Source organism: Amblyraja radiata, chromosome 21 (genome assembly GCF_010909765.2).
Source record: "Amblyraja radiata isolate CabotCenter1 chromosome 21, sAmbRad1.1.pri, whole genome shotgun sequence".
NCBI lineage: Eukaryota > Metazoa > Chordata > Chondrichthyes > Rajiformes > Rajidae > Amblyraja > Amblyraja radiata.
In genome coordinates, this window is record NC_045976.1 from 25,653,499 (window position 1) to 26,658,095 (window position 1,004,597).

Here is a 1,004,597-nt window from a genome sequence, read left to right on the forward strand (position 1 = left end):
TCTCTTGTACATACAAAGTCCAAGTGCAATAGGAATTTCTTGTTTGCACAGGAGTCTCTTGATAAAAATTGAGTATTTTAGGTTTCTGCTGCCGATAACAGAGCTAATTGATTAGAACTTAAACATTACAGTGCTGTAAGGTTGCAGTCAAGTTATCATTGACAGATAATATGCTCTCCTCTTTTGATGTGAGCTACCAAATTCAATGCATTTTTGTAAAATAAAGTGCTTCCTTACTGCTTATAAAGGGAAAGAAAGCAGAGCTATGACAGGAAAGAGATAATGCTTTCAAAGTGACAATGACAAAAACAATAAAATTAGTAATTTTATTCTGAACAATTTCTGCCAGCACTTTGATCATCATTCTATATTTTAAGTACCCAAAACAGAATAAGCATAAATTACAGATAAAATAAACTGTACTTTTGCTAATTGACATCTTGAAATATTTGGTTATCTCAAAAGAAACATTTTAGTAGGAACCATTTTTATTTACTCAATGGCCGTTATTATAATGTGGGTAATGTACACTTCAGGATATTAAAACGTGATTGAAAAATCTGGCCTGAACCACAAACAGCATTTGGTTTATCAATTGTTTACAGAAGGCAGTCGTGCAAAAAACAAAACAAAATAACATTGAAAACAAATTATGCTTTATGTCGGATGGAGAAGTCGGGCCTGTGGTGCAATGAACTCGTATATATACACACACACACAATAAAAAAAGCTGGCCCTTCCGTGAGCCAAGCAGCTTCAGGAAGCCGAAACATCCTGTTATCTCCCAGTGCAGACATAATGGTGAGGTCCACCTCAGTGCTCCATCTCCATACTTTCCATTGTACATTGTGGTAACTCAAAGCTGTTGACCTCCTCAAACACTAGCTCTGTGGATACAGAAGTTCAGTTTAGTTTATTATTGTCCCGTGTACCTCGGTACAGCAAAAAGCTTTCGTCTGCGTGCTATCCAGTCAAAGAAAAGACTACAAGTCTAGTGTACAATGATTACAAGTCTAGTGTACAGATAAAGGATAAAGGGTACAACCTTTCGTGCAAAATAAAATCCAATAAAGTCCTAATATCTCCAATGAGGTAGATGGGAGGTCAGGACCCCACTCTAGCTGATAGAAGGAACATTCAGTGGCCTGATTACAGCTGGGAACAAACTGTCTCTGAATCTGGAGGTATATGTTTTCGAACTTCTGTACCTCTTGCCCTTTCTGTAACCTGAGAGGGGAGAAGAAGTGAGACCGGCCCTTGATTATGCTGGTGGCCTTGCTGAGGCAAGTATAGATGGAGGCAATGAAAGGCAGGTTGGTTTGAATGATGCTCTGGGCTACGTTCTAAACTTTCTGCAATTTAGTTTGGTCTTGGTCGGAGTTGTTCCCAAACCAGGCTGTGATGCATCCTGATAATATGCTTCCAACAGCACATCTGTAGAGGTTCGTGAGTGCTGTTGGGGACATGGTGGGGAATCTATCAATATTCATCATTACAACTGCGTTTGGAGGAAATCTCATGCAGAACTTCTCAAAATGAAATGCAATTATTTTTATTTTAAAACCATAACAACTGGACGAAAATAAAGAATAGTATAAGTATCAGGCCTTGAGTTGCTGCTTAGGCTAATGGATTATGGCACACTCCTGGCAGCAGAGTAAAATGTTTGTTACTATAAATGTCCCTAGGTCTTAAACAGAAACACGAGCTCACGCAATCTTATCCCAGAGATGGTAATATTATATACAACACAAGCTAATACATCAGGTGAAATCTTTGCTCTTTCCTCAACAATTGAAAACAATAATTCAACAATCAAAACAAAACATCCATACTTATACTTTCCACAGAAAGACCCACCTTTCCACTCCTCTATAGTCTGCTCCTTATTCTCTATTGATTCGTCGTACGGTTCAGCTTCTGGTTCATCTTCAGGGTCGTGATACTGAGCAAAGTAAGGGTGAATCAGAGCATCTGTTGCAGTTATCCTCTTATCAGTGTCAAGAATAAGCATCTTCTGAAGCAGATCTACAGCTGTGATTGGAAGGGACCAAGATCAACTACATAAAAGATTTCCGCACATCATCCAGTTTTCTAGTCAGCCTCTCACAACAGTCACATTGCAATTTCAAATAAATTCCTGCATTCACCCTCTTGATGAAACATTTACTTGGAGGGGAACAAAACAATCAGCAGCTGTTCTCTGTCAATCAGTCACCAGGGCAAATGAAAAGGGAAAAAAAAACAATATTTTATTTTCCTTTCCCCCTTCAGTATAAAGCAGTGGCGAATTCCAGCAAACCCTTGCACCAGGCAAACCCTCCCGACCACCTTTGTGCAGTGTATTCACTTTAGTTTAGTTTATTGCCTCTTGCACCCAGATACAGTGAAAAGCTTTTTGTTGCGTGCTTACCAGCCAGCAGAAAGACAATGCATGATTACAATCGAGCCATTTCCAGTGTATTGATACATGATAAGGGAATACCGTTTAGCCTAACACCCAGGACAGCTCAGCACGTGATCCTGTGCTCCACAGAATCACCCAAACTTTATCGTTTGGGTTAAGCAGCCTGCGTATAATACATTTCCAACCACAATGTAGATTTTAGTGTCAGTTTTATGGTCCATAAATATCATTATTGCGCTCATTATTAGACGGAAAAGAGGGGGGCGGGGGGGTAACAGGACCAGCTGCAGAAACTGTTCCCTCCATCTCAATGACCCTTGTGAAATATCAAATGTTGCGTTGAAAACTGTAACGTCCAGGTTCAGGAGCAGCCTCTTCCCAATAAACATCAGACTATAGAGCACTACAAACTCCAACTAAACCCTGAACAATGAACTGCCTTGAAATCACGAAGGACTTGGGGCTTTGTTTTTTGTCTTTGCACTGTCTTCTTAGTTTTGTTCTTATATGACCACTGGGTGGCGCCGTAAGTGGCAGCCTCGCCAACGTCCTGTCTCGTTCCTTTCTTCTTTTGTTTTTTTAGTTTGTTTTATTTGTATGTTTTAGTGTATCTTTAGCTTTGTATTATGTGGGGGGTGGGTTTGGAGGAATTTTTTTCAAATCTCTTCCCCCCAACGGAGATGCGACTTTTTCCGTATCGTATCTCCATTCGCACTGTGGCCTAACATCGTGGAGCTGGCGGTCTCTTGGTTAGGGATCGACTTCGGGAGCTCCAACCGCCCCGATCGCGGGAGCCTCGATCGCCCCGATGCGGGGGCTTCGATCGCTGACTGTAGGAAATCCGATCGCCCCGACTGCGGATAGTTCGATTGCCCCGCCCACGGGAGAAAAGGAGGAAGAAGGTAAAAGTTATTCGCTTTCCATCACAATGGGGAATGAGGTCACCGAAAAACAAGATGGAGGTGCTGCCTGCGCTGGTGAGAAGTCAGAGGGATTGCCGTGAGTGCAGTGATCTCGGTGTTTGCGGGGACATCGCGCCATGAGAACACGAGTCTGGTGCGAGTGTGGACAGTTTTCTGACTGTTCAGGCGGACAGGGACTGCAGAGAGAGTGACAGCGGTTGGTACAACTCTGGTCACAGTGAAGGAGTGTGTGTGTGTGTGGCACGGACATTGAACGGAGACTTTAAACTAGAACGGTTGGGGGGAGGGACTCAAATAGAGAAAGCTAGTAGACAGTGTGTGAGGCAGGACGCAGAGAAGGGAAGCACTCAGACCCAACATGTAGGGGGGGGAAAGAAGAAAAATAATAATAAACAGAGAATAAGAGGTGGCGGGGTTCTTAAATGTGTGAGCAGAGAGACTGAGGGGTGTAAAATGAGGGTAGAAGCAATAGGTAGCAAGGTGAAAAGTAAAAGTGGCAGGCAGACCAGGGCAAAAATCAAAAAGGACAACTTTTCAACATAATTGTATAAGGTGTAAGAGCGTTGTAAAAACAAGCCTGAAGGCTTTGTGTCTCAATGCAAGGAGCATTCGTAATAAGGTGGATGAGTTGAATGTGCAGATAGCTATTAATGATTATGATATAGTTGGGATCACGGAGACATGGCTCCAGGGTGACCAAGGCTGGGAGCTGAACATCCAGGGATAACGTTGCTGGTTAGAGAGATTAACGCAATGGAAAGGAAGGACATTAGCTTGGAGGATGTGGAATCGATATGGGTAGAGCTGCGAAACACTAAGGGGCAGAAAACGCTAGTGGGTGTTGTGTACAGGCCACCTAACAGTAGTAGTGGAGTTGGGGATGGCATCAAACAGGAAATTAGAAATGCGTGCAACAAAGATAAAACAGTTATAATGGGTGACTTCAATCTACATATAGATTGGGTGAATCAAATTGGCAGGGATGCTGAGGAAGAAGATTTCTTGGAATGTATGCGGGATAGTTTTCTAGACCAACATGTAGAGAAACCAACGAGAGAGCAGGCTATTCTAGACTGGGTATTGAGTAATGAGGAAGGGTTAGTTAGCAGTTTTGTTGTGCGTGGCCCCTTGGGCAAGAGTGACCATAATATGGTTGAGTTCTTCATTAGGATGGAGAGTGACATTGTTAATTCAGAAACAAGGGTTCTGAACTTAAAGAAAGGTAACTTTGAGGGTATGAGACGTGAATTGGCCGAGATTGACTGGCAACTGATTCTTAAAGGGTTGATGGTGGATATGCAATGGAAGGCATTTAAAGACTGCATGGATGAACTACAACAATTGTTCATCCCAGTTTGGCAAAATAATAAATCAGCGAAGGTAGTGCATCCGTGGATAACAAGGGAAATCAGGGATAGTATCAAAACAAAAGATGAAGCATACAAATTAGCCAGAAAAAGCAGCCTACCAGAGGACTGGGAGAAATTCAGAGTCCAGCAGAGGAGGACAAAGGGCTTAATTAGGAAAGGGAAAATAGATTATGAAAGAAAACTGGCAGGGAGCATAAAACTGACTGCAAACGTTTTTATAGATATGTGGAGAGAAAGAGATTAGTTAAAACAAATGTAGGTCCCTTGCAGTCAGAAACAGGTGAATTGATCATAGGGAACAAGGACATGGCAGACCAATTGAATAACTACTTTGGTTCCGTCTTCACTAAGGAAGACATAAATAATCTGCCGGAAATAGCAGGGGACCGCGAATGAGATGGAGGAACTGAGTGAAGTCCAGGTTAGCCGGGAAGTGGTGTTAGGTAAATTGAATGGATTAAAGGCCGATAAATCCCCAAGGCCGTAGCTAATGTAACCCCACTTTTTAAAAAGGGAGGGAGAGAGAACACGGGGAATTACAGACCAGTTAGTCTAACATCGGTAGTGGGGAAACTGCTAGAGTCAGTTATTAAAGATGGGATAGCAGCACATTTGGAAAGTGGTGAAATCATTGGACAAAGTCAGCATGGATTTACGAAAGGTAAATCATGTCTGACGAATCTTATAGAATTTTTCGAGGATGTAACTAGTAGAGTGGATAAGGGAGAACCAGTGGATGTGTTATATCTGGACTTTCAGAAAACATTCGACAAGGTCCCACATAAGTGATTAGTATACAAACTTAAAGCACATGGTATTGGGGGTTCAGTATTGATGTGGATAGAGAACTGGCTGGCAAACAGGAAGCAAAGAGTAGGAGTAAACGGGTCCTTTTCAGAATGGCAGGCAGTGACTACTGGGGTACCGCAAGGCTCAGTGCTGGGACCCCAGCTATTTACAATATATATTAACGATTTGGACGACGGAATTGAATGCAACATCTCCAAGTTTGCGGATGACACGAAGCTGGGAGGCAGTGTTAGCTGTGAGAAGGATGCTAGGAGGCTGCAAGGTGACTTGGATAGGTGGCGTGAGTGGGCAAATGCATGGCAGATGCAGTATAATGTGGATAAATGTGAGGTTATCCACTTTGGTGGCAAAAACAGGAAAGTAGACTATTATCTAAATGGTGGCCGATTAGGAAAAGGGGAGATGCAACGAGACCTGGGTGCCATGGTACACCAGTCATTGAAAGTAGGCATGCAGGTGCAGCAGGCAGTGAAGAAAGCGAATGGTATGTTAGCATTCATAGCAAAAGGATTTGAGTATAGGAGCAGGGTGGTTCTACTGCAGTTGTACATGGTATTGGTGAGACCACACCTGGAGTATTGTGTACAGTTTTGGTCTCCAAATCTGAGGAAAGACATTCTTGCCATAGAGGGAGTACAGAGAAGGTTCACCAGACTGATTCCTGGGATTTCAGGACTTTCATATGAAGAAAGACTGGATAGACTCGGCTTGTACTCGCTAGAATTTAGAAGATTGAGGGGGGATCTTATAGAAACTTACAAAATTCTTAAGGGGTTGGACAGGCTAGATGCAGGAAGATTGTTCCCGATGTTGGGGAAGTCCAGGACAAGGGGTCACAGTTTAAGGATAAATGGGAAATCCTTTAAGACTGAGATGAGAAAAACATTTTCCACAGAGAGTGGTGAATCTCTGGAACTCTCTGCCACAGAAGGTAGTTGAGGCCAGTCCATTGGCTATATTTAAGAGGGAGTTAGATGTGGCCCTTGTGGCTAAAGGGATCAGGGGGTGTGGAGAGAAGGCAGGTACAGGATACTGAGTTGGATGATCAGCCATGATCATATTGAATGGCGGTGCAGGCTCAAAGGGCCGAATGGCCTACTCCTGCACCTATTATCTATGTTTCTATGATGGCTATGGGTCTGCTTTATGCTGTGTGCCCTGGGGATTCTCACACACTGCTGTGGTGGCTGTTTATGTTTAATCTTTATGTAGTTTTGTATCTTGTTGCTTTTTTTGTACCACTGTATGGTAAACCAAATGTCACTGTACCTCGGTACACGTAATAAAAGGACCATTGAACCATTATATAGAAGTACTTTTTGTCATTTATTAAGCCGTTTACATATCTGTTGTGCTGTTGCAATTGAGAATTTCATTGTTCCATTTCGGGACATATGGCAATAAAACACGACTAGATTTCTAATCTCTGGGAAATTCTTGGCAAACACTCCCCCGCTGCTGTTCAGAGCCCCTCCCCCCTCATAACGGGACCACTTGAATAACTGGAAGATCCTTCAATGTCCATCATGACATGCCTTTTAGCAGACTGTAATTCTACCAGCAGCAATAACTTGGACAAGTGGTCCTGTTTCTGGCAGGGTGCAGCTGTGTTCCCCTATTCCAGCAGATGGAGCAAAACCAGTGGAGTAGCATCTGCATAACACTGTGACGTGCAGGTCAGACCACTGACAGTGTCTGTGTTACCATTATTGCTGCAGGTAAATAACGGGCAGTGTAAAACGACAAAGGAAACTATTCTGACCTGGATAAGGTTCTATATAGAGTACTGGTAAAGCCCAAGATGGACACAAAGTTCTGGAGTAACTCAGCGGGTCAGGCAGCATCTCTGGAGAAAAAGGATGGGTAACGTTTTGGGTCGGGCCCCTTCTTCAGATGTGAAGTCTGAAGAAGGGTCCCGACCTGAAACGTCACCCATCCTTTTACTACAGAGATGCTACCTGACCTGCTGAGTTACTCCAGCTTTTTTTGTCTACCTTTGGTATAAACCAGCATCTGTAGTTCTTAGTTTCCACTGGTAAAGGCTAAATGTTTAATAATACCATGTGGTAGATTACATGTGGTCTGAGCAGTGTATTTAAAACACATATTTGACAGTGCAGTAAACTCCATTTAAACATGTTACGCTGAATCTTGAACATATCACTCTGAATTATAACGCATTTTGTGCAGACCTCCATTAGCTGTATTTTCTGTTAAATATTTCCGCAGTGATTTTTTGAACGCATGTCATTCAATACGTGATGACTGAATCTTTTTGATTGCTAAAATTACTGAAGATTTCTTCCATCTAACGGTTATTTTTCAACTGTGAACTTGTAAAAGGGTCCAGTCCAAAACTCCTGAGTCTGCCATAGATAAGCTGCTCAGTGGCACCTTGCTTTCACATCTGGAAGACGCACTGAAACTTATTATAGTTATTCTACTACAAAATCCTTACCATCAATTTGTGCTCCAAAGACATACAGGTTTGTAGGTTAATTGGATTGGCAAAATTGTAAAATGTCCCTGGTGTGTATGTAGGATGGTGTTAATGTATAGGGATCGCTGGTCGGCACGGACTAGGTGGGCTGAAGGGCCTGTTTCTGCGCTATATCTCTAAAACTACATTAAAGTAAATTAAATTTAAATGTAAAAGTCTTACCTAAAGGATTGTCGCCATTAAATAGTTCTTTCAGGTCTCTTTGAGGCATATATGGTAAAGATTCAATATATTTTCTGGCCTGCAAGGAGTAAACCACAACAGATTAGAATTTCCAGAAAAAAAACCCACTCTCCTAAGCAATTACTTAAGTTACTCTTGGAATGAGACAGCCGTGAAAAATGTCACAAACCTGTAAAACATTTCCCCCAATATAACACTCATTCAGGTGTTGCAGATAATTCAGCATTTAATAGTCATGTAATCATTATAATAATACCAGAAACTAAATTTATGACTAACTGTGTTGGTATAGGGAGGTTGTACAGCAGTCGAGGTCACGACCCGTGACCCATACTGTTGCCACATAACGCCAACTGGAGTACATGCGGTGAAGTGCAGGAAGCGGACCTGTTAAAAACCGCTGAAATGGTCAATTTTTGGCTGTAAATAATTGTGGAAATTGGGGTAACCATGAGAGACATTTACCTACTTCAGAATTCCAAAAGTGAGGAGAAATGATGGTAGAGAGAAGCGACATCTGAAGGGACAACAACAGCTAAAGTGGTTGGCGAACATTGGCCGTGCAGATATCAAGATTGAAAATATTGGGAATTATCGCATTTGCTCACTGCATTTCATCAACAGTCCGGCATTATTTGTGTTTTTTCTTGATTCCTTTGGTATCTAAAAAGTTTCAGAAGGGATAAATCTGTCTGTAAAATTTTTAAATCGCCCATGGTTCTCAAGTGGATTTTTACATGCAAAACAAAAACGTTTCTGAAGCTAAATTTATCATTAAAAATTTTTTCAATAATATTTTATAATTCGCAAACCGTACGTGGGTTTTGAATTACATTTTATTCAGATGCAAGCCAAGGAAAGGCATCATTGTTAGCTGTTAATTGGACATAATCAACCTCAGCTAATTGACAATATCTTTGAAAGGGAGTGGGTGTTTAAGCTGTCAGGCCATTTTATTATTTGCCAAAATATGTATCTCAATAGCATAATGATAGAAAACTAACTTTTCCACACACCACTCGTAAGTGGAGATTTTTTTTAATGATAGCTTCAGAAGAGTTTTCTTTTTGCATGTAAAAACCCACTTGAGAACCATGGGTGATTTTAAAATTTTACAGCCAGATTTATCAGTTTTTAGATACCAAAGGAATCAAGAAAAAACAAATAATGCCTTACTGTTGATGAAATGCAGTGAGCTAACGTGATAATTCCCAATATTTTCAATCTAGTTCTATGTTATCCCAGTTTTGCATTCTTCACACTAGGGGCAATTTATAGAAGCTAATTAACCTCCAAACCCGCATGCCTTTGGGATGTATGAGGAAACAGAAGCACCCGGAGAAAACCGGCACAGGCAGAACGTGCAATCTCCGCACCGACAGTGCCCGTGTCAGGATTGAACCCGGGTCTCCAGCACTGTAAGGCAGCATCTCTACTGCTTTGCCATTGTGCAGAGTTAAAATACCACTGCATGATATATCTGTGATGAGTCATGGTTCATACTCACCGCACCTCCAATAGTTCAGGGTGGGTTAAAACTTATCCCACTGCATTTAATAAGCTTGTTGCCAGGTAAAAGCAACAATTACTTTCCCTGGATGACTGCTTTATTTCTAATACACCCTTAAGACTGATGCAAGGTTGAAAGGTAACAAAAACAGTCATGCAGACAAATCAGATCTGCTGCTAAACACAGCATCTAAGATGTAATTGTAAACTTAGTTGGTAGGTTTGTGGGATCACATAGAAATGATGGTGGAGATTGAAGAGATGGAGAAAAGGTAGTGAATGCACTTGAAAATCAGAAATACAGCAAATGGAAAAAGGGATATTGAGCTGAAACATTAACTGAAGATAGACACAAAAAGCTAGAGTAACTCAGCAGGCCAAGCAGCGTCTCTGGAGAGAAGGAATGGGTGACGTTTCGGGTCGAAACCCTTATTTGCTCCAGGTTTTTGTGTCCATCTTCGGTTTAAACCCGCATCTGCAGTTCCTTCCTACACACTGAAACATTAACTGTTTCTCTCTCTTTCCACGGATGCTGCCTGACCTGCTGAGAATATACTTCCCCAATAGTGGATGGTCTGGCACTAATTACCTGGTTGATAACACTCCTTTCAAGTTCTTTGGGATGGTTTGCCACCATAAATAAAAAACATGTTATTATAAGACCATAGAATTGGCTGCATGACCTCCAGATTCAGGCATAACCACGTATGTGGTTCCTGTGGCTGACTGCGCAGGTGATCAGTCAATGTGTTTCTATAGATTGAGCAAAGGAATGGGTTTGCTGCTGATAACTTCTGCGTTTTGCTGGCTTGTTTTTGATGTTCACAAGGTCAGTATTGTCCAATTAGCCTGAAAACACAGGCTAATAGTCCACACACACATGAATGGGGGATGTCGAATAAAGACACGTCCAATCAATCCAATATGTTCCAGTTTAGCATCTTATAACTGTACACAGAGATTAAAAAAACTTTATTCACTGAACAGAATTTAGCATGAGATTTAAACATTAACTTACATGTTCTGAAGATATTTTATTTAGTAACTCTGAACTGGGTGTTCCAACAACTTCCATTATTCGCTTCAGTTGATCAATATCTGTGCTGTTATAGGAAAGAGAACCTTCCTACGGATAAGCCACATAGTGCAGCCTAAACTCAAATGTGAACAAAAGGTAGATCATGCATAACACAGCTCAGTGTAACAAGCAGGCAGTAAAGTGATGATTACTTCAGCCTCTACACAGGGCTGGCTGTGCTATGGACAGGCTGAAAGTTCATCACGTTGGTTGTTTGAAGGGGCCTTTGAAGGGGACTGACGGTAGTCATTCTCACCTTGGAAACAGTAAGGAATGGTTCAACACAAGAATCATTTATTTCTTTTTTTAAATCACTGCCGTGCTGGAGGCCTTGGTGGAGGAGGCCCAAAACAAAGGAGGCATCATAAGGTCATAAGGAATAGTAAAATTAGGCCATTTGGCCCATCAAGTCTACTCCGCCATTCAATCATGGCTGATCTATCTCTCCCTCCTAACCCTGGTGGGACTTGTGGAGATGAGCATATTGTTCGGCATGGACAAGTTGGGCTGAAGGGCCTGTTTCCGTGCTGCGTGACTCCTGTGTGTATTCACCTGTTGCCCAGGATCACTGAGATCATCATCAGTATTCTCCTTGGCATCTTGGTCGATGGCACATAACTGACTGATGTGTATGGGTATATATGGGTCCTGTACATATACAGTTCCAGTGAACTGACGTTTTAACCCCTTTGAGGAGCACAGCCATTATACTTTCAGATCACTCCATCCTTTTGCCTAAAATTAGGAAAAAGTACTGTAGGATGAGTTACATTTTTCAAGGATACAATCAGTTCCTGGGAAAAGGGCTTTTCCTTTCAGCAACTCTGCCATAATGCATCCAACAGACCAAATATCCACTAGAAAGAAAATATAAAGAGTTGGAGGTGAAATTCTATGTAAGTACAAATCACTTGTCACAAATAGTAGCATTGCACTTTCCCCATTAAGAGCCACTGTAACCATTTAATAAACCATATATAATCCATTGAAACCTCAAATGGGAGGAAACATCCACACCCAGAAGTTTGGGTTTACCGATTGGTCCAAGCATTTCCATGCACACCACACCTTTGTCAGTTACATTTCTCCATGATTTTACAAGTCTAAAAGGCCTGTCCTACGGGCATGCGACCTGTATGCGGCAAGCGCGACCTAAAGGGCCTGTCCCACCAGCATGCGCCTGCATGCGGCAAGCGCGACCTAACGTGGTCGCTTGAGCCTTACGGCATGTGGCAAGCGCGACCAAACCAGAAGCAGGAGCTGCGTGGAGGTCGAGTGAGTAACACGCCGTCGAGGCAGCTGCGGGCCGACAGGCCGTTGCCGCGCGGAATTTTTAAACACGGTCAGTTTTTCGGAGCCCCGCGCGATGTCGGGACCAGCTCCGCACAACTCCATACGGCTCCGGCGATCGAAGTGGGAGGCCGTACGGCTCAATACTCCATACGGCTCCGGTTAGGTCGCGCTTGCCGCATGCAGGCGCATGCTGGTGGGACCGGCCCTTTAGGTCGCGCTTGCCGCATGGAGTCGCATGCCCGTGGGACAGGCCCTTTACACCTGCTTCTTCACTTGCCTGCATTTGATGGAACTTTAAGGTGCAACCTCTGACTGGTGTTATACATGCACAAAATTACTATGATAGAGTTATACTGAGATCAGAAGTGTGATTCTGCATTGTGACATTGATATATTAGGCACAGCACCTGCCAACCTCAGCTTGCAATGCTGTGCTATATAAAACAAATTTTTAAAGAAAATTAAATCGAAACTGCTGCAATCCCATTTGGGTCTCATTAAAATGATGCTCCTTGGGACGTACTGTTGGACAAAAGGTGCAAACTGATGACAGGGTGAACTAATTGACCAACAAATTTATTAATTTGTTGGACAACTGACAGAAATGTCTTTGTCCAATTTTCCTAACACATAGAAATTATTTACTCTACTTATAGTGCTGAAATATGCAAAGGAAGGGGACAATATATCCACTTTTACTTTGAGAGAATTTCAGTATCAAAGCAACGGTGAACATTGCAAAAGGTTGCCATTGGATTGGTTGGGGGTGGCCAATAAAAAGGAAAGGTGTAGCGGAGCAACTAATCTGAAGCAGCAGTGCCGGGTGAAAGGCCACTGTTGAGGGTAAATGTGAGGCTTTGGCTCAAGAGGCCTCAGTGAGGATGCTGAGCAGAGGGTGACAGAACGTAAAGGCAAGGCCAGTTATTTCTTGCATGTTATTGTGGTGCTGTTTTTTCTTCTTGACTTAGACTTTACTTGAGAGATACAGTGTGGCCACAGGCCTTTCGGCCCACCGAGTCCGTGCCGACCAGCGATCACCTCGTACACCAGCAGTATCTTACACACTAGGGACAATTTACAATTTTACCAAACCAAATTAACCTACAAACCTGTACGTCTTTGGAATGTGGGAGGAAACCGGAGCACCTGGAGAAAACCCATGCGGTCACAGGGAAAGCAGCCAAACTCCGTACAGACAGCACCCACACTCTGGTGCTGTTAGGTAGCAACTCTACCACTGTGTCACTCATTTTAGCTCTTGGAATTAGTGCAGTAGATACGGCAGGTAGAATGGTGCAACGCTCCCCGTGCAGGGTGTGGGAAGTCAGGGAAACTGCTGGAGACTGATGTCTGCCCCTGCGGGAAGTGTGTCCAGGTACAGCTCCTTACAGACCGTGTTAGGGAATTGGAGCTGCAGCTGGATGACCTGGATGTGTGGCACAGTGGTGCAGCGGTAGAGTTGCTGCATTTACAGCACCAGAGACCCAGGTTCTATCCTGACAGCGGGTGCTGTCTGTACGGATTTTGTCATTTCCTGCGACCACGTGGATTTTCAGATGAGGCTGGTAGTTGGTATGGAAGGTGCTGAGAGCAAGTTCAGTGGATAGGATAGGCAAGAACAACGCAGGGAGTGAGGAAGGGAGGTTGGATTAACTTACATTTATTTTAATATGAGAGGCCCTGATGGGATTGGACTCGGGGACTGGATTGCTACAGGCAACTTGGACATTGTAGCCTTTATGGAAACCTGGCTAAATGAGGGACAGGACTGGCAGCTTAATGCTCCATGGTACAGGTGCAGTATGCTCGATAGAGGTGGGGGTAAAAGTGGATGGAATGTAGCTTTATTGATTAAGAAGAATGTCACGGCAATAATCTGAGATATTACTGATGGTTCATGGAGTGAAGCTATATCCGTGAAGTTGAGAAAGGGAACGGGGAAGATCACCTTGTTCGGAGTGTCCCATAGGTCCCCAATTGGTCAACGGGAATTAGAAGAGCAAACATGCCAGGATATTGCAGCCAGCTGCAGGGTAAATATGGTTACCATAGTGGGGGATTTTAACTTTCTCAATACAGACTGTGACAGTCGAGAGAGGGTGGAATTTGTCAGATGTTCTGGAAAGTTTCCTCAGGTGATGTGTTGAGGGCCCTACAAGCTACAGGGATAGGGTTGGGTAGGCCAGGACTTTATTGCTTGGAGTGCAAGAGACGGAGAGGTGATGTTATAAAGGTGATTAAAATCATGAGAGGAGTAGGTGGGATGAATGCAAAGAGTTTTTACCCAAGTAGGGGAATCAGGAATCAGAGGACAGAGGTTTATGTTGCAAGGAGAAAGATTTAACAGGAATCTGAAGGGCAACTTTTTCACACAAAGGGTGGTGGGTATTTGGAACGAACTATGACAGGAGGTAGTTGAGGCAGGTACTACCTGCTATTTAAAATACATTTGGATAGGTACATGCAGGCAGGTGGGACTAGCATGGATGGGGCATTTTGGTCGGCATTGACAAGTTTAGTCACATGGCCTGTATCACTACAATCGGCAAAACATGTTCCCCAGATTTCAATACCTTTGGGTTATTTGCACATGGAAACATTTAAAATAGGTGCAGGGGTAGGCCATTCGGCCCTTCAAGCCAGCACCACCATTCAGTATGACCATGGCCGATCATCCTAAATCAGTACCCCTTTCCTGCTTTCTCCCCATATCCCTTGATTCTGTTATCCCCAAGAGCTAAATCTACACAAGTTGTGCAAAATCACTGGTGGACTAAATGCAGTGTTACCCGTCTGATTGTAATGCATCCAGTTTAACATTATTTCTGGAGCCCGGTACCACCTCGTTGCCACGTAACCAGTCATTTCATCATCAGTCTGCCGAGCGAGTCCAAAATCTAGAATCTGTAAGACATTAGAAATATTAAATTCAGTATATATTACAATGAAAAGATGAAGTGAGAAAGAAAATTTGTTTTATTTTTGAAATATCCTTCAAGAGTTGTCTTTACCCTTAATTCACAATCTTCATTTACTGCTAAATTACTTGGTTTCAGGTCCTGCAACAAAACAATAATGTTTGTGAGTATTTGGAGCAAGTTTATAACAATCCAAGAAACACAAGTGTATTCTGGTCCTTATTACAAAGGCTCTGCAAATACTTCTCTTTCTCAGCGTATTTATAGTCATTCTGCTTTCATTCTCACTCAACAAATCTTGTAGCATTAGTAAAAATCCTTATGCTTTTGATTCCATAACAGCGGCATTATTTCGGGTATACAAGTTGTCGCATTCAGCACTCCTTTTTGGCTGTAGCCTCACCTATTGAAATTGGCTTTCTAGAAATAAAATCCCTGACTGGAGACTACAGTGCATTCAGAAAGTATTCAGACCCCTTCACTTTTTCCACTTTTTGTTACGTTACAGCCTTATTCTAAAGTGGATTAAATTCATTTGTTTTATCATCAATCTACACACAATACCTCATAATATAAAAGCAAAAACAGGTGTTTAGAAATATTTGCAAAGTAATTAAAAATAAATAACTGAAATATCACATTTACATAAGTATTCAGACCCTTTGCTGTGACACTCAGAATTAAGCTTCGATGCATCCTGTTTCCATTGTTTATCCTTGAGATGTTTCTACAAGTGGATTGGAGTCCACAAGTGGTAAATTAAATTGATTGTACATGATTTGGAAAGGCACACACCTGTCTATATAAGGTCCCACAGTTGACAGTGCATGTCAGAACAAAAACCAAGCGGTGAAGACGAAGGAATTGGCCGGAGACGTCCGAGACAGGATTGTGTCGAGACACAGATCTGGGGAAGGGTATAAATCAATTTCGGCAGCATTGCAGGTCCCGAAGAGCACAGTGGCCTCCGTCATTCTTAAATGGAAGAACTTTGAAACCACCACGTCTCTTCTTAGAGCTGGCCACCCGGCCAAACTGATCAATCGAGAGAAAAGGGCCGTGGTCAGGGAGGTGACCAAGAACCCGATGGTCACTCTGACAGAGCTCCAGAGTTCCTCTGTGGAGATGGGAGAAAATTCCAGAAGGACAACTATATCTGCAACACTCCACCAATCAGGCCTTTATGGTAGAGTGGCCAGATGGAAGCCACTCCTCAGTAAAAGGCACATGACAGATCGCTTGGAGTTTGCCAAAAGGCTCCTTAACAAGATTCTCTGGTCAGATGAAACCAAGATTGAACACTTTGGCCTGAATGCCAAGTGTCACGTCTGGAGGAAACCAGGCACCGCTCATCACCTGGCCAAAACCGTACCTACGGTGAAGCATGGTGGTGGCAGCATCATGCTGTGGGGATGTTTTTCAGCGGCAGGAACTGGGAGACTAGTCACGATCGAGGGAAAGATGAACGGAGCAAAGCACAGAGAGATCCTTGATAAAAACCTGCTCCTGAGCATTCAGGACCTCAGACTGGGGCAGAGGTTCTCCTTCCAACAGAACAATGCCCCTAAGCACACAGCCAATACAACACAGGAGTGGCTTCATGACAAGTCTGTGAGTCCTTGAGTGGCCCAGCCAGAGCCCGGACTTGAACCCGATAGAACATCTCTGGTGGGACCTGAAAATAGCTGTGCATCGACGCTCCCCATCCAACCTGACAGAGCTTGAGAAGAACTACAGAGAAGAATGGGAGAAATTACCCAAATAATGGTGTGCCAAGCTTGTAGCGTCATACCCAAGAAGACCTGAGGCTGTAATCGCTGCCAAAGGTGCCTCAACAAAGTACTGAGTGAAGGGTCTGAATACTTATGTAAATGTAACATTTCAGTTATTTATTTTTAACTACTTTACAAACATTTCTAAACACCTGTTTTTGCTTTTTCATTATGGGGTATTGTGTGTACATGGATGATAAACAAAAATGAATTTAATCCATTTTAGAATAAGGCTGTGACGTAACAAAATGTGGAAAAAGTGAAGGGGTCCGAATACTTTCTGAATGCACTGTAATTAAAATAATATGGCTATATTTTATCATCGTTCCAATGGTTCAAAGAATTTATTTGACCGGATTATCGGAAGCAGTCCCCAGACTACAATAGACTTGACATTTGAAATGCTGTTTAATTCCACAGATTCACTACTCTTGGGGAAAATGTTTTGTTCCTGACGCGGAAAATGCAGCTTGCGGATAGTTCTCAGGAACAGAACCCTGACATAACCCAGGGACCCCTAGCGTTTAACTCAATTGATGCCCTTTATCCAATTCTTGCATTGGAATTCCTATACTTTGGGACTGCTGGATGGGAGAGAACAAGGAAGAGGCAAGTGTGGTGGAAATCTCCAGAGGTAGGGAAACATGGGAGATACGCCTCCACCTTGAATCTTTCTGTATTAAAAGGACGTGCCGGGTCAGATGGTGATACTTGCCAGGACTTTGTATTTACATTGATAGAAGGCAGCACGGTAGCACTGCGGATAGAGCCACTGACTCACAGCGCCAGAGAGCCAGGTTCGACCCTGACCTCAGGTGCCATCTATGTGCAGTTTGCGTTCTCCTTGTGATCATGTGGGTTTCCTCCAGTTTCTTCCTACATCCCAAAGACCTGCAGGATTTTAGGTTAAAATGCCTCTAATGTGTCTAGTGTGTAGCAAACATAGGTGAACATGGAACTAGTGCGAATGGGGGTTCAATTTTTGGTGTGGGCTTGGTGGACGAATGGACCCGTTTCCATGCTATATCACTAAGCAACTAAATATGGGCATTCAATGCCTAGCGATAAAAGTCTTTGAGCTGTGTATTTCGCCAGGCTAGTTCAAAAGACTTCAGGAATCAACCACCACTTTGCAAGTGATCTTGGTCACATTCTTGTTTAAGAAAGAACTGTAGATGCTGGAAAATCGAAGGTAGACAAAATGCTGGAGAAACTCAGCGGGTGAGGCAGCATCTATGGAGAGAAGGAATAGGCGATGTTTCAGGGGTTGAGGCCCTTCTTCAGACTGAAGAATGTTCTCGACCCCAAACATCACCTATTCCTTCTCTCCACAGATGCTGCCTCACCCGCTGCGTTTCTCCAGCATTTTTGTTTACCTTTGGTCACATTCGTGGTCAGTTGCCTGAAACCCTCTCTTTTCCATGGGCTCAAATACGTTTTCGATTGGGCCACATCACCTATTTTGCGTCGAGTGAAATTCCCCTCACGTTGCACACGTTTTTGAATATAGATACATATTATCCTTTATTTCTGGAGTGCATTGAAAATAAATCTGTACTTACTCTGTGAATGATACCAGCAGAATGGATATACTGCAGGAAAGAAGAGATAAAGTGGTATTACATTACACAAACTTTGTTAGATTTGCCAGTTCAAAAATAGAGCTTAAAACAATCAGGTCTACTTTGTTGAAATCAACTATTTGTTTTCTCAAGGGTCTCATGTTCCAAGTATTAGTGAAAGCTTGCCTATTGAAAAACGCCCAACATCTGCGTTTTTACACAAGTAGGAGTGATAGGAAGGACATAGATTGAGGGAGAGGCCAGATGCTGACAGGAGATAAAATGTGTTTTGTTGCTGATTAATATACTTAGCAATACTTGACTGAAGTAGCTGCGGAGTGCAGAGGGGAAGAAGCAGTAGGCCTTGGCCCTGGCAATGGAGTGACACTCTGCAATTCCTACAATGGCAATTATGTAAAGACACAAAGTGCTGGAGTAACTCAGTGGTCAGGAAACATTTCTGGAGAACATGGCTAGGTGACATTTTGGGTTGGGTCCCTTCTTAAGTCAGAAGAAGTGTCCCGACTCCAAACGTCACCTATCCATGTTCTCCAGCGATGCTGCCTGACCTGCTGAGTAATCTGGCATTTTGCGTCCTTCCTTGTTAGAGCAGCATCTGCAGTTCCTTGTTTCTACATAATGCAGCCAGGTAAATAAGAACCAGTTTTGGGAGGAAAAATCCACACCCAGAAGCCTGGGTTTACCGACAAGGTTGTTCTCCTCGGAGCCAACTTAACTCTCAGGCAGGGCTTCCACATGAACAGACAGGACCAATCCATGACCAATCAATGCTTTTTATGGGACAGGTACATTGGTGGCAGTGGGATGTGTGGGATGAGGAGTGAGAGGAAGTGAGGTGCTCAGATGAGAGCACACGGGTCACTTCTGGCTCACTAACATTTTCCTGAATTGGCCTTGCTTCATCAGCTAAGGCTTGGGGAGCCCAAACAATGACTGCACACCATGGGCTGGCTAAACGTAGAGGTTTTGAGCCTCATGAAAGTATTTTACCTGCATGCCTACCTTCTCAGAGAAGGTTAACTCCCTGATTCCCCATCATCCGCCTCTATTAACCTGGAAGTTGCTGGTTGGCGTCTGGATAAAGGTATTTTTTATATTGACATTTGATACGAATGGCTGATTTGATAGTAAAAATAGACCCGTCTCTGTAAATATTTCCAGTGTCTTCGTTGTTTAAATATCCCCATCAAAAATAAAATCATTTTTGGCAGCTGCATAATAGTTTGAACTTTAATGTTTTAACATTTTTACTGTGACTAACTGAATGTAGAGATACTTTTTATCTTTCCTATTTAAAATATTTAACATTGCCACAAGGAACCACAGATAATTATGTTTGACATGAGCAGCAGAGCTGCGGCACATTCTCTTCAAAGTGCTGAAAAATGCATCAGCATCAATCATCGACCCGGAGCCTGTATTTATAGCCAGCTATAAGCTATTGGTTTCTTGGGTGTGTTGTTGCTGTTGCGTGCAGATGTTATCTCTCCACCATGTGAAAAGGGGGTGGAGTGGGGTGAGAGGGGGTGGTTGATGCCTGGAGTTTGCCTTGGTGTGATGTATTTCACATATCATTTATGAGCTGATATTCACAAGTGATCTGGCTGGTGGATGGATATAACACACATCTGAATAGTTGCACTTCAATCATTGAAAGTTTTCTTGTGGTTAGAGTAGATTCTATCAGAAACAGTAGTTTGTATTTTACAAGTTCACAAGTTATAGGAGTGGAATTAGGCCGTTTGGCCCATCGAGTCTACTCCGCCATTCAATCATGGCTGATCTCTGCCTCCTAATCCCATTTTCCTGCCTTCTCCCCATAACACTCGACATCCATTCTAATCAAGAATTTGTCTATCTCTGCATTAAAAATATGCGCTGAGTCTCCACAGCCCTCTATGGCCATTGGTTCTACAGATCAACTACCCTCTGACTAAAGAAGTTCCTCCTCATCTCCTTTCAAAACGAGCGCCCTTTAATTCTGAGGCTATGACCTCTGGTCCGAGATTCTCCAACCTGTGGAAACATCCTTTTCACATTCACTCTATCTATGCCTTTCATTATCACCATGGATGCTGACTGACCTTCTGAGCGATGATATTTAAAAAAAATGTAATGCACATTTTACGTTTGCATTTTCTGCACTCTGTACCTTCTAGTGACTGCTCTAACGTGGTTGCTGGTGGACCTCTATTTGTCGGAGCTCAGCATGGTCATTGCCAAGTGAGGTAGGGAGCGGGGGAGAGAATCTGCTTTAACTGGCAATGGAGACTGGCTGCAGGAAAAGGCAAGGGGGCAGGGACTGCCGTCTGCTGCAAGCAAAACCATCGAGTATTAAAGGAAAGAAAGGCTTGTACTGATATCGCACTGATCATGAAGGTGCTTGGCAGTCCATGGATTCATCCAAGTGTAAATTACAGAGGAGACCCTCCCCAAACAGCAATGTGACAATGACCAGATGATCTACAGTTTGGCGATAGGGACAGCAGGATAAGTATTGGCCTGAGCTCTGGGGAGGAGCTCCCTTCTCTATTTGTCATGTCCCCCTGATATCATCGACAACTGCCTGAAGGAGATAAAATGCATCAATATGTCATTAGCATTATTGTCACGTGTACTGAGGTACAGTGAAAAGCTTTTGTTCGTACGCTATCCAGTCAAAGAAAAGGCTATACTTGGCTACAATCAAACCTTCCACCATTTCAAGATACAGGATAACGTGTATAACATTTAGTGCAAGATGTAACATTGAAGTCCAATAAAGTCTGATTAAAGATCGTTTAAAGGTCTCCAATGAGGTAAATGGTAGGTTGGGACCGAACTCTAGCTGATGAGAGGAATGGTCTGAAGAAGGGTCTGGAAAGGGTCTCAAAACATCACCCATTCCTTCTCTCCAGAGATGCTGCCTGTCCCGCTGAGTTACTCCAGCATTTTGTGTCGATCTTCTAGGTGATGAGAGTACCATTCAGTTGCCCGATAACAGCTGGGAAGAAACTGTCCCTGAATCCAGATGTATGTGTTTTTAAACATCTGTACCCCTTGCCTGATGGGAGAGGGGAGAGGAGGGTGAGACTGGCCCCTGATTATGCCGATGGCCTTGCTGAGACAGCATCAAATGTAGATGGAATCAGTGGAAGGGAGGTTGGTTTGTGCGATGGTCTGGGTTACTTTCACAACTCTCTGGATTTCTTGCGGTCTTGGATGGAGCTGTTCCCAAACCATGCTGTGTTGCCTTGGGTTTCTCTACTCAACTCATGGGTTTGCACTCCGAACTGCCGACCTGGATTACAGCACTACTGACCACATCAAACAACTGGCACTGAAAGTATTGTCTCTCTGCTGACTGGTAAGCACACAACAAAAGGTTTTCACTGTACCTCGGTACATGTGATAATAAACTAAACTGAACTGAAGTAAGATCATTCTGAAAGCATTAGATGCCATTTGTGGCTGTCGCGATGTTACCCCAACTCACAACAGAGGTGAATGGCTTAACTATCCCCAGGACTAATCCTTAGTCTGACTTCCTTTTCAAACAAACCAAAAACAAATAAGGATAGGCATAAGTTGCAGTATTGTGCTTGCTGCCTTGGGAACACCACTGACCTGTGTGATGGGATGATCCTGCTCACTGACCAGGTCCCATTGATCGATTAGACGCCCTTTCTGTGCCAGAGAAAGGACTTGCCCGTTGACAATCAGATCAGGAATCTTGCTTTCAATCAACTGGGAGATATTATTGGGGCCAGTCTCCACTGATTAAATTACTTTCCCTGACTTTCCCCAGTAATGAGAATGAGGAGCTAAGATCCCAGATGATGATAGTTCGCTATTATTGTGAGCAATTGAGAACTTTCAAAATTTGCTAGTTAAAGAATGCATTGTAGCTGAAAATAACTTTATAAATGAAAAAAATATTAAACTAACAGACGATGAAAATGAGTGAAAAAAACAAACAAATTTTGAAAAGCTGTGATAAAGATAAATATCATTTGACCATGGGAAACCAAGATAACATTAAGGTGGAATGCACCATTACACATTAATTAGTTGGTGACAATATTACTATTACCAGTAACTACATTTCTACTGTGTACATCTTCTTTCACAACATTCAACTGGCTTTTAGAAAATAAAACAGTGCAGCACAGGAACAGGCCCTTCGGCCCACAATGTCCATGCTGAACATTATGCCAAGTTAAACAAATCTCCTCTACCTTCACATGACCCTCTTCCCACTATTCCCTGCCTTTCCATGAGTTAGAACTCATTTTAAACAAGTTAAACGTCTATTTTGAATAGATGTATGACTTGCTGTTTGAAGAAGGCAACTGGGAAACAGCCTCTGGAACTTTTCATTTTACACTCTCATCGTGGATTTAGATTTCACTCAGAATAATATCCAATATTTTAATGCCTAATGAGATAGCATTAACAGGATTACGTTGTGTGCGACAATAGACCAGTTAATTATTAGTCAGACCTGAAAGGTTTCATATCCAAACTTATTGCATCAGTATTTCATTTCGTAAGAGAGCAATATCTCAACAAGAAACCATCTGAAATATTTTCTTTAACAAAAACAATGCATTGAATTATAGCCTTTGTCATTGTGCAAATTTAAGAAAAAACTATTAGTCGAAGTACAAGTAATTGGTGAGACCACATGGGTCAAAGCCTGGGGCAAACTGAAGTTGCGTTTATGGGCTATTCTTGGAGCTAATCATTCCACTGGAAAGCACATAAAACTGGCGAAGTAGAAGAAGTATAAGAAGGCAGGGTAAGTGCATGAATGGCAATGGGACAAATGTAAAAGCATGGAAAAGACTGACATGAAGGAGCAATATAGAGTCATAGAGTGATACAGCGTAGAAACAGGCCCCTCGGCCCAACTTGCCCACACCGGCCAACATGTCCTAGCTACACTAGTCCCACCTGCCTGCATTTGGCCCATATCCCAACAAACCTGCTATCCATGTAGCTGTCTAACTGTTTCTTAAACGTTGGGATAGTCCCAGCCTCAATTACCTTCTCTGGCAGCTTGTTCCATACACCCACCACCCTTTATGTGAATATGTTACCTCTCAGATTCCTATTAAATCTTATCCCCTTCCACTTAAACCTATGTCCTCTTGTCCTCGATTCCCCTACTCTGGGCAAGAAACTCTGTGCATCTACCCGATCTATTCCACTCATGATTTTATACACCTCCAGAAGATCACCCCTCATTTTCCTGCGCTCCAGGGAATAGAGTCCCAGCCTACTCAACCTCTCCCTATAGCGCAGACCCTCTAATACTGGCAACATCCTTGTAAACCTTCTCTGTACCCTTTCCAGCTTGACAACATCTTTTCTATAACATGGTGCCCAGAACTGAACACAATACTCTAAATGTGATCTCACCAACATCTTATATGAATCACACATCTCATTAGTTACCCAGTGTTGGTCTAATTTTGTTTCTATTTATAAGACATTGTTTCTGTACCTTAAGTCCCCTGAGCAATTGATACACAAGAAACTGCACGTGATCATCCGTCAGCTTCTGACACTTCACAATGTTATTCAAATCTGCTCCCATGAGGTTGGTCACCAAATACCTGGGGTCGAAAAACAGACAAAAGGGTTTGGAAAAACATACTAAAACAATTTGACACTGATATTGCCAACATTTGCACTTTGATGGGGGCGATTGTAATCCTTTCCCCAAATATGCAGACATTCCAGTGCCACAAATGATTGTGGATATTCTTGTATTCTCACTGTTTCACTTCTTGTCATCCAGAAGAGAGAAAGGTCTCGACCCAAAACGTCACCTATTTCTTTTCTCCAGAGATGCTGCCTGACCCATTGGGTTACTCCAGCATTTTGTGTCTATCTTCGGTTTAAACCAGCATCTGCAGTTCCTGCCTACATGCAAGAGAGCTCAGAGAAGACTTCAGGCAGTCTTTATTATCTAAATTGTTGTGAATACACAAATTGAGACATTTTCAAAGTGCTTTTTGAAGATTATTTATAAATGAACTATAATAGAGTGATACAGCATGGAAATAGGCCCTTTGGCCCATCAAGTCTACACTGACCGGCAAATACCCATTTACACTAATCCTATACTAATCTAATCCAATTTCATTCATTCTGCATTGTTTCAATTTCTCCTCAGATTCTACCAATACCTACATACAAGGGGCCATTACAGAGGCCAATCCGAGATGGTGGGGGGAGACCGGCGCACTCGATGGATACCCATACAGTCACAGGAAGAATGTGAAAACTCCATGCAAACAGCACCCGAGGTCAGACTTGAACCTGGGTCTTTGGCACTGTGACACAGTGGTTCTAAAAACTGCACCATTATACCATCCACTGTATTGCAGGATATTGAACTAAAGGTGGGTAGTGATGATAAGATATGGATCAGCTAATGATAAAGCAATCTGAGGGACTGAAGCGGCCTTTTCACGGGGCGACTTGACGCAAGAGTTAACCGGAGTTTAACATCGTGGGAACCTCGTGCGATAACAGTACGGCATTCGTGGACCACCGTAGCGCTAACGGCAGGTCATCGTGTAACTTGGTCACTCGGGAGAAAATTCAAGAAAGTTTGAATTTTTCCAAGATTGACTTGTACACTTGTGGTTGAGTATTGCAACATTATATGAACGTAGTGGCCAGTGCGATATCCGTAATAACTCTTGCGGGTACCGTGGGAACTCCTGCGAACGGTGAACCCGGAAGCTGGACAGAGGGGACAGAAGGTGAGTAAAAATTATCTTCTGTGGGATTGAATTTAAAAAATAAATAAAAATAAAGATTTGCCTCCGCATATGGACATCAACTTATTCATGAGTTATGTTAATGAGATTCAAGAAAATAACTATAATCTTTAAAAGGGACTTTAAAAGGGACTTTACTGAAAGGTTACGCATTTTTATGGTCCGTGAGAAATTTTTCACATGTACTTCTTTGAGAGATACAGGTCGGAGTCCTCGGGTCCAGGGGTCCGGAACGCTACCAATCAATGTTGTACAGAGACCCGTGTAAGGAGTGAACTGCACATGCTGGTTTAAACCGAAGACAGACACAAAAAGCTGGAGTAACTCAGCGAGTCAAGCAGCATCTCTGGAGAAAAAAAGCTGATGTTTCGGGACGAGACACATCTTCAGACTCAATTCCGATTAGGCTGTCTGAAGAAGGGCTCCGATTCGAATCGTCACCTATTCTTTTTCTCCAGAGATGCTGCCTGACCCGCTGACTTACTCCAGCTTTTTATGTTTTTCTTCCCAGATCTGACTTACCTGCTGAGTTACACCAACATTTTGTGTCCTTCTGTGCGTATTAACCAGCATTAACCAGCGTCTGCAGTTCCTTTAGACATTACCTAACTTCAGATTTTAGAGATATAGCGCGTGGGAACTCCTGAGAACGGTAAACCCGGAAGCTGGACAGAGGGGACAGAAGGCGAGTAAAAAACATGGTCTCAATATCGACAAGGGAACATGTGTCTTTCGAGGACGTCCCACCTAATTGTCATTGTTGGATAATCTTTTTAACAGGGACACTTGTAGAGATGGCTCCCAGAAAATCTCAAAGAAAGGGGGTAAAGCGTGTCAGAGATGTTTTTGCCATGTTGCTCTATTCAGTTTCTATATTGTTTCAGTTTCTATATCTATATAGTTGCTCTATTCAGTTTCCCAGGGGGTCGGGACGGGACTGGAGTTGGGAGGGAAAGGTGGGGGAGTCGAGGGAGAGGAGGGGGAGACAGATGGGGGTGTCTTCATTTACTGGCGGCGGGTGTCTGTCACTGAAACAGGCAGGTGAGATTTCACATCCACCTTGTGTGTGCCTCTCTCTCGCTCTCCCTCCCTCTTACACAGGCTGAGAGACTCTGCCTCTGTGAGTGTACGTCTCTTTCTCCCCCTCTCCCACACACAGTAAGACCGAGGTACTGTGCTCAGTCCATCTGTGTCTCCCACATACACAGTAAAATATGTCTCCAAATGAGCCAATTCAACCAAGGGAGGATATATATAGTGTGTGAAAAAAAAAGTTACATCATTTGTGTCACGTGTAGTTCACGATGTTCATTCAAGATTTAACGCGAAAGCTCGGGAAACGGACAAGTCACTCGCACAAATAACAGAAATGCCGAGTACCGTGGGAACTCTTTATCTACCCCCGTTATATCGTGCGAGACTCGTGCTGGACCACGACCTCTTCACTCTGGTGACATCTTGCGTCAACTCGCCCCGTGAAAAAGCCCCATTAATGATCTATTTCTTCTCCCTAATTTACAGCTGCTGTTGGAGATTAGAAAACAAATGTTTATTAAAGAAACACTTTTGAAATACAGGCCATCCCCAGGTAATTATTGTCTTTAAAGGTGTCCATAAGTGGATCTTATCTGCAAGTCAGAAAATTGTTATGATAAACCTCAACAGTATTGTGTTGAATGGCATCAAAAGCACATAACACTTATAAGATAGGAAAACTTTAGATGGATATTGTCCAAATGCGGGCAAATGGGACTATTTTAGATAGGCATTTTGGTCGCATGGATGAGTTGGGCCAAAGGGCCTGCTTCCGTGTGGTTTGACTCTATAACACTCATAAGAAAGAACAATTACTGTAAATGGAGAGAAAGGAAACTAGTTCTGCCCTTTGGAGAAATGAATGTTTGTACATACATCGGGCCTCTGAACGTAATAATATGGGAGCTCGCTTGTATGCAGTGTTGATGACTCGTGAACAGCCTGTGATTGCTAACAAGGCAGATTCAGTCAGCACTCCACCAGGATATTCTCATAACTTGATGGCAGATCCACTTAAACTGACAGTTCTCCATGTCCTGTGTTTCCATTCTTGCTTCTGTTGTTGGGAAATGCAGCAAGTCATTATCAAATGCACGGGTATATATTCTATTCTACTCCCCTTCCCTTCCCTCCCCCCCCCCCCCCCCCCCCACAAAGGACAGGGGGTAGATATCCATGCTCCATTGCATGTACAATGCTTTTAGCATACATGGCCAGCATTAATTTATAATCTGTTACCGCAGGTTACTCTCACACTTCTCCCTGCAGTAACGCAGAAAAATCTGCAGCAGGGGCCGAGGCAATAAATTACCAGCTGTCACTTCATGTGTGTGGCTCCAATGATAAACAGGCAGATGGATACAAAAGCACCCAGGACCTAGTGTTATTTTCTACTTCTAGTCAACTCTTTTCCTTAACTGCATATTGGGACTTCATCCACAAGTTCGACACAAAATGCTGGAGTAACTCAGCGGGACAGGCAGCATCTCTGGAGAGAAGGAATGGGTGACGTTTCGGTTCGAGACCTTCCTCAAGTTCAGCAGGTTAGAGTTGTGGGTGAAGCTTATATTCAGATATTTATCAGCCCATTTTGAAATCATCCATTCTGACTATGTACTTATTGTACTATGTACTATGTATTAAATTCCCATGTCCATTTTAACAATGGAATCTGTCCATGCAAATCTCAAGGAGTTCAGCGACCATGATATCTCAATTAACATGAGTGGAGTTGCAGTTTGTTAAGTATCAATAATTCTACCTGGCCTTGCCTGTTCTATGGTTGTAAGATGAATGCCTCCATGCCTGATGGGTTTACTAATACAGTGAACTGGCAGCAGAAATGCTCCTCCCATCTTTCTGCATCATGTCCCAAGGTAGACATCTCGGCACGCAAAGCAGTAATGTTACTGCTTCAGTCTGAAGAAGGGTCTTCCCCAGAGATGCTGCCAGAGTAGCACTTTGTGTCCTTTTGTATATTAACCGGCATCTGCAGTTCCTTGTTTCTTCAGTAATGTTATAATTGTTCAGCATACAGTTTAACCAACAATCCTACTCTTATTGCTTTGTGATTCACCACAAGAAAAATTTGTTGAACTGTTCCTGGTGTTAAAAGTTAAAATTACTCCAAAACATGTACTATTTAAAGGGTACATCAATAAACTTAGTACACTCATCTCCTTTCTCCCTCATTTCCTTTTTATCCCTCTTCTCTCTCGCTTTCACGTGCCTCTTGTCCACGCATATCTCTTCCTCTAGGTTTACATTTCATTCCTCTTCTTTCCTTATCTGACACTCTTTTGTCTCCATTTCACCTCTAGCCTCTGTCAGTTACTCCACCCATCTGTTGATCAAACCCCCTCATCTATATCCACCTATCACTCACCTGGCGTTGTCCTATCCCCACCTCTCTTTTCCAGCTTTCTACCCCCTTCTACAATCAGTCCGAAGAATCCCAAATGACACCTGTCCATTCCCTCCACAGATGTTGCCTGACTGTGTTTTGCTTAAGATTCCATCATCTGCAGGTCCTTGTATCTCAATAATGATTAGCTTGGTTCTTATTTCACAAGTTATAGGAGTAGAATTAGGCCATTCGGCCCTTCAGATCTACTCCGCCATTCAATCGTGGCTGATCTCTGCCACCTGATCCCATTTTCCTGCCTTCTCCCCATAACCCTTGACACCCTTTCTAATCAAGAATTTGTCCATCTCGGCCTTAAAAATATCCATTGACATGGCCTCCACAGCCCTCTGTGGCATTGAGTTTGACAGATTAACTACCTTCTGACTAAAGACGTTTCTCCTCACCTCTATTTCTGTTAAGAGGACTGCAGAATCCGTCACAATGAGCTATAAATATGAAGCAGAAGGATTCATCACCACACTCTGCTCTTTAAATTATTCTACTCACACTTCACGAAAGTTCTCCAGTGTAATTGCTGGTGTAAAGACGTCTAACAATCCAATTACCTGAAATAAATCAACAAATTAATGCAGTTTATGGAATGAACATTTAGCGTTAACAGTTTGCAAACATAGGAGCAAGAAATAAGAACAGTTGCATTTGTGAAACAATCACTCAATGACTAAAATATGATGCAGCATTTCTTCTAAACCAAGTTGCTAGTGAGGGAGGAAAAGTCTGAAACAGCACTTTGAGGGGTCTGCTACACCATGGCTAGCACAGTTGCACAGCTGTCACTCTCACAGCACCGGAGACCCAAGTTCAATCCGTGGCCTCGGGTGCTGTCGGTGTGGAGTTTGCACATCCTCCCTGTGACCGGATGAGGTTCCCCAGCGTGCCCCCATTTCCTCCCTCAACCGAACAACGTGAAAGTTGATAAGTGAATTGGCCACTGTAGGTTACAGTTTACGTGCAGGTGAGTGGTAACATCTGGGCGGAGATTGTGGAAATATGGGGAGAATTAAAAATGGCATTAACTTAGGATCGGTGTAATTGTGTGTTTTTTTTCTCCTGTTGATACACTCTGTGGACTAAAGTATCTGTTTTTAAGCTGTATCTATATGTGATCCCGTGACGACATTAAATTGGTACAGTCGTAGGAGATCACTCATTTTCTACTTTCCACATGGGAAAACGGATATGCTGTCCCAATAGGACAAAGTGCTGCGGTAACTCAGCGCGTCAGGCAGCATCTCTGGAGAACATGGACAGGTGATGTTTCTGGTCGAGACCCTTCTTCAGGCACCAGCAGTCCCTCGCTCAAACATGTCGTCCATCTCCAGATCTCTATCACGTTCTCCAGAGATGCTGTTAGACCTGCTGAGTTACTCCAGCCCTTTGTGTATCAACCAGCATCTCCAATTCTTGGTTTCTACGTCATGCGGTCCCAATGATTTCCCAATTGTTAGGGATGGCAATAGAAGGCATTGTGTGTAAAGAATATGTATAGAAACTAGGTATTTTCATCGTACAAAGGTCTTCCCATTGTTTAGCAAAAAAAGTGTCAGAAAGTCATACCGGAGAGAATAAAAGCAATAACATTTGCGATTTTGAAACAACAGTTCACTGAGCAAGGAAGTTATTATAGCGGAATTGTATTGCTAACATTTCTCTAAACGTTTTACATGATTTGTAAGGATAGAAAATTGATCACCATGTTTAACAACATCATAAACTCTATACTGTATATATTCAGCAATTTATGGAATCAAATTGACTTACATTTTCATGCTTCATGTGCTTTAATAGTCTCAGCTCCCGGTATGTTCTCCTTGCATGGATCAGAGATTGAAATGGTCTTGATAGTTTTTTTATAGCTACCTTCTGGCGTGACCTTGTATCATAGGCAGAGCTAAATCAACGAAAGAGCAAAGTCGGAATTGGCATGTTATTGCATCTCCACTGCCACAAATCTAATCCAGATTTAAATTTTTTTTTTCTTTTTTTTTTAAGTATAGCGTTTAGCTGCTTACAAACTCGATGAAAAAACATTATTTAAGGAGCGTCAGATCCTTTATTCAGTAAAATACCTCCACACTTTACATTTGAGAAGAAATATGATGTATTTGTCATGAGATGTGGCTCCTTGGGTTGAGATATGAATTTTCCAACATCACAACTAGATTCTCTGAAGAAGTAAGATTTATTTGTCCGTCTCAAATTCATAAAGGCCACTATGTAAATTTTTATTTCTACAAGATGATAATCTATTTACAGCAATTTTACAGCACTCATTCAATTGAAGTCAGTTCCAGTTATTGTTAAATAAAATGAGATAATTGCTTGACTCAGTTATGTGACTACGCAACAATAATGTCAGTGCCATCAGGAAATGTCACAATAAATGGAGGAATAAGGCCACAAAGTCCGGTCTTACTAGTCTTGGAATCTACACAACAAGTTGGAGTATCTAGTGGGTCCGGCAGCGTCTCTTGAGAAAAGGAACAGGTGACGTTTCAGGTCGAGATCCTTCCTTAGACCCCAACGTTACCTATTCCTTTTCTTCAGTGATGCTGCTTGACCTGCTGAGTTACTCCAGCATTTTGTGTCTATCTTCGGTGTAAACCAGCATTTGCAGATCCTTCCTTCACACATTGCCTGTTTTTCGAATTTATTTTAGGACATCATGGAAGACCAGGAGAAGACTATAATTGTTTAAAACAATCTCCAGAATTGAGCAGATGTGATATAAAGCCAGGAAAGATGCAATGGTGTATTCAGTAAACAGAACACATTACAGTCATGCTGCACTGGTGGTAACATTTGTACTTGTGTATGTTGTTGAATGTGCAGGCACATTCAATGTGCAAGTACTTGGCCCTTTAGCAAAGTAAAGATCACCATTGGCAGGGGTCGGGCATGCAGTGGCTCATTATCTGAAAAACGGCAAATGTAGCAGATTTTTTAGGTCCTCAGCAAACATGCCCACATTCTATATTATATCACCAGCAACTTGTCCTGGACCACCAATATTGAAGCAATGGCCAAGAATGCACGCCGACGCTTCTACTTCCTTAGACGTCTTAAGACGTTCGGCATGTCCCGAACAACTCTCACCAATTTCTACAGGTGTGCCGTAGAAAGCATTTTATCGGCATGCATCCCAGCATGGTTTGGAAACAGCTCCATCCAAGACCGCAAGAAATTGCAGAGAATTGCAGATCAGACCATCGCACGAACCAAATTCCCTTCCATCGACTTAATCTACACTTCATGCGGCCTTGGCAAGGCCACCAGCATAACCATGGACGAGTCTCGCTCCAGTCAGTCCCCCGTCTCCCCGCTCCCACCAGCCAAGAGATATAGATGTGTGGAAATGTACGTCTCCAGATTCATGGCCAATTTCTTCCCAGCTGTTAGCAGACAACTGAACCATCCTATCAACAACTAGAGAGCAGGCCTCAGCTACTACCTATTTTATTCGAGACCTTTGGACTATTTTTGATCGGACTTTACTGGACTTTATCTTACACTAAACATTATTCATGTTATTCCATTTATCGGGCATCACTGTAGATGTCGCAATTGTAGTCACGTATTGTCTTTCTCCTAACTGAATATCTGCAGCCTGCACATATCCTGGCATGTTGTGAAAGGTCAGATTTCTGCCAGTGCAAACTCACTGCTGCAGTGTTTAAAGAGAGCTGACAACCACAAGAAATTTCATGACATAAAGAACAAAGAAAAAAAAGGGGCCGCACTATAAATTGAAACTAGATATTCAACCATCTGCCAGAGGTTCCTGTTTAAGGAAAGTTTCAGTGTAGCAAACTCAGCTACATTGCTGGTGCCCACAAGAGCTCACAGAACAAAGCATCACACATTGTGCAAAGATAGCTGAACTTCCCAGGACAGCTAACATGTAGGTTTAGTCATTCTAGCTAGCCCCTTCTGCAGACAGGTTCCTCAGGTGCCCTAGCATTTCACAGATCGAGATTTTTCATTTGTCATGTTGAATTCGGAGTACTTTCCAATTCGGACTTCACGATGCTCTTTGTCATTAAACTTGTCCAGAGAGCTTGTGTTTGATTCAAAATGTATTGGTCAGAGGAGGCTATTAGTGGGCCTGATTCAAATCAAGGATATGAGCGAGAATAGCCCCAGTCTGCATCTTTCCATTATCAACACCCGATTCAAGGAAAATAAACACACCTATGATTTGATGACAGAAGCCGTTGAGAACGTCATGTGTACACTTCATTTTTCCAACTGTGAATGGCTGAATGACAAGAATTAAAAAAATTACCATACCAAATGCATGAATTTGGAAACTTACTCCCAAACCCAATAATCTTGGAAGATAGTGCTTGATAATTCGCAAACATCCTGGACTGTGGGTTGAGAGTTTGAAAGAAACTATCCTCTTCTAAGAAACACAGTTGATTTCACTAACTTTCACATCGAGGTGCAAAGGGACTTGGGAATGTTCGTACTTGAAAAGGCAGGAGAATGGGGTTGAAAGGGAAAGATAGATCAGTCATGATTGAATGGTGGAGTAGACTTCATGGATCAAATGGCACAATTCTGTTCCTATAACTTATGAACTAACATCACTGGGCTTCACTAGAATATTGTGGTAAAGATGAGCATCCGTTACAGAACATCTGTTGCAGCCTGGATATTGGCTTCCAGCCAAATATTTTTGCAAAACAGGTTTATTGATAATGAACCTATGCTGAAAACAATGTTCATATTATCATTAGTGAAGGATGCACAATTACACATGAAATGCTTCCTGGTGCAGCATCCTGATCAACCTGGGCCTCCTTCTGAAAGCTACCATCAAGCATCAGTCTGAAGAAGGGTCTCGACCCGAAACGTCACTCATTCCTTCTATGCAGAGATGCTGCCTATCCCGCTGAGTTACTCCAGCATTTTGTGTCTACCTTTGATTTAAAGCAGCATCTGCAGTTCCTTCCTACGCAACAAGCATTAGATATTTATTTAGTAATATTTTAACAACTGTGGACTACAGGTACTGTGGACCTGTTCAGGGAAGGTTTGATGGACCTCATGAGGCAAGTTTGATGGAGCTGGTAGAGCTCAGACTGATCCTGGGATTGGTGCAACGTTCCATCAGAGTCTTTCCACATCCTGTGATGGACCTCAGATAATCTCATCACTTGTTGATTAAATGTGAAACAGATGTGGAATAAGGAGCAAGAAAATGCCTAGGATGATTGCAGGAAAAGATTAGGAAGCAAAGCTTTTCTTCTTCATCATATTGCAGTTGAAATATTATGCATCAGGATAATATCCTCTTATCATCATACTATTTTGCCCTATTAATATTTGCTCACAACAGATTCTAACATCTGCTCTGCTGCTGAAGTCAGACTAACTGAACTGTAATTCCCTTTTTTCTCTCCTCTTCCTTTCCTTAATTACGAGGTTACTTTCCAATTTGTGAAAACTATTCTAGGATCTATGGAATTTTGGAAGTTAACCAGCAGTGCTTCCACTATTATTACCTTTCCAACCTTTGGATTTCTGATCATCAAGTCCCCAGATCTATTTGGTGTCCATCACATTGATTACTCCAGTGTTATTTGGAATACTAATTTATTTATGCTCCTTTTTTAAGCCTGCAGTTCTTCACTATTTCCAGATGATAGTTTCAAATTCTTTTTCTAAAGTTAGACTCCAAATTGTTTAATTTCTCTGCCATTTCCTTTTTGCCCAATATAATTTCTCCTTTCTGTCAAGGAAGGACACACATCAAGTTTTGCAAACCTTCTTATTGCAACATATCTGCAGGAGCGTTAACTGTCTCATAATGAGTTTCTTGCAAAATTACTCTAGTGTTCTACAATTCCTGAATCTTCTGTGGAAATTTGGCACTTCCCCAACCCTTTGTCTTTACTGCACTTTAAGCCTTTTCCTATGGTCTGATACCATCTGTAACATCTCTTGTTAGCCACGATGGACCCTCTTTTCATTGAGTGTTTGTATCTTTAATAAATATTTGCATGTTGTAAACTATGTAATCATTCTTTAAATGTTAACCAATGTTTCCAATAATATAATTTAATAACTTCCCAATCTACCATAACTAACTCAAGGTAGATTGCAAAACCGCATGAAAAGAATTGTGGTTTGCATGGTTTAGATTAAATTAAAAATGTTTCAATCTTAATATAAATCTTTATATTAATATGAAATCAAATTATGAATCTTCGTTCTGAAGGCCCCTTTAAGATTATTCATTAACCCTTTCTCACCGTAAATATTAGTTTCCAAATAACCCATTCCTCACTTGTTCCGCAACATAGTGAACCCAAAAACTACAACTTCGGTCCCAACTAACTGGAGCTAGGCACAATCTCTCACAGCAGAGGGGAGAGAGAACAATTTAGAGGATAAAGCATGAAAACAAGTATTTAAAGGTAATCAAACAGCTTTCAGGAGATGGCAGTAATTGAATGGCCCACTCCTCATAGCCTGCATCGCCTTTATGTGTAGGGACACCAGCTGCAGTCAATGGCATTTGTCAGAAGTTCAGAGCTGCTGTGCTGAATATTACTGTAACTTTCAATTCAGCCAGGCTCATTATTCTCGAGAATAAGAACTGCTTTGAATCTGTGATTAAAACTCATCAAAAATGTACAATGCACTTGTTCTCTGCCAGATGTGATGACATTGTGTATAAATTCCTGAAGGGGGGAATGAATGCACAGTAGTTTACTCGGCATAGGGGAATCAGAAGCAAATGGACATATGTTTAAGGCGAGAGGGGCAGGAACCCGGGGGGGTATCTTTTCACTTTTTCACACACAGGATGGTGGGTATGTGGAATGAGTTGCCAAAGAAGGTAGTCGAGGCAGGTAATAAAACATTAAAAAGACATTCAAACAGGTATATAGATTTAAAAAATTTAGAGGGATATGGGTCTCACGCATGCAAATAGGGCTAGCTTACAATGTGGAGCAAAATGCTCTCAAGATAAAATGCCCAAAGGCACCCTAGCGCACCTTGATGGGTATGGACAAGTTCGGCCGAAGGACCTGTAACTATGCTGTGTGACTCTATGATTCTAAAAAGCACAGATAACTTCTTCTGTCTCTCACAATGCTTTTGCTCAGCCATAATCACAAACCATTTAGAAAGTTTTCTTTATGCATTTTAAAACATTTTCTACATTAAATGCACATATCTTACACAGTGAGGTTTGAACTATCAAAGACTATACGGTAATGTAACACATTAATTAATCTCTAATTTTTACTCTAAATAATTACGTAAATACTGCGCTGAATCAGGCATGGGTAGAGAAAGAACTGAACATGCAAACCCAATGGTTGGAACTGTCGAGCTTTTGACTTTGTGTAAATGGCATCTCATCATCTGTTTTAGTATTGCAATGTATAAAGTCACTGTATTTACATGGTGGAATAAACTAAACTTACAATACAGAGCAAAATGCTGTCAAGATAAAGATGCCCAAAGACATGTCTAAGACATGCTTGCATTCACACCAATACCAACACATGGTTGACACCACCACAAACACAACAAACATATTCCTGGAATTCGACACCATTGTTCGTAAGAAACCATACAAACTGGTTCATTATATCTAATTGATCTTCTGTAGCTATTATTGAAGCAAAAAATATAAAAAGATGCTGAAAGCTAATAATGATACAAGAGTTTATGTTAACTAATGGAAAGAGTGGGTTAATTAATTGTAAATCAGATATAGAGAGAGAAAGACTGCATTAAAAAAGTAACAGTGAGTATATACTTGGCCTGAAAGGGAGTGTGCAGCAGTGGGCCCCAGTGTCCCAACAGCACTTTGAGTCTGAAGAAGGGTCTCGACCCGAAACATCACCCATTCCTTCTCTCCAGAGATGCTGCCTCACCAGCTGAGTTACTCCAACATTTTGTGTCTACCTTCGATTTAAACCAGCATCTGCAGTTCCTTCCTACATAAAATTTAAAGGAGATGTGCAGGGCATTTTTGTTTTACACGGAGAGACAAGGGTGGTGGCAGACACAATAATGGCATCTAAGATGATTTTACATAGGCACATGGATATGCAGGGAAAGGAGGGGTAAGGATCACATGCAGTCATGGGAGTTTACTTTAACAGCATCACATTTAGCATGGTCATTATGGGCTGTAGTGCCTGTTCTTGTGTTGCACTGTTTTATGCTTTGCTCTAAAGTAATGCAACACTTCTTTCAGTTGCATGCAACATTTTAGGAAAGATGTCAAGATAAGTTAGATTTATTTAGGACTGTGTGCACATTGGCATGTAAAAGGGACAAAGTCTCCCAAGTAATTTTCTCATAAAATCTGTGTTACACAATGTTATGGATGCACAAATAAACGTTCATCCCATCGATGAGTGGCACAGATGCTTGCCCCAACAAAACATACGACATTTAAACTTCTGGGCATGATGATGAATTTATTAGCATGATATTAGGGATCTGGGTCCTCAATTATATTGAATACATGAGAGTCTGGGGCTGTTCTGCTTTAAGACGGAGATAGCTAAAGAGGAAATGTGATAGAAGTGTTGAAAACCATGAAGGATTTTGAAAGGATTAATAATGTGAAACTATTACTATGCAGATGCAATAGCAAACAACAGACACTGAATTAAGGTGACTGGTAAAAGAATTAGGGGAAAGATGGAGCAATTCAACAATAATTTTCCAAAAGGAATTGGATTGAAAGATGAAAGCGTAAAGATACGTAGCTACAAGGAGAGGACCTGGGAGTGGGTCTCACTCAGGAAGTAGGTTTTTCCAAAGAGTTGGCTCTGTTTTGAAGGCCGAATAGCCTCCGACACTGTGTCATTCAATGGTTCTTGCTCATATATATATAGCAATCACATACAGTACTCAGATAAATCTGAGAGCTGAATGATAGAGTAGGCGCACCAAGATTCGTCCGATGGAGATGGAAGTCACCAAGTCAGCATTATATATATCTAGTTTCAGGTACAAAACTAGCAGAAAAACTACCCAAGGAACAAATTTCACATATTTTAGTAGGAAAAATAATGTGTAATAAGTCAGTTGCCACAGCATTGAATCAAACGTTGACACGTTTGGGCATAAATAGATGGCAAACTGAAAGATAACTGATAACCAATAAATAAAGCCAATGGTATGAACATTGAATTCTCCAATTTTAGGTGACAGTCCCCTCTCTTTCCTGTGCGCCTCCCATCGGTGTGTACCCAATACTCCCATTATTCTCCCTCTGCTCCATCCCTTCCACCTATACCCCTCCTCTTTACATTTCACTCCTCTTCTCTCATTATCTAACATTCTTTTGTCTCAATTTTCATCTCTAGCCTTTGCCCACCCATCTGGCAATCAGACCCTCCTCACCTGTACCCAGTTATCACTTGTCAAGCTTTATCTCTCCACTACCCATTTCCCCCTCTCCCTTACTACAAGGTCCAGATCCAGATCCCTCCCCAGATACTGACTGACCTGCTGAGTTACTCCAGCACAGTGTGTTTTAAATAATCACAAGGTGCTTTCAATTCCATTATAAAATCGATCTGTAAAAACGTCTACCGATGGGCAGAAAAGATCACAGTCGCAGGTTATACACACAATTGATGGTGAACCAGGCACCAGGCTCCGATAACCCAAAATGTGCATTCATTGCTGGTATAAATATGTAGGCTTACCAAACCTAGGAGCCGATGCGGCCGTTGTTTCACTTCTCACACGGGAAATCCCCCCCCCCCTCCAATAAAAAGCAGATTTTGTTTCAAAAGCTCAGAATACCAGGCTCCCACGTCCCCATGTGGACTAACTCAACTGTATTAACCACGCCTATAGTGCCCATTCCGACATGGTTATCCCCCCCGACCCCCACCACACAAGTCAACCCCGACATCGGGTTGGAGAAATTGCAACGCTCACACTTTTTAATATCAGCGCTTCAAATATTAATGTCGACGGCGTTTCTCAGCGTTGAGGAGTCGGGCCCAGTCGAAACAGGACCCTCTCTTGTAAAAACCCACACTGCTTTGTGTTACTATTTGAGCTTTCTGCACCATCTGAGCCTGCAATGGCAAAACATAATTGCAAATATGCAGAGAGTGACATACATGTCCGCTGTGACTGGTGCCTACACCGGGGACAATCACTGAGACGTGATACTCACCAGACGGACCCGTAAGCTCCAGACCCCACTGGACTCAGGTTCTGGTATCTCTCCGGCACTTCCCATATCGTCTTGTTTAATTCTTGCTTGTAAAAGCCAGTCCTGACTGACATTTTTTTTCTCTCTCACTCCATCAAACAGCGCGGCCGGACCCCCTCCGAGGCAATAAAGTCAGTGCCGAATCGAAACCAATTAGCGATTCCAGCCGCGCATTGGCATTTTATCAGGGAGATGAAGCGGCGGCGCCCCGCTCTGCAGCAGCAGCAGCGGCAACAACAGCCCTGCGGGTCCCAGGCGGCCGGCGCTATAACTGCACTCGGCGCTTACACCACTCTGCCGCGGCCGCCCCCACCCTCTCTCACACACACACCTCGCTATCTCAGTACATTGAAGGGTGGGATGTGAGATTGCGACTGCTTCTGCTTGAACTGCCTCTGCTAAACCTCAACGACACAACCCATTAATATTTCGGAGAATGTCCACTGTGTTCTTCGTTCTGAAGGATGGGGTCAGTCCTTGCAGAATTCCCTTCTTTCCTCAATAGATCCCAGTTTATCTCAATCAATCTCCTATTCCTTCTGGGGAACACCACTTTCTAGTTCGCCTACCCTTGTTCTGTAGAGATGCTGCCTGACCTGCTGAGTTACTACTCCAGCACTTGGGGTCTCTCTACACCCCCACCCACCCACCCATTCCTCCAACGTTGCTAAGGGCGACTACATCCAATGGGTTTGGACAATGGGGTGCCGAGGACTCTGGGAATCATAGACATAGAAAATAGGTGCAGAAGTAGGCCATTCGGCCCTTTGTGCCAGCACCGCCATTCAATATGATCATGGCTGATCATCCAAAATCAGAACTCTTTTCTCCCCATTTCAGGCCATTGTTGTGAGGCTCCTGCACCAACTCCAATACTTGCTGCTGACCATCCTCACCTGATACCCACGCAGGTCGAACCAGATCATTGGAATCCATAGCAGCCTACCAAACCCTAAGCACCACATTACTCTGGTCTGGGTATATCCACCCTCTCTCTCCCTTACACAGCCACTGCCAGCCGGCATGTTTAATTTGAGATATAGCGTGAAAATTGGCCTTTGGCCCACCTAATTTGCACCAACCAACGATCACATGTACTCTATGCTATCCCAGTTTTGCTTTCTGCACACTACGGGCAATTTATAGAAGCCAATTAACCTACAAATCTGCATGTCTTTGGAATGTAGGCGGTAACCGGAGCATCCGGAGAAAACTTGCGCGATCACAGGGAGAACATACGAACTCCGTATAGTCAGTGGTGCTGTACTCTATTGCAGTGCAGCATACAGAAACAGAAGTAAGAGCTAGTTCAGCCCACTGTGTTGGTGCCTGTTGAAGCACAAGTCCATCGGGCAGTGGTCAGCGTGGAACGTCCTGCAGGCACTGCAGGGAAATGACTCCATGGATCCTGTGGCCTGGTTCCCAGAGCAGACGGCCCAGCTTGTCTGGCGAAATGCCTCATCGCCAGAACTCACCAACAAGCACCAAGACCTGGCTTGGCTGACAGTGTGGGGAGCCTTCCCAGTCAGATCCTTCCTGCACTGTCAGAACCTCACTACCAGCGCACGCTGCCCTCGGGACGGTTGCTATGGCAAGGAGACAGTTGCCCACCTCTTTGCAGAATGTGGATTTGCAAATAAAGTCTGGAGAGGTTTGCAAGGGTCCCTGGCATGATTTATTCCGAACAGCCCTGTCACAGAGGATTTACGGACTGTTCCCAGGGACTCATTCCGAGATGGACATCGAGTGCTGCTGGAAGGTCATCAACTCGGTGAAATACGCTCTTTGGTCTGCCCCAGCTTTGTTGACCTCCCAGTGGAGCGGGATATCCGTTGGGGAATGTTGCCGACTGGCCCGCTGCAGACTGCAGGAGTATGTGCTGACGGACGCATTGAAGCTTGGTGCAGCCAACGCCAAGGCTCGGTGGGGGAGGACCACAGTCTAGGATCCTTCCGCTGCTGGACACGGGGGGAGAGTGTGGTGGAGATGGCCACACCAGTGGGCCACATGAGTGGCAAGGGTAGGGGATAGATTTGTGTAATTTGTGTAAGCAGTAGTGAATGTATGTATAGCCTCTGAGAATGTCGGATGGAGTTTTTATAAGGATTGTGTATTGTATATATTTATTTCTCGAATAAAGTATATTTTGAAATTTAAATAAAATTAGCCTTTGATTATACTTTCTAGCACTTGGTTCCAAAGCTCTTGGTCATTCAAGTTAATGTCCAAGTACTTCACAGATGTACGTACAAAATAGGACGTACATGGTAAATGGTAGGGAATTGAAGAATGCAGGTGAACAGAGGGATCTGGGAATAACTGTGCACAGTTCCCTGAAAGTGGAATCTCATGTCGATAGGGTGGTAAAGAAAGCTTTTGGTGTGCTGGCCTTTATAAATCAGAGCATTGAGTATAGAAGTTGGGATGTAATGTTAAAATTGTACAAGGTATTGGTGAGGCCAGTTCTGGAGTATGGGGTACAATTTTGGTCGCCTAATTATAGGAGGGATGTCAACAAAATAGAGAGAGTACAGAGGAGATTTACTAGAATGTTGCCTGGGTTTCAGCAACTAAGTTACAGAGAAAGGTTGAACAAGTTATGGGGCTTTTTCACGGGGCGAGTTGACGCAAGATGTCACCAGAGTGAAGTGGTCGTGGTCCAGCACGAGTCTCACACGATATAACGGGGGGTAGATAAAGAGTTCCCACGGTACTCGGCATTTCTGTTATTTGTGCGAGTGACTTGTCCGTCTCCCGAGCTTTCGCGTTAAATCTTGAATGAACATCGTGAACTACACGTGACACAAATGATGTAACTTTTTTTTTCACACACTATAAATATCCTCCCTTGGTTGAATTGGCTCATTTGGAGACATGTTTTACTGTGTATGTGGGAGACACAGATGGACTGAGCACAGTACCTCGGTCTTACTGTGTGTGGGAGAGGGGGAGAAAGAGACATACACTCACAGAGGCAGAGTCTCTCAGCCTGTGTAAGAGGGAGGGAGAGAGAGAGAGAGGCACACACAAGGTGGATGTGAAATCTCACCTGCCTGTTTCAGTGACAGACACCCGCCGCCAGTAAATGAAGACACCCCCATCTGTCTCCCCCTCCTCTCCCTCGACTCCCCCACCTTTCCCTCCCAACTCCAGTCCCGTCCCGACCCCCTGGGAAACTGAATAGAGCAACTATATAGATATAGAAACTGAAACAATATAGAAACTGAATAGAGCAACATGGCAAAAACATCTCTGACACGCTTTACCCCCTTTCTTTGAGATTTTCTGGGAGCCATCTCTGCAAGTGTTCCTGTTAAAAAGATTATCCAACAATGACAATTAGGTGGGACGTCCTCGAAGGACACATGTTCCCTTGTCGATATTGAGACCACCTTTTTTACTCACCTTCTGTCCCCTCTGTCCAGCTTCCGGGTTTACCGTTCGCAGGAGTTCCCGTGCGCTATATCTCTAAAATCTGAAGTTAGGTAATGTCTAAAGGAACTGCAGACGCTGGTTAATGCTGGTTAATACGCACAGAAGGACACAAAATGTTGGTGTAACTCAGCAGGTAAGTCAGATCTGGGAAGAAAAACATAAAAAGCTGGAGTAAGTCAGCGGGTCAGGCAGCATCTCTGGAGAAAAAGAATAGGTGGCGATTCGAATCGGAACCCTTCTTCAGACAGCCTAATCGGAAATTGAGTCTGAAGATATGTCTCGTCCCGAAACATCAGCTATTTTTCTCCAGAGATGCTGCTTGACTCGCTGAGTTACTCCAGCTTTTTGTGTCTGTCTTCGGTTTAAACCAGCATGTGCAGTTCACTCCTTACACGGGTCTCTGTACAACATTGATTGGTAGCGTTCCGGACCCTGCTTCGGAAAGGCATCGATCGCTAGTCGGCGAGGACTCCGACCTGTATCTCTCAAAGAAGTACATGTGAAAAATTTCTCACGGACCATAAAAATGCGTAACCTTTCAGTAAAGTCCCTTTTAAAGTCCCTTTTAAAGATTATAGTTATTTTCTTGAATCTCATTAACATAACTCATGAATAAGTTGATGTCCATATGCGGATGCAAATCTTTATTTTTATTTATTTTTTAAATTCAATCCCACAGAAGACAATTTTTACTCACCTTCTGTCCCCTCTGTCCAGCTTCCGGGTTCACAGTTCGCAGGAGTTCCCACGGTACCCGCAAGAGTCATTACGGATATCGCACTGGCCACTACGTCCATATAATGTTGCAATGCTCAACCACAAGTGTACAAGTCACTCTTGGAGAAATTCAAACTTTCTTGAATTTTCTCCCGAGTGACCAAGTTACACGACTACCTGCCGTTAGCGCTACGGTGGTCCACGAATGCCGTACTGTTATCGCACGAGGTTCCCACGATGTTAAACTCTGGTTAACTCTTGCGTCAAGTCGCCCCGTGAAAAGGCCGCTTAACGCTGTGACCAAAATACCTTGCGTTATTGTGGATGTGAATGATGGAGATTGAGAAAACCTCTTGCTCTTTCCTTTCTGATATTCTGTGCCTCAGCCAATAAGGGGAAGTATTCCTGCGCCTCTGTTATCCACTTATCCTCTTGCTCCTATATTCATGGATCTAAACAAATGCACTTTATGATTCCAATTCCCTATATTTCTCATGGTCTATTGTGCATTTTCTTATCTTCCTTTCCCTTTCAAAATGCATCACCACACACATTTCCCTTCATATTCCATTCACTACTTTTCTAATATCTATCTGCTTTCTTCCTCACAACCAATAGTACATTCGATTTTAGCATCAGCTGCAAATATCAGAAGCAAACATGGCTTCTTCATTTGAATCCAAATTCAATGGCAACATCATTTAAAAAATTCACCAGCAATCTGCTGTCCATTTACTTGATGTACATCCATATTCCTTGATACCCCTTTCTAACGGAAATCTCTTCATGTAAGCTTCAATTTTCCAGCATCCACAGTTTTGCAGGAGAGACAATTCAGATTATATTTTGGAAATTCCTGCCTAAACCTATGAATCAGATTCAAATTCCATTCCACACTTCATGTCTTTTGTTGATCTTCTTGCAAATCATTTTAATCTTGTCTTCTGAGCTTTGTGGCTATTTGCCTTTCCTATAATTGGTTAGGAAACATCCATAGATTTTGTTCAGGTTAAAGACTCTAATGCTGTTATGGTTGCCACAATTGGAATATTTGGGGATCTAATTCCACAGACATTTTTGCCCAAGTGGCCATTCTTTAAGCACCAACAGTGAGAGGGAGCATTGTTTATAGAAAATTAGATACATAGAAAATAGGTAGAGGAGTAGGCCATTCGGGCTTTTGAGCTAGCACCGCCATTCAATATAATCATGACTGTTCATCCAAAATCAGTGCCCTGTTACTGCTTTCTCCCCATATCCCTTGATTCTGTTACCCCTAAGTGCTTTATCTAACTCTCTCTTGAAAACATCCAGTGAATTGCTTTCTGTGGCAGAGAATTACACAGATTCACAACTCTCTGGTTGAAAAACGTTTCCTCATCTCAGTCTGAAATGGCCTACTCCTTATTCCTAAACTGTGACACCTAGATCTGGATTCCCCCAACATCGGGAACATTTTTTTGCATCTAGCCTGTCCAATCCCTTAAGAATTTTACATGTCTCTGTAACATTTCCTCTCATCCTTCTAAATTCCAGTGATTATAAGCTCAGTCGATCAATTATTTTATCATATGTCAGTCCCGCCATCGCGGGATTGACCTGGTGAACCTACACTGCACTTCCTCAATAGCTAGAATGTCCTTCCTCAAATTAGGAGACCAAATCTGCACACAATACTCCAGGTGTGGTAGAGCAGAGAATGATATCACAGCTAAATGCCATCCTATATTCAATGTGCACACATGCCTACTTCCAGCAGATGTCACTGAACAGCAGAAGAACTGGATTCTTGCCTGGTTCTTATTGTTGAGCTCCGTTCCCCCATAATCCTCTTGAATAGAACCACAGAGTTATACAGTATGGATACGAGTCCTTCAGTCAACCAAATGTCCAGCCATTTACACTAAGCATACACTAATCACATTTTATCTTATATAAAGTTACCATTAGTTTAAACAGCTAACTTTTTTTTCAGGGGCAGAAATTTAGAAACTGGTTGTGCAACTACACAGTGTGAAGGAAGGAACTGTAGATGCTGGTTCACACCAAAGATAGGTCCACGTGAAATACTGGAGTAATACAATGGGTGAGACAGCATCTCTGAGGGAAAAAAATAGGTGACGTTTCATGTTGAGATCCTTCTTCAGGATGTGTGTTCCAGACAGATGATAGGCTTGGAGAAATGAAGTAAAGACATCTTGTGTACAGTGATAGCTTAATTTACAAAACCTGTTGTTGAACTGTTCTTGAATTATCCACCGAGATCCTCCCTTTCTGGTTAAATAATGCATGATGCATCACTATGCATCTTGGGGCTGCAATGCCTCATTTAAGCAAACTGAATGCAGTGAGACTGTGTGTTGATGTTTGTGTGAATGTGTGTACAGGGAAAATACTTTTTTCTAATATTAATATTCCCACCAGTCACTGATATGGATTTTCTGGTCCTGCAAAATGCACACCACAATTATAATAGGATTCAATGACCCCGAACATTGACTTTCTTCAAGGTTCTGAAGTCTGCTTGTTACTTATTGTATGGGGCTTTAAGTCAGTCATAGAAACATAGAAAATAGGTGCAGGAGTAGGCCATTCGGCCCTTCGAGCCTGCACCGCCATTCAATATGATCATGGCTGATCATCCAACTCAGTATCCCGTACCTGCCTTCTCTCCATACCCCCTGATCCCTTTAGCCACAAGGGCCACATCTAACTCCCTCTTAAATATAGCCAATGAACTGGCCTCAACTACCTTCTGCGGGAGAGAATTCCACAGATTCACCACTCTCTGTGTGAAAAAAGTTTTCCTCATCTTGGTCCTAAAAGATTTCCCCTTTATCCTTAAACTGTGACCCCTTGTTCTGGACTTCCCCAACATCGGGAACAATCTTCCTGCATCTAGCCTGTCCAACCCCTTAACCATATAACCATATAACCATATAACAATTACAGCACGGAAACAGGCCATCTCGGCCCTACAAGTCCGCGCCGAACAATTTTTTTCCCTTAGTCCCACCTGCCTGCACTCATACCATAACCCTCCATTCCCTTCTCATCCATATGCCTATCCAATTTATTCTTCAATGATACCAACGAACCTGCCGCCACCACTTCCACTGGAAGCTCATTCCACATCGCTACCACTCTCTGAGTAAAGAAGTTCCCCCTCATGTTACCCCTAAACTTCTGTCCCTTAATTCTGAAGTCATGTCCTCTTGTTTGAATCTTCCCTATTCTCAAAGGGAAAAGCTTGATCACATCAACTCTGTCTATCCCTCTCATCATTTTAAAGACCTCTATCAAGTCCCCCCTTAACCTTCTGCGCTCCAGAGAATAAAGACCTAACTTATTCAACCTATCTCTGTAACTTAGTTGTTGAAACCCAGGCAACATTCTAGTAAATCTCCTCTGTACTCTCTCTATTTTGTTGACATCCTTCCTATAATTGGGCGACCAAATTGGGCGACCCTTAAGAATTTTGTACGTTTCTATAAGATCCCCCCTCAATCTTCTAAATTCTAGCGAGTACAAACCGAGTCTATCCAGTCTTTCTTCATATGAAAGTCCTGACATCCCAGGAATCAGTCTGGTGAACCTTCTCTGTACTCCCTCTATGGCAAGAATGTCTTTCCTCAGATTAGGAGACCAAAACTGTACGCAATACTCCAGGTGTGGTCTCACCAAGACCCTGTACAACTGCAGTAGAACCTCCCTGCTCCTATACTCAAATCCTTTTGCTATGAATGCTAACATACCATTCGCCTTCTTCACTGCCTGCTGCACCTGCATGCCTACATTTAATGACTGGTGTACCATGACACCCAGGTCTCGTTGCATCTCCCCCTTTCCTAATCGGCCACCATTCAGATAATAATCTACTTTCCTGTTTTTGCCACCAGTGGATAACCTCACATTTATCCACATTATACTGCATCTGCCATGCATTTGCCCACTCACCCTGCCTATCCAAGTCACCTTGCAGCCTCCTAGCATCCTCCTCACAGCTAACACTGCCCCCCAGCTTCGTGTCATCCGCAAACTTGGAGATGTTGCATTCAATTCCCTCATCCAAATCATTAATATATATCGTAAATAGCTGGAGTCCCAGAACTGAGCCTTGTGGTACCCCACTAGTCACTGCCTGCCATTGTGAAAAGGACCCGTTTACTCCTACTCTTTGCTTCCTGTCTGCCAGCCAGTTCTCTATCCACATCAATACTGAACCCCCAATACCGTATGCTTTAAGTTTGTATACTAATCTCTTATGTGGGACCTTGTCGAAAGCCTTCTGAAAGTCCAGATATAACACATCCATTGGTTCTCCCTTATCCACTCTACTAGTTACATCCTCGAAAAATTCTATAAGATTCGTCAGACATGATTTACCCTTCATAAATCCATGCTGACTTTGTCCAATGATTTCACCACTTTCCAAATGTGCTGCTATCCCATCTTTAATAACTGATTCTAGCAGTTTCCCCACTACCGACGTTAGACTAACTGGTCTGTAATTACCCGTTTTCTCTCTCCCTCCCTTTTTAAAAATTGGTGTTACATTAGCTACCCTCCAATCCTCAGGAACTACTCCAGAATCTAAAGAGTTTTGAAAAATTATCACTAATGCATCCACTATTTCTGGGGCTACTTCCTTAAGTACTCTAGGATGCAGCCTATCTGGCCCTGGGGATTTATCGGCCTTTAATCCATTCAATTTACCTAACACCACTTCCCGGCTAACCTGGATTTCACTCAGTTCCTCCATCTCATTTGACCCGCGGTCCCCTGCTATTTCCGGCAGATTATTTATGTCTTCCTTAGTGAAGACGGAACCAAAGTAGTTATTCAATTGGTCTGCCATGTCCTTATTCCCCATGATCAATTCACCCGTTTCTGACTGCAACTAACTGCACCCATTATAACAGTTTTACCTTTGTTGCACGCATTTCTCATTTCCTGTTTGATGCCATCCCCAACTCCACTACTACTGTTAGGTGGCCTGTACACAACTCCCACTAGCGTTTTCTGCCCCTTAGTGTTTCGCAGCTCTACCCATATCGATTCCTCAAAGCTAATGTCCTTCCTTTCTATTGCGTTAATCTGCTCTCTAACCAGCAACGCTACCCCACCTCCTTTCCCTTTCTGTCTATCCCTCCTGAATATTGAATATCCCTGGATGTTGAGCTCCCAGCCTTGGTCACCCTGGGGCCATGTCTCCGTGATCCCAACTATATCATAGTCGTTAATAGCTATCTGCACATTCAACTCATCCACCTTATTATGAATGCTCCTTGCATTGAGACACAAAGCCTTCAGGCTTGTTTTTACAACACTCTTACCCCTTATACTATTATGCTGAAAAGTGGCCCTTTTTGATTTTTGCCCTGGATTTGCCGACCTGCCACTTTTACTTTTCACCTTGCTACCTATTGCTTCTACCCTCATTTTACACCCCTCTGTCTCTACGCTCACACATTTAAGAAACCCTTTCCCTTTAACTCCATCCTCCACTATCCCATTCGACACCCCACCCCCCTTATTCAGTTTAAAACCACCCGTGCAGCAGTGGCAAACCTGCCTGCTAGAACGCTGGTACCACACCTGTTAAGATGCAATCCGTCCCTTTTGTACAGTTCCCCCTTACCCCAAAACAGATCCCAGTGATCTAAGAATCTAAATCCCTGCCCCGTGCACCAGTTCCTCAGCCACACGTTCAGGTCCCGTATCTCCCTGTTCCTGCTCTCGCCAGCACGAGGAACTGGAAGCAAACCGGAGATAACAACCCTGGAGGTCCTGCTTTTCAGCATTTTTCCGAGCTCTCTAAAGTCACGCTGCAGAATATTCATCCCCTTCTTTCCGACATCGTTTGTGCCGACATGCACTACCACTTCCGGATGTTCACCTTCGCCCTTGAGGATTTTCTGCACTCTGTCCGTGACATCCTGGATCCTGGCACCAGGAAGGCAGCACACCATCCTCGCATCCCGTCTGTTGCCGCAGAAACCCCTGTCCGTACCTCTCACAATGGAGTCTCCCACTATAATGGCGTTGCCTGCCTTAGGCCTTTTTGGTTCTGGCTCAACAGCCCTATTCGCATCGTAAGCCAGTCCACCGCTCAGTGTAAACACGTCGTCTGTCCCGACAGCTTCTAAGTGGGTGAACCTGTTCACAAGAGGTACAACACCCGGGGACGTTGGCATTCCATGCTTTCCTCCCTTTCTCACTGTCTCCCACCTTCTCTCTTCCAGTACCTTAGGTGTAACAATCGTACTGTAGGACTTGTCAAGGAACGACTCCGTTTCTCGGACGAACCGGAGGTCATCCACTTGCTTCTCCAGTTCCCCAACACGGCCCTTCAGGAGCTCTACCTGGATGCACTTCTCGCATTTGTAGCAGCCAGAGGCACCAGCGGTGTCCTTGACCTCCCACATACTGCAAGCATCGCACTGAATCAGCTTGCCTGACATCTCCTTCTTTCGTCTCCACCTCTCAAGCGTATTGCGTGGTCTCCTCTCCTAAGACTCTCGAGCCAAAGACTCACACTTTTCTCACAGGGCACTTCCCCTCACAAGGCCGCTCACTCACTGCCGCTCGCTAAGAGCCGTCTTGCTTAAATTGACGGATAAATTGCCTGATTTACCAATTTACAAACCTCAGTTTACAAATTCCTCAGTTTTCAACTGGTTTCCCAGCACTGACTCACTTCTCTCCTCCCACTCGGGCTAGAGCCAATCAGTCGTATCTCTTGCTAAACTCCTGCTGCTGTTGCTCCCAAAACTACAGTAGTTCTGAGTAAAGTCTGCCTGTGCTTGGCTTCTACTTTTCAACTGTTTTCACCCCTCTGACTCACTTCTCTCCTCCCACTCGGGCTAGAGCCAATCAGTCGTATCTCTTGCTAAACTCCTGCTGCTGTTGCTCCCAAATCTACAGCAGTTCTGAGTAAAGTCTGCCTGTGCTTGGCCTCTACTTTTCAACTGTTTTCACCCCTCTGACTCACTTCTCTCCTCCCACTTGGGCTAGAGCCAATCAGTCGTATCTCTTGCTAAGCTCCTGCTGCTGTTGCTCCCAAAACTACAGTAGTTCTGAGTAAAGTCTGCCTGTGCTTGGCTTCTACTTTTCAACTGTTTTCACCCCTCTGACTCACTTCTCTCCTCCCACTCGGGCTAGAGCCAATCAGTCGTATCTCTTGCTAAACTCCTGCTGCTGTTGCTCCCAAAGCTACAGTAGTTCTGAGTAAAGTCAGCCTGTGCTTGGCTTCTACTTTTCAACTGTTTTCACCCCTCTGACTCACTTCTCTCCTCCCACTCGGGCTAGAGCCAATCAGTCGTATCTCTTGCTAATCTCCTGCTGCTGTTGCTCCCAAAAACTACAGCAGTTCTGTGCAGGATAATAAAACAAGGAATGAGTGATTTCTGGGCGCAAGATGCAACAACAGGAAAGATGAAACACAACTCGGAAGGGTGGTTAAAACATCTATTGGGGGCTTACATGATTTCTTATGAAAGAAATACACAAATCTCAAGAAGGCAAATGCTGCAAGGGGACGCAATGCATCTCAAAATATGGTTCATGATCTGACGTAGAGGAAGCATTGACCTTCATGGGGATGAGAAACACAAGTGCTGCTTGTCAGAATGACTGAGGAACCAAAGAGAATCTAAACATCCTCTGAGGATGAGATACACCAGAATGCTTGTTGTGCAGAGAAAGTTGTTGAGATGAGTATTCACAGTCAGTACAATTACATACAGACATACATCAGAATTGCATTAACACTGGTGAACAATTTTAACAGGACCAAACTAGGAAACTTGACTTCAGTGCTGTCTAATCAGTTTTACATTCATCCTTTCCCCCTCTTCTCTACCAAAATGAAATGTTGGGAAAACGTCCTGACAGGAATCTTGGGTGAAGTAGGGAGGAAAAAAATGACATATACATGGCTCGTTGCAAAAGTGAACTCCCAAACTGGAGTTAAGAATCATGCTCTTAATTCCCTTCTTCAGTTCTTTAAAGCCTCCTCCTTTTCCTTCGTAACACCTCTACTTTGAACAGCAGAAATTTAGAACCAAAAACCAGTGGGGAGGATGAGGCAAGGGGAGGAAATGGTATTTTAGTCTAATTTGCATTGTACCACCTATAAATATAGATATTTCTAATATCTATCTGCTTTCTTCCTCACAACCAATAGTACATTCAATTTTAGCATCAGCTGCAAACCTCAGAAGCAAACATGGCGTCTTCATTTGAGTCCAAATTCACTTGCAACATCATTAAAAAAATTCACCGACAATCAGCAATCTGCTGCCCATTTACTTGATGTACATCCATAGTCCTTGATACCCTTCTCTAACTGAAATCTCTTCATGTAAGCTTCAATTTTTCCAGCATCCACAGTTTTGCAGGGACCATTGCTGTTACTGTCCATCTGCTATTTGATACCACGGAGCATGGCAAGGATTGAACCAATTGACTTCAATGTCGTCTAATCAGCTTTACGACCATTCTCTCCTCCTCTTCAGTACCAAGATGAGATGTTGGAAAACATTCCTGACAGGAAACTTGTGTAATGTAGGGAGGAAAAAAATGACATATACATGGCTTTGCAACAGTGAATTCACAAACTGGAGTTAAGAATCGTGTTATTAATTCTGCTCCTCAGTACTTTATAGCCTCCTCCTTTTCCTTCACAATGCCTCTACTTTGAACAGCAGAAATGAAAGGGCCAACAGCAAGTGGGGAGAATGGGGCAAGGGGAGGAAATGGTATTTTAGTCCAATTTGCATTGTACCACCCATAAATGGGGAGCCACCTTTACATCTCCCTAAAATGGGAGCAAATAGATTGGACAGAAAACAGGCATGAGACAGTTCTTAATTTTTCAGGCAGCTCCACATGTTTCGGAGTTCTGCTAGAAGATTCGAGCCTTCAACTGTTATCAGTGATACAGTACATAAAGTCTGTCACCTTGGAAAAGCACCAGATGGAGTCAGTGTCTGTGAAGTCAATAGTCCAGAAAATTTGAGGTGGGGAATAGTTAACGGGGGGTGGATTGTGCAGGCACGGGCCCACAGCCTGGATTCACCACCTGCGCTCATGGTGGCGAGAAGCTGCCGCGGATGTGGAGGTGCAGACACTCTGCAAGCCGGGGGCATTTGGCAGCTTCAGTGAAGTCGGCTGCAGCTGTCAGAGTGCTGTGGTGCTTCCCTCTGGAGGGCTCTGACAGACGGGAGAAGCTGACAGTTTGGACCTATTCCAATGTCTCTGACTTCAGACACATTTAAAGACGTTAAAAATGGATGCAAATAAATACATTAAATTTAAAAACAATTTATACCACACTGAAAATAGGGATTAGTTAAAACAGATAAAATCATTAAACATTATTTTTTAGTATAATGCAATAACAAAGAACTGCAGACGCTAGTTTATCCAAAGATAGACACAAAATGCTGGAGTAACTCAGCAGCATCTCTGGAGAACATGGATAGGTGATGTTTTGGGTCGGGACCCTTCTTCAGATTATAAATAATAAAATAAACCCTTTAAACATTATGTTTAAGAAAGAACTGCAGATGCTGGAAAAGTCAAAGGCAGACAAAAATGTTGGAGAAACTCAGTGGGTGAGGCAGCATCTATGGAGCCAAGGATGCTGCCTCACCTGCTGAGTTTCTCCAGCATTTTTTGTCTACCTTTAATAATCATAATATGATTACATTTAATTAAAATAATGTATTAAATTATGTTGTTAAAATAATCATATTAAAATATTACATTATTTTATATTAAATGACTCACTACTACTTATTATGCAGGTCAGTGGCATTCTCCTTATTATGCAGGTCAGGAATTCACCTTGGCATTGCTGTGGTTGTTGACATTTTGTCAGTCTGGCTGGTGTAGATTAGAGAGATCTAATGATGGGGAATCCCCGCGAGACCCCACGTGGAGCCCAGCTGTGGACTGCAGTGGTGTCTTTCACTCATTGAGTCTCAGTGTTACAGTGAGACTAGGTTGGAGCAGGATTTAGGAATGGATGAACTGCAGCCCCAGGCAACTCTGTTAATTTAAGTCGCTTGCAATTAGCACCATAATGACATTTTACACTGATGCAAAAATCATGCTGGAAAGAGGAATCAAAAAGTTAACTCTCCAAGGAGCGGATTGTGATACATAAACCTGCTCGGGATCTGTACAGCGGCCGCTGGGTAGTGTAGTAGGTGTCACGATGTTGGTACACTGTCACACTGTCACTATCACGCAGCCCTCTGTACTGCAACAAGCCTTCAAATAATGTATCCAGTGTCAGAAGGAACTGCAGATGCTGGTTTAAACCGAAGATAGAGCTAAAATGCTTGAGTAACTCAGCGGAACCAGCAGCATCTCTGGAGAGAAGGAATGGGTGACGTTTCGGGTCGAGACCCTTCTTCAGACTGAGAATATACAGGCCACTTGGTACCAAGCAAGTGAAAACATGTACCCATTCAAATAAAATAGAAAAAATAAGGAAGTGAATACAAATCATTTAAGCATCGCTACCCATTACACAGCATGGATGGAGTACAATCTCCCTCAGCTAATTCTACCATTGCAGAGCTAACGAAGGAGGTCCAGTAGGAGGTTATCATGCTCTGTGTGTCTCTTCACCGCTACTATAAACGTCTTTGGTATGAACATGAGCACTCAGATGAGGCAAATCTCATGACAGCAGACTTTATTGGGGGCAACCATTTTGAATTAGATGGCTGTATCTGGCACAACAATGGATCAAGGCCCTACAAAGTTGTTAGAAGTACATCCGACCAGTGCGCTCTTCTCGTGTAATAGCAGAGAAGGTAATGGTGCAGGGCGTTTGGGGGAAACTGCATTTCGTTGTCTCTGTACTGTACACTGACAATGACAATTAAAGTTGAATCTGAATCTGAATCTGAAATGAAGAATCAGGGCTGAGGTTAGTTGTGGGTTGGTTGAAAGCATCATATGATGGAGCAGCATTGGGTGTGGAAGGGAGCACAGGAGGGCTGCATGATTTACCCAGATGTGATAGAAATAGAGAGGTTGGAGGGTGGTGCTGTGGAGTGTTGGCGATGAGAGGAACAGCAAGGAAGGAGTTACTTGAACTCTACAAAATCAGAACAGGCCGGCTTGAATCCTTTTCACTAAAGCTGTAGCAGGTCACAGCTCTCCTTTGTGGGTGTGCATGGTTCCATATTTTATGCAAGTGATGTGAAAATGTGTATTGCATGCATTTTGACTCACTGCCCATGCCCGTGGACGGCTGTACTTCTGTACAGAAGGGTCACGTTGCTGGTATTATGTTTATGTTTTTCTCTATGTTAAAATATGTCGTGCACGTCGTCAGAATCTATGCAGTTTCAGGACCTGAGCAGGAATTGAATGGAAAAGAATTAACAAAAATATTTCCAAAGAGAATAGCTGAAGAATAAACATTTTGTATTCCATGTTTTAAAAATTGATGGTCTAATCTTAATAAAGATGAATCTTTTTTTTTAAATCTCATCTTGAAGCTGTTGGGATCAATGTTTCATTGCACCAGCTCCCATAAAAGCTTTGCACCAGCAGAATTTTAAAACAACAGAATCTGAATCATCCAGTGAATGTCAAGCATGGATGGAAGCAATATTGGAGGATATTTATTATTCTTTGCAAGTCTGTAGTGGTTTCTGCCTGCAGATGTAATAACAGAGTTCTATAGCATAGTTTAAAAATGGTATTTCAATTACATCAATTTCTTCTCTGCAGAAGCCGTAATCGCTCATTTCAGTTCCTCTTTGCCTAGAACCTCACCCTCTCTGCACACTCATCCTGCTGTGGGTATTAAAAAATAATGCCGAGTATTGCAAACACTCTTTCATGAAAATGTACTGGAAACGTGGAAACGTGGAGTATTCTTTCACTAGTGAGTGGGTGTTACAATGCTTGAAGTTTAGGAAGTCATTTGTATTCTGATGTGATGTGGCAACGTTTCACTCAATATTGAAGTTCTTCTCGTGATTAAGAAGCAATGAACTCCAGAATTAGGTTACACCTGGCCTTGATATGCAGTAACTTAAACAGTGAATCCACTAAAGATCATATCTTCTACCTTTTTACAGTTTCACACATGTTCTCATTGTGGTTAAATTGTGCAATAACACCAACGACTGCCAGCAGCTTGAGCAATCTATTGCTGATGCTTTTCAGTGCCTTATTGATGCAAAGCTCTCCTGCTAACTTCATTGCATAATTCCAGTGACATCTTTGCTGGTGGTGGTTTGGCCGGTAATTGCACAGTTTGCTGGAGGTGACATAATCTTGACAGTTGCCAATTAATCTGATAAAAGGATCAAAACCTGAGCACCAACTCCTGCTGCGATAAAAGGACACAAAGCGCTGGAGTAACTCAGCGGGTCAAGCAGCATCTCTGGAGAACAGGGATTAGATGATGTTTTGGGTCTTTTCAGTCTGAAGAAGGGTCCTGACCCGAAACGTCACCTATCCATTTTCTCCAGAGATGCTGTCTGACCTGCTGAGTTCTCCAGCACATTGCGTCCTTTTGTATAATTCCTGCGGTTCCTTGTTTCTATCTCCTGTTGTGATACTTGCGGTAAGAATTATGGTGGTTTCAGCAGACAATATAATTTCACAACAATTCACAACGTGGTAAATTATTTAAATTTACACACCACTATCTTCAAGCCAAAGTGCTAAATGCCCAGTTCTACAACACCCTCTTGGGCAATTCTTTCACATCTTCAAGTCGTTGCATGTTGCAATAAATTGACCTTGAAACCTTGTTGTAACTGCAGGTCTTCAGTACTACAGCTGGTTGAATGGTGTCCAGGGCTTCCGACACACAAAATTGGGCTGTTTCATTTGCTAAAAAGTTGTGAATGGAATTAACCTTGTGAATCATTCAAGAACACCCCCCCCCTCCACACACACTCTATATTAAAAGAACGGTCATTAATGAGACACAAAACTGTGCAATTTCCTTTGTGGATAGGTCAGATGTGATTTGAGCCTTTTGGCATTCATGATAATCGTAACAATTATTTTCACTGTAGCAAATTTCCACATTGAGCAAAATAGGTTAATAATAGATTTGCTTCTTTCGTTTTCTGCTACATCTGATAAAATGACTCCTTTTGAGAACATCGCATGAAGAGTAATTAGGATTCATCTGGCCATTGCAAGAAAACATGTCGTGGTATATTCTCTAAGGAAAGACTGAGACTAATTTAAATCAATAATAAAATCTTGACCATTTAAAGCTTGTTGTGTTTCTGTTTCAGTGTCGCTTTGGCCAAAGTTTGATTTGCCTTTCCTCCATTTTATTCTCCACTGCTCCTTTCTGAGTGTTACATTAGGTTAGTCTGTCTCCTTCTCCATCTGTAATGGCTGGATGCGTGATCGTGTTGGTTGCACTGAAAGTGTCCTCTGTCTCAGTCAACAGGATTATATTTACAGATGGAAACAGACCGTAGGCATTGAAAAATAAGCTCCTTAACCAAAGTAAACCCAGAAATGAAACAGAAAGGATCTTACAGATGAGATAAACTCACCATTAACAATAAATGTTATGGTAAAAGGAGTTTTTCTGTAGGCCATTCATGAAAAGAGTGCATCGCTGAAAATATTACTTGTATTGAAAGACTTCCACTGAAACTGCTGTTTACCGATCCAAAAATCATTTTCAACAGAAGCTTCACATTGTGGAGATGAGAGCACAGCTTGATTGGTACCTCTGCATCCACAATAAGCAGCCCCTATCAGTAGGATGAAAGGAAGATATTTAGTAAATAAGAAAGCATTCCCTTTCAGCATGTCCCAACTCACTTGGCAATGAAGAAAAATGAATTAGTGCAGCTCAATATAGCAATTACACTCCAACACCTTATCAGCTTTTGTCTTGATTCAAGTAGGTGTGATTTTGAAGGGAGCCTCTGGGAAGATTGTTGTCACTTTCACCCCCAAACCAGCTGTCATTGCATTAGCATTGAAGTTCGTGGAGTCATAGAGTGATACAGCGTGGAAACAGGCCCTTCGGCCCAACTTGCCCACATCGGCCAACATGTCCCATCTACACTAGTGAAAAGATCTTGATGACATTTTGGTTTTCTGTTCAGTGGTGATTATTAATTCACAAAGTAACAAACCAAAATGTACTGGAAGCAATATGCAAAATCATAAATATAAAATCAGTGGAATTAACCTGCAAAGTCGTCTTGATTTCAGAATTGATGGCTGGCATTTTTGGTGAATGTGTTTCCCTTGTGCATTCTTACAAAAGCATTTGAAAGGAACTGGTTTTTAATCCTACTTACCAACAAGCGGCCACGGTGGTGCAGTGGTGGAGTTGCTGCCTTGCAGTGCTTGCAGCACCAGAGTCATGGGTTCGATTCCTACAGGTGCTGTCTGGTACAGTTTGTACGTTTTCTCCGAAATCTTCGGTTTCCTCACACACGCCAAAGACATACAGGTTGTAGGTTAATTGGTTTGGGTTTGTATACTTGGTATAAGTGTAAATTGTCCCTGGTGTGTGTAGGCTTTGTGTTAGTGTGCGGGGATCGCTGGTCGGTGTGGACTCGGTGGGTCAAAGGGCCTCTTTCTGCACTGTATTTCTAAACTAAACTAAACTAAACTTTACAGCAATATTCCCCAGCAAAATGGTTGTATAATAGTGCAGCTAAGCTGGGTACAGAATATTTATACTCCAGTGTTGTTTATGTGCAGTTTTTGTGCCACTCGATCCTGAATAAGGACATGTCTTGTCAATGTTTGAAATCATTGTCACACACCTGGGATTAAGTTTCTCCTCCTACATCATAAAATACCACCTCAATTTATCTGTAATGTGACTGGTTCTCTTCAGCAAGTAAGAATCTATGGCGATTGTAAAAGCATATTTGTCACAATTATATTTACTGATGCTCTTGCACCATAAGAGGGCAGAAGCATTCAACTTTTATTATGCGGTATATTTCACAAATGTGAAAGATGCATGATGATCGTACAATGGGAATTTATTTCGTGCGACAATGCTGGACTTGTCTGGCATGTTGATATCATATGGAGGAAAAGTAAAGAGACTGCACAGCTCTGAGAATCAAATACATTTTTGCCTTTGTCATGATTCTGCTAGATATAACTTACAAGCAGGGCTCAGTTGAGCTGCTGAGTCACCCCACCGAACCAGCTGAATTGTTAGTATATTTAAACTGATGGATTATGACGCATTTCGCTGCAGCTCCTTACACTGAAATATAATGGGGTCGGGCGTTTCAGCATTAGGTATTGATGTCACTGGGAGATGCTGAGGCAGGGAGGGCTGTTGCGGTCCATTATCATATAATTTGGGAAGAGGTTGTGGGGAGGAAATGGAAGTAAATGCTCGGCATTGGTATCACAGTGGCAATGCGGCAATGCATCAAACTGTGCAAAATATTATTGTTCTCCTTGGATTTTCTTGCAAGGATACCTCAAGAATATATTGGTGTACCAGCAATCAAAATGTATCTCAATGGAACAGGACAGGGTTTAGAGGGATTCAATTCAGTTCAGTTTAGTTTATTGTCACATGTGCCAAGGTACAGTGAAAAGCTTATGTTGCGTGCTAACCAGTCAGTGGGAAAGACTATACATGATTCCAATTTACAGTGTATAGATACATGATACGGGCCAAACACAGGCAAATGGGACTCGTTTAGATGGAGAATCTTGGTTGGCATGGACAAGTTGGGCTGAAGGGCCTGTTTTCATGCTGTATGACTCTATGGCCACATGACGGGGTTAAAGAATATAAAAATCCACCCTGTTGAAGAAGGAACTGCAGATACTGGAAAATCGAAGGTAGACAAAAATGCTGGAGAAACTCAGCGGGTGAGGCAGCATCGCCCGCTGAGTTCCTCCAGCATTTCTGTCCATCTAAACATCCACCCTGAATCACATTACAATGTGCTACAGCCACACCATAAGGATAAGGAACTGCTGGAGGAAGTTGGCTATGTATGTGGGCAGGAAGCCCATGGAACCTGACTCTCTCCACGAAGCCCAGAACTGTCTTATGCCCACGTTTGCTGCCCCTGAGTTTAAATTGCTGGCTGGAGTCAGAGAGTTCACAAATTGGAAATTAGATATTGTTACTTCCTTGAGGATCAAACAGCAAGCTCCTTCTTTTGCTTCCTATAGCTTCCTTTCTTTTGAGCTTTGTGTAGACGCAATACCAGTGAAAGTATTTGGGAATTGACCCTGAGGCCCAGGTGTGCCGATATTGGGTGTACATGCACCAGTTGGCTACCGTTGGATGCACCAGATGGATACAGTTATTGCACCAGTTGGATACATTTGGAAGCACCAGTTGGTTACATTTGGATATTGCAACCAGAAAGCCCTGGTGTGACAGTTCAAATCTGAGACTGGGCATTGGCAACTAAGCTCTCATGAGCATGGTGGCGCAGCGGTAGAGTTGATGCCTTACAGCGAATGCAGCACCGGAGACCCGGGTTCGATCCTGACTATGGGTGCTGTCTGTACGGAGTTTGTACGGTCTCTCCGTGACCTGCGTGGGTTTTCTGAAAGATCTTCGGTTTCATCCCACACTCCAAAGACGTACAAGTTTGTAGGTTAATTGGCTTGGTAAATGTTTTTAAAAAATTGTCCCTAGTGGGTATAGGATAGTGTTAATGTGCGGGAATCGCTGGTCATCGCGGACCCGGTGGGCAGAAGGGCCTGTTTCCGCGCTGTATCTCTAAACTAAATATGGTTTACATAAATCAACAGAGACTCCAGTCCCAATTTTCAGTGACCAGAAATGGTGGTGTATAATGGTCGTGAGCAGTCTGCTCTCACTCTGTTTATCTCACTTGTTCACTGTTGCACCACTTTATTGCGGGGAAGGCCAGAGTAATGTTACAAATGACTTTCCAAAGCCAGTCGTGTGAACACTGTCATTCTGGCCATCCTTCACAGCCAAACTCCTCAGGGAGTCCACCAGGGTTTAACACTAATCTCCTGCACCTTCCGGCAGTTACACTGCAGAACTATCCTAAATTTGCAGCAAGATAGACGTGGCACAGATTCAGCGGCTCCATGCATTCCAATGGAGAAATCTGACTTTGAGGGAGAGTAGGACGTTCCATGTGATTAATAATGTTTAAATAAATTGAATTAAATATATCAAATTATTTACAGTTTACTCATGCTTTTAAGCCTTTTACTTTTTAATTTATGTTAACATATTCAACTTTAACATCTTTAATAGAATGATTTTACTTCGGAGTCACGTGAGTGACTACGTGAAGACACCGCCAGCACTCATGCGCGACATATCGTCTAATGCATTGCGCAGCGACTGGCGGGGTGAAGCGTTCTCCCGCAGTGGCAAGATTTAAAAACGGGACCTGCAGGTAAGTTTGCTAATCTGAGGTCGTGTTTTGTGCTCTGAGTTTCTGTATTACAGAAGGAGCAATGAACAAGGGCAAGAAACGGGTGGCGTCTAGACTGGCTGCGGGGGACCGTGAAAGTACTAGCAGTCAGCAGTGACCGGCGGCACCTGGAACGCGTTCTATGAGATCCACAGTCACCGACATGACACCTGCTCAGCCGGTACCAGCACCGCGGGCTGCACAGCCTGAACCAGCGCCGCGGACTGGGGGGAAAGGTAAGCAGAAGTCGGCCAGGCCGGTTGACTCGGACGAGTCGGGCCAGGAAGACTCGCTGCCGGGGGGCAGCGGAGGTGACCGCATATCCCGCATGGAGCGGTTGATGGAGCAAATGCTCCAACGTGACATGCTCCGTGATGTGGAGTATGGTCACCATGGGGGTCCTAGGACACCCATTGCAGCACCTTACTTAGGGCTGCATAATGCATCTCCCTCGACAGAGGGGAGCACTACGGGCCAGGACTGGGCTGGCCCCAAAGACAGAGGTCTGGCAGAAGAAACCGGCAGTGTGCTAGGGGTGCAGGGTCCACAGAAGCTGCTTGGGGTGGTCACAAAGTTTGCGATGCCAGCGCAAACGGGATAGCCGTTAGAACCAAAACTGGCAGCCAGCATAGACTACTTTTCCTTCAATCAGCTGCAGGAACAGGTGTTGAATGAAACAACAGCCAAATATATGGCACCTGAGAACTGTCTCTCACTGAATGTTCCTGCAGTAAACAGTTCTATCTGGGGGTACGTCGGTGCAGGCATCCGAACCCAAGAGGTGAAGATGCAGAAGATTCTATTCATGTCTCTACTATTTATTTAATTCCCCTTACATGTTTTTCCTCTACCTGCTAAATTTTTGTAAGGTGTCCTTGAGACTCTTGAAAGGCGCCCATAAATAAAATGTATTATTATTATTATTATTATTAGAAGATACTAAAACTATTAACATCGGGAATAACGGCATTTGCTCGATCGGTGGATGGAACAGAGATGACAGAGATACAACATGACACTCTGGCTCTACTCTGCAACACACAATTTGAAATAAATAGTCTGAGGAAAAACGCCATCCGACCTGGTTTGAACCCCAAATTTGCAGGGTTGTGTAAATATACCGCTACACAACCACCAATACTGCCTTTTGGGGGTAACCTATCCAAGCAGGTTAAAGAGCTCGATGAGGAAGCCAAAGCCATCGGGCTCATGAAGGCGTCAACATCGAGCAAGACTACACATCTCCAGTGGCAGCACCCCTATGCATCCACCAGCAGGCAACGACACCAGGACGCTGGTTGCACGAGGGCCGCACAACAAACACCGAGGTCTTTTTTAGGCCACGGCCCAGAGCGACCCTCGTGGAAGATGCACCAACCCCGCACTCCGGCGCCTCTTCCGCAGAAGAGGCAGAAGCAGAAGAAATGAATGTTCCACCGGTAACCATAGAGGTAGGTGGGTCTGGTTCCTTCCAGAACATAGAGGGTGTAAATTCCTTACTAACTGGGGGTAGGTTACACCTGTTTTGGGAGGTATGGAGGTCTATAACTAATGACCCTTATATACTACATAGTATTCAGGAATATGAAATTGAGTTCATTCATAAAAACATTCCCCCAGCAACATGTGCCTAGCCGAGTGTTTGTGCTTTCACAACGGGAAAAACTAGAAGGTCATGCAGAGCTGGGGAGGCTATATGCTAAAGGAGTAATTGAGAGATCCCAACATGACTCTCTAGAATTTGTATCCAACATTTTCACAAAAACTAAAAAAGATGGTGGATGCCGCATCATCATTGATTTGACTAAACTGAATTATTTTGTAAAGTATATTCACTTTAAAATGGAGACCTTTGTTACTGCCAAACAATTGATTTCCGAAGGTTACTTCATGGTTTGCATCGATCTAAAAGATGCATACTATTCGGTACCTATACAGAAGGATCATCGCCGATATCTGAAGTTTGACTGGATGGGGCAGCCTGACAGTATAAAGCATTGCCTAATGGATTAACATCAGCCCCAGACTATTTACCAAGATATTAAAACCAGCCTTGCCATTTCTCCGAAAACAAAAACATATTGTCATGGCGTATCTTGATGATATATTAATAGTGGGGAAAACCCTGGATTTAGCTAAATCAGCTGTATCAGCTACCAAACTATTGTTTGAAAAACTGGGGTTTATCATCCATCCAGATAAATCTAAGTTGACGCCTTCTACAACTATGGATTATCTGGGGTTCACTATTGACTCTATCCACATGTCTGTAACATTGCCAAAGAACAAGGCAGCAGACTTAATGGAGGCCTGCAACAACCTGGTTGTCATCAGTCAACCATCCATTCGACAGGTAGCAAGGGTAATTGGAAAACTTGTAGCTGCATTTCCAGCCACACAGTTTGGACCTTTGCATTATCAAAATTTACAAAGAGCAAAGGTGCAAGCACTAAAACAACATGCTGGTCATTTCGACAGACCAATGCAATTATCAGCGAAAGCAATTTTGGAGTTACAATGGTGGAGGCAAAACATATGGCATAGCTCCAGCCCCATCATTATCAGTAACCCATCATTTATATTACAAACTGATGCCAGCGCTCACGGTTGGGGAGCTACTAATACTATATCCAGTTGTGGTGGTAGATGGGATGCACATGAATCATCTTTACTACAAACACTGGGTATAAAGTATTTAGAGATGTTGGGTGCGTTCTATGGGCTAAAACCATATTGCTCAAAAATGCACCATCTGCATGTCCGCCTACAAATTGATAATACCACAGTGGTGGCATATATTAATCATATGGGTGGAATCAAATCGATATCGTGTGACAATCTGGCTAATACAATCTGGCAATGGTGCATCAATAGAAATATTTGGTTATCAGCTACTTACCTACCAGGTAAACTCAATACAGTGGCAGACACCAGGTCACGAAAATATAATGACAACACCGAATGGATGTTGGACCACAAAGTATTTGCTGATGTTGTGACGCAATATGGAACACCAGATATCGATCTATTTGCATCTAGACTGAATCACCAGTTGCCAACATATGTCGCTTGGGAACCAGACCCTGGGGCAGCAGCGATGGACGCTTTCTTGCTGGACTGGGGAAAATTGTTTTTCTATGCTTTTCCCCCCTTCTGCCTCATCAGTCGGGTCTTATGCAAAATACAACAAGACTCTGCGTCAGGTATTTTGGTAGTACCCGATTGGCCTACTCAGCCATGGTTCCCTGTGGTTCTCGACATGGTCCCGGAACCATGTATGTCCGTCACCAAACGACCAGATTTGTTGGTCCATCCTGTAACAGGCGAAAGTCACCCATGCCATGACAGGATCAATCTGTTAATTTGCAGAATGTAAAGAGACCACTTCTGGCCCTGGGGCTGACGGATAGAACCATGGACATGATCACGGCAGCATACCGAGAATCCACCAAGAAGCAATATCTCTCCTACATCAGGAAATGGGAGATATATTGTACAAAGACTGATATTTCGTACAATACAGCTTCTGTTACCAATGTCCTAGAATTTCTGGCCAGCCTTCATTTTGATGAAGGTCTCAGCTACAGTGCTATTAACTGCGCCAGGAGTGCCCTATCAGCATACTTATGGCAGGGATTAGGACAGCACTCTGTGGGATCTCACCCTCTAGTTTCCAAACTTATGAGGGGCATCTACAACACAAACCCTCCTAGAGCGAGGTATTCCCAGATTTGGGATGTCAGTGTTGTTCTAATGTTGTTCAGGGGTTGGTCACCAGCAATGTCCCTGGAGAAACTGACTCTAAAAACAGTTATGCTGATGGCACTGGTTTCGGCTCAAAGGGACCAGTCCCTACATAAATTAAGACTGGATATTATGGTTATTTCAACCAACAAGATAAATTTTCATCTCATGGAATTGGTAAAACAAAATAGGCCAGGGTCATCAGGCCTTAATCTGGAATTCCGGGCATACCCAACAGATACCCGCCTGTGTGTTGTGACACACCTATTACTATATTTAGAGACCACTAAAAACCTTAGAGGCAATGAATTGGGATTGTTGATCAGCCATAAACAGCCTCATAATAGGGTATCGGCGCAGACCATATCTAGATGGCTCAGGTTTTGGGAGCTGCAGGGGTGGATACTGACACTTTCAAATCTCATTCCACCAGGGCTGCAGCAACATCGGCAGCAAGGGAAATGGAAGTGCCAATGGACCACATCCTGGGTACAGCAGGATGGTCTAGGGAGAAGACCTTCCAGATATTCTATAATAAACCGATTACCAAATCTGCGGTATTTGCAGAATCAATTTTAAGTTCTGTGTTATGATTTATCCCAAATGAGAGGGATCATTATTATTTTTGTTAAAATAAATTCACTATTGCTTTGAATTTCTGATTCATGTTTGAATACGATAACATACTTCCTCCCTTGGTCAACTACGGCAGTGAGTGAAGCATGGACTCGTTCCACGGCATGAAATCACAGATCTTTAAAATCTTCACGTGGTCACTCACGTGACTCCGAAGTAAAATAGTAAGATTAAACGAGAACTTACCAGTTTGAAGTTTGATCTTTATTTTATGAGGAGTTACGTCGAGGGATTACGTGCGCTCCACGTCCACCCTCTATCATAAAGGTCAACTGGTATACTAGTTTCTCTTATCTTACTATGTTTATTTCAACTACTGTTGTCTGTGATTTCACACTGCTGCTTTGAAGAATGTCGCGCATGCGTGCTGGTGGGGTCTTCACGTAAACCTTCGACGTAACTTCTCATAAAATAAAGATCAAACTTCAAACTGGTAAGTTCTCATTTAATCTTAATATTCATGTTGGTTAATGTCAGAATCATTTAAGCTCTTTAAAAAACACAATGCCTGGAGTAGGGCTTCTCTTGTATCGGTACATGTCCAGGGGTGGTGTAGCGTAGTTGACAGAAAGGATCTGTGCACGGAGGGCTTGCCCAGCATTGACACAACAGATTTCCTTCACTCATTCAGTGGTGATTTTATGTACAGTGATGTAGTGATTTTGTGCCCTGGACTTTGGTGAAAGGGGTGTACATAGGGCCTGTCTGCTTGTCTAACCGTCTTGGTGGTGCTCTCGGAGAGAGACATCAATCCTGAGGCTCAGTCACTCCTCTGGGCTCCACCACGACAAATTAGCATCAACCGACAAAGCAAATACAAATAAAGAACATCTGAAATTAAAACAGAAAATGCTGAAGAATCAGTAGTTAGATGGAAACTGTAGAGGGAGAAGCAGAACTAACAATAGGCAATACACAATAGACAATCGGTGCAGGAGTAGGCCATTCGGCCCTTCGAGCCAGCACCACCATTCACTGTGATCATGGCTGATCATCCACAATCAGTACCCCGTTCCTGCCTTCTCCCCATATCCCTTGACTTCGCTATCTTTAAGATCTTACTTTCTCTTGAATGTTACAGGTCCATGACTTTTCTTCCGAAATTAGAATCTGACCATTGAGTAAATTAGGCTGCAGGATTAGAGCATACAAGTATATAAGATTTATGAGGGGCGTAAACAGGGTTGATCCTCCAAAATATTCCCCCCACCTAACTATATCAAAAATAAGAGGGTAAAAGTTTAAGGTTAGAAAAACGATCTTCAAAAGAAGACCCTTGTGGAAGGTTTTTAACACAGAGAGTGGTTGGTATATAGAACTCACTGCCAGATGAAGTGGTGGAATAAGATGCATACTATGCTTAAAGGCATTTTAATAGACATCTGTTTCTATGTTGTCCAATTCGATGACTCGAAAGGCAATTTTGAAAAGCTAAACTGCTTCACTGGAGATTTGGAGCTGGAGATTAGGCATTTTTTCTCTATGCTTATGGTTAATAATGTGTGATGATTTCCATTTGATACCATACTTGCCCCCCCCCCCCCGTTAATAAAGGTTCACGAAGGGAACCAGGAACATGTGAACCACTTCCCAAATCCCAGGAGCCATCTCTCCAACGGAGGCAAAAAACAATGATGAAATTCCCGGAAATCGGAGCACTCAGAGGAAGCCCATGCAGTCATGGGATAAATGTGCAAAGACCGCACAGGCAGCATCGGATGCCAGGGATGAACCTGAGTCTCTGGAGTTGTGTGGCAGCAGCTCTCTTAGCTGCACCTCAGCACAATCCCTTTCACTAGAAGGATGAGCAAACCAACATCCCCAGCACTGAGGCCCTGGGAACTTGCATTGAGCACACCAGGCCACTCATGCTGCACACCGGAATCCCACGCTATCCCAAGCTCACTTGTGGGAGTAAATGAAACCAGATGGGCAGAGGAAAAGGTTAAATGGAATGCTCAGGGCTTCTTTGATAAAATCTCCATTGATTCCTGGAAACTCTGGTCCAAATGGGAAAACATCAGCATTTGGCAGAGCATTGGGCCTGTGCATTGTGAGCACACTACAGAAGCAGCAGAAAGAAGGCACCACCCTGCACCCACCTGCCCTATCAGGCCCCTCTTGCCCCAGCTATGGAAGGGTCCATGGTTCCCAAGTTGTCTTCGTTAACCACCACAGAATCCACAAAACCAGAGTTATCCTCAACCCTGTGAGACCACCTGGTAAGAGGGCGTCTGCACGATGTACCTTAGTATCTGTCTTCATGAATCATCACGTGCAGCTGATTCAACATGGAAGCATTAAGCTTCAAACCATAGAACTCTATTGTCATGTCCAGGATTTCAAACAATCTGGCCACAGAAAGCAAACAGATCTTTTTGGCTAGAGAAATCATGAAATGGAGACTTATTTCAAATTGGGGTCAAGGAAAGAGCGTTCACGTCGCGGCCCTGTTTCCACCAATCTTTCCACCACCACGCACAAGAAGCACAAGAAGCGACAAGGCAGACACCATTGTATGCAGATGCCGAGAAGTGTGTTCAGCTCTGGCTGAACAACTTCTAATCTTGTGTGTGGACTCGAAAAGAAGAAGATTTCACAGTTACCTCAATTCTCTCTTCCAAGAGTATAGAAGAGATATTGAAATCTCATAAATGTTATCTGGTGCCATTTCCTGTGATATAGCAAAGTAGATGCATCTCCTGGTTCCTCTGCATCCCCTCCCTCCCCAAGTCGCACCCGCTTCTCGTTCTCACCCAGCAAACAGCTAACAATGGCCTGATTCCTTTATCATTGTTACTTTTTTGCATACGTTTCATTCATTGCTCAATATCCCTCTATGTCATCATCTTAATCTCCCATTTCCCTTTCCCATGTCTTTCAGTCTGAAGAAGGGTCTCGACCCGAAATGTCACCCATTCCATCTCTCCAGATTTGCTGATTTCCCCGCTGAGTTCCTCCAACATTTTTTGCCAATCTTCGGTTTAAACCAGCATCTGCTGTTCCTTCTGAAACATTTCCTCTGCAAACTATCTGTCCCATCCTTTATGTGATTAGATATTGAACATGTTGCTGCATCTTTGAAACCCTTTGTAGTTGCAAAGAGCCTATGATTTATCACAGCAGTCACCTTCACTATGACTGATCATCCTGTTACATTTTTGTGGATGAGGATTTTAGATATTCATTTAACAAGTGACAAAGTTAGTAAGGAGATTGTTAATGAGCATTCACAGCCAATGGACATGTCCTTGGTGCCAGTTTTCCCCCATAGAAAAATCCCTTTATCTTTTTATCCAAGTATTGTTGCTTTTGCTTCGTTAAACAGAATATATGCAAGCATCCCAAGAAGCTATTTATCTCAGTTTTATGATGACAGGCGATTAAATTCTAATGTTAACACTGTTTCTCTCTCCAGAGGCTGCTGACCCGCTGTGGATTTCTACAGTTCTCTGTTTTTTATTTCAGATTCTTTGCATTTGGAGCCCTTGACTTTTCACCCAGTTCTGTTGAAATTCAATGAGGAACCCCACTGACCCCCCTCTTATTGTCAGCTCATTTTCATGAGGTGTGGAAATGGGACTTCCATTAAATATCAACGCGTTGGAGGGAGAGGCGGGTGGACTACTGGTGTAGCATTTAACAGGAAAAGATTTCAACAGCAGCGGCCCAAGCAAGGCCGTTTTAGTTCTGACAGTTTGGCAAAAGCCAATTTCCATAAGTGAGACATTGTTGCAATTTCATACAAACTTGCAAGCCACCCACACAATGGTGTAGGATATTGGAAAGAGATAGCAAAGCCATTTATGAAACAACTTGGGCGAAATGCAGCAAAGGAGAGTGAGGCTACTCGGCAGTTGGGCGGGGGAGACCTGATGTGGGCATTGAATGTGCCACATGGAAATCATTTTGAGGGATTTCTCACCTCCAGAGTTTTCATGCAGAACCAAACCATTTCACTGACTCTAGCGGTTGAGGGAGCTAATCTTTCATACAGGTCACTGGAGTTATTCTTTAAAACTTGATCAAACAGCCTGGGTTTATTAAACTGCAGCTGTTATCCTGTCAAATTATATGAATTGCACAACCTTGCTAAAATATAGTGTCCAATGCATGGTGTGCGTTTGTTTATTTCTGGAGATAACTCCAATTTCATATATGGTAATAATACAAGCCTACAATATATCAAGAAAGATCTTTATGTGAAATGTAATCAAAACCAAATTCTAAAATCTTCACTGCTACACTTCTTTAGGAAAACATTTATTTTAGTGAGAAACAAATGGATTTGTGTGAAAATAGACCAAAAATATTAACTTTGCAAAACTTAGCATTGGATAAAATCCAACAGTATGTTAGAGATCTTGCCTTGCCATTACATAACACAACCAGAACCTTGACACAACCAGAGAGCAGTCCTGAACTACTATCTACCTCATTGATGACCCTCGCACTACCCTTGATTGGATTTGGCTGGCTTTACCTTGAACTAAACATTATTCACTTATCATGTATCTATGCACTGTACATGGCTCAATTGCAATCATTTTTTCACCCAGAGTGTTGTGAATCTGTGGAATTCTCTGCCACAGATGTCAGTGCAGGCCAATGCACTGGATGTTTTCAAGAGAGAGTTAGATTTAGCTCTTATGGCTAAGGGAATCAAGGGATATGGGGAAAAAGCCGGAATGGGGTACTGATTTTGAATGATGTGCCAGAATGGCGGTGCTGGTTCGAAGGGCCAAATAGCCTACTCCTGCGCCTATTTTCGATGTTTCTATGTATTGTCTTTCAGCTGACTGGATAGCATGCAATCAAAAAGCTTTTCACTGCACCTTGTTGCACGTGACAATAAACTAAACTAACAATTCTAATTCCAGATTTAACTGACAAATTAGAATTTGTATTTTTCTCCAGAATATTGCTCCATTTTCAAATGATTTAACTTTAGAATGCAAATTGTTTGCCCCAATCAGCTATTTGAGGAAGGAAGCACAATTGAGCATAAAGTTATCGTGGAAAAATAAGTCTATTAACACTTTCTATTAATTATACACAGTATTTGCATTCACTGCTCTGTGACATTAAAAAATAAAGTGGAAAATATAGAACAATATCCCATCTTGTTTTCTGGATGAATTGCCTGTTTGTGGTTTGCAGTAAATGCACTTTATTTCATTTTTACAAAGCAATCTTTCTTAAAATAAATGGCAGCAACATCTGCTAATTCAGCTTCAAAATGGTAATTTGGTTAACTCAATCAAGTGACTACATTGGAATGTAAATTGAAACTGCTTGAAACATTTATTGCATCCGTATGGAGTGAAGTCATTTCAGCTTCCAAAACAGGTAGGAAGACTTACAGAGCTATGTGTTTTCAGATACTATATTTCCAGTCTATTTAAATTGCAGTCTAAACAGGTGTAATTCATTTATGTGAATGAGACAAGTTCAGTACTTTAAAACCTACTTTCTCAGAGGATGAAGTTATTTTGTGTGAAATTATTATCCTAATTACACTCTTCAAACCAATGCTATTGAAAAGATAATTCTCTTAAAATAAAATCCCACATTCCATTTCAATTTGGATCTCATTTTGCTTAATGTTAAGGATTCCACAAATCCTGATAGCCTGATCAGTACTGATGCCTCTGTACTCTTACAATATTTTTGTGAAGCTGCGCAAAGTGCTTGTATGCATCAGTCCGTCTCAACCATTGAAATATTGCCTGTGAGTCATTTTTCTTCCTTATCAACACCGCAGAAAGATTTTTAAATAGCAGCAGGGAGTTAACACACTCCAGTATTGATCTGGAAACCATGGCTTTTGTTGCCAACTAGTAAAACTCTGCAAGCAATGATAACTTTGATGCCTGACAGCGGCAAGTCTGGAAAACCGCTGCGCATTGCACTTGTGTTCATAGTTCTTTATTCAAAGAAACAGCCAAACAAATATAGATGCTTCTGCAACCATCCCTGGTAAACACTTTTACAATGATTCTTCTAAATGGATTCAATATACTATGTATTATCTATTTTTATATGTTATCTTGTCTGACCATTTGAGGTGAGCTCATATCAAGTCTGCAACATTGTAAGGACCTACAGATAAGGAAATTATCTAAGTGGATGATTGTGGCATGATTGCTTTGTATATGATTATTTCCTGTTGCTTTGATATCTAACAATGTTGAATGTATCACTTTCAAACAAAAAAAAAGCATCTTAAAAAGATTGGAGATGCCTCTATGAAATCCATCATTTTTATTGGTATCTCTTCAAGGTCACCACTCCCGGCATGAGTCCTTAATTATATTCATAAGTTCTGATGGGCAAATTCGTTTACAAATCGGACACCATTTAGCATAAAAATCACATATCTTGCTCATTAGAGTACTATATCCAACGGCCTGGAACAGATACACATTTTGATCATCTTGGCATGGCAAGAGTTGCTTAATGGACAGAGGAAACAATTGAACAAGGTTTTCAAAGCCTCCCTGAAATGGTGTTCCATTCCCCCACCCCACCACCATCTCATGGGAATCCATGCTCATGACCATTGAAAATAGAGGAGGACACTGCAACTGTGATAGAGGTGGAGAAGGGATTAAACCTTGGGCTATTAACCTGTCGAATCTAAATTTCATCTGAAATAATCATCCTTTAAAATATACAAGATCAGAAGTTTAACCACAGGAGGAGAAGTGGTGCTGCACTGCAAATTGTGGAGGACAATATTACCTCACACAGTAAATTATTGGAATTGACCGGGTTTTTAGAGAGGACTAATGTCCCTGTCCCACTTAGATGATTTTTTAAACGACTACAGGCGACTAGGCTGTCGCCACATAGTCGCCTGTATGGTCTCCTCAGTCACCCAAAGAGTTGTACCTTTTTTCTGGTTGATTTTGAAATGTTCGAAAATCTTCTACGACAGTTGGCGCCCGTGGGCTTGACGCCAACGATCGTAGCCTGACATAGATGCTGTCGCCAGGATGACGCAGGTTGTCGCCAGGATGACGTAGGTTGTCGCCGGTGCTGACTTCAATGAATTCTATTGGTGACTACCTACGTCAACCTACGTCAACCTACGTCAACCAGCGACAGGTACCGGCGACTGAATTATCTTACCTTGTCACAGGTGGACGTAGGTTGTCGTAGGTCTGGTCATAGGTGGACGTCCTAATAACCATATAACCATATAACAATTACAGCACGGAAACAGGCCATCTCGACCCTTCTAGTCCGTGCCGAACACATAATCTCCCCTAGTCCTATATACCTGCACTCAGACCATAACCCTCCATTCCTTTCCCATCCATATAACTATCCAATTTATTTTTAAATGATAAAAACGAACCTGCCTCCACCACCTTCACTGGAAGCTCATTCCACACAGCTACCACTCTCTGAGTAAAGAAGTTCCCCCTCATGTTACCCCTAAACTTCAGTCCCTTAATTCTCAAGTCATGTCCCCTAATGGGTCGCCGGTTGTCGGTAGCTTGCCGTAGCTTCACGTCGACTAAGAGGTAGGTTGTTGTTGACATTGTCGTAGACATTGTCGTAGAGAGGTCCAGTCGCCAGTTTTTCAGCGACCTGCTACGACTATGACAGTCGCCGGCAGTCGCCGAAAAAATCGCCTAAGTGGGACAGGCCCATTTGTTGTAAAGATGCAGAAAAGAATGAAAAAAAATGAAATCTTCCAAATCAGTTGCATTACCCAACTTATTTACTCATGTGTACCGTCCAGTGTATCAAGTAGAACTGACCTTGTCCATTATCTGATACATTGAAATGGTTAAATAATCAATTCAGGATTCTATGGCTGTAATTTAAATGGTTTTGGTTAAGAATAGCTATTAATAACAATCATGTGTTCCTTTCATTCATCTGTGTATATAAAACTAAACATGGTCTATTCTATCCTGCTCTGTGGAAGCCAACATCTTAATAACATTTGCATACATAAAATATATCTTGCTATTATTACTCAGAATGAACAGTGGACAATGCGAACAAATATTATTTATCTGTACAATTTTCAGGATCAAAAATCTGGTCATTCATTGCATTATTTCAAAATCAGTAATGGCACCCATCATAGAGGTGCAATAAGCCACTGGAGTGGTATTTCTTATATCAGTGCAAGCACTTCAAGCAGGTAATCATCTGTATCCAGTTTTTATTGTGTTTCTCAAACAGTTATGGGGCTTTTTCACGGGGCGAGTTGACGCAAGATGTCACCAGAGTGAAGTGGTCGTGGTCCAGCACGAGTCTCGCACGATATAACGGGGGGTAGATAAAGAGTTCCCACGGTACTCGGCATTTCTGTTATTTGTGCGAGTGACTTGTCCGTCTCCCGAGCTTTCGCGTTAAATCTTGAATGAACATCGTGAACTACACGTGACACAAATGATGTAACTTTTTTTTTCACACACTATAAATATCCTCCCTTGGTTGAATTGGCTCATTTGGAGACATGTTTTACTGTGTACGTGGGAGACACAGATGGACTGAGCACAGTACCTCGGTCTTACTGTGTGTGGGAGAGGGGGAGAAAGAGACGTACACTCACAGAGGCAGAGTCTCTCAGCCTGTGTAAGAGTGAGGGAGAGAGAGAGAGAGGCACACACAAGGTGGATGTGAAATCTCACCTGCCTGTTTCAGTGACAGACACCCGCCGCCAGTAAATGAAGACACCCCCATCTGTCTCCCCCTCCTCTCCCTCGACTCCCCCACCTTTCCCTCCCAACTCCAGTCCCGTCCCGACCCCCTGGGAAACTGAATAGAGCAACAATCAACTGCTGCCTGTGCGCTGATATGACAATAAAGGCTACTTTACTTTACTTTACTTTACTGAGTTAAAGAGTTCCCACGGTAGACTGTAAAACTGTGACCCAGGTTCTGGACTCCCCCAACATCGGGAACATTCTTCCTGCACTTAGCCTGTCCAATCCCGTAGATACTGATTAGACCGGTATCTATTTATTTACTTTATTAATGATTTCAATTAAATATTGGGAACATCAGGCCGCAAACGTTATTTCTTGAGTGTTAGTGCTGGACTTTGACTCGACCTTCCTAGTTAGCCGGCGCCTGAGACTGAGCCAAGCAATGTCCAGACCTGACTTCAACACAAAGTGATGGAGGAACTCAAAGGTTCAGGCTTGTCCAACGCTCTGTGTTATGCTCGTGATTCCTGCATCTGCAGATCCTCGTGTCTACAGACCAGAGTTGCCACCTGACTCCGAGATGACCATCACAGAGCATACGGAAGATAGACACGAAATGCTGGAGTAACACAGCTGGACGGGCAGCACCTCTGGAGAGAAGGAATGTGTGACGTTTCGGTTCGAGACCCTTCTTCAGAGTCTCGTCCCGAAACGTCACCCATTCCTTTTATCCAGATGCTGCCCGTCCAGTATTTTATGTCTGTCTCCAGTATTACTGTGTCTATCATCGGCGCAAACCAACATCTACACTTCTTTCCGACACATTGGAGGATACCATCTCGCCATCACTCGGATTACCCGCTTCATTTCCATAACGTTGCCACCTCTCTTTACTTTGCTTACTGAAGCCTGATCCTTGTCACACCCAGTGCTCTATCGCCCAGCCTCTCATCTTTCAATCGGGTTCGGCCAGGAAGGAACTGCAGATGCTGGATTAAAACGAAGATAGACACAACATGTAGCTCAGCGGGACAGGCAGCATATCAGAAGGGTCTCGATATCTCTGGAGAAAAAGAATAGGTGGCGATTCGAATCGGAACCCTTCTTCAGACATCCTAATCGGAATTGAGTCTGAAGATGTGTCTCGTCCCGAAACATCAGCTATTTTTCTCCAGAGATGCTGCTTGACTCGCTGAGTTACTCCAGCGTTTTGTGTCTGTCTTCGGTTTAAACCAGCATGTGCAGTTCACTCCTTACACGGGTCTCTGGAGAACATTGATTGGTAGCGTTCCGGACCCTGCTTCGGAAAGGCACCTTCGATATTCCAGCATCTGCAGTTCCCTTTTGAACAATAAGTTGATGTCCATATGCGGATGCAAATCTTTATTTTTATTTATTTTTTAAATTCAATCCCACAGAAGACAATTTTTACTCACCTTCTGTCCCCTCTGTCCAGCTTCCGGGTTCACCGTTCGCAGGAGTTCCCACGGTACCCGCAAGAGTTATTACGGATATCGCACTGGCCACTATGTTCATACACTGTTGCAATGCTCAACCACAAGTGTACAAGTCACTCTTGGAGAATTCAAACTTTCTTGAATTTTCTCCCGAGTGACCAAGATACACGATTATCTGCCGTTAGCTCTACGGTGGTCCACGGTGGTCCACGAATGCCGTACTGTTATCGCACGAGGTTCCCACGATGTTAAACTCTGGTTAACTCTTGCGTCAAGTCGCCCCGTGAAAAGGCCGCTTTAGTATCCACTTTTCTCATCAGATGAATGACCCGTTCAGTTCAAATCCTGCAATAGACGAAAGTAATGCAACAATTTTTGTACTAAGTGCTCCCAGATGTAAGTTCCACTGAAGCCAAGCTGAAAGCAGACATTGTGCTCCAATTTTCCTTTTTAGATGGCATTTGTTCTACCCCATTAAGCTTGACCTTTTAGTAACAGTAGTCAGGGCCCCATACTTATTGGGTATTATATTTCAAAATTCTTGTTTTGTGGTAAATTTAGATTTTGCCTACATCCATTGAAATCTAAAATGTGCATTTTTGAGCAATGGGGTTGTTGTGGAAAATTGATCCATCACAGCCTCTATTCCCATTGCCAATGTGAAATAGCCTCGGCTAGGTAGGCGAATAATACCACTGATCTGCTTTGGATCATGATTGATATTGTAGCTGCTTCAAGAAATTCTTGCACTACCAAAATTACTTCAAAACTATTTCCAAAAGTTAATGAAACGTGCAAAACTGGTTATATGCATACTCTAACAGTCTTACAAAACACAAGCCAGCTGTCGCAAATCAAATTGTTATGCCTCTGTCAAAGAATATAAGGGATAAATTATTTTGTGTGGCTTGTGAATTCTAATAACAAATGCAGATTTTGCAAATGACGGGTGAGTTTTTCTAAACTAAATTAACTCGTACTAGTGAGAAGTTAACCTTTCGAGGGCACTTGATTGAATTTAAATTAAAAATGAACAAATATAATCGAAAAATGATCACACCTGTGATTGAAAAGTACAGCATGGAAACATGCTCTCCGCCCCACTGAGTCCAGGCCAACCATTGATCACCTGGTCACACGAGTTCTATGTTATCTTACTTTCACATCCACTCTGTACACACCAGGGGCTATTTATGGAGCCAATTGACCTAGAAACCTGCACGTCTATTGGGTGTTGGAGAAAACCAGAGTAAACCCAGGTGGTCACGGAGAGACATTGCAAACTCCACTCAGCCAGCCCCTGAAGTCAGGATCAAACCCAAGCCTCCGGCGTTGTGAAGCACCAGCTGTGCCACTGTGCCACCTTAAATCTTTAGCAAATGAAAAATAAAAACAGCAAACAAGTTCATATTGTTATTGAATTGTTCTTTATCAACAGAATCGTCCTATTTCTGTTGATAAAGTATTTCAATGATTTGTGTTAGTCTATAATTCTATTATTCATATCTCTCAGCCATAGTGTAAGGAATGGGCTGAATCTTTTACAACCTCTCTAAGCTATAACAATGGTTAATTACCCCTGTAGAGAGATACATTTTGAAATATGCAAATATAAAGAGCAATGTGAAGCTGTGCACCATTCTAATGATGTTTAATCCTTAAATATGCTGTTCAATTATATCAGTTTGGGCAGAAATTCTGAAAATTCTGTCTATAACTTAAGTGCAGCTCAAGCCTCAGAATGCTGTTCTCCAGCAATGAACCAATGATATACATATGTTGTAAACTCCGTTCATTCACTGTGCTCTACAATAATGCTGATCCACCAAGACCAATAAAAGATCCCACTTTAAACTGCAAGCAGCAGAATGTAGAATTTAACTTGGTTAAAAGATAGAATCACTTCTCTGACTTGTATTGTCATGATTCAGTTTGGTCGTACTGAAGCATAACTAGATTATACTTCCATACGACCAAACTGGAAAGAGAGCGTGGAAGATTTACAAGGAGGATGCTGTCAGGATTTGAGGGCCAAAGCTGTACGGAGAGGATGGGCAGGCTAGGACTTTATTCCATGGAGCACAGGAGGCTAAGGAGTGATGCACGGGAGACCCGACCTTTTCTTTGTCGGGTCTCCGTTGTCGTTGGGGCTGCAACGAGGAGCGACCTCCAACAGGAAGACCGGGGGCTCTGGTGCCGACTACTCACCTCACCGTCGCGGAGCTGGCCGAGTCCAGAGCGGGTGGAGCGGTGGTGGAGCGCTGCTGCGGCCCGACCTCCGGAGGTTCGGAGGCTGCAACTGCGGGTCTGGCGGACGGCGGCATTGGGAGCCCGCGGGTCCCTGGAGGGAGACCGCTTTTCAGGGCTCCCGCAACGGCGACTTCTTCCGCCCGAGTTGCGGGGTTGAAGAGCTCCTGGAGTGGGGCCTTCCATCATCGCCCCGCGCGGCTTGGAATGGCTGCGGGACTCTGCGAGCGCACGCCGGGGGCTCTAACATCAAGAACCCGATGTGCGACCTTGCATCACCCGGCGTGGCTTTAATGGCCGCGGGACAATTCGCCATCGCCCGCCGGGTGCTTTGACTTTGTTTCTGACATCGGGGGGGGGGAGAGTGCAGTGGAGAGATAAGTTTGTTTGGCCTTCCATCACAGCAATGTGATGGATGTTTATGTAAATTATGTTGTGTCTTGGGTCTATTTGTTTGTAATGTATGGCTGCAGAAACGTCATTTCGTTTGGACCTCAAGGGGTCCAAATGACAAATAAATTGTATCGTATCGTATCGTATCGTATCGTATCGTATCGTATCGTATCGTATCGTATCGTATCGTATCGTATCGTATCGTATCGTATCGTATGTTATAGGGGTGTATAAAATCATACAGAGTCATTGACCTGGACTAGGAGAATCAAGGACAGGAGGACATAGGTGTGAGAGGGGAAAGATTTAATAGGAACCCGAGCAGCATTTTTCTCACACAGAGGGTGGGTATATGGAATGAGCTGCCAGAGGAGAGAATTGAGGCAGATACTATAACAACATTTAAAAGATATTTGGACGGGTATATGGATAGGAAAGATTTAGAGGGGATATTGGACAAACACTGGCAGGTGGGACCAGCGTAGATGAGGCATTGTAGTCAGCATGGGCAAGTTGGGCCGAAGGGATTGCTTCTGCACATTCTGACTCTATAACATGCTTTTTGGAATACACTAAACCGTCATTATAACGGACCACATCAGAACCGATATTGATTATAGCGGACCGACCTACTGTCTGCTGCCCGACTCGCACTCCCCCCCCCCCCCCCCCCCCCCCACCACGACTCACACTGCCTCCATGCTTTCAGGCTGGGCTGCTGACGCCACCCCCAGCTCGTACCTTCCCGTCCCCTTCCAAGCCGGGCAGCGGACAACACACATGGCTCACACCGGCCGCTCTTACTGTGCTGACATAGTACGGGTCTTGATTAGTACGGGCGTTAGAGGTTATGGTGAGAAACACAGCAACATAGAAAAATAGGTGCAGGAATAGGCCATTCGGCCCGTCGAGCTAGCACTGCCAATCAATATGATCATGGCTGATCATCTAAAACATCTAAAACATCTAAAACAGGAGAATGTGGTTATGAGGGAGAGATAGATCAGCCATGATTGAATGGCAGAGTAGACTTGATGGGCCAAATGGCCTAAATCTACTATTCCTTATGACCTTGTGACACCCCTGGCTCCCACGGCTCACACCGGCCGTTCTCAAGCTGGGCTGCCGACACCACCCCAGGGCTCACACCGCCTCCCGGCTGTGCGCAGGCAGACCGTCGGCCCACACAGCATCATCGGCCGCTTCCACGCCACTCCTGCCACCACCACCGCCACCGTTACCGTCTCGACCAAAAATGTTGTCCATCCGTTTGTCTTCACAGATGTTGCCTGACTGCTAAGCTTTTTACTTCAGATGGCAGCATCTGCAGTGTCTTGCATTGCCAGAAAGAAATGCGATCTGTGCTTTCCTGCTGCAATGTGAACTTGCAGCCTGATGCTTGACAACATGCAATCTCAACTTTCTATTCAAAAAACGCACTTGTTTGAAGTTCCGTAATCTGTAGCTTTGCATTTCGTGTTTACAACCAGCGACAAGGAGCTGTAATTATGCCATTTACCACAAGAGGTTGCTTGTGCCTCAAAAATGAGACAGCTCCCTGCATTGTGCACCGAGGCCTATTGTTACTGGATCATCACTCTAACAAGCATTACCAAGTTGACATCTGCATTACAAACTGGGCCCTTGAGCAATGGAACGACTGCTTTCTTTCTCAAATTCTTTAATCTTACAAGCAGATTGTGAACATTGGTGTATCTTGCAGACAATGCCCTATTTGGAGCTTTCTTCGTCGGGTGCAGGTTTAGAACATAATTCTTAGAACATACAACAGTACATCACGGGACCAGGCCCTTTGGCCCATCATGTCTGTATCGGCTATGATGCCAATCTAACTATTTGCATTTGCATGCACAGGGTCTGTATCCTTCCTTTCTCTGCCTATTTATATATCTATCTAATCGTGTCTTAAACATTCGGATCATACAGTATCTGCTTCCATTGCGTCCCCTGGCAGTGTGTCCCATTACTACTTTGTGTAAAAAATGAACTTGTCTCGCAAATCCACTTTAACCTTTTCCTCTTTCACCTTAACCTATGCCCTCGAGTCTTTAACATTTCTATCCTGAGAAATAGATTCTGACTGTCCACCCTTTCTATGTATTTTGTCGTTTATTTACTTTTATCACGTTTCCCCTCAGCCTCTGACATTCCAGAGAAACAAATTCAGATTTGTCTAACCTTGCCTTATAGCTAAAACACTCCAATCTGGGTAACAGCCAGTCTTCTCACTCTCTCTAAGAACTCCATGCTCTTTATATAGTGTTGTACCGAGGGAAACTATCCAAATGCGGCATCAAGTCCCAGACCAATAAAGACAAGCAGGAATCATTGGAAGAGATGCAGAATGTCCATCTTTTTTTAATTATTGGGATGTGAGCATTACTGACAAGATTACATTTTAAAAATCTAGTCTGAAGAAGGGTCGCGACACAAAACATCACCCATTCCGTCTCTCCAGAGGTGCTGCCTGTCCCGCTGAGTTACTCCAGCTTTTTGGGTATATCTTCAGTTTAAACCAGCATCTGCAGTTCCTTCCTATACATTTTTTTAATTGCCCCGCACTAAATTGCACTTGAATTTGATGGCATGGCTGGCAGTTGTAGAGGGCATTTAAGAGGAAACACATTGCTGTGGATCTCTAGAGGTTGGACCAGGTAATGAGCCCTTATTTCCTTCCTTGAAAGACTTTACCGAACAAATTGAAAATACTTTTTCAATAATTTAGTCATTTTTTAAATCGTGTTGTTCCTTATTATTTAATTAATGGAAAAACTACAACTGCTGTCCTGGCATTTGACGTTGTGGCCCTGAATCATACCTTACTCTGGATATTGGATTTATTTGAATATTGAACTTGATGTAAGTGTTCTGCTCTATTGAAAAAAAAAGACTTGCACTTATACAGTGGCTTTTGTGGCCTTTGAACTCAAACCCTTTACAACTGGTGAAATAATTTTGAAGTGTAGATACTATTGCATGCATTAGCATACTAGAATGGCACAGTGGTACAGCTGAAAAGAGCTGGTGCCTCACAGCGCCAAATACCTCAGTTTGATCCTTACCTCTGTGCTGTCTGTGTGGAGTTTGCACTCACTCCCTGTGACTTCATAGATTTCCTCTTGGTGCTCCGGTTTCCACCCACTTCCCAAAGATGTGTGGGTTTGTTAGTTAATTGGTCTCTGTAAATTGCCCCTAGTGTGTAGGGAGTGGTTGAGAAAGTGAACGAGGATCGATGGTCGGCATGGACTCGAAGGCTGAAGGGCCTGTTTCATGCTGTGTCTTTCAATCAATCAATCAACACGCCCTCCCCTACAATATAGTGGGCATACCCACACTTCAAGGACTGCAATGGCTCAAGAGGGCAACACCACCACCTTCTTAAGGGGTATGAGGGATGGGCAACTAAATGTTGGCTCAGCCAGAAAGACTGTTGAATGAAAACATGCAATCTGTGCACAGGAAACTTCCATCGACAACAGTTTGAAAATGATTAACTAACATTTTATTACAGTCGAATACGGGATAAATGTTGACGAGAACACAAAACAGTACTCTAATTTGCGAACAACTCACACCGTGACAGAGGACGACACTGCTGTGGCAAAGGATGTCAGAATCTTCAGCATTGCTTTCCTGCTACCTTGCGTCCTGAGTTTCGGACTTTGGTTTTGTCACTTCCACAGGCAGAGGCAAAATGCTTTCCTGCAGTGAATAAGAATGAAGGCCCTTCATAAGGAAGGAGTGTTGCCAATGAAGCCGTGCCATTAATGATTCACTACTAATTTAGAAGAAGCAACCACCAGGGAAGGAGCATCAATGGAGGCACATATTTTACTGAGCTCTAATCAGGACTCCATGTTCAATTAAATATAGGATGCCAGATGCTCTATTTTTCTTTTAGTTGCAAATTACAAAGATCTGACGTTCCTAGATCATCTTTGTACTAACAACAGAAAGTAAGATAAACTGGACCAGAAATACCCAATGGGTCTTGACTTTGTTTTACTGTTGTTGGTCCTCAAAATGCCTCATGCAAGTTTTTATTAGTTGGCAAATCACTTAGCACTTCCTCAGAATAATGAGTGAGTGCTGGACACATACCAAGGGCACATTCAGTCACTGAAGAATGAGCCACAGTGAGGTTAATAAAAGAGGGCAAAACACAAACAGCTAAATATTCTGGTTTAAATTATGATCATGGTCAGCAACCACCATGAGCACCTCCCAACCAAAGTGGCGCATTGGTAGAGTTGCTGCCATAGCGTTTACAGCGCCAGAGACCCGGGTTTGATCCTGACCACGGGTGCTGTCTGTACAGAGTTTGCACATTCTCCCCGTGGCTGCGTGGGTTTTCTTCGAGATCTTCTGTTTCCTTCCCACAGACGTACAGGTTTGTAGGTTAATTGGCTTGGTATAAATGTAAATTGTCCCTGGTGTGTGGAGGATAGTGTTAATATGCGGGGATCGGTGGTCAGCGCTAACCCAGTGGGCCGAAGGGCCTGTTTCCGCGCTGTATCTCTAAACTAAACCACAACTACCAAAAAGAAAAACTATGCTTGGACAATAAACAATGCAGTTATTATGCTCGCCATAGCCTGGTCTGATTATGTGAAAATGCTCTTTAAACATATAAATTGGCTTTAAAGTTCATATGTTGTTCACAGGCGGTGGACACTGTGAGGATGCCACCATTTATTGGCCATCCTAAATTGCCCTGAACTGAGGATGCAGAGGTCAACCCTTTGTTTTGCAGTCACGTCTAGGCTACAACAGGTAAGGATGGCAGGTTTCCATTCTGATAGAACAGGAGTGGGCCAGATGGTACATCAGATCCAGTAGTTTCATGTTCACCATTACTGAGACTAGCTTATAAAAAAAATCTTCAAGACATATTTAATGACTTGAATTTAAATTTACCAGCTGCCATGGTACAGTTTGATCACTTATCTCTGTAGCAATGTGCCATCATTCTGTGGTTTGATTGGGAGTACAGTGGAAGCTTCTCTATGTGGCGAAAGCTGTCAGGAGATGATCAAAAATGTGTAGGAAGGAACTACAGATGCAGGTTTATACCAAAGAAAGACACAAAGTGCTGGAGCAACTCATCGGGTCCGGCATCATCTCTGGTGGAAAGGAACAGGTGACGTTTCGGGTCAGAAGAACCAACCCAAAATGTCACGTCTCTGCCTATCTCACACCTTCTGTTCTTATCTCTGCCCTTTGTCCCAACCATCTGCCTATCAAAGCCCCCCCTCGCCTATGTTGACCTATTACCTGCCACGCTTTGTCGTTCATCTGCCCTTTTCCGGCATTCTTCTCCCCCCGCCCAATCAAACTGAAGAAGGGTCTTGACCCGAAACCTCACCTATCCATGTTCTCCAGAGATGCTGCCTGGCCTGCTGAGTAACTCCAACACTTTGTTTACTTTTTGGAGCCTGTTAGTCACTGGATGGCATTCTATTATTTCTTGGAAGCCCAGACAACTGTGAAAAGCCAACAAATATCTATAGAATTAAAAGTCTCATCTTGACCACTTCCTGTCTGCGCTGTATATTAATTTTAGAAAAAACGCTACACTGTATTGCTGTGATTTTTGGCCATCTTACTCACAGTTCTCCTCCGCTGGACCAGCACCGAGGATTTTTCCCATCGATGAAAAATAAAAAAGTAATGAGTTTAAAAAACCTTGAGATCAGCTGATTGGTCCTATCGCCTGTCAATCACTGCTTGAAAGTGCAATGCTTAATTGGAAATGAAATGAAATGACAATGCCATAAGTTGTTTCGCCTGCTGCCCTGCCTGTGCTTGAACTGCAATGCTTTATTAGGTCTGACTGTGTTTGGAAGGAATAAATTCTTTATTAGGTCTGACTGTGTTTGGAAAGAATAAATGCTTTATTAGATCCGACTGTGTTTAGTCCAAAAGTCCCGCACATTTCGTGACTTCCGCTTAGTGGAAAGGCTGCGCTGATTGCGTAATTTCCAGTGAGTGCAGAGGTCGCACTGATTGCGTAATTTCCGGTAAGTGCAGAGGTCACGCTGATTGCGGAAGTTACGCTGACTGCGGAAGCCCCACAATGGGGAGGCCGCACTCAACCGTGTGAGTAGATTCAAGAAAGTTTACTGTCATATATATGGTGTGTGAGTCAGTGTGTGTGTGTGAGTGTGAGTGTGTATGTGAGTGTGAGTGTGTATGTGAGTGTGAGTGTGTGTGTGTGTAAGTGTGTATATGAATGTGTGTGTGTGTGTGAGTGTAAGTGTGTGTGTGTGTGTGAGAGTGTATGTGTGTGAGTGTATGTGTGTGTGTGTGTCTATGTGTGTGTGTGTATGTGTGTGTGAGTGTATATGTGTGTGTGAGTGTGTGTGTGAATGTGTGTGTGAGTGTGTGTGTGAATGTGTGTGTGAGTGTGTGTGTGTGAGTGTATGAATCTGTGTGTGTGTGAGTGAGTGAGTGTGTGAGCGAGTGTGTGTGTGTGTGTGTGTGTGTGTGTGTGTGTGTGTGTGTGTGTGTGTGTGTGTGTGTGTGTGTGTGTGTGTGTGTGTGTGTGTGTGTGCATTGGAATTGGTGGAGAGGTGGAATATTGCGTTGGGGAATCAGCCCAGTGTGAATCTGGGACCCAACGGGTCCCACTTAGTCTAGTATATATATATATGTGTGTAATTTAAAGTATTATTGAGCTATATTTTATAAGCACATTTCCTATTTGGGAATCTTGCATGTGTTTTCTTTTTTATAAGACCATATACAGTATGCCTGGTATCTTTATTTGTAAATAAAGAATGTAGCCATTATTTCACATTGTACAGCAGCAAGTTTTCTATTGCATGCACGAAAGACATGATGGTCCCAGTCTATACAACTCTTGGGAATTGACCCTTTCTGGTTTTGATCCACTCTCCTGCTGAGAGAATACAGGATAGGCCTCAGAGAAGTGGGACATTGCAATTTTATCGGCTGATTATCTGGCTACTCTATTAACCTCCAAGTTTGTGTGTGAAAACTATGAAAAAGAGCAACCACAAGACCAGACCAACGTCCAAGTATTGGGCGGTGAAGCAGAAGTCATTTGTCCATCTTAACAGCTACCTGCAATACAGTGGAAGCAATGGAGCAGAAATTGAAAGGGAAATCTCAAGTGTGGATGAGTGAGTGAAGCCGGAGAGCAGACACATCTGGTGCACCAACATTACCATGACAACAAGATGTGCACCTGCATGTGTACATCTTCCCCGTACTCCTGTTTGCCTCACAAATGTCAGCACAGGAAGTTGGTACATTCAACTAATGATCATAAGGTCATAAGTGATAGGAGTAGAATTAGACCATTCAATCATGGCTGATCTATCTTTCCCACTAGTGGAAACATCCTCTCCACATTCACCATTCAATCATGGCTGATCTATCTCTCCCACTAGTGGAAACATCCTCTCCACATTCACTCTATCCAAGTGTTTCACTAATCTGTATGCTCATCATAAGTTAACCTATTTATACCTGGGATCAGCAATGAGCAATGATGTCTGTGATGGATATTTTGCATCCATTTCAATAAGCACATCGTTGACACTAAGGTCTCATGCTGAACTAGATGTCTAACGTGATTAACATGGAGAGGAGCATGAGACTTTGTTTCTTTGGATGTGTTGCCCAAGTGCACTGTCAGCCATAGTCAGCCATGTGACTGAAGCTAACCTTGGGGGAAACCTTAATTGATATGACACACATGGTTGACACTGACCTCAAACATCATGGACTTGGGCTGTGTTCAGCTTGCGGGCACGCTCAGGACAGGGTTGCTTGGCAACACCTCACAGGGCCTGAATCACTCTCACCAAGGGCACGCAACTGAAAAGTAGGAAAGAGTATCATGAGGTGACTTGTAAATCACGGGGCATTTCTTCCTTGTCCCTAGTTGCTGAATTGCAGGACAGCAACAGTATGCAGGGTTATTTTTCTCAGCAAATTTGTGGTCTATGGTCAATGTGATGTGTTGCTGATTTACATCGTGCAACTGTTTACATTAATTTATATTCCTGCATTTACATTCTCAGTCTGTTAGCAGGCATCACCAGTTTTTGACACTTGAGAACACTTTTTATGGACCGTTGTGATTGTGATTAAAGAAAGCAATATTCACTTTAAAGTTTAATGACATTTTAGAAAATATTACATGGTCTGTACAAATACATTAATTTTAAAATTGCTTTCAGTTTATTTTAGAGTTTGAGGTTGCTATTATGTAAGCAACACAGTATGCAATTACAGGAGATAACAATTAATCAGAAATTGATAGTGAAAGGAAATAATTGGGATAAATAGCATAATTAAACTTTAGCTAGTGATTACCAAGAATGCAACTGACCCAAATACATTTGTGATTTCAAATAATAATTGAGCTGTAAGTAAATCTGGAATTTAAAAAATGGTTTGTTTGTTTCAGTAATGGTCGGGAACCATCAAAATGCCAGATTATTGTCAAAACCTATCTGGTTCATTAATGTCCTTATGGGAAGGATATTTGCCATCCTTACCCAGTGCAGACTACTTGTGACACTCAGCTCTTTGGTTGTAAGAAGAGCATAGTAAATATTTCAGCCAGAGAGTTGTGAATCTGTGGAATTCTCTGCCATTAAGGCAAGGGAGGCCAATTCACGGGATGTTTTCAGGTTAGATTTAGCTCCTTGGGCTAAAGAAATCAAGGGATATGGGGAAAAAGCAGGAATGGGGTACTGATTTTAGATGATCAGCCATGATCATATTGAATGGCGGAACTGGCTCGAAGGGTCAAATGGCCTGCTTCTGCACCTATTTTTCCATGTTTCTATGCTTCTATGTTTTTAATGCCAACATTTCAAGAGACACCCACATTCTGGGAACTTATGAAAGAAATTTAAAAGTGGACACCCAAAATATTATGCAAAATTCTTTCTCCATCACATACCCACAAGTTCCAGCTGTAACTTGTCCAGTTTAGTTTTAGTTTAGTTTAGAGATACTGCGCGGAAACAGGCCCTTCGGCCCACCGGGTTCGCGCCGACCAGCGAACCCCTGCATATTAACACTATCCTACACACACGAGGGACAATTTTTACATTTACCAAGCCAATTAACCTACAAACCTGTATGTCGTTGGAATGTGGGAAGAAACCGAAGATCTTGGAGAAAACCCTCGCAGGTCACAGGAGGAATGTGCAAACTCTGTACAGACAGCACCCGTGGTTGGGATCGAACCTGGGTGTCTGGCGCTGCATTCGCTGTAATGCAGCAACTCTACCGCTGCGCCACCTTGCCGCCCTTATACAAGTTATCCAAGAAGGGGCTCGACCCGAAACGTCACCCATTCCTTCTCTCCAGAGATGCTGTCTGTCCCGCTGAGTTACTCCAGCATTTTGTGTCTATCCAATATAAAATGTAGTTATTAATGTTCCACCATCACCCACCCACCCCTCACCACAACAACCCTTATTAGAATCTCACTTAAGCTGTTTATAGATTCTTTGTTAGAATTGCTCAATTTGCAGATCTAAGTGAAGCTCGGTAACTATTGCAAAATGAGTTTAATTACGGTCTCACTACAAAGTGAACAATGTTATCAGGCAGTTCAGTGCAGCATTGAACTCATGTTCATACTTTTATTTGACAGGTTATCATTGCAAGGGAGTGTGTCACCATAGAGAAATAGAATGAGTCGCTAATGCAAATTTAATAACATTTACTTAAGATGATTAACAAAGTATTAAGGTTTTCAAATGTCAGCCTCTGAAACTATCATCAGTAATAAGAATTTAATCACCATGAGCCCAATTTTAGAAAAAATAAATAGTTTTACAAGCTGAGATATTTCACGGATCCAGTACTTTAAAAAAAAAGAACATTTAACGATTTAATGACCACAGACAGCTCTGCAATTATTTAATTTGGAGGGAAATAACACCTAAGGGATATGATTGTCCCTGAAACTCAGACCTATTGTACAGACTACAAAGCACAAGGGATGTGGAAGGAGAAGGCAGAGTGAGACAATCAATGACATTGAACCTCAAACTATTTCAAATTACTTCTGCATATCTCCAAGTTTGTACCTGTGAAAGAGCTAATAGTCAAATCTAATAGTCAAAGATAAAATGGAGTCATTCTTCTACAAATGCATGATCTAGTACAACAAAAGAATGGCTCGGTGCCAAGTCTGAATGACTTTGTAAATTATATGCAACACAATATGGAAGACAGGTTGTCTTTTCAATAAAGACATTAAGATGGCAACCTGCGTAATAACATGTGCTTCATTCAAGTCCATAAAGAATCCAAAATTGAAAAAAATAGCTGACGCTCCAGAGATAAGTAATAACTTATTATTGGATGAGCTTGATTTGGACCCAGCTTTTCTTATATTCTGAAAGGCTACAGAATCTTTCAGTCATGCCATATTCAGACTTGGTAGGAGTGTTTTACTGATAAGAAAAATGCATAATTGTGCTTACTCACCATTGTTCTGTGAGTGGGAGCCCGAGAAGCACTGAGCAACGTTTGTGCTCATTGTAGATCTCGCCACTCCCATCTGACAAATCAATTAACGATTGCCATGGTTCACCTTTAACAGTTTTTGTTGCCGTCTGCTTTTTAAGAAACGAACTGTGACACCTGCATCAGCAAAATTATCCCCAAAATCTGTGCATTTCAGGAGGAAACTAAGTTACATAATTCAGTAAATCAATAGAAAATAGTCAGGGTTTGAAAACAATCTCCACTCAGTTTTATATTGTCGGATTCCATCAACAGATTGAAAGTGGGGCAATACACTTTATACTGGATTGTTAATGCAAGCATATCATGCATTCCACTTTCAAAAATCGGTTCCATTAAATTCCAATTTCAGAATGTAATTCTCAGCTACAATTTAGTGTTTGTGACTAAGAATAAATAGTTTTCCACAGTTAAACATAGTTTTATGACTGGGGCTCTTGGTGAATCTCTCAAGCCTATTTCTATTTTTTCTGCCACCTCGATACCATAGCAGGGCATGAGCTTAACCAAAGAAGAATGCAATGATCATTGGGTGCTCCATGTTGTGTAACAATAATGATCTTTCCTGTTCAATTAAAATGGAATCCTTAGCCTTTAGATAAAAAACAATTAAAGCAACATAAGACTTCTGCACACATTAACTGGATAATAGTTACTTCATGTTTAAGAAGGAACTGCAGATGCTGGAAAATCGAAGGTACACAAAAATGCTGGAGAAACTCAGCGGGTGCAGCAGCATCTATGGAGCGAAGGAAATAGGCAACGTTTCGGGCCGAAACCCTTCTTCAGATTAACTCCATATTTTAACTCCATAACTCCAGAATATTTACTTCATGCTTGCTAGTTTCATAGTAGCTATACCTTTGCAACTTGTTGCAAGAATTTCAGGTTTGTATATTGTGTACTACATGAGCAAGTTTCAGATGCAGGTTAATTCATACTGGGTTCAGACATTCCTTATATTTGACTGTTAAAATGTTAGGGTTATCTCCTTGAGTTGGGTCAATGCAAGATATATCTGTTTCTTCAATTGCATGGCTAAATTGGCAGCCAAACAAGGTTGAAGAAATTATGATTTATTTTCCAGCTGCACTGTTCAGCACTTTCAATTCATGATATGTGCCATTCAATATATTTTGGGTTCTGCAAAACTCGTACAGGAAATAAATGATTTAGGTTTCCCAAAGTGCTTTAACAGAAAGAAAATATGGAGTTAATGTGAAGTAATACTTGAGAAACAGATGCCATTCTATAATTTGAAGAAAAACAGTAAACATATTTGAAACAGAGGAGGGTTTAAGAATATGGAGAAAAAGTGGGATTGATTTATCATTGCCCTGGAACATTCATATCCAATGTCTGTTCTCATTGTGCAAAAGCACGTACTGCCATCTGTGGTACAGAGTGTAGTATATTCCTTGATTCAGCTTCTGTTCTCTTTTATATGTTGTGGGATTAAGGGACTAGACAAAAAAAATGAATCACGCAGTTCCTGATCAATTCTTTGCAGAATAAAATACAGAAGGGAAACAGATCGTGTGATAGATGGAGCTCAGTTCTTGTAAAATCACACCGGCAATGACTAGAAATAACCAGAAATAAATAATTTGGAGGAGAAAAATATTTGAAGTTTAGACCTAAATGAAATAGAAAAATAAATCTTGACCTCATACAATCCACAGATGATATTCTTATAGTAACTGTAATATTTACTGTCATGTAGGTATATTTTCTATGTTATAACTGCCGATGGAAAGGAAATTGTGGAGACAATGTGGCACCAGTTAATAAAACCATCTATTTTCTTAGGAAAGATGAATCACGTTTCCAATCCATGATCTGGTTTGAGTTTTGTCAATTTTATGATTATGTTCTCTAACTATATGATGTTTTGATTACTTTTGTGTTAAAATGCCCAATTAATAACATCAGAACTAGATGGGATCATACAGTTCACTTGTCATTTATATCTGACGATCTAAGAAAAAACCTAACTGAGTCATGCAATGGATATGAACCATAGATAAAAATCAAAAGGCTGTAAATGCTGGAAGCCAGAAATAGTTAATGACAATGCTGGAAACCATACAGCAAATCATGGAGCATCTGTAGAGAGAACAGAATTAACAGGGTGGTGAATTTGTGGAATTCTTTGCCACAGAAGGCTGTGGAGGCCAGGTCAGTGGCTATATTTAAGGCAAAGATTGATAGATTCGTGATTATTAAGGGTATCATAGGTTATGGGGTGAAGGCAGGAGAATGATGTTAGAAGGACGAGAAATATCAGCCGTGATTGAATGATGGAGTAGATTTGATAGGCCGAATGGCCTAATTCTGCTCATATCACATGATCTTATGAACAATTCTGGTGAAGACACTTTCCAAGTCTCTTTGCCCAGTAGCTGCCAGACCTGCTGACATTTCCAACATTTTCTATTTTTATAAACAGCTGAACTATCAAACCGTAGGCTACCAATATTAACCGGTTATAATTTACCAAATTTCTAGATGTAGAAGCCTTGTTGTTATTCTTTCAATTTTTAAAAATTTCATTGAGAAATTGGTTCTATTTTGAAATCAGCATCTTTTCTTATTAGTTAATTTTTGCCCCCTTAAACTCAGATGTTTCTGCAATGTTCCAATGCTTAGAAGTTCATTTCTTAGATTTATGATCAACAGTTAAATATCGCAGTCAGAATACTGGGACATTTTTGTTATTCATGTTCCTGTATTGGCACTATACCTCTTGGTGTTTGAAGCTTGAATTTTGCGCAATTCTATTTTTTGTCGATATCTTTACCACAACACTGTTGCTTACTGCTGCTTATTTCCCTAATCATTGTCAAGGATTTAAGCAGATAGTCTGAGATGATGTTCAAGTCAAAGAGTACTGCTTTGTCAGAGGCGCTGAATTTTATTTGCATAATGAATTTTTAAACATCTGCTGGAACAGTCTGTCCTAAAATATTTTTTTGGAGTTATTTGAAGAAATAAATCATGAAGGGAATTGATAGGGTAAATGTACGGAGTATTTTACCCAGTTTAGGGGAATCAAAAACAAGAGGACACATGTTTAAGGTGAGAGCCACAAGATTTAAAATTAACCTGAGGGGCAACTTTAAGGGGTGGTGGGTATATGGAACGAGCTGCCAGAGGAGATAGTTGAGGCAGATATCTTCAACATAGTGTTCAGGGAGTAATAACCAACCTTGAGGGACAAAGTACAAGCTCCAATTGCTGAAAATATGAAAACTAAACAGAAAATGTTGCAAATGTTCAGGCAACAGCAAATCAAGAAACAGATCTCAGGTTTCAGGTCAGTGATACTTCCTTGGGTCTGATTCAATGTCAGTGAACTGATAGAAACTTTCCCTTTTACCCTCGATCCCTTCTTCCTCCGCTGCACTATTCCGATTAGTTTATTATCTTCTAATTCGAATGAAAGCCTTATTGACCTGACACATTCACTCTGTTTCTCTCTCCTCTGATGTTGTTTCTCCCTCCACAGATGGTGCCCGACCTGCAGAGTGTTCTCCTGAACTCTGCATTTGTTACATGTCGAGTTTTTGCTGTTTGATGCGCTTCCCGCCGTAAGAAGCCGACATGAGTCGGCAGATCACAGAATCCGCAGCAGACGAGTGCGACAGCTTCATTCTTTGATCAGATTATTTCTGTTCCTCCCGAGTTTCATCTACATGCTCCCCCTCAGATGTTGCTGCAGCTGCTCTGCTGTGTTCCTATGCACAATTCCCTAAGCAGAGATGCATCCGTGCTGGTGCTCGTGCGCATGGGAGTGTATGATAATGTTTATGAAATTGACAGCCGTGGTGACGTTACCTTGTGAAGGCCCTGCATAAAGACAATTACACCTTTTAGAGTCTGCGCCGACCAGCGATCCCCGCACATCAACACTGTCCGACACACACTAGGGACAATTTACAATTATACCCAGGCCAATTAACCTACAAACCTGTATGTCTTTGGAATGTGGGAGGAAACCGGAGCACCCAGAGAAAACGCACCTAGGTCACGGGAAGAAGGGTCAAACTCTGTACAGACAGCACCCGTAGTTAGGATTGAACCCCGTTCTCCGGCGCTGTAAGGCAGCAACACTACCGCTTCTTACATTGAAAACGACCCCTTTATTCCTGCTGTTAGTTTTGTCTTCAGTCACCTACCCTTAATCATTGCCAGTAAATTACCCAGAAATATGATGGCCAAAACATGTCTGAGCTTCAACCCTCCCTTTCTGTTCTCTCTCAGCAGATGACCCAAACTCTCCTTATCTAAAACATTTGTTCCAGTCAGTCTTCTTGCTGTTCTCCCATTCTCGCTCTTCAAAGTTGCCGAATTGATTCAATTCAAACATTGTTTCTGCTGTGATCCTGTTATTTATAACCTGACATATGGAGCATAATGAGCTGACATTAGTTTCCATTCGACAATCACAAAGAAACTTTGTAGGTATTTTTAAGGAAGAAATGTATAGATTCTTGATTAGTATGGGTGTCAGGGCTTATGGGGAGAAGGCAGGAGAATGGGGTTAGGAGGGAGAGATTGATCAGCCATGATTACCTGGCAGAATAGACCGAATGGCATAATTCTGCTCCTATTACGTATGAACATGAAATTTAAAAAAGCTCCGCCATTCTTTTATCGTTGGGATGGCTATAATTGCCTCATGTCATACTGTTAATTGGTGAAAAAAGGTGTATTCAATATATACTATATTTTCTCTGTTGGAGTAAGTCTAAGGCTGAAAGAAACTACAGTCTACATCAATAGTTCCAATCTGAGCCTATCCACTTTCTCCAGTGATGTTGGTTGACCTGTTGAATTACACCAGTTCTTCATGTCCTTTCAATAATTCCAACCTTCTCGTCTTGTTTCAATAACATTATTGAATTGACTAGGGTGCTGTTGTAACACCGACCATATGTTGCTTTGGAATGGTTTTCGAAACTCAGTTGTTAACAACTCTCACCAGTCCCATGAGTGAATGTTTTCTGAAGGCAGAAAGATGGCCTTGAGGGTGCCAGGCTCTCTCGTTGAGAAAGCCCAGCATTTTACCACCGTGCTTCATTATCATTCTGCAGCATATATATACGATCAAATGCTTAAGGGAAGATAAGGTGAAAACAGGAGCTTTTCATCAGGCCGCTGAGGAATAATCCGGAGAATAAGGTCATGGAACAACGATGAGGAGAAGAACTCCAAGGTTTAGATGGAGAACGTTCCTGGACTCTTTGGGCTTTGGCTTCCTCTCTGGGAGTTACCATTGAACTCACCATGATGACACTAGTGGAATCTGATCTGCATTCCTAAACCAGGAATTTAGATAGGACCAAACCATGAATGTATTCCTTGTTTGATCAGCTGTCCTTAATTCCTGTGATGCAAAACATGATGTACTCTCCCTGTTTTTGTTTCAAAGTCACTTCCCTCCCTTTTCACAATTTCCTCTGGCTTTTCGCCATCCAGAAGCAGAGATAGAATGAACGATTTTTGTCCTATTTCTGGGCACTGCTGGGCTGTTCAATTACCCCAAAGACCCAGTTTCAATGCCTCTGACAGACATTGGATCCAACTAGTATTTCCATCGAAATTTTCTGAAAGATTCTGAATAACTTTGTAGAGCAAGGATTCCTATCTGGTTTAAGTGAGTATTTTGTCGTTTGATACATTTTGAACTGTTATCTACAATCATTTTTCAAAGGCAGTTGCTTATCTCTGTTCCAATGCTGCTGCTCCCATCAGAGTTAATGTGCTGCAAGTATTTCCCTGGGCTCGATCATGCCACCTACAATGCCAATGCTGTTGCTGATAAGCAAGGACTGACAGCAAATCCCAAGAAGCTCACCTCTTTGGGAGCTCCGTCTCTGGACCAGCTATTCATTAATTTCGGAAAAAAAACAACTTTATTTGTGGGTCTTGCAAAAGTCAACAGAAGGAACATCGATCAGATCCGCTGAAGACATCTGTCACCAGCCTCAATGGAACCAGAATTAACTTGAGCGTGCAACTTTCTGGGACTGACTTTGCTGTGATTATTTCACTCCTTTGCTGGCCTTTTATCTGACAACCCCTATAGTATGAGTTTAGTTTAGTTTAGAGATAGAGCGCGGAAACAGGCCCTTCGGCCTACTAAATCCGCGCCGACCAGTGATCCCTGCACATTAACACTACCCTACACCAACTTGGGGCAATTTTTACATTTACACCAAGGCAATCAACCGACAAACCTGTACATCTTTGGAGTATAGGAGGACACCGAAGATTTCGGAGAAAACCCATGCGAACACGGGGAAAACGTACAAACTCTGTACAGAGAGCACCCATTGTCGGGATCGAACTCAGGTCTCCAGCGCTGCAAGCGCTGTAAGGCAGCAACACTATCGCTGTGCCACTGTGCTGCCCCGGTGAGGTATTGCAAAATTCTGCTGCCCATTCCCCACTTCACACTAGGTCTTGTTCAGCCTCATTGCTTCCTCTATCGTTGGCAGGCCATGGACTTGAGGATGATTTCCTCCACAATCCATGTATCTCTAGTTAATTAGGTTCTGATTTGGTCAGTGAGGCCAAAATGAGAATTACAGACTCTTCCATGGATAAGGTGACTAACGTGGCAATTGAGTGGGTGGTTCTTTGTGCTGCTTTGTGCTGCATTAATGGAGCTTCTCTGTGCTTTACTGTCCTCAATGCCATCGCAAATGCTCCTCCCTGGAAATCTCTGCCCATTCACCTTGATGAAACTGCTACCTCCTTCCAGCAGCTTAAACAATCAGAAAGACACGAAGACCAGAAGTACAAAAGGAGAAGTGGTTCAGGCATTTAATGTTCCTTAGTGAATTAGTTCATCAATGTAAAAGTTGACATGTCTGGACAGTGGAACACGTTCCTGCTTCTCCCACTTAATGAAAGCACTAGGGGTTCAAAAGTCAACACGAATCAGATGCACAGGAGGGCTTGTCTGCCATACCTGGAAGATGTATCTTTCAGATGAACGACCTGTTTTATCATTGTCATGGTGTTTTCAAAATTTCCCAGCCCGTTCATTGTTATGGCCAGTTGTCAAGAGATTACCAATTTATAAGCAGATTTGTTCTATGGATCCACGTCTGCCAGGAATAAAAATTTCTTACACTAATTGCCTGTATGATCTACGCAGTCAGCAGAAACAGAAAGATATTTATCTTATTAGATCGGATTGGATATGTCCTAGTTATGAAAAGCCATTATTAACCTCTCGAGCAGCATTGTTTTTTATCAATTAAGGCTACTTTTAATAGAATCATAGAACCAAAGGAGGCCTGTTGGTCTATCAGTGGTTAGGGAGAGATATTTTGGCTTGTTCCTTGTCTCGGCTCCTGGTCACCAGACCTGCAGGTTGCTGGATGTTAAGTACTCTTCTTGGCACCTCTTAATTGTGATGTTTAAGAAAGAACTGCAGATGCTAGAATAATCGATGGTAGACAAAAATGCTGAAGAAACTCAGCAGGTGAGGCAGCATCTATAGAGAGATGGAATAGGCGATGTTTCGGGTCAAGACCCTTCTTCAGACTGAAGAAGGGCCTCGACCCGACTTCGCCTATTCCGTCTCTCCATAGATGCTGCCTCACCCGCTGAGTTTCTCCAGCATTTTTGTCCACCTCTTAGTTGTGCTAGGCGTTTCTGTTTCTGCCATTCTTTCAGACAATCTGTTCCAGAACGCCACCACTTGGTCATAGAGTGATATAGTGGAAACAGGCCCTTTCGCCCAACTTGCCCACACTGGCCACCATGTCCCAGCTGCACAAATCCCACTTGCCCGTGTTTGGTCCATATCCCTCCAAACTTGTCCTATCCATGTACCTATCTAACTGTTTCTTAAATGTTGGGATAGTCCCAGCCTCAACTACCTTCTCCGGCAGCTCGTTCCATACACCCACCACCCTTTGTGTGAAAATTTTAAGCCTCAGATTGCTATTAAATCTTTTCCCCTTCACCTCAAACCTATGTCCTCTGGTCCTTGATTCACCTACTCTGGGCAAGAGACTCTGCCCGTGCATCTACCCGATCTATTCCTCTCATTTCCACCTCATCTGTGGAAGATTTGCTTTCTCTGGGTGAAAGGAAATTTTCAGCAGCTCACCGATAATCCTTCTATCAATTATCTTGTAGCCAGCATGTTCTGGTTACTGGCTTGTACACATGTCGCGCCAGGAGTTTAATTATAAAGCCTGAACAGAGTTCAGGAAGCTCTGCAACCTCCCTTCAAATAAGGGCCCTGTGGTGTGAAGACATTGAATTTCAGCACCAGGCAACAATGTCATTTATGACTCTAACTCCATTATAATGTCAAAAGCATGTAAAGTTTGTGAAAATAATGTATGCCTGACAACTTTATAGATTTTAATAATTTAATCGATGGCCTTGAATTCCAGCTCATTCCCGAATCAGCATTGTTTCCATATTCAACAGAGAAGACAAACGTGAAAGCTATTTCGCTGGCTGAGAATACCACAGAGCAATTATATGAAAAACAGATTGTATGAGCGATTATTCACACTTCCTCTCTATCTGCTCAGGCACAAAAGACTGAATGCATTTTTTAATATGCATTATATGAAGATCCAGTAGCATCTGTGGAGAGAGAGCAAGAGCAAAAAAACAAAATGCTGGAGGAATTGAACGCGTCAGGCAACATCCATGGAGAGAAATGGACAGACAATATTTCAGTTGGGGCCCTTCTTCAGTCAGATGAAAGATACCCATCTGAAATGTTGTTTGTTCAGTTCCCTCCACAGATGCTTCCTGACCTGCTAAGTTCCTCCAGCACTTTGACTTTTGCTCAAGATTCCAGCAACTGCAGTCTCTTCTGTCTGAGAGGTAACAAGGGTTAGTGTTTCAGGTCTTTCACTTTACATTTTTCAGGAAGGAAGTCTTATAGGAAACTTTGCTTGTGATATACTTTGAATATATGAGCAGGGAGATTACATTTGATCTTTTTTAAACAAGTTAGGCCGGTTAGAATACTGTGTCCAGCTCTTGTCATCACATTAAGCAATGAAGAGATTTATAATAATAAAATAATGACTGGAGAATTCTAGCTTTGTTTTGATAGTCTGGAATTGCTTTAGTTGAGTTGAGAGATACAGGTCCTTCGGCCCACCAGGTCCGTGCCGACCAGCGATCCCCGCACACTACCATTATCCTACACACTAGGGACAAGTTTACATTTTTACTAAAGCCAATTAACCTGTAAACCTGCATGTCATGATTTCATAATTTCTCTGGAATCATGGACATTGACAGAGTGGAAAGAGTCCGATTTTCTTACAGGAGGAGAATAAATTTAAAGTAACTGGAATAAGGATCAATATAAAGATGAAGATGCTTTTTTACCCTAAAGGCAGTAAAATCAAAAGCCCTCTTCTCATTTAAAATGAACTTGGCTACGTTCTCAAAGCACGCCAACCTACAGGCTGAGGAACGGGAGTTGCAATGTGGAATAAAGCCGATGGCTCTTCTTTGATCAGTACAAACATTGCACATGAATTGCCTCCTGTTGTGCTCAAACATTCGATGATTTTTTATTCCTTCCAGTGTACCATCTATAGAAAAGGAAGACAGCAGAAGACTTATGGTAGTTTGGAGATTTTTTTTCTGCCCTTTGAAAGGGCACCTTTGTATTCTAATGATCCCTCCAGAAACTGATGCGGTTCAGGGCAACATCCAGTGCATGATTGAATCTGAAAAGCAGCACTGTATGGTTCCACATTCCACTCAACTACATTACATTCCTGCACCCTCTCCCACTCTTCCTTAAATGGTGCAGTGTCCACCCGAAGGGAAAAATATGTTCTGATGACCAGGAATTTTATTGTTGATGCCATTGGCAGTTTGTCAACAGCAACAATGAATGAATGAGTTAAAACCTGGACCAAATGAACCATCCAACACCAGGAGTCTCTGCAAGGTCTAACAGCAGAGCTCACCAACCTCAAACAACATGCAGAATTCTGCACGGGATGTGAACGGGCATACCAATGTGGCCATTAAATATATATGTTTCAGATCATTCCCTGCTCTACCTGTAAATGAGATAACTCAGATCAACCAAAGGACCCCATCAGCTTATCCTGCAAATTTGCAGCCTCGTGCAAATTCACTGGAGCTATCTTTGGGATCAAATCCTTCTCTGCATAGAAAATACAGGATCACCCGGGTGATGAATGACCTGACTTAAGGAAGTTTGACTTTTTGCAAATTCTTTCATACATTTTCAAAGCATTTATCAAGCTTCGAATAATGATAATAACAAAACCTTAAAGCACATGGTAGTGGGGGTTCAGTATTGATGTGGATAGAGAACTGGCTGGCAGACAGGAAGCAAAGAGTAGGAGTAAACGGGTCCTTTTCACAATGGCAGGCAGTGACTAGTGGGGTACAGCAAGGCTCAGTGCTGGGACCCCAGCTATTTACGATATATATTAATGATTTGGACGAGGAAATTGAATGCAACATCTCCAAGTTTGCGGATGACACGAAGCTGGGGGGCAGTGTTAGCTGTGTGGAGGATGCTAGGAGGCTGCAAGGTGACTTGGATAGGCTGGGTGAGTGGGAAAATGCATGGCAGATGCAGTGTAATGTGGATAAATGTGAGGTTATCCACTTTGGTGGCAAAAACAGGAAAGTAGACTATTATCTGAATGATGGCCAATTAGGAAAGGGGGAGATGCAACGAGACCTGGGTGTCATGGTACACCAGTCATTAAAAGTAGGCATGCAGGTGCAGCAGGCAGTGACGAAGGCGAATGGTATGTTAGCATTCATAGCAAAAGGATTTGAGTATAGGAGCAGGGAGGTTCTACTGCAGTTGTACACACAGAGAGTGGTGAATCTCTGGAATTCTCTGCCACAGAAGGTAGTTGAGGCCAGTTCATTGGCTATATTTAAGAGGGAGTTAGATGTGGCCCTTGTGGCTAAAGGGATTAGGGGGTATGGAGAGAAGGCAGGTACAGGATACTGAGTTGGATGATCAGCCATGATCATATTGAATAGCGGTGCAGGCTCGAAGGGACGAATGGCCTACTCCTGCACCTAATTTCTATGTTTCTGTGTTTCTATGTTTTATCGTATTAAATTAACATTCTATTAAGTATAATTAATCTTAAGGTGATTATTCAATGAAACAAAAGAATTATAGCAAGTGTATGAGCACAATATGATATGGGTAGCTAGAGAGATCAGGTTTCTCTGACTTACAGAGAAATTGTTGATGGAGAGTTCTCAGGAACGGAGCCCTTTTGTAACTCGCTGACTGCCTGTATTGGCAATATTCCAAAAAAAGACACAAAGTGCTGGAATAACCCGACGTGTCAGGCAGAATTCCTGGAGAACATGAGTAGGTGATGTTTTGGGGGACACTTCGTCAGACTCAAGAGGGCGGAATGCTGGCGCAGCGGTAGAGTTGCTGCCTTTAAGCACCAGGGACGTGGGTTCGATCCTGGCTATGGGTGCAGTCCTTACGGAGTTTGTACGTTCTCGCCGTGACCTTTGTGGGTTTTCTCTGGGATCTCTAGTTTCCACTCACACTCCAAAAAGACATACAGGTTTGTAGGTTAATTGGTGTGGTGTAATTGTAAAAATTGTCCCTAGTGTGTGTAGATTAGTGTTAATGTGTGGGGATCGCCCGTCGGCGAAGACTTGGCGTGCCGAAGGATCTGTTTCTGCGCTGTATCTCTATCTAAACTAAAAAAGGTCTGAAGAAGGGTGACCCAAAATGTCACCTATCCACGTACTCCAGCGATGCTGTCTGACCTGCTGAGTTACTCCCTGCACTTTGTGCCTTTAATTTTGTAATCCAGCATCTGCAGTTCCTCGTTTCTACACGTGGCATTATTCCATGCTGGCTTATCATCTTCCAACTCATTTTCTAAACAGCACTTCAACTGGTCTACCTGAGAGTTGCACATGCCAAATCTTTGCACATGCCAAACCCTGGACTGTCCACTCGTCACTTTAATTTCATGTTTCATGTATCTTGTTGTGTTTTATTGCTGTTGGGAGACCAATTTCCCTCCTGGGATAAATAAAGTTATATTGTATCGGATCATATCGTATGGTACTGTATTGTATCGTATCGTATTGTAACTCTAAGCAAGGAGATGATCGAGGGGTTGGAAGGCTTTTGGCCCCATTCATTTAAATGTGATCACCGAGAAAGGATAAATGAAAGTATGTGATTTGGTTCATTTTATTATAGTTACCATCAAAAATGTAATTTCAAGCTCCGCAGGGTGTTTTGCAGCAAATGTATTATTTCTTTTTCATTCTAAAATGTTTAATATTTAAATACAATTGAACAATTTTTCAATGACTCTGTTCATTCCTTGTCAAAGGGCCATCAGGACAGCCCAGGGTGGGGTCAGTGTGCCCGCCACCCTTGGGCTGGTTGCTGCTACCGGTCTCTCTGCCACATGGGGTGGTGGTGACCCCCAGATTTCCAGGTTTGATCAGTTCCACCAAAACACAGTAGAAGAGCAGTGGTACGGTTGCGACCTTACAGCGCTGGCAAACCTGGTTCGATCCTGTCTGTGGGTGCTGTTTGTAGGTAGTTTGTACGTTCTCCTCATGACCACATTTCTCATAGATCTTCGATTTCCTCCCACACACCAAAGATGTACAGGTTTGCAGGCAAATTGGCTTGGTAGAAGTGCAAATTGGCTTGGTAGAAGTGTAAATTGTCCCTAGTGTGTGTAAGATAGTTTTAGTGTGCAGGGGTTGCTGGTTGGTGCGGACTCGGTGGGCCGAAGGGCCTGTTTCAGCGCTGACTCTCTAAACTGAACAAAACTAAGATAGATGGAGCAGAAGCAGGGAGGTGGATATGGCACTATCCAACCCAAAGTGTGCTCCTGCTAACGATTTTTAGGTTTTATCCTGTGTTTCTGTCACAAAATGTTTTAGAAATAACAGATAACAATTGCAAATAATTATTATCAACTATTTTAAATGTCAGAGTGATCTGCCATATAAAATGCCACTTTCATGAAATGTCTTTTTTGTTTCTCTCTTACTATTGGTGTTGATGCCTTGACCAGAGTTACTCTTTTGGAGACTGATAGGAAGTGACAGCGTGAGGAGATTCGAGTTAATGTTGTTGGAGAGACAATCGATAATCCTGGTGATTTAACTTGTGTACACGTATCGAAATCATATCAAAGACAATACTGTTGCATGAGTCATGGAACTATGCAGCGTGGAAACATGCCCTTCAGTCCAACTCGACCATGCTGACCAAGTTGCCCAACCCGAGCTTCTCCCACTTGCAGGCGCCTGGCCTATATCCCCCCAATGCTGTGTTATCCATGTACCTGCCCCAGTGTCTTAAATGTCATAATTTTACACGGTTTCACCACTTCCTCAGGTAGCTGAGGAATACCACAAGTTTTAGTTTCAATACCACAAATTTTAGTTTCAATACCACATATGTTAGTTTCATCCACAAACTTGCTAACTATGCCACTTGCATTCACACATCGAAATCATCAAAAATAAATAACAAACAACAATGGATCCAGCACCAATCTTTGTGGTACACCATACAGTGCAGGCCTCCACCACCACCTTCAAGCAAATGTTATATCCAGCTTGCCATGGATCCCTTGTGTTCTAACCTTTCAGACCATGCAGTACCTTGACAAAGGGCTTGATTAAGTCAACGGAGAGCATAACTACTGCAATAACCTCATCATTCTTCTTGGTCATCACTTCAAATAGCAATCACATTCCTGAGAAACAATTTCCCATTTTGCCAAGCTCTGCTGTCTATCCATCATCTACCCTTGCCTCTTCAAATGAATGTAGATCCCATCTCTCAGAATTGCCTCCAATAAGGTTTTATTCACTCGTGATAAAGTAGTTCTCAAATAGATTTATTTATCCAACCATTCTTTGTTAGGATGCTCATCACTTGAAACACGTTCTAGACAGAGAGAAGCAAAAAATAAGCTATAGCTGGATTTATATATCAATGTTCCAATGATCTTAAGACATGTTTAATGCTGAGGGAATATGGATAGGTGCTTTCAAATAACATTCATTTTTCAGGTTTTGGGTGTTGCTGGCGACACCAGGATTTATTTTCCATATCTAATTACCGTGGAATTTTTTAGAGCTTGCAAGGAAGTTGTGGATATGATTTGAGAGTCAACCACATTAGTTGAAATGGAATCATGTCCAAATCAGGTAAGAATAGCACATTGACTCTACTGAAGAAATTATTGCTTCTGTAATATGTTAGTAAACTCCTTGACTTGTGGTTACCATTACTAATAAGAGTTAGTTAATTTAAATTCCACAGCTGGCACGGTTAGATTGGATCTGTCATCTGGTAATTTGATAATTTAAGCACTCAAATAAAAGAATTGTGAAGTTATTGCCCTACTAAACAATTAGCAAATGCATTACCCATATGCAAACAAGCACACTTACACATGGTAGTGTATTCTATTATATTATATATGGTACTGTATATTGTGGTTTAAGCCTCAAATGTAATCTGTTTTTCTTAATAGACAATAAAATGTAATATTGAGATCCTCTCACTATATTTATTTAAATCTGTATTTCATTTTGCAAACAACCGCAACTTACCAAGCTTCTGCCTTAAAACATCGGGCTTGAACTTGCAACTAGAATAGTAATAGTGAGGCTGTTGGAGCTCGCCGTTATTATGGAGAAAAGATGACAGTCATTTCAAGCATCTACACATGCACGATTAGATGAGGAAATGCTCAGGATGTTGTCAGTAATACCCTGCGCTCCCACACTGGTGTGCTCTTCATTGACCGAATCATTGCATTGACTTCACTTCACATTTTTTCACACTATTCCACTGTAAATAATCAATGAAGATGTTATTCTTGTTTAATTAACAGCAACTGAATTTTTCATGACACCATGCTAAACCTTGATTACTACTACAAAGTCTCACTAGCCTGAAGAATTATTTTTTTATGGTTGATGTGCAATGCCTTCAGAAAAAGAATATTTTGGAATACCCCCGATTTTAAAGTGATAAAAATAATTTGTGTTTTGTGTTTTTGTAGAATAGGCAGTAGATTGGCAGCTGGTACTGCTGCTGCTTCATGACTCCAGTGCCTGGGTTTGATCCTGACCTCCGCTACTATTTGTGTGGAGTTTCCATGTCTTCCCTGTAACTGCATGGGTTTCCTCTGGGTGCTTCAGTTTCTTTCTACAGTACAAAGACGTGTGGGTTGGTAGATATACACAAAAATCACTTGAAATAGCGGCCACACTTCCATAGGTTTTTTTAATGAATGGCATCAAGACCATATAAGACTGAAAAAAAAGAACAATGACTAAAAGTGGAAAGAGAGATGAAACTAGTTCTGCTGATCGTAGGAACAAATGTATGTGCATAGTCAGACTTCTCAATTTAATAATATTATCAGAGCTTCTTTGTATGTTGTATGTTTGTAACCCATGGATTCTTCTTTTGTGTCCATCATATATGGTTCAAATGTTCGGCCAGGCTCTTGCACAGTGGACATCCTTCTCATTTGCCACTACTAGATCTTCCATGCAGCATTGTTCACCAACAAGTGGGCATCTTAATAGGTGTGGCATGGACTGTACAGATGTTCCACATTCACATTCTGTGTCTGATACTAGAGTAAGATGCTGCTCCCCAATTGAAGATAACATCCCATGGATGACCCATATTTTGTCTTTCATCGTAATCTGTATATATGCCAGTTTATTTTTAATTTTGCTCTCTGAAAAATGTTAATAAATGTTTATAAATGCTTTATTTTTGTTCCCCCTCTCTTTCCTTTTCACGGCAACTTGCTGCATTTCTAATTTTCCCACCTGAAGAAAAAATGCAAGCAACAGGAACTGGAAAATAAGATAAATGTGCAAATTATATGTAAGAATATGAACATTTAAACCCAAAACGGTATCTACGGTATGTTTCACATTCTGACTGGCTTGCTGAATATTTCCACTATTTTCTGTTTTTATTTTAGATTTCCAATATTTGAAGTATTATGCCTTGGCATAACTGTGACAATTAACATTATTTCACTTCCTGCAATGTACCTGTCAACATATTTTGATTGGTTAGCTGTTCAGCCAAGTCGTCAGGGAGCTGTCAAGTATGTGTGTACATGCATGTATGTACATGGGTATTGTACATAGAGCAAGATGCTGCTCTCCAATTGAAGATAAAATCCAAGGAAGGCTATAAGAGGCAAAAAAAAGTCCAATTAAAGTATAAACTTTATTCAGAATAAAACATATATACAATATAGAAACATAGAAACATAGAAAATAGGTGCAGGAGGAGGCCATTCGGCCCTTCAAGCCAGCACCACCATTCATTGTGATCATGGCTGATCGTCCCCAATCAATAACCAGTGCCTGCCTTCTCCCCATATCCCTTGATTCCACTAGCCACTAGAGCTCTATCTAACTCTCTTTTAAATCCATCCAGTGATTTGGCTCCACTGCCCTCTGTGGCAAGGAATTCCACAAATTCACAACTCTCTGGGTGAAAAAGTGTTTTTCTCACCTCAATCTTAAATGGCCTCCCCTTTATTCTAAGACTGTGTATACTGTATATTCAAAACAAGAACAGTGCAAAAACTCTTTTGACATTCTCAGTGTCTATACAGTCATTATAATCACATTCAGTAGTGTTTGCAACCTGTCCTTAAACCAAGCAGACTTGCTATTCATGGGGTGATATCCCCATTCACCCGGGGTTCTATCTCTTCCCTTGTTTGAGGTGTTTCTCCATCGGATTCTGTCCCTCAATGTCCGGCAGCAGGAGAACTCAAGACAGTGGTCCTCCCTCACAGATCTTTGTTGTTGATTGCACCAAGCTTCAGTGAGTCCCTCAGCACATGCTCCTGCAGTCTGTAATGTGGTCTGAACAGAACTGGTGAATCAACTGCATCAGAAATTATAGTTTAGTGAGGAAAAGTCATTATAGATGTGTTACACTCCAAACGTTCACATATCTCCAATCCCTTTCAGTAGCCGTTGGTCTTCCTGAAGACATCATGAAGGTCGGAAGTTGACTTTGCCTTTCACCAGCCACCGCTATGTATTTGAAAGCTTCTGTTCTTTTTTATCGCTGGTTTGCCTAATGTACATTCACCTATTCCCAGCCATCTGCAAGGGACACACTGGAATGACCATAAAGAGGCTCACAAGAGTGACTCAGTCTTCAATGTCTCCTTTGCTACTCTGAGGAAATATAACACCTCTCCTCAGTGCCTTCATATTTATTGTGTTCATTGAGGACCAGCAAGTGAACGTGTGGTTTTATGAAAGGAATTTGTAGAAGCAAGGTCTCGGCTACGAATTTTATTCACTTCAATTTAAGTGAGAGCTTTCAATCAAAAGCAACTAGTTCGAAATGTAATACGTTTGTGCAATAAGACGTGGCATCTGAACTGAAGAGAAAATTGATTAAACGTTTTAAAACAAAAATACTAATCTTGAATGGAGCTGAGTCACCACAGCACGGGCCCCCTGGCAGCTATCACAGAGATCAACGAGGGAACCTATGTTTTTAATGCACCATGTGAATCACTTAAAGGTTGTGGGAGTGAAAAAAATATTTTTAGGTTTACGGATGACAGGAAGTCAGGAGTGGATAGAATTTCAAACAGTGAAAGTCAAATACATGTTTAAAGGTCAAATGGGAGGTGGACAGATGAGTGGGAAATGGTAATAAATATGCAAAACCACAAGGTAAAGAGATTAAAAACGGGGAATGTGTAGTAGGAAAATAAACTGTTTAAGAAAGAACTGCAGTTGCTGGTAAAATCGGAGGTAGACACAAAATGCTGGAGAAACTCAGCGGGTGAGGCAGCATCTTTTGGAAAGAAGGAATTGGTGATGCTATGGGTCGAGACCCTTTTTCAGACTGGTGTCAGGGGAGGGGGTAGGACAAAGAAAGAATGTAGGCGGAGACAGTGGGACTAGTGGGAGAACTGGGAGGGGGGGGGGCGGATGAAGAGAGAGAGCAAGGGCTACTTGAAGTTAGAGAAGTAATTGTTCTTACTGCTGGGGTGTAAACTACCTAAGCGAAATATGAGGTGCTGTTCCTCCAATTTGCGTTGGGCCTCACTCTGACAATGGCTCTGCCTTCAACACACAACATGGGACCATAACATGGAAATTATGTCTGACTGAATTGAAGTATTACATTTTGTTTGTTATGATTATCTATGTGTATTGGGTTTATAACTCTGATGTGCTGTTGCAAGTAAGAATTTAATTATCCAGTTGTCAGTGCATATGATAATTAAACACTCTCTTGCATCTTGACTTCATAGCTTGCTAATCCCCACAGTCTATTATTTAGCAATAGTAAAGTTACGATGAGATGTAAAGACAATGGACCGGTGAGCCTGACATCTGTGAGTTATTGGAGAGGATTCTGAGAGGATTCTGATCTATGAGATATATACATGCATTTGTTTTCATTTTTTTAGATTAGTGATATAGCATGGAAATAGGCCCTTCAACCCACCGATTCCATGTCGCCCATTGATCACACGTTCACGCTATTTCTATGATATCCCACTTTCTCATCCTCTCCGTATGGGCAATTTACAGAGGCTAATTAACCTAGAAACAGTCTTTATTAAACGTCTTTGGGATGAAGGAGGAAACGGGAGCACTTGGAGGAAACTTGTACAGATACAGGGAGAACATGCAAGCTCCACACATATAGCACCTGAGGTCAGGATTGAACCCAGGCCCATGGTGCTGTGAGGCACCAGGTCTACCAGCTACACCACGGTGCCACCCAAATATGGATATACTGATTAGGGATGGTCAACATGGTGTTGTATGTAGGAGATTTTGTCTTACGAATCTGATTGAAGAAGAAACCAAAAAGGAAAACCAGGCAAAACCATAGCAGTGTCTATATGGACCAGCTGGAAAGAGTGCAGAGAAGATTTATAAGGATGTTGCCAGGACTTAAGGACTTGAGCTACAGGGAGAGGTTGGGTAGACTGGAACTTTATTCCCTGGAGCGCCGGAAAACTGCGGGGTGATCTTATAGCGAGGTATAAAATCAGAATCAGAATCACACTTTATTCGCCAAGTATGTTTTGCAACATACGAGGAATTTCAATGGCCAGGTCAGTCATACAATTAAAAGTAACAGATCACTTCAAAAACACATTTTAACATGAACATCCACCACAGTGACCGGCACAGATCCTGACTATGGGTGCTGTCCGTACAGATTTGTTCGTTCTCCCCATGACATTCAGTTTCCCCCCACACTCCAAATACGTACAGTTTTGTAGGTTAATTAGCTTGGTATAAATGTAAATTGCCGCTAGTGTGTACAGGGTAGTGTTAATGTGTGAGGATCGCTGGTCGGTGTGGACTCGGTATGCCGAAGAGCCTGTTTCCGCGCTGTATATCTAAATTAAAACTAAACTAAACTAAACTAAACTAAACTAAATAATAGTTCCCTTATTCTTTTCAGGTGTGAATATCTAATTTCACACATCGGGGTAACTTTTTTTTAACTGATCTTAAGCAATTTAATCCACCTGAAAATTTTAAACAAAGAGTCACAGAGATGAATTATTTCTTGCAGACCACATTGCAAAATTGTAGTTCCTTAACCCATGGAAAATGCATGAGTTTGTGAGTTATGGGTCTAAGGCATTAATAAAAGAATAGTTAATGCAATGAATCCAATTAGATCTCTAACCTTACGATTACATGAATAAAAATAACAATGTGAAAGTAGCCAACTGCTGTTATATGGCCATGAAAATCACTTATGATGCACAGAAAAATGCCACAGGAGCTGTAGTGAATTTGATGGATTTTTTTAATTTTTGATCGTGGGCTGCAATTGTAATTGTCTCCATTTTTCAAAGCTGAAAAATGATGACATTTGAGTGATTCCTAATATTAAAAACAAGAACATTTTGATTAAAGTTTCAAGTCAAAATCTTATTAGGCAAGCAAAGCTTAAACTATCCCAGTGGCAATTTAATATATAAGTAGGTAGAGATTGGACTATTTAAATAGTTAAACCTTCCATTGACTGATAAAAGGAAACATATTTTTTAGGAATGTCTTTGGAGAGTGGTGTGAAGAAGTGTTATGAGTTTCAGGTTACTAAAGTGGATTTCTCCCTGCAAACACTCTCCTCCACCTGGTAGAACTTGTCATCACTCCCAACAAATTCTCTTATGGTTCTGTTGTACAGTACTAGTTCCAAATGTACACTGACACCATTTCCCAACTCTTTCTCCACTATCGCTGTCTCCTGCAGAACCTTTTGATTTCATTGACTTTACCACTGACTTCCACCCGCCCTCAAATTTACTTGGACTTTCTCTGACATCTCTCTCCCCTTTCATCACCTCTCTGTCCTCATCACAGGGGACTGACGGCCAACTGATGTCTACTACATCTTATCTGGCCTACACAGCCTCACACCCTGTTTCTTGCAAAGATGCTATCCCCTATTCTCAATTTCTCCATCTTCGCTGCATTTGGTCCCAAGATGAGACTTTCCATTCTAGGACATCCGAGATGTCCTCTTTCTTTAGTAAACATGGTTTCTCCCCTGTTTTCACAGATGGATCTATCACCCATGTCTCCTCTGCGTCTCATAGTTCTGCTCTCACTCCCCTCCCAGACAGAACAAAGAAAGGCTTGTCACCTTTCACCCCAGCAGCCTCCATATCCAACACATCATTCTCTGACACTTCCACCACTTCCAACGTGATCCCACCACCAGTCACACCTTCCCATCTCCATTCCTTTCTGCCTTCTGCAAGGATCACTCACTCTGCAACCACTTGGTTCACTCATTCCTTCCACCCAAACCACCCCCTCCCCAGGTACTTCCCCTGTAACCACAGGAGATGCAACCAATCCCGATACCTCCTCCCCCACATTCATCCACGGACCCCAGCAGTTCCTCCAGGTAATTGAGAGGTTTACTTGCACCTCCTCTAACCTCATCTACAGCACCCAGTGGCCTCCTTTACATCAGCAAGACCAAGCCTAGACTCAGCGACTGTTTCACTGAACACTTGCGCTTGGTCCACCAAGGCCTACTGGATCTCTCAATTGCTAAACATTTAAAATTCTCTTCTCATTCCAATATGGGCCTTTCTGTCCTGCGCCTCTTCCATTGGTAAAGTGAGGCTACACGCAAACTAGAGGAACAGCGCCCCAGATTCTGCTTGGTATGAACATTTAAGTTGCCAATTTTAGGTACCTTAACAAACTGCCCCTCCCCCTCTGTTCCCTGTGCTCCACTTGGTTTTGCACTAATTTCTCCCCTCTAATAGTGAACCAGTTGATGTGGTATACAGAAGCCTTCAATGAGGTACCAGGTAAGAGGTTAATAACCAAATGGAGAACATATGGTATGGGAGTAAAATGCAACTGGAACCTATTTTCCGATGAATGTGAATTGATTTGACAGGGTCCAAATGCATCCAAGTTTTCTTTAAATCTAAATCTGGGCAGCAAGGAAGCTGCAGATAAGCTTTTGGTTGATATAGACAGGCTAAGTGAATGTATTAACACATAGCAGTTGGATATTATGTGAGAAAAGTGGTGGTCATTCTTTTTAGTAATGTGGTGACACGCCCCCTTTTAGGTCCACTCCAATCCTGGCCACAGACAAACGAGCCAGAGCTGGATCCAATTAATGGACCAATTAATCTGATCTCCTTGTCCTTATAAAGACAAGAGCCCAACCAGGGGGTGCTGGGATGAGTGAAGATGTTCTTGTTTGTTGTTGGAAATAAAGTCCATTGGGTGAGTTCACCTTAGTATGTGCATGCCAGGGTGGTCATGGTTTGATGACAGCTGTCATGCTGGTGGCTAATGAATGAATGAATGGGCGGGGTGGGGATGTGATGACATGTCCCCTTTAAGGTCTTTTCTGGTTCTGGCCACAGGCAAATTAACCATAGCTGGATTGGATTAATGGTTATTGGACCAATTAATCTGCTGTTTGTCCTCAAACCCAGCCAGGGAGAAGAGAGAGGAGACTGGAGACTGCTGGGATGATTCTGGATACTTTTGTTTGTTCTTAGAAATAAAGCCCATTGGATGAGTTTACCTTACTGTGGGTGCCTGCATGTTCATAGCTAATTTGGTATCATGACTAATGCCACAGTAGAGAACAGCCAGCTTTTTTAAAAATAATGAGAGATTGTAAAGACCTTGGAGCTCAGATCTGGGTTTCTCTGTGCACCTATTATATAGAGTTAACATTTAAATTCAGCAACCAATAAGGAAAGCAAACAATGAGTAGGTCTTTAATGCAAAGGATTTGTGAATAAAAATAGAATTGTCTTGGTTTAATTGTAACAAGCCTGTGGGATTGCATCTAGAATATTGTGAACAGGTCCAGTTCCCTGTCGAATGAAGGATATATTTGTGCTGGAAGGGATGAAGCAAAGGTTGAACAAATTGATTCTTGGAGTGGCGGGTTTGTTGTATGAGTAGGGATTAAGAGATTAATTAGACTAGGCCAATAATTAGGTAGAATAATGAGTGGTAATTTTATTAGAAACATACAGAATTCTTAAACGCAAATAGGATAGATGTAGACTTGATGTTTACCCTGGCTGAGGTGCCTTGAAGCGGGGGTGACAGTCACAAAATGAGGGGTTGGCCAGGACATAAAGGAGATGAGATTTCTTCATCCAGACAATGGTAGAGTTCACCATCTCAGAGGGCTGGGAAGGTTCAGTTGCTGAGAATATTCAGGACAGAGATCAATTGATTTTTAGAGATTAAGGGAATCGATTTACATGGAATTTCTACATGGCAGTAGTAGTGAGATAAAAGATCAGCCAGGGTTTTATTGAATGGTTGAGCAGGTGGGAATACTGAGTGGTCTACTCCTGCTTCCTCGTGTATTCCTGTGATTCCATGCACTATGCACAATCTAATCAATCACAGATTTTATATCTCCTATTTAATCTTCTGAAGGCGCTGGATAATTCCCTCTTGTCTAAAGTAATCAAGCAAAAACTATCTCTTGCTCTCTTGCACATAACATACATACACAGCACACATATATATACCCCATTGCTGTTGCCAAGCCCATGGGAGATGCAAACTCAATCACTGGCAGACAAAGCCACCTCCCTCTGATCTCTTTTGAGCAATGATGCAAAACAAATCTCTATTTAATTCATTTAACTTTATAAACAAAAACATTTTACGTTCTCGTCTGACATGGTCATTTTGACCTTCACATTTGAAGTCGTAGAACAAACTATAGTTTAGTTTATTTTAGTATAGAGATATAGTGCGAAAACAGGCCCTTCGGCCCACCGAGTCTGCACCGACCAGCAATCCCCACACAGTAACACTATCCTACAATTTTTTATTTTTTTAAAATATTTTTATTAGAAGCAAACATATTATAAAGTATAGTTACATATTATTGTAAAAAAAGCTTTACATATACATCAATCATACATTATTAAAATTTTCAATTGTCGATTAATTCCGCTTCTAGTGGTTTTTTTATATAGATAGAAAGAGAGAGAAAGAGAGAAAAAAGAGTTCCAAATCTCAAAAAACAGAAAAGGTGGAATACGTCATTGGAGATAGGTTCGTAGATTATAAAGTATAACTTTTCATCTAATCCTGAGTTCAAGTTTCAGTTGGGTTTCCGTGCCGGGCCAATCTATCCCTTCAAATAGTTAATGAATGGAGACCATATTTTAACAAAAAGTTCTTGTTTGTCCATTAGACAAGTCTAATTCTTTCTAGATGTAGGGTCTCCGACATTTCCACAATCCACATTTTAATTGTGGGGGTTATAGGGCCTTTCCAAAATTTTAATATTAATTTTTTCCCGGTTATTATACTGTAGTCGAGGACGTTTCTTTGGCTTGTTGGGATTGTTAAACTTTGTTCTGATATCCCAAGTATTATTAATTTTGAGTCTGGATCCAGTTTAGTAGTAACAACTTCAGAAATTATTTCAAAAACATCAGTCCAGAAATTTTTAATTTTTGTACAATTTGCAAAAGTATGTGTTAAATTGGCCTCTAGGTGCAGACATTTATCACAAACAGGAGAAATATGTGGGAAGATTCTATTTAGTTTTATTTTGGAGTAGTGTAATCTGTGTAAGACTTTAAATTGTATTAAAGCATGTCTGGCATTTAACGAGCATTGTTGTAAACTTTCGTCCCAAATATCTTTCGTTACAGGATGACCTAATTCATTTTCCCATGTGTATCTATATGGTTCCATCGGTGGTACCTCTTTGTTTAAGAGGGTGTTATAAATATAAGCTATTAATTTTTCAGTGTTAGGATGCTTATTCAAACATTCATCAAGGATTTCAGGTTCCCTAGTCCTATAAACTTATGTATTAGACTATCCTACAATTTACACATAGACCAAGCCAATTAACCTACATACCTGTACATCTTTGGAGTGTGGGTGGAAACAAGCAGAAGATCTTGGAGAAAACCCACACGGTCATGGGGAGAATGTATTAAATCCGTACACTTAACACCCGACTACCGTAGCCTGGATCGAACCCAAGTCTCCAGTGCTACAAGTTCTATAAGGCAGCAACGCTGCCGTGCACCCACAACCTCTTCATGCGGGCAGGTCAGTGGTGCTGCCCCATTGTGCCAAGACTCTGGTTCAGTCCTGACCTTGGTTGTTGCCTGTATAGGTTTGCATGTTCTTCCTGTGACTACATGGTTTTCCTCAGGATGCTCCAGTTTCTGCCCACACCCAAAGATGTGAGAGTTGTTGGGTCAGTTACCCACAAGTGGCAGGATCAAGGAGAGTCGATGAGATTGTGGAGAAAATAAGAAAGGATTAGTGGAAGATTAGTGTAAATGGATGTTGGTTGATGGTTGTTGTGAAGTGGCTGAAGGACCAGTTTCCATTCTGCTTTGCTAATGAATTATAATTAATTAATAATTTGACAAATTATAGCACTTGGCGTACATATGCATCATATACCCTGATACCTAATCCTTATCCAATCAGTGCTTGGGTTTTTGTTCAGTCTGGCTGAGCTCTGCTGGATATCTGCATAGGTCAAATGATTCTGCAAAGTTCAACATGAAAAAATAGACTTTGTTAAATTAAAATATATCTTCGCAGTAGTAATGAAGAAACTACTGAGGTGGAACTATGTCATTGACACAAAGTTATGTGCCCTCCTACCAATCCAGAATAAACTTGGAGTTAAACATCCCACCACTGTACCAGCATAACTGTTACCAGTTTAATGGGTAAAAATTGTAATTAGTTGAAATATAATTGTAGTGTCCTTCACTGTACCTTTCCTTTCCAGCAAGAACTCCTTGCTGGGACATGTATCATGTGGTGTTTAACGCAAGGTCGTTTTAATTGACAGGATAAATTCTTAAAGTCAGAAAAGTTTACATATGATAAAACTATGTGACAGTGTGGTTGTGTGTGTGGTTGTGTGTGTGTGTGTGAGAGAGAGAGAGAGAGAGAGAGAGAGAGAGAGAGAGAGCGAGCGCACTGTCCACTATCGCTCATTGATACTGAGGTCTAGTATGGGAATATTTTTCATTCTCTAACTCTAACAATCTTAAATAATTCACTGACACATGAACACTAACTGGACTGATTTCTGAAAGGATCGAATCTCACTTTATGGAATTTCCCTTTGAAAATATTGCTACCATGTCATATTGAGGATGGTAAATGGCTTTGCTACTGACTTCATTGGGCAATATTATTTTATTGTACTTGGACTTCACTTTTAATATACTCAAGATATAAAGTCTTCCCTGTAAAAGCATGTATTGTGGCAGATTTAAACCAATTGCTATTGGTGAAATAAACAAACAAATTTTACGACAAACTAATTTCTGCCTGCATTAACCCTCTGCTTTTAAATGACTTCACTGAATAAGCAGATAGAAGAATGTCGTACAAATCTGTTAAGTGTGTCTTTACCAACAACAATAGTAATTCCGAGGCTGTGGTATCTGTTGTAGGAGGATCTTCCCTCCCTGGTTAGCATTGGTATAAATATTACAGAGCACATTGTGTCAGCCCCAGAATTATTAGGGGTGGCGCAGTGGTAGAGTGTTTACAGAGCCGGAGACCTGGGTTTGATCTCGACTATGGGTGCTGTCTGGACAGAGCTTGTACATTCTCCCCGTGACCGTGTGGGTTTTCTCCGAGATCTTAAGTTTCCTCCCACACTCCAAAGACGTGCGGGTTTGTAGGTTAATTAGATTGGTATAATTGTAAATTGTCCCTAGTGTGTGTAGGATAGTGTTAATGTGTGGGGATCGCTGGTCGGCGCGGACTCGGTGGGCCGAAGGGCCTATTTCCATGCTGTTTCACTAAACTAAAAATCTTATTGTGAATGGTCTTCCCAGCTAGAATTCTTAAGATCCTGTAACTCCAAAGCAGCACACCTCTCTGTGCAATTTTTGCATTGCATTGCTTTTGGGTAATGTGGATGAGGTGTAAGGAATAGGCTTCCAATGCCCACTGTCTGTGGTATGTCTAATGACTACACAGCTTCTTCCCTGCAACCATCAGGCTCTTGAACACCACAACACACATCTCGGCAGCCATTGTCTTTGGTTGCACCATGAACTTTAGTTTTTGAATTGTTATGGTTACCTAGTATTATGGTTATTAATTTATTGAATGTTTTGATTATTATATATTTATGCATATTGTTCTATGGGCCTGTAAAGCTGCTGCGAATAAGAATTTCATTGTTCTTTTGTCATAGATATGACAATCAAACATTTTGGACTAGTTAGAAACATCATAAGCATATCTAAACACATGGTTGATGTCAACAAAGAAGAGAAGAATGAACTTTTTTTGCCTTCCATCACAGTGAGGAATGTGGGGGAGTCGCTGTGGTGGATGTTCATGTTAAACATTTATTTGGGTGTCTTGTTGTTCTTTATTGGTGTGATTGTATGGCAATCTGAATTTCACTGTACCTTAATTGGTACATGTGACAATAAACAAATTTTGAACCTTAGTATATTTGAAAATGTTTGCTGTTGAGTCTTTTCTTGCACAAATTGTTATCCTTTATCTTTGCTCCACTTTCTTTCATGGTTGCTGAAGTGGAGTCAATGCTATGGTTTAAAAAAAAAAAAAAATCAGTAGAAATTAGGTGCAGTAATTGGACCACACCAATAAATGACTGGACTCGGTAACATTTTGGGGTTTCATGGCTCTGATGAGTTTCAATTTTCTCTCATGGCTGTAATCTTTTCTCATTAACCTGTTCACAGATCTAATTAATTCAGCGCCTTCATGGTCTTAATATTCTCAGGCTCTTGTTCGAATATGTTCTCAGCCTCAATGTACTTCTGTTTAGTGATACCTTCCTGACCTGGATATGCCTTCCCGTGATGAAACAGTTTTCAGCAGTATCTATGCCTTGATTGTTAATTTTTACCTTAATTTTGAAATGGCTGTGTTTATTTATCACCATTATTTAAAATACCTTGGTCATTCTCTAATACCATAATGTTAATGCCTTGGTTGTCATCGTCGTCTAACATGTTGCGGTGGAGAGGCATGCACTGCGGACGATCTCCGCAGAGGCACAGATGTGGCACTGGCTGTGGCAAAGCGATGGCAGAACGTTGTCTGAAACATGGGCGAGCGAATGCCTTGGTCATTCTCCTCAATGTTATGTAACCACTTTACTGCTCGGCTACCGTTACTCTGTCTTGCTTTACTTTGTTTAGCCTTGCATTAAGAGAGTAGAAGGCCTTGAAATGCCTTGCTGCGCTGATTGACCTAGTATACTTGTGCTGAATGAGTCTCAGTGTAATGGGAGCTGCTGCTTTTTCATTAGATCATAAGTAATAGAATTAGGCCATTCGGCCCATCAAGTCTACTCCGCCATTCAATTATGACCGATCTATTTCTCCCTCCTAATCCCATTCTCCTGCCTTCTCTCCATATCCCCTGATCCCCGTACCAATCAAGAATCTATCCTTAAATATATCCACTGACTTGGCCACCATAGCCTTCTGTTTTTCCTCCACACCTGCTTTTCTCACCACTCACATGAGCCCCAACTCATCCTCATAGTTCCCTCCACTGCTCCTGCCACCTGAAATGGTGTTTCCACTCGCATTCTATGCCAGATAAAATTACTTGCCATTTATAGACGCCATTTCCACAAATGTCAGCTTTCATGCCTGTTAGATGTGGTAAGTAGGGTAAATTTGACAGGATACGCGGGGAGGTGGGGCACAAACTCTAAAGACCAGTTGTCCATAGTGCAGAGCACGCAAGTACATTTACCGAGTCGTACTGAGTCGCATTGTATGGAACATGGCCCTTTGGCCCACCAAACCCATTTTAACCATCCAGTACCCCTAACAATCCCATTTTATTCTCCTTGCATTCCTCTACCTCCCCTTTTACCCCCATTCTACCACCCGCCTGCACACGAGGGCCAATTTATATTGGGCAGGAAACGTATGAACCGGTCCATCTAGAAAATATCCACACAGTCACAAGGAGAGCGTGCACACTCCACACAGAGAGCACCAGAAGTCAGGATTCATCCCGACAGCTCCACTAGATGCGCCACCCTTGTGTTGTTTATTCCAAAGCCCTTCAGAAACTGCTTCCGGAACTGTCTACACACCTTGTTGTAATCCCGAGAACAGTTAGTCACACGACGAAACCCGTTAAAGCAACAATAATTATTCACTCTCAATGGTGTACATCCCATATTGCTGAAAGTTAGCCTTTGGAAGTGTGTTATATTCCGCAGTTGCACATGTCAGACTGAAAGATGCCTCTATTATAGAACTAACTGCTGCCATGTGGCTTGGGTGTTATTTCCCGTTACCCTGTACAATAACAGGGTTGGATATATACTCCCCAGAGCTGGTGTGTGCAGCCTGTGGTTGGTCATGCATTTGGCATTTTGATCCGTTGACTATAACGAATAATTTGTTGGTTCGTTGTGTTTTTGTGTCTCTGTCTGTGTGCGTGTGTGTGTTTGTGGAGAGGATGACTGTCAAGAGGAGAGAGCCGGGGAGGAAGAGGCGCAGCGATGAACCCGCCTAATGAGTGTTTGCGAGGCGTCACTCCGGGACGCAGCCGCTCGCTGCTGTAACAGCGCCGATATAAGCCAGGGCTTGGCTGCGATGTCTGTGTGACAGCGATCAGCCGCTGGCTCCCCGACAGCAGACGGAGCAGCGAGAGTGCGTGTGTATTCCTGGTCTTCCTTGTATGGAAACTGGTGCTGGACCGAGAGAGGGAGAGAGAGGGGAGTCGAGCAGCCGGGTGACTCTGGGCGGTGCAGCGGGGCACCACCGGCGGCCGGCTACACCCAGGACAAATCTCCAACCCAAAAGAGAACAACAACAAGAACAAAACACAAAACTCGGCTCTTGTTGTGGAGATCGAACCGGGGCTGATGGCGGCTCCTCACATCACCTGCTAATGTTATAGTTTGAGATTACTACTGTTTCCTGCTCCTGCTGGAACCTCCTTCCCCTCTCTCCCTGACATCAACTTGGGGCAGATTGATTTATTTTAGGGGGATTTATACACCCCCTCCCCCCTCCCCACCTCGCACCTTGTTTGTGAGATGCATTCACAGTGGAAGATGGCTGCGTCCAGGAGCTCAGCCTGCCTAATAGCAGTTATACAGTTGTGCCTGATGCTATCTTGCACATCACAAGAGAGCTTTCCACCAGCAAACGAGTAAGTAACAACAACCCCGTGTGTTGCTTGTCCTTGTGGCTGTGTCTGGTGCCCGCTGTGTCCGGCGTTTGCTGCGAGATTGTTACAATAGGGCTTCACTGCGTCTCGCGTCTCGCTGGTTAAAAACAAAATACAGAAGAGGCGAGGCAGGGACAAAAATCTTGGGATGCGTTTGCAATCCGGTCACCGGATCACTAACCTAGAGATGTGTTTAGCACGCATAAAGAAACGCCCCTCTTTTGGCTGACCCTGATGTGTGTGTGTGCACATAAATAATACGTCCAAACACATCATTGATCAGTAAAGACACATCCAACAAAGTTTAGTGTCGCTTAGAGACTGATATTTATCCAACGCGAGGTTGTGAGTGGTACCGAGCGAGCTATCATGTTTTATGGAAGGGTGGGTTTGTAAATCAGAATTTAAAGAAGCATTATGTTGACAGGAACTTGTTGCAGAAGTTGAGAAGGAGCACATTGATGGGAGGAAGGGTTGCCTTTGCTAATGTCACTGGGACTGATGCTGTCAGCTTTTATCCATGGACACTTAAAAAGAGCTGCGTGCAGTCTGTGTGAAGAAGGGTTTGCTTGCCACATTTTCCTTTTGTTTATAAACACAAGGTGCAATTAGCCCACTGCGCTGAAATGCTTCACTTGCATGCTATGTGAATGCACTGAGAAGGACATTGACATCCTCCACCTTCCTGCCCCTGAAACATTCTAGCAGAAAGCGATAAATCTGCTCAGTTACTTTCCCAGAGGGAATCTAGCAGAACACATATGTTAGACACAAAATGCTGGAGTAATTCTGGGTCAGGCAGCATCTCTGGAGAAACTCAATCGGTGACGTTTAGTGCCGAGACTCGTCAGATCGAGAGTCCGTGGAAAGGGAAACGAGATAGCAAGACGGTGATGTAGAGAGATATGGAGCTTATATGTTAGTTGGTCCAGAATTAGGCAATTAGCTGGAATTTTAGGGATGACTGGATTGGAGGGAGTGATTTTTTAATATTTGGTGGCATAAGATAATCTAGTGACGACTGTGGGTGATTATTATCTCTCCCCACCAATTAATGAACTTTGTTCCTTCACAAAACATGGTTAACCTTTACGAAGGAAGAAGCAGAAGCAATTTTAAGGCATTAACCGTAATTAGATGCTGTCAAGGAAGAGCACACGTCTGCTTGGATGGCGCGCTGTAGCAGGGCCATGCTGCTTCTGTAATATAACCCCAGGTTATTTGAATCGAGAATGTGACATTATTATCACTTCAGTGAAAGAGCCAGCAGGGTCCTTTTCTCTTTAAACAGAGCAATCCTTGTGCAGCACGACTGTGGAGAGAGGTTGTTCTGCAGGTGTGTGCAGTTGCTGGTATAATCATCTGATTGAGAACAAAATAGAGCAAATGTATGAGTCTGTGTTTTGTGTTGCTATGAAGCTTAACCTACTCTGAAGCACGTTGCCTTGCCTTGTCAAGTAATTTGGGCCCGTCTGTTTTCCTCTCAAGATCTGTAGCATTTATTGAAACATATTTTGGGTTTGGTGCAGGCAAAGAGAACCTGTAAAGGGAGAGGCCACTGATGGAAAAGCTTGGATTAGAATCATAAATGAGAGCTAGTTACCTTGATGTTATGTGCAGGAGCATAACTTTTGTAAATCGGAGAAATATTAAGACAGATTACCAGTGTCTGCTTATGATGCTCAGTAGCCTGTGACAGATCCTGGTGTTACGATCTATTTCTTGTACTGATGTATTGATGTACATCTCTGCATTTCCAGCGTTTGCCTTCATTATAGTTCTGTTTGATGCTGCTGGTAGCTATCCCCCAGCATTCTCATTCAAAGAAATGAGTCCAGTCTTCTCCGCCTGCATTATTGGTCCACGGGGATGGATGGTGACCTGTTCTTCAGTCTCTGGTTCTGGAAGGATCATAGTAAGCCACCGGGAGGCGTTTGAGAGCAGTGCGCCATGTCTTGGCCAGTAGGTTGTTATAGAAATATATAAATTGTGCAGCTCAAAGTTGTCTGTATTCCCTGTTGACCATAGGTTATAGGAAGGCCAAAGAATAAATACCATACAAGTTCTGACCCTACAGAATTTAAGCTGAAGGAATCATGCTGAGCTATTTGTGGCAACACTACAGCTGAGCCCTGATTAGGCTGCTGCAGAGTTGATGAAGCTGGCCAGAACACATGCAGTGCCCGACTGGCAACTGGTACTGAAGTTGACATGCAATCCCAGAGGTGACACAGGGCTGTTGTACCTTTTGTAGGATGATCTTCCCTCACAGGTCAGCATTGATATAGATGTTACAGAGCACATTGTGTCAGCCCCAGAATTGTGATCCAAATCTCACGGTCAGTAACTTGAGCAACAGGTCTTCGCCAGAGCAGGCACAGGGTTTGGACGTGTAGCTTCATGCCATCTACATAGAAACATAGAAAATAGGTGCAGGAGTAGGCCATTCGGCCCTGTCAGCCTGCACCGCCATTCAATATGATCATGGCTGATCATCCAACTCAGTATCCCATCCCTGCCTTCTCTCCATACCCCCTGATCCCTTTAGCCACAAGGGCCACATCTAACTCCCTCTTAAATATAGCCAATGAACTGGCCTCAACTACCTTCTGCGGCAGAGAATTCCAGAGATTCACCACTCTCTGTGTGAAAAATGTTTTCCTCATCTCGGGCCTAAAAGATTTCCCCCTTATCCTTAAACTGTGACCCCTTGTTCTGGACTTCCCCAACATCGGGAACAATCTTCCTGCATCTAGCCTGTCCAGGCAGGTGGGCCTTGGCTCTGAGAACATGTGGCTCCTAATGTGGTGGGAGCCGTGGGAAGATTGGGATTGAGTAGTTCAAATGTAAATTATTTGAGCTGGACGCTAAAGTCCAATTTTTATTCCCTTTTATTTGGCGTTTTATTTACCAAATATTTCTGGCATTGAAGGTTGGGTTATCTCAGTTTTAGGTTTGTAATTTGGACAGCTCTTTCTGCATTACACTTTCCGCCTAGATGGTGTAAGGTTGTAGCTAGCCATGACGTCACAGATGCCTAGGATTGTTAGTGCTTGTAGGAATGGGGTCACTCTTCATCTGCAGTTGTATATTTTTAAACCTGTTAGCTAGTGCATGTGCTTAGATTTATATTTTAGGAAGAATTTGCTTGCTATGCCCGAGTTGCCTAAATAAAGAAGTGGAGAATTTATCAGCTGTCCCAGCAATCAGTGGCATTGTCCAGAACAGCGGCATTAACTCTTTAAGTACCAAAACAACCCAGCTTCCTAGCTCATTTCATTTGGAGTTTCAGTGTGGTAACATTTGCTGTACTTTCTTCTCTGTGGAGATTCTGGATAAAATTCCACTGCAGAAACAAGAGCACATAAATTTAAGATACACTTTATTTCAGGCCTGCAGAAGTGACTTTTCTGATGATATACTGAACTCGGGCTCTAACGTAGATGTGAATGATCCCGGGGCTCTATCTATCTCACCTGTCGCCACAAAATCTCCTGTCCGCACCTCAGACAATGGAGTCACCCACCACTATGGTTCTGCTTGACGTCTGTTTCGCCAGTTGAGTCTCAGCACTAGGGTTCGAGTCACAGACCTGTCCGTCACTAGGATTGGAAATGTCGTCTGCCCCGACAGCTCCCAAGAGAGTGTACCTGTTTTCAATAGTTACTTCCACCGAGGTGTCCTGCACTCACTTCATCCCCTTTCTTTCCGTCTACTGGTCGCACCACCTGCACTCTTGGAGTGACAAACTGACTGTAGGTCCTGTCCACGAAGCTTTTGTCATCCCAGATGGACCGCTGGTAATCCAACTGCTGCTCCAGTTCCCTAACCCGGTCCCTGAGGAGCTGCATCTGGACACAGTTCCCACGGGTGTAGTGGACAGTGACACCAGCAGTGCCCCCTGACTTCCCACATCCTGCAACAAACCCAGGATCGAACCCGGGTTTCTGGCACCGTGTGGCAGCTGAGCTACTGTGCCACCCTAATCAAAATTTGCAACCTGTGTGCCAGAGTTTTGCTTTCAATGCAAATGCATGAATGTCAGTGTATCAGAGATAAGCATTTGTGGATCAGAAGGCAGAGAAATATAACAAAATTGAAAGATGAAAAAAGAAAAACAGTGTGGGTCATCATTTATCAACAATCTCGTATCAATCCTTACAGAAGAACATTTCCTGTGAGAAGGAGCAGTCATTTAACATTGTGGAGTGTAGGGAACTTATGAAAAGAAAACAAAGTTTGTGCTAGACTCAATGCTGGAGTAACCCAGCGGGACAGGCAGCATCTCTGGAGAGGAATGGGCGACGTTTCGGGTCGAGACCCTTCTTCAGACTGATGTCAGAGGAGTGGGCGGGACAAAGATAGAATGTAGACGTGCTGATACATTTCAAAGCTGGAAGCATGATCAAAGGAGAAGGGGCCAGTCCTGAAGCATTGCTTTTGGAAAGGCTGCTTGACCTGCTGAGATCCTCCAGCATTTTGAGATTTTTCAGCACGATCTGAAGAGTTTATTTAAAGTTTTGTTAACACTGTTAATTAATTGTTTAAATCTTTTGTGAGTTATGAGAAATGTTCGAGAAGCAATTCTTATGGTTCACTTTGTTTGAGGTTACGTAGCATGATTGCTAAGAAATGGCAGATGAAGTTTAATCCGAGCAAATGTTGCACTTTGGAAGGTCGAATACAAGGGAAAAAAAATGTAATGAATGGCATTATCCTTACAGCATTGATGTACAGAGGGAGCATGGGGTGTAAGTCCATAACTCCCTGAAATTGGCAACACAAGTAGAAAGAGTGGTAAAGAAGGCATATGGCATCCTTGTCTTCATTGGTCAGGCCATTAAGTATAAGAGTTAGGAAGTCATGGTGCAACTTTATAAGACTTTGGTTAGGCTGCATTTGGAGTATTGCACGCAGGTCATTGGGTCCCCTCACAGGAAGGATGGGGAGGCTTTGGAAAGGGTGCAGAGGAAGTTTTCCAGATTGATGCCTGGATAGTGTGGATGTGGAGAGGATGTTTCCACTCGTGGGAGAATCTAGGACCAGAGGTCATAGCCTCAGAATTAAAGGACATTCCTTTAGGAAGGAGATGAGGATGAATTTATTTACTCGGAGGATGGTGAATCTGTGGAATTGTTTGGCTCAAAAGGCAGTGGAGGCCAAGTCAATGGACATTTTTAAGGCAGAAATAGATAGATTCTTGATTAGTACCAGTGTCAGGGGTTATGGGGAGAAGGCAGGAGAATGGAATTAGGAGGGAGAGATAGATCAGCCATGGCAGAGTAGACTTGATGGGCCAAATGGCCTAATTCTGCTTCGATCAAGTCTGAACTTATGATTAGGGTATATTAGCTGCAGGAAGGGGTTGGAAAGACTTGGACTGTTTTCTCTGGAATGCCAGATAGAAGGGTATAAAATTATGCGAGGCAGAAATTAGGTGGATGGTCAGAACTTATTTTCCAGGATGGAATTATCAAAGACTTGAGGGCATAGTGTTAAGGTGAGTGGGGCAAAGTTTAAGGGAGATGAACCTGGCTAGTGTTTTTTAAGCAGAGGGTGGCGAGTGCCTGGAATGCACTGCTGGGTGTGGTGGTGGAGGCAGATAAGATAGTAGCCTTTAAGAGACTTTTGGATAAGCAGATGAATATACTTGGAATGGAGGGATATGGATTATGCACAGACATGTAAGGTTTTGTCCCGGCATCATGTTCGGCACAGACATTGTCCTAAGGGCTTGTTCCTTCCTGTGCTGTCCTGTTCCATGTTGTATGCTCTATAGATGCTGCCTCGCCCGCTGAGTTTCTCCAGCACTTTTGTCTACCTGTGTTCTTTTCTACCTGGTACTTCTATCACTATCCCCAGTGTCCTGTCCTGCCACCTTCTATACCTGTGGTTTTGATATGTCTTTCTCCTCTGTTGAGGATTCCTCCGATATATGTTGACAACGATACTCCCACCACCGATTCTATTTCCCGCACTTGTGCACTCATCGCATCCTCTCCCTCCCTGAGTTATGCCGCAAGGAAAGCCATCAATATTAATGCTAATTAACATTTTTGTTTTGACAGTAAAGGGAGTACAATTGGGTGCAATAGCAACAAGGGGATACGGTGACAGCGTGCGTCATTTTAATGTCACAGCTGCACTATAGGTGGGTGTTGGTGACCCAGCTTGAGAATTGTAAATCACAGCGACAGAGCCAGAAGGAATAGATGGGGGCTATTCTCACAAAGGGCAAAAGATTAAAATACATTTCTTTCAAAAGTGCGGCAGACATGTAAAATGCAAGTTCAAGTGAGTTCAAGTGAGTTTATTGTCCTGTGTCCCTGTATAGGACAATGAAATTCTTGCTTTGCTTAAGCACACAGAAAATAGTAGGCATTTACTACAAAACAGATAAATGTGTCCATATACCATGATATAAATATATACACACATGAATAAATAAACTGGTAAAGTGCAAATAACAGAAAGTGGTTATTAATAAACAGAGTTTTGTCTGAGCCAGGTTTAATAGCCTGATGGCTGTGGGGAAGTAGCTATTCCTGAACCTGGTTGTTGCAGTCTTCAGACTCCTGTACCTTTTACCTGAAGGTAGCAGGGAGACGAGTGTGTGGCCAGGATGGTGTGGGTCTTTGATAACACTGCCAGCCTTTTTGAGGCAGCGACTGCGATAAATCCCCTCGATGGAAGGAAGGTCAGAACCGATGATGGACTGGGCAGTGTTTACTACTTTTTGTAGTCTTTTCCTCTCTAGGGCGCTCAAATTGCCGAACCAAGCCACGATGCAACCGGTCAGTATGCTCTCGACTGTGCACCTGTAGAAGTTAGAGAGAGTCTTCCTTGACAATCCGACTCTCCGTAATCTTCTCAGAAAGTAGAGGCGCTGATGAGCTTTTTTGATAATTGCGTTAGTGTTCTCGGACCAGGAAAGATCTTCAGAGATATGCACGCCCAGAAATGTGAAGTTCTTGACCCTTTCAACCATCGACCCGTTGATATAAATGGGGCTGTGGGTCCCCCTCCTACTCCTTCCAAAGTCCACAATCAGTTCCTTGGTTTTGATGGTGTTGAGGGCCAGGTTATTGCGCTGGCACCATATGGACAGTTGCTCGATCTCTCTTCTATATTCTGACATCCCCATCAGTGATACGCCCTACAATAGTGGTGTCGTCAGCGAACTTGATGATGGAGTTCGCACTGTGGTTCGCTACGCAGTCATGGGTATAGAGTGAGTACAGCAGGGGGCTGAGCACGCTGCATTGAGGTGCTCCCGTGCTGATTGTTATCGAGGCTGACACATTTCCACCAATACGAACAGACTGTGGTCTGTGGATGAGGAAGTCGAGGATCCAGTTGCAGAGGGATGCGCAGAGACCCAGTTCTGCGAGTTTGGTAACCCGTTTGGAGGGGATGATTGTGTTAAATGCCGAGCTGTAATCAATGAATAACAGCCTGACATATGAGTTTTTGTTGTCCAAGTGGTCCAGTGCGGAGTGGAGGGCCAGCGAGATCGCATCCACCGGTGATCTGTTGTGGCGGTACGCGAACTGCAGTGAGTCCAGGTTTTTGTCGAGGTAGGAGTTGATTTGCTCCATGATCAACCTCTCAAAGCACTTCATCACCACCGGCGTTAGTGCCACTGGTCGATAGTCATTGAGGCACGTCACCTTACTCTTCTTGGGCACCGGTATAATTGATGCCCTTTTAAAGCAGGTGGGGACCTCAGACCTCAGATGTGAGAGGTTGAAAATGTCCGTAGAAACTCCCGCCATTGGTCCGCGCAGGTTTTTAGAACACGACTGGATATACCATCAGGACCAGGTGCTTTTTGGGGGTTCACCCCTCTGAAGGATTTCCTGACATCGGCCTCTGTGACTGAGACTGAAATGCCATCACAGCGAATGGGGGATCGGGAAGGCACATCAGTATTCTCCCTGTCAAAGCGTGCGTAAAACGCATTGAGCTCGTCAGGGAGTGATGTTACACCGACATTCGAGCTGCCTCCTGGTTTCGCCTTGTAGGAGGTGATTGCATTCAGGCCCTGCCACAGGGCCTGAATGCAGTCCAAGTAAATGGTCATTTAAAAAAAAAAAAAAGCATCTGGATAATGTCTGTATATGGATAAGTGAGGAGTATAAACAGATACTAGTGGCCAAATGGTCACTGTTAGATGTTTGACATCTGACTGCACCTCCAGCCATGGGTTAGCTTGTCCATGAAGTGCCATTGGACTGAGCTGAATGACTTGGTTGTACATTTGGGTAGCAAGGAACAGCAGATGCTTGTTTACACTGAAGTTAAACACAAAATGATGGAGTAACTCAGTGGGTCAAACAGCATCTCTGGAGAAAAGGAATAGGTGATGTTTCGGGTTGAGACTGTCTTCTAAGAAAACCAAGGTAAAGCAAAACAAACAAAAAGCAGAAGATGACAGATGTTGAGACAGAATCAGGGAGAGGGGAAACTAGGTATAAAAATGGTACAAACAACAAATGAATGAAAGGTAAGAAGAACAAATCAAAGCCAACATCGATGACCAAGGAAATGTGGAGCCCACAATGGTCTATTTGTGACTGTGGAAAAGGTGATACCGAGGAGGTACGAACAGTGAAACTAAATAGGATGACAGTGATACTAGTCGGACGACTAGGGTGGGGGAGGGACGGGGGGAGAGAGGGAATGCAAGAGTTACTTGAAATTCGAGAAATCAATATTCGTACCGCTGGGCTGTGAGCTGCCCAAGTAAAATATGAGCTGCTGTTCCTTCCAATTTGCGTTTGGTCTCTCTGACAGTGGAATAAATTGTTGTACATTTGGTTGGCCTCACGAAACCTGTTTCATAATGTGCAGTGGCTGGCGACAGCATCTTTCCCAGAGGTTTTTACACCTACCAGAAAATAACAAAATCTGTTTAGTTTCACAAAAGCAAGCAATTTATAAATACTTGACCGTATGTTGCACTGGAAGTCCAATCGATTTATGAAACCAGATGAGATATTCCCCTAATTCCATCACTTGTACTCTAAAAGACACAGGGATTTTCCTGCCACGGTTCGAGTGATAGTGGATAAATCAGTTGGGAACTTCAAAAGACTGTCCAGCCTCTAGAATTGTTCCAGCAGATTAGAAAACAGTAAATATACTTGATGTTTAGGAAAGGAGGGAGAGAAGAAACAGAATAGTCGGACAATTAGTCTCACATCAGTTTTCAGGAAAATGTTGGGAGTGCAGAATTAAGGAAGTGTTAATAAAACATTTAGAAAAAGCATCAAAGTTTTATAAAATAAATGATTGTGCTTGACAATTGTGTTTAACAATGTTTGTAGACATGACAAATGGGGTAGATAAAGGAGAACCAACAGACATCATATACTTGAACCTTTAAAAGGCATTCAGTAAGGTGCCACATATTAGATGACAACTAATGGAGATTATGTATAACCCCAGATAGTTAACTGACAGAATGCAAAATGACTTATTTAGGATTAATTACCTAACTTGTAGGGAGAGGTTGGGGCTATAGGTATTTACTTTCAGCACTAATGCTAGATAAGGGAATATATTGTGATGTAACCATATTTATTGATAGGTAATTGTATGGTAGGTAAAATTATAAACTCTGAGCAGAATGCAAACCATATAACAATTACAGCACGGAAACAGGCCATCTCGACCCCTCTAGTCCGTGCCGAACACATAATCTCCCCTAGTCCCATATACCTGCGCTCAGACCAATATAACCAGCAAAGAAGTGACGATGGAATGCAGATCGATTAAATGGGTGGGTAGGAAGATGTAAATGATTGTAATGCGGGCAAATGTGCTGTTATTCACTTTGATAGAATAAAAAGAAAAAGAAACTACAGAAATTCAATCGATTTGCACCTTTTTTAAAATAAATTGTACATGTTTTAATACAATTTATTCCAGCTCTTTTGGAAAAATGTTCAAGTATTCTTGCGATTGTTTGCATTTTTGCAGAAGTTTTCAAGGATATTGTGGACATTAATATTTACAGTGAATGAATTGAGTGTGTTGAGATATTGGAAGATTATTCAGATTAGTTTATTGTCATATACAACAGGCAATGAAATTGCATGTTCACATGATGTCAAGAGAAGTCAAGAGTATTTTATTGTCGAAGTCCGCAATCAGTTCCTTGGTCTTACTGATGTTGTGAGCCAGGTTGTTGTGTCGACACCATTTGGTCAGTCGGTCGATCTGATTTGATTTGATTTAATTTATTGTCATTGTCTTCAATGAAGAGACAACAAAATTATTTTTCCCTTAGTCATACAAAAAAAACCAAAAAAACACAGAACACAGAACACTGTAGTCCACAATACAAACATCCCCACAGCAGCACCAAAGTTCCCCACTGTGAGGGAAGGAACCAAAGTCCAGTCAACCTCCTCGCCGATGTTCCCCAATGTTCACCCGTGGTTGGGGCCTCTCAAGCACCCCGTAGTCGCCGCTATGGGCGGCCCGATGTTCAGGCCCTCTCGTCGGCATACTTCCACCGGAGTCCGCGGCTCCCGATGTCCACAGGCCGCGCTGGGCGGAGATTCGCGCTGGCGACCCCCGGCAAAGGATCCCGGGACACCACGATGTTAAAGTCAAAGTCAATGCCACATACTCCCATTGTGCTTTTGGGACACAATGGGAGTATGTGTTGGGGGAGGGAGTGAGAAATATCAGGCCTTCCTGGGATTGCTGCTTTGAGCTCCGGCATGCTGGGCCACTGCGCCAACATCACGTAGCTGTGGGTGCTGAGCTCCCAACGCGGGCGGCATTGACTTTAACATCGTCGATGTTTCCAGCGCCTCACCGCCGCTGCTAAAGCTCTGGTCCCGGCAGGAAAGGCCACGCCAATCCAGTTGGTAGGCCACGAGGGGGGGGCCGAGGACGTGACTCGGATAATAGCCGCTTCCTCGCCAGGAAGCGACTGAAGGATGGTTTCCCCCTTACCCTACCCGCTTCCCCCCACATAAAATACCGAATAAACCACTAAAAAAACAAAAAAAACACTCTAAACATAACAAAATTTAAAAAGACAGCCAGACTGTGGGCGGAGGCAGCTAGCAACAGCTCCACCGGATGTCCATATAAATCTCACTTCTATACTCTGACTCATCCCCATATGTGATTCGTCCAACAGTTTGACCTGTATCTGATGTTGATCTTGTGTTAATATGGTTGACTCAGAGCTGCCCTTTGAATTGAGCAAGGAAGCATTCCAGTTGTTTAAAATCATTATGAATGGCGGGACACTGTCTACTCAGACCAAAGAAGAGCAAAATGAACAAAAAGCAGGAGATGGCAGCTGCTGGAAATCTGAAATGAAAACTCACACTTCTGGAAATACTCAGCAGGTTAGACAGCGTCTGCAGAGAAAGAAAGGGAGTTAATATTTGGATCAGTAAGTTTTCTTCAGAATTGTTCTAATGCCGTTGATAAGCCTTATAGACTGAATGAGGATGAACTAAAAGAGCAACTCATAGTCCTGCAGATGCTAGGATCTTAAGCAAAACACAAAGCCTTGGAGGAACTCAGTGGGTCAGGCCGCATCTGTGGAGGAAGTGGACAGACAACGCAACATGTCTCAGCCCTTCAATCTCAAGAAAGATCCCGACCCGAAACTCTGTCCATTCCATCCACAGATGCTGCATGACCCGCTGTCAGTGGCGTAGCGTGGGGGGGGGGCCAGAGGGGCGGTTGCCCCGGGCGCTAAATTTTTAGGGGCGCAAAAAAATAGTTGGATAATTTTTTTAAATAAAATGGCAAAAAAAATTGTTCTAAAGGCACGCTGCACCTCTTTAGCAGCCTTCCCCTGAATTATTGTAATAAAATGTAATTTTTTTTGCCATTTTATAATTTTTTTTATCTAACAATTTTTTTGCGCCCCTAAAAATTTATCCAACAATTTTAACCAACCAGTGATTTCTGCGCCGAGGCCACTGCCACTGTCCCAGCTGCTGCTGTCGTCCACTGGGCCCGTGGTTGGGTCGAGTGGCCGCTGCCGCCGGAACGTGCCCCAGCTTCGAGGCCAGGCCGCCGCTGCCGCCGTCCCAGCCGCTGCCGCTGCCGCTGCCCCAGCTCCGAGGCCAGCCCGCCGCTGCAGCTGCCCCAGCTCCAGCTCCGAGGCCAGGCCGCCGCTGCCGCTGCTCCAGCTCCGATGCCATGTGGCTGCTGCCGCTGCTCCTGCTCCAAGAACAGGCCGCCGCTGTCGCTGTCCCCGCTCCGAGGCCAGGTCGCCGCTGTCGCTGTCCCAGCTCCGAGGCCAGGTCGCTGCTGCCGCCGCCCCAGCTCCGAGGCCAGGCTGCCGTCCCAGCTGCTGCCACCGCCGTCCCGGCTCCGAGGCCAGGCCGCCGCTGCAGCCGCCCCAGCTCCGAGGCCAGGCCGCCACTGCAGCCGCCCCAGCTGCTGCCGCCAGCCATCCCAGCTCCGATGCCGGGCGGCCGCTACCACTGTCCCAGCTCCGAGGCCAGGCCGCCGCTGTCAAAGCCGCCGCTGCTGCTGTCAAAGCTGCCGTTGCCGCTGCCCAGCTCCGAGTACTGGTCGCCGCTGCCGCTGTCCCAGCCGCCGCTACCGCTGCTCCAGCTCCGAAGCCGCCATTAGGCCTCGGCGCAGGCGGAGACGGGGGGATACGACAAAAGAAGTCGCATCCCCCGAAGGAAGAGACCAAAAACCGCTAATGAGGAGGCGCAATATTTTAAACTGCCCCGGGCGCGCAAAACCCACCCTACGCCACTGCCCGCTGCGTTCCTCCTGCACTTTGTGTTTTGAAGTATATGAGAGTTGTGATCTTTGTCATATATTTGAGGTTGAGTATGTCCAATGCTTGCACTGCTTTAAATGTGCTCCATAATCTGCCTGTCAGGCTGGGATTTAACTGGATCTGAAACTGAACAAACCCACTGGCCTGGCTACTGTCTAACTTGCCTTCTTGCGATAGCTTTGAGCTGGAGTATAATGCAGCTTTAAAATCAGGGGGTAATTGGAGTGTTGGTGTTGGTGTTACAGTCCTCCCATTTGATAATAGACTGCAGTATATAATAGCAGCTTCAGACTGTATCGCTTTCTGGTTATTATAGTGTGTGAAGCAGACTTCTTATCAATCTACAACTGAGAATGTAACCTCCTCCCCAAGGTCTCAAATACGTACAACGTTTTAATTATATGATCTTTAGAGTGGTTCTTCCTTTACTTCCTCTCCCAGTGCAACGGTTGACTTTGGTCCACGACATTTGTCTACACTTCCGTCTTTGTATTGGTGTGTGTATGTCTTGGTGGCAGGAATCATGTGAAGATTATTCCTTTCAGAGCCAGTTGTTTTCCACGCAGTTTGAGCCACATCCTTAGGGGGGAATATTAACGTCACCAGCTGGCATGATGTTCGTGTAGCGAAGGCAGGATTTTTTTCTAAAGTGACATACCAAATCTCTAAACTTCTAAGAAATGAGAGACATTGCGGCACCTTCTTTGTGAATACATCTTTGCCGGGCCCAGGACAAGTCATTTAAGAGGAGGTAGTTGAGGCAGATACTATTAAGAAACATTTAGACAGGTACATGGATAGAATACGATTAGAAGGATGTGGCCCATATGCAGGCAGGTAGGCTGAGTGTAGTTAGTTGGTGTTGGTCTATGACTCTCTAAAGGGGCTGTCCCACTGCGGCGACCTAATCCACAGGTTCTGATGAGTTTGCCCTCGACATACTCGCAGCATGATCGACGCAAGGTCATGGAGGTCTTTGTACCTCTCCTTCATGCTCGAGAGTAGTCCCCGCAAATTGAGGTCTTGGCTAGGTCGCGGCGTATTTTTCAACGTTGAAAAATGCCCATGAGTAAAAAAAGGTCGCCATGGAAAAAATCGATTTAAATTTTATTTTTTTATTTTTATTTTTTTTAATTTACTCGTAGGTTTAGTCGAAGTAGGTCGGCATGTTATTCGTAGATAATCAACTGTAATCAAAGGTAGTCGTAGATAGTCTTCAACATAGTCGAAGGGAGGTCGACGAAGGTAGTCTTCACTCTCCACTATTCGGTGTCCTATTTTCCCGAAGCTAGTCGAAGCTAATCTTCTACATAGTCAAAGGAGGTCTTCAACATGACACTTTTTCAAACTCTTCTAAACTCGCCAATTAGGTCGCCGCAGTTGGACAGCCCCTTAACTCTACGCTTTTGTTCAGGAATTTGAAGCTGCCCACTATCTTCACTGTTGATCTACCAATGGAAACTGGCATGTGGTCTCCTGACTTCTCCTTTCTGGTCAACGTTTAGTTCCTAGGTTTCGTTGACTCACAGTATCGTCAAAATGTTTTCAATGAAGTCAAAACATTATTTAATTTCTTCAACAAGAGGTGCTGGGACAGGCCATTCAGACCTTCAAGACCATGAAACTTGGTTAATCTGTTTAGTTTATTTTAGAAACGGGTCCTTCGATCCGCTGGGTCTGCACCAACCAGTGATGCCCCCACATTAACATTACCCTACACACAAGGGACAATTTAGACTTGTACCAAACCAATTAACCTAAAGACCTTTATGTCTTTGGAGTGTGGGGGGAAACTGAAGATCTACCCAAGAAACCGAAGAAAACCCACGTGGTCATGGGGAGAAAGTACAAACTCCATAAGGACGGCACCCGTAGTCGGGATCGAACCCTGGTCTCTGGCGCTGCAAGTGGTGTAAAGCAGCAACTCTACCACTGCGCCACCCTCCCATTTACTTGCCGTGTTTCCACAACCTTTTGAACTTTTGCCTCATTGAAATGTAACAATCTTATTTTAAATTGGACTAGGTTTCAGATTTCCATCTTGTACCTGAGGTAGTTTTTGAATGGCTTAGCTCCAATATGCACTCCTTGACCTGAATCCCTATTAAACTGTGCTGTTTTCTCTGAATTGGATCAGTTAATTTCATAAATACTTAAAGTTAATGCACGGTACGTCAGTGAATTCAAGCCTCGTGCTCACAGTATGGTAATATATAACAAGTTAACCTGATTCATATTGTATGGCCGAGGACAACTCTTGTGAATAATAGATAACAGATTATAGCCAAAATATGTTGTTCAGATGGAAAGAGTGTAGAGAAGATTTATGGGGATGTTGCCAGGACTTGAGGGCCTGTGCTACAGGGAGGGGTTGGGTAGGCTCAGACTATATTCCTTGAAGTGCAGGAAGGATGAGGAGTGATCTTGTAGAGGTGTATAAGATCATGATGGGAATAGATAGCGCAACTGCAATGTCTTTTATTCAGTTTAATCAAGAACCAGGGGACTTCGGTTTAGGTGAGAGGGGAAAGATTTAATAGGAACCTGAATGGTATCTTTTTCTCACAGGGAGAACATACAAACTCCATAGAGACAGCACCCATAGTCGGGATTGAAACCGGTTCTCTGGCACTGCAGGCAGCAACTCTACCGCTGGGCCACCTCAAAACAATAAAATAAAAGTGTGCCATAGCCAAATATTTGCTTACACATTACATTGATGCATTGAATAGTTAAAGTTTCAAGCGTGAATGTATGGCGAGATTACTGCATATTTTGCAAATTAATGGCCTATTCAATCAATTTTTGAGGGCTCTGTTTGTGGTCCTTGGAGTTTTGTATGTGATTGTCATGATCGGTTGCAACTGACCTGGAGTCATCATGAATTTGTTTACCTTGATCTGTCGGGATTCTTCTCTACCCCTTTAAATGAATCTTTACATTGTGCTGCTTCCTTTTCAAATGCTTCCCTTTGGAGCAGAATTAGGCCATTCGGCCCATCAAGTCAAGTCCGCCATTCAATCATGTCTGATCTATCTCTACCCCCCCTAATCCAATTCTCCTGCCTTCTGCCCATAACGGCTGACTCCCGTACTCTCACTATTCGACTCAGATTTCTTACACTCATTACGTTAAAATGTCAAATCTGGCAAAGTTAACAATTCTGGAATCTCCTATTGAGAATGCTGGTGATGATCACTGCCATTTCCAGGTTTCAAGGTCAGTTTATTGTCACATGTACCAATTAACGCAGTCTGAAGAAGGGTTTCGGCCCGAAACGTTGCCTATTTCCTTCGCTCCATAGATGCTGCTGCACCGGCTGAGTTTCTCCAGCATTTTTGTGTACCTTCGATTTTCCAGCATCTGCAGTTCCTTCTAAAACACAAGGTACAGTGATATTTGAGTTGCCATATAGCCATACTAAATGAAAAGCAACAAGATACACAACCACATAAAAGTTAACATAAACATCCACCACAATGGATTCCACATTCCTCACCTTCTAACCTTCAAGAAACCTTCTGTTATTTATTTCTATTCATTTTATTTTGGTGCAGTGAATATTATGGTGGTTCCCCGCATGTAGACTTCCAGCAGGGAGATCTGCTGAGCTGGTTCCAACAGGGAGGAAGACGGGGTGAAATTTGTCACAGATGTGCCAGATTGACATTTCAATCGTTTCTCAATCGGAACAGATTCCTGGGGATATAGTGCTGCTAATAGACCGCGCTCCACCGGCCTGCTGATATTCCATGTAGCAATCCCGGCAACAGTATATGTCACTGGTCCACTGTAGGGAATGGAGATTGAGTGACTGTTAGAGCTGGTATTTAAAACTAAGACTTCTGTTCCAGGAGTCGGGCGTAATTTTGCCAGAACTGTACGGAGTTCCTACTATGACGGCTTGAAAAATCATAAGACAGTGATTGATTGTAATGGGATTAGGCTCACAATAGTGGACACTGCTGAACTTATTCCAAATGTAGATTCTTTGCTCAACCTAGAATAAAGAATTACAGAATTAATTGTGCATGTATTCAGAAATTTGTTGTGGTTTTTGAACATTGTGTCGGTTGAGTACAAATGTTTGGCTGGAGGGGGGAGGGGGTGAAACAGTCTTCATCCTAATTATCTAAGGGGGGAATCCTGTCCTGGTTGTCTGTGTTACATCCCTGTTCTTTCCAATCTCTCTGTTGTACTGAAATTCTGTTTTTTTGGGGGGTTTTTTTGTTTTTTGTTTTTTTTGTTTCATCTTTGCTTTGGTATTGATTTAGTTGTGGGATGCTGGTGTCTGCATGGGGAAGTATGAGCCGTCAGAATGTGTAAGTTTTATGTCGAATGTGTAGAAACTGAGGAGGCTTGAATAATTTATACACAATTAGAAATATAATGAATTAATCAACCCAGTGGCAGGAGTATAAGCAGAATGATTGATGCGGCATATAAATCATAAGCAATAAGTAGATTTTTTTAAATTCAATGTATTGATTCTCAGATAGTCTCTGAAGCTGTGACAAAGTAGGTTTGCCCTGCTCTGATGAAAATGTGCTGCAAATAGGTTCCTGCCCGGTGCCACTGGGTGAACAGAAAAATGTGACTGATTTATACGTCGGCTAAAAGTATTAAGATTCATTATTTCATTGACATCCAGAATACCTTTTTTTAAAAAAAACTTCAATTATGAAATCTTTCTTAAAAAACAAAGATGGCTTGGACATTTGACATTTTAAATCATTTTAGACGTGATTGAGGAGAGTTTAAATGTATTTCTGTCCTGGACCTCCCCCCCTTGCCGTTGTGAGAGCACATGCAAATTAAGGAACAGCACCTCATATTCCACTTGTGCAGCTTACAATGCAATGTTATGAACATTGAATTCTCCAATTTTAGGTAACAATAAAACTGTCTCCCTCTTCTTCCCCACAACCCAACCTTCCCCAACCCTGCTCCCTCCTCCACGGTGCCCCTCCTGGACTTGCATCTATTTCTTCTCTCCACCCATCTTCCAGCTTCATTCCGTCCTCTAGCTTCACAATGTGTAACTATTCAATCCTGTTGTGTCACCTTCTGACTTTTCATCTCTGGCCCTTGTCCACCATCTGCCTGTCAATCCCCATCACCAATGTCAACCTAATACCGGCCGGGCTTTGTTTCTTTCCCCCTCCCCCCCCCCTCCCCTCCCAGTTTTCTTCTCTTACCCCCTCCCCCCCCCCCCCCCCCTTCCCTCCACTGCAACCTGTCTGAAGAAGGATCCCGACCCGAAATGCCCCCTTTTTAATATCCTCCAGAGATGCTGCCTGACCTGTTGAGTTACTCCAGCACTTTGTCTTTTTTTGTAAACTGGTATTTGCACTTCCTTGTTTCTAGCATTTATCATGACCAGGCTGTGGGAATTATAATGCAATGACATACTGAATTTAGCTGGAGACTATGGAAAGGTTGAAAAACAGTAGCACAGCACAGGTGATAAAGCATCTGTCTCATAGCTCCGGAGACCCGGGTTCGATCCTGAGACCTCGAGTGCTGCCTGTTTGAGTCATCTCTGGGTACTCCGCTTTCCTCCCATGTCCCAAAGAGAAGCAGGTTTGTGGGTTCATTGCCCTCTGTAATTTGTCCTCGGTGTGTGGGGAGTGGATGAGAAAGTGGGATAACATTGGTATAAACAGGTAGTTGATGATCAGCATGGATTTGATGGGATGAAAGGCTTATTTCCATGTTCTATCTTTCACTCAATTCAATCATAGAAACATAGAAACATAGAAATTAGGTGCAGGAGTAGGCCATTCGGCCCTTCGAGCCTGCACCGCCATTCAATATGATCATGGCTGATCATCCAACTCAGTATCCTGTACCTGCCTTCTCTCCATACCCTCTGATCCCCTTAGCCACAAGGGCCACATCTAACTCCCTCTTAAATATAGCCAATGAACTGGCCTCGACTACCCTCTGTGGCAGAGAGTTCCAGAGATTCACCACTCTCTGTGTGAAAAAAGTTCTTCTCATCTCAGTTTTAAAGGGTTTCCCCCTTATCCTTAAGCTGTGATCCCTTGTCCTGGACTTCCCCAACATCGGGATGTTGTAATGAGGTAGCTGCAGGCAATGATCTACACATGTCGGCAAGAATGAGTTGAAAATCACAATTAAAACACTAAGTACTGGAACTAAAAAGGTGCCTTGGGATCCAGGTACAGTGGGTGATGTGCACATTCCACATTGGAATTGTGTTGTCTGCTATATTACATAGGGCTCCTCTACAGGGTCAGTGGGAAATGTTTGAAACTAATGCTGGGACAATGCATACTGAGGAGGTAGCCTGAAGGGGTTGAGGGGGAACGATGGATCAGCCATGGTTTAATGGCAGAGTAAACGTGATGGGCCAAATGGTCTAATGCTGCTCCTATGACTTATGAAGTCAGTTTCAGGTGCTTGTGCTAAAGTGACTTGTGTTTGACCACCTAGATACTGTAAATGAGAGTTCAAATTCTTGCCTTCAGCGATCTCTCAGCCACTACAGGGAGCACTACCAAACCTGAAGTGAGCATTTTAAGTTCCCTTACTGCTATAATTGTTGATATGCTCTGTTGGACTTTATCACAATGTTTAATGGTGCCTAATTCGGGTTATATCCAGTTTCTTGGCCCCTGAGCTATAATTTGTATTGTCAATCCAGAATAATGTGCAATGAAAACGGATAATTGTTCACAGTTCTGTTCACACTGTAATCAAGTTATTAATTTCAGATCATTGATAGTTGTGGAATTACAAAGGATGTAATAAGAAAGCCATCAATATGAAGAATAATAAGCTACATATTGTTATGAAAGGAGCAGCTTTCAAATTATTTGTCTGCATTTTGATTCATTTAATAGAATTGCTGCTTTGGGTGTTCAGCCCAGTGTCCTCAGCTTCTGCACTGAGATATGTCAAAGACAAATTGAGGAGGATTACCAACTAGAAACCAGTTTAACGTTTTGCAACAAAACCAGGCTGCAGAGCAGAGGGCATAGAATTGTTCATTAGTTCAGGTCTTGGTGCCAGGGGTATCCCTGAAAGTACAAATATGCGTTTCAAATCAGGTGAATTCTGTGACATTTAATAATCTTTGCACAGCTTTGACCCGGTGAAATGTTTCATATTCCAAAGCAGATTTACTCTACCCTGTTGGGTGTTTGTTTGTGTGTGTGTGTGGGTGTGTGTGTGTGTGTGTGTGTGTGTGTGTGTGTGTACAAGCTTTCATAAGGGCAACAATATGAAAGTTGCACTGTGACTCGGGAGACTGTTCAATCTGAGTGCAAATTATGTGAGACTCCCCTTGAAGTCCGAGCTGACACCTTTTGGTCTTTGTGCTTTATATCTGCAGCTTTTGAGGAAAGACCCACTGGAACTTAAGGAATTTCTGGAAATTCATTTCAAAACTATTTTATAATGATAGTGTCCACTATTTGACACGACTATCTGTTTGCACTTCTGGTCTGTCAATGTTGAAAAGTAATTTTGTCATGCCTATAATACAACTATTTGCTTTGCCCTTACTCTTGGATGTAATATCCTTATCTACAAAAATTAACTAACCACGGTGGTGCAGTGGTAGAGGTGCTATTTTACAGCGCTTGCTGTGCCAGCGACTCTGGTTCGATCCGGACTATGGGTGCTGTCTGTACGGAGTTTGTACGTTCTCCCTTTGACCACGTGGGTTTTCTCCGAAATCTTCGGTTTCCTCCCACACTCCAAAGACGTACAGGTATGTAGGTTAATTGGCATGGTGTAAATGTAAATTGTTCCTAGGATGGCGTTAATGTGCGGGGATCACTGGTCGGTCCGAAGGGCCTGTTTCCGCGCTGTATCTCTAAACTAAACTAAAATAAAAAAAAGAGTAAAAAAAGAAGAAGTTCTCTTCGTCTGGATGTGGGTCTGGCCTGGTCTCGGGCCACCTCATTTCTGAGTTTACAGGTCATGAATTTAGATCCTGGTCCACACTTGATTATCCTGCAGAAACCACAGTGTCGTATAGAAGCAGTGGGGCACCTGTGCAGAGCTCGGCTTTCAGGGGTTAACCCAAAACTGAACCCCATTATTACCTCTCTCTGGTGGATCAAAGAGGTGCCAACATTTTGAGATTGACACAACATCGTGTCATCATGTGTTTATCTTTGGTAAAATCCAGCATCTGCAGTTCCTTGTTACCTCTACTTTGAGAGTGTATTGAGAATAGTTTCTTAAAACAATACTTTGAGGAAACTCAAAGGCTATTTTGGATCTATAATTTTGTAATGAGACAAGATGCATTAATTCCCCCATTTTCCTTGTGACAAAGATGGAGGGAACTGTGGCTCATTGTATCTATGCCGGCTCACAGAGAAATCCCATTACCCCACGGATTTCCTGCCCCCATCGCTCCCCGCATTCCCATCCACTCATAAATCTCAGCAAAGGTATGCTCCCATGAGAAAGAAATGCCCTGCAAGTGTGATGAGCAAAATGGTTAATGAAGGAAGCTAAGGATGGTATCAAATTGAAAGAAAAAGCTTCCAATATTGTGAAGATAAATAGCAGAATAAAGGATTGGATACCTTTAAGAAACCAGCAAAAACGCATAGGGAGAAGATTGAATATGAGAGTAAACTATTAAATATAAGAAAAGCAATGTTCCTATGGCCATATTTATTTAAAAAAAACTGAGGGCAAATATTTAAAGTAAATGTTTAAGAAGGAACTGCAGACGCTGGAAAATCGAAGGTAGACAAAAGTGCTGGAGAAACTCAGCGGGTGCGGCAGCATCTATGGAGTGATGGAATTAGGCAACGTTTCGGGCTGGAACCCTTCTTCAGAAGTAAATGTTGGTTCTCGAGGGGATAAAACGGGAAAATTGATAGTGGATATGGAGAAATAGCAGAGAATCTAAATCATTTTTGTATTAGACTTCATGGGAGAAGACTCTTAAAACATCCCAATAATAACATCCCATCAAGAGGCTACAGAGAGGGAAGAAGCTAAACTAATCTTTATCACTAGTTTTAAAAAGTACTTGGTAAACTAATGGAGCTAAAGGCTGATGAGGCACCTGAATCTAATGACCTGCATCTTGACATCTTAAAGGATACAGAGGTAGTGATAATGTATTAATTTCCTGGATTCTGGAAAAGTCCTGGATTCTGGAAAACTGTATATGTACTGTCATTATCCAAGAAACGAGGAAGACAGAAGGCAGGAAATTGGTCCACTTAGCCTAACACCAATTATTGGCCAAATGCTGGAACCCACTGTTAAGAAGGTAATGGAAGGATATTTAGACAATTCTAAAAAAAACACACAGAGTTAATATGTTTTAGGAAAGGGGAAAATGTGTTGGACAAATTTGATAGAAATCTTTGAGGAGGTGGGTGAAGGGGAATTGTAGGTTGCAATGTATTTGCATTTCCAGAAGGCAGGTGATAAGGTTACTGCACACAATAGAAACACATATGGTTTGGGCTAAGATATTTCCCAAAGCAGATGTTGACAGTCATTTCCGCTACACGAGGCAAGTGAAAGTGGTGCTGGGGCCAAGGCTGAATCGGGCAAGATCATATTGAATGGTGAAGTCGTCTTGAGGGACTAGTTGGCTTACTCCTGTTTCTATTTTGTGTGTACTTATATTGTTTCAAGGAAGAGCAGGGGAATTCTGCCATGGCTAATATCTGTTCTTTAAATCAACAGCACTTAAACTTGCTAATTGAGCCATGTTGTTGTACATAAAGTTGTTATCACATAGAGCACAGAGAGGAACAGGCCCTTCGGCCACAATGGTTGTGCTGAACATGATGCCAATTTAAACTGATTTCATCTGACTGTACATAACCCATATCCCTCTATTCTCTGCACTTCAATGTGCCTCCCCAAAAGTCTCTCAAATGCCAATAGTGGATCTGCTTCCACACCACCTGTGGCGATGCGTTCCAGGCCCCCACTACCCTTTGTCTGGGGGGAAAAAAACTTGCCCGCATAACTCCATTAAACTTTCTTCCTCGTACCTTGGAGCTATGTTCTCCAGTGTTGTACATTTCCACCCAGTGAAAAAGGTTCTGACTGTCTACCCTGCCGATGTCTCTCATAATCTCATATACCTCTCAAGTCTCCCCTCGGCCTCTGACGTTCATATTTTCTTCATTACTTGAGCGCAACTAGTGCTTATGTTGGGGCTTCCTGAAGTTGTGAAAGGCAGGGGTGGAAAACCCGGGGGGGCCAGAGGGGACACGTCCCCCCCATGTTTTGAGAGGTGGGCGACATCCCCGCCAGGTTAACCTGCCTGGGCTTGCGGGAAATATGGCCAGCGCAGAGAAGCAGCGCTGGTATCCCGTTAGTCCAGACAGTGCTGTTAGTTAACCCAGTTGAGCTGCATTTAGCGCTGGATTGAGCCTCCGAAGCCTCGCGTGCGTGTGTGAGTGTCCGCATGCGCGCACGGCCGCCAAAAAATTGTGTCCCCCGTCCCCTCCATGTTTTGATAGTGAGTTCCGTTCTTGGTGAAAGGCACAATAGATATGCAACTATCTCATCTTCTTGATGCTCGAGTAAGCACAAGCAGTGCTTGTGAGAACAGAGCATCGATAACCAATTTGTTTGCAGATACAAAGAACTGCGGATGCTGGTTTACAAAAGAGGATACATAGTGCTGGAGTAACTCGGCAGATCAAGCAGCATTGGGACCCGAAAGGTCACCTATCCATGTTCTCCAGACATGCTGCCTGACCCGCTGAGTTACTCCAGCACTTTGTGAGCAATTTGTTTGCAATAACTCAAAAGTCAGGAAGCAGTTAAGCTGGCTTTGGCCATATCCATGGGAAACAGGAACAAGAGTAGGCTGGTCAAGGAAAAACAGCTGTTCACACTCCTATGGAAACTGAGTTTCTCCAGCATTTTTGTGTACCTATGGCAACTAAGTTCTTTATTGATTATAAAATGCAAACTATTTTAGTGATTCTTCAGGCTTTGATCTATTTTCTTCAAAAATGTGCTAGATCTTCTGAAATTGGGAGAGCCAGAAGCTTGAAAGAGTTACTGAGCTTGATGTAGCAAGGGAGTAGAATTAACAGCATTAGATGTAGTCATTAACTGCAGGTTATTTAGTGGCTGTGTCAATTGTGTTGTATAGTTCTGCACCCTCTCGTTTCTCCAAGGTAGTATTTATTGTTTCAAACTGAAAAATAGTCATGGAAATAGAAAGAGACAAAGGGAAAAGGGTATTAATTTTCTTGTTTCTCTGCCCATTATCTAACTGGAACTGATTGGGACAACCACCTATAAACACGATTCAGTGACACCAATAACACAATGTACTGGTGCAAACAGCGTATTGATGTGGGAACAACATCAGTCTGAAGAAGGGTTCTGACCCAAAATGTCACCTACCCATGCCCTCCAGAGAAGCTACCTGAACTTGCTCCCAGCACATTGGCAAGGCTGAGGGCAGTGTAGTGCCACAGTGGCACAGAGCTGGCTGCCTCCACACAAGGTTTGACAGCACACCAGCACCAATCCTTTCCCCCCCCCACTAGGTCCGCTGCCCATCCGAACCACTGGCATTGAGTGTGAAGGTGGCGCGTTTAACAAACCTTCAGCAGCACCTGCAGCTTTCAAAATTTTGAAGCTTTTTCTTGCATTTAAAAACTAAAAGATGCATCTTGAAGCCAACTTAAATTTAAAAAAGGGCTCCTTTTAACCTTTCTTCCCGCAGCCAATTTAAGGACATAAGTGATAGGAGCAGAATCGGGCCATTTGACCTATCAAGTCTACTCCGCCATTCAATCATGGTTGATCCATCTCTCCCTCCCAACCCTATTCTTATGCCTTCTCCCCATAAACCCTGACACCCGTACTAATCAAAAAAATTATCCTATTCATTTGAATGGGGACTGGTGTGTTTGATTGATACTTTATTGTCAAATGTGCTTGGTACGGTGACATTCTTTGTTTTGCATACAATACACAAGTGTGCAAAGAATCATCACACATATGGTGATGGTACTGACGAAGTTGCAAAATGTATTCAATGTAGTCCTGGGGGTCCCTCTTTGTCCAGGTCTGCTGTGTTGTGGACTGGGTGAAGACTTCTATATCTAAGGAGACTGTGAATGTGCACACTGTTTCTTTGCCCATTTATGTAGTACAGGAGCAGAAGGCAGCCTAGAGAGCAGAGAGATGTCAGCTGCAGCTTCGGGTCATGGCAGTTTTGGACACGGGATTAATTATTGGGGAAATGTTGGTGAACCTCAGCATTAGACCATGGATCCAATCCAGCCCAGGCCCAGTGCTTGATCAGCGGCAGACTCAGATTAAGCTCGCATAAGGAAATGTGCCGAATAAAAGTTCATTCCTCCCTTCTAGGGATACATCAACTGAGGCAGCTGTCAGTTGCCTGACAGTATTTTGTTACAGAGCTCAGAATAAACAGGGCAGTTTGCCTATGCTGCATCTCAGCAGCGTACTGTACATCAAATGTATTTGTGAGGAATAAGCAACAACTGCGCATGTCAAGAAAGAATGTTAAGCTCGCTAACCATAGTATGGAGTTGGACAAATTTGCTATTTTTATAACAAATGGTTGAAAAATATTTCTATCTATTCATGCAACCATATCGTGCATTAAATCATTAAACTGTAATTTATCCAAAGCAGTTTCCTTAAATTATTTAATTCTGTTACCATAAACAATATCTTGTAGCTACTACATTATGCAGATTACATGAGGTTCTGAAAATAAATTAAAACCAAAATCTTCAATATTTTCTTAAAATCAAAGTATGAAATGATGTTCTTTTACAATCTATATAAACAATGTCAGATCTTACTAAATTTAAACCGGGTGGTCTAAACACATTTTATAATTTACTTATGCGAATGGGGAAACTATCCATTGATAATATGGTGCTTTGCCATATTTTACCCTCTATTGTAAAATTGAAACATTTATTTAAATATTGATTGCTGTTTACATCTGGCTTTCCTTTCAGCTGACAACCAGGCTGCAATTTGAAACCATTTTAGGAGATAACCTGAAAGGAGGAGTTCTATTTAAAGAGGAAGGAGCTGTCTAAATAGCTCAGTAGCTCTGCAGATGTACAACACTAATAGCAGCCACAGCAAAACGTGAAGCAGGGAAAAAGTGTGGAGAATGCATTACAGGCCCAGATTACTTAGCCTGTCACCTACATTTCAAGTTGATATTGCAACTGCTTTTTTCCCCCTGATATTTAAATACGATGTTTTTAATGAAAAATACGCCCCCTAAAATTTTCAAAAACTAATTATGTAGAATTTTAATGGTGGTTTACTGTTGAATCATTTGTTATGTAGGCAGAGGTGTCATTTGCAGTAAAGAACAAAGCAGTGTTAACACACAGTGTCACAAGCGACAATTTGTACTGGCAGCAACATAATCTCAGCCCAGTGCAAAGTACTGACTGGGTATCCTAGGCATTTGGTAATTTTAAGTTTTGATATTTATTTTAATTGATAGAATGACATTTTTTGTTTTCTATCAATATCCTTTTGTCTTAATGCCTTACTCCAACTCCAAGCAGTTCAGTCAGATGTGTGAGTTGAAGTCCATCTCATGACTGGCCTCATTTCAGCGTATATCTCTTTTCTGCCAATTGAGACTGCTGGATGTGTCGGCACCAGCTATTGTGACATATAATTAGCAGTAGACTCAACAATTTCCTTCTCAGTCGTAATTCATTGGTTTGTTGCCAGTTAAACAGCAAAGAATAATGTTGAGAAATACTGATCTCCAGTCACTAGGTCAGATGCTAGTAAAGTTGATATCACTACTAGGAATGGAATCATTTAAAACAAATGTCACGTATCACAAACCTAAGAGCACATAAAACTGATTTTTTTTCGAAGAATGAGATCCTTTAATAATGAGGCGACACTGGCTGCATTTGTGAGTTTATTTCCCAGTTTTTAGGGAGAAATAAATAGATTCTTGATAAGCACTGGGGTTGAAGATGACCACAAGTGGATGTAGAGTTAAGGTTCCAATTAGATTAATCGTGGAGCAGACTGGAGGGGCTAACTGTGCTGCATCTGCCAAACATCGGGAATAGGATCATGCCTATTTTTCTGCTATCAAAAGGGCACAATATCATAAACGCAGTGCTGGAGTAACTCAGCAGGTCAGGCAGCATCTTTGGAGGATATGGATGGGTGACGTTTCAGGTCAGGACATCTGCTTCTCAAGCACAATATCAAGAAGTTTTGAGATCCAATATCCTGTAGCCCAAGGATACCTGATACATATGGCCTGAAAATGGGCAGGCCCCTTAACAGCCATCCATGGCTGCTTCTGAAAGTAGTCTCTTTATACTGTACCAATGTTGTGTAAGGGATCCACTGACTCTTTCAGATGCTGACAGTGATATGGATTTGTCGATGATTGTGCTAGGTTTTGGCATGCCTTGCTCAACATTGTTCAGGGGCCAGTGAGAGTTAAGGAATGTTTTCCACCAACTGTACGAGTTAAAATTGGATTAAAAACAATTGCTGTGGATTCTGGCGTGCTGGAGTGTACTGACAGGATGGAGAGAGTCAAACCCACCCCTATCCAGTGTGGAAACTGAAAATTAATTTCAATTAAAATGAATTGAAATTAAAATTCTCTCTGGCCCTGATCTTCAATGCCAGTTTAAGCCTGGCAGGCGGGTTAAAAATGTACCCTGGTATAGACTACATGGCAGAGGTCACTGCTTCCAAAACAGCAAACAATTCAACTTGCCATAAGTAAAGCCACCAGAAATCTACTGGTGTCTATTAAAACCTGAAATATACATTGCATCTCCACCTGTGGCTGGATCGAGAAAAGGAAGGTTACAGTCTGGCAAAAGTGCAGTCTGTTTATCTACAATGGGGGACCTGGCGTGGGGGGACCGCCATGACGATGAGGGGGGAAGAACGTGGCACGGGATACTTTGTCGGTGCCCTTTATGAGGCGACTATTACATACCAAAGTAAAGAATTTCACTGTGATTTGTCACATTTGACAAAAAAGTATTCATTTATTCATTTGAGATGTTTTCACAGAAGATGTTACATCTCGACTTCTGGAGTACAAGCTTTATTAGTCAGTTGTGGAGTGACCAGATTTGAGCATCCATGAGTGCAACTGTATATTTCTACATGTAACCTTTAAGCTGAGTTCTAAAAATTGTTTGCGTTTCTGTAGGCTACAGCAGCCATGTTACTTTCCTTCATTTAGTTGACTCTTGAAGCATCCATTTTCTTATGCCCCTGTCCCACTTAGGAAACCTGAACGGAAACCTCTGGAGACTTTGTGCCCCACCCAAGGTTTCCATGCGGTTCCCGGAGGTTTTTGTCAGTCTCCCTACCTACTTCCACTACCTGCAACCTCCGGGAACCGCACGGAAACCTTGGGTCGGGCGCAAAGTCTCCAGAGGTTTCCGTTCAGGTTTCCTAGTGGGACAGGGGCATTAGCCTTTTCCATTGGCCTTGTACAAATGTTGTTGGGCATTATGTTGTGATTGGTGTTTTCTTCTTTAAATAACTGTTTGGCTGCTTTTGTTTAAGTATTTCACATTATTTTTCTTGAGGGGGGCTGTTTCTTTTCAAGGTCATTTTCCTCAGCAGTTTTACTGAAAACTGAAATTCAAACTATGCAAATAGTCCCTATGATAGGTCACCATCGGCTGTAGCTTCCCATCGCATCTCTGCTGTACAGGTGACCATAAGACCATAACACATAGGAACATAAATTAGGCCATTCAGCCCATCAAGTCTACTCTGGCTTATATTTTCCCCCCTGAAACCCATTCTCCTGCCTCCTCTCCGTGTAATCCTTGATGTGCTTACTAATCAAGAACCTATCAATCTCTGCCTTAAAAACAACCCAATGATGGCCTCCACAGCTGTCTGTGGCAATAAATCCCACAGATTCACAACCCTCTGGCTAAAGAAATTCTTCCTCATCTCCATTTCGAAGGTACATCCTTTTATTCTGAGGCTGTGCCCACTGGTTTCAGCTCAGTGACTGTGGTGGCTGGTGAAACCATTTAGATATGAGATCCAGCACAGAAACTGGCTCTATGGCCCACGCCAACCAGCAATCCACGCACACTAACACTATCCTCCACAAACTAGAGACAATTTACAATTATACCAAGCCAATTAACTTACAAACCTGTGCATCTTCAGAGTGTGGGAGGAAACCGGAGCACCCGGAGAAAACCCACAAAGATCACGGGGAGAATGTACAAACTCTGTGCAAGCAGCACCCGTAGTCAGGATCGAACCTGGGTCACTGGCGCTGTAAGGCGGCAACTCTACCGCTGCGCCACCGTGCCGCCTTGCACTTGAAGACATGCTTAACTGCTTGGCGCAGGTTCTCAATCCTGCACTAGAAGAAATTGCAGTGGAGGCAAAGTGAGGTGGGTCTTGCTGCGACTTTCCAACGTATGGGGATGCTTTAGCTTCCGATTGTTGACCAAATGGAGGTTTTAATGAGTTAAGCCGTTACAACCAGAGTTTTTGCACTGAATAAATAATGCTGTTATTTGAACTGCTGGGGCAGTATTTATATTGAATAAAAATGTATTGAAGATTAAACATTTTTGTATTGTTGCCTGAGGAATTATCCAGTTTACTTGGAGGTAGCAAGATAGGTAAATATCAGGGTGCCTGCAACCAAAGTTCATTTCAGGTTTTAATAGCAAATGAGGATTTTATCGATAAAATTGCAGTGTGTCACTGATGGATTTAATGTGGTACGTAAATACATGAAGTATCCTTCACAGGTTTTTTCTTTGATGCAGTAAGTTATACAAGTACGTACGCGCAGCAATTTACAATATCAGTGGTCATAGCCACCGGTGCTTTCATTGATCTGTTGGCGTCTGAATAAAACAACAAAATAAACATCTGTAGCCAAACGGCTGAGGAACCTGTTATTACAGTAAATGTCAGTGGAGCTTGCACAGCATAACTGATGAGTGTGCACAGCTCTCCTTACCGTTCAGGAGTTAGATGATACGCCAAATTGATCCGGCGTCTGGAGCTGATTGTATTTGCTCTCGTTTGATTCGGTGAGGGTTTACTGTGGACCAAACAGCAACAATGAACAATGTCGAAATAGCCATTATTTGCCAATCCTGTAGATGTTGATATTTTGTGTAGAAACAAAGAAATGCAGATGCTGGTTTATACAAAAGGTAGAGACAAAGTGCTGGAGTTGCTCAGCGGGTGGGGCAGCATCTCTGGAGAAAAAAAGGATGGGTGAAGTTTCATGTCCCAACGCCTGTGTGATAATGAAGCATTGAAGGGTCCCGACCTGAAACGTCACCCATCCTTTTTCTCCAGAGATGCTGCCTGACCCACTGAATTATTCCTGATATTTTTTTTTTAACCTTTCTCTTCTTAAAGATCTTGCTGACTAGTAAGCTCTCTGGGTGCTCTGTAACCTCCAGCGTTGACTCGGCGAACCCATAGTTCAATGGAAAACTGGATTGGGAATGTTGACGTGTTAATGGTCACGTTAGTTTGCTCCATGGAAGTTGAAGTGACGCTGTTTATGGCAAACTATGACATTTAAAGGGATAGAGAGATCCCTGAGTGCATGTCCGCAGAGCCCTGAAAGGATCAAGACTGGAGGAGTTGCCACCCAAAAGGACACGGTGCTGGTTCCGATTATCGGCTGGCCCGTGTGCCTTCTTGCCCTCGGGGCTACCAGTTTGCATCCTCTCCCAAGTGTGTGAATAGTTTTCCGGGGATGTTGCTTGACCTGCTGAGTTACTCCAGCACTTTGTATCTTTTGTGTATTAACCAGCTGTTCCTTGTTTCTATGAATAGTCACCCAGTTGGGATTGTCAGCTTCCAGCATCTGATTTGCCAGAATGTTAATGCGCACCGTGGTGGTGAGGCCTGTGAGTTGTAGCTGGACAGAAACGCGCTCAGTATTCTCACAACCTACAGATGCAGCACCAAGTATGCTCTGGCTGAGCATTTTTTAAAGAAATTCAAGTATAGTTGGACTGTTTGACTCCGTTGCAAGTTGACTTGGTCAACTCAGCTAACACAGATCATCAGGAGACGGTCATCACTGACCTTGTGGTCGTGTCTGTTATCCCAGATGTACTTCAGGATTTTATCAAGGATACACAAGGAACCACAGGTGCTGGAATGCAAGAAAGGCACAAAGTGCTGGAGTAACTCTGCAGGTCAGGCAGAATCTCTAGAGAACATGGGTAGGTGTCGTGTTGTGTCTGAAGGATTCCGACCCAATCATGTTCTCCAGAGATGCTGCCTGATCTGCTAAATTACTCCAGTACTTTGTCACTGTATCAAGGTGCTGTGCCACAGTGAGCCAAAATATAGCTTTGCACCTTGGTCTTTGACATGCTGAGATTGTAACCCCACTGCGTTCGTGTGGAAATGCAATTTTGCTGAGGACAATACAATTCCATAGGAAGTGGAGGAAACACTGAAGGTGAAGTTCCCAAAGATTTGCTGGTTGTTTAATTGGCCTTTGTAATTTATTATACCTTACTTTAGGGTAATGCCCAAAAAAATAAAATGGGGGTGTACATGTGCGGGAGGGAATATATAGTGGGGATACAGGGATTTAAGAATTGGGGGGGGGGGGGGGGAATTGGGATAAATAGGGTTACATTGGTGGAAGCCAGTATGGACCCTACAGCCTGAATGGCCTCATTATAAGTATGAGGCCACAGCTTTGGCAACACTGCCAAGTTTATAGCAGATAAAGCTAAGGTTAAGAAGCTAGCTGGCAACAGTTCTTTAAAATGAAGACTCGCAACCTTTGAAATCTTCAGTGTTGATATGTGATGTACAGTACGTGGGTGTTTGAAAGAATGATTATAGTTTTCAAAAGAGCGCTGGTAACTTCTGTAACCTTTGTATTTGATTCGGATGAGCAATGTGGTTAAAAATAAGTCTGACCGGGGTGGATCTGGGGTTTGTATGATGGTACAGAACAGGTGCTTATGAGCTGACAGTGTTTACATACCTCTCTATTTTTACAATCAGGATGTCTGTAATATGGGTTGTCATGGCACAGTGTGAAAATTACCCAAGTGCTTTAGTACAGATTAGTCGCAAAAATACCAATAATTAATTTACAAAAGTATGAAGGGATCGTGATGCTGGAATATAGAAGTCAACATGTAAAATTAAATATCTGATGTCTTCAAGTCGATGGAACGTATACAGGCATAAGTCTGGGGTGTGACGGAATACTCTGCACTTGTCTGAATGATTGCAGTTCCAATTCCATCAAAGGAGCTCAGCATGATCCAGATCAAAGCACCTTGCTTGATTGAAACACTATCTGCCACCCTAAACATTCACTCCTATCAGTGGTACACTGCTACTACAGTGTGTGCCACTTATAAAGTACAATGCAGAAACCGCTAGGACAGTACAGTGGTGCATTTCATAGAGCTGCTGCCTCACAGCGCTTTCAGTTCAGTTTATTGTCATGTGTACCGAGGTACAGTGAAAAGCTTTTGTTGCATGCTAACCAGCCAGTGGAAAGACAATACATGATTATAATCGAGCCACTCAGTGTACAGATACATGATAAAGGAATAACGTTTAGTGCAAGGTGAAGCCAGTAAAGTCTGATCAAAGATATCCCAGTTAAAGTAAGAAATGTTGCTGTAGGAGTAGATGTAAAAGTGCCAGAGACTGGTTTGATCTTGACCTCGGGTGCTATTCTGTGTCGAGTTTGCACATTCTCCCTGTGACAGCAAGTATTTTCTCAGCATTCTCCTGTTTCATCTCAAAGATGTTTACTTTAGCTTAATTTAGATTAGAGATACAGCGCGGAAGCAGGCCCTTCGGCCCACCGAGTCTGCACCGACCAGCCATCTTCGCACATTAACACTATCCGACGCACACCAGGGACAATTTACAATTACACCAAGCCAATTAACCTACAAACCTGTATGTCTTTGGAGTGTGGGAGGCAAACTAGAGCACCCAGAGAAAACCCACGCAGGTCACAGGGAGAAGATACAAACCCCGTACAGACAGCACCCGTAGGCAGGATCGAACTTGGTCCAGGATCACCCACTGTGAACAAGATAAAATCAATTAAAAAAACAAAAACAGTGCTGAAGTAAGTTAAGTTAAGGAGCATCTCTGGACACCACAGATTGGTGTTTTGGGTTGGGACCCTGTTTCTGACAAAGATCAAGCCTTGTTTGAAAACTGTCACGATCCAATTAAGTTGGCATTACACATATTATATTGGTTTTATTATTTCTAACCTTTATATATAATTAATTGTTTCATACCATTGCCCTTTAATGATGAGGTTAATATTGTTTATTACTCCAAAGCTCTATCATGGTCTAAATAATATAACTTTATTGTCTTGTGTGTTCTTCCAACAAAATCCTTCACCTGTCATGTAACGCTCTATCCATCAGTCTGACTGTGGGTTGCTCAAGTTTGACCCATGATCAGGCTCGTTTTATTGCTTGCTGTAGGTTACTTTCTCAGCCTATTTCACTGAATGAACTTCACAAGTCTACTCTAATTGATCTGAAAATGGATCAGAACTAAACATTTTATATCTGACTATTTTGTTGCAAATACATGAATATGAGACCCAATAGTTTTTTTCTGAAGGGGCTCTTGGATGTCTCTACCCTCTAGTTCACATCACAGTTTGGAGTATGTGTATATCATAAGTGATAGGAGCAGAATTAGTCCACTCGGTCCATCAGGTCTACTCCACCGTTCTTTCATGACTAATCTGTTTTGCCCTCTAAACCCCATTCTCCTGGCTTCTCCCTATAACCCCTGACACCCTTACCAATCAAGAATCTATCTGTCCCTCTGCTGTAAAAAATGTATCCATTGACCTGGCCTACTGTGGCAAGGAATTCCACAGATTCATTGCCTACCCATTGTTGATGGTATGGATCCTCCAGTAAAGGTTCCACATCCTCTGGTTTCTTTCTGGCGCATTGATCATGTCCTCCAAGCTCGTGTTCTTGGTGCAAAGGGCGCCTACTCCAGATTTCTGCCAGCATTCTCTACAACCGACCATGAGATTCAAGGCAGCAGAATGGCACCCAAGTTCTATTTCCGTTTTCCCTTTTTCCTGCAAGTTTCTAAGTCGGCTCCTGTCCTACCCACATACAAAGAGTGGCTGCTTTTGAATGTTTACCCTGCTTGCTACCTTGGAGAATAAATACTAGATGTAGGGAAATAGTGCTTCATAAATCTTGGAAACTGAAATGCAGACTGTCTATAGAAAAAGTGAGCAGTTGGTGATTTTCTTACTGTTTAAGAGCAAATATTGCTTTTAAATCTTAAACCAGAAAATATGTGATTTTTATCTGTCTGGGCAATGCAGTGTAATGGGCTCCAAGCTAATATTCAGTTGAGCATTAATGAAATAATAGAAAGAAACACACTGTGTAAACAAATAAATAAATGCCCTGAACCCAGGCTGGTCCAATGTGCAGCAAGGAACTGCAGATGCTGGTTTAAATTGACAGGCAGCAACTCTGGAGACAAGGAATGGGTGATGTTTCAGGTAGTCTGAAGAAACATCACCCATCCCTTCTCTCCAGAGATGCTGCCTGTCCCGTTGAGTTACTCCAGCATTTAGTGTCTATCCCAGGCAGACCCAGATACTTTGCAAATTTTCAATTGAATTCCCTTTGGACAAAAGTTTAAATCATTAGATTTAGATTTGTAATTGCTATTCCAGTTAATTGCTTATTGTTTAACAGGCACCTTGGTTTTACATTTTGAATTGCTGGATATGAATTTCTGAGTAAGACTACCATTTTTGCATTTTAGTTGTTATTGGATATATACTTTACAGGAATAAAATGTGAAATACTTATCCAGATCCCAGTTATCCCTATATTGTCCCTTCCCATCTGAATATGTTACAAGAGAGAGTCTGAACTAGAAGGTGAGATCACTGCCTACAAAATCTAGTATACAAAATAAGGAGAGAACTGAGCTAGCAAAGTGATGGTGGCCAGTGCTGACTTGTCGAGAGTTGCTCACAAGGATCCAGCGACATGCATGGAGTGAGTTCCCTCTAGGACATCGAATGTTATCGGCAAATTCCAGGGAATCTTTAATGCAGGGACCGCACAAGTTGAGTGATCAGCCTGTTGCATTGGAGGTTTCTTTTAGACAACGAACAGGAAAGTAGAAATAATGTTTTTTAAATATTTTCAAGTCTTGATGGGGAGGTGCAGAAGATTGAGGTTGAAGTTGAGCGTTAAACATTTAAAAAAAAATACATTTAAATTGCATTGGAATAGCCCACAATATCTGTGTCCAACATGATGCCAAGAGAAATGAAAAGAGAGTCATACACCATGGAAGCTGATCCTTCAGCCCAACTTGCCCATGCCGATCAAGTTGCCCCATCTACACTACTCTCACCTGCCCAAGTTTGATCCATATCCCTCTAAACCTTTCCTAACCACATATCCATCCAAATGTCTTTTAAATGTTGTCATAGTGTAATCTCATCAGCCTGCACATGATCCATATCCTGTCATTCCCTGCCTTTCCATGTGCCGATCGAAAAGCCTCTAAAATGTCGCTAACTTATCTGTCTCCATTACCACTACCCTCTGAGTGCTTAAAAAAAAAATGATCTTCACCTCTCCTTTAAACAGTGTCCCACTCATCTTGAAACATTTGTGGGAATTGCAATCCGCACACTTAAAATGTAATCCTCTTAGATTTTGGCAAGTACTAATTGCAATGAAGTCTCACTTGAGTATCAGGCAATGAACCAGAAAGTTTCCAGTCTATTTCAGGGTCAGTTTATGTAAACTTTGAGTTCTCCATTTCACTGATTTTTGGTACACTAAAACATTGCAGTGCGTGGATGATCATGGAGGAGATCACCAACAGCAAACCTCTGTAAACTTAACTCTGTTGCCACCAGCAGTTGCCATGAGGTTCATGAGGAATGATGTGAAACGCTCCTGATCTTATCATTACCACCACATAATCTGTGTTAAAGTGTTCACCTGTGCACTTTCTATCACAGGTCATTGGATATCGATCACAAGGTTATTAAAGGGCAGCTGAAAGAAGCTATGTACGGCCCAGATTAAACTCCATCTAATATGCCTATGTTAATTCTGGCCAAATTGGAGAGGTTAGGACACTACAATTGAGTAAAGGCTTCTGGGCTGCTAGGCCATTTGGTCAATTTAAATGTGCCTTCTGCAGAAATGGGACAAGTTGCAGAATGGTGCCAGTTTGTCTAGAGCCTAAATAAGAGCTGCAGTAAGTGAATGGAACATCTGCAGATCCTGACCATTAGGTGCAAATTGCATGGAATGGATTGGATGAATGCAAGCCAGACATATACATTGTAAATGATGTTGCAAAGCTTTACTTCGCTAGATGTTGATTGGATTAAGTATTGAGCCTTGTCTGGGTTTCTTGAATATCAAGGCACATGTTGTGAAGTTTGCTTTCTTTCAGAAGCTCCGTTTGAATACATTGTATTAGTTACTGTATTATTGGGTTAGGGAAATGTCTATCATGTACTGGGTTAATCGATATCTGGTATTGGACTGTTTTGAGACCACCCCCATGTGGTTCGGCCCCTCAAGAGTCGGGGACCTATTAAAGGCCGCTCCCACAAGGTCCTGTGTCGATCTTCTGGGAGAACGCTTAGGACTGCATGACCTTCTGGAGTGTCTCTGCTTGAACGAGGCTAAAGAGGGCTTGTCCAGCCAGATACGAGGATCGAACATGCGGGGTTAGGTATAGTAGTGGGTATTGTAATTGTATTTTGTTAAAATAAAGATTAGTTGCGCAAGTGCTTGACTCAGTGATTTTTGACTGAAACTAGGCTGGGGGGAAGCTTAGAACGAGCTATTTACACCTATCCTCAGATCACCAGTCTGCACTTTAGGTTTAGATACACTGAAAAGCCATATTATACAAACTATCCAAATAGATCAGATATGATATGCATAGATAGAATCAAGATAAACTCGAGCACCACAGGTAGAGCAAAGGAGAAGATGGAGTACAGAATATAGTTCTCGGCATTGTAACGCATCGGGTCCATAGACAAAGTCCAGTGCCCACATGGGAAGGGGTAAATCGGTCAGTACCCGGACTGATGGAAGGACTGTTCAGACATCTGATAACAAATGGGAAGAAGCTGTCTGGTATCTGTATCTGGAGTCGGGAGAAGGCAACCAGGCAGTGATGCAACCAGACGCTATGCTTTGTATGGTGTATCTGTAGATGTTTATAAGAGTCACTGTAGACTTGCCGAATTTCCTCTGGAAGTGGAGGTGTTGATGTGCTTTCTCGGCTGTCGCATCAGTGCGGTCCACGACAGTTTGTTGGTTCGCAAACTCCTTCCTGTACTCCGTTTCGCTATTGTTTATGATCCGGCCCACCACAGTGGTGTCATCTGCAAACTTGTAGATGGAGTTAGAACTGAATATGACTGCACAGTCGTGAATGCACAGGGAGTAGAGTAGACGACTGAGAACGCATCCTCGCACAGGAGCAGGCCCTCCTGCTCACAATGTCTGTGCCGAATATACTGTAACTCCAAGACAAACTCTAATCTGCACATGATCAATGTCCCTCCATTCCCTGCATTGCATGTGCCTATCATAAACACCACTATTGCAGCTGACTCCAACACCACCCATGGCAGTGGGTTTCAGGCACCTTTCAGGCTCTGTATAATAATACAAATGTTCTGCACAAACCCTTTAAACATCTATCTGAAAGCTACACTCATTGCATTTGATATTTCCATCTTGGGAAAGATAGTGTGGTGTTTTATCTTTTCCTTCTATTACTGGACAATATAAAAAAATTTTTTACTGCCGATGTATCTATTAGAAAAACCCTATTCATTTCATCATAAAGAAAGCAAAAGGTAAAATTATATTCTGATTAGACTTGTTCAGATTTAGGAAATTATGTTTTCACATGACAAAATATTTCTTGCTCATTTGGTAAGTGTAAGAATATTAATCTCATTCCATTGACGAATGTGAAATGAATCTTTTTAAATCTAAGTAGGTTCTGGGGATTATCGGAGGATAAAAAGCTATTAGTAAGGTCATGAAGTTATTCCACAGCATTTCCTGCAGTGATAGCCAGTCAAATCCTTCATGCAGCCAAATTGGATTAAGTGGTAATTCTACCAGAGAAAAATCAAATATCATAAATTCCATAATCTGCTTTATGCTGGTTTGAGCAACTTGCTTGCACGTGTAATTGGAGAGAATATCAGACATTATAACGTATATTAGCAACTGTGCAGGAGACTGGAAACTACTATCAGAACAATGCTGCAAAATTATACAGGCCATGGTCCCACTGTTCAGAGCTGCGCACTTAATCCATCCACTCTTCTGTTATCATTCAGTCAGGCTATTTTCCTCTTGTTGAATTCCTCTGCCAAAGAGCAGAAGAGCGACACAGATCAGGACCCAAAAGTACTAAGACTCCCATTGCTTTGCAGGACACCAGCTTTAACTACAGGCATTCAATAATATGTATCACATTGCATATATTGTGGTTAGATCTGCTATATGCATGTTTCATGACTGCAAATAGGATATAACTCAACGGAGGTATCAGGGAACATTATTTGTGTTACAATACAATACAATACAATACCTTTTCTTTGTCATTTGAACCTCACATGAGGTTCAAACGAAATTTGGTTTCTGCAGCCATACAAAAAAAGAACCAAGACACACACCAACACAATTCAATTCACATAAACATCCAGCATAGTGAGTCCTCCTCACTGTGATGGAAGGCAAAACTTAAACATATCTCTCCCCTGCACTCCCCTCTCCCTCCCATGTCAGAGTCAAAGACAGAGTCAAAGCCCCCGGCGGGCGATGTTAAATGTCCCGCAGCCATTAAAGCCACGCCGGGTGATGCAAGGCCACGCACCGGTTCTTGGTGTTGGAGCCCCGGCGGGCTCTTGGTGTTGGAGCCCCGGCGGGCTCTTGGTGTTGGAGCCCCGGCGGGCGCTCACAAAGTCCCATGGCCATTCCAAGCCGCGCGGGGCGGTGATGTAGGCCCCGCTCCAGGTAATCTTCAACCCCGCAACTCGGGCGGGAGAAGTCGCCGTTGCGGAAGCCCCGAAAAGCGGTCTCCCACCAGGGACCCGCGGGCTCCCGGTATTACTGTCCACAGACCTGCGATAGGAGCTTCCGAATCTCCGGGTGTCGGGTCACAGCAGCGCTCCACCACAGCTCCACCCGCTCCGGACTCGGTCAGCTCCGTGATGGTGAGTAAATCCGCAGCTCCGCGACTGGAGCCCCAGGTCATTCCTGTCGGAGGCAGCTCCACGTTGCAGCCCCAACGACAACGGAGACCTGACAAAGAAAAGGTCGGGTCTCCCGTGCAGGGGAAAGACCTTAAAGTTCCCCCACCCCACCCCCACACACATACCCCGACAAAAAAAACAATAAAAACTACATAGAACAAGACAGAAAACAATAAAAAGACAGACGGACTGCAGAGGCCGCTGCTGACAAGAGTCGCGCCGCCCGCTCATCCGGCCCACTCGGGGCGATTTCGTTATAATGTTATTTTGACTGAGAACTACTTAAAAGTTACTTTAGGAACTGACAACAGGAAAAAAAAAAAAGCTACCTTAGGAAAAAAACAGTCTGGAGAAAAAAGCCTATTTTCATGTGACCTCCCTGCAGTAATTAGACACCATTGTCCCTGAAGAACACAGCTGCTATCTAATTGTGGGAGGCCATTGAAGTTGACAAGCAATCCCTTCTATTGCCACACGTGTGTTGATACTCTGTTAAATAATATAAAACAATGTAACAAACAGCTTAAAATGTTTAGCTTGCACTAATAAAAGTAACCGTCATTGAAAAGACCTTTCTTTTTGAAAATCCTGTTGGAAAAATAACTTATCGTGGTTCTGCATATAGTTAAATACTTTTGGGTCCTTCCTTGTCTCGCTGTTCTGTTCTTTGACATTTGCACTCGGCGAGATGGACCATAGAACATATTGCACACAATACTCCCTGGTGAGACCACACCTGGAGTATTGTGTGCAGTTTTGGTCTCCTAATTTGAGGAAGGACATTCTTGCTATTGAGGGAGTGCAGCGTAGGTTCACCAGGTTAATTCCCGGGATGGCGGGACTGTCATATGATGAAAAAATAGATCGACTGGACATGTATTCACTGGAATTTAGAAGGATGAGAGTGGATCTTATAGAAACAATTTAAATTCTCAAGGGATTGGACAGGCTATGGGACAAGTGTGCCCCATGTTGGGGTAATCCAAACAAGGAGTCACAGTTTAAGATTAAGGGATAGGCTATTTAGGACTGAGATGAGTAAAGACGTTTTCACCCAGAGAGTTGTGAGTCTGTGGAATTCTCTGCCACAGAAGGCAGTGGAGGCCAATTCACTGGATGTTTTCAAGAAAGAGTTATATTTAGCTCTTGGGTCTAACAGAATTAAGAGATGTGGGGAGAAAGCAGGAACAGGGTACTGATTTTGGATGATCAGCCATGATCGTATTAAATGGCGGTGCTGGCTCGAAGGGCCGAATGACTTACTCTATTTTCTATGCTTCTATAAAGAGTATAGCACAAGGAGAGGTCCTTCAGCCCACAATGTATGTACCGACCATAATGTCAAGATAAACTAATCCCCTAACCCCCTTTTTCCACCACTTACTCATTTGTTTTTAATAACAGGATTTTCAACAAAGTGAGGTTCATGCAGAATGTAACTATCGCGCAGATTAATTTTATACACTGCTGATAGTCTTTGTCTCTGTGGAACAGCAAAGCTTCAGCACAAGAAAGAAGGTTAGGTGCAGGTGAATCTGCAAGGGGTGTTTTTTCACTAAGAATGTTGAGCAGATCATGTGGCTGCTTCTTGCGGAAGAAAATAGTACAGGAGATGTAGGGAGTGGCAAATCACAGCCTCAGCAACTGTGTCTGCCATTGAATGTGGCTAATTTCTGTAACAATAAATCTTGTCCTCTACCCTGCTCCAAGCATCATTTCCATTCTGAATGCATTTATGAGTGTATGTATTTATATCTATATTTTGGAGTAACTCAGCAGTTCAGGCAACATCTCGTGTGTTAGTGTGTAAAATGCAGAAGTATACACTTATCTGAATTAAACTCCATTTGCCATTCCTTACCCCACTTGCCCAGCTGATCAAGATCTCGCTGTCATCCTTGATAACCATCCTCATTGAATACTACTGGAAGGTGGCTAATGTTGTGACTCCAAGACCTGCTGCACAGATAATCCTGGAGACAATGGTCTCCAATTACAACTGTGGTAGGAAAGTTACTGGAGAGGATTCTGAGGGACAAGAAAAGCATGTATTTGGAAAGACAGAGGTTTATTATAATAATAATAATAACTTTATTTATAAAGCACTTTAAACAACTACAGTTGCCACAAAGTGCTGTACATGAGAAATCATGAACAAAAAGCTATTACAAACAATTAAAAACCATTAAAAACCGATGGTTAGTCAACAGGATTTTGTGTGTGAGAGATCATATCTTATGAATTTAAGAAAAAGTAACCAAGAATTTTGATAAGGGCAGGGTTCTTGCCGTTGTATTTATTGACTACAGCAAGGTCTAATGAGCTTCCACGTCATAGTCTGCTCTGGCAGTTAGATTGCATGAGATCCAACCAGAGCTAGCTACCTGCATACAGATTTGGCTTCATGGTAGGAAGCAGAGTGTGGTGGTGGAAGGTTGTTTATCAGAGAATGTTCTGTGATTAGTGGTATGCCTTGGGGATTAGTACTGGATTCATTGCTGTTTGTCATCTATAATTATCAATCTGGATGAGAATGTACAAAGCATGATAAGTTTGCAGATGACACTAAAATAAGTGGTAAAGTAGACAGTGAGGCTGATTATTAAGAATGACAGTGGGACCGTTATCAGCTGGGCAAGTGGGGTAAGGAATGGCAGATGAAGTTTAACTCGGGTATGTGTGTGCTTCTGTGTTTTGGACAGTGTGAGGTGATGAATTTAGAAAAGTCGAGTAGGGAAAGGCCATAAACAGTAAATGGAAGGATGCTGATGAATATTGAACTGAGGCACCTTGGGATTTAAGTCCATAGTTTTTTACAAGTGGTAACATGGGTAGATGGGGATGAGTAGAAAGTATAAGGCAAAAAATACAAAGTGCTGTAGTAGCTCAGTGGGTCAGGCAGCATTTCTGGAGAACATGGATAGGTGACATTTTGGTTTGAGACCCTTCAGTGATGCTGCCTTATGCGCTGAGTTCCTCCAGCACTTTATGCCTTTTTTTGTAAACCAGTTTCTTGTTTCCTCCATTTTACTGTTCCACTGTGACATCTCCTTAAGCTATGCCTAATTTGAAGAAGTTCTCCTCTCTCTCTATCTGGAAAGTCTCAACCCAAAATGTCACCTATCTATGTTCTCCTGAGATTCTGCCTCACCTGCTTTTTTTTAAATAAACCAACACCTGCAGTTCCTTGTTTCTATACCTTGGAGTATTGCGTTCAGTTTTGGTCACCTTGCTGAATGAAAGATGACTTTAAGTGAAAGAGTGCAGAGAAATTATACAAGGATTTTGCAAAGACTTGTGAACCTGAGGTATAGGGTGAGATTGGACTTTATTCCTTGATTTAATCGAGGAATATAAAATCATGAAGAGAATAGATGGGGTGAATGTACAAAGTATTTTTCCTAATGTAGCAAGTCGAGGGCAGAGGTTTTAGGTGAGAGGGGAAAGATTTAATAAGTAACTTAAGTGTCAACTTTTTGACACATATGTTAGGTAAATGGGACAAGATGCATTTATTGAGACTGGCACAAAAACAACATTCAAAAGACATTTGGACAAGTACGTGGATAGGAAAGATTTAGAGGAATATAGGCTAAATGCGGGTAAATGGGGCTAGCTTTGATGGGACATATTGGCCAGTATGGATAAGTTGGGTTGAAGGACCTGTTTCTCCACTATATGACTGCATGACTCTACCTAAACATTGACATTCGGCTAAGGTGTGAGAAGGATGCTATTGCAAGTGGTTTTCTGTAGTTCCTTCTTGGAAAGATTTGAATAACTTTTCCATTAGACATTGACATGAATTGGAACGACCACACAACGTTTGTTTGAATTAAACAAACACATTTCTGGAGCAACTCTGTGGGTCAGGCAGGATCTGTGGAAGGAATTGATAGATAGTGATTTGGCTCGGGGTCATCTTCGGACTAAAGAAAGGTCTGAAGTGGGTTCTGAAACAAAACGTCAATTGAATCAAAAGATTCATTTCTTGTCAAACAATGTAGGGAAAATGACAAAAACGTTGAAACATTTTAATTGTGTTGACTGCCCATTCTTCATTCCCACCTCATTCAAAATGCAGTAACAAACACTGTGTAGGAGCCTATTGCACATGTACTGAGCGGCCTTTTTGGCCAATGCAACATTTACCTGTATTATCAACAAACCAAAGCCTTAGAAAATGCTTCCAAATCATCCATTCCACTATAATCTGGTCTCATTACACATTCTCCTGCTCAGACAATGTATTGCTGATGGCTACTTTAAAGATTGAGTTTACTGTACCTTATCACCTAAGTAACAGTTCGTTGATTTTCATCAATATTGTTCCTTCCCTTTTGAAAACTTCGAAGCCTCAGAAATACAAGTGTTTTAAATTGGTAAAATCAAGTCAAATTCAGGATTACCCAAAACAATTTCAGATGAAAGTATGAACATGCATTTATTTGGCAATGTTTGCATTCTCTTAGGGTTTGCATTCTGACTGCTGTCTGATGTCTCCTGGCAGAATCTGTGCCTTTTAAAGATTTCACTTCAAGGCACGGCAGGCCTCAGCTGTGATATTCCCCATTGTCAAAATGTTCTGTTGATGTTGACTGTCTGAACTAGCTTATGAAGCTATGCCAATTGGATGAGATACAGGGATGGAGGTAGACTGAGCGTAACACCTTCAGAAAGAGAGGCAGAAACACAGGATCCAGTGAAGTAGCAGCAGAGGTATTTCTGATTACTTCTGCCTTGAGGCTGAAGAAGGATCCCGACCTGAAAAGTTGATTGCCTCTGCAGATGCTGCCTAACCCACTGAGTCCCTACAGCACGTTGAGCTTTGCTCAAGATCCCAGCATCTGCAGTTTTTTTTAATGTCTCTGTTGCTCTGCTTAACTTGGGCTGTTTTTGCTTTTAACTAGTAATAACTAGGAAAACCTATATCGATAATTCAGACACTGTGTCGGCAGTAGAATCCTTAATGTCAACTCTGCATTTTGCTTTAAGAATGCAGGTATCCTACGTAAACTTTTGCCCAATCATGTTTGTGGGTGTAAAATGGTCATGTGATTGGGGTAGTGCAGATGAAATCTCTGAATAAAAACTCAGATTGCAATGGACAATTTTGAATGTACATATAATTATTGTTGTTTCCTATTATACATGGGAAGCTGCTGTGGAAACTGGAAATTAATGTATTTGCTTAAAATATTTAAATTATTAAAATAAAATTAACTTTACCAGATAGATTCATAGAGTGATACTGCAAGGAAACAGGCCCTTCGGCCCAACTTGCCAAATACTGGCCAACACGTCCCGTTGAGTTACTCCAGCTTTTTGTGCTGACCTCCACTACACTAGTCCCAGCTGCCCGCGTTTGATCCATATGCGCCAAACCTATAGAAAAATAATGAAAACAACACCCCTGAATTGAGCCATAAGTGTCTTGATAAAATATCTTTCTTGATCAATCAGTCTTCAAATTTCAAAAATCACAGTTCTTTTTCAAAAACAACAAACTTCAAGATAAAATTAGAACGTGCACTTTTATGGCGCTTGGTTGATCTTCTAATATTTAAAATGAATTCCCTTGATGGAATGAAAATGAATGAAAAGGACATTTGACATTAAAGTGAAGGCAGGTAATGGAAGATTTACTGTACAAGCACAAACATTAAATATTCATTGGCTGCTGGTGTTCCCTTTGATATTCTGAGATGTCGCATGAAACATCCTTGTGATGTAGCAGCCCATCTTTACTAATTGCACATAAAACGGCACAACTATATTTAATGCAAAATGAATGGCTGTTGAGCACAGAAGTTACTGTTAATTACATTGTCATGCGTCACGTACTTTCTAAAACAATCAGCAATACGAAATATGTCTTTGCACTTATTTCATATGATTTATGATTTAATTTAATAATGCAAAGGATGGCCAATTGGTCACATTGATATAAAGGTCATTCGCTTGGCTTTTATGTCAAGCAACTGGTTGGCAAAGAAATTCTTATAAACCATCCATTTTATGATGTTCCATTTAGTGTTAACTTACAAGGCAGCAACTTAGCGTAAGGTTCAGATGACATCGTAGGCTGGGAGAGTGAAATCCAAGCCATTTGTCAATAGCCAGCAAAGGCTGATTTTTCTATCTGAGCTCATCCCTGTGTGCATTTGTTGGCAACGACAACTGAACCAGCAGAAGACAGTAACCTTTGGCTTACTTGGATCGAGTTCACATCTGATCACCGAGAGAGAAAAAATAGAGACACAAAGAACGGCAGGTTGCTGGAATCTTAAGCTAAAAAACTAAATGCTGGAGTGACTCAGTAGGTCAGGCATCGTCTGAGGAGGGAATGGAAATGCAGTATTTTAGGTTGGAACCCTTCTTCAGACGGATGCAGTGGGTGGGCAGGGGAGGTGGAAAAGAGAGGCAGGGATGAGACAAAGTCTGGCAAGTGATAAGTGGATACAGGTGTTGGGGATTTGATTGGCAGATGGGTGGATTAAGTGACAAAGGCCGGAGGTAAAAAGGAGACAAAAGGATGTTGGATCAGGAAAGTGGAGTGAAATATAAAGCCAGAGGGGGGGGGATAAATCTGGAAGGGGAAGAATGTGGTGATCTTGGGGCTCAAAGGTTGCTTCTTCTGTAGTGTCACAGTAGGCTACAGTAATTACATACATGTCCCCTTTAATTTGTGAGTGATTAATACCCAAAGGTACTTTTCACCACAAATATCAACAAAGCTTCCTGGCATTAGGGAACTAGTGTCACGTGACTCAGAATGCACACCAGAAGCACGTTGCAGGTATAGATTTTCATTGCAGTGGCCTGTCATCTTTCCAAAGAGATACAATCTATTATTTTAGGACTGAATGAAACAAAGGAGCAGGATTTCCTGTTACAGTAGACCCATATAAGCTTGTGGCAACGTGATTTCTGATTGCTGAATTACCAGAGTTATCTAATATTACGAGTTGACACGGCTGGGTTTTGCCACGTTGGTGACATTCCCCGAGGAATTGCGGAGGTGGGGGGTGGGAATGGTGCTGGGAGGGGTGTGGCAAAGGATATGTGGCAGGTCTCTGGGGGCAGCAGCAGGCAGCACGAACGTTCTTGTAATTGATTGTACTTCCTTGTGACATGAGGATTTAAATCAGCCGATCCTCACCATGGCAACGCGGTGTGCTGTGAAGATGTGATGATACTGCTCAGCCCCTGTTGCTAGGGGCGCACATATTGACAAATGGATCCAGTGGCTGCAATAAAAATAGAAAACGCTTCGTTCTGAAACATTACGTCTGTTTCTCTTTCCATGGATACTGCCTGGCCTGCTGAGTGTTCCCAGCATTTACTTTTTCTATTTCGGATTTCCTGCCTCTGCAGTTCTTTGACTTTCGCTGCAGGAAGGAAGCTCAGAATTGGCACTGATTCTGGTGCCGACAAGTCAGCAGACAGAAGTCTCAGTGCTCCGGATTTACACGGGTTTGCAGCAACAGCAGTTAATTCTGCGCCTCTGCTCTCGAGGCTAAATTTATAATCTTTATCCAAAAGGAAGGATGACATTTGCATATGTAAAAATAACGAAAGTGCACTGTGCAACATTCTGAAGATGTCCCAGCATCCAATTAGTGCGCAGTAGCTGAACGCAGTGGATCCGAAGGCAGATTTGATGAGACACTGACCTGATTTTTACTGCACTGTTCCTCTCCCTTTAGAGATATGACGATGCAATGATGAGGCCAGTACTGGAGAATGATATTGTTTGCTTCTCCAGTTACATAACTGACTTTTGGTTTGGTAAAGATTAACTATACTTCAGATTCAGGTTCAGATTCAGATTCAACTTTAATTGTCATTGTCCGTGTACAGTACAGAGACAACGAAATGCATTTAGCATCTCCCTGGAAGAGCGACATAGCATATGATTTGAATAAATATTTACATTAGCATATATACAGACATAGTGTTTTTCCTGTGGGAGGAGTGTCCGGGGGGGGGGGGGGGGGTGATTGGCAGTCACCGAGGTACGTTGTTGAGTAGAGTGACAGCAGCCGGGAAGAAGCTGTTCCTGGACCTGCTGGTCCGGCAACGGAGAGACCTGCAGCGCCTCCCGGATGGTAGGAGGGTAAACAGTCCATGGTTGGGGTGAGAGCAGTCCTTGGCGATGCTGAGCGCCCTCCGCAGACAACGCTTGCTTTGGACAGACTCAATGGAGGGGAGCGAGGAACCGGTGATGCGTTGGGCAATTTTCACCACCCTCTGCAATGCCTTCCGGTCGGAGACAGAGCAGTTGCCATACCATACTGTGATACAGTTGGTAAGGATGCTCTCGATGGTGCAGCGGTAGAAGTTCACCAGGATCTGAGGAGACAGATGGACCTTCTTCAGTCTCCTCAGGAAGAAGAGACGCTGGTGAGCCTTCTTGATCAGAGTTGAGGTATTGTGGGTCCAAGAGAGGTCATCGGAGATGTTAACACCCAGGAACCTGAAGCTAGAAACACGTTCCACCTCCGTCAGAAAGGTTATGTCAATATTTTAGCAACTATCCACATTTCTAATCAACAACGTAACAGAAATGTTCTGATCGTCGAGACATTTTGAGAGCTGATTCATTTTTTTAGTTCAGCAAATGCTCTGGTGCGGAATCTTTATGTTAGTTGTAGAAATTGGTTCAGCTTACAGATAATACCATGGAGTCCGAGAATCATAGTCAGAAACAGGCCTATTCATCCATAAAGACCTTTTTGCCCATCTGCACTAATCCCATTTGCTGCATTAGATCTGTATCCTGCTGAATCTTGCTTGTTCATTTAGCTGTCTAAATCTCTCTTAAATGTGGTGACTATATCTGATTTCACTACCTCCTTTGCCATTGAATTTCAGATTTCAATGACTCTCTGTGTAATAAAAATATTCCCCTCAAATATTCCCCTTTTTAAACTATGCTCTCTCACCTGAAACCTATGCCCTCTTGTTTCGCCTTGGGGAAAATATTCTATCTATGCCTCTTATAGTTCTATGTACCTCTATCAGGTCACCCAGGCCCCAATCCAGGAAAAAGCCTGTCTTATCCAATCTCTCACCATAATGAAAATCTTCAAATCCTAGTACCGTCCTGGTGAAGCTTTTTAGCACAATCGTATCCTTCCTATACAGTGTCAACAAGAACTGCACACAAAATTCCAAGTGAGGTCCAACTAGTGCTTTGTAAAGTTGTAATGCAATGTCCTAACTTGTACAGTATATGTTATGTCCTGACCTATGAAGGCAAGCATGCCATATACCTTAAACACAAGGAACTGCAGGAACTGGAATTGAGCAAAAAACACAAAGTACTGGAGCAACTAAATGTGGGATTTGCTGGTTGGTGCGTACACAGTGGGCCAAAGGGCCTGTTTTAACGTTGTATCTCTTTATATAAAAAAAAAAAAAGACCATTCAGCTGTGGAGATTTATCAACCCTTATGCCTTCCATGACTTCTAACATCTCCCCCTTGTTAATCCTGACATACCTTGAGGGTATTGGATGATTAGTCGGATGTGAATAGGAAGGGGGTGGTTTGGGGAAATAAATTGTCTTCTGATAGAGATTGACTAAATTTGGGCCTGTATGCAATGATGTTGAAAAATGTGAAGTGATCCCACTGAAACAATGTAAATTATTACGGATTTTAACTAGGTTGTGCCAAAGGTACAGCCACATGTTTTCCCCAGTGACTGACACTGGAACTTGGCATCACATTTTAAGACTGTAATGGGGAGAAATTACTTCACTCAGTGAGCTATGAATCTTTGGAATTCACAACGCCCAAAAAAGTTGCCGAGTTGTTTAATACAGAGAGGTTAAATTATTAGATTATTATTCCAAGGAATATGCTTCATGAGCCTGAATCCAACTGCAGCAAACATTATATTCACCATAGCTTTAAGACTATATTTTGCACGCTGTTTTTTTCTTTTGCACTACCTGATGGACTCATGGATGGTATGATTTGCTGAGATAGCCACAAAACAATCTTTTTTTCCACTATCTTTAATCCCAAATTGTGCAGGTTTGTAGGTTAATTGACTACTGTAAGGTCTCTCTTCCCCCCCCCCCCTGCGATAACAGAGAACCAATGTGAACGATGATCATTGTGGACTTGGTTCACTGAAGGGCCTGTTATGATGCTGTATCTCTAAACTGATCTAACTCCGGGCAATTATAAAGCAAATACTAATTCCAACACCAATAATAATGCTTAATTATACATAATTAAGCATTTTTAATGTACTGAGAATGTTTTTGTTTTATATGTTATTTAAGAGTATTGTGTTCACAGGCCTGTTATGTTGCTGTAGTAAGAATTTGATTGTTCAGTCATCGGTATAGATGACAATTAAACACTTTTGGAAGAAGTTCTCCAGTCTAGCCTGGGTATAAATCCCGAACCACCTTCTAAAATGGCTTATCGTGCCATTGTGTTCTGAGGGCCATAAGGATGGACAGTGAGAGCCTGGTCCTGTGAAGGACAAAGAAAATGGTGATAAGGCAGCAAGCTAACAATATTCTTAATGAACTGCAAGCAGACTTGAAAGCCTCTCCCTTCTCCTGATTTCTTATGTACTGCGCTGGCCAGAGTGATATGACATTCAGATTTAGCTGCTGACATTTCATGAATAATTCAAGGAATTATATAGGGAGAAGGCTGAAGGCTGAATTCTAATCTAATATGTCCTTCAAGACACAAATACTGCCATGTTTACCCAGTCTGGCTGATAGGTGACTCCACACACTTCGAGGTTGTTGACTGGTCTAGCTAACTTCTTGGTAGGAGGTGGCTTGCCACCACCTTCTCAAGGGCGATTGGGGATGGGCAATAAATGTTGGCCTTGTCAGTGATGCCTAGATCACGAAAACTGAATAACTGAAACGGTATGAGCTTCGAGGAAGAATCCAAATAGTTTATCCAGGAAAGAAAAGAACAAAAAGGGCTCTTAATGGATGAGCACAAACTCTTGCTTCCATAATTAAGATGAAGCTAATTAAGGCCAACCTGTGCCTGGTAGTAGATTAATGGGATTTGTTGAAACTTCTGAAAGAAATGTGTAAGACAAATGTCAGAAATAACCCCTTCACACAGAGAGCAATGCATAATTAGAATGGGCTTCTGGCAAGGCTAATGGAGGCAGCAATTTTAGACTTATTTAGAAATTAATTAGGTCTTCTTAATTAGATCCTCTTCGTCCTCGACCCTGATGGATCAAGGATTACTTGCTTCCTCTCCAGTTCTGTACGTTCTCTGTGGTTTGGGGTGGAGATAGTTTGATGGGACTATGGTGGGGTGGATTTGGGATGCTTGGTTGGGGACTGGGGCTGGGTAGGAGACTGATAGTGTCACCTGCATATACTTGATCCAGAGAAGAGGGGGGGAATGGGGCTGGCTATTGGGACCGGCGACAGGCGAACAGGTGACATAGCCTGGAGCAGACATGTGGCAGGTGTAGAATAGTGTGGATAGTTGGAGAGGAGAAGAAAGAGGTGGGGGTTCAGATGTATCGGGATAGAGAAGGTGGTGAGTGAAGGCAAAAGCTAAGGGAAGCAGAAGCGAGATGAAGGGGTCGGGATGAGGCCGATTAGATGATGACGAGATTGAGTGAGGAAGGAGTTTAGGAGAAGAATTGAGGAAATTGTAGAAACGAGGAACTGCAGACACTGGTTTACCTAAAATAACACAAAATGCTGGAGTAACACAATGGGTCAGGCAGCATCTATTCTTCAGAGATGAACAACTGGCTAGATCATGCTGACAGGGCAACATAGATTCTTAAAGCTGCACATCTGAGTTAAAATCAGCAAAATAATTTCCCATCTTTTATACCCTTACGATTGTAAGTCAAAACAGAGTTTTCTTTCTACGTGAAAACATATTCTAATTTTTACGGTTGCTGAAATGTATTTCCTGCTTTGCTGCATTTTTTTTTAGCCTGTTCCTATTTTTGACGTTGTGATTCACGGATGGGGGTGAGGCAGCCCATCTGGCGGCTCCGCAGGGCCCACGATCCGGAGCAGAGAATTAACAATGGAACGCAAACCAGCGCGACTCTCAGCGAGGCTGGTGGGCTGGCTGCCCGCGGCATATTTGGTGGGAGGAGGAAGTGATGTTTATCTTAGCAAATGCCGTTAATGCAATTAACGATCTACCTCAGAGGCTGGCAAGGTCTTGGCATGCAAGGGTCTGGCAAGCCCTGTTGAATGGTTCACCATGGTTACACTGGGCACAGCTGCTAACTGGGTCTACAGAACAGGAACCTGGGGGGGGGAAGAAATAAACATAAATGGTCGCAGATCTATGCTGGCAAAATGTGGCTTCCTACCTGAGCATCTCGCTGCTGAGACCAATGTTCCATTGGTTTAAAATAGTTATGGAAAAGCACAGGACTGACCCATACGTTAAGGTCCTAAATTAGGGCAGTGCTGTTTTTGGAGCCATTAGACATGAACTTGTAGACGTCCATTGTGAGAGTCTGTTTGCAGGGAATGGCATAGCTGGCAAGTGGGAGGCTTTCAAATGTGAAATAGCAAGAGTATGGGGGCAACATCTTCCTGTTAGGGTGAGGAGCAAGGCTGGCAAACTTAGGGAACCCTGGTTAACGAAAGATGTTCAGGCTCTGGTCAGGAAAATGAAAGAGGTATATGTCAGATTAGACCGTCAATATCAGGGAAATATGGGTCAAATGCAGGCAGGTGGGGCTAGTATGGATGGGGCATTTTGGTCAGCGTGGACAAGTTGGCCGAAGGGCCTGCTTTTATGCCATGTATCGCTAAATCCCTCCATGAGTGCAAATGTAGGGGTACCAAAGACGGCAATCAGGAGGGTAAAAAGAGGACAAGAGTCTTCAAGAGACCTTTACCTGGCAGGCAAGGTGAAGGACAGTGCCAAGAGATTCTATAGGTATAATGGGAGTAAAAAAGTGGCGAGGAAAAGAATAGGTTCCCGTAATGATCAACAATGCCACCTCTGTGCAGAACTACAAGAGATGCCAGAGGTATTAAATTATTGTCTCATCTGTTTTTACAGAGGAAATGTTCATGGAAAGAACTGAGGGAAATGAGTTGTGATGCCCTGCATCATATACGATTTACCAAAGAGGAGATATTGGGGGTTTTGAAGTTGAATATTGGGGGTTTATAGTCTGTATCTTGATAGAGCTGTCAGAGGAACTTATGAAAACATACAAAATTATGACTTTTAAAAGATATTTGACAGATATGTGAATAGGAAGAGTTTGGAGGGCTATGGAGCAAATGCAGTCAAATGGGACTAGCCCAGTATGTCAACTTGAACAGGGACAGCATGGACAAGGTGGACCAAAGGGCCTGTTTCCATGTTGTGTAGCTCTATAACACTCTTGATGATGGGCAAGCATTTGATAAGGTGGGACAATTGATGTTAATGGGATTGACAATCATTCAGTCACTATACCACCACCTGCCAGAAACCCCAGGGAAGGGATTATGCTGTTGATACCTCAATAAAATAAATATATACATATTATGGGAGGGAAAGCTTTAACTGAATTTGAACTGTTGTTGGAATTGTTTGCTTCTGTGTGCAGGAGAGAGGTCCATTTTCAGTCGCAGAGTCACCTCCACAATAGGACTGAGTTGGTCTATTATATCAGGCCAGGCTCACCTACATGATTTAGGCTTAATATTAAGTGCCGGTTCATTCATGAAGTGAAAATATGCAGTGGTGTCAGCATCTTCGCTTGCACTTTTTGTAAAGACCATTGCTTTCTTTTGGCCCTTCTACTGTGTGGTTTGTCAGAGACAAAACAGCACCCAGCAGAGTCCATGATGGGGCCTGTCACGCAGTGCATTGAAGAGTAACTGGTCTAGTGAGATGCACATTTCACATGGAGCACTTCCATTGTGTTTTTTTCCCATTCATGACAGCAATAAATAAGTGGATTTGGTGTTGATATTCTGCAGGCAGAAAGGTCAGCAAGATTACAACATCAATGTCAGTACCTGAGTTACGGTGCCATCTTTTTGTTTCCTAATGTTGCCACGAGCCAACATCGCAGAGATTGTGGAACTAAGATTTCTGGTTCTGGTATGGAGGAAGTGCAAACATTCTTGTGGTTACTGACATTACGAAAGTTCCATGGTACATCGGGAATTATGCCATTTGGAATTCCATGGATTTGAGAATAGTCCAAGATAGAAACGAGGAACTGCAGATACTAGTTTATGGAAAAAATAACCACACAATGAGCTGGAGTAAATCCGTGGGCCAGGCAGTTTCAATGGAGAACATAGACAAGTGACATTTCGGGTTGGGACCCTTCTTACGATTGATTGTGTGGGAGAGGTGGCAAAGAAAGCAGGAAAAGGGAGAAGGAACAGGACAAAATCTGGCAAATAGGTGAACACAGGCAAGGGGAGGCTTCAATAGGCAGATGGTTGGACGAAGGCCGGAGATGAAAAGGCAGAAGATGTGGGACAAAAGGATTGAAGAGTTGTGAATTGTGAAGCTAGAGGAAGGAATGTGGGTGGAGAGTGGGAGGGGAAAAACAGGTGAGGGTCCAGCTGGGACACAGGAGAGAGAAGGGATCCAAGGTTTAGTTTACAATGTTCAGGGAAAGTGTTGCTGGCCTTAATTTATCCTTTTGCATATTTTTAATTTATTTGTTCTACGTACCTTTTCATATCTCTAGTTTCCCTCTTCCCTGGCTCTCAGTCTGAAGAAGGGTCTCGATCTGAAACCTCACCTATTCCTTTTCTCCAGAGATGCTGCCTGACCCGCTGAGTTACTCTGGCTTTTTGTGTCTATCTTCGGTGTAAACTAGCATTTGCAGTTTCATCCTATACAAGGTTTAGTTTGGTTTGGTTTAGAGATACAGCGTGAAAACAGGCCCTTCGGCCCACCGCATCAGTGCCGACCAGCAATCACTCATACACTAACTAGTTCTATACAACACACAAGGAACAATTCACAGAAGCCAATTAACGTACAAACCTGCACATCTTTGGCGTGTGGGAGGAAACCGTAGCGCCCAGAGAAAACCCACGCGGTCACAGGGAGAAAGCACAAACTCCGTACAGACAGCACCCGTAGTCAGGGTCTCCGGCTCTGTAAGACAGCAACTCTACTCCTGCGCCACCGTGCTTCTCATGGCGTTCTCTGCTGCCAGGCATGCCAGGAGGTTTGGCTTAGATGGGCAAGGCCAGACATCATTTCAGTTCCTTGGGTAATGGAGATTTAGGATTTCTAATAGACATTAAAATTAATGAAAGCTCCCTGAGGAAATGTCCTGACATGGTTCTGCAAAATAATTTCCCATTTTCTGTGACCAGACCCGACACCTTCAGTGGCCTCTGTTTTTATTGATCAGTTGCCCACTGTTCCTGGCAGAGATGTGCCAGCAATGGTCGTTGAATAGCTGGTCCTTAAGTAGGCCCAACTTGTGGAGTTTCCTGTTTTCTATCTATAGCCCTGGCCTTGTGAGGAAGAGGTAGAAGCTGCACTCACTTGGGAATTGCCTGAAAATCTTGGAAGCAGGTCAAGCAAACTGAGTTCTGCCCTAATTTCTGACCGTGCACATAAACATCCACTGAATTAAATGAGTAGCTTTGTTGGGTTTGTCGGTAATGTTTAGATCCTGTCAGAAGTATAAGGTACTTTGCACTGTAGTCCTGACAATAAATTTGTAGGTTCCTCAGAAATTTGTTTAATTATAGATTAGGTTCAATTACAACAATGTCTGGCAGTAAACCACTTGGTTAATGGTGTTCATTGTGATATTTAGGGCAACTGATTTTCCCTCAGGAACCATCCTGTATTTTTAGGACTGAGTTTTTTTTCTTAGATTGGCAGTTTTAAAACTTCCCATGCATTCATTTTCCTGGAATGTTTTGGATGTTTGCGAGCAATTACTATGATTAAATCCTTCTCAAACTTGCATATTTTATTTTTGGATGGAGAAGGGAAGATTTTTGATGGCCAGCTTTAACCAGAAAGTTTCTGTTTGAATCTTCATATCAGAGAGTTAAATATTTGGACACAGAAGCTGTAAAGCATGCCACTTTGCAAGGTAAAATCTTATGCCCGTCACACATGACACCTTTCTTATTTCTTCTGGATTCCGCATGGTCTGACTCACAACTGCACGAGGTGCATAGACTTGCACAAAGGACGGCTCCAGCCCCCTGTCCATTGCTGTGCCTTAGGCTCAGCCTCCAGTAGTCACTTCGTCAATGACCTTACGTCCATCACCAAGTCAGAAGTGGGAATAGTCACTGAAGATTGCACAATGTGCAATGTTACTTGCAAATCCTCAGAAAATGATTCCCTGCTTGCATGCTGCATGACTTGGTCAAGATCCAGGCCTCAACTCTAAGTGGCTCATTAATCTGTGCCCTGTGAATGCTGTGATAAAATCATTTCCAGCAAAAGAGTCCAATCATACACCCTTGACAGTCAATGGTATTACCATTGTCGAATTACTCCACTTGTCATAGGTGGAGTACATCCATTTTCCCTTGTGTGCTCATTTCTACTTCTCGATACTCGGTTCAAACTCTTCCCTTTCTCACTCACGCTAAATCAAAGACTAAATCAAATCCATCTCAAGGATAGGGAAAGACAGATTGGTTCAGCATTCCTATCATTTTGCAAATCTACTTTGATGACAATAAATACTAGAATAAAATACAACAGCAGATGAACATGCAAGAATATAGGTATGGAATATATGCAACCCCTTGTATCTGCCAGACCATACAATTAGTTCATGGCTGAACGGATTTTCAACTTCATTTGACCAAGTTTGAACAAACATGGTCTGCCAATTTGGGTCACAAAAACTTCAAATCATCCAACATGCTGCAACACTCCAATCTCCTCTCAGTGAAAAGTTCAAGCAAGGGACATTAAATGAGGAAACATTGGCTTCACCAATGTTACAAATGATTTAAATGTTTAAAAAGTCATCTGTACTAGAAGCTGGTACACGAATGAATGCCATCAACACAATTAAACCAAGCAAAGAGATTCAGTGAAGACCAGGTGTCAGATTGTCTTTGTAATGTTGACAGTCAAAGCCACAACCCCAAAGTGAAAGAAGAGATCTCTTTGTCTTGCAGTATTCGGTCCTGGGCGGAGAAGATGAAGGAGGATCTTGTGAAGTTGGTCCGTAGTGCCAGTGGAGTCGATCAGCTGGAACAGGTAGGAATAATGATAGCCGATTCTCAAACCCCTGTGTGAAGAAGGGTCTTGACCCGAAACGTCACCTATTCCAGAGATGCTGCCTGACCCACTGAGGTATTCCAGCATTTTGTGCCTCCCCAATCTTCCTGCCATGCTATCAGGTGTATCAGCAAAGTCAACCCATTGATAACAAAGGGTCATTTTGCGATTCACCAAGAAACCGATTAATTTGTGTTTTAGGAGCTGAGTTTAATGTTTTGTCATGGGCTGAGGGAATGGGAAGCCAAGGGATTGGTGAAATATGGTTGTGAAACATCTGTGTCCATGGTAAAATGGAGTCCACAGTGCATGTGTTTGCTTTTTGCAGAAAGGTGCACCTTGCATTGGGTTGGCACACTTGCAGTTAGCACTTTCACCAAAACCCACTCTCACATGCAACACTGACTTGACCCCAGTGCAACTAATTTTGATCTCCAGATGGTGCTATCCTTTATCCTCAATCGGGTGAATGTGTGTTCACAGGCATCTACCAGCATTGTTCACATGGATCATCAAACGCTTCAAGGTTCATTGTTGGCTAATTTCTTCCGGACATAATCTGATTTCAGGTGTTAACATTTCAGTGTTGCCAGAGTGGATTTTGCACATTCTCCCAGGGATTTCCTTGGGTTCCTCTGGTTCCCTGCTAGTTTGTAGATTATTTGGACACTGTAAATTTCCCCCAATTTGTAAGTGAGTGGTAAAAAAAGAGGGGGGGGGGGAGTTTATAAGAACGTGGGGAGAATGGAATAAGGGGACATTAATGGGGAGATTATGGGTTGAAATGCCTCGTGTCATTAAGAAATATGGATATATATATGGCAATGTAGGAAGAAAGAGTCACATATAACATTGGTTAAACCAGGAGGTTAATCATTGTTAGATCTGACTGTTCTCAGCTGCCACATCCTCTAGATATGGTGCCATCACGGCCGATGCTGCTTTTTCACCCTTTGTACATAAATGCAACTTGCTAAAACCAAAGGATTATTACAACAAATGGTTCTCATCGTTTTATTGCAGATTTACTTAAGAAATAGACAACACTACACCATCGAATCGAATAACGCGCAGCGTTTGGTCGAGAGTGCAGCCAGAGAAATCGAAAAGCTGCTGAGCAACAAAGTGAAGGCCCTAAAGGTGAGTACAGGAGTTCCATTGTTAAAGTCCAGGGCAGGCTGCATCCTGGCTTTGGTTTACTACAGGCACCATGAACTGTTCCCAGTTGGTGGAGTGTTCGTAACATGGCGTGCACTACTAACGAAATGCACGAACAATAATGGGAAGAATGTAAGCAGGTGATTTCAACAAACTATCAAATTGGAGACCTAAGAAATATTGTACAGATCCGAGTGTTCTTTTGACAACGTGAAACAAATATCTACAGCGATATGTGTACTTTTAAAAAGTTGTGGAAAAAATGTCGACCTGGAATTATGACTTGGCACTTGGAGTCACTTCCAGGCTAAGCCTGCTCTTACCGGGAACATAACCCCTAAGAAGCTGTCTCTGATCTGCATGGGAATAATGGTGAATGGTGCAGGGCCTGTTTGATGGTATATCCCATTTAAATGTTCTGAGAGTCAGTGACCTGCTCGGAGTTCTTGGAGCTCGAATATATGTAAATGCCTCGAATGTCCGCAAGTATTCAAGAACTGTTTAAAATCATTTAAATATACTTTATTTTTGAATTAAAAAAAAAAGTTATATATGCCTGAAAGCCCTTTCAACAATGAAATTGGATTACATTGATTTAGTAGTTAAATAAAAATACATTAAATTACCTTTCTCCTATGCAGCTATTCTTCTCCATTCTTATGAATGCTTTATTGTTTCTATAGCAGGTTTAGTTTAGTTTAGTTTAGTTTACTCTAACTTGGCAAAGGAACTGCGTGTAAATATCCCAGCGTAAATGCTTCATCAGGTGCTGGTCAGTACACATTTGGCGTATTGTGAGCAGTTTTGGGGCCCCATATCTGAGAAAGGATGTGATGGCATTGGAGAGGGTCTAGAGGAGGTTTATGAGAATTATCCTGTGGATGATTGGGTTATTGTGTGAGGAGCGTCTGATGACACTGGGCCTGTACTTGCTGGAGTTTCCAATGATGAGGGGACATCTCATTGACACTTACTGAATAATGAAAGGCCAATGTGGAGAGGATGTTTCAGTAGTGGGAGTCTAGGACCAGGGGGCGCAACCTCAGAATGAAAGGACTTCCCTGTAGAATGGAGAAGATAACAAATCTCTTTCGTCAGAGGGTGATGAATCTTTGGAATTCGTTACCACAGATGACAATGGAGGCCAAGTCTTTAGGTATTTTTAAAGAAAAGATTGATTGGTAGGTTCTTGATTAGTAAGGGTGTTCAAAGTTATGGGGGAAAAGGCAGGAGGATGGTTGAGAGGGAAAATAAATTGGCCATGTTCGAATGGCGGAACAGACTCGATAAACTGATGGCCTAATTCAGCTCCTATGTCTTATGAAGTTATGAGCTTTTCTTTATACACATCACCTTTTTATCTATTGTCACCACCTGCCGCTCCAATGTTAAAGCAGAGCAGTAAAGAGCTTTGGTGGGCATCCATCCTGGTTTGTCTCAGAATTTTAGATGTTGATTTAGGTTTTTTTCCACAATCTATTTGGGTCTCTTCTTATCGAGTGCACATCACAAGATCCGAAAATGTTCAGCCAGAGCTGAACGCACTTCTCAGCATCTGCAGACAATGGCATCTTGCGCTTCTTGTGCGTGATGGTGGAAAGATTGGTGAAAACAGGGTCGCGACGTGAACGCTCTTTCCTTGACCCCATTTGGGTCTCTGAGTGTGCAAGTGTTACATTTAACAAATCTTTGGGTGAAAGAGTGTTTTCTAAACATATGGGTGTAAAGGGCCTGTCCCACTTAGGCTATTTTTAAGCGACTGCCGGCGACTGTCATAGTTTTAGCAGGTCGCCGAAAAAACGGCGACTGGATTTCCGTTCGACATAAAATTTGAAATTAGATTCATACTTTAACAACAAAAAAAGCCGAAGTCAGCCGAATGTAGCAGCTCCTACTGATGGCAAAGGTCAACTTCACCACTCGCGACCTGCCTGAGTTTAATGTCAGAGCATAACCTGGAAATCGCTGTCAGTTAGCTGTTCAGATGTTTGGGACGTGCATCTCTGCATTACTCTTAACCACCCACAGCACTATGGAGCTGAAGGCTGTTAGTCTTGCACAGAACTAGTGGGTTTTCAGCTGCAGTTCCATGCCGTCAATGAGCAGTGAAGCATGGATGTGAACCAGTGACATGAATGCACAATATGTGTCCAGCCTAAGGGAGCTAAATATTTCTTTGGCCTGGTTTCTGTGTTGCTTCGAAAACTTGTATTTTATGTATAAATGGAATACTGAAAGTCAGTGCTGGGTTGTAATCATTTATAAATCCATTTCACGAGTATCTTTATTGCTTATCTGTTGTAGACATTTGCATCCACCTTCAAAGTAAAACAGCAAAGTGCTCTTGCATCGCGGAATATTGAGTATTGAAACCGTTGAATATGTAAATGCTATAAAATTACATTTATTGGATGCCGAGGATTTATTCCTGAGATGTGGGTGAACCAAATTTAGTATTCATATATCTAACAGTCTGAAGAAGGATCTCGACCTTTTTCGTCACCTACCCACATTCTACAGGGATGCTGCCTGACCTGCTGAGTTACTCCAGCACTTTGTGCCAATCTAATATCTGAATTTTGTTATAATAATATAATTAAAAAAAAAAAACTGCACATCTGAAACACGATTTATAGGCTGGTAGAAATACGTAGCAGCTCATGTTTAGTTTGGTGAATCGGGCATATCAGCATTTGTGAGGCAGGACATACCTCCGAGCTGCATCAGAAATATAACAAAGAGACCACTTCCAAAATGTTAATTTGCCCTTTGTCTCTGTTGATATTGGTGATTGCACTCAGTACTCTCACCGCAAACATCATTCAAAAACCTACAGGCAAGCCGACAAGAGCTGGAAGGCTGAGGCGGGATGTCAGATCAAGCTTATCAGAACCTTTACTTGTGTGGATGGCTCAATTGTTTAGCTTGGAAACTGATACTCAAGGTGCCAGGTTTCCATATATCAACGATTTGACTGACTACACACAGTGTACCTGTCTTGCATAACACGCTCACAATGAATCACCAGAATTTACAGTTCAGCTTGCTGCCTTACAATAGTTGTTTACACAACCTATTGATCTGTTTTAATTGTTTGTACGTGTCTGTCTTAACAGGGGTTGGAACAAAATGTGTTTTTACTGGGATCAGTACCAAAAAATAATGATGTCATAAGATATTTTGTTCCAATTGTCAGTTGGTGTCAGATCAAGTTGATCAGAACCTTTACTTGTGATATTGGTACAAAAGAGAAAATGTGACATTATCAGAATTATGGTAACGTTATTATGGATTGGAGAAAAAAACTAAATCCTGGAAATACTCAGTGGGTTAGGCAGTGCCTATTTGGAAATATATCCTGCTTCCCTTCTCTGCAACTTAAACCTACAATTTTAAAAATGTTCTCTTTTCCAGTTCGATGGAAGGGTCTTGGACCTGAAATGTTAAATTTGGTTCTCTTTCCACAGATGCTGCTTCACCTGCTGAGTATTTACAATGTTTTCTGTTTTTATTGCAAATGGGTAGAGATGGTAGATGTCTGTAAACTTTCAAGAACCTCGTGTTCTGTGTTGTCAAACCTGAGGACTTTCTCGACATCATGGGGAAAATCCTTAATAGTTCCAGCAAATCCAAAAAGAACGTGAGTAATAGATTTCAAGACTTCCACAAAATACAGTATGTTTGGGATTCTTAAATGAACCTTTAACCTCCTAAAGCATTTTTGAAATGTCTGTTTATTTCATCAGTAAACATCTCTCCTGCACAGTTTTCTCTGAGAATGTGGGATGATTTTAGTTGTGTAGTCATTCATAAATATCCTACTTCGCTGGAATGATTTAACATTCGCAGCGAATGTCCCAGAGTAAATATAGCCGTTCAACTTAGAGGGAAATGGTGGGGAAATGGTGCACTTTGTATAAATACTATGCATTCCTTGCAACAGTAAACCAAAGATAAATTGTGATTGTGCAGTCCAACTGGTGGGATACCAAATAAATATTGTAATAGGCTGACAAAAATATCCTTGTGGATATAGACTCCCGTTGTGAAGTAATTCTGTTCACTGCATTTCTTATTGCTCCGTAGTCACCTGTACTGCCATGACATCTGCTTTTCTGCTAAGGGCCCTGTAATTAGGAACTTGTAGCTTCTGAGTTTAGTTTAATTGAGTTTAGAAATACAGCACGGCAACAGGCCCTTTGGCCCACCGAGTTCACGCAGACCAGTGATCCCCACACACTAACACCATCCCACACACACTAGGGACAATTTACATGTTACCAAAGCCAATTAGTCTGCAAACCTGTACGTCCTTGGAGTGTGGGAAGAAACTGGAGCTCCCGGGGAAATCCCACACGGTTATTAGGGAGAACGACCAAACTCCATACGGACAGCATCCGTAGTCAGGATCAAACCCGGGTCTCTGGCGCTGTAAGGCAGCAACTCTACCGCTGCGCCACCCTGCCGCCCTGGTTGAGGAAGGAAAGACCGGAATGAGAGACAACAAAATGCTGGAGTAGCTCAACGGAACAGGCAGCATCTCTGGATACACAAAATTGCTGGGGAAACTCAGCGGGTGCAGCAGCATCTATGGAGCGAAGGAAATAGGCGACGTTTCGGGCCGAAACCCTTCTTCAGACTGATGGGGGGTGGGAGAAAGAAGGAAAAGGGGAGGAGGGGGAGGAGCCCGAGGGGATAGGAATGTTTCAGGTCGGGACCCTTCTTCAGACAGAGCCTCAGGGGAGAGGGACTTACAGAGATAAGGAAGTGTAAGAGATCAAAAGAGATGAAGCTCAAGGACAATGTAGAATAGATCATTGTTAGCTAGGAGAAGGTGACAACGAAGCAAACAGATTCAATGTAGTGAGGGGACAGTCAGACTGGTTGGTGAACTGGGAAAGGGGGAGCAATAGAGAGTGAGAGGCAAAGCAAGGGTTACTTAAAGTTAGAGAAGTCAATATTCATACCGAAGATAGAACCACAATGCTGGAGTAACTTAGCGGGACAGACAGCATCCCTAGAGAGAAGGAATGGGTGACATTTCGGGTCAAGACCATTTTCCACTCCCCTTACCTACTCTAACCTCTTCTAATTCCTCAATATTCATACCGCTGGGGTGACATTGGTTTAATTATTTTTTTTAGATAGTTCCAAACGTCAAGGTTTTATTTTCTTTAAGATGATTTTCCCTTTCCTGTGCGGTCGTATCTGATCTCCACATAACACCTTCCTCACACCAGCCCAGCACTGGTGACTTTTAATGTTTTAACGTTCGACCTGCTGCAGTGCTGGGATTCCATCATGATACGTGGATTATGCAGCTTCTTCAACCAGACTAGATGAAAGGCTCTTCCCTCGGTTGCAAGAGCTCTAAGTGAAATTAGTTTAGATGCACCCAGCAAGCATGGAGAGGTAGTTATTCACTTCAGGAAAATGTCCAGACCTCAACACTAATTGATAGGCTCAATGAAAAACCAGATGGAGGTTGATGAATATTTTCCATTAGCACGCACTCCGTGCAGTTGGTGTTCTGAGGGAGAGTGGCAATTTATGCTACTTGTGCTACTTATGATATTAATGGGCTTTAAGCAGGAGCTGAGTGCTTTTCACCCTGACTGAAAGCACAGATGTAACTTGCCTTTCTCACCCCTTCTCCTTCTGTAGGATAAAGGCTTAAAGACTTTTACTCTAGCTTACTCCAAGGAGGCAATATGGGTGGAGCTGAGAAGTAAAAAGGGGACGATCACCTTGTTGAGAGTGTATTGTAGACTGCCAAACAGTCAACGGCAATTAGAAGAACAAAAATGCCAGTAGATTGCTGGCAGCTGCAAGATCAACAAGGTTGTCCTAGTGGGGGATTTTAATTTTCCCAATATAGACTGGGACTGTCAGAGTGCCAAGAACTTAGATGTGGTGGAATTTGTCAAATATGTGAAGGGAAGTTTCCTTCGGCATTATGTAGAGTGCCCTACAAGGGAAAGGACAAAGCTTCATCTGGGAAGGGCAAGTGACTGAAGTATCCGTGGGCAAGTCTTTTGGGACCAGCGACCACTGTTCTATTAGCTTTAAAATAACTTAAGGATAAAGACAGCGCGGGCCCACAAGCTAAAATTCCCACCCCCTAAAATTCTGAATTGGGGTCAGGCCAACTTTGATGTCATTTTGTCGGAAGTAACTGCAGATGCTGGTTTACACCGAAGATAGACATAAAAAGCTGGAGTAACTCAGCGGGACAGGCAGCATCTCTGGAGAGAAGGAGTGGATGATGTTTCGGGTCGAGACCATTCTTCACACTAAACTTGTAATGTTGAGCTGAGGCCCGAGACCCTTCTTCAGTCTGAAAGAAGGGTCTTGACCCAAAACATCACCCATTGCTTCTCTCCAGAGATGCTGCCGGTCCCACTGAGTTACTCCTGCATTTTGTGTCTAACTTCAATTTTCTTGGCCCCGCTCTGGGAGTAGAAGTGGGGGCGGATTCGGACCGCAACGGCCGTGAGTCCCAGGCCGAGTTTGGCGATCGTTTGCCTGCTTCTGCTGCTGTTGGAGGTGAGGCGTTGCGTCGCGCCAGGGTCTTGGGCCTGTCCCACTTTGGCTGTCAGTTACGAGACAAGCCGTTGGCGCGCGAAGGTTTCCTTTGCTACAAAAATTTTGGAGCCCTGCGCGAAGTCGCGCACAACTACATACCCCTCCGCGCTTCTCAGTAGGACCGGCCTCGCGCAGCCACACGATGCCCGTGCGCTTCAGGTCGACGACGAGGTCGCGTAATTTGCGTGCCAAGGACACGTAAGTGGGACAGGCCCTTTAAGGTTTCAGGATACGAAGTGTTAGAAGAACTCAGCAGGTCAGGCAGCATCTGTGAAGGGAAATGGTTGAACTATATTTGGAGTCGGGTCCATTCTTTAGACTGATAGGAGTAGGAGGAGAAATCTGGAAGTGAGAGGGACAAAGGCTGACAAGTGATAGGTGGATACACATGAGGGGGGTGGTTGTTGGAAAAATGGTCAAAAACTAAAGGAGATAAAAAAGTGTCAGATAAGGAAAGAAGAGGAGGAGTGGAATGTAAATCCGCAGGGAGGTATATGCGTTTAAGGGGATAGGGTGGAGAGGAAGTGGGGGGAAGTAGGGGAAGTAGGGGATTCGGGGATGGGAGATGAGTGTACAAAGAAGGGGCAAGGTGACTGAATTTGGTGTTAAATTCTCCAATTTCAATTAATACCCTCCTCTCTCTTTCTTATTTCCCCCCCCCCCCACCCCACCACACACACCTTGTCTCATCTCACTCATCCTGCTGCTTTCCTCTCCTCCATACACTTATTCCCCAACACTGAGACCCCATTTCCCTTTTATCCCCCATTCCCCTCCTTCCTGTACCTTTCCACCTATATCCCTCTGATTGGCTTTATCTTTTGCTCTTCTTCTCATCCCTTATCCTATACCCCTTTGTCTTCTTTTCATCTCACGCCTTTCTCTCCTTCTCTCCCCAACTGCCCGTTAACCCATCCCCTCCCTTGCCTCCATCTATCTATCTATGACTTACCAAGCTTTGTCATTCCCCCACCCCTCTTTTTAATCTTTCGCTCTTCAGCTCCAGTCACTGAAGAAGGGTCCCGACCCAAAAACATTGTCTGTATATACCCTCCTCAGATGCTGCCTGACCTGCTGAGTTCCTGCAGCGCTTTGTGTTTTGCTCATGATTCCAGCATCTGCATCAAGACAGAGTCCCTTCACCAGAATTGACTCAATTGTTAACCCTTTCTCTTTGCACAGATGCTGACGGACCTGCTGGGTGCTTCCCAACAATTTCTGTTTTAATTTTAGTTTAGTTGCAGCATCCATACTGTTTTGATTACATAACGTAATTACTACCAGTTATCAAATAATTTTTGCAAGGGTTCGCTGCATTGGAGTTCATTTCAGCTTGATATTTATCCAGGAGCTAGGAATCGGAGTTATTCTAAAACATTTTTAGCTGGTGGACCTGTTTGAAAGCCGGTTCTGCAGAGGAGAGGGAACATCAGCTGCTGGTGTCATGACACAGCGGTGCTGGTGTAATTGAACCGATGTCAGTTAGTTGGTGTCAGTCTGATTGTGCGCGAGATGGATTGGGTTGCTTTGGGTTTTACAACCAGAGTGTGATTCAGGGTCAGAATTAATCAATGTAGCCAGACAGGTGACAGCTTGAAATGGCCGGCTCCTAGAATTGCAAAGATGTACCATGAGAAGATGTGCAGGCACGAGACTTGTCTTGCTGGCCTGCTTTATGTAATTCATTTCACCAGATAGCAATTGTACTCTAATACCTGTGCTTCACATTAATCTTTCATATAAGGCAATCAACAGACAACATTCTTTGAAAGCGCTAGTGGTCTTTGCTGGTTTTAAATGGAGAAGCCTGTGTCAGTGCTGGTGGTGTTTTTCTTTAACTTTTTCCTGGCTTTGTGAGAGCACGTTGCTGGAGATTTACAGAGTGGTTGGTTGTAAACAGCTGCTGTTTGGTGACTGAAGGGGTTTCTGATGGGTGAGTGGCGATGATCTGGTGCACAGATGTAAGAGCTGTTGTTATCCCTGTCACTGCTCAAGGCTACTGGCAGAGTGCGTGTATTGCTCACCGCTGGTCAACATACCTGCTGACTGCACTCCCCACCACACAACCACTGTGACGTCAGCTGCCCGAGTTAAAGATGCACGATGCAGGCAGCCGGGTGTAAGTCAGAGCACACGGCCTATTGAAGACATGAGACCGTGTGTCCAAAAGGGCTGTCCTGGTCACAGCTAATCCTGTGTTAATGGTGCAGTGATGGGGTTGTTCCCTGTTGCAAAATTAATGATGTCTGACAAAAATCTCTCTTCTGAATGTATTATGGTTGCTACATTCCTGCTGACTAGGGATTATAGTTCTGTACATAAATAATATTTAGTTTAGTTTAGAGATACAAAGGTTTCAAAGGTCTTTTATTGTCACATGTACCAATTAAGCAAATTACCATACAGCCATGCTAAAATAGAAACAAGACACTCAACCAGGGGCGGAAAACCCGGGGGGGCCAGAGGGGACACGTCCCCCCCATGTTTTGAGAGGTGGGCGACATCCCCGCCAGGTTAACCTGCCTGGGCTTGTGGGAAATATGGCCAGCGCGGAGAAGCAGTGCTGGTATCCCATCAGTCCAGAGAGGGCTGTAGTTAACCCGGTGAGACAGGTAGTTGAGCTGTATTTAGCGCTGGATTGAGCCTCCGAAGACTCGCGCGCGTGTGTGAGTGTGCGCATGCGTGCGCGGCCGCCAAAAAAATTGTGTCCCCCGTCCCCTCCATGTTTTGATAGTGAGTTCCGTTCTTTCACTCAACTACATAAAAGTTAACATAAACATCCATCCCCTCATTTCCCACATTCCTCACTGTGATATGACCGTCGGGGTGATCGAAGCTCTCGCAGCCGGTGGTCGAAGGTCCTGCGTCGGGGTGGTCAAACCTCCTGTGGCTTGGAGTTCCCAAAGTCGGTCTCTGATCAGAGAACGCGAGCTCCGTGATGTTAAAGTCCGCAGGTTCCCATGGTAGAGCTCAGAGGTCGATCCCTGGCAAAGGGATCGCGAATTCTGCATTGTTTAAGTCCGCCGGCTCCCTGCGTTGGAGCTCCCGAAGTCGGTCTCCAGCAAAGGCTGCCAACTCCTCGATGTTAGGCCGCAGTGCGGACGGAGATACGATATGGAGAAAAATTGCATCTCCGTTGAGGTAAGAGATTAGAAAAAGTTTTCCCCAATTTACCCCTCCCCCTTCCCCCACCCCCCACATAAAACAAGCTAACGAACACTAAAAACATAGATTTGACACATACTAAAAAAACAACGAAGAAGAACGGGGCAGGCTGTTGGTGAGGCAGCCATTGCTGGAGTCACCCGGTGGATACAGGCTCATCGGCCCACTGAGTCCATGCTGGCCAGCGATCCCCGCACACTAAAGCTATCCTACACATACTGGGCCAATTTAAAATTATACCAAGCCAATTAACCTATAAACCTGTAGGTCTTTGAGATGTGGAAAGAAACCGGAGATCCCAGAGGAAACGCATTCAGGTCACTGGGAGAACGGGCACTACTAAGGTTATTTTATTTATTCATTTTTGGATCCGCATCACAAATCTTTTCACACCCATCTGTACTCAAGTCAGTCAAGAGTCAAGAGTGTTTTTTTTGTCATCCTCCCAACAATGAAGTTCTTATCCTTGGCAAGGATTGCAATATAATTGTTTAGCAGTTGCTTAGCATATTTGTTCGTCTTGTATTATGGTGGTGTTTTGTTTTTTTGTAGTGTCAATACTATTTTAATATTTGAATAAATATTTTTGATTAAAAAAAAAAAAAAAAAAAAAAAAAAAAACAATGAAGTTCTTATTTGCTGCAGCACAACAGAATATGTAAACATAGTACATTGTAAACAATATGATAAAGTCATGTCGCTCAGGACAGGCGCATGTTGAATAAGCCCATGCTCTGTCATAGTCAGGTAGCCAGCGTAACCATGTCCATGCATGGATCACTGCCCAATCCCCAAAGCCAAGCATTCCCCACTGCCCCAAGCTCTGAAAAAGTATTGCACAAATCTGTAATTGTACTGAATTGTATGATATGTATATAAACATCCATTGTCTCAGGCATGCACTCATGATTGAGGATGACTTGCTTCCACTCTTAAAGGACACAAAGTGTTGGAGTAACTTAGTGGTTCAGGCAGCGTCTCTGGAGAACAAGGTTAGGTGACTCGTTTGGTTGGGACCATTCCACTCCTATTTTGTTGATTCTGAACAGACTGATGAGAGGGGAGCTGCAGAGTTCCTCACAGACAGTGCAGGAGGTGGTCGACAGAGCTGGTGGATGCGTTGTTAGTGAGATGGTGCACTCCAGGTATCCACTGTGTGCTCCCAAAACACCACCTTGAGGTTCTCAACCCTGTGCTAAATGGTCCTCCGCTTTCAGTGGTCCTGCACCAGAGTCCCAGGAGTTAGGAGTGATAATGCACTTTTCCAAAAAGCCTCTGTGTGCATCCTGAATCTTTTCCTTTGCCTGATCATCTGTTCCCATGACAGAGTGCAGAATATTCAGCGTTTCGGCAGTCTGGTGTTGGCCATGCAAACTGTGACTTCCAAGTGTAAAGCAGGTTCTGTACTGTGATTTGTGAAACTGTGAAGACATACCTTTAGAAGGTGATGAGGAGGAACTTCTTTTGTCAGAGGGTGGTGGATCCATGGAATTCATTGTTACAGACCGCTGTGGAGGCCACGTCAATGGACATTTTTCAGGCAGAGATGGACAGATTCTTGATTAGTGAGGGTGTAAGGGGTTATGGGGAGAAGGCAGGAAAATGGGGTTGAGAGCGGTGGATAAATCAGCCATGATTGAATGGCAGAGTAGACGGTGGAAAGAATGGCCTAATTCTGCTCCTGTAACTTCTGAACATATTTACAATCTATTCAAGCTAGAGAGGAGCTTGACTATTCTGCTTTAAATACTTCTAACCACTGCTCATTGTTGGAAACCGCAATGGCAGGGTAATTGCAAGATCACAGCCGAAATGTGTGTTCGATTTATGTAATTCACTGCCCAGTATTCCACATGCAGATGGAGTTACACATTCAGTTCACACTACAACTAAACTTTCAGAGAAGGTAGAAAGTTACAAAGTAAATTTAATGGACTAGCTATTGTTCCAAAACTGCTGTCAGGAAAAGCATTTAGTTTGTGGCAGTCTATTTTGGCCAGCTGTGATCATTGTGAGCTGTGTCTAATCATAGATGGAGGATACCAAAGCTACTGGAGGACATCTGCACTCTACCAACTTTCTGACACTGAACTGGCCTGATGCCAACTTTGGCGCTATATCTGACTCTAATATGAGCTTCAGATTGTGGCATCATTGAGAGCACCAGTTTCCACCTCCGTGTCTTTGCCTGATTCTAACACCCTTTCAGCTCTTGAAACCATCTCGCGCAGATTTGTTTCCTTAAAGTTTCAACCCACGCTTGCCAGCCCAGCCCACTTTCCACTTCATGAAACTGAGGTCACCCAAAACTCTGCCGGCTATACCATGACATAGATAGCACCTCATATTTAGAGTGAGCCCCACCGCAAATTGGCGGAATAGTACCTCATATTTCACTTGGGTAGCTTACACCCCAGTGGTATGAACTTCAAGTAGCCCTTGCTTTCCCACTCTCTCCATCCCCTCCCTCTTCCCAGTTCTCCTGCCAGTCTCACTGTCTCAGACTACATTTCATCTCTACCGCCCAGTTCCCTGACATCAGTCTGAAGAAGGGTCTCGACCCTAAATGTCACCCATTCCTTCTCTCCAGAGATGCTGCTTGTTCCGCTGAGTTACTCCAGCATTTTGCGTCTATCTTAAAAGTACAAAAAAATGTTTTAATAACATTCCGTAATTAGTCCAATTACAACAATTATTCAAATCCTAAGCCGCTCCTGCCACACGTATTATAGCAGCTTTATATATGACAACTTGTATTCTTGGAGTACCTGTCATGTAGCAAAAGTGGCCCAGTGTTCCCTACAAGAGCATTATTGAAATCAAAAACCACACGGTGCATATTGCAATATATACAGAGGTTCAAAGTGATTACAGAAACAGGGAGGAGCAGGGAGGCATTTGAAATGTTTCTGGGTTGAGACACAAAATGTCACTCATTCCTTCTCTCCAGAGATGCTGCCTGTCCCGCTGAGTTACTCCAGCATTTTGTGTCTTGCTTCCAATACATTTTGTACTTTTAATCTCTATATTAATATTAAAGCAAAATTCTTTAAAAGAATGAGCGTAAGAGCTGAGTTAAGGGCCTGTCCCACTAACGCGACTTTTCAGCGACTGTCTTCCACCTTCAAGCTCGAGGGCACTCGCCTGAAAAACCTCGACCGTCAGCAATGAAACCGTGAGCCGGATGGACCGTATGCACACACGCACACGCACACGCGCACACACACACACACACACACACACACACACACACACACACACACACACACACACACACACACACACACACACACACACACACACACACACGGCGGGGGCCAGGGAAAGCGGGGTAGCGCTGTCTGAAATTCACACCCGCGATGAACAGGAAGGTTAAAGACGGCTGGCACAGTTACGGTAAGTCCTTTGGGGGGGGGGGGGGGGGGGAATTACTAATAAGCATTATGATTGGCTAAAATGCAATAGCCAAAAAACAAAAATATATCGATTTTTTTTCCCATCGTGGCCTTTTTTTACTCGCAGGCCTAACTGAGGCCTCGAGTACGCGGAGACTGCTCTCGAGCATGAAGGAGAGTTATGTCCCTGTCCCACTTAGGAAACCTGAATGGAAACCTCTGGAGACTTTGCACCCCACCCAAGGTTTCCGTGCGGTTCCCGGAGGTTTTTGTCAGTCTCCATAATGGTCGAAAGTGGTTTCCGCTTCTTCTATGTTCCGGCGATTATTTCAACAAATTCAAAACTTGCTGCGACTAAAAATAGGTTGCCGTTTTAAAAATTGGTAATTTTTTAGTCAAAGCTGGTTGTGATGCTAGTTGAAGGTGGTTGCCGGAGGTTGCAGGTGGTTGCCGGAGGTTGCGGGTAGTGGAAGGTAAGAGCTGCAACCTCCGGCAACCACCTTCAACTAGCATCGCAACCGGCTTCGACTAAAAAATCACCGATTTTTAAAACGGCAACCTATTTTAGTCGCGGCCGGTTTTGAATTTTTTGAAATAATCGCCGGAACATAGAAGAAGCGGAAACCACTTTCGAGCATTAGGGAGACTGACAAAAACCTCCAGGAACCGCACGGAAACCTTGGATGGGGTGCAAAGTCTGCAGAGGTTTCCGTTCAGGTTTCCTAAGTGGGACGGGGCATTATGCCCCTGTCCCACTTACGAAACCTGAATGAAAACCTCTGGTGATCTTGCGCCCCCTACAGGATCTTTGCTACCGACCACACACACACACACACACACACACACACACACACACACACACACACACACACACACACACACACACACACACACACACACACACACACACACACACACACACACACACACGCACACCAAAGGTGGGGGCCAGGGACAGCGGAGGAGCGCTGTCTGCGCGATGAAGGGGATGGTAAACGGCTGCCACAGAGCACGGTAAGCCCTTTGGAGAGCGCGGGAGGGAGAGAAGGGGGGAGAGAGAAAGGGGGGAGAAGGGGGGGGGGGGGAGATGGAGTGGAGACAGTTTTAAGAAGTTTAATAAAGTTGGCGGGCATTTTACCTTCCGGCGGATCTTCTAGGTCCTGAAAACTCCAATGAGCCAATCAATATGGCCGGTCAGCGAAGGAGATTGCCTTTGACTGCCTGTAAGTAAATAGCAACCCCACTACACTGGCTTTGACCAAACGGCAACCTATTTTTAGTCGAGGTCGGCTTTGTTTTTTTAAAAATAATTGCAGGAACATAGAAGAAGCCTCGACTATGCGGAAACCACTTTTGACCATTAGGGAGAGCGACGAAAACCTCCGGGAACCTCACGGAAACCTTGGCTGGGGCGCAGGGTCTCCAGAGGTTTCTGTTCAGGTTTCCTAAGTGGGACAGGGGCATTACAAAGACCTCCTAGGACCTCATGTCGACCATGCTGCGAGTATGAATCGAGGGCAAACTGTTCTAAACGTGTGAATTTGGTCCCCGCAGTGGGACAGGCCCTTTAGATTCAGCAACTTCAGGAGAGAGAGAGAGAGAGAGAAAGAGAGAGGGTTTGTGTGGAGCATAATAACGGCGGTGCTGAATTTCAATGGGCTTGCTTCCAGTCACCTGCCCTGTTGGTGCTGCAATCATGCTGACAAGTCAGGGCCATTGTTACTTTGTTGATAATGAATTGATTTTAATCACGCTGCAGCTGAGTGAAACTCATGCACTTCCATGGAAGGAAAACAACCCATTGAAGAAATATTTGTACGAAAGCTAGACTTCCTGTTAAAATGGAATCACTTCACTTGTTAGTCATGCCCAAATTACAAATAGCACTTCTGTTTGCTTTGTATTACTACACTGAAAAGCATAGACTTTTTTAATCCTTAATTTAAATCTCAAATGGCAACCAAAGTGTATCCTTTTACTCATATCTCCTAAACCTTGTACGTCTTGATTATTTTCAGAGGAAATAAATTAAAATTCATTCTGGAATTTATTTTAATGCAATTTTCTTGATATTGTACGGGCTTTTGTCCTGTGTTCCTACTTTACTGTAACCTGACCTCATCTTTTGAGTTGTTTGAAAATACAGGCCTTGAGTGAAAACATTTTTCTAGCTTGCAGTAAAATCATAAATTGCAGTTGGCATGTTTACAATATTCCATTTTGATTCTATGTGTCCAGAATTGTAGTTTAAAAAAATTGTAATAGCGAGTCAATCTATTTAGTTCATATAGTTTATTTTAAATTACTTTATCCGAATATTTGGTTTCCTAATTTGCCAATGAATGCTGGTTTTGCCAGTAAGGTATAGATCCTGAAAATGAATGTAATAATTGCCATAAATTATGAAATAATACATTAAAACCATAAATAACATTCAACATTTTTGTATTTTTCATAATGGATTCTCAGACCACTGTGTAAGTTACTGTCTGGATCTCCATTGTTTGCCAATTTTGTTGCTAATGTGCACGTTCATCAACTTTTAATCTTATATTTGCTACTTTTGCAGCATTTTTGGATATCCGTTGTGAAAAATGTGCAGAAGACAAGGCAAGGCAGTGCCTTTATTCATGTGATAGGATAAAGTCTTGCCTCCATATTTATTGGTGGAAAATCATTCAATCAAAGTGGTGCATAAGTCACAGTTACGGAAAACCAAACATGAAACTTGTGCAAAAGGCAAAGTGCTGAAGGAACTCAGTGCGTCAGCAACTACGTCGAGGGAGTGGACAGGCTACGTTTGGGGTTGGGATTCTTCTTCAGTAAGAGCCTAATGAGTCCCAACCCAAAACATTGCCTATCCATTTCCTCCACCGATGCTGCCTGACCAGCTGAGTTCTGCCAGCACTTTGTCTTTTGCTCAGGATTGCAGCATTTCCAATTCCTAGTGTCGCCAAACATGAAACTAGCATTATATAAAATGGCTAGCATTATCAAAAAATAAATTCGGAATACTCCTGCATCTGCAGGTAACAGACATGAAGTGTTTCTAGATTTGCTGTGGTAGTTGGTTCTGATCATTAAAATCCTGCACTGAGTGAATGTGCAGTGCTTCCTGCTGCATCTACACGCTGAAGTATAAAGAACTAGTCTTTTATGAAAGGATAATAATCAATAAGCTGGAAAGGGTGCAGGGATTTATGAGGATGTTACCAGGACTTGAGGGCCTGAGCTACAGGGAGAGGTTGGCTTAGGCTAGGACTATTTATTGAAGAGCAGGAGGATAAGATCCTCGTGGTGTCCAAGATTGTGGTGCCTAAGATCTTAAGTTGAATAGCTAGGGTAAATGTACAGTCTATCCAGAGTTGGGGAATCAAGGACCAGAGGACAAAAGCTTAAAGTGAGGGGGGAAAGATTTATTAGGAATCTGAAGGGCAACTGTTTCACACAAGGGGCGGTGGGATTATGGAACGAGCTGCCAGAGGAGATAGTTGAGGCAGGTACTATTACACCATTTAATAGATATTTGGACAGGGATATGGATAGGAAAGGTTTAGAAAGATATGGTCCAGATGCAGGTAGATGGGACTAGTGGAGATGGGACATTTTAATTGCTGTGGGCACGTTGGGCCGAAGAGCCTGTTTCCATGATGTATGACTATTTGTTGTCATATGCACTTATAATATGCACTTATAAGTTCATGGTTGGATTTCTTTTGGAGAATTCATATATTGGCACAGAGACCATCTAATTAATTAATTGATTGATTAATTAATTTGTGATATACCATATGTCTGAACCACAACTGGATATAGTGTGCATGCCATTTTTTTCTTTAAATTGTATTATACTTGTATCATTTTAGTGCCATTGAAACATGAATGTCATGTTGAATGCAGCAGGTCCTTGTCAGTACTAGAATGATAAAAATAGGCCAAAGTAAGACAGTGCAGCAAAAACTACGCACGTCAACAGCTTTGTTTAAAACTGGCCCAGTGTGAAGTCAATGTGTCAACTAATGGACCTAGATTGACGTAAGTTTATTTATTGGTGGACATTCATTTTATGATACTGACCAGTGAAATAACTTCCACTTTTTGTTGCAACAAATCCCATATGTTCATTGAAGTTATTAGCAATTCCTTAGTTTTGCCTCTTGCAATCAGAAGAGCAAAGCCTGACCATTCAGTGTTCTGGATAGATTGTCCTTTGATAGGTATCACAAATTAGGAAGATGGTAACATTTTGAGTGCAGTTTGACACGTAACAATTCTATGTGATGCCGCACCTTGGATATTATGGAATCTCCGATTTCCTCAAATAGTGTGGCCAATTAAGTGTATAATTCTCAGGGGGTTCATAAAAATTAGTTTTCTAAATGTTTAATGATTCAGTAATTAGGTCAAGCATAGAATGAAGGTTTTACATTGATTGACGTACAGGGCCTTTATTTAAATGGAAACGGGTCATTGAACTTTTTAAAATGAAATAGCTTTACTGAGCAAAATGGTCAGTACACCTCTAATGTTTAGGCTCTGTCTCACCTACTGAAAATATATATAGTTTCCTTTTCCAAAAAAAAGTGAGATGAACGTAAACTTTTCCAGGGCAGGATTTTTGGAAGCATTGATCCAGAATCAGACAACATACTTTTGTCTGTTCACTGAAGCTTTCTGCGTTCCACATTTGTTCCACTTATTTTAATGCAGCAGACGTAAAGAAAAAGTCTTGCTTGTTGGTTCAGAGATCATCAGGGCTGCAAATGCCAGACTGAAGTCTTGACTTGTGTAAGGTTTAGAAATTCAACACCTAAACAAAGGAAATGTGGTCTCGATATTTAAGGGGATAATTTTTTTGAAAAATAACTGATGTTTTACAGTCAAATCTATGACAAAACTTTGTAAACCTTTGCATTAAAGTTTCTGTGATTGCATGCAAACTTCAATACTTTTGGCTTGACTTGACTCAGGTCAGAGGAAGCCAATTATTTCAAAGTTATTGTTTCATCAGCAGATGCATTAACTGTCCATTACTACTAAAGACCACCAGGGGCGCTGGGGAGATGGCAGCCCTGCTGGCAGTCTGTTGTTTTTTTTCTTTCTTTTTGTTATTTGTTAGTGCATTAAAAACTTTGTTTGAATGTTCTTCGGTATGTTTTATGTGGGGGGGGGGGGATCGGGGGGGAAACTTTTTTCAAGTTCTTACCTTGCTGGAGTTGTGACTATTTTTCGGATCACATTCTCCGGGCTCTGCGGCCTACCATTGCTGGAGCTGGAGGCCTCGGACTGTCGTGAGCCCCACAGCAGGGCGCGGATCCCTTGCCTGGGATTGCTCCCACCGCGACCACCATGAACTTACCATCTAGGGCTCGCAGTCTCGGGAGAAGCTAGTCGGGAGCTCCAACGCCGCGGAAGGCTCGACCAGCCCCGACGCGAGGTTCGATCGCCCGACGCGTGGGAGCTGACATTCCCCCGATACGGGAGCAGATCGCCTCGATGCGGAGGGCCCTAATGCCGCCGGCTACGGGAGACAAGACCATCCCGTCAATGGAAGGCTCAAGGCCGCCGACCGAGGAAGAACAAAAGGAAGGACTTGAACTTTATTTCGCCTTCCATCACAGTGAGGAATGTGTAGGAGTCACTGTGGTGGACGTTCATGTTAAAATGTGTTTTTGAGTGATTTGTTGCTTTTAATTGGATGACTGACCTGGCAATGAAATTCCTCGTATGTTGCAAAACATACTTGGCGAATAAAGTGTGATTCAGATTCTGATTCTGATACTAATGACAACCCTGCAAGTAATTTTTTTTCCATATGGATTTTGATTGTGTCAGGAATGCAGGTAGAATCCAGAAGTGCTGAGCCAGATTCTGGATATCTTGCTTGCCATACTGAAAGAAATGGGTGAGATGATCGTCAGTTCAGGCGATCAGAGGATATCTTTAAAATTCAATGCCTTGGCAGTTCCCTGGCAGAGTAAGTCAACCACCTTCCCTAAAGCTTGGTTGATGCTTGTGTCATTGAATTCATTGGTTGATCAGCCATGATTGAATGGCAGAGTAAAGCTGATGGGTCGATTGGCCTAATTCTACTCTGAGAAACATAGGAAATAGGTGCAGGAGTAAGCTATTTGGCCCTTTGAGCCAGCACCGCCATTCAATATGATCATGGCTGATCATCCAAAATCAGTACCCTGTACCTGCTTTCACTCCATATCCCTTGATTCCATTAGCCCTAAGAGCTTTATCTAACTCTTTCTTGAAAACATCCAGTGAATTGGCCTCCACTGCCTTCTGTGCCAGAGAATTCCACAGATTCACAACTCTCTGGGTGAAAATGTTTTTCCTCATCTCAGTCCAAAATGGCCTACCCCTTATTCTTAAACTGTGACCCCGTGGTTCTGGACTCCCCCAACATTGGGAACATTGTTCCTGCATCTAGCCTGTCTAATCGCATAAACATATGAATTTATGAATTCTGTGGAATGGACGTCTGATGAGTTCCACCCAGGCTGACAGGTACATTCTTCCAGGGAGCAGGGTTGAAAATGAATCCCACTTGTACCACATCATGGCGGTACGGTGGCGCAGCAGTAGAGCTGTTGCCTTACGGGTGCTGTCTGTACGGAGTTTATACGTTTTCCCCTTGACCGCGTGGGTTTTCTCCGAGATCTTCGGTTTCCTCACATACTCCAAACACGTACAGGTATGTAGGTTAATTGGCTTGGTGTAAATGTAAATTGTTCCTAGTGTGTGCAGGATAGTGTTAATGTGCGGGGATCGCTGGTTCGGCATGGACTCGATGGGCCGAAGGGCCTGTTTCCCCGCTGTATCTCTAAAACTAAAAACTAAAATCAGTTTCCCTTACATTTTCCCTCTACCCCATACTTTTCCCCTCTCCCTCTCTGACTCTCCAATGCACTTTCTTCTCAGCCCTAGACGATCCATCCTGTCCCTCTCACCCATCGCTTTCCGTTATTGCATCAAGTCTTGTGCAGAAATTCTGAGAGTTGACTGAAAGATTAAAACAAAATCTGGATATGAATTTTACATTGGGCGCATATTGGTGCCTGGAGAATCTTGAACTGTAACATCCTTATTGGAGAAACTCTTTATATGTTGTGCTAAAAATGCAAAGCACATTTTCCAATACGTTAGAATTTTAGGCATCATTGCCACCCTGTGATCTGTATCTGAAAACACTAGAATCAATGTATGACTCTACATTTAATAGAGCAGACTATCTCTTCATTTGCTAAATCAGTAAAAAGCTTCATAAATCATTCTGAAACTATCTTTACTCTCAACTGCTATCTGATTTACCTGGTGCCTTGTAGTTCAGCTCCTCTTGGTTTCTCCTCTTGATTTTCAACATTAGCCATCCCATCCTCCCCCCCCCCCCCCCCCCCCCCCCCCCAGCTTGTAGATTGCTTTTGAATTTATGAAACTGATCTGTATAATCCGGTGTTTCCGCTAAAGTAATTTACGTAATCCTGAGATGAATCTAAATCCATTTACAGTGTGTTGTCTATAACTGTCGAGCTCAAAAGATGAATCTGATCCATCTAATTCTTTCCTTTTCTCAGTGCTGCCCTCTCCGACTTCAGAATGGGTTTCAATGGTTTAGTTTTATTTTAGAGATACAGCGTGGAAACAGGCCCTTCGGCCCACCGAGTCTGCACCGGCCAGTGATCCCTGCACATTAACACCACGCTACACACACACGAGGGACAATTTTACATTTATACCAAGCCAATTAACCAATAAACCTGTGTCTTTAGAGTCCGAAAATATCTCGCATGTGTATTTTACAGTGATATAACCGTTCTCAGACTAATGGCAAACAGAAATTCAATCCCCCATGTGTACTGAAGAACGTACCTTGCGGAATGAGGCCGTTCTTGTGCCCAAGTACCATCTTGAGGCAGAGGATGCGTGAGGAGAGATGTTTGGAGGGAAGCACTCTGCCGTTGGTAATTTGTAGAAGCCTGCGCTGATTCTGGCAATAAACAGTATTTGTCAGAGTCTCTTAATAACAGGCAGATCAGCGCTGGCTTGCAAACAATGCTTGCATTAATGCACATTCAGATGCAGAGTATGCCAAAGTTGACACATTGGCTGAAGAACACAAGAGAATAGGTCTGACATTCAATGTCTGCAAAACTTGGATCCTGTACTAATGATCCCTTAAGGTTCAAGACAGTCCTCTTGCAGATGACATAAAAATAGCTGGAGTTGTAGACTGTGAGGACGGCTGTCAACATAGACAGTGTTCAGCCACAGAAATAGGTGGAGAACTGGCAGGTGCAGTTCAATCCAAGTAGGTGTGTGGTATTGCACTTTGGGATGTCTAATGTAAGGAGAAAGTATGCTACACCCTTACCAGCATTGATGTACAGAGGGATCTTGAGTCCCAGTCCATAACTCTGAAAGTGCAACACAGTAGATAGAGTAGTAAAGAAAGCATATGGTATGGTTGGAACATTGTGTATAAGAGTCAGGATGTCATGATGCAGCTTTATGGGACTATGGTCAGGCCACATTTGGAGTATTGTGTGCAATTCTGGTCACCCCATTACAGCTAGAATGTGGAGGATTTGGAAAGGGCATGGAAGAGGTTTATCAGAATGCATCCTGGATTAGAATGTGTTAGCTATAAGGAGAGGTTGGACAGAGTTGGATTGTTTTCTCTGGAAGCCGAAGTTTGAGGGGAGATGTGATATAAAATTCTGAGATCATAGACATGGTATATAACTTCTGTTCCAGGGTGGAAATATCAAAGACTAAGGGGCCTAGCTTTAATGTGTGAAGGGCAAAGTTTAATGGAGTAGATTATTGGCAAGATTATTTCACAGAGACTATAGTACACTGCCTGTTCGTGGAAGCAGATGCAATAGTGGCGTGTGAGAGGCTTTTAGATAGACGCATGGATATGCAGGGAATGGTGAAGTTGGGATCATATGCAGGCAGAGGAGATTACTTTACCTTGGCAGCATGGAACAGACATTGTGGGCTGATGAGCCTGTTTCTGTGCTGTACTGTTTTATGGTCCATCTACCTCCAACAACAAAGGTTTGTGGAGAAACCTTGAAAAGCATAGGGGCCCTTCCCATATCGAGGGAACCATTTCTCAGTGACAGCAGATGTTGGTGGTGAAATTTGCTATGTCATCGATCTGGCAGCATAGCCCTTGGACTAGTGAGGAGAAGGGTATTTGAAGATCAAGACCTCAGACCTGCCACAAAATGTGTCTGCCAGCAGTTGTTACACCCTATGCTTCTGAGACTCGTTCAACTTAAGGCTCTGGAAAGGATTCACCAACATCACTGCATAAATGCCTACATCCACTGGAATGACGACCACATTAATGCCATGTTCCTTTTCCAGGCCAGCATCCCCAGCATTGAGTCTCCCAAGTATACTCGGCTGATGGCATTCGGCATTTCATATCACTCAATCCCCCAACTCCAGATTCTTAAAGCAAGCAAATCCTTCCAAACTAAACCATGGGAAGGGATTACCGGCTGAACGGAATAAAATATAAGGATGTACTCAAAATCTCCTTGAGAAAAAAATGCAACATTCCCACTCACTACTGTTACCCTTGACCCAGAGAGGAGGAGTATTTGGGTAACGTTGAGAACCTTGCCTGCATCTGGAGCACATAGATGCGCAGTGTAAGTGGTGGGAGGAGTGCACCACATCACAAGCTACTCACTGGCCTGCCCTGCCTGACACCTCCAGTGGGAGAGCCTGCAGTTCCCACATTGGTGTCACCATTCATTTCAGAATGGACAAAACCAGAGTGGAAGCGCAAACCGGAGTATGTGCCCAAGAAGAAGGTGTTGACATTCTTGGGGCAAGAGTGTCACATAAATTTGAACTATAAGATATAGATTTCCCTCCAGCATTTCGTGTCTATCTTGTCATGCTTAAAATTGGAGTAACTCAGTGGGTCAGGCAGCATCCCAGGAGAAAACAGATAGGTGATGTTTCGGTTTGGGACCCTTCTTCAGTCCCAAGCTGAAACATCACCTATCCATATTCTCCAAAGATGCTGCCTAACCTGCATTACTTCAGTATTTTGCGTCTAGTCTTTATCTTTGGTATAAACCAGCATCTGCAGCTCCTTGTTATTATGTTAAGCATGACTTGAATGGATTTGTGCATTCAAATGTCCTTCTGTGAACCACCTTGAGCTCAAAATGTAAATGCACTGCATTTTGCTCCAACCTTTGACTTGACCAAACGTTTCCAAGAACCCATTAAGGAAGCAGAAATGTTGGCCAAGTTACAAAATTAGTTTCTTGAGACATGATGCATTCTTTTAATGGTACTTACTGTAATGAAGTTGACAGAACAATCATTATGCAAAGTCGGTATAGCTATTTACAGAATAGATGGGTCTTGATGACTCTTCTGATGGGGAACTGCAATCATCTTTTGATGGTAAATGTAACATTAATTTTCGAGAAGTATAAAATGAATAGGAAAATTAATGCACAAGGTGATTTTGAAAAGGATCCAATATTTAATTAAAGTTTACAGAAGTGTGAATAATTAAATATGATATGCATGTTGTATGATAAACATCTGATAAAGTAATGGTTAACATTAATGGTGTTCCCAGTTATTGATAGATCGTTGCTTCAGGCAGGGACCAATGCATGGATCAACAGTGAACTTGTGGTTAAATGTAGAAATTGATTTTTATGGGCAAAGGACAAAGGACATTTATTGTCACATACACCAAATGGTGTAGTGAGATTTGAGTTGCCATTGCAGCACACCAATAAAATAAACACAACATTATAGAATTTAACATTAAGCATAAAAAACATCCCCCCCACAGCAGGATCAACGTTTCCCACTGTGTTGCAATTTTTTCTCAAGGAGGGAAGGCAGCAAAGTTCAGTCCACTTCCTCTATGTTCACCCGTGGTCGGGGCCTATTTGAAGCCTCCGCAGTCGCCGCTACAGCGGCCCGATGTTTCAGGCCCTCTCGCCGGATGATGGAACTCCAGCGTCAGAAGAACACTCTCAGCGGCTTGGAGTTTTGAAACGTCTGTTTGCTACCGGAGACCGTGGCTCCCGAAGTCCACAGGCCGCGCTGGTCGGAGTTCCAACACTGGCGATCTTGGCGAGAGATGCCAGGCTCCGTAGCTGGACGCTCCGCAGAGCACAGCTCCACGATGTTGAAGTCGGCACACCCAGCACTCCGGAGCTCCAACACGGCGACCCGGGTAAGGCATTGCCCGCTCCGCGATGGTACCTCAGTGCTGCGCTGCCGCTGAAGCTGCAGCTCGAAGCTCTGGCTGGTCTCCGGCAGGAAAGGCCGCGCCAATCCAGGTGGTAGGCCGCGAGGAGGGGGCGAAGATGCGGCTCGGAGGAAGGACGCATCCTCATCCATGTAGGGACTGGAGAAAACAGTTTCCCCCTTTCCCCCCCAACCCCCACATAAAAAGACTAAAAGGCCTCCAGAACAATAAAAAAAATGTTAAAAAAAAATGTTTAAAGGGTGAAGAACGAACAGCTGCAGGCGAGGCTACCACACTCTATGGCGCCACCACTCGACTACAATTTAATGCAGAAAAATGTGAGGTTTTGCATTTTGGGAAGTCTAACATGGGCAGGGCCTACACAGTGAATGGTAGGGCTCTGGGTCGTGTTGTAGAGCAGAGGGATTTAGGAGTCCAGGCGCATAGCTCCCTGAAGGTGGAGTAGCAGGTGGATAGGGTGGTCAAAAAGGCATTTGGCACATTCGCTTTCATCAGCCAGATAATTGGGAGATCATGTTGCAGTTGTATATGACCGTGGTGAGGCCACATTTAGAGTATTGTGTTCAGTTCTGGGCATTGTGTTATAGGAAAGATCTTGTCAAGCTGGAAAGGGTGCAGAGAAGATTTATGAGGATGTTTCCAGGACTAGAGGGTCTGAGCTACAGGCAGAGGTTGTGTAGGCTTGGACTGTATTCCTTGGAGCGCAGGAGGATGCGGGGTGATCTTACAAAGGTATATAAGATCATGAGAGGAATAGATCGGGTAGATGCACAAATGGAACTTGGTGAATCGAGGGATCTAGTGGTCCTTGTTCATCAGTCAATGAAAGTAAGCATGCAGGTACAGCAGGCAGTGAAGAAAACAAATGGCATGTTGGCCTTCATAACAAGAGTTGAGTACAGGAGCAACAAGGTCCTTCTGCAGTAGTACATGGCCCTAGTGAGACCACACCTGGAGTATTGTGTGCAGTTTTGGTCCCCTAATTTGAGGAAGGACATTCTTGCTATTGAGGGAGTGCAGCGTAGGTTCACAAGATTAATGTCCGGGATGGTGGGACTGTCATATGCTGAGAGAATGGAACGGCTGGGCTTGTGTACACTGGAATTTGGAAGGATGAGAGCAGATCTTATTGAAACGTGTAAGATTATTAGGGGTTTGGAGACGCTAGAGGCGGGAAACATGTTCCCGATGTTGGGGGAGTCCAGAACCAGGGGCCACAGTTTAAGAATATGGTGTAAGGCATTTAGAACGGAGATGAGGAAATGCTTTTTCGCACAGAGAGATGTGAGTCTGTGGAATTCTCTGCCTCAGAGGGCGGTGGAGGCCAGTTTTCTGGATGATTTCAAGAGAGAGCTTGATAGGGCTCTTAAAGATAGCGGAGTCGGGATATGGGGAGAAGGCAGGAACGGGGTACTGATTGTGGATGTATCTACTCCTGCACCAATTGTCTATTGTCTATTGTCCAGAAAACATAGGGTTACGGTGAATGGGGAAAAGATTTAACAAGACTCTGCGGGGTAACTTTTTCACACAAAGGGTGGTGGATGTATGGAACAATCTGCCAGAGGAGGTAGTTGAAGCAGGGAATATCCCAACATTTAAGAAGCAGTTCTATAGGTAGATGGATAGGACAGGTTTGGAGGGATATGGACCAAATGCTGGCAGGTGGGGCTAGCGTAGCTGGAACATGTTGGCAGGTGTGGGCAAGTGGGGCTGAAGAGCCTGTTTCCAAACTGTATCACTCTATGACTATGACTATAAATGGTATCACTCTATGTTGTTACAAGTGAAATGGTAAAGCATTCCTGTATGTTTGAGACATAAACTAAACTCGCTATTCAGAATTTGCAGGAAGGAACTGCAGATGCTGGTTTAAACTGAACATAAACAAAAAGCTCGGGTCAGACGGCATCCCTGGAATAGAGTAATAGGTGACTGAAGTAGTTTGAAGAAAGGTCGCAACCCAAAACATCACTTACACCATTTCTCCAAAGATGCTGTCTGACCCGCTGAGTTACTCCAGCTTTTTGTGTTGGTTATCTGACGGAAAGCAAAGAGTGAGAATAAATGGTTTCTTTGAAGTTTGGCAGGGGATGATAATGGGTTGGGGGTAAATGTCATATTTCCAAGTTTGTTAAACTAGGTGAGTTTGTGAGCATGGAGATGGATGTGACAAAGCTTCATTAACATATTCAAGTTGAATGAAAGATTGAGAACATGACACATAGAATATAGTGTGGGAAAATGTGAAGTATTTCACATTAGTGAACACGAGAGAGAGAGATTATTTATTCAATGGTGAGAGATTGGGTAGTTTTAAAGTGTACTAATTCACAGAGTGGTGAACCTTTGGAACTCTCCACCTTGGAAGGCAGTGAGGGTCAGTCTTATATGTTTATTGAAAAGAGAGGTCAATAGATTTCTGGATGTAAGGCAATTGAGATACTGTATGTAGTGGTGACGCTGAAAGATGCTTCTGTCCTAAGATGAGACATGATGAGCCATAGCTTGCCATCATGTATGGCATGAATATTATGGGCCAAAGGGCCCATACCAGTGCTGTACTGTGCTGTTCTATGTATGATATGGAAGAATAGCAGATCAGGTTTGAAGGACCAGATGGTCTAGTCTTACTCCTCTTTCTAATGTTTTTATAGAAAAGCAGAGCAGGCTTTATTGTCCATGCTTGCATTTAGTGCTGATGTTTTTATTTACTTAAATGGCCCTTAGAGGTCTCCGGATTGGAAATGCTTTGATCTTGACCAAGTTGCAGATGAGGCATTGCAATAAGAGAATTAATTCCTTTTTTTAAATATTTTATTTTATTAGAAGTAAGTACAGTCATATGGCACCAAAGTGCCTAATATATATTTTCATAATACATTTTATGTACAACTTCTTTTTTTTTTTTTTGTTACATTGAAAAAAGATTAGAATAAGAAAAAGAAGTTCGATAGTAAAGGATAGAAAGATGTGAAATATATAGTGTGTGAAAAAAGAAAACGAGTAAATGAAGAAAGTTGAGAGAGAAAATAGAGAAAATAAAATAAAATAAAAAAGAAAAGGAGATCATTATTTATAATCTTGACCAACCCTCGTCCAGTCCTGAAACAGTTATTTTTTACAATTGTGTTGCACCATATGATTCCAAAAATGGGGACCAACTCGTTGTGAATTGGTCTGATTTATCCATTAGGAGGAATCGCATTTCCTCAAGATGAGCGGTGTCCAACATACTTGCAATCCACATTTTAAGCGTTGGTATTGATGTACCCTTCCAAAATTTAAGAATTAATTTTTTTGCTATTATTAAACCATAGTTAAGGAATAGATTTTGAGATGTGTTCAATTTATTCCCATCTTCCATTACGCCAAATATAATCATTTCAGTATTAGGTTCCATTCTTGTCTTGAATAATTTTGTAAATATTTCAAAAATATAATTCCAAAATCTATAAAGTTTTATGCAGGGAACTAAGGAGTGTGTTATAGTTGCCTTTTGGGCTAGACATTTATCACAAGTGGCGGATATATTTGGATAAAATTTGTTCAATCTTGTTTTTGAATAATATAATCTATGTACAATTTTAAATTGAATTAGATTATGTCTTACATTAATTGAACATTTGTGAATATATATCAGGTATTTTTCCCATTTAACCTTCGTAATTTTTATCATTAGTTCCCGTTCCCACTCTTCTCTAAGTACCTCTGTCGATGGTAGGTCTATATTTAGAATACTATTATATAAATATGATATTAATTTTTGTGAGTCAGCTTCAATATTCATTGCTTCTTCCAATAAGTCAGGAGTTACTTTTTGATATCCTTGTATATATTTTTTCACGAAATCGCAAATCTGAAGATATTTAAAATATTGGGTGTTTTTCAATTTAAATTTTAATTGTAGTTGTTGGAATGATAGTAGGTTTCCCATTTCGTACATATCCCCGATCCTTCTAATTCCGAGACTTTCCCATTGGTTATATGTCTTATCAATAAGAGATGGTTTAAATAAAGGGTTATTCGCTATTGGCATTAACAGTGATAGATTTCTTAATTTTAAAGATAATTTTATTTGTTTCCAAATTCTTATTGTACCATATATAATTGGGTTCTTCTTATATATTGTGTTATTCAGTTTTTTTGGGGAGAAGAGGATCGTTCCTATATTACAAGGATGGCAATCCTCCTTCTCCATTTTTATCCATTCTGTCTGTTGGGTAGAACTATCCAACCAATAAATCATATTCTTAATATGCACTGCCCAGTAATAATACATAAAATTCGGAAGTGAAAGTCCCCCAACCTCTTTTGGTTTACATAAGTGTTTTTTTGTGATTCTATGTGATCTATAGTCCCAAATATAATTAGTAATATTAGAGTCTAATTTAAAAAATATATATTTTGGTATATATACCGGTATAGATTGAAATAGGTATAGTAATTGTGGTAGGAAGATCATTTTTATTGCATTTATTCTACCTAATAATGATAAACTGTATCACTCTATGACTATGACTATAAATGGTATCACTCTATGTTGTTACAAGTGAAATGGTAAAGCATTCCTGTATGTTTGAGACATGTTTGAGACATTGCAATAAGAGAATTAATTCCTATGGTAGTAATTGAACATTATGCAGAGTTTATAATCAGAACGACGTCTGTATATGGAACTAAATGCTTGGCTATTTTTCACACTCTTTTGAAGACCATAGTACATGGTCACCAACAACCCAAACTTGGACCACTCTGAACTGTTCTAAATTATACCAGATAGCAGATTGACAGAGAACTAGTTTGACGCTCCCGTGAAATCTGTTCCTACTTCAAACTGAACTAGTTAGAAGTTAAGATTTAAGAGTTTCAGGTCCATATTATGAATAGATTGGTTATTGTTTCCATATGAAAGTGAACCCTAAACACCTTTCCCCACCCATTGTCCTGTCACATGCTCATAACTCACAGAGAATGTTATAATAATGTTCTGCATAAAGCCAACAATATATCGCAATCTTGCATGTGCTCCACCCCCACCCATGTGTTCTTCCAGAGTTCTTCAGCGGCATCAGTAAGATGATGCCATTTAAAATATACAAGCGGATTTATATTATATTTAAGAGTTAAGAGCAAAAATTTACGGCATAATTTGTTTGGGATATCAATGTTAAATATTTTGAGACCATTACATGAAATGAGTGGTTTGGAACAATTCAGAATTTTCACCTGTTCAACACATCTATTTCCATTTCATAATTCCAGGTGTTATTTTATGGACAGATCTGGCTTGGGAGCCAGTCAAATCAGTTCTGTGCCAGCCTACGCTCTGGTATTAGTTAAAGATATTCATCTTGTTCCAAGTTTGGGCTGTTGGTGAGTAAATGTGCTTTGTCACTAGTCTACCCTGAGCGAGGAACACTGGTTGGGCCAAATGTGAGGCCTGTGAAAGAGTAGAATAGTGGCTCAGCGGAAAGGTTGCTGCCTCACAGCGCCAGAGACCTGGCTCAATCCTGACTATGCGTGCTGACTGTCCGGAGTTTGTACGTTCTCCCTGCGACCTCGTGAGTTTTCTCCGGGTGAAACATAGAAACATAGAAAATAGGTGCAGGCCCTTCAAGCCGGCACCACCATTCAATATGATCACAGCTGATCATCCTAAATCAGTAGCTGCTGCTCTTCTCTGCTTCTGCTCGATCCTGCTTTCTCCCTATATCCCTTGATTCCGTCAGCCCTAAGAGATATATATATATACATTTTTTTCCTCATCTCAGTCCTAAATGGCCTCCCCCTTATTCTTAAACTGCGACCTCTGGATGCTCTGGTTTCCTCCCACATTCCAAAGATGTGCGGTTGATAGGTAATTGGATTCTGTAAAAGTCTGTTAAAAGTGTGTAGTATAGAACTAGTGTGTGGGTGATCGCTGGTCGGCGTTGACCTGGTGGGCCAAAGGGCCTGTTTCCATGCTGTATCTCTAAAACTAAAACTAAAACTTTAAGTAAAAATGTGTCAATGACAGCAGACACTTGGAGAAATGGGGAGGCATATCTTTCTGCCCAAGATAGACACAAAAAGCTGGAGTAACTCAGCGGGCGAGGCAGCATCTCTGGAGAGAAGGAATGGGTGACGTTTCAGGTCGACACCTGTCTTCAGTCTCTTCCTACATATATCTTTCAGCCCAATTATTGTGGTATCGGAGGTGCCTCAACTGTGTCAGCAGTGACTTGACTTGACCTCTAAAAACTGCTTTCCTCTATTTCTAAGGCTACTGGAAAGTAAAATGTGTAGCAACCTGTGCAGAAAGGGTCAGATGATAATCAGCAATTAAAGCATCTGGGATGAATTTGGGTTATTCAACTAAAATGAGCTTGCAATTTTTTAAGGAGTAGAAATAAGGAACTGCAGACGTTGGTTTACAAAAATAAAAGACGTAAAGAGATGGATTAACTCAGGTGGGTAGGCAACATCTCTGGAGAACATGGATAGATGATGTTTCGGGGTCAGGACAAGTCTGAGTCAGGATCAAACCTAAGTCTGTGGCACTGAGGCAGCAACTGGGGCAGGGGGCAGAGAATGGTAGCACTCTGACCCAAAATGTAGGGGAGAGAGAAGTAAAAGAAAATAATCAGAGAATAAGAGAGGGTGGGTTTCTTAAATGTGTATATTTTAATGCTAGGAGCATTGTAAGAAAAGTGGATGAACTTAGAGCCTGGATTGACACCTGGAAGTATGATGTTGTGGCGATCAGTGAAACATGGTTGCAGGAGGGCTGTGATTGGAAACTAAATATTCCAGGATTTCATTGCTTCAGGTGTGATAGAATTGGAGGGGCAAGAGGTGGAGGTGTTGCATTGCTTATCAGGGAAGATATTACAGCAGTGCTTTGGTAGGATAGATTAGAGGGCTCGTCTAGGGAGGCTATTTGGGTGGAACTGAGAAATGGGAAAGGGGTAGCAACACTTATAGGGGTGTATTATAGACCGCCAAATGGGGAGCGAGAATTGGAAGAGCAAATATGTAAGGAGATTGCAGATATTAGTAGTAAGCACAAGGTAGTGATTGTGGGAGATTTCAATTTTCCACACATAGACTGGGAAACACATTCTGTAAATGGGCTGGATGGGTTGGAGTTTGTAAAATGTGTGCAGGATAGTTTTTTGCAACAATACATAGAAGTACCTACTAGAGAAGGGGCGGTACTGGACCTCCTGTTAGGAAATGAGATGGGTCAGGTGGCAGAGGTATGCGTTGGGGAACAGTTCGGGTCCAGTGATCACAATACCATTAGTTTCAATATAATTATGGAGAGGGACAAAACTGGACCAAGGGTTGAGATGTTTGATTGGAGAAAGGCTAACTTTGAGGAGATGCGAAAGGATTTAAAAGGAGTAAATTGGGACAGTTTGTTTTATGGGAAAGATGTGGAAGAGAAATGGAGTACATTTAAAGGTGAAATTTTAAGAGTACAGAATCTTTATGTCCCTGTTTGGTTGAAAGGAAATCGTAAAAATTGTAAAGAGCCATGGTTTTCAAGGGAAATTGGACACTTGGTTCGGAAAAAGAGGGAGATCTACAATAGTTATAGGCAGCATGGAGTAAATGAGGTGCTTGAGGAGTATAAAGAATGTAAAAAGAATCTTAAGAAAGAAATTAGAAAAGCTAAAAGAAGATATGAGGTTGCTTTGGCAAGTAAGGTAAAAGTAAATCCGAAGGGTTTCTACCGCTATATTAATAGCAAAAGGATAACGAGGGATAAAATTGGTCCATTAGAGAGTCAGAGTGGCCAACTATCTGCAGAGCCAAAAGAGATGGGGGAGATATTGAACAGTTTCTTTTCTTCGGTATTCACCAAGGAGAAGGATATTGAATTATGTGAGGTAAGGGAAACAAGTAGAGTAGCTATGGAAACTATGAGGATCAAAGAAGAGGAAGTACTGACACTTTTGAGAAATATAAAAGTGGATAAGTCTCCAGGTCCGGACAGGATATTCCCTAGGACATTGAGGGAAGTTAGTGTAGAAATAGCAGGGGCTATGGCAGAAATATTTCAAATGTCATTAGAAACGGGAATAGTGCCGGAGGATTGGCGTACTGCGCATGTTGTTCCATTGTTTAAAAAGGGGTCTAAGAGTAAACCTAGCAATTATAGACCTGTTAGTTTGACGTCAGTGGTGGGCAAATTAATGGAAAGAATACTTAGAGATAATATATATAAGCATCTGGATAAACAGGGTCTGATTAGGAACAGTCAACATGGATTTGTGCCTGGAAGGTCATGTTTAACTAATCTTCTTGAATTTTTTGAAGATGTTACTCGGGAAATTGATGAGGGTAAAGCAGTGGATGTTGTGTATATGGACTTCAGTAAGGCCTTTGACAAGGTTCCTCATGGAAGTTGGTTAAGAAGGTTCAATGGTTGGGTATTAATGGTGGAGTAGCAAGATGGATTCAACAGTGGCTGAATGGGAGATGCCAGAGAGTAATGGTGGATGGTTGTTTGTCAGGTTGGAGGCCAGTGACGAGTGGGGTGCCACAGGGATCTGTGTTGGGTCCACTGTTGTTTGTCATGTACATCAATGATCTGGACGATGGTGTGGTAAATTGGATTAGTAAGTATGCAGATGATACTAAGATAGGTGGGGTTGCGGGTAATGAAGTAGAGTTTCAAAGTCTACAGAGAGATTTATGCCAGTTGGAAGAGTGGGCTGAAAGATGGCAGATGGAGTTTAATGCTGATAAGTGTGAGGTGCTACATCTTGGCAGGACAAATCAAAATAGGACGTACATGGTAAATGGTAGGGAATTGAAGAATGTAGGTGAACAGAGGGATCTGGGAATAACTGTGCACAGTTCCATGAAAGTGGAATCTCATGTAGATAGGGTGGTAAAGAAAGCTTTTGGTGTGCTGGCCTTTATAAATCAGAGCATTGAGTATAGAAGTTGGGATGTAATGTTAAAATTGTACAAGGCATTGGTGAGGCCAATTCTGGAGTATGGTGTACAATTTTGGTCGCCTAATTATAGGAAGGATGTCAACAAAATAGAGAGAGTACAGAGGAGATTTACTAGAATGTTGCCTGGGTTTCAGCAACTAAGTTACAGAGAAAGGTTGAACAAGTTAGGGCTTTATTCTTTGGAGCGCAGAAGGTTAAGGGGGGACTTGATAGAGGTTTTTAAAATGATGAGAGGGATAGACAGAGTTGACGTGGAAAAGCTTTTCCCACAGAGTAGGGAAGATTCAAACAAGGGGACATGACTTGAGAATTAAGGGACTGAAGTTTAGGGGTAACATGAGGGGGAACTTCTTTACTCAGAGAGTGGTAGCTGTGTGGAATGAGCTTCCAGTGAGGGTGGTGGAGGCAGGTTCGTTTTTATCATTTAAAAATAAATTGGATAGTTATATGGATGGGAAAGGAATGGAGGGTTATGGTCTGAGCGCAGGTATATGGGACTAGGGGAGATTATGTGTTCGGCACGGACTAGAGGGGTCGAGATGGCCTGTTTCCGTGCTGTAATTGTTATATGGTTATATGGTTATATGGTTATAACTCTCCTGCTGATCTGGATGTCTGAGGAAGGGTTCCAACCCAAAACGTCACCTATCCATGTTCTCCAGGGATGCTGCCTGATCTGAGTTACTCCTCCACGTTGTGCCTTTTTGTTGCACATTTCGAAGCTCTTCTCATCTTGGCGCTCCTCCCTTGTATTCTGAAGGTATGGACATGCTCCAGTACAGTTCTGTAGGACTTGCAGGCTTTCTAGAGACTCATCCAGCTACTGTCTACCATCTCTGACTGATCATCTGCAGCCATCTCTCTGGATAGGACTGAACCTGAACTGACTTTATGAGCCAGAAAATGTTGCTGAAGTGCCTACTGGCGCAGTGGCCCACTTGAACCTGCCCACCCTCTTCCTGGGATAATGGAGCCAATTCTCTAACATACTTGGATAATTAAAAATCAGGCCTGGAATGTTTCTGCTCATAACGCTTCACGTCCAGGTTGCGAAATGTGTTAACCATTGCTGAAAGGTAGCGTGTCCTTATAACAAATAAGTGAGTAGATACTTGAGAGGTAATGTCATTGCAAATGATGTAGGAGTTCCAGTTGACTAATTTCTTTATCACACAATCAGTTTTGCTAATATAACCATGTTGCTTCTTGTGCAAGTGCCTGGTTTTATTTGTGTGACGGGCATTATCATTTCTACTGACAGTGATTGTAGTGAGACTACTGGAACAGAATGTCAACTCTGCTCCCATGTGGCCGTGACATTTAAACGGATGAGTAATGACCGGCCACACCGCTGCTGGTGGGTTTTGTGGGTGGGCGTTGCAATAAATCTGTCCAATAGTGAATCTAACAGTTCAATAACCTTATTATTTCAGTGACGGCACTGATCTTTAATAAATTAGGGCTGCATTTTATTGAGGGTACCTTTTAGTTTTCGAGATGCAGTGTGAAAACAGGCCCTTCAGTCCACCAAGTCTGTGCTGACCGACGATCCCTGCACGCTATCCTACGCACTAGGGGCATTTTCGGTCCACAATCTTTGCCGGTCATTGAACCTACAAAGCTATACGTCTTTGGAATGTGGGAGAAAACCCACACGGTCACAGGGAGAATGTCTAAACTCCATACAGACAGCACCGTGGTCAGGATGGAGCCCGAGTCTCTGGCGCTGTAAGGCTGCAACTCTACCGCTGGGCCACCATGCTGCCCATCTCTTGGACAGGCCTCGATTTTGGCCCACCAGTGTTCCTCATTCAGGATAGCCAGAGACAAAGTGCATTCAATCCCCAAACTTGGAACAAGATGTATTCCTTTAACTAATACCAGAGCGTAGGCTGGCACGGAACTGGTTTGACAGGTCTCCCAAGTCAGATCTGTCCATAAAATAACACCAGGAATTGTGAAACGGAAACAGATGTGTGGAACTGGTGACGATTGTGAATTGTTCCAAACCACTCATTTCATGTAATGTTCTCAACTTACGTACAAATTCCGTACAGACAGCACTCGCATCAGGATCAAACTTGAGTCTCTGCCGCCGTAAGACAGAAACTCCACCGCTGCGCCACCGGGCCATACAGTTTTTGTATTCAGAATAAAGAGTTTTGCGAAGCAGCCTTTGAACCAAGCCCCTTCACCAATACAGCGGGAGAGTTTTGCTGGCTATTCTTCAGAAAGGAAAGGCCCCGGCTGATGAAGCCTGGGAAAACGAGCCCTGAAATCGACAAAGTTCAACAACCCACGCACCACCATATCAAACTGTCCCGCCAGCTCCTGCTATCTAATAATAGAATGAATGGTGCGCTGAGCCAACTTTCATCAGTTATTTATTCATTTAAGTAAGTGAAAGCACCACTGACTTTGTTTCCTTGAATTATTAATGTTGTTTGTTGTAAGACACGTTGTAGGAAGCTGGGTTGTTTTTCAGACACATGCTGGCTTACTCAGCCTTGGGCTGGGTGCAGTGCATGTGACAATTAGCGACAGGAAGGGAGATCAGAGAGCTGAGACTTATTGAGCTGAGTTTGTACGGTGAAAAATCCAGGGTGAAAAATACCGTATTTGTTCAGTTACATAAACTCAATATTGTTTTGATAGTGTGCAAAGATTGATGCAGTGAGGAGCCACTTGACTTTAGACTTTAGAAATACAGTACGGAAACGAGTCCTTCGGCCAACTGAGGGCGTGCCGACCAGCGACCAAGCCGTACACTAACACTATCCTGCACACCAGGGGCAACTTAGAATTTTACCAAAGCCAATTAACCTACAAGCCTCTACGGTATGGAGAGAAGGCAGGTACAGGATATTGAGTTGGATGATCAGCCATGATCATATTGAATGGCGATGCAGGCTCGACGGGCCGAATGGCCTACTCCTGCACCTATTGTCTATGTTTCTATGTTTCTATGTCTTTGGAATGTGGGGAGAAACCAGAGCACCCAGAGAAAACCCACGCGGTCACAAGGAGAATGTACAAACTCCTGTACTCTGGATAAAATCCGGGTCTCTACCGCTGTGCCACTGTGCCGTCCTGCCCATTTGCCAATTAAGCTATTGACCCAGAATTTCCTGGTTTCTGGTACCATTGCGTTAGTAAATCTAGAGGGCTAATTAAAAAAAATAAAATAAATAAATCAGGATTATTTCACCTACATCTTGAATCCCTGGGTCTGCAAGATCACAGCCCTGGCCAAAATACATTAAGAGTTGACATCCCCAGTTTTGCCAGCACTGATCATAGGCTTCCTGGGTCGGAGGCAATCTTTTCCCCACTTCCTTGACTGGAAGATTACGGAGCACACCCGACTCAAATGAACACATGTCAGGATTGAAAGGCTATGGATAGATTGCTATGTTTTTTTTGGTGAGATCATGTGTAATATTTACAATCCCACACCTTGCGTTTGATTCGGAACACTTCCATGGTTTAAAAACCTGCAGTGTCTCTGTGGAAGGTCCACGCTTTTCTTGCAGGGACTCGTGTTGAAGTACTGGGAGTTTGGTCGGAGATTTTGGGATCCTCGTCCTTTAACCAGGTGAGATAACCTAGGCCACAGTAGCTCTCTGCGTTCTATTGATGAGGCAGGTCAGTGTTCAAACAGCCCTGTGGTGTACTGTTGTGCTGCCTTGTTTACAGCTATTGGCAATGAAAGATTCTGCCTCTTCAGAGAACTATCTTCCCTTGGCTAGACACAGGAAGCTGGAGTAACTCAGAGGGTCAGGCAGCATCTCTGGAGAAAAGAAATAAGTGTAATTTTGGGATGAGACTCTTCTTCAGACCCGAAATGTCACATATTCCTTTTCTCCGGAGATGCTGCCTGACCAGCTGAGTTACTCCAGCATTTTGTGTCTATCTTTGGTGTAAACCAGCACCTACGGTTATTTCCCACACAATCTCCCCTTGGCAATACTTTCCTATCATCTAGGATTGTTACCCTGCTAATCGCAAGATGTTATTGTAGTTTATGTGCATTTCACCCATTATTTCAATGGTGCAATGTTGTGAGTAACACATGCAGTGCCTCCCATCAACCTAGGCTCCAGCGGACCACACCAATTTACACGATCAACCCTCGTATATCTCCTGATGATTATTTAATGCTCCAGTCATTGGGGTCAGTCTGACAATGTGCTGTCTGCAGTGATAGTAGCTCTGCATACAAAGAGATTGTAATGATCAATAAAAGGCAGAAAAGGACATTCAACAATAATCCAACATTAATATGGTATTGTGGTGTCCTTTTAAAATTCTATCCAACACTTAGTACTTTATCATATTTGCATTATAAATAAAGGAAGGTAAAGAGAATTTAACCGGCATGAATATTTAACACGTTTGTTTCATGGCTCACTCGATTTAGTTGGTGTTTCTTTTGCTATAACTTTTGCTTGTACACATGAGGAAGATTTGGCTGTGTAAGGAGGAGCTGCAGATGCTGGTTTATACTGAAGATAGATTTAAAATGCTGGAGTAACTCAATGGGTCAGGCAGCATCTCTGGAGATAAAGAATAGGTGATATTTTGGGTCAGAACTATTTTTCAAACTGGAGGTAGAGGTGGGGGTGGTTTGGGCTCGGGGAAGGTGGGGGGGTGGGGGGGGGGGATAACCTGAAGGTTAGAAAAGGCCAGAACAATTCAGGGCTGGCAACAGACGCTCTCAGAAAGGATGGAGCCCACAATGGGCCATTGTGGGCTGGGGAAGGTGTGATGACAAGAGGGATACGAGGATGTGGACAGTGGAACTGCTAGGATGATGAGGATGGGAAGATTTGGCTTGTCTCAGCTGGGAAACTGAGGGATCAAGAGCAGAATGCTTACTGCTACTTTGTGGCTGTTTTGCATGTTCCCCACGGGTCCGTTCTGAACATTCAATTGCGTTGGCTTATCCCTGTTAGGAAAATATTGATTAGGAACCAATGTTCAATGTCCACAATGGGGTAGGGGTGAATTGGACAGTACCCAAGATTATAGATGGAGCAGAGAGTGGAGAGATGTATCCGATATGGCCGGCAACTTATTTAGCGACTCTGTGCTCCCTTGCACTTTGTTCCCGAATTCCTCAGCCAGGGGGAAAGATCTTTGCACCTAATCTGCCAAGGCCTGTAAGAATATACTCTGCTTGTACATCAAACCCGCCATGTCTAGAACCTTCGCTAAAGTGACTCTCCACTGAATTCCCGCTGTGGATGTAGATCCTTTTCGGTAAGGAGACGAAAGCTGTACACAATTGTTCCATCTCACTCAATGTAGCCGCTTGTGGTGCCACACTATGACCCTGCCACTGACTGTGCTCCCATCAAGAACAGCCAAGCTCAGATAGTATCCAAAAGGACAAATGTATTAGTGAGTGAGATTGACTCGGGACATTCCTGTGTTCGTATATGTTGCTCCATGTCCACCTGATGGGGGGGTCTTCCATTGCCTTCTGCTGAAGCACACTTAAATTATATCTTCTTCTTATCGAGTCCACACACAAGATTAGAAGTTGTTCAGCCAGAGCTGAACACACTTCTCGGCATCTGCACAATGGTGTCTGTCTTGCGCTTCTTGTGCTTCTTGTGCGTGGTGGTGGAAAAGATTGGTTGAAACAGGGCCGCGACGTGAACGCTCTTTCCTTGGCCCCACTTAAATGATATGATACAAGATGATGGAACTTTATTTATCCCAGGAGGGAAATTGTTCTGCCAACAGTCATGAAACACAAGATACATGAAACATGAAATTAAAGTGACGAATGGAACGAGGGGAATCGAGGACCAGAGGACATAGGTTCAAGGTGAAGGAGAAAAGATTTAAGAGGAATCTGAGTGGTACCTTCTTCACACAAAGGGTGGTGGGTGCATGGTACAAGCTGCCAGAGGAGGCAGTTGAGATTGGGACTATCCCAACGTTTAAGAAACAGTTAGACAGGTACATGGATAGGACAAGTTTGGAGGGTTATGGATGAAACGCAGGCAGGTGAGACTAGTGTAGCTGGGACATGTTGGCCTGTGTGGGCTAGTTGGGCTGAAGGGGATTTGCATCAAACTATGGTGTGATCACCCTACAAAGGCTCTCCACAAAGTTCTCCGCCTTGCAGATGCACTGTAACGATTCCCACCCTTGCTCCAGCTCCGAAGCCCAAAGCATAAGCTGCTGCAGCCCAAGCTACTTTCTTATTCTCCTCATTACTGGTGAACTATGAGCATTTGTGCCACAATTACATGACAGCTCGCCGAGATTAATACCCTTTGATTTGAAATGCAGTCACTGTTTTATTGAGATTAAAAGAACTGTGATTTAAAATGTCCTTGATACAGAAATGTGACATTATTATCTGAATTAATGAATCCTTAATTATTCAACCAATTAATGTATCCTTGAGATGTTTTACAGTACTGTGGTCATAAAGGTTTTAAAACTTCCATTATATGCTGTATAATATTCGGATTATGTCTAACAGAATGCAAATCCATTTCTTCTTAGTTTGAAAAGGATAATTGTGAAATACGAGAGCGCAATTTCATAAATTATAATTAAGAATATTGTGTTTTGTTAATTATAATTCTGCTAAAGAGCTAGGCCTAATTCTTTAGAGTGTTAGAAATAAGTTGAAAGACTTATTTGATTACTATTTTCAGAAATGTGCATCAGAATTTTATCAATGATACAGAAAATGCTGGAAATGGTCAATGGACCAGTCAGCATCTGTGGAGTGAGAAGCCTTGTTAATGGTTCCTCAAGCTGATGGTGGGTATTGGTGGAACAGTGTTAGAGAACAAACACAGAGAGGCTGAAGATGAAGTGGGATGGAGATCGCTTCTGCAGACCTCATGAATGAAGCAACCAATGCTATACACTAAACTGGAATAATTTCTGGAATAATTAATAATGCTTAATTGTTTCATCTGGAAGAAATGTTCCCATCCCTGGATAATGGGAATGGAAGCGGTTGCTTCTCTTGCAGCTTCATGGATAGGTGCCGTGAGAAGGTAGGATGTGTTGGTTGAGATGGAACAGTAGACCAGGTTTTGTGGAGAGGCAGGTGCATTCAGAGCACTAAAAGGATGGGAAGTAAGGTGTGCTTGGTGGTGGAACCTCTGTGAAAGTGGCAGAGATTGCAGTGAATGATCCATTGGACGTGGAAGATGAGAAGAAGGGGAATCCTCAGGAGCAGAGGAGAGCAGGTGGGGACAGGAATGTGGGACATGGAGCAGATGTGTTTCAGGGCTTTATCAACCATGGTGGGGGGGGGGGGGGGAAGCTGTGATTAAGGAATAAAGAATAATGAAGATGTCTCGAAAGCACTGGTGTGGAAAGTGGCAACGTTACAACAGTTCCAACTTGAGTCGTAGAGTGATACTTGCCCACACCGGACAACAATGCCCCAGCTACACGTCCCACTTGCCTGCGCTTGGTTCATATCCCTTCAAGCCTGTGCTATCCATGAACTTCTCTTGCAGCTTCATGGATAGTGGCCGTGAGAAGGCAGGACGTGTGGGTAGAGATGGAACAGTAAACCAGGTTTTGTGGAGAGGCAGGTGCATTCAGAGCGCTAAAAGGATCTAACAGAGCTTAAACGATTCTTAAACGATGGGATAGTCCCAGCCTCGACTACCTCCTCTGGCAGCTTGTTCCATACACCCACCACCCTGGACTAACTGGAGAAATGTGGTCCACACATTTCCTCCCTGTTTTTTTTCAGTTCATGATGAATATCCATTACAAGCATACAGACACTATCGGCTAACTTCACCACACTATCTCCCTTCCTCCTCATTGTCCCTCCTCTCTTCCATCCTCCCAGTTTCTCCAGCTCTGTTAGATCTGTTCCAACAGCAAATTCAACCCACCTTTGATTTCAAGATGGCATTTCTTTTGGCAGTTTTCATTCATCTGTTTCTCCCAACTGTTTGGCTGTGATTAACAAGTCTTCACCACCACTTGTGTCACTTGGCCCAGCACAGACACCCCTTTGTTTTTGACACCCCTTTTCCATCTTTGCAATTTAACAACTTTTCTTTTCACCCTTTGCTCGGTTTGCTTCTTCAGTAATGGAGATCTGCAGAGCACTGTCTGTTTTTATTTCAGATTTCCAGGATTTGCACTTATGCGGTTTTCAATTAGAAATTAATTTTTCCATTTCTTAGCACATTCCATCTGGTGCTGTCAGCAAAACCTTGTATGTTATTTAGATCATTTTTTAGTCTAGTTTAGAGATACAGCACAGAAACAGGCCCTTTGGCCCACTGAGTCCGTGCCGAGCAGCGATCCCTGCATATTAACACTATCCTACACACACTAGGTTCAATATATATTTATCAAGCCAATTAACCTGTACGTCTTTGGAGTGTGGGAGGAAACCGAAGATCTCGGAGAAAACCCATGCGGTCACGGGGAGAACGTACAAACTCTGTACAGACAGCAACCGTGTTTGGGATCGAACCTGGATCTCAGGTGCTGAAGGCACTCTAAGGCAGCAACTCTACCGCTGCGCCACCGTGCTGCCCCATTGCATGTATGATGCATCTTATTAGAGGCTTCTCCTGATTACTTGCCATAACCTCAGCAGAATATTTGCACAGACTCTGTGTGCGTGTGCGTGTGCGCGTGTGTGTGTGTGTACCGTATCCACAGATTCCACTTGATGCCATGTTGGCGATTAAAAGAAAATATATGACTCCTCACCATCTTCATCGACGCAAAGGCATTGCTTCCCAACTGCTCATGCCAAACTCCACCAACCCTTGGACATCCATTGTCTATCAGAAAGGAGAGGTGCCAGATAATAATGAGAGTAGATTACTGAGTACCCAATAAACCAACACACAAAATGCTGAAAGCAATCAACAGGTCATGCAGCATCTATAGAGAGAAACACAGTTCATGTTCAGATCAAGGACCTTTCACCAGAAGTGGAAAAGTAAGAAGACAAATATGTTTTAACTTGCAGAACATGAGAGGGTGAGAACTGAGAGCATAACTATGATCGTGTGCAGGCAATGCATTGGGCCGGAATGGGACTGAAATTAGGACTGCCACAAACTCAGCAGATTCAGCGTAACTTGGACTCTTGCGAGTTTGCACAGCCACATCTTTGATTGAAGAAAGTGAGTGGAGTTGAAGGAGAAGTTGTTCAATATGAGAACGTGTTCATCCAGATGAAGGAGGGGGTGGTGGGTCCTGGGGTTGTGGTGAGGGAAACAGAGTAACTGTTTCAGGTCAGGCCATTTCATAGTTGTTGCTTAGATGGAGTGCCATATGTTTTGGTTGAGCTTAAATTTGGTATCTTATCAGATTTTGGCCCTGATCTAAAGCAACTGCAGAACGATTGGAATGGAGGTGCATCGTATTTTTTTCAAAGTGCAAATGCCCAATAAATTGGATATTTACCAGTGGTATAGTTGACATGTGTTTTATGGAGGTAAAGGCGGGATCGGGGTAATTGACAGGGAATGGATCTCATTGAGCAATGTTCCTCCAGAACTTGATGGGCTGAATGTCTTTCTTTCATACTGCATTGTTCTCTGACATGAATCTAAATCAGTTGACGTGATGTGGCTTGCAACTCTGCTTTCCTCGCTGGGTCATAAGCTTGTTGCATTATTAAAAACTGAATTATTTATAAAGCTCCATTAAAGCCAGTGACAGAAAGATTAGCCAAAGGCAGTCCGTGTGCCAGAATGGACTGAGTTATATTTTCTTTGACTTGGAGTAATGTTCTAAATGATCAGCGGCAAATAAATTAATTGAATTGCAGAGAACATTGTGTCCAGCAGTCATATGCAAATGTGATTTTTATATAAAACCCATGAAGAAATAAGAAGTCATGCAGTATGAAAGACAAATGGACAGTTCGACTGAGTTAGAGTTAGAAACCTTCTGCAGAGAGCATTTTAAAAATATCATTACATTACGACATACAATTGCAATTGAATTATGCACTTGGTTAAGAGGTGCAATAAGCCTCTTGTGCTTGTGTTTTTACAGCATTGGCAAACAATGATAATGTTTCTGAAATTTAGATTTTAAAGCAGGTTGTGTGATATGTGTTGTACTGGATCCTCTGCTGGCATTAATGCCCTCTGATTGTAAACCAGTTGAGATACAGGTAATGGTTAATGACAAGAGGTATCATGTGGGCAAAGGACCAACTCTTGCATTTTGTTTCTGCCTTCTGCTTTATTTTCTTTCTTTGTCCTGAGTGACTTATAAATCCACTTGTTATTGTATCCCCCCAATTAAAACTAATTATGGAGCACTGAGCAGATGTGAAAGTTCATGTTACAAAATAATTTTCAAAAGGTAAATTTGAATGTACCTTAGGTTAGCAGTGGGCCGAGAGGTATAATTGACAGGAAATTCAGGGCACTATCCAATTTGGAGTCCAGGTTCTTTGCTGTTCACTTCACAGTCTTCATTCTAAATATTTGAGGAGAAATCTTTCGAACCCGACTTCAAGAGCCAAGTAGAGAGGCAAGGGAGTCCATTAAGGGTGAGTCTTACCAACAGCACGGTCCATTCACAAGCTGCAGTGATTTCTGTAAGAGTATATTTTTACAGGCTATGATTAGCGATGATGAGTATGTTTTGTATTCATGCCATCAGGCACTTGGACATCTCTGATTTGAAACAGGCCCTATCCTAGCTTGGGCAGCGCTGCCAAAGGTTCACTGCAGGTGTGGGATCCCATTACATTACAATCCATCTCCACACTCCCCACCCATGCAGCTTGTCTGCTTCCTGGGATCCCAGTGGAACGCTGATGAAGCCTAAATTGCTGAGTCTCCAAACTGAGTTGAAACTCGGAAAGTCTGGCGATTAGCAAAACAAGCCTCATGGAAATAACCATTAAAAAGTCAAATTGGGCTTGTTTAATGTTTGTGAACGACACAAATTTGACAGTTAATTAATCAGCACCAACATATTTTGGAGATTAAAATCATTCACTTTAGTTCTCAATCTTACTGATTTAATTGCAATTCCATAAAATTGTACTGGAGCGTAAATATCACTAGCATTACAATTATCATGTCAAGGGTCACTGTTTACGTCAAATTAGAAGGATTATAATTAAGGAGGACTTTCAATAAGATGTTCATCTCAACTGCAGAATGTATATATCGAAAAAATATATGTATTTTAATTTTCTTACTGTTACAACAGCGAAATTAAAAAAAAAAATCTGTCATCATTCTAATGGCACTTCAGGGCATTGATATATGCGTTTATAGTTGATTACAACATTTAATCGTATCTACTACTTCCTGCTTTGCAAATGATTTTTATTTTGCAGTAACTTCTAGTTCAGTGAATATTTTTGGTCCAGGCTATATCTTGTTTATAGACCTGATTATGTCGTCTTCATTTCAGGCATGAGATGATATCATCAAAAATGTAGGCAACATTGCCAAAGAGCTTTTATCTTGCTTACTAATCAAAAATGTATTCCTGATTCATGTGCATCAACACATGCAGCAACATTAAGATGTTCAGCATGTTGATCAGAGGTGTTTGAGTGCTGGGGAGCTGTAGAGTCCGTGCATTTATCAGTTGTGGTTGTTTGAAAAGGAAGGAACGGTACGAGGTTCATTTCTGCCAGAGACAGATTTGACATAGTGCAGAAATATACAGGAATCAGGAATAAATTGTGCCTTTGCAACGTCTGGACTATTTTTCTGGATTACCATTCTTCTGCGTGTTTTAACACCTTACTCCCACTCCAAACCCAAACCGCTAGCTACATTCTCCATTGCAAGACACTTTTGATAAACGAATACTGTTGGTGAGTGAACTGGTTTTTACTCCCAATCTGTAATTGTCGCTACTCTCCACATAAATTAACATGGTTAGTGAATGTGATATGAAGCGACCCCAAAATGACCCTGTAAATTAATACAAGAGTTCTTAATTCAAGTGCAGAATATTCGCGCTCCAGTACAACGCTCCCACTTTCATAAATAAAAGCTATCTCTTGTTCTCTGATGCAGTGAAACAACTAATTTAAATTTATTGCAGCTGTTCCTTATTGCTTTCAAATTATTTCACACAGTCATTTCACTTTCATGAAGTGTTAATGAAATAATTTGTACCTTTTTATAGCCTGGCATTGGATAATGAAGGGCTGGTCCTCCAAGTGAAGTCAGAAGAGAACAAAGGATCTTGAGTGAGATGTCAAGGAAACAATCTGATTGCGACATTTGGATGATTATGCAAACAAAATCCCCCAAATAGATCACTGCATTATCATATTAGGATATTTATCATTATTAGAACCATAATTATGCCGCTTTCTGCATTTTATTCCCATATTAGAAACATAGAAACATAGAAATTAGGTGCAGGAGTAGGCCATTCGGCCCTTCGAGCCTGCACCACCATTCAATATGATCATGGCTGATCATCCAACTCGGTATCCTGTACCTGCCTTCTCTCCATACCCCCTGATCCCTTTAGCCACAAGGGCCACATCTAACTCCCTCTTAAATATAGCCAATGAACTGGCCTCAACTACCTTCTGTGGCAGAGAATTCCAGAGATTTACCACTCTCTTTGTGAAAAATGTTTTTCTCATCTCGGTCCTAAAATATTTCCCCCTTATCCTTAAACTGTGACCCTTGTTCTGGACTTCCCCAACATCGGGAACAATCTTCCTGCATCTAGCCTGTCCAACCCCTTAAGAATTTTGTAAGTTTCTATAAGATCCCCCCTCAGTCTTCTAAATTCTAGCGAGTACAAGCCGAGTCTATCCAGTCGTTCTTCATATGAAAGCCCTGACATCCCAGGAATCAGTCTGGTGAACCTTCTCTGTATTCCCTCTATGGCAAGAATGTATTTTCTCAGATTAGGAGACCAAAACTGTACGCAATACTCCAGGTGTGGCCTCACCAAGACCCTGTACAACTGCAGTAGAACCTCCCTGCTCCTATACTCAAATCCTTTTGCTATGAATGCTAACATACCATTTGCTTTCTTCACTGCCTGCTGCCTACTTCCAATGACTGGTGTACCATGACACCCAGGTCTCGTTGCATCTCCCCTTTTCCTAATCGACCACCACTCAGATAATAGTCTACTTTCCTGTTTGTGCCACCAAAGTGGATAACCTCACATTTATCCACATTATACTGCATCTGCCATGCATTTTCCCACTCACCCAGCCTATCCAAGTCACCTTGCAGCCTCCTAGCATCCTAATATATTAATATATATTGTAAATAGCTGGCTATTGTAAATTAGTGGCTACATTGATAACTAGTACAGTGGCATGCTGTATAATATTATTGTCACTGGAAGATTAAGTATCAGGATGCGGTCATTTCAGAATTAAATCCCTTCAATAAAATCCCTGGTGTGAATGGCGGGCTATTTTTGAGTTATGATGCAGAAATATTCTGATGATCGTTTCAGTGATGCCCACCCTCTGCTCTCTCCATATTACTAGAGATAGGACTTGTGTTGGGTTAGTATGAGGATTTACAGCCAATTACTTAATTTTGATTAATCTGGAAAACCGAGCAGCCTAATTAGATGTGGTAAGATCGCACAGCCAGGAATGCAGCGATGCTTTATAAATGAAAATCGAGTATCTGCAGAAGCTTGTAATTGGAGATAAAAGTGGAAAACGTTGGGAACGCAAGAGGCTGCAGATGCTGGAAGAACTAATTGGGTCGAGCAGCATCTGTGGAAGCAAAGGGATGATCAATGTTTAGTTCAGTTTGGAGATAGAGCACGGAAACAGGCCCTTCGGCCCACCGTGTCCGTATGTCCAGCGATCCCTGCACACTAATGTTATCCCACACACACACTAGGGACAATTTACATTTATGCCAAGCCATTAAACTTTAAAATCTGTACGTCTTTGGAGTGTGGGAGGAAACCAAAGATCTCAGACAAAACCCACACAGGTCACGGGGAGAATGTATAAACTCCGTACAGACAGCACCCGCAGTGGGGATCGAACCCGAGTCTCTGGTGCTGTAAGGCAGCAAACATTACCACTGCACCACAGTGACGCCCCAAATGTTTTGGATTTAGACTCTGCGCCAGGACAGAGATCATAGTGGGAAGAGCGGCAGCATGTAGAGATGAGGCGGGGTGGTGGTAGGTGGAACCAGATGAGGAGGTGGGGGCATGAAGGGCAGGTGGAATTGGCTGGGGGAGGGGATAGGAACGGTGAACCAAGGGCAAAGAAACCACAATGGACAGGTATGAGGCTGGGGCCCAGGTCGGCAACACGGCGCGTGAAGTGGGGGCGTCGACAGCGGTGAATCCTCGCGACGATGGGGCCATGGCGGTGGTGAAGCCTCGTGGTGGCTGCGATGCCTCGCAGGTCGAACCGCAGACAATGGTCAATGAGAGCGTGGTGGACCACCATGAAGGTGGGGGGGGGGGGGGAGAATAATGTAGAACTCGGCGTGGCGAGGACCACTGTGGGGGGGGGGGGGGGGGAAGAACGATGGACCCGGCGGGGGGGGGGGGGAATGGGGTCCTGGCGTGGGGGTACTGTTGGGGGGGGGGAGGGAACAAAAGGGGGAGCCGGCGTGCTTTGTAACATTGTCAGTGCCGTAGCTGGCTGCTATTTGTATACATTGTGTATGCAAGTAAAGAATCTCACTGCGTCTAATCACATGTGACAATAAAGTTTTCCTATTCCTTCCTATTTGGATGATGGGCAGATAGAATCAGGCGGTGGAAGTGATAGGTCCAGGTAATAATGGGGCGGAGGGATGGAAAAGGTGAACAAAGAGCGAGAGACCCTACAGGGACCGGAGGGAGATTATGTTTGGCTTCACACTGATACACAAGCTCTGCAAAATAGTTGCCTAGTCTACGTTTTGACTCGGCAATGTGGAAGAGGCCCCATTGGGAGCGCTGAATGCAGTCGATGAGGTTGGAAGAAGTGCAAGTGAATCTCTGCCTCACCTGGAAGGGCAGTTTAAGCGGTTTAAGTCCCAGGATGAGAGTGAGGGAGGAGGTGTAGGGACAGGTGTTGCATCTTCTATGGCTGTGGGCAAAAGGCAACTATACAAGCTCCCACTCTGTTTCTTGCAGTATGCTATCTATCCCTCTTTCTCAGTCTCTGTCACACGTGTTCTCGGGATGAGACCTTTCACTCTAAGACATGAGAAATGTCCTTCTTCGTTATGAAACATCTTCCCTCTGCATCATTGATGGAGCTCTCGCATGCATTTCCTCCATTTGCTGGACATCTGCTTTCAACTATTCCCCCTCACCCCCAACAGAACTGGTAGAGTCTCCCTGAGGAAAAAAACTAAAAGGCTGGAGGAACTCAGAGGGTCAAGCAGCATCTGTGGAGGGAATGGACACAGAATGCCCACCGAGCCCACGCCGACCAGCCCTCACCCCTTACACTAATGCACCTGTCCCACTTAGGAAGGAAACCTGAACGGAAACCTCTGGAGACTTTGCGCCCCACCCATGGTTTCCGTGCGGTTCCCGGAGGTTCCCGTAGGGTTTTTGTCGGTCTCCTTACCTGCTTCCACTACCTGCAACCTCCGGGAACCGCACGGCAACCTTGGGTGGGGAGCAAAGTCTCCAGAGGTTTCCGTTCAGGTTTCCTAAGTGGGACAGTGGCATAACACTATTCTACATACTATGGACAATTTTACCAAAGCTGCATGTCTTTGGAGTGTGGGAGGAAACCGGAGCACCCAGAGAAAACCCACGCGATCACAGGGAGAACGTACAAACTCCATACAGACAGCACCCATAGTCAGGATCAAACCCCAGGCTCTGGCGCTGTAAGGCAACAACTATACCACTGTGTCTCCCTCACTCAGGGGCCAAATCTCACTGTAAAAGATGTGGGTGCCCATGCACTGGTATTTTACTGACATTCCCAACACAAGTAGGCTTTCCCAATTTTATCCATTACCTCTGACATCTTGAATTTGAAGAAGACATTAAGAGAATAGTGAAACTCCTTGCGGTTCATAGAATCTGACAGGTTGTCACAATGCCGATCATTTGCAGTGATGTTTTTCCATTTGGACTCCTAAGAAACACTGATAGTGTTTGCCCGCCTCATTCATTCAACACTTAACACCTCTCTAAACCGCATAGAGACAGGTCCTCTTGCCTTAATTTGAATTCTCATCCAAAAAACAAGCGAATATGATATCTTAGCCTTCTGACAAACAGAGTAAGCAGATGGGAGATGATCTGAGGGTGTCTAATTTTAGCAACAAACAGCAAAAACACATTTTACAGTGATTTGTAACGTTGGCATTTATCTCGCACCTATTTTTAAATGCCATATCAGGCTCTCTTCTCCTTTACACCAGTATAGAAGGCCTCTTCTAATGTTCTTACAGTCTGATGGATTTATTGTAAATTGAATTTTATCCCAGTGGACAATTAAAGAAACTAAATTCATGTTGCAAGCAGGACCAAATGATACTGTAACAGGGTTTCACATAGTGCCTACCCATAGCTAGGCATGGGGAGTGGGAAACTGAGTACGTTTGACCTAATTGAATCGTTCGTCTTGTTGTGTTTTTCCTAAATCAATAAGATCAAAGCATTGTGAATTTAAGAGTCTAGAGTGTTTATATTTCTTGTGCACCAGACATGAACCAGGACAATGAAATTGTTATGTGCTGCAGCTTTGCAAGCATATTGGAAGCATCAGCAACAATAAATTACTGCTTACTCTTCAGTGGACTATAGTTCAAAAACCAAATTATATAGAAACATAGAAAATAGGTGCAGGAGTGGGACATTCGGCCCTTCGAGCCAGCACCGCCATTCAATGATCATCCAAAATCAGTACCCCGTTTCTGCTTTTTCCCCATATTCCTTGATTCCGTTGAGATTTTACAAAATGTTAAATGGTCAGCTCGACATAGATTACAAGACCTACACCAAACCCAAACCAATTAGGAGCAGACGAGGGCATTCGATCCAATTTGTGATCCCAGCTACAAAGACAGATGTGTACAGCAATTCGTTCTTCCCCCGCACAATTAAAGCATGGAATACTCTCCACCCAACTATAGTTACCCAACCAGATGCAACTAAATTTAAAGTAGCTCTTTCTTCCCAATAACTCTTTCTGGCTTAAGCCCTCCCTTCACCACCTCCAGTTTAAATTCCATTTGGAATATTTTGGAGGACCAAGAAACCAAGAACCAAGATGTGGAGCTTTCATACTAGTGCAACGTCCATAGGGATTCAGTGCTGAAGTAGGGTTGTGTTTGTGCAAAGGTGGTTCAAGAACCTGATAATTGATGGGAAGAAGCTGTGTTTGAACATAAAGGCAATGGTTCTCGGGCTCCTGTACCTCCTTCCTGGTGGTGGCAGCAGTGAGAAAAGAGCACGGTAGTGTGGCTACCTGATGATATTAACTTAGAATAAGGTGATATTCTTAAGGCAGCGCTTTCTGTAGGTCCCTTCGATGGTGGACCTCTGCAAACAAGAATTGAAAAGTGAGTATAAATTAGGTTGGGTGTGGGGGAAATAAATGGCAAATCTGGAACCGAAAGAGACATGAAGCAAGTGAAAGGAAGATTGGTCAGGGGCCCTTGGTTCACCTTTCCTCTCCCCTCCCACAGCCAATTTATCTGCCCTTCACGCCTCCACCTCCTCATCTGGTTCCACCTACCACCAACCCCTGTCTCATCTCTACATGCTGCCGTTCTTTCCTCTATGATCTCTGTCCTGGCGCAGAGTCTAAATCCAAAACATTTGGGGGTCACTGTGGGGCAGTGGTAATGTTGCTGCCTTACAGCACCAGAGACTCGGGTTCGATCCTGACTGTGGGCGCTGTCTGTACGGAGTTCATACGTTCTCCCCATGACCTGCGTGGGTTTTCTCTGAGATCTTTGGATTCCTCCCACACTCCAAAGATGTACAGGTTTGTAGGTTGTATACAGACCACCAAACAGCAGTAAGGAGGTTGGGGATAGCATCAAGCAGGAAATTAAGGATGCGTGTAGCAAAGGTACAGCCGTTATCATGGGTGACTTTTATCTACATATTGATTGGGCCAACCAAATTGGTAACAGTGCTGAGGAGGAGGATTTACTGGAATGTATACGGGATGGGTTTTTAAACCAATATGTTGAACTGACTACAGGGCAGGCCCTCCTAGACTGGGTATTGCGTAATGAGGAAGGATTAGTTAGCGATCTTGTTGCGCAAGGCCCCTTGGGCAACAGTGACCATAATATGGTGGAATTCTGCAATAGGATGGAGAGTGACATGGTTAATTCAGAGACTAGGGTCCTGAACTTGAATAAAGGAGACATTGAAAGTATGAGACGGGAATTGGCTAGGATAAATCCCCAGGGCCTGATGGTCTGCATCCCAGAGTACCCAAGGAGGTGGCCCGAGAAATCGTAGATGCATTGGTGATCATTTTCCAATGTTCTCTCGAATCTGGATCAGTTCCTGTGGACTGGTGGGTAGCCAATGTAACTCCACTTTTTAAGAAAGGAGTGAGTGAGAAAACAGGGAATTATAGTCCAGTTAGTCTTACATCGGTAGTTGGGATGATGCTAGAGTCGATTATTAAAGATGTTATTGCAGCACCTTTGGAAAGTAGTGATGGGATCGGTCAAAATCAGCATGGATTTATGAAGGGGAAATCATGCTTGACTAATCTTTTTGAATTATTTGAGGATGTAACAAGTAGAATGGATAAGGGAGAGACAGTGGATTTGGTGTATCTGGACTTTCAAAAAGCCTTTGACAGGGTCCCACACAAGAGATTAGTGTGCAAAATTAGTGCACATGGTATTGGGGGTAGGGTATTGACATAGATAGAGAACTGGTTGGCAGACAGGAAACAAAGTTGGAATTGACGGGTCCTTTTCAGAATTGCAGGCAGTGACTAGTGGGGTGGCGCAAGGCTCGGTGCTGGGACCCCAGTTGTTTACAATATATATTAACGATTTAGACGAGGGTATTAAATGTAACATCACTAAGTTTGCGGATGACACAAAGCTGGTTGGCATTGTGAGCTGTGAGGAGGATACTATGGGGCTGCAGGGTGACTTGGATATGTTGGGTGAGTGGGCAAAAGCATAGCAGATGCAGTATAATGTGGATAAATGTGAGGTTATCTACTTTGGTGGCAAGAAAATGAAGGCATATTATTATCTGAATGGTGTCAGATTAGGAGAAGGGGAGGTGCAACGAGGCCTGGGTGTGCTTGTACATCAGTTACTGAAAGTAAGCATGCAGGTACACCAGGCAGTGAAGAAAGCTAATGGCATGTTGGCCTTCATTGTGAGAGGATTTGAGTTTAGGAGCAAGGAGGTAATACTGCAGTTGCACAGGGGCCTGGTGAGACTGCATCTGGAGTATTGTGTGTAATTTTGGTCTAATATTTTGAGGAAGGACATTATTGCTATTGAGGGAGTGCAACGTAGATTCACCAGGTTAATTCCCAGGATGGCGGGACTGACATATGATGAAAGAATGGGTCGACTGGGCTTGTATTTGCTGGAATTTAGAAGGATGAGAGGGAATCTTATAGAAACATATAACATTCTTAGAGGATTGGGCAGGGTAGATGCAGGAAAAATATTCCTGATGTTGGAGGAGTCCAGAACCAATGGTCACAGTTTAAGAATAAGGGGTAGGCCATTTAGGACTGAGATGAGGAAAAACTTTTTCACCCAGCGAGTTGTGAATCTGTGGAATTCTCCAGCACTGTGTTCGCCGATGATGTCAATTGTTTACATCCCAGCTAATTTGTAGAAGTTAGCTTTTGACTGATTAGAGCCAGTTTTAACACGAGAAAAATCAATTCTCTCCATTAATGAGAAAGAGTTCCTTGGCTTTTCCTAATTGCTGCATGAAAGTATAGATGATTAAATGACTGAGCTGTGTGATTCACATAATCATCAGATATCAGAATGCTTTTAAGACCAAGTGTTTTCAGTTAGTTTCATACTGGGGATCTTAAAGTGGACCTGAGGACCTTTCTCACCAAGAGGATGAGGGAGTAGCAAGAGTCACTGCCAGCGAGAGTGGAGGAAGCAGAGTCACTGACAGCATTAAAGAAGTGAACAGTTGAGCACTTGAATCAACAAGGGATAGATGGCTTTTATGGGATTAATACTGAAGATAGACACAAAATGTTGCAGTAACTCAACGGGTCAGGCAGCATCTCTGGAGAGAAAAAATAGGTGACGTTTTGGGTCAGAACCCTTCTTCAGACTGAAAGTAAAGTTGGGGATGGGTGGAGGCCTTACCTGGAATACTGTGCATAATTTTGGTCCCCTTAGCTAAAAAAGATATAGTAGCATTGGAAACAGTGCAAAGGAAATTCATCAGGCTAATTCTTAGCTGGTAGTTTGGGCCTATATTCATTGGAGTTCAGAGAATGAATGATGACCTCATATAAAATATAAGATCTTATTGAGGTTTCAAGTGCAGATGTTGGGATGTTTTCACTGGTTGGAGAGTCTCGAACAAGGGGACATATGTACAAGATAAGGAGCTGGTCACTTAAAACTGAGGGAGAAATGACTGTTCATCCTGCAGAGGGAGGTGAATCTTCAGAATTCTCTGCCCCCAGCAAGTGGTAAAAGATGCATCATTCGAGGACTTAAAATGGAGAGGAACAAATATTTACACATTGAGGGATACCGAAAAATACCGAAACAAGAGTTGAGGCCAGCAGAGGTCAGCCATCATCTGGTTCAAGGGCAGGGCAGGCTTGATGCATCCGGTTCCTATTTTCTTACGATCTCATGCTCTTTGGCCCTTAGTTTGTTGTAAAGGTTAGTTGGTAACTGAGAAAATGTGGTGGATTTTCTGCAACCACGAGATGTCTGGTCACCAATTTTCTGCACCATTCTATTCCTTCCGATGTGATCTTGGGAAACATCGTCCCTTAGGGACCAATCTTCACTTTACTGCGAGGAACCCAGGACTTCATGAAGGGTCTGACAACGAATGAGAATCCCCTATGTAAGTGAAGATAACCAGAGTGTGCGGAAGGACAATCCCAGTTTTGTCCTGAAGAAGGTGTAACTCAGGCGGCATCGCTGAAAACCATTCACTGATAGGTGATGGGATCCTTCCACAGACTGAGTGTGAAGAATAATCGCGACCCAAAACATCACGTAATCATGTTGCTTGCTGCCTGACGTGCTGAGTTACTCCAGCACTTTGTGATCTCAGATATTGTCAATTGTTTACACCCCAGCTAATTTGACGAAGTAAGCGTTTGACTGATTAGAGCCAGTTTTAACACCGTCAGCATCCACGAGATGTCTGGCCATCTATTTTCTGCACCATTCTGTGCCTTCCAATGTAATCTTGGGAAACATCTTCCCGTACGGATCGATATTCAAAGGCATGGGCTGGAGCTGCACATTACTGCACAGAGCCTCTTCCAGTTCGAATGATCGTCTGTGCTGACAGATTGGCTGGCCAGCAAAACCTTTCTATCATTTGAATGTTTGTGAATGTTATCGGCACTTGTAAATATTGAAAACCACTCTAGATCAATTATTTAAAAAAGGCTGAGAACATTCACAGTTTAAAAAAAAAAAGCCAACATTGAAGCCAACTTTAAATCACAAAAAAAAATGTTATTTACGTTTCTTGACAGCTGATTTCTCCCATTGATTTAATTTGGCCCCTTGCACTTATGGCAGGTTAAACTGTTATGGCATCAGGAGCTGGGTTTCCCATCTGAGAGCTGGACAATGTGTTGTATTTGTGCTGCCCCATTGATGTTATGAGGAGTCCACCAGGAATGTATGGTGGAAGATCCATGAATACCTTGGTGTAAGATTTTCCATAGTCTGTGTGCAAAGGAATGCTAAGTTTTGGATACATTTCCTCTATTTGACAGCAGAAACAAAATTGTTCTGGTATGTTGAACACAATTTTCAGTGACATGCAGGATATGTTCCCCAAACGACAACTGCAGTTTCAAAGTCATCTTCAAATGGGAGTGGTGTTTTAAAAATCCCCCTGGATAAGGACATAGTACAGTACATAGATACAGGATATGGTCATGACACCCACATAGCAGAGTGATAGCACTAACTCAAATAATTAATGCCTCAGGAAGGATCACCTAAGATGTCCTATTTTTTTTAGATTAGTTTAGAGATACAGCATGGAAAAAGGCCCTTTGTCCCACTGGGTCCATGCCGAATTGATCACACTAGTTCTATGTTTTCCCACTTTCTCATCCACTCCCGACACACTCGGGGAAATTTACAGAGGCCAATTAACCTACATAACCTGCACATCTTTGGGAAGTGGGAGGAAACCGGAGCACCTGGAGGAAACCCAAGTGGACACAGGGAGAATGTGCAAACTCCGCACAAACAGCACCCGAAGTCAGGATCGAACCTGGGTCTCTGGTGCTATGAGGCAGCAGCTCTATCAACTATGCCACTGTGCACTGTTACTGCTGATTTTTTAAGAAATGAACCAATCTGATCTAGTTCCCCATCTGTGGCTGCAACAAGTCAATAATAGGCGCACTGACAGTATATTCATAGGATCCACTTCCATTTGAGGAAGCGTATAAATTGAAGTGTCACATTGGATGAGTAGGATTTGTCCTAAATGTGGACTAAAGTACAATGTTAGTGTTTATGTCTGAGTTTGCTGTGTTTAACCTGGGATTACGCTATGTAGACAATATGTGCCAAGTATTCCATTGTCAGAGGAAACATTCCTTGGCAACAAAACGCTGGAAAGCTTTGAAATTGGGAGAAAGAGGCATGGAAACTTTGAGCTAATTTCCCATTAAGATGTTACATGGATCCAACACTGCATTGACATGGTGAGATTGGACAGCAAGTACGCTGTGTGTCTGGGAAAATGCCAAACTTCAATTAACTCTTTCCGGCAGAGGTGTTCTTCATTCGGTAGGCGTAATAACTGAACATATATGGTAATAAGATTATTGAAATGATGTAATCTCGAAATTCAAGTGAAAATTTTTTTTTTCCACCACTACATTTATTGCCACGTGGGGGGCATTTCTTCTGGCAATTTTGACCAGGTGAGTCTGGAGTGAGATATAGCCCAGACTGTGTTAAGAAGGAGGATTCATGAGATCTTGGAAGCCAAATTATTCAAACTAGAAATAATTAGAACTTGTGGAAGGTGCCATGATGAAGAAATGTGACTGTTGCAGTTGAAACTGAAACAACACACAGCTTCTATGACTGTGTTTGACTTGTTTGACCATCAAACTTTGATGGTTTGACTGTGGTGCCTCTTCCAAACTTGATGGCTCGCTGATTCAATTATGAAATCATAAATAGGGCCACTTTGGTTTACCGAATGATGCCAGTTGCCAAGGACATCCGATGACTTTGAGTGATTTTCTTGCGACAATGTATTGTAACTGCGCAAGGCTCAGAAGCATTGAGAATTACTTGGAAAGGCAGTGGGCATATTGTTTTTTTATCATGTACCCTCCTGCCTAAATAATAATGCTTGGGCTTTCCTGCACAAACCTCCTGCAGCTCAAGAGATCTCCTCCCAACATAAACCTGCAGGAACTTCATATTTCACTTCAGTAGGTGGTTTACAACCCAATGGTATGAACATTGAATTCTACAATTTCAAGTAATACCCCCTACTCTCCCCCACCCTCCACCCTGGTGGGCACCCATCTTTCCCACCCTTTCCAAACACACCAGTCACCCTGCTCCTTTCCTCTTCACTCTCCGTATGCTTCTCTCCCATCTCCTAGTTCCATATTTCCTTTTATCCCCTCTTTCCTCTCCCCTGGGTCACCCATATTCCTACCTCTGGATTTACATTTCACCGCCCCTCTTTTTTTCCCTTATCTGATACGCTTTTGTCTCCTTTTCACCTCGGACCTTCGCCACTCATCCACCTATCTGCCAATCGCCCCCATCACCTGTATCACTTGCCAGACTTTGGCCAGACCCTACTTCTCTTTTCCAGCTTTCTAGATCTACTCCATCAGTCTGAAGAGACTGGACACAAAACGTAGTCTGTCCATTCCCTCCACAGATGCTGCTTGACCCATTGACCCATTCTGAGTTCATAATAGTGAGTGTTCATTCATTGAAACCGCTTTTCATGCTTTTCTTAAGACCATAAGACATAGAAGCAGAATTTAGCCATTCAACCCATCGAGTCTGCTCCTCTATTCAATCATGGCTGATCTATATTTCTCTCTCAACCTCATTCTCCTGCCTTCTCCCATGACCATTGATGCCCTTACTAATCAAGAACCTGTCAATCTCCGCTTTAAAAACACCCACTGATTTGGCCTCCGCTGCCGTCTGTGGCAATTAATTCCACAGATTCACCGCCCTCTGGCTAAAGAATTTCCTCCTCATCTCCATTCTAAAGGTACATTTCTTTTAAAGTTTGATGTTACTCTCAAACATTATCCGTTGCAAAAAGAAAAGTATTGCACCAATTTGCAAGTCTTTCTCAACACAGGCGTGCAGGCAGGCCTTCACATTAAAGGACAATTTCCACCAATTAGTGAAATTATTGCATCTATTTGTGCAGGATCGTGTGTATGTAGCCATGTCCTGCTGCTCTATTGCATACCAAATTGAAGTGTTTCTCGTATTGCGAAGATTAGAGGCTGTTAGAGATTGTGTTTCTCCCTTACAATGGTGACATTTGACACCACTCTGCCATCTTTGCAGAAAAATTTGTTCCGATGTTTGATAGAGTCTGTGCATCTTGCAGAGCCTTATGCCCCTTTCCCACTTAGGAAACCTGAACGGAAACCTCTGGAGACTTTGCGCCCCACCCAAGGTTTCCGTGCGGTTCCCGGAGGTTTTTGTCAGTCTCCCTACCTGCTTCCACTACCTGCAACCTCCGGTAACCACCTGCAACCTCCGGGAACTGCACGGAAACCTTGGGTGGGGCGCAAAGTCTCCAGAGGTTTCCGTTCAGGTTTCCTAAGTGGGACAGGGGCATTACTTAAAGCCACATTTATCATCCTGAAATGGTAATGATGTTACTTGAATAGGAGCTGTGGAATAACCCAGGCAAGACCTCAAAGCTAATAAGTGCCTAAGGGGTCATGAAGGGGCATGGATGGGATGTTTCCATTTGTAGGGGACCCTAGCAGGAGAGGTTCCCATTTAAAACAGAGTTGGGATGAAATGTTTTCTTTCTTGGCGAGTGGCTTTGAATGTTTTTCCTCAAAGACTGATGTAAGCAAAGCTTTGAATGTTTTTCATGTGGGATAGATGGTTTCTTGATAAGCATAGAGGTGAAAGGTTACTGTGTGTTGATGTCAATACAGAGATAGGTTACAGTCAGATCAACCCTGCTGTTAATGGATAGCAGAAGAAGCTTCATGGACCAAGTGGCCTGTCCCTGCTCGTAGTTCATTCACTTGTACAAAAGCTTTGACATTTGTAATTTGCCCCCAAAAATACATCAAATGAACCAAATCTCAGGGCATTGAGAGAAACAAATAGGAAAGGAGGTTGGTCCTTGATGCTGAGCCATTAACCACAGAACAAACAGGTCTGTCCGTAAACATTTGGTATCTGTGGATGGTTCTTTGTTATGTGTGAATTAATTCAGTGAGCATTGGACAGAGTTCTTGGAGCTCAGCGAGGATTTTGATCAGAATCATTGGACAGTGATCACGTGCTGGAACTGTGGCATTGTTATGAATTGACGTGTATGGATTATTTATATAGTATATTGTGCAGGTCATAGAATATTTATGTACGGAACACTTCAATAGGCTACAGACCACAAATATTATCTTCCAGTTGGATGGCTGCAGAGATTGCGGAATTATCTGAGCTGTATCACAAAGGTTGACATTCAGATGCTTTATTCAGTGCAAACTCTGTACTAAAATTATCAGAGGTAATTATTGAGACTACTTCATGGTTGGGTGACATTTTCTTGTGGTTAATGAAATCATGTTATTACTAATTGCAAGTTTGAAAATTGTGTGCACACACATCTCTGACATTGTTGAACAATGCAGGTCTTTCATACATAAACAAGAATCTCTATCTCACTATCTCTCATACAGATAGTTCTGCTGTATCACAATACAATACAATACGATACAATACAATTTATTGTCATTTGAGCCTCAGTGAGGCTCAAACGAAATTCCGTTTCCACAGCCATACAAACAAAGACAATTTCCTACAGACATACACACAATTTAATTCACACAAACATCCATCACAGTGAACCCACTGTGATGGAAGGCAAAGTATTTTCTCTCCCCTGTTCTCCATTTCTCTCCCGATGTCCAAGCCCCAGGCGGGCGATGATAAGTCCCACGGCCATTTTAGGCCGTGCCGGGCGATTTACGGCCCCGCTCCCGGTCTAAAAGTCACAATGTTGGAGCCCCCGGCGGGCGCTGAATGTCCCACGGCCATGAAGCCGTGCCGGACGATGTACGGCCCCGCTCCGGGTCGTTCCAACCCCGCGACACGGGCTGGAGAAGTCGCGTTGCGGGAGCTCCTCAACCGGACCCGCGAGCTCCCGATGTCCCAGTCCACCGGACCTGCAGCTGCAGCTGGAGCCTCCGAGCCCCAGGAGTCGAGTCGCAGCAGCGAGTCACCACCGCTCCCCACGCTCCGAGGCCGGCCAGCCCCACAATGGTGAGTAGTCCGCAGCTCCGCAGTCTCCCGAGCCCCCGGGTCGTTCAGGTTGGAGGCAGCTCCACGGTGCTAGGCCCCAACGACAGCAGAGACCCGACAGGGAAAAGGTCGAGTCTCCCGGACAGGGAAGAGATTTTAAAGTTTCCCCCTCCCCTCCGCCCCCCACATATACACATTTAAAAACACTATTAAAAAAACACCAACACTACATTTAACTAGACAAAAAATAAAAAAAAGACAGACAGGCTGTAGGGGCCGCTGCAACGTGTGAGTCGCGCCGCCACTAAATAGTTATGTTCCTAAGAAACCTTGTGTTATTGAAAATCACGTTATAAAAACAATTGTGCTGATGAGCAAAGGGGGTTCAGGACTAGTATTTGACATTCCTTTGGACAGTGGACAATGATCAGGAACTACCCCTCCCATCCTGGGAAAAGGATTCTGACAGTCTACCCTATCTATGCCCCTCATAATTGTATATACTTCTATCAGGACTCCCCACAACTTCCAGTGTCCCAGAGAAAACAATCCAAGTTAGACAAACCTCTCCCTATAGCTAATACCTCCTAATCCAGGCATAATTTATTTAGGGAACGGGTTGCGTTGGGGGAACGGGTGAGTGGTGGAATATTGCGTTGGGGGAACGGGGCCCAACGGGTCCCACTTGGTCTAGTTTCTGTGGATAAAAAGGATAGGCGACGTTTTGGGTCGGAACTCTTCTTCAAACTGAAGAAGGGTTCGACCCGAAACGTCATCCATCCTTTTTCCCCACAGATGCTGCCTGACTTGCTGAGTTACTCCAGTACTTTGGGTCTATCTGGAATAAACCAGCATTTGGAGTTCCTTTCTACACATCATTCTGGTTAACTTCCACTACACCCTTTGCAAAGCCTCTACATCCTTCCAGTAATGGGGCAGCCAGAACTGGATACAACCCACCAAATGCAGCCAAAACAAAGTCCTATATATGAAGAAGGGTTTCGGCCCGAAACGTCGCCTATTTCCTTCGCTCCATAGATGCTGCTGCACCCGCTGAGTTTCCCCAGCAATTTTGTGTACCTTCGATATTCCAGCATCTGCAGTTCCTTTTTGAACACTCCTATAACACATTGGCTTGTTAGCAAAACAATGCCCTTTGAGGAGCTGCTGATAGCTTTACGTACACCTCTGCCATCCCAATACATCCCCCTGCACTAGAATGTCTTCTAAATGTTAATAACCCAACACAATTTCAAGACCCTAGTGTCGATACCTTCAATGCCAGAGGGACAGAGTCCCTCGCAGCACTTACCAGAACTAACTTATTGTCATGATGGAAATGCAGAGTTGATTAAACTCAAGTTAGCCGGGAGAGAAATGTAAAATTGTACAAATAACCTTCACTTTGCAGCAAAAAGGGCCTTGGGTTACTGAGCTTCAATAAAGGAGCAGTATTACTTTCATTATAAAATAAAATTGAACAAGTCATTTCAAAAGGAACGGAATATTAAAATATATCACGTTTTCTTTGAAAGCAAAAAATGCAGTGGCCTTCAAGTTATCCAGAACGCCATTCTGCCAATCTGGAACTGAATGTTTCATTTTATGTCCAAGACATAATTTCTCAGGGTATGATTGTTAGAAGTCAGTGGAAACAGCGAAAGTGGGCAGAGGAACAGTGTGAAATGGCAGCACCCGGTAGATGTGCAGGACCTGCTTACACATGGCTTGCAGAAGAGAGAGGAATATTGTGTATGTATGCCCTGGCGTGGGCTTACAGAGCTGCTGGCTGATGATTTAGTTAAGAGGCTCCAGTAGAATTGCATTTTTATAGCCCCAGGCATGCGCGTTACTCTGTGTAGGTTGAATTGTGATCAGCTCTGCTGCGGAGAGCAGGTAACCTTAGAAAACAAATTGAGAATTGACTTAAGCAGAGAAGCGATTTGTGAATGGAGGCGGATCAACATGTCAAGGAGTCTTGAGCAGTGGATTAGTGTGGGCACCATTCTTAATTGCAGCATATGTAAATGATATGGAGTTGGACACAGATTCAAAGCCCTCCAGATTTGCACTGCACTATAAAGTGATTGAATTGAATCCTTTATTTGTCATTCAGACCTTTCGGTCTGAACGAAATGCTGTTGCCTGCAGCCATACATGTAATAATAACAACACACAATAAACACAAATTAACATCCACCACAGTGAGTTCACCAAACACCTCACTGTGATGGAGGCAAAAATCTTAGAGTTACTGTCTCTTCCCTCCTCTTCTCCCTCTGCGCCCAGGCGATACCCCACCGGGCGATGGTAAGTCAGTCCCGCGGTTCAAGCTCCACGGCCCGGGGGTGGTCGAAGCTGCCGCCCTCCAGTCCAGCGGACGCAGCTGTTGCAACGGGTGCTCCGGAAAACAGGCACCAGCCTGTGACCTGCGAGCTCCCGACATTGTCATCCACTGGCCCGCGGCCGGTCCCGGATCCAGGTCGCTGCTGCCAGAACGCCGCCTCAGCCACCGGAGCACCGTCTCTGCCCCGCACCGGGCCGCCCACACGGCAACGTCTCAGCCCCGCACCGGGCTGCCCCCACGGGAGCACCTTCCAGCCGGGAGCCGGTCCGCCCTCACCGGAGCGCCTTCCAGCCGGTAGCCAGGCCACCCACATGGCAGCGTCTCAGCCCCGCACCGGGCTGCCCCCACGGGAGCACCTTCCAGCCGGGAGCCGGTCCGCCCTCACCGGAGCGCCTTCCAGCCGGTAGCCAGGCCACCCACATGGCAGCGTCTCAGCCCTGCACCGGGCCGCTCACACGGGAACGCCTTCCAGCCGGTAGCCGTGCCGCCCGCACGGGAGTGTCTCAGCCCCGCGCCGTCCGCCCTCACCGGAGCGCCGAGTCGTGCCGCTGCCCGAACGCCGCCGCAGCTCGAAGACGGCCAGCCTCGCATTGGTGAGTCCTGGCTGGTTCTACCTCCGGACCCTCGAGGTCGGTCGCAGGTTGGAGGCCGCCAGCTCCGCCATTAGGCCTCAGCGCAGACGGGGGAAGAGAAGGGGGATACGACAAAAAAGTCGCATTCCCCCGAAGGAAGAGACAGAAAGCCCTGTTTCACCCTCCCCTCACACACATAACACCACCTAATAACCAAAAAAATTACTAAACTAGACAAAAAAAACAACACAAAAAAGTTAAAACAGACAGACTGCAGGCGAACCGCAGCCGTATCACAGCGCCGCCACTTCCGGATAAAGTGACGACGGGTGAAGAGAGGCATTTCAAACAGCAGTGAGCAAGGCAAACCAAAACCCAGAGTTATGGGCCTGTCCCACTTTGGCGACTTTTTAGGAGCCTATGCGGTTGCCTCATTTACGCAGGTGGTTGTCGGGGAGTCGCCTTCATGGTCGTGAGGAGTTCCCGCATTCTGGGAACTAGTCGTGGCCTCATTATGGTCACCGCGAATTTTTCAACATGTTGAAAAATTAGTGGCAACCAGAATGAAGCCGCCATGGAGAGTAGCGAGAATTCTCGTGCCGTACGTGGGTCGCCAGGAGGTCCTAGTGGGTTGCCAGTGGGCCGAAAGTTCTCGTAGGTTGTAGCCGGTGCTGACCGGTGCATTTCATTGGCTCATTGGGAAAAAAAACACAAGCAGTACTTTTCAGAACTAAGGATAACCGACCGGTAATGTTAATGTCCGCCGAGCTTCACAGCCGCGTATCTCTGGCTTCTTAAAAGTTGTCTCCACTCCTTCTCCTCCCTTCTCCCCCCCCCCCCCTCTTTTAAAGAACTTACGTGACCCTTCCCGTACACTGTGCTTTCACCGTCTTAATTACAATCCTGTTCTTCGCGGTGTGTGTCTGTATCACATTGGCTTTGCACCGTGTGAATTTCACTCAGACAGCGCACCCCCCGACTGCCCTGTCCCCGACCTGCATAACGGGCTGGTGAAGGAAGCAATGTGTGTGTGTGTTCCACTCTGACAGTTGCCTTTCCAGTTGCCGGTTTTTCAGGCGACTGCCAGCAACTTGACCGTCACCGGCAGTCGCCTGAAAAATCACCAATGTGCGACAGGCCCATAGTTTGGGAAATAAACTGGATTAATGACAGGAAATAAACATTGTGGGTATTTTAAATCAATCAATTATAACTAAAGCAAACCATAAGCATGAGGTTTTGCGATATTGACAAATAGGTCAGTGAAACCAATGATGTCCTGGATGCTACTATATTAAACTATGGCAAAGGATCTACATTTGAGTGGGAATCTGCTCATTTATTTTCATTCTCAGCCAGCCAGGAATAATTTTTATTTATTTTTTGTCAACCAGCATCTGCAGTTCATTATTTGCCTCAAGACTTTTGCCACCTGCTTTGTGAAGTGCTTTGCAACATTTTACTCCACATGTGTGTTAATGGTTATATTGATTGGCTTCAGTTTCCTAGTCTATAGCAATATGTGGCTGAACTGAAAATCCAATCACAAAGCTCTACATATCTTCTGGGAGAACTGAGTCCCAGACATGAAATGGTCAAAGTCCCCGGCTCCCTCAAAATCCATTGGCCAATAGTTCCACAAGCTGCTTACTGACCCCTCCCTCCCCCCTTCACCCCCTCCAAAGAGATAATTATTAGTCAAATATTTAAGATTAAACAGTCGTTTGGTGCGATGGCACTGTTTTGTTCTTCATAAGTTCATGTCGCAGTTCATAAGAGCAGTAGTAGGCCATTCGGCCCATCGAATCGACTCCGCCATTCAATCATGGTTGATCTATCTTTCCCACTCAACCCCATTCTCCTGCCTTCTCCCCATAACCCTTGACACCCTTACTTGATACAAGATACAAGATACATTTATTTGTCACATGTGCAGTTGGCACAGTGAAATCACCATACAGTCATACAATGTTAAAAAATAAAACATAGAGTTGATAGAATTCATAGAAACATAGAAACATAGAAAATAGGTGCAGGAGTAGGCCATTCGGCCCTTCGAGCCTGCACCGCCATTCAATATGATCATGGCTGATCATCCAACTCTGTATCCTGTACCTGCCTTCTCACTAAATTACACATTTACATCAATTTTGATGGCCTGGGTAAAATGTGGGTTTGAAAACAGGTTGTCTTTAAAAAAGGGAGAACAAGGATTAACAAAAGAAAAAAAATGTGTTTTTCAATTTATTCACTGTTATGATTTATATGCTTGGTTCAAGATTATTTTTAGTGAAATGGATTACTGTAATTCCATACAGAATCTGTACAGAAAAACAAAACTTCTACAGCCTGGAATAATTGTCCTGTGGACTTTGATAGTCTAATGATAATTAAAAAAAAACCCACCTACTTTACCTACTTTTATGGCTCAGTAAGTTTCAGTCTGAGCACATTGATCTTTCTGTTTCATTTGAGAGCTGCTTTTTAATTTGTTTTTAGTAATTGGGCTGAGAATTGGCACTGAGCTACAATTAATTACGGAGAGTTAATGAGAGAACTTTCACTGATTGTTTCTTCTCACTTAACCATTTTTGTTAATTTTGGATTTCAGAAATATTGCTAAAAACAACTATTCAATGGATTGTCTTGCATACCATATCTGACATTATTTTGTACCTCAAGGGCAGTTTCTTGTCAACTGTTGTTTCCATATGGACTACCTGCTATTGCTATGGTTTTTCACAGGGGAGGTTAACCCTGGTTCACTAATAAGGTTGAAATTAAATATTTACCATTTGTGTAGTTCCAAGAGCCTTTAACTGTGCAAAGAGAGTTGAATGGTCATTCATGCTATAAAATGTTTGGTTTCATGCTAACGATGAGAGACTGTAGTATAAAGATGTAAAATAAGTGTTAAGTAATGTGAAGATGGAGTGAAAAGATATCCTTACCTTTCAAAGAGCTAAACCTGTATCTGAATCTGGATTTAAACTGCTTTCACATTGGATCTGTGGCGTTGACACTGAGCACTGAATTTGTATTGTGTTTGTTCCCCTGGCAATAATATTTTACGCCTTCTGTAAGTATTACCAGGAGATTCATAAATTTGCTCCTTGCTCCACCCTATTCTCTCCGAGTGGAGAGAGTGGGGTTACAAGTAATTCTGTAATCTTTCAATGTCATTCTGCTCGCACCCCAAAGATGCCTGTTTGTTTGGATTAAAATAGGAAGATTCAGCTAAAGATAGCAGCCAAGGAAATTGTCTCTTTAGTTGGACATGACTGACTTGGAAGGTCAGCCGATGTTTAGCGAATGCAGCACGTAAGGTCTGAGAACTATGGTAGAAAAGAAGATGCCGGGTTCACCGCTGTGTGTGGGCAGAGTAAACATGCTCTGCAGCTCGGCACCATAGTTGAGCATATGGTTGAAGCTCTCAGTATATTTCCTGCGTCGGTCACGTGTATCACTAGCAGAACAAAACCACTGAGGACATGAAAGAGATACTGCCACCTACAGTATATGGTGCAATGAGATGATGACTACACAGACTTCTAGTTGCCAAATATCTGCCTGGATGTATTAAGAATATTAATGCCTGACAAAAGCAGAATGTAGGTTACTTACGTGATGCAGGAGGGTCTCGTGCTGTCTGCAGAGTCCAGGTTATTGGTTTAGTTGAATTACATGCACAATATGAACAATTTGATTGAAGAGATTGAATATGCTGCAGCCACATTTTAACAATGCAAAGATAAGTTGTCCTTGAAAAGATTTCAAGGCTAAGATCATTTTTGGGGCTGTCGGAGAGTTGAACATCAGAGGAAATGGGTAAGGGTGTGGATCTAAGGCCAAGGTCAAATCATGACAGGTTTTATTGAGCAGCTTACAGCCCAGTGGTATGAATATTGATTTATCTCACTTCAGGTAGCCCCGGCATTCCCCCCTCTCTATCCTTCCCCCACCCAAGTCGCACCAGCTTCTCGTTTTCACCCAACAAACAGCTAACAATGGCCTGTTTCCTTTATCATTGTTACTTTTTTGCACATCTTGCATTCACTGTTCTTTATCTCTCAACATCATTGTCTATTTCTTGTTTCTCTTATCCATAACCAGTCTGAAGAAGGATCATGACCTAAAACATCCATTCCTTCACTCCAGAGATGCCGCCTGTTTACTCCAGATTTTTGTGTCTATCTCAGGTTTTATTAATGGTACGGCAGAGTTGTTTGGCCATTGATCAAGGGAAGTTGGGATCATGTACAGGCTGGGTGTGTTGAACAGGGTAATACTGAGAATGGAATACTGCAGGTTTGATATGGAGTGACTGGAACTGTTGCAGGGTGTGAGTGAACAATAGGGGGCTTAGATATTTCCTGCAGAGTGTTGTGAGTGTTGTCGGGGGGAGGCGGCTACACACTTTTTCCCCCAGTGGCGCTGTTGAACATATTAAAGGCACAAATAAGGAGGGATTCAAAGTACTGCTTGGGATGGGGCGCTGGGAGGAGCGGGGTGATGGAGATGAAGGCATTCTAGACTGGGTGGTGCAAGGAGACAAAATGGACATTGCATACGGTACGTGACTGAAGAGCTTTAGTGGACATTTTATACAGGATGACACTGAGAGATGGGCTGGTTATTGAACGGACACATTGTACACAGAACATTTCTTGAAATGGTGGCCATTCTATAGGAGGGAAGAAAGGCCTTCCACCTATTCCCAACCCCCATCCCCCCCACACATCTGCTCCTATTTTTAATGTTTCTATGTGCATTTGAACATCTGTGATCTGCGGAACTGTGGGCTAAGTACTGGAGGTGAAATTATGTTGGATCGCTCAGAGTAGCACAGAGCCGGGGACATTTCATGCACCTTGTACAGAGAGCCTTTCTAGTGGCACAATTAAAAGTGAGAAAATGAAAACCTTTTTATATCACGGGATAGTGAGCATGGTTGGAGAGGCAGAAGGTTTACTATTGTTTAAAGCTCGTATTAGCTTTATACAATACTTCAGCCATAATCATGTTGAATGGCAGCACAGGCATGACAGGCAGCTCAGCCCAAGACTGCTCCTGTATTCCGAACTTCTACTTGTAATTGAAGATTTTATTGGCAGCACAGTGGCGCATCTGGTAGAGCTGTTGCCTCAGAGCACCTCAATCCTGAACTTTGGTGCTGTCTTTGTGGAGCTTGCACGTTCTCCCAGGGACCGCGTGGGTATCATATAACCATATAACCATATAACAATTACAGCACGGAAACAGGCCATCTCGACCCTTCTAGTCCGTGCCGAACACGTATTCTCCCCTAGTCCCATATACCTGCGCTCAGACCATAACCCTCCATTCCTTTCCCATCCATATAACTATCCAATTTATTTTTAAATGATAAAAACGAACCTGCCTCCACCACCTTCACTGGAAGCTCATTCCACACAGCCACCACTCTCTGAGTAAAGAAGTTCCCCCTCATGTTACCCCTAAACTTCTGTCCCTTAATTCTCAAGTCATGTCCCCTTGTTTGAATCTTCCCTACTCTCAGTGGGAAAAGCTTATCCACGTCAACTCTGTCTATCCCTCTCATCATTTTAAAGACCTCTATCAAGTCCCCCCCTTAACCTTCTGCGCTCCAAAGAATAAAGCCCTAACTTGTTCAACCTTTCTCTGTAACTTAGTTGCTGAAACCCAGGCAACATTCTAGTAAATCTCCTCTGTACTCTCTCTATTTTGTTGACATCCTTCCTATAATTAGGCGACCAAAATTGTACACCATACTCCAGTATTGGCCTCACCAATGCCTTGTACAATTTTAACATTACATCCCAACTTCTATACTCAATGCTCTGATTTATAAAGGCCAGCACACCAAAAGCTTTCTTTACCTCCCTATCGACATGAGATTCCACTTTCAGGGAACTGTGCACAGTTATTCCCAGATCCCTTTGTTCATCTGCATTCCCTACCATTTACCATGTACGTCCTATTTTGATTTGTCCTGCCAAGATGTAGCACCTCACACTTATCAGCATTAAACTCCTTCTGCCACCTTTCAGCCCACTCTTCCAACTGGCATAAATCTCTCTGTAGACTTTGAAAATCTACTTCATTATCCACAACCCCACCTATTTTAGTATCATCTGCATACTTACTAATCCAATTTACCACACCATCATCCAGATCATTGATGTACATGACAAACAACAGTGGACCCAACACAGATCCCTGTGGCACCCCACTAGTCACTGGCCTCCAACCTGACAAACAACCATCCACCATTACTCTCTGGCATCTCCCATTCAGCCACTGTTGAATCCATCTTGCTACTCCACCATTAATACCCAACAATTGAACCTTCTTAACCAACCTTCCGTGAGGAACCTTGTCAAAGGCCTTACTGAAGTCCATATATACAACATCCACTGCTTTACCCTCATCAATTTCCCGAGTAACCTCTTCAAAAAATTCAAGAAGATTAGTCAAACATGACCTTCCAGGCACAAATCCATGTTGACTGTTCCTAATCAGACCCTGTTTATCCAGATGCTTGTATATATTATCTCTAAGTATCCTTTCCATTAATTTGCCCACCACTGACGTCAAACTAACAGGTCTATAATTGCTAGGTTTACTCTTAGACCCCTTTTTAAACAATGGAACAACATGCGCAGTACGCCAATCCTCCGGCACTATTCCCGTTTCTAATGACATTTGAAATATTTCTGTCATAGCCCCTGCTATTTCAACACTAACTTCCCTCAATGTCCTAGGGAATATCCTGTACGGACCTGGAGACTTATCCACTTTTATATTTCTCAAAAGTGTCAGTACTTCCTCTTCTTTGAATCTCATAGTTTCCATAGCTACTCTACTTGTTTCCCTTACCTCACATAATTCAATATCCTTCTCCTTGGTGAATACCGAAGAAAAGAAATTGTTCAATATCTCCCCCATCTCTTTTGGCTCTGCAGATAGCTGTCCACTCTGACTCTCTAATGGACCAATTTTATCCCTCGTTATCCTTTTGCTATTAATATAGCTGTAGAAACCCTTTGGATTTACTTTCACCTTACTTGCCAAAGCAACCTCATATCTTCTTTTAGCTTTTCTAATTTCTTTCTTAAGATTCTTTATACATTATTTATACTCCTCAGCACCTCATTTACTCCATGCTGCCTATAATTATTGTAGATCTCTCTCTTTTTCCGAACCAAGTGTCCAATTTCCCTTGAAAACCATGGCTCTTTCCAATTTTTACTATTTCCTTTCAACCGAACAGGGACATAAAGATTCTGTACTCTTAAAATGTCATCTTTAAATGTCCTCCATTTCTCTTCCACATCTTTCCCATAAAACAAACTGTCCCAATTTACTCCTTTTAAATCCTTTCACATCTCCTCAAAGTTAGCCTTTCTCCAATCAAAAATCTCAACCCTAGGTCCAGTTCTGACCCTCTCCATAATTATATTGAAACCAATGGTATTGTGATCACTGGTCCCGAACTGTTCCCCAACGCATACCTCTGCCACCTGCGTTGCAGAGGTATGAAAGGTCCTGTTTTCATGCTGTATCTTGCAATCAATGCAATCAATCGATCTGTGACCTGCAGAACTGACGACCCAATACTGGTGAGACATGTTGTCCACTTAGGGCCGGCACAAATATGAATGGCTTTCTGAGTTGGAAATTTTCCATGATTCTACAGGATTTTACTTTTCTACAAGGCCAGACTTCTAATTCACTCTATGAACCGACTAGAACAGAAGCAATAAGAGAAACAATCCAAACATGTGATTCAATGAGTATAAATAATAGAATGTGCAAATTATTATTTATAATAAACATCCAGACCTGAGGCAGAATTCTGTGAAGTTCCAATTTGTTCAAATGATTATAAAAGATAAGTATTACAAAATACCTTGCTGCTAAGTGAATGAAGCCGTGGCCTGTTAAGATTTACATGGTGATGTCAAGTAACATTACGGATTTAGATCAACGGCATAGTTGATGTGAATTACTGATTCACTGATACGCTGTTTGCTGTGGGAAAAGCTTGCTTTTATATAATGTCTCATTGCTTCTTGAGCCATCCAAAAATGCTCCACATGTAATGAATTGCTTTGAAGCATGGTGACAATTGTGCAGGTAAATGTGAGAGCAATTCTACACACGCACGCCACAGACATCTATCAGACTATTGAACAGTTTTCTGTATTTAGTGACTAGCAGAGCAGTACCAGCACACCCACATCATTATCAATTGTCACTAATTTATCATTGGGGTTATTTATTGGGGTAGAATGAATAAATCTCAATATTGTCTAACTCCATCACAACGTTATGACCAGGCAATAAATTAGATGATGTTCACATTAGAAAATAATATTAGAAAATAAAAATAGCAAAGAGGAATGTTTACAATTAAATGCATGCCCACTAAATCCTAACTTAGAATGCAATGAGATTGTAATAGTCATTTGCCGTGACTATTTTGCGTATTGCAGGATTCTGCAATGGGAATGAGTTGAATAAGCGATTAATTTATTTCTGATAGTGAGGACTGAGAGAAGGAAAAGACTGGGAGCCACGGGAGAGGGGAAAGGAGTAAAGGAGGAAGAAGAATCCTGGGGTGTGGGTGAGGGAGTCAGGAGATAAACCAGGAGATTTACATGCACCCATTAGGTTAACGTCTCAGGCTGTTTTCAAGCAACTGCATCTGCCCACCACAAGGACAAGCAGCTACTGTCTACCTCTGATGTCCCTCAGACTATCCTTGACTGGACTTTGCTGACTTTACCTTGCACTTGTTATTCCCTTATCATGTATCTATACACTGTAAATGGATTGATTGGTCTTCTGCTGATTGGTCAGCACGCAACAAAAAGCTTTTTAACTGTACCTTGGTACACGTGACAATAAACTAAACTGAACTGACGATAAACTAAACTAAACTGAACTGAACTCAGGCTTTGATATTCTAGTTGGCAGTCATGGGAATGGCAACCCACGGGCTTGGTTAACATTTCACATGTCTGCCGTTGCCATGTTCGGCCGATGCGGTTTTGTGCGTACACATGTTTCTTTGCATTTTAATGGAATGTGGTAGCAGGTGGCAAGGATATTCACCTGGCTGATCATCATGTGTGATAAACACCTCACAATATTTCGACTTATTTGCTAAGTCTAGAACCTACCTTAGTTTAGTTTAGAGATACAGAGCGGAAACAGGCCCTTCGGCCCACCGAGCCCGCACTGACCAGAGATTCCCACACATTGACACTACCCTACACATACTAAGGGCTATTTTGCATTTATACCAAGCCATTTAACTACAAACGTGTATGTCTTTGGAGTGTGGGAGGAAAGCGAAGATCTCTGAGGTCACGGGGAGGACATACAAACTCCGTACAGACGGCACCCATAGTCATGATCGAACCCGGGTCTCTGGCGCTGTAAGGCAGTAGCTCTACCGCTGCGCCACCGTGCCGACATATAATCATGGTGTTCCTTGCTTCATATTTGTCTGCTCGTCTGTGGGATTTGCCTCGGCTGCACTTGGTATAAAAATGAAGATGCCAGAGCAGGAAATTGGCCTTGTGTGGACACGGGATGTGGAGAGCTTTGGGATTTACTGCAATATGTGACAGCTTGTTGCTGGTCCATGGCTATGTTTAAATTACTACAGGATGCAGAATGTCCGATGACACCCGCTGAACTTCAGCTTCAGGAGAAAATGCGGCAAATGGGAAATTGATATAAATCCTACAGTTCACTGAATGCACAGTTGCCAGCTGTCTGTGATCTGGCTGATATGTTGGGATTGATTTTTTTTGTTGCTCTGTGTTCAAAGATCACACAGAAGTGGGCAGAAAACAGATGTTTCATCCCCTCACCACTATTGTCGAGCTAGTGCTAAGTTTCTGGAGGTGCAATTCCTAATGGGTAGGAGACTGTGGGGTAAGGAAGTTTTGAGCGAAGAAAGGTCTTGACCCAAAACGTCACTCATTCCTTCTCTCCAGTGATGCTGCCTGTCCTGCTGAGTTACTCCAGCATTTTGTGCCTATGTATGATTGATATAAATTATACAATGTCCCAGAGTGATATATAACTAAAGGCAATTCATGTGATGAGATGATAATGTTTTTCTTCCAAAAATAAACTTGTTTACGTAATAAAAATATATACAAACCAAAAACCATGCACAAACTCTTCATATATTCTCAGTGTCCGCACAATGAATAAGAGAGAGAAAGTCAAGAGTGTTTTATTGTCATATATCCCAGATGGAACAATGAAATTCTTACTTGCAGCAGCACAACAGAATATGTAAACATAGTATACTGGAACCAATGGGCGGTCATGGTGGCGCAGCGCTAGAGTTGCTGCCTTACAGTGAATGCAGCGCCGGAGACCTGAGTTCGATCCTGACCACGGGTGCTGTCCATACGGAGACATACAGGCTTGTAGGTTAACTGGCTTGGTACGAATGTAAATTGTCCCTCGTGTGTGTAGGATAGTGTTAATGTGCGGGGACATGGTTGGCACGGACGAGGTAGGCCAAACGGCCTATTTTCGTGCTGTCTCTCTAAACTAAACTAAATTATAACATATCCCAGTGTGAAAACTAGATGTTCTCCTGGCAAACCTGGAAGCAGAACATTCTGTCAGCAAGCTCCAGCTGATAGTTCCCTTTGAAACCACTGCAGCTGCTCTTAAACACCAATGCAGCAAGGTTGTTTTGGCAGAGCATCAGTGCTTCATAGTTAAAATCCAGCGGGAATGACTGGTACATCAATAGAATGTGTCTCTGACCTGTTAATTGGAACTCCATTTGCATTGGTTGAGTGCCTGGCACGAGGAATAAAAATGTTACATTAAAGTCCTATCAGGGACAAACATTACTCAGGAAAGATGCAAAGAGTTGCCCAGGAGAGATTTTCGGCCTATTCCTGCTCAACAACCTGGACTACAATCAACAATTAAGAAAGGACCACTGCCTGGTCCCAGGTAGCTAACAGATTTTGATAGTCTTTAATTTATCCAATTTTCTGGCATAAAAATAACATTGAAGTCATTTACGTGAGGTGAGAATGAAGCTAATTTTCTAAAGATTAACTTTATTTTCAAAGAATAGTACCTAATCATTATAAAGATACAATAAAATCCAATGGTGTCTGCTCACATTACCTGTCGTGCCTCCGAGAGTGTTTTATCAAAAGTTGTAAATTAAAAGTACTAGATAATTAGACTATTATTGTTTGTTTTTTGTGTGTATGTATGTGTGCATGTGTGTGTGTATAATATATATATATACACACACACACACAAAGCTAGTGCCAATGATCTATATATGATCCATATGTATTATATATATATATATAATGTACATAGATATATATTATATATATATAGATACATATATAGATATGTATAGATGTATTTGATATATGTATATGTATATATGTATGTATATGTGAGTATGTGTATATACATACACACTGAACTGTTTAGTTTAGAGATAAAGCACGGAAACAGGCCCTTCCGCCCACCAGGTCCGTGCTGACCAGTGATCCCCGCACATTAACACTATCCTACACTCACTAGGGACAAATTTTACATTTACCAAGCCAATTAACCTACAAACATGTGGAGTGTGGGAGGAAACCGAAGATCTCAGAGAAAACCCATGCAGGTCACGGAGAGAGCGTACAAACTCCATACAGACAGCACCCATAGTCGGGAATGATCCCGGGTCTTCAGCGCTGTACGGCAACAGCTCTTCCGCTACACCACTGTGCCATTCTTTAGTCGATTTCACTTGTTGCTAAGGATGGATTACAGCTCGGAGTTGCGTGTGGAGGTGGGCGGGGGTGGAGGGTTGGGGATGGGGGTAGATCCTGTATCACTCCAATGCTTTAGGAGCTGTGAGTATTTTGCCTTGTTCGGGGGATAGCTCCTCATTCAGATGAGGACCGGGATTTTAATGTGGCCTGAGTTTCACATATGATTGCTATGTTTACATATCTGTTGTGCTGCTGCGAGTAAGAATTTCATTGTTCCGTTTCGGGACGTGACAATAAAACACTCTTGACTTTTAAGATGGAGGCTTTCTGCCTAAATGATTCTCACTTCTGAAGGTAAAACTGATCTAAACATGATTTGTTATCTTCCTGTTTATGAATCGTTGCACTTTTCACAAAGGGTTGAATATCACAGTATCACTGCCCCTCCCCCTCCCCCCCCCCCCCCCCCCCCCCCCGCTCAACATTTGTCTACAGATATGTGTATACTGTCAAAGCTGATGAACATTTTGGGTGATGATAGTGTCTGAAATCTGAACACTTAAAATGAGGTCAATGGAAACAATTCCTTATCTGTCCAGGTCACATTTTAATTAATTACAGATTTTTAAACAATTTAAAGCGAGAAACTCATTATCCAATCCTCCCGTTGGCTGTCAGAGGTTCATAGAGCAAAGCTTTGTGTGAAAGATTGGATAATTACTCTATTCTTTCATTTGTATTTCAACCCCTTTTCTCATTGAACTAAACATAAAGAATTCATATTAGTTCCCATGTCACTGTAATAAATTTGCCTGACCAGAATTTGGACTTTTTGATTGCATGGCTGCATGGCAAGTTAAATTCCACTGTACCTTAATAGATGCATGTGGCAATAAATGTGAACGTGAACTTGAACTTTAAGTCGAAGCAGAATTCTCGGGTTGGGATGAGTAACAGTTGCAATATTAGAGATGCTGTTCTGAGGACAGAATCAAACGAGAACAAAGGGGAACGAGGGGGGTGGGGGAGGGGCTGTGCTGCCACGTTGGGCTGCAGGCAGTAAATAGTAGGATTCGGTGAACCTTTGTAACTTGTTCAAGAAGGAACTGCAGATGCTGGAAAATCGAAGGTACACAAAAAAGCTGGAGAAACTCAGCGGGTGCAGCAGCATCTATGGAGCGAAGGAAATAGGCAACGTTTCGGGCTGAAACCCTTCTTCAGACTGATAGGGGGTGGCGGGGAGAAGGAAGGGAAAAGGAGGAGGAGGAGTCCGAGGGCTGAGGGATGGGAGGAGACAGCCCGAGGGCTAAGGAAGGGGAGGAGACAGCAAGGGCTAACAAAATTGGGAGAATTCAATGTTCAAGCCCGCAGGATGCAGATTCCCCAAGCGGAATATAAGGTGCTGTTCCTCCAATTTCCGGTGTTGCTCGCTCTGGCCATGGAGGAGACCCAGGACAGAGGTCAGATTCGGAGTGGGAGGGCGAGTTGAAGTGCTGAGCCACCGGGAGGTCAGGTGGGTTCTTGCGGACCGAGCGGAGGTGTTCGGCGAAACGATCGTCCAACCTCCGCTTGGTAGATGAGGTTGGAGGAGATACAGGTGAACCTCTGTCGCACCTGGAACGACTGCTTGGGTCCTTGAATGGAGTCGAGGGGGGAGGTAAAGGGACAGGTGTTGCATTTCTTGCGGTTGCAACGGAAAGTGCCCGGGGAGGGGGTGGTATGGGAGGGAAGGGAAGAATTGACAAGGGAGTTGCGGAGGGAGCGGTGTTTGCGGAAGGCAGACAGGGGGGGAGATGGGAAGATGTGGCGAGTGGTGGGGTCACGTTGGAGGTGGCGGAAATGGCGGAGGATTATTTGTTGTATGTGACGGCTGGTGGGGTGAAAGGTGAGGACTAGGGGGACTGCCTTTGTTACGAGTGCGGGGATGGGGAAAGAGAGAGCAGTGTTGCGGGGTATGGGAGAGACCCTGGTGCGAGCCTCATCTATGGTGGCGGAGGGGAATCCCCGTTCCCTGAAGAATGAGGACATTTCAGATGCCCTGGTGTGGAACACCTCATCCTGGGAGCAGATGCGGCGTAGGCAGAGGAATTGGGAGTAGGGGATGGAGTCCTTACAGGGTCTCTCCCATACCCCGTAACACTGCTCTCTCTCCCCATCCCCGCACTCGTAACAAGGGCAGAGTCCCCCTAGTCCTCACCTTTCACCCCACCAGCCGTCACATACAACAAATAATCCTCCGTCATTTTCGCCACCTCCAACGTGACCCCACCACTCGCCACATCTTCCCATCTCCCCCCCTGTCTGCCTTCCGCAAAGACCGCTCACTCCGCAACTCCCTTGCTAATTCTTCCCTTCTCTCCCGTACCACCCCCTCCCCGGGAACTTTCCGTTGCAACCGCAAGAAATGCAACACCTTTCCCTTTACCTCCCCCCTCGACTCCATTCAAGGTCCCAAGCAGTCGTTCCAGGTGCGACAGAGGTTCACCTGTATCTCCTCCAACCACATCTACTGCATCCGCTGCTCTAGATGTCAGCTGATCTACATCAGTGAGACCAAGCGGAGGTTGGGCGATCGTTTCGCCGAACACCTCCGCTCGGTCCGCAAGAACCTACCTGACCTCCCGGTGGCTCAGCACTTCAACTCCACCTCCCACTCCGAATCCAACCTCTCTGTCCTGGGTCTCCTCCATGGCCAGAGCGAGCAACACCGGAAATTGGAGGAACAGCACCTCATATTCCGCTTGGGGAGTCTGCATCCTGCGGGCTTGAACATTGAATTCTCCCAATTTTGTTAGCCCTTGCTGTCTCCTCCCCTTCCTTAGCCCTCGGGCTGTCTCCTCCCATCCCCCAGCCCTCGGGCTCCTCCTCCTCCTTTTTCCTTCCTTCTCCCCGCCAAAATGAGGAAGGGTTTCAGCCCGAAACGTTGCCTATTTCCTTCGCTCCATAGATGCTGCTGCACCCGCTGAGTTTCTCCAACCTTTGTAACTTTGTCAGCCCTAAAATGTGGTGACATTTGTGTACTGCCCAGGTGAGGTCTGCTACATGATTTTGCCGGGTTGTATGCAAAACAAAGCATTTTTCTGTATCTGGGTAGATGTGACAATAACGTATCAATGTTTGAATCATTGAGGAAGAAGTTATCACCCTTGTCTGACTGCCTGCTGAGGAGCAGGAACAGTTAATACTTCCAAAATATTATTGAAGACAATAGGTTTCTTGGAACGATGCCCAAAACTCCTCCCTCTCTCTCAGCAGCATTCAAAACAGGCTAACCAGTTATTTCTTTCTGATCATTTTTTGGACGCTATATATATATACAACTGTTGCCGTTATGCCCCTGGATGCTGCCACTTCCATCGTAAATCATATGTTTTCTCAGGACAAGCTAAAGAAATGTTTGTGTGTGGGAAAGAGACAAATCTAACAGATACTTGATGTCCAAACACTGAAGGCCTGGGAGTGTTCAACAAACTTTGCTTCCTGAGGGAATTACTTTCCTCTGCACACTCGTATTTCCAGAAGTGAGGGCAAATTTAGGCCTGGACCCTTGACCCAGTTGCACGAATGTTTGTAAATGTTTATCATCCTTGTTGTCCTATCCACAATTTCTCCCAGATGGCATTGTAAGTTACATCCCATCTCACCAACCTTCATGAGGGAAATTTGGAAATCTGCCAGTCCCCATTGGGGGAGGTGGCAGCCTTCCTGGAGGGGAACGTGGGAAATGGTATCTGTTTGATTCGTCTCTTTCCCACGGACAAAAAATGATCAGAAAGAAAGAACTGGTTGGCCTGTTTGGAAGTGGTCCTGGGAACATGGGAAGTATTCATTACATTTAAATCTGAGCACTGTGTTTGTCCATCTTATTGTCAACAAAATGAGAAAATACTACATTAGCAAAGTTACCTGTAAGCGCCTTGAGTATTCTAGAAAGGCGCTATATAAATCCCATCCATTATTTATTATTATAAGGCAGAACACAAAAGTGCGAGAGTAACCTCGTGGGCCAGGTTGCATCTCTGGGGAATGCGGATAGATGGCGTTTCGAGTTGGGATCCTTCTACAGAACTTCTGAAGTCTGAAGACGGGTCTCAACCCAAAACGACATGGATCCATTTTCTCTGGAGGTGCTGCCTGACCCGCTGAATTACTCCACTTACTCTGTATAACTTTGTATTAACCAGCATCTGCAATTCCTTGTATCTCCTTTACCTGCAAGGCAATATTTTATGGGGCAAATGCATAACCGGAACAATTGTTTGAGTTGTGGCTGGTCTTCCATCTCTGGTCCAAGAAAATGTTTGAACTGTGGGTTATGATTAGAAACATCGAAAATAGGTGCAGGAGTAGGCCTTTTGAGCCAGCACCACCAAAAGTCAAAGTCAATTTTTTTCGTCACATGCACCCGAAGGTGCACCATTCAATATGATCATGGCTGATCATCCAAAATCAGTACTCCGTTCCAGCATTCTCCCCATATCCCTTGATTCAGTTAGCCCAAAGAGTTATATCTAACTCTCTCTTGAAAACATCCAGTGAATTGGCCTCCACTGCCTTCTATGGCTGAGAGATTCTGGGCAGTTCGTGGAGCATGATCTAGTGTGGTGTTGAATCTGAAGACAAAGCAATTGATGAATTATGGGTTAAATATGTCAAGAAAAGACGGTTGCTACCTTAAACAATGTGATAAATTGCAAGATATTATCCAACAGAAGCTTCTAATCAAATGTCTGTCGCAGAGAGCAATGTCTGCAGTCATCTTCTTATGATTAAGAATGCTTGAGACAAGAAGTCAATTTAATCCCAGTGATCTACACGCAGAAAAGCTTTTGCTTTTCAGCTCCTCACGATCTCCTCATTACCTTTTGGCTCAGAGGACAGATGAGGAGACTGACAGATGTTCTGCGGGCCAGATACATAAACGATTTTAGTAAAATTTTCACGAAGATCAAACTCAACCTTGAAAAAGCCAATTTTGTGTGCGGCCCTCTGTTCTGTTGTGCCATTGTTGAATCTGGAGTGAATCGTTTCAAGGTTATCGCAATACTCCATTTTCAAAATGAGAAAGAGAAAAACTGCATGTAATGCTGTAAACATGAAAATCCCATTGTTTCCTTTGTACTTGAAAAACAGATTGCCTGGCTTCCAGATAGAATAAGCACAAATTGAGCCTTTTCCTCCAAGAGTGTGGCCTGCGATTAAAACATTAAAATAGATATGCAACAAATTGGGTGGTTTTATGCAGCGAAGACACAAATAAATAATTTCCTTTTTTGTGGTCTGTTAGATTTCCCAAGTGTAAGGACATATTTACATCCAGCGGTATTTGCCCTTTTCAACTCTCAATTCACACAGCAGGCACCGGTCTGCTTTATAAGAGTTGTGGCGTAGTTATCCAGTCTTTGGAAAACAAAGGGAAAATAGTTAATTCATAAATATGATCCTCTAAGCTCCAATTATTTTAAAATATTTATTTGCCTGAGACTGCTTTATTTTATTATTCCAGGTAGCTTTCTTGAAGAAAAAAAAAGAACAGTGAGTTGTTGGAAAGGTGGGTTTAAACCAGGTTTGAAATGGCCTATTTGGCAAAGGTGCATCATCCTGTGCTGAATCAGGAAGCTGTACAGCCCAATAGGTCTCGGGACATTTCCGCTGGCTCGGTACATCTGATTGAACAAAAGTGAACTCCTGCAGGTTTGTTCAATGGTTCAATATGGACCACATCCTCCCCTTCCACCCATACATGCTCATCTTTGGGAGATTCTGGTGAGGTTCTGGGGGCGAGGTTTCAAGAGATAGAGTCAAAAGTGTTTTATTGTCATAATTCCCAGACAGAACAATGAAATACTTACTTACAGCAACACAACAGAAAATGTAAACATAGCATTCTGTAAACAATATATATTTTTTAAATTATTATATATGTCATTTTGCACTATTATAGCTTATATAAGCTATAATAATGCAAATGACATATTTTTAAAATACATATATCTATATTATTAAACGTCTGACCTTGACCACTTCCTGTTGTTCTGTATATTGACGCACCTTCCGGAGGGACTATAAAACCCGGAAGTGTTGAGTGCCTCAGTCCGTCTCTGCAAGATGGGGGAGTGAGAGGGTCACGTCTCTCAGTCTCTGTGAATAACACTGAACACATGTCTACTAAACTGTGAGTGGTTTTACTGACCTGTCAGTGCCCTTAATGTGGTTTAAAAATATAGTTTGGAAATGCTAAAGCTGTGTTGCCTTTGGTTTGGAAATGCTAAAGCTGTGTTGCCTTTGGCTTGGAAATGCTAAAGCTGTGTTGCCTTTGGTTTGGAAATGCTAAAGCTGTGTTGCCTAATTAAAGTTGCCTTGCCTAATTAAAGTTGCATTGCCTAATTAAAGTTTACTTGCCTAATTAAAGTTGCCTTGCCTTCTATATAATTAAAAGTCTAATCTTGACCACTTCCTGTTTGCGCTTTATATTGATTTTATAAAAAAAAAAACGCTACCACGTACGGCTGTGATTTTTGGCCATCTTTCTCAGTCCCCTTCCGCTCATCAGGTGCCGAGGATTTTGCCCATTGATGAAAAATGAAAGAGTTATTACTGTTTAAAAAATGTTGAGATTCTCTCTCCTGTCAATCACACCATGAGGGCCATGCCCCTTCTGGTGGGAGGGGGGGGACTATAAAACCCAGAAGTTGGGGCGTGGCTCAGTCTCTGCAAGATGGAGGAGGGAGAGGGCACGATTCGCTGTCTTTAGTGGCCTTGCACCCTGCTTGAAGTGGTAAGAAACTGCACTTGGTGGCCTTGCACCCTGCTTGAAATGGAATTTCAAGGATTAGCCGTGAGTCAACTGCCAGCCCACCAGCCGTGAGTGAGTGAGCTGCCAGCACAACAGGATTGAGTGACAGAGCCGCCAGCCCAAGAATCCATTCGGCCCACAATGTCCATACTAGCCCTCTGGAAACCAGTCCCTTCAGCCCACAACACCCATACTAGCGCTCAAGAAAGCCCCCCCACTGGCCACCAATATTGGAATTGGTGGAGAGGTGGAATATTGCGTTGGGGGTCCAGCCCTCCCGTGTGATGCTGGGACCCAACGGGTCCCAATTAGTCTAGTGTATATATATATATATATATATATATATATATATATGTATATGTATATATATATATTACTACACACACACACACACACATCATATATATATATATATATATATGATGTGTGTGTGTGTAGTAATATATATATATATATATATATATATATATATACACATACTAGCCCTCTGGAAACCATATATATATATATATATATATATGGTTTCCATATATATTGGGCTACTATGTCTGTGTGTGTATATATATGTGTGTGGGTGGTTAGTGTGTGTGAGACGCCGCAGCCCCCCCCCCCCCCCCCCCCCCCCCCCCCCCCCCGCCGTAACCACGCGTTGAGGGGACGGGATCCAACGGGTCCCACTTGGACTAGTAAACTATAATAGTGCAAAATGACAAAACCAATGCCTTCAAGTCTATGTAGTTCAGAGCTTACTTGGAGGTTGTTGTTGGAGGTTAATATCCCAATGGCTGGAGGGAAGAAGCTGTTCCTGAACCTGGACATTACAGTTTTTAGGCTCCTATATCTTCATGCTGTATGTATATTGCTGACTATGGGCAGGTTTTAAATTGAACCATTTGCTCACATATTTAATACCTAGCTGAAGCCTGGGATCTTTTCTATCAACTTGAGGAAGACTTATATTACAATTATGTGAAAAGTTTAAGTATCAAGATATGAGGCTTATGTTTGAGCCCTGGGCCCTTGGCGTCGGTGGAAGGTGAAGGAGAGGATCTGTGGCAGTGAGTGGGCCGTGTGCTCACCTCTCATGCCCTCGGAAGGCGCCCCGATGTTCCGTGGTAGATCCGGGAGGCAGGACGTGTTGACCTCCGAAGCGGAAGGGTGGCTGCTGGAGAGAACGGACAGCTCATCCACGGTGATCTCATAAGGAATAAGTGTAGTATTACTCCATTTGGCCCATCAAGTCTACTTTGCCATTTAATCATGGCTGATCTATCTCTCCCTCCTAACACCATTCTCCTGCCTTCTCCCTTTAACCTCTGACACCTGTACTAATCAAGACATTCTATCTATCTGCCTTAAAAAATATCCACTGACCTGGCCTTCACAGCCTTCTATGACGAAGAATTCCACAATATTCTCCACTCTCTGACTAAAGAAATTTTCCTCGTCTCCTTCCTTAAAGAATGTCCTTTAATTCTGAGGCTATGACCTCTAGTTCCAGACTCTCCCACTAGTAGAAACATCCTCTCCACATCCACTCTATCCAAGCCTTCTCGAGTCCTGCTGCTGGTGGAGTTGGCCACGGGAGGCCCAAGTGCGGAGTTCCATAGCACGCAGCCTCTGGGCTGCACGGAGCCACGATGGAAGGAGCTGACGGTATCACGTGGACCTGGCCAGCCCCTTCATTTCCCGTTCCATCATCCCCCCCATCCATCCAGTGCCTCGGGTCACTGGGCCTGAAAGGGAGATATTGCAAGGTGGAGTCAGAACGTGGTGCCTCTGTGTGCTGTTTCAGAAGTGGATCTATTGTATGGCATGATTGGATAGATAGCATGCAGAACACTCCTTTCCTCTTCTCTTCTCTGCTCTTTGACTCATCTTCAGAATCCCCACCCCGCCCACACCCTTCACATCACCGCCTTCCATTTTATATTTAGGGTGTTGTTTTAAAGTCTTCATCCTCAAAGTTTTTTTTTCTTTGGTCCTAATATCTCCTCTTTCTTAGTATCGGAAAGAAAGAAACAGTTGAGGCAGTAGAGAAGGTTAGTGAGGTGATAGGTGGAAGGAAGGAAATCTGTTCTAAACGGACACATTATTTCACCTTAACCCTTTGTTGCATTGGTCATCCTGCCCTCTTAAAGCCTAAAACTCCTTTGTAGCAAATCATTTCAACTGTGTGTGTGTGTGTGTGTGTGTGTGTGATTCTGTGTCTGTTTGTGTCTATGTGTGTACAGTAAACCTGGCAGGTTTGAGAGAGTGTAGACCAAGCAATTTACTATCGGCTATCCTAGTAACAGGATGGACAGTGAACACTGCACTGTTTGCATTGGATATATGAAGAGCAGGTTTGACATATATATTTATTTACCTGTCCTGATCAAAGCAACTCATCTGTAAAAGCACTCTTACTCAACAGCCTGATTTGATACAGGTACAAGAATAGATACAATTGCATTTCAATATTAAAATTGAATCAAGAGGTCCCCAACCACTGCTCCCAGCACTGCTTGAGAATGATGTGCAATTTCAGCCTCTCTGTGTATTGTAGGGATTTAAATGAAGGCATGTTTTTGAAACCTTCAGTATTATTAAATTGATGTGAAGGCCTGAGACTGCTGCCACTGCTGCTGAGCATAAATTTATATCCTGGCCAACACTTGTTCATGCGATGTCTAGTGAAAGAGATCCCCAGGAGAATACTTGCATCCACCACCAGTGAATGCAAGGCCAGAGATTCACGTTGTCGTCTGCAGCATAGGGTACTGACAGATGCTTCAAACTGACTACTTTGTATTCTGTACCTTATGTGCGAATGGGATTACTAAAATTGATGTGTTGTAGTGTATTCATGAAAGTGCCTCACTAATTCTTTGTTATAGGATAAACCATGGCATGAAGCAATCCACATGATCTTTTCGCCCCCTTGCTGAACCACAGCAGACATCCAGCTCCTTCCAGGATTACATTATTCAGCAGGTGTAATGCAAGTGATATATTGCCCTGACATTGATTTACAATTGAGGCAGTAAACCATCTTTCCCAAGAGGCTGGAGAAAGTGCGATGTCAATGAGAAACGTTTGTGGCCTGCGTTTGCCCAGATATGTAATGCTTCACCCACCGTGAAGAATTATGCTTCTAATGGTGAAATAGTGGATCCATCACCAAATGCGGATTTGTTATTAGGATGATTGTTCATCATGCAAGAGTGTACTTATCATCAGCCTGCCAGCCATATTATTTAATTGTCTTGTTTTCCACAATTCTGACTCACTGCTCCACCCTTTTCATGTTCCCTAAAATCCGAGCCCTTGGAAGCAGTTCCTCGGTATTAGTTGCTAGGAGATATGCCTGAAGGAGACGAGCCTTTGCTTTTCCTTCCCTGATGAAAACATTGACTTTTAAATTGCATGTTTGTTCTTGAAACCATGCTCTTATTTCTGCTATTTGCAAGACATTTGTGGATAGGGTTTCTTAATCTATGTAAAATATAAAATGTGAATTGCAGCCAATAACTTGCTTACACAGGGTTTGAATTTAGCTGAAGGTTTATGACTGGAAAGCTTCATCACTTGATATTTCCTTAGAATTAGTTGACATCACATGCAGAGTTCAAACTAAATGACAGATTTTAATATAGAAGGCCTGTTATCCTCGAATAACAGTACAAATAACAACTTAAAATGTAATTGGCATTTTCAATTGGGTAAGTCCTCATAAGGTTCTTGAGAGGAGCTTTTTAAACAAAATATAACAAATAATCCTGTAGCGAAACAAAAGGACGACCAAATGTTTGGCCAAGGCTTAAAGTGAGCATCTAAATGGAGGAAAAACCGAGGGGAAGGAAGAAAGATTTTAGCAGGGACTTCCAGAACTTGGGATGTATTGGAGGTAATGGTTGAAATGCTTAAAATTGGGAAGGATTGGCAGATTGGAACTGAAGGCTAAAGCCATGTGGAAGAGTTGCGTACATGGAGAAAATGACAAAGCTAGGATGAGAACATGCAAGAATTTGAAAATGAGGATTTCAAAATTGAGGAGAAAATCAATTGAAAATAAGGATAAGAACTTTAGAATTGAAGACCATAGAGGTGCAGTGGTGTTGACTACTTGGGAATTGGAACTGGTTAGTCTAAAGGGCACAGAGGTTTGGCTGGGTGTCAGTTTATTGAACGGATGGGAGATTGAAATCTGGCCCCAGAGCATAGAAGTAATCGTAAGCGGAGGTTCCTTTCAGCAGCAGGCGGACTGAGCCATCAGTCAGGGAAAATATATAAAAAGAGGTTGCTCCTTATTTGGCATTTTACCAGTAAGATTCAGTCCATTGTCTTATGTTCCTGAAGAAAGCTGATATTTTTCTCACTTGAATACCAGTGTTGTTTCTTTTCTGTACATCAGCCAGCCATTAAAAACACCAGCCTGGAAGGGGAAGAGTAGTAATTATGTACCCTGGAATTTGTCTATTAATTTTATTAACTTTTGAACAATCAGAATGTGACTTTTTTTTTAAATGCCGATCCCGATCTTTCATTTTAAAGAAAAATCCAAAGGGATCAATGCCTGCAATCTTTGCAGAACAGACATTGGCCGTGTTGCTGTATGTTAGTGAGTTACTGTGCAGAAGCCAAAATGTTTGTGGGTGGTTCTGAAATGTTGGATCAGTTTATTCCAGCACTTCATATTAGTGTTAAAATATATTTTGGTATTGTTTTGAAAGTGGTTTAAAGGTCTCGTTCTCTCATCTGGCCTGTTTATATATAAAGTTTATATATATTCTCTTGCCTTTCCAATCTGCCCTGATATGGGTGTTTTGCACTAGTTTGTATTCTTTTTAGAAATCTCGTGCTTCTGTCTTTGTAATCTTCTGTGCTGTTTTACTGGGAAAATAAAATGTACGGGTAGCGACATCTCTCAAAAAAATGACTGGAAAGGCAATACTTGTGGAAAATGTGGACTATATGGAACATCCTTGGGCACACTTGAAGACCTCTTATTATGCATCAAATCTCTTGTGCTGCTTCCAATGCATGATTTCTTTCATCCTCGATCTGATGTGATGTGACTGGTTCCCTGCCCAAACTGAGGAATAGCTTATTGGCAAGATGGGATTTCATTCTGTGGAGGATGCTTCAGACAGAAGGGAGAATAAATTATAAAGATCCAAAGATTGGGATGCGCCTTTGAGGTGAATCATCCAGAATGCTGACCAATGGACAGTGTCCCAAGTATCTCCCTGCTCTTTGCAGTATGTTCTGTTTTGAGCCCCACAGTTGGCAATAGTTTTCTTCAGCCCGGTGTCATTGCTAATTAGCTTATTGTCTTCATGTGGGTTTAAGAAGCGAGTTCGGCATCACCTTCTTATGAACTAATGAACACTAGCCTTGCCAGGGATGCCCTAAATCCCCCTCTAAATAAATAAATAATCGGTAAACATTGGAAAATTTATGCTTTGAACGCTCTCTTCAAAATAAATTTCAAAAGAAAATAATATATGAAGTAAATAAAGCAACAACAAAATCCCAGAGTCTCTGGTGTCAAAGAGATGGGGAAACACAATGTGCTTTGAATGTAAAATCATGTCAGGCCAGAATTCAATAAAATTGTTAAAACTGTAACTTTGTTTTATTTTCCATTTCTAAAAACCTATGACATCTTCTGGCATGTAAAAACTGTGAAACTCTTTGAAAGGTATTTTTTTTAGAAAGGTGTGAAAACCTGTAAATATCCGTACCCATTCATCTGATTACCACATACAAAGGGTAAGAGAAAAATGGAATATTTTTAATTATCGTATCATTTAAGTCGAGTAGCCCACTATATTGAGTTTGAAAAATGAGGACTACATTATGGGAACCATTAATGAAGAGGCGGCACTCAATAACACAGTTGCAGCTTGCAGTACCACTAAACTGATGACTCTTTTGGAGAATACATGCAGGATCTCAGCAGGATCTCAGCAGGATCTCAGCAGGATTGAGCAAGAATCACTTGCACCAGTTTGGTCAGCTTCATGGAGTAGTTTGGGTAGGTCCATCTAACTTGCTACGAAGCAGGTCAGATGTAATGGGAAGGAAGGAACTGCAGATGCTGGTTTAAACTGAAGATAGACACAAAAAGCTGGAGTAACTCAGTGGGACAGGCAGCATCTCTGGAGAGAAGGAATGGGTGATTTCGGGTCGAGACCCTTCTTCAGACTGATCAGAGTCAGCGATCAGGTTTTGCATTGAATTTCTTTGTGCTACACAGAAAAAACATTCTGCAGTAAGGGATTCTAGGCCTCACAGTTGTAAATTGCAAAGATTTCTCAGAGATAAATGAAAGAAGCTTCTGTTTGAGCACCTTATCTTTTCTCCTGAAACCAGCTCAAAACGTTTTACATGCAGTGAAATATGAGACCGACTGACTGTTGTAATGTAGTCAAAGGCATCATTTAGCACACATGAAGGTGCACAAATGGCAATAAGATGGATGGCTAATTAACCTGTGTTTGCGTGATTGGCATGGGTTTAAAGACTATCACAGTATCTGGAGAATTCTATGTTAACCCTTTAAAAGACATTTGGACGGGTACATAGATACCTGTCCAGGGATACAAAAAAACTGGAGAAACTCAGTGGGTGCAGCAGCATCTATGTAGCGAAGGAAATAGGCAACGTTTCGGGCCAAAACCCTTCTTCAGACTGATCGTGGGTGGTGGGTGGGGGGGGCGGGGACAAGAAAGGAAAAAGGAGGTAGATATGGTTCAAGCGTAAGCAGGTGGGAATAGTGTAGTTGGGGCACCTTAGTCGGCTTGGGAAAGTTGGGTCGAAGTGCCTGTTTCCAGGCTGTATGACTCTCTGACGTAATGGATGATATGGTGTTTCTAAAGACCCATGAATTGTTTGCAGCAACTGAGATCTCAGCTTAACAGCTAAAACGTGCAGCCGAGCTGGCATTATTAAAGCATTCTGTTTTTACAAAATGTCACCCATGGCTTCTTGAGCTTATTCTGTATCCTTGCATGTTCTAACCTTCAGAATTCCCCAAACAAAAAAATAATACTTTTGCTGAGGTCTAACAAAGAAATCTGCTTTTAATTAAGAGCCTTGCTTCAAACAAGTTTATCAATTGATGGCTCCTGTACAAAGACTCCAGCAGCTTATCCTTGAATATAGTTGAACAATTAATATTTTTTTCAATTCATCTAGCATTTGTATTTTTGTTCCTTTTGAATTACACCAATGAATCTTATTCATATAGAAATTCATTTTTAATGAAAGTCTCAAAATTGAGAAATAAGATTTTAAATGGCCCCTTGATGTGTATTCAGGTTGTTTGGAGAAATATACTGTGGTAGATGATGTACAAATATAAGCTTCTGTTCAAGGCTGAATTGTTGTGTTCTGGATTAATGCAGCTTTCTATCCACCAGGGGAGGGCAATGTCATTTCATCTTCCCACGGTATTATTTGGTGAGGATAACATTGCCAGTAAGCCAGTGATTTTGCAGTAACATTATATTACTTAGTTCTGAATGCTTTCATAGAAACATAGAAACATAGAAATTAAGGTGCAGGAGTAGGCCATTCAGCCCTTCGAGCCTGCACCGCCATTCAATATGATCATGGCTGATCATCCAACTCAGTATCCCGTACCTGCCTTCTCTCCATACCCTCTGATCCCCTTAGCCACAAGGGCCACATCTAACTCCCTCTTAAATATAGCCAATGAACTGGCCTCGACTACCCTCTGTGGCAGAGAGTTCCAGAGATTCACCACTCTCTGTGTGAAAAAAGTTCTTCTCATCTTGGTTTTAAAGGATTTCCCCCTTATCCTTAAGCTGTGACCCCTTGTCCTGGACTTCCCCAACATCGGGAGCAATCTTCCTGCATCTAGCCTGTCCAACGCCTTAAGAATTTTATAAGTTTCTATAAGATTCTCTCTCAATCTCCTAAATTCTAGAGAGTATAAACCAAGTCTATCCAGTCTTTCTTCATAAGACAGTCCTGACATCCCAGGAATCAGTCTGGTGAACCTTCTCTGCACTCCCTCTATGGCAATAATGTCCTTCCTCAGATTTGGAGACCAAAACTGTACGCAATACTCCAGGTGTGGTCTCACCAAGACCCTGTACAACTGCAGTAGAACCTCCCTGCTCCTATACTCAAATCCTTTTGCTATGAAAGCTAACATAACATTCGCTTTCTTCACTGCCTGCTGCACCTGCATGCCTACTTTCAATGACTGGTGTACCATGACACCCAGGTCTCGCTGCATCTCCCCTTTTCCTAGTCGGCCACCATTTAGATAATAGTCTGCTTTCCTGTTTTTGCCACCAAAATGGATAACCTCACATTTATCCACATTATACTGCATCTGCCAAACATTTGCCCACTCACCCATATATTCGATGCATTGCCTGCAGGGGTCTGGGGTGGTTGAGTCCAACGTTACTGGCCAGAGGCCAGTGACATTCTTAGGATGGTTACATCAGAATAGAAGCAAATCCAGTGACAAAGTAGGAACTCGCTGAGGATTCTCAGCATAATCCTGGGAATTTGTTCTTGCATCCTGTGTCAGTTTGGGTGGTGCGGGATCTGCAATAATAGTCATTTCCACGGCGATTGTGTGGATGAAGGAGAAAGAAAATATTTTCTTGAGAAGTAATAAAAAGGAACTACAGATGCTGGTTTATACCTAAGATAAACACAAATTGCTGGAGTAACTAAGTGAGTCAGGCGGCATATCTGAAGAAAATGGATAGGTGACGTTTAGGGTTGGGACCCTACTTCAGATTTTTCTTGCAAAACTAAGTACTTGTTTGATTTTGTTTTACCTTTGTTAATGGTTTGGGTTAATTTTATTTTTAAGGGTTAATATTTGATGTTTAAAAATGTTTGAAAATTCTATATCTCATTTTTAGGTTTTTAAAATCCTTTGGGATGTCAGTGATTCATAATTACTGAAAACTGATCAAAACGTTAGTGGATGTCTATTGCTTTCAGCGGAGATTTATTATTTTAGTCTGGTCACCTGACTCAATTTTATTGTTCGAGACGTTGGCACTTCATGGCAATATTCTTGTGGCCCAAGTACTCTCTGCACCATAGTCTTTCTGGATTTAGTAAAGATACTGTTTAGGGATATTGGCAACATGGAAAGCTGCTCCTTCTAGGGAGCACCCCAGCCAGTATTTGTGTTTTTTTAAGAAAATAATGTTATTTAATTAATTTTCAAATAATATTTAGTTTTGTTAATGATCCATATCACATTAAAAAATACGTAGACATGGTCCATGTTTTCGGAGTGGAAAGTATCTTGCATTCCTTCACTTTGGAATGTATGTTTTACTTTGTAGATAGCGAACTAAATGAATTCCATGACTAAAAATGGGGAAATAAGTGATCTGATGTAAATTCTAAAAATGCCTTATGTGCAGCGTGTCCAGATTAGCCGGCAGCTTATTAAGCAGCAGGGAATGGGAACCCTGGTTGATGTGACAGGCTCTGCTTCCAATGAGATGAGTTTCAATGATATTTTACTTGGTTTAATTTTAGTTTTGGAAGCATTTATAGTGAGTGGCACATTATGAAATGCATGATCCTGAGGTAAGGAGACACAACTGGCAGGCTGGGTATCTTCCAATGGGAAACAAACACAGGTGTGAACACAGGAACTTTAAACAGGTATGACGTAGATGTCCATCTATCCATGCATGGTGAATGGCATCTTCCTCTTCCTCCAAACGTCACCCATTCCTTCTCTCCAGAGATGCTGCCTGTCCTGCTGAGTTACTCCAGCTTTATGTGTCTATCTTCGGTTTAAACCAGCATCTGCAGTTCCATTTATTTATATATATCTATTTATCTATTTATCTATCTATTTGTCTATCTATTTATCTATCTATTTGTCTATCTATTTGTCTATCTATTTGTCTATCTATTTATCTATCTATTTATCTATTTATCAATATAGATACAGGACAGGCAGCACCTCTGGAGAGAAGGAATGGGTTATATATATATATATATATATATATATATATATATCCCCCCAAAAAATTACCCATAAAGATTTTGAATCCTCTCGTTTTCTGTACAACATATCGACAAAAACATTGAATGGTGTAAAGGTATCAAGCACATTAACACCAAACCAAATCTTCCAGCATTTTAATCTCTGAGCTGAAACTCTATGCACAGTGGCAGAAACAACCAATACCGCCTACACTTATCAGGAAGCCAAACCTTTCAAAGCCAGCAAGTCTTCAGTTTGCACAGAGATGCTGTAAATTATATTGGTGATATTTATTGCCTCAGCATTCATCTCACTTTTACACTGTGAATTAGATCGCATGTTATCTGAAGGGAGGAGATTGGATCAAATTCTTTGTCTCACTCAGTTTGCTCTCTGGATGATACATATTGCTCTCTGCCGCAATCTTTGTTCATGAGGTGACCTGTGTAAAATGTTGGTGATCACTTAATTACATGATTCAGCCATGGATACTGCAATTGACGTGAACAGCTGTGACAACAGTACTGTAAACTAATTGAAGGAAGGTTCTTGGCTGTGGTGGAGTGGGAAAGCAGGGGACAGGTGTTTATTATATGTTTTATCTCCAGTGGCAGGGCTGGAGGTGCAGCTGAATCATCCTGCAGTATTGTCTGTCATGTTTTGCTTTAGTCATGGCTTGAATCAGAATGTTGCCTCGGTGGCTCAGACTAATTACACAGTCTGCAGTAACAAAAATAATTTACAATTTCATAGAAATTTAATGAGAAAAATGTTTGCAGGCTTTAATTTTTTTGTTTGTTTTGTGATTGTTTTAATATTGTCTGAAGTCTTAATGGATCTTTCGATTGGTAACAAAGCTATTGAACTGTGCTTAAGGCCTAGAAATCATTCAGTACGTAAACAAAGAGCATAACACCACAAGAGAGAGGGGTTGCCCATTCAGGTCTGAATCCCAAACCATTCACCCTGTTTTGCCATTGAGCAAGATTGTGTCTGATGTACGTGAACCATTTCCTTCCCTATCCTCATATCCCTTGCTTCCTCTAATACCTAGAAATCTACTGATATCTGTTTTGAATGTAAACAATGAATGAGCCTCTACAGCCCTCTGCAGTAGTGGTTTCCAAAGAATCACCACTCCATGAGTGAACAAATTTCTTCTACTTTCCGTCCTAAATGTCTTATCCTTCATTTTGTGGCGGTGAACCCTTGTTGTAGACGGGGTACTGTCTTCCCTCAACTACCCTGTTGCGTCCTCCAAGTATTTAGTTCAATGAGGTCACCCCTCCTTCTTCCAAACTCTAGAGAACAAAGTCAGATAGTTTTGTCTGTCAGCTCGGTTCTGCTCCCATGCTCTCATCTAGACGGGTTGGGATGACTTAATGGTTTCCACGGCACGGTATACACAGGGAGAGGGAGATCATTTAACTTTTTAACCTTAATTGTCCACATGATTTATACTCTATTTTCTTGGCACTTGCTTGTACCAAAGAACATTAATGAAATGAATAATTAATTAGCTACGTACCTATCACCTGAAATGGGTATAAATTAAATGCCAGATTTAAAAAGGATTATACATATAATTCACAAGAATTTGGAGAATAAGTTGTAAATATGACAGAGCGACTGTTGTATATAATTCATTGACTGTGAAGGTAATGGGCTGTGCAGTGCTGATGGCCAGCTTTTGGTTTGTGGAGAGTTGCTGGCTTATTGCAGAGTGCAGTTCAATGAATGCGCTTGATGTTCAGAGGCACTCAGTCCTCGATAAGCCTGACAGTTGGTAAAACCTGGAGGTGTAACTTGGCCGGTCTTAAAATAAACTTCTGTTGTGTGGGTAGGCAGCCTCTGACATGTGGCATTATGTCACAGAAAAATCAGCAAAGGATCTGGGAAAAGTGAGTCCATCCTTTGCTCCTTACCTTAGGTCAACAATGAGTATGGGTGGCACACTGTTGGCAGCAAGAGTTTGCCTCTTATTGCTGATCATGGAATGGACAACACCAAGTCACATTTGACCAGAGGCCCCATAACAGAACATCATTAAGTGATGGCTGCCAGGAAGTGCATGTGAGTGAATGGCTACTGAAAATAGGGTCATACTTTTTTACATTGTCTCTCTCCTGGCTGAATTCTTGTTGAAACTCATTACAAATGATGTTTTTTCTTAAATTATGGCTACTTGAGTGTCGTCCGACAGGGCCGTTAACCTCTGAACCCAGCAAAGGTTAAAATTTAAAATGCATGATGTGAATTGATTTTTATCTCTAAACAAGAGTAGGTAAATCGAGGACCAGAGCACATAGGTTTAAGGTGAAAGGGAAAAGATTTAATAGGAATCTGAGGGGTAACTTTTTCGCACAAAGGGTGGTGAGTGTATGGAACAAGCTGCCAGAGGAGGTAGATGAGGCAGGGACTATCCCAGTGTTTAAGCAGTTAGGCAGGTACATGGATAGGACAAATTTGGAGGGATATGGACCAAGTGCTGGCAGGTGGGACTAGTGTAGCTGGGACATGTTGGCTGGTGTGGGCAAGTTGGGCCGAAGGGCCTGGTTCCACACTATCACTCCATGACTCTATGACTCTAATGGATGAAAGATGGAAATGCTAAACTTTGATTTCATTGAAGATTGTTTACAGGAGTGGTCTTAGTGTGTGGTGTTGTCATATAAAATATAGAATATAGAACAGTATAGCACAGCACAGGAACAGGCCCTTCAGCCTACAAAGTCTGTGCTGTACATGATGCCAAGGTGAACTAATCTCATCTGCGTGCACATGATCCATCCCTCCATTTAAAAATCTTATACGTCGCTATCATGATATATGTGTGATTGTGTCTGGTCGGTGTTATTGTTCATTGCAAATACTAGTGTTGCTTTCTACAGTCCAATTATGTTTAGAAGGATGACAATCAGTGCAGGGATCACATTAATGAACAGTGTGCCGGGCTATAAAGCTGGGTGAGTGGTGAATTTCCAATCTCAGCGGGGCTGACAGAAGCAAGCTCGCAGGCATCCACATTTTAATATGAGGAAGGAAAACTGAAGGGCTACTTGGAGCAGCTCTACCTTCTGATTACATAAACGGCAGCTGAGAAGTAAAACAAATCTGCGAGGTGCAGAGGAGAATATTAATCGAATGAGGAACGAGGAAGAGAGGTATCTGACTGTATCCAAGCCAAATTTGACAGATACAAAATTATCAAACTTTACTTTCATGCTTGGATTTGTCCATTTTTAATCGATCAGCAAGCCAGACGGTATTGTAATCATGTTTCGCCGTCTACCATTCATCCACATCAAAAACAACGTGGAATCAGAATTCTATTTTAACTTTGCTAATTTCCATGGAATCAAGCCATCACCATGAAAGTGATATAATAGGAACGACAGAGTGTTTCAATTCAGTCTAGCAGTCCAGATATTCTGATAACTTCTAAATATTTAAAAAGAAATAAAATGAAATGTATTTTAGTGCTTTAATCTTTTAAAAGAATCTTGACGTCTAAAAGTAATTTGATTGGATTTGATTCATACAGTGAGATACAAGCACTTTTTACAACACAGCATACTGAAACAATTCAGTAGTTTTGCTCCAATACTTCGGAGGTGTGCATTAGCAATTTAATATCCTATAATTCAATCAGTAATACAATATTCAATCAAAGTAATGAGTCAGCATGGATCCAGTTAATTTATGATTCAATAATGCTTCTTCACTGCATTTGCAGCTTCCATATTTATGACTAACTTTTTCGATTATGTTCTTTGTTTGATAAATTCCTTTGAGGTTTTCTCTTTGAGCAAATTACTTCCAGAAATATATTAAAATGTAAATGTTGTTTCTGGTTTTATAACATTGCCACATCTGTTAAAACCAGGAACATCCTCAGTATAGCTAGCCCAATAAATGTCTGGGAATTGATGCTAACATTATTTTAGATTTGGACTGTTTTCAATGAGAAACTGGCCTTGGTTACTAACATGGCAGGAGTTGGCTTGAATTTATTAGAAGTGCCGATTAATGTAAAATAATAAAAGCATCCCCTTGTCACATGAACTGTTTGGATAACATTATTCTGAGAGATATTTGCATGGCCTTGAGATGCCCAGTTATATTTTAAAGCTTTACACGTAATTCCAATTTAAATTTTATTATTTGATCTGCAGAACATTTTCCAAGATTTTCCCCAAGAACTTTAATGTGTAGTTTGAAATCCACGCAGAAATTCGTGTTTTTTTTTTTTTTACTATTGTTTGACGATATTTTAGTTTAGTTCAGTTTAGAGATATAGTGTAGAGACAGGCCCTTCAGCCCACCGGGTCCGGGCCGACCAGCGCTCCCTGACAATTTTTACATTTACCAAGCCAATTAACCTACAAACCTGTACATCTTTGGAGTGTGGGCGGAAACCGAAGATCTCGGAGAAAACCCACGCAGGTCACGAGGAGGACATACAGACTCCGTACAGACACCGCCCGTAGTTGGGATCGAACCCAGGTCTCTGGCGCTGCAATCGCTGTAAGGCAGCAACTCTACCGCTGCGCCACCATGCTGCCTGAGATGAAGCATGAAGTGTGGGGTTATCCATTTAAGGCCATGTTTGTCAGCTGCCAGGAAGTGATGAAATTCCTGGAGATGTTAAGTGCAGCTAGATATCTCTGTTGAAATATTAGGCATGTGATATCAGTAATGATCCTACAAAAGCAACACGATGTATGTGTCAACAAGTTGGACACATACATCACAACAGATAACACCCAATGTGTCTTCAGTATATTTCAACTCGCATTGAACGGCTGTGGGAAACAGAATAGTTTTGAATGGTCTTACTCACAATCCTACACACTTTGACAGGGACCTATCCCAACATTCAAAACAGAAGCAAAAACCTCTTGACAACATTATGTCCTCAGAAATTACTGCGTTATCTGAGATGATAAAGCTTGATTGTTATCTTGCATGAAACTTCAGTTGTAAAGAAATATGCAAAGTATTTACAACATTGCATTCATTGGATAGAAAAGGTATGGCATAGGCTTGTTTGTTATTTTGATTTAACAATATCGTTAGGTTGGAATCACGGAAATATTAATTTTTTGTGTTCTAATTTATCCCTGTGTGTAATTTTGTTGAGTTGTGGCCTCAGCCCAGTCCACCACTCCTCACTCTCAGCATTCCTCACCATCAAAAGTATTTATATCAGGTGCTGCCTTAAGAAGGTGGCATCTAATATCAAAGGTCTCCACCTTGCTGTCCATGTCCTCTTATGGCTGCTAACATTGGTTTCAGAGGTACCAGAAGTTTGAAGTCATACACCATCAGATTCAGAAACAGCTACTGTCCTACAACCAACACTGTTTGAACCCAAACCCCACAGCACTAATCCCACCTTGGCAACTGAACACTAGGGACTGCCTCTCGCAATACCAAAGACTTGTACTTATTTTTCTAATTGTGTTTTTAGCACTAATGCCTTGTGTTTTTGCAGTCTATTTTTCTTTTTACTGTCTTGCGGAACTTTACATGTAATTCACGTATGATTCATGTTTTTGTGTAGAGTCTGAGTCTTTGTGTTTGTGATGTTACTTTCATTGTACCTATATCGCACCGTACTTGTGCATATGGACTTGACCTGGCTTGACAACGGTTAGTGTTAACCTGATTTGTATCGTCTGCCAGTTCACAGTTCCCTGCTCATTCAGAAAATGTGCACTACCTGGGGATTGGGTCATGATTCCCAGTGCCTCAGAGGAGGAATATTCCCCGTTCATCTTGCGGCAGCTCTGCCCAAAATATTTTGAAATCTAGGAGGCTCATATTTGTGTTGTTTGCAACTTAAATATTTTGAGAGGCAGTGAGAGTTATGCAATGTCATTTAGGACACAATCAATATATGGCTAATTTAACCAGTTACTGGGTTACTGGGAAATAATGTTGCCGTATGAGAAAGATGTCTTTATTAATCATTCAGCACAAGTATCTTCATAAATCAGCAACATGGAGTCTGTGTCCTGGCAGCTTTCCACTGCTGGGACACAAATAGAACCAAAACTGAATAAAAACATCCATTAATCAGTCTGGACGGTCTAATGGATACTGATGTTGACATACCGTGATACCATTATGATAGCACTTTCAGAGAAAACATGCTCGATTTGTACATTGTTTTGAGGAATCTTTAAACTTTTTGGCATTCTGAAACACTACAACGAAGACAGAGAAGGAATAAAATTATTATTGTCAATTTAATTAGGAGAATCAAGACCTAAACACTCAGGCAAAAAAAAAGTGTTATCTTTATTTAGTATTTTTAATACCTCCAGAATGTACCATAGTGTTTTTTGGTCAATGAAATGTGGTTCTGCTTGAAGAGGTAACTGGTGAATAGCCGGAGTCTTTTTTTCCAGCGTTGAGGAATATAAAAAGAGAAGGCATAGATTTAGAAAGGGAAAATATTTAAATGGGACTTGTAGGGTAACCTTCCAACACAGAAGGTGGTGTGTGTATATGGAACGAGCTGCCAGAGGTAGTGATAGTGGCAGGTATCTTACAACATTTAAGAGATGATTCACTTAAACCGGTACATGGATAAGAGAGGGTTGGATACAGATGCAGGCAAGTGGGATGAGCTTGGTTGGGCAACTTGGACACCAAAAACATGTTTCCGTGCTGTAAGACTCCATGACCTTATTGCATCGAAATGGCTCGGAGATTCAATCATTGAATTCTCTGAAGTGACCTAATGACTCGTTGGATGTACTGGCAAAGTCTTGATAAACTTTCTTTTCACAATGTAAGCTGGAGAAGATGTTCATGGTCTTTTGTGAGAGAAGCCTAGGGTGCCTTGAGAAACATCTTGCAATAAGACATTTAAATGATGAAGCGTGGCAGCCCTAATAACATGAAACAAGCTTGACATTTATCTGATGTGTTGAGACTGTGTAAATCTATCAGATTTCTACTAGCAGAGGAGCAGAGGGAATTAATTAAAAAGAAAAGGCATGAATAGCTTATAATTAATGGATAAATCCTAATTTCCACAAGAATTATTTTGAGAAAAATCTTTTTTAAGTTTTTAAGCTTTTTTAAATGTTATTCAGGTTAAATGTACATTGCATTCTGTGAAATAAACATTTGTGTGTGCAGTTGTTGCAATGTCTTCAGGCTGATGGGATTTACAGACTGTCCAATGGTCGTAAGTGAAAGGCAGAATTAAGCCATTCGGCCCATCAAGTACACTCCGCCATTCAATCATGGCTGATCTATCATTCCCTCTTAACTCCATTCTCCTGCTTTCTCCCCAAAACTCTTGACACTCATACTAATCAAGAATCTATCTATCTCTGGCTTCAAAATATCTATTGACTTGGCCTCCACAGCCTTCTGTCCTATACTCTTTGACCCATGTAAGCAGAAGAGGGAAGGGACAACAAGTTAATAATGGAGACATGAGGAACTGCAGATGCTGGAATCAAATCAAAATGTAACGGAGTAACTCAGCAAGTCAGGCAGCATCAGTGGAGGGAATGGATAGGTGACATTTCAGATTGGGACCCTTCTCCAGTCTGATTGTAGTAGGGGGAAGAAAACTGGAAAAAAAGGTGGGGGTCAGACAAAGCCTGGCAAGTGATAGGTGGATACAGGTGAATGTGTTTTTGGCAGATGAGTGGACAAAAGCTAGGAATGAAAAGAGGACAAAAAGGTGTTAGATAAGGAAAGAAGAAGAGTGAAATGTAAAGCCAGAGGCATATGGGTCAAAGGGGATGGGGGGGGGGGGGGGGGGGGGGGGGGGCTGTGTGTGGATCAGAGGGTGGGGTATTGGGAGAAATAGATGCAAATGGGTGAATAACCTGCAACAATCTCGATTGTTCTGTCCAGGATTTTCAGAGTAATTAGTTACTTGTTCAGTTTTGCTATGTTCAAGATTGCTGTGTCATCTGGTGTGCAAGCTGAACAATTTGTTTGGCGACTGGTAAACATTTATGCTGTTGCACCTGCTCCACTTGGTAAGAGAGAATTCAGTCACATCTGTAAGAAAGCCTATTGCTCCTTATTTTAGGGATGTAAGGAACGTTGCTTCTGGATCTGTAACATTCTCATGGATTTTGGAATTCCCTTGGATGGTGGGCAGAGGTGAATCAGCAGGAGCTACTGGTGCTCTATCAGCAGTGCCAGCTTCTGCCACTACTCACTACTGTGGCATCAAGGAGTTAAAGAGTCATAAAGCCATACAGCATGGAAATTGGCCACATGACCCAACTTGTCCATGCCAACCAAGGTGCCCCATCTACACTAGCCCACATTTGGCCCATATCCCACTAAACCCTTCCCATCCATGTACCTATTCGAATATCTTTTAATGTTGTTATATTACCTGCCTCAACTACCTACTCTGGCAGCTCATTCCATATGCTCTGTGTGAAAAAGTTGTCCCTCAGGTTCCTATTAAATCTTACCTCACTCACCGTAAACTAATGACCTCTTGTTCTTGATTCCCCTACTCTGGGTAAAAGACTATATGCATCATCCCTCTCTATTCCCCTCATGATCCTGTACACTTCTATAAGATCTCCTCTTATCTACTTGCACTCCAAGGAATTAAGTCCTAGCCCGCCCAACCTTTCCCTGTAGCTCAGGCCCTCAACTCCTGGCAACATCCTTGTAAAACTTCTCTGCAATCTTTCCAGCATAACAACATCTTTCATAAAAACAGGGTGACTATGACGGAACACAATGCTTCAAATGTGGTCTCAAAAATGTTTTGTTTAAATGTAACATAACATCGCAACCTTTATACGCAGCAGCAAGAAAGAATTTCAATGTTCCATCTGGGACATATGACAATAAAACACATTACTGGTGAGTATCAAAGTAGAACGCACTATTTACTAGTTCCAGCCTTGGCCCTCTGTGGGAGAGCATTCAGATTAAAGCCTTTTCATATTGATTTTTCTGGGAAATTCTTTAGAGGTTGAAAACCTTTTTAACTTTTTAATTCTCAAAGTCCTCTTCACCAAAGATCTTGTGAACCAGTGAGACAGTTCTGGGTTTGCATCATCTTGCTGTATTAAATCGCACCTTGATGATTCGTAGCGACAGAATGGGTTATATTCGGGCCAATGGAGTTCAATTCCTTCTAAAACATTTCCAGATGGTAATGAAAACTTTGTCTTGTTGGGCCAAGCACTTCCACTTGCCCACTTATCTGACATGGAGTATTTTTATTGCTTTAGTGAGGATAAAACCTGCTCTGACACACCATAAATAGCTGCAGAGTGAAGTTCCCCACACGCCCCCAAACAACCTGGCTTAATTGCAACCTCTAACAGCATCTTATTTCATGCAGGAGTGGATTTGTTTCCAGCTTGTGTCCCTGTCACTGGGAATTGCTACCGATATTGAGTATCGGTTGCGCCAGAGAATTTGCACAGTGTTGCCTGATATGTGCTGGCAATTGGAATGCTATTACACTTTAGATTTTAGATGCAGTTTGCTGGACCTGTTTGTGCATCGTTTGAGCTTATTTTTGCAGATGTATGTGTTTCGCACAGGTAAGAAGATGGATGTGTATCCATATTTGAGGAATATGACATTGAGATATATAGGATAAGCAATGAGCATATTGAATGACAGAGCAGGTTGAAAGAACAAAATAGCCTGCCCTGCTCCAGTTTTTCAATGTTTCCATTAATTTCTCCACCATTGGTAACCTGCCTTTGACTGCCAGAGCCCTAAGTTCTTGAATTCCCGCCTTTTACTGTCTGTGCCTTTCTTTGTTGAGCCATCCCTTAAAGGTTTTGTCTTTGACCAAGCTTTTAGCCATCTCACCTAATATTTCCTTATGAGGCTCAATATCCAAGTATTGTTTGCTTAATGCTGGCAATAGTTTTTGCTTTCAAAGTGCAAATGACAAGATTTAGGGTTGAATTCACTGAGTGCAGAGGACACTGAGAATTGTAAGGATCCTGCTAAAAGCAGCAAATGTATGGATCTCGTGGCTGTGAGCTCGGATCAAGGTCTTGCATATCTGCATTTTTTTTAATCACCGGTGGAAAAATGAATGAGGATGCATGGCAAAGATCATTCACATGCCCTGAAAAATTGGCATTGTTGCTTGTGAAAAGTGACTCGAGGGCATGAATACATGATTAATACATTTTGGAAAAGAATCAGCTGGGTTGGGTGGATAGTTTTGCCGATTTCATGAGCATTCCTAATGTAAGGCTGAGTAAAAGTGGATTCATTGCAGCCAGACTGCTGCATTATTGATGAGAAAATGTGAAAGCTAATTTCAAGCTGGGGATCAACTGAAGTTATATGTAAACATTTCTTTTAACTCTGGCTGTAAATGAAAAGGCTTGTGCAGTGAGAGTCTTGAAAATCAATCGGAATGCTGCTCGGATAAAGCTTACAAAGAAAATGTATTTTCAATAGAAAGGCACCGCCTGCTACCAAGCAGCATAGATCCTGGTGTTTGGACCACTTAGTGTCTGATCACTTAGACGCAGTTGCCTGCTCACCTGACTGAGCCCGAGTTAAGGTAATGACTAAAAACCCAGCGACTTGCTGCAGATCGATAGAATAAAACATAACAGATCCAATTGCAACATTTCAATCAGGCTAAATCATTGTGTAAAGCAAAGAAATACGGTAGTGGCGAAGTGGCAGGAAGAATAGAAGGCAAAAGACTAATTGACAGAAGAGCTTAAAAAAGAAGTTTGCTTGTCACTGTCAGTGTGGGAATTGAATGAGGCTGGGTGTTGTTCGATCAGGCTCCTTATATTATTTTCCTATTGAAGACTGGATAATATTTTGTCACCAGCACAAATGCTGCAACGTTTGGGTTTAATTTGATCAATGTTGGGTCTAATCAGCAGTGGAAAACCACACCACATTATTGCACTGCCGGTCTCTAAAGGTGCGTTCTCAGAGTAGATTCATACTCGCTTGGCGTTTAGTGAATATGACTGTATACTTAACCATCCAGGCTTCCAATTGTCCAATTACTGAAGAAGATGATGAGTGCAGCCTTGGGCTGACCCCGAGCGGCGATGTCTGATGAGAAATCCTGATGGTGTCCGCGCGGAGCAGGAAGCACAGGGTGTGCCTCTGAATTATTGAATGGCTCAGTGGTTCTCGGCACGGCAAAAGAGTTGATTAATTTATCTGATCACAGGATGTGTGTTACGACACTGATTTAGCTGTGAAAGAGAGGTGACATTTTAAATGCCACCATTTGAATTTAAATGCCACTGATATTTGTCCTTCATGTGGGCCTTTGCTATTTACATAATTCTGAAACAATGATCTATGGTGCCATTAAGTAAATGTGCAAGAGCTCATTATGTGGCACTGATTCGGGATGCGAAGGAATCAATGTTTTTCTGCAGCACTTTATTGGTTTGGCTGCAGTTTTGTTGATTACTTTTTGTGATATTCTACACTGACCAGCAAGTGATACAATATTCATGAAAAACTTACTTTACAATAGTTTCCTTTAGTGTGTGGCCAAGTCCAATTACTTGCTTGAGTTCTGCTGTCGTGGTCTGACTGAAGAATATTTGGCTGGAAATCTAGGCACCATGGCACTGGTTGTTTAGGTGTGGGGTGTGAACAGGCAGTGAACAGTTTGTGTACACCTTTGTCATGCAAGGCGTTGCGTTTGATTTGTGCTTTTTAAGGGGACCTTGCAATGATAATTGCTGCCAGAGCTGGCAGATCATGAGTACCAATAACCACAACTGCAATTCAATTCCCCATTTTTCTTGTAGAAACAAAGAATTGCAGATGTTAGTTAATATACAATGGGGCACAAAGTGCAGGAGTAACTCAGTGGGTCAGGCAGCTTCTCTGGAGGGCATGGATAGGTGACGTTTTGCGACTTTTCTTTATCCCCCTACCACAATCAGTCTGATGAAGGTTTCTGACCCATAACATCACTTATCCATGTTCTTCAGAGAAGCTGGCTGATCTGCTGAGTTACTCCAGAGTGGCCTTTCCCTTCCACTCTGCCTCATTAAGTCATTCTTTATTATGCCTCAATATTCTTTTGTACTGCTAGGATGTTGCACAAAGATCTTGCACATTCTGCTATTTTGCACTCATTGGCATTAGAATGCTGATGGAATCCAGAGCACCCGGAGAAAACCCACGTGGTCACATGGAAGAATGTACAAACTCCTTGCAGGCAGAACCCGTAGTTAGGATCGAAACCGGTTTTCTGGTGCTGTACGGCAGCAACTCTACCGCTATGCCACTGTGCTGCCCCAAATTGTTGTATTTATCATTACTGTATGTATACTGTTTACTCCATGAGCTTAATGTGAATAAGGAATTCCATTGCAACCCTGATGTGTAACATAGTAATCTAATCTACTCTAATCTTATGGAAGCATCATGCTTCTCAGCCACATAAAACGTTGGTATCTCTCCGCAGATGGCTGTGAGCGTTGCACTAAGTGATGACCTGACCTCATCTTAAATTTCCTCTTGCCAGTGTCTGGGTTAGTTGTCCATGCGGTTATCTGAAAGGATGCAAAAAGAAGACCAAAGTGATGATACAAGAAAATGGGAGCAGGAATAGGTTTGGCCCTTCAAGCCTGCCCTCCCCCAATTTCATACCATTTTGGTCTCTTCTTCTGCGCATTTTCTCCATACCCCTCTATTCCATGATATAGCAAATATTTATCCACCTTAATGAAAATACTTCCAATGATTCGGCTTCCAGCACCAACCAGGCCTAAGAGTTCCAGAGATTAACGATCCCCTGGGAGTGGTGAGGGGAGAGGGATTGGAAGAGTTGACCGGTCACTCCATCTGCAGAAGGGATTATTTATCGGAGGGTAATGCGATGAGAGATTGGGAGGTTGGGAGTTCCGTCTTTGCTGTGAGGACATAAAGTGCAGGAGTAACTCAGCGGCTCATGCAGCATCTCTGGAGAACATGGATAGATGATGTTTTGGGTTGGGACCCTTCTTCAGATGGAATAAATGTCACCTATCCATGTTATCCAAAGATACTGCCTGACCTGCTGAGTTACTCCGGCACTTTGTGCCCTGTTGTGCAAACCAGCATCTGCAGTTCCTTTCTTCAGTCTTTGTTGTGAAGCTGCACTGCCATTAATGACCCATAGAGGTTGGCTGCAGAAGTGATGGAAAGCAGGGGTAAGATGTGATACCCAAAGCTGGTTAGCTGTTGCAGTAACAAGATACTGCTTCCCTCAGTCTGGTCTGGCTTTAAATAATGCAGCCTGGTTTTGGTTTGTGCTTCCCACTCATAAAACCGGGCTCCCCACTGAGGCTATAATGAGCAGAGTGTGTAGTGTTCGCTGGACCCTGAACTTATTAGACGCTGGGATCTGTTCTGTTGCCTGCATTGGAGTTGACTGGGCAGGAGTTAATCCCTGCATTAAGAGCCCTATTTCCACTTTTGGGGAAGATCCAATTTTACCCCCTTCACTTCCAAATACTCTTAGACTATTTACCCTGAAGTGTAATTTGCTGAGACAAAATTATAGAATTCTAATGAGAATTAATATGTTTGCTATCTAAATTTTAATTTCTTTGCAATTTTTGATGGGAATTAATCAGCCAACCGAAATATAATTTAAAGCTTATTTTGTATCATTAAGCTAGAAATTAATAATTAAAGATGCGTTATTCCTGCAGCGTGACTGCACTAAATCCATTTTAATACTTCCAGTGGATTCATTAGAGAATCTTGCCTCCTGCTTTTAATGAAAAATAAAAATAACCTATTGCTAAATAACCTTTAACATTGATTGATGAACCATTATCATTTAAAAATAATTTCTATCTCTGAGTAGACTTTGAATGAATCTTATTTCCTAAAATTGAAAGATAATGAACTATTTAGCATGCTGTGACAGGCTCCAGGAGGTGGTGTAAATCCTGACGTGGGAGTTTAAAGAGACACAAACTACTGCACCATGAACAAGTTTGTGTCTGGTATTTGAAATCAAAAAGATGTATTCGCTGTACTTTATTTCGGCAACATGTATCAATCCAACTAGATGTTGATGTTGCCAAATGAACTAAGCATTGGCTGACCTCAGGAAGTGCCACCTATTTCTTTCCTCCAGCTACTTCCCTCCCTCTGGCTTCACAATTCGCAACTCTTCAATGCTGTCTCACACTTTCTCCTTTTATCTCTGGTCTTTGTTCCAACCATCTGCCCACCAAAACCCCCTCACCTGTGTCCACCTATTGTATGCCACACTTCGTCCTGCCTCTCCCCTCTTCCAGCTTTCTCCCAAAGTACTCCCCGCTCATCAGACGGGTTAAACCCACTGTGAGGACAGTTAAAGTCTGGTCAGAGGAGGCGGAATCCACACTTCAGCAGTGTTTTGGAAACACTGACTGGAAGGCGTTTGCAGCCCAGGCCACCCTTGACTCCCACACGGACATTGATTCCTATACATCCTCTGTTCTGGACTTTATAAACTCCGCCATCAACAGTGTCACCTCCCTCAAACGGGTGACCATATTCCCGAATCAGAAGTCATGGATGAACAGCGAGGTCAGGCTACTGCTGAAAGCACGGGACACCACTTTCAGGTCAGGTGATGCCCGAGCCTACAGTTCATCCAGGGCTAACCTGAAAAGGGGCATCAAGAAGGCCAAGCACTGCCATAAGCTCAGGATTGAGGAGCACTTCAACAACAACTCCGACCCCCGACGCATGTGGCAAGGCATCCAGGCCATCACGGACTATAGACCCACCAACACCACCCCCACATCCAGCAACGCCTCCTTCCTTGAGGAGCTTAACCACTTTTATGGCCGCTTTGACAGGGACAATCTAGAGACAGCCATCAAGGCTGTGCTCCCTGCCGATCACCAACCCCTCACACTCACCCCCTACGACGTATATGTGGCACTGAGTAGGACTAATGCACGTAAGGCTGCTGGCCCTGACAGCATCCCCGGGCGCGTCCTCAGGGCCTGTGCTGCGCAGCTGACAGACGTCTGGACTGACATCTTCAACCTGTCACTTGCCCAAGCAGTTGTCCCCACGTGCCTTAAAACCACCTCCATCGTGCCGGTGCCAAACGACTTCCGCCCAGTTGCACTTACTCCCATCATCACCAAGTTCTTCGAGAGGCTGGTCCGGGCACACCTCAAAGGCTGCCTACCCCCCACATTGGAACCCTATCAGCTTGCCTACCGCAAGAACAGGAGTACGGAGGATGGCATCTCAACGGCACTTCACTCAGCCCTCTCCCACCTCGACAACAGAGACACTTACGTAAGAATGCTGTTCATCGATTACAGCTCAGCATTTAACACCATTATACCCTCAAAATTGATTAACAAACTCGGTGACCTGGGCATCGACCCCTCCCTCTGCAACTGGATACTGGACTTTCTAACCAACAGACCCCAGTCTGATAGGTTAGACAAGCACACCTCTTCAACCCTCACCCTGAACACTGGCGTTCCACAGGGCTGTGTGCTGAGCCCCCTCCTCTACTCCTTCTTCACCTACGACTGCACACCTGTACATGGGACTAACACCATCATCAAGTATGCAGATGATACAACGGTGATTGGCCTCATCAGCAACAACGATAAGTCGGCCTATAGGGAGGACATCCAGCTCCTAGCAGCATGGTGCGCTGACAACAACCTGGCCCTTAACTCCAAGAAGACCAAGGAGCTCATTGTAGACTTCAGGAAGTCTAGGGGCGGCACGCACACCCCCATCCACATTAACGGGACGGAGGTGGAACGTGTTTCCAGCTTCAGGTTCCTGGGGGTCAACATCTCCGATGACCTCTCTTGGACCCACAATACCTCAACTCTGGTCAAGAAGGCTCACCAGCGTCTCTTCTTCCTGAGGAGACTGAAGAAGGTCCAACGCATCACCGGTTCCTTGCTCCCCTCCATTGAGTCTGTCCAAAGCAAGCGTTGTCTGCGAAGGGCGCTCAGCATCGCCAAGGACTGCTCTCACCCCAACCATAGACTGTTTACCCACCCTCCATCCGGGAGGCGCTACAGGTCTCTCCGTTGCCGGACCAGCAGGTCCAGGAACAGCTTCTTCCCTGCGCCGGTTACACTACTCAACACTTTACCTCGGTGACTGCCAATCACCCCCTCCCGTTCCCCCCCCCCCCCAGACATTCCCCCCACCAGGAAAAACACTATGACTGTATGCATGTAAGTATATTTATTTATCGCTCATATTCTATGTCGCTCTTCCAGGGAGAAGCGAACTGCATTTCGTTGTCTCTGTACTGTACACTGCACAATGACAATTAAAGTTGAATCTGAATCTGAATCTTCTTCCTCCACCCCTCCCTTCCTCACCTACCATCAGGTGAGGTCCCAGAGGAAAGGGGAGGGCAGTTTTGGCGGATAAAGTATTTTTACCTGAAACAAGTCCTATCCATGTTCTCCGGAGATGCTCAGTAGTGTTAGCATGTGTTTTTACACAAAACACCCTTGCCACTCATGTGGCCCCTTGGATGATATTCCTTCCATTGTTTGGGAGATGTCCCCACTAGATTCAGCCCTTTACAGTATTTCCTGCAGTAGAAGGATCCTAGGCTGTGGTCCTCCCCCAACAGAGCCTTTGCTGCAATGCTGGAAACATTTATACAGAGGGCTATTAAGCACCAGTGATATTGATGTGGGAGTAACATATACAACATGCTAGAAGAGGTTGATATCACTGCTTCTATTGAAGCATATGTTGTTAAACAATGAGTAAAGGATATTGATACTGAAAATTAGTAAGACGTTGAACCTTTGCCTGTATATATTTTTTACAGTTCTAGTTATAATTATTTTATTGGTATTTCTATGTAAGGTTGTAAAGAGAATCAAAAACTCCAAAATAAAAACTCGGTTTTGGGGTAAAAATATCTGATATAACCCTCAGATTTAGACTTGCGGAGTAACATGCACAACCAACTGAGCAACTGTGGCAGGTTATGAATCAACTGTATGACTATTGATTTCTCTAATTTCAAGTCACCCTGCATCCCCTCTCTCTCTATCCCTCCCCCACCCAAGTTGTACTAGCTTGAAATCTTGTTGAGTCTCATTGTCAGCAACTCAATTTCATCTGGCCCACAGCTAACAATGGGCTGTTCCCTTTATCATCGTTACTTTTTTGTTTATCTTTCATTCATTTTTTCTATATCTTTCTATGTCATCGTCTATATCTCTCATTTCCCTTTTCCCTCAGTCGGAAGAAGGGTCTCTACCGGAAACGTCACCTACTCCTTTACTCCAAAGATGCTGTCTCACCCGTTGAGTTACTCCAGCTTTTTGTGTCTATCTTAAGCAATATGATATGATTGAAGATTGACACAAAAAGCTGGGGTAACAGCGGGACTGGCAGCATCTCTGGAGAGAAGGAATGGGTGACGTTTCGGGTCGAGACCCTTCTTGATTGCAAACTGAAAAGTGTTGTAGACATATTTTATTTTTAATCTTGTTATCATTCAACTTGTAAATAATTCTAAATTGAGTTGTTTATTGAGGAATTGGCCTGACTCCAGTGTGAAATTTGGTTCAAGCATATTTTAGAATTTAAACATGCATTCTTGGAAATTTATCTTTAGTTCGTAGGCGAACTCAGTGTAATATTTGCTGCCTGAAGTCAATGGGATAGAATTTCAGAAGCAGAATGGAATGTGCTTCTAGTATTACATATCACCTTTAGTTTTGCCTAATGTAGGCAATTCTGAAAATTATAAGAAAGATGAGTACACAAAATTGCTGGGGAAACTCAGCGGGTGCAGCAGCATCTATGGTGCGAAGGAAATAGGCGACGTTTCGGGCCGAAACCCTTCTTCAGACTGATGGGGGGTGGGAGAAAGAAGGAAAAGGGGAGGAGGGGGAGGAGCCCGAGGGCGGGCGGATGGGAGGAGACAGCTAGAGGGTTAAGATTCTTACTTGCAGCAGCACAACAGAATATGTAAACACTGTAAACAACAAATAAACGAGAGAGAAAAAAAAGTTCACTGTATGTGTATATATATACACATACTCACAAATAGAAGGATGGAAACATAAAAAATAAATGCAGGAGCAGGCCATTCGGCCCCTCGAGGCAGCACCGCCATTCAATATGATTATGGACACACACACACACACACACACAGACACACAGACACACAGACACACACACAGACATACACACAGACATACACACACACACACAGACACACACCCCCACCCCACCCCACCACTGGGGAATATATATATATACAGTGTATTCTATGAGTGACTACGTGGGTTTTCTCTGGGTGCTTCGGTTTCCTCCCACACCCCAAAGATGTGCAGGTTTGTAGGTTCATTGGCTTTGGTAAAATGTGTGTGTAACCATTGAAACACAGAATATCAGAGGCTGTGAGTCTTTGAAACATTTTGGGTTTTATCAGAGTGTACCAGTGCATATTGTTAAATCCTTGAATAAACTGACTTGTTTGTGAAATTCATCACTGCTCTTGGGATATTCTTCATTTAGTTTAGAGATGTAGCATAGAAACAGGCCTTGCGGCCCACTGAGGCAGTGCTGACCAGCGATCCCCATACACTAGCACTAGAGTTAGATAGAGCTCCAAGGGCTAGCGGAATCAAGGGATTATGGGGAGAAGACAGGCACGGATTACTGATTATGGATGATCAGCCATGATCACAATGAATGGTGGTGCTGGCTCGAAGGGCCAAATGGCCTCCTCCTGCACATATTTTTTATGTTTTCTTACAATCTTACACACTCAAGCCAATTTACAATTTTACAGAAGCCAATTAACCTACAAACCTGCACATCTTTGTTGTGGGGGGGAGGAAACCTGAGCACCCGGCCAGAGAAAACCCACGTAGTCACGCGGAGAACGTTCACGTCCCGTACAGACAACCCATAGTCGGGATTGAACCTGGGTCTCTGGCGCTGTAAAGCAACAACTCTACTGCTGTGTCACCATGCCGCCCAAAACTGTCTGTTCCTATCTGAGCCGTAATTAAAAGGGCAACTGGGGCCCACGTGAAAGCCAGATTCAGAGTACAGGCGAAACATAAAGTTCCCCTTCAATACTATCTATCATCCATTTTCTTATAGATTAGAGATTTGTTGTAGTATGTCTTGATTATAATCAGAACTGTATGAACCAGTGACTATAATGAGATGAGGGAGGGAGCAGTGGTTGCACTGAATAATGTGCAAGGGTATTTAAGATCTACGCATTGTAATATTTTTATAATGATTGCTGGTGGGACAGGGAGGATTAAAGATTACAATTATTGTGTTCATGCAACAACTTCCAGATGTCAGCATTCAGTGGTGCATGTAAAACATGGGATGTTGCCGCCAGTTTTATCCATTAGGAGTAACAGCCGACAGCCTTGCCATTATTAGTACAGCAAACATCAGGTCCCGACTGTGGAAGGGGCTGAGGAGTGGTTCAGCGTGAGGCAGCAATTAACAATATAGTTTATCATGCTTATGCCATAGCAGAAGGTTTAATGTGCACTTGGCTGACTGCTCTGAACACACCTGGAGGTTGCCAACTGCCTCGAATGCCTGGGATCTCCTGGAGTTGCCAAGGTCTGTCAGCGGTGCCTGAAGAAATCACTGGGCTCTCCTTGTAACTTTATAATAAAAATATGTTTTCGTAAGATCATAAGAGATAGTTGCAGAATTAGGCCATTCGGCCCATCAATATTCCCCTATCTCATTTTCCTAACCCCATTCTCCTGCTTTCTCCCTGTAACTGACACCCGTACAAGAACCTATCTATCTCTGACTTAAATATATCCACTGACTTTGCCTCCACAGCCTTCTGTGGCAAAGAATTCCACGGATTCACCACTCTCTGACTAAAGAAATTCCTCCTCATCTCCTTCCTAAAAGAACGTCCTTTAATTCTGAGGCTATGACCTCTGGTCCTAGACTCTCCCACTATTGGAAACAGCATCTCCACATCCACTCTATCCAAGCCTTTCACTATTCTGTACGTTTCAATGAGGTCCCTCCTCATTCTTCTAAACTCCAGCAAGTACAGGCCCAGTGCGGTCAAACACTCATCTTATGTTAACCTACTCATTCCTGGGGTTTTGATTCAACTATTGGATTGTGTAATTTTTCTCATCATGGAAACATTGTATGAATAACACACAGTGCAAGTAATCTTCTTGAAAATCAATAATTGTCTGAGAGAAGAATAACTTTGGTACTTTGTGCGGCACGGTGGCGCAGCGGTAGAGTTGCTGCCTTACAGCGAATGCAGTGCCGAAGACCCGGGTTTGATCCTCACTACGGGTGCTGGCTGTACAAAGTTTTATGTTCTCCCCATGACTTGTGTGGGTTTTCTCCAAGATCTTCGGTTGCCTCCCACACTCCAATGACGTGCAGGTATGTAGGTTAATTGGCTTGGTAAATATAAAATTTGGCCTTAGTGGGTATAGGATAGTGTTAATGTGCGGCGATCACTGGTTGGCATGGACCCGGTGGGCCAAAAGGGCCTGTTTCCACACTGTATCTCTAAACTAAACTAAAAAAAAATTCAACCCACGCAATGTTCTGATATTCATTCTGTATCATGTAAGTTCAATGGAGATAAAAAATTGCCAACATTGTGAAGAAATGCAACCAGATGTGGATTAAGCACATTTTAAATTTGGAGGAAAAGTCATGCCTAATTTAGAGTAAATTGTTTAGTTTAATTACTTATTGTCACGTGTACCAAGGAACAATAAATAGCTTTTGTTTGCATGCAACCTCGTCAAATGGAAAAACGTTACATGATTATAATCAAGTCGTCCACTGTGTAAAGATAAATGATGAAGGGGATGATGTTTAGTGCAAGATAAGGTACAGCAAAGTCTGATTAAAGATTGTTCAAATGTCTCCAATGAGGTAGATGGGAAGTTAGGACCACACTTTAACTGTTGAGAAGACCATTCAGTTGCCTGGCAACAGTTGGGAAGAAACTGTCCCTGAATCTGGAGGTATGCATTTTCAAATTTATGTACCTTTTGCCTGATGGGTGAAGGGAGAAGAGGGTGTGATAGGGGTGAGATTGTTCCTTGACTATGCTGGTGGCCTTGCCTCAATGGGAGGGAGGTTAGTTTGCTTGATGTTCTGGGCCATGTCCAGAAAGCTCTGCAATTTGTTGCAGTCTTGGATGGAGCTCTTCCCAAACACCGTGAAGCATCCCAACAAAATGCTTTGTGCAGTGCATCTATAGAAGTTTGTGAGGATTGTTCGGGACATGTCAAATTTCCTAAGCTTTCCATGAAAGTTGAGGTGTTGGTGTGCGTTCTTGGCCATTGCTTCAATGTGACTTGTCCAAGACAAATTGCTGATGATATTTATTCTTAGGAACTTGAAGCTTTCGACCATCTCTACTTCAACGCCATCTATGTGCGTCTGAAGCAGGATCTCGACCCAAAACGTCACCCATTCCTTCTCTCCAGAGATGCTGCCTGTCCCGCTGAGTTACTCCTGCATTTTGTGTCTACTCATGTGTACCAGGGTGTATGTACTTAATTTCTTGAAGTCAATCATAATCTCCTTTGTTGAGCTGGCATTGAGGGAGAGGTTGTTATCTTGGCGCCAGTTCATGAAGTTCTCAGTCTCCTTTCTGTACTGCATCTCGTTATTGTTTGATATCAAGCTCACTGTGGTGATGTCATCTGCGAACTTGTAAAACGAGTTGGATTCGTATTTGGCTGGAATCATGAGTGTATAAGGAGTATAGTACGGGGAGTGAGAATGCATCCTTGTGGAGCACCAGTGTTGAGGATTGTCGTAGAGGATGATTTAAATGTCCAACGATATTATGATGATTGTGAGAAACAAATGGTCCACATCTGAGGACCAGGGATGTGAGGCTAAGAGGTTGGGTGTCTTTGGGGCTTTGGGGTTTGGTTGAGCGTCTTCGAGCATAAGGTCTCATACATTTATTCCAGCGATGAGGAACAGATTGTGTGAGGGGTTAGACAAAAAAAGCTGGAGTAACTCAGCGGGTCAGGCAGCATCTCTGGAGAAAGTGAATAGGTCGAAACCCTTCTTCAAACCCTGAGGGAGGGGTGAGTGTGAGGGTTTCTGGGTGGAGCTAGTTCCGGACAGGGTTACAGCAGGCCTCATTGTATAACAGTAGATCCTGTGAGCATCAGTGGGATAAACTATCTCCCGTAACCGTGGATGTTGCGGACAGTGGACACGATCTTCCCCACCTGAGAAGATCCAGAGAAAATCTCTTAATTTTCCTTGCTGCGATTTTGTAACTGCTTCTTCTTCTTCTTGCATATGGCATACACAGCCTAAAGTTTAAGGACAACTTGTTCTATTTGATCTTACTTGATTGTGCACGCCAAGTTGATTGCATTCGTCGAACAGGGCGGACCACGTGAAGGTTGCAATCTTCCACCCCGGTTTTGTATCTAATTCCAACAAATTTCGTAGTTGCTTCAATCCACTACATTCCACAGCCAAGGACACCCAAATGCTGTATTGAGTGTGACCTTTGTTTGTACATAATAGGAAGCTGAGCTCCAAGCCATCTTCAACGTGTTCACTGAAGCACATGAGAGGAAGGGTCTAACATTCAACACTGCAGGACAAAGGGGCTTTGCCAACGCATCCACTGTGAAATGGAAGTTCACGGTGTAGCCCTGGAGACTGCACTCTACTTCTGATATCTCATGGGCCACTTCACAGCGAAGGTGGACATTGATGATGAAATTCACCAACCCCTTAATGTGTTAAAATAGCATTTAGTCAACGTGGGAGAGGGTGTTTGAAATCTGACACAAAACATGTGTTTCATGTCCCTTGCATGCTTCTCTATCCTAGATGTACAGTAGGTACCTCAAGTCATTGAAAAAATGCCACCAAATACCGTCTCTGCAATATCTTCCAAGTTCATTGGAATTATGGCAAACACGTCATGTCCTGTCCCTGGATAGTATTCTTAGCATTGAGGCCTCCGTGGCACTCACTTTATTCCATTCCAATGTGCCTGTTCCATGCCAGAATCCCAAAGCAGGCACTTTATTCTAAACTCTGTTATGGGAAGAGATAAGCAAGGCAGGCTGAAGGAAAGATTCAAGATGTGCACACAGTATTTGGAAAGAAATGGAATATCTGTACCGACTCTTGGGAATCTCTGACAAATGGCTACTCAAAATGGCGGAGAGTTCCGAATGGTATTGAGAACCTTGAGTCCATGGAGCACACGGAAGGCTTCCACTAGCCTCCGAACAAATGACCTGATCTCCTGTCAGTACCATCTGTCTCCTTTGTGGTTCCCGCACTGGCCTCATCAATCGCCTCAACCTACAAATCTGGATGCCATCCTTGAACTGAAGATGCTTGTTTAAGAAGAAGGTAAAATTATTTGAACTAAGTGAAAGAGGGAAATGAAAATTATAATTAATTAATTAAATAACTATCAGAAATTGCAGGTTGTGCTAATAGGAGACCTGTCCATTCGCAGGCTGGTCCCTAGTGCCCAGTTCCAACCTGCCCTGGGACTCCTGCCTGACCTTGGCTGGGCTATTGGCACTGGACAGATATTAGTGGGGTACTGAATGCTTGCCTCAAGTCTTCAGCCACACCCACCAAAACAACTTAGGTATCGATGTCACCAGTCACTTCTTGTAAGAAGATGCAGCAGTCCCAGGGAAGTCTTCCTTGCGTTCACCCCACACCATGCCCATGTCCAGGATTGAATATATTTTCCAATTCTCCTGTAACACATTGTCATACATTGTCATACTTTCTTTCAAACAAAGGACGTTCTATGCAATGCAAGAGTGTTGGCAAGACTGTGGGCACCCTGGTAATTTACAAACATTCAGTCAATGAATGAATTCACGCTTGTGACTTCTCAGTTATGCACTTCATTGAAACCTTTTAATGATACACAAGAAGAAACCTGAAATAGTTCAATCAGCCCTTGATGATATTTGAGACAATCAATAACAGGAAATGGAAATGTTTAATTTAAACTTAATTGGAATGGAATGCTCTTTAATGTTGTAAATGTTGTAAATGTCATGTGATCAACTCTTGAGGCAAGTGATACAAACCAGTGTTGCCAAGCGCAGCATAACTCAATGTTCCATTATTTAACATCACTCATCTTGTTGGCTTGCCCTTATCGAATGGGGTTTGAGTGATTTTTAAATTGTTCAATATCTACATTTATGTTTTCTCTCCAGCATGATCTCTTGTTGATTCTCTAGCTCAAACACAAACAAACTAAGAATAGATTTCCTCCAGCCCTCTGCTGTTCTGCTGTAGATACCTATAGTCACCAAATAGGGCTGTGCATTTGGTTCCTTAGTTCCCTTCCGGAGTTGTTGTCCAAGGAAGTATTCCATGGAGAACATCAGCTTCAATTGTACTGAATTCTAAATGCATTTGTTCATCCAAAGTAAAATGGGATTGTGTTTACTTAAGATTAGATTTAATAAATTCCTTGCTTTTGCTATTAATGCCATTATCTTTTGGTCGAATCATGAAGCAAGGAATTGCAGATGCTCATTTACAAACAAACAGACACAGTGCTGGAGTAACTCAATGGGTCAGGCAGCATCTCTGGAGAACATGGACAGGCGATGTTTCAGGTCGGGACTCTTCTTCGGGCTCAAGAAGAATGGTCCCAACCTGAAACATTGCCTGTCTATGTTCTCCAGAGATGCTGCCAGACCTGTTGAGTTTCTCCACACTTTGTGAAATTTATTAAAGCTTTTGCGTAGACTATTTGCTGAATAGGTAGAAAGCAAGTTGTTCTGTGGCGACAAAATCTGTAAGGTATAGATGGGTTAAGTCAGTGTGGACGATTATTGGGAACAATGCGAGGTTATCTATTTTGTTCTCTTCATCTATTCTGAACATTTTATTTAAATGGCGACAACAAGAATGATACAATATAGAGAGAGTGGTGTGTCCTTGTGCATGAAAATCAATTCAGTGTGCAGGTACAATACATGACACAGATAAAGCAAATGGAATTTTATGCACTTTTGAGAGATGGAGTAGAATAGTACAAAAATCTTACTCTGACTGTACAGGCGAGTCTATAAACTAGTGTACTGCATACAAATTTTTTCAGAAATATATTCATCCAAGGCAGTTCAGAAATGGTTCACAAATTGATCCCTTGATGAAAGGGTTATTTGAAAAAGAATGGCTGAGCAGATTGGGCCATACTCAAAGGAATGCAGTAAAGGATAGCACAATATATTAAAGCATTTCTGAATGTAAAGGGGGCGAGACGGGGTCCATGTCTAGAGGATGTTTCCTCTTCTGTGAGAATCTAGAATTAGTGGGTATTGATTCTCCATTTAATATGAAGGTCATAAGTAATGGGAGAAGAGTTAGGCCGTTCAACCCATCAAGTCTACTTCGCCATTCAATCATGGCTTATCTATCTCTCCCTCCTAACCCCGTTCTCCTGCCTTCTCCCCTTAACTCCTGACACCAGTACTAATCAAGAAAGAGTCTCAAAGAGCTATATGCAAATATTTGTGGAGGCTAAATTACTGAAAATAGTCCAGGCTGAGGAGAGATTTTGGGTCCTTTGGGGGGGAAGAAGGTTATGGCTTGCAGACAAAGTGCAGCTGAGGTCAACATCAGATGATCCATGGTTTAATTAAATTGCTGAGCAGGCTGGAGGGGCAAAACAGCTCCCATTTTGTATGTCTCCTACCTCTGAATCTCAATGTCTTTATTTTGAGTTTGAGTTGCACGTCTCAACACTCTGTGATTCATTGGTTTCAAAGCAAAGCTGGCATGTTTTACGTTCATTTTCCAGCAACACTGGTCGTATTAAATTTTTCACGAACTGTGAGCATATTAGGGTTGTTTGTAATTCAGAGACCAGATTAATTCTGTAGGAAGGGAACTGCAGATGCATGTTTTATACTGAAGATAGACACAAAAAGCTGGAGTAACTCAGCGGGTCAGGCAGCATCGAGTTACTCCAGGTTTTTGCATCTACCAGATTAACTCTTACAGTCTAACCAAACTCAGTATTCAGTATTTACTTTAATGTATTTTTCACTGAGTACTTACGTACACAGAGGAAACGAAAAATTGTTTCTCAATCAGTTCCTGTCAGTGCAATTAATAAAAACAGAATAAATACATACAACTTTAAAATTAACTTACCTAAAATAGACTAAAATTGAACTAAAAACAGACATTCAGACCGGACAGTGGCTTTGCTTTGGAGGTACACAAAATTGCTGGGGAAACTCAGCGGGTGCAGCAGCATCTATGGAGCAAAGTGGCTTTGCTTTGCCAGCTGTCAAAGTATGGGCGAGGTTAGATGTGTTGGTGTATGATGTATGGGGAGGGTACCAAGTAGCTTGTGTGGTTCTGCAGACCTCCATACAGATCTGACCTTCACACTAGTCATCCCGCGATCTTTGATTCAACCATGGAGTTATATTCTCCCTAAGAGCGGAGGAATATAAGATTCACGGGAAGATAATTTTCATCTCTGGAAACACTGAGCAACTGGCGTTGGTTGTGGAATAGCATTTAACGGTGATTCTCATGCTGTGCATTTTGTCCCAAAATAATGTGAGGTTCTGGGCTTCGAAACATGACCCTTGTTTCAATTCAGCGACTGAACTGCATCCCGACAAAAGATCAGAACAGCAGCTTTATTTATGGCACCAAAGTATTTATTTACATGACCCCCACCCCCCCGCCCCCGTTTCATGGGGCTTTCTGATTGACAGCCAATTCATGTCTGACTACAGGCCATTTTCATGCCGGGAATAGTCTGGTAAAGTGGAATTTCTATTAATAAGAGCCAATTATGACTGGCAGAGAACAAAGCTTTTCACCGCCTTGGCTTAGACGGGGTATGAGCAGTGTTTCGGAGAGGCACAGCAGCAACAGCGATCTGACAGAGCTCAATATCCCCCTTGGGCTGCTGCTGATATATTGTGCAAGAATTGTAATAACAATAGCGATCACAAATGATGAGAACAACATGATGGGAAATGCCAGCTAGGAGGATTAGAGCAAAATTGTTTTGTCGAATGAGTATGCTAATAGGATCATTTACATCTTTATTGAAATTACTTTGTGTGGGCTAACTTTAATCAAGCCATCTTATTTTGGAGCTGGACATGATAATTACTCCCCGAAAGATGACTTCCAAAATTAGATTTAAATACAATACAGCACAAAAATGTCAAGTGCTGATCCTGTGTGACGCACTTGCCTGGTTACCCTGTGGTGCAGGAAGCAGATTATTTTCTCTCCATTCTCTGGGCAGCAGTGATGTGTGTTCCTACAGTTGCCTGGATTACCAAACACAGGCTGAGTTAGCTTCCCCGTTGCGGAGGTAATGATTCACATCATTAGTTTGTACCTTGAATACTTTAACCATTATACATTGTGAACACTACGTAGGTTTTTGACATTAAATTCTTGCAGAAATTGTTTAGCTGATTTGAATGCATCCTTCACATTTTGTTTTCAAGCTCTGTCGATGATTTTGACTGGTTACTTTGACCTAAACTCAGAGTTTGAAAAACAAATGTCTTAATCTTGCCAGCTGTTTATTCCCTGTTGTCTCAAATTGTGTTCTTGCCCAACAACCAAACTCTATTGGTTCTGCGATCTTTGTATAAATTACTGACCACAGTTTTTGTTGCCAGGAACAACTTTTGTTTTCAAGCCAACAAAAATGTCAAATTTTTGTTGCCAGATTAAATGTAAGCCCTGATCCCGTGGCTTAACTTATGTTGACTGAAGGATGGCTGCACATATTGAAGTCTTCCTGAGACTGAGAGCACTGAGGAAAGAAGGTTCTTGCTGGAAACAAGATTAAATGGTTGCTAAAAGCACCAACAACCAATGTACGAGGATGTGGCCAAGACTCAAGGCACTGATCTGTACGGAGAGGTTCAGTCTAGGTCTTTACTCCTTGGAGCACAGGATGATGAGGGGTGATCTAAGAGGTGTATAAGCATGCAGTGGATAGATTAGGTAAATGCACAGACTCTTTTACCCAGGCTAAGGGAATCAAGAACCACAGGAGTCTGAAGAAGGGACTCAACCCGAAATGTCGCCCATTCCTTCTCTCCACAGATGCTGGCTATCCCACTGAGTTACTCCAGCGTTTTGTGTCTACCTTAGATTTAAACCAGCATCTGCAGTTATTTCCTACACAAAAACCAAAGGGTTTATGGTGAGAAGGGAAAGATTTCATTGGAACCTGGGTGGGGAGGGGGGGGAACTTTTTCACTCAGAGGGTGGTAAGTACATGGAATGAATTGTCAGAGGAGGTAGTTGAGGCAGGTACTATCACAACATTTAGAAGACATTGAGAGAGTACACAGGTAGGAAAGGCTAAGAGGGATATGGGCGAAAAGTAGGTAGGTGAGACTAGTGTAGATAGGGCATCTTTGTTGGCATAGGCAGGATGGGATGAAGGGGTTGTTTCCACATTGTATGACTATGACTTTATAACAGTTTGCTTTTGTAAATGCATTCTGTATGGCATTTGCAGTAGAACGCGGTGAAATGCAATGTCGTTAACAATGCGGGCTTGGAGAGGGAGAACATTTGTAAGTTGTCTGGAAAACAGCCCCTATATCTGCTGACAATGAAGATGGTTGCAGAGGCAAATGATCTCCAAATTCAAAAAAATGTTGCATACTTTTTTATATTTAGTTATTTCGTTTTTTATTTAGTATATTACTGCCACATGTACCGAGGTACAGTGAAAAGCTTTTATCGGGGCATACCAATAGCTACAGCATTTAAATATTAATTTGTATGAAATTCATTCCTTTTTTTTCCTCCCTCAAAAATGCGTGGTACATAAAAATGAATGCCTTTCTCTCTTGTATTATTGTATTTCTAATCTTACTCGATAACTGACTCCATGCCTTCCATGAAAGTAACATTTGCTGAATTTAATGCTGAGCTGTTGAACTGATGATAAAAGTGACACCAGTATTGATTTAAAGTTATGACAATATTATCAATCCTTATTAAGTGGAGGTGTTGAAGGATGTTTGCTTCTTACTAATTTAGTAAGGCCTGTATACATTCCTTTTAATGGAAGCAGACATTTTCACAGATCTAAATTATTTAGATACTGCTGCAACTTCCCTACCTGTTTGATAGTACTTCTTCAGCACCGCTCTTTTGACTGCCTTCCACACATCCTTGCTTCAAAGGCAAAATACGGGGGGTGGTGGAAATCTGAAATGAAAACAAGAAAATGCTGAAAACATGAAATGGGTCAGGCAGCATCCGTGTGATCTGTTTTTATTTCATGTCTTTTCTTCACTTTGTCACAATAATATTCCCTGGCCTGAAGGCTCCAATATAAACTATAGTCATATTTACATTTACTGCTTTCTGCAAAATCAACATAGCAACCGAAATTGCAAAAAAAAATACTTAAAAGCTGCATTGGCAAGGCAATTTATTATAAAAGGTTTTATTTGACATGTCATTTGTGACTATTGTAACAAAAAATGTAAGTACAACCAGCCACAGATTTTTTTTGGGGGGTGACATTATAGTATCACAGAGTTGCCTGTAGGGGAAGACTGAAGTATATTCTGCAACAACCAGCTTAACAAAATGCCTTCTTCATCTGCTTACAGAGACTGGCAGAAGCAGCAGAGGATTCTCAGCAAAAACACATGTGGAAAGAAGAGTTTGAGGTAAGGCTAAAGTCTCCCTTTTCCCCAGTGGCCCGTTGGGTGTGATGCAGCCTCTGTTTTGCTGGGAGGGTGGTTGGGATTCAGAATTGATGAGCAGAATGAATAGTGGTTGAAAACAAGTGTGTGGCTCTTTGTATCTTTTTGTCTTGAGAACTGTTTAAACCTTCTGAGCTATGACCATGCTGGAGTGACCTATTTAAAACAAAAAAAATAACAAACTGTTTGGTACAACTTCTGCAACGATTGATCCAAAATTGGTTATTAAATGCAGGATCCTTTTTCAAAATCAATCACCCAGCTACATCTGGACAACCAAAAGCAATTGATTTATTGTTATAATTCTGTTCTGATGTTCGTCAAGGCAAGTCGAGTTTATTGTCATATGCACAAGTATAGTGATGTACAGGTACAATGAAAATACTTGCTTGCAATAACATCACTGGCACATAAACTCAAACATACAAAACCATAAAATGTACGAAAATGACACGTAAAATCCTGCAAGAAAGAATGTGCATAAAACAAGTCAGCAGTGCAAGCTACAATTGGAAAATAATCAAGTTCATGGTCGCGCAAGAGGTGGTATGTAATGTTCTATTATGGAGGTTCTTCACTTGTTAGGAACTAATTCTTATGTTTTCCTTTGACTTGGCCGTCCCTGCTCACCAGTAGAATCAAGGAACTGCAGTTACTGGTTTATAATAGAAGTTGGAGTAACTCGGTAGGTCAGGTAGCATCTTTGGAAAACATGGATAGGTGACATTTTGGGTTGGGACCCTTCTTCAGAGTCTGAAGAAGGGTCCCGACCCAAAGCATCACCTATCCATGTTTACCTGAGTTACTCCAGTACTTTGTGTCTTCACCAGTTATTTGTGTCCATTGTTCTCAACATAGGTAGATGTTATATCAGGTCTGCTAATGTGTTCCAGGGAGTTTTGGAGACTCCTCATACGTCTCGAAGTCCAGGCGTTAGGGCCTGGGATTGGCTGTCTTTCTTCAGATTATTGCTATTCCTTTCACCTTACCTTCTTTTAAATGTCTGTAATGTGAACTTGGCGGTGAACTTAAACTCTGCAGACGAGAGGCTTGTTGGGTGTCCTGGAAGCTGTAAAGACTCATGGTGTGTCAGCGAGCTCCTGTTTAAGTGTGGTCACGGGCCATTGCAGTTTTCAACATCTGGTCGACAGTCTTTATATTTCCCCATTCTCTTTCTACAAAGAATATGCCTGGCAGCCAATTTAAACTTTGATTTGATGGACTGGCTTCAGACCAAGAAATTGCTGTGGGGATTTGCAGCTCACTGAGGATGCAAGTAAACGAGTCCTCCTCTGAAATGTTGTACAATTAATATCAATGGATAATAGATGCTGATGGAATATTAAACATGCTGGAGACGCAGCCAGAAGAAAGTATGGCTGATGCTGCATGGAGGATAATGCATTAGTTGCAAAACTTTAATCTGGATGAGAGGTTAAAATTATTTTGGAGTCTTGGAATCCCAGTCATCATGTCTACTTTCTTGAAGAACCATGGTGATGGTGTTGGTTGTTTTTAATGCTGGGAACTAATATTACAGTGCATAAAGTTGATGTGTGGAAACAACCAGTGGAAGATAAAGTTAGCTACATGATCAAGACATTATAAAGTTAATGTGTAGTAAATAGTTTATTGTGTGCAGTATCAATCCATTGAAAATAGAACATAGAACTGTACAGCGCAGGAACAGGCCCTTTGGTTGACAATGTCCGCACTGAACATGATGCCAGGTTAAACTAACCTCCTCTACCTGTACATGATCCGTATCCCTCTATTCCCTGTGTATCATTTGTGCCTATCTAAAAGCCTCTTAAACACCGCTATTGTACCTGTCTCCACCACCACCCCTGGAATCCGCCACTTTATGTCGAAAACATACTTGCCCATCTCCTTAATAAGTTAAATTCCCATTAGTTTATAACTTCTATTAATTTAACACCCCGTAACCTATCTAATGTAATTTCACATAGAAATGATCCCCCAGTGCATCCAGTTCTGAATTAAATAACCAGTTAGGGTGGCACGGTGGCACAGTGGTAGAGCTACTGTCTTATAGCGCCAGAGACCCGGGTCCGATCCTGACTACGGGTGCTTGTCTGTACAGAGTTTGTATGTTCTCCCCGTGACCTGTGTAGGTTTTCTCCGAGATCTTTGTTTTCCTCCCACACTCTAAAGACGGACAGGTTTGTAGGCTAATTGGCTTGGTATAAATGTAAATGTAAAATTGTCCCTAGTGTGTGTAGGGTGGTGTTAATGTGCGGGGATCATTGGTTGATGTGAACTTGGTGGGCCGAATGGCCTGTTTCCACGTTGTATCTCTAAACTAAACCAAAACAGTAAGAGAAGGAGAAACCTTCCTGATCATTTACAACGTCAACCATGGTGGAGTCCAAGATTCAGATGTTAAATTCAAGTATGAGGACTTTGCTGACACTTTCAGTCAGAAGTGTTAAGAGTATCATCCATGTTGGTCACCTTTTGAAGTTCACACTTTCACAGAAGCCTGGAGTTCAGCCAAATCAATTCATCCCACTCGATACTGATCAATATCTCAGTGCACAAGATGGCACGTTATCTATGTTATCTCACAACAAACATTGATGTTTCAGAATTGCTCACACCTCTACTCAAGTACAGAAGTAGAATTGAAGCTATAACAATAACTGAAGGAACTGTAAACTACTTCATTCACACAAACCAACCACCCTTTTATTGAATCTATTTATACCTCATGCTGCCTTGACAAAGCAAGCAGCATAATCAAGGATGAATCGCAGCCTTCCCTCTCCCATCAGGCAAAAGATATGGAAGTGTAAAAATCACACCACCAGATTCAGGGACAGATTCTTCCTAGCTATCATCAGGCAACTGAATCATCCTACATGACCAGAGAGCCGCGCTGAACTACTATCCAGTCTGAAGAAGGGTCTCGTCCTCAAACATTACTCATTCCTTCTCTCCAGAGATGCTGCCTGTCCTGCTGAGTTATTCCAGCATTTTGTGTCTACCTCTCTATCTACCTCTTTGATGACCCTTGGACTATCCTTGATCGAACTTTGCTGGCATTACCTTGCATTAAACGTTATTCCCTTATCATTAATCTATACCTTGTAAATGGATCGACTGTAATCATGTACTGTCTTTCTGCTGACTGGCTAGCATGCACCAAAAGCTTTGCACTGCACCTCGGTTCACGTAACAGTAAACTAAATTAAACTAAAAACTTTTCCCCCCCATCACCTAACTCTAGGTTGGATTTCTAGCACTGTCTTTGTGTGGTGATTTTCTTTTCATATTTCATCAGCACCATTTGTGCTGACACCTGTGACAAACTGTCAACCTTGTCGATCTCCACTCAGTCTGCGAGTGGTATTTGGGCCTCTTAGGTGAAGCAACTTCCAACAGAATGCTGTTATCTTTCCAATTTACATTATTTTAATCGTTACTTAGGATATGGGTGCTGAAATCGTGTGCAGGTTGGAATTGGGACCCTGCCTATATTTCTTGTTGTCATACTGTTGCTGTGCATATTGGATTGACGTCCAGCCAGTTTAAATGATAGCTCCTGGAAAATATTTACTGCTTATGTGGAAAACAGGAGCTTAAGAATCACCATTGGTGGAGTTTTAAGGAAGAGCAAAATGCCGGTCACGTTTCCCACATGGGGGAATGTGTGTACGATGAAAAGACCTGAAGCATCTTGTGCTTAGGATAGGTTCTGATCAGTGTGTTTGTTGAGCAAAACCCCTTTGTGGTTTGATGCAGGAAAACAAGACTCAAGTTGACTCGGTACATCTTTATTACTTGTCTAACTGTCGATCATGCTGAAGTGTTGCATTGGCTGATCTGATGCAATTATTTACAGTGTATTTTTAATAGAAGATAATTTAAATTCTGGCCATCATAGAATTAATCAATTTAACAACAATCCCATTTGACCCTTTGTTATTTACGATGTGCTATATTTGTTTTCCATGTGGAATTGCCCAGTTTTCCAATTCACATTGTATATTCAAGGAAGGAAAAGGAATGATTAATGCAAAAGAATAGCCAGTGGCTCCTAAATTTCATAAACCATTACCTCGTAGACCTGAGCCAATATCTGAGCATAGGATGGATTTATTAAATACATAAAGCTTCAAATTGTGCTCTTCCCATGTGTTCAGCTCTTGGATGTGGTTCAGTATACTTCGAATTTGTAAACAAAATATTTAAATGCTCAAAATTTGAAATAAAAACAGATTATTTGCCTATTTCGCTGTGCACAGATGTTTTCTGACCTGCTGGGAATTTACAGTGCTGTCTGCTTTTATTATAGCTAGAATGTATAAAACAGTAGACCAATAGAGTGCCTTTCAGCTGGCAATGTCCATGTTGAACATGATGCCCGGTTAAACTAATCTCCTCCGCTTGAACTAGATCCATATCCCTCCTTTCCCCGATATCCATATGCCTATCTAAAAGACTCTAAAACACAACTATTGTATCTGCCTCCACCACCAAGGCATCGATGGATATGGAATTAATGCAGGCAAATGGGATTAGTATAGATAGTATAATGGTCAGCATAGACATGGTGGGATGAAAGGCCTGTTTCTAGGCTCCACAACTCTAATTTTTTTCGAGTGGGACTGGGCAGGTGGGACTAGCGTACATGAGGCATCTTGGTCGGCATGGATCAGTTGGACTGCAGCAGGGGCGGAAAACCCAGCTCACTCTGCCTGTCCCGCCAGATTAACCTTCCTGGGCTTGCGGGAAATATGGCCAGCGCGGAGAAGCAGCGTTGGTGTCCCGTCAGTCCAGACAGGGCTGTAGTTAACCCGGCGAGACAGGCAGAGTTGAGCTGCATTTAGCGCTGGATTGAGCCTCCGAAGCCTTGCGCGCGTGTGTGTGTGAGTGTGCGCATGCGCGCGTGGCCGCCAAAAAATTGTGTCCCCCGTCCCCTCCATGTTTTGATAGCGAATTCCGCTCTTGGACTGCAGGGTCTCTTTCCATGTTGTATGACTTTGACTCCATGACGTTGTTGTGCTGCAGTTTCTTTTGATTTCTTACAATCTTTAACAACCTAACTTTCAGATACAAGTCTTAGTGCAGGAATCAAATTCTAAGTTGCTGGTTCACAAATCATCGACACTTCCTTATGTCTCCTTTTGCAGAATTGCCCATAAACTCCATTAAAAGCTGTTCAGAAACTGGAAAGGAAATTAAACCAAGAGTACCGCTGTCCATTCCAATATTCTGCTTTATCCGTTATCCGCAAAAAGACGTTTGTTCTGGGAAAGGAAGTAATAGAAAGAAGTTAAAGCATTTTAACTGAGATTCTCGGTGGCACAGCGGTAGAGTTGCTGCCTTACAGCGCTTGCAGCACCAGAGACCTGAGTTCAATGCTGATTATGGGTGCTGTCTGTATGGAGATTGTACATTCTCCCCATGACCGCGTGGGTTTCGGGTGGGCGGCGCGACTCACGTCGCAGCGGCCTCTGCAGTCCGTCTGTCTTTTTATTATTTTTTGTCTCGTTTGAATGTAGTTTTTTTTTTTTTTTTTACTGAGTATGTGTGTGGGGGGCGGGGGGTGGGGAAACTTTTAAAATCTTTTCCCTGTAAGGAGAACCCGACCTTTTCTCTGTCGGGTCTCCGTTGTCTTTGGGGCCGAGCACCGCGGAGCGGCCTCCAACCGGAACGACCTGGGGCTCCAGTCGCGGAGCTGCGGACCTACTTACCATCATGGAGCTGGCCGAGTTCGGAGCGGGTGGAGCTGTGGTGGCGCGCTGCTGCGACCCGACTCAGAAGATTCAGAGGCTCCAACCGCAGGTCTGGTGGACGGTAACACCCGGAGCCCGCGGGTCCCTGCTGGGAGACCGCTTTTCGGGGCTTCCGCAACGGCTACTTCTCCCGCCCGAGTTGCGGGGTTGAAGAGTACCTGGAGCGGGGCCTTACATCACCCGGCGCGGCTTTGAATGGCTGCGGGACTTGTTAGCACCCGCCGGGGGCTCCAACACCAAGACCCGGAGCGTGGCCTTGCATCACCCGGCGCGGCTTTAATGGCCGCGGGACACTTACCATCGCCCGCCGGGGGCTTTGACTCTGACATCAGGAGGAGAATGGGGAGTTCAGGGGAGAGATAAGACTTTGCCTTCCATCACAGTGAGGAGGAGATTCACTGTGATGGGTAAATTGTGTTGTGTCTTGGTTCTTTTTCTTGTGTGTATGACTGCAGAAACCAAATTTCGTTTGAAGCTCAATGAGGTTCAAATGACACAAATAAATTGTATTGTATTGTTTTTCCAAGATCTTTGGTTATCTCCCACATGTCCAAAGACCAATAGTGTTAAAAGTGCGGGGATCGCTGGACGGGGCGAACTCGGTGGGTCGAAGGGCCTATTTCTGTGCTGTATCTCTAAACTAAATTACACTAAATTTAAACCATCTGCTTCCACATATCTCACTGCAGCATCGGTTGATATCAGCCATTCGCCTCGGCTGACGTGAAGGCCTATTTACTGGGGTAGAACCAGCATCTGGTATTTGTGCTTTTTCAAGCAGAAGTGATGATTTAATTACTGCAAGCTATTTACATTCTCCAGAGTTTAATCATTGAGATAGTTCTTTGTGGCTGCTTTATCAGTCCCAAAGTGTGCACTGTCTAAATGGCATGTTATTTGAACTGGTTTCACAATTTCTTTCTTTATGGGCAACATCATATGTAGTTTAATAAGACTGGAATTGAACAGAATTGAAATAGAACATAAAAACAAAGAACTGCAGATGCTGGCTCACAAAAAGCATGCAAAGTGCTGGAGTAACTCAGTTGGTCAGTCAACATTTCTGGAGAAAGACACAAAACGCTGGAGTAACTCAGCGGAACAGGCAGCATCTCTGGATAGAGGGAATGGGTGACATTTGGTGTAAATCAGCATCTGCAGTTCCTTCCTACACGTTTCTGGAGTACATGGATAGGTGATGTTTTGAATCGGGGCCCTTCTTCAGACTGATTGTGGGGGATGTGGGGGTGGGTGGGGGGAGAAAGCAGGAAGGGAGGAGGGGCAGGGCAAAGTCTGGTACGTTATTGGTGTATACAGGTTGGGGGGAGGGGCAGATTGTCTACCTTTGATTTTCCAGCATCTGCAGTTCCTGCTGAAACTTCAAGACACAAGGTTCAGCACTGCTCTCTGGTTGTGGTAGTGCGAGTTTAGTCCATGCACTGCAAGTTTAAAGCGAAACACAAAGTGCTGGAGTATCTCAACACGCTAGGCAGCATCTGTGGAGGGAATGGGCAGGCAACATATTGGGTTGGGACATTTCTACAGACTAGTCTACTCTGAGTTTAATGTATGTTTTATTTTTAAAATGCAGCCTTTGTAGGCCTCAGATTTCCATCTAAACCTGGCCTCTCTTATTATCTTCAATAAAGTTCATGGCGAATGCATGTAATGAATATTAAATTTAATTTGATCCGTGGTTAAAGGCTCAGTGTCTGTAATAAATAAGCAGTTGATTGAGTCAAGGGCTCTTTTTTTTAATCAGCGATACTTGTTGACCTATGGATTTTAATTTATTGAGCCTTAAGGCAGTCCTTTGCAGTCTTTACTTTATTGCTGACTTCATTAGCCAGAATAGTTCTTTGTCTTCTGCCGGTATCTTGACATTCATATTCATTGTCTGGAAGCTGTTGCAGGAGAGCAAGACACAAGGTTCGAAGTAAGAAATCAACTGATGGCTTTTAGGAGACTGAATGCAATTCTTTTAGCGAAACAGAATAGTATTTTAGATCGGAGTATTCTCATCTGTCAATTCTTCTTTAAAGATCAACAAAAGGAATGGGTGTTTCTTGTGTCATTGGCGTGATCTCTCCACAGATGAGTGTGTTTATCAGTGGAACTTTTTACCAAAATACTTTTCATGTGTTTGACGGCAGTGATCTTAAGGCAAATTATCTTGCAATGAAATGTTCAGAAGTGACCAGCTGTCCTGAAGTTGGTACGTGAAAGAATACGCTGACCCGAAACGTCATCTGTTCATGTTATCCAGAGATGTTGCCTGACCCGCTGAGTTACTCCAGCACTTTGTGCCTTTCTTTACATGAACGAATGCTGCCAGGAAAGGCTAAGTCAACCTTTTAAAGCATTTATCAACTTGCTGGCTGTGTGAGCACTATGATTCACATTTTATAATCCCTTGCCAAGATCCAATGTGACATCTCACCAGTGACCAACCTGTCTCTGCCAATTAGGAACATGAAAACTTAGGGGTTGCTAAATTGCTGGTCATATGATACAGGTTGGGAGAACGCAACAGTAATGGAAACTTTGAACCATAGGTCCAAAATCAGCCAGGCATTCTACATTTACAATATTCCACATATATCAAATAACACATATTCAATACTCTACTGTAGTATTTAGTGAAATATATCCACTAAGCCATATTTTTTAGTAACAACATGGCATTTTGCGTAATTGCATGTAATCATCCAATCCCTCAAAGCACTCAATCATTTTGATTGCACTTCTGGGCTCTCTCAAAGAATGTCATATTTTTTTCTATATTTCTTGGTGTGGTTGCACCAGCGATTACTAAAGTGATAGGATTTCCATAGTAAATTTGGCTAGGTATCTCCTTTAATACATTCCAACATCTGATTCTCTTTATTTCACTGTTACTGGTCAATGTCGACCAGTAACCCAAGACAACTAACTTTCCATCGCTACTATTTTCCTTCCGTTCACCATTTCACAACAATGCATTTCAACCGTCATCTACTTAAATCCCAAGAAATTTCTCACCCTCCTGTGGCTTAATTTATTCAGGCTTTTCAATTTTCAGCCTTCATCAAGTTTTTAGTATCATTTAGAAGTTCAGTGATGGTGCATGTACTGTAATTCCAAGATCACATACAAAACAAACAATTCTAAAACCCTGTGGGGGCACTGATTATCCCTGTTGTGAGGGCACTTTCGCGATGTTATCCTATAATTGTCAATGTCCTTGAGTGAATGAGTGCAGGAAATCAGAATGGCTTCACACACAGAACTGCACGGGATTTGATTGCAGATTTGTGAGTGTTGTTTTTACTCGGTGTTTGAATACATTGAATAGTCTCATTATAATAGACACTATTGATACTGGATCTCCTTTCCTCTGGCTCATTTGAACTAGAAAGCAATGAATTTCAGCTATGTGCCAACTTTTAAACTTTTTGATACCAATTGTATCAAACGTCGTATAGAAGTCCAATGCACCAATTTCCATATCTCTATCAAACTTGTTTATGAAAAAAACTCAAGTGTGCTAGCTAATACCATCCATTTATGGATCTATCTTGGCTGCCTATCTATCTTTGGACTTTTATTTGGATGCTATGCACTTATTTTTCATGAAGGTATCCATAACTCCCTCTACAATGGATATTGTGCTTGCTGTCTGCAGTTACCAGGGCCACTTCAACAAAAAAAACAGAAGCATAATGTAACTTTTTGAAGTACATGAGCACGTTTCTGATATTCCAACGTGTTTTGGAAAACTTGTCAATTTCCTGCACTTCCCTCTTCTAATTCCTGAACAAGTCTTATATATACCTTACCTGGCTCTTGAGATTTAGCTTCAAGTTTGCACAGCAGTTTGGCTATTCCACTGGAAGTATAGCAGTGACATTAGAAACTAATTCTTTACTTTTCATCTTCCAGATCAGGTGCGTTGTTCACCTCGTCCTTGATAAAATCACAGGCAAAAAGACTTTTAGGCATTTAGCAACCTTCAATTGAATCTGGTAGTTTATTCGTAAAGAAAAACATTGTTTGATTTTCAACAAATTCTCCAAGGATGTGGGTAAGATCGGTTCTTTTCAGCTTTAAAGTTTTTTTTGTTTTTAAGATAGTTATAATTTTTTTTTGTTCTTAGAAAGCCTAGGGTTTAGCTTTGATCCACACTGTCAGAAACCTAAGATCTGTTTTTCTCTCTCTTGGCTGGAGGTGACCCAAAGTTTCTGAGACCAGACAGCCAAACAACAAACTTTTTCCAAAGTTTTATTTATGTTCCAACAATACTGAATTTCTAAATCCATTTTCTCATGGATCGTGCCACCAGCCTATCTTCTCAAAACCAGGAAATAATAATATCTTATAAAATAAGAAGCATTGCTTCATAACTAAAACACACCACCAAAACACGTCTATAGGCTATGAATCACTACTAAGTAAAATGTTAGCCCAACTTCATATACAAGAGCTTCCTATCAAAGTGTGGCCATCATTTCTTCTTTAAAACATCCCTACTCTCCTGATCCTTTCTGGTGTAATTAACACACGATTAGCTCATTAGTCTAATCAAGAATTTGAAATGTGACATTTATTTAATCAGAATAACCCCTGAACATTTTGCTTTCACAGTTTGGGTTTTGACAGAATTTGTCTTCATTCATCTAACAACCTCTCAGAATTGTATTTCATTTCGGATTTGATTGCTTTGTGATGGTTGGTTAGAGATGATAATTTTAACACATGGAATGTTAGTAACATTCCTCGTACTTGTACCAATTAAACATGATTAATTTGCTATTTTCAATGATTAGTATGCAATTTGTACTGGTCATTTTCAATAGATTCAGAAATATTATTCACTCAATTAATTATTGTAGCTATTTTGGCTTGCATGGAATAGTTTGCCAAACCTTGTCTTTCCTATTTCCAATTAACCGCGATCCCTGCTTTGTCTGGTAAAAAATTGCAAGGATTACTAGTCCTCTGAATCAAACAGACAGCTACTCCGTTAATAGGATTTTAACTCTGAAGTCATGTGCAGTAATATTTTTTAGTGACAGATTGAAAGATCCTAGCAGAGTTTTCCATTGACAGTAGCTTTTCAGATGTGCAATTGAACATTTTTATTTCCTGAATTTTACTAGCGTAAGAATAAATGGAAGAAAATTACAGCAGTTGCTGAATGGCCTCCAAACTCAAACAAATAATCAGCATGAGTAAGAATGAGGAAACTTGATTTTCCCCAATGAGTCTTTTTCCTTCTGCCTTTCAGTGGTTAAATTAATCATATACACAGTTTATTACTAGAAAAATAGATGCAAGACTTATCCTTTTCCATGTATCCCAAAACGTCATTCCTTCTCTCCAGAGATGCTGCCTGTCCCGCTGATTTACTCCAGCATTTTGTGTCTACCTTCAATTGTAATCATTTATTGTTTTTCCGCTGACTGGTTAGCACACAACAAAAGCTTTTCACTGTACCTCGCACACGTGGCAATAAACTAAACTAAACAAAACCTCAGTATAAATGTATTGATGAAGGGAAAAATATCACGTTTAGCTCAATACCTCATGCCTTGCATCTCCTGTGCTATTTGAGTAAACATTTCACGGAAAATAAAAGGGATTTCCAAAATTGAAAAGAATGCAATGAGTTTCACCAGTCCATGAATAATATTGCGAAAGGTTAAAAAGTGAGAGCTCTCTGAACATGAGCTGAGACTGTGGAAAGTTGATCAGTCGTTATTTTTGTCCCAAGTTCTGTCACTTGCCTGCACTGAGTCTCCACATCTTTGTTAAATTCAGCACTGTGAATGATGCAGTTGGCCCTCTGTGTCCTGGGAGAATGGAAAGCTGAAATTGGCCAGCATATCATCAGCACTGAAGAGTACACTTTGGATTTTTCTATGATTTCCTTCCTTGGAATTGCATGCTGAACTTTGTTCTTATTGTAATTGAGAGATCAGGGTGAAGGGCTGCGTTTCACACTGCTAGTGGACAGGGTAGTTGGAAGGAAATCCAGGTAGAGCAGAGAGGACAAAAGATAAGTGTGAAACTAAAAAAATAAAGTTGGGAAAAGTAAAGTACAGCATTAGCGAATTGGGCAAAGAGGGAACCTAAACATTTTCTGATAGTGTAAAATAGAATTAGCTGCTCATTGTACACTTAAGGGCCTGTCCCACTTGGGCGTCATTTGCACGTCATTTACGTGACATCCTAAAAATTGGTTGGCGCGATATGACGCGCGTATGGCACATGGTGAGGAATGGTGGCGTTATCAGTAACGCTCGGCGCCCCAGGATTTTGCAGTGCTCAAAATTATCACGCTCCACCTGCGTGACGTATTCCTTGCGCACGCTGACATACTGATGGCGTACGCTGACGTACTGACGGCCTACGTGTAGCACGTGGTGACGCATGGGTATGCACGGTGATGCACGAACATTGCCTATGCTAATTTATTATGCGTCACCGTGCGTCAATGTCTGTAACCTCAGACGTTGGTGGAAAAGTGTCAGCCTCAATAACAATCAGCATGGGAGCATCTCAAGGTTGCGTGCTCAGCCCCCTGCTGTACTCACTCTATACTCATGACTGCGTGGCCGGTCATAGTCCGAACTCCATCATCAAGTTTGCTGATGACATCACTGTTGTGGGACGTATCACTGATGGGGACGAGTCAGTATATAGAAGAGAGATTGACCGACTGACCAAATGGTGCCAGCACAATAACCTGGCCCTCAACACCAGCAAAACCAAGGAACTGATTGTGGACTTTGGAAGAGGTAGGATGGAGACCCACAGTCCCGTTTATATCAATGGGTCGATGGTGGAAAGGGTCAAGTGCTTCAAATTCCTGGGCGTGCACATCTCTGAAGATCTCTCCTGGTCCGAGAGTCACTGATGCAATTATAAAGAAAGCACATCAGCGCCTCTACTTCCTGAGAAGATTACGGAGAGTCGGTATGTCAAGGAGGACTCTCTCTAACTTCTACAGGTGCACAGTAGAGAGCATGCTGACCGGTTGCATCGTGGCTTGGTTCGGCAACTTGTGCGTCCTGGAGAGGAAAAGACTACAAAAAGTAGTAAACACTGCCCAGTCCATCATCGGCTCTGATCTCCCTACCATCGAGGGAATCTATCGCAGTCGCTGCCTCAAAAAGGCTGGCAGCATCATCAAGGACCCACACCATCCTGGCCACACACTCATCTCCCCACTACCTTCAGGTAGAGGTACAGGAGCCTGAAGACTGCAATGTCCAGGTTCAGGAATAGCTGCTTCCCCACAGCCATCAGGCTATTAAACTCAACTCAAACAAAACTCTGAATATTAATAGCCCATTATCTGTTTATTTGCACTTTATCTGTTTATTTATTCATGTGTGTATATATTTATATAATGGTATATGGACACGCTGTATTCATGCCTACTATATTCTGTTGTGCTGAAGCAAAGCAAGTATTTCATTGTCCTATCTGGAACACATGACAATATACTCTCTAGAATCTTGAATCTTGAACGTTTAAGAAACAGTTAGACAGGTACATGGATAGGCCAAGTTTGGAGGGATATGGACCAAGCGCAGGCAGGTGGGACTAGTGTAGCTGGGACATGTTGGCTGGTGTGGGCAAGTTGGACCGAATGGCCTGTTTCCACTATGACTCTATGATGTTTGTTTCTGCTGCAACTACAACGTGAATATCCAGTTTTGAGCCAGAACTGGAGAGGAAAAATGACACATCCCAGCTCTGTGGATTTTGCAGAGGGAAGCAGATCGTGACTAAGGCCTGGAGCATGCAGAATGGCAAGTCTGCTGAGCACCATATGCGACGACGAGGTGAACCTGGCTTTTTGCCTGTGTTATGACTATCACTGATTCAATCATTTAATATTTTGTAATTACTCTAATTGGAAGATGCTTCCAACGAATGTCAAACAGATATACTGTATGCATGAAACCTGCGGGGCTGATAATAAGAAAAAATAGATCACCTTAAAGTCTTAGCAGACAAATGTTCCTCAATGAGGCTGGTGGTAATGAAAAATAATTACAATAAAATGAATATTGTGGTATTTTATGCTAGACATGTTTTCATCTGATATGCAGCAATGACTGCATAATTCAAATGCGACCAAGTTGCAAATGCCAATCTGTCACACTAATGAAACGTTGGGATTGTTTAACTTTAGGCAGCAGTAAATCGCTGCATTTAATACCAGTTTTATGTGAGGCAATAATGATGATTAACCAAAAAAAGATGCTAATAGAAGTATAGTCTACTCTAAAGAGAGTAGTAGAATCTTGTTTACCATATTCAAACGATATTTCATCAATGAACGCCTGACATTTTAAAGCCATAATTCTGCACCTTTAGAAAGTATTTGTTTTTAATAAGATGGAAATCAAATGAAATGTTCAACTCTTTTACAAATTACCAGAGTTTTGACTGAATAAAACGAGGATGACAATTATGATCAAATTTCAACAATTCATCAAAGGCAGTGTGGGGGAGAGTTACCCAACTCCAGTTTTCTAGCATTGTATCAATTGGTGTTTAACAATCAGTTGGCTCATCACTATTGTTTCAAAGGATAGGGAAAGAGTCACCAACAATATAACTGCAGCTATTCAGGGATTCTCTGTGGATTGTCACCTTGTCGTGGTGGAGAAGCTTGTGTGGACCTGAGATCCTGAGAGCGATGCAGTCTGGGGCTATGCTCCTGATAGGGCCACCCATGGCGATAAGGTCGAGGGGGAGGTCTCTGACAAACAGCAATCCAACCAAGACCTCAACGGTGGAACAGGCGGAGGACGATGGCTGAGCGCCACAATGGCTGGGAAGGCAGATGAAGGCTGCAGCAGAAAAGGGTCTCCGGCCGACTTGGACTCCATGCCACTGGATCCTGACCCAGATCTGTCAAGGACCGTGGGGTGGATGTCTGTGCACCAGTCTCCCCACATTAAACAAAGTCACGCACAGGTGTCCTCCATATAGGGTATAGCACCCTGGAAACACCCTTGGTCAGCCATGACTGAAGGGGGCCTAAGAAGAAGAAGATTCTGGGAACATGGGATGTTAAAGACAAAGGCGATGGACAGCTTTTGTTCAATACAACGGGAATCCAAGATATATTGGGACATATTCCAACACTTTAAAGAAAGCTGGTTAATGGTGTACCCAGAAAATACTCATGTTCTGTGTGTATTGTGAATGGTCAAACAGAAAGTGAAAGTGAATTAATTTGTAGAAGGGTTAGGATTTAAAACCAGAATAGTTACTGTGGAAGCAACTCTTGGGGCTCATGGCCTCCTCCTTTTCTTTTTCTTTTTGCAGCCTCTTGTTGGCACAGTTTCCATCACCGCTGTGATTTTCATTTCAGGGATCCTTTTTCCTTCATTTCAACGGCCATTTTCCTGTCTTTACCTTCCATCCTTTTGGAAATACAATTCTATTTCTTAAAGCATTAAAATCTTAGATTTATACGCCAATAGGTGGATCTGCTCCTTTTGGTTCCATTGTCCCGGGCTCGATCCTGCCGTCTGAAACTGGCTGTGAGGAGTGTGCACAACCTGTAACTGCGTGGGTTACCCCTGGATGCTGTGGTTTCCTCTTTCATCGAAAAGAAACGTATGTGTAGGTCCTCCTCCATTGCCAAATGTAGCTCTCTTGAGCTCATGCCCTCTATAGTCAACGATTGGTCTATCAGGGAACCTCCTTGACTGAGGTGATCTGTTGTCAATCTCGATTTGTCCTGGTTTTTTCTCGCTGCCAGTTCCCCACCCTGCTCCACTCCCCCACTATAATCTGTCTGAAGGAGGGTCCCAACCCGAAACGTCACCTATCCATTTTTTCCAGCAAAGCTGCCTGACCCACTGAGTTACTCCAGCATTTTGTGTCTATCTTTGGTATAAATCAGCAACTGCAGTTCTTTTTTGTTACATAAATGTTACATATTTGTTACATTTTTGTTACATACTAGCTGCTGTAAACTACTCCTTAGCATAGGTGAGTGTGAAGAGAATAGAGGGAAGTTGATCAGAATCTGGTACAGGGAATTGAGACTGGGAATGGGATTGATGGGAAAGATAGATGTTAAGGCAGAGATAGATAGAGTCGCGATTAGTGCAGGTGTCAGGAGTACTGAGGAGAATGGAGAGAAGGCAGGAGAATGGGGTTGGGAGGGAGAGATAGATCAGCCATGATGAATGGCGAAGTAGAATTGATGGGCTGAATGGCCTGATTATGCTCCCTATCACTTATGAACTTATCTGAGAGCTGGCATTGATTTGATAGTCTGACTAGTCACGATAAAATATTAATTATGTCCCAGAGCATATACAGTTCTAGCACCCGTTTCATCTATGAGAGAACTATTGGAGGACTGGAGTAAGAGAGAAATATCCACTGGCAGTGTTAAATAAACAAAGGAAAGCTAAAAACCCTGATTCCTGTTCACACGAGAAATAGGAGAAGCAGTGAGCCATACTGCTTCTTGTTTGCTTTATTTTCTACTTAAATAGATACAATTCCAAAGAACACAACAGCACTTCTGTATACAAAGTCATAATGTTTTACTCCATTTGCCATTAACTCAGCAAGCTGGAGCAAGAAAGTTGAAGGATCCGTCCCTCATTTCTCCTGAGCTATCAGTCAACTTGGTTACATTGTCTGTGCGTAGTTACAAATGAGGATTGGTGGTTTATGGATAGCTATACAGGGCTGCCAGCACCTGAGGGACAAAGCTCAAGTAATGATAAGGGAAGGAAATTGAGAAGAGAGGCCACTACCATCCATTTTTTCATCTGTGACATAAACGTACCAAATTGAAGACTGGTCTGCATGATGTCAAAGCTGCTTGACATTCTGTTTCCCTCTGCAACAGTGTCTGTGTCATTCAGAATGTATCTGTGTACTTACCGACTACTGCCAAAGTGTAGGTGGCTGTAAACCATCCGTTTGTGTTCACTAAATACTCCATTGGAGCTGTGCAGGAAGGAACTGCAGATGCTGGTTTAAACCGAAGATAGACACAAAAAGCTGGAGTAACTCAGTGGGAGATGGGGACGCCGAGAACACAGAGGGATTACATTGAACACTTTGTAATCTTGTCGGCACGGTATACATGGCGACTCTTTGCCTCCTTGGTGTATGGCATGCAAAACAAAGAACTTTACTGTGACATGTCACATGTCATAATAAAGTATCAATCGATCTGCCCGGACTGGATTCATTTGTTTGTGATATGCCGCAGTGGCCAGACATTTTGTTTGAACATTTGTATTTGGGTTCCCTTTAATTTTGTTTGCTGTTGAACCCCTTGTTGTCCCTTGTCCCCAGCTTGCTGCCCTCACTTTCTTCCTGACTCTATCCTCCAAGCTGCTTCTGCTCACCTGAAACAACGTATTGTGTGTCCGCTCTTGCTACATCCACTCATGTCTTTATCCTGCCTATCTCCCCTCCACACGTTCAGTCCAGAGGAAGGGTCTCGACCAGAAATGGGATGCTGTGGTTTGATAATGCTATTGGAATAGTGTCGGCAAGTACCTGTGTTCCTCCAGCAGTTTGTTTTTGCTCCAGATTGCAGCTCTGCAGACTTTAATGTCTCCTGTGTTTTCATTGTAACCCTTTGTAATATTTTATGTGCAGTTTAGATTTTAAATGATCAGATCATGCATTCCATATCTTCGCACTTCTTCAAATATGATTCATTTTACAACTCCATTATGGCATGAAATTACATTGCAAAAGGCAATTAGGATACTTAATGTTATTTTTAATTATTTTATGATAGGGTAGGAAAATGGAACTTGAATAATTTACCTGATTAGCGTGAAAATCTCAGGTTGATAATGTGTTTCCCAAAACTGAAAAAAATGCACGGTGGCACAGCAGTAGAGTTGCTGCCTTGCAGCGCTTACAGCGACTGAGACCCAGGTTCAATCCCGACAACGAGTGCTGTCTGCATGGAGTTTGTACGTTCTCCCCGTGACCGCATGGGTTTTCTCCGAGATCTTCAGTTTCCTCCCACACGCCAAAGACGTGCAGGTTTGTAGTTTAATTGGCTTGCTATAAATGTAAATTGTCCCTAGTGTGTATAGGATAGGGTTACTGTGCGGGGATTGCTGGTCGGAGCGATCTCGGTGGGCTGAAGGGCCTGTTTCCGCACTGTATCTCTAAACTAAACTTAAGTAAACTAAAATCAAAACGTAGTTAATTTGGGAGTTGAGTTCAAGGAAAGGTTTGGTGCACAGATGATCAGATCATAAGATATAGAAGCAGAATAAGGCTATTCGGCCCATCGAGTTTGCCATTTGATCATGACTGATCTATTTTTCCCTCTCAGCCTCATTCTGCTGCCTTTCCACATCTTCCTATATGACATTGACGATTTGGTATGAGTCTGCAATAGACCATTCAGAGGTTGCATTGGCATCATTTAGGAGTCAATCTTTCAGGGAATCTCTTCAGCAATAAATGCTCTCTGAAATAAATAGCAGACAGCGCTTGCAGAAATGAAATAGCATTGATGTTCAATCATGTGTTTAAGTTTGTTTGGACAACAGCTTTTCAGCACTATTTGGCTCCAGATCTGAGTTGCACTTATATCTGTGTGTCATTGCATGGTTTGTTTTTGGAAATTAGAATCTGTAAGTCCACCTATGGAAAGTTGGCCAAACTGCTCAATCACTTCAAGTCTCACTGACTGAAAGGGAAATATGAGTGAAAATCACTGACATTTCTCACAGATATTCAACCCTCTATAATAATCAACCTATAATAACTAACCATAAAAAGCTTTCACAGCTCAAAAGTAATATGTCGCTAAAACGTAACACAGTGGTCTATGACCACCCTAACTGGTTCAAGGTAATTGAATAATTACATTTTTCATGTAAAAATACATATTGCATTAGATCTGAGTTATTTTATTGGTGTGGATTTTCCTGTATCAATGGAACCCAGTGATATGATTTAAAAATGTATTACCTTTAGCATTGAATTCCTCGATTGCTCTGTATGTGGATGGTGAGTTTGTGTCATTTCAGGTCCACATGGCCATTCAGAATCCCACTTCTGTTCAAATCGTTTATTGATTCTGTTCAGTTCGTTACTGACTTGCAACGTTTTGTGTTATGTTGTTTTGTGTTTTGTGTTATGTTGTTATTATTGATGTTTATTAAAGTAACCTGGGCTTTTAGGACATTATGGTGTACATCTTTAGGGTGGCACAGTAGCCCAGCGGTAGAGTTGCTGTCTTACAGCACCAGAGACCCGGATTCTCAGACAATGGGTGCTGTCTGTACAGAGTTTGCTCGTTCTTCCTGTGACCATGTGGGTTTTTTCTGGGTGCTTCAGTTTCCTCTCACAATCGGTGATCGGTGGTCGGCGCGGACTCAGTGGGCCGAAGGGCCTGTTTCCAAGCTGTATGTCTAAAGTCTAAATTTTGCGACAGTTTTTACTTGCACTTGGATGCAAAATTTCCATGACATTTTGCACAGCAGGTTGCTGTCTGTGAAACATTGAAATAATATAGTACTCTCCACAATACATCTGTGTTTATGTAGATCAGGCAATAATTGAGAAAGTCCTAACCCAAAATATCACCTAGCAATGTTTTTCAGAGATACAGCATGACCCAATGTTACTCCAGCACTTGGTGTCTTTTTAAAATAATTAAGTATTGATTAAACCAATAACATTGATACGTAATTAGCAATATGGATTCTGAGCAAGGAAGCAATGCTTAAAATAATTCATTCAATTTCAAATCAGGCTTAGATGCAAAATAAATTGAAAGGGTTTGTTTAAAAGAGACAAATGAGGCAAATGATAAAATAAAATATCATTTGCTAGGTGATATCGAGGCCGGTTGCGATGCTAGTTGAAGGTGGTTGCCGGAGGTTGCAGGTGGTTGCCGGAGGTTGCAGGTGGTTGCAGGAGGTTGCAGGTAGTGGAAGGTAAGACCTCCCACTACCTGCAACCACCTTCAACTAGCATCGCAACCGGCTTCGACTAAAAAAATTACCGATTTTTAAAACGGCAACCTATTTTTAGTCACGACCGGTTTTGAAAGTCTCCAAAGGCGCAAAGTCTCCAGAGGTTTCCGTTCAGGTTTCCTAAGTGGGACAGGGGCATAAGTTGAAGGAATGTTAAATTCCAGTTTGAGGAAGGACCTTGACCCGAAACGTCATCTGCCTATTTTCCTCCACAGATGCTGCCTGACCTTGTGAGTTCCTACGGCAGTTTTGCTTGGCTTGACCAATGGTATCTTGGATTGGTTGGTAGTAACACCATTAAGTGTAGTTTCCTCCTCTTGAAAGACTAAATTTTGCCTGCTAAGTTTAAACGTGGATGATGCTTTAGTTACAGAGATTCAGCTTGTGCCAACAGCGACTTCCTGATTTTCACAATTTTTGCTCCTTAGAAGCTGCTGACAGAGGAGCAGATGAAATCTGTTGAGGGCAAGGTAACACCAAAATCAGGCTGATTGAGTTTATGCGATAATATAAAGTTAGTTGGATGATTGATGGTCGGTGTGGACTCTGGCTTTCATTCTACGTGTTGAAAGCATGGAAACAAATTGACAATCTTATTATGCAGTTTACTGATAGAATTTTACAGCTTTTGATGAATTGTTGCTGGAAGGATAACTCCAGTGTGTAAAAGAAATATTTAATGCAGTTTACAGAATGAAATCTGGAAAAGCTCATGATAGAGACAAGGGATTTCATGGGAAACCTTTTAATAAGTACGTTTTCCAATAATATAACTATTTTGAGACAAGTTACTGCTTCATTGGCTATATCAACATATCTCACATGCTATTTTGAGCAATTTTACTTGTAAGTACGTTGTCCTTGACGTTATCGGGAGGGATGCTAGTAATCATAACATCATAGAAAACGACAGCATTGGAGAAGGCTTTTCTGCCCATAGTGCTCATGCTAACTAAATAGGTTGTTCCACAAGTTTATGTGTGGTCTTCTTTCCTCCAAATAACAATCTTCATCTTCAGTATTTACACTGGTCACAACGACTTTTTCTCTGTCGGGTCTCCGTTGTCGTTGGGGCCTAGCACCGTGGAGCGGCCTCCAACCGGAACGACCTGGGGCTCCAGTCGCGGAGCCTGCGGACTACTTACCATCGCGGAGCTGGCCGAGATGGGAGCGTGGAGAACTGTGGTGGCGCGCTGCTGCGGCCCAACCCCGGAGATTCGGAGACTCCAGCCGCAGGTCTGGCGGATGGTAACACCGGGAGCCCGCGGGTCCCTGGTGGGAGACCGCTTTTCGGGGCTTCCGCAACGGCAACTTCTCCCGCCCGAGTTGCGGGGTTGAGGATGACCTGGAGCGGGGCCTTACATCGCCCGGCGCGGCTTTAAATGGCTGCGGGACTTGTTAGCGCCCGCCTGGGGGGCTCCACCATCAAGACCCGGAGTGTGGCCTTGCATTGCTCAGCGCGGCTTTAATGGCCGCGGGACTTATTTACCATCGCCCGCCGGGGGCTTTGACTCTGACATCGGGAGGAGAATGGGGAGTGCAGGGGAGAAATAAGACTTTGCCTTCCATCACAGTGAGGAGGAGATTCGTGTAAAATTGTGTTGTGTCTTGGTTCTTCTACTTGTTTGTATAACTGCAGAAACCAAATTACGTTTGAACCTCAATGAGGTTCAAATGACAACAAATAAATTGTATCATTGTATCATTGTATCAATTGTACCCTTCTCACTGCAGGTTGAAGGTAGCTCTAATTGCTTCGTTAAACAAATCATATATTTATATCTCCAACAAGGAGGATTCTGGTTTCAAGCTGCAAGCAATTGTCTCTCAAGATGTTTTAAGGGGTATTGCTATTGTAATACACACCTTTTCATCTCGAATTGCTAAATATGAGAGTTGTATTTGGCCGAGCTATGCCAAATTATAACCTGACTGATATTGGTCCAACCTGTCATTGAAATAGAGCTCTGAAAAGAACACTTCATTTCATTGCTGGTGTAGCAGTCAAACTTCAAATGAACACATATCAAAATAGAAAAGACGGGAAACACTCAAAAGGCAACACAGCATCTGTGGAAAGTTAACATTTCCGGACAAACAACCATTCTGATGAAACATAATTTACGATACGATGCAAATTTATTTAAAATTGGTCTGCCACCAATTAAAAGATACCGTTACAAGGCATTGAAAGTGACATGTGCATTATAATAATAATAATGCCATTTTTTAAGTGACCAGTTACTACAAAGCACATATGTAATATTGCACAATTATGGAATTAAATGATGTTTAATTTAATTGATGTTTAAACTATGTTTCTCTTTCCATAGTTTTGGCACTTTGTTGAATGCTTCTTGTATTTTATGTTATTATTTCAGATTTCCAGCATCTACCTTTAAAAAATGTTTTAATTAATGGATTTCTCCTGTTATATACCCTGAACTTTTCCTCGATGTTTCTTCACCATGGAGTTCTCTGCTGTACTGGAGATGATAGCAACACAGTCCATTAATTTTTAACAGGAATTCAAATTAAAGGAACTGCTCTTAGATCAGTGAAATAACATCATTTTGTTTAAAGAAGGGTCTCGACCCGAAACGCCTCCCATTCTTTCTCTCCAGAGATGCTGCCTGGCCCGCTGAGTTAATCCAGCATTTTGTGTCTATCTTCATTTTGTTAACATTTCATTCTATTCTCCTTTTTGTTGTGACGTACCATATAGTGAACATACTGGCCACCTCTCAATCTGCAATAATTAAATAGAAATTGGGGAAGTGTACACTGCTCAGTTCCAGAATGGCATTAGTGCATAAAGTAAAGTTGCTTTTGGAGAACAATGTTTGTGGAACACTTGACAAGTTAGGTAAATATTATTTTTAAATTTGCTTGTACTCAGTGAAGTACAGAAAGACACAAAAGCTGGAGTAACTCAGCGGGTCAGACAACATCTCTGGAGAAAAGGAATAGGTGATGTTTTGACACGAGACCCTTCTTCAGACTTCTTCAGTGAAGTGTACGCTGGCAACTGAGTTTCTCTTACTTCAGAGCAAACTGGTCTGCGGTTTCTCCACTCAGCTGCAAAGTCTCCCGAAGGTTAAATGTACGAAATATTTGTACTATGAATCTTGATCAGAGAAGTCGATCTAATTCACGAAGATTTACCAAAGTCTTCCCACAACATCTGTCCATGCCTGGAAGGCATATTGCAAATGGCCACCTTTGTGCATTTCCTTGCAAGGTAGCTTCAAGTTGATTGTCAATTACTTCAGAGCAGCAATCACCCCCTTTGTTGCTGATCTTAGCTTCCTTTGAGGAAAATCATTGAGCAGGAAGGGTCGAAATTAATTGTGCGAGGAGAAAAAGTAGCCTACCATCAGCATGCTGGTAGGCTACTTAAGGTGAAGTTTTCTGCCAACTTCAGTCATATCTTTTAATAAACATTTGCAATTTTAAATTAAACAGGTTTAAGGATTTTACAGCCACACACTGAGAGTGGCATTGGCTTCCTCAGCTCTTGTTTAATAAGCTCGTGTTTAATTACAATGTAAAGTCAAACGTGCCTCCTTTGAGATTTCTTAAGGTGGTTATTACCTGTTCTCGGTCAACTGGCCGTGTTTAATCCTTTCTAAGAAACAAAGGGCACGGAGATATTTCACATCTGAAGTTTTCTTTTAACTTGTTACCGTAATGTCCTTGTGATTTCTTTCTTTTTTGTTTAATTCTCACTATTACATGCATTAATTGAATGATACTCCAAATTGACTCATTAACCAACAGTAATCCCCGGCAGAGAGCCTTGTTATGCAATTCTGATGTCGAAAGGAATACCGTACACATTCTTCAAGGATCAGTGATTAAACTGTTTACCAGTGAATATAATTGCTGGGCAATTAACTGTTTCCCTGCCCTTGAACTGGCTCACGTATATAATTTGAGGATGTTAGTTTTTAAATTGTAATTTCGATGATGCTATCTCATTATTTTTCACTTGAACTGCCAGAAGATGGTGGGCTATAGATTGATAATTCTTTTGCCATTATTTTCCCATGATCTTTGCAGATGTCCTCCCATTTACCATTTTAACAATGAAATGCGATTAGTTTTGCTCCAGCCAATGATGGTTAGGACGTCTGAGAATGAGAAAGGCATTTGTGAACCGGCAGAGGAGGAAATTGGAATGCAGGATAATTAAGTTGGAAGTTTGAGATGGAAGGAATTTGATCCATTGATAATTAACAGGAACTCATTAAAGTTATACTGATAATTAGCAGCATGATAGCATTCAGATTCCACTCATTACAGTAATCCAATCATTCTGACTCATAGTGAATTACATTATAGGTAGTGGGCAGGATATTGCAGTGTTGCCCCTATATATTATAGTAATATTGTTGCAGATTTTCTCTTGAACAGCTCATTAGAATAGTTCCAGATTGCTCAAAGTTTTGTCAGGTTCTTCATGTAGTGTTCTTCAGTAGGTGTAGCAAGGGGACAGAAGGAAGCTACATAACTCCTTGAATCTTTACTGCCATTTAATGAGATTGTTGTGAATCTGTCACCTTACTCCATTCATTCAATGTTCTTAATAATTCTAGTTCACCAAAATCTATGAATTTCAAAATTGAGTTTAGAAATTAATAGGGACGAGATAGAAGTCCAGTCCTTGTACATTATATCCTAGGGTGTTTGTCGCTCCAATTGAAGGAATAGTTTTTGTCTCTATCATGGAGCATAGAACATAGCTAAGTATAGCACACAATCAGATCCCCCAGCCCACAATGTCTGTGCCGAACACGATGCCAAACAAAACTAATCTCATCTGCCTGCACATGATCCACATCTTGCCATTCCCTGTATATCCAGGTGTCTATCTAAAAGCCCCTTGAAACCCAGTATCGTATGTGCCTCCACCCTTGCCCATATCAGGGATACCAAGCACCCACCACTTTCTGTGTTAAAAAAACCCATTTGCCTTGCACAGCTTCTGTTAACTTTACCCCTTTCGACTTAAAGCTTTGCCCTTTAGTCTTTGATATTTCCACTCTGGAAAATAGGTTCTGACTGTCTAGTTTATCTATGCTTCTCATAATTTTAAGTACGTATCATATCAGTCTCTCTTGAAATCTTGAACACGTTGATCAGGTTGTTGCTGCACCTCCTATATTCCAAATCCTAAATCCCTAGTTTATTTAATCCCTCATTATAATTTCACACTCGAATATAGTTATAATTTTGGAACTCTTTTTTTGCTCTCTCTCCAAAACCGATAAATCATTTCTAAACTGTGGTGTCCCTTGTTGCTAACAATATTTCAGGTTTGGTTTCGTTTAGAGATTCAGCGTGGAAACCTGCCCTTCGGTCCACCGAGTCCGCACCGACCAGTGATCACCCCATATACCAGCACTATCCTGCACACCGAGGACAATTTACGATTTACAGAAGCTAATTAACTTACAAACCTGTACGTCTTTGGAATGTGGGAGGAAACCAGAGCACTCAGAGAAAACCCACACGATCACAGGGAGAATGTACAAACTCCATACAGACAGCACCCGTAGTCAGGATTGAACACGGGTCTCTGGTGTTGTAAGGCAGCAACTCTACCATTTCCCCACCGTGCCGGCCATCAAGAGAGGTTGGTCGCACTCCTTTACTGGTTGCTTCTACCTTGGTACCGCTCACCGAGTTGTTGCTCATAATGCTCTCTGTCCAGTAGTGAATCCTTCATGACCCCCAGCCCTTTGTCTTTCTTCACATAAGCTGCAACATTCTGATGTTACCGGTCACACTGCCACTGCTGTTAAAAGCGTTGTATCCACTCCCCATGTACCTCATTCCCACTTCAACCTGGTTGAGCCCTCGTCCACTTCTTCCCCAAAAATCCCCATCCCCCTGCATCTGAATTCTAGTCTCCCTGTCACCTGGTTATACTATTCTTATAACAAATGTAAAGCTCTTAGGCCAACGAGAGTTGTTTTTTAAATGTGCTATATACATAAATGTGACTTGACTTGACTGATTATGTCACATTGACTGCAGCCCTCATATCTTGTGTCCTGTCCCAAAACATCACCTATCCTTTCATCCACAGTTGCTGCCTGTCTCACTGCATTACTTCGGCACTTTTTGTTTTGCTCAAGATTCCAGCATCTGCAGTTCCTCGTGTCTCCAGCCCTGATATCATGTGATGTCCCCAGAAAGCTGTTTACCTTAACTTTTATCCTGTATCTGAACCCCACCAGACTGCTTCTCTTCCCACAATGATCCCTCCGTCGTCTATCAGCCTCTCCATTGTTCTGACTGAAGTTCCTTTTCTCCTTTCTCTATCCCAAGTTGGTTGCAGTGCATTCACTGCGAGACCCCCTGCAATGTGTCTGAAATAGAGTTAAGTCAAAAGAGAGATGAGCAGAAGTGTAGAACCAGCCGACATATTGGCCAGTATGGAGCGGGTGTGGTAGGTTGTGGTTTCAGAAGGTGAGCTGGCAGTTTGTGGGTCAGATGAGCGTTCAGCTTCAGTTTGATCGACGAGAAAGTTAATCTGCATACATTAACTGATGTGAATGAGCAGAAGCTGGAGGAGTGAAGTGAATGAGAGACAACGGAGTTTGTTGGGAGGGGAGAGTTTGAATTATTTGTCCTACAAAATGATTTCTGCTAGAGGATTATTCTCTGCTCGAGGAATATTCTCCCAAGAAGAAGAAGTGACATTGATGACGTGCCTTCATCTTTACAGCCCATGACCGCTTAAGGGAACCATGGTCGATAGAATGAAATGGAGTCTACAATATAAAGAGGGCCATGGGATTAATACAGTTAAGAAACATTTGGAACTGTGCTCTAATTTGCCAAGGTATAAAAAATAGTAATGGTACCTCTTTGGGGAATATGCATTATGTGGTTTACAATGATTGATTTAGGCCCATATGTTATAGCTCTCTTTTGACAAAATCCATAACTCAAATGAAAGGAGAAGATAGAAAAATATGCCAAATGAAGTGTCTGTGGACCAGAGGGAAAATTAATATTCCAAAGAATTACACAAAATGCTGGAGTAACTCAGTGGGTCTGGCAGCATCTCTGGAGAACACATTACACATATCTAGAGAATATTTTAAATGAGCGATAGCCCTGGATGTGATAGTGGGAATTTGAATTAATACAATTACAATACAATACAATTCAATTTATTGTCATTAAAGATCGGTTGTGGATGAGAAATTAGCTGAAGGACAGAAAAAATGGGGAATTGTGCTGGAAAGAACTGCAGAAACTGGTTTAAATCGAAGATAGACACAAAGTGCTGGAGTAACGATGAGATGCTGTTCCTCCAATTTGCGTTTAGCCTCACTTTGACAATGGAGGAGGCAGCATCTCTGGAGAGAAGGAATGGGTCTTTGTATGATGGGGAATTGTTTGGGGAAATGGGTGTTTGGGGGCAAGCAAGGCTATAGAATGATGTTTTACAGTGATGACTGTTGGGACTCCTTGTGTTTCTGACTTGCAAAAATGACTTGAATTCAGGGTGAATGAACAGTTTCAAGGAAGTAACAATTGGTTCGTGAAAATGGTGCAAATATAATCTGAAAATAGGACTGACAAAGATAGATTAAATCCAGTGGAGAGTTAGCACAAGTCAGAAGGAAATGGATTTTGTGTCTATGGAATGAATGGTGAGTTGAAAGTGAATCTGGAAGATCTGGAATGATGATGGATTCAAAGTTCCAAGGTTAGTTTATTGCCACATGTACCAATTAAGGTACAGTGAAATTCAGATTGATATACCATCATACCAATAAAGAACAACAAGACACCCAAATACATTTTCACCATGAACATCCACCACAGCGACTCCCCCACATTCCTCACTGTGATGGAAGACAAAACAATAGTTCAATTTTCTTCCCTTCTTTGGGGCACTCAAACCTTCCATTGTCATTTTGATCTTGGTTCCCGCTACCGGCGGTCGAGCCCTCGGCATAGGGGAGATCAAGCTCCCGCATCGGGGGATCTCAGCTCCCCATGCAGGGCGATCGGACTCCCGAGTTGGGGCTGGTCAAACCTCCTGCGGCTTGGAGCTTCCCGACATCAGTCTCTACCCGAGACTGCGCGCTCCTCGATGTTGAAATCCGCAGGCCGTAGCTGCAGCGTCGATCCCAGGCAAGGGATCACAGGCTCAGATGTTAAGTCCACGGCACTGCAGTGGGGCTCAAAGTCAGTCTCGAGCAAGGCCACCAGCTCCACGCTGTTAGGCTGCAGAGCGACCAGAGATATGATCCGGAAAAAAATCGCATCTCTGGCAAGGTAAGAGATTGAAAAAAAGTTTCCTCCGATCCATCCTCCCACACCCCAAATAAAATGAACCAGAGAAGATTAACACATACAATAGTTAAAATAGGTGGCATGGCAATTAACAAATAGAATATTATAATTATGTTATTTGCCATAAGAAAGTCATTTGAGATTGTGAAATTAAAACTACTCTAACCTGTGTATGCTGTAAGTAGTGTGTTCACCTTTGGCAGTAAGCAAAAAACATGACATATCAGCCTCGTACGACAAATCTGTTTCTGATCACTGAAAGTTGGGTAATGGAAGTCACTATTGTTACACTTGGTAACAGATTAGGAACACGTTTGTGCGAACAAGATTGAAGTGTGAAAAATCTCAGTAACTGCTGTATTATTATTGATGAAAGATAGACTCAAAATGTGAGAGTAACTCAGAAGGGCAGGCAGCATCTCTGGAGAGAAGGAATGGGTGATGTCTCAGGTCGAGACCCTTCTTCAGACTGAGAGTCAGTGGAAAGGGAAACGAGACGGTGATGTAGAGACATCTAGAACAAATGAATGAAAGATATGTAAAAAGTAACAATGATAAAGGAAACAGGCCATTGTTGCTGTTTGCTAGGTGAGAACGAGAAGCTGGTGTGATGGGTGGGGGAGGGATGGAGAGCGAGGGAATGCAGGGGTTACTTGAAGTTAGAGAAATCAATATTCATACCACTGAGCTGTAAGCTGCCCAAGCGAAATATGAGATGCTCTTCCTCCAATTTGCGTTTAGCCTCACTTTGACAATGGAGGAGGCCTAGTACAGAAAGGTTAGTATGGGAAGGGGAATTAAAGTGTTTGGCAGCCAGGAGATCAGGTAGATCCAGGCGGACTGAGCGAAGTTGTTCTGCAAAAAGATCGTCCAGTCTATGTTTGGTCTCACCGATGCATAAGAGTCCACATCTAGAACAATGGATACAGTAGATGAGGTTAGAGGTGGTGCAAGTGAACCTCTGCCTAACCTGAAAAGACTGTTGGGGACCTTAGACAGTCAAGGGAGGAGGTATAGGGACAGGTGTTGCATCTCCTGTGGTTGCAGGGGAAGGTACCTGGGGTGGGAGTGGTATGGGTGGGAAGGAATGAGTTAACCAGGAAATTGCAGAGGGATATTGTGGAGACGCTTGTGAGGGTCTCATCTATATTGGAAGAGGGGAACCCCCATTCCCTGAAGAAAGACATCTCAGATGTCCAGGTATGGAACTCCTCATCTTGGAGCAGATGCGGTGTAGACGGAGGAATTGGGTGTAGGGGATAGAGTCTACGGGAAGCAGGGTGGCAAGCAGTGTGAAGACTTTATGAAGATTCCTTATGAGATTATGGAAATGAAAGGACTGTGGTCGTGATGCTGAGAGTATTCTGGGATGGTAGGAAGTTCATTTAATTTGGCCTTGTCTTCTCTGTCTTTCTGTGTTTCTGTCTGTATTGTCCATCTTCTTTGTTTACTGTTGGGAGGAAGAATGTGAAGGTTGACTGGGTTTGGAGTTATTTCTCCATTCCAAACGTAGGCTGTGATCCCAGAAATTCTTAGAGAAGTGGTATGGGGACTGTTGTGTCCGAATTTACAGGCTGTAGCTAGCTCTGGCATTAGAGCACTTTTCCTCCTGTGGGTGAAATATTGCAGACATTATGAGTGAATATCATCTCTTAGCCATCTGGAATCTGGAATCGTATCCTAATTTGTTTGAACATTAATTTTTAATTTTTCTTCTGTAATAGTTGGCTTACAATTTTGTTTACTTCAGTACTCTATCTCTCCTTTGTGATTTGTTTAGTTATTGCAAAATTACATTTGTTTTTCTAATTAACATCCTGATCGCATATTTTAGATTTATGTCCCAGCCTCTTGGAGGATATAAGCAACTTTATTGGACTTAAAAAAAAAACCCAATTACTGTCAATTTTAACAAGGCATGGAAGACAGACATATTAACTGGAGATGGGAAAACAGTAGTGGGTTTGGAATTAAAGGGATGTGACAGGATTACTGAAGCAAGGGTTACGAACACAACGTGAGACTGTGGAGCATTTGTAGGGTCGCTAGAATGTGGAGGCTCAAATAAAGACGAATACGCAAGGTGGTCTTATATCACAAGTCAAAATGTTGGGAAAAGCACCCTTGGGAACAAGGATTCAGTAAGTTGGGGCTGAGTTTTTAAGCTGAAGTTTAAACCATGCTTCTTCTGGAGAAGGAGCAGTTATATGAATTGGAATCTGGTGCTTTCGTTTAGCTTAGAGACACAACATAGAAACTGGCCCTTCGGCCCACAGAATCCATGCCGACCGTCGATCACCCGTTCACACTAGTTGTGTGTCATCCCGGTTTCTCATCAACTCACTACACACTAGGGGCAATTTACAGAAGCCAATTAACCTACAAACCCGCACGTCTTTGGGATGTGGGGGGAAACCGGAGCACTTGGACAAAATCCACACAGTAACAGGGAGAACGTGCAAACTCCACACAGACAGCACCAAAATTCAGGATCGAACCTGGATCTCTGGCACTGTGAGGCACCAACTCTACCAGTGTCGCCACTGTGCCACCTGTGTATCACATCTGTCTTGTAATTATAATTTGATTGTATGCCTACATTGCATGAAAGTCGAAATAGAGTTGTGCTGTTTATATTATTTGTCGTGAACATAACAAAGCTCCACGTGAATTACACTCTGTGTCTTATATCAGAGTGAGAATGTGCATTCAGGATCAGGGAATGCTTATATCGGTTACAGCATTATTTTCTTGCACCATCCAGGAAAGGGAAGAAGGTTTAGGACGAAACATGGATGACTGATTTGGTTATTTTCCAACAATTGAATATTTTAATTCCCTTTGTTTATTATTTAGATTATATTTTTAGAGGAGACATCATGGTAACTGAATCTTCATTTTCTTCCTTTTTACGATGTTATGGTGCAGAATTTTATTTGTTATTCAACCCTGACTGGTTGGCCCAAAATGGAATTGGTAAACTGTTGTCATTGCAGATAGTGAGCTCTGCAATGATGTCTTATTCAGTTACTGCGTGGGATCTTGCCCACAGCAAGGCAAGGAGAATGTCTAATATTGAGCACCAAGACCCGTGCAACAATCATTTGCCTGGCATGAAATAATAAACATAGGATTTAGTGCTGAGTTGTGAACCAGCTCTTTGTTCTGAAATCAAGACAACCCCAGCAGGAGCACTCAGACACGTTAGATATTTCACTCACATCAGGTACAAGTTTGAGGGAGGTTAGATAAAAGTAGTAGAGGAGTGTTATTGCCAATCAGAACCACTCGAGGTATAGAGTACCCTCCATAATGTGTGGGACAAAGACCAATCATTTATTTATTTGCCTCTGTACTCCACAATTTGAGATCTGTAATAGAACCACATGTGGTTAAAGTGCACATTGTCAGATTTTAATAAAGGCCATTTTTATACATTTTGGTTTCACCATGTAGAAATTACAGCTGTGTTTATATATAGTCCCCCCATTTCAGGGCACCATAATGTTTGGGACACATGGCTTCACAGGTGTTTATAAATGTTCAGGTGTGTTTAAATGCCTCCTTAATGTGGGTATAAGGGAGCTCGCAGCACCTTGTCTTTCCATCACCTTTGGAAACTTTTATTGCTGTTTATCAACATGAGGATGAAAGTCAAAGAAGCCACTAAGAGACTGCGAAACAAGAATAAAACTGTTAGAAACATCAGCCAAACCTTGGGCTTTAAAGAGCAACCACAGTTCTGGAAAATGGTCTCGTGGACAGATGAGACGAAGATTAGCTTATATCAGAGTGATGGCAACAGCAAAGTATGAAGGAGAGAAGGAACTGCCCAAGATCCAAAGCATACCACCTCATCTGTGAAACACGGTGGTGGGGCTGTTATGGCCTGGGCATGTGGGGCTGCTGAAGGTACTGGCTCACCTATCTTTATTGATGATACAACTGCTGATGGTAGTAGCATAATGAATTCTGAAGAGTATAGACACATCCTATCTGCTCAAGTTCAAACAAACGCCTCAAAACTCATTGGCCGGCGGTTCATTCTATAGCAAGACAATGATCCCAAACATACTGCTAAAGCAATAAAGGAGTTTTTCAAAGCTAAAACATTGTCAATTGCCAAGCTTTCTACCAAGCTCTGGTGGGATGCGGGGGAGAATCAACGCTCTACATAAAAACAAAATGGGAAGCAGAATTAAAGATTCAAATAACAGAAGAAGAATGGTATCAAATGTGTGAAACATAACAAGCTCACTAGTATGGAGAGAATTTTGCTGGAAGAATCTATCTCGCTTTTTTATAACACCCAAAATAAAAAGCAGACAACTTGCTGTCCAACAACACCGTTGGAGGCTGTGTGGGCGTACGGAGGCAGACCACTCGCATATTTTCTGGAACTGTGTAAAAATAAGGCCATACTGGGAAAATGTTAATGCAGCTGTAAAAAATATCTTGGGTTATAAAATCCCAAATACCTGCCCTGTGATGTATCTGGGGCATATTAAAGATATTGTAAAACTAGAAGATACATATTTGATTAAAGTTTTGCTTGCAGCAAGTAAGAAGGCCATTACCAGGCAGTGGCTTAATGAAAAAAGTCCAAAACAGGAACAGTGGTTAGAAATTGTGCGAGACATCTTTAATATGGAGAAATTGACATATTCCTTGAGAGTCAAGGAGAATTCATTTGAGAAGATCTGGGAAAAATGGACAGTTTATTTGAGCCATGACACAAATTAGATAGATGCCGAGCTAGATATGGGAAGATTGCGTTATATAGAACTGGATGGTATGTTTGTATGAATATTGAATTATCTCCAGATAACTAATCAATGTAATGTTTTTTCTTTTTTTAAGTTGGTAAGTGAACCACACGGTCTTATTCCAATTTTTTTTGTTTTTATTTACTTTTTTTTTTTTCCCCTTATTTTTTTATTTTGATTGCTGTTTTTCTTACTTTGTTTTATTTATGGTGATGGTGTTGCACTGTTTTGTATATATCTCTTAAAAATCAATAAAAATGTAAGTGAAAATTTTGTTGTTGTCAATTCTTGAGTGGCCAAGTCAATCACCCAATCTGAACCCAATTGAGCATGCCTTTTGTATGTTGAAGAGAAAATTGAAGGGGACTAGCCCCCAAAACAAGCATAAGCTAAAGATGGCTGCAATATAGGCGTGGCAGGGCATCACCAGAGAAGACACCCAGCAACTGGTGATGTCCATGAATCGCAGACTTCAAGCAGTCATTGCACGCAAAGGATATGCAACAAAATACTAAACATGACTACTTTCATTTACATGACATTGCTGTGTCCCAAACATTATGGTGCCCTGAAATGGGGGGACTATGTAAAAATACTGCTGTAATTTCTACACGGTGAAACCAAAATGTATAAAAATGGTCTTTATTAAAATCTTTAATTATGTGTGATTTTTTTTCTATTACAAATCTCAAATTGTGGAGTACAGAGGCAAGTAAATAAATGATGGGTCTTTGTCCGAAACATTTTGGAGAGCACTGTAAATCTGGTGAAAATTGGTAATCCCTCATCTGCGTCGGAAGTCCGCAACCCCTTTGTAGATTGAATATTGGACATGACAGCCTGCCGGTATTCAGCTTGCTCATACAAATGAATGATGCTGAGTAGGTTATCCTGAAGTTCATGGCAAAAAAATAATCAGCGAGGAATGCTTTACTGTTTATGCTTATGAAATTTGATTTAAGGTATTCCACAGCTTGTATGCCAAGCAGCCATATCGGTACTGAGCCTGATATGGGATATCTTGTACTCTTCTCATTCCAGTGGTACATTCACTTAAACTAACTGAAGAAGGGTCTCGACCCAAAACTTCTCCTGTTCCTTTTCTCCAAAGATGCTGTCTGACCCGCTGAGTTACTCTAGCTTTTTGTGCCTATCTTCTGAATAAATCAATGTTTTATTTGATGAACTAAGGATTCATTTGTCAGATAGCAAGCTGATTGTGATGTTAACATACTATAACATCATCAGCATTGGACAGAAGATGCTTGTGATATGCAAAATAAACAGAAATACCATAAATACTCAACAGATCTGATGAAAGATCACTGACCTAAATTGTTAACTGTTTCACTCTCCGCAGATGCTGTCTGACTTGCTGGGTACGTAGGAACATGTGAACATATGAATTTAGGAACAGGATTGAATCCTTGATCTTGCTTTGCATTCACTAAGATCATAATTAATCTGATTGATTGATTGATTGAAAGATACAGCATGGAAACAGGCCCTTTGGCTCATCGAGTCCACGCTGACCATTGATCAACATTTACACTAGTTCTATGTTATCCCAGTTTAGCATTCATTGCCTACACACTAGGGGTAATTTACAGAGGGCAATTAACCTACAAACCTGTGCATTCTGGGATGTGGGCGGGAACCCATATGGTCACAGGGAGAATGTGCAAACTCCACACTCACAGGGCCTGAGTTCAGGATTGAGCCTGTGTCTCTGGTGCTGTGAAACAGTAGAACCAGTGTTGTCACTATGCCTTCCAAATTGTTTGTACAATTCCATCTTCCCACCTATCCTGGAGAGAGAGTAGAGGGTCTGAGGGTGGTTTGTGAACACATGGAAAAGCCGCTGCAGTCCTGAGCAATGGTCCACATCACCACCCCACCTGCAGCCATTAGCCCTCCACGTAGTCTGGCGGCTGCCCTGCCCATCCCTGCCTACGCAACACCTGATGTCGGGGGTTTACATCAGGCTCCTGACACAGCAGTTTGCAGCTGGAGATGTGTGCCTGGACTGGAGGCCCAAGAATGAGATAACCAATTGGCATTATGCACTGTAATGCTAAGTTGGCTACATGTGCAACTTTGTTAATTAATTTGTGAAGATTGTAGGTTTTTGCTTTTAATTTATTCCTGTGTTTATTTAATATTAATTTGTTTCATTTTGAATCTTGAGCATACACAAGGAGATGGTATACACATTATGCTGGTGGATAGCAGGATTGAATAAAGCATTTGAATTGTTGTTAAATAACCTCATGAAGTATTGCTGGATGTAGATCAGAAGAATGTATGCATTAATTATTGGAAACCTCAATATTCAGGACATGCTTGGGTTTCAACCTGTACCTTCAGCCACCTTTCCAAACGTCAAACTATAAAATACCCAAATCCAGCAGGATTTGGGGAGAAAAGAAACACCTGAATTAAAATCTTATTGAAGTTGCTTATAAACCTTGATGACATGTAATTTAAAAGAAAATTACATACCTGTCTTATTTTAGATGGTAGAGACCCCTCCTCTTCAGACCAGTTACTGCGGTAGTTGTATTGTTTTCCTCAATTGAATTTCTTTAATTGCTGGAATTTCCTGAGTAGTGGTTCAGGATCTGTCATATTCATAAGTCAGTACAAAAGTATTTTTCTTTAATTTTACAAGTTTCTTGCTTTTGCCTTTTGCCGCATTATTTCAAGTTAATTTCTGTTTTACTTTGAACTGAATGACATTTGTGACCACATTTTTAACATGCTAAACATGGTTAAAAAATGGTGACAAGGTAGATTGATTGCAGTGTATAGCAATGCGCTGTATGGAAGACAGACGTGACAAATGTATCAAACAAGGCGCATCTTTGGGGCAGGAGACTTATTAAGTTGTCACGCACATCATATTTCCGTTTAATTATATTGGATTTTGGCTCTCTACCTTTCAGGAATATATTACTGTGGAGTGTTGAATCAAGAAGAGTGCACAGCTTTTTATATATTAATTATTATTTATTTTCTTTGTTTTCATTAGGATAATGATGTTGTATACTACAATGCAAAAGATGACCTGATGAGTGTAAGTATGATTCAAATCTATGTTTTGTTTTACATTCAGGGTTATAAACCATCAGTGGTCTCACTCTTCCCTATATTTGAGGCGCCATGGGTATCAATGATTCCAGAGGAAATAACTAATTATTGATTAACATTTCTGAGGAATGCGCTGATAATCCTGGAAACGATGGCAAAGGAGCTTAAATATGCAAGAGGACCAGAGTACTGGATGGTTATCTTTCATGCGACGACCTGAATAAAATAAAACAAGGACTTAATAAATTCTAACATGATGACGTTGGTGGGGAAATTGTTTCAGTCGTGTTATTAGGATGGATTCAGATAGCTGGCATAAGAGGTTGAGGAACTGCAAGTCCTCTTTTAATTGCAGCAGCTCCAGTTGTTCTTCTTTGTTTCTGCCCATATGTGGATCTCTGCATCCCTACTCATTACAATGCCTGGGGGGCTACAGTGCATTGCACATGAACGGCCAGCAATTAAGCTGATACGAACCAGAATTAAAATTAAAATCTGAATTTTTAACCCTACTGAGATCCGTAATAGTCTCAGTTCACTACTGCTGTCTCTTGTCACATAGCATCAGAAAATGTGTTGCCGAGAAGTTGCATTTGAAACTTGTGTCATTGACACTTCCATGTCCTTCACAAACTGTGCCCAGTGAGGGTGAAATAAAAGGAAGCGTCAGTGTGAATTTGATGCTTTCCCTTGGATCAATTATTATATCTCGCTTCCCCTATTTTTTACTCTCTGACCAATGCTAATATTATTGACATTTGCCTAAGTAATGACTATCGACAAATGGGCATCACTTAGGAGTTTAGATATATCGCTCCTGAAAATTCCACCCCGAATTTCAATCAAGGTTGATTTTTTATGCATGTTACTAGAGTTCAGCAGTAAAGGTCCCTACCCCTTGGCAGATGACCACTACACGATATCTGGTGGTGGGCCGTCGTAGACGATGAAAGCATGGTTGTGCAGTTTCTTTGAGAATTGCACAAAGACCTGTGCGTGGGAGAGATGAAGGTGGAGAGCTGTTATATATACACACGAGCAACTCCACCCTCTTGGCCGCTGGAGCTGGACTCCAGTGCGCTGCTGAGCCGCCTTCGCTGCCGTTGAACCCTCCAGTGGATTTCCTCTGCCCAATCAGCCGGAACAGATTCCGCATGCTGGGCTGAGCAAGTCCCTAAACTCACCGGGGCGTTTGAGACCCGCCGGCTCTATATGATAACCTCTTTGATAATTGTGCATTTCCGTGACTTTCTTCAGTAACAGTGTTCATTATTACAGGTGTTAAAGCAAGACTACAGATTCAGGAGGTTCAAGGTTATGTGGATTTATTAGATCGTAGATCTGATGAATTTAGATTACTAGATATAGAACTTTCAAAAGATGGAACGACCTGAAGTTTTTATTTCATTTAATTCTGAAGTACTTCCCAAAATTTTAAAAATAATTTTGAAAGATTTGCATTCCTTTTATAATCTTAAAACCACTCCTGATTTGTCTCCTCTCCAATCCTGGGGTGGCCATCTCTTGATTAGGTTCTGTTTTTTGTGGATTCCATCACGTTATTCCTGTGATGAGTTTTAGCCAACTATTATACCTTGAGAGGCATCACCTCAGCCCCAGTCCTGACCGACTGAGCCACACAGAGAGTAAACCTACACCAGGTAATCAGACTCTGTAGCTGAGTTTTTTTTTTGTCCTTTTAATTTATATATCGTTTATTGCCAAATGGAGGAATGCAACTCATTTGAGAAAAAAAATGAAATGAATTCACATTCTCATTTCCAAAATTGCAATTTGTTTTGAAGCACTAAGAAGTTAGGCTAACATTAAATGTTGGCATTTGTGACTTACAGAGAGACGTAAAGGAGTTAGTTGGAGGTCACTTTTCTCCACTTTTAAATGGTCGGGGGAAGAAACTTAGAATTAACTGAAAAAAGAAAAACTCTCAGGTTTTGCAGCTTTATGAAAAACAACTCTGCCGATTCAGTTGTTTTTTTGTGACTGCTTGGCTGCAAATTCAGAGTATATGTTTTTAATATCCATTTCAATGATTAACTACAAATAATGACTATTTTACCAACATGTTTGTACTTTTATCATTTCTGAAAATACTCCCTCGTATAGACTGACTTCCTTCAGCAGCCAAGACCCAAGATTTTGTTTCTATAATATGCCCACTCCTGCTGCTGAATGTGTCAGCACTTTGCTGGTTTACTGCACTCATTGGTTTGTGGCTACAGAAGCCGGGTTCTCTACTCGACGGGGGGTGCTAAAGGGCAGAAAACTACGATATCCTCTCGCCCATATCCAGACTTGTTGAAAGATGCTTTTAAAACAAAACAATAACTTTCCTTATTCCTTTTCTACCTATGGCGGACTACAGATGTAAGGTTTTAAGAAGCTGAGCGAATCTATGGTTACTCGTTCCAGTTGGAAGTTGGGAAGTACTAATTAACCACAGTTTTGGACTGATTCCCAAAAACCAAGCAATGGAGAGCCTCAATTACAAATGTTGTCTTCTGTGGCATGAACAATAACTGTAAATACGCCGATTTCAACAAGACATCTAATTGTGCCATAAGAGTGAAACTGGTGAAGTCAGGTCTTACACTAAACCTATAGAAAGTTGCTCAGGGCCTTTATGGTACAAGAGCTTACTTGAAGATGTTCTATAAAGTGTTTATTTGGGTGAGGTTTGGCGTGCCGATGATGTTGAAACATTGGATGACTGTTGCTTTTCAGCCAATAACTGATTTGGTGAAGGGATTATAGAAAATTAATTATTTTACATTATTTTTTGTTTACGTGGATTATATCTCAATTTTGCTCACTGGTTTTCCTGCAAACTCTCCTTGAAATTTATCAGGCATGGATAATTTAATTTGAATAAAATATTTAATGTGTTATGTGGAATAGCAAAGCAAGCACAATATAGGAATGTGTACTATGCCTACATGTTCCATCCGGACCTATTCAACTAACTTCACTGAATATTCCTAATTCCTTTACCCCTCAAACCTCCATTTCAATGCTTCCAAGCAGTTAACCTTAACCATGTGTCCAGTGTGTTAACCGTAACCGTGTGTCCAAGCTGTTAACCGTAACCATGTGTGTGTTAACTGTAACCATGTGTGTGTTAACCGTAACCATGTACTCCACTCTCTGGATAAAGAACGTAGCTCTACCTTTGACTGAAAACCTCCAGCTTTGCTTTCTCCACATGGAGACATGGAGATTCAGCTTTGTTTTGGGCTGTAGAGGAGTGTTTTCCTTATTCACACAATGAGAAATGCCTTGTGCATGTAAGTATTGCAGATCCTGGCTCTTCAAAAGCAGCTTCAAAAGAAGATAACATTTTGAATGTTCTTTTCCCAGCATGATAGGAAGTTTGGGAATTGGTGGTTTCACAAAGATTTTCGCCTAGACAATAGACAATAGGTGCAGGAGTAGGCCATTCGGCCCTTCGAGCCAGCACCTCCATTCAATGTGATCATGGCGGATCATCCCCAATCAGTACCCCATTCCTGCCTTCTCCCATAACCCGTGACTCTGCTATCTTGAAGAGCCCTATCTAGCTCTCGCTTGAAAGTATCCAGAAGTATCATGGGTGAAAAATGACCTTTAGCACCATACTTCTCCAGTGATCAATGGGACAATGTACTGTAAGTGTTCCCTGGGGTCTGTAATCTCCATAGTTACTGCCATTCCCCAACATTTACCCCGCCCCGATGGACGGCAAGTAGCGAAGCTTTTAGAGCTGTAAAGGAGCTGTCCCACTTGGGCGACGTAATTGGCGAGTTTGGAAGAGTTTGAAAAAATGACATGTTGAAGACCTCCTTCGGCTATGTTGAAGACCAGCTTCATCTAGCTACGATTAGCTACTACTAACTTCGGGAAAATTGGACACCGAATAGTGGAGAGTGAAGACGACCTCCTTTGACCTCCCTTCGACCTCCCTTCGACCTCCCTTCGACTATGATGAAGACTATCTATGACTACCCTCGACTATCTTTGACTACCCTCGATTACCTATGACTAACATACCGACCTACTACGACCTACTACGACTAAACCTACGAGTAAAAAAAATATTGATTTTTTTCCTTGGCGCTCTTTTTTTACTCGCGGGCAATTTTTAACATATTGAAAAAACCGCTGAGGCCTCGAGGATGTGGAGACCACTCTCGAGCATGAAGGAGAGTTACGAAGACCTCCTACAACCTCGTGGTGACCATGCTGCAAGTATAAGTCGAGGACAAACTCGCCAGAACTCGCAGATTAGGTCGCCCAAATGGGACAGGCCCTTAACCTCACAGCACCAGAGACCCGGATTTGATCCTGACCTCAGGTGCTGTCTGAGTGGAGTTTGCACATTCTCCCCGAGACTTACCTGGGTTTCCTCAGGGTGCTCCTGTTTCCTCCCACATCCCACAAAAACGTGCAGGTTTGTAGCGTATTTGGCCTCTGTAAATTACTCCGAGAGTGTAGGGAGTGGATGAGAAAGTGAGATAACATGGAGCAAGTGTAATCGGGTGGTCAATGGTCAACATGGACTTGGTGGGCCGAACGGCTTATTTCTTTGCTATATCTCTAAACTGAACTGAAATAAACTAAACCTCACCCAAATAAACAATTTAATAAAAGCCTTTAGGACCATTCATATGGATTCACAAGGCTCCTGTTTAATGTAAACTGGAACAGGGCCTTATTTCCAAGATGAGGCCTGCTCCTAGTTTTAAGATCCCGGATTACCGAACAGTACATAGCTGTGCACTCAGAATCCTTTGTCGAGGCAAAACCCACTTGTGGATGGCCATGAACATGTGTACATTCTGTACACACATTGAAGTGCCAATAGCTCCTTTTAGCAGGAGCATTATACAGTATATAAAAATGTCATGCTGTTTGAGACAACTTCTAACTTTCCGTAATTTCAAATACTTCTGTTATTTTGCCACGTTATGATATCTTTTCAAATCTGTTCATTCTTTCCTCATAGCTATAATCTTTGTAAATGTTCATTCATCATCTCCAGCAGCTCTATTTTCTTAGCACTCAAATAGTGGTCGAGCCAAGATTTTATATAGGTTTCAACATGACTTCCCCACTTTTGAACTATATTCCCTTCAAATAAACTTACTGCTTGCTTTGTATTTTAATACCCCCATAAACTCAGTTCTTAGTGAATTGTGTATTTGTACTTCCACGTTACATTGCTAATCTAGTATTTTTCCAAATAATATGTGACCTTATTTTTCTCAATAAAATATAAACTTCACATCTATCTGTGCTGTAATCTCTTATGCCAATTTTATGCCCATTTTACAATGGCACCTTGTATTTTGATGTCTTCTCAATCATTTGATAAAGGCCTTCATGGTAGGTTGATCCAGAAGATTAAGATGCAAGTGATCCATGGTGACTTCGCCATTTGGATTCAGAACTGGCTTACTCATCAAAGACAGCAGTTTGTGATGGTGTGGTGTTATCCTGGCTAGATGTCTGTGACAATTGGAGTTTTGCAGGGACCTGTGCTGGCACCTCTGTTGTTTATTTAGTAAAATTGTTGATGTTGCATCCTTTCTGAGAGGAAGGCTGTCAGAGTCATATGGCAGGATATAGATCAGCTTCATAAATGTGTGGAGAAATGGCTCCTGGAGTTTGATCTGACCAAGTGTGAGATGTTGCACTTTGAAAGAATTTAAAGGAGATGTGCGGGGCAAGTTTTTTTTGGCAAAGATAAGTGGTAGATGCCTGGAACATGCTGCCAGCGGTAGTGGTGGAAGCAGGTGTGATAATAGCATTTCAGAGTCTTTTCAATAGGTACATGGATATGCAGGGCATGGAGAGATTTGGATCCTGTGCATGTAAAGGAGATTAGTTTAACCTGGCATCATGTACGGCTTGGACATTGTGGGCCAAAGGACCTGTTCCTGTGCTGTACGGTTCCATGTTCCAGTGGTGGTTATTCTCAATTTCCTCTTTTCTCTAATTTGTTTGCATATTTCTTCTTCTACCTGTCTTGCTTTAAATTGTGGTCTGTGAACACTCCTCATTAATGTGATACTTCTTTCATTATCGATTATCTTTGTATATGGATTCTACTTTTGCCATGCTTGTGCTTGCATTACCTTTCCTACGGCCATGACCCTATTTTACTGTTAACTTTGCCTATTCCACATTCCCCTTTTTTCCCCTGCAATGGCTAAATACCGTTTACGCGTTCATATTTAACTCTGCCTCCTGATTTTCCTGTGGTCATATCACAATAACCAGAACGTTGACAGGTTTCTTACTTGGTATCATCGGCTTCAACTGTCCCATTTAATTAATCATATTACATGTACTGCCCTTAAAGAGTGACTCATTTTATTAGCTGTTCATCCCACATAACTTTGAAGTCTTGTTCCGTGACCCTACTTAGTACCTGATAATTTGTTATGTCCTAGTTTAGCATATACTTTGTTGTTCTAATTTTTATTAGGCTTCATTTTGGATTCCTCTTGTGGATTAATTGTTTAACCATCCCATTGTCACCTTCCCATTTATTCTTTTTGCTGATAAAGCGTCCCATTATAACCAATTAATTCCCTCACAATTAATTTTATAGTCATAAATCTGTAGTGACACTGTCAGAGCACAAACTGCAGGTATTTGTACATCTTTAACTTTTAAAAATGGCCAGATTCTTCACAAGAGTGAGCATCAAACGGAATTTGATTGAATGTAAATTTTCTTTTTAATGGTGATTCAATCCCACTTTGAATCCATTCCCCTTAAATTCATGATCTACTTTGGGGACTGCCAGTCTAAGAGAATATAATTCAACAACTAACTGCCAAATTGTAATAGATGAAAAATTGAATCTTGGGATCATTTCATGTGGGACGTTCCATTCCTTTTCTGATTGCATTTCAGTTCACTCTGGAGATGGATCTATTTCTTTTGAATGTAATTGCATTTAGAGGACAGGAGGCCATTTTGTGCAACTGGGCTCCTCTGGAATGCTTTCTCCTGCCTTAAATCGGTCCAGGCGTAATTATATGGCTTATATTTTACTGAATTCCCACAGTGGTTCAGCTGTCATTTCAGATTCTGCTGCAGATTGAGATCAATTCCCAGAAACTTAATGCGAATGATTCATTTTGTATCCATTTTACTGTGGGGGATCTGGGTAGAGAATTGGGAAAATAAATGCTACGAAAGATCTGAGCCATTCTCTTTCCAGCTGAGCTAGTTGACATTTATGGTGTGGTTACTGGTGAGCAGCTTTTTCCATGAGGTGCAGTATCAGCACTGATTACTTTTCTGAAGCTAATGAGACTTCTCCTGCGATTGAATAACCAAAAGCATATACCATCACTCTGAATACAACTGCCTGACTTCTGGGAAATAACAGAGCCTGTATCAACTGAATTTGCTATTCTGCTCCTCTTACCTGTCTATAGCAGTTGATATTGACCATGATGATGGTCAGTTTCATCATTGGCGTTGGAGAAAGTCCAGAGGAGGTTTACGGGAATGATCCCGGGGATGATTAGGTTAACGTATGAGGAACATTTGATGGCTCTGGGCCTTTACTCAATGGTGTTTAGAAGGATGAGGGGGGGGGGGGGGGGATCTCATTGAAACCCACAGAGTAATGAAAGAGTAGATGTGGGAAGGATGGTTCCAGTAACGGGAGAGTGTATAACCAGTGGGCACAGAGGATGTGCCTTTAGAATGGGGATGAGGAGGAATTTATTTCGCCAGAGGGTGTTGTATCTGAATAATTCATTGCCACAGATGGCGATGGAAGCCAAGTCATTGGGTATTTTTAAAGCAGAGATTGATAGGTTCTTGTTTGCTAAGGTGCCAAATGTTGTGGGGAGAGGGGGATGAGAAGGGAAAATAGATCAGCCACAATCAAATGGCAGAACAGGCTTGATGGGCTGAATGGCCTAATTCTGCCCCCCTATGAACATGAACTATTGTGATTTTTTTCTCATCTATTCCTTCTTTCCTTCACTTTCCACCTTTGGAGATCCCTTCACAAACCTCTAACTATGTGATCAATTCTCTCTTGTTTAATTCATTTGTGCTTGGAGTATACCTACTTGTTTGTCATCTCTCCTGAGCGGTTATTTTCTTCAATTGATGCACCTCTGTCTCCTTCCCCTTTCCTTCCTAAATGTCTGTACGTCTAGGTTTAAAAGCAAATGAGCCTTGCCATTAACCAGCTGTCTGCAGTTTACTTTCTCACTTTAGGGAGGATTTGGAGATAATTCCAGTGCTAAAGATGCAAATAGCAGTGTAAAGTCTGTCTAGAATTAACAAACCGTAGCACACTGTGATTGCAGAAGAAAATTAAAGTGACATTGATGGTGTGGCCTTGTTAGAGATCAACGCATCGAGAGATCTAGAAGCGTTCAACTGATATTGAAAAGAGAATCTCCAGCATAAAAAACATTTGATGCATTGCTAGGTGAGAGAGCTAGGATGTAGGAGGTTCTCAGAGTTCCACAGTAATGGCTTCCATCCTATAAAAATACACAGGATAAAAACGTGTTAAGGACTTTCAGAAAATAGGGAAATTATGACTACCAGATAAGGTTGAAAAGGTTGGTAATTCTCTTTTAAATAGAAAATAATATTCTAAAGACCTTCATCATATTTTCTTGCTCAGTTGATGGGTGAGGCAAGGTGATGTGTAGAAAAAAATTCCAATTATGATCAAAATCCAAATATACTTCATATCTGACTGTAGAGCTTTGGACACAAAATTCTGATACTGCAATGTAGAGGCTGTGCTTAATGCTGGACAGGTCCGCTGTCTGACAAACCATTAAACTGGGGCTCCACCTGCTCTCTCAGGCGGTCATGAAAGAACCAGTGACGCACTGTGAAGAAAGGCAATGAAATACCTCGTGTTGCTCCTCAATCGGGATCAGTAAAATAGGTTGCCCAGCTAGTATCTCATTGCTGCAGTGTGCAAATGCATGCTGTCCATCTCTCTCTGGCAGAATGGGGAGGGCTCTCTTGTTATGTAGTGATGCACCCGTCCCTTTTAAGCAAATCACAATGAAGGTGGAGCTGAGACCAAGATCAGAGGAGGTGCAAGGAGCCACACATTTCCCACTTTTGTACATCCTCAATACTTTGACAGTGACCATTCTGCTCAGTGAGTCACAGAACAATGTTGGAGTCATAGAGTCATAGAGTCATAGAGTGATACAATGTGGAATTCGGCCCACCTGCCTGCGCTTGGTCCATATATCTCCAAACCTGTCCTATCCATGTACCTGTCTACACCTATCACCCTTTTGTGTCAAAAAGTTACCCCTTGGATTCCTACTAAATCTTTTCCCCTTCGCCATGAACCTATGTCCTCTGGTCCTCGATTCCCCTACTCTGGGCAAAAGATTCTGTGCATCTACCTGATCTGCTCCTCTCACGATCTTATACACCTCTATAAGATCACCCCTTATCCTCCAGTGCTCCATGGAATTGTGACCAGCCTGCTCAGCCTCTCCCTATATCTCACACTCTCTAGTCCTGGTAAATCATTTCTGAACCATTTCAACCTTGACAATTTCTTTCCTATAACATGGTGCCCTGAACTGAACACTATATTTTAAATATGGTCTCACCAACATCTTATACAACTGCAACATGACCTCCCAACTTCTGTACTCAATATTCTGACGGATGGCCAAAGTGCCAAAAGCCTTTGAGACCACATTATATACCTGCAACTCGACCTTCAAGGAACCATGAACTCTCCTGAACACTTTTGAGGAATTGCACCCTATCTGAACCCTTCACGCTATGATTTTCCCAGTCTATATTGGGAAAGTTAAAATCCCCTACTACAACAACCTTATTTGACCTGCAGCTGTCTGCAATCTCCCGGCACATTTGTTCTTCTAATTCCCATTGACTATTCGGGGGTCTGTAGTGCACCCCCAATAAAGTGATCATCCCTTTCTTGTTCCTCAGCTCACTAGACGAACCGTCCGTAATGTCACCTCTGAACACAGCCGTGACATCCTCCTTAACCAATAATGCAACCCCCCCGCCTCTTTTTCTCTCGCCCATGTCTCTCCTGAAGCTCCTGCACCCCGGAACATTGAGCTGCCAGTCCTGTCCCTCCCTTTACCAGGTTTCAATCATGGCCACAACACCCCAGTTGCTCATACCTATCCATGCCCTAAGTTTATCTGCATTACCCGTCGGGCCCCTTGCATTAAAATACATGCAGTTTAAACCAACCCTCCTTCCTCGTTCTCCGCCTTCCACCTGCATATTCTGTCCACTAACCTTTCCCACACCACCCTCCATACCAACTTCTAGCCTCTCACGTGCCTCTGTCCTGCACGAGATCCCACTCCCTGCCAATCTAGTTTAAACCCTCCCGTGTAGCATTAGCAAACATTCCCACTAGGCTGTTGGTCCCCATCCAGTTTAGGTGCAACCCGTCCCTGTCATACAGGTCACCCCTGCCCTGGAAGAGATCCCAATTATCCAGAAATCTGCACTGTGCTGCAGCTGCACTTCTTTATCTGTCACCTCATCAACTACTTTAGGGCTAATTTGTAAATTACTCGAACCTGGGCCTTTGACCTTCTTTTTAAATCTTCTTTCCCTCTGACTCACTTACTTCCAGCCAATATTTGCTCTCTCTGCTTCTGGCTGCTGCTTCTCTCCGAAGATTAAAGACACAGGGAACTGCAGATGCTGCTTTACAAAAACAAGGTTTGATGGTGAAGGTTAGTTGGGAGAAGGTTCGATGGGCATTGAAGACAAAGGAATGGAACAGACCAATATTGGAATTGGAAGAGCTAAGGATTCAAATCCGTATGGAATAGAGAGGTTTCGAATCCGTATGGAGTAGACTTGATTTTTTTCCTATTTTTCCCATTCAGCATAAAGCCAAATGAGATATTCTAATCAAGGCTTTGATGGTGCAAGTATGTGGGCTGCAGGGCTGGGGAGAGGTGGTTGAGGTGGAGATAGGTGACAATACTGCCCCATGTCTACCACTGCTGAAAGGCGGAAACACCTTGTGGTCTGATCTTGTGTTGAGCTTCTCTGCCACCCATGAACCCCTGATACTGCCTGTGTCCAACCCAGGTTGTATTCATATTCCAGGGTCCCACTGACTCATGACTGGAATTATAGAGTCATTTTCATTTCAGCCAAAAGATGCAAGACATCATTTTAGATGTCCACATAAAAAAAAAAATTTTTTGGTACTGCCATTAATTTATTATCGTCACCGAGATACCGTGAAGAGCTTTGTTTGTTTGCTCTCTATGCAAATTACACCATAATTTAGTACAATCAAACCACACACAAGTACAACGGGTAGTGAAGAAATACTAGAGTGTAGAACATAGTGTGACAGTGTTATGGCATTACAGTTACAGAGAAAAAATGTAGGTTGGTAGATCAAATGAGGTAGGTTGGAAGATCGAGAGCACATCTTATTTATGGAGTCAGTATTATTCAGTAGTCTGATAACAACAGGGAAGAATCTGTACCTGAATCTGGTGGTACGTCTCTCCAAACGTTTTGTATCTTATGCCTGACGGGAGAAGCGGGCATGACAGAGGAGAAAATGGTCTTGATTATGTTGGCTGCTTTCCCAAGACACTGTGCAGAGGCTGGTCTGTATGATGGACTGGACAAAATGCACAACTCTGCAATTTCTTGCTATGAAACTGGGAAAATAAAAGTACAATCATGTTCGTAGATTTGAAAAATTTTAGCTGGTTCTAAAATTTTCTCTTTGTGTTTTTAACATTTCTAAAACAAAAAAAAATAATCACCTTGTATTTTTATATGTCATCATTGTCCAATTACTGGAAAACTAGTTTTCATGTGTAAATGAACCTTTTATAGCAAGATGGTTCAGGCATTAACAACATGATAAAATAATCTCATTTCAGCTGTGATGTCTTTGTAGTCCGAGATCATGCTCAAAGTGCAGGATTGTGTGAAACACTCAGAGCTGCAAAATATTCATTCTTTGATTATTCTTCTCCCCCAAAAGTCTGATAGAAATGAAAGCCGCCCAAGGATCAAACCTGACTTTCAATTCAACCAAGACTTCCGTCGTCGTGTGGACTTCAACAACACCGCTGTCCACATCCCCACCGACATCTACGAGGGCTGTGAGTATTCTCCACTCTTTGTGTGATGTATCCGTTTCATTGGAAAATGTATCAAACTCTCAACGATACATGGCTGCTGTCATTAAGCACTCTCAGTTTAAAATGGCGGACTTAATGTATTAAAGAGACCCTCAGAAACAGACTAGCAAATTCATACGCATTCTTATTATTCAAATATAAATATTTTTTCATATGGATTTTAAAGGACAACTGAGAAATTTTAATCTTTGGGTACATTATCTGTTGGGTTATTTAAGGAGGCAAAGTAGAGATTTATACTGGAGGATAAACAATTGCACTGCCTATGTGTGTACTGGCATCTGAGAGGAATGGAGATGATCTTCAAAATACTTTACTGCTGTAAGCCTGTTACTTTTTTATTGACCAGTCCACTATTTCTATGTTAATTTTATGAGTCCCTATTTTGCGGTAACTAGCAAACAATGCGGCCCATGGTGGTGTGAATAAGTCTGCATCCATCCATAACTGGACCACTATGCCCAAGGGGATCCATTATACTCTGCAATCAGTACCATTATCAAAGGCACCAATGCCATATACTGTAGGGAGTTTGTGTGAAGGTTGTGTAATGGCTTTTTTATGTCCCATTTTCAGTATTTAATGCAGGTAAGTCAGTTTTCATCTTAAATTGTGTGGTAAGATGATGACTTCTTCGAGTGACTTCTTCAAGTGACTGCTCATTAGGAGCTGATGCTTTTAACACAAGCCGTACAGGTTGTTCACGAGGTTCTGATTTATTGTTTATTGATGTATAGACCAGATTTATTCCCATCCGATACACAGGTTGCCTTCTGACAAATAAGTAACATTTGGCGAATGTCCTATTAGGCTGAACAGTCGTCATGTTTCCTTCTCAGTGCAGTGTGGAATAGGCAGTGGTTGTATTACATTTTAATCTAAAAAAGGTATCCAAGTACTGCATCAACGGTTGCATAGTCTTTCTAAGCACCAGAGCACGTTCCAGATATCAGTCTTGTCTCACTCAGCTTGAAAGTTGCATTGACCTGATACTTGATTATAAAACGTGACGTATGCTGCTTGCTGTAATGGGAACTGCTACTGATACCCAGAGGATGATTTGAATTCTTACCTAAAATATTTGAATTAAGGTGTGTTTTGCCCTGCAATTAAACTGTCATAAGGTCATAAGTAATAGGAGTAGAATTAGGCCATTCGGCCCTTCAAGTCTACTCTGCCATTCAATCATGGCTGATCTATCGCTCCCTCCTAACCCCATTCTCCTGCCTTCTCCCCATAACCTTTGACACTATCAACAAGAACATTCAGTACAACCATGCTGAAAGAAATTGCAATAATGCTTTGTTCCTGTAATCCAGTGTCGACAACTAAATCATTGACGCAAAGGAAAACTACCAATACTATTTACAGATAACTGACATGGGCCTATTGAGCCTTTCCAACTGGTGTTCAACAATTGGTACCATGCTTACAACTATGTTGCAACATCATTTGGTTCCATCTTTACAAAAAGCACCAGTGGGTGGGCGGGACTTCCAGTGCTATGCTCACCGTCTGTTTTTTTTTAACAAATTCCTACCTCACGTGAATAAAAGCTGAACCAATCTTCAGCCAAAAATTCTTGCCTGCCCCTAATTCATTGTAAATCATTACTCATCATGTATTTGAATGGGGTTGGATCCCATCATCATCTAACATCTTTCTTACAACAAGGCAGTCCTCTGGGATTGAGGATGACCTGCTCCCACCCTGGGTTTGCGGTTTTGGAGGTAGCTGATGAGGCCAGTATGGGAGCCATAGGTGGGAGTATTTAAATTCAAATAATTAACTAACACCTAGTGAATAAATACCTGGTGATCGTGCAGATAATTATTTGTTGATTAAAGTCACATGATGCACTGATGGCCTTTAAGCATGTAAATCTCTCATCCCTAACTGTGGTGCAACGGTAGAGTTGCTGTGACAGTGCCAGAAACCCAGGTTTGATCCTGACTACGGATGCTGTCTGTACAGAGTTTGTGCGTTCTCCCTGTGACCGCGTGGGGTTTTTCCGGGTGCTTCACTTTCCTCCCAGTGTTCAAAGACATGCAGGTTTGTAGGTTAATTGGCTTCTGTAAGTTGTCCCTAGTGTGTAGGATAGAACTAGTGTGCGGATGATCACCAGTCAGCGTGGACTCGGTGGGCGGATGAGCCTGTTTCCACACTGTATCTCCAAACTAAATTAAATTAAAAAGTAATTATGCCAGACTGTGGGTCTACTAATGTGGTTAAATGTCACTGGTGGATGATGTTCAAATTCAAGTTACATTTATTGCCACATGCACCAATTGTTACAGTGAGATTTGAGTTACCATACAGCCATACGAATAAAAAGAACACAATACACAATAGAATTTAACATGAACATCCCCACACAGCGGAATCAACGTTTCCCATTGTGAGGGAAGGCAATAAAGTTCAGTCATCTTCCTCTTGTTCACCCATGGTCGGGGCCTTTGACCCCTCCGCAGTCGCCGCTATAGTGGCCCGATGCTCAGGCCCTCTCGCCGGGATGATCGGAGCTTCGGCGCGGAACGGAAGAACACTCTCAGCGGCTTGGAGTTTCCGAATCAGCCGTTTCTTACTGGAGACCGCGGCTTCCGAAATCCACAGGCCGAGCTGGGTGGAGCTCCAACACTGGCGACCCTCGGCAAAAGTTCCCAGGACTCCGCGATGTTAAAGTCAGCGCCGCCCGCAGCTAGAAGCTCCGCAAACCACAGCTCCACGATGTTAAAGCAGCAGGCCCAACACTCCGGAGCTCCAACACGGTGATCCCCGGTAAGGCATTGTCCCACTCCGCGATGGAATTCAGTGCTGCGCAACTGCTGAAGCTCTGACCGGTCTCCGGTAGGAAAGGCCGCACCAATCTAGTTGGTAGGCGCGAGGGGGGGGGGTAGACGAAGATGCGACTCGGATAAAAGACGCATCTTGACCAGGTAAGTGACTGGGACACCGTTTCCCCGCTTCCCCCCACCTCCCCCACATAAAAACGACTAAGATACCTTTAAAACATACTTAGTGACATACTAAAAATAGCAATGTTATAAAATTTTGAGATTTTAAAAATCAAGTCTGCATAAAAATAAGTTTAATTTGACACCTAATTCACTTTCATATCTCAAGTATTTAAAAAGTTATGGCCATTTTCATACTGGGAAATGAGCATCTTGTTCCCTATTGATTTTCTATGGACATAACAAAAAAGCTGTGATCGTGAACAGTCAAAAGCCCATAAATTTCTTAAAAATTAAGAGAACTGAATGAAATTTTCAGTTATCATAGATTGAAGCATTCTGAAACAAATATAAAATTATCTTACTTGGATGACCTGAAATTAAAGCATATAATTAGTTAGTTACCTAATTGTAGCTAATTTCAGACTTCAATTACTAGATCTAAACATCTATCCATTTCTTAATAAATGATTAACATTTTTAAATAGCCTAAATGTCCAAATAATATTCACAAATAATTCACAATAAAACATGATTTTTAAATCTCATTTACATTAATTTATAGGCCAAATGGAAGGAATTTAGTGTTCAATTGCTGTAAATTAAAGTCCATTTAAATCAGCTTTCCAGTGGGTCCCTGTGAACGCGCTGGTTTAGAACGTTCACATTGCGGTAGATTTGTGCCCCCAAATGCCCAGAAAAATACTGCGGGATATAATGGGCCCAAAATGAGCTCCTCGCAATATTAAACTTTGTATAAAGGGATCTTTAGAAGCCCTTTTTAATGTAAAAATATACAACCTACCTTCTGCTATTTGCTTTATGAGACCCTGCGGTTGCTGGTGTTCGCGGGTTTAGAGGTTGATTTTTAAACTACTATAACTATTATACGAGGCCTTTAAAACTAATAATAGCTTTTGCGACGGGGTCTTCCAGCGATTTTTCGTTAATAATTAACTAGGCTGAACATCTTCGATTTGAACAGCCTAGCGAAAATCGCGTTTTAAACCCGCCCCCTCTAAACGGCGCCACAATCGCGCACACCCGCAGCGACAGATTTTCAGCGACGCTTCAGGTAGGCTTTGCAACATACCTACTAAAAATAACAAAAAAGGCTGATAGGACGAACAATTGCTGGCGAGGCTGCCACACTCGATGGCGCCACCCGATGGATTTCCACGTCAGAATGAGAATTTGACGAACATGTACCAAACTGTGACATCTTCAGTTTATTCAGAAACGGATATGAAATGTTATACATCTCCATTGGACCACTGGAAGGCATCACAGTCAAAAGTTACTTCCAGTACATGCTGATGATGTGCTGATCATAAGCTTTTGTCCATGCTCGCTCACTTAAAGAAAACGTTGCTGTAAAATACCTTGGTTGAATTGAAAGCACTTGTCAACCTGGTAGCGAGAAAGGACAATTTAATCTTATGCTTTATATTTAGGAGACATCTGATTTTGGTTGTTAGCACTCAGTGGGCGTGAGATTTGGTTGCTGATATTGACCAGCGACTGAGCTATTCGTTAATTGCACGGTGTTTTTTAATCTGAGCTGTCAGTTATTGAGGGTGGAGTGTGGGGATTCTAGGGAATTGCAGTAGATGTGTCTGTCCCTTTCTTGGTCATTTCATGAACTGTTTAATATCAGCATTGACTCCACTTTGACATTCGATGTTAATTACATGTGACCAGTAGCGGACTGGGTCTAAAAATATTGGTTGCCAGGAGACAAAGGGGGCCCACTTCATCAGGGGCCCACTTGATATAGGGGGCCCACTTCATCAGGGGCCCACTTGCCATTGGGCAAGCTGACACCCTAGCCAGTCCGCCACTGCATGTGACTGATTCTTCACCATTTACCGGTTTCCTCCCACGCTCCATAGATGTACAGGTTTGTAGGCTAATTGGCTTGGTAAAATTGTAAATTGTCCCCTTGTATGTGTAGGATAATGTTAGTGTAGGGGGTTCGCTGGTCGGCACGCCGAAGGGCCTGTTTCCGTGCTGTATCACCAAACTACACTAAACTAAACTAAACTGGAATAAAATAAACTAAAATAAACTAAACTAAACCATTTGTGTTATTCAAACTGAATCAATTTCAGTTTTACCACTTGCGGGTGTGTCTCTGTGATATTAGATATCTAAGAGATAGATTCTTGATTAGTACGCGTGTCAGAGGTTATGGGGAGAAGCCAGGAAAATGGGATTGGGGGGAGATGGATCAGTCATGATTGAATGGCGGAGTAGCCTAATTCTGCTCCTATATCTTATGATCTCATGAAGTCTCACAGCGTGAATGCTCTCTCATTCGGGTCACCAAGGTTTTCTCCTTCTCTGTGTACAACTTGTGCTTTTTTATATTTCCTTTTTCATTACATTGTTAGTCTTGTGTCTTCAGCTATGTCTCAGACTGCCTGCTCTCAGCCCATTTTCATGGGCATCTTTCATGTAAAAAAAATATATATATTATGATGACTTCAATATTTCCTCCCTGAAACAATTAGTAGTTAGTTCAATAAAAAATATCTGATAGCATGTTGCAGATATTTTATTCACTAAGACGTTGTTGTCTGCTCCTAATTTCTGCTACGGGAAAGCCTTGTTGGATCAAATGATGAGTGATTTGCCATGGGATACCCAGCCTTAACTTGCTGCTGTGGCTGCTCCATTTAACTTTCCTATTAGTGCTGATCGTAGAGTATTGATGCTGGTAACTCAGCAATGGTAATGAATACCTTTGGCTGTCAAGGGTTGTTAGACTCTCTTGTTGGGCATGATCATTGCCTATGATCTGTAGTATACAGATGTTTTTTTATTACTTAGAGATTCAATATGTGTGGCTGAATGTTGTTCAGGTCCTGAAATGTACAAGCATGGACTACCTTATTGGTTGAAGAATTAACAGTGGAATTGAGCATTGTGCAATTGTCAGCAAATCCTCCCACTTCTCACCCTATGATGGAGGGTAAACAGTGATTAAAGCAGGTAGTTTGAGCCTTGGATATGGTGTTGAAGAATTTCTGTAACGTGTGTGCTTCCCAGTTTTCCTGTCTGAAAATTGACTTCTCAATATTTATTTTCAGTTGTCAATATTCACACTATTAACAATCTTCCCTTGAGGCGATGCAATGCAGAGTGAACCGGAGGGGATAATCTTGATTTAAATATATCTTGACATCAGCTCATTGTCTCCTCATACAATGTTCCCAACATATTTAATTCAACATAGTCCAGAATACAGCTTCATTCTTTTACAGTTTTTGAAACCTTATTATATGTAAATTGGCTACTAGTTTAACCTCTAAATAACATAGGCTACACTTCAGCAAGTAATCAATTGGGAGTGAAGTGTTCATTGGTATGAAACTGCTAAATAAATAAAATGTGTTATTTAAATTAAAATGTAATCCCATCCACCGTTCATGGCAATGTTTCCAGACTGCTTACATTTTCCAGATGCTTCAGAATAGACGTGGAATCCAGTTCACTAAGAGCAAGTTAATAGTATTAACTTAATTGTATTGCATCTCCAGATGTTGATCATCTGTTGTATTTGCCCAGTGAGATCATTACCTTTGTTTTCCTACCATATCCTGAGAGAAAAATTCTGGAAAATGAAAGGAAGGATCTAAAAACAACATAGCAATTTGTTTGATTATCAGAATGCTTTTATATGAAAGACCCAGAGCTATTGTGCACCTGCTTAAAAGTGTTTAATAAGCTTCACAAAGTGTGGAGGCCCTGTCCATTAACTCTTATTTCCAATATGTCTTTATTAAATTTTTACCATTCACCATCTGTACTGACAAGTCCAAATTTGGCTTGTCTGCACAAGTGCAAAGGACATTAGCAATGAGGAACATTAATCTGGCAATGTATCTGCCTTTGCACAACATCGATCTGGTGTACAAGGTAAACAATAGACAATAGGTGCAGGAGTAGGCCATTCGGCCCTTTAAGCCAGCACCTCCATTCAATGATCACATGGCTGAACATCCCCAATCAATACCCCGTTCCTGCCTTCACCCCATATCCCCTGACTCTGCTATCTTTAAGAGCCCTATCTAGCGCTCTTTCTCGAAAGTATCCAGAGAATCGGCCTCCACCGCCCTCTGAGGCAGAGAATTCCACACTCACAACTCCGTTCTAAATGGCTTACCTCTTATTCTTAAACTGTGGCCCCTGGTTCTGGACTCCCCCAACATCGGGAACATGTTTCCTGTCTCTAGCGTGTCCAAACCCTTTATAATCTTACTAGACTATGTGGGACCCGTTGGGTCCCAGCATCATACAGGAGGGCTGGTCCCCCAACGCAATATTCCACCTCTCCATCAATTCCAATATTGGTGGCCAGTAGGGGGGGGGCTTTTTGGAGTGTTGTGGGCTGATGGGACTGGTTTCCAGAGAGCTAGTATGAACATTGTGGGCCGAATGGATTCTTGGGCTGGCGACTCAGTCACTCAAGCCTGTTGTGCTGGCAGCTCAGTCACGGCTGGTGGGCTGGCAGTTGACTCACGGCTATTCCTTGAAATTTCATTTCAAGCAGGGTGCAAGGCCACCAAATTCAAGGCCACTAAGGACAGCGAGTCGTGACCTCTCCCCCCTCCATCTTGCAGAGACTGAGCCACGCCCACACTTGTGGGTTTTATGGGCCTTCCCCCTCCCACCAGAAGGGGCATGGCCTTCATGGTGTGATTGACAGGAGAGAGAATCTCAGCATTCTTAAAACACTAATAACTCTTTTATTTTTCATCAATGGGAAAAATCCTCGGCACCTGATGAGTGGAGGGGGACTCTGAGTAAGATGGCCAAAAATCACATCCGTACGTGGTAGCGTTTTTTCTAAAATCAATATGAAGCGCAAACAGGAAGTAGTCAAGATTAGACTTTTAATTATATAGAAGGCAAGGCAACTTTAATTAGGCAAGGCAACTTTAATTAGGCAAGGCAACTTTAATTAGGCAAGGCAACTTTAATTAGGCAAGGCAACTTTAATTAGGCAAGGCAACTTTAATTAGGCAACACAGCTTTCGCATTTCCAAACCAAAGGCAACACAGCTTTAGCATTTGCAAACCAAAGGCAACACAGCTTTAGCATTTCCAAAGCAAAGGCAACACAGCTTTAGCATTTCTAAACCAAAGGCAACACAGCTTTAGCATTTCCAACCCAAAGGCAACACAGCTTTAGCATTTAAGAAGAAACGACAGATGCTGGAAAATCGAAGGTAGACAAAAGTGCTGGAGAAACTCAGCGGGCGCAGCAGCATCTATATCTCCACCTGTCTTTTTCTTTTTTCTTATTTCTATATCTTTCGACCACACTACTTTGGTAGTTTAGGGATCTTTCTTTTGTTATTTTTCGATCTATCTTTTCACTTTTCACTTTTTTCCTTTCTTGTTCTGTTTTTTTTTTCTTTTTTCATTTTCAGGTTATAAGGTTAAAAATGAAGCTGTACAACAATTGTATAATTTTAGATGCCGAATGTTTTATCTTTGTACAATTGCTTCTAATAAAAATAATTTAAAAAAAATGTAAAAAAGAAAAAGAAATAGGCAAGCAAATGCTATTTCCTTCGCTCCATAGATGCTGCCGCACCCACTGAGTTTCTCCAGCACTTTTGTCTACCACAGCTTTAGCATTTCCAAACCAAAGGCAACACAGCTTTAGCATTTCCAAACTATATATTCAAACCACATTAAGGGCACTGACAGTTCAGTAAAACCACTCTCAGTTTAGTACACATGTGTTCAGTGTTATTCACAGCTCAGACTGAGAGACGTGACCCTCTCGCTCCCCCATCTTGCAGAGACTGACTGAGGCACTCAACACTTCCGGGTTTTATAGTCCCTCCGGAAGGGGCGTGGCCTTCAGGAGAGAGAATCTCAACATTTTTTAAACACTAATAACACTTATTCTTCATCGATGGGAAAAATTCTCTTGTCCTGCACAGCAGAGGGGGACTCTGAGTAAGATGGCCAAAAATCACAGCTGTAAGTGGCAGCGTTTTTTCTAAAATCAATATACAGAACAACAGGAAGTGGTCCAGATCAGACTTTTAATAATATAGATATGTTTCAATAAGATCCCCTCTCTTCCTTCTAAATTCCAGAGTATCCAAGCCCAGCCGCTCCATTCTCTCAGCATATGACAGTCCCGCCACCCCGGGAATTAACCTTGTAAACCTATGCTGCACTCCCTCAATAGCAAGAATGTCCTTCCTCAAATTAGAGGACCAAAACTGCACACAATACTCCATGTGTGGTCTCACTAGGGCCCTGTACAACTGCAGAAGGACCTCTTTGCTCCTGTACTCAACTCCATGTGTTATGAAGGCCAGCATGCCATTCGCTTTCTTTACTGCCTGCTGTACCTGCATGCTTACTTTCATTGACTGATGAACAAGGACCCCTAGATCCCGTTGCACTTCCCATTTTCCCAACTTGAAACCATTTAGATAATAATCTGCCTTCATGTTTTTGCTACCAAAGTGGATAACCTCACATTTATCCACATTAAATCGCATTTGCAATGCTCCTGCTCACTCACCCAACTTGTCCAAGTCACCCTGCATCCTCATAGCATCCTCCTCACAGTTCACACTGCCACCCAGCTTTGTGTCATCTGCAAATTTGCTAATGTTACTTTGAATCTCTTCATCTAAATCACTGATGTATATTGTAAATTGCTGCGGTCCCAGCACCGAGCCCTGCTGTACTCCACTAATCACTGTTTGCCATTCTGAAAGGGACCCGTTAATCTCTACTCTTTGTTTCCTGTCTGCCAACCAATTTTCTATCATGTCAGCACTCTACCCCCAATCCCATGTGCCCTAATTTTGCCCACTAATCTCCTTTGCGGGACCTTATCAAACGCTTTCTGAAAGTCTAGGTACACTACATCCACTGGCTCTCTCTTGTCCATTTCCTCAAAAAAATCCCAGAAGATCAGTCAAGCATGAAACATTTGCATGGTGTGATCAAAATGTGATCAAAAACATATATTTAATATCAATGTGTTGGGGGGCAATGAGAAATGATTAGGACAATCATATTCTCATTGTATCATGTCAAATTACAAAATGACTATTTCCTCCTACATTTGATAAAGGCTCCCCCATCTTGCATGGTGGTGATGCCATCATAGCTAACATTCCGTCCCCTTTAAATTCTCGTTTTCACACCACACCATTCCATATCTCTGTGACTCCCTCTTCCCTGACTCTCAGTCTGAAGAAGGATCTCGACCCGAAACGTCACCCATTCCTTCTCTCCAGAGATGTTGACGGCCCCGCTGAGTCACTCCAGCTTTTGTGTCTATCTTCTATATCAAACATTGTGCTGGCTGGAATATTCAATGTCCATTTCACGTGATCTCTGTAATGAATTTTCTAATTTTCTTGCTTATTGGGCACCAGAGGCTTTCTTGGCAGTTAAAACATTTAATAATACTCAAAGGATTTGTGTTAATCAATTTTTTATTTTGAATTGCAAGGCCTCATGGGTCAGTCATATGTAGATTAACAAAGACTGTTGCCTCTGGCAATGGCAGTAATGTAGTTTCATTAAAACTTTATACAGAATAATCCTGACCTTGCAGTAAAGTGATACTATGGTTGCAGTTATCTAAACAGAAAATATTTTATTTAATCTAATTAAAGGAAAATAGTGAGAGAGTTAAAGATAATAGGTACAGATTGTAAAAACAGTTCAGTTTAGTCTATTGTCACTTGTACGGGGGTACAACAAAAAGCTTTTGTTGCGTGCTATCCAGTCAGCAGAAAAACACAAAGCCCTGCATGTGATGAAGTATTCAAGCTGGCTATTTACGAATAGAGAAAGAACTACAATCGGTAACCATAACTTCTGTGGAACCTAGTTAAATTTATAATCTTGACGTTGGGATTAAAATTATGTAACAAATTGTTCCTGCTGCGATTTTTTTTCAGGCGGTTTGAGTGTTTATCCAATAATTCCACTCAAATTTCTGCTGATCGTTGTCCCATGACATTTTCCTGACCTTCAAAATTAACTTTGCTCCTTGAGGGCAATTGTCCTCTCGTTAGTTTCTTTCTCCTTAAAGTAATCTCATATCCCAATAGCGGTACATTTTGATTCCAAGCAGATATCATGAACTTCTGCTAGACAATTGAATGGATGTAAGGAATGATAGTTGCCAAATATTAATGTTGTTTCACAATCAATAGAACTTGGGTTTTGTCAATGTTCAAGGTTGACATTTTAGTGGTTGTGATGATTACTTGTTTGGCTGCAATAAACCTGGAATTTTTTACTTGGATGCTTTGCTGAGTATTACAATTAGAATTATTTTTAAAGATTTAACATTGCACCATCTTGTTGCTATGACAGTAAAAAATCTGGAAATAGGAGAATGTAGTTTAGATCCTTGGACCTGTGCCAGCAACCAGTGCGATAATGACTGATTTGTGACCTGACATCTTATCAATTACTTTTTCCAAAACCTTTAATAAGTTTGGTCAATATAAATGTGTCAATCTCAGATTTTAAATTAACAATTGGCCTAAAATCAATTCTTGTTGGAGTAAAACATTTGAAATGTTCACTGGCAACAGTATTATACTGGGGCTTGGAATAGATCAGTCAGGCAAAGTAACAGGCCCTTCAGCCCACAATGTCTGTGCCAAACATGGTACTAAAATAATCTAATCTCATCTGCCTGCACATGATCCAAATCCCTCAATCTCCTGCATAACCATGAGCCTGCCTAAAAGCCTCTTAAACATCACTTTTACTCATTTCACTTCTGTAAAATCATCCCATTACAGTAAGAATGTGGCGGCTTTGAAGAAGGTGCAGAAATGTTCTCGGTATTAGCTACAAGGAGAGATTGGACAAATTTGGATTATTTTGTCTATAGTGTCAGAGGTTGAGGGTAGGCCTGAGAGAAGTTTATCAAAGTATGAGAATCATAGTTGGGGTAGACAGCCAGAAGCTTTTAACCAGGGTGGGAATGTCGCACACTGGAGGGTATTGGTATCAGGTCACAGGGGGAATGTTTAAAGGAGATATGTGGGGCTCTTTTTTTAACACAGAGAATGATGGGTGCCAGGATCGCACTGCCTGGTGGTAGCGGCAGATACGACAGTGGTGTTTAAGAGGCTTTTGGAAAGACAGGTGAATATGCAGGGAATGGAGAGATATGGAGCACGTGCAAACAGAAGGGATTAGTTTAAGTAGTCATCATGTTCAGCGCGTCTTATCTTGGGGTGGGAGGCCTGTTTCCGTGCTGTACTGTTCTATGTTCCAGGTTGAAATCAAGCCAGGTCCCTCTGGATTCCCTTTTATTTTAGCTCCATTTAACAAAATACTCCACATATCCATTTTTATTCCTACCAAAGTGGACGTTTTTCATAAGAGATCATGTCCTCACCAAATCACTTAATCTACATCCTCTAGAGCCTGGCTGACTCCAACCCGAAGCTTACTCCAGTTTGGATACATGACACTTAGTCCACTTAAATCATTGATGCAGATTGTGAACAGCCAGTATGCCAGAACCAGTTCCTGGTGGGACCCTACCAGCTACACTGTTTACACCCAAAAACCCCCCATATATTCTTACTCTGTTTACAGTATGTTAACCTATCCTCGATCCATGCCAGATTGTTCCACGTTGGATAAGATTTCTGGGGACCTGCTAAATATCTGATATATTTCAGATCTGATATTTAACTAAGCATTTTAAGATTTAACGTTTTGCTTACTTTTGCTGTCAATATCTAGTAACTCAGCTGCAAAGTAAATCTGCTTTCAGGGGGAAAAAAAGGAAATTGAATCAATTCATGAACATATATGTGAACAATAGTGATAGTAAGTTGTATATTTTATGAATGTGTTTCTTATGATTTTATTTTCATAGATAAATTATTTCATGCTAAGATAATTTTGTTCAAGGTGATTATGTTCAATCAGAAAACTGCAAACCTTAGGCAAATCTGTTGCTGCTAACACCAACATTTTACCAAAGGGAAACGGCTAATTTCTGTTCCATTGTATTAGCTTCCCATTGATCCTACAAGATGTTATCTTGTAAAGCTGCCTGCTTGGAGATCCCTTATTAAGGTTCAAAACACACTGGAAATAAAGTAACCATTCACTGTAAATTACTAAATGGAGTAATTATAAGCCCTAGCCTGTGCAACCAAAGATATCAACCCACATAAGGAACATATCACACTATTCTTGTAAAATATATAATGTGTTTTGTTCGTGATAGTCTGCTAAAATTGACATTAAGCCCCAACAACAATGACTTGAAGCAGTAGACAAATGCTTTAGAGCAAAATCGCTGCTTTTTATATGAGCAAAATATCGTGGAAGGTCGAAATTTGAAATAAAAACAGAACATGATGGAATTATTGAACACTAGACCAGTGGAACCCGTTGGGCCACTTCCCCCAACACAATATTCCACCACTCACCCGATCCCCCAATGCAATCTTCCACCACTCACTCATAGCCCCCAACTGCACAGGTATGGCTCATTTCCCCTCATCCCCCAACACATCCCCCTTCTTCACCCTCCCTTTTTTCTCTCCTCCTCTCCTCCTCCACTCCCTCCCTCACCTCTCCTTCCCTCTCCCTGCCCCTACCCTCAGTCACTCCCTCCCTCGCTCCCTCCATAACCCCCCTCCCCTCCCTACCCCCCTCCTCTACATCTATCTTCCTGCTCCCCCACTCCTCACCTCTCCCCTATCTCACTCCCCCACTGACCACAATATTTAAATAACATTTCTCCTCCTCCCCTTTCCCCACTCCCTCCCTCACCTCTCCCTCCCTCACCTCTCCCTCCCTCACCTCTCCCTCCCTCACCTCTCCCTCCCTCACCTCTCCCTCCCTCACCTCTCCCTCCCTCTCCTTTCCCCTACCCTAAGTCGGCGTTCCCCGGGGCCTATCAATCGGCCCCATGTGGGAGGGGGTGGGGCGGCGTCGGCGCTCCCCGGAGACAATCAATCAACCCCACGTTGTGGGGCGGCGGCGGCGCTCACCGGAGCCAATCAATGGACTCCAGGTTGGGGCGGCGTCGGCGCTCCCCAGACCAATCAATCGTCCCCACACAAAGAAAATTCCGGAATTTCTTTTGTAAATAAAACCCAAGAATTTGATTAAAACTGATTTTTTTTTTAAATTAAAAAAAATCCCTCTCCCTCCCCCCATAACCCCTCTCCCCACCCTACCCCCCTTGAGGTGAGAGCTGCTGATCCCAGTGTGATGTCATTGTGGTCGAGAACACTGCTCGCAGGCAGTTTATGTAAATGAGATCCCATTGTGATGTCATTGTCGGGTGGAGCACTGCTGCCTGGCAATTTATGTAAATGAGATCCCATTGTGACCTCATAGCTGTAACTGCCACTGCAACTGTCACTTTGAGGTCAAGTGATTCTTTCTCAAACTGGATTTTGTAACGTTGAAGATGTGAATAACTTGTAAAATATAACATCAATCTGAACAAAACTTTGATACACCACACCACAAGACAATGGTGAGTAAGGTGGTCCAAAAATTGTAGTGTTATTGTGCACCATTTTGGCATAATTCAGGGCATGAATCACACGCAGACAGACTCGCTAACAAATAAGATGAGTTTTAGTAATATTAGATGTGTAGAATACATTGTCAGCAACCCTGTGGCACAGCTGGTAGAGTCACTGCCTCACAGCAGCAGCGACCAGGGTTCGATTCTGACCTTAGGTGTTGGCTATGTGAGGTTTGCGCATTCACACTGTAACCGCGTGGGTTTCCTCTGGGTGCTCATCCGAAACGCATGCAAATGTGTAGGTAAATTGCCCATTAGTGTGCAAGGATTTCATAAGAAAGTGGGATAACATAGAATGAGTGTGAACAGGTGAGGCTCTATAACGTGCTGGTCAGGCCGCATTTGGTATTGTGAGCAATTTTGGGCATCATATCTGAGGAAAGATGTACTAGAGGGTCCAGAGGATGTTTACAAGAATGATTCCAGGAATGAGTAGGTTAATATATGATGAGCGTTTGACATGCACTGGGCCTGTACTCGCTGGGGTTTAGCAGAATGAGAGGCAACTTCATTGAATCTCACACAATAATGAAAGGCTTGGATAGAGTGGATGTGGAGAGGATGTTTCCAATGTCAGTGGGTGATGAATCTGTGGAATTCTTTGCCACAGAAGGCTATGAAGGCCAAGTCAGTGGACATATTTAAGGCAGAAATAGACAGATTCTTGATTAGTATGGGTGTCAGAGGTTATGGGGAGAAAGCAGGAGAATGGAGTTTGGGGGAAGAGATAGATCAGCCATGATTGAATGGTGGAGTAGACTTGATGGGCCAAATGGCCTAATTCTGCTCCTATCACCTATGATCTTATGATAAACCATTAAAAGAAATTACAATTCTTATCATGAAAATCAACATAATTTTAATCATGGAATAGATGGGATTACACAGTCCATTGCTAAAATCTTGGTCGACATTCGTTGAACAGGACAATATTTGTGACAGCGTGTACAGCAACAATACTCCATAAAAAGTTAAAGTTCTGTATTTCTTCAGTAATGCTTTCTTCTCCCAAGCCATGGGCAATGGATTCACTGGAGGAATAGGGTGTGACTGACATCAATTTCTGGGTTTCCACATTTAGCTGCATGTCCATGATTATTAGGTTGCTATAGTTTTCAGTTAATCATGATGTTCGTATTAATGAGGAATAGTACATTATATAGGATAAAGATGGTGGAAGAAAGAGTAATGGATTAACTTAGGAAGACACAAAATGCTGGAAAGGTTAAAGGAGTAATGAGGACGTTTTCACTCAGAGGATAGTTGGGTCTAGAACGTGCTATCTGTAAAAATAGTAGAGGCATTGAACAAGTATTTGAATGTGTAGAAAGAGCCATGACTTACAGTGCTGTGGATCGAGTGCTTGAAGGTGGGATTGGACTTCGAACATTTTCTTTGACCTGGCATTGATGCAAATCGCTGAAGCTTCTAAGTAATATATTTTCACTGATTCTGAGATGTTGTAAATTTTGGCCTGGTTAAGATATAAAACCCTGATGGATTTGCTGTCATTCCAGCTGCAAACTGCAGTACATAATCCTTTCGAAGCACGATGTGCTCAAAGTGTCAGCGTTCTGACCTAGCATATGGTGATCACTGAGATTGCAGCCAGTCTCCAATGGTTGAGACTGAGCGTGGGTCTTTCAGGCGATCTTGGGATTGCATGCAATTGCCGTTTTCCCCTTCACATAATTTAATTAGCTAATGGCGATGGTCAGATGTGGTGTGAAAATTATTGAGTCATAAATTGCTGTGGCAGATCATTTACTGGTGTCTCCTTTTTTATCAGTTTCCTTGTTTTTTTTTTTGCATGACGGTTTGCTGAAGGGGAGAGAGCTGATAACTGTGCAAGGTGGGAACTGAGTGAACAAGGCAAGCAGCAGTGCTTCTCTTTCAACAAATGGATTCAAAGACGAGGAAATAAATAGCCCAGGGATTGAAAAGATATGGGTGAATTCAACACAAACTAAATGAATGAAAGAAAAATAGTGTGAAAGAATGATTGGATTAAGAGGCACAAAGGAAAATCATTAAAAAAAAAAAAAAAATCATTTCTAGCTTTTAGAAAAGAAATGTACAATTAGATCTAATCTCATTCCACATACAAAAGTTTCACCCTGCATGGCATCACAACGTATTTCTCTGGTGAGGCAGACAGTACAGTTGTGTTTTACAGATAGTGCTTGAATGTGGGTTTAGATCATTAGATTTCATAGTCTAAACTCACCTTCACGGACTTGGAAACCAACAGAAGTAACAAGTGCTATCTTGAACAATATTTTTAATATTTCCATGCTATTCATCTAACTCTTTGAGGATGGTTTTGCCTTTGTGCACAAAAACTAATGTTCGAACGGTAAACACCTTAAACTGAAGACTTCAAGTAAAAAATCTAAGGCTGCTGCCTCTCTTTGGGGTTCATTTCATTCAGTTTGTACTCCTTGCCCAAACATATTTCAGTAAATTCTGGGGAAAAACAGATGAGTCCAGGTTTTCTGTCAGGGAAGTTGGGAGAACGGATACAGAGTTTCTGAAATCCATTCTCCTTAAAGATTGAATTAACATATAACTTTGATCGTGTTTGCAGAATTACCCCAAAGTCGGCGTTCCCCGGGGCCTATCAATCGTAATAATTTTCCCATCATGTAGTCATTTATTTGAGAAATATGATTTTACCAATTATCTGAAAAAAAAAGATGAATAAGTTGTGTGTTTTTCAGTGGGAACTGATGGCGAGGGTATCTGTGCTTACTGTTTATAATTGAGGGGATCCAACAACAATATCAAAAGGAGGCACGTGAACAATTAAATATAAAATTGCAGCCATTCAGTCTGTACTTACTATATTTAGAAAAATCTCCCAAATGTTATCTTTTGTTGGGCAAGTTGGAAGTTGCGGACTAAACCATAATTACTTTTCAACAACTTCTGTAGCTCAAAAGAGAACCGGATTTTGTGAGTGTGAATTTTCATCCTTCTGAAATATTGCAGCGTTTTCAAATTAAATATGTGAACTTATGAAATATATATTTTTAAAGTTTGATATTTCAACCTCTGTCCAGATCGGGTATATTCTGCATTATTTTTATCCTCTCTAAATCCTTATTGTTGAACAATTTTTTTTCTCATTTCCCTCTTTGCTGTCTGAAATATTTATTTAATCTGATTGCCTGCCCAGCATGTCCGATGTCACGTTCAACATCAAAAAAGGGTTACCCCATGCTGGAGCCATAGTTGGATTTATGTGGAAAACTACTTTCGTGCATTTGTGACTTCCATTGTCATTTGCGAGAAGGCGAGAACGAACTAACTCAGCACAATTAATCAGTGTTTCCAATTCTTTCATGAATACATATTCACTTACTGGGTGTGGTGTAGGCAGGGATTTGAGATGTGAAAGTTGCAGACAGGCTATGCGTAGCAGCATTGTTTTATCCTTTTTTCTTGGGACCCTTGCAATTCAATGTACATCAGTGCAGGAATGGGAAGACGTACTGCTTTCTGTTTACAATTTCTTGGCACATACTTGCTTGCACAAATGTCCAAAGAGTGAAATGTAACCTCAGCCACTCAGAGAATGGAAATCAATTAGGTCACGCTCTTCATCCAAAGAATAGAGAGGCCGCGGAGGCAGACGACTACCAGGAGGAACAGAGAAGCTGGGCGGAGGAACCTTGTGAATCGACAGAACCTGCGGTCGAGACCTGGGTCAACAGAGACTTCGGGCGGTGCAGCCTCGTGGTTCAAGCTCGGTATTGGCTATTCGTGGATAAAGATCTGCCAAGTGGAATATAATGTGGGAAAATATGAATTTTCCATTTTGTCAGGAAAAAAATAAGGAGGTATATTTATATTTCTTGCTAGGGGAATTCAATGTAAAAGTTGGGAGATAATGCTTCATTTATGTAAGGCAGTGACTGCAGCTGAACTATTGTGTACAATATTGGTCTCATTGTTTAAGGAAGGATATAAATATGTTGGATGAAGTTCGGAAAACGTTTACTAGACTGGTCATTTGCTTGGGTGAGTTGCCTTTTGAGGAAAAAGAGGACAGACTTGTATGCACTAAAATTTAGAAGAGTAAAAGGTGACTTGAACTAAAGATGTCTTGATGAGGTGTATGTTTTTTCTGGTGAGAATATCTAGAACTAGTGATCACAGTTTAAAACTAAAGATTTGCACATTGTAGGCAGAGTAGGTTGATGAATTTGTGTTCTCCAAATGGGTTTTGAAACTCTCTTCCTCAAAAGTTGGTGAAAATAGTGTCTTCAAATATTTTTAAGGCAATGGCAGGTAGATTCTAGATAAGTGAATGGGGGAGGGCTGCAGGAGTTAAGCAGAAATGTGCAGTTGACATCATTTTCAGATCAGCCATGAACTTGATCACCAGCTGAGCAGCCTCCACCTCTTTTCCCAGGGTGGAAATGTCCAACACAAGAGGGCATAGCTCTTTGGTGAGAGGGCAAATGGAGATGTGCGTGGCAAGTTTTTTTCCACAGGGGCTGGAACACACTGCCTGGTGTAGGTGGAGGCAGATACAATAGTGGTGTTAAAGAGAGTTTTAGAAAGAAATATAGAAAATAGGTGCAGGTGTCAGCCATTCGAGCCAGAACCGCCATTCAATATGATCATGGCTGATCATTCAAAATCAAAACTCCATAGATGCTGCTGCACCCGCTGAGTTTCCCCAGCAATTTTGTGTACCTTCGATATTCCAGCATCTGCAGTTCCCTTTTGAACATTCAAAATCAGTATCCTGTTTCTGCTTTTTCCCCATATCCCTTGATTCCTTTTGCCCCCAGAGCAAATCTAACTCTCTATTAGATAGGCATATGGAAGTGCAGGGAAGATAGGAATATGGATGATGTACCAACATGTGAGATCAGTTTAACTAGGCATCATGTTTGGCACAAACATTGTGGACCGAAGGGGTCATTCCGGTCCTGTACTATTGCATGTTCTACTTTCAAGCTCAGTCTCACCGGAGTGCAGCTGATTATTTTCAATCTTCCACCTCATATTTTATGCAGAAGAAAATTATTTCACCTGACTTCTTCCTTCAGCTTGCTATTTAAAAAAAAACATGCTCTCAGCTAAGCCAAATGCCAGCTGTCATCCAATCAACTCATGTGACAGCTCGGCAGTGTTTAACAAGAAAAATCTTTTTTTTCCTGGAGATTGGACATTGTCACACTGAACTAATTGGATCAGTTTGTAGGTGCAACTGGAGTCTGACAAAAGCAATCAGCAGGAGTGCTTAGTGCCTTTCCAACCAACTCTCATATTGTTGAATACATGTGAACTGGGGAAATGTTTTAAGATTGTTCATTGGTTCTGAGAGTCAAGGCTGCAGATATATTTGGTTATTAAAACTTAACTTATATGCTTATAAAGTTACAGGGATATTTGTAAACCAGCTTCTGCCTTTCCTTGCTTCCAGATAAGATTTGTTTCCTGTTTGTTTATTGGGATACAGAATCGCAAAAATATTCAGTAGTGAAGTCTGAAGAAGGGTCTCGACCCAAAACATCACCCATTCCCTCTCTCCAGAGATGCTGCCTGTCCCACTGAGTTACTCCAGCATTTTGTGCTACCTCCCAAAAATATTCAGACTAGTCACACTTCATATCATAAGATCATAAGATCATTAGTGATAGAATTTGAGCATTTGGGTTATCAAGTCTACTCCACCATTCAATCATGGCTGATCTATCTCTCACTCCTAACCCCATTCTCCTGCCTTCTCCCCATAACCTCTGACACCTTTACTAATCAAGAATCAATCTATCTCTGCCTTAAATATATCCACTGACTTTGCCTCCATAGTCTTCTATGGCAAAGAATTCCACAGATTCACCACCATATGAATGTATATGAATGTGAATGTAGAATTGCAGATTGGTTACTGAAACACACCTTTAAATATCAAAATACTTTTCTGGATACAATCTCATTGTTTCTTTAGACTTCACTTTAGACTTTAGAGGTACAGTGTGAAAGGTCCACCGAGTCCGCGCCGACTGGCGATCACCCCGTACACTAGCACTATCCTATACAGTAGGGGCAATTTACAATTTACAGAAGCCCATGCATCTGCAAACCTGTACGTCTTTGGAGTGTGGGAAGAAACCGGAGCAACCGGAGAAAACCCATGCGGTCACAGGGAGAGCGTATAAACTCCGTAGTCAGGATCGAACCGGCATCTCTGTCAATGTAGGTCAGCAACTCTGTCACTGCGACACTATGCTTCCCAGTGTGCTTCCTATGTGGATGCTTAATTTTTAAAGACTGATTCAGCCTGTTTCGTAAAAGAATCCACGTAACAAACAAAAATTGACTATGAAACTGATTGCTCATAGACAGCTTGAGGTTTGCAGGTCGGAGATTGCACTGAGAATGTTGTGGGTGGTGAGTAGATTACAACTTAAGCTGCAATAGTTGGGCAAAAGTCTAAAGAAAAGAAAATTGGCGATGTTTTATTCAGAATTATAGAAATTGAATTGATGTTGCAGGAGTGGGATTCAGGCCCGGATCATAATGTAAGGCTTGTGGCAAGGGGCATTACTGTCATCCACTCTGAGGATAAGCCTTGATTTTAGATATGTTCCATACTTTGAACATCGGATACAGTAGATGAGGAATGGAGGAGGTGCAAGTGAACCTCTGCCGAACCTGAAAGGACAGTCGGGGTCCCTGGACAGAGTCGAGGGAGGAGTTATAGGGACAGGTGTTACATCCCCTGCGGTTGCAGGAGAAGGCACCTAGGGAAGGTGCGACTTGGGTTAAAGGGATGAGTTAACCAGGAAGTTGCAGAGAGAACGGTCTCTGCAGAAGGTGGAAAGGTTGCGGCTATATCTCTATCTCACCGTCTATATCTCTCGTTTCCCTTTCCCCTTAGTCTGTAGAAAGGTCTCGACCCAAAACGTCATCTATTCCTTCTACCCAGAGATGCTGCTGGGTTACTCCAGCTTTTTGTATCTATCTTCGGTTTAAATTAACATCTGCAGTTCCTTCCTACCATTTACTAGATTCATGTTACCTGGCATCACTGTACTAACCTGTACTAAAATAACAGGAGAAAATGACAGTAAGTGTTCAGCTGCATTATTCCCATGTTTTGCGTGTCGATCACTTTAAATTTTCCAAATGAATGTTAAAAATATCCTCAAACAAAATAATCATTAAAACAAAATATGAGTTGCTGACTTGGTTGCAGTTGTGTTTCATGATCTAGGCTCTGTTCTTCCCTCTTTGGTGAGTTTATGATGAGTACATTACAGGCTAAAAATATTTTAAAAATAGAAAATAGGTGCAGGAGTAGGCCATTCGGCCCTTCGAACCAGCACCGCCATTCAATGTGATCATGGCTGATCATCCTAAATCAGTACCCCGTTCCTGCTTTCTCCCCTTGATTCCGTTAGCCCTAAGAGCTCATTCTAAGATGGAATGGAAGATAAGATACGGGATGGAAGCTCAGACGCAGGTTTGCGAGGCAGCAATGCTTTGCTCTCTGGAGAGCCACATTGGTCGTCAGGAAATACCTTTGATTGCAGTAATTCAGAGAATACGCTCTGATCAATGAAAAGACACTGAGATTATTGACAGCAAAATATTTTCCCACCATCCTCCATGAAAAACATGTAGTCATTAGAGATGCATATAATAGCTTCTCATTTTAAAATATTATTTTCATTGGTATTTTCAACAATAAACAACGTTTAATGGAGGCAATGTTTAATGGGGCAAGTTTATTTGTACAGAGGTTTGTGAGTGCCTAGAACATGCTGCCAGAGGTGGTGGTCGAGGCAGATGCAATAGTGGCATTTAATAGACTTTTGGATAGACATATGGATATTCAAGGACAGGAAGGGTATGGATTATGTGCAGGTAGATAAGAGATGGTCTTGACATCATGTTCGGCACTGGCATTGTGGGCTGAAGAGCCTGTTCTTCTGCTGCACTGTTCTATGATATTGAAAAGAAAAACATGGATAGCAGTCATTATTTATGAATGCTAGAGAAAGCTAAATTAACCTTGGAGAAGTTACAGTGAGTTATTTATGTGCGGATATACTAGAAGTTGATAAAAAAGCATGGAAAGATCACAAGCAGATTTAAGGGTCTGTCCCACTGTACGAGTTCACCTAAGAGCTCTTCCGAGTTTAAAAAAAACAAAAAACTTGTGGTAACACGTAGCATGTACGTAGTGGGTAAGTCGGAGCTCGGGACGTCTCCTAGCGGCTCGTAACGCTAACGGCAGGTACTCGGGAAACGCAGTAAGCTCGGGAAGACTCGGGAAGATTTTTCAACATGTTGAAAATTATCCACGAGAGCCCCGAGTACCTACGAGCGGCCATTACCGTAATTCTCCGAGTTCGAATCAAGAGAAACTCGGGCGAACTCTTGAATTAGCTCGTACAGTGGGGCAGCCCCATCAGTGCCACTGAAGCATCAAAGATTTGAATGCATTTCATAGAATGTTATTTTTGCATCACCTCTCTGTGAAATTCCTGCTGCACATGAACGAATGACAATTTATGGATTCACTTGGTAAATTTTATTCCCTTCACCCTTGGTGATACTCCTGCACATTACACAATCCGGAATCTGACTCACACTTTGCTTAGGCGTCATCAGTTGCAGAAGTTCGCCAGAAAAAAATACAAAGAATTGCTTGTGATGAAATCTCAAAATACAATTATCAAAAGGACAAGGACTACAAGTTGTGTGAATGAAAGTTGTTTATCTTTTCATAGAGTCATAGAGTGAGACAGTGTGGAAACAGGCCCTTCGGCCCAACTTGCCCACATCGGCCAACATGTCTCAGCTACACTAGTCCCACCTGCCAGCATTTGGTCCATATCCTTCCAAACCTGTCCTATCCATGTATGTATTGAACTTCTAATGGTGAGGAACTATCCAAGTTCCATTTACATGTAGCTGTCAGAACGCTGTAGGGAGAGGAGTTTGTACCGTGAATCTGTAAATTATGTGTACTAATGCCCCAGTCCCACTTAGGAAACCTGAACGGAAACCTCTGGAGACTTTGCACCCCACCCAAGGTATCCGTACGGTTCCCGGAGGTTCCCGGGGTTTTTGTCAGTCTCCCTACCTGCTTCCACTACCTGCAACCTCCTGCAACCTCCGGGAACCGCACGGAAACCTTGGGTGGGGCGCAAAGTCTCCAGAGGTTTCCGTTCAAGTTTCCTAAGTGGGACAGGGGCATAATGTTAAGTTAAGCCGCCAGTGTGCCTACTATTATGTTTCCTACATGCAATTTATATTATGCCTGCCCAACCTACCTATAATGATGGATGGACTCTCTAAATATGTTAATTGCCTTGTGGCTTTTTAAATGCGCACAACATCAATAGAATCTCACGCGTTCAGAATTAAAGATTAAACTTTCGTTTGTGTCTTGTATCGATCTGTGTTGATTGTAGCTACGTGGATTCTCCGACTTCTGTGTTTTTGAAACGAATACAAAATCTTTCTTTGTTTTAATACAAACAAATACAAATTTAAGTAGACGTCATGTTCTATCATCTTGATTTGATGAACTTAATATTGGCTCTGGACGCTGCAACTCAGCCGTGACTGCAGAGAAAATGATTGGGTTTATGATGATTCTTCCTTCCCTGAGGTAGCACATTTTTATGGACATTTCACTGCAAAACACCTTAAGCAAAGGGGTTCTTGTAAATCATATGACATATATCCTCTTCATGCATGAGCAATGAATTTTATTATTGTTGTAAAGTATAATGTTAAACAAATTATGTTGCTATTTTCTATAGCATCGGAGGCGATTTGGATTGAGAGATTTATGAACAAGTAATTAATCCTAATATTCCACGGGAACATTTTTGAGATGTTTGTTTGGGTAATCCATACTAATTTGCCAGAAGGTAGCAGCATCAAATGGTTGTTAGTCCTCTTTTCCATTATTTATTAGTATGTGAAATACAATGGCAGACTCATTTATCATATGCTCAATTGCAGAAGCTACATAAATATATTCATAAACAACTGCTATTGTTGGTGCTACCATGGCAACAGCCTTAATAAAACTGCCAGCTTGTGTCTCTTGTGGAAATCTGATTATTTGCACAGATAATAATGCCGTGCTTGCCTACACCATTGTGCAGATTTTTGGTGTGTTTGGTGAGCTCACCTTGATGGATGGAGCACTGCAGCACAAGCGAGAAAATTGATGCAGTTTCAAATTACCAAGAGAAATACATTAACAGAATAACTTGGAATAAATTAATTTATGAAATGCAGAATAGAAATTAGATTTTACTCACAGTCATAAATATATGGCCTCGGGAGATTTAAACTAAATATCCGGCGCGTGGTGGCATCCCCAGACATTGACTATTGACCACGATCTTGGTTCCACCATGTCAAGCTTCACTAAATGTGAGATGATTTTCAATTTTTAATTGATAAATTACCTCATTTGAATTAAAATTAAAATTCAGTTTCTTCCCCAGATGTTTGCAACTTGGCATCATTTAATTCAGTTTCAATTCCCTGTTTTGGAGTTCATAAAAACCTTTGTTCTGAAGAAGGAACCTCACCCACTTCACCTTTACGTGGAACTGGGCTCCTAAACTGTTATCAGATGTTTGATCATTGAAATCATTTAAGGAGGTTGCATCCTCCAAATTGACAAAGCCTTGATTTTTAAGTTTAAAGAATGTGGGAAAGGGTGAATTTAATAATCTTTCCTCTCTTGTGCTTCTGGGGTCAGGAGAGCAGTAGTTTTTCCTGCTAATCTAGTGGGGCAACATGAACGGCCAGCAGCCATCTTCCACATTGCTCCTCACAACTCCACATTCTTCTGGATACTGATCTAATGATCTCTTCCCCTGCTTTCTCTAGCCAATCTAGCCTTCCTCTAGACTGCTCCTAGCCTTTGACATTAATCCACCTCCAAGAATATCCCCAATCTTTCAAACAATGTTTCCCTCACACCTCATCTCCTCTCCATTGCATGCCACATCCTCCTGCAACATTGCAAGACATGTCCATTTTTTGGACTCTACTGCAGTTTTGTCCCCACAGTCGGACAGTGGCCCAGGATTTATGCTCATTACTCACAATTGATGGTCTCGTGCTCACGAAAGTGCCTTTCCCAGGAGCAGGTCCTCCGGTGTGAGCTTCTTCAACTAAGTCAGCTCGAAGCAAGCAGCAAAGTGCTGAGAAGGGTCATTTAAGGCCTTTCAAATTGTACATAGCAAACCACAGCCACAGAGATATGTTGGCTGCCACTAATCCTGACCCTGTCTGAGGAAGACATTTTAAAAAATCGATAAAACATCCATTGAAAAACACTCGAGTTACTCTTTTTTTTAATTAAAAAGATGAAAACACAGGAGTATACAAATTGACTCATTTAAGGGATGTGAATTAGCTCCTGCTTGTTCATCTCTGCAGCTACTCTTCTCCTTAGGAACATGGAAATATAGAAAATCGGTGCAGGAATAGGCCATTCGGCCTTTCGAGCCAGCACCGCCATTCAATATCATGTCTGATTATCCACAATCAATACCCCGTACCTGCGTTTTTTTCCCATATCCCTTGATTGCGTTAGCCCTAAGAGCTAAATTTAACTCCTGAAAACGTCCAATGAATAGGCCTAAACTGCCTTCTGTGGCAGAGAGATTCATCCATTCATGAATGATCTCAGTTTTCTTTAACCAGACGCAGAGAAGATTTTCCAGTGTTATTGCTGTGAACTCTGCTCAACTTTGCTCTCAACCACATAAAATGTCAGAGTACAACCAGGAAGCTCCACCAGGAGCCACCTGTACACAAAGATGACATCCTCTGGTTTTGTGTGGGAATTCCAGGTTTCCAGGCAATTGCTGAGCTCACAAACAACCTCTTGCTCAGCATCAACAAGACCAAGGAACTAACTGCTGACTTCAGACAGGGGGAAATTGGGAGACATTAAGCCAGTTTTCATTGGTGGGTAAGTGGTGAAGAAAGTAGCAGCTTCAAATTCCTGGGCGCTCGCACCTCAGATGACCTGTCCTAGGCCCAGCACCCAGATGTCATCATGAAGAATAAGGGGTAGGTCATTTAGGACTGAGATGAGGAAATGCTTTGTCACCCAGAGAGTTGTGCATCTGTAGAATTCTCTGCCACAGAAGTCAGTGGAGGTCAATTCACTGGATGTGTTCAAGAGAGAGTTAGATATAACTCTTAGAGCAAAAGGAATCAAGGGATATGGGGAGAAAGCAGGAATGGGGTACTGATTTTGGATGATCAGCAATGATCACATTGAATGACGGTGCTGACTCGAAGGGCCAAATGACCTACTCCTGCACCTATTTTCTATGTTTCTATGAAGAGCTAGTGCCTCCCATTTCTTAGTTTAAAGAGATTGGCACGTCACCGAATACTCTCGCAAATGTTTCCAGATGTACTGTGGAAAGTATCCTGACCGGCCTGGTATGGCAAGAATGCAAGAGGCTGGGCCTCATTGAAACGTACCAAATAGTGAAAGGCTTGGATAACGTGGCTGTGGAGAGGATGTTTCCACTAGTGGGAGAGTCTAGGACTAGAGGTCAAAGGCTCAGAATGAAAGGATGTTCCATTAGGGAGGAGATGGGAAGGAATTTCTTTAGTCAGAGGGTGATAAATCTGTGGAATTCTTTGCCCAGAAGGCTGCAGAGGCCAAGTCAATGGATATTTTAAGGCAGCGGTAGATAGATTCTTAATTAATATGTGTATCAGGGGTTATATGGATAAGGCAGGAGAATGGGGTTAGGAGGGAAACATAGATCAGATGGCGGAGTAGACCTGATGGACATAATGGTAATTCTTCTCCTATTACTTATGACCTTATGGGGAGAGTGATGGACAGCATCATAGGCACTTAGACTTAGACAACCGCACAAAAACATACATTGAACATAAAATTTCACGTAAAATTCTGAGATGGTAGAAAAATGCAGGATACTAAAATTATTTTTCGTAAGTCTTACAGAGCAAGAAGTAAATTTCCCACAGAGATTTTAATTCTCTGTTTTGTTCTGCCGATTCCATGTAATGGGGCTTTTTCACGGGGCGAGTTGACGCAAGATGTCACCAGAGTGAAGTGGTCGTGGTCCAGCACGAGTCTCGCACGATATAACGGGTAGTAGATAAAGAGTTCCCACGGTACTCGGCATTTCTGTTATTTGTGCGAGTGACTTGTCCGTCTCCCGAGCTTTCACGTTAAATCTTGAATGAACATCGTGAACTACACGTGACACAAATGATGTAACTTTTTTTTTCACACACTATAAATATCCTCCCTTGGTTGAATTGGCTCATTTGGAGACATGTTTTACTGTGTATGTGGGAGACACAGATGGACAGAGCACAGTACCTCGGTCTTACTGTGTGTGGGAGAGGGGGAGAAAGAGACGTACACTCACAGAGGCAGAGTCTCTCAGCCTGTGTAAGAGGGAGGGAGAGAGAGAGAGAGGCACACACAAAGTGGATGTGAAATCTCACCTGCCTGTTTCAGTGACAGACACCCGCCGCCAGTAAATGAAGACACCCCCATCTGTCTCCCCCTCCTCTCCCTCGACTCCCCCACCTTTCCCTCCCAACTCCAGTCCCGTCCCGACCCCCTGGGAAACTGAATAGAGCAACAATCAACTGCTGCCTGTGCGCTGATATGACAATAAAGGCTACTTTACTTTACTTTACTTTACTGAGTTAAAGAGTTCCCACGGTAGACTGTAAAACTGTGACCCTGGTTCTGGACTCCCCCAACATCGGGAACATTCTTCCTGCACTTAGCCTGTCCAATCCCGTAGATACTGATTAAACCGGTATCTATTTATTTACTTTATTAATGATTTCAATTAAATATTGGGAACATCAGGCCGCAAACGTTATTTCTTGAGTGTTAGTGCCTTCTTCAGACAGCCTAATCGGAATTGAGTCTGAAGATGTGTCTCGTCCCGAAACATCAGCTATTTTTCTCCAGAGATGCTGCTTGACTAGCTGAGTTACTCCAGCTTTTTGTGTCTGTCTTCGGTTTAAACCAGCATGTGCAGTTCACTCCTTACACGGGTCTCTGTACAACATTGATTGGTAGCGTTCCGGACCCTGCTTCGGAAAGGCATCGATCGCTAGTCGGCGAGGACTCCGACCTGTATCTCTCAAAGAAGTACATGTGAAAATTTTCTCACGGACCATAAAAATGCGTAACCTTTCAGTAAAGTCCCTTTTAAAATCCCTTTTAAAGATTATAGTTATTTTCTTGAATCTCATTAACATAACTCATGAATTAGTTGATGTCCATATGCGGATGCAAATCTTTATTTTTATTTATTTTTTAAATTCAATCCCATAGAAGACAATTTTTACTCACCTTCTGTCCCCTCTGTCCAGCTTCCGGGTTCACCGTTCGCAGGAGTTCCCACGGTACCCGCAAGAGTTATTACGGATATCGCACTGGCCACTACGTCCATATAATGTTGCAATGCTCAACCACAGTGTACAAGTCACTCTTGGAGAAATTCAAACTTTCTTGAATTTTCTCCCGAGTCACAAGTTACACGATTACCTGCCGTTAGCGCTACGGTGGTCCACGGTGGTCCACGAATGCCGTACTGTTATCGCACGAGGTTCCCACGATGTTAAACTCTGGTTAACTCTTGCGTCAAGTCGCCCCGTGAAAAGGCCGCTTTAGACAGCAAAAAAGAGCTGCATGAGGGACTTAACGTAAAATGACTGGACGAAGCCTCAGTGTAAAAATCACCAATATTGAAGATTCTTAACCTTGGAACTCTTGTCGTTTTGGAGCAGTTTAGCATTTTAGGCATTTTTAAGCATTCAATCAGTTGAATGTTTCTGGTCCTATGTGATTATCCCTATCCCCATTGATGCCTGTTACCTTTTGAAGTGGCTTCGAACGTCCCTGCAGTTTGGATGTCACGTGGTGATTTTGTAGTTGGATCAGTCAGGTTATTAGTACAGGAGTTGGGACGTCGTGTTACAGCTGCACAAGGCATCGGGATGGCTTCATTTGGAGTGGGTGCACAATTCTGGTTGCCCTGCTATAGGAAGAATATCATTAAAATGGACATTTTCCAAAATAATTTACAAGGATGTTACTGGGTCTGGATGGTTTGTGTTGTTTGGAGAGGTTGGATAGAATGCGTCTTTTTTCCCTGGAGCATTGGAGGCTGAGAGGTGACTTTCTAGAGGTACTTCATCTGGGTGCTCCCACACTTCAAAGGTTAATTGGCTTTGGCAAAATTTGTAAATTGTCCCTAGTGTGTAGGTTACTGCTAGTGTATGACATTATCGCTGATCGACGTTGGCTTGGCAGACAAAGGGCCTGTTTCCGCACTGTAGCTCTAAAGTCTGATGTCTAAATTATCCAGGATACTGAGGAGTAACTGTCTGAAATGTTCAGCAAGGATCTGCTGTGTAAGTGTGGAAACTGTAAACGGCAGGTGTATAAGACTGCACCACAGGATAAATGTTCCAATCTCCAAGGTTACTCTTAAAAAGGATTCTAAAATTAAATTTGCTCTTGGGTTTTCATTGCCAATGGAATACATCTTTATTACATTTTAGATTTTATACCACTTCCTTTGGCTTGAATTGATAATCTTGTTTGCAGAGAGATGTTGTGCCAGATTAGATGAGCCTTTTAATTCGTATGTTTCACTTGTATCCCTGCTGCCAGGTCTTTGACAAGGATGATTCATATTACGAGAGTGGATAGTGATCTCACTTGGATGAACTAATTGATTTACTAATCTACTCCAGGTCAAACATCCAGCGGAAAGATGAATGGCAGATGATCTTTGTATGGAAGGAAGCGGCACTTTCAGTAAAAGATTAATATAATAATAACCTTCAAGCAAGGTTGATTGAAATTTTGCATTTTGACTGGCCATTAGAGAACAAGGCCTGTGTAAAAGGATCTAGATGTGGACGTTTGAACGGCAGTCCAGCTGCATTGCTGGCTGGTCCTCTTTCAAATGATGTCATTACCGATGTGCCATCTGGGCTCTGAGATTCATATTCATATTCCCAAGGCACTGTTTTAGAGAAAAGCTGGATAGTTATCTCTGATGTCCCTTTCTTCATGATCTTCTTCGTCGCTGTGATTTTTACGTTTTTTTGTGTGTGCATTTTGCCCTTTGGGTTTCCTGAGTTACAAGAGAGACTTTGGAAAATGCTTCATTATTTCAAAAGTGCGTTGAGATGTTGCAAAAGGCACTATGTAAATTCAAGTCATCCATATTTTCTTTTGTGTGCATCTGTATACATAGAAAATAGCGTTTATATCTTCTATTGAAACTATTTCCTCTGGACTGTATCATATTAAATGGATTTGCATATACCAGTAATATAGTAGTTGGGATGTTAGTCTGGGCAATGAATTGGGAACAGTTGTTAAAGCATTGAAAATATGTGTCAATTACATTGATATCCAAGGTCTAACAATTTACTTGATATGGAGTTGCTGATAGAAATAAAACCCATCCTAATTAGTAACAGCTGGTAGAGGAAGAGAAGGGGAGATTTGGAAAATGATTATTAATTTATTTTCCAAAAATATAAATTGCATTTGAATTTTCAAAATTCCAGCTGTCCCTCATACATCACTGTCAGATAATAATTTGAACTTTACAACTCTGAGATTGAGGGCATATTGTGGAACAGGAAGGAAATCTTCAAGCTTGCCGTTTGAAAAGTCAGAAGCTGAATTTGCCTTCTAAAGGGAATCCCACTCCATCCAGTATTAGTGATTGCATGACTTCCACCACCCTGCCTAACAACCTACCAGTTGGCTGAGCGTTACTGTCTCACGTGTAACATTGACCTTTGTGTAAGTGGCATCTAATGCCCACTGTTGTTGTTTGACACCACCCTCCATGTGGTATCCTTGTGCCCATCTATTGAGAAACATAGAAGTGCTGGCATCATTTCATGCCTACAGGCCTTTGTTCCAATCTGCAAATGGCCCTCCAAGCCTTTTCAAGAAGGGTCTTGACCTATCCAAAATGTTGATTGGAAAAAATATTTTTAGATTGAAATATCCATATAAGTTTTTATTGACAGTTCTATATGAATGCAGCATGGAGGTTTTTTCCTGGCCATTTTTAGTAAATCCTGTTTTGGTCTCTTTTCAATGTAAAGCATACATTTTTCGCATTTTCTTGTTAAAGGATGTTACTATTATGTAAGGAAACAAGACATTTAAAAAAAAGCTGGGATAATGTTCTCTGAAAAGAATGTAACGAAATGAAGGGATTTGTTTTAACTCTAGATTCTTCACATACATTTATGCTATGTATGTCCAGTTTTAGTTCTATTATTTTCACATGCTATCCTTCATCACACATAGTTCGTGATTTTTTATCCAGTGCGTGCTCACTGTTCGTGCCTGTCGATTTCTGGATCCACTTTATGTACATTTTGATTTTGCAGGAAATCTTTGGCTGCTTTTCAGTTCTATGAGGTAGAAAGGTCAAATTAAATTCAATTCTGCCAGACTTCATTAGTTATATTCCCAGTGGAGAAGAAAGCTTCATCACGAGGCGTCTGTGGGTTTTGTTTCAGAAGCTAATGACGTGGCGTGTGTAGTTTAGTCTTTCCCATATGGCAGAGGTGTTATGGGTCTTTGAAGTCTCAAGCCAATTCATTGATTAATGGCTGAGAATACCGAGAGATAAAAACATGATAATTTTGCATTTTCTACGATTGTCTCCATTTTGTATGCTTCAAGTTGAAATTTGTATTGTAAAATTATTATTTTTTCCCTGGCATGGTGATGCATAACCTTTATTCACGAGTTGTAGTCTGAGAACCACAGACCTTCATCATGTTTCAATCTCGTCTCCTTGGAGTGCATTCTGATAGGTTACTATCTCACAGTCTCCGAAGAGATAATCAGATTTTTTTTCCCCAGCACAATTGATATCTTTCACTTCGCTCAACTCTGCAAATGTCAGATACCCTGTGTTTATCAGTTCAGCCAGAGTATTATTGATGATTCTGTACTGGGCCATTATAGTGTACAGATTACAAAATAACCTAGTTCTGTATTCTTGCCACGTCTACTTCTAAAAGCAAATGAGTGCCGCTGCCTGCGTTTCATTGTTATTCATCAGACAACATTGAGCCACTTTTATTTGGCATTATTAAATTGGCAGTGCCTGACTTGTCTATGCGACTCTGCAATTTACTCTGATTTCTGTAATACAGCAAGTCAGCAAAGAACATCTCCTTTCCAATCATCTCCTGTGCAATGGGATTAGGAAGCATTTTATAAATATAAAGGAAGCAAGCTTCTGAAATGAAATCTATCCACATGTAATCGCCATTGCTGGAATCATCAAAGATGAAGTGCGGGCCCCTTTTCTATTGGCACCCTTCATACATTTCAGGTCACTTTCAAAATGCTGAGCACTGTTTAGTCAAATTGGTTCGGGCAGTCGAGAGGAGCCTGAAGCAAAGCAGTAAGTAAATTACTGCAATAAAATGGATGCGTTCTTTGGCAATAAATCCATTAAAGACAACGTGTGTATCAGATTATAATGAAAAAGCAATATGTTTTTGAGAGAGGAGGGCTGGAGTATTTAGCATTGCTGAATCCAGATTGACTGGGTGCTCTGCGCATCTGCCTGCCCATGGTAAATGGCCGCAACATCTCTCTCTGAAGCCCAATCCATTATTATGCAGGGTAAGAAGACCACCTTAATGCCCCAGACATTTCGAGCTGAATTTTGCCCTAATTTCTTCACATCTCTTAAGCATCATTAGCATTGAGACTTTGTTGGGGTTCTTCTTCTGCATTGGTGTTCTCTGTGCCTGTATTGGACATGTTCGGTCATCACACACGCAGCTCCTGAACGATGAGCTGAATGTAACCATCCAGAGGTCTCCACTCAGCTGTCCTCCCCACTTCTCTTTCCTCCTAAACCCCACATGTGCACTCATGCATCTGCAGTTACTAACTCATATGCAGTTGTGAACGTCTCTGAAAGTAAACATGCAGGTACAGCAGGAAGTGAAGAAAGCATGTTGGCCTTCATAACGAGCGTATTTGAGTATAGGAGTAAATAGGTCCTTTTGCAGTTGTACAGAGCCCTGGTGAGACCACGTCTGGAGTATTGTGTGCAGTTTTGGTCTCTTAATTTGAGGAAGGACATCCTTGCTATTAAGGCAGTACAGCGTAGGTTCACAAGGTTAATCCCCGGGATGACGGGACTGACATATGAGGAAAGATTGGAAAGACTGGGCTTGTATTCATTGGAATTTAGAAGGATGAGGGTGGATCTTATGAAAATGTATAAAATGATAAAAGGACTGGACGAGCTAGATGCAGGAAAAATGTTCCCAATGTTGGGGGAGTCCAGAACCAGGGGCCACAGTCTAAGAATAAAGGGGAGGCCATTTAAAACTGAGATGAGAAAAAACTTTTTCACCCAGAGAGTTGTGAATTTGTGGAATTCTCTGCCACATAAGGCAGTAGAGGCCAATTCACTGGATACATTTCAGAGAGTTAGATGGGCTAGCAGAATCAAGTGATTATGGGGAGAAGGCAGGCACGGGTTGCTGATTGTGGATGATCAGCCATGATCACAATGAATGGTGGTGCTGGCTCGAAGGGCCAAATGGCCTCCTCCTGCACCTATTGTCTATGTTTCTATGAAGACCCAACTTTGCAACAACCTGTTCAATTCACCTGCAACCGCTTTCCCTTTCAACCTCCTCTGCGGAGAAGCCAATCGAATGTTGTGAGTTCGGAATGTAAACCAGTGGAAGTGAAATTCCTTGTGCCTCATCCTGCTCATGGATGTGAGATTCTGAGCCAAGAACGGACACTGAGGCATTGATTAAGATGTGGAAAAGTAATAAGTACAGCTAGTCTTCATCACTGAGTCCTTTCTATTGACTTTCCTTGGAGCTGTAGTGAATTGAACAACGTAACTAATTTATGAGGAAACGCCAGGGTAGAACAGAATTAAACCCAGCAACTGAGGAAGCTGTTGTTTGGGTCCATATATATCCATGTGCCAAATGAACAAATAAACATATTCCATTCACTCTGCTACCATGTTGCTAATGCGCACTATAAGTCGGCAGGAGAAATTGAACAAATGAATGACCACTTTCACTGAGTAAATAAATCTGGTAGTTTCTGAGAGAAATTAAACCGGTTAATCATTAGATTTGCGATATTACATCTGTGAATTTGTGATATTACATCTGTGAATTTGTGATATATACAGGGAGAAAAAAATGTAGACAGACATTCATTCATCCATCTGGGATTTGGAATTCCATCTCCATTGTTGGATTTATTTGAGGTTTTAATAAAATTATATTTACCACTTGTGGAGCTATTTGGAATCGATTTGCCAAATTCAACCATATTCGTCAAACTGAAAGCACCCATTCAGTGCTTGACTCCGGCAAGGTTCCTTTATTAGTCAATGTTGGTTAAACATGTCCTCTTTATTAAAGGAAATCAATACTGTATTTGACTGGCAAGACATCCGACACAAATATCCTTTTTTTCATTCTAAACCTGAGATTGGTTTCTGTTAAATGGAATTTATCTTGGGAGTTGGAACAGCAGCCAGCTCATTATGCAGCACATTTGAAATGTTGTTGAGGGACATGGATTGTGATATCTGCATTAGAGTTTCTTGGCATCAAAGGCGAGAGCTTCATTTTGTTCAATTGGTTAAACGCTCTTAGCCTATCCATGAGGCCAGAGACACTTGAAGGAATTACAGTCATCAAACAAGGCATATTGTAAATCAGAGCTTTAGTCAGTCCCAGCTCTAATTCAGCTTCCTTGTGAAGATTACAGGGTATCGTTTGCTTTAATTTGATTTCTATTTGCTTATAACACACTCATTGTGATCCAGGCGGAGCACGCTTTTTATCTCAAGCTAGCTTGTTGTAACCTGATATATTTTTCTCCATCGGCAGCTTCCGCACAAATGTCTTGTGGTTTATTTTGTGAGCAAGAGCTGAAAATGTGTGGCAGATCTGGCAGCATCAGCAGACACGGAATGAAAATTAACATTTCAGCTTGGTGACTTTCCCTTAGTGCTGCCAGATATTCCAAGGAGCAACCTTGTTTAAGAAAGCAGAGCCAGGAGTGTGTTAGGGGATGAGGGATGAGGGGGAGGGCGGGGGTATATGTTGCACAGGGATGGAGAGCAGGAGTAATTAAACAATCAAAGGAATGAGGTGCATGGAAAACAGTGGGTGGTGATGGGGCTCCCATTGAAGGAAAGATAGGGAGGTGTAAACGATTCTGCAGTAAGTAGAGAAGGAGAGTATGGAAAATCTGGGAGAATACGAAATTATTCCATAGTCTAGAAATATGGTGAAAGCCAAACAAATAAGGAACTACAAATGTAATTGTGGCACGGTGGCACAGTGGCAGAATTGCTGTCTTTACAACGCTTTCAGCGTCTGCAGTAATATGTAATTGTATGGTCCATACTTCTTTCCTTGAATAGTTACCATCAGCAGACGAAGTCAACATCTATTGAATATATTAGTTTGTATTTTGAAATTGGATCACATCAGCATTCCAGTCATCACTCTTTCTTGAACTTCTGGGTGGGTTGTTTAACTTTAGAATGTAATTATTAAAAAGAACTGAAACCGCAAAACTTCCATTTGCTCTTCTCAAGTTGAATGAGGCAACCAGGTCTAGGATTCTTTGTTGTTGACCGCACCTGTGCACAAAAAGTCTGGTTGCAATGTTAAACACTCTGAATAATTATATTCCAAATAATGATAACATCCAAATAGTCTAGGCAGGATTTCCCAGGCACTGCCATTGTACTGTATAAAGGGAGAGAGAGAGAGTTATACTTACACATGCAACACACCCTTTATACAAGACCATGGAAAGTTATTGACAAGGCTAATGCGTTTGCATTTTAATCTGGGCATTATGCTATTGGGAATATGTGATTTGCTTAAAGCACCTTGACCTGCTAACACAGGAAGGCAAAGCTCTCCTTTGCATGGTTAATTCTCTATTATGCGCTACCTATTATGAGTCAGCTAGAATTTTGAGTGTAACACTATTTGGATGTTATTTTTGCTTTTTAATTTGGCTTCATATATATTGGGTGTCACAGGTGACACTGCTACAAGGTTGTGTTTCTTTGCACAACTATGAGCACACCTTAAATCTGTGGCTACTTTTTGTTTACTTTGGGTGATGTGAGCATCGCCAGCAAGAAAGGGTATGTCCATGCACATTCATGTGCGAATCCTCGAGGGCAGTAGTTCGCATGTTTTAAAAAATAGTCTGCAAAAAAGGATGGCACAGTGGTAGAGTTGCTGCCTTACAACGCCAGAGACCCGGGTTTGATCCTGACTACGGGTGCTGTCTGTGCAGACTTTGCACATTCTCCCTGTGACCACATGGAGTTTCTCCGGGTGCTCCGGTTTTCTCCCACACTCCAAAGACGTACAGGTTTGTAGGTTAATTGGCTTCTGTAAATTGTCCCCAGTATGTAGGATAGAACTAGTGAATGGGTTTGGCCGGTGGTCAGTGAGGAATCGGTGGGCCGAAGAGCCTGTTTCCACGCTGTATCTCTAAAGGTTAAAATAAAGTCGGTTTAAAAAGTGATTAAGTTAGCCTTCGATGCTCAAGCATTAGATATCATCTGTATAATCCAGTTATTACAGCATATGTCGATGTTAATGCAGAGAATAAACTAGTTATCATGAAATCCTGGTAAATTACAGCCCACCATGTCCACGCTGTCTAAGCTATTCTACATAATCCTGCTCTCCAGCTGTTTTGCTATAATCTTGTTGGTTGTAGCGTTTCAAATGTAGACAGGGTTTCTGCATTCACCACCACTAATTCTAACCCCCAGCTGGTCTCCAGATAAAAACATCTCCTTAAATCCCTGTAAACCCCTCCACCAATTACTTCAAGTGTACGACCCATTTATTGGCCTGTTTCCATCCAATTGCTTGATGATCAGAATTGGTGTTTCCCATGAAATAGATGTGCTGTGTCATTTTATATAACTGCAGTTAAATCTCTCTTTGGTCCACACTGTTCTGAACAAACCCCAACCACAAGCATCATTGCTCTCACCTCCAAACTAAAGTCTTCTGATATTGTCCTCAATGAGTCTTCTCTGAAATCTCTATTTAAAATGACATATATCTGTCATGTTAGGTAGCTAGTTGCACCTATTTACAAAACATTTAAACTATTTTGTTTACACTCACAGCATAGCCTCATGGCTGCATCTTATTCTACAGTGTGATCTGAGGACTGGTAAAGTTAGCTTGTATTGACCATTCTTAAATTTCCGTGAGAAAAATCTGGTGAGTAGCTTTCATGCATGACTGCATTGGAAAATCCCCAATAGGGAGGAAGTTTACAGTATCTTGACTGGGCAACATTGAAGAAATAGCGAAGTTTTTCCAAGTCATGAGAGTGTATTACCTAGTTTAGTTTAGAGATACAGTGGGGAAATAGGCCGTTCGTCCCACTGAGTTTGTGCTGGTCAGCGATTCCCGTACACTCACACTATCCTACAGATTAGGGACAATTTACATTTACTGAAGCCAAATTTATGTCTGTATGTCTTTGGATTGAGGGAGGAAACCGGAGCACCTGGGGAAAACCCACGTGATCACGGGGAGAACGTACAAACTCCATACAGACAGCACCGGTAGTCAGGATCAAACTCAGGTCTCTGGTGCTGTAAAGCCTACTTTGAGGGGAGTAAGTACATACTTACAGTCTATGGCCTACTTTGGGAGACAGTGGAAAATATATCTCGTCAAGTCTTCTCACTGACAGTACATCTTTGGGATGGTGCAGACAGCAAGAATGGTGTGCTCTTGGGAGAAGGAGTGTGTATGTTTAACATGGTGACTGGGGTTCCAAGCAAACAGGCTGTTTTTTTAAATTTTAGATCTTGTTGGAACTATATTCATTCAGACAGTTAGTGAGTATACTATCACACTTGTGATTCATACCTCAGTAATTAGAAAAAAAAGTATTCCTGATGGCTTAATAAGCCTACCAATTTCTGTTATTTATGTCCAGAGTTCCACCATGTTTCTAAGATATGGAATGAATTTATTTTGTCACTTTTCTCTCAACCTGATCTATGTATTGAAAGCTTACTGCACTTTTTGGCATTCTTTCTCAATATTGTTCCAACAGGCAAATTGTTAATGCATGGCACAGAAAGCAAAGGGCCCAAATAATGAGTCCTAGAGATTTCAGTTAAAGTAGGATTCCTGTTGACCATTGCCCTGTCCTTGCTTCCAATGAAACAGTTTTGGATCCAAATGGCCACAATCCCTTCTTAGGCTATCAAATCCAAAGATACGGGATTTAAACTCCTGCTGTAATGGTCCATTAGTTCATGGCCCCAGAAGAGCAAGGATTTTCACAACTTGGTGACTGAACATGACCTTAATAAGTGCACCAAACTAAATGTAAGGAGAAAACAGAATAAAGAATCTGTTGAATCAGTGTTTAAGAAGGAACTGCAAATGCTGGAAAATCGAAGGTACACAAAAATGCTGGAGAAACTCAGCGGGTGCAGCAGCATCTATGGAGCGAAGGAAATGGGCAACGTTTCGGACCGAAACCCTTCTTCAGTTTCGTGTGTCAGTTGAATCAGTGTGTGTTTTTTGGATGCAATTTTAAACTTTTATTTATTATTATTGCTATATTTTCAAATTCTTTGTCTTAAATATTAGTTGCTTGGATTCTCTTCCCATAAAAGCAGAGCATTTTTTTTCTAATGCAGCTTTTAATGCTCCTCTGAAATGTTGAATCTTATAAAGCAGCAATTATTTAAAGATTATTTGCCCACATTTAGAGGTTGATCATGATAAAAATCACCATTGTCAGACCTGTGCAGATCCATGAAAGGTGCAACTTTATGCTAGCTTTGGGTCTACATATAACATTATAAACCTTTATACTATTCCACGAAATGCGGAGACAATGACGAAACAATGCAAGAAATTGTGCAGTATATCAATCAATTTCATGCCCATTTGATCAAAGTTGCCTTACCATGTTTCTAGATGTTTGAATGATTGGTATAACTGTTACTGATGTGCTCATTGAGACAAGGGGCGTACCCATTTGAGAGTGAGTTGAGTACTGCAATCTTACGATGCAGAATAAGGATATTTAAAATGTATAGTTAATCTGCAGAATAGTGTAAATTACACTGTGTAATGTTCATAGAATTAGCTAAAGAGGATGCAACTGTTGTGAGTCAGTTTATTGAAGATGTAATTTGAATTAAAGTTGAAAAATCAGTGCGGTAATGATCTATACTCCAGTGCACTTGGTAAATCCACAATGTGAACGGTATGCGCCTAGTTTAGTCATTTTCAAAATCCTTGAAAACAAGAACCATATTAGAAGTGACAAATGCTGCTTCATTTTTTAAAACAAATTGGAAAGGATACTCTCAAGTGGGTCATTTTAGCCTCACAAAGGTGTTAAACAAAACCACAAGAGGCTGCAATAAAATATTTAATAGAAGTACCTAATAAAGTAATATAAATGTTCAGAACCTGTTTGATAAATGAAAAATAATGCTCCTAACATTCCTTTTCTCACGGCATCCATTTTCTGTGCTCTTTCACTGTTAAAGTCCAGAGGCAATTTGCTAACTTGGAAAGGTCTGTCTTTGTCTCAGAAACAATTAGTGCTGAGCTTAAGTTTCAGTGTTTAACTGAGCAGGGTTGGTTGGGCATTATTAGACTGTGCCTGTTTTGTGAAAGCAGTATGCTTCTTACACGCAGTGATTTATTTTCTGGTCTCTGTTTTTATGCTCTCTGTTGATTGTTGACATGCGCTAAGTCCATCTTAGTGCAGGCAGTGTCTCCATTGTGGAAGATGCTGCTTTTGGCTATTTCACAAAGTAGCTCTGGCTAAGGGGGAATGGGAATGCATTGTGACTGATTCTTCATCTTGCTCCTGATCTAGAATGGCAAGCCTAATGAAGTGGAAGCATCTCAGTTTCCATATCTAGGTCAAGTATAGAATGTTTCTGATATTCTTTAGCATTGAGTAGTTTTGCTAATGTTTCATGCAATAATAAACAGATGCAAGGAGTTACATGGACATTAACGTTTTGCAGGGAGCGTATTTAGTTTTACTAAAGAGGGAGGCACGTTTTAATTGTAAGGAAGACACAAACAATCTCCCAGAAATACTAGACCGAGGATCTAATGGGAGGGAGGAACTTAAGGGAATCCACATTAGTCAGGAAATGGTGTTAGCTGAACTGTTGAGACTGAAGGCAGATAAATCCCCAGGGCCAGATGGTTTGCATCCCAGAGTACTCGAGGTGGCCTGGGAAATCATGGATGTATTGGTGATCATTTTCCAATATTCTCGCGACTCTGATCCAGTTCCTGTGGACTGGAGGGTAGCCAATGTAACCCCACTTTTTAAGAAAGGAGAGAGAGAGAAAACAGGGAATTATAGACCAGTTAGCCTTACATTGGTAGTGGGGAAAATGCTTGAGTTGATTGTTAAAGATATTATAGCAGCGCATTTGTAAAGCAGTGACAGGATCGGTCAAAGTCAGCATTGATATATAAAGGGGAAATCATGCTTGACTAATCTTCTGGAATTTTTTAAGGATGTAACAAGTAGAATGGATAAGGGAGAGCCAGTGGATGTGGTGTACCTGGACTTTCAAAAAGCCTTTGACAAGGTTCCACACAAGAGATTAGTGTTCAAAATTAGAACACTTGGTATTGGGGGGGGAGTGCTATTGACATGGATAGAGAACTGGTTGGCAGGCAGGAAGCAAAGAGTAGGAATTAATGGGTCCAGAATGGCAGGCAGTGACTAGTGGGGTGCCACAAGGCTCGGTGCTGGGACCCCAGTTATTTACAATATATATTAACCAGGGAATTAAATATGACATCTCCAAGTTTGCAGGCGACACAAAGCAGGGTGGCAGTGTGAGCTATGATGAGGATGCTATGAGGCTGCAGGGTGACTTGGATGGGTTGGGTGAGTGGGCAGGGGCATGGCAGATGCAGTATAATGTGGATAAATGTGAGGTTATCCACTTTGGTGGCAAGAACAGGAAGGCAGATTATTATCTGAATGGTGTCAGACTAGGAAAAGGGGAGGTGCAATGAGACCTGGGTGTGCTTGTACAGTCACTGAAAGTAATCATGCAGGTACACCAGGCAGTGAAGAAAGCTAATGGCTATAATTGTCCTCTATAAATTGTTCGTAGTGAGCAGGAGTGGATGGGAAAGTGGGATAGCATAGAACTAGTGTGAACAGGTGATCGATGGACTTTGTGGGCCGAAGGGACTGTTACCATGCACTATCTTACATCAAACAATCAATGATGTTGAAGAGATGCAAGTGGACTGTGGGGAAAAGCTGTTTTCTGTTCTGGATTCCAGCTAAAGTTAAAAGGGAAAGAGTAGGGAATAGAACTAAATGTTAGAATGACCTTTGATAGGATGTAATCATTCTGTGATTCTAAAGAAAAGAACACTTTTTCTAACGGTATTAAGTGACATGATTTAAGTTTGTCCTGTTAGAGAAATCAAATCAATAAACAAATCTTCTGGGCATCGACAAGATGCAAAATTACATCAATTCAAAAAATATCGAGTAAGTGAAGGCATACTTAATCACTGTATAAGTAACTGCTGCTGTAACCAAAGACTGTGAGGATGAAACATAGAAACATAGAAAATAGGTGCAGGAGTAGGCCATTCGGCCCTTCGAGCCTGCACCGCCATTCAATATGATCATGGCTGATCATCCAACTCAGTATCCTGTACCTGCCTTCTCTCCATACCCCCTGATCCCTTTAGCCACAAGGGCCACATCTAACTCCCTCTTAAATATAGCCAATGAACTGGCCTCAACTACCTTCTGTGGCAGAGAATTCCAGAGATTCACCACTCTCTGTGTGAAAAATGTTTTCCTCATCTCGGTCCTAAAAGATTTCCCCCTTATCCTTAAACTGTGACCCCATTGTTCTGGATTTTGACTTCAATCAGCACTACCTTCTGTTGGATCTTCCTTTCAGGTCATGGCTTTTTGTTGAATATCCTGCCATGAGCTGCTAATAAAGCATCTATCATTCCCTGCATCCGTTCCAGTAACATGTCCAGAGCTGTGATCTTCACAATGCTCAGCAGAGAACAGGACGCCCCTGAATAAATTACAGCTTCACAAATTGGGATGCATTTGATATTTGTCTCTGCAAACACCAGTTGAATAATTACACAGTGCTGCAAGCATTTCCTGCACTTCTAATTGTTGAGGCCAGGCCATAGCTTGAACTGTTACAAATCATGTTGTGTGCTTGTTTTGAAAAGCAACACGGTTCCCACTTTCACAGTAAAATGTTAACATCTCATTCAGCAGAAAATGTCAGACATCCTGAAATTAAAAACTACAAAATGCTGGAGTCATTCAGTGGATCGGGAATGTTCGTGGAAAGAGCAACAGAGATAATGTTTGAGGTTAAAGATCCTTGAACAGAATTGTGAAAGAGGAAACTAGTTAGTTTTAAGCTGGAGAGAGGATGTGGGGATGATGAGCAGGGCCAGGGGAATATCTTTGAACAGGTGTGCCAGGATTGCCATGGTGGGATGTTGTTAATGCAAGTCCTCTGGTTCGTGGACTATGAGAAAGGGAGAAGACAAATGAAGGATCATGGAAACATTGTGAATTGCAGGTCAGAGCTGGAGAGAGAAAAGGTTCTGTGAAAATCCCAGCATTGAAGAAACAGTTAGACAGGTACATGGATAGGTCAGGTTTGGAGAGATATGGACCAAACGCAGGTAGCTGGGACATGTTGGCCGGTGTGGGCATGTTAGGCTGAAGGGCCTGTTTCCACACTGTATCACTCCATGCCTTTTTGACTTTATGGATAACCTACAGTAGACTGCCCAACAGATTTATCAACAGCACAGACCTGAAACATTTCTCTTTTCACAGAGGCTACCTGATCCACCAAGTGTTATCTGCACTTTCTGTCTTTAGTTCAGATTTCCAGCAGCTGTAGTTTCTTTTTGATTTTGATGTCTGAAGTTCTAACTTGGGAAAAGCTTAGAATTTCTGCCCTTTTATTCGTGGATAGAAATGAACAGACAGAAGTTTGAATTTTTTTCCATGGGTATTATTCAAAGTTAAAAATTTCATAATTGTGAATTCTCTGGGAAATTAGAACCTACCTTTTAAAATCTATTTGAGACACAAGGAACTGCAGATGCTGGAATCTTGAGTAGAATACCGAGTGCGGGAGTAACACAACGGTTTATGCAGCATCTCCGAGGATATGGATAGTGAGTGTTTCAGATTGGGAAGGGTCGCAACCTAAACTGTCGCCTATCCATTTCCTCCAGCCATGCTACCTGATCTTGGCGAGTTACTCCAGCACTATGAACGTGGAAATGTAGTGTTGTGTTTACACTGTGAGAGTGTTAAATCAATGAATCAAAGCACTCCTCCCATCTAACCCCTCCATCCAACCCAGCAGATGGCTTCTCCTCTTGTATCTAAAGACCCTGTGGTGGGTCACCGTGTGACGTTTAATGCCTCTTTGTTTGAATTTTGGAGAGGGTAATAACTTGTAGATCAACACAAGAGTTCACAATTCACCATGAATTTGAATTCAATGATTGAATGATGGAGTAGACTTGATGGGCTGAATGGCCTAATTCTACTCCTATTCATGACCTAATAAAAGAGCTAATTCATGTGATGCCGATAAATGAACAAGAAAGCTTTGAGTTTGCCATAAATCTGACCTATTTCAACTATTTGAACTATTTCAGTTCTGGACATTAAAGAATGAGACCCAGTGTGCTGGTAGGACTTGGTATCTGACCAAAGAGGTTTAGGTTTAGGTTCATTATTGTCACATGTGCTGAGGTAGAGTGAAAAGCTTTGTTTTACATGCTATCCGATCAGATAGATCAAACTCAAGTACAATAGATGGCGCAAAGGGGAAGATACAGAGTGCAGAAATCTGTACTGTGTGAATATCAATTAGATATCCAGGAGTAAAATCCAGTAAACATGTGTGATTAGGCAACTGCATGAGCCATGCAAGCAGACTATAGATTAAATAGTTAACCACAGGACCCATGAGTGGCTGGGAGCCTCACCAAAGCTAAGTTTGCCCTACAAGGAATCTCTCTCCATGTCTACATCATTCTTAAGGCTGTCCTCATTTTTTTGCTGGTTGGCTTCATCTGTTACACAAATCCCTTGGTTCCTGACTCCTCAAAGTTATTAAAGTGAAAAGTTATCTACCACGGAAAGAAGCTCTTCGGCCTAATGCCCCTGTACCACTTAGGAAACCTCTGGAGACTTTGCGCCCCACCCAAGGTGTTCGTGCGTTTCCCGGAGGTTGCAGGTGGTTGCTGGAGGTTGCAGGTAGTGGAAGCAGGTAGGGAGACTGACAAAAACCTCCGGGAACCGCACGGAAACCTTGGGTGGGGCACAAAGTCTCCAGAGGTTTCCGTTCAGGTGTCCTAAGTGGGACGGGCATAACATGTCCATGCCAACCAAAATGATCATCAAAGCTATGCCCATCTTCGGTGGGCGGCACGACTATCGTCAGCAGCGGCCTCTGCAGTCTGTCTGCGTTTTTATTATTTTATGTCTTATGTTTTTATGTAGTTTTTGTTATTTTTGTTGGGGTATGTGTGTGGGGGGGTGGGGGTGGTGTGGGGGTAACTTTTAAATCTCTCCCTGCACGGGAGACCCGACCTTTTCTTTGTCGGGTCTCCGTTGTCGTTGGGGCTGCAACGAGGAGCGGCCTCCAACAGGAAGACCGGGGGCTGTGGTGCCGACTACTCACCTCACCGTCGCGGAGCTGGCCGAGTCCAGAGTGGGTGGAGCTGTGGTGGATGCTGCTGCGACCCGACCCCCGGAGCTTCGGTGGCTGCAACTGCGGGTTTGGCGGGCGGCACCGGGAGCCCGCGGGTCCCTGGAGGGAGACCGCTTTTCAGGGCTTCCGCAACGGCGACTTCTCCCGCCCGAGTTGCGGGGTTGAAGAGCACCTGAGCGGGGCTTTACAGCACTGCCCTGCGCGGCTTGGAATGGCGGCGGGTCTCTGCGAGCGCGCGCCGGGGGCTCTAACACCAAGACCCGGTGTGCGACCTTGCATCACCCGGCGTGGCTTTAATGGCTGCGGGACAATTCGCCATCGCCCGCCGGGGGCTTTGACTTTGACTTTGACTCTGACATCGGGGGGGAGAGTGCAGTGGAGAGATAAGTTTTTTTGGCCTTCCATCACAGCAATGTGATGGATGTTTATGTAAATTATGTTGTGTCTTGGGTCTATTTGTTTGTAATGTATGGCTGCAGAAACGACATTTCGTTTGGACCTCAAGGGGTCCAAATGACAATAAATTGAATTGTATTGTATTGTATTGTATTGTATTGTATTGTATGTCCAGTTCACCCATATCCCTCTGAACCTTTCCTAGCCATGGACCGATCCAAATGTATTTATAATATTGTTATTGTACCTGCCTCAACCACTTCCTGTCGAAGCTTGTTCCACATACTCACCATCCTGTGTACAAGGAAAAACTGCCCCTCAGGTTCCTATAAATTCTTCCACCGCTCATCTTAAATCTATGCCCTCTGGTTCTAGATTCCTTAACCATGGGGGAATGGACTGTGTGCATTCATCTTATCTGTGCTGCAGGTCTATTTTTATCACACTACACAAGTAGCTGAAGGCAAAATCGTGCTGCAAAATATATTCAATAATTATTCTTGAATAATCATTAGAAATAACCCTCAGCAGAATATTCCCCTCAGCTGCATTCATTTCCCAAAGGACATCAATGTCATCTGCAGGTACAGTGTGATTATAAATAGGCCTGCAGCATGTTAGCAGGCTGTCTGTACCAACCTCGCAGCACACAACTTCTCCAACTGCCAACAGCACACAGATTATATTTTGGAGCTGACATTCACAAGGAATGAGAGTCTGAAGAAGGGGCCTGACCCAAAATGTTCTTTGTCCGTTTCCCTCCATGGATGCTGCCTAACCAACACATTTCTCCAGCAGATTTTTTTTAAACTGAAGTCCCACCACTTGTGTCTCAGATGAGGAAGGTTCAATGGATATTTATTGTCGCATATGCAATTAAACATTACATAGTGAAATTCATTTTGCATTTAAGAATGGCAGTGCCGCCATGTGTAGTGCTATTTTACCAAGTTCAAAGTCCGATTCCCGCGTGATCGTTCTACTGGAGCGGCTCCCAATCCCCTTCCATCGCCCACGACTGGCACTATGGACGAACCGTCATCTTTCTCTTCTCCTCATCGGCCACCTTGTGTCCCGAGGTCAACCTCCTGCATCCTACCTAAAGACGCTGGAAGCATTACCCCTGTTCATCCTCCTACCGGCTCTTGCTCTCCACGCCTGATGTATCCAGGGACTCCATTCCACATCCAACGAGCTTTCTGGCAGGCTCCATGTCCGAAGAGACTCCAAGCGAGTTCAGCTGCCCGGCTAGAAGTTTTTATATTATTTTACTGTTGTACAAGACATTGGTGAGGCCACACTTGGAGTGTCAGTTCAATAATGACATAGACAAGAATTGTAGCACCACTGGAGTGACTAAGGAGTAACCAGAAATGGAAATCACAAATACTCACTTCCAAACAAACAGAGCCCAAGATGATATGCCTTTACCATGGAAAGCAACACTTGCCAAGTGTATACGCATGGCTACATATGAGCGTGTGCCTGTGCGTATATTGATGTACTTACAATGTGGAACTACAGTTGATTGCATGGTAACACAGGGAATGTGCACTAGTGAGACTAGGACCTATGTTATTTCTAACTACTTCCTAATTGTAATTAATATTTAAACTATATTACAGTTCATATAATTTTAAACTGAGATATTTTTGCTAATTTAGCTTCACAATTTGCATAGCTAACATTCTGTTCAGCTAATTTCCCTTCTGCTTACAATATACTTTTGACATGATGTCTTGTGATTGAAAATTGATTGCTGATTGGCTGTCGGGTTTGTAAGAATGCATTCTACACCTGTTGTGATTATCTGAACCTCAGGCATTAAATACAAATTATGAGAATTAAGTTGTGCGTGAAAATAAAAAGAATAAGGTACTGAGCACAGATCAATCTTTAGAATAGATCAACAAATGCCACACTGACTGCCAGCCAATGATTGTGAATTAGGTAGCTAGTTTTGGAGTTTTTTCAGTATGTACTGTGGTTTGTTAGCCATTACCTAATTGATTATTTTAATTAAAGGAAAATATTGTAATAGAATAGAAGGTAACTTTGATTAAACTTAGCAAATGTATGAGCATTAGAAAATCTCAATGAATAATCATTGGAAATATCCCTCAGCAGAATATTCCCCTCAGCTGCATTCATTTCCCAAAATACTTAAATCCTTAACTCATTATTGGAGGAACAACACCTCATATTTTTCTTGGGCAGTTTACAACCCAGCGGTATGAAAATTGACTTCTCTAACTTTACGTAACCATTGCTTTCCCTCTCTCTCCATCCCTCCCCCCTTCCCAGTTCTCTGACCAATCTGACTGACTTAGTTTACATTTTATCTCTGTTTGCTTTGTTGTTACCTTCTCCTTGATCATCTCCAATGATCTATTCTATATTCTCCTTGATCTCCATCCCCTTTGTCTCATTTTCACACCAGACATTTCCTTATCTCTGTATCTCCATCTCCCCTGACTCAGTCTGAAGAAGGGTCTCGACCCGAAATATCACCCAATACTTCTGTCCAGAGATGCTGCCTGTCCTGCTGTGTGACTCCAGCATTTTGTGTCTAACGTGCTACTAACAATTCATACTGTTACAAACATAACATTGTAGTTATATGAGTAATGTGTGTGTACTGGTAGTGTAAAAATAAGCCAGTGAAAGACAAACAACAAACATCACTATTTCTGTAGATGTGCATTGGTTTGAATCCTCCCCTGGAAAATGATTGTTCTGAAGATAGCATTGTTGTTTAACAATGAAATATCTTGAACCTTAAATTGCTGACCTGCCTAGAGAGTTTAAATGTTTCTCTCCAATGATTACAACCCTAGTGAAGGTTTCTGACATTATACAATAAGGGAGACGAAACTGGCGGAAGATACGAAGCATTTCAAGCCAGTATTTATTGTTCAGTGCAAAAATAACTAGTAACGTGAAAGAAAATCTTACATTCATTTCAAGCTTTTGCAAAAGAAAAGTTGAGCTATACAATTACTGAGTTAGTAATGATCATAAATAGAAATATGACTAGACCTTTAACAGGGCGGATTATTTTATAATTTAGTAAGCGTATATGGAAAAAAGCACAAAACAATCATCTTCTGATTGATAACAATTAAAATGATCAGAAAGGAAGACCATTAAGCCTTTTGTCACAAGAGGATGTTATGCCCCGATGTTTTTAAATACAACCTGCATTCAGTATTTCTCATTAATATTCTGAGCTGGTCAGCTACTTTTGTTCAAGTCCCATGCTAGGTGCAGAGCAACTCAAGTAAGATTACAAAGATTAAACTGAACCTGTCTATCTGCGAAAATCTCATTAAATTTTCATTTAGATTGTTATTTGAATTGATCTATTATTTAGCTAAACCTATCAAAACTGTATTTTTCTGCTTTGTATTCAGAACATGTTATAATTTGCGCATATTGTATGCACAAAAATCTGCAAATTTTATTTTAAGTTCAATTTCTAAAAGGTGTGAAAATTAAATGAGTTTTTAGATTATAAAGGACTTGATCATCTGAATAATTTGGTATGATAATATCTCGAGTCGAGATAAAGGTACGGCTGGATTACAGTGCACTGATTAATGAGATTTCTTCAAATCCGATCTCTTTCGTTCCCTAATTCCTGTCTTATTTTATGTTTTCAAGCCAGTTAAACAGATTTTCACTGAAATTGTGCTGCACAGCTTATCGGTTTAACAATGTGATCCAGCAAATGATGAAGGATTCATTTTTAGTTAAACTAAACCAACGGGGAAATAATTTACACTTACGAGGGAAGAAAAATCAAAGCCTTTTTGATTTCTTTTTTTGATGTTTATCAATTTCTTTCCTGTGTGATATGTATAATATTAGCTGTTTTAACAAGTCCACTTTCTTGTCATACACATTAGAACGGTGAGGTATAGGTACAATGAAATACTTGCTTGCAGCAGCTTCACCAGTATATAAGCTCAGACAACACACAACACTTAAATTATTAATAAATTATACATAAATTACATAAAATTGCTGATAATATAAATAGACAATAGGTGCAGGAGTAGGCCATTCGGCCCTTCGAGCCAGCACCGCCATTCAATGTGATCATGGCTGATCATCCCCAATCAGTAGCCCGTTCCTGCCTTCTCCCCATATCTCCAGACTCCGCTATCTTTAAGATCCCTATCTAGTTCTCTCTTGAAAGTATCCAGAGAACCAGCTTCCACCGCCCTCTGATAGGCAGTAAAAACAAATAAAAACTGCAAAAAACAAGACGAAAGTGCACAACACAACTAAAAGAAAGTCTGTGGAGAGCAAGAGCGCTCCATAGCATTCCATTACCGAGCTAGGATTTGGATTGTGCAGATCGATTCAACGACCTGATAGTTGTAGGAAAGAAGCTGCTCCTGAACCTGGTCGTGTTTTAAATGGCGATGAGGGAAATTTCATATCTCATGGGGTGGATTTTCACTCTTGGGTCACTATATCCAATGAATTGCCATCGTGTTATGCAAACCAACAACTCGCTGTTTGCCAGAACCTCATCAAGTTTTCCTGTTTGAAAACGCACAAACTCTTTGGGTTCAATGTGCTGTATTGCCAACAAAGTAGTTTAAATCCTGAAGAAAGCCATCGAAGATTGCGAAAGTGCCTTGTGAAAGATCCAGCACAGGATCCCTACCTTTTGAATTCTCATGTAGGTAATGATCATCTCTTGGCAGCATCTCCACAAATCAGGGCAAGTGTATAAATAGTAATTAAGCGCACCACCTGTATGTGACTATGGTAATCAGGAATAAACTATGGAATGTATAACAATCCGATGTACAACCTTTAAGAGTGGATGAATCTCATAGAGTTTTCACACAGAGAGTGGTGAATCTCTGGAACTCTCTGCCACAGAAGGTAGTTGAGGCCAGTTCATTGGCTATACAGTATATAAGAGGGAGTTAGATGTGGCCCTTGTGGCTAAGGGGATCAGGGGGTATGGAGAGAAGGCAGGTACAGGATACTGAGTAGGATGATCAGCCATGATCATATTGAATGGCGGTGCAGGCTCGAAGGGCCGAATGGCCTACTCCTGCACCTATTTTCTATGTTTTCTATGTCTTCTATGAAGTATCGCAACTAAACACTTTGCCAACTCAGATGCGATTATTATTATTTTATGTCACAATTACAGCAGATGCTCTCTCAAAAGAGAGAGAGTGAGAGAAGGCGAGCTTTATTCAGTAACAGGCTTTTAGACTGTAGAGGCATATTAGTTTGATACTCCTTCGAACTTAGATAGGCACATGAATATAAAAAAAATAGTGGGATATGGATCAAGTGCAGGCTGAAGGGATTACTTTAATTTGGCAATATGTTCATCACAGACATCATGGGCGATGGACCTAATTTCTGTTTGATCATTCTATGAGTTATTTAGCTTTATACACTTTGTTGCAATCCCTGCTCTACCAATGGTCCACAACTTGTTGTAGCATTGGGGTACTCTGTACAGAAGTTGTCGAGGACAGTGAATTGTGTGAAGGATAGCAACAGGAACCAAATATTGCCCTGTCCCTTCTGCCTCATGTCCTCCCTCTCCCCGAGGACAGTCTGCTGTGCAGCCTCTTAGTTACTGCCCTGGAGATGAATCCTTGAAGGTTTACCAATATTTGCTGTGTCCAGCTTGGCAAAAACATGGCAAAGATGTTGGATATCTGCAGCTCCCATTGGGGAATATGCACATTGGGTACTGATTGAATGCATTCTTCTTTCAGGAAATCTTGTGCATTGTTTCAAGTCTCTTATTATCCAATTACAGGCTTTCTGTTAGGGGGAGGAGGATGGGGAAGGGTTGGGTGTTAGTGCCAAGAGTAACAGTAGCACAACTCACCAAACAGGGGTGAAACTCATTTGTTTGCAACAATATGTACATCTGAAAAGATATGTACATCTAATTGCAAATGTTGGAAATCTGAAATAAAGAGGGAGAGTAATTAAAATCTTCAGCTGATCATGCAGGCATCTGTGGAGAGAGATACTGGGATAATGTTTCAGGTGAAGCCCTTTATAAGAACCAGGACAGATCTTCATTTGCATTAGTGAGTATGCCCAAATAGTGCATTTGTTTGGTGACATGTCAATAATTGATGCTAAGTTGTGGGATCACCTTCCATGATCTTTAATCACTTTCCATAACACTATTGAAGCTCGATACAACTAAGTGACCATTTAATTTCTAGGATTAAGCTCCACCTAGTGGAAATTTGTGTCGCTAAAAAGCCACGGGTAAAACCCATTTATTGACGTAAATGTGTTAACACTAACATTTGTGTGAAAAAGCCAAGAAAGGAGATATCAGTCAGGGTATCTAAATGATGACTTAAAGAGGTGAGGATGAAAAGAGGCAATGAAGGGTGGGGTAGAAATGACCCTCAAGGCAAGGAACCTCAGTGGTCTGTGTATCAATGAAGGGATTAGTCTCTCAACTCATCTGAATATGCCTGGAGGCAGCAGGAATTAAAGATTAGTTTAAGCGTCCAACAGGAGAAAAATCGTGGAGGCAATAGTAATTGTATTTTCAAAATTAAAAGAAATGTTGGATGTTGAATTTGGAGTTTCAAATGTAATGGATGTGGAGCAATGGACATTAAGCCAAGGACTAATCAATGGAAGTGACAACCAGAAAAGGATTCAGAATAAACAGATTTGGAATATATACTGTGCTGCAGCTGGCTTCAATCCTGTGTACGGGAATAAAATATATCAGGGTGTTTGAGAATGTGCCTTTGGGACTTTTGTGAATGAGCTTCTGTGGAGCCGCTTCCTCACTGTGCCAGAGATCCAGGTCAACCCTGTATTTGTGTGGAGTTTGCGTGTTCTCCCATGACCGTGTGGGTTTCCTCCTGATGCTCCGATTCCTCCAAAACGTGCATATTTGTAGGTTAATTAGATTCTGTAAAGTTGCCCTATGTATGTGAGGAGTTGATGTGAAAGTGGGATAACATGTAACGAGTGTGAGTGGGTGATCGGTGGTCGGCATGGGTTCAGTGGGCTGAAGGGTGTATCTTTCAATCAATCAATTTTGGGCGGCACGGTGGCACATCAATAGAGTTCCTGCATTACAATGCTTACAGCGCCAGAGACCCGGGTTCTATCCTGACTACGGGTGTTGTCTGTACGTAGTTTGTACGTTCATCTTGTGGCCGTGTGTGTTTTCTCTGGATCATCAGTTTCTTCCCACATTCCACAGGTTTGGAAGTTATTTAGCTTGGTATAAAAATGTAAAATTGTCCCCAGTGTGTGTAGGATAGTGTTAATGTGCGGGGATCGCTGGTCAGTGAGGACTTGGTGGGACGAAGGGCCTGTTTCCCTTTCCGTGCTGTATCTCTAAACTAAACCAACACTAAACAATACATTATTATCTGTACTTTATCAATATCTATTGCCACTGAAAGACAGAATACAAGGATGCATTATGTGTACCCAGCTCTCTTGTAATGTTGATGAAATAAAGATATTTTGAGCACTACAAATACACTACAAAATTTGAAAAGAAATGATCAATTGAAAAGGCTACTCGAAAGGCTAGTTGAATCTCTTTATTTATCCGCCTATCTTGAACTGGAATTTGACTTCCACCTTATTGGCTTCCAGCCATTCCGTGCAATAACTTTCATTCATACAATCAGGTGGATATCTTTATTGCTATACTTGAAAATAATCAGATTTACTTTTGTTAAATGTCTTTTGATTTTAATTTGGGTTGTGGGAGGCAGAGACGCTGGCTGAAATGAATTATGGTTGCAGTGCCAGCCTGTTCATTAACATGTCCCTCACCTCTGCTCTGGAAGATGCTTATTTTGATGTAGCTGGGAGAAATAGATTTACAATGATAAGCAACAAATTCCTCTGGATACTGGAGGCACCAGAAATTGAAGATCAGTTCAACCGTTCAGCTGGAGAAAAATCGTGGAAGCATTAAAAATTGTGTTTTCCAAATTCCTCTGGAATTAGTTTTATTTTGGAAGTAGCAATGTAAGTCTTTACATTAGTAATCTCTAGATACATGGGCTTCATTTTAAATATGCACAGAAATAATGAAATTGAAAAGGCATTTAGCCGATTTACAGATTTTTCATGATGTTTAAGTTTCATTGAATAAAGTTTACTTACAAAAGCAGGTTATTCAGGATAAGTGTGAATATGTTCAAGTAATAAGAACAATGTTTTTTCAGTACGTTTCACAGCATGGAACAGGTGAATAGTCCCATGGGTTAGAGCCAAGGATTATGCAATGTGGGTTGGCAGGTTTAGTGTCATCTTGCTAATTAGTCTGGTCCTGCTATTTCAGAAGCCAAAAGATGTATTGCTGTCCTGTTTTATGTCATTGGTTTAACTGGGAGATCCTCAACCTGTTTAGTTCCCCCATCAGTCTGAAGGAAGGTTTCGGCCCGAAACGTTGCCTATTTCCTTCACTCCATAAATTTTGCTGCATCCGCTGAATTTCTCCAGCATTTTTGTGTACCTAGTTCCAGAGGCCTTTCTGTCAAGGTTCTGCAGCGCTTGACAATGGCAGAGGGAGCCAAGCTGTGTTTCAGCAGAGCTCCAGTCAAGTTCACTGGCATGGCAGCTGAGCCTCCATGCACCACGTTCATGGCTGTATTGCCAACAGATTGAATTGGCCTCAGACTTATCCACCCATCATGGCAAAAGGTTTGGTTACACGGTAAGCTGAAAGACAAAAATAAAGCAGATCAAGTAGCCATAGGGTCCTGTACTTCTGGTGGACTTGTTCTTGCTTCTTTGCAGATGTGCTACAGTCCGGCACCTGCATTTGCTTCAGCGGGTAGCAGCATCTACTTCAGGCTGCCAGCCATCTGCATTCCCTGTGGAGTTCAGCAAGGCAGTATGGTCCTCAAAGTTCTGAGTGGGAGATTTGCCCTTAGGCTAGCCCTCTGGCATGGCCTCATTGATTTAATTGGAAGAAATGGCTGCTGGGAGACCTCAAAATAAACATTTCAGTTGATTTAATACAACTAGTGTGTGTATATATGCAAAGTCTTTAGTACTATTTTATTTATTAAATAAATAACAAATTATATATATATTTTTAGAAACCTTAATGCCACTTTGATATGGGAGGTAGACAAAAGTGCTGGAGAAACTCAGTGGGTGAGGCAGCATCTATGGAGCGAAGGAAATAGGCAACGTTTCGGGCCAAAACCCTTCTTCAGACTGAAGATATAGTTGAATGTGACTTTCCATTATCCATATTGTGTGGAATGTCTGCATACTGGGAAGATATTAAAATATTTTAAAAAAGGTATATGTATTTTTAAAATTCCATTGCAGTGGAAGGTTTGACTAGCAGTCAGATCAGAGACGAGCTATTCGGTGAGTGGAACTTGACACTTGTCTGGGAGGGAATGAATTCTCTGCTGGGCTCTGCAGATGACACAGAGCCAGCCACCCAGCTGGAGCCAGTGCCCTGGGCTACAGTGAAAAAATAACCCAGCATGTGTTCCAAGGGCAGACAGCGCTAGTTTGGGGTCAGTTAAAGATCATTTCCAATATTGCACATCTGCAGGGATGCGGGTTAATATTATTAGAAAGGTCAAGGAGGAAACAAAACAAGATTTGTATTTCCCATGATCCTGGTCCATTTGCTATACATTGAGTTGTCGAATTGAAAAACACTAAAACAATTTTAAAATGTACAAAACAAAAAACTGCAGATGCTGCTTTATACCAAAGATAGATACAAAGTGCTGGAGTAACTCAGCGGATCAGGCAGCATCTCTGGAGAAAAATGATGGGTGACCCTTCAGGTCGGAATCTTTCTTCATTCTGAAATATCCTCTCTGTCCTCTGGTTCTTGATTCCCCTACGCTGGGTAAAAGACTGTGTATCAAATCCACTCATAATCTTATACACCTCTTGTCCAAAGAGTCTCTGAAACCATTTTCAAGCAAATACAGTTCAAGCCTTGCTGAGTCTGAAGAAACGGTCTCGACCCAAAACGTCACCCATCCTATTTCTCCAGGGATGCTGCCTGACTCGCTGAGTTACTCCAGCACTTTGTGTTTATCAATTTCTTAAATATGTTATTGACACTTGAAAATCTGTTGGAAAGTCATTGATTTAAATCTGACTAGAGAAACTGAAGGTACAACTGATTGTGGCTGTATTAGCAGAAATTATGTATTTTGGCATTATATGTTAAACTGACAACTGATCTCTTTGGTCAAGTACATTAAAAAAAACTGCAGGCCATTCACTGTTATATTAATAAAGTACAGCTGCTTTGCCAAAGATCCTGCCAACATTCATCGCTCAACCAAAAATCAGTAAATTAGTTGAACTAGTCATTTATCTCAATAATCTTTGTGAAAACTTATCGCCTGTAAATTAATGATGCTATTTAACCGGACAACAACTGTAACATCTATACGCAAGAATTGCTTGACATGTCAAAGTTCTTTTCAGCGTGACAGGTGGAGGAGTCACAAAATGTCTGATTTGTATTTTGAAAGCAATTTGAGGAGATGAGAAAAAATGAATTTATTTTTCATAATGTTGTGGTGCATCTGTCTTGCTGGTGTTGCTAGACAATCAGCTCAAATGTCATGTTAGATCTACTGAAGCACCAATCATAATTTATATTAGGTGCATACTCTTATTAACTTGTCTTGGAAATTGCCACAAACTCAGAACATAATGTGGCAAAAGACCTGTTTGCCATCCCTTTCTCAGAGACTCAGTTACATAAATATTACTCTCCAAAATCCTCTCCTTCACGGCCTTGCTTATTTTGATTCTGCCAAACTGACTCTGTAAATCAAACCACAAAGTCACTCAAGCAACATATCGGTACATGGATAGGTGAGGTTTCAGGTCGTGATTTAGCAAATCGTTAACTGTGTTTGCTTGAAAATGCTATGTTACTCTTTGGACGACTTTATAAGATGAAATTATTTTACTGACTGATGTATCAAATAATATCTAATTAATTGATACTGTGAGTATCTTCCGGCAGACCACTTTGTATCCAATAGAACTTTTTAAAGATAAAAGGATGCAGAGATCTAGAGTAACTCAGCGGGTCAGGCAGCATCTCAGGAGAACATGGATAGATGATGTTTTGGGTCGAGACCCTTCTTCTAACTGATTGTATGGGGGAGGGAAGAAAGCTGTGAGAGATGAGAGGCGGGACAAAGCATGGCAGATAATAGGTGTAAATAGGCGAGGCAGTTTTGTAATGGGCAGTTGGCTGAAACACAGGCCAGAGATAAAAGCAGGAGGTGTGGGCTATGCGGTTTAAAGAGTTGCATATTATCCAGACCTTTATTTCGACCTGAAACGTCACCTATCCATGTTCTGCATAGATGCTGCCTGACCCGCTGAGTTACTCCAGCACATTGTAAACCAGCAACCGCAGTACCTTGTTTCTACATTCAAGCATTTTAAGATGTTAAGCTTGTGGCCCAATGTCTCAACTGGAGTTGATGCAGTGTGTGCCATCTACAAATGCATTGGGGAACAACTCCCCAAGTTCCCTTAACACCACCGAAAATCCACAACCGTGGCAATCGGAAAGTAAATCAATAGCCGGTGCATAGAATCACTACCACATAAAAGTTCCTGTCCTATTGCACACCATCCTGGCTTAAAAATACATAATGAGTTCTTCATTATCAATGGGTCAAAAGCCAGGAACTCCCTGCTTATCAGAACTTTGGCAAAACCTTCACCACGAGAACTCTAATAGTTCAGAACATTCTCGGGCATCTTCTTAAGGGTGCAAGTGAATGGGCAATAAATGCCAGCCTTGCCAGTGACTGCAATGCCATGTCAATGAACTAAAGAATGTTAGATAGCACTGGGTGTTCACCACAAATGAGGTGTTCAATGTTGCCCATCAGCCGTCACATAACTGGAAGAACATGCCAAGTAAATAGCCACCTATTTATATTTATCTGCACTGCTTTGAAATCAATTCTACAATACTCTTTTATTGATTTCAATTATATTGGAAAATTGAGATTGTTCTTGTCAAGACTTTGCAATTTTGAGTCATTTATTAGTGATAAAGAAAATGGAGATGCTTATCTGGAAAACTCTCTGATGATGCTGTTGTCCCCATTGAAAGATGCAGTCATTATTTTATTCAAGCCGTGTAGCAGTGAAGTTAGCACATTGATTTATGTCAGTTCAGAGCTACAGTCAACTAATGCAAAACCAAACCATTGTTTCAGCAAAGGTAGACAAAAATACTGGAGGAACAGCGGGTGAGGCAGCATCTATGGAGAGAATGAATAGACGACGTTTCGGGATCGAGACCCTTTTACAGACTGATTGTTTCAGCAATGTATCTCTGCATGATAGATGTACAGTGTCGCAGTGGTACTGTTGCTGCCTTTCACTGCCAGGGACAAGGGTTTGATCCTGACTATGGGTGCTGATTGTACGGTATTTGCCCGTTCTCCCCATGATGTACATGGGTTTTCTCTGTGATCTCCAGTTTCCTCCCACACTCCAAAGAAGTATAGGTTTGTAGGTTAATTGGCTTGGTAAAATTATAAATTGTCCCTAGTGTGTGTGGGATAGTGTTAGTGTGCGGGGGGTCGCTGGTCGTTGCGGACTCAGTGGGCTGAAGGGCTTGCGTCCACGCTATATCTCTGAATTAAACTAAAGTTGCCTTTCCCATGGACAATATTACAGTTTTGATTTTCACTGAGTTACCCAAGCACTCCATGTTTACACCATGTTGTTTGGGTTGGTATGTGACTATCTATGCACAACATTATGAAGCTCTTTGACTTTTAATAATAGCAGATTGCTGTTCTCGGTTCATAAATAATTCACCAGAAGACGTCAGGATTTTTGTCTTTGGTTTGATTGTTGGAGTAACAGCCTGATAAGTGACTGAGTGTTTTTTTTTCTTTTCAGCAACTATTGTTTTAAATGAACTCAACTGGACAGCTGCACTCGAGCCTGTGTTCAAACATAACAAGATGGAAGATCCTACGTTAATGTGGCAGGTTTTTGGAAGTGCAACCGGCCTGGCTAGGTATTATCCAGGTAAATAAAGTTTATAAAATGAATATTTCACTACTGTATGAAACACTGGTGATTGAAATTTACTGGTGATGTTGAAATGGGGCTGCACAGTGGAGCAGCTGGTAGAGTCACTGCCATACAGTGCCAGAGACCCGGGTTCGATCCTGACCTCAGATATTATCTGTGTAGGGTTTGCACTTTCTCCCTGTGACCACATGGATTTCCTCCAGGTGCTCTGGTTCACTCTCACACCCCAAAGAAATGCAATTTTGCAAGTTAATTGGCCTATGTAAATTACCTCCCTGTGGACAGGAAAGTGAGATAACATCGAACCAGTGTGAACGGGTGATCAATGGTCAGCATGGACTTGGTGGGCCAAAGGGCCTGCTTCTATGCTGTATCTCTGAACTAAATGCCACTAGTCTCTCCGCCTTCTTGTGTATGGCTGGATAGCATTAAATACAATGTTAATGATTCATAAGTCACCGTATGGCCTTTCATTGGCAATTCATTTCAAAGCCGGTGCTATCAAATTTGAGCTAAACCTAAGATGTGGTTCTCTTGTCCATTGTTTGATGTTTTAACAGGTAGAGAGGTTGGTTTGATTTGCTGCATTATTCACTTTGCATGCTGGAACATTCATGCACTTATTGAGTTCCTTGTTTCAGCCAGAACTTTCTGACCCACGTTTTGTGCAGAAATTTCAAATTTGTTTGCCGAACATTGTGCTGATTCTGTAATGATCAGAAAGACAACAAAACAGGATTTGGTCATAAGGTCATAAGTGATAGGAGCAGAATAATGCCATTCGCTCCATCAAGTCTACTCCGCCATTCAATCAAGGCTGATTTATCTGTCCCTCCAAACCCCATTCTCCTGCCTTCTCCCCAAAACCTCTGACACCTGTACTAATCAAGAATCTATCTATTTGGTTGATCTGCTGCCTTAATGCTGTTGATCTGATGTATTTGCCCTGTGCAGACGTTGCGCTGACAGACAAGAAGCCGAAGCAAAGAAGTCGAAGCCAAAGAACCGAATAGAAACGAGGCCGAAACGCCAATGAACTGAAAGAGTCCAAAGACGAAATGCCTACTAATCGAAAGGATAGGATGCCTAAATGCAAACTAACTGAAAGGGCAGGACGCCTAAAAGCCAACGAACCAAAAGGCTGCGTCGCCTAAAAGCAAACTTACCGAATGGCCGCTCTGTCGAAACACCACCTGCCCGAATGGCGGCGTCGCCTACAAGCCAAAGGACTGACAGCCCCTCAACAGAAAAGTCCAATAACGGACATGACGTTGCCAGGGGGCGGGACTTGTCAGCGATTGTCCAGGCTTTCATTGGCTTTTAGGCGTCCCATCCTTTCGGTTAGTAGGCGTTTCGTCTTCGGGCTCTTTCGGTTCATTGGCGTTTCGGCCTCGTTTCTATTCGGTTCTTTGGCGTCGACTTCTTTGCTTCGGCTTCTTGTCTGTCGGCGCCACGTCCGGGTACCGTACTGCAATCAACCTGATGTATTTAACTGCATGCTAGCTTAGTGAGTGGAAGCTTTCTCCTGACAGTAATGTAAATGATCCAGAGAAAACATGACATGGATAGAAAATTGGTTGGCAGACTGGAAGCAAAGAGTAGGAGTGAACGGGTCCTTTTCAGAATGGCAGGCAGTGGCGAGTGGAGTGCCGCAAGGCTCGGTGTTGGGGCCGCAACTGTTTACCATATAGTAATGATTTGGAAGACGGAATTAGGAGCAACACTAGCAAGTTTGCAGATGACACAAAGCTGGGTGGCTGTGTGAACTGTGAAGAGGATGTTAGGAGGTTGCAGGGTGACCTGGACAGGTTGAGTGAGTGGGCAGATGCGTGGCAGATGCAGTATAATATAGATAAATGTGAGGTTATCCACTTTGGCGGCAAAAACAAGGGGGCAGATTATTATCTCAATGGGATTAGGTTGGGTATGGGGGAGGTGCAGCGAGATCTGGGTATCCTTGTACACCAGTCATTGAAAGTTGGCTTACAGGTACAGCAGGCAGTGAAGAAAGCTAATGGAATGTTCTTCTGCAGTTGTATAGGGCTCTGGTGAGACCACATCTGGAGTATTGTGTACAGTTTTGGTCTCTTAATTTGAGGAAGGATATCCTTGTGATTGAGGCATTGCAGCGTAGGTTCATGAGATTGATCCCTGGGATGGTGGGACTGTCATATGACGAAAGACTAGGCTTGTATTCACTGGAGTTTAGAAGGATGAGGGGGTATCTTATAGAAACATATAAAATTATAAAAGGACTGGACAAGCTAGATGCAGGAAAAATGTTCCCAATGTTGGGCGAGTCCAGAACCAAGGGCCACAGTCTTAGAATAAAGCGGAGGCCATTTCAGACTGAGGTGAGAAAAAACTTTTTCACCCAGAGAGTTGTGAATTTGTGGAATTCCCTGCCACAGAGGGCAGTGGAGGCCAAATCACTGGATGAATTTAAGAGAGAGTTAGCGCTCTAGGGGCTAGTGGAATCAAGGGATATGGGGAGAAGGCAGGCACGGGTTGTTGATTGGGGACGATCAGCCTTGATCACAATGAATGGCGGAGCTGGATCAAAGGGCCGAATGGCCTCCTCCTGCACCTATTTTCTATGTTTCTATGTTAAAATACCATTGCCGTGATTTTTCTAAAGCCAAATGCGTTGTGCTGAATGTTTGAATTTGGATCACAGAGCATCTCCAAAACGCAGCTATTGGACCCTGTCAGGACCACAGGGGTGATCGTAACTTGGCAGGAACGGAATAGGCATGCAATTAAAATGTGTATCACATTCCACTTCTTATTTCCATAACCTCAGATTTGATGCCAAAGACATTGGCAATAGGTCAGCTACTGGCTAGACAAGGGAACCATCTATTTAATATGGGGCTTGAGCGGAGAGGATGCCATATTCTCCCCACCAGCCTGGCAACTGATGAGAAGAATGAAGGCAGGAACCTGTAGGGCAAGCAACTTTCATGCACTGCAATTATCACCTCACTCTGGGAATGGCATTGATGGAGCCTTTGGTGTTACATTCAAACTGTGCAAACGTTATCGAAACAATTTCCATTTTAAATGTAAGCTTACCAATTGACTGCAGTGACAAGCAATAGAAATTGATATGTTTATACATTCTTTATACATTCTGTATGTTTCTATTTCCCTTAAATTAGTTTCAGCAGTCAAATTAATGATCCAGCATAAAGGTGAATCATAGTAATTGGTGATTGACACAAAATCATTGAAGTTAGGTCACTAATTTACTCTTGGATTGATTTTAGTTGTTCAGGACTGTCAGATGAAATATAATACAAGCTGCATTGTATTTTACCATGAGATGAATCCTTTGGTTAACTTAGAGCATTTCATGGTTAATTAACTGGCTCCTGTTGTTTTGTTTTTCCAACTGAAGTGCAAGTTTTCATAGAAGACTATTACCCCCAAATGATAGTATCAATGTCATTCTGAGCCAGGATGGAGATGATTTGATTAAAGTGGATATGATGTAAATTCTAGGACTAATTAGTCATGTTTTAGTTTTATTGGTGGAAGAGTGAATGCAGAAATCTTCAAGAGTCAAGACAAGAGAGTTTACTGTCATGTGTCCAAGATAGGACAATTAAATTCTTGCTTGCTACAGCACAACAGAATATTTTGGGCATAAATACAGATCAGATCAGTGTGTCCATATACCAATAAATATATATATATATATATATTCACACACATAAATAAACCGATAAAGTGCAATAGGCTGTTATAGTTCAGGGTTTGTTTGAAGTTGTGTTTAGTAGTCTGATGGCTGTGGGGAAAAAGCTGTTCCTGAACCTGGATGTTGCAGATTTCAGGCACCTGTACCTTCTGCCTGATGGCAGCGGTGAGATGAGTGTGTGGCCAGGATGGTGTGGGTCCTTGATGATGCTGGCAGCCTTTTTGAGGCAGCGACTGCGATAGATCCCCTTGATGGTAGGGAGGTCAGAGACGATGATGTACTGGGCAGTGTTTACAACTTTTTGCAGCCATTTTCGCTCCTGGACGCTCAGGTTGCCGTACCAAGCAATGCTGCAACTGGTCAGCATGCTCTCTACTGTGCCCCTGTAGAAGTTCGAGAGAGTCTTCCGTGACATACCGACTCTCCGTAATCTTCTCAGGAAGTAGAGGCGCTGATGTGCTTTCTTTATAATTGCATCAGTGTTCTGGGACCAGGAGAGATCTTCGGAAATATGCACGCCCAGGAATTTGAAGTTCTTGACCCTTTCCACCATCCAAGGCTGATTGTCCCCAATCAATAACCCGTGCCTTCTCCCCATATCCCTTGATTCCACTAGCCCCTAGAGCGATAACTCTCTCTTAAATTCATCCAGTGATTTGGCCTCCACTGCCCTCTGTGGCAGGGAATTCCACAAATTCACAACTATCTGGGTGAAAAAGGTTTTTCTCACCTCAGTCTTAAATGGCCCCCCCTTTATTCTAAGGCTGTGGCCCTTGGTTCTGGACTCGCCCAACATTGATATAAACGGGACTTTGGGTCCCCATCCTACCCTTTCCGAAGTCCGCAATCAGATCCTTGGTTTTGGTGGTGTTGAGGGCCAGGTTATTGTGCTGGCATCATTTGGTCAATCAGTCGATCACACTTCTCACCTCTGACTCGTCCCCATCAGTGATACGTCCTACAAAAGTGGTGTAGTCGGTGAACTTGATGATGGAGTTTGCACTATGTCCGGCTATGCAGTCATGAGTATAGAGTGAGTACAGCAGGGGGCTGAGCACGCAGCCTTGAGGTGCTCCCATGCTGATTGTTATCAAGGATAACACATTTCTAACAATACGGACACTAATTAGCAACTCCAAGAACACACCATTCTGACAAAAGGACACTACGTGTAACTCAGAGGGTCAGGCAGCATGTCTGGGGAATGTGTATGTAGAAACTGCAGATGCTGGTTTAAACCGAAGATCGACTCAAAAAGGTGGAGTAACTCAGTGGGACAGGCAGAATCGCTGGAGAGATGGACTGGGTGATGTTTCGGGTCAAGACCCATCTGAAGAAAGAGTCTATAGATGAGCTATAAATGAGGCTGTCACCAGGGTCTCTTCTATATCCTGTAGCTCCGCTCTCACTCCCCATCCCCCTACTAACAAGAGTCCCCCTTGTCCTCACCTTCCACCCTACCAGCCATCCCTTACAACAGATAATCCTCCGACATTTTCGCCACCTCCAATGGGATCTCACTACTGGCCACATCTTCCCAACTCCTCCCCTTTTGGCTTTCCGCAGAGACCGCTCCCTCTGTAACTCCCTGGTCAATTCGTCCCTTCCCACCCAAACCACCCCCTCCCCTGGTACTTTCCCTTGCAACCGCAGGAAATGCTACACTTGTCGCTTTACCACCCCCCTCGACTCCACTCAAGGACCCAAGCAGTCTTTCCAGGTGAGGCAGAGGTTCACCTCCAACCTCATCTATTGCATCCGCTGCTCTAGGTGTCAACTGTTCTACATCGATGAGACCAAGCGCGGCGATTGCTTCGCCCAACACCACCTCACAGTTTGCATTAACCAACCCGATCTCCCGGTGACTCAGCACTTCAACTCCCCCTCCCGTTCCGTATCCGACCTTTCTGTCTTAGGCCTCCTCCATGGCCAGAGTGAGTCTCACCGCAAATTGGAGGAGCAGCACCTCATATTTCGCTTGGCTAGTTTACACCCCAGCGGTATGAACATTGACTTTTCCAATTTCAGGTAGTCCTTGCATTCTCCCTCCTTCCCAGCTCTCCCACAGCCCACTGTCTCCGCCTCTTCCTTTCTTCCCCCCCCCCCCCCATAAGAAGGGTCCGAAGAAGGGTCTTGACCCGAAACGTCACCTATTTCTTTGCTCCATAGATACTGCCTCACCCGCTGAGTTTCTCCAGCATTTTTGTCTATCTTCATCCTTTTTTAAACAGTTGACTAGCGCTTTGGTGATCCTATCACCCACTTAGTTGAAACCTTAGGATATTGGCTGAAAAAATGGTGCACAAAATGAGCAGCTACAAACAATTCCCAGAGTATGAAAGATAGGGTTTGTAGATTCGACGACTGGCCATGTAAAACATTGAAAGGAAGGAGCACTCTGTGAGCAGCCAGCCAAGTAAAGAGTTAGACCATCCTGTGAAAAAGTTGATAGGGCTCAGTAAGAATGAGGATTGATGGAAATGACTGTGTGATAACAGCACTATTAGATTTAAAAGAAAAATAACTGTGAAAAAATTAATACATACATTTTGGAAAAAAACAGCAACCCCCACAATTAAAATGTGGATTACGGAAATGACCGAGACCTTGCATTTGGAAATAATAAGATTTGTATTAACTGACAAACTTGAATTATTTTCTAAAATATGGTCTCCATTTATTGAATTTTTTAAAGTAAACTGGTTTAACACAAAATTAATGTCATAACTTGAGTTTAGGGTTGGATGAACAACTATACTCAGCATCTCCTAGATTTATCTCCACAATCTTTATATTTGTAATCTCTTTTCCTTCTTGCCTTTTTTTCATTTTTTTTCTTTCTCCATTTTATTAGTTTATATTATTTCTTTTTTTTCTCTATTTCTTTCCTTTAAAAAAAACTTAAAAGATTGAAGCCATGTAAGAACTCTGTAACCAGTTTGTTGTTTATTACCATTGGTACATACACTTTTAATTAAAAAAAATAAAAATATTAAATAAAAAGGGAAATAAATGAATGTTATTGGTGACATGAGAATAAGGATGTCCAAAAAACAGTTTACAAAGTTCAGGCCCTTTATGTGAATTCTGTGAGTAGATTTAATCAGCACGTGAGATTCACTACCTGGCCTTTTGTTCCCATCATTTTAGTTTGTGCAGCATATTCTCCTGCCCCCCATATTCCAAGACTTTAATCATTTAAAAAAAATAAGATTATTATCTGCGAACCATTGCTAGTGGTTTACTGACGAGTAATCTGGAGTTGTTTGTAAATTCTATGTCCAGTGTAATGAGACAATCAGTTGGTAGCTCCATGCCCCAGTGGATCCTGTTGGTTTCCGATTGTTTGTGCGAGGCGAACATGAGTCAAGGCCTCACATATTGGCGTTCTATCTAGATGAAAGCCATTGCTTAGCTGCCAGATTGACAAGCTGCTTTGATTGGCTTAGGATTTGCAACAAAAATCAGTGGTAGTTGTTTTTTGCTTTCTGGAAAGTTACGAACTGGAGGGCTAAAGGGGCTGTCCCACTTACGCAATTTTTTTGGTGACCTGTCATGGGGTGACTCCTGTATAGTCGTGAGTAGTCGCCCAAAGAGTAGTACCTTTTTCTGGTCGCCGCTGGATTTTCAACACGTTGAACATTTTCAGCCACCTGCTGCGACTATGACGGGTGCCGGCAAGCCGCCGAAAAAATCGCGAAAAAAGTGGGACAGGCCCTTAAGAAGTCAAACCATGTGCAAATCACTCTGAATGCTCTTCATCATCCCATTTTGAGCAACTCAGAAATGGCAGTCCATGGAACTGATGCGCTGTAATGCTGAGAATTTTCTTCTGGACTCTGTATCTTCCCCTGTGCTCTATCTATTGTACTTGAGTTTGACTTGAATGTATTTATGTATAGTAAACCTGATCTGTTTGGATGGCATGCAAAACAAAGCTTTTCCCTGTACCTTGGTACACGAGACCTCAGCATTACACCTCAGCATTCAAGAGTCAAGAGTATTTAATTGTCATATGTACCAGCAACAGAACAATGCAATTCTTACTTGCTACAGCTTCACAGGTCCATTAACACACAAAAAATCACAAAAATATATACACATATTCAGTGATTTCAGGCACAAAATAATGAACGAGAAATAGGAAATGAACCATACTAGTTTAATGGAGAAATCTATTTACACCATTTTATTAAAACAGGTGGACTTGAAAAGCGAAGATAAACACAAAATGCTGGAGTAACTCAGCGTGACAGGCAGCATCCCTGAATAGAAGAAATGGGTGAAATTTCGGGTCGAGACCCTTCAGACTCTACTACTGAATCTTTTTGGGATTCTGTATTTTGCTACAGCTACATATCAATAGTTTGAAGAGCTATTGATATTTCTGCTGGGACAAAGTGCTGTAGCATTGTTTGTGTTTGTATTGCTGCCATTGGACGGATCTCCTGCTCTTGTTACAGATGATCATATCCGTAACAAGAACAGCGCTGCTACATACTAATCTAATAATGAATTCAAATATATTCACCACCCAAAGATGAATGTTTTTTTACTATTGATGCAGCACAAAACCATGAAATGTAGATGTGGTATAAATATAATATTTCATTGTGGCCAGTGGTTAACAAAGGACGCAGCCCTGCAGCTTGTGATAATAAACTTTACATGAATATAAAGTTCATAACTGTAGCAGACAATGTTAATAAGACAGAAGAGATAGAAGAGAATATTTTGGGTGCCAGTTGCATGAATGACCATGGAAGTTTCAGTAGCTGAAACCACTGAACAATGCTGACTTGTGTAGAGGAATATGAATAATACTCCATGAAACCAAAAGCCACATTTGGGCAGAATGTTCTTCAAACAATAAATGCATTGAACACCAAATCAATAATCACCCGGGCTTGAGTACCACAGGTGGGCCTCGAAGATGTTGGAGCTGGAGTCACTGTGGGCTTCAGGCCAACTCTTCAGGTAGCTTCAGGTAGTGAAGGGGAAAGGGTCACCTGGAAAACAGTCATGCTCATGTCAACTGGTCAGGAGGTGATTTGGTGAAATGTGGATCCCAACATGACTGAAGACCTGAGACTTTAGTGTGAAGCAGAACATGCTGTGCCTTCCTGTCTCCCTGACACTCATTGTCAGTCCTACACACAGCAGTATTTTGATTGGGTCAACAACAGTTGCACAGCATGAGAGTTTCTGCCTTACAGCTCCAGAGAACCGGTTTTATCCTGACGACGGGTGCTGGCTGTACAGAGTTTGTACATTCTCCCTGTGACCACGTGGGCTTTCTCCGAGTGCTCTGGTTTACTCTTTATCAAGCCAACCAAAATAGGAATTTGTGTAGGAACAAACTGCAGATGCTGGTTTAAACCAAAGATAGACACAAAAGGCTAGAATAACTCAGCAGGTCAGGCAGCATCTGACAGGTGACATTTCAGGTCGAAACCCTTCTTTAATTGATCTGCAATTATTTGCTCCCCATTATTCTAACTGTAAGGGATTTTCATTTGTCTTCACTAATCAATTATGCTTGGTATAACAATAGAAGCTTTTAAAGTAAGGTTTGCAGTGTTCTCCTTCCCCTACCCAATCAAGCCCCTTTTCCCCTCATTTGTAACATTCTAAACTGCTCACAGTCTGCAGGCATACCTCTCTTTCTGCTCTTTATATGTTTCTCTCCCTCGGATCTGAATCTATACCTAATTGCTTTTGAAATCTATGATCGAGCCACCTTTCCTGTTCTATTATTGTTCCAGACAGGAATGAATAATTGTTGCAATTCATCAATGTGCTTTCCAAATGCTTGCCATTGCCCATCCACAGTTAACCCTTTAAATAGCGTTCCTCAATCCATCATGGTCAGCATGTGCTTCGTACCTTCATTGTGTCCTATATTTAGATTCAGGACCCTCGTTTCGCAATCGGCTCACTCACTCTCCATCTTAATGAAGAATTCTATCATGTATATGTCATTCTCTCTCAAGGGACCCCACAGAATAAGATTCTGTATTAATGCTTTCACACAGTGCCCAGTCTAGGATGGTGCAGTGATTAATTGTTTTGACATAATGATACAAAAAAATATTGAATATATACTCTAAAAAATCCTATTTGTTACAGTGATATGAAGAATATCAAACGCACATATCTTTCTTGACATACGACATCATCGGAGAGTCTTGCGCATTGTCTGTGTTGATTCCTACCCCTGTCCATTGATGTTATTTAGATCTGTTCCACAATGTTGAACAACTAGTGATCTATTTTTCAGGTTCTCTCAAATATTGTCATGACAGGCTAGAGCTTCAAAGGAAGCATTTCATTGTCTTAACTGCATGCTAATCTGAAGAATGAACATAAGGACAAGCTGTTGCCTCTCCATCACTTCTATTTTGGCTGGATTCCCAAATCGTTGAAAATTTGTTGCTCTTTTTTTTAATTATCCTTGACTGGTTTGAGCTGGTACAAGACCATGACTATGGACCTCGTTTTTGAGCAATGTGCTTTTCCTGTCGGACCATGAAATTCATGTCAATGGGACCACAGCATGATTTTTCTGTGCAGCCTGCACAAGGTAAAACAGGCTAGTGTCATTTTTAGCTTGTGATCCCAGATCTCATTGCCCAGCCCTATCTGGAGGTATCTGCCTCTTTATTCCCCCCAGTATTCAGACTCATCCTCGTCTGGTGGTCTAACCCTCAAGGTGACCAAACTGATGTGCCAGTTGGCAAAACAACCCACACAAACACAGGCACTGTAAAATGGGAAGGTTTTGGCTTGTATCTCAGAATTAGCAACAATTGGCCCATTTGTTATTTGGGGAAGTTTAAAAAATGAGGGCGGTACAGTGGTGCAGCAGTAGAGCTGCTGCCTCTACACCGACAGAAACCCAGGTTCGATCCTGATCTCGGGTGCTGTCTGTGTGGAGTTTACACGTTCTCCCTGTGATTGCGTGGGTTTCCTCTGGGTACTCTGGTTTCCCCCACATCCCAAAGACATGTGGGGTTTGTAGGTTAATTGGTTTCTGTACATTGCCCCTCATGTGTAGGGGGGTGATGAGAAAGTGGGATAACATACAACTAGTGTGAACGGGTGATCAATGGTTGGTGTGGACTCTGTAGTGGACATACTGTAACTCTAAATTAAACCTACTTACCTCTTGTACAAAAGTTAAACCAAATTCCAGTAAGCAGTAAAATATTGTAGACTATCTACAATCTGCTACAATTTTCCACCATTTCCAGAGTTTCCTGGAAAGCTTGTGATCTTTGTCCATCCCTCGCATAATAAATGAAAGCACGCAGTCGCTGCCTCAAAAAGGCTGGCAATATCATCAAGGACCCACACCATCCTGGCCACAAACTCATCTCCCCGCTACCTTCAGGTAGAAGGTACAGGAGCCTGAAGACTGCAACGACCGGGTTCAGGAATAGCTACTTCCCCACAGCCATCAGGCTATTAAACTTGGCTCAGACAAAACTCTGACCATTAATAGCCCATTATCTGTTATTTGCACTTTATCAGTTTATTTATTCATGTGTGTATATATTTATCTAATGATATATGGCCACACTGATCTGTTTTGTAGTCAATGCCTACTAGGTTCTGTTGTGCTGAAGCAAAGCAAGAATTTCATTGGCCTATCAGGGACACATGACAATAAACTCACTTGAACTTGACAACACTGACTCTCTGCTCCCAATATTGTTAGAGCAAGAAATTACCAAGTGCACAAAGGAAAGAATTCAAGGTTGTTCTCCCTATCAATGGTGTGGATGCCTGACAATATTGAGAATACTGAATCCACGATTCTCAGTATCTTCCTGTTAATACTGCCCAAAATGGTGAAGGAACAGGACTATATGGGTGGCACGGTGGCGCAGCGGTAGAGTTGCTGCCTTACAGCGCCAGAGTCCCGGGTTCGATCCTGATTACCAGTGCTGACTGTACGGAGTTTGTATGTTCTCCCTGTGACCTTTGTAGATTTTCGCCAGGATCTCCGGTTTCCTTCCACACTCCAAAAACCTATGGGTTAATTTGTTTGATACAATTATAAATAGTTCCTGGTGTGTGTTGGATAGTGATGGTGTGTGAGGATCGCCGGGAGGTGCGGACCCAGTGGGCTGAAGGGCCTATTTCTGCACTAAACTAAACTAAACTAAAATAAACTAAACTAAAGAAACCCATCAGAAACAGTGGAAGGAATGCACCACCTGCCTCTCCATCAGGCTCATCCCCTCCCACGTGTGACTGAATCGATGTTGGTCCCACCATCCTTGGAGCCCACAGAACTGGAGTGGAAACAAACCAACCGTGACTTCAAAGGACTCTCTGCAAAGGAAATAAAGAGGTTACAGGTTTTTAAGTGCTCATCCAAGTCACGTTTTTAATATGATGAGTGTTTCTATCTCCACTACTCTTCTGGGCAGACTCCCATTGCTTCTTGAGTGAAGAAAATCTGACTTAACTTCCATCTGATTCTGATTCAAATTAACTCAAATTTTTGTCCTCAGCTACTGATTCGCCTGCTATGTGGTTCTCTTTGTTTAAATAAATCCATTAAATCCTCCCTCATTTCGTAAGAAAACAAACGTAGCCCATTTGCCCTCTTGCTGTAACTAATTATCTCCAACCCGAACATTCTCTGGTTTCTTCTGCAACTCCTCAAGTGGTATTTTTGTCGTGGTTGCAGTGACCAAGTGGTGCTTTGTCCAAAATCCGATGAAAGGAGCTGAGCGAGAAATGAAGACCTATTCTGACTCAACCAAAACCACATCCATGATTACTTCAAGTGAGAGATTTGGAGTCTAGGCACTGGAGTGATCCAGACATTCCTCTCTCCTTGAAGATTGAAGATCGAAGCCTTGTATTTTCTCAACATGCTCAGGTGGCAATATGTTGTGCAGTGCCCTCAACTTCGGTCTTGCCCGCTTCTCTTTTCTTCCATCCTTGCTTGCTTGCTCCTGCGTGATAGTGTCCCTCACAAGGATGTCCACAGACATTGGCATACTGGTCTGGAGTAGCCCCGATTGTGGAAGGTGGGTCCTTGGTAACCTGGTTGTTTTCAAGGTTAAATATGAGGAGAAAGAAACTGGGCCAACAATTCTCTATTGTAGGTGTCACGTAAACTTCCAGATCCGGTTCCTTTCCGGGTCAGATGCTCCATACCTCAGCTGATGCCGGTAGATTTCTGTCCCATATTTCTTCATCTTTCTTAGCGTTGTTGCACCTTGAAGAAAACCCAGGACCCTGAGATTGCAGCTTCACTCGGCCTCATTTGAAAAATGCGGTGGCAAAGTTTGGACCACAGGGGACATCAAGAGAATCAATTTTTGAATCAGAAATCTGTCAGATATTACTTCTGTTAACCATATAACCATATAACAATTACAGCACGGAAACAGGCCATCTCGACCCTTCTAGTCCGTGCCGAACACATAATCTCCCCTAGTCCCATATACCTGCGCTCAGACCATAACCCTCCATTCCTTTCCCATCCATATAACTATCCAATTTATTTTTAAATGATAAAAACGAACCTGCCTCCACCACCTTCACTGGAAGCTCATTCCACACAGCTACCACTCTCTGAGTAAAGAAGTTCCCCCTCATGTTACCCCTAAACTTCAGTCCCTTAATTCTCAAGTCATGTCCCCTTGTTTGAATCTTCCCTACTCTCAGTGGGAAAAGCTTTTCCACGTCAACTCTGTCTATCCCTCTCATCATTTTAAAAACCTCTATCAAGTCCCCCCTTAACCTTCTGCGCTCCAAAGAATAAAGCCCTAACTTGTTCAACCTTTCTCTGTAACTTAGTTGCTGAAACCCAGGCAACATTCTAGTAAATCTCCTCTGTACTCTCTCTATTTTGTTGACATCCTTCCTATAATTAGGCGACCAAAATTGTACACCATACTCCAGAATTGGCCTCACCAATGCCTTGTACAATTTTAACATTACATCCCAACTTCTATACTCAATGCTCTGATTTATAAAGGCCAGCACACCAAAAGCTTTCTTTACCACCCTATCTACATGAGATTCCACTTTCAGGGAACTGTGCACAGTTATTCCCAGATCCCTCTGTTCACCTACATTCTTCAATTCCCTACCATTTACCATGTACGTCCTATTTTGATTTGTCCTGCCAAGATGTAGCACCTCACACTTATCAGCATTAAACTCCATCTGCCATCTTTCAGCCCACTCTTCCAACTGGCATAAATCTCTCTGTAGACTTTGAAAATCTACTTCATTACCCGCAACCCCACCTATCTTAGTATCATCTGCATACTTACTAATCCAATTTACCACACCATCGTCCAGATCATTGATGTACATGACAAACAACAGTGGACCCAACACAGATCCCTGTGGCACCCCACTCGTCACTGGCCTCCAACCTGACAAACAACCATCCACCATTACTCTCTGGCATCTCCCATTCAGCCACTGTTGAATCCATCTTGCTACTCCACCATTAATACCCAACAATTGAACCTTCTTAACCAACCTTCCATGAGGAACCTTGTCAAAGGCCTTACTGAAGTCCATATACACAACATCCACTGCTTTACCCTCATCAATTTCCCGAGTAACATCTTCAAAAAATTCATGAAGATTAGTTAAACATGACCTTCCAGGCACAAATCCATGTTGACTGTTCCTAATCAGACCCTGTTTATCCAGATGCTTATATATATTATCTCTAAGTATTCTTTCCATTAATTTGCCCACCACTGACGTCAAACTAACAGGTCTATAATTGCTAGGTTTACTCTTAGACCCCTTTTTAAACAATGGAACAACATGCGCAGTACGCCAATCCTCCGGCACTATTCCCGTTTCTAATGACATTTGAAATATTTCTGCCATAGCCCCTGCTATTTCTACACTAACTTCCCTCAATGTCCTAGGGAATATCCTGTCCGGACCTGGAGACTTATCCACTTTTATATTTCTCAAAAGTGTCAGTACTTCCTCTTCTTTGATCCTCATAGTTTCCATAGCTACTCTACTTGTTTCCCTTACCTCACATAATTCAATATCCTTCTCCTTGGTGAATACCGAAGAAAAGAAACTGTTCAATATCTCCCCCATCTCTTTTGGCTCTGCAGATAGTTGGCCACTCTGACTTTCTAATGGACCAATTTTATCCCTCGTTATCCTTTTGCTATTAATATAGCGGTAGAAACCCTTTGGATTTACTTTTACCTTACTTGCCAAAGCAACCTCATATCTTCTTTTAGCTTTTCTAATTTCTTTCTTAAGATTCTTTTTACATTCTTTATACTCCTCAAGCACCTCATTTACTCCATGCTGCCTATAACTATTGTAGATCTCCCTCTTTTTCCGAACCAAGTGTCCAATTTCCCTTGAAAACCATGGCTCTTTACAATTTTTACGATTTCCTTTCAACTGAACAGGGACATAAAGATTCTGTACTCTTAAAATTTCACCTTTAAATGTACTCCATTTCTCTTCCACAACTTTCCCATAAAACAAACTGTCCCAATTTACTCCTTTTAAATCCTTTCACATCTCCTCAAAGTTAGCCTTTCTCCAATCAAAAATCTCAACCCTAGGTCCAGTTTTGTCCCTCTCCATAATTATATTGAAACTAATGGTATTGTGATCACTGGACCCGAACTGTTCCCCAACGCATACCTCTGCCACCTGACCCATCTCATTTCCTAACAGGAGGTCCAGTACCGCCCCTTCTCTAGTAGGTACTTCTATGTATTGTTGCAAAAAACTATCCTGCACACATTTTACAAACTCCAACCCATCCAGCCCATTTACAGAATGTGTTTCCCAGTCTATGTGTGGAAAATTGAAATCTCCCACAATCACTACCTTGTGCTTACTACTAATATCTGCAATCTCCTTACATATTTGCTCTTCCAATTCTCGCTCCCCATTTGGCGGTCTATAATACACCCCTATAAGTGTTGCTACCCCTTTCCCATTTCTCAGTTCCACCCAAATAGCCTCCCTAGACGAGCCCTCTAATCTATCCTGCTGTTGCTGGCCAGTGAAATAATTTGCCTTGATTTAAAACTGGAAAAGTGCCAAAAATTGAATGGAATTGCAAGGCTATTATTCTTTAAAAAAATTGAGTGGGCACTAGACACAAAGATCGAAACTTATTCCATGGAGATAAAATGTCAGATCTGTTTCCCTGAAGCTTATATCATGCTTACAATTTCCTGCCTCTGACGGTGTTTTACTGAACATGATTTACATTTTGCCGAACTTGTTTGATGACTCAGAGATAGCGAGTGCTTGTCACTCTGGATCCATCAGTTAAGGATTCAGTTAAAGTTCAATTTCCATAGACCCACTCGGTCTTCAAATGAAAAGCAATGACATCTCACAGTGCTCTGCTATCAGAATGCAAAATCAGAATGGTAGCAAGTGAAATGTTTACACAGATGGGTTGTCAATTGATTTACTACAACTATATTTTCTTATATCTGGAAAAATACCGAATGAGTGGAAAAACTGAAATTGAATTGTAGAATCATCCAGTACAAAAACAACCATTTGTCCCATCATGCCCATGTTGGCCAATATGGCCTAGTTTTATTATACCTTCTGAAGAAGGGGCCTGACCCAAAACATCACCTACCTATGTTCTCCAGAGGTGCTGCATGACCTGCGGAGTTACTCCAGCACTTTTGTGTTTTGTTTTGTCAACAAGTATATACAGTTCCTTGTGCATATGATTTGCTTATATTACTTCATGGCTTGTTGTTCTGGAGTCTTGTACATTATGGTTCTTCATATGGTCACCTTGGTATCTTTTAATTGTGGTGAGAGTTTCAGCCTCCAGGACCTTTCAAGCAGTGAACTCCAGGAACCTTCAGCACAAAAGTCTTTCCCTTAACTCCATCTGCAGCTGCGTGCCTTGTTACTGAATTCTCTGCTATCGAAAATGGTCTCTGCTGTCCATCCAGTCTGGGATCTCATTTCATCCATCTCGGTGCACATCCAGTGACCTTCTGAACAAAGCAACCCAGCAGTCGAGCAGTCTTTCTGTAATTCTCCAACAACATCTTTGTAAATCTCCAGAGGAACTTCAGCATCTGTGGAGGCTGACGTTTCTGGTCGAGACCCTTTATCAGGATTGAGATTGACCTGTTTTTACAAAATGTTAAATGGTCAGCTCGACATAGATTACAAGACCTACACCAAACCCAAACTAATTAGGAGCAGACGAGGGCATTCAACCCAATTTGTGATCCCAGCTACAAAGACAGATGTATACAGCAATTCGTTCTTCCCCCGCACAATTAAAGCATGGAATAATCTCCACCCAACTATAGTTACCCATCCAGATGCAACTAAATTTAAAGTAGCTCTTTCTTCCCAATAACCCTTTCTGGCTTAAGCCCTCCCTTCACCACCTCCAGTTTAAATTCCATTTGGAATATTTTGGAGGACCAAGAAACCAAGAACCAAGATCCGTAGATGAGAGATAAAGAAATGATTACAATGGGTGAGACAGGGGCTGGTAAACTAGTAATTTTAAATTGACAGCAGAGATGTGCAGTTGCTACAGAAACTGTTTCTACCTCCTTTGGATGTCCATCTACCATGATGCCCATTTCTCCGGTGAATGGATCTGCATAAACATGTCGTAAGTCAAAGTTTGTTTGCCTCTGGTCAGTAGCTGAGAGGAGCACTGGTAAATATTCTTCATTGAGTATGTATTTGAACGTTCACCCTATTCATTCCCCTGGTACTCATGTGGCATTCAAGGGCTGTGAGGGATCTTTCGTCTAGATTAGCAATCAAATCATCAATCCAAATGTGGGTGTTTTAGATTACCTTTCTCAGGTTCCCTGATACCTGCAACCTGTGCACTTCCTCATCTTTCACCTCCTTTACCTACATGCTGTAAGGTACATACTGTACTGCGAAGATCAAAGGAGTAGCAGTCTGCTTAAGATGAATTTGGAATACTGCCAAGTTCGGCACAAAATATGTCCGTGAACTTGACCAATATAAGTGATCCAGCTAATTTCTTGATGCTTTTGACCTCTCTCTGATCTTGCTTTGCCTTTTATAACCACTCAGCCTATGAAACTTGATCCTTGTCCTGGGCCAATTATGAGAAGAAGTCTTGCTTTGCTTTCACCACATCTCATTCTAACTTTACCTATTGTTTGGAGTATTGTGTTTAATTTTGTTCACCCTGCTATAGGAAGGATGGCATTAATCTGGTAAAAGAGCATGGTGAAGATTTACGATGATGTTGCCAGGTCTTGAGGATCTGATCTATAGGGAAAGATTGAGCAGGCTAAGGCTTTATTCCTTGGAGTGCAGGAGCCTAAGGGATGATCATACAAAGGTGTATAAAATCATGAGGGGAATTGACAGGGTGAATGCACAAAGTATTTTACACAGGGCAGGGGGGATCATGAACCAGAGGATATAGGTTTATGGTTATAGGGGAAAGATTTAACAGAAACTTGAGGGGAAACGGTTTCACTCAAAGGGTAATGGCAGGGCTCTCGCTTAACTTTTTTCCCCTGTTGCCAGCCGGGCAATCTTGGCTTTGTAGGTTGCCAAATGACAGTTTAGGTGGTCATTTAAGATGGCTTGCATGACGCGTGCGATAATGTGCTCAGACGAAGCGCGTTGTTACCAGTCGGAATTATACTCAATGAAGCATTCACATATTATTTCTGCTTCAAATAAAGTCACAAACTAAACATTCACCAATCAAGACATGATATATCCCACAATGACATGCAGCAAAATTATAAGACAGTATCTCAACTCTTTTTACACATTGTAATGAATGCAATTTCGGTGGGCGGCGCGACTCTCGTCAGCAGCGGCCTCTGCAGTCCGTCTGCGTTTTTTATTATTTTATTATTTTATGTCTATGTTTTTATGTAGTTTTTGTTATTTTTTGTTGGGGTATGTGTGTGGGGGGGTGGGGGTGGTGTGGGGGGGTTGGGGGTAACTTTTAAATCTCTCCCTGCACGGGAGACCCGACCTTTTCTTTGTCGGGTCTCCGTTGTCGTTGGGGCTGCAACGAGGAGCGGCCTCCAACAGGAAGACCGGGAGCTGTGGTGCCAACTACTCACCTCACCGTCGCGGAGCTGGCCGAGTCCAGAGCGGGTGGAGCTGTGGTGGACGCTGCTGCGACCCGACCCCCGGAGATTCGGTGGCAGCAACTGCGGGTTTGGCGGGCGGCACCGGGAGCCCGCGGGTCCCTGGAGGGAGTCCGCTTTTCAGGGCTCCCGCAACGGCGACTTCTCCCGCCCGAGTTGCGGGGTTGAAGAGCTCCTGGAGCGGGGCCTACATCACCGCCCCGCGCGGCTTGGAATGGCCGCGGGAGTTTGCGAGCGCACGCCGGGGGCTCTAACACCAAGACCCAGTGTGCGACCTTGCATCACCCGGCGTGGCTTTAATGGCCACGGGACAATTCGCCATCGCCCGCCGGGGGCTTTGACTTTGACTCTGACATCGGGGGGGAGAGTGCAGTGGAGAGATAAGTTTTTTTGGCCTTCCATCACAGCGATGTGATGGATGTTTATGTAAATTATGTTGTGTCTTGGGTCTATTTGTTTGTAATGTATGGCTGCAGAAACGGCATTTCGTTTGGACCTCAAGGGGTCCAAATGACAATAAATTGAATTGTATTGTATTGTATTGTATTGTATTGTATTAGTTCTTTCCACTTCCAAACAAAAATGTGGTTGGATTATTCAGCGTATGATCAACCTGTGCCAATAAATCCGGGAGCATGGTAACATATATGCGTACGTATAGTTGTGAATGTTGCTCATTAAATAACTACAGTACTGATACTCCATATTAAGAGCATTGATTGGCCGTTAAAATGAATTCTGTAATAACGTGTCAACGGTAGCAGTGACAATCGAACACTGCGGTTTTAATGTTTCACGTGTTCACAATTTAATTAATCCATCTTCATGGATTAAAACAAATAATAACATTGGGAATTAAAACACATTTGATTGAATTCCGTTATCAAACATAGTCAATATTCGCTCTGAAGATATTTCCAGGACAATAGGGTCAGGGAGGGGGGTGTGTGTGAATCAGTGCGGGGTGGATAGATGGCGGGGGGGGGGGGGGGGGGGGGGGGTTAGAAGGCAGTCGGTGCAGAATGATGGATGGATTGAGGCAGGTGAATTAGTACGTGTTGGTTGAAGTAGGTAAAATTGTGAGGGGAGAGCACGGGGATGTCAGTGGTGTTGAATGGGGGGGATCAGTACGGGATGGATGGGGGTAGACAAAAGTGCTGGAGAAACTCAGTGGGTGAGGCGGCATCTATGGAGCGAAGGAAATAGGCAACGTTTCGGGTCGAGGCCCTTCTTCAGACTGTTCCCCCCCATTCTTCTTGAATGGGAGGATCAGTACAGGATGGATGGGGGTGGAGATCAGTGCAGGATGAATGGGGGGGGGGCGGGGTCAGTACAGTGTGGATCAGAGGGTCTGTGCAGGATGAATGGGGAATCACTACAGGATGAATGGGGGAAGGTGCAGGGTAAATGGAGGGTGGGTCAGTATGGGATGAATGTGTGGATTAGTACAGGATGGATGGGGATTAGTACAGGATGGATGGAGGAGATGCAGGATGGATGGGAAAGGGGTAAGAACATGGTGAATTGGGGAACCAGTGTAGGATGGATGGGTTTGGGGGGGCGGGGGCGGCAGCAGGAGAATTAATGCGAGGTGGATAGGGTGATCAGCGCAGGATGAATAGATTGGGGGGGAGGGGAGCACGGGGATGTCAGTGAGGACTGAATAGAGGCGGGAATGGGGATCAGTGCGGGATGGAGAGGAGGGGTCCCAGGATAAGGGGTGGAGGGGGCGTACAAGAGAGAGAGAGAGAGAGAGAGAGAGAGAGAAGGAGGGTGAGGTGTGGAGGAGGGAAGGTCAGCGCTCCTAGGACAACATCGCCCCGCTGCCTTGGCCGTTGGGATTTCCTCGCCACCGCCTCCCTCCTCCGCCAGCCACAGCAAGGTGTGGGGCCGAGCGGTGCAGCTCAAAGATCCTATAGCTATAGTATCTATGGTGCAGCTGCTTCAGAAGTATCGGAGCGAATGACGGGCCCCGCACAGCGGCCGCGACAGCGGCTCCATCTCCTCCTCCTCCCTGATAGCGGCCGCTGCTTGCAAACCCGCTAACGGCGATAACTGCTTTCAAACCAAACCCTCCCGCACGCCGAGGCCTCCCCCTCCCTCCCTCCTCCTGGCCTCGGCGTGCGGGAGGGTTTTTTTTAAAGCGCCGTTAGCGGATTTGCAAGCAGCGGCCGCTATCAGGGCTGGCGGGTGCGGAAGGAGGAGGAGATGGAGCCGCTATCGCGGCCGCTGTTTGGGGCCGTCATTCGCGCCGACCCTTCGTCACCCCACACCTAGTATCTTTCTCACGCAATACAACCGTCACCGCCGACACAAAACGTCGCGTTCCTTTTCTCCTGAGATGCTGCTTGACCCGCGGAGTTACTCCAGTTTTTTGTGTCTATCTTCGGTACAAACCAGTATCTGGCTGCCAAGCCGGGCAAAATGACGGTGTTTAGTTGCCCGGCGGCGCTTTGAGTGGCCAATGGCACCCGGGCAACCGTTAATTTCGAGCCCTGTAATGGGTATATGGAACAAGCCTCTAGAGGAGGTAGTTGAAGCAGGTACTATAACGGCATTTAAAATACACTTGGATAGGTACATGGATATGGAAGGTTTAGAGGGATATAGGCCAAACGCGAGTAAATGGGACTAGCTTAGATGGGCATCTTGATCGACATGGACTAGTTCTGCTGAAGGGCGCATTTCCATATTGTGATTCTATATGCCTCTCACCTTCAACTTTTCCCCAGTGTAGGTGAATTAGTGCTTGAACATCATTGTACCATCAGGGCAATATGACTTGATCCACTAGTGCTTGCACAGTCTACGTAGTTGTGGAATGGTTACGTTTCTAGGCCAGCAGGCAGAGCTCCAATCCAATGATCCAGAGCAATGGGTTCAAAACAGACAGTTGTAGCTGGAGAATTTAAATTCACATAATTAAACAAATCCAGGTCATTTTTAGTAAAACGCTAATACCATCAGTAATAGTGGCAATGGAACAGCTGAATTGTCATGAAAACTCATCTGCTTCCCTCCTGTCCATCCTCTTACCCAGCCTTGCCTGCATTGATTCCAGACTAGCCGATCTTGCAGACTATAATCTTGACAATAATCTCTTAACTAGCTCCTCGGTTCAACGGTAGTTACGGATGGACAATGAACAATAGGATTGCCAGTAATGCTCACAAACTGGGAATGAATAAATAGAAACAAAAAGCAATGTATTTACAGTAGGACACTACTGTCTTTGTGGTTCGTTTACATTTCTGCCCAGTCAGCTTTGTACTGCTTGGTGGTTGACTTTGTCTTCCTTGGTTCTTAATCTCAGAAGTGTACTGAAAGGGCTTTCTCATTGTGCGACCTGAAGCAAGACCTAACAAGATTTAACATCGTGGGAACCTTCTGCGATAGCAGTACGGCATTCGTGGACCACCGAGGACCTCCGTGGCGCTAACGGCAGGTAGTCGTGTGACTTGGTAAGGTCGGGAGAAAATTCAAACATTTTTGAATTTCTCCAAGAGTGTCTTGAGCAGCGTTGCAACATTGTATGGACGCAGATGCCAGTGCGATATCCGTGCGATATCCGTAATGACACTTGCGAATACCGTGGGAACTCCTGCGAACGGTAAACCCGGAAGCTGGACAGAAGGGACATAAGGTGAGTAAAAGAGGTGGTCTCAATATCGCCAATGGACCATGTGTCCATCGAGGACGTCCCACCTAATTGTCATTGTTTGAGAATCTTTTTCACAGTAAGACTTGCAGAGATGCCTCTCAGAAAATCGCAAAGAAAGGGGTCAAAGAAAGTCGGAAAGTTTTTAGCCATGCAGGTAAATGAGGAGGAAACTCAGCAAGAGAGACAGGTGGAGAGGCAAGAGGAGATGCCAGAGATACCACTGCCTGTGGGCTCCTTGGAGCAGGGAGAGGGTGATCAAGGTGGATTTGAGATTGCCTCCCCAGTAGCTGTTGCCTCCACAATATTCTCAGCAGACGAGAACATAAAGGTTAGATGGCAGAAGGTAAAGCCATATAACTTCAACAGGGAACAAGAGGGTGAACTGGTGGAGTGGTACCAATTCAATGAGATTCTCTATGACAAATCCAGAGAGGATTATAGAAATAGGGAGAGAAAGCGCAACCTGCTGGAGACGAAGGCTGCTGAGTATCCCCGGTGCTCATGTGAGTAACTATAACAATATATTAGTTTATGTACAGGAGAACAATTTAATGTTATCCATGAGGTCTCCGTTGAAACATGGGCTTAACCCAGTGAGACTTCCTCTATATTATCTTTTTAATTAATCTCACCCTTCTGCCTTCACGCAAGCGTTTTCGATGCACATGTTGCGCTAATGCATACAGCGCGTCAATGAAAATAACAACCAGCCTGTACTCGAACCAACTTTGTATAGGCATGTCTGCAAATGAGACAATTCTACGAACGGAGGATATTTATATAGCGTGTGAAAAAAAAGTGACATCATTTGTGCCACGTGATTAACTACACTACAGTCCACGATGTTCATTCACGATTAACGGGAAAGATCGGGAGACGGACAAGTCAGTCGCACAAATGACAGAATTGCCGAGTACCGTGGGAACTCTTTATCGTGGGAACACTTTATCGTGCGGAACTCGTGCTGGACCACGACCACTTCACTCGGGTGACATCTTGCTTCAGGTCGCACCGTGAGAACTCGCCATTAGTATCAGACATGATCAGGGATCCCGGGAACTGAGATTCAGACAGCTGAACTGATACTCTTCAGGAATACAACAGTGTCTGTGGAATTGAAAGCAAACTATTTACAGATATTTGGATAAAGCAGGGCAGTGGCTCATAGAGTCCATGAACATGGAGATGGGGCATTCTGCCCATCATGTCCATGCCAACCAGTGGGTACCCATCCACATTAATCCATCTTTCAGCACCACCTGGCCCATAGCCTCCTAACTTGATAACTTAACCAAGAAACAACCATGGTCAATTGATTTAAATTGACTTTCTCTGTACTATTTGTATCCATTATACCACTTTGATACAATGATGTAGGGGGTTGTAATAGTTCTGACAAGTTGCTCACTGTGATAAATCATTTTAGGAACAAAAGTGATGAACTATGGCATACGTATAAAATTGTGAATTGCATTAATGAAAGATTTGTCTTCAAGTGTCAGCAGCACCTTATTAATGGAAGTAGTTAAAATGTAAATTTGCAATATTGTAATATTGTCGGATATTATAGAATAATACCCCTGTCCCACTTAGGAAACCTGAACGGAAACGTCTGGAGACTTTGCGCCCCACCCAAGGTTTCCGTGTGGTTCCCGGAGGTTTTTGTCAGTCTCCCTACCTGCTTCCACTACCTGCAACCTCCGGCAACCACCTGCAACCTCCGGGAACCGCACGGACACCTTGGGTGGGGCGCAAAGTCTGCAGAGGTTTCCGTTTAGGTTTCCTAAGTGGGACAGGGTCTTAACAATGCAGTTGTTCAGTGACTGAAGTTACTGGGCCAGCAGTCAGTCTTCTGAAGCATTGATCCAAATATGTGACTTCAAATCTAGCTGGGAAATTTAAGTTTAATCTATTTAACATTTTTTAACATTAAACATTTTAACATTAAATTTAACATTAACTTTGTCCATGAAAATGTTGTAAAAACCCATCTGGTTCACTCATGAACTTCAGGGAAAGAAATGGCCTGCATGTAATTCAAAAACAAACCAACCTTTTTGCCCATCTACGTCAATGTCACTTGTCCACGTTAGGATGGCATCCATCTATATTTTGCCTATTTAAGTGTCTGTCTAAATGTCTACTACACATAATAATTGTCTTTGAACATCCCACCCTCATTTCCAGTACATTCCAGATATCAGCTGTCAAAATAGAAAACAATTAGAGAAATACAATAAATGCTGTGAATGCTAGCAATATGTTATTAAGTGAGTGAAAAAAACTATCCAGAGCACCTTCCGATCCTAATCAGGGCTAATTCTGTAATTCTTTGTATTGGTTACCAATCATTAAATAACCATCTGAACAAGCAACTAGTGACAAAGTAACATAAGCGAACTAGCAGTTCGTTAACTACAATTATAACCCAGTTAGATCGTAAGACCATGAGGCATAGGAGCAAAATTCGGCCCATCAAGTCTAACCTGCCATTCTAGCGTGGCTGACCTATTTTTCCCTCTCAACCCCTTTTTCCTGCTTTCTCCGAGTAACCTTTGACGGCCTTACTAATCAAAAACCTGTCAATCCCCACTTTAAAAATACCCAAGGTCTTGGCCTCCACAGCCTCTCTGTGCAATGAATTCCACAGTTTCACCACCCTCTGGCTGATGAAATTCCTCCTCGTCTACATTCTAAAGGTAAGTCCTTTTATTCCGAGGCAGTGCCCTCTGGTTCTAGACTCTCCCACTACTGGAAACATCCTTTCCACATCCTTCAATTTATCATCAGCAGCACTAACCACGATAATGGATTGCACACAAAGGAGCATAAATCCCTTGTTTCATCAAGGTTCAGCCAGTACAAAGTCGGGTTCTTCGTTGAATTCTTTGGGTTTGTTGATATCGATTTAATCAGTGCTTTCCCCAGGCTCAATCTTCTGTTTACTTTTCAGCATCGCCCTGGGTGGATCTAACAAAGTCTGCCAACAGGATTGATCTGTACGATGTCCGGAGAAGACCATGGTGAGTAGAAATTTACACACATTCTTGTCTCTCCTCAATACTTCATGTTTATTTACAATGAAGGGAACATTGAGGGAATAAAAAAGAATAAAACTAGCATTTGTTGTGGGTTTTACGAGACCGTTCTGAGCGCCGATGCATGGCAGTGGTGCGAGTTGCTTTGAGGATTTGCTGAGCCAACACAGCAGGAAGCAGCTTAACTAATGTGTGCAGACACAGGAAGAGTTACTAAGTGCATAGTTGAGTTCAGTAGCTCTGCTGTGCTTTTATTTAGTTTACTGCAACTCTATTTCAGGGAAGTGAAAACAGTATAAAAATGTACTCAAATCAATTGTGCGGATTTTATTTAAGCCTTTAATTGTTACAAGACATTGATTGATTCACAGTGCACTTTCATTCTGGGTCAAGATGTCAATATAACGTGATATAGTACCCAGCCATATAGCATAGGGGGCTTTGGTTCAATTCACTTAATTATATCATCTCTGTTGAGCTGGCGGTGAGCAGCATCCCTTTGTGTCCCGTAACAAAGGAGAATAACTGTGTGGCAGGAATGTAAAAGATTTTATTTTAAACTTCTCCAGGAATTAAAACTGAAGGCATAAAAGCAAACTTGCACCATTCAATGAATATTCTATGTTGAGGCAAACAACAAGATGCTGCTTTTACAAAGCTATTTCTGATATTACCTTTAATTCTTGTGTCTGTTCCTCACCTGAACTTATTGGCTGATAAAGATGTATGCCCTCACTCTCCTTTATCTGACACTTTGGGCCATTAATACTCCGTGGATGATGGAAATGTGTATGTCCTCCGCAGAATTGTAAAATATGCTTAAAATGTAAAAATATCACCACCCTTCCCCCTTACCCTTCGGACAATGCCAGTCCACATATTGCATTTACTTGGGTGTACATTATGTCATTTTCCCCAGCTGTGAGGTGGGGCAGTTAATGAACAGAGGGGCCTTTCCCATCACTTGGCAACAACCAGCAACCAAAGTCTGAGCCTCGATGAGCAATGGTTACTTTGGGCTTTCACCTCCCCCCCTCGTGGACAACTGGTTCAACATCATTTATTGTGGCCTTACTGTAATGAAAATCTTGTAAATAATGAGAATAACTTGGACTTCAAAGAAATTAATGCTCCGCAACTCATTAATGTTTCATCAATTTCAGTTTGTGGACTCCTCCATTCAAGATAGTTGGTTGATTGAAGGGTTGATGGGACATCTACAAATCCATGGTGTTGTGATTGACTATCCTTTGCAATTAAAACACAAAGTACGTGCTATAACTTCAGGATAAGCGCTCAACTAAGAAAGCCAAGACCAAAGCCAAAGTATTATTTAACTATCTAACTAAATATACTAACTTACATGATCAGTCGGTGAACTTGCCCCGGGGGAGGTCACAGGTAACTGCACTGATGCACTGGAAGCAAGAATTAAACGGGCTTGTGGAGCAATTGACTACTTCCTCTGAAGACGATGGAAAGAAAAATTGAATCCTGACTAGGTTAACTAAAGGAAGGAGGAAATGGAGGATGAGCAGGGAAGAAAATACATATTTCAGTCACGTGGGGGAGAAGAATAACATTGAAAATTGATAAAGGGGATAATGAAGGTACAGTTGGTCAGGGGAATGTCCTGCATGCTGTTCTGCCAGTTAATTTGAGGTTTACGTGGGTGGAATTGGAGAAATGTCTGGGCATCATCCATTAATTAATACATTGCTTGCAGCTCAGTATGTTGGGAATGCCAATCAAATATAATGAATGGTGCACTCAGGCCTCCTGAGTCTCTCGTCTCTGCACCACACTATCATGTTCTGTGGTCTTCGAGGTGCTCAATGGATTCTTTTTTTATTCTGCATTTCCACGAAGCATATAAATCTTATGCAAATTGCCAAAGAATTGGGAGCAGAAAGGGCTGACCTAGTCATTTTAATTGCACAGCATGTTGGAACACATTAGAATAGCTGCGGTGAAGGAATATCACATTTAATTCCAGTGCTCAAATGCAGTTTTGAGTTATTTGATTAAACATCTGTTTTTAAACCATCTATATCTGTATTATCCCTGCTCCAACGGTTTTAGAAATTGGAATTTTCTGGCCGTACGATGGAATGCGCATTCGAGGCAATGAAGCTGATTGGTGATAGCTCTTCATTGCCATTAACTGTGATACTAAGTTAAACGCATACATCTCGGGCACTGCACAAGATGGAAATGATAAACAGCAGAATGTAGCACGACATATGAGAAGTGGGAAGCTGCCTTTGAAATCCTGCGTTGGTTTATCTTGGAATGTGTTCTGAAGGGTTGAGATCTCTCTTTGTGGAAAAGCATTGGCTGACAGTTTCATCTTAAAGAGCTGACATCTTGGGAAGATTGCAAAGGCTTGACCTGGGCTCACACGAGCAATATTGCTCTTCAAGTAACAACATTATCGGAGGGAAAGATGCAATTTATTTGAATTTTTTCCGAAGATATTTGATTATCATGTTTGTTACAAGTACACATATGCTACTACTTGACAATCTCATACACACAATCGATAGGAGTGTAGCAAAATTATTTTCCTTCACAACTCTCATAATAAACAGGCAGAGCTAGGCAGAGAGAAAGAGCCACTATACAGAGAAAAATAACAATGTTAAAATGTCAAGTAAAATTGATCTGATTGGGGCGAAAGTTCCACTGGGTCCTCATTCGTATTTAGGGCTGTCAACCGTGTTTCAATGTCTAGGTGTCTCCTAGAATGAGACCTGGAAATTTCAGGCACTGTTATTCTCTGATCACAGAATGTAGATAGTTTATATTTACTGTCTTAGCTTTTGCAAGCACTTTATTCTAAATTTTAATAGATAAACAAATGAAATGTGGATGAAATTTCAGCATCAATTCTCAAAGGCAAATCATATATTTGGACATGATCAGGACTGAAAAAAAAGTTGGTAGGAAATAACAATGTGGGAGGTGAGTGAACTTACCTCAAACAGTTTAAATGGTGCTCAAAAGTGCTCCATTCATCAGGGGCACAATTTAAATTATAAACACATATCCTTTTGAATTTGATCTGAAGTATGTTATTATTTTCTTGTGCTATTCCTGTATATTCTGAATAATATTCAAAGCTGGTTAAGAGAGAAGCTGCAAATAAAGGAACAATAATTAAGTATGGAGGAAGGAACTGCAGATGCTGGCTTAAACCGAAGATGGACACAAAGTGCTGGAGTAACTCAGCGGGACAGGCAGCATCTCCGGAGAGAAGGAATGGGTGATATATAACCATATAACCATATAACAATTACAGCACGGAAACAGGCCATCTTGGCCCTTCTAGTCCGTGCCGAACACTTACTCTCACCTAGTCCCATCTACCTGCACTCAGACCATAACCCTCCATCCCTTTCCCGTCCATATACCTATCCAATGTATTTTTAAATGATAAAATCGAACCTGCCTCCACCACTTCCACTGGAAGCTCATTCCACACAGCTACCACTCTCTGAGTAAAGAAGTTCCCCCTCATGTTACCCCTAAACTTCTGTCCCTTAATTCTCAAATCATGTCCTCTTGTTTGAATCTTCCCTACTCTCAATGGAAAAAGCTTATCCACGTCAACTCTGTCTATTCCTCTCATCATTTTAAAGACCTCTATCAAGTCCCTCCTTAACCTTCAGCGCTCCAACGAATAAAGACCTAACTTGTTCAACCTTTCTCTGTAACTTAGGTGCTAAAACCCAGGCAACATTCTAGTCAATCTCCTCTGTACTCTCTCTATTTTGTTGACATCTTTCCTATAATTTGGCGAGCAAAATTGTACGCCATATTCCAGAATTGGCCTCGCCAATGCCCTGTACAATTTTAACATTACATCCCAACTTCTATACTCAATGCTCTGATTTATAAAGGCCAGCACACCAAAAGCTTTCTTTACCACCCTATCTACATGAAATTCCACCTTCAGGGAACTATGCACAGTTATTCCTAGATCCCCCTGTTCAACTGCATTCCTCATTTCGCTACCATTTACCATGTACATCCTATTTTGATTTGTCCTGCCAAGATGTAGCACCTCACACTTATCAACATTAAACTCCATCTGCAATCTTTCAGCCCACTCTTCCAAATGGAAGGAATGGGTGACATTTCGGGTCGAGACCCTTCTTCAGACTCAAGAAGACTCAAGAAGTCTGAAGAAGGGTCTCGACCCGAAATGTCACCCATTCTTTCTCTCCAACAATAATTAAGTTATAGAACCAATCATTAAAAATGACTGTTAGCGGATGAAGTTCAGATTCAATTGAAGGAGTTTGTCAGTGTTGGGCTTCTTAATGACTGCAAGCAGAAAATAAAACTGCCTACACTTTAGACAGGTGAATGCCATAGGGTTTGGTACTTAGATAAATTATAGGTGATGCTATGCACTGCTTTTGGCACAAGTACTTTGTGGACATGCACCTTACCATTCAAGTGCAAATGCATATGCACTCATTTGAAATTGATTTTAGTACCATTAATGAGCAGCAATTATAAATACATCAGAACAGCTATATGTATTGCTGAGCACTCATATCCTGCACATTTCTGAATGGCAGCTACGATCGTTTCAAAAAGGGATGGTCTCGGAAGTTAGACATGGTTTCACCAGTTAATTATCATTTCTGTGCACTGAAATGTGGCAAAAGTGTTGCTAGTATCTCTCAGATATATTTGCCACTAAAAGATTTTCTTGTTTCGAAGGTAATTCTAAAGGAATGTAATGTGTTACATTGTTAGAATTGTCCTTTGAGATTGTCCAAATTATATTTCTATTTCTTGAAAGAATGAATTGGATTTTTGACACCCTTCACAGAATGGTATTTGTTGATATGATTCAGAAACTGACAGATTTTGCTGAAAGTATAAGAAAGCATTGACAAGAGGTGCAGGTACTTCACATCGAACAAACTGAGTGATGGACATAAAGTCTATCCATGGTGTTCTTCCAACTGTCTGCTGCTTTTGTTGTTGTTGCTTGTGTCATCCTGCACCAGCACTCAGCTTTTGCCTGGTTGCACAAAATCATAGTCACCTGGTTCAATTCTGAACCCACTCAGTCATAGGAAAAGTCTTCTGCAGTGTTCTTACTGTGTTCCCACGGTCTTGGCCTGGCTTCCTCTTATTTTGCACCTGATGCCCATCATCTGATAACACTGACTCAGTTTCAAGTGTACATTAGCAACTCCCAGTCCCACCCCCCACCACTGCTCCTCTCGACCACTCGACTGCCTCTGATTCCCCAGACTGCTGGATCAACATTGAATTCTGGAAGAGAAGAACATTTTTCCAGCAAAATATTGGGAAGACTACAGTTATTTTCTTTAGAACTGTTACAAACTCCACTCCCTCCCCATTTAATCTGTACTTTCTCCGATAGGTTGCTTGCAGCCTTAGTGCTTTTGTTAACTCGAGATGAGTTTTGGTCAACATATCTGCACTGACACTGTGACTGGACTGCACTGCCAAGCCTCAATTCATCTGCTATTAATACTCTCTTCCATACCCTTGTTATCTCTAGGCTTTATTCCAAGGGAGTCTACATTTTCCTACCATGGTTTGCTCACTGTAAACTAATGTCATCTTAAACCCAGCGTGGAGCATAAAGAAACGGAACCGTGACCAGCCCGACACCCAGCCAGCACTCCAGAGGCTGCCCTGCCCTTCAGTAAGATCATGGCTGCTCCTGTGTGTATATTAGACAATAGACAATAGGTGCAGGAGTAGGGCATTTGGCCCTTCGAGCCAACACTGCCATTCAACGTGATCATGGCTGATCATCCCCAATCAGTACCCCGTTCCTGCCTTCTCCCCATATCCCCTGGCTCCGCTATTTTTAAGAGCCCTATCTAGCTCTCTCTTGAAAGCATCCAGAGAACCTGCCTCCAGCGCCCTCTGAGGCAGAGAATTTCACAGACTCACCACTCACTGTGAGAAAAAGTGTTTCCTCGTCTCCGTTCTAAATGGCTTACTCCTTAAACTGTGGCCGCTGGTTCTGGACTCTCCCAACATCGGGAACATGTTTCCTGCCTCTAGCATGTCCAAGCCCTTATCAATCTTATATGTTTCAATGAGATTCTATCTCATCCTTTTAAACTCCAGAGTGTACAAGCCCAACTGCTCCATTCTCACATCATATGACAGTCCCGCCATCCCGGGAATTAAACTTGTAAACCTACGCTGCACTCCCTCAATAGCAAGAATGTCCTTCCTCAAATTAGGGGACCAAAACTGCACAACTCTGTACAACTGCAGAAGGACCTCTTTGCCCCTATATTCGATTCCTCTTGTAATAAAGGCCAACTTTCTTCACTTTCTTCACTTTCTTCACTGCCTGCTGTACCTGCATGCTTACTTTCATAGACTGATGTACAAGGACCCCCAGATCCCGTTGTACTTCCTCTTTTCCCAACTTGACGCCATTTAGATGGTAATCCGCCTTCCTGTTTTTGCTACCAAAGTGGATAATCTCACTTTTATCTGCATTAAACTTCATCTGCCATGCATCTGCCCACTCCCCCAACCTGTCCAAGTCATCCTGCATTCTCATAGCATCCTCCTCACAGTTCACACTGCCGCCCAGCTTTGTGTCATCTGCAAATTTGCTAATGTTACTTTGAATCCCTTCATCCAGATCATTGATGTATATTGTAAATAGTTGCGGTCCCAGCACCGAGCCTTGCGGTACCCCACTAGTCACTGCCTGCCATTCTGAAAGGGACCTGTTAATCCCTACTCTTTGTTTCCTGTCTGCCAACCACTTCTCTATCCATGTCAGCACTCTACCCCTAATCCCATGTGCCCTAATTTTGCCCACTAATCTCCTATGTGGGACATTATCAAATGCTTTCTGAAAGTCCAGGTACACTACATCCACTGGCTCTCCCTTATCCATTTTCTGGTTACATCTTCAAAAAATTCCAGATGATTAGTCAAGCATGATTTCCCCTTCGTAAATTCATGTTGACTCGGACCGATCCTGTTACTGCTATCCAAATGTGCGGCTATCTCATCTTTTATAATTGACTACAGCATCTTCCACACCACCGATGTCAGGCTAACTGGTCTATAATTTCCCGTTTTCTCTCTCCTGCCTTTCTTAAAAAGTGGACAACATTAGCTACCCTCCAATCCACAGGAACTGATCCTGAGTCTATAGAACATTGGACAATTATCACCAATGCATCCACGATTTCTAGAGCCACTTCCTTAAGTACCCTGGGATGCAGACCATCAGGCCCTGGGGATTTATCAGCCTTCAGTCCCATCAGTCTATCCAACACCATTTCCTGCCTAATGTGGATTTCCTTCAGTACCTCCGTCACCCCAGATCCTCTGGCCACTACTATATCAGGAAGATTGTTTGTGTCCTCCTTAGTGAAGACAGATCCAAAGTACCTGTTCAACTCATCTGCCATTTCCTTGTTCCCCATAATAAATTCACCTTTTTCGGTCTTCAAGGGTCCAACTTTGGTCTTAACTAATTTTTTCCTCTTCAGATACCTAAAGAAGCTTTTACTATCCTGCTTTATATTCTTGGCTAGCTTACCTTCGTACCTCATCTTTTCTCCGCGTATTGTCTTTTTGGTTATCTGTTGTTCTTTAAACATTACCCAATCCTCTTGCTTCCCACTCATCTTTGCTACGTTGTACTTCTTCACTTTAATTTTTATACTGTCCCTGACGTCCCTTGTCAGCCATGGTTGTCCCTTTCTCTCCTTGGAATCTTTCTTCCTCCTAGGAATGAACTGATCCTGCACCTTCTGTATTATTCCTAGAAATGCCTGCCATTTTTGTTCCACTGTCATGCCTGCTAGTGTATCTTTCCAGTCAACTTTGGCCAGTTCCTCCCTCATGGCCCCATAGTCCCCTTTATTCAACTGCAACACTGACACCTCTGATCTACTCTTCTCCCTCTCCAATTGTAGATTAAACCTGACCATGTTATGGTCACTGCCTCTTAATGGCTCATTAACCTCGAGGTCCTTTATCAAATCCGGTTCATTACATAACACTAAATCCAGAATTGCCTTCTCCCTGGTAGGCTCCAATACAAGCTGTTCAAAGAATCCATCACAAAGGCACTCTACAAAGTCCCTTTCTTGGGGTCCAGTACCAACCTGATTTTCCCAGTCTACCTGCATGTTGAAATCTCCCATAACAACCACAGCATTACTTTTGCTACATGCCAATTTGAGCTCCTGATTCAACTTGTGCCCTATGTCCAGGCTACTGTTTGGGGGCCTGTAGATTAGTCCCATTAGAGTATTTTTACCCTTACAATTCCTTAGTTCTATCCATACTGACTCCACATCTCCTGTTTCAATGTCACCCCTTGCAAGGGACTGAATTTCATTCCTCACCAACAGGGCAACCCCACCCCCTCTGCCCACCTGTCTGTCTTTTCGATAGGAGGGATACCCTTGAATATTCAGTTCCCAGCCCTGGCCCTCTTGCAGCCATGTCTCAGTAATTCCCACAACATCATACTTGCCAGTTTCTAACTATTGTTTCACTTCCTTCATCCATCATCTCTGCACTTGCTGTCTGTATTGTATCGATTCTAGATTCACATTTTGGCGTAAAAATCTCTCGAAGGCCTTGCCCCATCCTGTCTTTGAAATCTCCTTCACTCCTATAACCCTATTGAGGGTTGTAGAGGTTGTGTTACCATACACATCCATCTTCTTTTCTGCAATTGATGACCTCTAGATGCCTGACTTTAATTGCTGACTTGATTTGACTGCACCTTAAATGACTTTGACCCAAGGCTCTGAACCTCCTTTTCTTACTTTCCTACTTTTGTAGTTTCCTTTAAAACCTGAACTTTGTAATCAATGTTTTGCTCATCTGACAAAGGTGGCCCGATGTCAAATTGTGATTCACTGTTCTGTTCTGTTAATTGCCATGGGATGTTTGCAGTGCTCAGGGTGCTATGAAAATAGAGGTGCCTGGTGCTGTAAATCCTAACATAGGTATCAAGCACTTCTTTTTGTGCTCATGTTAGAGATACTGAGGGTATTTTTCTGCGGTAGGTCCTCAGGGACTCTCAGAATGGCGTTTCCATCCCTATTCTCCAGATCTCAGATGGGTGATGGGGCCAGGATCAGAGCAGCAGACTCTGCCATGGGTGTGATGGCAGCTGGGTAGAAGATGCAATGCTGAGGCGTTGGTCAGGCTGTATTTGGAATACTGTGAGCAAATGTGGGCCCCATATCTGAGGAAGGATGTGCTGCCTCTGGAGAGGGACCAGAGGAGGTTTACAAAAATGATTCCAGGAATGAGTGGGTTAGCACATGATGGACGCTTGATAGCACTGGGCCTCTACTCACTGGAGTTTAGAAGGTTGAGGGGGGGGGGACCTCATTGCAAATTACCAAATAATGAAAGGCATAGATAGAGTGGATGTGAAAAGGATGTTTCCACTGGTGGGAGAGTCTAGCACCAGAGGTCATAACCTCGGAATTAAAGAGCGCTCCTTTAGAAAGGAGGTTAGGAGGAACTTCTTTAGTCAGAGGGTAGTTAATCTGTGGAACTCAATGCCACAGAAGGCTGTGCAGGCCAAGTCAGTGGATATTTTTAAGGCAAAGTTAGACGATTTCTTAATTAGAACGGGTGTCAAGGATTATGGGGAGAAGGCAAGAAAATGGGATTAGAAGGCAGAGATCAGCCATGGTTGAATGACAGAGTAGACTCGATGGACTGAATGGCCTAATTCTACTATAACTTGTGAACTTGTGCAGGAGCTTTGGGAGGTCTTGTGCTCCTTCTGCCAATGTGGCTGGACTTCCTGATGGTCAATTAACCACCCCCCCTGACATCAGTCTGAAGAAGGGTCTTGACCCGAAACTTCACCCATTCCTTCTCTACAGAGATGCTGCCTGTCCCGCTGAGTTACTCCAGCATTTTGTGTCAACCTACAAACCCACACGTTTCTGTGACGTGGGATAAATCTTGAACACCTAAGGGTAGCCCTTGCAGTCTCAGGGAGAACTTGCTAACTCCGATAGCATAGGAGATCAGGACTGAACCCGGATTTCTGGCACTGTGACACATGAGCACCATTAGCCTCACCACTGCAAGAAAAGTCAGGAGTGGCATCGGGTCCAGGGCTCCTCATAGGCAGGTAGTAGGGTTCAGATGTCAGATTGGGGTTTGGGATGGGAGTGACCATGATCCAAGTTTTGAAGGGAGACACAGATCAGGAACATGGTTCCTTACCCTGAGGGGGTGCCCGTGGCACACAAAGGGTTGCTTGATCAGAACCCAGGTGCAGAGAGGTTGTTGTATCAATATCTTGCTGGACCTGATGAACCATTAATGCATTTGCTACATCAACATTTTGAGTATGGATTGGAATTGACACCATGATATGTGTTACTGAAATGGAAAAGATATCATCCACAGAGTGATTAACTACTGGATGGATCCACGTTGCATTTCTAATGTGCCTGGTTTCTTTCCCACTGAGGAAAAACAGTGGCAACCTTCCAATTTCTCGGCCCACACTTTCTTCCTTAACCATCTGCATTGGCATTAATCACTTTTTTCCTCCAGTGCATTCTATAAATGAACTAAGCAATGGCATCCTTGGTGTCAACTTGATTAAAACCCCAGGCCTTGGCTCTTGCAGCAGATTAGTTCATTCCGCCCAAAGTGCCCGCTGTGTCTTTATAAAATCTACTCAATGAATGCCAGCCTATGTTCTTTCACTGCAGGCACATTATTACATTATTATGCTTTGTTCAAACAAGATATGCTTCTGCATTGCCTCTAAAATTTGATACATGAACAAGACTGGAAGTAAACAATATTACCCCACATGCACCCCCAAGTAGTCGTACTATGTTTAAAGTGATTTTGATGTACTACCTCTTGTTCTAAAGTTAGTGATCGCTCACTGATTTGTTTCATTTCACAGGTACATTCAGGGAGCTGCTTCACCCAAGGACATGCTGATTCTTGTAGATGTGTAAGTACTATCGAAGTACAGCAGAATATTGTAGTTGGTACTTTTCTTGTGGAAGTTAAAATGTCTGACAATTTCTTTGCTCTCTTTTCCATTATGAAAAGGAGCGGCAGTGTCAGCGGACTGACATTGAAACTAATTCGGACGTCGGTTTCCGAAATGCTGGAAACGCTCTCTGATGACGACTATGTGAATGTGGTTTCTGTGAGTATTTACAGCAGTCAGTTGCATTGAATTGCCCGTGTGATAACCTGCTATGGTATTTGTGGCCAGCAAATCCTTTTACAGGAGCACAGATAATCCTGCCTCATAATCCCAGCATGGAAGCCACACGCAAAAGGACAGGAGGTCATGGATTGAACCCTCAACCACACTTGAGCTCTACAGTTGTTGCTCTAACATATCTTCCCAGTTGTCACTGCTCCCGACCCCAACGACCTAAATCCCTATCACTACATCTAAAGTCTACAATTCAACACAATGCTGAAGGCATGAAAATAGTTGCAGCAGAAGCTCTGGAAAGAGCATGTTTGAAGGAATAAATAATATTTTATATATAATTCTGCACACAGTTTTAAATAGAGTCAATGCAGAGTAAGAAGCATGTCATTAACTGGTGTCAAACTGTGCTCTGTGGGAGGTCTTAATTATATCCAATATGTGAATCAGCTCCAGGGATCGCTCAGCAGTTTTGATTAAATAAAACATTTATTTTTGAAGTAAATACATTTGGCAGGTTGGATTGAATTGTTTTTCTCATGCACATTTGTGTCTTCCAAGATAATACATTCTCAGGGGTAGCATCCAATATGTGGCTGCAGGGAGAAAAGCCCTGTGCCACACAGTTTAAGTGGTGGTTTGGGCATCATATGAGCCCAACGGTGACCATGTTTGCCATTGTTGTCATTGATCGAACATTTAAAACTTTGTCTAATGCAGCAAAGAGTTACACCGAAAGCCACCTGTTGGAACATACACAAGAGACTGGTTGAGGTTTAGATTTATTATTGTCACGTGAACAGCGGTACAGTGGAAACCTTTGTTTTGTATGCGACCCAGTCAGATCAGATAATGCTATATATAAATCCCATTAAGTTAAACTCGTACAGTAGGTAAAGCAAAGCGGAAGATTCAGAGTGCAGATTATAGTCCTCATTGATGGGTACTATTCTCGGGTGATTGATGGTCGGCGTGGACTTGGTGGGCCAAAAGGCCTATTTCTACGCTGTATCTCTAGACTAAACTAAACAGATACAGTGAAAAGCTTTTGTTGCAGGCTATCCAGTTAGCAGAAAGAAAATGCATGAATACAATTGAATTGAATAAACGTTATTATCCAAGTATGTATACATACAAGGAATTTGCCTTGCTCGCAAGTAACAACACGATATACAGTAGACAATTAAAAATGAAATATTATAATTTAAACATGTGAAGAATGAAATAAAATACCAGGGCAAAAGGAAGCTACAGAATTTTGGCTGTTGAGTAGAGTTACTGCTCATAGAAAAAAGCTGTTTTTATGTCTGGCTGTGGCAGCTTTGACAGTCCGGAGTTGCCTTCCAGAGGGAAGTGATTCAAAGAGTTTGTGGCCAAGGTAAGAGGGGTCAGAGATGATCTTTTATTGCAGTCGTTGGTGTATAGAGAGTAAAGGAGAGGGGAGAATACACAGCCTTGCGGTGCTCCTATGCTGAGGGTCTGCTGGTCCGAGATGTGCTTTCCTAGCCTCACATGCTACTTCCTGTCTGCCAGGAAGTTGGTGATCCACTGACAGAGGGGTTCAGGCACAGTCAAATGGGAGCCATTTTTCAGTGAAAAGATACATGATGAGGGAATAACGTGTAGTGCAAGGTAAAGCCAGCAACGTCTGATCAGGGAACGTCCGAGGGACACCGAAGAGGTAGAGGTAAATAAAAGTGCTGGAGAAACTCAGCGGGTGCAGCAGTATCTATGAAGCGAAGGAAATAGGCAATGTTTCGGGCCTATTTCCTTCGCTCCATAGATGCTGCTGCACCCGCTGAGTTTCTCCAGCAGTTTTGTCTACCTTTGATTTTCCAGCATCTGCAGTTCCCTCTTAAACAGGTAGAGGTAAATGTCCAACTTGGCTTCTGACAGAACGGCTGCTCCTCTCAAACCCTGCTTTACTTTATTTCCATGGTGGATGACAACAATGTAGTAGGAAGGAACTGCAGACGTTGGTTTACACCGAAGATAGACACAAAGTCCTGTAGTAACTCAGCGGGACAGGCAGCATCTCTGGAGAGAACGAATGGGTCCATCCAGAGGCTCAGTCTGAAGAAGGGTCTCGACCCGAAATGTCGCCCATTCCTTCTATCCAGAGATGCTGCCTGTCCCGCTGAGTTACGCCTGCATTTTGTGTGTATCTTTGCTGGATGACAACAAAGCAGCAGTAAATGCTTTGCTCCTTGCAGAAATTAATGCTATTTGTGGAGTGAATCCAATTGTTGCATTTGCTGGATTCACTTTAGGCGGGAAGGTAAAAATGAATAATTATCATGTCTCTTTCTTTAAGTCCAAGCTAAGAAGTGACGACAGCACATCCTTCAAGCTAAGATGGCATTTAACTTATTAGTGTTTTATTCTTTGATTAGCTGCGGTAATTGTCCCATAAAATTAGTCAATCTCTTTATCTGAGATCTGCGATAGAGGTTTCAGGGCATTTGTAAAACACAGTTGATGTGAAATCTGCTTCTCTGGGATATCTGTAGGATTTTGATTCCTTTGCAGTAGATTTTGTTTCCATATTCCTTCGTGAATTAATGAGTGTGTTGAATCATATTCTCCATTTCCATTGTAGCTTATGCACTGCAGGAGAAGTGTCACAAATTGAAAACTAATCAGCAGATTTAGATAAATCCCCAGCACGTTACCTCTCCTCAATATACCATGATATATATTCAGATATTGTCTTTATTGAAACATTGAAAATAATTAGACATTTTTAGTATTTGGCTTCAGTGGATTTATACAAAATTAACATCAATTAATTTGTTATAGTTGCCCTGTTTTTTGACCTGGCAAGAACATTATCAATGTACTCTGTGGTGATTTGCCTTGTTGGAGACAAATAACTTGTACACGCATTCAAAGAGAATGCAAACAGTTACCAATTCTTCCAATTTGTCTTTTTACAATGTTTTTTTTCCATATATACAGTCAAAACATAATGGAGTGTTTTATCCTGAACGTACCCATAGAATGTGGACACCTACACACCAAAACATATACTATTACTAATGTAATGTAGATATTAAGATCATAAGATCATAAGTGATAGGAGCAGAAATAGGCCATTCGCCCCATCAACTCATTATACCATTCAATCATGGCTGATCTATCGCTCCAAAACCCATTCTCCTGCCTTCTCCCCATAACCTCTGACACCTGCACTAATCAAGAATCTATCTATCTTTGCCTTAAATATATCCACATACTTGGCCTCCACAGCCTTCTATGGCAAATAATTCCACAGATTCACCATATTCTGACTAAAGAAATTCCTCCTCATCTCCTTCCTAAAAGAACGTCCTTTAATTGTGAGGCTATGACCTCTAGTCTCAGACTTTCCCACTAATGGAAACATCCTCTCCACATCCACTCTATCCAAGCCTTTCACTATTCTGTGCGTTTCAATGAGGTCCCCCCTTATTCTTATAAACTCCAGCGAGTACAGGCCCAATGTCATCTAATGCTCATCATATGTGAACATTAACAGAACTGAAAAGGCAGGATCACCTTTAAAATAATTGAGTTCCAACAGTGAAATTAAACCGAGCGAAACTAGAATCCTTCACCTTATTGTCAAGCACTAAATGTTACTGACATATGTGGTTCAAGTTCAAGTTTAAGTTACATTTATTGTCACATGCACCAATTGGTACAGTGAGATTTGAGTTACCATACAGCCATACAAATAAAATACCACAATAGACAATAGGATTTAACATAAACATCCCCCACAGAACCTCAGGAAGAAAAACATGTATAATACATTCACTTTCTCACTTTGAGGTGCAGCCACTGCCAGGTGATGGGAAGAAGTGTAGCAGCCTTCTGGCATGCAGCAAAGTTCCAAGTGAACCATTGGGGTTTTCATGTTGGAACTAGCAGCGTTGAGAAGGGATCACAGTGATAGGCTCAACTCTTCTTCAATGGTGCAATAGGGGCATTTGTGTTTATTCAGAAGGTGAACAAAATGCTGCCACCTCTGAAAGAGTGTGCTTTAGAACCAAGAAGAGTAGAGCAAAGAAAAGGAGTAGGTGACGTTTCGGGTTGAGACCCTTCTTCAAAGTCTTGACCCGAAACATCACCGATTCCTTTTTTCCAGAGATGCTGCCCGGCCCATTGAGTTACTCCAGCATTTTGTCTATTTTCAGTGTTAACCAGCATCTGCAGTTGCTTCCTACACACACAACAGTACAGGCCAGGAATAGGCCCTCAATCCGCAGTGTCTGTGCAAGTTAGTTAATGTGATTGATTAGAACGTGAATCCACAATTTGCATGTTCTGAGGCAAGGATGCTGCCATTAAATGAAGATTATCACTAAATCGAATTAATAAATTAATAGGAACTATAGGTTGTAATAAATCGAGCAGTTTGTTCACAAGTGGGCACCATCAAGTTATAAGTGAATGTGGTCATTAATTTTTGTAGTGAATTATAAGTGTAATGGAGTGCAGGGCAACAGTGCATTTATGTAATCACCTACAACCACAAATTAATTGCGAAGTGAGCTGCACTGACTTAATAAATGTGCAGTTTTGGTGTCACATCAAATCAATACATGGATGGAGCATGGTATATTAGTCAGTTATTGGAGCAGTCGCCTATAAAAAAGATATAAGTAAATGAGGAATTGATTGCTGGTGACTTTGCAGGTAGTTCAAGTTTACATTTATTGTCACATACACCAATTGGTACAGTGAAATTTGAGTTACCATACAGCCATGAATAAAAAGAACACAATACACAATAGAATTTAACATAAACATCCCCACACAGCGGAATCAAGGTTTCCCATTGTGAGGGAAGGCAATAAAGTTCAGTCACCTTACTCTTTGTTGTTCACCCGTGATCGAGGCCTTCTGAGCCCTCCGCAGTTGCCGCTACAGCGGCCCGATGTTCAGGTCCTCTCGCCGGGATGATCGGAACTCCGACAAACGGAAGAATATTCTCAGCGGCTTGGAGTTTCCGAATTGTTCATTTAATGAAATTGAGTAACCTGTTGTCAAGCTGGAAAGGGTACAGTGAATATTTACAAGGATGTTGCCAGGGCTGGAGGGTCTGAGCTATGGGAAGAGATTGAGTAGGCTGGGAATCTATTCCTTGGAGTGCAGGAGGATGAGGGGTGATCTCATTGAGGTGTATAAAATCATGAGAGGTATAGATCGGGTAGATGCACAGAGTCTCTTGCTCAGAGTAGATGAATCGGGAACCAAACGACATGGGTTTAAGGTGAAAGGGTAAAGATTTAAAAGGAATCTGAGGGGTAACTTTGTCACACAAAGGGTGGTGGATGTATGGAACAAGCTGCTAGAGGAGGTAGTTGAGGCAGGGACTATCCCAACATTTATGAAACTGTTAGAAAGGTACATGGATAGGACAGGTTTGGAGAGATATGGACCAAACCCAGGCAGATGGGAGTCGTTTAGCTGGGACATGTTGTCCCGTGTGGGCAAGTTGGGCCGAAGGGCCTGATTCCACATTGTATCACCCTCTGAGTAGGAAAATTGCTGAAGGGAATAGCTACTGAAACTGGAAATCTCGATTCAATTCCACTGATATTATGGAGGGTTCTTTTAAATCATGTGGGAGGAAGGGCGAACCTTTGATATTGTAATAGTTTTCCATTGAAGGCTGAATGGGGCTCCACAGATGCCTGGGGAACTGTGCTGACATCTTGGTGGCATTTCATTGATAATCTGATTTCCTAGCACTCTTCATTAAATCCAGATTTGGCACTAATGTTGGCTTATTGTTGTCACATGCACCAAGATACAGTGAATTTGTTCTGCGTACTATCCAGTCACGTGACACCACGCATGAGTACAATCATTCATGTGATGGACTAGGTTGTATCGATAATTCATTGTAATGTCTTGCAGTCATGGGCAGAGCAATTGCTGAACCAAATTGTGATGTATCCCGATTTAATGCTTTCTATTATGCCCATGGGTAAAGATGAGGCATTGGAGGTCCAAGAATTTGAAATTCTCTTGACATGATGGAGAGCTTGTAAGGTGTCCCAGATGTAGATGGAAAGCGATATGAGAAGGGGGAATAAGACAATGTTGAGGTACGTGGAGATGAGTTCACTTGGGCAAGAGTAACCGGAGTCAATGGGCCCATTAGGGCAGTCCTCTTTCTGGATCTTGGGCAGGAAATAGAAACAGGCAGTGTAGTGATGGGGAACTATCAGGTTGGAGGCCGTGGAAGGGATTAGTTTAGTTTAGAGATACAGCGCGGAAACAGGCCCACCGAGTCCATGCCAACCAGCGATGCATGCACACTAACACTATACTACGCACACTAGGAATCATTTTATACAATTGTACCAATTAGCTGACAAACCTGTACGTCTTTGGAATGTGGGAAGAAACGGGAGATTCCCGGAGAAAACCCACGCAGGTCACGGGGAAAACGTACAAACTCCGTACGGACAGCACCCGTAGTCAGGATTAAGCCCAGGTCCCTGGCGCAGTAAGGCAGCAACTCTACCGCTGCGCCAACGTGCCACCGTGGATATTGCCAGGAATGAAGAGATCTGTGACGCTTTGTGAGATGGTGGCTTTGTGGTCAAGGGGTAGGTATGAGGACGCGTCCAAGAGCTGGCGCATGGCCACAGTGGGGTAGAGGGAAGAATAACACTTGCCTAGATACAAATTTTGCTAACTTGAGCCCAACACTGATCTGCTTTTTCGCAAATTGTAGGGTTCATTCCTGTTGTCTTCTGTACTGTAGGATGCAGAGGTAAGTTGGGTAAACTTACAACAATCTAGCTCTTAGCCTAGTTGTTAGTGCTGGTTCAATCTGGTTGGGAAACTTAGCAGGTCGTTTTGGCATACACCCCATAGTTTAAACTAATAAACAATGTGCTGGAGAAACTCAGCCAGTCAGGCTGCATCTATTGCGGGAATGGACAGATGATGTTTCGGGTCAGGGCACTTCTTTAGACTGAAGGGTCCAGACCTAAAACGTCATCTGTCCATTACCGCCACAGTTGCTCCCTGACCAACTGAGTTCCTCAAGCGCTCTGTTTTATTTCTCAAGATTCCAGCATCTACCGTTGCGTGTCTTTTGAGCTGAGATTAATGTTAGTCATGATTCCTCCACATTTAATGCCCAGCGGGAATGAATAAAGAGCATGTAAATACTGGGGCAATAATCTCTGAACGAGCGTTCTTAAACATTGAAGCCATTGCAGCATCCCGACTTTGTATTATCCACTACACTCAGGATGGGCAAGAAAATGATGGAAATTTCATTTTCCATTACAGGATTGAAACAAATCTGATTTCCCCTCTCACGTCCTATATCAAAGTGTGAGGAGACTCCCTGTTGATAAATAACATTAATCTGAAATTCCCTGCTCAGTGGGATGAAATAATATTTAAATAAAAAAATGAAGTTGTTTACCCAAAGAATGGTAAGAATGTGTGAATCACTGCCGCACTGAGTAGTTGCATCAGGCCTGGTTAGTTATAGCAAAGAATATCTAGCAGCCTCGATGTACATATGATTCAGGTGGCTATAATAGTGGGGATTTGTTTTGATAATTGCATCCTGACACTCTCCAAAAGAAACACAGTAGGAATCTAATGAGAGTTATGGGGCTGTCCCACTGTACGAGCTAATTCAAGAGTTCTCCGAGAACTCGGAGAATTACGGTAATAGCCGCTCGTAGGCATTCGGGGCTCTCGTGGACATTTTTCAACATGTTGAAAAATCATCACGAGTCTTCCCGATCTTACCGCGTTTCCCGAGTACCTGCAGTTAGTGTTACGAGCCACTAAGAGACGTCCCGAGCTCCGATGTACCCGCTTCGTACATTCTACGTGCTTACCACGAGTTTGATTTTTTTTTTAAATTCGGGAGAGCTCTTGGGTGAACTCGTATAGTGGGACAGGCCTATTAGCTCCAGTGTAGCCCATCAAGCATATGGCACGCCATTTTAAAGGACAACGTAGACCAGTGGGCCAAATGGTCGGTTTCTCTGTTGTTTTCTCAATTTAACAACAGGTAATTCATGTGCAAAAAGGATCTCAGGACAGGCACTCAATGCTGGAGTAACTCAGCAGGACAGGCAGCATCTCTGGATAAAAGCAATGGGTGATGTTTTGGGTCGAGACCCTTCTTCAGACTCGGGTATTGAGGATCTCGGGGATTGAAATCTGTTTCTATTGTTTGTAGCAAGTGATAGTGAGAGGCAGCCTCTGCTTATGTACAAGATGGAGGTTGAGCAGTATCTCACTTCATCTTCTCAGACCATCAGAACCTTTTACCCCATGGTGGAAATATCCAACACTGGAGGGCATAGCTGTAAGGTGAGATGGGAAAGTTTAATGGAGATGTGCTGGGCAAGGTTTTTACGCAGAGAATGAAGGGGGCCTGTAATGCATTCCCTGGGGTAATGGTGGTGGCCGATGAGACATTGGTGGTGGCTGACGCGTTTAAGAGGCTAGACACAAAATGCTGGAGTAACTCAGCGGGACAGGCAGCATCTCCGGAGAGAAGGAATGGGAAACGTTTTACCTTTTATTTAAACCAGCATCTGTAGTTCTTTCTTAAGCAGTTAAGAGGCTGTTCGATAGGCACATGGATGGACAGGGAGAAGAGGGAAATGGATCATATACAGGCAGATGAGATCGGTTCAACTAAGTATCATGTTCTGCACAGACATTGTGGGCCAAAGAGCCTGTTCCTTGGTCGCACTGTTCAATGTTCTCACTTAATCCCAACAGCGATATAACAATGTCTTGTGAGTTATCTCTTTCAATGTCTTTGCACTGCTAAGCCGGGTAATCAAACTAATGATCATCAGTAGGTTAAAGATCAACAATTCCTCTACTAGCTGGCTTCACCTTCTGCAGTCAGACAAGACCTGAATCCACAGTGATGTGGACGTGGTTCACTTACTGATCTTGTATTTGGTTACTTGAGACAAAAAAATGTCAAGTATCTGAAGTGAAACTATCATAGGCGGGACTGTCATATACTGAGAGAATGGAGTGGCTGGACTTGTATACTCTGGAATTTAGAAGGATGAGAGGAGATCTTATTGAAACATACAAGATTATTAAGGGTTTGGACACGTTAGAGGCAGGAAACATGTTCTGTGATCACAAACTTTATTTGGGATTATAAAACTCACAGAATCCATAAACGACATTTATGTAAACCCAAAGAAATTGGCGGACTGGCTCTCCCTAATTTTTTTTACTATTACTGGGCAACGAATATTAAAAATTTAATCTATTGGATGGATGATACATGCCAACAGGTAAACTGGCTAATGATGGAGAGAGAAGATTGTTTGCCTTTTAATATAGGCGCGATTCTTCTTTCTCCAATAAATCTGAAGAAATCAGCATATGAGAAAAATCCGATAATGCAAAGCACCTTACGAATCTGGAAAAAAGTGAAGTCAACCCTTGAATTGAGAAATTTATCTCTTCTCTCACCAATCACCAACAATCCCTTGTTTAAGCCGTCTACTTTAGACAAGGCGTTCATTCAATGGGAAAGCTTAGGAATTAAAAAACTGGGAGATCTTTATGAGATGGGGACTCTCCAATCATATCAAGAATTACAGTCAAAATATCATCTGAAAGGTAGCCAATATTTTAGATATCTTCAAATACGAGGCTATCTGAAATCACATACCCAAGACTGTCAATATATGGTTCCAGACACACTAGACGAATGCATGAATAGAAACTCGGATTCAAATAAGTTAATATCGTACCTTTATAATACCCTTTTAAATATACAAACCCCATCGTCGGAAATAATCAGGCGAGCTTGGGAATATGAACTAACAATTTTAAAAGATAGATGGGAGGCAAGCCTTCTATATATACACAACTGTTCTCTTAACGTTAGACACTCGTTAATACAATTTAAAATACTGCATAGACTTTATTATTCAAAGTCTAAACTGTGAAAGAACCAAATGTCTCCCCGATTTGTGATAAATGTCTCCTTCAGGAAGCAACCATAACCCACTCTTTTGCCTCATGTATAAAGTTACATCATTTATGGAGGGGAATTTTTAAATTTTTTTCTAAAATACTCAAAATAAAATTAGACCCAGATACAGAATTGATGACACTAGGTACGTCTGTCAGAAGCCTGCTCTGTGCTAACATTAGTTCAAAGATGTTTACTTAACTATGGCCTGATAACGGCGGAAAAACTAATACTTAAATTTTGGAAACACACATCAGTCCCTACTGTGAAGATGTGGATTACAAACATGTCTGAGACACTACATTTGGAAAATATTAGGCTTGTCTTGGCAGAAAAACCAGATCAATTTTTCAAGACATGGATACCCTTTACTGAATTCTTACAAGGATAGTATGGCGCAACACAAATTTGGATTTAAATTCGATTCTGGGTTGGGTAAGGTTGGGGGGGGGGGGGGGGGGGGGGGGGACGAGGGGCAGATTTATCTCCACTTCTTTCTTTTTTTTCTTTTTCCCTTTTTTTCTTTTTCTCTCTTATATTTTTATTCACTTTTTGGCTACACTACTTTGGTAGTCTAGGCGTCTTAACTTTTCACTTCTCACTTTTTCCCTCTCTTGTTCTTCCTCTGTTCTTTTCTCTCATTTTCAGGTTGAAAGGTTAAAATTGAAGCTGTACAATAATTGTATAATTTTACACGCCGAATGTTTTATTCTTGTACATTTGCTTCTAATAAAAATAATTTTAAAAATTCCCGTTGTTGGGGGAGTCCAGAACCAGGGACCACAGTTTAAGAATAAGGGGTAAGCCATTTAGAATGGAGATGAGGAAACACTTTTTCACACAGAGAGTTGTGACTCTGTGGAATTCTCTGCCTCATTGGAGACCGGTTCGCTGGATACTTTCAAGAGAGAGCTAGATAGGGCTCTTAAAGATAGCGGAGTCAGGGGATATGGGGAGAAGGCAGAAACGGAGTACTGATTGGGGATGATCAGCCATGATCATATTAAATGGCGGTGCTGGCTTGAAGGGCCGAATGGCCTACTCCTGCACCTATTGTCTATTGAAAATGTGATAGAGGCCACATAAGCATTGGGTTTTGCTGTTTTGTTATTGACATCCTCATGCTCTCCAATTGAAACAGTCCACAATATTACCTAGAATGAGCTCCATGCCTGTCCAGAACAAGGCAGAGTGGTTTAGATGCGTTTAGTTTTCTTGGTTCAAATTAATAACATTGGAGTTTGATTACTGATTTGGCTCGGGAAAGGTTCGAAGGACGGGGGTGCTTCAGTGTCGTAAGCTGAGAATGAAATGAAGTTATTGGCAAGCTTCTGTAACTCTAATGAGATAAGGTGACTGGTACGTGCTGCCCTTGCTGCTCATTATTCCATTCCTCAATGGGAGTGTGATAATTTATTTCTGTCTAGCTTTCTGATCTAACCAGTTTAATGGATTTCTTGCCAGTGCCATATGCTGTATATTATCTTGTTCTCTGTGACAAAATTGGAAATTGTTCTCCATAAAGTAGTTGCTGTGAAATTAATGCCTGCTTTCATGCCACATGAGTAGCAGGTTCAGCAAAAGTCATTTTATTGCTTCATTTCTGTCGCAAAATATTATTTCTTAGTTCTTGTCTAACTGCAACATGATAATCAGCACCTATTTATTTTGAAGCCATGTTGTTGATATTTTATCAGATGTAGCAATCAGTGTTAGGACTATCCCAGCGAACAACCACTGATTATTTCTTCTCCAAATGTCCACTGATCACCTTGTTGTCATTAATCCTTCAGTGGGACAGTGCTGAGCATCAGTGGTTCGTTAGTGTGTTAGTCATCAGGTTCAGCATTGACAGCCATGGGCCACGAAATTGGGGATAAACCAAAGAACTGCACATAAAATGAACAGTATATATTATTGGAGGAAAATAATAACATTCCCTGGAGTGAATTCAAGCGAATAATTTAATGGTGGTTGCTACGGCTTCCTGCGGTGTGTCAGAACTCTATTCTCAAGATTTATGAAGTATTTGGAATTCATTCAAGGCTGGTTAGTACTTCACATTTTCTCTTTACCCTGACCCGCTCTATTCTAATGATGTTTATGGTCAATTTAGTGAGACAGATTTCAGTATTATTTGTTTAGTGTGCACATTCCTACACCTGCCGACTGAAGGAAGTATTCATCCTGGCGCCATTTAGTTCTGCAGCGCTGGGCGGCATGGTGGTGAAGCGGTAGAGTTGCTGCCTTCCAGTGCCAGAGACCCGGGTTCAATCCTGACTGCTTGTCTGCATGTAGTTTGTATGGTCTCCGCGTGACCGTGTGGGTTTTCTCCAGGAAGCTCCAGATTCCCCCCGCATTCCAAAGAGGTACAGGTTTGTAGGCTAATTGGCTTCGGTAAAGATTGTAAATTGTCCCTAGTGTGAGTAGGATAGTGCTGGTGTGCAGGGATCACTGGTCGGCGCGCACTTGGTGGGCTGAAGGGCCTGTTTCCATGCTGTATCTCTGAACTAAACTAAATTAAGCTAAAGTAAACTAAACACTGCATTGCCAGTCTTACTCGCTGCAGAAGATAAATCAGTAAAATGTTATACCTTTACCGAGCAACCATGTACCCCAGTGATGGTTTTGGAACGTTGCTTTCTCAAATTTTCAATCTAAGCAAAATCTTTTAAAATATATATCCTATGTTTCTATGCCATACACAGTATTACATCTGCTACAATACTTAACCTAACAAAAGCCCCCAACAGCTGTATTCACCAGTCACTTGCCTGGCTTTCTCATACCCCCACACCCCCGCCCTTCACCTCGATCAGTCTGAAGAAGTGTCCCGACCCAAAACATCCAGAGATGCTGCCTGAGCCGCTGAGTTACTCCAGGCACACTAGTGGTGTCTATTTCTGCAACACCTTAGATTGTTGAAAAAACTATTAATCATAGGGTGACATGGTGGCGCAGCAATGGAGTTGCAGCCTTACAGCGCCAGAGACCCAGGTTCGACCCTGACTCTGGGTGCTGTCTGTACGGAGTTTGTAGGTTCTCGCTGTGACCTTCGTGGGTTTTCTCTGGGATCTCCGTTTCCTCCCACATTCCAAAGACGTACAGATTTGTAGGTTAATTGGCTTGATATAATTGTAAAATTGTCTGCAGTGTGTTTAAAATAGGTGAGTGTGTGGGGATCGCTGGTCGGCATGGACTCGGTGGGCCGAAGGGCCTGTTTTACGCTGTGTGTCTGAACTAAACTAAACTAAATAGCAACTTTGGCTGCCGAAAACTCCTCTACATAACAACACTGTGATCTTTAAAAAGACGGGAAGCTTGCTCACTCATCCAAGGTTCGATTCCTTTAAGAAGCATCTGCTAAAGATTGCTTGTCAAACCTACTGGAAGTGATACTGACACTCAATTCAGGAAATAGAATTGCTTCAATGGCCTAAAAAATGTCCATTTTGCGATTCAGAACTATTCGATATACAAGTCATAATTCAATATGCGTGGTTCAGTCACAAACTGCACAAAGTAAATGACCACATTCCTACCGGAGCATGCAGTGATGGATATGCTGTTACATTTCAATGCTTTTGTCACACTTACTTTATCCACCACTGACCTCCTGTTTTCAAAGACCTGTACACCCCAGCCTTCATTTGGAATAATAGATTTGTGACACTGCAATCAGCAAATATCGTTTATTTACAGTGTGAAAGCACACGGATAAACCTGGTGATTCAAATCTCTGCTGGCTGTAGCTTTCATAAATTGTTGCACTGTGCATCAGGTCTAGATAGTATAATCTTCAGAGTGGAATGTGTGCCCCTTCCTCCAGTAATGTGAACCTCTGAACAATCAGTGCAGCCCATGTGCTACTTTTATCTTAATGGTGAATACAAAATATTACTGGTAACATTTATTAGGAATTTTACAACAGCTCTGAAGGGACTTTGGAGGAAATCACTTTTAGGATAAAGTCATAGAGTGATACAGCATGGAAACAGGCCCTTCGGCCCAACTTGTCCATACCGACCAACATGTATCATCTACTCTAGTCACACCTGCCTGCGTTTGGCCCATATCCCTCTAAACCTGTCCTATCCATGTACCTGTCTAATTGTTTCTTAAACTTTGCTATATGTCCTGCCTCAACTGCCTCCTTTGGCAGCTTGTTCCATATACCCACTGCCCTTTGTTACCACTCAGATTCCTATTAAATCTTTCCCCCTTCACCTCAAACCTATGTTTCCCGGTTCTCGATTCCCCTACTCTGGGCAAGAGACTCTGTGTGTTTATCTGATCTATTCCTCTCATGATTGAAAACACCCCTATAAAGTCACTCCTTGTCCTCCTGGGATGCATGGGACTGGAAATCTTGATAAGACCTTGGTAACCCCAATCTTAATAGATAGATAGATAGATAGATAGATAGATAGATAGATAGATAGATAGATAGATAGATAGATAGATAGATAGATAAATACTTTATTAATCCCCTTATTCAGGGGAAATTCTGATGTCCTTGCAGCACACTAATAAAAATACAACACAGTATTCATAAAGAAATTCAACACCAAAACATCCCCCCACAGTGATTCCCACTGTGGGGGAAGGCACAAAGTCCAGTCCCCATCCTCTTGTCCACCCATAGTTGGGCCTATTGAGGCCTCCACAGTCGCCGCCACGTCGCCCGATGTTCTCGCCGGGTGATGGTGCTCCGGTGTCGGGAGAACCCCCAGCGGCTTGGGGTGCCAGGAACGGCCGCCTTCCCACCGGAGCCTGCGGCTTCCAAGCCAACAGACCACGCCAGACGGAGCTCAAAAGAGGAACTTTCAACAAAGGATTCTCGGCCCAGGCATCTCCATCTGCTTTGGTCAACTTTAATTTAGGATTACTTCTGTTAATTGTTCATGCCAATTATTATCAAAGCATCATGCGCATACTCGATGTGTAGGGATAAACTGCAGATGCTGGTTTAAACCGAAGATAGACACAACATTCTGGAGTAACTCATCGGGACAGGCAGCATCATTGGAGAGAAGGAATGGGTGACATTTCTGGTCCAGACCCTTCTTCAGACTCTACGCACATACTCAATTCACACTCTTCTTCGATAAAAATATTCAGCATTATTATTATTAGCCTACAGTCGATAGCATGTTGTTGAATAAGGGTTTGAGTTCTTTGAGCTGCAGAATGTTTCTGGTGAGATGGTAACTGGGAAATTAGACAATCAATTTGTAATCTCGTCACAATATAATACAAAGTCAGTCCAATTACAGCTGCATTCAGCACCTTATGATACCCCTATATGTTGACCAGTTGTACATGAAATGATTCCAATGCTATTGTTGCGCTGTGTCCTAATGCCCATTAATTTCAGTGGCTAATTAGTTGTGTGTGAAGATGGGCATAAAGCACTGGAGCATTTGATAAGGTCCCACATAAGAGATTAGTGGGCAAAATTAGGGCACATGGTATTGGGGGTAGAGTGCTGACATGGATAGAGAAGTGGTTGACAGGCAGGAAACAAAGAGTAGGGATTAAAGGGTCCCTTTCAGAATGGCAGGCAGTGACTAGTGGGGTACCGCAGGGCTCGATGCTGGGACCGCAGCTATTTACAATATATATCAATTATTTGGATGAAGGGATTCAAAGTAACATTAGCAAATTTGCAGATGACACAAAGCTGGGTGGCAGTGTGAACTGTGAGGAGGATGCGATGAGAATGCAGGGTGACTTGGACAGGTTGGGGGAGTGGGCAGATGCATGGCAGATGAAGTTTAATGTGGATAAACGTGAGGTTATCCACTTTGGTATCAAAAACAGGAAGGCAGATTATTATCTAAATGGCATCAAGTTGGGAAAAGGGGAAGTACAATGGGATCTGGGGGTCCTTGTACATCAGTCTATGAAAGTAAGCATGCAGGTACAGCAGGCAGTGAAGTAAGCAAATGGCATGTTGGCCTTTATAACAAGAGGAATCGAATATAGGAGCAAAGAGGTCCTTCTGCAGTTGTACAGAGCCTTAGTGAGACCACACCTGGAGTATTGTGTGCAGTTTTGGTCCCCTAATTTGAGGAAGGACGTTCTTGCTATTGAGGAAGTGCAGCGTAGGTTTACAAGGTTAATTCCCAGGATGGCGGGGTTGTCATATGCTGAGAGAATGGAGCAGCTGGGCTTGTACACTCTGGAGTTTAGAAGGATGAGAGGGCATCTCATTGAAACATATAAGATCGTTAAGGGTTTGGACATGCTCTAGACAGGAAACATGTTCCCGATGTTGGGTGAGTCCAGAACTAGGGGCCACAGTTTAAGAATAAGGAGTAAGTCATTTAGAACGGAGACGAGGAAACACTTTTTCTCACAGAGAGTGGTGAGTCTGGAATTCTCTGCCTCAGAGCGCGGTGGAGGCAAGTTCTCTGGATGCTTTCAAGAGAGAGCTAGATAGGGCTCTTAAAAATAGCGGAGTCAGGGGATATGGGGAGAAGGCAGGAACGGGGTACTGATTGGGGATGATCAGCCATGATCACATTGAATGGCGGTGTTGGCTTGAAGGGCCGAATGGCCTACTCCTGCATCTATTGTCGATTGTCTATTGTATTGTATTGTAACTCTGCAGCTCAGGCAGCATTTCTGGAGAACACAAACTGGTTACATTGAGGCCTAAAATTCTCACTTAATATTTGAGCCATTATTGTGATCTTTAGAATATCGAAGGAGTAATGATTAAAAATACTTTTTGTTAGCTCTCAAATATTTTGGGAGGATTAAATCTAAGGCTAGGTAAATATATTAAAGCACTGATTCTGCCAGAAGTCCAACTAGATAATTACCTTCTTGATCCGGTAAGATTTAAAATCATCAGCTTCTTCGTTGCAGTGCTAAGACAAACACTAAAACTATTCCAGTAAAATTGCTTGGTTATCAGGGCCTGCTTTAATAGTGTGAATTTATTATATGAATCTCGACTTGAATTTATGCAGTGCTATTCATGACTTCTGGGCATCCCAACATATTTGCAACAAGCAAAAATAAGAGGGGTAGCCAATTGACACAGCCAATGGAACCAGTTTCTCACAGCGCCAGAGACGGAGGTTCAATTCTGATCTTGGCTGCTGCCTGTGTGCAGCTTGTACATTCCCCCTGAGACCGGGAAGGTTTAGTCCGAGTCCTCCAGTTTCCTCCCACATCCCAAAGGACATGCGGGTTTGTAGTCCACTTTTCCACTGCAAATTGTCCCTGATACGCCGGTGAGTGGTAGAAGCTGGGGTCAATTTGATGAGAATGAGGGGAGATTAAGAAGTGCGATTAATGTCGGATTATTGTAAAGGGGTGGCTAATGGTCGGCACGGACTTGGTGGGCTGAAGGGCCTGTTTCCGTGTGGCATTTCTTTTTGACTGAAATTTTTTTGAAGTGTGGTCACTGTTGTAATAGAGGAATTGAAGTCAGTGGAAAGAGACATCAGGAGAGATGTGAATCAGACTTCCTCCGGCACTCTTTTGACAGCATTGCACAGAAGCATGAATCCTATGATTATTAAAGTAGCAGAAGTTATCTTACAGGATGCACTCTGAAAGAAACAACATATTCTGATTCTACTTCATCTCAAATTAGGTGACAAGTGGTTTAAATGGCCTGGAGTTCACAAGCTGCCTATTACCCCCTGTGTGCAGGTGGTTGATGAGGGAGTGGGATAACATGGAACTAATGTGCAAGTGTGATTGATAGTTAATGTGGACTCGGTGGGCTGAAGAGCCTTTTTTTCTGCTTTATCTCCAAACTAAATTAAACTAAACCAAACAAATAGTATGTTGACCGTAGTTGCTTGAGGTTTTGAGTACAGGGCAAGGATGTCATACAACAATTATACATGGCTTAGTGTCTCCTTGTCTAAGAAAGGATACACTTGGCACAGAGGGAATGCAGTGAAGTTTCATTAGGCTGACTCCTGAGACAACACATTCGTGCTGGCTCGAAGAGCCGAATGGCCTACTCCTGCACCTATTGTTTGTTGTCTATAAGAAACTGCATTTGCTGGTTTTTCAAAAAAGGACAAATTACTGGAGTAACTCAGCATCTTAGGCAACATCTCTGGGGAATATGGATGGCTGTAAAATGTACACACAAGGAACAGCAGATGCTGCCTGACCCACTGAGTTATTCCAGCATGTGTGTCTTTTCCTGTCATATGAGTTGAGGAGAGGTCATTGTAGCCTATATCCAATGGTGTTTAGATGGGGTCTCATTGAAAAGTAGGCTGGATGAAGACTGCAATGTCTGGAAGCTGGCTAAGACACTGGGAAATGCGATAAGGAGAAAATTCTTCACTGGTTTTCACAAGCCTATCCAATTTTTTCTCAACTGAACATTTGGAGCTTATAGGCTTAGTCTGGGTTTATGCAGAAACCACTTTGCATTTGGTCTGATATGAATGTGTACATGGTCCTTATTATGCCAGTGGAAATTATTTTGAATATATTATATCTTTCCAATAATATGTTAAGGCGTGACTTTAAATCATAAGTGCTTTAAGCATTTTACCAATCCAGCTTGAATTGTCTCTCAGTCCTTCCCAATTACACTTGGCTGCTTTTCATGGATTGCTGCAATGATCGGTCACTTACTTGCTGCCTGTTGTGTTCCACGAGACACTTCATTTGTCCTAATTTCTGCAGAATTCACCAGAGTAGGTTTCCTGTGAGACAATGTTTTCTATCAATCTTCAGTAAGAAGGAACTGCAGATATGGTCACAAAGCTGGACACAAAGCTGGAGAAACACAGAGGGACAGGCAATATCTCTGAAGGGAAGGAATAGGTGACGCGACCCTTCTTCAGACTGGTTAGGCATAAGGGAAACGAGAGATATAGACGGTGATGTGGAGAGATAAAGAACAATGAATGAAAGACAATTTTTGCTGTTGTAGGTTGTCGCCAGGTGTCGTAGGTGAATTCCATTAAAACTAGTCCCTGGCAGTCGCCTAAAGAGTCGCCTAAGTGGGACAGGCCCATTACTAATCAACACCTTTGTTAGAACATTGACTACATTTACTGCTTGTGTCACTGTATGAACTTTGTGAATGGTACAGTTGTTTAGAGGCTACCAAAAGACTTCAGTGGGATATGGGCAGGTTAACTGAGTGATTAAGGACAGGGTACATTGAATATATTATGTGGAAAAATTGTGAGGTCATTCACTTTGCTCAAATAAAAAGAGGCATCAAATGTGTTTCCATGTGATTAGCGGTTGAAAGTTATTAGTGTTAAGAGGGGCTGCCATTCTTTATATTCATCACTGAGAGTGAACCTGCTGCTGGAGCAAGTAATTGGGGAGGTTAATAGCACATTGGTCTTTATGCCACAACAAGTTTACAGCAATTAGATAGAGCCCAGATAAGACCACACTTTGGAATGTTGTGGAGAGGTTGGTTCTTCTTACTGAAGGGAGATCGAGTGAGTGCAAAGAAAATTTGCTCGACTGCCACCTAAGATGGTCAATTTGACTCGAGAATTTAGAGATACAATGTGGAAACAGGCCCTTTGGCCCACCAAGTCCATGCCGACCAGCAATCACCACATACACTAGTACTATCCTACATTCTCGGGACAATTTACAAATTTTTTACCAATGCCAATTAACCTGCAAACCTGTACGTCTTTGGAATGTGTGAGGAATCCGGAGAACCCAGAGAAAACCCACGTGGACACAGGGAGAATGTATAAACTCCATACAGACAGCGTCTTCAGTAAGGATCAAACCCAGGTCTCTGGCGCTGTAAGGCAGCAGCTTCGCCACTGCACCACAGCACCACCCATTGAGAATGGATTTGGCAGACTGGGTCCAGATTCTGCAGAATTTGATGGAATTATGTCTCCTCTGACTGGAGTGTCTGGAACCAAACTCAAATTAGAGGTCAACCATTTAGGACAGAAATTAGGAGAAATCTCTGCATCCAAATGTGGGGAATCTTCAGAATACTTTCCCCAGGAGGTTTATGCGTCGCTGAATACATAAAATCCAGAGATTAGAAATCAGTCAATGTGTCTTCCACAGTAAAATGGCACTGAGGTAGAAACTCTCAGCATGATTATATTGAAGGCACAGTGGCCATAAGGGGCTGAATGGCCTCCTGCTTCTATGTTCTAACTTGCAACTATGCAGTCCACTCTTCTGTTGTTTTAAATTACCACTGAATTTGCTTCTGTACGTTGCTCCATACGTTTAGTCAGCCGGCTATCAAATTGTGCCATATTTTGGCTGTGAAAACACTTTTCTATTCCAACCTGACGATGCTATGGTTCTGATGGAGAATGCAACAATAGGAATGGGACAGATGTATCAGCCATGATTGAATGGCGGAGTAGATTTGATGGGCCGAATGGCCTAATTCTGCTCCTATCACTTATGAATAGCAACTGTGAATCTGTCCACCTTTAGCGTTCAGATTGAGTTTTGCCACGGCTCACCGTCTGTGGATGATGCGGCACCAGGTCACTGGTGAGGGCTGCCGTTCTCAGTACAGCAGCTTCACATGGAAGTCCGAATGGCTTGTTTCGTGTGTTTGATTGAACTCGTTCATCAAATACTCCAATCTCATAAGGCATGATCTAACAAGCAGTAAAATTACAATGCAAGGATAAGTTCTTTTCACAAAACAGTGTGGTCACCAATTATCTCATCCTACTGACTCATTGCCTCAAGCTTTTATCTTTCAGCTATTTCTAATACCCCAAATTAAAGTAATCTTCTATCCCTGTGAATAAGACATCTTTGCCTTGTGCACTCAATATCTGTGCGTCATTAAGATGCAAACCCATACCCCATCAGAAGTATTGTGTTTTACACTGTATCTTACAATTTTTGGAAGTTCTCATAATTTCACCTTCAATCTCCATAATATTATTTGCTTAACAGAGTATTTCCATCTGTTTGATTCTCAGTCTTGGTCATACGTGCCAAGATTAAGATATAGTCATTCAGAACAGCCATATTATCCCTTCCCATTCAAGCCTTCATCTGTTTGTGTTGCATGTCACAGCCCCTAAACTAGTCATTGCTGGGCTGCCTTGCCATTGTGGCTTGTTCTGCCAAGTATTTTTTGCCAAGACATGGTGGAGAAATGTAATTATACTTGATTAACCACGGAGAAAGACTGCAAAGAATTGGTTTTGGTACTGCAAACGCACTCAAACCTTTTAGCAAGAGTTATCGACAATCTCAAGAGAAAGTTAATATCCTTGTCATTTTGCAATCGTCTTCATCATTTCTTTGAAACACAGCGCATATATGTGCAAAATATTGTTTATTGGTTAGATAGCGCATTACACTATTTACAGGTGAAGACTTTGAGCTGTTGCACAATGTATGTGACAATGTGACATTTAAGCAGCAGACACACTGCATGGCTCTACTGTGCAGTAAAATCACAGTGTGAACACACACAGGGATATGGTGAGAACAATATACCATGCCAGACATCCCTGTCTGACAACAATTAACATCAGAAAAGCAAACGGCTACACGACAAACATTGCTTGATCTTCTCAGACATTTACTTCGAGGTCACCATTTAGTGTCATCGCTTCACCTCTGAATGCAGCCTTCAGTACAGAATCTATTATCATTAATCCCCCTCGTTGACACATATTAATAACCTCGTCTTTTATTTGAAAAATTCAGCTATTTTCTAACAAGCTTCACTGATTTCAAACTTTTGAGGATTTTAATTCTGATCCACTTTGAGCTTACTTAAACAATAAACCCTTTCTGCTTCAGAGTTGATTCTTTTATTACTAAGATTTATTTCCTGCCTTTCTATGGATAATTTTCCCCTTTTCAGCCAAACATTGGTTTCAAAGTAATTTGAGCGAAATACCTTGCTTCATATACAATTCTCCAGGTTCTAAAGCAGGTCCTTTGTGCTAACCTTTTCCTTCTATCTCCTTGTTCTCAAAAACAGTTTGAATCAATAGTTTAAAGCTTGTCGGATACAGCTATTAAACCACAAAGATGGAAGTGTAAACATTGGCTTGCTCTTAAAAGATAGTGTCAGAAGGATGTTTCCGTAAATGACATCTCCTTGGACATATATCCCAAGGAACCACATGTATCAGGGCATATGTCATTGATACTAAAATGGCTCTGAAAGTAGCCACTGTCATCATTCATTATGGATTAGGATGAAATGGCAGTTGATATGATCTTAGCTGATATAATTTCAGGGGTATGTCCAATGAGGACTGACCAGGGGCACCAGCGCACTCTTCTCTAAACCTCCAGTCATGAGGTTCTGAATACATGCACGTTTACCCCAATAATGTTGATAGGTATGTCCAGGTGAGACAGAGCAATGACTGTGACCACATTGGTACTGTATAGCTTTTACTCTTACTGGACAGTTAGTTTACAGATACTGCATGGAAACGGCTTCTTCGGCCCACCGAGTCCGCGCCGACCATCGGTCACCCATAAACACTAGTTTTATGTTATCCTACTTTCTCGTCCTGACCCTACACCCAAGGGGCAATTTGCAAGGGCCAATTAACATACAAACCCGTGCATCTTTAGAACGTGGTGGAAAAAGAAATGGAGCCCCTGGGGTAAAATCCAAGCAGTCACAGGGAGAACATGCAAACTCCAGGGAGACATGCAAACACAGACAGCATCGATGGTCAGGATCGAACCTGGGTCCCAGGTGCTGTGAGGCAGTGGCTCACCCAGCTGTGCCACAGTGCACTCTAAAGTAGAATCAATTCTCATTCCACAAAATGTCATCTTCCCCATTCTCTCTTCATAGGTCGGTCTCTCATGCTTGGAAATAATCTATTGAACCTGTGCTTCACTGTCATTTTTTAAATTCAGTTCAGTTTAGTTTGTTGTCATGTGTACCCAGGTACAGTGAAACTTTTTGTCGTGTGCTAACCAGTCAACAGAAACACAATACATTATTACAATCGATCCATTTACAGTGTATAGATACATCATAAGGGAATACCGTTTAGTGCAAGGTAAAGCCAGCAAAGACCGATCAGGGAAAGTCCGAGGGTCATCAAAGCTTCAGCCTTGCTCTCTGGTAGGATGATTCAGTTGCCTGATAACAGCTGGGAAAAAACTGTCCCTGTCATCACCACCATCACCATTGGCAAAATACCAACCAGGTATTCTGCTGTTCCCCTATAGTTTCATACAATACACCAACTTCCCTACAACTTCAGACTTGCAAAACAGAAAACAAGGAACTAAGAAGATTACAAACTGGCCAAGTTAATGGTCGTCTGTCTTTCATTTTGAAACAACTTAAGGCAGTACTAAATAATAACTATAATTAAACAGCAAAATAGACAAGGTTTAGGATATGTGTGTCATTTGCTGACAGGACATTGAGTACGTAATTACAGCAGTTGCTTCAAAGTCAAAAAGATTGATCTTGAGAGTATAAGGAAGTGATATGTGCACTAATGTGGCATTAGTGAGCCTGCATGGAGAGACAAAAGGAGCTCCATCTGTTGTTGGGAAAAACAAGATTAAAGGATGATAATAATTAGGAGGATCAATAAGATGAATGTAGCAAGGCTTTCTGTGTACAATCAGAACAAGATAATCAAGAATGCGATTAGTGTAGAAGCCGCAAGCTAAATGCCACGTAGAAACCAACTTCTCCGTGCTCAGTGTTTTAAAATTGCAAAATAGGCTTCTAACAAAGCAGATTCAATCCTAATAGTCACAAGGGAATTGTGATTCAGAAGGATAAATTACAGTCTGCGGTAATGCAGAAAATGAAAGCAAAATGTGAATACATTTTATTGTAAAATTGCAGTGTGCAATGGAATTTTGTTTTGATATATATCATTCTACCGTCATAAATATTACTGGACAAAGAAAGGAAAACAGCAATTTAACTTAACATGCTTGCAGATATCAAACAATGCATGGACGTCTTAATGATTTTCAATGTTAATGCTGTTTAGAGTGAGAACCTTATGTGATTGTTCATTTTTATATGTAATTGAAGTTTCCTAAACATCAGCTAGATCCTGGTAAGATAATCACACTGAAGACAGTCACAAAATGCTTGTGTAACTCAGCGGGACAGGCAGCATCTCTGGAGAGAAGGAATGGGTGACATTTTGGGTCGAGGCCCTTCTTCAGACTCTGATGGGGAGAAACCTTCAACTGTTAGTGCTATTGTTTCTAGGCAATGTCATTGGAATCCCTGTTGTGAAGTAATCAAATCAGAAAAGAGATTTCTAAGCATATGATTTAAAAATCAGGAAGTCAAACAGATGGCGTCTCCAATGCACTTCACTTGCAACACAAAAGCATTGGATTTGACCTTGCTTGTTTGAAAGAAAGTTCTTGCCTTGAATATTTGCACAATTGTGTTTTCTTCAAAGGAGGAAAGGTCAAGCTAACACTGTGAAGGTGGTATTCCACGCACTGTCGCTTTGACATTGCCAGACTTCTCTGTTTTGCAATCCACATTAAAGATTGAAGGTTGCAAAAAAATGTGGAAAGTTATTGTTAGTATTGTATGCACACAGCATTCTATCTTGTGAATTCTAAGCCAGATTGTTGTTTAATCAAACATTGAGCTGTGAAGACCAGTCTGAAGAAGGGTGCAAGAAGGAACTGCAGATGCTGGCTTAAACCAAAGATAGACACAAAAAGCTGGAAGAATGTACAAACTCTGTGCAGACAGCACCCAAAGTCAATTTCCTAACAGTTTGCTGTCAATTTTATGAGGTTCTACTTTAACTAATATTTGGTTGAGAAGGATATTTATGTAATAGCCTCTTGTAATCCATACAAAAGACATCCATAGATACCTTATGATGGATATTTACAAACCTGAAATGTTAATTCTATTGGTTTAAACAGATGCTGAATATTCTTAAGATAGACACAAAATGCTGGAGAAACAGCTGGACAAGCAGCATCGCTGGATAGAAGGAATGGGTGACGTTTCAGGTCGAGTTTTGATCTGTTACACTTCCTTATCTCTACAACCCTCTCCTCTAACGCTCAGTCTGATGATGGGTCTCGACCTAAAACATCACCCATTCCTTCTATCCAGAGATGCTGCCTGTCCCGCTGAGTTATTCCAGCATTTTGTGTCCATCTTCAGTGTAAACCAGCATCCGCAGTTCCTTCCTACATACGACGCCTGCTGAATATTCTTCATACATTTTAATTTTTATTTAAGCTTTCCTACATCTACCTTTTATATCAATAAATGTCTTCCTGTCTACAATCTGTACCAGTGCGTCAAGAATTTTGTTCGTTTTTTCAGGCATGCCAATCTTTTACAAATCTAACCAGGTTGTCTTTGATCACCCACAAACTTTCATGTGTTCTGTCTCTATCCTGACAATATACTGATAATGGATGACAGGCTAACTGGGTGTAAATTCCCTGGTTTCTCTCTCTCGGCTTTCTTAAATAGAAGAGTGACCTGCGAAATTCTCCAATCCAAGTGAATTAAATGAACTTTGTTGCCATCTTAAATGTAAACGTACACTATTCTTACTTGCGATCCTAGAATGGAAACAGCATGGTTGTGGAAATTTGCCACATATTTGTGCCTTTCTGAAATTTTTAAATTAATTTCCATTCATTAGTTTTGCTCCATGTGGAAATGATGCAGTCAATAGTTTTTGCTTTGATTCACGAAAACGAGACTGAAATCAGACGTAGTTGTGGGAAAGGGTAGGAGACGGAGGAGGAGGATCATCTCGAAGAAAGTCTAACTGGCCATAAGATGTGTCAGTGCAGGAGATGTGCAAGTTTCCTAGCGCAGCGGGTGAACGATAATGTTTTGAGTCGATTTTAAGTAGAATACACTACTTGAGCAATCGATGTTTATTATTCATTGAACTTTTCCCTGATGTTTTGAAGAGAGACGTTGGGCCTTTTAGATGAGATTGTTGACAGGATTAATCTTAGCAGTGCTGTGATATTTCTGACCCTTTGCCAACTAATTATGGCAAAATTGTCACAAGAATTGGCGTTGTGATCTTCTGGAGACTGACAGCATGAGAGAAGTGAATTTACAGACAGAGCTAAGGTGAGAGAAAAGCTGAAGTGCTCTCGGTCTCTGATTGTATATTGATGTTCCTTCCCATCCTCCGCCTCCGTAATTTCTCTGTGCTGCTGGCTCTGATCTTGACAAGGGACTGGATGGTAGGACTGCAGCTGAAGGTGAATGTGGGCGGAAGCAGGTCACTTATGCTCCTTCAGTAATCTCCAATTGATGTTTTACTGCCGTAAAGTGAAAAGTCGATAAATGGGTTTTGAGTGAGACGTCAGCTTTTGATAGCTTTTTATATGTTATACAATCTCCCCTCTCCCATCAGCGAAAGGGAATAGAAGTGTGAAAATGCACATCTTCAAATTCAGGGACAGTATTTTCCCCAGCTGTTATCAAGCAACTGAATCATCCCACCACAACCAGAGAGCAGTGCTGAACTACTATCTATCTCATTGATGACCCTCGGACTATCCTCGATCAGACTTTGTACTAAACGTTATTACTTTATCATGCATCTATACACTGTAAATGGCTCGACTGTGATCATATATTGTCTTTCTGTTAACTGGACAGCACGCAACAAAAGCTTTTTACTGTACTCAGTGCACGTGACAATAAACTAACTGAACTAAACATTTGTAGAAGTACTAGAGCCCGTCATGCCTGATCCCACCCTGTGCGCTTGTGGGTGGTCCCTGCCTTCAATTATTGGAGCCCAATTTAGTGGTGATTGCACACAAGTCATGTGAGACAGATTGGATTCTGCCTGACCAGAAACTACATGTTATTCTTGGCAGCTCAAAGGTTTCCTGAAACATCCTCCCCCCAGCATGGAGGTGTATGCTAATGCCCTGATAACTGAGGCCAGTTTTAGTGGCTGCAGTTCCTCGCATGCTTTAGTTTAGTTTAGTTTAGTTTAGACATACAGCGCAGATCAGGCCCTTCAGCCCACTGAGTCCGTGCTGACCAGCGATCCTCGCACACTTTACACTATCCAATGCACACTAGGGACAATTTACAATTTTACCAAGCCAATTAACCTACAAGCCTTTACGTCTTTGGAATGTCTTTGCCACGAAAAGTGCAGCACAACACAAGCATGTAAAGAAATGGAGAATTTACAAAATAATAAATTAAAGTCTTTGGGCAGCACGGAGATGCAGCAGGTAGTGCTGCGCTTGCCTAGTGCTGCTCTTTAACTTACAATTTTGTAGATTCTCCATTCCGTTACATAATAATGACCACATGCGAATTCCTCCAGGCCCTTCAACTTTCTCCCATATCTCGTGTTGTACTAATTGTTAGGTTGATCGGCGACTGTTCCTCCCCTTGGTGGGGGACTCGAGGCATGTGAGAGAAAATAGGTTACAGGGACATAAGTGAGGCAATGGCATGGGTCTGAGTGCTGGCATGGACTCAATATTACTCAATGGTCAACTTTGCATTGTTAAAAATATGAGAAAACAATCTGGGCTGCATCTGTGAAAGTTTGAGATCCAGTTTGGTTGTAAAATGGGCGATATCAGAATCGGCTGCCTGACACTAGATAGATAGATTAACTTTAATTGTCATTCAGGTATACACATAGACACAGTGCACATTGAACGAAATTTCGTTGCATTGACTCTTCAAAGTAGCAGCAGAATATAACATTTATATCAAGCGATCAGTAAAAGTGCTTCATGTGCGTAGTTCTGTAAAATAGATATGTAGGAAAGTTTTAAAAAGTGGCAATGTATAAGAAAGTTCTGGCATCGGTTTGGTTGTGAGTTCAATAGTCTTATGGCCTGGGGGATGAAGCTGTTGCAGAACCTGGTTGACTTACCTCTGCTGATTAAAATATAGAAAATAGGAAATAGTGGCGATACAGCACAGGAACAGATCCTTAGGCCAACAATGTTTGTACCGAACATGGTGCCTTGTTCAACTGATCTCATCTGCTGGTACATGATTCCTTTATTCGCTGCACGTCCATGTGTCTATCTATAAGCTTCTTAAACACCACTATCGTATATGCCTCCACCACCACCACCCCTAGCAATGCGTTCCAGGCCCCTGCCAATCTGTGTAAAAAACGCCCTACACATCTCAATTAAAATTTTCTTCTCTCACCTTGAAGCTACGCCCTCTAGTGTTGGACATTTCCACCATGGGGAAAAAAGTTCTGACTGTCTACCCTTTCTATGCCTCTCTATAATTTTACAAGTCTCTCTTCAACCTCTGACTTTCCAGAGAAAGCAATCCAGATTTATTCAACCTCTCTCTGTAGCTGAAACCCTCTAATCCAGGTAGCATTCTGGTAAACCTCCTATAGGGATCTATTAAAAAGGTTTAATGATTGAATTGTTGCATATTACCCGCTTTACACCTCTGTCAGAGTGTGTTGGAGATAAATCTCTAATAATTGGAAGAGCCTAATTTCCTAGATAAGGCCACTTCTGTTCTCTGAATGCTATAAACATTTTCCTTGCTTATTAATGCTTTACTTTTTATTTCTACATTTTTTACTTTTAAAAGTAAAAATATCTTACGTTTGGAATTGTGCAATATGGTGCATACTGCAGCGAGTCTTTTAACTTACACTTGAATACAATATATATGCTTTAAATTGGATTGGAGCGTTTTTGAAAGGGGGGAGGCTGTGCGATCACTGATCACTGGCCTTGGGGGTACCCGGTGAGGGAGTGGAGCAACCGAGTGGGGAGAGGGTGTGGAAGAAGGATGTCCCCCCTCCAAGGGTAGGAACTTTTTGAAATTTGATGTATTAAAATCATGTTTTAGTGCACTGTAGAAGTATGATTTCAATGTTTTTTGTATGAAGTATTTTTAAGAGTAACTTTTTAAGGGGTAACTTTATCCACACAAAGGGTGATGGGTGTATGGAACAAGCTGCCAGAGGAGGTAGTTGAGGCAGGGACCATCCCAACATTTAAGAAAAAGTTAGACTGATATATGGATAGGACAGGTTTGGAGGTATGGACCAAAAGCAGGTAGCGTAGCTGGGACATGTTGGCGGGTGTGGGCAAGTTGCGCCGAAGGGCCTGTTTTCACACTGTATCACTCTATGACTACATTATACCTCCACCATGCATGAATGATTCAAAATCAAGTGATCGAGTTTTATTGCCATATACTCAAGCATAGAAACATAGAAAATAGGTGCAGGAATAGGCCATCGGCCCTTCGAGCCAGCACTGCCATTCAATATGATCATGGCTATTCATCTAAAATCAGTACCTCTTTCCTGTTTTTTCCCCATATCCCTTGATGTTGTTAGCCCCAAGAATTAAATGTAACTCTCTCTTGAAAACATCCAGTGAATTGGCCTGCACTGCCTTCTGTGGCAGAGAATTCCACAGATTCACAACTCTCTGCGTGAAGAAAGTTTGTTCTCGTCTCAGTCCTAACTGCCCCCCCTTTATTCTTAAACTGTGACCCATGGTTCTGAACGCCCCCAACATCGGGAACATTTTTCCTGCAGTTACAGTAAGTGAAAATCTAGCAGGCAAGCAGGATGCTTTCTCCAACCACCCCCATTTGAAGTCCACTATCTTCCACCGTTTCTACCCAGTGCTTGGCACTTACGTCCAGCAGCCACTGGTTGTCTTCCAGGATGCACTCTCTCTCCTCTCAACCCCCCCTCTCTCTCCCCTCCATCTCTCTTTCCCCTCTCTCTCCTCTCTCCCTCTCTGTTTCTCCTCTCACCCCTCTCTCTCCCCTGTTTCCCCCTCTCACTCTCTCCCCTTCCCTCTCTCTTCTCTCTCCCCCCCTCTCTCTCCCCCCCGTCTCTCTCTCTCCTCTCTCTCTCCCCCCTCCTCCCCTCTCTCTCCCCCTCTCTCTCCCCTCTCCCTCTCCCTCTCTCCTTCCCCTCTCTCTCTCTCAGCCCTCTCTCTCCCCTCTCCTCCCCCTCTCTCTCTCCTTCCCCCTCTCTCCGTCCCACCTCACTCTCCGCCATCCACCTCACTCTCCCGTCCCCCTCACTCTTCCCCCTCTCTCTCGTCCCCTCTCTCCTCTCTCCCCCCTCCTTCTCTCTCTCCTCTCTACCCCCCTCCCTCTCTCTCCTCTCTTTCCCCTAACTCTCTCTCCCCTCTCTTCCCCTCCCTCTCTTTCTTCTCTCTCTCCCCCTCTTCTCTCCCTCCCCCCCTCTCTCTCCTCTCACTCCCCCTCGCGTCCCCCTCTCTGCCCCCTCTCTCTCTCTTTCTCCCTCCCTCTCTATCTCCCCCTCTCTCCCTCTCCCCCTCCACACACTCTTCCCTCTCTCTCTCCCCTCTCTCTCTGTCCCTCTCGCCTCTCTCTCTTCCCCCCCTCTTTCTCTCTCTCTCTCATCTCTCTTTCCTCCTCTCCTCTCTCTCCTTCTCTCTCCCCCATATCTCCCTCCCACCTCACTCTCCCGCTGGCTCTCTCTCCCCTCTCTCTTTCTCCTGTCTCTATCTCCTCTTTCCCTTTGCCTCCCCATCTCTCTCTCTTTCCCCCGTTTCTCTCCTTCCCCCTCTCTCCCTCTTCCCCTCTCTCTTTTACCACCCCTCTCTCTTCCCCCTCTCTCTCCCATTCTCTCCTACCCTCTCCACCCCCTCTCTCTCTTCCCTCTTTCGTCCCTCTCACCCCTCTCTCTCTTCCCCCCCCTCCCACCTCACTCTCCCCCCCCCTTTCTCCCCTACCTCTTTCCCCTCTCCCTCTTCTCTCTCTCTCTCCATTCACCCCACCCCCCCCGTCTCTCAACCTCTCTCTCCTCTCATCCCCCTTTCTCTCTCCCCACTGTCTCCCTGTCTCCTTCCCCCCTCTCCCTCTCTCCACCTCCCTTTGAGAGTCTGTCCCTTCGGCACAGAGACTCTCGCGGCAGCGGCGCTTCCGACGCCTCCGACGGCCCGGGACACTCGCACTGTCCGGAGCTGCTCCATGGCCGAAGCTGCAGCGAGCGACTCGCTAGCCGCACAAATACTCGTCAGCCCCGCAAACTCACCAGTCCCTGGCTCCCCGCATCTGTATCCGCCCGCTGCTTCCATCCCTCCCTCAGCCCCGGGCTCTCCAACACCCGCGGACCATGCAGTTTATCCGAGTTTTGAAATTTTTGTTGTTCACAGAATTTCTCACCACAGAGCGTGAGAAATTTCTGATCAGTGTGAGGGCGTGAGAGTTTGCTGGAGGGCGTGATTCTCACGCTCAAAGCGTGAGAGTTGGCAGCCCTGTTCACTGTTCATACACACTAATAATAATACAAACATTTTATGCAAGTTCAAACTGTTTGGACAAATATCACTTATATATTTAAATCTTTTTATTTGAATTTCACAGCAATTTGCATACATACTATGATAACAGACAGTGACAGTCAAGGCATAATTGTGCAACAGTATGTAAGCGACCCTCAAAGCCCTTACCCTTACCCACCTTCAACCCACCCGAATCAGGTCGGAACCAAACGGGGACAAACAACACTCACATACGTACACATCCACACAAATATGGTCAGATAAACGAAACAAAAAGTACTAAAGAGAAAAAAAACACAAAAAAAAAACAAAAAGGGGTCACATAACAGTAAATAAGTAAGTAATTAAATAAATAAGTGTGGGGAGGGGGGGGGGGGGGGGTTAGGGGGAGAGCAGCTGCAGTAGAGCAGAACAATGGTGGACAAAAATCACTTATTACTGCTTTATAACAGTTAAGTTACTTTAAGACCATTTCAGAAATTATGGCAGTCAACTAACAATCAACTAACAAATTAAAGCAAACTAACAAAAAACATGTTCCCTTTCCTGACTACCTGTTAAATAACAGAGCATAGGGATATTGATCTCAAGATTCAAAATGTGGAAAGTGGGAGCAATTTGGCTTAAATGATAATTTTAAGCCCATTCAGATCTGTATAGCGTGAGTTATGCAACATGTACATGGCTGGCACAATTTGTCCATGATGATTAAAGTTGGCATTCTGCGTGCCCAGGGACTGGCTGCCGTTCCCAGATCAGCTCGCGTCCCAGGGACTGGCCGCAGTTCTCAGGTCGACCCGCCTGCCCCGACCCCGCAAAAACGAATTGAAAAAAACCCCCGGCGGTTTTTCGGGTTGCGGGCCGAAAACCCGTATATTGCATATTGGGAACAGTTTGCAAAAGATCCAAACACACTACTGAGGGCTCCTCGTATTTATACTTAATTAATAATCCATGGCCATTCCGAAACCCCCCCTCCCATGTTTTACAACTGATTCACCTGGTTAGTTCCAACTCCGGCTGCTTCATGTTGTCGGCGGCTGCACATCCAACCAAGAAAGAGAAGAGGCGCGACGTCACTCACAGCCGCCAACTGACGCGCTTCCCCGGACCGCACAGATCCCTGGCACGCGGCGCTAAGGGACAAATTGCGCAGGGACTGAACTCAGCGTGAGAACTCGGTCGTGAGCGTGAGGGCGTGAGAAATTGCTCCAGGGCGTGAGTCTCACGCCGAAAGCGTGAGAGTTGGCAGCCCTGTAATAGTTAATTTTAAATGCCAGGGTCGATAAGCAATCTTTAAAAGTCACGAGCCAAGAGTGATTCATTTTTTTATTTCCTGAAACGAGTGATTCATTTTTTTATTTCCTGAAACGAAACAATGACATTCTTTCTTGCAACAACACAGCAGGTTTGTAACATGGCGCTCAATAGGTAATATGATAAACAAATAGGACAAAAAGCCTATTGACTTATAAAACTCCACGTCAAAATATTTTCGGGGAATGATCGGCTTGATAAGGCAGCACAGTGGTGCAGCGGTAGAGTTGCTGTCTCACAGCACCAGAGACCTGGGTTTGATCCTGACTTTGGGTGCTGTCTGCACAGAGCTTGTACATTCTCCCCGTGACTGTGTGGGTTTTCTCCGGGTGCTCCATTTTCCTCCCCCATTCCAAAGACGTGCAGGTTTGTAGGTTAATTGACTTCTGCAAATTATCCCGTGTAGAATAGAACTAGGGTATGGGTAATCACTGGTCGGCACGGACTCGGTGTGGCAAAGGCCCTGTTTCCACGCTGTATCTCGAAACTATACAAAACTAAATAAATTGAGGAATTACTTAACTGCAGAGGGATGTATCAGTGCTGGAATTCGGTGGGGGTGGGGGGGGGGGGGGGATAGGGCTTTGCAAAGGAGATCCATGCCCCCTGAGTTTGAGAAGTAATGGTGCCTTTGCAGGAGCTATCCATTGAATTTATACCACCTGCACAAGCAAGCGCACTGTAATTATCATACCTCCTGACTACTTGCCATTTCCATCTATTGCAATTCCTTTGAGATTGTAAATGGTTATTACGCAAAGCTCATCCTGAATAGTGTGTAAATGGGAAAAAGTAGTGCCATTCTGCGAATAGACATTAAAAGCCCAGTGGAAATAAATATTTAAACAGTTTGCAAAACTGAAGTCCTGTCCAAGTGGAATTACAGAGAGACTCACGGCATCAGTGCCCTCTTGTGGCAATATGCAGGATTCCTTTTGTGTAATTATTCCTTTGTTTTCATGTCAAGAGAATCAAGAGTCATGAGTGTTTTATTGCCATATGTCCCAGATAGAACAATGACATTCTTACTTGCTGCAGCACAATATGTAAACATAGTACACTGTGAGCAATATAATCAATGAGAGAAAAAAAAGTTCAGTCTGTATATATACACACACTCAGGTGTAAATATATATATATAGATATAGATATAGACACACACACACACACACACACACACACACACACACACACACACACACACACGTACACACACACATACACACACACACACACAAACGTACACACACAAACGTACACACAGAAATCAAGCAATAGTAGTGCAATAATAATAATAATAGTCTATTGTGGTTTTTTTGTATTGTATTGTATTCAAATTTATTGTCATTGTCTCAGTTAGAGACAACGAAATGAATTTCCCTTACAGGCAGTATCATAAAAATAAAAAATAAAAAATAATAATAAATAATAAAACATATTAAAAATAAAATAAAATTTAAAAAAAAGCACAAACACTGAAAGTCCATGACACAACATAACACAGTGGCACCAAGGTGAGGAAGGCACCATAGTCCAGCCCGCCTCCCCTCCGTTCTTCCCAGATGTTCACTCGTGGTCGAGGTCTTCCTAGCACCCGCAGTCGCCGCCCCGGGTGGCCCGATGTCCAGGCCCTCACGCCGGGCTGGTGGAACGCCGACGCCGAACCCCGAGGTTTGAGGTTGTAGTGTTTAATAGCCTGATAGCTGCAGGGAAGAAACTGTTCCTGTACCTGAACTTTACAGTTTTCAGGCTCCTGTACCTTCTTCCCAATGGCAGGGGTGAAATGAGTGTGTGGACAGGATGGTGTGGGTCTCTGATGATGCAGGCTGCGTTTTTGATTTCAATAAATCCCTTGGATGGTGGGGAGGTCAGAGCTGGTGATGGACTGGGCAGTGGTCACAACCTGAAGCTTGTGGTTCAAGCCTTTTAAGTGCTAATTGATACTGGTATCATTGATTAATGTTTGAAATATCTTTTTCAATTCAGCTTTCCCAAATTATTAGTGTGAGGAATTCACCTTTGCTCAGGCTCTTAACATGCATGAGTATATCGGCCACTTGCCCCTTGAGGTTTTGGCTCTGATCCCTTTAGTAGAAACAAATGTGGAGCTAAGAACAACCGGCAACCAATAAATTGCATCAATTTATCACTGACATTTTCCTTCTTCTTTGCTGTCTATAATGGGCCTAAATGGAATGATCCCAGGCAACAGAAACTAACAGAGCACTACAATGTTTCCTCGATTTTGTGAGGTTGTAATATCTTTTCAGACATTCAGCACCATCTGTGTTTTTTAAGGACTGCACGCTGCTTTTGTTCAGATGCTTAGCTGCTACTGTCTTCAGAATCTTTCCGTACTTTAAATGGGCTGAATCAGCTCTGTACTGAAGTAACGCCAGCACTAACTCCATGTTGGTTAGTGTGACCCCTCAGCCTCAGCTTCTGGCGAGAGAGTGTCTGAGAAAACGTGTACTGTTTTTCCCTTTCTCTTTGCTGTGTTTCCTAGCAATCCAGTGCTAAAATGCACTGAGACCACAAAGCTGTCGCTGATACCACTCTGCAGGGATTTGTGCGTTGCCATCATTTATCAAGAGGGGGCAATCATCTTTGGCCCTTGTGTGAATTGAGAATTTAGGGGAATTCAGTAGAATGGAAATGAAATGTGTTAGGGGACAGGTGAATGTAAAGGTCTGTGGATATGATGAGCCATGGAGGGTGGCACAGTAATGCAGCTGGTAAAGCTGATGCCTCACAGCCCCAAAGACCCAGGTTCGATCCTGACAAGGGGTGCTGCCTGTGTGGAGTTTGCAAATTCTCCCTGTGACCGCATGGATTTTATGACCAAAAGCGTAGGTCATAAAATATCTTTATTCTCACCGGAAGGACGTGTGATCTTTACATTAAGATGACATCCGACCCAAATACCACTGCTGAGGGTGCGGCAAGACTCCACTGCTGGTGTTGTGTAATTTCAATGTGTCAGGTCACAATAGTCCAATTCTTGGAAGCTGTTTATCCCACAAGAGCCATCTGGACTAACCCCCATGTCATGCTCAGTCCCCATTTCATACAGCAGTCCCCACATAAAGCAGCTATCAAATTCCCTTTGAGAGAATTTATGTCCTTTGCTAAAATATTGGATTTCATTATTAGATCACACGTCCTTCCGTGGAGAATAAAGATATTTTATGACCTACGCTTTTGGTCATAAAATCCATGCGGTCACAGGGAGAATTTGCAAACTCCACACAGGCAGCACCCCTTGTCAGGATCGAACCTGGGTCTTTGGGGCTGTGAGGCATCAGCTTTACCAGCTGCACTACTGTGCCACCCTCCATGGCTCATCATATCCACAGACCTTTACATTCACCTGTCCCCTAACACATTTCATTTCCATTCTACTTAATCCCCCTAAATTCTCAATTCACATAAGGGCCAAAGATGATTGGCCCCTCTTGTTAAATCTATTACAGCAATCTATTACTGTTTAGCTTCTTATTTACCTTGTGGTGTTGAAGATCTTAATCAGGTCATTTCCTCCATTGTGATAAAAACACTTGCATTTCAAGCATCTCTTCATAATAATGGCCTCCCGTCCACAATAATGGGTCAGTTAACATTTATTTAATCCTTCTGTATTAAAGCAGATTATGAAACTTTGGCTAAAAGATCTTGTGTAAATTCAAGAAAGAACTGCAGATGCTGGAAAAATCGAAGGTAGATAAAAATGCTGGAGAAACTCAGCGGGTGAGGCAGCATCTATGGAGCATTTCAGGTCGAGACCCTTCGTCAGACTGAAGAAGGGTCTCGTAAGTTCATACCCTTTTTCATTCTTCAAAAATCAACGGATTCTCTGTTTTGTTTGAACTGTGTAATCTGGCAACATTTGTGTTTAGTGATCCATGTATGTGCACTCTTCCTCTCCCTTGCATTTAAAGTCAATGCTGTTTAAGGGGCAGTCACTTTCCTCCTTCTAACCTGCTGCTTTATGCCGCATGTCTGATGGTCCTGATGGGGCCATCGTCAGCTCATTGCTGTCCGTCACACACTCGCACAGAACCTGAGGGAAGGAGCCTCAAGCTGGGTGCTGCTGGTTTTGGGTCCCCCCAAAACTCCCTGACAACCTTGTGTGCACTAACAAATGATTAAAGACTATTAACATGAAACAATGTGGTTTGTATCCTATTTCAAACGAATGAATGCTCCGTTCCTTTGACATAAACCCACTCACTGGATGCATCCCTGTACCCTCTCCTCAGGGACAGTGACAGTGTGGGCAGCCGGGTGTGATAACGTCCTACCTCCAGCACAACTCCAATGCCACTTTTTACTGGAGCTGCATGGCAGTCCAAAACGTTTTGAGACAAAGGCAGCCAATTGCGGGAGGTGCCCATCAGAATGGCTGCCTGTCTACCAGTAAGATTCAGCTCAAATGTTTTCTTGAAGTTGGATTGAGCTAAACTGTGAACCAGAAACAGTTGGTGCACAGTTGGAGAGCAAGTGGAGCTGAGTTAATCAGTTACAGAGGGACCAATGCCAAAGAAGAGTGGCCACATAGATCAAAGGGATGGTGAGGGATCAAAACAGTGGAAGGTGATTAAGTGGATCACTGGAGGGATTGCTTTTCTCCAGAGATGCTGCCTAATGCCCCTGTCCCACTTAGGAAATCTGAACGGAAATGTCTGGAGACTTTGCGCCCCACCCAAGGTTTCCGTGCGGTTCCCGGAGGTTGCAGGTGGTTGCCGGAGGTTGCAGGTAGTGGAAGCAGGTAGGGAGACTGACAAAAACCTCCGGGAACCTCCGGGAACCGCACGGAAACCTTGGGTGGGGCGCAAAGTCTCCAGAGGTTTCCGTTCAGGTTTCCTAAGTGGGACAGGGGCATTACTTGCCAAGTTTCTCCAGCATTTTGTGTTTATCTTAAGAATATCGATCAGGAAATTGGTAACATGGAAGGTAAAGGCAAGAACAGCTTTCAGGTGACAACAGTGACGATGTGGCAAGGTCAGATAGAGGTCCTCTCTCCAGTTTTATCTACGCCAAATGTGAAGCATTTTCATGCACTTCGTCCACAGGCTCAGAATTGAAACAAATACTTGAATGAACTGTTCCAATTTATCAACTGAAAAATGTATCAGTTGAGTTCTTTCTTCAATCCATCATGTTGAATAGACTTGCAGAAAAAGGGATTTCAGATTTTGAGGAAGAAGAGATTGACCAGAGAATACTGAAGAGTAAATTTTCAACAGGATGCTAACGCTGTTCAAAGGAATATTGTTGGATTTTATTTTTGGTTGTACCAGTCTCGTTCATTGTCATCTTGCATATCATCCAACAAAATAGAACTGATATTGGTGAAATGAAAATAGTTCTGTATGTTTAAAAGTACATTTGCACGAATAGCAGTCATGTTGAAAACATCATCTATGTTGCTTTTAATTATCTCAGGAATCTCCTTTCCAGCAACAAAATAATTAAAAGTAAACACTGAAATAATGGAAGGGAATTCTGGTTAGCAGTCATAAGGTCATGTGAGAGGAACAGAATTAGGCCATTCGACCCATCAAGTCTACTCTGGCATTCAGTCTAAACTCGAGAAAGGATGATTAGTGTGAGGAGTTGGAAGGTTTGTCTGGCCCTCTTTATGAAAGAACTACTTGCAATCTTCAGCCTCTTTTTGTTTTAGCATTTGTGCCATTGTACCTGACAGAGTTCATCCTTCAAAACACACCATTACTCTGCTAGCTCCTGTCTGAGTCTTTCGACTGAACAAAATATAAACATGACTAAATATAACAGATGTCAGAAAAAATAATCCAGCTTCTTTTTATTATTGTTTATTTTTCTAGCATTATCCATTGTGCATAATAATAGATTTTCTCATAATGCCTCTGAACTGTGTGTGGATTTGTGGCAGTTTGAAAATGCATGCCATTTATTTGACAGTAAGTGCTTAATCCGCGCCATTATGCATCTACATTCAGCTGTGCGGTGATGAAGAATTATAACAGGTTTCCTTCTCTTAATGTATGTTCATGTAAAGTAACCCCGTTATCCTTTGACACCATTGTGGAATAAATAAACAAAATCCGTAGGAGAAAAATCATGCTGATTTCATGTGCGCTGTGCTGAAATGTTATTTTGGCAGGTTGTCAGATCCTTTGTCTGTATCAGATGCAATAAGCTCACCTCGACACAGGGACATTTCCACTGATAACGTTGACAGGAGCCCATTCCATCAGAGTGGCTGGTGAGCGCGGCAGGCAGCTATGTTTAAATACACTTGGTTTAAAAATAGAGGCAGCACTAGATAATATCAAATATTTTTAATGTCCCTGGTTGAAATACATTCTGATAACACAGTGAATCTTTCGACTTGCACAAACTAATTTTGTATATTTTCGAAACTGATGAAAGCTTTTTTACTTAGGAACCAGGATTTTCATCATTCCATACAAGAGCACCTGGTGATAGAATCTCTTGTTAACACGAATACATTTTATTTTCAAATGTATTGTGCAGATCTTTTCATAACACGCTCATTTTGTGGATTCTTATTTTCCCTCCTGCCTATTTTTGATGGAATTATAATCCCAGTATTGCATTCATCAAGATTGTGGCATTATTTTTTCTATCACTGTTTGTGTTTAGAGTTGAAGAATTCTGTTCCCGAACATGACAATTACCCATTGCCACCTAGGCTTAGTCCCTCTTAATTTCCATCTTTTCCAATATTTTGTTCATAACGGAAAGAAAACAACAGGTTACTGATCCCCACAACTTTACCTATTAAACAGAAATACCAGATGAGGATGCCTAATAGTAATTTAAATTGGTATGATTTAATATATTTCCCTTGATTATGATATTAATTACATTATATCAAATCAGCTATTGCTAGGTAACTGACTGTGCTGATGCCTGATGTCAGCCTTTCCTTTAGGGCAATTACAGCAATTTGAGGCTCAGTAATTACCTGCAGGGAAAAAGCTTCAGGCCAAGTATCCATAAAATGCTGTGCATCTTCTATCAGCTTTTATTAAGAATACTGAGAAACTCTAGCAAATGAGGCTGCTAGCTGAGTGTTGGGATATGTTATAATTTCTTTTAGAAATACTGATAAAACAAGCTACACTTGAGCATAAATCAGCCTCTGTTTTTGCCAATGTTATTGCATTGAGTGTGTTTTATTGAAGTGATCGGTAATCTTTGGGTGAACATTGCAAATTAAAATGTTCAATATTCTTTATAATAAAATATTGTAATAATAAGACTTGTGATAGCTGCATTTGCCTTAACCATTAGGATTTCCCCAACATTAGCTTTGTCAAAATCACCTGCAGATTAATAGCTTTTGATTATTTGTGTTCCATCAGGAGATTATTGCGACTGACATCATCTTTAGTCTTATGATCCTTTGTAAAATACAAAAGTCTAATGAAAGATAGGTGGGCCGAAAGTCCTGTTTCTGCATTGTATCTCAAATCAAATAATTGAATGTTCAGCATCTGAGACGCACTGCTGAAGTTGTAGTGGAGACAGATCCGACTGTGGTATTGAAAAGGGAGCTGGATTTATATCTCAAACAACTTAATGTTCAGGGGTTATGGGCAGAGGGCAGAGGGCAGAGGAGCAGGGTCGTGAAATTGCTCATACATAGATCCAGAATGGACCCAATGAGCCAAATAACTTCTGAGAGTCTGTGCACTATTAAGCTCATGCCCTTGAATCAGTGCAACTCCATAAAAACAATAAATTACAATACAGTTAACTTTAACTATTTGAGCGCTAGTTTGCTTTCAGATGAAACCATCAGGTACCTTTGTGATCTGAGAAATAATTTTTGAATGGAGCCAGTATCAGTGCAGCTTAACAGCTCCACAATAATTATCATTTGTTATTCATAAGAGGAGATATAAAACAGCACACAGTGGTACAGTGGTGCAGTGATAGTTCCTACCTTACAGCACCAGCAACCCGGGTTCAATCCTGACTACGGGTGCTGTCTATATGTAGTTTGTATGTTCTCTCTGTGACCGGGTGGGTTTTCTCTGGGTGTCTCGGTTTTCTCCACATTCCAAAGACGGCAGGTTTCTAGGTTAATTGACCTTTTTAAATAAAAACCTAATTTGTAGTTTACGGGTGATCATTGGTCGGCATGGACTCAGTGGGCTGAAGGGCCTGTTTCCACGCTGTATCTCTAAACTAAACGGTAACTGCAGTATAATTATCTGGCAACATATTTTAAGAACATGAAAGCTAGGCATTAGATATAACAACAAACGAGCATTGGTGTGAGCTGTGGCTGTTTAATTTTGAAGTTGAAATAGATCATTTTGCCTGAGGGGTTTAATGAGGTTGTTTTCCAAAGATCAGGCTCTCTAGAAAATGAATAATTTTGTCCCCAGGGTCTGATTCAGACAGCCTCAGGTTGACAGTCATCAGCCTACCTGAAATATTATGACAAGGTAATGAATCTCAGTGAATTATTTGATGAAATCTGAGGCTGTTGTACGAGCTGATCAGACTCTACCTGGGTCTCAGTGCTACTTAATGACAGGAAGCATTTTGGAGCTGCACCATGCTGAGTGCCACCTCTGGAAGGCTCGTTTTTCTTTTGTTCAGTGAAAATGACAGAGAAGCGGCATCAATTGCTTGCATTCTCCTGTCAGCCAACAATCATGGGTGAAAAACTCCTTTGACAAAACGACGAGCTGGTTTCCAAATCAAAAACACATGAGAGCTTGTGCTTCTTGGAGTTATTCTCCCAGCGTACGGAGCTCCTGATAAGCGCGCAGACTCTGTGTAGAGTTTGTGAGTTCTCCAAACCAAATTAATATGGTTCATAAATGGAATGTATTGCTTGGTTTAATATGTATTGTTCTCCCCACACCACACTTATTGCTCTGAGCAGTTCCAGTTCCTGTGAAGATTCGTGTTGGTGTTGAGACAAGCATATAATGGCACTGAGTGGCGATAAGCCTGCACCGTTGATTAATAATTATTGATTCTTATTAGAAACATAGAAAACAGGTGCAGGAGTAGGCCAGTCGGTCCTTCGAACCAGCACTGCCATTCAATATGATCATGGCTGATCATCCAGTATCAGTACCCCGTTCCTGCTTTCTCCCCATATCCCTTGATTCCGTTATCCCGAAGTACTAAATCTAACTCTCTCTTGAAAACATCCCATGAATCGGCCTCCACTGCTTTCTGTGGTAGAGAATTCCGCACATTCACAACTCTCTGGGTGAAAAAGTTTTTCCTCATCTCAGTTCTAAATGGCCTACCCCTTATTCTTAAACTGTGACCCCTGGGTATGGACACCCCCAACATCAGGAACATTTTACCTGCATCTCACCTGCATTACCTCCCCAATCCTTTAATAATTGGATATGTTAGTACCAAAGACTAACTCATTCTTGCTCAGTGAACAAGTCATCTCATCAACTGTTGAACTCTCCTTGCACTTCATGCCCCCCCCCCCCTTGATATCACACAAACTTTACGGACAATATAAAAGCGAGATCTAGTTGAGGAGGTAGTTTTTAATGTTATTGTATGCAGGTGACTGAATTCAACAGAATGGGAACCATGGGCAGCAGTGTAGAGAGGTGCAAGCTAGTTGCTGTCAAGGCAACAGTGAGTTCTGGATTCAGGATGCACTGAAGATCGTATTTTGACAAATCACTTTTGCGCCGTTGAATGAAATGTATGTGGAAGAGACACTTGTGGAACTGGTGCATGGTTTTCATATATGCCGCAAAAACAGACAAGCCAAACGAACAACACAATTTACGTTATTGTAACAGCATTCTTTTTTTTGTGGTGGAACTATGGTGTACAAATGCTTAAATTAATATAAAAGACAAAAAAAAAAATGTCTTAACCCCTGTGAAATAATGCTGTTTCATAACCGTCTAATGGGATGAAATGGTTCCTTTCTAATAAAGTAATGTAATTAAACTGTCCTGCATTATTAAATATTAATATTAAAATATAAATGAACAGAATATCTGGGCATTAGCCAAATATTGTGCAGCTTTATATCAAGCTTTGGTGTTTCATATTGGTCAGATTCTGGATTAAAATATATGATTAAAAATTGAAACAACTGGGATTAATAAACTCACAGAATTCACAAACGACATTTATGCAAACCTAAATAAATCGGTGGACTGGCTCTCCCTAATTTTCTTCTCTATTACTGGGCAACTAATATTAAAAATTTAATCTACTGGATGGACGATACATGCCAACAAGTAAACTGGTTAAAAATGGTGAGGGAAGATTGTTTGTCTTTCAATATAGGCGCGATACTTCTCTCTCCAATGCATCTGAAGAAATCAATGTATGAGATAATCCATAGCACCTTACGAATCTGGAAACAGTTGAAATCAACCCTTAAATTGAGACATTTCTCTCTCCTCTTACCAATCGCCAATAATCCCTCGTTTAAACCGTCTACTTTAGACAAGGCGTTTGTACAATGGGAAAGCCTAAGAATTAAAAAGCTGGGAGACCGTTATGAGAAGGGGACCTTCCTCCTGTTTCAAGAATTACAGCTGAAATATCATCTGAAAGGTAGTCATTACTTCAGATATCTTCAAATACGAGACTATGTGAAAATACACACGCAAGATTGTCACTCCATGGGTCCAGATATACCAGATGAATGCATGAACAGAAAGGCGGATACAAATAAGTTAATATCCTACTTCTATAATACCCTTTTAAATGTACATATCCCATCGTCGGAAATAATTAGGCGAGCATGGGAAGACGAATTGGGTTTAACAATTTCAAAGGATAGTTGGGAGGAATATATTTTATATATACATTACTGTTCTCTTAATGTTAGGAACTCCCTAATACAATTTAAAATACTGCACAGACTCTATTATTCAAAGTCTAAACTGAACAAGATCTTCCCAAATGTCTCTCCTATCTGTGATAACTGTCTCCTCTAAGAAGCAACTATAACCCATTCTTTTGTTTCCTGCACAAAATTATAAAACTTCTGGAGGGGAATTTTTGATATATTTTCCAACATACTTAAAATGTAATCCCGACATAAAACTGATCACACTAGGTATGTCAGAGGCCTGTTCCGAGCTAACGATATTTCAAAGACGTTTCCTTAACTATGGCCTAATAACGGCAAAAAAAATATTACTTAAATTTTGGAAACAGACAACAGCCCCTACAGTGAAGTAGTGGATCACAAACATGTCCGAGACACTACATTTGGAAAATATAGGGCTTGTCTTGGCAGAAAAACCAGATCAATTTCTTAAGACATGGACACCCTTTACCGAATTCTTACAACAATATAGCATGGTGCAACACAAATTTAAATTTAAATCCGATGCTGGGTTGGGTGAGGCGGGCGGAGGGGACGAGGGGCAAGGTATATCTCCACTTTTCTTTTTCTTTTTTCTTATTTCTATATCTTTCTGCCACACTACTTTGATAGTTTAGGGGATTCTCTTTTGTTCTTCTTCAATCTATCTTTTCACATTCTACTTTTTTTCTTTCTTGTTTTCTTTTTCTTTTCTTTTTTCATTTTCATAATTTAGGTTATAAGGTTAAAAATGAAGCTGTACAATAATTGTATAATTTTAGATGCTGAATGTTTTATCTCTGTACAACTGCTACTAATAATAAATAAATAAATAATAAATAAAGATTGATACAACTAACTTTATGAAAATCATTTGTCAAATACAACGTTATTCTTTGTCCACCCTGTTCATTTTTGTATTTCAGCCAAACTTGTATTTTGTACCGAATTGTGATTATTATTGACAAAATTAGAGAATAAATTTATCGTATATTCATGGAGATTCCCTTTAACAACAACAAAAGCTCATTTACACTTTAATTAAATTACTTTTGTCTGGTGTACAGTATTTATTAGTGTACAAAACAAAGGTGCCCAAACATTGCTCTCTATTGAAATGTTGATTGCAGATTGTTTGAGTGAGGGTATTAGACATAGTGTGGAAACAGACCCTTCTGCCCAACTTGCTCACACCGGCCAACGTGTCCCAGCTACTCTACTCCCACCTGCCAGCATTTGGTCCATATCCCTCCAAACCTGTCCTATCCATGTACCTGTCTAACTGCTTCTTCAATGTTGAGTTGGTCCCTGCCTCAACTACCTTCTCTGACAGCTCATTGCATACATTCACCACTCAGTGATAATGATTTTCTATTATGTGTTCAGATTTTCTAATGGGACGTGTGTTGTTTTATATTAAAGTATGCAATATTCAAGAAGTGCCTAGCTGCTTTTTAACAATATGCTGCAATAAGCTGCTTTTTGCTATCCAAAAGCCCAGATATGTACCAAAGCATGACTCCATAGCATATGATGCCTTCAGAAATTGGAGTTAAATGAGCCCAAGGAGGGGTTCTGTCACAATCTGTCATCCAGTTGCACAAATTTCCCATTGGCACAATTTCAAGCAAAGGTCTTTGTGAGGCAGCGAAGAGCAGATCACCAGCTCCTAACTCCGACCACAAAATCAGGATGATCAATCGATGCTCAATCATTCCCCCTGAGATCCATTAAACAGCACAAGATAATGATTCACCCCATCTAGCCTGGTGGTTGTCTGTGTGGTTTAGCCTGCATTGGCTGTGTGGTTTAGGTTGTGTACTTACTAACTGAGCATTGAAGTGTGAGATTAGAATTATTTCTCCTTTTTTATGAGCTATGTTCTGATTTGATTTCTTTAAACTTTTGCTTTCAGTTCAACAACATAGCAAAATCTGTGAGCTGCTTCAGACACCTTGTGCAAGCTAATGTCCGAAATAAGAAGGTCCTCAAAGATGCAGTTAATCAAATACAGGCGAAAGGAATCACTGATTATAAAAAAGGCTTTATATTTGCTTTTGAGCAGTTGATGAATGTAAGTACACCCAATCTATTTGAAATGATTATGACACCACGTTGAGTTTAGTTCTGAAGTCAGGCTGTATGTTTGTTATGCATGTTCAATTTTGCAACAATGAAATTATTGATTGCAAATGATTCTGGTAACAATTTTAAGGATTTAAAAGAGGAAGAAAATAAAAGCGGAACATCTTTTGAGTGATCAGTGAGCAACCCGGGGGCAAGTAAATTACATTTTGTTCTGAAACATGCTGTGATTTTTAAAAAGAAATTAACAATTAACAATATGAGCAAAAATGGACCAAGCAAATTTTTATTATTGAGATTCGGCATTCTCAGAATCAGATGATCAGACAGCATTGAAGGTCTATTCCGCAGCACATTGTGGGAGAGTTATTCATCTGTTCCACTCCCATGTTTTCCCCCCCACACCGTCATTTGAATGTTATCATTCAATCTGTGTCTATCGTTCTTTCACGATAACGTACCATATATGGGAATTGTCACCTTGTCACTTCACATTCGGTTACCAGTATATCTTCAAACTGTATCATCTGATTACCGACACGCCCCTGGAAACTGCTTCGCCCAATTTACCTGATTTCTTAACGCTTCCATTGATCGTGCCAATAATAACAAGAGCTGCCAGTGGAAGTGATACCTGCTGCGACACGATTCCAGATGATTTACCCTCCTGAACATTTCAGTCTGGCAGCAAAGATACACAACGCCCAGTGAAGGACGCACCTGCCATGCAGTCCGTGATAAAATAGCTTCTCCACATTGATAGGTAGGATGAGGTGTACATGATCACGAGGGGCATGGATAAAGTGAACATTCACAGTCTCTTTTCCTGGGGCATAGGCTTAAGGTGAGAGAGGGGAGATTTAAGAGAGACCTCCTGGGTGACCTTTTCACTCAGAGGATAGTCTAGATCTGGAATCAGTTGCCAGTAGAAACCTGTAGAAACAGATACAACTTAGCTTTTTTAAAAGACATTTGGATAGATATGTGGATAGGAAGAGTTTATATGTCCAAATGCGTGCAAATGGGATAACTTGTCCAGTATGACAACTTAGTTGGTATGCACAAGTGGGCCGAAGGGCCTGTTTCTATGCTTTTATAGGTCAATGACTTCATGGCAATAATGACAGTCTGGCATTCGACAGGCGACCCTTGGTCGGCGGTCGATCAGAGTGTGGGGGAGAGGGGAAGAACAATTGAGGACCCGGCGTGGGGGGGAAGAACAATGGAGGGAGGGAGAACAAAGGGGAAGCCGGCGTACTTTGAAACTTTGCCAGCACCGTAGGTGGCCGCTATTTGTATACACTGGGTACTACAGAAGCAAAGAATTTCACTGTGCCGTGTCGCATGTGACAATTAAAGTTCCAGTATGGCCATTTAACCTTCTCTGTTCAAAGGAAGGCTGTTTCTTCGACTCTTTTCAAGTTTAACGCCAGTCATTCCAAGTATTCTCTGTTGATCCAATTGTCATTACAAACATGACAAAGAAGCTAGCATCCAGACCATGAGTCCTTGTTGAAATTGGATATTTTCCATTCTGTAAAGTCCAGAGGTAATACAAGGGAATCGAGGTAGTTCAAATGTTGGAAATTCCTTAAGTGTTTGTGTATATTATCAGCGTGAGTATTATCAGCATTAATTTTAAGGTAGTACTTTTAAGAACTGAGGAATTCTACTTGCAGAGCTTGCAATGTATAATGAAGCAGCATTTAAATGACCAAACTCTGTGTTCAGGCTGCATTTAATCAATAGCTATGGCAAAGGTCCAGTGCAAAACCTCTTCATGTGGATGCCACACTTGCATTGTAGATGTTTTGTTGAAATCAAGAAAATAAGGTGATAAAAGTATTAGGAGCTTGAAGCAATAATGGAGTATCATTATCAGGTGGGTGTCCAGGTGCTGGATTCATATCTATAGATGTGGTTAGAAGCTCGTTTTGATGCGACACAGTCCAAAATATAATTTTGTTCTGGTCATTTAACAGATGGAGAGGCAGGGCCACTGAATCTAAGCACAATATTAAAAAAGCATTTCATTATTTTCTATGTTCTGAGGGAGCATCATGAAATCTATAGCAATCTTACATTTATATTTATAATATGCCACATGAATAGAATTCACTGGATACAGATTTGGCTTCATGGAAGGAATCCGAGGGTGTTGGTAGAAAGATGTTCTTCTCGGGCCTGATGCCTGTGACCAGTGGTGTGCCTCAAGGATCAGTGCTGGGACCATTGCTGTTTGTGGCTTATCTGTGATTTGGATGAGAATGTAGAAGACATGATTAATAAGTTTGCAGATGATACTAAAGAGGGAGAAGTCAAACCCGGGCAGAACCTTCACTGTGAATGGTTGGACCTCGAGGAGTGTTGCAGACTAGAGGGGTCTCGGAGTACAGGTACATAGTTCCCTGAAAGTGGCATCATAGCTCGGGTGGTAAAGAAGGCTTTGGCACACTGGCCTACATCAGTCAGGGAATTGTGTATAGAATTTTGTACATTATGTTATAGTTGTGCAAGACGTCGGTGCGGCTGCATTTGGAGTATTGGTTTCAGTTTTGGTCACCTGCTGTGGAAAGAATGATCTTAAGCTGGAAAGAAGTGCAGAGAAGATTTATGAGGATGTTGCCAGGACTTGAGGGGCTGAGCTATAGGGAGAGGTTGGTCTTTATTCCTTAGAATGCAGGAGGCTGAGGGGTGATCTTATAGAGGTGCATACAATCATGAAGGGAATTAATAGGGTAAATGTAGTCTTTTATCTAGGGTACGGTATCATGAATCAGAGGCTAGAGGTTAAAAGTGAGAGGGGAAACATTTAATATGAACCAGAGGGGCGACTTTTTCACATATAGGTGGGTATATAGAATGAGCTAATGGAGGAGATAGATGAGTCAGGTACTATAACATCATTTAAAAGAGACTTGGACAGGTGCATAGATAGGTTTAGAGGGAAATGGTGCAAACACGGGCAAATAGACCTAACTTAGATGTGGCATGGATGAGTTGGGCTGAAGGGCGTGTTACTGTGCTGTATGACTCTATGATTCTATGATTACTTCTATTAATTTGGCAGATTATTGTCAAATAATTTAGATGAGTAGGCTATTGTCTTCCCCATGTCCTTTGTAATGTTGGTTGACTGCCTTCTGGAAGATCGTATAGTGAAAAATGATATTTGAAGAGGACTTGAATCCAATAATGAGGCATTTCTCTTTGGTTCCCACCTTTACAACAAATGACTTGGATATTAGGGAGGATATAATTTGTCTCGGGCTGTTTGGTACAAAGCCTCATCAACAGAGATGGTGTGGAACGTTAAACTTGAAAAGAATATCTAGAATAAAACTCAAACTTTGTAATAGAATCATCCGACAGGCTTGCAAAGCTGGATTGGAGATCAAGATGTCTGAAATATGTACCGTTATTTAGCTATATCATGCTGAGTGATTTAAGTGCAATTTAAAATTGAAATTGAATAGATGTTCCCTATTATTTCTTTGTAGTTCAATGTATCCCGAGCGAATTGCAACAAGATCATCATGTTATTTACAGATGGCGGGGAAGAACGAGCCCAAGAAATCTTTACAACATACAATCAGGAGAAAAAAGTAAGTACTTGTAAAGCTTATTAGTTTTGATACAAAAATACCGTGACTCCAATAATAGAATTGATTTTGACAGTATTGGCACGGATTGCAAAATTTCCAAATTAAAACCAAGTGAGTTTGGTGCAATAAGGAGCACTTTGTAATTCAATAGGGGGCATATTTTGTCTTGTTTGCAGAGAATTTAATCCAGTTTTTCTTTGGTCCCTATCTCGATCCAAGTATTATTTGGAATATCTTCAAAATGTAATGACATTGTAGATTTGTTGTCAGTCTGTTTCCCTAGAGCTGGGCAAATTATTTTAACGGGAAAACTGAAACAATAATTGGAATTCCATTAATTTTTACCAACACTTTACAACATAATTCTTTGTTATTTTAACACTACTTCTCCTATTCAATTAGTATGCTTGTCAGTCAAATGATATTAGTTCTGAAACACTATCTAACCAAAGCAAGGCATCACCAATGCATTATACATGAATCGAGCAAATTCCACTCGGATGAATAATCTTGCCACGAATTTCGTCTGTAGATTTGAACAAAGGGCACTAACTCCCTATAAGAGTGGCTAAGCTTTGAAATCAGATAGGCAGTTATTTGGAGTCGAGTTATTTCCTTCTGATTCTCATTATTGGTGAATCTTTCAATTTGCCTCTATTTCTGCCTTTCACTTATTTTAATTTCTGTACTCGATTCTTCACAGAATTTGGGGATCAGTTCCTAGCTAGGATGCTTCATGGCTCTTTGTCTGTGATGGTTGGTGTAACTGCTGTTCCTGGTCACACTGGTCCAAGAGGATGTTGCACCAGGTGGGCTAACTTAACACAGCAAGATCCCGTGTAAAGGCCCACAGAAACATTGCAGTCAAGAGACAGTGTAGTAAACACGGAAGATAGGCACAAAATGCTGGAGTAACACTGCGGGTCAGACAGCATCTCTGGAGAAAAGGAATAGGTGATGTTTTGGGTCGAGACCCTTCTTCAGACTAACACTGTGTAACTAACTAACTAGTAAACACTGTGCAGTTTGCTCTTATCTTACTGCAAGATGAGAGTACTGTTATTCATTTTTGATTTGCTCTTTTACTTCTTGATATTTTCAAATTTCACTAATTTTTCTGGGCTCATCAACCTTTTTTGTTGCGTGCAACCACTTAGTGGAAAGACTATACATGATTACAAACAAGCTGTCTACCATACTCAGATACAGGATGAAGGGAATAATGATTAGTGCAAGATAAAGTCCAGTAAAATCCAATTAAAGATAGTCTGAGGGTCTCCTATGAGGTAGATGGCAGCTCAGTGCTGCTCTCGATTTTGTGATGGGGTGGTTCATTTGCCTGATAACAGCTGGGAAGAAATTAAATCTGGAGGTATGCGTTTTCACACTTTTTGTAAACTAGCATCTACAGTTCCGTGTTTCTTTTCATTGGTTCTCCTTGAATCCAGAAGGCTGATGGGTTGGGGATGGGAAGTGCTTTCTCATGGGGAAATAACTTTATCCACAGACAATAATGCTTTGCCGAAGTTGCATTCGATAAAACAGAGTGGCTGTTTGCACAGATTACTGACCATCTTTTCTTAACCTGGTCAATGCCAGGACTAACCAAGCCATTTGTGTAAGTGGTTTCCACTTATATTGCAAAGGAACAATTAGTAGAAAATAAACTTTGAGCAGGACTGTGAGGAAAGCATCAGTTTGATTTGGAGTAAAAAACCCTTTGCATTTCAGATTTAGATTTTAGTCAGTCAGCTTATTGTTTAATTTGAAGCTGTCATCCAATCATTTTAACGGTATTTATCCCAGGCGATTCTGATAAGAAAAATAGAAAGATAGTACAAAGTGCCTGGAAAACGAGCAGTCATTTAACACAAGCTGCTGTTCTGTCATTATTTAGCTCTTCCCAGATGTGATGTTATGTTGTGTTTGCTGTATCTGTGTATCAGTTGGATGTATGCCGATTCTAAAAGTGAACATGAACTTGCAAACCTAGCAAACTGAAGACTTTTCCAGGAAACTAAATGTTTCAGAGAATCCTCTGTGATGTTGCATATATTGGGTCATCTGATGACTGGAAGCTTGATGTACATCTTGTCTTTGATACGAAATGTAAATAAATAAAGCCACATGGCCACTTTAATTGTAACCTTTGAGTGAGAGCCAGCAGCATTTTAGTAAGATAGACACACAATACTGGAGTAAATCAGCGGGACAGGCAGCATCTCTGGATAGAAGGAATAGGTGACATTTCGGGTCGAGACCCTTCTATTATTATTTAGCTGCTTGCCAACTTGAACAGGCACTTGTGTAACACTCGTGTTCCTTCCCATCTCAGAGTCGAGAATTGTGATCTCCAGAACATGCCTGTTACACCTGGCAAGGGTAGAGTGGTTCTGCATCCGACCTCTTGATCAATATCTAGCAGGAATATTCATTCACGTTTGGTGGGAGAGGTCCTCTTCCCTCATTTGATGGGTTCTGAGAAATTCTGAAGTTCTAACTCAATTCGCCATCCATTGGTTGGTGAAAGTTAATTGCAGATCTGCTGATATCGTAGCCAGTCGGAGTGTTCATCCAACACTTCACCACACTCTCCAGATAAAGGGAATTAAGGTAAGATAATTGATCAACATATCCAATACAGTGGCACAGCGGTAGAGTTGCTGCTTTACAGCACCAGAGACATAGGTTCGATCCTGACTACTGGTGCTGTCTTTATAGAGTTTATAGGTTCTCCCTGTGATCGCGTGGGTGCTCCAGTTTCCTCCCACACTCTAACGATGTAGAGATTTGTGGGTTCATTGGCTTTTGTAAACTCCATAGTGTGCAGGATAGAACTAATGTACGGGTGATCGCTGATCGACGTGGATTCAATGAGTCGAAGGTCCTGTTTCCATGCTGTATCTCAAAACTAATCTAAAACAATCCAACATAATCTACACATTGCAGATCAAAATACAGATACAACATTTACAGGACATTTGGAATCGGTGCATGGATAGGACAGGTTTTGGGATATGCGCCAACGTCAGCAGGTGGGACTAGTATAGATGGGGTATCTTGGTCGGCATGAGAAAGTTGGGCCGAATGGACTGTTTCCGTGCTGTATGACTCTGACTCTAAAATACAGATACACCAGAATACAAAATACTGTAGATCCTAGGCATCTGAAATAAAAACCGAACATTCTCTTCTCATCCACACCACTGGTCAGATTCTTTATACTTTACTGCTGCATCTTGCAAGCTTTTGTGTTATTAAAATAGCCATGGAGGTATGTATTCTGTTCCTTTTGAAACGCCTTTTTGACAGGTTATACTTGGCTCTGTTTATTATTTCACACTATATCTCCCCTGTAAGGCATCTTTCTTTAAAAAAAGCCGTGATCTTTATTGTATTGTCTTCCACTGGGAGGTTTCACTGAGGCTTCTTCCAAAATTAGCTGTTCTTGGCATTATGTGTTTGTTGCAAACAAGCTAAAGCAGAAGATAAATGTTTGTTTCATCTTCATTGGTCATGCTTTTGATTGTATAACACTCTGTCAAATAAAAGTCTGATAAAATGCACTAAGAGTGAACATTGTAAATTAAATCATTTTTAAGACTAACTGACATGTTAGGGGCAGTGGGTTGCCTTTTGGTATGTTCAAGCCTTGCAGTGAAATGTAGGTGAGAAACATATTGATTTATTGGGCACTATGAGGTTGAACCAATTTGCAAATCCTCTGCTATCTTCAACAGCTGCGGCTCGCCTGCAGTCCGTCTGTTTTCTTTTGTCTTGTTCTAGTTAAATTTTAGTTTATTAGGTTGTGTATATATGTGTGTGGGGGGGGGTGAAACATGTTTTTTTGTCTCTTCCTTCGGGGGAATGCGACTCTTCTTGTCGTATCCCCCTTCTCTGCCTCGGTCTGCGCTGAGGCCTAATGGCGGAGCTGGCGGCCTCCAACTGCGAGCCGACCTCGAGGCTCTGGAGGCAGAGCCAGCCAGGACTTGCCAGGCCGAATTCGGAGCTGAGGCGGCGTTCCGGTGGCGGTGGCCCGGCTTCGGGGCTTCGGGGCTGAGGCGGAGTTCCGGCTGCGGCGACCTGAATTCGGGGCTCAGCCGCGGGCCCAGTGGACGGCATCGTCGGGAGCTCGCAGGTCACAGGTTGGTGACCTGTTTTTCCGGAGCTCCCGCAACTACAGCTGCGTCCGCTGGACTGGAGGGCGGCAGCTATGGCAGCTTCTACCACACCAGGCCACGGAGCTTGAACCGGCCCATTCGCGGAGCTCGGTTGAACCGCGGGACTTATTCACCATCACTCGGTGGGGTCACAACATCTGAAGCCTGAATCACCTCCGCGCAGAGGGAGAACAAGGAGGGAAGAGACAGAGACTTTAAGACTTTTGCCTCCATCACAGTGAGGAGGTGCCTGGTGAACTCACTGTGGTGGATGTTAATTTGTGTTTATTGTATGTTTTGTTATTTATTATCATATGTATGACCGAAAGGTCTGAATGACAATAAAGGAATCCATTCCAATCCAATAACCTCTTGATGTGGAGTAACTAACACAGATGGTTTTGTAGCAGTGGGTCTAAAATAGCCTCAAATTCATCCCCAACATGCCAAGAATGAGAAGTTACCTCCATCACTGACTATAATATGACCTCTGCGAACCCCTTCAGGCCTTTGTTCCTATTCTAGCCAATGCTATGCCTGAGGCCACCTTTACACACCCCACCATACCCTCCTCCCCATCTCACTCATATTCCCATCCGCATTCTATCACCAGCTGCAATTTAAACATCAAGGAATTCAGCCACTTAGACCTTGCACTTTGCAATTCCTTTGCCATGTGATTTATTTTGTATATGAATTACTTGAAAGGTTTTAGTAAGTTTTATACACAATTTTTCTGGGCCCTGGGCTTTATGCCACAAGGTAAACACAAAAAACCCATTTCCCAAGGAGAACCCAGAAGCAAGGTCACGAGTCTTCAAAGGGGTTTCCAAGTAAGGCGAATGAATTGATTGCATTGACATCTGCAGTCATTCAATTGGTTGTGCTTTTGCTTCTAAGAGGGTTGGGGGAGGACAATGGAGGACCTGGCTTTGGTGGAACCGCCGTGAGGGCGGGGTGGGTGAAGGGGAGAACAAAGGGGGACCTGGCGCGGATACTGTGTATACTTTACAACTTTGTCAGCGCTCTTATGTGGCGACTGTTTGCATACCGCAGGTATGCAAGCAAAGAATTTCACTGTGACCTGTCATATGTGACAACCAAGTCTTCATTCACTCATTCAAGTCGGAGTCTTGAACACATACATTTGTGCTGGAACCTCTGCGGGTGCCTCAGGAGGTCTGCTCTGAGGTGCTATTTCAGATGAAACTCGAACATACGAGACCTTGCGTGGCCTCTTGATGGATGGAAGCGACGCCATTCTCAAAGAAAATGCGATTATATCTGGTGTCCTTGCCAATATTTATGTCTGAGTCAACAATTGATTAATTTGTTGTGTGCAAGCTGGCTCCCAAGATTCCATGCATTTCAAATTGACTCTGTTGGTTGTAAAGCATTTTGAGATGTTGTGAATGGGATGTGGTACTGTAATCCCCATATCAATGCAATTCATTATGGTGCAAATTTCCAGCACATGTCTGATGTATTTTGTAAAATGTTTTGTCACTCTTCCGTGCCATTGATTTGAACTTTATATTAACCAAAATCAAATCCTGGTTGAATCAGGCAGCAAATGGCTGATACTGGATTCTGAGGGCAGGCTTTCAGAAAGCTTGGAAGCCATTAAGACAGAAGTCAAGTTTTACTTATGAGAATGAAGTAGGAAGATAAATAAGGTGATCCAACTATGAGTAGTCTTATCAGTTGATCATTTATTTTTATTTTTTATGTTGTAATGTACAATATCTCAATTTCATCTGTATTCAGTGTACCTGAAAGAGGGCAGAGGACACAAGGCAACATAATTTACATTATATCTTTCAGTGGCAATAAATATTTATTGATTGAAAGATACAGCTTGGAAACAGGCCCTTCAGCCCATCAAATCCATGCTGACCATTGATCATCCATTCACACTGGTTCTATGTTTTCCCATTTTCGCATTGAATCCCTACACACCAGGGGCACCTTATAGAGGTTGAAATCTTCACATCTTTGTGATATGGAAGGAAACCAGAGCACACAGAGGAATGTCACAGGGAGAACATGAAAACTCCAGACTGACAGCACCCGAGGTCAGGATCGGTCCTGGGTTTCTGGCGCTGTGAGGCAGCAACTCTACTAGCCGCCCCTTTGTGTCGTCCTCTGTACCACTGCACCTTCCTCATAAAGTAGCAATTTTACCAAATTTTAAAGTTTAAAAAAATCAAGTCTGCAATTTATCCCATCAGATAAAGCATAAAAAGAAGTTTAATTTGACACCTAATTCACTTTCATAAAAAAGTTATGGCCATTTTCATACTCGGAAATTAGCATCTTATTTCCTATCGCTTTTCCATTGACTTAACACAAAAGCGGTGATCGAGGACAGTCAAAAGCCCATAACGTTCTTAAAAATCAAGAACTGAATGAAATTTTCAGTTATTATAGATTGAAGCATTCTGAAACAAATATAAAACATCTTACTTGGATGACCTGAAATTAAAGCATATAATTAGTTAGTTACCTAATTGTAGTTAATTACAAAATTGCCCGTTGTGACGGAAATAGTAATAAACACCCAGACTGCCTTGAAAATTCAAATATGTGATATTCTCAAGATCAGAACTTTAATATTATTGTATTATATGCTGTCCGTAACAGATAGGTAAATAAATTACAATTTCTAGCAATAGACCAAGTCTTTATGAAGAAGATCAGTTGCTAGCTGGTACATTGGCATATCATAATTAGTAGCATCATCATACTCCTCAGATTGTAACCAATAAGCAATTCTGTACACCTTGTTTTTCCTCAACTTTTCCATTTTGGCATTGTAAACTACAAGTTTTTGCTCTTCAAACCACGCATGACATGCCTTTCTGCCCACTACTTTCCCATTGAGAATGTCCTGTACATTCCATTTCTTAAGAAAAGGATATTTTTTTTAAATAGCCTAAGTATCCAAATAACAAACTAATCGCATTCACACAAGAATTCACAATAAAACATGATTTTTAAATCTCACAGTCATGAATTTATATGCCAGATGGAAGGAATTTAATGTTTAATTCCCATAAATTAATCTAGAAACATCCACTCAATATAATTAAAATTATTTTATTTTTTTGCACAATACATGGGACTAAAACTGATATTTAGTATCAAAATATTGACTATGGATAGACAACAACACAAAATATAGACGATTGAGATGCTCTTATGACATGTTTGTCCATAAAAAAAGAGCATTTAAATCACCTTGCGAGTGGGTTTTTCTGGAACACGATCGATTGGAACGTTGCATTTGCGGTGAATTTGAACCCCATATCGGCAGGAAAAACACTGCCGGTTCGTATGGGGCCCAAATCACATTTTCGCAATGTAAAATTTGATTAAAGCCATCCCAAGAAATAAGATTATATGTAAAATAAACGATTTACATTTTGTTTTGTCCCGTTCTTGCGATCCGTCACATTGTAGGCGTTGAGGGCGTTAAAAGTCGCTTTTTATTTTAATGTAATTATTAAATTGTCTCGCGATTTAAAAAAAAAAAAAAAAATCGGGAACGGAAGTCGGATCAATTTTTCTTCAGCAGCTAGCAGCCCGAAGAAATCCGCCTACGATAAGCAGTAGAAAACAGCATTTTAATCCCGCCCCCCCTCCTCAAAGGCGCCAAAGTCGCGCACACGGCCAGTGGCAGAACTGCAGCGCCGCTGAAGGTATGTTTTGTAACATTGTTACATAAAGAACAAACAATGCAGGGCTGTGGAAACATTTTGTTCATTAGTTTTATAATTCTCAGTCTTCATTGAGAATCTGCTCCCTGTACAAATGAGAGTGTAAAACTTATTGGTTTCCCCATATACTGAACAAATCTCACTATTTATTTTAGGTGCGAGTGTTCACTTTTTCAGTTGGTCAGCACAACTACGATAAAGGGCCGTTGCAGTGGATGGCCTGCACTAATAAAGGTATCTGTAACCTGACATTTTAGCAATTCCGATTCCAATTTACACCAAAATGATTTTTGATTCTGTTTAACATGTTTTTGTTTTATATTTTCAGGCTACTTTTTTGAAATCCCTTCCATTGGAGCAATTCGTATAAACACACAGGTAATAATATTAAAGTGTAATTTACTACATCGAGCTTGCTTGCTACTTTGTCAAACATGCTTCAAGTAAAAGATACAAGCTGGAAATTCTCAGCAGGTCCAGGCAACATCTGTGGAGAGAACCCCTTGATGACCTTTTGTGAAATGTCCTCCTGTTTCCTCCTGCACATATGCTGCTTGTCCTGCAAACTATCTGCAGCATTTTATGTTTTATGCTATAATTTGACAAAGAATAATTTGTTGGTAAATAATGTTGGAAATTATTTGGTGTAGTGAAATTGTGTAGTGAGAATTTTCAATTATCTTTGAAATATCCAAGAATAGCAAAAACTGACCAGAGCCAAGAGTTTGCTTTTATTTTGTCATCAATGATTTATCTATGCTCACCTTCTTCCATCCCTGTTAGTTATGAAGAATGAAATTGCTTCAGACCAGAGTGAATGCACGAGAGTTCAGACGCACTCAATCTAGTTAGATTGCTGGTAGAAGACCCATTTACTCCTGTGGCCTGAGATTCTGAAATGCGTAGTTGGTAAATCTGAGCTGAATCCTTAAGTTAACGAGCCTTCAGCTCATCAATGCACACATGTTAGCATTTATGACAATTATTTTGGAGGTCAATTATTTTGGAAAATAATATGTTGGGAGCTGCTTTGCCAAACGCTTCTTGGCTTAGTTTGTTCTTCTCAAAGCAAGGTCTCTGTGAGTGGAGAGAGGAGCCTGTATTTCATTTAGTCCCACGATGGGGGTTATTAATGGCATTGGTTAAAAATGAAACATCTCCTGAACACCAAGAATGAATGGGCAGTCTGGCCATGGGATCTAAAAATGCCCGCCGGTTATAGTGTACTAGTGATGTGTTCCAGGCCTCTGTGTCTGCATACTGCAGAGCAGAAATATGGAGTATACTGGAGATAGTGGTTCCATTAGTTGCTGAGCTGTGGCTGTTGATATACCATGTCCCACAGGATGTACCCAGACTGGTGTGGGCATTATATTCTCATCTTCCAAAGTCACTGACTTTGTCAAGAACATTTCAAGGTCTTGTCATAAGGTCATAAGGAATAGGAGTAGAATTATGTCATTCGCCCATCAAGTCTACTCTGCCATTCAATCATGGCTGATCTATCTCCCTCCTAACCCCATTCTCTTGCCTTCTCCCAATAACCTCTGACACTTGTCATGGGTTCTTCCATCTGGAAGTTGTTGCTGGGGCAGTCTATCCTGGATTAAATTGTTTTTTGTGCAATCCGTGCATTGTCAATGTACATTAACCAAGCTTGTTTCTTGCTTAATGCCAAAAGCAGTGCTCATGAAATCCAGCTGTACCTCGTGCCAAATGAAGGCCTGTTTTACTCGTGCCATAGACTAGGTTTATTCAAGGCTGTAACAGTATGCACTGTAAACACTCTGAGAGAACCCAGTGTTTCAATGATCCGTAGCACTTGAATATTCACATAACACAATGGTTACAAGTGGATGTTACATTTTTGAAATTATTCATCGTTGATCAATGTCTCTGTACCCTTTCATCTTTATTTTCCCCAGTTAACCTTAACCTCCTGTTCCCTGTTATTTAAAAAACCATTCTCCCATTTGTCTAACAAATGAATGCAATAAAATACACAATTTCCTGATCAGTTTTATTGCTCTCAGCCTGGTTTACAACCCCCGATAGTTTAACTTCAGCAAGCTATGCCTTGGAATCTAAATATACTCACAAATCTTTCTAGCCACTGCCAATGATCCTGAAATTCCCTTCACTATGTTGCTCTTTTCTCATCATGTGTCCCCAAAATGTAAGCTCTGGACTCAGTAGGTCAGGCAGCATCTCTGGGGAAAAGGAATAGGTGTCGTTTTGGGTCGAGACCCTTCATCAGACTGAGAGACAGGGAGGGGGATCAATTCCTGATGGTTGCTCACTACTGAGAGTTCTTTCCACCTGGTCAGACACCTTGGATGTAGGGACTTGGTTCATCTGATCCTACACATCCAAAGAGACTGAATCTGGGCAGGCAGCCTTGGGGCAGTGAGCGCAAACACAGAGCCAAGATCAGCACCAACTGGCCCAGTGAACAGAGGGTCAGCTTTATTGAAGCAGGAAATTTAGTTCATGAATCACTGCAGTTCGAACAAGACATTTTATTCAAGATACAGATGAAAATGTTGGTACTTCTGAACTAAATCTGAGACTGCTGAACTCCCTCAAGTCTCCAAAAATTCCCTGACCAAACCACAATTAAAGTTTCTGACTTCAAAGGAGCAGGTCGTTCTAAATACAGCTACATGCTGTACGGCAGAGCAATAAGCCATGCTGTAATGATACTGTTATTCCGAATCCAGGAGGTATAGGAGTTAATATCAAAGACATTCACTTGCTGCGTTCTTAGACCCCAGGGACGGACATTGTGCAGAGCCTTGACCAGACTCCATCTGTATTCAGTTTACCTCAGGATGGTTATATATTGGCTGGAAAGGAATTGAAGCTTCTTGGATTACTGGCTGCAAAATTCTGGCTTGTAAACTGTGGAATGTTGAAGTTTGAAGGATGATCCTCCCAAGGGATACGATGGATTAATGCAGGGAAATTATTTCTTGAGGGACAGTGCAGAACAAGTCAGGATATTCCCGAAGTGAGGGCCTGGACATTCAATGAGCACTTTTTCACACATAGAGGAAATCTGAAAATGTTTACGATTGATAGATTTGATTGAAGTTTGCATGATGGACATCAATAAGTTCTTGTTGAAGGGTTGGAAGCTCAAGTGTGCTTCAGGAGAGATTGCGCTGAATGCAAAACATGGTGTTGGGGAAGTGCAGGGAGGAGGGGTTGGGCTTGTCTCCCTCAAAGATGGCTGCCTTACACATGGGAGAGCCTTTTGACGTTGTACTAATGACTATTATATGTATGATACTCCAAAAAACCTAAACTGTCTCCATAGGTTAGTTGTCGGGAGAATTAATCCTGGCATCCTTAAAGATGGAAGTTGATCAAAACTAGGGGCTCTCCCATGCGCGTATTTGGAGGGCCCTGCACGCTCTGACATTTGGGTTCATGTGCCCCTGGGCTCTGTCACCTCCTTCCTGACACCCTGCCAAGCTTCCATTGTTTCTCGGTCTCATTTTCTTGGATGAAGCAGACTACAAGCTTTATTTAAAAGCAAGCTTCTTCACATAAAGCAGAATTTTAACTCCAGGGTGGTAACATTGCAATTTCCAACAACTAAAACCTCTGAGTAAAAAAAAAAATTCCACTTGCATTCTTCACTATTTCTCAGCAAGAAACTGCTTTGGTGCTTCTGATCAACCAAACAATGGTTTAAAAAACACTAATACACTGAGTGCTTTGTTTCCTTAATGATTCACATCCAGAAAGTTGCACCAGAAAGCCAGAGTTATTTTTTGTGCGTTACATTGTCGAGAATTTCTGCCGACTGGTTTTGAGTGATACGTTATTCCATATTAATTTATTTAGGAATATTTGGACGTACTGGGGAGACCGATGGTTTTAGCCGGCACAAAGGAGAAGCAAGTTCAGTGGACCAACGTGTACCTGGACGCACTGGTATGATGTCAACACTTTACACTTGCACAATCTAGTAATTGTATTGCCATAGACTTGCCATAATAATGGCCCGCATGTTAGTTTAGTTTAGAGATACGTCATGGAAGCAGGCCCTTTGGCGCACCGAGTCCACTACAATTGTTGCTCACCTGCTCACACTCGTCTGTTATCCCATTTTATTCCCACTCCATATGCACATGGGACAATTTTATACAGAGGCCAATTAACCTACAAACCCACACCCGTCTTTGGGATGTGGAAGGAAACTGGAGCATCCGGAGGAAACTCACGCCATCACGGAGAACGTACAAACTCCACGCAGACAGCCGCTGAGGTCAGCTTCAAACCTGAGTCCCTGGCGCTGTGAGGCAGCAGCTCTACCAGCTGCGCCACCGTACTGATCTTAGTGACAAAGGTGATAAATACCCAGCATTTGCCATCAGTTCTCCAGGAAGCAGTCAGCAACATTAGTAATTCTCTGAGCTGCTGACCTGCCCCTATTCATAGACGGCTCTGATTGCAGCCTTCTCCTCTGCATTCAGGAGAAAACACCAGGACTGACACAAATGTAACTGATGTGAGTTAGCCTGAAAATAACTCGTTATTGTTTGAGGAGGGAACTGCAGATGCTGGTTTAAACAGAAGATAGTCAAAAAGTGCTGGAGTAACTCAGCGGGACAGGCAGCATCGCTGGAGAGAAGGAATGGGTGACGTTTCGGGTCGGGACCCTTCTTCAGACTGATGTCAGGGGAATGCTGCATGTCGCGCTGAGTTACACCAGCACTTTGTGTCTATCTTCATTATTGTTTGATTTGTGTTATAATATCAAAATTACTGTTAGTCCAAGAAAGAAAGTTTGGCACATGATTATTGCAATTTTATGCCAAGGGTATTTCACAAAGGTGGGGATTTCAAAATGTTTAAATTATGATATTTTGGTTTCATAAGTGTTCATCTAGTGGCACAGGGCGCAGCGGTAAAGTTGCTGCATTACAGCGCCAGGGACCCAGGTTCAATCCTGACTATGGGTGCTGTCTGTACTGAGTTTGTACGTTTCCCTGTGACCTTGTGGGTTTTCTCTGGGTGCTCTTGTTTCCTTCTGTGCTCCAAAGACCTACGGGTTTGTAGGTTAATTGGCTTCAATAAAATTGTAAATTGTCCCTAGTGTGCAGTTTAGTTCCAGTATACAGGGTGATCACTGGTCGGCGCAGTAGGCCAAAGGGATTGTTCCTGTGTCTATCTCTAAAGTCTAAACTAAAGTCTAAAATCTAATATTCAATTAGTATTCTGGTTTTCTTTCTCTGGACAATTTTCAACGTGATTAGCTGCTGGGGCTGCTGGTGATATCAATGTTGCTATTGCCAGGGACACCTCTGAACTGTGACCAGACTTCAGCAAACGGGAAGATCTTGCCACAGAGGTCATTAGATCTTGGTGGGAAACTTCACTGCTGGTGGCAAATGCTTGACATTATTTTAAGAGCAGTTAAAAATAAACATAACAATGCTGCTAAAGAGTACATATTACTGGAATAATACTGATCTTGATAACATGTAGCATGTCGTCTTAAATTAGCGGGATAAAGGAAGTTGATGATAAGAAACAACGCGTGTAAGACACATTGTTCACTTGCTTGAAATAAACAATATGTGTGGCTGGTGGGCACTTGAAAACCCTGTTCTACTTAATTAAACGTTTATTCAAGGAAGGATGAAGATAAAAGTATGAGATAAAAGTAAACTGCAATAATAATAAACCCAGGAAGGTTGCCCCGTTGACGGAATCATTTCAGTTGGAAAAGCCTGACATTTGGACGATCAACAAATAACCAAGTATTTCATCTTAATATGCAGTGAGTAACAGGATGAGGAAGGAGGACAAGTGAGAAGGAATTTCTTTGGCCAGAGGGTAGTGAATTTGTGGAATTCATTGTCACAGATGGCTGTGGAGGCCAAGATATTGGGTAGTTTTAAAACTGAGATTAACTGGTTCTTGATTAATAAGTTATGGGGAGAAGACAGGTGAATGGGATTGAGAGGGAAAAATAGATCAGTCATAATCGAATGGCGGAGCAGACTTGGTGGGCAGAATGGCCTAATTCTGCTCCTATGTCTTATGATCTAGGATTGTGCTACATTTAAATTGAACCTCTGCAAATTGATTTACATATTTTATGATTAATCATCCCCTTTAAAAATGTTTTCAAAGTTATTTAGAGCAGATTTTTTTCAGAGATGTAATTCTATCAAAAAAAAGGTTTAATTCTTAGAGTTTATTTTCATCTTGTAAAACTGGGACTAAAACAGGATAGGAATATACTAAATAAGAATGGAATGTTTGGCATCGTTGGTGTTCATCTCTCAAAGAGCACATGGGCGGTGATATAAATGAACATGAGTTGGTGGCCCTATCTCTTTAAAAGTAACTAGACCAAGTGCAGACCCGCTGGGTCTGTTCCCCCAACGCACGGTTGGGTGGGGTGGGGTGGGGGAGGGGGGTGCTGCGGCTTCACACGCGCACTAACCACCCCACACACACACACACAGGAGGTAGAGGGGGGTGAGAAGTGGGTAGTGGGAGAAGCATTGGGGAGACGGGAGGGGAGACCGCTGGGTGAGGGAGAGAGAGAAGGGGGGAGAGAGAGATGGGGGGAGTGAGAGATGGGGGAGAGCGAGAAGGGGGGGGAGAGAGAATTGGGAGAGAGACAAGGGGGGAGTGGGGGAAAGGCTTGGGATGGAGGGGAGGGATGGGGAGGGAGAGGGAGGGGAAAAGAGAGATTATAGGGGAGAGAGAGATTAGGGGGAGAGAGAGAGAGTAAAGAGGGGAGAGGGGGGAGGGGGGAGAGAGAGGAGGGGGTGAGTGAGGAGGGAGGAGAGGGGAGGGGGAGAGTTGGAGGGGAGAAGAGGGGATGCAGAGGGGGGGCGAAGGGGGGGATGCTGGAGAAGGGGGAGAGATGAGGGTGGAGGGGGGGGGTGGAGAGGAGGTGGAGGGGGGTAGGGAGGGGTAGAGAGGAGGGAGGAGAGGGTGGTAGAGGTGGGGGGGAGAGGGGAGGGGGAGAGGGCTGAGGTGGAGAGAGATTGGAGGGGGAGAGAGAGGTGAGGGAGAGAGTAGAGGGGGAGAGGGAAGAAGGGGAGTGAGAGGAGGGGCAAGAGAAGGGGAGGGGGAGAGAGAAGTGGGGAGAGAGAAGGAGGAGAAAGAGAAGGGGGTGAGGGGGAAAGGCTGGGGTGGAAGGGAGGGAGGGGGAGAGAGAGTAGAGGGGAGAGAGAGAGAGAGAGTAGAGGTGAGAGAGAGGAGGGGGGAGTGAAGGGTGTATGAGGGGGTGGGAGGTGGGCAGGGGGAGAGAAGAGGAGGGGCAGAAAAGAGGGGGTTGGAGGGGGGAGAGAAGAGAAGAGGAGGGGGAGAGATGGAGGGGGAAGAGGTGGAGGGGGGAGAGATGAGGGGGAGAGCTGGAGGGGAGAAGAACAGAAGGGATGGGAGGGTGGAGGGGGGGAGGATAGGAGGGGTAGAGGTGGAGGGGGAGTGGAGGGTGGTAGAGAGGGAGGGTGGTAGAGAGGGAGGGGGTAGATAGGGAGGGGGGTAGGACAACTTGCTCTTTTTGATTTTATTTGATTGTGCACGCCGTTTCAAAACAAAACGTGGAGGAGGAAAAACTCTACAGGAATTTGTAAAAATGTCTCCGTTACTGCAAAGGGTGGAGGAGTAAATCCACAAATGTCTTAAATGAATTGGCATTAGTATGGATGTGTCCTCATTGATTAGCAAGGAACTCAGCAGGTCAATCAGCATTTCAGGGGGTGAAAGAAATGGTCAACCTTTTGGGTTGAAACCCTGCATCAGGATGCCGACACCACAGATGCTGCTCGACCTGCACAGTTTCCCCAGCATATTATTTGTTATCTCAGTGTGATTATTCCCAATTATAAATTAGGTATTTTTTCCCTCTCATTTGAACACTAAGCTGTGTGGTTTTTTTTTTAATGTATCCTAAGCAGTGTATCCAATTGCATAAATACCCTGTTCTTGTGTGTGGACACTTTGTGATCCCATTATGCGGGGTGATTACTTTATAAGAGTCTGGAAGAAGCTTAAAGACTCAACATGTGTGTAGACGATGCCTTCTCCAATCTAAATACATGTGTACAGGTATCACAAGAATTGGATCTCTGCTTGTATCCATGTTTTTTAAGGCCTTTGTTGACCCTTAGTAAACTTTAGTTAACTTGGAGCTCCAAAATGAATTCCGATGACCACTCATGCAATTTTGTTGGTTGAAGGCCTTCATCCGTAGTGCTGAGCGTGCATGGCACAACAAACCATGATTCAAGGAATAGTGAGTTTATCCATCACCTGTACCGAGCAAGTTGAATCCGTTGCAACTGAGTTGGAGACGATGCAGACTCCAGGAATTTAAGTGTCAAACCCACAGAAGTACAACAAAGAAACAGGATCTTCTTGGAGTTCAAATCCAGAACCAAACAATCTAGGCGTGATTTAACAAAAAAAACTGTAAAGAGGGTAAAAAGCTCGTCAGGTACTAGGTTATATTAGTCATTAATTTCTTGCTGTGCAGGAGAGTCTAAAGGTGTGTATGCATTTTAATCATGCCTGTAATTCTCAGTCCAATAGAAGAGCTTAAAAATAGGCACAAAAAGCTGGACAGGCAGCATTTCTGGAGAGAAGGAATGGGTGACGTTTCGGGTCAAGACCCTTCTTCAGACTGGTGAAACCCGAAACGTCACCCATTCCTTCTCCACATTTTGTTGGTATCTTCGGTTTAAAACAGCATCTGCCATTCCTTCCTACACATAAAGATCCAGTCTTTGTTTGGGTTAAGTGTTCTGCTTTGCAGATAAACCTATATCTCTTGTAATGCATTAGGAAGACATTTACAAATATTGTAACCTGCATTCAGTGTCAGCAAGGTTGTTGATTTCCATAAAGTGGTTTATCAATCACATCTGTTTCCATTAGCCAAACTCCCTAAGTAGTTCGGAAGTAGCTGCATATCACTGGGATTAATACATCTGCTCTGGCTTGGCAGATCTAAGTCGGCACAGAATTTGTTCAGAAGAATATTGATATTATTCAGCTGGTGGCTGCAGGAGAAACTGCTTAAATATTGGACGGTGTTCCAAGAAATCCACAGATCGCTGTTTGATTTTATCAAGCTTTCCCCTCCAGAAATGATTTGAAGAGCATGCTATACTTCCACGGGAGCTGGTGACCCACTTTTCTTTTGACTTTCCTTTTCTGAAACATGCATTGCCCTCGCTGCCGTCCATTGTTCCGCACGTTGACTCCGTTCCTCTTTAGTGAAAGCACACTTGAAAGCCCTGGCTAGAGTGAACGTGGAGAGGATGTTTCCACTAATGGGAGAGTCTAAGACCAGAGGCCATAGCCTCAGAATTAAAGGATGCACCTTTAGGAAGGAGATGAGGAGGAATTTCTTTAATCAGAGGATGGTGAATCTGTGGAATTCATTGCCACAGAATGCTGTGCAGGCCATGTCAATGGATATTTTTGAGACGGAGATTGACAGATTCTTCATTAGTAAGTGTGTCTGGGATTACGGGGAGAAGGCAGGAGAATGGGGTTGAGAGGGAAAGATAGTTCAGCCATGATTGAATGGCGGAGTAGACTTGATGGGCCGAATGCCCTAATATTGCTCCTAGAACTTACGGCCTGACCTCCTGATCATTCCATCATCTTTGGGTTTTTTTAATTTTGAATTTCCAGTATTTTTGGTTGCCATCATTGTTGCTGTAGGTCTGTTGCCAACATTGTGTGAGTATGGATTACCCATTTAATTTCCCCTCCGTTGTGTTGGGGGTGGCAGAGGATGGTGGTTGCGTTTGCCTACAGGCTCATTACTGAGCAAGGATTTGTCAGGAGTGGTGGGTGTAAAAGACACCATTATTTAATGAATAATGAATATAGAACTCCAACCACTAGAACTATTTTTTTATGTACTAACAATGTAAATTAGTAGCAATTCCCTTGTAGCTGGTAAGCAGGGTAGACATCTGCTAACCAGATGTTCAAACTGCTGCGTGTGGACTCATTTATTTTGCAGTTTGCTTCTAAGCATACAGTTCAACCACTTCTCAGTTGCCCTCAACAAATTTCCTGAACTCGCATATGGCATCATGCACAAATATTGCTAATTTACTTCACCTACCTCTTAATGAAGAATAGACAAAGAATGAAGTCCAAAAGATTTGTCTCATTGCCTCAACTGTGCTCTTCTCCCAGTGACCTTAGTTTAGTTTAGTTTAGTTTAGTTTAGTTTAGTTTAGTTTAGTTTAGAGATACAGCATGGAAACAGGCCTTTCGGACGTCCGGTGGCGCCATGATAGCGAGGGCTGTGTAGCCGACTTACTCTCCAACTCCGACTTGCTCTTCAAACCAGCCATAAATAAAACAAATATCGAGGCATACGCAAAGAGGCTTCAGAAGGCACTAAACAGAGACTAGTGACAGTGGAGGATAATGTGAAGGACTTAACGGTTTGAATTGAAAAGTTGGAGGGGAAAATGAAGGAAATGGAGGACAGAGTAAGTTCAACAGAAGACAGGGGAATGCGACACGAGAGGGCTATCAAGTACCTGCTACACAGAGAGGCTAAGCTAGCGGAGAAATGCTCGGACCTGGAAAATCGAGCGAGGCGTAAGAATCTGCGGATATACGGAGTTACAGAGGGAAAGGAAAAAAAGTACATTTGTAACTGAACTGCTGAGGAACTCCCAGAAGATTTAACTATCGATGTTGAGAGAGCACACAGGTCCCTCGCAGACAGACCAAGAGCGGAGCAAGCCCCACTAAGATCCATAATAGTCAGATTTTTGGACTATTACGTGAAAGATGTTGTGTTGCAACAGGCTTGGAAGCAACGAAAGATAACATACGAGGGGGACAGAGTTTATTTTGACCAAGATTACTCGCCAGATGTCCAGAGAAAGCGCAAGGAGGTACGACAGGTGATTAAGCAACTGCGGGAGAAAAATATCAGAGCCAAGTCTCCATTCCCGGCGCAGCTCAGGATCTTCCTAGATTCCGGAGTTAAGGCCTCCAAGACACTGATCGAGGCAGCGCCCACACTGGAGAAGATGGGGATCCACATCAGTGGTCACCAATAAAGCCAGGGGGCAGAGAGGAATGGCAACTTTGTCAGAGGACGATCTTCGCACTATTTTGGGCATCATAAGAGAAGGACTATAGACAGGTTAGAAACAACGACAGAAACGTGGGTCCTAGGGTAAAATGACATCAAAAGATTATTGACACAATTAAGCAGATAAATAATATGTATATATATATTGCTGTGTTGTTTTGAAGAAGGCTAGCTATGCCATGTTAAAGTAGTACGTATAAGGCTGGTTTTGTATTGTATTCTATTTTTCTACTTGATTTAAATGCACTATTTAAGAGAGGGACTGAGGGGGGCTCTCTCAGGCGGGGGGCTATACCTGCCATTTATTTTTGTTTATAACTGTAATTTAGGATTCCCAAAGTGGGATATTGAGCAACCTTACATAGTTGCAACCACACACAAGTGGACTTCCCCAGGAGAGTCCTAGTCATATCTCTTCTCCTTTTTACGAGGAGCTGGCACACCAGTTTGTTCGGGGTGTCCAGCTGGGTTGGTTAGGTAGGAAGTCTCCTTTTTTTTTTTTTTTTCTTGTCTTGTGTGCAAAGTTTTAATGTTCACTGATTTGTTTGTTTCGCAAATGTTCTTTTATGTAAGGAGTAATACTACAGCATCGCAGTCCAGTAAATCGTATTGTGAGTATAGCGGACATCCACAGGCCAACCAGAGTAAGAAACAAAAATGGTACAGAAAGCAACTAGTGGAATACACAAAGGTGGATAATAACCAATTTAAAGACAGGAAGCTATAATGTTCATGGTCTAAATCACCCTATAAAGAGGAGAAACATTCTAAGTAAACTCAAAAACCTAGGATGCGGAGTCGCATTGATACAGGAAACTCATTTGGTGGAAACTGAACACAAAAAGCTTAGAAGAGAGTGGGTGGGTGAGGTATTTAGCGCCTCCTATGGGAAAAGGAGAGGGGTGGCCGTCCTTTTCAATAGAAATTTAGTTTTTTCAGTAGAGAAAGTGCTCCAAGACACACTGGGGAGATACGTAATGGTAATTGGCACAATAAGCGGGAAGGATGTATCGATACTAAATATCTATGCACCTATGGAAGATGATCACTCTTTTTTTGGAGACATTGCAAATATAATTGCAGAAAACGGCAAAGGTATGATAATATGGTGGAGACTTTAATGCTGTTCTCGATGGGAGGCTGGATAGATTACCAGATGAGCGCAATCAAGCAAAAAAATCCAAAACACGAAAGAACATGCTAGAGGAGTTAGGATTAGTAGACCCATGGAGACATAAAAACCCAAGGGGGAGGGACTATAGCTACTTTTCGAACGTGCACGGGAGCTACTCATGCATTGATATGTTCTGTGTCCCCAAACAATATATATATAAAGTTGTAGATTGTAATATAGGCTCAATAACAATCAGTGACCATGCGCCTATAATTCTCATCCTGGAGCTAGGAACAGAAAAGTGCTTTAAATACTGGAGAGCAAACATTTCTTTACTGACCGATACTGTAGTGACTCAGGAAATTAGGAATTGTATTGAAGAGTACTTTGATAACAATGATAACAGTGAAGTAACACCATCCACTCTTTGGGATGGCGCGAAAGCAGTAATAAGGGGTGAAATGATCGAAATATCAAGGAGAGTAAGAAAGAACAGGCTGAAGAAGCAATCTGACCTGGAAAGTAATATAAAGGTATTAGTAGAACATAAAAATAACAATAAAAATAAGAATCTTTTAAACGAACTAAAGCAAAAAAGACATGAGTTAGAAGAGCTTTTAACATACAAAGCAGAAGGAGCCCTGCGATTTTTAAACCAAAAATACTATGAGAAGGGAAATAGGGCTAGTCGCCTTTTGGCATTTCAGCTGCGCAAGGAGCAAGCTAATCGAGTGGTTTCCAAAGTTTCCCACCCGACCTCTAGAAATTTAGTTTCACAACCACGAGAAATTGCAGAAGCGTTTGCATCCTTTGTTGAACAACTATACGACTCTCCTGAAATCATAGATAAGGAGGAAAAGATTAGAACTTTCTTTTCTGGATTAAATATACCCTCCCTTTCCCAAGAAGAAGCGATAAATATGACAACACAAATAGAAGAGCAGGAAATAAAATAAGTAATTAAAAAATTAAAGAATAACAAGTCCCCGGGGACTGATGGAATTCCGGGAGAGTTTTATAAGTATTACAAGGACGAGCTCTTTCCGATTTTGGCCAGAGTCCATAATTATGCCCTGTCTGAAGGTAACCCACCTAAATCATGGGCTGAGGCTATAATTTCTGTCATAGATAAGGAAGGGAAAGATCCTACTAGATGTGAAGGCTATAAACCGACAAGTCTCCTAAGTAACGACCAAAAGATACTTAGCGCTATAGTAACAACGAGAATCCAAAAAATTATAACACAACTGATAACATCCTGACCAAACAGGGTTCATACCGGGTAGACAGGGAGCTAATAATATCAGGCGTGTCCTTAACATCATGGCATGTGCAAAAAGGAAGCATCAGACTTCAATGTTACTTAGTTTAGATGCCCAAAAGGCTTTTGACAGAGTAGATTGGGTCTATCTTGAACATACAATAGATAAGATGGGGTTCCACACAAAATGTATAAATTGGGTGAAAGTACTATATTTAAACCCAAAGACAAGAGTGAGGGTGAATGGGTGTTGCTCTGAGGTTTTTGAATTGAAGCGGGGAGTTAGACAGGGGGACAGTTTGAGTCCCCGCTCTTTGATTTATGTTTAGAGCCGCTCGCTGAAACCATTAGGCAAGCGGATTATATAGAGGGTATTAAAGATGATAGGGGGGTGGAATATAACATTTAATTATTTGCGGATGATGTCATGCTGTATGTGAGCAATCCTATTTCCTCAGTGCCTCACCTAATGCAAGTTTTAAAGGAATATGGAGTAGTATCTGGTTATAAAACAAATGATTCAAAATCGGAAGCAATGATGCTGTCAGGTATATGGCCTTCGCAACTAAATAATCAGGTCAGGTTTCATTGGTCTAGGGAGGGTTTCAGATACCTAGGCATTGTCATCACCCCCTCCATTTCAACATTGTACGGAGCTAACTATGGAAAGCTACTAAAGGGGATAAAGGCAGATATGCTCAGATGGGAGATTCTCCCTCTACGCCTAATTGGTAGAATTTAAGTTATTCGAATGAATATTTTGCCCCGGCTGCTTTTTTTATTTCAATCTTTGCCAGTAGGGGTTCCTGGGGTGGCATTTAAAGTGTTGGACAAAGAGCTATCAAGATTTGTGTGGCAAAATAAGAAACCTAGAGTTAGACTCAAGACATTGTTACTACCAAAACAAAAAGGGGGCCTAAATTTGCCCAACATTAAATACTATTATTGGGCAGCGCAGCTGAGGACCCTGATAGCATGGATAACAAATGATAATGAAACAGGATGGGTGAATATAGAGCAAAATTCATGCCCCAGTACTGCCCTGGCAGGGCTCCCATTCCTAAGTCAAGCAAACTGGAAGAAATTAAAAATAGATAATGAATGGATTAAATTTACAATGAAAACTTGGCTGGTTATAAGAAAGCAACTAAATCTCAACAATTCTATATCTAGAGTACTGAAGATAGCTGCTATTCCTGATTTTTTACCCAGCAAAATTGACAATGGTTTCAGAAATTGGGCGGACTTAGGGCTCACTACTGTGGATTGGCTTTTTTGTGGGGAAGTTTTGAAATCATATGATCATCTTCAGAAAGAATTCGGTTTGTCAGGGACGGACTTTTTTAGATTTCTCCAAATACGGAACTACCCGCAGACACACGTAGGTTGGGAGCAGATATGTAAATTACCTTCTAATTTGGAAAAGATCGTCCTGTTGACTATGGAGGGAGAAATACAAAAGAATCTGATATCCCACATATAAAGGACTTCAAGATTATGTAAAAGGAAACACTATAAAAACGAAACAGAAATGGGAATTGGAAATGAATATTATTATTACTGACGAAATGTGGGAAAAGACATGTCTTTTGGGTCATAAATTAACAAACAGCCCTGCCTGGAGTTTGAATGGAAAACTAGAATAAACCTACAAATCTTGATGATTTGGGGATATGAGAGGAAACCTCAGAGAAAACCAATGTGGCCATAGGGAGAACATTCAAACTCTGCACAGACAGCACCCATAGACAGGATCGAACCTGGGTCTCTGGCGCTGTAAGGCAGCAACTCTACTGCTGCGCGACTGTGCCACCCTATCCCTAACTGCTGATTTGCCTGTTCTTTCCACTAACGCATTTGCTTTCTCACATTTCCTTAACTGGTTCAGAAGAAGAATTATTGACTTGAAACATCCACCCTGTTTTTCTCTCTGTTGGTTGTGACCGACTTACTGAGTACTACCAGTGTCCTTTGTTTTTGTCTTGTAATTAGTATTTGCTGGATTAAGGAGTCAGTGGAACATCTTGATAATGACAACTGACAATTGGTAGATAAGAAATAGAATCACAAGAGATTTCAGATGCTGGGATCTTGTACAAAACACAAAGCCTTGGAGAAACTCAGTGGGTCCGGCAGTAACTGGGAAGGGAATGAACAGATGCTGTTTCGGGTCTGTCTGTTCATCTTCCTTCACAGTTGCTGCTTGATCCACTGAGTTCCTCCAGCGCTGTTTTTGTACACTTTGTACAATGAAATTAAAAAAGTGTTTGAAATCCATTGCAGGTCTACTGACTTTGAAAATAGGAAGAAGTGGATAATGTACTAGGATATTAACCTACTTTCACCATTTGTAGATATTTGCAAACAAACCCTGTGTTTTCATGATTTTCTGTTATTAACTCCAGATTGCTAGCATTTGCAAGGGGAAGGACTTATATTCTCTATAACTGTTGAAATCGTATACGATAATTATGGAACACGACTATATCTTTGAGATCAAATTAACACTTATTGCTTCATATATAGTTACACTACAGGAAAATTAGATTTCAATAAGCAGAGCATTTAATAACGTTGATAAGTTAAAAGGAAGTTAATTGTAAGATAGAAAGTGCTGCTTTGATGTTTGTGACAGGTGTGTGATGTATAAAGTTAACGAAAATGGATTTTAGAAGTGAAGTCACACACACGCACACACACACACGCACACACACACGCACACGCACACACGCACACACGCACACGCACACACGCACACACGCACACACGCACACACGCACCACACACACACACACACACACGCACACACGCACACACGCACGCACACACGCACACACACACACACACACACACACACACACACACACACACACACACACACACACACACACACACCCCTCCCATGTTGTAAGTTCAACGGATGCAACATCTCTACCTGGTGTAGCTTGAACCTTTTTCCTTTTGATCCATCCTAAATACGAAACACACCTCAATGATTATCTTGCCACCCCTCCAACAAAGTATTTTCTGGGAGAAGTTCCATCATTAAAACAACGAGACAGTGAAATGATGTCTGTTGTCAATCGCAATAATAAGTTGATTTACTGGTAGTGTAGAAAATGAACATTTCCCTTTCAGCGGGTGAAATCTGTGTAATCATAAATCCAAGTAAGTGAATCTCAGCACCTAATTAGGCTACCAGCACAGCGAAGTATAGGTATGAAGATGAACTTCAAAAGGTGGCTATTTTTTCGACTTGATGAAGCAGATTGCAGAGTGATAAAATCATGTTCACATTTCGAAAGACTTTAGATTAAAAGCTAAATTCACATTGTGGCAATTCTGTTGAGTTTTAGATTGATCTATTGAAATGGATACTGTATTTATAATCTGGGCACGTACCCACTTTATAAGCTAGTAGCCCAAGCTCCCTGATTTAGTGCTTTAACTTAAAAGCGATGTCACGTTTAAAAGTAAATTCTATTTTTACTGACCTAATCACTCCTTTCATTAATATTTGAAATCTAGGACATCTTTGATATTAATGCAAAATAAAATGTATCAGAGGATTGACAATCTTTCCAATCCTAAACTCTGCAACTGGACTGAACGACCTTGTTCATTCTACCATATTGGAATGGGAATAGGGGATTACTTTACTTTGCAGAAATCCCAATCTGTCATTTACAAAATTTAAAATGAATCATTCCAATTAGCATTTCAAAAATCTTAAAGGAAAGTCTCTCCCCTGTGACTGTTGTCTTTTATGCACTCATTGTCAAAGCATCGACACATTCTGCTTTAATGCAGGTGTCTGTCTTTGATAGTGTTGTCTCCACATGCGCCACAGCTGAAGTATCAGCAAACATGCCGTAGCCTGTTAATGACTCTGGAAACCATGCTGAATCCTGCACATAAGCCTGTAAAATGCTTGTAATTTCCACTTATCGTCTTCAAGTATATCAGTAAAAAGAGAATTACCAAAAGTGAGATGGACCTCTAGAGATTGTCAATTTACATATCATCAAAGCCTGCAGGGGCATTCAATCAGCACGATGCCAATAGATGATGTTAGAAAGAAGGTATATTCTGCCGAGGCTGAAGGTAATAGGATGGTTAATAAACTGCGGAAGGCAAAGCAAAAGGCTTGATCAATACATCAACAATGCACAAGTTTGTAACTGCCTTGTTAAAGCAATACCCAACAAATTCCCATACATTAACCCTACCTCATAGAAAGTTAATTCAATGCAAGTTCCTCAAAAGCTTTCTTCTACTGTTTTGAAATTAGCCCTTCTAGAATAATAGTCATGGAGTCATACAGCACGGAAACAGGCCCTTCGGCTCAACTTGCCTGTGCTGAACAAGATGCCCCATCTACACCAGTGCTGCCAGTCCCCATTTGGCCCATATCCCTCTAAACCTGAACCTTTCCCACTCCAACAGTCATAGAATATAGATAAGTACCGTTCAGGATCCATCCTAAATACGAAACACACCTCAATGATTGTTTTGCCACCCCTCCAACAAAGTATTTTCTGGGAGAAGTTCCATCATTAAAACAATGAGACAGTGAAATGATGTCTGTTGTCAACAGCAATAATAAGTTGAATTACTGGTAGTGTAGAAAATGAACACTTCCCTTTCAGCGGGTGAAATCTGTGTAATCATAAATCCAAGTAGTGACCCCCCGCCCATAATTTCATTGCCGATCATGACATCAACTTAATCTCCTCTGCTTGCATGTGACTTGTATTCCACCATCCCTGCACACCAATGTGCCTTGATAAAAGCCTCTTAAAAGCCATGCTGGTATCTGCATGCATCACCTCTCCAGGCAGTGCATTCATGGCACACACCACTCATCCTTACCTGTGGCGAGATGCAATACTTAGGCATTAAAGTTCTCCAATATTTTAATCAGGTTACAAACTTAGGTTAGTAATTTACTAACTGAGACAAACTCAGAGTGAAGAATGGTCCTGACCTGAAACCACATATCCACAGTCTCTAGATATTCTGACTGACCCGCTGAGTTACTCCACCACTTTGTGTCGCTTTTGTAAACCAGCATCTGCAGTTCCTTGTTTCTACAAACTCGGTCCTTCCCCACAAGAATTTCTACAAGATCCAGTGATGACTTTTGCTCTCCTGCTAATCGTGAAGGAATTTGTTTTAAACTAATTGTACAGCTGCTAAAAATGGTTTGCCTGACCTGCTTCTTCGGCTCTCTTGTATTTATATTCATGAAGTGCAGGCTAGTTAGAACAAATTTACTCTTCATCAGTGAACGACAATCAAATTAAAAGGGAAATAATAGAGTTCATGATACTTTATAAGAATTAAATAGTTGAGCGGTTGATGAATTGCAATCATTGCAAATTGAGATTTTTGTTCATCTAAACTGGATTAGTATGTTTTTTTAAATTGGATTATTTCCACCGATATTCTAACCTGTTGCTATTTTTATGTGCATCTGTGTGTCTTATATTCCTGTCTCTCTATATGTACCTGTCACTTTACCGTTACAATAGGAACTCGGTCTTGTTATCACAGGAACTCTGCCAGTCTTCAACCTAACGAAAGATGCTAGTGGAAACCAGGTATGTTTTACATGGGAGTGTGCGGTATTGTCTGCCTTTTTCAAAATATTGTGGAACAGTTTTGCTACAAAAGCTCTACTGCAAATTATACTTGGCGCTGTTATGAAGTAGAGATTCTGTAAAAGACTGTTCAAATTTTCACATATCAACAAACATTTCTGCTATTTGTAGCATAATTTGAACATGTGCTGATCAGAACTTCTGCAGAAGCTGCCTTGCAGTCTTTCAACCAAACCAGGAATTAAAGAAACATGTTTACAATTACAGACTTCAGACGTGATAATGCCAGGCTGAAGATGAGCCCAAACAATGAGGACCCGGAAGGTCTCTCTTGATAGCCTTTTAATGGGTCTCATTTTTTATCCTCAGTTTAAAAGGCCATGTGGTCATACCTTCCTTCAGAGACAAAGTTTGCCATGGTAGTCCGGTCCTCAATATGTGCTCCATGCTCCTTCACAATTTGACTCTGGCTACAAGAACATAATTCTTGCGAGCACTTTATCTTTTCCTGTCTTTCCACCATCCTTCTTCCAGCCACCGGTGAAGGACAGTAGCTAATCCATTGGGCTTGACTGCCTGGTGATGGAATAACCGTGGGAGTCTGCCATGAAATGTTCAACATTTCAGTGCTCACATAATACTCAGTGTGGTTTTTAACCCTGGGGAATATGGCCGTAGCTCTCAAGAGTGTGGTTAATAGCAGGCACCATCCAGTTGTCGGTAAGAATTTCTGGTTGCTTGACATTAATCCATTTGAACTCTGGCTGAAAACCTGCCTACTTCCTCTCACAAACTACTGATAGCAAGTGAGACAAGTGAAAAACAAGCCAAAAGAGTTGCAAAAAGAGACCAAAATAGTTAATATAGATTTTATAGAATCAAAATGAAAGAGAATGGTGAAGTAGAATACAGAGAAAAACAGTTTGCATTTTTATTGAGCCTTTAATATAGTGAATTATCGCTTGGGATAAACATATTAGAATTATGGAATATGTTGTTCATTCTTTTTTCAATACATCTCAGATGAAGGTTATAACTGATTTCAGTTTTGTTGTAATGGTGCAGCACCAAGAAGATTTTAAGTAAAATCAATTTGAACTTCCCAGATCTGGCACACACCAGCTCATATTAATAACCATCATGCGACCATGATAACTTTTTTACTCTAAAATATTTTTGTTGAAACATCGGAACATAATTGTGATAGAATAGCAATAGATGAAATCTTTACAATGCTTTATGCAAGGGTGATTTGAGTTAGTTTTGTACAAAACACTCTTCACCACACAATGATTAACGTAAGTATCAAGGATCCTGCAGAACATTCAGATTTAAATAGCCAATGATTAAAATCATTGTTTGCCTCCATATCACTAAATATAAAATGCCGAATGCTTATATAAATTTATATAAAAGTGAAATAAATGAACATTGCGTAAGAGATAATATTTTTTTGGAAATATATTGAACGGTATTTTGACCATCTGAACTTTCAGAACCAGTTGATTCTTGGCGTAATGGGCATTGATGTATCTCTAGCTGATGTAAAGAGGCTCACACCGCGTTACACTGTAAGTATAGTTCGGAGATCCTCTCAGGACATTCGGCACTCCATTTAACCCTGCCTCTGAGTTATTGCATGGCATTGTGAAGATACTGTATGTTGGCTTTAGTTTAGTTTAATTTAGAGATATGGCATGATAACAGACCCTTTGGCCCACCAAGTCCGCTCTGACCAGCGATCCCCACACTTTAACACTATCCTATACACACTAAGGACAATTTACAACTACACCAAGCCAATTAACTACAAACCTGTATGTCTTTTGAGTGTGGGAGGAAACCGGGGAAAAACTCACGCAGGTCACGGGGAGAACGTACAAACTCTGTAAAGACAGCACCCGTAGTCAAGATTGACACGGGCCACTGGCACTGTAAGGCAGCACCTCTAGCTCTGCGCCACCGAGCTGTCCCCTGTGCAGAAGTGGGTAAGTGCCAGCAAATTTTGGATTTGCATGTTTGAATGTGCAAGCCCCAAACTTCCTGGTTGTTAGTTGCCAATCATTCCTGGACTGTGGCCAAGTCTTGGCAATTCCCCAGCGCTAACATTAGAGAATCTGGCAGCTGGTTCCTACTGCAGGAACAGCATCCTCCATCAGTTCAATGGTCTCCAATGGACTAAAGTAGTTCTTAACTCATATACTTTATTTTTCATTGAATTTATTTAAACATTTGTTTTCGTTTCCGGTGTTTGGAAACTAATCATTGAAAAAAGAGTTATTTTGCTTATTCCTGGATGATCTTGATGGAAGAATCATGTCTGAGCCAGGGATGTGGTTTAATAGTCCAATTTTTGTCATATTGTCCAGCAATTTGGTGGCCTTTATTCTGCACCTTGCCCCACTCTCACCACACTGTTTCCATTATCCCCCATCCCACCTGCCACAGCAGGCCCATCCATGGTAGGGAATGGGATGAGGAGCTAGTGGCTAGGAAATTACACCTGATAAATGCGGACCTAATGGTGAGCATAGGTGCTTCGCCATTGACCAGAGTATTTAGTCCATAATGGATCAGGTTTCCTGCCCATGATCATTGTCTTGCTGCCTGTTTTATACATTTTATCTGCGAGTTTCTGCTTTATACACAGACCTTCTATCCAGTGGGCTACATGTTGATGCTTCTGAAGAAAATATAATTGCATTATCTTCAGAGTAGGTTTACATCAGTAAATGGTTCAAGTAATGAATAGAATAGCTAATTCAATGTTTAAAATACTTCACTTGAAAATTATATCAAATGTTTAATGGATTTGCCGTTGTAATTCAGTCGGCTTTGCTCGCATACTGAATGTGCACTAATTACTTTAAATTTGATAGGTAATTATACTTAATTATAGTTATACCACATTGGCATAAAGACAGTCTAAACATCCAGAAGTTCAGCTATAATCTTCTGAAAGTGTATGCTTGCACACTAGTAACGTACCACTGTATACTAATGAAATGTAGATCTGCATTTTTTGTTGAATAACATTACAGTAATTTAAATGTTTTCTTTAACTTTGCATAAAATCCATGATATTGAATTATAAAAGCCTTTTTACTGTTACAACAGCTTGGGCCTAATGGATATTATTTTGCAATCGATCCTAATGGTTATGTATTGCTTCATCCAAATCTTCAGCCTAAGGTGAGTTACTTTAAAATTAAATATATTCTCATTGCAAATGCATGAGAACCTTCTAGCTCAGGCTTTTAAGAAGACAGTGACTTGTAATGAAATCATTAAAATGGAATAACCTAGAATTGCCTGAATGTAGCATGCTAGATATTTATTGATTTTGGTTATTTGACACTCACCACTTGCTATTCAGATCAATAACTATTGTGTGACTGTGATAACCCTTTGACACTAAAATATTTTAATTGTAACATTGGAACATAATTGTAATAGAACAACAGGAGATGACATTTTTATTGTGCTTTACTTGAAGGTATAACCTGGTGATTTGATTTAGATTTGTGCCAAATACTCTTAACCACACAATGATTAATATAAGTATCAGGGGCCGTAGAGACCATTTAGATTTAAATAGCCAAGATTAGGTTCCATTTTTATTTGAACAGGTATTTAGTTGGCTGCAAAAAGAAAATGACCACATTTGCACCTTTACTTTGAATTGGCCTTCATCTGTCAAAACTATTTAATGCAACTTCTGTGTAATTGCCTATTAGCCTAGTTTGATACTGGGTGGAATTTTGGAAGCAGGGCAATAATGTGATCTTGTTCTCGTAAAATATCCAGCTGAACGTGCTGAGTTAATTGTGAAGATGACTGTATTATGTATAAGCCACAATTATTAATAATGTGGCACCTCTGTAATGATAATAGTTTAACCTATTTAGAAATGTATGCTCTACTTGTTTCTAACTGGTTCTTTTTCCAATTAATCTTATCAGAATAGTACCTTCTGATATATTTTGGATATTCTCAATTAACCACTCTGTGCTATATTGTATAATATCAAGGCAAACATGATAAATGATATGTGCAGAATATAAAGATGAATGGAACTTAACACTTTTGTGGAAGTTTTATTCTGCGTAAATAATAGGAATAGGAATTATAAGGAATAAAAGGTTTTAACTATTGTACTGATGTGAAGAAAGTAAATCTGTGGAGATCAGTGCAAATCTGTGCATATCTGACAACAGTGTTGTTGTGTTACAATGTGGAAGCCAGGAGTCCTCTGGGTGTCAAATGCTGACTCCCTTGATATTTTGCTGGAGGTTATTTAAATCAGACTGCTAACTTGGAAATAATAGGTAAGTAGACAGAACATTATTAAGTATATTTTGAAATAATAAATTTATATTTTTTATCAATGATTTTTAAATTATCTAACTTAGTTTCAACTGTGTTTTGATGTCTCTGGTCAAAGGAGACATTTAGGAAGAGTTGAAAAGGTCTTTGACAAAGACCATCAGGCCACTCTGGAAACAAGGCCACGTGATCCACCAACTGAGATTGAGTCAGTGCTTGCGAGCACTCGGCTTAGTGAGGATAGACACAGCAGTGAAACCTGTATGTTGTTTGCACAGCCACAGCAGGTTAATGTGGCCGCTGAGATAACATGGGGAGTGAGTTCAAGGGACGAGACTGGTCCTGAACTGGACAGAAATGAACATGAGTGAATACAAAGATAGACACAAAGTGCTGGAGTAACTCAGCGAGTCAGGCAGCATCTCTAGAGAAAATGGATAGGTAGCGTTTCTGGTCGGGACCTTTCATCAGAGTGAATGTAGTGGGGGGGGGGGGGGGGAACTGAAAGTAAGACAAAAAGCAGCACAATTTGGGGCCGGCAACAGCTGACCTCAGGCAAAGGAGGTTCCCTGATAGGCTGATTGTTTGCTAGCGACAGTCTGAGCTCAAGAGGGATATATAGTTGTGAACTGTACAACTGGTTAATGGAGAAAGATCGGGTGGAGGAGGAGGTGTTTGTAGTAGTTAATGTAGGAGAATTCAACTTTCATACTGTTGGGTCGCAAGCTACCCTAACAAAATATGAGGTACTGTTCTAATTTGTGTGTGGCCTCATTCTGGCAATGGAGGAGGCCCAAGACTCTGTGGGAATTGGAAGGGGAGTTAAAGTGGTTAGCAACCGGAAGATCCAGTAGGCCTTGGCGGACCAACGCAAGTATTCAGCGAAATGGTAATCAAGTCTACACTTTGCCTCGCCGATGTACAGGAGGCCCTAATGGGAACACCGGATACAGTAGGTACATTGATGCAAATACATTGGAAAAAACTGAGTACAAACTTTGTGGAAATGACATTGTACGAAGACATTTTTAAAAAAGCCAGTTTTTCCCCCATTTGGTAAAATTCCCAACAGAAATGTTGAAGTGTTTCTACAGTTTTGCCAGTTTGCTTGTCAAGCTACATGTCAGAGAGGCTGCTGAAGGAAACTCCTTCCAGAGTTAAGTGCACAGTAAACACACCTGACTGTCTTTAACTAGCAAACTAATAGTGGAGCGAGGTAACTGGAATTATGTACTGACTTGAAAACTTCAATTTTATTTTTTCACTAGAAATTTATTTTTAAACCTAAATTAATCCATGAAATATCATACAAGGAGGTGAGCATGCCTGAGTGTGTGAAATACTTAGTAGAAAGATTGCTTTTCCTAAGAGAGTAATAATTAGGGATTGAAATTTGCCAAACTTAAAGGTAAATAATATATCATCACAAAAGTAAGTTTCACAAATAATTCCACTGCTGTGATTGATATCAGGCATTGGTACTTGGGAGATAGAAAAAAAACACTTTAATACTACTTCAGAAGCCCATGGATGCACGGAGAATTGGTAAAGGTCCATCTCTCTCAGTTGGTTCAACAGATACAATGCCTCTTCTCTACACAAAGTTTATAGTTACCAAGAGTGTCAATAAAATGCACAAGGTTTTTCAGGCCTCAGATGCCTCGGGTGCTTCAATTCCCTTGCTGAGGATGGAGTTAGCTTGTTTCTCTGCACAGATGTCAACATGTACTTATTGGTAGTGTATGCCTCGAGCTGTAAAGGTCCAGTATTCTCTCCATGCTTTACCAGGTATCATTAATCACAGAATTGATACCCAACCTTTGAACATTGCTCCCACCTTGAAAGGGCATGCATTAACTAACCTTAGAGCTTGAAGAACTGCCGCCGATCTCTTCTTTGTCAAAGGAGTATTAATTGTTGCTGGTGAGGCAGGCAGTCATGAGTTTTCCGCACAGCTGTCAGCGAGGGCATATCTCCTCATGAGCCCATCATTGATTATTGTGCATCCGGTCAGGATCACCATTTCATTAAAACACTTGTGCCTTGAGCAAGTGTGCACAAATAAACCAGTGACATAGGAAAAATATGACATTTTGTATTTTGCACTGCCTTGTTGAGGAACAATACAGTCACCCACAAACCAGAATCCCCGCCTAACCTTAATGCCCATGGTCTTTAATCTCTGAACTTTAGTGATGGACAATATTCTCAAGGCCTTAACAATTGTGATGCCATAAGAGAGGGGGGGTGGGGGGGGGGGGGGGGGAAGGACTTATCCCTTCTATGCCACCTTGCTCCAAACTCATCGGTGAAAAATTAATATTGGGAAGCACGGCTAAAAAACGCTGAACAAACATCAGCTGTGTGCACTGGAGAATTCTGCCCATAAATTCTGAATCTTATTGAGTGGCTTATTAGATAGTCATTTTCCTGGCTTATGCAGTCAACTGTAATTTCACCTGCTTGTCTGATTTTGTTTTGCTCACCTTAGGAAGTTAATAAATCTTTCATCGTTGCAATTTATAACACCACTTGTGTGGCGTCTAAAGTGTGGAATTGTTTCTCATCATTCCGTTCCTCAGACATCACCACCCTTTCAGTTTCGAAGTCCCCGTGTTAATTGTTACCAGAGCAACAGCACCTCTTTCAATCTCAACGAAAATTAAACTGTCAAGGCTGTTTCTACAGCTACATTTATCTGAAATGTTGCCAATTCATCCAACACTTTCCTCCAGCTTCATATGGATTTGTCATGCATTTAATACAGTAGGCAAACTGAAATGTTCAAGCTTAAATCCTAGACAGTGCTCATTTTTTAATCTTCTTTGTCAAATTGCTGCAGATATGAGGGCAAGCTTTTTAATCAAATATCCTCCTGTCCTATTTTTTCACACCCTGTTTTCACATTTCCATATCAGAGGTTTACACAACATCTTGAAATCACAATCCTTCAGCCGCTGTAAAATGACATTCCACTGGAATATATATTTTATGGTAAATCTATTGATAAGCAAACTCAGCACAAATTATTTCAATGTGTCCTGTGTATGAACCACCATCACTTATGATCTGTTTGCAAAACATTTGACAGCATGAAACATTTTTTTTAATAATTGCTCACCAGTGATTTTTCAGCAGAAATCTCTCTTAGTACACTTGTGTGGTCATTAAACATTTAAATATTTTGAATATTTTAGTTTCAAATTTCATTTGGCAAATATTAAATTGCTATAATTATATGATATTATTTTATATTTATGCATTTATAAAATATGTTATTATTATTATTATTTCACGTTTGTCATACACGTAGTCGGAATTTGCCTGGTATTTGTTCATGTGCTCCTGAAGAGTTTAATTTAAATAGGCATTAATTTTGCAAGCAGTGGCAAAGTGACTGCACCCGCTGCTAAGATCACAGATCTCGTGATTGCTACGGCACCAATTTCTCTTTCCCCCAACTGTAATTATGATGCCATGAAGCCGACCGTGTGATTAAATATGTTGAAGATTTTGCACGGGCAGCACAGCAGGAAGGAAAAAGCACAATATTTGGCTCACACTTTGAGCACTTTGAGTGTGCAAAATAAAAAAATGAACTTGCACGTTAGATTAAGGTACAACTCTCATTCATTAATATTATATAATTATAATCTGTGAAATAAATTTGATGGAATGCTAATCTGCATAGACATGAAATTAATTTCTTGGGAGCAAGACAAAATTGCCAAGCAGTATATCAGTAAAAACCCCAGCTCATGCAAGAAAACATAACTTTTTCAGGCTAATTGACAGTGACCATTGCTAAATACCGGGACACTGATTGCAATGGGGACTGTTGAAGAAGAGCTAGTCTACAGAGAAACACTTCATTGCTGACAGCAGCTTTGGGATTTCTGTGTTGAACTCCACATACACACAGTCCCCCGAACTTGCTGTCAGTTCCACGGTGTCATGACGGCACATTATTCCGAATGTAAAATGTGAACCAATTATATTTTCATCATTTTCAAATTAGGTCTGAATTATAGGGAGTTAATGAGCAGTTCAAACTGGGTCCAATTACATATTCAACATTTAATCTAAACTGTTTCTGTCAGTATAAACAAAACCTGTGACATTCTGCCAAGACCTCTCATTCTTTGAATATATTTATACTTTTAGAATTGTGTTCAAGTTTGGAGCTCAGTGCACTGCACTGGGGTATGGTATAGGGCATGGTCTGATTGTTGATGGTTGCAATACCTTTTATTTAAGGATAAGCTGAATTGGTTTGAATAATGCAAGCTTCAGGCAACGGCAGTAATTCATGTATCCTTTATGTTAAACGGGGATGATCAGCCATGATCACACTGAATGGCGGTGCTGGCTCGAAGGGCCGAATGGCCTGCTGCTGCACCTTTTGTCTATTGTCTATTGTTATAAAAATAATAAATAAATACATTCACTGGGAGTTCTGGTTCTTGCAACCATTAAAAGTGTTTAAAATGTGCTCATTGGCTTTTACAATGGAAATTTAAACAGCTAAAAAGAATCAGCAATCCAGATTGAGCAGCAGATGAATTGAAGGGGAGGACAAAACATCAGTATGTTCTTAGACCTCCAGATCATGAGTGTCAGTGCCTGACCATGGCAAGGCATATTAATGAAATATGAACCCACTGATACACCAAAAAAAGGTGACATTCACGAAACAAACTATTTGTTATGAATTAATTATGCAGACTTCATTAATGCCTGATTCATAAAATCTTCTAACTTTCATTTTACAAAAATGAGTTGCTGTGTTTTCAAGGCAAATTTCAATCCCTATGATTAGTCAGTAGTTCCGATACAGCTGTCAAAGTCTATTTTAGATTTCTATAGAGTTTATACATTGTTTGTTTAATCCATGACCTCTACAATCACACGATCAAACTATATTGAGTGGGGTGAGCTCCACCACCACTCCCCCAGGTTCTGTTTCCATTATTTCAGGCATTAAGCCAACAAGTTTTTGAGCACCGATTAAGCCGGAGGCAGAAATCAACAATAAATGTTGGAGATGAATTAAACCAACATTTCTTTTCTCTGTGCAATATTCTGCTGTTTAAACATTCCAACCTTGATAAGTGGTATTAATTTTCCTGACTCGTGTGTTTGTAAATCAACATCGTATGTTTTGTGTGAGCGTGCAGATGTGTTATGTAGAAGTGTTGATAAATCGAGTGTTCAATACTAAATGGTTAATGAGACTAAATTACAATTTCAATCTATCCTTGCCAAACTTTTGGGGTCATTAAACCACTGTACTCCATTTCCTTTTCTCGTCAATATACAAAGAAAAAAGCTCCTGCATAAATAACAATGTGAATTAAATGCAGTACAAAGATAAAATCAATTAACCCAAACAATTCTACAGCAATTATCACAACCACTTCTAAAGAAGCAGCTAAAGTTACTAATTTTGCCCAGAAACACAGTTGTAAACATTTTTTTCGTCTGATCTTCATTTTTAAGAGATTATTTAAACGGATGATCAATTGAATAAGGGGGGGGGGGGAGAGAAGATGTCTCCCTCCTCACTGCCAAATGAATGGAAACATGGGGCCAACTCTATTTGCCATTTAGTTCTGAACAGTCAGGGCAAAGATGTGTGATCCGGAGATAGAAATAGAAGTAACCTGACATTTCAACAATTCAATTACATCATAAACTGTGTGTTTATTTTTCAAATGGCAATCTTCATCTCAATTTAAACTTGATCGGACAACTTTGCTTGAAAATGTTCAATTCTTAAGTTGCAGACAATGTTAATGTTCATCATTGGAATTAGAAAATAAGCATACTGAATGTTCGGGTAATTTTAAAGTGAGTAGATGGCTAGCATTCTGTTTGATGCAAATGATGGTTTGTAGTCCAGAACTACAAGCAAACACTTTCAACATTTCAATTACTCTGGAATGTTGATTTTTCTTTTTTTTCCCCCCGCTCATTTATCTGATACAACCCTACTAATTGTAATAATGCCACTGAAAATATATGTCTCTTTCTTTGTTAACAATCAATACCTTCAACTTTTTAGTAGCGAAGTGGTAGAATTTCATTGCAGAATGCCCAACATTCTTCCATCTTTTGGGGCAGTCTTTTCTTAAAAACATGCAATAATGATCGACTTTGGAGCACAATCAGAAGTTTGATAGGACATTTTATACCTCAGCATGCTAACAAACCTTAATCAATGGCAGGATCCAGTAACCTCTTGGCAAGTGAAACTTTTTTTGATCACCTGTAAAGTGTGTTGCCACAAAATGGCAAAGGTAGAGAGATCCTTTCATCGAGGACGATTATCATTCAAGGCTGGTAAACTGGGACCTGATTCTGATATCGGTGCAGTACTTGCCTCAGTGAGTAGACCCAAGCTCAGTTCAAAATTGGCTCCTGGGCCTCACGATTTAGGCAAGTTGTTATTTTTTTTCTGTCTGCAGAAGGAGCAAACATTGCTTTCAGCAAATTTCAGGCAGTGGTCCTTGGGGAAGAATCAGGAGCTAGTGGCTGGACGGTTGGTAATGAGATGTGCACTGATTAAAGTCTCATTGAACTAGGAAGAGTTCCCACTGATTTCATACAAGATATTTAATTTATTGGCCGTTTTACTCTGCCTGTACAACTGAATTACCCTCTCAGAGGCAGTATTGAACTGTTATCATCATTTTCACACTACTGACGCCTACAACTCAGCCATTGGGAGTCATTCGCAACTTTGAAAAAATAGTTCAAAACAGTCTCAGGTCAGGCATCTTGCGAGAATCTTTTTGTACAAAAAATAAAGGCAGGAATAGGGAGGCCATTCACTCCTTGCCCATTCTTGTCATTCTAGTCTTGTTAGCTTTAGGATTTAATCACTTGATTTGCAACCCAGAGATATTTAATCTTGGGTTTGTGTTACATTTAAACCCAATTCTCCATGAGAATAGAATGAAGGTATATCTATAATACAAAGCAAAATATATTTAAATGTAAATTAATTATTCTCCAGTGCAGCAGTGACTGAATTTCACAAACTCTCTTTACAAAGTGCGGCGCAGTGGTAGAGTTGCTGCCTTATCACGCCGGAAACCCAGTTGTGATCCTGTGCGAACAACACGTCCATGCCTTTATTTTAAAACAAATCTGGGTCTTTTTAAATGAAAATGTTTCTGCTATCCCTCAGTATTGATTCCACTAATAATTACTCCGTTTTGTATGTTCTCCCCATGACCTGCGTGGGTTTTCTCTGAGATCTCCCACACTCCAAAGACATAGGTTAATTGGCTTGGTAAAAATGTAAATTGTCCCTAGTGTGAGTAGGATAGTGTTAATGTGCAGGGATCGCTGGTTGGTGTGGAGTCAGTGGGCCGAAGGGCCTGTTTCCGCGCTGAATCTCTAAACTAAAACAAAAATTAATACTTGCAGTAACGAGGATGATTTCAAAGGATCAATGTGGACTTACTCAGACATCCCATACTGACAACTAGACTGCATTTTAGCCATTGAAATACATTTCATGTTGATTGGTGTTATAATAACGCAGCAATATTGCTTTCTTATTACCTCAGTCAATTGGTGTCGAGACCCCAAAGGTTAATTTAAGAGAGAGACATCCGAAGGCACAGGTAACGTGGTGACAATAACAGTGGTGCTGCAAAGCTGCCAGGATTGAAGCTTTAGGAAAAGAGGTTTGGCAGGCTGCTGTGCAAGGGCCTAACAGTGATACTGGCTACCGAAACAATATATGAGCATGACTTTCTAAATGCCTCAATGATAACTAATCTATTTTATTAGTTTAGAGCTAACATATGAGATAGTGGCTCTCTTAGCTGCTCTGTTTGGACACAGTACGAGCTTAAAAATAAAGTTAATATTAAAGATTACAATGGATGGTTTGCAGATATAGAAAAGTGGTTGGTTTTGCCTATGACCGGTGCTGTCAATGGTTTACCGTGGACACTGCATGCATTCCTTGCATTTGTCTGATGACCAGGGCACACATCCCTGTGTGATGATAAAATGATGGACAGTTATTTTTCTGCTGCAGGCTTGTTTGGACAGCCCATCATTGTCATTTTCCATAGCATGACGTTTTCCTGGTAAATGCCGCTCGAACAGATGGAAAGCTGCAGCAACTAACTGTTAAAACAAGTATATTTGGCAACGAAAGAGTTAACTGTTGCTTTAAAACGTGAATGATGCCTTACCTTTTGAATTGTTCTCAATGTATAACAAGTATTTCTACACTTTTTCCTCCATGTATATCTAAATTGTAAATTTTTCTTCTCCGTTTGAGAGATTCATTTGGACGATGTATCAACATCTAACGTCATTGCTGATTTTTAATCACCTATGTTGAATTATTTAATTTCCCACTTTACCTACTTCTGATCAGTGAACTCTTCCCAAGGATAATGCTCGAAAGAGCACCCGTGGTGTCTTAAGTCCTGTTCCACTGAATAAACAATCTGTGGACATTGCACTTGTTCTGCCTGTGGACAAGTACCTGTTCTGCATTTCCTAAAATCTCTAATGGTCTAATTGTAATAAGGTGCTCCTGGAGTGGAAACTGTGAACCAGAACCATGTTACGCTGTGCTGTCTCATAACCATATGCCAGAGAGACTGCCCCAAGGGTGTAAACTATTGAATTAGTAGCATATGATAAAATTAGTTCGGCAATAATGGTAAATTCTTACAGATTGTTTTGTGAACAAAGGTGAAATTTAAACCAGATTTGTACCCATGAAAGTGGAATTGAAGCAATTCACTCATCCTTGATAACCGTCTGCAAAATAACCTTGTTTTCATTCTGAATATTATTGAATAAATTACTACCTGTTCACACACACACACACACACATATATGGCTTGTCCATTTAAAAATAATGTAATTAGTAATGGAATGGGAACATTTCTTCTGTATGGAGAACAAAATTAACGATTTTGTAATCTGCATTTCCAGACCATATTTCCAAACTCATTTACCATGCTACTATCCTTGAAATTTAAGAAATGTAGCTATGAAAAGTTAGTATTAAGGCTTGTGCCAATATTTCTTTGTCAGATATTCATCACGATGTCATACTCATTTGCAGTCCAAAGCATTTGCATGAAATTTGGTGCAAGTTGATGCAAAAGAGCAAGGGCATGTGGAACTTAAATGCTATCACCTGAAATGCTTTGAATCCTTCCATTTAATGTGATATATCTTCTATTGATTTAGTTTGTTTTTGATGTGCTGTTTGTGTTGGCTTTCTGTAGGTGTTCCTTTGAAGTACTTGCATGGGTGTGTTGTGCAAGATGGCAATATAAGCTTGCTGCCTGTTGTTACCTTTTTGATAAGTTATCATTGATTAACTGAAGTACAGTGGAAGATGCTGAGGAATCTGCAATACATTTCTGATAATGCACTGGAGGCTCCTGCCACGGAACTCACTCATTTAGGAATTTCATATTAACTAAAAAATAAACTGTAATGGGCATTAAATTCATTTACCAATAGATGATTGCAAGTGGCTGCAAACATCTCGTGATATTCAGTCCATTTGGAGTTGAATGTGTAAAAGTGAATACAACTTTTATCCAACACTCACTTCATGTCAAAGCCAGTAGCCAAATGCAAATTTTAACCTCTATGTATTTCCAAATCTAGTTTTCACTATTCTTTCCCCACTCCAGTTGCCATGGAAAGGTTGGAGGCTCCTCTTCCCGAGACTAAATTTTAGGCATGAAAACTTATGAAGACACAAGAGGCCGCAGATGCTGGAATCTTGAGCAAAAACAAACTGCTGGAAGAAATCAGCGGGTGAGGCAGCATGTGTGGAGGGAAATGGACAGATGACGTTTCGGGTCTCGTGGAGTGTCCAGACTGACCTGAAATGTTGTCTGCCTGTACCAAAACCTGTGCCTCAATTGCCAAAAATCTCACTAAATATTTCAACATGTAATCCAGTTGAAACCCCCTGAAAGATGGACTTCTCAAATGCATTGTTCTAAAGATTGCAGAGGATCTATCAAATCTTCACCAGACGTGACATACTATGTAGTTATACTGTGGGGTGGAATAAGAAAAATAAGCAGTGGACTAATATAGAACCAGCTTAAGGATGACCAGGGGTGAAGTCATTTTCTCTTGATTGTTTTATATCCGAACATGTGCGAACAATACGTCCATGCCTTTATTTTAAAACAAATCTGGGTCTTTTTAAATGAACATTTTTCTGCTATCCCTCAGTATTGATTCCACTAATAATTACTCAGTTTCTTACTTCCTCTCTTTATACAACATAAGATTCTTTTAATCTTTTGCCAGCAATTCTCTGGCTAAGGATCATTGGAAAGAAAAATGGTGATCAAGCTTTTGTAATTGATTTTTTTTAGTACCCTCGGGTACTGTTCATCCGTACCTGGTGATTTATCCACTTCCAAAGATACAGAACCACATTACCCTTTCTTTTTTATGAATCGTACATTAAAGCAGACATCCCGTCCTATCCTAAGCCACATTGAAGTGGCTGACAGGATGTTATTATTATGCAGTAGCACTGATCTGCAGTTTTGCTCTAAACTGCTTGTTTCTGCCAAATTGGCCATATTATGTTTCACACGGTATCAATGCAGTGCAGTGAACAGCAGTGGATAGCTGCAAATGGGATGTGAATTGGAACTGCATGTTATTAGGTTTCTCTCTCAACTTAACCCAACTTTCTCCATGCTTTGTCTGATATAAATGCACACCGGAGTATACCCACTGTTATCCCTCACCTAACACCCCAGGCTACAGTCATCTCCCACTTGCATACACCTTTGCTCAGGTGAGGAGGAAGCTGAAGCTGAGGACAAAGCTTTGCTGTGCAGGAAGGAACTGCAGATGCTGGTTTAAACTGAAGATAGACACAAAATGCTGGAGTAACTCAGTGGGTCAGGCAGCACCTCTCAATAGGTAATGTTTTGGGCCGAGTGCTCTCTTCAGACTGTTTAATAGATAGCTTTGCTATTCAGATATTCAGAGGAAATTGAAAACATTTTTTTTAATGTTCATTAAATCACCTTAAAACATTTAATGGAAAATAATTTGAAATACATAAAACAAAATAAGAGCTACGTAATATAAATATAATTATCTACCACATTTTATTGTCCAAAAACCACCATTAAAATGAAAGGCCAAACTAACGCCATATGTAATAGGTTTGGGATCAGAGAGGCAATTTCTCTGTGACATGGAGTCCAGTTGCACAGTGGAGTGAGAGAGGCTGAGGCATCTAAGACTTGCAATGTGTTCATCCAGGTCTGGGAAGATGTTTTGGAAGTGCTGTCTATAACCGGGAAGATTCAGCCCATTATTTACATTGGTGCTTAACAAAGTATAATAAAATAATTTGATCAGACTTATTGACACAAACTTCCAGACTTAATTTGATCAGACTTATCCAGCCCACATCGGCTTTTGGTTTATGTTTGGCCAAGAGTCATTATAAAGTGGCCCAGTGTCTTCCTCTGTAATTCATCAGTGTTATTTTGTTGCTGTCTAAGCTGCCTTTGTATAATTGCTTCTGACTTTAATTTTTTTTTTCCCATGACCACACATTTATCGGAATGTGTTGTGACCTGCTTGCCGGATCGTATCTTGATGCATGCTGCATGGATGGTAATGTCCTGGGGTCTTCTGTGCACGGAACTGTTGTCATTTAATGCTGTCTCATTCATTATTTAATGAAGGCAAACTATTGTGAAATGCAACACAGCCCACATCTCTATTGTTATGTCAGGAGCATCTACTCTGTGCAGTTGCAGCCTTCCCTGCAAGAACTGAAGGGAACATTGCTGCATTAGGCAGATGCAGGAAGGGGCTCGTTGATTCATAGATAAACACTGCAAAGACCACCAATCCACTTTGACTCCCTATATTGAACACGAGTTTCACTGATGCTGTGGGAAGAACAATTAACAGATGTAAACAATCAAAGTGCTGGAGGCCCTCAGAGGGCCAGGCAGGATCTGTGGAGGGAAATTGACAGATGATGTTAAGGGTTGAGACACTTCTTCAGACTTAAGGAGGATCTGAGGCAGGGTCCCGACCCTAAACGTCACCTGTCTACTCCCTCCACTAATGCTCCCTGACCGCTGAGTTTGTTTTTTGCTCAAGATTCCAACATCTGCAGTTCCTTGTGCCTCCTGTTAATTGATATTGTTGATGCATATGCAGTTAGATGAAAGCAGAGCAATTTGATGTGATCTTGAGTTCCATTCCTCAGCTAGAAATGGTGGTTTACTTTTTCACTAAATGTGAATGGTGTGGTATGGAATTAGAAGGATGAGATCTCTCTGCTGATGGTGCGCAGATCATCATTGGACCCTCGAAAATAGACACAAAATGCTGGAGTAACTCAGCGGGACAGGCAGCATCTCCTGAGGTGACGTTTCGGATCGGGGCCCTTCTTCAGACCTGAAACATCAGCCATTGCTTCTTTCCAGAGATGCTGCCTGAATTATTCAAGCATTTAGTAACTAGCCTTGATCTAAACCAGCATCTGCAATTCCTTCCTACATCATTGGGCTCTCATTTATTTCAACCCACATTCTCACTTGAACACCTTCAGCCCAATCCAAAGAGCTGCATTAAGGAGGAGCGATGGTTAAGTATGTTAGAAAAACAATTCTGTCTGTTGCTCAGAATGCGGCTTACAATTAAATTGTAAAATTGCAATTGAAAATTGTTCTCCAATTCTTCAACCAAAGCTCTAGTGTTTAGCAAAATAAAGTTGAACCCCCTGTTCAATGGTGATTGTGATTAGGATTCATTTACGATTGGCTATGCCTTGTAATTCTATGGCCCTCCTGTGTGAAATAATTCTCAGAGTAAATTCCGCATCAAATTGCTGAAAGTGGTGCACTAGTCGGATGTACATTTGGCATTAGCAAGTGAAATACCACCAGTCTCGTAAATGTTCCCTGTGATCCCAAAGGGACAGTTAAAATGGATTACCTGACTCCACGGTTGCTGATAGTTAGTGGAGATTAATTTTACAGAGCTTTGCTCTCAATGGGTCATAAATTAAGTAAAACAAACCAATAAAAAGTGTTGATGTATTGCTTATAAATTGGACAAAAAGTGAGACATAACCTTACAAAGCCAAGATCTTTTGTAATTGCCACCAGACCGAAACAACAAACTGCATTATTTAATTTGAGCTGCCTTAAACAAAATTGCTTTCTTCTGATTCTGAGAACGCATTGTCCTTATTTTTAGGGTATTATTACTGAATTCATTAAATAGAAAATATAAGCATTGCTGGTATAATTAATTATACTTTTTCTAACGTAAAGGTTAAATTTCAGCACAATTAGTCAGAAGCGTGTAATGCCTGTGGGTGTTAACATGGGGCATAGTTCAAACAGCAGCCGTAATCGGGTTGGTAGACTAAACTGTTATCTCATAAGAAAAATTATATTATGCACATGTATATCATAATAATCTCCAGTCAAGGTGAATAGGGGAAATGATTTCCTAAACAAATGTTTGTTTTATCGGCTACTAACCTTTTATTTAACATCCTTATTTAGAAAGGAAAGAAAAATATATCCGTGCTTTACTGGTTTGGGATCAAATGTTGAACTTTATGTCAACTTATATTTTCCACTTATTGCTTGATGATTATTTCTTTCGGTTTAGAATCCCAAATCTCAGGAGCCCGTCACTTTGGATTTTCTAGATGCTGAACTGGAGAATGAAATTAAGGTTGAGGTAAGATGATCTTGAATGGCCACTGGCTACTGAGAGTGACATGTCTAAGCCCTTTAACCCTGTGAAGCCCGGACTCAGTTTAAACACAATAAATATCATGTGAACAGATTTATATGCAAATCTCCTGTTTTTTTTTGTTCTGGCCTTTTGTGTGGTGCAGGTCATGTGTTTACTTGAAGAATCTCTGCAGCTTTCACATTGAATGTAACAACTTGTCTGTGTAATCGTGAACAGACTTTGGCTGGCATACGTTTAGCAATGAAGAGTTGTGGACCTCAGGACTGACCGTCCGTCCAGGACCCGTTTGTGAACTATAGCGATGGTCAAATGTGTAGGAAGAAACTGCAGATACACACAAAATGCAGGAGTAACTCAGCAGGACAGGCAGCATCTCTGGAGAGAAGGAAAGGGTGACGTTTCGTGTCAAGAACCTTCTTCAGACTGATGTCAGGGGAGTGGGCGGGACAGACATAGAATGAAGTCGGAGACAGTGACTGGTGGGAGAATTGGGGAGGGGATGGAGAGAGAGGGTAAGCAAGGGGAACCCAATGAAATATGAGGTGCTGTTCCTCCAATTTGTGCTGGGCCTCACTCTGACAATAAAGGCGGCCCAGGACAGAAAGGTCAGATTGGGAATGGGACAGGGAGTTAAAGTGCTGAGAAACTGGGAGATCAGGTAGATTAAGGCAGACTGAGCAGAGGTGTTCAGCGAAATGATCGACGAGCCTGTACTTGGTCTCGCCGATGTACAGGAGTTAACACCTGGAACAGTGGATACAGTAGATGAGGTTTGAGGAGATGCAAGTGAACCTCTGCCTCACCTGGAAAGACTGTCGGGGTCCTTGGATGGGGGAGGTAAAGGGACAGGTGTTGCATCTTCTGCGGTTGCAGGGGAAATTACCTGGGGAGGTTTGGTTGAGAAGGGACGAGTTGAACTGGGAGTTGCGGAGGGAACGGTCTCTGCGGAAAGCAGAAGGGGATGGAGATGGGAAGATGTGGCCAGTAGTGGGATCTCGTTGGAGGTGGCGAAAATGTTGGAGGAATATATGCTGTATGCGACGGCTAATGGGGTGGAAGGTGAGGACAAGGAGGACTCTCTGTCCTTGTTACAAATGGGGGGGGGAAGAGGATCAAGAGCGGAGCTGCGGGATATCTAGGAGACCCAAGTGAGAGCCTCATCTATAATGGAAGAGGGGAATCCCCATTTCTTAAAGAATGAGGACATCTCCAGATGCTGGTTTAAAATGAAGATAGACACAAAAAGCTGGAGTAATTCAGCGGGACAGGCAGCATCGCTGGAGGGAAGAAATGGGCGATGTTTCTGGTTGAGATGCAAAAAAATAACCATGATAAAGGAAAGGCCATTATTGTTAGCTATTGATCGGGTTAAAACGAGAAGGGAGAAGGTGAGACTTGGGTGGGCGAGGGATGGAGAGAGAGGGATATGAGATGTTGTTCCTGTTCATGCTGGTCAAATACCACAAATGGAACTTTGGAACTCCAAGAGTGAACCCAGATTGTTTCATTTAGCCGCAATACATTACTCTTTCCATGAACATACTCTGCAATTATCCATATTTTTCAAATAATCTCATCACTGTTAAGCTTAGTTATTGCTATGCAAACTAATACAATGTGCATAGGATCTTGAAGGGAATAGATAGAGTAGATGCACAAAGTATTTAACCCAGAGTAGGTGAATCAAGAGCCAGAGGATATAAGTTGAAAGAGGAAAGATTTAATAGGAATCTGAGAGGCAACTTTTTTCACAGAGAGGGTGGAGGGTATATGGAATGAGCTGTCAGGGGAGGGTGGCGAGGCTGGTACTATTACAACATTTAAAAGGCATTTGAACGGGTATATGAACAGGAATGGGTTAGAAGGATGTGGGCCAAATGCAGGCAGGTGGTACAAGTGTAGATGGGGTAGCTTGGTCAGCAGAGCCAAGTTGGGCTGATGAGTGTGTTTCTGTGCTGTGTGACTATGATTCGATTTTTTAGATTCGGTCATTGGCATGGCATATGGCATTAGATTCGGCATGGGGAAGTTGGGCAGTAGGGCCTGCCTGTGAAGGGTTTGCATCTTCTCCCTGTGCCCGTGTGGGTTTTCTTTTGGTGCTCCAGTTTCTTCCCACATCCCAAAGAAATGGGGATTTATAGATGAATTGGCCTCTTTAAATTACCCCTACTTTGTAAAGAGTGGATGAGAAAATGGGATAACAGAGAACTAGTATGAACAGGTGATCAGTGGTCGACGTGGGCTCAGTGTGCAGAAGGCCTGGTTTCCGTGCAGTATCAAGATAGATATAGCTCGTATTTAAGATATTTGTGGTAAGTAAAATGCTGAGGATTAAATCCACAACATTTGATATAATATTCAGGAAGCCCTGCGCTAGTCCCACAGCCACACTGGGGTTTTATTACAGTAGCTCATACTGTCTTTCAGACCTTGTCACCATCAGTGTCCCAGGAAGCTGACTGGTCCACAAGCACTGGGTCATACGTGGCAGAAAGTGAGGCGATGCCTACAAACAGCCCAAATACCATTATCAGGCAACTGAACGGTCCTCTCACAACTAGAGAGCGGTCCTGGCCTCCAATCTACCTCATCAGAGGCCTTCGAATTGTCTTTGATCGGACTTTACTGGAATTTACCTTGCACTAAACGTTATACCCTTTATCATGTATCTGTACACTGTGGACAGCTTGATTGTAATCATGTATAGTCCTTCCACTGACTGGATAGCACACAACAAAAAAGTCTGAAGAAGGGTCTCAACCTGAAACATCACCCATCCCTTTTCTTGAGAGATGTTGCCTGACCTGCTAAGTTATTCCAGTATTTAGTGTCTATCATTGGTGTAAACCAGCATCTGCAGTTCCTTCTTCAACAAAAACCTTTTCACTGTACTTCAGTACACGTGTCAATCAATAAACTAAACTAAACTAAACAGCTCGAAAGAATCTAGTTAAATGCATTAACCTGTAAATGAATTAAATGTAAAATGAAACAAGAAATAAATGCAACAAATATTTACAACAAAAGTTTATAATTCATAGATGTTCTTTTCCCATTCCTTCTATTTATCTATTATAATGCTCTTTAATATCTGTTATATGTGACAATAAGCTTACAAATTCATTGCTGCGTGAGTGCTTCATGGTAGTACATTGTTCCTTCCCATAACACTGCCGCTCACTGCTGTTGTACTCTCGATCCCTTGCATCATAGATTTAGAAGCAAGCTCGCCTTGGGAAAAGCTTTATTGGGGTTTACAAATAGTTGTAATGCAAAGTAGTTTGGAGATTTGCACAATATTGAAGGGCTGTAAATTATTTTTTTGCCTTCTAGATACGACATAGCATGATAGAGGGACAAAATGGTGAGAGGGCCCTCGACACACTCATCAAATCTTACGATGAGGTACAGCCTACAGCTAATTGGATGTTTAATCAGTCTCTGTTGATTTAGTTTGGTAAAGCATGCAAGAATTGTTTCAAGGAAGGAAAAAGCATTCCTTGTTTATGACGTTTCAGAAGTGAACAAAAAATAATATTTTTCTTGCGTATGGCGTGCACTGCCTAAAGTTGTGGGACAACTTGTTCTATTTGATCTTATTTGATTGTACACGCCAGGTTGATTGCATTAGTTGAAACAGGGTGGACCACGTGAAGGTTGCAATCTCCCACCCCAAAATAATATTGAAGATATGGCCTTTGCCACAAGCATCCAGGACATTAAATGGTTAACGGTTGCTGTGGAATGGACTTTAAGCTAGGACATGGTTTCCAAATCCTTGCTAATGATAAAACACTGTTCATTATTTTGCCTCCCTACAGTTTGCGGTGCACATATGTTTTTTTCTTCCCTTCTGAGGAATTGATATTCCCAGGATTCTGTTTCTTCCAGCACTCCCAAGCCTTCAGTAGCTCTCTGCTTAACCTGCATTACAGTGAGAAGGCTAGAGGGAGGCATCATATGTATTACCATGCATCAAATATACAAACTATATTCTGATCATTCTAATAATTTTTTCCCCAGTGCTCTCCAAAACTGACAATCCCTTTGAAGGGAACACTATGAACTAATATTCCATGTACCTGACCTAGAGTTCCCTTGCCATCTCTACAGCCCAAGCACAAAACAATCTGCAAAATACTACCAAGGCATTATTCTTAAATAATCTCGTCACTGAGACTCATGGAAATCTACAGTCAGTTTGCAGAACCAATCCATCCTGTTAAATGATGCTGAAAATATCAGCATTATAATAATAAAAACAATTCAAATGTTATATTTGCTCCCTTGGTTTGCATTCCAAGAAAGTGCAGGTTTGTAGATTAATTGATTTCTGTAAATTTCCCCTTGTATGTAGGGTATGGATGATTGTTGGCTGGCATGGACTCAGTGGGCCGAAGGGCCTGTTTCCATGCTGTATCTCTAAAGTAAACTAAAGTAATATATGTTAGTTCCAGTGACAATTATCCAATTATTGGCCTTTTTCCTTCAGGAGCAATAGCTCTCTAACCAGTCATAAACCAGTTCTCTCAATTATCCCTGGAGAGAAGACGTGTTGTCAGCCCTCCTGGCATCATTGGTCAAGATTTCTCTCAAAATCAATGGCACTAGCATACTGACAATTATTCACAAAGCTCTTAATGGGGCCTTTAATAGGCTACACCATTCCAACACCAATGATCACTCTTCAAAAGACCTCATCGGCTGTTAAGCATTTTGGTGATGTTTCGAGGAGGTGAAGGAGATAATATAAATGCAATGTTCAGTTGCAGGTCACAATGTATGAATTATAATGAGGGCACGGATACTGAAAATAAAGTTATATTAATTATTAATAAACTTTTCTTGTCATTTCAGCGATATATTGACAAAGGGACTCGAACATACACTTGGACTCTAGTGAATAGTACAGATTATAGGTAAGAGTCTTCAATAATTTTTTTGAAGAAATGCTATTTAAGTTTTGTTTAACTCATTATTTCTTGGGGGGAAACGCAGTTGGTTTTAAGGACTATTATGCAATTGTCCGGAGCTGGTTTCACGTGCATTTCTAGCAGGTTAGCCTTTCTGTTTGTCTTTACATGATGCATACGCAATGTAAAAACTTTGCAGTGAGGGATTTGGGTAAGTGACCTGCATGCTGAGTGTGCAGCAGTAAGTCACCTGAAACTATTTGTCTTCATGCCACCAGTTTAGGAAATCCTAGCACAATCCACTAATCCTCCTGAGGCCATGATGAATGTTACCTAGGATCTTTTCAGTATTGCCACAAGGCAAGTTTGTTCTCATGTCGGGTGAAGCCATGTAGGAAGTGCAGATATAGGAGTATTGCTTACTCAGCGAGCTTCATGTGAGCAAGGGATTTCTTCGTGTCATGGTATTTATGACAATAAACTAAATGGAATCTGAATCTGCCGTTCGGTGGAGTCCAGTTAAGTTTGTGAGGGAACAAAATATGCCTCACCTCTGCATTGATGTTGGGATGGGGTTGGTTGGTGGGGTGGTACTGAATACCTTTCTGGGATAACGGTAAAGTACATTGTGTATCAATGCAGAGAGTGCTTTATTCAGTACCTTTCTCATGCTTAACTCTGAACCGCTTGAGACTGACACTGAAGCTATGCTTTCTGGAGACAATTTCTACATGTTAGCTCTTCCAGAAGGTTGGAAAATCTGTCCTGGGACCCTCTGCTTCATGTCTGATGACCAGTTTAGTACCAAGGATAACTACTGTGATGGAATAGCTTAACTTAGAGGAATTATGCTGGGTCACAGCATGGCATAACTTAACCCTCACACATTTCTCATTGAAAGGAAGCACCCAGGTTGAGGTTCGGTGGTTTTTTAAAAAGGAAAAATAATTTTATCTCCCAAGGAAAGTTTTTTTTTTTTTGCCATTCCTATTATGTTGCCATATTGATTATTTCTACTGTCACTTCTAACCGAAGCGCAGACTCGGCGATCGTTTCGCTGAACTCCTCCGCTCAGTCCGCCTAAACCTACCTGAACTCCCGGTTGTTCAACACTTTAACTTCCCCCTCCCATTCCCACATTGACCTTTCTGTCCTGAGCCTCCATTATCAAAGTGGAGGAACAGCACCTCATATTTCGCTTGGGCAGTTTACGCCAGCGATATGAACATTGACTTCTCTAACTTCAAGTAACTCTTGCTTTCCCTCTCTTTACTTTGAACAGAGATTAAGGAAAAAATGCAGCTAACTCCCAGCTAACAAGGATTCTACATTTTCCTTGATCTCCATTCCCTTTGTCCTATTTTCACACCTTGCGCTTATCTATGTATCTCCCTCTCCCCTGATATCGGTCTGAAGAAGTGTCTCGACTGGAAACGTCACCCATTCCTTCTATCCAGACATGCTGCCTGTTCCACTGAGTTACTTCAGCATTTTGTGTCTAACCTTATAGAGTTTGGAATTAACATAATTCCTCTAGAGTTGTTTTTGGAATATGTTTAGATTACTTTACTTTAGAGATGTAGCATGGAAACATCCCTTCGGATCGCCTAGTCAGCGCCAACCAGCGACCACCCGTACACTAGTTCTACCTACACACTAACAATTAACCTACACACCTGCACGTCTTTGTAATGTGGGAGGAAACCAGAGCACTCAGAGAAATTCCATGCAGTCACAGAGACAACACCTGCAGTCAGGATTGAAGCCTGATCTCTGGATCTGTAAGGCAGCAACTCTACCGCTGCTACACTGCATCACCCTTAAATAGATTTTAATGGTAATTAAAACCTTACTCTGTGATACTTTTAGTTCAAAACATGTTTGATTTCCAAAGATCTCCATACATCACTCTACCCAATAGCCAAAGAATTGAGTCCTCAGGCTCTCGTTTAATATGGGAGGCAGGAAGACTCGGGCAGAATTTCCGCTCATGGGCACTCATCTATGAATCAGCCTGGAACTCTCATAAGGGGTACATTGGATAAAGTTCAGCAAAGCGACATAAAGTTGATGTACTTAAACTATATAGAGTAACATCACCTAAATTTACAATAATGAAACTTAACCCAGCAAGGACTCAGCATCTTTGGAAGAGTGGGGTTGGCGGTTGGAGATGTGAATCTGAAGTAGATATGTTCATGTGAAAGGCGTTCATTGATATTTAAGTAGATTTATCTGGCATGCAAATGAAAACATGTTCTGCTTGATGCCCGTACTGGTCTGCCAACCTTCTATGCATCGGAACAGAGGATGGAATGGAGAATTGTGATTTTGTTGGGAGTATTTCAGAACATCTGAAGTGCTCAGTACCCTGTAACGTCTGAGAAGAGTGAAATGGAGCTTGTGTTCAGGTTGATCCTGAACTGCTAACTCTTTCTCTCTCCCCAGATGCTGCCTAACTTGCTGCATACTTATAGCATATTATATTTTTAGATTTACAGCATCTGTGTTATTTTGTTTTCAGTTCAGGGGAAATAGATTCAACCAATTTGGTTGTTTAAACACTGCCTGGAAAAATTAACATATCAAATCATAGGTTTGCTGCCACCCATGCAAATGGACGGACGTGGGAGCATTAATGGCAGTGTGTTTCATGTGGTAACAATGCCATCTTTTGTCCATGCTGTTATTTATGTGCTAACTCATCACTTCCAGGAATCCATTAGTTATATGAAAATATCTGTCTGTTTTCTCTAGTTTGGCTTTGGTGCTACCACCTTATGGTTCTCACTACATCAAAGCCAAATTAAACGAGGCTATCATCCAGGCTCAACGTAAGTATTGGAAAGGTGCTCACTGACTTGGAAAATGCATGCAGGAGAGGGCAAAGTATCGATACTGCAAAATAATAAAATATCTCAATAATAAAATATACTTTGAAAGTTTCTGAAGGATTAATAAGTAGATTGTCAGATAGATGTATTCCATAGTGTGAAGCAATGATTCTAAAATATTGGAGAAACAGACATGCAAGGATGTAAACGGCTGCATGGATGAACTTGCAAGAGTGCTTTTTTCTATCAAAGTTCCCTTACTGAATATGCACAATTTCCCTTGCCATGTAATTTTAGAATCATTGTACTGCTGTACCTTCTAGTTCTATGCATCCATTGAAAGGTCTGTTTATAGCAGTTGATTAATAAATATCTTGCACGATCGTTAAAATGGCCTACTATTGTTAAATGAAAAGAAATACAGCCATAAAATTCTTAATTATTTGCCCAAGTTTTGAATCAAAAGGGTGGCCAGGCTCCTGATGGCCACTGCTGTTAAGGTGTCAATTAGAAAGTCACTTTCTGGATTTCTCCTAATCCACGAAGTCAGTGCTCAACTTTGTTGAGGAAGTTAATCGTTTGCTGCACAACCGGATAATCAGTCAAAACCAAATTTCCCTTTCTGCCGTGTGCAAGGAAGCCATCCTAACACAGACTTCCAGGACTTTTAAAATGACAACCCATACAGTGGTTATTGCAGCCTTTGTGCATGAGACACCCGAATGATGCATCCACACGAAACCTCCATCATTCAGTTCCAAGATTGTGGATGTGCATTTTCTTGACCAATCTTCAATGATTTATGGATTATTTTTTGACTGATCAGAGATGACATCTTTTCCTCAATCAGTATCTGATCAAAGCAAAACATCCATTTGATTCAACCAAACAGTGTCACATCTCTTCAAAGATAATTTATACCCATCAGCTTGTTATTATTGGTGTTAGCGACCATGTGTGTTTCTGAAGTTATCCCATCTTCAGCATTCCCACAGAGAGTTATTGCTTTTACGACCAGATCTATAACCCAATTGCATCTCAGAAATATTCCATCTATGCGCAATGAAGTCAATTAAGTCCTTCACAGTCTGTTAGCTCAATTACAGAAGAGAAAGTTAGGCCATGATCAATTTTAATTACTGATGAGCACAATTTTTTGGCACTGAAATTAATTTCTTCAGATTTTAATCATCATGGATCTTAAAAATTTAAACTTGTTTCTGTCTCATTTAACTTAATGTTATCTTTCTCTCTCTTTTGTTCATATTTTGTGCCTATTTTTACATTGACACACACACTTACTTCCTTGCTAATCTCTGCCATGTTTGTATTCAGTTCTGGGTCTGATTGATGAAGGAGATACCCAGTTGGCCTGTTCTCTCCCCTCTGCAACCCAACAGAGGGCACTATGCTGCTGTGACTATCGTTGCTGCCAATTCAAAGGCCCCGACAGAATCTGGCTGCAAATGAAAGAGCAAGCACCTCTTATTTGCCACTGACTGCAAGATCCAAACAGTTGCATTTTGAAGAACGATATTCCCCAAGACGTGACTTGGTTTCTAGAGTTAATTTGACTTCACCTTGAATGAATTCAACAGGGGAGATGGTCACAGAGGTGATACAAGTCTCACTCACCCACATCCTTGTGCTAGTTTTTCTTGTTGTTTTATTTTGTACTTTAAACATTTTAAGATGAGTTGCAAAATAAAATACCAAATCCCCTCTTGCAGGTGTGATGTCTCCAGCCTTTCAGCAGCATGATGGTATAGTCTTACACCTGCACGAATTGTCCAACCCTTGGAGAAATCTGTGCCAATTAAACATGTTCCAAGGTTCCTTTTATATGTTCTTGACTTAACAGATACCCTGGCATTTATAGCACTAAATGTTAATCAGGCAATCAAAAATCTCTGAAATATTTGGCTAAAATATTTCACTTGATGTCCTAACCATCCATAATCGTTGAAATAATTAATCCAATACTAATCACAGATCTTCACAATTGTTAATTTTCAGAGTTTGTGCTAGTTTATTGTTTCAACAGCCTTCCTTGTAAAATGTTTCCCCAGCTCTCTTTCAAACTGGACATGCACAAGCAAAAACCGGGCATGCACAACCCAATCAATTCATCCTAAACTGTTGCTGATCAGAAATAAATACCAAAGGTTGAAAGGAAAGTGATTTACAATTACATAAGATTATTGGGAATTTGCACCCGACCAGTGACTTTGCAACACTGCTTTAGTGATGCTCTACCAGGCAGATATCTTGAAATTCCATAGTCATACAGAACAGAAACAAGCCCTTTGGCCCAACTCGTCCATGCCGACCAAGATGTCCATCTAAACGAGTCCCTGTGGCAGTGTTTGCTCTAAATATTTCCTATCCATGTATCTGTCCAGTGTCTTTAAAATGCTGTTATAGTACCTTGCTCAACCACCTCCTCTGGCAGCTTGTTCAAAATACCACCATCCTCTGAGTTACTATTAAATCTTTCCCCTCTCACTTTAAACCTATGTCCTCTTACTTTTTGATTTCCTTTCCCTGGACTCACCATTTACCCTATCTATTCCCCTCATGATTTTATACACAGCTATAAGATCAGCACTTGCACTCCATGGAATAGAGTCAATGCCTGCCCAAATTGTCTCGTTAGCACAGTCCCTGTACTCTTGGGAGTTTCCTCATCTAAGATACATTGGCATTTCTCCGTTATGTGGAGATTTGTTTGATCAGTACGTAGCAATAGAATTCTCTCACTGTCATCAATGCAGAAGACTAAATAATAATTAAAGAAATAGGACGATTATTGATAATGTGAGGGCTGGACCTTCAACTGTAGCATTGGGTGTTGGAAACTCCCTTTAACCACGTTGGCTCAGAAGATTCAAATGCCTATTATAATGAACTGAACTCTGTTAAAAGGAGCTCATTCAGATGTTTTTATATTTACACAATTCTAGAGAAACAACAGAGATCTTATAAATTATGGGGCAGGACATCAGAAAATTATTGCATGGTGTGTAAGATGAACATTCCTGTGTATATGGTGCAAGAGCGGAACTCACTATCAAAACATGGAGGGGACGGGGGACACAATTGTTTGGCTGCCGCGCGCGCATGCGCACACTCGCACACATGCGCGCGAGGCTTCGGAGCAAAGATTATAAAGGAGCCTCAATCCAGCGCTAAATGCAGCTCAGCTGTGCCTGTCTCACCGGGATAACCAACAGCCCCGTTTGGACTGACGGGATACCAGCGCTGCTTCTCCGCGCTGGCCATATTTCCCGCAAGCCCAGGCAGGTTAACCTGGCGGGGATGTCGCCCACCTCTCAAAACATGGGGGGGACGTGTCCCCTCTGGCCCCCCCGGGTTTTCCGCCCCTGATATGGTGCACATTGTCCTGTGTTATATTTTACTGCTCTGGGATTCATTCAGAAGATGACCTTATTATTGGAAATGGTCTTGCGATGTTAAGACTATTCAGTACAAATGTAAATATCACAAGCGCATACAGGGAAGCATCAACTTCAAGAATTGAAAATGCTATTTGCAGACCATGTATAAAATCAGAAATATAGGATGAATTCAAAATCTCCTCTGGAGCATTCGATTTCTCTGGGTTTTTAGTCTTTGTAGAGTTGACCCCAATCCTTGCTTGTGCACTTTAAAAGAACTGAGTTTAGATTTTGTTTGATTTAATCTTCAAGATCAACAGGAAGATTGTTGACCATAAAAACAGCCTCACGCCCAAAACTAATATTGGGAAGATTTGTAATGAGTCGACAAAGAGAGAACAGGCACCACATGTCTGCGGCTCATCTCACTGCATCCATTTTGCAAACCGCCATTTCCACATGTGATTGAAGAAGCAAATTTTATTGAAAGCTAAAGTCCCTTCCCCTTTCACAGGGCTGCAATGTTGTTGTATTTAACACTGTGCATGATACTGTCCAGTCTTAGGACTTTAGATACCACCAGACTCGTATTATCTTTGTGCTGAAGTACAGTTTGATGCTCTGTAAACAAACCTTAAAATGATGCAGTTTCTCGAAGGTAACATTAATGGTGATCACATATAGTTTTCAGTCTGCAAGCGAGTGTGTCTTTTTCAGACTTCTACTGTGCATTAAGTCTCCCAGTATAGCACAATATTTTTATTCAAATACTCATTGGATAAAATATTGTTATATAATCCCTTCTACTTGACCCTTTTTCCTGTTCCCTGCTTTCTCTTTCTGATGGATTCTGACAGCCAAAAGCAAGGGCAAGTATCTTTTTGTTAGTCAATTTCCTCATTGTATTGTCTTTTAGAGTATACTGTAATGCACTGGAGCTCCTACCCCTGTTGGATATTTTCCTGTGTTTATCGTGTCTGTCCTTTATCTATTAGCTCTTGGTGTCTCATTATCATTACATTAATAGCTTTAGTTTACTACTTTTATATAATTCTTGCTTGATGTCTGTGCATTTTTTTATAATGTTGCATTATGCAATTTATTTGGATGGTGAATAATTATTTTTGCAGTTTTTGATAAGAGAAATTCTCTTCCGACTGTTCAATGTCAAGATCTGGCTACGCAAAGACTACGATTGGAAGCAATAATGAGCATCTTAACAATTATTTCTTTTCAGAATTACAGTCAATAATGCCCGATAGCTTCGAAACTGCAGGATATGTATATCTCGCACCAAGGTAGCTCAGTTTAATGCTTTGTTGTGAGAGAGCATGTTAAGCATGACTGTTTGGGGATAGAGGGGCTTGATTTGCTGTGACTTGAGAGCTCATAGCGCTGGACTAACTGAATTTGAAGGTGTCCAGTTCCAACTTCAAGAGATTTCTGAGTTTTGGACAGGGTTTCAAAAATGCTGAGGTGTAACTCTTGATGAAGAACGTCGTTCTTCGACCTGCATTTCATTTGTCTTGACAGGCCTAAATTCAACAGCTTTCCATCCAAAAGAAAAGACATCCATCCTTCATTTGCAAAGAGGATTTTCAAAGCAACCAGTCACTGAATGCTCAACATTCTTAGCACAAGCAGTCATTTTTTGACAAAAATATGGTCTTGGAAACCTGGAGATTATCCAAATTGAGCAGTGTGCTTGAATATATCAAATTTAAAACAATTCACGTGTGTCATGTACAAGTGACCTTGGCGATGCGTTCAGATTATACATTCACAGTAAGCAGGGACATTATCAAATACAGAATATTCTACTGTATTTAGAATTCTACTGTGATGGAATTAAAGCATAGCATCATTTCAATTGCTTAACACTTATCCAAACAGACAGAAAGAAAAATGTAGATATAAGAAATACAGGGAACTTGCAGATTCAGATAAGAAGCAGTATTATGAGAAATGAAACAATATAATTCGGGGAAAGAATCAAACCTAGCAGAAGTAGTAATTGAAATATAGAAGTCAGATTATTTTTGAAAGACTTTCAGGGAATCTTTTGATAGCAGTGATTATCTAGTTGGTCACCTGCAGCCTGGAACCTGACTGCAAACAGTAAGTTGCATTCCTGGCCCACTGACAACACAATGACTTGGCATTAACACCCAAAACACACAGGTTAACATTGTAGACGGGTCTATTGGTGCAATGATAGAGTATCAGTCCGAATGTAGCACGGAAAACTGATGATCCTTCACTGAATATAGATTTGAATCTATACAACAAAATGAAAATAATTTCATTTCAAATAGCACCAAACTCTAAATAAGGGAAATTGATTTGTAGCAGGAGACAGCATATCAAATCCTCCACAGATTTTCCTAGTTAAACTTAAAAACGGATAAATATGATGCATTTAAATCTACACCACACGCATATCCCCATGTGTCGGATGCATGGGGAAATCAGTGAATAATATTTATGAGTGTTCTTATTGAATAAGCTACGACAGATGTCTTTCATCATCTTATTCAAATGTTTTCCAGTTTAAGCCTTTAGAGCAGCAGAAACTCTAGACTAGAGCAGGGGTGGCATTGCACAGTTCTGCCGAGCTCTGCAGACTGATGGATCATAAGAAGTGCTGTGGAAAGTAGTCTTTCATCACAATTGTCTCAGCCCCTATTCTGCTGCATATATAAAACCATTAATTTCTTGTTAAGAAATAAAGCATTTTTAGTTTGAGTTCTAATAGTAACAATGTTCTTGGTAGGTTGTAGAAATTGGCTTTGATACTGGAAAAAAACTCCAGTTTAGTCGCAGCTGAACGAGCTGTTAAGGAGATTCATTTTGTTACATTTTGATTTGCAAAATATGTGAATTTATGGCAGAGGTAATTAGGGATCGTCTGTTAGCCAAATGGTTGAATACATAAGAGTGTAGACGGGTCGAATCCCATGGTTACCTCAGCTGTTCTTAGTTGGAACAGTGAAGAACTGACCCAGGACTAAAATCAACAGGGTTTCCATCTGCTACCTGTTATCAGTGCCACTTTTGGATAGTATGGTTATGAGAGGCCACGTGTGACCTTAATTCCACCTCCCATGAATAGTCCATTCACTGCCTATGGTCATGTAAGCATGAGGCAGATGAATAATGTCTTGGAATGTAGTTGTCTCCAGCAAGTGTCTGAATATTGGCTGCATTAGCGCCAAATGAAGGAGTAACTCAACGGGTCAGGCCCGCTGAGTTACTACAGACTTCTGTATCTTTTTAAAATAAACACTTTCTCTGGAACTTTGATACTAAACTAAATTAGAACCATTTCCCCCCCCCCCCCCACCTTGGTAGTGACAGCCCGAACTGTGTCACTTAGTAAGTGATCAGATGCCACAGAAAGTTATAATGTGGGATGATAGGATAGTTGATTATAAAAATGTAGTCCTAATCCTACTTAGAAAGTGAAAGTAGATTTTTTTTTTTAGATTGAAAACTAGAAAATGTTCAGCAGGTCAGGCAACATCTGAGGAAAGAGAAGTCGAGTGATTTGGTTCAGATTTTCGATATTGCTTACCTGTAGATGGTTAGAAAGTAGAATTGTCAACCCATTGCCGGCACCTTTCGAGCCCAGCTCTGAGAGTGTTGTTCAGTAACTAACGCCCCCTGTGTTTAATGTTTGCTGTGCTCTGTGTGCTGTGATGTGTACAGCCGGCTAATTTTGTGTGTTTTTGTCGCCGTCAACGTTTGGTTGTGCGTACTTACCTCTCTCATCATGGCAATGTTTGTTTACGTGTGGGAAGACCAGTATAGTGTGTGTATGTGTGTTGATAATGCCTTTCAGGGAATACTGCCATGGACTGACTCCTTCAACCAACAACACAGCGTTCCTGGAGAACTTTATTAATCTTATCGACCGCCAGACTCCCAGTTCACCGAACTGTAAGTACCGTGGGCCGATATCTTTGGCGGTCATAGGGTTTTTTTTATTTGGACTGACAGGAACATGCCAAAAGATCAAAAGTTATGCTGCATGCTCATAGATTAAGAACTGTAGGGTAGTAGGGAAAATCATGTTGTATCCCGCAGCCATCTTCAAATATCCTTGTTGTGGACTGCAGACTTCCGGTTCAGCTGGATCATTTTATTCATGATTTTTGTGCAGTGGATAAGTCTCTCTTTCAGTTTATCAGGGCACGACTGTATCCTTCATCTTTGTGGAGCAGACTCTAGGCTTGCAAAGCATAGAAATACATCAAATCAACTGAATTATTGATTCTAGAGCACTCCCAGCAACACTTTAAACCAACGGATACCATTGAAACAATCTGGTTCAATTTCATTCATGAGTGGAATACTTACAAATCATAATGTTCAATCAAATCATAATCATAACTGCTGATTGCAGTTGGAATCAGCAGACTCGGACAAGCACGGGTTGATTAGTGCGGGTGTCGGGTTTATGGGGAGAAGGCAGGAGAATGGGGTTAGGGTGAGATAGATCAGCCATAATTGAATGGTGGCGTAGACTTGATGGGCCGAATGGCCTAATTCAGCACCTACCACATGAATGTATGAAGCAGATTCAGTTTTATCCCCTTAATATAATTCTTAGAACTCCATTGTAATTTTCCAAACCTGATTCCTTATAGGCTGAAAAGAGAGGGCATTTCTTTAAAATTGCTCCTTTCAAAAGTGGCAGTCAATCAAGCAGTTTGCCCAGTTGACGTAAACTTAGGGTACTGTTTCAGGAGGTGAAGTTCTGCTTGTCATGTATTTGCCCAGAATGATGATGGTTTTGCTGCAAACACATAAGGCCTAATTCTATTTAGGCCAATGACAGGTATTGATGGGTTGAATTGTTGATGAACATATTTTAACAAATGCATTGAGAATCAGCATGTATCCAAGAAGGCAGTATTTTACTTTGCAAGGCAACATAAAACAGTATGTTGAACCTTTCAGCTCTGCTATAGATGGTATATTCCCGATTACATGTGACAATGCTCTACAGTATTGCTGAAAGGAAACAGATCACGTGATTCTTCTGTTCACAATAATGAATACATGCATGGATATATAGAGAATGTTCATACTAAAAGATATATTGTAGCCCAGGACAATCTTCACTATGGCAAACATACGAGGGGATTTCATATTCTTTGCAGTGCTATAATTATTTTTAGTTTATGAAGTAATTTGTTTTAATATAATGTCTTGCATTTGAAGTTGGCCTTGAGGTGCCAAGTTTGCAAGCTACCCTGGAGAGACTAATTCACAGGATGTGGATTTCACAACATTCATTCACAGGATGTGGATTTCACTGGCAAGGCTGGCTTTGTGGTGAGCCACTGTCTTGAACTGCTGTAACTCTCATAGCAAAGATATTCCCACACTACTGCTAGGTGGTGAATTAACGTCTAATAGTGAATACATCCCCATTTATAGCTTGTGTATTCCAAGATTCAAGGATGAAGGAGCAGTGAGATGTGTCCAGGTTGGGATTAAATGCAACCAAGAATGAAACTTGGTGTTAGTGGTACTGCCATGCATCTGTTGCCATTGCCTTTCTGGGTGCCGGTGATCAACATTTTTAATGGTGCTGTTACAGAATTGTGCTGAACTGTTGCATCTGTGGAATGAGCCAAAGGAAGGCACAGGGATGGACGGAGTCCATGTTTCTGATGGGCATCAGGCAGCCTGCTTTTTGTCAGATAAAGCTGAGGTTGTGTGTTGCAAGTTGAATTACAGGATATGAATATGATTCATGGTCCCAGATACATTATTGATCCAAAGCTAATCTAAACCTTTGTCAGAGTGTCTAGCTGAACTTGGTAGATCATCCCTTCAATCTAACTGAGGGCGTTGAGTTTCTTAGCACTTGGCTAGGAGTGAGCCAAAGCCAATCACGGCTGCATTTGTCTCTCCACTCTGACATGGTCCAATGGTAAAGTTCTCCTGCTGGGATTTTACACTGGGGAATTGGCCTCTTCAATCTAATGTCAATTAACTCATCCCTGGATCAGCCCCATACATTTCAAAGGGATTCTCAGGCTGGGTACAGGAACATATTGTTTGCAGTTGTTTCCCTTTAGTTTAGTTTAGTTGAGAGACACAGCATGGAAATCGGCCCTTCGACCCACCGAGTTCACACTGACCATCGGTCACCTGTCATACCAGTTCCATGTTACCCCCACTTTCTCATCCACTCCCTACACTCTCGGGGCAATCTACAAAGGCCAATTAATCTACAAACCTGCACATCTTTAGGATGTGGGAGGAAACCAGAGCTCCCAGAAGAAATCTGCGTGGTCACAGGGAGAATGTGCAAAAATCCATACAGACAGCGCCCAAGGTCAGGATCGAACCCAGATCTCTGGCAGTGTGAGGCAGCTGCACCACTGTGCCACGCACTGCACCACTGTGTCACGCACTGCACCACTGTGCCACGCACTGCACCACTGTGCCACGCACTGCACCACTGTGCCACACACTGCACCATTGCACCACGCACTGCGCCACTGCTGCCAGCACTGCGCCACTGTGCCACGCACTGCACCACTGTGCCACGCACTGCACCACTGTGCCACGCACTGCACCACTGTGCCACGCACTGCACCACTGTGCCACGCACTGCACCACTGTGCCACGCACTGCACCACTGTGCCACGCACTGCACCACGGTGCCACGCACTGCACCACTGTGCCACGCACTGCACCACGGTGCCACGCACTGCACCACTGTGCCACGCACTGCACCACTGTGCCACGCACTGCACCACTGTGCCACGCACTGCACCACTGTGCCACGCACTGCACCACTGTGCCACGCACTGCACCACTGTGCCACGCACTGCACCACTGTGCCACGCACTGCCACGCACTGTGCCACGCACTGCTGCCACGCACTGCACCACGGTGCCACGCACTGCACCACTGTGTCACGCACTGCACCACTGTGCCACGCACTGCACCACTGTGCCACGCACTGCACCACGGTGCCACGCACTGCACCACGGTGCCACTTGTAGTTTAATTTAATGTAATGTTCTACTAAACAAGTCCAAAGATATTCATGCAATGCTAAAGTTAACTTTAAGAGCTTCTCAAGCTGTTCTAAGAATTAAATTAGAAAACCAGGAATTGCAGATGCTGGATTTCTAAACAAAAAACAAGTGCTGGGGTAACTCAGCGGGTCAGGCAGCAACTCTGGAGAACATGGATAGGTTCATTTGCTCGTGTGTCAAACGACGTAAAGCTCGCTTTTGGCTTCCGTTGTCGTCCACCATGTTGACAGAATTGGTCGCCCGACACGTCACTGAGTGCATTGTGTCGTCGTTGCCGGGGATCGCCGCGAAGAGGCTTCTGTCATGATCCCCACATGGATAGGTGAAGCTTCGGGACATTTATTTTTCCTCACACCAAAATCAGTTGAAGAAGGGTTCCTTTCAGTTTCTCGTATTCTCCAGAGATGATGCCTGACCCACTGAGTTACTCTTTTGTCGAGTACTCTTTTGACTTTTTTTGTCGAATAATTAAATTGTTTGGCAAATATATCCAGCTTGGCCAAGCAAGCATGCTGAACAGATGCCATTTGTCTATTAAAGGCAGTCTTCTGTTGGGGACGATAATTGTTCCGAACAGCAGATACTAATCCCCTTATAAAAATAGAGGTCAGAGTCCTAGTATTAATAGGACAGTAAATCTTACTCCATTTCGAAACCTGATGGAGTTAGCTAGGAAGTACCAAGTCACCAGCATGAATATGTCACATGTCTTCAATGTTCACATGAGTAAAACTTCCTGTATCCTGCCCTGCGTAAGCAAATAAACAACAGCTCAAGGATTTCTCTAAAATTATTTTGATTGCATTATTTGGAGAAACCTGGAGCAGACTTGTAAATCTCCTGGTGCTGAAGTATGGATATAGTTCCAGTGGTGTTCTTCAGGGATGGATTTATTTGTGTATCCTGCACTCCAGTTAAAATTTATGATGAGGCCATTTCCTGTTTCTACTGGAAATAAAATAATTTTTTGTCATTTGACTAAAGAAAATATACCGCTGGTGAGTTTTAAGGTACTGCTGGGAAATCAAAACTCCTGCAAACCTGCCTGTGAGCTACTTGTTTACTGGTGTCAGTGGGGAGATGTTGCAGTTTGTCCAAGAAACGGTGTTGCACAAAATCGAAGCGAGCTGTCATCGATGTCTGATTGTGCAAATGGAGTTCCCCGTATGAAATTAGGCCCCACACAGGTGCAGTGTGAATGTCTAAGGTCTGCTCCCTCAGTTATGCCATTGACAGGAAAGCTTAGTTTTAGTTTAGTTTTGAGATACAGAGCGGAAACAGGTCCTTCGGCCCACTGAGCCGCGCCGACCAGCGATCCCTGCACACTAACGCTAACCTACACACACTAGAGACAATTTTCAGTTATACCAAGCCAATTAACCTACAGACCTGTATATCTTTGAGATGTGGGAGGAAAGTGGAGATCCCAGAGAAAACGCACGCATGGCACGGGGAGAAGGTACAAACTCCGTACAGACAGCACCCGTAGTCAGGATCGAGCCCTGTTCTCTGGCGCAGCAACTCTACCGCAGAGCTACTGGGCCGCCCTTGCAAGCGCTGTTGCAAAAACTACTTGGCAGAACAAATCCACACTAGGGATGTCCCTTGAAGGGAAATAGAGCCACTTTAACTGTCATGGTTCATATAGTTTAAGACACAGCAAATTTAATTGCGCAATATGAATGATCAAGCCGTTAAGTTTTTTTGTTTTGGAGGCACAGGAAAAGGGACTCGTCCAAAAACGTCGCCTGTCCATTCCCTCCGCAGATGCTGCCTGACCCGCTGAGTTCCGCCAGCACTTTGTGTTTTACTCAATCTTCTTGTTTTGTCAGGTTCATCCTCAATGACATGGTTTGGCCATCTCGAGGTTGAAATGGATTGGATTAGATTGGATTGGATTCCTTTATTGTCATTCAGACCTTTTGGTCTGAACGAAATTACGTTCCCTGCAGTCATACATATAATAATAAATAACAAAACATACAATAAACACAAATTAACATCCACCACAGTGAGTTCACCAGGCACCTCCTCACTGTGATGGAGGCAAAAGTCTTAAGTCTCTGTCTCCTCCCTCCTTGTTCTCCCTCTGCGCTGAGGCGATCCAGGCTTCCGTTGTTGTGACCCCGCCGGATGATGGTGAGTAAGTCCCGCGGCTCAATCAAGCTCCGCGAACGGGCCGGTTCAGCTCCGTGGCCCGGGGTGGTCGAAGCTGCCGAAGCTGCTGCCCTCCAGTCCAGCGGATGCAGCTGTAGTTACGGGAGCTACGGAGAGCAGGTTACCAACCTGTGACCTGCGAGCTCCCGACGATGTCGTCCACTGGCCCGCGGCCGAGCCCCGAATTCAGGTCGCCGCAGCCGCAAAGCCGCCTCAGCCCCGAAGCCAGGCCACCACCGCTGGAATGCTGCCTCAGCCCCGAAGCCGGGCCACCGCCACCGGAATGCCGGAACGCCGCCACAGCTCCGAATTTGGCCAGCCTCGCGTTGGTAAGTCCTGGCTGGCTCTGCCTCCGAAGCCTCGAGGTAGGTCGCAGTTGGAGGCCGCCAGCTCCGCCATTAGGCCTCAGCGCAGAAGGAGGCAGAGATGGGGGATACGACAAAAAGAGTCCCATTCCCCCGAAGGAAGACAAAAAAACATTTCACCCCCCCACCCACACATATACACAGCCTAATAAACTAAAATTTTACTAAAACAAGACAAAAGAAAACAAAAAAAAAAAGTAAAAACAGACGGACTGCAGGCGAGCCGCAGCTGTCAACAGCTCTGTCACTGACCACTAGACATGGATTTCAGTGAGTTGCAATGTAATTTCACATTTCAGTGTGTTACAAATGTACCACTAGACATGGATTTCAGTGAGTTGCAATGTAAAATATACATCGTTGGCAAAGCCTCGGCGTATGGGAAGAAGTCAATATCACAAATGTTTTTTTTTTAGGATGAATGAGATAATGGAAGATCACTCTACGTAATGTAATTTCAGGAGCTGTGTGAAATCTGACAATTAGGCTGTCTGCAGTGGGCTGATTGAGTTTAATTTTCTCACCTCCCTGATAGTGTTGGGGAAACATTTGATCCTTGTGTGCACTTCTTATCTCGCTTGTGGTTAGTGGACATCTGCACTTAGATTCAAAGTAGGTTACTGAAGAATTTCTTCCACAGCTCAACATAAATACCACTGATCATTGTCATTGTAGGGAATTTTTAAATGTTTCCACCTACACTTGGCTCTTATTTCATAACAATAATTTTGGATGCATATTTAGCTATATGCATTTCAGTTCACATTTCAGCCTGTGCAACATGTGCACTAGAAACTATGAATTTCCATTCTTGCATTTCACCGAGACCAGACTGAGTTCAGATTCAATCACATTCAAAGATATCATGAAATATTTACTGAAGATAGACATACAAAGCTGGAGTAACTCAGCGAGTCAGACAGCATCTCTGGAGTAAAAGAATAGGTGATGTTTCGGGTCAAGACCCTTCTCCTGGACTTCAATAGATCATGAATTATGATATGATAACCACCAGTTCTATATACTATTGACTACAATTCTTTTTTGCCATGTTTTTCTGAACATTATTTCCATAGTTCCTGTCATCCTTTGATTGAATGTATTTGTCTTTGGTTTGATCTCCAAGATGAATGGAACTCCTTAATGGAAGCATCTCAGGTTCTCCCTGCTTCCTCCCACCACTCTCACCCCCCCCCCCCCCCCCCGTGGAACTCACTTCTACCAGTGACCCAAGTCTTCATCATCAGTGCCACCCCAATCCCCTAAGGTCCCGCTTATAAGCTTTAAGGCAAAGATAGACAAATTCTTGATTTGAACGGGTGTCAAGGATTATGGGGAGAAGGCAGGAAAAAAGGGATCAGGAGGCAGAGATCAGCCATGATTGAATGGCGGAGTAGACTTGATGAGCCGAATGGCCTAAAACTACTCCTGTAACTTGTGAACTTGTGAAGCTAGGATTTATATGTTTGTGCTCATTCCAATGCCCCCAGCCTCTGAGAGTAAAGTGGTAAGGGATTGTGGATGGAATTGGGTCAAAATTGTTATTAATCTGGAAGCACAGGGGAGGCACTTTCCGTGGGATTAGTGGGGTAAGCAGTGAATAATTGTGGTCTTTCTTCCCTGTCTATCACTTCCACCCCTTATCCAGGTCGCTCTATGGCCGTGTGTTGTAATCAACTTCCATAGCCATCGGTTGTTCATCCCGTTTTTAATGATCAGTTCTTCAGTTTCTGGCACTTCACATTTTCACTGCATAAAATGGAATGTTGGAAGTGTGAGGGGCAGGCACTGTAAGGCTGATGCCCACAAACAACCAGCATAGAAGTGGATAACCACTTTGGGTGCTACTACATTGCATGGGCAGAGGCTTTTCTCAGAGCTGCTATCCCTTGAAGCCTCATTCCTTTGTGCATCCAACCAAAGTTAGATTGGCAAAGTGGCAGCAATTCTAAGCAAATGCTTGCTCAGTGTTTCCCACAGAATTTCTGGTTGTGGATGTAGTGCAGTGCAGGGGATGGCGGACCTGGGGCCGGGTCCAGTGTAGCATGGGCAAGGGAGAATGAGTGGGGACAGCCAGGGGGACAGAACAGATTCATGGATAGAGAGTCTACTCGGGAGAGTGAAAGGACTGAAGCAGTTCCCTATGTAAAATGTGCCAGCAATGATGGCCATCTTGTTATGCTCTTCCTCACCAGATAACTTGAAAAATGAATTCCTTCTGAATGATATGAAGTAAGAATTGCATAAGGCTGCTGCAATTTACAACATTTTGTTTCCATTAAAGACCTGTGTCTAGGTCGATTGCAAACAGTGGATGAAATGCTAACTGATCTGGAAGTCAAACTTGCTCCAGATGCTGCCATAAACTCATTGGCATGCAGTTGTACAGGCAGTCGTCACCCCTCCCAAATGGTGCATGCAGCTCAGCGGAGGTAGTTCATAATTGGAATTGTAGATTTGTGGAAATTGCAACTAATTAGAATAACAAATCATTCTGATCTGTGGGGAAATCAAAGAGAGTTTTTAATTTCAGCTGGTAGCAGTGGAAGTATTAGCAGTTTAAAGAAAGATCAAAATGATTTTTTTTTGCGGATCAAGAATGTTTGAAAACTTGGCTCTAGAGGATATGGACAATGTTTCGACTTTGCGATCTGCTGCCATTCAATACGTTCATGGAAACGAATTGTTGGGTGTGAAGAGAACCAGTATTCGTTTTTTCCGACAAATGGCTTTAAATGATACAAAAAAAATTAATTTACTTTAAAAAAATGTTACCATGTGAGCTGGTAATATTTCTGACCTCTACTAGGAACTGTTTCGTAGTCCATGGGTCTAGGAAGTGTCAGTGGTAACAATGGGGCAGGGATCCTTAGTTCCAGTATTTTTCTTGTAGTTCCGGTGCAGATATATTCTTTTTTCCCCATCTGTGCCTTTGCCCTCTCTCGCACTCTATTTACGATTATGCTCTTTCTGCACTTACCTGAATGCAGCCTTTTCGATTACTTTCTGTGGTGCTTCATTTCTCTGCTGTTTTTCTCTCGCCGCACTCCCTGGTCAGTAAAGGAATTCACTGCCTGAATATTTAACCGCTGGCTGTAAGTGTTTGCAATGGTACACTTAATTTTCCAGTTATTGGAGCCAGGAATGTATGTTAATACTCTGGCACAGGATGAGTTTGCAACTGCTTTGGGCAAATCTGATTTTAAGTGATGCTTTATCATTTGCAATCAAGATCAAGAGTTCAAGAGAATTTATTGTCATGTGTCCTTGATAGGCCAATGAAATTCTTGCTTTGCTTCAGCACAACAGAACATAACAGGCATTGACTACAAAACACATGAATAAATAAACTGATAAAGTGCAAATAACAGATAATGGGTTATTAATGTTCAGAGTTTTGTCCGAGCCAGGTTTAATAGCCTGATGGCTGTGGGGAAGTAGCTATTCCTGAACCTGGTTGTTGCAGTCTTCAGGCTCATATACCTTCTACCTGAAGGTAGCAGGGAGATGAGTGTGTGGCCAGGATGGTGTGGGTCTTTGATGATACTGCCAGCCTTTTTGACGCTGCGACTGCGATAAATCCCCTCGATGGAAGGAAGGTCAGAGCCGATGATGGACTGGGCAGTGTTTACTACTTTTTGTAGTCTCTTCCTCTCCAGGGCGCTCAAGTTGCCGAACCAAGCCAGCATGCTCTCTTCAATCTTTGAGATGGTCATTGCCTTGCCATAATTATGTTGCAGCCATTATGTTTTCTGTAAACCTGTGTATGATACTAGTATTGCACTAGTATTTTAGTACAATATATTAACTTCCTCTGATACTCCAACACATTTCTTGGCTGCAATTTGAGCTGTCTGCACCTGTCACCTTCCACGCTGAGACCTATTCTTAAACTAATTGATGGAAATATGCTTTTTTCCCCTTAGTTTGACATAGAAGTACACAGTCATTCCCATCGTGTATTAGTAGGTAGAGTGTAAACACTAGTGAGGTGCTCTCAACAGTGTAGCCCTTTAGATGCCCTGAAAATCTCAACAATGTACCTTCGATCAGTTTTTCTTGGTGTGGTTTACATTATTGTGTTGATGATTGTGATTGGATTGATAGGGGGTGTAAATGGCAAATTTGGATATGTTATAGTTTTAGAGGCAAGAAGATGTAACTGGGTAAAATTCAGTCAACCACCCAGAGGTTTCTTCTCAACTCTAAGAAAATGTTCTGTACTGTTACAGATTAACCTGCTTTGAGCAATTGTTCTCACTTTGCTAGGTGGCATAGCATCCATCCAGGAATTTAACTTGGGACTTTTTGCTGGGTTTACAAGACAGAACTTCTGCAGATAATGCGAGCCATAGTGTAGATCACAGAAAACATCTCCAGTGTGATATGTCATACCCTGAAATGTCACTTTTTAATTACTCGCATCAATTAAATTTTACCCAACAATTTCCCATGAAATGCTGTTATTTATCTTGCCCACTATGACCTGTGGCTATCGAAAACCTCAAATACAGCCGCATGTATTTGTCTGACTTCTTTGTTCATTGAGATTAGATCACTGTTCATTCCCAGTTTAATAGTCTCAGGGTCACTCCAGTCTGGTGTCGTTCTTCTCTGCCACAGCTCACAATATAAAGTGCTTGGCCCTGTACGTTCGTTGTGGGCTACCAATCCTCTCTTGGTGATGAGCCAGCTCTGGACCCACAATATATCGCTTGCCTTTGGTGCTTTCAAATCTTGTTAAACATTGAGAAGTGCTGGCTTAACAGCTAAGGGAGGGCAGTAGATTTAATTAATAGGACGTTTCCTCTAAAGCTACAAGGGATAGCAGAATTAGGCCATTCGGCCCATCAAGTCTACTCTGTCATTCAATCATTGCTGATCTATTTCTCCCTTCTAACCCCATTCTCCTGCATTCTCCCCATAACCTCTGACACCAGTACTAATCAGAAATCTATCCCTGCCTTAAAATCATGGAGTAGAGAATCACTGGCTTCTGGCTACCATCCATTGTGCTCCAGCTTTTGCTAGGTGTGTCCTGCTGCTCAGCCAGGCTTTCTCAGCGGTGGTTGTGCCGGTGTCTGGCACATTGGCTCAAAAGTATGGTTTCTGAAGTACAATAGGTCAGTCGGTTGGTGGGCCAACTCTCCAAACCTTGGAGCTAGTTGTCAGATATTGGTGTGGAGGGCATTGCAGGGCTAACTGGGTTCACAACTTTGTCATGTCTGAATCCAATGGCTAGAACACAGAAAAGTACAGCAAAATAACAAGCCATTTGGCTAACAATATCGGTGCTGAACCTGATGTCAAGATCATCTCCTGTCTATTTGCACCTAACCTATATCCCACCATTCTCTACATATCCATATGTCTATCCAAAAGCCTCTTAAATGCCACTATCATATCTGCCTCAACCTTGAGCACTGGCAACACATTGCAGGCAACCAACACCCCATGTTTAAAATTGGTGCCAAAAACATCTCCTTGAAATGTTTCCCCTCTCACCTTAAAGCTATGCCCTCTAGTATTTGATATTTCCATCCTGGGAAAAAGGTTCTGACTGTCTACCCTATCCATGCCCCTCTATCAGGTCTCTCTGCAACCTCCGGTATTCCAGAGAAAATACTTCAAGTCTGTCCAACATCTCCCTGTAGCTAATAACCCCTAATCCAGGCATCATTCTGTTAAACTATCTCTCCACCTGACATTACATCCGTCCTGTAATGGGGTGACAAGAACTGCACACATTACTCCAAATGCAGCTTAACCAAAGTCCAATAAAGTGGCATTAGGACTTTGTGACGCTGTACGCGTTTACCTCAGAAAGATTATGGAAGGGATGGACTTGTGCCAGATTTTCTACTGAGCTCTGGGAAATTTGTTCTTTTTTCTTCTTCGAAACAGAATTGAAAAGCTCTATAAAGTCATACAGCAATGTAAATAGGCCCCTCGGCACAACTTGCCCATGCCGACCATGCCTACATGTTTATAGAGTCATAGAAACATTTAGAGAGTCATAGAGGCATTTATATAAGGTACACAAAATTGCTGGAGGAACTCAGCGGGTGCAGCAGCATCTATGGAGCGAAGGAAATAGGCGACGTTTCGGGCCGAAACCCTTCTTCAGACTGATGGGGGGTGGGGAAAGAAAGAAGGAAAAAGGGAGGAGGAGGAGCCCGAGGGCGGGCGGATGGGAGGGTGGGAGGAGACAGCTAGAGGGTGAAGGAAGGGGAGGGGACAGCACAGGCTAGCCAAATTGGGGGAATTCAATGTTGATGCCATAAGGGCGCAAGGACCCCAGACGGAATATGAGGTGCTGTTCCTCCAATTTCCGCTGTTGCTCACTCTGGCAATGGAGGAGACCCAGGACAGAGAGGTCGGATTGGGAATGGGAGGGGGAGTTGAAGTGCTGAGCCACCGGGAGGTCATGTAGGTTAAGGCGGACTGAGCGGAGGTGTTCGGCGAAACGGTCGCCCAACCTACGCTTGGTCTCACCGATGTAAATTAGCTGACATCTAGAGCAGCGGATGCAGTAGATGAGGTTGGAGGAGATACAGGTGAACCTTTGTCGCACCTGGAACGACTGCTTGGGACCTTGAATGGAGTCGAGGGGGGAGGTGAAGGGACAGGTGTTGCATTTCTTGGCATTTATATAGTTATAGTCTCTATGCTTCTTGCTTGATGAATATTGCATTTGTTGCCTCTTTGAGATGTGGGAATTCCGTAATCCAAGGGCTAATCTGTGGTTCCAGAGCAGGTTGCTTGGACAAGAGGATGTAGAGGTGCTCTCAGTGGATTGGGATCACTTTTGCATATCAGGTGCATCCATGTTGGCTTGTCATTGGATTTAAAATGACCCTCTTGCGTTGTGGAATATTAGATTCGAAAGGCAACGGTTTGAAAGGTTTGTTTTGAAACTGCTTTAAACCACGATGCTTCTCATTCTTCACATCTCTGTGGCCGGAGGACATTCCACATCAATAAATCCTTCTTTGTTAAGTCAACGCATCCTGTTTTTCATTACTTTGGATTACCATCTGACAAAGTATAGAAATCATTTGGAAATTATTACCACTTCTGGGATCACGATCGTACTCTTGTTTAAAAAAAAAAGAAGGAAATTATCCGATTTGCTGTGTGTTTTTCTGCTGATATAGACAAAATAAAGGCAAGCAAAATGAATGCATGTGCAAAACTGCTTTGGTCCATATCCATAACATTTTTCATGTGGCTTTAGTTCTAGGAAGTGGAGACATTTCTGTAACAATAATTTAACCAATGGTCTCTGCTGTTCAAACAGAAACATCCAGTTTGTGGACTTCCATCTGTGCTCCAAATGGGATGAAGGTCCCAACTATGTCAGGAGCTGAGTTCCAGAATCAGACTCAGTTGTTAATTGTGCACAATATTCATTTGCATTTCACTGCAATGAACAACCAGACTTGAACATTTATAAATGTAATTTCAATGTTAGATTTGACTTTTTTTTATTTTTAATATATTTTTTTATTAAAGGTAATCAATTACAATGCTTCAAACAACTTTATATCAAATTAATTCAATTTGCATTAAGTAAAACACTAGTAATACTTATCTACTATTTTTTTAGAAATAATGATAGAGAAAGAATAGAACAGTTATAAATCATTAAGAGAGTGATTAAATAATAATTTGATTATATATAAGAAAGAAAAAAGAAACGAAAAAAAAAAATGAAAAAGAAAAAAGAAAAAAAAAAAAAAAAAAAAATTGAGAAACCACAATATGTATTATTAATAACACTACTACAAGTGATATTATCGATAAAGATATATGTTAATTCCAATATAAAAATGAATTATTCTCACCAAATCCCGCAGGGTGCACGCCGAGCTGTGTTGCCAAGAACAGCTACTTCTCTAAATACTGTATATATGGAGACCATATCTGTTCAAAAGAATTATACTTGTCCAATAGGACAAATCTAATTCTTTCCAGATGTAACGTCTCCATCATCTCTGTTGCCCACATTTTGGTTGTGGGGGATAATGTTCCCTTCCAAAATTTCAATATGATTTTTTTCCCAATTATCAAACAGTAATCAAAGAAATTTCTTTGATTTACTGTAAGTGATAGATGTAAATCCGGAATTCCAAATATTATTAGCTTTGGGTTAGGGTCCAATTTAACTTTGATGACTTCAGAAATAACTTTAAAAATTTCTGTCCAGTAATAATTCAATTTAGGACATGTAACGAAACTATGTATTAAATTTGCCTCTGCTTTCTTGCACTTATCACAAATAGCGGAGAGATTCGGAAAAATACTATTTAATTTAGTTTTCGAATAATGTAACCTATATAATACTTTAAATTGTATCAGTATATGTCTGGCGTTTAATGAACACCGGTGTATTCGTTGTAGACTTTCTTCCCAGTTTTCTTTTGTTATAGCCAATCCCATTTCATTTTCCCATGCTTGACGATATATTTCCGTTATTGGATTCTCCTTATCCAAAATGATGTTATATATATAGGCTATTAATTTTTCTGCATTTGGATATAAATTAAACAGTTCGTCTAACAATCCTGCTTCTTTATTTTTATAATCTTGTGTATTGGATTTAATATAATCTCTAATTTGTAAATACCTAAACAAATGTTGTGGAGACAATCCATAAATATCTTGTAACTCCTGGAATAAAAGAAATTTTCCTTTTCTATAAAGGTGTTCTATCCTTGTAATTCCTAAATCATCCCATTGTTTAAACCCCCCATCTAATATAGCAGGTTTAAACGATGGATTATTCATAATTGGTAATCTAAATGAGAGATTATCCAAATGTAGAGTCTTAACTATTTGTTTCCAAATACGTCTATTATTATATATTATTAGGTTGTCTTTATAATTTTTTTTTTGTACTTCCGTTGGTGCAAAAATTATCGAACCTACATTGAAAGGTAGACAGTCTTCCTTTTCTATATTTAACCATGTCGGTTCATGATCCATATTTACCCACCAGAAATTCATATTCTTAATCTGAACAGCCCAAAAATAATATAAAAAGTTTGGAAGTGCTAATCCTCCATTTATCTTAGCTTTGCATAGATGTTTTTTATTTATTCTGTGATTTTTATAATCCCAAATAAAACTATTGACAATATTATCAATTTAAAAAAAAAAAGTTTTCGGAAGAAAAAAAGGAATAGCCTGAAACAAATATAACAACTGTGGTAGAAATACCATCTTTATGGCACTTATTCTACCAATCATGGATATAGGAAGTGTTTTCCAATATAAAATATTTTTTCTAAGTTTATCTAATAGTTGAGAATAGTTGGATTTTATTAATGAGTTATGAGTTTTAGTTACGTTAATCCCTAAATATTTAAGTTTGTCTGTAACTACTTTTAATGGGTATTGTTGTAATGTATTTAGATTTATTCCTGTTATTGGCATAATCTCGCTTTTATCCCAATTAATCCTATACCCAGAAAATGCACCAAACTTAGTTATAATGTTTAGCAGGTTGGGAATACTAATTTCCGGTTTTGTAATATAAATCAAAACATAATCTGCATATAAAGAAATTTTATTAATTGTTGTATCAGTATTATAGCCATATATTTCAGGTTCAGATCTAATTTTTCCGCCAATGGTTCTATCACCAATGCGAACAATAAGGGTGATAACGGACATCCCTGTCTGCATCCCCTAGAGAGTTTGAATTTGGCTGATAAAATTTGGTTAGTCAAAATTCTTGCCATAGGATTCGAGTATAAAATTCTTACCCATTTACAAAATCTATCCCCCAATTGAAACTTTTCCATTATATTAAATAAATACATCCATTCCACCTGATCAAACGCTTTTTCTGCATCTAGTGATATAACCGCTAGTTCCGTATCTCGTATTCTTTTTGAATATATAATATTAAACAAACGTCTGAGATTATGGGATGAGTAACGTTTTGGGATAAAACCTGTTTGATCATAATGTATTAATTTAGAGATCACTAAACTTAATCTCCTAGATAAGACCTTAGTTAATATTTTTTGGTCTGTATTTAAAAGGGCAATCGCTCTATATGATCCAGGATCTTCCAAATCCTTATCTACTTTAGGGATGAGTGTAATTGTGGATTCATTTAGAGATTCTGGTAATTTTCCTTGGTCATATGCATATCTATACATTATTTGTAATCTTGGAGAAATCAGATCTTGAAATTTTTTATAAAATTCTGCACTCAGGCCATCTGGGCCCGCTGCTTTTCCGTTCTTTAGCGAACTAATTGATTCTATAATGTCTTTTACTGTTATTTCAGCATTTAACAATTCTCTACCTTCCTGATCTAAGCTATTGATTTGACATTCTTGTAAAAATATTTCCATACTATCTGTTTGTCCTGTTAGTTTTGATGAATAAAGATTTTTATAATATTGTAAAAATCTATCATTAATATCTTTTGGAGTAATTAATATATTTCCATACTCAGATCTAATTCCGTGTATCATCTTCTTATCTTCTAATTTTCTAAGCTGTCGTGCTAGTAATTTTTGTGGCTTATCTCCAAATTCAAAATACACTTGCTTAGTTTGTTGAAAAAGTTTAATCACTTGATTAGAATATATTTTATTTAATCTATATTTTACTGATGCAATTTTATTACTTAACTCTTTGGAAGGCTGTTTTATATTTTCATTATCTAGACGTTTTATCTCATTTTCTAAATTTTGTTCTATTTTTCGATTTTCTTTATTGAGATGTGCTTGTGCGGATATTATTGCGCCACGCATGAATGCCTTAAATGTGTCCCAAAATAGTGATGGAGAAGTTTCAGGATTATCATTAGTTTCAAAAAATAATTTAATCTGATCCATCACATATTTACAACAGCCATTGTCCTTTAATATCTGAGGGTTAAATCTCCAGGTAGTAGTTTTATTAGATATATCTTTTAATTTTATCTTAAATGTTAATGGCGCATGATCCGAGATGATAATATTATGATATTTTGCATCATACGTAAAAGGAAGTAATTTAGAATCTATTAAAAAATAATCTATCCTCGAATAGGTTCCATGTACGGGCGAGAAAAAAGAATATTCTCGTCCGGATGGATTATCTAACCTCCAGATGTCTTTAATATTAGATGTATTGATAAAAGCATTTATGAATTTACTTGATTTCGAGGCAGCTTTCCTTTTTGCAGAAGATCTATCTAGATAGTTATCTAAAGTACAATTTAAATCACCTCCAATTATTAAATTGTGTTGAGTGGATATAGGAATATTATTAAATATTTTCTTAAAAAATAGTGGATTATCAAAATTAGGGGCATATATATTCATTAAAATTACCTTTTTTGAATATAATTCCCCTGTAATTATTACATATCTGCCTTCTTTATCCTCTATAATAGAACTTTGTATGAAAGGTATACCTTTGCGAATAATTATTGCAACTCCTCTAGATTTATGAATAAATGTAGAATGATACACCTTAGAAATCCATTTAGCTGTTAATCTATGTTGAGCATCTTTTTTAAGATGAGTCTCTTGAAGGAAAATGACATCTGTCTTCAATCTGTTCAACTGAGCTAACACCTTTCCCCTTTTAATTGGTTCATTAATTCCTTTTACATTCCAACTGCAGAAGGTTACTCCATCACCCCCAGTCTTCACCTTTATATCATGCATTTTACTATTAGGGTGGCTTTTTTTGGAGTAGCCTTCTTGACTCCCCCAGCTCCCCGTTGCACCCGGACATCAATCCAATGAGAATTTCTATCCACCTTAATCCGCATCTATGTCTTCTTAAACTAAATACATAATATCCTTCACATCTACATTCAAATAATATATAATATAAGATCAATAAAAAACAAAAACAATAAGAAATATCAATAATAAAAAATAAGTAAAGGGTGTTAATAGGGTGCTCAGAAAAAAAAGAAACTACACTTGTATAGTGTGTAGTATGTGAAGGTGAAAGCCACACTAACGTGGCCATTAATCTAAAGACTTCCGTTTTTTTAATTAAAAAAAAAAGATGTTAATTATACCAGCTCCTATCTCAAATGCTATATATATTGGGGTGGGGTACTAACTTTATATACTTAGTACTTAGTAATTATTTCTATTATTCATATTACTATTTGCTAATTACTAATATCAATTGTATTTAATACTATAATATGTAATACTATTATCATGGAATAATTAAATATTTTCTAATAATTAATACAGAACTACAACTAAATGTCCATTATTCCACTTCCTTCTAAGTGAGTATTTCATAACCACAGGTCGATGATAAAAGTTCAGTCCTCTCCTTCTCCCTCGGGTTCTTCCTCCGCATCTTCTCTCTCTTCATCTTCTGGCTTTTGCTGTATGCCTTGGGCGAATTTCAATGCTTCAGTATGCTTAACGAAACGATATTCCTTGTCATCATAAGTTACTCTCAGTGTTGCTGGGTACATCAAGCCATATCTCAGATCCTTAGTATTCTGTAAATTCCTCAGGATACCTTTTGTTTCTTTAAATAGTGATCTTTTCTTGGCCACTTCTGCTGGGTAGTCTCAAAAAATACTGATGTTGTCTCCCTCGTATTTCAGGTTTCTCTTTTTTATTATTATCTTCATCATTTCTTCGAAGACATGGTCAAAGGCCACTTTTACAATCATTTGTCTGGGCGATGAACCTATCCCAGGGGCCCGTCTTAGAGCCCTATGTGCACGGCTCAACAGGGGTTCATGATCCAAATTCAGAATATCCATTAAAAGTTTTGCAACAAATTTTCGAGGATCTTGACTCCCCTCACGACCTTCGCTCAGACCAACTATACGCAAATTTTTACGGCGTTGGCGTCCCTCCAGATCAATACATTTCTCGTTTGTTTTACGTAATAATTCTAAGAGGCGTTTGTTCTCGGCACGGAGTTTTTCGGTCTCCTTAGTATTCACTTCAGCAATCTTAGTTAGCTCTTTAATTGCTTCGCCTTGTTGGTCTAGCGAAATTATAGTAGGATCTATCTTGTCATCCAGCTTTCTTTCCATCCCAGCTGCTATATCCTTTACCTCCTCAATTTGAGTTTGTAACTCGGCATTAGCCTTTTCCTTCCACTCATCCATCATACTTTTTACCGTCGATATAACTTGTTTTATTAAGTCTTCTTTATTTTTCTCGTGAGACACCAGCATATCCGCTTTTAAACTTTTTATCTCCTCCATATACTCCTTCCTCTGCTTCTTTATCTCCTCCATATACTCCTTCCTCTGCTTCTTTATCTCACCTAGAATGGTAGTCTTGAGTTCCTCCATTTCAGCTTTCCTCTGTGAGACATCTTCTTGAGAAGCAGAAGCAGCACCCGAGCTGAGGCCAGTTTCCCTTCTCGTAGATTTTTTTCCAGTGGTGGGGGGAGGGGAGCGCTGGGTCATAATTTCTTCTTAAAATCGCGCGCCTGATGACGTCACGCACCTTTTAAACGCTGCCGGAGCCGTTCGCAATCGATCTCCTGTGGTAAGTGCGTTTGTTTGACCCTTTTACCCCCGTTTTAAATTCAGTTTTTTTCGGAGCTGTAATGGCGCGATTCCACTCACATCGTGGCGCCAACCGGATTTGACTTTTCAGCGTCATTGAGTCACACGGCATGGAAACAGGCTCTTCAGCCAAACTCATCCATGCCAACAGTGATGTCTACCTAAGCCAGTCTCATTTGCCTGCTTTTGGCTCGTGTCCCTCTAAATCTTTACTATCCAACATACCTGTCTAAATAACATTGAAATTATACTCAGCTTCCTCTGGCAGCTCATTCCATGCAAACCAGTCTCTCGGTACGACAAAGTTGCCCCTCGGGTCCTTATTCAATCTTTCCCATCTTAACATAAACCTATGTTTTCTAGTTTTAGATTTTGTGCCTTGGAATTAAAACTGTGATCTATCCCAGTTTTATGTACCTCGAGAAAGGCTGTTCCAGACATTTATTTTGGTGGCAATTCTTGGATTTACTGTTGTCATATTTCAACACATCACATTAGCTCATGCCTCACTAACCATATGAATATTGAGAGCACTGTCCAATAATAAACATTGCTTTTTGCAAAGAGCTTAACTTCTGAATCCTGATTTAGATCGAAGTGAGCATTAAAGGGCCTGTCCCACTTGGCCGTCATTTGTGCGCCATTTACCGACCTGGTAGCGTGTGGGTAGTGCGGGACGGGTGCATGGAGTGGCGTGGTGGAGTGTGGAGTTGCACGCGGTATCGCGCAGCGCTCCAGGATTTTGTTTTGCACAAAATCTTCGCTTGCCACCTGCCTTTCACGTAAATGACGGCCAAGTGGGACACCCTGAAGCGGCGCACTGTCTCACCTCCAACAGCAGCAGAAGCAGGCAAGCGATCGTCGAGCTCGGCCTGGGGCTCACGGCCGTTGCGGATCCGGATCCGCTCCCACTCCTCCCAGAGTGGGGCCAAGACGATTGGAGATGGACACAAAATGCAGGAGTAACTCAGCGGGTCCGGCAGCATCTCTGGAGAGAAGCAATGGGTGACGTTTCGGGTAGAGACCCTTCTTCAGACTGAAGAAGAGTCTTGACCCAAAACATCATCCATTCCTTCTCTCCAGAGATGCTGCAGGTCCCGCTGAGTTACTCCTGCATTTTGTGTCCATCTTCAAATGATGTCACGCGCTCCAGACGGCTGTGCGGACGCATGATGACGCGTGCGACCGTCGCACGTCAGTCACTACCGGCCTGTTGCGTAAATGACTGCCAAGTGGGACAGGCCCGAGAGAAAGCATTGTTTGAGTGAGCTTGAAGATAAAGTAACACTTTTTTTGCTCATTTTATCAGCTACTGTGTGCAGACTAAGAAAATGTGCACCTTCACGATTTGTTGGAATTCGATAAGACAACTGACTTTCTGGAGTTTATGGTGGAACTGTTTGATCAAGGAATATATTCTATTGTGCTTGCTCTGACTAATTCAAATAAATACTGGGAACATACAGGCCAGCCACTGGCAGTTTGGATTACAGACAGTTGGCACATTGAGTGTAAGTCCGGCTTGAAGAATGTGTAGGAAAGAACTGCAGATGCTGGTTTAAATCGAAGGTAGACACAAAATGCTGGAGAAACTCAGCGAGACAGGCAGAGATGCTGCTTACAGAAGATAGCCACTCACTCCATTAACTACCTAGCTTCTCCACAAGATCTTTGTGTTGTAAGTGCTTGCTGCTTTTGTTTGAGCCTTTGGCATCTGCAGTTTTTTTTAATTAATTCTAATGTTGCCATTTTCTTGTTTTGTTAGTAATGCAGTCAGTTAAATGTTGCCTACGAGCTTTTTACCCTTTTTACCCTCGTCTAAAATGATAAATTAACTGAGAATGAGTGCACATATGATTTGGTTTGATGGACAAAATTGAATTACCTTAATTAATTTGTATTCATCAGCAAAACATTACTCTCTTTGGTCAGAAATAGTATTCCGGAATTCTATCTCCTGAACAATAAATACTGGAGACACAGGAAGCTGCAGATGCTGGAATCTTGTGTAAAACACAAAGTACTGGGGTAAATTAATGCCTCAGGCAGCTTCTCTGGAGAACCTGGACAGGTGACGTTTCGGGTTGGGACCCTCTTCCAGACATGCTACTAAATTACTCCAGCACTACGTGTTTTCAAACAATGAATACTATTATTTTTACCTGATTATGTTTAGAAATTCCATTGCCGCGGTGATTTTGATTCAGTGTGTATCCACTCTTATCGTCTCTAACCAATATTCCTACTGATGAATGCATAATCTCCACCTTGGCCGCAGCATTGCAGAACCCTGTCTTAAATGGGAAATATGATCATGTAATTGAGCTATCCTTGATATTTTGTTTTGCACAAAAACCGAAGTAATATTAAATGAAGGTAGAAGGGACTGGAAACGGAATGATAATTTCTAGCAGAAAAAGAAGTCCTCACTGCCGACTGTGGGGGCCCCCAGTGTGAGACACTCTGGGAATTAATTCAGCAAAATTGGTCATGCATCTAACTTGCATGATTTGAGTATTACCAGCGAAATAGGAAATATTACATTCCACACTTGGAAATATCCAAGCCACTGATTAATGCACCTCAAGGATCATTTGGTTAGCTCTCCCATTAAAACAAAGCATCCAGAGGTGTCATTGCACAGGAATGCCATGAATACAGAAGGGGAAAGAATGAAACATTAAAACACACGTTATAATATGACCTGAGAAGAAACCCCCCCCCCCCCCCCCCCTCCCCAAGTGGTGATTTAAATCTGGTGTTTTAACTACTCGCTTGTTGGGAATGTCGTGTCTGATGCTTGGTTACTTCAGCGGTGAGCCCATATTGTGGGTTGAAATTGCAGCATCTTGCCCTGTTCAAATCATGGCTCGCATCCTTACTTCCTGGTTCGCTTTACACAGTCAACATGCAAATAAATTGATTCTGATATATTTAATTCTGGAACTCAGGAGCTTGCAATGTAATTTGCTGTGTAAATGGTAAGAGGACAAAGTAAAACACTTTTTTACAAATCAATCTAATTTGTGAAATAAACAGGCCCTTCGGCTCACCAAGTCCACGCAGACCAGTGATCCCTGTACACTAACACTATCCTACACACACTAGGCACAATTTACAATTTTACCAAGCCAATTCGCTTGCAAACCTGTATGTCTTTGGAGTGTGGGAGGAAACCAGAGCACCCAGAGAAAACCCATGCAGTTCACGGGGAGAATGTACAAACTCCATTCAGACAGCACCCGTAGTCAGGATCGAAGCCGGGTCTCTGGCTATGTAAGGCAGCAATTCTACTGCTGCACCACTGTGCTGCCCAATTATTCCATAAAAGGGCAAAAAAGCGGTAGTAACTCAGCAGGTCAAAAGACAGCATCTCAGGAGCAGCCTTCCAGGGCATCGTATGGCCGCGTGGGGCCGGTCCCATTGAGAAGCGTGGAGGGGTATGGAGTTGTGCGCGACATCGCACGGCGCTCTGAAATTTTTGTAGCGAACAAAATCTTCGTGCGCCAACAACCTGTTGCGTAACTGATGGCCAAAGTGGGACAGGCCCAAGACCCTGGCGTGACGCAACGTCTCACCTCCAACAGCAGGAGAAACAGGCAAACGATCGGCCGTTGCAGTCCGGATCTGCCCGCACTTCTACTCCCAGAGTGGGGCCAAGAAAATTGAAGATAGACACAAAATGCTGGAGTAACTCAGCGGGATCAGCAGCATCTCTGGAGAGAAGCAATGGGCGAAGTTTCGGGGCAAGACCCTTCTTTCTGACTGAAGAAGAGTCTCAACCCGAAACATCACCCATTCCTTCTCTCCAGAGATGCTGCCGGGCCCGCTGAGTTACTCCGGCATTTTGTGTCCATCTTCAAATGACGTCACACGCTCCAGACGGCTGTGCAGTCGTATGAAGTCGCGCGCGACCTTCGCGGAACCATCGCGCCCCAACGCGACCACGAGGTCGCGTAATTAGCGTGCCAAGGACACGTAAGTTGGACAGGGGCTTTAGTGTTAATCTGTTTCCAACAAAATACCAGAGAGCTCTGTGCCTCAGAGTAGTAAACATTGCATGGTTCCTCTACTGGCACATATATGGACAATGAATGCTAGGCCTCAGCTCACCAGCTAGGCCTCAGCTCACCGATATGCGCTTGGATCCTGAACTTTCTCACGGAGCGACCGCAGGCAGTGAGACTGGGCCCGCACCTGTCCTCCACCATCACCCTGAGCACCGGCACACCACAGGGTTGTGTACTAAGCCCCATGCTCTACTCCCTCTTCACTCATGACTGTGTCCCTGCATTCGACACCAACACCATCGTGAAGTTTGCAGACGACACAACAGTGATTGGGCTGATCACCAACGGTGATGAAACAAACTACAGAGCGGAGGTGCAGAACCTGGCGGACTGGTGCGCCAATAACAACTTGGCACTAAACACCTCCAAGACCAAGGAGCTGATTATTTATTCATGTGTGTATATATTTACATCATGGTATATGGACACATTTATCCGTTTTGTAGTAAATGCCTACTATTTTCTGTGTGCTTAAGCAAAGCAAGAATTTCATTGTCCTATACAGGGACACATGACAATAAACTCACTTGAACTTGAACTTGACTTCAGGAGGTCCCATTCTGGAGAATACGCCCCAATCTCCATTTACGGGGTAAGTGTGGAGAGAGTGTCCAGCTTTAAGTTTCTGGGCACTCACATTTCAGAAGACCTCACATGGTCCACAAACACCGCCGCGCTGTTCAAGAAGGCACAGCAACGACTGTTCTTCCGGAGGACATTAAAAAAGACTGGTCTGCCCCAACAGCTGCTGACAACGTTCTACCGCTGCACCACAGAGAGCATACTAACGTATGGCATCTCTGTGTGGTATCTCAGCTGCACGGAGGCGGAGAGGAGAGCTCTTCAGCGCGTCGTCAACAGAGCGCAGCGGATCATCGGGACAGAGCTATCAGCCTTGGAGGGCATCTACCACACGCGGTGCCTCAGGAAGGCCCTCAGCATCCATAAGGACTCATCACACCCCTGCCACGGTCTGTTTCAACTACTTCCCTCCGGCAGACGTTACAAGGCCTTCTACGCCCGAACCTCCAGACTCAGGAACAGTTTTATCCCAAGAGCTATAGCGGCTCTGAACCGGCCCTAATGAGTGCCCCCCCACCCACCCCCTTTGGACAGTCTCCCTCAGATGGTCACGTCAATCAATTCAGCTTGTTTATTTATGTATTGTATTTATTTACCTTTCTTGTACATCAGTGGAGCTGCACACTAAATCTCGTTGCACTGACGTGCAATAACAATAAAATATATTATTATTATTATTATTATTATTATTATTATGAAGTAAAGTATGAGGTTGAATTTATTCTTGATGCCTTTCCAAAGCCACAGAATCATGCAGAGTAAAGTATCCAAATAGCTGCCTAAATAAATGTTGCACCCAAACTCTCGAAGCATTGATTTATTAAGGATTCTCCTTGGTTTGAAAAATTGATTCAACCTCCGCAACTGTGAAGTTGGTTCTGATATATTTAATTCTGGAACTCAGGAGCTTGCAATGTAATTTGCTGTGTAAATGGTAAGAGGACGAACTGACATAATTACATGCACGTGCATGTGTACATGTACACGTGTGTTTGTGTACATTTGCATGTGTACAAGCTCCTGCGTTCCGGAATTAAATATATCGGAACTAAGTTCACTGTGGAGGAGGTTGAACCAATTTTGCAAACCAAAGAGAATCCTAAATACTCTGTATAAATCAATGCCCTGAGAGAAATATTTATTTAGACGGCTATTTGGATACTTTATTGATCTTTCAATTAAAACTGCATTAGATTGGTCACAAGGAATTGCTGGTCAACAGGAACAACAAGTGTACGCTTCTGTACTGGGTATTTTTGAAAGTATAAAACTATTTTTAAACATAATTCAACGTATCTTAAAATGATAATTTTTGCTGGCAGCAAAAGTTGATGAAAAATTACAAAATTCAATTCAATAAATCTGTGGCTTCATTCTTTAAGCCCCACTCAAACCACATTATCTAATATGTAATTCATTCAGTCGGCGATGGTTCCAAAATGAAATCATAAAATATTCCAGCACCCCTCAAGACCACAACTACTTCAGTCTGCAATATCATTGTGTCAACTTCTGGCACTTTATCAAAAGAACTTTAAAAAGTTGATTTTTTGGCTTTCCCTATCAAACAAGCTTACGACAATGGAAAACCAGTGATCAGAAGGTCTAATGAACATGCACATGTGGCAGCAACAAGGCCCACATGAACAACAAGAAGCGACTGGGAATGTTATGACTGATTTATGGACATTCATTGCACTAGTTCACACTTTTACAGCAATCGCTTCCCCTGCTGATTTGCCTTTATGTATTGATCATTTCTTACTTTAACTGCACAAAATTATGGACTTGTTGGTGAACTTCAAGTGCTCTAGGGTAACAGGAAGGCATTTGAAACATGGCATATAATTGTAAATTGTTGGCAACCGTTAACTTAGCCAGACTATCCTCTTATTTTGTTAGCTGTTCACAGATTTCAATCTATGCTCTGTAAATGAAAAGTACTGTTGCAGCCAGAGTTTCTAGACATTGACATTACTCATTCTGGGGTCTCGCTGTGGAACACAATGTGAAAATTGAGCCCACTGTTTACAACCCTTGGACAGAAAAGTAAAATCTCTTACGTATCATAAAGTAAATGCTGGATACTGCTAGATTTCTGGTAAATTTCTGGTATCTAGTCTGGTCTATGTGTGACTTCAGGCACACCAATTGGTTCATTTTTAATTGCCCTCAAAATTCTGAGATGGAAAATAAATGTTGGCGATGCCATAAGGAGGAAGGAATGTTGGTGGAAGGGGAGGAGGAGGAACTTGCATTCCTTCTTCTTGCTTCACAATGATCCCATCCTCATCTTGCATCTTTAGCCTCATTAACTCTGGCATGTGTGTAACCATCTATCTACCCGCCACCACTCCCGCCCCCCTACCTGCATTCACCTATCACTCACCACCCTTTGTCCTGCCCCTCCTTTCCTCCAGCTTTGCTACCCCCACCCCCCTGGTCCCTCACCCACCACCATCATAATCAAGCCGGAAATGTCACATCCATGTTCTCCAGAGATACATTGTGCTCACCTAGAAAACAGCGAACATAGTTATTTTTTTGTATATCTTTCATTAATTTGTTCTATATCTTTCTACATTATCGTCTATTACTCTTGTTTCCCTTTCCCGTGATTTTCAGTCTGAAGTAGGGTCTTGACCCGAAACATCACCCATTCCTTCTCTTCAGAGATACTGCCTAACCTGCTGAGTTACTCCAGCACTTTGTGTCTGTCTGCTGCATGACACGCTGAGTTACTCCAGCACTTTGTGTCTGTGTGCCGCAAGACACGCTGAGTTACTCCAGCACTTTGTGTCTGTGTGCCGCAAGACACGCTGAGTTACTCCAGCACTTGCCTTTAACATTTTTCTGGCTTTCGCAATGACATGAGTGAATATTTATTTTTTTAAAACACACGTGCTTCATATAAGTGTTTTGTACTAATGAATCTGTAAAAATAGTCAAAGTGCCTGACATTTGAAAGTGTAATTGTAAATTCTGAAACCCCTCGTACAGAAGTACAGTATGCAGTTGTTTTTTTGTTGGCAATCATGTGTTCAAAATAAACTCAGTTTTATCTAGAGGAAGAACAAATTTTTGAAGCAGGTGGTCACAAAGTGCTGGACTAACTCAGCGAGTAGGGCAGCATCTCTGGAGAACATGGAAAGGTGACATTTCAGTTTGGGACCTTTGTTCAGACTGGCTATAGGAGGTGGGGTGAAGGGGGGGGGGGGGGGGGGGGGGGATGGGAAGAAAGCTGGGAGAGAGCTGGAAGAAGGGTCCTGACCCGAAACATCACCTCTCCTAGGTCTCCGAGAGGTTCTGCCTGACCTGCTGAGTTACTCCAGCACTTTGTGAGTTTTTGTGCAAGCCTGCATCTGTTGTTCCTTGTTCCTAAAGTTTTGAAAGATGTCTGGGTGGTCTCTTACATCTCAACTACCATAGAATTGAGTCTTGTTGATGCTTGTAAGGGTTCCGGTCTTACACTGTGCTCTCGTCTTGGCACATTTGGTGATGTTGTATATACAATAACTGTTCAGGAACATGATATTACTTATGGCTATGAAGAAGGCATAACCTAAGGGCATGATCTGAAAGTACAGCAGTTGGCAATATAAGTTCTGTTCATTAAATAAGGTCAGGAAATCTGGGTTAAAAATGATGTCAAGAAACCACTCTGATTGTTGTAAAAACCCATCTGTACCCATTGTGAACTTTAAAGGATGAAATCTGCTTCCCTTTCCCTCTGTAGCAAATAGTTGACTGCAGACCACAAACAATGTGCCTTTTAAATCCTTGCACGTTATTAAACTAAAGGCAGATTATCGATTCAATTCTGGTCTTGTTAATAATGCTCAAACCCTATGATTGAAACAGAAAGATAGATCCCAGTGAAACCACAAATGTGTCTAACCCCTTTAATTACACTGTGCCTTAGTTTAATTCAAGATAGACACAAAAAACGCCTGTAACTTGGAGTAACTCAGCGGGACAGGCATCATCTCTGGAGAGAAGGAATGGGTGACGTTTTGGGCCGAGACCCTAGTTTAATTTAGGTTAGTTTAGAGTTACAGTGCGGAAACAGGCACTTCAGCCCACCCAGTCTGCGCCGACCAGCGTTCCCTGCACATTAACTCTATCCTACACACATTAGGGACAATTTACATTTATACCAAGTCAATTAACCTACAAATCTGTCCGTCTTTGGAGTGTGGGAGGAATCCAAAGACCTCTGAGAAAACCTACGCAGGTCACGGGGAGAACGTACAAACTCTGTACAGACAGCACCCGTAGTTAGGATCGAACCTGGGTCTCTGGTGCTGTAAGGCAGCAACTCTACCACTGCGTCACCGTGCCACCCCGTGGCAAGGTACTAAATCGCACTATTGCTGTACAACATGTGGACTATGTAGTTAGGTGACTTCACATGGTGTGTATGAACATACAGCTTTGATCGTACTAAACATTCAGTTCCACCACCACCACCAATGCACGTTGACTGTAATAGCATCTCCGAAGCACATGCTCCCTACAACCAAGAAGGATGAGAGCATATGGCACCACCATATGCAGGTCCACCTCCAAGTCTCACACCATACTAACTTGGAAAATATGTTGCCAGACCTTCATTACTGTTGGGTTTCAATCCTGACACTCCATCCTCAAATGCATTGTCGGAACACAATTAAAATCATTAAAACTGCGCATGCGCAGATTGGTCTCCTCTCCTGTCTGTCACCCCACGGCCGGGACGGCGACACCACTTCCTGCACCATCGCCGCACTGATTGGCCACATCCGCTGTCGGTACCCGGCAGGGCCCGCCTCACCCAGCATTGCCCGGCGCCTCAGTCGGTCAGTAGCGGCTGGAGGGGATGGTCACACTTGCCGGAGGGCACGGTCACAGCTGCAGCCGCCGGAGGACGTGACCTGTGGCGAGGAGAATACTCCAACGTGAAAGAGAAAGCTGAAGGAGCGGAGTGCCTAGGAGACTGGGGGAGAGCAAGGAGCGGAGCGACTAGGAGACCCGGGGGAGAGCAAGTGGATGGATATGACTTCCTCCGTGCGGCCCGTGTGCCCGCCTCTCTCCACTGATTAGTGATCCGTGTTCTATCGGGATCAGCGTTCGCGTGGGGGAGAGGAGGTGCCGCTTGTGGGGGCTCGGGCCCAGACCAAGTGGGACCCATTGGGTTCTTGTCACATGGGAGGTTTTGTCACCCAAAGCAATATTGCACCACTCACCCATAGCCTCCAACTGCACTGATGTGACAAAAACTTGTTAAAAAATAAGATCAATGTGAACGCATCTCGCTCTACCTCTTCAGTCCCTTATTCACCTCCATTTTCCTCACTCTCCCCACCTCCTTCTGCTTCCTCCCCTCGCCCCCTCTCTCCCCTCCCCTCTCTTCCCCCTCCTCTCCTCCATTACCTGGTGAGATGGCTCTCCTGGTAAGGAATGAAATTCAATCCATGGCAAGGAATGACATAGGATCAGAAGGTATAGAATCAATGTAAAAATGGCCCGATTGGAGTTATATAGAGGCCTACGAACAGTAGCCAAGATGTATGGTAAGTGGGGGAGGTTAGGGGGGAGAAGGGGGATAGAGGTAGAGCAGGGGGATAGGGAGGGGAGAGGTGTTATGGAGGGAGGGAGTGACTGAGGGTAGGGGAAAGGAGAGGAAGAGAGAGGTGAGGGAGGAAATGGGGGAGGGGAGAAGGACGGGAAAGAAAAGCGAGCTAAGACGAGCGGGAGGGAGTCCTGGGGGGTGAGGGGGAATGGAGGAGGATAGTAGGAGGAGGGATGGCGAGGTGATGAAAATATTAAATGCAAAGTTATTAACCTTATCTTCTGCCGTTAGTGCGGGCCCGTCAGCCGATCAAGCGCAGTTGGGGGCTATCGCTCAGTGGTGGAATATTGCGTTGGGGGACAAGGCCTCCCATGTGACAGGGACCCAACGGGTCCCACTTAGTCTAGTTGAGGTTTATAAAATTATGAGGGACCTAAACAGGATAGATAGAACATTTTTTCCCTGGGTAAAGTAGTCTAAAATTGGAAGCCACAAGTTTAATATTAGGTGGTGAAATTTAAAGATGATCTGAGGGGCAAATTTTTTCGAACAGAGGGTAATGATTATCTGGAACATGCTGCTTTCAGAAGCATTGGAGGCAGATACAATTACGTAGTTTAGAAAGTGTTTGCACGGTCACTTAGGAAAGGCATAGAGGAAGACAGGTTTAATGTGGAGAAATGTGTAATGTGTCATCATGTTGGCAAGAGTGAGGTGGGATGAAAGGACCTTTACCTGTGCTGCACATTCATTTGATTCAAAACTCAAATGGGACTGCAATTGTATAGTCTTCCCAGGTTACATCCATAATTCACATAAACAAACACATTGACAAACACTTGCGCTTGGTCCGCCGAGCCCTACTGGGTCTCCCGCTTGCTAACCATTTTAATTCCATATCCAGCCTTAACCCAGGATTGAGTAGGTTAACCTATGTTGAGCGTTTGTCGGCACTGGGCCTGTTCTCGCTGGAGTTTAGAAGAATGAGAGGGAACTCATTGAAACATAGAGAATAGTGAAAGGCTTGGATGGAGTGGATGTGGAAAGGATATTTCCTCTAGTGGGAAAGTCTAGGACCAGAGGTCATAGCCTCAGAATTAAAGGACGTTCTTTTAGGAAGGAGATGTGGAGAAATTTCTTCAGTCAGAGAGTGGTGAATCTGTGGAATTTTTTGCCACAGACAGCTGTAGAGGCCAAGTCGGTGGATATTTTTAAGGCAGAGATAGATAGATTCGTGATTAGTACAGGTGTCAGAGTTTATGGGGTGAAGACAGTCGAATGGGATTAGGAGGGAGAGATAGTTAAGCCCTGATTGAATGGCGGAGTAGACTTGATGGGCCGAATGGCCTAATTCTACTATTATGACCTTTCCCATTCCCATACTGACCTCTCTGTCCTAGAGTCAGGCCACATGCAAACTGGAGGAACAGCACTTCATATTCCACTCGGGTAGCCTACATCCCAACATTGTAGGAACATTGAAATCTCCAATTTTAAGTAACCTCAAGCAACTCTCCTCCAGTGCCTCCCTTTCTCCTGCATATTCGGCCCCTCCACCCTTTTCTTCCCCTCCTCCTCGCTGTGTCCCACCTGGACTCACACCTATTTCTCCCCTCCCCTTCCACCCATTTCCCTTCCTCTTGCTTCACAAGTCGCAACTCTTCAATCCTTTTGTCTCACAACTTCTGTTTTAATCGCTGGCCTTTGATCCAAACATCTGCCTATTAACATCCCCCCTCCCCTTGTCTTTGTCCACCTATTGCCTGCCACGCTTTGTCCTGCCTCTCCTCTCTCCCACTTTCCTTACCCCCTGCCCCCTCTACAATGTCTGAAGAAGGGTCCTGACCCGAAATGTCACCTATCCATGTTCCCCAGAGATGCTGCCTGACCCACTGAGTTACTTGAGCACTTCTGTCCTTTTACATAATATTAAGTAGTGACTTATTATTGGGGCCATTCTCCAAATGATTACTAGTAATGTGAAAAGCCTGAGGATATCTAACATTGTTGAAAAGAAAAAGAAAACTTTGCAGATGCTGAATAATACAAAGATGATTGGAAATACTCAGCTAGCCAGGCAGCATCTGGAAGAAATAAACAGATTTAACATGTTGGGTAGATGGTGTTTAGTCAGTTGGACAGTTTGTACAAAATGGAAAGGCTGGTCTGGATCAAAGGTCATCTACCTGTAATGTTAACTCTGTCTTGTGTCTGACTCCACGGATGCAGACTGACCTGCTAAATATTTCCAGCATTCCTTTTTTAATTTCAGTTTAAAACATCTGCAATGTTTAGTATCTCACAATGCCAATTTCATGTGTTCCATCTCTAATTTTCTGCCATCTTCAGTTTAAATCTCATCTGAAAAGATCAATTGTGGTTAAGAAGCCTTCACTGCTCAATTTCAGCAGGGTCTACTGCCTTTTCTGTCATCAGACATTTCTGTAAGATCAGCCATTCTATAACATTTATTTTCACTGTGTAACATTTATTACAGATTTGTTTGTTTGTCACCTGCCTGTATTGACACATCTTGCAAGGGTTAGCCACTCATTGTCACCTCAATGGGAACCTATTCACCAATAAATAAAAGTGGGGTCATAACAGTAGCAGCTCACATATCTTTTGTTTTCATTGGTGGAGAATTGTGGATCCAAACAAAAAGTTCAATTTTGTAGTGTCTTTATTGCCAATGCAAGAGTCAAGAGGGTCGCATGTTTTATTGTCATATGTCTCAGATAGAACAATGAAATTCTTACTTACAGCAGCGAAACAGAATATGTAAACATAGTACACTGTAAACAATAAAATAATGAGAAAAAAAGTTCATTATGTGTATATATATATATATAATCATAAGGTCATGTGATAGGATCAGAATTTGGCCATTCGGCCCATCAAGTCTACTCCGCCATTCAATCATGGCTGATCTATCTCTCCCTTCTAACCCCAACACGCATACACACACATGTGTATTTATATATATTCACAAGTACACAGGTACATATAAAAAAAACACAATAATAGTGCAATAATAACAATGACAGGTAGTTCAGAGCTTAATGGAGGTTGTAGTGTTTAATAGCCTGATGGCTGTAGGGAAGAGCTGTTCCTGTACCTGGATGTTAAAGCCACCATCTATCCCCAAGATAAACAGCTCAATTTACAGTAGAATGCTGTGGAAATAGTTGAAACTATTTTAGTATTTGTTTGTGTTCTGTGTAAGAAACATTAAGCATAGCAGATGAAACATTCACAGAAGGCACAGTTTTAGGTACGATTTAGTTAATAAAGTTGAAAGATGTAATCGGCAGATTGAAAACAACAGAAGTTTTCAACTTGATCCATGGGTTTGCAACTAATGTTGGATGGTTAGTGCCCCGTTCTAGGCCTGAGGGCACGGTCGACAAACCCTATCCCAAAAATCTTGAGATTAAAATCCTAACCTAGGAAACGTAGATATCTTAAATCACAGTGGTTGGATCTTTGTATTTCAAATGTATTTAGGCAGCGTGATGCATGGTGGATTGTGCATTGCAGATTCAGATTTTGTACCTCTTGAAAATATATAGGTGACGTATGAGCATAGACATCATCACCACAACCTCTCCGGATCCCATATAAATTTCCCTTTCACATGATGTCTGGGATTATAGCAGTAAACCCACTGTTATGTGAGCTCTTTTATGCTCCCTGTGCTGCACAGTGACTCTCTACTTCGTAACTTAGTTTCCAAGATGCACTTTGTACTCTTTGAAATTGTTTTGATGGCGTTGACCTTCTTCATTTAGGAAGGTAGGCTGATGAACAGTATAGTGAAACCATACACCAGTAACCTGAATCAATATTGCACAGGAAACGTCAATGAACAGAGAAGCCATTGAATAATTGCTCTTCATTACAAAATAATAGTAGATGCAACGTCACTCCGGGTAATTATACTTGCGGATAAGATTATTTTTTCTGAAACTAGTAAAGAATAAACTTTAGACGGGACCTCTCACTTTCTGACCTCCTTACAGAATCGCTGCAGAAATATTTTGCCAGGAAAGGAAGTCAAAGGCTTGACCTCTGACTCTCCCGATATTCCATGCTAAGGAACTAGTGAGTCAACTTGCTAATTAAATTTGCTAGTGCCCTTGGGTCCGGGTTCCTAGCGGCTGAACCTTTCATGAATTAAGTGTTCCAGCACATCATTCTTAAAGATTTACTGGAAGATCTTTAATAAAATGACCTTTATCTGAAATCAATATGGTATACAGGAAACACTATTCTGGACTGATAATTCTGTTGAATACTACTCCACATTCCTGTGGACAAATTAAGAAAGGAGGGGTTATGCTAGATGTGTTTGTTAATGAGCAAAATAAATCGAGAACTTTTCTGATATGAGTAGCATGGAAGCGGTGCGGTGATGTTTATAATTTTAAAATAACTTAAAAGAAAATACAATATAAACGTGGATTTGATTTCCAGTAATGGTGAAGTGGAACAAGAAACGTAATAGATTTCAGGAAAAGAACTAGTTATGTTCTTGGGTATAAATTGGATTTTGGGCCATTGTGACCAAGAAAATGCAGTGAACCAGTCTGTTATATGAACCACACATCATCTTCTGCTTGAAACTTTGCTTTCATTGTTGCAGCTCTTTAGGATGGATAGACATCAGATGTTAATACATTTGTAATTGATTGTCCAAAGGCATCAAAGTATATTCCTTCCAAGGAAAATGATTTGAGTAAAATCTCATGTCATTGTGAGCGGCTACTAGTTAAAATCTTTAAATTAGTCAAATTAAGGTGTTCATGTCAAAGCGTTGGTATCTGACTGGAGGTTACATTGGAGTCCTCCCTAACCCTGACTTTGGTTTCATATTTAACCTATTGTCACAATCCCTTCCTTACATCTACAAATACTGTCTTGTTTCTCTCCGAAGTTACTAGAATCCTCTGTCTAAGCTTCGTGTTGGCTGAATCTTCGACTTTCCCCTGCTCCCTCTGCTCCACATATGACAGCCATTTGCTCTCTAAATGTTTACGTCTCATTTCCTGCCTTCTCCCTAATTTTCTTTTCCAATTTGTCTTTTTACTCTCCTTCACCATAATCTATACCCACAATTCCCAAACATTCTCAAGTTCAGCATGATCGTTGCTGCTTCTTGTTCCTCCTGCTGATGACATATATCAAAGCTTAAGTTTTGAAACAAGGCCTTATCCAGTCAACCCGAAGGGCAATACTCTGCTAAAGAAATCCTTTAAATTACTGTTCAATTTCAAATAAAGATGCCATAGAAAATTGTAAAAATACTGTCTTTGGTTCATTTGATTACAATTAAGCAAAGCAATCCTACCACTTGACAGAAAAACAATTCTGACAGTGAGTTTTATATAGTTACTAGACCAAGTGCAGACCCGTTGGGTCTGTTTCCCCAACGGCGTTTTTGGGGGGGGGGGGGGGGGGAAACTTCTATAAACATTGTACTACCGTGTACCGATCTGGCTGTATTTTGGCAACTTCCTCTCGTCTCTTGTGCTGTTCTGCTCATTACTGCTTCTCAACGTTGCTTTGTGTTGTTCCTTGAACATCCAGCAACTCGATTGCTCCCATCTCTTTGCATGATGAAAAAAAAAGAGAAAGATATTTATCACGATGTAGATATTCATAAATTTGTAAAGGTAATTTCATCTATTGTAGACATTTATAAACTTCTTAAGACAATTATGTATATAAATGCATTTACCTATAATTTAAAAAAAAAACATTACACAATTATGTACCATTTTGTATTTAATTTGGAAGCTTATTGTTGTGTCTCTTGTTCCATGCAAACTTCCAATAATTTTTGAAGCTCCTCAAGAGGTTCAGTCCTTTCTTGTTCTGTCTCTTGTTCACTTCTGCTCCATGCTGCTTCTCAACATCTCTTTACAGTGTCCATTCACCATCATGCAACTTGTTTGCTCCTGCTTCTGGGCATGAATTTAAAAAAAGGAGATATTTATTTCAATGTAGATATTTATAAAATTCTATCTGTCAATCCATCAACATACAAATAAAAAAGAGTTTTTGTATCATATACCAATTTCGGTGTTTTCTATCAATTTCTTGTTGTGTTGCTTGTTCCCTACTGTCCTTCATTTATTTCTCGCAGATCCCAAAGACGTTCAGTCTAAATATCTCGGATCCAGAAATGAGGCGACAGTGACAGCTCTAGACAAAAAGGCAGCATTTGAATGGTATTAGGGCATTCTGATAAAACTGAAGTAAATTTGTATCATGGATAAAAAAAAACAATGCACGGGTCTGAAATAATCTCAAATACTGACCTTTCATCCATCTTAAGATCTGAAGTTGATTTTCACTGATGGTTACAGAATTTTCAATTCCACTGCAACTCCTGGGAAAATGCAGTCAATCCTTACAAACAAAATAACTCGACAATAGACCAAAGTGGAAAGTAACACTCATGTCAAACAACAGAAAAGGTAACGATAATTTCCTACAAGGCAGAAATTAACCACATAACCTTGATACGCAATGCCATTACCAACACCAAATCCTCAAACATCAATATCTCGTCAATCATCATTTACTCAATAATTGACTCAACAATTGAACTGTACCTGATACATATACCCTAGATGTGCAAGCCTGTAGTTTTATATCCTGCAGCAAATAATCCATCTGCAAGCTTTATCGTGAAGCATGAGAACAGCTCCAGCAACTTTCGATCCAAAAATCAAATACAACTGTTAAGATTTTACATGTCACTTAATGTGTCCTTGAAGCTTTTTCTGAGGCAGCATTTTAAACTTTTGTGTGCAGAAATGCGATTCCTGTGTTAAACATCCCTTGTTGAACTGAGGAGCAATAATCAAAAGTGTCGAAACTCTGGACATTCAGTTCCTTCCTGCATCGCTTTTTGCCTTCAGTTTTGCCTACTTTCATTGACTTTAGGAAAATTTGAGCACTTAATGCAGCAGTCATTTCTCAACAAAGCATTTGTTTAATCACAACATTCCTGGTTGATGTCCCATCTTTCAGGAACACTTTTACTTGTTCCTTCACCTTTCCTCTGCTAAGAGCTACATATAGTTGGCCATGTTGAAATACTGGTTTCTCAAGGTATATCAAGACCTTCTCCATGGTTTGTCCTTGTGCCTTATGAATTGTCATTGCAAAACTCGACAGAATAGGGAATTGGCTCCGCCTAATGGGAATGTTTTCATCTTCTGTCAAATTGATCTTCATCCTAGGAATTAGAACAATATCTTCTTTGTAGGCCCCCATGTTGATTCTAGCAACTATGAGATTATTGTGTAGCTGTTCTACAATCAACCTCGTTCCATTGCATAGCTTTGGGGGTTGCAAGTTTCTGATTAAAACAATTGGAGATCCTTTCTTCAACTCCAATTTGTGTGGTGGTAAACCACAAATCTCGACTGAATCGAGGAATTCCGTTGGGAAGTGAGTTGAATTTGTTCCGTCAGTGACAGAATTGAAAGAATAGTACTCCCTCATGGTTCCAGGGAAGCGTCTGACACACGCAGAATTGATTCTTCTCATCGTATCATTGTGAGGAACCAAGATACAATTGTTAGAGAATAATGTTGCAGGGTGGTCAAATGCTGGATAGATATAATCAATGCAGTCATCCAGTGTTCTTGCTGAGAGAACCATGTCTTCTGGAATGTTAATTTCATTGTCTTCATTCTTTGCAATCTTGTCCTCTCCTACATCCAACAAAAATTTAGAATACTCACCCTTTCCTTCGCTCAATCGCATATTTCTCTTCAATTCAAACTTTGTGAAAGTCCGCCACAAGTACGATGTCTTGATGCAGGCGTTTTGAACATCAATATCACTTCCCATCTTCACTACAGGAAGGAGTTGTCTAAAATCACCACAACAAATGGTAAGAATTCCGCCAAAATGATCCTTTTTGCGGCATACATCTTGAAGAGTTCTGTCCACCGCTTCAAAGCACTCCCTCCTAATCATTGGACACTCATCCCAAACAATGAGCTTCACTCTCCTGAAGAAATCTCCCGTTTTAGAGTTGCTGTTGATGTTGCATGTTGAATCCTCCGTCACATGGATAGGTATCTTGAATCGTGAATGTGCAGTTCTTCCACCAGGCATTAATGTGGCTGCGATACCAGACGATGCTACAGCAATGGCAATTTGACCTTGAGCTCTAACCGTGGAGAGGATCAAATTTATGATAAATGTTTTTCCTGTTCCTCCTGGTGAGTCAATGAAAATCATTGAAGATAGATCCCTCTGCAAGTAGTCGCACACATGGTCATAAACTTCTCTCTGCTCAGCATTCAGCAGAGGCTCATTCTCATCAACAAATCGCTGTTGTTCTGATCTATTGTAATTCAATTCATTAAGTAAATCAACATTTTCACCATCAATGTCCATCCTTTCATTTCTTGGTCGGGGCAAGGTAAAATTTTCCAGTGTGGTGTTGCAATTCTCAAGCTTGTCCTGAATATAAAAGAGAGCCTGATCATGATATTTTTACACAATATGTGAACATCTCATGTTGTTTTGAAAGCTCCTCGGCTCACAGGCTATTCTCTGTACGGTAACTATGGCAACGATGTCTTTGAGCATCGGGGCTTGTGTGGGTGATAAGCCAGTTTAGTTTTGAAGTATTGGGGGGGGGGGGGGGGTATGTTATCCATTAAAAACGTGCGCTTAAACACGACGGAATGAAATGAGAAGCGCATACTTAGAAAGAAAAGCGAAATCTCTGACGAAGTGGAAAAGACGTGGGCGGTCCTGCGGCCCCCAATAGCCCCCAATGGGGGGGGGGGGGGGGGGCCTCACACACACTAACCACCCCCACACACAGAGTTGGAAAAGTGCATAAAGACCGTTCCCTACCTGTAGCCCCCAGGGGAGATTTGGTCGTCGAAGTCGGGTCCCTGCCGTCTTAAAATAGCGTATCTTGAAGTCGTCGAAGTCGGGTCCATCTCGGCAACGCGTGGGGGGGGTGGTGGGGGGGTTTGCGGTGCGGCATCACACACACGAAGCTTCGACACACACAGAGCCTTAAAAGTGTAAATGCCCGACCTCTTTTCCGTTTTTCTCTAATTTAATTAAGATGTGCAGGTGGTGTTCTTATCGAGGTTCAGGGGTGAATGACGTAAATATTTTCACACAATATGGGAACATCTCATGTTGTCTTGAAGGCTCCTCGGCCCACATCTGACTCTCTGTACTGTCACTATGGCAACGATGTCTATGAGCACTGGGCATTGTGACATCACACGATGGAACGTTCACCATTGGCTGGGGCTCCTGCATAGGCATATGTAAATGGGTCCATTCCGATTGGGCATCTGTGAGCATCGGGCATTGTGACATCACACGATGGAATGTTCTCCAATGGCTGGGGCTGGTGATGGCATATGTAAATGGATCCATTCCGATTGGTCATCTGTGAGCATTGGGCATTGTGACATCACACGATGGAATGTTCAGCAGGGGCTGGTGCTGGTGAGGCTTGTGTGGGTGAGAAGCCAGTTTAGTTGTGAGATTTTTGGGGGGGGGGGGGGGGGTGGGTAGGTAAGGTTTTGATTTAAAACGTGCGCTTAAACACGACGGAATGGAATGAGAAGCGCATACTTAGAAAGAAAAGCGAAATCTCTGCCGAAGTTGAAAAGACGCGGGCGGTCCTGCGTCCGGTTTTGGAGTTGCGGAGAATCAAAGGGAGCGCGCCAGCAAAGGGAGTGGGCCAGGCTGCCGGACGGACGGCCGGACGGAGTTCCGTTTCGGAATCTGGGGCGAGAGTTTTATATAATAATAGATATCAATGGACAATAGTTGTAAAGTTTTTAAGATATGATAATCCTGAAATATCTTGTGATCAACATATATCTGTTTACAATCTATTCTTTCTTTTCAGTAGATGTAATCTTTTTTTATCAAGCATAATTTGACAGAACAAAATGTGTTTGGTTGATATTTCACACAAAGGGTGGTGGGTGTATGGAACAAGCTGGCACAGGAGGTAGTTGAGGCTGGGATTATCCCAACATTTAAAAAACAGTTAGACAGGTACATGGATAGGACAGGTTTGGAGGGATATGGACCAAACCTAGGCAGGTGGGACTAGTGTAGCTGGGACATGTTGGCTGGTGTGGGCAAGTTGGGCTAAAGAACCTGTTCTATGACTCTATGATATGATTAATGTAGGAATATAAAGTGATTCTGCGTAGCATTCGTTATTTCACCAATACCTTCTTCATGAATTTATGGGGGGGAGAGGGGGGGGGGGGGGGGGGGAGACCATTACCTACAAGGTCAGCATTTATTGCCCTTGCCTCATTTACATGAAGTCTGACAAATCTGGTAACCCTGCAGTTTTGTTGTTCAGCACACTGAAGATGGGTGTTGTTGACATGATTGGGTTCTGGGCAATAGACAATAGGTGCAGTAGTAGGCCATTCGGCCCTTCGAGCCAGCACCGCCATTCAATGTGATCATGGCTGATCATTAGCCATGATCACATGGGAACGTGCAGCATCTAGGAGGGATAAAGACCACCCTGCCACGAGCTTTTTTTTTAATAGAAACTGAAGCTGTAAAGATTGCACAGAAAAAACAATGTGTTGCCTGAATTTATTTGAGAACTTGAGCCATTCTGATTTTTTTTTTAAAAGTACATTTGTTTTCTGACAGGACTTTTTCATTCTTTTTTCAGGCAAGACTGATCTGATCTTTAATCTTTTGCTTGATGCTGGATTTACAACTGAGCTGGTTATAAACTATTGGAACAAAACAAGGCCGTAAGTTTTGAGCTTCTGGTTTGCATGAACTGCACCTCGTTAATTTGACTTCATCCCCATGCAGAGGACTTCTATCTGCACCAGATGGACACATAAATGCAGAGAAAATAAGCAGTGGTTGATGGCAACCAAAAAAAGCAATTATTTTGCACAGGCTGTGTATGTTGGCCTCGAGTGAAATAAACGTTAAACACTGTTGTATCTGTTAAAAATTTCAGGACAACACTTCATTTTAAAAATAAATTAACATTGGCGATGAGTGTGGAATTTGCATTTGCTATTCCATGAGCAGTAAAGCAGGATTTTACTGATCTACTTTCCAGCCAACCAGAATATTTGCTGGCATCCGTTGACCTTGAATTTCCCACACAAATATATCAGGTGCCTGGAAGCAGAATAACGTGTATATTATTTTCTGTTTGCCATTACTTTTAATTAAATTCCTTTGATTAATTTAAACCTAGTATTATGGTTGAGCATTAACAGGCTTCAAATTGCATTTGGAACCATATTTAACTTCGCAAAGGCGACATGAATAGTTTCTGCTCTGGCTGAGGAAGTGCTGGCAGCAGGGCGACTGGTCGGCTTGCAGCAGATGGTTCCCACAAAATGAGTCTAATGCACTCAAGTGGAAGGTGACAAATTATACTGTCAAGGGACTAGTGAAGAATATTTGTGGTGGCTTGGTGGCGTAGCTGGTAGAATTGCTGCTTCACAGCGCCAGAGCCACGTTCAGTCCTGACCTCAGGTCCTGCTCTGTGTGGAGTTTACATGGTCACCTTGTGACCACGTGGGTTTCTTTCGGGTGCTCCAGTTTTCTTCCACAATCCAAAGACATGCGTGTTTGTAGGGCAATTGGTTTTGGTTAACAGAAAATAGACCATAATGTGATTATGGCAGTTGATGAGAAAGTAACATAACGCAGAACTAATGGGAACAGGTCATAATGATCAGCTTTGACTCAGCTGGCCGAAGGGCCTGTTTCCATGCTGTATCTCTAAATTAAACCAAAATAAATTTGTTTTTTGACTGCCTGTGGAAATAGCCTTTTTTTAGATCCAAGGATGCAGGGCAGTTGCAATGAAAGCTTGCTTTGTTAATGATATTGCCTTAAGGATTTTTCTCTGTTGAGCTTTAGGATGATGGTCTAGAGTTGGAACGGGGTGGGTCCTTGGCTTACCCTTCCTAAAGTCCACAAATCACCTCCTTGGTTTCACTGACATTGAGAACAGTGTTGTTGTCACCATTCAATCAGGCGATCACTTTTGTGGCAATGGGCGTGAAATTCAGTCAGTTCCACAGCACAGTAAATGAACTGAAGAAGGATTGCAATGTCCCAACAAAGACCATGAACAGTATATCAGATAATTTTGTGATGTTGCCATAGTAATGTCCTAGAAAATATAATAATCTAACAACTCTTTCTAAATTAGGGCTGGAGTTCTTGCCAGATTCGTAGCAACTGATGGTGGCATCACACGAATTTACCCTAAAAGGTAGGATTACTGAAACAAATTGCATGTGTGGTGGGAATAGTACACACAGTTTTAGTTACGGCATGCAGTGTTTTGTTAGGCAGAACCCCATGAGAACCAAATTTGACACTGAGTCTTGCTAGCAGCCATTACAACAGGTAAAGCATAGTCAAAAAGGTAAGTTTGAGGAAAAAGCTGAGGATGGCAAAAAATGATAGAGAGGTTTAAGGAAAGGGGTGAAATTCCCAAGCTCGGGAATGTGAAAGCTGAAAGCCTGGCTGTCCATGGTGAAGCAAGTCACCTTGCAGATGAGCAGGAGACCAAAATTAGATTAAAGGGTCGTGGGATTGGAGGAAATGACTGAAATAAGGTGGGACAACATGAAGCGATTAATGCTGCATCTTTCATGATTTCAACCCATCCCTAAATCTAAAATCACTGACATTCTTTTGATGTTGTAGTCACTGCCACAATATAGAATTTTCACCAACTTGCCTTCATAGTTCATGCCAAAGTTTAAAAGAAAAATACTATTGCACCTTTGTAATTACACAGCAAATGTAATTGAACGATGCAAGGGATTATTTTAAACCATCTGTTGTGATATGGCTGAAAAACTAAATAATTTGGCTCTGCTACAAATACACAACAACATACAGGCACTTGGATTATACTCAAAATCCACTAACCACAATTACAGCACCAATATTTCCAGAACAGAATTATTGTTAACTGCTTTTCATTTGGATAAGTGTGTTTGTTGCTGTATCTAAGAAAGCTGAGAAATATAACATGGCAATTTGACTAATAATCAAGTATTTTCGAGCAGAAAAATTAGCCTCATGCAGCAGTTCAAATTAATATTGAGTTAGATTTGAATTGGAGGCTTTTTTTTAATAGCAAGGTTCAAATTTAAACAACCATATTATTTCATTTAAACAACTTCGATTTGCCAAGAACGTACGTCACACTATTTATAAACGTGTGACTTTTGTATAACCTTAACCCAAATGCAAAGAATGAAGCATAATAATGGTCACAATCAGTCACAAAGAAAGTAACAAATATGCTTTAACTTTTCATCCAAGTGTAGCCTTTGTTGATCTGCAATTCGCAGGTGATTAAATTTTAGGTGTTGGTTTATGAGAGCTCTGATTTGTGCCATGACCTGGGTTATCCATGTAACTGAACCTCTGGCTGTCTGCAGTCCAAAAGTAGATGTTATGTTCTGGATGCACATAAATGTTCGGGTTTATCACTACCAGTTCACTTGATAGTTAATGAACAACAAGATCATAAACGAGTCCTTCTCAGTACGGAGATGTGTACTACCGCTATACACTTGTACTGTATCTGACACGCTCATCTAAGATGTATCCAAGTGCTAAAGTATAGTGATATTTGTACTGGACTGTCTACAAAGATGAATTTCACTGTACCTCGGTACATGTGACATATAAAGTACCATTGTAACCATTGAAAGTGAATTTTGAGGCATGCAAGTAACAGTAGACAGAAGCAGTATACCAGACACAGATTCTGAAGGTTTCAAATGAATACAAATAAAAAGTACGAGCACAGGAAACAGAAACAGGAGTGGGATATGCCTGTTAGCTCCTTGAATCTGTTCTAATTATGGCCAATCCAAATATTGTCTCCATACAATTTTCCCATGCGCTCTCCACACTTCTGAGCCCCTGTCCCAGTTTAGGTCTATTGTTAGTGTCCTTGGTCAGCCTATGTGGTGCTTCCTTCCATCTTTTGGGCTGTGGTAAGTGAGTGAGATGGTTCAGGTTGCTGCTCTGTCAATTAGCTCGAAGAAAAAGCCAGGGCAAAGTGAGTGTCAATAGGTTAAAATAGAACGTATAGCAAGAAATAATCTGAAAATGCAAATAATTGGCTTTTAACTGTTTTGTATTTCTTAACATTCCACACATTGCTGGCTAGCATCTGTCACCTAACACTACTGATGATTAATCTGTACTAAGAACAAATTAATTGCACTTTATAGCTTTTCCACTGGATATATTTTATACAACTTAATGGTTTTGGCTGGTTCTTGCCATTTGCTGTTGACCACAGTTGACTTTGATGTGGAGCTGTTGACTTTCACAAGGCTGAAATCATCATAAGTGGAATCGTAGGCTTGGTCACATTCCTTGTTCTACGCAGGTCTGCTCATGTGCCTTTGTACGCAGGCATAGATCTGGGATGCAGATCTGTTATAAAGATTACTTTCTATCCCTTATCCAATTACAATCTACCTGTTTATTATGTGGACTCACAATCAGCCTTAGTTTCTGATGGAGAGAGGCATTGCAGAGTAGATGCAAAAGTAGCAGCAGCGTAGACTTGATGGGCCGAATGGCCTAATTCTGTTCCTAAAACTTATGAACTTATGAAAAGAGAAAGAGTTGGCTTTGTAAGTAAACTGCACAGAGGGTAGAAACACCCAACACCACATCAATGGCATCTACCCGCTGGAAACGCTAAGCAATGCAACATTGCTCCTCTTTCTCAGCTGTTGACCATCACATAATCAGCTCCCTTTACCTCTCATGGAGCAAAGACCTCAGATGAAGATATCACTTTCCATCACTCCGTTTGACAACTGGTGAAGTAGTGGGGGTGGGGGGTTCTAAGCTGCAATTGAACAGTTTTGTTGACACCATTGAAGGGATGTACTGAGTGCAATGCCAGTGGTAACCTGGGAATTCCACAGGACCAGCCTCCTTCATGTCAGCTTCACCGGTATTCCCTCCTCCCACATGGAGTGGAGTCCTGTCTTATTTCCAAACCACTCCTTCATTCAAGCAAAGAAATATCACAATCCGATTGGAATCCTGGGTCTTTTACATAGTAAGCGACTTGTTTCCGGATGGAGAAACAAGGAACTGCAGATGCTGGTTTACAAAAAGAAAGACACAAAGTGCTGGAGTTACTCAGCAGGCCATGCAACATCTCTGGAGAGCAACCCCCTCTTCCCACACTCCCTTCTTCCCACAAACCCCCTCCCACCCTTTCCCCTCACACCTTACCCTCTCCCCTGTGCCCCACCTGGACAAGCCCTAGTACTCCCCTCCCTCTCCCCTGCCACCTACATTCCTTCCTCTAGCTTCACATTTCGCAACCCTTCAAACCTTCTGTCTAAGCTTTCCGTCCTTTCATCTCTGGCTTTTGTCCAACCATCTGCCTCTCACCCCCCCCACCCCCCTCCCCTCACCTGTATCAACCTATTACCTGCCAAGCTTGGCCTGCCTATTCCAGCTGAGTTACTCCAGCACTTTGTGACTTTTTAAAACTTTCTATTGGATGGCTGATGGCTGGAGTAAGGTGACAAAGTGGATATTTGTCTAATGGGATGACAAGGACAGTTATTAACCTATTGATCTGCAATTTTGTCCCAAACCATTCTGTATTTGCAAATTCCTCCTTCCCTGAAATTCCATGAAATTGTAAAATGAGGCTAAGGATTTGAAACATTTTCATCTTTGGTTTAGCAGCAAATGGATGTTGGCCTTGTATCATGTTAACACTATCTCTGTTGCAGTGCTGGAGAAGAGTGGACAGAAAATCCTGAGACCTATGAAGCAAGCTACTACAAAAGAAGCCTTAACAACAACATGTACATCTTCACTGCCCCTTACATCAACAGTAAGATTACCTTGCTTTGCTCAATAGGGCATATTATTAATAATAATAATAATAATAAACTTTATTAAGGACTCGAGGTCCAGACAAGGGGCAATATTACATAAAAATGCATTGCATATTAAAAAAATATCATAAAGTACATATAAAATCTTAGTATATCACTTATAAAGGCATCATAAATTAATTATTTAAAAAAAAAACAATGCATGGATTAAAAATCCAGATTAAAAGAATGCTCAATGTCCTACAACGAGACAACGATACCAGTGTCTCCACAGCTGGGATTCGTAGCGTGTAGTGCCAACCCTTATGTTTGACAAGGCCACAATAATCACATTTTATAGTCATTTATCCTGCAAATGAATTTATATATGTGATTTCTTAGGATAGCTTCTAAAGTACTGACTCCTGCAGCCACAAACATATTACTAGCACTACACCATCTAGGTTTCCTTAGCAGTGTTCTCATGGCATTGTTATATGTCACCTTTACTCTCTACAAACTTGTCTTTCCATAGTTCGACCACAGGTGCGCAGTGTAAAGTGGTGTGCAGTATGCTCTAAATAGCGACATCTTCACCACATCTGCACATGCACATCTGCACACACACGCATATTAACCAATAAAGTTTGGAAATTGAGATAATCATGGAAAAATATTAATTTCAAGACCAAGATCTCGGTCTAAATTTTTCAATCATCCTCTCAACCAAAATGAGTGGGAGTGATATCAGGGCTGATGGGTGGTTGTGGGGAGGGTGTGAAAGGAATGCACACCAGCTAAGGTCAGCACTGAGGGAGGTGGTGCAGAAAGGATAGAGAAACAAAGAACTACAGGTGCCGTCAAATACACAAAAAGACACAAAGTGCTGGAGTAACTCAGCGGGTCAGGCAGCATTGTTGGAAAACATGGCGACATTTTGGGTCGAGACCCTTGTTCAGACTCAGAAAGGATATTAGTCATACAGGAGAAGTCAAAGGCAGATGATTATTTCTAAACTTACAAAGGCTTGATTGTATTCATGTATGGCATTATCTGATATGATTGGATAGCACACCAGCAAAAGTGTTTCACTGTATCTCGTGACAGTAATTAAGCAGAGAACCGGGTTTGATCAAGACTACCAGTGTTGTCTGTACAGAGTTTGTATGTTTTACCTGTAAATGCAGGTTCTCCTGTGGTTTCATCCCACATTCCAAAGACATGCAGGTTTGTAGGTTACTTGGCTACATAACCTATTGACTTTAGACTTTAAAGATACAGTGTTGAAACAGGCCATTTTGGTCCACCGAGCCCACGACGACCTGCGAGCACTCCATACATTATCTCTATCCTCCACACTCGGGACAATTTACAGAGGGCAAGTAACCTACAAACCTGCATGCCTTTGGAATGTGGGAGGAAACCACAGGAGAACCCGGAGAAAACCCTCGCGGTCACAGGTAAAACATACAAACTCTTGTATACACAGCGCCGGTAGTCTGTAATCTCTCGCATGTCAGTGTGGTCTCGGTGGGCCGAAGGGCCTGTTTCAACACTATATCTTTAAAGTCTAAAGCCCTGGTGTTTCTCATCAGAGTGCAATGGTTCAGGAACAGCTTCTTACCTGCGGTTGTTACACAACTTAACTCTGCACCTTGGTGATTGCCAGTCACCCCCCCCCCCCCCCCCCGGACACACCTTCCCCCAGAAAAATTGCACTATTGCTAATGTATGTACATATATATATTTTGCTGTTCCATTATTCTATGTTCGCTCTTCTGGGTGAGATGCTAACTGCATTTTGTTGTCTCTGTACTGTACACTGCACAATGACAATAAAGATTGAATCTGAATCTGAGTCAGAGTTGGCACAGTGTGAACCTCCCCACTCAGTCAACATGGTGATGGCGTGCTGATGACAATATCAGGCTCCAACATTTCGCAAAAGATGTTTTTATTTAATCTGGGCTTGAGGCTACAGAATAAAATGCAACTCTAGCAATGGACACATGGAACTGTGTCTCCTGGGAGGGTAACTGTTAGCATGGATTAATTAGATGAATAAACTGTTTCCACATTGGAAAGTGACCTTTCATCGGCACCTATTGTTTTTTTTCTCCATAGATGAAGTGTGATCCTCTGAATATTTCTAGCACTTTTTGTTCCTATTTCAGATTTACACGAGTCTCATGGGTTTTGTTTTTGTATTTAAATGTTACCAATAGCTGCTTTTCTTTTCTTTGGACTTGGCAAAATTCTCACTGTTAACCTTGTGACGTTTGCGGCTTCTGGCACACTGCTGTTCAGTGGGCATTTTGGGCCGGGAACGGTATTTTACACTTCTTCAGTTCTTCGTGGCTCAAAGAAAATCCCACTTTTCTGCTTCATGGCGGAATATTACTGCAAGTAGCAAAATAGTTTTCTCATTCTCCGATCATTCTTATTGCAGAAACCTGGGATGGAATACAGAGCAGCGTAGAATCTGGCATCATGGTCAGCAAAGCGGTCGAACTCAAAATTGACGGAAAACATCTGAAGCCTGCAGGTGCGTTGGTAGTTGTTTTAACCCTCTCACTGTGTACCAATGATTTGTGTATTTGTCTTTTGACATTTTCACAGCACCCTGTGGAAAGTTTGGGGCTGAATTTTGGAGGCCGTCTTGTCGCTAATCACGAGCTCTGTTTCTCCTTCACCCTGATACTGTCCTGTTGAGTGTCGTTCAGTACGAGGTATGAAACGTGTCCCTGGAGGCACTGCGGAACATGAACTGTGGCGAGAAATGTTCAGGGTAGCTGGACCAAGGATTTAAATTGTCCCATTGCATTTGCCCCCTGCAGCAGTTGGCTGCATGGATTCAAATAGACAGCAGTGTTCAGGGAGCTGCCCTGACCATGGAAAGGGTGTTGGCCCAACTCGATAAAGCAGCCAAAATTAATGGAGCAGTCGTATATTGGTATCGAGTCCTATAGAGTTGTCCCTCCTGCATTAATGCACTGTGAATGCATCAGTCTGGTACCAGTCATTTATTTTTCTGCACTGAGATACAGTGTTGACACTTCTCCATCTTATTGCAAGACTGTGTTTGGGGAGTGAGTGGCATTTGCGATGCTATGTCTATTTTGGTGTGGGATATTGCACATTGAGTGAAAAGCAAATGTCAGGTTGATTTATAGAACGAGTCATTCCACTTCAAAGCAAATCCATTTCTGAATTGCCCAGTCAAAGCTTGCCTGATTCCTTTTCAGCCATCATCACTGCCCACTGCTATTGCGTAGGAGGCAACTGCGGATGCTGGTTTACACCGAAGATCGACATAAAATGCTGGAGTAACTCAGCCTGTCCCGCTGAATTACTCTAGCATTTTGTGTGTATCTTCGGTGCCCACTGCTTTTGTTTGCTAACCAACTTACATGATCATTCCGGCAGTTTGCTGCAGGGATGATGGTTGAATAACACAAGCCCCGACTGTCTCTCCTTTGTCTGCTATGAATGTAATGGCCAACAGCACAGGCCCCAGTGTGTCCCCATCCAAAATTAGTGCAGTAAAGATTTGCGCTTGGATCCGACACCATGCTGCAGGGCTGCTGCAGCTGGGCCTGCGTGAACCCGTTTTAAAGATTTGTATTAGAAATGAAAAACAAGCAGATATCCACTATTGAAACAAGAAACATTAGAAAGTACACAAAATTGCTGGGGAAACTCAGCGGGTGCAGCAGCATCTATGGAGCGAAGGAAATAGGCGACGTTTCGGGCCGAAACCCTTCTTCAGGGTTTAACATTAGATGCTGTTTTACCAAAGACACACTACACTGGGGTAACTCAGTGGGTCAGGCAGCATTTCTCGAGAGCATGAATAAGTGACCTTTCGGGTTGGGACTCTTCTTCAGACCGGTGGTGATATCCGTTGTTGCCGAAATGTGTAGGAAGGAACTGCAGATGCTGGTTTACACCGAAGATTGACACAAAATGCAGGAGTAACTCAGCGGGACAGGATGCATCTCAGTCAACTTCAATACCACAACTCCATCATGTGGTGTGGATTTACTTAAAAAATAACTAAATCTTGTTTCACTATAAAATAACCAACTATTACAGAGGATGGATTCTTTGTTTTGTTTATTTTACTCTGGTACCTTGTTCAACACCCAGGAACAAGAGGACCAGTGGATCAGCATGATGAGAGTTCATTGCAGCATTTTATACAGATCGTTATGGACATAGAGATGAGTGAGCTACGACTAGATGTGCCAGTGACCACTGTTGAGCTTGTTACCCTGGACAGGTAGCCGGCCAGGAGAGAGTAATGCAGCCAAACAAAAAGGGGATGACAGCCGGAGGAACAGGATGGTCTATCAGTGCAACACATGAAACAGCTTGCTGCCAGTTCCAGCAATTGCCTGCACTCACTGTCCCCCTCTCCCCGCTTCCAGACCTCCTCAAAAATTGGGCATTCATAGACTGCTCTCATATCCTCATTGGTCACTCACGGCCAGGAGTGCTCAGTTGGTTTCTGAGAGACACTCTATGCTACCCATCCACAGTGGTCTCCAGTGGTCACTGTTCTTCACTGTGCACTTCCTATCTTCCCTGGGAGTCTTCTTCCAATCCCCTCTCATCATTGATCCCCCTGCCCCCTCTTCCATTCATGCAATTTTTATTACTCCTGAGTAAGAACTATAAAAATACTGCTCTGTACAGTGGCATGGCCCTTTAGGAGTGGCCTGGAAAGCTTGCAGCTGCTGAATTATATTATTACAACCACAACCCATCCACAGAGAGTTGAGGGGCTGATACCAACAACGTCAGGTTTGCACAGGGTGCCACAAGGAGACCCAGCACCGTGTTCTAAGAACCTTGCAATTGAACCTTACTCAGGGTGACTCACGATTACAGCAAAAAAGCTTGCAGGTGTTAGAAATCCCAAAAAAATCCCACAGAAAATGCCAGAAACATTCGGCAGTTCAGGCAACTTCCGTGGAAAGAGAAGTAAGGCTAATATTTCAGGTTGAAGATTCCACATCAGCAAAGAGATAAATGAAGTAAACTTTAAGTTGCAGACAGAAAAGGACAATGATGGATAGGACAATGGAAATAGCTCTGATAGGGTGGGGGCCTGGGTGCATTGAGGATGAGCTATAGGTGAAATCATCAGTTTATAGGTTAATAAGGGAAGATAGGACAGGGAGCATGAGAAAAGAGAAATTATATGAAGGAACATTTATTGATTCTGAACTTAACTTTAAATTCTTAAAGTTCTTAACGGAACTACTTAACTAACACTTTCTCTGTATCAGAACTGGCCTGTGCTGCTGCAGTCATTTACCTGTAATCTTGGTTCTGTTTTCTCTCACCGACTGCCCTGCCTGATCTGTCGGGCATTTCTTACAGCTCTGCCTTGTGCAGCCTTCATGATCATTTGAGTTCTCCCCAACTACCTTCATTCCTCACTGATCAAGTGATTCCAGCTACAGTTTATCCCCATGGAAACCCCGGCCTTGCTTTATCAGAGATGTTTTCTTTATCCTAGCCACAACCTCCCTGCTTTTTCTGCAACAAAACAAATTGTTTCCTCATCTTACCTGGTACCAATAAAAGCAACTTTGACTTGAAATGTTGACACTTCTTCTTTTCCCAGACGCTGCTTGACCTGGTGAGATTTTTCTGTTATTTAAGCGTGCCCTATAATGCTGTTTTGATGTAAAATGGAGGCAATTTGTAAGCCTTACTCCTTCGTAAGAAGCAGTAGGCTGTTGTCTTGTAGTTTGTTTACAGAGGAGACGGAATACAGGAGCATTCCAAAATCCTCTTTGACCAGCAGCCATTGGAATTGTCCATTTGCAGATTGTTACATTGCACACCGATTCAAAGCTGATGCTTTTTATCCCAATTTATTGGAAAGTACATCAAAAAAGATATTTCAGCTGATGAATGAAGACAACTTTCTTATGGTTTCACTGATAATACATGGCTCAATAAAGCTCTCGTCTCAGCCAGTTTGAATCACAGGGAGGGAAGAGCAATGCTCGGACTTCACCTGATATAGAAAAACCTCTTCTTGCATTGTTCAAAGAACAGCAAGCAGATTATTTGGGGAATGAAATAAACTCAAGTAAGAACGCACAATTCCTACAGGTTCCTCCTCCGTGACACTGACGCATGTATTTCTGATTGGTTTGCAGTAGTTGGAGTGAAGCTCGAAGTGAATGCCTGGATGGAAAACTTCACAAAAGTAGTTAGTAAGAGCAAGGTAAGAGCATGAAACTAGCGATTTCCAGGTCAGATCTGGAATGTGAGTGTGCATAATGCAAAGCTGCTTTTAATTTTAATTTTTTCTCAGAAACAGTAACCACAGTTGTTATGAAAATAGAAAATACTTTAGACAATCAGGCACAGATAGATCAATCAGTCACAGATTATTTCTTGTCAACTAATGTTCTTAACACAGCTGTTCTATGCATGAATTGTTTTCATTGATGTACGTGTGAGTTTTGTTTTACTTTGACGTGCCCAATTCCCAAAGCACATATCTAAGTCTTAGAATTCCTGGACCTGTGAATTTGTCCCTGATCAAACTGGAATATGGGTGGCATCTGAATCTCTACAATCCATAATGTTGTCTGAAAACTTTGTGGGGGCAATGATGAGTTGTGGAATGAATCCAGTTGTGTTTGTGGGTACGTTTGGGAGTTTACAAATTCTCTGGAAATTACATGTGGGAATGTAAAAAGACTTCTCTGCAAGAAAAGTGAAAACTGTGAAATGATCAGATTGCTGTAGAAACTCATCTGGCTCATTGATTCTCTGGAAGTGACAGCTGGTCTGGTCCGTTTGTGACTCTGGACCCATCATTGAAATTAACCCTTAATTGTTCTTGAACTGAGGAAGCAGTTAGGGCCAGAAAAAAAATCTCAGCATCGCCAGCGACACCAACACCAAATAAATACGTGGATTGAAAACTCTCAATATCTGAAGAGTTTTGGGAGCTTCTTTTTTGAGGTCTTCTGAAGGCTGTAACATTCTCTGGAGTACTGGTATGCTGGCATGTGGAACAGCACTCTGGGTATAGCTGAGGTGAGAAGAGATGTATTTTCAGTGCACTTGTTCTCAGTGGTCCAGTTCTCAGTTAATTTGGGTACTTTGCTCTGCTTTTTAACACGTCTCTTCCCTCGGTCTTGAACATGCCCTGAGATAAAATTGTAACCTTGTCTCCAGTTTCCATCACTTGTCTCCCATTAAGTTCAACCATGAAATATGGGATGCCTGACAATGTCAGTGACCCTTGTCCATTCCAGATGAACCTTGAATTGAATGGCTTGCCGGGCTATGTCAGTGGGCAATTAAGTGTCAACCACATTGCTGCAGGTTCAGCTGTCAAAGAAAGGCCAAGTGAGTGAAGGTACTCCAACCCAAAATTACATGTGGTAATCCGATGGGTTTCGTAACATTCCAGCAGTTTCCTGGTCACTTGTTTTGCCATTTGACCCTAATTTACGTAATTAAGTTTAAAGTGCTAGATGTTCCTTAGCACAATTTACTGCAATATCCAAATCATTGATATAGATGACAAACAGTAACCGGGCCCAGCACTGAACCCTGAGGCATACCACTAGTCACAGGCCTCCAGTCCGAGATGCTTCCTTCCATAAAGCCAATTTGCTATCTAATCAGCCATCCTTGCATCATGTGCAATCTGATATCTCTCCTTGGATCCCATACGATGCAGAAGATCTTGATCATGTTGTAGTTTTCATAAACAGCATTAGGCTGATTCCTAAAGTTGGTTTAATGTAATTGAAATGTAGTAATGCAGTTTCTAGCCCCAAATCCAGGATATCATTATCTGTCACAGTGAGAGATCTGTCTACTGAACTTTAGATTACTGATCCCAGTTCCAATAGTACTGGTGCTAACAATATAATCATTATGCAGCTATTCCTATACTCAAATCCATTTTGCATCACCAAGAAAGAGACCCTTTGATTCGTCTGCTCCAGATTTAATTATCTCTTTAGCAGCAGTTGGCGAATTTAGCATAGGTGTCAGGTGTAAATTGCGGACACCTTTTGAATGTACTCATTATTTGCTTCTTGTTGCAGTGTTACCGAGAGATCTGTGACTGCACAAAGAATAGCAAGGTAAGACTTTTGATCACACACACCCTTGTAGTCAAATCAGAAGACTCTGTCAACTTGTGTGTTGGCCAATTTTGCAGAGATTAATTTATAGGGTATGTTTTAATCTACCTGGTGGTGGGCTTAGTTCTCTGAAGTTACGCAAGCCACATCAGAGATGGGGTTATCCCAGTTCTGTTGTACAGGGTCCATTTCCTCACCTAACTATGTGTGTATACATCCATGTAAGTACAGGCAAGTTGAAAGAGTGGTTCATAAAGCAGATGTGATTATTAAACAGAGCCTGGGAGCCAAAGGAGGGAAAAGCCAAATTATGTTTAACTTTATAAACAGTATGTGATTTGTAAATAGAGTATTATATCTGTTCTAAAGGCTTAACCTTTAAATAAATGTGTGAAGATCCTAGAGACGGTGCAGAAAATGTTTACTGCATTGGTTCCAGAGTTGAGTGATGTTAACCACAAAGTCAAGCTGGAGAAGCTGGGGTTGGTCTGCTTGGAGAAAATAAGACTGAGTGGAGACTTCTTAGATCATGGCAGCACTAGAGAGGAACAATTAAGAAAAGTTCTATTTAAGAACCTGGGTTGCATATATTTGTTAAATAGGCAAAATATACAAAGGAATTGCAATTGTGAAAGAATAACTTCAAGGGCAGTGTGGAGAGATGGTAACCAAGGGATTGCAGTACCAGGAGTCAGAATCGGCTTGATGAACTGAAGAGCTGTCTGTGCCAAAATAATACTTTTCTCCAGAGGTCCAGTTGTGAACTGGAGAGACCCCTTTCTGTACTGAAAGTTTTGATATGACCATAGCTGGTTAATTGTGTACACTGCCCAGAATGTCTCATTATATTATTTAACACAGCTTTTCAGTCTTTGCTTCAAAAAGTGAAACTAATTGAATCCAGCTGTTGTTTTCCCATAGACGACCAAGAAGCATTGTGTGGTAGTCAGGCAGTTAGCATTTATAAAACTGCTGACAGGATTTTAATAGTGGGAGCTTAATCTAATAGTATATCATGAACAAGAATCATTAAAAAAAAGTTAAGAATAGCTTTGATTTGACAAACATGAACGAGCAATAAGCATTGCAGAAGTTGTGCCAAAGGAAATGGAGTTAATCCTCAGGCAATGGCAGCCAGTTTGGAAAGCCAGGAAAGGAAGCTTTTTAGCACACTACAACAAAATAATATTTGGTAAGTTATGTTTAAGAGAAAGACAGGTGTGATAAGTGATACAAGGCATCCATCATCTGCTGATGATTCTCTGATTAAACTTGGTCCATGGAAAATTATCAATTGGATGCACTGCACCTTCTGCATAGTTGGCACAGGGTTACCTTTCAGTAAATCCCATAATTATTCCAGAAGTTGTTTTCTTGGTGTAACACATTTTCAAGGTGAAATAGCATCTTACAAACATTATTTGGCTAACATATAACATATAACATATAACAATTACAGCACGGAAACAGGCGATCTCGGCCCTTCTAGTCCGTGCCGAACATATTATTCTCACCTAGTCCCATCTACCTGCACTCAGACCATAACCCTCCATTCATTTCCCATCCATACACCTATCCAATTAATTTTTAAATTATAAAATCGAACCTGCCTCCACCACTTCCACTGGATGCTCATTCCACACAGCTACCACTCTGAGTAAAGAAGTTCCCCCTCATGTTACCCCTAAACTTTTGTCCCTTAATTCTCAAATCATGTCCTCTTGTTTGAATCCGGCCCCCTTGGGCATGGGCCCAATTTGGAAAAATCGGTCCAATCGGCCTAAGGCCGGCCCTGACTCTCTGCTATCTCCCATTCAGCCACTGTTGAATCCATCTTGCTACTCCACTATTAATACCCAACAATTGAACCTTCTTAACCAACCTTCCATGTGGAACCTTGTCAAAGGCCTTACTGAAGTCCACATAGACAACATCCACTGCTTTACCCTCATCAATTTCCTTAGTAACCTCTTCAAAAAATTCAAGAAGATTAGTCAAACATGATCTTCCAGGCACAAATCCATGTTGACTGTTCCTAATCAGACCCTGTTTATCCAGTTGATTATATATTTTATGTCTAAGTATCCTTTCGATTAATTTGCCCACCACTGACGTCAAACTAACAGGTCGATAATTGCTAGGTTTACGCTTAGAACCCTTTTTAAACAATGGAACAACATGCGCAGTATGCCAATCCTCCGGCACCATTCCCGTTTCTAATGACATTTGAAATATTTCTGTCATAGATCCTGCTATTTCTACACTAACTTCCCTCAATGTCCTAGGGAATATCCTGTCAGGACCTGGAAATTTATCCACTTTTATATTTTTCAAAGGTGTCAGTACTTCCTCTTCTTTGATCCTCATAATTTCCATAGCTACCCTACTTGTTTCCCTTACCTCACATAATTCAATATCCTTCTCCTTGGTGAATACCGAAGAAAAGAAATTGTTCAATATCTCCCCCATCTCTTTTGGCTCTGCACATAGCAGTCTGCTCTGACTCTCTAATGGACCAATTTTATCCCTCGTTATCCTTTTGCTATTAATATAGCTGTAGAAACCCTTTGGATTTACTTTCACCTTACTTGCCAAAGCAACCTCATATCTTCTTTTAGCTTTTCTAATTTATTTCTTAAGATTCTTTTTACATTCTTTATACTCCTCAAGCACCTCATTTACTCCATGCTGCCTATATTTATTGTAGATCTCTCTCTTTTTCCAAACCAAGTGTCCAGTTTCCCTTGAAAACCATGGCCTTTTCCAATTATTACTCTTTCCTTTCAACCGAACAGGGACATAAATATTCGGTACTCTTAAAATTTCTCCTTTAAATGTCCTCCATTTCTCTACTACATCCTTCCCATAAAATAAAATGTCCCAATTCATTCCTTTTAAATCCTTTCTAATCTCCTCAAAGTTAGCCTTTCTCCAATCAAAAATCTCAACCCTTGGTCGAGTTTTGACCTTCTCCATAATTATATTGAAACTAATGGCATTGTGATCACTAGACCCGAGGTGCTCCCCAACACATACCTCCGTCACCTGACCTGCCTCATTTCCTAACAGGAGGTCCAGCACTGCCCCTTCTCTAGTAGGTACCTCTATGTATTGCTGCAAAAACTATCCTGCACACATTTTACAAACTTCAAACCATCCAGCTTCTTTACAGAATGTGTTTACCAGTCTATGTGTGGAAAGTTGAAATCTCCCACAATCACTACCTTGTGCTTACTACTAATATCTGCTATCTCCTTACATATTTGCTCTTCCAATTCTCGCTCCCCATTAGGTGGTCTATAATACACCCCTATAAGTGTTGCTACACCTTTCCCATTTCTCAGTTCCACCCAAATAGCCTCCCTAGATGAGCCCTCTGATCTATCCTGCCAAAGCACTGCTGTAATATCTTCCCTGACAAGCAATGCAACACCTCCACCTCTTGCCCCTCCAATTCTATCACACCTGAAGCAACGAAATCCTGGAATATTTAGTTTCCAATCACAGCCCTCCTGCAACCATGTTTCACCAATCGCCACAACATCATACTTCCAGGTGTCAATCCAGGCTCTAAGCTCATCCACATCCTAGCATTAAAATATACACATTTAAGAAACCCACCACTTCTTAATCTGTTTATTATCTTTTCTTCTTTCTCCCCTACATGTTGGGTCTGAGTGCTTCCCATCTCGGCCTCCTGCCTCACATACTGTCTACTAGCTTTCTCTAATTGAGTCCCTCCCCCCAACCGTTCTAGTTTAAAGTCTCCCCAATCGCCTTTGCAAATCTCCCCACCAGGATATTGGTTCCCCTCGGGTTCAAGTGCAACCCGTCCTTTTTGTACAGGTCACACTTTTCCCAAAAGAAGTCCCAATGATCCAGAAACTTGAATCCCTGCCCTCTGCACCAGTCCCTCAGCCACGCATTTATTCTCCACCTCACTCCATTCCTACTCTCACTGTCGCGTGGCACAAGCAGAAATCCTGAGATTGTTACTTTTGCGGTCCTTCTCCTTAACTCTCTTCCTAACTCCCTAAATTTTCCTTTCAGGACCTCTTCTCTTTTTCGACCTATGTCATTGGTACCTATATGTACCACAACCTCTGTCTCCTCTCCCTCCCATTTCAGGATATCTTGGACACGTTCAGACACATCCCAGACCCTGGCACCAGGGAAGCAAACTACCATCCAGGTCTCCTGACTGCGTCCACAGAATCGCCTATCTGACCCCCTAACTATAGAGTCCCCTATTACTACTGCCCTCCTCTTCCTTTCCCTACCCTTCTGAGCAACAGGGCCGGTCTCTGTGCCGGAGGCCCGACTGCTGTTGCTACCTCCAGGTAGGCTGTCCCCCCCAACAGTACTCAAACATGAGTACTTATTGCCAAGGTTTACAGCCACCGGGGTACTCTCTAGTCCCTACCTCTGCCCCTTGCCCCTCCTAACCGTGACCCACTTGGCTGCCTCCTGTGACCACCTCTCTATAACTCCTCTCTATGACCTCCTCACTCTATGGCCAGTCAATGTCACACAGTTTGGTGGTTTATTAGAATTATAAAGTTGAAGTATCTTCCCTCATTTAGATTAGTGTCTTTACTCAGAGAGACAATTGATAAAATATTCACGTGTGAATAATAGCAATTGGAGCCATTTTGACAGTCTAAACACGTTGAGCATAATCCACAATGCCAACCATGCAGCCCTTGATAACTAGGGTGGGGGACACAATCCGCGAGCTGTTCACTGTTCAGGGTTTCTGCCTTTTGTACAGTTGACAATCTAGCCCAGATTGCAGCACTTTAAGAAGTGTTCACTTTAACTTCAACTTCTGCATTTTCCTGAATGTAAAATCCACCATGAACCTCTGCAAACATGCACCATTTTAATATATAATTGAAATAATAACACGGTCTTGATATGTTCCTTGTTATACATAAGAGTAATAAATTGGTGCAGTTTGTTTAATACAACTGAAAATAGTTTATCACAAAGATGAAAAATTTTAATCACCGTGTCGATCTGATAGTAAATGACTAAAAAATGGTTTAAAAAAACAAATAACACCATCTGGTAGTTATTTTGAGGTGCAGTAGACTTGAAAATTCATATTCACTTCAAAACATGTCTGAATAAGCCAGTGCATGGAGCCCCTGCACCACTGAAAGTGTCATGATTCACAATCTTTTGTACAATTGAGCATGTTAACTGAATGTTATTCTGCACGTTAGCCACAGTCCTGTCAGTGTCATTGCATTGAACTCTTGCAGCAGCCGGGTCAACTCCGGGAGTTGCTGGGACTTGTGGGATAGTTTAAGATTAACTGGTGCAATGAGTGCAGTCTGAAGGATGGTTTTGTCTCGATACGTCACCTACTCCTTTTCTCCAGAGATGCTGTCTCAGCCGCTGAGTTACTCCAGCTTTTAGTGTCTGTCTTCTACAAAAGTGAATATAGGAGTCGGCCCTACACTCCTCCAGGGGGAAGTTGGTGATTTTGATGGTAGACGGAATGTTTGAGGATTCCGTTAAAAATGAGGAATTCCTCATCTGAGTTACTCGTTGAAGATCATTCAGCGGTTATAACATTATGGGGAAGTAACAGCCATTCATTCAAAAAAGACCCAGACTTCAGAATATCTGTTCTAATGTATATTGAAAGAAATAACCAGTTTTAAATTGACAGGACAGCTTTGCAAACACACAGGCTAGACCACCTGTATGTTTGCAAAGCTGTCCTTTTAATTTCAAACCGATTAGTTATCTTCACTCAATTGACCTTGAATAGAATGCCTTTTATTGTCATTCAAACAGCTTGGTTTGAATGAAATTGCATCTTCTACAGTCTTATATTACAAAAAGAAACAACACCCACACTTAACACAGTTTACATAAACATCCATCACAGTGGATCTCCAACACCTCCTCACTGTGATGGAAGGCAAAGTCTTATCTCTTCCCTTTGTTCTTCTCCCGTGGTCCAGCAGTCCAACTGCAGCGTCAAGGCGAACTGGGGCTCCCGATGTTAAAGCCCCCAGCAGGCGATGGTAAGTCCTGTGGCCGTTTAAGCCACGCCGGGCGATGTTAGGGCCCCACTCCGAGTCCTTTCAGCCCCGCGATTCCAGCGGGAGAAGTTGCCGTTACGGGAGCTCCGAAAAGCGTTCTCCCACCGGGGACCTGCGAGCTCCTGATGTTCCTGTCCACCGGGCCTGCGGTTGAAGCCTCCGAAACTCCGAAGTCGGGTCGCAGCCGCGCGCCACCACAGCTCTTCCCGTTCCGAAATTGGCCAGCTCCGCCATGGCAAGTCCACATGTTCCGCGACTGGAGCCCTCAGGTTGGTCCCGGCCGGAGGCCGCCGCCGGCTCCACGATGTCAGGCCCAACGACATCGGAGACCCGACAGGGAAAAAGTCGGGTTCCCATACAGGGAAGAGATTAACGGTTTCCCCCACATCCCCCCCCCCCCCTCCACCCCCCACATACACAGCTTAAAAAAAAAAAAAAAACTAGGCTCAAGACATACATTTAACAAGACAAAAATAAAAATAAAGACAGACGACTGTAGTCGAGCCGCTGCCATTAGGCACCGCCACACCACCACCAGATTCCTTATTTGTTCTGTGAATAAATGAATGGAATTACTCAATAGGCCAAATGCCAATTGGTTTGCCTTGGGGGAAATGACTCGTTGTGGGTGACGCCAGCTTCTAGCACAGTGTTTCTAAATTAGTGCAAAAGATTGCAGAAACTTTATTACAGGTGCACAACCTTTTATCCGGAGTTCCGGAAACCGATAAAGCTCCGAAAACCGGACATATTTTCCAGGATGTCGTCTGCACACCAAAGCTCACGTTTGGCGCCAAACTTGACCCGAAACGACCCACGGTCAACCCAGGTCTGTACTACTGTAGCGGCTGCCTCCTCCCTGGAGACCGGGGAGACACTTAAACATCTGTAAATCATTGCTTAAATGTTAGTCAGTTAGTTTGGAGGGCTTATATGTGAAGGGGGGCGGGGGGGGTGAAGGGGGAAACTTTAATTCTTAGTCCCCTACCTGGTCGGAGAGGCGCGGAGCGGGCAATGCCTTACCGGGTCGCCGTGCAGTAAGCTCCGGAGCGCTGTGGCCGCCGACACACAACATCGCGGAGCTGGGGCGGGCAGCGCCGGTTATAGCTCCGACCCCGGCAACTCTACCCCTGGCTGCGCGGCGCTCCAAATCCAGCGCGGCCCGCGGCCGGACGCCCGCAGCCCCAGCTCCGCGATGTTGTGTGTCGGCGGCCACAGCGCTCCGGAGCTTAGCGCACGGCGGGCCGGTAAGGCATTGCCTGCTCCCCGCTGGTATCCCAGCACTGCGACGCCGCCGACTCCCAACATCGCGGAGCTGGGGCTGCGGGCGTCCGGACGCGGGCGGCGCTGGATTTGGAGCGCCACGTAGCCAGGGGGTAGAGTTGCCAGGGTCGGAGCTCCAAACGGCGCCACCCACGGCCGGATGCCCGCAGCCCCCAGCTCCGCGATGTTGGGAGTCGGCGGCCACAGCGCTCCGGAGCTTACTGCACGGCGACCCGGTAAGGCATTGCCCGCTCCCCACCTCTCCGACCAGGTAGGGGACTAAGAATTAAAGTTTCCCCCTTCACCCCCCCCCACCACATAAAATCCCTCCAAACTAACTGACTAACATTTAAGCAATGATTTACAATGATTCCCCGGTCTCCGGGGAGGAGGCAGCCGCTCCAGACTTTTCAAGCCGCCCGCACTACCTACCTAATCTACGCTAAAAATCTTCCATTCGGAAATCCGAAAAATTCCGAAATCCGAGAAGTGTCTGGTCCCAAGGCTTTCGGATAAAAGGTTGTGCACCTGTATTACCAAATCTTATTTGTGCTTAAACATCCAGAATCTTCTTAATGGGATCTCTTAATGAGTGCCTTTTAAGGCTGTACTGTGTTACGAATTGGATGGCCATTGATCAGCCGAACACAGAGACCCTTTGTTGCACCACCTGAGAAACTACCCAACCACCCACGTTAGCCTTAGTAGCCATCTCAGAATGCAGAAAAACAAAGTTGAGGATCCTATCATTGATCCTTTGGGACTAACTCGGAAGAAAATGTGGATTAATATTGGGTCCACAGCTATTTTCAATCCTATGTACATGACATGGATGAAAGTATGGACAGGTATACGGCCAGAAAAGATTTAGAGGGATATGGGTCCAACGTGGATAAATAGGACAAGCTTAGACAGGGCATCTTGGTCAGCATGGACGAGTTGGGCCAGAGGGCCTGTTTCTGTGCTGAGGGAAAGTAGAGTGTAAAGTAGATACAAAATCTACAAAGGGATTTTGTGAGCTAGAAGATGATAGTTGGGCTATTAAATGGAAAATGTGAGAAGAATAAAAGAAAGTGAGAACTAATAAACATTGGGGCCACGAGGATCTGGATGTGTTTACATATGTGTTAAAATATAAACTTGCAAGCGATTAGAAAGGCAAACTTTTTATGGCTATGGTGCTGGATAATGAGAGTAAGGACATTTTCCAGCAATTATTCAAAGCTTTGGTAAGGCTGCTCATTTCCGAAGGGGTTTGGCTTAAGTACTGAGGAAAGGATATGTTTGCTTGGAGTAAGTGCAACACAGATTGACTAGGCTGAATCCCACCATATGTAGGTGATCCTTTGCTGAAACTGAGTAAGATTGGCCTGCTCTCGCTGGAGGTGATCTCTATCAATGTCCTCAGCAGGGTCGACAGATGATCAATGCCTGTCAGCTATTTCATCTGTTTGGAGAATCTAGAACTATGGGTGTTGTCGCACAGCTAACAGCTTGCAGGAAAAATGTTCCTGATGTTGGGGGAGTCCAGAATCAGGGGTCGCAATTTAAGAATAAGGGGTAGGCCATTTAGGACTGAGATAAGGAAAAACGTTTTCACCCAGAGAGTTATGAGTCTGTGGAATTCTCTGCCACGGAAGGCAGTAGAGGCCAATTCACTGGAAGTATTCAAGAGAGAGTTAGATATAACAGAACCAAGGGATATGGGGAAAAAAGCAGGAACAGGGTATTGATTTTGGATGATCAGCCATAATCATATCGAATGGCGGTGCTGGCTCGAGGTGCCGAATGGCTCACTTCTGCACCTATTTTCTATGTCTCTATGTTATAGTTTAGCACCGAGATGATGAGAAAATTCTTCTCTCTAAAGTTATTTTTCACCTGTGGTGTTCTTTATTTTCTGCAGCACTTTGACTGTGTTATATTGGATGATGGTGGATTTCTGCTAATGTCAAACCAAGACGATTACATCGCAAAGGTAGATGCTCTACAACTTTTCGAACTTTAATCTTTTGATTTACCTTTGTTATCTTTTGGGTGATGATCATTATTTGTCTCTAATACATGTTAATAGGTGTGATTTTGAAGTGAATGTATCAATTTAATCCAGATGAAACATTGACAATAATCTTAAACTATGGGAGCACTGTAACATTGTGGGTTGGCGTCTTTGTGGATGAGCATGTTGTGATGAGCATGTTGTGACTGCAACAGGATATAAATAGGTTGAGTGAGTGGGTGAGAACTTGACAAATGGAGTTTAATGTGGGAGAGTGTGGGGGCATGCACTTTGGTAAGAGAAATCAGAATACAGATTATTAGATGGCAGGTGAATGGCGTTGAGAAGAAAAAAATAGGTCAGCCATGATTGAATGGCGGAGTAGACTCAATGGGCAACTAGCCTAATTCTGTTCCTACAGTATGTCCTTTGGCCTTAATTAATATCTAAACGGAAACGGTTGAAGTGCGGAGGGATCTCTGTAATTGCAAGAAGTAAGCAGCATGTGCAGGAGATGCTTAAAAAGGCAAATTACATATTGGCCTTTATTGTAGAGGAGTTGGAGTTTAGAAATAGGATGTTGTATAACAATTGTACACTCTGCTGGTTAGGACACAGGTGGAGTTTTGCTATTGTTATGGTCCCCTTACCTATACTAGCATTGGAGTTAGTCAAAAGGACATTCATCAGGCTAATTTTGAGGATGAGAGTAACCTCCTACTAAGAGTGATTCAATTTATAATCTTTAATGAATCAAAGCCTGTAATCTTTGGAGTTAAGAAAATGAGGAATGATCTTATTAAGAAATATGAAACCTAAAGGAGCATAACAGGATAGTTGCTGAGATGTTGTAACTTGTGGAAGAGTATTGAATGAGGTGACCTAGGTTCAAAATAAGAGCCCCATGGTTTGCAGAAATTTCTTCTCGCGATGGGTGGTGAATCTCAGAATGCTCTGCCTCAGAGAGTTGTGAACCCCACATCATTAGCACATCATTAATCGATCAATCTCTCTTCTACAGGAAGGGCATAGTCCTGATTTTAGATTCTGGCCCACTTACTTTACCTGATTATACAGAGCACAGTATTGTAAGGGATATTTCGGAGATGAGGGCAAAAATTCCAATGTACAGCTATTTGACTGGCACCGTTTAACCAATCTTAAGTAAGAAGGTACATGATGAGTTACTGCTAACATCATTTTTCCTTGTGTGGCCATTGTGTAACGAACGCCTGCTTCTGGTCAAAATCTGATCACAACAAGATTTCCTATGATTCAGTCGGCACTTGATTATTGTTAACCACTTTCTTCAGAAGTCATTTATGCTCAAAAGGCCTCCTATGTCGAGCCACATCTGGTGACCATCTGTGTTTAAACCAGCACCTCAATGCATTTCCGCAGAGATTAATTGTCTCAGGAATGGGCCTTATGATTATTGTATTTTCACTACAGGGCTATTTATTTTAGGAGAGACCCATTATCTATTTTCCACTTTCTTTTGGGCACCTTTTTTCCAGGAAAGTTTAGGTTTATTATTGTCACATATAATAAGCTCTAGGTAAAAATGTTGTTTTGCATGCTGTCCAAACAGATCTGATATACCAGACATAAATACGATCAAGTCAACTCAAGTACAATTGATAGAGCAAAGGGGAAGATACTGAGTGCAGAATATAATTCTCAGCATTGCAGTGCATCAGTTCCCTAGACAAAGTCCAATGTCTGCAATGGGGTAGAGGTGAATTGGACAGTACCCTAGCTTATGGAATGACTGACCAGCAGCCTGATAACAGAGGGGAAGAAGCATACGCATCGACTCAAAATGTGTTCGCTAAGAAACCATGGCATGCAAAAGAGGTAGGTCTGGAATTTCCTTGATGCTCCCCATGATCAATCACTCAAAATTCGCAAAAACAAAGGTCTCTGATTTCTGGTGACTGCTCGAGAGATTTCATGAGAAACTTCAGTTCAAATTATTTCCTCAATTACCATTGCCATTTCAGATTGGCAAGTTCTTCGGTGAGATTGACCCAAGCTTGATGAGACGTCTTCTGAACACATCCCTATACGCCTTCAACAAGTCCTATGATTTCCAGTCAGTGTGTGATCCAGAAAGTGAGACAAAAGCAGCGGCAGGACTTCGTTCTGTCTACGTTGTAAGTGATGCTCTCCATATTAATTCTGATGTAGCCTATGTTTTAAAACAACTGCATGCTGAAAAGATGGAAAACTGGAACAGATTACACTTCACACGCTTCTGTTTTTTTTTTTCAAATTTATCTTGAGGAAATTTTAATTGAAATTTTGATTGTACTTTAGAAACTTGGTATTCTTTATTGATTTTATAATGAGAGAATAATTGAAAGCCATAGAACTTATAGAAGAAGCCTGTTACGAAATAGTGTGCTGCAGGAAAATCTAATTGTGTTCCACTGTATTGCGGGTAAAATGGCCTTATGGCCAGTAGCTGACTAAACCGTGGGAACCCCAGCTCCAAGGAGTGAAATACTAAAATTCTGCCAAGGCTGGAAGCCTGAAATAAAGAATGATAATGAAAATGATAGAAATACTCGGCAGATCATGTAGCAGCTGTGGAGACAGATACAGAGATAACATCTCAGGTCGGAGACCCTTCATCATTTCTAACTGGAAACATGAACTCAGTTCTCCTCTCCACAGATACCGCCTGACCTGCCAAGTGTTTTCAGCATTTTGTTTGTATCCTATATTGTATGTTCCTGATGCCAGTGTGAGGCATCAAACAGCATTCAACCAAGTAAATTTGTGACACCATGAGAATCTGGACTTTGTGAAGATCAGGGAAGATTCGGGTTGAACATAAAGGGAGGTGTTTGACACGACAGGCTAAGAACATGGCTGTACATGTTCCACAGGAGAAATCGCAATAGTATATTCCTGAATGATCTTGTGTTAATGTAAATCATTTAATATTACGGTGGGTTAGGTACTGCTTATGCAATCAATGTGCTAAATTAATAATGCTGTTTCTGAAATTGTTTTTAGCCCAGCATAGTCGAAATTTTGAATATAGGTTGGTGGGCATCCACTGCGGCATGGTAAGTAAAGTAATTTTCTTGTCCTCCAATATCACACTTGCTTTGTTTGAGATAAGTTAATGCTTTGGTGAGATCTGAAGGCAGCAGGAAGCAGTCACCTTGATAGGCCGCCCAGTAACCTGAATCCATTGTGCAGATGTTTAAGATTTCACACACATAGTTTACCACGGGATACATCCTGACATTTGGGGAAAGCTTTTCCTGGTTTTAATCTTCTCTGTAGAATATCTAATTTGATGGTGTATCCTTTGCCTACATTTGTTTGGATAAGAAGCATCTGCAGATCTTGCTGCACACTCATTGTGAAATGTAAGAGTACAGTCGTCCCCCAATGCAGGTAGCTGTGATTTATCTAATGGGCTCAGTGCCTATGTACCCCTGCTTCTGCACTGGTGTCTAATGTTGCTGGATTGACTCATTTAAACAGTGCAGTTAATGTTGTTTGCTAGGTCTGTTGTAAGCATATCTTCATCACTAATTGAATCCAGTTCTTTGGACTAACATGCAAACTGCTCTAATAAGCAAGCTTTCCAAATTCTACCAGATGGACCCAACAGCAAGGTAAATATTGGTGATAATGCAGGGTGAGGGTGAAATGAGTGAGTGGCTGCTGCTGTCCCAGCCCATCTATCGGATGCTGGAGCTACCTGCTGGCATTTGCAGAGTGTGCTCGGTGGGACAGATGCGATTTACATAGAAACGTAGAAAATAGGTGCTTCGAGCCAGCACCGCCATTCAATATGATCATGGCTGATCATCCAAAATCAGTACCCCATTCCTTCTTTCACCCATATCACTTGATTCCGCTTGCCCTGAGAGCTATATCTAACTCTCTCTTGAATACATCCAGTGAATTGGCCTCCACTGCCTTCTGTGGCAGAGAATTCCCCAGATTTACAACTCTGGATGAAAAATCTCAGTCCTAAATGGCCTAACCCTTTTTCTTATTTTGTCACTGGGGTAAGATGCAGGTGATGTTTCTATCTGAGGCGGTTTGACATTTCTTCTGAAGCAGCAAGGGAAGGGGATGCAGAAATGTGCAGCTTTCTCCCATAAAGACACCTATGTCCGCAAAAAAATCCATAGTAAAGTGCAGTGTCATGTTGAACTGTGAAGCTTCAGGTGAATGTATTGCCTTTCTGCAGCCTTCCTCAGCTGAAAGACTTTGTAGCCTAATTTCAGCTGAAACCATTGCCTATGGTCAGGTGCAAAAATCAAACCATTGGTGGAACTCAGTGGTTCAGACACCATCTGTGGAAGGAAGTGACATGACAGAGACAGATGACATTTTGGGTCAGGATCCTTTTTTAGTCTGATGAAGGGTCCCAACCTGCAATGTTGTCCATCCATTTCCCTCCACAGATGCCGCCTCCTCCAGCATTTTATTTTTTTTGCTCCAGATTCCAGCATTTGAAGTCTCTTGTGTCTCTGCCTATGATCAACTGATTGGAGATCAGGCAAGGAAGGATAGATGTTGTCTGATGGCTCTAACTGTGGTCGATTTGATATACACCTCCCCGCCTGGCACCCTGATTTGATTAATGGCAGTAACAGCAGGAGCAGGTGTTTTATTAGTACGCACCACATTTTTTCTTCAGGACTTACCATAAATATTACCAAAAAAATGCAGAAATTGAAATGATCTGGTAAAGTTGCACACAGCATCGGGAATACGAATACATCATTTTACAATGGAAATTATGTTCTATGTATTTGTGGAAAAAATATGCCTGACATAACCACTTTTCAGGCGTAGATTTTTTAATATATTCTCAGTAATTGGTAAATAGTTCATGATCTACCAAGTTCTGACATTAACTTTCTGCAGACGGGCTGGGTTAATTGCCTGACCAGGAGTGGAACACAGCAGATTACATGTCCTTCATACCCTTGGTCTGCTCTTTATTTCACCGAGGGGGGATTGCTGTAAAGGACATGTCACCCACCACGGACAGCTGTGAGGAGGAGAGACTAGCCTTATGTACCCAGTGATTCACTCTTTGATCTTTCTTTTGCTGTCTAGGTCTCTGCTGCAGCAGCTATTCCTCACCCTTACCTTCCCACACTTTCTGGAAGCAGGTACATGAGCTTTTGTTTGGGGCTGACTCCTGGGTTCTGTTAGCAGTGACAATGACTGAAGAGTGATGTGTCGTAGTGCATTCACTCTACACCTTGATTTTCCACTTTAATTGCATGTTTTAATAATGATACAGGATGCTTGACAAGTGTGGTTTGGATCGATTCCTGGCATGTTACCACAGGACTTCCTCCAACCAGCTAGCCCACACTTCCCCACCACTGGTTGCTTAGCACATCCATCTTTACCCAAGTCTGCCCTCATTCAACAGCTGATAAATGAGCAGACATTTTGTTGCAGTTGGAGAATATTTCACTGAACTTTCTTCCACATCAATATAGTTATAAATAAGTCTTAGCATGCCTGAGTTTACATATAGCATGGAAACAGAACCTGCGACCCAAATCGTCCACACTGACCAAGACGCCCATCTAAGCTAGGTACCTTTTCCCCACATTAGCTCCATATCCCTCTGAAATTTTCCTATCCACGCACCTGGCTGAATGTCCTTTAAATATTGTTAGTGTATATATTTTAACCACTTTCTTCTGACAGCTCATTCCATATGCATCATCCTCTGTGTTAGTCCAGAGATACAGCATGGAAACAGGCCCTTTGGCCCACCGGGTTCATGCCAATCCATGACACGAGTTCTATGTTATCCCACTGTCTTATCCACTCCCTATGCACTAGGGGCAATTTACAGAGGCCAATTAACCTAGAAACCTGCATGTCTTTGGGATGAAGGTACACAAAAATGCTGGAGAAACTCAGCGGGTGCAGCATCTATGGAGCGAAGGAAATAGGCAACGTTTCGGGCCGAAACCCTTCTTCAGATGTCTTTGGGATGAACTGTATTCCCTTTGAAATCTTTTCCTCTCTCACGTTAAACCCTGCCCTCGTTTTTCATTTCCCTTTCCTGGAAAATGATGGTGTGCATTCAACTTATCTATATCTCTGCGTGATTTTATGCATCTGTGTAAGGTCATCCCCCAATCTCCTACGTTCCAAGGAGTAAAGTCCTAGCCGGTCTGACCTCATCCTTTAACTGATCCTCTACTCCGGTAACATTCACATCAATCTATTTTGTACTCTTTCCAGCTTACTGACTTTTTTCCAATGGCAGGGTACCCAAAGCTGAACACAATACTCCAAGTGTGGTTTCACTAATGTCTTGCACAACTGCAAAATAATGTCGCAACATAACATCCCAACATAACACAAGATTCAATGCCGTGACTGATGAAGGTCTATTTGTCAAATGCCTTCTGCACCAAGCTGTCTAGCTATGACATTACTTTCAAGGAGCTACATACTTGTACTCTGAGAACCCTTTGTCTAACAGCATTCCCCAAGGCCCTACTATTCACTGTGAAAGTCCTACCCTGCTATTTAATGGCATCTGCCAATTTAAGAACCATGTCTTGTACATTCTCAAACAAATTGTTTATATAAATGATGAATAACAATGGTCCCAGCATGGATTCCTGAGGCGCACCACTATTCACAGATCTCCAGTCTGCAAAATAATCTTCCGCCTTCGCCCTAATTGCCTGCATCATGCCAATTATATATCCAATTAACTGACTCTCCCTGGATCCCACGCAATTTAACTATAAATTTGACTTTACATTTAAATGAACTTGTCTAAGTCTTCGCTGACGTTCACATAGACAAAGCCCACTTTCGCACTTTCACCAATCCGCTCAGTCACCTTTCCAAAAACTCAAAGAGATTTGAGATACAATTTCCCACATACAAATCCATGCTAACTATCTTCAGTCAGTCCTTCTCTATCCAAATACTGGTAGATCCTGTCCCTCATAATTAACTCTAATAACTTTTAAGGCGGCATTGTGGAGCAGCGGTAGAGTTGCTGCCTTACAGTTACATCGCTTACAGCGCCAGACCCGGGTGTTATCCGTATGGAGTTTCTACCTTCTCCCAATGACCTGCATGGATTTTCTCTGAGAACTTCGGTTTCCTCCCACATCCAAAGACGTACAGGTTTGTAGGTTAATTGGCTTAGCATAAATGTAATTTGTCACCAGTGTGTGTAAGATAGTGTTAATGTGCAAGAACCGCGGGTCGGCGTGTACTCAATGGGACGAAGGGCCTGTTTCCGCACTGTATCTCCATAACTAAACTAAACTTGGCCTGTGACTGATGTCAGGCTCGTCGGCATGTACTTCCTTGTAATAAGCAAAAGGTGTTCAAATAATAAAATATTCATGGTAGTATGCCTTCGTCAGAAGCAGAAGCCAGGATAAAGCTTCGGAAAGCAACAGACATACGGTGGTTAGCAAATCTGGTGCCAGCACAAGGCATTTGATCATCATTTGTTTATAGAATCAGTGTATTTTGGGTAATCAAGTCAAGTTTATTCATCACATACACATACGAGATGAGCAGTGAAATGAAAAATAAATAATAAACCTGGTATTGATAGCATAGTCCTTCAATAAATAAAAACATCTTACCATTGCTGTGGCATGCTCCTGTGAATACCAAAATATTGCCCAGCACTAGAATTGTCAGAGCTGTAGAGATGGGAAACATGCTGATTGGTGTAGTCAATGGTGTAGTGGATTTTTTTTTAAACCACGAATTCCCTCAGTCTAGATTGGCTCCACTGAGTCTTATCGAGGATGTTTGGTTTTTCATTAAGGTTTCTTTAAGTTTCTACAACTGTAATGTAAATGTGCTGTTTAGAACATTGTGCGGATTGATTTTTCTCACTTTTCCACGTGTCTTTTACTGACCGCAATCTGCTCTTGGAATGCAAAATAATTTAGCTTGACATTCATTCACCTTTTATTCTTGCTTTGCAGTTGATGCAGATATCGATGATTTCTCCGAACCCTTATCAAAGTCAAGCTGTATCACTGAACAGACTCAGTATTACTTTTATGACAATGAATCTTCCTTCAGTGGACTTGTGGATTGTGGCAACTGCTCAAGGTATGACTACAGCAAGCGGAAGCACCGATGGATATTATCTATACCGTGGCTTGGATCGGTGCTTTATAGAATATACAATATTTCATAATACTGAAGTGTTTCCAAAACTTACGACTAGATGTCATTAGAAGAAATATACCCAAAAGAAAATTCTCATTAGGCACCAGAAATAAAGTCTAACAGCCCCTGTTACCATCTCAGGATGCATTCTAGGTCTTTATAGCCAATTAAATATATCTGAAGTGTAATACTACTCTTTTTCTAAAGTAGTCCCTCACAGTTATAAAGGATAAAACAAAGGATATTGGGATGAGGATAGGTGATTGTCAGCGAGATATTTGTTATACTGATTGTATTGGGAAGGGTGATGGGTTGTATATATGACTAAGATACTGTATAGTATATGAGGGTTTTTTCTTTTATTTTTTATTTTTTCTCTCTTTCTTGTATGGCTTTGTAAATATTTGATTAGTGTATAAATGTAAATAATTTGGTGTACATATAGCTGCTGGTGTACATATGGTGTACATATAGCTGCTAAATTTGTATAAGATAATTATAAGCAGTTGAATAAGGGGTGGGAATTAATAAGCTTTGGCTTCTTCCTGCTCCTTTTCGGACACATACGATTTCATTTATTTATAGATATTGTTTATGACACTTTATAAATATTCTTGTTTTGTTTTTTGTATGCTGTTTCACACTTGCTTTTTATTCTTTTATTCTGTTCGAAATAAAGAATTAAATAATAAATAAATAAATAAATAAAAAAGTTCCCAAATGAGGACGCTATAGAACTGGAGACACATCCGCAGCGAGGCCAAGAGGTGACCAATGGGAAGATGGGTGGGACTACCTGTGGTAGGCAGCTCTTGGCACTGGAAATAACCACCTACACTGTCTATACATCACCTGGTACCAACATAATAACTCTATATTGCTCTTGATAAAACTGCTCCCATGCCCGACAAATGGAACAATAGCTGGTTGAGAAGATACTGCAATCTCAATTTTACCACTGATATAATTACCGAGAGGTACAACCGCCGAGAGTTGACATTGCTGATATTTTCTACATGTTACGAAAGAATCTTGTGGGATACTTTTCATTAAGGATGAGGCCTTAATTTCAATGTCACAAGACCATTGTCCACCATTAGGGATTTTAATTGACTGCAGATTATCTGGTAATGAAAAATGGTTGTTTTTTTCCCAAGAGTAGCATGAAGTGAATTCATAGTAAATTAATATCCCACTTTACATCAAGCCTTGAAAGCAAGGGAAAGTACAATTAGGTAAGGGAGAGAAACATGTTGGTGATTTTCTGATCGTCCATTTCATACAGCGGGTAGAAATCAACTTCAACCCCGTGAATCTGATGAAAATCTCATCCAAGTGGGGTTGTAATAGTTGTGGTAATTAATTATCATTACCACACCATGGTCACCATTAGTGACCATGAAACGATAAACGTCCTTCCACCTTTTTCATTATTCATCACAAAAGTATTCTTGTTCCAAAATGATTCCTGTTCTTGTTTCAATATAAATTGATTCTCTGTTTATTTTTTAGGCTTTACCATGCGGAGAAACTCTCCAACACAAATCTGGTATTTTTACTGGTGGAGAGTAAGCATACATGTCAGTCATGTGACACAAAGTCTCTCATGCAAGCAGAGCAAAAATGTATCCTCCAGTCAAAATGATTTGTATGTAAATGCAGGGCTCGCGATTTAAGTTTGCTGACGGTACCTAAATCAGCAGACTCGTTAACTTAGGAAAAAGCATTGTGACTGCAGGAAGGGATCAGTGAATTGGTCGGGTGTGTAAAAGATAATTCAGTCCAGAGAATTGCAAGATAACACGTTGGGGAAAGCAAACAAGGCAATGAAATATGCTGATCATAAATACCCAATTGTGCGGAGGGATAAAGGTTCCTGGACTTCAGATAATTAATGGGGAAACATTTTTTACCCAAAGAATGGTGGGGCAGGCACTGTCCATCACTTGATGCCCCTACCCACAAGGCCACAAACCAAGCTAGAATATAGAAAATAGCATTAGTAGCTCTCTGTGTTACCTGGATATTCTGGGCTAAGTGACCGACTGTCATTGTTTAATTCTTTGAAAGACCTTTTGGAGTCAAAATATATTGGAACAAAATGAGCAGCGGCAGATCAGATGGCCATTATACACTATTTCACTTCCATTTGGCGCAGCGGTAGAGTTGCTGCCTTACAGCGCTTGCAGCGCCAGAGACCCGGGCTCGATCCCGACTATGGGTGCTGCCTGTATGGAGTTTGTACGTTCTCCCTGTGACCACGTGGGTTTTCTCCAAGATCCTCTGTTTCCTCCCACTCTGCAAAGACGTACAGGTTTGTAGCTCAATTGGCTTGGGTTTGTATACTTGGTATAAGTGTAATTTGTCCCAAGTGTGTGTAGGCATGTGTTAATGTGCGGGGATCGCTGGCCGATGCGGACTCAGTGGGCCGAAGGGTCTGTTTCCATGCTGTATCTCTAAACTAAACTAAACTCAACTAAACTAAACTGTAATAGAAATAGAGCCCAGATGCATTATGGGCAACCACCTTTATTCTCTGCCACAGAGGGTAGTCGAGGCCAGTTCATTGGCTATATTTAAGAGGGAGTTAGATGTGGCCCTTGTGGCTAAGGGGATCAGAGGGTATGGAGAGAAGGCAGGTACGGGATACTGAGTTGGATGATCAGCCATGATCATATTGAATGGCGGTGCAGGCTCGAAGGGCCGAATGGCCTACTCCTGCACCTAATTTCTATGTTTCTATGTTTCTATTCCTGCTTGTTGGACTATCCCTGGTATTTACTGATTCCCACCAAATTCCAAACAATGTTACAGCATCTTGTTTCTGCCACAATTGGTTTAGAATTTTAATGTTATGTGGAATCTCTCCTTTATTTATGGACTTGGTGTCAAAGCCAACATTTATTGCTCGTGTCTCATTGCCCTTGAAAATGTAGTGGTGAACCACTGCAGTCTTTATGTTTGAGGTACTATTTGAGGAAGAAATTGAGGTAAGAAATTTGAGGAAGGTCCAATGGTGATGTTCTTGGTATTATTTAAGATGTGTTGCATTTGTAATATTACCCACCAAGCTGAAACTAAATGCTCCCAGCTTAAGATGATTGATCTATTCATTCTATTATTCACCTCTGTATGGGTTATTTAACTGTTCAGTTTCCAGATCGTACGATTTCTGGAAATACTGTTTCGTACTTAATTTGATTTTGTTTTGTAGAACTATATAAGTTGACTTGTTGGAACTTCTTCTCTTTGCATTGTGTGGCTCTTATTTTACTCTAATTTTCTTAAACTTTAGCTACAAATTGGTGCATCCAGCTGAAACTATGAAATCAGTAAGATGGTGCATTTGCTCAGCCCTAACTTCATTTACATTGAAAGTATGCGTGAATACTGGCAACCCTGCAAATTTGACCAATTTCCCTTGAACCTTTCAGCATGCAGTCCCTCCCCAAATAATGTCACAATATCCACACTATTAATTCACAACGGACAAAATTATTTTAACCTGGAAAATTAAAATGAGCAACAATGGAGTAACTCAGCGGGTTAGGTAGCATCTCAGGAGAACATGGATCAGTGACATTTCAGGTTGGGACCCTTCTTCAGACTAATCCATGTTCTCCAGAGATGTTGCATGACCGGCTGAGTTACCAGCATTTTGTGCCTTCTTTGGTAAACCAGCATCTGCAGTGCTTTGTTTCAACAATGGAATGTGATTTTGTTTCTCTGGTGTTGTGTTTCTTCCTTAATCAGACTTTTTAGCTGTTGGACCAGATCCTTGTTTTTTAGCTAAGAATCCCAGACATAGGAAAGGTCCTGAAGTATGCTTTGATTCTGATGAGCATGTAAGTATGCAAAGTTTGGATTCAAAGAGAAACGAGGAAAGTGAATGGACATCAGGGAGTATTGCTGTTGGCTACTTTTTAAAAGTAGCATCTGGCAAGGATGTGTCCAGGTAGCAACCTTGCACAAATGTGTCATTGCTCTGGACCATAGTTTTTTTATTTTGATAACATATCATAACTCTTTCGGAATGTTAACATAAAATTAACTGCAGCTTTCGATATCCTTTCTCTGAATACTCTACTTTCAGGCAAAAAAATCTGGTAAATTGTGACTCGACTTTGTCCCCAGTGCTTGGAGTTTAATTCCTCCTGTACAAATTGTCTCTGTAATATCATAAGACTCTCCAACAAAAGAAGGCCAATCAAATAACAAATTGGTCTATTTCTGGATTGAATTCCATTTAAGGAAGCCAGTCAGTGTGTAAGGTAGAGGCTCTGTGGGTACTGGCTATGTTGGATAACAAGCAAAGGAAATATGCTTGATTTCTCTTTAAAAATAAATAAATATTGACAGATCCACAAAGCATTCATGGCATTGTAAAGAGAATTTGTCATCCTAAATACCCTCAATGTGAAGAATCATTTTTGTAAATTTCCCTCCAGTTCCATTGACTCTATGTCTCTAGGACTTTAAATGGGACTGGCGTAGAAGGGACATCTTGGTCGGCATGGACAAGTTAGGCCGAAGAGTCTGTTTCCGCACTGTTTGACTTTACTACTTCTTATCTAGGACTCCATATGAACTTTGAGCACTTCCTCGTGCCAGCTGTGTTATAGCAGGAAGCATCCTCAAGTACCCTAAGTTGCAATCCCTTCCAAATCTGGAGCAGTAAAATTAGGCAGCCATTCGATTGTGATAATGGAGCACTGTCGAAGATGAAACCCTTTCTGCTCACGTGTAGAAGTTACGGTATTTCAGTTTAGTTCTGACTTTTCACATTTTACAATTCCTCTGCCGTGGCTTTCACTCATACGACTGAGGAATTCTTTGTTTGAGTTGAAAGTAGCTAGTATCCTGACATGCAAAGTGAACACTTCATTACTGCAGATCCTGAATGAGATCCATTTGCCTGAGGATAAAGCAATGAAGTTCGATAATCCAATTAGACAGAATATTGCTGTCATCACGTGTTTAGTAATACAGCATTGAAACAGGCCCACCAAGTCTGCGCCAATCAGCAATCACCCGTACACCAGTTCTATCCTACATACTAGGGACAATTTAGCCAATAGCTACAGACCTAACCTACAGACCTGAAGATAGACACAAAATGCTGGAGTAACTCAGCGGGACAGGCAGCATCTCTGGATAGAACGAATGGGTGAAGTTTCGTCTTGAGACCCTTTTTCAGACTGAGTCAGGGGAGAGGGAAATACAGAGATAAGGAAGTGTAAGGTTTGAAAACGAGGCAAAGCAGATGCAGATCAAGTAGAATATGTAGAATAGATCATTGTTAGCTAAGAGAAGGTAACAACAAAGCAAACTGAGATAAAGTATACAGACCTACACGTCTTTGGGATGTGGTATTAAACCGGAGCTCCCAGAGAAATCCCACATGGTCACAGGGAGAATATACAAACTCCGTACAGACAGCACCCATAGTCAGAATTGAACCTGGGTCTCAGGTGCTGTAAGGCAGCGACTCCACCACTGTGCTTGGGGATTGAGTCACTGAAAACAAAAATCCACATTGTGCATCAATGCATGAACTTCACCTGCAACTAGCTGAAAGATCTGAACATTCCTCATCTTTCCTGATGACAAAAATAGCTCCCCATAAATTAGATGCGTGAAAGTACAGTAACACTGTTGCTCACAAGCTTGATGTCTTTGCTGATTGACGTGTGATTGTGTGTGTTTTTTAATTTGTTAATAGTGGGGTATTTTCTGTTTTGTGATTTACACTGTGACTTTCTGCTCTAGGTGGACGCCCACATTATCTCTGCCAGCAGCAAAAAATGCATGAACTCATCTTGTTATGTCTTTTTTTTTGTGTTCCCTTTTTTTCCTTCTTGCTACTTTGCCCGTTGTTAATAGGATGAGCCTATATGCACAACAAGTCGTGCCCCTGCCGTGGCATCAGCTCCTCTCTTCATTTTACTGCAAGTTTTGATGTGGTGCGGAGGGTCAGTTACTTTCACTGGATTTTGTTCTGTAGTTTCCTTCTTAGGTGTGATATTAACATGAAACTAACATCCTGCACATAATTGTGGTCCAGAGCGAACTTAGAGTGGTTTGATATTTCATATTAGTTTTTAAAATTAAGTTTCCTTTCTGAACTAGAGTAATTGTTCGTTGAGCTATCAATTTTCAATGCTTCTCAGAACTCAGTAATTGTTTGTGCATTGTTTCTGTGTTCTTTATTGATATATTTGAATTTATTTTCACTGACAAAAAATAATTGTTCATAGTTTTTATCTCAATAGATAAAATATAATTATAGCAAATATTAACCACATTTAAGTATTCTTAAATCATAAATCGACATTAAAAAACTACTTTTCAACACTCCAATATGTATTTTTGCTTTAAGAAATATTATTTGGAAAATAAGTTTAGATGATGCAGATTTTTGATGGACTATAAACCATCAAAAAACATAAATCGACATAAAAAACTACTTTTCAACATTATCTGCATCACCTAAACTTATTTTCCAAATATTATTTCTAAAAGCAAAAATACATTTTGTAGTGTTGAAAAGTAGTTTTTTATGTCGATTTATGATTTTTGATGGTTCATAGTCAGCATGATTTTTCAAAAGACTAGCTTGCTGTGTTTATTTAGTTTAGTAAGTTTGATTTAATGTGGCCATGAATCTCCCAAGTTCCCCTTACAAGGTAATACTCTTCCCTTTTCAAGCTCTTCTTGTTCTCCATTTTCTGGGTGATGGTGGAGAAGAGGATGGTAGATATAAGAGAAAGGGAACACCTTTTTGATAGAGTGAGGCCAGGGTGGCTGTGGGGTTCATGGAGGTAGTCAGAGGGTTGATAATACAATCAATGAAGCCGAAGGTGTCGTGCATAGCAGGGCTATGGGACATGCCCAACAAGGTCAGGCATGGAGGCTAATGCAGAGAGGAAAATCTTGGATAATATTACAGGTGGTGTGAAGTGACAAAGTTAGAATAGTTAGTTTAACCGTCTGGAATGAGGATCTCATTCTAGCCATATCCTGTAAAATTATATAGTTCAATCCACTCTGTATACACCTAGCCATAAAAATAGTATTGAAGATTGTAATTGTGATGCAAATGCAAATCAGAAACTTTGACAGTTCTGTGCTGTGAACTTTGGGCAGACATTGGAAGTCAATAAGTTGTAACATGTGATACAAAGCTTAGAAAGTAAGAGTCACAATTTTATTAAAGATCCAAATAATGAAGAAGTGACAATAAAACTATAGCATTGATTTGACTTTCTAGAATTATATTTTTATTTTCAAATTGTTTGATTTTTATTGTATCAGTCACTTTATGTTATGATACCCAATACTTAACGCAACTAGATGCTGCTCAGGGCAACTGGAATGAATGATTTTCTTTTGCGGTTAGGCAGCACTTTATCACATTTTATTTCAACGTAAATACTTTCCAATAGTATGACTATTGTTAAAACTGCAAAATAGTTCTTCTTTCATAGGAGGAAGGTTACTTAGCTTGTTTTAATTTACCTATTCAGAATTGAATAATTCCCGAAATAATTTAATCACCTGATTTCAACTGGCGATCATTCTTGGAGTGAAGAACTTCCTGACACTAGGTCTAGGTTTACCTTTAGTTGAGCATCGTATCCTTTGCTCTGAGCCATTTCCCAGCTCCTTTCAAGTTTATGGGCATTGCCAGGCCTAGTTACAGAGTCAACACCGTGGGTTGTGAGGAGGGAGTCTCCTGACTTTCTTCCACACTAATTATAAATTACTGATTATAAACAAGCACAGAGAAATAATCAGATTTGGAATAAGTGCCACCCCCGTCCCTTCCCCGAACAAAATCAACACTGCAAACTAATTCAGACTTCTTCAAGTTCTGTGTATTTTCCCCATTAGAATGTGCGGCATCATCTTTACTGGAATAACCTGGCATTCACCTGCAGTCCTGCCATTAACATCACATCACTGGGCCACCTACATCACCGCAGGCCAAGTTACTTAATACACTGCAGGTTTCTGATTAAGGCTGTAGCCAGACGCACCACTACCACAAACATCAAGTGAGGATCCAATGCGTTAGCATCATTTTATTCCCATATCCATACTTTTTTTGTTGGCAGCTGGGCTTCACATGGTTAGCTTGGAACAGGAAAACAAAACAAAAGATGATTTTTTTTTTTTCTCTCTGTATTTCCCAATTTTTCTCTTTTTCTCGGAACATTTAATTTTGTCCACAAATGCGGGTTCCTGTGCTGTGGTGTAGGGTGTCATCCACAAGAGAGAGAATGAAGCCTGCTGTTTAATGCTCGGGTCATACCCCACCTAAAGCAGTCTGTGTACTTCAAAGGAAATTACTCATGCTTAAGGAGTGTGGCATGCTATAAAATATGAGAAACATTGTAGTTCGCCTTGTTCTATGCACCAGAACAATGGCACTGCTTCCTTTCAAAGTCTCCCTATCTAATTGAACTAAAACTTATGTTATGAGAGTCTAAAAAATGCTGTTAGTGCATTGCCTATTTCTTGAGTACAAACACCAGTTTGAGAAGGGAGTGGCAAGGGCCTGTTTGTATAACTGCTTACAGGGTGAAATACTTTAATTTCTCAGACAGTGTAGGAACTTTAGTAACAGCCGAGATGAGATGGAACTGTTACCTGCAAGGGCTGCTTTGATATTGAACACTGGTGACATGAAGTCCTTGTTGCAGTTGGTCTTTGGTGTGTGTGCTTGAATGAGTCAGCGCCATGGAATAGGAATAGGAAGTTCTAGGTCCTGTATCTCCACAAGTGTGCTCTAATAATCCAGACCTGCTTTGTGGCAGTCAGATGGAATTAAAAGGATATTCAATTACTTGGTATGTGTCTTAAAGGCAAAGAGCGAGTATCTTCACTTCTATGTTTTAAATACATATAATATTGTAGATTAATGGGCAAAATCTTCATTAGTTGCCAGTGCTAAACATTCAGGCAATTGGTTGTAGATATTTCAGACATGTTCAGTGCTGATAGCTTGATTTTATTTTCCTGAGCTTGAGTTGTACACCGATTGAACCAAAGAAATGTTATTCATTTCACAATTCCTTCAATACCGAATCTCAGAGTGGGACTCACAAATGTTTTTTTTTTTTAAAAAGCCCCACAATTGAAGCAGAAGAAGATACAGAATGTTGGTGAAACTCAGCGGGTCAGGGGGACAAGGATGGGTGACATAATGGATCGCGATCCTTCTTCAGAGTTTGAAGAAGGGACCAGACCCAAAACGTCGACTAAAGATTGATTTAAAGTACTGGAGTAACTCAGGCAGCTTCACTGGGGAAAAGAATAGGTGACATTTTGGAGCTGGACCCTTTTTCGAAGAAGAAGAGAGAGAAAGGACTCGGCCTGAAACGTCACCTATTCCCTTTTCTCCGGAGATACTGGCTAACCTGCTGAGTTACTCCAGAATCTTGAATCTACCTTTGGTATAAGCCTGCCTCTGCAGTTCTTTGTTTCTCCAAAACATCAGCTATCCATGTTCTGTAGACTATCCATGTCCAGACCCGAAACATCTATGGCCTATCCATGTTCTCATGAGGTGCTGCCTGACTTGCCTAGTTACTTGCTTTGTCTTCTTTTGTAAAGCAACATCTGCAGTTCCTTGTATCTCCATAATTGAAGCAATGCAAATGGTATTAAGACTGCAAACATAAATGTGCTTAAATGCTGCCGTAGCTTATGAGATCAATTGAGAACTGCTGGTACAGGATGCGATGTGGTCACTAACTTTATGTTTCTCCCCTTGGCAACAGGAGGATGACACTGAGTGTGGCGGGAGCTCTAGTCTGAGCCCATCCTTATGGTCAATGATAGGAATCCAGCTTGTTCTGCTCTGGCTGCTAAGTAGTGCCAGGCCTTATCCATCATGACCGCAGAGAACGGACATCCATCTCAGCTTTCTAGATCCACCACTCTGTAGCCTTGGAAACTTTTGTCCCCAGGCAGTAGAAGACTGACCATATTCATATCCTGGTGTATCACTGTGTGAAAGATTCATCTATGACTCTCCATATGAAGAATGGTTAAGGTGCTCCATTGACGAGTTTAAAAGAAATTTAACGGTCATACAATGGTAGCAAATTGGATTGTCAGTACTGAAACCTGCCAGGCAACCTATGGGAACGTTAATGCATTTATACAAAAGAAACAAATGATTAAAAAAATCTAGATTTACTTATCATCAGGTTCATTTTTTTGTTTAACTGACTTGAATTCGGATGAAGGATATTTTTAGTTCATGGCTTACATTGGCAGCCTGTAACTAATTTGAACACCATTTAAATGGGCAGGTAACATGTAAGCATGGCCACCTGTCCTAATGGTAATATACATTGGAAAGCTTAAACATTACGAAGGAGTAATTGCAACCATTTCAAGCACCAAAGGCCACTGATTATTCCGTGGCTTTATATACCATTATGTTATCATTTGCTGTTCTGTTACCAAAGGATGCCTGTTGCCCTCCTTTCCTTCCATTAAGCCATAATTCAATGCCTGGCGCCCTTCATGTTTGCTGAAGCAAATGCTTAATGATTGTTGTACCCCACATAAGAAATAGTGCTAAGGCTTGTGAATGAAAAAGCTGTCATTGTGGCAATTGAGTTTGGACACTGATGCTTTTTTTGCATGAGATGCTGCTACTATTTTCTCTTTTTGTTTCAATATTGGAGTATAGTTAATGTGCAAGGGCGATTGAGTGAGTGAAATGTTGTTGATGTGGAATTTAGATAATATGATGTGATATAACTGTTTCACTTAAAGCAACTGAATATTGTCAAACATACCTCTCTCAAAGTGCAGTGAACAGGCTGAAAGATTGGGAATGATACTAAAAGCCATTCCAAAATTTAGATTATATATTTTTGAATGGCTAGTATTAATTTGAAGGCTGGATTATGACAATCTACTTCTGAGGAATATCTGTAACACGAGTTGTGTTAGTCATTTAATTGAAGTACAGGAAAATTCCCAAATTGTTTGGAATGCAGCAAATGAAATTTGAATTTATTCCAAAATAGATTAAGCTGAAATTTGGAAACCATTTGATTCTATGGGGAAATTAAAGAACATGAGGCGCAATTTGGGATTTCATATCAGTCAGATAATCATTGTATTTACCTACAAATCATGCTGCTGATACCAACCCTAGACATTGTAAAGACTGCAAAACCCCAAAAGGTGTGCCTTCAAGTTGAATAGAGCTTTGGGCTAATATTAAGGATTTCCATTTCACGCTTCAGCTTGACGGTGCAGAGCATTTACTGAGAGGATACAAGTTCTTTATTTCAATGTAAAATCATTACTCCAAAGTATTTATTCTGAAATATAATAATTGCTCTGTCAACATCAGCTGCCCGGGGCTATAGGGTGGGAGAATTTTCCTAAAGTAAATAATTAAAATGACAAAATAATTTAAACTGCATCAGTAAAAAAAAAAAAGATGGCAGCAAATCACTGCAACGTTTTGGTTGTTTGGGTCATCTATTTTTATTCAAAAACAGAGGTACGCTGTAAAACGTCTGCAAGAGCGATTCAGTATTTCATGATGTGTAAGTAATAAAATGTTAATGTGTACGGAAACAGTATTTAATACATTTTGTGTAAGAGAAGGTTAGTTTTACGGCACAGCTGGTTAAAATCACTTTGGGTAGGATCTTTGAACGAGATGTTGCCAGAGGCAGCAGCCTGCAAGTGGATTCTGCGACTTTCAGTGACCCTTTTGCCTGCAGGCTTTAAGTCGTTGGCTTTCTTTGCTGCAGCATCAAATTAGCAGAGGACTTCATTAACTCGGCATTAATTGTTTTATTTCCAATGGCCCAGAACTTTATCCACTGCATTTTTGAGTACGCAGTGCCCAGACCTTGTGTTCTGGTGGTGCTGGGCCATGAAAAAATATACGTCGGATTTGGGGCACGTCAAAATATCGTTATGGCATGTGATCAGTGGGGTACCTCGCAGCCAGGGCAACAGGTTAAGCAATGGACACAGATGTTATTTTAATTGTAACCAGGCTTAGGGAATCTAAAAGCTAGACCACTTGCAATTAGTCAACATTTTAATCTCTGTCCAGGCAGTATTATCCTCTGTCCACATATTTTCTTGGTGGTTCCATTTACAGATTGATGCCTAATTCAGCAGTGAGTACAACACTAGCAGTGAGTAAAGCAAAGTAACATGCCATGCTAATATTTCTCTCTATTTTTAAATATGTCCCATTTTTAATTGGTTGAGTAAATGGCCTACTCCCTGCAAGCACTGCTAACAGGCACACATGAACGACCTCAAATTTTCTTCCTCTTCCTGTGCGCTTGCCTCCATTTGAGGCTTTCTCTGAGCTGAATGCAAGTATTCTCTAATGAGTTCATTGTTACTCACATTAGATCAAATGTTAGCACTTTGATTTAAATCAGTTCAGTTTAGTTCAGTTTAGTTTATTGTCACGTGTAGCGACGTACAGTAAAAAGTTTTTGTTGCTTGCTAACCAGTCAGCAGAAAGACATTGCATGATTACAATCAATCCATTTACAGTGTATAGATACATGATAAGGGAATAACGTTTAGTGCAGTGTAAAGCCAGCAAAGTTCGTTCAAGGATAGTCCGAGGGACATCAAAGAGAAAGATAGCAGTTCAGCACTGGTCTCTAGTTGTGGTAGGATAGTTCAGTTGTCTGATAACAGCGGGGAAGAAACTGTCCCAGAATGTGGAGGTGTGCATTTTTCACACTTCTGTACCTTTTGCCTGATGGGAGAGGAGAGAAGAGGGAGTGGCTAGGGTGTGACTCGTCCTTTATGATGCTACTGGTCTTGCCGAGGCAGCGTGCGGTATAAATGGAATCAAATGCTGTCATAACAGGGTGAATTAATTATTCATGCACTTTGGCCAACACTGTTGATAAAGTTTACAAGTGTGGAGAGAACAAGTGGCAAAACATTCAAAACATACAAAGATGTGCAGCCATGACATTTTGGCAACTTTCAGAGATAACTTTGCACATCAAGGAGATTTTAGCTTTTCATTAATCTTGGAGGCACCTTTCAATGAATTTGTCATTAATATTTCATGATTTCAGAAATAATGTATATTTCCTACTGTTTTGAAACATTCTTTTAAGTTTAGATTGTCTTTAGGCATCTTCACCCCAAATTTTAAAAGTTATGGATAAACAATCAAATATCTAAGCTTTGGTCACTTAATACCTTACAGTGGAATTGCTGTAAATCATTTATGCTGTAAATTTTGTCCTAAACAATGAGCCAATTTAACATTAAGATTCTGAGAATTAGATATTAGTCAAGAATGAACTGCAAAGGAAGTATTTGCCATCATTGAGAATGAACATCCTCAGCTCCCAAATTCACACATCCGTTGCCAAAAGGTAATTTACAATATACGAGGGAAGGCATTAACTTTTCTTTGCCAACCTTAAAATATTTGGGTTTCACAAATAAATTGACCCACCTTGGATTTTATTCAACTTCTCGATGCTTAGGTTTCAAATAAAATTGGAATTATAAAAGGAGGATGCTTCTAGCCCTGTGGCACAATCAGTTTGTTACTTAAATTGGGTTCTATAGGCTAAGGTTAGCCTGGTGAGACATTGTAAGGGAAATTAGAGTAGATGCATATGCAGTTTATCACAAGGAATGGTTTGATTATTGCTTTTCTTATTTACCTGCTTGAAGCACCGGATTGATATGTAAGTGTTTTTCAAGTCTCTTTTTTTGATGGTAGCTGCAACCTTCCAAATTAATTGATTTCAATGAAGAGTCTGCCTCTAAGGATCTGAATCAATATTTGCCCAACATGTTGCTTCAGAGCAATTGCAAGCGGTTTTGTGATTCTTGTAATCCTCTGATCAGTCGAATGTATAGTTCATTTCAGATATTGTATAGTAATCTGTGCTGTCAAAAGAGTCATCCATCACTGATTTGAAGCACTTAGTTGTATGCAATGATCCTGATTGGTTGTTAATGATTCTAATTTGGTAAAATGGTTGTTTTCCTATTCACAGAACATGTATGCTTCAAATATACATTTAATATATCCTCTTAGCCATAATTTTCTGACATCGGTCGAACTTTTATTCTGGAGAAACTATATTAAACTTTGTCATTTTCTTCTTGTCCGCACACAAGATTAGGAGTTGATCAGCCAGAGCTGAAATCACTTCTCGGCATCCGCATACAATGATGCCTGTCTTGTGCTTCTTGTGCGTGGTGGTGGAAAGATTGGTGGAAACAGGGCCGTGACATGAACGCTCTTTCCTTGATACCTCATGGCCTCTTTATTCAACATCTCTTGTTTATCTCTTGTGACTCCTTTTTATAGATTCTTGCACTGGAGGAGTCATCCTCCCACATCCACCTTTCAACATTCGGTATCTTGTTCTTTTTCCATTGAGTCATTTCTCACTTTTCTAAACTGCTTCTGATGCAAGTCACCCCTATCTAACCTTTCCTTATATGACAGCTCCCCCATTCCAGGTACTGGTAGAAAAATCCTTCTTTCAGTTGCTTTCAACAAACCCAAAACTTGTTGCAGATGCGGGTTTAACCAAAGAAAGACACAAAATACTGGGGTAACTCAGCGGGTCAGGTAGCATTCCTGGAGAACATGGGCAGGTGACGATTCAAGTCGGGGTCCTTCAGACTGATTACAGTGGAGGGAAGAGTGGAGCACGTCTTTTCTAGCTTTCTTTCTCCTCCCCCCCCCCACACCTGAAATAAGTCTGTAGAAGGGCCTCAACCCGAAACACCACATATCCATGTTCTCCAGGGATGTTGCCTGAGGTGCTGAGTTGCTCAAACCTGCATCTGGCTTCAATAACAAGAGCTGATGTAGCTCCACATAAGTGAGGGATAACCTACCTATCTTTGTTTTGCGTTGACCTAGAAATAAAGAATAATATTTGTGTGGCTTTCCTCACTAGTCTCCTAGCCTTAATTTGTGAATCGTGCCCCTGTATTTCACTCCTTTCTAATCTTTCATGGTTGTGTCAAGTCCTTTATTATTTTTACAGCTAGAATGGACAATGTTATATTTTCCCACATTGTGCCCAACTTAACAGATCTTTGCCTTCTCACCATTTACCCACATCACTGTGGCCTCCTTATGTTCTATTTGCAATTGACTCCCCCAACTTATTTTAAGTCATTACAAACATAATTAATGCTGGTCAGTATATAAACTGTAATAAAGTTGAGGCCTAATCATTGCTCCCTATGGAATACCAATCATTATACCTTGTCAACCTGACAATGTAAAAGTTAATGAAATATGAAGGTTGTCTCACACTCAGTGGCAAATATAACGATGCTAATCCATCACTGATAGTGTTAACAACCTGCTTCAGGGAATAATACTCTGCAATACCTTTCTGTTTCATGTTTCTCCCCTACTACTAATTGATGCAGTAGATATCTGTAGAAAGCTGATACACAGTAATGAACCGAAAATATATTGGTTTCCAGCTTTACTCCAATCCAAAACGGAACAGGTTAATTTGTTTTTATATTAATTTTGTTTTTACATTCATTAGTTTTTACATTGCTCCATCACATTGCCCTGCGTAAATCTTACCGTAGGGGATTTTGTACTGAAGCCAGTAATTGTTTTAGTTCTGCTTTATTGGCAGGCACTATTATAATTTGGATAATAAGACAGCATGCCCAAGAAAACCACTAGTTGCCTGTGTAATTGTAGTGCTAGCTCATTAACTAACCACAACCTTGTTCAGGAATACTACCCTTGTCATGTTATTTCACATCTATTTTTAACTATTGGAGAAAAATGCTTAAAACAGTCAGCATGTCATTAGTAAAATGCCAAAATGTATCCATGAGGAAGTAGAATAGGTTTTGTTGCAAACTGCCTCCATGTATCACTTTTTAGAATTGAGGCCACTTTATCGCGAATACTCGCACAACACAATGCATTCACAGAATAATCTCTGCTTCTTGGCGTTAAAGAATGGCCATTCACAGTGACGTAAGTGACGATATCCATGAGGTCAAAAATAACATTTAAAAAAATTCTAATAATGTAAAATAACTTATTCCCAGAACCTATTCCGAGAAGATTCAGGGTAGGATTCGGCCCATTTCAATCAATCAATCAGTTTTATTTGTCACATGCACATATCAGTGCAGTGAAATGATTTTGCCAGCAGCGTTTCAATAAAAAAAGAGAACACCCAATACACAATAAGATTTAACACAAACATCCACCACAGCATTCTTCACTGTGGTGGAAGGCACAAAGTACAGTCAGTCCTCTTCCATTGTTCACCCGTGGTCGGGGGCCATAAACCTCCGCAGTTGCCGCTATGGGCGACCGGATGTACAGGCCCTCTCATCGGGACGGTCGAACACACTCCGAGGCTTGGAGGTCCCGAATCGGCGCTTTCCTACCGGAGACCGCGGCTTCAGGATGTTGTAGGCCGCAGGCCGGTAGTCGGAGCTCTTCTGTGGCTGTCCACGGCGAGGGAACCCAAGCTCCGGATGGTAAGTCCATGCCGCGCCCGCGGCTAGAAGCTCCGCAGACCGCAGCTTCAGGATATAACAGTCTGTGGGCCAGCAATCGGAGCACTCCCTTCTGGCGACCCCGGCAAGGGCTCGGCCGCTCCGCGATGAAAAGTCCACTGCTGAAACTACGGGCCCGACTCCGCGAAAAGCCACTCCAATCCATGCGGTTAGGCTGCGAGGGAGGCAACATGAAAAAGCGGTTCCCCCCTTACCCTCCCTCACCACCCCCCACACAAGACACACTGAGACACACTAAAAAAAGTTAAAAATGTAGAAATAACGAACACTATGCAGGCAGGGCAGCCGTCTCGCAGCGCCCCCACCGACCACCTCTTCCCCTCTTTAAATCTAGTATTACCCATGAAAGAAAAAGCCTCAACATAAAAGCAAATGCAAGATCAATGTGATTACCACTGATTTGAAAATCAAATCCAGGCATTTTCAGGGTTTGTATTATACTTAGTTTCACTGTGGCAGCATGTTAGATTTTCCCATCCAAGCTAACTTTGCCAAATATGGCTCCCCCATAAGTGTTTATCAGTTTTAAATTACAGATGGTTTTATAATCCATAAATTCTAATTCTTCCATTTGGTTTTAACTCTGTAACTCAGTGTCATGAGACATTTATTTCATCAAAGATTCCTCCCATAAAGTGAATATGAAGCACTCATGCAATTCTGAAGGCAACGTTTTATTTTCTTGTTTGTTGTGGCTTAAAAATTGAGTCTAATTTCCCTGATTTGAGAGTACAAATTTGTTGGTAGTTTTAGGAGGATGAAGTCAGAGTCTGAAGAAGGGTCTCGACCCAAAACGTCACCCATTTCTTCTCTCCAGAGATGCTGCCTGTCCCGCTGAGTTACTCCAGTATTTTGTGTATATCTTTGATTTAAACCAGCATCTGCAGTTCTTTTCTACACGTCAGTTTGCTCCTTCCGCTTTGCCAATGATAAGAATTTATTTCACTCTGCTACAATGCAGAATTATTCTTTGGTTTTTGTTTTACTTTGAAAAGAATTTAGTTAATTTTGACATTCTCTGTTAGAATGAGAAACGTTCTATGTGTAGATCAAATTCCATTACATGAGTGTCACTGGTAAAAAGAGATGACATAGGATTGCTGTCTCTACGGTGAGCAAGATTCCTTGTTTCTCCCACTCCCAGTGTTAGAGGAACACTGCCCGCCTGGCAAGAGTGTACATGGCATTTTTTATAAACATAACAATTTAGATTTCTTTCACAGTTTATTTTCGGACCTAAATTTAATTGAGCTTCTTATAAAGTGAAAGTTTTTTGGCAAATCCCCTCAGCTTTATCAAAAACATTGTTTCATGTTGGATCATTTAAGATGAAAAATGGGATATTTGTAATTATTTGAGCCTCACAGAGCCAGTAGGGAACCTGCTATTAGCATGTCCAGAAACATTATTGAGTAGTTCAGGGCTTTGCATGGTATTAACATGTTTAGCATCAACCTCGTAATTTTTTATCACCATTAGATCTAACTGTAGCAATTTTGTTTATATTCATGGCTTTAGAATTTGCCTAAAGTTTCACCCATCCATAAGCTTGTGATTAGTTTCTCCAAATGCCTTCATACAGATCTTTACTACAGATCATGAAAGCAATCATAATTTTCAACCTTCCTAACACAAAATGCTGTAAACTCCTCTACTAACTGCTTTCAACACAGAAACGCTGCGATTATAGAAGTCCCCTGCATCAATTTCCATGTTTCTTCCAGAAATTTTCCTTCATTGCCATTCATCTTGTAGGCAAGTAAGTGGCACTTTGTAATACATGGTTTTCAGTAAGCGTGTGATAATGTCATCATATAGTATTTTGTACAACAAATTTGGCAGGATTAATGGTACATGATTCCTTTTCCTGAATGACATCTTGAGGATTTGTAACAACCATGGTGAGCAAAAAGGAAACTGTAAGGTCATGACCCAATAGAGCGACCATCCTTTGCCTCCACAGATGCTGCTTGACCCAAATAAACTGCAGACATCACCAGTCTGCTTTTTGCTCCAGATTCCAACACCTGCAGCGTCATTTTTTGTCTCAAATCTCTTCAGAGAACATGCAATTAAACATATTTTTTATGATTTAACAATTTAACCACAACTTGTCAGGTTAACTGGCCTTAGTTTCCCAGCTGTGATTACTTCCACATTTTAAATATTTGCATGATTAGAGTCCTCCTGAAACCTCTTGAAACCACCCAGGAATCCCAAACTGTTAAATATTAAGAAAATGGCATATTTACACAGTATTAATATTTGTGTACTCTTCCAATAAACACAGGTAGGGTTTAACTCGATTATGTCTTTTGAACTGAAAATTCATATTTAATAACATTATTCTGTTTAGCGCATCCCAATATAAATGGGCCTTGGTCAGCTTGTTAAAGTTTATATTAGCTCAAGGGCTAGTTCAGTCCACTTGTAAAATAGAATCAAGAATTGCACTGCACTCTTCAATTGGTGGCTAAAACTTAGCAAATTTGGCAATGACACCAAATACCCTTTATCTCCCTTTGCTCCTATGTGAAAAACGAAGCAAGGAGCATAATGTTTCATAAGTAAAATATTAATTCAAAATATTAAGATTATATCACTAGAACTATGAATGGGAAAATACACAGTTAAACTGTGAATAGGAAAATACACATTTAAAAGTCATTATTTCAGATTAATTGAGAGAAATTAAACAGAATTGTTGCATCCACATAAAGTATAGCCAGTGAGTGGATGGATTGGTTTTGAACACATTTTCAATGAAGCAGTTTTAGTTGTGCTGGAACTGTGAAACTTTGAAGACCCTTTTACATGTACAATTTGATGTTGATTTTTCTTTAAAGCTTATGCTTAGATGAATTGGTGAAGAGCAATGCTGTCATTTGTGTGTGTTTATATGAGGTTTAAATAGCTTTTTTAAAATAAATAATCATCTAGCCCTGTAGCCTTACTGGGTTACAAGTTGCAAAGCTGTCTTACAATGTGAATGAAGGGAATTGTGCTGTTATTGACCATAGTGCAGAGTGTCCAGATCCTGCTTCAATGGATTGTTTTATTTATGGTCTTCTTGTGCTTTCTGAACGTTATGTGGAACCTGACAAGCCTGAAAGAAATTTTGTATAAATTTGTACAATACTCTTTAAAAAAAAGTTTATAATCTTAGAAATGTTGTGTTACTTTATTCTTGTGCAAATATATTCAGAATAAAAGATTTATCAGTTAAATCATTAAACTGCTTCACCATGCTGAATTTGTGAACCTTTATTTACCTCATGAATGGACTGTATGAGAAATGAAGACACTCCGGCAGTAAAATAATGGAATCAATATTAAAATATTTGATGTTCAGCATTACCGGAAAGAAAAAGAGTTGTATTTATTTAGCGACTTAAGACTTTGATAATGATGGCAAAATGTGACGTTATTAATATCAGACTCTAGCCTAACCTTGAACTAGGAGCGGCTTTAGATTTCCATGTGAGAACACACATCCAAAAGTTACTGAGCAGGAGACAACCCCATGATGCTGGAGGGCATTGAGGTTCTGACCTCCCGACAGAAGATCCTGTACTAGGTGAGAGCTCCCAATTGATGCAATTGACTGAACTTCCTCAAGATACTGACGTAAGTTTTAGATCCTTTTTTTTAAGTCTTTGAGTTAAGTGACTGTTCAAATATGATTGCATTAAAGTGTTTAGGTTTGTCGATTTGATGTTTAAAGTTTTAAAGCTTTCTTATCGCCTTTGAACTACATTCCATCGGCCTTGGATGGTTCCAGTTATGTTTTAGGTCAAGATGCAGCTGACTGTCAGATTTTTTCTTTTCTTTGTGGGCAGAGACTGGTGCCGGTGGGATGGTTTCTCTCACTTCTCTGGATCCTCGCTGCATGTAGAGTCTCACGCAAAGGATCTGAGCAGCTTTGCACTGCAATTTCCCACTGGGACCTCGCCTCATTCAAGTTCATATTTTTAATATCAAAGTGCAACATGAGCTGTCTGCACTCACCACTGGCTTCAAAATCTGCCATTTGTCAGGAACAACCACTACACTGTGCTCACAATGAACCATGTTGAAGCTCAGTGGCTATTGTTATCTTCATTTCAGCCCTTTGCAAACAACGATTTTACAAGAAGATAAATGATCAATTAATCACTCTTGGTTGTACGGTCTTGGAGAGAAAGAAGATCAAGGAGAAGGGTAGAAATTCTTGCTTTTCTTAAAGTATCCCTGTATGTTAGTTAATGAACGATATTATCAGCAAAGTAGGATAGAGTGGTCTTGGTTTGCTGTTGATAGTGAGGAAGGTGGTCTCAGATTACAAATGATATTGCTGTGGTTCGGTGGGTCACTTAAAACTATGACTGTGACGAATAAAATTAACCTTGACTTTGATTTTTCTCAACTGGGAAGCTGGGTAGAGCATTTGATTCTGGTAACTTTGAAATTATATATTTTGAAGTGTCAAATAAGTGTAGGACATATACTACATATATTCATAGGACATATACTATGACTGATGTGTACCCAGCAGTGTATTGAAGAACGAATGAAGATAGCATTGCAGGAAGATAGGGTAGAATCAAAGGCTGTTGGGATTCTGGCCTTCCTTAGCTGGAATACAGAATGAAAGATCAGAGAGGTCTTGGTCCAACTTTATTGGCCAAGTCACAGCTAGATTAATCTATACAGTTCTCACACTAGGGGAAGGATCTGAGTCAAGAGGATGCAAAGGAGATTCACCAGGATGTTGCCTGAGACGAAATGTTGCCCTTATGAGGAAAGAACCATGGCTTTGCCCAGAAGAGGCATGGATAGGGTAGATGGTAAGAATTTTTTCTCCACAACAGAGGGAGAAATGCCCAGAGGCTGTGGCATAAATTGAGAAGAGGTTTAGCTGCAATCTGAGGGAGAATGGTTATACAGAGGATGGCTAAAGTTTTGAATGCACTGCCTGAGATGGTGGTGGGGACATGTGAGTCAAGCAACATTTCATAAGCATCTGGAGGAGCAGTTGAATTGCTGAGGCATAGTAGGCTGTAGAACAGGTATTGATAAATTGGGTGAGTATAGACAGGTACACGGTTATCAGCATGAGCTTAGATTGGGCCGAAGGGTCTGTATCTATGCTGAATCACACGATAACCTCATCTGAAAGATGGGGACTGTCGGACTTGATCAGCATAGCACTGATGTCAGTTTGGATTGTGTGATCAATTCTGGAATTCTGCTGAAATACGCAAACTTTTAAACCAATGATAAGGCAATATATGTTGAATTAAACTGGAATCTGGTTTTATGTTAAAAAAGTAAAATCCATAGATGACTGTAAGAGAAACTGAATAGTGCCGAACTGAATATGCACCAGTGTGAATGAAGATTGATGGTTGACTTGGGGCAGGACAAGATAATTTTAACTGAATAAATGACCAAGAGTCCTGAGACAAATTGGAGACAGGCGCAGCAGGAAATGGAGATATAATTGATGTGATATCTCTATCAGCACCAGGCAGCAAAAGATAGGGCTTTTCACCATTAAATACAATCTACATCTATTTGAACAACTGTTCAAATATAATTTTGTAAGGACTACAAAGTAATTCACCATAATCCGTTGACATAAGTATGAGACTTGGTGAAGAGCCATTGATTTTCCTCCTCCTCCTCCTCTCCAGATACATAGTCACTGAGTCCCACAGCACAGAAACAAGCCCAATGGCCAACTTGCCCATGCCGACCAAGATACCCATCTACACTAGTCCCACCAGCCTGTTTTTGGCCCATATCCTTCTGAACCATTCCTATCCACGTATCCACATATATATTAGACCTAGTCTGCATGCTGAGGATGTTAAATATGAATGTCTATCTTGGTTAGGTTGATGATATGATGTGTTATTGTTCCTATCTGGGTGAGATTGGCAGGAATAGGGAAGAGTTTATTAATCAAGATTAACAGTTCAAGAGAGAAAATGTTTTCAAAAAATTTCTTACAGTCACGGCAACAATGAAAGCTGCACTCCAGGGAAGGAAATCATTTTAAGCACAACAAAAAATGCTAAATGTACTAAGGATTTAGAGACCTTGTTTCTGCTTTGTAAAATGAAGCACTCAGTAGTAGGAAATTACATTTGTTCTGAAACAGCCCAGATGTTGTGAAATGAGTGCAATATTGAAGCTGACTCCAAACCTTGCCGAATCTCCTCTGAGGACAAGGGTTGTTTTGCAGAACATTTGAATATTGTTCAAATTTAAATCCCCAAGATTGAGATAGACCTACCGTTGAGAAAAACATCCGAGCTCCTTTATTTTATTGTGAATTTTCGGAATGTGCAAAGGGACAATTTACCGTTTTATATTCAGTCCTCCTTGTAATGCTTCACACAATTGTTAGTTCCACAAAGAAGAGGAATGTGAGCTCCACACAGGGGAGGTGGAATGGCCACTCGAAACCTTTTTGTGTCCTTCTGGAGAGGCCTTTAGTTTATTTGCTTTGTTTATTGTGGCATCTGTTTAAGGGATTTTTTGGCTGTATGTTACTTGTTCAGCACCATCGGTGCAGAATTGCTTCTGAAATAGCATTAAATGCGCCGTGTGAATAAGGATCACCCAAGGATCAGCCAAGAAGGATCAGTGTGCAATGTTGATTTGGCGCCATTGCCAAGAATTTATTTTATATAATGTTATGTTCTTCGGTATTGTGCAGTTGAAAGTCTTTCTTTCACAGAGCGAAACATGATCATGACCATTTCACATTACCCTGGAAATCGGACTGGGTACTTTGAGACATGAGTTGCCCTCACACCTCTGAAGCAATTTCCCTGCTGGGGGGAAACAGTTTTACATTCCATTCTATGCAGTTTCCTTTTGTGAACTTCATGCTATGAATGTCTGCCAGGTTGAGGCAGCCCAGCCTTCCCAGCACAGTGCTAGACTGGGACACCTTTCAGGAGAGGCAATAAGTTCATCCTTTCTTCCACTCCACATTCAACCACGTCATGAACCCCGAGCACAAGGCACTCTGGTGAACCCACTGCATCACTGTTCAACCTGATTTTCTTCCCTGACCGGCCCATCTGTCTACCTTGAGCTCCGATGTCCAACCCAATCCCTGGGTACACACCAGAGACCCAGTTGGGTGCATGGCAATCAGCCCAGGATCAGGCTGACCCTGGCTTTTGAGCAGAATACATAGTGACACACTGCAGGGGTAAAACGATGCAACCATATATAATATAACCATATAACATGGGCCTATTGTGGAGAAGACCCTGAGCTTAACTGAAGGGAGGTTTCGTGGTGACTAACACCTTGTTGCCATAGTCATTGAGCACACCACCAGCTCACTGGAACCCCCAGCAATGTTCTTCAATTCTGCAGCTCACGTCTCTCACCATTCCCGCCCTTCCGTCCACAGGTTCAGCATAGCTCTTTAAATTCATCATAAACTCATTACCGGTTAGGTATTGATGGATTTCAATTAACCTTGGCATAAGTTCCACAAACGTTTAATTCATAAAATTATAGGGTCATAAGTGATAGGATCATGTGCTTTTGAGAATCCTGCACTAGCACTCCCATGTCCCTTTGCTCCTCCGATTTCTGGATTCTCTCCACATTTAGAAAATAATCTATGCCTACTACCAAAATGCATGACTCCGCACTTTGCTACACTATATTCCATCTGCACTTCTCTACCCACTCTACAAACGTATCCAAGTTCTTCTGCAGAGTCTCTCTTTCCCTGCACTACCTGCCCCTCCACCTATTTTTGTATCATCCGCAAACTTTGCCACAAAGCCTTCAATCCCCTCATCCAAATCATTAATATACAATATGAAGAGCAGCGGCCCCAGCTCCGAACCCTGTGAAACTCCACTAGTCACTGGCAGCCAACCAGAAAAAGCCCCTTCATTGCCACTCTTTGTCTTCTGCCATCCAGCCAACCTGATATCCATGCTAGTATCTTCCCTTTGATACTGTGGGCTACCATCTTCCTTAGCAGCCTCCCGTGTGGCACCTTATCAAAAGCTTTCTGAAAATCTAGGTATGTGACTAGGTATACTGACTTTCCTTTGTCTATCCTGCTATTTACTTATTCAAAGAGTTCCAGCAAATTTCTTTCATTTACATTTGCTATTGTCTGCAAGAAGACAGAACCTTACTTCTACATAAATGAATTGCTGAAGGCCAGATTTCGATGCGTGTAAATTAATAGGCCATAAACCTTTGGCATACAGCTTGCTTCCATCTCTCTCTATCATGCTTCCTATTATTATCACCTTTAGTTCCCTTTCTCTTCACCTCTCATTCTCACTCTCAGCTCTTACATTCCCATTGCTGCCCATATCTCTTCCCGTTGCATATCACTTTCTGTCCCAGGTTAATCCTATGTTACAGCGATGAGCTACAGTATATGGTAAATATAACGTTGCATCACACCAAAAATGTTGTTTAACGACATGCAACTTAATATTTGGTTGTATTTTAGTGACTGATATATCTCATTTTCCCATCTCACATTCTATTAACATTCCACTCACCTGCCCTTCACATCTCTCAAGGATAACTATTAAAAGGCCAAAGGTTGACTTGAACCCTGGTCCTAAAACATGTACAGAAGCCTATGCCATGTCGTCTCTGACCAAGGTCATTGTAATTGTAACTGATGAGGCCTGGCACAAGGGCAGGAGGCACCACAGAATAACCTGGGTCTCTGCTTCTCTAGCTTTCCCTACCCTGTGGCTACAACCCTGCTGCCAGCACAGAATCCTCTGATTAAAAATATACTTAATATATTACTCATAAAAATTACTAGTTTATAAATAATATATTGTCCAAAATATTTTCCTTTAAAGACAATTGGCTCTGGAAACCTTCAGTCCCAGATGTCATTGTCATACATCCCGTCTATCTCCTACTTAAATCATATATGTAATCAACTTCACTTTGTTTTCAATCTTTCTTAATTACAGACAGATTGCACTTATAGTTGCTGGATAGGAACATTACCTAAATGAAGAGGCATTTATACAAAGTTTCTATTGAAATTATTATTGCACCGATCTTGAATCGTGTGTTATGAGTGACATCATCCCAGTCAGTTAAGTAACATGTTATAGTCATTGCTTATGATGGCGATCAAGGAATCAAAAATTAATCAAATATTAAGAAAGAAAAGATGGTTTGAAGGAATTGTTTAATGGCTGAATACAAAATCAAAAAATGTTTATCATAACAAACAGTAGGTATGTTACAATATTTACCTTCAGCAGCACTGCAGTTCTGCCACTGGCCGTGTGCGCAATTTTGGCGCCTTTGAGGGGGGGGGGGGGGCGGGGTTAAAACGTGTTTTTTTTCCCATCTTGTCCTGGAATATATTTGGTTGGAGTGCAAGCTTTTGCTGAAGAATCATTCCGACGGCCGTTCTGTGTATTTTTTTTAATCGCCCGACTATTTCAGCGCTGGAGTCATTTTAAAATCAGCTTCTAAAGCCGTCAACGCCGACAACGGGGACGGATTTCATGTAGGTGACAGGTAAAAGAAAGTTGTTTATTTTTATGTATAAAAGTGGTCCTTAAGATGCCTTTAGTTCACATTTTAAGTTGCGAAACGGTGATTTAGTCCCCATACGAACTGGCATACCAATATGGGGGTCTAAATCACCGCAAACCACAACGTTCCAAATGATCGCGTTCCAGAAAAACCCACTCGCAAGATGATTTAAATGGCCATTAATTTACAGGTATTAAACATTAATTTCCTTCCATTTGGCCTATAAATCCATGACAATGAGATTTTAAAATTATGTTATATTGTGAATTCTTTTGTGAATGTTATTTGGACACTTAGGCTATTTAAAAATGTTAATCTATTCTTACGAGATTGATAGATGTTTAGATCTAGTAATTTGAATTTTGTAATTAGCTACAATTAGGTAACTAACTAATTATATGCTTTAATTTCAAGTCATCTAAGTAAGATTGTTTCATATTTATTTCAGAATGCTTCAACCTATAATAACTGAAAATGTATTTTAGTTCTCTTAATTTTTAAGAAAGTTATGGCCATTTGACTGTCCTTGATCACAGCTTTTGTGTTAAGTCAATGGAAAAGCAATAGGGAACAAGATGCTACTTTCCGAGTATGAAAATGGCCATAACTTCTTTAATACTGAAGATATGAAAGTGAATTATGTGACAAAATAAACTTATTTTTATGCTTTATCTGATGGGATAAATTAGAGACTTGATTTTTTAAATCTCAAAATGTTGTAACTTTGCTACAAATGGCCACAATGTCAATTAACAGTATTGAATTTCCTCAAAGCGACATGGAATAACTAGAGAACTGATTTTGCAAACCTATATTCTGCTGATAAGTTGCTCATGATTATTGCTGACCATGATGCATTCCCTGTTTTTAAAAAGTAGTCCGTTCTACTTTGATGAAAACAACTGTTCCAATACTCGATTGTATATTTGAGCAAATATAGGAGAAGCATAACTGATCACAGTTAATTCAGGGTGACCTGAGGAAGTTTGCAAAACACAGATATGGCAATACTTTGCTGAAATGTATGCAAAAAAAAAAGAATTTCACTGCACTCCTGTACATGTGATAATATAGAACCATTGAACCATTAATTGAGATCGCACACATTGCAGGATTACTCCTCACTGGCCATGGGCCAAAGGTGAAGTAGAAAGATTCATCTGGATTGCTCATACTGATTTTTTGCAGAACTACAGAGCAATAGTACGTTCAATGGCAAAATAACCTCCCAGCTACACAAATGTTTGCCCAACCTGTAAGTAGATATCTTACAGAGATACCTCTGAGATGGGTAATCAACATTTCAGCCAAGAGAAACTCCCTGAAAGCTGAGGCAGGGAAGCACATGATATTGAACTTCCTGCCATAGGCATGAAGAAACTCCACAAAGCATGAAGACTTTTGAAATTACAGCCACAGCAGGTTCAATGATTGCAGCATAACATGGTTAGCAAAGCATCATGCAAAATGATTCATTCCTCAAAGCGACTCAAATGTTAAACCCGAAATGCTTGATCCTAGGATTGAATACAAAACAACAGTCAGTTAATTCAGTGGCCATCACCCTTTCATTCAAAGTATACTTGGTACTTTCCATCTTTTGAGCAGAAGCCACCTTCACAAATAAAAGTCTTTCCAGCATAGTGATATAAATATTGTTTATAATTTAATTCTTCCCTAACATGGGGAGGGATGGATCATCATTATTGTTACATTATGTTATCCTACATCCAAATACTGTGTGTATTTTCCCTCTTTAAAACTGTTATTTGCTAACCTGTCCAGTATCTCGGGGGAGGCAATAAAAAATGCTGCCATTATTCCACATTCTGCAGCAGGGAGTTTGGCTGATTAGTCACAAACACTAAGGGTTACTGGTCACAGTTAACAACTCTTTCTGGAGGTTTTAGGGAATAGCTGGCAAAGCAATCCCCTTAAACCCATGCCATTGAAACATTGCTCCAACCTACCAACCTTCTCCTCTCTCTTCGCCTGTGCTAGCTTCTCTTATACCCCAATAATTTTACCACAGCCAGCTACTGGTGAGCAGAGCATGCCTGCCTCAATGCTATTATGTAAATGTTTAGAATGAATAAATGAGTTGCACAATTTGCTTCTGTGTATTCTGGCATTCATCAATGCCAAGAAAATACAGAGTGTGATGGAATGACATCTGTCAACTTAAAAAGCATTTGGCAATTAAAATTTATTTAAACAAATGAAAATGATGTTATGCAATTATGAGGTTTGTTTACTCAATTTCCAAGTTTCTGTATAGTTCAAAAACGATCCAAAATAAATATTTATGAAGAAAACTTTTGCAGTGTTCTTGTTCTGTGCCATTGGGGAAAGCACAAGTTCTGTTACTGTTGCCCAGAGGTATCACTTGTCTAATCAATTCACAATGAGAAAATGTCTTGTAGGCATTTGTGAGAGATATTCATGTCCAATGGTTGGCATTAAAAACGCATGTACAATAATTTAATTCCCTCTTCTGAAGTTCAACTGAAACCAGTAGAGTTGACTTTCTGCAGTGATTTGCAACCTACAGCAGTTAGACTGAACGATTAGGAAGAATTTTCAGAGCACACAAAAATAGTCATTCATCCTCACTGCTTTATGCTTCTACAAAAATTCACTTCTCCTTCATGAAATTCTTTTAATTTAGCCCTTTTTCCTCACTCGTGCCCTTGTCTAGCTCTCCTAACAGAAAATAGCCATCACTCTGCTTTTCAATTAGCACCAGGCCCACTAGATAAAGAAATCTTTCTTGCTTCAATTTCCAGTTTCTTTCAAAGCCCATTAGAAAAAGCGCAGAAGCCCTGGAAGAAGAAGGGACTCTCCGATGTATATTGACACACAGAGGGCATGCTGGGAATGATGTCATCAGCAGGCGCTCAGAGTGCACTGAAGTTCCAACTCCTGCAAGGTTAAAAGGTAAAGGCTTCAATGGAGTATAAAAAAAAATCATGCTTTGTGAAGAATGTATTGTTTCATCTTGTTTAGAGTTAAAAAGTGTATGAACTCGGTGAAATTGTGAATGGCTTATTTATTTCAAAGAACACTGAGTGTTTTGATTGTTGACATTAAACAGATTCAGTCAGGATGAAATAAAAGTGAGATTAAAATGAGTAAAATCTGGCAACAACATGTGTGGACCGACCATGAAAGATTTTGTAAATCACATATAGTATATGTTACTTGTATAAAATCATGAGAGGAATAGATCGGGTGGACGCACAGAGTCTCTTGCCCAGAGTGGGGGAGTTAAGAACCTGAGGGCATAGGTTTAAGGTAAAGCGGGTAGATTTTATAGGAATCTGAGGGGCAACTTTTTCACGCAAAGGATGGTGGGTATATGGAATGTGCTGCTGGAGGAGGTAGTTGAGGCAGGGACTATTGTAATGTTTATGAAGCAATTGGACAGGTTCATGGATAGAACTGGTTTATAGGGATATGGGCCAAACACAGGCAAGTGGGACTAGTGTAGATGGGACATGTTGGTTGGTGTGCGCAAATTGGGCTGAAGGGTCTGGTTCCACACTGTATGACTCCATGACTCTGTGACTTGGTGAATCGTGCACCATCAGAACGTGCAGGTAGAATACAATTCTAGTTTGTCTAAATAGTTTGATTGGGAGATTTCTTTAGTTTTTTTATGTGGGGGAGGGGGGTAGGGTAATTGGGGAAACCACTTCCTGGCGAGGATGCGACTATTTCTCAGAGTCGCGTCCTCGCCCCCCCCCACCCCCTCCTCTCGGCCTACCAACTGGATCGGAGCAACCTTTTCTACCCGAGACCGGACCAGAGCTTCGGCAGTGGCGGTGCGGCGCTGGATTCACCGCGGAGTGGGCGATACCTACCTAGATCGCCATTTGACGCTCCAGAGCGTTGGGCCCGCTGCTCCAACATCACGGAGCTGTGGTTTGCGGAGCTCCCAGTGCGGGCGGCTCTGACCTCAACATCGCGGAGTCCCTGGGGCCCTTTGCCGAGGTCCGCCAGCATGAATCTCCGCCTGGGGACGTCGGGAGCCGCGGACTCCGGTGGGGGCGCGGCCGATTTGGAGGTCCAAGCCGCTGAGGTTGGCCTCCCGTTCCGGCGTCGGAGTTCCATCATCCCGACGAGCGGGCCTGAGTGGCGGGCCACTGGTAGCGGCGACTGCGGAAGGCTCAGGAGGCCCCAACCACGGGTGAACATCAGGAACATCGAGGAAGATGACTGACTTTGGTGCCTTGCCTCACAGTGGGAAACATTTTGATTCTGCTGTGTGGGGATGTTTTATGTTGGACTCTATTGTGTGTTGTGTTCTTTATTTTATTGTATGGCTGTAAGCATAAACAAATTTCAGACCTCAGTCTGACAATAAAGTGCCATCGTATCGTATCGTTCTCTTGTTGTCATACATGATAAATTGATATTTCATTAATTAAAAATAGGCATGGAACGTATACAATTTGCGATTTCTTTTAAATGGAAGGTAGAAGAAAATGATGGAAATAACAGCAACACATTGTGTGTAGTCCTCATCATGCCTTTCACTGACATACCGAGGCTAACGGTACAACAAAAGATCTTTTAAGATGAAAATTTCAGCTGTAACAAAAGGGCAAGGTTATTTGTTTCAAGTGTATGTGGAGCATTGTTATGACTTTGAATGTGAGGTTTGATATTCAGTGTGACTATTCTCTAACCAACATATAATTACCTAACCAGAGTTTTTAGTTTCACTTCAAGGATCTTTTGAATCACAGCATGCCCTATTTCTTTGGGGAAAAAATGCTAATTAATCAATTTTCGTGGAATGAGGTGCCTCTACTTTGAAGAGGCCATACGGAAGCTCAAAGTAACTCTTCTACTTTGTTGACAGTTTGCTTAGAACCGTATATCTCCCTTTCTGTACTTTGGCTCAGCCTTAACTCCGCAACATGATCATTATTTGCTGTTTCACAACAATATGCCCAATTTCCCAATCTTAATCTAATTGCAGCCACTTGATGCCAGGAATATGCTAGTTTATGGTATTGCAATTATCTTTTGCATTTCCGGGTTAAGCTTTAAGTTGACAGGCAAGTCATGTTTAGTTCACTAAAAGTGTGTTTACTCAATAGAACATTTGCATCCTTTCTTACAAAACTATAACATCCAAAACAGACAAAAGAGATTATATTTTTAATTAACATTATAGCATGAATTCATTTTAAATTGTCATAGTTGACTGATTTAAAACCCCAGTCTAGCAATTGCAAGTGATAGTTGTTCAAAACATTAACAAACTCACTTGATGAAATGTTGGTGTCCAGTTAAGCCAATGTAAAATTATCTTTTGTATGGGAACATTCAGAAAGTCATTGAAAGTTGGCTGAGATGTTACTGGGAAGGGGATGTGGCAGATCCAGCTGCAGACATCTTCTCCATTATTTATTTGGGTAGGGTTTGCTCTGCACATTTGCCCCTCTGCCATGCATCAGCCAGTGACATTATCCCACCCTACACGTCTGATGAGATTCTTCTTTAGACGGGTTGGCACAGATCAGGGACTTGCTGTTGAGGAATGTGAAAGTTGCTGCAAGTAGGTTTTCACTGAGGGATTGGGAAACTGCAGACATCGTACATGTAAGTTCTAGGATATTGATAATAATACGGTAAATACAGACATGTTAAGTGTAAGTTTGAGGATATTGACATTGATTGAAACAACCAAGAAAACAAAATATAGAAGTACTGTAGGCATCAAGTGAACTAAATGTTCATCGGTGAATTGTCATGAGCATGCAGAAACCATGACCTCTTGCAGAATGTATTAGCATGTAAAACTGATTCATAATAGTTTATAATCACTTCAATACGGCTTAGTGAAATAAAGGTACAGAGTATAGAACAGTAACAGGCCAACAATTCTTAACCCTCTTTATCCAAACAAATCTCATTCCTTCTCTGCCCTCTGCCAGCCAGCAGTGCTTTGATTCAAGGTTCTTAAGTATTTGTCTCAGAAAGATTCATCTCCAGACAGCAGCAAAATGACAACACCTGGAGGATTGGGAAGTCCTGGGACAGGTGTGGTGAGATTTGGGAACAAACCCTTCAGGTAGAAATAGAAGGCACCACCAAGGGAACTCCAGAGTTTGGGTCTAATAGAATTGGGGCTATGAAGTAGGCATATAATCCAAGCAAATTGTGGTTTATTCAAAAAGAGGTGGGGTTTGTGTTTTGGTAAAAGAAGGATCATAAATAGACAAGCAGGAATGAAGTTGTTAGAAAATGTGAATAATGGCAATGGAACTAAGGCTCCAGCCTTGTGATGTTTAAATAGACATCCCATCTGCTAGAGAGTCTTCCCCAGACTGCCTTTATAAATCTAGAAGTTGCAGGTTGATTGAGAGCAGGTTTAAGATCTTGGAAGTTTTAATATCTCACTCAACCCTGGCCCTCTTTTTTTGCCAATTGGAAAATTTGGCAAAAATATATTTTGTCAATTTTTTGACAAATTAGTGTGGACCATGAAAGATTTTGTAAGTCACATAAATAATCTGTTCCTTGGTGAGTTGTGCACCATCAGAGGTTGCTGGTTACAATACAATTCTACTTAGATCCTGAATTGCTGCTTAGCTTGTTGTAAGACAAGATAAGTCTTGTCCTCTCTTGACAAGTTGAGGAGATATGGAGCAGGTGGGCCTTCTGTGCATCGGTTTGCCAAACTAACTGTTAGGCAAACATTTAGAATGGAAGACTGTGACTTCTCGAGAAATGTTGATGTGAATGGGGAGCAAACAGTTACATTTGATCCTTGTGTAGTGTGCAAGCTGAGAGTACAATTAACACTGACTCAAATGTGACTGGATCTCCAGAACCACAACTGTCTAATGAGGGATTTGAAATCGAAAAAGGTACATCCAAGACCCAAAGGAAGAGAGTAAAATTAATCTCAACCTTCGTCATGGCTAATAATATAAAGCATTCAACAATTCTAGTCAGCTCGGTAGTTTAACCTCACTGGTATTTTGAGATCAGAGCAAGGATGCTTCTTGTTTTAATAACACTGAATGGGGACATGATCCCTTGAATCAATCTGCCTATGCAAACTGTGCCTGTGGCTCACGATTAAATCACCAGCTGACACTGGCTGTCTCTGCTTGCATACAGGTCACGTTTTTGTTTTAGGAATAAATTACTGGCGGCCAAATGTCTTTTGGAACTAAATGCCTGCAAGGATTCCAAGCCTTCATGAGGGGTAGAATATCTGGCAGACATTCGAATGTTGAATAAAGACTTTAACCTGTGGCATGAACAGTTTACATCAGAAACAGCTGCCGAGCTGAAACACTTATTGTCACATGCACAAGCAGTGTGAGGTAGAGGTACAAAGAAAATCTCCTTGCAGCAGCATCACAGGCATGTCATGTTCCTTTTTCAAAGTAGGATTAGGACCATGCAGGTTAGTTCAAGAAACTGATAGCTGTAGGAGAGTAGCTGTTTCTCAACCTGGTGGTGTGAGATTTCAGGCTCCTGTACCTCGTGTCCGATGGTAGCAGTGAGAAGAGAGTATATGGAAGAACCATATGCTGGGGATCCTTGACGATAGATGCCACCTTCTCGAAGCAGTGTCTCATATTGATGTTTTTGATGGAGGGGATGGCTGTGCCCATGACGGACCTGGCTGAATCCACCTCTTGCATTCCTGTGCATTGGAATTGCTACAACAAGCTAAGTAGCAATTCAGGCCATGATGCAAGCAGTCAGGATACTTTCTGAAGTTTGACGAAGGATCCCGACCTGAAAGATCAACTATTCATATTCTCCAGAGATCTGCTTGACCCACTGAGTTACTCCAGCACTTTGTATCTTTTTTGTAAACCAGCAGTTCCTTGTTTCTACTTTCTACAATACAGCTGTTGAAGTTTGTTTCACTATTTGGACATGTATGTACTCTCTTTAAACTTCCAAGAAGATAGAGGCAAGAGCATGCTTTCTTCATGATTACATCAATGTGCCAGGCGCAAGTCATCAATCCCCGGGAATATGAAGCTGCTTACTCTGTCCACCACCGACACACAAATAAAAAATGATATATGATCTCCCAACTTCCTATTCTGAAATCAACAATCAGCTCCTCGGATAGACACTAAATGCTGGATTAACTCAGCAGGACAGGCAGCATCTCTGGATAGAAGGCATGGGGGATATTTCGGGTTGAGACGCTTCTTTGGACCCAAAGGAGGGTCTCTACCTGAAATGTCACCCATTCCTTTTACCCAGAGATGCTGCCTGACCCGCTGAGTTACTCCAGTATTTTTTATCCAGCTTCGGTGTAAACCAGCATCTGCAGTTCCTTCCTGCACATTTTTTTAGCTCCATGGTCTTGGTGATGTTGAGGGATAGGTTGTTGTTGAGATACCACTCATCCAGCTGAGTTGAGCAGGGGGATATGCACATGTTGAGATGCACCTGTCTTACTGGTCCTTGAGGAAGGGATGTTGTTTCCTATCCACACTGATTGAGGTCTGCTGATGATCAAATCCAGGTTGCAAAAGGAGTTTGAATTTATTGTCACGTGTACCGAGGTACAATGAAAAGCTTGTTGTATGCTAACCAGTCAGTGGAAAGACAATACATGATTACAATCGAGCCCTCCACAGTGTACAGATACATGATAAAGGGAAGAACATGAATAACAATTAGTGCAAGATAAGGTCAGTAAAGGCCAGTCAATGATAGTCCGAGGGTCTCTAATGAGGTAGATAGTAGCTCTGGGCTGCTCTCTAGTTGTGGTAGGATGATTCAGTTGCCTGATAACAATTGGGAAGAAACTGTGCCTGAATCTGAAGGTGTGACTTTTCACACTTCTACACCTTTTGCCCGATGGAAGAGGGGTGAAGATGGAGTGGCAAAGGTGCAACTCGTCAAATGGAGTCAATGGAAGGGAAGTTGGAGGCACAGAAGCATGGACAAGAGATTGCAAGTATACTTCAAATGCTTTTTTAATGAACTGATTTTTAAGCAATGAAAGTCTGGAAAGTTCATAAATACATTAAAAGAAAGAGCATCTGTATTTTTGATTAAATTAAATTTGTAATAATTAAAGTGGCGTGCCCTCTGCTGGTTGCTAAATGTATTGAGGTCAATGGAAGGTTAAGGAGCTATTAGGAGGTAGTGACCATAATATGGTCAGGTTTAATCTACAATTAGAGAGGGAGAAGGGTAAATCGGAGGTGTCAATGTTACAGTTGAATAAAGGGGACTATGGGGCCATGAGGGAGGAGCTGGCCAAAGTTGACTGGAAAGATACCCTAGCAGGGATGACAGTGGAACAACAATGGCAGGTATTTCTGGGAATAATACAGAAGGTGCAGGATGAGTTCATTCCAAAGAGGAAGAAAGATTCCAAGGGGAGTAAGGGGCAACCGTGGCTGACAAGGGGCATCAGGGACAGTATAAAAATAAAAGAGAAGAAGTACATCGTTGCAAAGATGAGCAGGAAGCAAGAGGATTGGGTAATGTATAAAGAACAACAGAAGATAACTAAAAAGACAATACGCGGAGAAAAGATGAGGTATGAAGGTAAGTTAGCCAAGAATATAAAGGAGGATAGTAAAAGGTTCTTTAGGTATGTGAAGAGGAAAAAATTAGTTAAGACCAAAGTTGGACCCTTGAAGACTGAAAAAGGTGAATTTATTATGGGGACAAGGAAATGGCAGATGGGTTGAACAGGTACTTTGGAACCGTCTTCATTAAGGAGGACACAAACAATCTTTCTGGTGTACTAGCCAGAGGATCTGGGGTGACGGAGGAACTGAAAGATATCCACATTAGGCAGGAAATGGTGTTGGATAGACTGATGGGACTGAAGGCTGATAAATCCCCAGGGCCTGATGGTCTGCATCTCAGGGTACTTAAGAAGGTGGCTCTAGAAATCGTGGACGCATTGATGATAATTTTCCAATGTTCTATAGATTCAGGATCAGTTCCTGTGGATTGGAGAGTAGCGAATGTTATCCCACTTTTAAGAAAGGCTGGAAGGAGAAAAGAGGGAATTACAGACGAGTTTGCCTGACATCGGTGGTGGGGAAGATGCTGGAGTCAATCATAAAAGATGAAATAGCGGCATATTTTGATAGCAGTAACAGCATCGGTCCAAGTCAACATGGATTTACAAAGGGGAAATCATGCATGACTAATCTTCTGGAATTTTTTGAGAATGTAACTAGGAAAATGGACAAGGGAGAGCCAGTGGATGTAGTGTACCTGGACTTCAGAAAGCATTTGATAAGGTCCCACATGGGGGATTAGTGGGCAAAATTAGGGCACATGGTATTGGGGGTTGAGTCCTGACATGGATAGAAAATTGGTTGGCAGAGAGGAAACAAAGTGTAGGGATTAACGGGTCCCTTTCAGAATGGCAGGCAGTGACTAGTGGGGTACCGCAAGGCTCGGTGCTGGGACCGCAGCTATTTACAATATACATCAATGATTTGGATGAAGGGATTCAAAGTAACATTAGCAATTTTGCAGATGACACAAAGCTGGGTGGCAGTGTGAACTGTGAGGAGGATGCTATGAGAATGAAGGGCCACGTGGACAGGTTGGGGGAGTGGGCAGATGCATAGCAGGTGCAGTTTAATGTGGATAAATGTGAGGTTATCCACTTTGGTAGCAAAAACAGGAAAGCAGATTATTATCTGAATGGTGTCAAGTTCGGAAAAGGGGAAGTACAACGGGATCTGGGGTCCTTGTTCATCAGTCAATGAAAGTAAGCATGCAGGTACAGCGGGCAGTGAAGAAAGCGAATGGCATGGTGGCCTTCATAACAAGAGGAGTTGAGTATAGGAGCAAAGAGGTCCTTCTGCAGTTGTATAGGGCCCTAGTGAGACCACACCTGGAATATTGTGTGCAGTTTTGGTCCCGTAATTTGAGGAAGGACGTTCTTGCTATTGAGTGAGTGCAGCATAGGTTTACAAGGTTAATTCCCGGGATGGCGGGACTTTCATATGTTGCGAGAATGGAGCGTCTGAGCTTGTATACTCGGGAGTTTAGAAGGATGAGAGGCTATCTTATTGAAACATATGAGAGTATTAAGGGTTTGGACACACGAGAGGCAGAAAACATGTTCCCGATGTTGGAGGAGTCCAGAACCAGTGGCCACTGTTTAAGAATAAGGGGTAAGCCATTTAAAATAGAGATGAGGAAACACTTTTTCACACAGAGAGTTGTGAGTGTGGAATTCTCTGCCTCAGAGGGCGGTGGAGGCCGGTTCTCTGGATACTTTCAAGAGAGAGCTAGATAGGGCTCTTAAAGATAGCGGAGTCAGGGGATATGGGGAGAAGGCAGGAACGGGGTACTGATTGGGGATGATCACCCATGATCACATTGAATGGCGGTGCTGGCTCGAAGGGCCGAATGACCTACTCCTGCACCTATTGTCTATTGTCTATTGGAACTCCAGCTGGGTGAGCTGTGTAGGAAGGAACTGCAGATGCTGGTTTAAACCAAAAATATTTGACTAGCTGTAAAGAAAATATTTGCAGAAGGACTGATTATTTCAAATGAAAAGGAAGATTAGCATTCAAAATCAAATCCAATAAACAAAGCACATCAAAGCAGGAAATATAGTCTATCTACTCTCAATCACTAATCATGTGATGGAATTTGTCATCAATACTGCTAGAAATCATCTGTTCAGCAATAAACGATTAGGTTGAGGAACAGCAGATCAAGATGCATCTGTGGGGAGGAGGAAGCAATTGTCAATGTTTCGGGATTAAACCATTCATCAGGACTGCTGCTTTCCGACGATTCCTTTTCGCACAGATGCTGTTCGACTGGCTGGCTGCCTCCAGCAGGTTGGCTGCTGCCCTGGATTCCAACATCTGCAGTCACTTGTTCAGCAGTGCGGTTTCCCAGGACCACTTAGTCCCAGACCTCAGGCTTGATGTAAACATGAATTCCAGAGGGGAGTGAGAGTGAATGTTCTTGATGTCAAGGCAGCATCTGACCAAGTGTGACATTGAGGAACCCTGGTTTTACTGAATTCACAGGGCATTGGAGAAACACACTCCAATGATGGACCTCATACTTTGCACAAACGAAGACTGGTGAATCTTGGAGGGCAACCAAGGATATCAGTTCAGTTCCACGCAACCCTGATTGTTGTCCTTGATTTTCCTTCCTTCTGCTCGAACAATAACATCGCCATTTCATCCTTTCAAATTCCTCTAAATCACCTCTATCTCACCTCCAGCAGCTCCCTGCCTTCTTTCAATGTATTTGCTTTTTTATTGTCTCTCTTGTCGCTGCCCAGCAACTTTCTCCCCTCCTCCTGTTAAATTGTCAGTTGACAGTCCACCCTTTGAAGGGTATTGTAGACAGACTTTTGCAGAGGAGCATTGATTGGCAACAATAATGCATTTCAAGTCGGGACTGAATCTTCACGCCAGAAGACTGTAAGAAGCCAGGGAATAATTAATGGTTAAGAAGGCTCCTATTTGGGGTTAGGTTTAAACAGATTATGAGGTGGAAGTGAATGTTAGCTCAATAAATTTGCTCATGTTTTAAAGCTAAAGTATCTCTAATTATTGATGAGAAAGCATCTGTGTGGATGCTTTAGAGGTTGACGTATATTTCTCTCTCTACAAGAATTATCCCAGGAATGAGTAGGTTAACCTATGATGAGTGTTTGTCGGCATTCGGCCTGTACTCGCTGGAGTTTAGAAGAATGAGGGGGGACCTCATTGAAACATACAGAATAGTGAAAGGCTGTGGATGTGGAGAGGATGTTTCCACTAGTGGGAGAGTCTAGAACTAGAGGTCATAGCATCACAATTAAAGGACGTTCTTTTTGGAAGGAGATGAGGGCAATTTCTTTTCATCAGAGGATGATGAATCTGTGGAATTTTTTGCCACAGAAGGCTGTGGAGGTCGTCAGTGGATATTTTTAAGGCAGAGATAGATAAATTTGTGGTTAGTACAGGTGTCAGAGGTTATGGGACAAAGATAGAATGGGGTTAGGAGGGAGAGATAGATCAGCCATGTTTGAATGGCGGAGTAGACTTAATGGGCTGAATGGCCTGATTCTATTCCTTGACCTTCCACCTGGTGGCGCCGCAGTGGCCGCCTCGCCAACAGTCTGTCTCGTACCTTTCTTCATTGGTGTTTATAGTATGTGTTAAATGTAGCTTGTTTTATGTGGGGAACATTTTTTTAATCTATTACCTCGACGGAGATGTGATTTCTTTCCGTATCATGTCTCCGGCTGCACTGCGGCCTAACATCGTGAGTTGGCAGCTTCCGCTGGAGACCGACTTCGGGAGCCGGCGGACTTAACATTGTGGTGCTGGTGGTCCCTGTCGGGGATCGACATTGGAGCTCCAACCGCGGGAGCCTGTGGGCTTTAACATTGTTGGGCTCGCAGTCCCTGGTTAGAGAACGACAGGCAGTGGCGAGTGGAGTGCCGCAAGGCTCGGTGTTGGGGCCGCAACTGTTTATCATATATATTAATGATTTGGAAGAGGGAATTAGGAGCAACACTAGCAAGTTTGCGAATGACACATATCCTTGTGATTGAGGCAGTGCAGCGTAGGTTCACGAGATTGATCCCTGGGATGGCGGGACTGTCATATGAGGAAAGATTGAAAAGACTAGGCTTGTATTCACTGGAGTTTAGAAGGATGAGGGGGGGATGTTATAGAACCATATAAAATTATAAAAGGACTGGACAAGCTAGATGCAGGAAAAATGTTCCCAAAGTTGGGCGAGTCCAGAACCAGGGGCCACAGTCTTAGTATAAAGGGGAGGTCATTTAAGACTGAGGTGAGAAAAAACTTTTTCACCCAGAGAGTTGTGAATTTGCAGAATTCCCTGCCACAGAGGACAGCAGAGGCCAAGTCACTGGATGGATTTAAGAGAGAGTTAGATAGAGTTCTAGGGGCTAGTGGAGTCAAGGGATATAGGGAGAAGGCAGGCACGGGTTATTGATAGGGGACGATCAGCCATGATCACAATGAATGGCGGTGCTGGCTCGAAGGGCCGAATAGCCTCCTCCTGCACCTATTTTCTATGTTTCTATGTTTCTGGAATTCCAAGCCGCAAAAGCTTAGATCGCCTCGACGCGGGAGCTTCGATCGCCCCGACGTGGCGGCCTTGATAGCTGGCTGTGGATGGTTCGACTGCCCCGACCACGGGAGAATAAGAGGAAGAAGATTAGACTTTATTTCCTTCCATCACAGTGAGGAATGTGGGGAATCTGCTGTGGTGGATGTTTATGTTAACTTTTATGTAGTTGTGTGTCTGGTTGGTTTTATTTTTAGTATGGCTGCATGGTAACTTGAGTTTCACTGTGCCTTAAATGGTACACGTAACAATATACAGACCTTTGAACCTTTGATCCCTTATGATCTTATGGACTTTGGATATTGTCTACAATGCTGGGGTTTAGTAAACAAGTCAGTGGGCCCTCAGAAGGAGATGGTGGAATCTGCTGAATTTCCACAATGACCTGCGACAACAAGCTGTACAATTGTCTCTATCACTTCAGATGGCAGTCGAGAATCAAGCATGATGTGAGTTCACTTGTAGACCAGACCGTGACATTTTCCAAGAGGCTTTGACAATACAGTTATCTCACCTATGAGCCATTATATTTAATTCTCCATTTTTCTCTTTGAAATGAAATGAATTTCCAATTGTGTCGTGGTGGGATTTCACCTCGTGACACTAATTGATCGCGAAGTTGTCCGCATAAAAGTTTGCAGATCAAGAAATGTCTACATAATAGTTTTGAACGCAAAGAAAGAGTTTTAGTTGCAGCAATGAACCAGGATTTTCGACTGAGAAATAAAACTCTGCGGGAATTCGTAAAGCTGGGCGGGTGCCAGACCACAGTGAGGCCCGTCTCATCACATAATAATAAGAATGGATGGGATTTATATAGCGCCTTTCTAATACTCAAGGCGCTTTACATCGCATTATTCATTCACTCCTTAGTCACACTCGGTGGTGGTAAGCTACTTCTGTAGCCGCAGCTGCCCTGGGGCAGACTGACAGAAGCGTGGCTGCAAATCTGCGCCTACGGCCCCTCCGACCACCACCAATCACTCACACACATTCACACACAGGCAAAGGTGGGTGAAGTGTCTTGCCCAAACCGCAATATCTTTCGACATGTATTTGTTTATCATTAAAGAATTAAAGACACTGCAAATTGGTGACAAGAATTACATTTCAGGCAATTTTATTTCAAGAATAGTTGTATGTCATCGATAATTTCTTCTTAGCAAATATTATTTTTGCTGGGAGCACTAAAATTGATTTTCCTGCAACCATTTCATGGGATCTTGTTTGTCGGAGACATCCATGCATGGCAATGCAAGGGAATAGGGCAGCAAACTTCAGTGGCAAGTGAACATATCATTTTTACAGGAGTGTCGTCTTTGGCACGTTTAGCTGTATTATTATAAGACACAGTGTTGGAATAACTCACAGGCCATAAGGTCAAAAGCTTATAAGTGGTAGGAACAGAATTAGGCAATTTGGCCCATCAAGTCTACTCTACCATTCAATGAAGGCTGATCTATCTCTGCCTCCTAACCCCATTCTCTGGAGAACAGATGATGTTTCGGGGACCTTTCTTCAACATGATATTGACATGTCAACATTACATGAATCTGAAGAAGGGTCCCAACCTGAAACGTCACCTATCCATGTTCTCCAGAGATTCTGCCTGACCCACTGAGCTGCAGGAGCACTTTGTGCCTTTTTTGTTAACCAGTATTTACTGTTCTTTGTGTCTATATTTAGCTGTGTCATTGCTGAAAAGGAAAGGGATAATGCAACTGCTTCAACTGGCAATATCATGCATTTCTGAACCGTGGGAACATTCAACTCCAACATGGAATGAGTCAGGAAGAGTGAAGTCCTTAATGGTCTATTGGTGTCCTACAAGCTCCAGTGTCCACATCCTTATATTCCTGTCGTTAGCAAATCCTCCTCAGCCAACAACGGGTCATTATGGACTCCACCCTTCCTGAGGTCATCTGTTGCCAGCCCTGTTTTGTTCTGGCCATCTCAGTCTCCAGTAGCACCTCCCCCCCCCCCCCCCCCCCCCCCCACCCCGTCACCTCTATATTTCAGTCTGAAGAAGGGTTCCGACGAAGCATCACCTACCCCTTTTCTCCAGACTTGCTGCCTGACACACTGAGTTACTCCAGCATTTTGTGTCTATCCTTGGTGGCAAACAAATTGACTATTGAGGAAAGGAGTTGCAGATGGAGTTAAACATTTGGCAATCGTCAGTAAAATTCCCTCCTCTGAATTTATGGGTGGAGGAAGAGGCTGCTGAATATGATTTGGCATGTGACACTGCCCTGTGAAGCTCCTGCAGTGACGTCTAAGCATGGCTGATAAAGGTCAAGTTACAATTGTGCCACAAAAGTGCCAGGCGTTTATTACCTCTGACATGAAAGAGTCTAATTACCTGCCAATTACGTTTAGTAGAATAACAGCAATATCTTGGAGTCACTATTTCCCTAAAATTCGAATAGAACAGCCAACAAAAACACTGTATGACCTGGTCAGAGGTGAGAATGCTGTCATGACTGATTCACTTCTGGGCACTCTTATGTTCCAACATCTATTATTCAGGAGTGTAATGGAATATTTCCATTGGCACTATTGAGTTGAGCACCAGAAGGACAGCGGTGGTTCAAGAATAGGGCTCACCGTTAACTTTTCGAGAGCACTTATGGATAGGTCTTAAGTGTCGGCTTTGCCAGCAGTGCCTAGATTTAATAAAGAATATGATTTTTTAAAAATGTATTGATTAAAAACAAACATGCAGATTAATACTGCCACAGAGTTAATAGACAATATGTGCAGGAGTAGGCCATTCGGCCCCTCGAGCCAGCGCTTCCATTCAATGTGATCATGGCTGATCATCCACAATCAGTACCCCGTTCCTGCCTTCTCACCATATCCCTTGAATCCACTATTTTTAAGAGCTCCATCTAACTCCCTCTTGAAAGCATCCAGAGAAATGGCCTCCACTGTCTTCTGAGGCATAGAATTCCACAGATTCACAACTCTCTGGGTGAAAAAGTTTTTCCTCATCTCTGTTCTGAATGCCTACCCCTTATTCATAAACTGTGGCCCTGGTTCTGGACTCCCCCAACATCGGAAACATGTTTCCTGCCTCTAGCGTTTCCAATCCCTTAATAATCTTACATGTTTCAATAAGATCGCCACTCATCTTTCTAAATTCCAGAGTATACAAGCCCAGCCGCTCCATTCTATCATAATATGACAGTCCCGCCATCCCAGGAATTAACCTCGTGAACCTACAATGCACAATGTTTGTTAATGACTGATCAAAACACAAAATAAACTATAGATGCTGGAATCTGTAACAAAGAACAGTAAGATGGAAAAACTCAATGGTTCAAGCAGCATCTGGCAGACAAAAGAAGTATGCTAACATATTGGGTCAAGATCCTCTATACCCGCTATGTACATTCTACATACTTACCACGAGTTTGATTTTTTTTTTTTAACTCGGAAGAGCTGTTGGGTAAACTCGTATCGTGGGACAGGGCCTTAAGAGTATGTTAATATACCAGTGTTAAAGGTAAAAGGAGATGTGGCAGAGTAGTTCCTGGGATGAGAAGTTTGTGCCATCATGAGCAACTAAATAAATTACATTTATATTCTTTGAGGAGGGGTGGTCTTATTGAAACATTTAAGATCCTTGTTGGTGGAGTGCGGGAGCAAGACAGGGAGATGTTGAGATTCCACAAGTGGGAGAATCTTGAACAAAGAGACATTATTACAAGCCTACTCTTTTTTCTTATGTAAATGCCTATTTAGAAGCATAGAAGGAAAACCTCAATTATTTTGGAATTCTTCATCTTGTCAGTCTTGTATAATATATTTGTTCTCTCCATATATTTTCAGGCTGCCTTGGAATAGATCAGGCTAAATCTATTATTAATGCAAAAAATGGGATTGCCTCTAATTTGCCCCTCAATGTTGTGGACCAAAAGGCAATTGAAATATATAGAACACGTGGTCTGCAAACTGATGGCATGGAGTCAGTTTCAAGCATCCTAATGGCGGCACGATGGCGCAGCGGTAGAGTTGCTGCCTTACAGTAGGTATGTTGCAAAGCCTACCTGAAGCGTTGCTGAAAATCTGTCGCTGCGGGTGTGCGCGATTTTGGCGCCGTTTAGAGGGGGGCGGGTTTAAAACGCGATTTTCTCTAGGCTGTTCCAATCGAAGATGTTCAGCCTTGTAAAATATTAACGAAAAACCGCTGAAAGACCCCGTCGCAAAAGCTATTATTAGTTTTAAAGGCCTTGAATAATAGTTATAGTAGTTTAAAAATCAATCTCTAAACCCGCGACCACCAGCAACCGCAGGGTCTCATAAAGCAGACAATTGAAGGTAAGCTGTATATTTTTACATTAAAAAGGGCTTCAAAAGATCCCTTTATACAAAGTTTAATATTGCGAGTAGCTCATTTTGGGCCCATTATATCCCGCAGTATTTTTCTCGGCATTTGGGGGCACAAATCTACCGCAATGTGAACGTTCTAAACCAGCGTGTTCCACAGGGACCCACTAGAAAGCTGATTTAAATGGACTTTAATTTACAGCAATTGAACACTAAATTCCTTCCATTTGGTCTATAAATTAATGTAAATGAGATTTTAAAATCATGTTTTATTGTGAATTATTTGTGAATATTATTTGGACATTTAGGCTATTTAAAAATGTTAATCATTTATTAAGAAATGTATAGGTGTTTAGATCTAGTAATTGAAGTCTGAAATTAGCTACAATTAGGTAACTAACTAATTATATGCTTTAATTTCAGGTCATCCAAGTAAGATTATTTTATATTTGTTTCAGAATGCTTCAATCTATGATAACTGAAAATTTCATTCAGTTCTCTTAATTTTTAAGAAAGTTATGGGCTTTTGACTGTTCACGATCACAGCTTTTTTGTTATGTCCATAGAAAATCAATAGGGAACAAGATGCTCATTTCCCAGTATGAAAATGGCCATAACTTCTTAAATACTTGAGATATGAAAGTGAATTAGGTGTCAAATTAAACTTATTGTTATGCTTTATCTGATGCGATAAATTGCAGACTTGATTTTTTAAATCTCAAAATTTTGTAACATTGCTACTTACAGCGTATGCTGCACCGGAGACGTGGGTTCAATCCCGACTACGGGTGCTGTCTGTACGGAGTTTGTACTTTCTCCCCATGATGGCGTGGGTTTTCTCTAAGATCTTCTGTTTCGTCCCACACTCCAAAGACGTGCAGGTTTGTTGAGTAATTGGCTTGGGATAAGTGTAAATTGTCCCTAGTGTGTGTAGGATAGCTGGTCGGTGCGGACTCGATGGGCCGAAGGACCTGTTTCCGCACTGCATCTCTAAACTAAACTAAAAAATCAGTCAAATTTGAAACAAAAGCCTGGAAGGCAATGGAAATGTTACACTACATTGGTTTGTCCTTGGACAAAGAGTTATTGTTAGTATGATGTGTGTGAGGTTTCTCCCATGAGTTTAAAACATTTGTAAACCACTAAATATGTTTTCAGAAATTATTACCAATTATGTTACTCTGTGTCCAAATTAGCATAACATATTTTAATATGTAGCTTTATTGCCAATATATATGATTTGTAATTTGGAATTGGCAAAAAGTTTCACAAAACTACCTCAATGACCATAGAACAAAACTGTTTGTCTGACTAACTATCTGAAAGCAGTGCACTTTGGAGGGGTTTGGTCTCTGAAAGAGCTCGTATAACTGCAGATTTTATAAAATAGCTGTGAAGCTGATGATACTCAAACGTGGTTCTCTACAATTTGTCATAAATATCAGGTTGTTGAGGCAGATGTGTGGTTAGACCCAGATATGCAAACAAACTGCTCTCCAGGTTGAGTTATGCCACCACTAATTTTGCAAGAATATTCTACTAACTGTCTGGCTTCTCAGTCCTTATAAACTTCACCCCTTTGATTTGATTGGGCAAGGAGCAGCACTGTGGCTTTCTCTGTAGTTTATGTTCAAGAAACTCATGTTTCTATTCATGAACTCACACTTTCAGCAACTTGATAAACATTTGAAGGATTCCATGTGCAGAGTGAACCCACCGAATTGTACAACTCATGAGATGAACCGTGCAATACGGCCAAATATCCTTCAGGCCTAATAGCCCTGTCCCACGGTACGAGTTCATTCCAAGAGCTCTCCCGAGTTTAAAAAAAATCAAACTCGTGGTAAGCACGGAGAATGAACGTAGCGGGTACGTCGGAGTTCGGAAACGTCTCTTAGCGCTAACGACAGGTACTCGGGAAGACTCGCTAACGGCAGCTAAGCACGGGAAGACTTGTGAAGATTTTTCATCATGGTGAAAAATGTCCACGAGAGCCCCGAGTACCGATGAGTGGCCATTACCGTAAATCTCCGAGTTCGAATCAGGGCAAACTGGGGAGAACTCTTGGAATGAGCTCGTACCGTGGGACAGGTTTAACTGGGTTGGTTGGCAAAACATTTCCTTTGAAAGAAACAATAGCAGTGTAGATATTAATTATGTCAGCAAAATGTGGAGCTTGCTGTTAAACCTGCAATGGGTTTCAAAAAACATTGCAAAACCCCTGGTATCACATTTCACGTGGAAAATAAACTGTATATCAACCTGATTAAGGTAAAATGCCACCAATACAAATTAACAAAGCTTAACCCATGGTTTAATAAGTAGAAGTATTTATTTACCATTATTTCTCCAACATCTAATGAAATGCAAGTAGGAACTTATCTATTCAACCAGAGAAGGAATCTCACCAGCTGTCAACCTCCAAAACCTTCTGCAAAAAAAACAGTGCTGGAGTAACTCAGCAGGTGACTGTGGTTCCCCCACTAGTGTACATCAATACTGTATTCTTACTAAAACCCTCCTGTTAGCTATTATTTCTCAGCCCAACCATTATCTTGATAAATCAGTGTTGTTTGATCTCAGCAGCTACAATGTCCTTTCTGTGAACAAACATCCCCTCTAACTGAGGCAGTAATTATTTATATGTTCTGCTATGTATCGTCCCAATAGCATCTTGCCATGAGCTTCCTTTTCACTATTTATCTTCCTAAAATGTATCTTGTCTTATGCTTTTCCAAATTAATTGCATGTACCATTGATCTGCTGCTGATCTTGACACCTTTTATGCCGTCTTCCTCACTGTCAACTGCTTTACTTTAATGTTGTTACATATTTTGACAGCAACATTACGATATCAAAGTGCAAGTCAGGAACATGTCGAGAGAAGGAAAGGAGCCCAGCCATCTCTATAGGATACTCTTTCCAAACTTGTTCCAAACCAAAGAGCATCCTTTGACTTTCTGTCAGTCCACAAAGTTTTGATCAATGCTGCAGCATTTCTGAATCTTTGTAACAAACCTTTTCTGAGATGTCTTATTTGATACCTTCTGAAAAACTATAAATGCCACAATTACATCATCCCCTGTGTCTAGACAATCAGTCATTGTCTCAACTGAATCCAGGAAACATGCTTATCAGACCCATTACACATCAGGCAAGAGATGGACAGGGGCTTACGTACTTGAAAACCCCCCATGTAGGTTAAACTCATCATGAGCAACACTGTGAGCATCACTGCTGCCCTTATGGCGTGTGAGTGTGTGCAAGATCAATAGATGATGCGGACTGAACCATGCAACAAATCAGAAGTTGGGAATGTATTAAAAGGTCATACTTACCAAAGTAGTGAAGGTTTCTAACCACATAATACATCAATTATGATTTTTTTTTAAATCTGGAAACAAGCAATTGCAGATCCTGGTTAATACACAACTTATCATGTTAACTCCCTTTCCTATTCCCATATTAACCTTTCCTTCCTGGCACTCCTCCATTGCCAGAGTTAGACCACACTCAACCTGGAGGAACATCACCTCATAATCCACTTGAGTAGCTTACAATCCCATGGTATGAACATTGAATTCTCCAATTTTATACCAACCTCATACCAACCAACTCACACATCCCCTTTCATCCCTTCTTTCTCCCTTGTGACCCACCTGGACTCCCACATATTTCTTCCTTCCCCACTCCCTCCTGCTACTACCCCCCCTCTGGCTTCACAATTCACAATTCTTCTGTCCACTCACACATCTACTTTTAGCTCTGGCCTTTGTTCCCACTATCTTCCAATCAAAAAACCCTTGCCTGTGTCCATCTATTACGTGCTACAATATGTTCTGTCTCTCCCCTCGTCCAGCTTTCTTGGCTCCACAACCCATCAGTCTGAAGAAGGGTTTCAACCCAAAATGTCACCTATCCATGGTACACAAAATTGCTGGAGAAACTCAGCGGGTGCAGCAGCATCTATGGAGCGAAGGAAATAGGCGACGTTTCGGGCCGAAACCCTTCTTCAGACTGATGGGGGGTGGGGGGGAGAAGGAAGGAAAAGGGGAGGAGGAGGAGCCCGAGGGCGGGTGGATGGGAGGGTGGGAGGAGACAGCTAGAGGGTTGAGGAAGGGGAGGAGACAGCAAGGACTAGCAAAATTGGGAGAATTCAATGTTAATGCCATCCGGACGCAAGGTCCCCAGACGGAATATGAGGTGCTGTTCCTCCAATTTCCGCTGTTGCTCACTCTGGCAATGGAGGAGACCCAGGACAGAGAGGTCGGATTGGGAATGGGAGAGGGAGTTGAAGTGCTGAGCCACCGGGAGGTCAGGTTGGTTGTTGCGGACTGAGCGGAGGTGTTCGGCGAAACGATCGCCCAACCTCCGCTTAGTCTCCCCGATGTAAATCAGCTGACATCTAGAGCAGCGGATACAGTAGATGAGGTTGGAGGAGATACAGGTGAACCTTTGTCGCACCTGGAACGACTGCTTGGGTCCTTGAATGGAGTCGAGGGGGGAGGTGAAGGGACAGGTGTTGCATTTCTTGCGGTTGCAACGGAAAGTGCCCGGGGAGGGGGTGGTGCGGGAGGGAAGGGAAGAATTGACGAGGGAGTTGCGGAGAGAGCGGTCTTTGCGGAAGGCAGACATGGGGGGAGATGGGAAGATGTGGCGAGTGGTGGGGTCACGTTGGAGGTGGCGGAAATGGCGGAGGATTATGTGTTGTATTTGCCGGCTGGTGGGGTGAAAGGTGAGGACCAGAGGGACTCTGCCCTTGTTGCGAGTGCGGGGATGGGGAGAGAGAGCAGTGTTACGGAGTATGGATGAGACCCTGGTGTGAGCTTCATCTATGGTGACGGAGGGGAATCCCCTTTCCCTGAAGAACGAGGACATTTCCGATGCCCTGGTATGGAATGTCTCATCCTGGGAACAGATGCGGCGTAGGCGGAGGAATTGGGAGTAGGGGATGGAGTCTTTACAGGGGGCAGGGTGGGAAGACGTGTAGTCCAGATAGCCATGTGAGTCAGTGGGTTTGTAATGTATGTCGGTCAGGAGTCTGTCCCCTGCGATGGAGATGGTGAGGTCAAGGAATGGTAGGGAAGTGTCGGAAATGGTCCAGGTGTATTGGAGTGCCGGATGGAAGTTGGTGGTGAAGTGGATGAAGTCAGTCAGTGATGTCACCTATCCATGTTTGTCAGCGATGCTGACTGACCTGCCGAGTTACTCCAGAACTTTGTGCCTTTTATGCTTTTTTAATCATATTTCCGACTTTGCTCTTCTTAATTGTTCAACTGAGGTATCCTTCACCTCCCCCCCCCAAAGTACTTGATTATTTAAGTATCCCTTTACAGTGTTTGTAATGATCTTCCACTTGTTCACTCAGGCAAGTGCCTGGCAATTAATTATGGCTGTGACCCTTGGGATTTCAGGTGAATATGTGGATAATGTAAATGTTGGATAATGCAAAAATAAATTTCTGTTTTTTATATGGTCATTTAGGATTTGTCCATAATGTTTTGTTTCTGTGACATTTAACAATGATATGACGTGTCACGCTCTCATGTTAAGAGCCAGTGCATCATTTCTCATGTCCTTTAGCTGATGCCCCAGAGAGAATCGCATATCTTGTGGTTTAAATGCAGCAACATAATTCATCATTATTCCGTGCTACGTTATAGAAACATGTTCAGTAAGTGTTTGCCTGGAGTGTACTAAGCTTGGACCACATACTATCAGTGTTGTACACCCCACATCCTTCGGAAGTGTTGTAAGCTGATTGTTACTTGTGATTAATTGTCATGTTTAGCCATTTCAAAAATTATTTTTAAAAGTAAATTCCTGTAAAGCACAGACATTCGAAAGCAAGAGAAAGCCAAATAGACAGCAGATTAATTTGACTGTTGCCAAATAATTCACAATTTATTTTTTAGCATGTAAGAGCTTACATTTGGTCTTGCATCTTGGCCAGTCGTGTTAGTTGTTGGAACTGGAAGGAGCGTCCTCCTACCTCCCTTACCTCATTCATCATAGTACCTTTGCCGGATAAACACAGGAATGGTGCATTTGCTGCAGTAGATAGAGATCTGAAATTGATGTACTCCTTGTACTAGTTGTGCCAATACATTCTTGCACTTTGTTTGCAAATGTTCCTCACAGCTGTGAGCACAGTATCTTGGATTGGTTCCTCCAGGCAAGTCTGTGTGGAATATCAATATTTCCCAATACTAAAGTGGAAGTGCATGACTGAACAGTGTGGTTCCACATATGGTTTTATTTCTGAGATTAAAAAGGCTATTGTCACACAAAGGGTTGACCACAGCTTTTGTTAAAAATGTAATGTTTCGCTCATCATGCCAAGTTTAAAAGAGAGTTTAAAAACGTATCGACATATGTGGATGGCAGAGGCAGACCATTTGGACATTTATCGACATTAAACCTTTAAGTCATAAAATAGTTCCAATCATATTTACATCTCAGTGGGTTGCATATCTAGAAAACCCTGTTTTTAGTTTAGTTTTTATTAGTTTAGTTTAGAGATACAGTGCGGAAACAGGCCCTTCGGCCCACCGGGTCCGCACCGACCAGCGATCCTCACCCATTAACACTACCCTACACGCAATCCTACACACCCTCTTGGAAGCTGTCGGGGCAGAAGACACTGCCAGTCTGAGCGGCGGACAGGTCCGCGAGTCAAAACGTGGCGCTGAAGCAAAGCCGATAGACAGACGTCAGGCAGAGCCATGGTAGTCGGGGACTCCATCGTGAGAGGTACAGACTGGAGTTTCTGCGGCAACAGGCGGGATTCAAGGGTGGTGTGTTGCCTCCCTGGTGCCAGGATTCAGGACTTCACTGACAGATCGCAGGGCATCCACAAGGGTGAAGGTGAGCAGCCGGAAGTGGTAGTGCATGGAGGCACAAATGACGTCGGGAAGAAGAGGAAAGAGATTATGCAGCGTGACTTTAGAGAGCTCAGAAGAAGGCTGAAAAGCTAGACCTCCTGGGTGATTATCTCCAGTTTGCTTCCAGTTCTTCGTGCTGGTGAGGGCAGGAACAGAGAGATAAGGGATTGGAATGTGTGGCTGAGGAGCTGGTGCAGGGGGCAGGGATTTAGATTCTTAGACCACTAGGATCTGTTTTGGGGTAAGGGTGAATTGTACAAAAGGGACAGGTTGCACCTTAACAGACGGGGGACCAGCATTCTGGCAGGCAGGTTTGCCACTGCTACACGGGTGGGTTTAAACTAAATAGTGGGGGATGGGGGGAGACAAATTGGAAATACAAGGATGGAGTTAAAGGGGAAGAGAGTATAGGAAAAGTTAAGAAAGACACCAAAATTAACGGGGCAGAAAGCTCACGAAAGGATAGGAGAGTATGGCCAAGTGAAATAGGAATCAATGTGAAAGGTGAGGTGAGTAATGGATTAAAAGTATTATATATGAATGCACAAAGTATAAGGAGTAAAGTGGATGAGCTTGAGGCTCAGTTAGAGATTGGTAGATATGATATTGTAGGGATTACAAAGACATGGCTGCAGGAGGACAGGCAGGTGGGCAGAGGAGGTGGGGTAGTTCTGTTTGCGAGGGATGAAATTCAGTCCCTTGTGAGGAGTGACATAGGGACTGACGATGTAGAGTCACTGTGGATAGTATTGAGGAATTGTAAAGGTAAGAAGACACGAATGGGAGTTATCTACAGGCCCCCAAACAGTAGCCTGGATATAGGGTGCAAGTTGCGGCAGAAGTTAAAATTGGCATGTAACAAAGGTGGTTGTGGGAGATTTTAATATGCAGGTAGACTGGGAAAATCAGGTTGGTTCTGACTGGACCCCAAAATAGGGAGTTTGTAGAGTGCCTCCGAGATGGATTCTTAGAGCAGCTTGTACTGGAGCCTACCAGAGAGAGGCCTGTTTTGGATTTAGTGTTGTCCAATGAACCAGATTTAATAAGGCAACTCAAGGTAAAGGAACTGCAAGGAGGTAGTGACCATGATATGATAAGTTTTAATCTGCAATTTGAGAGGGAGAAGGTTAAATCAAAAGTGTCAGTTTTGCAGTTGAACAAAGGGGACTATGAAGGCAGGGGAGAGGAGCTGGCCAAGGTCGACTGGAAAAGGATCCTAGCAGGAATGATGGTGGAACAGCAATGGCAGGAATTTCTGAGCATAATCCAGAAGATGCAGGATCATTTCATTCCAAAGAGGATGAAAGATTCTAAGGGGAGTAAGAGGCAACTGTGGCTGACAAGGGAAGTTAGGGATGCAATAAAAGTAAAAGAAAAGGTGTATAACATAGCAAAGAGTAGCTGGAAGCCAGAGGATTGGGAAACTTTCAAAGGACAATAAAAAGTAACAAAAAGGGCAATACGGGGTGAAAAGATGAAGTATGAGGGTAAGTTGGCCAAGAATATAAAGAAGAATAGTAAAAGCCTCTTTAGGTGTGTTCAGACAAAAAGATTAGTAAAGACAAATGTGGGTCCCTTGAAGGCAGAAACAGGTGCAATTATTATGGGGGACAAGGAAATGGCAGAAGAGTTGAACAGGTACTTTGGTTCTCTATTCTCTAAGGAAGACACAAACAATCTCCCAGATATACTAGAGGATCTAGGGAGACAGAGAAGCCGAAAGAAATTTGCATTAGGTGAGAAATAGTATTGGGCAGACTGATGGGACTGAAGGCTGATAAATCCCCAGGGCCTGATGGTCTGCAGCCCAGGGTACTCAAGGAAGTGGCTCTATAAATCGTGGACGCATTGGTGATCATTTTCCAATGTACGATAGATTCAGGATCAGTTCCCGTGGATTGGAGAGTAGCTAATGTTATCCCACTTTTCAAGAAAGGAGCGAGAGAGGAAACGGGGCATTACAGTCTAGTTAGCCTGACATCGGTGGTGGGGAAGGTGCTGGAGTCAATTATTAAAGAAGTAATAACGAAGCATTTGGATAGCAGTAAAAGGATTGGTCCAAGTCATCATGGATTTATGAAGGGGAAATCCTGCTTTTGAGGGTGTGACAAGTAAAATGGAAGAAGGAGAGCCAGTGGATGTAGCGTATCTGGACTTTCAGAAAGCCTTTGATAAGGTCCCACACGGGAGATTAGTGGGCAAAATTAGAGCACATGATATTGGGGGTTGGGTATTGACATGGATAGAGAATTGGTTGGCAGACACGAAACAAAGAGTAGGAATAAACGGGTCCCTGTCAGAATGGCAGGCAGTGGCGAGTGGAGTGCTGCAAGGCTCGGTGCTGGGGCCGCAACTATTTATAATATATATGAATGATTTAGATGATGGGATTAAAAGTAACACTAGCAACTTGTCTGAAGAAGGGTTTTGACCCGAAACTTTGCCTATTTCCTTCGCTCCATAGATGCTGCCTCACCCACTGAGTTTCTCCAGCATTTTTGTCTACCTAACAACTTTACAGATGACACAAAGCTGGGTGGCAGTGTAAACTGCGAAGAGGATGCTAGGAGATTGCAGGTGACTTGGACAGGTTCAGTGAGTGGGCAGATGCAGTATAATGTAGATAAATGTGAGATTATTCACTTTGGCAGCAAGAACAAGGAGGCAGATTATTATCGCAATGATGTTAGATTAGGAAAACGGGAAGTGCAACGAGACCTGGGTGTCCTTGTACACCAGTCACTGAAAGTAAACACACAGGTACAGCAGGTAGTGAAGAAAGCTAATGGCATGTTGCCCTTCATATTGACAGGATTTGAGTATAGGAGTAATGAGGTCATTCTGCTGTGGTACAGGGCCTTGGAGTGACGACATCTGGGATATTGTGTGCAGTTTTGGTCTCCTAATTTGAGGAAGGGCATCCTTGCTATTGACGCAGTGCAGCAAAGGTTCACGAGGTTAATCCCCGGGATGGCAAGACTGTCATATGAGGGAAGATTGGAAAGACTGGGCTTGTATTCACTGGAATTTAGAAGGATGAGAGGAGATCTTATAGAAACATATAAAATTATAAATGGACTGGACAAGCTAGATGTAGGAAAAATGTTCCCAATGTTGGGCGAGTCCAGAAGTAGGGGGCACAGTCTAAGAATAAAGGAGAGGCCATTTAAAACTGAGATGAGAAAAAACTTTTCACCCATTGAGTAGTGAAATTGTGGAATTCTCTGCCACAGAAGGCAGCAGAGTCCAATTCGCTGGATGAATTTAAAAGAGAGAGAGGTCTAGGGAGTAGCGGAATCAAGGGATATGGGGAAAAGGCAGGCACGGGTTACTGATTGTGGATGAACAACCATGACCACAGTGAATGACGGTGCTGGCTCGAAGGGCCAAATGGCCTCCCCCTGCACCTATTTTCTAATTAGGACAAATTTTACATTTACCAAGTCGATTAACCTAAAAACCTGTACGTCTTTGGAGTTTGGGACGATACCAAAGATCTCAGCGAAAACCCACAAAGGTCACAGGGAAAATATACAAACTCATAACAGGCAGCGCCCGTAGTTGGGATCGAACCCGGGTCTCCGGTGCTGGGCACACTGTAAGGCAGCAATTCTACCGCTGCGCCACCATACCGCAAACGTAAGGTTTCTGTAAGGTGAAGCTGTGACAACTGCGCATGCTTCAAGAAATGAGAGGTGGGGAAAAAATTGTGTGGACATATTTATTTCTCTAACACAGGTTTAGTTTAGTTCAGAGATACAGCGCAGAAACTGGCCCTTCGGCCCACTGAGTTCGCGCCGACCTGCGATCCCCGTACACCAATATATTCCTACACACTAAGGACAATTTACAAATCTTACCAAAGCCAATTCAACTACAAACCTGTACGTCTTTGGAATGCGGGAGGAAACCTGAGCACACAAGGAAAACCCATGCGGTCAGGGGAAGAAATTACAAACTTCGCACAGACAGCACCCGTAATCAGGATCAAGCCCGGGTCTCTGGTGCTGCAAGGTAGCAACTCCATGTTGTGCCCAGCAAATTTTATTCTGCACCTCAGATTTTTGTGTAGTGATTTATAAATTCTGCCCAGGCAAATTACCTACAAATTACCTACAACCTGCATTGTCCATATAGCTCCAAAATCCTTCTATCTCCAATGGCTTGTTATACGTGGGTTTTGACAAGAGCATTTTGTTCCTGAGATTATCATAGCCTTAGGACAAATGTTGACCAGAGATTTGAATTCCAGAGGTGAAATGAAGACTGCAATGATGTGGATGTTGGTGGGTGTCGGGGGGGAAATCTCTGCACCGGCTGGAATCATACTCTGCATTCAGGTTGTGGCGCAGCCTGTACTTGCATCCATCAAGGCCCAAATAAAATTAACACTTAAATTAATAAATGCCAAGTTACACTTCACTGCACGTGGCAGGCTTGCATTTTCCTTTTTTGACATGGGAGGTCCATCAGTCCATCAGGTCTGTCAGGTCTTAATGGAATTCTATCAATCCCATTCCCCCATTTAAATGACTATCTCAAAGGAGGGTGAATGTAACCATGTACTCATGACATTCGAGTGCATTGCTGTTGCCAAATCTTCTATTAGTAACTGTAAAGAGGAGTTGTAACACACGATGTCTTCACAACTGGTTTTATTACTAACATTTATATTGATACACATTCGTGCCCTAGCTGTCCGTGGTCTGTCACTGGAGCTAGAGAGAGAGAGCTGGAGGTGGGGAGGTTACAATTATACTGAAGATAATGGGGAGTGGTTAGTAGTGGTGAGGTCACTATGTTAAAGGAACATGCACTGATCTACATCCTTCCCCTTGGAAAACAAAGCATTACAATAATGACAGTGCGACCACGACTCATACGCTAGGAACAGACAAACGCGTACACCGGCAGGAAATAGTTAAAACAGCTAAGCAAATTCCCCGTAACGTACAGGCGGCTTGACCAACCGCCCGGACCGGGTACGCAGCCCGCCCTCCTCCTCCTCTGCAGGAACAGCAGGGACAGGAGCAGGAGCGGAGGCAGGTGAACGACCCGGAGAATGCGCAGGAGAGGGAGGATGAGGTGACCGGGGAGGGGAAACGGGGACAGCAGCGGGCAAGCGAGCGGGCAAGGCAGGCGAGGGCGGAAGAGCAACAGGAGACCGGGGCACAAAGAGCTGAGAAGGCAGAGTCCTGGGCATGCGAGGAGCGGTGGGCAGCGAGGAAGAAACCGGCGGGGCTAAAGGGGCTGCAGGAGGCGGAGCGGGCTCGTTGACCAGCAGCAAATGCTGGCGGGATCGGCGGTAGATGGTACCCTCGTAGTCAACGTGGTAAGACCGCGGAGAGCCGGCAGAGCTGACGACAACAGCCAGCCGGGAGTGCCCGGAGGGGGACTGCATCCGGACCACCTGGCCAGGGAATAGACGTGGAAGGGGACGGCAGGACTTGTCATGCGAGCGCTTCTGGATATCTTGCTTTTGGGCAATGCGCTCCTGGACGGCAGCAGGGCTGAGGACCGCAGGCTTCAGGGACCGCTGGGATACTGGGATCGGAGGGCGCGTGGTGCGGGACATGAGCCGCTGAGCAGGCGAGCCCAAGGCAGGGTCACGGGAAATATTGCAGAGGTTGAGGAGGGACAAGTAAAAATCCGACCGAGAAAGTCTACAATGCTCCAGCAGCTCCTTGGCACTGCGGACGGCACGCTCAGCAAGGCCGTTGCTCTGCGGGTACTCGGGGCTGCTGGTGTGGTGACGAAAGTTCCAGGTGGCAGCGAAAGCGCGGAACTCCGCGCTCGAAAATTGGCTGCCGTTGTCAGACTGCAGACTCGCAGGAGAGCCAAAGGTTGCAAAGTGGCGGCGCAGCTTCCCAATGACATCAGCAGATGTGAGGGAGGGCAGCTGATCCACCTCGAACCAGCTGGAGTAGGAGTCCACAAGGACCAGGAAATGCTTGCCACGCCACTCAAAGATGTCAGTGGCGACTGCCATCCACGGCAGTTCGGGGGCAGGCTGCTGCAGGAGCGGCTGGCGCTGCTGATGGGGAGAGAGGCTATTGCAGGCAGAGCAGGCGGAGACCCTCTCCCGGATGTCCTGTGCCATGCCGGGCCAATAGAACTGGCTCTGGGCCTGGGACAGAGTGGCCTCCGCCCCGGGGTGGCCGCTGTGGGCGGTTTGGAAGTAGTGGTCCCGCAGCGCAGTAGGAACCACAACCTTGTGGCCCTTCACCACCACTCCGTCGTGCAGCACAAGCTCGTCCCGGACCAGGAAGTAGGGCGCGGCACCAGCCGGCAAGGATGAGCGACGGTCAGGCCAGCCACGACGGATGACGTCGGCAAGCTGCTGCAGGGCAGGATCTTTGGCAGTGTGCTGGACCAGGGACTGCATCTGCTGTGAAGGCACAATATTAACGTTTAACACCATCAGGTCAGACGATTCGTACGGGTGTCGGGCAGTGGACGCCAGCGGTGCGCGGGACAGTGTGTCGGCCACGAACATGTCCTTGCCCTTGCGGTACACGATTCGAAACGTGAAGCGCTGGAGCTGCAGCATCATTCGCTGCAAACAGGATAAACAGGTGGCGCAAAGTTCAACTATGACACCATGTAAAGAGTAGTGTGTAACACACGATGTCTTCACAACTGGTTTTATTACTAACATTTATATTGATACACATTCGTGCCCTAGCTGTCCGTGGTCTGTCACTGGAGCTAGAGAGAGAGAGCTGGAGGTGGGGAGGTTACAATTATACTGAAGATAATGGGGAGTGGTTAGTAGTGGTGAGGTCACTATGTTAAAGGAACATGCACTGATCTACAGTAACATCCTGGGAGATACCAGAAAATCAAGTTGACCAACCATATCAAAACTTTCAGCAGAACAGGTCAGAATCTGTTTTCCAGTTGGAAGTGACATCTCCTGATGACACCAATACCTTCACGTTGCGTACAAGATACGTTAGAAGCATAATAAATACCCTCCACCTGCCTGAATAAGTGCAACCTGAGTAGCACTGATGAGGCTGAATATTATCCAGCACAAAGCACTCTGCTAGATTGGACCCCGTCTATTACCCATAATGTCCATTTCCACTAACGTTAGAACATACGAGAACTGAGCGGCGGTTCGCAATAACCAACCTGATCTCCCAGTGACTCAGCACTTCAATTCCTCCTCCCATTCCGAATCCGACCTGTCTGTCCTGGGTCGCCTCCATGGCCAGAGTGAGTCCCACCGCAAATTGGAGGAGCAGCACCTCCTATTTTGCTTGGGTAAGCCCCAGCGGTATGAACATTGACCTCCTATTTCAGGTAGTCCTTGCTTTCTCCCTCCTTCCCCTCCCCTTCCCAGCTCTCCCACAGCCTACTGACTCCACCTCTTCCTTTCTTCTTCCCCCCCCCCCCCCCCCCCCCCCCCCCCACCTCCACATTAGCCTGAAGAAGGGTCTCGACACAAAATGTCGCCTATTTCCTTTGCTCCATAGATGCTTCCTCACCCCGCTGAGTTTCTCCAGCATTTTTTACTACCTACGATTTTCCAGCATCTGCAGTTCCTTCTTAAACAATAGGTAATTAAATACTGTTTCAACAGTTACAATTACATAAGGTGGACACAAAGTGATGGAGTAACTCAACGGGTCAGGTAGCATCTTCTGAAGACTGAAGAAGGGTCCAAATCTGAAATGCCAGTTGCCTGGCCCGCCGAGTTGCTTCAGCACTTTGTGCCTATCTTTGGTTTAAACCAGCATCTCCAGTTTTTTGGTTCTAAATTGTTACAATTACATAGTTTGCTTCAATATTTTGGGTACAAACAGTAGAATTGACGGTTTACAATGGGAGTACATCTCAATTGGCAAGACCATCACTGAGCAGTCGTGTTCCTTGAGAATTCAGACACCCAGAAAACCCTTCTTTAGCCACTGAAGGTTGGCTTGCAAGATAAACAAACGCCTCAAATATCAATTGACAGAACAGATATGTCTATGAATGTGTGTTGAGTGACAGGCTAGCCCCTTCCCTGAACTCATCCTGGCGTACTCCGATTAACATGATCGATCATCTATTGTTTGGAAGTGAAGGCAGATGTTGGACAACTGCATGGGGGACTTAGTGAGTCGGGCAGCATCCGTGAAGGAAAACGGATAGATGATTTTCAGGCTGCGACTCTTCATTTGGACTGTCCAGAAGAAGGATCTCAACCTGAAAGGTTAAATTCCATTTCCCCCCACAAATGCTGCCTGTCTCGCTGAGAACAACAGGTGACTATGTATCAACCTAGCTATCCTTCCTGGTACCATAATGGCGTAAGTTATGTGAGTTATGTTATGTAAGTTATGCCGAGCTGGTCTCTGATGACTCTGGGAAAGCAAAGCTTATCTAATGCCCCTGTCCCACTTAGGAAACCTGAACGGAAACCTCTGGAGACTTTGCGCCTCACCCAAGGTTTCTGTGCGGTTCCCGAAGGTTGCAGGTGGTTGCCGGAGGTTGCAGGTAGTGGAAGCAGGTAGGGAGACTGACAAAAACCTCCGGGAACCGCACGGAAACTTTGGGTGGAGTGCAAAGTCTCCAGAGGTTTCCTAAGTGGGACAGGGGCATTAGTGACCTTGCGGGTAGCTGCCGCAGAAGGCTGTGGAGACCAAATCAATGGATATTTTTAAGGTGGAGATTAATAGGTTCTTGTTTGTGAGGATGCCAAGGTTTATGGGGAGATGGATGGAGAATGGGAAAGGAAAAGATTAGATCAGCCATGAATAAATGGTGGTATAAACTTGATGGGCCGAAATGGCCTAATTCTGTTCCTACAACTTATAAGGTGGTCTCGATTTACTGGTCCCTTCGAGTTAGCCTAAGCATTCTTCTACAACATCTACTTGTTTTCCTAAGCAGGGTTTGAAATGTGGTGCTGCTAATATAGCGGACAACTCCATTTTAGCTGACATAACCTGTTTAACCGTTACATTACAATCCGCTACAAAACTCAATGTAGGAAACATCTACTGACCGGCCCTAATCAATGACAGTTGTCAGCTCCTCACAAAACTCTATCGTTAATAAGATACTTCATCCTTAGTAAGATCCAATAGTTTCCCTACCACTAACGTGAGATTCTATAATTCCCTGGATTCCCTCAATTTCCCTTCTTAAATAATGGGACCTTAGTGGCTCTCCATCCTTCAGGGGCCTTGCCTGTGGCTAGAGAAGACCAAAAGACCCTTACTGAGATCAATTTAAAAATGGCATTTGCCAAAGAAAAAGCAGTGACACCGAGAAACACTGTGACACAGCTGGTAGAGTCACTGTCTCATTGAACCTGAAACCTAGGTTGAATCCTGATCTTGAATGCAGCCTGAAGTGTACACACGCTCCCTATGACTAAGTGAGTTTCCGCCTGGTGCACCAGTTTCCCAAACAGATGTGGGTTGGTAGGTTAGTTGATCACTGTAAATTGTCTCTTGTATGTAGGTGGGTGATAGAGTCTGGGAGTGAGTTGATGAGAATGTGAGGGGAGCTTTGAAGAAAAGGGTTAATGTGGGATTAGCGTAAATGGTTGGTGCAGATTTGAAGAGCCTGTTTCCATGTTGTATCTCCAACTGTATCACTTTGAGATAAGCTCCAAAAAAGTAAGTTTCTTGGGTTGGAGGACAACTCGTATAGTGTCACACCCGTTTAATTTGATGATGACTTTTCTCACCGTTAAAATATAAACCTTTTTATATTTACTTACTTTCTTTTTCTTTCTTTTCTAGGGTCTACTTTCTTACTTCACTTCCTTCTCTAACTTCTTTTCTAAGGGGCTTTCTTTTCCCAACACTCTCTTGCACTTCACGACTCTTGCGCAATTTCTTTACTTTCCTTACTTCTATCTTTTTCTTAAAGCTCAAAAAATGAAGCGGTACAAAAAAATGTATTAAGACATATGTGTTGTGTATTATTGTAATTTACTGTACAGGTACTTCTAATAAAAATAATAAAAAATAAAAATAAAAAAATAAATAAAAATAAAAATATAAACCTTGTTGACTCTAATGCAGGCAGTGAAGATTTTTAGTGTAGATGGACAAGAAGGTCACAATGGGTGTGATGGGCACAGAGGGTAGATAAAATAAAATAAAACAAATAGCCATATTTTAACCACCCTCTGAAGTTGCCTCACAAGCCATTTAGTTCCACTGTAAAACTAAAACAAAAAAAAATACACAATTTAAGTAAATCCTAATCTTATAGCAGCCATAGATGGTCCATAGGTTTGCCCTTTTCAATGACACCAACATCCCACAAATGGATAAAAGGGAACTGTACTTCAATTTGCAAACTAATCATTATGATTTTAAAGATGATTATCTTTGAAATGGTCTCACAAAAAATCTTTAAAATCAAAGTATTACTACAGGCTATAATAAAAAATCAAAGTGGAATTCAATTAAGCACTTTCTATACATAGATTGCCACAACCGACCGGAAGGCATTGCAGAGGGTGGTGAAAATTGCCCAACGCATAACCGGTTCCTCGCTCCCCTCCATTGAGTCTGTCCAAAGCAAGCGTTGTCTGCAGAGGGCGCTCAGCATCGCCAAGGACTACTCTCACCCCAACCATGGACTGTTTACCCTCCTACCATCCGGGAGGCGCTGCAGGTCTCTCCGTTGCCGGACCAGCAGGTCCAGGAACAGCTTCTTCCTGGCAGCTGTCACTCTACTCGACAACGTACCTCGGTGACTGCCAATCACCCCCCCCCCCCCCGGACACTCCTCCCACAGGAAAAACACTATGTCTGTATATATGCTAATGTAAATATTTATTCAAATCATATGCTATGTCGCTCTTCCAGGGAGATGCTAAATGCATTTCGTTGTCTCTGTACTGTACACGGACAATGACAATTAAAGTTGAATCTGAATCTGAATCTGAATCTGACAACGATGTCTTAGATTGTGAATATTTTGAATTGTGTAAGGTTAGTTTGTAATCATTGTACTGAAACTCGAGTGATGCTTCGTCTATTCATTTGATTTAAGCAACAAAAAAAAATAATCAGAAAACAACATTAAAAAATCACACGGTCATATTACAGTGGAGACTGTCAAAATATTCTGCGGTCTCTTGATGCTCTTTGGTAGTGAAAACCGAAATATTTCTCAGTGGGATTGTGGTTTCTGAAGACAATGCTGTTTCCCAGCAGGGGTTGTGGAGTGTCCATACCAAAATTAAAACCTGGAATCTTGGCATTTTCAGAGGCCAAGTCCCCAGTCACTGCCAACTCCTTCCCTATATTTCATATTTCCACATGACATAGAAAGAGGACATTTTGGGCGGGTTATTGGACAGAAACCAGCGAGGGTCAGTAACTTGAGAAGAAGGGATAAATGAAAACTCGCCCAAAATGACACAATTATGAGTTAATTCATTGAGGATAAAGATTAAATAGCGATATACTTGAGGGGCTTAAGGTGATGAAAGGATTGAAATAGAAACAGAACTATTTCCTCCAAGGGGAGAAGCCCAAACAAAGAGCCGCAGCATCTGTACAAAGGTATTGATGCCATAACCATAAATTTAAGCTGGGCCATCGATGTAAGGTGGAAAGGAACTCTTCTTCATGTAAAGTGTTGTCGAAGTCTGAAACTCTATCTTCCCCATAGCTATTGAAGTTAAGTTATTTGCAGATTTCAAGACGGAGATGGATAAATTTTTGTTCAAGAAGGGGATGAGGGGGTTACAGAACCAAGACACACAGATGGAGATACTGATCAGATATAATCAAATAGAATGGTAAAGCAGTCTCCGGAGGCCAGTGCCTGTCTCCTGTTCCCATCTTTGAGTGGTTCACATGTCCTGTGTGGGCCAGGAAAATTATGGGGAATGATGGTTGGATAGTTTTATCCTTTCCAAATGTCACATAAGTTCAGATGAAAGATCGGTGCCTGAAATGTAAGTACTGTTTGTGCACAGGCACTTCCTGCCATTCTCAGCATCTGGCAGAATCTGTGTTTTGTTTCCTGAAGCTGGCCGGGCAGCTGGCCACACATTCAACTCTCATCCAGGTCTTGCAGCAGGTGATGCAAGTTGACATATTGGTGACGCATGGAGGGAGTACTGCACTTTGAATGGATTCATCCTTCTGGGGTGCTGCCTATCTTTCTGAGCGAGCTGGCACAAGTAGTGCTTTAGGGAGAGTCGGAAGGTAGCCCTGAGTTCTGCCAAATTTGATCATAGTCCACACAAAAAATGCTGTAAGACAGAAAATGCTGAAATAACTCAGCGGGACAGGCAGCATCTCTGGAGAGAAGGAATAGGTGACGTTTCAAGTCGAGACCCTTCCTCAGACTCGTTACGGAAAAAATGGGGGATCTGATTCTTTGCCTCTTTGCTGTTTGTGTACAGATTGGTTGCTTCAATACTCAATATCCAATGGTTGTTTAGTTTAGAGATACAGCGCGGAAACAGGCCCTATGGCCCACCGAGTCCACGCAGATCAGCGATCCCCGCATATTAACGCTGCCCTACACACACTAGGGACAATTTACACTTATACCAAGCCAATTAGCCGACAAACCTGTACGTCTTTGGAGTGTGGGAGGAAACCGAAGATCTCGGAGAAAACGCACGCAGGTCACGGGGAGAACGGACAAACTCCGTACAGACAGCACCCATATTCGGGATCAAACCCAAGTCACCGGTGCCACAAGCGCTGTAAGGCAGCAACTCTACTGCTGCACCACTGTGCCGCCTTCTTTCAAAAGGGACAGACTGGGTGCAATGCGGTTGGAAAGTCTTGAAAGGAGTTGTAGAAATAAGAGTCCTCTTTCTCCTTATCTGACGCACCATATCTGAGGCACCATATCTGACGCACCATATCTGAGGCACCATATCTGAGGCACCATATCTGAGGCACCATATCTGAGGCACCATATCTGAGGCACCATATCTGACGCACCATATCTGATGCACCATATCTGAGGCACCATAGCTGACGCACCATATCTGAGGCTCCATATCTGAGGCACCATATCTGATGCACCATATCTGATGCACCATAGCTGACGCACCATATCTGACGCACCATATCTGAGGCACCATATCTGAGGAAGAATGTGCTGGCTCCGGAGAGGGTCCTGAGAAGGTTTATAAGAATAAGGCCAGAAATTAGTGGATCAACATATGATGAGTGTTTGACGGCACTGGACATGTACTCGCTGGAGTTTAGAAGAATGAAGGGGTGGGGGGGGGGGGGGGGAATTCATTGAAATGTACCGAAAAGTGCAAGGCTTAGATAAAGTGGATGTGGAGAGGATGTTTCCATTAGTGGGAGAGTCTCGGACTAGAGGTCATAGCCACAGAATTAAACGATGTTCTTTTAGGAAGGAGATGAAGAAGAATTTCTTTAGTCAGAAGGTCGTGAATCTTTGGAATTATTGGCCACCGAAGGCTGTGACATAGTCAATATCCGTCAATGGATATTTTTAATGCAGAGATACAGGTAGATAGATTCTTGATTAGTATAGGTGTCAGATGTTATGGGGAGAAGGCAGGAGAATGGGGTTAGGAAGGAGAGATGGATCAGCCATGATCAAATGGTGGAGTAGACTTGATGGCCCAAATGGCCTTATTCTGCCCCTATCACTGATGAACTTATTTCTCATTTGTTTCCCTTCAAAATGTTTTAGACCCACATTTTAAAATCAGTTTATATTTTAGTCACAGCACCATATTAAACTGCAGTTCGGAGTCAGACTGTCCTTTCAGATTATATTTTAAAAAATGTTTTTCAAGTTGACGTAACCTTACCTTTAGGACCCTTTCAGTTCCCAGGTGTACTCAAGGCAATGCTCACAATTCTTGTAAGAAGCTGCTTATTTATCCTGTTGGCGGATTGGATTGGAATTTTGAGACAGCTAAACAAATTTGCAGTCTTAAAACTAAGCTGACTTTAAGTGAGGGCAGGTTACAAGTTGAACTCACAATAATTCTCAATGCCACAGAGAAATCAACCCTGCATCCATTTCTACAAGTCCTTTGAACCTCCCCATTGCATCCACTGTTTCTCAGATGTTTTATATTACAATGGCTTTACCTGCATTAAGCAGCCAACAGTATCCTCTTCCCTGCCTCCCCATTACCGAGTGCTCTCTGACGCTATCAGAACTTCTTGGATTTGTGTGTTAATCCTACTTAGGAATCTACCAAAAGGGCACAAATAAGTCAACAGGTCAGGCAGTATCTCTAGAGATCATAGACAGGGAATGTTTTGGGTCTGGACCCTTCTTCATACTGATTGTAGTGGGAGAGGTGAAACCTAGAAGATGGGAGAGGCAGGACAAAGCTTGGCAGGTAATAGGTGGAAGCGGGTGAGGGGAGGGTTTTGATAAGCAGATGGTTGAAACAATAGGCAGAGATAAAAGCAGAAGGTGTGAGATGGTTGAACAGTTGCAAATTGCGAAGCTAGAGGGAGGAAAGTAGCAGGGAAGTGGGGTTGGGGAGAATCTGGTGGGAGTCCTGTTGGGGCACAGGGGAGGAAAGGCAGTGGGGCAAGAAAAAAGGGGATGTGAATGAGAAAGCTACCCAAGCGTAATATAAGGTGCTGACCCTCCAACTTGCATGTGCCCTCAGTCTGGCAATGGTGGAGGCTCAGGGCAGAAAGGTCAGTGTGGAAATGGGAAGGAGAGTTAAAGTGGTTAGCAACTGGGAGATCCAGTAGGTCTTGGCGGACCGTACGCACGCCTTCAGCTAAACGATTGCCAATTCTGCGCCTGGTCTCGCCGATGCTCAGGTGGCCACATCATGAACGCTGGATGCAGTAGATTTCACCATCTCTGCACCAGAGGCACTGCTCAGCCTAATTACTGACTGGCAAGGCTCTGGTGAAGTGCAGGAGGAGGATGCTCTCCAGAGAGGGGAGAGCAGGTTCATGCTCTGTAGTATTACTCACTGGCCAGAGGCATAGTAATCCAATGGAGGGTTGCTGTGAGACAGAGCAAGTGCCTTTATATAGTTGCATCCATCAGCAGCCTGATCGGCCCTACAGCACTGGGCAATGGATACACATGTTACAAAACTGAAACACTGGCCTCTGGGTGGTCCATTATAATTGAACCTACAAGTGTGTGAGCTGAGCTGCTCACCACGTCCACGCTTCAAAGGAAGGTCCCCTAGCTCATTGCAAACTGGGTGCCAAATCAATGCTGACATTTATAAATTATCTGGCCTTGGCAAGCATGCCAATGTATCCCTCACTTCTATTTTATAGTTTTCATTATATAATGCTATTATCCTGCCTTCACGCAACCTCCCATATTCCAAAGATTTACAGGTTTGGAGGTCGATGGGCTTCTGTAATTACGCCTAGTATGTAGCATGTGAAGTGGGATAACATGGAACTTGTGTACGGATAATCAATGATCGGTGGGCCGAAGGTCCGGATTCCACGCTGTGTCTCTAAAAAATCAACCATCCCCGAGTTTGTGGGTGTGGGAGGAGCCAGTCAGGTTTGTGCTGCCTTTTCATTGCTGCTCTTGGGCTCTGTTTCTTTTTTTCTCTCTCCTTCCCCCAGTTGTGATTCTCTCAGGTATCCGACAGTATGTGTTGGTCTCTCTGTGCCTCCCTCAGTATGTGTTACTCCACCCCACAGTATGTGTGGCTCTCCTCTGTCCTTCAACAATACGCGTTGCTCTCCATCCTTTCCTCCAAATGTCCATCACATGGTACGCGTTGCTCTCTGATTCACTTCCCCAGAATACATTGCTCTCCCTGCCCCTACTATCCATAAGGTTCATAAGGTTCATAAGGTTCATTTATTGTCACATACACCAATTGGTGTAGTGAAATTCAAGTTGCCATTGAGCACGTTAATAAGAATACAAAATAGCATTATAAAGAAATTTGACATAAACCTTAAAAACATCCCCCCACAATGGTTCCCACTGTGAGGGAAGGCACAAAGTCCAGTCCTCGTGCCCTTGTCCACCCATAGTCATATTGAGGCCTCCGCAGTCGCCGCTACGGGACCCGATGTTTCCGGCCCTTCTTGCCGGATGATGGTGCTCCGGCGTCGGGAGAACCCTCTCAGCAGCTTGGGATACCTGGAACAGCCGCATCCTTACCGGAGACCGTGGCTTCCGAAGCCAACAGGCCACGCTGGACGGAGTTCCACCACTGGTGATCCCGGCGAGAGATCCCAGGCTCCGCGATATTTAAGGTCAGTGCCACCGCTCCACAGTCCCGCAGCTCCGCAATATTCATCGGTGGGCTCAGCACACCGGAGCTCCAGCGCGGCGACCCGGGCAAGGCATCGTCCGCTCCGCGATAGCGCTCCAGCGCTGTGCCACCGCCGAAGCCGTGGTTCTGGCCTGTCCCCTCAGGAAACGCCACTCCAGACCCCGATGGTAGGTCGCGAGGACCGGTCGAAGTTGCTGCTCGGAGGAAAGCCGCCTCTCCCACCAGGTAGGGACTGAGAAATACAGTTACCCCCTCCCCCACCCCCCACACATAAAAAGAATAGAACTCCAAACGACACTTTTTTAACATACTAAAAATTAAAAAAAGGCATTAAAGGACGGACAGCTGCAGGCAGGGCAACCATACCCAACTGGACGGCGCCCCATATCAACGATCTGGCTGTTAGGATCAAATGCAATGCTTACGCGTTTGCTCATGACCAAAGCTGCGGGAATATGAGTGGCATTGAGGATATGAAAAATCTTCAAGGGATATTGACAAATGACCTGGCAACAATATGGCAGATGGAGCACAGTGTGGGAAAATGTTCTTCCTTTCTCCGAGTGCTTGTTCCTCTGCACTCAATTTTACAGGAGCAACTTTCATGTTTCATATATCACATAAGAATAATGATACTGTGGACAGCTTGATTGTAACCATGTATAGTCTTTCCGCTGACTGGATAGCACGCAACAAAAAAGCTTTTCACTGTACCTTGGTACACCTAACAACACATTAAACTAAATTAATAAGTAAGAGTCAACGAAATTCATCTCCGATCCCCTGGACCTTGGAGTCGGCACCCCCTCTGCGACTGGCTCCTTGACTGTTGTCCCATGGACCACATGCAATGAGGATAATTCTCAACACCAGCGCTCCGACTGTAAGGAAAAGCTGCTGTTTCTTTTATGAGCTTTTATTTTTTTAAATATTCTGATAAAGTTTGATGTTACCATTCTTTTGTTTGATAGTTCTGTTTCTAGTAGTTAACGTCCACAGAAATCCTTGGGTACATGCATTTGAAGAGTCACGTATTTCAATTCAAAGAAAGTTATATAGCTGTTTTGGGGAGTATTTCATCAAATGGCATTCCAACGTGAGAAGGTCCCAACTCCTGAGTAAACCATTAGAGAACGGGGGCAAACTGTGAAAAATGTGGAATCAAATACACCTTCCAGTTTTGGAACATTCCCTGCTATTGTTGCTGCCTATTTTCTTCCGAATATGAATTAAGAGTGGTTCAAATTAATTCCAATGCCTTTTAGCGGTGACGAATATCGAAAATTTGCTGGTGTTTCCCAAGGCCATTTTTTCTTGTGTGAACCTTTACTGCAATAAAACCGTAGAATCAGAATCAATGTTAATTGTCTATCTGAAGTGGTACTGAAAGCTCCAGCCAGTTGCTCACTAAATTTTGATAAAGATTGTAGAATGGTTGACGATCACAATTTATTTGTCTATCTTTTTAATTGGTAAACAGAACACCTGTTTTGAAAAAAGAAACTGAGTTCAAAAGTGTTCAGTCTTGAAGCTTTTTAGATTTTTTTTTTAAAGAAAGACTCAACTCCCAGCTAGATTCTGTTCAGAGATGTGATGCATAGCTACAGTGAGACCTTGTCCTTTTGTCCTCCAGTTGCTATGATTGTATCATGCTACCTAAAGTCATTTCGAGAGTTTATAGCTGGAAGAGCTCCTCAGCACAAATTTTATTTATTCCTTTCATTGGATGCAGATGTTTTCCATGTGGTAGACAGCAGTGCCAGTACACATGTTGCAATACCTTTCTATTGAAACAAAACGGACTATTTGCTATTATCACTGACTCACAAAATGACTGTAGCTCAGGGAGGGGAGGGGGGGGAGGGGGAGGGGGGGGGGTGCCATTTACACCGTCAAGTCTGTACTGGCCCATTGTAAAACCATTCTAGCTCAACTTTTTTTGCCCTACCTCTACAGCCATGTCTTTGGAGCTTCCATCCCATCCAACATCAGCACTGGAACAAAGGTGAACCACATTTAATATTGAAGTGCAAGTTTAATGTCACTTGGATTCCTGTGCCAACTGCATGTTATTCAGTTTGGATACAATCCAGGAGCTGGCTGGTGTTACAGAGTAATAAAAGTGATTAAATTATTAGACGTCATCCCAAACACTGATCTAATAACCCAGAGATGTATGTTCTATTCTCACTGCTGCAATTGCCGAATTTGAATTCAGACTATTAAGCAATCTGGATTTTAAAAATAAAAATATTACAAAACAACCAGATTGTCATCGAAACTCATCTGGTTGACTAATATATTTCAGATAATGTAATCTGCTCTCCTTACCCAGTCTGGCCCAATGTGTGTCTCCAAACTGTGTCAATGTGGTTGATTCTGAAAGAGCTTAAAGATCTTTCCAAATAAGAATATGAAATGTTACAAACTCACAATAGGTCAGGCATCATTCATGGAAAGAAAAGCAGACCCAACGTTTGAGGTCAAAGATCCATCCGGTTGCACTGTTATTGGATTGGTTCAGAAGGCACTTCCTTTAGGCCAATTGGGAATGTACATTAAGAACTTGCTTTGACAACAATATCCACATCCTGAAAAGGCAATGAACTGCATTAAAATCTGCAAATGGAAATGTTGTATAAAGCAGCACTTGGATGGTATGGTGCTTTATCTGTCACATGTACTGAGGTGCAGTGAAATTCAGCTTTGTTTACAGTTCAGTACACGTATCACTATACATAAGCACCTAGATACATCTTAGATAAGCATCTCAGATACCGTACAAGTGTATAGTAGTAGTATACAGAGACACAGTTGGCGCCATTTTCAAGTCCGAGTTGTTGCAAGTGCAGGGTTCTTGACCTGACTATGGGATCAATGGGATTTGGGTTCAACGCTGTCAAGCCCTGTCACCAAGGTACAAGACAATGCTCAGCATTGATTACCTCCTGTCTGTCTGTACAAACGGAAGGAGCAAGTCCGACAGCAGGTCAGGGAGGTGCCAATTGATTCTCATTTCAGGTGGGCAGCTGCTTGCAACCATCACCTGACTGTTAACATGGACCAGACCTCTTCCAGTGCCATTGGACAACACTTCCCTTTAAGGCTAGGATGAGTTTCACAGGGTGAACACAACATTCCGATGAAATGAATAGATATTGCTTTCAATTACTGCTGTAAACAAAGCAACATGAAATCACTTAGAGGGAAATTAATGATCATTTGAAATCAGCAGAACATCATAACCCACAATTTAATTAGGCCTTTGAAAGGACATATTTCATGCAGTATAATACACAATTTAAGCAACAAATATCTGGCAGAGTTAATTTCAATTTCTTACGGAAAACACAATGGGATTTCACTTTAAAGGAAGCATTTGCTTTTCCTGTATTAAATTTTGTCACACCATGGAAATCTGAATCTTCCCCCAAGGACTAGTTAAATAGCTACTATTGGCAAGCAAGTGTAAAGGAAGTCGTGACTTCAATGGGTAATAATGTACTGAAGGAATTACCAGCTAATCTATTTCAGAAGATATCCTCTTAAGCCTCAGGGCTTAGTATCAGCATTAGCCTACACTGCTGGGATATGATAGCAGTATCCACTGGGGACTGTGACTTAAGGCTGGAGGATGGAACAAGCCATTCAGCCCAAATGGTGGATGTGAGACATTGAATCCTCTCTCCATGTCTAACGCTTTTATAATAATTCTAATATCCCTCTCCCTTGTGCACATACAAACTATCTTTTGATTCACTCATTTCATAGGATATAGGTACTGTTGATAAAGCCAGCATTTATTACCTGCTGATAGTTGTCCCTGCGAAAATAGTGGTAAATTGCCCTGTGGAAATGTTCCAGGACATCTGGAGAAGGTACTTTCATGGTGGTGCTGGGTGGGGACTTCCCAGAATTTAGACCCAGTGGTAATGAAAGCCAACAATATAATTCCAAGGCAGGCTGGTGTTTGAAGGGGAACATGCAGGTGATGGAGCTTCCATGTGTCTCAAGCCCTTGCTGTTCTTGGTGGCAGAAATTAAAGAAGGCACTGTCGGAGTAGGTGAAATGAGTAACTGCAGTTAACAAGGTGTGCTGGTGGTAGAGAGAATGAATGTTTAGGGTAATGGATGGAGTGCCAATCAAACTTTAAATGCATCTTAACTACTTCTTTCGTCTACGGGTGTGAGTTCCATGTTTTCACTACTTTCTGGGTGTAGTGGTTTCATTGGACATCCCTGTTTGTTCCCTTGTGGCTATTGTGCATTGAACATCTCCAGTTTTGTCCATCCTAAAATTGGTTACTATCAGGATTCTATGGGTTCTTTGCAAATGAAAATAGTTTCTAGGGCAGCAAGGAAAGAGCATAGGAAAGGAAGTGAATTCATTGCTCAAGATGGATCCAGCATGGATTCAATGGGCAGAGTGGTCTCTGTGAAATTCCAGGATGTTAATCAAGCAAGACTTTAGCTTTTAAAATCCAAGTTGATTATTTGCTTGTGTAGGAAGGAACTGCAGATGCTGGTTCACACCAAAGATAGACACAAAATGCTGGAGTAACTCAGCAGGACAGGCAGCTTCTCTGGACGTTTCGGGCAAGACCCTTCGTCAGCCTGAGAGTCAGGTGAGAGAGAGACAGAGATAGGGAAGTCTGAGGTGTGAAAAGGAGACATCAAAGGGGGTGAACATCAAGGAAAATGTGGAATAGATCATTGTTAGCCAGGAGAAATTGACAGCGAAGCATACAGAGATACATTTTAATCAGAGGGACATTCAGACTGGAAGGGGGAGGGATGAAGAGAGGGAAAGCAAGGGTTACTTGAAGTCAGATAAGTCAATATTCATACCGCTGGCCTGTCCCACTGAGTTACTCCAGCATTTTGTGTCTATATTTGATTATTTGCTTTTAAGTTTTGGTTGCTACAAAATGTTCTGCTTTTCTCTTTCGATTCTATTATCTTTCCAGCCCCTGAACTGTCTATAACTCCTTCTTAAGTACGGGTATTGTGTTAACTGTCTGATGGTGGCCCTGCACTGCATCCTGTCCACCCAGATGTACAAGGGTGTGGAGCAGCGCTTCTGAACTGTTCCTAGGTCAGGATCGACCAACCGCTGCCAACCAAGGAAGTTGAATACTGTATCAAGCTTCAATCAAATGCAAATAATTACACAAAGGTGGGTGACAAGTCAGAGACAGGGCAAAATATAAGTAGCAGCAACAAATGACTGAAATATTAACAAGGAAGGTAAAATCAGCATAGGAGGTAAAGCTGACCAGATATATTAAAACAGAATATAGTTTCCATAGACAGTTTCAAAAGAAAGGAGCTAGCAAAGTGAATGCAAATCCTGTAGACAGTAAACCTGTAAAATGTTAAGTAGAACATAGAACAGTAGAGCACAGGAAAGAGGCCCTTCTGCCAGTGATGCCTGTGCTGATCATGATGCCAATTTAAATTGTACATCTGCCTGCATGTACCTATGTCCCTCAATTTCCTTCCTGCTCATATGACTGTCCAAATGTCTCTTAAAAGTTGCTATCATATTTGCTTCCACTATTTCCTTGGCAGCGAGTTCCAGATACCTACCACTATGTGTAAAAAAAACTTGCCACATCAATCTCCTTAAAGCTTTCTCACTTCATAGCTATGCCCTCTAGAATTTGTCATTTCCACCCTGGGAAAAACACTCTGACTATCTACCAGGTTTATGCATCTCACAATTTTATAAACTTCTCTCAGATTGCCCCTCAGCCTCTGACATTGCAGAGGAACCAATGCAAGCTTGTCGAACCTCTCCATATAGCTAATATTCTTAAATCCAGGTAATGACCTGGTGAACTTCATCTGTCAAAGCCGCCACAGCCAGACATAAAAACATAGCCTCCTTTTGCTCTGATATTTTATTTCATTCACATGTTTAAGTTATAATGTTTTAATGTTTTATTCTTAATAGTTTACTGTATGTCATGTTGTTACTTGCGAGCGGAGCACCGAGGCAAATTCCTTGTATGTGTACATACTTGGCCAATAAACTTATTCATTCATTCGTCCTCTCCAAAGCCTCAACATCCTTTCTATAATGTGGTGATCAGAGCAACATCCTATATACGATTCCTCGTGTTATAAAGGCCAACATGCCATTCGCTTTCTTCACTGCCTGCTGTACCTGCATGGAAAAGGGGAAGTACAACGGGATCTGGGGGTCCTTGTACATCAGTTTATGAAAGTAAGCATGCAGGTACAGCAGGCAGTGAAGAAAGCGAATGGCATGTTGGCCTTTATAACAAGAGGAATCGAATATAGGAGCAAAGAGGTCCTTCTACAGTTGTACAGAGCCCTAGTGAGACCACACCTGGAGTATTGTGTACAGTTTTTGTCCCCTAATTTGAGGAAGGACTTTCTTGCTATTGGGGGAGTGCAGCGTAGGTTTTGAAGGTTAATTCCCGGGATGGCGGGACTGTTTAGAAGGATGAGAGGGTATCTCATTGAAACATATAAGATTGTTAAGGGTTTGGACATGCTAGAGGCAGGAAACATGTTCCCGATGTTGGGGGAGTCCAGAACCAGGGGCCACAGTTTAAGAATCAGGAGTATGCCATTTAGAACAGAGACGAGGAAACACTTTTTCTCACAGTGGTGAGTCTATGGAATTTTCTGCCTCAGAGGGCAGTGGAGGCGGGTTCTCTGGATACTTTCAAGAGAGATCTAGATAGGGCTCTTAAAAATAGCGGAGTCAGGGGATATGGGGAGAAGGCAGGAATGGGGTACTGATTGGGGATGATCAGCCATGATCACATTGAATAGTGGTGCTGGCTTGAAGGGCCGAATGGCCTACTCCTGCACCTATTGTCTATTGTCTATTGTCTATTGTCTATTCACCCCTTGCTCAGATGTAATTCCACAATTGTCACTTTGAAAGTGATGACATCATCAACATGTGGGGCGCACATTTCTAACTTGCAATGAGACAAGAGGTTTTCCGTTAGTTTAATTTCAGCTGTTCTCAATCTCTTCTTCTTCTGTCGTATGTCTTTTAGACCTGCAGCTCCGTTGAGGCGAGCCAGGCCAACGTGTCATCGTCCAGGTCAATCAGACTTCGTTCACCATTCGGTGGCCGGTGTTTGGGGCAACTGGACAAGTGGCCAACCCGTTCTCAATCTCTGTGCGTTTAGAAGCGGATGGATATGATAGTATATCAGTCACTATAGACAATTAGATTAAAGGGGCTGTCCCACTGCGGCGACCTAATCCGCGAGTTCAGAAGCGGGAGAGCGCTGTCTGATATTCACACCCGCGATGAAGAGGAAGGTAAAAGACAGCTGCACAGTAACGGTAAGTCCTTTAGAGAGCGCAGGGGTGGGGGGGGGGCGGGGGGAGAGAAGAGGAGAGAAGGGGAGAGAGGGGGAGAGAAGGCGAGAGAAGGGGAGGGAGAAGGAGTGGAGACACTTTTAAGAATATTAATAAAGTTTAGTGGGCATTTAACTTACCGGTCAGTTTTCCTTGATCTTGAAAACTCCAATGAGCCAATTAAAATGCCCGGTCAGTGAAGAAACATAGAAACATAGAAACATAGAAATTAGGTGCAGGAGTAGGCCATTCGGCCCTTCGAGCCTGCACCGCCATTCAATATGATCATGGCTGATCATCCAACTCAGTATCCTGTACCTGCCTTCTCTCCATACCCTCTGATCCCCTTAGCCACAAGGGCCACATCTAACTCCCTCTTAAATATAGCCAATGAACTGGCCTCGACTACTCTCTGTGGCAGAGAGTTCCAGAGATTCACCACTCTCTGTGTGAAAAAAGTTCTTCTCATCTCGGTTTTAAAGGATTTCCCCCTTATCCTTAAGCTGTGACCCCTTGTCCTCGACTTCCCCAACATCGGGAGCAATCTTCCTGCATCTAGCCTGTCCAACCCCTTAAGAATTTTGTAAGTTTCTATAAGATCCCCTCTCAATCTCCTAAATTCTAGAGAGTATAAACCAAGTCTATCCAGTCTTTCTTCATAAGACAGTCCTGACATCCCAGGAATCAGTCTGGTGAACCTTCTCTGCACTCTCTCTATGGCAATAATGTCCTTCCTCAGATTTGGAGACCAAAACTGTACGCAATACTCCAGGTGTGGTCTCACCAAGACCCTGTACAACTGCAATAGAACCTCCCTGCTCCTATACTCAAATCCTTTTGCTATGAAAGATTGCCTACAGCTGCCCTCGACTGCCTGTAACTACATAGTGACCCCACTCCACTACACTACGTGTTCAAAAGAACCATGCCAACCAATTTTTACTCGCGGAAATTTTTTCAACATGCTGAAAGGTTTTCCGCGACCTAGCTGAAGCCGCGAGTATGCGGGAACTTCCCTCGAGCATGAAGGAGAGTTCCAGCGACCTCATAGGACCTCCTAGAACCACGTGCCGACCATGCTGCGAGTTTGAGTCGAGGGCAAACTCTTCTAAACTCGCATATTAGGTCGCCACATAGGACATAGTGGGACAGCCCCATAAGAAGCGGGAACAGGTGTTTTCATGTAAATGACACATACCTGTGTGTAGGAACAGTGTGACAATTTAAACCCAAGTATGGACCAGTTCAGTTGCCACTGTGATAGGCTCTTGCCAATCTTACTGTGCTCATTCACGTACTAGGTAAAAGAATTGTTGGTAACAATTACAAATACACAACAATTTTTGAGGAATACCCTGCTCTTTGCAGTTGAATCCCCCTTTAATTTCTCCTGCAGTCACAGTGTGAGTACCGAGTTTCTGCACAGTCTTGTTGATACAGGAAGCTCCTTCCACTCAGTACTTTGGCTCTTTGATAAACTGCCATTTACATGAAAAATAATGTAGATTAATCTCCTTGCCCTACATCTCCTCCAATGCCCTCTGAGTCTGGAGCTTTTTTGTAATGGTTCCCGCCACCTCCAATTTCTCTACCTCATTGATAGTGGCAGAGTCTTTATCCACCTGGACCCTTTCCTTGGAGCCTCCCAACAAAAGCTCTCCATTCCCTGTTCCCCACTATCTATCTATATTACTAAAAGTCTGTTCTTGACCGGTTTTGGTCATCTGTGCTGCGATTTCCGAGAGAACGTCGCCACCTACGGCCGTCATTTTTGGCCACCTTGCTCAGAGCCCCCCTCCGCCATATGTGTGCCGAGGATTTTTCACGTCGATGAAAAATGACAGAGATATTAATGATTTTACAAAATTCCCCATTCTCTCTGCTGCCCCTGCTGGCGGCAGGGGGGAGGGACTATAAAACCAGGAAGTGGTGTGCCTCAATCAGTGTCTGCAAGCTGGAGCAAGGCAGAGGGTCACGTGAATTCTCTGAGCTGTGAATAACACTGAACACATGTCTACTCAAATGTAAGTGGCCTTAGTGGTTCTAAAACGCTTGCAGAATGTGTCTATTGGTTCTAAAATGTTTGCAAAAAGTGTTTATTGGTTGTAAAATGTTTGCAAAAAGTGTCTCTTTTGGTTCTACAATACACCCCCTACCCTCTTCCCTCCGCCCTCCCTCCCCCTCCCTGCTCCCCACCTCACCCCCCTCTCAGCACCCCCTTTCTCACCCCCTCACTCTCACCCTCTCTCTCTCCTCCCCTCCTCCCCCACCTTTCCCCCCTGACCCACCCTCCCTCTTATCCTCCTCTCCACCCCCCTATCCCTCTTGCCCTCTCTCTGTGTCACTGTCTCTCTCTCTGTCTCTGCCCCTTCTCTCTCTGCCCTCACTCTCTACCCCCGCCCGCCCCCCGCCCCTCTCTAGATGTGACTGCAAGTTGGGGGCTATGCATCAGTAGATAGGGTGGTTATGGGGTAAAAGGAGCAAATTAATAATATTAATATAATATCACGGGGGTAATTAGCATGAGTGCGGGGGGGATGGGGGATAGTTAGTGTGTGTGACGCTGCGTGCCGCCCCCCCCCCCCCCCACATCCGCACATTGGGGGAACAGACCCAACGGGTCTGCACTTGGTCTAGTAACCTTTATAAGTCTTGTATGTGTTTTTTTCCGGTATTTCTTCTCACTCTTGAATCCAAACTCATCCACTCTGCTTTCCCATCAAAATCTCCTTGGGATTCTTTTGGTTCAATATTGAAAGGCACACTGTTGTTAAGCAGAGAATAGAAAGATCAACAAAAGTAATTGCAAACAGAGAAAGCCACAATTAAAGGTTAGCATTGGGAATACATTTGTACATGTGGAATAGATTGCAGTAGAAATTAAAGGGGAATTCAATTAATTTCAAATTCTGCAAAGAGCATGTTATTCCTCAGAAACATAAAAAATAGGTGCAGGAGTAGGTCATTTGGCCCTTCGAGCCAGCACCGCCATTAAATGTGATCATGGCTACCCCGTTACTGCCTTCTCCCCATATCCTTTGATTCCGCTAGCCCAAAGAGGTCTATCCACCTCTCTTTTGAATCCATCCAGTGAATCGGTCCCACTGCCTTCTGAGGCAGAGAATTCCACAAAATCACAACTCTCTTGGTGAAAATGTTTTTCCTCATCTCAAATGACCTACCCTTATTCTTAAACTGTGGCCCCTCGTTCTGGACTCCCCCAACATTGGGATTATGTTTCCTGCATCTAGCTTGTCCAATCACTTAATAATTTTACATGCTTCTATAAGATCCCCTCATCCTTCTAAATTCCAGTGAATACAAGCCCAGTCGTTCCATTCTTTCATCATATGACCATCTCGCCATCCCGGGAATTAACCTCGTGAACTTACGCTGCACTCCCTCAATAGCAAGAATGTTGTTACTCAAATTAGGAAAGGTTGTGTATTTTAAATTTCTTCCGACACAGAATATGGCAATGAAAATGTCCTTTAGACCGTATCCACATTTCATTGGAAAACATACTTGACTCTGCTGGACCAGGCCCATGTTTCTGCATTCCCACATATGCCTGGCTGGACATCGAAAGCTGATCTGTGTACTTATCTAAATTACTGTGTACTTATTCTTATTAAAATGTTGTTATTGCTCCTGCCTCAAGCACATTCTCTGGTAGATTATTTCATATATGCATTGCCCTCTGTGTGAAAATGTTGCCCCTCCGGTCTCTTTCAAATCTTTTCTCTCGCCTTAAACCTACAGTATGCCTTCTAGCTTTTGATTTACCCTTCCTTGGGGAAAAAAGACTGAGTGCATTCACCTTGCCAATGCCGCTCATGATTTTAAACACCTCTATTAGATGACCTCTCATTCATCTACGCTCCAAGTAATAAAATCGTAGACTGTCCATCCTCGCCCTATAATTCAGGCCTTTGAGTCCTGCTAAACATTACTGTAAATTTTCTTTGCATTCTTTCCAGCATAATGATGACTTTCCTATGGCAGGATAACTAAAACTGAACACAATACACCAATTGCGGCCTCCCCAACATTTTGGCACAGCTGCAACACCTTCTTCACCACTTTGTCTACTAGGGATGGCACATTCAGGAAATTATGTACTTGTATTCCTAAAAGTCCCTCTATTCCACAACACACTTAGGGTCCTTTCATTCACTGTGAAAGTACTACCCTGGCTTGCCTTCCAAAAATGCAATACCTCATGCTTATGGGAGCATATGGGAGCTTATCTGACCTGAACATCACGTCATTCCTCAGCCCATACCGTAATTGTTGGCAATTCACTCCAAGCCGCAGCTTGTGTTTGTCACTTTATCTGTTAAGCCTCTTGCATTGAAGTAAAAGTAGCTTAAACCAATGATCCTTTCTCTCTCTTTGCCCAAACCCCTGGCTATTCTGTCTACTAAACTTGCTCTCTTAGAAGCACAAATAGTTTTTTTTTTTAATTCACTTTTGCCTCCTAAACCACAAGTCTAGAAATCCCATTGATATGAACGTTGTCTCAGATCCAGTGTCAGTGTGAGCAAGCATTGATCCAAAGGCAATTTCCTGATGTGGCCATGGAGGAATTCCACTAATACTGGTTCCACTGCTGGATCAGAGAATGTGCACCTGGTCTACCGCCCATTCCTAATTCTCGCACAGCAGTGCATTGAGTAGAATTCCAGAATTCACTGCCAAGTTCACTGCAATCAAACAGCAATTCTTTATGGAACCTTCAATGTGCCCTTAGCATATTTACACTCAATGCTCGAAAATATATGTAGTTCATAGTTATAGGGTTATACGGTGTGGAAACAGGCCCTTCAGCCTCACATGCCCACACTGACCAAAATGCCCCATCTACACTAGTCCCAGCTTCCTGTGTTTGGCCCATTTCCCTCCAACCCTGTCCTATCCATGTATCTGTCTAAATGTTTCTTAAACGTTGGGATAGTTCCAGCCTCAACTACCTCCTTGGCAGTTCATTCCATACACCGACTGTATTTTTTTTGTAAAAAAAAAATTACCCCTCAGGTTTCTATTAAATCTTTCCCTCCCTCACCTTAAACCTACCGAACGGTATGTCCTCTGCTTCTCGATTCCCCTTGGACAAAAGACTCTGTACATTTACCTGTTCTATTCGTCTCAATATGTTGTATTCCTCTTTAAGATCATCCATCATCCTCTCGCACCTCAAGGAATAAAGTCTTAGCTTGCTCATCCTCTCCCTACAGCTCAGACCCCTCGAGTCCTGGCGACATTCTTGTAAATCTTCTCTGCACCCTTTCTAGCTTGACAACATCTTTTCTATAACATGGAGACCAAAACTGAACACAATACTCCAAATGTGGCCACACCAATGTCTTAAATAATTGTAACATGACATCACAACTTCTACACCCAATACTCTGACTGATGAAGGCCAATGTGTCGAAAGCATTTTTGACCACACTATCTACCTGTGACAGCGCTTTCAATGAATTATGTACCTGCACTCCGAGATCCCTCTGCTCTACAACATTCCCCAAAGCCCTACCATTCACTGTGTAGGTCATGCCTATGTTAGACTTCCTAAAATCCAACACCTCACAATTCTCTGTATTAAAATCCATCAACCATTCCTCAACCTAGCTGCCCAACCGATCAAGATCCTGCTGCAATTTCTGTCAACCATCTTGACTATCTACAATACCACCCACTTTAGTGTCATCTGCAAACTTGCTTATTATGCCTTGTACGTTCTCATCCAAATCATTGATATAAATGACAAACACCAATGAGTCCAGCACTGCACCCTGAGGCACACCACTAGTTACAGGCCTCCAGTCCGAAAAACAGCCTTCCCCCATGAAGCCAATTTTTTAACCTTTCAGCTATCTTTCTTTGGATCCTTTGCGATCTAACCTTCCAGGGCAGCCTACCATGCGGAACATTGTCAAATGCCTTGCTGAATTCCATATATACAATGTCTAAGCCCAGCTCTCATCAACGTTTCGGTCACATCTTCAAAAAACTCAATCAGATCCGTGAGAAATGACCTCCCACATACAAAACCATGCTGACCCTCCCTAATCACCCTTGTCCATCTAAATGCACGGATATCTTATCCATCAGATTACTCTCTAATAATTTATACCGACCACAGATTTTAGGCCCACTTGCCTGTAGTTCCCAGGCTTTTCCCTGCAGCCCTTCTTGAATAGAGGCACAACATTTGCCACCCTCCAGTCTTCCGGCACCTCACCCAGCTGTAATTTCCTCTCTAGCTTCCCATAGCGTCCTCGGATATATCTGATCAGGCCTGAGACATTTGTCTATCTTCATACGCGTCAGGACCTTCAGCATCTCCTCAACTGTAATACTAACTGCTCTCAAGTACCTCGGTCCTCCTGTCGTTCTCCACACTATAAATAGAGGAGGAATACTCATTGAGGACCTTGCCCATCTCTTTTGGCTCCACAGGGAGTTGACCGCGTTGATTCCTGTGCAGTACCATTATCTCTCTGGTTCTCCTTATTCCCCATTATGTACTTATATGTCACTATGAGTTGAATAGCTTTTTCTTGTAACTTGAAGTTGGGCTACACTTCTTTAATTAAAATGTATCATGAAAGGAGAGAAGCCTTCTCATTACCGTGAATAAAGGTGTTTGCAGTCATTTTGCAGAATGATATGATATTTATCGTTTATTCAAGCACTCCCTGACTGAGGAAACTTTAATGCACTGAATTTACAGATCTGTAATTCAAGAAAAAAAAAAAAAATTCTGGTGCAACTTCATAAGTGTTCTCAATTAATGTGATCAGAAATTGTCACTGACTTGTTATTGTTAACTTTAGTAATATTATTTTAAAATCTATTCCTTTATTCAGTAAGACCAATGTTTATTACTCATTCTGAATTGTCCTTGAGAAGGTTGTGGTGAGCCACCTTCTTAAATAACTGCAGTACTTCAGGTAATTGCAGGAATTAGATCAGATTATGAAAATATTTCTTCTTTAGAAAGATGCAATTTGTGGAGGAGCCTGCAGGTAAGTGGAGTGTATTCACAACCCCACTAATTTGTGCCGTGCAGATTGTGCGGAGTCCTTTGCGTGTCAGGAGGTGAGTCATTCTCCACAGGCTACCTACCTAGTCTCAGATCTCTTATGGAGTCATAGGGTCACACAGCAGGGAAATGGATTGCCAAGCTGACCAAAATGCTCCATTCAAGCTATTTCCTATTTGTCCCTGTATCTGGACCATACCACTCCAATCCGTTCTTATCCATGTACCTGTCCAAGTGTATTTTAAAATGTATTATTGTACTTGCCTCAATTACTTTTTCTGGCAGCTTGTTCCACATACCCACCACCACCTGTGTGAAAAAGTTGCCTTCAATTTATTTCTCCTCTTAAATTAAAACTATGTCCTCTAATTCATGATTCCTCCACCCTGGGAAAGGTATACTGTACATTCAACCTCATGTATCCCCCTCATGATTTTATGCATCCCTATAAATTCATCCCTCAGCCTCCTGCACTCCAAGGAATAAGGTCCTAGCCTATCCAACCTCTTCCTATAATTCAGGCCTTTGAGTCCTTTCAATATCCATGTAAACCTTCTCTGCACTTATTCCAGCTTCATGACATCTTTATTATAACAGTCTCACCTCTCACCTTATCTCTATCATTCAGCTCTTTGGCCCATGTTTGTAACAAGACTACAAAGAGAACTGTAGCTGAATGGTTCATGCAAAACATACACTGGGCATTAGTGGGTAGATTATTAGTGAGTAAATGTTGCTTGACCACACCGCTGATGGCAGCTTCTGTCACTTTGATGATGATTGTGAGTAGGCTGGTAGTAATCATCTGAATTGGATGAATTCAGCCTAGTTTATTGTACCGAGGTGCAGTGAAAAGCTTTTGTTGCGAGCTAACCAGTCAGCGGAAAGACAATAGGTGATTTCAATCGAGCCATCCACAGTGTACAAATACATGATAGCGGGAATAATCTTGCTTCTTTATGAGCAGCACATACTTGTGCTATCTTCCATGCCATTGTGTAGATGCCACTGTTGTAACTGGAGTCCTGGTTAGCTGAAGGCACAGTCAGTTCAAGATCAGAGGTCTTCACTGTTGCAGCTGCAACATTGGCTAGTTCCATTGCCTTTGCTGTAATCAGAGTTCTCAGCTGTTTCTTGATAGCATATGCGATTAACTCAAATTAACTGCAGACTGGCCTCCGATGCTGGGGGATCTCGGAAGGAAGTAGAAATCGAGGGTGGGGATGCTATTGGAGTTTCTTCCTCTCATTAGCAGCGTAATTCTCCACCACTGGACAACAACCAGTGTTCTGGGACCACTGACCCGAGATCTAATCCTACGTCAGCTGTGGAGTTTAATCTTAGTGATATAAAATTGAACCCAGTTTTACAAATGGTGATCAAGTTGAGTAATCTTAAAAAATCACCTGGTCCACAGATGTCCTCCTCCACTGGACATTGGCTTATCTCACCCGTCCTGACCTACAAATGATTGTTTGATTTTATATAATATACATATATATTTGGTGGAACCGTGGACAATGAGGAAGGCTGTCAATGTATACAGTGGGATATAAATCAGTTACAGACATGGATGGAGAAATGTCAGATGGAGTTTAATTTGGACACGTGTGCGGTGCTGAACTTTGGGTGGTTGACAGTGAAGAGAAAGTGCATAGTTAATGACAAGAGCCTTAACAGCATTGATGTGCGGTGGGATCTGGGGATGCAAGTCCATTGCTCCCTGAAAGATGCAACACAAGTAGATAAAATGGTAAAGAAGGTATATGGTATCCTTGCCTTTATCGGTTGGGGCATTGAGTATAAAATTCAGGAAGTCATGTTGCATCTTTATATGACTTTGGGTAGGCTGCATTTTAGCTCATAAGGTCTTAAGCGATAGGAGTAGAATTAGGCCATTCAGTCCATACAAACATGACTGATCCATCTCTCCCTCCTAGTCCCACTCTCCTGCCTTCTCTCCATTACTTCTGACACCTGTACTAATCAAGAATCTATCTATCCACTGACTTGGTCTCCACAGCCTCTGAATTCCACAGATTCTTCTCCTCGTCTCCTTTCTAAAAGAACATCCTTTAATTCTGAGGCTATGGCCTCTAGTCCTAGACTCTCCCACTAGTGGAAACATCCTCTCCACATCCACTCTATCCTAGCCTTTCACTATTCTGCATGTTTAAATGAGGTCCCCCCTATTCTTCTAAACTCCAGCGAGTACAAGCCCAGTGCCACAAACGTTCATCAGAGGTTAACCTACTCATTGCTGGGATCATTCTTGTAAATTATATTTTATGTATTGTGTGCAGTTCTGTTCATCCCCTTACAGGGATGGAGAGTTTGAAGAGAAGTGCGGAAGATATTAACCAGAATGCTGCCTGGATTAGAGACTATTAGTTAGAAAGAAAGATTGTGCAAACTTGGATTGTTTTCGCTGGAATGTCGGAGGGAGGTTGAGGGGCGACCTGATAGAGAAGTACCTTAAATGATGTGAAAGATAAATAGGGTAGACGTTCAGAATCTTTTTCTCAGGGTGGAAATGTCATAGATTAGAGGGCATGGCTTGGTGAAAGGGGCAAAGTTTAAAGGAGATGCATGGGACAAGTTTTTCATACAGAGTGTGCCTGGACTGTGCTGTCGGTGGAGGCAGAAATGCTAGTGGCATTTAAGAGTCTTTTGGATGGGCACATAAATGTGGAGGGTGTGGATCATGTTCAGTTCAATTTCAATTCAGTTTATTGACAACTGTATCGAGGTAGAGTGAAAAGCTTTCGTTGCTAACCAATCAGCAGAAATACTAGGTACACAAAAATGCTGGAGAAACTCAGCGGGTGCAGCAGCATCTATGGAGCGAAGGAAATAGGCGATGTTTCGGGCCGAAACCCTTCTTCAGACTGATGGGGGGGGGGGGGGAGAAGGAAGGAAAAAGGGAGGAGGAGGAGCCCGAGGGCGGGGGGATGGGAGGAGACAGCTCGAGGGTTAAGGAAGGGGAGGAGACAGCAAGGGCTAGCAAAACTGGGAGAATTCAATGTTCATGCCATCGGATGCAAGCAACCTAGGCGGAATATGAGGTGCTGTTCCTCCAATTTCCGGTGTTGCTCACTCTGGCAATGGAGGAGACCCAGGACAGAGAGGTCGGATTGGGAATGGGAGGGGGAGTTGAAGTGCTGAGCCACCGGGAGTTCAGGTAGGTTATTGCGGACTGAGCGGAGGTGTTCGGCGAAACGATCGCCCAACCTCCGCTTAGTCTCCCCGATGTAAATCAGCTGACATCTAGAGCAGCGGATGCAGTAGATGAGGTTGGAGGAGATACAGGTGAACCTTTGTCGCACCTGGAACGACTGCTTGGGTCCTTGAATGGAGTCGAGGGGGGAGGTAAAGGGACAGGTGTTGCATTTCTTGCGGTTACAACGGAAAGTGCCCGGGGAGGGGGTGGTACAGGAGGGAAGGGAAGAATTGACAAGGGAGTTGCGGAGGGAGCGGTCTTTGCGGAAGGCAGACATAGGGGGAGATGGGAAGATGTGGCGAGTAGTGGGGTCACGTTGGAGGTGGCGGAAATGGCGGAGGATTATTTGTTGTATTTGCCGGCTGGTGGGGTGAAAGGTGAGGACTAGAGGGACTCTGCCCTTGTTGCGAGTGCGGGGATGGGGAGAGAGAGCTGTGTTGCGGGGTATGGATGAGACCCTGGTGCGAGCCTCATCTATGGTGGCGGAGGGGAATCCCCGTTCCCTGAAGAACGAGGACATTTCCGATGCCCTGGTGTGGAACGTCTCATCCTGGGAGCAGATGCGGCGTAGGCGGAGGAATTGGGAGTAGGGGATGGAGTCTTTACAGGGGGCAGGGTGGGAGGACGTGTAGTCCAGATAGCCATGTGAGTCAGTTGGTTTGTAGTGTATGTCGGTCAGCAGAAATACTATATATTATTATAATGGAACCCAATGAAGCCAGAGGTGGTTAGTTTAACTTGCCATCATGTTGAACAGGGATATTGTGGGCCGAAGGGCCTGTTCGATGCCAGTGATTTCAGACGTACTGACCTGGTTAACTTTGGCCACCTCTTCAGGTCAATGCCGCCCACGTAGGTAACTTCACACGAACGAATAACAAAGGCCACAGCTGATAACATCAATGTTGAAAAACGGTAAAAATAAGTTTTGTTGGTATCAACCGATATCCCCGGGATAGCCCCGAGCCGGGCCGTGGTCTACGTTTCCATTTACCTGCTCAACATTGTTGGGACGGTTTCCCGGGAAACCCACTGCCAGCGCCCGCAGTGGTCCTACCTCCACCCCAGGTTTAAGATATGGTCAGAACAGCCCCACAGAGAAAACGTGGACAGATTTTCAAATAGTATTTTTTAACTAACCATCTGTCTGACGGTTTATGTTACTAACGCATCCGTTACCCGAGGTTCTCCCATTGAATCTAGTGGGGTGTACGCTTGTTGTGGGATACAGTATTCGCCACGGCTTGATATTTAGCACCAGGTCCACAGTCCCTGTTAAACCCCATTTGGAGTCTATTTCCCCCACTCTTCTCTCTCTCTCCCCCCTCCTCCTCCTCAACATCCCTTCCGCTGGCTTCACAATTAACGTCCCTTCATTCCATATCTCCTTTTCAGCTCTAGCCTTTGTTCATCCATCTACCAATCCACCCCCCTCACCTGCATCGACCTGTAACGTACACGGCTTTGTTCCGCACCACCTCTTTCTAGCTTTTTTCTCCCCCCTCCCCCTTACTACAGTCAGTCTGCAGAAGGGTCCCGGCCCGAAGCGTCGCCTATCCGTGTTCTCCAGAGCCTGAGCCGTACCTCCTACCCGACCGCGGCTCATTCACGGCGGCAGCGGGTCTTCAGGCGAAGACCTCCCGAGGTTGTAGTTATAGCCAACCATTGGAGCAGCCCCTCCATTAGACCGGGATATTAGAGGCTGGAGGATGCGTGAACAATGAAATCCTTTCAAATGAACCGTGGACTCGGGGGAATGAATTTAAACTTCCACGACATATATCTATTTGACAATGGATGCTCCCCCCCAATAATAATAAACGGGGCCTGCCGTGCAATTACCTTTTTTGTCTTTTTTTTAGCATGACACCAATCTATAGTTTGTGCTCAGATGTACCCACACCAAGCCAACGACGCCGCGCTCACTGCTGGTCCTGCGTCAGTTCCATTGCTGAAACTTTCTTCAGATGGTTTCACTTCCTTCTGAACTAATCGTGTTACATGTGCTTATTAAACGAATCACGCACGGCCAAACAGACAAAAAAAACAAAATACATTTTGAAGACTAAAATATGGACATCGTTGACACCTTTTTTTTCTCGTTTCTCGTTTTCTCGTTTAATCCCAGGCTAACGTTTATCACAATGAAAATCGCTAAAACATATTTTCTGGCCATTATCAATGATTTTTAATCATAATATGCAGAGAACAAATTGGTTGTGGGCCTATCAGTGTTTTGGTGTGTACAATTTGCAGGTACTTCAGTGACAGTGGCCTGCATTGGAATACCTTGAGAAGAACAGAGCAAGTATTAGTTACATCCAAGTCTGATTCTCGATTAAGGCAGGGGTTATCTGGTGAGAAGGGGCATTAGTTCCTGATTACCCACATATCTGTAGACTCAAAGCCCCAAGAATTCTCGGTCAGCTTCTGACAATAAGGCTGCAAGAAACACAACTCTCTGAGCAGATGGTGTGGATGTACAGCTGCTTTCCTATAATAAACTGCCCAGAAACAGGTTTATCATTTTAGGTCAATAGCAATGCAAGACATTAGTAAGATGAAGGAATTTATTTTAATGTAATCATTCCACGTTTATATATCTTGCCAGAGGTGCACACAAGACGGACAAAGATGACAGCAAGTTGCAAACTCGCCAATGGGGTGATTTGAGGAGCACCAGATGCACATTTCGCTTGATCGCAGTCCAACATTTCACTGCATGTATCAACTGTCCCGTTACAGACTGCCAGAATCATTATATTATACTCTGTAGTCAAGCATAACACTTAAAATTCAGAGATCCAGTTAAACAACTTTATAGACATCGAACGTTTTTTTCATAAATGTTCTCTTTGTACCCTTCCATATCTCCAGTTTCCCTCTCCCCTGACTCTCAATCTGAAGAAGGGACGCGACCCGAAACATCACCCATTCCTTCTATCAAGAGATGCTGCCTGTCCCGCTGAGTTACTCCAGGATGTTGTGTCTTACTTCGAATGTTCCAATTGCTCGAAATAATATAATTTAAATTCGGTCTGAACAATTGGCCGGACATGGCAATATCTTCACCCTGATCATCTTATTTTGGGACCCTCTTTCTATAATTGTGTTGACCAAAATATTCCAGATCAGCGGAACCACTTCGGGACTGGTGGAGATCGTTTAGGGGCGGGGATGTAGCGGGATTGGTTGGCTTGAGAGCACATTTTACGGGAATAAAACGCATTTTCCCGGCTATGTTCCCAAAACATTGCAAGGGGGAGGAATAAAACCACAGGAGCAGCGACGGGAGGCTGTGCGCGTCGCTGACAGTCAGTCACCATGCTGGGGGCAGCGAGAATCATCCTCTTTCTCTGCACTCTCATCCTGTCAGGTCTGGTGTTTCCTACTTTGTGTGTGTGTGTGTATGTGTGAAGCGGAGTGAAAGTTGCACTGACCAGGGGCTCACTGGAAGAGCCGAGTGAATCCTATCTCGATACCTGGTGAATTGACGGTTCGCAGCCCGGCGGTGTTTGAATGCGAAATGTGGCTAGGTAGGACCAAATATCCTATAGCAAGGTCCGCTATAGGATCGTTGGGTAGGACGCTGATTAATATTCCCGTTGGAGTCAAACTCCGAGAGTGACTAGAACTGTGATAACGTGACTTCAATAACTTTAATGACGTTGTTTTGTTGAACGCGAACTTTTGAGCGACAAGCAGTGGCTGTTTCTCAAGTCTAGTAAACCTCCCATCAGGTTGCCCCTCGCTTGTGTGTTGGAAATGCCCCCGAGCGCTTTCTCCTTAAATCGCATTGAAAGGCTCGAGTCCTCCTGCATGAAATCCTCTGTCGCATGTCCCGCTGAGTTATAACTCCAGCATTTTGTGTCTCTCGCTGGACGTTTCGCTTTATGTCACGGTTCATTGATGCAGGTTTAACCTTGGACCATGCGGAGTTAGGTGTTGTTATCTGTTGAAAGGAACTGCAGATGCTGGTTTACACCGAAGATAGGCACAACATTCTGGAGTAACTCGGCGGGACAGGCAGCATCTCCGGAAAGAAGGAATGGATTCTTCGGTCTGAAGAATGGTCTCGACCCGAGACGTCACACATTCCTTCTCTCTAGAGATGCTGCCTGTCCCGCTGAGTTACTCAGGTGAACATGGATTGGTGACTTTTCGGGTCCGAAGAACGGCCCCGACCCGAAACGTCACCTTTTCATGTTCTCATGGGATGCTGCCTGGCCCACTGAGTTACTCCAGCACTTTATGTTTTCTGTTGTTATCTGTTCGTGGAGTCGGAGAGTTAAAAATAATTTGATATTTGCTCCGTTTGAGGTGCCAGCTTAATAGTCAGTGTGTTCTGTTTCCCTCTTACCTCGAATATCTCAGTTGTAAGCAGCGAGGTGTTCAGGAAGATTGAGATGCTGTCTATGGGAGTTACCGCAAACCTGGGGGGGGGGGGGGGTCTCCACCCTTTGTTAATGTTACAATCGTCCATAACTCAATACTCTTCCGTCAGGGGGTGGGGTAATGGAACAGAAACCTATCTTCTCTCCACTCGTGCGTTCCTCTCCTGTCTTTGAGATCTTAATCCTAAAGTAAATACAGTGGAAAGAAAATAACATTGACCCATTCTACTGATTAGATTCTGGCATTAATGAATGTAATAAATTTAATTAAGTTGGCGACATCGACAGCCCTGATTGACAGAAGCGAATACCATTGAATTGGATTAAGTTGTGACGGACCGAGTGAAGGAATGTTTTTTTCCGGTGAAACATGGGCCATTTGTCTGCTCAACGATAATTGTTTAACTCTGCAGAGACATTATTTTGGGTGGTCGCTGATGTCGATTATTCATTTCATAACTGAATAAAAATAGTTGATTTCATTAGCTTTGCCACTAACTTTCACCCTGCCCTCTAATTCTGCTGGACTATCTCTGACAATAAACTCACTGACTCCTACAGTTACCTGGACTACATCTCTTCCCACCTGCCTCTTACAAATATACCTTCCCCACTTTCAGTTTCACCATCTCTGCTGCATTGGCTCCCAAGATAAGGTTACACTCAAAAACATGTCCTCTTTAGTAAATGTGGATTATTTCCATTCTTGTAGATGGATCCCTCGCCCATGTCTTAGGTAGACACAAAAAGCTGGAGTAACTCAGCGGGACAAGCAGCATCTCTGGAGAGAAGGAATGGGTGACATTTCGGGCCGAGACCCTTCACCCGTGTCTTCTGTGTCCCTTAGTTCTCCTCTTGCTCCCTCTCTCCCCAGACAGAACATGAATAGAGTTTCACCCCATTAGCCTCTGCATCCAACACATCTGACATTTTTGCCCCCTTCCCACTGACTGTCAAGTCACCCCATTCCCACCCCTTTAACTTTCTGTACAGGCCACCCCCCTCCATAACCTCTTGATTCACTCATCCCTTCCAACACAAACCACCCCGCCCCCAGGTACATTCTAATGCAACTACAGGAGATATAACACTTGTCACTATATCCTCTCCCTCGCATCTATCCAAGGACCCCAGCAATCCTTCCAGATGAGACAGAGGCTCACATGCACCTTCTCTAACTTCATCTACTGCATGGAGTTCTCTCAATGTAGGTTCCTTCACATTGGCAAGGCCAAGGATAGACTTTCGACGAACACTTGTCCTTGGCCCATCAAGACCTATTAGATCTCTTAATTGCTAACCATTTTTACACCCCTCCCAATATCCATATTGACCATTCTTCCCTGGGCCACTTCCATTTTAGAGCACCTCATATGGTAGCTTACAACCCAATGAACATTAAATTCTCCAGTTTTAGGTAACAACCCAAACTCCCTCTCATACCTGTGCCTCAAACGATGCACACCCATTTTCCCCACTCTCCTGCCTTTCCCATTCCCTCTTCTATATCCTCGCATTGGCTCTTTTTTCCTGATCTTGCATTATTGTATCTTCTTTCCATCTCTGACCGTTGTCCACCCATCTTCGAATGACCCCCCCCCCCCCCTCCCCCTCACCCGTATCCAAATCACTTGCCTGGGCTTGTCTGAATTAGTCTGAAGAAAGGTCCCGATCCAAAATGCTACCTATCATTGTCTTCCCGGGATGCTGCCTGATCTACTGAGTCACTCCCGAACTTCGTGTCTTTTAAAAAAATAAAACCCAGGCACATAGTTTGTCATTGCCAGCTGGAAATAACGTACTCATCTCCTTCAATTCCACAAGTTAATATAATTCCGTCTAATGATTGCAGTGTAGAAATAAGAGTAATATTTTGTATTCCGTGCACGGGGAGCACAAATAAAGATTGCAGTTTGGTTCTGGGGCTTGGAATGTGCAAGACAAATGGCCTTGTATATCCAGCGCAGGGAATGACGCTGTGACTGTTTATTTAACTTTCAGTGAGAGGTCTGAGTGCATTCACAAACTCTTTACTAAGTTGAAGTGCAATTGTCCCAGAAGTATCTGCAGTGCTCAGTTTACAGCAAACGATCGGTTTAGAAATCCGGCTTGAGCTGCTTTATCTTGACGCTCTCGGCAACCTGAGACAAGTGTGTGGGTGGAGATTAGCCACGAGTGAAAGCGAACCACGCTTCCCCGATTAGAAATGTAAACACAGGTTGAAGGAAGAGGCAGAACCTTTAATAGAATCAGCATTGATGTGTTAATGTTTCCTACTGAGGAATATCTTCATTTCACTTTCGTTGTTTGCACATGTTCAATTTTGTTTTAATTTGAATAATGACATCACATCAACGCGGTATTTGTCTTGTTTAGAAATAATTTAATGATGACTGCAGGGACCCTAAATGTAAACCAACACTGCGGGTAATTATAGGATGTTAATGTGATTGTGTATTCTGCTGAAACTAACAGTGATATACCAAGGTCATTATTGACTAGTAGGTGGGTTGGAGTAGATGCTCTGGATTCAAACGGGTAAATCGCCGATTGATGGGTTGTGAAATCTCTTATGCGTAAGAACCGTGTCAAAGCATCAGTGTGTTTTTGTGTATGCCAGTGAAGGGTCATTACGATTAATGTGGGTGGATTTCTAGAATCCGATCTAAATTTTCATTGTGAAAAGTTCTGAATGAACTGTTTTCCTTGAGCCCTATTGATGTGCTGTTGGAAACGGCTGGATAAGTTGCTCATTCATGATCCCGTGAATCGGCAAGTTCCTACTGCCTCTGCTTGTTGCTGAAATGAGTCTGAAACTAGCGGCAGTTACCAGAATCAAATGTTATTGTTGACAAGAAGTATGAACTGACAGATTTATGAATCTAACCCACACAAACTTTTGCCCCACAACATTGATTACACTGCGAGTCGGGTCGGGTCAGGTAGTCTCAGGTTACTAAAATGGGCGTGGAAAAATGCCCATGATCCCCTCCATAGCGTACTACACGTCAGTCCATTGCATTTCGCAGGAGTAGCCTATCTTGCTCCGCTATAAGATCTTTGGCTGATACGAGCTGGTGTCCTCTGAACTTCGCACGCAGTGGAGTTCAAAGGTAGTGACAACAAATGTGTTAAAAGCAAGCCTGTGTGTATTGGAGGTATAATGGTAATGACAGTGAGAGTATGTTAAATGGCAAATACTAGCTGCAGTATTCTGTACTACACATGGAGTGCAGTTCAAAGGTAGGGGAAATGGCCGTGTTAAATAACAGATACAGATACGACCTGGCGCCTTTGTTTAATGTATTAATGAATTGTACCATTGGGACCAACACCTTTTGTGACTTCTACAATAGTGTGCACAGATAAGGACTTCACTTTGTAAAGAGTGTTTGGAGTGTACACAAATGATTGTCCTATGTATATGGTATAAGGGAGATTAAACCTATTTCCATTTTCTGCAAGAATATTAGCAGGGACTGATGCATTGTGCACAATTTTAAGCACCCATATTAACATCGGAAAATGATTCAATACAGATGACCAGAGATGACCATTTGGAATTGAAAAGGAAGATGTGAGAAGTTGAGGCTTTCTTTTAGAAACATAGAAACATAGAAAATGGGTGCAGGAGTAGGCCATTCGGCCCTTCGAGCCTGAACCGCCATTCAATATGATCATGGCTGATCATCCAACTCGGTGTCCTGTACCTGCCTTCTCTCCATACCCCCTGATCCCTATAGCCACAAGGGCCACATCTAACTCCCTCTTCAATATAGCCAATGAACTGGCCTCAACTACCTTCTGTGGCAGAGAATTCCAGAGATTCACCACTCTCTGTGTGAAAAATGTTTTTCTCATCTCGGTCCTACAAGACTTCCCCCTTATCCTTAAACTGTGACCCCTTGTTCTGGACTTCCCCAACATCGGGAACAATCTTCCTGCATCTAGCCTATCCAACCCCTTAAGATTTTTGTAAGTTTCTATAAGATCCCCCCTCAATCTTCTAAATTCTAGCGAGTACAAGCCGAGTCTATCCAGTCTTTCTTCATATGAAAGTCCTGACACCCCAGGAATCAGTCTGGTGAACCTTCTCTGTACTCCCTCTATGGCAAAAATGTCTTTCCTCAGATTAGGAGACCAAAACTGTACGCAATACTCCAGGTATGGTCTCACCAAGACCCTGTACAACTGCAGTAGAACCTCCCTGCTCCTATACGCAAATCCTCAATTTTCAAGTTGATGAATATAAAGGGTGCCCTCTACTCTAATTATCAAAGTTTAACTAGAGATAGTCAATGTAAGGGTTGAGCTACACAAGCATGGGACTGGAACTGGATCCAGGAACTGGAAAGATTCACAGCTTTTGATGGGCTGATTGGCCTGTTATTGTGCTACTTTATTTGATAAGTTCAGTTTTATTTTTGACCTATTTTATCCACGAAATGTCTTAATTAAAATTGATGAAATTTTGGTACAAATTTTGATAGAAGCAATACATAAGAATTCAACAATGCTCGCAGTCAATTAATGAATGGTTTAATGGGTAGAAACTTTTAATAAGCTGTTAAATATTTATTGTTCCCCCTTTCTTTTTAGTGGATGTGATCATGGCGAGAAAAAATGCCCTTCATGATTTTTTGAAAACATCTGGATTTATATTGATCAAAAAATCCCTGCCACAGAAGTCTAAACAGATGAATTCCATTGAACAATGTGCAAAGCGATGTGTAAAACACAAAGGATTTGTTTGCAGGTAAATGAACATTGAATACCACAGTTCAAATATAATGCCAGCATTAAACATGAGATCATGGGAGTACTGGTGCCCCTACTCATACCTACTCGACCCCACCAGATCGTAATAACATGGATCGTCATGGACAAGGGAGAACCAGTGGATGTAGTGTACCTGGACTTTAAGAAAGCATTTGATAAGGTCCCACATAGGAGATTAGTGGGCAAAATTAGGGCACATGGTATTGGGGGTAGAGTGCTGACATGGATAGAGAAGTGGTTGGCAGACAGGAAACAAAGAGTAGGGATTAACAGGTCCCTTTCAGAATGGCAGGCAGTGACTAGTGGGGTACCGCAAGGCTCGGTGCTGGGACCGCAGCTATTTACAATAAACATCAATGATTTGGATGAAGGGATTCAAAGAAACAATAGAACATTTACAGATGACACAAAGCTGGGTGGCAGTGTGAACTGTGAGGAGGATGCTATGAGAATGCAGGGTGACTTGGACAGGTTGGGGGAGTGGGCAGATGCATGGCAGATGAAGTTTAATGCGAATAAATGTGAGGTTATCCACTTTGGTAGCAAAAACAGGAAGGCAGATTACTATCTAAATGGCGTCAAGTTGGGAAAAGGGGAAGTACAACGGGATCTGGGGGTCCTTGTACATCAGTCTATGAAAGTAAGCATGCAGGTACAGCAGGCAGTGAAGAAAGCGAATGGCACGTTGGCCTTTATAACAAGAGGAATCGAAAATAGGAGCAAAGAGGTCCTTCTACAGTTGTACAGAGCCCTAGTGAGACCACACCTGGAGTATTGTGTGCAGTTTTGGTCCCCTAATTTGAGGAAGGACATTCTTGCTATTGAGGGAGTGCAGTGTAGGTTTACAATGTTAATTCCCGGGATGGCGGGACTGTCATATGCTGAGAGAATGGAGCAGCTGGGCTTGTACACTCTGGAGTTTAGAAGGATGAGAGGATATCTCATTGAACCATATAAGATTGTTAAGGGCTTGGACACACGAGAGGCAGGAAACATGTTCCCGATGTTGGGGGAGTCCAGAACCAGGGGCCACAGTTTAAGAATAAGGAGTAAGCCATTTAGAATGGAGACGAGGAAACACTTTTTCTCACAGAGTGTGGTGAGTCTGTGGAATTCTCTGCCTCAGAGAGCGGTGGAGGCAGGTTCTCTGGATGCTTTCAAGAGAGAGCTGGATAGGGCTCTTAAAAAAGCAGTCAGTGGATATGGGGGAAGGCAGGAACGGGGTACTGATTGGGGATGATCAGCCATGATCACATCATGATCACGTTTCCTATTTTTATACATCAATCCCCGTATCCAGTATCTTCACAGATTTTCTGATGCAGGCATCACTAGCAATGATTGCCCATTCTTAATGGCCTTGAGAAGATGGTGGTGAGCCCCTTCTCAAACAGATGCAGTCTTTCTTAATTTGGTGTCCCCACATTGCCCATGGCTAGGGTGGTCCAGAATTTAGATTCAGTAATATGGAAGGAAAGATGATATGCTTCTTAATCAAAATAGTGCACCAAGGAGGTGAACATAGCAGTTATAGTATTCCCCTGCTCCTGCTGCCCTTGGCCTTCTTTATAGCCGAGTTTCTAGGTTTGGAAGACAACATTGAGAATACACACAATTCGATTTCTCTGTTTTCAAGAGAGATTTAGCTCTAGGCTAAAGGAATATCAAGGGATATGGCGGGGGGGGGGGGGGGGGGGGGGGGGGGGGGGGAAGCAGGAATGGGGTACTGATTTTAGATGATCAGCCATGCTCATATTGAATGAGGGTGCTGGCTCATAGGGCCAAATGGCCTACTCCTGCACCTATTTTTCTATATTTCTGTGTTGATTATGTGCCTATGATGGAGGGAATGAATGTTCAGAGTGGTAGATCGGATTGGGTTACTTTTTCTAGATGGTGATGATCTTCTTAATGGAGCTGAACTCATTGGGGAAGTGCAGTGAATTCAGTCAAGCTCTTGAATTATGCCTTGTGGATAATGAAAGTTTTTTTCTGAATGTCAAGAGGTTAGCCACTCATTACATAATACCCTGTGAATTGTGAATGGAATTAAACATTGAGCAATCATCACACGCATCCGACATTTTTACTTTAGGATTGAAAGTAGGACATTGTTGAAGTATGTGAAATTGGTTAGGCCTGTAATGGTCTGGAACTATTCTGAAACCCTCTGTCCCTTTAAAATGGCTTTCTTCTAATATGTTACTTTCTTCATGGTGCCCAACCCCTCTCTGCTTCTTGGTAAGAGAGAGGCCCATACTCCAAATAAAACGTGTTGCTGTGTTCCTAGTGTAGTTTTCTATGTCTCCCTCCTCCTGCTTTCTACTAGAGGATGGCTGCAGAAGTGACAAATCCACACCTTGCACCACAATGGAAAATGTCATCATCCTCACTGCCAAGTTCCATCCACTTTTTGCCTGGTCCACCTCTGGCATATCCCTTGCCTTCTGCATCTCAATTTCAACCAATACTTCCCCTAAGACTCCCATAAATACCATTATCTCAAGAACCAGAGGACATAAGTTTAACGTGAGGGGCTAACGATTTAATAGGAACCTGAAGAGTAACCTTTTTTACATGAAGGGTGGTGGATATATGGAAGAGTTGCCAGAGGAGGTAGTTGAGGCAGATACTTTCGCAACATATAAAAACATTTGTGTTTAAGAAGGAACTGCAGATGCTGGAAAATCGAAGGTACACAAATATGCTGGAGAAACTCAGTGGGTGCAGCAGCATCTATGGAGCGAAGGAAATAGGCAACGTTTCGGGCCAAAACCCTTCTTCAGACTATAAAAATATTTGATCAGGTACATGGATAGAACAGGTTTAGGGCCAAACGCTGGATGGTGGGACTAGTGCAGATGGTGCATGTTGTTCAGCATGTGCAAGTTGGGCTGAAGGACCTGTTTGATTGGGCCGAAGGGTCTGCCATGTATGACTCTATGTCTCTAACTCAATTTCTCATCTCCCCTGAAAGGACTAAGTTTAATTCTCCCAGTTCACTACATTTGTTCTGTCGGGGCTCCCTGTAATGTTGTAGTGCTTCCTAAATCATCCTTTTTCTCCTTGTCTCAGTAGACAAGGTCTTAGTCTACGTCCATTCCATTTGACACGTTTCACACTCTCTCCTCACTTCTTTCTCACATATAGATTTACCCATCTCCTCACCTTTTATCCCAGCTCCCTGTGTACTCAATTGTTCTTCCTTCTCCAGAATGTGCAATTTACCAAACATAGTTCAACATTACATTTATAAAATAGAGATTTATTTGCAGGTCACTTTGATATGAAGTGCTTGGTTTCTTCACAAATTTGAAAAAAAAAAGAATTTCAATAGCTTTTAATTAGTGTTTCAATTTATGTTCTTGTGTTGAAGCGAATCGAGTTTATTGTTAAATCTCTCTAAACTCGGTAAATGAGCACGATTTACAATGTTGCAATGATGATTCATTCAATTTAATGGTCTGATAGGCTTTATGGGCCTCGCCTGCATTTAGTGCAATGGTTTTTACACAAACACAGAAAATCATGGAACCAGGAGTTGAGCTGAATGTAATTTGTACTTATAATTGTGCATTCTTTTGCACCAAATTAATGTGGGGCTTTCAATGATTTGCGCAAATGAAACCCACACAGCTAAGCGAGAATGCTGACACCGTGTGTTCGTAAGAGTATCATTCATTATCTGTGGTCCCGCATCTGATTAGGGTAGTTCCATCTTTATTTGCAGCAAATATCAGAGCGGCAGGAATTGGTTTATTTATTGTCGTGTGATGTGTCTAAATGAAGTGCTTTAATTTCCAGGTCATTTTTTTACGCGAAGAGTGAGAAGCGATGCTATTTGCTATCATTTAATAGCAAAACCAAGGGAGTAAAAGGAAAGCAAATTGCAGGACGTGATCTTTATGAGAGAAAAGGTAATCTCAATGAAAATCAATGCAGTGTTTGATTCCATTTGGGAAACATATACTTGTCGGCTAATTGTTATTAGAGAGGTGGCCAAACCATATGTATAACTGAAGCATAACTTCCCTACATTTTTTTCAATTCCCCTCACAGTAAACAACAACTTTCTGAAGGAGATGATTTGGCTCATTGGATCCATGCTGGTTCATAGCAGAGCAATCCTATCGGTGGTCTCATTCCTGCTTCGTATATACCATTAACCATTAACCTAGCCAAGGGGTAAATCACAGTGGCAATTAACCTACCAGAAGAGAGAGTTATCTGGAGCATTCAGTAGAAACCAGAGAGGACGTGCAAACTCCACACAAATAACCCCCAAAGTCATGCTGGAACTTGGGTCCTTACAGCAGGAAGGCATTCCTAAGAACAAGCTCGACTTAGCTATTTAACATTCTTGTTTATTTCATTTCTCCTTCTCTAATTTTCCATTGTTACTTTCCTGAATTCACTTTCCATAGCTCTAATGCTGATTCTGTTAACACCTCTTTTTAAAAAATATGGAAACGTAATTCTGTTTTTTTGTTTTGTTCTGTTCATTGTTCATTGAATATTGAAAGATCCACTTGTATGTTTGCTTTCTCATTGCAGTTGGCTGATCTTGCCACTTAATTTGCCAGTTCACTCTTGTTTGTTCTACTTTTATACCCAGATAATCCCCTTGTTTAAGTTTAAAAAGAAAGTTGACCATAAAATAAAGTGAGAGGATAGTCAAAGCAGAGTCAGATAGAAATAAAAGGGAAATGCTGGCTCAGTCCTCATCTTATCATTTTAATGTGCATGGAAACAGTCATCATCTTATAAAAATGCTTATAATCCATATTGCGTCAGATAAAATGTATTAATTGATACGTGTTTCATGTGAACACTATGTTTTGGCAGATTACATTAGAGAATGCATTATCGGGAAAGGGAACAACTATCAGGGTACAAAGTCAGTGACGGAAAGTGGCCAGACGTGTCAATACTGGAATTCCACAATCCCACATGACCACAGGTAATTTAAGGAGCTTATTTCCCAAATGACAGCCACTCCAAAAGAGTTATATCACCCATGTGACGTTCATCTATCACTGTGCTGAGTGAAGACAGAAGTACTTAGGAACTATTTGATTGTTTCATAATATGTAGATTTTTAAACCTCAAGTTGGGATCATTTAAGTACTGGCTCATGACAAGTCTCCCTTTCCCCTTCTCTTTCAAATATTATGCCCAAAACCTTGCATGCAGGGTACTAATTGTGTTGACCTCATGGTGATTAAACATGCTCTTGTTGTTGGAATACAAAATTGTCAAACAAGAGAATGATGAAAAATAATTGGGTGGATAGAAATGTAACAAACAACCATCAAAAATATTTTGGAGACCACAAAGAACTGCAGATGCTAGAATCTTGAACAAGACACAAGTAATGGAGTAACTCAACAAATCAGCAGCATCTGTGGAGGGAATGGATAAGCATTTATTTTGGTTTAGTTTAGTTCCTCGGTGCCTGAGCAGCGTAGGCCTGTATGGTCAGGGGGTACTCCAGCTGCCTCTCTCTAATCTCACAGAGGAGTTCAAGTGCACTAAAGTCAGACTAGAGATGACCCTGGCAGAATCAAGGGACACTGTCATCCGAGCTGCTGTTCCAACCCTGGCAACAGGAAAGAAGTGGCCGGCTAAGAATGCGACACAGCAGGCAAAATCTGCTTTCCACCAAGGCGACATGATAGGGCAAATCCAATGGAAGAAGTGGCTTGGGGCTTGGCGGAAAGCGACCTTGCTGGAACAAGGCATCATCACTGGAGCGCCGGAAGTTGGTCGCGGCCAAAGTCCGCCGACAGGAGGAGTTGAGTAGATGTGCCAAGGCTGTGTCGCAAGCTAAACAGGGCCAGTGGATGAGATGGGAGAGTGTGGAAAAGAGGAAGATCAGCTGGAAGGAGATGTGGGAGATGGAGGAGAGCAGGATAAGTTTCCTCATTCGGGCAACCTATGATGTCCTTCCTAGCCCAAAAGATCTCAACTAATGGCTGGGCGAAGATCCATCATGCCCCCTGTGTTCAACACCAGCCACGCTTAAGCACATCCTTACACGGTGTAAAGTAAGCCTCTCCCAAGGACGGTACACCTGGAGACATAATCACGTGCTCAAATGCCTGGCAGCGACTCTGGAACGCAGCCAACAATGCCCTGCCGCCCAGAACAACCAACCCAGTTAAGACAATTGCCTTTGTTTCCGGGGGGGGGGGGGGGGGGGGGGGGGGGGGGGGGAAAAAAAGGCAATGGAACATTCCACCAAGGACCAGGTTTAGACAGCTGGAGGCAGCCCGGGATTGGCAGATGCTGGTGGATTTGGATCAACGGCTTACAGTTCCATCAGAGATAGCCATCACCAACTTGAGGCATGATCTTGTGCTCTGGTTGAACTCTCAGCGCATGGTGTATTTTGTGGAGCTCACAGTCCCTTGGGAGGATGCTGTGCAGGAAGCCTTGGGGAAAAAAGAAACTGCGATATACAGAGTTTGCAGCGGAGGCAGAACAGCGGGGCTGGAGAGCTAAGATCTGCCTGGTAGACGTTGAATGTCGAGGATTCGTGGCAACATCTACCATAAGTCTGATGAAGGACCTGGGGATCAGTAGACAAGCCCTACGCCAGGCCATCAAAAAAACATCACGGGTGGCAGAGCGGAGTAGCCTGTGGCTCTGGCTGAAGAGGAAAGACCCCATTTAGTCTCCCAAATAACCGACTAGACAGATGGGAGGTGGTTCTGGGATGCCAGAATGCACCGCTGAGCCTACTGGAGACATTGTGGGTTCAATCAGCGAAATGTTGATGAAAGTAGGTGTCCACTTGATAACCCCAATGGCATGTCTGCCTAGCCTTTCTCAACATCGGAAGAGCATAGGTGAGTGCAGAAGGCTCCCTTCACCATCAGGAGTAAATTGATATTTGGCACTTTGGACTTTTAACATCTAGTCCTGTGTATTTGTAAACATAGTTTAGAGATACACAGTGGAAACAGGCCCATCGTGACCATATGTGACCAGTGATCACCCATTGTTTCAGGATGGGAACCTACTTCAGAACGAAAACCCTTCTTCATTCTGAAGTAGGGTCCCAACCCAAAATGGTACCTCCACTGATGCTGCTTGACCCACTGAATTACTTCAGCACTTTGTATTTTGATAAAAAATATTTTTGAAAAATATTGTGAAAATATTCAGAAAAGAGTACATTGAAAAACAGTTAAAACATGTTAGGTTCCGTTGATAAATCTTCCAAGAAGAGAAGCATACTTGCATGTCCATTAACAAAAAATTGTCCTTCCTTACATATGATATCTGCTCACACACAGACTTGGCAGTGTCCAGAGAGGTAATTCGAGCTAAACCTTTGATTCTTCCAATATACTTTTTATCACTCATGAAAGAATGATCTCATTCTTCTAATATTAGTAACTTGCAGTTGTTCTGACATTTATCATGACTATTCTTAAGGAAATGGAGAGGACGTGCATAAGCTTTTATTTTACTCACAAAATTATTTTGTGAACTGATTCCGATTTATTGTAAAATACGAAGAACTGATCTTTTGAAATTTTAAGGGTGTTTTCAGAATGTCCACGTGACAAACTTTTTATCCATTAAAAGAAATATCATTTGTAATTAAACTTTTAATATTCTTTTCATACTTCAAAAAGATTCTATGGAATATTTTTGTGAGCTTTGACCAGTGTGATACTGCACAAGTTTGCTCCTTTCTGTGCAAATGTATTTATTTCATGATATAGAAGTATGCATTTGCAGGTTTTCATTATAAAGTATTGGTGTAGTATTGTTCGCATTGATATTTTTTCCGATATTAAATTTAATCGTTGAATCAGAACGGTCCTTTAGACCCTGGCACCCTCTTACAAAAACAAACTGGTGCAGGAATTCAGCAAGTCAGGCAGCATCTGGAAAGATGGGATGGTTAATATTTTAGGTTGAGACTGCACCTACTTTGTCCATATTTAGAAAAGTAGTCACAAGGATTTTTTTTGGTATTTTAATTTGTCCTCTCTCGCACCTATCCCCACCCTAGAGACTTGGGTAGCACATGGATGCCATGGTTAATGCTATGAATATATTAATTGTTAACGTGATGCTAAAGTATATTTCCCAAAAAATGAAAATTCCCTGCTGGATACATGCAATTCTGAATGACAACAAATGCAGCAAATATAAAGCATGCCACGTGGACGAGTGTTTTGAGCTTTCTGGCAAATGTTCTTTGTGAAATGTTTTCTATTCTTATTAACTGCGTTAAGTTAATGAAATAGCCATGCTGGATAGCTCATTTTTCATTAAACATTGGTGTCACTTTCTGTTGTGGGCATATTTTGTGATCAAATGCAGAGAAAAACACAGCAAATAAACCTGGATGACATGTCCTTTATTTTGCACTGGCATCCTTGAATAAAGTTGTTAATTATGACTTAATCAATCTTTTTCTGTGCTGTTCATTCAACCAGAGTGAGATAGACAGCATTTGATCTCACCAGAGTGAACTGCATTAAAAGTAAATTCCCAGAGGAAGAAGGAAAGGGAGATTGATAAAGTCCAGATGCTGCTTAATTTATCTGATTGCACATTATGAAACCCAATATATTTAATAATTTTGTGATTGGATATGGGCTGCATGTATCCTTGATTGGAACCAAACTTTGTTTCTTTAACAAGGTTTTTGCCTTCAAATGACCGGAATAAGGACCTGCAGGAAAACTATTGCAGGAATCCAGCTGATGATGAAGGAGGTCCATGGTGTTTTACAATGGATCCAAAGATACGGCTGGAAAGCTGTGCAATTCCACAATGTTCTGAAGGTAACGTGCTCTCTTTTGAGGTGCACAGAAATCTATTCTGTAAATGTCTAAATATCGCGCACACAAATAGATCAGGAAAGTTAAGTGCCTGGTTTTAGAACAAGCACCTCTTATAATTTTAGATTTGGTTGGATAACCATATAACCATATAACAATTACAGCACGGAAACAGGCCATCTCGACCCTTCTAGTCCGTGCCGAACACATAATCTCCCCTAAATGATTTGAATCAGTGATGCAAGGAAGTCCCCTAGCTCTTAAATATTCAATCCTGTTCATCCTTTTCCTACACTTCATAAGCATAAGTTCTAGGAGCAGAATTTGGCCATTTGGCCCATCAGGTCGACTCCGCCATTCAACTATGGCTCATCTATCCTTCCATTTCAACCCCATTTTTGCTGCCTTCGCTCCACAACCCTTGACACCTTTACTAACCACCTTTGACTTAAGGAAATTTAGATCCAATCTTCTTTTTTAAAATTGTCATCTTCTACTATCCAGTTGAATGCATGACGTGTAACGGGGAAGGTTACAGAGGCCCCATGGACCACACGATGTCTGGAAAGGAATGTCAACGATGGGACCTGCAGAAGCCACATAAACATAGATTCCATCCTGAACGGTGAGACACCATTGAGAAATGCAAGGATACTTGTTTAGATTACTTTGCAATCCTTCATCAACCAAAATGCTTTACTTGTCGCGAGTAAGTTGATAATTGAGCTAGCCATTACGACATACTCGATGTTGCCTGGCAAAAATGGACAGCCGTTTCAAATTAACAAATAAATAAATGCATCAATATATTTCAATTTGTACTGTATGCAAGAAGTCTGTTGGATTGAGCACTACAGCTTCTGTTCCAAGTTTAAGACTGATAAGAAAATGTTCCTTAATTTGACATAATCACGGCTGAAATGGAAATCTGGCTTAAGGTGCCCTTGAGGATAATTAATAGATCTGATGTTGTGACGAGTTTATAAATTTACACTAATTCCATGCTAATGGAGTAATGGAGCCTTGCTGAGTGTGCTTACCCTTTGTACAGGTTGCCTGAAATGATAGTGTTACATTAGCACTTTTCCTATAGAAACAATGGACAGTATTGGCATGACATTTTGTCATGTTTGAAAATCTTGGTTGGTTTTGTACTGCACTCCCCTCTTCTTGAGCTCGATGACATTTGCTTTATCTATTACATTGTGACTGTATTAAGATTCATTCTCAAATGAGCCATTGCAGCTGTTATGGTTTAATATGCAGATTTTCCGATAAAGGGCTTGATGACAATTATTGCCGAAATCCAAATGGCCGTACCAAGCCATGGTGCTACACACTTGACCCTGATAAACCATGGGAATACTGTGCAATTAAGGAATGTGGTGAGTAAACATTTTAAAATTTTATTACATAAAAGAAGTTGCTTTCCACATGCTTGCCAATTTCTGATGAATTTCACAGTTGTTGCTAGTGACTTCTGTCTGTCTCTAAAACTCTCATCTTGTTTGTTTGGGTGTCTGAGTGAGTGAGATCCTGAAATTATCCCAAAACGGTACACGATAGCACTACAATTTTTGCACCACCTTACTCACAATTGATCTGTGGTGTGTTTTCAAAAAGTTTAGTTCAGATTGATGTTATATTTTACGTTATTCAAATTTTCTACTTTACAAAATCCAGTTTGAGAAAGAATGACTTGCAGTGGCAGTTGCTGGCAGTTACATCTATGACGTCACAATGGGATCTCATTTACACAAACTGCCCGTGAACAGTGCTCCACCCGACAATTACACCACAATGGGATCTCATTTAAATCCATCCGACAATGAGAGATTTGTTACATTGTTATAAGGAGAGGGAGGAGGAGAAATGTAATTTAAACATTGTGTTTAGTGGGGGAGTGCGATAGGGGAGAGGTGAGGGAGGGAGTGGAGGACGGGAGGATCGGAGGCCTGGGTGCTGAGCCTGGCTCTGAGGGTGCCAACAGCTGATGCTCCTCCGGGACACGCAGGAAGGGAGAGGAGCGGCAACCTCGAGATCCTGGGGAGGTGAGGAGGGAGAAACATAGAAACATAGAAAATAGGTGCAGGAGTAGGCCATTCGGCCCTTTGAGCCCTAACCGCCATTCAATATGATCATGGCTGATCATCCAACTCAGTATCCTGTACCTGCCTTCTCTCCATACCCCCTGATCTCTTTAGCCACAAGGGCCGCATCTAACTTCCTCTTAAATATAGCTAATGAACTGGCCTCAACTACCTTCTGTGGCAGAGAATTCCAGAGATTCACCACTCTCTGTGTGAAAAATGTTTTCCTCATCTCGGTCCTAAAAGATTTCCCCCTTATCCTTAAACTGTGAATACTTGTTCTGGACTTCCCCAACATCGGGAACAATCTTCCTGCATCTAGCCTGCCCAACCCCTTAAGAATGTTGTAAGTTTCTAATCCCCCTGGGGGGATTGAGGGAGGGGGAGAAAGTGGGGGGGGGGGGGTTATGGGGGAGACTGGGGGATTGAGGAAGAGGAAGGGGTATGCAGGGAAAGGGAGGGGAAAGTGGGGGAGGTGAGGAGGGAGTGTGGGGAGCAGGGGGGGATAGAGGGAGAGGAGGGGGTAGGGATGGGAGAGGAGTTATGGAGGGAGAGAGTGATTGAGGGTAGGGAAAGGAGAGGGAGGGAGAGGTGAGAGAGGGATTGGGCAGTGGAGGAGGAGAGGGGAAAGAAGAGTGAGGGTGAAGAGGAAGGGGAGAGAGTGCTGGGGATGAGGGGAATGGAGCCACGCCTGTGCAGTTGGGGACTATGGGTGAGTGGTGGAATATTGCATTGAGTGAACGGGCTTGCATTGAGTCCCCTTGAGGGACCCGGCCTCCCATATGACAGGGACCCAATGGGTCTAGTAGTATATAAAAGCAGTCAATCGTACAAGGCATGATTCACATTTTCCTCAATGCACAAAGACATTGCTGAAAAAGAAACTTGGTGACCACAATAAAATCTCTTGCATTGGATTGTTAAAAGTTCATTGCAAAAGTAATGATGTCTTCAGTGATGTATAGTCTGACTAAGAAGCGTTATTTACAAAATCACCCTTCCCTCGGCTCTGTTCAAGCACTGCACATTGATGACTCAGAAACTGGCCTTTGGAGCTCAGCGAAATGTTTGGGAATCTCATTAAACCACAGTTTCTCCAGGGACTTTCTCCAAAGTAGGAAGCGTCTCATAGCTACATAACCTTTCTTGTTCCGAGTGCATTTCATCAATCTCTAAGTTTAAGCAATAAATTGTCTTGCGATATTTATTTAATAGGATGCGCATTAATTTCTGAAAGAAGCAATGATAAATGCACCTTTGCATCTTGAAAGTGGGCCTGGCCTTTGAACAAGGGTGTTTGTTTCATTGAAACCGACTACTTGGATGGGAATATGTTCAGCGCTAATTGCCAAAGGCAATAATACTTTGACATTACATTTGTGAGCTTGTGATAAAAACAACTCAATTCTGAAAAGGGACTTTTTTTAACATGTTCCAGTCCATAATTGTGATCATGATTTGGAGATGACCACCAAATGTTTCAAGGAGCTCGGGGAGAGTTACAGAGGGACAGTGAACACCACCCCTTCCGGAATCCCCTGCCAGCGGTGGGATTCGCAGTCTCCTCACCGTCACAGCTTTGTTCCTGAGGACTATAAATGCAAGTGAGTAATCAAGGCTTCAGCTGAGGTTATAAACCTTGTGTATGGTTCTTTCTTTTATGGCTGTAATCTTTTCCAGATGGTGTGGCTGTTTTTCCCACACAAAATATTTTAATTGCTCATATTGTTTTAAAACAATAATGCTTCATGCAACATCCAGGCTATTCAGCCCAACAGGACTGTTTCAGTATTTATATTCCACAAATATAAATACTTTGTTCTCCCATTCCCTCATTGTTGAAGGAGTCTGCTAGAGACTAGATGTGAATGATCTGGATGAGGGAATTGATGGCTTTATGGCCAGGTTTATGGTCATACAAAGATTACTAGAGGGGGAGGTAGTGTTGAGGAAGCAGATAGGCTGCAGAAGCACTGGACAGGTTGGGAGAGTTGGCAAAGTAGTAGAAAATGGAACACAGCCTAGCAAATTATATGGTCATGCACTTTGGTAGAAGGAATAAAGGCATAGACCTTATTCTAAATGGGGAGAGGATTCAGAAATCAGAAGTGCAAAGGGACCTGGGTTCAGGATTCCCAAAAGGTACATTTGCAGGTTGAGTGGGTGGTGAGGAAGGCAAATGCAATGTTAGCATTAATTTCAAGGGACTAGAATATAAAAGCAAGGATGTGATGCTGAGGTTTTATCTGGTGCTGGAAGGCCACGTTTAGAGTATTGTGAGCAGTTGTGGGCCTCATCTCTGAGGAAGGATGTGCTGGCTTTGGGGAGGGTCCAGAGGAGGCTCATGAGAATGATTCCAGGGATGATTGGTTTGACATATTAGGTGTGTTTGGAGGCTCTCGGCCTGTACTTACTGGAGTTTAGATGGATGAGGGGAGATGTCATTGAAAACTACCGGATAATGAAAGATCTAGACAGAGTGGACATGGGATGGATGTTTATAGTAATGGGAGAGTCTAGAACCAAAGGGCACAGCCTCAGAATAAAAGGACACACCTTTAGAATGGTGACAATGAGGAATTTCTTTAGTCAGAGGGTGGTAAATCGGTGGAATTCATTGCCACTGCCGGCTCTGGAGGCAAAGTCATAGGGTATTTTTTAAGCAGTGATTGATAGATTTTTGATTCGTAAGGGTGTCAAAGGTTACAGGGAGCAGGCTGGTGAATGGGGTTGAGAGGGACAAAAAGATCAGCTGTAATTCAATGGCAGAGTAGAATCAATGGGTTGAATTAATTCTGCACCTATGTCTTATGATCTTAATTTGCATTTTTGAATAATCTCTCCGACATCTTTAATAGCTTATGGTTGCATCTATGAGCCATTGTATTCTAATGCTGTGTTTCTCTTTAATAAATAGTCATGATATAGCATGGAAATATCTATATTTAGAATATTGTCTCAAAATAATTAGAATATCTTTATGAACTGAGTTATCTATGCGTAATGAAGAGACACTTTTGGTCATATCTTTACATACATTGAGGGTAATATCAACCAGTTCAAACATCACAAGACAGCGGAAGACAACAAATGGCACAGTGTGAGATCATTATCAGTCCTTACATTTTTCTGGCAAGGAATTTGTTTCAATCCCCTTATTGGCAGTGAACGGCAATTGCTCCATCAATAGTAGAGGACATGGGACATTCGGAACCAGGACAGTGTTTTGCTTGTTGCCGCCACAATGCCGAACTGTCATATCAGTGATGCTCTAAACTCCATTAGTAATCATAACATGAAAAGGGGAGAGTTTGAAATTTAGATGTAAGTGCATATCATAGACCGAGGTATTTGAATATGCTATTCAATTAGAACTTGTGTATTGAGTTATATAAGGTATATTTTGTCATTTTGTATGGAGTAAGCATTCAATCTGTTCCATTACAAGCCTTGTTCATCATTTAATACTCACTCATTAATGCTGCACAGGGACCTGAACAAAAATCACTGCAGGAACCCTGACGGAGCAGAAGCCCCCTGGTGTTTCACGACGGATCCTGAGATTCGAGTAGCCTACTGTTTTCATATCCCACGATGTGAGGATACAACCCCACAGTCTGAAGGTAAAGTGGACGAACAGCTCTCTGGATCTTACACTTACATCAAAATTCAGCATGTGGAGAATTTCTTCAAGTATGAAAGGATGTTTCTAAATTCAGAGATGAATGCTTTAGATCTGAATTCCTGTTTTCCTTCAATTCATTGTATATACACAGCAATTAACTTCAGACAGTCACATAGAAAAACATTTAGAATATGAGATGACAGGAGAAGCATGCACCTGTCCTGGCCTCTACACATTCCTGTGCACGTTCCTGTGTAACGTACAATATTGATGAATAGTAAACATATTGGTTTCACACAGTATCAGTCAGCGTCTGAGAGTGACTTGTGGAACTAGAGAGCAGGTAATGTGTTTCTGATCTTTATCAGAATTTCTGAAACAAAGAACTAATATTTGAACAGCACCTCCATTACGCACGTTACCCTGGAGGTTTCAATGATTTATTGATGCACTACCTGTCCAGCTATTTCAGTTGTTCAAGAAGGAACTGTAGATGCTGGAAAATCGAAGGTTGACAAAAATGCTGGAGAAACTCAGTGGGTGCGGCAGCATCTATGGATCTAGGCAACGTTGCCTATTTCCTTCGCTCCACAGATGCTGCCGCACCTGCTGTGTTTCTCCAGCATTTTTGTCTACCAGCTATTTCAGTTCCTTTTTTATGTTACACCAGCTGATGCATACTGTAGAATGGGCTTGACTTGCCCAAAATTGGTTGACTTGAGACAGAAAAGGGGGCAAACTCCAAAGGGGTCAAATAATCATTCAAACAATCTTAATTCAGAATTCAACTCTGGAAGAACACCTACTTTATCAAGGTGTTCAAGAAGGAACTGCAGATGCTGTCTGAAGAAGGGTTTCGGCCCGAAACGTTACCTATTTCCTTCGCTCCATAGATGCTGCTGCACCCGCTGAGTTTCTCCAGCATTTTTGTGTACCTACTTTATCAATCTTTCTTGTTCCTTTTTGATTCCTTTTTGATTTCCTTTCCGTGGTGATTCTGAGACATCGAAAAGATTGTGGAAAGGCTTTGCTGCACATTAATGTGAGCTTTGCAGGAATTCATCCATACATAAAGTTGTTCACAAGTTATCCTACCTCAAGGAACCGCTCTCTCAATGTGATTCACGGTGCTAGGCATTAGTTATGGAAATTAATACAGGATCAGGAATTCTCTGCAAAAAAATTTATTCTTTACCTGGTGTTGACATTTCTGCAATGGTATTTTTTCATCTTTTATACTATTCAATATATCTTACTTTGATTAAACCAAATTAAAACTGTTTTCTTTTAAAAAATAATGTCTCCATGTTCATTCTCTGTGCTCCAAATTAGCTTTCCTCTGCAATGCCGCTCACTTCTGTCAAACATGGAGAAACTGAATTTTGTTTTGACTTGTAAAACATGGTGATGATCTCAATAAAATGTTCTCTGATCTTTTCTCGACATGTTACAGGACCATAGGTTATTGAAACATAGAATTCTTAGTGGGTTAGAAGTGGGATAGCTGAAGAAAGTTGACAAAACGTACAGACCAATTCAGACTCAACAGCAGGATCCAGTTAACTAGTGAGATGTGGGAATACTCTATGTTAGTTTTGGAATTTCCCACTGTGAGTGCAGAGTCAAATCTGGGAAAATGTTGCCCCAGATGTAAGTAGGATTTTGGATATAATCAGGTGGATTAAGGGGAAGAAGTGCACAGTGGGTGTTTTACACAATTACGTTGTGTTAGCTCACTGGGTCCTCCACATAGATTGGCCTTGTAAAAGCAAACCCACACTGAGCCAATGGCCTTAAGAAAAGTAGGAACAATGATAATAGAAAAGAAGCTCTAGGATGAATCGAGAAGATGAGTTGATATTGGAAGATTTGGCTTAAAAGTGATGTTTTCTTTTTGTGCAGAGTGTTACCAGGGTACTGGAGCCGCCTACAGAGGAACTGTGGCTCAAACTCGGGCTGGTTTATCATGTGCACCGTGGGTGAATTATGCCCAGATTCTCGAAAGGTAAGACATTATTATAATTAATTATTTCTAACCTTTGTGAAATACAAGTTTGTTTCTGCTGATCATTTGTTGGGGTGGGACTTGCAACAGATTATTGAATGATTGTTTTTGTAGCAGTGACCTGGATAATGGCGTGGTCCTTCTACAAACAGTTAACCATGGTGCACATAGATTCTTCAAGCTAATGCAATGCTTATTGCCATTAATTGCCAACCCCTTCACATTCTTCTTTGTGACAAAGAAACATAAAAATAAAAAATTCCATTAATCTATTATCAATATGTCTGGTTTCCCTCCCATACATTTTCCAAACATATTCTGTGCTGATTTGAAATTTACATCCTTGAAATCCGCAGTAATTTAGTGATGGGTTATAGCGATGAAGGTTCAAAGGTCAGTTTATTGTCACATGTACCAATTAAGATACAGTGAAACTCGAATTACCATAGAGTCTTTAAGCATAGAAACGTGCCCTTCAGCACAATTAGCCTCCACTGGCCAACATGTCCCATCTACACTAGTCTCACCTGCCTGCATTTGGTCCGAATCCCTCTAAACCTGTCCTCTCCATGTACCATCAGGCATGTGCTGATTTTGGTGTTACATTTTTTCCACTTTTGCATATTGTCTGAATGTGCACAGTGCAACTCCACAGCACATTTTGAGCAGTGTAAATGTGTGACTGGTTGCTGCAGTAATGGCTCATGATAGTTGAGGCATGAAAATTCCTCCACAATTTGGCAGATAACTTTCCAATCTGCTCTACTCTTCTTTGTGCTGCAATGTGAATGAATTCCACAACATTGATGGAATGCTTGGTCAATTATCCAAATATATCCGTGGAGAATTATAATTCTGATTTCCAATTGAAGTGCTGATCACTCCCTCCTCAGTAGGTTGAAGAGCACTAGCTACATGGCCCTATTTTAGTAACTGTGATGCAGCGGTGGAGTTGCTGCCTTACAGTGCTTGCAGTGCCGAAGACGAGGGTTCGATTTCGACTACGGGTGCTGTCTGTATGGAGTTTGTATGTTCTCCCCGTGACCGTGTGGGTGTTCTCTGAGATATTCGGTTTCCTCCCACACTCCAAAGACATACAGGTTTGTAGGTTAATTGGTTTGGTATAAGTGTAAATTGTCCCCAGTGTGTGTAGGATAGTGTTAATGAGCGGTGATCGCTGGTCGGTGCGGACTCCATGGGTCCAAGGGCCTGTTTCCATGCTGTATCGCTAAACAGAACGAAACTTAAAATTTGATTCATTGCTGATGTGAAATTATATGTTTGTATGGAAAGGTTAAAAATACATCCTGCTGTAATATTTTGAAAGGAATTGTTGTGTAACTGCTGTCCTTTAACTCTGTGCAGAACCATACCGCATACTAACTCTGTCAGCCTTGTGAAGAATTACTGTCGCAATCCAGATTCGGACATACATGGCCCCTGGTGTTACACTAATGATCCTCTCACCCCGTGGGACTACTGTGCCATTGAGCCTTGTAAGTACCTCAAGTTCTAGCCCTGATCGCGTAAGATCCACAACCTATAATGCTGTTGCTCAACAGTAGCAATGATCAAGACTGGAGGTTGGGATCTATTAATCTGAGCAGGGCTTTTTTGGTCTGTCTATTTTTATTATTTAACTCAGCAAAAAAAATTTGGAATGTTTCGCATTGTGTAGGTTAACGCTCATTCGTCAAATGAGTCCTCCTCAAATAAGTCTGAAGTTGTTGCCTTTATTTCTGATACCCTACGACATAAGTGTAGCTGCCATGTATTCTCAAGGTTTGTGCATTTTCTCTAATAGTAATGCAACACACAGTGATACAACTCCGCTGATAGGTCCCCAGCTTGGCTGCCACCTTTACAACTTCCAGCAGGTCTGCGGAGCCTTTGTCGTGTAGTGGGGTTCTTTCTGTAATTGTATCCACTGAACATAAAGCAGCTTTGGAGACTCAAAAGAACGCATAATTATTATGCCAGTCAACTCTGAACTGACCTAAGGTGTAGCGATCTCCACTGTACGGCACATTATTTTAAGGCAATAGTGAATGTAACAGCTAATGTACACAAGCCACTAATCAACTTGCATACGCCACCTAAACCAAAGCTAGGGAACAGAAGAAGGCATTTGTTATAACTTTTTTGACATTTAGGTGTTTCCATTGTTTAGTGCACATAGGAGTGCACTAATATATTCATTGAAGCCAGTTATAAATATTTGGCGTTTCTAATTCTGAATCCTCAGCCTCCACTGGAGAAATCATTTAATCTTTGAATGGCATTGGTGGATATAAATATAATCTATCCATGACTTTTAGCCACTATTTATAAACTACTTTTGACTCGCTGTTTAAATGGATTTTCATTCTTTAAGAAAGCATTTTGCAGATATCAAGGCTAAGCAAGAATTGTTTGCAATAACTGTGGAATAAACATATTTTTATGCTCTCTTTTCACTTGCCTACACAAACATTGGATCTACGATACACAAACATTACATCATAGCTTGCTTCAATTGGCATCTGACTGCATTTTAAGTAATCCATTGCACTTTGCATGGATTAGTTTGAATGGCATGTTTGAACCACTTCTAGTTTTGGAAGGTTTTGACTAAAGTTGGAACAATGCAGGATAGATGAGTTTTATCTGAGCTCTCAGTGTTCCTAAAACTGTATTTTTTGTTCCTGATGGATACTAAAAGCATGTTTAGCATGTTGCCTTTTATTCCTTCGATTCAAGGAATATTAACTTTTGTGTTCTTTCTATTTAGGCGACAAGAGAGCCAATGTGCCCTCAACAGGTAAACTTGTCTTATCCTTTGTTATTTTTATAGAAATATTCAAATTTAGTTTCTTGATCCAGACCTCATGTCAAAACAGAAGCCTATTGCGATCTGACAATTGCGATCCGACAGTTTGAACAGAATCTTCACACTTTCCCTGCCTGCAAATAATTGCTGTCATCTACTCTCTGCTGTCTCCTGACTCCACAGACCATTGTTCATCTTTTGAACCTCTTTTCTTGTGATACCCTCCATTCAAACCTGTTTTCTTTTTCAGATCTGATTCAGAAATTCATTCAGGAAAGTGCGCAGTTCTTCTTAACACAAACCCAGTTGAATTATATGCAGTATAATTAATTTGAAACTATACCACTATTATAATGCAATGGTTTGGAGGGACGGGGGGGGGGAGGAGTAGGGTGTGTGAGGAATTCAATACTGTGTTGTGTGGATACCCAGTTTGATTTTTCGAGAAGCTCTAGCTGCCACTTTTTTCTCTCCAAATTCCATTTATGCGCACTGTGCAAAACATTTATCTACCGCTTATGACTTATTGTTAATGCTGTCTTAATTTACTCGCATTCCACCATTCACACACCTTGAACCTAGAATTTATCTCTACATCAGTGTTCCTACCAATTGAATGCAGCTGCACGATCTAATATCCTGCCCCACTGCCATCCCTTCCACCTTTCTGAGGGGCATGTGGTCAACTGTTCAGATGGAGGTTTTGTAAGGATCTGGTGGTGGTAGGGGGGCTGATACAGTGCAGGCGGAATACTTATCATTTTTTGATTGCAGCATTATTAACAGTAAGAATCTTCATATTATTGGAGGACTGCAGTAAGTTTTAGCATTTCATGCAAAGCCTAAAAGTTAATATCAAACTTTTTTTTCAGTTCAATCTCCAGCCAACACGCAATGCCTACGAATAAAGGCAGCGACAAGGATAGTCAATGGATTTCGAGCAAAGGCCGGAACATCCAGCTGGATGGTCAGCCTGCGGCACAGGTAAGCCTGTCTGAATCACAAACAAACCTTCCTGATGACAGAAAGAAATGTGAGGGGTCTCATTTTCAAAGTGAGTGATCTACAAACTTTCCATGTTGACTGTTCCTGAACCCCTCTGTCGGTGGATCACCAGCTTCCTGACAGACAGGAAGCAGCATGGGAGGCTGGGAAAGCACATCTCGGACCCGCAGACCCTCAACATAGGAGCACCGCAAGGCTGCGTACTCTCCCCTGCCCTCTCCTCTACTCTCTCTACACCAATGACTGCACCTCCACTGACTCCTCTGTCAAGCTTCTCAAGTTTGCAGATGACACAACCCTGATTGGACTGATCCAGGATGGGGAGGAATCTGCCTACAGGCAGGAAGTGCCATCGCAACAACCTGGAGAGCAATGTTCTTAGGACAGTGGAACTGATTGTAGACTTTAGGAGAGCTCCCCCTCACCCCACTCACCATCAACAACACCGCAGTCACATCTGTGGAGTTTTTTAAGTTCCTGAGAACCATCATCTCCAAGGACCTTAAATGGGGGGCCACCTTCGACTCCACAGTCAAAAAGGCACAACAGAAGATGTCGCAGATTGAGGAAGCACAATATGCCACAGGCAATAATGGTCCAATTCTATATGGCCATCGTAGAGTCTGTCCTCACCTTCTCCATCATGGTCTGGTTTGGCGCAGCCACCAAGCACGACATCCGGAGGCTGCAGCGAATCGTCCGATCAGCTATTGGTTGCAACCTTCCCTCCATTGACGAACTGTACACTGCAAGGGCCAGGAAGCGAGCGGGTAAGATCATCTCTGACCCCTCTCATCCTGGCCACGAACTCTTTGAATCACTTTCCTCTGGAAGGAGACTCTGGACAGTCAAAGCTGCCACAGCCAGACATAAAAACAGCTTTTTTCCCCACGAGTAGTAGCTCCACTCAATAACCAAAAATCTGTAGCCTCATTTTGCTCTGGTATTTTATTTAATTCACATGTTTAATCGATAATGTTTTATTATTAATGCTCAATGTTTTATGTGTCATTCCTAACTGTCACTGTATGTCATGTTGTCATTTGCAGGAGGAGCACCAAAGCAAGTTCATTGTATGTTAATACATGGCCAATAAAATTATTCATTCATTCATTTCTCACCATCAATGGCACCACTGTCTCCCTATCTCCCCAGGCCCGCAACCTTGGCGTGATCTTTGATTCCACCCTCTCCCTTGAGCCTCACATCCGCCATGTCATTAAAACCTCCTTCTTTCATCTCCGCATCATCGCCAAACTCAGACCCTCTCTCACACCTCCCGCTGCTGAAAGACTCATCCATGCCTTCATCTCCTCCCGACTGGACTACTGCAACTCACTTCTCCTTGGCATCAGCTCCACCTACATCAACCGACTCCAACTGGTCCAGAACGCAGCCGCCCGACTCATCACCCACACCAAATCCTGGCATCACATCACTCCAGTCCGCAAACAACTTCACTGGCTTCCCATCTCCCACCGGATCAACTACAAAACCCTGATCCTCACCTACAAATCCCTCCACCATCTGGCCCCCCCATATCTCACTGACCTCCTCTCCCCCTACCAACCCTCACGGTCCCTCAGATCCACATCAGCCGGTCTCCTCTCCATCCACAAGTCCAACCTCCGCAGCTTTGGGGACAGAGCCTTCTCCAGGGCAGCTCCCAGGCTCTGGAACTCCCTCCCCCAACTGATCCGCAATTCCGTGTCCCTCACCATCTTCCAATCCCGCCTCAAGACCCATCTCTTCACCTCTGCCTATCCTTAGCCCCACGTCCCCCTCCCTTTTCATCTGTGCATTAATTGCCTCATATTGTGTTTTGTATTGAATTCTGTCTTTACTTTGTGTACTAGTCATGTCTCTAATATTTATTTCATTCCCCTTACATGTTTTTCCTCTACCTGCTAAATTTCTGTAAGGTGTTCTTGAGACTCTTGAAAGGCGCCCATAAATAAAATTTATTATTATTATTATTATTATTATTATTATTATTTCCCCCTCACTGTGAAAGAACTCATGGTAAAAACAACACTGACGTCTGATGCCCAGTAGTTTGGCATTTTCCCCTCTATCTCTGTTCCATTCCTTAGTTTCATGTCCACTGTGGGAACGTCATCCAAATAATGGCTTTTTTATTTAGATTTTTTTTCTATTGACCCTGAGATGAGTGCAGATTGTTCCATTGCATTCTCCATCAGCTGGTTTTTACGAGTGTGGTTGAATGTTGTGCCACAGCGAATGCATTCCTCTGGGGTTTCAAATCTTCTCCTTGTCTATTTGAGATGGGCCTAGGACCTACTATGTGAGTTAGCAAATCAGCAGATAATGGGATTGAATGTATGTCTAGTACATGGCTCTAGTACTCGGAAAGTTAAGAAAATATAGTAGAATGACGAATCTTAACCCAATGTTGAATTTATGAAAAATAAGTTGATGAAGCCTCATTGATTTGCTCTGCGTACTAATACCACTTTTGGGTGGCACTTTGCTGCTATGAGTATACATGCACCGTTTTGTCAGGTAAATGCATTTAAACTGCACACGATGCTCTGCAAACATTATTTGGACTGGTTTGGCTTGTCATTCCAGTACAACATGAAGTTGGCTTTAGATTTCCTGGGCACTTTATGAACTTATTGTAAAAACTTTAATGGAATGAAAATGCAGACGTTTTTCTTCTCCATTACCCCCTCACTCCCCCCCCCCCCCCCCACAGCCCACTACCCTATCCCAGATCCCTTCTAACCATAGGAGTGCATTTATGCAACATGTCATGCTCTCTCATGACCTGCAGTTGAACTGCAGATTGAATGGATGTGATTTACACACTGTTACTGTTGGCTTTGTACCAACAGTACAGCCTAATATTACCGTGCAAAAGGTTTATGAGCATTTCCTACACTTTGCACCTCCAAAAAGGATGAAAATGCAATGCAGTATGTACTTTATTGATTTGTAAGTGGCTTGAGTTTATTCTGTAACTTTAATAAAATTTGTCCCTCTCTCTTTCAGAGACGTACATTTCTGTGGAGGGTCGCTGATCGAAGAAGACTGGGTTCTCACAGCTAAGCATTGTTTCTCCACATGGTATTAAAGCTTGATCACTTTAACTATCTGTTTAAAAGCTAATGCAGTCAGTTATCATCTCAAGCCTGAAGTCCATCTTTGCAGGGTTGGTGGAAATTCAGAGAAGGGAAGCAATTAGTGCCACCCGAGTATTCATTAATAAACCAAATAAAATGCTGGAAACACTCAGCAAGTCTGGCAGCAGTTGTGGAAAAAAAAACAGTTAGCCTTTCTTATTGAAGACTCTTTTCCAAGAGGTAAACATATCACATTTGTTTTGTTTTTATTGACTGGAGTGTTATAAGTTCAGAAGGACTTCTGCTGTATGAGCACAGTGAGTGGATAAATCAAGGTTGTTGACATTGCATCAGTGGTTTGCTGAGAATAGGTCCATAAAGGATAAGAAACAAGAGGAAGGGGTCCAGATGAGTCAGGGATTCGGGGATTGTTCACAGATGGGGGTAAAAACTCCTGGCCAAGGAAATGGTCATGGATGAAGAAGAATAGTCAACATCATGCTGAACACAGGATTCATTGAGAAACGTTGCAAAAGCAGAGATTCAGCCAAAGTAGAATGTAACAATGGACACACAATGAACTGCAGAAACTGGAATTTTGAGCAAAACACAAAGTGCTGGAGGAACTTAGCTGCATCTGTAGAGGGAATGAAAAGGGAAAGTTTCAGGTTGGGACCCTTTTTCAGATTGTAGTAGGCTGGAGAAAGCTGGATAGGAGGTGGGTCGGGTCAAAATCTGGCTTGTGTTAGAGGGTACAGGTTCATCTTGCATACAATGTAATAATGAAGGCTCCAACAAAATATGCAGCTTCAAAAGTGTGGGGCAGCTATAATCCCAAATGGCTTTAATACTCAATAATACTTTAATAGTAGCACTCAGTTGTATAGATGATGATGGTGAAATGTTAGTAATTACTTAAGGGCCTGTCCCACTTACGTGTCCTCGTGGTCGCGTTGAGCCGAGACGGTCCCGCGAAGGTCGGGCGCGGTTCCATGCATGCGCACAGCCGTCTGGAGTGCGTGACGTCATTTGAAGATGGACACAAAGCTGGAGTAACTCAGCGGGACCGGCAGCATCTCTGGAGAGAAGCAATGGGTGATGTTTCGCGTTGAGACTCTTCTTCAGTCTGAAAAGAAGGGTCTTGACCCCAAACGTCACCCATTGCTTCTCTCCAGAGATGCTGCCGGTGCTGCTGAGTTACTCCTGCATTTTGTGTCTATCTTCAATTTTCTTGGCCTCGCTCTGGGAGTAGAAGTGGGGGCGGATCCGGACCGCAATGGCCGTGAGCCCCAGGCCGAGTTCGGCGATCATTTGCCTACTTCTGCTTCTGCTGCTGTTGAAAGTGAGATGTTGCATTGCACCAGGATCTTGGGCCTGTCCCACTTTGGCCGACAGGCCGTTGGCGCGTGAAGATTTTGTTCACTACAAAAATGTTGGAGCCCCGCGCGATGCCGCACACAACTACATACCCCTCCGCGCTTCTCAGTGGGACCGGCCCCGCGCAGCCATAAAATGCCCGTGCACCTCAAGGTCGCGTAATTTGCATGCCAAGGACACGTAAGTGGGACAGACCCGTTAGTATTCAATCAATTCTAGTCAGTGTATTACAGAACATTACAAAAGTATGGTGTAAAAATCTTACAATCTCATAATAACATTTTTGTGCATCAGTTCTGAAATGGTGATAACATTTGGTGTTCAAAATATTTGAGCACTTTCACATTTGAATGGCGTTGAAAGTCAACTGTATTGGATCATTTTAACTGCATGTCAGGATTATTTCATAGTGTGTAAATTAATCAGCAAAGCAATCATTACCCATTGTACCTTTTAGGTGTGATCAACTGTGTGTATGTGGTTGACTTTAACCTAGTTTTTATCTTGATCATTTTTATATTAAAAGAAAGCATTTGAAGAACAATGGATAATTTTGACTTGCTTTGAAAAAGCACACAGGCTCAGACTTTCATTCACTTACCTTTGAAAACTGTCACTGTGACAGTTTATGAACCTGTAGCCATCAGCACATTTCTGTCCAGATTTTTCATTCAAATAAAACGTGTTCCTTTTCTTGTAGTAAACCGGATTTAAGAGGATATGAAGCTGTGATGGGAATCCTCAAAGATGACAAACGTGAAGAATCCCACAAACAAGTGATGGGAATTTCTCAGCTGGTCTGCGGCCCAGAGGGATCCAATCTCGTGATGTTGAGGTTATCCAGGTTGGTCATTTAACACTCGGCTTTAAATGTTATGGTCAAGGAAGAGGGCATCTGGGCCAAAGTTCGTTTAAAGCATTTTCTATTATTATTTGTAGTGCATGTTTTCCCAGAGCTTTACATCTCCATTGGAAATAACATGTTACATTGTGCTTACTCTTCAGCTAAACACTTCTGATCAGCTACTGCTTACAGGAAGTTTTTATACAATGGATTTAAGGGATGTAGGAATGATTTAGTTTTTATTTATTCATGGGTTGTGAGGTTTGAAACTCGGATCGAAGTGCCCTGCCAATTGCTAATAGTCCTTGATCTGAATACCTTGATGGTTAATTTCGAAGGCAGTTAGGAACAGACCAATTTCTGATGGAACTGGAGTTACATATGTGCCTGAATATAGATATGTCCTTCCCTAAAAGAACCCAGTGGGTTGTTTGCAACAATCCAGTGGTTAACTGTTCACAGCTCTGGATTTTCGTTCCAGATTATTCAAGTACCCAGTTGTTGTGGTAGGATTTTGAGATTGAGCGTATTAACCACATAACCACCATATTATTCTGTCCCAGTGTGAGATGGGGAGTGGTAGAAGCAGAGGCCACAAAATATTTTCCAATGGAAAATTAGATATCTATTTGAAGCAAAGCACATCAGAAGGGGGAGAACAGAGCAATGGATTGATTGTTGAATGCTTAGCAAACACCCTGCATGGATGTGTACAACCACACTGCTCTATTAATGCAAACAAATAGGATTAGTGTAGATGGGTAACATGGTCGGTATGGACATGATGGGCCGAAGAGTCAATCTCTCTGTCTCTAGCCAAGAGATAGTTGTCTGGACTATAAGTCTATGGGGAGTGACCTATCTTCCTGCAGACATCCAGTTATGCCTAAACATGGGCCAGCACCAGAGCCAAAACTGCTTGGAGTTGGCGTGACTGGCCCACAGCCCAGGTGGCCATAAGGTGGCAGTATATAAAGGTTACAGTTAAGAACCAAACATCAGTTTTTTGCATTTACATTGTAACCATGTTGGATGAGTTGGATGATCAGCCATGATCATATTGAATGGCGGTGCAGGCTCGAAGGGCCAAATGGCCTACTCCTGCACCTATTTTCTATGTTTCTATGTTCACACCAAAGCACTTGGTTGCTGGTTAGCCCAAGCCGTCTGGCAACTATGTCCAGCTTCCCACTTCTACAACACTTGCACGCATGTTTTGAGCATTGACGACATCCAGTGTTTGATCTAGCCACTGTTGTTGGCTTGCAAAGTTGTTTCTGCTATTCAGTTCCACCCTTGTCCTTTGTACTGGGCTTGCCAGTCTATTAATATCGGGCAGCCCAGTGGATTTTGTGTGTGAGAAGTTCAACTGGTGCCGGCTGATTCACTGACCATGGGGTTTGATCATGGAAGCTGGTCAGAGCTTCCAGTGGGTGGGTTGGACAGAGTCCCTCTCTCACTGCCCACTCATTCGGTGCTTCAAACACTCACTGCCGCTTCACAGCCCCAGTCATTTCATGAATTTGTGTTTCTGGCAGTGTTGTGAATTACACAGTTTCCTAAACTAAATGTAACCGCTCTCCTCGTGTGCTCCTAACATCCTCCACAAGTGCTCAGCCTAGAACATTTTTGGGCATTAGATTTTGTTTTCTTTTCTTCTGGCTCTCTCTTCCTTGACTTTTTCTGCAGAGAGTGCAATTTGTTGTAGATCGGCCATTTGTTGATGTGTTACAAAAGTTTGTGAATGCAGTGCGGAGCTCCAGAGAAACCTGTTTGAAACTACCTTGACCCCAAGCAGAAATCATCTATCATAGCAGAGTAGAAGGAAGGCCAATGACATTAATGATGGATGCTGATAGCAATGACACTGCCCCTTCCCTACTGGCAAGAAAAGCAACCTCACATAAAGGTTAAATGATGTATATTTAGAAATAAAATAACAGATTGAAATGTGGATTTGAACTTTTGTACTGCTTTTCCCTGAATCTTTGCTTTCCCTGAATGTTGTTAATTGGATATTTAAGAAGTAGTGGAATTTAAACATGCACAGATCTTCCTGCTAGTTTTATGCCCTGGAATATTGTTCTATTTTAATTTCCTTTCCAGGCCGGTGAAATCTACCTACCATGTCCACAGAATCAGTCTACCAGTGTCTGGATGTGTAATACAAGAAGGTGTATACTGCAATATTTCTGGATGGGGAGAAACTAAAGGTGAGTAATCGAGTTTTTAACATTTTCAAAGTTGTAGAATTCTTCCAAAATATTCTCACGTCTTGGCGGATGTGGCCTGCATTGGATGATGTACATTCATCACTGTCCCATTAATGGGTCTCTTGGATTTTATGCATAATGAATACTAAAGATTAATTTAAGCCTGGTCGATGAGAATTAGGGATCTTGCCCATAGTTTTTAGTTTCATTTTTCTGCCTTCTCACCCAGTCCTTGCCTATTAGACTGAATGATTATGTTTTGCTCTTCCTGAGGATATGTCATTAACTCATTTTTAAATCCCAGGCACTGGGATAACTTGTGTCATCCACTCATTCTAAATATTGTAATCAGTCTCCCAGTAATCTGAATGTATTATTCAATAAGACAGGTGAAGGGAAAAGCTTCTTTCCATCGTGGGTCTGTGAGTTCAATGTTGGAAAATAGGTGCACTTACCTATTGACTATCTATTGACCTTAAGGTGCACTTACATCTTGACTGCCTTAGCAATGCTGTGGTGAAGTATCTGGACAAATCTGTAGAACTCAACTCGAACTTCACTGGTCCACTGACTGAAAATTGGGCACATCTTATAAAGAAAGCTCCTGCCACATCTCCACTTGGCCAAACAAAAACTCTTGTGCTTATGGTTCAAGGTTCCACAATAGGACTTGTCTCAAGTCGAGTTTACATCCATTTACAAAAGGCTCTTCAAATCGGAACCCATTTTCTGAGGCAAACTGCCACCAGTTGGCATTCTTTAAAAGGTTTATTTCACGCCGACTTGGAAGCTGGCTGGTGGACAGTAATGCAATGATTAATGTGGGAGATTAGTTTTTAAATTAAAAAAAAAAATAGATTGATCAGTGCTGGAGAAGTGTCCATTTCAAAAAAGCCATGTTTGTTGTTGCTGGAGGCATAATCAGATGTTAATTACATTACACTGCAGTGAAAGGGAAAGTAAGAATATAGATTTTACCATTAAACTTTGGTAGTTCATGGAAGTTTTGCAAATACATTTTAGTGAGAGCCTGTTGGGTAAATGGGGCTGAGGAACATTGAGAGGTTGCTGCCATGATTAGTTTGGGGAGGATGTGAGTGGCCATGAGTAGGTATTGGCGTGGTTCATAAGATCATAAGGTCAAGTGATAGGAGCAGAATTAGGCCATTCTGCCCATCAAGTCTACTCCTCCATTCAATTATAGCTGATCTATCTCGCCCTCCTAACCCCACTATCCTGCCTTCTCCCCATAACCTCAGAACCTGTACTAATCAAGAATCTATATCTGCCTTGAATATATCCACCGACGGCCTCCACAGCCTTCTGTGGCAAAGAATTCCACAGATTCACCACCTTCTGACTAAAGAAATTCCTCCTGATCTCCTAAAAGAATGTCCTTTAATTCTGAGGCTATGACCTCTAGTCCTAGACTCTCCCACTAATGGAAACATCCTCTCCACATCCACTCTATCCAAGCATTTTACTACAGGTTTCAATGAGGTCCCCCTCATTCTTCTAAACTCCAGTGAGTATAGGCCCAGTGCCATCAAAGGTTGATGGCTTTGACCAAGTGAGGCCCCACTAGGAAAGTTTAATCAATAAATTCAATTTTTCTCTCTGCCCCCCTTTTTGTCCGAGGTTCAGGTCCTCAGCAATATTTGCCACACGGGGTGGCCATTACCTCTATGGTTGCCTGTCTACATTGATCACTGATACCATTTGAATTAACCTCTGCTTTTTCTTGAGAATTTTGCATTTTTTCCACAGTTCAACTTCTGCATTTAGCATATGTTGACACATGTTGAGAGATCAGTGTATTTTAACAACTTCCCAACCATCCCTGTTTCTGCTGGCAAGAACATTTTGGCACCATTTAATTTGACTGAAAATGGCTCCAATCCTCTTTCTTTTCCATTACTCCAACTCCTCATCTATTCTTATCAACAATGTTGTTTTCAGCATTGAGTAATGTATTAACATTAATGGCTGACAGCTGGACAGCTGCTGATCTTTTTTTCTTCAGAAGCTAATTGAATTTTTATTTAAGGTGTTTTCTCCACATTATATTTTTTTCCTTGCATGTGTATCACTGGGAAAGTTACGTAGCTGGCAGATAAGCTGCCATTTTAAACTCATGATGTTGTTTTACCTTCAGGTACAGGTTATGAAGGTGAACTAAAGATAGCCCAGATCCCTATCGTTGGGACTAAGAAATGCAATGAGTACCATCAGGGAAAAATCCAAATTAATGAAACTGAAATCTGTGCCGGTGAAGAAGAGGGAACTGTTGGTACATGTGAGGTAAGAGAATCATTGGTGAGGTGAAATGTAAACGTCAAAGAAACTGTTAAATGCAAACCATGTTACTTAAATGCTACGACACAGAAGTTGGTCACTCGGCCCTTTAGGTCCATGCCAGTTTCTGGCAGAACAGTCCATTAGTCTCATTTCCTCTCTCTGTATCACCCTGTAACCCTGCTATTTATTCTCTCTCACATGCTCTATCAATTCATCTATCTATATAAAGGGGTAATTTGCCACAACCAGTGAACTAATCAACACATCTTTGGAATTTGGGAGGAAAATAGAGCTTCCTGAGGAAACCTTTGAGGGGAATGTGCAAACTCTACACAGGCAGAAACCAAGGACGGGTTATGTATGAATGTGATTTTGTTTATTCAGATTTTAATTTGATTCAAGTTGAGGTATCTTTCAATTTGTGCCTGCAATTGTGTTTGACAAAATAATTTCTTGGTTACTAAGAAAACCTCAGTCAAGAAAAGCATCAACTTTCAGTATTAATATTAATAGCTCCAACAGAAGAAATATTAAATCATTTACCACCCCCTACTGGGTCATCATGTAAAACCACGGCCCGGCACATTCACAAAAAAGGATTAAAGGTTAGGAGTTTATGAAATGTTTACAAAGGTCACATGCAATGTAAAATGCATGAAATTCTTTTTCTCTAAATTGCTGGCACAGAATATCATTTGTGAAAAAATTAAAAAGATGACCTTTATTGGCTTTTATTGGTTAAAACCAAAACAATATAGCTCTACTGTATGCATGATGTAGATCATAGTTTGACTCATGCATCAAATCTTAACCTAATGTACTTGCAACTCCATAAGTAATTAACTGGTAGGGTAAATATTCTAAAATGAGAAATAAATAATGGAGATCAGAACCTGCAAGGAAATGCTACCTGACTCTTTCAGTGGGAGCATCACCAAGGTCTGGTTCCTTGTGCAGATGTGGAGGTCCCAAACTTGTTGGCTGTTCTTTGTTGAAGCTATGTAGAGCCCATTGGTGGAGTGTGAACTCGCTGCAGTTCCGCTACAGTTACATTGGGTTTGGGCAGGTCTGCCAAGTTGAAGCAAATCATCAGTTACTTGTAGATTGTCACTCATTGCTTGCTGCTCAGTGTTGCTTCAAGTTAACAAGAGTTTGGCTTGATTTTTGTTTTAGTTTGCTGATATCCAAATTGTTGGAAATAGTTTGTGGTGAATGATGCTGTGAGATGTAATGAGAAATGGCTCAGGAAAATCTTGTTCAGTTATTAGATATGGTAATTGAAAATCCATCCAACTGGACTGCAATGGTGAAGACTTCAAACTTTGCATTTGGTACGACATCCAAGGCCCTGGGGCTTGACTGATCGCGTTCATTTCCAAAGCAGTATCCTCCCACGGCCTTTCTCTGCATCTGTCAGTAATTTCCTGTGGACAGCGAACATCTCCCCTCTTTTCCTCTTTTCTCTGCACCATTTCCAGTGATGGAAAATCGTGGAATTCCCTCTCTCCCATGTTGTGTATTATGTTGAAACATGCAGAGAAAGCAAAGCAGCACAAAAACGTGGAGGTCCCTCTCTCCTATGTTTACTTGGTTTACGAGTAAACTGCACACGCTGGAAATACTCAGTCATTTTCTGTTTTGGTTTTGTTTAGGTACTTTCGGCAAGTTGTGATCACTTCCACAATTACATTCACGTCTTATTTTTAAGCAGAGAAGATTAGCTTGAATCAGTACAAGATTTTCATAATACAGGGCCCATTGTAAAGTATATAACTGTATGATTAGTGCTGCCTGGTCATTGACCTCGCTCTCATGGGCAGATGGCATGAATGTGTTTCATAGACTGCATGAGTCAGTCAGGTGTAGGATTATATGCAGCAAGGCTCGAGAGTCTGATTGCTAGAAGAACCTTGCTATGGCTTCAGCATCTCACCTCATAACACAAACCCTCTGAAAAATGTGTTGTATAGTATTAGATCAACAACCCAGACAAGTCTGCACTCAAAGGTTTGCAAAACCTTGTGGACAGTTGCCAGTGAGGTGACCAAGTCTCTCTCCTTTGCTGGTCACTGCACACTGATTGCCATAACCTGCCCTGCCACTCCAACTCTGTCTATACCTTGCACTGAGGAGATGATATAATGCAAATCCTAAATTAATCCATCTTAATGGAAGGATTGTGCAAGAATAAGAAAACAACATTTTTTATCCAGATGTGTTTCATAAATTCCTTGCCCCCTTCCTAAACCCCCCCACCGCCCCACCTTTCTCTCCCAACTCCAGTCCCGTCCCGACACCCTGGGAAACTGAAGGGAGCACCAATCAACTGCCACGGATACAAATAATGTCATACACAAGAAAGGGCAGATGCTGGTTGACAAAAAGTGAACACACAGTGCTGGAGTAACACAAAGACGCAGCAGAATTTTGGAAACGTCACCCATTCCTTCTCTCCAGAGATGCTGCCTGTCCCGTTGAGTTCCCACGGTAGACTCACGAGTCACTACGGTAAACTCACGGGGCATCTATGGGGCATCAACGTTCTTACAACGAGTTTAAACATTTTTTTTTAACTTCAAGAGTAAATTTGACTCGTGGAAATCTTTCATCATGTTGAAAGATTTTCACGAATTAACAAGTTTCCCGAGTACCTGCCGTTAGCGTTACGAGTTCCGACATTCCCGCTATGTTAATTCTACCTGGTTACCACGAGTTTGATTTGATTTAAACTCGGGATCACTCGTGGGTGGACTCGCACCGTGAGACAGGGGTTTAACTGTAACAACTACTGACAAAGCACAATGTAAAGTGATGCATCTAGTTTTGGAGAAGGATTTTTGGATTTATTTTTCCTGTCAGTGCTAGTTGAAAATTGGGAGGAGACAGTGATGGAATAGAATTGAAGAGGCATTGCTGAGATTAACTAATTTAACTGACAGAAACATTGTTGAATACATATCCAGACTGTTTAACAGAACCTCAAAGTCAAAAATTTGAGAAACATTCAAAACCTAAGGGCAACAACAATAACTGGCTGGTCCAGTTTGCTTTGAGTTTTAAAGCCATTTTACATTGTCAACAATAAACACCCCCTATCTAAAACATTACAGCTAACTCATGTTGAAACTGTGTGCTGCTAATGGTGAGAATTGGGAGGCTGTTGTTGTGCAGGCGCCATTAGTGTTGACCGATGAAGTATTTCATTATTTTAATTGCATTCTGTTTAGGTTTAAAGATAGATAGTTGGATGCACTGTTATGGCGTGTGATCTCTGGCAGACAAGAGAAGGAAGCTTGATGCTGGAACAGCATGGGGTGGGATTTGCCAGCCTCTGATGGCCTGTGATGAGTTGCCAAAATAATTGTTTTGTTTCATTGCTCATGAGTAGCTATTTCTGTCACTTTGAAAATTAATTGTGATTCTCAGGCCAAATTTACATAAAATGTGCTATTTATTATTTGTCTCAAGGATACCGGCAATCTGAAATGTAATAGATGGCCATCATTCGTTTGAATCTAAATTGGTGCTAAACCAACAGTCTATGCATTACCTAACCTCATATCTTTTGTGAAAGATGGAATTGCATTATCAGTTATTGTATGCTGATCCTTGCAACAATTAAGGTGCTTTTCCTCATCAGACTCGAATAGGCCCACTAAAGTTATTCTCAGATGATCCCAGGAATGAGTGGCTTAATGTATGGTAAGCGTTTGACGGCACTGGGCCTGTACTTGCTGGAGTTTAGAAGAATGAGGGGGGACCTCATTGAAACATACCAAATAGTGAAAGGCTTGGATAGCATGGATGTGGCGAGGATGTTTCCACTCGTGGGAGAGTGCAGGACTAGAGGTCATAGCCTCAGAATTAAAGGACGTTTCTTTTGGAAGATGAGGAGGAATTTCTTAATCAGAGGCTGGTGAATCTGTGGAATTTTTTGTCACAGAAAGCTGTGGAGACTGTCAATGTATTTTTAAGGCATAAGATAGACAGATTCTTGATTAATACGGGTGTCAGAGGTTATCTAGAGAAGGCAGGAGAATGGGGTTAGGAGGGAGAGATAGATCAGCCATGATTGAATGGCGGAGTAGACTTGATGAGCCGAATGGCCTAATTCTGCTCCTATCACTTATGACATGACTTATGACTATTACTCATTCAAGTGAGTAATCATTTTAGTGCTTGAGTAGCTTAAGTAATATTGATTTCAGTTTTCAACTGGCTTCATATTAGTCTTATACTGTGCACATGGAACTTTAGTCACTGCTACACAAAATTACTTGATTTTATTAAAGAAATATGTCTACTAATTCCCAATATCAGGAGAAAAGAACACATATAATAAACTGAACTTGCTGTAAGCCTCTAATTACTTATACCTATGACTTTTGTTTTGTAGAGGGATTACGGAGGTCCTCTGGTCTGTGAAGAAGGTGGCCAGAAGCTACTACAAGGTGTTATAATTCCTGGCCGAGGTTGTGCAAAACCTAAGCGTCCTGGAATTTTTGTGAGGGTGTCATACTACGTCTCGTGGATAAATAAAGTGGTTAAGATGTACAGAAGAAATAACCATGCAAGGAGATGAATGTACTGTATGTCACAGAAATCCTGTATGATCAAATATGTAATTTATCAACTGAAGAGTTATATTGCTGCAGATACTTGCCAAGTCTTGCAATCCTTTTCCTGATGAATGATTTCTCTGACTGTTGCACGCTGTTTGCGGTCGACTATGTCTGTGTGTGTTTACCTGTTGGAATGGTCACTGGGCAAACCAAAGCTGTAATATGATGACTCGTGAGAAACGATTGAAGTGTTTTATGCAACTATGCAGTATGCAATTGTAAATCTTCTGCTGCACACTTGGTAAGGCTGCCTACTCTGTCGTGGAAAAATAATTCAGTAACTTCTACAAAACAATTAATGCTTTAATTCTAGCCGATTCCTTGGATATTCCTCAGTCTCTACTGATTCACTGAGATTGTGCCTGTGTCAGAATGAAAATGTCCAAATGATGTGTCCTGGAACACCCTTGTAAATGGGCTGCAAACAAAACACCTTTTACTGCTCCACTCGAGATGTGGGTTGTAGAGAACCTTAATTCCTTACATGTCTGCTGGTCAGGCGTGGATATTATTTTTAACCCAGGTTGTATTAGGGAAGGTGAACAAAACCTAAAATAATAAGTCCCAACGTCAGCATTCCCTGTGGTTAGAGCATTGGGGCTATGGTAAAATATCCACAGAGCTCCCTACATCAGCCATTTGTTTGACTGCTAGCCAATAATTTTCTCCTGATCGGTAAGACTGCCATGACGTATATCAGAGAATCCTGAACACTGTTTATTCTCAACCGACTGCTCTTTCTCTGATCCCGATTAACATTTCAAAATTGTTTAACTGATGGAAAGAAAAATACTTTGCAGCTGATCAACTAGATAAGAGTGCTCAAAGTGCTGGAGTAGCTCAGCGGGTCAGGCGGCAGCTCTGAACAAGGAGTTCCGGTGGCGCTGCGAGTCGGCTGCCTCGCCTGCAGCGGGTTCATGTTTCGACTTTTTTTGTTTTTTTTAGTTTGTCCAAAAGTATGTTTTAGTAATTCTCTGTATGTCTTGTGGGGTTATGGGGGGGGGATAGGGGGAAACCGTTTTCAGGCACCTACCTTGACGGAGAGGCGACTTTCTTCCTTGTCTCTTCTTCGACCAGCTTGCAGCTGGTTTGGTGCGGCCTTTCCTGGAGTCAGGCCCAGAGCCTCAGCGGCGGCGCAGCGGGGACTGTAACATCGCGGGCCCCCTTGCCGGGGGTTGCCGGAGAAGCACTCTGACCGCTGGCCTGTGGCCTACAAAATCTAAAGGTCACGGTCTGTGGAGCTTCTGGCGACAGGCGTGGAGTGGACTTTACTTACCATCGTGGAGTGAGCGACCCCTCGCTGGGGGTCGCCGGAGACGAGCTCCGACTGCTGGCCTGCGGCCCACAACATCTGGAAGCCGCGGTCTCCGGTAAGGAGGTGGACGATTTGGGAGCTCCAGGCCGCAGGTTGTGCTTGACCTGCCCCAACGTTGGCGTTCCGACCATCCCGACCAGAGGGCTTGAACATCGTGCCGTCTGTAACGGTGACTACGGAGGCTCAGGGCCCTGACCACGGGTGAACAAGGGAGGAGGAGGGACTGTCTGAACTCTATTGCCTTCTCCCACAGTGAATAATGCTGTGGTGGGTGTCTGTGTTGAATTATGTTGTTTATTGTTTCCTTTTCATTTCACTGCACCTTATGGTTGCATGTGACAACTAAATGTGAACTTTGAACAAGATCGGGAGGTGACGTTTTGGGTCAGGACCCTTCGTCAGACAGTCAAGGCCCCACCTGAAAGATCACCTATCGTGCACTCCAGAGATGCTGCCTGACCTGCTGACCAGCACTTTGAGTCTTTTTTTGTAAACTAGCATATGCAGTTCCTTGTTTCTACATTAGTTAAGCGAGCTTGCATTGTGCAAACTGATGGAACTTTAAAGGTTGGCAATGTTCAAGTTTCATTTGTTTAAGAAAGAACTGCAGATGCTGTCTGAAGAAGGGTCTCGATCCGAAACGTCACCTATTCCTTTGCTCCATAGATGGTGCCTCATCTGCTGAGTTTCTCCAGCATTTTTGTCTACCTACAAGTTTCATTTGTTCTTCATTGTCATTATAATTACATTTGTTTCTTCTTTTCCATGTTTTGCCCATTAGGGAGCTAGTTTGAGGATCGAATGAACATGACTTACTGTTTAACTTTCTATCTTTAGTCTATGATTCATTTTCATTAGTATAGAGAACGTTAAACATTTCTTGAAATGCAAAAAAGATCTAAATGCTGTGACTGCCTGAGTTGGATACTTTCCACTAGACTGCATTGGCAAATCCAACTGCGACAAGATGTAGAACTGTGTTGATAAAGACAAAAAGACCACAAATGCTGGACATCTGAAATAAGAACAGCTGGAGAATATTTATAGTTCTAACAACATCTGTGGATCTTCTTCATCTTGCATATGGCATGCATAGCCTAAGTTGTAGGACAACTTGTTCTATTTGATCTTATTTGATTGTGCAATTGATTGCATTCGTCGCAACAGGGCAGACTACGTGAAGGTTGCAATCTCCTACCCCCATCTGTGGAGCAAGAAAGCAGAGTTAAACCCCTGTCCCACGGTATGAGTTCATTCCAACAGTTCTCCCGAGTTTGCCCTGACTCGGAGATTTACGTTAATGGCCACTCGTCGGTACTCGGGGCTCTTGTGGACATTTTTCATTATGTTGAAAAATCTTCACGAATCTTCCCATGCTTACCTGCCGTTAGCGAGTACCTGGCGTTAGCGCTAAGAGACGTCCCCGAGCTCCGACGTACCCGCTACGTTCATTCTCCGTGCTTACCATGAGTTTGATTTTTTTTTTAACTCGGGGGAGCTCTTGGAATGAACTCGTACCGTGGGACAGGGCTATTAAAGTTTCAGATCAGTGATTTTTTTATTATCTGCACTAACTTGTTTCTTTTATAGACAGTAGGCAATAGCCAATAGTTGCAGGAGTAGGCCATTTGGCCCTTCGAGCAAGCACCGCCATTCAATGTGATCATAGCTGATTATCCCAAATCAGTACCCCGTTCCTGCCTACTCCCCATATCCACCGACTCCGCTATCTTTAAGAGCCCTATCTAGCTCTCTCTTGAAAGTACCCAGAGAACCGGCCTCCACCACCCTCTGAGGCAGAGAATTCTCACAACTCTCTGTGTGAAAAAATGTTTCCTTGTCTCCGTTCTAAATTATTCTAAATTATCCATTATTCTTAATCTGTGGCCCCTGGTTCTGGACTCCCCCAACATCGGGAACATTACCATAGAAAATGCTCGAACTGCTGCGTATTGCCAGCGGTTCATGTTATTTTGTTGTTGAGTTCTATGTATTGTTCTATTATAGAACAATGCATCTGCATTGAGGTGAACTGCGATGTTTTGAGAACAGTTGTGCAGAAACCTTGTGTAAATATTAGCAATAAGATCATTTTGGATTTTGGGTGCCCTCTATGTTAAAGCAACAAAGGGGGCAGATCCAAACTATGCAAATGTAAAGGTCCTATATTAAATGCTTAATCCTCAATTAAACTCTCATATGCTGACCTGAGTCGGGACAGCAAGCCTAGTATTGAAATTTGCCCAAATTTGGATTGACCGGGAGGAAGTTGCTCAAAGTGACCCATTGTTGATTCATTCATTGCAGTATATGAAAAGATGGGTCTTGCAATGTCTGAAAGACAAAGGCCCTCTGTAAACCTGCCCTAGGTACACCACACTACCCTCCAACAATACAGATTCAAGGCAAGACTCGAAAAGATGGACCGTTTCCCACATCTTGGGAAGCATCTCTTGGCAAAGCCAGACTTCATTGATGATATCCACTGTCACATTCAAACCACCAGCAACGTTTCTATGCTGAGAGGTTATTTGAAAACTGCAACCTCATGATCATCTGGGTGGCCCGAATCCCTGTCTTCAGAATGCTTCGGTGATCTTGATTACCTTCAGCAGACATCTCAATGCACTGGAGAGATGCCTTCAATCCAATCTCTGCACAATTACCCCATTCCATTTGAAGGATATTAGAACTGACATTCGTGACCCCTTCCTGCCAACATCACCAGCATCGAGGCCCTGGTTACACTCGGTCAGACACACCACTCACTTGCTCGATACCAAAGTCCCAAAGCAGGAACTTCATTCCACTCTGGGTTGTGGGACGAGGTAAACGGGTAGATAGTGGAATGGATCACAGCCCCCTGGAAGGAATGCAACAGCTCCATTGACTGCATCACCACACAAAGTGGAGAAGGAACCTTGAGCCTATGCACTGAGGTATGTCCATAAGTGGAGATAGGAACTCACCACCTCAGTTTAGTTTATTGCAAACCACCCACTTATTCAGCCCGTTGGGCACCATCTTCCCCCTTTGTGGAAAGGTCTGTGGTTCCCATTAGCCATCTTGAAACCCACAAAACCCACTTCTAAACCATCCTCGAAACCAAAGTATTGCCTCAGAAGAAAGAAAACATAACAATGACCAAGTTTCTCCTTTACCTGCTTGTTGATAGCAGTACTTTCAATTACCTTGTACATTGATGATATGTTTCTTCAAGTATTGTTTGTTATTTTGCTTTCTCACTTGAAAAATATATTTTTCTTAACTATGCAGTTGCAATTTACAAAGAACTGGTTTCTTTTGTCAAAGAGTGTATAAGATGAAATAAATAATGTTGAAGATATTTTGCTTGCCTTTCTTCTCTCACTCCGTTTCCCAGTTCCCGGTGGAAAAAAAACCATGCAGGCAGGCAGGCTCTTGGGACGATTTAATGCACATGTTAAATTTTTGTTCTTTTATCTGATTTTGTCAGTCTTTGGAATCCTGCTTGCAGATTCCAAAAATGTGCTGCTGATGTTCATATTTTAGTGTAGTAATGTAAATGAATCCTTGAAGGAAAGGCATTGCTGCCCATTCCACTCTGGAGTTGAGAGGGTGGGGAGAGGGGGTCTTGAACTTGAGATCCACAATACCTGTTTAATACTGATGTGCAATAGAAAATGTAAAAATGTCCCAAAGTTGTTCATTTTGCCAAGGAGTGCAAAGATTGTGATGTTACTGGCCGAATGAGGTTGCTGTACAAAACCTCCATCAAGCTCTAGCCGCTCGACTTAAAATTAACTTACTGTTTGAAAAAATCATTGATTTTATTTTAAACTTGAGAGGGAAATTTGGGTTTTTTTTAAATCACACTGTATTTTCCTCTATGGCACTTCCGTAGATTAAACCCATTGCAAAGAAAAGCTGCTTGCATTGCATGTTATACTAATATTTACCAGATCAAATGCACAATAATGCTGTTTTTTGAGACTCGTGAAGACCATCCGTGTTGCACAATTCTGTATACAATTATTAACGTTAAATAATTTTTGAATTGCACATTCTGCAAATATTTAAATACAACTTTGGTTTCTTCTGTTGAGCAGGAGGAGCTTAACCATTTATCCAAAGAGAGTATTTGTACTACATCAAGCTAAAGTGACCATAATAGTCGGCCAAATCAACACTGATTTGTCCAGATAGCCCTTCATTTTATCTTCTGTCTTGATCCGAAAGCTGATTGATGAAAATGATTTTTGTGTTGTGTTTTTCAAAAATGAACCACACATATAATAAAAGTATCATTAACAATAATTTACAACTGTTTGTTGTTCTTGGTTCGATGTGCAGTGCTGGCAGCAACATTCTGTGCAGAAAGTGGTAGCAGCTGAGAATGAGGTATGGTGTCACTGGTCGTTAAACTTTCGTACAGTTAGGTAATGAGCAGATATGCCAAATACTGCTATAGTTTTAATCATCCAGATAGTAACGGGTTTGCTGAGAACTATATCTAATGGTGCAGATTTAAAGCAAAGTGCCATCAAAACGTGAAAGTGGGAAAGCGTGGGCAGGAGTTTAAGTTGTGAAACCATCCCTTGGGCATGCATCCATTTTGGTTTCATGCAAATTGTTTATCAACGGGCCTGCCAGTTATTTCACCATGAGGCTGCCTGCCACATGTTTAACAGATGGAAACTTAAAGGCTGAAGGATGGAAAACACAGCAGCTGAAGGGAGCAAAAGCATTTGTATCCAGCTGTGATCATATGTCAGCAGGAGAAGGAGAGTGTTTCACAGTCTCTACTGTTTGACCTGCCTCTATCAGCACTCTCCTCTCATTTCAGTCTTTGTGAAACTTTAGGAACTTGTGGCATGTGCAAAGCAATCTGTTTGTAAATAGTGCTGTACTCTGCCTGTATTAGGGTTATCATAGTGAATGTTTCATAGAGTCTGAAGAAGCGCCTTGACCCGAAACGTCATCCATTCCTTTTCTCTAGAGATGCTGCCTATCCCGCTGAGTTACTCCAGCATTTTGTGTCTATCATAGTTAATTAGCTGGGCACAATTACCCTGTGGTACTCAGGGGCAACATTCCCAGAGGGCAGGTCTGTACCCAGCCTCCAGGGGCTTACATCTGGGCTCAGTGGTCTGTGAAGTCATAAGGGATAGGAGTAGAATTAGGCCATTCGGCCCATCATCTACTCTGCCATTCAATCATGGCTGATCTATCTCTCCTTCCTAACCCCATTCTCCTTCCTCCTCCCCATAACCTCGGACACCTGTACTAGTCCACATGAATGATTCCAGTCATCAGCTTCCCCTTCTTGTGTCTGGTATTCTCTGCCTCCCCTCATCTTCTCCATCGCAACTGCATTCCCATCCCTGGCCTCGCAACTATATTCCCAGTTGGAATAAACTCACACTAAGCCTTACTCAAGAAGAGTGTCTGACCTGCTGAATGTTTCCAGCAATATCTGTTTTTACATCAGACTCGGCATCTGCAGTTGTTTTAATGTTGATTCTCTCACGATGCCTTGTGTGGGTAATCTGGAACTTAAACTGCAGGTGCTGAGCCTGAAGTAAAAGCAGAAATTGCTGGAAATACTCAGCAGGTCAGACAGCATTTGTTGAGAGAGATACAAAAGCTAATTTTTGGTCAAAAGCGACCTGAAATTGTACCCCCGATTCTCTTTCCACAGCTGCTGCCTGACCTGGTGAGTGCTTCCTGCACTTTCTTCTTTATTTCTAGGGGCTGGCCAGTTGGTTTCTGCTGAGAGTGAAAATTTAGCATGTTCTGGTTGATCAACACAAATTTAGCTAAATATTTTTAAAAAAACCCTTTGGCATGGCAACTCCTTGTGGTCACATTCTTATGAGAAATTAATTGCTGATTGTTGGCAGATTCTTGGTATCCTTTCAAAGAGGCAGTGCGTTTTCTTCTTTAGATGGATGTGGGCAATTGAGCAAGCTCTCGCTGTGACAGCCTTCCCAAACAATCCTATTGCTGTGTCAAATCTGACATTTGGTCGAAGTATAGGGGGCATATGGCATCAGGTTTTCTGTCATTGGTGCAGGGACAATGCTGGGCAGCTGTTTGGTTTCTGTAGGGAATGTTTACAGTTAAAATGTCTGAACTCAGGCATTACAGTTAAAATGTCATAACTGAGGAATATACAGTATGCACTATGCACCAAACCCTGATGTTGCCAGGGGTTGCCGAGTCTCCATGCTTCAGCCTGCCAGCTCGGGGGCCAAATGGTCCAACCTTCCACGTCAGCAATGACTTTTCAAACAGCTGCGATGGGCTCCTCAGTGTGGATGCAAAACCCCAAGGAACTCAAGGCTCTCATGATGATCTCAAGATGCATGGAAAGAGAAGAGGTTCTTGTCAATGCTATTTGCATTGACACATGGGAAACAACTTTAATTTAACCTGCCTGGCATGAAACTAATAACAATCGCTGTAATGCTGGGTTCACACCACCCATTCATTCCATGCTGTACTCCATGCAAATTCCTGTTCAACTTGCCAATAACCCCATTCCTTCCGGCACAGTTTATAGAACAGAAAACAGACCCCACAAATGACTTTGAGGTAGCAATATGTGTGGTTATAAATGTGCTTTGTGGTGATATGAATGCTTTGAATTGAGCTCCCATGACTTCAAAGAAGCTGAATTTCAGAATCATATCTTGCCTGACCAGATATTTATCATGCACTGCAGAGGATAACTTTCCACCATGTTACATTATCTCCATGCAAACCTTCACATGTCCAATATCATGTGGATGATCACTGTGGTTTTTACCTCCATACTGTGCTAAATAAACACTGGCTTAACATTGAATTTAACTCTGAGTTTTGACAGGTTAGTCAAAGAGCTGATTCATTCACTGAATTAACAGGGTTATCGGACGCAGGGCCAACAAATAAGGGTACGTGAATTAACATTTGGACAAATGATAAGTAAAGAAATTCAACCGGAACAATCAGAGATGCAGAGGTACACTTCAGAGGGAAATAAGAAGGGCATGAAATAGCTCTTATGGACAAGATGAAGGGAAATCCTAAGAGCTTCTACAGATATAATGAGATTAAAAGAGTGGCCCAGGAGAGAATAGATCCCCTTAATGATTGGCCTTTATTGTGGAGAAGATGGTGAAGCTAAGGAATTGAGGCAAATGAGTTGTGATGTTTTGAACCATATATAAATGATCAAAGAAGATGTATTGTTTAAGAAGGAACTGCAGATGCTGGAAAATCGAAGGTAGACAAAAATGCTGGAGAAACTCAGCGGGGGAGGCAGCATCTATGGAACGAAGGAAATAGGCAATGTTTCGGGGCGAGACCCTTCTTCAGACTGATGTGAGGGTGTGGGGGGTGGGGGAGGGGGAAGGAGAAAGGAAGAGGCGGAGACAGTGGGCTGAGAGAGAGCTGAGAAGGGGAGGAGAAAGCAGGGACTATCTGAAATTGGAGAAGTCAATGTTCATACCGCTGGGGTGTAAACTGCCCAAGCGAAATATGAGGTGCTGTTTTTCCAATTTGCGGTGATCCTCACTCTGGCCATGGAGGAGGCCTGGTGGTCCTCACTCTGGCCATGGAGGAGGCCAAAGAAGAGATATTGGCTATTTTAATGAACAGTGGGCAGATAAATCCCCAGGGCCCAACTAAATACATTCTTGAACCTTATAGGAAGCCAGGGGAAGAAATTGTGGAGGTCGCTGCAGAGATATTTGCGTCACCCTCAGGCACATGTGAAGTTCTGGAAGACTGAAGGGTGGCTAATGTTGTACCATTGTATAAGAAGGGCAGTATGGACAAGCCAGGAAACTGCAGGCTGGTGAACCTGACGTCAGTGGGTGGGTAAGGTACTGTAGGGGATTCTGCGATTCTGACAGGATTTGGATAGACCGGGGACTGATTGCAGGTAGTCAACATGGCTTTGTGCATGGAAAATCTGTCTCACAAACATGTTAGAGTCTTTTGAAGAGAAAACCAAGAGGATTGCTGAAGACAGTGGATGTTGTCTAAATGGGCCTCTGACAAAGTCCCTCATGGTAGGCTAGTCTGGAAGGTTGGATTGCATGGGATCCAGCGAGAGGCGGCCAGCTGGATATAAAATTAGCATCATGATGGGAAGCAGGGAGTAATGGTGGAAGGTGTAGGAAGGAACTGCAGATGCTGGTTTACACTGAAGATAGACACAAAATGCTGGAGTAACTCAACGGGACAGCAGCATCACTGGAGAAAAGGAATGGGTGAAGTTTCGGTCAAGACCCTTCTTCAGGCATAATTGATAATGGTGGGAGGTTGTTTTTCAGGTTGTAGACTTGTAACGTGTCAACAGTGCAAGCCCCATTGTTGTTTATCATTTAAATAAATTATTTAGATGAGATTGCACAAGGCATGGTTAATAAGTTTGCAGATTACCCTAAAATAGGTGGTATTGTAGACATTTAAGAATTAAAGCAGTTTCCTGATCAGTGTGGTGAATGGGCAGAGGATTGGCAAACAGTATTCATTTCAGATAAATATGAGATTTTTTGGGAAGTCAAACCAGGACAGGACATACGCAGTAAATGGAAGGCAATGGAGAGTGATGTAGAATGGAGGGGTTCAGGTACATGCCTCCCTGAAAATGGTGTCAGAGGTAAGTAGGATGCTTTAAACATGCTGGCCTTCATCAGTCAGGGCATTGATTATTGGACATAAAAAGCTGGAGTAACTCAGCGGGACAGGCTACATCTCTCCAGAGATGCTGGAGTAACTCAGTGGGACAGGCTACTTCTCTCCAGAGATGCTGCCGACTCGCTGAGTTACTCCAGCTTTTTGTGGCTATCTTTGGTTTAAACCAGCATCTGCATTTCCTTCTGAAACATTGATTATTGGAGATTATTAGAGTCGGGATGTTATGTTGCAATGGTACACGCCTTTGGTGGGACCACACTTGGAGTATTGTGTATAGTTTTCATTCCCTGCTCTAGGAAATACGCCATTAAGCTAGAAAAAGTATAAAGAGGATTTACAAGAATTTTGACAGAAGGCATGCTATAGGGTGAGGTTGAGCAGGCGAGAAATTGCTCTTTGAGCGCAGGAGGCTGAGGGGTTATCCTAGAGATGTGTATAAAATCATGAAGGGAATAGATAAGGTGAATGCACACAGTCTCTTTCTGGTGGATGGGAAATCAAGAACCAGAGACCACAGGTTTAAGGTGAGAAGGAAAAGGGAAACTGAGAGGCAACTTCTTCACACAAGGTGGTGGTAAATTGAATCACCAAAGGAAGTAGTTGTGGCAGGTAAAATTACATTTAAAATACATTTGGACAGGGGCATGGATCGGAAAAGTTTAGAGGGATATAGGCGAAACGTGGGCACATGGGATTAGTTTAAATGGGCATCTTGTCAGCATGGATGAAGTAGGCCCAAGAATCAGTTTCTGTGTTGTATTATTCTATGACTATAACATAAACTGTTTATAGGTTTAAAGCTCTAATTCTCTATTGCCATATTTGGAAACAACTTCAGCTTGTGTTTCATGACACTATTTGCATTCTCACATTCAATGACACCAAAGTAACTCGTTACTTGTCACGATGAAAAACAAATTGGTGATTAGATGACATAAATGTTTAATTTCTTCAGGATGATTTATTCATATTTCACAAAATTCTGCATGAGTTATTTCTACTTCATTTGTATATGGAGTGTATGTATGCTAGCCAGAAGGAAACCTCTGCTTTAATACATTAAGCTTGAAACCTTTTATGGTTGTTTGATTGCCAAGTATCTGCAAATATCTTATGGATGATCTAATCATGTTTTGTTTTCTAGAACAGATGCATCTCATGCAAATAATAAAAGCAGATTTATATTCCAGGCATCCAATTAACAAAAAAAAACATTAATTACTGGAAGTGAATATCGCCGTGACAGTAATTTGAAAAACAGATAAAATTTCTGCAAAATGTTTAGAATGTAAAGTTTATTGTTTGGTTTATGCACCCCATGGGCAGTAAAGGATGATTGTCTTAACAGCGGTGGACATACTGTCCTCATCATCATCAAAGATTTTATTGTCATTCAAAAATACACCAACAAATGCAAGTCTGAACGAAATTTTGTTGCATCTGGCTCACCGTGCAACATAAAATAACAAAAGGATAAAATAGATAAAAAGATAAAATAGATAGTAGTGGTGGCACATTATATGGAATTCAAGAGTCTGATGGCTCGGGGAAAGAAGCTGTTGCAAAACCTGGCCGTTCTGCTCCTCATACTGCGATACATTTGGCCCAAAGGCAGCAGGGTGAACAGTTCATGATGGAGATGTGTGGGGTCTTTTATAATGCCGTTGGCCTTGGACAAGCAACGTTTGCACGCAATGTCCTGGATTGAAGGAAGTGAAGTCCCGATGATTTTTTCGGCCGTCCTCACAACTCTCTGCACGGACTTCCAGTCTGAGGCTTTGCAGTCCCCAAACCAGACAGAGATGCAGCTGGTCAAAATGCTCTCTATGGTGCCCCTGTAGAAATAGTGTCATGAAACACAAGCTGAAGTTGGTTCCAAATATGGCAATATGGCAATAGAGAATTAGAGCTTTAAACCTATAAACAGTGAGGACGGGATGGGGGAGGTGAGCTCTTCTCATCCGGCGCAGAAAGTGCAACCGCTGCTGCGCTTTCTTAACTAGTGATGCGATGTTGACAATTTCAAAAGAGAGTTACATATATAGATGCTGCTGCACCCGCTGAGTTCCTCCAGCAATTTTGTGTACCTTCGATATTCCAGCATCTGCAGTTCCCTTTTGAATACATATATAGCTCTTTGGGCTAATGGAATCAAGGGATATGGGGAGAAAGCAGGAACAGGGTACTGATTTTGGATGATCAGCTATGATCATATTGAATGGCAGTGCTGGCTTGAAGGGCCCAATGGCCTACACTTGCACCTATTTTGTTTGTTTTTAAGTTTCTATAACAAAATTGGTGCAGGGTAATCCAGTATTAATACAAGTATATGAGCTGGACTGATTAGGATGAATGTTTTGATGAGAATATTCAGACATCAGCGAGCTGCCCATATTAGGGATGCTTCAAACGATGAAGAGTAGTTGCACCTGCAGAACAACGGTAGAGCATCAATCAGAGTATTGTCACCTAAACCAACGTACCGTGAAAAGCTTGGGCATTGTTAATACAAATGCAAGAGCTTGTATTAGCTATTAAACTGGCAATAGAGGAGGATCTGAAAGAGCTAACCAGCGAGCACACAGTCTACCAACGCTGCTAATTCTAGCACCCATCCAAATGTGGTAATGTCCCTCAAACCTGTTGCAGTGAGATGACATCTAGTTCTGTGAGATACAGACAGATGGTGTTGGTGGTTAGTCATCAAAATGGATTAGGGTAAATCAATGGGATCGTATACCAACACTGATTTGTTTGTGGCACGAGAAGATTGCCTCAGATTCATCATCCTCTGAGAGGAAATTCCTCCTGATCCCTATCTTCAGTGGGTGAATCCTTATTCTCAAGATATACTAGTTGGCCCCGTGAGGAGAAAAATCACTCAGCCCCTGCCCTGTAAAGCCCCCTGAGAAACTGAACCGATCTGATGATAGCATCCTTCTCCCAAACTCTAGTTGCGCTGATCTGCACTTTCTTTGTTACTTCACTATAAACTAAGAACCATCCTTTAGAGTGGTTAAGAAGGCCTGTAGTAAGCTTGCTATACCTTTCAATGTAGGGAACCGGAGCTGAAGAGCTCTACATCATGGCAGACCTGGAACTCGTTGAGATGGGGGCGAGGGGAACAAAGGTGAGGCCTCTGCTAAGGACAGACCGTTCCGTATCAGAAAGGGGGAGTTCAGGGGGGGATGGTGAACATACGGTAAGGGTGGGGGTTGGGGTCGGATGAGGGCAGGTGAGTGGATGGAGGCCGAGGCGATGTCTTCCGTTTTCCAGGCCCCCACTCCCTGATCTTTAGTATGGATGTCCAGTCACTCTACCCCTCCATCCCCCACCAGGAGGGTTTTAAAGCCCTCAGTTTCTTCCTAGACCGCAGAGCCAGCCAATTTCCATCTACCAATACTCTCCTCTGCCTAGCAGTGATGGCCGTTACCGTCAACAACTTCTCCTTTGACTCCTCCCACTTCCTCCAAATCCAAGGTGTAGCTATGGTCACTCGCATGGGCCTTAGCTATGCCTGCCTCTTTATAGGGTACGTCGAACAATCCAAGTTCAGATTCAGATTCAGATTCAACTTTAATTGTCATTGTCAGTGTACAGTACAGAGACAACGAAATGCAGTTAGCATCTCCCTGGCAGAGCGACATAGAATATGGTTTCAATAAATAAATCTATTTACATGCATACAGTCATAGTGTTTTTCCTGTGGGAGGAATGTCCGGGGGGGGGGGGGGGGGGGGGGGGGGGGGGGGGGGGGGGGGGGGGGGGGTGATTGGCAGTCACCGAGGTACATTGTTGAGTAGTGTGACAGCCGCAGGGAAGAAGCTGATCCTGGACCTGCTGGTCCGGCAACGGAGAGACCTGTAGCGCCTCCCGGATGGTAGGAGGTTAAACAGTCCATGGTTCGGGTGAGAGCAGTCCTTGGCGATGCTGAGCGCCCTTCGCAGACAACGCTTGCTTTGGACAGACTCAATGGAGGGGAGCGAGGAACCGGTGATGCGTTGGGCAATTTTCACCACCCTCTGCAATGCTTTCCGGTTGGAGACAGAGCAGTTGCCATACCATACTGTGATACAGTTGGTAAGGATGCTCTCGATGGTGCAGCAGTAGAAGTTCACTAGAATCTGAGGAGACAGATGGATCCACAGGCCCTATCCCCGAACTCTATCTCCGCTACATTGATGACTGCATTGGTGCTACCTCCTGCACCCATGCAGAACTCACTTACTCCATCAACTTCACCACTAATTTCCATCCGACAGTCAAATTCACTTGGACCATCTCTGACAACTCCCTACCATTTCCATATCTCACAGTCTCCATGGAAACAGACTATTGAGCAACATCTACGACAAACCTACTGACTCCCATAGCTATCTTGACTACACTTCCTCCCACCTTGCTTCCCGTAAAGACTCTATCCCCTACTCTCAATTCCTCCGTCTACGCAGCATCTGCACCCAGGATGAGGTGTTCCATACCAGGGCATCGGAGGTCCCCATTCTTTAGGAAACGGGGGTTCCCCTCTTCCATTATAGATGAGGCTCTCACTAGGGTCTCCTCGATATCCCGCAGCTCCGTTCTTGCTCCCCCTCCCCCCATTTGTAACAAGGACAGTGTCCCCCTTGTCCTCGCCTTTCACGCCATCAGCCGTCGCATACAGCATTTAATCCTCCAACATTTTCGCCACCTCCAACGCGATCCCACTACTGGCCACGTCTTCCCATCTCCACCCCTTTCTGCTTTCGCAGAGACCGTTCCCTCCAAAACTCCCTGGTCAACTTGTCCCTTCCCACCCAAACCACCCCCTCCCCGGGTACTTTCCCCTGCAATTGCAGGAGATGCAACACCTGTCCCTTTACCTCCCCCCTCGACTCCATCCAAGGGCCCAAACAGTCTTTCCAGGTGAGGCACTTGCACCTCCTCCAACCTCATCTACTGTATCCGCTGTTCCAGGTGTCAACTTCTCGACATCGGCGAGACCAAGCGCAGGCTCACCGATCGTTTCGCTGAACACCTCTCCTCAGTCCGTCTTGGCCTACCTAATCTCCCGGTGGCTCAGCATAGAAACATAGAAACATAGAAAATAGGTGCAGGAGTAGGCCATTCGGCCCTTCGAGCCTGCACCGCCATTCAATATGATCATGGCTGATCATCCAACTCAGTATCCCATCCCTGCCTTCTCTCCATACCCCCTGATCCCTTTAGCCACAAGGGCCACATCTAACTCCCTCTTAAATATAGCCAATGAACTGGCCTCAACTACCTTCTGTGGTATGGCAACTCCCCCTCCCATTCCCAATCTCACCTTTCTGTCCTGGGCCTCCTCCATTGTCAGAGTGAGGCCAAGCGCAAATTGGAAGAACAGCACCTCATATTTTGCTTGGGTAGTTTACACCCCAGCCGGTATGAACATTGATTTCTCTAACTTCAGATAGCCCTTGCTTTCCCTCTTCATACCCTCCCCTTCCCAGTTCTCCCACCAGTCTTACTGTCTCTGCCTACATGCTGTCTTTGTCCTGCCCCCTCCCCTGACATCAGTCTGAAGAAGGGTCTCGACCCGAAACGTTGCCCATTCCTTCTCTCCAGAGATGCTGCCTCACCCGCTGAGTTACTCCGGCATTTTGTGTCTACCATGCTTTTCAATGTTCTATGTTTGTCAATTTTAATACGTTTCCATTTTTACAAGAACATTGCTGCAATTATACCACAGGCCATTCGTTAACTGGCACAAATATAGTGTGCACTTCTCTGACCCCGATGATCTCCAGGCTAGATTAATTTGTGGTTAGCAAATAATGATGCAAATCATGTGAATATGAAGACTTTCAATGAAAGCTACAGCACCACAGTGAGTTCAAACATTAAAAAAACATACAGGCCGAGGGAACACATTAGTTTTCAATTATTCTCCCCTTCACAGAAGGATACAATTACATAAGATGTTGCAGTTTTAATAAGTGTGGTATCCGTGCAGTGACTGGATGGTATTGATTAGAGAAAAGAAATGGCATTTAAGAGTTATAGTTGCAAACTTTCTGAATATTTCCTTTGAATTGAAGGCTTGCTTGTCATCATATGCCTGGGGGATTGTGACAAATGATGTGAGAATATTAGAGAGAGGATGTTATTTATTGATAAAGATTATACTTTGTAAAATGAACCTTGATGAGAAATAATAAAGGCATTACAAGATATATACAGTAGACCCTCCTGGTAAAGATAAAGATTGTATCACCTTCAAAACTCTGTTAGACTGGACACAAGGCCAGTATATCCAACAGCACATCTTCTGTGTAGCAATTCTTGAGAATTTTATTTCATAAATTTTTTGCAGGATTGGAGATTGGGCAGATGAGTGAAAAAGAAAATTGCATTGTATGCCGCTTGTTCAACGGTGACATTCAGACCAATTCTCTGCCCCAGGCTGAACTGCCTCGTTTTAGCACACAATCTTCATGCATGAATCTTGAGCGTGACTGGGAGCAGGGTGCACCTAGCATGCAACATCCACTCCTTGCTCCAAATATCTACAAACAAACAAGTTTAATCAGGTTAACTCATAAGCAATGACTCCAATTACTTATCATCATCAAAAGCTGGGTGCAAGACATCTATCTAGCGGGTCTAAGACCAGGAAGTATCCCTGTGATGAAAGCTGTGCCACTAATGACAGCATGGTGGATTGCACAGCTTTTAAAGTGTCATTTTAAAAATGTTTTCACAGCTTTTCTTCACTGTTGTTTGCTTCTACAAAGGCTGGGATGGTCTCAGTGGACTAGCAAACTGATTTATTTCCCATTGGGCTGCAATTTAACTGCAAATGTGTGCTGCTGCTTGCTTTGATGGTGTAAGAAATCTCCAAACACTCATGACATTTTATTCTTGTCAGAACCATAACTATGAACCAACTATGCAGGTCATTCAAACATGGACCTTCTGGTCTGTGCATTCCATTACTACAGCACCTTTGGTTTACATCTATCTATCTATCTATCTATCTATCTATCTATCTATCTATCTATCTATCTATCTATCTATCTATCTATCTATCTATCTATCTATCTATCTATCTATCTATCTATCTATCTATTTATCTATCTATCTATCTATCTATCTATCTATCTATCTATCTATCTATCTATCTATCTATCTATTAAAACTCTGTGCCTGCCGCCTGCCGTCTGGCGGCCGTCCGGCTGCCTTTCTGCCTTTTGATTCGTTCCATCGTGTGATGTCACAATGCCCAATACTCGCAGATGTCCAATCGGAATGGCCGATGCTCGCAGATGTCCAATCGGAATGGATCCATTTACATGTACGGCTGCCGGCTGCATTTCTTCCTTTGATTCATTGCCACGCCGAATCCAGACGCTCAATCTCCGGGATCATTTCCATTTCGGTAGAGATTTCGCTTTTCTTTCTAAGTATCCGCTCCTCATTACATTTTGTCGTGTTTAAGTACATGTTTTTAATCAAATCCTTCTCCCCCCCCCACCCCCACCCCCCATTATTTCAAAAATAAACTGGCTTCTCACCCATAGAAGCAGCCATTTCGGTAGACATTTCACTTTCCATTCCAACTATCCACTCCTCATTAGATTTTGTTATGTTTATGTCCACATTTTTCATTAAAACCTTCTCCCCCCCCCCCCCACTCACTCATTTTGTCGCCTCCTGCTGGCCAGCGACCATAACGGCTGCTGGCGCCCGCATCTCGCCTCAAAGAGGCCATTTAAAACCAGCTGCACTGCTCGTTCCTGGGCCGCTTGAGTTGGAGGACCACGTCTCCCGTGGGGGCTACGGGTAGGGAACGGCTGCATTGGGGGAGCAGACCCAATGGGTCTGCCCTTGGTATAGTTAATATATAAAACTCTCGTGCCATCCGTCAGGCTGCCATCCGGCTGCCTTTCTGCCTTTTGATTCGTTTCCATCGTGTGATGCATTAATGCCCAATGCTCGCAGATGTCCAATCACAATGCCCAATGCTCGCAGATGTCCAATCGGAATGGATCCATTTACATGGACGGCTGCCGACTGCATTTCTTCCTTTGATTCACTGCAACTCCGAAACCAGACGCAGAATCGCCGACATCTTTTCCATTTCGGTAGAGATTTCACTTTTCTTTCTAAATATCCGCTCCTCATTACATTTCGTCGTGTTTAAGTACACGTTTTTAATCAAATCCTTCCCCCCCCCCCTCCAATATTTCAAAAATAAACTGGCTTCTCAGCCATAGAATCAGCACCAGCCCCAGCCCCTGGTGAATGTTCCAACGTGTGATGTCACAATGCCCAATGTTCACAGATGTCCAATCGGAATGGATTCATTTACATATGTCTTTGCAGGAGCCCCAGCCAATGGTGAACGTTCCATCGTGTGATGTCACAATGCCCAATGCTCAAATACATTGTTGCCATAGAGGGAGTGCAGAGAAGGTTCACCAGACTGATTCCTGGGATGTCAGGACTTTCATATGAATATAGACTGGATAGACTCGGCTTGTACTCGCTAGATTTTAGAAGATTGAGGGGGGGATCTTATAGAAACTCCTGATTATGTTTCGTCGTGTTTATGAACACATTTTTAATCAAATCCTCCCCCCCCCCCCCCCCCCACAAAATATTTAGAAAAAAACTGGCATCTCACCCATAGAATCAGCCCCAGACTCGGTATGTACTCGCAAGATTTTAGAAGATTGAGGGGGTATCTTATAGAAACTTACAAAATTCTTAAGGGGTTGGACAGGCTAGATGCAGGAAGATTGTTCCAGATGTTGGGGAAGTCCAGAACAAGGGGTCACAGTTTAAGGATAAGGGGTATATCATTTACGACCGAGATGAGAAAAACATTTTTCACACAGAGAGTGGTGAATCTCTGGAATTCACTGGCACAGAAGGTAGTTGAGGCCTGTTCATTGGCTGTATTTAAGAGGGAGTTAGATGTGGCCCCTGTGGCTAAAGGGATCAGGGGGTATGGAGAGAAGGTAGATACATGATACTGAGTTGGATGATCAGCCATGATCATATTGAATGGTGGTGCAGGCTCGAAGGGACAAATAGCCTACACCTGCACTTAATTTCTATGTTTCTATGTTTCCCTCTCCTCACCCCTCTCCCTCTCCCACCCATCACTCTCTCCCCCACCCCCCTTCCCGCTCTACCCCACCCCCTTCCCTCTCTCCCCCCGCCCCCTTCCCCTACCACTCTGTCCCTCTTCCACCAGTCCCTCTACCCCTCCCTCCCCACTCTTCCACTTCTCTCCCCTTATGTCACCCCTCTCCCTCCCTCACACCTCTCTCTTCCCCTCCCTGTCCCACCCCTTCCCCTACCCCTCTGTCCCTCTTCCACCACTCCCCGTCCCTCTTCCACCACTCCCGCTACCCCTCCCTCCCTCCCCACTCTTCCACTTCTCTCCCCCTTCCCTCCTCCCCCTCTCCCTCTCCTCACCCCTCTCCCATCCCTCTCTCCCCCACCCCTTCCCTCTCTACCCCACCCCCTTCACTCTCTCCCCCACCCCTTCCCCTCTGTTCCTCTTCCACCACTCCCCCTACCCCTCCCTCTCCCACTTCTCTCCCCTTACCGCACCCCTCTCCCTCCTCCACCCCTGTCTCCCCCTCCCTTCCCCTCTCTCCCCCACCCCTTCCCCTACCCCTCTGTCCCTCTTCCACCACTCCCCCTGTCCCTCTTCCACCACTCCTGCTACCCCTCTCCCCCTCCCTCCCTCCCCACTCTTCCACTTCTCTCCCCCACTCCCCCCACACTCTTTCCCCTCTCTCCCGCACCCCTCTCCCCCTCCCATCCCACTCTCCCCCTCCCTCCACACTCTTCCCCCTCTCCCTCCTCATTCCCTTACCGTGCACAGTCCTCTGTCTTTAAGAAGGAACTACAGATGCTGGAAAATCGAAGGTAACATAAAAAAAAGCTGGATAAACTCAGCGGGTGCGGCAGCATCTATGGAGCGAATTGAATGGTCCAACGTTTTTGGCCGAAACCCGGAAGAAGGGTTTCGGCCAAAAACGTTGCCCTTTTCTTTTGGTCCATAGATGCTGCTGCACCCGCTGAGTTTATCCAGCTTTTTGATGTTGTACCAGCCTCTCTCTCTCTCTGCCCTTTTCTCTTCTCTCGACTCATGCACGCCAGCTCCAACCCCTACCCCGCCCTTCACCTCTCTCCACCATCCTCTTCTCCGCCCCCCCTCCCCCTCTCCCTCTCCACCCTCCTCCTCCCCTTCCTCACAAAATATTTTTTGTGGGAGCGGGTCCTCAGTGTGTGTGAATGTTTGTGGAGGCGGCCACGCGCTCTCCATTCAAGAAGACGCTCATCTGTTTGTGGAGGCGCGTGCTTAGTATGTGACCAAAGATCTTATAGCGGAGCTCTCCGCTACAAGATCTTTGTGTGTGACGACACACGCTCCCCCCCCCCCCCCCCTTTGGTGCAGGAGGCGCGCGCAGCATCTGAACGCTCAGCGATTATTCGAATTCTTCACTAACCGTCATTCTGACTTTGCTTGTGAAGAGAAAAGTCCTGAATTGCATTTATCTGATGCAGGAAGATTGTTCCCGATGTTGGGGAAGTCCAGGACAAGCGGGTCACAGTTTAAGGATAAAGGGGAAATCCTTTAGTACTGAGATGAGGAAAACATTTTTCACACAGATAGTGGTGAGTCTCTGGAATTCACTGCCACAGAAGGTAGTTGAGGCCAGTTAATTGGCTATATTTAAGAGGGAGTTAGATGTGGCCCTTGTGGCTAAAGGGATCAGGGGGTATGGAGAGAAGGCAGGTACAGGATACTGAGTTGGATGATCAGCCATGATCATATTGAATGGTGGTGCAGGCTCGAAGGGCCGAATGGCCTACTCCTGCACTTAATTTCTATGCTTCTATGTTTCCCTCCTCACACCCCTCTCCATCTCCCACCCATCCCTCTCTCCCCCACCCCCTTCCCTCTCTACCACCACCCCCTTCCCCCTACCCCTCTGTCCCTCTTTCACCACTTCCCCTACCCCTCCCTCCCCACTCTTCCACTACTATCCCCTTACCCCACCCCTCTCCCTCCCCACCCCTCTCGCTTCCCCTCCCTTCCCCTCTCTCGCCCACCCCTTCCCCTACCCCTCTGTCCCTCTTCCACCACTCCCCCGTCTCTCTTCCACCACTCCCCCTACCCCTCTACCCCTCCCTCCCTCCCCACTCTTCCACTTCTCTCCCCCTTCTCTCCCCCCCCTCTCCCTCTCCTCACCCCTCTCCCTCTCCCATCCCTCTCTCCCCCACCACCCTTCCCTCTGAACCCACCCCCTTCCCCCTATCCCTCTGTCCCTCTTCCATCACTCCCCTACCCCTCTCCACCTCCCTCCCCACTCTTCCACTTCTCTCCCCCTTCCCCACCACTCTACCTCCCCACTCTTTCCCCGCTCTCCCCCACCCCTCTCCCCCTCCCTCCCTCACCCCCATCCTCCCCATCCCCCCTCCCCCACATCTCTCTCCCCATCACTCACCCCCTACCCCGCTCTCCTTTCCCTCCCAAATCTATCCCGTTTCCTCCTCCTCCTCTCCCCTCTCTCCCCTCTTCTCCCCCCCCCCCCCCCCCGCAAACGCCATTGGGGAAACAGACCCAATGTGTCTGCACTTGGTCTAGTTAATATATAAAACTTTCGTGCCATCCGACCGGCTGCCGTCCGGCTGCCTTTCTTCCTTTTGATTCGTTTCCATCGTGTGATGTCACAATGCCCAATGCTCGCAGATGTCCAATCGGAATGGATCCATTTACATGTACGGCTTCCGACTGCATTTCTTCCTTTGATTCACTGCAACTCCGAAATCAGACGCAGAATCGCCGACATCTTTTCCATTTCGGTAGAGATTTCACTTTTCTTTCTAAGCATCTGCTCCTCATTACATTTCGTCGTGTTTAAGTACACGTTTTTAATCAAATCCTTCCCCACATCCCCCCCAATATTTCAAAAATAAACTGGCTTCTCACCCATAGAAGCAGCACCAGCCCCTGCCCCAGCTCCAGCCCCTGGCGAACGTTCCATCGTGTGATGTCACAATACCCAATGCTCAAAGACATCGTTGCCATAGTGGCAGTACAGAGAAGGTTCACCAGACTGATTCCTGGGATGTCAGGATTTTCATACGAAGAAAGGCTGGATAGACTCGCCTTGTACTCGCTAGACTTTAGAAGATTGAGGGGGTATCTTATAGAAACGTCTAAAATTCTTAAGGGGTTGGACAGGCTAGATGCAGGAAGATTGTTCCGGATGTTGGGGAAGACCAGAACAAGGGGTCACAGTTTAAGGATAAGGGGGAAATCATTTAGGACAGAGATGAGAAACGCATTTTTCACACAGAGAGTGATGAATCTCTGGAATTCTCTGCCACAGAAGGTATTAGAGGTCAGTTCATTAGCTATATTTAAGAGGGAGTTAGATGTGGCCCTTGTGGCTAAAGGGATCAGGGGGTAAGGAGAGAAGGCAGGTACAGGATACTGAGTTGGATGATCAGCCATGATCATACTGAATGGTGGTGCAGGCTAGAAGGGCCGAATGGCCTACTCCTGCACTTAATTTCTATGTTTCAATGTGTCCCTCCTCTCACCCCTCTCCCTCTCCCACCCATCCCTCTCTCCCCACCCCCCTCTCCCCTCCCTCCCCTCTTCTCACCCCCGCCCCCCCCCCCCCCCGCAAACGCCGTTTGGGAAACAGACGCAACGGGTCTGCACTTGGTCTAGTTATTATATAAAACTGTGTGCCTGCCGCCTGCCGTCCGTCCGGCTGCCTGTCTGCCTTTTGATTCGTTTCCATTGTGTGATGTCACAATGTCCAATGCTCGCAGATGTCCAATCACAATGCCCAATGCTCGCAGATGTCCAATCACAATGCCCAATGCTCGCAGATGTCCAATCGGAATGGAACCATTTACATGTATGTCTGCCGGCTGCATTTCTTTCTTTGATTCACTGCAACTCCGAAACCAGACGCAGAATCGCCGACATCTTTTCCATTTCAGTAGAGATTTCACTTTTCTTTCTAAGTATCCGCTCCTCATTACATTTCGTCGTGTTTATGTACACGTTTTTAATCAAATCCTCCCCCCCCCCCTATATTTCAAAAATAAACTGGCTTCTCACTCATAGAAGCAGCACCAGCCCCAGCCCCTGGTGAACGTTCCAACGTGTGATGTCACAATGCCCGATTCTCACAGATGTCCAATCGGAATTGATTCATTTACATATGCCTTTGCAGGAGCCCCAGCCCCGGTGAACGTTCCATTGTGTGATGTCACAATGCCCAATGTTCACATATGCCCAATCGGAACTTAAGAGGGAGTTAGATGTGGCCCTTGTGGCTAAAGGGATCAGGGGATATGGAGAGAAGGCAGGTACAGGATACTGAGTTGGATGATCAGCCATGATCATATTGAATGGTGGTGCAGGCTCAAAGGGCCGAATGGCCTACTCCTGCACTTAATTTCTATGTTTCTATGTTTCCCTCTCATCACCCCTCTCCCTCTCCCACCCATCCCTCTCTCCCCCACCCCCCTTCCCTCCCTACCCCACCCCCTTCCCTCTCTCCCCCCGCCCCCTTCCCCTACCCCTCTGTCCCTCTTCCACCACTCCCCCTACCCCTCCCTCCCCACTCCTCCACTTCTCTCCCCTTACCCCACCCCACCCCTCTCCCTCCCCCATCCCTCTCTCTTACCCTCTCTTTCCCTCTCTCCCCCACCCCTTCCTCCTACCCCTCTGTTCCTCCACCACCACTCCCCCGTCCATCTTCCACCACTCCCGCTACCCCTCTACCCATCCCTCCCTCCCTCCCCACTCTTCCACTTCTCTCCCCCTTCTCTCCTCCCCCCTACCTCTCCTCACCCCTCTCCCTCTCCCATCCCTCTCCCCCCCACCCCCTTCCCTCTCTCCCCCCGCCCCCTTCCCCCTATCCCTCTGTCCGTCTTCCATCACCCCCCCTACCCCTCTCCTCCTCCCTCCCCACTCTTCCACTTCTCTCCCCCCACCCCCTCCACTCTCCCTCCCCACTCTTTCCCCTCTCTTCCCCCACCCCCTCTCCCCCTCCCTCCCTCTTCCCCTCCCTCCCCATCACCCCCTCCCCCACATCTCTCTCCCCATCCCCCTCTCTCAACCCCTACCCCGCTCTCCTTTCTCTCCCAAATCTGTCCCGTTTCCTCCTCCTCCTCCTCTTCCCCCCCCTCCCCTCTTCTCACCCCCCTTCCCCCACCTGTGTGTTTGGGGGGTGGTTAATGTGAGTGTGATGCCGCAGCCCCCCCCCCCCCCCCCCCCCCCCCCCCAATATTTCAAAAAATACTGGCTTCTCACCCATAGAAGCAGCCCCAGCCCCTGGTGAACGTTCCATCGTGTGATGTCACAATGCCCAATGCTCAAAGACGTTCTTGCCATAGAGGGAGTACAGAAGGCTCACCAGACTGATTCCTGGGATGTCAGGACTTTCATATGAATAAAGACTGGATAGACTCAGCTTGTACTCGCTAGATTTTAGAAGATTGAGGGGGTATCTTATAGACTTACAAATTCTTAAGGGGTTGGACAGGCTAGATGCAGGAAGATTGTTCCAGATGTTGGGAAAGTCCAGAACAAGGGGTCACAGTTTAAGGATAAGGGGTAAATCTTTTAGGACCGAGATGAGAAAAACATTTTTCACACAGAGAGTGGTGAATCTCTGGAATTCACTGGCACAGAAGGTAGTTGAGGCCAGTTCATTGGCTATATTTAAGAGGGAGTTAGATGTGGCCCTTGTGGCTAAAGGGATCAGGGGGTATGGAGAGAAGGCAGGTACAGGATACTGAGTTGGATGATCAGCCATGATCATATTGAATGGTGGTGCAGGCTCGTAGGGCCGAATGGCCTACTCCTGCACTTAATTTCTATGTTTCCCTCTCCTCACCCCTCTCCCTCTCCCACCCATCCCTCTCTCCCCCACCCCCCTTCCCTCTCTACCCCACCCCTTCCCCCTACCCCTCTGTCCCTCTTCCATCTCTCCCCCTACCCCTCTCTTCCTCCCTCCCCACTCTTCCTCTTCTCTCCCCCCTTCCCCCTCCTCTCTCCCCACCCCTTCCCCTCTCTCCGCCCACCCCTCTCCCCCTCCCTCCATCCTCCCCTCCCTCCCCATCCCCCCCTCCCCCACGTCTCTCTCCCCATCCCCCTCTCTCACCTCCTACCCCGCTCTCCTTTCCCTCCCAAATCTGTCCCGTTTCCTCCTCCTCCTCTCCCCTCCCTCCCCTCTTCTCACCTCCCCTCCCCCCACCTGTGTGTTTGGGGGGTGGTTAATGTGAGTGTGATGCCGCAGCCCCCCCCCCCCCCGCAAACGCCGTTGGGGAAACAGACCCAACGGGTCTGCACTTGGTCTAGTAACCTTTAAAACCCCCAAAATGTTTACAATATCACAATGTATCCAAAGATTGAAGGGAATGTTCATAAGGATCAAATGTACGTCCATCATTGAAAGGTACCAAATAGTGAAAGGCTTGGATAAAGTGGATGTGGAGAGGATGTTTCCATTAGTGGGAGAGTCTAGGACAAGAGGTCATGGCCTCAGAATTAAAGGAAGTTCCTTTAGGAAGGAGATGAGAAGGAATTTCTTTAGTTAGAGGGTGGTGAATCTTTGTCATTAGAAGGCTGTGGAGGCCAAGTCAATTGATAGTTTACGGCAGAGATAGCTAGATTATTGATTAGTATGGGTGTCAGGGGTTATGGGAAGGAGAATGGGGTTAGGAGGGAGAGAGAGATCAGCCATGATTAAATGGAGGAGTAGACTTAATGGGTCAAATGTCCTAATTCTGCTTCTATCACTAATGATCAGCCAGAAAACATCAATAGAAACAGTTTATATTTGTCGTACAGCTTCGACAAAAGATTTGTACATTACAAGGTAAGAATAGACACTTGAAAGAAACAGAGTTAATATATTAGAAGGGTGAAATTTGAAGTGATTGCCATGTGTGTCTCCCACAGAAGCTACCTGACCTGCTAATTTTTTCAGAAATGTCTGTTCATATTTCTAAACTGTAAAATTTTACATTTGTATTAAAGGTTTGGAAATTTGGAATGACGATAGAATTGATCCAAGATTTGCGAGACAAAAAGCTTAGGAAAAGAGCCATAACTTTAACCATATCAGTAGTATTATTTTTCAATCATTGCTTAATATAAATTATTATCCAGTCAAATCACAGTTAATAGTTTAAGACAGTGAAATTTGGTCCTGTATTCATTTCATTTTTGAATGCTCAGTTTCAGATTCATGGTATTTGTCACGTTATACTCTAAGTGATTAATGAAGTATGGTCATGGAATCATAGAATTTTACAACACATAAAGAGATCCATCAGCCCATCGAGCCTATGCTGACCATCATGCCTACCTATACTAATCCTAGCTACCGTTATTTATTTATAGTAACGTGGAAGCAGTTTTGGTGTCCCGTATACTGCTAAATCTAAAACAGCATTTTTCTTGCCAATTGAGAAAGTAACTGAGAAGTGGTTCTCTAGTTCCCAATTGAATTTTTGCAATGTAACCAATTTGGAGGACGCAATGCACATAATGCTCTCTAATTCATCATTCACATAATATCTAATTTGTGTTATTGAAACATGATATAGCAGATCTACCTCTACTTGTAGCCCAAGGTCTCTCTCTGGGCTCTGCCATTCACTGTGCATATTTACTTCCTAAAATGCATCCTATTACATTTGTCAGGGTTAAATTCAATCTGCCATTCCCTTGCCCACTTTGATCCAGGCCCTGTTATAACTTAGACAAGCTTTTTCACTGTCCACCACACTACCAAGTTCAAAGGTATGCAGGCTTTATAAATTACAAGCCTAGCAAAAGAAATTGGCTTCACGTGAATTAGATTAAGACAAAGAGCTTTCTTATCAAAGGATCAGTAGTATGCTCTATTATTATAAACAAAGATTAGGGGATAAACAACAGTTGAAGATATTTTTTAAAGGGCAAATAACATTGGAGAATATTTAATGTGGATTGTTAAAGTTGAAAAGAACATTTATTTATTTCTGTAGAGACAAACAATTCTCACAAATTGCAAAACTTTGCAGAGATTTTTTTGATTTAGCCAGTGTCATTCAATTACAATGCCGTCTGGTCCACATTTATTGACTTGCGTGACTACTTGGAACATATGCTTTTTTAATGCTTGCAGATGTAAAATTATGAAACTGTTCGAGGTTCTGAAACAGAACAATTGTATTTAAACTACTGTGATAATGACAGAGATAGCTGGGTGTGCTGAAAATGTCACAAAGGGTTTGAGTAAAGACCTTTCATCCAAAACAGAACAATGTTTGGTGCAACAAGTTCTAAGATGAAGAGAGAGAGGTAAGTAAGGTAGGAGAACATATGAGAAGGTGTATGATAGGGTGAGTCAGGGAGGCAATTGAATGAGCAAAATGGTCATGTTTCAATGCAACTAATGGGGCAAATAAAATATTTGTCATTGTCGTTTTGAGGGCAAGAACGACTATACATCAATAGAAGTTAATTATTTAACTCAATAAAGGATACATAATATATGACATTGTGGCTTGTTTATTTAATATGTAATCACATGGACATTAATCTAAGAATAATAATTTGGTTATTATGATAAGCATTGTGAAAGGATATCTCACTACCCTTTTTAACCATTTGAATGCACCAAATGTCATTTTTTGCTGGATCTACACACTAGAAATGAGAATGTGGGATTTGACGTTTTTGTGCAAATGCACACTTTAATGTTGTGTTCAAAGTTAATTACAACCATTTAATACAACCACAAAAATATAATTACTGCAACTATTCTATGCCTGCAACCTTGAATTGTATCGTGTAGACGTTAAAATAATATTACTTATGGGCCGGTTCCACTTACGCAACTTTTTAGTCAACTACAGGAGACTATGAGGTCGCCACATGTTCGCTGGAGGTTGCCGGGGTGTCGCCTGCATGGTGGTGAGTAGTTCCCGCATTCTCGTAACTAGTCGCGGCTTCATTCTGGTCGCCGCTAATTTTTCATGGTGAAAAATTAGCGGCGACCAGAATTTTGACGCCATGGAGAGTAGCGAGAATTCCCGTGATATAGGTGCAGTGGTAGTGGGTTGCCAGGAGGTCGTAGGTTGTCATAGGTTGTCATAGGTTGTCGCCGGTACTTTCCAGTGAATTTCATTGGCTCATTGGGAAAAAAAACATAAACAGTAGTTTTCAGAACCAAGGATAACCGATAATGTTAATGTCCGCCGAGCTTCACAGCCGTGTATCTCTGGCTTCTTAAAGGTTGTCTCCACTCCTTCTCCCCACCCCATCTCCCCCTTCTACCCCCTTCTCCCCATCTCTTTTAAAGGACTTAAGTGACCCTTCCCGTACACTGTGCTTTCACCATCTTAATTACAGCGCCAACCTTCTTGTTCATCATGGTGTGTGTCTGTATCACATTGACATTGCACCATGTGAATTTCACTCAGACAGCGCTCCTCCCGCTTGCCCTGTCCACCGCCTGCATAACTGGCTGGTGAAGGAAGCGATGTGTGTGTGTGTGTGTGTGTGTGTGTGTGTGTGTGTGTGTGTGTGTGTGTGTATGTGTGTGTGTTCCACTCTGACAGTCGCCGTTCCAGTCGCTGTTCCAGTTGCCGGTTTTTCAGCGACCTGCTACGACTTGACAGTTGCTGGCAGTCACCTGAAAAATTGCCTAAGTGAGACAGGCCCATTAGTTTGACATCAGTTTCACTATCCTGATACTTTGTGGTTCTGACCCTCTCCCGCTTTCCTCAGGCTCCTTTAGTTAAGTTGGTTTTGGAGCAGTCCCCTTGCTCTGCCTATTCGCCCAGGTTACAGAATCTTTGTTCCCTCACTGTGCCATTAACATACCATTCTTTCAGCAAAACGTCTGAAGAAGGGTCCTAACCTGAAATATCATCTGTCCATGTTCTCCAGAGATGCTGCCTGACCTGTTGAGTTACTCCAGTACTTTTCGTTTTCTTTCAGCAACTTGTCTCACAAAGTCTCACAGGTGTTACAGGGGAAAGACAATGTTAAATGCTGCAGGGCATTCATTAACCGGTGACAGAAATATTGTTCTGAAATGTTGCAGATGATTAGGATGTTTGAATTGCTAAATGAATGTGCACATAGCGTTTCTGAGCGAGTGCGTGAACCAAGCCTGCAGGTGAAGGATGAACCAAGAAGGGCAAATTCTTCAAAGCATGTAGAAAGCATATAATTGCATCCAAATAAATGAGGGAGGCCTCTATAAAAATGGTCTGCAATCAGACGTAGAACATAAACAAACGTTTTTGCTCCAAACAAATCTGTCGCTGAAGTGTTAATTAAGAAGAAAGTAACTGGTTAGCCGAAATGTTATGTTTAAGTTTTCTTAAAGAATAACTTTCCACTCTAACATTGACAGAACTGCTATATCACTTTGTAGGTTAAAACATCTGTCAGATGTTATATTCTGGCAGATTTCTTTTGTAAGACGTTATATTTGTACATATTTTATGTTCATTAATATATAAGAAATATGATAATATTTACGTTTGTCTATTTCAGGCCAATGACATTTACTTTGCTGTAGAAATGCTTTTATCTGTGAGTCAGTTTGCTTGAGTTTTATAGAATAATTAACTTCAGTGGCAAATAAAAGTTGTTATAATGACATCCAGCTGTGGAGGCACTACCTCAGTATTGTGAGTCTGTCCCGACCAAAGTCACTGCCTTCAGCTCTCTCCACAAGCACCGTTCCTTTGCTACTCTTGCAGTCACCTTCCTCTGGTGTTTTGCCAACTTGTTTGACCCAGAGCTGATTCCAAGCCCACATCCACTCCAAAACAGGGAGTTCCTAGTTTAACCCCAGCCTCACCTCTTCCCTCAGCTCCATATCTGCTGGCAGCTAAAGTTATAACCAAAGTTATCCAAAATGGCAGCTTTAGTTATCTAGCCGACCTGACAATTCCCTGATCTGCCTTCCCCAAGCCTTATCTTCAAAACTCTGCTGATCCATATCCTAAATCACACTATAATTTATTTATAGTTGGTTGTGCAAGTAACCATAGTTGTCATCTTATCGTACATAGCAACAAATCGGATTCATGCCCTTGCATTCATATTTCTGGCAGATATGGCCTTCCTAATTTTGAAACCTCCAGTACTACAACCCTCCATCTACGGTCTGGTATCCCTGTGCATTATTGGTGGATACTTTCTGCCATTTAAGCCTCAAGCTTTCCATCTCAAAACATTTGTCTTCTTCACCACTAAATTTCCTTTTACAATCCTTTTAAACATGTCTTGGTCCTCCACCCAGCCCCACTGTGCATGCATGTGCACACCCACACTCACACTCACACACACTCAATCGTTTTCCAATGCTGTAAACGGCAGTGGTAAAATGTCTTTCACATCAAAGAAGGAAATATCATGTGCCTTTCATGTTAAATCAGTTTTATAAATGTAAATTGTTCCTGGTGACAATGGTTTTGACACCACCACCATAACACGCAGTTGACAAATGAGCATCATCATTTGTGACAAGAGCTAATGGAAAGAATCCATTTAAAATTCTGCAAAATGCTGGAGGTTCTCTAGAAACAAGAATCCCACAGTGCGCATTTACTGTTCTTAATAATGCAGCTCTGAGGCTGAAATAGGCTCATGTCCTCTCCTCCTATACACGTGGTCTGATCTGATTACAACTTCTGTTATTTTCAACAGAGATCAAAAACTAACAATGCTTTCCTGCAAAAAAAAAAATTTCAACTATAAATATAAGTATCTGCTCAAGTCTAGAAAGGACTTGGGTGAAAGGTTTATGACTGAAAGTGTTTGTGCAGATGAACTGATTGAATATTTCGAACTGGTTTATGGCTACTTGCAAATAATGCATGAGTGCTTTTTAAAAAATGATGCAGATAGTCTTAACACTAGGTACTAAATTTGATTTCCTTCTTTGCTATGGTTTTGATTTTTTCTTCATTTACTTGCTATCAATATTATAGCATCTATTGAATGATGACATTTGCTCATTCATCAGAGACTATGTTTCTCTTACATGTTTTAAATTCTGGAAACAGCATCTTACATTTACTCCAGCAAAACTACACTTTCAATCTTAGAAGTCAACATTGAGTTAAGGCTGCTATATAAATATTAGCAAAAACAGATAGCAAACTCAAACCTTGAACAGTGCTGGCTCTTTCTTTGTTCAACTTCTATCAGTCCCTTTGGATCTGGCAGAATATTTGCTTTGCTGCAGAGTAATTCCAAAATCTTGTGATTTTTAGTTCTGGTTTACAGTTGGCAGTTTATTAATCTTAAGATTATTTCAAAGTATATTGTGCTGAACGAATTGCTTTGATAAAACGCAACAGAATTTCAGCTTTAAATCTTCCTTTCCATATAAATGGTCTTTATAATATCAAATTGTTTAGTGCATATGGAATAAGTTATTCACAATATTATTTTTTCCAGTGATTAAGAGGCACTTAAATACATGTTGCAATCGTGAATCCAAATATCAATTTCACGTCAAAACATCATCATAGTGGAACAGTAGCGTAAAAGGCCATGAGTAAGTTTATGGTTTTGCACAACAACGTAAATATTTTTTGAAGATGCATTTAATATTCATACATCATTTATTCTTCCATTTGTCATGCTCAACATGACGTGCATTGATTCACGACTCACGGCTAATAATAACATGTAACATAGTTAGTGTTGGCTCCCAGCACATGTAGCATGACTTTGTAAAAATGTGATTCATTCTAACTGCTATTTAGAATGATGAAATGTATTAATAGGAAATATTATTGGTTTTCGGTTTAAACTTGCTTCCATTCATAGATGATGACTGGAGTTCACGGTTGGGGTGAATTCTCATTGTGGATTAATTGAGAAAAAGCAGGACAGGCATAGTTTGCATGAGGTTTTTCAAAGTGAGTGAATGGATTTGACCAAGGGGGATACACCTGCAACAGGAAAATTGGTCCAGACAAAGCCAAGTAGTTTTTTCTCCTTGCGTTGGTCCTCCCACCATTTACTGCAGGATCAGGCTGGCGACCATGGTGGTTAGTGCTGGGGTGGCATGGCTGAGCCATTCTTGGTCAAGGGCAAGAAATTGCAGAGTTGTGGACGCAGCTCAGTTCCTCAATGTTTTCCAGATTAAACATTCCCCCTCACCCCCACTCCATCAGCTGTATACACACTTCATACTGCCCAGTGAAAGCAGCTAACATAATCAAGGGCCCTCTTCTCCCTTCTCCAGTTAGGCAGAAGATACAAAAACTTGAACCCTCGTATCACCAGGTTTGGGAATTGCTCCTTTTGCACTGGTATCAGACACTTGATTGGACCTTCAATAAGTTGAGGATGTATTCCTGATCAGTCAATCTACCTTGTTGCAGCCCTTGCATTCTTTCTTTGATCTGCACTATTTCCGTCACTGTAATGCTACATTCTGCATGGTTTGATTGGGTTCATGTGCAGATCTTTTACCTGGATAGCACAGCTTTTCATTGCATCTCACTGCAATGAGTCAATAATGAACCAATGCCATCCCAAGTCCATTCTGTGTACATTAGCCACTCTAAATGCTTCAGCCAAGGATAAATATTCTCATTAGATGACGGAGGGGAATAATTAGCAGGTTTCCAGGCTCATATTTGATGTAATGCTGGAGGAGCCATCTTGGTGAGAGGAGGAGCCATCTTGGTGAACGGCTGCTAGCCAGCAGCCGTCCGTTTTAATTCGTTTTTTTTTATAGTTTTTAGTGAGTCCTGTTTTTCGTTTGTAGGGGATATGGACCTTTTAATGTGGGGGGTAGGTCTCAACTTTATTTCTAGGTCCCTACCTGGTCGGTGAGGCAGCTTTTTCTCCAGGCTGCCCGCTGACCCGTCCTCGTGGCCTACCAGCGGGCTTGGAGCGCCGTTTCCTGGCGGGCACCGCCCAGCAGCTTGGCCTCGGTGGCGGCACAGTGTTGGAGCGCTATCGCGGAGCGGAGTGGAGCGGGCGATGCCTTGCCTGGGTCGCCGCGCTGGAGCGACGCGCTGGAGCTCTGGTGAGCCGGACCGGCGAGAGCAACATCCCCGGGCTGCGGGTCTGCGGAGCGGAGCGGGCGGCGCCGGCTTTAACATCGGGAGCCTAGGAGCTCCAAACCGGCGCGGCCTTGTCGGCTCCGGAAGCCGCGGTCTCAAGCTAGGAAGCGGCCGTTCCAGGTAGCCCAGCCGCCGAGAGGACTCTCCCGACGCCGGGGCAAGACCACCCGGTGAGAACGGCCAGGAACATCGGGCCTCCGTAGAGGCAACTGCGGTGGCCTCAATAGGCCTGACTTTGGGGTGAACTGGGGATGGGGACTGGACATTGTGCCTTCCCCCACAGTGGTATCCATTGTGGGGGGATGATTTTTTAGTCTAATGTAATCCTGTAAGTCTGTGTCCAAGATGGCTGCCGTGAAGAGAGAGTGGACGCTGGCACGATTTGGTTGCCGCTGCTCCCTCTTCACACTGTGTTTTTGATTTTCTGTTTTTGGAATGAATTCTGTTTTTAATTTGTGTCTCTGTGATGTCTTTATTACTTATTTTATTCTGATTATATGTTTTTATTTCTATTAACCTATGTAAGGTGTCCTTGAGATGTGTGAAAGGCGCCCATTAAATAAAATTTATTATTATTATTATTTAATGCTGCCTGAAGGATTTTATGGTTATCTGATTCATTGCTGAAGATTCTCGGGCCACTATCATTGCATTGTATACCCATGTGCAGACACTTTCTGTGTCCAATCAGTGGGACAAAGGGTCTCCAGGCTTCATGATAAAGATCCAGGGACATTAGCTACGCTCTGTGACTATGAATTCTCAGTTTGTTGCTTCTTATTTTATGGGAACGCTCCCCAAGTCATTGCGTCCCCAGATATTTTTGACGTGGAATCTGTACGTCCAGCAGCACTTTGTTGCTCTTTGTTTTGCCCAAGTTCAATGCCAGGCGGTTCATGTTCTGACAAAGAGTTGCAAATCTGAAAAGTTGACTGTTTCTCTTTCCACAGCTGCTGCCTGACCTGCTGACCTTCCCAGTATTTTCTGTCTATATTTCATGTGAGCTGATGCAGTAGTTTGCAGAGCATTTCAGAGGTTGGTTAAGGGTTTGTACGTTACTGTGGGGCTGGAGCCACTTAAAATTCAGATGCAGTTCCTCACTTGTAAACCCTCATCAGTGAACCAGATCTATCTTATGTACTGAAACGTTGGCAGATGAGCAGCAGATCCATCTCACAGAAATCCACGTGGTGACTGTTCTATGTCCATAACAAATGTATAATGGATCTGTACATCTGGTCTGCAGTGGTGCTGTTGCCCTTTTCTCTTTTCATGAGTAATTTGGAAAGGATTGGGTTCAGTTGGATTCCTGTGAAATCAAGCGAGCAGAATAATCAAACTAGTTGAAGAATTGCCACAAACAGACAACAAACAAGTGAAAGGTGTACATTTCATTTAACTTTTTAAAATATGCTACTTAAAGCTCAAAAAATAATTGGGACCTGAACAGGAATTAAGGTGGAATCTGAAATATTGTCAATAATTCTTAAATAAAATACATTTAATTATTTTCCAAACCATGGAAGGTTTCCACGTTAGCTCAGGGAATAACAATCCATAAGGTCATAGGGTCATAAGGAATAGTAGAATTAGGCCATTCGGCCCATCAAGTCTACTCCACCATTCAATCATGGCTGATCTATCTCTCCCTCCTAACCCCAGTCTCCTGCCTTCTCCCCATAACCTCTGACACCCGTACTAATTAAAAATCTATCTATTTCTGCATTAAAAATGTCCACAGACGGCCTCTACAGCCTTCAGTGGCATAAGAATTTCATGTACTCATGTATAGTATGATTTGACTGGATAGCATTCAAACAAAGCTTTTCACTGTATCCTGGGTCACATGCCATTAATAAACCAATACCAACACCAATGACCGTTCCAATGTTCCACATTTAATGAGTGATGGTGAGGTTCAGGGAAAGCCATTTAAGATGATTATGGAAAACAATAACTTGAAAGATCAGGGGAAAGAATCTTTGGTGACTGACTGCATATACTGTGGATGTGGGACAGAAATTGCCTGCATTAATTAGCATCTAGGAGTGAGCTTGCTCCCCGATACTTGTCCAAATGTAGATGTGAGCAATGTACTGGTGCTGATTTGTGTGCCTATCACTTAGCTACTGAAAGTTTAGGCTGTAACCTGGATCCAAATATCACTCAATTATTCCTGTGATTTCTTGTGTTGATTTGAGATTTATATACGCCTTATTTGATGGTGAAAATAAATCATGTTAAGAGCAGACTGAATAACTTCCCTGCACACTGCAGCATCACAATATAAGGTATACATCTGTGAGATATGCTCCTTGCATACAAACCACATCGCCATCTTAGATTTCTCTAGATGCCATTGATGCTTCATGCAGTCTAATACCATTTTGCTATCCAGTTGCATTTTTGCCATTGTGACATTACTACTCTTAGCAAAGAGGGATGTGGTTTTGCTCCAGTTCTTGTGATTTGCCATGTTTCACTGGGAATCCACTGGGAATTTGAAATCGCAAGAGAAAATGCTGGAAAATCCCTGCATGTCAGGCAGCAACAGTCATCAACAGCAGAAGTAGTTAACATTTCATGTCTGAGATCCTTCACCAGAATTGAAAAAGAAAGGAACACAACTACTGACAGTGAATGTGGCAAAGTGAGAGGATCTGGATTGGGTCGGGTTAGTTTAAACGGTATTTGATTTCTTAGAATAAAGGGTTAAGACATTTAAGACTGAGTTGAGAAAAAACTTTTTCACCCAGAGAGTTGTGAATTTATGGAATTTCCTGCCACAGAGGGCAGTGGAGGCCAAATCACTGGAAGGATTTAAGAGAGAGTTAGAAAGAGCTCTAAGGGCTAGTGAAATCAAGGGATTATGGCGACAAGGCAGGCACGGGTTACTGATTGGGGACGATCAGCCATGATCACAATGAATGGCGGTGCTGGCTCGAAGGGCCAAATGGCCTCCTCCTGCACCTATTTTCTATGTTTCTATGTTTCTATGATTGGCAGTCCTGGAAGAAAAGTTACAGTGAAGTCAACAGTAAATTAAAATTAAAAAGAACACAGATGTCATGAATAATCGTATTAATGCCAAGGCTACTTTTCTTATATGGAAGACAAAATGCACATGAAAAAGCTTTGCATTAATTCCGAGCCAGTTTCTCAACTCCTTCAGCACATTCACAACCACATGGCATTTAACACCACAATGCATTACATTAGAACATTTTCTCATTGGCTTCCGCTACTCTTTTTGACCTTTTACACCAATTATAATTTCAGGGAAGCGCTGGATACCATTTATGATGCTTTACATTGTGACAAAGATTTCTAAACTCAGTTTCTGCATTTTAATTTAATGATTAATTGGATTCATTAATTGAACTCTGTTAACTGCACAGTCTCAAAGGTTAAATGACCTCCTTCTGTGGCTATGGGTCGATGACCTTGGGTTGGGTTACCTAATATACTATTTAAAGAAAACATAATGTGAAAAATGTGGTAATGTTAGAATGTATTTTCTTCTTAAGGATAGTCCTTATCGATTTCAAAAATGAACATGATGGCAAGTAGTTCAGTATTTGTGGTGTTCTTTATATGTTTAACAAAAACAGTAGGACACTTAACTAAAGGAATTGAAATGACTAATAATGGACATGAATATACCTGTTAAATTGTGTGAGATGATTTGATCTTGATGTACCGGGCTGCGTAATTTATTTTACAGTATTTGTTTATTATTCATCTTTATTGTCCAACTTTCGATGAAATATCTAAAACGAGCAGAATTAGCAGTGTTTATGACTTCAAGTTTTCATATCCTATCTCCGGAGCATATCCTATCACACAGAAACCCATTGGAATTTGTGTTTTTTTAAACTTATTTATGGCTTCTGAGCATACAACAATCAATCCTGGAAATTGCTCACTCCTGCTAGGTTAACAAAGGCAGTAAACAGGTGAAAAACTGATTGATATGAATAATTTGGCCTGATAAATCTCCAAGATTTATTTGTGCCTTTTAAACAAATCAACCACTTTAATTTTAGAAATAGGTACCAACCTTCAGCAAATACAGGGAGCTCTTATCTCCAGGACAACTGTTTTGTTTGTGTTCAGCTCATGCATTAGAACATGGAGATCAACACAAAGATTACATAAGGCTTTATGGCTTCAATATTGATTGTGAGCTACTACATTAAATGTTTAAAGTGCAGTGATGTTGGACTTCAGACATTAAAGATACACCACAGAAACAGGCCCTTCGGCCCACCGAGTCCGTGTCGACCAGTAATTTCCCCATAGACTAATACTATCTTAGGAACAATTTACAATTTTTACCAAAGCCAATTAACTTACAAACTTATACATCTTTGAATGTGGGAGGAAACCAGAGCACCCAGAGAAGTCCACGTACAAACTCCAAAAGGACAGCACCCATAGTCAGGATCGAACCCGGGGTCTGGTGCTGTTAGGCAGCAACTCTACTGCTGCGCCACTGTGCCGTCCCAAGTTGTTTGGTTTAGTTTAGTTTAGTTTATTGTTGTCACATGTACGAGGTAAGAGCAGGGGTCACAGACAGAGAGGTCCCCGTGGAAAGCAGAAAGTGATGGAGAGGGGGAAATGTGACAGGTGGGGAGATTGTGTTAAAGCTGGTGGAATGGTGTGCAAATTCAGTCTGGCAGGATGAGGGGTGATGCACACTAATCACATTGTGCCAACAATATATCCTCAATTAACCTCATAAGCAATAATGATGGTTTAACATTGTGCTGGAAGTTATAGTGGGCTTAAGTACACGACTCTCTTCACTTGGGGTTTGGGGGAAATGGTTGACAGTGGAGACTGAGCCATTGACATAAATTAACAAAGCTTATTTTCAATGGTTGGACCAATGATAATAAGCATAGAGTTAGTTAGGACCATTGCTTGAATAATAGGAGGCAATTACTTTATTTGCACTGGCTTCAGAAATTATTTGTAATGACTGCCTTCGTCCTCAATTTCCAAAGGTACATTTATTTTTTCTCCATCACTGATGTAATTAATTTCTGTTCCTTTTTTCCCCAAAGTGCTTTAAAAGCTCCTGATAACATCCTTTATCATATTTAGCACAATGCACATGGTTACATGACCTCTCTGTCACAGTCCCTGTACAAACAGAGAAATACCTTTCTAATCTTTGAGTGCCATTTGCTAGACACCACTGTTCAGCATAGCAACCGGGTTTGTTTGGCTGTTCCACTGTAGTTGCCTACTGACCATGACTGCCCTGCACACTTTGCTTTCTCAGGAGCACTTCAACATGTTGTCTTCATTTATTCACTTGATTTTTCTCATTGGGCTGATTACCTACCAACGTAAGTTAACGCAATGTCTTTGTCCTTGCTGCTTCGTAACTCATTTTGTTTCTTCCACTTCTTCCACTAATCCCAATGCCCTCCCGTCAAGGTGTTCAAGAGATTGAGGCTGCGATAACCTTTGAGAGCAATCCGGCAGAAGTGAAAGAAAATGAACGCATTGGAACAGTGGTGACCACAGCCAAAGATGCCAATATCTTAACCACGGACCCTTATGTCTACTCCTTGTCCCCTCCAGTTGCTGGATTTCAAATCAATGCTGGTAAGTAATTAAGGACTAATTTACCAAATGTTAACCTGGATAGAATATATCGCACAACGGGTGCCATTTTAATAATTTGATGTTTAGATGTCCTGGGTTCCTTGAAACTGCCCTTTTCTGCCTTATTATCACACAATGTATTTCTACAGCTGCAAGTGACCAGGAAGGACTCTGTACATCCTATTTAGAAGGATTTTGCTAGTTATCCACTGATGTTATGGTGGATGTGCAGCAAGACCACATTTGGTCTTACACCCCACTTGGTAGCCAGCAAGGTAATAAATTCCAGGATTGGCAAAATGTGCATCCGTGCTGGTTTGCAGTGAGGACTTTATCCATGGAAGATGTTTCTGCAAGTTAAAAGGAACACAAGCCATGAGTTTTCATGGCTCATAGGCAGAGTTCTGCTTCAGGGTTTGAGGAGGTGATTGAGCTCCCTGCACAGTCGGAGCTGCCTGATTCCCAGGAAGGGTACGGTTCCAGTGAGCTGCCTTTTGATGCAAGCTGCCTTTTCCCTGACATTCCTTCACTCTTCCAGCTACTGGGCCAGTCCTGTCCCAGTGGTTGCTTTAAGCACCACCCCACCAAGTTGCACCCACATAGACATACTGCTAAATGCTGGTCTTCCATCAAGGTTGCTCTCTCTCTATTCTCTTCCAAACAATTCCCACAGAATTGTTTCCCATAGATACCCTCCATCTGACACGAGGCACACTGTATTAAAACTTCCTGGATAATCCTGATTTCCTTTCTTCAACAAAGGAACAAGATACTTTCCAGTCGTCTGGGACCCGGCAGGGGTGAGAGGGGATACAAACAACTTCATTAAGGCCCCTGTAATCTCTTTCTTCTGTTAATGAATCTGAGTGTTGTCAAAGTACAATCCCTGATTTTACTTGTTCTACTTTCCTCAAGTGTCTCTTCCAGTCTTGCGTCTCCAAGTATCATATCCTGTTTAAATACTCCTGTGAGGCATGTGGGGTGTAAAGGAGATTATATAAACGCAGGCTGTTGGTCGCCCCACGTTTTGGGGTCTTATGACAATTACGGTAACTGTTGCTACCACGAAGAAAATGTTATGACCATTTGAGCACCAGTGGAAACATCTTCTACAGTCATAACAAGCAGTTTCATTCCACAGCGTTGCCCAGCTTTCAAACACTTAACCTGAAATACACTTAGCAATTGTGAATTAAATGTACCGGTATATGTTTTAACATCTCTCGCAATAACACTCTAAAAACATAATATCTTCTTGCAGTTATAATAAGTGTTAAATCTTCCTTTATTTCAGAGACTGGCCTCATAATGACAACAGAAGTGTTTGACTTTGAAAGTAAGACGCCAATTGTCTTTCAGTTGGGAGTGCAAGTGAAACAGGACCCCTACCGTGACAAAAAGTTTCTGCAAGTGTCCATCCAAGATGTCAACGAGCCTCCTGTATGTGAAGAACCAAAATTTGTTGCAGGAACTGGTAAATTATTTTAATTTTTTAAAGAACTGAGAATAAAATGCAAACAATGGAGAATTTTGTATGATTTAAAAGCTGAAATAGCTAGTTTCCTCCCACATCAATGTCTCAAGTATATGGATTTATTTTACATCTCAGTGAAGTTAACTTCAATAAATAGCAGTACATGCAGTAACACAATAAAAAATTGAAAATTATTCTGTGTATTCTTTCTGTATTTCTACCCAGATGCACAATAAATGATGTGGGGGTTGAGGGAGAGTTTGGTTCATAGAGAACAGTGACAAAAGAGGAAATAGAATCATAGATTTACAGAGACATACAGTATAGTACAGTATAGTTTGGCCTAACTCATCCGTGGCGACTATTTAAGCGAGTCCCATTTGCTCACATTTGGCCCACATTCTTCTAAACTTATTCCATCCATGTACCTGTCCAAAATGTTTTTAATGTTGTTATTGTACTTGCCTACCACATTGTATACTTGATTGTCCTTAGTTGGGCGTTTCAATGCCAGCATGTGGCGATGGGGGCTCTGCCGGAGCCCAGTCTGTGAATGCGGAGCAGAACAACAGACAGCTAACCATGTCTTCTCTGGGTGCCCGCTCTACCACCCACCTAATGGAGCTCAGGGCCTGGCAGACATTGACGCAGAGACAACAACCTGGCTGCTCAACACCCAGCTTGAGATCTAACTATTCCTTTGGTTTATTTATGTTTCATCCGCAAGAAGAAGAAGAAGAAGAAGTGTGTAAAGGCTTGTGTTAATGTGTGGAGATCTCTGGTCAGTGTGCGGACCCGGTGGGCCGAAGGGCCTGTTGCCGCACTGTATCTCTAAACTAAATTAAAGAGGCAAGGATTGTTTTCCACAGAAGTGAGAAGAGTTTGAGAGGCATCTGATGGAGATAGATAAGATCTGGAAGGATAAAGAGAGGCCTCTGATTAGTGGAAGGATGAAGAACTATATGATTCAGAATGAGAGAGTTGGGCAAAAGAACGAAAAGTGGTGTGAGAAAGGACATTTTATGCAGAGATTGGTTAATATCTGGAATGCACCATCTTGGGTAGTGGTGGAGATAGATTTACTCAGTGTTCATAAGGGAGCTAGTTAAGTACCTGGAAGGAGGAAAAAATTGCAGGAACATGAGGAAGTCCAAAGGAGTAGGATTGACTTAGTTGTGCTTAGTCAGAGCTATCATTCATTTAATGGGCTGAATGGCCTCCATCCCCTCATTGGCATTGAGTGGTTCTGCAATTCTGGTTCACCTGAGAGTTAAGCTTAAATATGTTGTCTGACAGTTCACTGAAGGTTTGGGGGGAGTGCTACAGTGTTGGAGGTGACATTGTTTTGATGAGACCTTTAAGGAACCCATGTCTGCTCTTTTGTTTTGAATGATCGCATGGCACCATTTTAAGGAAGGCAAGAGAGTTAGTTTTCATACTCTATATTTATCAGTCACATAACATCACAAACAAAATATTATCTGTCTTGATCAAATTGTTGATTGAGACAAGCAATAAAGCTGCATTCCTCCCACACCACAGTGACTGTACTCAAATGTATTTCAGTGGGTGTAAAATATACTGATGTTGTGAAAGCTGCGAAAGCTGCTGAGAGGCGTCTATTTTTCCTTTTATGAAGAAGGACACTTGAAATAGGCTTTAACAGCTGATTTTCCGTTGCAGTTTAGTTAATCGTCACATGTGCTGAGGTACAGTGAAAAGCTTTTTGTTGCATGCTATCCAGCCAGCAGAAAATCAATAATCATATTTAATCAAAATCAATAATAGATCAGTAATAATTTGTTCCTTCCTATTCAATATTTTATTTTTATCTCCAATATTTCAGATGCTGGTATGACTGCTAAGGCTAGCATTTAATGCCTAATTGCTCTTGAAAATGTGACAATCAGCTAGTTTCATACACTGCAGTCCTTGTGATGAAGCGCTTTTGGGGAGGGATTTTCAGGGTTTAGACTCAGCATTGACAATGCACTCAAGGTGCTTTGTGGATGACAAGTTTTAGTGTTTCTTTGCACCTGGGAGCCTGGTCCTTCTCAGGAGGTGCTGTCAGTGAACTCCCGACTGATAAGTGCAGTGCATCTTGTAGAACACAGACTTGCAGCCTTGGTGGATTGGTGGTACAAAACACGAACATTTAAACATTGCTTGAAAACTGTGATGTCCAGGTTCAAGAACAGCTTATTCCCTACAGACATCAAGATATTAAACAAGAAATTATATATATATATATATATATATATATAATTATAATTGTTCTGTCTGGGACATATGACATATGACAATAAAACCCTTTTGACTCTTGAACAATTAACATACCAGTTGGAGTACAATTCAAGAAGGCTGCTTTGTCTTGCATGAATTCAGGCTTCTTGAAGGTTATTGGAGTTACACAGGTCCAGAGAGATTGCATTGAGATTGTGACATTGCTTGTTGTTGGTGGAACGGTTTTGAAATCATCAGGAGGTTCTTGATTCACCGCTGGATGGATTGCAAGTCGCCAGTGCAGTTACCAGTGTACTATTGAAATTTTAATCTTATTAGCTTGTGGGCAGGGTTTATCTTATTAGGCAGGGTTTATCTGACAGCAAAATTACATTGTTCATTGCAAACTTAAACATGAATGAGCTTGTTCCAAATTGATTGCTGTGATAACTCTGCGAATTCCATTGATTTGCTATTTCCTCAAACTCAGGCAGGTGGGACAAGTGTAGATGGGGTATGTTGGTCAGCGTGGGCAGGTTGGGCCGAAGGGCCTGTTTCCCCGCTATGACTCCATGCCTATTTCAATTTCCATTGATTTCCCTCGCTGAATCAATATTTTAACTTTTTATAGATTCTGTGGAGATTACTGAGAATGTTGCTGTCGGCACCCACATTTACACTATCCGTGCTCAAGATGATGATAGTGGAGATGCTCTGAACGTAGGTATTTATTTTCTGTTCATTTCCATTGTGCATCATGGTTTCAATATGCATTGCATTGTTATCAGTAGGCTTTCTTATCATTAAATGCAGATGTCTAAATAAGGATATAGAAATTACAGAGATAATGTCAAGATCTTTGTGACCAGACTTTGAAGAGTAGTTGCATGTTGTAGATAAATTGCTGTTCATTTTGAAAAATTCACAAATCTTGGATTTTTACACAATTTTTCAAATCTCCAAAGCAGTCCGTGTCTTTTATAGTTTCAAGGGCAAACTTCCATCTCCTGAGAAAGGGGACAGACCAGAGGAAACGTGGAAGTGAAGATGAATATTAGAGCCACAGGCTAATTGATACTTCAATGACCAAAGCTTCTGAGAGATGATTGTCTGCTCAAGCACTCTCTCAGCTCCTTGAAATGCAGCTCAGTGCTGGAGGTTGTTGAATTTCACAAGGCAAATTTTTTCCCCATGTGGAGAGGAAGGATTTGTTGCGTATTATAATGGATAAAATATTGTTCACAAACTGAGGCAGTTACATTTTAAGGTGTTTAATGTACTGTAATTATGGCTGCACTGTGTTATTTAGCATTTCAAACTAATTGTGTGATTCTTTTGAATACCAGTACGTGATTGAAAGCAAGGATACGTTTCCAACTAATTGTGAAAATGTTTACAGAATTGATCAAGCATCGGGTGCTGTCTTTATTGCTTCCTCACTAGACTATGATGCGGGATATCATGTAAGTCCTTCATTTAATCTACCCTGCTGTGTTTATCTATCTATATAATACTAAAACTCTTTGTCTTGTTTGCGGCTGTTTGCGGCTGTTTGCGGCTGTTTGCGGCTGTTTGCGGCTGTGTGTGTGTGTGTGTGTGTGTGTGTGTGTGTGTGTGTGTGTGTGTGTGTGTGTGTGTGTGTGTGTGTGTGTGTGTGTGTGTGTGTGTGTGTGTGTGTGTGTGTGTGGTTAATTTTCCTATTTCCCTATTTTCTTCCAAATTCTACTCACATTTTTCCATTCAAGGCGATAAACATCTTCCCTTCACGTTCCCACCTATATTTCTGAAGTTTTTCATCATTTAAAGTTTTAATAACAGCCCAAACTCACCGACTTACGGCTAAAAAAAATCCGAATTACGTCACAATGCACTCGCAAGGCAGGACGGGACACTCCGACTCTTCACGGCGGGGTGGCTGCCATGCTGGAATGTTCTGGAACCCCCCCCTTTGCCTGGCCCAGAAGCAGTCCATGAGTCTTCGGGTCCTCAATTCCACACCCGCCCAGGCCCGTCTGCAGTCTCGCTCGGGTCTGGGCCTGGGCTGGAGCCCTCCCCTGTGACGTCGCTGCCCCCCCCCCCCCCACCCCGCATTGGGGGCGGAACCCAATGGCTCCCACTTGGTCTAGTTTAGATTAAAACGTATACTGAATATAACTATCCTGCTTCACAGGATGACATATTAACAAAAGGGAAAGAGCATGTTTTTTGTGTGGTTTAATCGATCAACTGGTCTAACATTTAAACATGTTTACTCTAAATGCTTCATGAGACCAAATGAGAAAATCAAAACTGACCCCTTCATTTATAGACGTGCCGGCTCGCTATTGAAGTTGAAGACAAAGGAAAGCTCTCCTGCCGAGGAGCCCTCACTGTCGACATTCAAGACCTGAATGATGAACCACCAGTGTTTAAGTAAGTTTCCAACGTTCCACAACTACCTCTAGGATACTCAAGTGTCAAAATTCAGTTCTCCTTACCAAGTAATAAAAATTGATTTAGTGAGCAGTTTACTTAATCCCCTTTTCCTGTATAAAAGTGATCTAAACACTCAGTCTATTCATCTTCATATGGAGAATGTCAAGATCAATAATATAAATGCACGGATGAGAGGCACAAGTTAAAATATTGATAGCAAAAGCAGGCAAAGATAAAGATCCTGGCCACTCCTGCTCCATAACTAATCGATGACAAAATATATCATTGAAGTGGTAATCTTTTGTTCGCTTCTGTAGAAAATTTCCTAAAGATACCGTCGACGTTTCCGAAAATGAACCTGTTGGAACAATCATTGCAACTGTTGAAGCTACTGACAGGGATGATGGCAATATGGTCACTTACAAGCTTGCAACACCAGTGGACAGATTTAATCTGAATGAAAGTAAGTAATATTACATGTCAATGTTTCAGACATGGACCCTGGGCATTTCAGGTAAGGCATCTTTGAAGAGTGGAGTATCCCTGCAGGGGGCAGTATGAGGTGGCACAGTGACTGCGTAGGTTTCCTCCGGGGGCTCCGGTTTCCTCCCACATTCAAAAAAACATGCAGGTTAATTGGCTTCCATAAATTACCCCTAGTGTGTGGGGTGCGAGACTGCGATAACATAGAACTAGTGTATGGGTGATCGATAGTCAGAGTGGACTCAGTGGGTTGAAGGGCCTCTTTCCACACTGTATCTCTAAACTAAACTGAACTCATCCCAAGATAAAGGAGAATCTTAAGAGATTCTACAAGTCTATCGGGAGAAAAACATTAACTATGGAGGGAATGGGTCTGAACAGGGATCAACATAATCATGTATGGGATGAACCATGGGAGATGGGACTATGGTAAATGAATACTTCTCATTGGTATTTACTGACAAAAAGGTCAATGGAAATGTGCGAAATGAGTAATGATTTTTTGGACCATATCCGAATTAGCAAGAGGGAGGTACTAGCAGTCTTTAAATATCTTAAGGTGAATATATCCCCAGGGGCTGACCAAATGTATGCTTGGACATAGTGATAAGCAAGGGATGTGGCAGTGATACTTGTATCATGTTTAGCCTCACAGGAGGTATTGGAGGCTGGCTAATGTTGAACCTTTATTTGCGGAAGTCAGCAGGGGTAAGCCAAGAAACTCTGGAACACTGATAAGAGATCAGTGATGGGTAAGTTACTGGAGGGGATTTTGAGGAATAGGATGTAAAAGAATTTAGTAGACAAGGACTGGTCTATTGTCCTTAGACAGAGGGAAAGTCAGCACAGCATTGTGTGTGGGAAATCACGTCTCATAAATTTGATAGTATCATGAAGAGGTCACTGAGAAGATTGACGAGGACACGGGCAGTGGACATTGTCTATATAGACTTTAGCAAGGACTTTAACAAGATCCCACATGGTAAGCTTAGATTTAAAAAAATATTTTAGAGATACAGTGCGGAATTAAACCCTTCGACCCACCGAGTCAGCACCGCACACTAATGCCCCTGTCCCACTTAGGAAACCTGAACGGAAACCTCTGGAGAGTTTGTACCCCACCCAAGGTTTCCATGTGGTTTCCGGAGGTTGCAGGTGGTTGCCGGAGGTTGCAGGTAGTGGAAGCAGGTAGGGAGACTGACGAAAACCTTTGGGAACCAACGGGAACCGCATGGAAACCTTGGGTGGGGCGCAAAGTCTCCAGAGGTTTCCGTTCAGGTTTCCTAAGTGGGACAGGGGAATTACACTATCCTACACACACTAGGGACAATTTACATTTATACCAAGCCAATTAACCTACATACCTGGACATCATTGGAATTTGGGAAGAAACCGAAAATCTCGGGGAAAACCCAGGCGATCACGGGGAGAACGTACAAATTCCATACAGACAGCACCCGTCGACGGGATCAAACCCGGGTCTCCGGTGCTGCAAGCGCTGTAAGGCAGCAGCTCTACTGCTACGCCACCATGCCACGGTAGATCACATGGAATCCAGAGTGTGCTAGCCAACTGGATTCAAAATTGGCTTAGTGGAGGGAGCCACAGGTTGGTAGTGGAAGGTTGCTTTTCATACTGGCTGCCTGAGGCCAGTGGTGTGTTGCAGCCTGTGCTGAGTCCACTTGTTTGTCATCTATATGAACTATCTGGGTGACAATGTGGTTAGTACATTTGAAGATCACACAAAACAATTGGTGATATAGTGCAGTGAGGACGGCTATCCATGTTTTCACGATTCAGTTGGGAAGACTGGCCGAAGAATGGGCGATTCAACTCGGGTAAGTGTGAGGTGATGCTATTTGGTAAGTCAAACCAAGGCAGGATAAATGGTAGAGCCCTGGAGACTAATATAGAGCGTAGATTGCCAAAGGTGCTCTAACACAATTCCCTGAAAGTGATGACACAGGAAGACATGGTGCTGAAGAAGTCATTTGGCACAAGTGCCTTCACTAATAAAGGTACAATGTACAGGAATTGGGATGTCACGCTGCAGCAGAACAAGACGCTGCTGAGAACACATTGAAGTATTGTGTACAATTCTGCTGGGCCTATTTCAGGAAGGATGTAATTAAACTGGAAATGGTGCAAAGGAAAATTACCCTGATGTTACCAAGAATCAAAGGCTTGAGTTATAAGACTAGATAGGTTGGCCATATTTTTCTGGAGCATAGGTTAAACAAGGAGAATGATCACAGTCTTTTTGCCAAGGTAAATGAGTCCACAACTAGATGGGGATAGATTCAAGGTGAGAGCCCAAAGAATTAAAAGAGATCTTCGGAGCAGTTTCTTCACACAGAGGGTGGTACACATATGGAACAAGCTACCAAAGGAATCTGTAGAGATGGGTACAGTTGTGATGTTCAAAATACATTTAGACAGATATGTGGATAGGGGAGGTTTAGAAGGATATGGGCAAATAAAGGCAAATGGGATTAGCTGAGATAAAATGTGGTAGGCGTGGATGTATTGGGCTGAATAATCCGTTTCTGTGCCATACAGCTCAATAACTCTACAACTCCATGTTAAGTTTTTAGCAGATGTGGAACGAGCAATTAGAATAACGCATGAAGTATTAAAGGTGGCAAATCGGGCAAAATAAGTCACAGACTGGCAAACAGAATCTTTGTGTTTGCATTTTGAGGACAAAAGCAAAGTAATAAATTTAAATTCATTGAAAAGTTTAGTAAAGCTGGAATTGGATGTTGCACAATCTCGTTCAATTCATTGTCTGAAAAAGATAAAAATAACACAAAGTGCATTTTGAATTCACTTAGATATTATTAAAGAAGTGTAAATGCCATGATAGAAACTGACTTAATATGTTTGGGTTTTTCTTCACGAGAGCTTCCAAAGCCAAGTTCAGTGGAGAACATGAGTGGATGGTATTTGAATATACACCACTGTGTATGCAATAGTCCAAATGGCATTATTTGCCCAAATGGCCTGCTTGGTAATGTAATGACCATGTACAGTAGTTCATTTTCACCCAATGTGGTAACTGTAATTAATTAATTTATTAGTCAAGTATGTAAACATACAGGGAATTTGATTTGCCAACAGTCATTCAAAAAAGCAACAAGATGCATAACCACATAAAAATAAAAAATAAACTTAAGCAGCCGGCACAACGGCGTGTGAGAATCTCCAGGGCACACAGCATAAGCGGAGACCCACAGGCATCAGTTCAATGTCCGGGTCACACACATGCTACTTCACCGTGATGTGACCAGAGTTATACCGACCCTGCGGTGCAACTCTCTCTGCAGTCCCTGTCCACCCGAACAGTCAGAAAACTGTTCACACTCACACTAGACTCCGGGAAGTCCTTATGTGGCCATATACCTGCAAAACACCAAGATCACTGCACTCACGGCACTCCCTCTGAGTCCTCACCGGTGCAGGCAGCACGTCCATCTTGTTTTTTCAGTGACCTCACATTCCCCACTGTGATAGAAGGCAAATAACTTATACCTTCTCTCCTCCTTTTCTCCCGTGGTCAGGGCAATCAAAACTTCCGCAGTCAGGGCAATCGAAGCACCTGCAATTGCCGATCAAAGCTCCTGCATCGGAGCGATTGAAGCTCCCGCGATTAGGGCGGTCGAAGCTCCTGCGGTTGGTGCTCCCGCAGCCAATCCCTAACAAAGCGACCACCAGCTCCACGATGTTAAAGCCGCAGTGCAGACGGATTACGATTAAAAAGTCGCATCTCCATCGAGGAAAGAGATAAAAACGGTTCCCCCCCTACTCCACTAAAAGTACACTAAAAACATACAAGTAAACACAGACCAAAACAGCTAAAGAAGAAAAAGATGAGAGGCTGTTGGCGAGGCTGCCATGTACGGCGCCACCCGGTGGTTGCTTTGCTATTTAAATACGCTTTCTTGTCCACTTCATATATTTTAGTACACTTCCATTTTGAGAAAATTGTGTAAATTTCCTCTTTAAGAAAATGCACTTTCTAAGCATGGTTGGTGTCATGCTGTGCCAATGAAGAAAAACAAGCTATTGAACAGTGAATTAGTCCTACTAATCATACATATCAAGCACTTACATTAGTAATGAGGATGAATAAACTGAAAATGCAATTGCTATCATCTTGGACCCACTGCAAGCAGCACTCTGTCTACTTTTGCTGTTGATTTTTAATCCAGTGTGTAAAATCCCTTGTGTGTTATGTCTATAATTATAAATAAGGAAAAAGCTGTGGGATGTTTCTGTGGCTTTTCAGAAACATTTGTTAAGAAGGCAGACTAGGATTTTATGGTAAGTTTATCATCTGTTTGGGTTAAAAAGGATGTGACCACATGAATAACAAGATGATTGAAGGGTAGAAAAAGAGAATTATCTTTGCAGGAGATGAGGGATGGTGCGTTACGGGGTGTTGAATTTGTGCTGATTTAGGTCATCAAGTGTAGGAATCATTGGGGTGTGAAGATACTGCTGATAGCAAGATTGATTCACAAGTTAAGCCTGCAGTTGGGGAGCAGCCCGCTCTGAATTCTAACATTTAATCTAATTAATCAGAATCTGTGCAAGCCAACAAACATTGAAAATATATGCCGAATAGACCAGTAAAATTAATTGCTGCAATGCTGAATTAACTTGCTGCTAAGATGATGTTGGCGATGATGCCTCCACCATTTAATGCACATTCCAAGCCATCCTTTATCCTGCTCCACTGGGAAGAACAGCCTCAAGTGATTGAGAGAACAGTGATTGAGAGAACAGTGATTGGATTGGAATTACAGGCAGTTGGAAAACATGCACTAAATTGGTGAAGATTTACACGTTATTTATAGCTCCTTATTTACAACTATTACAACACGAGAAAAATCTGCCAGGAGTTCTGTAATTATATGGAAGAAGCCCAAGGAAATGATAGCTAATGATTGAGAAGCCTGAGAAAACGTGGTGCAAAATGTGAATGTTCTGGTCTTGGTTGAGAGCAAACAATGCAGATCAATTCTCGGCAAACATGAAGGAAAGTCTTCAAAGCATAACAAATTGTCTGAGTCACTTGAAATAGCATTTTCAGATCTTGGAGCAGCTGAGGCAGAGATACTGGTCGGTTCCTTCGTGCATGGGATCAGAAGAGGGATTTAATGCCAGGGCAGGTTTTCATCTGGAACTGGAGTATTTGGCTAAACTGTAGGTCTAGTTTTAGGAGTTGGAGGTTTAGGGACTGTCTGAGGAAGAACTTTTCCACCTGAAAGGCATCTGGAATTTGGACCCACAGCCTAAGAGGACGTTGAGGGCAGAACTCTCACAAGATTTAGAATGTTAATGTTTAGATTTATTATTGTCACATGTACCGAAGTTCAGTAAAAAGCTTTGTTTTGCAAGCTATCCAAGCAGATCAGGTATACCACACATAGATATAATCAGTTCAAACTCCAGTGCAATGGATAGAGCAAAGGAGAAGACACTGGCGCATTTATCAATGTATGTGACTAAAAGTTCAATAATCTTCACCATTACAAGTGAGGAAGTCTCTCTTTCTCAGCTTTCTATATCCTGCTACAGTTTGGCTGAGGAAGTGGCCAGTCCCAAAAAGTTACCTAACCATTCTCTAGGGAAATTCCCCCTATTTCACTGAGTTCCACCAGCACCTTGTGCTTTGCCAGGAAGAAAGGCCAGGATATTTCCTTACTGCAACTGTGAAAGCTAGAGGAGTGTTTACATTGCAAATGACATTGAAATCAAAGAGTGTTAACATGACATTTATACAATCGCAGTGACACCGATGCTCTTCTGAGTTTCCACATGGTGTCAGCGCTTTACATCATCAAGATCATACATGTGGCTCCTACAACCGATTCCAATAGTCTTGATCATGAAGATAAGATTGCAGAACTGCATTTAATGTATCTATCTAGGCAATGGAAAGGTAGACGTAAGATATGTTGCCTGTTAGATCCAAGTCCAATTTACCCTGAAGACATTTATGCCAGAGAAGGATGCTGGTTCTGAACCATCACAATTTCATTCTGCCCTGAGATCCATGAGTAAGAGCAGATCCCACCTAAGGGAGGTGGACATTAGAGATTGATGATAATGGAAATAAATAATTCCAACAGTTGATTGGCTGAAGGTTTCTATTAAAGCCCTAATTCCAAGGCTAACTGTTTTTTTTTCTCCTGACATAAGTCCTTCAATTCACTCGGCAATTCTATTTAAATATTCATAACTTCTGGAATAAATCTGTGATGACAGGCTTGCAGGCTGAACCCCACTGCCCGAAGATCACGCCAAAGATCGCAAGTAATCTAGTCAGATAGGGGTCATGAAAAGTATTTGTTATGTTTTGTTCTTTAGTTCTAAGAAGCAAACACTTGCTTTTTTGGGGGGGTGCCAGGAACCTTGACATCAACGCACGTCATCCTGATTGCGATATTGTTCAGCAAAAATAAACTGGCTCAAGAATGTTAGCCACACAATACTTCCCTTTAAAACAATGAAGTAACCAAACTACATCTGCAGTTACACTGTCATCAGTCCAGTCAATTGGGACAATATAATGTATCTGAACAAGACTAGTATGTTTCCTGCTATCTCATGAAGTTAGAAGCCGTATGACCCTGATTCGCTTTGCCATTAAGTGGTCTTTCATTCTGTACTGTCTCAGTCGGGAAAATAGACAAATATATCCAAGGAATGCACAGGATTCTATTAATGGTCCATGAAAAGGTAGAGTGAGTCTGTGGAGACTGGAACTTGAGAGGGGCACATGAATCCTGTGACACTGCACCTTGCCAGGAACATGCATCACTACTTGCTTTCTGTTTCTTGGTCTCTATTAACATTTAATATCTATGTGTTTTCATACAACTGACATTGTTTTTTGGGGAGTGTTGACTGCAATCATCTTGCATATCTCAATATCTTACATCAAGAGGAGAGGATATAATTCCAGTACTAACTATGTTCTTAATCTGTTCCAGCAGAGTATTTGCTTCCTTTTCCCCCTTCTTGCCTTCCTTAAACTATTAATTTTACTTCACCAATAATAATAATAATGATAATGATAATGATAACAATAATAATAATGTTACCTGTTAAATGTTGGTCTGTTTATCAAAGGCGTTCCCCACTTCTCTGCAGCTTTCTTACTTTATTATCCTCGCTCGGGGTAGGGTCATTGATGTGAAATGTTGATACTGTTTTAAACTCCACAGGTGCTGCCTGACCTGCTGGGTGTTTTCAGTGTTCACTATTTTGTTTTAACATGTATTTAAGTGAGGAAGTAAAGAAGAAATGTAGAGCAATACAAATATGAACCATATAGATGATTCAGGACCAGGTAAATGGAGTGGAACCACATCTGCTTTTCGTAACTTCCTCTCATTAGAAAATATGCAGATAAACATCCTTTTTGAGTTTCACGCTAAATGCATTTAAATGATGAAGAGAATTAAACCACAAATTTCATAACAGGATCCCCCTTCTGCACATCTACCATGATGATATTTATTTAGAGCAGTATGGGAATGTCCTGCTACGGAATCGATGCTCCACTAACCCATGTGGCCAAGGCAGATGAAGCCAATTGCAGCTGCTCAGAAGTACAAGAAAAATAGTAAGATTAAACGAGAACTTACCAGTTTGAAGTTTGATCTGTATTTTATGAGGAGTTACGATGAGGGATTACGTGAAGAACCCGCTCAGTGCGCAGGCGCGGCATACTTCCAAGCAGCGGTGTGGAATCACAGATAGACACAGTTATTTGAAGTATACATAGTAAAGATAAGGAGACATCAATTTATTAGTTTGATCCATATAATGAGGGTGGGAGCGGAGGGCACGTAATCCCTCATCGTAACTCCTCATAAAATACAGATCAAACTTCAAACTGGTAAGTTCTCGTTTAATCTTACTATTTTACTTCGGAGTCACGTGAGTGACTACGTGAAGATTACAAAGCTCTGTGATTTCAAACCGTGTAACAGTTTCATTTCACTCACTGCCGAAGTTCTTGAGGGAGAAAGTGTTATCGTAATCAACCAATGAGTCTATTTGTAGAAAAACACAATGGTATTTTTTAAACAATAACAACAAAGAATTAAGTTGCTCCCCTGGGCTTAAATTAAATATTTGCAGTTCGTAAATCTTTACTGCAAATAAACCAGGTTTTGCCAACGGCTTATTATAAAATTTCTGAACGGTCTTTTCCCCCCCACCATCCTGCTGTAGCCAGGATGTGGTCTATAGGCATGTCCATTCTTTAGCCGTCGACATGGATGCTGTCCTGGTGGAATAAAATTTGTACATGTTAGTGTTTATCCCAGCAGTTTCTAGCACCTGCTTGAGCCATCTCGCAATGGTTTGGCTCGTCACCCGACCATAAGGTTTTTGTGACTGACCCACAAGGCTTTTCATCTCCCTCATATATTTTGGTTGTGTCTATGTAGGATAGTAGGTGAGTCATGGCACATAACCGTGGTTCTGGTGGGTAAGCCACGACTGGATTAGGTGTTCCTGGTCTGCTCTGTTTGATCAGTCGCTGGATAACGACAGATCTGGTCTGGAGCTGTGATCATGTTGTCCAGTCGCAATAGGTGTAGTGACTGGACCCTCTGAGCGGATACAAGTGCCATCAACATGAGCGTCTTTAGTGTAGCTTGCTCGAGGCCGGGGGATCTGGCTGGTGGCCATTCCCTGAGATATGTCAGGACCACACTGATATCCCAAATATGGGTATACCTGGGCTTAGGGCTTGATATTGTAAATGCCCTTCATCAGTTTTACCACCAGTGGATGGGATCCCATCGCCTGTTGTCCTGGCGCTGGTTGTTGATGGCACTGTAGCTGATCCCTACATCGTGGTGTAGATAGGCCAGGAACTCCAGTATGTTGGTGGCTGTAGCTGTTGCGTATGTCGTCCCTGTTTCCTGGCAGTACTTCTCCCTTTTTTGATGCTGGTTAAGTACTGCTTCTGGTGGATGTTCGAAGGGATGCCAACATGGTGATGGTTTGTTTGGACAATCCCAGTTCCAGGTAAGGTCTGTTCAAACTTGCAACCCAGGCGTTTAATTTTCTCATGGCATGGGTGTTTAGCTTACCTGGTAGGTAAGTAGCTGATAGCCAAATATGTCTTTCGACACACCATTGCCAAATCATGTTGACCAATTTGTCGCATGACAATGATTTTATGCCACCCATATGGTTAATATAAGCCATCACCGTAGTATTTATCAATTTGTAACCGAACATGCAAGTGCTGCATATTAGATACATATGCTTTTAAACCATAAAAGGCGCCCAACATCTCTAGATAGTTAATGCCCAGTGTAAGTAGTAATGATGACTCTAGGTTAGTCCATCTACCACCTGTGCTGGAAATGGAGTTAGTCGCTCCCCAGCCTTGAGCACTGGCATCTGTTTTAGTAACTAAAGTAGGGTTAGTGATAAAGATAGGGCTGAAACTATGCCAAACGTTTTCTGCCCACCAATGTAGCTCTGATATTGCTTCAGTGGGTAAGTTCATGACACGATCATAGTGACCTGTATGTCGTTTTATTGCCTGTACCTTTGCTCTCTGTTTTTTTTTTTTTTTTTTTTTTTTTTTTTTTTTGATAGTACAAAGGTCCGAATTGTGTAGCCGGAAATGCTGCTACCATTTTCCCAATTACTCTTGCTACTTGTCGAATATCCTTTGGAATTCAGTTGTTTCGCAGTAACATATGTCTCCATTTTGAAATGTATATACTTAACAAATTTGTTTAGTGATGTTAAGTCAATGATGATGCGACAGCCACCATCTATTTTGGTTTTAGTGAATATATTCGATACAAATTCCAAAGGTTCATGTTTGGTCTTTTCGATGACCCCCTTTGTGATAAGTCTCACCAGTTCAGCTTGTCCCTCACGTTTCTCTTTGACGGAGGGAGAAATACCCTTTGGGGCCATTGTTGAACTGGCGGCGTTTTTTCTGACATGAATTGTATTTTATATCCACTATGCTTCAAACCGGTGCAATCTACCTCCTGTTAGTATTAAGCCTCCACCTCCCAAAAGGTGATAGGAACCAGACCCACCTACCTCCATGGTTACGGGTATTTCCTCTGATTCCCTTTGGTCGGACGAGGCTTGCGAGGTGTCTGATGTGGCGTGTTTGTTGGGGGTTGGCGCATTTTCCATGGGGTCCGCTCTGGGCCCTGGTCTAAAAAAGACTTACGGTGAAAGTAAGCGGACCCCGAGCTTTCACCAGTGTTGAATGGCGGATGTTTACTGGTGGATGCGGCGGGGTGCTGCCACTTGGTGGTGTGTGTTTTCAGTTTGCTCGTTTTATACCCTGCCTTCCCGAAGAGCAGCCTGTCTGGCTTATCGGCTGGTGTTTTACACAGCCCAGCAAATCGAGGACTGATGGCAGGTTTGATGATTTCTTTCCGCAGATTATTAATTTCAAACTGCGTGTTACTCAACAACGCGAGTGTATCCTGTTGATTGGTGGTCATCTCGGTGTTGTTTATAGAACGAGCAAACGAAGTGATGCCTGCTGTCAATAGTCGGAGTATCCGCTGCAGCTTTAGCTCGTGGTGCCGGATGGTTGCCCCAATGTGTCCCCAGATTTGGCTGTTCACCGCTGGTACTTTTTAGAGGTTCACAGTTCTCCGGCGCCGTATAGGTATCTAAAGCTTCATTAATCACCTGCCCCTGCAGAGCTCTGTTGGAAAGGTGATTGATACTTGCCGCTAGTTTGGCCTCTAGCGGTTCCCCTGCACAGGGTTTTGACACGTAGCGGCCCACTGCACCAAGCAGCTGTTCCTGCTCCTGCACCCCCTGCATACTCCCGAAATCTTCAGCCATAACCCCTTGTTCTGGACCAGCCCAGTCCTGGTCCCCAAAGCTATCCTCTGGAAAGGAGGATGCAATGGACAGTGCAGGAGGAACTGTAGAGGGAGTGCCTGACCTCCCTCTGCAAGAGCTCCCCTCCCGGGTGCACCTTGCTGGAGCACCTGCACCAAGAGCCGCTCCATGCGGCTCAGGCGGCTGTCCCTCCCCCTCCTGGGTGGAGAGACGTCCCCGTCCGACGAGTCGGATGCCACCGGCCGGTTGCTCTTCCGTTTGGCTTTGCCTACAGCCCGCTGTTCAGACATTAGCGGAGCTGGACTCGGCTCGGTGTCGGGGATAGCGGAGCGCCCGGATAGCGCTCCTACCGCCTGTTGCTGCCCCCCCTTCTCCTCTTGCGGAGTTGGACGGGGGCAGATTTCTTCGAAAGTCTTGTTTTTTCTTTTCGCGAGAGCGCTCTTTCTGCGCATCTCGCTGGAGCTGCTCCAATAGCTGTTGGATGCAGCTCAGGCAGCTGTCTCTCCTCCATTTTAGGTAGAGACATGTCCCCGTCCGACGAATCGGACGCCACCGGCCGGATGCCTGTTCGGATGGCTAGATATCCAGCCCGCAGTTCAGGCACTAGCGGGACTGGGCTCGGCGCGGTGATGGGGATAGCGGAGCGCCCGGTTCCTACCGCCTTCTTCTGGAGCTTTTGCCTTGTAGATGCGAGAGCGCCCCTCAAGCAGCGCGTCTCGCAGGCACCTGCTCCGTGAGCCGCTCCAGCGGCTCAGGCGGCTCTCTCTCCCCCCGTGCGGGTGGAGCGACGTCCCGTCCCAATCGGGAACACCTGCCGGATGCCTCTTCGGGTGGCTATGCATCCAGCCCGCTGCTCAGGTACTAGCGGGCTGGCCTCGGCACGGTGTCGGGGAATTACGGAACACCGGGTAACGCTCCTACCGCCTGTTGCTGCCCCCCTCCCCAACGGGAAACCGTTCCTCCTTGAACGGGGGACAGTTTTGTTCCAGAGCCTTTTTCTCTGCCTGTAAAAAACACAAGCAGAAAAAAGGCTCACCTGTAAAAGAAAACCCGACCTCAGGGTACTCACCTGATGGTCCGGTTCATTCTGTAACGGGAGAGCCTAACTCCCGTTGCGGCCGCTGTTGCACTGCTGGCGTAATGCCGCGCCTGCGCACTGAGCGGGTTCTTCACGTAGTCACTCACGTGACTCCGAAGTAAAATCAGAAAACAGTTGATGCAATTAGTAAATTTCTGTTTTCCCGTCACTAAAATCTCGCATGAATTAACTCTGAGTCAAAAGAGTGCTTGTACAAACCCTGGTTTAGAGAACTGTGCAGAAGAATCAAGGTTGATAATCCATTGCAATTTTGATGGGTGCTACAGAGTTAGAAGTGTGACTTTCTAATTAAATGTTACATTGAGGCCCTGAAAAACTCCAGGGTGGATATAAGAGATCATGCAATACTATTTTGATGAATAGCATGCAAGTAACCTCTGGCGTTCTAGCCAATATGGAACTGGTCATCAGCACATCTTTGGGAGGTTATAATCGATATTCCAATAGTAAGACAGTTTGAGTGTGTGGAGTGCAGTATGTTCAATCCATGGAGCCTGGTGAGTGTGTAAGGTCTTGTACAAGTAAAAGTAATTCTGTCTTTTCTTTTGAAGTGCCTAGTTTTATCTCCAACTTGTTTTGAATCAATGATAACATGTGATACCTTAAGCTACACATTGGATTCACAAGTGTTTGATCTTCAAGCCCTTGACTCAGAGATAATTTATGTTGGGCTTTAATGACTGGCAACTTGTTTATGATTTTCCTGGACTTCTGAGCAGCTATGATTGTCTGCATTTGCTTTCCAAGTGTAGGTCATTTGAGCAGTGATGCTATGGAACATCACATCGATGTATTCAAGAGAGAGTTAGATTTAGCTCTTAGGGCTATTGGAATCAAGGGATATGGGGAGAAAGCTGGAACGCAGTACTGATTTTGGATGATCAGCCATGATCATCGGTTCACTGGCTCAAAGGGCCGAAGGCCTACTCCTGCACCTATTTTCTACGTTTCTATGTTTCATCCAGATGCTGCCCTTTCAGTTGAATATGGCAATGCACCGTTCTACATTTCCCTATCATCTGCTTTGATCTGTCGTTTTCACACCTGACCCCTCCATATCTCTAGAATCCGGCTCCCCTGACTCTAAGTCCAAAAAGGGGTCTCGATCTAAAATTTCACCCCTTTCTTCTCTCCAGAGACGCTGCCTGTCCTGCTGCGTAACTCCAGTATTTTGTGTCTATCTTCGGTGTATACCAGCAACATCAGCCATCCCACATGATCACAATTGTGCTTCAGGTTCAACCTAAAGTATTCTATGGTTTAGTAAAATAAAGTTTAAGACTGAGAACACAGATTTTATGCTGAAGAAAAATGTAGTACATTTATTTTAATGACGTGTTTTTCTCCTCAGATTCTGGAGATATAATGCTGATGAAACCTTTGGACTTTGACAACCCTGATCTGAGGAAGGATTACTTGTTATCTATATTGGCTTCAGATGATGATCTCAAGCACACCTCCACTTACACCCTGACAGTCCTTGTTATCGATGTGGATGAAGCCCCAATCTGCGATCCTGCATTCACACAAGGAGCTGGTGAATTATGATTTTTCTTTAATATGTTTTAATTTATTTTAGTATTTAGTAGGGAAAAGGCAAACTCAATTAACTTCGGATTGTTTTATGGGAACAACGTAGGAAATTATGACTTTTTTCGTTTTTCATTTATCTCTTCCCCTCACAAGATGTTGATCTCCCCACCAGGATACAACCCTCTAGCTTCATGTACATTGTCCAACAGCCCATTCTTCACATTTCTGTGCAGATTTGTTCAAGTCTCAGGTAGCATCATAATCATATCTGTACATGCTCAATTTGCATTTATATAACACTTCCCTCATAATAAAAATGTCTCAAGGCACTTGTGGGATTGTTGTCAGATAAGAAAATTAGCATGTGAGAATGGGAGGCTTTGTTGAACAGCAGTCAACATCAGAAAACTGTGTCAGATTCATATTGCCTACAGAAATTTCTTAAATGGTGTCCTGGTATTGTAGCAAACAACACATAGAATGGAGATCAGAACTTTAAGCCTCTTAAACCAAATGGATTAATTCAGAATCAACTCACTCATCATGACATTCATGAATAATTCTGTATTAACTTTTTTTGGGTTAATTCCAGTGAATGTTATTCATTTGTTTTGTTCAAATTGAAGAAATTATTAATAATGGGTTTCAACAGCACAGATAACCGCTTGCAAGTTGCAACTTGTTCCTGACCAGCTGTTTTCCCAACCGTAGAATGAATGAATCATGTCACATTTGGCTTCTTGGTGTCAAGCATCTGACACAGCTGTGGACAATACTTAGAATGAAACTTGGAACTGTTTTCGCATGACAGTTTTTTTCATGCAAAGTTAACAAAAGTAGGAAAGCATATGTTGTGTGTTTGAAGAAAAGTTAAATCTTGCTTTATTCCTGGAAGAAAGTTGATAGATGTGAGTTCAACAGCAATAGGATGATTTAAATTCCAATCCATGGAGTGTCGATTTGTTGTGGAAATATGTGCTGTCCTCTGCTGTGGACAAATAATTCTTGAGTAATAAACATTAATATATTATAGACACAATTACAAATGAGACATAAATGAGCCATTCGGCTTTTATTTGTTTGCAGCAGAATCTTATAAATAACTTACTATGTTGTCAAATCGAAAGAGTTTGGAGCAAATTTAATCCTTCACAATTTGGTTCTGATATCCCTGCAGGCAACCTGACCGGAATTAGCCTATTGTATTCGCAAGGTTTAAACTTTGATCATTTCACTCCGATACTTTTTTTTAAAGAATCACTACAGTAGTGCAAATGATGATCAGTGATAGGATTTATTCAGGTCTGGAGGAGAGTATAATTGAACAGAGATTGATGATAGCAGTCTGTACAATATCCAGACATCGACGTGCTTATGAGTAACAGCAGTCAGTTATATCCAGCTCTACCACGTTATACTAGTAACTGATGCAAAGATGGATTAATATGCATGCCTTTAGCTCCAGTGACTAAAAACACCTTTGTCTCCCAAATGTTTATGAAAGGAGCTCTATTTAGCTATGGATGTAATTATATAACTGGTATTTTCTGGTAACGTTATTTTATCTCATGTTCTAATTTTATATAATAAATAAATTTCATAATTTCTAATGTTTGTGTGTTAACCATCTTAAGACTTGGCAGTACATCAGTAAGTTTTGTCTTTTTTATATGTCTTCTCGCCCAAAATGTGGAGATAGCTGGTAGTCCCAGCATTGAGCCTCCGTCTCTAACTGCCTTGACGTGAGGAGCCAACACTCTGAGTGCCTTGAGTCATACTTCAAGAAGATTTCTTCTCATAAAAACATCCACACACCAGACAAGATTTTATAAACAATACTGTAGTTCCACAGTTGCTGTTATTTCATCTTTTTGTTTTTGTTTTGATTCCATCTTTTTAATAGAATAGAAGCTGCTAGAATAGAATAGAATCCTACTTCTAGAATAGAAGTAGGATTCAAACCTGTTTTTCTGGATCAATAGCCAGCTTCAATATTGGCAGATATATGCTCTTGTATATCTCTTGGGCTAACGGAATCAAGGGATATGGGGAGAAAGCAGAAACGGGGTACTGATTATGGATGATCAGCCATGTTCATATTGAATGGCGGTGCTGACTCGAAGGGCTGAATGGCCTACTCCTGCACCTATTTTCTATGGTTCTACGTTTCAATAAAGCTTAAAACTTGCTGCAAATCCCTATTCTGTTAATACTCTGCTGTTTATTTACATTTAGTGTTAACCTGGTGCATTAACCTGTGACATTTTGAACAGGTGCTTCCACAACGATTCCAGAAGACTTCCCTGCCTTTAAAACAGTCTACAGGATCATTGCAAAAGATCCTGACCCTCAAGGAGAAATTAAAGTAAGAAAGTATTTCAATTAATTTACACAACAAAGCCAGTAAAGTCTGAAGGGATAATCAAAGAGCATTTTGATTGTGTTGATATGTCGCTTGGCCAGCCAAGCATTATCGTGAACTTCTGTGATATCGCCACTTCACCAAATCCTAGTCTCACCTCTCCACCCGAGACCTCAAATGTTTCAATGAATCTCAATCCTTCCTTCTGAGATTGCTTCATAACTACATGCCTTTCCCAAATGATGGCCTTGTTCAAAACTGGAACTTAACCATCATCTTTTACACACCCATGTTATCAGTAGCTTTTCTGCACTATGTTATCATGAAAAGGAAATATGCTGATATGTGGAGGTAACACGGATCACACACGTCTTCACACAATGGATAAAGAGACGTGCATCTGGCAGAAGCAGGGGAAGCCATCATCATTCCACCTCTTTCTCAATGATCTCTTCTCTACTTGTTCTCTATGCCTTTCCTACCTTCTCCTCCCTCCATCACCGTTCTTTGTATCTTCTCAATCCAAGTCATTAATCCTCCTTTAGAAGAGATTTTGGCTTTGCTTCTACATTCGCGATGACTACAGGAGATTGAGTTGTGCTTGTGTAAGTGAGCTTTTAGCTTTTAAAAGTATATTCAAATAGACCTTGGTCAATCCTGCTCTGTTACATAATATTACTTTTTCAGCTATCATCGATGAAGTAACAACTGAGTTTTTTAACCTTTCCTTTCTGTTCAGTTTACTATAATTAATGATCAAAGTGATGCTGCCAAGTATTTTTCATTGGACCCTAAAGATGGAATTATCTCCAAGACCAACGAGCCACTTGATTATGATCAAGGCATGAAGGTACGTATGGACATCAGGTGGGTTTGCTTGGGTCTGGCATGATCCCAAGTGTAATCAGTGCTGAATTCTCTGAATTATCTTTATGGCAGCAATACAAGATCATCATTTCCGTGAGTGAAGTGGGAAAGACTCCTCCAAAATCTTGCACGGGAACCATTACAATTACCATCCAGAACCTCAATGATGAATCTCCAGTTTACTTGTGAGTAACATTCCGCATTTAGAACCTGAATACTTATTCAGTTCCTTTTCTGTGAGACAGGATATGAAAACCTGCCTCCATTTATATGCTAGTTTTGTACAATCAATAAAATATATTTAACCCACAGATGAAACAAAACTATTTGAGTGGTAGATTCCTGACAAGTTAAATGGAGTCTAGAGCCTAAATGTTGGCCATTTGTACTGGAACTGCCAACATTTATTTTCCACTCCTGGTTGTCCTTGATAAATAAACAATTAGTCATCTTATTGGGTCTCTGCAGTTAGCGGGTTGGAACTTATCCCAGGCTGTTGATTGGTATGGGAGCCTAGAATTTTGACATTCACCACCTCTCATTCTTTTGTGGCATTCAAGCAGTTGCTTCTCACACTGTGCTGATGTGTGCATCACCTTCCTCTTTAAATACACAAGTCCTATCCTTTTCAACCACTTCATTTTGGAAAATATTCCACCATCTCCATATTAGGTCTGGGAGATGCTGCGTCCATCTGTTCAGGGCTCAACCACACATGGATACAATTTATCCACATTCAAAACCAATGGTCCAAAATTCATCTTTTTGATTTGGCAAACACTCTTTATTCACATGCCCACAATTGGATTTTATTATTGCTTTGAATGTACTAAATGTTGTCTGAGGTAGCTTCACTACAATTAGTAAAGTACCACAAACCTCAGTAATGAGCAAAATATTTACAGCAAGATTGAGCAGTTCCTCAGAATCCCATGCCATGTGACTGCCTTCTTGACCATGCTGACCTACCTCATCTTTCCCTGTACTTTTGGAAAATTATTCTCTGGATGTTACTGGAAAATCCAGTAACTTTACCTACCGCTATTTGACTTGCCAACCGCTATTTGAAATGTAACAATGATTTTCATGATCAATCAACTTAAATGATGAAGATGCTGCCACAAATACTGAGGTTGGAAGCTCTGGGATGCTAACCAAATAAAATCAAAAGACCAGCAATCATATAATTAAATTAGAGTGGTCCGGGAACTGAGGGAGATGTGTTTCCATGCACGGGCTCCAAGTTTTCTTGTCATGCTACTGTTATGCTATCTTGTTACATTTCCCTTTTAAGAACATCATGTGTGTGTTTCATTTTTAAGACGATTGCCTATTTCTGAGCTTGCTATATATTCTGGGCATGGTCAGAAAGAAGCAGCCTATATTGACATTCGGAGCAGGAGTGAGTGTGTGAATTAATCATAAATAGAAAGGTTGAAACTGTCAGACTTTACACTGTCCTTGCACTTCCAGGCAGTGAGCTCATAGATGCAAGAGGTGCTGTCAGAAAAGCCATGATGAATTGCTGCAGTGCATTCTGTAGAAGTTAAATGTGGCTAGAGTGCACCAGAAATCTTGGAGAGTGAATATTGAAATAATACAGGGGCCTGTTAGTTCTGGATGCCATAGAGCTTGAGTGTTGTGGGAGCTTGGAAGATTATTCCACCACATTCCTGGCTTGTGTCAAGAGTCATGTCATGAGTATTTTATTGCCATTTGTCCAGAAATGGATCAGAGAGTCATAGAGTGATACAGCGTGGAAACATGCCCTTCGGCCCAACTTGCTCACACCAGCCAACATGCCCTAGCTACACCAGTCTGCGTTTGGCCCATATCCCTCCAAACCTGTCCTATCCATGAATCAATGACATTCTTACTTGGAGCAGCACAACTGATATGTAAACATAGTACTTCTTTAAACACCATAATAAACAACAAACATAGTTCAGTGTATCTATATTTTGAGGCTGTGACTCCTGCAGATCCCTTTGATGGTGGGGAGGTCAGTACCCGTGATGGACTGGATGATGTTCACCACAGCTCTGTCTAATAGGACATGTTAACCGCAGACCAGCCTAATTTGTGGAACACCACCACCACTTCTGTTTACAGCAAGCAATCTGAACGTGAGGGAGAAACAATTGAAGGGAAGAGATTGAAGGTGCTGTCTCAAAGTAGTTGCCAGTTTAGCTTTAATAAACCTTAGGTGAGGTTTCCTCCAGTTATTGAATGGTATGGCACAGAAAAGGTCAGAAAAACCCGTAAATTTGGGGGATGGGAATTAAGATCAATGCATAGCAGAAAGACACAATGCATCTATAAGCTCCGAACTAAATCAGGCAGATCATGGAAACACTCAACATAGCAGTAACCTGACTTATGACATTCAGTTATCAGTGAACGTGTTCTGTTTACTCAACATCTTCTGTTTAAATTGCACAGAGGTACTACACTGTGTAATGTAGGACAGGCAGTTAGACTGAAGAACATCCCATATGGCAGAACGTGCAACCCCTCAACACATCCTGATAATGCCTCTACTGTGGTTCTGAATCACAAACTGGTCACTGCAGGAAGAGGCAATTTGGCCTGTAAAGTCTATACTTGCTCTACCAGCTATTTCCACCCCTATTATTTCCCTCTAGCCCTGCAAATTATTTTCTTTCAGATGTTTATCCAGCTCCTTTTTTGATCACAATAATTGAATCTGCCTCTACTTCGACCCATGGCACTACATTCTAGACCATAACCACTTGCATGAAAAAAACTCCAAATTAGACACAAACTGCTAGTGCAACTCAGCGGGCCAGTCAGCATCTCTGGAGGAAAAGCATAGGTGATGTTTCGGGATCGGGACCATTCTTCAGACTTAATAAACTTCTTGGATCACTATTAGTTCATTTGCCAATGGCCAGCATGTTATGTCCCTTGGTTTTTGAAATCTTCTATGGGAGCAATTTCTTACCATCTATGCTGGAAGGACCATGATGATCTTAAACCTTCTCCTCAATGGCAGTACCTCGGGATGGCATGATTCCACTTCGGGTCTGTGGATTGTGAGGTCCACCAGGGAACCTCTGACCCTTCCACAGATGCGGCAGGATATGCCAGCGAAGGGCAGGCGAGTGTATGAGAGATGCTGTACTCCTGCCACCTTTACACTGGGCTTCTGTGAGCTCCCACTGCATGGATTCAAGGCCAGCCCAAATTCTCCTTCATTTTGAAGTCATGGGGCAACATCCCTTAGAGATAAACATGCTTTGAGAATAACCTTTTTTTGTTGTCCGTCTGCTAATCTCTTCCATGATGGAAGTCCAAATATAAGGCTTGCTTCAGGAATCTGATGTAATGCAGGCAAATGGTATGCCCTGCCCCTTGGAGTTGACTGAGTGGATTGGGTAAACTGGCCTGCAAGATGACACTGACGTTGACATTTCTTTGCTTATAATAATAATAATAATAATAATATATCTTTTATTGTCATTGCACGTCAGTGCAACGAGATTTAGTGTGCAGCTCCACTGATGTACAAGAAAGGTAAATAAATACAATACATAAATAAACAAGCTGAATTGATTGACGTGACCATCTGAGGGAGACTGTCCAAAGGGGGTGGGTGGGGGGGCACTCATTAGGGCCGGTTCAGAGCCGCTATAGCTCTTGGGATGAAACTGTTCCTGAGTCTGGAGGTTCGGGCGTAGAAGGCCTTGTAACGTCTGCCGGAGGGAAGTAGTTGAAACAGACCGTGGCAGGGGTGTGATGAGTCCTTATGGATGCTGAGGGCCTTCCTGAGGCACCGCGTGTGGTAGATGCCCTCCAAGGCTGGTAGCTCTGTCCCAATGATCCTCTGCGCTCTGTTGACGACGCGCTGAAGAGCTCTCCTCTCCGCCTCCGTGCAGCTGAGATACCACACAGAGATGCCATACGTTAGTATGCTCTCTGTGGTGCAGCGGTAGAACGTTGTCAGCAGCTGTTGGGGCAGACCAGTCTTTTTTAATGTCCTCAGGAAGAACAGTCGTTGCTGTGCCTTCTTGACCAGCGCGGCGGTGTTTGTGGACCATGTGAGGTCTTCTGAAATGTGAGTGCCCAGAAACTTAAAGCTGGACACTCTCTCCACACTTTCCCCATAAATGGAGATTGGGGCGTATTCTCCAGAATGGGACCTCCTGAAGTCAATAATCAGCTCCTTGGTCTTGGAGGTGTTTAGTGCCAAGTTGTTATTGGCGCACCAGTCCGCCAGGTTCTGCACCTCCGCTCTGTATTTTGTTTCATCACCGTTGGTGATCAGCCCAATCACTGTTGTGTCGTCTGCAAACTTCACGATGGTGTTGGTGTCGAATGCAGGGACACAGTCGTGAGTGAAGAGGGAGTCCCTGCATTCGGAATTTATCATGCCAGCGGGTTTGGAAGGTTTTGTGGAGACAGGATTGAAGGTATAATTCTTGAGCATTGAGGAGCCTGCTGTAGAAACATAGAGATCACAGTTGCCAAGTGAACCATGGGTTTTGTGCCAAGGTTGAGATTTTGACCTGCAGAATTTTCATCATTTGGCCAAAGTGCTGACACGCTGAGTGAGTCTGATGGCGAATTTGATCATCGATGTCTGCCTCCGATGAGAAGTGGCTCCTGAGAAATGGGTTCAGGCCTCAGGGAATTTGTCCCGCAGATCAAGACCCAATCCTATTGCTGATGGAATGCTACGTTGAAAGGTGGTATTTTGTGGATGAGGTTTTAAACTGCAGCCTCTTCTAACATCTCATCTAACAATCCCATCAAACATGTTGAAGGAGAGAAAGGAAGTTATTTCTGGTTTCCGGACAATTGTTCCTCTGCAACAATATCAGTTGAATAAAAGTGACAATAACAGGGAGAGTGTAAAGGATAATCACCAGGCTGTTGTCTGGATTGGAGAACTTTAGTTTTGGGGAAAGATTCAACAAACTGGGCTTAGTTTCCCCAGAGCAAAGGACTGTGAAGGTTGATCCGATAGAGTACATATAATTATAACATACACACAGAACATAGATATTAAGAATCTTTTCCCCAAGTGGTCATAGGCTTAAGGTAAGAGGAAGGATTTGCAAAGAGGTTCTGACGGAATGTTTTCTGTACAGGGAGAGTGGTTAATATCTGGAATGCGCTGCTAGAGAGGGTATTGAGCCAGTCAAAATCACTTTATTTTTGAGACATTTAGGCATTAAGGCAAGGTATAGAAGAATGCAGACACAATGCAAGAAAGCAAAACTAGTGTAGTTGAACAAAAAAGATCTGCACAGACATGGTGGGCTGATTTGTGCTGTAGGACTATCATTCTAAATTGCTGTTAATGGGATCTCAATGTGCATAAATGACTGCTGCATCCTCAGATTATTAGAGTCTGCACTGCACTTCTAATTCATCACTTTGATTGGAAGTTGCAGTGGGATATTGGAGGTTGCAAATGCTAATCTTTTCTGTTAATGGGCATTTCAGTCCGAGTGCCACTTGCTAATAAATGCAAAAGGAAAGTCAATAATACCAATATTTAATGTGGAAACAGCATGGATATAGAGTAGTCTCTGTGCTGCTGAAAAGAATGAAAATCCAGGATTTAATAGATGTCGTGAGCAGCAGTTTCCCCTTCTATTACCTATGTCTGGATCATCTTTAACTCTGAAAGTGTGTATTGGTGCGTAAATGTGCAATTGTATCCATTTTCAGAACATGGTTCTCAAAGAAACTGAGCGGATAATTAAATAATTAAAACAACTTCATCAAGACTGGATAGTTGACAATATATCAGATTATTTTGTTTGTTTCTAAGGAATCCACCTGATGTTATAAACATTCCCGATGATGAGTCTGCAGGGACTATTGTAGCAAAATTCACAGCAACTGACCAAGATGTGGATGACAGAGTCTTCTATGAATTTGCTAGCAAGCACAAAGGCTTCACCATTGATGAAAGTGAGTGTTCCATATTTCATTTTACATTGTGTTTTGGATTACCGCTGTTAGTTTGTGAGAGATTTCCAAACACTTGGATCATGTGCGAGGTTGGATCTTGCATTGGTCTGTGGCCAGATTAATTTTCAATAAAATCACCTCTGCACTTTTTGATGTTTGAGAGCCTCTTCATATTGATATGTACTTGTTATTAATCCTTTGCTTCTGTATCTGGTTTCAATATTCTCCATTGCTTACGTCTTGTTCTATTTTTTCCTAATTTTCCCTTTTAACTGATCTATGCCAGGTCTTTGGCCTCAAAGAAATTGAATTACTTCATCACTCAAGTTATCCTGCCTTTGACACATTCTATTTTTGTACTTAATCTGATTATATTGAAATCATAGCTTCCACACTGACAAATATTTAAATATGTTGCTGAATTGCCAAATATTTTCATTATTCCTTGTAAGCATTTTAAATATCTTGTTTTGCTTATGGGTTTTCACAGACACAGGAGAACTCAAACTGACCCATCGCCCTGATTATGACGACACCACCTTTCCTCACAAACAGATACTGGAAATTAGAGCATTTGACTCCAACCGGGTCCATTCCGTCACTGCAACAGTAACTGTTAATATCATTGATATTAATGACAATGTCCCTCAGTGCCAGCCAACCCTTTACAAGTGAGTACTTAACATCAAACCAACAATAGACCAATGATTATTACTCTAATGCAACAGACTTTTAAATGTTTCCTTATTCAGTCACAGTGACTTTACAGTAATCCTCAAAATGGATATACATTTCAATCACCTCACTAAAATCATCTTCAGCAATCACTGAAAATGTCCTGATTTATTGGAAAGCCCTGTTCAGATTATATTTAATGAAGAGTACAGTATCATTAGGAAAAATAAAGTTCTCTTCCGACCTAGCATTGAGATGATTGATGTGAGGAAATTGAACTTAGAACCAAGGCATCTAGAATACAATTAAGTGACCTCATCTCTTACCTTGCATGAACTTACTAAAAATGTGTTTTTCGTATTCAGCCTTCATTATTCTTGTACTAAAATGTTAATTATTTTCACTTCAAAGCAGGGAAAGGATGTGTTCCAGCGTGATCCAGACCCCTCCTTGTTATCATGCTCTTAAATGCCATTAAAGCCTTTCTCCTGGTAGATATTCCCTCCACTGGGTCCTCTTTTTAATTAATGTTGTCCATCTCCTGACAACAGCTCTCCCTATTACAGAAGCTCTGAGACCAAGTTGGCTTCTGGCAATAGAAAATATTCTGAATTAAATAGAATAGAAACATAATATTGCAAATCTGTTCTGTTCACCCTGAATACCAAATGTGATCTTTGATTCCTGCAAGCACAACTTCACTGGCAATGGTATTGTATCTAATATATAGCTTCTGCTCAATGTCACATTTTTGTGCCTATTCATATATCACCGTATAACTCTGAAGGAGTAACTGAACATAACTGAACATTTCAAGCAATGCTATAGTCAAATGTGGCCTCCCATCAGATTTTCAGTGCATAAAATGATTCCAGAACTTGATTTTGAGTCAATAAAGTCAGAAAGAGTTTTCCATTCGGTTACCATTTCATCTTCTTTTGCAGTGCTGTGCTTGCTGAAACAGACCCACCAGGCACCACGATCACTTTCCTGAACTGCTGGGACAATGATTCAGAAGCACCTAATAATCATCTCACCTACACACTGGTGCTGGATTCCTTTTCTACAGACAGATTTTCTAATAGTAAAAATGAAATACAAGTAAGTATTAAAACATTGGAAAGAATGGAGACAAGGTGTGGTGTTGTTCCATCCCACTTTCATAGTAGTTTGAAAAAAAAAAACATTGTTTTCTGAATTGAAATTGAAGTTCTCTTCATTGGCTCTGTGCTTCTGCTGAATAGAAATGCCATGCAGATTCAACATAGAGTCATAGTCACACAGCATGGAAACAGCCCCTTTAGCCCAACATGTCCATGCTGACCAAGATGCCCCTTCTAAGCTGATCCCATTTGCCTCCATTTGGGCCATATCTCTCTGAACCATTCCTTTAAATGTCCCAAATCCAAGTGTCCTTTAAATGCTGTTACAGTACCTGCCTCAACTACCTCCTCTGGAAACTCAAGTGAAAAAGTTGCGTCTCAGGTTCCTAATAAATCTTTGCTCTCTCACCATAAACCGAGGTGAGAATATGAAATCGACTTATAGATGTCAGTAAGAACAAAACCCCTTTGTTACTCATTCATGATATCATTGTTTAAATAAAAATAAAATGATACTTTGCGATGTCACACGCTCAACATACAGATGTTTCCAGTAACATACGACTGAACATCTGCAGAAACTAATATTTGGAAGGGTAATGTAAAAGTTATGACAGTAAACAATAACTCACATGTTTAAATTGTAGTCATTTTAAAGAGGCATTAATATAATTTTCATTGATATCATTGTATATTTTCTGTGCAGGTTTTCTCCCATTTTTAGAAGGTAATCTTTGTATTTTGATGAATTGTTGTCGCCATAACAAGTTAATTATCCAGTTCTGAATCAGGATTAGTATATTGTGACTCCACATGAAACATTGTACAGAGAGTTGGTTAGAAAATCATTGTTGCAAAATAACATTGATATCATTTATTATGGATGGATGACTTATAAAATAATATGTTATACATATTTTATATGCTTGCAGATTGGCCAAAAGGGTTTGGACTATGATGAGTCAACATTTGAAGGTCAACAATTTAAACATACAATACTAATCAAGATTTCAGATGGTGGAACTCCTTCTTTAACAAGTGAGTGTCCATGTTAGATAGATATATGAGGCCAATGTGCAGTAAACAGGAAAGGTCATTTTTTCTCTTTGCAGGGAGAAAAGTAACCAGGGAATATGGATTTCTGGTGAATTGATAGAAGGATTTGAAAGCAAATATGTCATCCTCCCAAAGAGTGCTGTGAGGTTTGCCTGGCAGGCAAGATAAATCTAGAAACACTTGGATAAGTAGTGAAATATTTTCAATCAATATGGTTACAGTACAAAAGTAGGGATAATTTAAGTGGCTCTCATTTGGCCGTCATGGCCATTTTGAGGAGCTGCTTCCTTCTATGCATGGATTTAAATGATTGTATGATGCAATGAACCTCACGATATCACTGGTTTTCATTAAGATTTGCTAATTGGTGTCTTGCCATCTGCTTTGGACAGGCACAGCTACTTTGATTGTACAAGTGACGCGTAGAAATGAATGGAATCCCAAATCCGACGATTTAATGTTCACTGTCGCTGAAAACAGCCCAATTGGAACAATTGTGGGCCTCGTAAAGTTCACTGATGCTGATCTGCCATCTGACAGCATTCGGTACAGCATTGCCAGTGGAAACAATGATATCCCTCCCAGATTCTACATGGAACCCAATTCAGGTTATCTTCACCTTTCTTTCTTCAAAGCATATTGGCTGACTCTGAAGTATTTGACCAACTTCCAATAGTATAGACAAGTAAAATAATACATTCACAAAATTCTGCTTCTGCATGGTGGATCAACCAGGTGGATGGCTCCACCGTGGCTCCACCGTGCTTTATCTCCAATTACCTTCAATTATCATGGGAGATTACTGTTTCTCCTTCCTTCAGTTACTTGCCCTCAGTCGGGACGACAGATGGCACAATGGGCTAAGTGTTCGGCTGGCAACCGGAAGGTAGCCGGTTCGAATCCCGCTTGGAGTGCATACTGTCGTTGTGTCCTTGGGCAAGACACTTCACCCACCTTTGCCTGTGTGTGAATGTGTGTGAATGTGTGTGAGTGATTGGTGGTGGTCGGAGGGGCCGTAGCCGCAGGTTGGCAGCCACGCTTCCGTCAGTCTGCCCCAGGGCAGCTGTGGCTACAGAAGTAGCTTACCACCACCGAGTGTGACTGAGGAATGAATGAATAATGCGAAGTAAAGCGCCTTGAGTATTAGAAAGGCGCTATATAAATGCCATCCATTCATTATTAGTCTATGATTGTTAATTTAGAGATTTTGTGCTTTGAACCAAATTGTGGCAGGAACATCAACAATTGGCACAATTAGTGTGGGGCAGATTTATATATGCAGATATAAAACTCAGTGACCTCATTCAACCCCTTGCATTGATTTTATAACATTTGAAGTCCTAGAAATGAGCATAAAGATTGATTTTTGTATTGCAGTACATTTTTAAATGTCAGAAACGTTTATATGTGAAGTGTATGTTATTTTCTGACATGATCAAAATGTTTCCGGTGCCTGGACACCAGGGCAGCTGAAGGTCCTGAATCTATTGGATGCAGAAAGTGCAGCCCACTATTCCCTGACTGTGCAAGCGTTGGATCTGAATAATGATCTTGAGTCTGATCCACAGAAGCAGAAGACCAGCTTCACCACGGTCACGGTGAACATTCTGGTAAAGTATCAGAAATCTACTGCCTGACAAGGCACGCTTGTGACCTGACTTTTTGTTTTGGCATTTTAGATTTAAATGAAACCGTGCATTACATTTTATAACTCGAAACATTGTCTGCAACTTCTTGGGGGGAAAATGGAGGAAATAAGAGTTCATAGACACCAAGTATACTGGGGTGGGAGATCGTAGCCTCGACTGAGGTTTCACCTCAGCGACAGTGGACAAAGCTGAATGATGACACATAGACCGATGAAATAAATTTAGTTTGTATTCTCGTGGGTGTTGAGGATTGAGGAGTGTGTTAATTGAAGTGCTTAGAATAATAAAATAATTCAACGGGGTAGATACAGCAAAACCATTTCCTCCCTAGGGCAACCAACATCGCAGATCACACCGAGAAATTGAGAGCTAAAATTACAAAGGGAAGTAAGAGCTTGGATCCCCAAAGGGGTGTAGCTGTCGGATTTGATGTACTTTTCAAGGTGCATCCTGATGGCAATTTGTGTGGGTAAATTGTCATCAGATGGGGTAACCTGACTGCAGTTACATGTGTGGTCACATCAGCAAAGCCATTAAATTATCTTACTTTTTTAATCTAAAATAGACTGTTCTTGAATAAATAAATCAGTTCTGACTCAAAGGTCACTGACTGAAAGGTCAACTCTGCTTCCATCAGGTTGGCTGGCTGAGTATTTTCAGCATTTTCTCTCTCGTTTTAGATATTTAGCATTTACAGCGTTTTACCTTTAAATGAAAGGATACCCTTGTTGAACCCATTTATGTGTTTAATGAGCTTTTTTGTGTTATGTTGAATTTTATAATATTGTTTTTCTGTAGCTCAAAGCGCCAGACACACACATGTTATGTTAAAAAGATAGCTATTGTTCTAAGAGTACAGTATGACAGAGTTGCAATTTATATCAAGAGCTCTTAGCAAGGGCAAGTTAGTTCTGCTTGGTTATGATGTGAAATACTGGCATGAGTTCAGTCGCCAGATCACTAATCTGTGCCAGAATACAGTAAATAAGAAGTAACAGGGAAACTCTTAATTCCACACCATGCCCCAAGTTTCAGTCGAATGGGTCCAGGTACACTGGCTGCAGCCAGAATGGAACATGTAGGAAGGAACTGCAAATGCTGGTTTTAACCATAGATAGACACAAAATGCTGGAGTAGCTCAGCGGGGCAGGTAGCATCTCTGAAGAGAAGGAATGGGACCCCTGGCATTCAGCCACTCTAGCCAAGGTAATTCCTGGACCGATGCACACAGTTGTGAGTCTGGATCTACAGAGAGACTGAGACGGTGTATCTGGTGTTTGCCCTTCCACGGGCACAGACTCACTGGGATCAGCCCAGTCCACCCGAAAATCCCCAGCCTCAGATCTTTTGCAGGATCTAGGACCTGAGGAATTTCAATAGGAATTAGTTTAGTTTAGTTTAGTTTAGAGATGCAGTGTGTAAAATTCAGCCCACCTAGCCCACACCGACCAACGCACACCCATACGCACAACTTCTATACTACCACTGGGGACAATTTATAGAAGCTAACTTACAAATGTTGGGCCTATAGAAGACAACAAAGGTTAGTTAATTATTTGACTATTTTGCATTGCTTTGGTGCTTTTGAATACCTGTCCTGGGCTGGATAGTGCATGGCAGGCTAACACCTCACGTACACTTCTGCACAATCCTCAGAGCTACACTGACCAGTAGTAGCCCTGTGGTTTTGATTTGGCTGAAGGTCCTGCTCCCAGGGATGTCCAGTGAGGCAGGGTTGTCTGAGAGCAGTGCTGGGCCACAGGTGGGTGCTCCACTGCAGTCTGCCCCGGCAGGCATTTGACAACACCTGCTGGCAAAGGCCTTCCCATCACTGTCTAAATGTCTCTGCTAATGAACTATTACAAACACTTGAAAAATAATCAACTAATTTCACAGCATATTTACCTAATGTAAGGTGATTGAAAATATGTGTCGGTAGGAACTGCAGTGGTGCACAACCTTTTATCCGAAAGCCTTGGGACCAGACACTTTTCGTAATTCGGAATTTTTCGGCTTTCGGAATGGAAGATTTTTAGCGTAGATTTTAATGGCTGGTTCAGTGGTAGAGTGCTCGGCTCATATCCGCAAGGTCGCGAGTTTGCGCCTCGATCCCGGCAGTTACTCGATCATGAGTTTGAGTCTTCAATGTAGTTTTTCTTGCAGAATAGGAGAGAATAGGGAGGGTTAGGCTGGGATCATTCTCTGTGAGATGATCTTAGTGCGGGAGACAAGTGTAGGAGAGGCGTACTGACTGTGTGGGCAGAACTTTGGAAGTGATTCTTAAAAGCCGCTGTGTCTCCCTATCATAGCAGGGGGCGATCAAACAGCACAATACCCCCCTCCCCCTCCAACTCCAGAGGAACCCGCTCCCCGATGGGCCGCTACGGCGACAAGTGGCAGTTCACCCACAGCCCGAGCTGCGCCCCCTCATCCGCCACCCCAAGAACAAGACGTACCTTGCACACCATCAGCTTCTGCCCCTACTGTTCCTCTGGAGTTGGAGCGGGGCTGGGCTGGAGTTGCTGATCTGGGATCTCCGTGCTTGCAGTGGGCCTGGGGGTCGGTGTCCCGATGAGGGGGCGCAGCTTGGGCTGTGGGCGAACTGCCACTTGTCACCGTAGCGGCCCATTGGGGAGCGGCTTCTGGTGGTCCTGACGTCTCCGGCCACCCCCCTGTACAGGAGCTGAGACTGGGAACTGTACCACCCTTGCAGGTGAGCAGGAGAGTGGGGTTGTTTGCAGTTGCAGAGGGAGGGGGCAAGGGCAGTACAGTTCCCAGTCTCAGCTCCTGTCCAGGGGGTGGCCGGAGACGTCAGGACCAACAGGAACCCGCTCCCCGATGGGCCGCTACGGCGACAAGTGGCAGTTCGCCCACAGCCCGAGCTGCGCCCCCTCATCCGCAACCCGGGTTCCTCTGGAGTTGGAACGGGGCTGGGCTAGAGTTGCTGCTGGCTGTGGGTCTCTGGGATCTCCGTGCTTGCAGTGGGCCTGGGGGTCGGTGTCCCGTTGGTCCTGACGTCTCCGGTGACTGGCACTGACCTGCTGGCATCGCCGACGTGAAGACAGTGCAAAGCCCCCGCGCCGGTGCAATGGGCAGGGAGCTGGAGAGGGGAGGGAAGGGGTCACACACATGGCCGGGAAGCAGAGGGGTGTAGGTGGGGTGAAACTGAAGGGAGCGACAATCTGCTGCTGCCTGCCCGCTGAGTTAAAACGTTCCCACGGTAGACTCACGATACACTGTGTATCGTGAGTCTACCGTGGGAACTTTTTAACTCAGCGGGCAGGCAGCAGCAGATTGTCAATTATTAACCCTCCCGCGCAATATACCCTCACCTTCTCTTTTATGAATGGGGATTTAGTTCCCCTTTCTTCGAGGACCGACCGGAGGTTCCGCTGTCACCTCTGCGGGCCGCCCTCGGTGAACGTCTTCAAGGACCTTTCTTCAAGGACCGAAAAAATGTCCGGTATTCGGAGCTTTTCGTTATTTGGAATTTCGGATAAAAGGTTGTGCACCTGTACTGGTTTACACCTAAGATAGACACAAAATGCTGGAGTAGCTCTGCGGGACAGGCAGCATCTCCGGAGAGAATAAATGGGTGACGTTTCGGGTCGAGACTCTCCTTCAGTCTGTCCCGTTGAGCTACTCCAGCATTTTGTGTCTATCTGATTGGAAATATGTTAATTTGACTTAAAAATTAAAAAAGGCATGCCACAGCTATTAAACACCTCTTCAAACCGGCTTGATGACCACATTAAACTGCCAAGGACAGGCTGTGTGTCATGTTTTGCAGCCAACCTCTCAGCCCAGCATTACCAGCCTCTGCCTCTGGGGGGCAGTGCTGCATCCAGCAATGAAGCAACAGGTCAGGCAGCCACAGCCATACATTAATGCAGAGGATGGGAACACCAGGCTTACACACTGCTGTTAGTCAAGTGGTTCTCTCCAGAACCACCAACTGAAAAGAACCACACATTTCTGTGTTTTTAACATACTTTAAAAAAAAAAAAAATTATTTCAAGAAGAATTAAGAGGGAGTTAGATGTGGCCCTTGTGGCTAAAGGGATCAGGGGGTATGGAGAGAAGGCATGTACAGGATACTGAGTTGGATGATCAGCCATGATCATATTGAATGGCAGTGCAGGCTCGAAGAGCCGAATGGCCTACTCCTGCACCTATTTTCTATGTTTCTATTTTTCATTTCTATTAGTTTTCCACTGTCTCTGAATGTAAAAACTGTCAGCGATTTTCACAGAAGGCAAAGCTTTGCCCCAATTTTATGTTCTGTCGACAGCATTTTGTGTGTGGGTAGGGAATAGACATATGGCATCTCGGCTTGGGTCCCTTCTTCAGACTCTGAGTCTGAAGAAGAGTCCTGACCCGAAACTTCACCTATTCATGTTCTCCAGAGTTGCTGCCTGACCCATAGAGTTTCTCCAGTATTTTGTGTGTTTTTTTGAAAACCAGCATCTGCAGTCCTTTTGCCTTCAATCAGCAAAATGAGAATTACAGATATAAAATATTAGGATTGCCATAGCAAGCAAATTGAAACGGGTGTCCAAATCGGTTAAATGGATATAATTGTCATGTGTTGCTGAGATTTAACCATCATATTTTTCTATTTCTCGCTTCTATGTCTATAGAATATAAATGATGAGGCACCAATCTGCAACCCAGCCTACTATGAAACCACCATATATTCCACAATTAAAACTCCCTTCCTCCAACTCCAGTGTTCAGACAAAGACTCTGCCAATGACCAACTCCGTTACCTGATTGTGGGAGGTAAATGCAGACTCGTTTCTAATTTTAACTGTGGGTCACTAGTTGCTGGACAGGTTTTAGTGTCACCAATTTTTTATATCCAACCTAAATCATCAGATATGATGCATCCCATTTACACTGCACACCTACGTTTAGGGTTAGGATAAGGTATGTGTTTTTAATTTGGGTTTCTAGACGTAATCCAGACATGAAAAAAATATTTTTGAACACAATAATACTCAATGTCATTTCTGGCAGCATTGATAACATTGGTTATTCGCACACAAAGAATTTATCTGAAAGTAAACACATAATACTGAAGTAACTCAGCGGTACAAGCAGCATCTCTGGATAGAAGGAATGGGTGACGTTTCGGGTCGAGACCCTTCTTCAGACGCAAACCAAAACGTCACCCATTCCTTCTCTCCAGTGATGCGGCCTGTCCTGCTGAGTTACTCCAGCATTTTGTGTCTATTTTCGGTTTAAACCAGCAGCTTCAATTTCTTCCTACATAAAGAATTTATCTGAATTGACTATCCATGGGGAGTGGGCTAGAAAGATTTAGCCGAAATTTTGACTGCTCATGGTGGGCTTATGTAAACTACCTGATTACTAAATCCAACCAGTACAATTGGTACTTTTGTAATTCTTAATTACAGAAGTAACACGATGTTGGTATTTAATCATATTCTTGATATGAACATTGTATCTCTTGCCATCAGGCAAGAGAGACCGTAACATCAAAGCCCGGACTACCAGACTGCTAAACAGCTTCCTGCCACAGGCTGTGAGGCTGCTAAACAGTCACTCCACCTGATCCTGCAGCTTTGCACTGACATTTTAATAACTCTGGCACTGGCCACTTAAATCAGCTGCCCTGGACATTTTAATGACTGTTTTTACTGTATTTTAATGTTGCTGTTTTACCTGCTTTTAACTATTTATACTCTTTCATCATGGGCTGGATTGTTTTTACTGTTATTATGTGTAAAATGTTTTAAGTTTCATGTGCGATGCTCCGGTATTCCCTGGGAAACGTCTTCTCATTTTGCACTGTACAACTGTTGCTTTGCAAGATGACAATAAAGGTTGATGTTGATGATGATGATGATGATGATGATGATGATGATGATGATGATGATGATGATGAACGGTTCAGGTGGAAGTACCTGTGTTAGTGCTGATTCACTTGCCTGCTGTGCCAGCTCCACTCTGTCATGAGCATTGCTAACGTTATCAGTTTATTAATGGTCAGACATTCTCTATGTTGGATGAGGCAGAATAAGTTCCTGGTTCAACTTTATTTGACTTTTAAACCTTGCACTTTATCTCAACTCATCACTATTTTGGGATTAAAATTGTACTGCTTAGTACAATTATTGAGACCCACCTCTGAACTTTCCAAGGGTCCTTATCTCCCATTAGGCTGTGGAGACGAGTCTTGGTGATGCCACGCCACTGTTTCCATGGGCTAGCCTACCCCAAAAAAACAATCATTTGGTGACTATGAACAGTGTACAAGCTTTGGCCCTGAGCTGTTTGTGAATGTGCTATATATCCATATACATCCAGAAACTGTTGAGGTTTTTATACATGGAATCCTAGCAGTGGATATTTACACCACGTACAATGTTCTGTACATGGATTTTACTGATTTGGAATAGATTGTATTTTATCTTCAAGTCAAGTCAAGTCACATTTATTTGTATAGCACATTTAAAAAACAACTCTCGTGACCAAAATGCTTTACATTGGTGGAGGTACTAACGTTATACAACAATGGTTCATAGATTAAGTACATACGTAAATACATACATATAGCCCTTAACGTTGTGTTTCTTTTTTTGTGTTTGCTCTTAGGCAACACACACAATCGCTTTGTGCTACAGAGAACGGATATGAACCTTCTGTCCGTGGCCACGACGCAAAGGTTCCAGTTCGATGTCCCTGGTGGTGTGGAAGATCCAACGGACTATCAATTGTTGGTTCAAGTCACTGATGAGTTTGGAGGAACCAAAGCACGCCAGCTAACCAGCACAGCAACAGTGGTTATACACGTTATCCCGTGGACAACAACGCAACCAACCACCAGTACACCAACCACTCCGGTCAGTCTGGTATCACTATTAAACTACAGGAATCAACAGGAAGTACTAGCTTTATCTAAGCATTTTATCAGTTTGAGTTTTATCAGTTCCACATGTGTGAAAAAGTTGCTTCTCAGTTTCCTATTAAATCTTTCACCTCTCACCTTAAATCTATGACCTCTGTTTCCCTGAAAGACATTGCGGATCTGTTGTGTAAAACAAAAAATCAATAGAAATGTAACATTCCAGATTATTGTTATTAAATGTTACCACTGCCAAGGTGAAGTTTGAATTTGGGTCCCCCAGATTTGTTAGCCCAGGCCTCAGGATTAGTAAATTAACCACTGTGTCACCAGTAAATAGGCAGAGACGAGCCTCTTTCAGGTAGTAAGTTTGCTTTTGAGTCCAGCAATGGGTTTAGTTTATATTACAAGGATTAGAACATTCTAGAATGGAGATTAGAAATCTAGGCCGACACTCCAATACCGAGCAGGTGCCGCTTTGACAGAAATCCACCTGCTGATCTATAATGTACTTCATCTGCTTTTGAAAATTCCACAATTATTTAACTCTTAAAGAAGAAATTGCATAAATATGCTAAAAATAGAAATGTTGAAAGGTTATGGAAAAAACAGCTTGCGATTTAATTAACCAATCCACCTCAGTTTACAACGTGTGAATACCTGCAAATGTGTAAATACCAGCTCTCTATTTTCTGCGGAAATTTCTTTAAAGAAACGAGCTGAATTAAAAGCAATAGAAATGGATAATGAATAATAATTGGTGGTAATGCAATGGTTATATTACTGATCCAGAAGCCAGGATCAACATAACTTTAGGATATTATTGTGCATTGAACAGATTGTACCACAAGATTAACAGATGGAGTTCCCATGTCTGGGAGAGGTGCAGTGGGGATGTTCTTCCTTTATTGCTCCAGTGTTCCTCCAGTGCAGACCTGGCCGCTCTCCTGCTGTGAGCCTGGCTCCTGGTTCATTAGTTAGATGTAGTGCATGCAGCACCACACACTGGACCTTGCTCCACATACATGACTGTCTGCATTGCCGGAGAAACCCTGACCCAGGCTCACCTGCGTCGATGTTGCCACTGACATGGGATGATTGTGAATGCCTGAAACATTCACAAACCTGCAAAGTGGATGGAACGGATTCCCTAGTTTGATCTGCCGGCTTTAGGCATCAGTTTGACTGGAATGGAAGCTGATCGGCAAGTCCGATTATTTTCTAGGACCATGATAAGTAGACTCATTATGGCACATTGTAATGTTTTAATCACGTTTCTGTTTGTAACAGTTTACCACAGCTGTGCTGATACGGATCTCGTCGTACTGGAGTCCGGATGGTTGGTTTGTGGCCCTGCTGGTTTTATTAGGAGCATCCGCTTTTACAGGACTCTACGTACTGGCGTGGGCTCTCCTCAAGAAGTAAGGCTGCCTGTGTGTGTTAACATCAATGAGGTCCTCATGTCGGTCCTCTACCTTCCATGAACATTACTTTCATTATCATAAACCAATGGCTAACGCTATCTTTTAATGTCTGGCAGTCATCCCAGATATGGCCGGTTCTTCCCCAAATGTGAGAAACCTGAAAAAACACCTGGGAACCACATCACCAAAGCTGGCCCAAAACGACCAAGGTACCATAATATTGAACTTCACTTGGTGGATGATAAATGCCATAATACTGCACAGAATGATGTTTTTTTTATTTTTTTTAGGAGTTTCCCTCCATTGGATGAAAAGCCAAACTTAAGTGACAAATGGACACTACTCCCTGTTGATTCACTGACAGGATTTGGCCAAGTATGTTATTAACCTGATGTAATTTTAGACGGTGTGCCAATGTTCAAATCGCTTTGCACTTTGGGAGAATTGGGTGTGGTTTTCTGTCAGTTTAAAATCCTACTTGTGCTTGAGTTTGTGGTGTCCAGAACCATGTTGGTTAATGTACGGTGTGTAGGAGATCCATCACTGTTACCTTACTTGAATTGTCTAACAGTAAATTTTCTTTAACAACTCCAGTTCTGCTACCTTATCTTGAAGCTTGATTCATTCTCCTGTATTTCAACAATGTAAAGCCACTTCATTTTCATTTGCTCATTTTCCTATACAAGGACACTATAGTGCCTCGCAACACCAATTCACGATACCTACTTTCCACACTGCTGTGCTGAGCTCACTCCCTTGACTGAATATCAATGAAATCAAATGTAGAAACTAAAATAACTCTAAATTACCTTCAAGAATATTGTTTGTAAAGATACAGGGTTTATTGATTGAATTGAATTGAATTGAATACCTTTATTGTCATTCAGACCTTACGGTCTGAACGAAATTTCGTGCCTGCAGTCATACATACAATCATACAATAATAACAACAATAAACACAAATTAACACCACCACAGTGAGTCCTCCAAGCACCTCCTCACTGTGGTGGAGGCAAAAATCTTAGGGCTGCAGTCTCTTCCCTCCTCTTAGACATAGAAACATAGAAATTAGGTGCAGGAGTAGGCCATTCGGCCCTTCGAGCCTGCACCGCCATTCAATATGATCATGGCTGATCATCCAACTCAGTATCCCGTACCTGCCTTCTCTCCATACCCTCTGATCCCCTTAGCCACAAGGGCCACATCTAACTCCCTCTTAAATATAGCCAATGAACTGGCCTCGACTACCCTCTGTGGCAGGGAGTTCCAGAGATTCACCACTCTCTGTGTGAAAAAAGTTCTTCTCATCTCGGTTTTAAAGGATTTCCCCCTTATCCTTAAGCTGTGACCCCTTGTCCTGGACTTCCCCAACATCGGGAGCAATCTTCCTGCATCTAGCCTGTCCAACCCCTTAAGAATGTTGTAAGTTTCTATAAGATCCCCTCTCAATCTCCTAAATTCTAGAGAGTATAAACCAAGTCTATCCAGTCTTTCTTCATAAGACAGTCCTGACATCCCAGGAATCAGTCTGGTGAACCTTCTCTGCACTCCCTCTATGGCAATAATGTCCTTCCTCAGATTTGGAGACCAAAACTGTACGCAATACTCCAGGTGTGGTCTCCCTCTGCGCTGAGGCGATTCCCCACCGGGCGATGGTACAAACAGTCCCGCGGCTCACCGAACCCCGCAAACGGGCCGGCTCAAACACCGCGGCCCAGGGTGGTCGAAGCTGCCGCCCTCCAGTCCAACGGACGCAGCCGCTGGCCCGCGGCCCAACCCCGGACTCAGGTCGCCATTGTGATCCTTCAAATAAGCCACTTCGATACAGTCTCGCTTTCCCATGGTTGTCAAAGCAATAATTAAACAATCATCTCATCTGCATTCGCCTTATGGAATATGAAAATCTTGAATCAATTCATTTTTAAAAATCAACTTAGGATTTTCACAATGAACCCTGTGGAATTTAACCTATATCTAAAATAGCAATTGTCTCCCACTGGTGACTGTTGGAGTTAATTTGGTTAATAAGGTTTAACAAGTTAGTATAATAATGTTGTGCAATAGGTGGGGAGACCTCCCTTAGTTGTCAACACATTGTACAAATGGATGAGTGCTTTGCCTGTCACCAACAAGGCGAGTGTGGGGGCAATAATCGGCAGCCAGCGAGGCTTCCCTGACAGCAGTGGAATTCTTTGGCTTGGTAGATGTCCAATAACTGGTGAGACTGTGACATGAAAGTGTTTGGAGTCGGTGGTGAAGGATTAACAGAATTTGTTCAGCTTTTGTTGCCAAGGGGTTGATTTTTGCCTGAGGACAGCACAGAGTGTGGCCAGGGTTTATTTTCATTTAATGTCATGGGGAAAATAAAACCCCCCCACACATAAACTGACTGACCTGTCTCTTGAGTTTTGGCCACAGTCATGGCTAAAGGGGCTGTCCCACTTTGGCGACCTAATTGGCGAGTTTAGAAGAGTTTGAAAAAATGTCATGTTGAAGACCTCCTTCGACTATGTAGAAGACCTCCTTCGACTATGTTGAAGACTAGCTTCGACTAGCTACAACTAACTTCGGGAAAATTGGACATCGAATAGTGGAGAGTGAAGACAACCTCCTTAGATTAGATTAGATTAAACTTTATTAATCCCCTTATTCAGGGGAAATTCTGATGTCCTTGCAGCACACTAATAAAAATACAACATAGCATTCAAAATGAAGTTCAACACAAAAACATCCCCCCACAGTGATTCCCACTGTGGGGGAAGGCACAAAGTCCAGTCCCCATCCTCTTGTCCACCCAAAGTCGGGCCTATTGAGGCCTCCACAGTCGCCGCCACGGCGCCTGATGTTCTCGCCGGGTGATGGTGCTCCGGCGTCGGGAGAACCCCCAGCGGCTTCCAAGCCAACAGACCGCGCCGGACGGAGCTCCGCACACTGGCGATCTCAGCAAGAGATCCCAGGCTCCGGGATGTAACGTTCAGCGTCGCAGCTGGCCGCTCCACAGAACCGCGGCTCCACAATGTTCTTATCGGCGGTCCCAGCATACTGGAGTTCCAGCGCGGCGACCCAGGAAAGGCATCGCCCGCTCCGCAATAGCGCTCCAGCGCTGCGCCGCCGCCAAAGCCAATGTTCTGCGCCGCCGCCAAAGCCGATGTTCTGGCCAGGTCCCCTCAGGGAAACGTCGCTCCAGGACCCGCTGGTAGGCCGCAAGGACAGGTCGAAGTCGCTGCTCGGAGGAAGGCAACCCCTCCGACCAGGTAGGGACTCGAAAAGCAGTTTCCCCCTTCCCCCCCACCACCCCCCACACATAAAAAGATTAGGCCCCCTGACTACACACTCAACGTACTAAAAATAATAAAAAAGAAGGGGAAAAAAACGGACAGCTGCAGGACAGCTGCAGGACAGGCAGCCGTTCAGGACAGCGCCTCCTCCTCCTTCGAACTCCTTCGACCTCCCTTCGACTATGATGAAGACTATCTACCACTACCTTGGACTACCCTCGATTACGAACGACTAACATGCCGACCTACTATGACCTACTACGCCTAAACCTACGAGTAAAAAAAGTATCGATTTTTTCCATGGCGACCTTTTTTTGCTTGCAGGCATTTTTCAACATGTTGGAAAATATGCCGTGACCTAGCTAAGGCCTTGAGTACACGGGGACTACTCTCGAGCATGAAGGAGAGTTACAAAGACCTCCTACCACCTTGTGTCGACCATGCTGCGAGTATGAGTCGAGGGCAAACTCGCCAATTAGGTCGCCCAAGTGGGACAGCCCCTTTACCAGTCCCAGAAGGATAAAAAGCAAACAGATGTGCACTGATATGTTATCTGGTGGTTAAAGAAACTAAAATGTAAACCACTACATTTCTGTTTTCTATTTTCTGCCGATCTATTTCTGTTTTTATCTCCTTCCCCCAACATGTAAATTACTCCCATGTATTGGTGCAAATTAAGTGTAAGTTGATCCGGTTTGTGTCTTACTATTGGAAGTTCTCTAATGGAATAGAGTGCAGAACAGATCGGGGATTGTGTCATGGTTTGTGCATTCAAGAGGAATTTACCTGGATTTTGAAAAGTGATTCATTGTGTTCACCACATTAAAAGGCAAAGCTGGCACAAAATAAAAGCACGTTGTATGAATGTAATATGCAAAGCTGATTATAGAATAATTTAAACAGATATAGTAGCTGGGAGGTCATGTTGCAGTTGATTCGGATGTTGGTGAGGCCACATTTTGAGTATTGTGTTCAGTTCTGGGCACCGTGTTACAGGAAAGATGTTGTCAAGCTGGATAAGGCACAAATAAAATTTACGAGGATGTTGCCAGGACTAGAGGGTCTGAGCTATAAGCAGAGGTTGAGTAGGGTGGGTCTCTATTCATGGAATGCAGGCGGATGAGGGGTGATCTTATAAAGGTGTATACGATCATCAGAGAAATAGATCGGGTAGATGCACAGAGTCTCTTGCCAGAGATGTATGGAACAAGCGGAGGAGGTAGTTGAAGCAGGGACTATCCCAACATTTAAAAAACAGTTAGACAGGTACATGAATAGGACAGGTTTGGAGGGATATGGATAAATTTCTGGCAGGTGGGACGAGTGTAGATGGGACATGTTAGTCGGTGTGGGCAAGTTGGACCAAAGGGCTTGTTTCCACACTGTATCACTTTATGACTAAGTAAATTAAGACTTGTCAGCAAGTATATAATATTGCACAATACTAGGGAGACTTCCTTTCCTGTACTCATCACAGCCAGACATTTCAGCATAAGTAAAGTAGTTACTGGAGTTAAGTTCTTTAATTATATTTTGTTAGGAACATTATCCAAAAGGCCACTCTAATCCTCCTGTGACTGCAGTTCAGTCATTTCCTGGGGACAATATTTCTTATTAACAGAAATGTATTGTCAATCTGAGCAAAAACCCTCATCAATCGCTTGTTCCCAGGCCCCTTGCACTGCCAGATATATTTCACAATGAGCACAGTTGCAAGATACACAAGCACACATGTTTATGAAGTTTAGGCTGTTGTCACAAATCACCTTGTTCCTCCAATATAATTGGACAAGCTAGGATTCTGGGCTTCCCTAAACAGCACAGAAAAAGCCTGATTTGGACAAGCTGACTTACTAACATGTTTGCAGTGATTCAAGTATCACCAGGGCGGCACAATTGGACACTTCTTGCCCTGGGATTTATACACTTCAGAACAAATTAAAGGCTGTGAATGTGTGGTCATCAGTGACCCATAAAAATAGATGACTTTCCTTGTGTGGTTTCCCCATTCAGGTGTGCTCATCAGATCATAAGCGATAGGAGCAGAATCAAGTCTACTCTGTTATTCAATCGTGGCTGATTTACCTCTCCCTCTTAACATTATTCACCTGCCTTCTCACCATAACCCTTAACACCCGTACTAATCAAGGGATTGGTACCCCTTTAGTAAGGGATTACTGGGGCCGAGTAAAGCTGGCTCCAGCAGTTGTGATAAGGCCTTGTGGTGGCAATGCCTTTTGTAACATTACATCAAGGGTCAGCCAGGTTGTGGGAAGTAGAGGAGGTAAGAGATGCAGAACAAGAATCTCACCCTCAACCAAAGAGCTGAGAAAGCATTAGCAGCAGACAAACTTAGCTGAGCTGGTTGTCATTGCTGAGTTAGAAAGTGGAATCATTTTGTTGGCATGTATTTAGTGTTATGCGGAAGTGGCGGAGCTGGTGAACGGCTGCGGCTCGCCTGCAGTCCGTTTGTTTTTACTTTTTTGTGTTGTTTTTTTCGTTTTGTCTAGCTAAGTTTTTGTTTTTTTAGGTTGTGTTTATGTGGGGGGGGGGGTTGAAACAGGGGCTTGCTGTCTCTCCCTTTGGGGGAATGCGACTTTTTTGTTGTATCCCCCTTCCCTGCCTCCGTCTGCGCTGAGGCCTAATGGCGGAGCTGGCGACCTCGAGGCTCCGGAGGCAGCCTGTCCGGACTCGGCCTGGGCTCGCTACCGTGAGGGCTGCCCAGCTCGGGGCTGGAATGGCGCTCCCGTGAGGGGCTGTGACGCTCCCGTGAGGGCGGCCTGGCGCGGGGCTGAGACGCTCCCGTGTGGGCGGCCCAGCTCGAGGGTAACGGCGCTCCCGTCGGGGCGGCCCAGCCCGAGGGAAATGGCGCTCCCGTCGGGGCGGCGCAGCTCGAGGCTAATGGCGCTCCCGTCAGGGCGGCCTGGCGCGGGGCTGAGACGCTCACGTGAGGGTGACCCGGCTCGGGGCTGGAACGGTGCTCCGGTGGCTGAGACGGCGTTCTGGCGGCGGCGGCCTGAGTCCGGGGTTCGGCCACGGGCCAGTGGACGACGACGTCAACAGCTGCGTCCGCTGGACTGGAGGGTGGCAGCTTTGACCACCCCGGGCCGCGGTGTTTGAACCGGCCCGTTCGCGGGGCTCGGTGAGCCGCGGGACTGATTTACCATCGCCCGGTGGGGTATCGCCTCAGCGCAGAGGGAGAAGAGGAGTGAAGAGACTGCAGCCCTAAGATTTTTGCCTCCATCACAGTGAGGAGGTGCTTGGTGGACTCACTGTGGTGGATGTTAATTTGTGTTTACTGTCTGTTCTGTTGTCTATTATTGTATTATTGTATGTATGACTGCAGGCACGAAATTTCGTTCAGACTGAAAGGTCTGAATGACAATAAAGGAATTCAATTCAATGGTAGCCACATCATTAGACACTAGCTAATTTCCCCCACCATCTTACCCACCTGAAGCTGCATGGCAGGTATATCTTGGCACCGGGAAATATTGTCTTTCAGTGCATAGCAGCATCATTTGTATGTGTGGCTTATACAGATAAAGCCTGGACTTGGTACAGTACTTTCAGTGCTTCAGTTAAGGGCCTGTCCCACGAGCATGCGACTGCATGCGGCAAGCGCGACCTAACGTGGTCGCTTGAGCCGTACGGCCTCGCGGGGCCGGTCCCACTTCGATCGCCGGAGCCGTATGGAGTTGTGCGGAGCTGATCCCAACATCGCGTGGGGCTCCGAAAAACTGACACTGTCCAAAAATACCGCGCGGCAACGGCCTGCCGGCCCGCAGCCGCATTGAGGCCGTACGCACCACCTCGACGGCATACGAGACGTCTTGATGCCGTACGTCACGCGCGAACTTCCCGCGGACTTCGCTCGAACTTCACGTCAACTCGTACGGGATCACTCGACCTATGCGCGGCTCCCGCTTCCGGTTTGGTCGCGCTCGCCGCATGCAGTCGCTAGCTGGTGGGACAGGCCCTGTACGGGGATCACTCGACCTCCGCGCAACCCCCGCTTCCGGTTTGGTCGCGCTTGCCGCATGCAGTCGCATGCTCGAGGGACAGGCCCTGGAAGTTCAGTACGTACAGTACAGAGGCAGGTCTCGCCTTTTGTTAATATTCCTTTCAAAAACTAAATGGTTGCACAGAAGGATTAACTTTAATTGATCCCAAATGTAAATATGGACGCTGCAGCTGGTTTTTTTTTAAACTTCACTTGCTCTCAAAATGTTAGATTTTTTTACTGGGGAAAGTTAATTTTGTCTTTGTTCCACATCATAAACTAATTAACATTCATGCAGCCTCCAGGCAAAGGGGACGAATCGCCTAGGGACACAGTACCCCTGTGAACACATCTTTCTTGCATCTGAACTTCATTATTTATCTAATTGCCTACATGTGGCATAAACAGCTCATGAATGATGTATCAAAACATTTATCTTCTATTTTATTGAATTACCACTTCAGAGTTCTCATTAAATATTAATTTCTTATTTTATTCATCAAAATTCTATTCACATATTTTGCCCTGGTTCATTCGTGGGAATATATTTGTTTGAATAATAATAATGGTGATTTGAAAGAAGAAGAGATAAGATAGTTTGGAACCGTATTTGATTTGGGATTATTAAGTGTATCGATGTAGCTCGCTGGTGTTTAAAAGGATGAGAGGGGCATCTCATTGTGACCCACAGAATAACGAAAGGCCTTGTGGATATGGAGAGGATGTTTCCAGTAGTGGGAGAGTGTAGGTCCAAAGGGCACAGCCTCAGAATAAAGGGTGTACTTTTAGAATGGAGATGAGAAGGAATTTCATTAGTCAGAGGGTGGTAAATCTGTGCAATGCATTGCCACATATGGCAGTGGAGGTTAAGCCTGTGGGTATTTTTAAAGCAAAGATGAATAAGTTCTTAATCAGTGAGGATGTCATAGGTTATGGGGACAAGGCAGGGAAGTGGGGCTGAGAGGAAAAAATAGATCAGTCATGATCGAACGACGGACCAGACTCTATGGGCCGAATGGCCTAATTCTCCTCCTATGTCTTATGATCTATCATACGAAATAAAGCAGAATTGTTCTTAGCAATGATGTTTTTTGTGGTCAGTCTTTTCAGCCAACATATTCACTGTGAATCCTTGCATACGACGATCATATGTGATCACAATAGAAATGCATATTCGGTATTTTTATAATGACATTGTATTGTTGATATTCCTTTGATCTGCTAGTTGGATCCTGCTGTGCAAATATGTTATCCATTTAAAAATATTACTGTGAGTGCTTCATTAATTTATTAACTTCAATTTCAGCCTTTGGATCAGTTTGATGGACGTACTGTAGATGAAGGTAATTATCAAGTTTCATGCTTCCCTCTTCTATTGTTTTAGTAGAAAAGATTATTTTAATCTTTCTCAGGATGATTGAATACAGCAAGCTAACTTCCTAACTTCTCAATCAGCAAAATAATGCCTCAGGGAAACATATATGGTGATAGAATTTCATGCAGGGATTAAATACCAGTTCTAATTGTATAATACTTAAATATGTGTATGATTTTTGTGCTTTGACCTCTCGGTGACATTAAATTCTTCCGTCCCTTTTGCGTATTATTAACACAAACTCTCTGGCATTCGAAATCATTAAGCTGGGATAGTTGAACAGGCACCAAATTAAGGAAGCTGTAGAATACAATTATAATGGATCCTCGTGAATATACATTGTCACCCTGACACAAAAGCAAGAGGAAATGGCAATAAAACCTTAATATATATCCGTCTGATGCTGAGACCTGAGTACCAGGTCACTGAGGACCAGGTCATTGGCCAGCAGTTACCCTTGCAATTAAATCTGGTTCTACATTTTGTCAGCAACCCACTGAACCAAGTAAAAGCAGAAGGAAGGGACTGCAGATGCTGGTTTAAACCGAAAATAGACACAAAATGCTGGAGTAACTCAACGGGACAGGCAGCATATCTGGAGAGAAAGAATGGATGACGTTTCGGGTCGAGACTCAGTCTGAAGAAGGGTCTTGACCCGAAATGTCACCCGTTTGTTCTCTCCAGGGATGCTGCCTGGCCTGCTGAGTTACTCCAGCATTTTGTGTCTATCTTCAAGTGACAGGTTAATATTAAAGTTTAAATTTTCAATCTGGCACTCTAATATTCATTTCCTCAAGACTTCAAAGAAGGAAGGAAATAAGAAGTATTTGGTGCTACTAATCTTTGCTGTATTTATACTCCTCACTAGCACACACACACACACACACACACACACACACACACACACACACACACACACACACACACACACACACACACACACACACACACACACACACACACACACACACACACACACACACACACACACACACACACACACACACACACACACACACACACACACACACACACACACACACACCTAACTATATAAATGTAGCTTCCTATTCATTTCTCCCGCAAGTGCTTTACTGTTATATTGGTACTGCTGCATAGATTCTGATTATGATCGGTCTGTAATGCCACACAGTGAATATAAAAGAAGAAGAGTTTGGATTAATTCCATCTGCTTTGTTTAGTGTCGGGAAAATCCTATTTATTCAACAGCCGGACTGGGCAGAGAAGATGGGTCAATTAAAACTTGTATCTACAAGAGAAAACTGTCTAGAAGCAATTACGAACACAATTTGCACCTAACTTCAAAAGGACTTGTTTTTAGTATGTGCTCTTGCAAACATTCTGAACAATCATACAAGGCCGGCTTATATATGATTGACTAAGCTGCTACTGTATTGAAGCTTTTGCTAAATCCCAGTTAACAATTTCTTTATTCACTACTGATATCTGTCAATCTAAAATTCCATCTTACAATTTACAATGGCACTATGGGTTGACATAATAGCATGGTGCTTTCAATCAGAAGTTGTGATCTCTAACCTTGTTGGCACTGTTCACTTTGAGAGCACACATAGGGATGGATTACCTCTCCAAAGACTTTACTTTCAAGCATTTTCAAATGTTATCTTGTATGTTGTGGGTGTTATTCAGATTGTAAAATGGCAAATGGGTAATTACAACAACAATGTGATAGAGAATGTAGAAGCAAAGAACAACAGATGCTGGTTAATACACAAAAGAATGACAAAGTGCTGGAGTAGCTCAGCAGGCAGCATCTCTGGAGAACATGGATAGGTGACGTTTGGGGTCAAGGCCTTAAACATCACCTTTCCATGTTCTCCCGAGGTGTTGCCTGACCTGCTGAGTTACTGCAGGACTTTGCGTACATCAAGGTGATATGGAGCTGTTTTGATTTCCGCACTCCACTAAGCATGGTCAACTCCCCTTTACTGCCACACTTACTTCATCGTTCTGGGCTGGGAATAGGAGAAATCAAACAAGGCTTTGAATTTGGGTCACTACCAGGTTGGAACTCCTCCTGTTTGATAATGAGCTAAAGTAACCTCTTTTATAATAACCCTAACTTTTAATGAAATTACCAACATGAACTTTTTAGACTGGCATAGAGAACCGTTGCTTTAATTGGCAACAGAAATAACATAAGGCTGCAAATACCCACTGAATAAATGGTGAGTTACAGGGTTTCAGAATGGAGATAAAATGTTTTAAGAATAAAGCAATAAAGACTTTACTGCTGGTATAATTATCATACACTACTGCCAGGTGAGGGTTTGCTGCATTTCCCACAGTCCAACAGTTTTATTGGCCTTTTACAGATATTGTTTACTTAATCACCATCACTTCTTGTAACTGCGAGAAATATACGAATTGTATGGCCAATTTTGCATGAACATTTCAAAAAATATGAACTTATGATAGATTTGCAGGTTGGTTGAGTTGGCATGGAGGCCTTTATTTTTTTTTGGGTGAAAATACTTTCAATATGAAAGACTCCATCACTCGATTAAAGGAATAGTTCCGTTATACGGGAGTATTTAGAGTATCTGCATAACTACAAGGAAACTTGACATAGTTAATCACAAACTGAAAGGAAATATGGTTATCTCGGTTCTAAACCATTTAGTTGATAAGACTGGGCAAAAGAGGAAATCTTTTGCTTATTTAATTGGAAATGTAAGGATTTGGAAATCACACAGTTCCACGGAAGGGAAGCAGGTTACTGGCCCAGAGAAGTTTGTGCTCAGCCATTGCCACAATTCATTTTTAATCCCAGTTTGCTCCAAATCTCTAATCGTCTTCCTAGAGAAATAACTATTTCCCTTTTCGATGTCTCAACTGGTTTTGCAGCAGTAGTATTTTGGTCGGTGCTCACGGAAGAAAGTTTGCTGGATTCTCTTTCTGTTGTAGTACTTTGAATCATACTCTGCCAACACTCCATATTTGTTATACCACAAATTACAGAGCCAATGTCAAGATCTGCACTTTACTGGCTCATGTTGGGCATTCATATGATCATAAAACATAGCAAAATCAGGTTATTTGACCCATTGAGTCTACTCCTCTATTCGATCGTGGCTGATCTATTTTTCCCTCTCAACCCCATTCTCCATCTCCCCGTAACCATTGACACCTTTACTAATCAAGAACCTATCAATTCAATATTTTTTAATGCCCAATGACTTGGCCTTGTGGCATTGAATTCCACAGATTCACTACCCTCTGGCTCAGGAAATTCCTCCTCATTTCCATTCTTAACGCTTGTCCTTTTATTCTGAGGCTGTGTCCTCTGGTCCTAGACTCTCCCACTACTGGAAACATCCTTTCCACATCCACTCTATCTAGGTTTTTCATTGTTTGCAAAACCTGCACTTAGCATGATGAATAGTATGTTGATTATATTTTTGTTTTGTCTTGTACTCTATGGAGATAAAATTTTCTGTATTTTTCAAAATCGGTTTAAAAGAATAAAAACATGTGGCACGCATAAAATATGTATTAATTAGATCTTGGATTCTGTTTTGATTAAATCTGTTTTTAGGCATTGCCTCCCTTAACCAATACAAATATGGAAACCACAAAATCCAATCCTTATTGTAAGATACTTTTGTAGCAAAGGTATAGTTTAGTAAACTGTGTCAAAAATATATATGCTAATTATTAACAAATGAGTCATGTTGTATGTCTGAAGGAGAACAGCCAATTAAATAGATTTGCCAGCATGATATCGGGGTCAACACTGGCTGATAGTAAAGCCATGATCCATTCATAAAGATTTAGCATTTCTTTTAAGCTTTGTCGTTCATGGGTTTACTTTGTTGCCCAAATATGATGCTGCCACAAAATGGTAGCACCTGGGATCTCAATCAGTGACCTGCAAGCTATTACCTTGCTGACATTACTCTCTCTCACTGACAAGTCGATTGGATACATGCAAGAATCTGAATCCAGGACAGTCATTTATTTTAAAACTAAGTTATAGAAAGTACTGTGGTAAATGCAGGACATTTGAAATAAAAGAGAGCTGGAAATAACTATTAGTTTCTCAACCCACTCCCGTTCTGAATTCAGTTTTCTTGAAAGCTTCCAATTAACCTAAACAGAAGCTCAAGGTTCAGCAGTTTGTCTTTTATGTTGTGGAGGTTATATCTGGTAATTGAGTCCAACGTTAATCAAGGTAGCATTTCCTTGTGTCTGCTTTGACATCAAGTTTGGCATGGACACTATGGACTAAAGGGACATGGAGGCAAAACTGCATCAGGACGATTTGCAAGCTCAGCCCCATGGTTCCCAAAGGCATCCCTGGGAACCTTCAGGAAGAGGACTGAAAAGGAAAAGTTCTCTTGCCAGCAGAAGATGGTCATTGTTATAGATAGAACACTCAAAAAACACGTTGCTGATGTTTTGTTACAAGATTAACTTATTTGTGGCCACACATTGGGTCCCTAAGTCTGTTTTGAATTGATGTTCCTTTTTAAAAATATGTTCTGAGTTATTCTCAAGTATAACTGCAAACATTTACATAAAAACATACCAAAGGAAATAACACTTAAGACTTCACTAGTTTTAGCATCATTTGATAAATGAATGGCAGAAATGCTGGATGCAACTTTCTCCACTGTGGCAGTGTTGTAAAACTGAAGAATGGGGATCAGTCACAAAGTTCACCTTCATTGCCTAATTTTCCCTCCAGTGAACTCAATGGAGAAGATAGTGTGATTTTTATTTTTAATTTGACAATACTTTCTGTCCTTCGGTCAAAATAAATTCATTGGAAATTTTAGTCCCAGTAGATTCCATTTCTTCTACTGATAAATTATATGATAAATTGTACATACTGTATCACAGGATTTTCAGGTACATATCGGTCAGGGGAAAATCAGTCATATTTGGTGTTAAAGTTCAAAGTGTTGAAAGTTTCAAATTGGACATACTGTAGGTGATTCTGTTGTTGCAGGGCATGTCAATAAATAGATTATCTGTATGACTGAAAGTTTCATCTTGACTACTTCCACTCTGTGCTGTATATTGATTTTAGAAAAACGCTACCCTATATCGCCATGATTTTTGGCCATCTTACTCACAGTCCTCCGCTGAGGCAGTCCCGAGGATTTTTCCGATCGATGAAAAATAATAAAGTTATGATTCTTGAGATCAGCCGATTGGTCCTCTCGCCTATCAATCACCAAGGTAACACCCCTTCCAGGAGGGGGGGTGGGTGTGGGACTATAAAACCCCGGATGCCTGGACATGAGTCAGTCACTCTGGAAGATCGCGAGTGAGAGGCTACAACTGTTATTATAAGTTGTGAATCAACTGAACTGTGAGTCTGCAATGTACTTGCAATAAATGATTTGTTAGCCCTTAATGATAATGCAATGAGTTAACCATATAACCATATAACAATTACAGCACGGAAACAGGCCATCTCGGCCCTACAAGTCCGTGCCAAACAACCTTTTACCCTTAGTCCCACCTGCCTGCACTCATACCATAACCCTCCATTCCCTTCTCATCCATATGCCTATCCAATTTATTTTAAAATGATACCAACGAACCTGCCTCCACCACTTCCACTGGAAGCTCATTCCACACCGCTACCACTCTCTGAGTAAAGAAGTTCCCCCTCATGTTACCCCTAAACTTCTGTCCCTTAATTCTCAAGTCATGTCCTCTTGTTTGAATCTTCCCTATTCTCAAAGGGAAAAGCTTGTCCACATCAACTCTGTCTATCCCTCTCATCATTTTAAAGACCTCTATCAAGTCCCCCCTTAACCTTCTGCGCTCCAGAGAATAAAGACCTAACTTATTCAACCTTTCTCTGTAACTTAGTTGTTGAAACCCAGGCAACATTCTAGTAAATCTCCTCTGTACTCTCTCTATTTTGTTGACATCCTTCCTATAATTGGGCGACCAAAATTGTACACCATACTCCAGATTTGGTCTCACCAATGCCTTGTACAATTTTAACATTACATCCCAGCTTCTATACTCAATGCTCTGATTTATAAAGGCTAGCATATCAAAAGCTTTCTTTACCACCCTATCTATATGAGATTCCACCTTCAAGGAACTATGCACGGTTATTCCCAGATCCCTCTGTTCAACTGTATTCTTCAATTCCCTACCATTTACCATGTACGTCCTATTTTGATTTGTCCTGCCGAGGTGTAGCACCTCACATTTATCAGCATTAAACTCCATCTGCCATCTTTCAGCCCATTCTTCCAAATGGCCTAAATCACTCTGTAGACTTTGGAGTTGTTTGGCAATTTGGTGGCCTGCACTCTGCTTGAAATGCTATGAAATTGAATTTGGTGGCCAGCATTCTGCTTGAAATGGAATTTCAAGGAATAGCCGGTGAGTGAACTGCCAGCCCACCAGCCCTGAGTGACTGAGCTGCCAGCCCAGAGTGAGTGAGCTGCCAGCCCACCAGGCCTGATTGAAGAAGCTGCCAGCCCAAGAATCTATTCGGCCCACAATGTCCATACTAGCCTTCTGGAAACCAGTCCCTTCGGCCCACAGCAACCATATTAGCGCTCCAGAAAGCCCACCCCCCCCCCCCCCCCTACTGGCTACTAATAATGGAATTGGTGGAGAGGTAGAATATTGCGTTGGGGGACCAGCCCTCCCGTGTGAACATGGGACCCAACGGGTCCCACTTAGCCTCGTTTTTTAATTAAATCTGTTATTGCATCAAACTTTGACATAGAAACTAAATTATCAATACATCATAAAATCTTTCAGAAATATATTCACATCCACTTTCACATTGTTCTTGGCATCCAGTAATTCCCCTTGTTTTCTGTCCTTTACACCCATTTCCGCAGCCCGATCTCATTATTTCCTGAAAATAAGAAAGACAAGTTAATAGTGGTCCATGTCCAAGATCTAAATACCATGTACAATAGCTGCTGTTATAGAAAACATCAATTGTTCACGGCAGATCACATTATTTGGATGTATAGTGTTTCCATTAAACGATGCATGCAATCAATGTTTTTTTTTTTTTTAAACAAAATTATTGGGATTAAGAAATTAGTGTGTTATTTAATGTTTTATTTGTGGAGCTACCTCTGGTTGTGGCGGAGGTGGATCATGGCCTTAGGATAGATCTCAGCTCGTTTGGGGCCGGTGATGTCCTGAAACACAAAACATCACCATATGACCATGCACTTCAAGCTTATTGGTAACAAAAATGATTTGGGCGGACGGATACATAAAGGTTTTGAACAAGTTTCACCATCTTTATTTTTACCATGTTTTCACCATGCAATTTTCACCATGTTTATTTTTAGGGTGTAAAACCTAAAATGTTGCAAACATGTGCAGAACTTGTTGAAGGTGACATAAATAAACTTGTTAAAGTATGTGGGGACCTTGACTTAATAAACAGAGACTAAATATGAAGGCATAGAAGTTATGCAATACCTTCATAAGTTATTGGATAGACTTCAGCAATTTTATACCCAATCAGTTTTATTGACCTGGAACAATAGCCAGATTAAGCTCCATTGGAGGATTAGTTCATGAAATTTGGAATGATCCTAGAATACCGATCAAGGAACTGCAGGCACTGAACTGGAGCGTCAAAAATGATGTAACGGTTTTTCACGTGAAATCCAGATGTTGAATGTTGCTCACATTTTGCTATAGCTTATGTCTGCGTCTAATTATACATTGTTCAAATAGACATAATCATTCACAAAGATCTAAACACTTCCATTCCAAACTAATTGTTCAGAGGATCAAAGCAAATAGAGGCTCCAATGCTAAAACAGATCACACATTAAAGGAAGCAACCCTTTTAACACAGCTTTACTCAAATGTGTACATTCTGATGCTGGCTTTGGAAAAAAAATGATAGATTCCAGGATAGTGAGTGTTCAGGAACAGGATGAAATGTTTAAACTTAAACAACATTTACATTTGTCGAATTAAGGCTCTCATCTCCACAGTTATTTTGACTAGAATGACTCAATGCTATAAGTTAAGAACTGTAGCTAATTAATCACCCACTGAGATGGTGACCCCAGTAGTGAGTGAACAATAGTGAAATGTTCTTTCTCTACCTGATGGGAAGCAGATTCCTGCACTCATTGCCTATGCAAACAAAATTGTGGCTTCTGACCACAATGATCACCCTCAACTATAGATAAGCAGATGTGGGCTGCAACATCTACAAAAGGTACTGCAGCAACTTGTCAAAGATTCATTTGTCACACTTTCTAAACCTACATTCTGTGCCACCAGGAAATAGAACTGGATGGGGTATGATCTAAAAGCTCTTGCAGAGATTTGGCTCCAAAATGACCAAGGTCGGGAATATTCCAGGATACTAAACTTTACGAAGAAATGGGCAAAACATAAAAGGAGATGCTGTAGCCCTGATAATAGACTTGGATAAAGAAGTATAGAGGAATGTCTAATCTGAGAAACATAGAAAATAGGTGCAGGAGTAGGCCATTCGGCCCTTCGAGCCAGCACTACAATGCAATATGATCATGGCTGATCATCCAAAATCAGTGCCCCATTCCTGTTTTTTCCCCCCATATCCCTTGATTCCGTTAGCCCTAAGATCTAAATCTAACTCTCTCTTGAAAACATCAGATTTCATTCTGTAGAAGATTGAGAAGAAGAAATAAAAACGGAAAATAAGAAATGGAGAAGGTGCCATGGAGATTAATCAGGATGTTGCCAAAGTTGAAGCATTTCATTAATGATTAAATTAAAGTACGGTGCAAGTTTAGGAGTGAGCAAGAGCTGCAAGAACGGTGGAGCTGCCGGAGAGAATATCACAGTGTTGCACTGACCTTGTGACACAGGCCCAGGCTATTCCAAAGACAACCAGCACTGTCACCGCTGCAGCCAGGGTCATCAGTGCCACAAACCAACTCTCAGGAGCCCAGTAGGCGGAGGTTAGTGACAGCACGCTGGTGGTGAACTGGAAAAAAAGTGACAAATCTCCATCAGGCCAAGGCCAGTCAGGCAGCACAGTCAAAATCACTCACTAAAAATGAGCACCAATTTCTCCCATGCTTTTAAATTGTAGTGTGAGAAAAAGATAAACGTGAATACAAGAGAGCTTTGGATGAGTGCACAGGACTCTCAATAACATTTAGTACAAGGGCTTCTGGTGACATTCAGTGCATGGGGCGTCTTTAGATTTTTAGAGATACAGTGTGGAAACAGGCCCGTTAGCCCACTTAGCCCACGCCGACTAGCGATCACCCGCACACTAGTTCTATCCTACACACTTGAGGCAATTTACAGAAGCCAATTAACCTACAAACCTGCACATCTTTGGAATGTGGGAGGAAACCGGAGCACCCAGAGAAAACCCACGCAGTCACAGGGAAAATGTACAAACACCGCACACAAAGTCAGGAATGAAACCAGGTCTCTGGCGCTGTGAGGCAGCATCTGTACCATTGCACCACTGTGCTGATACCTTAAGCCACTGTGCCAACACTGGGACTCCTGGTGATAGTGAGGGTGCTGGATCAAGGTGATGGTTGGTGCACGGGAACCCCAGTGATGGTCACTGCATGCAACCCCCAGCGATGGTCGGGGAGCAGGACCCCCAGTAACATCCAATGCTGGGACCCCCGTGATGGGCAGTGAGAGTGAGCATGCGGGAACCCAAGTGACATCTCGTGCTGGGACCTCTGCGGATGATCAACGCATGGGGCCTCCAGTGAGGGTGCAGGACCCCAAGTGACATCTGGTTCCAGGATCCCTGGTGAGAGGCAGTGCCCGGGGCTCATGGTGATATTATCAACCAGCACAGTGACCCTGAGAAACAGTGACAGGTGCAGGGTTGCGGTGGTGCTCTACGTGGCCTCCCTGCATCACCCCAGTAACACCGCAGTAACCGCCCACAATCCCCGAGCTGCAGGTGACCTCTACAGGTGTTGAGGGCACAGGGATTACCTGCGTGGTGGTAGTTGTGGTTGGCTGTGTGGTTGTCCATGGCACCACGTGTATCACCACCGTCACTGTGGACGAGAGCTGCTGGTGTTTGTCTTTGCCAAACTCATCCGTCACTTGGATCAGCAAGGTGTACTCCTTGGAGTGCTCAATACCTTGAAACGTGCCAAACTGAAACCGCTGAGTGGAGGACACTGCCGGAGGATTGTTGCCTGCCCTCTGAAGCTCAAAGAGATCTTCTGCGTTTTCTACAAAACATTAAGATGTTTCACTGATGGATTTGGTAGTTTGCTGAGTGGTGTTTTTTTTTTAAGGGTTAGCCAAATACAGCCTTCAGAATGCTTGAAACCTTCCACTGAAATGAATCAAATGGTGTGTTGCATGGCTTTCTGGCAGGATGGTCATTACATCCACTCCAACAAGTCAGATAGACAGTGTCTAAAAACTGCATGCATGTGTCTATCGAGTCCAGTTACCTCCTGTTGTATCCATGCTCATATCTATTGATTCAAAACCCTGCTCCCACTCTGACTCCAAGCCTTTAACCATTCCCTTTTGGTGTTCACACTCAGCGGGAATCCATTGGAGATGGAGCTGCTCCAGCCTTCTTTAAAACAGCATCAGCAAGTTCCTGCCCTTTGACACATGTAGCAACCCCTTAGTTCAAGTACACTATCACCCACCCTCATACAAGTGGGCACAGGCACGGTTGCATTTACTCATTGTCTGCTCCTCATTTCCCCTCTTCATCTAGTGTCCTCTTCCCTGCCATACTCCAGCCCTGCCTCCCAGCTGCACACCCAGACCCATTGCACCTTGTGTTCTGCCCATGCCCCTGGCCCAGCTTACCGCAGCCCCAGCAGTCAGTACCACTCCCAGCTGCATACCCGGTCCCACTGCCCAGCATCATCTGCCCATACCCTTGACCCAGTTCCCACTATCTCTTGGCCAGTACAACTCCCAGCTACACACCCAGCCCCACTGCCCAGTGTGCTCTGCCCATGCCTCTGGCCCAGCTCCCACAGCCCCAGTGGCCACTACCACTCCCAGCTGCACAACTGGCCCCACTGCTCAGTGTGATCTGCCCATACTCCTGGCCCAGCAGTCAGCCCCACTTCCAGCTGCACACCAGTTCCCACTGTTAGCCATGCCTCTGCCCCCATGTTCCCTCTGTCATTAAGCCCAACCATCTGCTGTAAGTGGACGATGAAGGCAGAGCAGAGGGGTGTGGATGGCTGGAGTTGTAGCTGCAGATCGCTCCATTTGCTAATAATCTCATGTTGTTCACGGAGGTACTGCCTTTTGCTCCTTTTCTGATTTTGTTTCTCACACGATCATTAAGGAAATTAACTGGAATTCAAATATTGCCAGATGTTATTGACTTTTCTACAATGTGAGACACATCAATCAAAAGTTAATGTACCTAATATGTAAAGATGCCAAATTGTGATGTCTTCAAGGAAGTATGCAAGTGACTGACTTCTTGAACCAACCTGCACAACCCCAATCCAACCTCGACAACCTAGACACCTCTTGCACTGCCGTCGACTTGTTTATTATTCTAATTGTGTTTTGCACTGATGTGTTGTTACTGTCTTGCAGAAATTTACATGTGATTTATATATAGTTTATTCTTGTGTGTTGTCTGAGTCTTTGTGCATGTAACGAACTCTTGTGTAGGAAGGAACTGCAGATGCTGATTTGAACCAAAGACAGAAACAAAAGTCTAGAGTAACTCAGTGGGACAGGCAACATCCCTGGAGAGGGGAAATGAGTGACGTTTCAGGTTGAGAGCCTCCTTGTCTCGACCTGAAGCGTCACCCATTCCTTTTTGCAGAGATGCTGTCTGACCTGCTGAGTTACTCCAGCCTTTGTGTCTATTTTCTGTAACACAAAAGATACAGAAGGGGTTTCACACAAAGGGTGGTGGGTGTATGGAACAAGCTGCCAGAGGAAGTAGTTGAGGCTGGGACTATCCCAAAGTTTAAGAAGCAGTTTGACTGGTACACGGATAGGACAGGTTTGGAGGTATATGGACCAAACACAGGCAGGTGGGACTAGTGAAGCTGGGGCATGTTGGCCGGTGTGGGTAACTTGGACTGAAGGGCCTGTTTCTTCACTGACTCTATAATGTTACGTCAATGGGTGAACTGCCAACTTGTGAGTGATCTTTTGGAGAATTAGATACCAACAGTGACACACATCTGGCACCACTGCAGAGGGGCAGCTTTGAAGATTTCACACATTTGCACCACATATATGCTGGCAAAGATTTATGCCTGAATATCAGGAACCACACATTCAGAGAGTTACCACGGCCAACAAACCTCTGGAATTGTTTTACCCCTATCTTTCCATCACTTAAGCTACTGGAATGAATTTCTCAATAACCTTAAATGACCTACAGTGGTAAGTGACTGTGTCTCCACAACATAGGGCAGAAGTAGAAACAGGGAATATCTCAGTGCATTCTTGACATAACACCATAAGATATAGGTGCAGAATTAGGCCATTTGGCCCATTGAGTCTACTCCGCCATTCAATCATGCTGATTTATTTTTCCTTCTCAACCCAATGATCGAGACCACAGATATTCTGGGGTACATGGCTTCAAGATTTTTCTTGGCCACCCGCCCACTCCTACTCAATCTATTTTTACTGGTGACAATTATTAAATCAGGATAAAAATATTCTCCCAAGAACATGATTTTTAATCTCACCTCCCACGATTGAATAGCTGAGTTCATCATCAGGAGAGTCTATATCCGAGCACTGCAACTGGACAAAGGGGGTGGTGATGGTGGAGTAGATGGTGCTCTCGTAGTACTCCGGGTTACACACTGGAGGCTCATCGTTCACATTCTGCAATTCAGTGAGTTAGTTAGTTAGTGTGAGCAACTGTGGTGAGGTGTGTGTCGATGGTGAGAAACAGAACAAAATAAAATGTTGGTACAGGTGAAGACAGAAGAATGGAGGAATAAATAAACTGTAGCTGGATGTCTGCTAATAGAGGACCTTCAAACCATTTTTATAGAACTGCCTCATTAAGACAAAAGCATTGATACATTACAGAATGTACCTCAAAGAACAGTGCTTCAGGTCGGGGAGATAGACATTAATAGATTTTCAAAGTTCCAAATTATTTCACATTGCACAATGATTTTTCAGTAAAATCAGAAGGTGCTGAAAATACTCTGGAAGGTCAGGCTATGTGTGGAGAGAGAAACAGATTAAACCCTCATCAGTGACCTTTCAGCATAGACAAAAAAAGTTGGGGTAACTCAACGGGTCAGACAGCATCTTCTGGAGAAAAGGAATAGGTGACATTTCCGGTCGAGACCCTTCTTCAAACCCGAAATGTCACCTATTCCTTTTCTCCAGAGATGCCGTCTGACCCACTGTGTTACTCCAGCTTTTTGTGTCTATCTTCAGTTCTACCACCTGCAGTTCCTTCCTGCACCTTTCAGCTTAACTGGGTTGTCAGAACCAGTTCTGACAAAGGGTCACTAACTTGAAATGCTAATTCTGGTTCCCACTTCTCAGATTTTGCCAAACGGTGAAATATTTCCAGCACTTTCTCATTTTATTTCAGATTTGCAGTATCTGCAATTTTCAATTTTTTCTGAGACTTTTAAATTACCAATTTAGTTCATAATCTTTCTCATCAAAATGGAATCTGCAGTGCAGAATGATTATGCTGAATCACTTTGTGTTTCCAGTTTATCGCTAGAATTTTTTCAAGAAAGTTTCAAGATATTGTCAGTCTTTACATAAATATATTTAATGGCGTGACATAAAATCCTCTCTTATTTTCAATATTTCTTTTGTGTTTACATTGTGCTTGGGCTGGGATCAGGCTGGCTTAGAACTGCCTGCATTAGTGTTCGTCCCCAGAGACCTTGAGAGCAGTGGGAACAAACCAGGTATTCTGGGGCTGATAAGATGGAGGGGGGGGGGGGGGGGGGGGGGGGGAGAGAGGGTATATATGTGTGAGGGTTGCCAGCACCCTTCCCTGAACACCAGCGGTAAATCGTTAGGGAGCCCCAACATGCCAAAAAGTTTACAGACACTTTCAAAAATGACGAGATGAAACAAAATGGTGCTGAAATGCTGAGATAAAATCAGAAAATGTTGAGCAGCACACTGCTGGCACAGTGGCTAACACAATGGGCGTACAAGCAAAGATCATGGACCTGCTTTAACCCAAATTTCAAGCCTCTCTCCTTGCCAGACATTTTGTAGTTTCATAAATTCCTGCTTCTGCCTTTGAACAAATTATCTGGTACTGTGAGTTTAAACAGCCATATGTATAATTGATTTGTCCACTGAATAAATGGTTATTTCTTTGATTTATTTTCAAAATGATAATTTGGTGTTTATTGCTAAACCTTTTTCAAGCATCTGTCATGATCTTGTCCGACCCAGATCCTGGTGAGGCTACAGATCAAGCCATCGACATCTTTGCAAGATCTTTCTCTGGGCTTGGGCTTCATTCTGATTAAACCCGTGAGTGTTAAAGCCAAGAGTTTGGAGAAACTCTAATTGTAATTCATTTTCATTTTGCCACTGAGTAAATCATGTACACCTTGTCTGTAATAATGGAGTCACTTGGCTGAATTGTCAGAGTGCAAGTGTCTTGAGGTAGCACTAGATGGCAGTCTAAGAACAGATTATCACAGCATTGAACCATTGAATAGACACATGTCCTTTTATGATTGTGTCTGTGGAGCGGTTTGAATAATAATTGTGGACAAAACATGGATATTTAAAACTCCTTTCTCTATTTGTATTCATAGAAACATAGAAACAGAAAATAGGTGCAGGAGTAGGCCATTCGGCCCTTCAAGCCAACACTGTCATTCAATATGATCAGGCTGATCATCCAAAATCAGTACACCCGTTCCTGCTTTCTCCCCATATCCCTAGTTTAGATCTGTCTCAGCAGTTAATATTTTAATAAATTAGGGACTCAAAATCCAGCATTAGTTTAGTTTAAAGATACAATGTGGAAACAGGGCCTTCGACCCACCGAGTCTACGGCAATGACCAAACGCCTGCCGAGTCTATTGCAATCATCAATCGCCCGTTCAAATTATGTTCTATGTTACCATCACTTTCTCATCCACATCCTACACACTTGTGGCATTTTCCAGAGGCTATTTAACCCACAAACCCACACACCTTTGGGATGTGGGAGGAAACAGGAGCTCCCAGAGGAAACCCACGTAGTCACAGGGAGAACGTGCAAACTCCACACAGACAGCTGCTGAAATCAGGATCGTACCTAGGTTTCTGGTGCTGTGAAGCAGTAGTTCTACCAGGTGTGCCACTGTGCTTCACTTAATATTTTAGAAAATATAACTAAATATTTTTAAAGCAAAATGTGATGTGGAGGTTTAAGCACGACAAAGCAAGTCAGACAGACATGTTCATAAATTGTGAAGGAAGGAACTGCAGATGCTGGTTTAAACTGAAGATAAACACAAAATGCTGGAGTAAATCAGCGGGTCAGGCAGCATCTCTGGAGAAAAGGAATAGGTGATGTTTCATGTCAAGACTCTTTATCAGACATATATTCAATCAAAGTTCATATATTCATCTGTTGCAGGATCAAGTAATTCCTGGATGGGATGATTATGTGGTTGGCAGTGAGATGACAATGGGCTTAACTGATAATGACAACAGGGCAGCAGCACTGTTTTAGACAGCTCCTTTGAATTGATGAATGCGTTCTTGTGTTCTGAACCACCTGTTGTAGTGGGGGCAACAGTTTGTAGCTTATACTTTTCGATACTGTGGGTGCATATTGAAAGCACAGTGATGAAGTATTCAACTGCAACCCACAAAATCTTTATAATAACCATCTGCCACAACAGAAATAAATTGATTGAACAGCACAAAAGTGGAGTAAATAATTCAGGTTAATTGTTTTAGGTGATTTGCATCGAGTAGCTATAACGCAAGGTTCAGAGTACCACCTTACCAACACATTGACAGTCACTAGGGCTGAGCCGCTTCTCTGCCTCAGTGGGTCGATTTGAAGATCATTATTCATGTCTGTTGCTTTGACAGTTAGGATATAAGTCCCTTGCTTTTCACTATCCAAAGAACTTAGAAGTCTAATCCGACCTGTCAGAGGAAAAAAATACATATACTACTGAGGCAATAAACATTTAAAATGACATCAATAGAATACTGAGCCAAATTGAAGACAAATAATAGAAATTGATATATTTTTTAATTTCCTCTTTGTGATTTCAGCTTTTAACCTGAGGAAGTGTGAAATAACTAAAGTGAAATGATTATCTGGTGATGTTCTTAACTTATTCCTTGAATGCCATAGAAAATAATAATTATTATTATAAATTGACATGTCACAGTTGCAGAATATTTACCGAAATACTACATGTTAAATTTTATTAAAAAATGCGGCCTTCTGTTTTTGCACAATAGTTTCAGCAAACATGTAGGATGCAGCAAAAATGTCGATCAAAAAGGGTTCTAAATATTTTTTCTCCTTTTGAGGCTGAGCTGCTGAATTGCATCCACTCCCTTGAACCCGACTAAATTAATACTTAAAGTTATTTTTAAGCTGCTTGCAGTGAAACCAAGCTTAAACTTATTCCAGCAGCTAAAACCCTGAAGCGGTCAAATCATGGCATGAATAATCTTGTAATGGCAATAATAAGTGACATATAGCATACAAAAAACAGACTGCTTTTCTGAATAGAATGTATAATAGGTTCAATTTACACAAAGCCAGAAAAAGTTGATAAATAGGATCTCTAATGGAAAACATAAAGCCCTTATAGGTAAGAATTATGAATGGAAATATCAGAATGATTTTGCATTACCCGAGTCAGATTCAATGTAAAACCTAGGTGGGATTTCACTGTTGCCTCCTACGATAGAATATTTAATCTTGTCCGCCGGAAGGTCACCATCTGTAAACATCGCTGTTCCAATGAGAGCCCCAATAGGGCTGTCTTCAAAGATATTAAATGTTCGAGATTGTGACACAGGACTCCTCTCATTCACTGGTGTGACCTTCACTATAACTCTGGCCGTACCTAAGTAAATGGGTCAATTGGTTCATTTTAAGTTCATCATGGTATCAACGAATTGATCTTTTGAATAAACAATGTATAAATAGAGATTAACCCACTTGTCAATTGAGGCTTGCCATTATCCGTTATCTTAACAATTATCAAGTGTTGAAAATGAACAGCAGCGAATGAGCTAACATCATACTGCAGAAGCGAAGACCCGACCTGTAAAGTAACGTAACAAGTGTTGGACACAAAATGCTGGAGTAACTCAGCGTGACAGGCAGCATGTCTGGAGAGAAGGAATGGGTGACGCTTCGGGTTGAGACCCTTCTTCAGACAGTGTTAGTGAGGGGGACTCCTTATTTAAGTTGATTGTTATCAAAGTAAAGATCCTATAATTTTTCTAATTACTAGTTTCATCTGATGGTTGTTATCATAAATTAAGCAATTTGGTTTCAACTAATGCTATGTTTTCCTATCAGTTCAGTAAACCAGGATAGTTTCATTTTAGGGATCAAGACATTGTTGTCTCACCATTTGCTGCTCTAATGCAGTAGATTTCATGCTGACAACTTCTGTAGACTTTAAGGCTGAGACAATGAGAAGAATTGAAGGCCCAACAGCCTTAGTAGGAAACTTCAAAAAGTCTCAACTCGCTTGAAATTGGCAGTTCAGTTGTGTTTCTTCAAGCAGAAATAGTTTTGGGTCATATATTATAGTAACTCATAAAGACTCAGATTTGCTGCTGCAGTATTTCAATGACCTTATTTATACTTACAGTAATTTCATTTCCACTGATGTTAAACCTTCCTGTTGAATATGAGTCAAGCACCATGTTGTAATTCAAGATATTATTTATTGCTGTTCTGTCATCATCCCAGCAGTTTAGTGACACAACTGGAGTGCCCTCTGGGGAGGTCTCAGCAAGCTCCATGCTAGGAAATGAAATGTAGTTAAAAGTTAAACCTTCCTAATAAACGCGGGTAATAAGATCAACATTGTATCCAACTCAACAAATAACTAAAGGACATTTCAGAATCAGACCTTCAGAGTACAGATGTAAAAAATGTGTGTCTGGTAGTGGGTAAAGGGACAGCAAGAATCAATAAGAAATAAGATATATATTTGTAAATATGAAAGCAAGATAATAGAATCTTTTATTTAAACCCAGAGAATGGTGCAAATGGGGATGTCACAACCATTGGGGAAAGATGGATATTCCAAGTGCGTTTAAGGATGAGTTAAATAGACAAATGAAGGAGAAAGGAATAGTTTGAGTTTAAATGAGTGGAGGGTGGATGGAAACTCAGAGAGAGAGAGAGAGAAGCTCAGACACCAGCTTGGACATTTCAGCACTCTTAATATTTTGCAACAATACAATACTTGTACTCACTTGGCTGTTTAGAGTGACCTTCAGCATTTCCCAAATGTGCAAATGTTTATGTACATAATGCTTATTAAAATCATATCAACATTTTGGACATGTTGAATATTCTTGGCTGGTGCTCAACACTGATTTGAAAGCTTCATGTTCATGAAATGGAATATCATATTTGATTTTAAGAAGTCAGAATAAAACTCTAAAGATTGACTGAAAATTAAACATTTGGCAGATGTGGTTTAGTCATTATTCTTATCTTAAAAGCTGAATTAGTCTCGGTACTAATTTCTATTTCGTGTGGTAATATTTCCATGCAAGCATTACTTCGCCATTATGGGGTTGACTCAATGAGTAATCACCAAATTTATAAGGCATGTAACAATAACAAGACACCTTGAACCTGAAATGTTAAATCTATTTATCTCTCTGTTAATGCTGCCTGACTAGAATCCTAGCTAGAGTGATAGAGTGTGGAAACAGGCCCAGCTTCACTAGTCCCTCCTGCCTGCGTTTGGCCCACATCCATACCTGTCCTTTCCATGTACCTGTCTAACTTTCTAAAACGTTGGGATAGTTCCTGCCTGAACTACCTCCTCTGGCACCTTATTCCATACCCCCACCATCCTTTGTTTGAAAAAGTGACCCCTCAGATTCCTATTAAATCTTTCCCCCTTCACCTTAAACCTATGCCCCTTGTCCTCGACGGACCTACTCTGGGAAAGAGATCTGCTGGTTACTTCCAGCATTTTTCGTCTTTATTTCTGATTTCAATTTTTGCAGTATTTTGCCTTTTACCATAAGTACTTAATCATAGGGAAGGGGAATTCAAAATCAATGAACTACTTTATCATAAAAAATGGGCATAACCCCTCAACTTGAGGGTAAAGTCCACCACTCCTGCATTAGCAGTCCAGCCATTAGGAGTTTACATTTCTTTCAAAGTAACAAACAGTAATATTTGTGCCAGGGCTCCATTCATGGGTAATGGACACAAAAAGATAATGATTTTACAAATAGATTAAACATATTGATGGAGCACCAGCTGCATTTTAACAAGGTTGGATCACCTCAAATTAAACTTGTGGATGCTTGTTAATTTCCTATCAGTGAGTTGTTATGGCAAATAATGCCTTATTAACAATCTGTAATGCCTTGTTTAAAAATCCACCACTATCTTTTCAAGAAAGGAGCAGCAGTTTGCTGCTGGGAGAAGTTGAAAGGACGAGGGCAGAGTTTGCTGTGCTGAAGTTAATTCAATAACACTGCAGCTAAGTTATAAAGTTTTGTTGTTCAGTCACATTATCTGGATCGTTGTTATCGCTGCAACAGAGGCTCCAGAAAGACCAAACTTTAATCAATTGGCCTTGGGCTCAGAAGAATTTGAAACAGGCCTAGCAGTAAACTGTTGGCCATCCAGAAATTTGTCTCGTGCATTGGAAACACAATCCTCTCAAAAGTGTGAACGATTAGGTCAAAGTTATGCACAAGGTAAGTTCAGTTTACTTTTCATTGCGAGCTGCATTGGCAAAGAATGCAGACAATTTCAGCATTTGAAGCTCCATTTATGTTTGGAAATTCTAAAGAGCAAGAAATAATATTCTGTCTGAAAGCACTGATATTAAATATATTTCAAAACATAGTTGTATAAGAAAAAGTGAGGCTGCACTTAGAGTATTATGTTCCGTTTTGGTCACCCTGCTATGGGAAGAATGTCGTGAAGCTGGAAAGAGTACAGATAATATTTATGAGGATGTTGCCAGGACTTGAGCGCTTGAGCTAAAGGGAGAGTTTAAGCAGGCTGGGACTATTCCTTGGAGTGCATGAGGTGAGGAGTGATTTTATATATGTGTATATTAGATGATGAAGGGAATTGACTCTGAATGCACAGAGTCTTTTTTCCAGGAGTAGGGGAATTGAGAACCAGAGGATGTGGGTTCACAGTCACAATGTCACAAGGCAATGCATTATGTACCTTCTGCTTTCTTGTCTGAATTATTGGTATCTCAGAAACTGAAAGATGACAGTGCCCTTCTCTCTAGATGAATCGAGCAAAGTTATGAATAGACAATCGTCTAGCAAAATGCTTTATTCAACAAAGGGAACTGTTTATGTTCTTAGTTGAAACCAATGATAATCACAAGGAAAATGTGAAGTGATTTGGTATTAGTAAATATGGCAGGATTGGAGATGGGTGGTGTTGTCATGCCAGGTTGCATGAAAGAAGAGAAAATATATACATTTTTTTACCTGTGTTAAAATGGATACAATAACATGTGATAAGTAAACCAAACTATTAATTGGGTGTAGTACAAATAGCTTCCAAATACAATGACTCAGCCTGGACATCATATCCTCGCTGAGGAGCAAGATGGCTCATCTCATAGATGATCTGAAAATCACACTTTGACAACCTGCACATCTTCATCAACTTTGGACAATATTCCCTCTTTGCCTTCAATCCCATAGCAGCGATTTTTAAACCTTAATGGTATTGAGATTTCATTTAGTTTTTTTAAATTTAGTTCAGAGATGCATGGTGGAAACAGGCCCTTTGGCCCACCATGTCTGTGGCGACCAGCGATCCCTGCATATTAACGCACTAGGGACAATCTTTACATTTACCAGACCAATCTACCTACAGACCTGTACGTCTTTGGAATGTGGGAGGAAACTGAACACCTCGTAGAAAACCTACGCAGGTCATGGGGAGAACGTACAAAGTCCGTACGGACAAGCACCTGTAGTCGGGATGGAACCTGGGTCTCTGGCGCCGTAAGGAAGCAACTCCACCGCTGCGTCACTGTGCCGCCCTTGGGTGGGTTTATTTTTGCTTGGGTTTACTTTAATCGTGTCTTTGAACTGGTACTTACATGAAGATGTACCGGGAACACTGTGGAGGGTTATCATTCACATCAGCAATATTGATGGTAAGTGTAGAGGTGGAGGAATGCACTCTGTCGGAATCATAAGCTCTTATTTCCAATATTGAGGTAGTGAGTGTATTGATATCATCATAATCTACCAAGGAAGCTATTTTGATCTCACCAGTGTCTGTTTAAAAGAAAAAAAAACACAATGGGGAAGAAATAATACAATCTCCACTGCAGTGTCAAAGAATGCATTATCTTTTGAAAAGACCCGAGCCTTAATTATGCTATGATGACAGAAGAATCACATGAGCATACAAATCAATTAATGGTCTGTCTCATTATATCGCAGCAAGTGATAATAATAAATTTTTAGGATTTGGCATTTACATTGTGGAAATACAGACCTTGAATGGCGGAGACAGATTAGCCCAGAATTGGCGGGTTATTTGTCCAAAATGCAATAGCTATAATCTGACTAGTAAATAACAATATTTTAATAGAATTTGCATCTGATACTTATTGCCAGGAGCACAGTGGTGTAGCTGATAGAGATACTGCCTCTCGACGCCAGAGATCAGGCTCATTCCTGACCTTGGGTGCAGAGTGTGTGCAGTTTGCACGTCCCCCTGTTTCAGCATGGATTTCCTTTCAGCGTTTTGGTGTCCTCGCACATCCCAAAGACGGCAGGTCTTTAGAGAAGCAGCCCCTTCAGCACACCAAGTCCATGCTGACCATGGCCACCCTTACACTAGTTCTATGCTCCACACCAGGGACAATTTACCGAAGGCAATTAACCGACAAACCTGCACGTCTTTGAAATGTGGAGGAAACCGCAGGAAACCCACGTGGTCACAGGGAGAACGTACAAACTGCATACAGACAGCACACATAGTCGGGATGAAACCCAGGTCTCTGGCACTGTAAAGCAGCAACTCAACCACTTGCCACTGTGCCACGCTAAGGTCAATAGGTTCATTTGCCACTGTAATTTACTCCTTTTTTTTTTTTTTTTTTTTTTTTTTTTTTTTAATCAAAATTTTTTTTTGAAATTTTTAAATTGTATTTACAATACAATAAAACAAAACACCACCATAATGCAAGATCAACAATTATGCTAATCAACTGCTAAAGAACTATATTACAATCCTTGTCAAGGATACATTCAACCTCCCTCGGTGCCCAGCGGTCGTGGAACTCCCTCAGGGTGCCCGTAGACAGGGCGTATTCCCTTTCCATCCGCACCCGGGCACGGACGTATCCCCGGAAAAGGGGCAGGCAGCCGGCTCGGGTAGAGCCCTCCACCATCTGGCGCCGTGACTCGCGGATGGCCAGCTTGGCCAGGCCCAGGAGCAACCCAACCAGCACATCTTCAGCCCTACCCTCTCCCCTACGCACAGGGTGTCCAAAGATGAGGATGGTGGGTGAAAAATGCAGCCAGAAGGCAAGGAGCAGCCCCTTTAGATATTCAAACAGTGGCTGCAGCCTCACGCACTCCATGTACACGTGGTACACAGACTCTGCCAGCCCGCAAAAGTGGCAGGCGGCTGGCGAGTCTGTGAACCGCGAGAGAAACAGGTTGCAGGGAACACCTCGGTGCAATACCCTCCACCCCAGGTCCCCAATGTAGAGGGGGAGAATCCCTGCATAGAGGGACCCCCACCGGGGGCCCCCCTCGCGACCGTAATTTACTCCTTGGTGCATGGTAGAATCTAGATCAAGTTTTTGAAAATATGGAGAAAATTAAAAATAGGATTTATGTAGAATGGGTCAGCCCAGATTTGATGGGCTGAAAGGCCTATTTCTGTGCTGTATGCCTCAATGACTATAATTTTAATAATGTTGTGCCTAGGATCATATATTTGATCATACCATAACAATGTAGTGAAAGAGGAAAAAAATCCAATAGTTGTGATTATCTCTAGCTATCAATAATGTGGGGAAGACAAAGCCCTGAATTTCAGTAAAGATTGGCATCAACTTAAACACAATATCTAAGGTAATAATTCTTGGATTGTTATCTGGGCTACATGCAAATTGGCTTAAACTAATAAGATCACATTAAGTAATGCATGGTTCATGGTTGAATTTGGCGTTTTGAGGCCATGGACCTGTTATGGAGTGACGTGGGGCTAACTACCCAACCGCTGTTCCTAATTGGTATATCTACAAGTACACTGAGCCCAGACAACAGTCACATTAATGAGGGACAATTAACATTAATGTCACACAAGCTGAATGATCTGAATGTTGATGTGTGATCTAGCTTCTCACAACATTGACTTCAAAGTACATAGGCTGTTGTGCAAGATGAGGTGTTCTGAGGCTGCTAAAGCTGTGATCATAATTGAGCCATTTGGACAATCGAGTCTGCTTCACCATTCGATCATGGCTGATCTTATTTTTCCCACTTCACCTATTCATCTGTCTTCTCCCCATAACCTTTGACATCCTGCTAATCAAGAACCTATCAATCTTTGATTTAAAAATACCCAATGTCTTCTCCTACACAGCCGTCTGCGGCAATGAATTCCACAGATTTACCACCCTCCGACTAAAAAAAATCTCTTCATCTCCTTTCTAAATATACATCCTTTTATTCTGAGGCTATGACCCCCTGGTCCTGGATTCTCCCATTCATGGAAATACCCTCTCCTTATTAATGCGTCAACCTGTAAAATGGATAGTTGCAGGTCCGTTGGATACTGATCATCAAAACATTTGTGCTGGTGGCATCTTGATAGAATTTGCTGCTTTTAACTTGCTGAATTATAGACATCTCATTAGCATTTATCAGGTTTCCATCACACAGCATTCAAAAATTCAAAGTGCTGAAGGAACTCAGCAGGTCATCTGTGGAGGGACTTCTTCAGACTCTGAAAAGGGCACCAATCCGAAACATCACCTCTCTATTTCTCTCTACAGATGCTGCCTGACCTGCTGAGTTCCTCCAGCACTTTGCTTTCCACTCTAGATTCCAGTATCTGCAGTCCCGTGCCTCTATTATTCAAAGATCTGTCGGGTAATTTTTATAGTTTAATCCATCATATTCAAAGCCCATTCCATCTGAATACTGTGCGTTTACCTTCTTCAATCAGGAAGCCAGCATGAGTCTTTACAAATTCATAATAAATTACATCATCTTCATCCTTGTCTGTGGCATTAACCTTTATTAAGAATGTTTTCCAGGGCAAATTCTCATCAATAATTAGTGGGTTTGGTGATATTGGCCTTGAAAGACAAAAGATGCAGCTTCATTGTTCTATGCTTGTGCTCGCATGGTTATACCTGCAATCACATTCTCAACATGCAGCACCCTTGCGACAAGCCCTGTAGAACGTAGGGCTCCAGGATGTCACGGATATCAAGGACCAAAATAAAGAAGAATTGTAATAGTTGACACTAGCCTCAGAAATCTATCATTAGCTCTGTTGCTGAGACTTTAAGCCGTTCATAAACAACAAAAAATATTTAAGCAAATTTAAATAGCTTTTTAAATAATTGAATAGCTTGCTAATTTTTTTTTGCAATTCATAAAGCAATGTTGGAATGGTTTAAATATATTGTAATCTACAGACTGTCAATAAGTCTTTTTAAGTTACATAACTCAGAAATGATTTGCTTGAAATAGCTCCTTTCCATTTGCATCAATAGGGAGAGAAAAGCTCGAACCCTTTTGAAATTGAGTGTAATTTGGATGTTGGTGAATGAGCTCAGCCTCCTGCTTCTTCTCTCAACTCCACAATGAGTCCAGTGCCATAGTTTAGGCCACGGCTGATGACCAGTCACTGACCACCATTTCCCAGTTTTGGCCCTAGTTTCTCTCCCAAGGTTACGCCTGTGTCCAGGTATCCCTGGAGAGGGAGCATGCACTGTCCACTGGCTGTTTGGAGGCTCTCTGGGACTGCTGAGTGTTACGAGGAGTGGCGTGCATCCTGAACCAGGACAGCAATATTTAAACTTGACGTTTTAATTTAATGTTTATTTGTAAATAATGAATTGAGAATCGTATGAATATGTAACTAAGCATTTAATAAAAAACTAACTTTGACCCCACTGTGTTGCTGAAGCTGGGCCAGTGGTTTGCAACTTGGCCAGTGAGCTGCCCATTGCTATCTGTCTGGATCTGCCTTTCCATCGCATCTCATAGAACATAGCACAAGAACAGGCTCTTCGGCCCACATCTCTGTGCCGAACATGATGATAAGACCAACTCTTAACTGCCTGCATGTAATTCATTCCCTGCATGTATGTCTGTTCAAACGTTTTCTTAAATGCCACCATCCTATCTACTTCATCCACCACCACCCCTGGCACACTACCCTCTGTGTATATATATTTTTTTAATTAAACCTGCCTGACACACCTCCTTTAAATGTTTCCACCTCACCTAAAAGCTATCTCCTCTAGTATTTGACATTTCCATCCTAGAAGAAAAGTTCTGACTGTCTACCCTATCAATGTCTCTCAATTTTACATACTTCTCTCTGGTCTCCCTGCTAATTCCAGCGAAAACAATCCCAGTTTGCCCAACCTCTCCCTGTAGCTTATATATCCCTTAATCCAGGCTACCCTAATTCTGGTAAACCTCATGTGCACATTTCTAAAGCCGCCATATCCTTCCTGTAATGGGGTGACCAGAACTGCATGCAATACACTGAATGCAGCCAAACCAAAGTCCTATAAAGCTGGATCATGACTTCCTGACCCTTGTACTCAATGCCCCAACCTATGAAAGCTAGCATACCTTATGCCTTCTTTACCATATGGTGTGCTTGCTCTCCATACCAACTGGGACCAAACTTGAACATACAAAAAGTAAGGGGCCAAAACTGCAGATTGACGTCCTGTTTTGGAAGGTAAAATGAAAATGACTTACAGGAATATTGGTGGCTCATCATTGACATTTTCAAGGTTAATTGTAACAGAGCCAGTGCAAGACTTGGGGCTGCTCTTTCCAGCTTCAGCAACCTCAATTTCCATCTGAAATCTCTGTTGTGAAAGGAAATGGAAAGAATATTAGGAGTATTGCATGCAGTTCTGGTCACCCCCTTACAGGAAAGATGCAGAGGGTTTGGAGAGGGTGCAGAGGAGGTTTACCAAAATGCTGCCTGGTTCAGGTACAGGTTTAGTTACAGGGAGAGGTTGGATAGATGTAATTTTTTTTTTCTGGGATGTCTGAGGTTGAGGGGAGACTTGATGGAAGTATATAAAATTATGAGAGGCATAGATAGGGTAGATGGTCAGAAGCTTTATCCTAGGGTGGAAATGTCCAACACTAGAGGGATAGCTATAAAGTGAGTTCTAAACCACTATAAAGGGAAAGTTTAAAGGAGACATGCGAGGCAAGTTTTTTTTTAAACAGTGGAGGCCTGGACAGTATTGCCAAGGATGGTGGTGGAGGCAGATACAGTAGTGGTTTTGAGATAGACATGTAGAAGTGCACGGAATAAAGGGATATGGATCATGTACAAGCAGATGAGATCTGTTTAACTTGGCATTATGTTCGGCACAAACATTGTGGGCCGAAGGGCCCATTCTTGTGCTGTACTGTTCTATGTTCTAACGAATGGCAATACATTTTGAGAATGGGGCCCTTTACCCAAAGCTTGGGTCGGCTTCATTATATATAGCCAGTGGTGCTTGGAGGTCTCGGATGAGCAGAGGGAATTTTGCTTGAGTAACATACCACTGCGTATCGCTCATGGTATCATACATTATGCGCACAGAAGACTTGGAACAAATTTCCCGATTGCAATTCCTGGGCACCAAATATCCAGAGGAGTTCAGGGATTCCGTTTTTCAAATAGTTCAAAAGAATATAGCACACAAATGTTGCACTGTGATTCTAGATCAATAACTCAACAAGTCTTGTTGAACCAAGATTCAACCAACTTTATCAGCAAGTAAATTGTGATAACACACAGGATATTGGCAAGCCAGAAAATAGTTAAAGTTCAGTCATTTACCTTGATGCCAGCTTCATAATCTAAAGGTGAGATGGAAGTTCTTGAAATCAGTCCACTGCTTGAATCCAGGATGAAGTACTGTGTAACTCCTGCAGTTGCATCCGTTATAGTGTACTGGGATGTGAAGTTGAGTGATATCATTAGTTTACAAAAGCAATCTGGATTGACGGTTTGTTTCAGTATTCTAGGGTTGGGCATGCAACCATTGCAGCTATCTGAGTGGAATTGGGATCTTAGTGCTGTGCATAATAGTCTGGGATAATGTGCACTGCACTATTGGAGGATTTTGTATGAGAAGGCTGGAGCTATTGATCAGTGCTTTGAGGTGTCTGCTGCATGAAGCTCATGAGCTGGAGAAAACCATTTGAATTGTTGGTTTCTTTTCATACCAAGACTTGGACCTTGAAACACACTTTTCCTCAGTTGTTCTGACACAAATTTATTGTCAATATCTACCCTTACAGAAGCAATTCTCAAGGCAGGAAGTGGTTCACATACTCTTTCATAGAAGAAATTGGAATTTTTTTATTCTGTTTCTATAAAGCTAACAAAATTTGCAACATCGGCTCGGGAGAATTTAGGAATATGTCTTGTTTGTTTAATAGTAACATTCATTATTTCTTGTAATAATGATTTTTGAAACGTTTTATAGTACTACACAGTGCAAGGCATGAGAGCAGCAGATATAACATTTCACACCTCCTCTGACAACCTTTGTCTCCTATTCTCCTCCAGCCTTTGGCAGATGAGTGGATCAAATGACAATCAAATCCCAGTCACCTGTATCCAGTCACCAGGCCTTATCCTGCCCCCACATCTCTTTTCTAGCTTTCTCTCCCCTACTCCAATCAGTCTGAAGACCAGTTCTGACCCAAAATATTGTCCATTCCCTCCACAGATGCTGCCTGACCACTTGAGTTCCTCCAGCCCTTTGTGTTTTCTTCTTCTTCTTCTTCTTCTTCTTCTTCTTCTTCTTCTATGTAGTTTTTTTTGGCGGTTGGCAAACAACTTTTTAGTGCATTACCACCACCAACTGGTATGGAGTGTGGATCAAATAACATTATAACTTATATACTAATAACCTATATTTTTCCAAACAAATTGGTTACCCTGAGAAAAAGCATTAGGATTTGATAGCACTTATATGAATTCTTTTGTAAAATATCTATTAAATCAAATTTTACTTTTTCTTTTCTGAATCGTTCACTCATTTGTCTTCTTTCTTCCTCATGCCTCTCACAATGTATAATGACATGCTCTATTGTCTCTTCTTGCCCACAGTATTCACATCTGCCTGTATTATGCTTGCCTATTATAAAAAGTGTACTGTTCAGACCAGTGTGTCCAAATCTGATTCTTGAAATTGCTGTCTCCTCTTTTCTGTTTTTTCCTGCACATTTCATTTATCCCACTTTCCTCTGGACTCTGTAGAACCACCGTCCTTTCCGCTCTTCCTCCCATTGCTTTTGCCATCTTTTCATCAGTCTTTGCTTAATAATGTCTTTGATTTCAGTTTTACCTATGTTAATACTTAAATCAATCTTACTTCTTTTTGTTACCTCTTTTGCTACCTTATCTGCCATTTCGTTTCCTCTAATGCCAATGTGTGCTGGTACCCATAAAAAAATGACTAAGCCCCATAATTTGAATTCTGAATAGCGTTTGTTGTATTTCAATCAAAATGTCTGGTCTACTGTCTGAATGGCTGTGCTGTAAACTCCCCTTTGTGTTTTGCAGCAACCATAACATGTTAAAGCTTCACCTATTAATTTAATTGGGCCATTAATATATTGACAACCCCCCCCCCCAAAAAAAACCTTGGGATATTAATAGATAGACACAAAAGGCTGGAGTAACTCAGCGGGACAGGCAGCATCAGAGAAGGAATGGGTGATGTTTTGTGTCGAGACCCTTTTTCAGACTGGTTAGGGATAAGGGAAACAAGAGATGCAGACGATGATGTGGAGAGATAAAGAACAATGAATGAAAGATATGCAAAAAAGTAATGATGATCAAGGAAACAGGCCATTGTTAGATGTTTGTAGGGTGAAAATTAGAAGCTGGTGTGACTTGGGTGGGGGAGGGATAGAGAGAGAGAGAGAGAGAGAGAGGGAATGCCGGGGCTACCTGAAGTGAGATAAATCAATAATATATTGATGTATGAAAGGAACAACGATAAGCAAAGTTAGCTTTAATACAAAGGCACCAGAATCCTTTTCCTCGTGGTAAAATCTCACTGCTGGATAAAATAGGGTTGCCTCTTGCACCTGTGGAGTGTTGCAGCATGGTTTAAATTGGAGTCTCTGCAATGAATATGCCAACATAGTTGGAAATTAATGAGTGGTATTTATATATATTAGTTGTCAGAATGAAGATAACCAAGGTATATGGTTTATTAAATTTGTTTAAAATGCCATTGAAATTTTGTTCAGATTTTTTTAAACTAACTTGTACTTGCGTTGAATCTTCAGCGCTGGACAACACCAGGACATGATCCGATGAAGATTGGCACCAGAACAAAAGAAAAGGCATTGGGACAGGTTAATGTTTGTTCAAGGAAATGCATTTAGAGAGGCTTGAAAGAAGATGATGTATAGGTTTAGAAAGACTAAAGGTAGAAAACCTAATGATAAATGCAGGGCAATATGGAAAGATTTATTTCTGAATTAATTATAAAAGGACAATGTGAAAGGTACAAATTCCCATTCCTTTACAACAACATTACTTGTGTTATTTTCACTCGCAGGATGTAATTTATGATTTACTTACTTTAACAGAATCATTGATATCCGGATCAGCAGCAAGTAACTGATATACTGATGCTGACGTTGGAAAATTCTCAGGAATAGCAAGTGAAACACCTGGTGAGAAGAAAAACCTTCTGAGTAATTTGAACATTTAAAGCCGTAACAGTGCTTTAATTAATGTGCTGCCCTGTTCATGGTGATGAAGTTGCCTCTACTCTAAGAGGAGTAACCTGTCATGTTGGTTTTCCATTTAAAGTTATGAATACATCTAATATTTTCATGGCATCTGCATATTCAGTATTGTGCCCATACAGCAATTTCCCCCCCCCAATAATAATTGGCTATTCACTTGTATTTTTAATATGTGCTGGAATTCTTAATAGTGCACTCTAAATGCAAGGCAGCAAATCTCCTTTGGTTTTGCTAATAATGTTATTGAAAAAAATTTCTTCATTGTACCCCTCCCAATTTTAAGTGGCAGCATCAGCCAATGAAGCTGGACGCACCATTGCATAACAAAATCAATTAAATGGGTGCCTCAATTATCTACTTCAGACTTACAGAAGTGCAGCTTCATGCAGCATTTGCCAGGTAACATCACAAAGTAATGTAGCGTTCACAGCATATCTCAGCAGTGTGGTTACCAAGAAGATATTCAGGGGAGCTACCTACTTTAGTTTAGAGAATCAAGACTTTCGGACACCGAGTCCACGCCAACCAACAATCCCCGCACACTAACACTGGTCCTACACACATTTGGGACAGTTTACGTTTATACCAAGCCAATTAACCTACAAATATGTACGTCTTTGGGTTGTGAGTGGAAACTAAAGATCTCGGAGAAAACCCATGCAGGTCACGGGGAGAACCTACAAACTCCGTACAGGCAAGCACCCGTTGTCAGGATTGTACCCGGGTTTCTGGCGCTGTAAGGTAGTAGCTCTACTTCTATGCCACCCAGCTGTCACTATTTGCCTGGCTGTAAAGTTAGCAATATGTGTGGCTTTTCAGTAAAATCATTGCAAGAAATTAAATGCTTCTTGCATTTGTAAACTTGTATACATGAATATTGATTTTAAGCACAAAACATAACTAAATAATCAGACTGGCTGACATGCATTGGAGGGTCAGGTTTTTCTCTTAGACCAATTCGTGAAACAAATCATCTTGTTGAACCATTGAAATCAATAGCATTGTACAGAAATATAAAGGGGAGACAAATGAGAATGCAGATGCTGATATCTGGAGAACAAAGCACACTTCTGAAGATACTCAGCAGGTCAAATAGCATCTTTGTGGACAAAGGGATGGTGGATGTTTTGTGTCCAGCCCCTGCATCAGTGTCCTTGCCTCCATAGACATGAGATAAATACCTGCTCCCATAGTGAATGCAGGGTCACATTCTGGTGCTTCATCGACATTGACCACGGAGACTGTCAGTGTGTACGTGGACGAGTGCGTCCGATTGTTATCATATGCTCTGATGGACAAGAAGTGGACTTGTGCAGCATCGGGGCTGTCGTAGTCCAGCCGGATCTGGAGAATAATATCGCCAGAGTCTGAGGAAAGACAAAATAACACCATTAACCATGTCACCCTTCAGATGAAGGCAATATGAAATCTTAATGTCTGTGGCGATGTTGCAGCATGGCAATTAGTCATGAAATTCTACTGTATCTTATGGTGTTCCCAAATCTACTGTGACCATGGCACTAAACTATACTGAATTAGGAACTATAAGTTTTGTTACAGCAATCCAAACAGAAATTTTTGCAAAATTAATTCAGTCTATTTTGTTAATATCTCCTGGCATTACTTCCATTGATGAGTGATTAAATACGATTTTTGGTTGACAATATTATCTCCTCTGTGTTATCACGCACTGTGTTATTACTGTTATGCATTTTCCTCCAACCTGGATATTCCTTCTATTTCCTCCTGGGGAGAGTGGCATTTAAATAACAGACACAACAGCTTTCATCCTGTCTTGGTGTCATGATGTTGGAATACACATACACCGAAGATAAACACAAAATGCTATAGTATCTCAGTGGGACAGGTAGCATCGCTGGAGATCCGATACGTCGCCCATTCCTTCTCTCCAGAGATGTTGCCTGTCCCGCTGAGTTACTCCAGCATTTTGTGTCTATCTATGGTACCACTTCTTCACAGATACAACCAACAAATGGACAAACTGGATTTAAACATGTTCAGATTAATTTTACCTGCATCCGCCTTCCGTAAAACATCATTTCTTGAAGGTTGCTCTCAGTTAACAGAGTTTGTTAAGATATTTGTTAACAGATTTTTTTAGATCATTGTTAAAAAGCAATGGTTTATTTATGCAGGGTCAGTATGATCATAAGACCATAAGAAATAGGAGCAGAATTGGGCCATTCGGCCCATCGAGTCTGCTCTGCCATTCGATCATGGCTGATCTATCTTCCCCCTCAACCCTGTCTTCTCCCTGTAGCTTTTGACACTATTACTAATCAAGAACCTGTCCATCTACATTTTAATAAAACCCAATGACTTGGCCTCTACTGCCATCTGTGGCAATGAATTCCACAGATTCAGCACCCTGTAAAGAAATTCCTCCTCATCTTCATTCTAAAGGTATGTCCTTTTATTCTGAGGCTGTGCCCTCTGATCCTAGACTCTCCCATGAGTGGAAGCACCAGTATTGTTCCTCTCCATTGATCAGCTCTTTGTAGCAGCCTAAGAATGTCCTTACTATACAATGCCTGCTTAATGCTGGAAGCTCACCAGCTACAATTGAATGAGGCTGGGTACCTATAGCAGTGGCAACACACTGGAGTGAGTTTATTGACAACATAGGTGGCCTCTTACATTCATACATGGTCCAATGTGGTTGGAATCTAATCTAATTGCCTTTGTAGTAACAATATTCAGTTGGCATATTTATGTTCTATTTGTTGGTGCAAGTTGCAAGTTCAGACAGACTCACCGTTGCCCAAAATGAAAAGAGGTTGGTTATCAATAAACTCAAAATAAAGATTGTCATTCTCATCCAAGTCAGAAGCTTCCACCTTCCCCAGCAGAGTTCCAATGAGCACTTCCTCTTGTGCATTTATTGTATCCGAGGAGATGGGTCTGCAAAAGGAGATAGCTTCAACCACCACAGTAGTAAACAGTAAAATAAATCAAAACTTACACACAAAGCAAAAAAACTCTCATCAAATGCATTGATAATATTCTAACTTCTGCACATTGGATATTTGGGAGTTGGACTGCTCTGGGCGACTCTCTAACACCGTAAATTAACTCTCCACTGCTGCTATTGTTTTATGCCATTGTGGCTCGATGTTATCTGATGCATCCTTGGGCAAAAGCTAAGAGATAAACTCTGGGCTGGCTGCTTTTTCAATTTAACACCACCTGCAATCTAACGGCGGGATTATTCAGCAAGCCAACCAATTCAGCATTCAATTTTTCAACGTAGTGACGAACCAAGCAGAGAAACTCTGTCATTTATGGCAACAGCCACTCTTATGCCAACCATATAAAGCAGATCCTGGCTCTATGTAGAGAGTCAGGTTTCTAGGAATTCCAATCCACCAAAGCAAGTGCACTGGGGCAAATGCACAGGCATCAAGAACGTTAGTGCACCTACCAGTGCAATTCTCAGCAGCCGCTGAAAGGGGGTTGCACTGTTCTGCAATAGAAAACATGTTGCCTGGGACGTACCAGATCCTGAAACATTATGTGGGCGGGAGGGGAACAGGGATGGAGCTGAGAGCTAATCTAAGATTCAGCAATGAGACGACACTCGGGACACTGTAAGTGGCCAAGGACAGGTACGTGGCCAAAGTTTCCTATTCTTGTTCCAGAGATCCCTCTGATCTCTGCAACTTAATAGAAATGTTCTGGCAGATGCAGCCATTCGGCCTATCTGTTTACCCTGGCTCATGGTGATGTAGTGCCAGCAATCTCATTTTCCTGTTTTTACCCAGTTACCCTTTGAAGGCACTGGTTGAATCTGCTTCCACCACCCCTACATGCAGTGAATTTTGTATCTTAACTAATCTCTGCATTTCAAAATTTTACCTTACATTTACTTGTTGTTTTTTGTTGCACTAATTAAATTTGTGCCGCTGCCATGAGCCATCCATGAATTGTAACTGCCTCCCCCTATTTGCCTTCTCTAAACCAGCCACAATCTTAGTATTGCAAGATGCTGGTTAATACACAAAAGAACGCAACTTAGCAGGTCAAGCAACATCCCCGGAGAACATGGATAGGTGACGTTCCAAATCGAGACCCTTCTTTAGACTACAATCTTGTCCAACTCCATTGTTTATTTAATAACTGCACTTGATTTTTGAATCAGGCATACCCTTGGTTAAAATCACATCAATGCCTGCAGATTTATAGACAACATTATTCTCAGTGCAACTGTTCTTTGTTATGGTGTGGGGTGGGCTTTATATTACAACCCGAAGGCTAAGCTTGCTTTACTTACGTAAATATAGGCACTTCATCATTCAAGTCATTAACAACGATGGTCAAAGTTCCCTTGCAAGAGTGTTGTGGAGCCGGGATTCCATCATCTTTCACTTCAATCTTCAGTGTGAAAAACTGTGTCAAAAAATAATGAATGAATTACAACAGGTATGATTTATTGATCTTAGTTCAGCACATCTAGCCCCACAATAGTTTACATTTCCCTGAAATCAGGACTGACTTTTGTGAATCACCAGCACCAATGTTGGGGAATGGGTAATTCCTGCAACTTGCCTCTAACTTTAACTGGCAGATGTCCCTATTCATGGCGATGTACCAATTAGGATAAAGAGCTGCAGAGAATCACAGTGCCGTCCTGCTGGAAGGGCTGTGCTGATAGCAGAAGATTTAGACAATCAGTTTTTGAGCCCTGTCTTCAATAGACCTTCTGTGAACAGACATTCCACAAATTCCATCAGAGAATTGAAATGTCACTAGCCTTAAAGCAGTGTTGCTTGTGTTCACAGCAAAACATTTCTCACAGGAACTTGCCCTCTTGTCCTTGTATAATGGCAAGTGACAGAAATTCCCCGCAGTCTCCCAGCGAACCATAATATAAAGAGGTTAACCCTATTCCCAGTCTTGTCATTTCCATGAAATAATTGTTGTATTTCACACCTCTGCATGAAAATGATTTTCCATTATTGTTACAATAGTGATCATAAGGTCATAAATGATAGGAGCAGAATTAGGGCATTCGGCCCATCAAGTCTACTCCGCTATTCAATCATGGCTGATCTTTCTCTCCCTCCTTACCCCATTCTCCTGCCGTTTCCCCATAACCCTTGACATCTGCAGTGATGATGGGATCCAAGCTTAAAAGTTGCTGTGCATAATACTGCCTGAGATTCTGGCTTTACAGGTCTCTGTAAATTGTCCCTTAGTCCGTAGGGGATGGATGAGAGTGGAGGAAAACATAGAACTAGAAGCCTGGATGTTCGATGGTTGCGTGGACTCGGTGTGCCAAAGGGCCAGTTTCCATGCTGTATCTCTACAACTAGAATTGGAACATGCATATATGCAGGAATATACACTCCTGGACAAGGTTCCTCCTTCAGTAACACCTACATTATTACCAATTACTGACAGAACAATTCCCTCTGATCCAATACCCTATCCCCTCCTCGGTTCTTGAACTACGAGCACCTTTTCTTCTCCTGGGCTGAGAGCGATCTCCATTTATTAGTCACCCTCCTGCACTTCCTCGTCCAGTCCAAGCTACTGGAACACCGGTGGGCTGCGGCCAACTATAAATAAACCTCCAGTGCAACCCAGCAACCAAAAGTCGCACTAAATATACAAATTGTATTATATTAATTACTACATAAGAAGACTGTGACTGCAGACTTTTCAGGGTAAAATGCTAGGAAGTGGAGAATTTCAATTTTAGTTCATTCCAATGTGAAAATATTACAGCACCATATGGAACATTTCGAGGAAAATGCTTAGCAATTTATTTTAGTAAATGACAAAAAACCTTTGCATACACAAATAAAAAGATCTAGTATTGCCTTGTAAATGTTTTCTGGACTTACATGATATGTGTGGTCATAGTCTATTATTGCTGTTGAGTTTCTGTACACAATTCCAGTGTCAGGGTCGATGTTGAACAAGTTGCCTCCGGTAACTGGACTGGATTCCTGGGACACAATGCTAAACTAATACAAATATGGAGACGCGTTAATTGACAGGTTTAAATAATGATAGAGTAAGTTTATTTGTGATGGAATTTTTGCTTGTAAAATTGAAATTGTAATGATAATGTGAGATGCCGGAACTTACAAATCGATGCAACCTGATTAGCTGAATGGAGTTCAGTGGAAACTATGTGTCATGTGTAAGGAAGAACTGCAGATGCTGGTATAAATCGAAGGTAGACACAAAATGCTGGAGTAACTCAGCGGGTGAGGCAGCATCTCTGGAGAGAAGGAATGGGCGATGTTTTGGGTCGAGACCCTTCTTCAGACTCAGTGGCGGACTGGCCAGGGTGTCAGCTTGTCCGATGGCAAGTGGGCCCCTGATGAAGTGATAGCAAGTGATGGCAAGTGGGCCCCTGTGAAATGATAGCACTGTAGTTGTGGGTGGGCCCCCTTTGTCTCCTGGCAACCAATATTTTTAGACCCAGTCCGCCACTGTTCAGACTGATGTGTCATGTACTGTGTATCTCAGAATTTGCAAATCTGAGTATTTTCTTGATGGTAAAAGATTAGCGGAGTAGTGAACACATTTTCTTGTTGAAATATACAATCATTTTCAGCTTGTGCACAGGTATGAAGTCAAATGGACTTACACCACTTACACCAACGTGGCTGGAATACAAATGGGTGGATGTTATACTTGGTCAAACATGATGTGGATTGCAGAGCTTAGTGAGTGTAGTACATTTCGAAAAGGGACATGTTAAACATCAAGAGATCATGTGCAAATTTACAACAATGTTCTCGAAGCTTAATGGGTTAAATTAGAAAGATCATGCTACATAAATGAGTTTTAGGAGGTGATCTGTTCCTGGGCTTTAAAATGGAATAGGAAATGAATATCGACTGCAGGGCTAATTCAGAATCAGGACACAAACCTGAAGGTTCCAATCACGCTAAAACAAAGGTTTTAATGTAGGAATGTATTTAAAACGTTTTGGAAGACAAGGAGCACCATATTATTGGCACCTGCCTAAAATTGTCTGATATCTATGTGTGGTATCGCTATTGTTCTGATAGTTCAGATATCGGGTAGAACTTACTGTCAGTGAATCTCCTGCATCTGGGTCTTCAGCAGTAACCTGGTAGACTGATTTCAGATTTGGGTAATTCTCATCAATGTTCACAGTGGCTGCAATATATAAAAGCATTATTATTGCTCCCAGCAATGACTGATCACTTGGATGCATTTATTTTATATTGTGTGTTTGCGTTTGTATTTTGCTGGAGAACGGATGGATGGCTGGATGCCACCACACCCTTCCTCTCACCATCTCCTCCCATTGCCTCAAGCCTTCCCTTACTCAATCTCCTGCACATCGCCGATCATAGCGACCCCTCATATCTTTTGCTTCCGTTGGTCTTCCTTGAGCACATTATCCCCTTCCCGAGGTCACCTTTTATAAGACGTCAGTAAGGCCACATTTAGAGTATTGTGTACAGTCCTGGCCCTGCTATAGGAAAGATAGAATCAAACTGGAAAGGGTGCAAACAAGATTTGAGATGTTACCATGTCTGGAGGGTTTGAGTTATAGCGAGGAGCTGGATAGGCTGGGTCTCTTTCCCCTGGAGCTTAAAAGGCAGAACTTATAGGCATATAAAATCATAAGGATCATGGATGAGTTGAATAGCCATAGTTTTATTTTCCCCCAGGGAAGTGGGGTCTAAAATTAGAAAGGCATGGGTTTAGGGTGAGAGGGAAAAAAGTTAAAAGGGGACATGAGGGCCAAGGTTTAAAAGGGACCTGCGGTGCAACTTGTTCATACAGAGATAAGTTGTCTGTATTAGTCTGTGACACAGACAGTCTGTATTTTTCAAACAGTTATATGTATATAGAATGAGCTGCCAGAGAAAGTGATGAAGGCAGGTAGTTATAAAATTTAAAAAGCACTTTGAGAGGTACATCAATGGGAAAGATTTGGAGGGCTATAGGCCAATGACATAGTAGGACTTGCTCAGTTTGTTCATTAAGTTAAATGTTTCAGCTGATTGTTGTTAGCAAGCACACATGAGTGAGATGCAGATTGCACAGTAAACATTCCATATCCCATCCACTCAATTTGGCACATGTGGTGAAATCTTCACCACTGCATGTGTCTGGGGTTTCCATCCAATGTTTTTGTGGCAGTTCCACATTGCAGCCATTAGTGACTTCACCAGCAGTTGCGTTAAAACCTATCAAATGTCATGAATAGGGATTGGAAGAGCTGTGCCTGGCACAGTCACAGCAGAGTTTGCAATATTAATAAAACGATGATTCCTCTGTGCACTGAATGTAATGGGAACCTTAATAAAGACTTAACAAAGACATCCTTTCACACAAAGGGTGGTGGGTGTATGGAAGCTGCTGCCAGATGAGGTTGTTGCTGCAAGGACTATCCCAATGTTTAAGAAACAGTTAGACAGGTACATGGAAAAAACTGGTTTGGAGGGATATGGGCCAAACGTCGGCAGGTGGGACTAGTGTAGCTGGGACATGTAGGCCGGAGTGGGCAAGTTGGGCCGAAGGGCCTGTTTCCACGCTGTTTCACTCTATGACTCTATGAAAGACCGATCCTAAAACTTGCCTGTTCCTTGTGTCAGCTGTGGTGAGGTGCACACTGGTGGTTCATTGACAGGCTGAAGCACAATGGTCAGGGTCACTGTGACAGTGTTGAGCCCTTTGTCTGTGACAAACACTTGCAGTGAATGGTATTTGATTGTTGTGTTGTTATCGTAGTCCAGTACTGTCGTTGTAGTCAATATCCCTGTATCTGTAAAGATACAAACTATTGTGATCAATTCATTCTCAAAGCGCATGAACATCCTACTCGAACAAAATGGAAATGCATTGAATCACAAATCATCAATGTGACTTGTCACAGTATTGGGGATTTGCACATTGTTAACAAAGGCTTCTCTTTGTAGTAAACAGCACACCAAGGGATTACAGATTAGCAAGAGATTTCAACCAATTTATACATTTTAAAAGAGAAAACTTATTTTTATGCATGACATGGGCTTTGATATTTTTTAATGCGGCTTGCATTGTATTTGATGCAAGCGTTAGACAGGATTTAGAGAGAGTGCCAGGGAATGTGATCTATTTATCTCTGAGACACGATCTTCCTTCTTTCTGACATCTGCTGCTGTGACATCGTTAACCAGTCAGGCCCTGAACCTTGGATTGTTTTCACTGGAACATAAGAAGCTAAGGGACAACCTGACCGATGTACACAATTATGAGCAGCCTTGATGCAGTTGATGGTCAAAGTATTTTTCCCAGGATGGAAAAATCAAATAACTAGAGGAAATAGGATTAAGGTGGGAGGGAATCATTTTAAATGTGATTTAAAAGACAAATGTTTTATACAGAGGGCGGGAGATGCCTGAAACACAGTGCCAGGAGGAGTGGTAGATATGAAAGTGATAATTAAGAAGCATATAGATAGACACATGAACAGGCAAGGAATAGAGGGATATGGACCTCTTGCAGGCAGCTGGGATTAGTTTAGATTGACATCATGGGAGCAACAGACATTGTGGGCCAAAGGGCCTGTTCCTGTACTGTTCTATGTTCTACATCATTCTCTCAGAGTGCAAACCAGGAAGGAAAAGCAGAAATTAAGTATCTCCATCTTTGGAATATTCTTGTGCAAACCAGGAAGGAAAAGCAGAAATTAAGTATCTCTATCTTTGGAATATTCTTGTGAGGGGGGGGGAGGGGGAGACTGTTTACTAGTTGGGAGAATGGGATTAAGGGATAGATAGATCAGCCATGATTGAATGGCGGAATAGACTTGATTGGCCAAATGGCCTAATTCTGCTCCTAGAACTTATGAACACAAGGCAATTGTAATGGCCTTTGGGGATCCGACTAACAATGTGCATCGTGGGTAGAGCAGGGATGTGAAGGGATATATGGAATATGTCACAACCACAGTTTGCTTGTTACATTTTTAATAAATGTGTATGTTGAGTGATATCCTTACTTGGATCAATGGAAAAGTCTTGGGAAGCTGTAGCAAAATTATAAGATGCAACATCATCCGCATCCCTATCGGTGGAATTCATCCGCACCACCTCTGTTCCAATGGGTTGGTCTTCTGTGAAATTTATTGGATTTTCAGGGCTGAAACTTAACATAAAGAGTGAGGTTTTATAAACCTGTCACAAGGAGTGACCAATATGCGTGGTTCTCCACTACTCCCACATTATAATTTCCATGAACTCATTTATTTCTGCATAACAAGAATGATTCTTCGTAACTCCACAATATCCCAAACACTTTGCAAAGGGCACATCACCTGTTGTAACATGTTTTATATGTAACTAGTTATATATAGTGCAAGAAGGAACTGCAGATGCTGATTTACACCGAAGATACACACAAAATGCTGTCTGAAGACTGAAGGGTCTCGACCACAAACGTCACCCATTCCTTCCCTCTTGAGATGCTGCCTGTCCCGCTGAGTTACTCCAGCATTTTGTGTTTGTATCAGTTGTATATCGACCCTCTTTATTCACGGCGGCCCCCCACTCCAGGTCTCCTCCTTACCTCACGACAGGGATTTCATCATTCAGATCAAGGATGTTAATAATGAGAGTTCCTTCACAGGACATCTGTGGAGCTGGGTTTCCTTTATCTTTCACTGTAACACCCAATGAGAACACCTGCAGTGAACAATATTATCAGTAACACGAAATGTGGAAGAAGGAACTGCAGATGCTGGTTTAAATCGAAGATAGACATGAAAAGCTGAAGTAACTCAGTGGGACAGGCATCATTTCTGAAGAGAAGGAATGGGTGACATTTCGGATCAAGACCCTTCTCCGGTCTGAAGAAGGGTCTCGACCCGAAACTTCACCTATTCCTTCTCTCCAGATATGCTGCCTGTCCTGCTGATATTACTCCAGCATATTGTAAATATTATTGCCTCTCTAAACAAAATGTAACTTCTCATCCTCTTATCCAATCCTGTTTCCATGAACATGCTGTTTTATGCATGTGTTTTATATATTGAATTATAATGCTGATATTTTATTTTTTACCCTTGATTCTGTGAAAATGGGAAGAATTGAATTAATCAAGATGAGAAAGATTCACTGAAGTTCTAGTTGCAGTGGATATGAGATTAGATTCCATCTTCTGAATTGGCATTGGAATAGGTTTATTATTGTCATTTGTACCGAGATACAACGAAAAGCTTTTGTTTTCATGTTATCCAATCCAATCCATTGCTTAGTTTTCTTTAGCTTAGAGATACAGCACAGATACAGGCCCTTCGGCCCACCGAGCCCGCACCGACCAGCAATCCCCCCACTTTAACACTATCCTACACACACCAGGGACAATTTACATTTATATCAGGAGAAGTAACCAACTTTATGGGAGGAAACCAAAGATCTCAGAGAAAACCCACGCGGTCATAGGGAGAATGTACAAACTCCCTACAGACAGCACCCGTAGTCGGGATCGAACCCAGGTCCCCGGCGCTGCAAGCGCTGCAAGGCAGCAACTCTACCACTGCGCCACCGTGCCGCCCTGTATTGGCTCATGCTTTTCATGAGCACCATCAACCATAAACAAGTACAACAAGTAATGTAGAGAACAAAATACCAGAATGCATATTCTATTGTGTCTCAAAGCTTCATAGTTAAACCATATTCTAAGTTTAACCCATACTTTGGGAAACCTTCCAGCTAAAGGACAGCTTCATGGAGGAAGTATATCCCTAACCCAGCTGAGGAGCAGCAATAAGCCCGCTCTCAGAGAAAATCCAAACCCTAAGCAGAAGTATGGATTGCCATCAAAAGGAGGAAAAATAAAAGCACATTGTGAAGTTAAAATGGCACGGGTTGTCAAACCCCCTGCAAGTCTCTACGACTCCTGCTCTTCCCTCTGAGTCCCCAGTAATTATTGGAGCCTGCATGTCCATCCTCTCTGATTAATTGCAGGTCCCACTCTCAAGTGCCAGGATTCCCGCTGGAGGGCACTGTGGCTAAATGGATCTCAAGTAACCAAAGAAAGACATAGTGTTTAAGAAGGAACTGCAGATTCTGGAAAATCAAAGGTAGACAAAATTGCTGGAGAAACACAGAGGGTGAGGCAGCATCTATGGAGCGAAGGAAACAGGCAACGTTTCGGGCAGAAACCCTTCTTCAGACTGATGTGAGGGTGGGGGGGAGGGGGGGGGGAAGGGAAGAGGAAAGGAAGAGATGGAGCCAGAGGGCTGAGAGAGCTGAGAAGGGGAGGAGATAGTAAGGCTATCTGAAATTAGAGAAGTCAATGTTCACACCGCTGGGGTGCAAACTGCCCAAGCGAAATATGAGGTCCTGCTCATCCAATTTACGGTGGTCCTCACTCTGGCCATGGAGGAGGCCCAGGACAGAAAGGTCGGATTCGGAATGGGAGGAGGAGATGAAGTTCTGAGCCACTGGGAGATCAGGTTGGTTATTGCGAACCGAGCGGAGGCGTTCGGCGAAGCGACCGCCAAGCCTACGCTTGGTCTCACCGATGTAGAGCAGCTGACATCTAGAGCAGCGGATGCAATAGATGAGGTTGGAGGAGGTGCAGGTGAACCTCTACCACACCTGGAAGGACTGCTTGGGTCCTTGAATGGAGTCAAGGGGGGAGGTAAAGCGACAAGTGTAGCATTTCTTGCGGTTGTAAGGGAAAGTGCCAGGAGAGGGGGTGGTACAGGTAGGAAGGGACAAATTGACCAGGGAGTTACAGAGAGAGTGATCTCTGCAGAAAGCAGACAGGGGAGGAGATGGGAAGATGTAGCAAGTGCAAAGAAAGACACAGTGCTGGATTAACTCAGTGGGTCAGACAGCGTGTCTGAAGAGCATGCAGAGGTGACATTTCGGGTGAGGACCTTTCTTCGGACTGATCGTGGGAGGAGAAAGAAAGCTGGAAGAGGGGAGGGGCAGGACAAAGCCTAGCAGATAATAGGTTGACACAGGTGAGGAGGTGTTTTTGAAAGGGCGATGGTTGGAAAAAGGTTAGAGATTAAGTCATAAAGTGTGAAACAAAAGGATTAAAGAGTTGTAAATTGTGAAACTAGAGGAAGGAATGGAGGGGGAGGGGGAGGAAGAACCAGGTCAGAGTCCAGGTGGGGACAAGGGAGGGGGGGGGGGGATGGGGAGAAGGTGGAGTATATGGGAAAGAAGGGAGAGGTTGGATTTACATCAAATTGGAGAATTCAATGTTCATATTGTTGGGTTGTAACCCTGAGCAGAATATAAGGTGTTGTTTCTCCAGTTTCAATTTCACTCTGGCAATGGAGGAGACCCAGGACAGAGTGGTAAATATAGGAATGGGGTTAAATTGGTTAGTAACCGGGGAATCCAAATGGCCTTAACTGACCAATGACAAGTTTTCTGCCAGTCCCGCTCAGTTACTCCAGTACCTTATAAACCAAGATCTGTGGTTCCATGTTTCTACTTCACAAGTAACCAAAGGTTGCCTCCTCAAAAAACTACCAGAACCTGTATGGCCAGTGGTCAAAGGGGTAAAACAAGCCATTTTCCTCACTCTTGTTTTAACTGTGATATGTTCATTTACAGCCAATCCGTCAAGTCTTTGCTGAAAGATCAGTCCAGTGTTGATTCAGGCCTTGCTATAATGTGCAACTCCTGGTGTTAAATATAAGTGCAGCAGTGCTATGAATAATTAAAGTGCTTTTATTTAGTTCAAGTGCTTTTTCTATACATCCATTCTTGATTTCCATCTCCAATTTATCCTAATAACATAAATTTGAAAGAAACTTACATGATATCCGGAATCATAATCTATTAACGTTGATATATTTCTGTAAATAATTCCAGTTGCTGGATTGATACTGAAGGCATTTCCTCCTGTAAGAGGGCCAGATACCTGGGATACAATCTCGAACTGAAAATAAAGGTAAAACGTTCAGCCATCATTTCAGCCTCCACTTCCTTCTGTTCCGCTCAAGTAATTAATGCTTCCAAACGGCAAATGTTACTGAAATAAAAACCTTACTGTCAAGGAGTCCTCAAAATCTGGATCAGTTGCAGCAACTTTGTAGATGGTTGTCAGAACATCGTGGGTCTCATTAATATCCACAGAAGCTGCAAATTATGAACAAATAAAAGGAGCAAGTGCTTAGTTTTTAAAGCATTCTACATTGAAGATTGAATGAATTTTAAATGCCTTACAAATAGGCAGTGGTGCAACGGTTAGAGTTCCCAGCAAGAACCATTTTAATCATTTCATGAAGGCAGGAAGAGGGGCAGGCAGTGCAGTTGTGGACATTCAGCTGGCCAGCCTGGGCGATCAGTGCCCCAGGCATTGGTTCATACATCCATCACATCAGCCTTCACTACCTTCTCGCAACAGAGAAATGTTCTAATTCCCTGACGTGATTCGAACACTGGGCTTTGTACCTCTGGACAGGAAATAAAATGAGCCCCAGGTGGTTCCACATCTGGGAGACCATTTCTGACTAACCTTACAGTATGTGACTCTTTCTTTCACCCCTGTGTCCAACATACAGGTGAGGGGTGAAACATAACGACCACTATCCATTGTTTATACTCCATGAGTATTCTTAGAATTTAAGCTCGAATGTATGCTCTACCTTATAAATTATCAGTTTAATTTAAGAACAAACTTAATTTACAAACAAATTTAAGAACAGTGTCTCAGGTGAACAGATCTGTAGGCACAATTGACATAGTAACTCACAGCAGCGCTCAAGCATGAATAGAAGTTTCAATCAATATAATGAGTTCCTGTACCCAGACAAATGGGATATGTATATTAATATTAAACCGCTCCAAATGTTTACAAGTCAGGAACCCAATTTGACACCATATTGAACAGTTGGCTTCCAATTCTTGTCAAATAATATCCGCCATTTGCAATCTTCCTGCGTCTCTTGTGTAACTACTCCCTGTGCAAAGTTGGTTTTGTCACCCTAATGAGCCAAAGATTCATTATTTCTGAAACAAGATCTCTAATTTCATCAGCTCTATTTGACCTTTTATTTGGTAATGTGACAGCCTTTTGCTAAAATGCACTCATCCATAATGAAATCTATTGATTTTCTTTTGTTATATTTTCCCTCAGCATGATCAGCTGGAGTGACCAGTATTGGTACAGAGGTATTCTTGTTGATTATTTTCTGCCTTTTAGACATGGTAGCATGCCTGGCCTTATTATCAGATAATTCCACCTGTACTCTACAGAGCCTATCGACTACAACAAAGAGGTAGTCTCACTGCAATTTAGCAGATTACCCTCTTTTATCTGATGGGATTATGTGAAAGAACTGGCTGGCTCATGATCACACCTGTCAACAGGTTGCTTCCTTGGCCCCTAATTGGGGTTTCAAGAACAAACTGATGGATAAAAGAAATTGGGTACCAGAGAAAATCCAACTCATTGCAATCAGAGTTAAACTCTAATTTGCCATTAATAGTTTGAGAATATTTACCTGTTCCAGCTTCAAAATCAACATTGCATGTGGGAGCTTCATTGACAGGATTCAATGATACATTCAAGTTACATGTTGCTATATTTCCTCCCAGGTCTGTAACAACTGTATTTAATGTGTAGAATCTGATGGCAGAGGTATTGTCATAGTCCAGCTTAAACGCATTGATAAGTAATGCCGTGTCCCCAACTGAAAGACAAAATAGGCTCATATTTTAATTAACCTCTCTTGCTTCAGATTATCATATTATAATTTGGATCTGTTGGATCTGTTAAATTCTGAACAGTGAAGCAATGAGCAGTGCAGAGAATAAAGGTTTCCTTGGCAGAAGAAAGACACTTTCCACAGTGTAACCCTCTGATTGTCTAGTTAAACTGCACGCATTCTCCACACCGCAGGATCATGTTATGTTCCACGGTGTACATTGATTGATGCTTCTCGCCACTTGCATTCTGTGGCTACCCACACATTTGATCAGCCCTTGCCTTTAGTGTGTCTGTCAATGCAAACATGCTGGAGGAAGCCAACTCCAACCCAATTTGGCCGACCTTGTCACTGTTCAAAGTTAACACTATTCCTACCTTGCTGAATTTTAAAGTCGGGTTCATTTACTGCAAAGCTATAAGTCAAAGTATCATTGCTGTCATTGTCCAAGGCAGATAAAGTGAATATGGTGGTCCCGGCGACCACATCTTCATTAAGAGCTATAGTGCTCGATGGACAGGAGCTGAAATATGATAAACATTTCAATTAGTAAACTAGGGAATAATCATAAAGAGGACACAAAGTGCTGGAATAACTCAGCGAGTCATGCAGCATATCTGGAGAACATGGATAAGTGATGTTTCAGTTTGGGACTCTTCTGTAGACTCCAACATTTTGTTTAGTTTTTATTTTTAAACCAATATCAGTTGTTTCCTGTGTCTACAAAGAACAATCATTACTGCTGATTTAATTTGCCAATATGTTATGTACCTGATGGTTGGAACTTCATCATTGATGTCCGTAATTGTGATTGTCACTGTGCCTGAGCACCCAAGACTTGTAGTCGCATTGTCATTGATCGAAACCACAGCATAAAAAAGCTAAAGCAAAGGGAAAGAAGAGTGAAGAGTTTGAATGAAATGCGCAGTGCAGGTCTGTAAACTGGCTAAACTATCTGTGCTGAGGACTTCCTCGTTCTACAGTAATAATAATCTATCTCCTACCGTGTCTCCATTTTCAAAATCCAAAGCAACGGCTGTGGAAATTTGACCCAAATTATCCACACTGAATCGGGCAGTGGTGTTGATGGAGGAACTCGACAGCAAGGTATACTTGGAAAAAATAAAATTTAGATTCCTGTTAGTGAAAGCTTCATTCTATAATGGAGCATTTGAAGTAGCTTTACTTCATGTCTTATTTCAATCAGTTTGAGATTACTCGCAAGGAATTAGAATTATCAATCATTCAGGATTCAGCAACAGATGCTGTTTGCAGCAAGTTAAATAACTGGAAAACATGAAGTAGGCTCGGATTTAGAAATGGATATCATGGAGTATCATAGTCATTCAGCATGGAAACAGGCCCATTGGCCCAACATGTTCATGCCAACGAAAATCCCCTGTCCATGCTGGACCCATTTACCCACATTTGGCTCATAGTCCGATAACCAGATATCTTCACTTGCAAACATAGACTGTTCCTACAGCTCCACCTCACGGATTTCCTAATCAGCCTTTTCAGATGAGGAAGAGAGTCACTTACATCTCCTCCAGCCTCATCTATTGCATTCGCTGCTCTCAAACTGGCCTCCTCCACATTGATGAGACCAAAGGCAGACCACACGACCGCTTTGCAGAGCACTTGTGCTCTGTCCACCATGGCCATCTGGATCTCTGAGTTGCTAGCTGTTTAATTTGTCCTCTTTCTTCCATGTCTTGTGTCCTATTGCATCAGGTCAGGCAATACCAAAGTGAACGCTTCAGATCAACTACAATTACACTCAGGCAGATAATTGAACCCAAATAGAAGTAGAGTTCATAAGAGTCTGAAAAGAGGCTGAAGGGAAGGAACATAGTAAGAGGAAGGAAGGGAGTATGGAAAAGGAAGAGGATGGAGATGAATGTAAGCCAGCAGTAAAATGGGAGGTAAGGGATCAGGGAAGGGATCAAGGGAGAATATGGAGGGTGATAAGGAGATGGGACAAAGTTGGAGCAGGACATAGTGAGGATCAACTGAGAAAAGGTGATTATATTAAATTGGACTTGATTCGTTTATGGTTATAAACTAATGACCATGAGTGAAATTTCTTCTTCATACGAGGCTCTGACTATACGATATGCTTGGCTAATAATAAATACAATAGATACAATAACGAATGTGAATTACAGAATGTTGCAAAAATTGTAATGGAAGAAAACTGAATAACTGAATGAAATAGAGTTAAGAGTATCTGGCAATGCCTCTGGGAAGAGGGTAAGAAAAAGATGATTAAGTCAGGAGTCTGATAGCAGTGGACAAGAAGCTGTTCTTACACTTGTACATCTGGGCTTTCATCTGTGGAACTCTTTGCTACAGAAGGCTGTGGAGGCTAAGTCAGTGAATATTTTTAAGGCAGAAATAGATAGATTTTTGATTAGTACACGTGTCAGAGGTTATGGGGAGAAGGCAGGAGAATGGGGTTAGGATGGAGAGATAGATCAGCCATGATTGAATGGCGGTGTAGACTTGATGGGCCAAATCTACTCCCAACACTTATGACATATGGCAATGGTCTAGGGTGTGAACAACCCCACGTGAAGCAGGAAACATGCTGACGGTAATTGGGAAGTACTTTTCCGAAGTTTGGTTGCAATTGAGGAAAAAGTGTAGAGTTTAGGAAGGGGGCCAAGAAAGAAAGGAGTAAAAGGAAAAATGATGAATAATAACAATCTCCATGAAAAATTATGTAATTATCTGCTTTGATTGCCAGCTCCCACTTGGGTGAACCAACAATTCAGGGATTAACTGACTAACCAATAAGATAGGGGTTGGATACATTGTGTAGTGGTTCACCACATACATTAGCAGAGATTTTCTTACTGAGGACCATCACGATGAACCAGTTCAAAAAGGATAACAGTGGTTCAAAATGAGATTGAAAGCTTTTTTTATATCTCTATATCTTGATCAGCAGTAGAAATAACATATTATATGAGCCGACTTACGCGTAAACTGTTTCCATCAGGATCAGATGCAGTTAACTTATAAACCGAGGTACCAACAAGACTGTCCTCTGGAATAGTGACAGCCGGTCCTATCAAAAAGAGATGTGTTTATTATAAACCATATGCCATTGATTAGATAAAAATGTTAATATAAGAACAGCTAATTGGTTTATTGTTCTGACATACACATAATTCAGTATTGAAATATCCTGAGAAGACTGGTCTGATATCAATCCACTTGTTAAAAGTGAATCGTCCTGATCACTTAAATCAACAAATCACGTTAAAAGTATTGTCCTGATCACTGAGGGTGAAAGGATCCGTGGCCCGATTACATATCTGCCAGAGAAGCAGAGGACCGCTGACTTCATGAAAATATATTTGGCAAATCTAAAACAGGAAATGTTGGAAAAACTCAGCAGGTCCAGCAGCATCTGCGAAAGAGGAACCTTTCGTAAGAACAATTCTGAAAAGTTGATTGTTTCTCTCTGCACAGAATCTGCCCAAACTGTTGAGTTTTCCTTGCATTTTCTGGTTTTATTTCTGCATGTACATTTTTTATTCTGTTTTGCATCTTGTTTTAATGAGGATTTTCTGAAGAGCTTGCATCATTTTAAAATCTGCCTGTCTGTCAACCAGGAATGCCTTCAGTAAAAGTGTGTAGGAAGGAACTGTAGATGCTGGTTTACACCGGAGATGGACACAAAATGCTGAGGTAACTCAGCGGGACAGGCAGCATCTCTGGATAGAAGGAATGGGTGCTGTTTCGGGTCAAGACCCTTCTTCATAATTTTAGTCTGAAGAAGGGTCTCGACCCGAAACGTCACCCCATTCCTTCTATCCAGAGATGCTGCCTGTCCTGCTGAGTTACTCCAGCATTTTGTGTCTGCAGGGCTGGTCAGGTAGAAGGTCAGGGCTAGGAACTGTCATCTTTAATCAGACAAGAATGTGGGTTGTGGGAGAATGTAAATGAACAGGGCCACTTTGGAAGGAAACATGAAAACAAATTGTTTAAATGTCACAGTACAAAGATGTTAGGATATTGTAAAGGCTGTTGACATACAGGTGGAATAAGTTATTTTAAAGGCTGTAAAAATGCAGGCCTTCATTGCATTTGATGTGAAGTACAAAAGAAGATGAGCTTTGATGGTGCTGATGAGATTACACGTGGAGTACTGTGCTTAGTTTGATCTTCATATTTATTTGAGGAAGCATGTGATTGTGTTGGATGCAGTGTGGAGAAGGTTAACAAGGCTAATTCCTGATGTATGAAGGTTAAGCAGCCTGTGCCTGCAGTCATATGGAATAATGAGAGTTGGTCATATTGAACCATACAAGATTCTGAGGAGGACGGACAAGCTGAATCATCACATCAGTGGTAGAGAAGTAATTTGGAGAGGATTGTTTGGGATAGCATTTACTTCCATTTGGAAGAGTATGTGATATTAAAGATAGTCAGCATGGCTTTGTACATGGCAGGTTGTGTCTTACTAACCTGACTGAGTTTAAGTCCATTTCATATGAAGTACGAAACTGCTAGTTGTGAGTCCCACGGCCACCCCCTACATACATCTCACTGGCCACTAAAACTCTTTAACATTACGCTTTGCTTTCTTATACTGGGCACATTTTTAATCCACTTGCTACTTTCTCTTGGATTCCACGTGCTTTTATTTTCTTTATAAAGATTTGTCAAAGGATTTACTAAAATCCATGTAAACTACAGCAATGTGGACAATGAAGAACAAACTGTTAAGTAGAAAGGAGTCGCCATTAGAGAAAATCCCACTCACTGTCATAACCATTTAACTTCAGGTTGAATATATTCACCTGCTCCTGCTACAAAATTCACTTCACATACTGGAGCTTCATTGATGGGTTGCAACGCCACATCGAGGTTACACGTTGCTGTATTACTTCCACGATCTGCAACAGCTACATTTAACGTGTAGAATTTGTCAACAGAAGCATTGTCATAGTCCAGTTGAAACACATTGGTAATTATCGCAGACCCAGTGACTGTAAGGTAAAAAGGGATGCATTGCAACCAAATGAAGCTTGGATAATTGCTGTCTACTGACTAAACACTATCACATGGACAATTTATATCAGCTGATTATGAAAATTGAGAATACGATTATGAGAATCGGAATACAATAAGTATTTTCCAATAATTAATTGTCTTGTAAATATTAATCAGACCAATATTACAAGATATGATATAGAACACAAAAATACTTCAAAAACAAGTTATCACATGAAATCAGAAATATACATGAAAAGCAGGAATGCTCAGTGATGTCCATCAAGACAGCAAATCAAATCATGCCAAAATACATCAATTAGGGAGAGGGAGAATTATTTGTATGCAACAGATTAATTATTAATAAAAAGGGGTTGTACACAATAACCACAATCGAATGGTCGTGGAGCCATCAGACTGAGAGGCCAAATTACAAACACATTACTGCAAATATCTACATTACAGAGTTTAGAGGCAATACAACAGGCACAAACCTAACCACACTCAGAAAATCCCCATGAACAACATCATAGGATATCTGCAGAGTGATGCAAAATATAACACTCGAATTTGATAATAATAATAATGGATGGGATTTATATAGCGCCTTTCTAATACTCAAGGCGCTTTACATCGCATTATTCATTCACTCCTCAGTCACACTCGGTGGTGGTAAGCTACTTCTGTAGCCACAGCTGCCCTGGGGCAGACTGACGGAAGCGTGGCTGCCAATCTGCGCCTACGGCCCCTCCGACCACCACCAATCACTCACACACATTCACACACAGGCAAAGGTGGGTGAAGTGTCTTGCCCAAGGACACAACGACAGTATGCACTCCAAGCGGGATTCGAACCGGCTACCTTCCGGTTGCCAGCCGAACACTTAGCCCATTGTGCCATCTGTCATCCCAATCAAATGTAATCAAATGCGTTTTAATTTACACTGCCTCCCCTCCCACTGTTCATAGATAATGGAGTTCCTACCTTGGACGATTTCAAAGTTAGGTTGATTTCCTACAAAGCTGTAAGTCAGGTTGTCATTGGTATCACCATCGGAGGCTGATAATGTGATCAGCAATGTTCCTGCAGCCACTTCTTCATTCAAGATCAGAGTACTTGCTGGACAGAAGCTGAAATATGATGAATGCTCTTTGGTTTATTAACTGAAACATTCATGAGACATGATGGGTTCTATCTGGCAATAATAAAATGATAATTAGTGTACCTGATGATTGGAACTTCATCATTCACATCAGTAACTGTGATCGTCACTGTGCCTGTGCACCCAAGGCTTGCAGTTGCACTGTCATTAATAGATATCACAGCATAGAATAGCTGGAGGGATAAACAGAATGACGGATTGAATGATATATATACTGCATAAGATGGTTGAAGTAGAGCATCTGTGCTGAAAATATGCTCATTGTTATTGATAAAAGATCTCTTACCATGTCGCCAATTTCAAAATCCAAAGCAGATGCTATGGAAATGAGTCCCAAATTATCCACGTTAAATCGAGCGGTTGTGTTGGGTGTAGATTCTGGCAGAATAGAATACTTGAAAATAATGACAAAGTTAGATTTCAGTTTTAAGTGTAACAGCATTTAGACTCATAGTGCAACAGATTAATATTCTCTCTATCTTCATCCGTTCCCCCCTACTCTCCTCTTCTCTACTTCCTTTAGTTCTCTCCTTCTCCCCCCTGTTGTTTCTGCATATAAAACTTGAAATGCCATCTTCCTGAAACATTCCTCCACTTCTCTCTCCATGCATGCTTGTAGACTTGGTGGGAATTTAATTCTAATTTTCAGCAGCTGCAGTAGTTGTTCTTCTGCTATTGCCCTGGAGGGTTTCCATTTTGTGTCCATCTTCAATGTTAATTCGTTAAGGTAAAAGATGAGAAATAGCAATTCAAGATTGTTCAGAATTTAGACTCTCATTCTTCTTACCATTGAATCACATATTTGGATATTTAATAGTAAGTCAAATCTGAAGTTGAGTTAAAATCTGCTTGTTAATCATTTGTGCTGCTGCTTGGGGAAACCAGAGATAGGTCAGGGCATACAGATAGGACCCAAATGGAGTAAGGGAAGGATAGAGGTACAGCCAGCAGTGTTGGAGAGAACAAACATAGTTTGAGATAGGAAGAGGAATTAAGGAGAGGAGTAAGACGAGGTGATGAGGATGGGTAGGTGAACAAGCGTTGGGGAACGAAGTGGGGAGAGATTCAAACAGAGACAAGAATGTAGAAATTAGGATGGAGGGGTGGAAAGCAAAGTTAAGGAAGAAAGAGAAAAGTGAGAATGACTGAGGAAGCAGAATAGAAGAGAAGAAAGGAGAAAGAACCCATGGACAATTGACATTTCCTACGAGAGATAGTTAGTCACCCCCAATTTGGGCAGCTGTTATCTTGGGTACCATCATCAGCCAGAACCTATCTGGATTCATCCTGGATAAAACTATGGCTCAAAGCAAGGGAAGGACTGGGCATGAATAGTCAACCTCTGAATTTCCATAATTTAACCCATTATAATCTTGTCATCCAATTTCTATAAGGACAACATTGATTCAAAATTAGACTGAAATTTGCTTCTGTTTCATAAATTAAACTGAAAAAACTTACAAGCAAATCATTTCCATCAGGATCAGATGCAGTTAACTTGTAAACAGAGGTACCAATTGCAGTTGTTTCTGGAATGGTGACGGATGGCCCTGTATGATGGAAACAATTTAACATTAATTATATTCTGTTGATTATATGTGAGATAGAGCTAATGTAAGTAAATTCCCAATTCAGGCAGTTAATAGTATCAAAACACATTTTTCCAACTTGGGTTTTGAATAATCTCATTGCAAAAGTATATGCATTCTCATTGCTCACAAGGATGGAAGGTGTGTATAGTGTAGTTTTGTTTTCTTCTTGAGTTTTTTTATGGGAACAAATGTGGTAAAACTGTTTTGAATGAGTGGAGAGCAAAGCCTGACACCATTCTGTCAATTAAAAGTCAATGGGAAGGTTAGAAAGGAAAGAAAGCATTCATAAGGTCGTAAGCAGAATTAGGCCATTCAGCCCATCAAGTCTGCTCTGCCATCCAATCATGGCTGATCTATCTCTCCCTCCTAACCCCATTCACTTGCCTTCCCCAAAAACCCTGACACCCATACAAATCAAGAATCTATCTATCTCTGCCTTAAAAATAACCATTGACTTGGCCTCCACAATGTCCTGTGTCAATGAATTCCACAGATTCACCACCCTCTGACTAGAGAGGGCATCATAGCAGAAGGTTGACTGAGACAAGCACAGCAGCACTGATGGAGTCAATGCCTTTGATGTCCCTCCAGATTTCCCCCAAGGGCTATATGCAAAAAAGATGTTAAGAACAAAGTAGAAAGTTCCAAAAAGAAACACAGAAAGCCAAACTCTTGAATCACTAATCAATTCACAGTCCAAATTAATAATAAATGTGCACACCTGTTCCTGCTTCAAAATTGGCATCGCAGACAGGAGCTTCGTTGATGGGATTTAATGAAACGTTCAGGTTACATATTGCTGCATTACCTCCCAAATCTTCAATGACTGTTATTAGTGTATAGAATCTGACAGCTGAGGCTATATCGTAGTCTAGCTTCAATGAGTTGGTAATTATTCCAGTGTTGGAAACTGAAAGAGAGAAGTTTGTGCTTTAATCAACAACCATCGGTAAATACAATCGATGACAGTACAGATCTGCTGCATGGTATAATATGTAGGGTTGGAGCTCTGAGCCAAATGGACACCAATGACCAACAAGATATTTTGCAATTAATTACTGCAACTAAATTACTACAAAGGCAAAATGGTGCACGACCCAATTAATAACATTCAAAAAGAAAACCTCAAATGTTCTCAATGCTGAAATATTCTTATAGACTAGCTGCAATGAATTGGATTTATTGCACAGTTGGAAACTGAAATATATAAGAAATGTAAGACAAAATGAGAAAAAGCTCAGATCCCACCTGCCACATCCCACATGTTTTGGGAGAACCTGTTTACAAGTGAGATCACAGTGACAACCACAGACCAGACAGTGCAAGTGGACCACTGGAGTGGAGCTGATAACAAGATAAACAAGGCAACGTATTACCTATTGAGAAACACTGAAAGAACTATGAATCTACCTCTACACTTACGGGTCAATTTGGTGAAAAAAACATTCGGAATAAAGATAGTTGTCACTCAGGGTGAAGCACTGAAGAATGTGGTCCAAAGGCAGACAGGACAAGGCACAAATATGTGTTGACACAAAGGGGTTGTGCTTGATCATTAATTATGTGAATGGGTGCTCTCCACAAATAACAATGCAATTTTATCGCCCTAAATTGGTGACGTTTGTTCTCTTACATTTGTAACTGTTCCTACCTTGGTTAATTTCAAAGTCGGTCTCATTTACCGCAAAGCGGTAAGTCACGTTGTCATCGCTATCGCCGTCTGAAGCAAAGAAAGTAAACAGTGTTGTTCCAGCAACCATTTCTTCATTCATGAGCAAAGTACTCAACGGACAGGAGCTGTAATGGGAATTACAGTGCAACTATTAAACTGAAAAATAACCATCACGACGGAAGCAAACCTTTCTGACAGCGGTGGAATGATATTTAGTGTACCTGAAAGTTGGAGTTTCATCATTTATATCGGTAACAGTGATAGTCACTGTGCCTGTGCAGCTAAGGTTTGTGTTCACATTGTTATTAATAGAAACCACAGCGTAGAAAACCTGGAGAAAAAGGAGAGGGAAGGCATTTGAATGGAATACACAGTGCAAGTCTGGAAGCTGGCTGGACTTTCTGTGCTGAGAACCATTTGGTTATGCAGTAATAATAATGTGTCTCCTACCGTGTCACCATTTTCAAAATTCAAAGCAGTTGCTGTGGAAATTTGACCCAAACTGTCCACACTGAATCGAGCGGTGGTATTGGTCGAGGAACTCGGCAGAATTGAATACTTGGAAAAAATAATTATTAGATTCATGTCAGTGAAAGCTTCATCCTGTGACGGACTTGGATTTTAATGCTGTTATCATTTAAGTTCCTATCTGATTTTGTAAAGCAAACCACACATTTAAGGTTAATAGCTCCTTATCATGTGCTTTGCGTAGGCCAAGTCTGTATCAAGAGCAATGCTCAGGTCAAACAGTGTTGTGTATGGGGAGGTGACTGGGTCCCACTGAAGCTGGGAAATGAGGAGGAGAAGCCGTATTTGGAGGTGGCCGACAGGACATTAGAAGGAAATTGAGGATAATGAGAGGATGGGAAATCAAGGTAGTGGAAGTGGGTGGGTCTTGGAGAGAACAGATATGAGGGAGAGGGTGCAATGGTGAATGGCAGTGGAGAGTAGAAATGAAGCAAGGTGATATATTGTTGGAACAGGAAAAAGGAGGACAAAGAACGGTAGAGAGAGAAATGGGGCAGAACCGATTAGTTTAGTTTAAGGATTCAGCGCGGAAGGTTGTAAAAAAAGGGAAGTTGTACAGAGAATGTAATATGTTAACATCGTTTTTGTACCAATGCATTGTACTCACTTCTAATAAATAAAATATTAAAAAAATTAAAAAAAGGAAATGGGTCCTTTGACCTACCGAGTCTGCGCCAAACACTGATCACCAATACACTAGTTCTACCCTACACATTAGAGACAATTTACAGAAGCCAATTAACCTACAAACCTGCACATGTTTGGAATGTGGGAGGAAGCCGGAGCACCCAGAGAAAACCCACGCCCACAGGGAAAATGTACAAACTTTGGACAGACAACACCAAGTCTGAAGAAGGGTTTCGGCCCGAAACTTTACCTATTTCCTTCGCTCCATAGATGTTGCTGCACCCGCTGAGTTTCTCCAGCATTTTTGTGTACCTCCCAGTTTATTTTTTAGTTTAGTTAAGAGCTACAGCGCGGAAACAGGCCCTTTGCCCCACCGGGTCCGTGCCGACCAGCGATCCCTGCACATTAACACTATCCCACACCCTCTAGGGACAATTTTTATATTTACCAAGCCAAATAACCTGCAAACCTGTAGGTCTTTGGATTGTGGGAGGAAACCAAAGATCTCGGAGAAAACCCACACAGATCTCGGGGAGAACGTATAAATTCCATACAAACAGCACCCGTATTCAGGATCGAACCTGGGTCTACGGCGCTGCATTCGCTGTAAGGCAACAACTCTACTGGTGCGCCACCGTGACCGCCCCTAATGTTTTTACCTGATGGGGAGGGGGAGGAATGACTGTCCAGGAGCAGCTGGGCAAGGTCAATGTCCACATCCATTAAAAGATGGTGTGTTGCTTTCTCTGACTGCCACTCCCCATCGCTTATCCCTTGGAAATGCCAATAGCCCAGTCAGATCAAATAATTCATCAATTAAATAGGGCTTACACTCTGACTTGCTGTTAGAATTTGCTAATTAACACCATCGTAGGTGAAAATAGTTCAACATGATGTAAAAACTCAGAATTTGATGTCTTAATCTAAAGCAGAAATAATCCATGCTTAAAAAGGACTTACTTGTAAAGAATTTCCATCAGGATCTGAGGCAGTCAGCTTGTACACCAAGCTGCCACTCAGTGTGTTCTCTGGAATGGTAACAGTTGGTCCTATACCAAAAGAAATGTCCACATTGTCAATTATATTTCATTGATCTATAAAAATGTTGGTATTAATGGCACTAAATTAATGCGTCTTTTCAGTTAAACCAATGATTTGGTATTGAAATAATCTTAACCATGTTCACTTCAGTCCTGCTATTAATCCCAAATGCAACAGCAAAGAAGTCTGGGAAAACGGTCTTGACCCAAAATATAATCTGTCCATTTCCCTCCACAGATGTTGCTTGACTCATTATGTTCCACCAACAGTTTGTTTTTGACCAACAATATCAACTCTATTTGTCATGACTACTGAGTAGAAGCTTTCTTGGTTGATTTTGGGTTTTTCTCAATAGTGAAACGTCATTGGTTTCATGGGGATGTATTTGGGGAAAATTGAGAAGGGTGTTGCTTTATTTTAGCAGAATGTAGGCAGAATGACAGGAAAGCCTACACTTGGAGTCTTTGATAACATGTTGAAGCAATCAGAGAAGATTTGAATGCGTTGTGACTATTTGGCATGTGAAGCTCCTATGGTCGAAAGATACGAAGAGGTTCTACCTAACATGTTCTATTTTGAATGCCTCCCCCCTTTTGTGTGGCTTTGGGAACAGTGACTATTATCTTCGAATCACTGAGCCAGTCATGTACCTCCCCCACCAGATGCAGCTCAGGCCCCTGGGTTTCTCAGGCAGTTTGTATTTTGCTCCAGGTTCCAGCATCACTTGTGTAACCCTCTGGTACCACGTTGAAGCCATGGTCAGGATTGGATGTATTGTGTCCCAGGGTTTGATCAGGATACAGGCACAATCAGATGAAGCAATGAGCGCTGTTGGTGGCCACCGTGGCCATAGCCAGCCCTGATACAGAGTAGGATTGTTATCATACTCTTGTGGCCAGTCAAGTCCCACATCTCCAGTCTCAATGTTTCTGGATTCAATGTTTCCGTTTGTAGAGGTGTTTCCGGCCTGAGCTTTCCTCCAGGATTCTTCAGTGTTGAGGGGTGCAAGGTTCAGAATTCATGTTCAAAAAGGTTTTGTGAGATCAGGTTTTGGGGTTGAGAGATCTTGAAGGTCTCTGTGAACAAGATGATCTGTCTTGCTGCAACTATCAGTTTATACTTCCTGCTGATCTGTTGTTGTTTCATCCAATATAGATTCATCCATGAGGACATTCTCTGGATTGGTCCAGGGATAATCAGCCTTAACTAAATCCAGAATCTTAAAAGGCATTTTGATTTCCTCATTTCAGCATGTCGCTGAACTGGATAATGTTCTGATCACCATTTGATTAATGTTGTAATAGGCTGGTAAATGTCAAATCCAGTTTATTATTCTCTACTAAATCAGTAAGGTCCTTATTCATTTTAGTAAATGCTGGGCCTGACCCTGCTCCTAGCAACAAACTACTTTGTGGACACAAAGTGCTAAAGTAATTCAGCGGGTCGGGCAACATTTCTTGAGAACATTGATATGTGTCGTTTCAGGTCGGGACCCTCCGGTGTTCTCTAAGACCCTCTCTCACTGCTCCCCCTCTGTGAACCTTTTGTTTATTAACCAACATCTGCGGTTCTTAGTTTTTAGACCCCTTTGCGCTCACTTTCATGCACTATTATGGCTCTACTCTTGCCTTGCCAGTAAGTAATGTGCAGACCCTATGTAGGAAGACGTTGCACAATGGCATGGCCCTACACAATGCAATGTCACACCAGTGGAAAGAATAAGCACCAGTCATATAACTGTTGAGAGAAAAATGCTGGAATAACTCAGCGGGTCAGGCAGCATCTCTGGAGAGAAGGAATGGGTGACATTTCGGGTCGAGACCCTTCGTCAGGCTAGATCAGATAGAGATTTTGACTGCTAAACCCCACCCGTAGGATTAGCCAGCTGTCAAATTTGTTGATCATGTGAATGCATCAGAACATAGAAACATAGAAACATAGAAAATAGGTGCAGGAGTAGGCCATTCGGCCCTTCGAGCCTGCATCACCATTCAATATGATCATGGCTGATCATCCAACTCTGTATCCTGTACCTGCCCTCTCTCCATACCCCCTGATCCCTATAGCCACAAGGGCCACATCTAACTCCCTCTTAAATATAGCCAATGAACTGGCCTCAACTACCTTCTGTGGTAGGGAGTTCCAGAGATTCACCACTCTCTGTGTGAAAAATGTTTTTCTCATCTCGGTCCTAAAGGATTTCCCCTTTATCCTTAAACGGTGACCCCTTGTCCTGGACTTCCCTAACATCTCTTGCAATCAAAATATACATACACAAATCCCTTAAAAAAAAGAACTGAAAAATCAATTAAAATATTTAGATTATTCAATGTAAAAGAAGCAAGGAAACAATTAATTCAAAATTGTGAAATACCTAATATTAGCTAGATGGCTTGCTGTTGATCCTTTCCACTGCAATTAGTACATTTGTTATTCTTGGATCAGATCTAACCTGATTCAGTGGGCAGAACCTTTGGCAAGTGGGATCAATGAACAAGTTCCCAAATGATCAGATCACCTGGTGGGCAGGGTTGGTGAACAGATTCCCAGTGAATAGATCACCTGCTGAGTAGATTCAGCGAACAGGTTTCCAATTAAAAGATCACCCTTTGGGACAGGTTCAGTGAACAGATTTCTAGTGAAAGGATCACACGGTAGGCAGGTTTAGTGAACAAATTCTCTAAAGGGCAGAATCAGTGAACAGATCGTCCAATGGACAGGATCAGAGAGCAGATTTCTTTGTTGCTTCTGGGGAACTACATCAAAAATTTCCCTCTGCATTTCCTGAGACGCCCAACATTACATTACAATGGGAGAACTCCAGCAAAGAGTTCAGCAAGTTTGGACTTGCACTCTCATATAAAGCTCTGCGTCATTTACATTCCCCCGACAATTGCAAATATTTCTGAACAGGATCCTGCCTGGCATTGTTGCATTTGATCCTGTACTAACTTCAGAAATGTGCTACCTCTCAGACAACAACAAGTCTGCTAATACATTTCCCCAATATGCCATGGTCCCAGTGCCTTCATATTTCTAGCTGTGCATCACCAGAGCACGAGAATGCACTCGTTACATTGTGGCAGATTTCCTCCTCTCCTCTATGAACGTACAAAGTTGAATACAACATCACCACACCACCTTTTGTCATGCATTCCAGTCTAGATATTGGGTCATGCAGAAGAAAATGATTTGCAAGCACAGAATACAATCAGAAAGTTAAAAACAGAAATTGCAATCACTATTCATTACAAGGGCATGAGAAATATTTTCATCGTGTTTAAAAAGTACCTGATAAAAGATTAGCATCACACACAGGAGCTTCATTGATGGGTACTAATGATATGTTCAGATTGCATGTTGCTGTTTTGCCTCCCAGGTCTGTAACCACTACATTTAATGTATAGAATTTGACAATTGAGGCATCGTCATAGTCTAGCTTCAACAAGTTGGTAATTCTTGCAGTGTTGGAATCTGAAAGAGGGAAGCTTGTGTTTTAATTAACATCCATGGACATTCTCTGGCTTGGTCCAGCCTGATTATTTGATAGCCTTACAGTTGATAAAATAATAGACAATAGACAATAGGTGCAGGAGTAGGCAATTCAGCCCTTCGAGCCAGCACCGCCATTCACTGTGATCATGGCTGATCATCCACATTCAGTACTCAGTTCCTGCCTTCTCACCATATCCTCTGACTCCCCTATCTTTAAGAACTCCATTTAACTCTCTCTTGAAAGCATTCAGAGAATTGGCCTCCACTGCCTTCTGAGGCAGTGAATTCCATAGACTCACAACTCTCTGGGTGAAAAAGTTTTTCCTCATCTCTGTTCTAAATGACCTACCCCTTATTCTTAAACTGTGCCCCCTGGTTCTGGACTCCCCCAACATGGGGATTTGTTGTGGGCTGCAATTTGTAGGTGTGAGCCCCAAGGCAGAATAGATAGCAATGCCAATAACCAGAAGATACTTTGCAATTAATTACTGCATAGAAAATGACTACAAAAGACAACATAGAGCAAAAACCAACTCAAAACCAAAACTTTGAATGTTCTATGCAAACTCAATTTCAGCAGTACCAATGAGATCACACCACTGACTAAATAAGTTAGGAATTACTTAAATATCCTTCATCTTTTAAGGTAGTCTCTGGGGACTGAAGATGATTTGTTTCGACCTCAGTACTGTGGGTTCTGCGGAAGACGATGGAATCAATGTGAAACCCAGGGTTTTGGCCACAGATTGGGCAGGGAAACCTTAATGGGGCTGGTGGGTGGAGAGTTTCAATTGTTCATGTGACTTTCTTTGTGCTTCTGATGCATGAATTTGGGATTCTCAACCTGATTCTTAGCACGCCTCTATATTGAGCTTTCACCGACCAGGGATTTCCAACTGATAAATGTTTTCAAGGAGCCTTTAAAGACTTCCTAGGCTGTTCTTCCTTTCTCCACTTGTTGCGATGGAATGGAAAAGGGTATCTGTTCTGAGAGGCAAACAGCATGATCTGCCCGTCAGAATGCCCCAGCAGGATCAGGGCCCCAGCACTGGGGATGTTATCAGTTCTAGAGAATTTAGCAGGGAGAACATGGGTGGTATTTTGCCAGTCTGTCAACCTGAATGCACTAGGTAGCCAGGTCTCAGAACTGCACAGAAAACCAAGGATCACTGTTGCCATGTGGACCATAGATTTTGTGTTGGATCTGGGGGCTTGATCTACAGGCACACCGGATGGAATGCTTTCATTCAGAGTGGTTCCTGAGATATGGGAAGTGCTCCCATTTTCCAAGATAATAGCATGGACCTTGCTTCTTGGAGGTTGGTGTCATATAGATTGACAGCTCATCATACGTCCACCAGGCATATCACGATAAACAAAAGGAAACGCATTCAACAGATCAAAGTACAGGAACAAATTTAAGAACAGTGAGATATTGAGCACACAAAAAAGTTTGAGATATACTTGACACAAATGTAATGGTCAGAAAACCCACAAAACTGAATATTGCACGGGCAATATCTTGAGCGGTTTTTATAACCATGAATACTATAACATTACAATTGGATCCTTTCAGACAGATTGGAGACTGCTCTGCCTCACTTGTAATTATTCACAGTTAGTTCTCTTCCTACCTTGGTAGATTTCAAAGTCCGCTACATTTGCTGCAAAGCTGAAAGTCAGGTTGTCATTGGCATCACCATCGGAGGCTGATAGAGTGACCAGTGTTGTCCCAGCTGCTGTTTCTTCATTCAGGAGCAAAGTGCTCGATGGACAGGAGCTGAAGTATGATAAATGTTCCAATTAATAAACCAAAGGACAATCATCATGAAAGAACTGATCTTGTCTGTCGACACTGGAGTGATGTTTAATGTACCTGATGACTGGAGTTTCATCATTTACGTCAGTAACTGTGATGGTCACTGTGCCTGTGCAACTGAGGCCCCCAGTCACATTGTCCCTGATAGAAACCACAGCATAGAAAAGCTGGAGGAAAAGAACAGAGTGAGGGATTTGATAGCAATGCTCAGTGCAAGTCAGTAAACTGGCTATGCTATCTATCTGTGCTGAGGACTTCATGTTAGTCAGTAACAATAATGTATCTCCTACCGTGTCACCATTTTCAAAATCCAAATCGGTTGCTGTGGAAATTTGACCCAAGCTGTCCACACTGAATCGGGCTGTGGTATTGGTGGAAGAGCTTGACAGAATCGAATACTTGAAAATAAGAACAAAATTAGATTTATTTTGGTACAATGTTTGATTGTGCAGCTGATCTTTTAGGGAAACTTTATTTTCTACTTTATTTCAATACATTTGTTGAAATCAAATGCAATGAATGAGATTTCAGTAAACAGCAGTTGTCAGAGAATTCTGGATTGTTTAATGCAAGGGATGGGTCCATGGGTAATAACTACTGGTGCCTTGGGGTGGTGGGTAACCTGACATGAATGAATGAATATTTTATTATCACATGTGATCATTCTTTACTTGCATAACAGGCAGGGAAATTCTTTGCTTGCATAACAGGCAGTACGTGTAGGAAGCAATTGCAGGTGTTGATTTATACCGAAGATAGACACAAAATGCTAAAGTGACTCAGCAGGTTAGGCAGCATCTCTGGAGAAAAGGAATAGGTGATGTTTCGGATCGAGACCCTTCTTCAGACTGAGAGTCAGGGGAACATGGCAGGCATATTGACTGAAAGCGCTGCATTTGATTTAATCTGAACCGTGTGGAAAGTTCACATGCAAATGCATCCTTAACATAATTAATTTTAATAATGCACACAATCACAAGACATTGTTGCCATTACACCAATTTAATAGTAAACACAATCCCTGTATACATTTCATCAAGCATCCTTTGGGTATCTTTGCGATGTGGTCACCCAGGCTACCGAAGGTGCGTCATTGCCTCATCCATATACCAGGCTGACCAAAGATAGACACAAAAACTGGAGTAACTCAGCGGGTCTGACAGCATCTCTGGAGAAAAGGAATAGGTGACGTTTCGGGTCAAGACCTTTCTTCAGTCTGAAGAAGTGTCTTATCCCGAAACATCAGCTTTTTGTGTCCATCTTCAGTTTTAAACCAGCATCTGCAGTTCCTTCCTACACAAACCATGTGGACCAGCTCTCTGAAGATCAAAGTGGCCATCACCAGAGGCCTCAATGTTATCCTGACCCCTCCAGCAGCCAGTATCCCAGATCAATGAGCCGTGCCTCCAGTATCTGAGAATGTAGATGTGTGTATCACCTGTACCCCTGCCTTCTCTTCGATGGTCAGCAGAGATGTTTTCACGTGCCTAAGATCCTGTGGCTGTGGTCTGCAGAGTTTCTAGCCGCGGGCATGGTGTGGACTTACCATCCGGAGTCTGGGATCCCTTGCTGGGGATTGACGGAGAAGAGCTCCGACCGCCGGCCTGAGGCCTATAACATCCTGAAGCCGCGGTCTCCGGTAGGAAAGCGCTGATTCGGGCTCTCCAAACCACGGAGTGTGTTCGACCATCCCGACGTCTGAGTTTAGATCATCCCGACGAGAGGGCCTGTACATCCGGCCGTCCGTAGCGGCGACCATGGAGGGTTTATGGCCCCGGCCACTAATGAACAAAGGAGGACGACTGACTGAACTTTGGAGTGTGCCATAGTGAAGAATGCTGTGGTGGATGTTTGTGTTAAATTCTATTTTTAAGTATATTTGACTTTGACTTTGATACTTTGAGTTGATTAAATTAGTTCAACAGCATGAGTCTCTCAACTCCAATCCTATTCTTCCGAGGTACTAGTTTAACATCCAGAATCTGTGTCTGGATGAAACTTTTCTGGACTTAGTCACGGTATTGAGACAGTTTGCGAGAATGGTACAAGTTTAGAGAAGTAGTGATATGAAAATATGGGTACAGTGCGGCACGGCGGCTCAGCAGTAGAGCTACGGCCTTACAGCACCAGAGGCCCGGGATTCGATCCTGACTATGGGTTCTTGTCTGTACGGAGTTTGTACGTTCATTGGAGTGTGGGAGGAAACCAAAGATCTCGGAGAAAACCCACGTAGGTCACGAGGAGAACGTACAAACGCCGTACAGACAGCACCTGTAGTCAGGATCGAACCTGGGTCTCTGTCACCGTGAGGCAGCAACTCTACTGCTGCACCACCGTGCCATCCTAAGATGCAGCAGGAATGCCAGGAGGTGTCGCAGGAGATGCAGCGGGAAGACCAGCTGGTGCACATTGTTGATTCCAGGTAGCAGGACTATGATTTGAGGAAAGCCAAGTATATTTTTGCAGCCTCTGAAACGATCTGGCCTGGCTGTAAGTCAGCATGTATATAGGATCGCATTTATGATCAGCAATATTAACAGTGAAACTTTCACAGTTTTGTTGTTCACATGGGATATTTCATTGTATTTCACATATGACTTCATCCAGTGGTTTTAAACAAACGTGGCAGGAACGCAAAATAATGACGATTAACTTTTTAAGAGGTGCCTGTTGTAAATTTTTTAGACAGCCCAGAGCGAACTGTCACAAAAAAAGGACTGCTTTCATCCAAATTATGAGGAGAAGTGATGGGGGTAACAGTACATTTTAGGACCCTGGGGAACTGGTGTTACAATCCTGTTATAATCACACTTTATGGGTTGAGAGGCACCATTATAAATATAAACATATATAAATATATCACTGCATAGTCTGACATGATCCTAGCCCAGGGGTGGGGAACCTGCGGCCTTCTAGGCTATTAAGTGTAGCCTTTTGAATGAATCCAAATTTTGTAGAACAAATCTTTTTATTATTATTAATGATTTTCTGTTCATCTTTTAATATTTTAATTTTAATCTTAAAATGAACATATTTAAAATACCAAAGAGTAAATAAAGATTCAACAAAATAATCCTCCCCGACTGACTGCCACAATTAAAACATTAGTAAGTCATGAGGGCTATTTTACCAAAATAATGTACAATTTTAAGTACATCTAATTGAAGTTTCTTGGATGCGGCCTTATTAGATTTCAGCTAACTTAATGCGGGATTCCAACATGAAAAGGTTCCCCACCCCTGTCCGAGCCACTGCACAGGCATGTTTAGTATGGGTGAGAAGATGATGATGATGAAGTTGACACATTGTGCCAAACAACAGAAGAGGCTTCTCCTCCCCTGACTCTCAGACTGAAGAAGGGTGTCGACACGAAACATCACCTATTCCTTTTCTCCAAACATGCCACTGAGATGCTCCAGCATTTTGTGTCTATCTTCGAAGAATTTCAAACTTGAGTTTTCAAAATAGTTTGGTTCATTAGGGAACAGACAAGCTGTCTGCACGTGATGTGACTGCTAAATTGTGAATATATCTTTAACTCAATAATTGAATACATCAAACAGTACCTGTTGGAGATTGTCATGAGCCAGAATTTTGATTGATTCAACCACAGTAACATCATATCTAAGAACATGAACGTATTCTGGGCTTCCTTATATAACAACTTCATGGGCACTAATTGCCAGGTGGATTTAATGGTTCTGAATGAGTTTGAGAATCATTTCAGTTAAACGCCTTAAATTTAATCAAGAGCAGATACAATTTGTTTTTCAAGACTTACTTGCAAAGAATTTGCATCAGGATCATATGCATTTATCTTATAGACTGAGGCACCAGCTGTTGTCTCTGCAATGGTAACGAACGGTCCTGTACAAAAGGAAATGCATTTAATATAAACAACAATAGTTTGTTTCTGACATACTGATGATTCTCTTGAAATCACCTAAGAATTATTTTCATGAATCCTGCAGTCGTAAATAACTACATTGTAAATGCCTTGTCCATTATAGATAAAAGGCTTTATGAGTGGACTTAGTTTCTTCTCCTCATGTCCACTGCCTTAGCCAGAATGTATTTGGTGGACCCCACGTAGGTAGGTTGAAAGAAAGGAGCTGCCATAACTTTTGAAAGCTGGCTGGGTATTGAGTGAAAGCCTACCACAGAAGACTTGGCCATTGACCTGTCCCCAGGCTCGTTGAAAAGGAGGGAGCAGAGGACAGCGCTACGTGTCCATCAGAGGGACGGCACAGAAGGAAGGAGACATCTTGACATGATGTTGGTGTGTGCATCCAGAAAGAAGTACTGATCCTCTTGGTACGACGGTAGTGATTAGGAAATAATTCCCGGTTCCCAGAGGAACTCACGCCTCCTTTCAGCTGAGGGATTTTTTAAGCCCAATGTTTCAATACCTGCAGACACTAAATTGAATTGACTGCGAAAATAGAAATGGACCCTGATTTCAGTATTCTAATTACTGGGTCACATCTCCAGAGTTTAATTTAGTTTAGTTTAGTTTAATCTATTGTCACATGTACCGAGGTACAATGAAAGCTATTTGTTGCATGTTATCCAGTCAGCAACAAGACTATACATGATTACAATCAAGTCACCCACAGTGTACAGATCCAGGATAAAGGGAATAATGTTTAGTGTAAGATAAACTCCATTCAAGTCCGATTAAAGATAGTGCTAGGGTCACCAATGAGGTAGATGGTAGGCCAGGCCAGCTCTCCAGCTGGTGCTAGGATGGTTCAGTTGCCTGATAGCAGCTGGGAAGAAACTGCCCCTGAATCTAGAGGTGTGCATTTTCACACTTCTGTACCTCTTGCCTCAAGAGGGAGTGTCTGGTGTGCAACACATCATTGATTATGCTGGGGGCATTGCTGAAACAGAGTGAAGTGCAGATGGGGTCAATGGAAGGGAGGTTGATTTACATGATGTCTGGGCTGCATCCACAATTCTCTGCAATTGCTTGCGGTCTTGGATGGAGATGTTCCTAATCCATGCCCTGATGCATCCCAATAAAATGCTTTATCTGGTGCATCTGTAGATGTTGGTGAGAGTTCTTGGGAGACATGCCCAACTTAATAGAAACATAGACATAGAAAATAGGTGCAGGAGTAGGCCATTCGGCCCTTCGAGCCTGCACCGCCATTCAATATGATCATGGCTGATCATCCAACTCAGTATCCTGTACCTGCCTTCTCTCCATACCCCCTGATCCCTTTAGCCACAAGGGCCACATCTAACTCCCTCTTAAATATAGCCAATGAACTGGCCTCAACTACTTTCTGTGGCAGAGAATTCCAGAGATTCACCACTCTCTGTGTGAAAAATGTTTTCCTCATCTCGGTCCTAAAAGATTTCCCCCTTATCCTTAAACTGTGACCCCTTGTTCTGGACTTCCCCAACATCGGGAACAAACTTCCTGCATCTAGAGCTGTCCAACCCCTTAAGAATTTTGTAAGTTTCTATAAGATCCCCCCCTCAATCTTCTAAATTCTAGCGAGCCTTCTAATAAGCCTTCTAAGGAAGTAGAGCTGTCAGTGTACTGAGTTTATCAAATGCTCCCCGCTCCTCCAACTCTGCTGCAACTGAACTTTGTCAGTAGGTTTGTATCTACGTGTGGTCCTCCATGACCGCTTGAACAATTTGAGCTGAGGCAATATTCTAACTCCCATACATTTCATCATATGCCTTTTACTTATATGCAATGTAGGCTGATATTTTAAGCTTGAAGAGCAAAACAAGGAAGAAGAAACAACTAACAAAGTACCAACACCCTTAAACATTACGTTGTGATGGACAATTTAATTATATTTTACCTGCTAATAAAGCAGCTTCACATACAGGAGCTTCATTGATGTCAACCAATGTTACATTAATGTTACATGTTGCTGTATTATGTCCCAAGTCTATAACGCGTACGTTTAATGTATAGAAAGTGATACCGGAGGAATTCTCATAGTTCATCTTGAATGCATTGGTAATTATTGCAGTGTTAACACCTGAAAGACAGAAGAGTCAATTAAATAATATTTCCTGTATATACCTTTTTCACATTATAACTCAGAAAGACTGATGGCAGTACTTTGAAAATTCAATGCAGTGAGGACCATTGAGAAGCAATGAAAGAAAAACACATCGCACTAACAAGATTGTTTACAGTACAATATCATATGGAAAATATTACAAATACAATTCAAAACAAGAGCTTCAATGTAATATCAAAACAGATGTAACTCCATTGTACACAGCACCAATGAACAAATGAGATCAAACCGATGACCAGAGATGACATTAACAGAGCAGGTCTTAAGCAACAAACAATAGTGAACAAAAACAATATTCATAAGTAATCCCTCTTTTTGCTTACTATAATTTGATCAAGATCTTATGTTTAGCATTACAATAGTGCAGAGGGATCCTGTGGGTCAGTGCACAGCTCCCTGAGAGTGGATGGAGTAATAAAGAAGGTATATGGAATGTTTGCCTTCATTGGTCATGGCATTGTGTATAGGAGTCAGGAAGTTGTGTTGTAGCTTTATATGCCTCTAGTTAGGCCACATTTGGATTATGGTGTGCAGTGCTGGTCATCCCATTGCAGAGGAGATATGGAGGCTTTGGAAATGGTACAGAAGAGGTTTTCCAGAATGCTGCATGGATTAGGTATTAGCTATAAGGAGTCTGAATGCTGGAGTCTGAAAAAAATGGATAGTTCAAATAAGTGTCCCTGACCTGAAATGTCACCTATCCAGTTTCTCCCAAGTTGCTGCCTGACCCACTAAGTTACTCCAACATTTTGTGTCTATCTTTGGGTTAAACCAGCATCTGCATTTCATTTTAAATAATATATTAGCTAGAAGGAGAGGTTGGATCAACTTGGATTGTTTTCCCTGGAGCACTGGAGGCTGGGGTGGGACTGACAAAATGATTTAAAAAAAATTACAAGAGGCATAGTTAGGATGAATAGAAGCTTCCCTTCTCCTCCCCCCCCCCCCCCTCCTCCCTGCAAGGGATAAAGTTTAAAGGTGGTCAGCAGGGCAAACTGTTTTTTTTACAAGGTGGGTGTCTGGAACGTGCTGCCAGGGGTGGTGGTGGTGCAAGCAGTTATGAATGTGGCATTAAACAGGTTCTTTGATAGGCACATAGATTTGCAGGATATGGAGGGATATGGACCTTGTGAAGCCAAAGGAGATTAGTTGAATTTGGCATCATGTTCAGTATGGACATTGTGGGCTGAAGGGCCGCCAGTGCTGTAATGTTCTATGTTCTAGGTATTGATTGGAAGAACTACCACCTCCACAGAACCAAGTGGAGACAAAGATCAGAGTAAAGAGTGGCAGCGCGTGACAGAGAGAGACACATAATTGTGATTTAAAATAAAATGTTGCAGCTATAATGCAACAATCTAAACATACAAACAATGCTTCAATAAGACTAATGACTAAGTCAATTGGCTAAAGCGGGAGAATTATAATATTGTGGTTTGATCCTTTAAAATAGTCTGGACATTGTTCTGCACCAGTTGTCATTGTGCAGCCTACCTGGGTGGATTTCAAAGTCAGGTTCATTTACTTCAAAGCTAAAAGTCAGGTTGTCATTGGTATCACCATCAGAAGCTGATAAAGTGACCAGTGTTTCCCCAGCAGCTGTTTCTTCTTCTAGGGCCAAAGTGTTCGATGGACAGAAGCTGAAATGTCATAAACATTCCAATTAGTTCACCAGAGAACCATCACTACAACCGATCTGTTTGCCAATACTGAAATTATTTATTATGAACCTGATGGTTGGAACCTCATCGTTATCATCAGTAACTGTGATCGTCACTGTGCCCGAGCAACTGAGACTTGTGGTCGCATTGTCACTAACAGATATCACGGCATAGAAAACCTGGAGGAAAAGAACAAAGTGAAGGATTGGAATGAAATCTACAACATAGGTATTGGTACATAAATGGTTGGAATAAAGTACATGTGCTGAAGATCTTCTCAGTGGTAACAATATTTCTCCTACCGTGTCACCATTTTCAAAATTTAAAGTGGTCGCTGTGGAAATGAGACCCAAATTATCCACCTTAAATCTTGCAGTGGTGTTGATGGAGGAGCTCGACAGAAGAGAATACTTGAAAATAACAAAAGTAGATTTCTGTCAGTGCAATATTCCATATATATATTCCGTAGATATGTTATGAATGGCTTTATTATATGTTCTATTTTAATCTTAATTTCTTTTTATTAAACCTCCTGCACTCACCTCTTTCCTATACATCAACTCAACAGGTGCCCATTCAGCCTGTTCTGACCTGTTAAGTTAGGTCATGTGCAGCAGTGCATAAGGACTGTAACTGCAATCATCGGTTGAGATCTCAACAAGACCCAGCCAGAGAAATGCATTGAAAGCCTAATTAGTCAAGTTCAGGTGAAATCAATTGACAAACATACTCAAGAGTAAAAAGATTTCTATTTCCCTGGTAAAGAAAACATATGGTATGTTTGCCTTCATTGGTCGAGGCATTGAGAATGAGAGTCAGGAAGTCGTGTTGCAGCTTTATATGACTTTGGTTAGGCTGCATTTGGAGTAGAGTGGGCAGTTCCAGATGCCCCATGACATGTGGAGGCTTTCAAGAGGCTGCAGAAAAGGTTTACCAGAATGCTACCTGGATTAGAGAGTATTAAGGACAAATTGGACAAACTTAGGTCATTTTCTTTCTAGTGTCAAAGGCTGAGGATCAATCTAAAATGATGAGAGACATAGATAGGATAGATAGTAGGAACCATTTCCCACAGTGAAGAAGTCAAAGTCTAGGGGGCACAGCTTTAAGGTCAGAGGAGAAAAGTTCAAAAGTGGTGTGCAGGGCAAGTTTCTTTGTACAGAGAATGATGGGTATCTGGAATGCGCAGCCATAAATGGTGGTGAAAACAGATATGATAGCAGCATTTATGAACTTTTTAGATAAGCACTTAAGAATGCAGGGCATGGAGGGATATGGATACATGCAGGTAGAGGAGATTACCCAACTTGATATCATGTTTATCATAGACACGGTGGGCTGAAATGCCTGTTCCTATGCTGTACTGTTCCATGTAATCTACATATTCATAAATATTCAAACTTTTTTTATCATTCCATTAAAAAGTTTAAGAAATATTAAAATGTTTAAAAATATTTAAATATAAATATAAATTATCTGAATCTGAATTTCATACATGAAATAAGGTGTATCACTGTCACAAGGGTTAAGATATGTGTTTCCACTAACTATCTTCAACTTAACTAAGAACAGAAAGAACCTGCACTCGGAGAAAACTTACTTGTAAGGTATTTCCATCAGGATCAGATGCAGTCAATTTATATACTGAGGTATCAATAGCACTTGTCTCTGAAATAGCGACAGTCAAGCCTGTATCAAAAGGAATAGCTTTAATGTAAAGTACATTCTATTGAAAGAGTCGTAGTCACACAGCACAAAAACAGGCCCTTCCACCCAATTCGTTCATGCAAACCAAGATGCCCATCTAAGCTAGTCCCATTTGCCAATGATAGACCCATATCTCTCAATCTTTCCTTTCCATGTGCTTATGCAACTGCTGTTTAAATGCTGCCTATAGCACCTGTCTCAACAATCTCCTTTGACAGCTTGTTCCATATACCAACCAGTCTCTCAATAGAAAAAATGCCCCAAGTTTCCTATGGTTCTTGAATCCCCTACACTGGGGAAAAGACACTGTGCATTAGCCCTATCTATTCCCCTCATGACTTTATACAACTTTATAAGATCACCTCATCCTTCTGCACTCCAATGAATAAAGTCCAAGGTTGCCCAACCTTTCTCTATAGATCAGGATCTCTTAACCTGGGAACTACCTTGTTAATCTTATCTGCACTCTCTCCAGCTTTGTGACATCTTTCCTACAGACAGATGACGTAAACTGAACACAATACTCCAAATATGGTCTCACCAACACCTTGTACAACTGTAACATAGCATGCCAATTTCCATACTCACTACACTAACTGATGAAGGCCAACATATCAAAAGCTTTCTTTACCTCCCTATCTACCTATAATGCCACTTTCAGAGAACTGTGTACCTGTACGAGATCCCCTTACTCTATAACAATTCACAGTGCCCTATCATTCACTGTGAAGGTCCTGTCCTGAGTTGACTTCCCAAAATGCAACACCTCGCATTTATTTGCATTAAACTCCATTAGCCAATCTTCAACTCACTTGCCCAGCTGATTAAGATCCTGATGTAATTTTTGATAATTATCTTCACTGTCTACAATACAACCTATTTTAGCAACATCTGCAAACTTACTAATCATGCATCATACATGCTCAATCAACTCATTGACATAAACTGCAAACAGCTATGGGTCCAGCACCAATGCAGACGCACACCACTAGAGAAAGACCTCCAGTCCAAAAAACAATCTTCCACCACCACCCTCTGCTTCCTTCCATGAAGACAATTCTGAATCCAGTTAGCTAGCTCTCTCCCATGTAATATAACCTTCTAGAGCTGCCTACCATGTGGAACCTTATCAAAGACCTTGCTGACGTCAAATTAGACAATGTCCATGGCCTTGTCTTCGTCAGCCGTCTTGGTTACTTTTTACAAAAATTAAATTAATTGATATTTAAATTATGCTATTATTTACACAAATTACTTACTACCTGCAGGATCAACCCGTGCATCAGAATTCCCATGGTGACGTTTAAAAATATAAAACCACAAACAAGTGGCTGAACTGAATAAATATATTGGCATTGTATTCCTAAGAAGTATGTCGCTGGCAATGCTGATTGCACTTAGGAAGGTGATAGTGAGATCTGTTGCTGAACCACAGTAGTCTGCAGATAGTAAGGGTTCAGGCAAAAAGTCTGCTCTTGTTAAAACGCCTTGAAATGACCAGTTTCCTCTACTTGTGTGCAGACTTGGCTGCCATATTACATTTATATCGAGATGAATGTTTTAATTATATTCACCTGCAGTTTTAAAATTAGCTTCACAAACAGGAGCTTCATTGATGGGATTCAACGTTACGTTCAGGTTGCACGTTGCTGTATTACCTCCCGTGTCTGTAACAACTATACTTAATGTATAGAACGTGATAACAGAGGCATTCTCATAGTCGAACTCGAATGCATTGGTAATTTCTGCAATGTCGCCATCTAAAAGGAAAAAGAGGCATACAGTATAATCCAAGCATACAAAGCTCAGGTGATAGTAACAATTTTGGTGGAAGTGGTAGAAGGTAGAAGACGGCACAGTGGCGCAGCGGTAGAGTTGCTGCCTTACAGTGCTTGCAGCGCCGGAGACCCGGGAGTGTTTCCTCCCACACTCCAAAGACGTACAGGTATGTAGGTTAATTGGCTTGGCGTTTGTGTAAATTACCCCTAGAGTGTGTAGGATATGATAGTGCTAATGTGAGGGGATCGCTGGTCGGTGCGGACTTGGTGGGCCGAAGGGCCTGTTTCTGCGCTGTATCTCTAAACTAAACTAAAAGTGGTCTCATAGTTGCAAGCCACGTGCAACTGTAGAAAGCAAGTGAGATACACCAACAATCACAAACATATGATGCAAATCATTACCAGAAAGAAGCATAGTCACACCAGCTTTCGTTCTCACCTAGCTACAGCTAACATTGGCCTGTTTCCTTTATCATTGTACTTTTTTGCATATCTTTCATTTATTTGTTCTATATTTCTCTACATCATCATCTATATCTCTCATTTCCCTTTCCCATGACTTTCAATCTGAAGAAGGGTCTCAACCTGAAACACCACCCATTCCTTCTCTCCAGAAATGCAGCCTGTCCCGCTGAGTTACATCAGCATATTGTGTCTATCACAAAATTAAATCAGTACAAGCGAGCCCAGGCAATTAGCAAAATTAGAGATAGGTCAGGTATCTTGTATGGCCACTTGGACAGAGCAGCAATTAACAAATGAAATCACCCCAATAACCGTAGGACAGGGAATCATCTGCACACAATGGAAACATCATGACAGAGACTTATGCACACAGAAATTAAACACTATATACAAAATGTCACATCCACAAATCTACAACAACAACAAAAATCAAAGCCGAACATGGCTAAGAACATGGCTAAGAAACATGTTTGGATCTGGTGCAAAGCAGAGGCAGTGGTCTTAATCCACATAATGCAAAGGCAAAAGAAAGTCACAAAAAACAAAGATTAGGAGGTACGTAAAATGGCAAAAAATGCAATTTCGTGTTTTGAAGTAGGTTTGATATTGTTCTGTCTCATTTAGTTTAGTTTAGTTTCGAGATACAGCGTGGAAACAGGCCCTGCGGGTCCGCACTGACCAGCCATCCCCGCACATTAGCACTCTCCTACACATACTAGGAACTATTTTTTTTTACATTTACCAAGCCAATTATTCTACATAACTGTATGTGTTTAGAGTGTGGGAGAAAACCGATGATATCGGAGAAAACCCACGCAGGTCACGGGGAGAACATACAAACTCCGTACAGACAGCACCCGTGGTCACTGGTCATTGGTCATAGATGATGATCTTTTTACCTTGGTGGATTTCAAAGTCGGGTTCATTTGCTCTAAAGCTGAAAGTCAGGTTGTCATTGGCATCACCATCAGAGGCTGATAAAGTGACCAGTGTTGTCCCAGCTGCTGTTCCTTCATCCAAGGTCAAAGCACTTACTGGACAGAAGCTGAAAGTGTGATAAATGTTCCAATTAATAAAGCAAAGTACCATATTGCACGTTGGAAATGATAGAGATTATCAAAGTTGTAATGATAATTACTGCACCTGATGGTCGGAGTTTCATCATTGACGTCAGTAACTGTGATAGTCAATGTGCCAGTGCAACTGAGGTTTGTAGTCGCATTGTCTTCAATAGAAACCTCAACATAGAAGAGCTGGAATGAAGAATAGAATTGATGAACTTAGTATTTGATCTGTTAAATGATTGGTATAAACGTTCTTGTTATCTGGTGATAATAATGTATCACCTACCCTGTCGCCATTTTCATAATTCAGAGCAGCGGATGTGGAAATTTGACCCAAATTGTCCACGCTAAATCGAGCGGTGGAATTGACAGAGGAGGTCGACAGAATGGAATACTTGGAAAATAAAAATGTTTAGATTCCTATAAGTGTCCTATTTCATTCTGTGGCAGAGCATATAGTGAAGCTTTGTTTCCTTATCAAATATCAATATTAATTATATGAAAGAGAACTCATAGAAAAACAGCAATATTGAATGTTTATGTGAAAGGAGCAGAATTAGGCCATTCAGCCCATCGTCTATGCTACCATTCAGTCATAGCTGATCTATCTTTCCCTCTCAACCTCATTCTCCTGCCTTCGCCCCTCGACACCCGCACTAATCAAAATTAATAATGTAGGAATATCAATAGACAATAAGTAATAGAGAATAGGTGCAGGAGTAGGCTATTCGACCCTTCGAGCCAGCTCCATCATTCACTGTGATCATGGCTGATCATCCACATTCAGTACCCCATTCCTGCCTTCTCACCATATCCCCAGACTCCGCTATCTTTAAGAGCTCTATATAACTCTCTCTTGATAGCATCCAGAGAATTGGCCTCCATTGCCTTCTGAGGCAGAGAATTCCACAGATTCACAACTCTCTGGGTGAAAAAGTTTTTCCTCATCTCCGTTCTAAATGGACTACCCCTTATTCTTAAACTGTGGCCGCTGGTTCTGGACTGCCACAACATCTGGAACATGTTTCCTGCCTCTAGCGTGTCCAATCCCTTAATATTTTTATATGTTTCAATAAGATCCCATCTCATCCTTCAAAATTCCAGTGTAAAGCCCAGCCGCTCCATTCTATCAACTTATGAGAGTCCCGCCATCCCGGGAATTAACCTCTTGAACCTACGCTGCACTCCCTCAATAGCAAGAATGTCCTTCCTTAAATTTGGAGACCAAAACTGCACACAACACTCCAGGTGTGGTCTCAAATCTAATATTCTGTTGGAAGAAATGAATATCAGAGCAAAGAGACACACCGATAAATGGCTCAGAAATGTGAATGAATGTACTAACACTGGTTACAGACATATTGCTTCCTCTGGATGTGGTCTCTCAGCACCCATTAATTTGGGATTCCCTTTGTAAGATCGCATTGGCTACTGCTGTTAAAGATTTCAAACGTTCTTGCAACATTGATAATGCCAGACAAATTGGAATTTAGTCAAAGTTGTTTTTGGAATGACTTACATGTAAAATATCTTTATCTGGATCAGATGCAGTTAACTTATAGACCGATGCCCCGTTAATAGTGGTTTCTGGAATAGTCACAGCCGGTCCTGAGGATAGTAGAAACATATTTTATCAATAGATAAATCTGGCAGGAGAATAGTTTGAGTTTCAGACTTTTTGATGATTCAAGAGTGAACCTGCTTGAGGAGAGTTTTTCATGTTAGCCTGGCATTAATTCTACTGCACCAAGAAAACAATTGCAATTTCCCCGTGGAGCATGAAGCGATGACAGGGAGCAGGAGGCATTGTGGTAAGGGTTGCTATGTCAGCCGTTATAGGTTGTGGTAAGAGAATGAACTCTCCCTGATCATCCTATACACATACTCTTCTGGATGAATACTTTGGAATGGATCTGCAAATCGGTCAAGAAAATACCAGGGAATCGGCCTTCCAGCCAATAAAGCCAGATGGGTTTCACAATCCAGAATTAAAATGTCATTGAAGTACATTTGGTGACCTGAATCTTTGGAGAAGCTTAATCAGATGTCCACAAATCCTTTGTGATCAAATCACCTCAAGAAAAAAGTAAAATATCTGGCTGTACTCACAAGGAACTGCAGATGCTGGCTTACATACACGACACAATGTGCTGTAATTCAATGGGTCAGGCAGCATCTCTGGAGAACATGGATAGGTGAGTTAGTTTAGTTTAGTTTAGGTTGGAGATACAGTGTGGAAACAGGCCCTTCGACCCACCAAATCCATGCTGACTAATGATCACCCATACACTAGTTCTATCCTACACACTGGGAACAATTTACAGAAGCCAATTAACCTACAAACCTGCACATCTTTGGAATATGTGAGGAAACCAGAGCACCCAGAGAAAACACTTGCGGTCACAGGGAAAGCGTACAAACTATGTACAGTCGGCTCCCGTAGTCAGGGTTGAGCTCTAATGTCTGGCGCTATAAGGCAGCAACCACTTTGCCACTGTGCCATCTGAGGTGATGTTTAGGGATGGGACCCTAAACGTTGTCTACCCATTTTCTCCAGAGATGCTGCCTGACCCGTTGAGCCACTCCAGCACTTTGTGTCTTTGAATGGTGGGGTTTTCATTTTCAGTAGTTCAATGGGTGGAGAGGATTCATATTTTCCACATGCATTATTTAGAATTTCAAAACTGTGTGGCAGTCTGATTATTGCATGGGCAGTGTGTCCATCAAAGATAATTTAAACACAATAAAAGATGAGTTAAAATCTAACAATCTTAATCTAATCCCAGCAATCCACCCAGGGGGCATTTTATTGTTTGCTAGTCTCTGTCAATGTATTAATTGACACCTTGCTTTACTCAGTTGTGTTGCACTCACCTGTTCCTGCTACCAACTGAGCCTCACAGTCAGGAGCTTCATTAACAGCATTTATGGTAAATGTCAGACTGCATGTTGCACTGTTGGAGCCCAAGTCGCTGACGATTATCGTTAGTTCGTAGCTTTTGCTAGCAGAGGCATCGTCATAGTCCAATAAGGAATTGGTGACAATCCAAGCATTATTTCCATCTGAAAGTGAGTCACAAGTTTGTTCATACAGATCACTTAACTCTTTCGATATGAAACTTAGACTTGAGTGTAGACCTCAACCACCATCCATCCCTGTCAATGTGCATCATGCTGAATAGTTTTGGTGTATCAGGGCATAAATCACTCAGTGAAATTAGCACAGGCATCAGTACATCTTTGTTGTCATCTCATTTGAACAACTATTTGGCGAGCAGCATAGAAACCGGAGGGACCTCTTATCTGAGGGACTATTGAAGCATATTACTCAGCATTGGCCATGATTCTCTGTCATAGTTACAGCTCCTTCCATTTATCAGACACTGACCAACTTCTACCGCTGTACCATCGAGAGCATCCTGACCACCTGCTTCACGGTATGGTACAGCAGCTGCACTGTTGCGGACAGGAAGGCACTACAACGGGTGGTGAAAACCGCGCAGCACATCATCGGTGCCCCGCTCCCTGCCATGGATGCCCTCCACCGAAAGCGGTGTCTGAGACGGGCTGGGAAGATCATTAAAGACCCCTCCCACCCCAACCATGGACTGTTTGCCCTCCTCCCATCAGGGAGACGGTACAGGAGCCTCAGGTCTCGTACCAGCAGGATGAGGAACAGCTTCTACAATTATACCATCACATTGCTGAACTCGGAGTCCCGCCGATAGATTTCTCCGGTCCCTCCGTCCCCATTGTTTAATTATTCTGTATTTTTTATTATTCTGTATCTTCTTTTTTTTAAATTTCTATATGCACTACTACTACGGACTGACGCAAAACTGCATTTCGGTGTACCCATACTCAGTATTTGTGCAATGACATTAAAGTTGAATTGAATTGAAAAATTGAATTGAATCATGAGAATGCCTTCATTCTAATGCTTGTAGCAATTTTTGTCTACATATGATTCAATGGAAAAAAAATGCACCCTGTCAGGTCAAATACCAGGCTGTCTGTTCTCCCACCAAGTGATAAGAGCAAATCTGCTACTGGCACATTGATCCCAGGAAATATCTGGACCCCCCCCCCCCCCTCCCCCTCAGTCTGAACAATTTAATTAGGTGGTAATGGTTGCATCAGAGCTTGGTTTGGGAATAGCTCTGCCGAAGAACGCTGGAAATAATTACAGAGAGCTGTGAATGTAGCCGTGTCCATCACACAGACTAGACTCCTCTTACACTTCACACTGCCTTGGAAAAGCAGCCAACATAGTGATGGGTCTCGACCCGAATCGTCTCCCATTCCTTCGGTTTGATTACATTTATGTAGAGGATTACCTGATTTGATTGAATAACATGTAAAGCAAATCTTTTTACTGTAGCTCTACACATGACAATGATAATCCTAAACATTCCTGACGTAAGTTAAATGATGAAATAGAGGGAATTTCTGGAAATACTTAAATGAGAGCACCCTGCAAATTGCTCCAGATTCCTAACATCTCCTTTATGTTGGTTTGAACAGAGTAAGATATCCTTTATTTCTCAGGATATCAGGTATAATAATTCAGCAGACAATCAATCAATGGGCATAGTGTATAACATGGAGCAGAAAGCAATGACAACATTAAATATTCCTGCTTATTGTAAAGAGAGAGAAATGCTCCTCTCTCTGAAATATCTACATGAAGAATGTCAATCCTCTTACCTTGATACATTTGGAACTGAGATACAGGAGTTGCGACGGAGAAGGTCAAATTGTCATTGGCATCATTGTCAGACGCTGTTAAAGCTAACACCTGACTCATGACAGGAAGCTCTTCATCCACTGAGACTGGATTTGTAGTGCAGTTACTAGAAATGGTGATGGTATATAATCAATTTGCAGCTGCATCGTATTCAGTTGTGAAGAACTATTTTCTTGAATCCCTTCTCTTTGAACATTTGTTTCACAGTTTATTGGATATAATTATAGAAATATTTACAAGAGAAAAATAGCAGTGGATTATCTGATTCCCATGACATCTGAGTGTGAGGAGTGGGGTAAATGGTGAGAGCAAGGGTGGCTGCATAAACATTTAAGTAAGACCCCTAAAGCTGTTTTAGGCTGTTCAGGCCAAATGACATGAAATAAAGAAAAAAGCAAATTAATCAGAAAATGCACGGTTTTCATTTCAAAATGTTACATGTACCAAAATCGTGATTCTTGTTTTTAAGCACAGTGGCACAGTGGTAGAGTTGCTGCCTTACAGTGCCAGAGACCCGGGTTTGATCCTGACTATGGGTGCTGTCTGTACGGAGGTTTGTATGTTCTCCCTGTGACAGCCTGGGTTTTACCCAGCTGCTCCGGTTTCCTCCCACAATCGAAAGACGTACAGGTTTGTAGATTAATTGACTTAGCTAAAATTTGTAAATTGTCCCTGGAGTGTAGGATAGTGTTAGTGTGCGGGGATCGCTGGGTGACGTAGATCCAGTGGGCCGTGGGGCCTGCTTCCACGCTGTATCTCTAACTAAATTCCTCGTCCCATGTAGTGAAGAATTTCTATATCTCACCAGTTCATGGGACCAATTGATTTCCCCAAACGAGTCTAATAACAAACCTTATAACTGGAGCTTCATCATTGACGTCAGTAATGTGAATGGTTACTGTGCCAGTACAAGTTTCACCTGCTGGGTCAGACACAGAAATCACGGCATCATACCGCATCAGCTGCAGAGATAGAAAATGCCAAAGAATTTGGTAACTTGGTAAAAATTGACCAATGATTAAGTATTAGGAAATACAGACACAGTCAACAAGAGCATAATAGTTAAGCACCATCAGTTACTGGCTCCTTCAAACATTTCCCGTACATATCGGTCACATTGCCAACATTCTGTTATTGTTAAAACACTGATGCATGATAACCTAAATGTATTTTGCTTTTAAACATCACAGCTATTAATCACGTGGACCTTAACTAGAGACACGAGACTGCAGAAGTTGGAATCTTGAATAAAAAAAACAAAGTGCTGGAGGAACTCAGTGATTCAGGCAGCATCTGTGGAGAGAAGTGAACAGGGACAGACAAATTCTTAGGTCGAGACCTTTCTTCAGATCATCTCTGACCGCTCTCACGCTGGCCACAAACTCTTTGAATGAATTCCCTCTGGAAGACGACTCTGGACTGTCACAGCTGCCACAGCCAGGCATAAAAACAGCTTTTTCCACGAGTAGTAGCTCTACTCAATAACCAAAAATCTGTATAGAAGTTATATAGAATGTATATAGAAGAAACACGTTACTTCTTAAATCTTACCAATATGCTTAAAACATTTAGTAAAGCTCGCAGATGTCAGCTTTTTTTGTGTGCTCAGAAGGCCCAAAAACATGTTATTGCTTAGTTTATTTTTGCTTTAGTCTATTACATTATGGTAACTCAGAAATTGGAGATAAAAGACAAGGACAGTACGAGGTTAAAGTTAGTAAAAACATGAGTGCTAAGCAGCCAAAGATAAGAACTGAGATTACAATAAAACGCTGCATGGAAGGATGGATCAGAGAACATTTGGAGAGTGGCCGAGCTGTACTATCTCTGAATGTTCCAGGCCCAGATTTGTGCAAATTAAAGGCTTCTCGTCTTCTTGAAGAATTCTCCGTGTCTGTGTCATTTATATCTTAGAATCTGAGTCTTGTAAACCACGACATCTGCAGCCTCGTTTTGCGCTGGTACTTTATTTAATTCACATGTTTAATCAATAATGTTTTATTATTAATGTTTCATGAGTCATTCCTAACTGTCATTGCATGTCATGTTGTCACTTGCGGGTGGAGCACCAAGGCAAATTCCTTGCATGTGAATACTTGGCCAATAAACTTATTCATTCATTCATCACTGGTGCGAAAAGCATAGATTAACAAGCTATGAGGTGAACCCTGCATTTCAAGAGAGACAGTTTAAATCCAAGACAAATAGGCTGCTGATCAGATCCACTCCCTTCATCAGTTTTCTAATTAGCATTTCAATTTTATTGAACTATGTAACCCAATGCTCTTACCTCTAATGTAGGAATATATGAGTCTGATCAACTCCTAGTACAATTGTTCAATACCATTACATACCGGGTGCAAAGTAACTGAATACATTTTAATACCTGGCTGGTAGATTCATAATCCAGAGCGCTTATTGTCGAAATGACACCCACCGTGTTAATGGCAAACAGTGTGAGAGTTCCAGATGTGGACGTGCCGAGAATAGAGTACTGTAAAATAGTTAAACACGCACATGCGGAGAGATTGACGTGAAAAGTGCAACAGGTACGGTTTGAATAAGTAACTTCAGATATTTAACATAAAGATACAGTGGATGGCAGTGCATTACATGAGGTAGGTGGGTGAGTCCTACCCTGAGTTGTTGAGCGAGCTAGTGACATGTGGAAGTTAGCCATTGCATGGCTGGGAAGTAATTAAAGTTACACGGTCTTTGGGTTGGGATGAGGCAAAGATCTCCATGTGATGATGTAGGGTTCGGCTTCAATGGAGGACAAAGGATCTCCGGGTGGATATAGACAAATTGTTTCTGGTGACGGTTGGGTGTATAATGGAGGAGCATCTGAGGTCAGACTGCCCCAGTGGTGGGAAGGCAGGGGTTAACAATGAGTAGAGTATCTCTGGCTCTGAGGGTGGAAATTGGATCCAGGTATCACATCAAGTCAAAGAAAGTTTAAAACTCACCGTTAATGCGTCATTGTCAGGATCCGACGCGGAGAAACTGTGAACAAATTCTCCCGTAGAGATGGTCTCAGCGATAGTCACGTTTTGACCTGGATAAAACAATTAAGTTTGATAAATACTACTTCTTCTTCTTCTTGCGTATGTAAGACAACTTGTTCTGTTTGATCTTCTGTTTGTGCACGCCAGGTTGATTGCATTTGTCGAAACAGGGTGGATCACGTGAAGGTTGCAATTTCCTACCCCATAAATACTACTGATGTCCAGTTAACCCCATCCCCTAAAGTTATATTAGTGTCTTATGCATTTCAATATGATATAAGAAAGGGAATGTAATGCTATCTACTCAGTGATTGCACCCTGATGCCTTGTCAATGAATACATTCCCACTGTGGGCACTTTAAAACTTTCCATGAGTTACAATGACATGTGAACAATGTAGCTGCAAAAATGCTCTAACAATGAAACTCAGTGAAATAGTTGCAGCAGACATTGATTAAAATAAGTCTAACAAGTGTTAATCATTGAGTAAAAAATGGTTCAGCTCGAGTTAGGAAGATTCTGAGGCATAAAGTATCAAGACTATGGCTAGTATATTTAATTTCCTTTTGTTTAGTTCAGAGATGCAGCATGGATACAGGGCCTTCGGCCCAACGAATTCTGCCAACAGGTGGATTTCTATCCTTTCTAGTCTGGCAATTGGAGCACGAAGGACAAAATGATAGAGACCCAAAAATTGCTTTAAAAAATATCATCTTCATGATAATCAATACTTGGCTCTAATTTTGATAATAGTTGAAACATGTTCACCGGTATCTGCTTACCTGAATTAGTAATACATTCAGGAGCTTCATTGATGGGATTCAATGAAATGTTCATGTTACATATTGCTGTATTACCTCCTGTGTCAGTGACAACCACAGTTAATGTATAGAATGTAACTACAGATGTGTTTTCATAATCCAGCTGTAACGTGTTTGAGATTTTTGCAGTGTTTCCAGCTGTAATACAAAGGCATGTGTTGCAATCAAACAATGTTTGTTGACATCTTATTTCCTGATCATACATCTTCAGCTGATGGTAAACACGTGCATTGACGAACAATGAACAATGAGTGAGGATAGAGACAAAAGATGTTCTTCAATAAGAATACACCAGTCTTTAGTGCATTGTGAGCACATTCCAAACTGCAAACTAAGATCAGATGTTCTACCATATTCCTCACAGTGAGCTGACAGTCTCTTCTGATGCTCATTATTTACAGCATGTATTTTTATCGAAGTATTTTCATCCCTTTTGACTCAAATTAGATTCTGAGGGAGGGAGAGACACAGCATGGTGATAGTCCCCACAGCCCAAAGAATCTGCACTGACCATCAGGTATTCACCTTCACGTTAATTTTCCCTGAATCTATTGTATTCATCCCACATTCCCATCACCTACTGGTTCATCCCAGATTCCACATGCATCCACATTTTTTTTTCGCCTTCCATCACAGTGGGGAATGTGGAGTAGTCACTATGGTGGATGTTCATGTTAAATTGTATTTTGTGTGTTCCGTTGCCTTTTATTTGTATGACTGACTTGGCAAAGGAAATTCCTCATATGTTGCAAAACATACTTGGCTTAATAAAGTATTATTGTGATTGTGATCGTGATTGACATAGGGAACAATTTACACCAGGCCAATTTTAGGAATGTGGGAGGAAACTGCAGTGCCCAAAGAAACTGGACACAGTCACGGGCAAAACGTGCAAACTCTGCACATACACCACCAAAGGTCAGGGTTGAACGTGGCCCTCTGGAGCAGAAACTCTACCAGCTGTATCACCTTTCCGCTTTTGCACAGGCATTGCAGTATAAAAGTTGCAGCACAGCAACAGGCGAGTAGTCGTAAGATAACACTCAATGATATTCAAACCTTAGATAGACACAAAAAGCTGGAGTAACTCAGCGGGTCAGACATCGTGTCTGGAGAAAGGGAATAGGTGAAGTTTTGGGTCGAGACCCTTGTTATTCCTACCTTGGTTGATTTCAAAGACAGGTTCATTGGCCAAAAAGCTAAAAGTCAGGTTGTCATTATCATCATCATCAGAGGCAGATAAAGAAATTAGTTTGGTTCCTGCAGCCACTTCTTCATTCATGGTCACAGTGCTTGATGGGCAGGAGCTGAAATGAGGGAACCATTCAATGAATGAACCAAAGAGAGATCAATATAAGAGGGAACCAACCAGTGTTGTCCCAGCTGTTGTTCCTTCATCCAAGTTCAAAGCACTTACATAGAAACATAGAAAATAGGTGCAGGAGTAGGCCATTCGGCCCTTCGATATAATCATGGCTGATCATCCAACTCAGTATCCCATCCCTGCCTTCTCTCCATACCCCCTGATCCCTTTAGCCACAAGGGCCACATCTAACTCCCTCTTAAATATACCAATGAACTGGACTCAACTACCTTCTGTGGCAGAGAATTCCACAGATTCACCACTCTCTGTGTAAAAAATAATTTTCTCATCTCGGTCCTAAAAGACCTCCCTCTTATCCTTAAACTGTGACCCCTAGTTCTGGACATACTGGACAGAAGCTGAAAGAGTGATAAATGTTCTAATTAATAAAGCAAAGTACCATATTGCACGTTGGATGTAATGATAATTACTGCACCTGATGGTCGGAGATTCATCATTGACGTCAGTAACTGTGATAGTCAATGTGCCAGTGCAACTGAGGCTTGTAGTCGCATTGTCTTCAATAGAAACCTCAACATAGAAGAGCTGGAATGAAGAATAGAATTGATGAACATAGTATTTGATCTGTTAAATGATTGGTATAAACGTTCTTGTTATCTGGTGATAATAATGTATCACCTACCCTGTCGCCATTTTCATAATTCAGAGCAGCGGATGTGGAAATTTGACCCATATTGTCCACGTTAAATCGAGCGGTGGAATTGACGGAGGAGGTCGGAAGAATGGAATACTTGGAAAATAAAAATGTTTAGATTCCTATAAGTGTCCTATTTCATTCTGTGGCAGAGCATTTAGTGAAGCTTTGTTTCCTTAACAAATATCACATAATTATATGAAAAATAGAAAAACACTGATAATTAACACATAATGATCACAGTTTATGTGAAAGGGGCACAATTAGGCCATTCAGCCCATCAAGTCTATGCTACCATTCAATCATGGCTGATCTATCTTTCCCTCTCAACCTCATTCTTCTGCCTTTGCCCCCCGACACCTGCATTAATCTAAATCAATAATGTAGGAATATCAACAGACAATACATAATAGAGAACAGGTGCAGGAGTAGGCTATTCGGCCCTTGGAGCCAGCTCCATCATTCACTGTGATCATGGCTGATCATCCACATTCAGTACCCCATTCCTTCCTTCTCACCATATCCCCAGACTCCGCTATCTTTAAGAGCTCAATATAACTCTCTCTTCATAGCATCCAGAGAATTGGCCTCCATTGCCTTCTGAGGCTGAGAATTCCACAGATTCACGACTCTCTGGGTGAAAAAGTTTTTCCTCATCTCCGTTCTAAATGGACTACCCCTTATTCTTAAACTGTGAGAGCTGGTTCTGGACTGCCACAACATCTGGAACATGTTTCCTGCCTCTAGCGTGTCCAATCCCTTAATATTCTTATATGTTTCAATAAGATCCCATCTCATCCTTCTAAATTCCAGTGTAAAGCCCAGCTGCTCCATTCTATCAACTTATGACAGTCCCGCCATCCCGGGAATTAACCTCGTGAACCTATGCTGCACTCCCTCAATAGCAAGAATGTCCTTCCTTAAATTTGGAGACCAAAACTGCACACAAGACTCCAGGTGTGGTCTCAAATCTAATATTCTGTTGGAAGAAACGAATATCAGAGCAAAGAGACACACCGATAAATGGGTCAGAAATGTGAATGAATGTACTAACACTGGTTACAGACATATTGCTTCCTCTGGATGTGGTTTCTCAGCACCCATTAATTTGGGATTCCCTTTGTAAGATAGCATTGGCTACTGCTGTTAAAGGTTTCAAACGTTTTTTGCAACATTGATACTGCCAGACAAATTGGAATTTAGTCAATTGTTTTTGGAATGACTTACATGTAAAATATCTTTGTCTGGATCAGATGCAGTTAGTTTATAGACCGATGCCCCATTAATAGTGGTTTCTGGAATAGTCACAGCCGGTCCTGAGGATAGTAGAAACATATTTTATCAATAGATAAATCTGGCAGTAGAATAGTTTGAGTTTCAGACTTTTTGATGATTCAAGAGTGAAACAGCTTGAGGAGAGTTTTTCATGTTATCCTGGCATTAATTCTACTGCAACAAGAAAACAATTGCAATTGCCCCGTGGAGCATGAAGCGATGACAGGGAGCAGGAGGCATTGTGGTAAGGGTTGCTATGTCAGCCGTTATAGGTTGTGGTAAGAGAATGAACTCTCCCTGATCATCCTATACACATACTCTTCTGGATAAATACTTTGGAATGGATCTGCAAATCGGTCAAGAAAATACCAGGGAATCGGCCTTCCAGCCAATAAAGTCAGATGGGTTTCACAATCCAGAATTAAAATGTCATTGAAGTACATTTGGTGACCTGAATCTTCGGAGAAGCTTAATTAGATGTCCACAAATTCTTTGTGATCAAATCACCTCAAGAAAAAAGTAAAATATCTGGCTGTACTCACAAGGAACTGCAGATGCTGGCTTACATACACGACACAATGTGCTGTAATTCAATGGGTCAGGCAGCATCTCTGGGGAACATGGATAGGTGAGTTAGTTTAGTTTAGTTTAGGTTGGAGATACAGTGTGGAAACAGGCCCTTCGAACCACCAAATCCACGCTGACTAATGATCACCCATACACTAGTTCTATCCTACACACTGGGAACAATTTACAGAAGCCAATTAACCTACAAACCTGCACATCTTTGGAATATGTGAGGAACCCAGAGCACCCAGAGAAAACACTTGCGGTCACAGGGAAAGCGTACAAACTATTTACAGTCGGCTCCCGTAGTCAGGGTTGAGCTCTAATGTCTGGCGCTATAAGGCAGCAACCACTTTGCCACTGTGCCATCTGAGGTGATGTTTAGGGATGGGACACTTCTTCAGACTGAAGAAGGATCCCGACCCTAAACGTTGTCTACCCATTTTCTCCAGAGATGCTGCCTGACCCGTTGAGTCACTCCAGCACTTTGTGTCTTTGAATGGTGGGGTTTTCATTTTCAGTAGTTCAATGGGTGGAGAGGATTCATATTTTCCACATGCATTATTTAGAATTTCAAAACTGTGTGGCAGTCTGATTATTGCATGGGCAGTGTGTCCATCAAAGATAATTTAAACGCAATAAAAGATGAGTTAAAATCTAACAATCTTAATCTAATCCCAGCAATCCACCCAGGGGGCATTTTATTGTTTGCTAGTCTCTGTCAATGTATTAATTGACACCTTGCTTTACTCAATTGTGTTGCACTCACCTGTTCCTGCTACAAACTGAGCCTCACAGTCAGGAGCTTCATTAACAGCATTTATGGTCACTGTCAGACTGCATGTTGCGCTGTTGGACCCCAAGTCGCTGACGATTATCGTTAGTTCGTAGCTTTTGCTAGCAGAGGCATCGTCATAGTCCAATAAGGAATTGGTGACAATCCAGGCATTATTTCCATCTGAAAGTGAGTCACAAGTTTGTTCATACAGATCACCTAACTGTTTCGATATGAAACTTAGACTTGAGTGTAAACCTCAACCACCGTCCCTCTCTGTCAATGTGCATCATGTGATTAGTTTTGGTGTATCTGGGCATAAATCACTCAGTGAAATTAGCACAGGCATCAGCACATCTTTGTTGTCATCTCATTTGAACAACTATTTGGCGAGCAGCATAGAAAATGGAGGGACCTCTTATCTGAGGTACTATTGAAGCAATTTTTGTCTACAGATGATTCAATGGAAAACACATGCCCTCTGTCAGGTCAAATACCAGGCTGTCTGTTCTCCCACCAAGTGAGACGAGCAAATCTGCTACTGACACATTGATCCCAGGAAAAAAATTATCTGGACCTCCCCAGTCTGAACAATTTCAGTAGGCGGCAATGGTTGCATCAGAGCTTGGTTTGGGAATAGCTCTGCCCAAGAATGCTGGAAATAATTACAGAGAACTGTGAATGTAGCCGTGTCCATCACACAGACTAGACTCCTCTTACACTTCACACTGCCTTGGAAAAGCGGCCAACATAGTGATGGGTCTCGAACCGAAACGTCTCCCATTCCTTCTCTCCGGAGATGCTGCCTATCGCACTGAGTTATTCCAACTTTTTGTGTCTACGATAGTCAAAAACTTGTCCCACCCCCCGTCATTCCCTCATCTCCCAGTCCCATCAGGCAGAAGAAACAAGAGTTTGAAAGCACGCACCACCGGTTTCCGGAACAGATTCTATTTACCCTCTTTTATCAAGCTTCAGAACAATCCTTCCATGAACTAGGGTACAAACCGATTTTCCTCTACCTCATTGTGCACATTGGATTTTGTCTCTGGAACTGTGCGCTACATTGCTCTCAACTATAATCTGCACTCTGTATCTTTCTCTGCATTCTATCTATTGTACTTGAATTTGGTTGATTACATTTATGTAGAGGATTACCTGATTTGATTGGATAACATAAAACAAATATTTTTACTGTAGCTCTACACATGACAATGATAAACCTAAACATTCCTGATGTAAGATAAATGATGAAATAGAGGGAATTTCTGGAAATACTTGCATGAGAGCACCCTGAAAATTGCTCCAGATTCCTAACATAGAAACATAGAAACATAGAAAATAGGTGCAGGAGTAGGCCATTCGGCCCTTCGAGCCTGCACCGCCATTCGATATGATCATTGCTGATCATCCAACTCAGTATCCCATCCCTGCCTTCTCTCCATACCCCCTGATCCCTTTAGCCACAAGGGCCACATCTAACTCCCTCTTAAATATAGCCAATGAACTGGCCTCAACTACCTTCTGTGGCAGAGAATTCCACAGATTCACCACTCTCTGTGTATAAAAAGTATTTTCTCATCTCGGTCCTTAAAGACTTCCCTCTTATCCTTAAACTGTGACCCCTAGTTCTGGACTTCCCCAACATCGGGAATAATCTTCCTGCATCTAGCCTGTCCAACCCCTTAAGAATTTTATAAGTTTCTATAAGATCCCCCCTCAATCTTCTGAATTCCAGCGTGTACAAGCCGAGTCTATCCAGTCTTTCTTCATATGAAAGTCCTGCCATCCCAGGAAGCAGTCTGGTGAACCTTCTCTGTACTCCCTCTATGGCAAGAATGTCTTTCCTCAGATTAGGAGACCAAAACTGTACGCAATACTCCAGGTGTGGTCTCACCAAGACCATTTACAACTGCAGTAGAACCTTCCTGCTCTTATACTCAAATCCTTTTGCTATGGATGCTAACATATCATTTGCTTTCTTCATTGCCTGCTGCACCTGCATTCCTACTTTCAATGGCTGGTGTACCATGACACCCAGGTCTCGTTGCATCTCCCCTTTTCCTAATCGGCCACCATTCAGATAATAGTCTACTTTCCTGTTTTTGCCACCAAAGTGGATAACCTCACATTTAGCCACATTATACTGCATCTTCCATGCATTTGCCCACTCACCCAACCTATCCAAGTCACCTTGCAGCCTCCTAGCATCCTCCTCACAGCTAACACTCCCCCCCAGCTTCGTGTCATCCGCAAACATGTAGATGTTGCATTCAATTCCCTCATCCAGATCATTAATATATATTGTAAATAGCTGGGGTCCCAGCACTGAGCCTTGCGGTACCCCACTAGTCACTGCCTGCCATTCTGAAAAGGACCCGTTTACTCCCACTCTTTCCTTCCTATCTGCCAGCCAGTTCTCTATCCACATCAATGCTGAACCCCCAATACCATGTGCTTTAAGTTTGTATACTAATCTCTTATGTGGGACCTTGTCGAAAGCCTTCTGAAAGTCCAGATATAACACATCCACTGGTTCTCCCTTATCCACTCTACTAGTTACATCCTCGAAAAATTCTATAAGCGTCGTCAGACATGATTTACCTTTCATAAATCCATGCTGACTTTGTCCAATGATTTCACCACTTTCCAAATGTGCTGCTATCCCATCTTTAATAACTGACTCCAGAATTTTCCCCACCACCGATGTTAGACTAACTGGTCTGTAATTCCCCGTTTTCTCTCTCCCTCCCTTTTTAAAAAGTGGGGTTACATTAGCTACCCTCCAGTCCTCAGGAACTACTCCAGAATCTAAACAGTTTTGAAAAATTATCACTAATGCACCCACTATTTCTGCGGCTACTTCCTTAAGTACTCTGGGATGCAACTTATCTGGCCCTGGGGATTTATCGGCCTTTAATCCATTCAATTTACCAAACACCACTTCCCGGCTAACCTGGATTTCACATCTCAACATCTCCTTTATGTTGGTTTGAACAGAGTAAGATATCCTTTATTCCACAGGATACCAGGTATAATAATTCAGCAGACAATCAGTCAATGGGCATAGTGTATAACATGGAGCAGAAAGCAATGACAACATTAAATATTCCTGCTTATTGTAAAGAGAGAGAAATGCTCCTCTCTCTGAAATATCTACATGAAGAATGTCAATCCTCTTACCTTGATACATTTGGAACTGAGATACAGGAGTTGCGAAGGAGAAGGTCAAATTGTCATTGGCATCATTGTCAGACGCTGTTAAAGCTAACACCTGACTCATGACAGGAATCTCTTCATCCACTGAGACTGGATTCGAAGTGCAGTTACTAGAAATGGTGATGGTATATAATCAATTTGCAGCTGCATCTTATTCAGTTGTGAAGAACTATTTCATGAATCCCTTTTCTTTGAACATTTGTTTCACAGTTTATTGGGTATAATTATAGAAATATTTACAAGAGAAAAATAGCAGTGGATTATCTGATTCTCATGACATCTGAGTGTGAGGAGTGGGGTAAATGGTGAGAGCAAGGGTGGCTGCATAAACATGTAAGTAAGACTCCTAAAGCTGTTTTAGGCAGTCCAGGACAAATGACATGAAATAAAGAGAAATAGCAAATTATTCTGAAACTGCAGGTTTTTCATTTCAGAATGTTACATGTACCAAAATCGTGATTCTTGTCTTTAAGTACAATGGCACAGTGGTAGAGTTGCTGCCTTACAGTGCCAGACACCCGGGTTCGATCCTGACTATGGGTGCTGTCTGTACAGAGGTTTGTATGTTCTCCCTGTGACAGCCTGGGTTTTACCCAGCTGCTCCGGTTTCCTCCCACACTCCAAAGACGTACAGGTTTGTAGGTTAATTGACTTAGCTAAAATTTGTAAATTGTCCCTGGAGTGTTGGATAGTGTTAGTGTGCGCGGATCATTGGTTGCCGTAGATCCAGTGGGCCATGGGTCCTGCTTCCACGCTGTATCTCTAACTAAATTCCTCATCCCATGTAGTGAAGAGCTTCTATATCTCACCAGTTCATGGGACCAAATGATTTCCCCAAACGAGTCTAATAACAAACCTTATAACTGGAGCTTCATCATTGACATCAGTAATGTGAATGGTTACTGTGCCAGTACAAGTTTCACCTGCTGGGTCAGACACAGAAATCACGGCATCATACCGCATCAGCTGCAGAGATAGAAAATGCCAAAGAATTTGGTAACTTGGTAAAAGTTGACCAATGGTTAAGTATTAGGAAATACAGACACAGTCACCAAGAGCATAATAGTTAAGCACCATCAGTTACTGGCTCCTTCAAACATTTCTCGTACATATCGGTCACATTGTTAACATTCTGTTATTGTTAAAACACTGATGCATGATAACCTTAAATGTATTTTGCTTTTAAACATCACAGCTATTAATCACGTGGATCTTAACTAGAGACACAAGACTGCTGATGTTGGAATCTTGAGTAAAAAAAACAAAGTGCTGGAGGAACTCAGTGATTCAGGCAGCATCTGTGGAAAGAAGTGAACAGGAATAAACAAATTCTTAGGTCGAGACCTTTCTTCAGATCATCTCTGACCCCTCTCACCCTGGCCACATACTCTTTGAATCAATTCCCTCTGGAAGGCGACTCTGGACTGTCAAAGCTGCCACAGCCAGGCATAAAAACAGCTTTTTCCACAAGTAGTAGCTCTACTCAATAACCAAAAATCTGTAGCCTCCTTTTGCTCTGGTACTTTATTTAATTCACATGTTTAATCAATAATGTTTTATTATTAATGTTTTATGTGTCATTCCTAACTATCACTGTATGTCATGTTGTCACTTGCGGGCAGAGCACCAAGGCAAATTCCTAATATGTGAATACTTGGCCAATAAACTTATTCATTCATTCATCAGTGCGAAAAGTATAGATTAACAAGCTATGAGGTGAACCCTGCATTTCGAGAGAGACAGTTTAAATTCAGGACAAATAGGCTGCTGATCAGATCCATTCCCTTCATCAGTTTTCTAATTAGCATTTCAATTTTATTGAACCATGTAACCCAATGCTCTTACCTCTAATGTAGGAATATATGAGTCTGATCAACTCCTAGTACAATTGTTCAATACCATTACATACTGGGTGCAAAGTAAGTGAATACATTTTAATCGCCTACCTGGCTGGTAGATTCATAATCCAGAGCGCTTGCTGTCGAAATGACACCCACCGTGTTAATGGCAAACAGCGTGAGAGTTCCAGATGTGGACGTGCCGAGAATAGAGTACTGTAAAATAGTTAAACACGCACATGCGGAGAGATTGACGTGAAAAGTGCAACAGGTACGGTTTGAATAAGCAACTTCAGATGATTAAATCCAGATAAAAAATACAGTGGATGGTAGTCTGTGGGTTAACAAACATAGAAATAAATAAATCACATGCCTTACATGAAGTAGGTGGGTGAGTCCTACCGTGAGCTGTTGAGCGAGCTAGTGACATGTGGAATTTAGTCATTGCATGGGTGGGAAGTAATTAAAGTAACATGGTCTTTGGGTTGGGATGAGGCAAAGATCTCCATGTTATGGTGTAGGGTTCGGCTTCAATGGAGGACAAAGGATCTCTGGGTGGATGTAGACAAATTGTTCCTGGTGACGGTTGGGTGTATATAGAGGAGCATCTGAGGTCAGACTGCCCCAGTGGTGGGAAAGCAGGGGTTAACAATGAATAGAGTATCTCTGGCTCTGGGGGTGGAATTTGGATCCAGGTATCACTTCAAGTCAAAGAAAGTTCAAAACTCACCGTTAATGCGTCATTGTCAGGATCCGACGCGGAGAAACTGTGAACAAATTCTCCCGTAGAGATGGTCTCAGCGATAGTCACGTTTTGACCTGGATAAAACAATTAAGTTTGATAAATACTACTGATGTCCAGTTAAGCCCATCTCCTACAGTGATATTAGTGTCTTATGCATTTCAATATGATATAAGAAAGGGAATGTAATGCTATCTACTCAGTGATTGCACCCTGATGCCTTGTCAATGAATACATTCCCACTGTGGGCACTTTAAAACTTTCCATGAGTTACAATGACATGTGAACAATGTAGCTGCAAAAATGCTCTAACAATGAAACTCAGTGAAATAGTTGCAGCAGACATTGATTAAAATAAGTCTTACAAGTGTTAATCATTGAGTAAAAAATGCTTCAGCTCGAGTTAGGAAGATTCTGAGGCATAAAGTATCAAGACTATGGCTAGTATATTTAATTTCCTTTTGTTTAGTTCAGAGATGCAGCATGGAAACAGGCCCTTCGGCCCAACGAATTCTGCCAACAGGTGGATTTCTATCCTTTCTAGTCTGGCAATTGGAGCACGAAGAACAAAATGATGGAGACCCAAAAATTGCTTTAAAAAATATCATCTTCATGATAATCAATACTTGGCTCTAATTTTGATAATAGTTGAAACATGTTCACCGGTATCTGCTTACCTGAATTGGTAACACATTCAGGAGCTTCATTGATGGGATTCAATGAAATGTTCATGTTACATATTGCTGTATTACCTCCTGTGTCAGTGACAACCACAGTTAATGTATAGAATGTAACTACAGATGTGTTTTCATAATCCAGCTGTAACGTGTTTGAGATTTTTGCAGTGTTTCCAGCTGTAATACAAATGCATGTGTTGCAATCAAACAATGTTTGTTGACATCTTATTTCCTGATCATACATCTTCAGCTGATGGTAAACACGTGCATTGACGAACAATGGACAATGAGTGAGGATAGAGACAAAAGATGTTCTTCAATAAGAATACACCAGTCTTTAGTGCATTGTGAGCACATTCCAAACTGCAAACTAAGATCAGATGTTCTACCATATTCCTCACAGTGAGCTGACAGTCTCTTCTGATGCTCATTATTTACAGCATGTATTTTTATCGAAGTATTTTCATCCCTTTTGACTCAAATTAGATTCTGAGGGAGGGAGAGATACAGCATGGTGATAGTCCCCACAGCCCAAAGAATCTGCACTGACCATCAGGTATTCACCTTCACGTTAATTTTCCGTGAATCTATTGTATTCATCCCACATTCCCATCAACTACTGGTTCATCCCAGATTCCACATGCATCCACATTTTTTTTTCGCCTTCCATCACAGTGGGGAATGTGGAGTAGTCACTATGGTGGATGTTCATGTTAAATTGTATTTTGTGTGTTCCGTTGCTTTTTATTTGTATGACTGACGTGGCAAAGGAAATTCCTCATATGTTGCAAAACATACTTGGCTTAATAAAGTATTATTGTGATTGTGATTGTGATTGACATAGGGAACAATTTACACCAGGCCAATTTTAGGAATGTGGGAGGAAACTGCAGTGCCCAAAGAAACTGGACACAGTCACGGGCAAAACGTGCAAACTCTGCACAGACACCACCAAAGGTCAGGGTTGAACGTGGCCCTCTGGAGCAGAAACTCTACCAGCTGTATCACCTTTCCGCTTTTGCACAGGCATTGCAGTATAAAAGTTGCAGCACAGCAACAGGCGAGTAGTCGTAAGATAACACTCAATGATATTCAAACCTTAGATAGACACAAAAAGCTGGAGTAACTCAGCGGGTCAGGCATCGTGTCTGGAGAAAGGGAATAGGTGAAGTTTTGGGTCGAGACCCTTGTTATTCCTACCTTGGTTGATTTCAAAGACAGGTTCATTGGCCAAAAAGCTAAAAGTCAGGTTGTCATTATCATCATCATCGGAGGCAGATAAAGAAATTAGTTCGGTTCCTGCAGCCACTTCTTCATTCATGGTCACAGTGCTTGATGGGCAGGAGCTGAAATGAGGGAACCATTCAATGAATGAACCAAAGAAAGATCAATATAAGAGGAAACCGACCAGTGTTGTCCCAACTGTTGTTCCTTCATCCAAGATCAAAGCATTTACTGGACAGAAGCTGAAAGTGTGATAAATGTTCCAATTAATAAAGCAAAGTACCATATTGCACGTCGGATGTAATGATAATTACTGCACCTGATGGTCGGAGATTCATCATTGACGTCAGTAACTGTGATAGTCAATGTGCCAGTGCAACTGAGGCTTGTAGTCGCATTGTCTTCAATAGAAACCTCAACATAGAAGAGCTGGAATGAAGAAAAGAATTGATGAACATAGTATTTGATCTGTTAAATGATTGGTATAAACGTTCTTGTTATCTGGTGATAATAATGTATCACCTACCCTGTCGCCATTTTCATAATTCAGAGCAGCGGATGTGGAAATTTGACCCATATTGTCCACGTTAAATCGAGCGGTGGAATTGACGGAGGAGGTCGGAAGAATGGAATACTTGGAAAATAAAAATGTTTAGATTCCTATAAGTGTCCTATTTCATTCTGTGGCAGAGCATTTAGTGAAGCTTTGTTTCCTTAATAAATATCACATAATTAGATGAAAAATAGAAAAACACTGATAATTAACACATAATGATCACAGTTTATGTGAAAGGGGCAGAATTAGGTCATTCAGCCCATCAAGTCTATGCTACCATTCAATCATGGCTGATCTATCTTTCCCTCTCAACCTCATTCTTCTGCCTTTGCCCCCCGACACCTGCATTAATCTAAATCAATAATGTAGGAATATCAACAGACAATACATAATAGAGAACAGGTGCAGGAGTAGGCTATTCGGCCCTTGGAGCCAGCTCCATCATTCACTGTGATCATGGCTGATCATCCACATTCAGTACCCCATTCCTTCCTTCTCACCATATCCCCAGACTCCGCTATCTTTAAGAGCTCAATATAACTCTCTCTTCATAGCATCCAGAGAATTGGCCTCCATTGCCTTCTGAGGCTGAGAATTCCACAGATTCACAACTCTCTGGGTGAAAAAGTTTTTCCTCATCTCCGTTCTAAATGGACTACCCCTTATTCTTAAACTGTGAGAGCTGGTTCTGGACTGCCACAACATCTGGAACATGTTTCCTGCCTCTAGCGTGTCCAATCCCTTAATATTCTTATATGTTTCAATAAGATCCCATCTCATCATTCTAAATTCCAGTGTAAAGCCCAGCTGCTCCATTCTATCAACTTATGACAGTCCCGCCATCCCGGGAATTAACCTCGTGAACCTACGCTGCACTCCCTCAATAGCAAGAATGTCCTTCCTTAAATTTGGAGACCAAAACTGCACACAAGACTCCAGGTGTGGTCTCAAATCTAATATTCTGTTGGAAGAAACGAATATCAGAGCAAAGAGACACACCGATAAATGGGTCAGAAATGTGAATGAATGTACTAACACTGGTTACAGACATATTGCTTCCTCTGGATGTGGTTTCTCAGCACCCATTAATTTGGGATTCCCTTTGTAAGATAGCATTGGCTACTGCTGTTAAAGGTTTCAAACGTTTTTTGCAACATTGATACTGCCAGACAAATTGGAATTTAGTCAATTGTTTTTGGAATGACTTACATGTAAAATATCTTTGTCTGGATCAGATGCAGTTAGTTTATAGACCGATGCCCCATTAATAGTGGTTTCTGGAATAGTCACAGCCGGTCCTGAGGATAGTAGAAACATATTTTATCAATAGATAAATCTGGCAGTAGAATAGTTTGAGTTTCAGACTTTTTGATGATTCAAGAGTGAAACAGCTTGAGGAGAGTTTTTCATGTTATCCTGGCATTAATTCTACTGCAACAAGAAAACAATTGCAATTGCCCCGTGGAGCATGAAGCGATGACAGGGAGCAGGAGGCATTGTGGTAAGGGTTGCTATGTCAGCCGTTATAGGTTGTGGTAAGAGAATGAACTCTCCCTGATCATCCTATACACATACTCTTCTGGATAAATACTTTGGAATGGATCTGCAAATCGGTCAAGAAAATACCAGGGAATCGGCCTTCCAGCCAATAAAGTCAGATGGGTTTCACAATCCAGAATTAAAATGTCATTGAAGTACATTTGGTGACCTGAATCTTCGGAGAAGCTTAATTAGATGTCCACAAATCCTTTGTGATCAAATCACCTCAAGAAAAAAGTAAAATATCTGGCTGTACTCACAAGGAACTGCAGATGCTGGCTTACATACACGACACAATGTGCTGTAATTCAATGGGTCAGGCAGCATCTCTGGGGAACATGGATAGGTGAGTTAGTTTAGTTTAGTTTAGGTTGGAGATACAGTGTGGAAACAGGCCCTTCGAACCACCAAATCCACGCTGACTAATGATCACCCATACACTAGTTCTATCCTACACACTGGGAACAATTTACAGAAGCCAATTAACCTACAAACCTGCACATCTTTGGAATATGTGAGGAAACCAGAGCACCCAGAGAAAACACTTGCGGTCACAGGGAAAGCGTACAAACTATTTACAGTCGGCTCCCGTAGTCAGGGTTGAGCTCTAATGTCTGGTGCTATAAGGCAGCAACCACCGTTTTGCCACTGTGCCATCTGAGGTGATGTTTAGGGATGGGACCCTTCTTCAGACTGAAGAAGGATCCTGACCCTAAACATTGTCTACCCATTTTCTCCAGAGATGCTGCCTGACCCGTTGAGTCACTCCAGCACTTTGTGTCTTTGAATGGTGGGGTTTTCATTTTCAGTAGTTCAATGGGTGGAGAGGATTCATATTTTCCACATGCATTATTTAGAATTTCAAAACTGTGTGGCAGTCTGATTATTGCATGGGCAGTGTGTCCATCAAAGATAATTTAAACGCAATAAAAGATGAGTTAAAATCTAACAATCTTAATTTAATCCCAGCAATCCACCCAGGGGGCATTTTATTGTTTGCTAGTCTCTGTCAATGTATTAATTGACACCTTGCTTTACTCAGTTGTGTTGCCCTCACCTGTTCCTGCTACAAACTGAGCCTCACAGTCAGGAGCTTCATTAACAGCATTTATGGTCACTGTCAGACTGCATGTTGCGCTGTTGGACCCCAAGTCGCTGACGATTATCGTTAGTTCGTAGCTTTTGCTAGCAGAGGCATCGTCATAGTCCAATAAGGAATTGGTGACAATCCAGGCATTATTTCCATCTGAAAGTGAGTCACAAGTTTGTTCATACAGATCACTTAACTGTTTCGATATGAAACTTAGACTTGAGTGTAGACCTTAACCACCGTCCCTCTCTGTCAATATGCATCATGTGATTAGTTTTGGTGTATCTGGGCATAAATCACTCAGTGAAATTAGCACAGGCATCAGCACATCTTTGTTGTCATCTCATTTGAACAACTATTTGGCGAGCAGCATAGAAACTGGAGGGATCTCTTATCTGAGGTACTATTGAAGCAATTTTTGTCTACAGATGATTCAATGGAAAACACATGCCCTCTGTCAGGTCAAATACCAGGCTGTCTGTTCTCCCACCAAGTGAGACGAGCAAATCTGCTACTGACACATTGATCCCAGGAAAAAAATTATCTGGACCCCCCCAGTCTGAACAATTTCAGTAGGTGGCAATGGTTGCATCAGAGCTTGGTTTGGGAATAGCTCTGCCCAAGAATGCTGGAAATAATTACAGAGAACTGTGAATGTAGCCGTGTCCATCACACAGACTAGACTCCTCTTACACTTCACACTGCCTTGGAAAAGCGGCCAACATAGTGATGGGTCTCGAACCGAAATGTCTCCCATTCCTTCTCTCCGGAGATGCTGCCTATCGCACTGAGTTATTCCAACTTTTTGTGTCTACGATAGTCAAAAACTTGTCCCACCCCCCGTCATTCCCTCATCTCCCAGTCCCATCAGGCAGAAGAAACAAGAGTTTGAAAGCACGCACCACCGGTTTCCGGAACAGATTCTATTTACCCTCTTTTATCAAGCTTCAGAACAATCCTTCCATGAACTAGGGTACAAACCGATTTTCCTCTACCTCATTGTGCACATTGGATTTTGTCTCTGGAACTGTGCGCTACATTGCTCTCAACTATAATCTGCACTCTGTATCTTTCTCTGCATTCTATCTATTGTACTTGAATTTGGTTGATTACATTTATGTAGAGGATTACCTGATTTGATTGGATAACATAAAACAAATATTTTTACTGTAGCTCTACACATGACAATGATAAACCTAAACATTCCTGATGTAAGATAAATGATGAAATAGAGGGAATTTCTGGAAATACTTGCATGAGAGCACCCTGAAAATTGCTCCAGATTCCTAACATAGAAACATAGAAACATAGAAAATAGGTGCAGGAGTAGGCCATTCGGCCCTTCGAGCCTGCACCGCCATTCGATATGATCATTGCTGATCATCCAACTCAGTATCCCATCCCTGCCTTCTCTCCATACCCCCTGATCCCTTTAGCCACAAGGGCCACATCTAACTCCCTCTTAAATATAGCCAATGAACTGGCCTCAACTACCTTCTGTGGCAGAGAATTCCACAGATTCACCACTCTCTGTGTATAAAAAGTATTTTCTCATCTCGGTCCTTAAAGACTTCCCTCTTATCCTTAAACTGTGACCCCTAGTTCTGGACTTCCCCAACATCGGGAATAATCTTCCTGCATCTAGCCTGTCCAACCCCTTAAGAATTTTATAAGTTTCTATAAGATCCCCCCTCAATCTTCTGAATTCCAGCGTGTACAAGCCGAGTCTATCCAGTCTTTCTTCATATGAAAGTCCTGCCATCCCAGGAAGCAGTCTGGTGAACCTTCTCTGTACTCCCTCTATGGCAAGAATGTCTTTCCTCAGATTAGGAGACCAAAACTGTACGCAATACTCCAGGTGTGGTCTCACCAAGACCATTTACAACTGCAGTAGAACCTTCCTGCTCTTATACTCAAATCCTTTTGCTATGGATGCTAACATATCATTTGCTTTCTTCATTGCCTGCTGCACCTGCATTCCTACTTTCAATGGCTGGTGTACCATGACACCCAGGTCTCGTTGCATCTCCCCTTTTCCTAATCGGCCACCATTCAGATAATAGTCTACTTTCCTGTTTTTGCCACCAAAGTGGATAACCTCACATTTAGCCACATTATACTGCATCTTCCATGCATTTGCCCACTCACCCAACCTATCCAAGTCACCTTGCAGCCTCCTAGCATCCTCCTCACAGCTAACACTCCCCCCCAGCTTTGTGTCATCCGCAAACATGTAGATGTTGCATTCAATTCCCTCATCCAGATCATTAATATATATTGTAAATAGCTGGGGTCCCAGCACTGAGCCTTGCGGTACCCCACTAGTCACTGCCTGCCATTCTGAAAAGGACCCGTTTACTCCCACTCTTTCCTTCCTATCTGCCAGCCAGTTCTCTATCCACATCAATGCTGAACCCCCAATACCATGTGCTTTAAGTTTGTATACTAATCTCTTATGTGGGACCTTGTCGAAAGCCTTCTGAAAGTCCAGATATAACACATCCACTGGTTCTCCCTTATCCACTCTACTAGTTACATCCTCGAAAAATTCTATAAGCGTCGTCAGACATGATTTACCTTTCATAAATCCATGCTGACTTTGTCCAATGATTTCACCACTTTCCAAATGTGCTGCTATCCCATCTTTAATAACTGACTCCAGAATTTTCCCCACCACCGATGTTAGACTAACTGGTCTGTAATTCCCCGTTTTCTCTCTCCCTCCCTTTTTAAAAAGTGGGGTTACATTAGCTACCCTCCAGTCCTCAGGAACTACTCCAGAATCTAAACAGTTTTGAAAAATTATCACTAATGCACCCACTATTTCTGCGGCTACTTCCTTAAGTACTCTGGGATGCAACTTATCTGGCCCTGGGGATTTATCGGCCTTTAATCCATTCAATTTACCAAACACCACTTCCCGGCTAACCTGGATTTCACATCTCAACATCTCCTTTATGTTGGTTTGAACAGAGTAAGATATCCTTTATTCCACAGGATACCAGGTATAATAATTCAGCAGACAATCAGTCAATGGGCATAGTGTATAACATGGAGCAGAAAGCAATGACAACATTAAATATTCCTGCTTATTGTAAAGAGAGAGAAATGCTCCTCTCTCTGAAATATCTACATGAAGAATGTCAATCCTCTTACCTTGATACATTTGGAACTGAGATACAGGAGTTGCGAAGGAGAAGGTCAAATTGTCATTGGCATCATTGTCAGACGCTGTTAAAGCTAACACCTGACTCATGACAGGAATCTCTTCATCCACTGAGACTGGATTCGAAGTGCAGTTACTAGAAATGGTGATGGTATATAATCAATTTGCAGCTGCATCTTATTCAGTTGTGAAGAACTATTTCATGAATCCCTTTACTTTGAACATTTGTTTCACAGTTTATTGGATATAATTATAGAAATATTTACAAGAGAAAAATAGCAGTGGATTATCTGATTCTCATGACATCTGAGTGTGAGGAGTGGGGTAAATGGTGAGAGCAAGGGTGGCTGCATAAACATGTAAGTAAGACTCCTAAAGCTGTTTTAGGCAGTCCAGGACAAATGACATGAAATAAAGAGAAATAGCAAATTATTCTGAAACTGCAGGTTTTTCATTTCAGAATGTTACATGTACCAAAATCGTGATTCTTGTCTTTAAGTACAATGGCACAGTGGTAGAGTTGCTGCCTTACAGTGCCAGAGACCCGGGTTCGATCCTGACTATGGGTGCTGTCTGTACAGAGGTTTGTATGTTCTCCCTGTGACAGCCTGGGTTTTACCCAGCTGCTCCGGTTTCCTCCCACACTCCAAAGACGTACAGGTTTGTAGGTTAATTGACTTAGCTAAAATTTGTAAATTGTCCCTGGAGTGTTGGATAGTGTTAGTGTGCGCGGATCATTGGTTGCCGTAGATCCAGTGGGCCATGGGTCCTGCTTCCACGCTGTATCTCTAACTAAATTCCTCATCCCATGTAGTGAAGAGCTTCTATATCTCACCAGTTCATGGGACCAAATGATTTCCCCAAACGAGTCTAATAACAAACCTTATAACTGGAGCTTCATCATTGACATCAGTAATGTGAATGGTTACTGTGCCAGTACAAGTTTCACCTGCTGGGTCAGACACAGAAATCACGGCATCATACCGCATCAGCTGCAGAGATAGAAAATGCCAAAGAATTTGGTAACTTGGTAAAAGTTGACCAATGGTTAAGTATTAGGAAATACAGACACAGTCACCAAGAGCATAATAGTTAAGCACCATCAGTTACTGGCTCCTTCAAACATTTCTCGTACATATCGGTCACATTGTTAACATTCTGTTATTGTTAAAACACTGATGCATGATAACCTTAAATGTATTTTGCTTTTAAACATCAGAGCTATTAATCACGTGGATCTTAACTAGAGACACAAGACTGCTGATGTTGGAATCTTGAGTAAAAAAAACAAAGTGCTGGAGGAACTCAGTGAATCAGGCAGCATCTGTGGAAAGAAGTGAACAGGAATAGACAAATTCTTAGGTCGAGACCTTTCTTCAGATCATCTCTGACCCCTCTCACCCTGGCCACATACTCTTTGAATCAATTCCCTCTGGAAGGCGACTCTGGACTGTCAAAGCTGCCACAGCCAGGCATAAAAACAGCTTTTTCCACAAGTAGTAGCTCTACTCAATAACCAAAAATCTGTAGCCTCCTTTTGCTCTGGTACTTTATTTAATTCACATGTTTAATCAATAATGTTTTATTATTAATGTTTTATGTGTCATTCCTAACTATCACTGTATGTCATGTTGTCACTTGCGGGCAGAGCACCAAGGCAAATTCCTAATATGTGAATACTTGGCCAATAAACTTATTCATTCATTCATCAGTGCGAAAAGTATAGATTAACAAGCTATGAGGTGAACCCTGCATTTCGAGAGAGACAGTTTAAATTCAGGACAAATAGGCTGCTGATCAGATCCACTCCCTTCATCAGTTTTCTAATTAGCATTTCAATTTTATTGAACCATGTAACCCAATGCTCTTACCTCTAATGTAGGAATATATGAGTCTGATCAACTCCTAGTACAATTGTTCAATACCATTACATACTGGGTGCAAAGTAAGTGAATACATTTTAATCGCCTACCTGGCTGGTAGATTCATAATCCAGAGCGCTTGCTGTCGAAATGACACCGACCGTGTTAATGGCAAACAGCGTGAGAGTTCCAGATGTGGACGTGCCGAGAATAGAGTACTGTAAAATAGTTAAACACGCACATGCGGAGAGATTGACGTGAAAAGTGCAACAGGTACGGTTTGAATAAGCAACTTCAGATGATTAAATCCAGATAAAAAATACAGTGGATGGTAGTCTGTGGGTTAACAAACATAGAAATAAATAAATCACATCCCTTACATGAAGTAGGTGGGTGAGTCCTACCGTGAGCTGTTGAGCAAGCTAGTGACATGTGGAAGTTAGTCATTGCATGGGTGGGAAGTAATTAAAGTAACATGGTCTTTGGGTTGGGATGAGGCAAAGATCTCCATGTTATGGTGTAGGGTTCGGCTTCAATGGAGGACAAAGAATCTCTGGGTGGATGTAGACAAATTGTTCCTGGTGACGGTTGGGTGTATATAGAGGAGCATCTGAGGTCAGACTGCCCCAGTGGTGGGAAAGCAGGGGTTAACAATGAGTAGAGTATCTCTGGCTCTGGGGGTGGAATTTGGATCCAGGTATCACTTCAAGTCAAAGAAAGTTCAAAACTCACCGTTAATGCGTCATTGTCAGGATCCGACGCGGAGAAACTGTGAACAAATTCTCCCGTAGAGATGGTCTCAGCGATAGTCACGTTTTGACCTGGATAAAACAATTAAGTTTGATAAATACTACTGATGTCCAGTTAAGCCCATCTCCTACAGTGATATTAGTGTCTTATGCATTTCAATATGATATAAGAAAGGGAATGTAATGCTATCTACTCAGTGATTGCACCCTGATGCCTTGTCAATGAATACATTCCCACTGTGGGCACTTTAAAACTTTCCATGATTTACAATGACATGTGAACAACGTAGCTGCAAAAATGCTCTAACAATGAAACTCAGTGAAATAGTTGCAGCAGACATTGATTAAAATAAGTCTTACAAGTGTTAATCATTGAGTAAAAAATGCTTCAGCTCGAGTTAGGAAGATTCTGAGGCATAAAGTATCAAGACTATTGCTAGTATATATAATTTCCTTTTGTTTAGTTCAGAGATGCAGCATGGAAACAGGCCCTTCGGCCCAACGAATTCTGCCAACAGGTGGATTTCGATCCATTCTAGTCTGGCAATTGGAGCACGAAGAACAAAATGATGGAGACCCAAAAATTGCTTTAAAAAATATAATCTTCATGATAATCAATACTTGGCTCTAATTTTGATAATAGTTGAAACATGTTCACCGGTATCTGCTTACCTGAATTGGTAACACATTCAGGAGCTTCATTGATGGGATTCAATGAAATGTTCATGTTACATATTGCTGTATTACCTCCTGTGTCAGTGACAACCACAGTTAATGTATAGAATGTAACTACAGATGTGTTTTCATAATCCAGCTGTAACGTGTTTGAGATTTTTGCAGTGTTTCCAGCTGTAATACAAATGCATGTGTTGCAATCAAACAATGTTTGTTGACATCTTATTTCCTGATCATACATCTTCAGCTGATGGTAAACACGTGCATTGACGAACAATGGACAATGAGTGAGGATAGAGACAAAAGATGTTCTTCAATAAGAATACACCAGTCTTTAGTGCATTGTGAGCACATTCCAAACTGCAAACTAAGATCAGATGTTCTACCATATTCCTCACAGTGAGCTGACAGTCTCTTCTGATGCTCATTATTTACAGCATGTATTTTTATCGAAGTATTTTCATCCCTTTTGACTCAAATTAGATTCTGAGGGAGGGAGAGATACAGCATGGTGATAGTCCCCACAGCCCAAAGAATCTGCACTGACCATCAGGTATTCACCTTCACGTTAATTTTCCCTGAATCTATTGTATTCATCCCACATTCCCATCAACTACTGGTTCATCCCAGATTCCACATGCTTCCACATTTTTTTTTCGCCTTCCATCACAGTGGGGAATGTGGAGTAGTCACTATGGTGGATGTTCATGTTAAATTGTATTTTGTGTGTTCCGTTGCTTTTTATTTGTATGACTGACTAGGCAAAGGAAATTCCTCATATGTTGCAAAACATACTTGGCTTAATAAAGTATTATTGTGATTGTGATTGTGATTGACATAGGGAACAATTTACACCAGGCCAATTTTAGGAATGTGGGAGGAAACTGCAGTGCCCAAAGAAACTGGACACAGTCACGGGCAAAACGTGCAAACTCTGCACAGACACCACCAAAGGTCAGGGTTGAACGTGGCCCTCTGAAGCAGAAACTCTACCAGCTGTATCACCTTTCCGCTTTTGCACAGGCATTGCAGTATAAAAGTTGCAGCAAAGCAACAGGCGAGTAGTCGTAAGATAACACTCAATGATATTCAAACCTTAGATAGACACAAAAAGCTGGAGTAACTCAGCGGGTCAGGCATCGTGTCTGGAGAAAGGGAATAGGTGAAGTTTTGGGTCGAGACCCTTGTTATTCCTACCTTGGTTGATTTCAAAGACAGGTTCATTGGCCAAAAAGCTAAAAGTCAGGTTGTCATTATCATCATCATCAGAGGCAGATAAAGAAATTAGTTCGGTTCCTGCAGCCACTTCTTCATTCATGGTCACAGTGCTTGATGGGCAGGAGCTGAAATGAGGGAACCATTCAATGAATGAACCAAAGAGAGATCAATATAAGAGGGAACCGACCAGTGTTGTCCCAACTGTTGTTCCTTCATCCAAGATCAAAGCATTTACTGGACAGAAGCTGAAAGTGTGATAAATGTTCCAATTAATAAAGCAAAGTACCATATTGCACGTCGGATGTAATGATAATTACTGCACCTGATGGTCGGAGATTCATCATTGACGTCAGTAACTGTGATAGTCAATGTGCCAGTGCAACTGAGGCTTGTAGTCGCATTGTCTTCAATAGAAACCTCAACATAGAAGAGCTGGAATGAAGAATAGAATTGATGAACATAGTATTTGATCTGTTAAATGATTGGTATAAACGTTCTTGTTATCTGGTGATAATAATGTATCACCTACCCTGTCGCCATTTTCATAATTCAGAGCAGCGGATGTGGAAATTTGACCCATATTGTCCACGTTAAATCGAGCGGTGGAATTGACAGAGGAGGTCGACAGAATGGAATACTTGGAAAATAAAAATGTTTAGATTCCTATAAGTGTCCTATTTCATTCTGTGGCAGAGCATTTAGTGAAGCTTTGTTTCCTTAACAAATATCACATAATTATATGAAAAATAGAAAAACACTGATAATTAACACATAATGATCACAGTTTATGTGAAAGGGGCACAATTAGGCCATTCAGCCCATCAAGTCTATGCTACCATTCAGTCATGGCTGATCTATCTTTCCCTCTCAACCTCATTCTCCTGCCTTCACCCCCCGACACCCGCACTAATCTAAATCAATAATGTAGGAATATCAATAGACAATAGATAATAGAGAATAGGTGCAGGAGCAGGCTATTCGGCCCTTCGAGCCAGCTCCATCATTCACTGTGATCATGTCTGATCATCCATGTTCAGTACCCCATTCCTTCCTTCTCACCATATCCTCTGACTCTGCTATCTTTAAGAGCTCTATCTAACTCTCTCTTGATAGCATCCGGAGAATTTGGCCTCTATTGAATAGAATAGAATAGAATAGAATAGAATAGAATAGTTTCTTTATTGTCATTGTAACATGAACCATGTACAACGAAATTGTAAAATGTCAGCCAGTCAGTGCACCATTCAAACATTTCTAAAAGCTAACGATACATACAAGGTAAAATATTTAAAAAGATAAACAACTAAAATAAATATCATAAAAATAGCACGCATAAACACCCAGCCCTACATCCTTGTGTCGATTTCATGTATGTATGTATCGCCCCTGCGTTCCTTGGCGGCTACATTTAGTGCCTTTATAGCAGTGGGGTAAAAACTGTTTTTAAGTCTGTTTGTCCTTGTCCTTGTAGATCTGTACCGTCTGCCTGACGGTAACAGTTCAAACAGGGAGTGTCCGGGGTGGGAAATGTCCTTTATAATACTCTGGGATTTTTTGATGCAGCGGGAACTGTGTAAGTCCTCCAAGGTAAGGAGAGGGCATCCGACAATCCTCTGGGCGTTGTCAATGGCCCTCTGGAGCGCTTTCCTCTGAGCCGCTGTGCAGCTGGTGTACCATACGCATACACAGTATGTTAGGAGGCTCTCAATGGAGCACCGATAAAAGGACAGCAGCAGTCTCTGAGTGATGTTATTCTTCCTGAGCACCCTCAGGAAGTGCAGTCTCTGCTGGACCTTTTTCAGCAGCGCAGAGGTGTTCACGCTCCACGTCAGGTCCTCCTCAATATGGATTCCCAGGAAGCGGAAATCCGCCACCCTCTCCACACAGTCCCCTCTGATAACTAATGGTACCATGTCCGTTTTATTCTTCCTGAAGTCTATTATTATCTCCTTGGTCTTTAAGGTGTTAAGGAGCAGGTTATTTTCTCCACACCACACTGTCAGCTGCTCCACCTCATCCCGGTAGGCGTACTCGTCCCCCCCGGAGATGAGTCCCACCACCGTAGTGTCATCCGCAAATTTGACAATGGTGTTGCTGTGGTGGGCGGGGATGCAGTCATGTGTGTAGATGGTGTAGAGCAGGGGGCTCAGCACGCAGCCCTGTGGAGAGCCGGTACTGAGGCTGAGGGCCGTGGATGTGTGATGGCCCACTCTGACTCTCTGGCTGCGACCCGACAGGAAGCTATTTATCCACATGCAGGTGGAGTGTGGAAGTCCCAAGTCCCCCAGTTTGTCCACCAGTTTGTGGGGAAGGATGGTATTAAAGGCAGAGCTGTAGTCCACAAAGAGCATCCGCACGTAGCTCCCCCGCTGCTCCAGGTGGGACAGTGCAGCATGGAGAGCTGTGGCTACAGCGTCCTCTGTAGATCTATTCGCTCTGTACGCAAACTGGTGGGGGTCAAAGCTTCGGGGCAGGAGTGATGTGATGTGACCCCGGACCAGTTTTTCAAAACACTTCATCACCACTGGTGTGAGTGCGACTGGCCGGTAGTCGTTGAGGCTGGAAATGTGGGGTTTTTTGGGCAAGGGGACTATGGTTGCGGACTTCAGACAGGGTGGAACAGTGGACTGGGCCAGAGACTGGTTGAAAATCCTCGTACAGACTCCAGCCAGCTGGTCAGCGCAGTCCTTCAGCACGCGTCCAGAGACGCCGTCGGGTCCAGTAGCCTTCTGAGGCAGAGAATTCCACAGATTCACAACTCTCTGGGTGAAAAAGTTTTTCCTCATCTCCGTTCTAAATGGCCTACCCCTTATTCTTAAACTGTGGACCCTGGTTCTGGACTCCCCAAACATCTGGAACATGTTTCCTGCCTCTAGCGTGTCCAATCCCTTAATATTCTTATATGTTTCAACAAGATCCCATCTCATCCTTCTAAATTACAGATTATACAAGCCCAGCCACTCCATTTTATCAACATATGACAGTCCCGCATCCCGGGAATTAAACTTGTGAACCTACGCTGCACTCCCTCAATAGCAAGAATGTCCTTCCTTAAATTTGGAGACCAAAACTGCACACAATACTCCAGGTGTGGTCTCAAATCTTATATTCTGTTGGAAGAAACGAATATCAAAGAGACACCGATAAATAGCTCAGAAATGTGAATGAATGTACTAACACTGGTTACAGACATATTGCTTCCTCTGGATGTGATCTCTCAGCACCCATTAATTTGGGATTCCCTTTGTAAGATAGCATTGGCTACTGCTGTTAAAGGTTTCAAACATTTTTGCAACATTGATACTGCCAGACAAATTGGAATTTAGTCAATTGTTTTTGGAATGACTTACATGTAAAATATCTTTGTCTGGATCAGATGCAGTTAGTTTATAGACCGATGCCCCATTAATAGTGGTTTCTGGAATAGTCACAGCCGGTCCTGAGGATAGTAGAAACATATTTTATCAATAGATTAATCTGGCAGTAGAATAGTTTGAGTTTCAGACTTTTTGATGATTCAAGAGTGAAACAGCTTGAGCAGAGTTTTTCATGTTATCCTGGCATTAATTCTACTGCAACAAGAAAACAATTGCAATTGCCCCGTGGAGCATGAAGCGATGACAGGGAAGAGGAGGCATCGTGGTAAGGGTCGCTAGGTCAGCCGTTATAGGTTGTGGTAAGAGAATGAACTCTCCCTGATCGTCCTATACACATACTCTTCTGGATGAATACTTTGGAATTGATCTGCAAATCAGTCAGGAAAATACCAGGGAATCGGCCTTCCAGCCAATAAAGCCAGATGGGTTTCACAATCCAGAATTAAAATGTCATTGAAGTACATTTGGTGACCAGAATCTTCGGAGAAGCTTAATTAGATGTCCACAAATCCTTTGTAATCAAATCACCTCCAGAAAAAAGTAATATATCTGGCTGTACTCACAAGGAACTGCAGATGCTGGCTTACATACACGACACAATGTGCTGTAATTCAATGGGTCAGGCAGCATCTCTGGGGAACATGGATCGGTGAATTAGTTTAGTTTAGTTTAGGTTTGAGATACATAGTGGAAACAGGCCCTTCGACCCACCAAATCCACGCTGACTAATGATCACCCATACACTAGTTCTATCCTACACACTGGGAACAATTTACAGAAGCCAATTAACCTACAAAGCTGCACATCTTAGGAATATGTGATGAAACCAAAACGCCCAGAGAAAACACTTGCGGTCACAGGAAGAATGTACAAACTCTGTACAGTCAGCACCCATAGTCAAGGTTAAGTTCTAATGTCTGGCGCTATAAGGCAGCAACCACCGCCTTGCCACTGTGCCATCTGAGGTGATGTTCAGGGATGGGACACTTCTTCAGACTGAAGAAGGATCCTGACCCAAAACTTTGCCTACCCATTTTCTCCAGAGATGCTGCCTGATCCGTTGTGTCACTTTGTGTCTGGATGGTGGGCTTTTCATTTTCAGTAGTTCAATGGGTGGAAAGGATTCATATTTTCCACATGCATTATTTAGTATTTCAAAACCACTTGGCAGTCTGATTATTGCATGGGCAGTGTGTCCATCAAAGATAATTTAAACACAATAAAATATGATTCAAAATCTAACAATCTTAATCTGATCCCAGCAATCCACCCAGGGGGCATTTTATTGTTTGCTAATCTCTGTCAATGTATTAATTTATACCTTGCTTTACTCAATTGTGTTGCACTCACCTGTTCCTGCTACAAACTGAGCCTCACAGTCAGGAGCTTCATTAACAGCATTTATGGTCACTGTCAGGCTGCATGTTGCGCTGTTGGAGCCCAAGTCGCTGACGATTATCGTTAGTAGGTAGCTTTTGCTAGCAGAGGCATCGTCATAGTCCAATAAGGAATTGGTGACAATCCAGGCATTATTTCCATCTGAAAGTGAGTCACAAGTTTGTTCATACAGATCACTTAACTGTTTCGATATGAAACTTAGACTTGAGTGTGGACCTCAACCACCGTCCCTCCCAGTCAATGTGCATCATGCTGAATAGTTTTGGTGTATCTGGGCATAAATCACTCAGTGAAATTAGCACAGGCATCCGCACATCTTTGTTGTCATCTCATTTGAACAACTATTTGGCGAGCAGCATAGAAACCGGAGGGACCTCTTATCTGAGGGATTATTGAAGCATGTTACTCAGCATTGGTTATTTAGTCTTGCTGCGTATAGGACAATTCAAAAATAGCGTTACGGAAAGCAGATAGTCAAAACCATGATCTTCAACCAAACAAGCACAAGTGATCAAGGCAATAAGCTCTCGAGATGCAAGGCACAAAGCATTCATTCATTTGCTTTTCAGAGTGTCCACATTATTATATGATAACAATCTGAAGACAACCAATTCCACTAAAACATTTCACACCTTTGTTGAAGAATATAGACAGTTTTCATGCGTGTGCAAAATCAGTTGACATATCACTTGAAAAAAATGTCTTAAGATATGTGTTCAGTCTGATGCGGGTAATTTCTGTGTTGTACTCATCTAATTGCCTTGATTCTCTGTCATAGTTACAGCTCCTTCCATTTAGCATGAGAATGCCTTCATTCTAATGCTTGTCTACATATGATTCAATGGAAAACACATGCACTCTGTCAAGTCAAATACCAGGCTGTCTGTTCTCCCAGCAAGTGATAAGAGCAAATCTGCTACTGACACATTGATCCCAGGAAATAAATATCTGGACCCCCCCCCCCTCCCCCCCTCCCAGTCTAAACAATTTCAGTAGGTGGCAATGGTTGCATCAGAGCTTGGCTTGGGAATAGCTCTGCCCAAGAACGCTGGAAATAATTACACAGATCTGTAAATGTAGCCGTGTCCATCACACAGACTAGACTCCTCTTACACTTCACACTGCCTTGGAAAAGCAGCCAACATAGTGAAGGGTCTCAACCCGAAACGTCTCCCATGTCTCTCCAGAGATGCTGCCTATCCCACTGAGTTATTCCAACTTTTTGTGTCAAACATAGTCAAAGACTTGTCCCACCCCCCATCATTCCCTTATCTCCCAGTCCCATCAGGCAGAAGAAACAAGAGTTTGAAAGCACGCACCACCAGTTTCCGGAACAGATTCTATTTACCCTCTTTTATCAAGCGTCAGAACAATCCTTCCATGAACTAGGGTACAAACCGATTTTCCTCTACCTCATTGTGCACATTGGATTTTGTCTCTGGAACTGTGCGCTACATTGCTCTCAACTATAATCTGCACTCTGTATCTTTCTCTTCATTCTATCTATTGTACTTGAATTTGGTTGATTACATTTATGTAGAGGATTACCTGATTTGATTGAATAACATGTAAAGCAAATCTTTTTACTGTAGCTCTACACATGACAATGATAAACCTAAACATTCCTGACGTAAGATAAATGATGAAATAGAGGGAATTTCTGGAAATACTTGCATGAGAGCACTCTGAAAATTGCTCCAGATTCCTAACATCTCCTTTATGTTGGTTTGAACAGAGTAAGATATCCTTTATTTCACAGGATATCAGGTATAATAATTCAGCAGACAATCAATCAATGGGCATAGTGTATAACATGGAGCAGAAAGCAATGACAACATTAAATATTCCTGCTTATTGTAAAGAGAGAGAAATGCTCCTCTCTCTGAAATATCTACATGAAGAATGTCAATCCTCTTACCTTGATACATTTGGAACTGAGATACAGGAGTTGCGAAGGAGAAGGTCAAATTGTCATTGGCATCATTGTCAGACGCTGTTAAAGCTAACACCTGACTCATGACAGGAAGCTCTTCATCCACTGAGACTGGATTCGAAGTGCAGTTACTAGAAATGGTGATGGTATATAATCAATTTGCAGCTGCATCTTATTCAGTTGTAAAGAACTATTTTCATGAATCCCTTCTCTTTGAACATTTGTTTCACAGTTTATTGGATATAATTATAGAAATATTTAGAAGAGAAAAATAGCAGTGGATTATCTGATTCCCATGACATCTGAGTGTGAGGAGTGGGGTAAATGGTGAGAGCAAGGGTGGCTGCATAAACATTTAAGTAAGACTCCTAAAGCTGTTTTAGGCTGTTCAGGCCAAATGACATGAAATTTAAAAAAAAGCAAATTAATCAGAAAATGCACGTTTTTCATTTGAGAATGTTACATGTACCAACATCGTGATTCTTGTCTTTAAGCACAGTGGCACAGTGGTAGAGTTGCTGCCTTACAGTGCCAGATACCCGGGTTCGATCCTGACTATGGGTGCTGTCTGTACGGAGGTTTGTATGTTCTCCCTGTGACAGCCTGGGTTTTACCCAGCTGCTCCAGTTTCCTCCCACACTCCAAAGGCGTACAGGTTTGTAGGTTAATTGACTTAGCTAAAATTTGTAAATTGTCCCTGGAGTGTAGGATCGTGTTAGTGTGCGGGGATCATTGGTTGCCGTAGATCCAGTGGGCCATGAGTCCTGCTTCCACGCTGTAACTCTAACTAAATTCCTCGTCCCATGTAGTGAAGAACTTCTATATCTCACCAGTTCATGTGACCAATTGATTTCCCCAAACGAGTCTAATAACAAACCTTATAACTGGAGCTTCATCATTGACGTCAGTAATGTGAATGGTTACTGTGCCAGTACAAGTTTCACCTGCTGGGTCAGATACAGAAATCACGGCATCATACCGCATCAGCTGCAGAGATAGAAAATGCCAAAGAATTTGGTAACTTGGTAAAAATTGACCAATGGTTAAGTATTAGGAAATACAGACACAGTCAACAAGAGCATAATAGTTAAGCACCATCAGTCACTGGCTCCTTCAAACATTTCCCGTACATATCGGTCACATTGCCAACATTCTGTTATTGTTAAAACACTGATGCATGATAACCTAAATGTATTTTGCTTTTAAACATCACAGCTATTAATCACGTGGACCTTAACTAGAGACACGAGACTGCAGATGTTGGAATCTTGAATAAAAAAAACAAAGTGCTGGAGGAACTCAGTGATTCAGGCAGCATCTGTGGAGAGAAGTGAACAGGGACAGACAAATTCTTAGGTCGAGACCTTTCTTCAGATCATCTCTGACCGCTCTCACGCTGGCCACAAACTCTTTGAATGAATTCCCTCTGGAAGACGACTCTGGACTGTCAAAGCTGCCACAGCCAGGCATAAAAACAGCTTATTCCACGAGTAGTAGCTCTACTCAATAACCAAATATCTGTATAGAAGTTATATAGAATGTATATAGAAGAAACACATTACTTCTTAAATCTTACCAATATGCTTAAAACATTTAGTAAAGCTCGCAGATGTCAGCTTTTTTGTGTGCTCAGAAGGCCCAAAAACATGTTATTGCTTAGTTTATTTTTGCTTTAGTCTATTACATTATGGTAACTCAGAAATTGGAGATAAAAGACAAGGACAGTACGAGGTTAAAGTTAGTAAAAACATGAGTGCTAAGCAGCCAAAGATAAGAACTGAGATTACAATAAAATGCTGTATGGAAGGATGGATCAGAGAACATTTGGAGAGTGGCCGAGCTGTACTATCTCTGAATGTTCCAGGCCCAGATTTGTGCAAATTAAAGGCTTCTCGTCTTCTTGAAGAATTCTCCGTGTCTGTGTCATTTATATCTTAGAATCTGAGTCTTGTAAACCACGACATCTGCAGCCTCGTTTTGCGCTGGTACTTTATGTTTCACATGTTTAATCAATAATGTTTTATTATTAATGTTTCATGAGTCATTCCTAACTGTCACTGCATGTCATGTTGTCACTTGCGAGCGGAGCACCAAGGCAAATTCCTTGCATGTGAATACTTGGCCAATAAACGTATTCATTCATTCATCACTGGTGCGAAAAGTATAGATTAACAAGCTATGAGGTGAACCCTGCATTTCAAGAGAGACAGTTTAAATCCAAGACAAATAGGCTGCTGATCAGATCCACTCCCTTCATCAGTTTTCTAATTAGCATTTCAATTTTATTGAACCATGTAACCCAATGCTCTTACCTCTAATGTAGGAATATATGAGTCTGATCAACTCCTAGTATAATTGTTCAATACCATTACATACTGGGTGCAAAGTAACTGAATACATTTTAATCGCCCTACCTGGCTGGTAGATTCATAATCCAGAGCGCTTGTTGTCGAAATGACACCCACCGTGTTAATGGCAAACAGTGTGAGAGTTCCAGATGTGGACGTGCCGAGAATAGAGTACTGTAAAATAGTTAAACACGCACATGCGGAGAGATTGACGTGAAAAGTGCAACAGGTACGGTTTGAATAAGCAACTTCAGATGATTAAATCCAGATAAAAAATACAGTGGATGGTAGTCTGTGGGTTAACAAACATAGAAATAAATAAATCACATGCCTTACATGAAGTAGGTGGGTGAGTCCTACCGTGAGCTGTTGAGCGAGCTAGTGACATGTGGAAGTTACCATTGCATGGCTGGGAAGTAATTAAAGTTACACGGTCTTTGGGTTGGGATGAGGCAAAGATCTCCATGTGATGATGTAGGGTTCGGCTTCAATGGAGGACAAAGGATCTCCGGGTGGATATAGACAAATTGTTTCTGGTGACGGTTGGGTGTATATAGAGGAGCATCTGAGGTCAGACTGCCCCAGTGGTGGGAAGGCAGGGGTTAACAATGAGTAGAGTATCTCTGGCTCTGAGGGTGGAAATTGGATCCAGGTATCACATCAAGTCAAAGAAAGTTTAAAACTCACCGTTAATGCGTCATTGTCAGGATCCGACGCGGAGAAACTGTGAACAAATTCTCCCGTAGAGATGGTCTCAGCGATAGTCACGTTTTGACCTGGATAAAACAATTAAGTTTGATAAATACTACTTCTTCTTCTTCTTGCGTATGTAAGACAACTTGTTCTGTTTGATCTTCTGTTTGTGCACGCCAGGTTGATTGCATTTGTCGAAACAGGGTGGATCACGTGAAGGTTGCAATTTCCTACCCCATAAATACTACTGATGTCCAGTTAACCCCATCCCCTAAAGTTATATTAGTGTCTTATGCATTTCAATATGATATAAGAAAGGGAATGTAATTCTATCTACTCAGTGATTGCACCCTGATGCCTTGTCAATGAATACATTCCCACTGTGGGCACTTTAAAACTTTCCATGAGTTACAATGACGTGTGAACAACGTAGCTGCAAAAATGCTCTAACAATGAAACTCAGTGAAATAGTTGCAGCAGACATTGATTAAAATAAGTATAACAAGTGTTAATCATTGAGTAAAAAATGCTTCAGCTCGAGTTTGGAAGATTCCGAGGCATAAAGTATCAAGACTATGGCTTGTATATTTAATTTCATTTTGTTTAGTTCAGAGATGCAGCATAGAAACAGGCCCTTCGGCCCAACAAATTCTGCCAACAGGTGGATTTTTATCCTTTCTAGTTGGAGCACGAAGAACAAAATGATGAAATTGCTATAAAAAATATCATCTTCATGATAATCAAAACTCGGCTCTAATTATGATAATAGTTAAAACATGTTCACCTGTATCTGCTTACCTGAATTAGTAACACATTCAGGAGCTTCATTGATGGGATTCAATGAAATGTTCATGTTACATATTGCTGTATTACCTCCTGGGTCAGTGACAACTACAGTTAATGTATAGAATGTAACTACAGATGTGTTTTCATAATCCAGCTGTAACGTGTTTGAGATTCTTGCAGTGTTTCCAGCTGTAATACAAATGCATGTGTTGCAATCAAACAATGTTTGTTGACATCTTATTTCCTTATTATACATCTTCAGCTGATGGTAAACACGTGCATTGACGAACAATGGACAATGAGTGAGGATAGAGACAAAAGATGTTCTTCAATAATGAATAATTTCATATGAAGAAAGACTGAATAGACTCGGTTTGTACTCGCTAGAATTTAGAAGATTGAGGGGGGATCTTATAGAAACTTACAAAATTCTTAAGGGGTTGGACAGGCTAGATGCAGGAAGATTGTTCCCGATGTTGGGGAAGTCCAGAACAAGGGGTCACAGTTTAAGGATAAGGGGGAAATCTTTTAGGACCGAGATGAGGAAAACTTTTTTCACACAGAGAGTGGTGAATCTCTGGAATTCTCTCCCGCAGAAGGTGGTTGAGGCCAGTTCATTGGCTATATTTAAGTTAGATGTGGTCCTTGTGGCTAAAGGGATCAGGGGGTATGGAGAGAAGGCAGGTACAGGATACTGAGTTGGATGATCAGCCATGATCATATCGAATGGCGGTGCAGGCTCGAAGGGCCGAATGGCCTACTCCTGCACCTATTTTCTATGTTTTTATGTTTCTAATAAGAATACACCAGTCTTTAGTGCATTGTGAGCACATTCCAAACTGCAAACTAAGATCAGACGTTCTACCATATTCTTCACAGTGAGCTGACAGTCTCTTCTGATGCTCATTATTTACAGCGTGTAGTGTGTCGAAGTATTTTCATCCCTTTTGACTCAAATTAGATTCTGAGGGAGGGAGAGATACAGCATGGTGATAGTCCCCTCAGCCCAAAGAATTCATCCCACATTCTCTTCAACTACCAAAATCTGGGAATGTGGGAGCAAACTGGAGTGCCCAAAGAAACTGGAGTGCCCAAAGAAAATGTACACAGTCACGGGCAAAGCGTGCAAACTCTGCACAGACAGCACCAAAGGTCAGGGTTGAACGTGGCCCTCTGGAGCAGCAACTCTACCAGCAGTATCAGCTTTCCGCTTTTGCAATACAGGCATTGCAGTATAAAAGTTGCAGCACAGCAACAGGCGAGTAGTCAAAAGATAACACTAAATGATATTCCTACCTTAGATAGACACAAAAAGCTGGAGTAACTCTGCGGGTCAGACAACAGAAAGAGAATAGGTGAAGTTTTGGGTCTTGTTATTCCTACCTTGGTTGATTTCAAAGACAGGTTCATTGGCCAAAAAGCTAAAAGTCAGGTTGTCATTATCATCATCATCAGAGGCAGATAAAGAAATTAGTTCGGTTCCTGCAGCCGCTTCTTCATTCATGGTCACAGTGCTTGATGGGCAGGAGCTGAAATGAGGGAACCATTCAATGAATGAACCAAAGAGAGATCAATATAAGAGGGAGCCAATGTTGTCTGTCAAAACAGGAGTGATATTTAATGTACCTGATGGTTGGAGTTTCATCATCTACGTCACTAACTATGATGGTCACTGTGCCAGTGCAGCTGAGGCTTGCTGTCACATTCTCAACAATGGATACCACTGCATAGAAAACCTGGAGTGAAAGAATGGAAAAGAGGAATAGAATTAAAAATTGCAGATCTTTAAAATGGCTAGAGCCAAAATCTGGGTGAGAATATTGTTTCCCTACCGTGTCGCCATTTTCAAAATCCAAAGCAGTTGTTGTGGAAATGAGACCCAAATTATCCACACTGAATCGAGCAGTGGTATTGGTCGAGGATCTCGGCAGAATGGAATACTTGGAAGAAAAAAATTTTTTAGGTTCATGTCAGTGAAAGCTTCGTTCTCTGGTATTGGTGGAGAAGGTTGGGTTTCTTTACGTGTAATGTTCAACAAGCACATTGTTGCATTGTCAACATGCATGGGCAATGCCTGCACACTACACTCAATCTGTTGGGCTTTTATTGGGGAAGAGCGAGGATCAGAAACAGCAATCAGATCATTCTGCATTGATGTTTAGAAGTCACAGTCATACCGCACAGAAACAGGCCCTTCCACCCAACATGTCCATGCCGACCTAGATAACCCATCTAAAATTTGCACAGGACAATAATTTGAGTCAAATGATAACAGAGATCAGAGAGGATGGGGAGATTTGGAGCAGCCCTGATAAAGATAAGAGAAGACAAAACATCCTCCATGATAATTCTCAACACCAATGCCCCACAAAGATGCATTCCCAGTCTCAAACCGTGCAGCCAACTTCTAGACCATTTACAAGTTTGTAGTTGACACCACAGCAGCGTGCTTGGTCTTGATCAATGATGAGATGGGGTAAAAGAAGGAGATAGAGAGCTTAGTAGAAATACAACAACCTCTCCTCAATGTCAGCAAGACAAAGGAGCTAGTTTTAGACTTCAGGAAGTGAGTACATGCCCCAATCAAAATCAATGCCGCTGATGTGGAAATGGTTGAGAGCTTCAGGTTTCCAGGCATCAATTGGTCCTGGACCAACCATATTCAAGCTACATTTTTTTTTTTAAACACCAACGCCCCTACATTCTCAGAAGATAAAGGAAGTTTGGCAAGTATCCAATGAATCTTACCAACCTACAGACACACTGTGGACAGTATGCTATCAGGGTGCATCACAGCTTGGTTTTGGAATAGCCTGAGACTGCAAGAAATTGCAGAGTTGCTGATGTAGCCCGGCCTATCACACAGACCAGCCTCCCAAACATCGACCCTTTCTACACTTTACTCTGCTCGGGGAAACAGCCAACATAATCAAGGATCGTTTTCATCCCAGTCTTTCCATCCCCCGTCAGGCAGAAGATACGCAAGCTTGAAACCATGGACGAAGAGATTCAGGAATGGCTTATTTTCTGTTGTTAGAGTATTGGATGGTCCTTCCCCTTTGTGCATTGCAGTCCTCATCTTCTAATTTATCTCATTGCAGACCTTGGGATTTGTCTTTAGCATTATAATGGCGTAACAACTTATTCTGAACTCCGGTATTTTTTGCTTTGCACGACCCGTTGTACTTGTGTATGGCTTAATAGTACTAAGGTATAATAGAATTTGGTTTCATTGGATAGCAAGCAAACAAAAGCTGGTTTCATTGGATAGCACACAAACAAAAGTACATCGGGCTGTCCGTACTGGCGACTACGGAGGGTTTATGGCCCCGACAATGGGTGATCAAGGAGGAGGACTGGTTGAAATTTGTTGCCTTCCACCACAGTGAAGAATGCAGTGGTGGATGTTTGTGTTCAATTTTATTTTGTATTGGGTGTTATTTTTAAGTGTATCGCTGCTGGCAAATTCATTTCACTACACCTTCGGGAGCATGTGACGAATAAAATTGACTTTGACGTTGACTTTGACTTTGTCACTGTATCTCGGTGCATGTGGCAATAGTAATAAACCAAACCTGAATAGGAGGAGATTCCAGAAGGATATGTAGGATGGGGAGGAAAATGGAAATGTAGATTGGAAGGTATACAAGGTAGGAAGCCTGGGTAGAGGAAGAAGGGGGAAAAGAAGATGAACAGGTTAGGAATGAGAGGAGGAATTGGGGAATGAGCCAAATTACTCATATTAGTGCGGAGGATAGTTTTCCAGATCAGAATGTTGACGAATAGACTACTTTGCCAATGGATTCTTGACTTTCTGACATAATCAGTGAGGATAGGTGACACCCCTCTTACAAAATAAATCTCGATACCAGTGCTCTACAAGAATGTGTTCTCAATCCCCTACCATGCTCCCTGCACACTCAGCATTGTGTGGCCAAATTCATATCTAATTCCATCTACACGTTTGCAGATGACACCATTGTGGTGGGCCGAATCATGAACAATGACGAGACAAAGCACAGGAAAGAGATAGATAACTTAGTTACACGGTGTTAGGACAACATCTTCCCTCAATGCCAGCAAGACGAAGGAGTGAAGGGCCTGTCCCACTTGCCGACTTTTTCGGCGACACCCGGCATCATTGACTGACGTATCATGTCACCGAAAAATTTGCGGTGTGACGCGGCGTGACGCGGCGTGATGCAGCGGTGAGGCGGCATGATGACGTATGATGCGCGGTGTTTTTTCAAGTGTCGTGACATTTTTATTGTCGTCGCTGGATTTTGAAATGTTCAAAATCTTTTGGCGACACTGATATGACGCCGGCAATCGCCGAAAAAAATCGCCAAGTGGGACAGGCCCTTTAGTTATCAACTTCAGGAAGCATGATGGAGTACATGCTCTAATCGGCATCAATGGTGCCAAAGGGGAACGGGTTGAGAACTTCAAGTTTCTTGGTATTAATATTACCAATGATAAAATCACACCACTAGTCAGGAACAGCTTCTTCCCATTTGTTATCAGGCTCTAAATGGTCTTTCCATAAACTAGGATATTGTTCGACCCACCTCTACCCCATTGTGGACATTAGACTTTGTCTCTGGACTGGTGTGATACAATGTTGAGAATAATATTCCGCACTCTGTATCTTCCCCTTCTCTCTACTTATAATCCTTGAGGCTGACATGATTGTATTTATGCATTGGATTAACTGATCTGATTGAATAGCATGCAAAAAAAAGCTTGTCACTGTACCTTGGTACACGTGACAATAATAAGCCTAAACCTTTAGGTCACTCTTACTCGCACTCATCCATTATTAGCATGAATAACCATTGTAGCTGCAAGCTGGACAATGGTGAACATTTTGGATTACATTAATCTGGAATTCCCTATCTAGGCACACCATACATCAAATATTAAAATGGTTCAAAACATAGCTTTTAGTCTTGCAGTATACATTTTAAACCACATCAAAAGGAGAGATAGTCTACTATTAGTAAATACTTACTAATAAATCATCTCCATCAGGATCAGATGCACTTAACTTGTAGACTGAGACACTCGTTGCACTAGTCTCTGGAATAGTGACTGTTGGACCTGGATGGAAATATGCATTATCAATATGTTAGATTCTATTGATTTAGCTCATCACAACTTTAAAAAAATATATAATGATTCAATATATTCAATGTTAAAATATTGTAATTAAGATCATATAGTGGAAACTAATGGATGGCAATTCTCCTCAACCATTTGGCTGAAGGTTTTGCGAACTGATTTTGTTTCTTCTTGAGCTTAATGCCTTGATATGGTAGACTCTGTATCGAATGGGGATGGATAGATCATACTGTAGATATACAAAAGAAACTCAATAAACCTGTTCAGTCTCCTCCGTAATTCAATATGATCATGACTACAACCATGACCATGTTCCCTTGTGTGAGATATGAATCCAGCCTCTGGAGGCTTTGACTTTGGTTTTACAAGGTACTTTGAATCTTCATTTGGTCAAATGGTGGTGTCGATGGAGTGGCTGCTGGAGGACCTGAATCAGCCTGGAGCTCCATGAGATCGGACGCTGCTCCTAGTGGCCGAGTGTGTGGAATGCACGTGGGCTAGAGTGGCACAGAGTGGTGGAGCAGCGGCAGAGGATATTGACACATCACCTGGTCAAGACAATCCCTGCAACTCCAACCCAGTGCTGCTGCTGGGATAACGGGCTTTTACGACCAAGTTCAGACTCTAACATTTTTTTAAATTTCGGACTTGAAGGGTAAAAGATGGCACCTGAAACGTGGCGACTCTTGTGTCATGACTCAGTGTGGTCTACTGTTTTGCACTCTGTACTTAATATGATCGTGCCTAATATATACAAAACGGTATACAAAAAAATGAATTTCACTGTACATAGGTACACGTGCCAGTAAAATACCATTGAACCATTAAGTTAACAGGAAATTGTGAGATTAGAAGATTTGATTCATAACTGCGCTACATAGAAGGCAGGCCACTTGACTTTTGCTTTGTTTAATATGTGAGTCCAGCACCAGCCTCCCCTGACTGTACACCCACCAACTTTACATCCATAGATATAAGTGAAAACATCCAGAACTATCACACCTCCCTTTAGGTATGTCGAACCAAGCATCGTTAACCTTGAATTATTCACTGTGCATTATGACAGTTTAATACTCACCAGTTCCTGCTACAAACTGAGTCTCACAATCAGGAACTTCATTAACAGCATTTAAAGACACTGTCAAGATGCATGTGGCAAGGTGAGATGCAAGGTCAGTGACGATCACTGTAATTGTATAGCTTTTGGGAGCATCATCGTAGTCCAGCACGGAATTTGTGGTAATCCAGGCATCGTTTCCAGCTAAAGGTGAGACACAAATTGGATAATGTGGCTTATTGGGAACACATTTGGAGAGTTTAGTTTAGTTGAGTGAGAGTGATCTAGGTTTAGATTTATTATTGTCACGTGTACTGAGGTACAGTGAAAAGCTTTTTTGTTGCATGCTATTTAGTCAACGAAAATACTATACGTGATTGCAATCAAGCCATCCATTGTGTACAGATACAGGATAAAGGGAATAACTTTTAGTGCAAGATAAAGTCCAATAAAATATAGACTGAGGGTCTCCAATGAGGTAGATTGTAGGTCAGGATCACTCTCTAGTTTGTGATAGGATAACAGCTGGGAAGAAACTGGAAGCATGGATTTTCACACTTCTGTACCACTTGCCTGATGGTAGAGAGTAGAAGAGGGGATGTCTGGGGTGAGATTCACCCTTGATTGAGGGTGGCCTTGCTGAGGCAGTGTGAATTGTAGATGGAGTCAATGGAACATTTGTTTGTGGAAAGAAACTGCAATTTGCTTTTATATTGGTTGTTTTTTGAAGCAGTTGTCTATAATATGGTTGAAACTATTTTGTGAAATTATTGTAGTTTCATGTTGCCTGGTCCACATGTCAAAAGGCAGTAAAACAATGATTCATCTGTACTTAACCTTTAGTGCAAAAATAAACATTTCAGATGAGTAGAATGACTGGCTGTTTTTTAAGTGCTAATGCTGGGAGGTCATCCTGAATGTTGCGTTGGTAATATATTTCCACTTTCTTCTGGATCAGCTATTGGCAGAGCCATAATCCACGAGGATGTGTTGGAATGTAATCATAGGATGTATTTGAATAACATAGGCAATAAAACCCTAAAATAATAGGGATTGAAATCTAATTTAATTTTAAACAAAAATCACATAGATTTCCTATTAGATAATATATTGCATTGATTTATTATGAACATTGAGGGACCTTGTTAACTTCCATGTGGTTTAATTTTGAGTTGCTAAGACTCCAGTCAACTAAAATAAACCACAAAATAACCCTGGAGATAGTGTTAACAGGGAATTCAAAACTTCCACCTTGCCCACGTTGTTGAAAAACAATATTTTGGTGGATATATAATTTCCGCGTTGACACCATTAGCTCACACAAGTGCCAATGATGCTTTCGGACCCATACATAAACAATTGGCAAGTGAAATATAGCTTGCATAGGGTCAGGCTTGTCTATTGTCTAGGACGACAGATGGTGCAATGGGCTAAGTGTTCGGCTGGCGACCGGAAGGTAGCCGGTTCGAATCCCGCTTGGAGTGCATACTGTCGTTGTGTCCTTGGGCAAGACACTTCACCCACCTTTGCCTGTGTGTGAATGTGTGTGAGTGATTGGTGGTGGTCGGAGGGGCCGTAGGCGCAGATTAGCAGCCACGCTTCCGTCAGTCTGCACCAGGGCAGCTGTGGCTACAGAAGTAGCTTACCACCACCGAGTGTGACTGAGGAGTGAATGAATAATGCGATGTAAAGCGCCTTGAGTATTCTAGAAAGGCGCTATATAAATCCCATCCATTATTATTATTATTATTATATTGTCACCAAGCAGTACAGGCTGAGATTGCAACTCTTCAGTGAGTGCTGGATGAGTGTCACTTCAGCGCTTATGGGTCAATGGAAAACTATAGCTCACAATTAACATGCAATAGACTGTGCTGTTTCGTGTCACCAAAATCTTATCTCCATTTGATATTGTTGGTCAAGACTGCAGTATCCCCGAGTGATGATCAGCAAAATGCAAAGATAAACCAGCAGCAAGACACTTTCTTAACGGAGAACTTCAAATATGAGTTGTTGTTGTTGTTCATCATTTATCCTCGAGTAAGGTCATGATATTTTGTCTACATTGGTGCGATGTGTACAGAGGTGTTTGATTTAGACCATCGGGGCTCAAATCTGCAGATCTACTCCAAATATTAATTAGATTTACGAGGATGTTGCCAGGACTCGAGAGTCTGAGCTATGGGAAGAGGCTGGGACTCTATTCCTTGGAGCGCAGGAGGATGAGGGCTGATCTTATAAAGTTGTACAAAATCATGACAGGAATAGATCAGGTAGACACACAGAGTCTCTTGCCCAGAGCAGGGGAATCGAGAACCAGAGGTCATAGGTTTAAGGTTAAAGAAGAAAGATTTAATAGAAATCTGAGGGGTAACTTTTTCACACAAAGGGTCATGGGTGTATGGAATAAGCTGCCAGAGGAGGTAGTTGGGGCAGGGACTATTGGATAGGACAGTTTTAGAGGGATATGTGCCAAATGCAGGCAGGTGGGATGTTGGTTGGTGTGGGCAAGTGAGGCCAAAGGGCCTATTTCCATGCTGTATGACTCTATTTCTAAACCCTGCACTACATTGTTTTTGCATTTTCCTTTCTTGTGGTCTTTTACTACATTTTCAGTTTGCTTTCAGAATAATTTTTCAATTCCAATCATTTTATCTTCTTTCTGTCGCCCTAAACACCCAATAGAAGATAATTAATTTCTGCTGTATTAGCAACAGGATGTTTATGGTAATCTGTGTGTACATGAGTTAACTCTCAACTAGTGGGAGAGGGCACAGCTTCAGAATAAAAGGGCATCCTTTCAATGGGAGAAGAGGCAGAAAAAGGTGTCTGTGGAATTTATTGCCACAGAAGGCTGTGGAGGCCAATTCTTTGTGTATTTTTAAACCAGAGATTGATAGGATCTTGATTAGTAGGGTTGTCAAGGGTTATGGGGAGAAAGCAGGAGAATGGGTTTGAGAGGGAAAGATAGGTCAGCCATGATTGAATGGCAGAGCAGACTTGATGGGTGGACCGGCCTAATTCTGCTCCTACGTCTTATGAACTTATGAAAACGAACTTCATAATCAGAATGGAATCAGAAGAAATTGCACCATGCCTCCAATGTTTCAATATAACTGGTTTGCAAATAAGCTACAATTGAATCACATTGTATCTCAGATTTAGTTATTTACCGAATACTGATTGATTATTCTCACCCTTCTGACTAACATTAACCTTTACCTACCTGTATAAAAGAATCCTTTTATACAATTGCTGTCAGCTTAGACTTATCAAGTTTATTGCACTGATTATACTGCTATGCTTCACATGGAGTGAAGAGGTTTGCAGAAACATTAATTTGAGGCGTAAAATACAATTTCAGACCAAGTTATAATATTCTCCTTGCTTCATATTTTACTACATATCTGCAGGCTATCGGCGGGAGTAAAACAAAGCAAATAAGTAGCTATAAGATGACACGCTAGTATATTGAACCCATTTTAAAACAATGACATGAAGAAGTTAACCTGCTTACTTTGGTTAATTTGGAACTGAGATACAGTTGTTACAAAGGAGAAAGTCAAAACATCATTGTCATCATTGTCGGTGGCTGTTAAATGTAACACCTGTGTCAGGGCAGGTTGTTCTTCATCCACCAAGACTGGACTCGAAGGGCAATTACTAGAAGGGATGACAATTCATTATTTATTATATAGGTAACTTTGTTCTAATATTTTGTTCCAATAATATAAAAGCATATTTTCTGTAAATTCCCATCCTTTCGATGTGGTCCAACATTTCACGGTGTGAAATAACTGGAGAATTTTCAATGAATAAAAAGTAGCTAGGGTGGTGTGTGTTATCACTCACCAAGTCTATACTCTGTTGTATTGTATCTTATCTCAATTATTTTTCCCCCAGTTATGAACAGCTGCTAAAGCCTATGGCATGATAAGGATTATTAATGATCTAAAAGTAGATTACAATTCACAGCGTTTAGGAGAACATGGACAAAATTTGCACCAGAGGTGCGTAGTTTTTGGCCAAGATGTTGTGTCTTGCAAGTTTTGCTTTGTCTCATACTATAAACACATTGTGATACCTCCTACACTGAATTTCAAATCTTTATACATCCTTCATCTTGATTCACTTTTGTTTTCTCCATTTTATTTTTCAAGTTTGATCACTTTCACCCAGGAATTTGAAAAAAATAACAAAATGGTGAAATCCTAGTTGACTGTGCTATTACCTTAATGTCTCCGCTTTGAGAAAAATGGTAAGGGTGAAACATATCTCTTGAAAGATTTAAATGAGACATGAGAGAATGCAAATGGATAAGTGTTTGATGGTTTAGTGCCTGTTATGAGTAGATCTAACCAACCTACTTATCAACTATTTTAACAGAAGAATGTTAAAGCTATGTAGTGGGAAAGGAAAAATGTCTGCTGTTGCTCTAGAACAGTCCATTTGAAGTATGAATTCAATTTTCTCCCAAAATGTGAATTTTATAACCATCTTCTTCACTTTGTACACACAATTTGTGGGTTCTACATAAAGTAATTTAAACCAACCTTATGACTGGATCCTCGTCATTGACGTCAGTGATGTGGATTGTTAGAGTGCCAGTACAGCTGTTTCCCGCTGGATCATCCGCACGGATTACCACATCATACTGCTTTGTCTGCAGAGAGAAAAAGATGACATACTTTTATTGTGGGATAATAGCGTGAAAATAGGGCCTGTTTTAATGCTGTATCTCAAAACTAAACTAAAAATAGCTGGAACTATTATTGACATCAACAGCTCAGGGTTGGGATCGTTTGGGTGGAGTAGTTAAATGGGTATGTAGTTAAATGGTGAAACTAATCTCTGAAGAAGGGTCCCGGCCTGAAATATCACCAATCCATGCTCTCCTGAGATGTTGCCTGACCTGCCGAGTTACTCCAGAATTTTGGGTCCTTTTGGGTTCAATATTCTTTCCCACTTTCTGAGTTATCTAGATCCCCTTGAAGTCTCTTATCCCTTCACATTCAACACAATTTTGTGTAATTAGTAAAGTTGTAACTATCGCACTTGGTCCTCTCTGCCAAATAATTGAAATGCAGTAAATCCTCATTATAATGGACCATAGGGGGAGAGATGGTGTCCATTATTGCCGACTGTCCGGTATAAGCGAGTACGGTATGATCATTGTATGTAGTTGAAAACAAAGAACTGCTAATGGACAAAAGGACACAAAGTGCTGGAGTAACTCAATGGGTCAGGCAGCATCTCTGGAGAACATGGATAGATGATTTTGGGGTCCTTCCTCAGACTGATTCAGTGTGCTGAGTTACTCCAGCACTTTGTGTCATTTCACCATAAAACTAGGCGCCAATGCCGCTGGTCTGCGCCAGCAAGCCCTTCTCCAGCTATCGCATGGTCGGTTGAAGCAGCTGTTGTTGCGGCTCACATTGTAGCACCTGGCAGACAGCACTTTCGTCAGGTTGCTGACAAGACATGCTCGGTCACCCTGGGGCTCCCTCCCTTCTCACCAGCTGCCGCTTCTTCCTGACGGCCTGTCGCTATGTCCGCTCCCCACTCCACCTTCTCCTCCCCCAGTCGCTGAAATCTTCCAACGTGGAATATGTCGATGACTCCAAGGGAGAAGGGGAGGAGCTGGTGGTGAAGGGGGTGAGAGACATGGTGGACAGAGCGATGGGGGAAGTAGAAGGATGCTGCGGTGGAGCGGGGAGCAGACAAAGCAATGGCTGACAGGAAGAAGCGACACGTTCATAGAATAGGAGAACATAGAACTAGAACATAAACTAAAAATAGGTCAATTCGTTCCCACGATAGTGATTTGCCCTTTAACGTCTCCAGAGGAGCTCGTGTATTGTTTTAATGTTTCTCACTAGTTTCCATTTCCATTTTTCTTATCAGTTTGGTGATGATCCCAGGTGGAGTTCCCAAATGTTCCCAATCCCTAAACTACATTTTTTTCCCCCAATAACTCTATGACTTTTCCTTGTATTTATTAGTACTTTTAACTTTTTTCTAAAATCCATGATTTCCTCGTGCGTTTTTGCAGTGTGAAGAAATGTATATGAATCACAATATGCACAAAAATGATAGAAGCTGTACAGTTGCTTACATTACCTTTACATACAAATTACTGAATGTAAATAGATATTAATCATCCTACCCTGTTGGCAGCTTCATAATCCAGAGCGCTTATTGTTGAAATGACACCCACTGAATTACTGGTAAAGAACGTGGTAGTTCCAGACGTGGACAATGAGAGAATATTGTACTGTAAAATAGTTTAAAGGGCACATGCACAGAGAATTAGAACAGTTACTGTTGGAATAAACCTTAATTGCACAATGACATAAAAACACAAAGGCTGGTACTTTGTGGGTTAATAAATATTGGAACAGATGGGCCACATGCATCAATAACTGAGATGTGTGATCCTTGTAGTCTTCATTGACAAAGGGAGAGTTATTCTCTTCTGTAATATTGAGCATGCTACCTGGCCAAGCCTGGCTGATGGTGAAGGGTAGGATGGTTGGTGCTTTCTTTCAAAGTTGAAGTTGACGGTAAACTATTCTGAGAGGAAGCGGTGGTGAAATGAGGCTTTTGGTGGCTGGACATTTTTTGAACAATGAAGCCATCATGGGAGTCTGGAGATGTGTAGCGTTTGTGGGTGGATCAAATCTAGTGAGGAGTGGGCAAAAGATGGACTTTCCTGGGGAACCTCCTCGGTTAAGGGTTGAGTCAATGGGTGATCCTTGGTGATGGTTAGGATGTGAGATGATGTGCACGGTTGATCTTTTTTAATGCATGCCAATTATTTTATGATTTAAATCTTCCTTAATTTAGATTCAATACAACTTTAAGGACTCTGCTCATCCCCCACCCCTAGAAGATAAAATTGTACACAAGATTCAAGATAGTAGGCTATCCTGCAGGTTGTATGAATGTGTGGTCGACTGAGGGTAAATTAATGATGAATGCTGAAGGATATTAAGTTCTAAGAAAGTAAATGTTCCCAAGGGATGATTTGGTTGAAGATGATTCAGTCCTATGAGATGGAGGGTGAGTTTGAAGACCATAGGGTGACACTAGGAACCTAATTCCTTGATTCACTGAATACAAAACTCAGCCATTAAAATGTGTTAAAGTCAAGGTATAAATGGTGTGATGCCAGATCAGCAATGACCACACTGGCAATCACAGTAAAGTGCACTCGCTCAATGGGCTTTATTCCCAACAGTAAACAAAAGCATCTAGAAGGTCACAGTCCACACAAGGGACAAGGGTGCATTCCCTTGTTAACAGTGGGGAGGCAGAGGCAAACTTGGATTCATCCTAGGAGCTTCCTCTTCTCCCCCCTCTGGTTGGATTCCTGGACAAGGATCAGATTAATTGGTGCCATAACCATTAATCAGATCCAGCTGTGGCTCGTTTGCCTGTGGCCGGGAACGGAGCGGACTTTAAGGAGTATGTGGCAATACAATGGCCAGAGCAAGTGTTTAAACATTGCAACCAATTTTAATTTGCTTTCCTTTGGAGATCAGATTTTAAATTTCATACTCACAGTTAATGTTTGACTTTCAGGGTCTGAAGCAGAGAAACGATGAACAAATACATTAATGATGGTGGTCTCAGGAACTGACACATTGAGGTCTAGGCAAAAATAATAGAAAGTTTCAAAAGTACTAATAATATTCTATTTTCTTCATATTCTCTTCTGACACAGAATGTGGTCAAACAGCTCTTCAGGTCAATGCTGGGTCTCTGAGTTATCCCATTCCCCACCCCCCTGGCCCAGACATATCCCTGTAGTAATTCTCTCTCCCATGACCATCTACTCTCCCACCTCCCACTTATAGCAGGTGGTGATTTTCAGTTGTTTCTTCCGACTGGAATGTCTTTGTATTTAGGAAGAAACTAGAAAACCCACACGGATAATTGTTTATTTAGATAGTTGTAGCTCTGCAGAATTCTCCATCCCAGAGGCTTACAGGAGCTCACCCGCTAAGTATTCAGGACTGATGTAAGTAGATTTTTGGACAGAATGGGGAATCGAGGGATATTGAGAATGGCCAGGAAAGTGGACAAGGTAGAAGTTCACCCATTGAAGCACAGTAGGGTGACAGCATAGAGAACCATTGTGCCCAAGGAGTTTGTGCCAGTTTAAGACAATATACCTAACTTGAGTTTCTGTGCCTGAACAATTCAGATGATCCCACTTCTCTGCCCTCTCCCATGCATCTTTCTACTTGCAAGTACTCATCCAGTTCCCCTTTTGAAAAGAATGATTGAATCTATGCCTCTTCAATGCATTTCAGTTTCTAATCTTTCACTGTGTATAAAAATCTCTGTCTCCTCTTTGGTTCTTTTGAAAATTACCACCTTTGCATCTCATTTTGTTCTTGAACCTTCTGTCATTGAGAATAGCTTTTCTCGTTTTTCTCTACGTGTAACATCCTATATTTCAAATCCCCGCAGATCACTACGCAACCTCCTCTACTCCAAAGAGAACAACCCAAGCTCTATGCTCTACTCACTTAATAACATCCCTCATTTCTGGAATCAGCTTTGCCCGTCTAAGATTTAAATTTTATAGGCATCTTTCCACATTTTCCAAAGCCCGGCGCCCAGGTGAGATATGCTGATTCTGACTGAACGAGTGTGCAAAGGATCATTGCAACCTCCTGCCACTTGTACTCTCGGTGTCTATACATAAAGCCTGAGCTTTTTAACTATTCTTTCAACCTGGCCTGTGCCTTTCAATGGCTATGCACATATAGCTCGAAATCTCTCTGTTGCTGCACCATTTTTGAACAGTTCCATCTAGGCTGAAGGGGACTTCATGCTGATGTTGCTCTTAGAACTAGATTTTAATGAACAACGTAAGAGCCAAAGGAGGGTTGACCAGAAATCGTGCACACGAGGGCATTGCTTTAAGGTGAAAGTGGCAACGTTTAGAGATATGAGAGGCAACTTATTTTACATAGAGGGTGGTGAGTGCCTGGAACGTGTTCTCAGAGTTGATTGAGGCAGCTACGATAGTGGCACTTAAGAGCCGTTTGGATGGGCATATGCAAGGAATATGCAGCGCCAAAGTCTTGCTCTTGTGCTGTACTGTTCTATGGGAGGGAATCCTTGAGTTGACGGCCCAAGCTAATAGATACCCTAAATCAGTTTTCAGAATAAAAGAACCATGTCCCACCTACTGGAAGCGAGGAAATTGAAATGAGTGTGCAAAGGAACGTAGGCAGAGTGGGCAGGAAATTGGCTTATTGAGTAATAATTGGGCAAATGCAATTATTCTCTCTGTTAGAAACAATAGAGAGTAAAGAATAAAGAATAGTTTACAGAAGCTCATCAATTTTCATCCATGAACCATCCCTTCATCCCAATTAATCCAGTGAAATTGGCTCCACTACATCCAATTTAAATTTGTCCTTCATTAAATGAGGAACCAAAACTATACATTGTTCCAGAACACACAGTGTGAGAGTAACTCAGGGGGTCAGGCAGCATTTCTGGGGGTCATGGATAGTTGTTGTTTCGGGTCTGGACCCTTCTTCCTCCTGTGGTTTCACCATGTTTAGTTGCATCAAGACTTTCCATCCTCCCTTCAAACAGAGGCCATTTCATTTTATGCTCCTTTATGCAAATGTTCTATCATTATTGAACATGGAGAGCCAGGTATCTCTAAACAGCAGAATTTGGTTTTAATGTGTTTACATCATTCACACTCCTCTGGTTAAAGTAGACAATCCCATGTCCCCTAACATTCTACTATATTAGTTGGAGGGGTTGGTCTGCTGGATTATGAAATGCAGAAAGTAATCTGAAAGGTACAGTAAGCAAGGCAAAGGTAACTGGTGAGGTGGCTTCTATTGTAAGGGCTTTGGGGTATGTGATCAAGAAAGCATTGCCATAGTTTATGCAAAGTTTTAGCGTGACCACACTGGGGTGCTGCGAGCACGTTGGGCTCTGTAACTGAGAGGATGTATAGTGAGAGTCAATCACCTGGCCTACTAATGATGCCAGACTGTCAGATAATCCAGACTGTTGGATGTTCCTTTTATTAATACCCCAAAACATGTTTAATTCATTTTTTTTAATATGCTTCAGAGTGGTATACGTTCACAAGTTCATGTGATGGGAGCAGAATTAGGCCAAGTCTACTCCGCTATTCAATCATGGCTGATCTATCTCTCCCTCTTATCCCCATTCTCCCGCCTTCTCCCCATAACCCCTGACACCTGTACTAATCCAGAATCTATCTATTGCTGCCTTAAAAATATCCATTGACTTGGCCTCCACAGCCTTCTGTGGCAATCAATTCCACAGATTCAGCACCCTCTGACTCAAGAAATTCCTCCTCATCACCTTCCTAAAGGAACGTCCTTTAATTCTGTGGCTATGACCTCTGGTCCGAGACTCTCCCACGAGTGGAAACATTCACTCCACATCCACTCAATCAGGTCTTTCACTATTTGATATAATAATTGTTGTAGGGAACTGGGCGAGTTTTAAAAAAAGCAATGGAAACTAAAATCTATCAGTTTAAAGAGAGTGGAGGAAAGGTGTTTAGGAAGAAGGTGGGAATTTTGAATGATCAGAGAGTGGATTGTTGGGATTTTACTGTACTTGACTTGGAACTGATGCAGAGCAGCTAGATTGATTTCTGAGCTGAGGGTTTGTGACAAAAGAAAAGACTGAATAAGGTTGGCTTTTTCCTCATTGGATCCCACTGGTCTCATTGTGATGCGCAAGATTCTGATGGGATGAACCGTGAAGAAATATTCCTGCCGACTGGAGAATCCAGAACTGTAAAAGCATTCAGGACTGAAATTAAGAGAAATATAAAAACTCAAGGGATTGCAAACCTTAGGAGTTCTCTGCCGTCAAAGACATTCAAAGCTGAGGTTGGCAGATTTTTGAGCATTAATGGAGTCATAGGATGTGGAGATTGGAAGGTGAATGAGCTGGAGAATTAATTATAAATTTGAATGGAAAATGATTCTCTGGAAGCAGTTGTTGCAAATGAGGGGAACAGCATAGTGTTGAGTTTCAGTGGGGTCCGAGTCCATTACCTTGATATATGAGGTGAAGGACATGTTTCAGTGCTGTATGAATCTATGATTAAATACATTTTAATGATGTACATTTTTACAACAGTTTACTTATGTATTTGAAGCCGAGTTTTTTCTACAATCTGGTGCTACCTGTTGCATTGTCGGTACAGATAGGGGACTCATCAACGTCAGCGATGGTCACTGTCAACGTCTCTGTGACTGTTACTGAAGCAGTTGTAGCTCTTACCACAAGATAAAATAGACTAGGTACACTAGCCTCATAGTCAATATTTACAATGGTTTTAATAATTCCAGTTCCTGAAACAAAGAACAAAAATACATTTTTATTCAGTGCTCTCTGCCAGCTCACATCCATTTTTTAAAAAAAATAGCAAGTTTCCATTTTAAGACAAATCTTAAAAACTGGGGATTCCCCTCCCCAAATGGGTCTGTGAATGAGTCAGATACAAATACAAGAACTGTCCTAAGCATGCAGTGCAAGTTTGCTTGGGTTTGTCTAGAGATCAACAGTCAAGGATTATGAATGCTAGTCCAGCAATTTAAACAAAGTGTTCCCTTTTACTAAATTATATAAACATGATGCATTCTCAGCAGGGAGGCTCAAAAGCGGCATTCAAATGATCTGAGTGCTCTCTTTATGGTGTTTGCGTTAGAACATCATGTGTATGGAAAACCCAGGAAGAATTTTAAGTGCTCCACTGACACCTTTCAGTAATGTGTAGTTAAAATGAAGATTTTCGAAAGCTTTGTACATTTCAATGCAGAATATGTACAATACAGATTTCCCTCAGGAACTGTCATAAAACACAAAATACATGAAACATGAAATTAAAGTGACGAGTGGAAAAGATTGGGGATGTGCAAAGATTGGGGAGGGTGAGGTGGGGGGAGGGGGGGAGAGGAAGGGGAGTCAGTCTACCCCACAACAGGGGGATGAGTTGTACACCATGATAGCCACAGGGGCAATGGAAAGAAAGGATACCCTGACCACTATCCTTTGAACTTTTTGAAACAGTGCTGCTAAACTATATGGAAAGATGCATCTTACATAAACAAACGCTCACCATTTTCAATATTGAAGTTTGAGTTGCCTCCAATAATTTCAAATTCTGTGGCACTAAAGTTAGTATATGTTCTAGCAACCACCGTGCCGACTGGTTCTTCCTCGGGTATTGTGACTGGGTTAGACGAGAATGTAACAATCTGAGCACTGATTTCCAAAATCCCTGCAAAACAGTGAAGATCACAAATGTTTACTTTGAGTAAAACTAACCTTTTGGAAAAGAGATGGTCCCTGCCTCTCAACCAATGTTCTCTGGCAAATACCTCTGGCCTCTTTAACTACAGTATCACCGTTAATCTAATTATTACATGGTTATTCCTACTATTTATTAACATTTTTTCAGAAGTATTTGGAAGCGTTTAACTCTTTCTGAAAAACTTTCATGATTAAGAAAATACATACCTTGTAGTATAAGTACTGCTGTTGGCAAAACATTCATGTTGAAAGTTTTGGAACAATTACCAAAGCCAGCAACTCACACTGATCCTGTTAGCGTTCGTAGTGCACTGCAGCACATTCCTTTCGTCACTGACGGAAGTCAACTGAGTCTATTCAATGACACCTGAGACTTCCTTAATTTCCACCTTTCAGTTGGTAATTAAAAGCCTTAACAACAGCCTTGCGTGTAATGAATGTTCTGCATCGTCAGAGTAAAATTAATATTTAGCTTCCGTGTATCTCCAGTGAATTGAGTATATTGTGTTTAATCTCCTAGAAACTGCTACAGATCAATGCAAAAACAGTTGACAGCTTGCCATAGTTCCAGGTTAAATACCAATATTTAAAAGAAAACCTATATTTATCATCACTGAACCAAAATGGTGATGAGATGATTTAAAACAAAATAAAATCATGAAAGATTTAAAATGATTACATAATAGAAAAAGCGATTTCAATTTCAAAGGGTGTCCCTTAATTTTAATGGTTTTCAAACTATTTGTATGGAACTATCTTGGTGAAAACATCAGATTGTAATCTTTTTTGCATGAACTGTGATCATTAGCTCGTATTGTATTGGATTGTATTGGATTACATCAATGCTTTGCTTACCTTCGCCTACCACTAGACTCTTTCACCCATTACCTCCCTGTCCTTTGATATAATTTCATGAGATAATGGGGTTTGCAATCTGTCACCTTGGTTTTAAAATCTTCCTTAAATCTTCCTTAAATCATCAGTCTTTACCTTTTCATTTCCTGATCAGGGATCATCTCTTGACTTTTCAAGTATTTGTTGGTTTGAGAAATGTACCTGTTGATGTAATCACAGAATGTCAAGGAAGTCAGTCAGCCAGAACATTTGAGCTCCCTTTGGTAGACAAATTCTTCCTCTCTTCCATTTTGGCCCTGTAACATCATTCAGACAATGGGGAAAATAGAAGCAATATGAGCTCTCCCCATTCACTGGCATTTGTATCAGACAAGCAGCAGAGGGGTAGCTAATAAAAACAAGAGTTAAGGGCCTGTCCTACTTTCGTGACCTTCACAGGCGACTGCCGGCACCCGTGATAGGTCGCCGAAATTTTCAACATGTTGAAAATTCAGCGGCGACCAGAAATACGCCACGACCCTTTGGAGACCTCTCACGGCCATAGGAGACCTCTCATGACCATGCAGGCGATCCCTGGCAGCATGTCGAAGGTGACCTCTCATGACCATAGGAGACCTCTCACCGTGGTCATGAGAGTTCTCCTATGGTCGTGAGAGGTCTCCAAAGAGTCGTAGCGTCTTTCTGGTCGGCGGGTGCCGGCAGTCGCCTGTAAAGGTTGGGTAAGTGGGACAGGCCCTTTACACAGCACAGAAACTGGCCCTTGGCCCATCTTGTCCCTGCCGATCCAGTCGGCAAACTGAGATAATCACATCTGCCTACAATTGGCCCATAGCCCACTAAATCCTTATTATTCATTTATTTGCGCAGCAGATCTTGGCTACTGCTTTCAGTGTTCCCGATGTGGCCTCTCTTGCATCGGCGAGACCAAGCGTAAACTACGCAACCAGTTTGCCGAGCACTTGCACTCAGTTCACCAAGGCTCGCATGTTTGCCAACCATTTTAATTGCCTTCTCATTCCCATCATGATTATTCTGTCCTGGGCCTCCTCCATTACCACAGTGAAGCCACATTGTAACTGGAAAAACAGCATCTCATATATTCCACTTGGGTAGCTTACAACTCACTAGTATGAACATTGAATTCTCCAATTTTCGGTCAAAGGTCAAAAACTTTATTTGCCATTTGTGCTTACACGCATAGGAACTCTTGTGCGGTTGTTCAGAGAGTCAAGTCAAGTCAAATTAAAAAGACACACAGAAAGACACATATCTATAAAAACATATACTTCTCTAGAAATAGAAAAGAAAGTGCCTAAAACCCTATATAAAGGGGAAAGTGAGAGCATTGTAAATTGCACAAACCCTATATAAAAGTGTCGATTGCATTGTAAATTGCACAAGCTCAGGAGACAATATAATATGATATAATATGATATGCTATGAGGTAGGTCAGGACATCAGTTCATTTTGTTTTGGCCAAGAGTCTCACTGTGGCAGGGAAGAAGCTCTTAAAAAAGCGTGTTCTGTTTGTGGCGATGCTGTCCGCTCGTCTGTGCCTGAGGTTGTATGTGCAGTTTTTGTGTTTGAGCAGGGAGTGAGCTGGATGTAGTGTGTCTCTGATGATTCTCTCTGCTCTTTTTTGACAGCGCTGTGTGTAGATTGTGTCCATGGAGGGGAGTTCCGTTCTGATAATCCTCTCTGCAGTCTTTATGACTCTTTGCAGAGCCTTCCTCTCTGTCTGTGTGGTGTTTCCATACCACACCGTGATGCCTGTGGTGAGGATGCTCTCTATCAGTCCTTTGTAGACCTGGGTGAGAGGGCGACAGTGCAGACCAGCTTTTCTGAGCAGCCTGATGAAGTACAGTCTCTGCTGGGCTTTTTTCACTGTGGCAGCAGTGTTCAAAGTCCAGTTCAGATCTGATGTTACTTGTAATCCCAGGTATCTGTAACTGTCAGCCCTCTCCACCACAGTCCCCTTGATGATGAGGGGCTGCAGGGGGGGTGGATTTTTTCTGAAGTCCATTATTATTTCTCTTGTCTTGTCTGTGTTGAGGCTTAGGTCGTTCACCTCACCATAGGCAAGAATGTCGTTCACCAGACTCCTGTAGCCCGACTCGTCCCCCCCCCCTTGATGGTGGTAATGGATGGTGGTATCATCCGCATACTTAATAATGATGGTGTTTTCCTGGGTGGAGACACAGTCGTGTGTGTACAGGGTGAAAAGTTTGGGACTGAGACAGCAGCCTTGTGGTGATCCTGTGCTGACGGTGAGCTCTGCAGACACCCTCCTTCCCATCCTCACCACCTGTGGTCTTTCAGTCAGGAAATCCAAGATCCAGTTGCAGGTGGGAGTCGGGACGCCGAGGTCTGTCAGCTTCTCAGTCAGCCTGCCCGGGCGAATGGTGTTAAAAGCCGAGCTGTAATCCAGGAACAGCGTTCTGACGTATGTTCCTCTGCTGTCCAGGTGTTGCAGGATGTGGTGTAAAGCAATGGCCACTGCGTCGTCCACTGAGCGGTTGGGGCGGTAGGCGAACTGGAGGGGGTCGATCGTGCCCAGGACCATGTGATTGATGTGTGTGAGAACCAGTTTTTCTAGACACTTCATGGCAACTGGCGTGAGTGCCACTGGCCTGAAGTCATTCAGGGTGGATGGGTTAGGTTTTGTTTGGAACTGGTACAATGGTGGAAAATTTGAAAATACGGGGGACACTCCAGTGAGTTGTTCTGCACAGGCCTTTAGAACTTTAGGAGGGACGCCATCTGGTCCCACAGCCTTGTGGGGGTTCACCTGCCTCAGAGCTTTCAGGACCTGTACGGGTGTCACCTGAAAGACAGTGTCCGTGGGGTTGCAGGGGGCTTTTGAGGGGGTGTCTGTGTTCAGTCTGTCAAACCTGGTGTAGAAGGTATTAAGGCTGTCTGGGAGGGTGACATCCTGGGGGTCTGTGGTTGGTACTGTTTTCTTGTAGTTTGTGACTGCTTGGATTCCCTGCCACATACTGCGTGTGTTGTTACTTAGGTAAAAGCTTTCAAGTTTTTGGGAATAAGCCCTCTTTGCATCTCTGATGGACTTCTGTAGCTCGTACCGGGCTTTCTTGTACTCCCTTTGATCTCCTGACTTAAAAGCTTCCTGCCTTTTCCTGATCTTCTGTTTTATGTTTCCATTGAACCAAGGTTTCTGGTTTGGAAACACACGCACAGTTCTGGGAGGGGCACATATAGATGTGCACCAGCTGATGTAGTCACTCACAGCCTCTGTGTATTCATGAATGTCATCTGTGACCACCTTAAAGATGTTCCAGTCTGTAGCCTCTAAACATCCCTGCAGGCTAGCCTGTGCACTGTCCGTCCAGGTGTTAACAGTTCTGACCGTGACTGGATGTGCCTTAAGCCTCTTGGTGTAGGTGGGCTTGAGCCGAATTGCCAGGTGGTCAGACTTGCCGAAGTGGGGTATTGGTTCAGCTATAAAAGCATTTCTGATATTACTGTAGCAGTGGTCCAGTATCTTATTTCCTCCCCCCTCCCCACCCTATCTTTATGTGCCCTCCCCATCCCACTAGAAACCCTTTTCTATCCCATGTCTCCTTCCATTTCCGTTCACATCTATGCAAACTGCGCTACACTTTGTGTTACTCCCAGTTCCTGCTGTCTACACTACTTGGCACAATACTCAGTATTTAATGACTGTTTTTATTTTTCACTTGGATGTACAGAGGTAAAGAGGGTATTTTTGGCTTCTCTTTTTACAGAGGGAACTTAGCTAGAACAAAGCTAGAACAAAGTTAAGCTTCTCCTGGACCCTCCGACAACCAACCCCTTCACATGCCCTTCATCTCTTCAATGACTTCCATTTTCCAGGCCCCCATTCTCTTATCTTTACCACTCCTCTCTTCAGCCAACCCTTATCATTTGTGGACTCTCCTGCCTCGATAGTCTTCCCGTGCCACTGCAGCCCTGCCTCTGCCGTTCTAACCCCTTGCTCCATCCTGAACTACTCCATTCTCCTACTATGGCCTTTCCTGCCCAGCACCTGACCAGTCTTCAGTTTGACCAGCTGTGGGCAGGACACAGATGACAATGGTAACAAAGTCAGGTTGTTAGTTGGTGGGTAACTGCATCCACTCATTTGCTGACTAAACCTGGAAAAACTCTACTTCCCCACACACTCCCCAATAGTAACGTGCCTTAAAATTGAATCTGTCCAGCTGCTTGTTTCTTTAAAAGTTTATTTCTAGTAATTGGCAATTGCCTTCATGATGAATAGAATGGTAGCATTAATGTTAGCAGTAACGGCATGGGTCTGGACTTGAACCCACCCTCTCTTTTTCAACTGCCATTGCTGTACTACTTTGCATTCACAAATCTCTACCTTGTCTTCTGAGCACATTATAGACCTTCCACTGTGCTGGCTGGCTCAGGCTATGCCTTCTTAATCCTGTGATCTGCAGGCGGGCTTTTAAATCGAGACATTTGCATCTCCAGTTCTCGCTCCCCATGATCAGATTCCAATGCTCTCCTGAAATGCCATGAGACCCAGCCCAAGCCCTTCTCCAACCCCCCCCCCCCCCCCCCCCCCCCCCCCCCCCCCAGTTCCTTCTGCCGGCCCCATGCTACTTATTGCACTGCGACCAAGCTCTGAAACTTTATCTGGTGCAACATAGCTCCACAGAGATGCAAATCCATGCATTGGGTACATTGGGCAGCATGGAGGCGCAGCGACAGATTTGCTGCTTTATGGACCTGTCCCACAGGCAACTTTTTAGGCGAGTGCAGGAAACTCTGCGCTCGCCACATGATCGCCACATGGTCGCTGGTGGTTTGTGGTGAGCCTCCTTCATGGTCGCGAGGAGTTCCCGCATTCTGGGAACTAGTCGCGGCCTCAGTATGGTCGCCGCAAATGTTTCAACATGTTGAAAAAATTTCTGCAACCAAAAACTGGTCGCCATGGAGAAAATCGATAATCCTGTAGTCATAGGTGCAGTTGTAGTGGGGTTGCCATGTAGTTATAGTTAGTCGAGGTAGTTGTAGGTAGTTTTAGTTAATAACCTTTGCTGACCAGTCATTTTCATCGGCTCATTGGGGGAAAAAAACATAAGCACATGTTTTCAGAACCAAGGATAACCGACCGGTAATGTTAAATGCCCGCCGAACTTCACAGCTGTGTATCTCTGGCTTATTAAAAGTTGTCTGGCTTCATGTCTCCACTCCTTCTCCTCCCTTCTCCCCCTTATCCCCCCTTCTCCCCCCTCTTTTAAAGGACTTACCCTACACTGTGCTAGCCGTCTTAACCTTCCTGTTCATCACGGTATCTATATCACCTTGGCTTTGCACCGTGTGAATTTCAGACAGCGCTACCCCTACTTGCCTTGGCCCCCACCTTTGCGATGTGTTTGTGTGTATGTGTTCTATTCTTTTTTTTTTCCTTTTTTTTTAAATTTATTTATTAGAAGTAGACATATTATAAAATGTAGTTACATATTATAGTAAAAAACTTTTCATATACATCAGTCATACATTATTAAAATTTTCCATTATCAATTACTTCTGCTTCTAGTATTTTTATTTTTTATAGAAAGCGAGAAAAAGAGAGGGTAGAAAGTTACAAATAAAAAAGAAAGCAAAAAAAAAAAAAACAACACAACAGAAAAACAAGGGAGGTGGAATGGGTTACCTGTAATACATCAATGGAGATAGGTTCGTAGGTTATAAAGTATAGTTTTTCATCTGTTCCTGAGTTCAAGTTTCAGCTGGGTCCTCGTGCTGAGCCAATCTATCCCTTCAGATAGTTAATGAATGGAGCCCAAATTTTATGGAAAAGATCTTGTTTGTCCATTAAGACAAGTCTAATTCTTTCTAAGTATAGGGTCTCCGACATTTCCGTAATCCACATTTTAATTGTGGGGGTTGTAGGGCCTTTCCAAAATTTTAATATTAATTTTTTTCCGGTTATTATACTGTAATTGAGGAAGTTTCTTTGGTTTGTTGTGAGTGTTAAGCTTTGTTCTGATATTCCAAGTATTATTAATTTTGTGTCTGGGTCCAGTTTTGTATTAATAACTTCTGAAGTTATTTCAAAAATATCTGTCCAGAAATGTTTAAGTTTTATACAGTTTGCAAACGTATGTGTTAAATTAGCCTCTAAATGTAGACATTTATCACAAATAGGAGAGATTTGTGGGAAGATTCTATTTAATTTTATTTTAGAGAAGTGTAGTCTATGTAAGACCTTGAATTGTATTAAAGTATGTCTGGCATTTAATGAACATTGATGTATTTGTTGTAAACTTTCGTCCCACATATCTTTCGTGATAGGATGACCTATTTCATTTTCCCATTTGTATCTATATGGTTCGGTCGGTTGTACCTCGTTATTTAGTAGGGTGTTATAAATATAAGCTATTAGTTTTTCAGTATTAGGATGCTTGTTCAGACATTCATCAAGAATTTCTGATTCCCTATTCCTGTAAACTTGTGTATTAGATTTAACATAATCTCTAATTTGTAGATATCTGAAGAAATTATTTGAGTGCAGTCCATAATTCAGTTGGAACTCTTGAAATGAAAGAAAAGTACCTTTCCCATAAAGATGTCCTATATTTTTGATTCCATGATTTTTCCATTGTGTGAAACCTTTGTCCATAAAGGATGATTTGAATAAAGGATTATTTACAATGGGAAGGCAGAGTGGTATATTATTCAGTTTTAAATCTTTTTTTATTTGTTTCCAAATTCGTATTCCACTATGTATTATGGGGTTTTCTTTATAGGTTTTTTTGTGCAGTTTTGTGGGGGCAAATATGATCGGTCCAATTTCAAAAGGTAGACAGTCTTCCTTTTCCATCATTAGCCAATCTGGTTGTTGGTCCATTTCTTCCAGCCAAAAATTCATGTTTTTAATATGGACTGCCCAAAAATAAAATAAGAAATTTGGCAAAGCCAGACCTCCATTTATCTTTGATTTACATAAATGTTTTTTACTTATTCTATGATTCTTATAATCCCAGACAAAACTTGTAACAATGGAATCGACTTTTTTGAAAAAAGTTTTTGGGATATATATCGGAATTAATTGAAGTAGGTACAGCAGTTGCGGTAAAAAAATCATTTTTATAGCATTAATTCTCCCAAGCATTGAAATGGGGAGTGTTTTCCAGTATTGAATATTCTTATGTAGTTTATTCAGTAAGGGTGGGAAATTTAGTTTAAATAAAGAGGTATATGTCTTAGTTACATAGATTCCTAAGTATTTAAATTTATCTTTAACTATTTTAAAAGGGGATTGTTGTATTGTATGTAAATTGGATTTTGTTATTGGCATGATTTCGCTTTTATTCCAATTGATTCTATATCCCGAAAACTGACCAAATTGAGTTATTAGATTTAATAGGTTTGGAATACTAGTTTCTAATTTTGTAATATATATTAGTATATCATCTGCATATAAGGAGATTTTATTCCTTGTGTCTCTAGTATTGTATCCAAATATTCCTGGATGGTTTCTAACGCTTTCTGCTAGGGGTTCGATTGCAAGAGCAAATAATAGTGGGGATAGTGAGCATCCTTGTCTACAGCCTCTAGAGAGATTAAATTTATGTGTTCTATTCTGACAGTCGTCGTTCCAGTTCCCGGTTTTTCAGGCAACTGCCGGCAACTTGATGGTCGCCGGCAGTCCGCTGAAAAATCACCGAAGTGGGTCAGGCCTTTTACAACGCCAGAGACCCAGGTTTGATTCTCACTGTGGGTGTTGCTGTATGTAGTTTGTATGCCCCGTGACTGCATGGGTTTTTCCCTGGGTACTCTAGTTTCCTCCCACACTTCAAAGACATACAGGTTTGTAGGTTGATTGGCTTCGATAACAATTGTAAATCGTCCCTAGTGTGTAGGATACTGCTAATATACTGGGATCGCTGGTCGGCTCGGACTTGGTAGGGTAAGAGGCCTGTTTCCGCACTGTATCTCTAAACTGAACTACAGATACCAATGTAGTTCATGGGGCAACTAAAACTAAAACGACTGGAATATCTCTATAGGTAAGGCAGCAGCTGCCACAAAGGTTTGAAGTCTATATATCTGTAACTGAATGTGTAGGAAGGAACTGCAGATGCTGGTTTTAACTGAAGAAAGACACAAAATGCTGGAGTAATTCAATAGGACAAGTCACCCATTCTTTCTCCCCAGAGATGCTGCCTGGCCTGCTGAGTTAGTTGGCAGGCAGGAAACAAAGAGTAGGGATTAACGGGTCCCTTTCAGAATGGCAGGCAGTGACTAGTGAGGTACCGCAAGGCTCGGTGCTGGGACAGCAGCTATTTACAATATAAATCAATGATTTGGATGAAGGGATTCAAAGTAATATTAGCAAATTTGCAGATGACACAAAGCTGGGTGGCAGTGTGAACTGTGAGGAGGATGCTATGAGAATGCAGGGTGACATGGACAGGTTGGGGGAGTGGGCAGATGCATGGCAGATGAAGTTTAATGAGGATAAATGTGAGGTTATCCACTTTGGTAGCAAAAGCAGGAAGGCAGATTACTATTTAAATGGCGTCAAGTTGGGAAAAGGGGAAGTACAATGGGATCTGGGGGTCCTTGTACATCAGTCTATGAAAGTAAGCATGCAGGTACAGCAGGCAGTGAAGAAAGTGAATGGCATGTTGGCCTTTATAACAAGAGGAATATAGGAGCAAAGAGGTCCTTCTGCAGTTGTACAGAGCCCTAGTGAGACCACACCTGGAGTATTGTGTGCAGTTTTGGTCCCCTAATTTGAGGAAGGACATTCTTGCTATTGAGGAAGTGCAGCGTACGTTTACAAGGTTAATTCCCGGGATGGCGGGACTGTCATATGCTGAGAGAATGGGGCAGCTGGGCTTGTACACTCTGGAGTTTAGAAGGATGAGAGGGATTCTCATTGAAACATATAAGATTGTTAAGGGTTTGGACACACTAGAGGCAGGAAACATGTTCCCGATGTTGGGGGAGTCCAGAACCAGGGGCCACAGTTTAAGAACAAGGAGTAAGCCATTTAGAACGGAGACGAGGAAACACTTTTTCTCACAGAGAGTTGTGGGTCTGTGGAATTCTCTGCCTCAGAGGGCGGTGGAGGCAGGTTCTTTGGATGCTTTCAAGAGAGAGCTAGATAGGGCTCTTAAAAATAGCGGAGTCAGGGGATATGGGGAGAAGGCAGGAACGGGATACTGATTGAGGATGATCAGCGTTGCTGGCTCAAAGGACTGGCCTACTCCTGCACCTATTGTCTATTGTCTATTGTCTATTGAGTTACTCCAACAGTTTTTGTCTACATCTGTAACTGAGTCAGGTTGATGGCCACATCTTTTACTGCTTATTTTTCAGATTCCGACTTTGACCCACATCTGATGCGAGTTGTGATACATTTTGTGTTGTTTCCAGTTTCTGTTGTCCGACTCACTTGGTTATTTAATAACTGACCCGTTATTTTTTCCATTTGGGTGTACAGAGATAAGGAGGGTATTTCTGGCATCACTCACTCTCTGAGATAACAAAGCTAGAACAAAGTTAACTCTCATGCAAGACTCGGTGTAACTCCCAAGCAAGTCCACCGTCAGGTGCCGTTGACCTAAAAAAAAACCTTACTTCAAGTATGAAAGTATTCTTTCCTGAATTCTTTAACACCTTGTTATCATTAAATTAAATGTTTGAACAAACGACTAATTTCCTGTGAGGGATTTGTCTTGTTTGCTCAGCGTGCAATAAATTTCTGCCTCTCTGATAAAGTAAATCCTTCTGGAACTGTTCTGGCAGAAATTGATGTGCTTAATTGGCCAGGATAAAACAATTTGGGGGGGAAAATGGCACTAGGGTCTGTAAAATGCTGAAGGAATTTTTTTAACATTGCTAGTTAATCTCCAGTGCCAGCCAGTCTTTGCTTATTCAGTAAACCTTTCAGAAAGAAAATAAAAGTAAAGAAAGACTCGCATTTACTTCCTATCTTTTACTTCCCTGTTAGTATGTCCTAGAGTGATCAACAGACAATGCGGTGCTTCTCAACTGTAGTCACTCTTCAAACTCATTTTTTTCGAAAGGGCATATTTGTTGATTAACAAAAAAGCCATTTTCAGTCATTTTGAGTGAAGGATCAACCGTGACCAGGATATGGTTTCAACACCCTGCTCATCTTTAAAAATACTGTTTTATGAACCTTTACACCCACCAGAGAGTGGACAGGGCCTTGGTTCAACATTCACCCTGACAGACACTGTGCCACTCACTGGGGTGCCTATCCTCAACACTCTGGAGTGAGTCTTCAACTCGTGGTTGACTGATTCAAAGGCTACCTGATACATTGATCAGTTTCTCTTTGACAGATGCCATCAGATCTACTGAATGCAGCATTTTTGTGTTTTTTTTAATTTTCAATTGTCGGCATCTGCAGTTTTTCTTTTCCATTGAACACTTTCCCATTTTCAGATCCAGTAACATGACATTTTACAGCATTTAAACTATTGTTTGTGCGGTTTAATAGAATTGATGGGTCTCACATTCAAAGTGGATAAATTGCAAACTAAACTTCCTCATTCTTACACTTATTGACCTGACCAATGAAGTCAAGCATATCATATGCCTTCGATACCACTTTACCTACTTGTTTTGCCACTTTCAGGGAGCTATATGCTTGGATCCCAAGATCCCTCTGCACATCATTGATGTTAAGAATCTTGTCATTGACTGTTTACATTCCCCTTACATTTGACTTCCTCCCAAAGTGTATACATCATACTAGCTTGGATTAAACTCATCCTCCCATTTCTCCACCCATATCTATAACTGATTTGTATACTTTGCAGCCAACCTCACTGTCCTCATTTCCTCCAATGTTGGTGTAATCTGTAAAGTTACTAACCAACCCATCTACTTTTAACATCTGAACTGGTACATGGATCGGAAAGGCTTATGGGCCAAACGCAGGCAAATGGGACAAACTAAAATGCGCCATCTTGGTCATATGGACGAGTTTTACTGAAGGTCCTGTTTCTGTGCTGAATTAGTGTATGACTATGTATTGTAATGTGTTAACTGTGGATTATTGAAGTAAAATCAAAAGTCTGTTTCAATATCTTATTTTGCCTGTACAATATTATAACAGATGCAGAAAATACCTTTCAGAAATGTAATCTTATCCTATATTAATGGCACCAAATCGATTCTCCACATTGATCTCACTGTCCTCCATGTCATAGAGTCATAAGGTCATAGGACCATGCAGCATGGAAAATAGCCCTTCAATAAAAATCAACCAGGACATGTCATAGACGTTCTCTGGTCATTGAAAAACTGTTGAGTGATATCAATTTTTGTTCAAACTGCAGAAAAGTTAATCAAAGCAGCAGGTTACTTAAGGTTATTTAAATGTTATTTAAGTGCAAAGGGCAAAGTGACACAGCAGTAGAGTTGCTGTCTTGCAGCACTAGAGACCCAGATTCGATTCTGACTACAGGCACTGTCTGTACGTAGTTTGTATGTTCTTCTTGTGACTGTGTAGGTTTTCCCCGAGTGTTTCGTTTGTGGGTTAATTGGCTTCTGTAAATTACCCCTGGTGTGTAGGATGCAAAACTGGGATAACATAGTATTCAGGTGATTGTTGGTCGGCATGGACTCAGTGGGCTGAAGGACCTGTTTCCATGCTGTATCTCCAAACTAAACTGAAGTGAACAGCAACCTGCATGTAATCCAAGGTTTTGTATGTTGGCACTTGTTGTTGTGTTAGTGTCCGTTGCTATGGATGGATAATATTTCTTCTGTTCATAAACTGTAACTTAATACTTAGATTTCACATTTGTGATTGCAACCTTCAAATGAAATCTAATTTTGTGATGCTAAGACTGAGTACCCAGGAATGGTTGTATTTTCTGTAGAGTACTCGTGTAACAGGAATTTATCAAAGTTAGGCCAAAGAACAATGATAAAAGCAACATTTTCTTACCATCCACAGTTATTTTCATCTACATCTCAATCAAATAATTAAGATTTTATGTAAGAAAAATCAAACTGAATTATAAATGACATCACCCCAACAAGGATGGTATATCAAGCCAACTGGATAATGAAACAGGTAATGAGAAAGGACCTATTTCCCCAAGCAGAAATCATCAGCAATGGAGCAGAGATTTATACTAAATGAGAGAAGGAACTAAAAATAACTTAGGAAAATATTATTTCGCCCAGTGCATGCATTGGAGCTCATTGTGTGAAGCCAACTGAAGGCACCAAATTGTTGCAATGTTAAAAAAAATTGAGATTTTAAAAATCAAGTCTGCAATTTATCCCATCAGATAAAGCATAAAAATAAGTTTAATTTGACACCTAATTCACTTTCATATCTTCAGTATTAAAAAGGTTATGGCCATTTTCCCTATTGCTTTTCCATTGACTTAACTCAAAAGCTGTGATCGAGGAGCCCATAACTTTCTTACAAATTAAGAGAACTGAATGAAATTTTCAGTTATTATGGATTGAAGCATTCTAAAACAAATATGAAACAATCTTACTTGGATGACCTGAAATTAAAGCATATAATTAGTTAGTTACCTAATTGTAGCTAATTACAAAATTCAATTACTAGATCTAAACATCTATCCATTTCTTAAGAAAAGGTTAACATTTTTTAATAACCTAAGTGTCCAAATAACATTCACACAAGAATTCACAATATAACATGATTTTAAAATCTCATTTTCATTAATTTATAGGCCAAATGGAAGGAATGTAATGTTTAATTCCTGTAAATTAATGGGCATTTTAATCATCTTGCGAGTGGGTGTTTGTGGAACGCGATCGATTGGAACGTTGCGGTTGCAGTGAATTTGAACCCCATATCGGCAGGATTCGTATGGGGCCAAAATCACATTTTCGCCAATGAAATTTGGATTAAAGTCATCCTAAGAAGCAAGTGTAAAATAAATGTAAATTAAATGACTTACCTTCTGTTTTGTCCCCTACGTGAGATCCGTCCCATTGTAGGCATTGACGGCGTTAGAAGTAGCTTTTTATTTTACTCCAGGTATTAAATTGGCCCGCCATTTGTTTTTAAAAACTTCCGAGAACGGAAGTCGGAACGATTTTTCTGCAGCAGCTGAACAGCCTGAGAAAGTTCGACTCCGACAGGCAGGAGAAAACGGCATATTAATCCCGCCCCCCCCCCCCCCCCCAAGGCGCCAAAGTCGCGCACACGGCCAGTGGCAGAACTGCAGCGCCGCTGAAGGTGAGTATTGTAACATCGCTACATATTGAAGAAAGTACTTGAACGGCCAGGGTCTACAAGACTTTAGATTAAGGACTGAGAATTGGGGTAAATCTAGATTTTGTTTTGAGCAGCATGGACAGGGTGGGCCAATCAACCTCCTTTTGTACCAACATTCCCATGTTTTTTTGTCAATCAATGGGTGATACAGTGGCACAGCGGTAGGGCTGCAGTATCACAGTGCCAGAGACCCGGGTTTGATACTGACTACAGGTGCCATCTGCGTGGAATTTGTATGTTCTCCCTGTGACCGTGTGGGTTTTCTCTGGGTACTCCAATATCCACCCATATTCCAAAGACTTACAGGTTTGTAGGTCAATTGGCTTCTGTAAATTGCCTCTAGTGTGTTGGATGTGGACGTGGTACTAGTATACGGGTGATCAGTGGTCAGTGTGGACTTGGTGGGCCGAAGGCCTGATTCCACACAATGTCTCTAAACTAAAACCAAACTAAATTAATGCACTCGTCACCATCCTTGTTTGGCATCACATGCATTAGCTACATTGTCTCATTCAAAATACTGCCTCGGTGGCCTGAAACTCAAAACACGACCATGGCAGGTTGCACATTGGGATAAAAGCACCTGTAGTGACACCCTCAACTTTTCAAACACAACTCTGTTCATATAGTTTGCATTTGGATCCATATGGAGAGCATAGGCACATGGGAATGTGAAGACCAGTATCAGGCAATTTATTTTAGTTTATAGGCACATGTAATGAGGTACAGTGAAAATATTTTGTTACGTGCTAACCAGTCAGCGGAAAGACGATACATGATTACAATCGCGCATTTACAGTGTACAGATACATGGTAAAGGGAATAACGTCATTCTTAACCGTTCAAGCCTTTTCTATCATTCATTTCAGTCACTGCTGATGGCTGCCACAACTCAGTTTGTCCACTTTGATCCAGGGATCCTGATCTAGTTAAAAGCCTGTCACTGTTTGCCTTGAATTTCCCCACATCCTCAGTCTTTTATGGGCCTGTCCCACTTAGGCGACTTTTCAGGCGACTGCAGGAGACTATGCAGTCGCCACATGGTCACCACATGTTTGCAGTTGGTTGCCGGGTAGTCGCCTTCATGGTCGTGAGGAGTTCCCACATTCTGGGAACTAGTTGCGGCCTCATTATGGTCACCGCAAAATTTTCAACATGTTGAACAAATTAGCGACGACTAGAATAAAACCACCATGGAGAATAGCGAGAATTCTCGTGCCGTAGGTGGGTCGCCAGAAGGTCCTTGTGGGTCGCCAGGAAGTCAAAGGTTCTCTTAGGTTCTCGTAGGTTGTAGCCGGTGCTGACCGCTGAATTTCATTGGCTCATTGGGAAAAAACATAAGCAGTAGTTTTCAGAACCAAGGATAACCGACCGGTAATGTTAATGTCCGCCAAGCTTCACAGCCATGTATCTCAACTTCTTAAAAGTTGTCTCCACTCCTTCTCCCCCTTTCTTCCCCATCTCTCACCCTCTCTCCTCTTCTCCCCCCCCCCCTCTTTTAAAGGACTAGCCATATACTGTGCTTTTTAGCTTCTTAATTACAGCGCCAACCTTCCTGTGTGTGTCTGTTTCACATTGGCTTTGCACCGTGTGAAGTTCATTCAATCAGTGCTCCCCCCGCTTGCCTTGGCCCCTGCCTGCATAATGGGCTGGTGAAGGAAGCAATGTGTTTGCGTGTGTGTGTGTTCCACTCTGACAGTCGCCGTTCCAGTTGCGGGTTTTTCAGACGAATGCTGGCGACTCAACAGTCACCCGCAGTTGCCTGAAAAATCACCTAAGTGGGACAGGCTCATTAGACAGAGATATCAAATTTTCTCTACTCTTTGGGTGACAAACGCACTTCTGATTGCTCCATGAAGTGGCCTGACGCAGAGCCTCCTTCTGTGATTTGATGAAGTCACAACTTTGCAACTATTAGCATGGATCACTGTGCAAACACATAAAAGACATTTGGACAGGTACATGGATGGGAAATGTTGAGCGGGATATGGGCCAATTGTGAGCAGGTGAGACTAACACAGATGGGGCAGCTTGGTCGACATGGGAAAGTTGGGCCGAAGTGCCTGTTTCCCTGCTGTCGGACTCTATGGATCTAAGACAACATTTATAGAAACCCCTCTCAGCATCAGTTCACTGGGACACAGAACACAATAGCTTAACACGTAGGTAGACAAAAATGCTGGAGAAACTCGGCGGGTGCGGCAGCATCTATGGAGCGAAGGAAATAGGCAACGTTTCGGGACGAAATCCTTCTTCAGACTCTGCAACGTTTCGGGCCGAAACCCTTCTTCAAACCCTTCTTAACACGGATCCCTTTTGCATTTAATCTTTATTATTAGCCATACGAGGCAAACGTTGTGAAATATATGTAAACTGAGTTGCTGCCAGATTAAATATTTACCCAGAAATGTTGTGCATTTAAAAAAATAGCTTTGCTCATTCTTAACCCCCAAAAAAGCATTCCTACTAGAAACCTCAAGGTGCTGTTTCAGTTAATGAAGAACAACAATGATGGAAAATGTAACAATGATATTCTGGGCATCGCTCCAGTGTACTCAATATTACTTCATAAAATGTATTTTTGAAGGGTTCTTTATTAGATTCCATATAATAAATAAATAAGTTATGTTTTCTTATGATAAAACTATGCCTTTATTTCTGTTTGATAACTGAGCCAAAAAATGCATGTTTGCTCAATGCATTATTGTTGGATCAGCTGTGTCTCACCACTGCACACTCCAATAAGTTATAGAATGAAAGGCCTGTCTTTCCAAGATTAATACCTTTTAGAAAATACTGGTGGTTCATTATAAGATAAATTAGAATGCATGCTGGGGTACAGATGGACTATGAATGCTGACTGTTCACTTGTCAACTGAATGTGAATGTTATGGAGAACGTTAAATTTACATGGGTTCTTGGTGGGGGTGTTTTAAAGGTGCATATTCAGTTCAGTCGGCACTATAATGAAATAACATTACCTCATTTACTTGAGTTATTGTTAAGCCAATGCATTAAATTTGATTGGGACATGTTACAATGAATTATGTCAATGTCTAAACTCCCAAGCGAACATTAAAAATAGCCCATTACAGCATTGTACGAGTCAATCAGTTAAGCACTAACTTTTCACCTTTGACACGTTCATTCCAAGGCACAGCTTGTAGGTTCAAAATCTGCCTTGTCCACTGCCTACAACAACATCTATATAATGCCTCCAATGTAGCAAGACTCTACATGGAACTTTACAGGAGTGTTAACAAACAAAATTTGACACCACCACACATAAATGAATATTACTTCAAACAACCAAACGCCACAGGAAAGAGTGTTGATGCGTCAAGAAGGTTTAATTGGCATATGCACTGGAAACGGAACAATGGAATTCTTATTTGACGAGGCTTTACAGGCGTGTTAACACGACAACACAATGAATAAATAAACAATAGCCTATAGAACAATACATTATTAGTAATAGTCGGTAACTAGACCATAATAGTGCAAGCCGAAGTATGTAGTGCAACTTGAACAAAGTCCACAGTAGATCATTACTGAAGTACGGTGTTGGTGATGGTTCTGAGGTGTGGTTCAGGAGCCTGATAGTTGATGGGAAGACACTGTTGTTGAACCTGGGGGCACGGTTCTCATCCTCCTGCACCTTCTTCCCGATGATAACAGCGAGATGAGAGCATGGTTAGGTTTCCCAGGGACAAGATGACTGGGACCTTGGTACTGATTTTTCTTACCTCGTTAACCACAGGTGAGGTACTAGAAGAATAACTAATGCTGTGCTATTTCTTCTAAGAAGGGCATCAGGGATAAACCAAGACACTGCAGGCTGATGAGCCTTATGTCAGTGTTGAGAATGCAATTGCAAAGGATTCTGAGAGACAAGATTTACTTGCATTTGGGAATGATAGGGGTGATTATAGATAGTTAGTACGGATTGGTGCATGGGGCATTGTCTCTCAAGAATTTGATTCTCATTGAAGAGGTGACCAAGCATTGATGAGGACAGAGCCGTAGATATTCACAGCATGGACTTTATCAGGGCTTTGAGCAGGTCCTGCATTATAGACTGATCCAGAAGATTAGAATTGATAGGGATCTAGGCAGCGACAGCAGATCAGTTGCAAAATTGGCAGAGGGTGGAAGTGGGTTGTTTTCCAGGCAGGAGGCCTGTTACTGCTGGTGTGTCACGTGGTTCGGTGTTGGGCCCTCTGTTGACATGTGTATTAATGATTTGGATAAAAATGTAGGTGACATGGTCAGGAAATTTGCAGATGAGATCAATTTTGGTGGTATAGTGAACAGTGATGAAGATTGTCTAAGGTAATACCAGGAAATGCAACAAGATCATAGTTTCATAAGTTATAGGAACAGAATTAGGCCATTTGGCCCATCAAGTGTATGCCCCAATTCACTCATGGATGATCTACGTTTCCCCTGACACCTCTATTGATTAAGAAGGGTAAATGGGTAAGGGAATGGCAGACGGAATTTCACTCAGATAAGTGCAAATTGATGCATTTTGGGAAGTTAAGCCAGTGCAGGATATACATGGTGAACGGCAAGGTCTGGGATGTGCTGTTAAACAGAGAGACCTGAGTGTATAAGTACTTAGTTCCCGGATAGTGCTAACACATGTAGACTGGGTGCTGAGGAATGTGTACGGCATGATTGCTTTCATCAACTGAGGCAATGAGCACAAGAGTTGGGATGTCACGCTGCTGTTGTATAAAACATTGGTGCCATACCTGGACAATTGTGTGCAGTGCTAGTTGCCATACTAAAGGAAAGCCATATTTAAATTAGAGAGATTTACCATGAGAGATTTTGTTCACTGACTTAGTTTCCCCCGGAGCAAAGGGTGATGTGAGATATTGATATTGGTGATATGATAGGTGTTATTGAGAAGTTAAATGATAGAGATATAAAAAATTATGAGAAGCAAAGCCAGAGTTCTTTTCTCATGGCAGGGGTGTCAAAAACTGGAGGCATGGGTTTAAAGTGATAGAGAGGAGGTTTAAAGAGGATCTGATGGGTTTTTTTCACATAAGTAATAGCTGGTATCTAGAATGAAATGCCAGAGGAGTGGTGGAGGCAAGAAAATTAACTACATCTGGACAATTATTTGAATGCGCAAGGTATGGAGAGATATGAAATTAGTGCGGGCAAGTTGGATTAGTATAGATAGGCATGATGGTAGCATAGATGTAGTGAGCTGAAGGGCCTGTTTCTATGCTGTTAAAATCTATGGCTTCATAATGGAAAATAAGAAGATGGCAGATGAGTGAAATAAGCTTTTTGCATCAGTCTTCACCACAAAGGAATAAGTAATCTCCCAGATATAGAAGGTAGCCATGAATTGGAAAGGAGGCAGGAACTTGGAAACATTACGGAAGTAATGGAAGTGGACCAGTGAACAGCTAGCAGCATGTCTCCAGATCTTTTGATAGATTTTATCTAAGCATCTTAAAATAAGTGACTGATGATGCATTGTCTTTAATTTATTACTGTAGAACTCTGCGATGAAGCGGGATCGGGATATCTTACTCTCTGATTCATAAAAGGTAAATATGCGGAGATAGAATTCAGTTGGAAAGCCAACATTCATTACTTAGCGAATTGAATGTAAATATTGGCATTAATGAGACCACATCTGGAGTACTAAGTGCAGTACTGGTCTTGTTATTTAAAGAAGAATAAGGAAGCTCTGGAAGCAGTTCGGAGAAGTTTCATAATACTGAATGGGCGGGCTATCATGATGAAAGATTGGACAGATCAGTCCTGTATGAACTGCAGTTTATAAAAGTGAGAGGAGACTGTTAGGCAGCTGAAAATAAGAATGTCATCTCCGGTGCATTTGACAATTAAACATTGTTGACTTCAGAATCTCGTGACTCTTGACTTGACCAAAACTTATAAAACCCTGAGGCAGTGTGGGTGTGGAGAGGATGTTACTTCCTGTTCAAAAATAGTGGTCATTTATTTTTAAAAATGGGTGTCCACTTATGACAGACGATGATGTGAATTTTTTTCTCTCTCAGTGAGTTGTGAGCCTTTGAAACTCTCTTCCTCAAAGGACTGTCGAAACAGTCTGTGAATATTTTTGAGGCAGCAGTAAAGACATTCTTGTAAGCAAGGGGTTAAAAAGTAGAAGGTAAAGTTCAAGTTATTGTCAAACCAGGTGTGATGCTATTAAACAGTGGAGCAGACGAAAGGTGCTGATGCCGTCTTCCTGTTCCGAAACCATTTGTTCCACCACAACATATGCTCTCTCCATCCAACCATCCGGAATTTAAATTTTGGAAATATCCGACAGATAACATACACATTGTTGAAGCTGACAAATCATCTGGCTTAACTGGACTTGCCATCTCCTTAAACGTATATATTACACAGGGCAACCATTTAACCCTTCCAAGTACACATTTGAACTATCCATAAAGCATTTTGCAAATCTAGATTTCTGGATGTATTCTGCCAAACTGCTCAATTTAAAGATTAGTTTACTTCAAATCTCAGGCTGATTTTCCCACTGAGCCAGGCTTCGTTTAGAATTCAAATTTAAAAAATCCAAGCAATGAACACCAGTTTTAGTCAGTCATTAAAATTAAACAATGAAATCTCCAAAGCCTACTAATACCACTGCATTTCCAGCAATACATTTTAATTCAGCTAACAGTGTGCATTGATCATTTTGGATACATAAAATGGGGAATATCAAGCAATGTTGACACAAACTGTTAAAGGAGATGAACTGCAGAATATGACATGCAGCTCATTCTTAAATAATACCTCTTGAATCTGGGACAATTTAGAGTTTAAAATACTTGGAAGAAATTTCACATCTTGTAAAAAATCTTATGTTCCCTTAAAAAATAATTTTAAAAGTTTGTTGGCAAAATGCTTAAATGTTTTATGATAAAAGTCCAATTTTAGCATTATTTTATATTCAAAGCTGAGAAATTCATATTTTACAAGATGACTTGCTGACTGATGGTTTGGATGTAGGATTAGAAATGCATCTCACTTACAAATAAATGAATTCGGTCAAAGTAATGAGAATTGGAAATGGAAAATTTAATGAAACAGTCTCAACTTTCACCTAACCATCATAATACTTATCCTTGTTGAATTTCTAATGGCTAGACATCTGAGAAGATGTCATAAATTTAAGCATTATCAAGTGAACCTGTATGATTTGTTAAACACTACTGTCTATTTGCTGTGAGATATCTTAATGGTTCAGCCAGTGCAATCTGTTTCAGATTTGGAGAATTGCTCTTTACTTGTGTCTGTTTATTTAGATGCCGTTAATGTACAGTGATTTGTAGCGCACGCCATTCTTTTAAATGTTTGGTCACTTTGACTCCTCATTCATTGGAATCCATAATAAATATGCAGGTGGAATGTGAGCTAAATTTCCTGGCCTTGTCTTAAATCAGCTGCTTTTGCACTTAGTACCGTCTACAGATCAACATAGTTTGTCAAATGCTGTTGCGCTAAGTTTACTTAAACTTTGACACTCAGCCAGTGTGCATTATTAAACTGATTAAGTCATGACATTCTTTGAAACACTCGATATTAAACACTACATTTTTCATCCTACAGTTGGTTATTTAATAGCCCTGTGCTGGATATCAGATTAGAAGGAATTTGCTTGTCCCAATAATTAGTTCAAACCACTATTAAAATGGAACATCAGATATCATGAACTTTTCATTCGATGCTGCAAATGGGAACCACATCAAACCTGCAATACCTACAGCAGACTCCTCCAGACACTGAAGAGATACTACAAACTCAGCCTCTGCAAATTCCTTAAAATTCATTGAGTCTCTCAGAAACGAGCCTCATCAAATATCCATGAGGACCATTCAGTGCCCACCTCTGCAAACCTTAGTTACGAGCACTTTGATGTCTTGCCAGTTCAAGGGTTTGTAAAATTTACTTGGTAAATGTAAGAGTATTTGTCTTCACCTTCCCATTAGGCAGTGAATTCTAGAATCTAACCACCATTTGGATACAAAAATGCTGATAGAGGGCTAGAGGGAGTGCTAGAAGGGGAGGAGACAGTAAAGACTACCTGAAGTTAGAGAAGTCAATGTTCATGGGGTACAAACTGCCCAAGCAAAATATGAGGTGCTGCTCCTCTAATTTCCAGTGGTCTTCACTCTGACCATGGAGAAGGCCTAGGACAGAAAGGCCGGATTCGGAATGGGAGGGGGAGTTGAAGTGCTGAGCCACCGGGAGATCAGGTTGGTTATTGCAAACCGAGCGGAGGTGTTCGGCGAAGCGATCGCCAAGCCTACACTTGGTCTCACTGATGTAGATCAGCTGACATCTAGAGCAGTGGATGCAATAGATGAGGTTGGAGGAGGTGCAGGTAAACCTCTGAGGCACCTGGAAAGACTGCTTGGGTCCTTGAATGGAGTCAAGGGGGGGAGGTAAAGTGACAAGTGTAGCATTTACTGCGGTTGCAAGGGAAAGTGCCTGGAGAGGGGGTGGTTCGGGTGGGAAGGGATGATACCCCGTGACACTGCTCTCTCTCCCCATCCCCCTGGTAACAAGGGCAGAGTCCCCCTGGTCCTCACCTTCCACCCTACCAGCCGTCACGTACAACAAATAGGCCTCCGTCATTTTAGCCACCTCCAACGTGACCCCACCACTTGCCACATCTTCCTATCTCCTCCTCTGTCCGCTTTCCGCAGAGACCGCTCCCTCCATAGACTTTCCCTTGCAACCGCAAGAAATGCTACACTTGTCGCTTTACCTCCCCCCTTGACTCCATTCAAGGACCCAAGCAGTCTTTCTAGGTGCGACAGAGGTTCACCTGCATCTCCTCCAACCTCATCTATTGCATCCGCTGCTCTATATGTCAGCTGATCTACATCGGTGAGACCAAGCGTAGGCTTGGCGATCGCTTCGCCGAACACTTCCGCTCGGTTCGCAATAACCAACCTGTTCTCCCGGTGGCTGGCTCAGCACTTCAACTCTCCCTCCCATTCCGAATCTGATCTTTCTGTCTTAGGCCTCCTCCATGGCCAGAGTGAGGACCACCGGAAATTGGAGGAGCAGCACCTCATATTTCGCTTGGGCAGTTTGCACCCCAGCGGTATGAACATTGACTTCTCTAACTTCAAGTAGTTCTTACTGTCTCCTCCCCTTCTAGTTCTCCCTCTAGCCCTCTGGCTTCTCCTCTTCCTTTCTTCTTCCCCCCCCCCCCCCCTCACATCAGTCTGAAGAAAGGTTTTGGCCCGAAACGTTGCCTATTTCCTTTGCTCCATAGATGCTGCATACCCACGGAGTTTCTCCAGCATTTTTGTCTACCTTCGATTTTCCAGCATCTGCAGTTCCTTCTTAAGCAGAAGAAAGTAATCCTTGATCCCAGGGAACTGTGTACAACAAATGGGAACCAGATGAGAACTAACAATGATTTCACCTGGAATACTGTGTCCTATCTTTGGATGTTCTTGTTAGAGGCATCTTAGAGATTTTGTGTTGACACTAGGCGTTCAATTTCTATGACAACAATTGTGCTCTGTTAGCATTCGGAACACTAACACCTCATCAAGTAACTCGTAAAAGGAGCATGACCTTAGCTTGACTACAAAGGAATTATAAAATTCTTGTAACAAGATGCTTAAAGAAAACCCTAGAGTACTCAGCCACTCCCTACATGCTGAACTCAATGACAAGGAGGGGCTGGAATGTGTCAAGCCTGGCTTCATGCTCAAAATCATCATTCCACAGCCATACCTTGACTAATCATGTGGCTACTAATTGGTACAGTAACAAAATGATAATGTTACTAGACAAGCACCTGGCCTAATGATTCTGAGACTGGGCTGCTGCTCCCTCCCTGGCTGCCGATGAGCTAAATGCAACCAGTTCCATAGACAGTGAAGCATCCCATACTTTGCACACATCAAGTCATGGACAATGGAGACTAATGCATAGTAAGTAAAATTCACAGCACAAAAATGCCAGGCAATGCTTTTCTCCTACAAGAGACAGACCAGCCATTCGTCTGATGTACATTTGGATTCCTATCATAAGAACATTCACTGTTAATGTCCTGGTGGCCACCAGTGGATGAATTGCCAATATTGAATGAATTGCCAATATACTCCATGACTATTAGAATGCATCGGAAATTGGATATCCTGCATTAAGTGATTCATCTCCTGATTTCCTATAGCCTTTGCACCATTGGCACCATTTTGCACGCTTGGCCCAGCCACACAGTGGAAGGACCTTCACCAAAATTACTGCAAAGCTTCAATAATCCGCCTTATTACCACATTCTCAAGACGAATTAGCAATGGGCATCGAATTCTCAGTGTCACTCATGTCCCCTGACTGAGCACAACAGCAACTGAGAAGTAAAACATATCCTTATTGTCTTTAAGCAGTTGACTTGCCACTTCTTTTAACTCAATTCTTGGGTAGAAGTCACAAGCAAAGTAATAAGAAAAGTAGATAAATTATACATTTTCTTGTGTCTCAGGCTATCCATCATAAACACTAAGCTTTGATCAGGCTCATAAATGTAATGGGCGTTGTATCCATCCTTCCAGTGCAATCATTGGCAAGAGATTTCCAGCCATTTAGTGACCAAGTGTGATAAGCAATGTTTTGTGATCCAAGACTCTGAAGGGTGTATTAGCTACTGCAACACCTTTCCTAATATTTGCCCAAAGCCCAGGATGGCTTAGCTCATGCTTTCCCAATATATACATATTGGATTAGCATAGTAAAAATGTAAAATTATTATCCATCTAATCTTGCCAAGAAGGACATTCTTGTTGAACATGTTGGCTTTTCATTCGGTAACAAAAACACTTTTTTTCCTGATCTCCTGCTCGTCGCCCTTGAGTTGCTAATTTTCCACGTTATTTGCTTAGCCACTTATCATATTCAAATTTAATAACCAACCTCCCAAAATTTCAAGCCTTTTGCATTTTTGACGTGTAAATGCTGATCGAATACCCAAGTGACGAAGTGAAAACATTTATCACCATTTGCCATGAAAGAATGGTGTTATTTTAGTAACTAAACAATGGTATAGCAAACTGCTATACAAACTGCTAATAAGTGATACCATTTCCCCAGTAATGTAATTCAGTCAGCAACAATGAAAAGTGTTTGTTTAAAAGTAGCTCAGTCCCAAAAGTAATAATTGAATCTAGTTTCATTTCCACGTCTGGCGTTAGCCTGTGGCAATCTTACATACGTAAGCTGGACTGGTTAAAGTCTGATTTCATCCATAAGATTAACTGAGGATATGACAGTTAAGTCTGACTTACTCTAAGAAATGAATTTGAAATAACTTTGAAGATTAATATTGTCACCGTTTTCCCCCAACGAAGTATTGGGCACTGGAGTTTGTAGGCTTCCTCTTTTTTTTTACAAAATTAAATGTATTCATTTTACAATAATATTTACACAACAAACAATAGCAAAACACCCACAGCCGTAATACAAAATTGCCAAGTATTGCTCACTACTAAACATTAAATTACTGGATTACAATCCTGATCCCGGGTACAGTCCATCCCCCGCAGAGCCCGCTGATCCCGGAACTCCTCCATGGTGCCCATGGAGATTGGAGGCTTAATTGGGATTGCTCATATTTATGTATATTAAATACGACACATGAAAAAAAGGCAAAAAAAACAGATTGGGGGTTTGTGGATACCTTGTTGAGGACAAGGCGGTTCTGCAGAGAGATGTCCCTTGTTCACCCTCCTTTGTCCTGCATGTCTTGAACTTGTGCATCTGCTTCCTGCAGTGCGCAATGTGCTGCAGGTCAGAGGTTGTCAAGTTTACTGTGAAGATTTACTATAAGCAACTCTCAGCTGGAAAGATGCAACTGGAAATATTTGCACCTTGTTCTGGTTTTCCATTACATTAATGCTCACACACTCTGTTTTCCAGAAAGGCTGGCATATTTCATTCACTCTTGTCAGGCACCAACCGTCAGAGCAAGATGAAGACCCCCTCATCGTTCAATGCCATGTTAGCTGTGTGTGTACATTGCTCTGCAGCATCATGGGTCAGCTTTGAAATGTGTGTCAAAAGCAGCAGGAGAGGCAGAATACCAGCCATGCACAGGCCTGATGTACCATGTTATTCACCCTGTGCGGAGGTGGCGTCGAAGAACAAGAAGCCGAAGCAAAGAAGTGGAAGCCAAATAACCGAATGGAAACAAAGCCGAAATGCCAAATAACCGAAAACGAAACCGAAACGCCAAATAACTTCTTTGCTTCGGCTTCTCGTTCTTCGACGCCACATCTGGGTACCGTTATTCATCCTGGATGTTGTGGGAGCTGAGGGGTGTGAGTCTTAATTGATACAGATTGTCGGTGGGTGCGTGATGAGGGAGTGTCTGAAACTGGCAGTGTAGCTGAAGGGTTGTGGTGTTTGAAGATGCATTCTCGGAGTGTGGCCTTGTACGTGTGAAGTCACTGAAGTCCCTGTGGCATTGAATCAATTGAGTCAGATCTTGACTCCATCTCCTCCTGTTGCTGTTGAATGTTGCCCTGGCTCCAAGTATAGTTTCCATCTCACCTCCTCTGTACCTCCCTCACCAGGGCCCTCAGTGTAATCCTGGCCAGCCGTGGAACCTTCTATAGCATTGGAAAGATGGCGGCGCGCACAGTCGCAGCGGCTCGGAGCTCTCCCTCTAGTTGCCGGTTTTTTGTGTTTTTCGTGTTTTTTTCATGTTTATTTTCTGCACTGTGAGCCTTTCCCTTCAAATGGGAACGAACATAATTTATAACCGACTGCACATCTTGAATATTCGGAGTACAAACTACATTCCACCCCCTCCATCTGCTATATTGGAGGAGCTGCTCCGCACAGCGGTGCCTGCCTGGATAACCAGCCGAAGCAGCAAGCGGGGCAGACGGGGACGGAGACGGGAGAGGAAGCAAAAGCGGGGCAAGCGTGCCGGCATCCACGCTAGGCTGAGGAGCTCACCGGACCGACCAGCTTTGCCCAGCCTGTTTATAGCGAACGCCCAGTCCATTGTCAACAAGATCGACGGACTCAGACTGAGGCTTCACTCAAACAGGATAAGTAGCTGTACTTTCTTCTTCTCCGAAACCTGGCTGAATCCGAACATCCCTGACGCTGCTATTGAGCTAGCAGGCCGGACTGTTTATCGAGCAGACCGAACAGCTGACTCCGGTAAGGATAAAGGCGGTGGTGTGTGCATATATGTGTGTAACTCAAGGTGCACCACCACTGACATTGTTGAGACTTTTTGCTCCCCGGACTTGGAGTTTATTACAGTGAAATGCAGACCGTTTTATCTGCCAAGGGAGTTTACAGTGGTGTTCCTCACTGCTGTTTACATACCACCGCAAGCTAACGCTAAGCTAGCACTGGCTAGTCTGCATGATGCTATCCACCAGCTGAAAAACAACCACCCAGACGGCGTGTTTTTAATAGCAGGAGACTTCAATCACGCTAAGCTGAAGACTGTAATGCCAACATTTCACCAGTTTATTGATTTTCCGACCAGAGGAAACAATATCTTGGACCAGGTCTACTGCAACATTGCCAAGGGCTACAAAGCGTCCCCCTGCCCCCATCTTGGCCGATCCGATCACATCAGTGTGTACTTAACACCTGCATACAGACCCCTCATTGCAAGGACAAAGCCAACAGTTCGCACCATCATGGTCTGGGCAGAAGGAGCCATGGACAGGCTACAGAACTGCTTTGAGTACACTGATTGGGACATCTTTAAACAGGCTGCCACTCACAACAACCACACAGACCTCAACACCTACACCTCATCAGTATTGGATTACATCACCTTCTGTATGAACAGTGTCACCACACAGAGGACAATACTGACACTCCCCAACCATAAACCATGGATGAATGGCGCTGTAACTGGTCTGCTGAAGGCCCGGGATGCAGCTTTCCACTCAGGTGATGCAGAGGCCTACAGAACAGCAAGGTCCAGTCTGAGGAAGGGCATCAGGGAAGCAAAGCACCGCTACACGAATGCGTATTGAGAAGCATTTTAACAGCTCAGACTCTCGACGCATGTGGCAGGGCATCAGAACTATCACCGGCTACAACAGCTCCACACACGCACAAAGCTCATCCCTCCCTGACGACCTGAACTGCTTTTTTGCCAGGTTTGATTGTGCCGACAGCAGTGACAACATACGGGCACAGCAGGGACCCTCACCACCGGTGCTGACTCTGAGCCCCCACGACGTGAGACGGACCCTGCAGCACATCAACCCCAACAAGGCCACCGGACCTGACAGAGTACCAGGGCGGGTTCTGAAGCACTGCGCAGGGGAGCTGACTGCGGTGCTCACGGACCTGTTTAACACCTCCCTGCTGCAGGCCTCCGTCCCCACGTGCCTCAAGACAGCCACAATCATCCCTGTGCCAAAACAATCAGCCATCAGGTCCCTCAACGACTATCGGCCAGTGGCGCTGACACCGGTGGTGATGAAGTGCTTCGAACGTCTGGTACTGGGACACTTGAAGAACAGCATCCCGCCCTCCTTAGACCACCATCAATTTGCCTATAGGGCAAACAGGTCGACGGAGGACGCAATGTCACTGGCCCTCCACTCCACCCTGACACACCTTGACCAGCGGGACAGTTATGTGCGGATGCTATTCATAGATTATAGCTCCGCCTTTAACACCATCCCCCCCCCCATAAACTAGTCACCAAGCTGGACCACCTGGGCCTCAACACACACCTGAGCAGCTGGGTCCTGGACTTTCTCACCGGCCGACCACAGACTGTGTGCATGGGGAGGCAGGTCTCCTCCAGCATCACCCTGAACATCGGTGCACCACAGGGCTGTGTGTTGAGCCCCTTCCTCTTCTCCCTCTACACTCTCGACTGCAAACCCACCCACGAGGCCAACACCATATTAAAGTTTGCAGATGACACCATCGTGGTAGGCAGGATCACGAGTAACAACGAGGCC

At 42.3% G+C, this 1,004,597-nt stretch overlaps 4 protein-coding genes and 1 long non-coding RNA gene across 15 annotated transcripts; 2 read left to right on the forward strand and 3 right to left on the reverse strand.

Moving 5' to 3' along the window:
* Positions 1-312: 312 nt before the first annotated feature.
* On the reverse strand, positions 313-39,064 carry mapk11 (mitogen-activated protein kinase 11). Of its 3 annotated transcripts, none has more exons than XR_004415222.1 (12): positions 38,763-39,064; positions 30,347-30,476; positions 29,072-29,130; positions 23,835-23,946; positions 18,326-18,355; positions 15,085-15,132; positions 14,863-14,977; positions 11,566-11,637; positions 10,721-10,800; positions 8,173-8,251; positions 1,861-1,945; positions 313-887 (listed from the first exon to the last, which is right to left on the reverse strand). XR_004415222.1 is itself a non-coding variant. In XM_033039798.1 (12 exons), the coding sequence occupies exons 1-12, from the start codon at positions 38,873-38,875 to the stop codon at positions 814-816; spliced, it is 1,086 nt and encodes a 361-aa protein (XP_032895689.1). In that variant the 5' UTR covers positions 38,876-39,063; the 3' UTR covers positions 313-813. The 3 variants fall into 3 exon arrangements, 2 of the variants coding, with proteins under 2 accessions (XP_032895689.1, XP_032895690.1); XM_033039798.1 differs by having other exon boundaries at positions 1,861-2,034; positions 38,763-39,063; XM_033039799.1 differs by lacking the exon at positions 38,763-39,064 and adding an exon at positions 38,281-38,322 and having other exon boundaries at positions 1,861-2,034.
* Positions 39,065-117,066: 78,002 nt separating this feature from the next.
* cacna2d1 (calcium voltage-gated channel auxiliary subunit alpha2delta 1) lies at positions 117,067-632,107 on the forward strand. Of its 9 annotated transcripts, none has more exons than XM_033039801.1 (41): positions 117,067-117,839; positions 174,096-174,177; positions 175,222-175,338; positions 296,465-296,524; positions 332,436-332,480; positions 333,773-333,808; positions 344,529-344,649; positions 403,467-403,598; positions 429,053-429,122; positions 440,089-440,139; positions 440,241-440,340; positions 485,653-485,811; positions 489,323-489,427; positions 497,462-497,540; positions 497,635-497,684; positions 501,159-501,248; positions 516,329-516,397; positions 517,894-517,968; positions 519,515-519,589; positions 521,992-522,039; positions 534,425-534,481; positions 537,833-537,904; positions 539,357-539,418; positions 542,170-542,246; positions 546,882-546,942; positions 549,486-549,583; positions 589,667-589,751; positions 591,185-591,247; positions 594,777-594,880; positions 597,313-597,408; positions 601,043-601,110; positions 602,960-602,998; positions 612,227-612,298; positions 614,323-614,475; positions 615,344-615,396; positions 617,420-617,475; positions 620,305-620,434; positions 622,007-622,119; positions 624,257-624,339; positions 626,378-626,466; positions 630,280-632,107. In XM_033039801.1, exons 1-41 carry the CDS (start codon positions 117,724-117,726, stop codon positions 630,314-630,316), a joined length of 3,348 nt encoding a protein of 1,115 aa, XP_032895692.1. In that variant the 5' UTR covers positions 117,067-117,723; the 3' UTR covers positions 630,317-632,107. The 9 variants fall into 9 exon arrangements, with proteins under 9 accessions (XP_032895692.1, XP_032895691.1, XP_032895695.1 ...); XM_033039800.1 differs by lacking the exon at positions 521,992-522,039 and adding an exon at positions 528,301-528,357 and having other exon boundaries at positions 534,410-534,481; XM_033039804.1 differs by lacking the exon at positions 521,992-522,039 and having other exon boundaries at positions 117,068-117,839.
* Positions 632,108-709,016: 76,909 nt separating this feature from the next.
* Positions 709,017-749,737, forward strand: hgf (hepatocyte growth factor). The gene is made up of 18 exons (XM_033039810.1): positions 709,017-709,143; positions 714,761-714,917; positions 718,745-718,857; positions 719,786-719,900; positions 723,608-723,750; positions 724,252-724,372; positions 725,014-725,132; positions 727,276-727,441; positions 729,327-729,460; positions 731,365-731,467; positions 732,833-732,963; positions 734,238-734,267; positions 735,149-735,260; positions 738,297-738,371; positions 740,445-740,588; positions 742,695-742,801; positions 744,957-745,102; positions 749,496-749,737. The coding sequence occupies exons 1-18, from the start codon at positions 709,092-709,094 to the stop codon at positions 749,679-749,681; spliced, it is 2,154 nt and encodes a 717-aa protein (XP_032895701.1). The 5' UTR covers positions 709,017-709,091; the 3' UTR covers positions 749,682-749,737.
* A 110,641-nt stretch (positions 749,738-860,378) lies between these two features.
* Positions 860,379-865,402, reverse strand: LOC116984938. Its single transcript, XR_004415179.1, has 3 exons — positions 865,294-865,402; positions 863,500-863,645; positions 860,379-860,598 (listed from the first exon to the last, which is right to left on the reverse strand). It is a non-coding gene; the product is annotated as an uncharacterized LOC116984938 (long non-coding RNA).
* Positions 865,403-870,292: 4,890 nt separating this feature from the next.
* On the reverse strand, positions 870,293-975,732 carry LOC116984983 (protocadherin Fat 4-like). The gene is made up of 86 exons (XM_033039344.1): positions 975,696-975,732; positions 975,295-975,456; positions 974,347-974,527; positions 973,777-973,979; positions 970,711-970,799; positions 969,313-969,420; positions 967,700-967,809; positions 966,664-966,809; positions 963,168-963,350; positions 961,980-962,068; positions 958,801-958,908; positions 958,595-958,704; positions 958,352-958,497; positions 956,981-957,157; positions 956,177-956,265; positions 955,556-955,663; positions 954,019-954,128; positions 953,127-953,272; positions 951,161-951,349; positions 949,784-949,872; positions 946,720-946,865; positions 946,413-946,558; positions 945,213-945,389; positions 944,524-944,612; positions 943,902-944,009; positions 942,812-942,921; positions 941,920-942,065; positions 938,731-938,919; positions 937,344-937,432; positions 935,862-936,007; positions 935,555-935,700; positions 934,355-934,531; positions 933,666-933,754; positions 933,044-933,151; positions 931,954-932,063; positions 931,062-931,207; positions 927,873-928,061; positions 926,489-926,577; positions 925,007-925,152; positions 924,405-924,550; positions 923,205-923,381; positions 922,384-922,472; positions 921,804-921,911; positions 920,270-920,379; positions 919,378-919,523; positions 917,545-917,733; positions 916,190-916,278; positions 914,750-914,859; positions 914,506-914,651; positions 912,938-913,123; positions 911,257-911,345; positions 909,959-910,066; positions 909,726-909,835; positions 909,490-909,635; positions 907,768-907,950; positions 905,724-905,809; positions 902,233-902,340; positions 902,000-902,109; positions 901,758-901,903; positions 899,920-900,102; positions 896,548-896,636; positions 894,883-894,990; positions 894,654-894,763; positions 894,412-894,557; positions 893,482-893,670; positions 892,630-892,718; positions 891,455-891,562; positions 891,232-891,341; positions 890,991-891,136; positions 889,813-890,001; positions 887,983-888,071; positions 886,003-886,110; positions 885,770-885,879; positions 885,376-885,521; positions 884,795-884,983; positions 883,339-883,427; positions 883,105-883,227; positions 879,889-880,004; positions 879,323-879,468; positions 877,919-878,104; positions 876,395-876,483; positions 875,190-875,312; positions 873,614-873,729; positions 872,099-872,244; positions 870,504-870,689; positions 870,293-870,372 (listed from the first exon to the last, which is right to left on the reverse strand). Exons 1-86 carry the CDS (start codon positions 975,730-975,732, stop codon positions 870,293-870,295), a joined length of 11,217 nt encoding a protein of 3,738 aa, XP_032895235.1.
* Positions 975,733-1,004,597: the final 28,865 nt, after the last annotated feature.

What these genes read in the sequence shown, in the direction of transcription:
- mapk11 (XM_033039798.1), bottom strand. Translation starts at nt 38,875, where the DNA reads ATGTCAGTCAGGACTGGCTTTTACAAGCAAGAATTAAACAAGACGATA. An exon ending in ATAAAATATCTTCAGAACAT is followed by an intron (nt 8,252 to 10,720) that starts GTAAGTTAATGT and finishes TACTCCTTGCAG; the next exon opens with GCCAGAAAATATATTGAATC. An exon ending in TAATGGCGACAATCCTTTAG is followed by an intron (nt 2,035 to 8,172) that starts GTAAGACTTTTA and finishes TTCCAATCACAG; the next exon opens with CTGTAGATCTGCTTCAGAAG.
- cacna2d1 (XM_033039800.1), top strand. Translation starts at nt 117,724, where the DNA reads ATGCATTCACAGTGGAAGATGGCTGCGTCCAGGAGCTCAGCCTGCCTA. An exon ending in ACAGATTCAGGAGGTTCAAG is followed by an intron (nt 333,809 to 344,528) that starts GTTATGTGGATT and finishes CTCCCCCAAAAG; the next exon opens with TCTGATAGAAATGAAAGCCG. An exon ending in ATCCAAATCTTCAGCCTAAG is followed by an intron (nt 519,590 to 528,300) that starts GTGAGTTACTTT and finishes TTATTACCTCAG; the next exon opens with TCAATTGGTGTCGAGACCCC.
- hgf (XM_033039810.1), top strand. Translation starts at nt 709,092, where the DNA reads ATGCTGGGGGCAGCGAGAATCATCCTCTTTCTCTGCACTCTCATCCTG. An exon ending in TATGCCCAGATTCTCGAAAG is followed by an intron (nt 731,468 to 732,832) that starts GTAAGACATTAT and finishes AACTCTGTGCAG; the next exon opens with AACCATACCGCATACTAACT. An exon ending in GAACTGTTGGTACATGTGAG is followed by an intron (nt 745,103 to 749,495) that starts GTAAGAGAATCA and finishes TTTGTTTTGTAG; the next exon opens with AGGGATTACGGAGGTCCTCT.
- LOC116984983 (XM_033039344.1), bottom strand. Translation starts at nt 975,732, where the DNA reads ATGAATGTTTTGCCAACAGCAGTACTTATACTACAAG. An exon ending in CTGACAATGACGCATTAACG is followed by an intron (nt 955,664 to 956,176) that starts GTGAGTTTTAAA and finishes ACTATTTTACAG; the next exon opens with TACTCTATTCTCGGCACGTC. An exon ending in TGTCTTTGAAATCAACCAAG is followed by an intron (nt 923,382 to 924,404) that starts GTAGGAATAACA and finishes TTTGTATTACAG; the next exon opens with CTGGAAACACTGCAAAAATC.